This window comes from Dreissena polymorpha, chromosome 16 (genome assembly GCF_020536995.1).
Source record: "Dreissena polymorpha isolate Duluth1 chromosome 16, UMN_Dpol_1.0, whole genome shotgun sequence".
Classification (NCBI taxonomy): Eukaryota; Metazoa; Mollusca; class Bivalvia; order Myida; family Dreissenidae; genus Dreissena; species Dreissena polymorpha.
The window spans coordinates 18,382,391-19,359,015 of NC_068370.1; the positions used below are offsets into that span (position 1 = coordinate 18,382,391).

The 976,625-nt window shown below is 35.7% G+C and overlaps 24 protein-coding genes, 5 long non-coding RNA genes and 1 other non-coding gene across 78 annotated transcripts in view; 15 read left to right on the forward strand and 15 right to left on the reverse strand.

Annotated features, from left to right (window-relative positions):
• LOC127861477 (uncharacterized) overlaps nt 1-15,547 on the reverse strand; it is a 39,311-nt gene extending 23,764 nt beyond the window's left edge. For 2 of the 3 annotated variants that reach the window (XM_052399979.1, XM_052399977.1), the window contains exons 1-2: nt 15,426-15,547; nt 7,129-7,234 (exon numbers count right to left, since the gene is read on the reverse strand). In XM_052399979.1, coding sequence (XP_052255939.1) covers nt 7,129-7,219 — 91 coding nt within the window. In that variant the 5' untranslated portion in view covers nt 7,220-7,234; nt 15,426-15,547. Of the gene's footprint in view, nt 1-7,128; nt 7,235-14,749; nt 14,832-15,425 lie in introns of those variants that run through there. The other variant, XM_052399978.1, reaches the window with a different exon arrangement.
• Nucleotides 15,548-16,838: 1,291 nt separating this feature from the next.
• LOC127861694 (uncharacterized) lies at nt 16,839-17,207 on the forward strand. The gene has a single exon (XM_052400378.1). It carries the CDS (start codon nt 16,839-16,841, stop codon nt 17,205-17,207), a length of 369 nt encoding a protein of 122 aa, XP_052256338.1.
• Nucleotides 17,208-39,974: 22,767 nt separating this feature from the next.
• On the forward strand, nt 39,975-42,912 carry LOC127861479 (uncharacterized). Its single transcript, XM_052399981.1, has one exon. It carries the CDS (start codon nt 40,090-40,092, stop codon nt 42,505-42,507), a length of 2,418 nt encoding a protein of 805 aa, XP_052255941.1. The 5' UTR covers nt 39,975-40,089; the 3' UTR covers nt 42,508-42,912.
• Nucleotides 42,913-54,580: 11,668 nt separating this feature from the next.
• On the forward strand, nt 54,581-107,412 carry LOC127861492 (adenosine 3'-phospho 5'-phosphosulfate transporter 2-like). Of its 4 annotated transcripts, none has more exons than XM_052400027.1 (10): nt 54,581-54,741; nt 62,653-62,691; nt 75,446-75,688; nt 76,627-76,748; nt 79,508-79,662; nt 79,992-80,099; nt 80,880-81,070; nt 101,412-101,523; nt 103,849-103,918; nt 104,736-107,412. In XM_052400027.1, the coding sequence occupies exons 3-10, from the start codon at nt 75,446-75,448 to the stop codon at nt 104,902-104,904; spliced, it is 1,170 nt and encodes a 389-aa protein (XP_052255987.1). In that variant the 5' UTR covers nt 54,581-54,741; nt 62,653-62,691; the 3' UTR covers nt 104,905-107,412. The 4 variants fall into 4 exon arrangements, with proteins under 4 accessions (XP_052255987.1, XP_052255989.1, XP_052255988.1 ...); XM_052400029.1 differs by having other exon boundaries at nt 54,581-54,733; XM_052400028.1 differs by lacking the exon at nt 62,653-62,691.
• Nucleotides 73,287-123,622, forward strand: LOC127861514 (uncharacterized). The gene is made up of 2 exons (XR_008040250.1): nt 73,287-74,000; nt 120,957-123,622. It is a non-coding gene; the product is annotated as an uncharacterized LOC127861514 (long non-coding RNA).
• LOC127861498 (uncharacterized) lies at nt 94,673-101,403 on the forward strand. Its single transcript, XM_052400048.1, has 3 exons — nt 94,673-95,193; nt 95,539-96,545; nt 97,883-101,403. The coding sequence occupies exons 1-2, from the start codon at nt 95,135-95,137 to the stop codon at nt 96,167-96,169; spliced, it is 690 nt and encodes a 229-aa protein (XP_052256008.1). The 5' UTR covers nt 94,673-95,134; the 3' UTR covers nt 96,170-96,545; nt 97,883-101,403.
• On the forward strand, nt 111,715-120,019 carry LOC127861515 (uncharacterized). Its single transcript, XR_008040251.1, has 2 exons — nt 111,715-113,576; nt 113,677-120,019. It is a non-coding gene; the product is annotated as an uncharacterized LOC127861515 (long non-coding RNA).
• Nucleotides 123,623-131,686: 8,064 nt separating the features above from the next.
• On the reverse strand, nt 131,687-189,134 carry LOC127861483 (tetratricopeptide repeat protein 39B-like). The gene is made up of 18 exons (XM_052399991.1): nt 189,087-189,134; nt 185,337-185,368; nt 177,518-177,640; nt 176,967-177,042; nt 170,679-170,811; nt 169,208-169,340; nt 168,739-168,838; nt 167,641-167,706; nt 167,117-167,228; nt 162,198-162,265; nt 160,677-160,736; nt 160,247-160,338; nt 154,517-154,675; nt 153,380-153,497; nt 152,041-152,152; nt 140,784-140,901; nt 137,477-137,593; nt 131,687-136,699 (listed from the first exon to the last, which is right to left on the reverse strand). Exons 1-18 carry the CDS (start codon nt 189,129-189,131, stop codon nt 136,459-136,461), a joined length of 1,905 nt encoding a protein of 634 aa, XP_052255951.1. The 5' UTR covers nt 189,132-189,134; the 3' UTR covers nt 131,687-136,458.
• Nucleotides 179,578-658,710, reverse strand: LOC127861490 (single-stranded DNA-binding protein 3-like). Of its 11 annotated transcripts, XR_008040242.1 has the most exons (20): nt 658,503-658,703; nt 641,417-641,504; nt 639,505-639,566; nt 637,822-637,906; nt 624,927-624,968; nt 623,798-623,890; nt 622,485-622,553; nt 621,936-621,996; nt 620,481-620,569; nt 619,362-619,471; nt 618,276-618,321; nt 616,465-616,513; nt 615,939-616,015; nt 614,731-614,800; nt 614,245-614,375; nt 598,104-604,219; nt 444,026-444,203; nt 305,790-305,928; nt 286,131-286,263; nt 179,578-179,664 (listed from the first exon to the last, which is right to left on the reverse strand). XR_008040242.1 is itself a non-coding variant. In XM_052400019.1 (16 exons), exons 1-16 carry the CDS (start codon nt 658,556-658,558, stop codon nt 588,353-588,355), a joined length of 1,167 nt encoding a protein of 388 aa, XP_052255979.1. In that variant the 5' UTR covers nt 658,559-658,702; the 3' UTR covers nt 581,522-588,352. The 11 variants fall into 11 exon arrangements, 6 of the variants coding, with proteins under 6 accessions (XP_052255979.1, XP_052255980.1, XP_052255974.1 ...); XR_008040241.1 differs by lacking the exon at nt 444,026-444,203 and having other exon boundaries at nt 286,131-286,256; nt 305,783-305,954; XR_008040240.1 differs by lacking the exon at nt 305,790-305,928 and having other exon boundaries at nt 286,131-286,402.
• Nucleotides 189,155-212,144, forward strand: LOC127861488 (F-box/WD repeat-containing protein 9-like). Of its 6 annotated transcripts, XM_052400006.1 has the most exons (12): nt 189,155-189,228; nt 192,478-192,860; nt 194,100-194,216; nt 194,727-194,866; nt 195,581-195,709; nt 196,034-196,149; nt 204,281-204,518; nt 205,350-205,469; nt 206,526-206,629; nt 207,680-207,746; nt 209,236-209,394; nt 210,438-212,144. In XM_052400006.1, the coding sequence occupies exons 2-12, from the start codon at nt 192,509-192,511 to the stop codon at nt 210,519-210,521; spliced, it is 1,626 nt and encodes a 541-aa protein (XP_052255966.1). In that variant the 5' UTR covers nt 189,155-189,228; nt 192,478-192,508; the 3' UTR covers nt 210,522-212,144. The 6 variants fall into 6 exon arrangements, with proteins under 6 accessions (XP_052255966.1, XP_052255967.1, XP_052255968.1 ...); XM_052400007.1 differs by lacking the exon at nt 194,100-194,216; XM_052400010.1 differs by lacking the exon at nt 189,155-189,228 and having other exon boundaries at nt 192,713-192,860; nt 194,066-194,216.
• LOC127861485 (uncharacterized) lies at nt 212,047-219,295 on the reverse strand. Of its 2 annotated transcripts, XM_052399996.1 has the most exons (4): nt 217,365-219,295; nt 216,666-216,833; nt 216,149-216,172; nt 212,047-213,602 (listed from the first exon to the last, which is right to left on the reverse strand). In XM_052399996.1, the coding sequence occupies exons 1-4, from the start codon at nt 218,055-218,057 to the stop codon at nt 212,625-212,627; spliced, it is 1,863 nt and encodes a 620-aa protein (XP_052255956.1). In that variant the 5' UTR covers nt 218,058-219,295; the 3' UTR covers nt 212,047-212,624. The 2 variants fall into 2 exon arrangements, with proteins under 2 accessions (XP_052255956.1, XP_052255957.1); XM_052399997.1 differs by lacking the exon at nt 216,149-216,172.
• On the forward strand, nt 232,917-255,015 carry LOC127861695 (atrial natriuretic peptide receptor 1-like). The gene is made up of 23 exons (XM_052400380.1): nt 232,917-232,937; nt 233,468-233,576; nt 234,429-234,573; nt 235,267-235,463; nt 235,872-236,012; nt 237,365-237,516; nt 238,998-239,070; nt 240,506-240,635; nt 240,840-240,926; nt 241,304-241,447; nt 242,217-242,338; nt 242,840-243,078; nt 243,435-243,548; nt 243,993-244,112; nt 246,639-246,732; nt 248,142-248,229; nt 249,068-249,207; nt 249,527-249,676; nt 249,985-250,083; nt 250,320-250,411; nt 250,983-251,114; nt 254,189-254,369; nt 255,008-255,015. The coding sequence occupies exons 1-23, from the start codon at nt 232,917-232,919 to the stop codon at nt 255,013-255,015; spliced, it is 2,778 nt and encodes a 925-aa protein (XP_052256340.1).
• Nucleotides 262,693-318,900, reverse strand: LOC127861493 (ELAV-like protein 1). Of its 10 annotated transcripts, none has more exons than XR_008040243.1 (8): nt 318,609-318,900; nt 316,142-316,161; nt 308,276-308,531; nt 300,891-301,021; nt 297,836-297,989; nt 274,041-274,275; nt 264,567-271,517; nt 262,693-264,380 (listed from the first exon to the last, which is right to left on the reverse strand). XR_008040243.1 is itself a non-coding variant. In XM_052400034.1 (8 exons), exons 3-8 carry the CDS (start codon nt 316,157-316,159, stop codon nt 271,172-271,174), a joined length of 1,140 nt encoding a protein of 379 aa, XP_052255994.1. In that variant the 5' UTR covers nt 316,160-316,161; nt 317,853-317,934; nt 318,609-318,900; the 3' UTR covers nt 262,693-271,171. The 10 variants fall into 10 exon arrangements, 9 of the variants coding, with proteins under 9 accessions (XP_052255994.1, XP_052255995.1, XP_052256000.1 ...); XM_052400034.1 differs by adding an exon at nt 317,853-317,934 and having other exon boundaries at nt 262,693-271,517; XM_052400035.1 differs by having other exon boundaries at nt 262,693-271,517; nt 318,609-318,713; nt 318,875-318,893.
• On the forward strand, nt 319,130-386,256 carry LOC127861487 (cytosolic carboxypeptidase 6-like). 4 transcript variants are annotated; one of them, XM_052400003.1, is made up of 14 exons: nt 319,130-319,426; nt 331,912-332,037; nt 337,771-337,895; nt 340,135-340,229; nt 340,954-341,170; nt 342,092-342,221; nt 354,358-354,472; nt 355,489-355,598; nt 361,867-362,071; nt 377,574-377,683; nt 377,902-378,070; nt 378,719-378,775; nt 383,312-383,350; nt 385,290-385,438. In XM_052400003.1, exons 1-13 carry the CDS (start codon nt 319,402-319,404, stop codon nt 383,337-383,339), a joined length of 1,512 nt encoding a protein of 503 aa, XP_052255963.1. In that variant the 5' UTR covers nt 319,130-319,401; the 3' UTR covers nt 383,340-383,350; nt 385,290-385,438. The 4 variants fall into 4 exon arrangements, with proteins under 4 accessions (XP_052255963.1, XP_052255961.1, XP_052255962.1 ...); XM_052400001.1 differs by lacking the exon at nt 383,312-383,350 and having other exon boundaries at nt 319,131-319,426; nt 385,290-386,256; XM_052400004.1 differs by lacking the exon at nt 378,719-378,775 and having other exon boundaries at nt 319,133-319,426.
• On the reverse strand, nt 387,951-452,724 carry LOC127861478 (mitogen-activated protein kinase kinase kinase 1-like). The gene is made up of 22 exons (XM_052399980.1): nt 452,226-452,724; nt 448,891-448,984; nt 437,093-437,128; nt 435,746-435,796; nt 432,476-432,595; nt 431,601-431,792; nt 430,765-430,881; nt 428,872-429,017; nt 422,729-422,847; nt 420,559-420,646; nt 419,800-419,941; nt 419,287-419,523; nt 418,042-418,163; nt 416,861-416,952; nt 412,037-413,743; nt 411,185-411,345; nt 410,032-410,184; nt 400,088-400,250; nt 399,101-399,232; nt 397,803-397,945; nt 397,272-397,403; nt 387,951-396,250 (listed from the first exon to the last, which is right to left on the reverse strand). The coding sequence occupies exons 1-22, from the start codon at nt 452,477-452,479 to the stop codon at nt 396,089-396,091; spliced, it is 4,563 nt and encodes a 1,520-aa protein (XP_052255940.1). The 5' UTR covers nt 452,480-452,724; the 3' UTR covers nt 387,951-396,088.
• On the forward strand, nt 455,866-505,387 carry LOC127861481 (uncharacterized). Of its 6 annotated transcripts, none has more exons than XM_052399983.1 (11): nt 455,866-455,924; nt 470,413-470,546; nt 485,811-485,992; nt 489,123-489,232; nt 490,014-490,112; nt 490,354-490,611; nt 492,156-492,215; nt 499,020-499,179; nt 500,276-500,429; nt 501,405-501,560; nt 503,457-505,387. In XM_052399983.1, the coding sequence occupies exons 2-11, from the start codon at nt 470,436-470,438 to the stop codon at nt 504,429-504,431; spliced, it is 2,265 nt and encodes a 754-aa protein (XP_052255943.1). In that variant the 5' UTR covers nt 455,866-455,924; nt 470,413-470,435; the 3' UTR covers nt 504,432-505,387. The 6 variants fall into 6 exon arrangements, with proteins under 6 accessions (XP_052255943.1, XP_052255947.1, XP_052255944.1 ...); XM_052399984.1 differs by lacking the exon at nt 455,866-455,924 and adding an exon at nt 468,520-468,538; XM_052399987.1 differs by lacking the exon at nt 492,156-492,215.
• On the reverse strand, nt 510,088-513,912 carry LOC127861505 (U-scoloptoxin(16)-Sm4a-like). The gene is made up of 3 exons (XM_052400067.1): nt 513,744-513,912; nt 511,095-511,194; nt 510,088-510,268 (listed from the first exon to the last, which is right to left on the reverse strand). The coding sequence occupies exons 1-3, from the start codon at nt 513,904-513,906 to the stop codon at nt 510,163-510,165; spliced, it is 369 nt and encodes a 122-aa protein (XP_052256027.1). The 5' UTR covers nt 513,907-513,912; the 3' UTR covers nt 510,088-510,162.
• Nucleotides 515,039-516,645, reverse strand: LOC127861507 (U-scoloptoxin(16)-Er13a-like). Its single transcript, XM_052400072.1, has 3 exons — nt 516,477-516,645; nt 515,836-515,932; nt 515,039-515,194 (listed from the first exon to the last, which is right to left on the reverse strand). The coding sequence occupies exons 1-3, from the start codon at nt 516,541-516,543 to the stop codon at nt 515,089-515,091; spliced, it is 270 nt and encodes an 89-aa protein (XP_052256032.1). The 5' UTR covers nt 516,544-516,645; the 3' UTR covers nt 515,039-515,088.
• Nucleotides 525,522-560,343, reverse strand: LOC127861504 (rho-related GTP-binding protein RhoA-A-like). 2 transcript variants are annotated; one of them, XM_052400066.1, is made up of 5 exons: nt 560,261-560,343; nt 533,782-533,966; nt 530,922-531,090; nt 530,488-530,630; nt 525,522-527,709 (listed from the first exon to the last, which is right to left on the reverse strand). In XM_052400066.1, exons 2-5 carry the CDS (start codon nt 533,866-533,868, stop codon nt 527,650-527,652), a joined length of 459 nt encoding a protein of 152 aa, XP_052256026.1. In that variant the 5' UTR covers nt 533,869-533,966; nt 560,261-560,343; the 3' UTR covers nt 525,522-527,649. The 2 variants fall into 2 exon arrangements, with proteins under 2 accessions (XP_052256026.1, XP_052256025.1); XM_052400065.1 differs by lacking the exon at nt 560,261-560,343 and adding an exon at nt 551,960-552,115.
• A 4,396-nt stretch (nt 658,711-663,106) lies between the features above and the next one.
• LOC127861480 (pumilio homolog 3-like) lies at nt 663,107-702,687 on the reverse strand. The gene is made up of 20 exons (XM_052399982.1): nt 702,549-702,687; nt 698,767-698,957; nt 698,081-698,363; nt 697,158-697,292; nt 696,789-696,903; nt 694,973-695,093; nt 694,361-694,436; nt 692,808-692,901; nt 691,960-692,026; nt 688,922-688,991; nt 686,723-686,827; nt 685,077-685,180; nt 681,805-681,880; nt 681,324-681,422; nt 675,659-675,793; nt 674,534-674,676; nt 673,094-673,239; nt 668,226-668,390; nt 667,355-667,445; nt 663,107-665,951 (listed from the first exon to the last, which is right to left on the reverse strand). Exons 1-20 carry the CDS (start codon nt 702,594-702,596, stop codon nt 665,807-665,809), a joined length of 2,409 nt encoding a protein of 802 aa, XP_052255942.1. The 5' UTR covers nt 702,597-702,687; the 3' UTR covers nt 663,107-665,806.
• Nucleotides 669,650-671,001, reverse strand: LOC127861512 (uncharacterized). The gene is made up of 2 exons (XR_008040248.1): nt 670,869-671,001; nt 669,650-670,567 (listed from the first exon to the last, which is right to left on the reverse strand). It is a non-coding gene; the product is annotated as an uncharacterized LOC127861512 (long non-coding RNA).
• A 140-nt stretch (nt 702,688-702,827) lies between the features above and the next one.
• On the forward strand, nt 702,828-716,025 carry LOC127861499 (GTP:AMP phosphotransferase AK3, mitochondrial-like). Of its 2 annotated transcripts, none has more exons than XM_052400049.1 (6): nt 702,828-702,979; nt 711,328-711,444; nt 711,838-711,945; nt 712,438-712,502; nt 712,970-713,088; nt 713,839-716,025. In XM_052400049.1, the coding sequence occupies exons 1-6, from the start codon at nt 702,835-702,837 to the stop codon at nt 713,960-713,962; spliced, it is 678 nt and encodes a 225-aa protein (XP_052256009.1). In that variant the 5' UTR covers nt 702,828-702,834; the 3' UTR covers nt 713,963-716,025. The 2 variants fall into 2 exon arrangements, with proteins under 2 accessions (XP_052256009.1, XP_052256010.1); XM_052400050.1 differs by having other exon boundaries at nt 711,334-711,444.
• Nucleotides 706,380-709,708, forward strand: LOC127861484 (uncharacterized). 2 transcript variants are annotated; one of them, XM_052399993.1, is made up of 5 exons: nt 706,380-707,688; nt 708,219-708,344; nt 708,749-708,853; nt 709,114-709,188; nt 709,295-709,708. In XM_052399993.1, the coding sequence occupies exons 1-4, from the start codon at nt 706,395-706,397 to the stop codon at nt 709,140-709,142; spliced, it is 1,554 nt and encodes a 517-aa protein (XP_052255953.1). In that variant the 5' UTR covers nt 706,380-706,394; the 3' UTR covers nt 709,143-709,188; nt 709,295-709,708. The 2 variants fall into 2 exon arrangements, with proteins under 2 accessions (XP_052255953.1, XP_052255952.1); XM_052399992.1 differs by having other exon boundaries at nt 708,219-708,340.
• A 3,042-nt stretch (nt 716,026-719,067) lies between the features above and the next one.
• LOC127861491 (serine/threonine-protein phosphatase 6 regulatory ankyrin repeat subunit B-like) lies at nt 719,068-726,163 on the reverse strand. Of its 5 annotated transcripts, none has more exons than XM_052400021.1 (3): nt 726,047-726,163; nt 724,071-724,151; nt 719,068-723,694 (listed from the first exon to the last, which is right to left on the reverse strand). In XM_052400021.1, exon 3 carries the CDS (start codon nt 723,692-723,694, stop codon nt 722,519-722,521), a length of 1,176 nt encoding a protein of 391 aa, XP_052255981.1. In that variant the 5' UTR covers nt 724,071-724,151; nt 726,047-726,163; the 3' UTR covers nt 719,068-722,518. The 5 variants fall into 5 exon arrangements, with proteins under 5 accessions (XP_052255981.1, XP_052255984.1, XP_052255982.1 ...); XM_052400024.1 differs by having other exon boundaries at nt 725,949-726,057; XM_052400022.1 differs by lacking the exon at nt 726,047-726,163 and adding an exon at nt 725,761-725,909.
• Nucleotides 725,938-731,703, forward strand: LOC127861495 (BTB/POZ domain-containing protein 19-like). Its single transcript, XM_052400045.1, has 7 exons — nt 725,938-726,337; nt 727,040-727,265; nt 727,609-727,662; nt 728,239-728,367; nt 729,076-729,207; nt 729,809-729,934; nt 730,663-731,703. The coding sequence occupies exons 1-7, from the start codon at nt 726,255-726,257 to the stop codon at nt 730,783-730,785; spliced, it is 873 nt and encodes a 290-aa protein (XP_052256005.1). The 5' UTR covers nt 725,938-726,254; the 3' UTR covers nt 730,786-731,703.
• A 15,580-nt stretch (nt 731,704-747,283) lies between these two features.
• On the forward strand, nt 747,284-751,958 carry LOC127862928 (uncharacterized). Its single transcript, XR_008040859.1, has 3 exons — nt 747,284-747,722; nt 748,213-748,398; nt 749,105-751,958. It is a non-coding gene; the product is annotated as an uncharacterized LOC127862928 (long non-coding RNA).
• Nucleotides 751,959-754,917: 2,959 nt separating this feature from the next.
• Nucleotides 754,918-763,171, reverse strand: LOC127862916 (uncharacterized). The gene is made up of 4 exons (XM_052402189.1): nt 763,042-763,171; nt 762,112-762,130; nt 757,369-759,871; nt 754,918-755,316 (listed from the first exon to the last, which is right to left on the reverse strand). The coding sequence occupies exon 3, from the start codon at nt 759,244-759,246 to the stop codon at nt 757,510-757,512; it is 1,737 nt and encodes a 578-aa protein (XP_052258149.1). The 5' UTR covers nt 759,247-759,871; nt 762,112-762,130; nt 763,042-763,171; the 3' UTR covers nt 754,918-755,316; nt 757,369-757,509.
• Nucleotides 763,172-810,759: 47,588 nt separating this feature from the next.
• LOC127862909 (RB1-inducible coiled-coil protein 1-like) lies at nt 810,760-926,221 on the reverse strand. 4 transcript variants are annotated; one of them, XM_052402183.1, is made up of 27 exons: nt 926,070-926,221; nt 917,510-917,641; nt 907,986-908,112; nt 905,243-905,324; nt 901,726-901,811; nt 900,268-900,383; nt 895,955-896,041; nt 891,131-891,266; nt 886,245-886,301; nt 873,266-873,436; nt 866,094-866,278; nt 861,395-861,581; nt 858,384-858,465; nt 854,107-854,165; nt 852,554-852,654; nt 851,709-851,855; nt 851,099-851,334; nt 844,770-846,193; nt 844,290-844,577; nt 842,639-842,747; nt 834,983-835,208; nt 832,846-832,894; nt 825,068-825,115; nt 822,573-822,634; nt 817,932-818,059; nt 817,505-817,575; nt 810,760-811,760 (listed from the first exon to the last, which is right to left on the reverse strand). In XM_052402183.1, the coding sequence occupies exons 2-27, from the start codon at nt 917,575-917,577 to the stop codon at nt 811,641-811,643; spliced, it is 4,452 nt and encodes a 1,483-aa protein (XP_052258143.1). In that variant the 5' UTR covers nt 917,578-917,641; nt 926,070-926,221; the 3' UTR covers nt 810,760-811,640. The 4 variants fall into 4 exon arrangements, with proteins under 4 accessions (XP_052258143.1, XP_052258141.1, XP_052258142.1 ...); XM_052402181.1 differs by having other exon boundaries at nt 844,290-846,193; nt 926,083-926,221; XM_052402182.1 differs by having other exon boundaries at nt 844,290-846,193; nt 851,724-851,855.
• Nucleotides 926,222-955,520: 29,299 nt separating this feature from the next.
• Trnaf-gaa (transfer RNA phenylalanine (anticodon GAA)) lies at nt 955,521-955,610 on the forward strand. The gene is given in 2 exon segments: nt 955,521-955,557; nt 955,575-955,610. It is a non-coding gene; the product is annotated as a tRNA-Phe (tRNA).
• Nucleotides 955,611-964,002: 8,392 nt separating this feature from the next.
• LOC127862932 (uncharacterized) lies at nt 964,003-973,331 on the reverse strand. Its single transcript, XR_008040865.1, has 2 exons — nt 973,245-973,331; nt 964,003-964,742 (listed from the first exon to the last, which is right to left on the reverse strand). It is a non-coding gene; the product is annotated as an uncharacterized LOC127862932 (long non-coding RNA).
• Between the last annotated feature and the right edge of the window lie 3,294 nt (nt 973,332-976,625).

The window sequence follows — 976,625 nt, forward strand, 5'->3', positions numbered from 1 at the left end:
CTGATAATTATAGATTAAGGATTACAGACCAGTTGCTTCAGTAATATTGTTCAGAGTGTGCCCTGTTGGCCGCGTATGCATTTTTGAGTTATCGTTCAAAAACCATTTTACTATTTCAAGTCACCATGACCTTGACCTTTGACCTAGTGACCTCAAAATCAATAGGGGTCATCTGCGAGTCATGATCAATTTACCTATGAAGTTTCATGATCCTAGGCCCAAGCGTTCTTGAGTTATCGTATGACAACCACCTGGTGGACGGACGGACGGACCGACCGACATGAGCAAAGCAATATACCCCCTCTTCTTCGAAGGGGGGCATAATTATTTTTTGTGACTCTTAATTTTCGGACACACGAGTTTTCGTCCATTATTAATGTCTCTTAGTTTTCGGACAGTATATTTTACAGCGCTTTTTTACCAAATTTCAGTCCTGTTTTCGATATCTAATGACACTTAGATCATGGGGTTTTACAACCAGATTATCATCATAAAACATGGCTGGTGCATGCCTGAGGGCAACATACCATAACAATTGCTTTATTGGGTAAATAACCTTGTAAACCAGGTATTTAACAATGGTTTCGCCCGCTAGCATAATTCATAATTTGCTTTTTTTATTGCGTTAATTACAGGTTCATAGTAGCGAGTATCGGTACATCACATGCTCATCTTTGAACTTGTTGGTCAAAGTACAACCTTGTAGTAAATTTCTGTCAAATAAATTAAGCATTTAAAATTGTTTAAAATGCAGTGCAAACATATATAACTGTAATTTATACTATACGCCATGGTATTTTACAAACGCGTGCTATTACCGGTAGTTGCTGATACAATTGACGCTATTTTCGGACACTTCAATTTTCGACACTAAGTTTTCGGAAACCTGTATTTTGTGAATATTTTTTGTATCTAAGTTTTCTGACACAAAAAAATAAATTATTTTTAAGTGTCCGAAAACATAGAGTAATTAAGGTACTCTCTATGCCCTATATCATATAACTTACAGGTCTGCACTTACTCTCTATGCCCTCATATAACATAATGGTCTGCACTTACTCTCTATGCCCTATATAATACAGTGATTCTTTTTGCTCAAATTTACAGCCGAATTTCGGCTGCTTCCCAATCGCAAAAAAACACGTTTTTTCCCAAAATTCTGACCAAAATTTCCCAAAAAAAGCCCAACTTCAAAAAAAAAATAAAAAAAAAAAAATTTTTTTTTTTTTTTTTTTAGAAAGAAGTCTCATATAACTTAATTATGATTTCTTAAATCTAGGTCTCAACTTTATTTTTTAAACATCTTTCAAAATATATAACTTAAATTTAGTCATTTTTGTCCATAAATCATTCCCAAACTTGCCACTTTTATTGATTAAAAAAAAAACAATTTGACCAGACTCCTTTTCTAGAAAACTCCCTGAACATGCACTTAAAAACAATATCACTTCTGTTACTTATAATCTTATTTATAATGCTTAATTTTTCCCAATTTCATGGTTTATAGCGCTATTTTTCCCAATTTCACGGTTTATCGCGCTAATTTTCCCAATTCAAAAGGTACAGGCTGTAACAAATTAAAGCAAAAAAAATCACTGTAATATAACTTACTGGTCTGTACTTACTCTCTATGCCCTATAGCATTTAACATACTGGTCTGCACTTAACTCTCTATGCCCCATATCATGTAACATACTGGTCTGCACTTACTCTCTATGCCCTATAGCATATAACTTACTGGTCTGCACTTACTCTCTATGCCCTATATCATATAACTTACTGGTCTGCACTTACTCTCTATGTCTTATATCATATAACTTACTGGTCTGCACTTACTCTCTATGCCCTATATCATATAACTTACAGGTCTGCACTTACTCTCTATGCCTTATATCATATAACTTACTGGTCTGCACTTACTCTCTATGCCCTATATCATGTAACTTACTTGTCTGCACTTACTCTCTATGCCCTATATCATATAACTTACTGGTCTGCACTTACTCTCTATGCCCTATATCATATAACTTACTGGTCTGCACTTACTCTCTATGCCCTGTATCATATAACTTACTGGTCTCCACTTACTCTCTATGCCCTATATCATATAACTAACTGGTCTACACTTACTCTCTATGCCCTGTATCATATAACTTACTGGTCTGCACTTACTCTCTATGCCCTATATCATATAACTTACTGGTCTGCACTTACTCTCTATGCCCTATATCATATAACTTACTGGTCTGCACTTACTCTCTATGCCATGTATCATATAACATACTGGTCTCCACTTACTCTCTATGCCCTATATCATATAACTAACTGGTCTACACTTACTCTCTATGCCCTATATCATATAACTTACTGGTCTGCACTTACTCTCTATGCCCTATATCATATAACTTACTGGTCTGCACTTACTCTCTATGCCCTATATCATATAACTTACTGGTCTGCACTTACTCTCTATGGCATGTATCATATAACTAACTGGTCTACACTTACTCTCTATGCCCTATATCATATAACTAACTGGTCTACACTTACTCTCCTTGCCCTGTATCATATAACTTACTGGTCTGCACTTACTCTCTATGCCCTATATCATATAACTTACTGGTCTCCTCTTATTACTCTCTACGCCCTATATCTTATAACTAACTGGTCTACACTTACTCTCTATGCTCTATATCATATAACTTACTTGTCTGCACTAACTCTCCAAGCCCTATATCATATAACTTACTGGTCTGCACTTACACTCTATGTCCTATATCACATAACTTACTGGTCTGCACTTACTCTCTATGCCCTATATCATATAACTTACTGTTCTGCACTTACTCTCTATGCCCTGCATCATATAACTTACTGGTCTCCACTTACTCTCTATTCCCTATATCATATAACTTACTGGTCTGCCATTACTCTCTATGCCCTATATCATATAACTTACAAGTCTTCACTTAATCTCTATGCCCTATATCATATAACTTACTGGTCAACACTTACTCTCTATGCCCTATATCAGTTAACTTACTGGTCAACACTTACTCTCTATGCCCTATATCATATAACTTACTGGTCAACACTTACTCTCTATGCCCTATATCATATAACTTACTGGTTTTCACTTACTCTCTATGCCCTATAGCATATAACTTACTGGTCAACACTTACTCTCTATGCCCTATATCATATAACTTACTGGTCAACACTTAATCTCTATGCCCTATATCATATAACTTACTGGTCAACACTTACTCTCTATGCCCTATATCACATAACTTACTGGTCTGCACTTACTCTCTATGCCTTATATCATATAACTTACTGGCATGTACTTACTCTATATGCCCTATATCATATAACTTACTGGTCAACACTTACTCTCTATGCCCTATATCATATAACTTACTGGTCTGCACTTACTCTTTATGCCCTATATCATATAACTTAATGGTCTGCACTTACTCTACATGCCCTATATCATATAACTTACTGGTCAACACTTACTCTCTATGCCCTATATCCTATAACTTACTGGCCTGTACTTACTCTCTATGCCCTATATCATATAAATTACTGGTCTGTACTAACTCTCTATGCCCTATATCATATAACTTACTGGTCTGCATTTACTCACTATGCCCTATATATCATATAACTTACTGGTCTGCACTTACTCTCTATGCCCTATATCATATAACTTACTGGTCTCCACTTACTCTCTATGCCCTATATCATATAACTTACTGGTCTGCACTTACTCTCTATGCCCTATATCATATAAATTACTGGTCTGTACTAACTCTCTATGCCCTATATCATATAACTTACTGGTCTGCATTTACTCACTATGCCCTATATACATGTATCATATAACTTACTGGTCTGCACTTACTCTCTATGCCCTATATCATATAACTTAGTGGCCTGTACTTACTCTCTATGCCCTATATCATATAACTTACTGGTCTGCACTTACTCTTTATGCCCTATATCATATAACTTAATGGTCTGCACTTACTCTACATGCCCTATATCATATAACTTACTGGTCAACACTTACTCTCTATGCCCTATATCCTATAACTTACTGGCCTGTACTTACTCTCTATGCCCTATATCATATAAATTACTGGTCTGTACTAACTCTCTATGCCCTATATCATATAACTTACTGGTCTGCATTTACTCACTATGCCCTATATATCATATAACTTACTGGTCTGCACTTACTCTCTATGCCCTATATCATATAACTTACTGGTCTCCACTTACTCTCTATGCCCTATATCATATAACTTACTGGTCTGCACTTACTCTCTATGCCCTATATCATATAACTTACTGGCCTGTACTTACTCTCTATGCCCTAAATCATATAACTTACTGGTCTGCACTTACTCTCTATGTCCTATATCATATAACTTACTGGTCTGCACTTACTCTCTATTCCGTATATCATATAACTTACAGGTATTAAGTGGCATTTAATTTTCCTTCAACTCTTTTGAGTAATTTTCCTTAACAAGAAGTGTGACAGACTGATTGACAGACAGATGCACAAAGTTATTAAATAACTTGCTTCTTAACATAGAATTTTTTATTGATACTCATAAGTTTCAAAAGTTACCGTATATCCATGAATATAATACGCCCTCGTGTATAATACGCACCCCCGAGTTTGGTCAAAATTTATTGGTAAAAATTGAAAATCCGAGTAAAATATGCTCTAAACTGAGGAGCTGCGCCATGAGCGCATGATACGCCCGTCGTTCGCCAATGAAGTAGTAAGGTAATAAATAACCCTTTGAATCATTTTTTTACTTCAGTTTATTTGTATTTGAATACATGGTTTATTTTATAAGTACATGAGCATGGAGCGCCGTCTCCTTGACATTCATACCATATCTTTTTTTGAGTATATGTATGCATTTCTTTAGAGGATATGGAGTTGAAGTAAACCTGTTATAGATATTTTGACCAATAATAAAAGAGAAATGTAGATGGGTAAGTGGTAGTGTACAATCGGAATAGAAAAAAGCTCACCTTGTTCAATTTTTCAGGGATACTAAAAAAAAAAAAAAAAAAATCCATCGAAGGATATTTGAGCTACAGTAGGACATTCAATGAAATCACGAAATTTTGACGAACAAAGTCCCATAACTCTGGAACGACAATTCAGAATTCCGTCAAAAACGAAAGGGGATCAGGGTTTATCAATATTAAGATTGTGTTAAAATTTGAAGAAAATCTGTCAAAGGATATTTGACGTAGCGTACGACATTAACAGACGGACGGACGGACGGCTACGGTAGGACATTCAATGAAATCACGAAATTTTGACGAACAAAGTCCCATAACTCTGGAACGACAATTCAGAATTCCGTCAAAAACGAAAGGGGATCAGGGTTTATCAATATTAAGATTGTGTTGAAATTTGAAAAAAATCCATCGAAGGATATTTGAGCTACAGTAGGACATTCAATGAAATCACGAAATTTTGACGAACAAAGTCCCATAACTCTGGAACGACAATTCAGAATTCCGTCAAAAACGAAAGGGGATCAGGGTTTATCAATATTAAGATTGTGTTAAAATTTGAAGAAAATCTGTCAAAGGATATTTGACGTAGCGTACGACATTAACAGACGGACGGACGGACGGACGGACGGACGGACGGACAGACGGACGGACGGACGGACAGACGCGGGGTATACCATAATACGTCCCGTCATAGACGGGCGTATAAAAATCAGTGTCTGAAATCGGCCATTTCCAAAAAAAATTGTCAATATATTTTTGTGTTGTGAAAATAGCAAATCAATTTGGTGTTGTCAACTATCTGTTTCACAGTAATACCCCAGTATATTGATCGTGATGTGTTATAGTGCTGTTGTCATGACAGTTGCATAATAAATATCTCTGTCAATGGTTTATGTTACCATTGATTTTTACCGATAACACACGGGCCCCTTGCTGACATCCGGGTCAAGAAGTCATAATTGCAAAAGAAAGAAGCAGAGACGCTGTCATTTGTTTCCACATTTAATTCAATTTGACAATATTCAGGACGATAATAATTATAATAATAATAAAGTAATAAGACGACAAAATGGTTACTTCCGTTTTTATAGTTGTCTAGATGAATTACTTTTCCGAAGTGTTACAAACTCGATACTTTAATTAAACTTAAAATACAATTAAACCGCTCGTGTTTTTCATGATCTCTTTAATTACAATACGCTGCTGTCATTAAGGCTAGTTTGGGAGAAAAAAAACAAATTAATTATCACCTTTCAATTTAATTCGGCAATCGGCAGAAAGGTGTAATAGACTCTATTAGCATCATAAAACTAATTATTTAATTACCACTCTTTTCTTCAGATATGGTAAATATGCTGTAGAAAGATAAATAGTGCTCAGGTAAGAAATATTTATTTACGGGTACTGTCAGTTTTTTTTTCCTTTGCTAATCTCTTTATACGACTTAGCGTCCAGTCCCTAATTTGAAGGCAGACGACGATATTAACTGTGTATTCAAAGTATACAGTGTCTGCGCATGAATGACCCAATATTATCCGATAGCTCCTCCCGTTCCCACGTTTCATTCGACAACGTCATTTCATGTGTAAGCGAGCTCAATGTTGATTGGCCAGCTACCATGCGCACTTCAATAACAATAAGGTCAAGCAATGTCTCATAATCGGGTACAGACCGGGTTTCGTTTACTGTTCCAATTGCGAACACTTTCATTAAAACAAAGAGACAAATATAGAAAACCAGTCCGATATAAATGGCGGATGTTTTCAATGAAAATTTACTAGATTTTCGCATTTTCGCAAATAAGATTTTTATTGAGGCAAATTCTCAATATTTTCGCAAATGGCTCAAATGGCGAACGACAGTGCGAGCCCTGTTGCACCCCTTTGATGTAATGGTGTAGTTCAAAATGGCTGCCGCGAAGCGAATAACAACAATTAAGTTTAAAATTTGCACAGGAAAAATTTTGTTCTGCTCTAAACTCGTATATTATACGCACCCCCTACTTGAAGAAAAAATCGGCAGGTAAAAAAATGCGTATTATATTCGTGGATTTACGGTAAGACAATATTTTACCAATTCTAGTTTTATCCACAGTAGAATTGCGCAACTCAATGTTGTCAGGGGCCATAATGTGGGCAGGAGGAACTTCCCGACAGCCCACCATCCTGATGGACTTCACCTGCAACAAAATATACCATTAATAAGTGAAATTCTAGTATCAGAGATTGTTTTAGCCAAAATTGGGAAAAGTTCCAATAATGTGCCAATTGGAAACAAGAGCATTGCATAGCGGGTGCCAACGCTTAGCTGTGGGTGATTTTTTTAATAAATGAAAGCTTGTCAGAAGTGACCTTGACCTTTGACCTAGTGACCCAAAAATGGGTGTGGTGTATAGAACTCACCAAGGTGCATCTACATATGAAGTTTAAAAGTTGTATGTGGAAACACTTTGATTTTAGAGCCTATGTTATGGTTTTAGCTCAACATGGACGGCGGACGCCCGACGACAAGCTGGCTATGACAATACCTCGGGTTTTCTCCGAAAACAGCCGAGCTAAAAATTAATGCGGTTGCTTGGGAATTATGTTTTTTTTTCAAGGCTTGGTACCTAAATGCACCAACTCATCTAAATGTTTTTTACATGCCTTTTTGGCAATTTTTTTAGTTTCAGTGCTCACTTGATTTGTTCACTTGCAGATAAAGCGCTTTTGGAACGAAAGTAATCAACTTACCTTCCTTTTAGGAATGTTTCTATTGGCAAATTTGGCATTTTGTAATTTTTCCTTCATTGGGAAAGTGCATATTATAGGTACACACAAACATGTAAGTGTGCAAGTGAAAACTGTCAACATTATTTTTTTGTTATATAAATGCCCATACATGTATATGTTTTGCCTCAGTGTTTTTCCTCTTTATAAAACTGGTACCGTAAAACAGCACCATTCCCAATGAGACCATTTTTCCAAATTTCAAAAAAACAAGAGATGTGTTTGTGAGAAACACAATGCCCCCTCCTGCACAGCTTTGATTTATTTATTTTTGTTTTTGATTATATCCCTTTAAAAAATATTACTTCCCTTGTAAAAATGATCTGTACCTGCCAAATGATAAATAGAAATTATCTCCCTTTAAAGCTTATTACTTCCCCTACATTTGTTTTTTTTACCTTTGACTTTGAAGGATGACCTTAACATTGACCTTTCACCACTCAAAATGTGCAGCTCCATGAGATACACATGCATGCCAAATATCAAGTTGCTATCTTCAATATTGCAAAAGTTATTGCCTATGTTAAAGTTTTTCAGACGGACAGACGGACAGTTCAACTGCTATATGCCACCCTACCGGGGCATATTAATTTCCCAATTCTCAACAAAATCCTTATGCGCAGAAAAATCGACAAAATAGTTGCATATGTTAATCTCTTTTGTCAAAATATTGCAGTCTAAACAATAAGTTAGTATACCTGCTAAGGGTGTTTTCACAACACCCAACACTTAATTCAGTTTTGTCGGGATTTTCTGTTTATGCAGTTCTGTATACAGTACAATAACAGCTTCAATAATGAAACATCTCAAACACCAAAATGATATACATGTATATACAGTATGTTTGAGTTGAAATTAATTTTTCTGAAAATGTCTATTCAAAATCATTTGTGATATAATTAAGTTAAAATGAACAACAAAATAAAAAAACAATTGTCTGTACACAACATTTTTTATACAAAAATCAATACACCCACGCTTTCCGTGTGGAAACATGACATTTCACAAAAGTGGCATAATTTTAGCGCACTTTTTATCGGGACAAAGGATGAAAACTTAATAAACATGCAGTATTATTTAAAGCTAGAATTTGATAATGTACGTTAACATTAAAATTCATAAATGTGTGTGATTACAAATTAAATTATAATCCTCATTTGAGAATGCAACAAAACATTAACAGTTGAGGTAATTATTTAAATAATAATTTGTTAAAACACTTTAAGTGTCGAAAAGAATGTTTTGACAATATTAAGCATGAAGGCACAATTTCCATGAAGATTACACCAGGTGGCTATCATCAGACTCCTAAGTAACGCTCGATTGGTCATTGTAAGCTCGGGTACTACTTAAATGTACCCCGGGTACTCTTAAGTATACCTAAATGTACCCCGGGTACGGAAAATATACAAACAGGTATCCGGCAAATTAAGACTGTACCTGAGGTTTTTTTCCTGCCCAAAATCCGATGTCGTAAAACATGCTACTGAATATTAAATGAAATTCTCTTTGAACAAAATCTGCATCAACATGCTTTTAGGTAGGAGTTTCGATAATATGGAGGTCATTTTAACAGATTATTGACATAAATATAAACATAATAACTTTGAAACAAGAGGGCCATGATGGCCTTGAATCGCTCACCTGACTAACTTTGCTACATCAACTTAAATTCTATCAGACCCATATACAATCCCATGCCAGATTTCATTAATTAATACCTTCTGACAAAATTTCATTAAGACGTGATGAAAACTGTGACCTCTTTCATCTACACAAGGTTTTACTAGAATTGGCCCGGTGACCTAATTTTTGACCCCAGATGACACATATACGATCCAAAATCAGATATTATCAAGATTAACATTCTGACCATATTTCATTAAGATCAGATGAAAACTATTACCTCTATTGTCTACACAAGAAATTTTCTATGATTTGGCCAAGTGACCTAGTTTTTGACCACAGATGAACAAAAACAATCCCAACCAAGATTTCTTCAAGATTAACATTCTGGCCAAACTTTATTAAGTTTGGATGAAAACTGTGACCTCTACTGTCTACAAAAGTGTTTTTTTAACTTTGACTTAGTGACCTAGTTTTTGACCCTAGATGACCCAAATTCAATCCCAACACAGATTTTAACAAGACAAACATTCTGACCATATTTCATTAAGATCTGATGAAAACTGTGACCTCTATTGTCTACACAAGGTTTTTCTATTATTTGACCTAGTGACCTAGTTTTTGACCCCATATGCCCCAAATACAATCCAAACCCAGATTATATCAAGATAAACATTCTGACCAAATTTCATAAAGATTGAATGAAAACTGTGACCTCTATCGTCTACACGAGGTTCTTCTATTATTTGACCTAGTGACCTAGTTTTTGACCCCAGATGACCCAAATACAATCCCAATCCAGATTTCATCAAGATAAACATTATGACCAAATTTCATAAAGATTGGATGAAAACTGTGACCTCTATTGTCTACACAATGTTTTCTATTATTTGACCTAGTGACCTAGTTTTTGACCCCAGATGACCCAAATATTAGGGGGCCGGCACTGGTTCATCTAGTGATGCTCCCAGGTCTCTTCGATTGATCTGAGCAAATTGGATCATTTCATAAAGCAAAAACTAAGCATATTAGCATAAATTAAGTCTTAATAATGATATCCTTAAAGTCAAGTGAATATTTGGCTCTGAATCAGATAAATGGAAACAATAATGTCCTGGCCATCACTCCTTTTTTTGATATTACCCATTTGAAGTAAATAAACCAACATTGCTATTTATACTTCCAGTTCTCTGTCAGTAAAATAGTAACAACAAGGGCTGTTTGTAAAACATGCATGCCCCCCATATGGGCTCTCCGTTGTAGTGAGAGCCATTGTGTGAATATGTTTTTTGTCACTGTGACCTTGACCTTTGACCTAGTGACCTGAAAATCAATAGGGGTCATCTGCCAGTCATGATCAATGTACCTATGAAGTTTCATGATCCTAGCCATAAGCATTCTTGAGTTATCATCCGGACACCATTTTACTATTATGGGTCACCGTGACCTTGACCTTTGACCTAGTGACCTGAAAATCAATAGGGGTCATCTGCGAGTCATGATCAATCTACCTATCAAGTTTCATGATCCTAGCCTAGCATTCTTGAGTTATCATCCGGACACCATTTTACTATTACGGGTCACCGTGACCTTGACCTTTGACCTAGTGACCTGAAAATCAATCGGGGTCATCTGCGAGTCATGATCAATCTACCTATCAAGTTTCATGATCCTAGGAATAAGCGTTCTTCAGTTATCATCCGGAAACCATTTTACTATTTCGGGTCACTTTGACCTTGACCTTTGACCTAGTAACCTGAAAATCAATAGGGGTCATCTGCGAGTCATGATCAATCTACCTATCAAGTTTCATGATCCTAGGCCTAAGCGTTCTTGAGTTATCATCCGGAAACCATTTTACTATTTCGGGTCACTGTGACCTTGACCTTTGACCTAGTGACCTGAAAATCAATAGGGGTCATCTGCGAGTCATGATCAATCTACCTATCAAGTTTCATGATCCTAGGCCTAAGCGTTCTTGAGTTATATTCCGGAAACCATTTTACTATTTCGGGTCACCGTGACCTTGACCTTTGACCTAGTGACCTCAAAATCAATAGGGGTCATCTGCGAGTCATGATCAATGTACCTATGAAGTTTCATGATCCTAGGCCTAAGCGTTCTTGAGTTATCATCCAGAAACCATTTTACTATTTCGGGTCACCGTGACCTTGACCTTTGACCTAGTGACCTCAAAATCAATAGGGGTCATCTGCGAGTCATGATCAATGTACCTATGAAGTTTCATGATCCTAGGCCCAAGCGTTCTTGAGTTATCGTCTGACAACCACCTGGTGGACGGACCGACAGACCGACCAACCAACAGACCGACATGAGCAAAGCAATATACCCCCTCTTCTTCGAAGGGCGGCATAATAAAGTCTCTGTTTTTTTAGGTAAATATTATCAAATCGACGTGAAAAATACGTCAATTTTGTTTCCTTTCGACATATGGGATACAGCTATATGCAAAACATGTTCAGCTTATTAACTTCAATTTGTGTTTTTTTCAACAACAAAAGTGACAGACAATACTACATGTATTTCCTTTCATCTGATATAGTCACATTTAGCAAATAAATAAAACCTTATTACATAAAAATTCATAGCAAATCTGTTGTAACATTTAATATTTGTTTACTTAATGCGACAAAATTTATGACACAAAATTTTCAATGGTAGGTTGGTACTTTGCGCCATAAGGTCAACACAGATAAACATGCTTCCTTTTGTAATTATCTTGCGACTTAAAATAGTGATTTTTACTATATTTTCACCAAGGCAATTGCAACTCATCATGCTTATCACAGCAACAAAGTTATATCAAAATGTATCCCTATTGGACAAATTATGCTAAGCTGTGACTTTAAACTTAAACTCATGTCAGAGACCTTTTTGTGCACAACAAAACAAATTTTTAAATTTCATCATGCTTATCACATCTGCCAAGTGAGCCTACAGACAGTGCCTAAAATTGATTTGTTACATTTGACCTTGAATAGGGACCTTGAACTTTGACATAGGAGGAGGTGCTTCTTACCAAAAGACATTGAGACTACAATTAACCATGCTTATAACTTATACCATTATATTTTAAAATCCATACAGCTGGACATAGTTATGCTCTGAAAAAGCACATAGGATTCCTTTTTTGGTTGGTTTAATGGAAGCTAATCGGTCATATTATAGATTGTAAACTGATTCTTCCCAATTGGGGGTGTAGTTTACACGTCAACCATTTATTTCAGCTCAATTTGATTGAAAGCCAAAGGCTTATTTAAACTGATTGAGTCCGCTGCCTGGATAGATCCAGTCATTGTTTTCTTTAGGGAGATCTACAGAACCCTGCCACAGTGGGGATGGAACATGTGACCTCCTGGTGTAAGGTGGACACAATATTACAAAACAGCGACTTGCATAGATGGTGTGTCTTTCACATGTTTGAAAAAAAAAGCTATAAAAGTGTAGGAATAAAGAGTTATGAAAATGTAACATCCATTTAAAAGAGGTCTTTATGATAAATGTATGTTTGATAAAAGTTATATTGATAGTTGTAAAAAAGTTATAAATTAAACAATATTAAATATATTTATGAATGTGTTTAATAACATAAAACAAGAGATATGTTTTTCAGAAACACAATGCCCCCTCCTGCGCCACTTTGATTTATTAAAAAAAATTATTATCATTTTGCAGGTTCATTACTTACCTCCCTTTCAAGCTTATTACTTCCCTTGGATTTGTTTTTTTACCTTTGACCTTGAAGGATGACCCTGACCTTTCACCACTCAAAATGTGCAGCTCCATGACATACACATGGATGCCAAATATCAAGTTGCTATCTTCAATATTGCAAAAGTTATGGCCAATGCACCATACCAGGGGCATAAAAATGAATGAAAATCTCTGACCCGGCCCTACCCCAACCACCATAACTTTTGACCGGGAGTCAGATCAAAATTCTAAATAGTGCAGGGTCGTACATATGCACATAGCTACCATGTGTGTAAGTTTCAAGGTTCTAGTGCTTATAGTTTAGGAGGAGATAGTGGACGGACGGACAAACGGCGGAGAAAACCACATTATCTCCACCCTTTTCAAAAAGCATGGGGATAAAAACTTTTCGAAGTAAATTCCCAATGTAAAGTCAGGTTGCATGTGGATATCTGAGGCCTTTACTCAAGATTATAGGAATATGAACCATACCTATCGAATTGGGAGAGTTTGCGCCAATTTACTTTTGATTGGAAAAATGAACGGCTGTAGAAAAGAAACATTAAAATAATTATTAATAAAACTAAAATAATCAAGAAAATCCTAAGCATAAACATATCAGTATAATGGATATTACACTTTCAAAAAGCTTTATTTTTACACTTAACGACTTCATTTTAGAACATCTAGAAGTCGAACCATAAAGTGGGAATTTTAGAACTGGATTGGGGGAAAAAGACACTTTACCACTGCGAATATGACAAGATAAAGGCTATAAAATCAGACACAAAAAACAACGACATAAAAGAAAGTATTAAAATATCTTGTTTAAAGAACATTTTTACTGGAAAAAAAGGAACATATTTACACAGAATTTTAATACAACAGGTAATAATTTTTATATATTCTTCATTGTTCCATATTGGTAAATAATACAGTAAGCATAAATTTATGAAGATTACAAAAGATCATTAATTCATAAAATATCCAGTCACAATGATATTATTTATTTATTCACATCAAATTCTTACCAAATTTAAGTAAATTTTAGGTATTTAATTTTAAAATACTTAAGCAAAGTTTAAATTAAAAACGAATAGTAATATTAAGATTTAAAGAACATTAATACTTCAATTATGTCTGTAAATACAGAATATGACATGTTAACTTCAAATACTTAAATATGAAGAAAATATACTAATCTTATTTGTTTAACATGGTTTTTATGTTTCATGCCTACTAATTTTCTCAATATCACCTAAGTGTGCATTTATATTTCCTTTAAAATAATTATTAAGAAATAGAGAACGTCGAAACATCATTTTTATGCCACATTCTTTCAATAATAGCATGTCAAAAATGAAGAATTAATACTAATAATTATGACATATTTCACATAATGGCACATCCCAATCAGTGACTGAAAACATGTGCCATCAAGACCATCTAGATAAGATGGTAAATGTTAAACTTTTGTAAAACAAAGGTCACCATACTTTAATACATGTAAAAGTTGTTTTAATAATACCTCTCAACCTTAATCAACACTTTGTCACCATGTGTAAAATGAGATTATTCAAAATTACCTGTAAGTTTAAATCATGTGATACTGCAATTTACTCTCAAACAAGAGCTAATATATTGTACAGCCTACATGGCTTCTCTAAGCTGTTCTATTTATAGAACAGATCTAATATTAATTATGAACATACTTTAGAAAATTCTATTTAAACAGGCGTTTGTTTTAAACAAAATTATCTTCTTTTGCATTAAAGTTTGGCATCTTTTTTACAATCAAGTGTTAATAAATAAGCCGATTTTAAATACAGATAAGGCAAACATGTAGCGAACCTGTTCAAATATATTGATATTTCACCAAGGTGAATACCGCAGTGCAGTCTCGTTCAATAACAGTAGCATCCAATTAAATAAAATATATTGATGAAAATCGTATTTCAAGCAAAATATATATGTGCTAATGTGTGAAGAAGACTTTTATCTACAGTTTAAATCACTTTGTAAACTTAAAGGTCGCTTTAAGCGTGTATATTTTGTATCAGAACTCGGTCACTATTTATACACATTTTATTCGTCATCCATGCTAGTTTATCCGCCATATTGGATCGTACACTAGCTAACTGTTTCTATCATATACGTTTGAACAAACAAGAAATAAACATAGAAAAAAGCATTTTTACCGCCAGATAACTTTATAACTTTGTTAAAAAATAACATTTCATTAAATAAATGCAACAATATTACCTTATCTTGACTTCTTTCCTAAATAATCATCGATTTAACAGCACTGATCACAACGTTGACTATTTCCCATTGTGTAATGTATGCAGCCTTTCAGTATATTTGAAACGCGTGCTAAATAAGACTGCACGAAAGGGCAAATGATAGTTCAATTAAGGTAGTTTGGGGTTTTGTTAACTGTGTGTATGTAATTACTTTTGCTCATAAACAACCATACACGTTAAATATATACTTTTTCATTACATATGTCAATAATGGGAGTAAAATGATGCATTATGTTAACCCCAGTGACACTGTATTTAATGAGGAAGGTAGATCATATTTATGCTATAACTTCGATGGGGTTATTCGTGTTTTTCCTTGGATCAGTTTATACACGTTCAAGATTGTATTTACACAGATGCTATTGTTTGCTCTAAAGTCGGACGTACCATTTAAAAGTTTTCGCAAAAGTTGGAACAGCTAAATTATTTTCTGAGATTTGTTCATAAGAAGAAATATACTAGTGGATATTTTAAAGCTTGAGTAATCGTATTATCTGGAATCATGTAAGGCACACAGTATCCATGCGCAGTTGTTTCTATAGTATTTTTAATAAAAAATATCGCGTGCAATTGTACAAGCACGTGTATGTCAAATGACGCGCCTATATTCATTACCTTTAGTCCATCAGATACGTTGAAATTTTACCTGCAAATCGGCATCGTCTTGTTTTCTTAAAAGGGGCACATTATTGTACTTAATTGACGGGGAAAAAACACATTAGTATGCTTTTTCTGTGACGAAACTGGAAAACACCCGTTGTAAACGAAGGTCATTTAACGTAATATGGATATAATTGTTTTTGTACAAAATATGCATCAAATAATCCCACGTGTACACCCAGTTTATTAATAAATGAATATATTTTAGCTTCCAAACAACATGGAATGAGGTCATCACTTTAAATGCTTTTAGACTATTGAGCTGAAATCTAGGTGAATTGTCGAGTTGCAGATAAAAAGAAACAAAATATCACAGCCCTAAGCGAGTAAATAAGCTAGTGCCAGAATACATCCGACGAAAGAGACGACATACCGTTTCCGAGCTGTTTTATTCGAAGCAACATGTTCCCCATTTCATCTAAGCGCAACAATTTTGAAGCACTTGACTCTGAACAAAGACAACACAGTGGCGAGCACAATCAGCAATGACCTATACATCGACAACGTCGTTTCAAGTTTAACATCAGAGACTGATGTACTGAAGAACTTCCGCCACGCACGTGATTTGATGGCATCCGGTGGCTTTACCGGAGATCATGGACGTCAAATTCAAGCGCACTGAGGACTATGGCAGAAGCTGAATGTGTCGTAGACAGGGATGCTGTGATATAGGTGTTATATAGGTTTGCTATGGGGACCGGAAATAGACCAGATGTCATTTGTCATGCGCTCCATAAATTCCAAGGAAAAGGCTACTAAGCGTGGAATTTTACAGCAGACGTCGAAGATTTATGATCCGCTTGGCATGTTAGCCACAGTCACCATTCGTGCAAAGTTGCTGATTCAGGACCTAGGGAAGCGGAAGTATGTGTGGGACACACCAATTCCGGAACGTGAACAAAACGCCTGGCTACACATCGCAGAAGACTTAAATGAAGCTATGACGACATCGTTCCCGAGACAGTATTTTCCGGACAACCCATCGAACATGGTCGATGAAGATTACGTGTTACACGTGTTTGTTGACGCCAGTACACGTGCGTACGGCGAAGTCGCATACCTGAACACATCGTCGAGTTAAGCGTTCGTCTTTGCCAAGAACCGAGTGGCTCCAGTAAATGAATTATCTCTACCGAGGCTGGAATTAATGGCGACGCTCATTGGCGCACGTGTCGCCCAGCACCTGATGAAAGCTGTTCTTTGCAAGAGAGTAGTCTACTGGTCTGACAGTCAGATCACGCTGCATTGGTTACATTCTACAAAACAATTAAAACGTTTTGAAAAGAACAGAGTAGAAGAGATCCAGAAGCTCGTCCCAGACGCGGCATGGCGGTATTGTCCGACAGTCGACAATCCGGCGGATCTCCAGACACGTGGCATCTTTGCGTCTCAACTTAAGAAAAGCATTCTTTGGAGAGAAGGTCCCCCATGGCTGAATGACAAAAGTAAATGGCCGTCGTGGAATACAGCAGCAATCACGACAGTGTTGTTGGAAACAGAAGAAGAAAAAGAAGAAGAGGAAAAAGAAGAATAAGATGATGATAATGATAAAATCGTTTGTAAACCGTCCGGGACGGTTTACTAAACTGTATTGGACAGTTACATAATTTTGTCGTTCAAGAGCTGATCCTGGGTAATGATGGACTCTCGCGTGCAGCGCACGTGAAAATCGCAAATGGACTGTTGACACGACCCATAGTAAAACTATATTCAATGGAACTTAATGTGATGGACACTTAGAAACAGTGATAATAAACATGATGGAGTTAAGAAACGAATATTGTAACTATTCGAGTGCATGAGCATTGATTGATATTTTTCCTTATAATGATAGTATGCATTTATTGTCATGATGTATTATTTTGTCGGCGGGAGAATGTTAGGATTTTGGCGCGTCGTCGCACACACGACGTCGCCGCAATCATTCACGTTTTATTTGACGTCATATTTATATACTTGTTATTGTACGTTACTTTTTGAAAAGTCAGATAAAAGTACGAACCTACACAACGCGTAGTTTTCTATTACGATCGCACACGGCTTTTGCCTCAACACATTATTGCCTGAGTATTCCAGAGGATCAAGCAACTGAATGCATCAACACACGAGTGTCTGAATATTCCAGAAGATAAAAATCTTTATGCATCTACACCCTAGTGTCCGAATATAAGAGAAGATACGGCACGTTAGTGCACCAACACCCGAGTGCCTGTATTTTCCAGGAGATAAAACAACTTAATGCATCAACACCCGAGTGCCTGTATATTGCGCAAAACAAAACAACTTAATGCATCAACAACCGAGTGTATTTATATTGCACAGAACAAAACAACTTAATGCATCAACACCCAAGTGCCTGTATATTGCACAAAACAAAACAACTTAATGCATCAACAACCGAGTGTATGTATATTGCACAGAACAAAACAACTTAATGCATCAACAACCGAATGCCTGTTTATTGCACAGAACAAAACAACTTAATGTATCAACAACCGAGTGCCTGTATATTGCACAAAACAAAACAGCTTAATGCATCATCAACCGAGTGTGTGTATATTGCACAAAACAAAACACACGATTGTCTTTATATTCCAGAAGAAACATTAAGTTAATGCACCAACAACCGATAGTCTGTATAACTTATATATAAACAACTTACGGTAATGCATTAACAACCGAGTGTCTGTATATTCCAGAAGATAAAGCAACTTGATGCATCAAAAACCGAACGCCCAAACATTCCAAAAGATTAAAAAACAAAACATAATGCATACACAACAGTATTTTTCGGCGTAAGCTGCATAAGCCAGCTTTTCACCTTAGCCTGACCTTTGTAAGTGTCCAATAAAATTCCAATAAAATTTCCCGCGGCTAGGTACGAATGAATACACTTCATTTATTCCATTGGCTGATTTGAGTATACCACCAGAACATTGGAAACATATCCGCGTCTTTGTAACACTGTTTTACTGTATGAAACAATTTTATCTCGAATGAAAAGGCTTAATAGATAGAACAGTTTTACACTCAATTCTCGACATCAATACAGTTTGTGCGTACACCTTTTATTTTCAGAGTATTACCAGCGCAAGAGCGTTTATACTTAAAAGGCTATGTTCTCATATTTAGTACTTACTTCCTTATTCCTGTCAACATGTTAACATGTAAAAGTATAAAGAGCAGCGGAAGCGAGGCCTCACTTTAAAGCATTACATTTCAACCCGCGAGGTATATCGGGTCAATTCGCGGACATTCAGAGTTTATATACAGGTCATCACCGGAGTTGGCGGCCAGTAAAATAATCGTTATATAATAAAGACGCTATCCGTGAACTAGGTGACCTGGAATTTTCTTTAGACCAGAAATATGTTAAATGAAGATATTCAGCAATATAATTATGGTATGTAAATAATAGATTCTTAATGTGTTTTCAACAATACAATGATAAATATTATTGTTGATAAATTTAACAATAATTATTCGTCCATATTGCCTAATGTACTAAAGTGATATTATGAGCATGTAACAGTTTATAGGTGTCTATCGCAACCGTTGATTATTTTTGATGTTTCTACTTCATATACACTTATATTAATTAATGCAGCATCATCATACTAAAACAATATACCAGAAAGAGAAAAATAATGCATTTGAATATCAACCGTACTTTCGTTTGATAACTGATCATGCGTTTACGAGTTGAACCTAAATTTAGTTTTAGTGCAGATTTGTTCATACGACACAAAGACACGAAATTGTTTTACGGATCATTTCAGCTTACAGGACTGGGTGGGTCACGTAAGAATATCGAATATAAAATATATTTTTATAAACAACTGGTAGCAAGGTGAGTTGCAGATAATTAATCAGTAACCACATTTTAACTAACTATTTTGACCTGTTAATTCTTTTCAGCTCAATTCAACAGTGCAAAATGCCCATAATATCACTTTAAGCATTAGCACGATGATAATTGATACTGTTAATAATCGAATCAAATAGCAATGCCCGACAAACCACTAAAACAGGTTTGTTCGAAGAACGCGCCTATAAATACGGATACTTCTCGTGTGGCCGGTTGACTCATATGTTTAAATTTCACTTCCATTCTTCTTTTGGTTTTCTGTTTTGTATCTATAGGTTTATGACCAGCAATATGTTATAATGTAAAATAAGCCGCGAAAACTCCCCGTAACATCCCGTACTGCGTGTGATGCAGCTAAGAACTGCACAGAAAAAGACATTCGCTATACTTGATCTCATTCATTAAACTATTTACGCCGTATATCTTTTTTAAAGATATTTCTTGTTAAACTTCAGAAGGCGAAACAACTTAATGCATGAACACCCCAGTGCCCGAATATTTCAGAAGAAATAGAAAAGTACTACAGAAGCATTTGAACAGGGCAACATATACGGCGCATAAACACGTGTAAATTACGCATGAAAATATTTGGACCATGTATATTAAGAACATTAACACGTGGATGTACTTTTTCTTGTTCGCGTAAACAAATGGTGATCGGAAGATAAAACGGATCGACGTGTTCACAACCCTGACTACCTAACAGTGCGGTTAATTACTTAGTATAATTGCTCCGGACAAAGATTGATCGGTCCACAAGTTTGTTTCGACCATCTTTGCAACGTTTTCGTAGTTGGTCCATTTCCAGTAATTGTATGAACTTTTGTACACAAGAGAATACCGGTACACAATATGCCATATGAAAGGGGCCTTTTCACAGAATTTTGCAGATATTGAAGTTTGTCATTAAATGCTGTATATTGACAAATGTACATATTGGATATATAAAGCTCCAGTAAAAAACAATAATAAAATTAAAGTAAAAAAGTAATCCTCAACTGGGCTCGAACCACTGACCACTGGAGTAAAAGTCTAACACATAGACCACTCGGCCATCCGTGCTCATACAGTATGATGTATTTTACAACTTAATGCATTAACAACCTGAGTGCCTGTATATTGCACAGAACAAAACAACTTAATGCATCAACATCCGAGTGTATTTATATTGCACAGAACAAAACAACTTAATGCATCAACAACCGAGTACCTGTATATTGCACAAAACAAAACACCCAATTGTCTTTATATTCCAGAAGACACAAAAAGTTAATGCACCAACACCCGATAGTCTGTATAACTTATAAGATAAAGCAACTTACGGTAATACATTAACAACCGAGTGTCTGTATATTCCAGAAGATAAAGCAACTTGATGCATCAAAAACCGAGCGCCCAAATATTCTTAAAGATTAAAGAACAAAACATAATGCATAAACAACGTTGTTGTTTTTTTAACTTCAGAAGACGAAACAACTTAATAGCGGGATCATATGGTGCTTGTATTCAGTGAAATTGTTCACTTTTTGATAAAAGCAACAAACTTGGCACATTTGTAGATTTAAGTATTTTATTCAATTTAAGCTATGGACCCATCTCCAATTTTCAAGATGGCCGCCATTTTCAAGATGGCCGCCAAGATGGCCGCCAAAATTTAGGAAATTACATGTTACTGCCATATTTGATTAAAATATTCTGTTTTTGGCATTGAAATTAGCTGTTTTATGTTATAAATTAATTAAAATATGTTTCTACATGAAAAAAATGATTTAAATATAGCATATAAGTCAAAATTGCTTCCAAAATGGCCGCCTAAAGTACCCAAAATAGGATTTTCCTACTCCAATCTATAATTTCAATATTCATTGAACGTATGTTATATAAGCAAATGTTGTTCTTTTTTGTATTTACAGATACCTTAATTTGTATAATATTCTCAACATATTGTGTCCTTAAATAAAGAAATAACTGCATTCAACGAGTTCACACTTCCAGACCTTAAAGCTGCCTTAAAATCTAACCGCGGTCACATCCTCCACCTCATATGGTGCTTGTATTCAGTTTAACTGTTCACTTTTTGATAAAAGCAAGTTAGCAACACACTTTGCTCATTGGTGGTTTAAAGTATTTACGACAAAATAGGCTATGGACCCAATTCATATTTTTTAAAAATGGCCGCAATTTTTAAAATGGCCGCCAACTTATCAAAATAAGGAGAAAATATCGAGGTGCTGATTTTTTGTTGCGATATTTTACAAATCAAATTAAATATTACAATACTGTATTACTAATAATGCTGATATCAAAAATCTTTGCAAGAAAAACATTTATTATAAGTATTTTGTTAATTTTGTATTTTTTTGTAATGTAAAAATATTCATTTACTTTAATAATAAATAAATCCATAAAGCAGATTATCATGGTCCGAGAGCCCACTGGTGTTTATTGCAAGTTTTGAGGCCAAGAATTTGTGTGTATATTTGAAAAGAGAATTTTATATCCTTCCAGAAAACCCATTTCATAAGTATCACAGCCTTGCATATCTATGTTTTTTGAGTAAAATCACTCAAAATCGAAAGTTTTTCCTCTGATTTCTGTAATAATTGAATAAAAAGACATTTTCAGTCAAGGGGTTTTACCCAGGGTTTCAGTTTTGGGGTATTAAATAGGTATCAGAAACCTTTCTTATATCATTCATTCATTCAATCCTCTCTGCGCCGTCTGGTGCTTGAGGCGACGGCAAGGGAGCGCCACTTTGGTCTGTCAGCTGCTGTTGCGGGTGCTGTCTGCAGAGTGACGCCTCTGTTATTGAGCTCTCGCACAACGGTTCGGCGCCACGTCTCTTTCGGTCGTCCACGGTTTCTTTTCCCCTGTGGCGTCCATCTCAGTGCCACCCTGGGTAGTGAGTCGGGTGGCATTCTGCAGACGTGGCCTAGCCATCTCCATCTCCTCAAAGCGATGGTCTCAGCGATGCTGTTTGCGCCAGCTCTTCTACGCAGCTCCATGTTCGTGATCATGTTTGGCCAGAAGACTGTCATGATCCGTCGTAGGAACTTGTTCTGGAAGACTTCCAGTTTGCGCTCGATGGTAGCAAGGGTCTTCCAGCACACTCAGACCCATATAGAAGGACGCTCAGCACGTTGCTCTTGAAGATGCGGAGCTTGGTGTGCATGCTAAGACTTGTGGTCCTCCAGATGGGCTTCAGCATTGCGAAGGCTTGGTTGGCTTTGCTGATTCTCGTGTTGATCTCCCTTGCACAGTCTCCATCTGTGGTGACCTTGCTGCCCAGGTAAATGAACTCGTCCACATCTTGCAGAGGCTGGCCATTGATGGTAATTGGGTCGCCCACTCTGGTGTTCTTCCTCATGACCTGAGTCTTTCCAATGTTGACCCTGAGACCTATGGTGCTTGCTGACAGTGCCAACTGTTGTGTCTAATGCTGGATGTCCTGGTTCCTGCTAGCACGTAGACCGATATCGTCGGCGTAGTCCAGGTCATCTAGCAGCGATGTCAGCGTCCACTGTATTCCTTGCCTCCTTCCCTCTGTGGTGCGGCGCATGATCCAGTCAATTGCCATTGAAAAGAGGAAAGGCGAGAGGATACATCCTTGCTTCACTCCAAATTCCACCTTGAATGGTTCAGTGAGCTGGTTGTTGTGGACAACTCTGCACTCAAAGTTTTCGTACAGGGACCTGATGACGTTGACAAGTTTCTGAGGGATGCCATAATGTCGCAAAATCTTCCAGAGGGAGTCTCGGTGTAGGCTGTCGAAGGCCTTCTCAAAGTCCACAAAAACCACGTAGAGGGATCCATTCCATTCATGGGACTGTTCAAGGATCTGCCTCAGGACAAAGATGTGGTCGATGCAGGACTTGCCTTTCCTGAAGCCTGCCTGTTCCTGGCGAAGGATACCGTCCACTGCTGTTGAGATGCGTTGGAGGATGATGCAGCTGAAGATCTTACTGGTGAGAGATTGTAAAGTGATGCCTCGCCAGTTGTTACAGTTCCCCAGGTCTCCTTTCTTGGGCAGTTTGACGATGGTGCCGGTCTTCCATTCGCTTGGCGCTTCTTCACTGTCCCAAATCTTTTGAAGAATCTGGCAAAGAAGCTGCGGTGTCACTGTGTCTTCTGCTTTCAGCATCCGTGGGCACACTCTATCGTCGCCGGGCGCCTTCCCATTCAGCTTATGGATGTGGCCCTTTTTAATGATGGATCATTTTAAATGTTAGCAGATAGATATCGACATTTGCAATTGTTGTATTAAAACCGCACAAATAAATCAGGTGAAATGACTCAAAAAGCAAGAAAATGTAAAAACAAGTTAGTGGATTAAAACCTAAATGTACACTGTACTTATTGGAATGTTTTATTTTGAGCTATGTTATATGCATATGTACAAAGACGAACAGTTTTTAATATTATCGTAATCACATGTGTTATAAATCTAACTATATCAAATTATTCCAGAAATCAGCAGTTTTGTGTTTGATTTCGTATATTGTTCCTGAAATCTCACTAAAAGTCGTCGTTCAAAAATGTTCATGTTTCAATTAAATCAGGAGACCCTTTTGTGTGTTTTTAATACAATAGTTAGACTACTATTTTGAAAATTATTTCAGTTGAGTAAAAATTCGAGGAACGAAATTCTGAAAAATGGACGACTAAAACAGCTAAAATAGTTAATATTTAGTGGTTTTTAACCTACATAAACTGTAACAAATAGTGGTTTTGACCTATAATAACACTGCGGTCATTTCATTGTTTGTTTAGAGTGATTTTATTTGCATTGTTTGTTAAGAGTGATCTTATATGCAATTGTATATATGCGAACAATATTTGATTATTATAATGATCACATGTCTTATAAATCTAATTAAATCAAATTATTCCAGAAATCAGCAGTTTTGTGTGTGATTCATATCCACCCAAAATCACTAATAGATGTTGATAAAAAAGTCGTTGTTGGAATGAAACAAGGAGGCTATACGTGTGTTTTTAAAAAAAACTGATTAGACAAATATGTTGGAAATTGTTAACTTGGTAAAACAATTCGCAGTATTAAAATTTGAAAAATGGGCAAATTTACAAAAATAAAATGCGAAATTTGGTGGTTTTTAACATAAAAAAATACATGTTTTTTTTTACCTGAATCATCAGAAAGGTTTCTGATACCTATTGAATACCCCAAAACTGAAACCCTGGGCAAATTCCCATGACTAAAAATGTCTATTTATTTAATTATTCCAGAAATCAGAAGGAAAACTTTCGATTTTGAGTGATTTTACCCAAGCAAATCATAGATATGCACGGCTGTGACACTTCAGAAATGGGTTTTCTGGAAGGATATTAAGTTCTCTTTTCAAATATACACACAAATTCTTGGCCTCAAAACTTGCAATAAACACCAGTGGGCTCTCGGACCATGAGAATCTGCTTTATGGATTTATTTATTAAAGCGGGTGTATACGATTTTTTATATGTGTTTAATCGTAATATATTGATAAAATATGTTACAATAACACAAAATAGGCAAAAAAAATTATACATTAAAGCCGAATTTCATCAAATGCAGCATAGACAAATTAGCGCCCCGAGCCGATTGTGACGTACATATTTTCCTACAATAACCGAAGCATTCGTCTTTATATTAGGATCGGAGATAGTGTTCGTGTGTCGTATGAATAGATATCGTTGCAGGAATTCAAATAAACCGTTAAACTAAGTTTAGATGCACATCGTACATGTATGGTATACATGCTGGCGAATTCGGCTGTACAGCCGTTTTCAATTTCAGAATTAAATATCTAGCTTATTTCGCATTTTTCGACACATGTTCTTCTTAACTTTTATTTTAATTTATATTGAAATATATATACAATAAGTTTTTTACACAGTCTATATAAATTCATAAATATTTGACAAAATCGTATATATCCGCTTTAATAAATTAAATGCATAATTGCCAAAAAAGCATAATTCCCCCCCCCAAAAAAAAAAATGACATTTTGACCTTACAAAAAGTACAAAATTAAAAAAATACTTATAAAAAATGTTTTTCTTGCAAAGATTTTAGATTATCAGCATAATTAGTAATAAAGTATTTTAATATTAAATTTGATTTGTAAAAGATCGCAACAAAAAATCAGCAAATCAATATTTTCTCCTTGTTTTGATAGGTTGGCGGCCATTTTGAAAAATATGAATTGGATCCATAGCCTATTTTGTCTTAAATACTTTAAACTACCAATTAGCAAAGTGTTATAACAAAATTCAGTTGAATACTGTGACCAACAAAGATTTGCCAAAGAGCAATTCAGATCATGATTTAAATTAAACACAAGTAATATGAAAGTCTGCCTATTGGATCCCAGTTAAGACTTATTTGTCAAATCTGCACATTAATTTTCCCTTAGCCATGTAGAATTGGGGACTAAATACCATCAAGTCATGTAAAAAGGAGCAGGGTATAGCACGCTGCTATTGATCTCTTGAGCTTTCACATGAATTTTACGGGTAATTTTCATACAACAAATGATATTATATAGTGTAATGATAAAGCATTATGAGCACAAATTATATCTCTTACTAGTGGTGCAAAAATCATTTAAGTGTCACATTTCAAAAGAAAATTTATATAAAAAGGTATTATTTAAGGACACAATATGTTGAGAATATTATACAAATGAAGGTATCTGTAAATACAAAAAAGGAAAACACTTGCTTACATATCATACGTTCAGTGAGTATTGAAATTATAGATTTGAGTAGGAAAATCCTAATTTTGGTACTTTAGGCGGCCATTTTGAAAGCCATTTTGACTTATATGCAATATTTAATTCATTGTTTGCACGTAGAAACATATTTTAATTAATTAATAACATAAAACAGCTAATTTCAATGCCAAAAACAGAATATTTTAATCAAATATGGCAGTAACATGTAATTTCCTAAATTTTGGCGGCCATCTTGGTGGCCATCTTGAAAATGGCGGCCATCTTGAAAATTGGAGATGGGTCCATAGCTAAAAATTGAATTAAATACTTAAATCTACCATTGTGCCAAGTTTGTTGCTTGTTTTTCAAAAAGTGAACAATCATTTCACCATATGACCCCACTATAATGCATGAACACCCAAGTGCCCGAATATTTCAGAAGAAATAGAAAAGTACTACAGTAGCTTTCGAACAGGGCAACATATATAAGGCGCATAAACACGTGTAAATTACGCTTGGACCATGTATATTAAGAACATTAACACGTGGATGTACTTTTTCTTGTTCGCGTAAACAAATGGTGATCGGAAGATAAAACGGATCGACGTGTTCACAACCCTGACTACCTAACAGTGCGGTTAATTGCTTAGTATAATTGATCCGGACAAAGATTGATCGGTTCACAAGTTTGTTTCGACCATCTTTGCACCGTTTTCGTAGTTGGTCCATTTCCAGTAATTGTATGAACCTTTGTACACAAGAGAATACCGGTACACAATATGCCATATGAAAGGGGCCTTTTCACAGATTTTTGCAGATATTGAAGTTTGTCATTAAATGCTGTATATTGATAAATGTACATATTGGATATATAAAGCTCCAGTAAAAACAAGAATAAAATTAAAGAGTAAAAAGTAACCCTCAACTGGGCTCGAACCACTGACCACTGGAGTAGAAGTCTAACACATAGACCACTCGGCCATCCGTGCTCATACAATATGATGTATTTAATACTTTATATAAGCAATCCTAGTTGTGTCATAAAATATAACAACAACAGAACTTCCCACATTATTCAATCGTTCGCGGTGCAACGATTTATTTTTTTCAGGTTTTAAATCGTCAAAATATGTATGTATATTTTAGAGCACGGAAAATGTTCAGTATTACTGTTTTCATTTCTCCAAAAACGTAAATAGGCCTCTTAAATCCATTAAATAGGTGCAGTATATGTAACGATAAATGATTCCGGCAGGTTAATTTCGTGTTTATGTCGTTAACAATCTTAAGAACATAACGGTATTGTTCGTGTAGCCTTTGGTACAGAACAACTCTTTGTCATTTACCACATAATACCATCCGTTTAAAAATAATTCAAAAATGTACACAAGTTCAATCAAAACAAAAAAGATAAATATAATGTATGATAGTGCAATAAAGATTTGTACAAATACGTCAAATACGTGAATACAGTATTTATTATATATAATTGCGTTAAATAAATAAATTCACATTAACATGTATGAAAACATATTTTAAATTTTTCATAGCTTATTATCTTAGCAATATTTTGTACGAACAATTCACTATACAATACACCTTTACATATTTGGCAGGGCACACGTATATGAATGTTGAAATAGGTATGTTTCTAACAGCACAAATAGGCACTTCTCCATAAGAGGTTTGGATGTGAAAATCCTCCATCACAGTAACGAACGCAGTCGATATATTAACGGTAGTACTGTCGAATATGAAAAAGTCGACCGGTAGGGTATTATTTTCCGAAGTTATACACCCGCAATACGAAGTTGATATGGTATCCTGGAATATAAAAGACGTCCGTATTCCCCACTCTGGATCAGCAGACGATTTATTTCATATCTTCCTATCTTACGGAGGAATCCGAGATAGCCGATGTATCACGATTGCCGTATTCCCGTCTTAGGGGTGTACCTGAACCTATCTGGAGTAAACGCGTTATGGAGTTAACGCGTGTCCCAGGAAAAAGAATCAATTTGTGTAGGTCGCAGAGGCGTTTTGAAGGGTACTTAACCTCGATAACTATATAAAATAACAGTTTAAAATGAAAGACAATTCAGATGAATGATCGCTTGATACATTATGGGCGAAAAGGAGGGGATGTATGCTTTATCCTGGACGGGTGACGATTTTTAATGCGTATTTAGTATTTTTATTTTTTCAACTTTATAAATCAACTGTAGGCAGGTGCGTAGGTGCGTAAGTGGATAAGCCGAGGCACGACTCGGAAAGATCTGTCTGCCAATAAATACAAACTTGTCAGACAAATTACACGTTGCAACGTACAGTATTTGAACTCGAAAGCATCGTTTTTTATTAGGTTGTTTATGTGCGCTTTTTATCATTATACGCCAAAAAGCGCAAACGATATACCCATTTATTGATCACTTCAGCAAGTCCTCAATGTATGCCATTTTGATCACCCAATGTACAGCGTCCATTGTCGTGCAGTTTGCGTTGTGCGCCGTCAACTTTTATATCGTTAATTCATTAGAGCAAGCATTTTTGCTAAATATTGACGAAACATCTAAGCCCTTGTAGAATCTGTGTCATGTAAGGTAAAAAACTATGTAAGTAGGTATATTAAAAAAAAATTGTACCACTCTAGGAAAAAAATTATTACGAAACTTGGTTATGTAATAATGGTCATCTTGACTCAGTCTTGATGAAAAAATTGGTTACAATTTATATCTTTCTAATTTGGGTCACGTGTGTTGAAAATAAAAGCCACATGTTTCATCCAAACTTGATGACATTTGATAATCTTGTTTATCTTGACACTCTCTAGGCCAAATTGGTATCTTGGCCACGTGCGTTATAAAGCTGGGTCACTAGGTAAAGTCATACGAAGCACTACTACCATTCTGGAAGCAACATTCATGATTAAATCTTAATGAAACTACATGTAGTTTATCTCGACAATACTGCGGCTAAGTTCGAAAATAGGCCATGTATGTAAAAAAGTCACCTAGTCATATCTTAAAATTACAAGATTGTTCCCACGTAAGAAGAAACATGTATGACTCATTTTGGAGGAAATCAGTCAGAATGTTTGAATTGACAATTTCAAGGTCATGTTCGAGTCGGGGTTAAGTGCGTCTAAAATACTTGGTCACGGTGGTAAAATCTTGGAAAAACGTTTTTTTCCACTCTAGAAGCCTAAATGATTACTCGATCTTGTCAGAATGTCTATAATAAAAATATCTATGACTAGTCACACGGGTCCAAAAGCTAGGTCAAACGTTAGGAAAACCTTGTTACGATTCTATAAACCATATTTAAGACATGATCTTGACGAAACTTGATCAGTATATTGACATTATTAATGATATGTTTTAATACGAATAAAGTGAATTCGAAAACTATGCCACCAGGTCAAGTCTTCACCATTTAGTGTGCATTGATCTCATATGAGCGCTGATTGTTGCATGATTATAGCAAGCTGCTCCTATGCCACCAGGTCAAGTCTTCACCATTTAGTGTGCATTGATCTCATATGAGCGCTGATTGTTGCATGATTATAGCAAGCTGCTCCTATGCCACCAGGTCAAGTCTTCACCATTTAGTGTGCATTGATCTCATATGAGCGCTGATTGTTGCATGATTATAGCAAGCTGCTCCTATGCCACCAGGTCAAGTCTTCACCATTTAGTGTGCATTGATCTCATATGAGCGCTGATTGTTGCATGATTATAGCAAGCTGCTCCTACAAAATATCCTCCGTTAAGAATGTGCTTAAATTTCAAGAACATAATCATTGCCACAATTACCAATACGATACTTCTTCTGTATTCAATATTGTGTGAATTGTTCCTTGTATGAAGTTGTTTATGCGGAATTCGTAGTATTCTGCCTCTAAAATATGCACTGCTATGCCCCGTCTTCAACTTATTCAGGAAACGGACTCGAGAGCGTTTATATAAGCCTAAGGCTTTCGATGCAATCGAACTAAAATAAATAGGTTTAAACTAACTTATTGGGTGCCTAACTAAGTCTTGCTATGCACCAACCCCTTAATAATATGAAGCTATCTGATGTTAACACCATACCTTAATGAAAAAATAACAACCATGCACTGTTGAATATCCGCAGAGTTTTGTTTCCGTTATGTATTAAAATTACTGACTATGTCCTAAACAATCAATTCGGACATTTGTTACTAAAACACCATCTAGCTTCATTACAATTGGCTTCATGTCAGCTCTGTACACAATTCATTATTTTTAGAAATCCTTGCAAAATTTTAAAACGCGGAACGTTTTATGTTGATAGCCATAAGTCACGCCCATTATTGTTTTACTTGTATCGCAATATAAACTGTTGAATTGCGCCCATTTGATGCTGTGAATCAATTACTTTCCTGTAATTTCTCTTACAGTATTATAACCTTTTGTTACACATTACGACTTCGAAGAATTACTATTGGTTTTGCTATAGCTTGGCATCATTTGGACAACGTGTCCATTTGCATGTACATGTATATAAATGCTTTACCACTTTTATAGCGACTTCTTCACATTTTGCAGTTTCGCCAAATGAAAATGTACACAAGTGATATATTCCAAAAAGAACGTGAGCATTGTATTCAAACAAGCAAAATAAACACTCCCAACTAACAAAATGTTAAAAGCATTTATTTGTTTATTCATATTCATCAACCGACCTAGTGAACATTATATAGCCTGTTTTACTGTTATTTTTAGTATTCAAAACTATTCCGAATGAAAAAATTATTTGTCATTCAATTAATTTACTGATATGCTTAAAATATACGAAAATCTGTGAACAATTCCATTTTAAGACATGTCATATTGTATTGAATTCGGAAATCTGGTTTCTCAAGATACATTTTACAAACTCAGGACGCAACACATTTTACACGAATAAGTAATTTACACTAATACTCCATTTTGGAGAATTAAACACAATTTTTAATACATAACAAACTGTTCATATTTGAGATGTAGGCAAGTGGTATAAACCTCATACATACAATGTATCTAATTTGTATGCATTTCAGCATATGCGTCAACTATAAGAAAGAGAAAAGAATCAACAGAATAAGCTCACTAAAGAGTTTAGTATAAACAAAACAAAAAGCGTACGTGTAATGGTGTGTGTTTGTATTTAATGCTGTATATTTTCAGCTCAAAAACGTACTTTTATATGAGTCACTATTGACAATATCTAACTTCATGTACATGTAAAATATTCAATGTATTTTCGTATCGTTTATATGAAAGTGTTTAATGATTTTAGCCAAATGATTTACTATCAATAAAAACGAACTTACATTAACTGTGCAATACACTACGGAGTTCGAGGGGAAATGTAACGTTCCTCTGGATAACATGTGATTCGTCAAAAAGAAGATTACTTGTGTGCAATATTTAATTAAATAGCTTCCATCAATCTTGTGGTGTATACCGGATTAGTTGAATACAATCGCCTACCACCCGTAAATCTCCTGTAGATCAATTGCTATATGGTGGTTGTGATATGCGGATCGGCATTCATCATCAGCACGGGGTCTCTCTGTTGTCAATTTTTTGCCCCTGAGCCATGGATATCTCGGGTGGTTTGGCACACCGTAGCTACGCAGTGAATGTCGACAGCTCTACTTCTCGCCTCAGCCACAACGACATGGACGACCGCTTTGCAGCTCGGCTCAGTTTCCGCCGCCTATCTCTGCCAGTAGACCCGACAGCTGACATCAGTCGCTACACGGATCGTGCACACAACGCTATATCGCCTACTTCTATGGGGAACAACCAAGTACGCCAGCCTCTTTGGTTGCAAGCTTCTATCCTCGGATGACATGCTTGTAATATATTCCTCGTCTGTGTCAGGTCTGAAATTGCTCCAGATGACCGGTAGTGTGCAAAATGTTTGAATCAATTGTTTATGTTGTTCAAACTGTCTTTTTTATGAGATATAACTATCAGGAACAGAAACATGTGGGCACACGTGAACAATAATGATTGATGATAAGTATCTGCCTTATTGTTTGCAGTCACGGTGGCAATTTGAATTAGGGTATCATAGGCATTGATTGTCTTGACTCAAGCTGGGCTATAGTGGATAATACAACATCAAAAGAAGGAATGATAGAAAGTCAGTTTGTGAGTTTGAATTGAATAAAATAACGTGGTAGATCTTGAAAAGATCTTTGCTGCATTCCAACCAAACCTTGTTCGTCTGGATCTGCGTTTAATTGGACTTCGGGGTTGATAAAAACATTTTGTTGGATATGTTCCTGGTACTTTTTGAAACGTTTATTCTCTTGCCTTAATTGGCCAGTCGACTTCCATGTCTTTTCGTTCGAGCTTCTAGACGCAAAAACCTTTTCCAACGGCCTATTTTATAAAACTTAATGTGAACAACGGTCAAATCTGCAGTAATCATAACGAGAATCAACCACAAGCATTGCTAAAGCTATGACAGAGTTAACTATACAATACATTATTATTCAAAGAGAAGCTACGATCGCATTGTAGTCATACTTGTGTGAGCTTGTCGAAGTACCTGAACATGGGAAGAAATGAAGACATGAAGGAGGTTAATGTATTTGTGTAACTCAGTACAAGGAACTGAGTGTGTTTGTTGCACGGTTAAGTAAACGCAAGCGAAACGAAAACTGCTAGCAGTTGGAGAAAGTAAACTAAAAACCTGGAACATTGCACACATCCATATAAAGTCATTTTCGCGTTTACTTGTTTTTTCAATACATTTTATGAAAGCAAGTGGAGACTTGACAGCAGTTTCTACGCGCGCGCGCTGTCATGGCGAGTTCACCGATGGTGATGAAAAAGATCTTGTTGAGCTTTAAGGGGCATTTTCACGTTTGATAAAATAAAATAAAAATATGTTTCAGATTCGCAAATTTTCGCGGTAGTTGTGCTATTTGTGAGGAAACAGTAAACATGAACATATACCATGCTCTAAAATATCCATTATTTGCATATTTTTTGACGATTTAAAACCCGGCAAATTATAAAGCGTTGCAACGCAAAAAACATTTAATAATTTGGAGGGTTCTGTTGTTGTCGTTATAGTTTTTGATTCTACGAGGGTTGCTTATATACAATATTAAATTCCTTAATTCATGGTATGAGCTATGATGGCCGAGTGGTCTAAGCGGTAGACGTTTACTCCAGGGCTCCAGGGGTCAGTTGTTCGAGTCCAGATGAGGGTAACTTTTTTCCTTTCTTAAATTTTATTCTTGCTTTTTTACTGAAGCTTTTTAGATCAAACGTTCACATTTATCTATATAAAGCATTTAATGACAAACTTCAATATATGCCAAAATCTGTGAAAAGGCCCCTTTAGAAGACAAGATGAGAATGGACCTAAAAAAACTATTGCCCAATAGGTTATTTGTCGATTTGGGGAGATTTTCAGAATAACAGAACATATAGTTTATTTGCGACTAAGCCTATACAGGTCATCGTCAAAAAATAAAATAAAATCAACCAATCATAAATACACATGCGTCATATTAAATGCATTTAAAAAATATATGATTCTTGTTATAATGCAATGTGTAAAAAAAATGCTCTTCATTGTTAAAGTAAAGTTTAATAGAATGTTTCAAATCCGTTATTGATTGAGAAACGTTCACGCAGTTTGAAATTATATACACACATTTCAATTCTGGGGAAAAAAGATCTCATGAAGTTATATATTTTCGGCGCTAAGTTTAAAGACATTTTATACAGAATACAAAAGAGTAGAGAATCATATCTTATTGCAATTGGTAGTCAATACGTGCATATGACGTCGTTCTTTTTGTGAAGAACTGTGTTTGTTAATTCACCTTTGATTGACTAAACATTGGAGAAAGGAGCAGATCGTGAATACACGTATTCGGTCACCTCACCTCTTGACAGGTTTTATCTGGAAAACTATTCGAATATTTCTTTAAGAACGCAGAAAGTTTCCGGTCCGTCCGTTTAATCGTTGTCGTAAACCGCCAAAATAAAGACAATTTTGTGCTTTGCTATTCCTTTTGTTTTTGACTGTTTTTTTAATTCGTGCTGGTGATTCACTGTCAGGAGGTTTTAAGAGGTTAAACACTATTATTGTTCCAATTAGTTCAGACAAAAATATATCGACTGTTCATAAAGTTCGACCAATGTGCAATCAAATTGTTTAGTAAATTGTGTACTGCGTGCTATGTTTGCAGATCACTTTATATCTTCTTTTATTCGTTCGTGTTTATTTCAAAACTGCCGAGCTTACGTTTTTGCAGTAAATTGTTAATCCGTAATCGGATATCTATTTTGGCTTTGCGTTGCTTTATTATGTTTTTATAATGATCACCGGCTTTGGACAGAACTACACTTCATTTTTGTCTGGCACTGTGGCTGCCTGCAAAGAACTCGAAAACAATATATAATGCCCGTAGTTTAACGTATCCTCATGCATATGTGATGATATGTTGCCGTTTCTACATTATTAAAAACTCTGTTTGCCTTAATATGTTTGCATAAGTTTCATCAATAACCAAAGAAAAGCAATACGCACCTTTGTACCTTTATTAAAATTATTAGACCTAAAATTTGAATGCGTCTGTAATTTATTTAATCTTAAAAGTACTGCCTATACAGTTATTGATTTATTGACAATAACTCTATCGGTCTATACTGATTAGATTATCTATTTTCCTACAAATGTTAATATAAATTATTTCTGCTATGAGGGATCGGTACGAGTCATTTAATTTTTTATTGAGTTTTTAATTGAGGAATATTTATAAAATCTCATAAGAAAATAAGTGATGAATAACAATTCACGGTGTGTTGTTGTTTAGAATTATTAAATTTATGAAATAAGTGCTGAAAAACAATTCACTGTGTGTTGTTGTTTAGAATCGTTAAATTTATGATATCTTTACTGCTACATAATCATTTCTTCTGGGTTGTTCTGTACGACTACAATAGATTATTCCCTTCATTATGTTATAATGTTTGTTTCGGCTGCTTGCAAGCTGTATTCCTTATTTGTTAGTTACAAATACTAAACTAATACACGTGTGCGATTTACACGGAGGATAGATTTACGTCCAGCGCTAGCTAAGCTAGAATATTGAAATACAACGACATTATATATATATATTCCGAATAGACACATGATGTATTGCCTTGCTTACATCAACTTATTTAGTTATATATATATATATATATATATATATATAGATATATATATATATATATATATATATATATATATATATATATATATATATATATATATATATATATATATATATATATATATATATATATATATATATAAAATATTTTTTCAAGGGGGTCGCGCATAAATCTATATCTATATTGACTTTATAACGGTTTAAAATGCAAAAATGTACGTGTATATTATATAGAGAATTGTGCACGATTGCTTCACATATCGATATGCATAAATATATGTTAATATGTTTGTTGAATCTCACTTTGTATCGCACTTTCTCTCAACATTTTTATTGCAAAAAATATTCCACATTCAAACTTGCTACCATAGCTACATACTCATATAAATGCCGGGTACAAACTAAGTTTATTAATCATGGCGGTTTTGATGAGGAAAATAAAACTGACATTTTACCACTAGAACAATCGCCGGACGAAATATTCTCAACACGTGCATGTATTCCAACTAGAATTGCTGCATTGTTTGGAAAGGATCGATCAGTATGATCAAAAGTCAAGAGTTCCATAGGTTGTAGGTATTTTCATTTATTATATTCATTCCAACAGGGTTTAGTTATTGAATGAATAACACTTAATGATGTTAGAAATATACAAATAAATAAAGATGTATAAAAATAACCATATTGGCCATATATGATTACTGGAATATACGTAATGTTTAAGAAATACATCTAACGTATTATGAGCAAATGATAGTTTACTTTTTTTTAAAGATTATTGATTGTAAGATTTACGTCAAGTTATTGTTAACATATTGTAGCTTAATTACCCGTTAATGAAGATCGCTCCATACCGTGGGAGCGTTCTTAAGATCTCCCACAAAGACACTAAGTACAGTTCTAGTCACAGGAAAGGGACTCAATAGCGTTTCAAATAAGCCTGAGGCTTTCGATGCAATCGAGCTAAAATAAATAGGTTTAAACTAAACTAAAGAAGATGTAAATCATAGCCATCATGGGCATGCTGTTTGCAATTATAAATCATGTTATTGTGCGTTGATCATACCTACTATTGAAAAGCATCATCAAGTTCACTTTTACATTACATTCTGAAGACATACATAATGGCAAACAAAAAAAACACATTTTAAATCTATTATTATTTTATGCAAATTGGCCTAATGGTGGTCGAAAATTTATCATTTAAATATTCATTTTTACGACGTGAATACTTCAAAATAGAAATGCGGTCCAAAAAGGCACAGTCCTAAATTTTAGTTCACTGCATAACTATACTTTTTTATGAAAAGAATACAGCCTGTAAGTAAACCACGCATAGCCATTATTAATTTAAAAAATTACTTGGACAGTGTTTAAACGGTGTACACAAAATGAAAACAGTTCTTTTTTCATGGGATAAACCAAACTTGAACCTCAATAATCCCTTTTAACTCATACCCGTAGCCAGGGGGGGGGGTGCGTTGGGTGCGTTCGCACCCAATGTTTTTTGGCGAGTAAAAAAAATTGTTGAACTATAAGATGCACTGAACTTTATTCGACACAAAAACAAGTGTTTATATTTTCCCGGAATCCATTGAGTATTCGTATTTAAGCGTTACAGTAATTTTGAATTCAATATGCTACCGACAGGAAACAGAGAACATTTTAGATTATTATTAACGGAATGTTATGCCAGCTTCCGAAAATGACGGAAATCAAAAGACACCCGTCGACTATTGCCGAAGACTAATGAGTAACTGGTTAATAATTTTGCATTATACCACGATTTATAACAATTAACGATTATACACAGCATTTTTGACAGACTGCGTTGTATTTTTGTTATATCCCCGTACAACCATTTTTGTATCACCTTAAGGGTTTTCAGACAAAAAATATCAGCTATGCTCAAGACAGGATAAATTGTTCGTTGTTGTATGGCAAGAAAACAAATCATTTCTAAAAAGCAATGCAGCTTTTTTTTTGTAGTTTACCAACACCTTATGGCATCTGTTCTGTTCCACATACAAAACTGCCCACAATGTTTTAATTATGTCAAACTTGACACTAAGAAATATGTCATACTCTGAAACAGTTGTAATAATGAATTTTAAACGTTATAACATATATGATCAGGTGGATATTTACGTTAAATGTTCATTAACTGTGACGGATCTTGAACATACGGGCAAATAAGTCCATATTTTTTCTGCAACGTCCTGTTATACATTTATAAGGGCTTTGAGACGATAGGACCAGTAGTTTGTGGTTAAAGGGTCTTCATGAAGCCGTAATCGTTCTATTCTGAAATTCGTTTTGAAAATAATAACAAATTTGTTTAAAATAATTTTTTTAAATACAAGAAACAAGGTATTTTTTTTTATTAATGTTTAGTATTGATGCAGATAAGAGAAGACCCAGTTTTGTTAATCAGTTTTTGTTGTACAAAACACTATTATCACGTTTAGAGCAATGCTAGGCCTCGGGTACTATCCATAGTAGCAGACAAACAGTTGTTTTGATTTCCTTTTAATTTGCTTGATTTAGGAATGGTAGAATTTTGGAATGGTAAAATACATCAAGAATCCAATAAATATTGATATTGTATACCGTTCTAATTGTTGATGTCATATTCTATCAATATGTTGTTGCATATGTTAACAAAGTGTGTGCGCGCATACTAGCTTCGGGTATAAAATACTAGTAATATATTTCCGTGACTGATAAAAAAAGGTAGTTATTGAGAAACGGCAGTGGGGAAAACATGTACTAGTATGTTATATCATATTCATGTCGATCAGTCACTGAGTATAGTCAATTAATGTGAATTTTCATATAAAAATGCTCTATAACTTCAGTCTCTGAATTCAGATAAAAAGCCACCAAAATGCAGGGTTTTACTTTTCATTTTCAAAATTTTCTAGAGGGGGAACCTCCAAACCCCCGATTACAGGAAGGGGACAACCCCTCCCCCACCTACCGCCACGCCACTTCGTTGCTCAATGACAATTGTTGATGGGAAAATTCGCACCCCCCTTTTCAAAACTCTGGCTACGGGCCTGTAACTGCACATTAAAATATCTGGTTTTATGGCTTATTCTTAATATGAAAACGTTTACCTTTTTGGGACATTAAGCTATATATTCTAACCTTTTTTCGAACGGCGTACTAGTATCTTTTGGCCAATTACTTTCCCTATTTCTGTTTACAGTCGTCACTGAAACTTTACGCGTATTTAAACATGTTTTCATAGCATAGACGTAAGTTATAAATAATATCTGGCTTTATAAAAGCATGTTTATTTTCTTCAATTCTTCAGTCGTCAGTGTTTTTATGAATGATATGGTATTCGTTTCGTCGAGAAGGAAATTTAAGGCTAACTTTAACCCATGTTTATAAATGTTTAAAACTTCCTCTTTGTCGGTGTGAAATGAATTCGTTTGCCTAATCCATTTTTTTACATGAACACACAACTACGGAAGCCTGATTGTCACATAAATCATACATTCTGTGCGAAACCGATTATAGTCAATTTCCACGGCTAACAAAGATAAATTACACATAATGCGCTTAAACAGTTATAATAACATAATAATTTGTACACTAATGGCAATACGTGATCTACAATTTACTACGTGTCGTATTTCATCAATTATGACTTTTTCGTGATTAGTTAAAAACAACTCGCCTTTCTGATATTATCATTGCAAAACACTTCATTGTGGCGGTTTAACTAAAAGAAACATCGCTACATTGGTTTCTCTTCATGCGTACCGGTATATCTTTAATTTCCGTTTAAAGAATCGTTAACAGTTGTAAGTCTTTGCGTTGAAAACTTTGTAAAGATAATTTTGATCAGTAAATCGTTAATAGTATTATTTTATCGATAGATTGCTTGAAATGTACCATTTCTGTTAATATATTTGTCAATACGTTAATTATGATTGAATGTGAATGAAAATGATATTGAAACATATTTTACACAGTTATTGGAAGCCATGCAATACAAGTTACAAACTGGTGACTTGTGGACCTTCCGTACAATCATATCAAATGCCTCTATGAGACGGTGTGCTCTCTTCCCTATCTCTTTAGCTGATATCGTTTTAACGTAGAGGACGCGTATGTTCGCAGTGACAGAAAATATACAATAAAGGAACAGACTGAATAAGACAGAGACAGAAAAATGCAATATTGGCAAGCAGTGTTAATGCTACTGTTAGTAACATGTTATTGTTCCACCATTGGGTTGGAACATGACATTAACGTAACAAACACTTGCAGGGTAACTTTAAACAAGACTAGCGCGTTGTTTCTTGCAAAGTCATTCGCCGCATTCCAGCCTAACTTTGCACGGCTACAACTATTTTTCAACAACAAAAATGTGAACTACACATCGGATGTCATATTACCGTTTTACTGGGTTTGGACGTTCAACAGCTTGGAAGGATTATTCACATACTTAAAATGGCCTCTGGATTACCCAGTCCTCTCACTTGGATTGTTGGACGCGAAGACTTTGCCGGCGAATCATTTTCTGGTTCTGGAGGTTGAAGACGAGAATGACTGTAGTTTAACAATAGGTGAACCAGAATCAACAAAGAGCATTGCTGAAGCTCTAAAACACTTCACGCATACATACATTGAGCCAAATAGAAACGATAAATTTGTGGACTATTCATATTGGTGCTATAGGGCGGATATACCGGGTATTGCTAACACCAGAGCTTACCAACTGCGAGTTTATACGGGATATCCTATTCAGATTACAAAATATGTCTGCTGCCACACTGAGCACAACTTGATTAATGCGAGCGACAATTTCGTTAAGTGCGATGGGAGAGAATACGTTCAGAATCTAGAAAGTTCGGTTTTTCCATATATGCTAGGTGTGCTTGCATTCATTTACTTTCCAATGGCGTTTATGGAGGCATGTGGTGCCTTGATAGCAATATCGACGCCTATGGGTAATCAAGACGAACATTACGATGGTGATGAACTCGATTTAATTGGATCACCAACGCAGGAGGAGTACGTTTATCTCGACGGTTCGGTGCCAATTTCGTTCACAAGTTTAGTCGGCGGAATGTTCGGTTTGTGGAAAACTCACCCCGTTTTAGTATCGAGATTCAGGCGGATTGTATTTGTTTGTTTGCTTCCTTGTTTGATATACATTCGCCTCTTCGTGTATCATAAATATCTCGACAAAGAGGTAATGGCTCTTTTAAAGCATAACTGTCCGATTGGGTATATATCTATGTTAGGGGGATTTCAGAAAAGTAGAGAGGTGTTTCTTCCGGCCCTTGGAGGTCCATTTATACTTCTGTTGTCATATTATATTTCGAGCTTTTTCTTTATTATTTTGCCATCAGATTGCAATCAGATAATAGAAAAAGGTGTACCCCAAGAAAACCATATCTGGAACAAGTCGCTTCTATGTTTGAATGTTGTAACTATTGAAAAATATTCCCATACTCACATCAGTAACAAAGTTGGGTACATGAAAGCTTATGCTTTTAGCTCTGGGTCAATATCCATGCTTACTAATCCATCATTTTGGAGTTATATTGTAAAGCTTCAGATGAACAGACTGAAAGCTTTATATAATCTCTTCTGCAAGAAGAGGATCGGATTTTTGCTCCTTATCGTTGTGCCATGTTTCATTGTGTTTGCAATTGTAGAAATAACACTTTCCGTTGTGTTTTCCGGTTTTCCGGTAATCAACTGGATGTACATCGTTATGCGAGGTTACACAAAAATACTTGTTGAGATGTTCCGTACACAAATATTGCTTTCCAAAGTTGGACATTTTACATTATTAAAATTCATATTCAGTTTTTTAATTGGGATTGTTTTCGCATATTTTGTTTTCAGCGTATGCTCTATTTTTATGGATTCCTTCGTGTTCCTGTCAGAGGTTTTAATTTTCAGTTTCCTCGCTGTATTGGTTTACCCGTCTTTTTCGTTCGGATATTTGTTCTTCGGTATAGTGTTGATCTACTATGTTTTTAAAATGATCGCCGGGTTTGGGAAAGACTATGCCGAGTTTTTGGCTGATATAGTAGATGCATGCAAAGAACTGGACAATGACCCGTTTGGGGTTCAAATGGTTGGCGATACAATAATTGTTTCCGATAACCGGTTCAACACTGTCAAGCAACTACAATGCAACGACATGACTGTAGAACTGACCACGCAACAACGAAATGCCATACGTTGTTCCACCAGACGTAAGGCAACTTGGTTGCATTATAAGAATCACGCCATTGGAGTTTCTAAGGCTTTGTTTATGAAGCTGGTCGATGTTCATCGTCCAGTTCATATCAAAGTTGCGCAAGGAGTCTTAAAACTTGGACTAATAGTCGTTTTAATTTTATTCACTGCTAGTGTCCTCAGACAGAAACCGCACACAGTTGTCAATGGTATATCTGAAGTGATGCATGTTGTGTTCGTATTGGTCATCGGTGCTTTACCAAAGATACTGGAAATAGCGATTGAACACGCGGATCACTCAGTCCAGAAAGAGATTCTTCTGAGAAAACTTAAGGTCGACATTATCAGATACATTGACTCAGATGCAGAATTGGTTAACGTTGAGCATTGAAATGTTGATATGCATATGTATATTACCACAATTTTGAGATGTGATTTATAATTTAAATATGTTTACTTCTTTATGTTTGTGATTCAACGCTTCATACGAAAATTCGTGCACACATTTATAACAATATTTAGCAATACGTATTAACGCTTTTGAAATCAAATGCTAATTTTGCGTTTTAAATATATATATACATTTGTGATGTTCAAGAATGTTTTGATTTGTTCCCTTTAAACATGGAACTAATTACTCACATACAAATGTATTGCACAAGGGCGACAGCGATTTAATAGTAAAAGTAGTGAATGTTATCTCAGACAAATTATGCCATATTTTCATGCGTTTTGTGCATTATTACTACCGGCTTACTTTTGTGTACAGTAAAAATATAAATAATTACGCAGAATCCGTTTAGATTTCATTGTTTTGTAATTTATACCTTCTCGACGACAGCAACCCAACGGTACATAGGAGTCTCGTGTAGCTAGGTAGATCCAACGGTTTATAGGAGTATCGTGTAGATACTTAATGACAAATAAAAAAATATCGCTTGTATCAATTATTTCGTACAAGATATTGTTTCTAGAGGTTCACTATAATTGTATTTAACCCTTTACAACCACTGCAATAAGGCACAAAGTGTGGGATATAAGATTATGTACCAAAATATATATGACAAACCATAGACAGCCGAGGTATTATAGTATATGCGTTAGGAAGGTTATGCTGTCAGTTAGGGATACAGGTAAGATGGGGTGCGGTATCTTTTAAAATTAATCGGAAGCGTGTTCCGCTTGTGCAGTGTGCTTCATTCATATCCTTCTGTGTATCTAAAAATAATACGACATGGAAGTAATGTAATTCCCTTTTTTTCCATATTCATTTTGTTAGTGTTTGTACTATTTGAAGATTTTATGTACCGTTGTATTTTGTTTATTTTGTTCGTTCCATAATCCCGCTCTTTCTTGAGCATTCAAATATCCTGATCAGATAATGTTTGAAATGAACAGCAACCTCTTACAATTTAAACAATTAGGCTCTCGCCTAATGAAATAAAATACTGTGTGAAGAGTGCGACACACCGACAGCTGCGTTGATATTTTATACTTACAGCCAACACTTATTTTAAAATTAGGACGGACGCGCTTGATTTTTAAAACAAAGCTTTAATGGCAAACAGTAACTCAACACCAGAGTACCAGAAACACAACAATTACCATAGTAACATAATCCCTCCTTTGAAAAAAAGATTTAGAAAAAAAACGCTGAGACATTTTTATAGGGACTCTTATACCAATTTGAATATTACTTGAAAAGCAGAAGTTACTAACTGCTGTTTGCGTCCATGCTTGTGCTTCGGAAACAAAATCATACGATACCTAAAAACTTTTTAGTTGTTTTTAAAGCCGACTATCGTTTGAACAATAAAGACCGAAACAAATGTACCGGATTTTAGATACCAAACACGCAATGATACATGCGTTAAAAATTTACTCCACATACGATTCGCTTTTGTTCTAAACGCCGACAGAAAGTTACGGAATACCGTTATGCCATCGTGGTTAAAATCAAGAGGGCGAGAATGCGATAGTGCGATAATACGATGACTACAGTGCGACAATACGATGACGACAGTGCGACAATACGATGGTGAAAATGCGATAGTACGATGGCGAGAACGCGATAGTACGAAGACGACAATGCGACAGTGCGACAATACGATGGCGACAGTGCGATAGTACGATTGCGACAATGCGATAGTCATATCGTACTGTCGCCATCGTACTATCGCATAGTCGCCATCGTATTGTCGCACTGTCGCCATCGTATTGTCGCATTGTCGCCATCGTACTATCGCGTTCTCGCATTCTCGTATTGTCGCCGTCGTTCTATCGCACTGTCATCATCGTAGTGTCGCACTGTCGTCATCGTATTGTCGCACTGTAGTCATCGTATTATCGCACTATCGCATTGTCGCCATCGTACTATCGCACTGTCGCCATCGTATTGTCGCACTGTCGTCAACGCACTGTCGCATTGTCGTCATCGTCCTATCGCGTTCTCGCATTCTCACCATCGTACTATCGCATTTTCGCCATCGTATTGTCGCACTGTCGTCATCGTATTGTCGCATTGTCGCCATCGTACTATCGCGTTCTCGCATTCTCGCCCTCTTGATTTTAATGTGTAACCACGAAGAGTCTAACGGTATTCCGTAGAAAGTATCTAGTGAAAGATTTTGTTTTCCTCTTAAAGGGGCCGTTCAACAGATTTTGGCTTTAAATGCTTTATATTGATAAATTTAAACATTTGAACTAAAAATTTCCAGTAAAAAAACCCAAGAATACAATTTTAAAAATGGAAAAAAGTAACCCTCAACAAGGCTCGAACAACTGACCACTGGAGTCCTGGATTAAATAGTCTCCAGCCTAGACCACTCGACCATCCACGCTCATACTTAGAAATGATGTATTTTTTTAGCTATATAAGCAATCCTCGTAGTTCCCCAAAATATTGTTTCGCGTCTCACGACGCTTTATCTGTTGGACGGCCCCTTTAAGGAAAATAAACATCGTTGTCACCTGCTCGAAATTCATTCTTTGTATCTTAAGTCTAAAGTATCAATAAGAAAAGTTTAAGAGCTATATAACAGAATGAGTAATCGTGTGATAGTCGAGGTGGCGACGTCTATGACGAGATACTAGTAGGTATTTTTCGCCGTTAAATACGTCTATTAATTGTATTAATTTGTTAAATGTCGTTCACTTTCCAGCCATAGCAGCAAGAAAGTGATAATCGTGTATTGCGTATCAATATTCGCTCTATATCTCGGCTTTACTCGCCCCGAAATTTCTTAGCGGGATAACACAATTACAGCTCCCGCTAAGAAAAGATTTAAAGCGATTTTTAATACAATATAAACGCTCATCACTTTTGCACTGATATGGTCGGAAAGTGAGCGGCATTTAAAAATTAAACAAAAGTAATACGGGTATGAAACGGCAAAAAAATCTTGTTACGGCACACGGACGTTGACATCTTGACTTTCTTTTGATCGTTACGTGATACCCTCTATGTAAGGCGCTGGCTCTCACAAGACAATTGCATACTTCTGATTAGAGTTGCACTCATGTGTGCTACATTGAAATGTTGGTCATCTTTAAACAATATGTGCATTTTAATTTTGTTTGTTTATGAATTCAGTTTACATTTCAACAAAAGATATTAGAACACATGCGTCAAAATAACAACATTTTCGTTTATGCATTTTACTAATATATGTTTTTTTGTGAGAATGTAATATGTAAGTGAAGGCTCTTTATTATTTCCTTGAAATAATGTTGAGTGGATGTTCAAAATCCGTGAGTGATTGAGAAAAAATTATGCTCTTAGATACCAAATACAAAATTTCAAATATGAGGAAAAAAGTCTCTATATATTTTCTGCTCTAAGTTTCAATACTTTAATATACAGAAATATTGTATAAAGCATCCTTAAATTCTTTGCAATTTCGTTCACACTCCGAATTAAACCATTTTTATTTATTTTTGTCGTGTGAATCGAATTTATTTGATTCGAATTTGATAGGGCGTGCTAAATACAGATTACCTCTAGACGTAAGATAATGAGTAAAAATTGAAACTAGATCCTCTGTTGTTTTCTATCCCGCGTATTAGACGTGACTCAAGATTTACAAGATCTCTCGATAATTCAGAAATAAAAGCGTCCCTGTGAATAGAATTCCATTTAACAAATGATATGGTCATCGCGTATATGTTTTGCTAGTTGTTCAAGTTTTAGATTAAAGGGGCCTTTTCACAGATTTTGGCATTTTTTAACTTATTCATTAAATGCTTTATATTGATAAATGTAAACATTGGATCGTAAAAGCTCCAGTAAAAAATCAAGAATAAAATTAAAAAAAGGAAAAGAACATTGCCCGGAACAGGTTTCGAACCAGTGACCCCTGGAGTCCTGCCAGAATCCTGAAGTAAAAACGCTTTAGCCTACTGAGCTATTCCGCCGAGAACACTTAATTGACGTATTTTATACCTTATATAAGCAATCTTCGTAGTTGCACACAATTTAACGACAAAAACAGAACTCTCCAAATTATTCAATCGTTCCGCGTTGCAACGCTTTATAATTTTTAGGTTTTAAAATCGTCAAAAGATGCATATAATGGCTATATTAGAGCATGGTAAATGTTCAGTATTACTGTTTCCTCACTTATATCATAACTAAAACGAAAATTTGCGAATCTGAAACAACTTTTTTCAATTTTGTCAATTTACCAAAGCGTGAAAAGATCCCTTTAAATTCAATGGGGGCATGATTATCACATATACGTTGCTCTTTTACACATGGTATTATACCTTCGGTGTTTTTGAAAATTGACAGATCATACGAATATTAGATCTAACTTGTTTCTAATTAACTTTATATTAGGTCTACTGAAAGCTAACGAAACGTTTATTACGTAAATACTATTCAGAGTATCGATGCACCCGGGGATGCACCAAACGTTCAATAACGCATATGGATTTCGAACTGCATAATGTTGTTTTTATAATTTCGTAATTATTCGGAGTCGAAAGAGCATTACATACGATCTACCAAACAGACGCAAGGTGGAACGAATGAGAATATCTCAATACAAATTTATGCACAATGGTTTTGTGGGTATTTTGTTCTTCTAGTCCGTCTTATCATACATTAGTTTCCTCTGTCGAATATACATGTATACATCCATCGCACATGTGTATAGTTTGAAACGTGACAACCATTGAAATGGATCAATTTATAATGAATATTTTGACACCGTTGATAACATTCTGCAGGACGATTTAAGGAACTAAAATATATAATCGAAACACCAACGTTTGCAAAGTGTCAAAGACCAGCTCGTTAATTGATGGAGAGTAATTTGGTTTCTATTTCCTAGTTCCTTATTCCTTATTCGAAGAAAGAATAAAAAACAGTCCCTTATTCCATATACAAGCTTAAAATTTGATATAAGCCTTTGAGGAAGAATAATAGATACAATTCCGAAGTTAATCAAAATGAAATAAATAAAATACACTTACTTCATGTATTACTTTAATTATTATTGTTTCTTGAAAACGATTTCTTCTTTAACCCGAACTTGCATTCTCTACTTCGTACATCAACCAAACCGAATATATATTTATTTATTTTACATTCATGTGACATAAAATGCAATTTTAATACATTTTACGGAATACCGTTAGTACCATCGTGGTTACACATTAAAATCCAGAGGGCGACACTACGATAGTGCGATAGTACGATAACGACAATTCGATAGTACGATGGCGACAATGCGATAGTACGATGGCGACAATGCGATAGTACGGTGGCAACAATGCAACAGTACGATGACGACAATGTGACAGTGCGATAGTACGATGGCGACAAGGCGATAATACGATGACGACAGTACGACAACGCGATAGTACGATGGCGACAATTCGATAGTCATATCGTATTATCGCCATCGTATCATCGCACTGACGCCATCGTACAATCGCGTTATTGGACCTTCGTCATCGTATTATCGCATTGTCGCAATCGTACTATCGCACTGTCGCCATCGTACTGTCGCACTGTCGCGTTTTCGTCATCGTACTGTCGCATTGTCGTCTATTGCCTTTCGGTACACATGCGCACATCGTATTTTTTCCTTGATGATGCCACTTTTAAAAATACTTTACAGTTCGGCATACCTAACATCAATACTCATTCTATAACTTAATAATAATTTGATTTTATTATAACTGTAACATCTTTCAAAGTACATCTTTATAAAGTCATCTATTTTGTTTCTGCAATAAGAATAGTTTGTATACCGGAAGGCGATAGTCGACAATGCGATAGTACGATGGCGACAATGCGATAGTACGATGGCGATAATGCGATAATACGATGACGACAGTGCGACAATACGATGACGACAATGCGATCGTACGATGGCGACAATACGACAGCACGATGACGACAATGCGACAATACGATGGCGACAGTGCGATAGTACGATAGGACAATGCGATAATACGATGACGACAGTAAGATGACTATCGCATTATCGCCACCGTACTATCGCGTTGTCGCATTGTCGCCATCGTACTATCGCAATGTCGCCATGGTACTATCGCATTGTCGTCATCGTACTATCGCACTATCGCATTGTCGCCCTCTGGATTTTAGTGTGTAACAACGATGGAACTAGCGGTATTCCGTAACATTTAGACATATTTTACGACGAATAAGGCACTAGCAAATCATTTGATATGTAGGTTGGTTATAAAAGCTATTAATTGCAATACATTTCGACGTACTTCTACTTAATATTTACCCCAGTTCCTTTATCGCCGCTGCCGGTTCCTTTTTACTTATTCCAGTCGAATAAGGAACTGGAATTGTGTTACTTACAAAATAAATTAAATTGAACCACATTGAACTTCATGTCAATACAAATAATTATGTATATAGCTTGAGTATTTAAAATATTTATTGATTTGATATTTTGTTTTATTTTATGAAAACACTTCCTAATTCGGTTTGAATATGTAAAAGGGAACTGATTCCTTATACATATCAAATAAGGTTTGGCATTTTCTCGGTATTTTGAAATTATTTTGAAATTAGCAACAGAGACCGATAAATCAATGTAATTCAATATAAAGAAGGTTTGTAATTAAAAAAATGTATTGCAGTACATTTCTACTTTGTTTTATTTAATTATACCACAGTTCTTAATTCGTTTCAATATTGAAAAATACGGAACTGTTTCCTTAATTATTCCTTATGCAACTCGAATAAGGAACTGGCATTTTCTTGCATAAAAAGTAAATTTAAATGAACCAAAAACCACTGCATATCAATGAAAATAATCGTTTATGCAGTTGTGATATTAAACTTATTTATTACAATATATTTTGATTTAGTATTTTTAAATTTCTTTTTTCGCGATTGAATAAGGAATGGAAACCCGTCGAGTTAACTCATTGTCGGACGGATCAGCATCGAAACCAGGGACCCTGTAATTACGGCCCCAAATGGAAAGCCGAGGTTATAGGTCGACGAATCTAACATTAAACGAACGAAAAAACGCGTTTTCGGACATGAAAAAATACGAAGAAAACACGATATGTGAGCGCGTTTGAGCACAGTTTTTTTATTGAAAAAAAAACAAAAAACAAACAAAACTAATATTCAAATAAAGCAGCTATTCAATTTCCAGTCTACTACAGGCTTCTTGGCAGCTGCTCCCGGGCAGCCTCGTCAATATTGGCATGCGGTACGATTACACAGCGCAACTGTTACGCAAAATAGACGTATGACCAGTTAACGATCGAGACCATCGCCGTTAAGTAGATTTCCATGGTTCCTATTCGTATGCGGAGGTAGAAGGTCGCCGAATATTCCGTTGACCTGCGTGAGCGAGAAAACGCGTATTCGCATTTAAAGAATCTATTAAGAAAACATATGATTACAGTCAATATGAAACTTTCCAGTATGCTATAGGCTCCTGAGCAGCTTTTTTCCGGTGCAGTCTTGCTTTAAAATAGGGTGCAGCATATACATGGAAATCAATGTATGTGTGGGTTCAATAATATTTTTTTTAATTACAATACATGTCTACTTAGTTTAACTTAATAATAACCGCCTTGTTCACTTTGAATATGGAATAATGAACTAGTTCCTTATACCTTATTTAAATCGAATAAGGAACTTACATTTTTCAATTTAAAAACCTATGCCCAAACGCGCTCACATATCGCGTTTTCTTCATAGATTTTAGACCGAAAACGCGTTTACTCATAGTTATGAGTAAATTTATTATTCTCTATTCTCAAAATACTATTAAAATCTCATCATCTTTATAACCCATATCATCATCATTATCATTATCAAACACATAATAAACCAAAGACAAAATAGGAGTGAGTGCTTGTATTTGACAGGACTTTCAACAAATAAATGCAAAAAACAATTCTTCTGAAGCCCGTATATGTTGTATGCGCAATGGATATAGACCTCAACGGCACCGCTCAGTTGAGGAATCTCGAGACGACTGGAAACGGTGTAACATCTTTGTTCAGGTGTATAAAGAACTGAAACGATACTATTTAAATGCTGTAGGGCATGTAATTATGAATACTTCACATACACATGTGTGTCATGTGAAAAAGTGCAAATGTATTCATAACAATTAGACGTCAAGTATATATCTCAAAAAAGAGTTACTGTTTGAATAAACTGATCCCCGCCGATGCCCACAGTGCACACAGGACGCCCCCAATGCCCATCAATCACGCTAACTTGCTTAAATATTATAAATTAACAAATTGTGAAACATTAATTTGTTCAAAGAAGCTGCTAATATCTGCAAGATTCATCTACCACCACCAATCAAGAGAAGTGTACATGACTTCACGTACACCCCATACAATACTCAGTAGTAATAAACGATTCAGGTAAAACCGCGAGCGGGATACGCAACCCTACTGCCATTTTTGTTTTCTTATTTTTTCTTTTAATGGCAGGGGGGCGTATGAGGACCCATGGCTTGAGACCGGTGTCTAGGTGCCTTCATCACCTCCCGAAACCTCTAATTTAGAGAAATCTACAAATAAGCAGCTATTAAGATACTGTAACATTAAGTATTTTATAGTAAAAAATGTAATTAAAACAATATCAATTCATTGCGCAAGTTAACATAACAAACAAACATCAAAAGCATCCTGCGCACACCCCGGACATCAGCAAGAAACAAACAAATCACTCAAACCATAAAATCCATAAAGCATCTATAAAGAATGTTGATAAATCATAAATATTCCGAGAAATATATAAATGCATATGACGAATTTAACAGCTATATTAAACCGACTTCAACATCTAAACAGTCACACCAAAATGAAAATATTAAGTAATCGTACAATAAAAATGTCTAATTAAACGTTCATTACGAACGACAACAAAAAATAATAACACTTGACATTTAAACATACCAATATTTCAATAAGTATGCTGGAGGTACTATCTCCAGAAGTGAGTGTCTCGAAAAACATGACACCCATAACTTAAAAGACCTCATTCAAACACAATATTAAGTAACAAATGAGTCAAAATAATCAAGAAAACTTAGCTGCTTCAGACTTAAATGAAAATACACCCATCGTCTTTCCTAGTCAAGAAATCGGTTCGTGTTAAGATCCCATCTCACATGGACTAAAAACCGAACTGAAAATATACTAAATATAGACTTTATAATAGCAAAATTATAAACATAAAAGCAATGTAACCAATTATTTAACCATACATATGTTCATTAAGGGCGGGCGGGTGGGGTTATCACCCTTTCGTTTTCTTGCTCCATAACTTTGCCTGTCAAAAACAACCCTCGAATGGCGTCTCACTAGATGTGCAAATCATATATACCCCAAAACGAAAAACTCGTGCGCTTTCGCGCTAAAACATGCACACAAAACCCGTGCATTATACGCGCTAAACCATTACCATAATCTCTCTTCTAAATAACACGTATTAAACCATACTATACCGTATTTCTCAAACCGAGAATAATTTCATTTTCTTGTTCGTGCAGATTAACAATATACCCAATAGAAATTGAAAAATATGTTTGCTGCAAACCAGACAAAGTAATCAAAACGCCAGCAATACGTTTGTAGAGTGCAACATTATGTTAGGAACATAGAAAGTTCGCTGATCCCCTTTGTCATCGGATATATGTAAATAGCGCTCATTGGGTCATTGTCGACCCGAAATGGCTTAATGTCACCCGGGGGTGATTAGAAGCCGATTCATGTCACCCTGAGGTGACTTCAAGCCGATTCTAGTCACCCGGTCGGCTTGAAGTCACCCCAGGGTGACATGAATCGACTTGAAATCACCCTAGGGTGACAATAATCGGCTTATAGTCACACCCGGGTGACTTCAAGCCATTTCAGGTCGACAATGACCCAATGAGCGTAAATAGCAGGATTAAAAAAAGTCGTGAAATATCCCTAACCGCTCTCTGGATGGGGGGGGGTCATTTGTACTACTGATATCATACCATATTGCTGGATTTGTCTTTGTAGTAATGCCCATGCCCATAAACATAGCTATGCGAAAGAAAGTTGTACAAAGCTGGAATTTCTATGATTAGGAACCTTTGTTTGGGATATTTGTTTTAGTCTCTACGCAAAACGGCTCCAAATCATGCATGCCAAGCTATGCCCCTGTTGGTAAGTGTGTACCATGACATTACTTTTTTCATTTACTTGTAACTATTATGATTATCGAAATTTTGCTTATTGCTTTATTTATGGTTATCCCCTTACACTGGGTAAATAATATATATCGTCGTACACGGTTTTCAAAAACTTTGGACAGATGTTCAACACGAGCAGGCTGTTTCCAAACATTAAAAATCGTTAATTTGTTCGGTATTGTCAAAAATGATATTTAAGGAAAGTATGTCTTCGGTGTCGATTTTATTTGTACAGACTCATTCGTAAGACAGCTTTACTCACGACGGAACTAAGAACCGTCTTACAAAAACAGTGCTCATACGACGACATGGCTGCATTAAAAATACCAAGACGTTAGCGTATCAAAGACGCTTTTTGTGAAACTTATCGAAATACACAGACTTGTCCGTGTCAGAATTTCGCAAGGATTAGTAATATTGGCACTTATAGTTTGTTCAATTTTACTATCAAAGACAAAATAATCATTATTTGAATGAACAGCCCCATGCGACCAACCGATGTATATCAGAGGTGATGCATGTTGTATTTGTCGGGGCCATTGGGCTATTGCCGAAGATTCTGGATATAGCGATGAACAGCGTCATTCTTTTCGTAAAGAAAGAAGTGTTCATGCGGAAACCTACGCTTGATAGTACTCGAAAGCCGATAGTTCTGATTCTAATAACGAAATACCAATTATATAAAGCTAATATGAAGTTTGTAGTCGTTCATCGTATGCTGTTTATGATTTTGTTTAATAACTTCTTTCATTATTATCAATATTGTATGGTTTTTGCTTTGTAAATAATCTCAATAATACGTATATGAACAATTGGTACACAGGGTATGTGTATATGTTAAAAAGCAAGCACTTCATATGTAAATATTTAATTACAATTAACTCCATCTGAAGTTCTCTTAGGTAGAAAATTGTAAGCATTCAGTTATCGTGTTGCCATATTGTATGATTGTATATATCTTTATTTTTTTAACAATCAAGTGTTAATTCATGAATGTATTGAACTTTAATTGTAGCTTTCCTTTTCACATTTACATTGATTGATCAGTAAGCTTATATATGTTGCCACAGAAGTTATAATTATGATCATATTATTGGAAGGTGCTTAAGGGAATAATTTACTATGAGAAATATAGAATGTGTACATGGTAATTTGACAATACGCTAAGGGATATTAACTGACAGACGCATCAGTTCTTGATGAAAATGCCTCAATATATTTTTGTACATACAGTGACTAAATCATAGTTGTTTTTATAAGTCTCGACACATTGCCAATAAAAACTATCGCCGTAATGTCAATTCATATTCATTTCGAACTGACAACGACGGCTTCGGCAGGTGTGTCCCCTTAAGCTTGTATTGACAATAACATTATTTTCAATCATTATGAGTGTTACTTCTTCGCTAGAGTTTTTAAGTCCGTTTAAGTATTACCCGAAAGGCGGAAATACACTGATACCCATTTCAATACAAACGAGAATGTACAATATCTAGACCACGGAGCGTATATTGACTCATCTAGAGTCCGTGTCTAGACGAATTATTTGTTTAAGACCAGCTAGTTCTTTTAATAATCAGTTTGCAAATCTGAATAAAGCTTGACTGAAATGCGTACCAATAAAAAATAAACAACTTTGGCAACAGCCTCATCGCAGAAATTTTACTGGTAACAGCATAGCTGGATCAAATTGTATGAGAAAGCATGGAACGACCACTGTGCGTGGAGATTGTTAAAATACATCCATACAAAAGTAAGTTACATGTAACCCAAAATGTTTTTGTAGGGCACGAGATTTTTCCGTGCCGACACAAGACAAAACAAAATAGAGAGATTAAGCATTATTGATTATCACTGCAGAACGCAGTGTTAGCACAAACTTAAGCTAGTTATAGATGTCGATTTAATATATAGTTTTTTTCACAAGTAAGTTGGTAAGTATTTTTAAATATAGTAGACATATGTAATTGTGACTATGTTCGGACAGAATTGTCCGAAATAGAAGTCATCGGTTTCTATAGTCCAAATAATTAGACGTAAGCTACCCCGCTTATGTAAATCGACCTCATATTTATAGGAGTACGGTTTCTATGGTTTCGTCGACCCATGTGGTTTTGTGAACTTATCCGTGACAAAATAAAACAGCATAGGGCGTACTCGCATGCTTCTGAATTCTATTCACATTTGTCATTAGTGTTTTATTAGCTAATGTTGGGTCCTTGTGTCAGCTGTTCTTGCACATAAATCCATCTTTTCTACGGTTTCATACTTTTACAGTGTGTGATTTAGCATTGTTAGTCCCATAGGCAGTAAAACTTTTGGGAACCACGCCCAAAGTCCCTTATCAGGCTCAATTGGTCATTGTCATCTCGGTAGTTGCAATAAGTTAACTCTCAGCTTTATAACCCAAAGGGTTGCTGAAAATTGCAATGCGCTGTCTTTTGTCCAAAGGTGCAAAATTTGTCTAAAGAACAAACTCGTGCAAATGGTAACATTAAAGCAAGAAATAATTGCCATTTATTTACTTTGTTATTCTTTAGTACGCTCTATCACGGAGCTTATATAGAGGATATCCATGAGAGGTAACAATTTTACCCTAACACCGGGTGGAGGCATTCGGACTGCAGCACCGCTTATCGATCGATTGTCAACAAAGGAACAAAGGAATTCGCTAGCATATTAAGACGGTTATTTGTTCAAATAGTGAAAAAATTTGATAGTGTGCTTTTGTTAAGATGTCTAAAAGTCGTGTTCCTTACAAAGATGGACAAGATTCTGTGGCAAGGAAGCGCTACGAGAAAAAATTGTCGCTGATAAATGCGTGAGATCCATACAAGGAAAAGGAAGGGTGGTCGGACAAAGAGGATATTTTCCCACCCATTACTCATCCTGACATTTTTTTCTACCTTATCCACACTCCTAGCGTATACACCCAAGAAGATTTGAAGGCTTGGAAATCCTTGGAGGCAATAAATCAGGTGTGCCAAGGATGGGTGAGAGAGAAAAAGGCCCTTGTGAAAGGAGACCATATTATTGTCACAGCAAAGGTGGGTTTATTTTTGTGAATGAGTTTCTGCATCATATACAACTCTGTCAGCATTGTCACTTTGCCATAACTTACACAACTCATAATGTATTATTTTATTTCTTAATTAATTCAATAGAAAGTAGATTGAAAATCATGTCAATCATTGGCTACTTAACCATCTTGTTTGATTTGTAACTTAAAGATCAGCGAAACATCCTCCTCATCCTGTGTCAAGGGGATGCTGGCTGTTATCTTTATTTTTATGTATCATCATCTTTTTGATAAAACAATTAAACCTGTTTAAATTTTTCTGTTTTTAGGTCATGCATTGCCAGAGGATGAGAGAAAAACCACTTAACCCATGGGTGATTGCGTGGCCAGATGGAGCCATTGCCGGGGCACATTGCGACTGCATGGCTGGACTCGGCGAGGCCTGTTCTCGTGTAGCAGCACTGCTGTTTTCAGTTGCAACATTTGTCCAAATCAGAGACTCGAAAACTGTTACTGAAAAGCCAGCTTACTGGAAGCTGTTTACAGCAATGAAGGCTGTTCAGTACAAAGAAGTGTCTGAAATAAACTTTCAATCAGCACGGTCAGCCAAAAAAGAACTGGACTCCAAAATTAATGCTGCATGTGTAAGCCAAGTCGCACAGACACCAACTCCGACAAGTAAAGGAACTGTCCCTGAGGCAACCGAAGGAGAGTTTTTGAAATTTTGTGAAGGACTAAGCAAATTGGACAGCAAGCCAGTTTTGCTGTCAACAGTGGAGCCCTATGCTGACCAGTATATCCCAAAGACAGTTACAAAAGACTACCCACAGGATCTGTCTGCACTGAGAGACCCCAAGTGGTTTGACATGAAGGACTACGATTCATTAGTGAAACACTGCCAGACAGTCAAAGTTCAATGTTCTGCAGAACAGGCAAAGAATGCTGAGTTTGAGACCAGAGAGCAGTCGGATTCAGCTCTGTGGTACCCCTTTCGTGCTGGACGCATTAAAGCTTCCAATGCGAAAGCAGTATGCACAAGTGCAAGTGAGCCATCTGGATCTCTAGTAAAGAGAATTTGCTATCCAGACTTAAATAGTGCCAAAACAAAGGGCATTCCAGCTTTGACATGGGGACGTGATAATGAAAAACAAGCAAGACAAATGTTATTTGACATGCTTCAAATGGATCATGAGAATGCCTTAATCTCAGATAGTGGACTGGTCATCAGCGAAGAATTGCCTTTCCTAGGAGCTTCGCCAGATGGCATTTGGTCATGTGACTGTTGTGGGACAGCATGTGTGGAAATAAAATGCCAATTCAAGCCCCATACACAAGAGGAACCTATCTCGAAAAATCCTGCCCCTTTCTTACACTGTGTGATGGAGAACTTACCCTGAAGAAAAACCATCAGTATTACTACCAGATTCAGGCTCAGCTAGGTGTGACACAGAATGACTTATGTTTCTTCTTAATATGGTCAGAAAAAAATGTTCATCTGGAGCAAATAGAATTTGATGAGGATGTGTGGGATGAAGTTTGTGTAAAATCAAAGAATTTCTTCGTCCGGGGTGTTTTGCCTGAATTAATTGGAAAGTACTTTTCAAAATTGCCATGCAATAAAAAGCCAGCAAACGACAAAAATGGTCAGCCCAATGACCAATCTTCGAAAATACTTAAACCGGTCAGCACCAATACTTTGGCATCTGGAAAATCGAAAAAAAGAGGTTGCGGAAACAAGGATGATGATGATGATGATGAAAAATTCTACTGTGTGTATGGACAAGTGAAGTTTGGGCTAATGACCGCATGTGACAATACTGAATGTTCAATGGAATGGTTCCACTGGGGATGTGTGGGCATTGAGAATGAACCCCAAGGAAAATGGTACTGTCCAGAATGCAGGAAATTACCTGCTTTTAAAAGAAAGCGGTGAATTCAAGGTGTTTCTGAGTTGTTGAGAGTTAACAAAATAGATTGCACCACTTTTTTATTTTGTCTTAGAGGTTTTATCAGAAATTTAATTATATTTGCCTCACTCTGAAAAAAACAGGACCAATTGCATGCGCCTAAAGTGTCGTCCCAGACTAGTCTGTTCAGTCATCACAGGCTAATATGGGACAACATTTCGCTTTAAGCATATTTTTCATTTAAAGGAAGGCTCTATATTTATTTAGCAAAATTACAGCCTTGATGGAAAGTGTAGTTCTTTGTTCCTCATTAGCCAGTGTAGATTGCATAGGCTAATCTGAGACGACACTTTACGCACATGCATTTAGACCCGTTTACCCAGAGAATGACTCATTTGAATATGTTACTATGTGTTGAGTTTTATCAGTGCCATTAAGAACAAATGTTTGTGCAAGTCATTCTATTACTCTGATGAAATTGATAACAAACACATTGCATAAATGTAGAGTGCTTCTACTGAGAAACACTGACAGCAAACTATTGTCTCCATATAATCTTTATTTATCTTGTAATTCATATTTAAGACTTGACATTTCAAATGTAGCATGAATATAAAATCAAAAACACAAATGCTGCATATAGAATTAATAAAAAGATCCAAATATAATTATAATATATCCTAAATGCCAACTTGATTTCATACAGAAAGCTTCAATAGAAGATCTCTATATGACATAAAGTTTGCATTTGAAAGTCCCCATTAAATCAAGTTTCTTAAAAAAAGCTCAATTGTGATTTACAAAAATGGTACCTCAATGAAAGTCCCACAGAAAATCCAATTGGACCTTTCTGCATGAGCTCCAATATGAAATAAAGAAGCCATATTTGTATATTTATTTTGTTGTTTCTACTTATAAAATGAGTTGTGTGAAAGAAAAATATGCCAGTAAGATAATTCTCAGATATACTGTAACTTGTCAGTATGTGAATTAAAATATAGCCCAATTAAAATTGTTTATTAACAAGTTGTTTTCTTCCATTACTTCATTCAATTGAGCTACAGTTATGTATGACTCAACAAGCTTGAAGTAAAATAACTTAATAGCCTGGCCGAGTTAATTCAAATGATTGATTTGATCTTGGTCATAAATTATTTCAATCGGAACAGATAACAGGATTATTCAAATTAATCAGTGAACAACAAACAACTCCTATTTTGTCAATCATGGTCAATCCATTTTCATCTTTACCCATGATTAGGCGAATAGGGACTGTTCCATTTAATATGGGGTATTTCTGTCTAACTGTGCCAATAATGCATTCCACATGAATCCTAACATTTGCTAGTTTTCGTGTCGACTCTATATCCCCTGCTGATAGCTGTCGCTGTCCTCTAGTTAAAGCAGGCGTATACACATGTCCACATAATGATCCAACGCTTTCCTTTATATCAAATCCTCTGTCTGCTAATATTAAATCGCCTGGAAGAATTAGATCTAAGAAGCCACAATGTTCTGTGATGTATTTGTCACTAACTCTGCCACCCCATGATTTTGAAAGAAAAGACACACTGCCTGTTGGTGTTATGCCAATTAAGAATTTCACAGTATTGTGGTGTTTGTATGCAGACCATGTTTCAGCACGGGCTTTCACATTTGTGTCTCTCTTTCAGGCCAGTTAATACATCTCTTCAAGCGATAATACATTACATCTATCATAGAGTTTAACAAGCATGATACTGTTGGTTGTGAGATATTAAATTCATGCGCAAGAAACAATACAGATAAATTAAATCTAAACCTAAGTAAGGTCATCATCAAGATCTGGAATTTTGTCAAGCTGTCGGACACTGGAATGAACTCTTTCAGATAGTTAAACAGAACCATCAGTGTTGCAAAGGAGGCTAGACCTGCCCAGCTGTGGAGAAATGAAACCAGGATTTCGTGTAGTCACCTTCTGCCCTCCTAGTTTCAGACTTGGTACCCAGTCTGGGTTGTCTTTGTCATGGAGCTCTGCCTTTTTACCTGAAGAGCAGTTGTATTTCAAATTTAACTCCGCTTTAATACTCTTTCTCGCAAGTAATAATTTTATTTGTAAGACCAACTTGGATCATAGTAGTTAGGAAGATTGAATATTATATATCCACATTTATTAACTTGTGTACTATAAGCTGTTATATATAGAGATGACAAGTTAATTTCTAAAAATAGAATTTGTCACAAGCAAAATATATACTTCGTTCACTATGTCATAATGTGGTGTTTTGTGATGGTAGCATGTCAAATAAATCGCATATAATGCAACTACATACCAGTTACGAAGTGTTCAGAACAGAATCTGAGGTTTCCCAGGTTCTTATCGGCGAAGTTTTGGTTGAGTTTTACAAGCCATTGATGCCGTCGCTCTGTGCTCAGTTTCTCAGCTAATGAGCCTTGATTCGTAATAATAGCAGGTAATCTGAAGTATTGTAAGTCTTCCTCTCGGTCTGCTTTGTTTGAGCAATCATAAACTCCACCCTTTAACACCATTATTGTCAAATTTTACAGTTGAATTGGTTAAAGAACGCGTTAAATCGATAGCCTCTGTGTACTTTGTTAAGAGCAACCGGTGCGAGGGTAAAATGACCTAGACTCCAGCGGTTTCAGCGATTGGCTGATTACGTAATCAGAAATACCTCTATTGACAGGAGTTGAATCTAATTTTTGACCCTTACTATAGTAAATTCAATTTTATGCAATAACTAATCATCCGATTTTATTGGTTTATACGTTAACTTGTTGCTTTAAAAAAATATGACTTTTAGTATATTTCCGTTGTTATTAATGGATTTATAGCGAGTTAAACACGAGAAATAAACATTTTATGTTTTACCCCCCGCGCGTTTAACCTTGTCGATACTTTGTCACGTGACCAGTAGCTATCGATTAGCAAACATCGAAGCGCCTAGGGTATACATTTTGATGTACCCACTAATGTCTTTTTTCTAATTGTACTTTTATTTCTCGGCCGATTTTGACAAATTATATATCATTAGAAAGCCTACGATTCTTAGTTTTCAGATATATATATATATATATATATATATATATATATATATATATGAAGTTTTTCTTCTAATTTGGGCAGCCCGGCGAGTTATAACTTTAACTTTTGCAAATATCATACCATTTTAGAATCTATATTTACGGTAAACTTGGTCGTACTTTATACAGATTTGTAGCGTTTATATTTGGAGTTCAGTTTTTAAAACTACATCTAGCTTAGGAGAATATAATTCTGTATACGATAGAAATAAATGGTTTTAAAAATGAGAGTAAATAAGGAATGAATTTGTACGAAAGTAGCGCGAGTTCATAACGCTCCGAACGTTTGGAGTTTTAGAATCTAGATTTACGGTTGACATGTTCGTACTTTATACCGATTTGTAGCGTTTATATTTGGAGTTCAGTTTTAAAAATTACATCTATCTAAGGAGAATAGAATTCTGTATACGATAGAAAAAAAATGGTTTAAAAATGAAAGTAAGTAAGGAATGAAGACGGAAGAAAGTAGTGCGCGGTCTTAACGCACGGAACTGATGCTACGGTCTTGGCGCTTAATGCTTTTGTTTAGATACAGGCCATTTTATTTCTTTTGACATGATTATTATATTTTTTTATGGAATAACTTGAATTATTTTGTTCTAGAAACATATCAATTAAGCTAATTATTATTAAAGCTTAATAAACTAATGATTACAGCTCTTGTTTATTACACAGACAGGGTGTTAATTTTATGATGAGACAGCGTATATAGCGGACCCTCTTGATATTTTTTGGCTTTGCATACTTCAAATAAAATGGGTGTCATTTGTTGCTTATTTTCAAAGAGGCTATAATATATAATTATATGAAAGGTTATTTACCTTAAATTATCAATTAATTAAAATTATTTAAAGATTCTTAAAAATCCCGGCCGAAAAATATCAAGAGGGTCCACTATATACGCTTTCTCGTCATAAAATTAACACCCTTTTTGTGTTATAAACAAGAGCTGCAATCATTAATTTATAAAGCTTCATTAATAATTAGCTTTATTGATATGTTTCTTGAACAAAATGTTTCAATATATTCCATAAAAAATATAATAATCATGACAAAGGCAATTAAATGGCCGGAATCTAAACAAAAGCATAATTGCCAAGACCGTAGCATCAATTCTCTGCCTAAGGACCGCGCGATACTTTCGTACAAATTCATTCCTTACTTACTTTAATTTTTTAAACCTTTTTTTTTTCTATCGTATACAGAATTCTATTCTTCTACGCAAGATGTAATTTTTAAAACTGAACTCCAAATATAAACGCTACAAATCGGTATAAAGTACGAACATGTCAACTGTAAATCTAGATTCTAAAACGGTGTGATATTTGCAAAAGTTAAAGTTATAACTCGCCGGGCTGCCCATATTCGAAGAAAAACATAATATATAGTTATATATCAAAACTACGTAACGTAGGCTTTCTAATGATATATAATTTGTCAAAATCGGCCGAGAAATGAAAGTATAATTAAATAAAAGACGTGAGTGGGTACATCAAAATGTATAACCTCGGCGCTTCGATGTACGCTTATCGATAGCTACAAGTCACGTGACAAAGTATCGACAAGCTATTTGTCCATACGGTCCCGTTTCATATCTGTCTTATCTAGAGTCCGTGGCTCTATCCACCATATTGGGAAACTGTTGTACTGTTTCAAACTAAAAGTGTCGCTATTGATTAGGTTGCAGTACACCGATCTTTTGCACATTGTGATATTTAATATAACCTAAGTCAATAACGATGTTGAACAGATGTTGAATATGTACACTGTTCCAAATTTCAAATTGAAAATGGCAGCAAGAATAGTTTGTTTAAACATTGTTGTGTGTTTTTTAGGTTGCATGCAAAGGGTAACGTTTGTAGGCTGCCACTCAGGTAAATTTAATGTGTTTTGGAAGTTTATTCATTGCTTGTCTTTATTGTTCACGAACGACGTCTGTTTAGTGATGCACACGAAATCTGTGCGCAGAACTGGTCTGCAATTGTGTTTATGAAGGGGTGCATAATATACTCCCAGAGCCGCCATAGCAAAAGTTATCAAAGACTCTGGGACTATTATATGGACTAGTCGGGTCGGGTACTAATTTAATGTACCCTGGGTACTCGTAAGTATACTTTAATTTACCCCGGGTACCAAAAATATACTGAAACATACCCAGAAATTCTTTTGCTACATTTGGTCATTTTCGTCTTCTTTTTTTCTCAAATTTTTTATTTTCATATTTATGTCTATATTCTGTAAAATGACCTCTATATTATAAAAACTCCTTCTCAAAAAAGCATGTCAAGGCAGATTTTGTTCAAATAGAAATTGTTTTGTATTACTTAGCGCATTTTACAACATAGAATTTTGGGTGGAAATGAAACTCGGGTACAGTCTTAATTGGCCAGGTATGTGTTAGTATATTTTTTGTACCCGGGGTACATTTGAGTAGTACCCGATCCGACAATGACCAATCAAGCCCTAGTCAGCCTAGTGCCTTCTAGAACCCCAAATCGATTTCATTGTGTATATAAGCCTACAATGTTCTTTTATAAGTATAACATTTTACTATAATACTGTAATGCTAATGTTATTTACTGATTTTTGGGGGGATTTCATCAGGGTCAGAGTGAAAGAGCACGGTGTTGGAACCTATTCCAGTCTGAGCCCCCTTATGAACATCTTAAAAATGAAAACCCCTGCAACAAGCCATGCAATAACTGTTTTGCAAATAATAAATGATTGTCACTTAATTCGAATATAAAATTTATTAAAAATAATTGGCTTCGTAAAGTCATTTGATTATACTAAGTATGTAACAAAAATATTTCTTCACTTTCGCATGGGGCTTCTAAAAGTCGCGGGCCCATAGGCAGTTGCCTTCTCTGTCTAATGAGTGATCTGGGGCTGTCCATTCCTATCAATTTTGCCACCACAATAGTTTGAAAAAACAACAACAGATTTCTGATAAACTTGAGTTATTTATCTTTGTATTACATAGATTTTAGTTCAGAACAATTCAATGTTAGATTTTCTTTTGGAAAATAATAAAATGTAGATAAATTTAAAAAATAATTTGCTTAACATGTTATGTAAATGCAAACAATTTTGAAAATAATCACTTTAAACAGTATGTTTATGTCAATGATTCTATAACAATAGTTATTTAATGATTTAGATCTAAATTATTACCAAAGTATAATGTTTTCCTATAAAAATGACAACTGAATAGACCAGTAGGAAAGATATGAACCAGTTTTTGTTATCTGATTTTGGAGAAAGGGCCTGGCCTTTTTTGAGGGGGGGAAAAAATCACGCGAAATGCAGGATTTTGGGGAAAAATAAGGAAAGTTCTTAATAATCAGTTTAACATATTTTACTGTTTTTATGCCCCCGGTAGGGTGGCATATAGCAGTTGAACTGTCCATCAGTCAGTATGTCATTATGTGTGTATGTCAGTCTGTCTGTTTGTCGAAAAAAACAACTTTAACGTTGGCCATAACTCTTGCATTATTGAAGATAGAAACTTGATATTTGGCATGCATGTGCATCTCATGGAGCTGCACATTTTGAGTGGTGAAAGGTGAAGGTCAAGGTCATCCTTCAAGGTCAAATGTCTAATATATGGCATCTGTCAGTCCGTCCAAAAACTTTAACATTGGCCATAAATTTTTCACTATTGAAGATAGCAACTTGATATTTGGCATGCATGTGTATCTCATGGAGCTGAACATTTTGAGTGGTGAAAGGTGGAGGTCAAGGTCATCCTTCAAGGCCAAATGTCAAATATATGGCGTCTGTCCGTCTGAAAACTTTAACATTGACCATAACTTTTTATGTCCCCCACTATAGTAGTGGGGGACATATTGTTTTTGCCCTGTCTGTTGGTTGGTCTGTTGGTTGGTTGGTTGGTTGGTCTGTTGGTTGGTTTGCGCCAACTTTAACATTTGCAATAACTTTTGCAATATTGAAGATAGCAACTTGATATTTGGCATGCATATGTATCTCATGGAGCTGCACATTTTGAGTGGTGAAAGGTCAATGTCATCCTTCAAGGTCAAAGGTCAAATATATGGGTCAAAATCGCTCATTTAATGTACACTTTTGCAGTATTTCAATATTGAAGATAGCAACTTGATATTTGGCATGCATGTGTATCTCATGGAGCTGCACATTTTGAGTGGTGAAAGGTCAAGGTCATCCTTCAAGGTCAGAGGTCAAAATTATGTGGACAAAATCGCTCATTTTTTGAGTACTTTTGCAAAATTGAAGATAGCAACTTGATATTTGGCATGCAGGTGTATCTCATGGAGCTGCACATTTTGAGTGGTGAAAGGTCAAGGTCAAAGTCATCCTTCAAGGTCAGAGGTCAAATATATGTAGCCCAAATCGCTTATTTTATGAATACTTTTGCAATATTGAAGATAGCAACTTGATATTTGGCATGCATGTGTATCTCATGGAGCTGCACATTTTGAGTGGTGAAAGGTCAAGGTCATCCTTCAAGGTCAAATATATGGGTCAAAATTGCTCATGTAATGTCACTTCTGCAATATTGAAGCTAGCAATTTTATATTTGAAATGCATGTGTATCTCATGGAGCTGCACATTTTGAGTGGTGAAGGGTCAAGGTCAAACGTCATATAGGGGGACATTGTGTTTCACAAATACATCTTGTTCAATATTGAAGATAGCAACTTGATATTTGGCATGCATGTGCATCTCATGGAACTGCACATTTTGAGTGGTGGAAGTTCAAGGTCAAGGTCATCCTTCAAGGTCAAATGTCAAATATATGGTGTCTGTCTGTCCGTCCAAAAACTTTAACATTGGCCATAACTTTTTCACTATTGAAGATAGCAACTTGATATTTGGCATGCATGTGTATCTCATGGAGCTGAACATTTTGAGTGGTGAAAGGTGAAGGTGAAGGTCATCCTTCAAGGTCAAATGTCAAATATATGGCGTCTGTCTGTCCGAAAACTTTAACATTGGCCATAACTTTTTCAATATTGAAGATAGCAACTTGATATTTGGCATGCATGTGTATCTCATGAAGCTGCACATTTTGAGTGGTGGAAGTTCAAGGTCAAGGTCATCCTTCTAGGTCAAAGGTAAAAAAAAAAAAAAAAAAAAATTCAAAGCGGCTTTCTCATGAAGCTGCACATTTTGAGTGGTGGAATTTCAAGATCATGGTCATCCTTCAAGGTCAAAGGTCAAAAAATAAATTAAAAAATTCAAAGCGGCGCAATAGGGGGCATTGTGTTTCTGACGAACACATCTCTTGTTAAAACAAATTAAATGCAACAGATAATTTAATTATTCAATATTTTTTTATTTTCTACACTGGATCAGGTTAACTTATATAATTTAAGGTTTCCCCCAAAAAAGATATCATTGTTTTGGGGAAAATCTCTGTAAGAGGGGAAAAATACGTCTAAGGGGAAAGGGCCGATATTCTGCGCGCCTCAAAGAAGGAAAAAAAGCTTTGAACAATTCAGGGTAGCTAGGAAGCCTTCCTAGAATTTGCATATAACTAAGGAAATACCTGATAAGTGAATTCTTTTGTGTGTGAAAACATTTAATGTTAAACTATGAAAGGCCCTGACTTAGTTTCATCAAATCATTACACTGGGGTCATGCTGGCCACATCCAGGGGTTAAACAATATATTAGCAAAATATCGTTAAAAAAGTAATTCCCTCAGAAATCATAAGGCTCAAAGGTGTTATATTTGGTATGTTATATTGTATGTTGTTCTCTACAAAGTTAAAAAATGCCACTTAGGATCAAAACTTGCTACAATTTGTCATTCTTACAATCAACTATATACTAGGTATTCTATGTCTTTATTTAAAACAACAATACAACTGGTTAAATACTTTGACAATTACAACAGTGATTAATGGCAGACATCAAAGGTCTTTGAACTGAATGCCCAGAGGGACCAGTTGCTAGAGAGTTTAAACTGTAAATTTGTTATACATCAGCAAGTGGCCATTTTAAAAGGCATAAATCAATACAATATTACTGTAAGCATGCACATACTGTCAGATACACGTTAATGCAATTCCTTAATTCCATAGAGGATTGGATGTGAGAGAACTATCTGCACATTTTACTGATTGGATTAATTGTATTTTAAACAGATGTGAGGAAATAAATTGTGTTGGCTTCAATTTAAATAGGAGATTGCTTTACATGTATTGTTTGTTAATGAATTGACTTAAAATACCCAGTTATGCAAAAAATAGCTAGTCCGATAAGCATCATTTGTCAAATTTATGTGTTTATTTGATTAAGCGTTTCCGAGAGCCATGCAGTTCTTGTTTTTCAATGGTATGTATTGCACACATTTGCTCAGCAGAGGACGTGACATTCAATACATTGTAATTATACCCTGAATCATTTATCAGCGCTATTTGTCAGGAACATGTTTTTTAATTAAATACAGGAGCACTCTGACTTTGTCGCTACAATCTGTTAATGCATGGCAGATTTTCTCTCTTGCTAGAATGGGACTGGGGTCCTTCCAGTGGGGGATTTTTTATGCATAATACCTAGATATAGGGTTGGGGGAATATAAGAAGTTTTTGAATTCACTTAATATAATGAAAATTTACCGACGTTAAATGAATGTCCTTTTTGAAAATAAATGCAGGCAGTCCCATGGTGCAAAATCAACGGGGGTTCCCAGGTTTTACACACGGGTTGTACAGCATGTAAACACACCGATAACAACTTCATTTTTGCAAATATTTCAAGTTATTGAAAAACATTTGCAAAGTGCATAAAAGACAGTTTGTTTTGCAGTTTGTGCTGATATCTTAATATATAAGAATAAATCCTTGAATACATCTGAAATTGTTGGCAAAATTTCACGTTGCATGAATCATAACCGTGTACTATGTATGCAGTAGATACCGAATTTTTGAAAAAAAGAACACATGCTTATTAAATAAAGTAATTCCAATGTATTTCACATTGCCATATTCAGCATTAAATCTTTCTTTTATGCACTAGTTGAAATTCGTAAGAAGAACAATAAAAAAAGTTATTTGAAATAAAGCAAAACTTACCGTCGTGTATACATCCTTTAAAGTTAAAAAAGGGGGACCCCACAAAGTCACGTGACCTGCACACTGAGTCCTGGATTACCTAATAGGCAGAGTGGGTAACTGCCTATGGGCCTCGCATGAAATCATGACTCAAGAATGTTTTTACTTACTTAGCCTGCAACCCATTATTCTCGCCATACTGAAAGAATAATAATTCACGTATAAACACAGTATTTGTATATCAGATAACTGATTGAATATATCATATATGACATTAATTCATTTCAGAATTAATTTTTATGCAGAAAATCTATAACGGTAGCAGGGGTTTTTTTTAGAGAAAGGGGAAGACGCTGGACGCTGGGTGACAGGGGAAAAAAGAGTGCGAAAGAGACAAATTAGGGGAAAAAATAAAAACTGTTCATTTCAATGTCTATAACTCATTAAAAGAGGCTTGTCTCTGTCCTTTTTGTTCTTAAACACATTTAACACGTATTAAAGTCAAAGTTCTTAATAGATGGGTGTAGATCTTGATAATGGGAAATGTTTTCAACTATATTTCTGTACTGGGGCCGGGGGACGATGTCAATTTTGTGATTTCAATTTCATGATGAATGGGTTGACGATCTTGATCTGCTACAGTATTGGAAGGGAAAGGAGCGGCAGCTGCCGATTGTCTACTTTCACTTTCACAATGTTCGATGTTGATTACCTCAGAATCCTGCTGGGTTATAACGGTTTTCGATGATTCTTTCTTAGAAAATGCCTCGATGCGTTCAGTATCTTCCGAGTCCGAATGTTTTATTTTGTTTGTGTAAGAACGCCAATTGTGAGACATTTTTTTTCTGTTTTCACGTTTATATCTTGGCTTGCACATAGCCCGGATGAAAATTCAACTGGTTTCCGGTAATAAATTGACGAAACACCCTTCTCGCGCAAGACCGGTATCCAGTAAAATAGTCACATGATTATTACGATTAGTTGCCCAGTTTACATGACGTAATTTAAGAGCTATATTTAGAATAACTGGGATTCCCAGATTTTTTGTGTTCGTCTGGAGAGAGAGAGAGAGAGCGAGATCGTTGTACATGGTGCAAATTGGATAATTGTCGAATGCCCAAAGGAAAAATAAACATTTCTTTGAGAGAAAATATTATAATTTAGTGAAAAATGATATTTTTGGTGGGGAAATTGTATTTTGAGGGAAAAAATTCTGGTAGGGGAAGACGCCGAATATCGGCGTCACTTTCTTAGTAAAAAAAACCCCTGGGTAGTGACAACAAACACAACACTACTGCGTTGGCCTCCTTAATCCTGCACTGAATACAGGCATTAATTTTGTAGAATGATGGCTGCATGTATTGTAATTAATTCTTTACTAAAATAAATATTTTATTTAAAATCAAAGTAGATTTTTAGTTGAAAATTTGGAGGAAAATAAAAAAATACTTGGTTAGGGGGAATGTGGCTTATAGTTTTAATCCCAAAACTAAATGTAAATATGCCCTGGTTAACGTCAGGTAAAGAGTAAAATTTGAAAATTATCAAACCCAGTTTGCAAATAACAACAGTTTGCAAATAACAACAGTTTGCAAATAACAACAAAGTCATTTTACAACATGTCTGTAATAAAATGTCTTAATTCTTTTTAGTGATCGCTTTTTGTCCGTTGTGCGTCGTGCGCCTTCAACAGTTGCCTTGTTAACTCTCTAGAGGCCACATTTATTGTCCAATCTTCATGAAATTTGGTCAGGAGATTGGTCTAAATGATATCTTGGATGAGTTCGAAAATGGTCATGTTTGCTTGAAAAACATGGCTGCCAAGGGGCGGGGCATTTTTCCTTATATGGCTATATATGGCTATAGTAAAATCTTGTTAACACTCTAGAGGCCACATTTAATGTCTGATCTTCATGAAACTTGGTCAGAAGATTCATCCTAATAATATCTTGGACAAGTTCGAAAATGATGCCAGTTGATTGAAAAACATGGCCGCTAGGGGGGCGGGGCATTTTTCCTTATATGGCTTTAGTAAAACCTTGTTAACACTGTAGAGGCCACATTTATTTTCCGATCTTCATGAAACTTGGTCAGAAGATTTGTCCCAATGATATCTTGGATGAGTTCAGAAATGGTAACCTTGCTTGAAAAACATGGCTGCCAAGGGGCGGGGCATTTTTAACCAGGTTTTCCGAAGGAAAAAACTGGTTATTAGATTGGCGAATGCGGGCGGGCTGGCTGGCTGGCTGGCGGGCTGGCGGAATAAGCTTGTCCGGGCCATAACTATGTCGTTCATTGTCAGATTTTAAAATCATTTGGCACATTTGTTCACCATCATTGGACGGTGTGTCGCGCGAAATAATTACGTCGATATCTCCAAGGTCAAGGTCACACTTTGAGTTCAAAGGTCAAAAATGGCCATAAATGAGCTTGTCCGAGCCATAACTATGTCGTTCATCGTCAGATTTTAAAATCATTTGGCACATTTGTTCACCATCATTGGACGGTGTGTCGCGCGAAATAATTACGTCGATATCTCCAAGGTCAAGGTCACACTTTGAGTTCAAAGGTCAAAAATGGCCATAAATGAGCTTGTCCTGGCCATAACTATGTCATTCATTGTGAGATTTTAAAATCATTTGGCACATTTGTTCACCATCATGGGACGGTGTGTCCCACGAAAGAATCACGTCAATATCTCCAATGTCAAGGTCGCCACGACTAAAAATAGATTTAAAAAAAAAAAAAAAAATACAAAGGGGGTTAATTTTTTTTGGTCATTTCAAAAGTTCAGTTTGAGTTTTCTCCCTTTATCAGATTTTTTTTCACAATGAAAACCTGGTTTTGTGACAATTTTGTCCCTTGTTCCTTATATGGCTATATATGGCTATACTAAAATCTTAACACTCTAGAGGCCACATTTATTGTCCAATCTTCATGAAACTTGGTCAGAAGATTCATCCCAATAATATCTTGGAAGAGTACAGAAATGATGCCCTTTGGTTGAAAAACATGGCCGCCAAGGGGTGGGGCATTTTTCCTTAAAATGGCTATAGTATAACCTTTAACACTCTAGAGGCCACATTTATTGTCCAATCTTCATGAAATATGGTGAGAAGATTTGTCTTATTGATATCATGGATGAGTTCGAAAATGGTTACGTTTGCTTGAAAAACATGGCTGCCAGGGGGCAAGGCATTTTTCCTTATATGGGATTATATGGCTATAGAAAAATCTTGTTAACACTATAGAGGCCACATTTATTGTCCGATCTTCATGAAACTCGGTCAGAAGATTCATACCAATAATATCTTGGACGAGTTCAAAAATGATGTCGGTTGGTTGAAAAACATGGCCACCTCGGGCCAGGGCATTTTTCCTTATATGGCTATAGTAAAACTTTGTTACCACTCTAGAGGTCACATTTATTATCCGATCATCATGAAACTTGGTCAGAAGATTTGTCCCAATGATATCTTGGATGAGTTCGAAAATGGTTTTGGTTGCTTCAAAAACATGGCCACCAGGGGCGGGGCATTTTTCCTTATATGGCTATATATGGCTTTAGTAAAACCTTGTTAACACTCTAGAGGCCACATTTTTTGTCCAATCTTCATGAAGTTTTGTCTGAAGATTGGTCTCAATGATATCTTGGATGAGTTTGAAAATAATTATGTTTGCTTGAAAAGCATGGCTTCCAAGGGGCTGGGCATTTTTCCTAATATGGCTATAGTAAAATCTTGTTAACACGCTATAGACCCCATTTACTGTCCGATCTTCATGAAACTTGGTCAGAAGATTCATCCCAATAAAATCTTGGAAGAGTTAAAAAATGATGCCGGTTTGTTGAAAAACATGGCTGCAAGGGGGCGGGGTATTTTTCCTTTTATGGCTATAGTAAAACCTTGTTTACACTCTAGAGGCCACATTTATTTTCCGATCTTCATGAAACTTGGTCAGAATATTTGTCCCAATAATATCTTGTTATGCTCCCCAAAAATTTATTTTGGGGGGAGCATATAGTCGACGCTTCATCCGTCCGTCCTTCCGGACGTCCGTCCGTGCACAATTTTTGTCCGGGCTATTTCTCAGCAACTAATGACAGTGTGAGAGACTAAGACTTGCAGGAACCACCTGCCATGGGTGGACATATAAATGGGTGTGTTGTGTTCATTTCCCATGTCTGCTAGGACCATAATTTTTAATTAAAATGACAGTTTCACCGAGCTGCAACCTCTGCTAGTGTCACTGTTGTTGTTAGAATAAACAGACACAGGGCATTCCAAGGTGAGCAGGGATGCTCCATATAAGGCAAAAGTTATAATTAGATCTGATGCTTAGGGGCCATTCTTGAACTCGGATTGGTCAGGCCTAGAATTCATGCATATTAATTATTTGAATCTCTGTTGTAAGTCGCCCAACTCTTCAGTGTACTTAGAACCTTGAAACAAGTAGGTTGGTCACTCATGTGCTAGTAGACTCTGAAACTAGTGGGTCTGGCACGACTGTTAATCATTTTTTGGGACTACAGATAGCAATATGCAGTATGTAATATTTTTTGTTACCTCATAATTGTCAGTTTTATGAGAGAATTAATTTTCCTTATCGATAGTTTTCCTAATATTTTATCAGTAAATTTTTTATATCTTAAAGGGATCTTTTTACGGTTTGGTAAATTGACAAAATTGAAAAAAGTTGTTTCAGATTCGCAAATTTTTGTTTTAGTTATGATATTTGTGAGGAAACAGTATTACTGAACATTTACCATAGTCCAATATAGCCATAATATGTATCTTTTGACGATTTGAAAACCTAAAAACTATAAAGCGTTGCAACGCGAAACGATTGAATAATTTGGAGAGTTCTGTTGTTGTCGTTTAAATTTACGAAACTATGAAGATTGCTTATATAATTTATAAAATACTTCTACTGTGTATACCCGTCGGAATAGCCGAGAGGGCTAATGCGTTTTTACTTCAGACTTACTCCAGGACTCCGGGGGTCACTGGTTCGAGCCCTGGTTCCGGCTACTTTTTTTTCCTTTTTTTAAATTTTATTCTTGATTTTTTACTGGAGCTTTTAAGATCCAATGTTTACAATTAGCAATATAAAGCATTTAATGACAAACTTCAAAATATGCCAAAATCTGTCAAAAGGCCCCTTTAATATTAGATTAGATTTTTGGTAAAGGGCAGGAAAACCACACATAATGTCATATGTTTATTGATTGATTGTATAAGTGTGATCTGTATGAATGTACAACTATGTATTCATAAGATATTGTTTGTATCATGACCCATACAACCTTTGTTAAATCATGTATTTTATATAATGCATGCGTCTGATTGAATGTTGTACTATGTCTAGGTAACTTTATTATTTGCAGATAACCATCTTCAAGTCTTAACGTCTTTGTCATCTTCACATCTACGTCATTTAACATCTGTTGGTGTCAATCAATAAAGTGACGAATTTTATTATATAAGACGCATGTGTTGCGTTGTCTTCTAAGCCCCCAAAAGGTGATCGCGCCAGGAGTTGTGTCTCTATACTCCGTGGCACAGATATTGCATAATTTAAAGTTACTGTGAAAGGAACTTGACAATTATCGCATAGGAAGAGTTACTGTGTAACCTCTGTTTCCTACAGACAGGAATTCAATGAAGCTTTATGGGAAGCTTCACTACCAAGAGGAGATGTGCATATTATCAGCGGGTTCTGGTTGGATGATTTTTCACAGAGTTATGGCCCTTTGAAATTTTCTATAAACTGTACATATAGTGCAATTCTTGTCCGGGCTGTTTCTCAGCAACTAATTACCGGAATTCAATGAAACTTTATGGGAAGCTTCACTACCAAGAGGAGATGTGCATATTATCAGCGGGTTCTGGTTGGATGATTTTTCACAGAGTTATGGCCCTTTGAATTTTTCTATAAACTGTACATATTGTGCAATTCTGGTCCGGGCTATTTCTCAGCAACTAATGACCGGAATTCAATGAAACTTTATGGGAAGCTTCACTACCAAGAGGAGATGTGCATATTATCAGCGGGTTCTGGTCAGATGATTTTTCACAGAGTTATGGCCCTTTGAAATTTTCTATAAAAAAATTATTGTCCCCCCATCTACTGTGCCCTCAAGACGTTTCCTTTTATCTGAATATATAGTGCAATATTTTGAAAAAAAAAACTTTGGGGAGCATCACCCGTCTCCGACGGTTTCTTGTTATCTCAGGTGAGCAACATTGGGCCTTTCAGGCCCTCTTGTTTGTTATTCATTTACATTTGCAGAAACATATAATTGATCATAATGCATATTTAATTTTCAAATACTTTGATTCAAGTGAAATGTTACGTCCCCAGCACCATCAGACTTGTGAGTTTAAGTGAATGGCAAATCCTATAAGTGTCCCTTAACTTGGAATAGTTACTGTGTACAGTACCGTAATTACTCTATGTTTTCGGACACGTAAGTTTTCGGACATCCGTTTTTTTAGCAAAAATAATTATTTTTCGTGACTCTTAATTTTCGGACACACGAGTTTTTGTCCATAATTAATGTCTCTAAGTTTTCGGACAGTATATTTTACAGCGCTATTTTACCAAATTTCGGTCCGGTTTTCGATATCTAATGACACTTCAATCATGGGGTTTTACAACCAGATTAACATTATAAAACATGACAGGTGCATGCCTTAGGGCAACAGACCATTACATTTGCGTTATTGGGTAAATAACCTTGTAAACCGGTATGAATCAATGGTTTCGCCCGATAGCATAAGCGTTATGACAATTACCAGGGGTAGTGCCAATTAACATGAGTGAATCCACATGAATGAATCCTTTGTATGTGGTTAAACCACGTGACTTATGTATCGGTCAGCTTAGCAATTAGTGACGTCACAGCAGAACTGTGCTTTTATCTACCTCAATGGTACTTCCCCTTCTTAGTAAAATAACTGTGACAAATACTAAACGCTTCAAAGTGTGATGCTCCCTATTGCAAGTTTTACGAACAATGGAAGGTGTAAGACAACAACAATCGGAAATGAACAAACAAAGAATTCATTGTTTGCTTTTTTTGCGTTAATTACAGGTTCATACTAGCGAGTATCGGTACATGACATGCTCATCTTTGAACTCGTTGGTCAAAGTACAACCTTGTAGTACCGATCTGTCAAATAAATTAAGCATTTAAAATTATTTAAAATGCAGTGCAAACACATATAACTGTAATTTATACTGGTATTTTACAAGCGCGTGCTATGACCCGTAGTTGTTGATACAATTGACGCTATTTCGGACACTTCAATTTTCGACTCTAAGTTTTCGGACACCTGTATTTTGTGAATATTTTTCGTATCTAAGTTTTCGGACACGAAAAAAAACTATTATTTTTAAGTGTCCGAAAACATAGAGTAATTACGGTAATATTGTTTCTCTAAAGTTGATATTTTGATGGAAAGAATAATACTAATTTTAACATAATATTTATTTGAAAGTTTTTTTATATTTTGTATAATATACAAAGGATATATATCGACCTCATATTTATAGGAGTAAGTTGCATAAATACATCTCCCTTACAGATGTCAGCAACACGATACAAGAATGTACCCAACAGAGAGAAACAAATGCAAAAAATGGGAATGACATCAGAGAAAGATGAAGTTTACATTGAAATTGCTAAGAATGGCGGTCCTAGTCTAGACCAGAAGAAAACTGAAGTTAAGATGTTCTGTGTGGACTTGACTCACATGTCTAGACTAGCTCAATTCTTAGTGCTCACCACTGCAACATTTGTAGTTTATCTTGTGTATGGTTATATGCAGGTATGTTGTAGTTTTGCTTCTCAGCTTTGTTAAAACACTTTGTACTGTCCACTTTAATCTAGTGCTTTGAATATCTTTTTTGGATAAATACTGATTGCTATGTGAATGAAGTTGGTATACCACTGTGCTAATGTACCTGCTGTCATGGTTATGAGCCCCATAACACCACTCCAAGGTTTTCTTTGCATGATTATCAGATTGGATTTACAGAAAATACTGTTTGACACTGTATGACGCTCCTGCAATTAGTTAAACATTAAATCTCGTAATGATGTTATCCCAATGGTTACTTGTAAATGTGTTTGCTTCAGTAAATAATGTTTCGTATTCTGTATAATTCATGTAATTATAGCAAGGTTGCTTCATTTTGAAACGTACCATGCGAGACTATTAAAGTAATTGAAAAAAAAAGTTGAATAGTAACGCAAACAAAGAAAATAATAATAATCTTATATGGCAGCTCTTACATTTTAATGCCCCTGGATCGAATGATCGGAGGCATATTGTTTTTGGCCTATCTGTCTGTCATTCTGTCCCACAACTTTAATCTTGGTTAAAGTTTTGCGATAACTTTTGCAATATTGAAGATAGCAACTTGATATTTGGTATGCATGTGTATCTCATGAAGCTGCACATTTTGAGTGGTGAAATGTAAAGGTCAAGGTCATCCTTCAAGGTCAAACATCAAAAAATACAATCCAAGGGAAGTAAAAAGCTTTAAAAGGGAGATAATTTCTAAACCTGCCAAATGATATATTGAAAATTTATTTCAAAGTGGCTCAAAAGTGGGCATTGTGTTTTGGCAGGTCAATACATCTGTAGTCACGAAGAAAAAAAAAAAAAAAAGACGCTGGACGACGTGTAAATAAATCTCAAACACACACACATGGGCATTGTGTTTCTGACAAACACATCTCTTGTTTTGTTATTAATTTAAGGAGTTAATATTCCGACTAGAAGAGTTTCGACCACATGGCTGGTACCTGACCCTGATTCAATTTGGGTTCTACATACCGTTTGGGCTGCTGGAAATGTTCTTGACAGGAGAACAGAACCGGAAGTAAGTATACAATGATGTTCACATTATGCATGTTCAACTTAGTATGTAATCTAATATTACAACAATATGCTAACACGTTTTTGCTGTTTGCATTACATCTGTTACTAGAATATAGGCAGTGATGTGCAGCAGTAAGAAAACTGCCTCTGTACGAAATTGAGCAGATGCAATATTCAATATTAACAGAGAGAGATAGAGATAGAGAGAAGATTTAAAATTCAACAACTTGAAATGTATGCTTATGTATTGATATTTTGTAAACTTCTCGGGGTTTACTCTGCCTTTCAATACAAGATTAACACATTTGGTTGAATAAAATTGTATTTGGCTGAAATGTTTTCTTCATTAAAGCCCATGAAAATAGCCCAAATAATTAAAAGCATTGTACCATAGCGTTACAAATTTAAATTTAAAAATTTGGCAGCAGAAAATAAATTTGTATGCCCCCTTTCGCAGAAAAGGGGGTATATAGTTTTCGCACTGTCCGTCAGTCTGTCAGTCAGTCTGTAACACTTCGTGTCCGCTCTCTAATTCAAATAGTTTTCATCCGATCTTTACGAAACGTGGTCAGAAGTTGTATGTAGACAATATCTAGATCAAGTTCGAATATGGGTCATGCTGGGTCAAAAACTAGGTCACAGGGTCGAAAAAACAAATCCAAGGGAAGTAATAAGCTTTAAATGGACATAATTATCTGACCTTCCAAATTATATATTTTTGTTAAATAAATCAAAGCGGCGCAGTAGGCGGCATTGTGTTTCTGACAAACACATCGCGGTAAAAGGTCAAGATCATTCAAGGTCTAAGGTCAAAAATACAAATCCAAGGGAAGTAATAAGCTTTAAAGGTAGATAATTATTCAATATTGAACATAGCAACTTGATATTTGGCATGCATGTGTATCTCATGGAGCTGCACATTTTGAGTGGTGAATCTACAGTCACGGTAGTGGCTTTTAATTATTTGCTACTAAAATAGAGATTTGTTAGACACAATTATTTTCAAGGGAAGTAATTTAAATAATTATAAATCTCAGATTATATATTTCCTTACCAAGAATTTAAGTTCTTTTCACAGTTACTGTACAGATTTTTTATTTTGATTATTATGCCCCCCTTCGAAGAAGAGGGGGTATATTGCTTTGCACATGTCGGTCGGTCGGACCACCAGGTGATAACTCAAGAACGCTTGGGCCTAGGATCATGAAACTTCATAGATACATTGATCATAACTCGCAGATGACCCCTATTGATTTTCAGGTCACTAGGTCAAAGGTCAAGGTCACAGTGACCCCAAATAGTAAAATGGTTTCCGGATGATTACTCAAGAACGCTTAGGCCTAGGATCATGAAACTTGATAGGTAGATTGATCATGACTCGCAGATGACCCCTATTGATTTTCAGGTCACTAGGTCAAAGGTCAAGGTCACGGTGACCCGAAATAGTAAAATGGTTTCCGGATGATAACTCAAGAACGCTTATGCCTAGGATCATGAAACTTCGTAGGTAGATTGATAATGGCTTGCAGATGACCCCTATTGATTTTCAGGTCACTAGGTCAAAGGTCAAGGTCACGGTGACCCAAAATAGTAAAATGGTTTTCGGATGATAACTCAAGAACGCTTATGCCTAGGATCATGAAACTTCATAGGTACATTGATCATGACTGGCAGATGACCCCTATTGATTTTCAGGTCACTAGGTCAAAGGTCAAGGTCACGGTGACCCCAAATAGTAAAATGGTTTCCGGATGATAACTCAAGAACACTTATGCCTAGGATCATGAAACTTGATAGGTAGATTGATCATGACTCACAGTTGACCCCTATTGATATTCAGGTCACTATATCAAAGGTGAAGGTCACGGTGACCCGAAATAGTAAGATGGTTTCCGGATGATAACTCAAGAACGCTTATGGCTAGGATCATTAAACTTCATAAGTACATTGATCATGACTGGCAGATGACCCCTATTGATTTTCAGGTCACTAGGTCAAAGGTCAAGGTCACAGTGACAAAAAACATATTCACACAATGGCTGTCACTACAACGGAGAGCCCATATGGGGGGCATGCATGTTTTACAAACAGCCCTTGTTTATAACTCAAATGATTGATTTGTCAAAGTTTTTAAAAATTTTTATATAATTATCATTTCTTTCCTGTACTAATTTGTGAATGTTAGGGTTCATTACATACCTGTGGACTTATGTCCATAGATGTACATGATGAACTCTGGCTATGATCACTTTGATAAATCACAGGCCTTGGTTGTCAGTGATGTCTGATTGGTCATTTTTGACTGTCTACAGACCCCCCCCCCCCCCCCCCCCCCCCTCCCTCCAGTTGGATTGGACAAAATCCAAGGAAAGTAATAAGCTTTAAAGGGAGATGATTTCTATACATGCCAAATGATAAATAGAAATTTTATTTCAAAGCGGCGCAGTAGGGGTCATTGTGTTTCTGACGAACACATCTCTTGTTGAGCATAGAAAACCACTGCTTTTCCTTTTAAAGTTTTGCATGCCACACATAAAATGTGTTTATCTACTTGCACTCATCAATAGGCAGAATACTGGTTACACAAGCCTTTCTAAATGCATTCAAGAACTCGCGTCAAAAGTTTATTTTCTAGTAGAGTGATAAGCATGATGCTTTTAAAACACAATTATTTTTATATTGAACTTTTCTTCTGTAGCGATTTCTCTTGCCAAGCAATTAATTTCTAAATTATTGTCTATAATATTTAACCCCATCCAGGATTCCACTGAGTATGTATGCCCTCCTTGCCTTGCTGACGGTGGGTACAATGGGTCTCTCCAACACGTCTGTGGGCTACCTGAACTACCCCACCCAGGTGATCTTCAAGTGCTGCAAACTCATACCTGTAATGATTGGAGGAGTCCTTATACAAGGTGCACCATTGCAGTGTAGTAATTGTTATCATACGATCTCAAATATTTTATAGCCAAGCTCAACATACTGCATTTCATTAGTACATGTACTTAATTTTGGTGATAGAAGTTCTTTATGAAGAGTAAATAGTAGATGAATAACAATAATCTTTGTCTGTATGGTTTGCAAAAATAAAACGATTTACTACTTATAAGAGATACTGCTGATAGTAAACTTTATATGTTGATAGATGCAGATAAGTTCCTCTTTGCTATGAAACAATCATTTAGATTTGTACCTGTATTGGTGTTCTTTTCTTAGTGATTACGATTGCCATGTAATGTTCCAGGCAAGAGGTACTCCCTGATTGATGTGACCGCCATGCTGATGATGGTGTTTGGGTTGATCATGTTCACCCTTGCAGATAGCTCCGTGTCGGCCTCATTCAATACGTACGGTGAGTAGGTTGTTTCTGCACCTTTAACCCTTTCCCTCTCAGATTCAAAGTGAAAATGGCCATATGCATCCAGCATAAGACTAGAACAGCCCATAAATACCTTGCTATGTGTTCAGGTTTTATGCTGTTTGCTGCTCACCAGTTTCTTAGGGTTGGAAATGAAGCCTTTAAAACTTGAATCTTTTATGAAAGGTCTTTTATTTAATTAGATGTTTTCAAGGGACTTTAAACAACTCAAAATTCATATCTTAGCGGCAAAGAGTAAATTGGTATGCTAAAATTTTACAGAAAATATGTGTTTGAATTAAGAATAGCTTTACAAGTTAATTTATTAATTTTCCCCAGGAAGTTAAGGGATCTTTCTGTTTGTCTCCATTGCAAAAACTTTTGGTTTGCTCTTGTTTTGTCATCTTCCCTACTGTAGGTGTTAGACTGATATATGGTGCCCTGTGTTGAGATTGGGCCATTTGAACACAAAATACTTTGTATATGAGCCTTGCTCTGAGAAAACAGGGCTTAATGCATGTGGGTGAAGTGTCTGCCCAGAATAGCTTGTGAAGTCTGCACAGGCTTATCAAGAAAGATACTTTCTGCTTGTATGTAATTTGTCATATAAAGGAAGTGTCCTATGAATGAAATTCTAGTCTAGGTGGAAATTGTCTTCCCTGATTAGCCTAAAGGCACTCAGCAGGATAATCTGGGTAAACGCTTTCCGCAAAGCCCAGTTTTCCCAGACAGAGGCTGACAGGCTTAAATATGTTTGCTTCAATCTTACTCTAGGTGTGCTACTAATATCTGCGGCCCTGTGTTGTGATGGGGCCATTGGCAACATCCAGGAGAAGGCGTTAAAGCAGTACTCTGCAGGGAACTCTGAGATGGTCTTCTACTCCTATGCCATCGGATTTGTGTACATCTTGTTTGGAATTCTTGTGGCAGGGGACATATTCACAGCTATTAATGTCTGCCAGAAGGTAAGTTTATAGTTTATAGTATTAAAGTCTAAAGTGTTATCAAACAAAGATCGAGTGTCAATAAAATGAGTGTGTTTTGGTTCAACTCTTATTTTAAAAGATTATGCATTGTAATACATGTGATAATTAATGCAAGGCTGTTTTATTGAATAATGTCTCTTATGTCCTTGGAAGAGGCAGGTGTATATCGCTTTGCACCTTTATGTCAGTCAGTTTGATGACCTGTTTTTAAGCATTTTATCTTAAGAATATTAAGACCTATCATGATCATGCAAATAGATTTGATGGTAACATACTGGTAGATGAAAGAAAGTAGTCTTCACAGGTCAAAATTCATGTTCACAGAGGACCATAATGGCTAACATGACATAAAATAAGTACAAAAGTGATTTTAAGTACCATATGCCAAATAAAACACTCATACATGAGACTTCCAAATGTGAAAAAACACGACCTAACAATTGGATACTGTATACACTAATTATTTGATATATAGAGGATATCTGATTGCTTTTAGGGAAGTAATTTGAAATATTTTTACCAAGAAAGCAAACAGATTTTCTTTTAATTTTTTGCTTTTGACTATTTTTTTTCATAGTCTGCTCCAAAAACTTGTTTAGTCTTTTCTGCTATGTCCAGGTCAACAGATAAGATTTCATGTCAATGATTTTTTCACTACAAGCTTTTTGTAACAATTAGCTCTTTCCCTCAAAACTATTTGTCATTTAGTTTTTGACAATTTGATCAAATCTTACCTATATTTATGTAGGAGATGAGCTCTTTAGTTTGGACATTGGTAATTCTTAGCAATTCTTATTCCAATTATTTATGCCGTTATAAATTTACATTTTCAATGATTATTTGTAACTATCAATAAATTGACTATTGACAAACCATGGATGGTGATAAGTTTGTTTTTTTCAAAGGCGCATTTTCAGACCCTCTCCATCAAGCCAGTGGAGATCATTTTTCCACTGTTTTTTTTTCTCAGGCATGGAATTTTCCAACAATATCACAATGTTTATCTGTTGCCATGTTCTTATGAAACGATTGCTTTATAGTCCAAAATACAAATTATCATAATTCTGTATAAATATTTACTTTTTGTATAAATGTGAACTTTTTGTATTAATGTGTACTTTGTGTACAAATGTGTACTTTTCATATAAATGTGTACTTTTTGTTAGCTCACCTGAACACAGTGTGCTTATGGTGAGCTTTTGTGATCTCCTTTGCTCCTTTTTTTGTTATGCGTCATCAGTTGTCAATATTTACCTGGTTTACACTCTAGAGGCAAAATTTATTATCCAATCTTCATGAAACTTTGTCAGAACACTTGTCCCATTGATATTGTGGCGGATTTTGAAACTTGGTCATGTAAGGTCCAAAACTGGGTCACCAGGTCAAATTAAAGAAACAGCTTGTTAACACTGTGGAAAAGTTTTAGAGTCAAATATTGGTATTCATGAAACTTGGCCAGAACATTTTTTCTATGTTGGAAAATGCTTCTGGTTTTGTCGAAAAATATGGCCGCCAAGGGGCATGGCAATTTTTCTTATATGGCTATAGTGAAACCTTGTTTACGCTCTAGAAGTTTAATATCCAATCTTCTTGAATATTGGTCAGAACATTTGTTCTAATGATGTCTCGCTTTAGTTTTAAAATGGTTCTGGTTTGTGTTAAAAAATGGCCGCCAGGGGTTTGGGGCCGTTTTCATATATTGCTTCAGTGCAACCTTGTTAACTTTCTAGAAGCAACAATGTTATTCCAATCTTCATAAAACTTTGTCAGAACATTTGTTCTATAGGTATCAGGGTCAAGTTTGAAAATGGTTCCAACTCTTAGAAAAACATAGCTGCCATTGGGGAGGGGGCAGTTTTCCTTATATGGCTATATACATTTTGAACTATCTACATGTATTATTGTCCACTTTTCCTGAAATTTGGTCCAAAGATGTGTCCAATAAAATCTTGGTAGAGTTTGAGACTGGGTCACATCAGGTAAAAAACTAGGTCAAAAGTTCAAACTTAAATGAAAGCTTCTTTACATGATTGCACTTTTGTCAAATCTTTCTGACGCTTGGTAAAATATTAAAAATTTGTTCTAATAATATCTCAGCTGAATTCCAAAATGGGTACAGCCCATTGAAAAAATGGCCGACATGGGATGGGGAAGTTTTTTTTTATATGGATGAAGTAAAGCCTTAATTGTTATCACTATATAAGTTACTTGTGTTCTGATTATATTATATCAGCTGAGTTTAAGTTTTAGTCCAATCTTCATGAAACTTTATGAAACTTTGTCAGAATATTTGTCCTAATAATATCTTAGCTGAGTTTGAAACTGGGTCATGTGAGGTAAAATACTTGGTCACTAAGTAAAATTTAAGAAGTTTACACTCTAGAAGTCACATTTCTGGTACACTCTTCATGGAAACATTTGTTTGAATGATTTCTAAGCTGTGTTCGAAAATAACCACGAGCCTATAAATAAACAAGATGTGTTTGTGAAACACTATGTCCCCGTATATGACATTTGACCTTGGAGGATGACCTTGACCCTTCACCACTCAAAATGTGCAGCTCCATGAGATACACATGCATGTCAAATATAAAATTGCTAGCTTCAATATTGCAGAAGTGACATTACATGAGCAATTTTGACCCATATATTTGACCTTGAAGGATGACCTTGACCTTGACCTTTCACCACTAAAAATGTGCAGCTCCATGAGATACACATGCATGCCAAATATCAAGTTGCTATCTTCAATATTGCAAAAGTACTCATAAAATGAGCGATTTCAGCCACATATATTTGACCTCTGACCTTGTAGGATGACCTTGACCTTTCGCCACTCAAAATGTGCAGCTCCATGAGATACACATGCATGCTAAATATCAAGTTGCTATCTTGAATATTGAAATATTGCAAAAGTGTACATTAAATGAGCGATTTTGACCCATATATTTGACCTTTGACCTTGAAGGATGACCTTGACCTTTCACCACTCAAAATGTGCAGCTCCATGAGATACATATGCATGCCAAATACCAAGTTGCTATCTTCAATATTGCAAAAGTTATTGCAAATGTTAAAGTTGGCGCAAACCAACATACCAACCAACAGACCAACAGACAGGGCAAAAACAAAATGTCCCCCACTACTTTAGTGGGGGACATAAAAATATATATTTTGTAAAGAATCATACAAACCTAGTTATAAGTTTACCTAATAAAATTGATTAAAATTACAGTTTGTACTTATGAAATGGTTTATGAAAAAAATCCAAAAGGATCCATCCCTGCGGCATTGTTGTAATGGTTGTTGTTGTTGTTTATTTACACTTCAAAATGTGTTCTTTTTAAGGGGCCTTTTCACGTTTTGGTAAAGTGACAAAATGTAAAAAAGTTGTGTCAGATTCGCAAATTTTCGTTTTAGTTATGATCTTTGTGAGGAAACAGTTATACTAAACATTTACCATTCTCTAAAATAGCCATTATATGTATCTTTTGATGATTAAAAACCTGAAAATTATAAAGCGTTGCAACGCGAAACAATTGAATAATTTGGAGAGTTCTGTTGTTGTCGTTAAATTTTGTGAAACTACGAGGATTGCTTATGTAAAGTATAAAATACATCTTTTATGGTAATGAGCACGGATGGCCGAGTGGTCTAAGTGGGTAGGCTTTTACTCCAGGACTCCGGGGGTCACTGGTTCGAGCCGTGTTGAGGTTTACTTTTTTTCCTTTTTATGTCCCCCACCCACTATAGTGGGGGACATATTGTTTTTGCCCTGTCTGTTGGTCTGTACGTTGGTCTGTTTGCTCCAACTTTAACATTTGCAATAACTTTTTCAATATTCAAGATAGCAACTTGATATTTGGCATGCATGTGTATCTCATGGAGCTGGACATTTTGAGTGGTGAAAGGTCAAGGTCATCCTTCAAGGTCAGAGGTCAAATATATGTGGCCAAAATCGCTCATTTTATGAATACTTTTGCAATATTGAAGATAGCAACTTGATATTTGGCATGCATGTGTATCTCATGGAGCCGCACATTTTGAGTGGTAAAAGGTCAAGGTCATCCTTCAAGGTCAAAGGTCAAATATATGTGGCCAAAATCGCTCATTTTATGAATACTTTGGCAATATTGAAGATACCAACTTGATATTTGGCATGCATGTGTATCTCATGGAGCCGCACATTTTGAGTGGTGAAAGGTCAAGGTCATCCTTCAAGGTTAGAGGTCAAGTTAATGTGGCCAAAATCGCTCATTTTATGAATACTTTGGCAATATTGAAGATACCAACTTGATATTTGGCATGCATGTGTATCTCATGGAGCTGCACATTTTGAGTGGTGAGAGGTCAAGGTCATCCTTCAAGGTCAAAGGTAAAAAAACACAAAACAATTCAAAGCGGCGCAGAAGGGGACATAGTGTGTCTGACAAACACATTTCCTGTTTTAATTGTATTCTTGATTTTTATTTATGTCCCCCACTATAGTAGTGGGGGACATATTGTTTTTGCCCTGTCTGTTGGTCTGTTGGTCTGTCTGTTGGTCTGTTGGTCTGTTTGCGCCAACTTTAACATTTTACAATAACTTTTGCTATATTGAAGATAGCAACTTCATATTTGGCATGCATGTGTATCTCATGAAGCTGCACATTTTGAGTGGTGAAAGTTCAAGGTCAAGGTCATCCTTCAAGGTCAGAGGTCAAATATATGTGGCCAAAATCGCTCATTTTATGAATACTTTTGCAATATTGAAGATAGCAACTGGATATTTGGCATGCATGTGTATCTCATGGAGCTGCACATTTTGAGTGGTGAAAGGTCAAGGTCATCCTTCAAGGTCAGAGGTCAAATATATGTGGCCCAAATCGCTTATTTTATGAATACTTTTGCAATATTGAAGATAGCAACTTGATATTTGGCATGCATGTGCATCTCATGGAGCTTCACATTTTGAGTGGTGAAAGGTCAAGGTCAAGGTCATCCTTCAAGGTCAGAGGTCAAATATATGTGGCCCAAATCACTTATTTTATTAATACTTTTGCAATATTGAAGATAGCAACTTGATATTTGGCATGCATGTGTATCTCATGGAGCTGCACATTTTCAGTGGTGAAAGGTCAAGGTCAAGGTCATCCTTCACAAGGTCAAGGTCATCCTTTAAGGTCAAACGTCATATAGGGGGACATTGTGTATTACAAACACATCTTGTTTACTGGAGCTTTTCAGATCCAATGTTTACATTTTTCAATATAAAGCATTTAATTAATGACAAACTTTAATACATGCCAAAATCTGTGAAAAGGCTCCTTTAACAGAAGGCAATTAATATAATCACTGTTAGCAACTTATTGTTTTGTTTCTATTTATTTTTTTTGATTCAAAGTTTCATTGTTAAAAGTGTTGTTTTAACTGAAGATGTAAACAAAGAGTCAATCGAATTATTAATAGTCTTGCAAAAATTTGCACTCGGTGTCAATTGACAGCTTGACGTCATTTAAGGAAAGTCATTTCTTGTCAAGAAGCCATAAAGCAATACATTTTTAGCCGATACAATTTGCTTCCTTTGTCCAATCAACAAGCTAAATCTATTGTGTATTTGTTACCTAATGGCAATCATCCAATTATGAAACAGCACGTGCATACCTCCACCTTTCGAATATTTTACAGAGAACGAAGGTGGGGTTTGACGGTTTATTAAACTTGTTGGTTTACATATGTTGAGTCTTGATTGGCAGTCTTAACTACTCAGCCTTTGCTTGGAAGTGATGAATAAGTATATTTGCTTATTCCGAGAAAGGCTGAGTAGTTCCAATTTGCCAACTACCACATTTACTTTCACATTTGCCAGATTTTAAAAACACTTTACTTGTATTCAATCTTAATTTAAATATTCTTGTAGAGCTTCTTACTTCTATCAAAGCGTTTATTGGGGGCATATGTCATCCTATGGAGACAGCTCTTGTTTTAAACATGGCTGCCAGTGGGCACGACATTTTTCCTTACATGGCTAAAGTGAAATTTTAATAACATTATAGAAGCCACATTTTGTGTTAAATCTTCATGAAACTTTGTAAAACATGTTCTCTAATGATATCTTGGAAGAGTTTGAAAATGGTTCTGATTTCTTTAAAAAAATACTTCGCCATTTGATGGGAAAGCTTTTCTTACATGGCTATAATGAAACCTTGTTATCACTCTAGAAGTCACATTTATGGTAGAATATTAATTCAACTTGGTGAGAACATTTCTTATACATGAACAAATGTTTTGGCAGAGATTGAAACTCATCATATGGGAAAGTTTTCCTTACCTGGCTATACTGTAACCTTGTTAACATACATAACAAGTCGTCACATATTTAGTCCAATCTTCATGTAACTTGGTCAGATCATTGGTTCAAATGATATCTTGGCTGAGTTCAAAAATGGTTCTTGTCTGTTTAAAAACATGTCTTCCAGGGGGCAGTGCAGGTTTCTTTTATTGCTAAAGTGAAACCTTGTTATCACTCTTTTGGCCACATTTATTGTCAAATCTTCATGAAACTTGGTCACAATATGTGTCCCAATGAAATATCGCATAAGGTAAAAAAACTAGGTCACCTTGGCATATTAAAAAAAAAGAGAGGCTTGTTTACTCTCCAGACTTTGTCCTTATAATAGCGTGACTGAGTTTGAAATCTGGTCATTTAAGGTATAAAAACAAGGTCATTTGGTCAAATTTAAGAAAAAACTTGTTAACACTCTACAAATGCCAACTCCACCATCTCAGAATAGTTACTGCCTTCGGTTCTCGGGTCCACGCCTTAGGGTCCATGGACCTCTTGTTTAAAGATATTTTTGTTTATGCTTAAATTCGAATATTGGAACAGAGACTGCTATTTATAAGATTTTGCAGATTATGGTTTTTAAATATCATAAAACTTTAAATACAATTATTTAAATGTTTATAATTCGACGCCGGCATTAGGCTTTATAGTATGTGCATTATCTTAGTATTATCAGAACCTAAATCTACCAATTACATTTTGGTTTATTGTGGCAAAGTTGGCTTGTGGTATGTTTAATATCACAGTTAAATGGATGTTCTTAAAAAAAATTGAACTTAAGTTATAAGCTCATCTATTTTTTGAAAAAAAATTATGAGCTATTGTCATCACCTTGGCGTCGGCGTCTGTGTCGGCGTAGGCGTCCGGTTAAGTTTTGTGTTTAGGTCCACTTTTCTCATAAAGTATCAAAGCTATTGCATTCAAACTTGGTACACTTACTTACTATCATGAGGGGTCTGGGCAGGCAAAGTTAGATAACTCTGGCGTGCATTTTGACAGAATTATGTGCCCTTTTTATACTTAGAAAATAGAAAATTTGGTTAAGTTTTGTGTTTAGGTCCACTTTATTCCTAAAGTATCAAAGCTATTGCTTTCATACTTGCAACACTTGCTAACTATCATAAGGGGACTGTGCAGGCAAAGTTATGTATATCTGACTGGCATTTTGACAGAATTATGTGCCCTTTGTACTTAGAAAATTTGGTTAAGTTTTGTGTTTTGGTCCACTTTACTCCTAAAGTATCAAAGATATTGCTTTCATACTTGGAACACTCGCAAACTATCATAAGGGGACAGTGCAGGACAAGTTGCATAACTCTGGTTGTCATTTTGACAGAATTATGGCCCTTTTTTGACTTAGTAACTTTGAATACTGTGAAACCATTATTATTCGTCACACATTAATTTTCGTCTTTTTCGTCCTTCGACCGATGGACGAATTCAAGATCCTAACGAACAATCATGTCCCATATTTGAAACAAATAAGACTGAATTACCGTAGGCATGAGGCATTTAAATCCAGCGTAATCCACGTATATACACAGGGCTCGAAATTAACACTCGCACACTCGCAAAATGCGAGAAAAAAAGATTGCAAGGTAAGTTATAAGCCACTAGTATTTTTTGCAAGTAAAGAAATAGTGAAAAAAAACGAGTTATATTGCTAAATGCGTTCGACGGCGTGAACGCTAAACCGTAGGTCAATTTTTTGAACGTCCGAATACCCATTTGCGGAAGCGCGCACCTTGTTTGTAGACTGGTATACTTATAGTACAGATACCCGGATGGTATTGATACAAAGAACATGAAACAGTCGACTATTCACACTCAAGTTAAATCCGGTTTTGACACAAAGGGGTGTACATTATACAGTTTACTGACATTTCCTGTAAAACGCGAATGCAATAAGGCTGTATCGAATGCGTCGACTTTGTTTAGGTATAATAGTGTTGATTAGCGCTTATTGTTAACAACTTTATTACCCATTGTGTGTATTGTGTTTTTCAGGGGTGTTGCAGATTATACAGCCAACACGCGGCGAATCCGGATTAAAGACAATACTATTAAACGTTAAAATATGACGATGTGTGATCAACACCTGACTGAAATATATTCTGCGCTTTTATTACAAATAAATAAAAAACATATTGATTTGTGTTTGGTTGTCGGTGATTGTAATGGAAAAAGACTAATTGGCAATTGGCTCCGTTGTTTAAAACACTCGTTAACGGTTATTCAGTCCCACTTATCCGCTAATCATAACAAAGAACGTGTCAATGACATAAAATAATAAGGGACAGTTACTATCACCTGAAATAACAGACTTGTTATTTGGCATATGCCAAACAAGGCCCAACCTCCTGCAAGTGACTACCAAGTGTCACCCCTTTTCCCCAGCACGATTTTTTCGCAACCGGGTATTAAATGTATTACACACATAACAAACAAATTGGACGCTTTTTTTTCAAAACCAGAAATGGACGAATTTAAGTGCTGACGAAATAGTCATTTTTTTAAAAAGGACGAAATTTCGTGCTGACGAAAATAAATGGGTTCACAGTATATGGTTAAATTTTGTGTTTAGATCCACTTTACTTCTAAAGTATCAAGGCTTTTGATTTCAAACTTCAAATACTTTCATGCTATCATAAGGGTACTGTACCTGGCAAGTTGAATTTTACCTTGACCTTTGAATGACCTTGACTCTCAAGGTCAAATTATTCAATTCTGCTAAAATTGCCCCCCCCCCCCCCCCGAAAAAAAGTTGTTGTTTTTTTTTCATTTTATTTTTAAGATCATCTAATAAATGACCACACCCTCACACTAAACCCCCCCCGACCCGCCCCCCCCCCCCCCCCCAAAAAAAAAAAATCAATATATATATATATTATTTTTTTAAACATGGTTAAAAAATGCAAATACTTATTTTTATTATTTTATTTTTGAAAGACCGTCCAACCATCCCACCCAAGAATCCCCCCCCCCCCCCCAATTTTTTTTTATTATTTTTTGGCATTTATTTTCTTATTTTTGGAAGATAATGTAAAAATTGACCACACCCCCTCACTATACACCCCTTTCCACCCCACCCCTCTCTCCTTTGTGATTGAAGTATTGAGATAGGTCCCTTTACCTTAAAAAAGAACAATAGATGAGCGGTCTGCACCCGCAAGGCGGTGCTCTTGTATTAGTTACATATAGCAAATAAAGAAATCTTATTTCTCAATTTATATAGATTACTATATCTGAGGTGCAGATCAGTATTCAATGTAGTTTAAGTTAGACCTTGATTTATCAAAATTGTATGCATTGACCATTTAAATATAGACGGGGAGAAACATGTTTATATTAAATTTTATCTTTATATTAAATTTTGCAAGTTTGTCAAGTTCTGAAGTGAAGTGTTAGTTGAAAAAATGTACAGGATCGAGAACTATTATAAAAAACATGGACCAATCAATAAAGGAACATAAGGAAAGTGTGAATTAAAACAATATGTAACTACCAATTACATAAGCATGCTTGTTTAAGGGACAATATTTACAATTTGAAAACTGTCCACACAAAAAAGCCAAAAGTTATCATGGATACAGAAGAGAATGTATGCATTATATTCAAAGTAGCAAAACAACACTAATGACCAAGAAAACTATAAGATGGTCTATGGATGATGATCAGTCTAAATCTGATAACACTAATGACCAAGAAAACTATATGATGGTCTATGGATGATTATCAGTCTAAATCTGAAAACACTAATGACCAAGAAAACTATATGATGGTCTATGGATGATGATCAGTCTAAATCTGATAACACTAATGACCAAGAAAACTATATGATGGTCTATGGATGATGATCAGTCTAAATCTGATAACACTAATGACCAAGAAAACTATATGATGGTCTATGGATGATGATCAGTCTAAATCTGACAACACTAATGACCAAGAAAACTATATGTTGGTCTATGGATGATGATCAGTCTAAATCTGATTACACTAATGACCAAGAAAACTATATGATGGTCTATGGATGATGATCAGTCTAAATCTGACAACACTAATGACCAAGAAAACTATATGATGGTTTATGGATGATGATCAGTCTAAATCTGATAACACTAATGACCAAGAAAACTATATGATGGTCTATGAATGATGATCAGTCTAAATCTGATAACACTAATGACCAAGAAAACTATATGATGGTCTATGGATGATGATCAGTCTAAATCTGATAACACTAATGACCAAGAAAACTATATGATGGTCTATTGATGATGATCAGTCTAAATCTGATAACACTAATGACCAAGAAAACTATATGATGGTCTATGGATGATGATCAGTCTAAATCTGATAACACTAATGACCAAGAAAACTATATGATGGTCTTTGGATGATGATCAGTCTAAATCTGATAACACTAATGACCAAGAAAACTATATGATTGTCTATGGATGATGATCAGTCTAAATCTGATTACACTAATGACCAAGAAAACTATATGATGGTCTATGGATGATGATCAGTCTAAATCTGACAACACTAATGACCAAGAAAACTATAAGATGGTCTATGGATGATGATCAGTCTAAATCTGATAACACTAATGACCAAGAAAACTATATGATGGTCTATGGATGATGATCAGTCTAAATCTGATAACACTAATGACCAAGAAAACTGTAAGATGGTCTATGGATGATGATCAGTCTAAATCTGATAACACTAATGACCAAGAAAACTATAAGATGGTCTATGGATGATGATCAGTCTAAATCTGATAACACTAATGACCAAGAAAACTATAAGATGGTCTATGGATGATGATCAGTCTAAATCTGATAACACTAATGACCAAGAAAACTATATGATGGTCTATGGATGATGATCAGTCTAAATCTGATAACACTAATGACCAAGAAAACTATATGATGGTCTATGGATGATGATCAGTCTAAATCTGACAACACTAATGACCAAGAAAACTATATGATGGTCTATGGATGATGATCAGTCTAAATCTGACAACACTAATGACCAAGAAAACTATATGATGGTCTATGGATGATGATCAGTCTAAATCTGATTACACTAATGACCAAGAAAACTATATGATGGTCTATGGATGATGATCAGTCTAAATCTGACAACACTAATGACCAAGAAAACTAAATGATGGTCTATGGATAATGATCAGCCTAAATCTGATTACACTAATGACCAAGAAAACTATATGATGGTCTATGGATGATGATCAGTCTAAATCTGACAACACTAATGACCAAGAAAACTATATGATGGTCTATGGATGATGATCAGTCTAAATCTGATAACACTAATGACCAAGAAAACTATATGATGGTCTATGGATGATGATCAGTCTAAATCTGATAACACTAATGACCAAGAAAACTATAAGATGGTCTATGGATGATGATCAGTCTAAATCTGATAACACTAATAACCAAGAAAACTATATGATGGTCTATGGATGATGATCAGTCTAAATCTGATAACACTAATGACCAAGAAAACTATATGATGGTCTATGGATGATGATCAGTCTAAATCTGACAACACTAATGACCAAGAAAACTATAAGATGGTCTATGGATGATGATCAGTCTAAATCTGATAACACTAATGACCAAGAAAACTATATGATGGTCTATGGATGATGATCAGTCTAAATCTGATAACACTAATGACCAAGAAAACTATATGATGGTCTATGGATGATGATCAGTCTAAATCTGATAACACTAATGACCAAGAAAACTATATGATGGTCTATGGATGATGATCAGTCTAAATCTGATAACACTAATGACCAAGAAAACTATAAGATGGTCTATGGATGATGATCAGTCTAAATCTGATAACACTAATAACCAAGAAAACTATATGATGGTCTATGGATGATGATCAGTCTAAATCTGATAACACTAATGACCAAGAAAACTATATGATGGTCTATGGATGATGATCAGTCTAAATCTGACAACACTAATGACCAAGAAAACTATAAGATGGTCTATGGATGATGATCAGTCTAAATCTGATAACACTAATGACCAAGAAAACTATATGATGGTCTATGGATGATGATCAGTCTAAATCTGATAACACTAATGACCAAGAAAACTATATGATGGTCTATGGATGATGATCAGTCTAAATCTGATAACACTAATGACCAAGAAAACTATATGATGGTCTATGGATGATGATCAGTCTAAATCTGATAACACTAATGACCAAGAAAACTATATGATGGTCTATGGATGATGATCAGTCTAAATCTGATAACACTAATGACCAAGAAAACTATATGATGGTCTATGGATGATGATCAGTCTAAATCTGATTACATTAATGACCAAGAAAACTATAAGATGGTCTATGGATGATGATCAGTCTAAATCTGTGAAACGATAAAGCGCTTGCTATGCTTTTCATTAACATTTTGGAAACTGGTTGTATCACAGTATTTAAATTTGCTGTGAATCATTAAAGCCACACAATTTAAAATGAAATACATGTTAATCAATACATATAGATGCAATTTAAAAGTGTGCACAATTGTCATTAAATCTATAGCCTAGTTAGCAAGTAATTTATTATTTTTCAAACGGTACCGCTTTTAAAACCAAAAGTAGAATTGTAAACGTCCATTTCGACAAACGCGATTAGTTTTAAGTTTTAAAGCGCAAAAAAGACGGATTTCTACATTGTAACCACCAGATATATTCTAATTGGCATAGATAAAATAAAATCTATAGCCTAGTTAGGAAGTAATTTATTATATGTCAAACAGTACCGCTTTTAAAACCCAAAGTAGGATTTCTAGACGTATACGTTCATTTCAACAAATGCGATTACTTTAAAGTTTTAAACCGCAAACAAGAAGGATTTCTACCTTGTAACCACCTGATATATTTTAATTGGCATAGATAAAATATGTATTTTATTTGTACTGGAATCCTGGGCATGGAAATATTTGTATTCATCTCTTTTTTTCTTGATTTTATAAATATTCAATGCAATTCTAACTTTAATATGGATCAAAATATAAATCAATTTTTAAAATATGAAAATCAGTGAACAAGTCCCTTTAACTGAACATGTATCAAGTTTCACCCATTTTCAAAAAATGGTTTATACTGCTGTAATCATCAAATTAATATATTCAGATATCTACTTGAAACTTGACTATGGACTTTGTACTTCAGTGTGTATTGAAAGTGGGTTGTGAGCTTAAAATGCCGACATAAGTCAGCATTTTTCAGTTTCAAGTTCATTGCTTTTTATTCTAACTTAAAACTGTGCATGTCTTTATGCAACCCTTTCTGATTTTTAAAGCACTAATTGTATTTCATAAAAGTAGTTAATAGTGAATAAACAAATTTTTTATCAGAGGACAGTTCAAAATAGCTATTGGAAATGGCAACTTCTGGTTCAGTTCATAAAAGTTCAGATACAGTCACAGACTATTCTTGTGTTGGTTGCAAAAGTAAAAAAATGGAAAAAAGTGCTGATTTTTTTGTGAAACATGTTGGAAGTGTTTTTGCGAAAAATGCCTTTATCATCATGATCAAGTATTTGAAAACCATTTGACATATGGAAGAAGGGAAACAAATAAATGGCCTCTTGAAAAGGCAATTGAGGATTTGCTTCTAAAATGTGATGTTCACAGCAAAAAGAAACTGAAAATGTTCTGTGAAGACCACAGTCAGCTGTGCTGCTCTGATTGTGTCTTACTGAATCACAGGTAAGTGACACTCAGTCATAAAGTTATATGTAGTTTTAAATGATCAGTTGTTTAAAGCATTTTAAGAGTTGTTCTTAATAATGATAATATATTGAAATATTTATTGGACAATTATGCTAGATATCTAGATAAAAAAGGGGCATTTATTATTTGTAGCGCTGAATCTTTAATTGACAAATGTTTTCACTGGTAGGGGACTATTTTTGACTAAATTAGACTCAAATTGTTTGGGAAATACATACCCTGTTTTGCAATATTATCAATTGAACCTCCTTTACATGTTTAAGTTCGAGATACTCATATGGCACAGTGATAATTGATAATTATTTCATTTTCTTATTTCAGACAGTGTGCAAATTTGGCTCTAATATCTGAATCAGTCAAAAAACTGGCTGTGGATATGAAGCAATTGTCAATCAAAATGCAATCAATTATTGCTGAGCTAACTACGTTTAAGAGAGGACAAGAGACCAGCATTCAGTCCATTGGGGGATCATGTAGTGAAAAACTGCAAGAAATAAGAGACCTGCGTAAGAAATTAAATGCTGCTTTAGATGAACTAGAAAATACAACTTTGAAAGAACTTGATGAAATGAGGACCTCATTGCAAACCTCCCTTAAGAAAGATGTTTACAACTGCAGCAGACTGAAGGATGAACTGCAGCAACTCAATGAAGCTGTACAGAGCCTTTGTGATAAGAGCATTGAAGACATTGAGTTCATAGCCAGCAGGAAATGTCTGGACAAGATACAAGAGTCTGAGACTTATCTGAACGAGAACCAAGTGAAGATTCAGAGTTATATCATATTCTTGGGAAATATTGACATCGAGCAGTACCTGTCTCAACAGTCTAGTCTTGAGAGGATTGCAAGCAGTACACAGTCTCTTAAAATCAAAATGAATCCAGACCAGGTGTTGACTGTGAGGAGGAAGTCAGAGTATAATGTGAAAATATCAAGTGACAGTCAGAATTGATATATCAGAACCATTTGCAACCTGCCTAGCGGTCATGTTACTGTTGCAGATGACCATAATAAGAAAGTGAAGCTGTTTGACAAGCATTACAATTTGTGCAGTCATTGTGATGTGTCTAGTGCTCCACAGGACATTTGCCAAATCACATCCAGTGATGTGGTTGTGACTCTTTGTAATAGTACATGTGTGCAGTTTATGTATGTAACCAATGGTCAGCTTCTTAATTGGAGAAAGTTACAGTTACCACATGCTGCTCTTGGCATTGCCCACCATCAGGGAGCGTTGTATATCACCTCTGGCACTGCTCTCTACCACTTCAATCTGACTGGGACACTTGTGAAAAAGCTTTATGAGCATGGAGGAGGTAGCAATACAGGTAAGTGTATTGTTAATGTGTTTCAATATTGAACATATTGTAAATTCATGTATATACCTACCATTTAACATAAAATATAATTACTACTGTGGATATTTAAAACACTAACATTTTTAGCTCATCTATTTTTTGAAAAAAAAAAAGAGCTATTGTCATCACCTTGGCGTCTGCGTCAGCGTCCGGTTAAGTTTTGTGTTTAGGTCCACTTTTCTCATAAAGTATCAAAGCTATTGCATTCAAACTTGGTACACTTACTTACTATCATGAAGGGACTAGGCAGGCAAAGTTAGATAACTCTGGGATGCATTTTGACAGAACTATGTGCCCTTTTTATACTTAGAAAATTGAAAATTTGGTTAAGTTTTGTGTTTAGGTCCACTTTATTCCTAAAGTATCAAAGCTATTGCTTTCATACTTGCGACACTTACTAACTATCATAAGGGGACTGTGCAGGCAAAGTTATGTAACTCTGACTGGCATTTTTACAGAATTATGGCCCCCGTTATACTTAGAAAATTGAAAATGTCGTTAAGTTTTGTGTTTTGGTCCACTTTACTCCTAAAGTATCATAGCTATTGCTTTCAGACTTGGAACACTCACAAACTATCATAAGGGGACTGTAAATGACAAGTTTCATAACTCTGGTTGTCATTTTGACAGAATTATGGCCCTTTTTTTACTTATTAACTTTGAATATATGGTTAAATTTTGTGTTTAGATCCACTTTACTTCTAAAGTATCAAGGCTTTTGATTTCAAACTTCAAATACTTTCATACTATCATGAAGGTACTGTACCTGGCAAGTTTAATTTTACCTTGACCTTTGAATGACATTTACTTTCAAGGTCAAATAATTAAATTTTGCTAAAATTGCCATGACTTCGTTATTTGTGTCAGATTTGATTGATACTTTGACAAAACAACTCTTACCTGACTTATCACAATAGACTCCACCCAAACCATCCCCCATGCCCCCCCGAATCCCCCCCCCCCCCCCCCAAAAAAAAGAGTAATTTTTACTTTTTTTTATTTTTCAAAGATCATCTTATAAATCATCTTATAAATGACAACATTTTTATTTCTTATTTTTGGAAGATAATGTTATAAATGACCACACACCCACACTATGCACCCCTCTCCACCCCACCCCTCCATCTTTTTTGATTGAAGTATTGAGATCGGTCCCTTCACCTTTAAAATGAAAAATAGATGAGCGGTCTGCACCCGCAAGGCGGTGCTCTTGTTTTATGAGACTTCATGTATTGTTAGATTATGTTAAGAGTGTAAGTGCCTTAAATTCTGATCTGTGAACACTTAACATATTCATTGTTGTGTAGTGTACAGATGTGCGTTGAGTCCTGCTGGTGACCGTATCTATGTCACCAACCATTCCCAGCACAAGCTCCTCACACTGACCACAGATGGCAGCCTTGTTTCCACCTTTACGGACCCTGATCTTCAACACCCACATGGTGTACATGTCTCACCTGCAGGACATGTCCTTGTTTGTGCATGGACATCCCATCATGTCATTCAGATGGATAGTGAGGGGAAAAAGAATCTAACAACTCTGGCTTCACAGAAAGATTTAGTGAGCCAACCATTGTCTCTGTGCTACAACACCAACATTCACCAGATCATTGTGGGACTAAACAATAACAATATCAGTGTCATGGAATTGCAATAGCTCTTCCAATGGATTATAAACATCAACATAAACACGGTTATTAATGTAATTTGATTTTCCATTTTTTCTTTGAATGTCATATTTAGTCCTAGCTGTTGATATATATGTTAAGAACAGAGCATATGGTAATTATACAGTTTTTTTATTAACAACTAATAAATAATCTCTAAATTTAAAATGAGTTGATTGAATGCACCTAAACTTGTATCATTTAAAACAATCATGTACGACAACTTTCTATGTTGATGCTTAAAAGATTTTGTGTGTGGCTTCTTGTCACATATTGTTTGTCACTAAACACATTTATAATTAATTTTCTGTTATACATGTATTATGTTTAAGTGAATGTATATGTTTCATTATCCTTAAGCAATTATTAAGAGCAAATTATGTTTCTAGTAATTTATGAGTTGCTGTTTTTATGCTCCCGGATCGAAAGATTGTGGGTATATTGTTTTTGGTCTGTCTGTCTGTCCGTCCGTCCGTCCGTCCGTCCATCCGTCTGTCACTGTGTGTGTGTCACAAACTTTAACCTTGGTTAAAGTTTTGTGATAACTTTTGCAATATTGAAGATAGAAACTTGATACTTGGCATGCATGTGTATCTCATGGAGCTGCACATTTTGAGTGGTGAAAGGTCAACGTCATCCTTCAAGGTCAAAGGTAAAAAAAAAATCCAAGGGAAGTAATAAGCTTTCAAGGGATATAATTATCTGTACCTGCCAAATGAAAAAAAAATCAAAGCGGCACAATAAGGGTCATTGTATTTCTGACAATCACATCTCTTGTTTAGTAAAAAATAATGGTATTTGGTATTTGAGCCATTTTTGTATGTGTGCCTTTGATAGCCTTATGGAGTCATTAGACCACAAAACTCATATCCTGGAAGAACAATACTCTTGAATTCAATCAATACAATTTTAAAGTTAGTTTGAAGCGTCTCTTTGACAATTAAACTACTTTTGGCTTCAGTTTTTAGTTTGGTCAAAATAAAGCACTCTGACGTTAACCACCTAAGGATGTACAAAAGTCAGCACTTTATGGTGCTTTTGTGATGGCATTCTGATTTAAAAAGTGGTTCAGATTCCTTGAATATATGTCCGTAATGGGTGGATCAGTTATTTGACTTTGGGTAACATTCATCTCCAATTATCATGAAACTAGCCCAGAAGTTTTTTCTTTTGATATCTAGGCCCAGTTTAAATATAGGGGAGGGCAGTTTTCCTTATATGTCAATAGTGAAACCTTGTTAACACTGTAGAAGTCACATTTGTTGCCCAATCTTTATGAAACTTGCTCACATGTGCTCTTATGATATTGAAAATGAAGTTGTTTTTGATAATGATTTGAATTTGAATCTTATTTGACCTTTCATCCCATAAACATGGTATATCAGGAGCTTTAGGTAATCAATCTGTTTGATCTACAATTGAATCATAGGTGACCTGTTTAATTTTGCATAGGCTGCCTCGATCTTGTGCATGAGATACAACCTACTGCCTAACTGGATTATTATCTCCCGCCATAGGCTGAGGGATATTGTTTTGGCGTTGTCCATTCGCTTTCCGTCCGTCGTTCCGTCCGTCCGGAGCCATACCTTGGAGGTGCTTTGGCGGATTTCATTGAAACTTGGTATGAGTATATATATGTTTAAGAGGATGATGCACTCCAAATGGCATTGTACACCATCTGTTAATTACGGAGTTATGGCCCTTTGTATTTTGAACAAATGCTTTTTTGAGTGTCAAATATAACACTTTTGTGTCCAGAAGCATATTGGCGGGGGATATCAATTCAACGAATTTGTTTGTTCCATTTGAGTTGCCCCTCCTGTTATAAATTAATCTAGGGTTTAAATACGTACATATACATTCATAGTTCTGTTTTGAAAATGTTTTCAGTTAACAAAAGTTTGTCATAATAAATCTGCCTTGAAATTAAATATTTATACCTCATAAAGTAATTATATTCAACTTTTTACTCTCACAACTGATTGCAACAGATGACAATATGTCAGCATATCTGTATTTTGTATGTAATAAATCAAAGTCCAGTTATAACAAAAAAAATGTGAAGAGTTTTATCTCGATCATCATAGAAACTTTTATAGATGATCTTTTTGTACAGTGGCATACCTATTTTAAATTTTTACAATTTGAACACTGTAGAGGCAATATTATTGGCTAATCTTTTTGAAAGTTGGTCACAATTGATATTAAATTTTGTTTTTCAAATATCTCGGCTGTGTTCTATATTTAGTCATGTGGGGTGGAAAACAAGTTCATCATATCAACTTGAAATACATTTATAACTCTTTGGAAGTCAGATTTTTTTTGCTTAATCATTATGAAACTTGCAAAAGAAATTATTTTGTTTTATCGAAGTTCATGTTCAGTTTGAAAATGTTGCAGTCCATTAAAAACCTTACTTCCAGAGGGTGCGGCAGTATTTCTTGTGTGACTTAAGTAAAACATTGTGAAAAATGAAGAGATCACAATTTTACTAAATCACCTTGCAAACTGTTCAGAACTTTTGTTTTAATATTATCATAAATTTCTCAGGAGAGTTCAACAATTTCGTGATGAAATACCTGGCTGCCATGTGCTGAAGTTTATTTTGATATGACAAGATAATATGTGTATCAGACTTTTGTTTCATGATATTTCAAAACAATTGACCAACCAGAAGCAGTCTTTTTGTCTGATTATCAAACTTGGGCAGGACTTTTGTTCTATTAATGTCACTGCCCACATAATATCTGTGTCATGGGGGTTAAGAAGTAAAATTTATTTCGCAAACATCAAAAGCAGATTAGATAAAAAAAATCTTTGGTTCTCAGGTGAGCACACCAGGGCCTTAGGCCCTTTTGCTTTTGTTCACCGGACATACACCCCATCCTGATTGGATGTCAAATAGTAAAATATCTCACTGACTTTATAACGTCATGCTACAAGCTTTCTATGGGGGAGCTGTAATTGTGTGATCTCACTAAGAAGTTTCCTAGGGAGTAAATTTAAGATAAGGAGCAAATATTAATACGAAATAAAAGTTAAAAACTTTCTTGCTGATATGGCTACAATGTGAGGGCCATTACCCCGTCTGTGATTTAATTCTAAATAATTTCTGCAGTACCTGGCACTATGGAAATGAATGATGCATTGTTTTGTTTTCTACTTGCAGTATCCCATGGAAACCTATGGGTATGGTCTAATATTCTCACTGACTGGATACATTGGTGTCAACATTGTATTGGGTTTGGTCAAGACATTTGGAGCATTAGTAGCTGTGACAGGTGGGTGCAGACAAGTGCAGACAAGTGATCTGAAATTTTGTCAGATTTTGTAATGAAGATTGCTAGATTCTGCAACCAAAAATTATAACTCTCACTGCTAATGAGATAAATCCCTTTGCAGCATAGGGGACATGTAAAAATTAAAAAATCATAGTGGAGGATATACTGAAAAACCATTATTATTCGTGCATTATGTTGATGGAACAAACAATGAATTTAAGTGTCAAATGAATAATAGTTTTGCTAGTTGTATTTAAGTGGCCAAATTCTCTTCCTTGCGTAGATTTTTCTAGGATGTTGCTATACTTATACACAATATAAATTAAGTGTTTATAGCAGCAAAATGTTTTAGTTGAAGATAAAAAACAGTACCATAAACAGGATGTAATTTTGTAGCATAAGTGCAATACTAAAATATCCAGTTTATTTGCCCTTTACATTCAAATCTAATCTGCTTATACTCCAACACAAGGCGCCAAAGTAGTACACAGTGTACTTACATGATGTTTGCCAAGAACAATTTAGCTGCCTGTGCAACAAGCTGTTTATTTAATGCTGCTATTTTCAGTCACTAATAAACACATCTCTAAGTTCTTCTGCTAAGTTAACTGATATTCACACCTTGGTTAATTGATACATACTCATACTCAGGTCCAGTCAAACGCAGTTCGTTCATTCTTTCCACCTAACATGGCAACTGAAGTATTAATTAAATTACTTTGGAACAGAAACAAAAGGATATACAGTAGACTCTGCCAATACCGGACTCTCGGAATACCGGAACTCTCCCGATTCCGGACGGTCGGGCCAGTCCCGTATTTTCTCCTATTTCTTTGTTAAAAAATGTTGAATAAACCGAACTCTCTGAAAACCGGAAACCGGATGGGTAAATTTGGTCATTTTCAACGTAAAATACATTGAGTATACCGGATGGTCTAAATTCTCAAGATGCCCGAGGCGTGAAAATAACAATACCTAGTCAGCACAGCGAGTGCGGTGTGACACATTTTGCTCGCGCAATTATCGATAATCGGATTAAACATACCATAAAGGTGTCAAGTCGTTACCGCGCTATGGGAGTCTGATTAAGTAATGTAAAACAAACTGTGAATGTCTAAAATAGACGTGCGGTAACACCAAAAAGTGATTGACTCGATCTTTCTATTAATTATTTATTATCGCCTATGATGAACAATTTAATTAAAAACTTAATGCATGCCGTTGCGACGATCACTTTCTTGTGATCTTCTCGGGTATTTTTAAAGATTTTATAGCCTTCTTAACATTGCAGAAAATTAGATCGTAAAGGAGAAATGTGCTTTCAAGCAGATAGTGATCTTGGACTTTTTCGTGAAATCGTAAACTTCAAGAATTAGTAGGTTTTGAGATTATGAATATCTTAAAAAATAATAATGACGCTGTTTTTTGCTTGTGTGTATGTTTTATGAAATGTGGTACATGTATGTATTGAATAATAAATCATGTATCTACAACAATCTTATTTGTATCGTCACTCGCCTATATGACAAATGCAACGTACGTACATGTATAAAGCACCACGCTCACTTTGGGATTAATCAAAACAAGTCGGTATGGATTTTTTTTTGCTTTTAACCGATTAAAAACACATTTTTTAAGAATGCAATTAACATCATCAGTACCTGCGAACAGTTATCACATGGTACATGTAAATGTATATGGTTTGTTTTATTTTTATGTAATTCTGTACACAATGCATACCATGTATATTTCGGGAATATGCATACTCTTGGTAAACCGGAACTCTCTGAAAACCGGACGATCAGGCCGGTCCCGAGACTGTCCGGTTTACAGAGAGTCTACTGTATATCAATATACATATGAAGGATATAAAAGATTAGGTATATTATATAAGCTACTGTAGTACATGTTGTATTGCCTAGTTGTAATTGCAAATGATTGCCACTACCAGCTAATTTAAACTTACTTCTTTGTTTTAAGCATGTGTTTATTGTTTGTTTATTTTGGGCCCACTGTTTAACATGTTGTAGTCAAACCCCATCTCCTGTATTTGCAAAAAATTATAATACTAGAATCATGCAAGCTTTCATGGATTCCCACTAGTGGCTTAAAACATTATGGACTGAGAAGAAATGTCAAATTCAGATCACACATTTTCCATGAAAATTTTTCTTGTAAATTTGCCAGTAGACATCCACATGCAATATTCATTAGTGTTGTGATTGTAAGCTTTGTAATAATAAAAATAAACTAATTTGATAATTTGTATCCAGTATTTATCGTCTTGTGGACATAATGATTTAGAATTGTATAACTATGATTCAGTGACAACCTGCAGAAAAGCTGTGACGATTGCTCTGTCATTTCTGTTCTTCACAAAACCATTTACATACCAGTATGTATCATTATTTCATAATTCTTTATTAAGTTTCCACTTGGCAAACCCATCAGAATTAATCAAAGCTTTTTTCACTAAAAGGTTCTGGCTGGTCACATGTGATCTTTAATAGCCTGTATTGAACTTAAATAAGACATTGTAGTACAGATTTGCCCTAACTATCAAACCCTTCTAGCACTTGAAAATACATCGCATTATGTTTATGTGGTGTAGAGCAGGACGGTCTTGATGCGCATATATCTGTGGTAAATACAGTTTTTAACCAGGTTTTCCCAAGGAAAAAACTGGTTATTAGATTGGCAAATTTCGGCAGGCGGGCTGCATGGCTGGCGGGCGGGCGGAACAAGCTTGTCTGGGCCATAACTATGTCGTTCATCGTGAGATTTAATAATCATTTGGCACATTTGTTCACCATCATTGGAGGGTGTGTCATGTGAAAGAATTACGTCGATATCTGCAAATTCAAGGTCACATTTTGAGTTCAAAGGTCAAAAATGGCCATAAATGATCTTGTCCGGGCCAAACCTGTGTCATTCATTGTGAGATTTTAAAATTACTCAGTACATTTATTCACAATCATTGAACGGTGTGTCATGCAAAAGAATTACGTCAATATCTCCATGGTCAAGGTCGCCATGACTAAAAATAGATTGAATTTGACACAAGAGGGGTAACTAGGAACAATCATTACAATGCACATTTTGAACTGTCTCCCTTTATCACACTTTTGTTTTCCAATCGAAAACCTGGTTTTGTGACAATTTTGTCATTTGTAAAATTATTTATTTAAAAGTCTACATGTCTGTCCTTTCAGGTATGTGTGGTCCGGGTTGATAGTGGTGCTGGGGATCTATCTCAACATCTACAGTAAGAACAAGGCCTCATGGGACGCCTTCATGGCCCACAAGTGGCACTGGGTACGGCAGGCCCTGGCGCTGGCACCTCGCTACCCTGGCAGGAGCGTCGCAGGCTCCATTGTTTAACCCTTTACCTCTCAGATTAGTATTTTGATGCATTTGTAGTCCCTTAGAAAATGAAATTAAATTTAAGATCTTTCTTGCTAGTTCAAGTCTAAAAGTCTTCATTTCCAAAACTATGATACTCATGAGCAGCAAACAGCATAAAACCTTAACGGACTGCGAGTTACTTGCAAGCTGTTCTAGTTTCATCCTAGTTTCATATAGCCATTTTCTATTTGCTTCTGAACGGGAAAGGGTAAAACAATATGACTGTGAATAAAGACTGATCAGTGATATTCATGTGTACAGATAGAAGATGCGAATCTGGTCAGCCACACTGCTGCAAAACTTTTAGGATGTTCCTGTTACATTTTGGTATTGACTTTACTTTTATTATGTTCCTGTTACTGTTGGTATTGGCTTTACTTTTACAATGGTTCTGTTACTTTTTAGTATTGGCTATAATGTTAATTGTTAACTGTAAAAGTGGATTTTATTGCTACAAACATGTGTTAATTTGCGTTTGTCTTTAAGTTATTTTCAAATATGTCCATTTTGTATTTTGTTTGGTATCCTTGGAAAACTAAATTGCTTTAGAGTTGGTGCAATATATGAATATTGGTAAAAAATTATGATAAATGATGAGTATTCTCTTTAACAATTTGTTAGAAAAATAAACATATGAATTGTTTGTTATACCCCCATTACCATTGGTAATGGGGGCTATATAGGAGTCACTTTGTCGGTCGGTCGGTCTGTCTGTCTGTCCCAAAATTTCATCCGATCTTCACCAAACTTGGTCACAAGTTGTATCTAGATGATGTATAGGTCAAGTTTAAATATGGGTCATGCCGTGTCAAAAACTAGGTCACAGGGTCACGTAGTGTGTTTTAAACCGAAAGTTTGTCCAGACCATAACTATGTCATTTATCGTTAGATTTTAAAATAACTTGGTACATTTGTTCACCTTCATGGGACAGTGTGTCGTGTGAAAAAAGTACGTCAACATCTCAAAGGTCAAGGTCACACTTGGAGTTCAAAGGTCAAATGCATGTCCGGGCCATAACTTTATCATTTATTGTGAGATTTAAAAATCATTTGGCAAATTTGTTCACAATCATTGGACGGTGTGTCGCGCGAAAGAATTTCGTTGATATCTCCAAGGTCAAGGTCACACTTTGAGTTCAAAGAAAGGTCAAATGAATGTCCGGGCCATTACTTTATCATTTATTGTGAGATTTTAAAATCATTTGGAAAATTTGTTCACCATCATTGGACGGTATGTGACGCAAATGAAATTACGTCGATATCTCCAAGGTCAAGGTCACACTTTGAGTTCAAATATCAAAAAATGGCCATAAATGAGCTTGTCCGGGCAATAACTATGTCATTCATTGTGAGATTTTAAAATCATTTGGCACATTTGCTCAGCATCATTGGCCGGTGTGTCCCGCGAAAGAATTACGTTGATATCTCCAAGGTCAAGGTCAAACTTTGAGTTCAAAGGTCAAAAATGGCCATAAATGAGCTTGCCCGGGCCATAACTATGTCATTTATTGTGAGATTTTAAAATCATTTGGCACATTGGTTCACCATTATTGGATGGTGTGTCGCACGAAAGAATTACGATATCTCCAAGGTCAAGGTCACACTGTGAGTTCAAAGGTCAAAAATGGCCGTAAATGATCTTGTCCCGGCCACAACTATGTCATTCATTGTGAGATTTAAAATTACTTGGTACATTTGTACACAATCATTGGACAATGTGTCATGCGAAAGAATTACGTCGATATCTTCAAGGTCAAGGTCACACTTGGAGTTCAAAAGTGAAAAATGGCCATAAATGAGCTTGTCTGGGCTATAACTATGTTATTCATTATGAAATTTTAAAATGACTCTGTACATTAATTTTGTTTACAGTCATTGGACAGCGTGTCGTGCGAAAGAATTCAAGAGTTCAAAAGTCAAAATGGCCATAAATAATAATGGCATAATATTCTTAAAAATCACCATTTAGATTCCCTTGTTTTGTGGAGACAGCTTGCAAAATAGTTGTGTCATTGCGGCAATTGGGGGTATATGTCATGTCCGTGACAAAGCTCCAGTTATATTAACAGTGAATAGGAAAGGAAAGTACACCTAGCTGCCTTTAAAATGCTAACAACATATTTATTAATAATGTACTAAATTTACGATGTGAAAAATATGTGTATATACCAAAAATGCATATATGTCTATATATATCGCTATATGTATACATGTCCCGGAAAATCTGCAAATATCCCATAAAATTGAGCTCAATGTCCCGGAATTCGTCTGAAAAATTATGGCATGTATTGGATTTTATTGTTACCAATAATATTCTTTTTTGCGGGTTGTCTTTAAGTTATAATCAATTATGTCCATTTTGTATTTTGGTGGGTATCCTTGTAAAACTAAATTGCTTTAGAGTTGGTGCAATATATGAATGTTGTTCATAAATGATGATTAATTATTAGTTTTCTCTTTAACAATTAAAAAAATATATACATATGAATTTTTTGTAGTATTATTAACAGTGAATAGGAAAGGAAAGTACACCTGCCTTCAAAATTAAGATTCATGATAGCTTCTGATTTTATAGCAGTTATTTTTCCATGTATATTGTACAGTCTCGACAAGATGGTAAATAACTGCTACTCCATGAACATTCATAACGACCACATCACCATGCCTCATTTTCATGAAGCTAATGCAGTTCTAAATTTGTTGAACACACTCTTTTTTAGTTTCTTTCTACCAAATTTTAGCATCTGATGTTTCTGGACTTTGTTACAATGCAACATGACTAGCGAACAATCCTATGGCTACATTTTTCTGAAAGATTTAGGATGTTAGCCAATGACAAGATCTTTTAGCCCATATCAGTTATAAGGTTTTATGCAGTGTGTCTGTCTGTCTATAACTTGCATAATTGTTTTTTGTGTGTCTGGAGCATAACTCTCTAAATATTTCCAGAAAATTATTAATTATTAAGAGTAAAGGCACAAAGAATTAAGGCTATAATACGCTGTGTGGTAACATTTGGTGTTGCTGCCCTTCATCAAATATCCGCTTCATGTTCAGCCAGTGTATAAGGGCGTGTCAGTTTTGTTGGCAACCTTGCATACAGCAGAGTCTAAACGACTCTTTATCCGTAGGTCTGTTTTTGTTTTCGCTTTTGAAGATTCTACTGGACTAACTACCTTCTGTGAGAGTAGGATGGAGACTTTTCGGAATAGCTTCAAGAGCCAACACTGCTTCTTTTTCAAGAGCTATCCCTTGATGGCTGCCTTCTAGCAACATATTGGCTCTGTCTTTCATCCCTCTGTGACAGCCTTGACCTTTTCTGAGGACAAGCACTCTCCAGGGGATCTCCGCAGTGGAACAGTTACTTCCAGGGTAGATTCTTTAACTGGATCCCATTCCGCAATCAGCTGCCTCTCAGAGCATAGGCCATCATCATCACTTTGCAGTAAGGCTTCAACGTCATCAATTCTGGCAGCACCAATGGGAGTTGTAATGTCCAGGAGTCTGATGTCCTTTAATGATTGAGTTGCGGCATGTTGCTAGGATATTTAACTCTTCGATGAATAGGATGAATATTGTCACTTATCCATTGAGGTGTTACAGTGTATACTCATCACAGACTTTTGCCACTTCTCCTAGCCATTCAACACTTGGCCTTTTTTTGGCCAACTCCTCTTGTTGAGGTAAGAGTTTGGACCAAGCTTGTGTGGCTTCTTCTCCATTTCAACGTGGACATATTGGAGCTGACATCACCTGTACTTAAGTGTGAAGGTCTGGATGAGATCAGCATTCATCTGCTGCAGAAGTGATGTCGTGTTGGCAGGAAATGTATATCTTGGCTTTGGTAAATCAGATTGGATGGATAAGTAAGTATTTCCCTTTAAACAACTTTTGAGTGTCTGATAACAACAATAAGCTTTCCCTTGGATACATTATTTAAATAATAAAAAAATAATAAAGAATCATGCATTAAAAGTAATGGAAGTAATTCCAAACGAAAGGACTCTCTGTAATGGCAACTTCCACATAAACAATCTTGATATTTTATGTTCACCAATTAAAATGAATGATTTCAGTGGCCCATTATTATAAAGAGCTTTCCACTCCACTTGGGTGGTTTCACCTCCTTCTAAATACAGAAAGACCAATAAATGCTTGTTCACTTGCTTTTAATAATAGTTACAAATTCTTGTTCACTGTCTTACTGTAATTTTCTGAAGTACTGATGTGATTGATTTTAATAGTTTTTATGTATGGATAGAATCTTAAGTATGCTCACTTCCTTGACAACCAAATGGGAGTAACATATTTTATATATGTATCCATTTTTAGCTCATCTATTTTTTGAAGAAAAAAAAAAGAGCTATTGTCATCACCTTGGCGTCTGCGTCGGCGTCCGGTTAAGTTTTGTGTTTAGGTCCACTTTTCTCATAAAGTATCAAAGCTATTGCATTCAAACTTGGCACACTTACTAACTATCATGAGCGGACTGGGCAGGCAAAGTGAGATAACTCTGGCGTGCATTTTGACAGAATTATGTGCCCTTTTTATCCCCGCCGAAAAATTTTTCGGAGGGGATATAGTAATTGGTCCTGTCCGTCTGTCCATCTATCCGTCTGTCCATCCGTCCGTCTGTCCGTCAGGCTGAAACTTTGTCCGGAGCATAACTCCAAATCTATTCAATGGATTTACTTTAAACTTATAATATAAACAGATGGCAACTAGGAGAAGTGCAGTGACGAAGAACCATAACTCTATCTACCTTAGTTTTTGAATTATCTCCCCTTTTATATGATTTTAAAGTACATTTTTGTCCGGAGCATAACTCTAAATCTACTGAAGGGATTTACTTGAAACTTTAAATATACTTAGATGGCAACTAGTAGAAGTGCAGTGACCAAGAACCACAACTCTATCTACCTTTGTTTTTGACTTATCTCCCCTTTTATATGATTTTAATGTAAATGTATGTCCGGAGCATAACTCTAAATCTACTTAAGGGATTTACTTGAAACTTGAAATATTAACAGATGGCAACTAGGAGAAGTGCAGTGACCAAGAACCACAACTCTATCTACCTTAGTTTTTGAATTATCTCCCCTTTTATATAATTTTAAAGTACATTTTTGTCCGGAGCATAACTCTAAATCTACTGAAGGGATTTACTTGAAACTTGAAATATAATCAGATGGCAACTAGGAGAGGTGCAGTGACCAAGAACCATAACTCTATCTACTTTAGATTTTGAATAATCTACCCTTTTATATAATTTCAAAGTAATTTTTTGTCCCGAGCATAACTCTAAATCTACTGAAGGGATTTACTTAAAACTTAAAATATGAACAGATGGCAAGTAGGAAAAGTGCAGTGAATAAGAACCATAACTCTATCTACCTTAGTTTTTGAATTATATCCCCATTTATATAACTTTAAAGTAAATTTTGTCCGGAGCATAACTCTAAATGTACTAAAGGGATTTACTTGAAACTTGAAATATGAACATATGGCAACTAGGAGAAGTGCAGTGACCAATAACCATAACTCTATCTACCTTAGTTTTTGAATTATCTCCCCTTTTATATAATTTTAAAGTAAATTTTTGTCCTGCAGCATAACTCTAAATCTTCTGAAGGGATTTACTTGAAACTTCAAACTTAAACAGATGGCAAGTAGGAGAAGTGCAGTGACTAGGAACCATAACTCTATCTACCTTAGTGTTTGAATTATATCCCTTTATTTAATTTCAAAGTTAATTTTTGTCCGGAGCATAATGAATTATCTCCCTTTATTTGTTTTTACAAATATTATTCTACTCTCTAAAACAAATGTTGTCATACAAGCAAACACATTTCGGCGGGGATTCGGCACTACTGTGTGACAAGCTATTGTTATACTTAGAAAATTGAAAATTTGGCTAAGTTTTGTGTTTAGGTCCACTTTATTCCTAAAGTATCAAAGCTATTGCTTTCATACTTGCAACACTTACTATCATAAGGGGACTGTGCAGGCAAAGTTATGTAACTCTGACTGGCATTTTGACAGAATTATGGCCCCTTTATACTTAGACAACTGAAAATTTTGTTAAAAGTTTTGTGTTTTGGTCCACTTCACTCGTAAAGTATCATAGCTATTGCTTTCAGACTTGGAACACTCGCAAACTATCATAAGGGGACTGTACAGGACAAGTTGCATAACTTTGGTTGTCATTTTGACAGAATTATGGCCTCTTTTTGACTTTCAAACTTCAATACTTTCATACTATCATGAGGGTACTGTACCTGGCAAGTTGAATTTTACCTTGACCTTTGAATGACCTTGACTCAAATAATTAAATTTTGCTAAAATTGCCATGACTTTGTTATTTATGATCAAATTTGATCGATACTTTGACAAAACAACTCTTACCTGACATACTACAATAGTCTCCACCCAAACCATCCCCCATGCCCCCCCCCCTCCCCGAATCCCCCCCCCCCCCCCCTCCAAATAAAAAGTATTTTTTATACTTTTATATTTTTGAAAGATCATCTTTTAAATGACCACACCCTCACACTATACCCCCCGCCCCCCCCCCTCCAATTTTTTTTTTTTTAAACATGGTTAAAAAACAAAAATATTTATTTTTATTATTTTATTTTTGAAAGACCGTCCAACTATTCCACCCAAGAATCTCCCCCCCCCCCCCCCCCCCCCCCCCAAACAAACAAAAAGTAAAAAATTTTTTTGCATTTTTATTTCTTATTTTTGGAACATAATGTAATAAATGACCACACCCCGCCCCCCACTATACACCCCTCTCCACCCCACCCCTCCATCTTTTTTTATTTAAGTATTGACATAGGTCCCTTCACCTTAAAAAAGAAAAATAGATGAGCGGTCTGCACCCGCAAGGCGGTGCTCTTGTTACTTGAGCTGTAATACAGCCAAGAGAAGATCAGCTACATGTAGCACTTAAGAGTCTATCATTCTTTTATGTTTTGTAATTGGCTCTATTAAGGGACTTTTGGCCTGAGGTTCTATAGTACAGCCTGCTTCAGACCAAACCAGGTCAATAGACTGGGCCATCGATGAAGCATCAACGTCTGTCTCTGACAACGGTATGCTCGGCAGGAGCAGCATTTAATGTATGTACCTGTGAGTAGGATTGATGTGAATCTGTGTGTTAAACCACACCATTGAAGAAAGCTGCATTCAACAGGTTTTTTATGCCTTCAGTAGGGTGGCATATGGCAGTTGAACTGTCCGTCAGTCCGTCTGTCTGTCTGTCAGTCTGTTCATCCGTCCGAAAACTTTAACATTTTCCATTACTTTTGCAATATTGAAGATAATTGATATTTGGCATGCATGTGTATCTCATGGAGCTGCACATTTTGAGTGGGGAAAGGTCTATGTCAAGGTCATCCTTCAATGTCAAAGGTAATTTTTTTTTTTTAATATTTCAAAATTTCAAAGCGGCGCATAATACTTAAAATTTAGACTCGCAAGGGTGACTCATGATTTGCGAAAATGTAATTCGTTGTTATCAGGTTCTCAAACACAGGAGTATTCAGACAACTAGAACCAATCCATACTCGTCAATGCCTCGCCTTGTGAAGGTGAGGGTCAAGGATCTTTGTCATGCAGAAGATCTTCACCAGCTTCTAAATTGTGCTGCCAGTAGGAAATATTTGTATAAGTCACATGTTAAAAGTCAATGGTCTTAGACACTTTGTCATGTGTATTTTCAATAGTAAAGCAATTTATTTTCAAATATAATATTCCATCTGAGAACAGGGATGTAAGAATTTTAAATAACCTACTTGCAACCCGTGTTTTTTTGCAGAATGTTAAATGTACCCAGTGGCTGCACATGACGCACTGGCCCCACATGCGGAGTTTCAAATATGGCGAGCTGGGCAAGTTTGGTGGAGACATCTTCCTGCAGACACAAAACACGTTATCTTTCGGATTGAATTCAATCACTGGATACAATGCGTTTTTTTCTATGCTATTGAACTTTTTGGGAGATTCTTGAGTTTGATCCCACCTATGCTTTCTGTACAAAATAATGAGAATGAAGCATATAGAGGAAAATGCTAGTCTTGCTGTGATGACACAACTTCTGCATTTATACCCATGTTATTTTATGTTTAACAATTAAATAAAATTAAATGAGTTCAGTGGTCAATTAGTTAAGCAAACTTTCCACTCCACACGGTTGCATTCCCATCCCTCTAAATCCATAAAAAGGGAAGACTTGCATGTAACTACCTTTAAACAAACAATGTTGACAAATCAATTTTACCGGTAATTGTCTTCAAACTAATTCTGGCAACAGCTGTTTCTTGACTTTGTTTCAATCCAACAAGATTATCATAGACTCATATGGCCAGTGACAAGGTATTTTAGCCCATTTCAGTTGTAAGAGGTATTCAGCTATCTGCCTGTCAATTCTTTGTTGTTGTTGTGTTTTTTTGTCTGGAGTTTAACTGTTAAAACACTTGTAGAAAAGTATGACTCAATACTGAATACATGTACACCATGCTATTCACCCATTCTGTCGACTCTGTTCGTTTTGCAATTATATTGCATCGCTACAGATGGTCTAACTGCTCTTTCAATTCACCCCTGTAAAGCTACTGGAACTGAATGAGGTGCATGTACCACAGGTGTCACTGTCTCATTGATCTTGATGTCATACTCCCCTGGCAAACCACAGGTGTCACTGTCTCATTGATCTTGATGTCATACTCCCCTGGCAAACCACAGGTGTCACTGTCTCATTGATCTTGATGTCATACTCCCCTGGCAAACCACAGGTGTCACTGTCTCATTGATCTTGATGTCATACTCCCCTGGCAAACAAACAGTTTCATCGGCTAGAACATCACTGAATTTTTATATCAGTTGCTCTATTCCCATCTTTGCACTGTTTACTCTCATGATGAGGCCTTAGTTTCACAGAGTCATCTCTGCCCAACAGATAAAAGTTTCTTTTTCCATCAATTTCTTGAAATGTTAAATTGTGCTGGACAATTTTTGAACGCATGCATTTGGCAACACTTGGCAAAATGACATGATACTGTTTGAAATGTTTTGTCTTGCAACACATTTGCCATATTTATTTGATGTGCCACATGTACTTCTGGGTGCAAAGGCTTAATGTGAGCATTTGTGAGTTCAATGTGAAGACACGTTGAATCACCCTTTCCAATGTTTATTGGTTTGCTGGAATTTTCCAAGAGCTTTTCCGAACACTTTTTGTCGTCTAACACATTAATTATCATGTCACATACGAAACCATCCTTTTGCTCTCCATATTGGCAGTACCCAGCTTTTGGATAATTTCAGATAATTGAACTCTTGTAGTTTTCACTAATTTCAGTCGCTTCATGTTTCTGAATTTGTGAACACCCAAAATGATGATCACATTTTGCTAGCACAGAGTCCAAAACATATCTATCTTCTGCAGGCCTGTGTGCAATACCCCTGTCTTCATCTGCCAACACTTCTGGCAACCATACAAAGAATAATAAATTTTGACATATTCACGACCCATGTTGGATAATATTACTCCCAACTTTTCGACGTCCTGGTTTGTCTTGCAGATCTAATGCGCCCTGGTGAACTAGAAAATTACGTTTGTATATCTCCCCACTCTGTTTCCGGCGAATTTCTTATTCCTTTTGCAGCCATACTGTCCCCAGTTGCCTAAACTTCATCAATAAATGTCTAGCACCTATTGTTATCTGTATTCCAGCTATATATTCACAACCATTCTGACACCCAGAGACTACTACGCTTTGCCTTAAAATAGGGAGAAGTGACTTCTCCTTTTTTCTGAAACGGAGAAGTTTGGAAAATCAGGGATAAGTTTGTGCGAACAATATTGATTTTAAGTTTTTCAAAAACAAAACATGTACATTCCACAACTTGTATTATTTCTATCATTATATTTTTAATTGTAAAAACATTAAATTCTCATTACAATCTACTTAATTATACATATAATAAATTATTACATTTAAGTCATTTAACACATTTAAGTAAAGATATGTACCGGCAGCACCTTTTCATCATATACTGTAAACATATAGAAATTCGTCGGTATGAAATTTCGTGGTTAAATGAAAAACAACTAATTCGTTGACACGTAATTTCGTGGATTTCAAATAAAAAACAACTAATTTGTTGAGACGTAATTTTGTGGATTTCAAATTTTCGGGGAAGACTGACCTGTCATAATAATAAAACTTTTATTAAAACAAGCAGAGTAATAACGAAGCATTATATGCTTATCTGTGTTGACAGCAATACTTGAGGTTAATGTGCACTGAAGCATGAAAGTGTTGCCGATAATTGTCGATAAGAGCGATAAAGCGGCGCACTTGTGGGCCCCTGCTCGCTAATTTCCATCAATGTTGTTTTGACAATATTTTCAATTCTCATCGCAATCGGTCCCATAATAATAACACTTAATAAATTGAGTAATAAGGTCCCAAAAATACATGTGTGAAAAGCGTTATGTCTCTTTTAACTTTAATTGGCATTAATTGACAAATGTGATAAATCTGCAAACTGTTAATTTGATATTTGATATTTTATATAAACACTCTACTTGTTATTTATACTTAGTAATCATGAACATCGTAGTTCTTATCATACTAAGTAATCATAAACATCTTAGTTCAAACATATATTATTTACGTCAAATGGGTGGAAAATAACCCAAACATTTTAAATTCGGAAGTATTTTAATTAGTCAACATAAAGTGTAATGTGACCTACTGAAGTATTTTTTTAACTTTTACAAAAAGCAAATATCTCGCATAACAGACAACAAAAGAAAATGTCGGAAATGACATTCGGAAATTACAGATTTCAGATTTAAAAAAGTATAAATAATCGTTGGTACTTGAATTCGTGGTTAAGCGGACCAACGAAATCAACGAAAATTCGTACCACACGAAATTTAATGGTTTTACAGTATTTATCATCATTATATTATCATCATCCCTATCACTGCTTTTGTAACAAAACACAATCTTAATGCATGGAACATCAAGTTTATCTCAATTACATCACACAATTATATTATAATCATCCCTATGACTGCTTTTGTAACAAAACACAATCGTAATGCATAGAACATCTAATATATCTCAATTACGTCACACAATTATAAGAGTTCATCTTAATATCAAATATATCATTCACATAATACAGATAATAATAGTCTTATTATACCCAACAGTGTCACAATACATTTACTGCCAATATCAAAATGATTTTATATTGTCAATACACAACAAAATGTCATGCAACTCAATGTTGTATCTTTTTCTGTCTCCAGATTGCAATAGCTCTGGCAAAGTTAAAGTCTTTGGGGCTAGGACCTTGCTCGGATATTTCTGTTAAGGGTTGATTTGAAAGCAATTTGGATTTTATTCGGTTCTGTGTAGAGAACCCACGTTAACAAGCAACACTGCTTACTGGTATTACACAGCAAATCTAAAGACAAAGACATATTTTTGGCAACATGCTTTCATGCTCTGACAACATTTTCAAGGCTACCTTATGCAAATCCATATCTTTACAGAACAGAACAGTTTATTTAGTAAATCAAGGCCTCCGGCCCATAATGCATAGCACAATCAAAAATAACATAATACAATTTCAAAGTTGTGCCCATGATACATAACACAATAACATCAAATAATACCACTATTAGCACGTGGTTGGATAGTTCTACGACTTGTGATACGGTCGATTTAAGGTTATTCAACTGCGACATAACATCTTCGATTTTATAGTTTATTTAAGACATATTATAAACAACCTGCTTATGTTGCTCATTGATATTGTTGCTCATATTTCTAATCAACTCACGGATGTCCAAGTGGTTTTCCTCAGAGCTTGGCATCAAGTTGGGTTTGGGTGGCGATCGTCATCTACCTGTGCTCGCGGTAAGTTTTGTGACTGGCTTTGCGTGGAAGGTGAATTAACAATGTTAGTATATGAAGATATACGCCGTTGTCTTGTACCCGCACCATCATAAAATTATGTTGTACTATGGCGCTGTGTAGTATCCACTTCCAGCTGCCCACGGGTACTAGTGCGTCCGATGCGCCCTCAGGGGTTCTGGCATGGCTGGGGCTCCCTGACTGATAGATGAAACCCGTTTCTAGTCTGTAGAAGTTTTGGGCGGTCCAGGGTTCAATTCAACATGACCACATATGAGTCAAATGGCGGCCAAACACATGGCTAGACGAAAACATGTCGGTATTTTACATTCCATATTTCCAGGCACAATTAAAACATTAATCCCTGTGTATGCTTTATGTGGTTGACTGAAACAACCTATCCTACACCTCCACAAAACTATACAAACCCCCATAGTCTTTAAATTTATAAGCATTAAATTAACACAACCATCATATCCAAGGGACATTACTCATATATTTACAACTACCAATGACAAGTCTTTTGTATATTACATTCTCTGATCTAAGATTGTCACAATCAATGCTAAAATGTTTACCAAGTTTCAGGATGTTTTCCTTACCAAAGGATGCTAGGCAGGATTCATTCTTTTTTATCACATTAGGGTCAATGGCAGAAAGCATCTCATTAAACCTGCTTCTGAGATTATGAGCAACTTTGTTAATGTATTCTTCACTGATTCTTTGCAACACATTTTTCTCAACATCAGCATATTTCAATCTTACACAATGAATGATTTCACTTTCACCATATTTATGAGATAGGAACCAAGAGTCTATTTTTAGGCAAACTCTGAAGTTTTCCAACCAGTCCATCATACCACCATTATTCACTTCCGAATAACACCACAGAACAATAATGATTGTTTTGATATATAGTAACACCAGCCAAATAATATTTATTTTTCTGTAATTGTAATTTGGGTGTTGTCAGGACTTCCTCTAGTTTGATTCGTTCCAACAATGCGTGTTCGTTTACGCGGACAACAGCAATTGGTGAATAAGTTGTTATGGTTCTCAGAATTGTGCGTTTTCCAGTGCATAAAAAAAATACCAACACATAAGTAAGACATGTAACATAATACTTAACAAGCTGATCATTCAGTTAACTATCAATCAGAGTTACATTTATTGAAAGTATTTATATAGTGGCTCAAAGCCACTAAAACCATCAATGTTCTCTGATATATTGTCTTTCACAACAGCAGCTTTGCTGTCTGAAACAGGGCGCTTGTTCTCACTTTTACCATCTTCATTTTTTATAAATTCTGACAACTTATCTGTGTAGACACCTTCAGCTTCCAGGAGATCCTCTAGAGAGTCACATGTGGCAGAGACAGCTGGTCTGATCTTACTAAAGTCTACTACATTTGTTTGAAAGGTCTTACAGAGTCGGCCAATTAAGGGTATGATGTCCATCAACATATGTATGAAACCTATGAAATTGTACTGCACAACTTGCTTTAACAAACCTTTTGCGACATTGTTACTGATAGCTTCATGTTTAAGAGCCGTCACTAAAGCAGGGTAACTGCGGTACAGAACTTGCATGAGACAACCATCAAACTGAATGAATGTTAACAAATTTCAGTGTTGGTTACTGCAAGAGGGACTGGATTTCAGCTAACCTGTTTGATCTCAAGGCAGAGTTGGAAACGGAGTAGAAGATGTTTGATACTGTCCTATTAAAGGAGGCGAGTTCAGGGATTGAATTGGAAGCCTGAGAGGCAGCAAGAGCACAGCGATGTGCAGCACAATGTACACCAATCAGGGGAGGGGCTGAGTCTCTGAGTCGTTTCACTACACCATTTTTGCTACCTGTCTTAACTGATGCTCCGTCAGTTTCCATTCCAACCATATTACTAATGTCAATCTTTTTTCTTTGCAGACAGTCTGTAATTTTCTCTACAATGGTTTCAGCATGTTCTCTAGCAGCACGCACTTGACACCGTCCTGGTCTAGATATTGTATGTACGCCAGTAACTGTTTCTTGTTACCTATGTCGGTGCTTTTATCTATTATTAAACCGTCAGTGTCACCATGTAATAACTCAGAACTCGTTGGTGGGTAACTCCAATATATGATTGTATTCTGCTAATTCGAACTATGAGGGAACATATAATTTGTTTTGCACCATCAGTAAGAATAATCTGAAAAAGTAAAACTGTTGCTTAAATGCATTTAAAATATCCTTCACTGCAGCTAAAATTTATTAAAAATATATTACTGTAACACTGCATTGTTCAGAAAATTTGGTGCTATTAAATATATATATAATTATGTATACCAAGTTTTAAGTTAAACATCTTGAATACACCTTAGCTATCTCAAGCTTATGCTTATGTACAAAATAAAACTTAAACCAAACTATCGAGTTTGGCAGACTGTTTATACATTGGTACAGGTTTTCCAAGAAGTAGTTTCTTATGATTCTAGCAAAATTGTTAAAAGAAATATGACACATTTTTGCTTATGATAAGTTTTCTACCAAGATCACGCAATTTATATTTATATATTAACTTAAGGGCATTTTGTTTCTTCTTGTTTGGTTAAAAATATGTTCATACTTTATATATTGATGTCATTGTAATTGCTTATTTATCACATGCTAAACCCTGTTTCCCATGTAATACAACCATTACATATTTTTTTATATTACACATGTGTAATACAACATTTTTAAGCGTTTTCATTGGCTTAGTTTTCGTTTATTGACTAATCGCAGTTTTGTTATTTTGCTGCAATGCGTCAAATGACGTCACGAAATGTAAACAACATTCGTGATTTATCATTATGTTTGCTTAATATTTATTTAATTTGCTCATTTAAAAGCATGTGATAAAAAAGATCTGACACTCGTTGTCATATCATACCATATTTTTATTAAACTCGTCTAGGAAATTCGTTAGTAAGCTCGCCAAAGGCTCGCTTACTAACAAAATTCCTGAACTCGTTTAATAAAATATGGTATGATATGACAACTCATGCCAGATCCCTATATGTACATGCCTATCTTACCTTACCTTCTAAAGTGTTAAATATGTTTATTTTTGCATTTAACTTTAAACTTGGTAAAGTTTATGTTTCTGAATAAATGATTTATCTTGAAATTTATAGTAAATACTGCATTAAATGCTACTCTTTATGGCATCAACTAGTGTTTTATCAAGGGTAAGTTGGTTGTCCCGCAGCTTTACTTGGTGGGGCTCAAACTGCTAAATTTGTTGTTATTTGTATTTCTTGATTTGCATTTTACTATTTTTATGCTCCCCCAAATAATTTTGGGGGGAGCATATAGTCGCCGCTTTGTATGTCCGTCCGTCCGTCGTGTGTCCGTCCGTGCACAATTTTTGTCCGGGCTATTTCTCAGCAACTAATGACCGGAATTCAATGAAACTTTATGGGAAGCTTCACTACCAAGAGGAGATGTGCATATTATCAGCAGGTTCTGGTCGGATGATTTTTTTACAGAGTTATGGCCCTTTGAAATTTTCCATTAACTGTACATATAGTACAATTTTTGTCAGGGCTATTTCTCAGCAACTAATGACCGGAATTCAATGAAACTTTATGGGAAGCTTCACAACCAAGAGGAGATGTGCATATTTTCAGCAGGTTTTGGTCGGATGATTTTTCACAGAGTTATGGCCCTTTGAAATTTTCCATTAACTGTACATATATAGTGCAATTCTTGTCCGGGCTATTTCTCAGCAACTAATGACCGGAATTCAATGAAACTTTATGAGAAGCTTCACTACCAAGAGGAGATGTGTATATTATCAGCGGGTTCTGGTCGGATGATTTTTATAAAGAGTTATGGCCCTTTGAAATTTTCCATTAACTATACATATAGTGCAATTCTTGTCCGGGCTATTTCTCAGCAACTAATGACCGGAATTCAATAAAACTTTATGGGAAGCTTCACTAGCAAGAGGAGATTTGCATATTATCAGTGGGTTCTGGTCGGATGATTTTTCACAGAGTTATGGCCCTTTGAAATTTTATATAAATTTTTTTTTGTCCCCCCAACTACTTTGCCCTCAAGAGGTTTCCTTTTATCTGAATATATAGTGCAATATTGTGACAAAAAAAACTTTGGGGAGCATCACCCGTCTCCGACGGTTTCTTGTTACTAGTATCTAGTATCTATTAAAATCTGTTAAAGTCATTGACACATTATTGTCTGATATACTTTAAACTTGCTGTGGAGTTTTTAATACAAACATAAACCATACATACCCTTGCTTTTTAGCTCACCTGAGCACAACCTGCTCATGGTGAGCTTTTGTGATCGCCTTTTGTCCGTCGTGCGTTGTCCGTTGTGCGACGTCAATATTTGCCTTGTTCACTCTCTGGAGGCCACATTTATTGTCCAATCTTCATGAAATTTGGTCAGAAGATTGGTCTCAATGATATCTTGGATGAGTTCGAAAATGTTTATGTTTGCTTGAAAAACATGGCTGCCAAGGGGCGGGGCATTTTTCCTTATATGGCTATATATGGCTATATCAAAATCTTGTTAACACTCTAGAGGCCACATTTATTGTCCGATCCTCATAAAACTTGGTCAGAAGATTCATCCCAATGATATCTTGGACGAGTTCGAAAATGATGTCGGTTGGTTTCGAAAATGGTTTTGGTTGCTTTAAAAACATGGCCACCAGGGGCGGGGCATTTTTCATTTTTTTATATGGCTATAGTAAAACCTTGTTAACACTCTAGAGGCCACATTTATTTTCTGATCTTTATGAAACTTGCTCAGATGATTTGTCCCAATGATATCTTGGATGAGTTCTAAAATGGTAACCTTGGCTTGAAAAACATGGCTGCCAAGGGGCGGGGCATTTTTCCTTATATGGCTATATACATGTATGACTATAGTAAAATCTTGTTAACTTTCTAGTTTGCTCAATCTTCATGAAATTTGGTCAGAAACATTTGTTTCCTGTGTAGTAAAGTTTGTTTTATTATGTCAATATTATGTGACATTAAGTGTATTATGTAATTTTTCATAACACGGAATTTTCATAGTTAACATAACAGTTTTAGTCATTAACAATTATGATAAGCCTTTCAAGTAAGAGATATCTGAAAGAAAGACAACATGTACATGATTTTGCAGTATTTATGCAGTATTTATCTCCCTTGTTTAACCTGGTTCAGTAATCTATTTTTAGTTCTGCTCTGGAATTTGGGAAGATATTAATCATTGATAAATGCACTGTTCTGAGGGAAAATTGACTACTCTGCTATTGATCTCTTCTGAACTGTATAAATAAGCTGTTTTGGCTGATTTAAACACCTCTTGATGCTTTCTTGAAAAGTTAACAGCTCTTGAAAAAGGTTGGAATTTTGAAATAATTAAACTCTAAATTATTTTTAACACCAGCATCAAGACATTTTGGCATTATTTTCTAAATTATTCTTATTATTTAGATTATTTTTATTTGGCATTGTCTAAATTAGAAAGACTCTATTCTATTTCAATAAATTTAGTAATTTTTTCTTATTTTTACATTTGATTCACTGAAGTTTCCTAATCTCCATAAATATTGTTCTTTAGATTAAATTAGACCTATTTTGTAAACTAGATTTTTGAAGCACTTTCTAGACTAACAGTAACTTATATTTACTGTAATTACTCTATGTTTTCAGACACTTAAAAATAATTATTTTTTTCATGTCCGAAAACTTAGATACGAAAAATATTAAAAAAATAAAGGTGTCCGAAAACTTAGAGTCGAAAATGGAAGTGTCTGAAAAAAGCGTCAATGGTATCAACGACTACCGGTAATAGCATGCGCTTGTAAAATACCATGCCGTATAAATTACAGTTATACATGTTTGCACTGCATTTTAAATAATTGTAAATGCTTAATTTATTTGACAGAAAGTTACTTCAAGGTTGTACTTTGACCAACGAGTTCAAAAATGAGCATGTGATGTACCGATACACGCTTGTTTGAACCTGTAATTAACGCAGTAAAAAAAGCAGACTATGAATTCTTTATTAGTTCATTTCCGATAGTTGTTGTGTAATACCTTCCATTGTTCGTAAAACTTGTAATAGGGTGCATCACAATTTGAAACATTTAGTATTTGTCACAGTTATTTTACTGAGAAGGGATAGTACCATTGCGGTAGATAATTGAACTGTTAATTGACACTACCCCTGGTAATTGTCATAATGCTTATGCTATCGGCGAAACCATTGTTTAATACCGGTTTACAAGGTTATTTACCCAATAACGCAAATGTAATGTTCCATTGCCCTCAGGCATGCACCCGCAATGTTTTATGATGTTAATCTGGTTGTAAAACCCCATGATCGAAGTGTTATTAGATATCGAAAACAGGTTCGAAATTTGGTAAAATAGCGCTGTAAAATATATTGTCGGAAAACTTAGAGACATAAATAACGGACGAAAACTCGTGTGTCCGAAAATAAAGAGTCACGAAAAATAATTATTTTTGCTAAAAAAGGGGGTGTCCGAAATTTTAGAGTGTCCGAAAACATAGAGTAATTACGATATATCAGTTTTATTGACAGATTTTGAACTTCTTTTTACATTCATTAAGGTATTTACTGTATGTTGTTCATTTTTGTAACGATACTTAGATTTTTTAGACTTGGCTTGTACCTGTTCTTAATTTTCTGTCATTGTTCTTCATTTTCCGAGTTCTTGGAATAAAAATTAGTTATTTTTGTTTAAGCTGCCTTGGTTTTCTTTTATAAATAAATTCTTTGAGTGTATTTAGGTGTCCCTGACTGAACGCCTTTAGTTAATTGAATTACAACCAGTCAGTTTAGTCATCCTGACCGGAAATAAGAGTTTGTCAAATAAATATTTCCGCATTACATAAGTGCTCACAAAGTTACATAACTGTAACCGTCCTGTGATCGGTTCATTTGCGTAAGCGAAGGAGACCGCACTACCACACCTGGATAGGACAGTTGAGTTCGATAATGGTTTGGATCGGTAAAAAAACATGGCCGCCAGGGGGGGGGGGTCTTTTTCCTTATATTTATATAGTAAAAAAGCTTGTGAACACTCTAGAAGTCACATGTTTTGCCTTATCATCATGAAATTTTGTCAAAACATTAGTTATGTGGATGTCTCGGACGAGTTTGAAAATGGTCCTGATCAGTGAAAAAACATGGCCCTCAGGGAGTGGGGCAGTTTTATTTATATGTATATAGTGACAACATGTGAACAGTCTAGAAGACACATTTTTTCCCAATCTTCATGAAATTTGGACATATCTTGGAAGAGTTAAAAAATGGTTCAGGTCTGTTAAAAAAACATGGCCGCCAAGGGGCCATTTGTTGTTCATTCTTCATGATACTTGGTTAGAACATTTGTTCCATTGATATCTTGGGCTGCAAAGAACAGGTCATTTCTTTTTATCTCAGGTGAGCGACTGTGGGCCTTTCAGGCCCTCTTGTTTATAACAAACACATGTAGAGTTTATAATTTTAATCAACAAAATTAATGTCCCATGAATAATAATGACTTCACAGTATCTTGACATCGTCTAGGCTGTGTTTGATGTTGGTGATGTGCATCTAAAAACTATGCCATCAGGTCAGATCTTGAAACCAAGCAAGAGGCAACATTTAAGTTGTAATCTTAATGAAACTTGGTAGGGTCAGAATGTTCATTTTGGCATAAAAAAAACTAGGTCACCAAAGTCAAATCTTAAAACAAAAAACTTGTTACCACTCTGGATACCATATATAAGACTCAATCTTGTTGAAACTTGGTCAGGAATGTTTTTTCTTGAGAATATCTAGGCTGATTTTGAATTTCGGCCAGTGGCGTCCAAAAACAAGGTTACCAGGTCAATTCTTAGAAAATTCTCAATACCACTCTAGAAGTCACATTTAATACTCATCCTGATGAAATGTGGTCACAATGTTTATTGTTATAATGTTTAAAACAAATCATAGAGAAAACTTGTTTATGATCTAGTAAGAAAAAACATTATTATTGAGTCTTGATTACAAATTGACAGATAGTTATCCTGACAAAAATCAAGGCCAAGTTTGAATCTTGGTAATCTTGATAAAATTTGTTCTTAATGTTTATCGAAGCAGAGCTTGAATCTGAGATCAAAGGGTAAGATCTTAGGAAAACCTTATTTGTTGTTAACACGCAAAAAGGGTCAGTGAGTTTATTCGACTCGTCTAGATGTGAAACATATAGAATGTATACATCCTTGCTTGAACCAGAAAAATATATTTCCATTAAAATTCCATTCTACTATAGAAAAGCGCTTGCATGGTTTAGATGTTCCAAACACAAGTTTCGTATTGAAACTGGACGACATATTAGTATAGACCATGATTTTAGATATTGTACTCACTGTCTTAATGTAGAAAACACTTATGTCATTGAAGAAGAATTTCAAGTATTTTTAGAACATAACATGCACCTTTTTTCTTGCTATAGTAGAAGCAGGAGAAGAAATTGATTTTATTAATCTGATAAACATGAAACATGATCTAAACTTGAAGAAAATTGCATTATTTATATATTTCTTAATGCGCAAAGCATAAACATAAATCTACTTACAACTCATGCATGTGTAATGTGACATGTCTGTACAGTCCACTCTCGTTATCTCGAAGTCGGCGGGAACAAGAAAAAATATCGAGATAATGAGAGTTTGAGATATCCGATTAGGCGTTTTCAAAGAAAAAATGAGACGAAAATTAACCTTGTTTTTAACATCTAAATACCTGCTAAGTTTTCTTATTAAAGCCGTCGCCGCGTAGCATAATACTCTCTACCTGATATATACGCGTTTTTACGAGACACAATTAATTTTGCTATTTAAATGCTTAAAATGACGTTTTAAGTATGACATAATTGCATGAACACATGCGGTTATAAGTTTTCTAAACTGTCGAGTAAACATCCGGTAATGTTGCTATTTAAAGTTATGATGCAATTGACGTCCAATCAAGACGAGGGTTTTCCATCTGAACATGCGTAAATCACGTTCCGGAATACTGAACTGTACATGTATATTTTGGAGTTTGAAATATAAGTTCAATCGATTGTAGTACAGGATCAAATAAATATGAAAAGCCATTTTGAGTCTTGTCTTTATTATCTTTATTACTCAACATCCCCAGATCTAGATACAGGCTTGAAGTATTCAGTTATGCACGTTTGCTTAGAACAGACACTGTAGAAATTGTCTCTAAACAATCAGCTCCACGTCGGCGGCCTTCCTCTGGACGTCGGAGTGCGAGAGCTGTTGAAGATAGCGCCTGACTAAGTCACATGCCTTCAGTGCCTTGCCTCGCAGTGACTGGCACTGGTGCAGGATCCTGATCTTTGTCGTCGGACTCATCGGTTGGTCTTGAGGCCTTCTCGACTTATATGATGGCCTTGTACTTTTCCTTGAACGACTTATTTTCAAGCTTCCGCTTAGTTCCCCTCTTGACCGATCCAGATATCCCCCCGGGTTGGATACTGGGTCCATCTCTGGATTGCTCGACCGACAACTCAAAATATTCTTTCAAGTTAGCCATGAAAATGACTGTTGGAGTTCAATGATAGAACAACATTCTGCAAATTTACGACGGTTTATATACGCAAAAATATAACTCAATGCATTTTGGAATGTTGTTTGTAAAAACAATTAGTCTTTCGGCCTTTCGGCAGGCTGTGTATTAATTGCAGTTAATTGATGTTTAAGTGACAGTTAAAGTGACAGGTCTTACTCAAGTGGTAATGGCTAACGACATTAAACACGTGTGATCATTGATGCAATTAACAGATCAATTTCCTACCGCACAGTATCGGGAGCAGCCGGGCGAAGCGGGACGGTGAAGTATCAAAGAAAAAATTTCTCACCTTTTGCCGACACTGGAACAGTTATTCGCACTTCGAGATAAACTACAGTAAATACATGTAAAATCGGGACTCGGGACAAAATTTCATATCGAGATATGGAATTATTCGACATAACGAAAATCAAGATATGCGATGTTTATTTATATAGATAAAGAAGGAAAACAATTGGGACATTGAGCTTACGTCGACATATCGAGAATATCGAGATATCAGATGTCGAGATAACGAGAGTGGACTGTATATTGTATTTTGGGCCAGTGGCCTTTAATTACAACATTAATTGTCTTGTCTCGTCTTATTACTATATTGGCCACATTAATGACTCAATCTTGATTAAACTTGGTCAGAATGTTTGTCTCTTTACTATCTAGACCAATTTTCAATTTGGGTCACGTGTTCAAAATTATTTAACCTGATTGGTGAGTTGGTAGTATTGTTGAGTCGTTACCCCAACCAGTCATTTGCACACAGTGTAAAGATAACAAAGCTTCATTACCGATAATAAGTATATATTTTGTTTATTCCTATTGAATCATACAATTGAATATCTTATAAATTGATTAAAATGAATGTTTATCTTAAAAATATCAAGGAAATGTTTGCAACTGGATTGAGTGGTCAAAAACTATATCACCAGTTCAAGTTTTCAACAATTGGTGTCCGTTAACTCAAGTAAGTGCTTAATCGCCAACTTTGTTACATACCAGAATCTTTTTTTACATATTTACTTTTTTTTTAAACTCTTGTCTCCATCAAACCGAAGTCTAACGATTCAAAATTATCATACTGCTAAAATTAACACATGTACTATTGAACAGCAGCCCTACCGGACATGTTCAATGTCAATAACTGGAAATACACAATTTTTATTGAATTTATAGAAAACTTCTTGATCAATTTAAATAAGTGGCAGACATTGTAAGCACAGTAATTGAAACTGGGCTGAAGAGATTTGGGAGTGCACAAACATTGATTCCACCCATCTGACCTTGAAAATACGACGTCAGCAACAACTTAAACAAAAGCAACTGTCAAAGAATCCATGTATGGGGTAGACAGTTTTGGAAATCTTAAAACAAATATTGTAAGTGGATAAAACATTTGACTATTTAAAATAACTAGAAACATTTGCGTGTTGGATGAATGTATCAGGCAAAGATTATATCTTTTATAGCTGTATTTACCACAAGTAATGTTAAATTAATTAAAACAACCAATTTAACCAATCAGACAATTTGATTATCGCATCATTTTCTACATAACACCTAGTTACTATGCAAAATGTATAGGCAAATAAATATAAGAAAGTCATAAAGTGTATTAATTATCCCCCGCCATAGGCGGAGGGATATTGTTTTGGCGTTGGCCATCCTTCCGGCCGGCCAGCTGGCCGGCACTTTTGTGTCTGGAGCCATATCTTGGAAGTGCTTTGGCGGATTTCATTGAAACTTAGTATGAGTATATATATGGATAAGAGGATGATGCAGGTTGGCGTTGTCCATCCGTCCAGAAAACTTTTGTGCCCAGAAGTATATTGGCGGGGGATATCAATTTAACAAATTTGCTTGTTACATTGGGGTTGTGTGCGGGGGTATCACTACATGCGGAAGTTTTTCACATTTATGCAAATTTAACTTGTTCAAATCTAGTTTACCTCATGACGCCAGAATCACAAAATCTCAACATGCCTAATGCATCAAGATGAAAGGGCAAAAAACAATTCATTTGACAACTCCTTTGAAGCCTTGGATTTTTTTTATTGATTTTATAGACAACAATAACGATTATACAAGTTTGGTCTTCATATCCATCTAGTTGCCAGAATTCTAGACGTTCAATTGTTTTGGGTTTAAATGTAAACTTTGTTCAGTACTTTTATGTTTAATATTACTAGTAACAAGAGATCAAACATATAAAAGTAAAAATTCTTGCAATAATCAACAAGAGTGGAAAAAAACTAAACAAGACTTATCACAGAAAATAAATTTTATACATACAAAAAACAAATAGAGGTTAAAATTTACATGTCATACAATATAAATATAATTGCCAAATTATTTACTAACATGAATTGAAAACAGACCTGTTTTATGAGACATGCCAGATAGGGCATCTCATTCTTCTATCATAGATTCAATTTATTATGAATTGCAGCTTACAAAACAGCACATCAATTTGTGAATACATAAACACAAACCAGTACCATGTCATTTAAATGCAAACATAATATTATTTTAGTTGACGCTCAAACCAAAATATCAATATTTTGACAAATGCTTGGAAAATGTGACAATAAAGTATATGAAATACCACTAATCCCAAGTACTTAGTTACAAACAAATTTAACAGGTGCATATTGTAAGTCGTGCACTATAAATAAAGTATTCAATGATATACAGGTGGCAAAGATTTTTTTAAGCAGTTATTACAAAATAAAAGTATTAAACAATTGTTTCACAGATACTGATGCCCCACAGCATGTTTCGACACAGACAAACCAACCAGTCACAAAAAATTGTGTATACTAAATACTTAAACAAGAGGGCCTGAAAGGCCCAAAGTCGCTCACCTGAGAATACAAGATATTATTTGGACAAATCTTCTGACCAAGTTTCATGAAGATCGGAAAATAAATGTGCCTCTAGAGTGTTAACAAGGTTTTACTATAGCCATAAAAGGAAAAATGCCCCGCCCCCTGGCAGCCATGTATTTCAACCAACCGGCATCATTTTTTAACTCGTCCAAGATATTATGAGGATGAATCTTCTGACCAAGTTTCATGAAGATAGGACAGTAAATGTGGCCTCTAGAGTGTTAACACGATTTTACTACAGCCATATAAGGAAAAATGCCCCGCCCCTTGGAAGCCATGTTTTTAAATTTTTTTTATATATTTTCAAATTCATCCAAGATATCATTGAGACCAATCTTCTGACCAAATTTCATGAAGATTGGACAATAAATGTGGCCTCTTAGAGTGTTCACAAGGTTTTACTATAGCCATATAAGGAAAATGCCCGCCCCTGGTTGCCATGTTTTTAAAGCAACCAAAACCATTTTCGAACTCATCCAAGATGTCATTGGAACAAATCATCTGAGCAAGTTTCATGATGATCTGAAAATAAATGTGACCTCTAGAGTGTTAACAAGGTTTTACTATAGCCATATAAGGAAAAATGCCCCGCCCCCTTGGTGGCCATGTTTTTTAACCAACCGGCATCATTTTTGAACTCGTCCAAGATATTATTGGGATGAATCTTCTGACCAAGTTTCATGAAGATCGGACTATAAATGTGGCCTCTTGAGTGTTAACAAGATTTTACAATAGCCATATATAGTCATATAAGGAAAAATGCCACGCCCCTTGGCAGCCATGTTTTTCAAGCAAACTTTACCATTTTCGAACTCATCCAAGATATCATTGAGACCAATCTTCTGACCAAATTTCATGAAGATTGGACAATAAATGTGGCCTCTAGAGAGTTAACAAGGCAAATGTTGACGCCGCACAATGGACAACTGATGACACACGACAGACAAAAGGCGATCACAAAAGCTCACCATGAGCATGTTGTGCTCAGGTGAGCTAAAAAAGTGCCCTTTATAAAAATGGTTTACATATTATAGTGGAATCAAGACAAATTACACAAACTTTCAGGACGTATTTTTGGGCTGACAAGTGCACTGCTTAATGTTTTTCACTTTGTAGGTTCATCAAATAAAACTGTAAAATGAGTCATTAATTGGAGAAACAGTGTATAGACAATGTCCTAACATAATGTTTCTCGTGAAAGCCACTTATTGACTTCCTTGCCTAGAATAAATTACCTTTTTGAAAAAAAGGCATGAAATTGTCAACATTACAGTTCATTAAACATTACCAATGTAAAAAAGATAATAAAAACAATTTCTACAACTTTGTACAGAACGTTTTATGTGTATAAATAAACTATGTGTATAAATAAACTATAGTCATTTTATTTTAATGATGCAGATGCAAATACAAAAGTAGTATAAGCAATTGTTAACTTACATGTACCTTCTTGCCATTCAAAAAAAGATAGTAATTTTATTAATAAATATATACAATACTAAGCATTAAAAACATTCACTATATACATTTAAAATCCAGGTTCTATTGATTGTGCTCCAGTAAGTTTAGGTGGTCAAGTGGCATGTAAACAATCTATTGGTGTATTATGTGAACTGTCTAAGAGGGAGTAAACCACATCACTTAGCCAAATACACACATGGGATGATTCCTTGACATTGACCAGTCTCTACAGGGCAAAACACATGGGATGATTCCTTGACATTGACCAGTCTCTACAGGGCAAAACACATGGTATGATTCCTTGACATTGACCAGTCTCTACAGGGCAAAACACATGGGATGATTCCTTGACATTGACCAGTCCTCTACAGGGCAAAACACATGGGATGATTCCTTGACATTGACCAGTCTCTACAGGGCAATACACACATGGGATGATTCCTTGACATTGACCAGTCTCTACAGGGCAATACACACATGGGATATTCCTTGACATTGACCAGTCTTTACAGGGCAATACACACATGGGATATCCTTACATTGACCATCTACTGGGCAATACACACAATGATTCCTTGACATTGACCAGTCTTACAGGGCAATACACACATGGGATGATTCCTTGTGACCAGTCTCTACAGGGCAATACACACATGGGATATTCCTTGACATTGACCAGTCTTACAGGGCAATACACACATGGGATGATTCCTGACTGACCAGTCTCTACAGGGCAATACACACATGGGATATTCCTTGACATTGACCAGTCTCTATGGGACATGGGATATTCCTTGACATTGACCAGTCTCTACAGGGCAATACACACATGGGATATTCCTTGACATTGACCAGTCTTTACAGGGCAATACACACATGGGATGATTCCTTGACATTGACCAGTCTCTACAGGGCAATACACACATGGGATGATTCCTTGACATTGACCAGTCTTTACAGGGCAATACACACATGGGATGATTCCTTGACATTGACCAGTCTCTACAGGGCAAAACACAGATTCCTTGACATTGACCAGTCTCTACTGGGCAATACACACATGGGATGATTCCTTAACATTGACCAGTCTCTACAGGGCAATACACACATGGGATGATTCCTTGACATTGACCAGTCTCTACAGGGCAATCTTCAAAGTTAATAATATAGTGGTTAAACCTGGTAAATGGTTTCAATAATCTTATAGATTAACTTCAAATTAATCTTAGACAAACAGAGAGACAGAACGATCATTTAAGCCAAATTCTTGAAATACCTTAATGCATGTGTGTAAAATATGGTCTCTTATTATACTGTGCTGACTACAAAGGTATATATTTCCACTTTATGAAATTTTTCATTTAAAGTAAATCAATTCCAAAATTTAATCCAGTCATGACAGAAAGAATTGTCTCTGATCATCTAAACACTTTGCAAATGCATTTAGTCAGCTATGCCCGAACACGGCACATTTTTAGCTTGCATCAGTAACTGGTATACTGCGACTGACATTCTGCATCTATTCATGCAATAACACCACGTAAAACATTCTGTCTTTCATTTCAGCTATTCTGAATATTGTCAGAATGTTAAGTTTAAGATTCAAGTGTTCAATAATATAAAAGTTTCAACAGGGTCAACAACAAACACTCTACCTAAAACACCAATGTGATAAACATACCACTACAGTATCAATAGATTCAAATCCATGATGACGTTTTACTCCTCTTTCCAAACTGATATAAAAATAGAATAAGTTTCAACAAAACTAAATGGACATAGCTAGTTATTTGATAAGACCCGTATCTATGGTAACACATTTTAGTTACTTTGCCATTAAAAAGCATAAACATCATATAATACAATTAAAACAGCAATCATACAATGCATATTTTTGGCAGATAATAAGGGTATTCATCTATGAAATAAACACAAATACGATGAATATACAAAGGTAGCATATCTCTTCTACATGATGAGTAACAGTTCAGTTCGTAGGAAAACTGGTATTGCATGTGTCATAGGATTGCACCGTAAAATGGTCAAAACTACTGCACTTCAGTATATAATGGTTCGATTTTGTTGTTAACGTTTAAAACCCCAAGAAATTATCAATATTTGATTCAATATCATGCAAAAAATGTACCCTAAATTTGAAAATAATACTTCAAACAATACAAACATCAAAGAGATTAACATATAAAGATGTATTTATGACTGAGTTCTGAAATGGTATTGAAACACTGATATCAAATAACTCCAAGAATACCATGGAATCAAGGACTTCAAAACTTAGATGTTGAAAAGTCCTGTATCATTCACCTTTATAAAGATGAATATAACTAAGACTTAAATGGTTTTGTAACAATGATATCAAAAACTTTCAAAAATATGGAATCAAGAACTTCAAAACCTAAAATTTGTATAAGTCACCTATCTAACAAACAAAAAATGAGAGCGGACAAGGAATGTAACAAGAATTTCCTTTTATGTCCCACAAAACATGCTCTTTTAATTAAGTTAGTGGCCTGGAATGCAAATGGAGCACAATTGATTTTATGAAACAACAACATATCCCAGACAGCAAATAAATTAAATACACAAATTTAAGCCTTTAACATTGTGACGAAACAATGTTATTTTCTTCATAAAATCTGCCCAGCAGTTCAGGAGACCCTGTTTGAAGAACAGGTTTTAATAGACACACATGGGCGCATTGGCATACGATAGATACACGGTATCCTAAAATCTTCACAGAACCACTATGTGCTAAGGCGAGTTAAAAACAGATTTTGAATATGTTTTCTATCACATAAATGAGGTTGAAAACTAATCATGATTTTAATTACAGGAAAATAAACTAGATTTTTGTCACAAACATAGCAATACCCCAGCACAGTTTTGTCAACGGCAAAGCAGCAATCAGCATGAAAATGCAAGGGTCAATAACTCTAAAACAAGAGGGCCTTGATGGCCCTTAAGCCCTCATCAGAATTCAAGAAAACCTGCTGGGGAAAACTTGATGATCTAGTTTTTTACCCCTTTTGTCAAACATTCTATATATTTTCATCAAGACTGAGTCATATATGTGGCCTCTAGAGTGGGAACATTATTTTCAGATTTGCCCATCCTGAAACTTGGCCTATATATTGTCAATTTAAACATTTTTACTTAAATTGATCAAGCTTTAGTTATAAATATGGTCTCTAGAGAGCTTAAGAGGTTTTTCTGAGATTTGACCTGGTGACCTTTGGTTTTGTACACGTGACCCAGATTCGAACTTTACCAATAAATTATCCCAATTAACAATCTGACAAAGTTTCATACATATTGGATGAAAATGTGGCCTAGGGTAGAAAGAAACCAAAAATTGATGACGCAACACGACCACGGATGTCAGTGTGATAACAATAGCTCACCTTAAGCACTTCGTGGTCAGTAGAGATATTAAAGTTTGGATATAATCGCTTGAGAAATGTAGAAGATATCGGTCTTAAATTTAACAAGAGGGCCAAGATGGCCCTAGTTCGCTCACCTGAGAGGAGTTGATTCATTCAATGTTTACCAAACGTCTAACTTGACCTAGATATTGTCCAGACAATCATCCTGGTCAAGTTTCATCATTATTGAATCAAAACTCTGGCATATGGAGTGTTTTTGTTTTTGTAAGATTTGACCTGGTGACCTATATTTTGAGTTGAACCCCCTTACCAAACATCAAACTTTGCTTACAAAAATAAATATTAAGACCAAGATTCATAACATTTGAAACAAAATTGTGACCTCTAGTGTTTACAAGGATTTTGTATAATATGAAAATTTGGACAATCTAAGGGCAATAATTATGGCATTAATTATGTGATATATATAAAACCAATCTTTTCACCAAGTTTCATGATGATTGGGCAAAAAATGTGACTTCTAGAGTGTTCATAAAGTTTTTTATCTATGTATAAATATAAGAAACCCCCCCCCCCCCCGGCAGCCATGTTATTCAACTGACCGGAACCATTTTTGAACTCACTCTCATATCAAGGAAACGAATGTTCTGACCGAATTTCATGAAAATTGGGCCAAAAATATGACTTCTAGAGTGTTCACATGTTTTCACTATATACATATAGAGAAAAATGCCCCGCCCATTGCCGGCCATGTTTTTTCACCGATCTGGACCATTTTCAAACTCCTCCGAGATATCAATAAAACCAATGTTTTGACAAACTTTCATGATGATTGGGCAAAAATTGTGACTTCTAGAGTGTTTACAAGGTTTCTCTATAGCCAAATAAGGAAAACTGCCCCCCCCCCCCCGGCAGCCATGTTATTCAACTGACCAGAACCATTTTCGAACTCAGCTCTCATATCAAGGAAACAAATATTCTGACCAAATTTCATGAAAATTGGGCCAAAAATGTGACTTCTAAGAGTGTTCACATGTTTTCACTATATACATATAGAGAACAATGCCCCACCCACTGGCGGCCATGTTTTTCACCAATCTGGACCATTTTCAAACTCGTCCGAGATATAAAAAAAAACAATGTTTCCACCAACGTTCATGATGAATGGGCAAAAATTGTGACTTCTAAAGTGTTTACATGGTTTCTCTATAGCAAAATAAGGAAAACTCCCCCCCCCCCCCGGCAGCCATGTTATTCAACTGACCGGAACCATTTTCGAACTCAACCCTCATATCAAGGAAACAAATGTTCTGACCAAATTTCATGAAAATTGGGCCAAAAATGTGACTTCTAGAGTGTTCACATGTTTTCACTATATACATATAGAGAAAAATGCCCCGCCCACTGGTGGACATGTTTTTTCACCGATCTGGACCATTTTCGAACTCGTCAGAGAAATCAATAAAACCAATGTTTTGACCAACTTACATGATGATTGGGCAAAAATTGTGACTTCTAGAGTGTTTACAAGGTTTCTCTTTAGCCAAATAAGGAAAACTGCTCTGCCCACTGGCAGCAATGTTTTTCAACAGACCGGAACCACTTTTGAACTCAACCAACATATCATTAAGACAAAATTTTGACAAAGTTACATGAAGATTGGGCATGAAATGTGACTTCTACAGTGTTTAAAAGTTTTTTCTTTTTTTTTACCTAGTGTCCTAGTTTTTGACCCGGCATGACCCAGTTACGAACTCGACCGAGATTTCATTGGGACGAAGCTTCTGACCAAGTTTCATGAAGATCGGACAATAAATGTGGCCTCTAGAGTGTTTACGAACAAATGTGGACGGACGGACAGATGACGGACAAAGACCGGTCAAAAAAGCTCACCTGAGCAATCAGGTGAGCTAAAAATATATTTGCAGACACACCAAATGACAGAGTGAATCCAATATATGCCTCTCACACTGTTTGTATGGTATACGAGATGGGTAATTATAGCTACCCTGAGTATTAGAAAAAATAAAAAAGTTATCACAAAATGAACATGATGGACCTTTTCATGATTGGTAAGGTGAAACACTTAAAAAACAAAAATCAGTTTTTACAAACTAGCATTCAGCTCTTCTTACAAAATAATTGCACATGTACAATAAATAACCATACATTCCCTGAAATATTTACCAAGATAGGATACAAAAAGACAATTTAAAAGTAACAGGTCACAATTCTTCCACCAAAGATGTTGAGTTTGCAGTGTTAACGCCATTCCCAAGGGCCTCAGTGTATCCAAAGGAGGCAGCCTCCTGTGTGGGTGAGGGCAAGGGGCTACAACTCTGATTCTCATCTCTACTGGGTGTGTTGGAGAGGGAATCCTCACCCATCAGCTGACTGAGACTGAGGCGGGTAGCGTGGATGCGGAAATGGAGTCGGGACTCCAGCAGGTACCCTCTGAAGTTCCTCCTGTGATCAACAAGACAACAACCTGATATTGCAAATCCAATTAAAAGCATCATAATACGCCATGAAATACGATCTATGAAAGGGCACATTCTGACAGTCTTTCAGTTGGCTTAGTATTATTCCTGCAATTATCAACACAGAAAACTTTTATGTTATATTGCCAATGGGATTAAAAGCAAACAGAAATTACACCACACATAAAGATCTGTGGACGGTCAAATTCTGACAGTCTTTCAGTTGGCTGATTAAAGGTTTTAAAGTGAATTCAGCTAAAATCCCAAGTGCATATATTATAACCCAAGTGAAGGTATTGAAAATTCATATTTGATTGGAAATGGTGCTTCTTACAAAGAGCAACCTTAAGCACTGTGAAATTTATGTTTCTAAACAATTCCAGATATTGGTCTTAACAAGCAATGAGTCGATGGTTAATGAAATATTGAACAACTAAATACTATAAAACATTATACAAATAATGGCATCAAGGTAACTGGTGCCACAAACATTATACAAATAATGGCATCAAAGTAACTGGTGCCCCAAACAAATAATGGCATCAAGGTAACTGGTGCCCCAAACAAAACCATCTCCATGGTGTGAACATTCGTGGTAAGTTATTTTTAAATTGAATGAGGAATGATGTAACAGACTGAACAAGCAAACGATCACACACACACACACCAACATACTCTCAACTTATGTGACAGCCATATCAAGCTTTCCACAAGCAGGTTTGACAAAACCTCCACTGCACACTAGTTCATTGCCATCACTTACTTTGCCCTATCCAGGAAGGTCTGCACCTCTTGCAGACGTCTCTGTTCCAGACACAGTATGGCCATCTCCACAGTGGCACAGGGCGGAATGTACGTGTCCATCTTGATCTTCTTCTCACTGGAACATGCAGAAAATAAACACAAATCATTATGGGCAACTTTGTATGCCCCAGGATCTAATTATCAGGGGTATACTGTTTTTGGTCTGTCCGTCCGTCCGTCCGTCTGTCTGTCTGTCTGTCTGTCTTTGTATGTGTGTGCCTGTCCCAAAACTTTAACCTTTGTCATAACTTTTGCATTTTTGATGATAGCAACTTCATATTTGGCATGCATGTGTATCTCATGGAGCTGCACATTTTGAGTGGTGAAAGGTCAAGGTCATTCTTCAAGGTCAAAGGTCAAATATATGGCTTCAAAGCGGCGCAGTAGGGGGCATTGTATTTCACAAACACAGCTCTTGTTAAAAGTTATGCTTGATTGGTCATTGTCAGCTCAGGAACTACTTAAAGTACCCCAGAAAACATACTATTAGTACCCTGCAGTATGGCAGGGCTTCCATACTCAGGGTAGATTGTAGTATATGAAAGAGTACCCAGGGTAGTGCCTTAGCTGAAAACGACCAATTAAGCCAAAGTTATGGGGCTTAGATAATGAATTTATACCATGACCCTTAAGATCCTTGTTTTGTTTCAATTTAATATCTTCTGTAGTTATCAATACATTCACATCATTACATTCATATGGTAAAAAGTGTTGTCATGACCCTGTGATTACGGGGGCTATTTTAAAGTTGGTTTAAGATATTGGTTTAGGACATTGTTGTCATTTCAAACCATATTATTACAAACAAGGTCAAGCGTATTTTAATTAGGGAGCTTTTTGCGAGCTTACGGATAAATTTTCTTGACAATTTAAATAAATCATGGTACGAAATGATAACAAGTGTCAGAGTTTTTTTATCACATGGGTTTAAATCAGCAACCAAAATTAATATTTATTCAAATGTCATGATAAAGATCTATCATAAATATAGCCATATAAGGAAAAATGCCCCCCCCCCCTGGCAGCCATGTTTTTCAAGCAACTGGAACCATATTTGAACTCCTCCAATATATCCTAGGGACAAATCTTCTGACCAAGTGTCATGATGATCGGACAATAAATGTGGCCTCTAGAGTGTTAACAAGATTTTACTATTATAGCCATATCAGGAAAAATGCCCCTTTCCTCTGGCGGCCATGTTTTTCCAGCGACCAGAACCATTTTTGAACTCGTCAAAGATACCGTAAATATAGCAATATAAGAAAAAATGCCCCTGTCCCCTGGCGGCAATGTTTTTCAAGCAACTGGAACCAACTGGAACCATTGACGAACTTGTCAAAGATATGATTGGTACAAATCTTCTGTCCAAGTTTCATGATGATCGGACGATAAATGTTGCCTCTAAAGTGTTAACAAGGTCTTACTTGAGCCATATAAGAAAAAATGCCTTGCCCCCTGGTGGCCATGTTTTTCAATCATTATCAACCAAAACCATTTTCGAACTCTCCCAAGATATTATTCGGACAAATCTTTTGAACAAGTTTCATGATTATCAGACCATAAATGTGGCGTCTAGAGTGTTAACAAGGTTTTACTATAGCCATATAAGGAAAAATGCCCCCCCCCCTCCCATCTGCCATGTTTTTCCAGCAACCCGAACCATTTCCAAAATTGTCCAAGATATCATTGGCACAAATCTTCTGACAAATTTCATGAAGATCTTTCAAATATAAAAAAAGGGGGAAAAAAAATTGAGAGGGGGGGGGGGGGTAGGGTGGGGGGGGGGTAGGGGGGTGAGAGGGGGGTATAATGTGGGGTGTGGTAATTTATTAGATGATGTTTAAAAAAAAATTGTGGGAGGTAGGAGGGGGGGGGTAGGGGGGGGTGGGGGGGTGAGAGGGGGGTATAATGTGGGATGTGGTAATTTATTAGATGATGTTTAAAAAAAAATGGGGGGGGAGGTAGGAGGGGGGAGGTAGGGGGGTGGGGGATGAGAGGGGGTATAATGTGGGGTGTGGTAATTATTAGATAACGTTTTAAAAAAAAAAATGGGGGGGGGGAGGTTGGGGGGGAAGGGATTCTGGGTAGGGGCATGGGGTATTGTTTCTCTTTAGCCAAATAAGGAAATCCATTGTGCTATTCGGGTAAGTGTTGTTTTGTCAAAGTAATAATAAAATGTGATCATAAATAAAGAAGTTATGGCAATTTAAGCAAAATGTTCAATTATCTAAGTGTAAAAGGGGCCATAATTATGTCAAAATGCTTGACACAGTGGTCTGCTCTTGTTTATAGGTTGGGGTAATGTTGGTAAACAAGTATGCAACATATAAAAGCATAAATGTCAAAGGATATAGGAAATATTTGGGGTAGTACGCAAAATTTAACATAGATTTATAAATAATATGCATATTCTAAGTATAAAAGGGGCAATAATTATGACAAAATGCTTGATAGAGTTGTCTGCTCTTGTTAATAAGTTGGGGTGATGTTGGTAAACAAGTATGCAAAATATGAAAGCAATATGTCAAGGGACAATGTCAAAGGATATAGGAAATATTTGGGGTAGTACGCAAAATTTAACATAGATTTATAAATAATATGCATATTCTAAGTATAAAAGGGGCAATAATTATGACAAAATGCTTGATAGAGTTGTCTGCTCTTGTTAATAAGTTGGGGTGATGTTGGTAAACAAGTATGCAAAATATGAAAGCAATATGTCAAGGGACAATGAAAATAAATGGGGTAGTACAAAAACTTTAACATTTGCTGCATATTCTAAGTGGAAAAGGGGCCATAATTATGACAAAATGCTTGATAGAGTTGTCTGCTCTTGTTTATAGGTTGGGGTCATGTTGGTAAACAAGTATGCAAAATATGAAAGCAATATGTCAAGGGACAATGAAAATAATTGGGGTAGTACGAAAACTTTAACATTTGCACGCTTACGGCACGGAATGGAACGCCGACGCCGGGGTGAGTAGGATAGCTCCACTCTATATATTTCAAATATAATAGTCGAGCTAAAAATGCTTTAAAAGTTGTATTACACATGTTTACCATTAAACAAAATTGTAGTGGGTAAATTTAAAACAAAATAAGGCAAAGCATATGATTAATACTTGTATTTTAATAGCAGCTTATGTACCTGACTTGTTTACCTTTAAATTTTTAATATCAATAGATCATACAACATATGAAACAAAGTCTCAAAATGTTAAGATAAAATACAAGTGGATAACTACACCACCAAAAGATAAGCTTACTTGGCTATGATTTCCAGGAAGCACTGTTCTGCCTGCAGAAACTGTCCCCTGAATTTCTGACACACCCCCTTGAGTAGCAACACCAGGCAATACTCGTCCATATAGTGAGGGTACGAGTCTGAAATACCAGGCAATACTCGTCCATATAGTGAGGGTACGAGTCTGAAATACCAGGCAATACTCGTCCATATAGTGAGGGTACGAGCCTGAAATACCAGGCAATACTCGTCCATATAGTGAGGGTATGAGTCTGAAATACCAGGCAATACATGTCCATATAGTGAGGGTATGAGTCTGAAATACCAGGCAATACTGGTCCATATAGTGAGGGTACGAGTCTGAAACAAATTTTTCTAGTAAAATTCATTTTAATTAGTAATTACTTACCTGATATCATATGCTATTTACTCCGATAGGATCGTAATTTATCCGGAATTTTTCGTCAGAGGAATCCCACACTTTTTGAGAAACCCGTCAGGTAGGTCAGAGCGGTCACATTAGTGCCGTGTAGCCGCACAACCAAAACGGGACATTACCCAGAATCCACTCTTATTCCAATAAAAAAATATGAAATATTAGACGAAGAGCGGGGTGGGAGGTGGGACTTACCGATATCAGGTAAGTAATTACTAATTAAAATGAATTTTACTAGAAAAATTTGTTTTAATAGCTTAATTACATTACCTGATATCATATGCTGAATTTGCAGCTGAGGCGGGAAGGTTCGCGAAAATCTCCCCATCACAGCGGAACCCATATCTCGGGTTCTCAGCTAATCTTCGTTATTACGGTATTAACTTAATTCACGGATAAGCGTAATATACCTATGCCGTAGAAGATACTACCGTTTGTGCAACAACAAGGGGGCCCAACAAATACAAGTTGTCCTGTTGGCACTCCAGAGAACGAAGATAAAAAGATGAAAAAGTAGTCTGATTCCTCCAGAAAGCAGCTTGAAGCACATCAGAGAGTGGGGTATGATTAATATATGCCCACGAAGCCGACATTGCTCGTAATTCATGCGGTCTAATCTTAAAAAGGGATGAATCCCTTGAAGAAAGAGAAGAGTAAGCCCTTTTTATAGTCGAGGCTACCCAACGGGAAATAGAAGCCGCAGACACATCGCCCCCCCCCCCCCTTTTAAGGGAATGAAGAGTCTCTTACGAGAACCTCGAATAGACTTAACTCTACTAAGATAGAACTTCAAAGACCTGACAGGGCAGAGGAGTCTATCTTCATCTTCATTACCACAAGTTCTAGAAAGACTTGGGACCTTGAAGGGTTTAGAAGCCATAGAGGGGAGTTGATTTTTAGCAAGGAATCCTGGCTGACACAACAAGGTGACAGAGCCATCGGAGGAATCAAAACGAAGATGGCTTTCTTCGATAGAAAGAGCATGAATTTCACTTCTACGTTTGGATGAAGCCATGGTAAGAAGGAAAACGGTCTTCCAGGTTAGGAACTGTAAAGAAGCCTGATTAAGGGGTTCATAGGGAGCTTTAATAAGCGCTCCAAGAACACAAGCCAAATCCCATTTGGGGGTAAGAGAACGAGACACATGACGTTTAAGTTCCACGGCTCGGATCAGTTCCGAAATGGCTGGGTCAGCACAGACTTGTGATGACTTACGAAAAGCCAAGGTATGCGAAAGCACAGATCTGTATCCTTTGATGGAGCTAAGAGAAAGTTTCTTATCATCAAAGAGATAGATTAGAAAATCCGCTATGCGTCTAGCAGAGAAATTGAGGGGATCAATTTTCCCTCGAACACACCAATTAGAGAAGAGTTTTCAGCGAGCATCATAGACTGCTCTGGTGGACTTTCTCCTTGCAGAGGCAACGAGCGTTGAAGCCCTGACAGAAAAGCGTTTCTTCTGCAGGGATTGCCTGATAACGGCCAGACGTGTAAGTGGAACATGTCTGGATCCATGTGAAGTCTGCCTCTCTGAGATAGGAGATCTGACCTGTGCGGGAGTTCCCTGGGAAATTCGCACAGGAGACCGAGAAGGTCGTTGAACCAGGATCTCCTGGGCCACCAAGGGGCTATCAGGAGGATCCGGCAAGAGCTCACCCTGATTTTCCCTAAGATTTGGGGAATTAGAATGGGTGGGGGATAAGCGTAAGCGTCCAGTTGATCCCAATCGAACGAAAGCGCGTCTACCGCCCACGCTGCTGGTTCGTACACTGGACTCACATACAGAGGAAGTCTGTGGTTGTCTCTGGTCGCAAACAGGTCGACCAGTGGATAACCGAATGTGAGGAATATCTGATTGGCCACTTCCTGATGAAGTGTCCACTCCGATGGAAGTAACTGGTGTTTGTGAGACAAACCGTCCGCCAGGGCGTTGAGACGACCTGGTATGTGTTTGGACAAGAGAGAGACGTTTAGGCTCTTGCAAAGAACAAGTAATTTCATTGTTTCCAGATACAGGGAGTGAGAGTGTGTCCCGCCCTGTTTCTGGATGTAAGCCACGACTGATGTGTTGTCTGTCGATACCATCACACAGGAGTCCCGAAGATGTGATTGGAATTGAGAAACAGCTAGAAAGACTGCTCGCATTTCGAGATTGTTTATGTGCAGGAGAGACTCCTGAGGAGACCACAATCCTGATAATGTCAGGCTGCGGGGTTCCAGGTGAGCGCCCCAACCTTCCATGCTCGCATCTGTTATGAGATGTAAAGACGGTTGCGGGGGAAGAAGCGGTACTCCTGCAAACAGGGTCTCCTCGTCTAGCCACCATTGAAGGTGGGGGACTAAGGACGGAAGGATGGGAATCTGTGTAAGCAGATTGTCTGGAGACCATTTCCATAGAGCTGAGAGATAGTGCTGAAGAGGACGTAGGAAGAGACGTCCCAACTGCACGAAGTCTGCTACAGAGCTCAGGATACCGTTGAGTGAGAGGAAATCTTGAGCTGTGATATGAGATTGGGACAGCACCCATCTGACCTTCAAAAGGAGGTCTGATATACGTTGGGGTGAGACCGTGACCCGATTGATGTGGGTCAGAAAATTCATTCCCACGAATATGAAATCCTGAGAGGGAATGAGGTCTGACTTGGCTACATTGAGAAAAAGTCCTAAAAAGAGGAGCTCCTTCCAAGAGAACTCTAGGTGTAGCAGAAGCAGTTGACGATCGAGCTGGTGTAAGAGCCAATCGTCGAAATACTGAAGCAGTTGAACCCCGTGTAATCGGAGGTGTGCGCTCACTGCGGCCATGAGTTTGGTGAAAACTCGTGGAGCCGTGGCCAATCCAAAGGGCATCGCCCGAAACTGGTAGACCTGGCCTCGAAAGGAGAAGCGCAGGTACTTCCGGTAGTTGAGATGGATAGGAACATGGAAGTATGCATCTTCCAGGTCCAAGGAAACCCCCCATTGCATGGGTTTGATGGAGCGCCGAATGAAGGCAGGAGTCTCCATCTTGAAAGTAGGTTTGACTAGAAACGTGTTGAACACTTTTAAGTCTATGACTGGTCTCCAGGAGCCGCTTTTCTTTAAAACAAGGAAAAGGCGACTGTAAAATCCTGGAGAACAAGGGTCGTGAACCCTTTCTATTGCCTGTTTTTCCAGGAGTCCGAGAATGGAGTCTGGAAGTTGTGGATGCGGAGATACCAGATCTATTGGGACGCGAGAGAGTGGGGGCCTTTTTTCGAATTGAAAAGTGAGGCCTTGTGTGACAAGAGAATGAACCCACGCGTCCGAAGTTATTTGGAGCCATCGATTTGCGAAGTGCATAAGTCTGGCCCCAACTGGTACCTCCAGCATCAGAGGTTGTGGCGGTAGAAAGGGGTATGACCTAGGGCTGACCTTTAGGAGGTCCACCCTTGCCGGAAGAAGGATTAAATGACTTCTTGTCCGCATTGGGTTTGCCCTTACTCCAATTTTGTTTTACAGAAGGCTTCCGATAGGAAGTTGTTCTGTTTTGAAAAGGAGGCCTATTAGTGGGCTGACGTGAAGCAGACGGACGCTTAGTAGGGAAACTGTCCCTTTTAGCGTTCTTGGCCGGTGGGGCTCCTGGGGGCTTAGAAGCAGGGCGCTTAAAAAACCACAGGGCGCTGGCCAGAGTTGCTCCTAGCTAAGGAGGCATGTATCTGATCTTCACGATCAGCAGTAAGTGCCAACTGTATCCTCCCTCCGAAAAGAGACTCTGCTGTTAGTGGAGCAGTTCGAAGGGTGTTTACGCCTGTTTCCAAAAGGAAATTATTGGGCAAGGAAGAGAGGATGAGGTCTCTCCGAAGCCTTAACATCTCAGACATAGAAGACACAGCATTGTGAGATAAACACTGCGTAGTACGTGAAAGATGTATCAACAAGGATTGAATCAGAGAGCTCCCAAACCAAGTCTAAGGCTGTGGCTGCCATGAGATCTAGCTGGTTAGCCAGACCTATGGAACGGCGTTCTCTCAGCTCCCAATTTTCCAACAGGGAAAGAGGGACTGATGTATGGGTAGATGATGAAGGCATTGTAAGTGACAGCTTACTAATGTCAGCATCAGGAACCGGAAGTTTGGAAAGGTCCAAACCGGTAGCAGGATCTGGTACCGGGGCCTTATAACTTTTCCCGCCGTCCATCTGTTTAGGCTCCGTCAGCTCCTTAGGGGCTTTCCATGGAGATGGCGAAGGCTTATTGGCTGGTTCAAGTGACTGGAAAACAGCCATTGTGGAAGAGCCAATAGGAAGGCGTAGATCCACTCGGGAAGTAGCCTTACTTATCCTGCCGGGCTCTCGTCTGCCTGCTACCTGTTCTGTAACGGTAACTGCAGATCCTGTGAGAGACAAGGAAGGGCGGGGGCAGAAGTCCTCATCTAAGGTATTGAACATAAGTTCGTATACCTGATTGATGGAGGCCAAATAATAAAGTTCGGCCTCATTAGACTCCGAACCCGCCTCAATCGAACCATCTGCGGGAGCATTGGATTGATTGAAACCGGTGGATATAGGAGAAGGAATAATAGATTCATTGGCTTCTATCATGAGAGAATCGTTTTCCGGCACCATCAAAGATATAGCTGGTGAGTTAGGTCTCTCAGAGATCAGGTCAGCAGACTCACTTTGAATACCAGAGGTCGCTGGTAAAGGATCAGTCGAAAAAGGGACAAAGATTCCTGGCGACTGTTGGATCCACAAAGTATTGGGATTTGATGGTGTAGCGGCAGGCTGGGGTATACTTCTATGCAATGTGGAAGAGACCCGTGGGGCTGAAAACGCAGCCGAAGTGGTTAGATTAACCCCTGTACCTTGAGTCTGATATGTATGCAAACTAGTGTTTGAATACAAGTTATGCTCAGTGGTTGTAGGAACGGCTGAAGTGTGTGTTGAGGCCAACATAGAGGCCGACACACGTGGAAGGGTGTCAATAGATTCCTCAGAGAAGGATCGACTAGGGGACCTAGGAGTCCGAGAGCGGCTTATAGAGGAAGGTCTATGTCCCTTATCCCTGCGACGCCGAGACACTGTTTGGCGGCGCTGGGAATGATGTTTCCTGATCGAACGTCTCCCCGAGCCCTGGCGTGATCGCTCTTTACTAGGCAATCAACGCCGAGAAACACTCGGTGAGCGTGAACGACGTCCCCTCCGGTAATGATGAGGGCTATTTGAAGTAGACGATGAGTCATACGACAACGAGCCCGAGGTGGAGGAGTAGTCGGAAACATCAGACACTACACGTTTACGTTTTGACTCACAGTAGAAACGCGGCTGCGTCTACCTTTGTGGAGTACTGACAAGGTAGTGTCAACATCTACGGTGACCGGAATGGTCTGTGGCACAGACCGAAACCCGGTGACCGGATCGGTCATTACATGACCGGTGACCGGACCGGTCAATGACCGGTGACCAGTTGACCGGTGACCGGACCGGTCACAGCATGACCGGTGACCGGACCGGTCACAGCATGACCGGTGACCGGACCGGTCACAGCATGACCGGTGACCGGACCGGTCAATGACCGGTGACCGGTTGACCGGTGACCAGACCGGTCATAGCATGACCGGTGACCGGACCGGTCAGTGACCGGACCGGTCATTGACCGGTAACCGGTTGACCGGTTGACCGCTCATAGCATGACCGGTGACCGGACCGGTCAATGTTGACCGGTGACCGGTGAAGTCTCCGGACCGGTCAACTGGTCATTCCCGATGAACGGACCGGGCAAATTTTGTCCGGTGTCGTCACGGGGTAGGGACCGATGCCTGGCAGCTACTGGTGGCATATGGTCAAGATCGTGTGGTAAAAAGTCCCGACACACGAAACTTTTCCTACGTTGATCTGATGCCGAGTCATTCAACTGGTCATTCCCGATGAACGGACCGGGCAAATTTTGTCCGGTGTCGTCACGGGGTAGGGACCGATGCCTGGCAGCTACTGGTGTAGTATGGTCAAGATCGTGTGGTGAAAAGTCCAGACACACGTAACTTTCCCTACTTTGATCTGAACTATTCTTGTTGCGTCCACGATTCTTGAAGGGTCAACGCTTAATGGCCCAGGTATCTGCAGACCAATGCTCACAGAAAGGGCAGCAGTTATCCTGGGTACATCCTGCACACGACAGGCAGCTACCATAGTTGTCCCATGCTGCCTTTGTGTGTCCACATGAGCCACGTGTTTGAGGCATACTTTGCCTTGAACAAACAAACAAATACACAAAACGATACAGAAATACACGGATATATATACGGAGAATGTTTTAACGCAATACAAAAACTTCTCTATTCTGTTAAACAGAATAATCCAGCGAAACAGAAGCAACAATTAAGTTTATAACAAAATGTCGGCCTTTGTATATCGCCATCCGGAATAAGAGTGAATTCTGGGTAATGACCCGTTTTGGTTGTGCGGCTACACGACACTAATGTGACCGCTCTGACCTACCTGACGGGTTTCTCAAAAAGTGTGGGATTCCTCGGACGAAAAATTCCGGATAAATTACGATCCTATCGGAATAAATAGCATATGATATCAGGTAACGTAATTAAGCTATTAAAATACCAGGCAATACTGGTCCATATAGTGAGGGTATGAGTCTGAAATACCAGGCAATACTCATCCATATAGTGGGGGTACTAGTCTGAAATACCAGTCAATACTCGTCCATATAGTGAGGGTATGAGTCTGAAAGACCAGGCAATACTCGTCCATATAGTGGTGAGGGTATAAGTCTGAAATACCAGGCAATACTCGTCCATATAGTGGTGAGGGTATGAGTCTGAAATACCAGGCAATACTCGTCCATATAGTGGTGAGGGTACAAGTCTGAAATACCAGGCAATACTCGTCCATATAGTGTGGGTATGAGTCTGAAATACCAGGCAATACTCATCCATATAGTAGGGGATGAGTCTGAAATACCAGGCAATACTCGTCCATATAGTGAGGGTATGAGTCTAAAATACCAGGCAATACTCGTCCATATAGTGGTGAGGGTAGGAGTCTGAAATACCAGGTAATACTCGTCCATTTAGTGAGGGTACGAGTCTGAAATACCAGGCAATACTCTTCCTTATAGTGAGGGTACAAGTCTGAAATACCAGGCAATACTCGTCCATATAGTGACGGTACAAGTCTGAAATACCAGGCAATACTCGTCCATATAGTAGGGGATCAGTCTGAAATACCTGGCAATACTCGTCCATATAGTGAGGGTATGAGTCTGAAATACCAGGCAATACTCATCCATATAGTAGGGGATGAGTCTGAAATACCAGGCAATACTCGTCCATATAGTGTGAGTATGAGTCTGAAATACCAGGCAATACTCGTCCATATAGTGGTGAGGGTACAAGTCTGAAATACCAGGCAATACTTGTCCATATAGTGTGGGTATGAGTCTGAAATACCAGGCAATACTCGTCCATATAGTGAGGGTATTAGTCTGAAATACCAGGTAATACTCGTCCATATAGTGAGGGTACGAGTCTGAAATACCAGGCAATACTCTTCCTTATAGTGAGGGTACAAGTCTGCAATACCAGGCAATACTCGTCCATATAGTAACGGTACAAGTCTGAAATACCAGGCAATACTCGTCCATATAGTGAGGGTACGAGTCTGAAATACCACTCAATACTCGTCAATATAGTGAGGGTATGAGTCTGAAATACCAGGCAATACTCGTCCATATAGTGAGGGTACGAGTCTGAAATACCAGGCAATACTCGTCCATTTAGTAGGGGATCAAGTCTGAAATACCAGGCAATACTCGTCCATATAGTGAGGGTACGAGTCTGAAATACCAGGCAATACTCGTCCATATAGTGAGGGTACGAGTCTGAAATACCAGGCAATACTCGTCCATATGGTGAGGGTAAGAGTCTGAAATACCAGGCAATACTCGTCCATATAGTGAGGGTATGAGTCTGAAATACCAGGCAATACTTTTACATATAGTGAGGGTATGAGTCTGAAATACCAGGCAATACTGGTCCATATAGTGAGGGGATGAGTCTGAAATACCAGGCAATACTCGTCCATATAGTGTGGGTATGAGTCTGAAATACCAGGCAATACTCGTCCATATAGTGAGGGTATGAGTCTGAAATACCAGGTAATACTCGTCCATATAGTGAGGGTACGAGTCTGAAATACCAGGCAATACTCTTCCTTATAGTAAGGGTACAAGTCTGAAATACCAGGCAATACTCGTCCATAACGTGAGGGTACAAGTCTGAAATACCAGACAATACTCGTCCATATAGTGAGGGTATGAGTCTGAATTACCACGCAATACTCGTCCATATAGTGAGGGTATGAGTCTGAAAAACCAGGCAATACTCGTCCATATAGTGAGGGTACGAGTCTGAAATACCAGGCAATACTCGTCCATATAGTAGGGGATCAAGTCTGAAATACCAGGCAATACTCGTCCATATAGTGAGGGTATTAGTCTGAAATACCAGGCAATACTGGTCCATATAGTGAGGGTACGAGTCTGAAATACTAGGCAATACTCGTCCATATAGTGAGGGTACGAGTCTGAAATACCAGGCAATACTCGTCCATATAGTGAGGGTATGAGTCTGAAATACCAGGCAATACTCGTCCATATAGTGAGGGTATGAGTCTGAAATACCAGGCAATACTCGTCCATATAGTGGTGAGGGTACAAGTCTGAAATACCAGGCAATACTCATCCATATAGTGAGGGTATTAGTCTGAAATACCAGGCAATACTCGTCCATATAGTGAGGGTACGAGTCTGAAATACCAGGCAATACTCGTCCATAAAGTGAGGGTATGAGTCTGAAATACCAGGCAATACTCGTCCATATAGTGAGGGTATAAGTCTGAAATACCAAGCAATACTGGTCCATATAGTGTGGGTATGAGTCTGAAAAACCAGGCAATACTTGTCCATATAGTGAGGGTATGAGTCTGAAAGACCAGGCAATACTCGTCCATATAGTGAGGGTATGAGTCTGAAAAACCAGGCAATACTCGTCCATATAGTGAGGGTAGGAGTCTGAAATACCAGGCAATACTCCTCCATATGGTGAGGGTACGAGTCTGAAATACCAGGCAATACTCGTCCATATAGTGAGGGTATGAGTCTGAAAAACCAGGCAATACTCGTCCATATAGTGAGGGTAGGAGTCTGAAATACCAGGCAATACTCCTCCATATGGTGAGGGTACGAGTCTGAAATACCAGGCAATACTCGTCCATATAGTGAGGGTATGAGTCTGAAATACCAGGCAATACTCGTCCATATAGTGAGGGTATGAGTCTGAAATACCAGGCAATACTCGTCCATATAGTGAGGGGATGAGTCTGAAATACCAGGCAATACTCGTCCATATAGTGAGGGTATGAGTCTGAAATACCAGGCAATACTCGTCCATATAGTGAGGGTACGAGTCTGAAATACCAGGCAATACTCGTCCATATAGTGAGAGTATGAGTCTGAAATACCAGGCAATACTCGTCCATATGGTGAGGGTATGAGTCTGAAATACCAGGCAATACTCGTCAATATGGTGAGGGTATGAGTCTGAAATACCAGGCAATACTCGTCCATATAGTGAGGGTATGAGTCTGAAATACCAGGCAATACTCGTCCATATAGTGAGGGTATGAGTCTGAAAAACCAGGCAATACTCGTCCATATAGTGAGGATTATGAGTCTGAAATACCAGGCAATACTCGTCCATATAGTGTGGGTATGAGTCTGAAATACCAGGCAATACTCGTCCATATAGTGGTGAGGGTATGAGTCTGAAATACCAGGCAATACTCGCCCATATAGTGAGGGTATGAGTCTGAAATACCAGGCAATACTTATCCATATAGTGTGGGTATGAGTCTGAAATACAAGGCTATACTCTTGCATATAGTGAGGGTATGAGTCTGAAAAACCAGGCAATACTCGTCCATTTAGTGAGGGTTTGAGTCTGAAATACCAGGCAATACTCGTCCATATAGTGAGGGTACAAGTCTGAAATACCAGGCAATACTGGTCCATATAGTGAGGGTATGAGTCTGAAAAACCAGGCAATACTCGTCCATATAGTGAGGGTATGAGTCTGAAATACCAGGCAATACTCGTCCATATAGTGGTGAGGGTACAAGTCTGAAATACCAGGCAATACTCGTCCATATAGTAGGGGATCAGTCTGAAATACCAGGCAATACTCGTCCATATAGTGAGGGTATGAGTCTGAAATACCAGGCAATACTCATCCATATAGTAGGGGATTAGTCTGAAAAACCAGGCAATACTCGTCCATATAGTGTGGGTATGAGTCTGAAATACCAGGCAATACTCGTCCATATAGTGGTGAGGGTACAAGTCTGAAATACCAGGCAATACTCATCCATATAGTGAGGGTATGAGTCTGAAATACCCAGGTATGAAGTTTAAATTTATTTGTTTGGAAATTGTAAAACTAATTTGTTCCACTTATTTTGTTCTCCAAATTAATATCATTCTATGCTACTGCCATTCCCATAGCTGCGTTCAGTGGCTTAAAACTCAGGAATGTATGGATAATTGGGAATGAAAATGTCCTGCACACGTATATTTCAGGGTGATGTCACAATTAAAGTTTTTATTTAATTGCTTGAGAAATTAGAAGTATTTTGATTTACAAACTTATTTAATATGGACAATATCAGCAAATAACCAACCAACAACGTGCTTCCTATGTACCCACTTCAAACTTCTAAGAATAAGAATGTTATCAATTTTTCCAAGTATGTGTGATTATGTTTGTATTATACAAATAAAATTTGTCAAAATTTGCCAAAACACACTAATCAGTTTTACCTTTATTGCTGAGTATTTTGTTGATAGTTGTTTCTATGGTTACAATAATAGGTTCTAGGAGGTCTTGCCTGGTGCCGATGATGTTGAAGCCATTCCAAGTGTAGATTAATTCCTGTAATACATGATATGTTTGATGGCAAAAACAACAGAATACATGCAGAAAATACAAACATTTTAAATTTAAACTTTCTGTAAATACATCATAAACATATATGACATACATATTTTGCACACACTTAGCAGAGCTTCTGACTGTAGATCCCAGTTTCACAAGTTTAATTACCAACTAGTCCCACACCTCTTCAGGGCTTGAAGAATTTTTCCAGAGACACTCGCCCTGCAGGGCGAGCAGGCCTGACAATCCACTCGCACTTCACTTTAATCTACTCGCCCTGCATTTAAAAAATATATAATTCACCTGTTTCCTTTCCTCAATACTTTCCGCTTCTCATGTTGATGACCTTTCTTTCTGTTCCCTGTCTCCACCACCTTGCAGATATTTTAAAATAGAACCCTTTTCCATGCTGAGTTTTAATATTTCAGAGGAACTTATACTGAAAGACACGCTTGATTGACAAATGGTTGCAATATAATAAATTTTGGCTAAGGCTTCTGATCACAAATCATTCTGTTTATTAATAATTATTTTTTTCTGTTTATTTTTTCATTAAATATAAGAAGTATTATAATTAACCAGTTATGTAGTATTTGTTTATTGATATTAACATTAAAATGAAATTTTATTCTTCACAGAATGACCAATATATTTAACAATTTTTTTCACTTTTAATCGATTAGCTAAGAGCACTGACACATATGAAAAGAGCGCAGCCGATTTCGAGAATTATTTTTACTATGCCCGTGACATCATTTTTCATTGTCAAAACGAAAGTGCAGTTTCAGTTTCTTTGTGAACTAAACCTATTTTTTGTTCCTTCGAAAAATTGTTCGCAATTTGTATCGATGTGGCGGGAGTTCTGGAACTGAATTTATATTTCTCAACTTGAAAAACAGCACTCGCCCGGTCGGTCGAGTATTTAAAACACTTTACTCGCCCGACCGTCAACTTCACTCGCATATGCGAGCGGTCGAGTGGATTCTTCAAGGCCTGCTCTTCATGATGTTGCTACTATTCACCACTATCTCTGCTTCAAATAAGGCAGCAGTCATTTAAATGTAGTAATACGTATCATGTGGATTTAGGACTGATTAAACAGCTTAGAATGGATAAAACTGCCATAGAAAAGTGCGATGATATTTACTGAATGCCCTGATATGACTGAAAAGTTGAAAACCATTTTTTTATGGCAGAATATCTCAACATATTAAACCAACTCACTAAAGCTGGCAGTGTAAGGTAACAATTCTGGTCTAGGAATCTCTTGGCCTTGCTGACTGCAAACTTCTCGATAGGTATCGACTTGCCAGCTATCCTCTGCTTCAGTCGTGGAACTTCTCTATTTATCACAAACAAGATACTTAATATTTCATAAAATGACAACTATTTACAGGAATAAAACACTAATGTTTATTTATATATACTTCATTTAAAGTGTGTTTTTGACAATACTAAACATTTCAACTTCAGACAGCCACCAAAAGAGAAGGGGCCAGAAACCAGGAAAGGCTGATGTGTTTCTTTGGACCTTACTTTGCTGAATACAATAATTGTCATATAAAACAATTCTAAATTGAATAGAAGCTAAAAAAAACTAATCTGCCCTTAAAAATAAATCAAATGTAACATCTTTGTCTGTAAACATTCTATGAGTTTATAATTTCTGATTTGAATGTCGAAGGTTGATCGAGCATGAATATTTTGTATATGCTTAACGCACGGACTCATTCCAACAATCTGAAATTTTGACAATTACATACTGAAAGTTGAGCAAGAAAATATACTTATAATATGACTAAATGGTTAGTAGATACAACAGTTTCACAATCAACACTCGATATATAAAATATGACTCTTGCTTTGGGGAAAAGGGACTTAATACATGTGCATAAAGTGTTATCCAAGATTAGCTTGTGCAGTTTGCACAGGCTTAACAGTGACAACACTTCCTGCCTTAACAAGATTTTTACTAAGAAGATCCCTTTACTACTTAGATACGTATTTTTACGCATTTGTAGTCCCTCAGAAAGTTAAATTTAATCAAATACCTTTCTTACTAAATTCAAGTTTTAAAGGCTTCATCTCCAAACTTTAGATACTGATGAGCAGAAAGAGCATAAAACCTGAACAGACTGCGAGTTACTCGCAGGCTGTTCTGGTTGTATGCTGGTTGCAAAAGCCATTTTCACTTTGCTTCTTATGGGGGAAAGGGTAAAAATAAAAATACAAAGCAGAAAGTGTTGTCCCTGATTAGTCTGTGCAGACTGCACAGGCTAATCTGAGCTGACACTTTACACACATGCATTAAGCCCCATTTTCCCAGACCTCGGCTCATATACACTATACATATATACATGCCTCATAAGGAACTGCAGGTGGTCCTTGGACTCCTGTGTCTGATCCCCACACATCATGAGGAAAGCGGCCTTCTGATACGTATATGTGGCCTTGCTCCAGCGACTCTCCTTGCACAGGATCTCCGCATACTTCATGCCCATCAACCAGTCGCCCTTGAAACTGCAGCAGAATGTGTGTGAACATAAGATATAAAACTTCATTCAGTCTCCCTTGAAACTGCAGCAGAATGTGTGTGAACATAAGATATAAAACAAAATTCAGTCTCCCTTGAAACTGCAGAAGAATGTGTGTGAACATAAGATGGAAACTTCATTCAGTCTCCCTTGAAACTGCAGCAGAATGTGTGTGAACATAAGATGGAAACTTCATTCAGTCTCCCTTGAAACTGCAGCAGAACTTGTGTGAACATTTGATGGAAACTTAAAACAGAAATAAACAATTGAGGCCCTTAGAACTGAAGTAGAGAGCAGCATGAAATCAGATAAAACTTCAACCAGTCATAAAACTGCAGCAGAAAGCAAACTGAAATTAGATTAAGAAGGAAATCACTCAACCTTAAAGCTGCTGCAGAAAAGAGTGTAAAAAGGTTTCACTTCAGATATAAATGAAAAACTACCCAACCCCCTTGCAGCAATGTTTTTCAATAGACCCAAACTGTTTTCCAACACAGCGTATATATCATTGCCACAAAGGTTCTGGGTAAAATTGGATGAAAACATGAGACTTCTATAGTTGTTCACAGGGATTCACTATTGCAAGATAAGGAAAACTGCCCCAGCCTCTGACAGCTATGTTTTTAAATGAACCAGAACCATTTTTGAGCACAGCCAAGTTGTCAATAGAAGTAATGTTTGAAGCAAATTTCATAGAAATTGAGTACAAAATGTGACTTCTATTAAAACTCACACAGTTTCACTATAGCCATAAAGGCAAATCATCAAGGCCCTCTAGCAGCAATATTTTTCAACAGACCAGAATAAAACTTGAACTCTGCGAAGATATCATTAAAACAAAGGACGGTTCTATGTAAATTTATTGAAGATAAGGACAAAAATGTGACTTCTTGGGGCATTCACAAGGACGCACTACATGAGTTTGGTCCTTTAAAAACCATGGCCACCCTTTGTCTGGTCATTTATCACTTTATGACTATATTGTAACCTTTTGAACAACTTGTTAACACCCTTGAAGTCATATTATTTGCCTAATTACCATGAATCTTGCTTAGACATTTCTTATAACATCTCGGATGAGTTTAAAAATGGTTACAGTGCGTTGAATATGGCTATAGCGAAGCCTTTTGAACACTTTAGAAGTCACATTCTTTTAGCAATTATCATCAAACTTGCTCAGAACATTTGTTCTTATGACATCTCCCCTGAGTTTGAAAATGATTAAGGTGTGTTACGAACATGACCACCAGGAGGCAGGACAGTTATCCGAAATTGTTATAGCAAAAATTTGTGAACAATCTAGAGGTCTAAATCACTGTACAATTTTCATGAAACTTGTTCAGAACATTTGTCCAAATGATATCTCAACTGAGTCCAAAACTGTGTTGTATGAGATCAAATCTAGGTCTCAAGGTTAAATAATATAAATAAGTTGCAAACACTTTTAAATTAACATTTAAATTGCCCTATATTCTTAAATTTGGTATTTTTTCCAATGATATCTTAATAGATTTTGAAACTGGGTTAAAATTAGGTCACTAGGTCAAATTAAACAAGTTTGGTGAAGCTCGGATGAAAACTTCTTGAATTAGAGAGCGGACACCATGCTCAATGTTTAAAACGCACTAAGTGACCCTGTGACCTAGTTTTTGACCTGGCATGACCCATATTCGAACTTGACCTAGACATCATCTAGATACAACATCTGACCAAGTTTGGTGAAGATCGAATGAAAACAACTTGAATTAGAGAGCGGACACTTAATACGGACCGACAGACAGACCGACCGACAGAAAAGCTCACTCCTATATACCCCCCTAAACTTCGTTTGAGGGGGTATAAAAAGCCTGTGAACACATTTTTTGCCCAACCTTGAAATTGGTTAGAACATGTCTCCAAAATATATATATATTAGCCAAGTTTGAAACTGGGTCTTTGGGTAAAACAAGAGATGTGTACGTCAGAAACACAATGCCCCCTTCTGCGCCGCTTTGAAATAAAATTTCTATTTATCATTTGGCAGGTATAGGAATCATCCCCCTTTAAAGCTTATTACTTCCCTTGGATTTTGTCCAATCCAACCGGGGGAAGGGGGGGTGGGTCTGTAGACAGTCAAAAATGACCAAGTCAGACATCACTTACAACTAAGGCCTGTGGTTTATCAAAGAGATCATAGCCAGAGTTCATCATGTATCTATGGACATAAGTCCACAGGTATGTAATGAACCCTACCATTCACAAATTAGTACAGGAAAGAAATGATAATTATATCATTTAAACAAAACCTTTGACAAATCAATCATTTGAGTTAAAATAATCAAAATAAAAAATCTGTACAGAAACTGTGAAAAGGACTTAAATTCTTGGTAAGGAAAATATATAATCTGAGATTTATAATTATATAAATTAATTCCCTTGAAAATAATTGTCTCTAACAAATGTCTATTTTTAGTAGCAAATAATTAAAAGCCATTACTGTGACTGTAGATTCACCACTCAAAATGTGTAGCTCCATGAGATACACATGCATGCCAAATATCAAGTTGCTATGTTCAATATTGAATAATTATCTCCCATTAAAGCTTATTACTTCCCTTGGATTTGTATTTTTGACCTTAGACCTTGAAGGATGACCTTAACCTTTAACCACGATGTGTTTGTCAGAAACACAAAGCCCCCTACAGCGCCGCTTTGATTTATTTAACAAAAATATATAATTTGGCAGGTCAGATAATTATGGCCATTTAAAGCTTATTACTTCCCTTTGTTTTGTTTTTTCGACCCGGTGACCAAGTTTTTGACCTGGCAAGACCCATATTCGAACTTGACCTAGATATTGTCTAGATACAACTTCTGACCAAGTTTCGTAAAGATCGGATGAAAACTATTTGAATTAAAGAGCGGACACTAAAAGTGTGACAGACTGACAGACAGACTGACAGACGGACAGTGCGAAAACTATATACCCCTTTTTCTTCGAAAGGGAGCATAAAAATGCCACTTAGTCAAATTAACAAAGAAGGTCAAGTAAAAAAAAAGCTTGTGAGCCATCAATAATTTATCAACTGGCAACCACATTTTTGACACATGCAAACTCCCCAGCCATGCCACAATCCAAAAGCCAGCAGACAATTTATCCTAGAAGAAAATGCAACATTCACCTCAGCATTTAACTAGAAATGGCGCGGCAGAGGCCAACGCGTATCCCCACGCCGCATGTTTGACCCAGGGGGCGCCCCAGGGTTGATAATGGGGCAAGGCATAGTTGAGATTGACCGTATTGTCATAAGATATGTTCAGTATCAATTTGAAGTAAATTGGTGAAGAAATGAAGAATTTATAGTAAAAGGCAATTTTAGGTGGGCGTGGTCTATGTGGGCGAGGGCGCCCCAGGGTTGGTGATGGGGCCATGCATAGCTGAGATTGACCGTATTGTCATAAGAGATGTTCAGTATCAATTTGAAGTAAATCGGTGTTGAAATGAAGAAGTTATAGTAAAAGGCAATTTTGGGTGGGCGTGGTCTATGTGGGCGGGAGCGCCCCAGGGTTGGTAATGGGGCCATACCTAGTTGAGATTGACCGTATTGTCATAAGAGATGTTCAGTATCAATTTGAAGTAAATCGTTGTAGAAATGAAGAAGTTATAGTAAAAGGCAATTTTGGGTGGGCGTGGTCTATGTGGACGGGGCGCCCCAGGGTTGGTAATGGGGCCATGCATAGTTGAGATTGACCGTATTGTCATAAGAGATGTTCGGTATCAATTTGAAGTAAATCGGTGTAGAAATAAAAAAGTTCATGTAAAATAACATAAACAAGAGATGTGTTCGTCAGAAACACAATGCCCCCTATTGCGCCGCTTTGATTTTTTTTACCTTTGACCTTAAAGGATGACCTAGACCTTGAACTTCCACCACTAAAAATGTGCAGCTTCATGATAACGCCGCTTTGAATTTTTAATATATTTTTTTACCTTTGACCTTGAAGGATGACCTTGAAGGATTACCTCGAACTTGAACTTCCACCACTAAAAATGTGCAGCTTCATGAGAACGCCCCTTTGATTTAAAAAAAATAAATTTGACCTTTGACCTTGAAGGATGACCTTGAACTTCCACCACTCAAAATGTGCAGCTCCATGAGATACACATGCATGCCAAATATCAAGTTGCTATCTTTAATATTGAAAAAATTATGGCCAATGTTAAAGTTTTTGGACGGACAGATGCCATATATTTGACATTTGACCTTGAAGGATGACCTTGACCTTCACCTTTCCCCACTCAAAATGTTCAGCTCCATGAGATACACATGCATGCCAAATATCAATTTGCTATCTTCAATAGTGAACAAGTTATGGCCAATGTTAATGTTTTTGGACGGATGGACAGATGCCATATATTAGACATTTGACCTTGAAGGATGACCTTGACCTTCACCTTTCACCACTGAAAATGTGCAGCTCCGTGAGATGCACATGCATGCCAAATATCAAGTTGCTATCTTCATTATTGAAAAAGTTATGGCCAATGTTAAAGTTTTCGGACAGACAGACGCCATATATTTGATATTTTACCTTGAAGGACGACCTTGACCTTCACCTTTCACCACTCAAAATGTTCAGCTCCATGAGATACACATGCATGCCAAATATCAAGTTGCTATCTTCAATAGTGAAAAAGTTATGGCCAATGTTAAAGTTTTTGGACGGACGGACAGACGCCATATATTAGACATTTGACCTTGAAGAATGACCTTGACCTTCACCTTTCACCACTCAAAATGTGCAGCTCCGTGAGATGCACAGGCAAGCCAAATATCAAGTTCCTATCTTCAATATTGAAAAAGTTATGGCCAATGTTAAAGTTTTCGGACGGACAGACGCCATAAATTTGACATTTTACCTTGAAGGATGACCTTGACCTTTCACCACTCAAAATGTGCAGCTCCATGAGATACACATGCATGCCAAATATCAAGTTGCTATCTTCAATAGTGAAAAATTTATGGCCAATGTTAAAGTTTTTGGACAGACGGACAGACGCCATATAATAGACATTTGACCTTGAAGGATGACCTTGACCTTCACCTTTCAACACTCAAAATGTGCAGCTCCGTGAGATGCACATGCATGCCAAATATCAAGTTGTTATATTCAATATTGAAAACGTTATGGCCAATGTTAAAGTTTTTTTCGGACGGACGGACAGACTGACTGACATACTGACACACTGACATACTGACGGACAGTTCAAATGCTATATGCCACCCTACCGGGGGCATAAAAAATGAGTGAAAATCTCTGACCTGGCCCCACCCCAACCCCCATAACTTTTGACCCAGGGGTCAGATCAAAATTCCAAATAGTGCAGGGTCACACATATGCTCATAGCTACCACGTGTGTAAGTTTCAAGGTTCTAGTGCTTATAGTGTAGGAGGAGATAGTGGCCAGGACGGACAGACGGACGGACGGATGGACAGACGGACAGCGGAGATAACCACAATATCCCCACGCTTTTTGATATTGTCAATGTTTATAACAATAAGAACAGTGACGTACCAGTGGCACCACATGAGCTCCCAGTAACACAAGTGATGGAACTGACGCCACTCTTGCTGTGACTCTATGGACTCCTCAAACTTCTCTATGGCCTGAAGACACATACATCAAACACATCATACCTGTGTGCTTACAGTGTCTTTTTCACAAAAATGTGTGGCAAAAATAGGACCTCATACTCATGGCAAGAAGCGAAGAACTTATGGATAATTTAAATGTGACTGATTGACTTCTTAAATGTTTATTTAATATTAATGTTTATAGTCAAATTTAGGTTTTTAAATCCTGTAACAGATTGCATCAAAGCAGTTGGAAGAGAATGAAAACATGGCACAACAGATGTGGAGGCAAAGTGCAGTTAAGGAAAATGTGCAAATTATAAATCCCTCATAAATGAATAAAGTACCAGTATACAGTAATAATGTTCTACCTGGTTGATCTGACCCCTGATCTCTGCTACTCTGCCAGCAAAGAACAGGAATAATGCCCCCTGAAACAACAAACAATGCAAATACATGAAATACCTGTATTGTTCATACAGTTATATGTATAAATTTAATATGATTAATTTGAAGAAATTTTGACAGTTGGAAATTGTTTGAGACTAAGTATGAATTATTCTTTGATTTTAAAGTAATGTAAGTAAAGCATAAACTGTAGCATGTTAAAAATGCCGACATTTCACTTGGAATACGCAGAGAGATACTTTGTTTGATTGATTGATTGATTGATTTTATTTGGTAAACATATGAACATTACATAGTTACTACATAATGCAGACAATATAAAATATATTATCACAGCAATATACATAGCAAACCATGGAATGCACACACAATACCAAGGATAACACAAAAAAGAGAAAAATGATTTTCACTTATTTCCATTGTGGTCCTTGTTATTGGTGGCAGTAACCATGAAACAGTCATGTATTAGATTTTAATAATGTATATGTATCAAATATGTACTGTTTAATAAAGTATATTACTGATTAAGAATGAATAAATATAATCACATGTTCATTATTATCACAGAAGTTGCATAAGAAAGTTACACACTGCATAGGTAGTTAATAAACACACTTTGTAGCATACTATAAGTTAAAGAATAATTATGAGATCCTTGCATCTTATTGATCATAAGACTTAAAAATGTATCACAGTATTTTAACAGAACATAAAATTCATAATAAAAATTATACTATAAAAAGCTATAAAGACTCTAAAAACTGTTTCTTGATGGCACCCTTGAAATTGTTAGGTTTAGGTACATCCCTGATGTTTTGAGGAAGATTATTACACATCCACAAAAACATACATGTGTTAGACATCAAATTGATTATTTAAATTAGATCAAAGGTGAAACTTAGATCAAGAGCTATTGATGGGTTGAAATGGTAATTGGAAACAAATGTTTAAGTGTTGTAGTAACACAAGTTTGTTCTCAGTAAAACTGTAATTAGTAGTTAATCGAGAAATAGCCATTTTATATACCAGTATTTGGAACAAACTTACAATCCAGTTAACCAATAACAGAATCATGACTATATTTGACAGGATGTCAAACAAGGGACCAGCGGCATCAAACAATTATATCAACTCTACTTTGCTACTGTTCAACTACTTGGGACATTCATTTTGAAAATTTGATTACAGTTCCTAGCCCCAAACAGTTTTTCAAGACAAAGAGCCCTCACATGCGAAATTGGCTCTTATGACATTCATACACAGCGTAGCTCAAGACCAGCCTGCGCTATTGCAAAGTTTGGTCAGAAACAATACTGTTCACTAATGAGACCATGACACCTTGAGTAACTCTATGGCGTCCATATTGCATAAGACCAATTTTTACGCATGAAACAGCTAAAAAATAAGTAAGTAAATAAGACTTAAATGTGAACCTCACAAAGTATAGTAACTAAGATAAATATTGAGCATTGATATTGACTTACCTTCGGATAGTGTTGCAAGCAGGGCTGTAACAATCTATCTGCCATATCTATATCTCCGTCAGCCAACCCTACAAATAATAATGCAGACATTACAGTCTTTAAGTAGCAGGGTTCGGTATAAGGAGAACTTACACTGCCTTGCTTTATGAGCTAGCTTTTATAGCAACACGATTGTGTCTGCTTCATTTTAAACCAGGAGGTCCTGGGTTCAATCCCCTTTGTGGTCAGGGATTTTTCTGTCTGGGTAACATTTACATAACAACTAAAGTATCTTAAGATCTAAACGTCCTAAAATGCTATTTCAGTATGTATATTTATCACATGCCATACCCTGTTTCCTAAGTAATATAACCATCACGAATATTTTTATCTTACACATTTGTAATACACTTTTTAAGCGTTTTCATTCGCTTAGTTTTCGTTCAATTGACTTAACGCATTTTGTTATTTTGCTGAAATGACGTTGCAACGTCAAATGACGTCATGAAATGTAAACAATATTCGGGATTTATCATTATGTTAGCGTAAATATTTAAATTTGCTTTTAGCATGTGATAAAACAGATCTGACACTCGTTGTCATTTCATACCATATTTTATTGAAGTCGTCCATGAAATTTGTTAGTAAGCTCGCCAAAGCTAACAAAATTCCTGAACTCGTTTAATAAAAAATGGTATGATATGACAACTCCTGCCAGATCCTATATTTGGGCATTAAAAACATAAATGATGCATAAATCATTTAAAAACAGACCTTTCATAATAATTATAACAATTTATAGTAAAAGTATAATAATGCCTTTTTATCATCAGAACAATAACACATCATGAAATAAAAAATAAAACACACACACACACACAAAGAGAACTTATTAAGATTTACATGAAATGATTTTCACAAATGTTTATGATATCATAAAAGCCAAAATATGTCAAATGTCACATGCAGTAGGCGTAGCTAAATACCAGCATGTGCAATCATGCAGTCTGGTCAGGAGCTACTCTGTCCGCTATAAAGTCATGCATGATTTCATGGTCTCGTTGGTGGACAGAGTAGCACATGACCTGCGCAGGCTTGTTGGGTGCTATGCTGGATGCATCTGACATAAGACCATTTTCAATGTGGCTCATTTAGCTTCTTCTAAACTTCAAACATCACCATAAGTAGAACATAACTTACCTAAGTGTAAATGCAATACATGTAGTAGGACCCACTATGCTACAAGCAATTATACACACAAAATTGTAGCTGACCATGGATTTTAATCCTGCTTTTAAATGCAAGCTGATTGCAATTTGGTCATTGATGACTTGATCATACAAACTTCTTACATCATTTTGATGCTCTTGTTTTCCAAATCTTTAAAAGCACAAACTATCACACTTATGATTTTTCAACATTGTTTTCCTTTATCAACACATTTGTCATTAAATATTAGAATATTAAAACATATTCTTATACAACAATATCATAATTTCAGAGAACTGGCCAATGAAATTTTTATTTTGATACTTCATATTTTAAAGATGATGGTAAAATGACCCATGGTTTCCAAAAATATCAACTGAAATGCCTAGCTGACAACATTTGAAATGTAACATGCAGCTTCTACTATGCTAGCTATTTAATACTTATAAAGTGTAGCTTTAACATCTATTTTCCATTCCATTACTATATGTGGCATACCTAGAACATAGCTGAAAAGTAACATGCATGTTCTGCTACATTCTAAGTATAACACATCGTATTTGGAACACAGCTGACAAAAAGAGATCATGTTTTAAGTACATTGCACAATACTACAAGTAAATGTAGCATTTATATTCTACTACAAATCATATAATACAGTTCAAAGAACTTGCTGACAATAGAAAATGTGACATGTACTCCACTAATGTTACAAGCAATTCCATACATATAAGATAAATCTATAACATAGCAGGCAACAGTGTAAATGTAACATCTATGTTTCCCTATACTGGAAGCTATGCTGTACATAGAACATAGCTGACAACAATATGCATGTAACATCTATGTTTCCCTATACTTCAAGCTTTGTCATACCTAGACAATAGCTGACAATGATATGAATGTAACATCTATGTTTCACTATACTGCAAGCTACGCCATACCAAGAACATAGCTGACAAAAAAGTGAATGTAACATCTATGTTTCCCTATACTTCAATCTATTTCATACCTACACAATAACTGACAATGATATGAATGTAACATCTATGTTTCCCTATACTTCAAGCTATGTCATACCTAGAAAATAGCTGACAATGATATGAATGTAATATCTATGTTTCACTATACTGCAAGCTATGCCATACCTAGACAAAAGCTGACAACAATATGAATGTAACATCTATGTTTCCCTATACTTCAAGCTATGTCATACCTAGAAAATAGCTGACAATGATATGAATGTAACATCTATGTTTCACTATACTGCAAGCTATGCCATACCTAGACAAAAGCTGACAACAATATGAATGTAACATCTATGTTTCCCTATACTTCAAGCTATGTCATACCTAGACAATAGCTGACAATGATATGAATGTAACATCTATGTTTCACTATACTGCAAGCTATTTCATACCTAGAACATAGCTGACAAAAGTGTGAATGAAACATCTCTGTTTCCCTATACTTCAAGCTATGTCATACCTAGACAATAGCTGACAATGAAGTGAATGTAACATCTATGTTTCACTATACTGCAAGCTATGCCATCCTTAGATCATAGCTGATGAAAGTGTGAATGTAACATCTATGTTTCCCTATACTGCAAGCCATGCCATACCTAGAACATAGCTGATGAAAGTGTGAATGTAACATCTATGTTTCACTATACTGCAAGTTGTGCCATACCTAGAACATAGCTGATGAACGTGTGAATGCAACATCTATGTTTCACTATACTGCAAGCTATGCCATACCTAGAACATAGCTGACGACAGTGTGAATGTAACATCTATGTTTCCCTATACTTCAAGCTTTGTCATACCTAGACAATAGCTGACAATGATATGAATGTAACATCTATGTTTCACTATACTGCAGGCTATGCCATACCTAGTCAATAGCACACAACAATATGAATGTAACATCTATGTTTCACTATACTTCAAGCTATGTCATACCTACACAATAGCTGACAATAATATGAATGTAACATCTATGTTTCCCTATACTTCAAGCTATGTCATACCTAGAACATAGCTGACAAAAGTGTGAATGTAACATCTATGTTTCCCCATACTTCAAGCTATGTAATACCTAGACAATAGCTGACAATGATATGAATGTAACATCTATGTTCCACTATACTGCAAGCTATGTCATACCTATAACATAGCTGACAAAAGTGTGAATGTAACATCTATGTTTCCCTATACTTCAAGCTGTGTCATACATAGACAATAGCTGACAATGATATGAATGTAACATCTACGTTCCACTATACTGCAAGCTATGTCATACCTAGAACATAGCTGACAAAAGTGTGAATGTAACATCTCTGTTTCCTATACTTCAAGCTATGTCATACCTAGACAATAGCTGACAATGAAGTGAATGTAACATCTATGTTTCACTATACTGCAAGCTATGCCATCCCTAGATCATAGCTGATGAAAGTGTGAATGTAACATCTATGTTTCACTATACTGCAAGCTATGTCATACCTAGAACATAGCTGACGAAAGTGTGAATGTAACATCTATGTTTCACTACACTTCAAGCTATGTCATACCTAGAACATAGCTGATGAACGTGTGAATGTAACATCTATGTTTCACTATACTGCAAGCTATGTCATACCTAGAACATAGCTGACAAAAGTGTGAATGTAACATCTATGTTTCCCTATACTTCAAGCTTTGTCATACCTAGACAATAGCTAACAATGATATGAATGTAACATCTATGTTTCACTATACTGCAAGCTATGCCGTACCTAGACAATAGCACACAACAATATGAATGTAACATCTATGTTTCACTATACTTCAAGATATGTCATACCTAGAACATAGCTGACAAAAGTGTGAATGTAACATCTATGTTTCCCTATACTTCAAGCTATGTTATACCTAGACAATAGCTGACAATGATATGAATGTAACATCTACGTTCCACTATAATGCAAGCTATGTCATACCTAGAACATAGCTGACAAAAGTGTGAATGTAACATCTATGTTTCCCTATACTTCAAGCTGTGTCATACCTAGACAATAGCTGACAATGATATGATTGTAACATCTATGTTCCACTATACTGCAAGCTATGTCATACCTAGAACATAGCTGACAAAAGTGTGAATGTAACATCTATGTTTCCCTATACTTCAAGCTGTGTCATACCTAGAACATAGCTGACAATGATATGAATGTAACATCTATGTTTCACTATACTGCAAGCTTTGCCATACCTAGAACATAGCTGACAATGATATGAATGTAACATCTATGTTTCACTATACTGCAAGCTATGTCATACCTAGAACATAGCTGACGAAAGTGTGAATGTAACATCTATGTTTCACTATACTTCAAGCTATGTCATACCTAGAACATAGCTGACAAAAGTGTGACTGTAACATCTATGTTTCCCTATACTTTAAGCTATGTAATACCTAGAACATAACTGACAAAAGTGTGAATGTAACATCCATGTTTCACTATACTGCAAGCTATGCCATACCTAGAACATAGCTGACAAAAGTGTGAATGTAACATCTATGTTTCCTTATACTTCAAGCTATACCGTACCTTGAACATAGCTGACAAAAGTGTGAATGTAACATCTATGTTTCACTATACTGCAAGCTATGCCATACCTAGAACATAGCCGACAAAAGTGTGAATGTAACATCTATGTTTTCTTATACTTCAAGCTATACCGTACCTAGAACATAGCTGACAACTGTGTGATAAGCTATAAGTATGATAGAACACAAGGGGCCCCGTAGACTAGTGAATAGACTGCTTCCATGCTCCAACTCCTTCAAACCAAGTTGCTGAAAGAGAATATCATAAACCAGTCTCAACAAGCATATAAGCACAACTAATGGATGCTCAATGACAACACGCTTTGTAAAGGTAAGGGGTTATTGAAAGCATGGGAACAAGAAATTAAGCCAAGAAGTCTTTGAAAGGTTAACCAATTATTAAGTTTATGAACTCATTTTATTTTTTATCTTCATGTCAAGTTTTTCTTCTTAAAATCAGTACAACCATTATTGTTTATAAACAACCATTCTCAAAATTGTGGCCTCTTTCATAGAATGCTGATAAACTGAAGAAAATATACAAACTGAGAGAGTTTTGTTTGACATGTTTCATCCAATTTTGAGTTTTCATGAAAGTTTCACTCACTTATTTGAAAATTATCCTGCAAACATGTATCTAGGACAAAAGTTCACATATTACCTTATTTCCGGAGAATCCTACAAACTCCAACAATTTCATGATTTTGCTTGGCAGCAATGAGATCATCTGAAACACAACAAGACTGGAATTTAAATGTGTGGATTAAACTATGCTGAAAATTTAAACAAAAAATGCCAACATTTAGTTTTGTTACAAAATATATGTATTAATTTATGTTAAGGAGATGGTGATTATTTAAGTCATGTTTTGTTTCAAATGAAACAAAATCCTTCATTATTAACTGCACACCAACACATTGTAAACTAGAACAGTCATTGAAGCTGACAAATAACCCTGCAATATCACTTCAAGAAGGTGAAAAAACCCTTAGTATTCTCTGTTGTAAAATGAACTTTAAAATGTTGTTGTCCACTTCATTGCATTGAATACACACAAAGAAAAAAGGCTTCACTTTGATTTATTGAATCTATTGCTTGGAACAAAGTTCAATGGCACATATTTCTCCAAGAAATAGTATGACATACATAAACATTACATCTGAAACTTCTACACAGAAAACTGATAGAAGAATTCACAACACGAAGTACACATTAATTTATAATAAAATCTAAAATGTGTCTAAGTTTAAGGGCACATAATTGAGCAAAGAATATGAAAAATGCACACAAATTACCTCTTACACTTCTAAATAGTATTATTAACATATCAATAGAGTTTCATATATAAAGGCAGAAACCTATGAGACGAGTTTCCCCCAAAAAATTACAACTTTGCAGTATGACAGACCAACCACATGAGCGACCAGCAGCCTTGGTGACTCAAGTATAAACCCGTACAAACTTTGTTGAAAGGCAGAGAACTGGGAGACTATAGTTTGCCACACAAAGCAAACATGCGAAGCTTGACAGGCCCACCAACAAACCAACCAACGGACAGGTCGATCACAGTATAACCCCACACAAACTTTGTTGAAAGGCAGAGAAATGGGAGACTAGTTTGCCACACAAAGTAAGCGTGACAGGCCCACCAACTTACCAACCAACCAACAGACAGGTTGATCCCAGTATAACCCCACACAAACTTTGTTTGTGGGGTGTTAAATAATATTTTCAGCCTGGAAGTATGTATTCTAATTACCAGATTGAAGGATCCAACTCCCATCTTCACTCCACTCTCAAAATGGTGCTTCTGTTTGTCTGAATCCCACCTTCTGTGAGCAAGGATCTTTGCACAGTCTCTGAAAACCAAACATTTGTTTATCATGATAGATCGATAGAAAATGTTGTATTTATTCATGTGATATTTAAGTATATAACATCAAAACTTAAATGCTACATCAGCAGGGGGGGGTATCTTCTGAAAATATCAGACAAGTCTCAACAAACTTAAATTGTTATGCTTATTTACCAATGACCACGTACTTTATACTTAAAACAACCTTTACTAAGCAAATCATAGTAACATGTTGAATGCAGGAAACATAAAATACTGACTAATGGATGGACACCTGTAATACTAAATAATAATCATTTTTAAAAGCATAAAAATGAGAACAAACAAACAAATCAGTGTTACAACATTATTCGAATCGTTACAGGATACGTACTTGTACACTCGATAACATTCCCGAATTTTGAGCCCACCCTTGACAAAGCTTATGAGATTCTCGTCTTGGATGAAAGTGAGCAGGGCGCGGATAAGCAGACACTCTGCATAGCACAGCTCTGCATGGATTTCCTCTGCAAAATGACATGGAATTTCAAATGATCCTCGCTTGTGGAGAACTGGGTTTAATCCATTTGCTTAAAGTGTCTCCCTAGCTTACTAACACAGGCTTATCAGGGATGACACTTCCCGCTTTTATAGTATTTTTCAACAAAAAGGAAGTCTTTCCTCAGTGTTTATGCATTCATGGCAGAAAAAAGATTTACAGTTAATCAAATTTTAGGTAGGTGTAATTTTAAATAAATAAATAAGGAATTGTTACACGATATTTTAAACAGAAATGTTTCATAGATTAATGAAAGCATCAAATGAAAACATATACTCCAGTTTGATTACAGCCCGTAATCTCCGGGCCTGGGGCATAAAGACAAGAACGGGAGTCGGTTTTATCCTCGTAAGTTTGTTGACCATTACACAACTTTGATCTTTGATTCCGAAACAATTCTTTCTAACACCAAATTACAGAAAAATGCCTTCATAAAGTATTTACAACCATTAAGATATTTTTAAGTTTTGAAGTTGTGAAATAAGGTCATATACTATTTAGCTGTTGTGAATAGCTGATTCTCAATTAATTATATCCCTATTGAAATAAACAAGAGATTTGTTTGTCAGAAACACTATGGCCCCTACTGCTCCGCTTTGATTTATTTAATGTTTTGTTTATCATATGGCAGGTACAGATAATTTTTACAAGGGAAGTAATATTTTTTAAAGAGATATAATAAAAAATATTACTTTCCTTGTAAAAATTATCTGTACCTGCCAAATGGAAAATAGAAATTATCTCCCTGTAATGCTTGTTACTTCCCTTGGATTTGTTTTTGTTACCTTGAAGGATGACCTTGACCTTGACCTTTCACCACTCAAAATGTGCAGCTCCATGAGATACACATGCGTGCCAAATATGAAGTTGCTATCTTCAATCTTGCAAAAGTTATGGCCAATGTGAAAGTTTTCGGACGGACGGACGGACGGACGGACGGACGGACGGACGGACGGACGGACGGATGGACGGACGGACGGACAGACAGACAGACAGACAGACAGACAGACAGACAGACAGACAGACAGACAGACAGACAGACAGTTCAACTGCTATATGCCACCCCACTGGGGGCATACAAATGTATGCTTAATGTTCAAATGTCTTCATTACAAAATGAGGCTGACCCTTTATCTACTAAAAAGTTTTACATGTTCCCATGATCTACTTAATAGTTCCCAATCGAGTACGAGTCAACAACAAGAAATTTTAGAGTAAGTCATGCACAGTTATTACAAACGAAATTATGAGCACTTAAATTTTTAGTTTTAGTGGTATTTTCCAAAGCAGCATCATGAATGCACACCTGTTGTGAGTTCATTGTAAGAGTTCTTGCTGGCGACGCTACTAAATGAGCCGAATATGGAGATCTTGCGCCTCTGTTTGTTGCACACAATCAGTGATCGCTTGATGGCCTGTATGGCAGCCTCGATGTCATTCTAGTGAAACAAAAGAATTAACATCAAGTGAGCTGCGTCATGTGATCATGGGTCTTGTGCCCAATGCGGCCAGCGTGACTCCAGCCAGCACATTTGCAAAGTCTGATCAGGGCCTTACCTGCCACCTAATGCATAGTTCTGCTCACTGACCCGTCCTTAGTGATTGTTGCTACACTTCACACGCTACATCCAAAATGGCGTCCGCTGATGCTGAAGCATCTGATACGCTTGTTAATATTTCTGACAATATTTCAGTTAATTTCCTACCAAATTATGATAAACTAGCAGATATAATTTTAAATAGAGGTCTAAATTATTACACTCAATGAAACATTCATAATATAAAGATTTTTTTTAATGAAGAAAACTGTGTGCGTGTCGTCGCCAACTGCTCGAGATCAATGCGGAAAATTGAAAAACCACATCGTTTAAACATCGATTTGTCCGATGAAAACAGAATCACACTGCAGTTGTAAAGTCGGGTGAGTTATTATACATGATAATTCAATTATTTAAAAAGTATTCATTGTTATTGGTAACATCTTTATTAATCATTAGTTTTTTATGTAAATTGCACAATGCAGAATATTAACATTATTTCAGACTGACTGGGCACTGTTGAGACACACCATAGGGTTGCTAAAAACACTACAGGGATTTAAACTGCATAACATTTCCGCAGTTCCTAGCTAACTTAGCTGTACAAGTGTTCCACAACAATGGCATGTCCCAAGAGGAGAGCAGATCAAGCCAGTTCCAATAAAGCACGTTGTTGTTGCCATGACAGATTTGAATGTACTTGCCGACAATTCACAAAATGATTCCAATGAGACAAAGATATATCCCCGAAAATATATTTTAAGCATATTGATTCGAATCAGATAAACACAAATCGCAGATTTGTTATTCCAACGGATTGGGTGAGATCAACAATAATCACAGATAATCAATATACATCACAATTAAAGTGATATTATGGGCATTTTTCACTGTTGAATTGAGCTGAAAAGAATTAACAGGTCAAAATAGTTAGTTAATATGTGGTAACTGACCAATTATCTACAACTCATCTTGCTACCAGTTGTTTATAAAAACAATATAATTATTATATTCAATATTTTACATGACTCACCCAATCCTCTAAACCGAAATGATCTGCAAAACAAAATTGTGTCTTTGTGTCGTATGAACTGATCTGCATGAAAACTACACTAAGACTCACATCGTACATCGAATCATTTCTGTCGTCAGATGTCAAAACGAAACTACGGTTGATATTCAAATGCATTAGTTTTCTATTTCCGGGATATTGTTTTAGTATGTTGATGCTGCATTAACAAAAATTAGTGTATATGAAGTGAAAACACCAAAAATAAACCAGGGTTGCGATAGACACCTATAAAAATAGCATGTACTGTTAGATGCCCATAATATCACTTAAATCGGTTGAGATCAACATTTATCACAGATGAGCACTAATGAACACAATAATTCGTATGAGATCAACCATTATCATAATCAATTTAAAACAGAATAATACATATAAACAAATATATTATAAACAGGAATACCAAACAAAACAACACAAGATAAACGATAAGAAACATAATGTTATGGATGCAAACTCACACGTAATACTATATTTTATTGTATTCTTCAAGTCACTAATAAAAAAAATAATCGCGGTACATTTGTTAGAAATATTCATGGAAAATGGTTAATTATAATTCTTGGTGATACCATCGTCATATAACAGATAAGTAGGCACTGTGATTTTCAGATCTGTGCTTTGATAGACTACTGTGGTGCCTGTACATTTTGAAATTATTTGATTAATACTTTCATAAGCAACACTTTTCACTTTCGATTTAACAAATGGCGTGTGAACTGGTAGCAACAAGCTGTCTGACAGCGAATACAGTACTGCTATTTGATTGGTTGAAAATACGACTGTAGGAACTATGCATTAGACCACAAAACCTGGCCTGCATTTAAAACAGAGAAGCTCCTACCTGACTTTGCAAATTTAAGGATCTTCTGAAGAAACGCTGGCTTCATATGACATAAGACCTATATTTGCATGATGTGACTCATATGCAGTAATGATGCAAATATTTTTGTCTTTTGTAAAACACTATGTTCAAAGCAAACACATCGGATTTTACTACTGGTTAGGAAACTACTATTTGCATTAACTAAAAAAGGGTAGATTTCCAGAAAACAGTCTGTCCGATAGAAAAATCAACCCAATTTTGAGTTGGTCCGTTATTTATTTACAAAGACATCAGTAAAATGTCTTTGGATAACTGCATATTAAAGACAAACTAATATCAGACAAATTCTATACAAAACATTATTTTGTGACATTCCACAATTTCTTTATCTTTATGTTCTAAATTAATCCAAATTGTTATCAGTTTGATGTCACCCATTGTAACATCTTTAACTGAACACACTTTTATTGCATGTCCAAATTAAAAGAACAGTGGGTCATGAAAAATATGATGCATACCACATCGTTAGTTTAACAATGATCTTCATTTCACTGAAAAAAGCCATAAAATCATAGATACAATAATAACGTTATGTATATCACATGAGTGTGTAACAAGATTGTAACAAAAGAGCCATAGGCTAAAAGACCAAAAAGAATTAAACTATTCTGAGAAGGTTTAGTAAAGAATAATAAAAGTCCTTAATAAAACATAAATATAAATTACTGACTTCAAAATCATAAAAGCAAATGTTCTGACCAAGTTTCATGAAGATTTGACTTAAAATGGGCCTTCAGGAGTATTAACAAGCTTGTTCTTCAGTTTGACCTAGAAACCTAGTTTTGTTACCTCACATGACCAAGTTTAACACTCAATCCAATATTATTATGAAGAAATTTCTGACCAAATTTAATAAAGATCAGACTGAAAAAGTGTCTTTTAAGGTGTTAACAACAGCCATTAAAGGAAATTGCTTCGCACTTGGGTTAAAAAACGAACCATACCATATTCAAACTCGACCAAGACACCATAAGAACAAATCTTCTGAGCACGTTTTATAAAGATTGGACTAAAAAAGTGTGACTTCTAGAGTTTCAGAATAGCCATATAAGGAAAACTGCCCAGCCTCTTGGTGGCCATGTCTCAGCTGCAATATCATAAGCACAAATGTCCTGACCAAGTTCAATGAAGATTTGTCTATTAATGTTTCTTCTAGAGTGTTAAAAAGCTTTTTCATATTCAACCTCACATGACCTAGTTTTTAACTCAGCCAAGATATCATTGGGACGATTCTAATGACAAGGTTTTATTTGGATTTGACAATAAATGTGGCTTCTACAGTGTTAACAAGATTATGTTGACAAATGAAAACAGGCGACATAAGACTTACAACAAACAACGGATAAAAGACAATCACAAAAAGATCACCAAGAGCACATTGTGCTCAGATGAGCAAAAGACAATTTTGACCAAGTTTTTACAATGCATATAGTCAGATCTTGGTTTGTTATTATTTTATATAAACTACATTATTAAACAAGAGCACCGCCTTGCGGGTGCAGACCGCTCATCTATTTTCTTTTTAAAGGTGAAGGGACTCTCATTTTCAATCACAAAGGAGGGAGGAGTGGAGTGAAGAGGGGTGTATAGTGTGGGGTTGTGGACATTTATTACATTATCTTCCAAAAAAGCGAAAAAAAAAAAAAAAAAAAAAAATCGGGGGGGGGGGGGGGGGGGGGGGGGGGTTTTGGGTGCGATGGTTGGACGGTATTTCAAAAATAACCGTTTTAAAAAAAAAATGGGGGGGGGGGTATAGTGTGATTTATAGTGTGAGGGTGTGGTGATAATTGTGAGATGATCTTAAAAAAAAAAAAAAAAAAAAAAAATCAAACCAAAAATTGGGGGGGGTGGGGTGGGGGGTGGGTGGGGGGTATAGTGTGAGGGTGTGGTGGTCATTTGTGAGATGATCTTAAAAAAAAAAAAAAAAAAAAAAAAAATAGGGGGGGGAGGGGGGAGGGGGGAGGAGGGCACGGGGGATGGTTTGGGTGAAGTCTATTGTGGTATGTCAGGTAAGAGTAGTTTTCATCAAAGTATCAATCAAATCTAATCATAAATAAAGAAGTTATGGCAATTTTAGCAAAATTTAATAATTTGACCTTGAGAGTCAAGGTCATTCAAAGGTCAAAGTAAAATTCAAGTTGCCAGGTACAGTAACCTCATGATAGCATGTAAGTATTTGAAGTTTGAAAGCAATAGCCTTGATACTTAGAGTGGATCGAAACACAAAATTTAACCATATATTAAAAGTTACTAAGTCAAAAAAGGGCCATAATTCCGTAACAATGACAACCAGAGTTATGCAACTTGTCCTTTTACTGTACCCTTATGATAGTTTGTGAGTGTTCCAAGTATGAAAGCAATATCTATGATACTTTAGGGGTAAAGTGGACCAAAACATAAATCTTAACCAAATTTTCAATTTTCTAAGTATAAAGGGCCCATAATTCCGTCCAAATGCCAGTCAGAGTTACATAACTTTGCCTGCACCGTCCCCTTATGATAGTTCATAAATCTTGCAAGTATGAAAGCAATAGCTTTGATACTGTAGGAATAAAGTGGACCTAAACACAAAACTTAATCAAATTTTCAATTTTCTAAGTATAAAAAGGGCACATAATTCTGTCAAAATGCCAGTCAGATTACATTACTTTGCCTGCACAGTCCCCTTATGATAGTTAGTAAGTGTTGCAAGTATGAAAGCAATAGCTTTGATGCTTAAGGAATAAAATGGACCTAAACACAAAACTTAACCAAAATTGTCAATTTTCTAAGTATAAAAAGGGCTCATAATTCTGTCAAAATGCATGCCAGAGTTATCTAACTTTGCCCTGCCCAGTCCCCTCATGATAGTAAGTAAGTGTACCAAGTTTGAATGCAATAGCATTGATACTTACTGAGAAAAGTGGAACTAAACGCAAAACTTAACCAAAATTTTCAATTTTTTAAGTATAAAAAGGGCACATAATTCTGTCAAAATGCACGCCAGAGTTATCTAACTTTGCCTGCCCAGTCCCCTCATGATAGTAAGTAAGTGTACCAAGTTTGAATGCAATAGCATTGATACTTACTGAGAAAAGTGGAACTAAACGCAAAACTTAACCAAAATTTTCAATTTTTTAAGTATAAAAAGGGCACATAATTCTGTCAAAATGCACGCCAGAGTTATCTAACTTTGCCTGCCCAGTCCCCTCATGATAGTAAGTAAGTGTACCAAGTTTGAATGCAATAGCATTGATACTTTCTGAGAAAAGTGGACCTAAACGCAAAACTTAACCGGACGCCGACGCCAACGCCAACGCCAACGCCGACGCCGACGCCGACGCCGACGCCGACGCCAAGGTGATGACAATAGCTCATAATTTTTTTTCAAAAAATAGATGAGCTAAAAATATATTGTATAAATATTTCAAATAAATAATATAATTACATACTTTTTTAAACTATAACATTGAATTATGGATTGTTTTATGTTAATAAATACAACAATACAATCTATAACGGAATAATCACAAAAAAATACTATATTTTATTGATCTGGTAGTTTTTATTTTGGTTCAGCAAGTTATAGAAATTTGTCCAACTAAACAATTAATACTTATTTTAAACCGCCAAAAAGTCTGAAGGGGTCATCAAAATAATTCACATTTAAAGATCATATGAAGATTTGAGGGCAATTAGTATACGCAATGTGACATCACACTCTAGGAACCCTAATCCCCGAGGTACTGATTTAGTGGTTTTATTTTGCTCATTTGCACTAATGTGTTCAAAATAAAGACTTTTATTTATGCTTGATCTACAGGAATGCAGGATTGAAATCCTTGTAACTTGTCGCTGACATGCGGGTTACTTAAGGTCACAGCAGCTTAGTGGACATGATGTCTTCAAAGCAATAAGGTGGTCCTGGTTTCCATCCCCATTTTGGGAGCATATCCTCCAAAGAAATGAAGTACTAAATCATCACAGAAAACAGACTGACGATTGTCTTAATGAACATTATGTGTTCGATGCAATCAAGCTAAAACAAAAAGGTCTCATGTTAGGTGGTAATTATTAAGACAGGATTGTCTGTGCTATTCTAAGCCATGATCAAGAGCTTACCATGTCAAAGGTCATGACAGCCTGTATGTACATGATGGTCCCATATCCCAGGCCATGGTACATGCTCCAGTCTACACTGAAACACAAACCAGGAGATGTACATGATGGTCCAATATCTTATACAATTTTGTTTCTTTTTAGCAGACATTAATACACTGTATTCATCATGAAATGAATTTGTTACAGTGTTTGCATTATGTACTTAAGCACATTTTCACAGGAAACCGCTCAAGGTCCCTGTTTCATGTTGTAAATTTGATCATTCAATATGTTGTATTGTGTTAGTTCTTGACAGTTTAAATTACTACGTGCATGTAATATTAATTCTAGATATTATAAATAAGTAATTAAAGACAAAGAAATTTAAAGGAAATCATGTATGTTGAAATCAATTTTCACTTTTTAAGCACATTAATATTCCCTTCAACATTTCCATATAATTTAAATATTAAAACATAATTTTGTAAAATTGAAGTTGCAAGCTGTCAATTAGATATAAGAAGCATTTTTTTCTGGCTATGAGTAAATAAGTTTTAATGTTCAAGACCTACTGGGGCTCCATTCTGTTCTTGGCATCTGTAAACTTGTTGTTGAGGAATAGCTTGAGAGCCATATGACAGTCTTGTATACAGCCATTGAAGTCACATGGTTTGTGGGACGGTGTAGGCGATGATCTGAAATATAACAGGCTTCACTTACAGCTGACAGTTATATAAAACTGACAAATGTGGACAAGAACCCATGGCACAATTATGAGCTCATAGGAAAATCTAGAGCAACACAAAAGGGTGATGCATCCTCCCCCCATTTTGGTACTCCCCTAATATGCAGTGATAATCTTTCTTTTTTCAATTGGTAAATATTCAACATTCTATACTTTAAACATTATTTGTCTCAACCCTTGTATAAACATAATGCAATTAAAAAAAGAGGTTTGTTACACAATTTAAGCTGATGGAGTAACAAAGCTGAGATTATTTAAAATATTAATTGATATCATTATTTTTATCAAGTATTAAGTATTTTGTTCCCTAAACAATATGTTGATTTATAATGGTGTAAACAGTTAAATTGCCCATTAGTAATATATATCTGTAAAAATTGAGGCTTTAAAACAGTGTATTATGTGAAGTGGAAATAAGACATCAATCTGAGAATGGCTTTGTTCAGTGAAATAATCTGATTTACAACACAAAATGATTCAAATGCATGGCATGGACACAGTTTTTAATAGGATAAGTACATGTAACTGAGTCCATGCATTCAATAGGATGAGAAACTGTGTCCATGCTTGGCATGGATGGATTGGAATACATATGTGTCAGGGTCCAGAGGCCTATATCACAAATAAACAGAACTTGAACATTGGCAATCTGGTGACAATCAACTATGTAGATATGTTACGAAGCATGTTAGCATACTACAAAACATATGTTAATAGCCCATGAGTGCATAATACAACATGCATACTAAATACATTGAACAACTATTTGAAATATGTACACCAACCTACCAGGACTAAAAAATCTACTTGAAAACTGTGTCCATGCCAAGCATGGACACAGTTTCCCATCTTATTGAAAATTGTGTCCATGCCAAGCATGGACACAGCTTCTCATCCTATTGAATGCATGGACACAGTAACTTGTACTTATTCCATTAAAAACTGTGTCCATGCCATGCATTTGAATCATAATGTGTTGTAAACCAGATTATTTCACTGAACAAAGCCATTCTCAGATTGATGTCTTATTTCCACATCACATAATACACTGTTTTAACAAAAAATATAGTTTTACCTTGATAAATCCTCTATGGTTTCTAAGCTACTTGCCATTGTAAAGTTTAATTACTGTACAGAATTCTAATCACAGTGTAAGCAACAGCCAATAATTACTATCATTGGTATACATTCAATGGATTTTGTTGTTGTAAATGGACTCTCTGTCTGTTCAATAAAAACTTGAATATGATATCAATAAATCCATCTCGCTACAGCTGTAATTGTAGCTATTGGAGCTTATGTTGACTTCACAAAAATATTGCAGTTTCCAGGACCAAATCAATAAATGCGTACAGATAATAGATTCTGAAACTAATATTTTCAAGGCCAATGCCAGAATCATAGCAGTTAAGAAACAGCGCTATCATTCAAACTTGCAACTAAATAAAGCAAAATACAACTTCTAGGTTCACATACTCAAGTTATAGGATAAGCAATAAAAGCAGCCCTGGTAGCATCAGAAATACTGAAATCATGAAACGTGTTTACAATTTTCCAATACATGTATTCAGTCACGTAGCCTTTTCAAGATTCTGATATATGTAAGGCAAAGGAGGCAAGGAAATATTTAAACAATGTGCTCAATACTTCCTTATAGGATTAATTGCGCTTGATTGGTCATTGTCGGCTCCGGTACTACTTACATGTACCCTGGGTACTCTAAATACATGTAAGTAGTACCCTAGCGGACAATGACCAATCGAGCATTAATTGCAAGGATCCCATCAGACATTTTATGGGAATATTTTCAAAAGAGATGAACACACATGAATTATTAATGTATGATGCACATGCACACCATTTAATATTTAAAGGACTTGATCACAGTTTAGAACAAGATGTGTTTGTGAAACACAATGTCCCCCTATATGATGTTTGACCTTGAAGGATGACCTTGACCTTGTGAAGGATGACCTTGACCTTTCACCACTCAAAATGTGCAGCTCTATGAGATACACATGCATGCCAAATATCAAGTTGCTATCTTCAATATTGCAAAAGTATTCATAAAATGAGCGATTTTGGCCACATATATTTGACCTCTGACCTTGAAGGATGACCTTGACCTTTCACCACTCAAAATGTGCAGCTTCATGAGATACACATGCATGCCAAATATGAAGTTGCTATCTTCAATATAGCAAAAGTTATTGCAAAATGTTAAAGTTGGCGCAAACAGACCAACAGACAGGGCAAAAACAATATGTTCCCCACTAATATAGTGGAGGACATAAAAATGACAATTAAAAAAATGTATTAAGATTTAAAAAAATATTGATTCTTCCAGGGACTTCAAAATTTGTGAAAAATATTTGTTCGTTCATGGATTTTCAAATATCAAAATAGGTAAAATAATAAGCTATTGTAGCACTTTTCATAGATATAAATACTGTTATACCAATATTATTGAAATGGACAATAATTTTCATGGACTTTGGTTGGCCATATCAACCACAAAATCAAATGTCAATTGGATGTTTACGTCTGAAAGTATGTATTTGAGTAAATCTGATGTTAAATTTAAAAAAAATAACCACAAATTGAAGATTTAATTCATATGCCTCACTATGGGTATCAACTAAACTGCATGGCAACAAAAATAAATGAATCCACAATTAGAAGTGTACCAAAACTTTTATGCAAACAAGAGATGTGTTTGTCAGAAACACTATGCCCCCTACTGCGCCGCTTTCATTTATTTTTATTAGTTTTATCATTTGGCAGGTACAGATCATTTTTACAAGGGAAGTAATATTTTTTAAGGGATATAATAAAGCATATTGCTTCCCTTGTGTACCTGCCAAATGATAAATAGAAATTATCTCCCTTTAAAGCTTATTACTTCCCTTGGATTTGTTTTTTTTACCTTTGACCTTGAAGGATGACCTTGACCTTTCACCACTAAAAATGTGCAGCTCCATGAGATACACATGCATGCCAAATATCAAGTTGCTATGTTCAATATTGCAAAAGTTATGGCCAATGTTAAAGTTTTCGGACAGACTGAAGGACAGACAGTTCAACTGCTATATGCAACCCTGCCGGGGGCATAAAAAGAAGTGGTTAGGTGGGTGTGGCAGAAAGGGTAAATTACACATGTTACATACATGTATGTGTACACATATGTCTGAAGAACAAATAAGCCATATAAATGAATCTATTTAAGTTCTTTAGTGGAAGCCTAAAATTAATGCATGACAAATCTTAGAATAGTCTTTTACATTATACTACAAGTGTTTTAGCAATCTACAACTTGGCATGATACGAGTTGTATGGTAAACTGTGATTGATAGAACTGTACATATGGCAAGTCTTTACATGTGTACATTGCTTCCAGGTTTAAGGCTGACATGAACTTACATGCATTTGTTAAATTTTGGGCATATTTGTTGGAATCTTAATATGGTGGCTTTTTTTTTAACGTAAAAAAAAAATCTAAATGTTTCCTTCTATTCTCATACCTCTAGCGCCCACGAAAATAAGGCCAAAACAACAACTTATTGTCAATTGCCTGATTTGTATTGTATAATGACTGTTTCTGACAAGCAGGTTCTAGATGGAATACGGAATAGGACACAAAAATATCAATTCACACTGCTTTAATAAACATTCATAAAATACTACTAAATTATTTATAATTTAAAGTATTACTAGAATCTATCTTATAATCGCACAATTTACCAAGAGATTGTTGAAAAGGTCATTTTGTATCAAAATATATTTTTAGTAGTTTGATTTTCTAGTCTCAGTTTATCTTTTTGAATATTCTGAAAACTTCATAAGATTGATTTCAGCAAGTTGTCATTAGAATAAATACGCTGACTAGTGGTGCAGCATGAGTGTAAAGTGTGTCTTCATTTCTCAATTTCTAAACAGCAAACTCAACTTTTCACAATGCCCCCTTTTTTGGACAGCTCTGTCTCAGCACCTGATTTTTCTACTGCTTATCTGAATTAAAGTACAGGTTGTGTACTCTTTGCACGGGAAAAAACTTAGTTTCACACTTAACAATAATAACTATTGTTTTGCAATTTGTATAAATAAACATAATTTAATTGTAAATAAAGCTGTTGCTCTACACCATTTTATTGAATAAAATTCACAAAGAATAGAAGAAAAGTTTCTTGCTGCTTTACTATTTGCTGATACATGTACAAAGATATCTACCATATGAAAATATTATTAGGCCTTTAACTCAAATTGACCACTTTGGTTCAATATAAGGGCATTATATTATTAGAGTAAAAGACAATTTAAGTGGTGCGGTGGTCGAGTGGTAACACTCTGGTCTACCATTCCAGAGGTCCCCGGTTCAATTCCAAGCCGGGGCACTGGAAATTTCAGAAACGTTTCAAGTGTTTCCAAGCCAACTAGAGCTGTACTGGAATGAAACCCAGGTAATTCTCGCGTGTATTAGTGCTATACACTGTCTCTTCTGCTTGCTGTCTCTTCAGCAAAATCAAAGGACCCCATTTGAAATAAGTGCTTGCACTTTAATGGGTTATCCTTGACTGCATGGTCAAAAGAAATACATACAAGTTCTGAACATAAAAAAACTAAAGTGCCATGTAAAGTGAAAGCCCTGGGCATCTTGAACATTTTGAATATATGTTGATACATCCAAACCCTACTATCATACAACATAAGACCGCTTGAATGAACGGCAGTGTACTACATGTAACAAATGCATTCATAATTGCACCCTTAATAAGCAACAACTGTGTCAGTGTGTCAGTAAATTAAATATTCATACATATTGTTCTTCAGTGCCAACTTTATTAGAAAGCATTTATGATATATTCACAAAAATAACATTGGAGATTTCCTTACTTCACTTTTTTAATTTTAAGTACCATAATATCAGTAAATTTAATCAGTATTCTCCTATTGTCATAAAGCAATACAAACCGATTGTGTTGCTCACTAATCCACCTACATAAATATGCAGCAAAAGGTCTACACCAAGTTGCTTTAAACAAAATATTTGCTAAGTACTATCAATCAAAACATTTAAACTTACTTTATTTATTAACAAGAGACAAAAATCCTTTTGTTTATTATGAAAAAAGGGAAAAGAATGCCAACAATTTTTATTTTTACTTTCAATTTTGAAAAAGTCTCCTTTGTACATGTAATTAACTTTCATTTAAATAATACATGGGCCAAATTTATTACAAGAGGGCCAAAGTCGCTCACCTGAGATTCAAAGGAACTGACCTGTTCTGTGCAGCCCAAGATGTCATTAGAACAAAATGTTCTTACCAACTTTCATGACTAGTGAACACCCTGGCAGCCACGTTTTTCAACAGACCAGAACCATTTTCATACACATCCAAGATATCATTTAAACAAATATACTGACAAAGTTTCATGAAGATTCATAAGTCCATATAAGGAAAAGTGCCCCGCCCACTGGTGGCCATGTTTTTCAAGCAACTGGAAACCATTTTCGAACTTGTCCAAAATATCATTGGGATAAATCTTCTGACAAAGTTTCATGATGATCGTACAATAAATATGGCTTCTAGACTGTTAATAAGGTTTAACTATAGCTATATAAGAAAAAATGCCACGCCCCCTTGGCGGCCATGTTTTTCCACCAACTGGAACCATTTTCGAACTCATCCAAGATATAATTGGGACAAATCATCTGTCCAAGTTTTATGATGATCGGACAATAAATGTGGCCTCTAGAGTGTTAACAAGGTTTTACTAAAGCATGATAAATAGCCATATTAGGAAAAATGCCCCGCCCCCTGGTGGCCATGTTTTTTAAGCAACCGAAACAATTTTTGAAATTATCCAAGATATAAATAGGACAAATCTTCTGAGCAAGTTTCATGAAAATCGGAAAATAAATGTGGCCTCTAGAGTGTTAACAAGGTTTTACTATAGCCATATAAGGAAAAATGCCCCGCCCCCTGGCGGCCATGTTTTTCAACCAACCGGCATCATTTTTAAACTCGTCCAAGATATTATTGGAATGAATCTTCTGACCAAGTTTCATGAAGATCAGACAATAAATGTGGCCTCTAGAGTGTTAACAAGAATTTACTATAGCCATATAAGGAAAAATGCACCGCCCCTTGAAAGCCATGTTTTTCAAGCAAATGTAACCATTTTCGAACTCATCCAAGATATCATAAAGACCAATCTTTTGACCAAACTTCATGAAGATTGGACAATAAATGTGGCCTCTATAGTGTTCACAAGGTTTTACTATAGCCATGCATGTATATAGCCATATAAAGAAAAATGCCCCGCCCCTTGGCAGCCATGTTTTTCAAGCAAACGTAATCATTTTCTAACTTATCCAAGATATCATACAGACCAATCTTCTGACCAAATTTCATGAAGATTGGACAATAAATGTGGCCTTTAGAGTGTTAACAAGGTTTTACTAAAGCCATATAAGGAAAACTGCCCAGCCTCCTGGCGGCCATGTTTTTTCACCGATCTGGACCATTTTCGAACTCGTCCGAGATATCAATGAAACCAATGTTTTGACCAAGTTTCATGATGATTGGGCAAAAATTGTGACTTCTAGAGTGTTCACAAGGTTTCTCTATAGCCATATAAAGAATACTGCCCCACCCCCTGGCGGCCATGTTTTTCAACGTACCAGAACCATTTTTAAACTCAACCAACATATCATTGAGACAAACATTTTGACAAAGTTACATGAAGATTGGGCATCAAATGTGACTTCTACAGTGTTCACAAGGTTTTTCTTTTTTTTACCTAGTGACCTAGTTTTTTACCCAGCATGACCCAGTTTCAAACTCAGTCCAGGTATCAATGGGACAAATGTTCTGACCAAATTTCATGATGATCAGACAATAAATGTGGCCTCTAGAGTGTTCACAAGGCAAATAATGACGACGCACAACGGATGACGGACAAAAGGCGATCACAAAAGCTCACCATGAGCACGTTGTGCTCAGGTGAGCTAAAAAATAACTAATTTCGAATACCTCCTATATAAATATATAATAGTATATTTTAACATCAATTAAGTGTGATATTTGAACATTAACTGAATCGCAAATATCGAATTAAAAGAATTTTATCAACTAACTCATGTGCATACCATTCTCATTGGCTTACTGGTAATGCCTTAAGAATCACTCTCAGAATTTACTGACTATGTATTGAAATGCACTAAGACTTGCTGACAATTTTAAGGAAAAAGCTTTGATTATCTACAGGAATCACAGGAAGTGGTAACCTAAAAATAATATTGTTTTAAAAAGATGCAATAAGGTAAACATCTCTGGAATCAAAAATCACTGGACAGTAAGTCTAGCAATCTTCCAATTATCTTCCAGCCCTTTGACATGTTCACATGCAAAGCAGGACAGGCTGATTAAAATCAAATGTATGCACCACAGGTGATGTATATAGAGCAAAATTATATAAGTTCACGTATCTCATGTATGTTTACGTAAGAATTCAAGTGCACCTTTAATCCTATACATGTCTTTAAATCCACATATATGTAAGATAATAAGAGAACAAACCATACAATTTAGAAAATAAATTAGAAAAAAAAACACAAAATAACCATCTTATTTTTGTATGCTTACATCTGAATGTTGTCCACTGCATCTTCAAATATCTACAAAAACAAAAAACATCAACATTTTTAGTTTACAGTCAATTATAGTTATTTACACCATAATAATAAGGTACACACATACAATGGATTTCAATTGTTTATTAAACTTTAAAGAGATATGATAATATAATGTAAAATGAATCAATAATTGGATTTAGATTAGTTAATTAAATGCAAAGCATGAACTGATATTGCCTGTTCAGTATGGTACATGTAGGTGCTTGTTGAGTCGTGGGTATGAAACCCCTTGATAGAACGTTCACACATGATGCAGTGTTCGTTCCGATTTATTTTTAACACAGTCACCTTTCTTTTGCTGATAAAAAATGCAACATGAACAGGTTAAGATGATATTATGGGCATCTAGCAGTTTATAGGTGCCTATCGCAACCGTTGTTTATTTTTGGTGTTTTCACTTCATATACACTTATATTTGTTAATGCAGCATCAACATACTAAAATAATATCCTGGAAAGAGAAAAATAATGCATTTGAATATCAACCGTACTTTTGTTTGACAACTGATCATGCATGTACGATGTGAACCTAAATTTAGTTTTAGTGCAGATTCGTTCGACGCAAAGACACCATTTTGTTTTACAGATCATTTCGGCTTAGAGGACTGGGGGAGTCACGTAAGAGTATCGATTATAAAATATTTTTTATAAACAACTGGTAGCAAGATGAGTTGCAGATAATTGGTCAGTAACCACATTTTAAAGGGGCCTTTTCACAGATTTTGGCTTATTTTGAAGTTTGTCATTAAATGCTTTATATTGATAAATGTAAACATTGGATCTTAAAACCTCCAGTAAAAAATAAAGAATAAAATTTAAAAAAGGTAAAAAAGTAGCCGGTACCAGGGCTCAAACCAGAGACCCCCTGAGTCCTGGAGTTAGTCTGAAGTAAAAACGCATTAGCCCTCTCTGCTATTCCGCCGGGTATATACAGTTTAAGTATTTTATATCATATATAAGCAATCTTCGTAGTTTCGTAAATTTAAACGACAACAACAGAACTCTCCAAATTATTCAATCGTTTCGCGTTGCATCGCTTTGTAATTTTTAGGTTTTCAAATCGTCAAAAGATACATATAATGGCTATATTGGACTATGGTTAATGTTCAGTAATACGGTTTCCTCACAAATATCATAACTAAAACGAAAATTTGCCAATCTGAAACAACTTTTTACAATTTTGTCAAATTACCAACCGTGAAAAGATCCCTTTAACCAACTCTTTTGACCTGTTAATTCTTTTCAGCTCAATTCAACAGTGAAAAATGCCCATAATATCACTTTAATATTGCATTCATCATAACTCGATACGTTCTTATCAAATACTTCCACCTTTATGTATTGTTCATATAGTGTTTCTTAGTAACACAAAATCGTTTACTTATGACTATGAGTATTTTACATGCTACATTGTCTGTTGACATTTTGTTCTCAAGCAATTAACCTCTGCTGCATTTTCAGTTTTTAGCTAGTAATAGCATGCAAATCTTGAAATTGGGACAGGCAATTAAAATCCACAGCTCAAGAAGAAATATTGTTTTCATATTTTTAAGATGGTGGTTTGACACTATCAACACAATGGATAATTTTTATGTTTACAGATAATAAACATTTGACAACAAATAACTGTCAAATATAAAGACCAAAGGTAAATAATTATGGTTATAATAATGAATGGTAATATATTTAAACAATATTTGTAATGTTACGTTTTGAAAATTACCCATGGGCATACGCCCTCCTTAAATTGCCAAAGTAAAGTCAATTCATCTGATGTTCCACACTAAACTAGATCTAAATCACCTATTTAAACTCATTTTTCTTCTTTTTCGTACACAACATTTCCCACTATTCACAGACAATCGCTATTAAATGTTTAAACTTTAGACTCTCTGTCGCCTGGTTTTTCAAGTCGAACTTTGCGATTCTGATGTATCCCTCTTTTAGCACATAGATTCTCTTTTCGTCTTCATCTTGGTCATTATCTTGCTGTAGGTACAAACATTGTTTTCATGCTCTCCCCCTCCCTGCTGTATTTGCCACTAGCCAGATAACCGTCAGTGTGTTCTTCTTTAGAGCATTATTTTCTTCCGGCTGTATACATCCATATAAACTATGCACTGTTTTGGCATTATAAGAAGGTACTTTGATGAAAGTGCATACATGTAAGACGTGACATGCTCGAGAAGTGGTTGTCAAAGCCTTCAAAATCACAAAAATCGTGGAGCTTAAGGGGGGCTTGGCCCCCTGTACCCACAACAAGGGCTTTGCCCTGCACCCAGAAAATCTTTCAATACCCCCCCCCCCCCTAACCAGAAATCCTGGATCTGCCCCTGTTACCCACAACTCAATAGAGGAATACAGCACACAGGATAATACAGTTAAGTCCGGTAATCTTGCGCGTCCGGTAATCTTGCACACTTCGCATTTGCGAATCTTGCAGACGACAAATGGTTTTCATTAGTGATGAAAGAGGAATTTCACATTTTTAATAATTAACGGATTTAAAAGGTACGTATTCCATGCAAAATAAAATTCAATCATTACATTTAAACACCGGTTGCGTCATCCCTATACATCGTAAACACTGGCCCACTTACGAAAAATTCGAAATGAATCACAAATTCCCTGCAGTCTTTAGCGTTTTCATACTTTAAATTAAGAATTCATAAATCCAACGTGTAATTTAGCATTCCATAGCACAATATCCGATCAGTTATGGTATTTTTGGCCATGAAAATATATCGCATCAGACCGACATAGTCAATTATTTCCCGCCATTCTGTCAAACCAATCTGGTATGATATTCACATGCGCAATTGCCTAGTTTGATATTTTCTGTAAACTATGGAAGCATGATCGTGGTAAAATCAAACCTGTTATGCATAAACATTTTTTTTCAAGCATACCGGTACTTTTTCATTAATTGTACACTATAACTAGAGTGACTATATTATTTGTTGATTTGTAGTGAACAAAAACTGCATTAGAAATCCACATTTAATTTCAATGGTTTTACAAACTGATTTTTTTTAAATATTTTTCTGGAATGTTTTTTTGTCAATAATTGGACACCATATGTCTACAATTTTGCCTAAACGAGGTCATTACAGAAAGTGCGCAATATTACGGGACACTGTGATAGTTTGAAAATGAGGTGAGTCATGTTTGTTTTGAAATCAAATCGGACAGTTCTTCACTGAATTAATCAGATATTTTTGTGTTAATAAGCACATGAATTTATTATTTCCATAATAAATTTAGATATTATGTTGTCAATTTATAAAAGAACATGTTTTTAAACCAAGTGACCCTTAACTGCGCAAGATTACTGGACAGCATCGTATATTGCGAAATAAACAAATAGCAACATGTTCTTGTGATTGAACAAATAATAAATGTAAGTGAAAGTCTATATGTTATAGTCCATATGAATGTCAAGAAATCAAATATATGGTCGTTTATTTGAAACGATAAGGTGTGCTTTTTAAATTCACAGACTGCATTTTCCCTGGCCTTGGCATCAACGTCGAGGCATTCGTTATTTTGTAAACAAACTATGATACAATATAGTTTACTTTCATATGTAATTATGTCATCGTAATCAGTTGTCTGGTGGTTTCATGAGACTTTCATATATGCAGATCATACAATTTCTTGGTATTTAATGTTTGCTTCGTTGAAAGTAGTAAATAAGTTACCTCTTCATTGTCGCTGTCACAATCCTGTTTCTCTGAGGTCGCCATATTTACGCTTCTTTTAGTTGTGAGAATCGCAAAGTAACCCAAAACGTCCGCGCATTTGTTTACATTGACACTAGACGTGAGTCAGATATTTGGAGGGGTAATAGCTATATTTAAATTGACATTTAATTTTGACATCATTAGTATATTCAAGCTTGTTATGTAACATTAGACTTAAAGTTATTTTTTTATGTTTGTTGCGCGTTACCGTAAAGTTCTTCTTTGAACTTGCTTTCATTTTTTGTCTGACAGCTAGCTGGGATTTACTCCTATAAATATGAGGTCGATTTACATCGACCTCATATCGTTTAACGTTATTTTGCAATAGCATCGTTCCGACATGAATTCATGTCGGAAGCTTTAACGGCATCAAATTCATATAACAGCACAGAATAATCATGCAATAAATTATTAAACATAAAATATAAACATTATTTTACTAATTGCATTAGAAAAATGTTTATACAAACTTACAAGTAATGATAGTCCAGACCTTAAAACACTACCACTGTTCAAATTCCATATTGTTGCCATATAGCACTGTGTAAATTGAAAGTTGCATAATGTTACCTCATTGGTCGGTTATTAATACATTGTTTCTCTATATATAGTATTCGATTTAGACGAAAATAATAATTAACGTGGAATGTCATATTAGTTTTCCATTAAAACTTTGATCTTGCCGTGTGTGTTTATGGACGTTATTTATAAAGTTATACTTATTTCTGTAATTCATTAAGAATTAGAACGTGTAGCCCTTTTTGTTAACTGTTTTTAGCAAACGATTCGCGGCTTAATAAGACACGGAAAATAGTTAAAGCGACACTTTCATTTAAAGGTTTAATGTGAACAAATTAAATGAAACCTTTTTTGGTATTAATATATTTTATTGACATGTTAAATTCGATACTTGAAGAAAAGGTGTTTAGTCTTTAAAAAGATGTCGCTGATATTGTTAATTTCAATAACTGTTAATATGCTTAATGTTGTATAAGAAATTGAATAGTTTCACTGAGTTGTATTCCCGCCTAAAATCCGATATCGTAAAACGCGCAACGGTTAAGAATAAGGTCTGAATAAGTTTAGGTATTCAGATCCGAATATCAGCAGCTGTGCCAGCTGGGAAGCCCCGTTTTGGCTTTAACAACCGCAAGCGAATCAACATACTTTTTTAAGTCTTGCACTAAGACTCCATGATCACAAGTATAGGTCCCTGCTGTGGCGTATGACACCATAGTGTTATTTAGTATTGGTCGGCTCAGTATCTGATCATAAAGAGATAATTGGTTTGTGCTGAACACAGTGGCAATAAAACCACAGATCTATCAATAAACAAGATTATTGAGATATCTTTTATTGAACACCGCGATAAAAATGCTCAAACCATGGACTTGATAACACGGATAAGAAACATGGCAACATTCTCAGAATCATCACTGCTATAAGTGTAATCACCTAACAATTCGTCTAAAAATAATTTATATATTTGAGTTGAAGACGATGTACTGTTGTATAAGTCTGAATAAACTATCTGTCTGCCTGTCTAAATCTAAGCCGTCATCGTCCCAGTGAAAAAAATCTGATTTTGAATAGTTGGACATGATGCCCTGATGTCAAAATACGAAATGACCTGCGTAACACCGACCGTGATTTTCAAGAATCTTTAATAAATTGATAATTTAAGGTAAATAACATTTCATATAATTATACATAATTCCCTCGTTTATAATTAACAGCAAACGATGAATGTTTTTGACACCCATTTTATTTCAAGTATGCATGCAAAGCCGAATAAAATCGAGAGGATCCGCTATATACGCTGTTTCATCATATATTTATCACCCTTTCTATGTTATAAACAAGAGCTGAAATCGTTAATTTATTAAGATTTATTTATAATAAGCTTTATTGATATGTTTCGTGAACAAAATACCACAATATATTCCATAAAAAATGTAATAATCATGGCAAAGGAAATTCAATGGCCGGTTTCTAAACAAAAGCATAATTGCCAAGACCGTAGCATCAGTTCATTGCGTTATGAACGCGCGCTACTTTCTTCCGCCTTCATTACTTTCGTTTTTAAACAATTTTTTTTCTATCGTATACACAATTCTATTCTCCTAAGCAAGATGTAATTTTTAAAACTGAACTCCAAATATAAACGCTACAAATTGGTATTAAGTACGAACATGTCAACCGTAAATCTAGATTCTAAAACTCAAAAACGGTATATTATTTGCAAAAGTTTAAGTTATAACTCGCCGGGCTGTCGAAATCAGAAGAACGCTACAAATTGGTATTAAGTACGAACATGTCAACCGTAAATCTAGATTCTAAAACTCCAATACGGTATGATATTTGCAAAAGTTAAAGTTATAACTCGCCGGGCTGTCGAAATCAGAAGAAAAACTTAATATATGTTTATATATCTGTTTACTAAGTAACGTAAGCTTTCTAATGATATATAATTTGTCAAAATCGGCCGAGAAATGAAACTATAATTCAACAAAAGACGTGAGTGGGTACATCAAAATGTATAACCTCGGCGCTTCGCTGTATGCTAATTGTACAAGATCGATAGCCACAACACGGAAAAAAGCGCGGTGGTAAAACATAAAATGTGTATTTCTTGTGTTTATCTCGCTATAAATCCATTAATAACAACGGGAGTATACTAAAACGTATATTTTTTGAAAGAGGAATTAATAAGCAACAAGATAACGTATAAACCAATAAAATCGAATGAATAGTTTTTGCATAAGATTGAATTTAATACAGTAAGGGTCAAATACTCGAATCATCTCCTATCAATATACACTCCGTGATACAACTGATAGTTTTAACACACACATATAGGTTTCATTTAATTAAAAAGTACAGAGAGCTAAAAATTGATGTGGTTTGTTGTACAACAACAATTGGTTATGTGTTACCTATTCAAAAAATAATTTCGTTCAAGATAATTCAATGTAATTCTATAAACGACAAACACACTTCGTGTGTTGTGTATGTTTATTTTTAAAAATGTACATAAGTGGTTTAAAAGCACAATTTTTACACATTTAAGAGGTAATCGCTCATATTTATGTCTAATTAATGATAATTTTATGCATTAGCAAAGATTTAACGAGAAAAACTGAAGTTTAAGTTGAACTCAATTTGCTATAGGAAAACGACGGTAGCCGTTTAGACGTAAGCGGGGTAGCTTACGTCTAATTATTTGGACTAGAATATACATATCTGGTTTGATTTTGAATGCGTAATATGCTTGGTGTTTTAACTGATAAATATTTCATACCCTTAAACAGGCATATCTGTTTTTCATTATTGTATTTTGTATTTACAGATCAGTGAACCAAAGAGAAAAATACTAAGACATGGATGTCGGCAGAAAAGAAATGGAAATAGAAGACAAAGTTGTCATTGATAAGTTGGATCAAATGAATCTTTACATGGATGATCATGAAACAAGAGAAGCTAATGTAATCCACAGTGAAGATTGTAATACAAATAAAAGTTATGACACTATTGTCATAGACAGTGAGAGATTATATCTGAGTGACATGCCGGTGGAGATTCTTATACATATTGCCTCATTTCTAGAATCCAGGGATATTATATCTTCGCTTTATCAGACATGCAGACTGTTCTGTGATTTGTTTTCAAATTACAGTTACTGGAAAACACGAATTTCACAAAGATGGAAAAAGCAGTATCCTATTTTTGAAGGTGAGTCAGAGACTTAAAGTGCAAGTACAATAATATTCTTATTATTTAACAATTATATTCTCCAGTTATTCCCTCGATAATAAACACCAACCAGACCAGACAAAATGTGTTCAGAGAGTTCCTTTTTACTTAGCATTGAAGGTACAAGAATAAAAGCATGTATGAATGTCATTAAGATTTATTCCCTCTTTATATATTATCACAGTTATAACTTGATACTTAACATATATATGTAGCAGGGTTCGGTATAAGGAGAACTTATACAGCCTTGCTATATGAGCTAGCTTTAATAGTGACACGGTAGAGTGTCTTCCTGATTTGGAACCAGGAGGTTCTGGGTTCAAAACCCATTGTGTTCGTGTTTTTTTTCTAACTGAATTACATTGGGGCCCAACGCAAAAAAACACACCGTGTGTGCCAGACGTTCCTACGTTGTTGTGGCATGGGGAAATTCATCGAAGAATTTCTCAATTGAAATGGTTGTGTGTGTAGCAGGGTTCGGTATAAGGAGAACTTTTACTGCCTTGCAATATGAGCTAGCTTTTATAGGGACGCGGAAGAGTGTCTGTCTGATTTGGAACTGGGAAGTCCTGGGTTCAATCCCAATTGTTTCCATTATATACATGCAATACATACAGTGTATATAAGTTATATTCAGCTTATTTTTACATTCCCTAATTGTTAAATTGCAAAAAACTATTAAAAAAACAACAACAAATATTAAGCTGCACAATTAAACTTATTAATTTATTTACCAATTGATTACTAACATGTAAAATATTACTTTTTAAATAAATAAACAGTCAAAATATCACAGGATTTGTTGTTCACATTCACTTAATATGAAATACCCATTCAATTAACAACAGACTATGTTTTGCTTCCTCGAGCTATATTATGGTGTCAAACTGTTCACCTTGGATAACGCGTACACCTGCCCCGCAGCTCGAACTGAAAATATATGCTTGGCTCATTTTTACATCCTGATAGTTCTACTGAGAAAAAAATGCACACAGAAATGTACCACTCCAGCTGTCATTATCCATAATTCAGAGAGACTGGTACCAAGGGATTTTGCCCTGGATAAACGGACCTATATTGCAAGTCATGAAACTGGGTCAGTGATCTCAGAAGTTTCAATTGAGTACCTGTAGTAGAAACAGTGAAATGGAGCTGTTGCATATTTATCTTTACCAATTTCACAGGTACAAAAAGGAGCATAATTCTGCTAAATTGCAGCTCCGAGTTGTGGAACTTGGTCAGTGACCTTACACAAAGACTTTGAACACATTGGCGTACTTTCAATTGAATACAGTAACCAGAGCAAGACCTGGATTCCAACACAGGCCAAGATGAGTTGTGGAGCTAATAAACAGTTTGATCAAATGAGCCGTGCTCTGTGAAAAAGGGGTTAAATGCATTTGCTTAAAGTGTCGTTCCAGATTAGCCTGTGCAGTCCACACAGGCTAATCAGGGACGACACTTTCTGCTTAAACTAGATTTATGCTAAGAAGATACTTTCTTTAAACAGAATCTATCATAATAAAAGCGGAAAGTGTCGTCCCTGCTAAGCTTGTGCGAACTGCACAGGCTAATCTGGGATGACACTTTATGCACATGCATTAAATCCTCTTTTCACAGAGCAAGGCCCAAATAATGCTTTATTTATTTACTATTTCTTGAGAGCAACACAATTTCACAAGCCTTTGTGTATACAATTCTGAGAATCTAAGTTAAATGAAATTTTACCAGTGTGAGGTTTACAGGTTTGTGCTAATTTTGATCACAGATTCCAATCTTATTTTTATGACTGTTACTGTCATATGAGATCATCTGACTGAGGCCCGTTATAATTTCTGGCTGCAGCTGAGGATTTTAACTGGCGGAAGGCGTGTATGGAACGAGAAGAAGTTTACAAGCTATGGTCTGACCATAAAAACAACTACCACCATTTCAAGGTGCAGGATGGATTCTTTGCAGCAGTAGATGTGGTTCATCTCTTCAAGGTATAAACAAGAAAAGCAATTAAGTACATATGATTGTTTATGCCCCCGGATTGATAGATCGGGGGTATATTGTTTTTGTCCTGTCTGTCTGTCATTCTGTCCACAACTTTAACTTTGGTTAAAGTTTGATAACTTTTGCAATATTAAACATACCAACTTGATATTAACCATGCATGTGTATCTCATGGAGCTGCTCATTTTGAGTGGTGAAAGGTCAAGGTCATCCATCAAGGTCAAAGGTAAAAAAAATCATTTCTCCATTCAATCTCTTCCTTACTTCTCGTGGAGCTGCACATTTTGATTGGTGAAAGGTCAAGGTCAACTTTCAAGGTCAAAGGTCAAAATATAAAAAACATAAATTTTCATAACTTTTTTAATATTGAACACAGCAACTTAATATTTGGCTTGCATGTGTATCTCGTGGAGCTGCACATTTTGAGTGATGAAAGGTCAAGGTCATCCTTCAAGGTCAAAGGTTAAAAAAAAAGCGGCGCATTAGGGGGCATTGTGTTTCTGACAAACACATCTCTTGTTTACAATACAAAAGTACAAATGCTTGTTCTTTCTATACACCAAACAAATGCTAATTGTATATAAAACTTCTTTCCAAATTACTATCTGTGCATCAAATTGAACTTCATAATTTTGTTCAACGCTTTTTCTGCATTTTTTCTCCACATATAAAACATTAAAAATTAATTTGTTTTTTGTCAGGAGGGACGCTTCCTAGCTACTGGGTCTCGGGACCGTCACCTAAACATCCTGGATCTGAATAAACATGAGGCCTGCATGAAACCACATGGAAATCATCTCACTGCCTTTCAAGACACCAAGACTCACAAGGTGGCTTTTCATAAAATACAGTTGTAGTGGTTTATAACCTTTTATTAAAAAAATATTTGGTTAAAATAAAAACTTATTCCTAAAATCAGAATAAAGTTTAATGGAATTCGCAAACATCTTCTATGAAACTGTCTTTTTTGTATAAGTTGCAACTTTTTTTATGTAGATTTATGTTAGTTCTTGAATTAAGAGTAATGTTTTGTTTACTTTTCATTAATAAAAAAATGTTTTTAAGTATGTGGTATTTTTTTGTAAATGTGTGGATGTATTTTCATTATCTTGTCTATGTTAGGCCTATATCACTAACCTGTGTGTGCCCTACAGGGCTGGGTGTGGTCTATGGCGTCCCATGGTGACACCCTAGCAACAGGCTCCTGGGATACCTTCATCAGGTTGTGGGACACAGCTGATGGCAACGTGGCTATGTTGTCTGAGTTCAAGTAAGTATCAACTTAAATGTTACATTTTTAATGTTTATTTTGGGGAAATGAGAAAAGTTTTTTTCCATATTATGTTTCTTTGCAATTGTTATGCTGAGGTGTTTTGTGGGGAAAAATAAATGTTTGATCTTTATTTGTTAGAGTGTGTTTTTTTTGTCAGGTGAAGCATTTTAGTACCCCAAGTGGAAGGTATATATTAGAAATGCCTCAGTCACAAATAATCTGGTCTCCTGCTGCTGTGTCCGATCTGGCGCCCTGCCGATGATGGCACGGTCACTGGGTCATTTTGTAGCATTGGGCGGCGTTGGGAGATATCTTAAGTCTCACTTAAAATTTTATCCGACATCAGGCCCCGGAAGGAATCGAATTGAGATTGAAAGAAGATCAGACGATCAAGGCACGGTTATCGCCAAGTGATCGCCCGACATCAGATAAGTTGTATGTGTATCATGACGAGCTCTGTCCGGCGTCAGGCAGTCATGGTACTGAGGCCATCCGGTCATCAGCCGGTCGATGTTAATGTCCCTTTGAATACCTTGATTTTTGCGGAGATACACGAACAATGAATTCAATGTCGGGCAATAAGTGGGCGTTGATTGTCCGATAATTTTTTCGATCTCAATTCCCATCCTTCTCGGGTCAGACGTCGGGTAAAATTTTAAGTAAGACTTAAAATTAATCTGGACGTCACCCGATGCTACAAAATGACCGGTGTCCATGTGATCATCTGCTGGGCACCAGCCCGATGAGCGTAAAAATGTGTCGTTCGCTGATCGAAAGGTGATCGGTCCTTATTTGTGACTGAGGTATAACACCATTCGTTTGTCGGTGGTTGGTTAATTTTGGTTGATCCATTAAGATTACGTGTCATCTCTTTTTAAATGCTTGGAAGGATTTTAATTTATCTCTGGATAATTATTCCTTATGACCAGACTGAGTGTAGTGACAAGACCATGTGTCATGATTAGACAATGTATTGTGAGATGATAATGTGTCGTGACAAGACCATGTGTCATGACCAGACAATATGTTGTGACTAGACAATGTGTCATCACCAGACTAAGTGTCATGACCAGACAATGTGTTGTGACCAGACAATGTGTTCTGACAAGACAATATGTTATTACTAGACAATGTGTCATCACCAGACCCAGTGTCATGGCCACACAATGTTTTGTGAAAGACATGTAATGGCCACAAAATGTATTGTGACTAGACTGTTTGTTGTGACCAGACAATGTGTCATGTCCAGAGTGTTTGTTGTGACCAGACAATATGTTATGACCAGACTGTGTGTTGTGACAAGACAATGTGTCATGACCAGACTGTGTGTTGTGACTAGACAATATGTCATGACCAGACTGTGTGTTGTGACCAGACTGTGTGTCATGACCAGACTGTTTGTTGTGACCAGACTGTGTGTTGTGACCAGACTGTGTGTTGTGACTAGACAATATGTCATGACCAGACTGTGTAGTGTGAGCAGACAATGTGTCATGACCAGACTGTGTATTGTGACCAGACAATATGTCATGACCAGACTGTTTGTTGTGACCAAACTGTGTGTCATGGCCAGACTGTTTGTTGTGACTAGACAATATGTCATGACCAGACTGTTTGTTGTGACCAGACAATATGTCATGACCATACTGTGTGTTGTGAACAGACTGTGTGTCATGACCAGACTGTGTATTGTGAGCAGACAATGTGTCATGGCCAGACTGTGTGTTGTGACCAGACTGTATGTCATGACCAGACTGTGTGTTGTGACCAGACTTTGGTTGTGACCAGACTGTGTGTCATGACCAGACTGAGTGTCATGACCAGAGTGTTTGTTGTAACCAGACAATATGTCATGACTGGACTGTGTGTTGTGAGCAGACAATGTGTCATGACCAGACTGTGTGTTGTGCCAAGACAATGTGTCATGACCAGACTGTGTGTTGTGACAAGACAATGTGTCATGACCAGAATGTGTATTGTGAGCAGACAATGTGTCATGACCAGACTGTGATTTGTGAGCAGACAATGTGTCATGACCAGACTGTTTGTTGTGAGTAGACAATGTGTCATGACCAGACAATGTGTTGTGAGCAGACAATGTGTCATAACCAGACTGTGTGTTGTGACAAGACAATGTGTCATGACCAGAATGTGTATTGTGAGCAGACAATGTGTCATGACCAGACTGTGATTTGTGAGCAGACAATGTGTCATGACCAGACTGTTTGTTGTGAGTAGACAATGTGTCATGACCAGACTGTGTATTGTGAGCAGACAATGTGTCATGGCCAGACTGTTTGTTGTGACCAGACAATGTGTTGTGACGAGGCAAGTTGTTGTGACCAGACTGTTTGTTGTGAGCAGACAATGTTTTGTGACCAGACTGTTTGTTGTGAGCAGACAATGTGTCATGACCAGACTGTTTGTTGTGACCAGACAATGTGTCACGACCAGACTGTGTGTCATGACCAGAAAATGTGTCATGAACAGACTGTTTGTTGTGAGCAATTTGTTTCGACCAGACTTTTTCTTGTTAGCAGAGAATGTGTCATGACCAGACTGTGTGTTGTGACAAGACAATGTGTCATGAGCAGACTGTGTAGTGTGAGCAGACAATGTGTTGTGAGCAGACTGTGTGTTGTGACCTGACAAAGTGTCATGACCAGACTTTTTGTTGTGAGCAGACAATGTGTTGTGACCAGACTGTTTTTTGTGAGCAGACAAAGTGTCATGACCAGACTGTATGTTGTGACAAAACAATGTGTCATGCCCAGACTGTGTAGTGTGAGCAGACACTGTGTTGTGACCAGACTGTTTGTTGTGAGCAGACTATGTGTTGTGACCAAACTGTGTATTGTGAGCAGACAATGTGTTGTGACAAGACTGTTTTTTTTAGCAGACAATGTGTCATGAACAGACTGTGTGTCATGACCAGACTGTTTGTTGTGTGCAGACAATGTGTCATGACAAGACTGTTTGTTGTGAGCATACAATGTGTTGTGACCAGACAATGTGTCATAACCAGTCTGTTTGTTGTGAGCAGACAATGTGTTGTGACCATACTGTTTGTTGTGAGCAGACAATGTGTCATGACCAGACTGTTTGTTGTGAGCAGACAATGTGTCATGACCAGACTGTGTATTGTGGACAGACAATGTTTCATGACCAGACTGTATGCTGTGAAAAGACAATATGTCATGACCAGACTGTTTGTTGTGACCGGACTGTGTGTTGTGACCAGACTGTGTGTCATGACCAGACTGTATGTTGTGACCAGACAATATGTCATGACCAGACTGTTTGTTGTGACCAGACAATATGTCATGACCAGTCTGTTTTTTGTGACAAGACAATATGTTATGACCAGACTGTTTGTTGTGAGCAGACAATATGTCCTGACAAGTCGGTTTGTTGTGACAAGACAATATGTCATGACCAGACTGTTTGTTGTGACCAGACAATATGTCATGACCAGACTGTTTGTTGTGACCAGACAATATGTCATGACCAGACTGTTTGTTGTGACCAGACAATATTTCATGACCAGACTCTGAAGTGTGAGCAGACAATGTGATATAACCAGACTGTTTGTTGTGAGCAGACAATGTGTTGTGACCAGACTGTTTGTTGTGAGCAGACAATGTGTCATGGCCAGACTGTTTGTTGTGAGCAGACAATGTGTTGTGACCAGACTGTATGTTGTGAGCAGACAATGTGTCATGACCAGACTGTGTATTGTGAGCAGACAATGTGTCATGACCAGACTGTGTATTGTGAGCAGACAATGTGTTGTGACCAGACTGTATGTTGTGAGCAGACAATGTGTCATGACCAGACTGTGTATTGTGAGCAGACAATTTGTCATGACCAGACTGTTTGTTGTGAGCAGACAATGTGTCATGACCAGACTGTGTACTGTGAGCAGACAATGTGTCATCACCATACTGTATGTTGTGACAAGACAATATGTCATGACCAGACTGTTTGTTGTGAGCAGACAGTGTGTCATGACCAGACTGTGTAGTGTGAGCAGACAATGTGTCATGACCAGACTGTGTAGTGTGAGCAGACAATGTGTCATGACCAGACTGTTTGTTGTGACCAGACAATGTGTCATGACCAGACTGTTTGTTGTGAGCAGACAGTGTGTCATGACCAGACTGTGTAGTGTGAGCAGACAATGTGTCATGACCAGACTGTGTAGTGTGAGCAGACAATGTGTCATGACCAGACTGTGTAGTGTGAGCAGACAATGTGTCATGGCCAGACTGTATGTTGTGAGCAGACAATGTGTCATGACCAGACTGTGTAGTGTGAGCAGACAATGTGTCATGACCAGACTGTGTAGTGTGAGCAGACAATGTGTCATGACCAGGCTGTGTAGTGTGAGCAGACAATGTGTCATGATCAGACTGTGTAGTGTGAGCAGACAATGTGTCATGACCAGACTGTGTAGTGTGATCAGACAATGTGTCATGACCAGACTGTGTAGTATGAGCAGACAATGTGTCATGACCAGACTGTGTAGTGTGAGCAGACAATGTGTCATGACCAGACTGTGTAGTGTGAGCAGACTATGTGTCATGACCAGACTGTGTAGTGTGAGCAGACAATGTGTTGTGACAAGAATGTATGTAATGAGCAGACAATGTCTTGTGACCAAACTGTGTATTGTGGACAGACAATGTGCCATGACGATACTTTTTTGTGACCATACTGTTTGTTATGAGCAGACAATGTTTTGTGACCAGACTGTTCATTGTGAGCAGACAATGTGTTGTGACTAGACTGTTTGTTGTGATCAGACAGTGTGTCATGACCAGACTGTTTGTTTTGAGCAGACAATGTGTCATGACCAGACAGTGTATTGTGAGCAGACAATGTGCCATGACCAGACTGTGTATTGTGAGCAGACAATGTGTTGTGACCAGACTGTTTGTTGTGAGCAAACAATGTGTTGTGACCAGACTGTTTGTTGTGACCAGACAATGTGTCATGGCCAGACTGTTTGTTGTGAGCAGACAATGTGTCACGACCAGACTGTGTACTGTGAGCAGACAATATGTCATGACCAGACTGTGTTTTGTGAGCAGACAATGTGTCATGACCAGACTGTGTATTGTGAGCAGACAATGTGTTATGACCAGACTGTTTGTTGTGAGCAGACAATGTGTCATGACCAGACTGTTTGTTGTGAGCAGACAGTGTGTCATGACCAGACTGTTTGTTGTGAGCAGACAATGTGTCATGACTAGACTGTTTGTTGTGAGCAGACAATGTGTCATGACCAGACTGTTTGTTGTGACCAGACAATGTGTCATGACCAGACTGTGTACTGTGAGCAGACACTGTGTCATGACCATACTGTATGTTGTGACAAGACAATGTGTCATGACCAGACTGTTTGTTGTGAGCAGAAAATTTGTCATGACCAGACTGTGTTTTGTGAGCAGACAATGTGTCATGACCAGACTGTGTATTGTGATCAGACAATATATCATGACCAGACTGTTTGTTTTGAGCAGACAATTTGTCATGACCAGGCTGTTTGTTGTGAGCAGACAATGTGTCATGACCAGAAGACTGTTTGTTATGACCAGACAATGTGTTGTGAGCAGACAATGTGTTGTGATCAGACTGTTTGTTATGAGCCAACAATGTGTCACGACCAGACTGTTTGTTGTGAGCAGACAATGTGTCATGACCAGACTGTTTGTTGTGAGCCGACAATGTGTTGTGACCATGCCTAAGAGGACTTATTGTACCTTTGGAATATTACTCTCCATGACCAGATTATGTGTTGCATAAAACTCCCATGCTTCTGGGTCAAAGGTCAGTGTCACAATTTTATGAGTTAATAAATATTACTTTTTGCTGTGTAACATTATATACAATGGCCATATGTGTTGCATGCAACTGTCATGTTCCTTGCAAAAACTCAAGAAAAGGTCAAGGTCAGGATTCAAGGTCAATTTTATTTTCCGCTCCATAAATTTGAGATGTGTCATCAATGATTATGATTTTCTTTAAAAAAAATCAAGGTCACAATTGAATTTCACATGACATGTTTTTTATGTTAGCATTAAGCTTTGAGAGATTTGTACATTTTTATGCCCCCCTTCGAAGAAGAGGGGGTATATTGTTTTGCACATGTCGGTCCGTCAGTCAGTCAGTCCACCAGATGGTTTCCGGATGATAACTCAAGACTGCTTAGGCCTAGGATAATGAAACTTCATAGGTACATTGATTATGACTGGCAGATGACCCCTATTGATTTTCAGGTCACTAGGTCAAAGGTCAAGGTCACAGTGACTCAAAATGATAAAATGGTTTCCGGATGATAACTCAAGAATGCTTAGGCCTAGGATCGTGAAACTTCATAGGTACATTGATCATGACTGGCAGATGACCCCTAATGATTTTCAGGTCACTAGGTCAAAGGTCAAGGTCACAGTGACTTGAAATAGTAAAATGGTTTCCAGATGATAACTCAAGAATGCTTACGCCTAGGATCATGAAACTTCATAGGTGCATTGATCATGACTGGCAAATGACCCCTATTGATTTTCAGGTCACTAGGTCAAAGGTCAAGGTCACAGTGACTCGAAACAGTAAAATGGTTTCCGGATGATAACTCAAGAATGCATACGCCTAGGATCATGAAACTTCATAGGTACATTTAACATGACTGGCAGATGACCCCTAGTGATTTTCAGTTCACTAGGTCAAAGGTCAAGGTCACAGTGACTCAAAACAGTGAAATGGTTTCCGGATGATTTCTCAAGAATGCTTAAGCCTAGGATCATGAAACTTCATATGAACATTGATCATGACTGGCAGATGATCCCTATTGATTTTCAGGTCTCTAGGTCAAAGGTCAAGGTCACAGTGACTCGAAACAGTAAAATGGTTTCAGGATGATAACTCAAGAACTTTTAGGCCTATGATCATAAAACTTCATAGGTACATTGATCATGACTGGCAGATGACCCCTATTAATTTTCAGGTCACTAGGTCAAAGGTCAAGGTCACAGTGACTCGAAACAGTAAAATGGTTTCCTGATGATAACTCAAGAATATTAGGCCTACAATCATCAAACTTCATAGGTACATTGATCATGACTGGCAGATGACTCCTATTGATTTTCAGGTCACTAGGTCAAAGGTCAAGGTCACAGGGACAAAAAACTTATTCACACAATTGCTGCCACTACAACTGACAGCCCATATGGGGGCATGCATGTTTTACAAACAGCCCTTGTTGTTACATGATATTTAATTTATTTAATGTATCACCCCCATTGACAAGCAAACACTTTTAGGGCATTTTTCACATCCATTTACACTCCTTGTTTGCTTTCATCAATATCTACAGTTTCTGAATTCAAATGTATCACCAATGTATCTACCATGCAACCAGCACCCACTTAAAAATTTCCAGGTCTTATTCAACTATATTTGAATGAATAAATGATGAAAACTTGAAACACTTGCAAGTTTTTGTTGTTGTTCAGTTTAATACAAGGCACACATTACAATTACAGTACCTTTTACCCAACCTTGCCCAAATGCAAATGCATATGGGGCTATACAAAACTGTCAAAACTGCCGGTGTTCAAATCCTGTAGAAGGTCAACTGTTTGTTGTTGTTGTATTTATTTTGACCTTGCAGTCAAGGGTAACCCATGAAAGTGCAAGCACTTATTGTATTCATGTTTTTATGTAAAAAAATATGTTCACGTTGTTATACTTAAGCTCTTAACCCTTACCCACTCAGAAGCAAAGTGAAAAGGGCTAAGGGCAAACAGCATAAAACCTGAACAGCATGCAAGTTAGTCACAGTCTGTTCAGGTTTTATGCTGTTTGCTGCTCATAAGTATCTTAAGGTTATAAATAAAGCCTTTAAAACTTAAATCTAGTAAGAAAGGTCTCTAATTAACTTTCTGAGGGACTACAAATGCCTTAAGATACGTATCTAAGTGGGAAAGGGTTAAACTAAATTTTATATATTCAGTTAATGGATTGAATGAAAACATCTTTAACACTCTGTGATAATATCGGCATCAACTATCAACTATACAATAATGATGTTCAGTAAGATGATTTTTACTATGTACTTTTTTGGCAGATTAAAGACAGCAATTCTGGGGTTGTACTTTGAACAAAACTTCATTGCTGCTGGAGGGTTTGACAAACGTCTGCACATGTTTGATCCCCGCGCTCCAGAAGCTTTCACCCGTAAGCACTACCACTCTCAGCCCCTACTGTGTGTGACAGGTGACGAGGACTTTGTGATCACCGGGGGAGAAGACAAAACCATAGCCATCTTTGACAGGGCTGCTGGGAAGAAGTACAAACAAATTCAGGTTGTTAATGCATTCTTATGTGTTTTGTTAATTAAGTGTCTACTGTATGTGTCAAAACTTTAGTTTTGAGATCATTATACAAGGTATAGGTCAAATTTTAAAGTATGTGAGCTTATAATAAATGTATGCTTACTTTTGAAAACTTTGCTAAATGTAACCTCAGTTCATTATTGTTGGTGTTTAATGTACTCTCTATGTAGAATACATTTGGAAAATTTACTCTGAACAGTACGTATATATTCAGTAAAATCTGAAATCCATACCATAATATTCAAATTCAAGCAGGCAAGTTTCTATCAAACAGTCATCAGAAAAGTTGTGTGTAAATGTACACTTGTACAGCAACCATTTGATTTTCTTTCAGCTCTGTGTGTTTCCAAAATATGACTGCATAAGTTTAATGCAGTGGTCTTTTTTTATAGCAAAGTGATTTTTATAACGTTTATGTGTCTGTCCGCAGTCCTTGATTGCTGTTATAATAAGGAAAAAATTAATTTGTGAGGTTATATTATGGAACTGAGTGTTGTAGATGTGAACTATACATCTGTTTCTATTTGAGCCTTGTTGTGGGAAAACTGGGCTTAATGCGTGTGCACAATGTGTCATCCTAGCTTAGCCTGTGCAGTCTGCACAGGCTAATCAGGGACAACAATTTCCGCTTTTATGGTATTTTTCGCTTAAAGGAACTCTTTTTTTTGGAAAAATACAATTTAAGTAAAAAGTGTAGCCCCTTGCTATTCTGTACTTTATGCACAGGCTAAGCTGAGGCAACACTTTATGCACATGCATTAATTAATAACCCCAATTTTTACAGACCTTGGTTATTTATAGATCCCAGGCATGGTGATGAGCATGAGTTATGGGCGTGGCCACCTGTGGGTAGGGGATGGTGCGGGGAAACTTCACGTCCTCAATTCACAAAACAAACTGTTTGATGAAACTAACATGCAGGTAATCAGATGAGAGTTTTACCTGTAACTGCAACTAAAAGGTATAAGGTAATTCATTTTTCTGGTTCATGTAATGTATGGGATTGTTATCCACAAAGACTTGTAGCCACTTGACTATCACAATCATGAAGAAGCTTATTTACCTCCAGGAGATATGTTAAATCCTGCCTATTGGACATTTTAGTAACACAGTTTGAGTGTAGGTACATAAAGACCTATGTAGAATTGTATTGGAGCTAGTTGGGTCAATGTCAAGCTAATTGTTACTATATACAATGCAACTCCAATATATCACGGTCCGTTATATCGCGTTGTCTAATATATCGCGAATCGGCTATGACTCCCAAAAATCTGACGAGCATAATCCCCAAATAAAATGTTTTAATCTGAGAATTTGATGAATTAAAATCCGTTTCAAGCTAGTATTTTTCCCTTTTTTCACCAACTTTAATCCAACATTCATAATCCAGTTTTGACCAGATTGTTTGCTTACATTGTACATCACTTTAACACCTGTGTACTGCGATAAACAATAGCCCCTCTTGTCAAACATTACAGGTCATTTCGGGTGTTACCATTCTGTATTGAATTTGCTTTGAACTGCCGAAACGCACCAGTGCACACATGAAGGTGTACACAATTATAACTGTAAATGTTACAAGTCAATACTGACCTATCTCAACAATCTGTGTGCGTTAGATACAATGTAAACTACTTGCTTTTAATTTAGAGGTAAAGATCCCTCAGTTTGTCAAAATGCACTACTATTAAAACCCATGCTTTCCATGCTTTTCATGAGAATGAATGACGTCATTTTGTACATGGGTCTAATTTGTGCATGCTTTCTTGAACAATACAACTCGGCAATGTTTTTTGGATTACAAATTTAATTATATGCATTTGAAAATACAAGGAATAATGTTTTGTGTTATACCAATGAATAACATATGGATATAACACATAATTGAATAAGGTAGGTAAATAGCGTGTTTTGAGATTGCATAACGATGCTAATGCATACATATACATGCATACATAACCATACAATTTATATCAGGCACCGGATATATCACGGTCGCGATCTTTGGACCCCTTCAACCGCGATATATTGGAGTTGCAGTGTATAGATTCACAACAAACTGGTGGTTTACAGCACAGGTGGTAAGCGTTTGGTTATGATATTTCTTTGTAAAAACATCCTTCTTTTTAATGAAAAATAATCAGATAATAACGAAAAATCAACTTCTCTGAACAAACATTTTCACTATGATATATATATATATATATATATATATATATATATATATATAAACTATATAACAAGGTAGTCAACGCAAAATGACCCGAAAAAAGGGTGCATTACTTTGAACAGCCATAACTTCACCAATTGTGCAGCAATTTCCATGAACTTGTTTTTATTTAACACAGAAATGAATTTACTTTCTAGAAATGTTTCTATTTTGTGATATGTTTACAAATGCTGGGTCAAATTTTAAGAAAAAACATGATTCACAACTCGCGTGACCTACTTGTCATCTATCAAACCCGATACAACCATGAAATCTTCAGGAGTTAAGACACATCTTTGCGTTGGACCAATGAAATCTCTCGAGTGTTTAAAATGTCGGCCAGTTGAAATGTATGTAAACAAAGGTTTCAAATGGCGCTGGACAGTTAGTTTTGATGCATAATATAGCAGCAAGAACGGTAAGAATGTTTTTCCATACGTGTTATTCAATTATGGTGACAAGGTCCGTGAACTTTGCAGGAAGATGTCCTTACTTGTGTTGTGTATCGGGTTATTTTGACCCAGCGTTTGTAAAAATATTACAAGATATGTACATTTCCAAAAAGGAAATTCATTTCTGCGTTAAATAAGACAGAGTTCATGGAAATCGCTGCACAATTGATGAAGGTATGGCTGTTTAAAGCGATGCACCTGGTTTTCGGGTCATTTTGAATTGAATACCTTGTAATATTTGATAGTGAATTTTTTTTCCAGAGAAGTTGATTTTTCGTAATAATTTAATTATTTTTCATTCAAAATGATGTTTTTAAAGTTTAGGTTATAGCAACCTTGCATGAAGACTTAGGCTACGATTGTATTTGGGTGTGTGTAGGTAAATGTGAAGGTTTACTAAAATAGAAAAATGATTTCTGGTATAAAACTTGAGTTTTGATTGGGTCATTGCACTAAATTTGTGTCCATAGGTTGCTTACTACATGCAGGCCTAGCATGAGTTTATTTGCAGCCAGTCGGATTAAGGTCAAGGTCACTGTGAGTCAAAGTATTATTTTGTATGCCCCCGGTAGGGTGGCATATAGTAGTTGAACTGTCAGTCCGTCTGTCTGTCAGTCCGTGATTCCGTCCGAAAACTTTAACATTGGCCATAACTTTTGCAATATTGAAGATAGCAACTTGATATTTGGCATGCATGTGTATCTCATGGAGCTGCACATTTTGAGTGTTAAAAGGTCAAGGTCATCCTTCAAGGTAAAAGGTCGAAAATACAAATCCAAGGGAAGTAATAAGCTTTAAAGGGAGATAATTATCTGTACTTGCCAAATGATAAAAAAAATAAATCAAAGAGGCCCAGTAGGATGCATTGTGTTTCTGACAAACACATCTCTTGTTTAAATTGTTTCTGCTAAATAACTTGACTTTGTATAAGGGTATTGCACTGAACATTTGTGTGTAGGAAGCTTACAGGAAAAACTAGCTTTGGTTTGCAAAATTATTAAATCAAAAGTTTCTTCTTGTTCTGATAACAACTTGTAAAATATTAAACACAATGTATGTAATGTAGTAGTTTATGGCAAATGAAGAATATATCCTGTCTTAGCTCATTGATATGTAAGATTCATTAAATATAATTTCAAAATTAAAAACAAACTGAAAACATGCTTATAAAATCAATTTACCAGATAGGTGTATGCGATTGCATTTAATAATGGATTTGCCATATAGATTTCTAATGTAAGAAAGCTGTGTGACACTTACATTTGTCTTTTGTTTACAACAATCCAAGCTATGTGGAATGTTTTTCTTTCATAGCACATTTTTAAACTGTTGTAATAGATACATATAAACATAACTGTTTTAGCTTTGTTGTTAATAGTTCTGTTTTAGATATGGATAGTGTATTTAACCCTTCTTTTCATATGAATGCAATTTAGATTTACTACTTTAGCTAAGAAGTTGAATTACTTAATTAAGAACTTTAACTCTGGCTCTGAGAATTCAAACTGGAAGATATGTCCGATAGAATACCCCAAGAAACAAACAATATTGTTTTCGTAGTAATGAATTAGATAGCACAGTTAATTTCAATTTACATGCAAATGTTCTTCATACGCTTCAATTGGAAAAACTGTGACAATAAAGATATTCATTCTACCCATATTAGAAATTGACACAAATCTATATAATAAGTGTTGCTTCTTATTATAATCAAGTTTTATTTAACAGGTTTTAAGCTAAAGGTTGAGATTGGAGGTCTCTATGTTAGTAGTTTTGTAAACTGGTGGGTCTATCAGTCCTCATGAAATTACTATTGTAAGTTTGTGGAGCAAAGTATTTCCACATTACTCAAGATATTAAATCCAAACTTTAAATATGTCATCCTCATTAAAGCGTAGATGTGTAAGACACTTCCCAGTGCTTACACATTCCTGACTTATTTGTCCTTCAACATGCTGATGAAGCAGTGCAGAGGTATTTGTCATGGTTGTGACACATCTCTTGTGATTTAACATGGAACTTTCAGACGTTTGATGTTGGCCACAAGGGCAGACTGACGGGTTTGGTTCACACAGATGGAGGGGTGTTCACAGGGTGTTCAGACTCATCGGTGAAAGTCCTTGAGCCAAGTACGGATCCCAGCGTCATTGCATCACTGAGTGCGCACAGCGGGGAAGTTACGAGGGTAAAAGTGAATCCACTATATCCAGTAGAGTTCAAAAGTTCAAATGACGTAACACTAACAAAGTTGTTGATAAATATCACGTTTTGGTTATTGTTTACACTTTTAATAAAATAATAGCATAATTACTGCAATTAATCACTTTGTTGTGCCTCTAAGTTTGAGGTGCAATAATTTCAGTTTATCTTATATAAGTGCAAATATTTTAACTCGAAAATGTATTTAACACAACTCGCCTTTAAATGCTTGGTAGATATCACTCACATTTTCACAGTTGAAGAATTTGTAAACATTGAAATGGATGAAAGTTTATAATGACAAATAAAAAAGCATTATGACCAATTGTTAATATGTTCACCTTTAATAATGATTGAGTTATTTTGAAATGAACTATTGTTGAGGCGTCCAAAAAATTACAAAGTCTTGTTAATAGCGCATGAAAATGAGGGGTGTAAGATCCAATGCAATCAATCGCCATTGTATGCTATTGTATATATAGGACCAAGATGACATCATAATGACATCAACACGTCATAATATCACTGCTCACTGCTGATTATATTTTTATAGGACATTTCTTTACATTTTTATAAGACATGCAGACATTTCTTGTTTCACTTAAGAATATAAAAAAACATATAGGAATATTGTCTTCAAACATTTGGGATAGAATTATGGCCTTTTGTTTCTTATATTGTTTGGTGATAAATGTTGTTTTGTCTATGATCAAGCTCATTTGGATGTGAAATCTGAGTCTTTGAGAGTGACACATTTAGTTTCTAGCAATGAAATTTAAGGATGTTTTTTTAGAATATTTGTATAACTTTATTTTCTTATAATATAATATATTGTCTTCAAAATTTTGTAATGATACTTTTCACTGTAATAGAAAAGAAAAAGAAGCCTCCTTAGTTTACTATGATAATGAGTGTATAATATCATAGACTGTTTTCTGTATTTTGTTTAAGATCAGTTACATTTGTGGCATTTGTTTCAGTCCACAAAGAATAATCATTTCATATATTGATCTCTGTATATCCCTACAGATCAGCTACAACAGTGGAGTGCTGGCCAGCGCCAGTGCAGACATCTCTGTCGGAGTCTGGTTACCTAGGAAACACGTGTCATGAGCAACCAGACAGTAACTGGCAAGCATCTTGTCAACCTTCAGATGTTATATCATGTATTCCATAGACAGATTGACATCTTTTAAGATATCCCCTACACCATTGCCTAGTTAAAGTCACTAGTCACTTTTCAATCCCTTTGCACAATGAAGAAATGTTTTGTTGTAAAGGATGTAGCAGTAGGCTCACATTCTAAACATCCGCTTATGACAGTTCTGTAGCCAACATGCATATGGGATTTGAATTGGTTTTGGTGTTGCAATTGGAGCTATTGTACTTTTAAATGTGTTCAAAACAGAAATATGTTGGACCATATTCAGGCTTTTGAATTGAAGCAGAAACTGGCCCTGTGTTCACAAAACATTTTTTGCAGTCGAAAATCGATTTTGCTTGTCATTGAAAATGGATTTCCATTGTAGATGATAGGCAAAAATGAAAATCAATGTCAGTTAAAATCGATTTTCGATTGTAAAATCGTTTTGATGCAAGTATTTTGCAATGTTCTCATTTTTGACATCTGAAATGTTTCTGCCTTAAATCATGTTGATGCAAATTATACTGGAAAGCTAAATCATTATTATATTTATGTAAATAAATAGTTTTAAACTGCATATTATTTGACTATAATGTATACTAAGAGACATTTACATAGAATGTAACTAGCACAAACAAAATAGCTCTTTAAGTATTTTGAAATGTAGTAAAATCATTGATATTTATGATAGAATATCTGATGGAATATAATCAATTGTGTCACATATAGGATGTATTGTTATATATATGTTAAACAACAGACATGTTAATAAATATGACTAGGTATTATTTAAATATATTTATGAGCAGGATTATATAAACATGACCATCTTGGTATACATTTGTCTGTTATGATTACTGTAAGACTATCTTGTTTTTTGTATTTTTTTATGTAAGTTAAACTAAGTTAAGCAATGATATGAAATTATCATATTAACAAATTGCCTGTTGGTTGTTATTGTATGTTGTTAGATGATTATTATGCTTCAAAAGCACTGGACATGCACACAAATGTAATTTAGGCACTTTTTACTATGTATCTTTAATTTGTTCTCTTCATTTATTTATTAATCGTATGTACAACACTCTATCAACCTATTGTTTAGGTTTTAGGTATTGATTATCCAGTCTCAAGCATTCTACAACACGTGTTTTTTGTTTCATATACCGTAAATCGGCCAATGTTTTTGTTTGTGTAATAATATTCTAGATACTCTTGCCATGCTTACTGATATGGTTAGGTATGTATTGAGCAGGCATGTGAATAGTTAAATAAATGTCACCATATGGTAGAGCAGTAATACAAACATTGTCGTACAGATATGGCCGTGCACATTGGAAGTTTGGTGTATGTGCCCATCCATCCGTGCGTGTATACATATGCAACTCTGTCAAATCCTGTTCAGCCTGTAACTTCATTATTTTTCTGGCAATTTTAAAATTACAGGATCATTAATATCAAGAGACAGCATGCGCACTCAAAACTTTAATGGCCTAAGGTCTTCGATGTTTATTATATATAATCTTGCATATCAATGGTTTATGACCATATCTGTTTGCTCTACATACTTCATTAATAAATATCAAACACTGCATACTTCACATTACGTTGAACGCTTGCTATCCGGAGCTCGCTCCTTCCAACCTTACATAAGGGGAGAAAAGCTATTTAGAAACACATACGAATTTGTTCTACCAGTTCTACGCACATTACACAATGATAATTGCCGATAAATGAAAGTACATAGATATTTTGGGAAGGTAAGAACAACATGTATATCCAAATATGCTTTACATGAAAATGCAACATATTTGCTTTTAAAAGTAAACATGCCAGGCCATTCGTCCCTTCTTTATTTTTTCAAAATGTCTTGTGAGTGCAGTCGCATAAGAACTTTTATTGCATGACTGACCACCGTTTGAATTATCCTACGATGTATTTGGTTACATAGTATAAATCCGCATTAAACTAACGGCTTACAGTTTGTTGTGTCACAGAGCAAACCTCTCGAGCCTAAATTTATCGTGCGCGTGTTCAGAGCAAGCCTAGAATCTGGTGACGGCGTCTGCTAGTCATTCCTGCATTTGATACACACTGACGTCATTGCAGAACCTCTCCATGAGCAACACACTTCCGGAATTAGGACAAAACTTCACATGTATCGGCTTACTGAGGCCGGAAATGACCTGTCCCAGGCGGTCGCCAGATTTTTGAATGATGTGCACATTTGCCGAGGTCAGACCACAAATGAAGACGTTCCCCTCGTCGTCCCGCGTGCAGCTGGTCGGTTTGCGCAGTCCCGGATCCATGTACATGCTCCGCACCTGCGCAGCAGCGTCGATGACCACGAGACAGCCATTAATTTCCTCAGAGTCACCTTCTCCTTGGCACGACACGTAGATTCGGTCCTTTGATTCCGCGCACACGGAAATCGGCCATTTCATGTTGGGGTCCTGGGAACCGAGACTGCAGGAAATGAGTTCAATGCCCTTTCGGTTGAGGAACAAGATCATGTGGTCGTCGCTATTGGTAACCGTAACCAGCTTGTCGTCTACCGTATCAATCCCCCAGCACTCAAGTCGGGTCTGAATGCTGTCTGAGACCTTCATTCCATCTTGCAGACTGAGAAAGTGTATCTTCTTCTCTTTTGGCACCGTAACGGCCACCTGGTTTTTCGCAACCTCTGTCGCGTCGAATGAAGCACCGTCCGTTTTGAAGTCAGATATCAGCTTAAAGTCGCTGTCAAGAACTTTTAGTTTCTTGTTGTTATAGTCTACCAACACAAGACGACCGTCCGCCATTACGGCAGATCCCGTGACGTCACACGGACTCTTATCATTGTGCATACGTACTCCAAATGCGTTCACCTTTACCGCGCATACGTCCGTTGGCGGACGCTTGTTTCGGGACTGCGCGGGAGATTTTCGCGGCGTCTGTGGATGGGTGACGATAGATGGCGGAAGTGGTGGTATCTCGAAGCTGCGTTCTTCCGTTACCACGTCGACGGCGTCCTTCAGCATCACCATACAGGCCTCCATCTTGGCGCTCACCTGACCGAGATTTTATAGGTGAATAGCGTGTTATTTTTGGCATTGTTACGCATTAAACCGTGTGATATTAGTATAACCTGAAAATGTATACATGATGTAAAAAAGGGTAAGTCCAAAGACCGTACTAAAATTTGATGTGTAGATCTATACGGTCGGTACGGATATGGATATGGTTCGTTCAATTATTATTTTTATAATTATTATTATATGGAGATTAAAGCCATAACTGTGTGAACTAATTATTTAGTTCAATGACCTGGTACCGTATAATTAATCGGCGGAACGTACAACCATTCTATTTCGACCATCGTAGTTATTTTGATTAAAACTAATATTGCAAACGTATGAACACCTTGTTAAGGAGCAAGTAGGGTGCATGCAACAATTCTAGCAACTACAATACATGTCAACGTCTGTAATAAAGTGTCAAAAAATAGCCACGTGGAGCCATGCTGATTAAACAAGCAAATTCGTTGAATTGATATCCCCCGCCAATATACTTCTGGACACAAAAAGCTGTCTGGACGGATGGACAACCCCAACGTGCATCATCCTCTTATCCATATATATACTCCTACCAAGTTTTAATGAAATTCGTCAAAGCACTTCCAAGATATGGTTCGGGACACACAAACAAACATTTTTTTCAAGATAGAAAGGGCCATAACTCCGTTATTATACGATGGCGTACAATGCCATTTGGCGTGCATCATCCTCTTATCCATAAAAATACTCCTACCAAGTTTCAATGAAATCCCCCAAAGCACTTCCAAGATATGGCTCCGGACACACAAAAAAGCATTTTTAGCTCTACTGACCGAACGCCTGAAGATCTTATGTCATGGCGTGGTTTCCTACGTCCGTCCGACCGTGCGTGCGTGTGTTAGACTTTTTATTGTTTACGCGATCAAGTCCACAGTTTTCATCCGATTCTTTTCAAACTTGTTCAGTGTCTTTATATTAATGAGGTCTCGAACCCTATTGAAAATGGGTTACATCAGAGTAAAAAGTCCAGAATTATCTCCCCTTGAATTTGAGAAAATTGTGAAATAAGGCTTGTTTACGCAATAAAGTCCACAGTTTTCATCCAATTATTTCCCAACTTGCACAGTGTCTTTATCTGAATGATGAGTCAAACCCTAATGAAAATGAGCAATATCGGAGTTTTAAGTCCAAAATTATCTCCCCTTGAATTTGAGAAATAAATGAAAATTCAGTTTTTTATGTGATAAAGTCCATAATTTTCATCCAATTCTTGGCAAACTTGCACAGTGTCTTTGTATCAATGAGGACTCAAACCCTTATTTAAAAAGAGCAATATCGAAGCAATAAGTCCAATATGACTTCCCCTTGAATATGAGAAAATTTTGAAATCCCGCTTGTTTACGCAATTAATTCCACAGTTTTCATCCAATTATTTCCAAATTTGCACAGTATCTTTATATCAATGAGGACTTGAACCATATTGAATATGAGCAGTATCGGAAAAATAAGTACGCAATAATCTCCCCTTGAATTTGAGAAAATTCTCCTTGTTTGCGCGATTAAGTACACAGTTTCCATTTTATTCTTTCCAAACTTGCATAGTGTTTATAGAGCGATGCAGGCCCTCATGGGCCTCTTGTTTCAAGATACAAAGGGCCATAACTCCGTTATTAACAGATGGTGTACAATGCCATTTAGCGTGCATCATCCTCTTATCCATATATATACTCATGCCATATTTCAATGAAATCCGCCAAAGCACTTCCAAGATATGGCTGCGGACACAAAAGTGCCGGACGGACGGACAACGCCAAAACAATATCCCTCCGCCTATGGCGGGGGATAAAAAGTAGAAGGCAACAACGCGTGCTAAGGTATCGATTATTTTACAGTTTGAATACTTTTATTATTTCAAAAAGGTAATCTCATTTTACATCAAGTAAATTTAAAACATATAAATATCACCCGGTATTTTTCAATAAATTCTTTCAAATCAATAATTTTACAAACATTTCATATAAAATATTTCGTTAAATCCTCTAAATTATTACGCTGCTAGAATGCTTCCAATAGTAATTATAATTATGATGAATTAATATGATTTATTTTTTGGTATTAATGGCTTTATCCGCACGGAAAAGCGAGACCATGTCAATTTACAAGAGCGCTATCTTGAAATTGAAACTTTAAATATTTATAACTGCTCTCTGGAAAAAAAGAGACGATTTTAATGTTCATGAAAGGTCTTTATAAAACAGTGGTGATTTAAATGCGCACGGGCGCTCTCTATGGAAATCGAGACCATTGAAATGTTCATGGGCGCTCCAAGGAAATGGAAACGATTGAAATGTTTAGAGCCCTCACTGAAAATCGAGACGATTTAAATGTGCATGATTGCTCTCAAAAATGGAAAGAAAAAATAATGCTCATGAACGCTTGGATTGTCACACCAAAAAAAAACAACATATATCCTTTATATATGGTATATCTTTAGATCGACGCCACACAGAAAAGCTATTTTGTGCAAACAATACAATATAGAGAGCATGCAAGAGACTTACATCACACGACAACGATGGTTTGTACTACAACAAAAAACAACAGAAAGGCATGCTATAGAGAAGCTTGATGGTTATTTAGTTATTTCAGTGGTATGCTTTATATGTTCATAACGGGATACAATTAACATCCACATACGCAATACCGGGAGATTTGACAAACTAACATTACTTCGAACTTCTAATCTGATTTCCTTCATTATGATAAGAAGAACCAAGTTTAAAAAAAAATACATCAGTTGCTTTGTATATATTTAAGTTACACAGGTTAAAACTTGTTATGGTATGACGAAAACTAAAATAGCATCGTGTAAGTAACGAAAAATGTATTAACAAGGCTTTTAAAAACTTATTCCATTAACTGCTTCAAATTAAATATAAAAAAAATATATTCTGAGGCTAAACTCAAGTTTCACTTCAGTTACAGTAAGATATATGCAGTTCAAAAATGCATAATTTCCCTAAAATGTTGTTTTATACGATGCCCTCATGTGCTTAGCCTGGAACCACACTGGCGTACCTGTAGCTTGAAGGTGGTGAGCGGAAGTGAGACGCTGCCCATCTCCATGTCCACCATCTTGAGGTTCGCCTCCGCTGTGCGCAGCGCCAGTAGCCGCTTTGACGGGATGTCCGACTCGTTCGCCTCCTTAACCTCCCCCAGGGACGTGTCCAGGTCCGTGCGGAGCTCCTGTGCCGGGAGAAAATGGAAGGTACAGAAAAGGACACATCTTTGGCCGAGATTATTTTTACCTAAATTAGCACACTTATGTTCTAAGCCTTGCAGTAGCTGCTGTCGAGGTTATGATGGTGCGACAAAGACATAATTCGGTACGCTGGGATTGAATACACTAACATATTATCCGAATCCGTTGGTCATTGCTGTCGAGAAAACAGATGTAAAGAAGTCTTTAAGAACATTTGGCAATTTGTGATTTTGCTGTTGATGTTTTTGTTTACAGAATGCCTTGTTTGTGTTGGTGTTCGTAGTGTTACGTGCTTGAGTTGCCAAGATATGATAATACATGATCAGAACGTATATATACTGTAGTCGTAAGTAATTCAACATGGAGTTTCTTAAAAATATACGGTGTTGATAATGTATGAAATTCGCGAAATATTACGTACATATTATAGGGTTTTGTGGATTCTAATATGGGGGAAATTATCGGTAAATACAGTGTTTCCAGAAAAGAGTACAGTATCCTTTCGAGCCAAATACCTGCAACATAGTCCTCTGCTTCTGCAAGCACGACACCCCCTGCTTTTTGAGGTTCATTCCTTTAGTGAGTATCCTTTCTTCAAGAGAATCAAATGCGCTATTAAACGTATCTCGCAAGCATTTTAGCTCCAGAATCACGTTCTCCTCGTCTCTCGAAACGTCGTCAATCTTCGTGGTGATCTCGTCCATGACGAGACCCAAGTGAGATCTGTAGCGTTTGAGGTTCTCGCTGATGTCATTGCACTTTGTTGTGTAGTACGTGCTCTTCACGTAATCGTTCATGTCCAGGACGCGGCAGTGTCTGTGACTCGTCAGGATGCACTTGCTGCAGACGAGGATATCGTGCGTTACGCAGACGAGATCGGCAGATTTGTCCGGATGCAGCTTGCACTTCGGCCAGTCGTCATTATGCTGCGTGATGGCGTCCATCATGGAAAGGACGAGGCGGTTAATGGGGAACGCGACCACCTGGATCTCGATGCTGCTCGCCTTTGGGAGTTTAGTGACGCTCCGACAGACTGGGCACGGGAAGTCCCCGTGACTCTGCTCCAGGCGGTCGATGTTTGAGATGAGCGTCTTCAAACAGTCGTGACACAGACTGTGTTGGCATGGCAACGTGCGCGGCTGCCTCAGCACCTCCTTGCACACCGGACACAGCAGAAGATCTCCGATTGTGGAGATCAGGGAAGCCATGGCTCAAACAAGTATTTTCCTCAGGAATACATTTATCTGTGTAAAGCTTTAGCAGAGGCCTGGACGCTGCGATCGTAAAACATTGACTTAGTAAAATCGCATGCCATTTTATATTACTATCACTTTTGTATTCCCATCTAGTCGTAATGGACACAGTGATGCTAAATCTTCTCCGATGTGTACGTCCCCCTATACGTTAGCTTACTACGTTATCACCCTTCTCTTGTACGTCCCCTTATACGTTAGCTTACTACGTTATCACCCTTCTCTTGTACGTCCCCCTATACGTTAGCTTACTACGTTATCACCCTTCTCTTGTACGTCCCCCTATACGTTAGCTTACTACGTTATCACCCTTCTCTTGATCTAGCGTAGCGTAATGTTTAACTTCATTTATAACAATTGCCGACTCTCTAAATATTTTGCTTTGCATGTATTTAGTATTTAAGTGTTTTCAAAGCAAAAAAAAACAAACTTGAAGAACACCGTCTGTTAACACTATGATTATTCGATTAATTCGAGTAATACAAGTAATGAAATTCAGTTTTTTTTTCATACGCTCTTGATACGGCGATTAAAACTTTTATCGGGGTTTTGAATTGAAATTCTACTATGAGAATAAACGTTTTCAATCGCAATCGATTTCGGAATCAATAAAAACTTCATTTATCACCGAAAGCAACTATGCGGTATCATAAATTATGTCTGACATAAAGAAACCCGATTTGATTCTTTATTTACCTAAATAAATATTTAAGCTTGTATGCCTTTTTCGCTTTTGTTCGCTCAATGAATAAATTGTTTTCGTCTTTAGAAAAGCTCTGGTAACGTCACTTGATTTATAAATTATTTAACATCAACTTCAATAAAAAAAAACACCAAACACGTGCTAGCTTAGTTCCATTTAACATTTCACCACTTCACTAAAAATATTTGCTCAAAGTCCATTGTAAAAACACCAGTATGATGCTTCTGCTTAATCATCGACACAAAAAATTCTATTTTCATAAATAAATATAAATAAATAAATCCACAGTTCAATAGATTTTAATCCACATTCCTCATTTGTGCAAGTCTTGTCGACCGTCGTCTTAATTGGCAGACCTATTTGGCGGTATTAACGGATTACAGTTAAAGAGATCAACGCTATTGCATTGTTCTTATCCGACTATAGGATACACAATAAAGAGTTTACAGAAGCTTTTATCTAGGTTTACATGCATGCACTGACGTGTTGATAATGAATGATTTTCATCGAAGCGATCAATGGTTGTGTCGTATGTCACACTAACAGTTACGATTAATCGGGAAATACCGACTCAAATATCCGAACTGACATTGGGCTAAACATGTCGTCCACTGGGTTCACGAAAGCTTGTCTAGCAAAATCGGAATGTTTCGAATTATCATCGCAATGATCATAGATCATTCATGCTGGGTTTTGTCTCTACGCTTATTGCAACGTTGTGGAGCCTTCAGTGCTTCATCGGAAGCACAAAAAAACCTTCGGCATGCTTCTTTAACGTGGACGCAGACAACCTCCGCTCAGAGATTTGACTTGATCAAATCCATGCCTTCATAAGCAACCACCTGATGATAGCCGAGCCACGTGGTACAATAATTTTCCCGTTGTTATAGGCATGGTGTAAAAGTCTATATATCTATCTAACGATTGGGAGGTCACGGGTTCGATCCCTACTTGGGGAGCGTTCTTTAGATCTCCCCCAAAGACACCGAGTACTGGTCCTAGACCCAGGAAACGGACTTTAGAGCATGAGGTTTTCGATGCAATCGAGCTAAAATGTATAGGGTTAAAATAAAATAATGTATAATCCACAAGCGGGTCCTTCAGAATGCGGAAAGACAGCAGAAATCTCAAAGAAAGTGACGATCGGATAGGTAAACACAATGAGGTTATGCCGACCGTTAATAAAAGGTGCGCATTACCGAATTGCAGAACGAGCGCCGAGAAAAAGACGGACTTCTTAAACTATTACGAGCGACCGTCCGCTAGTTTTATTCACAGGTGGTTAGCGTGTGGCTATGATATTAATTAGTGAAAACATCATTTTGAATGATAAATAATCATATTATAACGAAAAATTAACTTTTCTGAAAAAAAATATTTCACTATCAAATATATATATATTTGATAGTGAAATATTTTTTTTCAGAAAAGTTAATTTTTCGTTATAATATGATTATTTATCATTCAAAATGATGTTTTCACTAATTAATATCATAGCCACACGCTAACCACCTGTGGTTTTATTAGTGACAAAATTTGAAGTAATTGAAAACTGATCGATGCAAACCTTCCGATTTTACCGTAACATGTAAAATATAAGACTTGAACACTGGAGTTCAGCTGAGGCAGGTATGAAACCAATCTAAGTGATTCATCAGCATTTCTCACTTTATACGGCCATGACAGTCAACAATAACAACGCATAAAAAGTATGCTGACGCGCACAATTCTTATACCCATCTTACATTAATAGCAACAGATATCACATATGGTTTTTGCACGTCAAAAGTGTGGATTCAATTCAATCAAACTGATGATTGATTGCATGCATTTCAAGTGGATAATTGTTTAGAAAATACTTCAGTGAAATATTGAAACCAAAGTCACCATGAGTGACGTCCCATATGAGTAAAGCTAACACGCTGGCTGGTCGGAGACACAATTGTATGGAAATATTATCAGCCCAGTGCCCCACGATTCGGTACATTGTACAGCCACATTGAGGGCGAATTTAGTTAATATACTGGAAAATAGGAATGAAAGTAAATATTCAGTAACTAGTGTTGATGATTCATTGGAAGGGAAATAAATTTTAATCTGTAGTAGGAAATTCGTAAATCTTATTACAAAGCACCTCAGCAACATGGGTAGTGCCATTTGGCTAAAGAAATATTCATTTTAATAATCCTTATTTACTTGAAACTCAGATTCGAGAAATGTAAATTCTATATAAACCGTTTATATCATACGTATGATAAAATGTGCATGGCACTTGCAGTAATATTTGTAGTTGGCCTTACATTCAGGAAAAGGAAGAAGTTTAGACAAGTATTATGTACAAAAATATAGCATTGTATGCATGAGCTATTGAACGTATTGAAAGCGTTTATTAATTTTAATGTATGTTTTATAATTTATTTAGTTAGATAAAGTCATGTATAGAGTGTGTATAATACCAGTACAGAGCTATTGGTATTAAATAAATATGCCAACCCGTGAATATCATCAAATAAACTTGATTATATTTAAACGAATACAACATATCGATTGATAACAGTGTTTTATCAGATGTATAAACTAGTGCAAACAAACGTTCGTAAATTACCGGCGAAGCCGATATTTATACTTGGATTGTCAATGTTTTATTAATTTTCATGCTTTCAACTATGCCATTATTTGACGCATTAAACTGGGCACTATCTCGTATTCGCATACTGTAAATCGTTACTTTTATCCTGATTCAATACATTTTCTCCTGTTTTCTTTAAATATAAAAAGTAACCATATAATATTGAGCAAATCGTCCTCTTTAAATAATTGCCTTACACAAATCCATATATCAATATCATTAAGGTGACAAGATTCGATGTATTGAATTCAACTGTTTAAATATAAATTAAGTATGCGGGTGTACTGTGGATAGCAAACTGTTTGCATGTTTTATACTCAGTACTTCAGCAAGGTTAATAAACGCATACGCTCAACAAATGTTAGAGTCCTCCAACGACGAGTGAACAGATAGATAATGTGGATATCATCATTAAATTTTGCTTAAGTTCTGCAGTGTGATCTCTCACCTTCACAACTATCTTCTTTAACATACATAACTGACCATAACACAATTATATGAGGCTCTGTTTAAGTGAGATAATATACAAATTAAAAACTTGCAAAATCACTAGAAATCAACAGTTTTATTTTGGTTTCTGTCTTTTGAATAGCAGTTGGTATGTCAGCCCTTAGCACATAACCCTTCGACCAACTTGCTGATTTGGCAAATACATATTGATGGGCATGGTTGAATATACCAAATAATAGTTCATTGATAGAAACTCAAACAAATAAATTGTTCTGCATGCTATTTTGCATAATACATGTATTACTTTCCATGCATTTTTTGGCATTTTTAAGTAGTTGGAACAAATGCACTTAACAATTAAAAACTTTTGTTCCTATCGGTTTTTGCGATGTGAATTCTAGCTAGGATTATCTCCCGGAAGTAATATAACATCATCAGTACATAATCGTTGAGGGAACGGATAATTTAACTTACATGTCATATTAAGATTATCGGACTGTAAACTATGTCCTGAGTTATAACGTTTCAAAGGTGTAAAGGCTACATGTGATGATCGACAACTCTTGGTACACCTTTCATAATTGCAAATCGCAGTGATCACACGTAATATCCCTTGCAAAACACAAAAAAAAACAATAATAATTCAACATTTATTTTAGCTGACTATGGAGATGGATTTCTATATCAATATTCAAAACTTATATACGTACTATTTAATTGTGACCAGTGCATAAGTGGTGTACATGGCCTGTATAATCCAAGTTTATAAACTCTTACCCTGTTAACACATGACGGCGTGACGGACGTTATGACATTCTTTTATTATTATTATTATTATTATTATTATTATTATTATTATTATTATTATTATTATTATTATTATTTATTTTTTATTTTTATCATCATTATAGTTGTTTAATCGGAAAATATGCAATTAAAGGACTTAAAAGACAAACATTATTCTTGTAAGAAAAGGGATGTATGCCTAGTGCTTGGTATATAAGAACTTGACTCAGTACTTTCTTGAAATGGACTAAAAAAACAGTACCCAACGCATTAAACCTGTTGTATCAATACCAAAATGATAACAAATTTTTAAATTATCTCTTTATATGCCTTAAGACCAAACCGAACGCGAGCGTTTCCAGGGCGGATATTCGGCTGCTGTCACCCAATGAGCAAAGATCAGCCTACGAGGCGCAGCATAAGGAGGTTTTGCCAATTTTCACCAAAGTTCATCAGCTTCTTCTATGCAGCAATGTAGCAAAGGTATGAAGGTCCGCACCGGCAAATACTGAGATCACCATTGAGGGTTGTCCGTAGAAAAAAATGGTCCAAAGGCTTTTTTACTGTAGGTACATTGGCACTTAAAGACATCACGCTGGTAATGCGGATACTTCGATAACACATGGCACTGCGATAACAGAAAACAACAAAAGCCACGCGCGAGAGATAAATTCCTAAAAAAAAAATCAAAAGGTATTTCCTAAAGATTAGTTTTTGGGACAAGGCACATGGTCGAGTTGATTAATGGTGTATCCCTTTATATTGGGAAGAACAAAAATTACGGTAAAATGGTAGAATTGTGCCCCCAAAAAAGAAAGTTCGGTCGAAAAACAGCATGAACGGGGTGGACATTGGTTCTGGACATCATGTGGTGAAACCACTAAAAGAGGATCGCACTTATGATAATGAATGCGTAATGAGTACACGTGTAGAAATAATAGTTGTATATACAAGTAGTGCATAAACTTGTTGTAGAATTATACTGTTGCAAGTAAACAATACAATACAGCTCGACCGAATACACATTAACTTGTCCGAAATGTAGAAATACAAGTTAGAAGGTATTATTTAAAAAAAATCCGAGGTGATAAATTCTAAATTGAATGCAATATATTTTACGTGTTTGTATTTCTTTAAAATATAATGTGAACCCTGTGTATTTGTGCAAAGTAACAGGACTTACTTGAATTTTTTTTATAATAATACATACATTTATTATGTTGATACACGTCTCTTGTTTGTGGCCGCAGTGAAATTCTTTGAAAGATAACAAATGGTATAAACATGTTGGCCAGAGCAGTTATCAGTCGTCACGATATGTTACAAACTATTAACCGCTCGATAAAACCTGTAACCGTAATTAAGAGAGATAATCAAAGGTGTCTTGTTTTGTGAAAATTGGGAAAAATGCATGTGCGTAAAGTGTCGTCCCAGATTAGCCTGTGCAGTCCGCACAGGCTAATCAGGGACGACACTTTCCGCTTTAATGGTATTTTTCGTTTAAAGTAAGTTCCTTTTTACCGAAAATCTATTTTAAGTGGAAAGTGTACATTTATACATTTTATACATTTTATACATTTTATACATTTTATACATTTTAACCATTATGCGCTAAGATATATATACTATCAAAACATGTAAGATCATACACGTAAACAACATAGAAACGTTCATTATCATTCAAAAATGCTGCACAGCAGACATCAACATATAAATAGGACTAATACTTGATCATCATTATAATTTTTCTAAATCTATGTTGAACGTCCGATATTTTAGCATAATTTTAACAAAAACATATACCTACGTTCGTTTAAATATTATTGTAAACAGCTTAGATCAAGAACTAAAACGCGATATCTCTCTGAAATTACTAATATCGTTAATATTGTCATATTTAGGCATATTATTTGAAATTCACTTTTTTGTATTTAATGACTCGTCCCCTTAGCGCAGTTTTCGTTTGCAGATGTACTTATAAAAATAATCCATACGCTTAAATCAAATTTAATCTATTCTCTAAATAGATTTTATTTGTTGCTATTTCCTCAATAAGAGCCGTAGCAGCTTCAAAACTTTGATCAGGTAAATTGAGAATAGTCTTTCTCTCACCTGCATAGAAACGTGGGCACCCGGATGATACTAAATTGCGTTAGTCACATGTCTGCCGCCCCTTTCAATTCGGATAATTTTTGGTACAGTATTACCGACCTGCTACTTTTTAGACGTTCCAAACCTACCAACTTTTGAATGCATTTGTTTAATTGCTGTCATATTTTGACACCTCAAAATGTTTTGTTTTATTTTATAATTTTAACCAAGTGAATACTTCAGTAGGCGAGAACACTTATTTCTTCATGCGATGCTTTGTAAACAATTGCGTTCGATCGAATCGCCGATTAAAGCGGGATTATACGATTTGTCAAATATTTATTAATTCATATAAAATGTTTAAAAAAAACTTATTAAACATATATTTCAATATAAATTAAAATACAATTTAAGAAGAACATGTGTCGAAAAATGCGAAATAAGCCAGATATTTAATTCTGAAATCGAAATTGTCTGTAAAGTCGAATTCACCAGCATGTAAATCATGCATGTACGATGTGAATCTAAATTTAGTTTAACGGTTCATTTTAAATTCCTCCAACGATATCTATTCATACGACGCACGAACACTAACTAAAAAGACGAATGCTTCGGTAATTGTAGAAAAATATGTACGAAATTTCTTCGTCACAATCGGCTCGGGGCGCTAATTTGTCTTTGCTGCATTTTATGAAATTCGTGTTCAATGTATAATTTTTCTTGCCTATTTTGTGTCAGTGTAACATATTTTATCAAATTATGACAATTTAACACATATAAAAAATCGTATAATCTCGCTTTAAGAGACCAAGTTGCGGTAAGATTGTTTGAATTTCTTCTCGACTCGCATCGTGAACCACTTTTAACGTGTTTCCAACGCAGAATAAAAAGTTATTTCAACCAAGGCTATTGTCAAGCAATATGGTCCCCTACCGGCTCCACCAATGTCAGAAATTCCACCATTGTCATATTATTATTTTTTTGGTTGCCATAGCAACCACAATTTTTGACGTAGGAACAAAATGAAATGACGTGCATTATGTCCATATTGCCATCTATCCACGTTGCAAGTTTCATGAAAAAAAATATTAAGAACTTTTTTAGTTATCGCAGGATCCAGAAAACCACCATTTTCAGCAGTATTTCTAGTCTATTTTTTGCCATAGCAACCCGATTTTTTGACGTAGGAACACAATGAAATGACGTGCATAATGTCCATATTGCCATCTATCAGTGTTTCAAGTTTAATGAAAAAATATTAAGAACTTTTAAAGTTATCGCAGGATCCAGAAAAGTGTGACAGACAGACTCACAGACTCACAGACAGACAGACAGACACACAGAGCGCAAACCATAAGTCCCCTCCGGTGAAACCGGTAGGGGACAATAAGCATATTTAATCCACTTAATTCCTTAATTTTCATGACAAAAACAATTAAAAAGATTAAAGGAGTATTATGTTGAAACGTTCATGGCGTGTACATACGACGGAGTGCATTGGTTTTATATTTAAGGCTGTTTATGGTCTTCACACGTTCATATTAAGTTTTCAAAACATTTCATTCCATTACGTTTCTAAAAATGTTAAGAAAATACGTTTGCTTTTTAGCGGAACTCTTTTGGTCGGTTAATCGTTGTAGTATAAGCTACGGCATGTTTATGCCCCCGAAATAGGACATATAGTGATCGGACCGTCCGTCCGTTCGTCTGTCTGTCTTTCCGTCACACTTTGCGTTTAGGTTTTGCTTTTAGATTTCGAAAAATGCTCATTACTTCAATGTCGCTTCTGATAGCAGCTTGATATTTGGCATGCATGTGTATCTCATGGAGCTGCACATTTTGAGTCGTGAAAGGTCAAGGTCGAGGTCATCCTTCAAGGTCAAAAGTAAAAAAACAAATCCAAGGGAAGTAATAAGCTTCAAATGGAGATAATTATCTGTACCTGCCAAATGATAAAAAATATATAAATCAAAGCGGCGCAGAAGGGGGCATTGTGTTTCTGACAAACACATCTCTTGTTTTTTAACTAAAAATTTACCTGTCCCATCGTTGCCACCGAATATTAGCGATAAATAGCACGCCTCGTGTGTAAGGCATGTCTGATTCGTATTGAATGGTCACCAGAGCGAGGTCAAAATAAATGGATATGTTATTCAAAATATTTCAGGTCTACTTTGTCATCTTCACCGTTTAGTGTTTGCAAACCATCAAGCCGGAAAAGAACCAACGCAAGGTCTTTTCTTACCATTATTTACCACCGCTGTTCAAACAAATCTGCCATGGTCTGTGCATTTAAAGGTAATTTAAACATACATAAGGTCAGATATTAATGAATTTGACAAACAATACAATTATTTTACTACAATTTTAGTTTACAAAAAATTCTTTCTTAACCTCTGAAGAAATTACAAATGTATTTGTCAATCACCAGAGGTCTACGCTTAGCATTCTATTGACGAAGAAAAAACACGTGGTTGTTGAGGTCCAATACAAACTAACGACATCAATGTATAAACTCCTCGCGGCGCGTTCGGATTTCAAACAGACTATTGCAGCAAACATCGGATTATTATACTATTATGGTACCAATATCAGAGCGGTATTTTTAATTCCCTTGATGCGATAATGTGCGTTTAATCAATATCGGAATCGTCTAGGATGAACTTATCGCTATTACTTACAGTGAGTAAACAATTAATTATCTTGTATATTAGTCGTATTATACACTGTTTATAAATATAATGACTTTGTCACACAGTTTTCATTTCTTACTGATTGAATTTCAACGTATATTTTAAGGATCGCTATTGATAGTTTGATACTGTTTATTTATGGACATATGTATGTATACGTTTTTCTAGGGTACTTTGCTATTACATGTTTACAAAATTTGTACTCAAAATCATCAAATTAATTTGAAGAATGATAAATGATTGTCTGTGATATTTAATTGTGTGACTTGTTTTCAAGCCAAAACTAAAAAGACAAAATGACATTTTATTCTATTGCTGCTGTGCTTAGATATACTACATTGTATAAATTAAGTTAAATGCCTCGACTACTTATGAGTATATAAGTTGTTGGTCCATAACACATGGTCTTATACATCAGCACATATCTCGTCCAACGTTTGTATTTAAAGGGACCTTTTCACGGATGTTGGCATGTATTGAAGTTTGTCATTAAATGATTTATATTGATTAATGTAAACATTGGATCTAAAAAGCTCAAGTAAAACAAAAAAATAAAGAAAGAAAGAAAAAGAACCGTCGAGTGGTCTCGAACCACTGACCCTTGGAGTCCTGCATTAAAAGTGTATCGCTAAGACAACTCGGCCATCCATACTGATACTTTGATCGCTATATTTTATACTTTATATAAGCAATCCTCGCAGTGTCACGAAATTTAACGACAACAACAAACCTCTACAAATTTTAAATCGTTTTGCGTTGCAACACTTTATAATTTGCAGGGTTTTAAATCTTTAAAAGATGCATATAATGGATATTTTAGAGCATGGTAAATTTTTAGTATTACTGTTTTTTCACCAAAATCATAACTACAACGAAAATTTACGAATCTGAAGCTTTTTTCTTATTTTGTCAATTAACCAAAACGTGAAAATGCCCCTTTAAGCAATCCTCGACTTTTTGTGATTCTGCCATAAAATGCGCATGTAAATAAAAAAGTTTATTTGTAAAATGCATGTTCAAGCACTGAAAGCAACTGCAGACTCAACTCAAACATGTGTAATTATTACTTCGTTATGCATAAACGGACTTCGTTCATATTTGGAATATGAACAAATAAATATGTTAATATCTCATATAAATTGTATTTGAATTTGATCCAGGATTCGATGATTTTTCATTCAACGAGCAATATCACGCTTAAACATAGTCACAACTGATGACACGCGTCTCATCGAGAATCTATAATATCAACAGAATGCAAAATGTTCACGAATTCCCTCGGGAATGACGGGTCTATTCAATTTCCGACCGATGCAATAGTTGAAGGACGTGTCTTCACAACCTTGTTAAACTCGTCTCATAAATGTTTTGAAATTTTTGTATGTACTAATTTTGATGGCAGAGTTCGCACGTGCTATACGAGCTTGTTTTCAAATAACCAATGTCAGTAAACGATCGCTTGAATTTTTCACTGTGAAAAAATTACATGTATCATTTTAGAAAACATGCGTATACACACTTAAAGTTATTAGCTAATAAGGCATCATTTATTGGCAAGAAAAGAATCATTTATTTGCAAGGAAGATGTCACTTATGTGCAATTAATGTATCAGTTGTTGGCATGACAACGGAGGTATACATACTATGATTGTTTGACAACGGAGGTAGGCCTATACATACTATCATTTTTGGGCAACGAATGTATGCATACTATCATTTTCGGCAACGAAGGTATACATACTTTTATTTTTAAATGAAGGTTCGCAGAATTTCAGTGATCGAAAAGAATGTTATACATACTTTTCGTTTATGATGCATACACAGATACTCAATATTATGAAATGGAAACATAATAAAGAAAACATTTTAAATTGAACATTGGCGACTCTGTTTGGGTAGTAATTGTCCGGGTTAACTTATCTGATATAGACATAAATCGCTTTGATTGGAATCGATCACAAGAAGTTAGTGTAGTATGAATTAGTGACTGCCTTGTAAACGAGTGTCATCACGTACCTTATCCAAATTGTGCACAGTAACTTATTTATTGTATTTTCATATCGTCTTTTGGTTTATTGCACACCAATGCTATATATATAAACTGTTTAAAAGCCTAGTGTCAATAAATGCCACACCTATATTATATATAAATTATTTAAATAGCCTTTTGTCACAAAATGTCACGCCAATACTATATACAAACTGTTTAAATAGCATAAATTCACTAAATGCACACCAATACTAAATTAACTATTCAAAAAGCCTAGTCTCACTAAATGCCACACCAATTCTATATAGAAACAGTTAAAATAGCCTATTGTCACTAAATGCCAAACCAATGCTTTATTTAAACTGTTTAAATAGCCTAGTGTCACTAAATGCCACATCAATGCTATATATAAACTGTTTAAAGTATATGAACCAAATCGGCAAACATAAAATAAATAACATAATATGTACATAGTTAAAAAATAATATAAAAGTTACATGATTTTTAATTGCAGTAGGAATAAATTTCTAACCTTTTGAACCATACGACAGTTACGGTAAAATAACAAATGTCTTACAATTAGAATAGTAGTATACTACCTAAATTAAAACAACCCGCGTATACTATTCGAACTTGCTTGTCGGTCAGCAATTAATAGCAGTAATTGACAAATCGCCTATACTTGTTTTGTTGAAAAGGGTCACTATAAATCCGAACACTGGAAAGCCATTAACAAAGCACTTCAGATGACGCTTGCTCGCAGTTACTCTGTGACAGTACATATTACCATATTTCAGAAGAATGCTGATATTTATTAGGCTATGCATGTAAGAGCGTTTGTCAATCTTATTATTCTGACCACCCATTCACCTACACTTCCGATGGATTGTACTAATGGACTCTGCGAGTGCAACAATCAATCCTATTTAAATTCGTATGCAATATCATGCACTCATGGCACTTGCATATCACTTGTGTATACCTTACACCATTTTCTCATTTTTCGTTTTGTTACCCAAAGCGCTCTTGGTAACGTTTGTAATTTTAGATGCATTGATTTTATAGTAATCCTTAAACAATACCTATGGAGAACATCGTGATACGACCCAGGGTTGTTTATAATGGTGACCAGCAAAAATAATCTCATTAATGACATGGTTTGAATAATCAATTATAAAATTCCCGATGATAATGTAAGGCTTTAACATTTTTATGTTGTACAGATACATTTGCATTTTTGGAACGCACTTTGTGTAAAATGGTTAAGGGCATCGGAAGTTTCATGACTTAATGGACTGCTTTTGTATTATATTATCATATAACTATATTCTAATTCTATATTTAAAATTTGCATCGTATGCATTGTAATCCAATTAGTGTTTTCCTCACGGTATCATAATGTTTAACGCGTTAGTTTACATTCAGAAGTAATAAGAAAAACATACAAATTACAATAAAACATGGTCGCTTTATAATAGTATTTGTTTCATCAAACTCTCTATACTGATATACGTTTCATGTATCATTTTATATGAAACAAGTAATTATGGCAAGGACACGAAACTAAGTTTTCAACGTTTTGCGGATTATTTTACTGTATTGGAAATAATTTGCAATCCCATGTAAGATCAGCATGAAGCTAAATACACTCACAATTATCTTATTTTAGTTCTAGTGCTTTAATCCGACTAGTCAAATATCCAAGCCAAAGATATATCGCCAGCGTTACGAGTGAAACATTTAAAATAAGACGCCCCAAGCTGTTCTGAAAGTCAATGTCTGCATTCGCTTATTGGTCGCTTCAATAATGGTTAAGTACTTACCGACTAATCTAAATTTTCATAGATACTCTTTAAATTTATATATGTGTATAAAACAATTTTGAGAAATATTTACTTCATCTTTTCAATAAACAAACAACGGACATATCTGTATGGAATTATTTTTCACCTAATTAAAACAAGAGCATAAATAAGCATCCAGTCAATCAGAAGTAGCATTTACATCCGAATATGTACTTGTTCGCAAAATGCCAAACTCCTTAGATACGTGATTCGGATTTTCAAATTGATATGGGAGGTTTAATGGAATAGATATTGCAGCCACGACTTTGAAAACTAAATAAGTAATAGAATTAATGAGATAACAAAGTTAAATAAAAATAAATAAATAAACATATCGTTGTTAAGCAATAACCGGAGCCCTGCTTTGTCTTGTACACATCGACATCTGCTCGGTCATTGGATTCCACCTTTTTCTGTAGGAATTTACTTACATTGACGTTCTAAATGCTATGAAAATTATACTGCTGTAATCACTTTATTACGGAGAATTTGTTTGTCAATTTAAAAAATGTCCATTACAAACTTTGTGTGTAATAAAATGAAGTGAATACCTTGAACGTGCATTTGAACACATTCAGACTTTGATCAGTGGATCATTACTATGCCGAGTATGAAATCAACAAACGATAAAGAAAGTTACATTTTTGCATTTAAATTTAAATGAAAATGACTTTTAATCTCTTGGTTGTTGATATGTTGTGTTTACATTTAGAATACAACACAAAAAAAAGATATGCAAAAAAAATTAAAATAGATAATTTGTGACTTTAGATTCATATATAGTACAAAATCAGCATGTAATCGTGTTTAAACATGGAAGCAGACTGCCAACAATTTTCAATAGTTACATCAATTTCCATGACATCGATTAGTATGAATGTCTCTACAGATAGTATTGTGATGTTTAACATCAACAGACATCAAAAGCTGATCGCTTCATTGGTCAAACGCATCGGTCGATGCCAGTGAAATAAAGGCCGGCTGTGTGTATTTTGTGTTGTTCATTAATTAGTATTGTTCTTATATTATTAAGGATATTTTACAACAACACGTTTTATCGATCGAACTAGTTTATAGTTATAACCGTTTGATAATTCCCTTATATTTCTTTCATGCGAACGTGCATTTAAAATATTATAATTGTTAGTAGTAGCAATCCACACAACGGTTTCATAAACCTATCGGTTGGTAATTTTGTAAAGGAATTTAAAATGTAAACAATAAAGTGCAAAACGCACCATTTATAGGATGTTGTTGCTGTTATTGTTGGTGTTATTGTGTTTTTTGTGTGTTTTTTATTCATACGCAAAATAGTGGCTAGTGAATACCTGGGTTCGTTTCGGACGACATTTCTTACAAATGTACCACATACAGAAAACATAACCCTTGTTTTTGTAAGCTTATCATTAATGCGCTAACTACGGATTCTGTTTCCGACCCTTGTTAATCGACCCTCGCAAGTCTCCATAACCAAAGCTAAGGATAATTGGTAAACAATCGAATGATGAACATACGCCGCCCGTTCTTTGAACCTCTCCTTTAACACTTTAGCGCTTGAGTGCTCTCACCATAAAAGTAGATAGGAATATATCGCCATATTGCATATTAAAGGTTTTACAAATAGTTAAATGGTGTATGCAGCCATGCGCGTTTGTTTACCACTTGCGTCGGTCCATAAAGTAATTGACATTTATCTCGGGTCAATATTGCTGGTGTACTGACCCCGCTATGTCCTCTTCAGATACTGCAATGCATCCGCTCTTTGCCAACAGAACTTGAGTGGTATGACTTCTAAAAACTAAACAGAAATTTATGGTCACGTATTTTGGTTGTCTGTTTAAGGTTTTTACAGTAAATCGACATGTTTAAGCAGCCATCAGCGTTTGTTTAACGCTTCGGTAGGTCAATATATCTCAATTGGTCATTGTCGGCTCAGTACTTCTTAAAACTAAGAAGTACCCTGAGGACTCTTATATACTACAATATACCTCGGGTACGAATAATACGCTTTAAGGCACCCGACCGTATTCCCGGGTACCTTTTTAGTATATGTTGTGTACCCTGGGTACCTTTAACTAGTACCTTAGCCGACACAGACCAATCGAGCGTCAATATAGCCGTTGACATATATCCACTGTTAAATGCCCTTCGTGTACCGACCCGGCTATGTTCAATTCAGCTTCTGCACGTGCTCCTCGTGCATGGGTGGCACGGGTTCGACAACACGGAGTACCACTGCTGGGACCTGGCGGCCAGCGATGCCAACCCCACCGTGGCCCCATGCGAGGGTGAGTCCTCATTATGTGGCTTCGTGAAAAGTAATGTCTGGAGGGGCTATGATCGAATGATGACTAAAAAATAAGAGGTTAGTGCTACTACCTCAGAATCGGTAGAATCCTCAGACGCAAATAAGAAGCATTAATCGGAAATAAGTTATGTATAAAGTAAGTTAATACTGTTCGTGCCAAATAAGTACGATCTTAGCAAAAACACAACTTCTGAAGCAAACAAAATCATATGTTGCAAGTAAGTAACGCTCGTAAAAAATGAGTAACGTTCGAAGCAGAACAAAAAGTTTTACGCCCCTCCCAAATACGAAGCGCTCTTTGCAAATAGCTACTTCGTTCAAAGTATATGAGTAGTGTTTATTACTTATGTTTTACTTATTCAGTTTTCATGGCAAATATATGGCAAACATATAAAACCGTTCCTGTGCAAATATTACAACAGAGTTTGAGGCTAAAAATTGTGATAAATAAGTGGTATGCAATCGTAGCAAATACATAATTATCATTTAAAATTAACAGATTTTGGAATCAAACTAATGTAAATAGCAAAGAAATAGTGATCGATGCAAATAAGTACAACATTTGTATTCCTTGAATAACGTTCGTTCGTACATTCGCAACATCAGTGCATTTTTCGCAGCAAATGTGCACCTTGGCAAATTGTATTATACAGTACGGAGCTCGTAACAGATACGTAGTGTTAGTGACATTATAGTTCAACCATATCGCAACAAATAAATAATGTTTTTAGCAAATAAGAAGTGATTGGAACAAAAGCAAGAAAGGCACATTTTATAGCGAGTACTTAGTGACATTAGTAATTAATTGTATGAACTTCCGGCGCTCCTACAGGGTTCCAGATCCAGTGGCTGGACAAGCCGGACGGGGCGATCACCACACAGGAAGAGTTTGAAGTAACATTCCAGCTGATCGTTTCAGACGACTTTTACACGTTTTCTTACAACAGCGGCTACTTTGCAGGCATCCCCGTGGCGTCGTGAGTGCATTAAAGGGGGGGGGGGGGATTTTTGAGTTAGAGTCTGGGAAAAAACATAAACAAAATGTGCACAATAAATTTGGTATAGAAAAATTTCACTTATAACAAAACAACAAAAACGGTATATTATTTATAAAATCTACTTATTTCTAGCGAATTAAAACTGTGAAACTGCCCTTAAACATTTATTTTTTATTTTTCGCATGACGGTCGAATCCTTCGTATTATAATGTTAAATTGAGCTGGAAAAATTTTATTGCAATTGATATTTGAATTTAAGGGTAGAACATTTTATGTATATCTATGCATTTTCCTCGATGAATCGCTGTGGCTTTATAAAAATTGTTCGAAAAAATATATATCGCCAGGACTAGGACCTTAAGAAGTTCTAGATCTCACACTGCCTTTAACTATTGGCAATATCAACCAAATCATATAAAACAATCGTTTCATTACGAGTGTATATCGTGAGCAATGGACGAACATGCGGACAATACATTATTTTTATTTATGTTTTTTTCAAGACTGTGTGTCTATTGGGTTGGTGTTAAGTGATAATATTAACTAGCCAAATGTAGTTTATATAAACCAGGGACGTAATGAACGTTAATATAATTATGCAAATAACTGGTCAAAATAGTCATTTGATGGACACGTAGCAACTGTTTCAATGTTGCACAATGTGTCATCCAGCGACAACGTGAGTGCCGCAAAGAACTGGTGCGAGACGACGCAGTGTCCTGAAGCGAAGCTGGCTACGAAGACCAACTGCTGCGTATGGCACGTGAACGTACACTCCTGCCCCAAGGCTGAGATAACGGGAAAGAACGGCCTGTGTGGGCCATGGATATCCCCCAGCGGACAGACCTTTACACACTCTGATGTTATCGGTACGTTTATGTTTTCATACTTGAGCTCCTTTGGTCGTTATCAACTCAGGTACTACGTACAAGTACCTCGGGTACTACAATGTACCCCTAGTACGGAAAATACGCTTAAAGGCACCCGGCTTTACAGCGATGTGTTTTATATTAAAGTATATTTTCCGTACCGCGGATACTGTGCAGTATACTTAACAGTTCACGGAGTACTTTAAAGTAGTACCTAAACCGACATCGATGAATCGAGCCATACTTGACATACATGCGCAGGACCAAGTCCATTATTTTACTTTAATTATAATGGCATTACTGCGTATACTTGCACACATAAAAATGACCTCGAAAACATAGTTTTAATCTGTTATAGTAATATCAAATCCTTGTTTATTTGATTTTTTGTTCAATCCTTAACTTCAGTCGGCCCGATCACCAAGAGCAACTGGACGTGTCATATAGCCGGTCTGTACAGCACTGGCGTAACGTCACTCATTGCGCACTTCCGTGTCGCCGGTCTGCAGATCGTACTGGAGACAGAGGTCACGGTTTCGCCACGAGCAGGTGATATTCGCCGACCGTCGGTTCGTCGGATGTGATAAGTGATATTTGAGTTGTGTCGATGTAGATGGTCGGGTCAGTTAGAATTTAACGCATGCAATAAACATTTAGATTCGCGATGTTTACATGAACAAAGCACATTCAAATCGGCACTGTTAGGATTAGCATTGTTGATACATGTGCGTGTTTTACTTGTACAGTTCTTAGTTTTCTATACATCAAGTAAGCCGCTGAAAGGTTGTACTTATAAGGACATTTTTCTTTAATGTTGTAGCTTATGAAAGTCTAACGGCCTCACTCTCCCTCGTAGCATGACCCGTTTTCTTTAATTATGTTAATCGTATCGAATAGAAACCCTTCGTATTAGTATCTTGATCACTTATTATTTTTTAACACAGGGGTACTCTTATACGCTTTTCTTAAAGAATTAACTGCTATGTTTACATTATTGTATAAGAAGTTTTTCGTGCGCAGCCTTGTTAATTTGTTGACGGTTTATTTATATTTAGACAGCCAACCACATTTCAATAGCAGCGTTTTGGTTTGTTTGTACATCGTGTGTTGATGTGTACGGAAGATAAATTCATTTTAATTCACTATGTACATTTACATTGCGTTGAAAAAATCTGCAAATATACTGAACCACAATGGGTGGACTTCGAGTGACCTCACTTTCTGGTTACGAAACCTGACGTGGTCTAACGTGCAATAACGAGACGACGACCCAGGGTCGGGTTCTTATTGACGAAAATCCGGTTTGGCATGAAAAGCTCTGTTATTTGAAATTCTTACAATGCACGTTCAAATTTTTGCTCCTGACATGACCTTTAGCTAACATTTTAAAGTTTACGCTTGACCTCAATATTGGGCCGATGGACATACATACGTACCCGGGGGAAGGGGGAACTGAGTCTCCATAAGTGTTGGTGAAAGCAAAAAAGACAGCATGTGTATTGTTGTGATGCTGTTGATGCTAATGGTGATCACGAGAATGATAATAAAGCAGATGTTAGTAATGATGATGATGAAAATGATAATATGACTATGATGATTGGATGATGTGATAACAATTATTGTAGTGGCTATGGTGGCGACGGTGATGCTGGGGCTTTAGGTGTTGATGATTATTGTGCAGGCGGTACTAATGATAATGATAGTGATGATTATGATGATGAAAAAGAATAAGTTGATTTGGTGGTGATGATGAAGAAGAAGATGATGATGGTGGTGGTGGTGACGGCGATGATGATTCTTCGTATTCGTATTCTATATTACTAACCCACTGTCTGTTATCACTTCGTATTGACATATACTACTATGTGGCGAGGAAGAACTAACAATCTCTCTTTGCGCAGTGTGCGGCGACGACCTGTGTAACGATGCCGAAGGGGAAACTTGCGAGACGTGTCCCAAGGACTGCGGCAAGTGTCCCCTCAAGGGCTGGCAGATAGGAATCATAGCAGCCTTCTCTTTCCTCGCTGTGCTAGCGGCAGTGGCCGTCGTCATCGTGAGTGCGCTGGCTTTATTAACAAGTCTTTACCACGTTCATTCTCCGTATCATGCTGACTGTAGTTGCCGTCTTCATCGTGAATACAAAGTCTTTATTAAATATTCTGTATTCCGTTCTTTATCTGTTTCATGCTAGCCGTATGGACCGTTTAATTGTCCTTTGCAAGGCTTTTAAACACATTTGCCTAAGTACACACAACTAAAAAAATCAACTTAAAGGACTCTGTTCACGGATTGGCAAAATGACGATTTCCATCAAGGCAAGAGTCCCTCTGCATCCCACCTTATACATTAAGGAACTTCATTTTGTCTGAGCATGAAGGGTTTAAATAGGTTTAAATATAGACTTATCAGGTTCCGATTAACTTTCCCATTACATGGCTCTTATTTTTTTTAATCAGGAATCTTTACCGAACTCATGTCAGGAAAACTTCCTCCTTCCCAGACAGCAATGTTTCCGATTGACATAAATCATTTTCAAACTCCTCTTAGATATCATAAGAACAAATGCGCTAAGTAAGCTTTATAACTATCGTGCAAACAATCTGAATTGTTAAGTTTTATCGTAGCCATTTAATTAAAACTGCCTCGCTCCTTGGTATCCAGGTTTTACACCAGCTATGAACACTTTTCCAACTTAGCCAATACATCGTAAAACATGATGTGAACCAGGCCCATGAAGATTAAGTAAAATACAGTACTTGCATTGTGTTAAAAATAGTTGTCTGTTTTTAGATGGTCGCGTTAGCGGCCGACTAAATTTACAGAGCATATTTTGCAAATCAGTATGTGCTTAAAAGCCTTAGCTACGGTAAGAACCGCAACTCACTCTGCTAGGGACGATTACCGCTGCCTGTCTGCAGCAGACGACAAATGATTCTGCTCTAGCAGTGAGTGTATATACCAGCTTGTAAGACGACATTGGCCAGTCTAGTGTTTATCATTGAAATGTGTACATATTGGCTGCTTTCAGGGAAAACGGGGCTTAATGCACGTCAAATAAGATTAGCTTATGCACACTGATTAGCCTGTACATTGCACACAAGCTAATCAAGGACGACAACAGCGAACAACTTCAGTGCCTTCAGCGCTTTGATTTTAACATATCGCTTGTACCGCAGTTTTGATTAAGAACTCGTAGCTTAAATCATATACCCCGTCTAGTAATAGTGAAAGTTCCAGTTAAAAGAGTAGAAATCATTACTGTCTAGATTATTTTTAATAAAAATAAAATTAGTATTTGAACCTACGAATGTTTCAATTCCGATTATCATTAAATCGATAAATACTCAATTCTTAATAACTCTTCTTTAAAATCGCAGTATCTGCACTAGAATTAGGATGGTGTTTTTTCATTGAATACCTCTTTATTGTATAATTATGTAAGAATATCAATATGCGTTATGCAAATTTGCACAATCATTGGCGTTATGCAAATTTGCAGAATTGCCATACCTTCATAATTCATTCTCTTTTCAGTATATTCAAATTCAAAAACGAAAGCTACTGTGGGACGAAAGTTGGATTATTCCATTTGAAGACATCAAGGAAGGTACATCTATTTACCATCTTATTGGTAACCAGCCCATGCCTGTCATTGAAAAAAATGGTAAAAAAAGTTCAATAGATAACACACGATCCAACCGGTTTCATTGTTCTTATTTTGATAAATAATGACTGTCAAGTATTTACTTTAAAAGTTTACTTGTAAGATTAAGTGTATCGTTGTCGGTTAGCGGGGTCATAGGAGGGGAATTTTGGTTGGCCCTCAGTACGTCATGTCTTTCCGTAGTCTGTTTGTCCCTTCGCAAAACTAAATGCTGCGATTTCTTTAAATGTGTAGAAGTTTTAGGAAACTTGGTATACCTATGCCTATGATATACCTGTAGAGGACAATGAACGACCTAATACTGGTTTAAAGAGGTCAACGGTCAGGTCTTGTAGTTAAAAATATAAGATAACTTATTGTTGTAATTACTCATACAGTACATAAGATATGATCATGGAAATCGAATACCTGGCCAGTAGTTTTTTTATCTGTTTTTTCGTTTCTTTAAGTATTAATCCCTTCCTAAGTTCTTACTTTTTGTCTTTCTGTCTATCCGCAAAAACGAAAAGTACGTTAAATAATGAACACGAAGATACATATATAAAATATGTTCCGAGGTCGGTTAACATCAAACTCACATCGTTTAGTGCTTTTTTTCATATAGCAGTGTTCTGACATGATTTCCTTTCGGGAACTTGACATTATAAGCTGCACATTCATATTTTACTATTGTGCATTCGCGTATCAATGCATTAACCGTCAGTTGGAATATTAAAATTGTTCACAAATGCTCTGCTTCTGAAATAAATGTAAACACATCAATGCAGATAAATATATGTCATTATGACGTTTTGTTGCAGGATATGGGCACAATTTATGTGCGTAGCGCTCGATTGGTCATTGTCGGCTCGGTTGAATCCCCGCCCAAAATCCGATGTCGTAACGCACACCTATTACATTAAAATGATCTTGTTTATCTTAAACAAACTTCTCGCTGTACAAAACTACATCAACATGCTTTTTGAGTATTAGTCTCGATAATATATGGGCCATTTAACTAAAATTCGAAATAAGTGCCAACATAATTAATTAAAAAGAAATAGCCGACAACGACCGATTAAGCGTTAATATTTGCCGCACCCGGGGTATATGTAAGTAGTACCCTAGCCGACAATGACCAATCGAGCGTTAGTAACGATATCATCTGCACGCTACTATTGTTATTTAGAAGTCGGCCTCCAAAAAATCATAAGTTTCTTTGAAATAACTATGCCACAGGACATTGGTATTATTTTCAAAAAATGAAAACTTAATCACCAATTGGCTATTAATTTTTAGAATCATTAAAAGTGATGATAGCAATAAAATGTGTACACTCAATCCTTGCTCTTGTCAATGCCCACTCACGTGACCTATGTTCTTTTTCTATATTTCTCAGATCATGGCCATGGCGGGTTCGGCAGCGTGCTTGGAAGCACAATGGGTCTTAGCACCGCCGGAAGTGACGGTGGACACAGCATAGCGGCGTCGGCGGCCGCCAGACAACTTTTCGTCAGGACCGCCATGATGTACGTTGTGACTATATTATGTATTTGTGTTGTAATACGGTGGATGGTTCTGGTCTCGAGCAATTTACACATTTACTAAAACAATAAAGTTAAGCTCCGAGCGAAGAATAAAATAATTTATGAAAGGTAAAAAATTCCGAATAGAGCAACCTATACACTGTATCGCATCAAACGTTTCATTTATAAGATCACACATTGTTGCAGTCGCGGACGCACTGTGGCTGTACGTCCAGTAAAGAAAAAGGACTTCTCCCTTACCACAGATGTCCGCCGCGAGGTCAGGGCAGTCCGGTGGGTGGCAAACAGTTCATATGCAAACGTTTCATAACAGTTATTGTACAAGTGGACAGAAATCTATTGCTCCGCCTTTTAGTTGTTTGTCATTGACAATGCGTTCGTATGCAGCAAAGCAATCGGTTAACGGTACCAAAAGCTTTTTGTTTACCAATACAAATGTAAACCCATGGTTTGTCTACTAAATAATTGTCTTATAAATATGCTCGCGTCAATTAGAGTGGTGACCTGAATTAAAACGACCTAAATTCACATACTTAACGGTGGTCCCCAATTTTCATGAACATTCCGAAATTATTTTTATCTGTCATCTTTATTATAACACGTACCTCTGATGTACATTGAGTCAGGAGACAACTTCCGTGTATCTCTAGGGAGTGTGACCATACCAACCTGTGCAAGTTCATAGGCGCCAGCATTGTGGCGCCGAACATCCGGATCCTCACAGAGTACTGCCCCAAGGGGAGCCTCAGTGACGTGCTTCTCAATGACGATGTCCCGCTCAACTGGTCATTCCGGTAGGCGGCTCGTACGCTAACAAATATTAGTATTTGCGCCTTGATATCGGAAACATGGGCTTAATCTATATGCGTTAAGTTTCGCCCCAGATTAGCCCCTGTGTGGTCCGCCTAAGCTGGAGTGTCGTTTAGAAGAGACCTCTTTTAACGAAGATTTCATACAAGTGGAAAGTGTCGTCCACGCACATGTAATTACCCAAGTTTTTCCAGAAAGACGCTTGGAAGCACAAGTGTATATATTAATATATATTAATTGAATATGTAATAAAGGTCATTTCTGTGAAGAGCCAAGACCTCATTGAGGAAATCCCGGGATCGTATCCTGAGTAGAACAAATGCTTGGTGTCTTGCGGGGAAAATGAATTAGATCTAAGCGTTCTCCATGTAAGGATCACATTCTCCGGGTCACTTTATCATTATCAGCATTGCGTCTATTTACGTTAGTAAATGACAATAAAAAGCTTGAAATAGTTATTGTGTTATGTTCTTCACTTAAAATAGCCAATGCATCTTACAAGAAGCAAAATATACTATAAAGTTTGGTCCTTTTTGGTTTTATTACATTGTAAGTCGTAAACAACGTAGCATATAACGAGTTAAGTCGTAAATACTAGTTCCTTAGAGGTTTTGACGGATACATATGTCATTACTATGCGATATGTGTGTCACTATCTTAAAATAATAATTTAATCGCAAGATTAAACATATAAATAAGCAGCAATACCAATGTTTTAGGAACTAATTAATGACTTGTTTACTGCGGGTTCAGGTTTTCGTTCGCGACTGACATTGCAAGGGGTATGCAGCATCTTCACACGCACAGACTAATGCACGGACAACTCAAGTCCAACAACTGCGTCGTGGACGACAGGTGGACCGTCAAGGTCGCAGGTAAAACGTGATAGTAAATATCATAAAACACGTGACAGTAAAGATTATAATAAACATAAGGCATTCAATGGCATCATATGGCACAGTTAACAAGAGATTCGAGGTCAAAGAGACGTGTTCGAAGGTTTGGTCATTTTTTATGTTCATTATTTAATGCTTTTAATGATGATTACGTGCAACCTGTATTTTCAGAATAAATTTTCGCCATTAGTTTTATTTCGATCCCCGGTGTACTCAGTCTTCTTTTTTTTCAATATGTGACGCAAATTTGGAAAATGGTCATTTCGAACATAATTCTTAAACAAAATGGCCACACCATCATCACTAAAACAGATATTATGATGATGATGATCATCATCATCATCAGCAGCAGAAGGGTCAGTATCAGCATAACGTTATTAACGTCTGATTTGTATATCATTCAGCATGTCTTTTTTCTCCGCTTTAATGTTTACAATTAGTCTCTACGATCGTGTTCTCACCAACAGTATTTTAACGCAGATTTCGGTCTCAAGACGCTACGCAAAAACGATGACGTCATGCTAGACGGCAATGTCTACTATGGTGACGATGACGACTACAAAGACACCAATGATGCGTTTTACCAGAACAAGCGCGCCAAAATATACGTGGCACCCGAGCATGCGCGCTCAGAGGAGTTCGAGCCGACGGCTGCGGGGGATGTTTACGCTTTCGCTATCATTCTGATTGAGATAGCCACCCGGAATGATCCATTCGGGGTAGGCGGCCGTATTTCGATTAAAACCACCAGTTGTATTTAACTGCATGATATTTATGGTCAGAAAATTTATTGAACGAATCAGACTCTCAAATTTCTTGAGCATGTTGACGAACACAGGCGATCAAAGAGGATTAAGTGCATGATTTTAATTGTTCACATATTTTGGTGCTTTTTTTTTAAAAGTTATTTTTGTTTCTTGCTAAAAATTGTCCAAATTGTGTAATTGTGTTTCTAAATAGATTTCATGTTTTTTTTTCAAAAATACGAAAATCTGGTGACAAGTTCAGCAGAAAGGCGGTTCAAAATGTGTTGTTCGCAAATTAAGATGACATATATAGCCCCATCCTTCTACAGGACGAAGACGCCATGACGGTGCCGGAGTGCTGGAAGCCGCCACTTCCGGACCTCTCACCGGAAGCCAGCGAGACCAAGGACGACATCTGCCCCTGCTCTCAACACTACCTGCATGTAATAGCCTACAGTAACCTCTATTTAAAATTGAAATTGTTATAGTATTCTGATTGTTCATTTAGTATATAATTCATGTGTGCAGGGTCACAGAATTTCAAACGTTTCTAGTAACTATATAATTTTTTTTTTAACTGAAAGTAAATTTTTAGAGTGCACCAACATTTAAAAGGTGGTCAAAATTTAACAACACCTGGTTAAAGGAACAAACAACGTTCATAAACTGCAAAAGTTCATGGCTAGAACACTCTTGATCGTTTAATCAGGCATTTGACATGTAACGATACGTTTTAAAAAACATCTTTTCATTGTATATTCAGCCAAGTGCGTTAAGGACATATTACATTGATGAGTGCACTCATATCCATATTGCAATATATTTGACAATTAGTCTTAACTGTGTTGTTGTGTTTTTTAAATAAACTTAAGAATCGCCTGTTTCAGCTTATCGACGACTGCTGGAACGATGACCCGCTCAGCAGACCTTCCTATGACGTCATCAAGAAGACGCTGCATCGGATCAACCCTAGCAAACTGAGCCCGGTGGACCTCATGATGGCCATGGTATGTCTCTGTCACGGAAGTGGTTTACTAATGACGTCTGTGTCGGTATATGCTTGTCGCGTTTTTAAGTGATAACATTTGCGTCAGATCAGGATTGATTGGCGTCTTCATCCTAATATACGGGACATGCGATGTAGCCATGATGTCCAAACACACGTTTACCAAAACAATAAAGTTTCACGCGAGGTTTTAATGACGTCTACGTACGAACACACTGGTCATGTGATGTAATTTGACGAGCGCAGCAACTGGCTATCGCAACAATCAAAATTTATATAATAATAAAGCGTGTGTAACACTTATCATTTGTTAGATATCATGGACATAAAGCTGACATAGCTGAGCGGTAAAGCATATAGCATTTTACTCTCACATGACCAGAATTCGAAACGCGCGCGAAGACACTTTTTTATTGATTATTAAACAGTAAAAATAGTATCATTTTGGATTGCTCCAAATACTGTAGCTTTTGCAATAAACATATTTTTTTAATAAAAATATACGACATTTGGTTAACCTTAATAGACAAATAGGCGTGGCTAGATATCATTTCATATGTCAGATATCAAATACTGATACGAGTAGAGATTTTAGGTTAATTTGTTGTTTAGGAATACTTTATCTGACATTGTGCTACGTTAAAAAGCTCATTCCACGTTGAAATGGCTATTAAGGTTAAATAAAAAAGTAAGCGAGCAATTTCCTGCTCTGCTAATATTGTATTGTCCTTACCGCAAAGCGTTGAAAGCACTGAAGATGTTCGCTATTTGTTAACGTTAGACACAGAACACTTGTCAAATTTAAATTGTTGCTATTCAATAGCAAGTCGAAATAAAACACATTCGAAACACTTATTGAAAGTGTCTAAACGCAAATTTTTCGACATTTTTCTACTGTCCAGCGAGCATAGCTCCCTATTTATGCTAAAGAAATAAATTAGTCAAAATATCAACAATATGTCAGTTTTTAGTATATGATTTGCAGGAGGTAAAGCCAATATGATGGCAAATGTATAATAAGACTGATTGAATAAAACACACATATTTGCTATATTTATTGATGCGATGCCTCCTCAACAATAAACGTTCAACCAAATCGTCGATCACGAGACAAAGTAAGGATTATAGTGTATAAGTTTTTCCTCGACATGCTTCGTGAGGCATTTGTAGCATTTCAAATAATCGTCGAATGAAAAACTTTACAAAATAAAATATGCTTAAAACACTTACGTTGCATCAGTAAACAGCAGAGATAACAAAGATAATTATGGTGAACCGTTAAAAAATTTTTTTATATATTATTTTAGAATCGTCTCTCGTGCATGCTACGTTTTCTGAGCATTTATTTCAATAAAAAAGATGTATACAAGTAGTACGAATCAGATCGATACTGAAAACATTTATTACTTAATTCTACATTGATTAGAACTAGTTAGTTCGGTGTATTGTTTTGAACACAGATATGTGTTGCCTATTACTAGTAATAAGTTGTTAACGAACAGCTGAAACATGATTTTATAATGGCGTTCGCCCGATGAAAAGTGTAACTGGGTAGTTATGCAACACTTGTATTTGAATTAATTCTGTAACCATGATACCTACCACCAGGACACGATATTTCCTTGATTCACGACGCACTTCAAAGAAGAATAAGCACATACAAACATGTCAATGATTACTGGGATTTGTTTATGATGTTAAATAAATGGACGTAATACACGTATGATTTCCTAACAACAATAGACTCTGTACAATGATACTGTCACCATTTTCAAACGGCTCTTAATAATTTATTGGTTTTGAACAGAGATGTAAAGTTTGTATTTCCTTTCCGACCATGAAATGTGCGCGTGTGATGGATTGTTTACGTTATCAACGCTGCAAAAAGTAACAATAACAGTTGTTTCAAACACAAAACCCGCATCTGTCACAAAATACATTATTTTTGGATTCCTTTTAAAAAGTCACATCAAAGGTTGTGTTCCTTGTTTTTACACAATTCCGCCTGCCTCGTCGCATTTGTTTCATTTATAATTGGACGTTTAACAATGCAGATAGTCTTTTGAAACATAACGAACATTCAAATGTCAACCTACACACATCTAGTTGTTAAAAAAGTAATTACTTAGTGTGATTTTTTCCCAATGTTTTCCCTTATTTTAATTGATTCGCAATTATCTTCAATAACTAATTTAATACGTCGGGTTTTTCCTCTAAATGTAATTCTTTCCGTGTTATACGGTAATTATACTTGGTAATTTTTCCAAGCTAGTCACTCCCACTATTTTCTGTAAATTGAACGCTTCAGTTATATTTGCCAACTTTTACTTTTTAGCGACGGAAATTGCTTTCTTTTACAAATACGGCGCTTCCGCTATGCGGGTCCGCATTCTAAATGTAAATTTTACGCTTATATAATTTTTTCCAAACATCATAAGTGTTTTATGCTGATTGATATTTTCCTTGTAAATGCACAATTTAAAAATCTAGGATATATTCTGTTGCTATGGTAACTGTCTGTCTGTAGATGGAGAAGTACTCCAAGCACCTGGAGGCTATAGTGGCAGAGCGGACGCAGGACCTCGTGGCAGAGAAAGCCAAGACGGACCGACTACTATACAGTAAGTGCACCCCAAGCGCAGCTGTACTGTATATGAGCATCGGTCTGGGAAAACGGGTCTTAATAAATGTGCGTAAAATGTCTTCCCATATTAGCCTGTGCATTCCAAACAGGCTATTCAGGGACGGAGAGTGACACTCTCCGCCTAAACTGGATTTTCGCTAAGAACAGACGTCCTTTAAAAAAAATACGAGAAGAGCGAAAAGTGTTGTCCATGATCAGCCTGTGCGGACTGCATTGGTCAATGTCGGCTCGGGAACTACTTTAATGTACTCCGGGACTCTTAAGTATAGTTAAATGAACCCAGAGTACGGAAAAATATAATAAAACGTACCCGGTTAATTTATACTCAATTATTACTGTACCAGAGTTTTATTCCCGCCAAACACCCAATGTCTTAAAACGCGCTTCGGAATACTAGACAATATTCTCGTTGACCAAAATCTGCCTCAACTTTCTTTTATGAGCATGGGTTTCGATTATCGAGAGGCCATTTTACAAAATATTGACATAACTATGAACATAATTAATTTGAAAAAAAGCCGACTACGACCAATTTAGCGTTAGAATTTCGGATACGTTATGGTATATTGTCAGTATCCGGGGTACATTTAAGTATACTTAGGATTACCTGAGGAAGAAGTACCCGAGCCGACAATGACCAATCGTGCGATAATCTGGGACAAGACTTTACGCACATACATTAAGCCCGGTGTTCTCTAAGCGAGGCTAAACAAGTAACTATGAATCACCATATTATACGACGATTAACTGAACACTAATTTGTTTTTTATTCGTCGACATTTATAGTGGAGTGTATGTGCGTGTCTCTATCCAGGTATGTTACCCATGTGCGTGTCTCTATCCAGGTATGTTACCCATGTGCGTGTCTCTATCCAGGTATGTTACCCATGTGCGTGTCTCTATCCAGGTGTGTTCCAATGTGCGTGTCTCTATCCAGGTATGTTACTCATGTGCGTGTCTCTATCCAGGTATGTTACCCATGTGCGTGTCTCTATCCAGGTATGTCACCCATGTGCGTGTCTCTATGCAGGTATGTAACCCATGTGCGTGTCTCTATCCAGGTATGTTACCCCTGTGCGTGTCTCTATCCAGGTATGTTACTCATGTGCGTGTCTCTATGCAGGTATGTTACCCATGTGCGTGTCTCTATTCAGGTATGTTACCCATGTGCGTGTGTCTATCCAGGTATGTTACCCATGTGCGTGTCTTTATCCAGGTATGTTACCCATGCGCATGTTACCCATGTGCGTGTCTCTATCCAGGTATGTTACCCATGTTCGTGTCTCTATGCAGGTATGTTACCCATGTGAGCGTCTATATCCAGGTATGTTACCCATGTGCGTGTCTATATCCAGGTATGTTACCCATGTGCTTGTCTCTATCCAGGTATGTTACCCAGGGCCGTTGCAGACGAGCTGAGACACGGCAAGTCCATCGAAGCGAAATATTACGACGCGTGCACCATCTACTTCAGGTAGCGGACATTCTGTGACGTGTATTAATAACAGAGGAATAGGTTCACTGCACCAAGTACATGTATCAACGAAAAACTACGTGATCATTTCTTATTTCGCATCATATCATACTTGATATTGTATTCAGTAGACATACTGGTATGTGTGGTATTAACAATACTATCAGTCAGTTGACATACTGGTATGTGTGGTATTAACAATACTATCAGTCAGTAGACATACTGGTATGTGTGGTATTAACAATACTATGAGTCAGTAGACATACTGGTATGTGTGGTATTAACAATACTATCAGTCAGTAGACATACTGGTATGTGTGGTATTAACAATACTATGAGTCAGTAGACATACTGGTATGTGTGGTATTAACAATACTATCAGTCAGTAGACATACTGGTATGTGTGGTATTAACAATACTATCAGTCAGTAGACATACTGGTATGTGTGGTATTAACAATACTATCAGTCAACTTGCCCTGCAATTCTGAACATAACATAAAACAATGCCTTAGAAATCAAGCTTTCATACACTTTAATTCTATGTGACTTAGATGTTCACTTATTTCGTGGTTTTACTTCAACAAGTCATCGGTAAGTACAGCATGGTACAGTGTTATAGTCGCCAGTAATTCAGCAAAGGGAAAATAGTCATGTTCGCAAACAACACTTATCGCTGTGTTAAACGCCCTAGAGGCACTAGCGTTGCCCTGAAGCAATTTAGAATCGTTGCGCAGAGGTTAAAATAAAAATTTTTTTGCGCTAAGATTAGACTTTCTAAATCGGGCATGTACCAATATAACTATTTGTATTATAATTACATCTTGGACCTGTTTCAGCGACATTGTGGGATTCACGACCATTTCCGGCGGAAGTACGGCCATGCAAGTGGTTTGCCTCCTCAACAAACTCTACATCACGTTTGATGAGATTATCGACAAGTACAATGTCTACAAGGTGGAGACCATTGGCGACGCATGTAAGTTGTCTGCGATTGACCTGCTAGTATTGGATAGATTGAACCTTTCTTCGCTACACTGTCATGTTTCTTTATGATTACCGGTACTTTATATTATTATTATTATTATTATTTACCAATTTGATTGCTGATTGCTAACTTTCAATCACAATAATGTGTTGTTAAAGGTCAGAATTCATAGTTGATCTATTTCCTGTCATACCAAGTTTTCATATAACGGTACGGTCAACATTTCCTTCCATTATCCAATAATCTTCTGATCACCCTACGATCTACTGCAAGCACTAAGCTTCGCTTTAACATTTGACCCCCGTTGCAGACATGGTGGTATCCGGTATCCCGCTGGTGACTGCGAGCCACGCCCAGGAAGTGGCGGACATGTCTCTGGACCTCGTGGAGGCGTGCCGGAATTTCATCATCCCTCACATGCCCGGGGAGCCTCTCAGGATCAGAGTCGGCCTACACTCAGGTACCAGTTCTCCACGCTTGCTGCAGCGCTATATTTATACAAGCTGCGTTCTGTGAAAACTGTGCTTAATGCATAAGCAGTCCTCACGGCTAATCAGGGACTTGATTATTATCAAGAAAACACTTCCTTGAAAGGAAAATGTTCATACAAGAGGAAAGTGTTGACCCTTATTATCCTGTGCGCACTGCATTGGCTTATTTGACACTTTACGCTTGTGCATTAAGCCCCGTTTTCCCTGAGCGAGGCTCATTTTATTCAATCGTATTTTATAGTTTCAACAGACCAATTTAAATATTTTTTCCCTGTAGGTTCGGCGTGTGCAGGTGTGGTTGGCCTCAAGATGCCGCGCTACTGTCTGTTTGGAGACACTGTGAATACCGCCAGTAGGATGGAGTCAAATGGAGAAGGTAAGAGCTGGGATGTCTCTGAATATGGCTGCATGTGCTGTGTCAAGTAGTAGTAATGGGGATGATGATGATGATCAGGATGATGATGATGATGGTGGTGGTGGTGATGATTATGATGATGATGACGATTACGACGACTACAGTGACGATGATGATGGTGTATTCTTATGTCGTCCTTTAGCATGCGTGTACATGTATGCAAAACAATTGACAAGCATGAGTGCTTTTCTCTTCAGCTTACAAGATCCACATCAGCAACTACACCTATGAAGAATTGCTGAAGTGCAACAAATACGTGCTGGAAAAACGCGGCACAATCCCAGTCAAGGTAAGATATGTATATATTTCCTTACATATCCGACACTCAGCTGCTCGGTACGACAGTACAATTTAAATTGCGTTTAGATTTCATTTCAAGCACTCGTTCTCATTAAAAGACATTAATTTACTATCCACTTAATGTGTTAGATGTGTGCGCATAAGAGTTCGCGTTCAGTTGACATTTTCAGGAGCCAATCAAAATGCTACCTTAAAATACTGCGGAATAAACCATAAAAAGCAATGCATGTGAACGTTTGTTGTTAAATCACGTAGTACTTTTGTATTAATTATTATCCACATGAAACTTAACTGTATGTGATTCAATCCCCACAACCAGCTGAATAAGCATAACTTTTCAAATGTGATGTGCTCCGAGCAATTTCATCGGACGCAGCAAGACCGAGACTTTTATTGTATTGAATGTTATTTTTGCGTTCGTTAAAACCGAATAAATATTGGACTTGATTTAAATTAGATTGAGAAGACGCTGTTTTGTGGCACATACGCCATACAGTTATCTCATTTGGATACGATCGGAGTTAAGGGTCTCTGATGACTTTGACCATCACCTTTTACAGGGAAAAGGTGACATGGTTACCTGGTGGTTACACGGATATGACCCAAGATTCCTCACTGAGCGCGCCGAAGTACAGGAATTATCTGCAAAAGAAGACGAGAACCAGAACAGCCGAGCCTCTATCCGAGAACCCGTAACAAACAACATATCACACATGTCGATAATAAGTCTGGAACAGGAAATGGAAAAAATAAAACTCCAAAACGGCAGCACTCTTCCAAACGGTAAAACAGGCTCCGTTTCCTCTATTGGTGGGTGTCGAGTATCGTGGGGCGGAGACAAGACATCGCAAAATGAAGTGAAAGGAATTTTAGAGGTTGATTCCCAATCTAAATATAGTAACGATCACCTTGTAAAAAAGGTCAACAGTGGAGCGGAAGTGAAAGTTGACACGGATGGATGCTTGACTCCTGTGGAGGACACGATACCAGGTGAAATTGCAGTAGTGGGTGCAGTGTATCCCTTTAAAGACTTAATAAGCGTTTGAAGTAGTCAGTATTTGTCCCTAAAAGACAAAGGGAACGCTTTAGTTTTCCCGTGTAGAGACTTAGTGAAGACTTGAACATGTCAGTGTTCTCACATAGAGACCTAGTGAACACTTGAAGATATCAGTGTTTTCACATTAAGACCTTTTGAACACATGAACATATCAGTGTTCGCACACAGAGACCTAGTCAACACTTTAACATGTCAGTGTTCTCATATAGATTCTAGTGAATATTATAACATGCCAGTGTTCTCACACAGATACCTAATGAACACTTGAACATGTCAGTGTTCTCACATAGATTTTAGTGAACACATGAACGTGTCAGTGTTCTCACATAGATCCTAGTGAACACTTGAACATGCCAGTTTTCTCACATAGATCCTAGTGAAAACTTGAACATGTCAGTGTTTTCACATAGATCCTAGTGACCACTTTTACAGTTCAGTGTTCTTACATAGAGACCTAGTGACCACTTTAACATATCAATGTTCGTACGTAGAGACGTAGTTAACATTTGAGAACATGTCAGTGTTCTCACATAGATCATAGTGAACACTTGACCATGTCAGTGTTCTCACATAGATCATAGTGAACAATTGAACATGTCAGTGTTCTCACATAGATCCTAGTGAACAATTCAACAAGTCAGTGTTCTCACATAGATCCTAGTGAATACTTTAACATGTCAATTTTCTCACACAGATAACTAGTGAACACGTGAACATGTCAGTGTTCTCACACAAATTTTAGTGGACACGTGAACACGTGAGTGTTCTAATATAGATCCTACTAAACAATTGAACATGCCAGTGTTTTCACATAGATCCTAGTGAAAACTTTAACATGTCAGTGTTTTCACATAGATCCTAGTGACGACTTATACATTTCAGTATTCTCACATAGAATCCTAGTGAACACTTGAACATGTCAGTGTTCTCACATAGATCCTAGTGAACACTTGAACATGTCAGTGTTCTCACACAGATCCTAGTGAAAACTAGCATTGGACTAGTCACTTTGAATTGTTCTTTCTATTGGTAATTGAATTGATACTAACTTATACTTACCGGATACTTATCCTATTCTAATCATTCTTCATGGAGGACTGACGTGCATTTTTCTGTATTTGAACATTTTCTTATCAGCACGCTCATTATTTTCAACAATATTCATCAGCATGTCATCATAATTTCTTTAGTGGGTATGGTAGACAGACACCTAAGCCATGTAAGGGCTGATTGTCTCAAAATGCGTCGCTCATTATACACAAGTCATGCCAACCTCTTCACCGTATGGCTGTTCTTCTTCAGCACGTGTGCATGCATACACCAGATTGCAGGTGTGTAAAGCAGAACGCAACCGACATTAATTAAAAGAACCCAGTTAAGTTTTTCCTTACTTTCTTAAATAATGATGCTGTTATTATACCAGCACTAACTGCCAAAATATGTTAACAAGTCTCTAAGCCCAAAAACTCCACATGGTCTAAATAAACTATTTAAAAAACCTGCTAAGGTCCTCAGGACGCCATTTTGTGTAATTGTGGTAAGTGACTTTTATATTTGTATTGTAAAAAATGTTCTTTAGCGTCGAGCAAGACAAAGCAATAGTAGTTATATTAATAATCATTGAGTTTATCAATTTATTTCACGCTTGCCAATGGTAATGAATGATGTGTATTGTGTACACTTATTGTTAACAATAAAGGTGTAACATGAGAAAAAACTTGTTTTTGTTTTTATAATAATTTTTGCAAAACGTTAACAATTTGTTGAAGAAAAGTGAGATTTTCAGAATTTAAACAAATGTTTTTTTTTATAGAAACCACTAAACCACTTACCAAATCAATAAGTATGAAGCTCATCAGATACCTTTTCAATACTAACCGTAAATGTATACACAGAGGGGGTAATCACGCGATTGTCAAGATGGCGAGGTCCGCGCCAAGACAGTTATTTTTCGCCGTGTTATACCCTTTTATTACTTGTATTTAATTTTTAAATGAAGCTCACTATCCAGCCATATCAGTAAAAAGGTAATAAGCGTTTAGTTCGTATTAAAATTCGCTTCATATCTCGACTTTATTCCGCGCGAATTTTCTTAGTGGAGCTGTAATTAGGTCGAAATAGAGCGGATATTAATACGAAATAAACTCAAGTAACTTTCTTGCTGATTTGGCTGGAAAGTGAGCGGCATTAAACACTAATATAATTGATAAAGGCTATAAAACGGCGAAAACTACCTGCCTCGGCATGGACGTCGCCATTAACAACCCGTGATTACCCGCTCTGATACATATTGTAATTAAATTTTCTTACGTAGATCTACTTATAGCTGGGATTCAAAGGTTATATAACGATGTAGTCAATTCTTTCTTAACGGCTGTCAAATACACTGTAATAGTTCATAAGTACCGGTGTATCTCACTAGCCGTTGATAGGGTTACCAGTATTTAACCCCCGTTTGTCATATATGATCAAATACTTAGTATTTTACCCACTGGCTTTTTAACAAATCGTCCATGTTTCTATTAATGAATTTCTCTTCTGATAACGCACACTTAATTAATTTGTGAATGTACATGTACATGTATACACATTTAAAAATATCGTAAATAACACTTTCAGTTTGCGAATATTGGCTTATACGTTTTTACATAAAGAAATAACTATGTACCCGTATGAACAGCACATTCGTGATTAAATGAACCCGTTTAGCCGTTGCCAATTAATAACACATCTGAGTTTGATGGCCAACATTTCATTGAATGTAAAGCCGACGAACCTGAGGAGAAATACCGCCGCATCAGTAAGATCAGCACTGCCACGTTCGACTCGGGCTTCACGGACAAGTATGATGACGTCATTATTGACGTCGCAGTAGCGGACAGCGTCAACGGTGCGTATTTTGATATGGGTAGCTTAAATACGCAATTCAACTGTGACGATGGTTTAATTACGTTGATATACGTCATTAAATGCATGTACTGACGTTAGAACAACCCAATATCAACATACAACTAACTTTCGTTTTGTACGCCTCTTGTGAAGACGAATGACTTGGTTTAAGACGAAAACACGCAATTCAAGAGTCAGGTGACTTAAAAGTCCTCAGACTCATTGCGACTGACGCTTAACTGACAACTCAACAGTCCGAGAGTAAATACGCCGTGTTTTATATGACGAAGAATTTTTAGTCGAGATGGCGTTTCCTCAGAGAATCATATAAGTAGTGTTGTAATGTACACAAATACACGAGCCTCGATCTGGTAATTAGGTGTTTAATGTATTTGCGTAAAGTGTCTCGGCAGTTTAGCTCAGACTGATAATGGACGTTACTTCCGCTTTTATGGGATTTTTCTTTCAAAGAAAGTATCTTCTAAAGAAAATCAGATCAAGGCGGAAAGTCTCGCCCCTGATTAGCCTGTGCCCGCACAGGTAAATCTCTACGCGTCTCAATGCATTTACGCTAAAACATTTAACTGATTTTTCTGTTTAACGTAATATATATTTTACTATTTTCATTTTTTATTCCAGATTTGTAAATTGGCGTTCTCACCGGTCTGCAGACGTAGATTAGTATAGAATCTACATTTAAATGCGAAACACCGCATATCGATATTATTATGGAATAACCGTATATATGGAGTGTACACTTCGGACGGACTAAGAATTCAATTTTCTGCTGTTTCCTCTTTCCATAAAGAAGTTGTAGATCGTGTGTGCATCCTATCTACTCTCCAAAAACTGATATATTATAATATGTATACATGTATACAGTATGAAATAGTCCATAGTTTTATCATACGATGTCCAACGCTGTTAATAACCTGATACAAATATGCCTGATATATTTTTAATATTATGTAAGTCACAGGTGGTTAGCGTGTGGCTATGATATTAATTAGTGAAAACATCATTTTGAATGATAAATAATCATATTATAACGAAAAATTAACTTTTCTGAAAAAAAAAATTTCACTATCAAATATATATATAACAAGGTATGCAACTCAAAATCACCCCAAAACGGGGTGCATCGCTTTGAACAGCCATATCTTCATCAATTGTGCAGCGATTTTTACGATCTCGGTCTTATTCAACGCAGAAATGAATTTCCTTTCTGGAAATGTATATGTCTTGCAATATTTTTACAAATGCTGGGTCAACTTTTAAGAAATAACACGATACACAACACGCATGACCCAGTTGACAGTGATCATGTATTCTTTATGAATGAAATCTCCAGTCGTAAAGACACACCTCCGCATTGGACCAATGAAATCACTCGTATGTTTAAAATGTCAGTTAGTTGAAATGTATGTAAACAAAGGTTTCAAACGGCGCTGGACAGTTAGTCTTGATGCAGAATGTAACGACAAGAACGGTAATAATGTTTTTTCATACGTTTTATTGAATTATGGTATCGAACTACATGAACTTTGTAGGGAAGTTGCCCTTTACTCCGTGAAGATTTCAGTCTTAAAGACAGCATGATCACTGTCAACTGGGTCATGCGTGTTGTGTATCGTGTTATTTCTTAAAAGTTGACCCAGCATTTGTTAAAATATTGCAAGACATATACATTTCCAGAAAGGAAATTCATTTCTGCGTTGAATAAGACCGAGATCGTGAAAATCGCTGCAAAATTTATGAAGATATGGCTGTTCGAAAGCGATGCACCCCGTTTTGGGCTGATTTTGAGTTGCATACCTTGTTATATATATATTTGATAGTGAAATATTTTTTTTTTTTTCAGAAAAGTTAATTTTTCGTTATAATATGATTATTTATCATTCAAAATGATGTTTTCACTAATTAATATCATAGCCACACGCTAACCACCTGTGATGTAAGTACCTTCATTTTATACACACAGAGCAACAAAAACAGCAAAAAACTACGCATTTTACGAATGCTAACATGTTTTGATTAACACGTCATGCGCCATATGTACCATAATGATTCCCGTTGAAAATGCACCGGTGAATCAACATAAAAACAAATATTTTGTTGAAAATGAGGGCGTAGAGGTATAATAAACACAAAAAACACAACATGTTACTGTCCTATTCTGTGTTATACACTAGTATCGGGGCAAATATAAAACGGCTCGGCATGCCTCGCGGTTATTTTGTTTTATGAATCACTTGATATATAGATAGATACTAAATAACAGTGAAGTTACCTATAATTGTCTTTCTATACATCGTGGACAAATTTTAATGTTAACTTGGTGATTGTTAGTTTTAAAAGTTTTAAAATGGTAGGACTCGTATATAATTGAATTTACTAAATTGTATCGTTGTCTTTAAGCGCGACAACTCAGGACAAATGTGTTTGTTTCCTTGACGATTTCCTCCCTTAGTTTAAAGACTGTTTCAAAAAAAGTTTGGATTATAAATGTAATGAGCACAAACCTGCGTTTAATTGTTTCTGTTTTTTAATTCTAAACGCGTGTATACATGCATAGGCGTTTACAACGAAACATATTGGCGTGAATTACTTTTAGTTGGTCAATCAATAAACAGAAAAAAATAATCTTAATTGACTTTTGTTAGCTGTTTCAGTTACTGCAGCCACGGTTGTTAGTTGCAACCACAGTTGGTCTGTTTCTCCGCGTAGTTTCAGTTTTTATTATACAAGGGATATGAACTAATAAATGTAAGTAAATAAAAACATGTGAGAGAACCAGTTTTATAAATAGATATTTGTAATAAGTTTAACTATACGGTTTGCAAACAGTATTTCGAGCCCTGACACACTCATAATTCCCAATAACCAAAATGTGGACACTTGGAATTTTACGAAAACTTTTTGATCAATGTCATGATTACGTATATCTATAAATTTCATAATCGTCACAATGACGTCTTTCCGCAATTGAGTTATAGATTTTTTCGTTTGTGGGTCGTTTCCGATAGATCGCTATAAATGATTTTACGCAAACAGAATATGTATAAATATTTTATTTGCTTCCACCAGTCATAAAGGCTCTCATGTCTAGCTTTTACCATGCTGCGCGAACATGTTTGACTTTATGTCGCTTCTACACGCAGAAGTCAATCAGTCGGGTCGTATCTGATCGATCGATCCGGAGCGAGCATGCATGTGCAATCTAAATTACTTGATTGGTTGTTGCGTTATACGACACTAAACTGTTGGTCACATCGACATGATCGAATTGGTTCAGACGCAAGCAGAAAAAAGCACGCTTTTGAGTTCGCAAGACAAACCCAAAGCAAACGTTTAAAATGAATGTGTGCACTACGCTTCGGCGAACGATTAACGCACAATAGTTCAGTATAAAGATACAGTAGATCTTGCGTACAGTGCGTTTAACGTGCGTTCATCGTGCTTCATATGCACGACAGTCACAAGGCCTACGTGTATTATGCGGGCGTTTATAAAACAAGAGAGCCTGAAAGGCTCAAAGTCGCTCACCTGAGATAACAAGATATTATTGAGACAAATCTTCTGACCAAGTTTCATGAAGATCGGAAAATAAATGTGGCCTCTGGAGTGTTTACAAGGTTTTACTATAGCCATATAAGGAAAAATGCCCCGCCCCCTGGCAGCCATGTTTTTCAACCAACAGGCATCATTTTTGAACTCGTCCAAGATATTATCGGGATGAATTTTCTGACCAAGTTTCATAAAGAAAGGACAGTAAATGTGGCCTCTAGAGTGTTAACACGATTTTACTATAGCCATATAAGGAAAAATGCCCCGCCCCTTGGAAGCCATGTTTTTCAAGCAAACATAATTATTTTCAAATTCATCCAAGATATCATTGAGACCAATCTTTTGACCAAATTTCATGAAGATTGGACAATATAATTATGTGGCCTCTAGAGTGTTAACAAGGTTTTACTATAGCCATATAAAGCCATATAAGGAAAAATGCCCCGCCCCTGGTGGCCATGTTTTTAAAGCAACCAAAACCATTTTCGAACTCATCCAAGATATCATTTGGGACAAATCTTCTGACCAAGTTTTATGATGATCGGAAAATAAATGTGACTTCTAGAGTGTAAACAAGGTTTAACTATAGCCATGTAAGGAAAAATGCCCCGCCCCCGTGGTGGCCATGTTTTTCAACCAACCGGCATCATGTTTGAACTCGTCCAAGATATTATTGGGATGAATCTTCTGACCGAGTTTCATGAAGATCAGACAATAAATGTTGCCTCTAGAGTGTTAACAGGGCAAATGTTGACGCCGCACAACGCACAACGGACGACGCACGACGGACAAAAGGCGATCACAAAAGCTCATCATGAGCACGTTGTGCTCAGGTGAGCTAAAAATGCTCCGGTGGTCGCGCATTTGACGCCGTGTATTTGTACATTCATCGCAGCTTCCATTGTGTTAAAGCCGACGCAATTAATTGTAACTCAGCAACTTTCCTGCGATTGCCGGAAGTAATCCGGTTCAGATATGAAATCAACGCAAGTAAGTCGCACGGTGCCGGCAACGGCGTCGTACGTCGACGCGTGAAAAGTCTGAGTCAAACACCTCTTACGACCTCTTAAGACGTCAGAGTAACTTCCAAGTAAAACACCTTTAGTTCGAGGCATAGTAGATCCATCAACTTAGTCCCAGACCCATATACTGGCAAGCTCGGATGGACACAGCAATCCCGGATCGTCCCGGACCTTGATCATTTAGACCTTTTTACATATGTTTTTAGCTTGGACGGTCTTTCAAGACCATCACACGGTATTTAAATTGACCAACCCGTACCAACACTGACAGTCCCGGCAGCAACACTCAATCAATAAGGCGCTCACACAGACTGTCCCGTACCGACACGGCAGGGATACGGATAGCCACGTATAAACACGGACCAATACGTCATCTACACAGACCATCCCGGCCCTACACTGCAACAATAAGGACAATAACGACAGCGATGCAGACCAAACACAATTTGCCCTGGACCGACAATAATTTATATAAAAGCCAATTGATATTCGGTGATTCAATCCATTCGGCTTTCCGGTTAGCGCAATGGTTTGTACACCCCAGTTCGATTTCCGTTCCCATCAGCATGCGAATTCGGTTGGTCGTCACCATACCTGAAATGTGAGGTTTCCTCCGGATACCCCGGCCTCCTCCTACAGCACCCAGATATTCTGGCTTCCTCCAACAGCACCCGGATACTCTAGTCTCCTCCAACAGCACCCAGATACCCCCGGCCTCCTCCAACAGCACCTGGATATTCCGCTTCCTGCATCAGCACCTGGATATTCCAGCTTCCTCCAACAGCACCCGGATACTCCGGTCTCCTCCAACAGCACCTGGATACTCTGGTCTCCTCCAACAGCACCCGGATACTCCGGTCTCTTCCAACAGCACCCGGATACTCTGGTCTCCTCTAACAGCACCGGATACTCCGGCTTCTTCCAACAGCACCCATATATTCCGGCTTCCTCCAACAGCACCCGAATATTCCGGTCTCCTCCAACAGCACCCAGATACTCCAGCTTCCTCCAACAGCACCAGGAAATTCCGGCCTCTTCCAACAGCACCTGGATACTCCGGTCTCCTCCAACAGCACCCGGATACTCCGGTCTCCTCCAACAGCACCTGGATATTCCGGCTTCCTCCAACAACACCCGGATACTCCGGTCTCCTCCAGCAGCACCCAGATACTCCAGCTTCTGCAAACAGCAACCGGATACTCCGGTCTCCTCCAACAGCACCCGGATACTCCGGTCTCCTCCAACAGCACCTGGATATTCCGGCTTCCTCTAACAGCACCCGGATACTCAGGTCTCCTCCAACAGTAACCGGATACTCCGGTCTCCTCCAGCAGCACCCGGATACTCCGGTCTCCTCCAACAGCAACTGGATACTCCGGTCTCCTCCAACAGCACCCGAAAACTCCGGTCTCCTCCAATAGCAACCGGATACTCTGGTCTCCTCCAACAGCACCCGGATACTCCGGCTTCTTCCAACAGCACAAGACCACACAAATTTTAAAATATTGAATTAAAAAAAATCTGGAAATAGAGAACCCTGTGTTGCATACGAAGAGCAGAAGAAACAAAAAAAACTCGACAAATTATACAGACCTCTTGACTTCAAAAGCAGCAGAGCTTAATATGGAGTCCGGGCCTATGTTGACGACCTGGTACGAAAGCGTCAGTCCGTAAGACATGAAGAGAGGCTCAGCAACAAAAGACATGGCTTTAGGCCAAACTTCCTAATGCAGAACTTGTGTCCCTGGCGGCTCACATGGCGAGAGGAAATGGCATATCAGCATGAAGTGTGAGTGTACATTTATATAACTCATGTGATTTTTGTCATTTTTTATTTATTACACTATGTTAGTTTTATCCTGTCAATTGCAATATTTACTGCCGGATAATGGGGTGAAGGATAAACTAAGTTACCTGTTTATACGGTAGTTGACACGAGACTTGTGTATTGCCTATATCACATGCCGGAACTAACTGCCGGGAAATGACGAATGCTATGGAGTTTTATCAACGTTATTATGTTTTATTCATGACAAGAAATGCTTGAAATAAAGAATAAAACCACAAAATGGAAGCATCAGGATAAACAGAATAGATGGTTAGTTTCTTGGATGGAGACAGTTTGTTGGACTCGGCTATCCGGATAAAATTCCTACGCCTTACACGAATAACTACCCCCATGCAACACACTAACCACCTATTCTCTATGTAGTTAATACCATGAAATTACATTGTGTTTTACTGAAATGGGTTCCCGGACTTTCAAGGACGCGCACGGACAACAAAGGCATAAATTCGGAAGCTACACGGACCATCCCGAATGCTGCAATCGTCCCGAATGAACACGGCAGTTTTGAACTTCCCAAAACTGCCGTGTTGGTCTCTCAGAGCCCCAAGGACATTCCCGCACCTACAAGGATCGACACGGGGCTACACGGTTCACTTGCAAGATATGATCCGGAATCTATATGGAACTGGGGCTCTAAGCGCTTGAGTAAATATCAGATGCGTCACTTGCGATCGAGGAAAGAACGCCCGGTCAATGCGTTGCGAGCATGTTTTCGGCAAAATCTCAGTGTAAGGTCGACCACGGCTAAAAGGAGCCACCATTGTTATACCAAATACACACAATATTCGGAGTTCACGAACATCTTTGCACAAGACTGTATTACCAGGTTTAATGTCAGTGCATGATACTGAACGAACTTATGGTAAGTCAAAGAAAAAAAATAATATTACCCTTCATTCCATCGTCTTTAATTTTAGAACCATGTTTGTAGTAAATTCAATATGCGTAATTTTTGTTAGTGAAATATTACTAAGTCCAAATAAATACAGTCCCAGGTGCTTATTCGAGCATTTTATGGATAATCATGTGATAAAGAACTGGCCTTGTTGAGTAAATCAATGAATCATCCGAGTTTCATACACACGCACGTTATATAAACGTCTTCAGCGGACCAGTTCTCTGCATCTTTACCTTCAACAAAACGCTTTTTATTGGCACAATGGCTGCGAGGCTGTATATGATGACATTCAAAGTAAACCTTCCACAAAGAGACCCCATAATAAATAGTGCTGTTCGTGAGACCCCTTAATTAGTAGTGCTGTTCGTACCCACCGGTATATAATGGTAGATATATGCTACTGATATAAGATCTTAAATCTGTCTCGCTACAAGCCTGTGTCGACACACTCAGAGTGAGACAGAAAAGGATATAATTTAGTCACTTGGAAACGTTCTCCGATATAGGCTGGATTTTGGAGAAAAAAAACACAACACATAAATGAACAAGATGTGTTTGTGAAACACTATGTACCCCCATATAATTGACCTGACCGTTCACCACTCAAAATGTGCAGCTTCGTGAGATATGCATGCATGCCAAATATCAAGCTGCTATCTTCAATATTGCAAAAGTTATGGCCAATGTTAAAGTTTGACGCAAACAAACCAACATACAGCGCAAAAACAATTTGTCCCCCAGTATAGACTGGGGGACATAAAAGCCAAGCCGACTACTTTAAAATCCGTTCAATGTTCACACGGTGGGTCAGCATTGATGTTTTTTATAAAGACACAATATGGATGACCGGATAACAGCTATTGCAAGAATGGCACTGTAAACCCTGGTAGATTATGCATTGGTTGTAACAGTGTCAGTTTCCGCGTGCTGGAAAAAAACTTGTTGTTGTCTCTTAAGTTAAGACCATTTACTACAAAGAGAGAAACCATTGAATTTATGTAGTTTTTATTAATTGTTTTCACATGTAAAAAGTACAAATACAGCATACACGTTTTGAGAACTATGTAAGTATAACTATGGCCAGCTTGAATGTAAAAGGTTAAGACAATCTTGAGCTTACATGCTTTGAACAAGTAATATGGGGCGAGGTAAATGTTTAAGGACATGTGTTTTCATATGAAAGTCTCCAAAAAAATTACATAATTTTTAACAAGTATATAAATTTAGGAGAAAATGTCAGCCACAAAAAACATTATGATATAGGAAAAAGATTTAAAAAAAAAATGTTGCTACAAAACGGCGAACAAGTGCCAAAGTAAAGGTATGCAATTCAACCAATATCATTAATCTTCAACTAGTATTTGACAGAACTGTTTGGCCCCTTCAAAATTTCTCCAATAAATATTAGTTCAATGTACGCCTAAAACTAGGATAAATTACAAAACCATGGTGGTAAAATCAATCTTTACACATATAAGTAACTTAACAAAAACAACAACAGACTTGGCAGAGATCTAAGAATTCACATAAAACTTAATACTGGATATACTATTTACATGCTTACCTTGTCATCAAAACACCTCTTACTCAGTACTTTATATCGACCAGGTCAATAAAAATCTAATCTGGTGATGACAAGACATCATCCAAAAGTATAAAAGGTTTTAAAAGGAAAATTAAAATATAAAAAGAACATTATCCTCTCTGCCAATCCTGTTGTTCCCAGAGCTTCTGGATTTCAAGACACATCTATCAATGACAGAAGGCTACAGTAACAACAAAGCCCATACGAGAAAGCATACTAAAGCATAATATTAAAACTATTACTGAACAAACATAGAACATTGGACATAGCCTCTGGTTTCTAACACTTACTGAGTCACAGAATACAGAGCTGCACCATTTCTAACAAAAATAGAAGCCGTGTCATACCAAAATGGGTCTTATGTGGCCCATGTAGCTCAAGAACAGCCTAGACAGTCTCGTAGGTTTGACATGAGCTACCCTGTCCACTATAGACATTTTAGGTTTCATTCTCCCACTAGCACAGTCTGGTCTGGAGCTTCCCTGTCCACTATAGACATTTTAGGTTTCGTTCTCCCAATAGCACAGTCTGGTCTGGAGCTACCCTGTCCACTATAGACATTTTAGGTTTCATTCTCCCACTAGCAGTCTGGTCTGGAGCTACCCTGTCTGCTATAGTCATTTTAGGTTTCCTTCTCCCACTAGCACAGTCTGGTCTGGAGCTACCCTGTCCACTATAGTCATTTTAGGTTACGTTCTCCCACTAGCACAGTCTGGTCTGGAGCTACCCTGTCCACTAGTCATTTTAGGTTTCATTCTCCCACTATCACAGTCTGGTCTGGAGCTACATTGACCTAATATTGCTTAAGACCCATTTTCACAAACATGGCTCATATATATTGCGATTAATCTTGCATTAATACCACATAGAATCATGACCAAACAAGAGTACAACAAACACTGACACTCATTTCTGTATTCAGATTTAACTGAATATTACTTATATCAAGTGTAATTTGAAAAATCCCTTAGTTTAAATTCTTCCATCCCAATATAAATAACAAAACATTACATTAAAAATATACTATGCAAAGTCTGTCATGATTTAATGTTTTGTAATTCTTATAATTTAACAACATTCAGTGTTTTTGCCTATTTGTATCATGACATGGATAACAGCAATACATATTAGAATCTTAAACAATTGAAATGATTCCGAAATCACATTTTCAATAATTTATTTAAACAACTGATTGTATGAAAAAATGCAAATTCAACTATATACATATTAAGAATGGATTTCTTACATTCAGTATTAACAACATTCAGTGTTTTTACCTATTTGTATCATGACATGGATAACAGCAATACATATTAGAATCTTAAACAATTGAAATGATTCCGAAATCACATTTTCAATAATTTATTTAAACAACTGATTGTATGGAAAAATGCAAATTCAACTATATACATATTAAGAATGGATTTCTTACATTCAGTATTATTTTTAAAGTACAGAAAACAAATCTTACAATACTTAACCATACAGAAAGATTCTGGAAGAAATTCTATTCACAACACGTTTACAATACCCAGACTATGTCCAATATGGAATGAAAATTGAAACTTTGAAGGATTGAAAAGAATATTACCATTATAATCAAAAGAGAAAATTGAAACAAGAAACTTTTAACAATAAACTGGACAAAAAGTAAGACAAAATGACGAACTATAATCAACTGCTAATCAAATAACGCATGGTGAACATAATTAATAAAAAAAAATGGGAACATCCACACATTCAGGTTGTATTGCTTTACTTTTAACAATACAACTAGTCTCTGTCAAACACTGTGAAGGTGATAACAAAACAGACCCTTGAAATACATTCATAAAATCAAAATTACAAATCATTAACATCATTTGCTTAATGGTTGTCCATGATGTATAACAGATAATCGCTAAAAATATACATAGTGTCATTTAAGAAGCGCAGGACAAACATCCAATCATAACCTTGGTTGTCTTTGAAAAACAACTTTAATACCATAGAAAGACTTCTCAACATTATTGCTTAGGAACACACATGGAAGAATCTTCAGAGATATTGATTAACCATAGCAATTCACAGAATGATGGAATAAATCTAGGAATCAGACTGCAATGCAAGATTTCTCCCATCGCTCACTGACAAATATATATGTGCCCTGGGCCCGTATTTACCAACCCATTCTATGAATTTAAAATATAGAATAGACATAGACCCAAGTAGAATACGTTCAGGCTTAAAATATACAGGCCATTAATTTTGCTTCTTTCATAAATAAATTGTTCTAAAATGTTTCAAGAATGTTCTTAAATTTTAGAAGTCCTTACAATTCGTTGAATTCGAGCTAAAGCTATCAATACTGACTTTTATTGAAATCTCTGTGAAATATGTTCATGAATTTTCAAACTGATTCATAAAAGATTTTGTCAGCTGTCAAGCAGGAATACATTGATTGTAAACTCTTTTAAATAGTGCTAATTGTGAACCATTTAACGCTTGTGGAATGATGGGAACACATGTCATAAGTTTGGTGGAAAGAAAATCAAGAGGAAAGCACTGGACAGGCCAACATGCTCCCAACACACTTAAGCAATCAATAAAATAACTTTCTGATGTATCGTTTTGAGATTGTATCGACTTGACTAAGGCAGAATTATATTATGTGGTTTATTAAATCTAACATGGCAAACCAATTAGATGTCAAATAATTACAAATTAAATTATGCTATTTTACATGCAGCATCTTTCCTATCAAATCTCATTTAAATGTCACAAAACATAACAATTACTCTTCGGTATAAACACATTCTCTGGAATAATATGCATTCCCATATTATATTTGATGATAACTGTACAAAGGTGTGTTCAATATGTCCAATGGCTCAATGACTTGTTTTTTTTCTCCACAAAACAAGCAAATATCTATTAATTACTTTCCCCAAACAGGTCGACACATTAATGCATAGCAGTCCTTTAAAATGGAATTTTTAAAACATGTTAACAAGCACACCTTCAAATGCCCTGATTTACAAACAGCATAACTCAAAGAATTAATTTAAAACAATTTGTCAAATACCCATATATACTCTTAATCCCTTGGGGCCTTACATTTTCGCAGAGAGGGTCACTAATTGAGTAGTATTCTCTTGTTCGTTTACATAAATACCATATGGAAAACATTAATATGCAATTGTGTACTCAATCGTGATATTATGTCTTTTAAAGGTTAACAAAGCCTTAAGCCCTTCCTACATTTTTGGTTCCATGCAATTATGTTTATAAATAAGGCATTTTTTGAATGGCTTTCAAAACTGGTAAGAAAGCATTTAGAAGGGAATATTTGTTTTTTAAATAAGCAGCCTAAAAGGTTTAACACAGATTTAAGTAGGACTATATCTGGAATCAACTATCAACAACAATAAGAAATGTTTTAAAATATAAGAAAGAGTACCTTTGAATCAAGATCCCCTTCCAAGAGAACACATACTCATGTCAATGAACACATATTCCAAAATAGTATTATATATGATGTAAAATTGCATATTTAAGTTATTAAATGGTTAGAAAAATTGAACATTGTAAAATGTAGTTCAACAAACAGCATCATAGTGTAAAAATGTTCAAACACTAAAGTAATAATACAAAGCAGTTTGTTTTAAGGTAAATTCACCTAAAAATATTGATTTCCTAAATGGCTATCCAAAAGCCATTTTACGACTAGGCTACATCAAGAAATTATAATTCGGTAGAATCTTTTAGCTGTAATCGGACCTCAAGACAGATAATTAACGTCCCTATCTTTGCAGAGGAAATAAGCTCATAACCTGAAGACACTTAAAGTGAATTAGTTCGAAGGAGCCAACAATGATAACGATATTTACATCACTCTATTATAACTTCATGAATGAACATTTATAATTTACCTATACATGTATGTTCACCCCCTAATGAGCAGTTTGTTCAATTTGTTATTTTTTGCTCATTTAACTTTATCTGCTACATAAAATAAATGGTATCTTCATACATTTATGCTGTTTGACGCTTTCATAAAAATATAGTACATGCCCTGTTATGAGTATAAAATATGTCTTTACTTACTTATCTTAATTGGTAAATATTAACTCGTTTGTGCAAGCTAGGAATAATATTTCTAGGTTAACACATACAATTAACTTATAGGTAAATACAAATGGTCATGTCCTCAAAAAGTTTCACATGCTCAAGCAATCTAGCATTCATTATACGGAATGTATTTAGTAAAAGTTACAGAAAAGTTGATATGAGCATTAAATATTCATCATAGTAAGAAAGACAAACAGGGAACTTTTACGCAAATGTGTAACTTCTTTACATGGGTACAGATATTGCTTGCCACCCAAGTTTGTACATGTATTGTTTTCTGCTGACATATGATATTTGAAAAGATCTAAAATGGAAGAACTCTCAAATGATAATAACATCATGTTTACACATGAACACAAAAATGTAATTATAAAAAACTGATCTAAGTTTCTTTTTTAAGTTCAATTATGTGCCAGTGTTTAATACAAAATCAGCAGCATTTACACCTGGCATCACTTTTTCTTGGTGTGTACAAAAATGTTTAAATTATGCATAAATACCAGTTTACATGCACACTATCGGAGTAGTGAATTAGAATTACCGTTAATAAAAAAGGCTTTCATAATAGTGCCATTTATCATGCAAATTTTGTAAATTCTTCCAAAGTCCAAAATAATGCTTATCATGAATCATCAGCCAATTAAAACAACACATTCTAATGGAAATGAAGAAAACGACACCCAAGAAAACTAGCATAAACCAACAGACATTTGGTTACAAAAGATATGATAATCCACAGGAATGAGTGATGTTCATGAGCAAACACAACACAAAATTGCTTAGAAATGTGGTGTACAAAAGAGAAAAAGGATCTTTAAATTTTGTGCAAGAACTTGGAGCTGTAAAACCCACAAAAGTAATTTGTGTGCTTGTTTTTCAGTTTCTTACTTTCCAATGTTTAGTAGTTCAAGGACATGGCAGACATAAATCATGGCAATCACATGCTCTGTTAAGAACCAGGCCATTATTGGAGCCTCTTTCTGGGAAAACTGGGCTGTGCATTTCACACAGGCTGTTCAGGGACATCACTTAATGTGCATTTCACACAGGCTATTAAGGGACATCACTTTTAAGTTTTTATGATTTTTGTTTAAGAAAGTCTCATCCAGACAAAATTCAAGAGTCATCCATGATGAGACTGTGCAGACTTTATATGCATTAAGGCCAGTTTTCCCAAAACAAAGTTCATTAAATATAGCTTGCACATCCAGTCAAAGAATGTACTTAAATATGTGATTTATTAATCTGAAATAAGGCAAAATCTACAAAGACATTTTGAAAAATGATTTTTTTTTGTGCAAATATTTGCCAGAAAAAATCTTAGTTACTAATAATAACTTACAGCTATGAAGATCATATGCCTTACTGCCTATGTTTAATCATAGACGCAAAAAAACACAATAAAGATTGGGAATAACGGATGAACAGATAATGAAATCAACAAACTCAGAATGTATCAAAGCATTTTCTAACTGTGGAAGCAAATTTATTGACAGCTTTCATTACACATAAAAAAAGATTATATTTTCTGGCAGAAGGTCAAACTAAAGACAACAAAAGTTATGATTGAATGCCTGTAAATCAGTAAAAACAGAACTAAAATACACAGTTCAACACAGATATAATTAAAGTAAAATCACAACATAAAAAGCCTCACAACACAAGAGTATATAAATAAATCAAAGAGAAAAAAAGTGAACACAATAAAATGCTAGACAGAAAAAAATTGGTGTAAAGAAATTTCTCCTGTTATACCAGGGGACATTTTAGGTTTTTATTTCAAAATATATAATATTCAGCACGCAAATTCATTAAACTTAGATAGCAAATTCATGTTTGGAACATCTATACTTGAACATTTCTTGAAAATAAAACTACACATAGTCCTATTTTTATTGGGAAGAAGCAAATAGATAAAAATCGATTTGTTATTACAACTGAACTTATGATTTACTGCCATTGATTTTCATAGGATGGTTAATTTCAATTTCAGAAGTTGGTATTTTCTTTTTTAATTTCACTGAAGCATTTAGATGGAATTAAATGCACACTTTAAAAGCCACAATGTTCACATTCCTGAATGCAAATTTCATTTTAAGAAACCAATAAAAATCTATGAACTAACCCATTCACATGTGCAAGGAAAGAATAATCTGTCAACACCAAAAATCATATTGTTACTTACAGATCTTGAAATTCTTAACTAATTGGTCATTTTTACGCTAATTAAATTATCACGAAACAATATTCAATAACAAATTTCAGCTAACCAAATATAAAACTGATCTTACTTTTTAAAAGAGAAATGTGCATAGTATATTTGAAAGAACTCGATAAAGGGTTTACATTCAAAATTGAACTGAGTTTCCACACTTAAATGTTCTTTGATACAACCACAGATCCAAATAGAACAAAATCTAAGAAAGTAACGTAAGCATATGAAAAAATCAACCGCAACCACCATAAATAAGAGGAAACAATCAAAATCATCAGTGAAACGTTTTCACCAAAAAAGTTATAGTACTCAATTCACCCAAAAAATAAATAATAATCCTGTTTAAATAAAATCAAAAGTATTGTAAACTGGCTGACAATAAATTCTTCTTGGTTTTAGAAACCAATGAATTATGTATACAATTAAATTTATACAATAACAATATTAAAACTTTGGTTTATTATTCTAAACCTGTATTGTGACAATGTGTGCGAGACATTTCAAGGATTGTACTGGGTATAAAGGCGAGAGTCCCAACACGTGAGTGACATATGAGCCTCACTATGAGAAAAAAGGGCTAATTGCATGTACACAAAGTATTGCCCCAGATAAGACTGTGCAGTCTTTATACACAAAGTATTGCCCCAGATAAGACTGTGCGGTCTTTGTACACAAAGTATTGCCCCAGATAAGACTGTGCAGTCTTTATACACAAAGTATTGCCCCAGATAAGACTGTGCGGTCTTTGTACACAAAGTATTGCCCCAGATAAGACTGTGCAGTCTTTATACACAAAGTATTGCCCCAGATAAGACTGTGCAGTCTTTATACACAAAGTATTGCCCCAGATAAGACTGCACAGTCTTATCAGGTACGACACTTTCCAATCAAATGGTATTTTTTCTTTAAAGGATGTCTGTTCAAATTCCAGTTAGAAAATTGTTCAAATTAATTTCCAAGAGCCAAATTAAATATATACAATTTTGAAGTTTTACAATCTTCAATACAAGTTCACCAGTCTGTCACTGGTGGGCGAGATTACTGCAGCCCATTACCTGACAGATAGTATAAGTATGTGATTGGGAAACCATGTTACCCTGAGCAAACGTCATGGAGAGTGGTCACAAAATATACAAATACACAAGCTCAGTTTTGAACACATTTGAAACTGATACCAAAGTGTCTGTTCAAAATCCTTGAAATATTTCATAAAATTCAACAATACTGTTTTTAGATATTTCAAAACAGCAACAAAATTTACATTTGTAAACAGCACATAATTGGATTTCTGTTAGGTGATATTTTCAAAAACAATATATAAATATATAAAAGTTGCTATGGAAACGTTAACTTCTCATTACCATGGATACAAGATTTATTGCACTATTTAACGAGATTCAACACACTCTTGAGAATTATTATTGTACCAGATATATTTTGAAAGCAAATTCTTGACTAGAAAACGTCCATGGTAACAAAAACATCATTCTATTAGCAACAATTATAAACACTTCAATGCCCCATTCTTGACTAGACATCGTACAGTCCAGAACATAGTCACATCATTTTCATCTTGTTGGTCTTGAAGGAGACTTGCAGCACCCTGTTGCCGAGGGCGAAGCCGTTGAGACTCTGTATAGCCATCAGGGCCTCGTCGTAGTTTGTCATGGTAACAAACCCAAATCCCTTGCATTTTTGGGTCTGGAAATCACGTATCACCTTGACACTCTGCACAGCGCCAAACGGTCCAAACAGCTGCCACAGGACATTCTCCTCTGTTTCGGGTGCCAGGTTGTACACGAAGATGCACCAGCCTGCGCCGGATATGGCTGTGTTAGGGGTTGCTGTGCTAGACGGGAGGAGTGTAGTGGAGCCCAGGAGGCTGCTCTCCAGCGGGGAGTACCTGCAACATACACTGGACCTTGTCACCGTGGTGACAGATATCCCTTTCCCATTCAGAAGGAAAATGAAAATGGCTATATGTGATCAGCTACTCAGCAGTATCTTAGGGTCGAAAATGAAGCCTTAACAATTTGAAATTATTAAGAAAAGTTTTCAATTGAATTGTTATTTTCTAGGGGACTACAAATGGTCAAAATGCATATCTCAACTGTAAAGGATTTGCCCCCAAACCCATATGTTGTGATATGTAGCAACTTGTAATAAAAAGATTGGGTCTTCTGACAGATATATTTCCATGATGAACCAAGTTTATTCCCTCTTCCTAATTGTAGGAGTTCTGAAACCTGCATGTTCTCTAATGTCTGCAAAAGTTTATTTTTTATCATGCAACAAAGGATGGTTAAATCATTTAGGCATGTTAGTTCAGTAGAACAATAAGTCAATATAATTACCTCTGTAAAAGATTGTTTTGTGTTATTTTTACATAATAACTAATTAACTACTGGATATTCATGTGAACCAAAAGAGGAAAGTATTAAAGAATAATTCTTGGTAAAATGTTCATCTTAAAATACCTGCCACACGAAGAAATGTGATATTTTTGACAGAAATCTGAATCACTTAAATTAAGAATATCTCTTTATTTAATCACAGAAAATGTAATGGAATTCACATTTAAAACTCAGTAATACAAAATAAGCCATTTACTTAAGGTATCTGTTCAACGATCACAAGAAAATCTGATAATATGTTGTTATTCCCTGTTGCCCTAGCAACTGAAGCAGTAATAAAACTAATAATTTTGTGATGTTCTTGAAAGCCATTTACACTATTACACAGATACCTTGCAGCAGATTTCAAAACTTGAATCATGTGAGATGAACTGGTGCTAATGTAATGATTATACAAAACTAATTAAAAGATTCTCAAAATGATGTAGAACAAAGTGATGTGGAGAAAATAACCAAATTCTTCAAAGCCATTTTAAAAGCTTCAACACATTTATTTTTATAAGAGAATAGTTATTTAAATAGTCATCAATTAAAAACATAAAAATATAGTTAATATGTTGTCATTTATTTCAAAAAATCTTCTTTTAAGGCAACAGTAACTTCAGCATTTGTTCGTTTTTAAAGGGGATTTTCAGTTTTCAACCACGGTCAGTTAACAAACTCACTCACTCACATGGGGATGCTCAACCACAACAAAAGATGTATTTTTCAGTAACATTTTGGCAATCAAAAGTCGGAATTCAGTAGAAAGTACACAAATCAAGCCCTCATATTTTTAATTTGCATGAAATCCTTGATTCTTAGCATAAAATAACATTAACCCAAAAAATATTGATCAGACATTTGTTAGGCTTCTATGTATGAGTAGTTCCAGTCCAGTTATATCATTCACATAAAATCCAAAGTAAACCCCTGGTGGCTCAGCCATGATAGACTGAATCAATATTGAAATGTGATATTCCCTTTGAAAGTTATCATCTCTTCCATGTAGAAGATTTCTTCAAATGACTTAATGTTTATTTGCTGTCTCTGCTCCCATGCCAAAAACTATTGGGCTTTGGTCTGTTCTCATTTGTAGTCTCATATTAATTATCATCCATGTTGACCTGTCGAATTACTTCAATTTAAGTCCCAATAAGTTACCATGATGAATACAAAAGTATTAATATCAAAACTGTGTTGAGAAAAAAAAAAACAACTTCTAGACATGTAATTACATTGTAACATCATTCTTAACAACTAAGAGTTGATATGAATTTTCATAAATACCATATTTGTTAAAATTGTTGTCTTTAACTGAAAAAGTGGCATTAAAAACAAATATTTTTATAAAATCTAATTCCTTATTTTCAGCAAAATCTGTAAAAGCAATTTTTTACAAATAAATTATTTTAAAACTCAGAAAACAAGACATATGTTTGCCTGAAAACTCTGCTTGTGTCACAAACATGCTTTTTATGGCCAAATATGACTTTTGACCCAAAAGCTATCCTTGTCCTTTGACGTAATGAGACAGGTGATGCCAGCAATATCAAGTCTCCTCATAGATGTCAAAATTGCATGATGAATAACAAAGTTACAATCCAGACAAGCTGCTAAATGGCCAAATTTGAGCTTTGATCTCTTATGTGCAACCTTGACCTTTGCAGTAGGAAGACTAGTGTAACACACAACTTATTTTATATCATAATCAATAAATGGAGACGTTATGGAAAATACACAAAAAATCAAACTAACTAATAGACTGGTACCTTCTCCCTTCTTCGAAGAATGTCATACATATTACATCATGTATATTAAGCTTAAAAAGATTGATTGTTCACAGAAGATAACTTGTAATTAAAATAAACAGTTCAATCAATCAATCCCAATTTTCTACTACTACTTCAGACTAAGAAAATATTACAAGTCTGCCTTTCTTAACCTTGTGGATTTCAACTAAGTTTGATCATTGCATAACGCCCTCATTTTCCCAAAGACCAACTTTCAGTACATCAGTTAGATAAACCAACCTGAAGCGACCAGAAGATGGATGATGTATTGGTCCAAGGAACCGCCGGGTTGGGGACAGATAGGAGGCCAGTGCGAGTGTGGGCAGGGCATTCTTGTTCGAGCTGGGAGAGTTGGCAAACTTCACTGTGATTGGCTCTGTTGCACCCTCGGGGATGGTTCCGTTCAGCTTCTGAATGGCGCGTTCTGCCTCGTTCCGCTGGTCAAACCGTATGAAACCGACGCCTTTTGAGAGTCCTGCAAGAATACATAGGTAAATGTTCATGGGTTTAGGATTTCAGAGAATGTTTATGGGCATCAGTTGTACAAAAATTATTAAGTTATCCGTATCAAGCAATTAAATGAGGTAATTGTGTTTTTTATCAGATGAATGAAAAACAAATTGCACTCCTTAAAACTATTTTTTTCATTTAAAAGTACTCATTATTGTTAAATCACATCTCTTTTGTTGCAAGATGTAGTATTGATACTTAAACTTAATAACATATTTTGGCCAATTAAACTGCAACATTTTGCTCTAAGTCACCATTATTTTTGGGATAATTAACAATTAGCCCAATGAAAACCCTTGCCTAAGATCTTCAATTAAGGCCAACCATATGTGCTTCATAAATGTAGGTCATTGGAAGCCACTCATGTAATATCCATGAATGTTCTCCACTAATGATCATGTAATCATTGCATAGCCACAGTGATGAAGAAATGGCTCAATTTCACATAGGTAGGCTTTTCTACAATGCTTCAGGCAGTCTCTATTATCTCAGCAGGGCAAAACACAGCATCTTATGTGATTGTTTTCAAACCCAAAATACCTAAATAAAACATAGAAGTGTTTGCGCTTGCTATACCTTATGTTTCCTACTTTTTGCCAATAAGCTGAAGTAGGCAGTCTGAAGGTAACTCTTTCATACTTATGCCAAGGGTTGGTCTTACCAACACATTTAATTATGTCTTGCTTTTTACTGGTGCAAACAGCAATATTCGCTTTGATCGAATCAATAATTCAGTACCCTAACCACAGAAATTGTATTAGATACCATGCGGAATCTCCTGATATTTTATTCAACATGGCACATGCATTTGGCATCTGCCGTATAATAAACCCTCTTTTACACCCAGCCAGCATGGTTTTATGCCTCATGTCTTTTCGATGGTCATAGATTCCAATCAAAGCATTAAAAAATTGACACGTGCTAATACATTCTCTATAAACCGTTTAAGACATGCATATTTTAGAACCCAACAATTTAATATGATATCAGAACGTTACTTTGCAGTTTTAAAATTATTGCTTTGCTAGATTGTTATTAAGTATGAAATCGCATTTGAAATATATGAATTTTCAGCAATTGCACTTCTGTCATAAAACAAAGAGTATGACATAAATAACTAAGATTTCAAGAAAACAACAACAACAACATAATATCATTCTGAAAAATAATATGCAAGAAGATATACTTGCAGAATCATCAAAAGTCAACAAGAGGGCCACGATGGCCTTTTAGTCCTCATATATAGACATCAACTGCCTGGTGTTTGGTTTTTGACATCACTTGAACCAAATTCGGACATGGCTTTCATTGTAAAGATAAACATTCTGACAAAAAAACGAGTCAAAAATGTGGCCTTTGGAGTTTGTTAAAGATTTGACAGGGTGACCTTGTTTTTGACGCAACGAACCCAGATTAAAAATTTGCCAAGACATCAAGATAAACATTCTGACCAAGTTTTATGGCAAGCGAAATGCACATTAATTCCTTAAACCACGGTTTAACAGTTAACTATATAGTTAAGAGACTTTAAACCCGGGTTTAAAGGTCCGTTTGCACATTAATGCCTTAAACCCGGGTTCAAGAATTTGAACTGCGGTTCAAAGTCTCTTAACTCTATAGTTAAGAAACGACCAATGAAATCGTGACATTTTCCTTCTAATTGTGGTTTATGCTCCGCTGATTGGTTGTCTCTGAATTATGTAGATATCTTTTTTAGACACACTTTGAACCGCGGTTCAAACTCTTGAACTGGGGTTTAAGGAATAAATGTGCAAACAGCACTTTGAATTCGGGTTCAAAGTCTCTTAACCCTATAGTTAACTGTTAAATAATAAATGTGCATTCCGCGCATCTTAATCCCAGTTTAAGACTTTAAACCGCAGTTTAAGACTTTGAACCGCAGTTTAAGACTTTGAACCGCAGTTCAAAGTCTCTTAACCCTATTGTTAAGAGAGGGCCAATACGAATTAATGTGCAAATGGCACTTTGAACTCGGGTTCAAAGTCTGTTAACTATATAGTTAAATGTTAAACCGTGGTTTAAGGAATTAATGTGCATTTCGCTTGCCATAAAGTTTCTTCAAGATTATGTGGCCACTAGAGTGGTAAATAGTTGGCAATGTGTACCACATGGTCACAATAGCTCATCATAAGCATTTGGTTCTCATAGAAGCCAAAAACAAATAAAATATAACTACAAAATTCTTTTTCAACCTGCATGTTGTATCATTCCAAGCAGAAATTCCTTCTTTATCTGTTCATTACTGGTGTCTTAAAACATTTATTTGTACACAACTTTTAAAACATGAAATCATTATGACTTTTAAATGGTTGAAAGAGTAAAAACTAATTTAAATTAGCAAAAAGGCCTCAACAAACTCATAAGATATATGTTGGATAGGCAGCAAAATAATTTTGCATGCGAATGCCCTTTTAGCCATGCATGTGACTTTTTCAATTTATATTTTAATACAAAGACTGTTTATTTTTTTTATAGTTTAACAATAAAAAACAACAGTAAAGGATGAAGATTGGGCCAGATTGTATGAAGTGGAAACTATTTGCAATAAATACATCTCAAAATGCGTTCGGCAGAAATGTTCAATACATTTGAGCCAAGTTTTTTGTATCCTAGCTAACTTTCTGCTGAAAATATGGAAATGGAATAAATATACTTTTATTTTGCTAGCTCACTCCAGTTTTGTGAGGCCAAATTCTGTTAAACAACTTATCCATGTGTTGTGGCCATAGCATGAAGCTAGTGGTTTCACCTTTGTGATAACATGTCCAATCCTCAAACTGTTTAGAATATATGTTTTCATTAAAATACTTGTCTTCTAATACAGGACATGTAATATCAATATCTCCTTTAATTAACCATCAATTGATAAATTGTAAAGACTTCCGATTGTGCATTCAAATACTCCCAGTAACAAGCAAAACAAGGCAAAAAATTAGAGCAAACTCTGAACCAATTAGCATTAATAGCTGGAGGCTGTTTGGGCAAAAACAGACGCAATTGGCAAGAAAAAAACACTCACTAATGGTCCATATAACAACAGAGACCCTATATTAATATCAATATTATTGATTCCAATCAAACCAAGCTCAGCGTCAGCTTCATAATTATGAACCATTTTGAATGGATCTTGTATTTTATTGATTGAAATATTGATTCTGATTCAGACTCTCTAGCTTGCCACTCAATGCCCCAGAATTCAAATGAAAATCTTTTGGGCAAAAATATAATGTAAATTCAGGTTCCATAGGAAATCAATACGCTTCTGATATTACTGGAATTAATTTTGACAACTTAATTAAAACTGGGATATCGCAGTAATGGAAAAATTACCATTTTCTGTTGGAAGGCAACTTAATAATGGCTCTTAATTACATAACAACTTAAATTGTGTGTGTATTTCTACAAAAAATGAAGCAATTTAAAGGCAACGTAACAGTATTTAAGCCCCAAAATGTATAGTATATGATTGTTTTTAAGATTCGATCTTTCTTTCGAGGAAAAAAGAGCCCATCATTATAAAAGATCCCATAAACACACCTGAATGAAAAGAAATTGCAATTTTCATGGTGTAACAATATCCGTAGCAGCCAAGGATGAAATTTTTGTGTGAAACAGATAAGTGACCAAAAACTAAACCTGCAGTAAAATCATAGTTTGTTTTAAACTTCCCTTGCGTCACAGAAATCTATATATAGCAGCATAAAAACAGCTTAATTTCCTTTTAAAACATAATATTCAATCAAATTATTGGTAATATTGGTAACCCGATGATGCTTTTGTGAGTCATTATTGAAATCAAAGACTTGTGCATGTAGTTATCGGCTTGCACCAGAACCCCATTCACTGCCCCATAGCATGCTGAAGGCCTGGGTATTGACGATTAGTCACATTCTACTAGAGATCGTAATTAAAGTAACTGTCAATGTGGCTGATCAGTGAGTGTATCATCTGATATGACAGCTTATAATCGACTTATCAGTCTGAATCATCGCAAGCTTTCATATGACGAAAACACCATTTCACATAAAGACTTGCTCTTCCATTCCCTACAGTGTTGTAAGTACCTCAAAATTGAAGTTTTAATTGGAGATCCTTCATTAACAACTTTTCTTCATTAAACACTTTCCTCAAATTCGTATTAGTAATATTGAATTTAGCTGATGAATATGTAAGGGATCAGCACTGAACATAGATACTTTGAAATATGAAGAAAGTTATCATACTATTTCCTGGTTACACACTGAATATTATTAAACATTTACCAATTAGATACCTATTTTGACGCATTTGTAGTCCCATAGAAAGTTACATTTAGCTCAAGACCTTTCTAACTAGATTCAAGTTTAATTTCCAATCCTTAGATACTGATGAGCAGCAAATAGCATAAAACCTGAACAGACTGCGAGTTACTCGTAGGCTGTTTTGGTTTTATGAGTGTTTGCACATAGCTATTTTCACTTTGCTTCTGAGTGCAAAAGGGTTAAATTATAAATGTTTAATAGTACTTTTATCTTTGTTAAGTAGTAGGTTTATTTGTACGTAAAAAGCATTTACCAGAACCATCATTATCCAATGCATTTATGTAATAGTTGTCTACAAACAAAGGAAATTTATCTATTTTAATAACACTGACAAATAATTAATACCCACAAGAATTCATATTGCGTGATTTTGAAAAGAAATGTAAGAATAAAAAAGCACACTAACAAAAGTTGAAAACCCCTTGACGTAAGCATTGCCATTTATTGATAATGGTTTACCGAGTTATTCATGCTAGCAAACCATCCTTGTATGGAATTATTCCCCATGGATGGACCTATTCCAAATGTGAGTGTAGTCTTCAATCTATCATTATCAATTACGAATGCTGAATACAACATCAATATTTCTGTAGAAAAAACAACAATAGAATTGATCATATATCTAATGCATTGCTGTATCTAAAGCAAGCACTGTATGTGAGTTTCTTTAAGGATATCATTTGTTTAAGGAATTATCAAAGAAATGAAATGTTTTAAACAAGAAAATTGAGATTTTCAGAAAACAATCATTAAGTTCAACCTCTAATGCAAAATGCTTAAGCACCTTTTTTAACATCATGAACAACAATAGTACAGAATATTAGGTTAGTATTGGTCATGTTACTGACAAAACACACAGGTACTCTAAGTATGATTAAAACTATTCTTATCTATTTAAAAAGTATTAACTTTCATTTGCATAAGTGTTTTATCTATAAGCAGGATCCCAAAAAAATAATAGTCAAGTTTTTCTGAGTGCCATAATTATGCATCGCTCATAATTATAGAGGAAACTCATTACATCTTATGCAGGGCTGAAAAAATGAAAATGCAGAATAACTTGCATAACTTTGGGGAGCTTGTTCAGAAAAACTGAATATAATTAAAATCACAGAAGCTGAATTAGTGGAAGATTTTATTTGCCTTGAAACAATTTTTATTGAATTCACAATAACAGTCCTGGCACGACTGCTGCAGCCAATTATTGCTGTGGAATATTGATGCCAGTTCCAATACATTAACTTCTATAACAGGTCCCAATTATGAAACCTTCTGTGTATACGCAAACCCAACCATAGAGACACAAAAAATAATAATTATTATTGTTACGCAGGGCTTATATTCCCTTATGTACTATGTTTAACTTAATGACCTTTGGGTCGAGTAAAAGACAATTAATCTCATGGTAACGAAGTCCATTTCTGGATTGGGCTATGCAATATCATCATTACATGTTTTTGTTGTTGCTATCATATAATAAGCACCTAATCTTAAATATTTGTTGTTTCTTGATGGAAGAGGGTGGGTGTTTATGCAAATTGTTAACATGATCATCAAGCTATCAATTCATTTTGGAAAATAAAGGTATAGCTTAAAATATATTTATTACGTAAAATAAAATACAATTTATCAAAATACCAACTGCACAAAAACATGTGTCACATACAGTATACCACAATTCCAGTGAAAATCGGACATAAATAAATTATTGCAAGAAATGCATTGAAAAGAGCAAGACATTTTAGTTTTAGAATTTTACACTAAATTTTACACTTTACACTCAACATTACAAGATAGGTTACAATTTCTCGGAAAATCACATCATTATACAAACCTCTTGTCAGTCAGGCTTTTAGCCTGCAATTAAAGATGTGCAATTTGCTAGGGAAAAAAGCTTTCATCATTTCCTAACGGTGGCAAAGAGCAAATCAAGACCCAGAACTGACAATGTTGTGTCAATGTCTAAGACCTGCGTTGCTAGAAAGATGGCCAGCTCTAACAGCATAATTGATCACTGGTTCCTTGAATGGGCATTGCTATTGATTTTCTGCTGTCTTGTTCCAGTAAATGAACGACTTTTCACTCAAAATTGCTATGCTGTATGTTACAAATACAGGGTTCTGGGAATACCAATAGAAAGCAAAGATGAATTCTGCACACATTCTCGAAGATAATTTGGAGACCGCTGCAAGATTAACATACAAATCAAATTCGACCAGTAATTCTAAAGGTTGTTTGTTATGCATGGCAAAATCAGGAAAGCTTCAAAGTCTCGCACCAAAAAAAACCGTCACAAAAACAGACCTAGTGAACATTTGAGATTTTTTTTTTCATTTATCTGCCAAATATTATAAGCAAACTGAACGTAAAATACAGGTCGGATTAAAATGTGCATTTTTTCCCCAACATGAACTAGAGTTATCATCTTCAAAATTGCATTGAAAACACATACAAAAATTAAATCTATAAAAAATTCATGTTATTTTAATGCTTCGTGACAGGAAACTGAAATTGAAACATCTTCACTTTGATGATCAGATCACAATTTTTTTTCAAGATTGGTATCACAACTCTTTGTTTATGATTTGACAGTTAAAAACACACAACTGTAAGCATTGAAATTTTTAATTAAATTATCCCAAAGAAAATTAATTGAAAATCTAACATGATACAAGTAAAGTTGGTATATTATCAATTAAAAGAAGGTGGTATAAATTATAAATAAAAGAGTTCTGCTAAAAGAAACAACCTCAAGTATTGCACTTCCTGGAAATATCTTAATTTTTTCTTACTAAATCAACTCATATAATTTAAGACTTTAGTAAAAAAAGTTTAGTTTTAATAGATTTTTAAAGGAAAACAATCTTGACTTATTAATGAGTATTTAAGGTAAATATACTGAACCAAGCACAATCTTAAAACTAAAAACATCACTATGAATAACAACACTACATTTAGCTTTTTTGACATTATAAAATTCTGAATAAACTTAATTCCATTTAACGTTTAACTAAGTGTGCACCACATTATATTGTTCCCTGTTTGGCAACTTGTATAATTAAAGCAATTTTCATGTTGGTAACTTGTATAATTAAAGCAATTTTTAGACAATCATAGCTTTGCTGCCCAAGGGAACGATAAAATTTTGGTACTTGCATGGAAATAATGCCCATAAATGTATGTTTAATGCATTATGTCTGTGCCCATTAAAGGCATTATTATCACAAAACAATAACTTAAACATTAAAAAAAAGAAATCTACATAAGAGTGTTACAACACTATGTGATGCAGTATCATAAAACAGATGCAACGTTTTCACACTCAACTAATGGTATGGCAACTGTGAATTCTCTCCATTGAACAACTTTTAAAACAACTAGAATCTACTGGAGGGTTGTGTCTGAGAAACCTATAGGGAATAGGAATACAGTCAGATACAATTTAACAAATGTGTCTGCCTAGAATTGACATACAAATTCTCCATATTTAAACTGGTAACTATAGCAAGCAAACAAGGTTTGTATGTAAAACTTATGCATCTAAATTAACACCCACGGAAACCCGATATGATGTGAAAAGTTAAACGTGCTTGGAAAAGTTTCCAATAAATTTCGGTAGGGTAAGTTCTATAATTGTTTAAAGGCATTTTTGAATTAAAATATCTTTTGGTATATGCAAAGGGGATATTATCATGTGTGTTAGAAAAATCTTGGTTATTATTATTCACGATTTATTATATTATGGCTATTTGAAGTCGAGATGCAGGGTTTGTCTTGGCTCCCGTTTTTTCTCCAACCTTCCATTTCGGTCTAGTGCATTTTCTTGACATTCTTATATGGCAGCATCCGATGTGCTGATTGTATAATCGCCCAATTTTAATCGATTAGAAACTAACTATTACTGGGCAATTTGACAGTTTAAGTGTCATTTTCTATTTTTTAGTGAAATACAGGTGTGAAAATAGCTTGTGTTTCATGTATGTGTGATCTATCTTTATAATCATTGACAGCTTTGACAAGTTTTGCGATACATGTTTCAAATCATTGATATTTGTAGACAATATTAATTTAAATATTGTCCACTAAAATGCAATTGAAAATGTTACAGGCAAATATAAATTAAATTAGCAATCAAGACGAATAGTTTCATCCAAAGGTAGGGTAATTGTTAACAGAAATTCAATTTCATTTTCGTGCGAGTTTCAAGAAATCCCCTGGAAGCACGTTTTTTGCATGACTGAGTAGGATGCAATAAAATATTGCTTTGCATTCAATCTATTTTAAACTCACTCATTCATTGGTTCTTACAATTAAATCTTAACAGTGCCCAATGAAACTGCTATCCCATAATGCACTGTTCATTTTACACTCTCGAAAAATGGTGTATGTTTGTGTTTATGAAATTCTGAAACACATTTATCGTCATAAATGGTAAGAATTTTTTTATATTTATTTTGTAACTTTATAGGATAATCGGATATATATATATATATATATATATATATATATATATATATATATATATATATATATATATATATATATATATGCACATTAGAAAAGTGGTATGCATACAGTTGTCCATATGGGTTTATATGCATGTATTGGCAAATGACAACACAACACAACCTTGCAATAATTATTAATTTACAAATGCTCAGAACTTAAAACACTAATCCGTTTATAACGCTGTCTTCTGACTTGGACCCGTCATCCACATTAAATTGGAGTAACAGTGTATTGTACATTTTCCCCATTAGGACCTCTTATCATATTCCAAGTTTTACTGGTCAAACAGAACTTAAATCATGCGCTTATTGTCCATATAGCCCTCTTTCCCGAAACAGTGTTTTATTGACATAGCCTTAGTACTTTATCAGTTATCGCATGATCTAGATTTTTGGTCAGTTTTCACTTATTACTGTAACCATGGCAATCACAACTTTACTTTGCCAAAAAATATGAAAAAACAAACTTGCATATTTCCCATATAGCCCACTATCCACAAGATTCATAATTGGAGCTTGAGTACTTTTTGAATAATGAAAGGATCCTAATTCAGCAGCCATACAAGAAGTAAACCTCAAGCCCCCCTTAGTTTCAGAGGTAGGGGACTACCAGGTATAAACACAAATTATAAGTAACAAAACAAATGTCACTTGGGACACCTATTATTTTACAATATGGAAGCAGCCATAATTTGGCAATAGCATGTAGAAACCTGGCGATATAATGTATGGAAAATCGATCAGTACCATGACTTTGTACAAGGGGAGCCAAACAATTTGCCAAAACACATTACAAGCATACTGAACATCTTAGCAGCATCCATCATTATCTGCCGTGGTAAAAAGAGAAGAATAAAACTGTTTAAGAGGTTACAGATGTAAATTACAGACTACCATAAATGAATTTGCACTAGGGAATCATGTAACTAAAGGTTCTGTTGTTTGCAAGTAATCCTAGCTAAGAAGTTCTACTAAAACATTTTGTAAAACATAACAGTGATTAATTTTCATCTATGGTAATTTTAAATGAAGTTTATTTTTAAGGCAATTTTGAAACAGGATTTTTAACGAAGTACACAGAAATCAGCCAAAAGAATTATTGTTAATATACAAACCAGCTCCCATATTCTGAATAATCATACAAGGTTAATGTAAAATGTTACTGTTTCATTAAATCGTATAACCAGTATTTTTAAGAGGAATTTCTTCGACAAGTAGAACAGCATAATTGAGCAGCTTCATGCATAAATGAGTCCTATATCATATATGGTCATCCTAGCACCAGAACAGCATTTTCGGCTGCTTCCCAATCACGAAAATCAACATTTTTTCCCAAAAAGCTGACCAAAATTTCCCATTTTTTTTTAAACATCCTACAAAATATATAACTTTAATTTAAGCCATTTTGTCGATAAATAATTCCAAAATTTGCCACTTATCAATTAAAACAATCCCAATTTGACCAGACTCCTTTTCCCAAAATGTCTAGAAAACCCCCTAAGCATGCACTTAAAAACTATTTTAAATTCTGTTACATATAATCATATTTATAATGTTAAATTTTTCCCAATTTAATGGTTTATCACACTATTTTTCCCAATTTCATGGTTTATCGCGCTAATTTTCCCAATTCTAATGGCACAGGCTGTAACAAATAAAAGCAACAAAAATCACTGCTACTATCAATTGCTGGTTTTGTGGTCTCATTGGAAGACAACTTAACTCCTGTCCAGACTGCGTGGATACACAGGCTGGTCTGAAGCTAACCTGGTCTCACATGGAATTTTTGAGTGATGCAGGTCAATTTATCTTGTAAATTATATAATGAATGTTCATGTATACATTTTAACCAAAAAGATGAAAATAGGCAGTGATATTGAAAATTAAACCATCCAATCAGAGGCAAACATCCAGATACAGAAAAACAAAACAAAAATTCAATTAGTCAATCTAACATAAATATCTTGACCTATACATTTGCTCTAATTATACACAGATCATTGAACTAATTGATAAAAGGACCCTCTGTTCCAATGTGTCATTATTATAGGCAGCTGAGTAAGTAAGCATTCATTAGGCTTCATTTTCAACACCAACATAGTTTTGCCAAAGGTAATAAATTTTCTTTCAAAAACAACTTCTGAAAAGTAATTTATCACCATGCTATGGAATCTATTCAAAGGAACTGATCAGCAGTAACAACGAAAACACTATTTTTCCAGCTGGTTCTTTTGTTTTCTTCATTTACACTCATAATGGAAGACAGGTCATGCTAATTCATATGAGAAAATGATTGATTGATAGCCTGGTCTGTGTATAGCGAGGAAGACACTATTTCCAGAGGATCCACGTCAAATCTAATACTGTCAGGTGCTCCAAGAAGAGAGGTGGGCAAAAACACTCATATGAGTTTACATACAGAAAACATCTGTACAAAACATAGGAACTGCTGTTGGGATGTTAGGAAGGCCGCTGATACCCATGTTACTTGTTAGCTTAGTAGACACTTGTAAACATTTACTGTCATTAGGTCTCCTCTGCTACCTTTGTAACTTGTGATGCTAAGTTCTGGTACAGAGAAGTAATAGAACTGATAGGGATGAGTGCCATGGTCTAGTCCACATTCACACAAACAAGTATTAAATTAATGCAATCTGTGGATTCATAAATTAGGCATGTGATTACCAGTATTGACATGCAACCTTTTTCCATGATGTTTGATCTAAATCCTCTGTAATTCCACTCAGAGATACTGAAAACACACACAATTTTAAGCTGACACACTTACATAAAGGTTGTTTTGATCCCCCTAAACAATCATAAAAAATGAAACTATCTGACAAGCATCTTTAATATTAATGATGATTTGCTCTTACTCTTATCCAATATAGCATTTCACTTTATTGCATGTTTGTATAATGAATGAAACACAATGTCCCCCTATATGATGTTTGACCTTGTAGGATGACCTTGACCTTGTGTAGGACGACCTTGACCTTTCACCACTCAAAATGTGCAGCTCCATGAGATACACATGCATGCCAAATATCAAGTTGCTATCTTCAATATTGCAAAAGTATTCATAAAATAAGCGATTTGAGCCACATATATTTGACCTCTGACCTTGAAGGATGACCTTGACCTTTCACCACTCAAAATGTGCAGCTCCATGAGATGCACATGCATGCCAAATATCAAGTTGCTATCTTCAATATTGCAAAAGTATTTATAAAATAAGCGATTTGGGCAACATATATTTGACCTCTGACCTTCAAGGATGACCTTGACCTTTAACCACTCAAAATGTGCAGCTCCATGAGATACACATGCATGCCAAATATCAAGTTGCTATCTTCAATATTGCAAAAGTATTAATAAAATGAGCGATTTTGGCCACATATATTTGACCTCTGACCTTGAAGGATGACCTTGACCTTTCACCACTCAAAATGTGCAGCTTCATGAGATACACATGCATGCCAAATATGAAGTTGCTATCTTCAATATAGCAAAAGTTATTGCAAAATGTTAAAGTTGGCGCAAACAGACAGACCAACAGACAGGGCAAAAACAATATGTCCCCCACTACTATAGTGGGGGACATAAAAAGGCAATTAATTATGCATGCAAATTTTGCTTTGCCATTTCAAACAGTATTTCAGTTATACATGTATCTTTGCCGTCGGTTAACCTACTCACATTTCTTTAGCAAGCTACGCCAATGCCAGCAGATTACCATGCAGTACTAAGTGCACATATTTCATTTAAGTAATCACCCTACTTTAATCAGAGGGGGAGAATGTTTCAATTAATAGCAAATACTTTTTAGACCCTTTGCCACACAGGTTGTGGCCGGGCTAGGATTCAAACTTGCAATCTCCTGATTTACAGTTTGAGCACTCTACTAACTAAGCTAGAGGGCCAGCTCTGTGTATTCATGGTAATAGTAACAACAAAATTAGTATTAATGGATCTGTTCTTTTTGTCAAGGAAACTCCTCATAATTATTGCCACAAATTAGTATGTGACAAATTTATATAACTTTTACAAATTAAGCCTTGTCTAATTTCTGACCAAATTACTGCAGCTATCTTTCAAAGGTTGAAAAAGCATACTTACGCTAACATATTAAATAACAAATAATGGTGTTCAATAGACCCCATTAAATTGCTTTCCACTTTCTCCTTAAAACAGCTGCCAAAAGCTTTCACATGTTTTTTCGCAAATAAATCTTCTGCATGAATCGATTATTAGACTCTTTTTTTTTTAAAGATAGCTACCCATTTAAGGCATTAACATGTGGGAAATATAACGTTGCGGACTGGATTTGGGGAAAACAAAGATACTTATTGCCATTGGGAATATTACCCAAATGCAGTGTATTAAGTTTAAAGTATGTCTCTTCTACACAAATGTTCAGTCTATGTGCACAGATCGTCCCTGATGTGCATGTGCAGAATGCACAAGCTGATCTGGGACTGCACACAATGCACATTCATTAATCCCCATTTTCACAGTGCGTGGCTAAAATGCATAAAACAAGGGCTGTTTGTAAAACATGCATGCCCCCCTATATGGGCTATAAGTTGTAGTAGCAGCCATTGTGTGAATACGTTTTTTGTCACTGTGAACAACGGTGGTGGTTGTGATGGTGGTGGTGGTGGTGCAACAAAAATGCAGTTAGCCTTACATTTGGTAAAATTCAAATATTTTACAAGGGAGGCAAATGCTGTAACAAAAAGAACATGCAAAAACGGTAGTTGTTTCCCTTGTTTGAACCTTGCTAAATCCTTAAAATGCCTATTTCCAGTAACTGTGACCTTCACCGGTGACCTTGGACCTAGTGACCTCAAAATCAATAGGGGTCATCTGCGAGTCATGATCAATGTACCTATGAAGTTTCATGATCCTAGGCCCAAGCGTTCTTGAGTTATCGTCTGACAACCACCTGGTGGACGGACCGACCGACATACCGACATGAGCAAAGCAATATACCCCCTCTTCTTCGAAGGGGGGCATAAAAATATGCATTTCATATAATTTTGTAGTCAGTGATTGAAAAGATCATCACATCCATGCTCCAAAATCAGAAAAAAAATGCCAACATATAAATATAACATGTTCATATGTAAATATTATACAAGATATTGTCTTTTTCGGCGTAGCTGTATAAGCCAGCTTTTCACCTTACCTGACCTTTGTAAGTGTCCAATAAAATTCAAATAAAATTTCCCGTGGCTAGACACAAATGAATACACTTCATTTAGTCCGTTGGCTGATTTGAGCATACCACCAGAACATTGGAAACATGAACGCGTCTTTGTTAACACTGTTTTACTGCGTGTTCAGCATGAAACAATTTTATCTCTAATGAAAAGGCTTGATAGATGGAACAGTTTTACACTAAACACTCGACATCAATACAGTTTGTGCGTGCACCTTTTATTTTCAGAGGATTGCCAGCACTAGAGCGTTTGTACTTAAAGGCTATGTTCACATATTTAGTAACATATTTAGTAAATACTTCCATAATCCTGTCTGTGTACTAGTATATTTAAGTTCATAAAAGTATCTTTTTCCCTATCCTGGTATTGGTTTTGGCCAAACCATATTAAATTGTTTTCGACATTGTACATTTAACATGTAAAAGTATAAAGTTTTAAACAAGCCGTCGTTCCAGCAGTGGAAGCGTGGCCTCACTTTAATGCATTGCATTCCAACCCGCAAGGTATCAGGGTCAGTTCGCGGCCAGTAAAACAATCGTTCTATAATATAGACGCTATCGTGTGAACTAGGTGGACTGGAATTTTCTTTAGACCAGAAATATGTTAAATGAAGATATTCAGCGATATAATTATGGTATGTCAATAATAGATTCTTAATGTGTTTTCAACAATACCGTGATAAATATTCTTTTTGATTAATTTAACAAGACTAATGTATTAAACATGAGCGCGATGATTCTCGATACTGTTAATAATCAAATCAAATAGCAATGCCCGACAAACCACTAAAACAGGTTTGTTCGAAGAACGCGCGTATAAATATTTAAAATATGTACGGATACTTCGTGTGTGGCCAGTTGACTCATATGTTTTAATTTCACTTCCATTCTTCTTTTGGTTTTCTGTTTTGTATCTATAGGTTTATGACCAGCAATATGTAATAATGTAAAATAAGCCGCGAAAACTCTTGCGTAACATCCCGTACTGCGTGTGATGCAGCTTAGAACTACACAGAAAAAGACATTCGCTATCTTTGATCTCATTCATTGAACTCTTTACCTTTCACCAACTCCTACCACAATCAACGCCGTATATATCTTTTTAAAAGATATTTTTAGTTCCAGGTGTTTTAACCCTTTCCCACTCAGCAGCAAAGTGAAAATGGCTATGTGCAAACAGCATAAAACCAGAAAAGCCTGCAAATAAGTCGCAGTCTGTTCAGGTTTTATGCTGTTTGCTGCTCATCAGTATCTCAGGGTTGAAAATGAAGCCTTTAAAACTTGAATCTATTAAAAAAGGTCTTTCATTAAATGTCACTTTCTATGGGACTACACATATTATTAAATACGTATCTAAGTGGTAAAGGGTTAATAATAATTTCATCAAAGTTATCCCCTGATGACAAATGTTGCCAGCGAATTCAAATCAAACAAAGATACAAGGGCACAGCTGTGGAAACTGGTGAAATGCAATTACTGATAAGGAATGGACTGAATCCCATTAAGACCCCAGCATGCCACTGCAACATTCTTGCTTTATTAATCCCTTCTTATACATCTTTATGCCAGATTTATTTTTTCACCTGGCATTATTAGATTTGTGAAATAATGTAAAAGCTAACCAGAAATGCTGAAGTATAGCACACAATTGCTACTTGTAGGTAGTGGATGCTTAAACTGAAACTTGTTAATAGCACTTAATACAGAAATCTCTTATGATGAACATATAATGCTTATAATTACATACTTCCCTGTCCGTGCATTTACTTAATTTGCTACAAATGAATCTCCCCCATGTTATTTTTCTCCACTGCCTTCCTCAAGAGGATGACTTTATGTATTAATGAATATTTACTGGCACCTAACCAATGCACAGTATGACTTCCGTGCTTCATTTTCAACTCCTCTCCATGAAACAACAACTTTATACAAATGAGGTCTTAGATATGATAAGTGTTATGTTTGTTTGTTTTTGTCTGAAATCATTTTGCATACCTTGATCAAATAGAAAACAAACTGGTCTCATAAAATACTGTTAAAAGTTTCATTCAATTTTCATACATGGGTGTTTCTTTCAAGTATTTCAAACAATTGTGTCTACATACTGCAATTCAATCTGATAAAACCACTCAATCATCGTAAAAGCTGCATTTAAAACTAACATAACTATAATAACTTCCCGTAAAGACCCCAAAAAGAACTGGAACAAGTCCAGAGAGTTATTAATTTCTTTTCTCTGATAAAAACATCAATTGTAGTATATGTTTTAGAGATCTGCCTTTCAAGAAATTTATCTAAAGATAATGAGTATCCTTTGAAAACACTTTCATTACAACTTGCACACTATCCGGAAGCCTGAAGGAAATTCATCAGTCAATATTACCTTGATGTCTGCTCCATCATGTAGCCTTTCATAATTTAGGAAGCTTTGGTGATTTAAAGGGAGGCAATTTGGCGAACAGAGCACATAAAGATCTTCAAAATTGCCGTGTAAACTTCTGTAGCATGTTTGTTCAATCATGCAGCTATTTTCAACTAATTCTATGCAAACACTGACGCACAAACCAACCCATTTTCCGCGTTGACTTCTTGTTTAATGAACAAAAAGCTGAAGCCCTGCAAATATTAATTACAACTCCTGAGCCAAAGGATTACTATTTTATGAAATGAAGACCATGGCTTTTACTGCTCAAGCACATTTAGTTACTTTATCCCTGTGTGTTCTTATAAAAGTCAGTTAATTGAAACCATTCTATCCTAGATGGAAAAATTCATTTGTTGTTTTCAAAGAGAACCTTTGAACAGCGGGTTAATTACCTCACTAAGATAGAGAAAAAAAACAAATTTTCTTAATTATTACATCCATAGCATGGAAATTCATTGCAATTCATATATATTTATACATTACACGAAGTTTATACAAGTTTTGGATAAGTTTAATCAATTTAGAACACAAAATTGCACTTTGTGGAAGACAGATAATTTGTACGTGTCTATTTATAACAAGGGCTGTTTGTAAAACATGCATGCCCCCCATATGGGCTGTCAGTTGTAGTGGCAGCCATTGTGTGAATACGTTTTGTGTCACTGTGACCTTGACCTTTGACCTAGTGACCTGAAAATCAATAGGGGTCATCTGCCAGTCATGATCAATGTACCTATGAAGTTTCATGATCCTAGGCCTTATTATTCTTGAGTTATCATCCGAAAACCATTTTACTGTTTTGAGTCACCGTGACCTTGACCTTTGACCTAGTGACCTGACAATCAATAGGGGTCATCTGCCAGTCATGATCAATGTTCCTATGAAGTTTCATGATCCTAGGCATAAGCATTCTTGAGATATCATCCCGAAACCATTTTACTGTTTCGAGTCACTGTGACCTTGACCTTTGACCTAGTGACCTGAAAATCAATAGGGGTCATCTGATAGTCATGATCAATGTACCTATGAAGTTTTATTATCTTAGGCGTAAGCATTCTTGAGTTATCATATGGAAACAATTTTACTGTTTCGAGTCACTGTGATCTTGACCTTTGACCTAGTGACCTGAAAATCGATAGGGGTCATCTACCAGTCATGATCAATGTACCTATGAAGTTTCATGATCCTAGGCGTAAGCATTCTTGAGTTATCATCCGGAAACCATTTTACTCTTTCGAGTCACTGTGATCTTGACCTTTGACCTAGTGACCTGAAAATCAATAGGGGTCATCTGCCAGTCATGATCAATGTACCTATGAAGTTTCATGACCCTAGGCCTAAGCGTTCTTGAGTTATCATCCGGAAACCATCTGGTGGACGGACGGACCGACCGACATGTGCAAAACAATATATCCCCTCTTCTTCGAAGAGGGGCATAATAAACCAAGGAACTAATTCCTAATATTTTGGAGCGAGTCGAGATACAATCAAATTGTAAATTGAAATAATCGTATAAACGGTTTTTTTTATACATGGATCAATATTTTCTATTTTCCTTGTCAAGTTGTACATACTTCTGACAATTATCAAGAATTGAAACAGACAATGAATTCTGTGGACTTGTTTGCCAGCCACTCTCCATGCATTGAAATTCCTGGACAAAAAAAGATTTACAATTTCATAAACAAATACAATGGCAAGTCTAGAAACCTGAATGTGCTAATGGATTCTAATTAATTGCTAATCGTTTGAACAATTGAGTGGGAAAATGAGAGCATTTGTTAGACAGAACTGATCTTTTGAAGTTCTATCAGCTATTGAGGGATTGAAATCATTGCATGTTTATTTTTATCAAAATAAACCAGTGTTGACTAATTTCACAATTGCATAATTATTAATCAATTATACCTGCATCTTTTGCACATATTGGACAAGCAGATGTGATATTATGGCACACCATGCAACTACTTAGAATATTATGACAGTTTCTAATGAACCTAAGAATATTGCCATGTCTATAAATGTGTCTTTGGGGCATTGTTGAGAAGAGCACATATGTTCAGCAAATTGAATAAGGGGTCCTTGTTTGCAGCAATATACAATAGAAGAACACATGCTAACGCTTCAAAATAGCCATGTTTGTTGAAATTGTATAAAATGTGCTGCATTGGACCAGAAGCTCAGAACACCATTTGTTAAATATTGTCCAAATAAGACATGAAATCAAATTGAATTGCTATCATTGCACTGAATTCGTGTCTATTTTACACACAAACAGAACTATGTGGGCCCCTATCACATTTCACTAAACATTCAGTTAGCATATGGTCTTGTGCAAGAACTTTTATGAAATCAGATTACTGAAGAAAATTGAGAAATAGTACACAAATAGATAAGTATTATAGAGAATTAAGATATGGTACACAGCCAGTACTAATTGATAAGTCAACAAAGGTTCTGAAGGGAAAACACAGATGGGCAAAGTTTGTTTTCATATTACAAACAACTGTTTTAATTAACTGTGCCAGGAACAAATTATTGTCACCTTGCCATAATCTATCTTCAATAATATGCCCTATACCCAAACAATGGACTCCCTTAAACAGAATGGGTCTGATCAACAAAGCCCATACACTCTAAATATTTCCCTTTGTAGCAATGCAAACAGAGTCTGGTATTTCTAGTTGTTCATTATTATTGACTGGCCTCATGTACTATGACAGATGGTGTATTCTAACATCAGGCTCTCAAGTGGGGCAATGCCATTAACAAAAGAACTATAGAAAAATGCTGTCAGCTGCAGACTATTCCATTAATTATAGTGTCTTCTTTTCAACAGAACATACTTTTATGGCTAAATTTATTTTTTTCCGCTTGTCAGTCTACATTCTTTTAATAAAAAAATATCCTGTAATACTTTGAGTAATAGTGTCAAAATCATTTTAATTTCGTCTAAATTTGTTCCTCAACATGAAATAAGTTCAAGAAGAAGATTTAACATAATTATCAATGTCAGTCAAATATTAATTTAACTTTTTTGAAATTCAACAAGTCCAACTTAAATTTAAATATACATAATCTTAATCTTACAATATAAACTTAAAGTCACTATCACGCTCACCAATACATACGGCTACTGTATTATGCTATATAAAAACATTCAACAACAAGTAGTACCATACAATAGTTAATTACAATAGGAAGACCCTAAAAATAAGTAACATTGATGTAAAAATGTTATATTACAAGCATTCGGCAAGTTTTAAGCATCTAAATATCTAAATATCGTTCCACGATGTAATCTACTTTCGCTTTCAAGTCAGGATCGGATTCATTCGGGTTGCGTTCATTTGCATAATTTATACAAGCCATTTTCGCATTCGCTAAGTTCCAGTTACCCAGAATTCATTTTGATTTCACAGAATGATTATTCATGAGAGCTACCTCATGCTTCCGACGCTTACCGTATCCAATCTCGTGTTCGCCCGGAAATGTTCGGATATTTCACGGGAGATATAAATGGAATTATTTGTGGCCAAAAAAATAAATAAAAACGAGCATTTTGTATCTCATTAAATCAATTCTACCAGACAACATCTAACGTTCAAATTTTGCATTTTGCTAAAAGGAACATTGATTTTTTTATGGGTTAGCTTTATTTAACGAAATATTCGATATTTTTGAGCGTGATTGTTACTTTAAGGAATATTCACAACTAGAATCATTTACTGTCTAAATTTATAATCTGCCTGTAACAAAGCAAGAACATACATAGAAATAAGATTGATTTATTTGTTTAGTTGTTGCGAGTCATTATAGTGATTGCAAACACATAAATGTATTTAACTTATCTTAATCTCGCTGAAAATATGGACCAAACTATCTTTACACAAGGGGTGTTCAAAATGTTATTATGATTAAATAAAAACTTTCCAAATTCACTGTGTTTTGAAACAGATAAGCATCTTTTAACAGATGAAAATTGTAGGAAATCAAGTACATGTTGCTCTTTGTGTTGATGGAAAACCAGCCTTATATTATGAGACACACTCTTCACAATAAGATAAACAGTTTTTATCATAAGAACAGATTTTCTAATCTGATTAAAATGTACCAAACGGATATAAGTTAATCTATTCCATAGATAAGATGCATCCATGTTATGTACATGTATGTACAAACTTAAAATTTGGAAAATCTATCAAGAGACATAATAGAACACCGTGTGCTAAAGCAGTTTCATGAAATTTCCAACAAAAATGCTTATCTACACAAATATCTTGCTTTGGTCCCATTTTATTAACATTACGAGTTGGGTGTAAAGCATTTTAATAGCTTTGACATATGGAATCAATTTTCTGCTAGCATCACTGCATGTTTGTTGGGATCGTAGAACCAAAGAATGCGTGGGTTGGTACTTGATGCCATATTTTCAAGCTAGTCAAACACAGTCATGAAATTGTTTTTGTATAATGTACGATTATATGATATTTAGAGCATACTCTGTGGAAAATAAACATTAATAGTCATTATGGTTCCTTGCATTATAGTCTATGTTGAAACTCAGCGCATAGATTTGGCTTTCTATTAGCCATCTCTTCTTTTTTTCAATTTCCCCAAATTTCTCACACACATATCAAAGATAAAAGTTACAAGTCTATTTTAAGTGTGAACATCTTTGAGATACAAAGATTTATTGAAACATTGCATTAGAGAAAACAATAATGCATGCATTTTATCTAGCTCTACGCTGTTTAAATCAAGTTGTTGTACATGAATCTTCAGAAGGTATTTTAACGAACATGAAGGAAATCATTTGTACATAATGGTACCAAACAAGGAAATAGTTTGAGAGTCCAACATTTGAAACTTTCACATTTTTCAAATCACTGTAGCCTTCAAGAGCCTGTGTTAGACATTTCAGATTTTATGTGGACTGAACATTTAGTAAGTGACCTTTGTATACTTTAAAGTTATAGTAAAAGGACATGCAAGTACATGCATCAAATATTGCAATCTGTATCTTCTATTACATGTGAATGTTCTATAAAGTAATTGAACATGTGGTGACCATCATCAATTATTATGTTATTGAATTACACTGGAATATGATTCAATTCAAAGTGCCTTAGTATGAATTATAAACAATTTTTTACAATAGCACCAATTACTGTCTGCAGCAATTCAGCTATATTGAACAAATCTCTTACGACGGAGACAGCATGTTTAGCAACACACAGATAATAACAGAAATAGTATTTGCAAGTTACTGCCACGGGTAATAAAACCATCACAGCTCATAGTGTAACTAGGGTCTATGGCGACCTCACGCTTATGTGCTTCCTCTCACCCATGCACATTGCAATGATTACATGATCACCAATAGATACAACATATAAGCACATCATAATACTAGAGCTGCAACGATTCGATCCGATTCATCGAAAATCGATTCGAAATGCTTCGATTCGATTACGATACCAAACCTACCAACTTCGATTCTTTAACATACATATACATAGATACGTAAAGCACGCTGTATTCTGACTATTGATACAAGAAGGCGAAGGTTTTATGTTTACCTGTAATTACAACCCGCGTGATTGGTTGCTTATTACTTTAGTCATCCAATCAATAAGCGCGTTACGGTCTACTTTCGGAAAAAGCGTCAAAATGGCTGAACAAGATGTTGCCGACAAATTGAAATTATCAGATGCGCCTAAGAAGCTAAAATCAAAAGTGTGGCAGTATTTTGGGTTTCGGGATGGTAGCCCTACCGATAAAGCAAAGTGTAAACTGTGCTACACGGATGTGGCGTACGCAAAGTCCGGCTCAACCACTAATCTAATGCAACATGTAAAACGCAAACATAACGTTGATTTAGCAAGACTAAGAGGTCGCACAAGTGCAACTACTGAAGTCGCGAGCCAGAAAAGTAGTTCTATTTCTGTTGGAATTTTGTTAAGTTTATTAGAGAATGTGATTTGTCCGACAGGTTACAGGTGATGCTGTCATGTCACAATGGTAGACATGCTTATTGCGGTTTTGGGTAAAAGTATTATGTGATAGTACTACCATTCAACTGATTCCAGATACGTTCTTATGATTATTTATTTTTAATATTATTGTGTAATCAACACAATCTTCTAGTCAGAAGTTTTTATATTAAAATTCCTAATTTGCTTTTCTTTTTATGTGTTTTATTGAAATCACATTTGAACAGAAATGTTAATTTTGAGGCATAAGAGTGAATATATGATAAAACTAGGTTTGAAGATGAATCGAATCGAAAAAATCGGCATCGGAGTGTCTGAAATCGAAACGTGCTGTTGGTGAATCGTTGCAGCTCTACATAATACAAATGGTTTAGTAAGTTCACAACTTAAACAACAAACAAACCAACTAACAAAATAACAATAATGTGTAACCTCAAACAATAGGAAATGAGGATTAAGACATAAATAAGGGATTACCGCCGTGCATTTTGAGAAAAAATAACACAAAACCCAAACTTTTACTCCTTATGTGACAACTGACAATTTGCTTTTTACACATCATTGAAGTGTAAAAAATGGTCCTATATAAAATGCTTGGCAGTGAAAATACATGAAGCCAAAAGAAAATTCAAAACCAAACAAGAACAACTACAAAAGCACTCAAAATTGAAATTGAATTCAGAATTGGAACAAACGTTTAACTGAAAGCATTAAATCTAACCTGTATTGCTATCATATAATATTCGCGATGTGATAATTTGTCCACAGGACTTGAATATTGCCTCAAGTTCGTGCTGTGTAAGAGACTTATGTAGACCACATATGTATAAATTTGCCCCCTTTATCCCTTCTGAACTTGGTCTTGCTAGCGACACCTAAAACAATAGCAAGTTAACACTATAATGAGAAACCCTGCAATTTCTCTATGAGTAATAAGCCTTTTTCCCCATACAAAAAAACTGCCTGGCTGCTGTTGCCTATAGCTGTGCTGTCAAGGAACTGGGGAGGATGTAAGTTCGATACCATACCATTTAGGTGTCTATGCAATACCTGTATTTTGGTCATAAAGTATTCTGGAAGTTATGATTTGCCCACAACTGGAGAATAGCTTTTCTAAGTCCAGCTGAGTTAAGGATTTTGGCAGACCACTGATATAAAGATTTGCCCCCTTTATAGACTCGCAACTGGGTCGAGCCAACGACACCTGAAAGAAACGAAATTAGCCCGCTGTACAAAACTAAACAAAATCAAATGAAGGTGTAAAACTAAAGAGCTTGGAAACACAAACTTTTTTGCAGGAAAATCTGGAAAGAAAATAAAGATAAATAAGTGAAGACATTCAAGAAAAGCATATGTAACCATCTGAATGTAATGACAGCTGAAATAAAATGGAGGGCTATTTATTAACACAAATATATCTTGTTAAGAAAAACTGATCAGTATAAAAGACAAACAAAATTTAAATGGTAATTCAAAAATTAAAAAAAATATGTAATTAGGAAAATAAGTCAGAAAAGAACATTGTTATTTAAGATTTCGCCCATAATCAATCCATAGATGTGTAGAACTTAACATTTTCTCTTTGGAGAAATAATGCTGGTGTTGGAGAAATAATGGCTGTCAACACTGTGTCTGCCCTTGTCAGAGATTCCTGTAAAGTTCAGCTGTGTACAGACCTGGTTGCTTATCTACACTACTGAAAACTCTTTTGCAATCCCCAAGGCATTTTCATTGTGTTTTATTAAGATTAAAGGCTTGGTTGAAGGTCATCCTAAGTATTAAATGACCAAACACCAATTTCAATTTCGAAACTATCTAGTTAATAGGTATCTGTTTTCACTCTTTATGGCTTCTTTTTCGGCGTAAGCTGCATAAGCCAGCTTTTCACCCTGACTTGACCTTTGTAAGTGTCCAATAAAATTCAAATAAAATTTCCCGCGGCTAGGTACGAATGAATACACTTCATTTATTCCATTGGCTGATTTGAGTATACCACCAGAACATTGGAAACATATCCGCGTCTTTGTACCACTGTTTTACTGTATGAAACAATTTTATCTCTAATGAAAAGGCTTAATAGATAGAACAGTTTTACACTCAATTCTCGACATCAATACAGTTTGTGCGTACACCTTTTATTTTCAGAGTATTACCAGCGCAAAAGCGTTTATACTTAAAAGGCTATGTTCTCATATTTAGTACTTACTTCCATATTCCTGTCAACATGTTAACATGTAAAAGTATAAAGAGCAGTGGAAGCGAGGCCTCACTTTAAAGAATTGCATTTCAACCCGCGAGGTTTCGGGTCAAGTCGCGGACATTCAGAGTTTATATACAGGTCATCACCGGAGTTCGCGGTCAGTAAAATAATCGTTATATAATAAAGACGCTATCCGTGAACTAGGTTACCTGGAATTTTCTTTAGACCAGAAATATGTTAAAAGAAGATATTCAGCAATATAATTATGGTATGTCAATAATAGATTCTTAATGTGTTTTCAACAATACAATGATAAATATTATTTTTAATAAATTTAACAATAATTATTCCACCATATTGCCTAATGTACTAAAGTGATATTATGAGCATGTAACAGTTTATAGGTGTCTATCGCAACCGCTGATTATTTTTGATGTTTCTACTTCATATACACTTATAGTAATTAATGCAGAATCAACATACTAAAACAATATACCAGAAAGAGAAAAATAATGCATTTGAATATTAACCGTACTTTCGTTTTACAACTGATCATGCGTTTACGAGTTGAACCTAAATTTAGTTTTAGTGCAGATTTGTTCATACGACACAAAGACACAATATTGTTTTACGGATCATTTCGGCTTACAGGACTGGGTGGGTCACGTAAGAATATCGAATATAAAATATATTTTTATAAACAACTGGTAGCAAGGTGAGTTGCAGATAATTGATCAGTAACCACATTTTAACTAACTATTTTGACCTGTTAATTCTTTTCAGCTCAATTCAACAGTGCAAAATGCCCATAATATCACTTTAAGCATGAGCACGATGATTCTCGATACTGTTAATAATCGAATCAAATAGCAATGCCCGACAGACCACTAAAACAGGTTTGTTCTCGTGTGGCCGGTTGACTCATATGTTTAAATTTCACTTCCATTCTTCTTTTGGTTTTCTGTTTTGTATCTATAGGTTTATGACCAGCAATATGTTATAATGTAAAATAAGCCGCGAAAACTCCCCGTAACATCCCGTACTGCGTGTGATGCAGCTAAGAACTGCACAGAAAAAGACATTCGCTATCCTTGATCTCATTCATTAAACTATTTACGCCGTATATCTTTTTAAAGATATTTCTTGTTTTATCTGTTCACATATTAGAACTGCAGTGAGTTGGAAATTCATAAAAATGTTGTCTGGGTCAACAACAACTCAAATGATACAATAAATAAAACATTAATAAAATAATATTTTACTGACATATACTTAATTGTTAAAAGTAAAATGTGTAAAGTGAAACAAAATAAAAACTTTGCAACATAAACACATACAGTTAGTTTCCATGGCTACATATAACCTGTAACCCATAATTTGCATGAAAATTCAAGATACATTCAACGACTGGAAAAAATATCATAATCTATAACACATTCTACACATTGAACCCAACACCGAAATAAAAATGTTAAGAACATTGGTAGTCTAAAGAGAAAAAAAGCTTTTAAACAAACATCTATGGTACTCATAAAATATATGCACTGAAACATATTCTAGGTTTTTGGTGAGAGAGCATTCAAACAACTTAGGGAAAAGTAAAACTGTAAATTATATAATACCTTAAATAATTGGCAAAATTAGTAAAACATGTAATTAGTAATTAAATAAATCTCCTTTGATACCTGTGCCATTATGACATTGTGCACCATTTATTATAAGTCATACATTGCATATTTCAGATTTACTTAAAGGTTATTTTTTCCCAATGTTTAAACCAAGCATCTGTATGTACTATATCACACACTGACTGAATTTGTCGATATATCAATATGCAAGTGTATACGTCTGTATGGCACAAGCTGACAATAATAACGCAACATAATGGTGGAATGCGACCCTGACCTTTATTGTCTTATTCTGAAGCCTCAGCCCATTCAACGTATTGATGGCCTTTTCCGCATCCGATGGGTTCTTGTAGTTAACAAAGCCATACCCAAGGGACTGGCCTGAAACGGTAGTGGAAGCTGTTAGTCCTAGAATGAAAATACCGGGAAACGTGTCAGTGGCATGGCAAACATGGCAACCAGTTTCGTCTTCTCAGCTCTCCAATATTTTCTTAAAAATATTTATTTTAATTGAAGTGAACAATAAAATATTTCTACATTTATATCATACTTTTGTAATAGTCAATTTAATCAAACTTGTGAAAGGTGAGCTTAAACTGGTGTATTGTTCTTAAAGTGATATTATGGGCATTTTTCACTATTGAATTGAGCTAAAAAGAATTAACTGGTCAAAAGAGTTAGTTAAAATATGGTTACTGACCAATTATCTGCAACACATCTTGCTTCCAGTTGTTTATAAAAAATATATATTATGTTCAATATTTTACATGACCGGTGAGTCCTCAAAGCCGAAATGATCAGTAAAACAAAATTGTGTTTTTGTGTCGTATGAACGAATGTGCACTAAAACTAAATTTAGGCTCACATTGTACATGCATTATCAGTTGTCAAACGAAAGTACGGTTGATATTCAAATGCATTATTTTTCTCTTTCCGGGATACTGGTCATGTACGTAATTCCGGCCACTTTTGGGACTATTTAAGAAAAATCTTTAGTGTTAGGCAACTGGTTGAAACTAAACTTCACATATATAATCCTGGGTTCAAAACTCACCTAGCATGAAAATTTAAATAGAATTAGATCGGTGAATGTTACTTAATGAACAGAAAATGATGACATGTAAACTATCCATTTTCGTAGGTTAAATGTACCTAAAAAATCGGCCACTTTTCGGTTTGATCTGCAGATAAAATTACAAAGCAATATCTTTTGACAAATGTCCTCAATTTCAGAGTATTAATCAATGTTTATACTATTAATATTTTTGACTTGAAATTTAAAATAAATGCGAAATTATTACACCATTTACTCCCCCTACCTATTTTAATAAATATAAACAATGGGGAAACTGCTATTTCATTAAAAAATATTTGTTTTTAATGTGTTTAATAAATTTTTTCAAACATAGCTAAAAAAGTAAACACATTTTGTTTGAAAAGTTGACTTCAGTGTTGATTATTAGTAAACGCTTATATATAATATTTAAACATGTAATCTAGCAATATTCTTATAAAGGGAGGTAATTCATATATTAAAAATTTATATTTAGCTTCTAATTTGTATGTTTTGAATATAAGTTTTTGTACAATAAATTGGTAAAACTTGGATTAAAGTTTATTAGATAAAATAAAAATAATTTTATCAAATATATTTGTTTCTTATATGATTATAATTGTTGCAACATATGATGTCATCACTTTCCCCATGAGCCAAATATTTCCTGCTATATTTGTGACATTTTAACACAAAAGTTTACGGTGATATGGTTCCTTACATTTGCAAAATATTGCGAGTGGGGATGGTTTTCATGTTGATTTTTCTAAATAAAAACAAAATATGTGCGTCAAGATCATGAAAATGATTTTACACAGGTGGCCGATTTTTTACGTACAGGCCGGAATTACGTACATGACCAGTATCGTTTTAGTATGTTGATGCTGCATTAACAAATATAAGTGTATATGAAGGGAAAACACCAAAAATAAACAACGGTTGCGATAGACACCTACATTGTATAAACTGTTAGATGCCAATAATATCACTTCAAGATACTTATTTAGTATTTAACTACATCAGTTTGAACTAAATGTGTAATTCATAAATTGCACCACTTGGTATTGCATCATCACTATTTATTTTTAGAGCGTGTCTCCAGACCAATTGTCTATTTATAGAACTTGCAGGAAGTTTACATGTGCAGGTGCTAAACATGGCAGGTGTCAAAAGTGAACTATTTCAACCCAAGCTGATGATGTCACCCTGTCTGCTTGACAATTACTGGGAAAAGCATGGTTTTCCTCCCCTCCTCACCACTAAAGCAAATTGATGAATATTCTGAAATAATTTTCTTTCATTTATTTGTTGATATACTATTTGAATACCCGGTAATTCAATAGCATGGTTCAAACAGAAATCTCAAACCTAAATTCAAGCACTTTTCAAGGACTTTTCAAGGCCAAATTTTCATTTTCAAGGCCGAGAACTGTACGTTAGTTTCCTTTAAAAACTGCATTTTCAAACCAGATTAACATAGAAAATATCGTTTTTTATTTGCTCAAACACATTACACTTATTCCACAATAACTCATACATGTTATCCATCCTTAACTCAATGAGTCTCACATATGTACAGTACAGCCAACGCGGCACAAACATAATCCGCGGCTACGCCACGGCCAGATTATTAGTATGCGGCCGCCGAATCGTGTGTTCACGCGGCGTATCGCCGTGGCAATCAGCATCGATCCGCGCAACGACGCAGAGTCTGTATTAACCTCGCGTAATTTAGCGGAGTAAATCCGCCGCATACGTACGCGTCAGAGCGAGTGAAAAGATATCCACCTACATGTACATACATGTATGTGAATCGTAGAATTAATTACGCGCAACTGTTAATGTTTCGTTCGATTATCATTATTAAATTTGTAATCCGAAACACACTTCAGAATTTTAATGCTAACGCGACCTTTGGCAAATTCTAGCGTCAAATAAACAGTGCTAAAATATCCTTTGTTTCATAAAAAGCGCGCGAAAATTATGCAGACATGTAGAACGTTGTTTGGAAAGTTTGGGTGTATTTTGTGTTGTATAAATACATGAACATCACGTCAAGCGTAAATCGCGTGTTCAGTTGAAAAAAAAAGCCCCGATTAGACGTTATTTCATCATCTCTATGAATAGTAACACATGCCAAAATGTATTTGATACTTAAGGAAATATCGAGAATGTTTGTGTATCGTAAATATTTACCAGCATTTGCTTTTAAACTGGAATATACAGAATTATCGGGTAATTAGTAGCGATATTAACTGTATAATATGAACAAAATCAAACGTGTTTACATACACATATTCAAACAATAGTTATAATAAGCTGATAATTAACAAAACAACAAATACGTCGTCAGCGTCTTGATTATTGATGTGGCTTCAAACTGCTAATTTTCTCAGCTTAAATATAATAGCAAAATCAACATGCAATTAATTTATAAATCCACCATATGCTGGAGCCTTGACCACTTGTATGTGCAAAAACATAATTATGTGACATTGTTTATGTGTGAAATACATACACTACGGGCGGGAAACAAACTTAATTGGCCAGACACATTAACTATGTTTACATGTATATGCTAATACAATCCGCGCACAATACATTTATTATAATTTTAATTATTATTCTAATTGTTCTTTCAAAATTTGTTAACTACATGTAACTAAAAAATTTAAAAAGATTTTTTATTTCATGATGCGCATCGACTCGGCATCATGTCGCGGATCGCGGCATGCCTCGGCGGACAGATGCGAAGTTTCGCGGCGAAATGCGACTTGCCGCCGCCTACTGACGCGGCATCCACTTGTTTCCCTTGCCGCCGCGGATCGCGAAATACGTTTGTTCCGCATTGGCTGTACTGTATTTACTTTTAAAAGTTATTACAAACAAACACATTGTCTCTTTCTATGCTCACATCAAACAGACTATTTCATTACATTTGAACAGCAGTCAGTTACTATAACATTTTGTCTTTAACAGAATTGATTTCCTTTTCCAGTTCTTCCAGCTCTCTCCTCTTATTCAGTTAACCACCCTGGTTTGAAACGACACTTCCCCATCCCTGCGTTTTCACTAGCAAAAATTGATCACAATGGAGAATCTCTGACGTAGTACACATAATCTGTGACATGTACACAACGTTTCGTACTAAATAGTGTACGAAACTTATATTTCGTATTCAACTTTTTTTGCGCAAAGGAATTTATGATAAATTTTCATAATATTTCCCTTAAGAACGATTTAAGTAAAATAATTAAAGCCATGATAAAAGTAATTTGAGCATAAATAAACATTTTCAAGGCTTTTTTACATGAAATAAGCACTTTTCAAGCACTTTTTCAAGGCCAACCTTTGTTAAAGGGCTTTTCAAGCCTTGGACTCGTTTTCAAGCACTTTTCAAGCCCTGTGCGAACCCTGAATAGTTAGAAATAGGATATATTTTAAAGCCACACACCTTGAAATGAAATACATATTAATATATACATATAAATGCAATTTGAAAGTGTGCAAAATTGTCATTAAATCTATAGCCTAGTTAGCAAGTAATTTATTATTGTTTTTAATTTTAAAACAGAAAGTAGGATATCTATACAAATACGTCCATTTCGACAAACATGATTATTTTTAAGTTTTAAAGAGCAACAAGATGTGTTTGTGAAACACAATGTCCCCCTATATGACGTTTGACCTTGAAGGATGACCTTGACCTTGACCCTTCACCACTCAAAATGTGCAGCTTCATGAGAAACAAATGCATTTCAAATATAAAATTGCTAGCTTCAATATTGCAGAAGTGACATTACATGGGCAATTTTGACCCATATATTTGACCTTGAAGGATGACCTTGACCTTTCACCACTCAAAATGTGCAGCTCCATGAGATACACATGCATGCCAAACATCAAGTTGCTATCTTCAGTATTGCAAAAGTATTCATAAAATAAGCGATTTGGGCCACATATATTTGACCACTGACCTTGAAGGATGACCTTGACCTTTCACCACTCAAAATGTGCAGCTCCATGAGATACACATGCTTGCCAAATATCAAGTTGCTATCTTCAATATTGCAAAAGTATTCATAAAATAGTGATTTGGGCCACATATATTTGACCTCTCACCTTGAAGGATGACCTTGACCTTTCACCACTCAAAATGTGCAGCTCCATGAGATACACATGCATGCCAAATATCAAGTTGCTATCTTCAATATTGCAAAAGTATTCATAAAATGAGCGATTTTGGCCACATATATTTGACCTCTGACCTTGAAGGATGACCTTGACCTTGACCTTTCACCACTCAAAATGTGCAGCTCCATGAGATACACATGCATGCCAAATATCAAGTTGCTATATTCAATATAGCAAAAGTTATTGCAAAATGTTAAATTTGGCGCAAACAGACCAACCAACCAACCAACCAACCAACCAACCAACAGATAGGGCAAAAACAATATGTCCCCCACTACTATAGTGGAGGACATAAAAAGACGGATTTCTACCTTGTAACCACCAGATATATTGTAATTGGCATAGATTAAATTAAATCTATAGCCTAGTTAGCAAGTAATTTCTTTTTATTTTTAAAATAAAATAGTAGGATAAAATTAAATCTATAGCCCAGTTAGCAAGTAATTTATTATTTTTCAAACTGTAACGCTTTCCAAACCAAAAGAAGGATTTCTAGCCGTATATGTTCATTTCGACAAACACGATTTTTATTTTTAAGTTTTAAAGTGCAAAAAAGACTGATTTCTACCACCAGATAAATTCTAATTGGCATAAAAAAATATGTTTCTTATTTATACTTAAATTTACTATGCCAAATAAGTTGTGTGGCTTTAATGTATATTATTTCATAAAATCCATGTATGGTATTAATATAATGACATATTTTTGTACGAATAAAAATGATTCCAAATACAACACAATAACTTTCAAATATTTATTAATTTAAAACACAAATTTGTAGTTCATTTCAAGCACTGGTATACAGAATTGAGTATTACAATAAAATTGAAAACTTCTTTTCCCTTTATGTTAATTGGCATATGAAACACATAAAGATGAAGCTCTCTGTTTATTGATATCAACCAGGACCAGATCAATAGGTATTTGCATGAAACTTCTAGCATCTGCTACTTTAAAGCAACAGCTTGAGAACATTCTTCAGAAAATCTCCTTAAACACAAATGCTTAAAAAATCTTTGAGTAGCAAGATGTAATTAAATACTGTTCAAAGTTCTACAAAACATTTACTTGTACATAAAATTGCAAACTATTACAATAAAACTACATCAGTCAAGAAACAAGAGCTGTCTCCATAGGATGACATATGCCCCCGAGAAATGCTTTGATAGAAATTATGAGCATTTTTCGAAACCTCAACGCATTTTTTAAACCTAAGCCCGGACTAAGGGTATCACGTTTACAGATTTTTCTAAACGTTTAAGCGAAATGAAAAAAATGAAACGATACCGTTTAAACGGTATCCATACGTCCGTTTTAAAAACATCAGTGCCATCACATTTCCAAACTGAAAGTAGTGATTATTTCCGGAAGTTATATTTAGTTCATAACCCATTCGCACAATGACTTCATATTAAAACCAACTGTTCTCGTCGTTTTCTAACCATTGGGTTACGCGTTTTCTACTTACATGCCGTTATATTTTGTAACAAAGATGAATTAATATTTAAACCACATTTCTTCAATAAGAGTACACCCATGTTATTTTTTAAAATTATTTTACTTAACAAGATGTACATCAAAACGAGTATCTGTTCATTAAATTAAAAATGAATGCCGATGAATAAACGGCGGGAAATTTTACTCATGCACTTCATGCTGATGCGTGTTGAATGTTCAAGACGATTAGGGACATGATCATGTGTGAAATAGCGGGAAACTTTTCCCGAGCACTTCGTGCCGATGCGAGTTAAATATTCAAGACGTCTAGGTCGTACAGGTGTTTTGTTATGTCTACTGTACTGTGAATAACGGCCATCTGGCGCACGTGATACAAAAAATACGAGTCTTTTTCAGCAGCTTTTAATGAGTTTTGCAACATCGTAATGTAATGAACTAAAATGGATTCTGTTGATATTGACTGTCGTTTAAACGTTTACTGTTTTTGTAAACGTTTTTGAGCAAAACACGAAACGCCATCGTTTAAAAGTGATACCCTTAGCCCGGACCCTAAGTTAAAGGTCAAGGTCAAAGGGGTCAGAATTTGTGTGAGTATGGAAAGGCCTTGTCCATATACACATGCATACCAAATATGAATGTTACAACTGAAGCGACATAGAAGTTATGAGCATTTTTCGAAACCTAAACGCAAAGTGTGACGGACAGACAGACAGACGGACGGACAGTGCGATAACTATATGCCCTCCTTCGAGGGCATAACAATTAACTGGGACGCATGCAACACCCAATGGTCCCTTAACTATTTGATGGCCCCTTGATTTTTTTACATCTTTCTTGCAACACAAATGTTGGTCTCTAAATGGTGTTTACAATAGTGACAAATAATTAAAACTATACATTAAATTGCAGAAATATAAATCTTTTAACAGAATAGAACAGAATAGAATGGTAACTACCTGTGGGTTTATCACGAATGAGTTTACAGCTCTCCACTTCCCCTATGCTTGAGAACAACGCCTTAATCTCTTCCTGCGTCATCGTCTGGGGCAGATAGTTAACGATCAGGTTCGTCTTTGAGCACCCGTCATCCCCAAGTGACTCGGTGGAGCCTGGGGAAGTGGTGCCGCCATTTTGGTGGAGTGCGGAAACCTGCGCATGATGTTGGTGTATCAGGGCGTGATCCATTTGCGAGAGCTCCAGCGGTTGCGTTATCTGTAACACACAACACTTCTATGTGGTTCATCGTGAACAAATAGGTACTGGTATCCATGGCAAACAATGTTGACAGATCAAGATTGGATTATGAAACTCTTGTGTTTGCCCATTCCCTACATGTTTCAAATGTTTTGCGCTGAAACCCCTATGTTAAATTAAGAGCGTTATATTTTAGAATTTACATGGCTGGGATTTAAAAAGGTTCAAGACACATACTTGGGCAGAACAAATCAACTACACGTGTTCTGTCTACAATTGACAAAATGGCAATCTGCAAAATAAAGAGGAGTTAACACAGGGCCATAATTTTGTAAAAACTTTCTTCATCATCTTCTACACATTAAGGTCTGAGCACAATCCATCCTGTTGTAAGAGAGGAGTTGAAAACAATACTTTAATGGGACTATAATTATGTTCTTAAGTGAAAAAAAGGACCATAATTCTCCCAAAAAGTGTCATAGACAAAACACTTTTATTAATAATAATCTTCACATTAAGGTCATTCAACTGTGAAAGTTTGAGCATTATGCAACCAGCATTTTAAGAGAAAATGGAAACACAAGCTTCATATATTCAATGAACAAGAGCTGTCTCCATTGGAAGACATATGCCCCCGAAAAACACTTTTTCGAAACCTAAATGCAGATTTCGAAACCTAAACGGGACCCTAAGGTCAAGGTCAAATGGCTCAAAATTTGTGTACGTATGGAAAGGCCTTGTTCATATACACATGCATACCAAATATGAAGATTACATCTGTAGTTATGTTATGAGCATTTTTTGAGCGCAAACGCAATATTTTGATGATTCAAGGGACGCAACTCGGAAGTGCCTGGCTAAATTTGTCTGATTATGGATCTGAACCTAGATCTTATTGCCTTTCACATTTTTATGAAGTTTGGTAAAGATCAGATGACAATTGCTTGAGTTATTGGACGGAAACGATAACAAACTCAATTTTTCATTGATTCAAGGGCTGTAACTCAGCAGTGTCTTGGTCAATTTGGCTGATTATCGCACTTGACCTAGATGTTACTGCTTGACACATTGACACGAAGTTTGGTGAAGATCCTATGACATTTGCTCGAGTTTTTGAGTGGTAACCAATTTTACGATGATTAAAGGGCCGCAACTCAGGCAGTGGCTGGGTCAATTTGGCCAATTATCGAACTTGACCTAAATGTTATTGCCTTATACATTTTCATAAAGTTTGGTGAAGATCTGATGACAATTGCTCGAATTATTGAGCGCAAATGAGAATTTATGTTAACAATAATTCAAGGGCCGTAACTCGAGTGTTTGGGTCAAATTGGACGATTATCGAACTTGACCTAAAAGTTGCCTTACACATTTTCATGAAGTTTGGTGAAGATTTGTTGACAATTGCTTGACTTATTGAGCTAAAACTATTCCGGACGGAAAGACTAACAGACTAACGGACGGTGCGATTTAAATATGTTCTGGGGGCATAAAAAACATGTTAAGTTTATTTGGGCAAACACAAATCCTTTCACAATGATTAAGACAATGCAACAATTACAGTTTGAGCTAGATCCAACCAAATATTAAAGAGGAGTTCAAAACAAAGCTTGAGGACATAAGTCAATATAGTGCGGACACGTGCGATGCTTAATGCCTCCCACTCTGTTGAGGCATGAAAAAGAATCAGTAAATTCACAATGTACTAGTAACTTAGGTATTGTAAAAAATTTCCCCAAAATAATAGCATACAAAAAATTTAATTGCAGATACACCGTCTTGAAGGAACACAATTTGTGCTGTTTCATAATTTTGGCATCATGAATCATACTTGGACAATCAAACACATATTTTTGTTTGCTTGCCTAATGCAATTTTGTAAAAAATATGCAAATTTAACTTAATCTATAGAATCATGTTTGGCATATTATGCGTCACTCTAAGAGCATGTCGCTTACAGTACAGGCAATGTGTACTTTGACAAAAACGCGTGTCCAAGGTGTTCAATTTTCCCGATGGGTGACATTTCGCGGGGGCGGACACGGTACTGACCGCGGTGTTAGGCGAACACCCGAAATTGCCGCGATTGCACGCTATCGTTAACGGGAACACCCGTGATCACCGCGATGCTGCGCAGCCACCGTAAACACATGTCTGCGAGGGTCATTCACACGTTTTAAATGTACATGTACATGTACAAAATAAAATCATATACTTCATGTACATGTAGATAGTATGTGCACATTTTTTATGTGTACTTAAACTCGGGCAGTACGTTAAGTCGGAAACTAAAACTAAGCGTTTAGATGATCAATACCATTAACTTTTATGGTGTTAATCAATGCAATTGCCCTTTTTGTTTTCACAAAATTGGGTTTCATTTTCTCGATTTCCAGAAAATGACTTGTACATGTTGCATGAAATCTAAATATAGCGTGTTACAGCGTGTTTGATTTTTATTTTATTCAGATGAAATGTCAATTCCAAATCATTCGCGAGCTACCCCGGTACTTGAGAAGAAATTCACTACGAAATTTTAAATCGTAATTAAAAGACTCCAATGTTGTCTGCGCTACGAAGATTTTGTGTCAAAAATAAATACACCCACGCCAATTTTCGCGCGCTATTTATGGTTCAGAACAAAGAAAATGAAAATATCATGGGCATATATACATGTATTTATTTGTGGCTACAATTTGTAACAGAACATGAACTCTACACAACGCGCACACTAGGCGTCAGGTGATTTACGAATGTTGGAATACACCTGTTCTGATTGGGCGCTTATTTCATCAAATCTTTAAATAGAAACTTATGCAGAAATTCATTTGATAGTTTAGCGGTATGGCGAACGTTTGTGATTTTTGCATTTCTATCACACTTTTATCGTCAACATTGACCAGAATTTGCATGAAATCGGAAATCTTGGGATTATCGGGTAATTATAATGGACAGAGACGGGAATTTTTGCATGTATGCGGTAATCGATTGTGATCGTTCGTAATCGTTGTTAATTTTTTAGACACCAAATGACACCTATAACATTCAAACGCACGGTAGATTCTTTCTGCAAATTGGTACCGACCTATGTTTATGTTCAATTATTTTATTTCTAGCGAACACCATAAACACTGCGGTAGATATTATGGGTCCGCGGTGATTCGCGGTGTCCACCTTATGGAAAACAGCCCCCGCGAATATTTGATCTGAACACCCATCGAGGGGGTCGTTTGGTAAGCGAACACCGTAAAATGAACACCGCAACGAGTGGCGTTTGTCAAAGTACACCTTGCCTGTACTGTAGAATCATGTTTGGCATATTATGCGTCACTCTAAGAGCATGTCGCTTATAATGGAATCAAAGAAATGCTTTCATTTTTATTTATTTCCCTCTTTCATTCCAAATTTAATACCAGTGCCAATGTGCAGATACATACTTTAATTGATGTATAATATTGGTGGATATAATAAATGAATCGCTATTTATTTAATGAAATTTAAATCTTTTTTTTGTTTATAAACTGGAGAGTCCATAATCTGCATGAACATTTCTGAATCATTTAAAGTCAATTTAATATCAATAAATCAAGTGATAACAAACAGTTTACATATTTCTGTATTACAGTGAATCACTAGCAAAAGCTTATTTTGCATGTGAAAAGAAACAAATCATCAAAAACATCAAATGTAGATCTTAAGTACCCTTGTACAAGATGGTATCATTATATGTGTTAAATATTGCTGTATAAGCCTTGCATTTCAAAGCTTCCATCTATTTTTCAGGGGTGCCAAAGGCAACATGATTCCTCTTCCATTATCTACATCTTATCAATAAGATCGATTCATTCATCCTCCAAACAGTAAGGAATACACAACTGCCAAGAATTGCTGTTCCATAAAAGTGTCAAACTGTCATATTTTAAAATTTCTTTCAAATTCTTTACGCATGATCTTCAAAAACACAGCAATTTAACAGTTTTAAAATTCTACTGCAAGCCCCGACTCGCATTAAGTGGCATATTTTAATACACATACAGCACACAATGAGCGAAAACGTGTTGTTGTTTTTTCTTATTCCCAGATCAGTGGCTTCTGGCTATCAAGATGAACGTTGTGATAATGTCTAGACTATCTGTGCTTGATAAGCCCCATCTGGATGTGCAAAGCTGACTTGAGTTTTATACACGTTCTCTTCATAGCAACACACAGTTCAACATGATGATGCTTGTTTTCCAATTATTTACTGGTTAATAATCATCACTTAGCAACAACTGTAACAGACTGATAGTGATTTATCATGTTTGGCACACTGAATGAGCATGATATGTGATTTATTCAGCTTAGTGCTCTGTGATCTTTAGAAGGTGTTACTGGATAACTTCAGGGACATGGTTGATTTGACTCTGGATGCAAACCATTTGTATTTCAGTCAAAATTTAAAGCCAACTTCAAACCATGCCTCAAGTTTGAAAATATTATATTAAACAGATTTTGATTTTGAAATGGATTCTAAAAATCATAGACTTTTCTTATATTTAAGTAGAACAATAACTGAAGTACAATTCACAAGAATAACGAATTACCATTTATAATATACAAGTTGTGTAAGTAATAAAATAAAATGCAAATTAAACAAAAAAATGTAAGGATAAATATATTTCCTACTCTTTTAAAATTAATAATTGGACTTATTTTGTAAAATTGAAGCAAAACCACTTAAATAATCAAACAATACAAAATAAACATTACAGTAAATTATGAAATAATATTTAATTGAGACATTCAGGGCACAGGCACTTAGATTTAGTTGCTACCCCTACCTCCCCGTCCCAAAACCCTTAAAATTGTCCATTTGTTATACAAAGTATCAAAACAACAAAACAAAAGATTATAGTCAAGTTTTTACCCACATCAATCCTTTGAGAGAATCAGCATTCGAAATATTCAACCGATGCCTTTCACAATTGCTACACCATTGTAGAGTTCCAACTTGTTATTAACAAAGCTGTGCTCACAGTTCGGTTACTAACAGAGGTGTTACTATTCTTCGGCCATAAGGTAGCGATTGTGAAATGCATCCGTTGTATAGTTGAAAAGCTGATTCTCACAACAGATTGGAGTTAGAAAGATATATATGGTAGTAAGGCCACTCCAAATTGATCTGTTGGTCTACGGATTTTTTTTGAAAAAAAGTTGAAGAGGCGAGCGAAAAAAAACACAACAACTTTTTTTTGAAAATAGGTATACCATGTTGCAAGCTTTGAAAAGGTATATCATGTTGCAATAGAGCACTTGAAGAGGGACAATCATCTAAATGATAATGACAGAAAGTCGGACAAAGGCCATGCATATAATCCATTGTCGCTACCTTATTTTAAAAGGGGCATATGGATGGCCAGTAGGGTATTGTATTTTTTTTTACAAAGAACTTATTTGATGTTTTTGAAATACATGGACCTAGCTGTTCAACATGTTCCGTCAACCATGTATTTAAAAAAATATAAAACATTGTCCCTGTGAAACTTTTAGAACCAGCATTTAATGATTTTATGTTTATTTTTCGTTCACTTAAAATTGTGTTATAGGAAAAATTTGCCTACATATAGGGAAATACCGTCCATATGCCCATTTAATGAAGAAAAGGTATTATAAAAATCTTATGTCACGTTTCCTGATGATGTTTGAAATTGAACATGCTTCAACGGTATCTGCTGATAGTTGCATATTTGAACGTAAACAAACACATTCAAATAAGTCACAGAACGTAGAATATGTGTTTATATTTTTAAGGGTTGGCTGCAGCAACTTTTCACCGCAATTTGTTAAAACGGTCACGATAGCGAAACATGTATTTGTCGTCTCGATCAAATTTTTAGGGTTACGAAACACTATATTTGGCATTCGTTTTCAGCGTCAAAATCGTTTCTTCTAAATTGCGTTAATTTTGTTTTCACAATAAAAAACAACAACACGTGCTATGGTTACAGAAGGACACAAAAATGAGTGCGAGCGGTACAAAAAATTTACAAAAATTTCCATTTTGAAAAAATAGGTGCGGCAAATCCGACGACCAACATATCAATTTGGAGTTGCCTAAGTAATAAATTAGTTTAATTTTGATTGTATTTGATTGTATGAGATGTGTTATTACAATCGTGACTGACTGTCCAATCGAATAACGCACGTTTGCAATGTATTTTCGTGGTTGCCAGATAGATTTTAGGAAATGTTTTTGCAAGTTTGCTGTTTGATTACCGCTTTACCATAGATGTATCAAGGGTTTTTCAGCACTGTCTGCGCCTCCGAAAAACGGAGGCATTCCCAATGCAAACGGACCTGATCCAAACAATTTTTTATTATAAATTAGTGTCTTATATCTTATGATTATTAGATTATTAATGTTTCAACTCGTCCAGCTGATGTGTATCATACCAACAAGCACTAATGTGGTTGAGCGAGGATTGTGCACCATGAACCTGCTGTGCTCCACATTTCACAGCACATTCACACAAACCAAACTTACTCATCTGATGCTTACCTGCATTTAAGGTCAAAATAACAAATAAAACAAATTTATTTGTTAAACCTCTGACTTATTTAAGCATGATAAATTCACAATGTTTTCCCAAAATGATCCGTTTCATCGAAGCAAAAATTCCCAAAATGGACAATTTTGTCGCAAAAAAATTCCCAATTTGGTCAGACTCCTTTTCCCAAAATAGGCAGAAAAACCCCTGTGTATGCGAAAAGGCATCATTTCATTCATTAATTCTTCTACTTTGTTTGAAAGCAAGATTTTGCAAATCGGTTGAAAATTGATGGGAGTTGTGAGCTATGGAAATCTGCTAGGATGCCGAAATCAGCATTTCAAGGTTTTGTAGTCACATACCTTGTTATATATGTATAAAGACTAAGTAAAAACTAAAGTTCAACTAACTTTTTTTGTTTTCATATTTTGTATAACAAATGGACAACTTTGAGGGTTTTGGGAGGCGGGTAGCAACTAATGCCGAGTGCCTGTGATTAAGGGTAAAAAAATAAACCAAATAAGCACAGGTGTTTTAGTATAACAAACAAACATGGACTACTTGTTTTAAATGTACTGAAGTACAAATAGTTCCATTGAAATAATAATAAATTGCCAAATGGTACAAAAATAAAACAATAAACATTTTAATTGAACAATCTAAAACAAGTCACAATATTAAAATATAAAATATATTTAATTACAAATAAATTTAATATGCAAACATTTTCAAAATAAAAGTTAACTGAGCACAATATAATACTCTCCTTGAAACCTACATTGGTCAAAACAAAATGATGATCAACAATCCGTCTTGGGTCCAAAAAACTAGTATGCATGATTGTCAGATGAGAATCAGATGCAACATTTTAATACTGAACATAACAACCAACGTGTTTGACCAATGTATTATTGAACAGTTCACAGGCAACAACTGATATAAAACCAATGTCATGGCTTCCAACAAAGAACTGGCTGAAAATCACAGAAAAAGCAAATGTAACGATGTGAAAAATATTTCTAAAATATTAATGTTTGCAACATTCAGAAACAAATATGACAAAAATTAACAAAATAGTTCACAACCTAATGAATGCCCTACCTTTTTTAAGGACATCATTTCTGAAAAATGAAAGTAACAATATACTAATAGCACTATGGTCTTTATTTTATAGTTTAATACTACAAAGTGTCTGTCAATATTTTACTATTAATGATTATAAACAGAATTTTTTTATTGCAAGGCTTATTTGGCTGATTCAATTACCGTTGTGCAGTCATATTCCCAATGCCTCAAGAGTGGGGTGCCCCCCCCCCCCAAAATCGAGTCACAAAATTAAAATATATCATTCTGTATAATATATATCTGTATGTTTAGTACTATACACTAAATGACTAGTGTCCTGATTATAAAATAATAAATAAATAGAAAACCCATACATTCTTTGTTTAAACTTTTTAAACTACAGATTGTACCAAAGTAGATTGGTTACTCTTACATATTGTAGGTTCATTTATTTGCTATTTTGTATATAATATATTTTTTAAGAACTTGTGTACACAAAATATCAATTTAATAACAGTTATCAACAAGACACAGAGACTACGTTTTGTACAGCATGTTTTTCTGGCTAAAGAAATATGTCACTGAATTAATAATGCATGTTTTTGATAACATCATTTAAGGTTAGCAGGGGGTTACTACCACACAATGGACAAACTACGGTAACAGATGTTCTAAATTCTGAGCACACTTCTTTATTGCTTCATTACCCACAGATTGGATTGCAAGCAAGAAACTTAACACAATTATCTGTATAAGACAAAGAATTTGAACTAAGTATGTTTAAAATGAAATTATTCAAATACAAAAGCATTATTTTGAGTTGGTTTATTTACCATTTGTGTGTGATTTAACACCAAGTTTAAATAAATCTTTTTGGAGGTTCAGTGCATTATATGTGAAGTAAACATTGAATACACTGAAAGTGAACAGTACAATGACTTCAGCCATATGCTACATCAAATACTGAAAATCCCCAGTCAAATAAAATGGTTTCTATAGCAATAGCGCACACCTTCATTGAAGCATAAAATTAAGCGACAGCTGGCGTGTGCCTTCAATCATGTGTAACTATAAACAAGAATACTTCATATATGCCCTAGTCATGCTTTGTATGCATAGTTATCAAAACCTTGGCTCAATATTAAGTGTCAATTTACTGTAGGGATAAATTACATTATAAAGTTGTGTGAAAAGCACGTGTTCAGAAAGTAAGAGCACAAATAAAAAAAATTACATGACAGACAATTTCAACTGGATTAAATGATAATTGAATATCCATTTGATACAATTATACGTTAAATAATTGGTAATAATGATAATTGCAAAATGTAACAAAAATAAAGCTATATTATTTAAATAAATTGCCCCTTGAACTCAAAATCATAACATAATGTATAAGTGGTAACCCACACAACAGATACTCATAATCATAAAAACAATAAAATTGATGGTGATAACTGTTAAAATCCCCATTTCTATTTTGATTTTTTATTCACATATTTATCACATTTCAATTAACACTACTGTATGTAGGAGGAAATAAAGTTATATATACATATATCTACTGCCAAAACCTACTAGATCTATTATAAGTTCATGACATTTGGTTATGACCATTAATAATGCTTTCTGTTGTATTTTTAAATGATAGATATAGCTGTCCCGTATATTCTCTACATAACATATATACTAACATATATACATATATCAGTGATATATCTAACCATTTAAAACCATTTTAACTTACCTGCATCTGCGCAAATGGATTGGAGTATACCAACGGTATATTGCTTAGGGGCAGAATTTTGAAGCCTTTCAATCCGAACTGCCTGAATCGGCAACAAAAAGTCAAGAACTGTAACTACACCGAACGAATTAACGTCTAAAGCACAAATGATGATTTTAGTTTCTGAAACTCCAATACGATGTGGGAGGGCCCAATGAAGCTCTCAGCTGCCGTTAATAACCAATCAAAACGTCCCGTTCGAAGCTAGCGCTCCAAGCTTCTATGTAGGCCTATGCACATATGTGTGTAATGTAAAGTAGCCGAAATGCTACTGAACACAGATGCCTCATTAACCCGAATTGAGTTTCACGGTAGCAGAATGGTAGTAAATGGTTAACGATCGTACGGTACTTGAAATTATATATATAAGTAGGAACGATTAATATACAACAATGATTCGCAATAAACCTGGGAATTAATTAGAAAACACATTCATTGTACGCTGACTAATAACTTTCGTGCCAGAACGAAAAAAAACATATTAATCCATGACATCTGTTCAAGTTGAAAGTCCAACTTAAGCAAAAATACAGCGAACATCGAAAGTCTACCAAATGATGACAATCCGTGCGAGTGTCGCGACAGTTCCGATCAATATCCTGTGCCCAACTCCTATTTATAATTAACGTGTGCAGTGCTAAATTCTATCCTTGTAATTCTGGACAGTTTTATAACGTTTGAAATACAATCAGCAACTAAAAACACGATCTTACTCACCTAAACTTGATGCCAATTCCAACACAGAATTAATATTTGAGTAAGCCAGTTTGCTTTTGTAAAAGACTTCCAGGAGAGAATGGAACCAAAGAAAATGGCGTGCTTCTTTCAAAACAGAGAGGAAATAAATCGAAAACTAACAAATATCGAATAAACAGCAAACTGACTAATAAAAAAGAAGAGTTAAGAAACAACAAAGACACAAATACACCAATAAATTCAAGATTTATTCATAAACATAAAATAATAAAGTGTAAAACACAAACAAGAACACAATCAACATTTCACCATCTGAAAACCAAATAGCTAATGAATATGCAAATCAATTGTTGCGTCAACATATGCGGAGACAATATCTATTGTTTACAACTTGCACTACTATAATTTCATCAATAAATTACTTATTGAAATTTGTGTAAAACAATACATCAAAATTATTGAAAATGAAATACTTTTACAAAGGTGCTATTTTTAGTGCGGAATAAACATATCAAATGACGGTTTGCATCAATCAAAAGGCGGGAAATTTGACGCATATTTTGGATTTTCAATACAAGTAAAGAAGAAGTAAATTCTTTGACTTGGTGTTTTAATGTGAAGCATGTAAATGAGGTGCCGATTTAAAAATGTCCAATTAACTTTCTAATAAATATGAGAAAAGAACGGTAAAATAAATAACTACTGCATACAGTGGCACCTGTGAAAATGAGACCGACTGGTTCAGTACTACAAATGAAACAAAGTGTACGTGTGTGAAAATTATGGAAACCAGTCATTGTTTATAGGAACCAAGATGGCGGACAAAAAGGCAGATTCTGGTTTGTTTGCATTTTGAAAAATAAATACATGTTATTGAGTTTATGATATTTACTTAATTTATTAAATGTACGTGCCTTGTTAAACTAAGTTTAATAAATGTTGCTGATAATTATGAGTAAAAACCCACATCTTTTGTAAGGACATAATTGGCGAATAATTAGCGGGAAGGGGGGTTTCGTGAGTTGTTAGCGATCCAAGATACTATAGGCAATATCGTCTCAAGCTTATTACCAATTTAAGAAAACAAGGTGGTTACAGTGAACATAATCCTCCTTTTGTTGCCATGTTATTTTGACAAAGCCATACTTCGATTATGTTTGACATCAAATTGTAGGGACCATTATCAGAAATGTCAATATAATGTAGGAACTAATGTATTTGCTTTTAAAATTAAAAAAATGAATCATTCTCAGGGTTGTTAAAATAACACTAAAACAATTGACTGGGTTGTCAAACCAATTTAGAAGCCAATGTGAACTTATTTCAGTTTGGCATGCACAAGTTCATTGTCATCATTTTTTTTTGTTATTCTCTGTCAATCAGTACTTAAATGCTACAATGATTTATTGTATGAACCATAAGCAACAAGTATCTTTATCTTTTAGATATCATTTTGGTTCATAATGATTCGTCCTCACAAAAACTTAGATAATCAAATAATGTCTGTTGTGGGATTGGACAGTCCTGATAGCTGAAAATATATTAACTGTAGCAGTATTTTTAATTTGCTTTATTGAATTCACAACAAGTTTAAATTGTGCCATATTAAATGGTTTCACTTGCATTTTGTAGTCAGTTTGATAAATTGCGTGCCATGATGTCAGGTGCAGTTGATTTTTAGCTCACCTGATTTCTCAGGTGAGCTTTTGTGATTGATCTTTGACCGTTGTCCGTCCGTCTTTGTCAAAATGGTTGTCTTAATGATATGTTGGTTGAGTTCAAAAGTGGTTCTGGTCCGTTGAAAAACCTGGCCGCCAGTGGGTGGGGCAGTTTTCATAATTTGGCTATTGTATAATAGAGAAACCTTGTAAACACTCAAGAGGGCACATTTCTTGTCCGATCTTAATGAAATTGGTCAGCTGATTTGTCCCAATGATACCTTGATTGAGTTTGAAACTGGGTCATGCTGGGTCAAAAAGGAGGTCACTAGGTAAGGTAAAAAAAAGAAAAACTTTGTAAACACTGTAATGTCACATTTCATGCCCAATCTTCATGTAACTTTGTCAAAATGTTTGTCTTAATGATAAGTTGGATGAGTTCAAAAGTGGTTCCGGTCTGTTGAAAAACATTGCCGCCAGTGGGCGTGGCAGTTTTCCTTATTTGGCTATAGAGAATTCTTGTGAACACTAGAAGTCACAATTATATTTGGTCAGAACATAATTTGTTTTCTAGATACGAGAGTTGAGTTCGAAAATGGTTCTGGTTCGTTAAAAAACATGGCTGCCAGGGATGGGGGGCATTTTCCTTATATTTATATAGTAAAAAAAGCTTGTGAAATCTCTAGAAGTCACATTTTTTGCCCAATCATCATGAAACTTGTTGAAAATTTTGGTTTTCTTTATATCTCAGATGAGTTTGAAAATGGTCCCAATAGGTCTAAAAACATGGCCACCAGGGGGGGGGGGGAGTTTTCCTTATATGACTATAGAGAAACCTTGTGAACACTCTACAGTACACTCCACGCGTTTTCCCCAAAAAACGCGCTCCCTCCGCGGGTTTTTTCTGCTAGCGAGTGTTCACGCGGCGTTGGAAGAGCGAGGTAAACTCGATAAAACGCTTGGCGTTACGCCGCGTTCGCTAATTCCCGCGGCGTGTATTACTTTAGGCTAGTCGGTAAATGCAGACACCTTCCGTTCTTATCAGTGATCGCCGCGCAATGCCGCGTTAGCAGTGTGCTACTGGGCATGCCAAAAAATAAAAACATTGTTATAATAAATTGTTTAAATACTGTAGTACATGTATAAAAAGATAATTGTATAGAAAATTAATACGTATAAAAATTATGTTTTTTAATTCACAGGTACGTCTACAATATGAATTAGTCTAATATAATACATTTGACAAATTAATATTTAAATCATAACACATACGACACAAGAATAAATGTTCCGTAAAATTTCCAAATGAGAATAATAATTAGTAATCCGAAACACACTACGATTTTTAATTGTTAACACGACGTTTACAAATGCTTCCAATATACAGTCATGTATATTTCCCGACAAAAGCGCGCGAAAATTATGCTGCAATGTACAAGGTCAAGGTACAATGTATACTCCTGCAAAGCGTGCGTGTATTGATTTTTTTTATACAAACTTTGTAGCGCAGAGAACATTGTTGATTTTGGTTAAAAGTTTCTTTGGTATTTATTAACGAAATTATATCGCGAATAAGTTGATATTTCCTCTAAAATAATTTCAAATCGAACACGCCGAATCTTTATCGTTACGGTATTTTAGTAGAGTAATTATTTTAACACTAATTGTACTGTAAACTGATTACAGAAGACATCTGGGCGGAACTGGATTTTAAGTGTTTGACGTTATGAAAACACGCAAAGCTTGTCTACTGACCTATTGTGTAGACTGCTGTATTCGGTGTTTTGACAAAAGGGATTAACATGTGTGAATGTCACTCTGCCGATTTGGTCCATAATTACTGGTAAACATTGTTTAGAATGTCGACGCAACAAGAATACAACTGTGAATATTAAATGCAATTATCAACTCAATAGTTACCACCTTTTAGCAATCAATGGAATAACCTACAAACAAAGAGAAAATCAATGCATTAGCGAGCAGAGAATAGACTTTGTTCCGACAATTAAAACCATTCCTTATGCATTCGTTGAACGTGTTTACTTGAGTAAGTTATGCCTTTAGACAGGAAGCGGCTTTTCTTTGATTACGTCAAACTGTCAATTCACACAGATTTGCGAGATTTTTAGGGTCCTTGGTCATTTGTATACATGTTCATTATAGAAAATCACCTGCTAACATGAAAACTTTGGATTAAATTATCAAAATAAAAACAATGTTGCAAACTGTGTTTATATTAATTGGTAAGTATTAGTTAAAAGACGACGTTTTGTGTGTCGTAAATCAACGAGTTTTCTATACAACCACAACTACTTCTACAACCACGTCGGGATCGATCTATCTTGGTTGTTTTTTTTAATTGTAAATAATATACTACATGTACATGTATGTACTTGTAATAAATGTAATTTTATTTGAAAATCAGGAAGTCAAACAAAATTAAATTGATCGTTATCTCGTAAAACGCGGAGTTTCCCCCGCGTTGCCAACGCAGAGGGCCGCCGCGTCGGTTTATCAGTTTTGCCGATCGTTAACCGCCGCGTCCAAAATCATGCAAACGCCGCGTATAGCGGGATTTTCTTAATCTCCCTCCAGGTCGAAACCCGCGGAGTATGGAGGGAAATTGGGGAAAACGCGTGGAGTGTACTGTAGATGTCACATTTTTGCCTAATCATCATGAAACTTAGTCAAGACATTGGTTTTATTGATATCTTGGACAAGTTGGAAAATGGCTCAGATCGGTAAAAAAAACCACACTTTTTAGCTCACCTGATTGCTCGGTTGAGGTTTTAGGATCTTTCTTTGTTTGCGTCCGTCCACATTTGGTTTGTAAACACTCGCATTTCTCAAGCATTCTTTATCAAAGTTGCTGAGAAGCTATATGGCCACAAGATCTCAGTCAAGTTTGATAATGAGCAAAATCGCATAATAAATGCCACAATTAAGCCCTTAGATTGTCAAATTTTTTATGATATTATACAAAATCCTTGTAAACACTCTAGAGGTCACAATTTTGTTTCAGATTTTATGAATCGTGGTCATAATATTTATTTCTTTAAGCAAAGTTTGATGTTTTATCATGAGGAGTCAAAATAAAGGTCACCAGGCAGTGTTTTTTTAAAATAAATATTCGGCGTTATTCGGCCCCATTCCCCCATCTTTAGAGTATATATTTCCCCCCCAAATATTTTTAAAATTCCCCTCTCGGAAGTGTTATTCAATTTTAATCAATACCTCATTTAAATACGTCTTTCATTACGAATATACTACAATTTTCCTGAACTGCATCCGCATGTTTACTTTATTTTAGCCTGTATGGCAAACCGTATGTAGTTCACTATCACAACTTTCGCTTAACAACATCTACCGCAAACCATACGTATTCCAACATGTCGCACAACAACAAAAACTATCGTAAAAAAATTGACAAATCTGTTTTAAATTGATATTCTTTTCAAACAAGTACAACTTAAAAGTCAGTCTTCTTCAAATACCGGCAGTGAAACGCCAGAAACGTCCGTTTAGTTTTCTCAACCTGCTTTGCACACCACAGAGAAACAGGCTTGGGGAAGCTACACTGGAGTCCCTGATCAGATTTTGTCTGCACACGGAGAGACTTGGTGAAAAGGAGGTCACCAGAATAATTGATAAATTCGCTGAAAAGCCCAGAAATGTTGAACTTTGAACATGAACATAACATGTTTATGAATAAAAGAGTTTGAATTATGTTTTTCTCTCTCTGTATGGTGAATTAAAGTGTTGAAACTTGATTTTGTACTGTTACTAGCTTTAGCATAGAAATTTCCCCCTTTTCCCCTTTTACGCGCGAATTTTCCCCCCCTCAGGGGACCCGACCCCCTTCCCCCAAAACTGAAAAAAAAACACTGCCAGGTCAAATCTTACAAAAACCTTGTAAACACTCCATACGCCAGAGTTTTGGTTCAATAATGATGAAACTTGATCAGGGTGCTTGTCTGGACAATATCTAGGTAAAGTTTGACGTTTGGTAATGTGGGGACAAAATCTAGGTCATGGGGTCTAATCTTACAAAAACCTTATAAACACACTAGAGGCCATAGTTTTGGTCCAATAATGATGATACTTGACGAGGATGTTTTTATGCCCCCGAAGGAGGGCATATAGTGATCGGACTGTCCGTCTTTCCGTCACACTTTGCGTTTAGGTTTTGAACTATGCTCATAGCTTCTATGTCCCTTGAGATATAACCTTCATATTTGGTATGCATGTGTATATGGACAAGGCCTTTCCATATGCACAATTTTTTTTACCCCTGTGACCTTGATCTTGAACTAAGGGTCTGCGTTTAGGTTTCGAAATCTGCGTTTAGGTTTCAAAAAATGCTCATAACTTTTATGTCCTTTGAGATATAACCTTCATATTTGGTATGCATGTGTATATGGACAAGGCCTTTCCATACACACACAAATTTTTACCCCTGTGACCTTTACCTTGAACTTAGGGTCCGCGTTTAGGTTTCGAAATCTGCGGTTAGGTTTCGAAAAATGCTCATAACTTCTATGTCCCTTGAGATATAACCTTCATATTTGGTTTGCATGTGTATATGGACAAGGCCTTTCCATACGCATAAAATCTTTTACCCCTGTGACCTTTACCTTGAACTGAGAGTCCGCGTTTAGGTTTCGAAATCTGCGCTTAGGTTTCGAAAAATGCTCATAACTTCTATCAAAGCATTTATAGGGGGCATATGTCATCCTATGGTGATAGCTCTTGTTCTTGATGATATCTAGGCAAAGTTTGACATGAGGTCATGTGGGGTCCAGGGCCCTCTCTTGCCACCAGGGGAAACCACCCACATTCCTCATGAGGGGGAATTTACGCGCTGATAACCTTTTATGGGGATTTTTTATGTCGCCCACTATAGTAGTGGGGGACATATTGTTTTTGCCCTGTCTGTTGGTCTGTTGGTTGGTCTGTTGGTTTGTGCCAACTTTAACATTTGCAATAACTTTTGCAATATTGAAGATAGCAACTTGATATTTGGCATGCATATGTATCTCATGGAGCTGCACATTTTGAGTGGTGAAAGGTCAAGGTCATCCTTCAAGGTCAAAGGTCAAATATATGGGTCAAAATCGCTCATTTAATGTTCACTTTTGCAATATTTCAATATTCAAGATAGCAACTTGATATTTGGCATGCATGTGTATCTCATGGAGCTGCACATTTTGAGAGGTGAAAGGTCAAGGTCATCCTTCAAGGTCAGAGGTCAAATATATGTGGCCAAAATCGCTCATTTTATGAGTACTTTTGCAAAATTGAAGATAGCAACTTGATATTTGGCATGCATGTGTATCTCATGGAGCTGCACATTTTGAGTGATGAAAGGTCAAGGTCAAGGTCATCCTTCAAGGTCAAATATATGGATCAAAATTGCTACTGTAATGTCAGTTCTGCAATATTGAAGCTAGCAATTTTATATTTGACATGCATGTGTATCTCATGGAGCTGCACATTTTGAGTGGTGAAGGGTCAAGGTCAAACGTCATATACGGGGACAGTGTTTCACAAACACATGTTGTTTACTTGGTCTCTAATTTCTTTTTATTTACATGTTTGCACTATATTAATTTTTTTTTTATAATTTAGTATATTTGACACTCATATTAGACTATACTGTAATGATGTTTTATAAAGTGAATGTCAATATTATAAAGAGGTGAAACTTCTGTTGTTTCAGCAGTATTTCTCTCCTATTTTACACACATAAATGGTCTTTTATTCATGGCAAGTTACCATTATCAGTGCTCAAATAATTGAAAAGAAACATTTTCCTCTCTCATCTCTTAACTAGTCAGCGAATATGTTTAAAAAAAAAGAACTGTTGGATAAGAACATGACTGTATCGAGTAGTGTGAATAAAATAAAATACTGGTGAATACGGGTTGCCGATGCCTGTGTGTGACTGTCTGTTTGGTTTTTAGCTCATCTATTTTTTGAAAAAAAATTATGAGCTATTGTCATCACCTTGGCGTCGGCGTCGGCGTCCGGTTAAGTTTTGCGTTTAGGTCCACTTTTCTCAGAAAGTATAAATGCTATTGCATTCAAACTTGGTACACTTACTTACTATCATGAGGGGACTGGGCAGGCAAAGTAAGATAACTCTGGCGTGCATTTTGACAGAATTATGTGCCCTGTTTATACTTAGAAAATTGAAAATTTTGGTTAAGTTTTGTGTTTAGGTCCATTTTATTCCTTAAGTATCAAAGCTATTGCTTTCATACTTGCAACACTTACTAACTATCATTAGGGGACTGTGCAGGCAAAGTAATGTTACTCTGACTGGCATTTTGCCAGAATTATGTGCCCTTTTTATACTTAGAAAATTGAAAATTTGGTTAAGTTTTGTGTTTAGGTCCACTTTATTCTTACAGTATCAAAGCTATTGCTTTCATACTTGCAACACTTATTAACTATCATAAGGGGACTGTGCAGGCAAAGTTATGTAACTCTGACTGGCATTTGGACGGAATTATGGGCCCTTTATACTTAGAAAATTGAAAATTTTGTTAAGTTTTGTGTTTTTGTCCACTTTACCCCTAAACTATCATAGATATTGCTTTCATACTTGGAACACTCGCAAACTATCATAAGGGTACAGTAAAAGGACAAGTTGCATAACTCTGGTTGTAATTTTTACGGAATTATGATCCTTTTTTGACTTAATATATGGTTAAATTTTGTGTTTCGATCCACTTTACTTCTAAAGTATCAAGCTATTGCTTTCAAACTTCAAATACTTTCATGCTATCATGAGGTTACTGTACCTGGCAAGTTGAATTTTACCTTGACCTTTGAATGACCTTGACTTTCAAGGTCAAATTATTAAATTTTGCTAAAAATGCCATAACTTCTTTATTTATGATTAGATTTGATTGATACTTTGACAAAACTACTCTTACCTGACATACCACAAAAGACTCCACCCAAACCATCCCCCCGTGCCCCCTCCCCCCCCTAATCACCCAATCCCCCCCTATTTTTTTATATTTTTTTTTAAGATCATCTTACAAATGACCACCACACCCTCACACTTTACTGTACCCCCCCCAACCCCCCCATTTTTTTTTTGAAACGGTTAAAAAACACAAATATTTATTTTTATTATTTTATGTTTGAAATACCGTCCAACAATAGCACCCAAGAATACCCCCCCACCCCCCCTTCCCCCCCCCAGAATTCCCCCCCCCTAATTTATTATTTATTTTATTTTTTTTTTTTTTTAAGATCATCTCACAAATGACCACCACACCCTCGCACTATACCCCCCCCCCACCCCACCCCCCCAATTTTTTTTTTTGAAACGGTTAAAAAACATTTATTATTATTATTTTATGTTTGAAATACCGTCCGACCATCGCACCCAAGAATCACTCCCCCCCCCCTCCCTGATTTTTTTTTTTTTTTTGCATTTTTTTTCCGCATCTTTGGAAGATAATGTAATAAATGTCCACGCCCCCACACTATACACCCCTCTTCACTCCACCCCTCCCTCCTTTGTGATTGAAAATGAGAGTCCCTTCACTTTTAAAAAGAAAATAGATGAGCGGTCTGCACCCGCAAGGCGGTGCTCTTGTTATTAATACTATCTAATGCAGTTTGTTTAAAAAGATAATCTATTTTTTTGCAGGAAGAAATCGTTTTTTTCGTAAGCTTTTTTCGGTATGCCTTAGCATTGTGTGATATTTTATTATCCGGAAACGGTGTAGATATATAAATCATGCAGGTACGCGAAATGTAATATTTCCCGTCTGCAGCCGTATAGATGAGGCAAGAAAACACTAACAATATCTGTTCAGCGTTACAGGTTTTCCGTTTGTTTTTTTCTTTTTTTTCTACGGGGAATTTTTACCAAAAACTAGGGGAAAAAAGTATACTCTGTTTATGGGGGAAGCCGCCGATATTCGGCGGTGAAAAGTGCAAATCGAGGGCCCTGGGGTCAAAATCTTGATCATGAGGTCCAAATCTTACAAAAACCTTGTAAATGCATGTAGAATTAGCATTACTTGCAAATGCTTGCATGAAAGAAACCCATGCAAATGGACAGTACTCAATCAGAATTAATCATATGTTCACACTGCAAAAGTAAACAGAAGAGAACCAATCTAATGTGCTCAAGAGTACTGAATTTTCAACTAAGCAGTAAACAAGGCCTTGTAAAAAAAGGTGAGCGAACTAGGGCCATCTTGACCCTCTTGTTTCAGCACATTGTGTGTTTGTAAATGAGAACCATCTGAACTGTATCATACATGCCATACGTCCCGGATTGTCCGGGACAGTCCCGGAAATGAAGAACTTGCCCCGCTGTCCCGGAAATCTGTCAAATGTCCCGGAATTTACAAAATCCATATATACATGTACCTTATCTTAAGCTTAATTGCACCTTGAATCTGTGTATATCTGCAGCATCTCCATGACAATGCCTACCCGAATAGGCAGACTACGCTACGTGTCAAAATCGATCAATTAACAGGGGTCCTGTTATAATATGGATTGTCTCACGTTTGCGGTCAAACCGAAAAGGCGGCATTGTTAAATGTGGTTGTTAATTGACTTAAATCTACTACGTCATTATTTCCCGCTGCGTAAGGGCAAAGGATAGTTGTTCACACATCTGAAGTCCAACATCGCTGAGTAAAAAATTAAAAGCAGTTTATGTTCGCACGTTTATCCGACAAAGAAGTTGAGAAAAAAAGTGAAGCATATAAAAACGTCATCCTCACTAGGTTCATTATTGTCTTGTTCTAAACCCCCAGTAAACAAAACGTTAAAAATAATACGTGAATTTGAACAACTACGCGTTACACACCGGTCTTAATAACAATAACGCAGTGACTTCACCATCTATGTTTAGAGCGCTTACACTGAAAACACGTGGCTTGTATCTAGTAACGGAAGTACCGTTATTACTCTATGTTTTCGGACACTTAAAAATAATAATTTTTTTTAGTGTCCGAAAACATAGATACGAAAAATATTCACAAAATGCAGGTGTCCGAAAACTTAGAGTCGAAAATTGAAGTGTCCGAAAATAGCGTAAATTGTATCAACGACTACCGGTAATAGCATGCGCTTCTAAAATACCATGCCGTATAGTATAAATTACAGTTATATATATTTGCACTGCAGTTCAAATAATTTTAAATGCTTAATTTATTTGACAGAAAGTTACTACAAGGTTGTACTTTGACCAACGAGTTCAAAGATGAGAATGTGACGTACCGATACTCGCTAGTATGAACCTGTAATTAACGCAAAAAAAACAAACTATGAATTCTTTGTTTGTTCATTTCAGATAGTTGTTTTCTAACACCTTCCATTGTTCGTAAAACTTGCAATAGGGTGCATCACACTTTGAAGCGTTTAGTATTTGTCACAGTTATTTTACTTAGAAGGGGTAGGACCATTGCGGTAGATAATTGAACCGTTAATTGGTACTGCCCCTGGTAAGTGTCATAACGCTTATGCTATCGGGCGAAACCATTGTTTAATACCGGTTTACAAGGTTATTTACCCAATAATGCAATGTAATGGTCCGTTGCCCTCAGGCATGCACCTTCCATGTTTTATGATGTTAATCTGGTTGTAAAACCCCATGATCGAAGTGTCATTAGATATCGAAAACAGACCGAAATTTGGTAAAATAGCGCTGTAAAATATTCTGTCCGAAAACTTAGAGACATAAATAATGGACGAAAAATCGTGTGTCCGAAAATTAAGAGTCATGAAAAATAATTATTTTTGCTAAAAAAGGGGGTGTCCGAAAACTTAGAGTGTCCGAAAACTTAGAGTGTCCGAAAACATAGAGTAATAACGGTAGTAATGTTTAATTTGACGTTCACAGATCAAGTGTATTTCGGATAGGCTTTCAAACTTTTGCAATTAAAGATGCGAAACAAAAAAAAACGTACCAAAAATGCATATGTCTATAAATATCGCTACATTTATACATGTATGTAAAAGTATGTTAAAACTAACAAAACATTAAGTACCTTCATAAGTCATATCTTCATAAGTCAGATAACCAAAATAATATAATAATGTTAACATCAATGTAACAGTATGCTGCATAGAATTTTTAATGTTTCAAAATAAACTATTTAAACATAGAATCACACCAATGAACAATAAAGCATCTCACTTAAAATTGTTAAACAATTATATTTGGTCATTTGGAAATGATATACATAAGCTTAGATAGCTTCTGATGCTAAAACGTTTTCTGTTAGTGGTGGATGATTTCTAGGCTCAAATAAATGAATGTTTTTCACGCATATTTCCTGACAGAAAGGCCCAGATAATTGCCACCATCCATTCTAGTTGCCTGAAATAACATAAAACATAGTTTTACAAACTATCAACAACAAACCAACACATTAATGTCCCGATCTTTAAATGTCCGAATTTTAACATATCCGAAATATAGTATATCGAGTGAATGTTATGCTTTTTATTTCCGAAATTGTTTGTTTCTTAATCAAATTTTATCCTTCCCAAAACATTATAATAATGAAACTATTAAACAGAAATGCTCACAAATTCCTGTTGAAACAAGATTTCATGTGTTTTTGTGGAGAAATTAAATGCTTTTGCCAGGCCCATGGTATTGATTAAATGGTAAAGAAATAGCGGCCCTAATAATTGTTGTAATTTTGTATCCTGGCAACAGTTTGTCCCAGTGTTACTTTATTTATTGCTCACTATCATAAAGGAGTTGTTAATCCGATAATAACCCGCATAAAACTTGACAATAGCAGTAAAAACACCGTTTGTAACACTTACACGCTTCCGTGATTTCACTCTGCTTGGTCAGAGGTTCCTGCCAAATACCCGAATGACGAGCGCTGTGAATGGTCGATGTGTCAACAAACGATCTTTCAGACAATAACGGAGTGACGTCACCATCTTTGTATAGAATGCTGAATGGTTGCTTATCAATTTTCAATAGGTAATTTATTACACCAGGGGGCGGAGTTTCGTCGATTTGGTCAGTTTATTGACTTTGGCGTGTATTTGGTAATAAACAGAAGCCACTTAGATAGCGATGCGGATATGATAAATGCCAGATTTTAGGGCGAAGTGATAATCGCCGGTGCTTTTGATCCGGGCGATTGAAGGAAAGCCAGGGCGATTTAGCCAGGGCGATATAATCGCCCATGTCGCCCAGTTGCATGATCCCTGTATTATGTACAATGAAAAGTCAATATTCATGTGTGTTTTAACTTTTTTAACAAAATAGTAATTTTTATCATGAAAATATTATTGATTTTAATGGAAGCGTAATTATTGGTTTTGATACGAGCATTTTTCAACTTTCTCACTTTTTAGTCTTGAATATCATCGCTATGTGCCATTTTTATGCAATTATGTAACCAAGAAGTTAACTTCAAAAAACATTTTATTTCATGAAGATAATGTTTTTGTTGACATTTTATGTAAATTAAATACAGATCATTCATTAACATGCTGAAACAAAGTGTGTAATTTTACCCTTGAACATTGCCTTTGACCTCTGAAAATCTCGAGCACAGGGTCATTTGACTTCATGGTTTCAATATCTATTGAAATCTTTAACCGAAATTTATGATTTTTTTTATTGCACACCTGTTTTAATCCAATTTTAACAGGCAGTGAATCAGACAGCACAGAGGAACCGGTTGTTGGGAATGTAAACAAGTTTGCTGTGGTTCCACCAGGCTTCACAGGACGGCCCAAAAAAGGCCATCTCATCTTTGATGCTTGTTTTGAATGTGGTAAGTTGGAGCTATATTTAAGGGGATTTTAATATATGTCAATTATGAACCAATTATCTGTTCATACTCTGGAACGACTAGGACATACAGCACGGCTGTAAATCACTGGTGCCACCTTTTTTTCGTCCCCACGTTTTCAAATGGGTTGTGATTGCATGTTTCTGTATTTGTGGATGAATAATTTTTTGCCAAATCGCACTACATTGCCCGATTTTTAAAATAATGCCAAAAAGGTTGTAAAACACATATAAAATTTAATCACTCTGAAGAATTATCCTTGAAATTTGAAACACCTCTGAAGTAGAATTGGCTCATTTTTAATGCATCGCAAAAAAGCCTTGTACAGACAGTACTTGGAAAGTGTAAAATGCAGACATAGTATATACCAGTATTTAATGAGTTTTAGAAAACCTTAACCAAAGGCCCTTACTAAAAAAAGATAGGTCACTTAGATAAGTCTTGGAGTACATTTTTGTGCAGCATGTGCATCCGTTGTATCTGCCCTCTTAATGAAAACATCTTAATACTTTAATTGAAAATATTGGAAAACATACATGTTTAATATGTCGTCAATATATAGTTAAATGTGTACATTCGAAAAATGCTCATAATTTCTATCAAAGCGTTTATCAGGGGCATATGTCATCCTTTGGAGTCTTTTTCACCATTTTTAATGGGATGAAGTGGAGAGCCCGATCATTCGTGAGAGTTTTCTATAGGTATCATGATCGTTTTAAACAAATTAGTAGTTTTTAGCTTTACTGCCAAAGGCAGAAGAGCTTATGGGATGGCATGGTGTCTGTCTGTCTGTCTGTCTGTGTGTGTGTGTGTGCGTGCGTTAGACTTTTCTTGTTTATCCGATAAAGTCTACAGTTTTCATCCGATTCTTTTCAAACTTGTTCAGTGTCTTTATATTAATGAGGACTCAAACTCTATTGATTTTCAGGTCACTGGGTCAAAGGTCAAGGTCACAGTGACTCGAAATAGTAAAATGGTTTCCGGATGATAACTCAAGAATGCTTAGGCCTAGGGTCATGATACTTCATAGGTACATTGATCATGACTGACTGATGACCCCTTTTCATTTTCAGGTCACTAGGTCAAAGGTCAAGGTCACAGTGACTCAAAATAGTAAAATCGTTACTTTTTCTTGTTTATCCGATAAAGTCCACAGTTTTCATCCGATTCTTTTCAAACTTGTTCAGTGTCTTTATATTAATGGGGACTCAAACCCTATTGATTTTCAGGTCACTGGGTCAAAGGTCAAGGTCACAGTGACTCGAAATAGTAAAATGGTTACTTTTTCTTGTTTATCCGATTAAGTCCACAGTTTTCATCCGATTCTTTTCAAACTTGTTCAGTGTCTTTATATTAATGAGGACTCGAACCCTATTGATTTTCAGGTCACTGGGTCAAAGGTCAAGGTCACAGTGACTCGAAATAGTACAATGGTTTCCAGATGTTAACTCAAGAATGCTTAGGCCTAGGATCATGAAACTTCATAGTTACATTGATCATGACTGGCTGATGAACCCTTTTCATTTTCAGGTCACTAGGTCAAAGGTCAAGGTCACAGTGACTCGAAATAGTAAAATGCTTACTTTTTCTTGTTTATCCGATAAAGTCCACAGTTTTCATCCGATTCTGTTAAAACTTGTTCAGTGTCTTTATATTTATGAGGACTCAAACACTATTTATTTTCAGGTCACTGGGTCAAAGGTCAAGGTCACAGTGACTCTAAATAATAAAATGGTTTCCAGATGTTAACTCAAGACTGCTTAGGCCTAGGATCATGAAACTTTATAGGTACATTGATCATGACTGGCTGATTAACCCTTTTCATTTTCAGGTCACTAGGTCAAAGGTCAAGGTCACAGTGACTCGAAATAGTAAAATGGTTACTTTTTCTTGTTTATCCGATAAAGTCCACAGTTTCCATCCGATTCTTTTCAAACTTGTTCAGTGTCTTTATATTAATGAGGACTCAAACCCTATTGATTTTCTGGTCACTGGGTCAAAGGTCAAGGTCACAGTGACTCGGATTAGTAAAATGGTTTCCAGATGTTAACTCAAGAATGCTTAGTTGCCTAGGATCATGAAACTTCATAGGTACATTGATCATGACTGGCTGATGACCCCTATTGATTTTCAGGTCACTAGGTCAAAGGTCAAGGTCACAGTAACTCGAAATAGTATAATGATAACTTTTTCTTGTTTGTCCGATAAAGTCCACAGTTTTCATCCGATTCTTTTCAAACTTGTTCAGTGTCTTCATTTTAATGAGGACTCGAACCCTATTGATTTTCAGGTCAAAGGTCAAGGTCACAGTGACGCGATATAGTAAATTGGTTTCCGGATGATAACTCAAGAATGCTTAGGCCTAGGATCATGAAACTTCATAGTTACATTGATCAAGACTGGCAGATGACCCCTATTGATTTTCAGGTCACTAGGTCAAAGGTAAAGGTCACAGTGACTCGAAACAGTAAAATGGTTTCCGGATGATAACTCTAGAATGCTTACGCCTAGGATCATGAAACTTCATAGGTACATTGATCATGACTGGCATATGACCCCAATTCATTTTCAGGTCGAAGGTCAAGGTCACAGCGACTCAAAACAGTAAAATGGTTTCCGGATGATAACTCAAGAATAATAAGGCCTAGGATCATGAAACTTTATTGGTACATTGATCATGACTGGTAGATGACCCCTATTGATTTTCAGGTCACTAGGTCAAAGGTCAAGGTCACAGTGACAAAAAACGTATTCACACAATGCTGCCACTACAACTGACAGCCCATATGGGGCATGTTTTACAAACAGCCTTTGTTTAAAAAGAGCAATATCGAAGCAATAAGTCCAAAATGACTTCCCCTTGAATATGAGAAATTTTGAAATCCCGCTTGTTTACGCAATTAATTCAACAGTTTTAATCCAATTATTTCCAAATTTGCACAGTATCTTTATATCAATGAGGACTTGAACCCTATTGAATATGAGCAGTATCGGAGAAATAAGTACACAATAATCTCCCCTTGAATTTGAGAAAATTCTCCTTGTTTGCGCGATTAAGTACTCAGTTTCCATCTTATTCTTTCCAAACTTGCACAGTGTTTATAGCAGTAGAGCGATTCAGGCCCTCATGGGCCTCTTGTTTAGCAAAGTGCAACCGCGTTTTTGTAATATGAAGTCCCCACATTGATCTGACATTTTTCTAACTGTTCAAACAGGCGGTTGCACTTTACTGAAAAAATAATTTGTTTTAATAGATCATGATACCTATAGAAAATTCTTACAAATGAGCAGGCTCTCCATTTCATCCCATTAAAATGATGAAATATTTAAAAAGAGATCCTTAAAAATGTTAACTGGGTCGCACTTTATTCTCCCAACACAAATGCGAATAAGTCACGTGGTATTGGCACCGTGATTATGTCCTAATATAAGTCTGAGTTAAATCATTTCATTGGCTTTCATAAATGAATTTTATTAAGCTAATTATTAACTCACAGTCACCAATTTCATTAAATGTTTAATTGCACTGAATTGTTTCAAGCTTAAAAAGCAAGTTGCCCAGCCAGACTACTAATTTTTGTATTTGAGTTGCCGAGGCCAAAATGTACTGGCTCGAGGCTCACGGGCAACCACTAATTTCCATCCTTGGGATACCTTTAACTCAGGTGAGCACTAATTTCCATCCTTGGGATACCTTTAACTCAGGTGAGCACTTAAGACCATGGCTCTCTTGTTTTTTTTGTATTTAGAAAATTAGCTTGAGCAAGTGGCAAAAAAAAGATTAACCAGCGTTTTTCCTCACCATTTTGGGACTTGGTACCTGTTGTTTTCGTGCAATTTGGGAAATTTATTAATTATGCTTATACTGTACAAAACATGTACATGCACAAAAAAAAAGTTGCTTATAAACATCAACATGGTGAGTGATTTCCTGCAAAAATCTGATTCTACAGTATGGTTACATACTACTTAACAAGTAGTATTAGAATATGAGTCCAAGGCACTGAAGATGCGAACGATTGTGAATCAGTTATTAGTGTCACTATCAATAATTTCAGTGCTTTTTATGGCCGTTTATTGGCTTTGTTATACTCTTTATCGGTCTTTACATTGTACTCATCCACGTTAAAATTGTCTGTCACTTAGGAAACTGATTATGGCAACTTGGTGGAATCCTTGTGGGAATTCATGCTTTATATTGTCAAAACATTTATTTTGACATTTAAAGCACTTCAACAAATTATTATTGCATTAATTGTACACAAATATAAATGGTGCGCTCTCAACTGACCATAAATAAATTTTAAATCTAAAACACACTAACGAATTTTAATGTAAACCCAACCTTTTCAAGTCAGCTTCAAATACACAGTGCACATATATTTTGTGTTGCAGATGTATTTCGCGTTTGTCGCGATAAGAAGCACATGAATATTATTCAGCATGAACAACGTCTGTCATTCGTGTGGAGCGCGTGCGTGTATTGATTTTTGTATGAAAACTTTGTGACGTCAAGAACATTGAAATTTTTTCATTTCAGTTTTAAATTTTGCTGTTATTTGTAACAAAATTATAGCGCAAATGATTTGGATTAGACATTTTCTATAAATAAATTTCAAATGAAACATGCAGTATCTTTATTGTTAGATCTCTTATACAAGTCATTATTGAAACAGTTACTGTAGTGTATATGGTAATGATTAAACAGGTAAACAGGTAATCTTTAAGTTGTATTTGTTGGTTGTTCATCGAAGGGGACTTATGGTTTGCGATCTGTGCGTCTGTCTGTCTGTGAGTCTGTCTGTCACACTTTTCTGGATCCTGTGATTACTTTAAAAGTTCTTCATATTTTTTCATGAAACTTCAAACATGGATAGATGGCAATATGAACATTATGCACGTCATTTCATTTTGTTCCTACGCCAAAAATTCTGGTTGCTATGGCAACAATTTTTTTTTTAATGTGACAATAGTGGAGCCGGTAGGGGACATATATTGCTTGGCAATAGTCTTGTTTCAAAATGTATTGATATACATGTATAATCAAACAGGGTTTAGTTATGAAATGCGCCAATTAACAAATCCATAAATTGCTGTTCACATTATTGCAAATCTGCATTGTTGTTGATTTGATGTCTAAACAGTTTGAAAATTATTTAACTGTTGCAAAATGTTAAAACAGTTACTGCATGTAAGTCAATTTACGTAGTCATAATTACAATTTAATCCGTTTGTATATAGTGGGCTATCTGGGTTTTACTGTATATCACATGCATGTTATTTAATTGGGAAAACCCCAACACGCCTATCAGACCAACAATATCACTGAAAATAAACAATTGCATCATATCAGATTACATTTAAAAGAAACTGTCTCCTGAATACAAGTGAAAAATTTATTTTTACAAAGCAAACCAGATGATGGAATGAAAGACCTGCACAACATATCATTTATGAATGTCAAAACTAAGACATAACAATTGCTTAAAGGTTTATCAGATTTTTGGAGTGAAAACATTTCAAAAATGGCTGGACTAAAATATGATTTGAGGGAGTAAATAGAAATTGTATGTGAGTATATAAATTATTTTTTTGTGAACCGGTTTCAGAATCGGAAAGTGTCATATAACAGCAAGACCAATGGCTTTAACGAGTCAGATTTTTTCATATTCACATGTCAAAGGTTCATGCTGAAATTAACATTATCAATTTCAGGTAACTTGGGTAGAGTGGACTACATCACAGAGTATGAATATGACCTTTTTATACGTCCTGACACATGCAATCCTAGATTTCGTGTATGGTTCAACTTCACTGTGGAAAATGTCAGGACGGATCAGGTAGATTAAATTTGGGTTGATAAATTTTTTATTATGCCCCCGGGAGGGTGGCATATAGCAGTTGAACTGTCCGTCAGTGTGTCAGTATGTCAGTATGTGTGTATGTCAGTCTGTCCGACCGTCCGAAAACTTTAATGGCCATAACTTTTTCAATATTGAAGATAGCAACTTGATATTTGGCATGCATGTGCATCTCACGGAGCTGCATATTTTGAGTGGTGAAAGGTGAAGGTCAAGTTCATCCTTCAAGGTCAAATGCCTAATATATGGCATCTGTCCGTCCATCCAAAAACTTTAACATTGGCCATTACTTTTGCACTATTGAAGATAGCAGCTTGATATTTGGCATGCATGTGTATCTCATGGAGCTGAACATTTTGAGTGGTGAAAAGTGAAGGTGAAGGTCATCCTTCAAGGTCAAATGTCAAATATATGGCGTCTGTCCGTCCGAAAACTTTAACACTGGCCATAACTTTTTCAATATTGAAGATAGCAACTTGATATTTGGCATGCATGTGCATCTCACGGAATGCACATTTTGAGTGGTGAAAGATGAAGGTGAAGGTCATCCTTCAAGGTTAAATGTCAAATATATGGCGTCTGTCCGTCCGAAAACTTAAACATTGGCCATAACTTTTTCAATATTAAAGATAGCAACTTTATATTTGGCATGCATGTGTATCTCATGAAGCTGCACATTTTGAGTGGTGGAAGTTCAAGGTCAAGGTCATCCTTAAAGGTAAAAGGTTATTTATTTATTTTTTTAAATTTCAAAGTGGCATTCTGATGAAGCTGCACATTTTGAGTGGTGGAAGTTCAAGGTCATGGTCATCCTTCAAGGTCAAAGGTAAAAAAAATAATTCAAAGCGGCGCAATAGGGGGCATTGTGTTTCTGACAAACAAATCTCTTGTTGGAACATATTGTTTTTGCCCTGTCTGTTGGTTGGTTGGTCTGTTGGTTTGCACCAACTTTAACATTTTGCAATAACTTTTGCTATATTGAAGATAGCAACTTCATATTTGGCATGCATGTGTATCTCATGAAGCTGCACATTTTGAGTGGTGAAAGGTCAAGGTCAAGGTCATCCGTCAAGGTCAGAGGTCAAATATATGTGGCCAAAATCGCTCATTTTATTAATTCTTTTGCAATATTGAAGATAGCAACTTCATATCTGGCATGCATGTGTATCTCATGGAGCTTCACATTTTGAGTGGTGAAAGGTCAAGGTCAAGGTCATCCTTCAAGGTCAGAGGTCAAATATATGTGGCCCAAATCGCTTATTTTATGAATACTTTTGCAATATTGAAGATAGCAACTTGATATTTGGCATACATGTGTATCTCATGGAGCTGCACATTTTGAGTGGTGAAAGGTCAAGGTCAAGGTCATCCTTTAAGGTCAGAGGTCAAATATATGTGGCCCAAATCGCTTATTTTATGAATACTTTTGCAATATTGAAGATAGCAACTTGATATTTGGCAAGCATGTGTATCTCATGGAACTGCACATTTTGAGTGGTGAAAGGTAAAGGTCAAGGTCATCCTTCAAGGTCAAATATATGGGTCAAAATTGCTCATGTTATGTTACTTCTGCAATATTGAAGCTAGCAATTTTATATTTGAAATGCGTGTGTATCTCAAGGAGCTGCACATTTTGAGTGGTGAAGGGTCAAGGTCAAGGCCATCCTTCAAGGTCAAACATCATATAGGGGGACATTGTGTTTCACAAACACATCTTGTTTCCATTATAATATTGTTTTTGCAAGGTACACTTCAATTTTACCCTTAATAGAAATCAAGAAATTCCGGTAGAAACAGTTCATCACTTTGCTGCATTGTATAATAACATCAATCTGTATGCAAATGTATGTGAAGAAATACCAATTATAAAAGCATAACACAATTTGCAATCAAGATACAATACAAATATAATATTATGATAGTATGGTGATAACTCTAATGTTCATATTGTAAATATTTTGTCCAAGACAGGTATTCACAAAAAAACTTTCAAGGATAATGTTTTCTTTTTACAAGATGATACCATATTAACCCTTTGAACACTCATGAAAGCATTAAGAAAGTTTACTGTTAAAAGATAAAAACAAGTAAAGAAATCTAGAAACTTAATTAGGAATTAAGATGTTGTCTTAAGTTTTCCCTGATTGACTTTAGAAATACCAGTCCTGATTGTATTAGCAAGAACAGCATTGGCACAATATTGACTGTTAACTTTCAGAGAGTTATCTTCAACATCGTCAACTTCAGCAAGACCAAGTCTTTATACAGGGAAGGAATGTCACCATTTGTAAAGTCTACCAGCAGACCAAAATGGTAGGAATAGGACCACATTGAAATTTGATTGCTATTTGTTTATATTCTTGGTTAAAATCATCTTAAGTGCATAGCTTGTTCCAGGTTTGTGCAAATTTATCCTGATCCTTTTGTAATGATTAGTGAGAACTCCTTACATCATTTAGAAGTTTCTCCATGTGAAACCAGAATGTAAATATTTTGCATTTGCTGGCGGCCAATCAAAAATACAAACATTTCTTGCTGACCTGAACATGAAGTGTTCTTGATGAATTTTGTTGGGGATGGGGGATTTAATTTTGATTTTGTTGACAACATGGGCCCTACTCTAGGGGTGGGGTGCGGGATAACTTGTTTGTGTTTTTAACACAGTGAAAACCCAAAAAGTTTTCTTGCTAAGATCACTCTAGTATATTAAACAACGTAAAAATTACTTATACCTGTTGAAATAGGAAAAATATTGAAAGAACTGACCTAAGACAGAAAATCTTTAACAGAATCATATCAGTTTAATTGATTTCACAACTTTAAGACCCTTTATTTTCTACACTGAACAGCTTTATTTTTGAACATCTGATAGTCAAACTATCAATTGGGAATTTTGGGATTGGGTTTTGGAAAAAATGATACTTTTTATGACCATAAATGATACTTTTTATGACCAAATAACATCTTTACAATCAGCCAAAAAAAGTCCTGTCAGACAAATTGTTTTCAATGTTGATAAGAATTGATCTCATTTCAGGGTGCGTGTGCCAGCAAAGCATGTCTACTACTACAGATGTCCGGACCATCGGAAGAACTATGTCATGTCGTTTGCCTTCATCTTTGACAAGGAGGACGACGTATACCAGTTTGCATACTGTTATCCGTATTCCTACACCCGGCTACAAAACTACCTGGACAATCTGGAGAAACGAAACATGGACTACTTTACGCGGGAACTACTTTGTTTAACTGTGGTATGATGTATTTGATGTGACTTGTAGCTATTGCAATATCATTATTTGCTGTGTTTGCTTGTGTCAATATTTGCTTGACTCATTTTGTTATTGATGTGTTGAATCATTCATTATTGAGTGGGTAAACTTTAACACCACTGTCTTAGTTTTTGTGTCAATAATTCCTCCGCTTTTAATACTGATGTGGTTATATTAAGTGACGGCAGAGTAAAAAAATTTTTTCCCAATAATATTATTTGTGTAATAATACAACATTCAAGATACCTTATGTTAAGACCTTTTTATGCCCCCGGATCGAATGATCAGGGGCATATTGTTTTTGGCCTGTCTGTCATTCTGTCCCAAAACTTTAACCTTGCTTAAAGTTTTGCGATAACTTTTGCAATATTGAAGATAGCAACTTGATATTTAGCATGCATGTGTATCCCATGAAGCTGCACATTTTGAGTGGTGAAAGGTCAAGGTCATCCTTCAAGGTCAAAAGTCAAAAAATACAATCCTAGGGAAGTAGTAAGCTTTAAAAGGGAGATAATTTCTAAACCTGCCAAATGATATATTGAAATATTATTTCAAAGCAGCGCAATAGGGGGCATTGTGTTTCTGACAAACACTTCTCTTGTTTGGGATTCATTTAAGGTAGTTGGGGTTTAAGGTCACAGTTACTGAAAATGGGGGTATGTCTTCATCTCTCATCTCATCTCAACAAAGTCTCAATAAATATAAAAAAAATGTTTAGGAAATTTAATGTTTATTTATTGTTTTCTTTATTATGCAAATATTGTTTGATCAATTTAAGCTTATTAACTTTATCTGTTAAAGTATCAGAATAACACATATTTTGAATTTTCAGTTAAATTTTCAAATTATTGAATTTTGCAAACTTGAACAGCAATAAACTAAAAAGGACAAATTAACTTTCAGCAACAACGTCGTCTTGACCTGATTACAATCACACACCCAGACAATCTCTACCCAGAAGAGACAAAAAGGATAGTGTTTGTAACAGCCAGGGTACATCCTGGGGAAACTCCCTCGTCTTTTGTATGTCAAGGTATGTCTTAAGGTCCTGGTGGGGTATAGCTATGTTGTCCACTCATTGATCAGAAAGTCCTGGGCTCAAGCCATATGAGTTTTCTCAAGATTTCCCCTCAAAGACAATGTACTGGTTCTAACCTGGACATAGACTTGAATGTCTCAAAAAGCCATAGGCCTATGAAAGTAAATTAAATAGTTTAAACAGAGGTAGCTAGCTATTAGCAGTAAATGATCAGAAAAAGGCTTAATTAAAATGAAAAATTATGTAGGTTTAAGATTTTGGTTTAAACGCCATTTGTTAACACTGTACCTGGGAAACATTGTGTAAGGTCATTGAGGAATAGAACAGTCCTTTGGCTTGTTTACTTGCTTGTGGCACAAACTTGCTTTATTTAGACGCTTTAAAAAAAGTTCATTAACATAAAGAATTAACTTTTATTTTAAAATTTATTGACAGAAGTAGTGACTTTTTAGCTGTTTTCGGAGAAAACTCGAGGTATTGTCATAGCTAGCTTGCCGTCCGACGTACGCCGTGTTAAAACCGTGACATTTTGCTCTAAAATCAAAGTGCAACTTTGAAACTTCATACATAGATGCACCTTGATGAGTTCTACACACCACACCTATTTTTGGGTCACTAGGTCAAAGGTCAAGGTCACTGTGACCTCTAAAAAAATAAAAAAATAAAATAAAGCTTTCATTGATTCAAAACTGAACCTGCAGCAGAGCGTTGGCACCCGTTATGTGGTGCTCTGGTTGATTGGTTATAATAGTCATTTAACATTATATGCAAAAAGTATTAGTGTTTGAAAATCTCTGAGAAGAGAAAGGTACATGCATAAGTTGATGTGGAATATACTTTGCTTCTGATACTTTTGCGGCTAGCTCTTTAACCAAGCTTTTCACTTCAAATGACCTTTGCATAACGCCAGCAGACCCGAATTAAAACACTCCATTAATTCCATTGGCTGGTTTGTGCATAATCCCCGGAACATTGAAAATATCACTGAGTCTTTGTTGTATAGGATGTAACACTTATCAGTGCAGGGAAATGCGGAACATTGAAAATATCACTGAATCTTTGTAGTATAGGATGTAACACTTATCAGTGCAGGGAAATGCGGAACATTGAAAATATCACTGAGTCTTTGTAGTATAGGATGTAACACTTATCAGTGCAGGGAAATGCGGAACATTGAAAATATCACTGAGTCTTTGTAGTATAGGATGTAACACTTATCAGTGCAGGGAAATGCGGAACATTGAAAATATCACTGACTCTTTGTAGTGTAGGATGTAACACTTATCAGTGCAGGGAAATGCGGAACATTGAAAATATTACTGAGTCTTTGTAGTATAGGATGTAACACTTATCAGTGCAGGGAAATGCGGAACATTGAAAATATCACTGAGTCTTTGTAGTATAGGATGTAACACTTATCAGTGCAGGGAAATGCGGAACATTGAAAATATCACTGAGTCTTTGTAGTATAGGATTTAACACTTATCAGTGCAGGGAAATGCAGAACATTGAAAATATCACTGAGTCTTTGTAGTATAGGATGTACCACTTATCAGTGCAGGGAAATGTGGAACATTGAAAATATCAGTGAGTCTTTGTAGTATAGGATGTAACACTTCTCAGTGCAGGGAAATGCAGAACATTAAAAATATCACTGAGTCTTTGTAGTATAGGATGTAACACTTCTCAGTGCAGGGAAATGTGGAACATTGAAAATATCACTGAGTGTTTGTAGTATAGGATGTAACACTTATCAGTGCAGGGAAATGTGGAACATTGAAAATATCACTGAGTGTTTGTAGTATAGGATGTAACACTTATCAGTGCAGGGAAATGCGGAACATTGAAAATATCACTGAGTGTTTGTAGTATAGGATGTAACACTTATCAGTGCAGGGAAATGCGGAACATTGAAAATATCACTGAGTCTTTGTAGTATAGGATGTAACACTTATCAGTGCAGGGAAATGTGGAACATTGAAAATATCACTGAGTCTTTGTAGTATAGGATGTAACACTTATCATTGCAGGGAAATGTGGAACATTGAAAATATCACTGAGTCTTTGTAGTATAGGATGTAACACTTATCAGTGCAGGGAAATGCGGAACATTGAAAATATCACTGAGTGTTTGTAGTATAGGATGTAACACTTATCAGTGCAGGGAAATGTGGAACATTGAAAATATCACTGAGTGTTTGTAGTATAGGATGTAACACTTATCAGTGCAAGGAAGTGCGGAACATTGAAAATATCACTGAGTCTTTGTAGTATAGGATGTAACACTTATCAGTGCAGGGAAATGTGGAACATTGAAAATATCACTGAGTCTTTGTAGTATAGGATGTAACACTTATCAGTGCAGGGAAATGTGGAACATTGAAAATATCACTGAGTCTTTGTAGTATAGGATGTAACACTTATCAGTGCAGGGAAATGTGGAACATTGAAAATATCACTGAGTCTTTGTAGTATAGGATGTAACACTTATCAGTGCAGGGAAATGCGGAACATTGAAAATATCACTGAGTCTTTGTAGTATAGGATGTAACACTTATCAGTGCAGGGAAATGCGGAACATTGAAAATATCACTGAGTCTTTGTAGTATAGGATGTAACACTTATCAGTGCAGGGAAATGCAAAACATTGAAAATATCACTGAGTCTTTGTAGTATAGGATGTAACACTTATCAGTGCAGGGAAATGTGGAACATTGAAAATATCACTGAGTCTTTGTAGTATAGGATGTAACACTTATCAGTGCAGGGAAATGCGGAACATTGAAAATATCACTGAGTCTTTGTAGTATAGGATGTAACACTTATCAGTGCAGGGAAATGTGGAACATTGAAAATATCACTGAGTCTTTGTAGTATAGGATGTAACACTTATCAGTGCAGGAAAATGTGGAACATTGAAAATATCACTTAGTCTTTGTAGTATAGGATGTAACACTTATCAGTGCAGTGAAATGTGGAACATTGAAAATATCACTGAGTCTTTGTAGTATAGGATGTAACACTTATCAGTGCAGGGAAATGCAGAACATTGAAAATATCACTGAGTCTTTGTAGTATAGGATGTAACACTTATCAGTGCAGGGAAATGTGGAACATTGAAAATATCACTGAGTCTTTGTAGTATAGGATGTAACACTTATCAGTGCAGGGAAATGTGGAACATTGAAACTATCACTGAGACTTTGTAGTATAGGATGTAACACTTATCAGTGCAGGGAAATGCGGAACATTGAAAATATCACTGAGTCTTTGTAGTATAGGATGTAACACTTATCAGTGCAGGGAAATGTGGAACATTGAAAATATCACTGAGTGTTTGTAGTATAGGATGTATTACTTATCAGTGCAGGGAAATGTGGAACATTGAAACTATCACTGAGTCTTTGTAGTATAGGATGTAACACTTATCAGTGCAGGGAAATGCGGAACATTGAAAATATCACCGGGTCTTTGTAGTATAGGATGTAACACTTATCAGTGCAGGGAAATGTGGAACATTGAAAATATCACTGAGTGTTTGTAGTATAGGATGTATTACTTATCAGTGCAGGGAAATGTGGAACATTGAAAATATCACTGAGTGTTTGTAGTATAGGATGTAACACTTATCAGTGCAGGGAAATGTGGAACATTGAAAATATCACTGAGTGTTTGTAGTATAGGATGTAACACTTATCAGTGCAGGGAAATGTGGAACATTGAAAATATCACTGAGTGTTTGTAGTATAGGATGTAACACTTATCAGTGCAGGGAAATGCGGAACATTGAAAATATCACTGAGTCTTTGTAGTATAGGATGTAACACTTATCAGTGCAGGGAAATGTGGAACATTGAAAATATCAGTGAGTCTTTGTAGTATAGGATGTAACACTTATCAGTGCAGGGAAATGTGGAACATTGAAAATATCACTGAGTCTTTGTAGTATAGGATGTAACACTTATCAGTGCAGGGAAATGTGGAACATTGAAAATACCACTGAGTCTTTGTAGTATAGGATGTAACACTTATCAGTGCAGGGAAATGCGGAACATTGAAAATATCACTGAGTCTTTGTAGTATAGGATGTAACACGTATCAGTGCAGGGAAATGTGGAACATTGAAAATATCACTGAGTCTTTGTAGTATAGGATGTAACACTTATCAGTGCAGGGAAATGTGGAACATTGAAAATATCACTGAGTCTTTGTAGTATAGGATGTAACACTTATCAGTGCAGGGAAATGCGGAACATTGAAAATATCACTGAGTCTTTGTAGTATAGGATGTAACACTTATCAGTGCAGGGAAATGCGGAACATTGAAAATATCACTGAGTCTTTGTAGTATAGGATGTAACACTTATCAGTGCAGGGAAATGTGGAACATTGAAAATATCACTGAGTCATTGTAGTATAGGATGTAACACTTATCAGTGCAGGGAAATGTGGAATATTGAAACTATCACTGAGTCTTTGTAGTATAGGATGTAACACTTATCAGTGCAGGGAAATGCGGAACATTGAAAATATCACTGAGTCTTTGTAGTATAGGATGTAACACTTATCAGTGCAGGGAAATGTGGAACATTGAAAATATCACTAAGTGTTTGTAGTATAGGATGTATTACTTATCAGTGCAGGGAAATGTGGAACATTGAAAATATCACTGAGTGTTTGTAGTATAGGATGTAACACTTATCAGTGCAGGGAAATGTGGAACATTGAAAATATCACTGAGTGTTTGTAGTATAGGATGTAACACTTATCAGTGCAGGGAAATGTGGAACATTGAAAATATCACTGAGTGTTTGTAGTATAGGATGTAACACTTATCAGTGCAGGGAAATGCGGAACATTGAAAATATCACTGAGTCTTTGTAGTATAGGATGTAACACTTATCAGTGCAGGGAAATGTGGAACATTTGAAAATATCACTGAGTCTTTGTAGTATACGATGTAACACTTATCAGTGCATGGAAATGTGGAACATTGAAAATATCACTGAGTCTTTGTAGTATAGGATGTAAAACTTATCAGTGCAGGGAAATGTGGAACATTGAAAATACCACTGAGTCTTTGTAGTATAGGATGTAACACTTATCAGTGCAGGGAAATGCGGAACATTGAAAATATCACTGAGTCTTTGTAGTATAGGATGTAACACTTATCAGTGCAGGAAAATGCGGAACATTGAAAATATCACTGAGTCTTTGTAGTATAGGATGTAACACTTATCAGTGCAGGGAAATGTGGAACATTGAAAATATCACTGAGTCTTTGTAGTAAAGGATGTAACACTTATCAGTGCAGGGAAATGTAGAACATTAAAAAATATCACTGAGTCTTTGTAGTATAGGATGTAACACTTATCAGTGCAGGGAAATGTGGAACATTGAAAATATCACTGAGTCTTTGTAGTATAGGATGTAACACTTATCAGTGCAGGGAAATGCGGAACATTGAAAATATCACTGAGTCTTTGTAGTATAGGATGTAACACTTATCAGTGCAGGGAAATGTGGAACATTGAAAATATCACTGAGTCTTTGTAGTATAGGATGTAACACTTATCAGTGCAGGGAAATGTGGAACATTGAAACTATCACTGAGTCTTTGTAATATAGGATGTAACACTTATCAGTGCAGGGAAATGCGGAACATTGAAAATATCACTGAGTCTTTGTAGTATAGGATGTAACACTTATCAGTGCAGGGAAATGTGGAACATTGAAAATATCACTAAGTGTTTGTAGTATAGGATGTATTACTTATCAGTGCAGGGAAATGTGGAACATTGAAAATATCACTGAGTGTTTGTAGTATAGGATGTAACACTTATCAGTGCAGGGAAATGTGGAACATTGAAAATATCACTGAGTGTTTGTAGTATAGGATGTAACACTTATCAGTGCAGGGAAATGTGGAACATTGAAAATATCACTGAGTGTTAGTAGTATAGGATGTAACACTTATCAGTGCAGGGAAATGCGGAACATTGAAAATAGCACTGAGTCTTTGTAGTATAGGATGTAACACTTATCAGTGCAGGGAAATGTGGAACATTGAAAATATCAGTGAGTCTTTGTAGTATACGATGTAACACTTATCAGTGCAGGGAAATGTGGAACATTGAAAATATCGTTGAGTCTTTGTAGTATAGGATGTAACACTTATCAGTGCAGGGAAATGTGGAACATTGAAAATACCACTGAGTCTTTGTAGTATAGGATGTAACACTTATCAGTGCAGGGAAATGCGGAACATTGAAAATATCACTGAGTCTTTGTAGTATAGGATGTAACACTTATCAGTGCAGGGAAATGTGGAACATTGAAAATATCACTGAGTCTTTGTAGTATAGGATGTAACACTTATCAGTGCAGGGAAATGTGGAACATTGAAAATATCACTGAGTCTTTGTAGTATAGGATGTAACACTTATCAGTGCAGGGAAATGTGGAACATTGAAAATATCACTGAGTCTTTGTAGTATAGGATGTAACACTTATCAGTGCAGGGAAATGTGGAGCATTGAAAATATCACTGAGTGTTTGTAGTATAGGATATAACACTTATCAGTGCAGGGAAATGCGCACTACTCTCTACATGCTCATTTTTGCCCAGTAACATTGGCACATAACCAGTGGTGGGTCAGTAAATTGTCAGGGGAAGATGGAGTGTACATTTTATAAACACCTTATGTTGATAACACAGTATTACATTCAAGATATCAAATAACATGAATTTTAGGGAAGGAAATAAATGAAAACCTACAGGTAAATGCCATTTGTCTTGCATTGTGGGACAAAACTACCAAAAAAGTAGTGTCCATGAAAGAATGGAAATAGTTTAATTATATAGCCAGAAATATGACGTACGCGGTCAGTCTGTCTGCAAATCTTTCCTGCAAGCCAGAATAGGCAACCGGCATTTTCCAGTTTGCTATAAATAACACAATGTTACGTTAATTTTCTGTTGCATAGTATCTTTGTTTGATGTTCCCTTTACAGATGCAATGAGGTTTTAAAAGACCTAGGTCATGTAAAAATAGGACTTATGCAATATGCTTCCAACGTAGCTCCAGTCCAGCCTGCGCATCAACCAGTCTTGTCAGGATATATATTGAGGACATTACTCAGGAGGTACCACGAAACCTTGCGCACTTGCTTTTATGGAGGAAAATGTAGACCCTGACGAGACTTGCGCAGGCTGGGCTTGAGCTTCACTGGCCTAATGTGCCATAAGAACTATTTTTTCATGATGCAGATGTAACAGTGTTTTTTGAATGTGTAGAAAGAAAACTGTGTCTTAATCAAATATCAAATGTTTCGATGACAAAGAAATAAATTCATTATAAGCCACATGAGGACACTTTTATGATGTGATCACACGAGTAAAATTTGTATCTGCAAACATTATTATACCCCCATTACTGGTAATGGGGGCTATATAGGAGTCACTTTGTCGGTCTGAATGTGTATGTCTGTCTGTCCCGAAAAGTTCATCCAATCGTCACCAATCTTGGTCAGAAGATGTATCTAGATGATGTCTAGGTCAAGTTTTAATATGGGTCATGCTGTGTCAAAAACTAGGTTACGGGGTCACTTAGTGCGTTTTAAACAGAAAGTTTGTCCGGACCATAACTATGTCATTTATCGTTAGATTTTAAAATGGTACATTTGTTCACCATCATGGGACGGTGTGTCATGTGAAAGAAGTACGTCAATATCTCAAAGGTCAAGGTCACACTTTGAGTTCAAAGGTAAAACGCTTATCCGGGTTATAACTATGTTGTTCATTGTGAGATTTTAAAATCATTTGGCACATTTGTTCACCATCATTGGACTGTGTGTTGTGCAAAAGAATTATGTCAATATCTCCAAGGTCAAGGTCACACTTTGAGTTCAAAGGTAAAAAATGGCCATAAATGAGTTTGTCCGGGCCATAACTATGTCGTTCATTGTGAGATTTTAAAATCATTTGGCACATTTGTTCACCATCATTGGACGTGTAGCGCGAAAGAATAACGTCGATATCTCCAAGATAAAGGTCACACTTTGAGTTCAAAGGTCAATTATGGCCATAAATGAGCTTGTCCGGGCCATAACTATGTCGTTCATTGTGAGATTTTAAAATCACGTGGCACATTTGTTCACCATCATTGGACGGTGTGTCGCGCGGAAGAATTACTTTGATACACTACGTCTTGCGCGATTTCTGCCATCCGCATCGCATCACCGTGATTCAGCCCAGAGTGGACAATTACTATCTCACCACGATACACCGTTGAACACTGTGATTTCGCCGTGGCTAATTGCGGTGTCAGTCTCTGCATTATCGGGAAATTGATCTCACGGTGGACCACCATGATGGCGGTGGACCACCGCGGCCTCGGTGGTTCGCTGTGAAATGCAGGTAAATGTGAATGAATATGTATATTTCGATATGGCAGACGGTATAAGTTTTGCAAAGTTCTAGAATGTTTTGTTACATTGTATGTACATTTGTATACATTGTAACTTGATTGTTGACAATAGTCATTATTTTCTATTGTTTACCCTCGTTCCAGAATCATTTGACATGTCGTACATCGAGCGTGATGTACTTTATATTTTGTTTCTACAGTTTCTGCGTTAAGATTTATTTGTTGTTTATTTAAAAATTGTTTGTTTTTGTTAAAATTTCCGAAAATCTTTCTCGTTTGTTCACCCTGTAAATTTGTCGACCCGGACAATCGGCACCCGATTAAATTGTATACCCGGAAAAACGGCACCCAATTTAATTGTATACCCGTACAAACGGCACCCGATTAAATGCGATCGATAAAGCCCGTCAGCACCTTGTTGAACTAATTCGTCTAATCCGCTAATTGCTTTGGTGAAAGAGATGATTAATAAATCCCGTCAACAAACTGTGTTATCAAATCAAGTCCAAGTCCAAAATTTTATTGCATAAACATAATACAATGTTACAGCACAATAAATAATAGTGACATAATATAAGTGTGGATTGATTAACGTTATCTGCTAATTGGTTTAATAATACCTCTAAACAATTTACAAATATCAAAGACAATTGAGCTGAACAGAAATAACAGGTCATCTTGTTACAAGTTGTTTATAACAAAATATACACGATATTTTACCGAGCGGAACTGTCTTTTTCATTAAGATCGGATTTAGTGTTTGTGTGTCCTATGAATAGATATCGTTGCAGGAAATTAAAATGATCCGTTGTCAAAGGAAAGTACGGTTGACATTAAATGCATTATTTTTCTCTTTACGCGATATTGTGTTAGTATGTTGTTGCTGCATTAACATTTCTTAAAATTCACAAGAAAAAATGGCGATTATTTTATCAGACGATATAAACAAAAGTTTGCCTCTACAAGTTTTCCGGAGAGTGCAAAACACGTGCAAATCGGGCCTTCAAGCAGGAAAAATCGGTTCGAGATTACTGTGTACACACTCGACCCTGTGTATTGTAAAACACGCGTCAATTAACTTGTGCAACATCGTGGCCTAGAGCGTTTTTCTCAATCAGTGTCCGACAGAAGTGATCCATTAAAAATTTATTTTATCTCCCCGTGCTTTAACAATTATCGGTAACTGTTAGATCTTCATTATTTTTCGCAAATTATTATTTAATCGTCATTATTGAAAATCGCCGTGAATATTGTCGGCTGGTTTTGTTTTTCACGCTGTTTGTTTTCTGCAATTAGATTACGTTGAACATTGCTTGATGAAATAATTATGTAATCGCTATCAACTAATTATTCCCGTAATTACCGCTATGTGTCGTCACAATTTACAAATACGTTTCATTTCACCGATTTTTAATTGTTCCGAATTTGCAAATTTTGTTAAAGAAACGTTTAACTGTCGTCGCTTGTTTTAATCAATTACAAGCGTGAATCGATTTAAAATTAAAACCAGTGCATCCGATGTATTACTTCAAGCGCGGCCAATCAACCCCACCATTACCCAAACAAAATATATGTACATGTATACGATACATAATGTGAAAACACCACAATACACAGAGATGGTACTTTTTATCGCAACAATTCTGTCCATATATTTAGCTATGACCGGGTACTTTAAAAGGGTGCCGATTGTCCGGGTGCCGTTTGTCCGGAGTCAGTCAAGCTATATGTGTACAAACAAGAAAGCATTTCCGAAATGTTAACAAAAACAAACAATTCTTTAAATAAACAACAAGTAAATCTTCACGCAGAAACTGTAGAAACAAAACATAAAGTACATGTACATCACGCTCGACGTATGACATGTCAAATGATTCAGGAACGAGGGTAAACAATAGAAAATAATGACGATTGTTAACAATCAAGTTACAATACATACAAATGTACATACAATTGTAACAAAACATTCTATAACTCTGCAAAAATATTCGATCTGCTATATCGTTATATACATGTTCATTCACATTTACCTGTATTTCACCACGAACCACCGATTCTTACAAAAGAATTATGTCGATATCTCCAAGGTCAAGGTCACACATTGAGTTCAAAGGTAAAAAATGGCCATAAAAAATCTTGTCCGGGCCATAACTATGTCATTCATTGTGAGATTTTAAAATGACTCTGTACATTTATTTTGTTCACAGTCATTGGATGGCGTGTCATGCGAAAGAATTCAAGAGTTCAAAGGTTCACAAATGGCCATAAATGATAATGGCATAATAATGCTTAAAAATCGCCATAAATTAGCATCTCTTGTTTTTAGAAGACAGAATGCAAAATAGTCTGTGTCAATGCAGCATGTGGGGGTATACGTCATGTCTGTGACAAAGCTCTAGTTTAGTATTATGTGGTGAATATATATGTGTTAATGACAAAACACTTCATGCGGCGGATATGCAACTTTTAAGTGAAAAAAGAACACAACAGTACTTAAACCATGTTAATTTAATAACTTAGAAAAGTACATTTTCTACCTTTTTTTCAAAGTCAGAATAAATGCAGAATATCTTTTATAAATATATTTCTTCTTATAACATGATGTTTTTTATACTTTTGATGGCGTATTCTTGGGGCACTACAGGTAGGATATCATTCGAAAAGACTGACCAATCTTTATGAAACCTTGGTCAGAACGTTTTTCTTAATTTATTCAGTATTAATCAAACCTTGAGTGTGTAAGTTCAAAACAAGGTAAAACGTTTAATCAAAAAACTAGATTTAACCTTTTGTCTCAGTGATATCTCGACTGAGCATAAAAAGTTAGTCATTTTGGGTCATCACAAGATCAATACATCAAATAGAAGAAAGCACTTGTTATCACTCGAGAGGTAATACTTATTGGCAAATCTAAATAAAAGCTGGTTGTATCAATTTAAAACTTATTATCCACTATAATAATGCTAATTCCATATCAATAAACTCAGATGAGTAGCCATAGCTACTTGTTAGACATTTGGTGACAGTATTTTGAGAATAACAAAGATATCTACATATTTAGATAAATATACATAATGTAATGCCTAGTTCATAAAAACAAAAAGCATAGAGAATAAAATGAATTTCTTAAAAAATCCCATCATTATGATATATGAAGATGGAAATAACTTGGATTTTCTGAGTTGCAAAGTCCGATCTGGAGCTATGCTGTGCACTATGCATTCTGGTCTCTAGCTACAATAGTGGCTTATGGCATAAGGCCCATTTATGCATGACACAGCTCATAGGCATATTGTTTCATGTAATTCTTTAATATAAGCATGTATAAAAGTAGTTGTTTGTGTTTTAATGTACAGGTGTTCACTGAGGGGTTTAATGTACAGGTGTTCAAATGGGTTATGTTCGGCGTGTTATGTTGGTTTTTTAATCAGGTGTCCCAGTATGCCACATCTTCAAGACATGCGTTAACATATTGCTTGATGGCGTCTTACCCTATGTGCGGAGGATAAGGATGCTTTTAAGATTACAAAAGGTACATGGTCATAATTCAATCAAATCACTTTTATCTCAACAAGAATTACTTTAAAAAATCTCTATTTATGGTTGTACATGCATTATTTATTTCAAATGATTAACCACCAATCAAGTAATGTGCTGCATTTTATTTAAAAAATAATATTGTTTATGTTTTATGTTTTTAGGATTCATAGACTTTTTGATTGGCAATCACCCAGTAGCAAAGACCTTGCGAGAGCATATAGTGTTTAAAGTAGTCCCTATGTTGAATCCTGATGGCGTATTCTTGGGCAACTACAGGTAGGATATTCATTCTAAAAGAATGACCAATCTTATGAAAACTTGGTCAGAACTTTTTTCCTTAATTATATGTCAGTATTAATCAAACCTTGAGTGTGTAAGTTCAAAACAAGGTAAACGTTAAATAAAAAACTAGATTTAACCTTTTGTCTCAGTGATATCTCGACTGAGCATAAAAAGTTAGTCATTTTGGGTCATCAACAAGATCAATACATCAAATAGAAGAAAGCACTTGTTATCACTCTAGAGGTAATACTTATTGGCAAATCTAAATAAAAGCTGGTTGTATCAATTTAAACTTATTATCCACTATAAATAATGCTAATTCCATATCAATAAACTCAGATGAGTAGCCATAGCTACTTGTTAGACATTTGGTTAACAGTATTTTTGAGGAATAACAAAGATATCTACATATTTAGATAAATATATACATATGTAATTGCCTAGTTCATAAAAACAAAAAGCATAGAGAATAAAATGAATTTCTTAAAAATCCCATCATTATGATATATGAAGATGGAAATAACTTGGATTTTCTGAGTTGCAAAGTCCGATCTGGAGCTATGCTGTGCACTATGCATTCTGGTCTCTAGCTACAATAGTGGCTTATGGCATAAGGCCCATTTATGCATGACACAGCTCATAGGCATATTGTTTCATGTAATTCTTTAATATAAGCATGTATATTTGTACTTAAATGTACAGGTGTTCACTGATGGGTTTTAATGTACAGGTGTTCACTGATGGGTTTTAATGTACAGGTGTTCACTGATGGGTTGTAATGTACAGGTGTTCACTGATGGGTTGTAATGTACAGGTGTTCACTGAGGGGTTTTAATGTACAGGTGTTCACTGAGGGGTTTTAATGTACAGGTGTTCACTAATGGGTTTTAATGTACATGTGTTCACTGATGGGTGTTAATGCACAGGTGTTTACTGATGGGTTTTAATGTACAGGTGTTCACTAATGGGTTTTAATATACAGGTGTTTACTGATGTTTTTTAATGTTCAGGTGTTCGCTGATGGGTTTTGACCTAAATCGCCACTGGCAGGAGCCCTCGCCCTGGGCCCACCCCACCCTGTATGCCACGAAGAATCTCCTCATGGAATATGACAGAGACGAGGGTAACACGAAAACGGGACTCAATGCATGTGCGTAAAGTGTCATGCCAGTTTAGCCTGTGCAGGCTAATGAAGCACAACACTTTCCGTTTTTTAAGGTATTTTTTGCTTAAAGGAAGTCCCATCTCAAAGATGATACAGATATGGTGGAAAGTGTGGTCCGTGATTAGCCTGTGCGGACTGCACCAGCCAATATGAGACAGCACATTACGAGCATGCATTAAGCCCAGTTTTCTAAGAACAAGGATCATAGCAAAAGAAGATCATGGATCTGTGTTTCATTGTGTGTATGACACATTATTAGGGTTTTATTTGTTCAGACAAGAGTTAAGGTAAATGACAATGGTAAGGTTTGATTAACCTCTCAGTAAGTAGCGGTCTCTTATAAATGTGTAAAGCAGTAAGTTATAAAGTATCTGATTAACTTATAACTTTGGTTCAATGTGTGTGTCATTTGTGTGTCATTAAGTTGCAAATCACAACACATCAAATCACATTGATCTCAACTTTAAATCACATTGATCTCTACATTAAGCGTCATATCAAATAACATTGATAAAATCTTAAATCACAATTATCTCTGTATCAAATGACTTTGATCTCCGTATCAAATCACATTAGTTTCCATATCAAATCACATTAATCTCCATATAAAATCACATTGATCTCAATCTTAAATCACAATTATCTTCATATCAAATCACATTGATCTCTGTATCAAATTGCATTGATCGTCATATCAAATCACATTGATCTCCATATCAAATTACATTGATCTCCATATCAAATCACATTGATCTCTATCTCAAATCAAATTGATCTCCATATCAAATCACAATGATCTCAGTATCAAATCCTATTGATCTCTATACCAAATCACATTGATCCCCATATCAAATCACAATGATCTCTGTATCTGATCACAAGGGTCTCAATCTCAAATCATAATGATCTTCGTATCGAATAACAAAGATCTCCGTATCAAATCACGATCATCTCAGTTTCAGATCACAATGATTTCAGTATCAAATCACAATGGTCTCAGTATCAAATCACATTGATCTCAATCTCAAATCACAATGATCTCCATATGAAATCACAATAATTGCTGTATCAAATTACAATGATCGCCATATCAAATCACATTGATCTATATCTCAAATCACAATGATATCCATATCAAATCACTATGATCTCCGTATCAAATCACAATGATCTCAGTATCATATCATATTGATCTACACATCAAGTCTCATTGATCTCCGTATCAAATCACAATAATCTCCGTTCCAAATCACAATGATCTCAGTATCAAATCACATTTATCTCTGCATCAAATCACAATGATGTCCATAGTAAATCACAATGATCTCCATATCAAATCACAATGATCTCAATACCATATTACAATGATCTGGGTGTCAAATCACATTTATCTGGGTATCAAATCACATTGATCTCTGTATCAAATCATAGTGGTCTCTGTATCAAATCATAGTGGTCTCTGTATCTGAAGTGTGTTTTGGTCTTGTGGAGACATTTCTGATTGTTCCTGTTATTGATTTTGAGAGGGTAATTAAGCATTCCAGTTGCATTGAATACAAATTAATATTGACAAGAATAATTTTCTCTTACGCTAGTATGATTAAGAAGACTAGAAATGGTTCAATGATAAAAAATTCTGGTATTTTATTTTCAGTATTGAGCTTGTAATTTGATTTAGTTCTTGCAAGTATGTGAACAAATTTTGTATAATTCAACTATTGTCTTGAAAGCAAAAGTTCTACAGTTTTAATGGTTAAGTATTACACTTTTATGTTGCATGAAATATTAAAATGTCTTTTGCCTAAAGCTATTCAAAGTGATTATATGTTTTTCAGCCGTTAAAATGTTTGCTTAATTCATTTTGCATTTTCTTGCATGGAGATTGAGACTGATTGGCCAAGGTCCTTTTTTGTTGCTTGTGGAGGGGGGAATTACAGCTACTTATTTGGAAAAGGGGACTTGCAATCCAGATATTAAATCAAATTTGTGGGGAAAAGAACCAGTGTTTGTAGATATGGCGCTGAAATATGTATTGAGCCTTAACAGACTTTGTGTAGTTATATACCAAGAAAAGAGGGGTGTACTGGAATCACCATGGGTGGGTGTCTGTCTGTCTGTCTGTCTGTCTGTCTGTCTGTCTGTCTGTCTGTCTGTCTGTCTGTCTGTCTGTCTGTCTGTCTGTCTGTCTGTCTGTCTGTCTGTCTGCCCGCCAGCCCACCCGACCGACCGCCCGCCCCACCCGCCCACCCGCCCGCCTGCCTGTTTTTCTTTCTTTCTGTCCGTATTCACTTTTAAGGGTAAAGCATTTAAACTTGTTGGTATTGTTCATTATGATATGAGTTTGGGCATGTGTGATTTTTATCATCCTTCATTTAAATTGCAAACGTCCCTTTTAATGAAGACATTTTATAACATCATGCTTTGTATTAGGAGGATGGGCGCCGAGCTTATTGTTTGTCACTATTGTTACAAATACTGTTCATGACTGCAATGTCAGCATTATGATTTTGATGTCTGAGTGGGAAGCTATTGTAACTGCTCAGTATAAAAAACTATCAGTTTTAATAATTCCTTGATTTTTGTTTAATACCATGATATGACTGAAGAACTGTTGAACATGGAAAAGAAGCAAACAAATAAGCAAACATGATAATTGTCTATAAATTATTGAATGTTAAATTCAAAATGATATCTGAAAATCCGTTCAACTTAAATAAAGATTTCCGTTTGTAACTTTATGAATACATGCCCAGCTTTTTTTGGTCAATAGTCCAGTAAATTCAGTATTGAGTTTCTGGTAAATCTATAGATCTTGCCAGTAAACTTGAAAGCAAAGAACAAAATAAATTATTTTCTTTCCTTTGTTTGTTGTAATGCCAAAACTAAACCTATCTTTCGTTGCATTTAATTAAATCTTGCGTCCTTGTTCATCACCTAATTTATTGCGACCATGTTTGACAAGAAATCAATAGAGAGGCTGTCAAATTTTATTGCATGTTGTTCTTGGTTAGAGAGACGCTTTATTGGGATAGAGTCTCGTGATTTGTGGCAATAAACAATAGCGGAGGGTTTTTAATTTGTTTGTACACATTGAATTTTACATTATCCTGGTGATCTCTGAGATTACTGTTTAAATTTTGCATGAAGCATCATGGAGCAGCAGGAATTTAGTTTGAAATTAAAATACCATTCATTTTTTAAAGCATTCATGTTCTTAGTATGGTCAACATATATTTCCTGACTGGACAATGGTCATCATAATATGAAGTATATCAGTGCATAATGATATATATATAGTACTTAGCATCCAAAACTGGTTGAGACAATTGTTTCATTCACAAATAGTAATGATATTAATTTGTTATTGGTTATTGGAAGTGGTATGTCAATATTTTAAAAAGATTCTAGAGTTTTAAATTATGTGGAACACTTTTGTCCGAACCATAAAACCATAAGGGATTACAAAAAAATTGCAGTGTACTCCCTTAATTCCAAACTCTGAAAAACTTTGGAAACACAACAGAAAGATGCCCGGTACAGTTTTTGCCACATATTCGTTTATTGTCCCCTACCGGTTTCACTGGAGGGGACTTATGGTTTGTGCTCCGTCTGTCAGTCTTCCGTCACACTTTTCTGGATCCTGCAATAACTTTAAAAGTTCTTCATATTTTTTCATGGAACTTGAAACATTGATAGATGGCAATATGGAAAATATGCACATCATTTCATTTTGTTCCACGTCAAAAATTCTGGTTGCTATGGCAACAAATATGTATAAAAAATCTGACAATGGTGGAATTTCTAACAATGGTGGAGCCGGTAGGGGACATATATTGCTTGGCAATAGTCTTGTTATAAGTCTCATAAACAGGAAGAACATAAAAATAGGATTTATGTGTCAGAAGATTTGAATAGTACTTCAGCCTTGAATGTAATCCAGGTAGAATATCTCCAGCCTCCAGAATATCAAACTCGGGACCTTAACGTTTCCAGGCACATGTTCTGCTAGGATAAGAGTCCATTAAAAATCACCTTACTAATTTAATGCCTATGAACGGGCAATATGTGCTTACAATTCCTATTGATCCTTGGTGAAAGTACACAAGTCAGGTTTTAAGGTTTCACTTTTTTGATTTCGCTCTGCAACCTTGTAATTTCTAAGTGGGTTTGGCCAGATTGTTATCCTCCATTACCAGAGCAGAGGATGTGTCGCATTAAAAAAAGTGGCCACTAAAGGGCAGGGCAGATTTTCCTTAATTTTTTGTACAGAATAATTTGGAAAATTCTTGTTTTTTTACAAAAAATGACCAACTTTGATATTTTTATTTTATTTTTTCTGACTTGATTTTAAAAAGATTTTACAGAAACGTTTGTTGTCTGACCCTCTTCATACCGTTATGACCTTGGTCTGCCTTGGGCCTCTTGTCTCATAAGGCTTTGTTGTTACTTTTCCAGAACTTGTGTTTACTCAATACCAGTATCACTGGAAAAATAAAAGCACAATTTACAGCAGGCTTTCTTTGAAGCCAATCATTGGTATGTTTTCTATCAATTTCATGAGATGAGATAACTGCTGGGCATTTACATTTGTATAAATGCATGGTTTCAAGATAATTGCCTACTTAATAAGAGGTTTTCACAGATGGGAGGGAATGCAACCATATTGGGCCAATGGCTTGCCATTATTTTTCTTTCCCAGTTGATGTTACCAGTGGAAAATTGTTCAAAATGTGAAACTTGCCTGATATTAGATATTTTATTTTCTTCTATAATTTTTTTAGCTCATCTGAGCACAATGTGCTCATGGTGAGCTTTTGCGATCACCTTTCGTCTGTCGTCTGTCGTGCTGGTGTGTCGTGCAGCGTCAACATTTGTCTTGTTAACACTCTAGAGGCCACATTTAATGTCCAATCTTCATGAATTTTGGTCAGGAGATTGGTCTCAATAATATCTTGGATGAATTCGAAATGGCTACGTTTGCTTGAAAAACATGGCTGCCAAGGGGCGGGGCATTTTTCCTCATATGGATATATATTGTCATAGTAAAATTTTGTTAACACTCTAGAGGCCACATTTATTGTCCGATCTTCATGAAACTTGGTCAAAAGATTTATCCCAATAATATCTTGGACGAGTTTGAAAATGGTTTTGGTTGCTTGAAAACATGGCCACCAGGGGGCGGGGCATTTTTCCTTATATGGCTATGTTTGGCTTTAGTAAAACTTTGTTAACACTCTAGAGGCCACATTTATTGTCCAATCTTCATGAAATTTGGTCAGAAGATTGGTCTCAATGATATCTTGGATGAGTTTGAAATGGGTAACGTTTGCTTGAAAAACATGGCGGCCAAGGGGCGAGTCATTTTTCCTTATTTGGCTATATATGGCTATAGTAAAATCTTGTTAACACTCTAGAGCCCACATTTATGTCTGATCTTATGAAACTTTGTCAGAAGATTCATCCCAATAAAATCTTAGACAAGTTTAAAAATGATGCTGGTTGGGTGAAAAACATGGCTGTCAGGAGGCGGGGCATTTTTCCTTATATGACTATAGTAAAACCTTGTTAACACTCTAGAGGCCACATCAATTTTCCGATCTTCATAAAACTTGGTCAGAAGATTTGTCCCAATGATATCTTGGATGAGTTTGATAATGGTTTTGGTTGCTTTAAAAACATGGCCAACAGGGGCGGGCGGGACATTTTTCCTTATATGGCTATATATGGCTTTAGTAAAACCTTGTTACACTCTAGAGGCCACATTATTTCCAATCTTCATGAAATTTGGTCAGAAGATTGGTCTCAATGATATCTTGGATGAGTTTGAAAATGGTTACGTTTGCTTGAAAAACATGGCTGCCAAGGGGCGAGTCATTTTTCCTTATATGGCTATAAATGGCTATAGTGAAATCTTGTTAACACTCTAGAGGCCACATTTATTGTCCGATCTTCATGAAACTTGGTAAGAAGATTCATCCCAATAAAATCTTGGACAAGTTTAAAAATGCATTTTTAAAATGAAATGAATATCAGCCCCTTCCCACTACCCCATACAACCAGCAACAATTGTATAAGCTATATAGAATGCCCACGCTTTATTGTGCAAAAGAACATTGTATAATAGCAGGCATGTGTATACATTACTACATATATTTACAGCATAAGGGTATAATGCATTGAATTGATAAAGTGATATTGAAATTTACAACAATATTTCTCTTTCAGAAACTGATAGTAGACTTTTTCATAGACCTGCATGCTCATTCGACCCTGATGAATGGTTTCATGTACGGGAACACATACGATGACATGGAGCGCTATGAGCGCCAGTCCGTGTTCCCCAAACTCCTGTGCGGGAATGCTGAAGATTTCTCATTGGCCAACACAAACTTCAACCGGGATGCAGTGAAAGCAGGGACGGGTAGACGGTGATTGTTTTAAAATTACCTTGATTTAATGTTCTTGTATTGTTTTGTTTGGTGTTTAGTTATATGTATACTTCATTTTGTGTTTATGCTGAAAATGTATATTTACCTCATTTCAGAGTGTTATTTTTGTCCCCTACCGGTTTCATCGGAGGGGACTTATGGTTTTCACTCTGTGTGTCCATCAGTCTGTCACACTTTTCTGGATCCTGTGATAACTTTAAAAGTTCTTAATATTTTTTTCATTAAACTTGAAACATGGATAGATGGCAATATGGACATTATGCACGTAACTTCATTTTGTTCCTACGTCAAAATTATGGTTGCAATGGCAACAAATAGACTAGAAATACTGCTGAAAATGGTGTTTTTTTCTGGATCCTGCGATAACTTTAAAGTTCTTCATATTTTTAATTAGACTTGAAACATGGATAGATGGCAATATGGACATTATGCACGTATTTCATTTTGATACTACATCAAAAATTATGGTTGCTTTGGCAACAAATAGACTAGAAATACTGCTGAAAATGGTGTTTTTTCTGGACCCTGCGATAACTTTAAAAGTTCTTCATATTTTTTCATGAAACTTGAAACATGGATAGATGGCAATATGGACATTATGCAAGTCATTTCATTTTGTTCCTATGTCAAAAATTCTGTTTGCTATGGCAACAAATATATAAAAAAAAATATTCTGACAATGGTTGAATTTCTGACAATGGTGGAGCCGGTAAGGGACATATATTGCTTTGCAATGGTCTTGTTAAACCTAGTTTTTGTTTTTTTAACAATGTGGTTAAAGCAACATAAACACCAACCAATGCAATATTGAATTTTTAATAACAAGAATAAAACAAGCTTTTATCATAAATCTGACATTTGTGTAAATATCATTTGCTGAGATCACTGTACATTATGTTGTGAAAAAAGGCACACATGATATTATTGTACAAATAATTGATTTGAATATCATTTGCATTTAAATGTTTAATGCACCAAATTGACAGGAAAGCATTGCATATTGATTTTCGCAGACGCTGGTGTTGAGAGCAAATCTATAAAACACAAATGCATTTGGTCCTATTTTACATTTTTATACAACAGACGGTATACATCTGAAACAGGATCTGGGTTTGAAATCTACGATGAAATTCGTTTTGATATTTGGAAGTTTCGACATTCAATATAAAGCTCACGAGACTTAAGTGGTCATTGTTCTATTGCATTTCAGACATTTTGTCAGCAAATGGATGTCATATCGTTGAATTAAAGCAAGTTGACTATTTTGATTTCCATTGGCCAATTCTTTCTCAGAAATTCTTTCAGCTGCAGTGGCATTCTTTCTGTTGAATTTCAAGTGGGCACTTTTGTGTCAACGTAAGTTGGAACCACAGTTCTCAAACTAGTTTTAATCCACCAATCTGTTTTTGCACTGATCTTTCAAGACGTTGACTCGAGATTTTTTCCATTTGAAGTGTTACCTGTTTTGTGCTTTTTTCTGGTGTTACTTGTGTTACTGTGCCATTGAAGCCTTGTGTAACTGTGCCATTGAAGCAAATAGCTCTTTGCAAAAGCATGTTGTTCCATTCCAAACAAAGTGGTTAAAATGCCCTATTTTATGCTTTGTTTTTATATTTCCAATGCATTAACTCCAGTTTTCAGAATTGGTGTTTGGTTTTGCCCTGTGTCTAAATTTATGGCCAATGCCTCATGCCAAAAAGAAAAGGACCCTTAAGTGATACTTCGAATGATCTCCTGCTGCTGCAACTGGATTGAACTGGTGTATATTTAAAAAATCATTATATTATTTTTATATTTAAATTGTTATTAAAGATAATGATATCCCATAGTGTTTATGATCATCATACATGCATTTTAGTCATCCACCTACATGAAGGGCAAGGAAAAAATAAAACCATCAAAAATATGATATTTATATGATAATAACACAAAAGCTAAAATATTATTCAAAATAAAATAGTAAATAATGTAAGCAGAGTATTCAACTAGAATAGTAAATAATGTAAGCAGAAACCCTTTTGATGTCCTTAACACTTTTTTCCCAGGCCCAAAAGTATTTTTACCCTGCATAAAGTACAGTTTCAATTGGATATGATATCACTCTGTAACATACTTTATTCCCACCTAACAATAAATGATTGATGAAATTGTAGTAGAATTTGGGCAATTTGTTTCCTATTTCAATTTTTTTTTGCTATGAGACCTCCTGCAACAAGGTCATTACTTATGCATGGTACAAAGATATTTCAAGTCGACCATCCAATTAAATTGTGACAAGCAAAAAGTTTCCTCCCCAGTCTGTAGACCTAACCTTATTACATATAATGTCATTTTAAACTCTCCAATTTAGTGTCCACAGCCTATGGCTACTCTACATTCCAATCAGACTGACCTACATTCTCCATATTCATCAGTCCTGGCTATATGCAAATAACTGACTTTTCCAGGAAAAATTATGCAAACAAGTCAGTGAACCATTGCCAGGGAACTTGTCTTGAAATGAAATGAGTTTCTACAATGATGTACCCAAGAACAGCCTTGATTGTATGCATAAATCACATTTGTTTCGTATTTGTTGATTTTGTTCGAAGTAATTCAGTCTTGTTTATCAGATAGGAATAAATTGTTGTGTTTTTCCTTTGTATTGTAACATTTGATATTGTGTGTACTTTGAAGGTATAAGTCATTAACAAACAATTATATAACCAAGATATACTTTATATAAGCTTTAAAGGGAGATTTTAAATTAAAATATTGTATGGATCATTCGCAGGTTGCAAGGTCATCTTTGACAAGGGAAGTAGATTTTTAAAATGGATATATCCAACATCGTAATCAAACACGAGATTTACCCTAAAACTTCAGCCTCATTGAACATATAAAATGCAATTGTCAGCTGTCAGCTGTTTGTCCTGTAAGTTTATTTCCTATAAGCAGGGATCATATTTTCCCGCAACATCAATCGGTCCGGATAAAAATGGGGGAAAAGTATCCGAAAATGTATATCCGAAATCATGACAAATTACGTTAAAATATATACCATTGATTTTGCCATTCATAAAGGGGTATAATCATGTACAAGTAAAATTTCCTTAGGCATTTTTTTTAATCGGAACGAGTTTTCTCAACTGGTTTTATCATTTGGTATTTTATTGTTGTTTCGTGTGCTGTTTTATCACTATCAGACTTTTTCATTGTTGTCAATATTATTAATTCTTGTAAGTCTATACCGATGTTTTAAATTGTTGTCGACTCGATAATAGCTTGCAACGTGCCACTGAACCAAACAAATGTCTGTGCGTAGGTTGGCTACTGACAACAACAAACCAAATAATTAAGAAATATTTTTTTGTCAAATAACCCACGCCACGGCCGATAGTTAGATGCGTAGGGATTTAATCACGAGAGCGAAGCATTTGAAACCACGCATATAATTTCCGGTCGTGATTTATTCAACACAAAGTATAAAGTACACGAATTATTTCGTTTCTAACACGGTTTTACCTAAAGATTTATTCAATGTATATTGTTTTTCTTGTGTACTATTTTTATGTGAAGTTCCGCCCATAAAAATAACTTTCGGCTGTTCTGTCGATCAGATCCGCGACTTTCATTCATAATTATATTTACCGGATTATTACGCTGGTGGAAAATGTATCGGCATGTTTTGTTTAGTTACAGCGCGTGCATTCAAACGCGTCTTTTCGGATGCGTCTTTAATCTGCTGTTCACAAGTTTTTTATTCTTGGTCTGACGTGCAATAAACTGGTCCTGACCGGTTTAGAGACTGCAGCGGATGGTTTATCACACCTTATCGAGATAAGAATGCCATTAGGGTGTGTTAGCATGTACACTGTGTAATCGATTTCATGACATGGAATTTTAATATTGAACAGAATCAGACCGACTGTTTGGGATTTTCAATCGGTCTTTCATGGCCCCAGTCGGTCTAGGACCGACAAAACCGAAAAAAATATGGTCCCTGCCTATAAGTATAGAACGATAAATTATTGTACCTTACTTGCATTATCATATGTGGAATACACATTGAAAATGTTTAAATTTGTAAGGAATTTAAAACTAAATGGTTCTTTATGAAAGTAAATGTGTACAGTCCGACCCCTACTCCGGTCACCCCTCATCGCCGGTCGCCCCATGTAGGCGGCCGGTCTGTGCCGCGACAGTCGATAAACACTATATAATGCCCCCCCGTTTCTTCTGGCCAGCGGCAGCAATTTTGCATCCCAAATGTTAAATTCCCCCCATATGAGTGGTCACGCGCGGAGTAAGTCAAGTCATGTACACTGGCAAAATTACAACCGACGCAACGGCGAAAAAATCGATACTTACTTCCAGTCCGCGGTTTAAGGCTCTGCAGTACTGAAGCGTTTTGCAGACTGAAGTTTTGACAGCCAGTTGCAAATTGCAATTAAATAGCGGCAATTATCGGGTGATCGGGTAAAAGCCATATGCGACCGTTTGATCTTTTGTTTCGCACATGCGAATATCATCTATTAGTATTGGAAAAGAGATTCTTAATTTATATTGATTATTTGTAGCTGTTGAATCATACTATTTCAAGAACACATTTATGACAATTATTGGCTTATTAAAAGTTAAAACAAACAACGCAACTTTTAACCGAAATCAACTGCTCTACATGTTCTCTGTGCTAAAAAAGTTTTTATCTAAAATTCAATACACGCACGCATGGGTATGACGTGACATTGTACATTGGTGCATAATTTTCGCGCGCTTTTGTCGGGACAAAGGAAATACATGAGGACTTTTTGATGCTAGAATTGGTAAACGTCTCGTTAACATAATCAATCGGGAGTGTGTTTCGGATTACAAATTATGATTCTCGTTTGGGAATTTAACAAAACATTTATATTTGTTTTATATTTACAATGATTTCAATATTAATTTTGATAAAACCATTTACGCGGCGAAATAAATGTTTTTATAATAGTATGCATGAAAAGCACGATTACCAGTAGGATTACACCTGGTTGCTATTATCAGTCTCTTAAGTAACTGGCCATGCTTTTATCGTGGGAGATCACTATTGGGACCAATTCGTGCTGTAGGTATTACAAAGACCTAAAACTGCAATAAACCAATTTAAATTATCGATTGATAGTGACACGGGAGATATTCACGCATACTGATTCACAACTGTTCCCATCTTAAGTGCATTGGGGCCATACAACGCGCATTATGTAAACAACGAATCATGAGAATGATTCTTTTTCATTGACTTGATTCTGATGAGGATGATATTGATGATGATGATTAGAAAGATGAATAGAATGTTTTTTTGGAAGTGTTGTTTTATAGCTGACTTTAGAAAGGAAGAAATAAAATTATTTTAAGTCTATACATTGTTTAGTACATGTACACTATTTACCATTTTGTTTATACAAAAATTGAACAGTTCGCCATGCACTCATAAACTCTAGACTCCCTATGACCCTACCCCCCCTCTAAAAGGCCACCCCGCTTAAGCAGCCAATTGCCGTTTCCCTTGACTGGCTGCTTAAGAGGGGTTGGACTGTATTTACATCTTTAGAAAAATTATTTGAAGCTGTTGATACAACCATCACAAAGGGCTCAAATGAAGCACTCGCAGACTCACAGTGGCCTTTTTATAAAAAAAACTTTTAAGGCGTATACATCAGTGATACCACTGGACCAGCTAGCTCAATTGGTAGAGAGGTGGACCAAAAATCTGAGGATATAAGTTTGATTAACTGCCATTCCTCTTATTTTGTGTGGTTGATTTTCATGACATTATTTCTATCATATTCTCCCACTTGCTCTGATTTTAGTAGGGCAGTTGCCAGTCGATGGCATAAGAATGTGCACCAGGAGACTAGCTCACCCAGGAAAAACCATGAGTTGATGGCATAACCATGTGCACCAGGAAACTAGCTCACCCAGGAAAACACGAGTTAATGGCCTAAGCATGTGCACCAGGAAACTAGCTCACCCAGGAAAACCATAAGTTAGTGGCATAAGCATGTGCACCAGGACACTAGCTCACCCAGGAAAACCATGAGTTAATGGAATAAGCATGTGTACCAGGATACTAGCTCACCCAGGAAAACCATGAGTTTATGGCATAAGCATGTGCACCAGGAAACTAGTTCACCCAGGCAAACCATGAGTTAATGGCATAAGCATGTGTACCAGGATACTAGCTCACCCAGGAAAAACATGAGTTAATGGCATAAGCATGTGTACCAGGATACTAGCTCACCCAGGAAAACCATGAGTTTATGGCATAAGCATGTGTACCAGAACACTAGCTCACCCAGGAAAACCATGAGTTGATGGCATAAGCATGTCTACCAGGAAACTAGCTCACCCAGGAAAACCATGAGTTAGCAGCATAAGCATGTGTACCAGGACACTAGCTTACCCAGGAAAACCATGAGTTTATGGCATAAGCATGTGCACCAGGAAACTAGCTCACCCAGGAAAACCATGAGTTTATGGCATAAGCATGTGCACCAGGAAACTAGCTCACCCAGGAAAACCATGAGTCTATGGCATAAGCATGTGCACCAGGAAACTAGTTTACCCAGGAAAACCATGAGTTAATAGCATAAGCATGTGCACTAGGAACTAGCTCACCCAGAAAAACCATGAGTTAATGGCATAAACATGTGTTCCAGGAACATAGCTCACCCAGGAAAACCATGAGTTTATGGCATAAGCATGTGCACCAGGAAACTAGCTCACCCAGGAAAACCATGAGTTAATGGCATAAACATGTGCACCAGGAAACTAGCTCACCCAGGAAAACCATGAGTTTATGGCATAAGCATGTGCACCAGGAAACTAGCTCACCCAGGAAAACCATGAGTTTATGGCATAAGCATGTGCACCAGGAAACTAGCTCACCCAGGAAAACCATGAGTTTATGGCATACTGTAATTACTTTATGTTTTCGGACACTTAAAAATAATTAATTTTTTTCGTGTCCGAAAACTTAGATACGAAAAATATTTACAAAATACAGGTGTCTGAAAACTTAGAGTCAAAAATTGAAGTGTCCAAAAATAGTGTCAATTGTATCAACGACTACCGGTAATAGCACGCGCTTGTAAAATACCATGCCGTATAGTATTAATTACAGTTATATATGTTTGCACTGCATTTTAAATAATGTTAAATGCTTAATATATTTGACAGAAAGTTACTACAAGGTTGTACTTTGACCAACGTGTTCAAAGATGAGCATATGATGTACCGATACTCGCCAGTATGAACCTGTAATTAATGCAATAAAAAAACAAATTAAGAATTCTGTGTTTGTTCATTTCCGATAGTTGTTGTTACACCTTCCATTGTTCGTAAAACTTGCAATAGGGTGCATCACACTTTGAAGCGTTTAGTATTATTCATAGTTATTTTACTGAGAAGGGATAGTACCATTGCGGTAGATAAAAAAAGCAAATTAAGAATTCTGTGTTTGTTCACTTCCGATAATTGTTGTTACACCTTCCATTGTTCGTAAAACTTGCAATAGTGTGCATCACACTTTGAAGCGTTTAGTATTTGTTATAGTTATTTTACTGAGAAGGGGTAGTACCATTGCGGTAGATAATTGAACTGCTAACTAGCACTACCCCTGGTAATTGTCATAACGCTTAAGCTATCGGGCCAAACCATTGTTTAATACCGGTTTACAAGGTTATTTACCCAATAACGCAAATGTAATGGTCCGTTGCACCTGCCATGGTTTATGATGTTAATCTGGTTGTAAAACCCCATGATCGAAGTGTCATTAGATATCGAAAACAGGACCGAAATTTGGTAAAATAGCGATGAAAAATATACTGTCCGAAAACTTAGAGACATTAATTATGGACTAAAATTCGTGTGTCCGAAAATTAAGAGTCACGAAAAATAATTATTTTTGCTAAAAAAAGGGGTGTCCGAAAACTTAGAGTGTCCGAAAACATAGAGTAATTACGGTAAGCATGTGCACCAGGAAACTAGTTTACCCAGGAAAACCATGAGTTAATAGCATAAGCATGTGTACCAGGATACTAGCTCACCCAGGAAAACCATGAGTTTATGGCATAAGCATGTGTACCAGGACACTAGCTCACCCAGGAAAACCATTAGTTGATGGCATAAGCATGTCTACCAGGAAACTAGCTCACCCAGGAAAACCATGAGTTAGCAGCATAAGCATATGTACCAGGACACTAGCTTACCCAGGAAAACCATGAGTTTATGGCATAAGCATGTGCACCAGGAAACTAGCTCACCCAGGAAAACCATGAGTTGATGGCATAACCATGTGCATCAGGAAACTAGCTCACCCAGGAAAACCATGAGTTAGCAGCATAAGCATATGTACCAGGACACTAGCTTACTCAGGAAAACCATGAGTTTATGGCATAAGCATGTGTACCAGAACACTAGCTCACCCAGGAAAACCATGAGTTGATGGCATAAGCATGTCTACCAGGAAACTAGCTCACCCAGGAAAACCATGAGTTAGCAGCATAAGCATGTGTACCAGGACACTAGCTTACCCAGGAAAACCATGAGTTTATGGCATAAGCATGTGCACCAGGAAACTAGCTCACCCAGGAAAACCATGAGTTTATGGCATAAGCATGTGCACCAGGAAACTAGCTCACCCAGGAAAACCATGAGTCTATGGCATAAGCATGTGCACCAGGAAACTAGTTTACCCAGGAAAACCATGAGTTAATAGCATAAGCATGTGCACTAGGAACTAGCTCACCCAGAAAAACCATGAGTTAATGGCATAAACATGTGTTCCAGGAACATAGCTCACCCAGGAAAACCATGAGTTTATGGCATAAGCATGTGCACCAGTAAACTAGCTCACCCAGGAAAACCATGAGTTAATGGCATAAACATGTGCACCAGGAAACTAGCTCACCTAGGAAAACCATGAGTTTATGGCATAAGCATGTGCACCAGGAAACTAGCTCACCCAGGAAAACCATGAGTTTATGGCATAAGCATGTGCACCAGGAAACTAGCTCACCCAGGAAAACCATGAGTTTATGGCATACTGTAATTACTTTATGTTTTCGGACACTTAAAAAGAATTAATTTTTTTCGTGTCCCAAAACTTAGATACGAAAAATATTTACAAAATACAGGTGTCTGAAAACTTAGAGTCAAAAATTGAAGTGTCTGAAAATAGCGTCAATTGTATCAACGACTACCGGTAAAAGCACGCGCTTGTAAAATACCATGCCGTATAGTATTAATTACAGTTATATATGTTTGCACTGCATTTTAAATAATGTTAAATGCTTAATATATTTGACAGAAAGTTACTACAAGGTTGTACTTTGACCAACGTGTTCAAAGATGAGCATATGATGTACCGATACTCGCCAGTATGAACCTGTAATTAATGCAATAAAAAAACAAATTAAGAATTCTGTGTTTGTTCATTTCCGATAGTTGTTGTTACACCTTCCATTGTTCGTAAAACTTGCAATAGGGTGCATCACACTTTGAAGCGTTTAGTATTATTCATAGTTATTTTACTGAGAAGGGATAGTACCATTGCGGTAGATAAAAAAAGCAAATTAAGAATTCTGTGTTTGTTCACTTCCGATAATTGTTGTTACACCTTCCATTGTTCGTAAAACTTGCAATAGTGTGCATCACACTTTGAAGCGTTTAGTATTTGTTATAGTTATTTTACTGAGAAGGGGTAGTACCATTGCGGTAGATAATTGAACTGCTAACTAGCACTACCCCTGGTAATTGTCATAACGCTTAAGCTATCGGGCCAAACCATTGTTTAATACCGGTTTACAAGGTTATTTACCCAATAACGCAAATGTAATGGTCCGTTGCACCTGCCATGGTTTATGATGTTAATCTGGTTGTAAAACCCCATGATCGAAGTGTCATTAGATATCGAAAACAGGACCGAACTTTGGTAAAATAGCGATGAAAAATATACTGTCCGAAAACTTAGAGACATTAATTATGGACTAAAACTCGTGTGTCCGAAAATTAAGAGTCACGAAAAATAATTATTTTTGCTAAAAAAAGGGGTGTCCGAAAACTTAGAGTGTCCGAAAACATAGAGTAATTACGGTAAGCATGTGCACCAGGAAACTAGTTTACCCAGGAAAACCATGAGTTAATAGCATAAGCATGTGTACCAGGATACTAGCTCACCCAGGAAAACCATGAGTTTATGGCATAAGCATGTGTACCAGGACACTAGCTCACCCAGGAAAACCATTAGTTGATGGCATAAGCATGTCTACCAGGAAACTAGCTCACCCAGGAAAACCATGAGTTAGCAGCATAAGCATATGTACCAGGACACTAGCTTACCCAGGAAAACCATGAGTTTATGGCATAAGCATGTGCACCAGGAAACTAGCTCACCCAGGAAAACCATGAGTTGATGGCATAACCATGTGCACCAGGAAACTAGCTCACCCAGGAAAACCATGAGTTAATGGCCTAAGCATGTGCACTAGGAAACTAGCTCACCCAGGAAAACCATAAGTTAGTGGCATAAGCATGTGCACCAGGACACTAGCTCACCCAGGAAAACCATGAGTTAATGGAATAAGCATGTGTACCAGGATACTAGCTCACCCAGGAAAACCATGAGTTTATGGCATAAGCATGTGCACCAGGAAACTAGTTCACCCAGGAAAACCATGAGTTAATGGCATAAGAATGTGTACCAGGATACTAGCTCACCCAGGAAAAACATGAGTTAATGGCATAAGCATGTGTACCAGGATACTAGCTCACCCAGGAAAACCATGAGTTGATGGCATAAGCATGTCTACCAGGAAACTAGCTCATCCAGGAAAACCATGAGTTAGCAGCATAAGCATGTGTACCAGGACACTAGCTTACCCAGGAAAACCATGAGTTTATGGCATAAGCATGTGCACCAGGAAACTAGCTCACCCAGGAAAACCATGAGTTTATGGCATAAGCATGTGCACCAGGAAACTAGCTCACCCAGGAAAACCATGAGTTTATGGCATAAGCATGTGCACCAGGAAACTAGTTTACCCAGGAAAACCATGAGTTAATAGCATAAGCATGTGCACTAGGAAACTAGCTCACCCAGGAAAACCATGAGTTAATGGCATAAACATGTGTTCCAGGAACATAGCTCACCCAGGAAAACCATAAGTTAATGGCATAAGCATGTGCACCAGGAAACTAGCTTAACTGGGAAAACAATGAGTTAATGGCATAAGCATGATTGTGTACCAGGAAACTAGCTCACCCAGGAAAACCACGAGTTAATGGCATAAGCATGTGCACCAGGAAACTAGCTTAACTGGGAAAACCATGAGTTAATGGCATAAGTATGTGCACCAGGAAACTAGCTCACCCAGGAAAACCATGAGTTAATGGCATAAGTATGTGTACCAGGAAACTAGCTCATACAGGAAAACCATGAGTTAATAGCATAAGCATGTGCATAAGGAAACTAGCTCACCCAGGAAAACCATGAGTTAATAAAATAAGCATGTGCACCAGGAAACTAGCTTAACTGGGAAAACCATGAGTTAATGGCATAAGCATGTGTACCAGAAAACGAGCTCACCCAGGAAAACCATGAGTTAATGGCATAAGCATGTGTACCAGGAAACTAGCTCACCCAGGAAAACTATGAGTTAATGGCATAAGTATGTGCACCAGGACACAAGCTCACCCAGGAAAACCATGAGTTAATGGCATAAGCATGTGTACCAGGAAACTAGCTCACCCAGGAAAACCATGAGTTAATAGCATAAGCATGTGCACCAGGAAACTAGCTCACCCAGGAAAACCATGAGTTAAGGGAATAAGCATGTGCACCAGGAAACTAGCTCACCCTAGAAAACCATGAGTTAATGGCATAAGCATGTGCACCAGGACACAAGCTCACCCAGGAAGACCATGTGTTAATGGCATAAGCATGTGTACCAGGAAACTAGCTCACACAGAAAAACCATGAGTTTATAGCATAAGCATGTGCACCAGGAAACTAGTTCACCCAGGAAACCATGAGTTAATGGCATAAGCATGTGTACCAGGATACTAGCTCACCCAGGAAAAACATGAGTTAATGGCATAAGCATGTGTACCAGGATACTAGCTCACCCAGGAAAACCATGAGTTTATGGCATAAGCATGTGTACGAGGACACTAGCTCACCCAGGAAATCCATAAGTTGATGGCATAAGCATGTCTACCAGGAAACTAGCTCACCCAGGAAAAACCATGAGTTAGCAGCATAAGCATGTGTACCAGGACACTAGCTTACCCAGGAAAACAATGAGTTTATGGCATAAGCATGTGCACCAGGAAACTAGCTCACCCAGGAAAACCTTGAGTTTATGGCATAAGCATGTGTACCAGGAAACTAGTTCACCCAGGAAAACCATGAGTTAATGGCATAAGCATGTGTACCAGGAAACTAGCTCACCCAGGAAAACCATTAGTTTATGGCATAAGCATGTGCACCAGGAAACTAGCTCACCCAGGAAAACCATGAATTAATAGCATAAGCATGTGTACCATGATACTAGCTCACCCAGGAAAACTATGAGTTGGACCAGCTCAACTGACTGCTGGGGTAGGACAGAAATACTGTTTTCAAAAATGCTTGTTTCAGCATTATTGTAATTTTCATGGGTGTTCTTTTCATGACATATTTTAGTTCTTAACCGTTTTCATAAGAACTTAAGCAGGATATATGACATATATCTTGCAGAGTAAGTTGGTGCCACACACGCAATAAATACATACATCTTTACGGTGAGCAATAATAGAGAGCTTTTATATCATTATTACTGTAATTTCTGTGTCCGGATAAACACAAGACAGCCCTAGATGATTATGATTGATGGCAAGTTGTATAAATATTGGATATTATTCCTTGCAGTAATGATACAGTTGGGAATATAATTCAAAGGATCCCCGAGAGTGGGCTGGCACTGGGTCGCAATGTCTAGCATTCTGCTATTGCTTCTCACAATAAAATATTGATCCAGTGGATCTGAGGTTTGGGGGTGAGAAAGAACATGTTGGAGATAGTCATTAAGACCAACAAAAATGTCTGATAATGGTTAAGTTTTTTTCTGGGGGGGGGGGAGGGGGGGATCTGCCTTTTTTTTGTACCATACACATGCACTCCTCTGTTTAATTCATTATCTAATAGTTATACACTGACTGAAATGAATGAATGATTTCTATTTACCCTACCCAAACATTAAATAAATCTTTAATTATTTTAAACATAATTTTACCCCAAAAAGTAAGAGTGGAATGTTTTGTTAGGTTGGTAGGTAATGGAAAACAAAGATTGTTAAGAATTGTTATCCTTTTTTTCTGTTTTTTAAGAACATGACTCCTTTATGAAGATTGAATATTGACACATCCATGAGAACAGAGGATGCCTCTTTTGTCTTTGATTGATAGCTCGTTTAATAGCTTTTTGTATGAAAATAACATGTCCTGATGCATCATTTCTGAGTATTGATACACACACATTTTCCCAGAACACATTTATGAAGATACCATCACCACACTGAAGTTTTTGATTTCAAGTCAATGCTAATGGTGATAGCTGAGATGAGAGTTTTCCTGATGACAGTATTATATATTGAATAAGATTAGTGCACAGTTTATTGGGTTTTATGTTCCATCAATCATGACTTGAAAGCAAATTGTTAAACAACATTTTATTGTTAATCATCATTTTATAAATTATCTTTTGTGGAAAAATTACAGCAATTCTTCATAGGGAGATAAAAAAACTACCCAATATTTATTGGCACAGCGGCTAACTTCTGAAAATAATATATTGATTTTCTGTAAAATATGGTTGCTCTTCTCCGAATATAATGGAATTTAATCAAACTGAATGGGGCACAAAGTGCGTCCGTCATAGTGATAAATTCCAAACAATGTTCCACTGATCTCTCTTTTTATGTAAAATGTCTTCATACAGAATTGAAGTCTGAGTAAGAGTGGTGCTGCATCATTGGTAGCAATTGATATTTGTTAGGAATTGATATTTGTTAACGGGCTAATGAGATTGGGAATAAAGTTCTCAACATTCACGCACAGGGCCCATTGAAATGTTCTTCGATCTTTAATATCTTGTGCCTCTGTTTGTGGCTGCATAGCCCTCTGGAGACTTTGTATCAAATTGTTTTCAGGAGAAATGGTTATTATTAGGAATTTTTAACCTAATTGTGCAAATATGTAAAAAAGGATTTCATGTTGATAATACAAAATATTCAATTGCATTTTTTTCTGAACAGGAAATTGAAGAAAGAAAATTTGTATTCAGTTGATACATTTCTAACGTGTTTTTTCAAGTGTTCAATCTAATTTAATTATTTGAAATCCATTTTCTTTTTATGCAAGGGAATATTTTTTCGTATTATGATCTAAATTGTTCAATGTTCACTCAATACACTGATTAGAAATGCTCTTTGTAATTTTAGAGCCCATGGCAAACTGTTACTCTGTGTTTGATCATGACTGTAAGTGGTTATCTCTTGTCCCTACTGTGTATTTCCAGACCAGCTCTTGATTCACTCATTAACCGAGGCATAACTTACATTGACAGTACAGAATATTTTATGACCAAGTTCTAAATCTTTCCCAAAGACCCATGTCTCTTAATGTGTGTTTCAACACCAAGCTAAACTCACTTGGATAAAGGTGCATCTTGCTGTTTGTTTCAAGACCCTGGATAGCTCACATGTTCAAAGATCCACAACTCTTGATTTAAGGGCAAGACAAAGTCATTTTCAAATGCACACAAGACTTCCTGTGTCTGTCGAGACCCATACAAGCTAATTCTTTCAAAGGCTCATAACTCTTGCTATGTGTTTCAAGACCCAGGCAACGTCACTATTTCAAAGACCCATAACTCTTGTTGTTGATTTATACTTTACTTTTTCAAAGGCACACCACTGTGGTGTGCTTGTCAAGACCATGGGACATTCCTAAGGTAAAACTCAACATACACCCTTTTAGGTGTCGTAAGACCTAGACAAGTTCAAAGACCCTTATAACTTTCTGTGAATTTCAAGACCCACAGAAAAGCCCACTTGGTAAAAGGCAAATGACTCTTTCTGTGGGATTCAAGGCCCTCAACAAGCTCCCACTTACTAAGGTACATAGCTCTTACGGTGTGTTTCAAGACTGTGCAAAATCTCGTTCAATGGTGTATAATCTTTATTTTCAGTCTTGTGTTTTTCAGGACTCAAAAGGAAATAACTCTTACTATCAGTATCTCAGGATGTTGGACATTGTTTTTGGTCACTGATTTAATCTTGGAGTTATGTCAAGGAACATAACTCATAGTGTCAGTGTTTCATATCTCAGGATATTGGACACTGGATCTTGGCATCTGATTTCAAGGGAAATAATCGCTATTGTGTGTTTTAGACTGCATTATGAGTGTTGTGTATTTCAGGACCCTGGGAGGCTGTCTGGATGAGAATTCACATTGCTACACTCTGGAGGTCTCTTTCTTCAGCTACCAGAGCACTACAGGTCAGGCAATGCCCTATACAGAGGAAGGATGTATCCTTGCAGCTATTTATGTTGTCACCATGTAATGTCAATGTGCCAGACATTATTCATGCCTCATGATCCACACATTCTTGAGTTTTCTGCCTTTGCACATTACTGACAAATCTGTGGAGTATTAGTCATATTTCTTATACAGTTTTGGTCAAAAATAGTTTTTTGACTCGCTTTAATTTAGATAACAGAACATTCAGTCCTTAACCGTGGTGTAGATATGAAACTGGGTAGAAATCTGGCACGCACGTTCGTAGACTACTACAAGCTTGCTGGGGTGGTGAGTGCAAAGCCCAGCAGTAGCATAGTGCCCAAACCTGGCGCCTACCGAATACGAGACCGCAACGTACAGGAACGCTCCAACACTGACAGTCAGTTTGAGGAGAAGTAAGTAGAGTTAGTATAAGATACATCAGAATGCTTTGAGATATTGTATGTTACACTTCCAAACATATTAGAGAAGAAACACTTAACCAATCAGACGTGCATTTTGACTTGTTTGTTTAAAAAATCAAATATTTAAATACCTTTCGTAATAGATTCAAGTTTTAAATGCTTTATTTCAAGCCCTAATTGTACTTATGAGCAGCAAACGGCATGAAATCTGAACACACTGTATTTACTGTAACTGCAGGGTGTTCTGTTTTTATGCTGGTTGCAAATAGCCAATGTCACTTTGATTCTGAGTGGAGAAGGGTTAAGATTTCTCAGAATATTTTGTGATATTGAATGTACTGCAGCCGCATACTATAATAATGCTATATGCATACTTTGGTATACTTGGTTTCCTTTAATAACTGACTTAGTATTTAGTATACTCACTTTAACAATATATTATTTACTCCATAAATTATTGCACTAGCATTCAAGGTTGCCTGAATTCAGTATTTTTCTGTATTAATTCATGTAAGCCAATCTTTGTCCTTCATATGCATACCTTATAATTTTCTTATTTAAAATATTTGAACTGGCTAACTGAATGAAACATGTAACATGTTCTTGTTATTGTACATGTATGATATCTGTGGCCTGCAGGGTTAGGGACCTGTTTATTTATCACCGTGCATATGAACGGGATAAGAACGGCATACGGTAAACTAGTTGAAGCATGCCCTGTTGACAATTTTGTAACTTATAACATCTTTTTCAGTTGATAGTTGGGTTTTGTTTCATTCTTAATAACTGTACCTCAGGAAAGCAGCACATTTCAAGTCGTTCCCTTATTTTCCAGGTGCATGTATAACTGTAAAAACGGTTATTTAAAAAAATAAATAACTCAGTAAATGACTGTGTGCCTCAAGATTAAAGAATAAAAAAAACATTGTACTGATTTAGGATCATGTTTATAGATTTTTGCCAAAGTCAACAACAGTAAATCAATAGTTAATCAAGAACATTCCTGAAATCTCACAATCTGAAAGACAAACTCTGATTTTCTGTATGATGCCTAATTGATGCAAGAATCATAGATAGTTATTGTCCTGAAAAAAGTAATTGTTGTGAAAACATAGTACTTGTTGTGCTTTCCCATGATTGCATTCTATTTGGTGTAATATAATCATAACAACAGAATCTCTTGGAAGTTTAAAAGTATACTACCAAATATTTCACTTTATTTGACCCACATTTTGTGAAAAAGGGTCTTATGCCATATGATATGTAGCCAGATAAGCTCCAGACCAGCCTGCACATCCGCGCAGTCTGGTCATGGGCGACTCTCCACGAAAGAGACCCTAAATCTTGCACGACATTATAGCAGAAAGGATAGCTGCCATCCAGACCGGGCAGTTGCACGGGGTGGTCTGGATCTTTGCTTGCCACATGGGGCATAAGACCCAAACAACTTAACAGTCCGATGATGAAGCACATTCATTAGACAACATAACTGTTTCCTGGTTTTTTTCTATTAGAATAAGGTTCACAACTGAACAATTGTAATAATGGGTTGTCGATGTCCAAATTGTCTTCATTATTTCTACCACACTGAATTCGATTTGTTTTTCAAGTTATAATTTATTTTTCAGAAGTTATTTTTATTTGTGTGTGTTTGCTGTCAAAATGTGATTGTCATGTTTGTTTTTATGCCCCCGGTAGGGTGGCATATAGCAGTTGAACTGTCCGTCCGTCCGTCCGTCAGTCTGTCCGTCCGTCTGTCCAAAAACTTTAACATAGGCCATAACTTTTGCAATATTGAAGACAGCAACTTGATATTTGGCATGCATGTGTATCTGATGAAGCTGCACATTTTGAGTGGTGAAAGGTCAAGGTCATCCTTCAAGGTCAAAAGTAACAAGATATATCTTTAAAAAAGATATACGGCGTTGATAGTTTAATGAATGAGATCAAGGAGAGCGAATGTCTTTTTCTGTGCAGTTCTTAGCTGCATCACACACAGTACGGGATGTTACGGGGAGTTTTCGCGGCTTATTTTACATTATTACATATTGCTGGTCATAAACCTATAGATACAAAACAGAAAACCAAAAGAAGAATGGAAGTGAAATTTAAACATATGAGTCAACCAGCCACACGCGAAGTATCCGTATTTATAGGCGCGTTCTTCGAACAGACCTGTTTTAGTGGTTTGTCGGGCATTGCTATTTGATTCGATTATTAACAGTATCGAGAATCATCGTGCTCATGCTTAAAGTGATATTATGGGCATTTTGCACTGTTGAATTGAGCTGAAAAGAATTAACAGGTCAAAATAGTTAGTTTAAATGTGGTTACTGATCAATTATCTGCAACTCACCTTGCTACCAGTTGTTTATAAAAATATATTTTATATTCGATTTTCTTACGTGACCCACCCAGTCCTGTAAGCCAAAATGATCCGTAAAACAAAATTGTGTCTTTGTGTCGTATGAACAAATCTGCACTAAAACTAAATTTAGGTTCAACTCGTAAACGCATGATCAGTTGTCAAACGAAAGTACGGTTGATATTCAAATGCATTATTTTTCTCTTTCTGGTATATTGTTTTAGTATGTTGATGCTGCATTAATTAATATAAGTGTATATGAAGTAGAAACATCAAAAATAATCAACGGTTGCGATAGACACCTATAAACTGTTAGATGCTCATAATATCACTTTAGTACATTAGGCAATATGGTGGAATAATTATTGTTAAATTTATCAAAAATAATATTTATCATTGTATTGTTGAAAACACATTAAGAATCAATTATTGACATACCATAATTATATTGCTGAAAATCTTCATTTAACATATTTCTGGTCTAAAGAAAATTCCAGGTCACCTAGTTCACGGATAGCGTCTTTATTATATAACGATTATTTTACTGGCCGCGAACTCCGATGATGACCTGTATATAAACTCTGAATGTCCGCGAATTGACCCGAAACCTCGCGGGTTGAAATGCAATGCTTTAAAGTGAGGCCTCGCTTCCACTGCTCTTTATACTTTTACATGTTAACATGATGACAGGAATATGGAAGTAAGTACTAAATATGAGAACATAGCCTTTTAAGTATAAACGCTTTTGCGCTGGTAATACTCTGAAAATAAAAGGTGCACGCACAAACTGTATTGATGTCGAGAATTGAGTGTAAAACTGTTCTACCTATTAAGCCTTTTCATTAGAGATAAAATTGTTTCATGCAGTAAAACAGTGTTACAAAGACGCGGATATGTTTCCAATGTTCTGGTGGTATACTCAAATCAGCCAATGGAAAAAATGAAGTGTATTCATTCGTACCTAGCCGCGGGAAATTTTATTTGAATTTTATTGGACACTTACAAAGGTCAGGTAAGGTGAAAAGCTGGCTTAATACCGCTTACGCCGAAAAAATACAATCAAAGGGAAGTAATAAGCTTTAAAAGGGAGATAATTTCTAAACCTGTCAAATGATATATTGAAATTTTATTTCAAAGCGGCGCAATAGGGGGTATTGTGTTTCTTACAAACAATTCTTACAATTCTCTTGTTTGTTAATGCTTTTATTTACATGACATGAAGTGTGCCCATAGATTTTGGCATGGAATTTTACATGGGATTCCATGAAATAACAGGACCCATTACAATAAAAGCTCTTAATTTCAAACTTGGTACAAGTTTATAACTCCCAAAGTTTAACATTGAGAACTTTCTTTCTCATTTGACCTGGCCAAATTGACTTTCATTTATACAATCCATTAGTTATTTCACAAGGGAAAAGAAAACTTTTCCTGAACCAGATTGCGTTTTCTTTGAATCAGTGTGTATATCACTATATTTTGTTGGTACTAGTTTGCCAAATGTATGTCTTGATTCCTTATTAATTTCTGCAGTTTGAAACTTTAGGGTCCTGTGTAAGCAAAGATTCAATTGCAAGTTTATGGTACAGCTGAAATGTGTAGTTTTAAGAACATTGATTATGATGATCGTTGTTCCATGAATAATGAACTAGTGAAGGATTACTAGGACTTCGATGATTAAAAATTTAGTGATCCTTTATGAGCCATGTCATGCACAAATGGGTCTTAAGTCAAAGTTGCACTGGAGCTACCTTGTGGGCTGATTAGACTAGGACACCTTGCAGGACTTGATAGTAAATAGGGTAGCTCCTAACCAGACTAGGACACCTTGCAGGACTTGATAGTAAATAGGGTAGCTCCTAACCAGACTGCTTCACTGCATGACTGCAACTCTTGGTCTGGAGCTACTACTAAGACCCATTTTATGGTTAATATATTGCGGCGAACCATGTAAGCATCTTCAAATATGTTGTCACGATTTATTTTCCCGTTGGATGATTAACAGCGGTGAAAAAGTTGTACATAGCTGTTTAAGGTGTCTGTTTAGCTCATCAAAGCATAAAGTTATAATGGTTAGGTAATGTGTTCACCCTATGTCCAGCCTCCGTGTACATGTGAAGTCAGGTGTCTGTCATCAGTTGTGCTTTATCAAGTTTATGGTTGTAACAACTAGGCCCTATTTGTGTAACCCACATCCAAAAACTAGGTAACCAGATATCTTGACAATTTCTAGGCCAAGTTTAAATATGTTTCACATGTGGTCCAAAAACTAGGTTTCCGGTCAAATCTTAGAAAATCTTGTTACCACTTTAGGTTACGTATATGACACAATCTTGATTTAACTTGGTCAGAATCTTGACAATATCTTGACTGAGTTCAATATAGTGTCATGTGCCTCAAAAACTAGGTCACCAGGTCAATTCTTATTAAAAACTTGTCTCCACTTTAGAGGACACATTTATTACTTATTCAGAATAATTATTTTGTCAATGTTTAGGCCAAATTTGAATTTGAAACTAGGTCACACGGTCCAACTTAAAAACAACAACTTGATACCACTCTACAAGCACCATTTATGACTCAATGTCCATTAAACTTTGTCAGAATGTATTTATAATAATAGCCTTTATAGGCCATGTTTATAAATGGTCAAGACTTATTTAAAAACTAGGTCACCGAGTCAAGTATTCAAGAATGGTTTACCTTGACCTGAGGTGAGCGCTTTAGGGCCATCATGGCCCTGTTGTTTAAGTAAATTTGCAAGATTGGTTTGGTACAGCCTTCCCTTGGTTGATCAAGCTGGGTATTTTTCTTCATGTGTGACATTCTTGTTATTATATGCCCATGTGACTGTGCCCTATTTTCAGACCTATCGGATCTAAGGGTGATAGATGAATACAGGGGAGGTAAGCAGTACACAAAGTACAGCTGCATATCACTGCATGTATATATAGTTATCTCCCTTGTTACACTACTCTCCCTGTATGTATTCACACCATAATGAAGCTGTTTTCCTATGGAATCCTGTTATGCCTTATTGAATGTAAGTCTGTCACCCTTTGAAGGTTAACAATCAAAATGTAATGCAACACATGATAAACTATGAGAATGAGCAATAATACTTGACAATGAAAAACAACACACATAAGTTTAAAATTTGAATATCATGTTGTCATGATAGCTTTTGTTAGAAAATCTTGCTCCAAAAATGTATTGTCATGAGCCAATTCCTCGTTAAATGTGGTTTTTCAGTGTCAAGTTTCTTATCATATGCCTTATTGAATATCATGTGTTGCCCTCTGAAGCAGTCTCATAAAAAGTGTAGTAATGTACTAAATTTATTAAAGAAATATAGGTATATTGATTAAATATGTCCGTATTGTACTCATATTTTGCTTGGAATTTATTGTACAACACCCACACTTGTTTACTTGATATAGTTGTCAAGCTGTAGTGTTAGATTGCTGTGTACAGTTTCATTTATATTTTAGCTGTTTTTATTTATCAAGAATTTTTGCCTTTGATTAGGCCATTTGTTATTGCATGTGTGTGTGTGTTTGTATTTTGACATCACTACATCGTTCAAATGATGAAATGTTTAACATTTAATCCTAAGTATGCTTCGACAATCTAGCCACTGTCTTTTCTTTTCACGTTTTACTAAATTTCTGCCCTATGACTTATTGTTTGCTCCACCTTTATTGTATTAGTATAAATCAATATTTTAAGCAGAAACTTGGCATTTGTTCTTTTTGCAATTTTGAAGTAAGTATTGCTTTGCTTTTTCTTGTAATCAAAATTGATGATACAATTTAAAACAAGACATCAGAAAAAAAGGACTTCTGACTTCAAGAGCTACCAGGTAACTTACAAAATTGTAACTGAATATATTGATGGATGCTCCAAGGCATTTAGCCTCTTTACCTGTATATTCTGCCACTTATGAGTAAAATTGACTTTGCATTCTGACCTAAAACAATTTTAAAACAACTAAAAATAGAATGTCTATACAGCAAATCAAAGTTAAAATAATGTACAACTAATCCCGTAGTAACAGACCAATTCTATGAAGGTTCCCTAGAAATCCTTATTGAACCAATACCTTTTCAATCTGTTCAGTCAGCAATCAGATAGAAAAACACTAAATGTTTGTATGAATTTTGATACATATCATTTAATAAATCTTATTATAGACGAAGATACCGACTTGAAATGATTTGCATGGATACAACATGTGAAGTTACTTTTGCAAATAAACTACCAAATGTTATTTATTCCAACTAAAATTTAAAATTCATGCGTATAGAAGCCTAAAACAACATCTATGTGACATGATTGTCTAAATAAAGATGAATAACTTCCAGTTTTACAAGAACTTTGTCACAAATTTTGTTATTCATTGGTTGCTGTATCTATGAAAATGGAAGACACTATAAGAACGAAGGATACTAGGATTTCTAAGTCAAGTCTTCAAGACACTTACCTGCCCGAACAAATTTTGACACACAAAACCTTAATGAATAATGAAATTTGTTACCTTTCTGCCCATCATGGCATGTTGAGGAAAGACTAATTAATACAAACTTGAAAGATTCAATGACAAGGAAAAAAGTATATGGTAAAGAACTTTTTTCATTATATGAATCTTCAATAACTGATTTTTTAATGGCCAAATGCAATTATTGCTATAATTTGAACCGATTCTATTTTACATTTTGAACACGTTAAAGTTAAGATTTTTTATATAGCCTATGCCAAAATACGCCAAGCCCTTCCAGAAAACTGGTTCAGACTGTGAGACCAGTAGTACACCAGCCTCTCATGGTGGGTTGTGTTGTGTTTTAGGCCCCCCCAGAGCAGCCAGGATGATCGTTCCACCGTGTCGTCACGGCGACAGTACCTGTACAGCAGACCGTCCGACCTGTCTATAAATAGCACCAACACCTTCAGTGACGTCTCCACTAACATACGCCTACAGCTGCGTGAGAGAGAAAGGGACAGGAAACAGTACTGAATTGTGTAGCAATTTTTGTAAATTTGCACTTAATGATAAATCTTTTACAATAGTTATGCCTGAATAATTGCGAACAATATTTATTTTATTACAAAGAATGTGACATGATAGTGTTGTCCATTTGAATGTGAACAATACTTTATTGTAGTTTAAAATGATAGGTATGCCTGCATATAAGGAAAATTATCAGTGTTTTTGTTGCTGGTTTGCATGTATGTATCTGTGATGATCTGGTGAAATTATTACGCAGCTGTTTTTGTTCCTATTTAATTCATTTAAATGATTTTTTAGCCTTTCTATGTTAAGTTTTAATACAATATTATTATTCTTCTTTGGCGAGTCTAAGATTATCAGTTATATTTGATCAATTTTATCAGTACATTGCACAAAATATTTATTGATAATTTCATGTTGATAATTTATGGCTTATTTAGATTTATTGTGTTTTGGAGTGTTTTTACGTCATTTTTTGTGAGACACAAAAGTTGGTAAATTTATTGATGTATTTTATTTTAGTTGCAATTTCTGTGATTTGGGTGAAGTATAAATGTACATTATTTTGTAATGCAAGAAATAAGTGATGTGTGTATGCTTGCTTTGTTATTTACAATCATGCCATATCTTGTGATCATTTGTTTATTTATGAATTTTAGTATATTATTATTTGCCACTAAATACTTGTTGAGCTAGTAAACTATCCAAAAAGCCATGTACATATAAAATGTATTTGCCATAAAAAATATGTGTATGACATACATATTATATTTTATATTGATATCTATAAAGATGTATAAACCATCAGAGTTGTTACCTACTTTTTCTTTCACCATTTTATACTTCATGTTAATTAGAATCATTTTGGATCATTTATCTCATCATCGAAATCACTTCATTGTTTGTTCCTATTGTTGAAACCCATGGCATAAATTCCATTGTCACCACATTATATACTGTGGCAAAAATGGTTGATAAAATTTTGTTTTCATTAATTATCATGAGCAAATAAATTACCAATCAAACATTTCAATTTTAAATATTCTTTGAATGAAAGCAATAGCATTTGACAAAAGTGAATGAACAATTCTAGATATTACTAAGCTAACTTCGACTTGATGTTATTATTTGACAAGTCCTTATTGATTTAATTTCTTTACTTATTTGGACACATAATCAGTTAGATTTGCCTTTTGAATTCAAACTTGCTTACCTTATGCCCCATAGTCAATAAGAATGCCTAATGTATTTTAGTGAACGTGGGTTCCAAAGGTGGGTTGTCACCTTTTAAAATGAACCCTTTAAGGTTACCAGTTTTTTTCTCAGTAACATCATTCAAATAAAAAAACATTTATTCTCAGTTTCCCATGCTACATTTACATGCTTAATATTGCCCCTGATGTAGTTTTACATAAACTCGAATAATAAAGAGGCTAATAACTGTTCTACAGCATTTTTATTTATAAGAGAGAAGTTCAAAGCAACCAGTTAATTTGTTATACAGTTTTTAATTAATAATTTGTTCATCCAATCTGAGCTTTATTATACCCTTCAGTTCACTTAGAACTTCTTTTGCTTAAATCTCTCAACTAGTGGTCATAGGATATGCTTAAAAGCTCTATTGAGCACATACAGCTACTACGAAGCTTTTAACCCATTGCATGCTGGGAAATTTGTTGTCTGCTAAAATGTGGTCTGCTGAATTTCTAAAATAAGCATTATCTTCATTTTTTTCAAAGAATACTATCAGAAAGGCAAACAGTTTGGATCCTGATGAGACGCCACATTCTGTGGCGTCTCATCTGGATCCAAACTGTTTGCAAAGGCCTTCAAAATTCAGTTCCAGCACTGAAAGAGTTAAAATAATGTGATGTCTGTCAATGCCCGTGTGTATTTACTTTTTATTCTTAAACTGCAAGGTAGATTTTAACACAACTTTAAAGAAATATCCTTTGGTGACAATTTTTAATGAATGTTTTCCAATTTGTTCTGCACTAGTAGGCCACTGGAGATAAACTTTCATTTTTAAAATATCTCTATCCAAACTTAAGTTATTGAGCAGAAACTTTTCTATTTTGATCCCCAGTGACCTTGACCTTTCATGCCCCAAATATATTTCCAAGCTAGGTCTCCTTTCAAGCTTGATGTATTCAAAGTTTCCTCAAGATAATGGTACGAAAAATATTGACCAGAAACCACCTGATAAACAACACCTATTGGCCGGCCATTTTCCAATTAATATAAAACTTTAAAAAATCTCTGAAACCATACTCGTCAGGGGTTTAATGTTTTCGGTGCTACATCTTTGAAAGATCATTTATCAACACAAGCCCCTCGGTTTAACACAGGCTATGTTCTAGGGGTTGCATGATTTAGAAAGACTTAGACAGCAAAAAACACTAAAATCTCTGAAACGCCAAGGATGAGAATTCATTGATTGCAAACGAAAGTCCATTGACATACATAATATATATTAGGAAATCAAAACAATACAGAGATAATTCAAAAAGTTTTATTGCATACAAAAATCAAAACAAAACAAGTTTCTGCAGTCACTAACAAGTTAAAGAAGAGGGTCATAATGGTCCACAGCGCTCACCTGCATACATGTTATGACAGGCCGGAATGATGGTCTGACTCGGCATTCAACTTGAACTAAGACCTCTCGGTTACACAAAAATTAAACTTGTAAAAGTTTGATAAAATAAAGGAATAATGCTGGTGTTTGTGTTGCAATCTGAAACAGTTGTTTTCATATGCTAATACATCTACACATTCACATACTTTCTTAGGTCAACATCAGATAAAAAATAAAGTTTGTCCTCCTGGTGTTCACTTAAGTTTGGTAAAAATTGCATGAACAGTGTTCTATTGCATCCATCTCTAATGGTAGACAAACATTGGTTGGAAAATCTCTCCAATATCAATAGCTCAACAAAGCACTTAAGGCTAAGGTGAGATAACAATTTTGGTAATACCATTTTTTTTACCCAAATTGAGGGGGGGTATAATGTGGGTGTGTGGTCATTTAATAGATGATCTTTCAAAAATAAGAAACAAAATTATTATTTTATTTATTTATTTTTTTTGGGGGGGGGGGGGAGGGGTTCTGGGGTGTAGCATGGGGGATGATTTGGGTGGAGTGCATTGTGGTATGTCAGGTAAGTGTTGTTTTGTCAAAGTATGAATCAAATGTGATCATAAATAAAGAAGTTATGGCAATTTAAGCAAAATATTCAATTATGTAAGTATAAAAGGAGCCATAATTCTGTCAAAATGCCTGATACAGTTGTCTGCTCTTGTTTATACATTGGGATCATGTTGGTAAAGAAGTATGCAAAATATGAAATCAATATGTCAAAGGACAGACAATATTTGAGGTGGTACGCAAACTTTAACATAGATTTATCAATAATATGCATATTCTAAGTATAAAAGGGGAAATATTTCTGTCAAAATGCTTGATACAGTTTTCTGCTCTTGTTTATAGATTGGGGTCATGTTGGTAAAGAAGTGTGCAAAATATAAAAGCAATATGTCAAAGGACATAGGAAATATTTGGGGTAGTACGCAAACTTTAACATTTGCACGCTAACAGGAACGCCGACGCTGGGGTGAGTAGGATAGCTCCACTATATATATTTCATATATAATAGTCGAGCTAAAAATTTACCAAGAATGCAGACACAAGAAACCGATACCATTCAATTAATGGGCATGATAAAAATACCTTAAAATTAAAATGGATTTACAAAATTGCGTTAAACTTGGACTCTTATTTCTCAAATGTAGGAATTATTGCACCCATATATATAACTTCTGGACTAATAGTGTGTGTTTTTCAACTGGGCTTAGTGACAGATTTTTTACAAATGTTATGACCAAGGAGATTAGTAAACAAATGCTGCTGCTGGAGTGTTCAAATGTTAACAACATATGGCAGAAAAGGGCGATCACAGAAGCTCATCATGAGCATTAAGTGCTGAGGTGAGCTAATATTGTTAAAAGAGGAAACAAAATAATAACTAAAAACATTAGTGTCCCCGTTCCCTGTTGATGGTCTGTCTTTAAAAATGATTGAATTGTTCATGAACCATTGTATGAAGAGTAAAGTATGCAATGCTGCAATGAGAAGACTAGATAAAAGATAACTTCTTGACCACAAAAAGACATTGTACAGAATACCGATTGTAAACCATGTAACATGAAAACTTACTGTAACGGTATTTCAAAAAAAAATTATTAATGGGTTGGAATACAAGAAATGAATGCCTGGTGCAATATAGAATATTTCGGGGTTTCAAAACTTTCTGAATTGGTCATGAAAAGGAATCCAAAATAATTGTGTACAAAAATATTCCTGGACAAAAGCTTTTGATTATTGAAGATACAAAGATGGACATATTTTGACACTGTTTTATGTGCTATACATTCGGTTCTTGATGCCATTTTAACCTCTACTTAGCACTGAAGTTTCCCAATGCATTAATGAAGTTAAGAAAATGTCAATATTTAAAAATCAGTATGTCACATTTAATTAAAGTTCTTTTGTGAAGACAAAACTAACATTTCATTTATAGAGAGAATTGCACAATCTAAAGGATTGCAAAACAAGAGGGCCATGATGGCCCTGTATCGCTCCACTGCAGAAAAAAAGGCTGAAACAAATATTCTCGGCATGTGCAAATACTTAAATATAGGCCCTATTTAAGCACATGTACACTTTTGTGACGCCCTGCGCTGGGTCAAATTTAACCCCAGGTGCATAATTTGAGCAAACTTTGTAGAGGACTACTATATCTCACTACATACAAAATGTGGTAGCCCTAGGTCCTAGAGTTAAGGACAAGAATGTTTTAAAAGTTTTCACAAAATAAGCAAGATATAAGCGTATATAATGTTCAATTTTGTGACCTGCAGGTCAGGGTCAAATCTGACCCAAAGGGCATAATTTGAACAAACTTGGTAGAGGACTATAAGATGTTACTGCATACCAAATTTGGTAGCCATAGTCCGAATGGTTTTCGAAAAGAAGATTTTTAAAGATTTCACAAAATAGGCGCTTTATAAGCATTTATTCAATTTTGTAACCCCCCGGGGCTGGGTCAAAGTTGACCCCAGAGGCATTATTTGAACAAATTTGGTAGAGGTTTATTAGATGTCACTACATACCAAATTTGGTAGCCCTAGGCCCAATGGTTATGGACAAAAAGATTTTTAAAGTTTTCACAAAATAGGCCCCATACAAGCGTATGTTCAGTTTTGTGACCCCCGGGCAGAGTCAAATTTGACCCAAGGGGCATAATTTGAACAAACTTGGTAGAGAACTATTAGATGTCACTACATACCTAATTTGGTAGCCCTGTGCCTTATGGTTAAGGACAAAAAGATTTTTAAAGTTTTCATAAAATAGGCACTATATAAGCATATAATCGATTTTGTGGCCCCCAGGGCAGGGTCATATATGACCCCTGGGGCATAATTTGAACAAATTAAGTAGAGGACTATACAATGTCACTACATACCAAATTGTGTAGCCCTAAGCCTAATAGTTATGGACAAGATTTTTTTTTAAGTTTTCACAAAAAAGGCATTTTATAAGCATATTTCAATTCAATTTTGTGACCCCCGGGGCAGGGTTTAATTTGACCCCAGGGATACAAATGAACAAATTTGGTAGAGGACTATTAGCTGTCACTACATACCAAATTTGATAGCCCTAGGCCGGATGGTTATGGACAGAAAGATTTTTTAAGTTTTCACAAAATAGGCCTTATAAAAGCTATGTTCAATTTTGTGACCCTAGGGGCAGGGTCAAACTTGACCCCAGGGGCATAATTTGAGCAAACTTGGTAGAGGACTATAAGATGTCACTACATACCAAATTTGGTAGCCCTAGGCCCAATTGATATGGACAGATTTTTAAAGTTTTCACAAAATAAGCACTTTATGAGCATATATTCAATTTTGTGACCCCCCGGGCATTTAAATTTATCCCCAGGGGCCCTATGCCATACAGTTATGGACAAGAAGATTTTTAAAGTTTTCACAAAAAGGCCTTATATAAGCATATGTTCAATTTTGTGACCCTCGGGGCAGGGTCAAACTTGACCCCAGGGGCAAAATTTGAACAAATTTGGTAGAGGATTATAAGATGCCACTACATACCAAATTTGGTATCCCTAGGCCCAATGGTTATGGACGAGTAGATTTGTAAAGTTTTCACAAAATAGACCCAATATGTTCAATTTTGTGACCCCTGGAGCAGGGTCAAATTTGACCCCAGGGGCATAATTTGAACAAATTTGGTAGAGGACTATGAGATGTCTCTACATACCAAATTTGATAGCCCTAGGCCCAATGGTTATGGACCAGAAGATTTTGAAAGTTTTCACAAAATAGGCCTTACATAAGCAAATTTTCAATTTTGTGACCCCCGGGGCAGGGTCAAATTCGACCCCAGGGGCATAATTTGAACAAATTTGAAAGAGGTCCACCCCAGGAACATTCCTGAGAAATTTCATCAGAATTGGACCAGTAGTTTAGGAGAAGAAGATGTTTAAAGGAAAAGTTAATGCACGCACGCACAAACGCACGACGAACACAGGACCATGACATAAGCCCCGCTGGCCTTTGGTAAGTGCAGCTAATAAAATCTTTGATGTACAAAATGAATACAACACATTTTGTAACTGCAATGAAAAAATGGAATGGCTCAAAACCACAGCAGACTTTGAATGTAATAAAACACATTAAAAGTGTAAAGATATGTAGCCAACAACAGAGGTAGAATTTCAAGGTATCTTCTGCAGCGAACACTGTCAGTAATGGTCAATCAAAATGGACATCAATGGAATGCATTGAAACTGATATAGAAAACAATTTAAGCATGTTATAAGCTATTCTCACATGCTGATAAAATGAATACAATAAAAATTAGGGTCACAACAACAAACGTCACAACACATTTGATTTTTTTGTTAACATTTAACATGCATATAACATAATTTGATAAGTAGAACCTTGGACAAAAGTTTGTGTTAACCATACTTAAACCAAACTTGAACAAGAGATGTGTTTGTCAGAAACACAATGCCGCCGCTTTGAAGCCATTTATTTGACCTTGAAGGTTGACCTTGACCTTTCACCACTCAAAATCTGCAGCTCCATGAGATACACATGCATGCCAAATATCAAATTGCTATCTCCAATATTGCAAAAATTATGGGCAATATTAAAGTTTTCAGACAGACAGACTGACCGACTGACGGACAGTTCAACTGCTATATGCCACCCTACCAGGGGCATAAAAAAAACAACAGCTTCACATGCACTACTTCAATATCAAAGAAATTTTCATTAAAAGAACTGTGTGAACAATTATGCAAACTTAAAAATATGATTATGCATACTTAACAATATCTGAATCATTACATAGAGAATAATAGGTTGGTGACGTGGATGGAGAATGGTTATCTGGCAAGTCGGAGGAAGTTATCCTCCGACGAGCCAGATAACAATTCTCCATCCACGTCACCAACCAATCATTCTATTTATCCTGTCACATTTACAACATTCGTTAAAATGTTTATAAAATATATAGTTTTCCAGTATTTTGTGTTTAAATATTTTATATGGGAAAAAACACGCCGCAGCAAAAACATTGTGACGTCACGTCATGCAAAACGCTAAGGCTAGCTTCCGTCTTGTTAAACAACACAGAAATCGAGTCAATTGTTATTAATTCAATACACAAAGACGAAATAATGCTGTTAAAATAATAATTTTTAAAACAAACAGTACTTTACACGTATGTTGTAATTTTTTTAATTGAAAACAAGTATATTTTATAAATAGAAAATAGTACAGGCGTGCGCATGCGCAGACAGCAACTGACGGATATTCGAGGTCACATAGTGATCTAACCTAATATCTTTTGGGATATTAGATTACCTGGTTATCGGGCTGATTTAAAGGCATGTGACAGGATAAATACAATTCTTTGGCATAAAATGTAAAACAGACAAACATTTGGCACACATGAATTTATGGATTACAAGATGTACACTTCTGTAGGAAATGATACATAGTTTGTATACACATGAAATGTAAAAAGGTTATTAAGTAGCAACCAATGATTTCAATGCAGACAAACATTGCATGAATCCAATGGAAAACAGTGGTCATTCATTTATAGATTGATAGTTGTTTGCTTCAAACAAATTCGGCCTGAACAAACAACTGTGAAAAATCTTGAAATCACATATATCAGAAATGAAACTAACTAAAGGATTTCTTTACACAGGAATACTTTCTGTCCACAAATCATACAGAAGTAATAAAAACCATCACAACATAAACATATATCAAAACTTGTTTTAATATGGGAAATTTACATGCCCTTTTCATCAAACATTTTGGCAAGTAATCAGGAAAAAAATATCGGAAGCTTAAACACCAGTGGTCGTACATTCAAACCTCCTTCTGCCTTTATTCTAGTTGAGTAAAACGAATCTTCGTATTTGTTAACCAGATTTCAAATATTAATAGCGCCTTCACAAGATTATCTTTTCTGAAAGTGTTATACCTGAATATGACTTGAGATATTACTTTCAGTAGAAGCTCTATAGATTATGACTCATATAAGAGAACTATTGCACTTACATTCATAAATTGTTTAATATTCTTAGTTCCTCCATTCGCCTTTTTGTGGAGTTTTGATTAAACAGTATATCCTCATCACCAGTTACAAGTTGTGCAAATAGCAGCCTTTTAGGAGGAACAACAAAATTACAACAACACATTGGCATCTATCCATGACGACTATACATGCAAACAGTCATGTCTAAAAATGACTTATACAAAGAACAAGATCATAATATACCAATACATAAATAGGATGCTAAAAAACATTATAAACTATATTTCATGGATTGGACAAAGATATAACATCAAGCAACAAGGCCATTGTGTATACTGATATATCAAAAGTACATGTACAAAAATATATTTGGTCATGCCAAAACTGATTTATGCATCGTCAGGTAATGTTCTTAAACTATTTCATAAAAATAATTAAATTAAAATGGAACTAGCATAAATAAACTTACCATGCAAATGCCAACTTCAATTATGACAAAGTACATGTAAGTCATCAATGCTGTTGTGGAATGTAGACACAAGAAATTACATATATAGAAATGATATTTTTGAATACATATTAATACACATGCATGATTGGAAATGAAATTGCACCCAATGACATTTAAAAACATACAATATTTTAAACATAAAACATTAAAAATATGAATATGTAAACCATGACAACAACCTGCACTTTAAAACTGACATAAGCCCATGACAATATTTGTATAGCATCAAATCCTGAGATTTAAAACTTCAGTTACTGATGAAACAATGTGAAGGAATATTTGATTGAATTTTATTTTGATTGTAAACAGATAAATTTCAATATACATCAATATGAGTAAACTCTGTAAAGTGCTGTTTTTTTGTGTCAAAATTGAGAACAAGAGGGCCTTAAAGGCTCAAATTCGCTCACCTGAGATACAAAGGCACTGACCTGTTCTGTGCAGTCCAAGATATCATTAGAACAAATGTTCCGACCAAAGTTCATGAAGAGTGCACATAACGTAACTTTTAGAGTGGTAACAAGGGTTTACCTTAGTCATATAAGGATAAAGTCCCAGCCCCCTGGCAGCCATGCTTTTAAACAGACCAGAACTATTTTGGAACTCATCCAAGATATCGCTAAAACAAACATTCTGATCAAGAATCATGAAGATTGGACTATAAATGTAACTTATTTAGTGTTAACAAGGTTTTACTATAGCCATATAAGAAAAAATGACCCACTTTCTGGTGACCATGTTTTTCAACCAACCGGAACCATTTTTGAACCCATCCAAGATATAATTGGAACAAATCTTCTGACCAAATTTCATGGAGATTGGACAATTAAAGTGGCCTCTAGTGTTAACAAGGCAAATGTTAACACCGCACAATGCACTACGGACAAAAGGCGATAAAAAAAGCTACCATGAGCACATTGTTATCAGGTGAGCTAAAAATTATTCATAATAAACTTCTTATATTGAATCTTAAAACATTACAGCAACAAACATACATACTGGAGCAGTATTATGTTTTAAGCATGTTTTCATATCATAGTAGGAAACCCGCGCATACAAAATAATGTTCTTCTTAATGATTCATTCAAATTATTTTTTATGCAATAATTTTATATAGAATCTGGTTTTGTTCCAGCTGTGGGGTTTCCCTCTTTTAAATGTGAACATGCCTAGGGCGGTACAATGCATTCTGTTGTCTAGTACAATTTGAACAACCCTACTGCATTTACTGTGCCTATCTCTGATTGGTTGAAGAGTTTTTAAACTCAAACATGTGAATAAGCCTTAGAATGTCAAGCATGTACAGTGTGAATAAGACAAGGTTTATTTTGCTTTAAAACTTTACAGAGACATCTTAGATTCTATTTCCTATAATTGAGTATCTTCAAAAAAGATCTTTAAAACAGAGCATCCCTCTGTGGGGATTGAAACTAGGATCCCCTGGTTGTTAGGTTGAAGGCATTAACGAGACAGTTGTGGTATGCTCAAGATTTCCGCTGCATGTACTGAGTGAACAGTGGATGGATGAGGAGTTCCTTGGCAGACTGCCGCTGGTCTTGGATTGGTTCCAGACATCGCAGCACGAGATCTCGGAGAGGTGGCGACAGGTTCTCAGGTATCGGGGGAGAGGACTGAGATTTTGCTATCTGTCATAGAAATAGGGAACTTCCAAGTAGAAAAAATTCATATACGCGCCTCGTTCAGGGAAAATAGGGCTTAATGCAAAAAAGTTAAGTGCCTCCCAGATAAGACTGTGCAGTCCATATGCACAGGCTTATCAGGGACAACACTTTCCGCCTTTATTGGATGTTTGCTATGAAGAGATTTCCTTAAAATTAAAATTAATATTAAAGCAGAAAATGTCTTGGATGACACATGTATTAACCCCAGAATTACAGAAAGAGGCCCATAATGTCAATGTCATGGGAAAACTTTACTTAATGCATGTTTTTTAGCGTATTTTTTGTTTCTTCTACACAAAATCATTCAAAGGCGGAATCGATACATGTACTTTGAAAAATTAACTTCTCAACAACAACAAAATAGAACAAGGCAAACACATTTCTACTGAAAACCTGCACTTTTAGGTACGGACCGTGAATATAAGGGTCATGTGATTTAAGATGTGGTGGTAATGGCCTTGAATATAAGGGTCATGTGATTTAAGATGTGGTGGTGCTGGCCTTGAATATAAGGGTCATGTGATTTAAGATGTGGTGGTAATGGCCTTGAATATAAGGGTCATGTGATTTAAGATGTGGTGGTGCTGGCCTTGAATATAAGGGTCATGTGATTTAAGATGTGGTGGTAATGGCCTTGAATATAAGGGTCATGTGATTTAAGATGTGGTGGTGCTGGCCTTGAATATAAGGGTCATGTGATTTAAGATGTGGTGGTGCTGGCCTTGAATATAAGGGTCATGTGATTTAAGATGTGGTGGTACTTGCCTTGAATATGAGGGTCATGTGATTTCAGATGTGGTGGTACTGGCCTTGAATATGAGGGCCACGTGATTTGAGATGAGGTGATACTGACCTTGAAAATGAGTGAAATGTGATTTGAGATGTCATGGTACTGACCTTGAATATGAGTGCCAGCTGGTTAGATATGTCATGGTACTGACATTGAATATGAGTGCCATGTGATTTGAGATGTCATGGTACTGACCTTGAATATGAGTGCCAGGTGATTAGATATGTCGTGGGCGTTCCAGGGAGGCTTGGTAGTGGCCATCTCAATAAGGCAGCAGCCTGCACTCCATACATCACACGCCCGCCCGTAATTCTCACCCCTCAACACCTTCAGCACAACAAAATGGAACTTAATGCATGTGCGTAATTGATCATCCAAGACTAGCCTGTGCAGGCTAATCAGGGATGACACTTTCCCTCTAAATGGATTTCACTCAGAAGAAACTTTTGAACAGCAGTGAAATTCCCTGGTTTGTTGAAAAACGTTCTCAACCAAACTATACGTGTTACTTTTTTATCCCCCGCCCAAGTCAGAGGGATATAATTTGGGTGTTGCCTGTCAGTCCTTCTGTCTGTCACAAACTTTAAATGGCTGTATCTCACAAAATATATAAGATTTCAACATGAAGCTTTATAGGTTTATAGATATAAATGAAAAGGCACAGGCTACCAATTCTTAGAAACAAAAAAGTGCTCAATGTCAAACTTCACCCCCATATCAACCAACCTCTGGTGCCATGAATGCGATGGTCCCTAGCAACTGGCCCATGAATTCTCCTGCCCCCGTTGCACGGGATGCCAGCTTGGCCGCTGAGCCGAAGTCTCCGATTCTTACTCGCTGACCAGTGCTGTCCACTAGAAGATTGGCACCTGAACAAATCAGAGAAAAAATTAATAAAGATGTTGTGTACCATCTAGGTATAAATACTGCAAAAAAAACACTACAATACATAACATGAAGAACACTAAAAACCAAGCTTTGATACAGGATACTATCTAAAAGCTTATGCTTGCTTAGGAAACAAAATATATTGACCTTTAAATATGCATTGGGACCTTGATATGTCACTGAGGAGAATGGCAGTTCAATACGATAGATCAGTCAGACCAGATGTTTGGTAAGGGAAAACAATCAGAAGTAATATTTCCAAGCTTTAAGATATACAGTGAGGAAACAGATCTGGTCTGATAGACCAATCAATGAAGCACCAAATGTTTAATTAAAGAGTCATAACTAAACATATCCTGGAGTTTGTTAATGCAAAAACCTGCACACAATGATTGTCATCAAGTTTGTTTAAGACCAGATAAAACAAGACTATTGCCAAGCAATAAAAGTCCCCTACCGGCTTCACCATTGTCAGAAATTCCACCATTGTCAAAATATTTTTTTATTTGTTGCCATAGCAACCAGAAATTTTGACGTAGGAACAAAATGAAATGACTTGCATAATGTCCATATTGCCATCTATCCAAGTTCCAAGTTTCATGAAAAAAATATTAAGAACTTTTAAAGTTCTCGCAGGATCCAGAAAACCACCATTTTCAGCAGTATTTATAGTCTATTTGTTGCCATAGCAACCAGAATTTTTGACGTAGGAACAAAATGAAATGACGTGCATAATGCCCATATTGCCATCTATCCATGTTCCAAGTTTCATGAAAAAATATTAAGAACTTTCAAAGTTATCGCAGGATCCAGAAAAGTGTGACGGACGGACGGACAGACAGACGGACGGAGCGCAAACCATAAGTCCCCTCCGGTGAAACCAGGTAGGGGACTAAAAAAGCAATATAATCTCCCATAAGTATTCCAAACCTGATCCCACTGCCCTACCTTTCAGTTCTCAGTGCAGCACCTGCTTGTCATGCAGGTAGGCTATGCCCCTGACTGACCTACCTTTCAGGTCTCAGTGCAGCACCTGCTTGTCATGCAGGTAGGCTATGCCCCTGTCTGACCTACCTTTCAGGTCTCAGTGCAGCACCTGCTTGTCATGCAGATGGCTATGCCTCTGACTGACCTACCTTTCAGGTCTCGGTGCAACACCTGCTTGTCATGCAGGAAGGCTATGCCCCTGAGCACCTGCAGCATGTAACTGATCATCACCTCCTCAGAGAAACGGCCGTACGTTGCCAGGAGACTGGCCACTGAACCACCTGCAATATGAACACAAGCCATGCATGTGGGTAAAGTCTTGTCCTCCATTGGGTCTGATCAGGTACGACACTTTCAGCCCAGACTGGATTTTTGCTGGAATGAGCCTTCCTTTCAACGAAAAATACAATACAAGCGGAAAGTCCCTGATTAGCTTGTGCAGACTGTCAGTGCGAGGCTAATTTGTTTGTATTTGTGTGTAATTGTACACTGAACTTGAAATAAAGACTATTATATTTCTTGAGAAATTATATCCTATTGCATCTACAATAAGCATCGAAAACAACATAAGCCATTAACATTTTCCTGAAACAAATATGATTTTCAAAAGTATTTTGCGTCATTGGTTCTCAAGTAATAACTATACATTATTATTTCTTCAATTTCTTTGTGCCGCTCTAAAATTGCTGACAAATAACATTACAAGACAATAGTTTTAATATCAAGCTTTTTCAAATTGGCATATCAGTATTGGGTAAATTAATGTGCATTAAATACACAAATGAAAAAACAAAAACAATATATTACAAGAAAAAGGTCATCCATATTGAAACTTGATGTTTTAAAATGAGCCTCATTCTTTGAAAACTGGGCTTAATGCATGTGGGTAAAGTGTCGTCCCAGATCAGATCAGCCTGTGCAGTCTTAACATGCTAATCAGGAACGTAACTATCCGCTTTTGTGGATTTTTGTGTTTTAGAAGGTCTCTTCTCCAAAAAAATACAGTATAAATAGAAAGTGTTGTCCCTGATTAGCCTGCGCATACTGCACAGCCTATCTGGGACAACACATTACACTACTGCATTAGGCCCAGTTATCCTAGAGCAAGACTCCTATGGCACACCATCACTACCCACCTGGCATCCATTCTACAAACATGTTGAAGTGACAGCCCTGCCTGGTTGCCCCTAGCAACCTCACAATGTTTGGGTGACTGAGTTTGGACATCATGTGGATCTCCTCTGTTATAGTCTCTATCACCTTGTCTTGCTCTGACTTATAGTTGCGGCAAAATGAGATCTGAAAAAACAATAATGCTTATAAATAAACTTACTTGTTGCAAGGAATATATCTCAACTACACTTAAAACCTAGAGCTTTGTCACAGACGTGACGTATACCCCCACATGCTGCATTGACACAGACTATTTTGCATGCTGTCTTCACAAAACAAGAGAATCTAATTTATGGCGATTTTTTAGAGATATTATGCCATTATCATTTATAGCCATTTTGACCTTTGAACTCTTGAATTCTTTTACATGACACTCCATCCAATGACTGTGAACAAAATTAATGTACAGAGTCATTTTAAAATCTCATATTGAATGACATAGGTATGGCCCAGACAAGATCATTTATAGCCATTTTTTACCTTTGAACTAAAAGTGTGACATAGACCTTGGAGATATCGACGTAATTCTTTCGTGCGACACACTGTCCAATGATGGTGAACAAAAGATCCAAATGATTTTCAAATCGCACAAGAAATGACATAGTTATGGTCCGGGCAAGGTCATTTATGGCCATTTTTGACCTTTGAACTTAAAGTGTGACCTTGACCTTGGAGATATCGACAAAATTCTTCCCCGCTGACACACCTACCATAATGGTGAACGAATGTACCAATGATTTGTAAATCTCACAATGAACGACATAGTTATGGCCTGGAAAAGCTCATTTATGGCCATCTTTGACCTTTGAACTTAAAGTGTGACCTTGACCTTGGAGATATCAACATTATTCTTTCCCGCAACACACCGTCCTATGATGGTGAACAAATGTGCCGAATGATTTTAAAATCTTACAATGAATGACATAGTTATGGCCCGGACAAGCTCATTTAAGGCCATTTTTGATCTTTGAACTCAATGTTTGACCTTGACTTGGAGATATCGACGTAATATCTCAAAGTAAATGACAAAGTTATGGCCGGGACAAGCATTTGACCTTTGAACTCTAAATGTGAACTTGACCTTGGAGATATCGACATACTTTTTTCAAACAACACACCGTCCCATGATTGGGAACAAATGTACCAAGTCATTTTAAAATCTATTGATAAATGACATAGTTATGGTCCTGACAAACTTTCGGTTTAAAACACACTATGTGACCCTGTGACCTAGTTTTTGGTCTGGCATGACCGATATTAAAACAAATTTTTCTGAAATAAAATTCATTTTAATTATTAAATACTTACCTGCTATCTCTAGCTATACCTTTTCAAGGTGGGTTAGCTACTCCAGAAATCTTAAAGTGCCGGAATTCGGCCACCTTTCCTACTGAAAACAGATCAGGTTAAACATAGTATAATGTAACCTAACCGGAAATCAAGAACCGTAGCTCATCTGCCTTTTCAAATTAATTATGAAAATATAAAACGATGAGCGGGGTTGGGAGGTGGGACTTACCGATAGCAGGTAAGTATTTAATAATTAAAATGAATTTTATTTTTGAAAAATTTGTTTTAATATCATAAATACATACCTGCTATCCCTAGCTGATTTTGTAGCTGTGGCGGGAGGTTCTCGTTATATTTTCCCATCACATTAAAAACCGATAAACAGGTTTTTCAGCCAGAGATAGTCAAAATGTGTCCTCATACAATCTTCGTTAGTACAGTATTGTACTTAGTTTCTGGATAGCACCAGTACATTACGCCATGGAAAAAACTACTGTTTGAGCAACAAGAGGACCCAACTTATATAAATTGTCCTTTTGACACTCAAAAGAACGAAGATAGAATGAGGAAAAGGTGGTCGGATTCCTCCAGAAAGTAGCTTGAAGCACTTCAGAAAGTGGAACATTAATAATATACACCCACAAAGCCGAAAGAGCTCTTAATTCATGCGGTCTAATCTTAAACAGGGATTATTCCCTAGATGACAGAGAAGAGTAAGCCTTCCTTATGGTCGAGGCTACCCATCGAGAAATAGAAGCCCCAAACACACCCCCCTTTTAACGGAATGAAAAGTCTCTTACGAGAACCTCAAATAGACTTTACTCTTTTAAGATAGAATTTAAAATCCCTGACAGAGTAAAGAAGTCTATCCTCATCTTCATGTCCACAAGTATTAGAAAGACTTGGAACTTTGAAGGGTTTAGAAGCCATAGAGGGGAGTTGATTCTTAGCAAGGAATCCTGGCTGACATAACAACGTTACAGATTCATCTGAGGAATCAAAACGAAGATGACCATTCTCGATAGAAAGAGCATGAATTTTACTTCTCCTTTTGGCTGAAGCCAAAGTAAGAAGGAAAACTGTCTTCCAAGTTAGGAACTGTAAAGAAGCTTGATCTAGAGATTCGTATGGAGCCCTAATAAGAGAATCAAGAACACAAGCCAAATCCCATTTAGGTGCAAGTGTACGAAAAAAAGGACGTTTGAGTTCCAAAGCTCGAATAAGTTCCGAAAATGCTGGATCAGCACATACTTGTGATGACTTAGTAAAAGCCAAAGTATGCAAAATCATAGATCTGTATCCTTTGATGGAGCTAAGAGAAAGTTTCTTATCATCAAAAAGATAGATGAGAAAATCTGCTAAACGTCTAGCAGAGGGATTGAGGGGATCAATCTTCCCTCGAATACACCAATTAGAAAAGAGTTTCCAGCGAGCAGCATAGACTGCTCTGGTGGACTTCCTCCTTGCCGAAGCAACGAGGGTTGAAGCCTTGACAGAAAATCTTTTTTTCTGCAGAAATTGCCTGCTAATGGCCAAACGTGTAAGTGTGACATTGCTGGATCCGCATGTAGTCTGCCTCTTTGAGACAGAAGATCTGACCTGTAAGTGAGTTTCCTGGGATAATTGTACAGGAGACTGAGAAGATCGTTGAACCAAGCTCTCCTGGGCCACCAAGGAGCAATCAGGAGTATGCGACACGCACTCACCCTGATTTTCGCCAAAATTTGGGGAATCAGAATGGGTGGGGGATAGGCGTAGGCGTCCACTTCGTCCCAATCGAACGAAAGTGCATCTACTGCCCACGCTGCTGGATCGTACACTGGACTGACATATAGTGGAAGCCTGTGGTTGTGTCTGGTCGCAAATAGATCGACCAGAGGATAACCGAAAATGTGAAAGATCTGATTGGTCACTTCTTGAAGAAGTGTCCACTCTGATGGTAGTAACTGGTGTTTGCGAGACAACCCATCCTCCAGGGTGTTGAGGCGACCTGGAATATATTTGGCCAGAAGAGAAATATTGAGCGTCTTGCAGAGAACAAGTAATTCCTTGGTTTCCAGATACAGGGAGTGAGAATGTGTTCCCCCCTGTGCCTGGATGTTAGTCACAACTGACGTGTTGTCTGTTGACACCATCACACACGAGTCTCGAAACGTGACTGGAAATGAGATACTGCTAGAAAAACTGCTCGCATTTCTAGATTGTTGATATGTAACTGTGAATCCTGATGAGACCACGACCCTGAAATTATCAGACTGAGTGGTTCCAGATGAGCACCCCACCCTTCCTTGCTCGCATCCATAATTAGGAATAAAGAAGGTTGCGGAGGAAGAAGAGGTACTCCTGCCAAGAGATTGTCCTCGTCTAGCCACCACTGAAGATGGGGTACTAATTCTAGACAAATTGGAATCTTTGTAAACAGATTGTTCGGAGACCATTTCCAACACGCTGAGAGGTAATGCTGAAGAGGAAGAAGGAACAGACGTCCCAACTGTACAAAGTCTGCTACTGAGCTCAGGATACCGTTGAGAGAGAGGAATTCTTGAGCTGTTATATGAGATTGGGACAAAACCTATTTGACTTTCAGCAAAAGGTCCCACGAAAGTGAAATCTTGAGAAGGAATGAGATCTGACTTGTCTGCATTTAGAAGGAGTCCTAAAGAGTTCCATGCAAGAGAATTCTAGGTGATGCAGAAGCAATTGACAATCGAGCTGGTGTAACAGCCAGTCTTCGAAATATTGGAGAAGAAGGATACCCTGCACCCGGAGTTGAGCTCCGACCGCAGCCATTAGCTTGATAAAGACTAGTGGAGCCGTTGCCAACCCAAATGGCATCAATCTAAACTGGTAGACCTGGCCTTGAAAGGCGAATCACAGGTACTTCCGGTAGTTGGGATGTATAGGAACATGGAAGTATGCATCTTCCAAGTCCAAGGACACCCCCCAGTGCAGAGGTTTGATGGAGTCCCGTATGAAGGACAGAGTCTCCATTTTGAAAGTTGGTTTGAGTAGATACATGCTGAAGGCTCTTAAGTCTATTACTGGTCTCCAGGAACCATTTTTCTTTTGAACGACTGTAAAATCCTGGAGAATATGGATCTTGTACCCTTTCTACGGCCTGTTTTTCCAGAAGAACACGAATGGACTCAGGAATATGAGGATGTGGAAATACCAGTTCTTTGGGGACGCGTGAAAGAGGAGGTCTGTTCTCGAATTGAAAAGTCAGGCCTTTTGCAACAAGAGAATGAACCCAAGCGTCCGAAGTTATTTGAAGCCATCGATTTGAAAAATGTAGAAGTCTGGCTCCTACTGGTATTTCCGGCATCGGCGGTGATGGTGGTAGAAAGGGTTGTTTACTAGGGCTGATAAGAAGAAGGCCCGCTCCTGCCGACAGGAGGTTTGGAATTCCTCTTATCTAGCTGAGGTTTGTTCTTTTTAGCAAGGTTCCTAACAGAGGACCTCTGAGAAAAAGATGGTCTGTTACTTGGAGTAGATCTCTTAGAACCTGACCGAGGATTCCAAGAAGGTTTTTTAGAGAAAAGATTAGTCCTCTTATCCTTCTTAACTACTGGACCTGCCGGTGGTCTAAAAGCCGGTCGCTTAAAGGCCCCTTGGCGTTGTCCAGAGTTATTTCTTGCAAGAGAAGCATGAAGTTGATCATCTTTATCAGCTGTGAGTGCTTCTTGTATCTTTCCACCGAAAAGAAATCCTGATGAGAGAGGTACTGCCCTGAGCAAATTCATACCTGGCTCTAATAGAAAATCTTTAGGTAAAGACGAAAGGATAAGGTCTCTATGAATCCTCAACATCTCCGACATTGAAGAAGCAGTATTATGTGAAAGGTTCAATGTCGTTCCGGATAAATGTATCAATAAATCCCGAAGTACATCCGGAACCGAATCTGACCAATCACAAACAAGGCGCAAGATAGTTGCTAGCATTAAGTCTATTTGGTTAGATAGACCTAACTCTCTTCTCTCTCTTCCTTCCCATTGTTCTAAGATGGAATAAGGAACCGAAACCGATGTTGAAGAACTAGGTAAGGTAAGCAACAGTTTATTTATGTCAGGATCCTGAATAGGTAATTTAAAGAAATCTAAACCAGAATTCGGATCAGGTACTGGAGGCTTATAGCTTCGAGTACGTTCCTGAGTTTTTGATTCGGAGAAATCTTCTTCATCGGATTATTCCACTTGTTCGTCGTCGAATGCACATTCGTTGTCGACTAGTTCCGATTATTGAGGTAGACGTCGGACACGCTCTTATTCATCGAGCAGTCCTCATTCCCTTCATCGTTATGATCATGATCAATCATATCGATCATCACGGAAACGATACTCGAGGAGACGTTATTTCCGTCTGTTTCAAATCGTTGACCGATGACTGGCAACTGTTGACCGGTTTACCGGTGACCAATGGATCGGACCTGTGACCGGCCCGGTCTCTGTTGACCGGTGACCGGACCGGTCCCCGATGACCGGTCGTTGCTCGGACCGGTCCCCGATGACCGGTCGTTGCCCGGACCAGTCCCCGTTGACCGGTCATGACATGACCAGCGTTGTCACCGGATGACTGTATGGCGGCTGCCAATTGGTCTGGCATTGGTCTATGTCCTTGACCAATGCCATCAGGCAAAGACCGGCTGACGGTTGTCGCCATAAGGTCTGATGTTGATCGACTTTCCAATGGTAAAGTACGATCGCCATCTTGCCTGATACCCGGTGACTGATTCTGCAATTGATCATCTGACGTCTGTAAAGTCACCGGGCAAAAACCATCTGTTGATGGTACATCTGGTCGTTTCCTGCTCAAAAACGTTCTGCGACGTATTGCTTTCTGCCAAATGACGTCGTCCCATGAACTACAAATAGAACATTTATGGTCAACTGTACACAAAGTGCATGATAAACAAGTGTTGTGGTTATCCCACGACGCTTTTAAATAACCACAAACGCCACGTAATTTAAAACTGATTCTAATTTCTTAATTAGAAAATAGAAAAGAATTTACGCAAGAAACAATATTAAGTGACAATTATGATGAATAAAACCGTTAAATACAGTATATAAACTGTACAAAATATAGTCAATACTTTTTGACTAACCCACGAAAATAACACTATTTACAACGAAATTTAAAGAGAAAAGATTTCTGAATATAGCAGAAATGACAAATTATGTAATTTATCAAATCGGAAACCCAAAACACCACGCAGAAATGAAAGAAAACACCAAGGCTCCTATGTTGCTGATTGCCTTGGCCCATTAATTGAGCTCTGTCTGCAAGGCTCCTATGTTACTGATTGCATTGGCCCATTAATTGAGCTCTGTCTCTGTCTGCAAGGCTCCTATGTTACTGATAGCATTGGCCCATTAATTGAGCTCTGTCTCTGTCTGCAAAGCTCATTTGTTACTGATTGCCTTGACCCATTAATTGAGCTCTGTCTCTGTCTGCAAGGCTCCTATGTTACTGATTGCCTTGACCCATTAATTGAGCTCTGATTCTGTCTGCAAGGCTCCAATGTTACTGATTGCCTTGGCCCATTAATTGAGCTTTGTCTCTGTCTGCAAGGCTCCTATGTAACTGATTGCTTTGGCCCATTGATTGAGCTCTGTCTCTGTCTGCAAGGCTATGTTACTGATTGCCTTGGCCCATTAATTGAGCTCTGTCTGCAAGGCTCGTATTTTACTGATTGCCTTGGCCCATTAATTGAGTTCTGTATATGTCTGCAAGGCTCATATGTTACTGATTGCCTTGGCCCATTAATTGAGCTATGTCTATATCTGCAAAGCTCCTATGTTACTGATTGCCTTGGCCCATTAATTGAGCTCTGTCTGCAAGGCTCCTATGTTACTGATTGCCTTGGCCCATTAATTGAGTTCTGTCTCTGTCTGCAAGGCTATGTTACTGATTGCCATGGCCCATTAATTGAGCTCTGTCTCTGGCTGCAAGGCTCCTATGTTACTGAATGCCTTGGCCCCTTAATTGAGCTCTGTCTCTGTCTGCAAGGCTCCTATGTTACTGATTGCCTTGGCCCATTAATTGAGCTCTGTCTCTGTCTGCAAGGCTATGTTACTGATTGCCATGGCCCATTAATTGAGCTCTGTCTCTGGCTGCAAGGCTCCTATGTTACTGAATGCCTTGGCCCCTTAATTGAGCTCTGTCTCTGGCTGCAAGGCTCCTATGTTACTGATTGCTTTGGCCCATTGATTGAGCTCTGTCTCTGTCTGCAAGGCTATGTTACTGATTGCCTTGGCCCATTAATTGAGCTCTGTCTGCAAGGCTCGTATTTTACTGATTGCCTTGGCCCATTAATTGAGTTCTGTATATGTCTGCAAGGCTCATATGTTACTGATTGCCTTGGCCCATTAATTGAGCTATGTCTATATCTGCAAAGCTCCTATGTTACTGATTGCCTTGGCCCATTAATTGAGCTCTGTCTGCAAGGCTCCTATGTTACTGATTGCCTTGGCCCATTAATTGAGTTCTGTCTCTGTCTGCAAGGCTATGTTACTGATTGCCATGGCCCATTAATTGAGCTCTGTCTCTGGCTGCAAGGCTCCTATGTTACTGAATGCCTTGGCCCCTTAATTGAGCTCTGTCTCTGTCTGCAAGGCTCCTATGTTACTGATTGCCTTGGCCAATTAATTGAGCTCTGTCTGCAAGGTTATGTTACTGATTGCCATGGCCCATTAATTGAGCTCTGTCTCTGGCTGCAAGGCTCCTATGTTACTGAATGCCTTGGCCCCTTAATTGAGCTCTGTCTCTGTCTGCAAGGCTCCTATGTTACTGATTGCCTTGGCCAATTAATTGAGCTCTGTCTGCAAGGCTATGTTACTGATTGCCATGGCCCATTAATTGAGCTCTGTCTCTGGCTGCAAGGCTCCTATGTTACTGAATGCCTTGGCCCCTTAATTGAGCTCTGTCTCTGTCTGCAAGGCTCCTATGTTACTGATTGCCTTGGCCCATTAATTGAGCTCTGTCTCTGTCTGCAAGGCTATGTTACTGATTGCCATGGCCCATTAATTGAGCACTGTCTCTGGCTGCAAGGCTCCTATGTTACTGATTGCCTTGGCCCATTAATTGAGCTCTGTCTCTGTCTGCAAGGCTCCTATGTTACTGATTGCCTTGGCCAATTAATTGAGCTCTGTCTGCAAGGCTATGTTACTGATTGCCTTGGCCCATTAATTGAGCTTTGTTTCTGTCTTACTGGTAATCCTTAATCTGACAAAAGCAGAGGCAAATATTCTTAGTTCTGAAAATGTTTGAGATAAAAAAAATTGTAATACGTAATATGTCCTCAGTACATACCACAGGATTTTTTTCAGACAACCTGGGGCTGTTAGGGGTTGGTTAGGAAATGCTGCCCCCTTTTTAAAACATTTAATCAGGAAGTTATTTGGTGTGTTATGACTCTTCAAGAAACAAAACACGATAAAGAGATTGATAACAACATTTTTTAATTGTTTTAACCTTACACACATAGATAGGCATAATTCTGACTTGATCGATTCCCCACTTCCAGTACATCCATATAACCTTACTCTATCAATAACTGCATACTTACTTCTTTTCCAGTAGCTATCCATTACCTGATACTAGTAATCCCATATATTCCATTTTATAAAGACAATTCTTGTAAATAGTGACGATAAAAGTGCTGAAGAATGTCGTAAACCCAAGGATTTGCATTTTTTCTTAAGTATCAAATGAATTTTGGCATATGTTACTATTTAAAAATATTTAACTAGTTAACATTCAATCGGGATAGGGTTTTTCTCATTGAACACCCGTAAATCGCCTGACGTGCTGTTAAGAATTTTATACAACAATTAATACACCCACACTTACCATGTGAAGTGTACATGTCTGCATAATTTTCATGCGCTTTTTATTTAGACAAAGGAACAACATGAAATAAATGAAATACATGAAGCACTGTTTATATGAAGCTACAATTTGTGAATGTCACATAAACATTAAAATATGGAAGCATGTTTCAGATTACAAATTTAATTGTACTCATTTGAGATTTCAACAAAACATTTGTAGTTGTGTGTAATGATTTCAACAATTATTTGGTAAAACACTTTACAAGTAGAATAAATGTTTTGACAACATTATGCATGAAATGCACAATATCCACGAGGATTACACCCGGATTTCATAATTAGTCTTCTAAGTAACTTGCAGAGATTTCATCGTTGCGGTGTACACCGTAGTGTGGTACTTAACAAAGTCAACAAATTGTCACAAAACCACATACTTATGGAATTAGTCACTCGTTGTTTGCATGATTTTACTACAGATATTGAATGCCTACAAGTGCTGTCGCTCATGCAAAACGTGTTCTCTAATTTAACAATATTGACTTTCCAATACAACGAAGCTGTGCTTATATGCAGGCTAACAATAGCAAAAGAGATATACTTAATTGATAGAGGATCGTAAATCAGCTGTCAAAATATTCTGCAAAGTTCATATCCCTTTGATCTTAAGAATGGCTCGTTGCAGTTACTGGAATTTCAAGCACCCCTAAACTCTGACTTGGAAATTCAAGCGCCCAGGCAAGGGACTGTAAAATGGCCTGTGTAAAGGACTGAGCCATATAACCCACCTGTTTGAGTGCCATTATGGTGCCAGTTTTCACGTCCCTAGACTGATAGCAGGTGCTGAACGCCCCAGAGCCCAGCTGGCGGCCCTTCACCCAGTGAACATTCTCAAAATACAACATAGGGGGATTCCCATTGCTGTCCATACCGTCACATTCCTGCAACAGATACATAGCAGATACCAAAACAGTTAATCGTTTTACAAATATTTCTGATTTTGCTAAATACTCTTTTTTTTTTAATGATCAGAAAATGTGAAAATTTGCTATGTTTTATTTTATATTAAAATATTTTAAAAAATCCACTGATGACACTGTGGGATTGCCAGTCAATCAAAATCTCTGAAAATTTTGCTAGTGATAAAAAGGGGCTCGACTGGTCCCACATTCAGAAGCTACAGGGATTTAAACATTAACATGCATTCAAACAGCAACTGTAATTAAATCATTTAAAAATATCTAAAAGCATTCATTCAAAATATCTGCTGGGGTTAAAGACTTTCTTTACGAACGCAATATTTAAATCAGCATTTTATCATCTAGCTGACCTGGGTGTCGTATTGTAGTGTACAATTTGGGCAAATAATGTCAGAGCCTGCAGTAAAATTTGGTCGAAAAATTTCAGAGGCTGCAGTGCCCAACTCTGAAAACAAATGCCATGACCCCATCCACAAAAAGTATACACAAAATGTAGATGTATCTAACATATGACCATGGCAGCTTCAAAATAAGGTCAATCTGCAAATTCAAGTACGATTCTAATTCCTGGCATCTCTGTGTAGCCACCTCTGGCTGTATACTGATTTACCAAATGACATCTGTTACATTTGGTTGTGCCATCAGACCCACCTGGGGCTTAACCCTTTACCAATTAGATACATTTTTTTACCCATTTGTAGTCCCTTAAAAAGTTATATTAAATTAAAAGATCATTCTTACTAGATTCAAGTTTTAAAGGCTTCATTTCCAACCCTTAGATACTGATGAGAAGCAAACAGCATAAATCTTTAACAGACTGCGAGTTACTCGCAGGCTGTTCTGGTTTTATGCTGTTTGCACATAGCCATTTTCACTTTGCTTCTGCATGGGTAGAGTTAATCAGGATGAAAGAAATGGCGATTTGTTCTACTTTAGATCCTAGCCATTACTGTCTATTGACCTCTGGCTGTATCCTGATGGTAATGACCTGCTCCTGGTCCAGGGGAGTGAGGCCAGGCACCACGGGGGTCGGGGGGTCATGTGAGGACACTTCCATGGCCCGGGCCAATGCCAAGGCCTCCTCCTTCTCCACCTCCTCCTTGCAGGGGTAGTCATCGCCATCTGAAACAGGCAACCATACCCTCAAACTTATCTTGTTTTTTGTCTGGCTTTCTTAACCGCTACTATACATTTTGACCCATTTGTAGTCCCTTCAAAAATCATATGAAATTAAAGATCTTTTTAATAGATTCAAGTTTAACGTCTTCATTTTCAACCCTAAGGTACTGATGAGCAGTAATCAGCAGAAAACCTGAACAGCCTACAAGTTACACATAGGATGTTCTGGGTTAATGCTGGTTGCAACTTGCAATAAGCTATTTTCACTTTGCTTTTGAGCGGGGAAAGGGTTAAGAAAAGCCAGCTAAAGTTTCTTACTTCATGGATAATTTTTAACATATTATACATCTTGTTTCTGAGTAATGCAACTATTATGAATATTCCTATTTTGTACATTTCCAAAGATATCATTTTGGGGATTTTCATTGACTACTGCTGTTTTGACTATATAGTCACATGATGTCATTCGTGAAAAATGCCAAAATCGTAAGTTTTCGCGTTGAATATTTGTGGACATGGACCCACAAAGTTCTGTAGAAAAAAAATCAACTTAAAGCCTTCTTAGGCAAATTATACAGATAAGGTAATCTTCATTAAGAAATTAGAATACTGTTATGATTATTTACCTAAATGAAAGCATTGAAAATGAAATAACATTTCAAAGCACAAGCACAGGTGTAGGAACATAACAAACCATTCTCCAGAGCCTGACTATGCGAACGCTTGGTCGACACCATTGCAACCTCTGTTTGAAATGTTACAGGTTTGTCTGCGTCAGTGCAGGGGGTCTGAGCCATGTAGTCTGGACAATCGTCTAACGTGTCTGAAACACCAGCACTCGCACTGGATCTCCTTCTGTCTTGAGTGGACGACCTACGTGAACTATTGGTGCAGCCTCTGGATCGAATTTTAGAATCCGATTTCTCTACGCCATTGTAACTAGGATCTGTCTTGGTGGTAGATGTGGATTTCTTTACTGAGCAAGTAACAGGAGTTTGTGATTTGTGGGAATTCTTTGTAGCAGATTCCATTTCTGTGGAGTCTCTAAGCACTGAAAGTCTTTCCACCTCAAAGGCATGAGCACACGGGGAAATTGAGCGTTTATTTTTCTGAAATCTTTTTGCACCATCGAGGTCAAGGGACAGGGATTTGGGAAGCTTGGGCAGTTTCACGTGCGGTGTATCAAACTGAGCATCGCAATAATCTTCTGTGGCCTTGAGTAGGTCATCACAAGATCGCCTTGTGTTCCTGATGAGCATGTCAATGTCTGGCTCGACTGAGTCAATGTCAGTTTCAAGGTCATGGGATAACAACCTTGACCGGATTGGATGGTAAGATTCTGAGGATGAAAATATGGAGGACGGACTTAATATGGATGCAATGTCATCATCACAGTCATCATCGTCATCTTCAATCGACGTTCTTCTGCTGCCTGAATTGCGTCTTTTGCGAGCTTCTTCCTGTTTAATAACTTCATCTAAATCTGTTTCAAGAACTGGTCCAATTCTATTGGGTGTCCTAGATCTTGACCTTGATTTGTTGGATTTTGTCAAAGTCCCAAGAGGGGACTTTGATTTTCTTCTCCTTGAGTTTGACTTCATCGTTTTTTCAATACTGTCCAAGTCATCCAAACTCTTGGACATTTTTAATTTCCTGTAGTAGGAACTTTTACGTTGAAGTGTGTTACTTGCGTACACCCCATCTTTCTGTTCACCGATCTTGTCCGCACGTTCATTTTCATTTGACTGCTGGTCTATGTGTCTGATGGGTGTATTTGGAGGTACAATAGGCTCAAAGTTTGTGAGAGCGTTTTTACCAATTTCACTTTGGTTGTCAGGGGTAACCGTGATCGGGGAGGTACACTTTGGGGAAGACAAAGGTGTCTCCTCAGGGGATTCCTCATTGACAAAACTGTGCAAGTGACGTCCAAGTTGCTCAGAGAGACGAAAATCAGACACTATTTTCTCCAATTGACGTTTCAGTGATTTTTTATGGGAAAAATCAAGGTTGTTGAGCAAATTATTAAATTCATTGATAAGATTCTCCAAATGAGCAGCATACCTGGCTGCCAACAGGAACACCCGTTTCGCAACCCGACTTATTCGAGCATGCTGATTGGACACTGCCTGTATTGCAAACTCCGCCACGATGAAAAGGCGATCATAATTTTGAGGTTTCTCATCTTCCTCGGAATTTGAAGTTGCACCGATGAGTTCTATGGAGCTTTCTGAGCTCGCACCATCCGGCTGTTGGCGGGGCAGAAACTCCGTGGAGAATTCGGTGACCAGACGCTCTATGATATAGAGTCTGCCTAGCAACCAGGGCCACGGAATCTGACAAGGATCATACTTTTCTGTGAGGCAGCTGACAAGATAAGACATACCTCCAAGGCCGTGCTGACCTGCATAAATAATAATAACATTTAATTATTGCTGTTTCAATTATCACTGCAGAGAAACTTTCTTTAATGTGACAAAAAGGAAATTTATAGATTTATAAAAGTGCCCAAGCATTAATAAAAATACAACTATCTGACCGGCCAAAAGACAGACACAAAGCAATAATCTATGTGAGTGTATTTAGAAGTTTATGAGGTCCTTTTTCGAGTTAGAGGCAACATTATGTGTGGACCAGGATTGTGCCCAAGTACTCCTACCTTATTAAACTTTCTACACTCACTAAAGTTGGGACAAATTTTGAATTATAGCTGCAATTTCCAGCTAATTCATTTATACTGAAAGATTGTTCAATCTTATTGTGGGGGGAAGTCAGAGTATGTGGAGGACACCCCCTCCTGTCTGGTATGGTGACCACCAACCAAAACAGCCAAGAACGCGAATCGAACCTGGGTTGCCTAGGTGAGAAACGAGTGGACCAAACACTGCGCAAGCCAGACAGCCACAAAGCAACAATCAAATTCAGACCCCAACATTACAGTGGTGTTGTGCTTTGGGCAAATTTGAGGCCAAAACTTTAACCTATACTGTTCCCAAATTACTGCTGAAAATTCCCATTTTAAAGTTAAAAAAAAAAAGAATAATAAAAAATTCAGTTTAACTCCTGATCCAACTTTGAGAATGGAACAAATATGTTGTAAAACAAGAGGGCCTGAAAGGCCCAAAGTCGCTCACCTGAGATAACAAGATATTATTGGGACAAATCTTCTGACCAAGTTTCATGAAGATCGGAAAATAAATGTGGCCTCTAGAGTGTTAACAAGTATTTACTATAGCCATATCAGGAAAACTGCCCTGCCCCATGGCAGCCAAGTTTTTCAACCAATCTGCATCATTTTTTAACTCATCCACAATAATATCTAGACAAATCTTCTGACCAAGTTTCATGAAGATCGGAAAATAAATGTGGCCTCTAGAGTGTTAACAAGGTTTTACTATAGCCATATAAGGAAAAATGCCCCGCCCTCTGGTGGCCATGTTTTTCAACCAACTGGCATCATTTTTTAACTCGTCCAAGATATTATCGGGATGAATCTTCTGACCAAGTTTCATGAAGTTTGGACAATAAATGTGGTCTCTAGAGTGTTAACAAGATTTTACTATAGCCATATTAGGAAAAATGCCCCGCCCCTTGGCAGCCATATATTTGAAGCAAAGGTTACGATTTTCAAACTCATCCAAGATATCATTGGGACAAATTTTCTGACCAAGTTTCATGAAGATCGGAAAATAAATGTGGCCTCTATAGTGATAAAAAGGTTTTAATATAGCCATATAAGGAAAAATGCCCGCCCCCTTGCGGCCATGTTTTTCAACCAACTTGCATCATTTTCGAACTCATCCAAGTTATTATTGGAATGAATCTTCTTACCAAATTTTATGAAGATCAAACAATAAATGTGGCCTCTAGAGTGTTCACAAGCTTTTACTATAGCCATATATAGCCATATAAGGAAAAATGCCCCGCCCCTTGGCAGCCATGTTTTTCAAGCAAACGTAACCATTTTCGAACTCATCCAAGATATCATTGAGACCAATCTCCTGACCAAATTTCAATTAGATCGGACAATAAATGTGGCCTCTGGAGTGTTCACAATGTTGACGGCGCTCGACGTATGACATACGACAGACAAAAGGCGATCACAAAAGCTCACCATGAGCACGTTGTGCTCAGGTGAGCTAAAAATAGGAACGGTTGAAGGCCTGTAAATGTGGCCTCTATAGTGTTAACAAGGTTTTACTATAGCAATATAAGGAATAATGCCCCGCCCCCTGGCGGCAATGTTTTTCAACCAACCAGCATCATTTTTTAACATGTCCACGATATTATTGGGATGAATCTTCTGACCAAGTTTCATGAAGATCGGACAATAAATGTGGCCTCTAGAGTGTTAACAAGATTTTACTATAGCCATATATAGCCATATAAGGAAAAATGCCCCGCCCCTTGGCAGCCATGTTTTTCAAGCAAACGTTACCATTTTCGAACTCATCCAAGATATCATTGAGACCAATCTTCTGACCAAATTTCATGAAGATTGGGCAATAAATGTGGCCTCTAGAGTGTTCACAAGGTTTTACTATAGCCATATATAGCTATATAAGAAAGAATGCCTTGCCCCTTGGCAGCCATGTTTTTCAAGCAAACGTAACCATTTTCCAACTCATCTAAGATATCATTGAGACCAATCTTCTGACCAAAGTTCATGAAGATTGGACTATAAATGTGGCCTCTATAGTGTTAACAAGGTTTTACTATAGCCATATAAGGAAAACTGCCCCGCCCCCTGATGGCCATGTTTTTTCACCGATCTGGACCATTGTCAAACTCGTCCGAGATATCAATTAAATCAATGTTTTGACCAAGTTTCATGATGATTGGGCAAAAATTGTGACTTCTAGAGTGTTCACAAGGTTTCTCTATAGCCATATTAGGAATACTGCCCCGCCCCCTGGCGGCCATGTTTTTCAACGGACCCGAACCATTTTTGAACTCAACCAACATATCATTTAGACAAACATTTTGACAAAGTTACATGAAGATTGGGCATCAAATGTGACTTCTACAGTGTTCACAATGTTTTTCTTTTTTTTTTACCTAGTGACCTAGTTTTTGACCCAGCATGACCCTGTTTCGAACTCAGTCAAGGTATCAATGGGACAAATGTTCTGACCAAATTTCATGAAGATAAGACAATAAATGTGGCCTCTAGAGTGTTCGTAAGGCAAATTGTTGACGGCGGACGACGCACGACGGACGACGGACAAAAGGCGATCACTAAAGCTCACCATGAGCACAACGTGCTCATGTGAGCTAAAAACGTATATTCTTAATTGTCTTGTATTTGCAAGCAAAATAAGAGCATTTTAGTGTCTCCATTTTAGTCGATATGAGCTGAGTTTTCCCAAACAAATTCCAAGGACACTTGCCCCATGCCAAATGGTGGAAAATTACAAAGCATTATCAAAACTAGTATAAAGCAAATGCTTACAAGTGAATCAGTACAGGTTATTTGCGATGCGAACTCATCCAATGTATTGTGCAATATATTTAATCAAACCTGGATTAGGAGTGTTTCTTCCAAGTGCAAGCTCCCCATTTTGTCCTTTGGCTATTTCCAGCATCGTGGAGATGGACAGTTCACCTGTTCGCCTGCAAATCAAGTTCAAACAGTAGTTTGTTAATAACAATTTTGCTTCCTTGTGCTAATGTTAAAGAGTAGGTTCATGAATGTAGGTTTACAGCCTAAGAAAACAGTCTTGTTGGATGTAAACACATGTCATTAACTATGATAATTTTTTAGATGGGGCAAGAAAAAGAGGGAAGATGGGGCGAGCAGTTGGCAGAAAGACAGACATAAAGACACATTGTTGGAAAGACAAGTGTTCATGGCAATACCAGCATAACCCCTACGTTAAGTCATTAATAGCTTTAAAGGTCTTCAACCATCATCACAAAAATCATAGTAATCTGTCGTGTGCAACTAATATTTAAACAAGAGGGCCAAGATGGCCCTAGTTCGCTCACCTTTTTTACAAGGCCTTGTAAATTGCTTAGTTGAAAATTCAGTACTTTAGAGAATATTACATTGGTTCTTTCTGTTTACTTTTTCAGTGTGAGCATATGATTAATTCTGATTGAGAACTGTCCATTCCATGGGTTTTTTTGCAATACAAACATTTGCAAGTAATGCTAATTCTTCACATGTTTACAAGGTTTTTTAAGATTTGGACCTCGTGACCAAGATTTTGACCCCACATGACCCAATGCCAAACTTTGTCTCATCAAGAAAAACATCCTGGTCAAGCATCATCTTTATTGGACCAAAACAATGGCCTCTAGTGTGTTTACAAGGTTTTGTCAGATTAGATTTTGACAAAGTTACATGAAGATTAGGCATGAAATGTGACTTCTACAGTGTTTACAAGATTTTTCTTTTTTTTACCTTGTAACCTAGTTTTTGACCCAGCATGACCCAGTTTCTAACTGGATAGAGGTATCATTGGGACAAATCTTCTGACCAAGTTTCATGAAGATCGGACAAGAAATGTGGCCTCTACAGTGTTTACAAACAAATGTGGACGGACGGACTGACGGACAAAGACCTGAGCAATCAGGTGAGCTAAAGAATCATGTATAAAATTTGCGATATCGTCAAAATTGTTATTATAACAAAAAGAAAGTCAAGACGTGTGAAAAATATGAAAATAGTCGAGAGAGTATACAGAAACAGTTGCTTACTTGTTTCCATCGGTACATTTGACAATAATGGCCTCAATGACTGGTTTGAATAGCAACTGCAATTTGTACTTCTGCTGCACGTCACGTAATGGAACCAGCCCAAACACTGTATAAACCACTTTCTGCAAGTATGAGATAAGACAAGGAACCTTTTTAACAGTAACAGTTACGAACTAATGCCATGAAATTCAATTAAACCAGAACTTTTCAATAAAGTAGAGTTCAAGGAACAGTTTTTTAAAGCATGAAACAATATACCTAATTGCTATATGTAATGAAGGAGGCATTTTGGAAGATGGGTGAGGTCAAAACAAGTCACTGAGACTTGAAGGAAGAGTAAGACATGTTGTGATCGGATTTAATTAAATGCATTTAAAGTCTAAAGTCAGTAGTTCCATCTCTTATGGTAAGCCATCAACCAAAACAGTGAACCAAATTTGCAATAACCTATCCATAAAATGTAGATTTTTTAATTGGTAATGGTTGTGTGTTTTATTTCAAACAAAATAATTTAAGATTCACTGCAAATTTTTCACAAGTATGATTGCTAGGCGGAAACTGCTATTTTGATGAATTTTATTCATTTCCTTTCAATTTTTCATGTTCTTAATTTTCATGAAAATTCTCATCATAAGCCTCCCTCTGGGCTGCAAGTGCGTAAAGCTTCATCCTAAGGACTGCGCAGGCTAAATTGGGATGACACTATATCTCACCTCCTACAAAAATGACCTAATCCGCTTGGCTTAGAGCGGTCAGGTGCCCATGGAGTATTTTCCATACTACCCGAGTAATCGAGTAGTTGGTTGAGATATAATCGTTACACCGTTAGTAACTGACGGTGTATGGGACATACACCCTCAGTAATTTGATACCATACTCGTGCTTTGCTCTCGTATGGTATGAAATTACTGAGGGTGTATATCCCATACACGGTAAGATACTAACGGTGTAACTAATAATACCAGCATGCAGTAAGCTGTATCCCAGAGGGACACTCATATCTATTTGTTGTGAGGATAAAGTTCAGCTGTGACTGAATGTCATAAATTCTGTAATAAGACATGGCTCCAATTCTCTAGTAAGAACCTAGAGGCTTTGAACATTACCATCCCTCAAGAAACAAACATATAAATTCAGAGTGTTTGGGCATATTGCTTATTTCTATGACTGTCTAAATAACAGGTAATACAATAAACATGAAGTCAACAAAATACTCTGGATTAACAAAAATAGTAATCATCATACCAAACATCCGACAAAAACTCTGTACACAGGATCATTGCAGAGGTGGGCGACAACTTTGAAGCAGTACTCCAGCAGTTTCCATAGTGTCTCCACGTTACTCATGGAGTTTCCCGTACTATTTCCCCGAGAGATGGACATGAGATCACGAGACATTTCTGACGCAAGGTGCTTCAGACCTGTCTCTCGTATTGACCAGTTACGGGAAAACATGCAAGTCGCCAAGTCTTCTCCAAAGACCTAAAAATGTATGTAAAAAAATGTGTAATATAACACTTAAAATACTTTCCAATTCCAATTTCACCAATTTTCGTTATCATAACTTATGTTATAAAATAAACTGTTTTTAGTTTATTGACAAAGAGGTCGATAAAAAAGAAGATTCCAAATGAGTGTGTCCAAATTTAAGTTTAAATAATTTAAAAACATTAATTTCTATCCTAGATATAGTATTGTATTGAAACTGTATTATTTAAAAAAATATGATTTTTTTGTAAATGCTTCACACATGTGTACCTCTATCCACGGGGCTGCAAGGCCTGCAAACTCACTAGGGATGGGTTCTGCATACGGCATCCTCATGGGCTCCAACTCCAGGGTGGGGGAAGGCACTCGGGTGTTAGGTGGGGCCATGGGGGGTTCTGTGACTGTCTCCTCCCTATGGAAGAGAACCAAACAATGAGTGACAGAAAATCAGGGGATCAGGGTAACTATCCATAAAGCTCCAGAGGGAAATCTTCTGTTGTTCTTCAGTGCACAAACTTTATTTAATCTTTGGTTGGTTCATTAACAGTTCTTTCATTGAACATTTTTCTTACCATTAAAAGATGGTTGGATATGCACGGGTTAACACAATTTAACAGAAATTAGATTTTCACATTTAATATTGGCATGACATTTTCAAATGAATTTTGGGTTTATGAGCTTTGTGAATTCCATCCTAGGGCAAATATTAGTGTACATTCTTAAGTTCATCTAAGAGGGCACACAGCAACTGTGTCTTATCAGGATAAGTTATTGTTAGATGTATACAAATGTGTACATGTAACTTAATTAACGCCAGCAGTCATAAAATAAATATGACTTTACCACTTCAAGATGAAGTTCCTCAATTGAATTGAGATTATATCATAAAATCGGCTGTAAAAGAGATCACCATAATGGGTTATAGAGTTAATTATGTATAAATACTTATTGGTCAAGCAAATTTCAGTTTTGACAGGTTATTAAACAAATGTCTGGCACTTTTTTGAGATTTTCAGAAGTATGTCTTACCCAATTGGTTCCACATTGGCCTGTTTCCAATGTGCCCTACAAAGGGGACATATCAAGGGCTCCTTCATCCTCCTGCATTCTTCAAACCCTGCAAACAAACACCTGCTGTTGTTATCTAGACCTCCACAACTTTGGACCAATCAAATCAAGCATGTTCATACAATCCTGACCCAAAGTACAATTCAAAGTGGTGAAGATGTTAAAGACACTGATGCCTCCATAACACTTTTGTGGACACTGACTCATCCACCAGTCAGTAACAGATGACAAAAACTACACATGAAGGTTCTTAATCTGTGAAACTTTGACCAATATCTGTATTGACACAGAAACACAGACCGATGATTATGTAAACCAGCAGATAGGCTTAACTGACTTGGTTTTTATAATCTATAGAAATTTCAAACTGGGAAGGAGGAGGATGAACTTGTATTTTCAAACTCTAACTAAATTTCCAGAGTCTTTTGTTTCAAAGTAATTCCTCACTTAATGGCTGCATGTGATGACCCAGAGTGTGTCCCAGCATTCTTACCTAACTAACTTACCAGACTCCAGAATTGTGTATATAGCGGACATTTACAGCTATTTGAGTTTTAGCAAAAGGTAAATAATTGTGGAGTGGTATTGTGCTAAGGGGGGAACCTGAGTACACAGAGGAAACCCAACCTGTCAGATATGCTGAACACAAACCAAGCTCACATGCGACGGGAATGGGGAACTGATACCAGGTCGCCTAAATGAGAAGCAACTGTACCAACCACTGCGTTCACATTAAAGCAATTGAAATCAACATAAGACAGTAAGTTTCTTTGACTCTTTGTGTACGTATCTAAAATGCCACACACAGACAGTGAGGCCATTTATTGGACTCTTGGTATACATATCTAGTGCCACACACAGACAGTGAGGCTATTTATTGGACTCTTGGTATACATATCTAGTGCCACATACAGACGGTGCAGCTATTTATTGAACTCTTGGTATACGTATCTAATGCCACACACAGACAGTGAGGCTATTTATTGGACTCTTGGTATATGTACCTAATGCCACATACAGACAGTGAGGCTATTTATTGGACTCTGGGTGTACGTATCTAGTACCACATACAGACGGTGCAGCTATTTATTGGACTCTTGGTATACATATCTAGTGCCACATACAGAGGGTGAGGCTATTTATTGGACTCTTGGTATATGTATCTAGTGCCACATAGAGACAGTGAGGCTATTTATTGGACTCTTTGTATATGTATCTAGTGCCACATACAGACGGTGAGGCTATTTATTGGACTCTTGGTATTCATATCTAGTGCCACATACTGACAGTGAGGCTATTTATTGGACTCTTGGTTTACGTATCTAGTGCCACATACAGACAGTGAGGCTATTTATTGGACTCTTGGTATATGTATCTAGTGCCACATACAGACAGTGAAGCTATTTATTGGACTCTTGGTCTATGTATCTAGTGCCACATACAAACAGTGCAGCTATTTATTGCACTCTTGGTCTACGTATCTAGTGCCACATACAGACAGTGAGGCTATTTATTGGACTCTTGGTATACATATCTAGTGCCACATACAGACAGTGAGGCTATTTATTGGACTCTTGGTATACGTATCTAGTGCCAAATACAGACATTTCAGCTATTTATTGGACTCTTGGTTTACGTATCAAGTGCCACATACAGACGGTGAGGCTCTTTATTGGACTCTTGGTTTACTTATCCAGTGCCACATACAGACAGTGAAGCTATTTATTGGACTCTTGGTATACGTATCTATTGCCACATACAGACATTGCAGCTATTTATTGGACTCTTGGTTTACGTATCTAGTGCCACATACAGACAGTGAGGCTATTTATTGGACTCTTGGTATACATATCTAGTGCCACATACAGACAGTGAGGCTATTTATTGGACTCTTGGTATATGTACCTAATGCCACATACAGACAGTGAGGCTATTTATTGGACTCTTGGTATACATAAATAGTGCCACATACAGACAGTGAGGCTATTTATTGGACTCTTGGTATATGTACCTAATGCCACATACAGACAGTGAGGCTATTTATTGGACTCTTGGTCTACGTATCTAGTGCCACACACAGACAGTGAGGCTAGTTATTGGACTCTTGGTATACGTATCTAGTGCCACATACAGACGGTGATGCAGTGGAGGTGCAGCTTGTTCTGACAGGAGAGACAATTCAGTAGACTCTCTCCCTCCAGCATCTCCAGCAGGCAGATCGGACAAGTGTCATCCTCCTCTCTCACACTCCTGAAATAATAAACAAATATTGTCTGAATATCTGTTGCATCTTGGAAAGAATAGCACTTAGGGCTATTCCAGTTTAACATATATACCACCCCAGGACTGCAAAATAAAGAAATTCTGTAGGGGATGGGTTTCTTCATAATTTGCTTCTGAAGGGGGGCGTTATAACTTATATTTTACTTCTGTTGGGGGCATCATTTCTATTTTGCTTCTTACCCTATTTGCAAACTTAAAATGGACTACATTACAGCTCACTGGAAACCAACAATGTCCGCGGCTATGCCGAGTTTTCACTCCGCATCATGCCGAGGCATTCGGCAATAATTCGCGGAGTGACACCGCATCTGTTTCTGCCTCTGCATCGATCCGCGGAATCACGCCGCGTCTTAACACGCAGCGATATGCCGAGAAGAAATATTTACAAATATTGATTGTATACTATAACAAATGTAAAATAATTTTCAAATGAACCAATATAAGAATTTCAAATTTACGAATATAAGAAACAGATACAGATGATACCCGATATTTTTATTTCTACACGATTGTTTTAACATTTTGTCAGCTTCTATGCATACTTCAAACAATTACCATCGGGGTGTCATCTGTCAAATGATTTTGTAGGTCAGTAACCATATTGAAGAAATTTACACAGTTTAATCTCGGAAACGAGACTTGCTTTAAACATGGAAAAAAACGATATCTATTTGCATAAGAGTTGCTAAAATACACAGACGACACAAATATAAATTATGTTGACAATTTGAATAAAATCAAATGTTGGTTTATTTTTAAAATGATTACTTTCACTTCTTCCCAATTTTCAGAAAATGACTTGTACATGTGCGTCAAAATTGAAATTTACACATGGCTTAAGGTGATGTATGCGTGTGCAGTGGGAATACCGCCGCCCCAATTGGACTGCGATTTAATAAAATAGTAGCGTGTAAACTTGATTTGATGGAAAAAAATGCAAACTTTTGTCTTTACAATTTCTTGAGGAATGTTGAACAGAATATGCTCTTGAAAATGGAAGCCATGATCAATCGGAATTATCGTTATTTTAAATGTTTCAAACATAGTTTTTTACAATTGACATTAGGCGGTGAATCTTTTGATTTGGTGGCATTCTGTTTCAGTTACTGACCACGTGTTCTACTGAACATAACCATTGGGACTGTGTATTATGGCCCATACAAGTGGCTCCGACCCGTGTTCATGATCCCTTAATGTTAGATAAGCACGTGCACTATTTAAGAAATAGAAAACCTCACTGAGGGCCCTATGGCAGAAAAGTGACCAGCCAGGCAGCCCAAATAGTATATGTACCAAAGCCGAAGGTTGTTTATTGGTCGTTGCAGAAGAATATTAACTGTACATGACACTTGTGTGCAGTCAGTATACAATACAATAATTGTTTCAATAATGAAGGAACTGAAACAGCGTAACGGTAACGATACAGCGTGTTTGAATTATATTGTATTAAGAGGAAATGCCAAGTACTTCGCAAGATACCCCGGTAATTAAGTTAAAATTCACAATGAAACTTTTAATGGAAATAAAAATTAATGATCTCAATGTTGTACCCGCTATGAAATGTTTATTTACAAATAAATACACCCACGCCAATTTTCGCGCACTTTTTATCAGGACAAAGAAATTTATTTAATTTACGTGCACTATGATGTGGCTAAAATTTGTAACCGAAAATAGCTGTACACGACGCGTGCAAACCGTGTCAGGTGATTTAAGCATGTTGGAATATAACTGTTTGATTGGGCACTTATTTCATCAAATCTTAAAATGGAAACATATGCCAAAATTCATTTGATACTTTCGAAAATGGCGAATGTTTGTGTTTATGACATTCTTGAGCACTCTTATCGTCAATATTAACCAAAATTTGCTTTTAACTAGAGCTTTATCACAGACGTGACGTATACACCCACGTGCCGAATTGACACAGACTATTTTGCATGCTGTCTTCCCAAAAAAAAGAGAAGCTAATTTATGGCGATTTTTAAGAATTATTATGCCATTATCATTTAAGGACATTTTTGACCTTTGAACTCAAAGTGTGACCTTGACCTTGGAGATATCGACATAATTCTTTCGTGCGACACACCATCCAATGATGGTGAACAAATGATTTTAAAATCTCACAATTAACAACATAGATATGGCCCAGACAAGCTTATTTATGGCTTATTTTTACCTTTGAACTCAAAGTGTGACCTTGACCTTGTATATATCAACGTAATTCTTTCGCACAACACACCGTCCAATGATGGTGAACAAATGTGCCAAATGATTTCAAAAATCTCACAATGAACGACATAGTTATGGCCCAGACAAGCTCATTTATGGCCATTTTTTACCTTTAAACTCAATGTGTGACCTTGACCTTGGAGATATCGACCTAATTCTTTCGCGCGACACACCGTCCAATGATGGTGAACAAATGTGCCAAATGATTTTAAAATCTCACAATGAACGACATAGTTATTGCCGGGACAAGCTCATGTATGGCCATTTTTTACCTTTGAACTCAAAGTGTGACCTTGACCTAGGAGATATCAATGTTAATTTTTTGCGCCACACACCGTCCAATGATGGTGAACAAGTCTGCCAAATGATTTTAAAATATCACAATAAATGACAATGTTATGGCTCGGACAAGCTCATTTGTGGCCATTTTTGACCTATGAACTCAAAGTGTGACCTTGACTTTTGAGATATCGACGTAATTCTTTTGCGCGACACACCGTCCAATGATGGTGAACAATTGTGACGAATGAATTTAAAATCTCACCATGAACAACTTAGTTATGGCCCGGACAAGCTTTCGGGACAGACCGACAGACAGACCGACCAAGAAATTGACTCCTATATAGCCCCCATTACCATTGGTAATGGGGGTATAAAAATGGAAATCGGGCATATGCCTGATTATCGAATAATGGATAAAAACGGGAGAAGTTGCGTGTATGTGATTGAGACAGTTGAAACGTATATATCAGAGAATAGAGAGACTCGGGTAAAATACGATTATTAATATCAGTTATGAGTTCTCCATGGCTTCAATTCAAACTGTTAATTGCATAATCAATCACGCAATTGTCACTCCTCCCCATGCGGTATCCTACAGCTAGGTGCGAACACGGTTTTGTTTTATACAGGCCGTTTAAAAAGACAGAAAAAAACTGACTAGGGCATGGGCGTGAAATACATGTTGAAATTTGAAAACAACAATGCTTACAATTCCATACTTTTCTACAGACAACTAAATTTTATTTTTCGGGAAGGGGATTTGCTTTGATTGTTTATGTTCGAACGTGGTTAATCTACATTTAATAAACAATATGATTCGAAATTTGTAATCAGTTTCTATCCAAGGTAAATTATAGTTAAAAAGATTGTTCGCCGAGTGCCTCGGCATTGAATCACCAACAATTTCCTTGGCGTTAATACTGCCCTACAACTGCTTTTAAAATCAAAAGGGAAGTGACATAAGTGTAAAAAACAACACCATTTTCCTAGGTGCCATTGAAGTAGTTGGCATGTCGGACGGAAAGTGGTCAATTTTATTTGATAAACATTTTATTTTATAAATATACAATGTGCTACAATACAACATGATTTAAAGAAGAGGACAGAATAATCAGAACCCACAACGAAAATTTTTGCAAAATTAATATTTTGGGCTATTGAAATTCGCATTCATAGAAAAAACTTCTAAAGGGGGTCCGAATAGCAGAAAAAAATATTCTAAAGGGGGTTCTATTTTTGTAAAATTAACTTCTGAAGGGGTTGGTTCATTTTGAAAGTGCCTTCCTGGGGGTGGGACATATGTTTTACTGGAATAGCCCTTACAAGATTGCCACAGTTTTTGTTTCCAAATAAACCAGTTTCGAACTTTGCGGAGATTTCATTAGGACAAAGATTCTAATTAAGTTTCATTAAGGATGAGTAATAATTGAGTGGCTTCAAAAGCTTTTCTTTCATTTGTCCTAGTGACCTAGTTTTTGCCCCATATGACTCAGTTTTAAATTTTCCCCCAAGTATCATTTGGACAAATGTTCTGAACATAAGTTTTATAGACATCCGGCAATAAATATGGCCTCTATATTTTCTTGAGTTTTGGACTTCACATGACCTCATTTTTAATTGAGATGAGATACAATTAGGACAAATATTCTCAATAAGCTTCAAGAAGCTTGGCAAATGAGGACTTTAGTTTTTGACTCTACATGACCCAGTTTTAAACTTGGCTGAGATATCAGAGGGATAAATGTTCTGACCATGTTTCAAAAAAAATCTTTGCAATAAATGTTACCTCTGAAGTGTAAACAAGCTTTTTCTTTAACAATACCTGAGACTTTGCTATTGTCCCCGCATTAGCCAGTTTCAAAAGATAATTATAATTGGGAAAAATAATCTGACAATGTTTCAAAATGATTGGTTAAAAAATGTTACCTCTATAAAAGCAACAAGCCCTTTTGTTTACTTTCTACTTAGGGTCGTAAATTTTAATCCATTTGTGAACTCTTTCAAGATATAATTTGATCAAATGGTTTGAGCAAGTTTCATGAAGATTGGGCAATAAACGTCAACTTTCAGGGCTTTTTTCCTTCTTAGAGAATGGGCATGGACGGCCATTTCACAATTAAGACATGGACATTTTACAAATCTAGCAAGGCCACAATAGTTGACAAAAACGCCCATTTTAACTGTGAAAATCGGACTTTTGGGGCTTAAAACTATCAAAAATGGCCACTTCACAATTCAAAATTACAATTTGATTTAATATTTTACATAAGCGAGACAAGATGTTGACAGGGGTTAGGCTTTTCTATGGTTTTAGATAGAGTTTACCAGTCAGAATATTGTTGATCTAAATGTAAGTGGTTATTTGTTGGAAGAAAGTGTCAAGAAAATGTAAATATGATTAAAATGCAGTATTTAAAGACATTTTAATATGATCCAAGCATTAAACATGTTTTTACTATACTAATTCTTAACCAACTGAATTTCACATTTTTTTAAAGTTCCCCACTTGTTTTTTTCACAATGTAAATATGATTAAAATGCAGTATTTAAAGACATTTTAATATGATCCAAGCATTAAACATGTTTTTACTATACTAATTCTTAACCAACTGAATTTCACATTTTTAAAAGTTCCGCACTTGTTTTTTTTCACAATTTTCAGAACTTCGCAACTCTTTTTTTCACAATTTTGAAAAGCTTGTGACTCATCTTTTTCATAAAGTGATGGGGTCAGGGCCACCATATAAAGAAAACTGCAGGGGGCAACTGACTGCCATGCGCATCAACCATCATTTATCATTTTTGAGCTTTGCAAAGATTTACTAAAAACAAATCTTCTGAGAAAGTTTCATGATGTTTGGGCATAAAAATGTGACTTCTAGATCGTTCACAAAATTTTACCATAGCCATATTAGGAAAAATGCCCCACCATCTGGTGACCATGTTTTTCAACAGATTGGGGTCTTTTTTAAACCTGACTTTCAACTAGGTTCATAATCTTTACAATTAATTAATTCTACACTGGTCATATCATATATGCAATTATAGTATTAACATGCCAAAAAGTATTAAACACCACCAACTGCAGAATTTATCTGATACACCCAGCCATTTAATGTCTGTAGAACAGTGTTTGTTTGGGCAAAGTTTAGGCCGAAATTTGACCACAATTGCAATCTCAAAAACTATATATTTTCCCAAATGACAGCCTAAAATTCCTTCATGAAGAGTTCCAAAGAAAAATATACATAAAAAAATGCACAATTTGGTTAATTATCCTTATCAGCTCTAGAAGTTAAGCCGAGTAATCAAAATAGTCAAAACACATTTATCAATATTCAAGTATATGTAAGCACATTTTTTTTAAATCCAAATTTTAGTAAAAACATTTCCATTTTCCCCAATGCCATGGGCCCCAACCCCATTCCCAACATGGTGAAAACAATCGTTGGTAGGAGCTAGCACACTTAACCATACCCAGCATCGCTCTCCGAGGGTACAGGCGTCTCCTCAGAGGACGGGGTCTGGGAGGTGCCTGGGGAACGCTTCCTCAAGCGTCTCTGAGACTTGGACTGGATCTTCATGGAACGCTTGCTGTGATACATACGGAACAGGCTCTCCACCTGCACAACATTGTCTAGTGAGTATGCATGTATTTAATTGAGGTTTGGTCTGTGAAAATTGGGCTTAAAGTCTTCTCCAAGATAAGCCTGTGAAGACTAGATTTAAGCAAAGAAGAGGTCTCTTAAACAAAAAAACAACATAAAAATGTTGTTCCTGATAAGCCTGTGCAGTCTGGGACCACACTTTACCCACATGCACTAAGCCCAGTTTACCCAGATCAAGACTCAACTGTATCAGCCTATGGTTTCATATGTTATATCACAATTACGCGTGATACAATTGACTTAAAGACAATATTTCATCAACAATGTATAACCATTAAAATGCTACAATATGTTTCACAGATGTGTTTTTGCAAAAACATTGTACACCATGGGTAAGGCAAATGGACATTAATTATTGTAAAATAGTTTGGAATGATTTGAAAATATAAGACGCAGGAAATGGAAAGATCTTGTGAACCAAAAATTTATTTAGCAAAAAAGTACCAAAGAAGACAAATCGTAAAAAAATGTTCTGTAAATGCAAAAAAAAAGAAATTATATATTAATGTTTTCAGGGCATTTTTTGGCAGAATTTTTAGTCGTTTTGGGGTCATATTCCCCATGCTAAAACTTTCTCTCCCAAATCCAGCTCTAAAATTCTAAACTGATTGTGAGACTCTTTCATTAATGTAGATGAAAAGTCAAGAAAAAATGTTTTGAAGTTGTAATATTTGTTTTACTGATATGCTTATGTAAGAAATTTACTGGTTTAATATTTATTACATTAAGTTCAAAATTTATACATCAGTCCTTTTCCCCCAATTTTGAATAAATGAACGCTAATATTCCATATGCCACTGGTAAAGGTCATTTTCCCAAAATGATGACAAAAAATCCCTAGATTTAAACAAACAAATATGGCAAGGCCACCTGAAATTATTCAGTGCTATGTGGCCAATGTAGATGTGGAGCAGCCTTGGTATCCAGGCAGTCTCGTCAGGAGCTACCTAGACCATAAAACCTTTCACTGGGTATCCAGGCAGTCTCATCAGGAGCTACCTAGACCATAAAACTGGGTATGCAGGCAGTCTCGTCAGGAGCTACCTAGACCATAAAACCTTTCATGACTTTATAACGTCCAGGCAGTCTCGTCAGGAGCTACCTAGACCATAAAACAGTCTCGTCAGGAGCTACCTAGACCATAAAACAGTCTCGTCAGGAGCTAACTAGACCATAAAACCTTTCATGACTTTATAGCGGCAGCCTGGGTATCCAGGCAGTCTCGTCAGAAGTTACCTAGACCATCTGGGTATCTAGGCACTCTTGTCAGGAGCTACCTAGACCATAAAACAGTCTCGTCAGGTGCTACCTAGACCATAAAACCTTTCATGACTTTATAGCGGCAGCCTGGATATCCAGGCAGTCTCGTCAGGAGTTACCTAGACCATCTGGGTATCCAGGCACTCTCGTCAGGAGCTACCTAGACCATAAAACAGTCTCGTCAAGAGCTACCTAGACCATAAAACCTTTCATGACTTTATAGCGGCAGCCTGGGTATCCAGGCAGTCTCGTCAGGAGTTACCTAGACCATCTGGGTATCCAGGCACTCTCGTCAGGAGCTACCTAGACCATAAAACCTTTCATGACTTTATAGCGAACTGCATATCACCTGACATAGTCTGGGCTGGAGCTATCTAATTCACAAATGGCAAATTACCCAAGCCTACAATAAGCTAATACCTGTTGTTTACTTTTATCTTACCTCATAGTTCTTCAGTTTTTTGCTCCAAAGGTTTGGGTCGCTCTCTGCCACTTGGAACACTCTCAGCATCACAAACAGCACATGTACACAGTGTTGACTCTTCCCACATGAACACGACTAGAACAAGGTAACCATTCAAACATGAACCTTGTTCTGGAAAAACTGGGATTAATGCATTTGTATTAAATGTTGTCCAAAATTAGCACAGGCTTGTCAGGGACGACACTTTCTACTTCTATGAATTTTTTTTTTTAAAGGAAGTCTCCTCTAAAGAAAAAGATAAAGCAGAGAGTGTTGGCCCTGACTAGCAAGTGCAGACTTGTATTCAAACTGATAATGGTTCCCATTAACTTCCGATGTGTCAACAGAAAAACAGTGAGGTATTCTACCATTGCCCCTTACATTACAAAAGAGCTAGGTTGCGTTAACAAGGTATGTAAGTCAAATCTACAGAAAAGAATTTGCTGCTGCTGTTTTATTTCGGCTATAAATTCCTTCATCGCCCATCATAATGGTCTTGCTAAAAAGCATTTTAGTTTTCCCTTAGCACAAAATGCCAGTGTATATACAATCTTCAACTTATAATGCTATTATTACTGGATAACCATAGTTTACATAAGGATACATATGAGCTTCCCTCTGGGAAAACTGGGCTTAATTGCAAGTGTGTACATTGTCATCCCAGATTAGCCTGTGAAGTCACCACAGGCTAATCTGGGATGACACTTTCCATCTAAACTGGATCTTTGCTTATTAGAGACTTCCTTCAAAAAGAATTTCCATAAAATGAATTCAGCCTGGTTTTCATAAAGCGCTGCTCCAATGCAAGGCTATACCTGGGGTCCTATGATGACCTTGAACTTGTGGTCGGGGGAATCCCCCACTATTTGGAAGGAGTTGGGACCCATCTGCCTCAGTAGATACAGTCGAGATCTCCGCACACGCTCCACAAGTTTCTTGGTAGCAGGATCGTTTGGATCCAATACCTTGTCCGATGGTGTTCTCCGAACAGTTCCAAGGTTCCTGAACTGGAAACAACACAGACAAAGTTGATGAGTTATAAAACATTTGTGTCTGATTTGTTTTTATATAATTAACCAAACAGATGTTATATGTTTTTAACGCTTCTCTGCTTGTAGAATTATTGAGTCAACTCAAACTTGCTTAATTTACAGTACATGGTCCATTAAGACATACAGAACTGTGTAATAGATAAATGACTTGCATCATACATAAATGGGCTTATATAAGCCATATGAAGCTCCAGATCAACCTTAGAAATCATGCAGCCCATTCAGGAGCTACTATGCCTTCTATAAAATCACGCAAGATCTTGTGGTCTTATAAGTGGTCAGGGTAGCTCCTAGCCAGACTGCCATTTATGCACTTCCTCCCAAAGCTCTTCATCCTTGTAAATAGGGGTTTGAAAATGTAGAGTTCCTCTCAAGAAGAGAAATGGATAACTTACATACAATGGCTGGTAAAATCTCACATTGGCTCACTTTTCCATCTTTCAAAAAGCTGTTTACAATTTTCCAGCAAATTCTGTCAAATTATCACTAGTCTGTTCATATTCTTGGACAACTTGGAAAATAAGGTCATTTTACCTTGCAAGCCCTGCATACCAAGGGAATAAAACAGAGTGGACACAACTATTAAAACAGTGATGAGTGAATGCGTCAACATACAAGAAAAAAAATGTACATCTTACTGAATTAGCAGGTGAAATCCCTTTTCGTAACACAACATTGTCGTTTACAATCTGGTGTGTAAATGCGTTGTCCCCTCCACTGGCCCGAAAGGACTTCTTGCGACTCGGTGCAGAAGGAGACTATATGAAAACATATTATTCTATTATTATTATTAATCAGTATTTGTTTTATTGGTCAATCAAAAACAGTTTGATACTCACAAGAGGGACATGGGCTAATGCAACTGGAGTGTAAACAACCTTTTTTTAAATTTAACCTTGTGACCTAGTTTTTGAGCTCATATGACCCAGTTTCAAACTCCGTAGAGATTTATTCACGTCACTAGGTAGTACCGTATACTTTCGCTTATAAGACGCATTTTTAAGACTCAAAGTAATAAGTTACAGTGGGGGATCTTTTCTTATAAGAGAGATACTGGTGAAAATAAAAGCAATTTCTCAACAAATCTAGTTTACTGGTCTTACGCTGGTCAAATTGGACACTTGTCAGTTGTTTTGAATCATGGCAGCAGCCATTTGCATTTTCTCTAAAGCCGGTGATGCGCCAATTCAAGCATATAAACTGGATCGTATCGATAACTGTATACATACCGCTTTTTCTAATGTTCACATTTATCCAATAATCCAATATAATTACAACATCACGTACGAAAAAATAATCTCAAACATTTATGACGATAAATATTTTTAAGAACTTTTTTTAACACAACCTTGTCCCTACCCATTTTTCAGAAGTGTAGAGTACAGTGCATTATGGGACACAGCTTTAATTGGACAAGCGAATTTAAATTTAGATTGAATGCAATACGATCATGTACAAAAAAATATTTTATTGTGTCATATGCAGTCATGTAAAAAACGTGCTTCGGGGACTTTCGGGTAAAAATGAAAGTGAATATCTGTTAATAGTTAGACTGCGTTAGCATGTAAATAAATCGTCTGGATTATATCATTTATTTTTTTTACACGTACTGCTTTGATAGGGAATACATGTATTAAACACTGACTCGCGAGTTTTTCACACCTTTATTTACATTACACAACAGATTAACACCAATTAGCTGTTGAAGGTTGTTAACCTCTAAGCGATTAAAATCGGTTAAACGGACCGATAAAACAATGAAGCTGTGATCGTCGCCATCTTTGTACCGGATTGCCGAATTCTGAATTTCAGATTTCCAGTTTCGAATTCAATTTTTATAGCATTCTACTTTCCTGTAGTCAACAACAATGCGTGAAAGGAAGTAGTATTTTGGCTCAAACGCCCATTGTATACAACAAAATGTTCGGTCTTTTTTCTGATTTTGAAATAACTTGCAATTTATATCCTTTACAAAATATATAATTCTTGAAGAAAAATTGATTTTCTTCAACCTTCTGCCGTCTTTTCGGCCAATGAAAACCGCAAAATTTGACCGCGTCTTATACGCAGGACGCGATCAGTCTTACATCCAACCATTATAAAGTCTGAAGTCGAGGTACGTCTTATAAGCGAGGGCGTCTTATAAGCGAAAGTATAAGGTAGCAACCTATTTTTTCCTCATGCTACCCAGTTCCCAACTTAGCCAGTTATACTGTGAAACCATTATATATCGTCAGGCATTAATTTTCGTATATTTCGTCAGTCGACCGATTGACGAATTCAAGATCCTAACGAACAATTATGTCCCATATTTGAACAAATTAAGACTGAATTACCAAAGGCATAGGGCACTAAAATCCAACGTAATCCACGCATACATACTCCGTCTGTTACATAATCAAGATAAATCCGGTTTTGACACAAAAGGGTTTAGATTAAACAGTGTACTTAACTGACACGTGACATTGCTCTAAAACACGAAAGCAGTACAGCTGTATCGACTGCGTTGACTTCGTTTAGGTAGAATTGTAATGATAAGCGCTAATTGTTAACAACTTTATTACCAATTGTGTGTATTGTGTTTTTCAGTGTTGTTGCAGATTATACAGCCCTCCACCCACCGGATTAGATCCGGATCAAAGACAATAAACAAAATTAAAAGATGGTGATGTATATACTTACCATATACATTCTCCACATTGATTACAAATAAATACAGAACATTTTGATTTGTGTTTGGTTGTTTGCCTTTAACTACAATACAGGTGTAAAAATAGCTTGTGCTTCGTTTTATGGGCTATCGATCTTTTTAATCATTGACATCTTTTGCAAGTTTTACGATACATGTTTCAAATAATTGTTACTTGTAGTAATTGAAAACGTAACAGGTAAAGAGAAATTAGCAATCATGAGGATTAGTTCCATCCAAAAGTAGGGAAATTGTTTTCAAAAATTAACTTTTATTTTCGCGCGATTTCCAGGAAATCCCCGGAAAGCACATGTTTCGAATGACTGAGTATGACGCAATAAAACATTTCTGTGTATCCTATTGCATTCAATCTAATTTAAAACTCACTCGTCCATTGGTTGTTACAATTAAATCTGAACTTTGCCCTATGAAACCGCTGTCCCATAATGCACTGTTAATTTTACACTTCCGAAAATTATTGTACTTAAAGTGATCAAATATTTACGATGCAAAACTCTTGAAACTTTATTGAAAACTGACCAAACAGTTTGCTAACACTAATTTTAACCAATAATCTTCGCACCTTCTCTAGTTTGCGCCGATAAAGGTAAGATTGTTATTAGTTTGGCCATGATAATAAATGAATAGGACCAATATGCCACTGGCTTCACTGTTTCAAACCCGGGTTTCAAACACTCGTTAAGGGTTATTCGGTCCCACTAATCCGCTAATCATAATAATGATACACTAATGGGGGCAAATTACTGGTCACCTGATAACAAAAGACTAGTATATTGACATGTGACAAACAGGCCCCACCTCCTGCAAATGAATCTCAAGTGTTCTCCCTCTTTCCCCACAACGATTTTTCGCAACCGCGATATATTTCGGACAAACAAATCGGATATTGACAGAAGCATTTTTTTCCAAGTCAGGAATTGGCGAATTTAAGTGCTGACAAAAACGTCATTTTAATAAAAATGACAAAATTTCGTGCTGACAAAAATAAATGATTTCACAGTAATTGAGATAAATCCTCTGACCAAGTTCTTAAAGATATGATAATAAATATGGCCTCCAGAGTGTTAACAATGCAAATGATGACATGCACAAGGGACGACACACGCTAGATGATGCATGACAGACAAAAGGCAAGTTGTGCTCAGGTGAGCTTAAAATATTTGTTTTGTTTTTTCTGGAAAATTTCAAAAAGTCCTACCTCACTGCCGCTCATTTTCTTTGATTTTCCAGAACTATTTCGTCTAACAACCTGTAATAAGAAAATTGAATATATAAGAAGAGAATTGCACATATGCGGCATTAAACCCGCTTCATGTGGAAATGGGTTCTCAGCCATATGTGGCAGGGTTAGCTCCATACCAGGAGCTTCCCTGTCAGCTATAAAGTAAAGCAACGTGTCGTGGTCTCATTAGCAGACAGGGTAGCTCCTGACAAGACTGAATGGATGCAAAGGCTGGTCTGGAGCTACCCTTGCAGCATATGGCATAAGACCCATTTTTGCATGATGTGGGTCATTTTTAGATGAAATATTGTAAATGGACCATTGCCAGTACAATATCAGACAAAAGACAAAACCAATAAAAAAAACATGCAAATGCTCTATTCTTTCAAACAGTAGGTAAAAAAGGTGCTCTTTCTTGACCTTCAGGTTGTCAGCATTTTTTTCTTTAATTTGGGAATGGGGCCAGGTCCCGGATTGGGAAAAATAATAAGGTTTTGACTTAAATTGGGAAAAAAGTTGTTTTTTGGCCAACAGACACTTTAAAATGGAGAATAAAGTGATTTCAATATTATATTTACTAAGGTTCAACTTATAGAGCTTGATAGGACAAGAACTACATACTGAAGCTTGAAAAAACACTTAAATTGGGAATGTTTAGATCCCATTTGGGAAAAATGTATACTTTTTTTCAATGTGGAATGGAGGCTTCTACAGGCCCCATATTTGATCGAACAAAAACAATGGGTTCTGGACATAGGACTGTTGTTTTTAAACATGCTAATGTCAGATATCAGATAAAAAAATTGTTTAGTCCATCAAATATGCAATTTATCCAATGAACCCAAGCCATTCTTTTTTAAGTCTATGAAATAATCAATTTTTTTTCTATGACATACATTGCTTTTTATATGGGACCCAGAGTTATATTAATGAAAATGATTTTCTCACTATTTTAAATGAAGAATTGCAGAGTTTTTCCTCTTGTTTGCAATATGGCCCAATTAGGGGCAAAAAGTACTTTTTCTTTTTTTTAAAAGAATTGCATAGCAGGGGAATGGAAAATACTGGTTCTAAATATGATACAGATTTTTGAGGTTTAAAGAAAGTCTATTACTGTTAGCAAAGTCTATTTCAAAACATATAAACATAACATATAAATCAGACTGCCTCAGTTGAAACCTTAGCTAAAAACGGATTAATTTAACATAAAAATGTAGCTAAATTAATTGCAAATGATTGGGAATCATTTCCAAAAACCAGTAAAACATTTACTTAGAAACATCATAGAGTTAACTTCTAATGAAAAACTACAAGGCTACTCACGGGATTTCTACGACCGGAGCTCTCACGACGTACCAGCTGTCAGAGATGAAAGTACAAAATGAATATATATTAATTTACCAGGTTATTAAAGTAATGACAGGAAGCAACTTTTTGCTACCATGGCAGGAAAGTAACTGAGTTTATGGTTAAAATTCCTTGTATTTTCTTCCCTTTCCACCTTTTTCACATTGAACTTTGTCTGACAAACCATACAATGAACAAGGTAAATAATTTTAAATTATATATATAAGCAGTGAATTCCAAAAACAGTTTACTTTTTCTTGGGCAATTTTGTACTCTTAAGAATTAAAATCCAATGTCGTGAAACTTTATACCTAACAATAACTATTGTGAATGTTTTTCATTACATAAATGCATTTTTCAATCCTGGAATAAATTCTAACAAACCTTTGCAAATAGTGACCTTTCATATATTCCTACATGTTTATAGATTTATAACAGGTTTCTTGCATGCTATGATAACAAAAACAGACATACACAAATATCTGTTCCTGAAAAGCTTGACAACATTGACCAGGCACTATGCTAAAAGGGAGATTCAAAAGTTGTTAATTTACACACAGTCTAACTTCCAGTGTGCATCCTTTTTTGTCTTTCCATCCAGAGGGTGATAATTTAAATGCCAGTATTTCCTATATGATGGTTAAAGCTGGTCCAGCGGTCCCCCATATTTCTTAAACATTAGACTGAAACTTCAAAGTTGCTTGTACAAGTCAACTGTCTTTTACAGACAAATGATTTCTATAGACAATTGACACCAGTTCTATTGATCTTCAACAGATAACAATATGAAACTTGACAACCAATATATCCTTAATGTGTACAAGAAATAAATGTAGCACACACAAATTCATTAATTTTCAAATGCTTCTTTTTTAACAGTATAAGAGAATAATCATAATATTTCAACTAGAAATGGCGCGGCAGAGGCCGACACGTATCCCCACGCCGCATGTTTGAACCAGGGGGCACCCAAGGGATGGTAATGGGGCCATGCATAGTTGAGATTGACCGTATTGTCATAAGAGATGTTCAGTATCAATTGGAACTAAATCGGCGTAGAAATGAAGAAGTTAATGTAAAATAACATAAAACAAGAGATGTGTTTAACAGAAACACAATGCCCCCTAGTGCGCCGCTTTGATTTATTTGAAAAAAAATCATTTGGCAGGTTCATTACTTGCCTCCCTTTAAAGCTTATTACCTCCCTTGGATTAGTTTTTTTGACCTTTGACCTTGAAGGATGACCTTGACCTTTCACCACTCAAAATGTGTAGCTCCATGAGATACACATGCATGCCAAATATCAAGTTGCTATCTTCAATATTGCAAAAGTTATGGCCAATGCACCATAACAGGGGAATAAAAATGAGTGAAAATCTCTGACCCGGCCCCACCCCAACCCCCATAACTTTTGACCTAGGGGTCAGATCAAAGTTCCAAATAGTGCAGGGTTGCACATATGCTCAAAGCTACCATGTGTGTAAGTTTCAAGGTTCAAGTGCTTATAGTGTAGGAGGTGATAGTGGCCAGGACGGACGGAGAGACGGACGAACAGTGGAGATAACCACAATATCCCCACGCTTTTCAAAAAGTATGTTTCTTGCATAATATCTTAACTCAAGCCCTGGCCTTGTTGTTTTGGAGGAGAGTTCACATTTTTTAAATTTTGGTTGCCATGGCTGAGAGATTACTGGATGGTATGAAATTCTGTGATAAAGATTTTCAAGAATGGAACGTTTCACAACAGTTTAGGAGATGTCATACGTAACTAGAAATGGTGCGGCAGAGGCTGACGCGTATCCCCACGCCCCATGTTTGACCCAGGGACGCCCCAGGGTTGGTAATGGGGCCATGCATAATTGAGATTGACCGTATTGTCATATTGTCATTATAGAAGTTCAGTATCAATTAGAAGTGAATCGGTGTAGAAAGGAAGAAATTATAGTAAAAGGCAATTTTGGGTGGGTGTGGTCTATGTGGGCGGGCGCCCCAGGGTTGGTAATGGGGCCGTGCATAGTTGAGATTGACCGTATTGTCATAAGAAAGGTTCAGTATTAATTTGAAGTAAATCGGTGTAGAAATGAAGAAGTTAATGTAAAATAACCTAAAACAAGAGTGCCAAACTGTCACAAGATACGCCCGTTTGAAGGTTTTGGACAACTTGATAACTTTACCATGACCCATATTTGAACTTGACCTACATATCATCTAGACACAACTTCTGACCAAATTTGGTGAAGATCAGAAGAAAACTACTTCAATTAGAGAGCGGACACCATGCTAAATGCTTGAAATGCACTAAGTGACCTCGTAATCTAGTTTTTGATCCAGCATGACCCATATTAAAACTTGACCTACATATTGTCTAGACACAACATCTGACCAAATTTGGTGAAGATCAGATATAAACTACTTCAATTAGAGAGCAGACACCATGCTAAATGCTTGAAATGCACTAAGTGACCCTGTGACCTAGTTTTTGACCCTGCATGACCCATATTCAAACTTGACCTAGATATTGTCTAGATACAACTTCTGACCAAGTATGGTGATTATCGGATGAAAACTACTTCTATTACAGAGCGGACACCATGCTAAATGCTTGAAATGCACTTAGTGACCCCGTGACCTAGTTTTTGACCAAGCATGACACATATTCGAACTTGACCTAGATATTGTCCAGATACAACTTCTGACCAAGTTTGGTGAAGATCGGAAAAAAACTACTTCAATTAGAGAGCGGACACCATGCTAAATGCTTGAAATGTACTAAGTGACCCTGTGACCTAGTTTTTGACCCGGCATAACCCATATTCGAACATGACCTAGATATTGTCTAGATAAAACTTCTGACCAAGTTTGGTGAAGATCGGATGAAAACTATTTGAATTAGAGAGCGGACACTGCTGTGGACGCCGCCCCCCACTGCCGCCAAGGTGAAACTATAATATGTCCCGTTTTTTTAAAACGGGCGTATAAAAATGAGTGAAAATCTCTGACCCAGCCCCACCCCAACCTCCATAACTTTTGACCCAGGGTACAGATCAAAATTCCAAATAGCGCAGGGTTGCACATATGCTCAAAGCTACCATGTGTGTAAGTTTCAAGGTTCAAGTGCTTATAGTGTAGGAGGTGATAGTGGCCAGGACGGACGGAGAGACGGACGAACAGTGGAGATAACCACAATATCCCCACGCTTTTCAAAAAGTATGTTTCTTGCATAATATCTTAACTCAAGCCCTGGCCTTGTTGTTTTGGAGGAGAGTTCACATTTTTTAAATTTTGGTTGCCATGGCTGAGAGATTACTGGATGGTATGAAATTCTGTGATAAAGATTTTCAAGAATGGAACGTTTCACAACAGTTTAGGAGATGTCATACGTAACTAGAAATGGTGCGGCAGAGGCTGAGGCGTATCCCCACGCCCTATGTTTGACCCAGGGACGCCCCAGGGTTGGTAATGGGGCCATGCATAATTGAGATTGACCGTATTGTCATATTGTCATTATAGAAGTTCAGTATCAATTAGAAGTGAATCGGTGTAGAAAGGAAGAAATTATAGTAAAAGGCAATTTTGGGTGGGTGTGGTCTATGTGGGCGGGCGCCCCAGGGTTGGTAATGGGGCCATGCATAGTTGAGATTGACCGTATTGTCATAAGAAAGGTTCAGTATCAATTTGAAGTAAATCAGTGTAGAAATGAAGAAGTTAATGTAAAATAACCTAAAACAAGAGTGCCAAACTGTCACAAGATACGCCCGTTTGAAGGTTTTGGACAACTTGATAACTTTACCATGACCCATATTTGAACTTGACCTACATATCATCTAGACACAACTTCTGACCAAATTTGGTGAAGATCAGAAGAAAACTACTTCAATTAGAGAGCGGACACCATGCTAAATGCTTGAAATGCACTAAGTGACCTTGTAATCTAGTTTTTGATCCGGCATGACCCATATTTAAACTTGACCTACATATTGTCTAGACACAACATCTGACCAAATTTGGTGAAGATCGGATAAAAACTACTTCAATTAGAGAGCGAACACCATGCTAAATGCTTGAAATGCACTAAGTGCCCTGTGACCTAGTTTTTGACCCTGCATGACCCATATTCAAACTTGACCTAGATATTGTCTAGATACAACTTCTGACCAAGTATGGTGATTATCGGATGAAAACTACTTCTATTACAGAGCGGACACCATGCTAAATGCTTAAAATGCACTAAGTGACCCCATGACCTAGTTTTTGACCAAGCATGACACATATTCGAACTTGACCTAGATATTGTCCAGATACAACTTCTGACCAAGTTTGGTGAAGATCGGAAAAAAACTACTTCAATTAGAGAGCGTACACCATGCTAAATGCTTGAAATGTACTAAGTGACCCTGTGACCTAGTTTTTGACCCGGCATAACCCATATTCGAACTTGACCTAGATATTGCCTAGATAAAACTTCTGACTCAGTTTGGTGAAGATCGGATGAAAACTATTTGAATTAGAGAGCGGACACTGCTGTGGACGCCGCCCCCCCCCCCCCCCCCCCCCGCCACCAAGGTGAAACTATAATACGTCCCGTTTTTTAAAACAGGCGTATAAAAATGAGTGAAAATCTCTGACCCAGCCCCACCCCAACCTCCATAACTTTTGACCCAGGGGTCAGATCAAAATTCCAAATAGTGCATGGTCGCTCATAGCTACTATGTGTGTAAGTTTCAAGGTTCTAGTGCTAATAGTGTAGGAGGAGATAGTGGCCAGGACGGACGGACAGACGGACAACCGGAGAGACGGCGGAGATAACCACAATATCCCCACGCTTTTCAAAAAGCGTGGGGATAATAAATTTTTGATGAAACATGATGATGAATGGAAATCCACAAGAAAAGATTACCATAGTACTTGCTATGTTAGCATTTCTGATTGCCAATATTGCCAATTGAAACTTAAAGCTGGTCATCAAAATAAAAACTTCATTAAAAACTGGTAACTGCCAAAAATAGCATTAATTTAAAAGATGTTTCCACTTTCCCCTCTTTAAATGAGCCTATGGTGCTGTCATCACATGACATGCAGTCAGTATAATTATATATATATGTAGCCATAAGGGTATGATAATCCGCTCGAGATAACATAGACAGGACGGACAGGACGCATTTTGCTTGTCAGCATCTTTCACTTAACATGTAAGCAGACACAGCTGCATTACGGGAAATTCTAGGGTTAACTTTTATCAGCACAATGCTTATTTCAACATCCAATCAATAAAAAGATAAATAATGAAGGCACTATTTGTAGGAAGAGTAACATTTTTATTGATGTTGTCGTTTTCTGTTATTGACATATTTTCACTTAATGTATACATGTGTAATTTCTAATTTGAAGGCAAAATATACTCTGTCTATGTGGAAAGCTAATATAAATACTTTATGTGTTAACCTATCAAACGGCATATTTAGTTACAGATGCAGCTGTTTTTATGTTTGAGAACAAATTTTCATTTTACAGTAAGGCGTGACATTGTAAATTGTCGCATAAATTTCGCACGCTTTTTGTCGGGACGAAGAGTCAACAAAAGATATGAGGATTTTCTATTAATGGTTTTATGGTAATTCCAATTCTTGCATTGTGGTTCCTGAGGAGACTTCCTGCAGTCCGATAGCTGTAAACTTTACAAACCGCAGGTCCAGGGTGCAGAATCAACGGGGTTTACCCGATTTTACACACGGGATGGACCCCCGTTAAGAACTTTATTTTTGCAAATATCTCAAGTGCATTATAAGACAGTTTTTTTTGCAGTTTGTGCCGATATCTTAAGGTATAAGAATAGATCCTTAAATACGTCTCAAATCATTGACAAAATTTCACGTTGCGTGAAGCATAGCCGTGTACAAGGAATGCAGTAGATTACGATATAATTTAACATGAACACAGGCTTATTAACTAAATTAATTCCGATGTATTTCACATTGACATAAAAAGCATAAAAATATGTCTTTTATGCACTAGTTATATTCTTAAGAAAAATAATTTTAACAAGAGATTAGTTTGTCCCAAATAACAATGTTCCTATTGCGCCGCTTTGAAATAAAATTTCAATATATCATTTTGCAGGTTTAGAAATTATCTCCCTTTTAAAGCTTATTACTTCCCTTGGATTGTTTTTTTTTAACTTTTGACCTTGAAGGATGACCTTGACCTTTCACCACTCAAAATGTGTAGCTCCATGAGATACACATGCATGACAAATATCTTCAATATTACAAAAGTTATGGCCAATGTTAAAGTTTTCGGACGGACTGACGGACAGACAGTTCAAATGCTATATGCCACCCTAGCGGGGGCATAAAAAGTTATTTGAAATAAAGCACCAAATACTGTCGTGTATACCGGTACATCCATTAAAGTTTAAAGGGGAAACCCCACAAAGTCATGTGATCCTGCACTCTCAGATCTTGTTTATTATAATATATTGCAGGCGTTTGTTATTGAGTTACTTAAACATGCGCCTGCTATTTATATGCTGCCTACCCCATACCTGCCCTTAAAATGTTCTCAACGGATTAACGCGATTTGAAACAAGATGTGTTTGAGAAACACAATGTCCCCCTATATGATGTTGACCTTGTAGGATGACCTTGACCTTGACTCTCCACCACTCAAAATGTGCAGCTCCTTGAGATACACACGCATTTCAAATATAAAATTGCTAGCTTCAATATTGCAGAAGTGACATTACATGCGCAATTTTGACCCATATACTTGACCTTGAAGGATGACCTTGACCTTGCACCACTCAAAATGTGCTGCTCCATGAGATACACATGCATGCCAAATATCAAGTTGCTATCTTCAATATTGCAAAAGTATTCATAAAATAAGCGATTTGGGCCACATATATTTGACCTCTGACCTTGAAGGATGACCTTGACCTTGACCTTTCACCACTCAAAATGTGCAGCTCCATGAGATACACATGCATGCCAAATATCAAGTTGCTATCTTCAATATTGCAAAAGTATTCATAAAATAAGCGATTTGGGCCACATATATTTGACCTCTGACCTTGAAGGATGACCTTGACCTTTCACCACTCAAAATGTGCAGCTCCATGAGATACACATGCATGCCAAATATCAAGTTGCTATCTCCAATATTGCAAAAGTAATTCATAAAATGAGCGATTTTGGCCACCTATATTTGACCTCTGACCTTGAAGGATGACCTTGACCTTTCACCACTCAAAATGTGCAGCTTCATGAGATACACATGCATGCCAAATATGAAGTTGCTATCTTCAATATAGCAAAAGTTATTGCAAAATGTTAAAGTTGGCGCAAACAGACCAACCAACAGACCAACAGACCAACCAACCTACCAACCAACAGACAGGGCAAAAACAATATGTCCCCCACTACTATAGTGGGGGACATAAAAATGGCCTCAGCGGTGATCCAAAAACCAGAATTTCTGTTTAACCTAGAAAACTTTCACCTATATATTCAGGGCCCTCAACCTGTAAAATCCACGGCCGAAATTCGGCCGCATTCCCCCCCCCCCCCTGAAAAGTATACCTTTTTCCCCTTTTGGGGGAAAAAATTCCCCCTAAAAAAAAAAAAAAAATTTTTATAGATAGATGTGTCTCATGATTATTATTTCTCAATTCTATTTTAATTTAACCTTGCCAAACATACTAAATTATGAAAAAAGCAATTAATATAGTGCAAACATGTACAAATGTAATAATTAGAGAGTAAGTAAAAAATCCCCCAAAAAGGGAAACGCCGCGAAAATTCCCCCTGCTATGGATAGCGACCTGCTTCCCCTAAAATGGATTGAGGGCCCTGATATTTTTTATAAATTTAAATTTTGACAAAATACTTTACACAGGCATGCAAACCAGAGTTTATTGCGTCATTAATTTTTCATTTCCAAAATTATTATCTTTAAGTATATTTTTAGAAGCTCAAAACAAAAGTTGACTGTATGTATTAGTCTAACACAAAATCATGGTATCTTAATGATTAATCTTTCTTCAAATGTTAAAAATGTATGATTTATAGCTTCACCACATACAGTACACTCCAAATGTTTTCCCCAAAAAACGCGCTCACTCTGCGGGTTTTTTCCTGCTAGTGAGTATTTACGCGGAGTTTGAAAGCGAGGTAAAAAGCGGTGTTCCGCCGAGTTCGCTAATACCCGCTGCGTGTATTACTTTAGCCTAGTCGGTAAATGCAGACAATTTCCGTTCTTATCAGCGACCGCCGCGCAACACCGCATTAGCAGTTTGCTACTGGGCATGCCAAAAAATAAAAACATTTTTATTAAAAATTGTTTAAATACTGTATAAAAATAAAGATAATTGTATAGAAAATTAATATGTATAAAAATTATGTTTTTTAATTCACAGGTACGTCTACAATATAAATGAATATACTACATGTCAAGCTTTTTGACAAATTAATATTTAAATCATAACACATATAACACAAGGATAAATGTTCCGTAAAATTTCAAAATGAGAATAATAATAAGTAATCCGAAACACACTACCATTTTTAATGTTAACAGAACGTTTACAAAATGCTTCCAATATACAGTCATCATGTATATTTCACGACAAAAGCGCGCGAAAATTATGCTGCAATGTACAAGGTCAAGGTATACTCCTGCAAAGCGTGCGTGTATTGATTTTTTTAATACAAAATTTGTAGCGCAGAGAACACTTAATTCTGTTGATTTCGGTTAAAAGTTTCTTTGGTATTTTTTAACAAAATTATATCGCGAATAAGTTGATATTTCCTCCAAAATAATTTCGTTTTGAACACGCCGAAGCTTTATCATTACGGTATTTTAGTAGAGTAATTATTTTAACAGTAATTGTACTGTAAACTGATTAAAGAGAACATCTGGACGTAAATGGATTAAGTGATTGACGTTATGAAAACACGCAAAGCTTGTCTACTGACCTATTGTGAAGACTGCTGTCTGCGGTGTTTTGACAAAAGGGATTAACATGTGTGAATGTCACTCTGCCGATATGGTCCATAATTACTGGTAAACATTGTTTTGAATGTCGACGCAATTAGAATACAACTGTGAATATTTAATGCAACTATCAACTCAATAGTTACCACCTTCTTTTAGCAATCAATGGAATAACCTACCTACAAAGAGAAAATAAATGCATTAGTGAGCAGAGAATCGACTTTGTTCCGACAATTAAAACCATTCCTTATGCATTGGTTGAACGTGTTTACTTGAGTAAGTTATGCCTTCAGACAGGAAGCGGCTTTCCTTTGATAACGTCAAACTGTCAATCCACACAGATTTGCGAGACTTTTAGGGTCCTTGGTCTTTCGTTTACATGTTCAGTATAGAAAAAACACCTGCTTACATGTAAACTTTGGATTTAATTATCAAAATAACAAGGGCTGTTTGTAAAACATGCATGCCCCCCCATATGGGCTGTCCGTTGTAGTGGCAGCCATTGTGTGAATACGTTTTTTGTCACTATGACCTTGACCTTTGACCTAGTGACCTGAAAATCAATAGGGGTCATCTGCGAGTCATGATCAATGTACCTATGAATTGTCATGATCGTAGGCAAAAGCGTTCTTGAGTTATCATCTGGAAACAATTTTACTGTTTCGGGTCACCGTGACCTTGACCTTTGACCTAGTGATCTGAAAATCAATAGGGGTCATCTGCCAGTCATGATCAATGTACCTATGAAGCTTTATGATCCAAGGCCTAATTATTCTTGAGTTATCATCAGGAAACCATTTTACTGTTTCGAGTCACTGTGACCTTGACCTTTGACCTAGTGACCTAAACATTTATAGGGGTCATCTGCCAGTCATGATCAATGTATCTATGAAGTTTCATGATCCTAGGCGTAAGCATTCTTGAGTAATCATCCGGAAACCATTTTACTATTTCGAGTCACTGTGACCTTGACCTTTGACCTAGTGACCTAAAAATCAATAGGGGTCATCTGCCAGTCATTATCAATGTATCTATGAAGTTTCATGATCCTAGTGGAAGCCTTCTTGAGCTATTATCCGGAAACCATTTTACTATTTCGAGTCACTGTGACCTTGACCTTTGACCTAGTGACCTGAAAATCAATAGGGGTCATCTGCCAGTCATGATAAATGTACCTATGAAGTTTCATGATCCTAGGCCTAAGCATTCTTGAGTTATCATCCGGAAACCATTTTACTATTTTGAGTCACTGTGACCTTGACCTTTGACCTAGTGACCTGAAAATCAGTAGGGGTCATCTGCTAGTCATGATCAATGTACCTATGAAGTTTCATGATCCTAGGCCTAAGCGTTCTTGAGTTTTCTTCCGGAAACCATCTGGTGGACGGCCCGACTGACAGACCGACCGACATGTGCAAAACAATATACCCCCTCTTCTTCGAAGGGGAGCATAAATATCAGCACAGCAATATTAAAGCTTCTAATGGGTTGTTGAAAAGACGGTTTCTGTTTGTTACACAGAGATTGTTCCTGAAGCCAAACTTTGTCAATGGAACGCATCAGTGTGACTGATGACCAGGTTTATTTTTGTTCACTTAACATTTACTATAATGACTCATTTAAGTAAAAAACATAAAGTATCCTGTAAACACACGAGAACAAAAATGGATGGCAAAATACATTGGAAACTGCTCTGAATGTGGCAATTCTAAAACCAACATCAATCAAGCTTGATGTTAAACACAACTTATTTATTTGAGTTTTTCACTTGCCAAGAGTTCAATTTTGACCAAGAAAGAAGCAACTTTCCTTATTTTTTTTCTATTTTTTATTATGCTTTTTTGGAAATTTAGCATTTTTGCTCTGTTGGGAAAATATCGTTTACCTGTACTTCATAAACAAGGAAATTTAAATATTTCTCTTACTCTGACAGACTATTATTGCAAAAAATAACTAAGTTATGCCCATTACTGATGTTTACAGGCTTTTTCCGCTCCATTTTGGGAATACGCCACACTGGAATTTTGGGAATTTCGCGTCGTAAAACCCCCATTTTGGGAAAAAAATTATTCGCAAAATTGGCTCAATTGGGAAAAATTATCGCATGTAAATAGTGTTTTTTATATTTCAAAGAAGCCGTTAACTGGTAAATAACGACTATTTTGATAACTTATTATTAAAATTTTACAAAGTATTATGAACATGTGAGATAAGTGCAGGTTTTTTAATCTGAACTTGGGGAAAAGGCCTGGCCTTTTTTGAGGTGAAAAAAATCGTGCGAAGCGCCGGATTTTGAGGAATTTAAGGAAAGTCTTAAATAATCATTAACATATTTTACAGTTTTTAAAACAAATTCAAGGCAACAGATAATTTAATTATGCAACACTTTTGATTTTCTACACCGGATCAGGTTAACTTATATATTTTAAGGTAAAAAAAAAAAAAAAAAAAATTTTTTTTTTTTTTTTTTGGAATTGGGAATTTTTTTTCAATTGGGAAAAACACAACCAGATTTGCATTGGGAATGGGGCCGAATTTCGGACCTGTGGCATAGGGCGGAAAAAGCCTGGTTTATATCGATCATGATAATGGACAAACAAATTGTTTTTGCCTGGTGCAAAACATTGAATTACAAGGCTTGTAAATTGCTCTTCTTTTGCAAATAAAAATATAAAAGATTATTTTAGATATCTAGATGCATGATCAGTCTGAAAATCAGCTGGTAAGTTTTAAAAATGGAATGTTTACTGTTAGTTTAAAAGAAATAAAGAAGAAATACTCACCCTTGCCACCTTTTTATTTTTCTCAAACAAATCTCTTTTCCATGGAGGCAACGGCCGACTTTTGGGTTTTTCATCAGGATTGTCTTGACCATCACTACAACCATTAAGAAATTGATAATGTTAATCAAGGATTCACCAACCATGTGTTTATATTGCAGCCTCCCTCAAATGCCTGTGCGTTAAGTGTTGTCCCAGATAAGCCAGTGTATTCTGCACATGAAAATAAGCAATTTATTACACATTTGTTAGACCAACTAATAAAACTAAACACCCTAACAAAATTACATGTGATGTGATTAAAATAATCATAACATTAGTCATGTCTGGAATAAACGTGACCTACTTTCAAATGCAAACTGGAAATCATGAGAAAGATTTTTGTAATAGTCATTCATAAATAGCAAATAAATTCAAACTTCTAAAAATTGAAAAAACATAACTGTCAAGCATTTATCACAGATTTTTTTTCTCTCTTAGCGAATAACCGTTTTTCACAAATTGTAAAGTTCTCAACTCAAACTTTCACAATTGAAAGAAGTATGCAATCCAAATTTACCCAATTTAAAAAAGTTTGCAACACAGCATGTCACATTTTTAACAGTGTGCGACTAATTTTCTCACAATATGTGAGAGCCAAGGACACTTCACAAAGATGGCAAAAAAGCCCGGCTATTTAGTGTTTTTTCAAGTGGACTCGTAAAACTACGATATAATGAGACGGTATGCTTAGCATCAAAATAATCAATGTTGATTGTGTCACACCTCCATCTTGAAAGTAAGATCCTTTTTAGTAGTGGGTTCTGATTGGCTGTTCTAATTTCAAGATTTGCAAGCTATAAATATTATTCAAACTTACATTACAGGGAAGGTAAATTTGTTATGAAAAATGTCAACATTCGATGAAAATCCAAAAATACTCATAAATAGACGATTTTGTGTGAGCTAAAAACACTATGTAAACAATACATAAAGGAGAAAAAAATGTTTGTATTTAATTAGAACATTTTCATTCAGTGGTTTTTTTTCCACCATTTTGGGAATGGGGCTGGGTCCCTTTGGATTGGGAAAAAATGCATCTTTTTACTAAAATTGGGAATTCAAATTTGTTAATTGTATGCTAATGTTTACTTTAAAATTGATAATAAAAGTGATTTCATTATTATATTTTCTAAAATTCAACCTATAGATAAAGCTTGAATTGGAGATAATCAACATGTTTATATTTATTTTAAAAATATAATTCTATTTGGAAACCTTCAATTGGGAATTTTTAGGTCCCATTGGGAAAAATTTATACTTTTTTCCATTTAGAATGGGTCCCCCTACCGGACCCAAACTTGAACAAAAAACACACTTTCAGTTATGTTAAATTACAATATTTCCCTGTTTTTGTGGCATTTTTGATAAGCAAAATTATGGTGACTTTGTTACAACTATTTAACAGACACTAAATGCATCTAGTGCAAACATTTTATCATGTGATTTCATGCGATCCCTATAATCACAACTCAAAAAGGACCAAAGACTCAACAAAAACAGTATATGAGAATGTGGGATAGTGGCTTACAGAAAACAAAATGGTTCTAAAATATCACTCAACGGAAAAAAAGTTGTCTGAAAATGTCAGGGGTCGACAAAATTGTTTTCAGCAACTTGCCCTGCAGGGTGAGTAGCTAAGAATTTTCACTTGCCTTGCTAAAATATGTACTTGCCCTGCAATTTATTCAAAAACTGCAATAAATCAGTAAGTAATATGTTTTATTGTGATTTTCTATTGGTTTTCATATAGAACTGTTAACTCACGAACTTCAATAAAGCTAATAAACTGTTTTAACACACTTTTCACTTGTTTGTTTTTCATTTTGTCCTCATGGTCACAATCATTATGATTACACTTTAGGAGCATTGGAGAGTCCGAAAGGCATTTTGTTAAACTCAAACAAGCCTCTGTGTGTACAAAAGGCAGTTTTCTCTTTGTCATTTTCGTCCATTAAAACTTGCGAATAGCCACTCTTTCAATCTAAAGATGTGAAGAATGTAGACGAATTTTTCAGCAGCATTAAAAGACCATTTACCATTCTGTAGAAGATACTTTCACGGAACATACCGGTATCAGAGCGTTACGGGAACAGGATTTAATCGCAGTGTGGAGAAATCAACAGCCGATTAAAAGTTTTTTTGTTTGGTAAAGATGTGTTAAAAGTTGAAATTGTAATCTTTTTTTGGCCAGAAATGCCACTCGCCCTGCAGGACGAGCGCTGCCGGTACGATGCTGTCCAGTAATCTTGCGCAGTTAAGGATCAATTGGTTTAAAAACATGTTCTTTTATAAATTGGCAACAAAATATCTAAATTTATAATGAAAATAATAAGTTCATGTGCTTATTAACACAAACATATCTAATTAATTCAGTGAAGAACTGTCCGATTTGATTTCAAAACAAACATGACTCACCTCATTTTCAAACTATCAGAGTGTTCGGTAATCTTGCGCACTTTGTATAATGACCTCGTTTAGGCAAAATTTCCAAAATTGTAAACATATGGTGTCCAATTATTGACAAAAAGCATTCCAGAAAAATATTTTTAAAATCAGTTTGTAAAACCATTGAAATTAAATGTGGATTTCTAGTGCAGTTTTTGTTCACTACAAATCAATAAATAATATAGTCACTAATAATAGTGTACAATTAATAAAAAAGTACCGGTATGCGTGAAAAAAATGCATAACAGGTTTGATACCACGATCATGCTTCCATAGTTTACAGAAAATATCAAAACTAGGCCATTGCGCATGCGGAGATCATACCAAATTGGTTTGACAGAATGGCGGGAAATAATGACTTTGTCGTCTGATGCGATATATTTTTATGGCAAAAAATACCAAAACTGATCGGATATTGTGCAATGGAATAATAAATTACACGTTGGATATATGAATTCATAATTTAAAGTATGAAAACGCTAAAGACTGCAGGGAATTTGTGATTCATTTTGAATTTTTCGTAAGAAGGCCAGTGTTTACGATGTATAGGGATGACGCAACCGGTGTTTAAATTAAATGATCGAATTTAATTTTGCATAGAATACGTAACTTTTAAATCCGTTAATTCTTTAAAATGTGAAATTCCATCTTTCATCACTAAAGAAAACCATTCGTCGTCTGTGAGATTCGCAAATGCGAAGTGCGCAAGATTACCGGACGCGCAAGATTACCGGACTTAACTGTATATTCACTTGTCCAGAGCCGATTTGTAATTACGAGCGGGCAAGTGGATTTGTCGAACCATGAATGTATATTTGTGTATCAATAAAACAGCAACGTGATAGTCATACCCTTTGTGTCCTCCATCATCACTGTCTGATTTAATGGGTGATTTGACGGGCTTTAATCTCCTCCTCCAGTTGTGTGGACCTTGATAACTTTGCCCACTGTCTACTTCGGCAGAATTCATGCACTCACTGTCAGTTACCTGGCAGGCACTGGGCCTTGGGGAGACAGATGTTACATTAAGATCATTCCTGTTAACTTGTGTGTCTGGTACCGATTGTCCAGAATATGTTGAGTACGGACTCGATTGTGATGCCATGGTATTTTATTTTTGGAAATGTCATCTCATTCGACACTTGAGTGTGCTTTACTGAATGACAATCTCTGATGTTTACCACGACATTACTAGCGACATCAGCACAGAGGTGTGCTTCAAATCAAGGAAATGCATTTCCAAAATAAAAAGTGTTAACGATGTGATCTAGCAGGTTGTTTATAAAAATGTATCTTTTATTTCCTCTTTCTTCCCGCGATTGTTTTGAATGCCTCGTTTTGATTTTGACGTAAAACTGTAATTCTGAATATTTGAACCAGAGGGCCTATTTGAACGAAAATAATTAAGTGGGTTACATAACACTGAAATGTTACATCCATATCAATGAGTAGTAAAAATAAGTCATATAATTTAAAACGTTTCGGGGAAATTAATAATGGACCTTATAACAAATTCAACAATTAAATATATGACGAGGAAAAACATTATATGTGTACAGTTATCATATTAAATAAACTTCTCACAAAGAATATACTATGAAAAACATATACTTGTGAAATTAATAATAGACATATTACCAAAGATCTATAAATAAATTTATAGATATTTGATCTCACGAACAAAATGACTTACGTAAATCAACATGTGTACATAACCGAGAAGAATCAAAACTTACTTACTAATGCTATGCATCTTGTCCTCCTTGGCACTTAATTATATGTGTGCAAAGATTCAGATTAAATGTCATTTAAACGGATCTCAAAAGGACAAAGTCTTATAAAAAAATTTTTAAACAAACTGGTCTTTAATAACTTATAATACTACCTATATCAAATAAGAAAATATTTTAAATATAAAAAATATTTATTATATGGTATTACGCTTAATTTCAATAAACCAATGCTAAAAAATGTAATAGGAAAGTATAATCAGAGCAATATGTGTTTGTTATTTCCGAACAGTTATTTTAAAATTTCATCTCATGAACCAATTGCGCTTTTATGTTGGACATATCGATATTCATAATACTCGTACTAAAACTAAAAAATGTTGACATAGAAAGCACGAAATAAACAGGCCCATATATCATAAAATGATTTCTTTATCCTCAAAAGCGCTATCTATTTCTTAATATTTTGGCCTGTTGTATCAGTTATTATATGAAATATAAAAAATATATTTATTTTTTTTAAGTTAACCTTTGGGGGCCCTTTCAAATGATGAAGTTTCTTTAAACTATTTAAGTTACAACCATATGTGGAAGGATGTTAGTGACGTTAGTGACCAGAGAACACATATCAACTGCTTCCTAACCCTTTAAGGCAAACAGTATATAAATCATGATACACTGAATATAGGTATCGCCTCAATAATCGTGTGTTGATCAAGAGTGGAACGGACACAGACTTAGCCTTGATAACTTTACACACATTACATTGTCATAGTATAAGGCTGTATATGGACTATACTATACAATTGCTTACATTTTTAATAATTCAATTGATGGATATTCATATTCTATACAGGATTCCAATCATTTTACAATAATTTAACGCACTGGTTTAAATCGATGTTGTTCCTCTCATGATTGTATGGCAAGTTTCATGGATTTATAGAGTTATTGATTGGTCAATCAATATTATATTTTTCACATTTCATTTTTTTATTGACAATTCAATACAGTTTTAACAGAATTTGTCAATTATGCACTGTTTACTTAAATTTGCCATATAAGGGAAAACATATGGTGTATTATTGAAACTATATATGAATGCTTAAACACGAAGAGCATATTGTGATTAAGAAATAGTATTTTTATTGTGATTTAGAAATAATATTTTTATACCATGGTTTGTTGTCGAATAACCCACAGTAAAGAGTATAGGTGCGTAGGAATTATATGTATGATATTGTATGGCAAGTTTCATGGATTTATAGAGTTATTGATTGGTCAATCAATATTATATTTTTCACATTTCATTTTTTTATTGACAATTCAATACAGTTTTAACAGAATTTGTCAATTATGCACTGTTTACTTAAATTTGCCATATAAGGGAAAACATATGGTGTATTATTGAAACTATATATGAATGCTTAAACACGAAGAGCATATTGTGATTAAGAAATAGTATTTTTATTGTGATTTAGAAATAATATTTTTATACCATGGTTTGTTGTCGAATAACCCACAGTAAAGAGTATAGGTGCGTAGGAATTATATCACGAGTGCGAAGCACGAGTGATTTGATAACGCGCATCTATACTCCTTACTGTGGCAATGTTGGTTATTCGACAACAAACCATCATATAAAATTATTATTTTGATTCTAACACGATTCTGATTGATTTGGTTAAAGCTTTTGGACGTGAACTATATTTTTCAATACTCCGCTCTTCTTAGTACAAATTCACTATTTAGTGACGTTATTGAATGTACAAACATATGACGTCGTTTTCATTCATAAATATTTTGCAAATGACGTAACTTTCATTGAGAACAGAAATCGTAGAAACCAAGTGACGTCACGTTTATTGATGCTACTGAAAAGATGACTTGCTATAAATGTTTTCTTAATTACGTCTCCTAACAAATAACATATTCTTTTTAGGCGTGGTTATGCCACTTATCACCAAATATACAATTTGTTGTTTCATTACATTTATATAAATGCTACATTTATTTAATTTCTTTTAGAGCGGGTTTTAGCACGTGCATTTTATTGCAATATTTTCTTTATTTAATCGGAACTATTTTCGAAACATTAAGCTCCGCCCATAATTATTTCAGATTATAACATGACCTACGCTCCAGGAGTGAAATAACGTAACGCTCAATTTTGTTTATTACGCGGGTGTTATTACACTAGTTATATAAATGTGTGTGAATTGACGTCTTTTTTGACGAAATAACGTCATTATTCCGGCGAATTTCTTCAGTTAAACTCTTTTACAATGTGAATAAATGGTGAAAAGAGCATAATGATAAAAAGAAAATGTGTTGGTCATGTTATAAATAGAATCTTATATTCGTGGTCATTTTGTATTGCATTTATTAAACTCGACATCTAAATAAAGATAAAAAATCGGCAAGCCTCGTTTTAAACTTTATTTAGATGACTTGTTTAATAAATTCAATACAAAACGACCACTCATGCAAGATCCTATATATAACCCACACTTGATTTCCTTCTTTGTCTATATGTCGCGTGTAGTGTTAGAATAAGTTTTATAAAAATGCATATTCTAAAGTTTTTAAATCCACTAATATGTCTAGATTTGTAAATAACACTTTTTCTAAAATTAAACATGTTGTTAAAATAAATAAACCGTTGCGTCCAACATTTTGTTGGGATATGCCTGGCGCACTACCCATGAATAAGCCGGGTACCAGACTAACCCGCAAATTAATAAAAAAAAATTCGTCTAAATTTTAATCATCGGAAGTAGCCAATGTTATTGACAACTGCTAGACGCCAAAATTTAAGAGGTATTTAAAATTTATTCACCTACAACGAAGCAATGTTTTAATTAAAGAAAACGCAGCATATAACATGGCATTAACTAGTCTAGATATTTTTACTCAGAATGTGCCCTTTACAATTTCTGATGGCTGAACAAGGGGAAATTGTTCGTAAAGAAATTTGCTAGGATTAGGAACCAAAAATCCATTTTAGTAATTTTACAATGCACAGAAAAGTAAAATTGGTAAGCAAAATCCTCCGGTTACCACGTATCTATCGGTTAAGAAAATGAGTAACATAATTTCTGACATAATGTAAATAATGCAACACTACCCCATTTATCCTCGAGTCACCTGTTTCAGTCGATGTAACAAATAATCAAAAATATTTTAGATTTAATACAATAAAATCGGCAAAATAAAAAATACCCACAGCAAGACTTATTTACAGTCCATCAATTCATTTATTGAGATCGTTCAAGTGCTTCCCCTTTTTTCCAAAACACCAAGATTCTGCTATGAAAACATACAAGGTAAGTTGTGTAGGTTTACTAACGACTCGCCCCCTTAACGACTCGCCCCATAACGACTCGCCCCACTTTTTATAACGACTCGCCCCACTTTTATAACGACTCGCCCCACATGTATAACGACTCCCCCCACATAGATAACGACTCGACCCCATCATTACTTATATGGTAGGATTTTTATTTAATTTCGATTTTATTGTGTTTTAAGTCGGTAAAAACTGGTGGGGTATTGAAAAAATATCTTAAGATTTGGCAAATTAGAAGTTTGATGAAATTTGTTAAAATGCTTTACTTTAACTTTCACCTTTTTCAGGAACTTTCAACAGAAACTGGAATACTGTATCGCATCCTGCATGATATGTTCAAGATTTCTACACCTGGAATTTTATCAACTCTTGCAATTAATATTATGCGTTACCACAGTAACATAACTATGTTTTTGCGTATATAATATATAACGACTCGTCCCATCATTTTTATTGTTACATTTTTAGCATCTATGTTAAATGTAAACAGTACAGATGAAAAGAAAGAGAAATATATAAGAAAAACTTTTTTTGTGTTGATGGTTTATTAGATACTTATGTACTTATATACAACAACAACAACAACAACTTATAAAAAAAAAGAAAGTTACGCAGTGTGTATAATAATATCAATACATTGATATAATAAGAAAAATTTACAAAAAGACAGTAATACATCAGTACCGGGTAATCAATATAATTATATCTTAATATTATCAACATTGAATTTATGAAAATGATTTTATTCAAACGTTTTATTCATAACAAATTTAAACACTATTTACACAAACAACAACAACTATTTGCACAGGTCCGTACATGGCTGAACACAAGTCCAGCAGCTGCGCTGCAAATACAGAGTGCAAAGCGCAGGCATGGTGTTAGTCGAATTATCAATTTAAAATAATGGTATGCTATAATCATGTATACATCTTTAAATACTAAACTCCGCAGTGGCACGTATGACTCAATTAAAGTTATAACCATTTAAGTAATTAAACAAATCGTGGAATTAATTGATTTATCACAAATGGTTTCTTGTTTATTTGAAACCATTGCAAATTTTCCGCGGTAATTGTTCACACCTACAAATTAAAAGGACCGCCATTTAATTAGCGTTAAATGTTGATTTGAAACCATTGAAAACCTTCCGCGCTAATTGTTCACACCAAAATTTAAAAGAAACGCCATTTGAATAGCATTTTAAAGTAAAGTTTGTGTGAAAAACACAAAAGGACTGATACGCATTTTTATAGTATGAAAAAAGATTTTTAAAACGTGTGTTGTGTATTCAGATCAACAGGTAATAAATAGGTAGATTTAAGATTATAATGGTAATTTTAAAATTATAAATAAAAAATTATCTTACAGATGAATTGTGTCCGTAAAATTTCTGCAAAAAATAAATTTCGGCAAAGACCTTTTTTCATTTTTCTTACCTTTCAATACCCGTATATATGAAAATATCTTTACCACGAAGCAAGGTATTCACGCTTTCGCGATTATGACACATTTATTGTTGATTGTCATCACCCGCCCTCGGTAATGTACCTGTCAATTATGTTGTTAATTCATCGGTCTCTTTATAACGATAATCCCTAAATTCTTGAGTAATTTAACCTGGGAATCTTTAATTGTCGATATGATCTTAGCCTTTGCTTCTTTTTATAAATATAAAGGAAAGTATGACATGAGACAAATGTACCGATACCCAATAGTCTTGCTTTATGATAATATTGTCACTAAACACAGATGTAAAAAAATCATAAAATAAAAATTATTACTTTTCAGAATATGCCTGCAATAGACGTCATTTATAAGGTCAGGTATAAGGCAAAAAACCGCTGAACGATGGTTATCAAACAATGCCGAACCTTAAATTCATATTATGAATTGATTTCATTTATATTACCATATATAATATAACATTTTATTTTGATAGGGCGAGTCGTTATATATGTTGGGCGAGTCGTTATACATGTGGGGCGAGTCGTTATAAAAAGTGGGGCGAGTCGTTATGGGGCGAGTCGTTAAGGGGGCGAGTCGTTACATTACCGTTGTGAACTGCGTCACCTGTTTTGGTCGATTGACTCCAGACCTAAATATTTTGGCGAGGGTTGTCCTAACAGTTACATTAAAATAGTAGTGACTGTAGCAGGCCTCTGCATACTGGGAACTATCAAAAACTAAGTTTCTGTATGCTGATGATATTTTTGTAAAAAGATAAAAAAAAAGTAATAGCAAAAATGATCAAAATGTAGATGGTAATCAATTCCAATTTAAATCTGTGCTGGTTATGTTCTTATTTTTTATAAACACTTTGAGTAGCTGCCGATGTTGACATTTGCTATGTCCACACAAAACGATGACGTCATTTGTCACTTGGATAGAGCGCACGCAATAAATCTACCATCGACCGAAACAGGTGACTGGACGATACCTTCAAAGATTTATTTAATTCTCGATAAATCCATGTCAAATTTGTTGATTGACGGCATGTTTAACCTCGCAATGCATTACACACTTGCAAAAACATATACTACTCACATGGTGACATTTATCATGACATCACACCGAAAAAAAGAAGTACTCGATGTCAATAGGCACGAAGCCAACTAAATTAATAAATTTGATTCACTGAACTTATTTTATATAAACTTAAACAGTAATTAAACTTTGTATAACTTCTTTTTGCATATATGTTACTATACCATAGACTCAATGTTCTAAGGTTCGTAAGGATCAGGATCCTTTTTATAAAACATTTATGATAGCTATTGATGACTGGACTTCTTTAGTACTAACATTTTTTAAATATACTTTTCACATAAAACAAGATCTAGTGATATGAGGTAGGGTCAATCCGTGAAAAGTTGGACAAAACTCTATATTCCAAAGCTATTGAATCATTATATAGAATGTACGACAAGTCGTTTTGGGGATTACCTCCCCTTATAAAGTCAAATGAGCGTAGTTTCGAATTATGGTGACATCGATGATGTTATGTGAAAACACCGCGATTTACATTATGAAAATGTTGCTTGATGCGAATCGCTATGACTCGGACAGAGTAGTCGAAACTCGGACACATCGTAGCTGAAACTCAGACAGTTTTTTTTGCGTAGTTAAATCTTAGACTGTGGAACAGAAATTGAACCAAACTTCATTTATTTACAGTAAAATGAAATAATTTGAATGTAGCAGAATTTTACGTGTGCTGTACTATTTAATGCTGCTTCTTATGTAAACTGCTGGACTAATTTTAATTTGCTTAACACGTATCGAGTATTTGTTATTTATTGATAAAATTTGATGTGTAATTGATTTCCATATTTGATCACAATGAAACTAGAACAGAAACATACGATGAATAGACATTCCATATTTGATCACAATGAAACTAGAACAGAAACATATGATGAATAGACATGCAATTTACGGCGTAAAATTGAGTCTGTGTAATTCCGATATGAAAAGAGCGTCTTGGCGACGCAAATAGGCACACAATCTATCTGAAGGGTGTGCGTGGATGGCAATGGCATGTCGGTCAAAAGAGTTTTCCGGTTCCCGTTTTCCGAGGTATTGGGCGGCAACCTGGAGAGCCCTTTGCCCATGGTGATGCATGCCGACTGCATATAGACCTTTAATGATGACTTTCTTCATTGCCTATAAAGATTTATAATTTTAAAATGCAACTGAAATGGCCTCAACGCAATTTTTAAATCAATACTTAATGTGTGTGGTGGGGGATGCATGCGGGCGTGTGGGTGGGACGATGTGTATTTCGAAGTTTATAGGGTCCGTCCGCGCAACTACCTAATCAGATTTTAGACTAACAAAAGTTTGAACAAAATTTGAATTATATATATGCAATTTTTAACTATTTACTGAGGTAATAATTTTGAGGTGGTCTTGTGCTGTGGGGAAAACAGTTGACCACCAACCGAACTCATATGCGCCGGGAGCGGGTATCAAACCTGGGTCGCCTGAGTGATAATCGAGTGTGCTAACCAATGATATAGTCGGGCAGTCGGTGTTTATTTCATTATAACATTTACGAAATGTACAGGCTTACTGCTGTATTTAGTATTTATTGTCAATATTTAGCCATGATTGATAACTTAATGCAAAGTGGCTTCGTTTTTTGTGTGTTTGTTATTTCCTTGCTATTGTCCGAGTTTTAACTGCAATGCAAAAATTTGTAGTTAAATGTCGGACACTTTTAATTTCGTCAAATACATAATAAATTTTCAGATATTCTTCATAAAACTATTAAATTTTATCTCCTTAAACAATAAAACAATCGATATCTGAATCAATATACAATCGTATAGCCGTTGCGCAATGAAAATCACTGAACGAACCTTAGCATTCAAATTGCCCGCCTTTCTGAAAACAATGCGTATCGTCATAAGCCTGTGTGTGGCACGTCATTGGTTTTGTGTTAAGTAAACGGTGTCGATGCACATACTGTACAGATGTATTTTTCAAAGTGAATGGCTATGTGTCACTAAATGCGTGTTACTGGGGTTTCAGTTCGGTTATTGTGTATTTTATTATGTGTTTTACTGTCAACTGTCCGACTTTTAAAGACGTCCGACTTTTCACGGATTGACCTTACATCCAATGAATCCTAGTCAGTTTTGTACCTAGTTACTTCCGACTTTAGGCACTTCGGTAGTTATTTCGGCACTTGAAGTTGGATGTTTCGGCACTTATAGTTAGATGCTTCGGCCCTTAGTTTGTTTTTAAGAAAGTATGTAAGTTTGTAACAAATTAAATGCATTTATTGGTAAATTAATATATTTCAACATACATTTTTATGTCATCTCAATGTCTTTTAGAGCTTTATTTAATCTTAAATTGAAAATTAATGGGAAATGGAATAGTTAAATCTAAATTTTAATGTTTGCAAACTCATAGTAATCGTTTAAAAAAATTTCCTTAGTTGTTAATAAATAATGAATTTAAAAATATAAATATATATTTCAACGTGTATTGTTTTGTCATTGACATTAATGCTTCGACACTTACTTCAATTTTTAACCTAAGTAATTAATATATACTATTGATCAATTTTTAACCTAAGTAATTAATATATACTATTGATATAGGAACATAAAAATAAGGCAAACACATGGAATTTTAATCATTTGTATTTTTTTTCCTTTTAAACACGTAGAAAGAAACATGCATGGCAAACATCGATAAAAATGTACATTACCAAACAAATATAATTCACCAAATTTTAATCAGATTACTTTTTCTATTTTAAAAAAGTTTAAAAAAAACAGATGGCAAACATCAATAAAAATGGTCATAACCAAACAAATATAATTTATCGAATTTTGATCAGTTTTATTTTTATGCCCCCCTTCAAAGAAGAGGGGGTATATTGTTTTGCACATGTCGGTCGGTCCGTCGGTCGGTCCGTCCACCAGATGGTTTCCGGATGATAACTCAAGAACGCTTAGGCCTAGGATCATGAAAATTCATAGGTACATTGATCATGACTGGCAGATAACCACTATTGATTTTCAGGTCACTAGGTCAAAGGTCAAGGTCACAGTGACTCGAAACAGTAAAATGGTTTCAGGATGATAACTCAAGAATGCTTACGCCTAGGATCATGAAACTTCATAGGTACATTTATAACGACTGGCAGATGACTCCTATTGATTTTCAGGTCAAAGGTCAAGGTCACAGTGACTTGAAATAGTAAAATGGTTTCCGAATGATAACTCAAAAATGCTTACGCCTAGGATCATGAAACTTTATAGGTACATTGAATATGACTGGTTCTATTTGAACAAAGTTAAAAAAATAACATACATGGCAAACATCGATAAAAATGGACATGAAAAAACACATATCATTGATCATTTCAAATCAACAAAGCATTTTCGATGCATAATACAACATCAATCGGTCTGGATTCAAATGGGGAAAAAAGTGTCCGAAAATTTATATCCGAAATCATGACAAATTACGTTTAAACATATGCCATTGATTTTGCCATTCATGAGGGTGGTATCATAAATGTACAAGTTAAATTTCCTTAGGCATTTTTTTAAACGGAACAAAATGAGTTTTCTCAATTGGTTTTATCATTTGCTATTTCATTGTTGTTTCGTGTGTTGTTTGAGCTGACTTTTTCATCGTTGTAAATATTAGTAATCTGTGACAAAAGACAAACGTCGGAAATGACATTTGGAAATGACCGATTTCAGATTAAAACTTTATAAATAATCGTTGGTACTTGAATTCGTGGCTTATATTTTACGGGAGGGTTTTAGTCCGGTCCCGTTTTTTTTATGGGAGGGTTTTCGTCCGACCCCCATTTTTCATGGGAGGGTTTTTGTCCGGCCCCTATATAACGGACGGGAGGGTTTTTATCAGGGAGGGTTTTTGTCCGGCATTCGTGTTAGTCAATACCGATGTTTTAAATCGTTGTTGATTCGATAATAGCTTACAAACATGCACTGAACTAAACAAATGTCTGTGCGTATGTTGGCTACTGACAATAACAAAATCAAATAGTTTAGAAATAATTCGTGTACGTTATGTTGTCGAATAACCCACGGCCGATAGTTAAGATGCGTAAGGATTAAATCACCAGTGCGAAGCACGAGTGATTTGAAACCACGCATCTAAACTTCAAACAATAAAGTACACGAATTATTTTGATTCTAACACGATTTTTACTAAAGATTTATACAATGTATATTATTTTTCTTGTGTACTATTTTATGTGAAGACAAGTTCCGCCCATAAAAAATAACTTTCGGCTGTTCTGTCGATCAGATCCGTGACTTTAACATTTATTGCCGGATTATTACGCTGGTGGAAAATGTATCGGCATGTTTTGTTAAGTTACAGCGCGTGCTCTCAGTGTATAATTATTGCAGAATATCAGATTTTCTACTTTGTTTATATGAAAGTTTACTGTATCATGCATGAAATGCACAATTTCCACGAGGATAAAATCGCGGTTTTCAACTCCGAAGTAACTGTCAACGATTTTAATGTGGACGAGTACACATTACGGACCGATTAATGTGCAAGGTATAAGCCATTGAAATTATCGATTGATATTGACATGGGGTTATTCACACATGACTAATACACAACCGCGCGAATCTTCGCTGCTTGGTGTCATACTCTGATACTAGTCGGCTTACGTGCAATAAACTGGTCCTGACCGGTTTAGAGACTGCAGCGAATGGTTTATCACACCTAATCGAGATAACAGTGTAATAAGGGTGTGTTAGCATGTGCACTGTGTAATTGATTTCATGACTCGGAAATTTTAGCTAACAGAATCGGACCGACTGTTTGGGATTTTCAATCGGTCTTTCATGACCCCAATCGGTCTAGGACCGACAAAACCGAAAAAAAATGATCCCTGCATATGATGAATAATACATATCACAAATTATGTATACACTGTAACTCCAATATAGTGCGGTCCGTTATAACGCTGTGTCCAATATAACGCGGGGGGTCCTTGGATCCCGTTTTTTCTCCAACCTTCCATTTCTGATTCAAATCCATGTTATGCAACTTCATGTATTTTCAGAAAATTCAAAGATGCCGTCGATCACAGCTTGATTGCTTTATCCGTCCGTTAAACTGATTTTAATCGATTAGAGGTTGAACGACACTCGACAGCTAATTGGTGTTAATCTGTTGTGTAATGTCAATAAAGGTGTGAAAACTCGCGAGTCCGTGTTTATTACATGTATTCCCTATCAGAGCGGTTCAGTGCGCGAATTTCAATAAGGCAAGTGCAAGCGGAATAATTATCAAATTAAAGTTCTTTAAAACGATTACCTGTTTATGTTTTGTATTTATCGTGTATGGTATTTCATTGTATAAACTATGGCTGTGTAAGTGTGTTATCGTTTATTATATGCTACACATGCTTGATAAATAAAAATTTCTGTGTGTGTGTTTAATGTTTCGGTACGTATACGAAAATGAAATTAAAAAATCCTGCGTTTTATTTACATGCTTATGTAATGCAGTGTAATAGTTAACAGAGATGCACTTAAATTTGTGCCTGTTATCGGAAAGTTCACGGAAAGCACGTTTTTTACATGCTGCGTATGACGCAATAAAATATTTCTTTGTATATGTATCGTATTGCATTCAATCTAAATTTAAATTCGCTCGTTCAATGAAAGCTGTGTCCCATAATGCACTGTACTAAATTTTCTGAAAAATGGCGTAGGCAAATAAATTTGTTTACGAAATTCGTAAACATATTTCTTGTCATAAATGTTTAACATTATTTTTTCGTAAGTGATGTTGTAATTATATTGGATTATCGGATAAATGTGCACATTAAAAAAGCGGTATGTGTACTGTTATCGTTCGATTCGGTTTATATGCATGTATTTGCGGATGACAACACAGCATGACAATACACAAGACCTATATTATAGGCTATACTTTACCTGTTTTTATAGCCCTCTTAAATAAATAAGCTCAAAACTTATAACGCTGTCCGTTTATAACGCTGTTGCGTGGCTTGGACCCCGTCATCCGCGTTATATTGGAGTTACAGTGTACAGGAATATTATCTAGCAAAAGCTTCATTTACAAGTTAGTAACATTAGGCATTTTTTTAAAGTAAAGACAGACACACAAAGAAGTGAAATCGTCTTGAAAATAAAAATTCAAATCATGTCTGCAAAGTTACTTATAGTAGAAACATAATTTAATTTATTATATAAGTCTATATTTTAGGATCAACTGTCGATGGTTCAATAGATAAAAAATACCCGCTACATCTAATTTTGTACTAAGCGCGATTATAATTCCGCTAGCAGTTGACAGAGTGACGTGTGGACCATAATTAACGAAGTTTGTTGATAATACAACAATTATTCACACCCTAATCCCAAATGGGCCCATTACAATTTTCTTACCAACAGATATATTTTAAAATGGCAGACAATGTAGCAAAACACACTGAACATTGTTTGTCATAAAATACTGGACGATATGATGGGTCTTTACGTTTTGAATGCAAACAAAAGTCTCAAATACTGGATATAGCAAAAAAATATATATATTCATATCTTAGATCACATCTAGTCACAAATAAGTGAGAAGGAAAAAGCTATAGTAAAACATTTTTTTGGAATAAGGAAAACATAAACACAAACAATAGAACATTGATAAATAGTACGCTGATAAAAAGTATTCCTTCACATATAAAATCTAGTATATACACACACAACACGCAAAACATTAGACACAATTTTTCGAAAAACTCATGACAAAACAAAACCGAACAAACTATTATACAGTATACAAATAAACGATATCATTTACAAACCATCCAAATTCCAAATAAAATGGAAAAAATATATTTCCGGGAGCATGAATTAAACTGGAAAGAAATATTTAACTGATTTTACATACCAACAAACATGTCAATAAAGTGTTTACTCCCAATTTGAACTTAAATTTGACAATGGCATCGTTGCTTTTCTGTATTGCTATTTACTTAAATTTACTATCAATTATTTATTTAACAATGATTTAACCTGCAAGTTCTCGCAGGTTCTGCGTTGCCAACGTGAGCACGAATCACATTGCAACGCTTCCTGTGGCACACAAACACGCACATTACAACCAACACAAGTATCATCTGACATTGTGAGAATGATATGAAATGCTTTTTTAGCCTTATATACCAGTTTAATTGTCAATTTATTAAAGTGCTAATATCTAAGTATACCATAACTCTGTTATGAATCAATTAACTAGCCTTGTAATTTATTGCTATTGAACTTTGATATGGCCAACTGAGGAAAAATACATTACACCTTCTTTAAGTGGCAACACATTTGTGTATAATACTTTGCAAATTGATTGAAGTTGTTTCAATATGCAAAATTTTGCTACTGCAAAACAAAAAAAAAGGACTCAAAAATTGGAAATACTTTTTGCATCATAATCATAAATCTGAAAAGTCATTTGTTATGGTTATTTTTACTACTGTTTGAAGTTAAATTACATTTCTGAGAGGCATACATTAAAATAGAACATTATCTGTTGATCAAATATGTATTTTGATAATTCTTTGTAACATGCGCTTTAACATTTGAGTCGTATCATTTAATACAGTGAAATAGCTTTGTATTATCTAACCTGATTTATTTACTTTTTTATCCTTAATGTTTGATCAGGGTGAAATTATTTGCAATACGAGCTATTCAACTATTTTCGTATGTTTAAAGGGAGTTGCTCCAACATTTGTAACAGATTCCAAAAAATACATATATTGTGCTCTTATATATATACATAAATAAATAGTACTGCTATAATATAAATATACTGTAATTACCTGTGTACCTATATTTTCATAGCAATTCATTGAACTACAATATTTTTTCTAATTAAAGAAATTTTTGAAAGGTTACAAAAAAAATAAAAATATATTTCTGCTTGGTTATAACTCTTAGATGTATGTTCCATGGAGTTTGAACATGTTTTATCCTGCCAGAAGTTTAGGGATCTTAAATTCTGAATATCTGTCTTAAATATGGCTTCCATTTGTGATCTCTGTTGTAGAGATGACTACTTATAGATAGGAATAAGCTTTTGTAAACACAGATCCCAATCATTTAATGCAAATTAATACCCGATGAAATGAAAGCGATGTATTGGACTTAAGTGATTGGGGGGGGGGGGGGGGGTCAGACAGTATCTTTGTGCAGCATGCTTAACAAATTATCCAATGCAGGGGTCCCTGAAGAATAAGTGAACTTAGCACCTGTTCATGTTTTAAAGTAAACAATAAAGCAAAGAATACAAGACCTTAAATATGTTTACCATAGAAAAATATGTTTACTTTGTATCATAAAGTAAACCCTAGCATAGTTTATTAACTTGAATATTGTTATATGAAGTTGAATGACTAGCAACTGTATCTTTCTAACATGTTGTTATGTTTGTTTTTGGTCTATCATAAGAAACCAATCTTTTGGTCTTTCAAGAAAAAAAGTAAATTAGTTTTGGAGTAATGGCAGAGCTCTTGGCTACTTTTATTTATGGTTGGTGTTAGACGATCTCTTGATCCCCAAACCCTGATCAATGATTTGAACAATTGTCTCTATTCACATTAGGGAGTCTGTGGTGGCTACACACATTAATTTATTTTATGTAAAACCAAGTCCATTATTTGGTAACATAGCGACAATGTTTGTGAGTGGTAAAAGCATGTTTGAGATCAAATACATGTACATGTAATATGCTGTCCTTAGATGAGCAAACTTTGGTCATAGATATTGTAATGGCTACAAGCCCATTTTGATTTCAATTTCCAGAATATTGCCACCATGTTGGCCACTAAGGATCCTGTTAATATTAGGTCAGTCTTGTTGAAGCACAAGCAAAGCTGATTTATATTTGATATTAAAATCTGTGCACATGCAGTTAAAGGTACTGCTGCAAATTTGTTTGAGAGAAGAAATATCTGGTTTGTGCTCTTAGAAAACCAAGCTTAATGCATGAGCACAAAGTGTTGTTCCAGATTAGCCTATGTGGACTGCACAGTCTAATCTAGACTGACAGTTTATGCACATGCATTTTAGCCTTGTTTTCCCTGATAGTGCTTCACTTTGATAGTGCTTCACTTTGACCAGTGTTAAAAGTTCCATGAGTCAAAATTTTCAGACATAATAGGACATTATAAATCAGATTATTTGTCTGGCACATAAGTCCTACTTTGGCAGTGGTGTCCAACTTAAATCATTGCATAAAATTGTATCACAGCGTAGTAATCTGCTATTAAAGATCAATGGATTAAATAAATAGTTAACACTACTTCATTGTTGCCAAAAATAATACCATTTAAATATACCAACCTGTACATGAATTAGGGGGCATAGCAGTGGAAAACAATTGGTTATCTGTGTGTATTTAGGATTATTGGGCCTTAAATGTGTATGTCTTGATGGAATGATTTGACAAAATGCCTCTTTTCAAGGTGATTTGCTTATATTGGTTATAGTATCTAGTTGGAGTTATAAGTTGGATTGTTATCATGGATGATTTCAAGCGTCATTTAGTAAGTCGTTGTTGTTAACTTTTTAATTTGGTTAAAACTACTGTGTAGTATGATATCAATGTTTATGTTTGTTAAACATAAGTGCAAGCTTGTATGTTTATATACTAGATTATCATGAAATAATAGCAATTAGAAAAATATCAATCATTTTTGATTGTTATAATTGCAACTTTGATTAAAGATGTTATGTTCCTCTGTTTTTTTTGTTAATGCTACCTTTTGAGTAAAATTTCCAAATATTGTTAGTAAAACAACAAAATTTGCAAATATTGTGAACACATTTCAAATTTTGAAAAGTATTATTTAAGAATCGAACCTTTAAAACTCAACAACTCCTTAACTTGTCAAACCCAAACAGCAGATTTGAAACTGTCTAAAAACACCTAAATTATCATGCTTAAATATATGGGTTTAGACTAAATACACATTGGGCTATTTTATTGCTGTCTTGCCTAAGTACCAACTGCAGTGAGGTATCAATAATTAATGGAATTTGATCATTCATTTATTGAGTGTATTGTGGTAAGTATGTGTAAGTAGGTTTTTGTAGCAGATCCATGGGCTAGTGGTAACTTACTGGTTTTACAATCCAGGTGTTGAATATTTCATCCCTCCCTACAACAATCCAGTGGTCAGAGGTTTAATCCCGACTACACTTAAACAATTTTTAATCTTTTGCATGATTAGTTAAACCAAGGAGCAAAATGTTTGATCTGTGAAAACCTGAGGCACTTATATGTAAAGTTGAGAATGTGCTTTTCAAAGTTTTACTTAAATCATTCAAGATCCTTGATTTCGTCCTGGGTATGTCATATAATACAATGGCAATGAACCCTGATGAGCTCTTTATCTTTATTGAATTTGATACTTGTCAATCTAGCTAATATTGTTTGGAAGTTACACAAGTAATACTTAGAAATTCACTTGAAAATGTGTGAAACATTGATTTGCCACCAGTGTTTTTTTATGGCATTTTCAGGCCCAATATTCGGCCCCATTCCCCTCAAAAAAGATTTTGTAGAAAAAATCCCTTTCAGAAGAAAAAAAATATTATTTTTTTTTTTGTTTTGTTTTTAGAAAGAACTGTCTTATGATAACTTATAACAACTAACAAAGTATATAATTATACTTAATATGATTTTGAATTATTATAAAGAAATATATCAAATTAGTCTTTCCCAAATCAGTGGACTTTTCACATGAATTGCATTTTTTCCCCAAAATGGCCATTAATATAACAGGCCTGATGTATCTATATTGTGTCAGTATTTGTTGATAAAAACATTCCAATTTGGTCCATTTTATTGATAACAAATTCTCAAATTTGCCATTTCATCGACTAAAAAAATCCCAATTAGACTCAAATTGGCTAGGAAAACAGAGACTGTGTATGACAGTTTAATTGTCTGAAACTCTAAAACTAATGTTGAAAAGATCATTGATATATATTAAAGAAAAAGGACAGAGACATTCACCTGTGAATATCACATTCATACACACATGTATTCATATAATAAATATCATTACATATAAGAGTGAATTTTAAATTTTCCCCCTTTTCCTAAAAAACAACGCGTTTTTCCCCCTTGGACGGGCCCCGCCACCATTCCCCTATAGGTGAAAAAAAACACTGGCCACATTTTGCTTTACATGTTTAGCATTATGATGGACAAATCTGTATGTCATAATATGCTTTATTATGTGTTTTTGTATTATTTTTCTGTAGACAAAATAATTGTTGTTTTTACTCTCCAAAGAACAAATTAATGAGTTTGTGCAGACTTCACAGGCTAAACTGGGATGACACTTTCAGCACTTGCATTAAACCCCCTTTTCACAGAGCACAGCCCATTTATTTGTTTCTTTTTTTCCAGCTTGGCGATAGTAAAATGATTACATGACAAAGAGAGACAACCTCAGGAAGCATTCAACCATGGCACAAAAGTACTTGAGGGCCCTTGATTACATGGACCTGCATGCCAATTACATACTGCAGAAACATGCCAGGGTAGGCAACTTATACCAGATTGTTTGCTTTTCAAGTTGGGTGGCATTTCTTTTTGCTCAGTGTCTAACTACACAATGTATTCTTTAATTTGAAGAATCAACATTTTATTACAGACTTTATTTTCCGTGAAATTTAAGTTTGAGATATTTTTTAATCAAATCAGTGAGTGAATATGATTTTGCCGTATAAAAACACAGCTTCTTAACCAATATTAGTAATAATGTCTTGAGTGTATATAAAAAAAAATTCAAGATAGAAAAGTGATTTCAAAAGATATATCTTTGTTTTTTAACAGCCATGGAGCCGAGATGATCTTATATTTTAAATCACCTTTTCTTATATTTGTGTTCACCAAATATAAATTGTTTCAGAATGCTTAAGTGATAACTAACTAAGATTCTCTTTAGATCTCTTTTAAGATAACAGCTTCTTGAATTGATTTAACTTGTTGGTTATGTATGGATTGATGCTGGATATTGAAACTTGGAAGTTATGAACTTGAAATACCGTAAATCCAAGAATATAATACGCCCTCGTGCATAATACGCACCCCCGCGTTTGGTCAAAATTTATCGGTAAAAATTGAAAATCCGAGTAAAATACGCACCAGGTTTTTTTTTGGCCCGATTTTATAGCCGAAATTCGGCTATGTTCCCAATCCCAAAAAGTATACTTTTTTCCCAAAATGTGGCAAAAAATTCCCAATTTCCAAAAAAAATAAATGTTTTTTTGTTTTTTTTTTAGAAAGAAGTCTAATGCGTATTTTATCTCAATTTCAATTCAATTACATCTAACAAAGTATTATATGATTTTGTTCTTTTAATTTGAATGATTATAAAGAGTTATATCAAATTTAGTATTTCCCTAATCAGTGGACTTTTCATGTGGAAAAAAAGGCTAATGAATTTATTTTCCCAATTTCATGAAAATGGCGATAAAATTCCCCAAAAAGTGGAAAAAAATCCTGCGCTTTAAAAAAATCAGTGTCCGAAATCGGCCATTTCCGAAAAAATGTGTCAATATATTTTTGTGTTGTGAAAATAGCGAATCAATTTGGTGTTGTCAACTATCTGTTACCCCGGTATATTGATCGGGATGTGTTATAGTGCTGTAGTTATGACAGTTGCATAATAAATATCTCTGTCTATTGTTTATATTACCATTGATTGTTACCGATAACACACGGGCCCCTTGCTGACATCCGGGTCAAGCAATCATAATTACAAAAGAAAGAAGCAGAGATGCTGTTTTTTGTTTTAACATTTAATTCAATTTGACAATATTCGGGACGATAATAATTATTATAATAATAAAGTAATAAGAAGACAAAATGGTTACTTCCGTTATTATAGTTGTCTAGATGAATTACTTTTTCTTTTTTTGAGTTACAAACTCGATACTTTAATATAACTTAAAATACAATTAAACCGCTCGTGTTTTTCATGATCTCTTTAATTAAAATACGCTGCTGTCATTAAGGCTAGTTTGGGAGTAAAAAACAAATTAATTTATTATCACCTTTCAATTTAATTCGGCAATCGGCAGACAGGTGTAATAGACTCTATTAGCATCATAAAACTAATTATTTAATTACCACTCTTTTCTTCAGATATGGTAAATATGCGGTAGAATGATAAATAGTGGTCAGCTAAAAAATATTTATTTACGGGTATTGTCAGTTTGTTTTTTTTCATTTGCTAATCTCTTTATACGACTTAGCCTCCAGTTGCTATTTTGTAGGCAGACGACGATATTAACTGTGTATTCAAAGTATACAGTGTCTGCGCATGAATGACTCAATATTATCCGATAGCTCCTCCCGTTCTCACATTTCATTCGACAACGTCAGTTCATGTGTAAGCGAGCTCAATGTTGATTGGCCAGCTACCATGAGCACTACAATAACAATAAGGTCAAGCGATGTCTCATAATCGGGTACAGACCGGGTTTCGTTTACTGTTCGAATTGCGAATTGCGAACACTTTCATTAAAACAAAGAGACAAATATAGAAAACCAGTCCGATATAAATGGCGGATGTTTTCAATGAAGTTTTACTAGATTTTCGCATTTTCACAAATAAGATTTTTATTGAGCCAAATTCTCAATATTTTCGCGAATGACTCAAATGGCGAACGACAGCGCGAGCCCTGTTGCACCCCTTTGATGTAATGGTGTAGTTCATAATGGCTGCCGCGAAGCGAATAACAGCGATTAAGTTGAAAATTTGCACAGGAAAAAAAGTTTGTTCTGGTCTAAACTCGTATATTATACGCACCCCCTTTTTTGAAGAAAAAATCGGCAGGTAAAAAAGTGTGTATTATATTCGTAGATTTACGGTACATGTTGTCATGTTTTATAGCACATTGATGAATGTCCTTTCTGTCAAGATATCATGGTCCAGGTAGTATGCTTGCACATGTTTTTGCACATTTATCTATCGGATATTGATGGGATTGTTTCTTGATAGCATGGGGTCTTTGTTGACTTAAAATTCTTGTTCTGCTTATATTGACTTACATGAAATAGAAAAGTGCCTGTGACTTCGTTGTATCATCTTATCATTTCCTTATGAAATGCAGTAGTTAAATGTTTAAGGCTTGAAGTGCAAATATGATTATAACTGAACTTCATATTTAAAAATATTTCAATGCAATTTCTCAAACAGAATTTGTACAAGCATGTTGTAACTCACAGCCTTAAGCCTTATCTACTTAAACGATAACTTGTCCCAGCTTGATGCCTCTTTTTGTAATTATAACAAGAAATATCTTTAAAAAAGATATACGGCGTTGATAGTTCAATGGATGAGATCAAGGATAGCGAATGTCTTTTTTCTGTGCACTTCTTAGCTGCATCACACGCAGTACGAGATGTTACGCGGAGTTTTCGCGGCTTATTTTACATTATTACATATTGCTGGTCATAAACCTATAGATACAAAACAGTAAACCAAAAGAAGAATGGTAGTGAAATAAAAACATACGAGTCAACCGGCCACACGAGAAGTATCCGTATTTATAGGCGCGTTCTTTGAACAAACCTGTTTTAGTGGTTTGTCGGGCATTGCTATTTGATTCGATTATTAACAGTATCGATAATCATCGCGCTCAGTCTTAATACATTGGTCAATATTGTGGAACAATTATTGTTAAATTAATCAAATAATATTTATCATTGTTTTGTTGAAAACACATTAAGAATCTACATATTTCTGGTCTAAAGAAAATTCCAGGTCACCTAGTTCATGGATAGCGTATATGATGACCTGTATATAAACTCTGACATTCATACACTGGCCGCGAATTGACCCGAAACCTCGCGGGTTGAAATGCAATGTATTAAAGTGATGCCTCGCTTCCACTGCTCTTTATACTTTTACATGTTAACATGTTGACAAGAATATGGAAGTAAGTACTCAATATGAGAACATAGCCTTTAAATATAAACGCGTTGCGCTGGTAATTCTCTGAAAATAAAAGGTGCACGCAGAAACTGTATTGATGTCGAGAATTGAGTGTAAAACTGTTCTATCTATTAAGCCTTTTCATTAGAAATAAAATTGTTTCATGCAGTAAAACAGTGTTACAAAGACGCGGATATGTTTCCAATGTTCTGGTGGAATACTCAAATCAGCCAATGGAATAAATGAAGTGTATTCATTCGTACCTAGCCGCGGGAAATTTTATTTGAATTTTATTGGACACTTACAAAGGTCAGGAGAGGTGAAAAGCTGGCTTAATACAGCTTACGCTGAAAAAACAAGTGAGCTATGTTTACATTGCAAGAGGCAGTATCAGTCTTAGCATTGGATGTCCACTTGAGACACCATGTGAGCATTGATACATTGTTTGAGCATTGATTGGAAGATAAACTGTATCAGTGAAGCTGATTACATCCTCTTGACATGCACCATTTAAGTATCCAGTGTGTTTGATTTGATCTCCAGTCCAGACAGGCCAGCACTTCAGTATAAGCTGGGTCTGATTAGCTGAACACGTTTTTTGGGTGTCCCAGGAGAAAATGGTTGGGACATTCCGCTGGGACATTGCCTTAGTGTAGAGAAATGTAGATGTAATTCTGTAGATGCAGTCAGACTACTTTGACATGTGTATGGAGGCAGTTATATAAGTGAATTTGCTTAAAACTTAAAATTAACCTTTGCCTGCTTTAACTCAAAGACAATTAAGATGTGAACTGTCCAAAATAGAAGTATTCATTTAAGTGTTTAGAATTGCCTTATAAAGGGACTTCAGGGCCGTGACTGTGTTTCAGTGTGATAAAACACTGTCTAGTTTGTTCGTAGATTTGTGAGCTTGCAACTGTGAATTTATACTGAGAACTCATGGTAAAGGTGAATTGAATCCTTAGTGTTATTATGCACATTTTCTGTGGGATCGGACTTTTCATCATAGTGCATGATTGTAGAATGAAACAATAGTTATTAGAATGTTTTAACGAGGAATTTATTTACTCTTTTATATGATTGGAATTTATTATAAGGTACAGTTTTGATTTTTTATATGACATTTCATTTGTTTTTTCTTTCTTAAATATTCATCTTTGCCCTCTTAATTAATGCTTCTTACTACTGGAGAAAGTAACAAATAACTATATATATTTCAATGTAGAACCAATTGAGATTTTGAGTTTTAAGGCAACATTTTGTTGATTATGAAGCTATAGTAACACATACATTGACATATGTGCCAGAAATTTAGGGGCCTGCATGGTTTGATTCCCGAATGAGCATGGATGCGCATATAAACTCTTATCAGTAAATCTTGTTACACACAGCTACGCCAAATTGGTCATATTACTGATATTAGACAATACCGGTACATTACAAAAGATGCCACAAAATCACTTGTCAATTCTTTGGTGACATCTAGACTGGACTACTGAAATGGTCTGTTATACTGTGTCCCACAGAACAAACTAGATAAACTTCAGAAGGTTCAGAATTGTGCAGCTAAAAGCCAGCTAGAGTTCTCTTAAGGACTTCTCGGTATGAGCACATCACACCTGTTCACAAGGATCTACACTGGCTACCCATACAACACAGAGTAAAATATAAGATTATGACTCATACTTTCAAAGCACTCAATGACCAATCACCCATTTACATCAGAAACTTGCTTAGCATCAGTCTATAAACCAAGAAGATCACTAAGATCACAAAACAAATCAACAATATTAGAAATACCGTCAAATGTAAAAGGCTCCTATGGGGACAGCAGCTTTGCAGTAGCAGCTCCGAATCTCTGGAATTCACTTCCTTGTGGAATCAGGGATGCCAAATCATTGTGTTCTTTGAAACGGTCACTTAAAACACACTTTTTCATTGAGGTGTACGGGAAGTAAGTCTCCGGGGGCAGTGTGCTCAGTTCTGTGAACTTGCGATTAAGGATTGCCTAGCACACTTGTCATGTCTCGATCACACCCCTTCCCTGCCAATCACATTTTTATATTCTTTTAGCTGTTTTCATGTTTTACCAGTCAGAACATATTGTTTTCCCCTTATTCTTTTAAAATTCCACTGTTGAATTAATTTCATCTTAGGTTTGAAATTGGTACGGCCTCCTTTGGCGGCATGGCGTGCAATGTCCTCGCCCTAACAGGGATAATTGTTCTATGTCTGTAGGCATGTTTTAACTCTCTGGGTAGGATCCGCTTTGCTGCCGTTGGGGTTACATCTTTGTTTTAACAACTATCTGAGTGTATCATGCTCTGTTTAAGGGTCAGTTTTATCAATGGAATGTACATTTAATCAATTGATTTTTAATTCTAGTACTTTTAGATGAATTCATTCAATCGCGTTGTATGTTTTTACCTATTATGTTTATACATTTTCTAATATGGTTGCGTTGTATTTTATATTGAATTATGTCATGCAATTTCATGTGAAGCGCTTTTGAACGCACAATTATGTGTGAAAAGAGCCCTATACAAATCTGGTATAATAATAATAAAACTAATATGTGCATTATGAAAATTAAAATTTATAAGTTTTGTGCCATATTGCAAGTAGATGCTGTTGTTTTACTGGTTAACAGATTTTTCAGAATAGTCATGTAGTTTGGTTAACAATATAAGAATATGATATCAAGATGATAAAATATAAAAATACACAAGTACTTCAGAATGAAATATTACTCTGTTATTTAGTAGTTTCCAAAATATTAAAAGTCAAACATAAATACGGATTACAGTTAATTGGACTACTATTAAATTTGAATTTTGAATTTATATATGGTGTCAAAAATCAAAAGTTTTGGACAGGGAGTTTCCATAATGAAACTATATTCTTAGTCAGATTGGTATTCAATATTCAAACAATATACATTTAATATGATTGCTGATTGCAAATTGTCTTTGTATTCAGTTTTCATTACCATTTTCATCATACTTACTATGCTTTCTAAATTTCAAAAAAGGGCCATGTTGTTGTTATGTTGTCTAAGTTATCTCTATAAAATAAAAAGGATGATAAAAGTGCACACATATCTCAACCTGTGCGTTTAGAAACACTCTTTATTTGAATTTGAATGGCTTGCGTTGATTGCAAACTTGCATTTAATTTTTAACAAGAGCTGTCAGAGGACAGCGCGCTCGACTATTCGAGTGCGGACAGTATAACGTAAGCCATCATGGGGAAATTGTTGAAATTATTCAATAAGGTCAAGGTAATAGTTCAGGTATATTTTCCACAATCTATTGAACATTTGTAAAGACATAAAACAAACTAATAAGATAGTATTTCAAGTTTAATAGCAATAGCTTGGGTGGGAAGTTTGGACAGTCCTTCAAAAATAAAGTAAATAAATATTTATTTTTTTTATTTTAACCATGTTTCAAAGAAAAAAATGTTCTTTTTGGGTTGGGTAGGGGGGTTGAGAGGGGGGTATAATGTGGGGTGTGGTCATTTATTAGACAATCTTTCAAAAATAAAAAAAGGAGAAAACAATATAAAAAAATGGGGAGGGGGGCAGGGATTCTGGGTTGGGGCATGGGGTATTGTTTGGGTGGAATCCATTGTGGTATTCAGGTAAGTGTTGTTTTGTCAAAGAATTAATAAAACCTGATCATAAATAAAGAAGTTATGGCAATTTAACTAAAATTTATTCTTTTGACCTTGAGAGTCAAGGTCATTAAAAGGTCAAGGTCAAATTGAACTTGCCAGGTACAGTACCCTCATGATAGTAACAAAATATTTGAAGTTTGAAAGCAATAGCTTTGATACATGTACTATAGAAGTCAAGTGGATCTAAACACAAAATTTAACAAAATATTCAGTTACTAAGACAAAAAGGGCCATAATTCTTACAAAATGCTTGATACAGTTGTCTGCTCTTGTTTATAGATTGGGGTCATGTTGGTAAAAAAGTTTGCAAAAAAAGAAAGCAATATGTCAAGGGACATTGAAAATATTTGAGGTGGTACACAAACTTTAACATAGATTTATCAATAATATGCATATTCTAAATGGAAAAAGGGCCATAATTTTTACAAAATGCTTGATACAGTTGTCTGCTCTTGTTTATAGATTGGGGTCATGTTGGTAAAAAAGTTTGCAAAAAAAGAAAGCAATATGTCAAGGGACATTAGAAAATATTTGAGGTGGTACGCAAACTTTAACATAGATTTACACTGTAACTCCAATATAGCGCGGTCAATGGGGTCCAAGCCGCGAAACAGCGTTATAACGGATCCGCGTTATAAGGTTTTGAGCTCATTTACTGCAGGGCGCTATAAAAAAAAACAGGTATAGAATAGCCAATAATATAGGTCATGTATATTGCCATGCTGTGTTGACACAAATACATGCATATAAACCGAATCGTATCGATAACAGTATACATACCGCTTTTCTTATGTGCACATTTATCCGATAATCCAATGAAATTACAACATCACTTAAAAAATAATAAACTTGAACATTAATGACGATATATGTTTAAGAAATTCGTAAACACAACCGTTCGCATATATGCCATTTTCAGAAGTGTTAAGAGTACAGTGCATTATGGGGCAGAGCTTTCATTGGACGAGCGACTTTAAATTTAGATTGAATGCAATACGACTCATGTACAAAAAATTGTTTTATTGCGTCATACGCATGCAAAAAACGTGTTTCCCTGGGGACTTTCTGATACCGCGCGAAAATGTAAGTGAAACTCTGTTAACAATTGCCGGTACACTGCGTTCGCATGTAAATAAATCGTCTGCATTATTTAATTTCTTATACATGAACTGAAAGATTAAATGACATAATACTAGAATGATAATGAAATGACAGAAAAAGTTGTTTTATACAGTAGGCAGTATATTTCACAGCCGCTCATTTAATATAGTCAAACTTCAACAATATCAAAGTAAGAATGTTTCAATCGTTTTGAATTACTTGAATTGTATAACTATCCCGCTTGCACTTAACTTATGGAAATTATCGCACTGAACCGCTCTGATGAGGAATACATGTAATAAACACTGACACGCGAGTTTTTCACACCTTTATCGACATTACACAACAGATTAACACCAATTAGCTGTCAGTGTTGTTTAACCTCGAGGTGATTATAATCGGTTCAACGAACGATTGAATAAAGCAATCAACATGACTGTGATTGCCGCCATCTTTGAATTGCCTGAAAATACATGAAGTTGCATAAAACGGATTTGAATCAGAAATCAAATGGAAGGTTGGAGAAAAAATGGGATCCAAGCACCCTCCGCGTTATATTGGATTCAGCGTTATAACGGAGCGCTTTATATTAGAGTTACAGTGTATCAATAATATGCATTTGCTAAGGAAAAAAAAGGGCCATAATTCTTACAAAATGCTTGATACAGTTGTCTGCTCTTGTTTATAGGTTGGGGGTCATGTTGGTTAAGAAGTATGCAAAATATTAAAGCAATATGTCAAGGGACATAGGAAATATTTGGGGTGGTACGCAAACTATTCAACATTTGCACGCTCACGCCGACGCCAGGGTGAGTAGGATAGCTCCACTATATATATTTCATATATAATAGTCGAGCTAAAAATGAGTTGTGTCTTAAATTAAGCAATGAAGAACAACTTTAGTGTCTTCAGCGCTTTGATTTTGTATTGTATTTGTATGTTAATTTGTAGTGTAATTGTATGTTTATTTGTACATGTACAATAAAAATCTGAGTTGTTACACCTGGCTTGAACAATAATAAAGGATTAAAACACTTCTGTTGGTATTTGCGGACCCTGTGATTTGTTTCAATCCATGTTGAGGATTTGCAGCCTAACAAGGCATTAATCGGAATATAAACCGGTGTTGGCCTCGCATATTGATTAAAACTCTGGCACGTTAATGTCATACTGTTATTAAAACCAAGATAGGAATCTGCCTTATAGATTTAATCTTTAGATTTATTTTGATGAAACATCAGTCACTTGCTGCAAACAGTTTCTTTCTCTGTATATGGACAGAGTTAAACAACGGATTTCCATTTGAGGTACCTTATGTTGATTGTGATTTCAGTTTTTTAATTAAATATATTATTAGTGTTGTAATGGTTTTAAAAAAAATACACTATTGGTTTTTTCAAAATAATATAATGACATTTTGTTTTCAAAAACAAAACACTAACGAGAATTTAATTGAGTTTGAGGCATCTGCCAGGATATTTTCTTCTTTTAAGCATACTTTATTGGGAAGTAATTTTGTAAAACAAGTATTTGAAAAGAAAGTGCTATTGATTTGTGAACAGCAGTAACTGGCATTATTAGGGAACGGAAACTAAGTTCAATTCCAAGTGCAACGTCTATCAAGTGTTAATCACTGTTTTAAATGCTCGAAGCATGTTGTCGGGCATAAGTTATTTCATATTTCGTTTTAAAGCTTGATATAAAATCTTCATTGTGGAAAAACATATCACCTCAACTTCATCAATGAAGAGTGATTGAAAGAATCTTCAAAGGAGGAATAGCTTATTATATTGCTTAACACTGTGCTCTTTGTAAATAGTGCATGATTTAGAGAAAGTTTGTTTGGAAAGATCTTGCAATATTCATGTTGATCATTGACAAACTGTGGATGTAGTAAGGTATTGTATGAGACTATTTGATGCTTTTGAACAGATTTCTAGGAAATAGCTTGTTTTAAAATACAACCTTAGGCTAATTTTATTTTGAATTACCGGTATTAATGCTGTTATGTAACAATATTCTTCAAAATTATTGCATTATTTCAAAGGATGTTTACATTAAGATATCATATTTTAATGCCCTACATTGATAATATTGTTTGAATTATTGACGTAGTTCGATTTAATGTATTTTGAATTACAACTTTTCCTCGATCTTGTCATAATTGTTTTCTTAAAATGCTGGTACAAGTTGTCCTTAAAGTTGAGCCAATGCAGGTGATATGCGGTGCGTTAGAAGTATGAAAACTGACCTTAATTCATGTGTGTAAGGTGTTGTCAAGTTTATCTAGTGCGGTCCACACAGGCTTATCAGGGCTGACACTTTCCAATAAACTTGATTTTTGCTTAGAAAAGACTTCCTTGAAACAAAAAATCCTTAAAATCAGAAACTGTAATCCCTGATAAGCCTGTGTGGACTGCACAGTTTAATCCTAGAAGACATTTTATTATCCCCCGCCAGAGGCGGAGGGATATTGTTTTGGCGTTGTCCGTCCGTCCGGCTGTCCGTCCATCCGTCCGGCACTTTTGTGTCCGGAGCCATATCTTGGAAGTTCTTTGGTGGATTTCATTTAAACTTGGTATGAGTATATATATATGCATAAGAGGATGATGCACGCCAAATGGCATTGTACACCATCTGTTAAAAACAGACTTATGGCCCTTTGTATCTTGAAAAAATGCTTTTTAGTGTCCGGAGCCATATCTTGGAAGTTTTTTGGCGGATTTCATTGAAACTTGGTATGAGTATATATATGCATAAGAGGATGATGCACGCCAAATGGATTTGTACACCATCTGTTAAAAACAGACTTATGGCCCTTTGTATCTTGAAAAAATGCTTTTTACTATAGGCACTTTTGTGTCCGGAGCCATATCTTGGAAGTGCTTTGGCGGATTTCATTTAAACTTGGTATGAGTATATATATGCATAAGAGGATGATGCACGCCAAATGGCATTGTACACCATCTGTTAAAAACAGACTTATGGCCCTTTGAAACTTGAAAATATGCTTTTTACTATAGGCATTTTTGTGTCTGGAGCCATATCTTGGAAGCGCTTGGGCGGATTTCTTTGAAACTTGGTAAACCTTCCTTTCTCTTAGTTTTGTGTTATTGTCCTCCGTCCGTCCATCTATCATTATGTTCATCCGTCCAATTTGCACCCATCCTCAAACAAAGCATATGTTGCGGGGGATACCTTGGGCCTTTCAGGCCCTCTTGTTCACATGCTTTTGCTCAGTTTTAGAACGAGGCTCATACAATGTGCCTGGCATCGTTGACAGTTTTGACAAACAGTGTATAGAGATAATGACAACTAAACATCCTTTAATAAAATAAAGTTATGTGAATGATGTTTTATGTACAGAAATTTGAAGTTGGCATTATTACCTTGGAAACTACCACTATCCCTGTTTTTAGCTAGGCTGTTTTCTGAGAAAACCCGAAGTATTGTCATAGCCAGCTTGTCGTCCGGTGTCTGCCGTTTGGCGTCTGCCGTCCACCGTCCAAGTAGAGCTAAAACCTTAACATAAGCTTCCACATACAACTTTGAAACTTAATTATGTAGATGCACCTTGATGGGTTCTACACGCCACACCCATTTTTGGGTCACTAGGTCAAAGGTCAAGGTCACTTCTGACAAGCTTTCATTTATTCAAAACTGCACCTACAGCCGAGTGTTGGCACCCGCTATGCGGTGCTCTTTTTTATAACATATTGCTAGATCTTACCGAAAGTTATATTTACAGAATATTACCTCATATTTGTCATGCTAATCATTTAAAAAAAATATTTAAGGAAAACCTCTATTTGTTAAATTGTTTGAATAATTTTCAATATTTTGAGACACTTGTGATGTAAGTTATGCTTATTTTAAAGATTATATTCTGGCTGTGGTGACAAAATTTTGGTCTAAAGCTTCTTCATTAATCCTTTTGTTAAATAAAATTCTTTGCGTGTTGGTGCATCTTGAATGCTCTGTGAATTTTCATTTAGAATTCAAGATTTTGTGTTTATACCATTTTAACCCTTTCAGTGCGGGAACCGAATTTTGAAGGCCTTTGCAAACAGTTTGGATCCAGATGAGACACCACAGAACGTGGCGTCTCATCAGGATCCAAACTGTTTGCTATTCTGATAATATTCTTTGAAAAAAATTGAAGAAAATGCTAATTTTAGAAATTCAGCAGACAACATTTAAGCAGACGACAAATTTCCCAGCATGCAAAGGGTTAATTGGAAACAAACAATTGTTTGGTAAATTCATTTTGCATGGCCAAATGTCATTGAATCAGAGCATGAAGAAGCCTTTTGTTGTGTAAATAAATATCTTTGTACAGCTAAGCTTCATTTATGTATCCCTGTATTCTCCGTAGCTAATTTCAAAGCCATGTGCGTCATATGCACAAATCATATGCAGTTCATATTGCACATATTTGGGAAGGTAATGGCATATTGGTGTTGGCTCTGTCAGAGAAAAACATGAGATATCCAGGTTTTATTTTGTTTGAACAACTTTTTATTTTCGCATTACCCAGTCACATTAACAGATCATATATAAGGAAGGTCAGGTTGTTTGAAAAGCAGAAGTTAAGTACACAATTGAAGTAACAGTTTTAATAGCTGTAATTTGTACTTCTCATGATTGAGAATGGTAATGATAGTAATTTGAGGCATATTTAAATATTTGTTAAAGATCAAGCATTTTTGTGTGTGAAGGAGATTGACTTTTATGATATTTTTTGAACATGTAACACTGATACCGGTACTCATAAAGCACCAATTATTTCAGTGTCACTGTTTATAAAGCTAAAGGTTCTTTACTTTCTTTAACGACAAATATGGATTACTCTGTTTGATTTGTTAATACCCTACAACAGTAATGGAAGGCATATAGGGATGCTTCTCATCATTTTGTTGCTAAAACTTTAGTGACACTCATATTCCTTTGAAGAAGGGTCACTTGGGGCAACTTGAGCAAAACGTTTAGGTCATTTAGATAATATGCAGAATCATGAGCCAATCTTTTGGGTTAAAGATCAGGAGTGCGTTTCACTAAGCTGCGTACACAAATAATTTCCGTAAATATTTGCGTACGCAAATCTTGTTCTCAAAAACGCGTTTCACTAAACAGCGTAAATTAACGCAGTGCGTAAATTATGTCGTTAATTTACGCCAGATATGTACTTTGCGTAAATCAGAAAAATTGGCATTACCTCCCGTTGGAAAGAGGCTGAGTAACCTGCGTATTAGGGAAAGCGTACCCTGCCGTCGTTTTAGCATTGTGTGTTGTTGATGTTCTGAGATTCTTAATTCTCATTTGAATTTATTTCAGCTAATATGTAAACATCTGGTTTCGATTTTGTGAGGGCTATACTGTAGCCTGATAATCACAATGTGATATCGTCATTCTAACAAAAATCTATTCCAGATATTTGGTAGTGGTATTCAGTACATGTGTATGAACCATACATTGCTATTCATCATGTTTAATTGTAAATTGAATCTACTCCAGCTTATATGTAGATGTGTGGTTTCAATTATGTGAGGGCTATACTGTAGCCTAATGATCACAGTGTGATATGGTAATTCTCACAAAAATCTATTCCAGACATTTGATAGTGTTGTTCTTGGTTATAATGTGTGTGTGTTGTTCAGATTTTATTACCAGGTCACACGCCCCTTCACAGAGTAATTTTAGCTGGACCTTTCTGGGTTATAACTAGACAAGATACAGGTTATATTAGTCTTTGACTGTTTTGTCCCTAATTTCCTACATGTATATTTATCCTGATTACCTATTTACCGGGGTTGTAGTTAGTCGAGATGTGTGTAGATAGTTTGAGTTTTATTTAGTACGTCATTGGAGAACGAGTGGCACGGGCACGCGGTTTATTATCACGCTTTGCAAGGTACAGGTTTTGTCTATATACGTATTTTTGATATTCCGTTATGTTAAGGGAGGTAATTTATTCAAGTAAACGCGAGACTGTTTAGAATGCCTTTTTATATCGCTTATTTTATTGCTAAAATGTGGATATGCAGCCAGCTTTTAAATTGAATTCCACCAGAAAAAAAAGTTTGAAGAAATAAATATTGAGATCTTATTGTAGGAAAATATGTGACGAAATACATTCGTCACAAGCGCCGAGCGAGAATCGGCTCGGGGCGCTAATGTGTCTTTGCTACATGTTATGAAATTCGTCTTCAGTGTATAATTTGTTTTGCCTATTTTGTGTTATTGTAACATATTTTATCAATATATTACAATTTAACACATGTAAAAAATCGTATAATCTTGCTTTACAGTAGATACTGTTGCAGACGATTACTTTCTTACGCGTCCGCGCGCACCTGACAGGCTAAACAACACTTACACGCAGCGTAAATTTTGCGCACATTTTAGTGAAACGGCGTACGCATTTATTTACGTTCGGCGTAAATTCTGTGCGTAAACCTAAAGTTGCGTAAATATACGCTATGTTAGTGAAACGCACTCCTTAAATTTGCACTTTAAGCAAAATTATTTGAACTTCAAATCTCCTCAATGTTTCTTGAAGGATTTTCATGCAACTTGTCTCCAATCTTTTACTTACTGATTTCATGTGCAGATGATTGAGCCAGTCACCTCATCTCTGGGTGAAGGTCACACTGAAGGGTGTAATGTTTGAGCCTGTATTTGTATCTCTTTAATATATCTTTTGTTCCCTTGACGATTTTAATTTAACTTGCCTCAAATTTTTTCTCAGGAAAAGGAAATTAGTTGAAGGCATGAAGAAGTCATGCCATCTTAAGGTCAAGTCATAATTGAAATGAGGCAATTAAATTGCCTGGAATATACAAATGTACAGTATCAATTGGGAGATATGTTAAAACCATTATTCTCCATTCCTCGGGAAATATTTGGGGCAATAATACCCTACTTAAAATAAATATCATTATAAAAGTATAAATAACTGTCATTCTTGAATAGCATATTGCAATACAATATGTATAACTGAAAATAAATAGAACATTAATATATTGGAATATTGTTGTGTCCAAATTGTTTATTATAATGGACTCAATATCCCTCTTTTCAGAAACGACCTCTTGGTGACATTGAAACCAGACACCGGTACACGCCAACACAGCCTGTGTTGTCGTGCCGCACTGTTGACATTGACGTCAGTGGTACAAGGACCTACCGGCCTAAGTCATCTGCCGACATCATCAACGAACAGCACGCGCTGATTCACAGAATCTACTCCAAAAATAAAACTAGGTAATGTATTGTTTGTCGGTCTCTGTTTTGGCTGGGATGTGGTTCTCCTGCTTTCAGGGGTTTGGTTTCTCCTCTTTTCAGGGGTATGATTTTTGTTTATTCACGGATTTGATAACTTCTATCAGTTGCTTTCTCCTTCCAGTTGATTTCTTTCTTTCCGGTGATTTCCTCAGTTTCAGTCGATTTCCTCAGTTTTATGAGTGTCAAAATTTCTTTTCAAGTGGCAAATTTTTATTGATCTGTTATATAATGAAGCATTTTGGTGAACCCACTAAGGAATTCGTTTTTTTCTCCCTAAGGTGTTCCAAAAATCAATTCCTGGTTTGTGGATTTGTTACCATGAGTTCTAGTTTTGTCCATTTTAACTTTTTTCTATGGATGTAGATGATAGACCGTGTTTAAAAGTTTCTCGTATATTATCAAGGTGTATCAGAGGAGGTAATCACGTGATATTAAAGATGGCGACACCAATGCTGAGACAAGTATGTTTTGCTGTTTTTTTATGCCCCCCTTCGAAGAAGAGGGGGTATATTGCTTTGCTCATGTCGGTCTGTCCGTCCACCAGGTGGTTGTCAGACGATAACTCAAGAACGCTTGGGCCTAGACTCATGAAACTTCATAGGTACATTGATCATGACTCGCAGATGACCCCTATTGATTTTGAGGTCACTAGGTCAAAGGTCAAGGTCACGGTGACCCGAAATAGTAAAATGGTTTTTGAATGATAACTCAAGAACGCATAGGCCTATGATCATGAAACTTCATGGGTAGATTGATCATGACTCGCAGATGACCCCTATATATTTTGAGGTCACTAGGTCAAAGGTCAAGGTCACGGTGACCCGAAATAGTAAAATGGTTTCCGGATGATAACTCAAGAATGCATACGCCTAGGTTCATGAAACTTCATGGGTAGATTGATCATGACTCACAGATGACCCCTATTGATTTTGAGGTCACTAGGTCAAAGGTCAAGGTCACGTTGACCCGAAATAGTAAAATGGTTTTCGGATAATAACTCAAGAACGCATATGCCTAGGATCATGAAACTTCACAGGTAGATTGATCGTGACTCACAGATGACCCCTATTGATTTTCAGGTCACTAGGTCAAAGGTCAAGGTCACAGTGACAAAAAACGTATTCACACAATGGCTGCCACTACAACGGACAGCCCATATGGGGGGCATGCATGTTTTACAAACAGCCCTTGTTCCCTTTATTTCTTGTATTAATTTTTTAAATGACTCACTTTACAGCCATATCTGCCAGAAAGTTACTAATGTTTATTTCGTATTAATAGTCGCTCTATATTTCGACATTACTGGCCATGAAATTTCTAAGTGGGATGACCTCATACAGCTCCACTAAGAAAATTGGCAGAGAGTAAAGTCAAGATATAAAGCGAACTTTAATACGAAATTAAGGCTTATAACTTTCTTACTAATATGGCTTGAAAGTGAGCGTCATTTAAAATTAAACAAATGTAATAAAGTGTTATTAAACAAAAGGGTATAACACGGAAAAATATACCTGTCTCGGCATGAACGTCACCATCTTGACTATCACATGATTACCCCCTCTGTATATTATACCTAATTAAATGTATTTTCAAGATGAAAAAAAGGACAGTACACCTCAATGTGTTGGCCTGTGAATGCTAACACTTCAATTTTCCCACTTTTCAGGCTTTAAATGTGCCATAAATGGCTCAGTGAAGAAGATGATTTATGATTTAAATGTACAACTCAATCACAGAAATCAAGTGTTTGGTTTAAAATCTCACCTTTCTGATGAAGTATGCTTTAAGAAAAAGACAGACTAGAGTATGATTATGTAGATAAACAAATTTGCTCAACCAAGGTTTATGTAAAGTTCTTAATATTGATGAGATTTTATTCCTAAAAAAAATCAGTCATAATAAGTTTGCTTGGTTTATTTTATTGTCTCTAGCAACTGATGAATGAAAGATATCTCTATCAGGAAGAAAAGCAAAAAAAGATATCTCTATCAGGCAGAAAATCAATGTTAAATTTTCTTCACCAAATTTATCATTATGTCAATGTTCCATGCACAATTAAATGACACTTACAATTGACAGAAATGTTAAGTTTTACAGAAGTTCTAACTTATTGTTTAAATATTGTTGGAACAGCTAATTAATTATACACATCTGTTATTTAGGTTGGTTGCTTTGACCAAAAAGGGTGTTTTATAGGTATGCCAATTACTGTGGACACTTTATCATATGTCTGCATCCATATCCTCATAAAGTACATATACAAATAAATATTTGAGAAAAGTGTAAATGTTAGACGTTAAAAATAATAAATAGAAAAATAGTTTGGAATGCCAAGACTTTGATACATATCTACAAAGATTTCACTTAATCATAGAATCAGAGTGTTTATTAAGCAATTCAAATTTGCTTTCAACACTGCATCAACAAAATTATACAACCAAATAAATATGCACATGACAAAGAATTTGGTTTCTCTCTGTTTAAGTAATGGCAGTGTACGTGTGTCAGAGTGCTAGGAATTGTTTAAAATCATTTTTGTGAGTTTATATGAAAATTTTGATTTGATATGCTATCAGCTGAAATTTCTTCTGTCACCCTGTAAATGTCCTGCATTATTCATGTAATTGTTGATCATTAAGGGTATGCATTTCTCACACTGTAATATGGATATTCATTTAACAATTTAAATGAATTTTGATCCTCTGTGATAAGAGTGCTTGGGCTGAAAGTATTGAATTGAAGCATATAAGTAAAAAAAATGTGGATTATGTGCCCCCTTTTTTTTCGGGGGGGGGTAATTTAAGCAATAGATAAATATAACAAAGTGATTATCATTTTCTTGTAATGGCAGTTTGCTTTTTTGGTAAATAAATCAATAAAGATTTTAATATTGCATGGCACATAATGGTGATTAAGTACTTTCATAGATTCTTGTAACGTGACTTATTGTGATAAGGTCTATTTATCTAATATATAGATATATAGAGAATATTTTTGAAAAATTGCTGTAGATGTGTAAGGTTATATTTTAGAAAATATTTTACCATCATTGATCTTCAAATGCAGGTTTTTAGACACAATTTTATGAATTTCTTACTTTAAAACTCAGGAACATAGCGTCAGCCCCACCACGTCGTCCTAAAACTCCACGTGTCAGTGTGGAGACAAAGAATAAGGACAACACTGTGACTAATAACAAGAAGAACAACCTCAAGTCAGGTCAGTATTGGGCTGGGTAAACATATATTTGCTCTTATACATTAATGTAATGGGTTAAAATGTTGATAAGTACATTTCAAATAGTCTTATTTGTATTTGGCAAATATTTTAGTATAATTATGTTAATGGTGAAAAGTATTCAGTGTATTAAAATATTTGTTCAGGTCTTGTGAATGCAATTATTTAATTGACTGTCAGAAAGTGATATGATCCAGATTATTTTGACATGTGAAATATCTTGAATTATTGAAGCTGAGCTTTTTGAGACATTTGTATGAAAGTGTCAGGGATATCCAAATCTTTTTATGATTTCTGTATGAATAATGGTAAGCTACTAAATAATATACTGGATTCATTATCAATTAGCAAAATCCTAGATGTGAATGTTATCTCACAAAAACATGCATGGAATCATAGAGCTGAACACTCTTAAATTGCTTTATGGCGTACAACGTTCAACATATTTTATGTTAAATTTTAATAATACAATTGCTGAATAGATTGTAAACAAATGATACTGTGATTTGGAAGTAAATGATAAAAACTTAACCATTTAATGGATGATATTTGACTGAGCCTTTATACTTTTTGATTTGAAGTAATAAAACGTAAATGTGAATTTGGTCAACTCAAAGATTTATATACAAGTACTTTCTCATGTATAACCCTGATCCTATATCTATGATTACAATTGTTGAATCTATCAGTGACCTCATTTTCTTGCCTTTTGACATCTTATCCTACCAAAAAAAAAATGAATTTGACTGTGACCTCATTTTAGTTGAAGTTCAAGGTCGTCCCCTGACCTCTGTGTCTCAGAGACAACGGACCCATTCTTCCATTCAGTTATCTACCTCAAACAAACGACCAAAAACTACAGGTAAACAAACTTGATGAGGAAATGTTTAATACTTTAAGCTGGCTTTTTTTAAATAATTGATTATAATTATTATCAAGGCAATCAATTGAAAAAATCGTGAGCTTTTTTTACTAGGAAAATTATAAGACAGTTATTGTATATTATATAATAATATATATATATATTATTATATTATATATATCACTATACATTTTACACGTTAACATAATAGAATTATAATAATCGAATATGCATTCCAAAGGTAACATCAAATCCACCAAGTCAAGCCATGAGAACTTCATGATAGTTCATTCTGACCGGGAGCTCCTAGAGACCCGACGTTCCTACCAGAGCCTAACCAACAAAATACACCAGCACTGGGAACCGGAAAACCACGACCTCAACACGGGAACCTACCAGCGGGGCAAGAAACCACCCGGGATACCTAGTGTTGACTCCTGGCTCACTTTCAGTGGGTCCCAGGCCAACGAATCTAACGGGGTGGTTGATGCTTTTGCAGGTATTTGTTTCATTTTTGTGTGCCAACAGGTTCTTTATGTTTGTGTTACTGCTTTGTGATTGTTTATCCCAAATAAGAGTGCATGATCTGGCTATTTTCTTGTTACATTTTCATTAAGCTTTACCCACATAAAAAGCTGTTTAAACATAAAATCGATTGTCATAAAGGATTGCATGCATGTTTTGTTTTTTGTAATATCCCAGAAGTTATTCAGAATCATTTCCTTCTTATATCTTTCAATGTCTTTGCTGCCACATGTTGTGCATTTTTCATTAGATCCACTAAATATATATAATGTTTCTTTAATTCTTTTTTATTATTGTATTTGATTGCTATTTATATTGTTTTATAATTTAATAACAAATCTTCACTTTTAAAATATATATGTAACTGAGAACGTTGGAACCACAAATGATTATACTTGCTTACTAGCACACACAAATTACCAGTGTCCTAAATCTGTAATAATAACAAGATTTTGCTTGTAAATAAGTATAAAATCAGTCAGCTCTAGTCTTTTCATATACAAACAATTGTTAATGCACTCATCTGTTTGTTATTTGATTGATATATGCAAACCCCATAAATAGAGTAAATCTAACACAAAACATGTCATTGTATATTTGCCTAAATGCATGTCTTAATTATAACATTCACTGACATAAAATATTCTAAATATATATATATGTATAGTTTTTGCAATTCTTTACTGCCAAAAAGAACATGGTATTTTTGTAAATAATATTTCCTGTGACAATAACGAAATGCACAATATAAGTTCTAAGAAATGTTCTAATAGAAAATCTTGTAGAGTATGTGTTTGTGTATTTCTTATAAACTTTTTTACAGCATGCACCTGTAATATTAGTTTATGTAAGGCATGCCCTGTCAAGTGATCCTTAATACTTCTATTAGAGCCGCACTATGGACAATCCTTCTGCTTAATTCAGTATTATGTGGTTCTTGTAAGGCATGCACTAAGGAATATCCTGTCACAATATTCATCAAATATAATTATTGTATAGAATTCTAAAACAAACATCTTTCTTTAATATTCAGTGCATGCAATTCTTGTAGTGAATGTCGTAAAGAATACAGCAATATTAATTAGTATATGTAATTCTTGTTTAACATACACTAAAAAATTCCCTGCTACAGAAATCAATATATATATATTTTGTGAAGTATGCATATGAAAATTCCTATCCACATGACTCAGTATATATAATTTGTGAAGAGTATGAAGTAAGAAATTTAGTACATGTAATTATTGTATTGCATGCACTAAGGTATTGTCTGTAATAGTATTTGGTATATGTAATTTTTGTATAGAGTGCACTAAGAAAATCCCTGTCAAATCATTTAGTATATGTAATTAATGTAAAACATGCAATAAGGAATTCCCCTCCACAGAAATTAGTGAATGTAATTGTGTAGAATATGCTCATAGAAATTCCCTGCCACATTATCCGTTTATGTAAATCCTGTAGAGTATGCACTAAGGAATTCCTTGTCATGTTATTCAGTATATGTAATAATTGTAGAGCATGTGCTTGAACAATTTTTGGAGGACTCGGACGACAGTTCTGTTGATGAAATGAAAGGTTCGAAGTCTTTACCTGGTCTATGTAGCTATGTGTTGGGCTTATCTTAAAGGGGCATATGTTTGATTTGAAGAAATTTTAATTTTGAAATTTATTTCAGAATGCTTAACTTTTGATACTGAAGGTTTAACAACTTTGGAGTTTAATCTTGAGTGGCAGTATTTTTGGTACTTTGATTTTCTCTTCTTATGTATTTCATTTATGTAAGACGGTGATTTGTAGGCATCATTATTTCTGTTATGTTTCTATTTCATCTTTTATTCATGCTCTTGATTTTTAGCTCGACTATTATATATGAAATATATATAGAGGAGCTATCCTACTCACCCCGGCGTCGGCGTTTCTGTTTCCGTGCAAATGTTAAAGTTTTCGTACTACCCCAATTATTTTCATTGTCCCTTGACATATTGCTTTCATATTTTGCATACTTGTTTACCAACATGACCCCAACCTATAAACAAGAGCAGACAACTCTATCAAGCATTTTGTCATAATTATGGCCCCTTTTCCACTTAAAATATGCAGCAAATGTTAAAGTTTGCGTACTACCCCTAATATTTTCAATGTCCCTTGACATATTTCTTTCATATTTTGCATACTTGTTTACCATCATGACCCCAACATATAAACAAGAGCATACAACTGTATCAAGCATTTTGACAGAATTATTGCCCCTTTTATACTTAGAATATGCATATTATTGATAAATCTATGTTAAACTTTGCGTATTACCTCAAATATTTCCTATATCCTTTGACATATTGCTTTTATATTTTGCATACTTGTTTACCAACATGACCCCAACCTATAAAGAAGAGCAGACAACTCTATCAAGCATTTTGTCATAATTATAGCCCCTTTTCCACTTAGAATATGCAGCAAATGTTAAAGTTTGCGTACTACCCCAAATATTTTCAATGTCCCTTGACATATTACTTTAATATTTTGCATACTTGTTTACCATCATGACCCCAACCTATAAACAAGAGCATACAAATGTATCAAGCATTTTAACATCATTATTGCCCCTTTTATACTTAGAATATGCATAATATTGATAAATCTATGTTAAACTTTGCGTACTACCCCAAATATTTCCTATATCCTTTGACATATTGCTTTTATATTTTGCGTAATTGTTTACCAACATGACCCCAACCTATAAACAAGAGCAGACCACTGTATCAAGCATTTTGACATAATTATGGCCCCTTTTACACTTAGATAATTGAACATTTTGCTTAAATTGCCATAACTTCTTTATTTATGATCACATTTTATTATTACTTTGCAAAACAACACTTACCTGAATACCACAATGGATTCCACCCAAACAATACCCCACGCCCCTACCCAGAATCCCCCACCTCCAACCCCCCCCCCAATTATTATTTTTTAAACATCATCTAATAAATCACCACACACCACAGTATACCCCCTCTCACCCCCCTACCCCCCCCCCCCCCAAACCTCCCCACCCCCCACCCCCCACCCCATTTTTTTTAACATTTAATAAATTACCCCACCCCACATTATACCCCCCTCCCACCCCCCCTTACCCCCCCCCCCCCCCCCCAAAAAAAAAAAAATTAAAAAAATTTGTCCTTTTTTTATTTTTGAAAGATCGTCTTATAAATGACCACACCCCACATTATACCCCCTCTCAACTCTTTTTTTTTTGAAAGATCGACTAATGAATTATTGAATATGAACAATTTCCCCATGATGGCTTACGTTATACTGTCAAGCACTTGATTAGTCGAGCGTTGCTGTTTACTTGCTGTTTTTGGAAAGTGATGAACTTATAACATTTTATTTTTCTGCATCAATTGATCAAATATTAAAAAATGGTTTGAATAATTGTTTGAATATATAATTATACAATTATATTAGACTTGACAGTTTAAGTGCTGTAGATTTTAAAAATAGATTGCTTTTTGGTCATCATTTGTGTTTCATGGAAATTAAAATCACTTTTGTGGTCAAAATACTGGTTATTGAAAGCAAAACATGTTCATGAACTGGTTTTTTGTTATCTTAAGCTTCCATTCATTTTTTCGCACACACTATGCCTCTTTAAGAGCTGCATGCTTCCTAGTATGGTATATCTTTTGGGTCCAAAGTGAACAAAATGAAGAAAACTTTTAACCCAAAAGGTACATCATATCCTGTATATGCTAGCAATAGTAACTTACATGCTGCTTAATGTTTAACCTGCTTAAATAGCTGCATCATGTTAGAGCAAATTTAGAATTCTGCTTTCTAAATGACTTTTGTTAAGCCCATTGCATCTACTGATGCAGGAGGTATATATACACTGTAAATCCAATATTAAACTCTCTGTTATAACACAGGCGGGTCTTGGCTTCTGTTTTTCTCTTACTTTCCATTTTGGTCTGGAGGTTTTCTTGAAATTTAAATATGGAGGTGCCCATAGTGCTGATTGCATTATAGCGATTGGCCCGTCAGAGAGTTTGTCTGTACGAGCTTCACAGAAGATAACACATTTTGTCTAACATAAGTAATGTTGCATACAGAGCTTTGATACATGCATTGACGGTTTATTTGAGCACTTTCAACACACCCAGATCACCCTTTGCTAATTTTGACATTGACCTATACAGAAGGATTTAATTCATGGAATATGCAAATGACATGTGTCATCTAATATTAATATGCCTGCCACAAACCATAGTTAGTTGTACTTTGCATGGATGTTATCTTTAAACGCTCAACACATCCACATCACCTGACCTTAGTTTTATCTTGACATTGACCTACATTTAGACTCATTCAGAATGTGAAAATCTTTATATACCCAAATTGACAGTTTGTGTAACATAATTATTGTTTGCAGAAAACCTTTCATGCTTCCGTTCCACGCTCAGCACTTCTATCAACTCACTTATTTTCACCTTGACATTGACCCTTGTTGTTTACTAAGACTTCAAACAGACCATTTAATCAATTTTTACAAGGCTTCAGTCATTAGCTTCTGTGTTTATTAAATGCAGAATCATGTCTTTAATAATGCATTACACTTATCCATTCTTTTATATACTTAGGTAATACTGACTAAACTATTATGTGATAAAGATTGGTTTGTAAATTAAAACAAAAATTAGATTTATTAACACTTATTATAAAAATCTTCTTTTTAAAATTAATTAACAAATGTATTGTATGTTTTAATGTTTTTCTTTTACTAACGGTTCAAAATCATGTGAATGTCATTGTTTATAACATTCTTACATTCTAAATACTGATACAATGCTCTATGAATATAAATATACACTTCTTATTATATATATATTAATATATATAAACTTTTACCAACAAAATGTGTGTTATCAGAGACAGGTTAACTTCATTATCTCCAAGTGGCAAGTAGAATTCTAGGCATATAGCTTCATGACATCCGAAGTTTGAAATATGGCAATACAGAAATAGAAGAATACAGTACAAATGTTTATATATTAGTGAATATTACATGACTGTGTGTTCCAATAGGTTTCAATACAAACCATCAGAACATCACAATCCTGAAATATAATATCTTAGATATATACCTTCTTTCAATGATAAACACCATAACAATTCACAACTGCATGAAATGATGTATAAGTTCTGAATATATACACAACATAATATTTTATTGAACAAAGCAAATATTATGCTTTCATGATGTCCATATGATATTTACAACATGTGAAAATGGGGCTTATACCATATGCTGCCAGCATATCAAAAGATCAGCCTGGTCAGTAGAAACCGTGCCCACAATAAATTCACACAAAGTTTCCAGGTCTCATAGGAGACTAGGTAGCTCCTGACCAAACTTGGCGGACGCACAGGCTGGTCTGAAACTACACTGGCCGTATTCGGCATACAATCCATTTTCACTTTATGTTTTTTTGTAGTACATCATTTTGGAGCTTATTACTTGGTAGTGAGGTTTTTAATGCATTGGTATCTTGCATATCATTAATGAACAAATATGTTGTATATTCTTCAGTCAAATAAGATGCTGATTAAGGAAGGTTTTGAAAAATCTATGTATGTCATAATGGCCATTTAACACATATGCATTGTCATATTTTGATGACAGAGATATTAAAATACGCATAACCATGCAACGTTATGATGTATTAAACGAACCACGTGCATAAAGAAGTGATAAATATAAGAACACATGTAAAGGAAACAGTTAAATTATAAAGATGAGAACGATATGAGGTATGTTACCTGTTATGCTGCATCTGATTTTACCTAGTATTTACAGGTCATATGACCACTTATGGATGACAAACTAAATTAAATGCTGCTTTGTTTTAAGATCGGAGAAAAAAACAACTTGAAACTATTAAAGTCACAGATAAGTTGCTTATAAGCTGTAGGTGTTGTGAATCTTTCTTTGCTGTTTCAATAATTTTAAACATATCTATTGACAACCAGCAGTTTTATAGAACTCTAGTTAAACATATTTTTATAAAATTTAATTAAATTACAACAAACAAACCTATGCCCTGTAAACATAAATCCTGGCAATATCTGGCAATGGTTCAGATTTGCTGTGGGAAGATTGAATTCTTTCTTTGTAAGTGAACATTTAACATGGTTATGCTAATCTGGCATTGACTTGATAACAAATAAAATGCCACAGAAGGTGTGTCCTTGCCTTCATTCTTTAGTCCAAGTTTAAACTAATATTGTAGTGATTTTCCACACCTTTCAGATGATTTCTTATAAAAGTTGTATTCAGTTACTTTAAGCTGTTACATTCATAAGAGTATTTAGGTATGGATTACATCATTGTATACCATGGCAAACCTTACATACTTTTTACTCTATTTTTATTTGAATATAACAGTAGGGTAACTATCATTATGTTGATGTTTTTATTTGTTTGTTGTTTATGTTTACATTTATTGGAGGAAAGGGGCATGAGTTTTATGTAGTTAAATTAATTGTATCATTATTACTTTGTTACTGTTTGCTTATTATAAAGGTTATATTACAGTTCTGTTTTGTTACTGTAAAAAATAATCCAGAAATATTATGTCTGCTTAACCATTGTTATGTTGTACACAAAGCACACATTAAATAAAAAAATGTTGATCATGTGATTTAAGGTTTTAACAGGTAAAACAGGTCTAAATCTAACTTGAAAGTAGACCCTAAGGATACATGTATGCCATATTTCATGCACAAAGTTCTACACATTTTGAAAACTAATTCTGATGGGGTCAGATTAAGTTTGATTGCTATCATTCACTCATTTACTCATCAAAATCAGCCGTTTTGAAGTGTCAGTTTGTAGCATACACTACCATTAAAGCTTTCAGTAAACTGTGAATATCTGTATATATTTGATGTTATATGCCTATGATTGTTAGCCGTCTCGGAAACATTGGTCATGACCAATCAAGTGTTGATGTACATACTCATTTCATTCTGTTTTATTAAGCAACAGAGTAATTGCTGATATGTGCTCTCATAGTTATCATTCCCTTTGTTGATTTCAAACACATGTTTGCGTTGGTACATGTATGCTATGATTTTTACCCCCATTTAAATTGTGTAATATTTTAATGATATTTTATGGTATATTCTTCCTAATGGTTGCCTTCTTATAGAAAAGTAAGCCAATTATAAATCTTGCATAAATCTTATGTGTATATCCCCCCCCCCCCCCACGCACACTTACACAGACACTGATTTTCTTGAAGGAAACTATTACACAATACATGTTGCAATACATTCTTTCGCTGATAGACTCCCATCATTTTAGCCCCGCAGACAAAGTAAAGGTGGATAATTGAGGTCAGGCTGTTGTTCAGTTAGTCAGTCCACATAAAATGTTAAAAGTTTCTTAAAGGAACTTTTTCCACATTTTTCAAGCGTTTAAATTGAAACTTCAGTATTTCAACACCATCAAGCAGGACATTGTTTTCATAACCCAGTGATCCACATGTTGCTGAGTTATTTCCCCTTGAATATAGATGACAGAGCGACGCAGGGTAAAAAAACCTGTTTGTGACAAAGTTTTGGTTGTTACCTTGGTTGCACTCCTTGATTGTGACATTGATTTCCTCTGTTTATTGTGAAACTAATTGTCTCCCTTCATGGTGACCCTACTTGCCACCCTTCATTTTTACCCTGGTTGCCTTCTTTCATTGTGATCCTAGTTGCCTCCTTTTTGTGTCACCTTACTATGGTGGTTAGGGGACATATAGGTGTTACTTGCTTGGGCGGTGTCTGCGGCGTCACACTTTTTGAAAAAGGCTCATTACTTCTGTGTCCCTTCAGATATTGCTTTCATATTTGGTAAGCATGTGTATCTGGACAACACCTTTCCATGCGCATAAACTTTTTGACCCCTGTGACCTTGATCTTGAACTTGAGGTCAGTGTTCAGGTTTCAAAATCAGCGACCGCAAATCGAAAAAGGTTCATAACTACTATGTCTTGAGCTTTACTTTAAACATAATTTTTTTTTATTATAGATTCATTCATTTCTTAATAAAACTTTTGCTTATTCAGTATGCTACTAAATAGGCCAAAAAAAAGTTTGATAGTAACAACATTAAGAATTAATGTCCCGTCCCCGATATAATAGTAAACAGTTAACACAGGTATGCTACCATCAGGCAACACATCCAACTCGCGGAGTTCTAGTATTGTTACCCTGCTTTCTTCCCTTCTTTGTAAGGGTTGCCTCCCTTCATTGTTACCCTAGTTGACTTGCTTTATAGCAACCCTGCTTACCTCCCTTCTTTGTGACAATTATGGATTTCTTTTGCAGACCTGGATGCCCAGGGGGAGTACTACAATGTAGAGGGCACTGTGGGGAGTCGTATAGCACAGCAGCTGCAGAAAGGGGACCGCATACGCATCGGTATCAACGGCAACGTGCAAACACATGACCTCAAGGTCAAGAAATGGTGCAAGGAGGAAAGCCCTGTGTGGGTACTCTTCATATGTAGTTGTCTCTTGTGGTTCTCCTGATTTTTAGTTCTTTTCAACATTGTTAAATGAAAATTCTGACAGATTTATTCATATCAAATGCACTATATAAATACTTTTAACAAGCTTTGCTGTGATCCTTATTTTAAGGCATTGACTTAAGTCCCTGTCATAAACATTTTACATTATTTGTTTTCTCGATATGTTTTGAATTCATGAGTCGGTCCATGCCTATGGCTGCAAAATGTAACAATTTCTATGATTTTCATTAACATTTTACGTCTCTTATGGTTATGACATGTTTCGTATAACGCAAGCATGGATAATGCTTCCTACAAAGCTTTGATACTTGTATGAATGTTGTATTTGTACACTATCAACACACCCACACCACCTGACCTCATTTTTATCTGGCAATGACCTACTTTTGACTAATTTGAAAGGTCCGAATTCTTGGTTAACCTCATTGATGTGTTTCATCTAAAATCAATACCACTTGCTACAAACCTTTGATACTAGCTTTGATATGATCTATAAAAGTTCTAAACACTCCTATATCACCTGACCTCATTTTGACATTGACCTACTTTAGACTAATTCAGAAGGACAACATTGTTGGTTAACCAAGAATAGATTGTTTGCTAAACATCAATACTGCTTCCTATAAAGCTAAGATTCTTCCATTTAACACTCAGCACACTCACATCACCTGACCTAAATTTGACCTTGAGCTACTATTTGACTTATTAAAATTTGTCAATTAATAATCATTACAAGGCTTCTGCAGGGGACATCTTTTTAGCGAGGCTGTTTTCTGAGAAAACCCGAAGAATTGTCATAGCCTGCTCGTCGTCCGACGTCGTGCTAAAACCTTTACATTGGCTCTAAAATCAACGTGCTTCCACCTACAACTTTGAAACTTCATATATAGATGCACCTTGATGAGTTCTACACGCCACACACATTTTGGGTCACTAGGTCAAAGGTCAAGGTCACTGTGACCTCTTAAAAAAAATAAAAAAATCTGACAAGCTTTCGCAGCCGAGCGTGGCACCCGTTATGCGGTGCTCTTGTTTATTTAACTTTCCCTTGCAGGAAGCCCCCAGAGGATGTTGAGAATGGTGAGGGCAAGGAAAACATGGCGCGCAACGAGAACCAGATCATACCTCTGTCCTGGGAGGACCAGGTGCAGGCCTCGAACACCAAGATCATCACCCCCCGCCAGCAGGGCACAGAGAAGACTAGAGCTGTAAGCACTTTGACATATGTGGAGGGATTTTTAACTTGGTGCAAAAGTAAACCATCATGAGACAAGATGTAGAATATTACAACTGACCTCAAAGGTCAAGGTCACACATAGACGTCTTCAGACAAATTTGGCCATACAGCAGCCTAAAAATTCATGTATCCACCAAAACTTTGCCATATATTAATTTATTTTGTAATAACTTTACCCAAATACAATTTATCTCCCAATCCAAGGTCAAGGTGACACTCATTCTTCATGCTATTTTTAGTGAATTACCACATATGACAACAATAAGGAAATGGCATTTTGTGTGTAACAACCGTCTCTCTACCTCAAAGGTTGCAAATAGAGGTCAAAAGTCAAGTTTGGCCTTACAAAAGCTTGAACTTTTCTTTCTCTGCCATAACTTTGCCATTTATCAATGGATTTGAACATAAGTAGGCTCAAACACAATTCATTATAAGATGATTTGTCATGTGTTACACTAGTCTCCCTACCTCAAAGGTATTTATTCGTTTTCTTCAAAGGTAAAATTTGGCCATAAAACATCTTTTTCGGACTGTAGCTTTGTCATTCATATTGCTGTTTTAAGATGAATTACCATTGAAGATAACCATTTGAAGATAACCATGAGGACATGGTCAAACATAAAATTTTGCTATAAAACAGCTTGACCAGGGTGTAACTTTTTTGTTCATCATTCAATTTTAAGACAACTAACTGCAGATGACCACCATGAGATGACTAAGTGGTGTGTGTATCACCCTTCTCATAACCTTTAAAGGAACGAGGTCAAAATGAAAAGGTCAAAAGTCAATCTAAGCCATAAACAGCTTGTGTTTGACTTAAGTTGAATTTTTTGACAAAAGTGAAATGTGGGGCATCCATGCCCTATGGATAAATGCTTATCACTTATCAATACCCAGTAAGCAATGCTTATCACACACTTATAACTCTAATACCAACTTGTTTCAGAGTGCAAGTGACACTCATCCGGTGACATTCACCAAGTTGCTCCCTGATGAATCCAGCTCCATATCTATCAAGCTAGGGAAACCCGACACAAAGTTCAAGGTTAAACAACGCAAGAAAAACAAGCCTGGTGTCGATGGACGGCAGCAGGAGAACAAGGTAATGTATTTGATATGTAGTTTTTATCATTTTAGAGTAAGAAGAAATCCTGTGAATGTTCTTTAACTTAATTTGGAAACAAAATATTGGCCAATAAGAATTAAATGTGGCTATAAATGTTTTGTTTTTTAATGCCCCCATCCAAACAGGAGACATGAAGCAAATGTATGTAAGCTATTCTCACTAAATTTTTCACAGATTAGCAGATTAGATTAATGGTCAGATGCTTGTGATAAAAGGATTTGTTTTGCAGAATTATGGCCCTTTTTTTGTTTTACCAATATGAAATGTGCAGTTGACTAAGGCTTGTGCTGTCAATTCTTTAACTTCAGGGTCTGGCTGAAACATTCAAAATTGAATCACCTTAATGTTTAGAAAGGAATATTTGCTGCAAGAATTCTCGGCAGAATTATGACAGTTTGTCCACTATAAATATATGGTCCCAAATTTGTTTTCAATTCCTCTTTAACTATCCCTCGGATCTCTTATCATACTGTCACAGAAGAATTACCTTAATGTGTAGATGGTAGTAAAGAAAGGGATTCTGGCTGTGACAAGTTTTTGGCAGAATTATGGACTAATTCACTATAAAATGAATAGTTCCAAAATTATGTGTATTCTACTTTTCTATCTGCTCCAACTTTCACAGCGAAAGTTGTAGGTTTTGGAAGGTTTTTAGTCTGTGCCCAACCATGCATTTTTATGGCATTAGTGTCTGTGAAAAATTTATAGTTTATTAAGCCCAATATAATTTTAAACTTCCCAAGCTTCCTTATATGCCAATCAAAATTTAAAAATTTATGCAGAAATGGTAATTACGATATGTATTTGATTTCATTTGTATTTATGTTATTCAACTTAATTTCCACTTTCATTTTTTAAAAAGCACTTTATTTCCAAAAGCTTTTTCATAATCAAAGAATATTGCAGACATTTATTAGGCTCTAGGATAGGTGCCCCCTCAAAGATTGTTCACTGGGCGGAGAACTGCCCCCTCACTGTTTTTTATCGGGCGGAGAACTGCCCTCCTGCTGAAAAATGGGCGGAGAAGTGCCCTCCTGTCAGAATTGATGACCCAGAGAAGTGCCCCCTCAATAAAGAAATTTCGCGACGAGTAAAGTCGATATAAAGAGCGAGTATTACAATGACAAAAACGCCAGTAACTTTCTTGCTAATTTGGTTGGAAAGTGAGCGAAATTTCAAAAAAAATATACAAGTAATAAGAGGTATAAAACTGCAAAAAATACCTGCCTCGGCATGGACGTCGCCATATTGATAATCACGTGATTTTCCCCTATGTGAAAAATAAATAAATCCCTTTTTGGTAATAAAAAGTTTTCGTGGCTGAAATATTTGATAATTTCCCCATAATTAAAACAAACAATAAGTATGCAATTTATTACATCCTTATGCAAGCTGAAAACAATAATTTGTTTGTTTGTTTTCACCAATTACGGATTTAGACGGTTCCATATAATAAACCCTTATGCGGCTTTCTTTAAAGGTAACAATAGAAACAATTGTTGTTTGAGTAGCTGTTTGCGGTAAAAAGGTGTGATGATGATGCCCGACATTTCATGCTAATTGAAGTTGACACAGGGGGGGCACTTATCTGCCCCTTGAATTATTGTGAGGGGGCAGATCTCCGCCTACTTAATTCTGACAGGGGGGGCAGTTCTCTGCCCCTACAGATTTGATGGGAGGGCAGTTCTCCGCCCCCTTTAAAATAAGGGGGCAGTTCTCAGGGGGGCACTTCTCCGGATACCCATTTATTAGTCTGTAAAAAAAATACTATGATTCTGAAGTATGGTAATACAACTTGTTAATCTGTACCAGGTTTGGTACACAGATATTTAATATGATGTTTTGTACATTTGTCTTTGTATTTTTTCCCAGGTGACAGTGGTGACCATCGACTCCAGATCAGAAGAAGAGGAGAAAGCAATTGAAAGCCTGACAGTGGACGAGGTCATCAAGCAGAACGTCAGCTCCAGGATCAGTGAGAAACAGAACGGCCACACCGAAGAAGGCGAACGTCTTTCTGTGACCTTCGCTTTAGCAGACCTTGACCCACATAATACACAAGATGCTTTGTACAATGCTGGCAAGAACAGCATTGCTGACTCGCATTCTAGTGTGATGAGTGATTACAAACACCCCAAAGTGAAACCCTCACAGCCCACGTTTAGTTCTAAGACACGAGAAGTGGATTTGGACATAATTGGAACACTGAATGTTCCCAATGGACAGAGACCATTGTCCAGTGAGACTGAACAGCCTATGTTCACTAAAGCACCGTTTATGCCCAGACCTTCGATTGGACGGGCTGGAAGTGCAAGGAGCACGCACAGTGGCATGAAGTCTGCAAAATCACTTACGCAGCGATCGCTTGTGTCAAATTCGTTGATAAACATGAGCAGTCCAAGTTATCGCCAGAATGAGGCTGAGTTTATTCAGATCTCGCATCCAGTGAAAAATCCCAACACCGGACCGCAGAAGAAGCAGTCATCAGAGTTCATGCCGCTCGACTCCTCGCGGTCAATACGAACTGCGTCTGGAATAAGGGATCCCATGCCTTCCCCAGAGCTGACAAACTATGATGATACTCCAATCATCACCAATGAACCCACCGTTCCGATCGTACCAATCAAACCAGCCATCAAGGTTGTAACTCCTGCGTTATCAATAAACATTCCGACTGCAGATTACACGGACTCTGCTATGAGCTCACCGACCAGGAAACAGACAGGCAGCCCTGAGTCGTCCCCCCTGATGAGACGGGCAAATGATATGAGGGACGAACAAATTGAACAGATTACCACACTACTTGTAGATGCTATTATTGGTCCCAATGGGAGACCCGAGTCGTAACACGGATTTTATTCTGCATCTGCTCTATCAAGTTAAGGAATTTGCTGACCCTGCAAGCTTTGATGTGCCAAGTTACTCATGGTGTATTTGTCAGCAATGTGTTTAAAGTTCGCTCCCTATAAGCATCAGCAGAAGCTTTGATATGTTGTGAAACTGTTTGTCCATTCACAATTTTGATAAGCACATTTCGGTACAATTTTGTTTACTTTTGTTTTTCAAGGTTATTGTTTGGAATATTTGCTTACAAAATGCTGCTGTTGGTAAAATGAAAAGCTGTTAAATGTTTTCATATTTTTAACCAGGTTTTCCGAAGGAAAATTAACCAGGTTTTCCGAAGGAAAAAACTGGTTATTAGATTGGCGAATGCGGGCGGGCTGGCTGGCTGGCTGGCGGGCTGGCGGCTGGCTGGCGGGCGGGCGGAACAAGCTTGTCCGGGCCATAACTATGTCGTTCATTGTCAGATTTTAAAATCATTTGGCACATTTGTTCACCATCATTGGACGGTGTGTCGCGCGAAATAATTACGTCGATATCTCCAAGGTCAAGGTCACACTTTGAGTTCAAAGGTCAAAAATGGCCATAAATGAGCTTGTCCTGGCCATAACTATGTCATTCATTGTGAGATTTTAAAATCATTTGGCACATTTGTTCACCATCATGGGACGGTGTGTCGCACGAAAGAATCACGTCAATATCTCCAATGTCAAGGTCGCCACGACTAAAAATAGATTTTTTTTTAAAACAAACTTACAAAGGGGGTTTATTTTGTTTGTTCATTTCAAAAGTTCAGTTTGAGTTTTCTCCCTTTATCAGATTTTTTTTTCACAATGAAAACCTGGTTTTGTGACAATTTTGTCCCTTGTTCAAGATAAAGTGCTGTCTAATGTTCACTATTCATCAAACTAAAGAATCGAACACATTTACTTGTCAGTATTTCCAATAAATTGAGAGCAACATATGTTTTTTATTAATTTCTATACTTATAATAAATGTTCATCAAAAGGTCACCGTGGCGTAGTGGATATGGTGTCCGCCTAGTGACCGGGAGGTCACGGATACATCCCCACTGTTAGAGCGTTCTTTAGATCTCCCCTAGAGACACCAAGTACTGGTTCTAGGCCCAGGAAACGGACTCGATAGTGTTTCAAATAAGCCTTAGGCTTTCTATGCAATCAAGCTCAAATAAATAGGTTTAAACTAAATGTTTATAAATTTTATGTATTCATTTAAAGGCTTTATAAGCCCTTCTTAAAAAATTCAACTGTATGATTGACTATAATAGATATATTTGAAATGTTTAGGCAAAAGAAAGACCTATACCATATTTATATGTATGTAGAATCTCAGAAATAGTCCCTTGGTGCTTAAATGGCAGTAATTATAGTTGTAGTTAGATAGGGCTCGAAGTGTTGTACACATGTCACCTTGCTTTTTTAAGAAAGATGGGTTTTTTTATTTATTTTTTGGATCCTTTCATATTTGGTTTGTTTAAATAATATTACCCAGTAATGAATAACATAGTGTAACATTTATTTTAGCTGATCATGTCTTTAGTGATGATACAATATCACAGGATTACTACTCATGCTTTGCATCACAAAAAGTGATACTGAAGTTACTGAATTAACTTGCTAAACCATATATTTTGGGTAGCATTTTACCTAACAGTGCTCATGGAATTGTGTGATTTATTAATAAAAAGTCCCAATAAAACCTGTTAAGTGTCCATTTGGGACTTGAATGTTATCTTAATTTCAAACAATTTCAACTGGTGTCATATCACAATTTGTTTTACTGTTTAAATTATCTGCAAACATAATATATGTTGACTTAATAGTCACGAGTTGAATTAATGCATTTTGATCAATTAAATGTATTAGAACGGGATTACAAATTTGAAAATCAATTATATCTTAAAAGCTTTTGGTTTATACAGAATGTGATGTATGCATTCAACGAATCAACCTGCATTAGATTAATGGGACTTTTTAGTAAAGAAGTTGATGCATATTGTAACAAAGCTGTCCTTTTTCAGACAAATGAATGCTTAGATAATTATTTTGACAAGTAGTGATTAAAAGACCTCTTTTATCATTCCTGATGCATTTAAGTTCACTGTTTTTGTTTGGCGAAATGGTGACCTACTGTTTACAGCAGAAACATTGACTGTTTCAGCTGTTAGACAGACACAAATCAATAGCCAGGTTTGTGAGTGAAACTGCCGTATCTGATATAAAAATGCTAAGTGTATGCATAAGTTCTGAGCTAAACCCTTTTTATATCATAAGGAGGAAAATAATAGTAATTTCATACATACCGTAATAAAAAACACATCTTGTAATGTAATTTCACTAATGCCTTGCTTGTTGTCTTTAGTTAATTATGAAATAAATCTAATATTACTGTAATATGTAATATTTACTACACTGCAGAATAAAGGTTCTGCACATTTTATGTAACTTTATCTGTATAAACATGACCTTTGTTTCTATTATATTCTATTATAGTGTGTGTAAGCATTTAATTGACAATAAAGGTGCATTTATATACATGATAAATGTGTAGATATTGCAGCGTGCTAGTTATTTATTTCATGTAGTTATTTTTTAATGGTTAATATTTTATGTATTATTTCTGACTTTGAGAGTCTAACTGGATTTTGTAATTTTTATGTTCCCCACCACTATAGTGGGGGACATATTGTTTTTGCCCTGTCTGGTGGTCTGTTTGTTGGTTTGTTTGCTCCAACTTTAACATTTTGCCATAACTTTTGCAATATTAAAGATAGCAACTTCATATTTAGCATGCATGTGTATCTCATGGAGCTGCACATTTTGAGTGGTGAAAGGTCAAGGTCATCCTTCAAGGTCAAAGGTTAAAAAAAATCAAAGCGGCGCAGAAGGGGACATAGTGTTTCCGATCAAACACATTTCTTGTTGATTCTCAGCTAGGCACTTCTAAATATATAATTATGCCATTCGCAGCAAATTTGTTTCCATAATCACTATTGATTATTGTATGTATTTTGTGTTTTTTTGTCTACAAATTAAATGGCATTTGAATGGATTTATTTTAAAATGGATGTCATTTAATCAATAATATTGTATGTTCAATGGATTCTTTCCATACAATAATTCTTTAAAATAAAAATCATTGTTTATGAACCAGTATTGAAATTCAAAGGTGTGGACATTGATTTACTGTTATTTTACACATTAATTCATTTGTATTGCTTTACATTTAAGCACTGTTATCATTGTTGAATGACACAATTCAGTATGGCTTGAACATTGTACATTTTATACTACAATTTGCAGGTTTTATTTGCCTGCACATTTTGTACAAGAAAAGGATGTATCCATGCTAATTTTTATTCCCAATTGTATTAGGCGTTAAGTAACAGGTATATTATATTAATTTATAAACAGGTTTTCACCATAAAAGTTAATTTTGCACAAGGTGATATAGTAAGATATAGTTAAAAACCTGCGATATTGGACAATTAATTTTATCCAAGGACTTTGAAAAATTTAAGTCTCAGTACTTTCAACAAGAAAAATAACATTCTTGACTCAGAATAATCTGAAAAAATATGTATTTATTGATAATTATCAATCAAATCGGAAACAATAGTCATTTTTAAATTAATGTAATGCCATTAAAAAAAAAGGTAAGAATTGTGCGAGCTTTGAGTAGAGGTGTTTTGTAGTTGCTACTGACCTGAGAGCTGGATAGTCAACATACCAGACTGAGAGCTGGATAGTCCACATACCAGACTGAGAGCTGGATAGTCCACATACCAGACTGAGAGCTGGATAGTCAACATACCAGACTGAGAGCTGGATAGTCCACATACCAGAGTGAGAGCTGGATAGTCAACATACCAGACTGAGAGCTGGATAGTCCACATACCAGACTGAGAGCTGGATAGTCCACATACCAGACTGAGAGCTGGATAGTCCACATACCAGACTGAGAGCTGGATAGTCCACATACCAAACTGAGAGCTGGATAGTCAACATACCAGAGTGAGAGCTGGATAGCCCACATACCAGACTGAGAGCTGGATAGTCAACATACCAGACTGAGAGCTGGATAGTCCACATACCAGACTGAGAGCTGGATAGTCCACATACCAGACTGAGAGCTGGATAGTCCACATACCAGACTGAGAGCTGGATAGTCAACATACCAGAGTGAGAGCTGGATAGTCCACATACCAGACTGAGAGCTGGATAGTCAACATACCAGACTGAGAGCTGGATAGTCCACATACCAGACTGAGAGCTGGATAGTCAACATACCAGAGTGAGAGCTGGATAGTCCACATACCAGACTGAGAGCTGGATAGTCAACATACCAGACTGAGAGCTGGATAGTCCACATACCAGACTGAGAGCTGGATAGTCAACGTACCAGAGTGAGAGCTGGATAGCCCACATACCAGACAGTTGTTGGTGTATTTTCTCATTGCGGTTTTGTAGTTGACATGTTGTTGCGTTTTGGTACCATTCAAGCAGTTCTGTGATAATTTTAACTAGCATTTCATTTTGTTACAAATATGTGTGTGTTTATCTTGTTGACTTGCTACATATATATTTTATGACCACCACATTACTCGTACCTGGTAGCTCTAGATCGAATCATTATAACAACATTGTTATTGTCAAGACGCTGAAACTTGTTTACATTCTATTTGCATGAAAGATGTTTGAGTGCTTTTCTGAATATCGCATTGCCAAGGATTTCTTTTTATTGGCTTTGTAACGGCTAGTTTTAACATGTTTCATGTTATCTTAGAATTATCATTAAGCAGGTTAATTGATAATTTATGTTTAACTTATAGGTACAATATATTTATGTTATTATTTTTATTTGAAGACCTGTTCAATTCTCACAAAAATAACAAATGTTAATAAATAATATAAGTAATGCATGTGCAGGCTATAATCAAGTTACACTACTTTACTAAATATTGATGTGTGTTATGTACTCGTATGTTGTTATTAGTGTCATAGATTTTATTCAAGCTTAAACTGACATTGATGTCCATGACAACAGACATTGTTGTTTTTTGTACTGTATCACACTGTATGTGAAGCTTAGTGTTAATATAATTGTTTTAACAGAATAAAGTATTTTATTTTTAAGAGATCAAAATTGTTTTGTGTTTTGTACTTCTTATTCATTTAGATAACCATTTATTCAATTTTTATTCGAAACAATTAAAATGAAACACCTGCAACTGTTAAATTTTCCCCTATTTGGTCTGTGATCCTTACATCTTTCCGGCTCTATAGGTATTTCTTGGTAATTGGTAGATTCTTTTAATAATAAATGAAGGGGTTCAGGTTTACTTTTGCACACAATAATTGCAAGTGGCCACTGAAAACTCTTTGCAAAAACTGCACCAGATCGATACTATATTATTTATTGTGATTTCCATTTGATTTTCTTTCAGAATAAGCATTTCTCAAATGAATGTGTTTTGTCTGGTTAAAAAGCATTGTAGTTTTTCATTAGTAAAACAATACAATTATGTAAGTATTAATGGTGATCTTAACTTACGCCGCAATATTGTGCACAATGTATGATCATTAAAAAAGCACATATGCGGTTTATTACACATACAATACACACAGAATAACACAATCAATTACTCCTTGGCATTTAATGCAGATACACAACCAACAAGTGAACATCATTTCATAAAGGGGTCGCTGGATGTGACCTAGGGCTGGAAGGGTGGACACACGAGTCTAGGGCAGCACTCTGGGTAGGGCAGGACAGCGGCTTGCACTGGATAGCAGCCAATGATTGGTGTCAGAATTGGGCAGCTAGTTGAAAACACCAGGAAAACAGTGAATATTTACAGTGACAATAATTTATTATTTAAAAATAACTTTGTACGTTTCTATTTCAAGATCTAAAAAATAAACCAAAATGTTTAATTTACAGCCAGAACTGTTGGACATTGCCAAAGAAAATGTTGAACATACATTCTGGAGTTACAGACATGTCTGTTGTTAATAATGATCTAACACATTGCAAACAGGAAAGCATGCAGTGTCTATGATTGACATAAGGTCACCAGAATTTCATGGATCAAGAACATCACAGAGCAGAGTCCTAATTGGTGCCTCTCAGATCGGTCTACGTTTTATTTCCTGTTTTTAACTTAATTGACCAATTGCTAAGTTCCGACAAACGTTGGTACATTCTAGTTGGTACATTTTGTAATTTCTTTGTGGCTACCACTTTAATGGGATGTGGCTAGTTTACAATTTTCAAGTTTCATAGTGACTAGCAATTTTTTACAGCATCTCAACCCAGTTTGAAAATGGTTCCAGTGCATTGAAAACATGATACGTGGGGTAGTTATCCTTCTTGGCATTTGTAAAAACTTGTGAACACTCAAGAAGTCACATTTGTTTTCCAATCTCGATCAACCTTATCCAGAACCTTTGATCTCGTCATATATTTGCTGTCAAAATGGTCACGCTCCATTGAAAAACTTTGCTGCCAGTAGGAGGGGCAGTTTTCCAAATATGGCGAAAGTGAAGAATCTAGAAGTCACATTGCTTCTTATATTTAATTGGTGTAAGCACTATTTGCCTTGGCCTTACAAATGCTACTTTCCATAGCAGTTACATTAGCACTGACCTATCACAGCCCCAGCCTAGGTGGTTACAGGAGCACTCCGAACATGGGTCTTCTTTGGGCACCCAGCGCTCTCCTGCCTGCCGGCCATCAGGACAGACACCTTTTGAAAGAAAACCCGCAGAATAAGCATCAAATGCCACTCGCTAGTAATTTGTTGGTATTTTGCAGATTTTGCGCTTCCTCTAGCCACATTTCAGGATGCAGAGTGGGTCCTAGTTATCTTACAAATTTATATAACAGTATTCTCGTATTTTAAAGAATTTGAAAAGATAATGAATGTGTTTAATTTATTTTTAACAAAAGAGCCTAAGGAAGATATAAACTAATATACGCAACTTAAAAATGTTTGAATAATAAACGTGGCTTTCGACATTGCTTTTTACACCAAAACAAATTTTATGCTGATTGGGCAAAAGACACAGTGTTCACAAAATTTCACTAAAGCCATATTTGACAAACTGCCTGCCCCATTGAAGACATGTATTTAAATGGACTTAACCATTTTCAAACTCAGCTGAGTTATCATTAGAACAAATGTTTGCAAAATAGTACATCAATATTTGACAAAGCTGTGAATTCTAGAGAGTTATAGAGAGTTTTAACTAAAACAATATAAGGAAAACTGCCCCAACCACTGTTGGCAATGTTTTTAATGACCAAACCCATTTCCACATACTAAGCTGAGTTATTTTAAGAAAAAAAATCGCCCAAGTTTCATGAATATTGTGGGAAAAATGTGGCTTCTAGATTCTTCACTTTCGCCGTATTAGGAAAACTGCCCCTCCTACTGGCAGCAAAGTTTTTCAATGGAGCGTGACCATTTTGACAGCAAATATATACCGAGAACAAAGGTTCTGGATAAGGTTAATCGAGATTGGAAAACAAATGTGACTTCTTGAGTGTTCACAAGTTTTTACAAAAGCCAAGAAGGATAACTACCCCACGTATCATGTTTTCAATGCGCTGGAACCACTTTCAAACTGGGTTGAGATATCATAAGAACAAATGTTCTGACCAAGATTTATGATGATTTCACAAAAATGTAACTTCTAGAGTGTTCACAATAGTTCCAATAGCCATATAAGGAAAACTGCACTAGATAGCCCGCTTGCAGCCATGTTCTTTTATTGACCGGGACTATTTTCGAATTCAGCCGAGATTTCATAAGGAAAAATGTTATGTGAAAGTTTCATAAAGATTGGTAAAAGATTGACATTAAAGGGGCCTTTTCACAGATTTTGGCATATTTTGAAGTTTGTCATTAAATGCTTTATATTGATAAATGTAAACATTGGATCTTAAAAGCTCCAGTAAAAAAACAAGAATAAAATTAAAAAAAGGAAAAAAAAGTAGCCGGTACCAGGGCTCCAACCAGTGACGCCCGGAGTCCTGGAATTAGTCTGAAGTAAAAACGCATTAGCCCTCTCGGCTATTCCGCCGGTTATGCACAGTTTAAGTATTTTGTACCTTATAAGCAATCTTCGCAGTTTCGTAAATTTAAACGACAACAACAGAACTCTCCAAATTATTCAATCTTTTCGCGTTGCAACGCTTTATAATTTTAGGTTTTCAAATCGTCAAAAGATACATATAATGGCTATATTGGACTATGTTAAATGTTCAGTAATAGTGTTTCCTCACAAATATCATAACTAAAACGAAAATTTGCGAATCTGAAACAACTTTTTTCAATTTTGTCAATTTACCAAACCGTGAAAAGATCCCTTTAAGCGTCATGAGAAAAAATGCTCATGCAACCCACCCTTGAGGCTTTAAAACAAAACAAGATTGTCCATTTTGAAACTCAGTCGAGATATTATTACCGTACAACAAATGTTCTGAGCAAGTTTCATTGAGATTTGACAATAAATATGACTTCTTGAGTGTTTACAGGCTTTTTCTTTCATTTGACATAGGGACCTTTTTTTACCCTAAGTGACCCATTTTCAACCTCCGCCAATAAATCATTGGGACTAATGTTCGTATCAAGTTTACTGAAAAGTGGGCAATAAACGTGGCCCACTCTGGATCAGCAGACGATTTATTTGCATATCTTACGGAAGAATCCGAGATAGCCGATGTATCACGATTGAAACGTGGCCGTTAGTGTTCACATGGTATATGACTACGACGAACGGCAGACAAAAAGCGATCACAAAGTCTCACGATTTGATCAGGTCAGCTATAAAGAGGGTTGACAGGATGAATTTCCAAGTATTTGTCGGAGACTTAGTTAATAGCTCTTATTATTCCACTTTTTTGTTGAAGAGATCTTCACCTTATATAGTTGTTAAAGTCTTACAGGTTGAAATGGAACACTCAACATACTGAGTGTGCATATATAAGAAGCAATGTCTATCATATTTTAATTGGTGAACAGGGGGTATAAATAATGCAGAAATTGTCTGATCTATTTTGTAACTTTGATCTTGCATGTATGTGTACGCGCATGGGTACTAGAGCTATATCTGTTAAACAAGCAAACTATAAGTTCGTAACGTGAAAGTGTAAAGTAATTATATAGTAATATAGTAATGTGGGTATAAGCCGATTAATTGAAGGCGAAATTCATTTTTTTAATGTAATCTGTGTCCATTTTTAATATACCATCAACACAGGTCAACACGTTTTTACTTTATCAAAGTATACCTGTAAGGGTAAAGTCTCCATCAACGCACGAGACGGCGCACGCAAAGGCCAGGGCAAACACTCGCAGAGTCGACATACTAGCAAATTTTAGACGCAACTGTATATGATGGTATGAATCTCTCAAATGATGTGTTGTGACTTCACTCAGACACACTGTGCACATATATAGTCTGCAGACGTGGGAATTGCACAATCAATTACAGCTTGTTGACTTGTTGATAAGATATTGCGAGTACCGTATTTATGTGCAAATCATATCGTACAGATAAATAAATAATAAAATTAGTGTTTAGCTCATGGATTGTTTAAGTCATGAATTTTAAAGATATAGAACCATTCGCGATATGGTTGCCAAAAGAAACCACTGTATCCAAGTTTAGCTGGTTTCCAGTCAGATGTGTTCAAATAGTTGCTCTGCACGTGACATCTGTGCATTTCTAGGTTTCGATGCAAAAGCCATGCACTTAAAAATGCAGTTTTTAATGATTCACGGAAAAACGAATAGGAACATAAATGTGCCCAAGGATGACAATCAAATCAAAGCAAACTGACACGTTATATTCAGAACCATATGTGATAGCATGACATTAACACTCCAATGCCAAAAAGGATAAGGTTCCAAAAAGGACATCATCGATGCTTTATTTTAGAAAAGCAAAAGATCGCCAACAATTTGCTGAACATTCGAAAACATTATTATGCTTGAATTTGTTGTCATTGCAACATGAAAATCACGTTTTTAGGGTGGGTTTTTGTCAAAACTGGTCAGTTTAACTATTTACAGGTAATTGAAAACACGTGGACATTTTTTGGCCTTTTGTCGTCCCTGTCCTTTTTCCATGTACTGGTATGTTAATATGTCTCTTTGGTATATAAAATCTACAATATGTGTGCTGTATTGTTGACAGTCATGTTCACGTTAGATGGTATGACACCGGCTTCAAACTAAACAAAATATGCTAAACAAACTAGACATAATGGATCTCGATTTACAGATTTTTTGTTCCGTACTTCGTCCGACAATGAGAATGTGCCATTGGAATACCCATCAACACCAGTACGCACTCAATAATTAAACCTTGTATGAACTGGTAGTTTCTTGCTAAACTTACGAACATGTGCAACCCATGCTAACTTGGTTTTACATGTTTATTACATCCCGTGCAGTACAATGACATACAGAGTGCGGCTTGATGGGAGGACTAGATAATTCAGACGTGGTTTGACGTTTTTATGTAATGTAGTCCGTTGATATGACTATAGTGTGATTGAAGTAAATACAATATAATACAGACTTGGTTATACATATTTATTTAAAATATGGAATACAGTCGAGTAAAGATGATTACGGCGTGATGGGAGGACAGACGAGACGCGGGCAGCACTCGGGGTAGGCGAGGCCCCTGGACTCCACAGGATAGCAGCCAATGATGGGCGTCAGCGGCTGACAGCTAAAGCGGGAACACACATACCAATTATGCGTGTTTATCAGTTTAATCACATTGACGTTTTTTTTCTGTGTTTCGATTTAGAATCATATTTATATGGTATAATATACCATACCATATAAATAGGATTCTAAATCGAAGCACAGAAAAAATGTCAATGTTATTAAACTGATAAACACGCATGATTGGTATCAATAATAACATTCAGAATCATTTCAAATATATTATTAGGTCGGCATGTTACACGCCATCTAACTGGAACCACATTGGTTTTGCTTCGAGTTTTATTATGAACGTACCGTACTAATATTTAAATAAACCACAAACTGATGAGAAATATTTCGGCATAGGGATAAATTCACTGTACAATGCCTCTTCATCGAAGAACAATTTGTTACTTTTAGGGCAAGATTTACGCTGCTGTAATAACGTTAATCTCATGGATGCCACGTTTCCGAACATATATATGTAACGAATACTACGCCCAGAGCAACAAATACTGTGAACAAATTGATTAAAGGCACGAAAATTACTGTATTTTAAATTTGCAAATTAAACGATGTTTATCAAAATATTTTTAGATCAGGTAATCAAATTTTAGCCGTTATCTATCACTTTTACTGTACATCTATAAATGTCGTCACCTGTCACAGCCGTAACCCTGGTGATCACAGTAGCACTCCATGCAGGTCCCGGCCGGGTTCCACCTCTCACCGGCACCGCGGTTGTCCGGGCACTTGCCTGAAGGGATACAATTCCAATCAAACCTCAAGTACTCACCACCGTTCCAATCAATTGATTCGTTTTCGTTACTTCATGCAAAAGGTGAACTTTTCTCCCACAGAAAAGAAGCACATACAAAAAAATAGCTGAAAATTGCAGCTATGTTTTCAAATGTTAATTCGGCTAAAAATAATTATAGATCCAAAGTGTTGTTTTTTAAATTAACTGGGCAATGGTGATGTTTTGGTGGTCGACACTCCGGGTAATGGCATAATTCCGTTTCGACGTTGACATACTTTAAATACTCCAACCGATGGTATATGTTATATTTTGTTTACACCAACATATTAAAAGAAGTTCGCGAAACAAGCTGGCAGATTGGTGAAGCACATGTATGTACGAAAATCTGCTTCGGAGTAAAAATATAATTTGAAGCGCACGAACGATGAAGTGCCGCTTTAGTAAATCTTTAAGGCGTTAACAAAATATACAATTATTAAGCAATAGCTGGTTCGCATCTTTTATATCAATATAATATATATCATAAAACATAAACGTATACCTGTTTGAAAGAAATTTGCATATGTGCACGCGATGAGGGCCAGTAGCAGGAAGAATTTCGTCGCCATGGTTCCGCCTTGTCGCCTGTAGCTCTGAGAATAATCTGACTTAGTGCAGAAAGGGGTCGGTCAAACAGGCGAACGTACATCGGTATAGTGGTATGTGCCAGTGACCTCGTTTTGCTATTTTGATAAAATTCTGGGAGCTAAGGATAGACTGACGACCAGGGTTCTTGTTAACAAGCTGATTTCCAACCCTGTTATATTACATGAATGAACGAACAGAAACAGTGTCCGCAAATTTATTCAGAAGTACGGTTGTTATTAGCAAAATTACGAAAATAATATCTTAATGCTATACCCATTATATCGTAACATATATATATATATATATATATGTATATATATGATTACTTATAATAATTAATGATCTCTCTCTCTCTCCCCTCTCTCTCTCTCTCTCTCTCTCTCTCTCTCTCTCTCTCTCTCTCTCTCTCTCTCTCTCTCTCTCTCTCTCTCTCTCTCTCTCTCTCTCTATATATATATATATATATATATATATATATATATATATATATATATATATATATATATATATATATATATATATATATATATATATATAGAGAGAGAGAGAGAGAGAGAGAGGAGAGAGAGAGAGAGAGAGAGAGAGATCATTAATTATTATAAGTAATTACTGTATCATCCGAATGGCACAATTGTAGCGTTTATTAAAATGTGCTAATTATTATTTCATCGAGTGTTGACCAGTCTACTCGTGAGAAGAGTGACAGCTTGAAGATAAGGCCGACGTAACACGCAATGACCATGGCGACCATGTTCTAATCCGTGGACGGGTCAGCAAGTTCTCTTTCATGTACCGGAGTACATAAATAAATTATGCCAATATATCGGAATTGTTGCCACAATCGTTTTATTTAAAGTGGAAGGTTATAAAACAGCACATAGTTGTCAGAAAGCTGGCAAAAGTTGTCAGCGATAGTAAGTTTTTGATCAATGACAAAAACATTTCTTAAATAACAGGCATTGTGCAGCATGTATGTACCAAATTTCACATGCTTAGTTGTGTTATATTCAATAAAGTTATTGCTTATATCTGCCACAATACGTATAAACCAAATCATAGACCTGCCCCAATAGAAAGTTGTCGATTTCGTCGTTAACGAACACATATCATACGTACCGGTAACTTTATGACTAGTATTTGCTAGACGCGGTAGATCAACACATTTTTAAATTACCGGTAGCTACTTTATGACAAAAAACTATGTATAGCATAAATAGAGAATTATATACCCAATGTGCCAATATCACCGAGGCTTGGTACCACAACGTACGAGACGAAAAACGTAGCGATGTTCGGTTTGGCTCATATGTGAAAAACATGACGACATGCACGCTTCAAAACGTGCGAAAAACGGGACGTCGTCAATGGCTTGGTGTTTAACTCTTATTGCTGGTGAAAAAACACTAATACAAACTTATAATAATGCGAGTCTTTGTAGACTAGTTAGTCAAAGACAACGAACTCCAAGCTCAGCGAATATTTGAAAGTTTCTAGAAACAAGGTACGGATTGCACCCATCAAATGTGAAATATACTAAAAGATAACCTGAATACGGATAACACAATATAAAAGTTGAATAATTGCATTTAATGCATGCACGTTTGCTCTTGTTTGCAGTGTGCTTTAAGCAAATTATTAAGTTGACTTTCTTTCGTGAGTTGCATACACTTTTTACATGTCATTTTGAAAACAAGTGAAGTAAAAGCTTAAATTGTTAAATACACAGCAAGGTGTCATATAAACAGTCGACGGCACGGATATTCCTAACGTTCACTACGCGTCACTGAAAAAATGTGTTTTCACGATCGTCTGTATGAATGTGATCGTCGTCTGGAACACGGTATGTGTCAGATTGAGACTCTGCTAGCCAAAAGAGATGACTTTATCAAACGATACCACAACGCAGTCAGGAACAACTGTCCGACCTTCCGCATTCGAATGCGCTGCCGTCTGCTAGTTTTGGAGGGAGTTATTGCGGCTTACGTCACGTTCATTGAAAAGAAACAGAACGAAATGCACGAGTTGCGGGAAGCCGAATGCGCTGTTGATGACGTCATACATCAACTTCCGGATGACCTTGACCTAGAGCCTTTTGACTCCCAGTATTGGAGCGACGAGAATGAAGATGAATTGGGTGATGAGTGAATACGTGCTCACAATGCCGTCAATGGAAAAGCACACATTAAAAAAAGAATACGTTATCCTCGCAAGAGTGCGGAATATCCCATACGTAAGCCCCGCACGTAGGACCTATAATTTAGTGTACAATGCGAAGAAAACCTCTAATCTGTGCACTTGAATATTCAAAATATACAATATTGCAAAAGTGATACAATTTAGATTACTGTTCAAATAGTAATGTCATCAAATTCTAAATTTCAGAATACATTTAAAAGTGACAAATGTGTAGAATTCTGCGATTAATGTTATTAAAAGCTTGGACAATGGTATGAACGGTGTACCAATACATATTCGATACATTTACATCCCATCTCATTTTTATTTAAATCTAACTATGTAAAACATTAGGGCTTTGGTACCCGCTCGGCGTTGGAATGCGTGTTTAACTTTCCGAAATCGCAGTAGTAAAACGCTCTTTCGTATCAGATACATGTGAAAACAATGTTTTGTTCGTGTTTTCTTTAATAAAATTCGTAAATACAATTGCGTTATTTATTTACTAATTCCAAAATTGCACAACGTTGCATGGTGGATTCCGGTACCTGCTCAAGCATTATATTGCTTGATCTACACGCCACGCTGGGGATAGAAAGTCGAGGTTTTGTATTTGCAATGTCACGTGATTAAGTTGAGAGTCTTTGCTCCTGGACTCTTATCTATCGACACATTTGATGGCATCAAGTTGGCTCCATGCTATTTAAAAAATAACTTGATGCATACTGTAACGAGATTGCGGCTCACACAAGATATTACTAACACACAAAACACCAGAGCCACATAAAAATAACTAGCGTAAGTCAAAGACCTAAAGAATACATTTTATAGGTCTTTTCGTAAATAAAAAAACAACACACGACCCACATTATGACAGCTACGGTCAAGTAAACATTTGTTCTGAAAGAGACCATTTCACGTTTTGGTAAATTAAAAAAAATCAGATACGCTGTAGTTCTGATATTTGTGAGAAAACAGTAATATTGAACATTTTTCATGCTTTTAAGTATCTGTTAAAGACATCTTTTGACGCTTTAAACGCATTATAATGCGTTGCAACACGAAACGATTGAATAATTTGGAGAGTTCTGTTGTTGTCGTTATGTTTTGTGACACTATGAAGATAGCTTACCTGGTACATAGAGTATAAAATATATCACTCATTGTACGAGCACGGATGGCCGAGTGGTCTAAGCGTAAGACTTTTACTCCAGGGGTCAGTGGTTCGAGCCCAATTGCGGGTTACTTTTCTTTCTTTATTTTTACTCATGTTTTTTACTGGAGCCTTTTAGATCCAACGTTTAAATTATCAATATAAAGTATTTAATCACAATCTTCAATGCGTGCCAAAATCTGTGAAAAGGTCCCTTTTAACCTATTTATTTTAGCTTGATTGCCTACAAAGCCTAAGGCTTATTTGAATCGCTCTTGAGTTCGTTTCCTAGAAAAAGTACTTGGTGCATATAAGGGAAATCTAAAGAACGCTCGCACTGTGGGGATCGAACCCATGACCTCCTGATCGCTAGGCAGACACCATATCCACTACCACTGCAACCAAAAAACATTATACACACACTGTGACAGCTATGCTAAATCAGGCAAACAGAAGACCCACATTATTACAGCTACAGTATATCAAGCAAACACCATACTCACATTGAGACAGCTACGGTATATCAAACAAATAACAGACCCACATTGCGACAGCTACAGTATGTCAAGCAAATACGAGACCAACATTATCACAGCTACTGTATATCAAGCAAACACCAGATCACATTGTGACAGCTACAGTATACCAAGCAAACAGCAACACCCACATTGTGACAGCGACGGCATATCAAGCAAACACAAAACCCATATTGTGACAGCTTTGAATATCAAGCAAACACCAGACCCACAATGTCACAGCTATGGTATGTTCAGCAAATACCAGACCCGCATCGTCACAGCTACGGTATATCATGCAAACACCAGACCCACATTGTCACAGCTGCAGGTATAGCTAGTAAACACCAGAACCACTTTGCGACAGCTACGCCATATCAAGCAAACACCCCATTCATATGGTCACAGCTACGGATTATCAAGCAAACACCAGACCAACATTGGGATCGCTATAGTATATCAAGAAAACGTTAGACCCGCATTGTGACAGCTACAGTATATCAAGAAAACGTTAGACGCGCATTGTGACAGCTATGGTATATCAAGCAAACGTGAGACCCACATTGTGACAGCTATGGTATATCAAGCAAACACCAGACCCGCATTTAGCCAGCTACAGTATATTAAGCAAGCAGCAGACCCACATAGTGACAGCTACAGTATATCAAGCAAAAACCAGACCTACATTGTGAAAGCTAGGGTATGTCAAGCAAAATTCAAACACATTGTGACACCTACTATATATCAATCAAACATCAAACACATATTGTGACACCTACTATATATCAAGCAAACATCAAACACATATTGTGACACCTACTATATATCAAGCAAACACTTGATGCATATTGTGACACCTACTATATATCAAGCAAACAATCTTCACATGTTGTGACACCTACCATATATTAAGCAAACACTGGACACATAGTGCGACACCTACTATATATCAAGCAAACACCCTTCACATGTTGTGACACCTACTATATATCAAGCAAACACCGGACACATAGTGTGACACCTACTATATATCAAGCAAACATCCAACACTTATTGTGACACCTACTATATATAAAGCAAACACCTGATGCATAGAGCAATACCTACTACATATCAAGCATACACCAGATGCATATTGTGATACCTACTTTATATCAAGTAAACACCTGATGCATATTTTGACACATATATATCAAGCAAACACCAGACACATATTGTGACACCTACTATATATCAAGCAAACACCAGATGTATATTGTGACATCTATGATATATCAAGACCCATGTTGTGACAGCTACAGTATTAAACCAAACACCTGACACATATTTTGACACCTACTATATATCAAGCAAACCCCTGATGCAAATTGTGACACCACCAATATATCAAGCCAACACCCGAAACATATTGTGACACCTACTATATATCAAGCAAATACCTGATGCATGATGTGACACCATCTATGTATCAAGCAAACACCCAACACATATTGTGACACCGGATGCATATTGTGACATCTATGATATATCAAGACCCATGTTGTTACAGTATAACACCTGACACATATTGTGATAACTATTATATACTGTATCAAGCAAACACCAGATGCATATTGTAACTCCTATGGAAAATATCAAGACCCACTTTGTGACATTTACAATACAAGAAACTGTCGGAGACGGGTGATGCTCCCCAAAGTTTTTTTTGGTCACAATATTGCAATATATATTCAGATAAAAGGAAACGTCTTGAGGGGCATAATTTTAGACAAAATAATACGATGGATGGTTTAGCAACTTAAAAATTTCAAAGGGCCGTAACTCTCTAAATGAATCATCTAACCAGAACCCACAAATAACATGCGCATCTCCTCAAGGTAGTTAAGCCTCCCATGAAGCTTCATTGAATTCCAGTCAGTAGTTGGTGGGACAAGAATTGCACTATATGTACAGTTTATAGAAAATGTCAAAGGGCCATAACTCTGTGAAAATCATCCGACCAGAACCCGCTGATAATATGCATATATCCTCTTGGTAGTGAAGCTTCCCATAAAGTTTAATTGAATTCTGGTCATTAATTGCTGAGAAATAGCCCGGACAAAAATTGTGCACGGACGGACGCACGGACAGACGAAGCGGCGACTATATGCTCCCCCCAAAAATTTCGGGGGAGCATAATAACATGAAAAGGGCCAAAAAACAATAAAATGATTCATACATTTTAAGCGGTATATTGCTGGTAAACATAAAAATATAGAAGACAATTGCATCATGAAAACACAAAAGTTTGACACATAAATATAAAAGTGATCTATAAATGCATATACATGTATAATAAATATATATTATACATCCCCATTTATATTCTTACAATATTCTATTTAGTATATAAAACATATGCTCAAAATGACATGTTCAGTTTTAACAAATATATTAATTATTTCAATGCAATGAGCGTTTCTCATAATCTTTTATTTGAGAAAAGAAATATTTGGACAAACTTTATAGAAAACAAGAGTTCCGCGGTCGGAGATGACCGCATTGAAGCCGGATTTTTGATTTAAATGACAGGAAAGTACCTTTCGTGTTTTTGTCAATGCAATACTTAAATTACTGAAATATTGTTCAAAGGTCAAAATGAAATGTAAGTACTTTTCAAGGCATGAGCAAACCTTGTGTTATGTTTTGAATGCATGCATATACATGAGAATGAATGACCTTGAAATGACCAGTGGTCATCTAAGTGTGCTTGCAAACCTTCATGTCAAGTTTGAAGACTCTATGTCCAAGCATACCAAAGTTATAACAATTTTAACATTTTAACATTTAAGGTCACAGTGACCTTGACCTTCAAATGAATGACATTGAAATGACCAGTGGTCATCTTCTAGTACTGGCCAATCTTTATTTCAAGTTTGAAGACTCTAGGTACAAGCATACCAAAGTTATAACATGAAATAAGAACTTTAACATTTTTACATTCAAGGTCACAGTGACCTTGACCTTCAAATGAATGACCTTGAAATGTCCAGTGGTTACTTACTAGTTCTGGCCAACCTTCATGTCAAGTTTCAAGACTCTAGGTCCAAGCATACCAAAGTTATAACAACTTTAACATTTTTATATTGAAGGTCACAGTGACCTTCACCTTCAAATGAATGACCTTGAAATGACCAGTGGTCATCTGTTAATCCTGGCCAACCTTCATGTCAAGTTTGAAGACTCTAGGTCCAAGCATACCAAAGTTATACCATGAAATAAGAACTTTAACATTTTTACATTCAAGGTCACAGTGACCTTGACCTTCAAATGAATGACCTTGAAATGACCAGTGGTTACTAACTAGTTATGGCCAACCTTCATGTCAAGTTTCAAGACTCTAGGTCCAAGCATACCAAAGTTATAAGAACTTTAACATTTTTTATATTGAAGGTCACAGTGACCTTGACCTTCAAATGAATGACCTTGAAATGACCAGTGGTCATCTGTTAATCCTGGCCAACCTTCATGTCAAGTTTGAAGACTCTAGGTCCAAGCATACCAAAGTTATACCATGAAATAAGAACTTTAACATTTTCGAGCACGCCGCCACCCCGCCCGCCCGCCCCCCCCGCCCGCCCGACAACATCAATCTATAAGCCGAGATTTTTTCGAAAAAAATCCGGCTAAATATTATTGCATTATAAGTATGAATCACCATAAAACTCATATCAGTAAAGCTAATTGTACAATCAGCAAACACTTAACTCCTAAAAAATTGTGTTTTTTAGAGATACATTTCTATAAAAAATATATATTTTGACTAAGAAGTACTCCTCAGTGCAATATATTTTTACATTAATATAATTACATGTAACCTTATTTAACATTATTACTTTGTACAAAAAACATCATAATATTTCATAACATAATTTATTTGAATATATCATTAATGTTGAAATGTACAATAGAATTAACAAAACACTGTACACTATTAAAGGATACTTAAAGTACTCTGTTAGATAGACTGGCAAATACTAAATATAATTATACAATTTAAAATACAGAGAAATGTGTTCATAGGACCTGCACTGCCCCCACTACATCCCATTGGAAAATCAATGAGTGAGAGAAATGATATGAATATCACATAGAAACTTTCACAATCAATTTTACATATGCTGTTTTTATCAAGAGGACATAAACATTATCTTCAATTACAGTACAATGACAGAACACAAAACATAGGTTAAACAAGAAAATGTTTTTTTCCACTTTAAAATATTAAACACAAAGCTATTCCCACTTATATAAAATGCAAAAGTCAATTAATAATTAAACAGGCTAAAGTGGATGCCATATAAATGCCAATTCATTTTAATAGCATGTGAAATAACGTAGGGGTTATTTTCTTAAGTTTATAGTGAGACATCAAGGAATAGTTACCAGTATATGTTACAGATTTAAATATGTACATAAATATGTCCAATAATGACAAGTTGTTTTCAAGGAATATGTTTTACTGGGGTATTTCCATGAAACTTTCACAGATAATTAATTTCAATAAATCTTCACATTTTTCGTCTATAAGATAAATCAATATAAACTACTGTAAGCAACTGAGCAATACACAAAGCAGGGAGGAGTTTTATGCTATTTATGCTGACCTAAGAAACAGATTAAGTAATAAAATGCACCAAACGCACAGTGGCACATGTACATAATTACACATGGTTGGAATGCTGAACAGAACTTGTTAAAACTTTCAAGCAATGTCTTTTCAAAAGAATTATAAAACAAGAGCACTGCATAACGGCTGCCAACGCTCGGCTGCCGATACATTTTTGAATAAATGAAAGCTTGTAAGATTTTTTTTGTTAGAGGTCAAAGTGACCTTGACCTAGTGACCCCAAAATGGGTGTGTCTACATATGAAGTTTCAAAGCTGTAGGTGGAAGCACTTTGATTTAAGATCAAATGTAAAGGTTTAAGCACAACGTGGACGTCAGACGTCGGACGACGAGCTGGCTATGACAATACCTCGGGTTTTCTTCGAAAATAGCCAAGCTAAAAACAAGCGTTTCTAAGCTCAGTAATGGCAAATCAAAGAACTAGCATAGCGACATCTTAAACAATGCTGCAAAACAAGATTTTCATTGTATAAGTAAGCAATTGAAGTTTCTAAAACTTGCAGAAATATATTTAACAAGACCCATATTTACCCAACTAATCTCAGATATTATGAAATGCAAAATTGTTTTTGCATTAAACAAAAGATTAACTTATAATTTCAAAAAATATACATACATACCCTATTTATTAACAAGAGTTCCACGATCTGAGACATGTGCCCTCCTCAAACAGGGCTTTGAACTAGTGACCCCAATTTCAATAGGGGTCATCTTCTGTCCAAGGCCAATACTTTGACCTAGTGACCGGAATTTCATTTGGGGTCATCTTCAGTCCAAGGCCAATGCACACGTGAAGTAGCAAGCCAATCGGTCAATGCTTTGACGAGTTATTGATCGGAAACGATTTCCAAACTTATTGTGACAGTGACCATGACTTTGACCTAGTGACTAAAATTTCATTTGGGGTCATCGACTGTCCAAGGCCAATGCACATGGAAAGTATCAAGTCAATTGATAAATTGGTTGACAAGCTATTGATCAAAAATAATTTTCGCACTAACTGTGACAGTGACCTTTACCTTTGACTAAGTGACCCCAATTCCAATAGGGGTTATCTACTGTCCTAGGTCAATGCACAAGATAAGTAACAAGCCAATCAATAATTTGTTGATGAGTTATTGATCCGAAACGATGTTCATACTTATTGTGATGGTGACCTTGACCTAATGACCCCAATTTAATTAGGGGTTATCTACTGTCCAAAGCTTATACTCATGGTAAGTATCAAACCGATCGGTCAATTGGTTGACGAGCTATTGATTCAGAAACAATTTTCACACTTATTGTGACAGTGACCTTTGACCTAGTTACCATAATTTCAATAGGGGTCATCTAGTGTCGAAGGCCAATGCACATGTGATTTGTGAAGTATCAAGCCAATCAGTAAATTTGTTGATTGATTGCAAACGATTTTAACACTGATTGTTACAGTGACCTTGATCTTTGACTTAGTGACCCAAATTTTAATAGGGGTCATCTACAGTCCAAAGCCAGTGCACATTTGAAGTATCAAGTCGTGTGGTCAATTCGTTGATAAGGTATTGATCGGAAGCGATTTTCATACTTATTGTGACAGTTACCTTGACCTTTGACCTAGTGACCCCCAATTTCAACAGTGGTCAAAAACAAATGCACATGTGAAGTTTCAAAAAGGTCAATTTTTTGACAAGTTATTGATTGGAAACAAACTAGTCTACAGACAGACAGACATCCAGCAACACAATATACCCCCTCTTCTTCAAGGGGGGCATACTAAACAAATGTTAGCATGTGTGAAAGCATTAAAAACACACAAAAACTTAACCTATAAAGAATTAAAAAGAAATTCAACATGACTTTAACAAGCTGAGAGCAACACTTCTTCCGCTAAATAGATACAAATTATATAACAACGTATTTCCTAAGAATGTGTTGAAGCCAAAATCCTGATTCCTTCCTGTTCTTTTACTGAGATTACTGGATATAATTTCAACCATGGAAATGAACACATTCAACAAATAGTTTGCACCCACAAACAAGCACAATATATATGGCAGTTTCAAAGCACAACACAATAATGTTTTTGTTATTTTCGTTTTATTTGCTTATTTTCATTTTTTTTCTAAACAAAATAATTCAGTAATGAATGTGATTCAGTTGTAATGTATATATGTAATCACACAACTGTATTACAGCGTGGTAATAAGAGACAGAGTTTTTTTTAATCAACTCATCCCTCCTAAGGATGTTCATCTGACTGAAATGAACATTGACCTTCACATGACCAATGACCTTCAGGGGTGTCAAGTGGCAAAAATCTAAAATCCTGAAAATAAGCCTAACATGTGGGGGGCCAGTGCCAAAAGAGGGTTAATAATTCATATAATTATGTTAACTGTGTTAACAATATGTCAAATTAAAATAATTTGTGTTTAAAATGACATTTTGTGACAAAAATCTTTAAATACCAGAACAAAAATCCTGTAATTTTTATCGATATCAAAAGCAGTTTTTGAGGGCCTAAATCCTGAATTCAGGAATAATTCTGAACTTTGACACCTCTGGACCTTAAAAAATGACGTTTACCCTCGCAAGTTCACAATATAGCACAACAACAACCTCCACTGGATGTTGCCTGACCTTTGGCAATCTTCACCTGTAAACACGTAACATAAAGTGTCAATAAAACATTCCAGAACATTTCTATAAAGCAAAGATTTGAATCAGGCATTATTAAACAATGTATTTTAGACTCATGAAAAATGAACACACTTAAAATCAAGAAAAATCTATTGAGTATTTGAAAACATACTTGCTACAAATGTTGCATATCAATTAAATGATGTGTTTATTCCATGTCATATTTAACTGGATTATTCTATAACAATACATGTATTACAGTTTTGTGAGTATTTTTTTCTTTTTAAATTTCAGTCTTGTAATTGGTTTTTGAATACAAGCACTCTTAGACCCTGTCTGGGATGCTCACCTGAAACCTAAAAACCTTATTGGATATGTTATGTGACTTATTTCAACTCCTGGGCACAATAAGAATATTCTCAATAGAAACATCAATTATGAAATGTCCATTTTAATAGAGATTATTTTAGAACATCATTTTCAATAAACCATGTGTCCCCCAAACACATGTCCAGATATGACCCATAGGGCAATAGAGTTCAGGAGTTTGAGACCCTCCCCCAAACACATGGCCAGATATGACCCAAGGGGCAATAGAGTTCAGGAGCTTGAGACCACCCCCCTCCCCCAAACACATGGCCAGATATGACCCAAGCGGCAAAAGAGTTCAGGAGTTTGAGACCCTCCCCGCAACACAAGGCCAGATATGACCCAAGGGGCAATAGAGTTCAGGAGCTTGAGACCCTCCCCCAAACACATGGCCAGATATGACCCAAGGGGCAAAAGAGTTCAGGAGTTTGAGACCCTCCCCCAAACACATGGCCAGATATGACCCAAGGGGCAATAGAGTTCAGGAGCTTGAGACCCTCCCCCAAACACATGGCCAGATATGACCCATAGGGCAATAGAGTTCAGGAGTTTGAGACCCTCCCCCAAACACAAGGCCAGGTATGACCCAAGGGGCAATAGAGTTCAGGAGCTTGAGACCACCCCCCTCCCCCAAACACATGGCCAGGTATGACCCAAGGGGCAATAGAGTTCAGGAGCTTGAGACCCTCCCCCAAACACATGGCCAGGTATGACCCAAGGGGCAAAAGAGTTCAGGAGTTTGAGACCCTCCTCTAAACACATGGCCAGGTATGACCCAAGGGGCAAAAGAGTTCAGGAGTTTGAGACCCTCCCCCAAACACATGGCCAGGTATGACCCAAGGGGCAAAAGAGTTCAGGAGTTTGAGACCCTCCCCCAAACACATGGCCAGGTATGACCCAAGGGGCAATAGAGTTCAGGAGCTTGAGACCCTCCCCCAAACACATGGCCAGGTATGACTCAAGGGGCAATATAGTTTAGGAGTTTGAGACCCTCCACCATACACATTGCCAGATATGACCCAAGGGGCAATAGAATTCAGGAGTTTGAGACCCTCCCCCAAACAAATGGCCAGATATGACCCAATGGGGCAATAGAGTTCAGGAGTTTGAGACCCTCCCCTAAACACATGGCCAGATATGACCCACGGGGCAATATATATTTCAGGAATTTGAGACCCTCCCCCAAACACAAGGCCAGGTATGACCCAAGCGGCAATAGAGTTCAGGAGTTTGAGACCCTCCCCCAAACACATGGCCAGGTATGACCCAAGGGGCAATAGACCGCAATAGAGTTCAGGGCCCGTATTCACCAAACAATTCTTAGACTTAAGTCTAAGAATAAATAATTTTCTTTAAATTGAAATATTCAATAATTGCTTGATTTTTTAGTAAAACTTGTTATTAAACACCTCTATCTATGGCATTATTCATGTAGAACAGTTTTCTAATGACATAATTACCAGTGGAGGCATCTATATATTCAAACACTGAATGCATTTTTATTGGTTCCAAGTATTATCTTTATTCTTAAGTCTAAGAATGGGTTGGTGAATACGGGCCCAGGAGCTTGAGACCCTCCTCCAAACACATGGCCAGATATGACCCAAGGGGCAAAAGAGTGCAGGAGTTTGAGACCCTCCCCAAAACACATGACCAGGTATGACCCAAGGGGCAATATACTTTAGGAGTTTGAGACCCTCCCCCAAACACATTGCCAGATATGACCCATTGGTTAATAGAGTTCAGGAGTTTGAGACCCTCCCCCAAACACATGGTCAGGTATGACCCAAGGGGCAATATACTTTAGGAGTTTGAGACCCTCCCCCAAACACATTGCCAGATATGACCCATGGGTTAATAGAGTTCAGGAGTTTGAGACCCTCCCCCAAACACATGGTCAGGTATGACCCATGGGGCAATAGAGTTCAGGAGTTTGAGTCCCTCCCCCAAACACATGGCAAGATATGACCCAAGGCGCAATAGAGTTCAGAAGTTTGAGACCCTCCCCGAAACACAAGGCCAGATATGACCCAAGGGGCAATAGAGTTCAGGAGCTCGAGACCCTCCCCAAAACACATGGCCAGGTATGACCCAAGGGGCAATAGAGTTCAGGAGCTTGAAACCCTCCCCCAAACACATGGCCAGGTATGACCCAAGGGACCATAGAGTTCAGGAGCTTGAAACCCTCCCCCAAACACATGGCCAGGTATGACCCAAGGGGCAATAGAATTCAGGAGTTTGAGACCCTCCCACAAACATATAGCCAGGTATAACCCAAGGCAAGGGGCAATAAAGTTCATGAGTTTGAGAAAGTAACATTTAAGTACTGAAGGGTTAAGTGACTGCCTCAAAGACTCTTAATGTTTGAAATACTGTTGAATACTGCAAAAAGCATCAACAAACAATCATAAATTAAACAGCTTACGGCCTGAAGGAAGCACTCCTCCACAGCAGACTTCTTCAAGGCACTGCACTCTGCATAGCCTGCAGCTTTTATTGCACTCCTCATATTGGCTCCCTGGCTCTTGGACACTTTGTCTTTGCTTGACTCTTTGCCACGCCTTTCATCTGCAACACAATATTACCCATTCGATTTCCGGTTCAAAAGAAAGTGAGTATGGGTACATGTAGCCAGCATAAAACATCCGGCCAATGACTGCAGGCTGTTCAGGTTTATGCTGTTTGCTGCTCAACAGTACCTAAGGCTAAATAAGGAAGCCTTTAAACTTGAAAAAAGTAAGAAAGGTCTTTAATTACATTTACTTAGGGACTACAAATGTGCCAAAATGCATGTCTGAGTGGAAAAGGGTTTATAAAACCTGTGTGCTGAACATGCTTTAGCTCGAAGTAACTGCCTACCTTCTTTGCAGCCCACCAGCAGTATGGGCGTGTGTGGTTTGTATTTACGCAGTTCTGGAATCCATCTTGTCTTGACGCTTTTCAGCTGATTGTGACTGGACAGGGAGAAGCACAGCAAGAACACGTCTGCTCCCTCATAAGACTCGGGTCTCGAGTCATCAAAGTCTTCCTGGATATCGCACAGAGACATTACATGAACTCAAATATGTGTGTTCTGTGTCAACCAATGCTTGGATAAGAATTGTGAACTATAGGGGCCAACAAATGAGCATAATGGCTTCAGTAACAATCTAATTAGTTTTTTTATAACTACCACTAGTCTAACTAGAAATGGCGCGGCAGAGGCCGACGCGTATCCCCACGCCGAATGTTTGACCTAGGTGTGCCCCAGGGTTGGTAATGGGGCCATGCATAGCTGAGATTGACCGTATTGTCATAAGAGAAGTTCATCATCAATTAGAAGTGAATTGGTGTAGAAATGAAGAAGTTATAGTAAAAGGCAATTTTGGGTGGGTGTGACATATGTGGGCAGGGCGCCCCAGGGTTGGTAATTGTGCCATGCATAGTTGAGATTGACCATATTGTCATAAGAGAAGTTCAGTATCAATTTGAAGTGAATCGGTGTAGAAAAGAAGAAATTATAGTAAAAGGCAATTTTGGGTGGGTGTGGTCTATGTGGGCGGGGCCCCAGGGTTGGTAATGGGGCCATGCATAGTTGAGATTGACCGTATTGTCATAAGAGAGGTTCAGTATCAATTTGAAGTGAATCGGTGTAGAAATGAAGAAATTATAGTAAAAGGCAATTTTGGGTGGGTGTGGTCTATGTGGGCGGGGCGCCCCAGGGTTGGTAATGGGGCCATGCATAGTTGAGATTGACTGTATTGTCATAAGAGAAGTTCAATATCAATTTGAAGTGAATCGGTGTAGAAATGAAGAAATTATAGTAAAGGCAATTTTGGGTGGGTGTGGTCTATGTGGGCGGGGCCCCAGGGTTGGTTATGGGGCCATGCATAGTTGAGATTGACCCTAATGTCATAAGAGAAGTTCAGTATCAATTTGAAGTGAATCCGTGTAGAAATGAAAAAATTATAGTAAATGGAATTTTTTGGTGGGTGTGGCCTATGTGGGCGGGCGCCCCAGGGTTGGGATTGGGGCCATGCATAGTTGAGATTGACCCTAATGTCATAACAAAAGTTCAGTATCAATTTGAAGTGAATCCGTGTAGAAATGAAAAAATTATAGTAAATGGAAATTTTTGGTGGGTGTGGCCTATGTGGGCGGGGCGCCCCAGGGTTGGGAATGGGGACATGCATGGTTGAGATTGACCGTATTGTCATAAGAGAGGTCCAGTATCAATTTGAAGTGAATCGGTGCAGAAATAAAGAAGTAAATGTAAAATAACCTAAAAAAATGAGTGATAATTTCTGACGCGGCCCCACCCCAACCGCTATAACTTTTGACCCAGGGGTCAGATCAAAATTCCAAATAGTGCAGGGTCGCACATATGCTCATAGCTACCATGTGTGTAAGTTTCAAGGTTCTAGTGCTTTTAGTGTAGGAGGAGATAGTGGCCAGGACGGACGGACAGACAGACAGACAGACAGACGGACGGACGGACGGCGGAGATAACCACAATATCCCCACCTTTTTTTCAAAAAGCGTGGGGATAATAAAATTAAGATGTAAACGGAACCTTTGCCTTTTACAATATACTGGTAAGAGTGGATACATATATATTTTTTTGCTTTAGTAGAATCATGAAGAGATCAAGAGCTGTCTCAATAGGATGACATATGCCCCGAAAAACGCTTTGATAGAAGTTATGAGCAATTTTCGAAACCTAAACGCAGATTAAAAAACCTAAACACGGACCCTAAGTTCAAGGTCAAGGTCACAGGGGTCAAAATTGTTGTGCGTATGGAAAGACCTTGTCCATATGCACATGCATACCAAATATGAAGGTTACATCTGGGACATAGAAGTTATATCAGAGCATTTTTTCAAACCTAAACGCAAAGTGTGACGGACAGAAGGACGGCATAAAAAGGAAAGCTCTCTTGTGTGCTCTACAACATACTTCCATCTAGTGGAAATCAATGTGACTCATGTATAAACTATGAAAAACTATGGCTTGAGGCAAAACTTGAATGCAATACTAATGTCCAACATTCATCATGTAAACATGACCACAGTAGAGCACACATACAGTTGTCAGCCGGAATACATCCAGCAGCAGCAGTAGTTACACTGTCTATCACAACTAACAACTTGCTACTTTCATTATTTATTGTAAATAAGAAGACTACAAATCTAAAAACAAATGTCTTCCTTTAAGCAGATAAATAATTATTGCATTTAATGTTGACAGGTTACATGTACATGCCTTTTTTCCTTAAGTCTAAAAAATAATTACTTCCAGACAAACAATTTATGAAAATGTTCATATATTTGATTTATTTTTATTAAATCAATAATGTAATTATGTTGAATTTTTACTCAACTGAAGTTATGTCCCCAAAACACACTGTTTCAAGAGGAAATCACAAATATTATGCAAAAAGATACTGGTAGATTTTATTTTGCATGTTTAACAACTCAAGTTTCAACTTGATCTAAAACAACCAAATGTTATACATTAAGGTCTCATTTCAACTTGCTCTTGCGTTATGGTTTACAAGACATTTTGCATGAAAGACCCCAGGTATTCTAACTTTTAAGGTACATAGGTGTCACATAAAACAATCATGCATTCTAATTGGTATCTTTCTTTGAAAAGGATTTCATAAAATTTGAGACAAGGCCATATGTGGGTGCATTTTCATCAACCTTGTGACAATTCTGGTTAAACTAACTCTCTTACATGGCCTTCCGTGTCGGTACACTTCACATGAACCGTCTCATTCCCAACAGTGAGGTCCTTCTCATGTGGTGTACGATTACACTCCATGGGCGTGAACAGACTGGGAAACTGCCCAGTGGAGAATGTGACACACAGTGATGTCTTTCCTGCATTGTTATCACCCACAACTACCACATTGACATCAGCTGTAACAATCATTAGTAACAGCAAGTATGATTTGTAGTGTCATAAAGGTGATTTTAAAGATATACATATTTTAACAAGTTGCATTATTTTATCATTTAAAAATAGTGTGTATAAAGTCCATTTATTAATTCTGCACATTCAATTATCCTAAGTGTAAATTGAATTAACCATAAATTCAAACAAGAGATGTGTTTGTAAGAAACACAATGCCCTCAACTGCGCAGCTTTGAAGCCATATATTTGACCTTAGCCCTTAAAGGATGACCTTGACCTTTCATCACTCAAAATGTGCAGCTCCGTGAGATACACATGCATGCCATATAATAAGTTGCTATCTTCAATATTGCAAAAGTTATGGGCAATGTTAAAGTTTTTGGACGGACGGACTGACGGACAGACAGACAGATGGACGAACTGACAGACAGTTCAAAAACTATATGCCATCCTTCAGGGGCATAAAAATGCACCAACAAAAAACTCATAGCACTCCTCGCATTCAAGTGTGCATGAAAGTATAATATATTGACATCAACATCCCACCCGGCCAAACCACAAAATATCATGTATATTTTTTTGTATTGCAGGGGTATTTGTGTATTATCAATTTCAGCTTTAATATCCTGTACCAAGTTTTTTAAACAAAACATTTTCATTCTTTGCATATGTCAATACACATACTGGTATTCTTATTTTCATGACCTTTGTTTTACCAAATGATCTCTGTACACAGAAACTTATAAAGACAAGAACATTCAGATTTTTATACTCAATACTTTAATCATTATGTAATACTGAGTTTTCAATGCAACTTGTTTAAAAACTAAAGATAGTATTTTTTCATTTGTTAAGTCTGGATGTCATTTTAACTTGAGTACGTGTATATGCATTAAAAAAAGTTTAGTACTGCATTGGACCTATGGATTATTGTATTTAAAACTGGTGTTCAGAAATAAATTTTATTTTACCGTAATCCTAACTGCAAGAGCAACAATTGTTTACATTGGAAAAAACAATAAAGGGGTACATTTTGTATAAATTGACATGAAACAAGATGGTAAAGTGATTCTTTTTTGCTAACTTTGCAAAATTAAGATTAAATAACACAACACGTGGTCATGAAAGTTCAAAGCATTGTTCGTTTGACATTATGATAGATATTTATATTTTATAATTGATTGTTGCCATTGAAAAACTTATTGGTAACATTGATGTCTGTATTCATTATGTTTGATTTCTGTATTTCTGATGCTTGATTTCTGTATTGCTTTACAAACAAGCAGTATTACATTATAATAATATACCATTACCATTTGGGTAAATGGTTTGACACCACACTGGGTGATAGCAGAAATAACACAGAGCGCATCAGGCAGCAACTGAGGAATGGGCTTGCAAAGATAGAGGGAACAGGCCTACCAGGGAAGTTCAAGGCATGGCTTTTTCAGCATGGCCTCCTGCCCCGTCTTCTGTGGCCACTAATGTTGTATGAGATCCCAACATCGACGGTTGATAGCTTGGAAAGCATGATAAACAAGAGCCTGAGACGATGGTTCGGACTTCCATCATGTATGACAAGTATTGGACTCTACAACAGAACCGGAATGCTGCAGCTCCCTCTTTCATCAATTGTAGAGGAGTACAAAGTTAGTAAGGCAAGGCTCGTGTTGACCCTACGAGACTCTAGTGACATGAGCATTAGAAATGCAGGGATAGAGGTCAGAACTGGAAGAAGATGGTCAGCATCGAATGCAGTTGAGCAGGCAGAGAGTCGACTGTGACATCAAGACATAGTGGGAACAAGTTGTCAAGGTAGACAGGGACTCGGCTTGAACACTAGACAACCGTGGAGTTCAGCCACAACAGTCCAAAGAAGAGAACTTGTTCAGAGCGAAATCCGAAAGGAAGAAGAAGAGATAAGAAAGGTGAAAGCAGTCCAGATGGGGAGCCAGGGAAGCTGGACAAAGTGGCAGACAACAGGGAGGAAACTGTCATGGACAGATATCTGGAAGTACCAGTTTTTTCAACTGCAGTTCCTTATCCGGGCAGTTTATGATGTCTTGCCAACACCGGCGAATCTCCAGAGATGGGGGCTGATAGAGACAGCAGAATGCACCCTATGTGGAGGAAGAGCTACCCTGGACCACATCTTGTCCTCGTGTAAGGAAGCACTTGCCCAGGGGAGATACCGCTGGAGACATGACCAAATACTCCGAGAGGTAGCGGATACACTTGAGAGACACAAGAAGAAGGCACGAGTACATGCAGGGGCAAAGCACATCAACTTTGTACCAGCAGGGACAGTAATGAAGGGTACAAAGGGAGGACATCCGAGTATCCTAGACGGCACAAATGACTGGGAACTACGGGCAGATCTTAGGAAACAGCTGCAGTTTCCAGACATTGTCCACACTACCCTAGGCCCAGACATTGTGATGGTCTCTGGAAAGACAAAGAAGATCATCCTGGTAGAGCTGACTGTCCCGTGGGAAGAAAGATGTACTCAGGCACATGAGAGAAAGAAGGCCAAGTACGAAGATCTCGTCCAGGAATGAAGAGAGGCCGGACAGAGAGCATGGAACTACCCGATTGACGTGGGATGCAGAGGGTTTCCTGCACCATCGCTGGGAAAGATGTTCCAGGATATGGGAATAGTGGGACAGGCGAGAAAGCTGGCCATTAAGAAGGTATCACAGGCTGCAGAAAGAAGCTCCAGCTGGCTGTGGCTAAGGATGAACGCCAGTAGCTGGAAGCCATCCACTAATGGGTAGTGTCTGATCAACACTGCCGCCCGCCACTTAGAGCTTGTCCTAGGTTTAAAAGGGCGAAACAAGCAATGACAAGTGGTACCTAGCTGATGACATTAGTGGAAAGCAGTTTATCTGTATTTTACAACATGACTTCTGAGGAATCAGTGACTTCCAGGAAAGACTGGATGACAACCAGGAATAGATTGGTGACAACTGGAGAGACAGTGGACATCCAGGAGAGACTGGAATTGGGCATCAAGGGCCGGCACCCCAAGATGATGACTCCGTAAGGAGTTACCCACAGAACAGCTACAACAAGACATACAGAAAGATACCCCCAGGGTCTTCCGAGAGGGGGGGGGGGTGGTGGAAGAGAGATCCAATAGGACGGACACAACAGAATCGACACGGCTAGTACAACGGACATTGACAGGTTAGGCCTATACGTGTGTTTGCGGGAAAATCTGTAAGAATGCCAGGGGTCTCAAGATACATCAGTCTAGGAAGGGTTGTCAGCATGATCCAGAGCAGAGACAGTGCACAGACTTGTCTGGTGAGACACAGGAGGACCACAGCCAGGAAGAACACCACAGTGCTGAGGATCTCCACGAATCTGAGATGGAACAGGTGGATAAGCCTACAAGAACAGAACATGATCTTGGTAGCCAGGGCAGTCGTACAGACGACAGACTAGAGCGCATCAAATGGCCAGCTATGAACGAGAAACAGTGGAAGGAGTTTGATGAGGAGGTAGATGGCATCGTGGAACAGGTGTTACTTGGAACAGTAGAGAGGAAACTGAGGAGTATGTGTAGACTGATATATGCAGTCGGGAAGGAAAGATTTGGGGTGACACCATCGGAAAGGAAGCAGACTACAGTCGCCAAGAACAGACGGCAGATAGAAAAAGAGAAGTTGAGGAAGGACCTTCGCAACTTGGGGAACCAGTACAGACAGGCATCAGAGCTAGAGAAAATTGGTCTACAGGAACTATGAGACCACACCAGACGCAGACTTCAAGACCTGAGGAAAGCGGAAAGGATACGGAAAGCCAGAAGGGAGAAGGCCAGACAAAGATCACGATTTCTTTCCAATCCCTATGGTTTTAGCAAGGAAATCCTTGAAGAGAAGAAAGCGGGACAGCTGAATTGTTCTAAAGAGGAGGTTGAAGAGCATCTGAAGAACACGCACTCTGATCAGGCGAGACATATGTGGATGGAGGGACATGAACGCATAGCCCCAGTACCCATGCCCATTGTTGCATTTACTGAGGGAGAAACAACCCTCAAGGAGGTCCAAGATATAATCAAGAAGGCTAGATCCAAGTCAGCACCAGGCCCAAATGGAATACCTTACAAGGTGTACAAGTCATGCCCAAAACTGCTGAGACGGTTGTGGAAACTATTGAAGGTGGTCTGGCGTAAAGGAGATGTACTTGTGGAGTGGCAGCGAGCAGAAGGCATCTTCGTCCCAAAGGAGGAGGTTTCCAAGGATATTGGACAGTTCCGGACAATATCATTGTTGAATGTGGAGGGCAAGATCTTCATGTCAGTGGTTGCCAGGCGTCTTACAACATTCATGACCAGTAATGGGTACATTGACACATCAGCACAGAAGGGAGGTGTTCCAGAATTCTCTGGCTGCATTGAACACACATGCGCTATTAGCCAGTTAATCAGGGAAGCTAAGACAGATCTCACAGTTGTATGGCTGGATCTAGCAAATGCGTATGGCACGGTACCCCACCAGGTAATAGAGTTTGCTCTGAAACACCACCATGTACCAGAACATATTCAGAGCATTGTCAGAAGCTACTACAGAAACATCAACATGCGCTTCACAACAAAGAACTTTACAACATCCTGGATACAGCTTCAGAAGGGGGTTGTAACCGGCTGCACAGTGTCAGTAGTACACTGCAGGGCCCTCACACTACTTTGGGGGAAGGGGTCCGCAGCCCTTAGAAAGGGGAATTTTCTTGGCGTTTCCCTTTTTGGGGGATTTTTTTACTTACTCTCTTATTTTTTCATTTGTACATGTTTGCACTATATTCATTGCATTTTTCATAATTTAGTATGTTTGAAAAGATTAAATTGAAATAGAATTGAGATATAATAATCATGAGACACATCTTTCTATTAAAAAAAAACAAAAAAAAAACATTTATTTTTTTGGGGGGGGGAATTTTTCCCCCAAAAAGGGGAAAAAAGTATACTTTTCAGGTGGGGGACTGCCGCCGAAATTCGGCGGCAGATTTGATAGATTGAGGGCCCTGCACTGTAACTCCAATATAGTGCGGTCCGTTATTTCGCTGTGTCCAATATTACGCGGGGGGTCCTTGGATCCCGTTTCTTCTCCAACCTTCCATTTCTGATTTAAATCCTTGTTATGCAACTTCATGTATTTTCAGAAAATTCAAAGAAACCAGCGATCACAGCTTGATTGCTTTATCCGTCCGTTTAACTGATTTTAATCGATTCGAGGTTAAACGACACTCGACAGCTAATTGGTGTTAATCTGTTGTGTAATGTCAATAAAGGTGTGAAAACTCGCGAGTCCATGTTTATTACATGTATTCCCTATCAGAGCGGTTCAGTGCGCTAATTTATATAAGGCAAGTGCAAGCGGAATAATTATCAAATTAAAGTTATTTAAAACGATATCCTGTTTATGTTTTGTATTTAACGTGTATTGTATTTCATTGTATTAACTATGCCTGTGTAAGTGTGTTATCGTTTATTATATGCTACACATGCTTGACAAATAAAAATATCTGTGTGTGTGTTTAATGTTTCAGTACGTTTACGAAAAAGAAATAAAACAAGGGACAAATTTGTCACAAAACCAGGTTTTCATTGTGAAAAAAAAATCTGATAAAGGGAGAAAACTCAAACTGAACTTTTGAAATGAACAAACAAAATTAACCCCCTTTGTAAGTTTGTTTTTTAAAAAATCTATTTTTAGTCGTGGCGACCTTGACATTGGAGATATTGACGTGATTCTTTCGTGCGACACACCGTCCCATGATGGTGAACAAATGTGCCAAATGATTTTAAAATCTCCCAATGAATGACATAGTTATGGCCAGGACAAGCTCATTTCTGGCCATTTTTGACCTTTGAACTCAAAGTGTGACCTTGACCTTGGAGATATCGACGTAATTATTTCGCGCGACACACCGTCCAATGATGGTGAACAAATGTGCAAAATGATTTTAAAATCTGACAATGAACGACATAGATATGGCCCGGACAAGCTTGTTCCGCCCGCCCGCCAGCCCGCCCGCATTCGCCAATCTAATAACCAGTTTTTTCCTTCGGAAAACCTGGTTAAAATTCCTGCGTTTTATTTACATGCTAACGCAGTGTAATGGTTAACAGAGATGCACTTAAATTTGTGCCCGTTATCAGAAAGGTCCACGGAAAGCACGTTTTTTTACATGCTGCAAATGACGCAATAAAATATTTCTTTGTACATGTTAACGAAACGAAAATTCATTCAATGTAAAAGAAAATTAAAAATGCATTTCAAGATTAAAATGTATTGAGCTATTTTAGGGCTTTGTTTTATAACTGATTCAAAGCACCCCTTACACTAAATTTCAATCGTTGATGAAAAATAACACAATCGCATCCACACCACTTATAATAATATTCAAATTATTATGTTTTATTATTTTTGAAATATCATTTATTAAATTCTTATTTTAAAAAAGAATACGGGTATTTATAGTTTTGTTTTGTGAAATTGTAAGTCTTCCGACGGCCTTTACTCTGATACAATTAATTGGCCGCGATCAAGAAGTTGACGGCCAATCTATTTTTAGTAACGGAAAACCCCTCTTGTGACGTCACACAAAAACCTCCTATTGCATTCAATCTAAATTTAAATTCGCTCGTCCAATGAAAGCTGTGTCCCATAATGCACTGTGCTAATTTTTCTGAAAAATGGCGTAGGCATATGAACTTGTTTACGAAATTCGTAAACATATTTCTTGTCATAAATGTTTAACATTATTTTTTCGTAAGTGATGTTGTAATTATATTGGATTATCGGATAAATGTGCACATTAGAAAAGCGGTATGTATACTGTTATCGTTCGATTCGGTTTATATGCATGTATTTGCGGATGACAACAACACTGCATGACAATACACAGGACCTATATTATAGGCTATACTTTACCTGTTTTTATAGCCCCCTTAAATAAATAAGCTCAAAACTTAAAACGCTGTCCGTTTATAACGCTGTTGCGTGGCTTGGACCCCGTCATCCGCGTTATATTGGAGTTACAGTGTACTGTTCATCGCCGCTATGAATCTCATCATCAAAGCCGGAGACAGGGAGTCAAGGGGACCGAAGACCCAGACAGATATCAGACTTCCACCACAGAGGGGATTTATGGATGATCTGACTATCACAACAGAGTCCCACATACAAGCTCGATGGATCCTATCAGCCCTTGAAGATGTTGTGTCATGGGCTAGAATGGCCTTCAAACCAAGGAAGTCAAGATTTCTTATCTTGAGAAGAGGTAAAGTCTGGCAGAAGACAACACTCAGGGTACAGGGCGAGAATATCCCATCACTTATTGACAACCCCGTCAAGTGCTTGGGTAAATGGTTTGACACCACACTGGGTGATAGCAGAAATAACAAAGAGCGCATCAGGCAGCAACTGAGGAATGGGCTTGCAAAGATAGAGGGAACAGGCCTACCAGGGAAGTTCAAGGCATGGCTTTTTCAGCATGGCCTCCTGCCCCGTCTTCTGTGGCCACTAATGTTGTATGAGATCCCAACATCGACGGTTGATAGCTTGGAAAGCATGATAAACAAGAGCCTGAGACGATGGTTCGGACTTCCATCATGTATGACAAGTATTGGACTCTACAACAGAACCGGAATGCTGCAGCTCCCTCTTTCATCAATTGTAGAGGAGTACAAAGTTAGTAAGGCAAGGCTCGTGTTGACCCTACGAGACTCTAGTGACATGAGCATTAGAAATGCAGGGATAGAGGTCAGAACTGGAAGAAGATGGTCAGCATCGAATGCAGTTGAGCAGGCAGAGAGTCGACTGTGACATCAAGACATAGTGGGAACAAGTTGTCAAGGTAGACAGGGACTCGGCTTGAACACTAGACAACCGTGGAGTTCAGCCACAACAGTCCAAAGAAGAGAACTTGTTCAGAGCGAAATCCGAAAGGAAGAAGAAGAGATAAGAAAGGTGAAAGCAGTCCAGATGGGGAGCCAGGGAAGCTGGACAAAGTGGCAGACAACAGGGAGGAAACTGTCATGGACAGATATCTGGAAGTACCAGTTTTTTCAACTGCAGTTCCTTATCCGGGCAGTTTATGATGTCTTGCCAACACCGGCGAATCTCCAGAGATGGGGGCTGATAGAGACAGCAGAATGCACCCTATGTGGAGGAAGAGCTACCCTGGACCACATCTTGTCCTCGTGTAAGGAAGCACTTGCCCAGGGGAGATACCGCTGGAGACATGACCAAATACTCCGAGAGGTAGCGGATACACTTGAGAGACACAAGAAGAAGGCACGAGTACATGCAGGGGCAAAGCACATCAACTTTGTACCAGCAGGGACAGTAATGAAGGGTACAAAGGGAGGACATCCGAGTATCCTAGACAGCACAAATGACTGGGAACTACGGGCAGATCTTAGGAAACAGCTGCAGTTTCCAGACATTGTCCACACTACCCTAGGCCCAGACATTGTGATGGTCTCTGGAAAGACAAAGAAGATCATCCTGGTAGAGCTGACTGTCCCGTGGGAAGAAAGATGTACTCAGGCACATGAGAGAAAGAAGGCCAAGTACGAAGATCTCGTCCAGGAATGAAGAGAGGCCGGACAGAGAGCATGGAACTACCCGATTGACGTGGGATGCAGAGGGTTTCCTGCACCATCGCTGGGAAAGATGTTCCAGGATATGGGAATAGTGGGACAGGCGAGAAAGCTGGCCATTAAGAAGGTATCACAGGCTGCAGAAAGAAGCTCCAGCTGGCTGTGGCTAAGGATGAACGCCAGTAGCTGGAAGCCATCCACTAATGGGTAGTGTCTGATCAACACTGCCGCCCGCCACTTAGAGCTTGTCCTAGGTTTAAAAGGGCGAAACAAGCAATGACAAGTGGTACCTAGCTGATGACATTAGTGGAAAGCAGTTTATCTGTATTTTACAACATGACTTCTGAGGAATCAGTGACTTCCAGGAAAGACTGGATGACAACCAGGAATAGATTGGTGACAACTGGAGAGACAGTGGACATCCAGGAGAGACTGGAATTGGGCATCAAGGGCCGGCACCCCAAGATGATGACTCCGTAAGGAGTTACCCACAGAACAGCTACAACAAGACATACAGAAAGATACCCCCAGGGTCTTCCGAGAGGGGGGGGGGTGGTGGAAGAGAGATCCAATAGGACGGACACAACAGAATCGACACGGCTAGTACAACGGACATTGACAGGTTAGGCCTATACGTGTGTTTGCGGGAAAATCTGTAAGAATGCCAGGGGTCTCAAGATACATCAGTCTAGGAAGGGTTGTCAGCATGATCCAGAGCAGAGACAGTGCACAGACTTGTCTGGTGAGACACAGGAGGACCACAGCCAGGAAGAACACCACAGTGCTGAGGATCTCCACGAATCTGAGATGGAACAGGTGGATAAGCCTACAAGAACAGAACATGATCTTGGTAGCCAGGGCAGTCGTACAGACGACAGACTAGAGCGCATCAAATGGCCAGCTATGAACGAGAAACAGTGGAAGGAGTTTGATGAGGAGGTAGATGGCATCGTGGAACAGGTGTTACTTGGAACAGTAGAGAGGAAACTGAGGAGTATGTGTAGACTGATATATGCAGTCGGGAAGGAAAGATTTGGGGTGACACCATCGGAAAGGAAGCAGACTACAGTCGCCAAGAACAGACGGCAGATAGAAAAAGAGAAGTTGAGGAAGGACCTTCGCAACTTGGGGAACCAGTACAGACAGGCATCAGAGCTAGAGAAAATTGGTCTACAGGAACTATGAGACCACACCAGACGCAGACTTCAAGACCTGAGGAAAGCGGAAAGGATACGGAAAGCCAAAAGGGAGAAGGCCAGACAAAGATCACGATTTCTTTCCAATCCCTATGGTTTTAGCAAGGAAATCCTTGAAGAGAAGAAAGCGGGACAGCTGAATTGTTCTAAAGAGGAGGTTGAAGAGCATCTGAAGAACACGCACTCTGATCAGGCGAGACATATGTGGATGGAGGGACATGAACGCATAGCCCCAGTACCCATGCCCATTGTTGCATTTACTGAGGGAGAAACAACCCTCAAGGAGGTCCAAGATATAATCAAGAAGGCTAGATCCAAGTCAGCACCAGGCCCAAATGGAATACCTTACAAGGTGTACAAGTCATGCCCAAAACTGCTGAGACGGTTGTGGAAACTATTGAAGGTGGTCTGGCGTAAAGGAGATGTACTTGTGGAGTGGCAGCGAGCAGAAGGCATCTTCGTCCCAAAGGAGGAGGTTTCCAAGGATATTGGACAGTTCCGGACAATATCATTGTTGAATGTGGAGGGCAAGATCTTCATGTCAGTGGTTGCCAGGCGTCTTACAACATTCATGACCAGTAATGGGTACATTGACACATCAGCACAGAAGGGAGGTGTTCCAGAATTCTCTGGCTGCATTGAACACACATGCGCTATTAGCCAGTTAATCAGGGAAGCTAAGACAGATCTCACAGTTGTATGGCTGGATCTAGCAAATGCGTATGGCACGGTACCCCACCAGGTAATAGAGTTTGCTCTGAAACACCACCATGTACCAGAACATATTCAGAGCATTGTCAGAAGCTACTACAGAAACATCAACATGCGCTTCACAACAAAGAACTTTACAACATCCTGGATACAGCTTCAGAAGGGGGTTGTAACCGGCTGCACAGTGTCAGTAGTACACTGCAGGGCCCTCACACTACTTTGGGGGAAGGGGTCCGCAGCCCTTAGAAAGGGGAATTTTCTTGGCGTTTCCCTTTTTGGGGGATTTTTTTACTTACTCTCTTATTTTTTCATTTGTACATGTTTGCACTATATTCATTGCATTTTTCATAATTTAGTATGTTTGAAAAGATTAAATTGAAATAGAATTGAGATATAATAATCATGAGACACATCTTTCTATTAAAAAAACAAACAAAAAAAACATTTATTTTTTTTGGGGGGGGAATTTTTCCCCCAAAAAGGGGAAAAAAGTATACTTTTCAGGTGGGGGACTGCCGCCGAAATTCGGCGGCAGATTTGATAGATTGAGGGCCCTGCACTGTAACTCCAATATAGTGCGGTCCGTTATTTCGCTGTGTCCAATATAACGCGGGGGGTCCTTGGATCCCGTTTCTTCTCCAACCTTCCATTTCTGATTTAAATCCTTGTTATGCAACTTCATGTATTTTCAGAAAATTCAAAGAAACCAGCGATCACAGCTTGATTGCTTTATCCGTCCGTTTAACTGATTTTAATCGATTCGAGGTTAAACGACACTCGACAGCTAATTGGTGTTAATCTGTTGTGTAATGTCAATAAAGGTGTGAAAACTCGCGAGTCCATGTTTATTACATGTATTCCCTATCAGAGCGGTTCAGTGCGCTAATTTATATAAGGCAAGTGCAAGCGGAATAATTATCAAATTAAAGTTATTTAAAACGATATCCTGTTTATGTTTTGTATTTATCGTGTATTGTATTTCATTGTATTAACTATGCCTGTGTAAGTGTGTTATCGTTTATTATATGCTACACATGCTTGACAAATAAAAATATCTGTGTGTGTGTTTAATGTTTCAGTACGTTTACGAAAAAGAAATAAAACAAGGGACAAATTTGTCACAAAACCAGGTTTTCATTGTGAAAAAAAAATCTGATAAAGCGAGAAAACTCAAACTGAACTTTTGAAATGAACAAACAAAATTAACCCCCTTTGTAAGTTTGTTTTTAAAAAAATCTATTTTTAGTCGTGGCGACCTTGACATTGGAGATATTGACGTGATTCTTTCGTGCGACACACCGTCCCATGATGGTGAACAAATGTGCCAAATGATTTTAAAATCTCCCAATGAATGACATAGTTATGGCCAGGACAAGCTCATTTCTGGCCATTTTTGACCTTTGAACTCAAAGTGTGACCTTGACCTTGGAGATATCGACGTAATTATTTCGCGCGACACACCGTCCAATGATGGTGAACAAATGTGCAAAATGATTTTAAAATCTGACAATGAAACGACATAGATATGGCCCGGACAAGCTTGTTCCGCCCGCCCGCCAGCCCGCCCGCATTCGCCAATCTAATAACCAGTTTTTTCCTTCGGAAAACCTGGTTAAAATTCCTGCGTTTTATTTACATGCTAACGCAGTGTAATGGTTAACAGAGATGCACTTAAATTTGTGCCCGTTATCAGAAAGGTCCACGGAAAGCACGTTTTTTTACATGCTGCAAATGACGCAATAAAATATTTCTTTGTACATGTTAACGAAACGAAAATTCATTCAATGTAAAAGAAAATTAAAAATGCATTTCAAGATTAAAATGTATTGAGCTATTTTAGGGCTTTGTTTTATAACTGATTCAAAGCACCCCTTACACTAAATTTCAATCGTTGATGAAAAATAACACAATCGCATCCACACCACTTATAATAATATTCAAATTATTATGTTTTATTATTTTTGAAATATCATTTATTAAATTCTTATTTTAAAAAAGAATACGGGTATTTATAGTTTTGTTTTGTGAAATTGTAAGTCTTCCGACGGCCTTTACTCTGATACAATTAATTGGCCGCGATCAAGAAGTTGACGGCCAATCTATTTTTAGTAACGGAAAACCCCTCTTGTGACGTCACACAAAAACCTCCTATTGCATTCAATCTAAATTTAAATTCGCTCGTCCAATGAAAGCTGTGTCCCATAATGCACTGTGCTAATTTTTCTGAAAAATGGCGTAGGCATATGAACTTGTTTACGAAATTCGTAAACATATTTCTTGTCATAAATGTTTAACATTATTTTTTCGTAAGTGATGTTGTAATTATATTGGATTATCGGATAAATGTGCACATTAGAAAAGCGGTATGTATACTGTTATCGTTCGATTCGGTTTATATGCATGTATTTGCGGATGACAACAACACTGCATGACAATACACAGGACCTATATTATAGGCTATACTTTACCTGTTTTTATAGGCCCCCTTAAATAAATAAGCTCAAAACTTAAAACGCTGTCCGTTTATAACGCTGTTGCGTGGCTTGGACCCCGTCATCCGCGTTATATTGGAGTTACAGTGTACTGTTCATCGCCGCTATGAATCTCATCATCAAAGCCGGAGACAGGGAGTCAAGGGGACCGAAGACCCAGACAGATATCAGACTTTCACCACAGAGGGGATTTATGGATGATCTGACTATCACAACAGAGTCCCACATACAAGCTCGATGGATCCTATCAGCCCTTGAAGATGTTGTGTCATGGGCTAGAATGGCCTTCAAACCAAGGAAGTCAAGATTTCTTATCTTGAGAAGAGGTAAAGTCTGGCAGAAGACAACACTCAGGGTACAGGGCGAGAATATCCCATCACTTATTGACAACCCCGTCAAGTGCTTGGGTAAATGGTTTGACACCACACTGGGTGATAGCAGAAATAACAAAGAGCGCATCAGGCAGCAACTGAGGAATGGGCTTGCAAAGATAGAGGGAACAGGCCTACCAGAGAAGTTCAAGGGGGAATAAGACAATTCACCCCCAAGACAATTCACCCCCAGGAGACAACTCACCCCCTAGACAATTCACCCCTGATCCCTGGACAATTCACCCCCAGATATTTTGTGTTTTCTTTTGCTGTTTGTTTAGGATTTAGTAATTACGAATATCTGTTTTCTAAGGATAGTTATTTGTATTCTATTTGATTTTTATGAAGTTCGAATAAAAGCATATTAAGATGTTCTCAGAATGTCTTTCTTTTTTTCATAAAATTACTTGCAATTGAAACATAACTGTGCTTTTTATCTATTGATGTTTGTTTTTATTATTAACAATATCTTATTATTGTTGTTTCTTTTATTAAATAATCAATTATGTGTTTTGTTTTATTTAAGATTGTTTTTATTCATTAAAACAGTTTACATTTGTAAAAAGTGTATAAATAAATAATAATGGTATTGGATACATTATTTGGAAATACTCCAATGTTTTTTATTTGATAAGTTATGCAAGATTTCGAAATTTTCATAATATTAAGTACTATGTTTATTTTAAATGGGAAATATAATAATAAAATATTTGTCACATAGTCAGTCAACAAAATAACAACACCTAAAAACATCCTTTTCACACCACTAAAGGTAACAATAAACAGATAATCTGTCAGGCATTCAGAGCTGATGAGGGTACTGATTATCTTCTTCTGATTATCTAGTGGTAGATATACTGATTGGGGTTGCTTAGAGATAAGGCTGTAGTATGGAATGATTTAACATACTGTATGATTGAAGTGGACTTGAATTAAGTACAATTAATGTAAAAAATTCATTACATTTCAAAGCATTTTTAGTAGGACCATACTAGCGGTATTATAGTGGATTTAATAAATCATGAAGTACTCCTGTAAAAGTAGCATTTTAAAATTATAACAGAAAATTGCGTGAATTACTGGATTTGAAATGAATACTGATATTTGCAGACTAAAATATGTTTCAATACACAACATTACAAAACACAACTTCTATTACTTATGAGAGAAAATTGAACACCTTAATGGATAATAAGAATAAAAATAATTATTTTTTTAATGAAACACCTATGTTTTTAGGCAGTTAAATAAAATAATAATAAAAATATCAGGTGAACAAAAATGGATTTTTTTAATACAGGTATTACCAGGTATTATGCCCAGCCCAGTATAATTATTTGTCAATGTGTGTAACTGAAGTCTTTGTTTATAATAATAATAATTATATGTTTAAAAATAATATTTTTTAAATAATAATTATTTGTTTAAAAATAATAATCAAAATATCAAGTGAACAAAAATAGATTTTTTTAATACAGGTATTACCAGGTATTATGCCAAGCCCAGCATAATTATGTCATATGTCAATGTGTGTAACAGTGAAGTCTTTGTTTATCTGTTTTGACACTTTGATTAATCTGTTTTGACACTTTGATAAAGCCTCGCCAGAGGTGTGAATGCGTGATTGTAATACCCATTAATTGCACGCTCCCAACCAGATTAAATTTCCTTTCTTTAATTAAGGTTTTCATATCAATTAAACCATTTTATTTTATTAAATTAATTATCCTATATAACATGAATAAATAAATAATTGTGATATTAATGTAAAATTCTAAGAATTTAATGAAACTAATTAATCATCTTCAATATTTGACAAAGTACTAATAATAAAATAGTAAAATAATAATATTATTTAAAACAAATGCATAAATAGTATAAATACAAAAAACTTAATTAATTTCAATTTTATATGTTGTAACACAGTTTATAGAAAAATACATTGGTTGAATTGCATTTGACAAAAAACACAATGTCATCTTTCATTTACATACTACATTTATTATTTTCACGTCAAAATTGTGTGCAAAGTCAAAATTATAACCCCAGAACATCTGCTCACAAATTATGTTCAAATATGACAAAAGCAAATGACCATAAAATCTCATATACAAATATGGGGGTGAATTGTCTTGGGGGTGAATTGTCTTTGGGGGTGAATTGTCCAAGGAAATCAAATTCTGGGGGTGAATTGTCCAGGGGGTGAATTGTCTGACACCCGTGCAAGGCATGGCTTTTTCAGCATGGCCTCCTGCCCCGTCTTCTGTGGCCACTAATGTTGTATGAGATCCCAACATCGACGGTTGATAGCTTGGAAAGCATGATAAACAAGAGCCTGAGACGATGGTTCGGACTTCCATCATGTATGACAAGTATTGGATTCTACAACAGAACTGGAATGTTGCAGCTCCCTCTTTCATCAATTGTAGAGGAGTACAAAGTTAGTAAGGCAAGGCTCGTGTTGACCCTACGAGACTCTAGTGACATGAGCATTAGAAATGCAGGGATAGAGGTCAGAACTGGAAGAAGATGGTCAGCATCGAATGCAGTTGAGCAGGCAGAGAGTCGACTGAGACATCATGACATAGTTTGAATAAGTTATCAAGGTAGACCAGAACTCGGCTTGAACACTAGACAACCGTGGAGTTCAGCCACAACAGTCCAAAGAAGAGAACTTGTTCAGAGCGAAATCCGAAAGGAAGAAGAAGAGATAAGAAAGGTGAAAGCAGTCCAGATGGGGAGCCAGGGAAGCTGGACAAAGTGGCAGACAACAGGGAGGAAACTGTCATGGACAGATATCTGGAAGTACCAGTTTTTTCAACTGCAGTTCCTGATCGGGGCAGTTTATGATGTCTTGCCAACACCGGCGAATCTCCAGAGATGGGGGCTGATAGAGACAGCAGAATGCACCCTATGTGGAGGAAGAGCTACCCTGGACCACATCTTGTCCTCGTGTAAGGAAGCACTTGCCCAGGGGAGATACCGCTGGAGACATGACCAGGTACTCCGAGAGGTAGCGGATACACTTGAGAGACACAAGAAGAAGGCACGAGTACATGCAGGGGCAAAGCACATCAACTTTGTACCAGCAGGGACAGTAATGAAGGGTACAAAGGGAGGACATCCGAGTATCCTAGATGGCACAAATGACTGGGAACTACGGGCAGATCTTAGGAAACAGCTGCAGTTTCCAGACATTGTCCACACTACCCTACGCCCAGACATTGTGATGGTCTCCGGAAAGACAAAGAAGATCATCCTGGTAGAGCTGACTGTCCCGTGGGAAGAAAGATGTACTCAGGCACATGAGAGAAAGAAGGCCAAGTACGAAGATCTCGTCCAGGAATGTAGAGAGGCCGGGTGGAGAGCATGGAACTACCCGATTGAAGTGGGATGCAGAGGGTTTCCTGCACCATCACTGGGTAAGATGTTCCAGGATATGGGAATAGTGGGACAGGGGAGAAAGCTGGCCATTAAGAAGGTATCACAGGCTGCAGAAAGAAGCTCCAGCTGGCTGTGGCTAAGGAGGAACGCCAGTAGCTGGAAGCCATCCACTAATGGGTAGTGTCTGATCAACACTGCCGCCCGCCACTTAGAGCTTGTCCTAGGTTTAAAAGGGCGAAACAAGCAATGACAAGTGGTACCTAGCTGATGACATTAGTGGAAAGCAGTTTATCTGTATTTTACAACCAATTCATTAACATTCTGTTAATAAGTCTGATATTGTTATTTAATACTTCAATAAAGCAATATAACGTATAAAGACATTTTGTAACTCTCAGTCTACTTTTATCTGAAAAAAAAGAGAATAAAACAGACAGAAAGCACAACTTATGTACACTTATTTTTGCACTTTAAATAAAATTGTCCCAAGCATTTTTCAATTTGACTCCTTAAAAATTCAGTCGAGGGGTTGTTGAAGCCTGTTTTTTTTAAATCTATTGAAGTCTCTGAGACTCATACAGAAAATACAGCTTGTTTATGAATAATAATCATTTGCAGAGGATAAAGTTATAAAGCACTTTTTATATGAACAGATTGAATGAAAATATTTTTTCTTATAAAAAGCTGTACACTTCTTAAGGTAAATTGAGCAATTTAAGGCATTTACTGGCACTTAACGAATTAATAATTGAAGATTTGCATTATATCACAGGCATTATAATATTATTTTACTTATTGCCATACATAATGTTATTAAAATAAATACACATTGAATGAATGTAACTTTGAGTATATTAACTTTTAATGAGCCGGTAACAGTGTTTTTATTAGGGAACCCTTACCCAATTGAAAAAAAAAGATATTTTTCCCAAATGGAATCTAAAATTGTCAATTATCTCCCAATCCAGCTCTATAAGTTGAACGTTAGAAAACATACTATTGAAATCACTTTTATTATCAATTTTAAAGTATTTGTAAGCATAAAATCAACAACATTTATTTCCCAATTTTAGGCAAAATTACGCGATATTTCCCAATCCAAAGGGACCCGACCCCATTCCCAAAAATGGTGAAAAACACTGGGTTAATGTTTACAATTGTCCGAAAATATTACATCCGAAAAAGCACTCTCGTATTAAAAAAGTAATATTTATAAATCAAAATAATACTCACACATTGTGGATTTATTAAAAAATAACTTAATCTTTAATTTAATTTTTCAATTGTTTTCCATATTTTAAACTGCAAATAAATACATTAAATATTGCGAATTGCTGTTGAAAAAATCTGAACACTAAATCCGGAAGTGAACCGGAAATGATTAATTGAGGGCCTTGTCGTCCGAATGTTGTATAAATTAAACACATAAATGGGCATTGCGTCTGGTATTTTGCACACGCACAATCACAGGGTGCAGGATCAATTGACTTTTCGCAATCAAACGTTAATGAATGTAAACAAACCGGTAACTGGTGCTTTTTTCAAGAAACTTTTTAAAACATTTTTTTCTTAACAATTTCAACTAGTGCATGAAAGACATGCTTATGGCAATGTGAAATACATTAGAATTACTTCAAAGTGTATGTATTCTATAGGTCTTTGCTTTATTTAATAAGCCTGTGTTCTTTTTAAAAAAATCCGCGTGTACTGCTTTATAAGTACATCGTTATGATTCACTCAACATGAAATTTTGTTACCGACTTCAGACGTATTCCAGGATTTATTCTTATACCTTAAAATATCGGCACAAACTGCAAGAAAAACTGTCTTTTATGCACTAAAGATTTTTTGCGAATGGATTCCAATAACTTGAGATATTTACAAAAATAAAGTTCTTAACGGTGTGTTCACATTCTGTCCCGCCTGTGTGTAAACACCTGGAAACCCTTTTGATCATTCACCCTAAATCAGCAATGCCAAATTCTTTTTGTTCTGATAATATTATCCGACGGGTGCGGAACAGATTGGACAAATGCGTTTTAAACCTTTTTAGTCTTCATCACCATACTCCAATATATTATACATGGGATTCGCGTAGTGTGGATTATCATAGAATATGCCAGCACAGTCTCAGGACCCTCACACCACCAACATATTGCAACTGGAAGCTAAGCAACACATAGGTGCCAGTTTTTTCAAAGGAAACTAAAGATCTCAAACAGAACTAGCCAGATGGTTTTAAAACTAGGCATTTAGTATTCTGTATTCATTGTCGGCTCAGGTACTAGTTAAAGGGACCTTTTCATAGATTTTGGAATGTTGTCCAGATTTTCATTAAATGCTTTAATTTTATAAATGTAAACATTTTAACTAAATAGCTCCAGTGTTTAACAAGAAGAATATATATAAAAAAACTAAGCCACAACTGGGCTAGAATTACTGATCCTTCAAGTAAACAAGAGGACCTGAAATGCCCAATGTCGCTCACCTGAGATAAAAAGAAATGACCTGTTCTTTGCAGCCCAAAATATCAATGGAACAAAATGTTCTAACCAAGTTCATGAAGATCAAATGGACAACAAATGGCCCATTGGCGGCCATGTTTTTTAACAGACCTGAACTATTTTTTAACTCTTCCAAGATATGTCCAAATTTCATAAAGATTGGGCAAAAAATGTATCTTCTAGACTGTTCAAATGTTTTCACTAAATACATATTTAGAATACTGCCCCACTCCCTGGCGGCCATGTTTTTTCACTGATCACGACCATTTTCAAACTCGTCCGAGACATCCACATAGCTAATGTTTTGACAAAATTTCATGATGATTAGAAAAAAAGTGATTTCTAGAGTATTCGCAAGCTTTTTTACCACATAAATATAAGGAAAAAGACCCCCCCCTGGCGGCCATGTTTTTTTACCGATCCAAACCATTATCAAACTCAACGGTCGTATGATGTGGTAGTGTGGTCTCCTTCGCTTACGCAAATGAACTGGTCACGGGACGGTTACGAGTTATGTAACTTTGTGAGCACTTAATATGTAATGCGGATTTATTAATTTGACGAACGCTTATTTCCGGTCAGGATGACACCACTGACTGGTTGTTATTCAATTCACTAAAGGCGTCCAGCCGGAGACGCCTGAATACACTCAAAGAATTTATCTATAAGTGAAAACCAAAGCAGCTTTAACAAAAATAACTAACTTTTATTCCAAGAACTCGGAAAATGAAGAACAATGACAGAGAATTAAGAACAGGTACAAGCCAAGTCTAAGGAATCTAAGTATCGTTACAAAAATGAACAACATACAGCAAATACCTTAATGAATGTAAAAAGAAGTTTACAATCTGTAAAAAAAACTAATATAAATATAAGTTACTGTAAGTCTAGAAAGTGCTTCAAAAATCTAGTTTACAAAATAGGTCTAACTTAATCTAAAGAACAATATTTATGGAGATTAGGAAACTTCAGTGAATAAAATGTAAAAATAAGAAGAATTTACTAAAGTTATTGAAATGAAATAGAGTCTTTCTAATACTCTATACCATATAATATAATACCATATAAAAATAATCTAAATAATAAGAATAATTTAGAAAATAATGCCAAAATGTCTTGATGCCGGTGTTAAAATTATTTAGAGTTTAATTATTTCAAAATTCCAACCTTTTTCAAGAGCTGTTACCTTTTCAAGAAAGCATCAAGAGGTGATTAAATCAGCCAAAACAGCTTATTTTATACAGTTCAGAAGAGATCATTGGCAGAGTAGTCTGTTTTCCCTCAGAACAGTCCATTCATCAATGATCAATATCTTCCCAAATTCCAGAGCAGAACTAAAAATAGATTACTGAACCAGGTTAAACAAGGGAGATAAATACTGAAAAATCATGTACATGTTGTCTTTCTTTCAGCTATCTCTTAGTTGATGGGCTTATCATAAGTGCTAATGACTAAACAGTTATGTTAATTATGAAAATTCTGTGTTATGAAAAATTACATAATACAGTTAATGTTAAATAATAATAACATATGTTGCAGACTAGCACCATTGTTCAAAATAGCAGAATGATGATTAAACAATAACGGTGTTGCGGGACTGGGAGGGTCGACCACCCATATACTTTAATTGTTATGTCACATCTAATACTTATCAATTCTTTGAAGTTTCGACACTCCGAATATGGTAATGGCATTTCCGGAACTTCAAATTCGGTAAAAGATATATTTAGACCGGTTGATATGGCTATATTCTATATTTTCATTGGTTTACCATTATGAATGTTAATTAATGTATGTAAATTTTTGCTGAACGTTCTCTTAGAAATCGCCCAAAGCATCAGTTTGGAAAAGGCTCTGAAACAAGTGGGTCGTATTGTTTGAATTTGTGTACGTTTTTGGGGAACTTGGCATTGTTCAGTAAGTTTTATTTGTATTTGTGTGTGTGTGTCTTGTTTTCAGTATTGTATTGAGCTTATTTTACAAATAAGTTACAATGTACTTTTTTATGGATATTGGTCATTTTTTGAATTCTCCTAGAAGTGTATTCATATTTATAAGTAAACCTTATTTAGTATGAATGGAAGTTAAGTTTATTTTCATAATGCGTAATTGATATTAATTGTTCATTTACATGTGTTAAGATCAAGCATGGTATGTGTTTCTTTTCCTTTTGTTATTTCTTTATAATATTGTTTATTTCAGATAACCGCAATCTTAATCGTAATCGTAAACGCAAACGTTGTTTGAATTGATGTTGAATGATGAAGAATGATTAAACGATGTATGAACTGTAATGCGCGTTATTGAGTCTTTTAACCCTTAAACTTGCATGTGGCAATTGTTTGAAAGCAAGTCGAGGCCGTGACTTGTCGCAGTAAGTGTGAAACAGTTATTGAACAGTCTTTGAAGAGTTGTAGTACAGTTATTGAACATTGCAATAGTACAGTTATTGAACAGTCTTCGAAGATTTGTCGTACAGTTATTGAACATTGCAATAGTACAGTTATTGAACAGTCTTCGAAGAGTTGTCGTACAGTTATTGAACATTTGCAATAATACAGTTTTATCCTGCCTCTGTTGCAAACATTGACCAAATAAAGCAGGGTCGAATAAATTTTCCTATCTCCGGTCAACAGGAAGTAGTGTATTCCTACGCACGCTGTGACAAATGATAACAAATAAAATCAGTTTTTGTTTTGCTGTTGCACATTGTTTTAAATTTCCTACAATAAAAATATCACATTTTTGATTTTTGTAAATTTCTTCTCATAATTTCAATAGGAAAGAAATAAAAGGACCAGTTTAATGTGGAACAATTTTTACGTGACATAATCGGTAGTAATTCGGTCGTAAGGAATGTTTGTGTACATGTAGAAGCAGACCAGAATAATTAATTTGTTATCTTAATTAATCATTTGTCTTTGATAAAGTGTGTTAGCGGCATAATTTTAAATGAAGCAGGATAAATAGAATACATGGTTGGTGCCGAGATGGAGAATGTTTATCTGGTTCGGCCCGAAAAAGAAAAAAGGGCTCGCTAAAGCTCGCCCTATTTTCTTTTTCTAAGCCTCACCAGATAAACTTTCTCCATCTCGGCACCAACCATGTATTCTCTATATTGAAGAAGATGTTCTACAGTTTATGACTGAAAAGTGATTGAATAGTGACATTATATCATAATGGTTAATGTTTACTTGCTGAATTGTGGAAATTGAACCCATGGTCATCAATAAGGCACATGGTGCATTTTGTTCGTGAAGGTACGGTGTTATAGTTGAAACTTCATATAAAGTCTCGGAATGGCTTTCGGAGGTGGTAGTGATTTGGGCGACGCAAGTGGCGACGTCGACGTCAATAACGTTACCGAGAGGGAGAAGCTGCTGAGGGAACAAGAAATCGGACATTAAGTGTCAACTTTACGGCGACTGTATAAGGCAGCGGAGCTGCGTATGCTGAACATACAAAGTGTTCACGACGTGGAGAATGTTCGCACTGAAATAATCAGTTATTTCCGACAACTTGTGAAAGCACAGGAGACATATTTGAAGATATGTGCATCTTCTGAACGAGATGAACTAATTAAGGAAATGGAAAATTCCAAGATCGAATGCGAAGAAATAATAGATCGAATAGACGAATGGATTTTGAAAGAAATGCCTAGAAACGAAACGGCTGCAAGTGAAACATCTCGAACAAGTGACATTCGGTTACGTGTCAGTTTGGCTGAGCATAAACTGTCAATTCTAAAACAACGACAGGAACTCGAGAAACAACAACGTGATCTAGAGATGCAGTTGAAGAGGCTCGAACTAGAGGCGGAAGCTGTGGAAGCGCGATTGGAACTAAGTGTTCTCAGTGGAAGCGAGGGTCGGAATCAGTTAGACAGGGACTCGGTTGGGAGTGAATCGAGGAGAGTTCCGGAGCAAGCTCCACTAGAAGTGCCTACAGACAGACATGTGCTACAACCGACGAAATCTAGCAACAGTGACTTAAACGAAGGACTTAAATTAATTGCTGCGACAATACATGAAGGATTTAACTTACCAAAACCAAACAATTTGTCATTGACTGGTAATCCAGCAGATTATTGTAAATTTATTTGTAGTTTTGAGACCAATATTGAACAAAGAGTTGCTGATGACAGGTTAAGGCTATCTTACCTAATTCAATATTGTCAAGGGGATGCCAAAATGGCTATAGAAGATTGTGTAGTACTTTCTCCAGCACAGGGGTACAAACGGGCAAGAGATATTTTGATAGCACGCTATGGCAAGCCGCATTTAGTTGCAAGGTCACATGTCGAAAAGTTGATTAATGGTCCTGCTCTGAAATCGAATGATGTTAGGGGATTGATGCAGTTGTCATTAGATATGGAAAAGTGCGAAATTACCTTGTCCCAGATTGGCTTTATGTCCGATATAAGCAATTCAGAAAATTTGAGAAAATTGGCTAAGCGACTTCCATTTAATTTAAGGGGAAAGTGGGTGGAAACAGCAAGTAATCTGATTGAGTCAGGTAGAGAGCCAAATTTTCAAGATTTGTTAAAGTTTGTTAAGAGGCGAGCAACCATAGCGAACACTATGTATGGCCAGGATCTTGCTAGCGAATCGAAACATATTCATTCATTGCCAAAATCTGGTGTAAATTCTGGGCACCGTGGGAAAGTTGTAACCCTATCTACCACAGCTGGGGTCAATAGCAGTATGGCACGCGCAAGCAATGATTTACGCGCTTGGCAGCCAGGGGGTTTATCGTGTGTACACTGTAGGGAAAATCACAAATTGATTAACTGCGACAAATTCAAGTCAATTGATTTAGATTCAAGGCTAGATATTATCAGGAGAAATAAAATGTGTGAAAATTGCCTAAATTTTAAGCATTTTGCAAAGTTCTGTAAGAAGGGAAGTTGCTGTGAGATAACTGGTTGTAAACAAAAACACCATACTTTGTTGCATAGACCCGTTGCTAGTGTATGTAAAAAAGCAGACGATAGTTTAGGACATAGTAATTTTTGCACTCAGTCTAGTGACCTTAAGCAGACGAAGGTTTGCTTACGAATAGTTCCTGTTATTGTGAAATATACCGTAATTACTCTATGTTTTCGGACACTCTAAGTTTTCGGACACCCCTTTTTTTAGCAAAAATAATTATTTTCCATGACTCTTAATTTTCGGACACACGAGTTTTCGTCCATAATTAATGTCTCTAAGTTTTCGGACAGTATAATTTACAGCGCTATTTTACTACATTTCGATAGTTTTCGTCCTGTTTTCGATATTTAATGACACTTCGATCATGGGGTTTTACAACCAGATTAACATCATCAAACATGGCAGGTGCATGCCTGAGGGCAACGGACCATTACATTTGCGTTATTGGGTAAATAACCTTGTAAACCGGTATTAAACAATGGTTTCGCCCGATAGCATAAGCGTTATGACAATTACCAGGGGTAGTGTCAATTAACAGTTCAATTATCTACCGCAATGTTACTACCCCTTCTCAGTAAAATAACTTTGACAAATACTAAACGCTTCAAAGTGTGATGCACCCTATTGCATGTTTTACGAACAATGGAAGGTATTAGACAACAACTGTCGGAAATGAACAAACGAAGAATTCCTAGTTTGCTTTTTTTATTGCGTTAATTACAGGTTCATACTAGCGAGTATCGGTACATCACATGCTCATTTCTGAACTCGTTGGTCAAAGTACAACCTTGTAGTAACTTTCTGTTAAATAAATTAAGCATTTGAATTATTTAAAATGCAGTGCAAACATATATAACTGTAATTTTTACTATACGGCATGGTATTTTACAAGCGCATTCTATTACCGGTAGTCGTTGATACAATTGACGCTATTTTCGGACACTTCAATTTTTGACTCTAAGTTTTCGGACACCTGTATTTTGTGAATATTTTTCGTATCTAAGTTTTCGGACAAGAAAAAAATTAATTATTTTTAAGTGTCCGAAAACATAGAGTTATTACGGGTAACACCCGTCAGGTAGAAGCGTATGCCTTATTAGATGAAGGTAGTGATATTACATTGTGTAGTAGCAGTTTGATAAGGAAATTAGGTGCTAAAGGTGCCTATCGTGAGTTTACAATTACAACTGTAAATCAGTCTACACAGCGTTGGACTGGTATAGATGTGAACTTAAAGGTAAGTTCTCTTGATGGAAATGAAACCATAGACTTAAGTAGAGCAGGGTCTATAGAAAAATTACCTATCTCTCTAGAGTCACTTCCCACTGGATCGGAGATCAGTAAGTGGTCACATTTAACAGGAATTGGCTTGCCAAAGGTCAGTGCTGGGCAAGTGGAGTTACTTATAGGAAGTGACACACCTGAGGCCTTCTGGGTAGAGGAGGAGAGATGAGGTAGGAGAGGGGAGCCGTACGCGACACGGTCAATTCTGGGATGGAGCATCATCGGCCCCACAGGTAAGACTTCGTCTTCGGTATGTAATGTGCATTTTCAACAATCAGGTTCAGATATTAATAGTCAAATAGAACGATTGTGGAATACAGACTTTCCTGACTGCAGATTGGATAATCGACAAGGAATGTCACAAGAAGATCGCATTGCGTTGTCTGTAATGGTAAGTACAACCGAACGTGAAGGTGAACACTAGAGCTGTAACGATTCACCCATCATTCGATTCGATTCGATACCAAATGGTCCGATTCGATTATTTTCGATTCGATTCAAATTAAACTATTTGCTGCTTATTTTGCAAACTATTTCATGTTTGGTTTGTCAAGGGCATGAATTAATATGTTTGGTATTTGTTATAAACTTGTTATGTTGTACATTTAAAGTGTTTAATATTTGAAATACAATTTAAAAACGCAACATTGTTTTATAAGTAACGAATTTATTGAACAAAACTTCCTGTTGAGTTATTCTAATTAAAAATAACATAAAATGCACAGTGTATCACATGTGTTTAACAGTAAAAAACAACAACAACAAAAACAGGTAAGTAATTCAGAACTTTCGCGAAACCCGAAATGTTCCCATACTTTTAATTTTAATTTTGACGGTGCGTCTTTCAGCGTGTGATTGAAGAAGCCATTTTATGTCATGCTCAGCATGTTATTCATTCATTCATTCATTGGATGCCATATTGGCTATTGACCAATCACAAGACGTATTACAAATGACAAGAAAGTTTAGACGACGGATTTGGAAAGTAAGGTTTAAAATGCGGATCAATTGGGATTGCAGTGAATCGAATCGAAAGTGGCCGTATTTGTATCGAAATCGAATCGGCGGCGTTGGACCGGTTATTCGATGCATCGAACCGAATCGTTACAGCTCTAGTGAACACTACAAACTCGCACTACCTTGGCGAAACGAAAAGGTAAGTTTGCAAAATAACAAGGCACTAGTAGTGAAACGTTTAGAACAATTAAAACGTAAACTGTTGAATGATGCAAATTTGCAGGCTCTTTACAGTAAAACCATGGAAGGTTACATCGCAAATGGGCATGCACAGCGTGTGAAGAACACCAATGAGAGCAACGCGAGTAAAGTGTGGTACCTTCCACATCACCCGGTATGCAGTTCGAGTAAGCCTGGGAAAGTTTGAATAGTGTTCGATTGCGCAGCGAAATATCAAGGTATGTCGCTGAATGATAACCTCTTGCAGGGTCCGGATCTTGTGAACAGTCTGGTGGGCGTGCTCATTAGGTTTCGTGAGCAACCGATAGCGCTAACTGCCGATATCGAGGCCATGTTCCACCAAGTGAAGGTGAGAGACACAGACAGAAACGCATTGAGATGTCTTTGGTGGCCTGGCGGCGATATGGAGCAGCCACCTGGTGAGTATTGTATGACTGTCCATTTGTTTGGTGCAACGTCCTCACCCAGCTGTGCAGCGTACAGCTTGAGGTGCACAGCAAGAGAGAATGCTGACAGATTCAGTCCAGAAGCAGTAAAGACGGTAGAAAGAAACTTCTATGTCGATGACCTTTTGAAGTCAGTAGCAGATATTCAGGTAGGTAAAGATTTGTCTACTGAACTGACAGAATTATTGTCGAAAGGGGGGTTTAAGTTGACAAAGTGGATTTCAAATAGTAATAGGGTTCTCGACACAATTCCCGAATCTGACAGGGCAGTTCAGTGCACAAAAGTTGACATTGAAAAACAGTTTGAGCGTGCTCTTGGGTTGCAGTGGTATGTAGAAAAGGATACGTTCATATTTGATGTTGATCTTCCTGACAAATGTCACACTCGTCGTGGCATACTTTCAGTAGCTAGTTCGTTGTATGACCCACTTGGACTTGTGGCACCTGTTACTCTCATTCCAAAGCTGGCTTTACAGAATGCTTGCCGACAAAAGCTACAGTGGGATGAGAAGATGTCGTCCACGGACATTGATAAGTGGACCCAGTGGCTGGATTGTTTACCTGCATTGTCACAGGTAGGTATAGATAGATGTTTTCAGCCAAAAGGAGTAGAAGACTCTTCAGCAAAGGTAGAGTTACATATGTTCTGTGACGCATCCGAGCAAGCGTACGGGGCAGCCGTATATATTTAGATATACGATGCCATCGGTAGCTGCAAATGCAGTCTTGTTATGGGCAAGTCTAGGCTAGCACCCATTAAAGCAATGTCGATACCAAGATTAGAGCTTTGTTAATTAGAAATTGTTAAGGAAACTGTCGAGCAAATAAAGGAGAAACTTCTTGGGACCGTTCTACGAAGACTCGAAATCCTAGAAGGAAGCGTTTTTGAGCAAAAACGTGACATTGAAAAATTACAAAATGACGTCTTAGAAAAGAACAAACAAATTGAGGAACTTAAAAGCAAAAATGAAATGTTACACACTGAAAAAAGCACTTCCGCCATTCATAATGAATTCGAAAACAATACGGAACAATATAGTAGACGAAACAACATCAGAATGACTGGCGTTCTAGACGATCAAGAGCGGCAGTCATCAAGCACCGTAACACAGAAAATAGTATCGCTCGTAAACGAGCACTTAGGTATACCGATAACACCGAGCGACATAGACATCGCCCACCGATTAGGAAAATTTAAACCAACCGAAAACAGGCCTATTATTATAAAATTTGTGAGACGACAAACGAAAGTCGACATCTTACGAAAAGCTAAGCAATTCAGAGGCACCGGCATCTTCGTCAACGAAGACCTTACAAAACTTAACGCTGAAATCCTGGCATCAGTGCGACTTAAAGATAGTGCCAACGTCGAAAAATGCTGGTCCTTTGAGGGAAAAATCTACGCGCTTTTCAAAGGAAATCAACACGCCACACAAATAGCTTTCGCAGATTACAAAAACTGGTTATCAAAACCTTGGCCACGAAAGTCTTACTCCGAATCACTCAATACCTCCTCCCAGGCGAACTCTAGACGGTTCACAAGAAGAAAAAATTGACAGTTAAACCGATTTGTATTATATATTGATATCTAATGAATGTATAATTACACTGAATTTATGGAAAATTACTCTTTTTGCACTCTTTTTCTCGAACAGATTTTACGTTAATATTGAACGAAAATCAAGTGTAGTTTTTAAGCTGTTCTACTATACATATTGCGGTCGTCTCTTTGTGAAATAATAATAATATATTTTCTTCCATCTTTTTATCAATTGCACATATGTTGTAGCTACGTCCTAGTTTTCCGTGCACTACTTATCAACGCAGTTACTCCCCTTGTAATCAGGCGTGTCAGTTAATCATCATCAAGTAATTCAGTATAATAAAATTTATGATAAACGCAATTCTGTTTCTGTAATAAACAAATAAAGCGTTGTTTACAATCTACCTTTTTTCTCTATCCTGATATATAAAGTAAACATGGTCAAAACACAAAAATATACTTGTAAATATGTACATATTGGAATTATTTCTTTTTATAAATACTTATCACAACCCTGTATGTATTGAGTATTGACTTAGGTGTTAATTTACTGGAAAATATACAGGATTCGCTGCCTTTTTGTTTCCCCTCTCACTGTTAAAACATGAGGCGGAAAAAATAAGTACCTTTCTATTTAATATGTATTATATTACATGTATATAGATTTATCATGCAAATTCCCGTGTAAAATTGTATTTTTTTTTATATGTAATGATATCAAATTTAAGATATTTAAAATACAGCATTTAATACCATTTGCCACAATACTGCTTCTTTTGTCTCATGTGTATGCAGTTCCAAGTAAGCAAGAAAGAATTCTGTTCCTATTAAGTATGAAATGCATAACACATACATCCTGGTTAAATATGTTTGAAACAAAAAAAATACACAATCCAAGCGGCACAATAGGGGGCGTTGTGGTTCACAAACGCAGCTCTTGTTTTAACTATTTTGGTATGCAGGCATTTAAAAACTGTATGTAAACAGCTCATACATAAAAAACATTAATGTTTTCCTATATCAGTACTGTAGTTAATTAATATAACACCCAATAAACGATAAATTAAATAACATACATGTTTGTAAAAACATATTGGATTATTTACTTCATTAATGCCATTACAACGTGTCAGAATTATTTTGGGATAGATGTCAAAACAAATTTTTTGATTTTTTTAAGATACCTCAACTTTAATAAAAAGTGAACGTATACACAAGCTACGCTAAAAAAGTACAAGTACTATTTAAAGCTGTACTGACAGTTTTTAAACGCACGGTACATCAACCACAAATTATATACTCGTTCTAATATCTAGAGTAATAACCCGTTCACAGCTAACGGTTAAAACAAGTGGTAGGCAGGGAATATGCATTTTTTATGTGAGGTTGATTGCTAACGGTTGATAATATAATGGGTTATTTGAATTGATCCGTTGGGTGAATGCATTGTACGTCTGCTTATGAAAACACTTTGACAGCTGTTATGTTTTGCTTTTGTGTTGTTGAAATAGTCATATTTAAGTTGTGCAAACAATTTCTGTATTTTTATACTCTTCTTTATTGTGCGACTTTTTAGAAAATACAATATATTTGTATTGAAGTTTTTTGTGTTTTTTTACATTACCATTTATTATTATTGGGTGTACTAGGTTACCACAATGTACTGGGTTTTCTTTTTATAAATGAAATAAAATTATGAACACATGCGTATGGTACAAGTGTCAGTACAAACCATGTTAACATATAAATAACGAAAACATCATAAATTAAATACTAAATATATTATAAATTATAAATAAATTAAATATTAAATAAATTATATGTGTACAACATAAAGTTCGAACAATCGTTACATGAACAAATGTATTTAATTGGTATTTAATTGTTACTAATAAATACCTTAATTGTATCTTAAGCGAATGCACTACTCAGGCTTTATGAATACATGAGAACTGTATATATGCACACATAGTTGTTGTTACGCCTTGTTCGTGTTCTTACTTTAACTGCCGTGATTGTATACATTTGTACTGAATATATGTACACATTGTTGCTGTTACACCTTGTACGTGTTCTTACTTTAATTGCTGCGATTGTATACATGAGTACTGTATATGTGCACACATTGTTGTTGTTACGCCTTGTACGTATTATTACTTTGTAAGAACACATTTTTTTTTTGCGTTTGAAGATTATGTTTTATGTAGGTCTACAGTAGTCACGTCAAATTTAATAGTATTCTGTGTAATGCAATGCTATTAGATATATAAGTTTTTTATGAGCTGACAATATGCTACTGGTCGTTTTCATGCTATAATAAACACAGTCATACACAATTAAGAGCACACACACGCGCGCAGACACATACACGCTATACTCTGCTATTTTTTGTTAAATACATACACACATCCACTGAAAATATTTTTGTTACATACATAGACACTTCATTAAAAAAAAGGCCATTACGGCTGTCTAAACTTTCGATTTTCGTGTTTTTAGACTGCCATAGAGTGGCGTCTCTCAATACATACTAAACAGTTTAAAATTATATTCTAGTTTTGCTTGGTAAACCGTAGCGGCAATTTAGCGTGCACTAGGTTGCCACAATGTACGGGAACTTTTTATGAATGAAATAAAATTATGAACACATGCATACACACACGAACTTATGTAGGTCTACAGTAGTCACGTCAAATTTAATAGTATACTGTGTAATGCAATGCTATTAGATATATAAGTTTTTCATGAGCTGACAATATGCTATTGGTCGTTTTATGCTATAATAAACACAGTCCTACACAATTAAGAGCACACACACGCGCGCAGACACATACACGCTATACACTGCTATTTTTGTTAAATACATACACACATCCACTGAAAATATTATTGTTACATACATAGACACTTCATTAAAAAAAAGGCCATTACGGCTGTCTAAACTTTCGATTTTCGTGTTTTAGACTGCCATAGAGTGGCGTCTCTTAATACATACTAAACAGTTTAAAATTATATAGTTTTGCTTGGTAAACCGTAGCGGCAATTTAGCGTGCACTAGGTTGCCACAATGTACGGGAACTTTTTATGAATGAAATAAAATTATGAACACATGCATACACACACGAACATAATAAGTACACTATGATTAATACAATTATTAAAACTCCACATATGACTAAAAGGAAATAATTAAGTATTTTGTTTCTTTTCAGTTGTTTGCATTAAATATTATCTTGAAATAGTGATTTATGATTATATTTACTGACTTGTATATGCTATTTTTATTTTTATTCAGTTCATTTTAGATGTCGAAAGGATACCCTAAAATGTTCACTTTAGTGAATATAGTCGTTTATTATTTTTCTCTTACTCTTGTGATTATTTTTCTTATTTCTTCGTTTCTATGGAATATTCATCTTTTTGTTTCCATAATTTGTGTTTTCTTTTTTTCGTTGTTTGTATGTATGGATATCTTATCTCTTATAATAGAAAGCAACTGGACTTTAAAAAAAATTAAAGATCAACCGGACAAGCACACACACATTATCATTTACAACACCCTTCACCATTTTAAATGATTAAATTATGTACTTTAAATGTAAAAGGGCTAAACAATAAAGATAAACGCATAAAAATCTTCAAATGGTTAGACGAAAAAAAATATAGTATATGCCTAATACAGGAAAGTCACTTGACACATACTTTAGCACAAACCTTAAAAGATGAATGGGACGGAGAAATCTATCTCAGTGGACAACATACTAATAAACAAGGCATTGCCTTTCTGATAAAAAGTAACATAGGGATCACAGTTGATAACCTTAACGAAATAATAATTGGCAGACTAGCAAGTATAGATATAAAAATACATGAAACACAACTAACATTAATCAACGTTTACGGTCCTAACATAGATGACTCCACATTTTACGAAACATTACAATCCATTATAATTAATAACCAAGATAAAAATATTATAATCGGTGGTGATTTCAATACTGTCCTGAACCCAGTATTAGATAAAAAGAATGGAAACCTTTATACTCATCCTAAAAATAGAAATATTTTAAATAACATAATTGAAAACTACAATATGATAGATATCTGGCGTACAGTACACCCAAACGAAAGCAAATTCACCTGGCACTCAAACACAAAACCAACAATATTTTGTAGACTAGACTATTTTTTAATATCTGAATCTCTTTGCAACATTATTGACACATGTAACATAAAACCAGGATTTATGACTGATCACTCTCTAGTTGAACTTAAACTGCATAATATACAACCTGAAAGAGGCCCAGGATACTTTAAAATTAACAACAGCATCTTATTGGATACACAATATCAAACACAAATAAAACAGGAAATATTAAATACAGTTCAAAATAATAAAGATGCAAACCCAAACACCTTATGGGAAGTAATTAAAGGAAATATACGTAACACAACAATTAGATACACATCATTTAAACAAAAAGAAACACACAAACTTGAAACTGAAACCATCAAAACCATTGAAACACTTGAAAAACAATCGCATCAAACAAACACAAATGATACCACCGACATTGAAAATGAAATAACATTTAAAAAACAAATATTAGATGGAATCTATCATACACGTCTCAATGGAATAATACTAAGAGCGCGTGCACAGCATGTTGAACACAATGAGAAAAATACAAAATACTTCGCAAACATTGAAAAACGTAGAAGTGAACAAAAAACTATACACAAATTAGTAGTCAATGGCAAAGATATAACAAACATGACTCAAATACTAGAAGAACAACGTTTATTTTTCGAAACCCTCTATAAACGAAAACATGTTGAAAACAACACCATTTTTAAAAATACACATCATGCTTTAAACGAAGAGGAAAAACAACTGTGCGACGGATTGCTTAATGAATATGAATGTGGATTAGCCCTAAAAGATATGCAAAATAACAAAAGCCCAGGATCTGATGGCATCACAATCGAATTTTATAAAATATTCTGGAATGATATAAAAACACATCTAATTAATTCACTAAACTATTCATTTAACAACGAAAACTTAACTACGCTACAAAAACAAGGTATTATATCACTTATTCCAAAACCTGGAAAAAACTTAGAATCCTTATCAAACTGGCGCCCGATTAGTTTACTAAACAATGATTATAAAATTGCAACTAAAAGTATAGCAAACAGAATAAAAAAAGTATTACCAGCAATCATTTCAAGATCTCAATCTGGTTTCATAAAGGGACGTTACATTGGTGAAAACGTTCGTCTTATCCAAGAATGCATAAACTATTTCAACAATTCAAATAATCCTGGTCTAATATTCTTTGCAGACTTCGAAAAGGCATTCGATTCGCTTGATCATTCATTTATGTTCTCTTGCTTTAGAAAATATGAACTTTGGTGAAAGTCTCATTCAATGGGTCAAACTATTCTATACCGATATTAACAGTTTAATCATTAACAATGGCTTCTTTTCAAACAGTTTTAACATCGAACGAGGGGTTCGACAAGGATGTCCACTCTCATCATCGCTATTTATTATCTGCATCGAGTATCTATCACATCACATCCAATCAAATAAACACATAAAAGGCATATCACTAGAACCTGACGAAGAAATCAAACAGTCCCTATTTGCTGACGATGCAACTTATTTTTTAAACGACAATTACGATTCTTTCCATAACCTAATAGAATCGCTAACCCTTTACGGAATGACATCGGGTCTGAAATTAAACAAAAGTAAATGTACTGTGCTACGAGCAGGAAAATTAAAACAAAGTAATGTCCTATATAAAAAAGAAATGAAATTTAATTGGACATCCGATGAAGCCACAACGTTAGGAATTACTTTCACAAATAATGAAAAAGATACAGTTCTTAAAAACATACTACCTAAATTACAGAATTTTAAAAACTGCTTAAAATCATGGCATCACCGTAAACTTACACTTATCGGAAAAAACACAGTATTGAAAACGTTTGCACTTCCTAAATTAATTTATGTATTAACAGTCCTCCCAAATCCACCAAATGATATTATTAACGATATAAAATCAGCAATATTTAATTTCATATGGGACGGTAAGCCTGATAAAATAAAACGAACTCAGTTAATTCAATCTGTAGAAAATGGAGGTATCCAATTAACGAACATTGACTCATTCTTGAATGCAATCAAATGCAGCTGGGTTAAAAGATACCTAGACAATGCCAATACAAGTAAATGGAAATTATTCTATCAGAAAATCCTAAAAAAATATGGTGACTCCTTACTCTTTGAATGTAACATCAGCAAATCTATCTTACATGAAATTGCAAACGAAAACATATTTCTGTCTGATGTTCTATCAGCATGGTGTGATGTCACGCATAACCTAGAAACCCAAACAAGCAGTAAAACTATTCTATGGAACAATAAAGACATAACTTCAATTAATAAGACGTTTTTCTATAAAGATTGGTTTGAACGAAGCATTAAATATGTCGACCAATTATATGACTACAGAATTAAGGATTTCTACTCTTTTAATGATATATGCTACATATACGGAATACCTTCAAATAATTTTCTGAAGTACTACACATTAATCAAAAGCATACCCATACATATTAAATCTGAAATCAATACAAATAATACACCATGTACTCAAACAACATTCGTAGAAAATATACTTGGAAGAAAAAACAAAACAAATAAAATATTTTACACACTACAAATTAAAAACCCTACAGAAAACTCAAAAACCCAAAATAAATGGCAAGTCCTTTTCGGAGTACATGAACTTAATTGGAAACACATATTTACCATGCCATATAAAGCAACTATTGAAAGCACTCTGAGAAATTTTCAATATAAATACATACATAGAATTATAGCTACAAATAAATACCTCTTTAAATGCAAATTATCTAACTCAAATCTGTGTGACTTCTGCAGTGAAAACATCGAAACTATAGAACACCTGTTTTGGGAGTGCAAACACATCCAGCCTATTTGGAATCATTTAACATCTTTTCTTGAACAACAGCAACTAAACGTTAAATTATCTTTCTTAAATGTAAGTTTCGGAATTTACTCATTGAAATCAAAAGATTGTAATAATATTGTGAATTTTATTCTTATAATGATGAAATTGTTCATCTTTAACATGAAGTTCAAAAAACAAGTACCAAATTTTAATTGTTTTATCCATAGTCTTAAACTTAAAGTCCAGATTGAGAAAGAAATAGCCCTCAGTAATGACAAATTACAAAACTTTGAACAAAAATGGAATCGGATTAAATTCTCATGATGCTTGTCCACTTATATACATTTCACTCTAATGTAAGTTATCTTTCTAAAATATTTTTGTATGTTTTTTTTTCAATCTTATAAGATCATTTTGAATATACAACGAAACACACAAGTCCAGTATGCTTTCTTCCGACTTTATACAACTCATCATTTTTCATAACAATTCTTCTATTATTTTTTTCTTTTCTCTTTAAAAAAAAATACATATTAACATATCTTGTATAACATGTATGAACTTTATTGCTTTGTACAATCACTATGTTGTATATATTCATGTATACATTGTATGTATTATATTGAATAAAAAAAAAAAAAAAAAAAAAAAAAAAAAAAAAGATTAGAGCTAGCTGCAGCAGTCGTAGCTGTAAAGTTATATCAGTTTGCATCACAAGAATTGGATTAGAAATGAGTCTAGACGTTTTAAGACATTCGTAGCAAACAGGTTAGCAGCGATCCATGATGTAACCACGCCAAATGACTGGAGGTATGTTCCGACTGAAATGAAACTCGCTGACTTAGCGTCTAGGGGATTATTTCCATATGAGATAGAAAAACTCAACATTTGGCTGAACGGACCGGATTTCCTGCAGAAAGGTAAGTCCGACTGGCCATCAATACCACGACCAGTAGCCAGTCTATCGGACGATATTGAGGTAAAGCAGGACCGTTATGCACACGCGACACAGTTGAAACCCGAAAGCGGGCTTGATAACCTGTTGACAAGGCATTCAGACTGGTTTAAGCTGCAGCGTTCGGTAGCCTGGCTTCTCAGATTCAAGCATATCTCATTCAGAAATATTTACGACAGAAAGAGAATGTCTGCTTAAAGGTTAAGCACTTGACGGTAAGCGAAATTAGGGCCGCGACAAATGCTATTTTGTCACTTGTACAAAGTGGTGAGTATAGCAGCGAGATTATTAGTGTTGTGAAATCAGGACGGGTTCTAGAGAAAAGTTCGATGGCAAAGTTAAGTCCGCTTTTCACAGATAATTTGCTTAGAGTGGGCGGTCGTCTTGAGAACGCTGACTTGCGCAGTGATACTAAGCATCAAATAATTGTGTCAGGTAACAACCACGTAACACGGATCCTTATCAAGGCATACCATGAAACAAACGCTCACATGGGTGCTCATCATATTTTGTCGTTGATGCGACAAAAGTATTGGGTATTGCCAGGTCTTAAGACGATTAAGTATGTTTTGAACAAATGCATGATTTATAAGAGACAAAAACAACGTCCTGAATCACAACAAATGGGTCAACTTCCAGTTGAAAGACTGGAGCCGGACAAACCACCGTTTACGTACGTCGGTGTAGACTTCTTTGGACCAATGTACGTCAAATCCGGCAGGAAAAGGTATGGTTGTTTATTTACATGTTTGCGCACGAGAGCTGTTCACATAGAGATAACGCACAGTCTTAATACTGATTCGTTCATATGTGCCATGCAACGATTTGTTAGTCGTCGAGGCCATCCAGAAAAGTTTTACAGTGACAATTGCACAAATCTAACGGCTGGCGAAAAGGAGCTACGTGAGTCCATGCATGAATGGAATCAGAGCCGAATTTCGAGGCATTTGCAACAAAGGGGAATGGCATGGCACTTTAATCCTCCATACGCAAGCCACATGGGCGGGGTTTGGGAGAGGTTGGTACGCTCTTTCAAAAACGCATTAAAATCTGTAGTACGCGAACAACTGCTGGGCGACGAGGCGCTGTCAACTCTCTGCACGGAAGTAGAAAAGATTTTGAATGACAGACCGATTACACAGGTAAGTGATGATCCCCGTGATCCAGAACCGCTGTCGTCGAACAAAATTCTGCTACTTCGCCCGAATAGGTGTTTTCCTCCAGGATTATTTGAGAAGGGCGATAACTATTGTCGGCGTTGGTGGAGACAAGTTCAGTACCTGGCAAACATTTTCTGGAGACGCTGGCTTAAGGAGTATCTACCGAATTTACAGGTACGCCAGAAATGGCATAACAGTCGGGAAAACATAGCAGTTAATGATCTTGTTCTCGTATGCGATGAAACAACAACTCGTTGTCATTGGCCTTTAGGACTTGTAGTAGAGGTGAGTAAGGGAAGAGACGGTCTTGTGCGGTCATGCAGAGTTAGAGTAAACGGTACGGAAAAGGTTCGTCCGATTACCAAATTGTGCGTGTTAGAGCACAGCGTAGCTTAGAATCATAAGCAAACAATGCATACAGAATAGGTTCGGATGTTTATAGTTTGTATCATTTAGTATAGTATTAGGACCTTAATATTGTTGTTGTTGTTGTTGTTTTTTAAGTCTAGTTTGCAAATGTAGTTTGATATACATGTACTCGTATATGTTATTAGTTAGGTGTAAGGTTTTGAGTTCGTGCCTAGTCTTTGAGGTCATTTTAAGTAGTTAAATGAACTTCTGTGGAAGGTTCATTGGGAGGCGGTGTTGCAGACTAGCACCATTGTTCAAAATAGCAGAATGATGATTAAACAATAACGTTGTTGCGGGACTGGGAGGGTCGACCACCCATATACTTTAATTGTTATGTCACATCTAATACTTATCAATTCTTTGAAGTTTCGACACTCCGAATATGGTAATGGCATTTCCGGAACTCCAAATTTGGTAAAAGATATATTTAGACCGGTTGATATGGCTATATTCTATATTTTCATTGGTTTACCATTATGAATATTAATTAATGTATGTAAATTTTTGCTAAACGTTCTCTTAGAAATCGCCCAAAGCATCAGTTTGGAAAAGGCTCTGAAACAAGTGGGTCGTATTGTTTGAATTTGTGTACGTTTTTGGGGAACTTCCCTTGTTCAGTAAGTTTTATTTGTATTTGTGTGTGTGTGTCTTGTTTTCAGTATTGTATTGAGCTTATTTTACAAATAAGTTACAATGTACTTTTTTATGGATTATTGGTCATTTTTTGAAGTCTCCTAGATGTGTATTCATATTTATAAGTAAACCTTATTTAGTATGAATGGAAGTTAAGTTTATTTTCATAATGCGTAATTGATATTAATTGTTCATTTACATGTGTTAAGATCAAGCATGGTATGTGTTTCTTTTCCTTTTGTTATTTCTTTATAATATTGTTTATTTCAGATAACCGCAATCTTAATCGTAATCGTAAACGCAAACGTTGTTTGAATTGATGTTGAATAATGAAGAATGATTAAACGATGTATGAACTGTAATGCGCGTTATTGAGTCTTTTAACCCTTAAACGTATATCAGGCCGACTTGCATGCGGCAATTGTTTGAAAGCAAGTCGAGGCCGTGACTTTTTGCAGTAAGTGTGAAACAACATAATAAAACCAAACTTTACTATACAGGAAACAAATGTTCTGACCAAATTTCATGAAGATTGGGCAAACTAGATTTACAAGATTTTAATATAGCCATATAAGGAAAAATGCCCCACCCCTTGGCAGCCATGTTTTTTAAGCAAAGGTTACCATTTTTGAACTCATCCAAGATATAATTGGGACAAATCTTCTAAGCAAGTTTCACGAAGATCTGAAAATAAATGTGGCCTCTAGAGTGTTAACAAGGTTTTACTATAGCCATATAAGGAAAAATGCTCCGACCCCTGGTGGCCATGTTTTTCAACCAACCGGCATCATTTTAGAACTCGTCCAAGATATTATTGGGATGAATCTTCTGACCAAGTTTAATGAAGATCAGACAATAAATGTGGCCTCTAGGGTGTTAACAAGATTTTACTATAGCCATATATAGCCATATAAGGAAAAATGCCCTGCCCCTTGGCAGCCATGTTTTTCAAGCAAACGTAACCATTTTCGAACTCATGCAAGACAAAATTTCATGAAGATTGGACAATAAATGTGGCCTCTAGAGTGTTAACAAGGCAAATGTTGACGCCGCACGACGGCCGCCGCACAACGGACGACAGGCGAAAGGCGATCACAAAAGCTCACCATGAGCACGTTGTGCTCAGGTGAGCTAAAAACTCATGCTTATACCACTCAGCCATTCATACTGACATATCGAGTCATGTACTTTAAAGACATGCATGGTAAATGTTCAGTATTTCTGTTTCCCTGCAAATATCATGATGAAAATTTGCAAATCTGAAACAATTTTTTTCAATTTTGTCAATCTAACAAAACGTAAAAAGGTTCTTTTAAAGTACCCCAGAAAGTCTTGAGTATTCTACAAACTACGCGGGGTACGGAACAAGTACTTTAAAGTAGATAAGTCAACTACAAAGTACCCGGGTACAGATAATATACTAAAAAATTCCAAATAGTATGGGCGGATGTCTCAAAGTGTATTTTCGATTACTGGATAAATTGAAGTCAACTTAAGAGTACTTTTTTTTAAGTATTACCTGAGCAGAAGACAAATTGAGCAGAAGTAAAATACTTGACTCTGCAGAAACATTCATTCAATGTCAAATTACTTCAGTAAGGTAGTCAGGGTTTACACGAACCCACAGCACAGTTCTTCACAACTTGACACTCTGTGGTTATTGATACAGACTCGGGTTCCACATACCATTCTGCCACACTGACATCATGATGTTTTCCTTAGTTTTCTCTGCAATCTTTCTGTGGAACCAGCTACCAGAAGCTCAGACAACAGCAGACAGACTTAAGGTATACAAGCCGAAGGCATACTTTACATTGAGCTGTAAAACTGAGATAATATGCTATTTATTTGCTTTTAAACTTTGCACATATGAACGCAGCACATCAATTTGTACATACGAATTCTATGACAATGCCCCAGAGAGGGATATTGTACTTTACTTTTAGAAAAGAAGGACAGTGGATCCTACTCAGAAGATACATTGAAGTCAACAGATTATATCAAATTATTTTGACTATCTAAATCGAAAACAAGCCTAAAGTCTAAGGTCCCATAAATGCAATCAATATCATTTGTATAAGTTTTCCAAAACAGGGTGATTTATATTATTTTCATTTATATTTATGTTAACTTTCTACATAATTATACAAATATACAGAGTTCTATTGCTAATCTGAATGTAGGTAAATATACATGTATGAACTTCTGTTAAAAACCCATAAACAAACTGCCAATTTCTATAATTTAAGTTTGCGTTTTTAGATTAATGTCAACTAATAACAGTTTATCAAAATTTAATGCAGAAAAATTATGTATTGTAAAGTATAAATTAAACCTGATGAAACAATTATATGTTATTATAATGCTATATGCTATCTTCCCACTTTATAAAAAGATAGTACATTTTTAATGTCTAGTGTACGCCCTTTTATTTTACGCCCGCCTCTCAAATCATATAACATCATTGTGTACTGGCTCACAGTGCAGTGACCTTTATTAGAAATGATTAATGCACAAGATGGGCATAGCGTCGGATATTTTAGGGTAGGTGGAAATAAAGCCACCTGGAATGATGCCCACCTGGATATATCCCCCCCCCCCTTGTTTATCACTTCTATTCTGTGCTTTTATCCCAATATGTCCGATTGGGAGAACCAATGAAGTGGGTGGTTATATAACTGGTTGGGCATATGTCCCATGTGCGTGTCTGCCTACACTGGAAATTGCCTGTGGGGTATAGGGAAGAGGTGGGGGGGGGGGTGCTCCAAGACCATTGGTAAGTCAATTAAAAGTAAAGACTTCACATAAAGAATAAATCAAAGTACTGACAGTACTGGTGTGACGATGTTTTTGAAGAGGATTGATATAAAAGCATCTATTTAAGTTTATCTACATCACCACAATTGTGTATGTGGGTACGAAAATTTTGGGTAGGAAAAAAATGGGTACGAAAATTTTGGGTACAAAAATATGCCCAAAAAAAAGTTAAGTACGTAAAAAGATTTGGTTACGAAAAAAAGTTGGGTAGGAAAAAAATGGGTACGAAAAAAATTTGGTTACGAGAAAAAATGTGGGTACGAAAAAAAATTGGGTACAAAAAAAATTTGGTACGAAAAATGTAGGGTACGAAAAAAAAATGGGGGTACGGGGAAGTAGTACCCGTGGGGAACTTGATCCTTTAAGCGAAACTGGGAAGCGGGTTACATTCTCGATCAAATATAACAAGAAATATCTTTAAAAAGGTATTCGACGCGTATTTTCTGTACCACTTATCTTAAAAAACTGTCTGTTACAGTAAAACGTTTGTGGGTTATAACATTACGTTTCAGCATATAAATTCAAAACTTGACATGCTCTTTAATTACACCATGCTCTTTAATTTCACATGTATATCATACCAAACTTTATATTTCGTTGTTTCCTTTTCTAAGTTAATGATGCTATGTGTACGGACGTGATTTCACAATCCCGTGTGCAAGAACATATACTTTTTCTCTTTTGATTATCGTTCTTTTTCTCTAATTCAATAAGCTTAGGCATGTTTGTTCGTTAAGTACGGCAATAATTTCATGACGATTCCCGATCGAAAGTGGGTATGAGCACATAGTCGTTAGAGCACTTGAATACGTGAGTTCGCCCATGAACACATGATAAGGTTAACTAAATCTCTGCGATATGACTTAATGTGTTTAAAACAGCAAACAATATCCAACAAACGAATGAATTGTCAATCATAGTATATGCACTGATGTGGCTCTGTAATTTATGTTTGAAAAGTTTATGAAATATGCAAAATGAGAAAGCACGCAGAAGAGCGAGTATCACAGATATGCCATGGCTATTATGCTGTTTATATACATGTACCATAGTCGCTACAACGTTTACAAATTGCAGGTTCCAAATAATTCGTTTTCTTTACACTCATGATCGCGTTGAAAGTTAATTAAACACGTTTTAATTCGCAATTTATTTACTGAATCACGACAAATGTCAAATACAATACAGAAAATGCATAGTTGTTTCATTGATTTATAAACATATAATGGATTGAATATAACTGATTTAAAATTAACGTTTTCAAACTACTGTATTACTAAATCTTTTCCCAGAATATGCTGTCCTATTTATAGCTGAGCTTCCTATACCTTTATCAATGATAATCAGCGAGGTATGCCGATTAGAAAAATCGAGCTATCTCAATCTGACTGGCTCGGTCTTTTACATAGGTAGCCATTGTGAAGAATTTTTTCGGCGTAAGCTGCATAAGCCAGCTTTTCACCTTAGCCTGACCTTTGTAAGTGTCCAATAAAATTCCAATAAAATTTCCCGCGGCTAGGTACGAATGAATACACTTCATTTATTCCATTGGCTGATTTGAGTATACAGTCAGGTCGTCAGTTCGGAAAAGTCGCCAGTTCCGAAACAAATTACATTTCATTCAACAATGAAAAATAAGTCTTACCACATATGATTGAACAAATTATACAGCCATACACCTTAATATTTGATGATTTTTTTCGCAACAAACCGGAAGAAAATATACAAATGTAAACAATCTGAATTGTCGAAACGCTTGCAGACATATTTTCGAATGGCGGCAAAATCCTCTCTGCGCGATCGGTCATCGGAAATTAGAACACGTTTGCTTCTATAACGGATTGTCCATGGTAAGTGATTTTGGTATTGATTTGAAGGTAATTTATAAGGAAATAAGAAAACAATAAGATTTATACATTTTCAGTCAAACTGTGAATTAAGAGTTTCGAAAATGACTCGCTGCCACAGGTGTCAGTTCCGAAACAGACATGAAGCAAACCAGGGGTAATCTCAAATGATTTTTTACCTGTCAAACATCGTTAAGTGATATTGTAAATTTTATTATTGGCCTTTACACATTGCCTGGGATGAAATGTTTTTTTTTTAATGCTTACTGCTTGAAAACAATATAATTAAATTTGGTCCCAACCAGCATTTTGTATATTGCATTATTGAATAGGTGACATGCTAGCTGTTGCTAACTGTATCAACCTGTATGGATGTGATATTTATTTTATTATACTAAACAAAGAAAACACAACAGCTTAATAAGAGAAAAACAATTGCTTGTTTATTCATTTACTTAGCACTCTTGCTCATACATTTCTGAATGTACGGACGTTTAAAAGGCATGTTGCTGGAATTTACTCATAGACAAAAGAAAACAATGTATTCCAATTTAACTGAATCTGGTTATAAAAATGTAAAATTGTGTGATTTTATTTTTGTTTTAATTAAAAACATATGCACATGCCAGAAAGAAAAATGAAATAAATGCAGTATATTTATAAAATATTCTCTTGATGCGGAAAACTTGTGGTGCTATTTTCAGCTAAAAAAATGGTGATAAAATAATGTCGCATGTGACTGTAATATGGGTAAATGGGAATTTGAAATGTGCTAGTCACGTGAGGTATAATTAAAATAGTAAGGCTTATATCATTATTTTTTCGGTATTGTGAAGGACGCAGATGTGCCCCGACAGGCAATGGGGGAAATGCAGCAGCCCAGACCTTTCACCCATGCATCTGTGATGTGTTTAGCTCTACCCATGTGAACTTATGAGTGTTGTACACTTGCCAAAGCTCTCTAGCAGTTGCTTATTTACCAACCTTTTCCTTTTTTTATTTTAATTGGTTCCTAGTTTGTTTGTTTTCTTCTAGTTTTTACCAAAAGCTTGAATTCCTATTTGTCTAGAAATTGATTTAGTTATTTTTAATGGTCAGTTGTTCATATGTCGAATTGATATGATTTGTGAGGCTGGGTTCATCCCCTCTGAAAAAAGAACAACTAAGTAAGGGTTTGTTTTAATAAAATATTTTATATCCAGTCTATATGTGTGGTGTTTTAGGGAAGTTAACCCATGTTCCACTTATATTTTGTGGAATAAGTTTGTACAAAACATCACTTTAAATGTTATTATGTATATTTTGCTTATCCTTTAAAATAGATTTTCATAGTCAAGTGAGATCAAAACACCTTCATAAGCATATTATCTGAATAAAGTTTACATGAATATTCACTACCATAGAACCTTGACATGCATTGTGTGCTGCTGCTTTCTTATACATTCTCATAGTTTTGTGTGACAAACTGTATGGTATGCTACCCAGATTTGATTCATACAACGATATGTTGTTTTCATTTATTTTTACCGTCATTTCGGCATCAGAAAATGCTGTCCTATACAAGCATTTACACTACATAGATTTATTATGTACATTGTATTTATTTTTTATCACTGCCTTTTGCATTAAAATGTACCATCCCTGTCAGAGCAGAGCAGGACTGTTCGATTTATTGGATATTCCTTTAGAAAACTGGTCCTTGTTATTTGCATTAACTGTAATCTTGAATTGTCATGTGCAACCTACACAGGTTGAAATCGCTCAATATTTTCTGGTTTCATGTAATTGTTTGTTAAGAATCTCTAATTTGTGCTCTGAGAAATGAAACTTTCCTCTCATAAAGCTTGTGTTGTCTCCAGTGGGCAGAGGCTAATCTAAGATAACATGGGGCAACATTAGATTGTATATTATAGTATATTTCATGCAAGTGCAAGTGTGTGATCTCAGGTAGGACCCATTTTATTTCGTTTTAACAATTCCTACATCTTGTTTTCTATGTTGTTGCTTGGAAACAATATACTGTATATTGTAGTACATATGTGTATTATATGCAGGTGCCCTTCATTGTGTGATCTCAGGTAGAGGTCCATTTAATTTTGTTTTATTTTTTACTTTTTGATTTCTTTATTGTTATAGTTTTTACACAAATCTGTGATCAAAAGCTAGTCTGGTTATATTATTATGAATGTTAAATAAACTATTTTGACAGTTGAAGTTTGTTTTGAGACGATCCCTAGTCATAAAGTGCACCTCCTGTCACGTGATTCGCTATTGGAGAATATTAACCGGAAATGGAGAAAGGTTTCGGTTTAGAAATAACATAAACACTCATTTATATTTCGAACCGAATTCAAAATCAAGGTAATCGAAGCATAGAGGTTAAAATTATATGTAATACGCCCTATATCCGAAATTAAAATCGATCGCCGTTTTAAAATATACATGGGTAGTTTCGATAGTGATTCGGAACTGACGACCTCACTGTACCACCAGAGCATTGGAAACATATCCGCGTCTTTGTAACACTGTTTTACTGTATGAAACAATTTTATCTCGAATGAAAAGGCTTAATAGATAGAACAGTTTTACACTCAATTCTCGACATCAATACAGTTTGTGCGTACACCTTTTATTTTCAGAGTATTACCAGCGCAAGAGCGTTTATACTTAAAAGGCTATGTTCTCATATTTAGTACTTACTTCCTTATTCCTGTCAACATGTTAACATGTAAAAGTATAAAGAGCAATGGAAGCGAGGCCTCACTTTAAAGCATTGCATTTCAACCCGCGAGGTATATCGGGTCAATTCGCGGACATTCCGAGTTTATATACAGGTCATCACCGGAGTTGGCGGCCAGTAAAATAATCGTTATATAATAAAGACGCTATCCGTGAACTAGGTGACCTGGAATTTTCTTTAGACCAGAAATATGTTAAATGAAGATATTCAGCAATATAAGTATGGTATGTAAATAATAGATTCTTAATGTGTTTTCAACAATACAATGATAAATATTATTGTTGATAAATTTAACAATAATTATTCGTCCATATTGCCTAATGTACTAAAGTGATATTATGAGCATGTAACAGTTTATAGGTGTCTATCGCAACCGTTGATTATTTTTGATGTTTCTACTTCATATACACTTATATTAATTAATGCAGCATCATCATACTAAAACAATATACCAGAAAGAGAAAAATAATGCATTTGAATATCAACCGTACTTTCGTTTGACAACTGATCATGCGTTTACGAGTTGAACCTAAATTTAGTTTTAGTGCAGATTTGTTCATACGACACAAAGACGCGAAATTGTTTTACGGATCATTTCAGCTTACAGGACTGGGTGGGTCACGTAAGAATATCGAATATAAAATATATTTTTATAAACAACTGGTAGCAAGGTGAGTTGCAGATAATTAATCAGTAACCACATTTTAACTAACTATTTTGACCTGTTAATTCTTTTCAGCTCAATTCAACAGTGCAAAATGCCCATAATATCACTTTAAGCATTAGCACGATGATAATTGATACTGTTAATAATCGAATCAAATAGCAATGCCCGACAAACCACTAAAACAGGTTTGTTCGAAGAACGCGCCTATAAATACGGATACTTCTCGTGTGGCCGGTTGACTCATATGTTTAAATTTCACTTCCATTCTTCTTTTGGTTTTCTGTTTTGTATCTATAGGTTTATGACCAGCAATATGTTATAATGTAAAATAAGCCGCGAAAACTCCCCGTAACATCCCGTACTGCGTGTGATGCAGCTAAGAACTGCACAGAAAAAGACATTCGCTATACTTGATCTCATTCATTAAACTATTTACGCCGTTTATCTTTTTTAAAGATATTTCTTGTTCTGTGTATTTTTTCATGATATGATAACTTAGACGATGCTTCGCAGCATCGTCAAAAAGTAAGATATTTTATGGTGGATTCTGGCGTCCTCCATCTAGAGGCCAGACATTCCTTAAAACTAGGTCTTTCAGAAATAAACCATTAATATAACATTTAATATAATTTTATCCTTCACGTTTTGGCTTTAAGATAAAATACACATGCTGAGATTGCCACATGGTTTTTTATTTATCATAATATTCAGACATTCTGTTTGGACAAGTCATGTATATCATGAATACACAATATAACACAATTCCTGTACAACAATTTGTATATTAAAGTAAATGATTTGTCATCAAATATAATAAACAAACACATTCAAAGTAAATCTGTCATCATTAACGATAACATCTAGACATTTTATAGCTGTGAAACCAAAAATACATCTTTAAAAAAACAAACAAAAAAAACAACAAAAAAACAACATCCCAACACAAATTATGTTTGTACAAATAAAACAATAAAATAGGATCTTTAAAGCCTAACAATTGTCCTTTAAAATGTGGCAACAATAACTTTGTCAATGATACCTTGGTTACACTTACCTCGTTTTGTTCAATGTATATTAAAATTTAAACAGTAACCAGCTTTGTAATAAATCAACAACTACTTTACCTATAAATGTAATATAAGTTAATTTTTGCTCATTCAAACACTGTTAAATGTAATTAACAACATAACATATGGTGTGAATATAAATTGTTAGCTCAATAATACAAACAAAAGGGCCCCGAGTCGCTCACCTGAGAGACTAAGATGGAAAGAAACAAAGATTAAAACTCTTCAGCAAATATTTCAAATTATTGGTATGACAAGACTGACTTTAAAAATAAGATGTTCCAAAGTATTTACAATAGGCCTATATAGAAAAATACCCCACCTACCCTGGCGGCCATGTTTTAAATACCCAGATTAAAAAAAAAAAATACAATGTATATATAAGGAAAATACTTCTTACATACATAATAGAGAAAACTTCCCCATCCCCAGGCGGCCATGTTTTTCCACTGATCACGACCATTTTCAAACTCATCCGACATATCAATAAAACCAATGTTTTGACCAAGTTTCATGATGATTGGCCAAAGTGCGACTAGATGGATCAAAACAATTTTTGAACTCAACCGTCGTATCCAGGAAAAAAATAAAATGTTCTGACCAAATGTCATGAAGATTGGGCAAAAAATGTGTCTCTGACCACAGCAGACAGCCCCACCCCCTGGTGGCCATGTTTTTTCACTGATCATGACTATTTTCATACTCAACCAAGATATCCATAAAACCAATGTTTTTACCAAGTTTCATGATGATTGGACAAAAAAATGTGACTTCTAGAGTTCACAAGCTTTTTTTACTACCGTATATAAATATAAGGAAACAGACCCAACCTGGCGGCCATGTTTTTTTACCGATCCAAACCACATTCAAACTCAACTGTCCTATCCAGGAAACAAATGTTCTGACCAAATTTCATGAAGATTGGGCAAAAAATGTGTCTTCTAGACTGTTCACACGTTTTCACTATATACATTAGAGAAAACTGCCCCCTTGTTGCCATGTTTTTTAACTGATCTGGACCATTTTCGAACTCGTCCGAGATATCAATGAAACAAATGTTTCATGATGATTGGGCAAAAATTATGTCTTCTAGAGTGTTCACAAGGTTTCTCTATAGCCTTATAAGGAATAATGCCCCGCCCCCTAGCGGCCATGTTTTTCAACGGACGGGAACCATTTTTGAACTAAACCAACATATCATTAAGAAAAACATTTTGACAAAGTTACAAATGTGACCTCTTGACTAGAGTGTTCACAAGCCAAAATGTTGACGATGGACAAAAGGCGATCTCAAAAGCTAACCATGAGCACGTTGTGCGCAGGTGAGCTAAAAATCAGATCTCTTTTTTCAGTGACAGACATAATTTATCGAAAGAGCCATCTGAAAAGTGGAACAAAACACATCGTCCCTACAAATACTGTATATAATGAGGTTGGTAGTTGGAGGCTAAACAAAACTGTGCCCCTTTTCAACAACCTTTTCCTACACTTAAGTGCTAAGAAAGTTCCTGAAACTTAAGTATTCTACAAATGCCATACTTTTTTGGCTTGTAAGTATCTTTAATAACATTATTCTTTATTTATTTTTTTTTTTTGGTAAGCAACATTGATAGCCAGTTTACATGCAAACTCTCAGAAGTGGTCATCTTGGTTTTAAGAATATACTTCATTATAAAGTTTTAGAATGGGTGGGTGAAAACAGGCGCAGGGCTTCTTGGCGAGATAGTTATTGTATACAACAGATATAAACACAGGCAAAATGTACATTGTGTAAACATATACCAGTTTTTTTATATAGCTGGGACACATAAACCCAACACTTTATCATTCTATATTTTCGAGTGTCTCAAAAAGCCCACGGCTTTGGATCTGAGAGCTACAATAAATAGGCTGAAACTTAGCTTACTCTTTAAGCATTAATGATAAACTCAAATTGTTTTGTAGGTTTAAAGTCAACATGTACATATCTGGTTACACTTTCATCCATGTATCTTTCTGATATTAGGTAAACTTTACATGTGTTATAATCTGAATTGCACAATGTACATGCAAAGAGTATCTGATAAAAATGGCCAGAGTTATTTAATGATTTAAAATACACAAGTTATACCAAACTCTCATAGCAAAGAAGCATATTACCGTCCTTAAATGGAATCAATAAGTCTTTCATAACACAATAACATACATTTAAATGTATCAAACAAACAATACATAGAAAATTGAATTCAGATATAATATTTCAATCCAAAATGACAAAGTTTTTTGAAAACAGAGATTTTTTATATATAAATAAGTTGAGTTAATAATGAACTTTATATTATACAGCCGAACATAAATTATAAGCACTTATTCAGTGCTTGAAGAAATGATACACTAAAATGGGAACATGCTACTGGTAGATGTCATTACAACAAAAAATAAATAAGTTATATGAGTACAATTTGCACTGGGATAATCTGAGAATTCCTGTACACAATTTTCTGGCATGTTTGAACCATTTGGAACACAACTGCAACAACACAAACTGTACATAGATGTTTGTTTCATGCATTAATTTAATGAGCACCTACAAGAATAATTTCCATTAAACTATGTAAACTAAGAACAATAACTAAAATGCATAAATCCTGTTTCTCAATTTTGCAATAGTTTGTTCCCATATACTGGTATGATTTCAATGTATATATAAATCAGAGTCTGTATTGACCACCTTCTGACCAGCATCAGGCAAAAATGGGTCTAATGCCATTTGTGATTGCTCAGGCTGGTCTGGTGCTACATTGGCCACATAAAGACCCATTTTTGAATGACGTGTCTCATAAAGACAAAACAATGAGAACAAGTAAGTCCTGAAAATGTTAATACTACAGATCAATAAATGACCACAATAAAATTTTGATCATAGATTGATATGCCAATGCTGAAGTACTTTTGTTTAACCCTTTACCATTTAGAAGCAAAGTGAAAATGGCTATGTGAAAACAGCATAAAACCAGAACAGCCTGCGAGTAACTCACAGTCTGTTCAGGTTTTATGCTGTTTGCTGCTCATCAGTATCTAAGGATTGGAGATGAAGCCAAGCCTTAAAAAACTTATATCTAGTAAGAAAGGTCTTAACTTTCTAAGGGACTACAAGTGCGTGAAAATACTTATCTAAGGGGTAAAGGGTTAAGAACAGGCTGATGGATACAGCTTGATTCCTCAGTAATAATGACACATGACCCTGTAACCTATGGAGACAATCAAGATGCTCATGTAAACAATTAAGATAAGTTCAGATTCAGACTAATAAAAGGATGGAACATTTTTGAGAATGAGATTCAACAAAAAAATATGAATATAGCATATTCATGTTGCAAAATTATATGTTTGTACAGATATGTGAGACATTTTCATACTAAAATAATTCCCCTTTAAAAATAAGCTTTTGTGGTTTTTAATAATTAACTTGATTAAAAGGGACTTAACCTTCAAACTGAACATTTGTTAATTTAAAGATCTTATATACATATAAGAAGATTTATAATTAAATTATGGTCATTAAAAAAAAACTTCTTCCCTGATACAAATTAAATTAAATTACAAAAGAGAAAATACAGAAAACATCACTTTCTAACATAAAAAACGTCAGTATATTAAACAAATTAAAATGATGACCACATGAATTTTTTTGCTCTTTCTCAAAAGGTACAGTTTTTAAAATGAGTGTTTGGGATGAATTTCTATTTCTACATTTATAATTTAATTGTATGTATACATGAATGTATATTAAATGCTTATGCCAAACCTTTGCGAAAATCAAACAGACAAATATGGTGCTGACAGTGACAAAGTGTTTGGGATGAATTTCTATTTCTACATTTATAATTTAATTGTATGTATACATGAATGTATATTAAATGCTTATGCCAAACCTTTGTGAAAATCAAACAGACAAATATGGTGCTGACAGTGACAAAGTGTACGGTAATTATTGCCTATATATTTCATTACACAATACATTGCATACCAAAAATGCTCACAGAATCATAAAGTCCTTTTACAACAACATTTCATTTTTTTAAAATAGAGTTAATACATATATGTCAATGTTTTATACAAAGGTTACTTTATGATGAATAATGTACATGTACAATGCAAATGGAATGAACATTTGGACTTCAACCATGTCTATCTTCCGCAGCATTTTGTGAGAACATAATTAAAACTGTTCAGCTGTTCTTGCATGAAACAGTGTGTAGATTTTTTGTAGTTTCTTCTATACATATATGATGACAAACTACAAGTATCGGATATCCGATGTACAGAGCATTGTTGTTGTCAATAAAAAGGGCATCAACAATTTCTACAAAATTGCTTGGTTAAGTATTAAGAAATGCAGGTTGTTTTTTAACCTAAATGCTGGTTAACAAAAATGGATATCGACTATTGTTTTATTATAATAGTCTTTGCAAGGTTTATTAATCTGTTGAATATTTTTTTGTGTGTGACCAAGTACAATATATATGAGCCTCCCTGTGTGAAAAGGGGTTTAATGCATGTGCGTAAAGAGTAATCCCAGATTAGCCTGTGCAGTCTGCCCAGGCTAATCAAGGACGACACTTTCCGCCAAAACTGGATTTTTGCTAAAAATAGAATTTCTTTGAACAAAAAATATCATATAAACAGAAAGTGTCGTCCCTGATAAGCCTGGGCAGACTGCACAGGCTAATCTGGGACAACTCTTTGCGCACATGCATTGAACCACTTTTCACAGAGCACAGCCCAAATCTAGTCTAATGCTGATTAGATCATTTTATATTGCACTTATACATACACACTTCATTATTTCAACGTTGCATGGACAGAGAAATAAAAAATTCTCTTATTGAACATTTCTATGTAAATCTTTATACAAATTTTAGTTTTAAAGACCATAATGCCATGTATATTATTTTGTTAGTGACCTAACTCTATCATGTCTCATGATGCTTTAAATTTCTATAATCACTTTTGTATATTTTCATAACTATTATTAATAATCTTGTAAAGGTGATAAACAAAATATATAATATAATTGCTTTTATATATGTAACATGATTTTTTTCTCCTTGTGGTATTAACCACAAAGGTCATGAACTCTACAGAAGCACATAGGCAAGTTGCCATGGGAAACATTAACTTGTCTGGAATGAGAAACATTAACTTGTCTGGAATGATGCATCTGCTGCCTTCATTTTATTAAAGTTAAGTAAATACATGTACAGTCTTTTGTTAAACGTTTTGAATCAATTGAAATGAATAGTCTTTTATTTATAGTCTGTAAATATGATTAGCCCTTCAGTATGCACCCATCCATGGCCTCATCCTGACATAGCAATGTATTTTTTAAAACATTTATAAGATACATTTTTTCTTCCATGCAAGGAAAAATCACAACAACAACCACACATTAAACAATCTAACAGAAGGATAGAACTGCAAAATTCGGTACACTGTTTGATGCCCTGTATTGCAGATTTTGTTTACAGACAACAATCAGTTTGTTCAACCCTTTTTGCAAGTTTGATGCAACTAATTGTTCTGTAATTCATTGCCAAAACACAACATGAAATCCACTTCCAGTTTGTAAGCTGTATGAGCGGCACACAATTCCTATGTTCATTAACCATTGTTTTTTGTTTCTGTATTCTACACAAAATGATGAAATGACAATGACAGGATAGTCAGATATTATAGATTGCACTGTGCATGTTTTTTTAATGAATCACTAAGTCTTGTGGGAATGACTAAGCAAGTTGTGATTACAACATAATTTATTGGAACAAAATAGTATGTCATGCACCTACAATCCTCAGACCGGTCATGTGACAGGTCATGTGACTTATATTCACATTTGTTTACACTCTTACAGTACTTCCAACTCATTTTAGTCAGTTATTAAATACAACATAAACTTTGACTGTTGTTGGCATAATATATCAGGGCAAACTTATATATTTATTTATTCTTAACTATATTGTATGTTATGAATGTTCATATTACAAGTATCTTTCTACAAGTATTTGTATATCATTTCATCTTTCAGTTTAATCTACATGCAATATTTATGACCTGTTTACAAAACCCTGTGCACAGAATGCATCATACAATAGAGCAGATATGAATTTATAGTATGTATTGCAAATTGCTGTATTTGTTGAAATCAATACTGCCCACAAGATGACCATTTTAGTGACCAACACAGTCAGTCGATCAACCCAACATACACTGAACATTCCCTATGGATAAAATCTTGAAAATAACAAATTATAGAATTTGAATTTAACAATTGTTGTTTGTTGATGACTGAACATCCTGTGTATACAGGTCCCCTTCACGGTGGAGTTCTACTGCTGCAGTGGATATATCTTGTAGGTTTCACAAGGGTTTGTAAAATCGAGGCTTGGCATACCGTCAGTTGTGCAAAGATATCATTTCGTTATATGCGTCCACCTGAAATAGATTTAAAGCTTAAAAATTCAATTTAAGTTGTGAAATTAATCAATGAAAATTTAACACAGAAGTCATTCATCTTTGTCAGCACTGTAAAATGATATAGCTTAGTTCTTACTTTGTTTCTAAAATACTTGTATGATCATGTTTGAATTGAAAATTGTTTGAAGTGCTGCTGTTTATTAGTCAATAAATTATGATGAATTCAGAAATTATTCTCAAATATCTTTATAAACACATGTTTAAATTATATGGTGTATTTTTTTAAGCAAATGTTAAGGATTTGATCATTGATAAACAAGAGCTAATTCCATCATAGATCTTACATTATTCTATATATAATGTTGATGTACCTTAAATAATAAGCCTTTGATTTTAAAACACATTAATCAGTTATATATCATATATTTGATGAAATGCTATATTCCGGGTACATTCTTTAATTATTGGTCTTCAGATTTTGAAAGATATAGATACATTTAGATTTGCCTAAGTACATTCTGGTATAAAATAGTTTAGTGAAGTAAATTATATCTGAAACATTAATTTATTTTGTTAAGATCATTTTTGTATACAATCAATTTATGCTATGAACAAATGTTTAAAGTAATAACAGCCTAGCCTATGATTTTCTTATAGTTAATAGTATACTTTGTGTTTGTATGTTTTTTTTTATTACTATAAAGTAATTAGTTTGATTTAATTTCAAGGCAATACCTGATATAGAAATTTAGGAGAAAAGCAAACATTCCAAGTTGAACAATGGCACCAATAACTCCAACCTAATCCTCGAGAAAGTTACCAAATCTTTATCTATGGAATGAGTTCATAACTGTGCCAAAGTATGAATCCACAAAACAATTTTTAAAGTTAAACAAGGGCTGTTTGTAAAACACGCATGCCCCCCAAATGGGCTGTCAGTTTCAGTGGCAGCCATTGTGTAAATTCGTTTTTTTGTCACTGTGACCTTGACCTTTGACCTAGTGACCTGAAAATTAATAGGGGTCATCTGCCATGATCAATGTACCTATGAAGTTTCATTATCCTAGGCCTAAGCATTCTTGAGTTAATTTACTGTTTAAAGTCACTGTGACCTTGACCTTTGACCTAGTGACATGAAAATCAACAGGGGCCATCTGCCAATCATGATCAATGTACCTATGAAGTTTCATGATCCTAGGCTTAAGCGTTCTTGAGTTATCATCCAGAAACCATTTGGTGGACTGACCGACAGACTGACAGACAGACGAACCGACATGTTCAAAACAATATACCCCCTTTTCTTTGAAGGGGGGGCATAAAAAGGGAAATAACTCGGCAAAAGCCTCTATTCCTCATCTTGTCTACAGAATAAGTTCACAACTGTGCTCCAATACCATATATACATGTTGAGACAAAAGATCAAAAGTGATTTTGTAGTACAAACAAAAGAGCTTGATTAATTTAAATGATAAATAATGTCATATTATATCCAGATAGATTTCAGAATATTTTTTTAATTTGTCAAGTTTATACCCAGTCTTTAATATTAATTTATTTTTAAACGTCATAAGTTCTAATGAAAGATACTAAACACAAACATTATTTTTAAGAAAAGCCAGTTATTTTTTAAACACTTTGTATGAATTGAATATACACATCCGACACTAAGTATATATGGAGAATATCTGATGTGCATTGTTAGTTGATTGACACTTGCTACATATGGTGAATGATTGATGTACATTTTAGATGATTGACACTTGGTACAAATAAAGAGCACCTGATGTATATTGCTAGTTGATTGAAACTTTGTATAAACAAGGGCTGTTTGTAAAACATGCATGCCCCCCTATATGGGCTATAAGTTGTAGTAGCAGCCATTGTGTGAATACGTTTTTTTGTCACTGTGGGTGTTGGTGGTGGTGGAGTAGTAGTAGTAGTAGTAGTAAGAGTAGTAGTAGTAGTAGTAGTAGTAGTAGTAGTAGTAGTAGTAGTAGTAGAGTAGTAGTAGTAGTAGTAGTAGTAGTAGTAGTAGTAGTAGTAGTAGTAGTAGTAGTAGTAGTAGTAGTAGTAGTAGTAGTAGCAGCAGCAGCAGCAGCAGCAGTAGCAGCTGCAGCAGCAGCAGCAGTAGTAGTAGTTGTAGTAGTAGTAGTAGTAGTATGCATTACAAAAATGCAGTTAGCCTTACATTTGGTAAAATTTAAATATATTACAAGGGAGGCAAATGCTGTAACAATAAATTTAAACTAATTGCATTTGTTTCCCCTGTATATAAGAAAGATATTATAGTGTATTACCTCCCCTGTCCTGCTTATATTTATATTAATCAACAAAATTAAACATTAACACAATATTTAATATACAAAATATACAAAAAAATCTCATATTCTGATAATACTTTACTGATCCACTGTATTTAACTAAAAGGATGATGTTTCATTGGACTGATAATTATAGATTTAGGATTACAGACCAGTTGCTTCAGTAATATTGTTCAGAGTGTGCCCTGTTGGCCGCGTATGCATTCTTGAGTTATCATTCAAAAACCATTTTACTATTTCGAGTCACCCTAACCTTGACCTTTGACCTAGTGACCTCAAAATCAATAGGGGTCATCTGCGAATCATGATCAATGTACCTATGAAGTTTCATGATCCTAGGCCCAAGCGTTATTGAGTTATCGTCAGACAACCACCTGGTGGACGGACCGACCGACCGACATGAGAAAAGCAATATACCCCCTCTTCTTCGAAGGGGGGCATAATGAAGTACACCAGATGCATTTTATTAATTGATTTAACCAAAGGACTCACCAAATAATTCTTCCGAAGAAACTATATATTTACAAGGCAGTCCAAGATACAGCTTTGATCGTTTTGACTTTGACGTGTTGACCTTAATTAAGATCCAGCATGGCTGATTTATGACCTTTCCATAGGTGTAGAATATATGACCTTGAAGTGTAACCTTGACCCAGTGTAATTGACAACTGCCTACTGCAGATTGTATCAATGACTATAACATTGTAGCCAAGTGTAATGTAAACCAACAAAATAGTACTCAATGTATGGCGCAGAAACGAAAATGTTGGCACAGAAACATGATCTTGCCCATGGTGCAGGATCACAGGACTTGGTGAGAACAGATACGTGGTGCTTTGTTTTCAAATAACTTTTTAAAACATTTTTTTTTAGAATTTCAACTAGTACATTAAAGACAGATTTATATTCTGCTTATGGCAATGTGAAATACCGGTACATCATAATTACTTTATTTAATAAGCATGTGTTCTTGTTCAAAAATTCTATGTGTACTGCATTCATTTATACGGTTATGCTTTAAAGAGAAATTTTGTCACCGATTTCAGACGTATTCAAGGATATACCTTCAGATATCGACACAAACTGCAAGAAAAACTGTCTTTTATGCACTAAAGATTTTCGCAAATGAATTTCAATAACTTGAGATATTCGCAAAAATAAAGCTCTTAACAGTGTGCTTACATTCTGTCCAGCCCGTGTGCAAACCCCTGAAAACCCCATTGATTCTTCATCCTATCTATGGGTACAGAAGATGTGGATTAGCGATGACTGTAGATGCTCAGAAGTTTGACATAGAAGTATGACCTTGACTTTAATTGCAGGTGACTGACTCATGCTGTTTGCACATTGTCTAAGGATACAGGAGACATGGAACAGGCAAGAAAATGGAGGCTCACACATTGACCCAAGAGCATGACCTTCAAATTGGGCAGGCATGTTTGACTCATGCCTTTTGCACATCATCTCAATCACAAAAACATTGTAGCCATGTTTCATGAAAATCCTTCGAAGGGCTCAGCAGTTATGGGGCAGACATGAAAGTGTAACCATAAGGTTGACTGATGGACAAATGGCATTCCTATAAACCTCAAGCTGTTTTATGGTGGGGAATCAAAAAAGTTTAAAAATTGTTCTTATTTAACATATTTATTGCATGTTTCTTTATTATTAATTTGTGCATAACATAATATTTGGTTAAGAACATTTTTCTTGAATATATTATCACTGCTGTTAAACATACATTGTATTTACAAAGTGACAATAAATTTAGACACAGGACAAAAACAAACCCTAAATATAATAATAAAACTGTGGTCACCTCCTCGGAAAAATGAATGCAAAGCATAACATTGGTGGTTTGAAACCAAAATGATTTGTTTTTTTTGGGGGGGGGGCCCAAATCATTCACTATGCCAAGATTCATTAATAGAACTTTGACATGTGAATTTAACTGGTTATAATCACAATTCAAATGAGTCAGCAATTAAAGAGAATAAAATATTCTTCAATTTACTTCCACTTTATTGACTCAATGGTAGAATGCTTCACAGAGCAACAGAACTGTAAGTTTCCAAGGCAGAATGAAATGAAACAAACAAACAAAGAATCAAGAATCAAACCGGATACATCTCGTCTTTTTTTAGCAATAAGTTTAAGAGACATATCATCATAGACTTATATATTCGAATCAATTTCATGCAGAACATTAGATGTAAAAAGCCAATTCAAATAACATAATTTGTTGAATATGTTTGTATAAAACTATACAAAATGTTATTTTGCTATGTAACTTTTAAAAAAATGGGAGTTTTTTGTCAATAAATACTTAAATGATCTTTTTAAAACTGAAAGCACATTTATTAGATGACTCTTCTAGCTACGACACTGAAAAAGTCAGTGTGATTCTGTCATGACAAAATGTAATGACAGCTCATTGCAATGGATGTAGTCATAATTTGTTCAACACATTAGACCAGTCAACCAACATTTGTGCACACATAAAATAGATCAGTTTAAAATATCAAAAACCAAATAGCATATACTAAAATGTATTTACAAAAAAAGAACATTTTATTTAATTTAGTTCTAACTCTAATAAATTGGTTCTGACCATTTGTTTAGTTTTTTTATACAGACAGAAAAGAAGTAGTAGATATGGATTGGACCACCTGAGACCTAGTAACTCAATTGAAATGAGTACCCGGTACTCCAACACAGGGCTTATTATCACCAACATTTGAACAATACTTGTGGAGAATCACAATAGGATATTAAAGGGGCCTTTTCACAGATTTTGGCATATTTTGAAGATTGTCATTAAATGCTTTATATTGATAAATGTAAACATTGGATCTTAAAAGCTCCAGTAAAAAATCAAGAATAAAATTAAAAAAAGGAAAAAAAAGTAGCCGGTACCAGGGCTCGAACCAGTGACCCCCGGAGTCCTGGAATTAGTCTGAAGTAAAAACGCATTAGCCCTCTCGGCTATTCCGCCGGTTATGCACAGTTAAAGTATTTTATACCTTATAAAAGCAATCTTCGTAGTTTCGTAAATTTAAACGACAACAACAGAACTCTCCAAATTATTCAATCTTTTCGCTTTGCAACGCTTTATAATTTTTAGGTTTTCAAATCGTCAAAAGATACATATAATGGCTATATTGGACTATGGTTAATGTTCAGTAATAGTGTTTCCTCGCAAATATCATAACTAAAATGAAAATTTGCGAATCTGAAACAACTTTTTTCAATTTTGTCAATTTACCAAACCGTGAAAAGATCCCTTTAAAACCCCAATGCTTCTTGGAAAACTCTGAGAAAAGACTTAGTAATTGCAAAATTAACATCTATATATACCTAGTGATGTCTATGGTGTGGCCAGTATTGACCCAGAGGAATAATCTGAAGTCTTCCAAGAGTATCATTATGAATTGTTATTTACCACAAATAATTCTTTCAAGACTTTTCAGTGTCAGAGAAGCTTTTGTAACTCATTTGCTATATATATTTAATTTAAACAGTGTTTTGACCATAGAACAATACATTTGTAATCTGAACATTATTTATAGATATCATCACAAACCAAGTAAGAAACTTTTGGACCTTTTGGTTTCAGTGCATACCAATTTTGGTCATTTTACTATTAAAGTCTATTGGAACCATGTGTCCACAAAGGAGTGGTCAGTTAAGACTCTCTGCCAAAATGTGACAGGTCGTTTGAAAATGAAACATATCACATATCAAATATGAAAGCTTCAAGCTTCATAATTTTATAGCAGATTTTTAGTCATTTTCAATTATAATCATTTGAATCCTGATGTGGCCAATTTAAAAAATATTTTTTAAGGAAAGTAAATTAATTGTTCAACAATAGCTTGGAAATAATTTAAGGTAGTTGTAGCAAAGTCTTGATTGGTTCATTATACCCGGTAGATGTTATTGATAAAAGCAGTGGCTGTAATCGAAAAAAAGACCTAATAATGTACTACAACAAGAGAGCCTGAAAGGCCCAAAGTCAGCCATGCTTTACAACAGACTGTAACCATTTTCAAAATCATTCAAGATCATCACCATCAAGACAAACATTCTAACCAAGTTTCATGATGGGACAATAAATGTGGCCTGTAGGTTTTTCTATAGCCATACAAGGAAAAATGTTGCCCCTTGGCAGACATGCTTTTCAACAGACCAGAACCATTTTAAAACTCATCTAAGATATCATTAAGAAAAATTATTTCCCAAGTTTCATGAAGATTGGAAATAAATGTGGCCTGTAGAGTGTTAATAAGGTTTAACAATAGCCATATAAGCAAAACTGCCCCGCCTCCTCCGGGCCATGTTTTTCAACCAACCAGAACCATTTTCGAACTCATCCAAGATATTATTTGGACAAATCTTCCGACCTTTTCATGATAATCTGACGATAAATGTGGCCTCTAGTGTTAACAAGGTTTTACTATGGCCGTATAAAGAACAAGAGATGTGTTTGTCAGAAACACAATGCCCCCTACTGCCACGCTTTGAAGCCAGATATTTGACCTTTGACCTTGAAGGATGACCTTGACATTTCACTGCTCAAAATGTGCAGCTCCATGAAAAACACATGCATGCCAAATATCAAATTGCTATCTTCAATATTGCGAAAATTATGAACAAGGTTAAAGTTTAGGGACAGAATGACAGACAGACAGACAGGCCAAAAACAATATACCGCCGAACATTCGATCTGGGGGCATAAAAATGCCCTGTCTCCTGGCGGCCATGTTTTGCAACCAACCAGAACAATTTTCGAACTCGTCCAAGATATCATGGGAATAAATCTTCCGACCAAATTGTATGATAATCCCACAATAACTGTGGCCTCAAGAGTGTTAACAATGCAAATGTTGACGCAGCACAATGCATGGAGCACAAAAGGTGATCACAAAAGCTCACCATAAGCAGATTGTGCTCAGGTGAGCTTAAAAGAAGTGATTTTACAGGAAGTGGTCATATGGTGGTTAAAAGGACAAAACAAACAACATTTCCACAATATTTTGCAGACTTTATTATATATAATTTATTTATAAATTCATATATAGTTCAATGTATAATGCAATCAGTATAACAATATACCAATAGCTTGAAGTATTTGTACAAAAGACAACAACAACATCATCAACAATATGTAACCTATTGAACATGACAATCATCTACAATAAATTAATGAACAATCTATTTGCACAAAACTCAGGAGAAAAGGTAATGTTGTCTCTCTTGTTCATGAACAATCCTAGCGTAACTAAATTAATTAACTTCTAACACAAAACAATGTCACAAAAATTGTTTTATATCTGTACATTGGAGGTACCTTGATAATAAAATAGACAAGAAGGCCCTTTATCGCTCACCTGATTCTACTCTGATTGATTACCTGCCTAACTTGGAAAGTTACTAGGTCAATAATACCTTCCCTTGCACAGATATTTTTCATCTGGCTTATCTACTTTTAACTTTTCTACTTACACTTTTATCCAAACATATTTTAAGCAATTTACTTTTCAAATCAAGTGTCTGTTATACTTTTCTGTAAAGTTTAAAACTGATATACCAGGGGTTGAAAAGCAATTTATTTGTAGAAGTAATAATACGATTCCTGCAGGTAGCTGGCTATTAAATCTAGCTAATAGCAAGCAAGTATTTAAGGATTTATTGCTTAAAGTTTTTCTCTCTCTCTCTAAAAATCTATGTTAAGCTCCACAAATGTAACTTAACAAGGTATTAAAGTGTAATCATTTATATAACATCACATGGGATCTCTTTCAAACTGTATTAAATTCCACCTTATGGTTTGGGAGATTTGTTTTAATTTTTTTACTTTCCAACAACTGTTTTTAACTCGAGTGACATGCTGACTGGAATGATTTATACAACTTGTGTAGAGGACTACCCAAGATGTTCTAGTGAAGTTTCATCAAAATTGGCCATGTGGCTTATGTACAAATGTTATTTGAAGAAATTGTAGACACCAGACAGAGACTGATCCAGGCCAATTACAAAATGTCACCATGGGCAATGCAAGCTCATGGAAGCTGATAATTAATGACATTTTTGATTTTGGAACATTTATGTGGCAAGTAACCATTAAAACAAAACTTAACACATTTTTCAAACACATTATATTATTGTTAGAATATTGGGGTACCTATGTTGCTCATTTCCATCGCAACAAATGGTGTATTTTTTACAAAATAGAAATGAAGTTAAATTTACTAAGCCGTGTTTCTCGTGATAATAATAAATTATGTTTATGAGTTTATTCTGGTTTCTCATGACATTTGAACAAATGTGCAAAAATATTAACTAGATGCCTGGCAGCAAATTGTCTTAAGTGTTGTAAAAAATATGCCAATAATATTGAATTTAAAAATCACTGTGAACTTTCCTTTTGGGATCGGATAAATGTGACTTTGGAACTGATTTTTAAATTACCTGATGAATGATAAAGTTTAAGTATGGAGAAGTTGTAATATTCCCAAAATTGACCTCTGACTCTTTAAGTGTGACTTTGATCTTTAAGCAAGGGTCACAGGTCCCACATGGAACTCTCCATGTGTTGAACTTTTTTGGCAAGTTATTTTAAAATTCATGATAATGAAATTACAGTTACACACACACACACACAAATACAGCCAACCATGGTGACACCTATATTGAGCTTACTGCCAGCAAATTCGACCAAAGTAGGATATAGTGATGCTTTTATTTCAGGCAAAATGCTGAAGCTGAATCTTTTGTTTCATAACAATTGATTTACCAATAGGTAAAAAGGATGAAATTTTCGGACATTCGTTTCACCATGAGACCAAACGTATATATACAGGTTTTGAATTAGCTGACTATTTTTAGTACAAAAATACATGCATAGTTAACAAATGAATTAAAATTTAAATCTGCTTAGTGAAACATTAACAATAAAAATCTGTTGTTGTTTTTCAAGTTAAATGTTTTTAACAGGCCAGTGCATGTAAAAAATGAATCTTCTAATGAATAAGAAAAGCTATGAGATCAATTTTGAACTATTGTTGTTGAGTTATCTTTCCTAAACATTAATTGGAAAATATAAATAATTGAATCCACAACAATCAGCATGTCTATCATGTGTACTTTATTTTCTTCACTTAAAAACTCCATGGATTGCTAAAAATAAATTAACACAATATCAGGGTTTAACAAGATGTGTTTGTGAAACACAATGTCCCCCTATATGACGTTTGACCTTGAAGGATGACCTTGACCCTTCACAACTCAAAATGTGCAGCTCCTTGAGATACACACGCATTTCAAATATAAAATTGCTAGCTTCAATATTGCAGAAGTGACATTACATGAGCAATTTTGACCCATATATTTGACCTTGAAGGGATGACCTTGACCTTTCACCACTCAAAATGTGCAGCTCCATGAGATACACATGCATGCCAAATATCAAGTTGCTATCTTCAATATTGCAAAAGTATTCATAAAATAAGCGATTTGGGCCACATATATTTGACCTCTGACCTTGAAGGATGACCTTGACCTTGCACCACTCAAAATGTGCAGCTCCATGAGATACACATGCATGCCAAATATGAAGTTGCTATCTTCAATATAGCAAAAGTTATTGCAAAATGTTAAAGTTGGCGCAAACCAACCAACCAACCAACAGACCAACCAACAGATAGGGCAAAAACAATATGTCCCCCACTACTATAGTGGGGGACATAAAAATAAATAATTAATTGAAAACCAATATTTTTTTGTCCTAGATTACTTAAATACAAGACAAAAATGAACCCTTTGTATACTAAAATATGAGACAAACCAAATTTAATATAACACAAAAACACTTGACACTGTGTTCATGCACATCCTACAAAATTAATCTAACTATTTACCACAAACATAATTATATACACTAAAATACTGAGAAAAAAAAATCAAATAAATAAATAAATGCATGTTTATATGTTGAAAAGACAAAAATATGTATAGGTAGAACATATTATGTAAACAAGGGCTGTTTGTAAAACATGCATGCCCCCCATATGGGCTGTCAGTTGTAGTGGCAGCCATTGTGTGAATACGTTTTTTGTCACTGTGACCTTGACCTTTGACCTAGTGACCTGAAAATCAATAGGGGTCATCTGCAAGTCATGATAAATGTACCTATGAAGTTTCATGATCATAGGCCTAAGTATTCTTGAGTTATCACCCGGAAACCATTTTACTGTTTCCAGTCACTGTGACCTTACCCTTTGACCTAGTGACCTGAAAATCAATAGGGGTCATCTGCCAGTCATGATCAATGTACCTATGAAGTTTCATGATCTTAGGCAGGTTTTCTTTTGGCCCGATTTTATAGCCGAAATTCGGCTATATTCCCAATCGCAAAAGGTATACTTTTTTCTTAACCAAATTTTCAATTTTCTAAGTATAAAAAGGCACAAAATTCTGTCAAAATGCACGCCAGAGTTATCTTACTTTGCCTGCCCAGTCCCCTCATGATAGTAAGTAAGTGTACCAAGTTTGAATGCAATAGCTTTGATACCTTATGAGAAAAGTGGACCTAAACACAAAACTTAACCAGACGCCGACCCCAAGGTGATGACAATAGCTCATAACTTTATTTTCAAATGACATTGACCTTTGACCTAGTGACCTGAAAATCAATAGGGATCATCTGCGAGTCACGATCAATGTACCTATGAAGTTTCATGATCCTAGGCATAAGCGTTCTTGAGTTATAATCCGGAAACCATTTTACTATTTTCGGGTCACCGTGACCTTGACCTTTGATCTAGTGTCCTGAAAATCAATAGGGGTCATCTGAGAGTCATGATCAATGCACCTATGAAGTTTCATGATCCTAGGCATAAGCGTTCTAGAGTTATCATCCAGAAACCATTTTACTATTTCAGGACACCGTGAACCTTGACCTTTGACCTAGTGACCTGAAAATCAATAGGGGTCATCTGCGAGTCATGATCAATGTACCTATGAAGTTTCATGATCCTAGGCATAAGCGTTCTTGAGTAATCATCCGGAAACCACCTGGTGGACAGACCGACAGACCGGCCGACATGTGCAAAGCAATATACCCCCTCTTCTTCGAAGGGGGGCATAAATATAATTTTACTTTATATGTTTTAACTTATTTAGAACATAACCTACATTTTGTTTGGTCTGGAATACATTACTGGAACATGTGTATTGTAGATTTCCAAGTATGGTAATATTAACTCAGCACTTTTAGAGCAATCAATAGCCTTGAATAGCATGCATTCAGTCCATGTCTTAATGATTAAGCCCTGAATAGCATGCATTCAGTCCATGTCTTAATGATTAAGCCCTGAATAGCATGCATTCGGTGCATGTCTTAATGATTAAGCCCTGAATAGCCTGCATTCAGTCCATGTCTTAATGATTAAGCCCTGAATAGCCTGCATTCAGTCCATGTCTCAATGATTAAGCCCTGAATAGCATGCATTCAGTCCATGTCTTAATGATTAAGCCCTGAATAGCATGCATTCAGTCCATGTCTTAATGATTAAGCCCTGAGTAGCATGCATTCGGTGCATGTCTTAATGATTAAGCCCTGAATAGCCTGCATTCAGTCCATGTCTTAATGATTAAGCCCTGAATAGCCTGCATTCAGTCCATGTCTTAATGATTAAGCCCTGAATAGCACGCATTCAGTCAATGTTGTAATGATTAAGCCCTGAATAGCACGCATTCAGTCCATGTCTTAATGATTAAGCCCTGAATAGCCTGCATTCAGTCCATGTCTTAATGATTAAGCCCTGAATAGCATGCATTCAGTCCATGTTGTAATGATTAAGCCCTGAATAGCACGCATTCAGTCCATGTCTTAATGATTAAGCCCTGAATAGCCTGCATTCAGTCCATGTCTTAATGATTAAGCCCTGAATAGCCTGCATTCAGTCCATGTCTTAATGATTAATCATTTCACTATAAGTGGGCAAACCAGGAATGTTATTGAATCAAAATGTAGGCCATGTTTTAAATACAGTAATCAGCTGTTAGTTGAACTATGAGAGAGAAATGACAACAAACATTTATGCACAATTTTGCCCATCATGAATCAACTTGTTACAATCCCTCACAGATCATATCTCCATTACAATCAGCTCAACTCTGCTCATAGAGTCGCATTAAGATGACATTTTGTAGAACAAATAAAATAATTGCCTTAAATATGCTGCGGTGGGACATGATTTATTCCTGCATCCCCAAGCATACTTGTATACATGCAATTTAACAAGAAATCAATTACATCTGATTAATTTATATAAAACTTTATCAATTTGTGAAGTAATTTTTCCCCCCAGTTACCAGTGGATTAGTTCACAATACCACCAAGTGTTTTTTTGTAGCACAGAACTACCACCCATTTCTAGTAGCGCACCATTAGGTTTATCATCAATTGACAGGGATCAGTTCCTCATGGTCGACATATACTAATAGTGTTACTCTTTCCAGCACACAATGTCATAGGATTCTAATGAAATTGATCATGGGCACAATTCTAAGACATTCATGAACTATGCACACATGAGGCAACATCATGCCACCATTGTTTCTAGTTTGTATCATAACATTAAAAGGAATGTATACAATTCTCTTTAAAAACCTTATTCATTTGCATTTGCACAGAAAATAGCTTTTAATGTTAAAACCTCAATTTAATTATATGTATTTTACTGGTAATTAGCACTACACCATGTCCAGTTACCGCAAACATTCTCAATCTGTCAATTTAAGTCTTAATTCCACATATCAGACAATCAAAATGTACAAACAAACTTTGATTTATTATTTCATCAGACCATATTTTTGTTATAACATCTTAAACTTATATTGAGAACTTTTGCAGCCGCTGGACCTGAGAATTTGCAAGAATAATTTGATATATTTTAATGAACAACATGTGTACTCAGCTTTTTACAACTGAGTGACAAACTTAAATCAATGCATAGGAATTTTTGGTATCTCAATTTAAAGCAAGCATTATCAGACAGTGAGACAACACCAGTTGGCATTTAAAGCATATTTTAAGAACATGACACTTGATTACTGTCTTCGTTTTTTACCAAACAGTTGAGAAACAATCAGAGAATTTGTTTATAACGAAAACCCTTTGTGATAATTATTTTTTCCAGTATTTTTTAAATATTTTTTTCCGCAAGATAAAAAATGTTACAAAAACTTAAATAAGCCATCCTAAACTTACAAATACTCGTGAACAAAGCATGAATTTAAAATATTGTCATACATCAGTGAGGAGGTAATGATGTAAAATAATGTATGCAGTGAAAACATTTACAATATGTAAACATATGTTTTTGATACAATGAGGTATTTACATGTGGTGATAATCCTTAACAAATAATATACAGGGCACAGTACTTCAATGTTACAGTTACCGTAAATACATGGATATAATAAGCCCTCGTGTACAATACGCACCCCCGAGTTTGGTCCAAATTTATCGGTAAAAATAGAAAAATATAGTAAAATACGCACTAAAAAAATCAGTGTCGAAATTGGCATGACGCTGTCATTTACGAAAAAAATTGTCATTATATTTTTTGTGTTCTGGGTAAGCAGTTTTTTGTTACAAGAGGGCCCAGAGTCACTCATCCCAGATACAGAGGAACTCACCTGTTCTGTGAAGCCCAAGATATCATTAGAACAAATGTTCTGACCAAGTTTCATGAAAATTTAACTATAAATATGACTTTTAGAGTGTTAACAAGGTTTAACTATAGGCATATAAGGATAAAAGCATCCCCCCCCCAAGGTGGTCACGTTTTTTAACAGACCGGAAACATTTTAGATCTCATCCAAGATATCATTAAAACAAATGTTCTGACTAAGTTTCTTGAAGATTGAACAATAAATGTGTCTTCTAGAGTGCTAAAAAGGTTTAACGATAGCCATATAAGGAAAACTGCCCCTGCCCCTGTCAGACATGTTTTTCAACCAAACAGAACCATTTTGCGAAATTGTCCAAGATTTTATTGGGACAAATCTTCTAACCAAGTTTCATGAAGATCAGAAAATAAATGCGGCCTCTAGAGTATAAACAAGACAAATGTTAACAATGGACAAAAGGTGATCACAAAAGCTCACCATTGAGCACATTGTGCTCAGGTGAGCTAAAAAAAAGAGGCTTAATGCATGCACATAAAGTATTGTCCCAGAATAGCCTGTGCAGTTACAAGCTATTCAGCATGTCCCAGAATAGCCTGTGCAGTTACAAGCTATTCAGCAACAACACTTTCTGCACAAGGTTTTTGTTAAGTAGAGTTTGCCTTTCAAAACATTTGTTAGCTGAAAGTGTCATCCCTGACAATCTGGGATAATACTTGAGGCACATGAATTAAGCTCTGTTTTCCGGATATGGGCTCAAATACACTTCAACCCTGACAAATAACTCATTGTTTGCTAAAAATACAAACAAGAATTGTGAGATTAAATTAAATATGACCGCCAATTTTATAGACATTTTGAACGTTAAAGAGTTTATTGGAAACAAAATTAGCTGCAATAACGCTAAAATTTGATTACAAGACAGCAACTGATGATAAAAGGACCCCAACTGACATTCAACTATTGTGCCCATGTAAAATGCATACAATATTTATTAGAGATTCATTGTACAATCAGTTGAGAGACAATCCTTGTGCAAATCACTTAAATAACAATTCTATAAGGGGATTCCACGCTTATATCAGGGCATTTCCTCCCTTGTGACAGGAGATTCCCCCTTTCACCATAAGAAGCCGTGGGCACACCTCCAGTCACATGTTCAACAAATGAAAACACAAGTCAGACATTCAGATTATTTGCAAAACATTTCTGGCGTTTGATTCAAGAGGCAATCTTGCTCAAGTGTTATCCACATTACCCTTCAAAAAAACTAGTAAGTCAGTCTCTATACAAAGCAGACTTAATGCTTGTGCGTGAGGAATCATAATCAACTATTCTGTGCAGTCCACACGGACCTATAAGGGCCAAACATTCCGCTTTTATGGAATTTCGCTTTATGAACAGCACAGACAAATCTGGGACAAACCTTTTGTTTAAACAACCATAACTATTACTTACAAACATAAGATTTGTTTAAGAAATTGATCTGAAACTTTTATTTTACCTTGTTACACAAAGAAACAATGAATTAGACCAAAGAACATGACAATGAGCTTAACATACAAAGAAAATTAATGGAATGAAGAACTTCAAAATACCCCAAAATTCCATGCCATACTGACAATAGATGCTCTATCAGATGTAAAATTTATAATGAGATAAAATGGAGGAGTCCTGATATATTGTTGAACATGTGACTGACGATGTTAACTATTTACATCAACCAACAGTGCTGCAGTTCATAACAATTTACAATGAACATCATGAAATAAATAGCTGTTCAGCATCATTTTGTCGATTAATAATTTGATTTCCATAATCCACCCATCTGAAATACAAAAGGTGATAACAACATTAAACATATTGGACAAGAAATTAAAATGTTAATTGCCAAGTTCTACATTAATTATGAATTTAGGTACCTGAAGTGAAGTTTGTTTCAAATATAAAAAGTATCTATTTTTGGCAAAAAAATAAATACTAAATCTTAGATTCAATAATATGTACACAAGAATAAATACATGTACCATCATTTAACAGTGACTAAACTTTTAAAATCCTCATTTAAACACAACAAAATAAATAATATTTTGTGCATAATTAAAACAGTTGAATACATAGACTAGCTACATAAATGCAAACAACAGCTATTTATTATTGCTAAAAGAATAAAAAGACCTAAGAAATCAGAGAGACAATACCTTTCATTTAAAAATTCTATAAAATTACACTCAACATTTTATTAATGTTGGGAACAAAATGAAAGCTTAAATTTTAAAGAATGAATACTACAAGTTTTTAAAACAAATGTTGAACATTACTCATATAGTAAGCCATAACTGTATGAACTCACATTGAAGTCTGATTAGTACATGTATAGAGATATTCAGGTCAAAATGTTATTTCAATATTACAGACTTTGTTCAATTTACACCTGTTTTTAATACTTTAATAACAGAGATTATTGTTGACGAAAGAAGCAAAAAAAGAAAAACTGTATAGTAATGAGCTCCTGCTTAATAGTTATCCAAAATAATTTTCTGTCATTTCTACATGTCATTTTTTTCTGTCATTTCTACATGTGATTTTTTTTCTGTCATTTCTACATGTGAACAAATATAAATGAGGTCTGATTTGTAGAAATATTGGTAAACCTTGTCATTGCAAATAAACCAAATTTAAAATAGACGGCACAGACAACTGCGTAGTAAATAAGTATAAAACAAGATTGCTTTGCTATTAAAACAAGGGCTGTCTCCATAGGGAGACATATGCCCCTGAAAAACGCTTTGATAGAAGTTATGAGCATTTTTCGAAACCTAAACGCAGATTTCGAAACCTAAACGCGGACCCCAAGTTCAAGGTCATTGTCACAGGGGTCAAAATTGATGTGAGTATGGAAAGGCCTTGTCCATATACACATGCATACCAAATATTATGAAGGTTACATCTAAGCGACATAGAAGTTATGAGCATTTTCGAAACCTAAATGCAAAGTGTGACGGACGGACAGTGCAATCACTATATGCCCTCCTTTGGGGGCATAAAAAAACATAAGCAGCGTTTAGTCACATTGATGAAACCTAAAATATAAATAAAGCAGTTATAAAATGTTCTAGTTGCATACTGATACAACTTTTCTTCATAAAATCTCTATATTTTTCCTAAAATCTCTTACTATATTTTATAATTGAATATGCTAAAAAAACATAATTATAATATTATAATAAAATGCTTTTGCTTTTATTGTACTCATTAATTACATATTTTCATTACTGCATTAAGTAGCAAGAACAATTTTGGAGGGACAACTTCAATAATCTCTGATTGTGTAAAAATGTCTACAAAGAGGAAGAGCCAAAGGTGCGGGTGCTGTTTTTTATCCCTATCCCCCCCCCCCCCCCCCCCCCCTCAACTATAATCATTGTAGCTGCTGACCCTTTTTGCCTGCACAATGAAGAAACAATTACCTGCCAGTACATTTTAGCGCATATTATTTTATACATTCCAAAAAACCTTGCTGGCATCAGATGTTATTAAGTTATTTTGGGGTTGTGCCCTTAAAGCAGCACCCTGTGCATAATCACCCTTGACCTTTGACTAGGCTTATAATAGAGATAGTAATCAAGAATGAGCTAAGTGTTACGAACATATAAAGCACACAAATAGTACAACATATATGTCACTTGTCCCATGACAGCCAGAGAGGAGTATCAGTCTTCTTTGTTAATATTCTGATATGACCTTATTGACTTTTTCTGGGACAATAATCCCTTGACAGCCAGAAGGGCCTTTTAGCATTCTTGGTATATGTGCTTATTGGGGCCTTCTGGCTTTCAAAAGGTAAAATGTGATCATGTAAGCACACAGAAATTAGTTTTCTTTTTAGCCCATCATGGACGAACAAAAATACATCTTGGACACAATATTTCTTCAATATTTGGAGCACTTCCAACAAATTCCATCAGGCATGCCGAGACAATTTAACAGTTTGATTCCAAATGGACGTGTGAAAGTAAGTATACACATAAAATATAAAATGTTTTGAACTTTTGATATGTCTTCATCTTTCCATTTTATAATAATTCCATTATGACTTCAAATAATTTGGCTTCTTGTTTTTGAAGGAATCTTATTTTTTCATTTACAGCAGTATGTCTATCAACCACCACAACTTACATGTACTTGTTATGCAAAGTTGATAGTATACTATAGTGATCTAAATTTCCTTGTCAAAAAATTTTTAATAATTAACCTTCAGAGTAGTAACTTTTTTCACAATTACCAAATAGTTTATTTTTCCATGTTGTGGAAGGTTACTAAATGTGTTTTTTGTATGTTTAAGTACATGTGCATAGCCTTCAAAATGCATGCATTGATTTAGAAAGAATAGTATAAATGGACAAGAGCAATGGGGATACTTAAAATGTGTGTTCTAGCATTCTAAGATGTCGAGTCATGTTAAAATATATACAGGACATGGCATTTTTGCATACTTAAAATACAACCTTAGTCTTAATAATATATTTCTAAATGAATTTTTTCACAATAAAACATTGACTTTGTGCATCAGTGAATTGCATATGAATCTTATAGAAAATAACATCTCAAAATTCTCTCTGTCACAATAACATACTCATTGTTATGAATTATCCACGCCATATAAAAACTTCACTTTCATGTGACTTTGTCTCTACAGGTAGTGTTAAAAACAACGAACAACTTGAAATAATTCACCTGTACACATGTTATATTGAAATTATTTAAATAAAATAACACAGATTCTGTGCTATAAATGGCACATAAACTTGGATTACATAAAAACACTGATCATCCACCCAATGTTGTATTTCGTAAATAAAAAGAATTCTGTAGCCATATATTTAAACAGATCTCATAAATGTTTGTATCAAAAAAAGCTCCAAGTCTTAGAGGATTATTACAATACTTAAGATTACTGATATTTCACTTGAACACAGATACAGTCCACATGGTGGCTCTTGCTAGCACTGGAAGTTGCCATAGAAACATGCATTCAAGATCTATCATTGTGACATGTATGAATATTCAATGTGATCGCCCTCCTTTTCAAATCTCTTTGCCTCCTCTTGCATGGATTCCTTAATCTTTAAAATGGCTGCGTTTTCGCCACCTTCCTGCAATGTAATGATGAAACAACTTATACCAAACAACTCTTGCATGCTCTGTTGCGTTCAAGGAGGCAGTCATTGACACATTGTGTTGTAAACAATTTTACAAACAGCTTTTATAAACAATTTTAATAATACACTTTCAAAAACTGTTTTTGATTTGCTTGATCTTATTTATATTCTCTGTGTGCTATCAATGTCAAGTAATTTTACAACAAACTGGGTGGGGGAGCTTTTTCAACTGTTTCCATTAACAGTTATGAATTTAAAGAGAGTATGCACAATTTGTATATGTGTTCAATTGTAATATATTGATAAAAATATGTTACAATAACACAAAATAGGCAAGAAAAATTATACATTGAAGAATAATTTCATAAAATGCAACAAAGACAAATAAGCGCACCGAGCCGATTGTGACGAAGATACATCGTACATATTTTCCAACAATAACCCAAGCATTCGTCTTTTTATTAGGATCAGAGTTAGTATTCGTCTGTTGTATGAATAGACATTGTTGCAGGAAATTACAATGATCCGTAAAACAAAACTGTGTCTTTGTGTTGCATGAACGAATCTGCACTAAAACTAAATTTAGATTCACATCGTACATGCATGATATACATGCTAGGGAATTCGACTGTACAGACATTTTCCATTTCAGAATTAAATATCTGGCTTATTTCGCATTTTTTCTACACATGTTCTTCTTAACTTTCATTTTAATTCATATTGAAATAGCTCTATATGTATAATAAGTTTTTTTTACACATTTTATATAAATTCATAAATATTTGACAAAATCGTGCATACTCTCTTTAACATGTCTGATATTTAATATAAATGTGTTTTTGCCTCATTATTATACTTGTAAAATGGTTCAGCCATATTTTAAAAAGAGTTGCAAAAAAATAATTGAACATGCATTGTCAACACACACAAGAATAATTCAAACTGAATAGGTGGGATAATGACAACCAAATATACACAAAGTATTTTCCATGCTGTCAACAAATGAAGTCTGATTGGAACACCATCAAAATATTGAACAAAAGCTAAAACAGGCTAACTGATGGACCAATAACGCACACCATTTGGTAAATGTACAATGTCTGATGGGAATTAGTGTAATGTAACCTAAAATAATGTTGTGAATTATTGAATTATTGCCCTGAGAGAAAATAATCCATATTTCCTACAAATAAAGATTCAAAACTCACAAAATGAGGACTTCACATTTGAAAAACTTAAATCTACATTTTAATGCATGCTTTATGGAGTGAAATGTTGTTGAATGAAATATGAAGTATGACGATGCTGGGATTTTACAGAAGTATACTGTGTACAAAGAAATAAGCCATGCAAAATCAAAAGGCAGAATACATTTATTCGCAGAAATATATCAGTAATAAAAAAATTAATCCAAACATTTTGTTCCCACCATTTTTTTCTTTTTATTATTCCAAAATTTTAAATAGAGAGAATATCATAAATAGTTTATTTGAAAAGAATAATTATTTATTTGAAGATAAAGAAACAAGAACGAAATTAAAGTCTTAATGTCTATTTTGGGTTTAAAATTATTTTCAAATATATTTTTTAAATACTTAAATCATTGGTTGTACCTTGGATATCATTTTCTTAAGAACATCCATCCAACTGTCGCCACATCCACTTCCATGTTTTTGTTGTTTTTTTCTATCCTTTTGTGTCTTCATTCTTCTCCTTTGACAAATAGACTTTGATCCGTCTTTTTAATCTTCTCTTCTTATTTTACGATTGTAACCCAAACTTCTTATTGTCTTCTATCATTGAATTCACTGCTGGACATTGTGTGCAAGACTTCTACTATGCAACAAGTCTCAGAAAAATTAACGCGCATTGTTTGACCTTGTTACAACTAAGGTATTCAGATTGGCTGATGTGTTGTATGAGCATTAGGCGACGCTGTTAGGACAACATCATTAATAAATTTCCAAATCAAAATGTTAGTGGCTATCTAACAGCTGGTTATATTTGATGACGAATTTGCGACACACTTTAATTGCTATAGTTACAAACATGTACGATTTGTCCAAAGTAAGTCAAAACATTCAGTTATATGTATCACTCATTGAAACAAGATATGTGTTTGTCAGAAACACAATGCCCCCTACTGTGCCGCTTTGAAGCCATTTATTTGACCTTTGACCTTGAAGGATGACCTTAACCTTGCACCACTCAAAATGTGCAGCTCCATAAGATACACATGCATGCCAAATATCAAGTTGCTATCTTCAATATAACAAAAGTTATTGCAAAACTTTATCCAAGGTTGGATAACAGAATGACAGACAGACAGGCCAAAAACAATATACCCCCCCCCTCGATCATTCGATATGCGGGCATAAAAACATTGTGCTTCAAATGTGAAACATTTAGAAACAATTTCATGTGCCTGATATGTCAATTATGGAAACAAAATCATTGACATTTTTGGACAAGTCGCCTGTTGACAAAGATTTTGATGTGTACAATTTAAAATCACCATCTAAAGATACAGGTAACTGTTACCATACATAGACATTTTTAAAGTCAAGTCTCTCATTGAAATCTCTAATGACAATGCCTTTAGAATGGGAACTATTCTAAATGGTATAGTTGAATACTATTTGCATCCTATTGTATGTTAGAAAATGATGATAGAAAACCAGTTTAATAATGAAACCTTTAAAACCAACATTACATTGAGTTGTTTGGGTTGTTGAATAATTAGTTCAATTATTTAATTTTTACCTAATTATAAAAGGCAGTAAAAACCTAAAATTATCATGAATGACATGACTACATATTTAATATTTTGAAAATGTTTTCAATTTTAAGGACTTTAATCAGTCAGTAAAATGATGCATTGGTTTTTGAAGATCTGCTGAATAGAACAGAATGTGTGTTTGACAAACACATTTATCCTCCGTCCAGTCTAAACAACACATTTCTCAGACAAGATCAAGGTAACAGTAAAGGTTGGATGATATGGGATGATAAGGAATGGTCATAACCAAGAGCCAGGATATCTTAACAATAATTAAACCTTTTTGTTTAAAATAAAGAGTGCACAAGTTTTTGTTAAAGATTTAATTGAAATTTTTTTATGAACAAATCAACCAGAGGGGTTAATCACGTGACAAACAAGATGGAGATGTCCGTGCTGAAACAGGTATTTTTCCCTGTTTTATACCCTTTATTACTTGTATTAATTGTTTAAATGCCATATTTTCCAGCCATATCAGAAAGAAAGTGATTAGCATTTATTTCGTATTAATATTTGCTCTTTACCTTGAATTTACTGGCTGCGTATTTTCTTAGCAGGAGCTGTAATTTTGTGAACTACTAAGAAATTTAGCAGAGAGTAAAGTCAAGATAAAGATAGAATATTTATAAGATATAAACGCTAATCACTATCTAGCCAATAAAGCTGGAAAGTGAGCAGTATTTTAACTTCTAATTTTTTAATTTTTATAAAAGTAATAAAGGGTAAAAAATGGAGACGACTTGCTGTCTTGGCATGTACGTCGCCATCTAGTTTGTCACGTGATTCCCACTCTGACAACATAAATACTATTTTGTACCACACCATCAACTTAAACATAGTAATATGAACAAATGAAACTAGAGCTTTGTAACATACATGATGAATACCCCCACATGAAGAGTGGATGAAAAGTACTTGAAATAGGGAACACCATGCTGAATGTGTAAAATGCACTTAGTGACCCCGTGACCTAGTTTTTGGCCCGGCATGGCCCATGTTCAAACATGGCCTAGAGATCATCTAGACACAACTTCTGACCAAGTTTAGTGAAGAGCGGATGATAAGTACTTGAAATAGAGAGCAACCACCATACTGAATGTGTAAAACGCATTAAGTGACCCCGTGACCTATTTTTTGGCCCATGTTCGAACATGGTCTAGAGATCATCTATATAATACTTCTGACCAAGTTTGGTGAAGATCGGAAGTAAACTACTTCAATTAGAGAGCGGACACCATGCTCAATATTTTTAACGCACTAAGTGACCCGTGACCTAGTTTTTGACCCGGCAATGCCCATGTTCGTACTTGGCCTTAAGATCATCTAGATAAAACTTCTGACCAAGTTTGGTGAAGATCGGATGAAAACTACTTGAATTAGAGAGCAGACACCATGCTGAATGTTAAAAAACGCACTTAGTGACCCCGTGACCTAGTTTTTGGCCTGGCATGGCTCATGTTCAAACTTGGCCTAGCGATCATCTACCGGTAGATAAAACTTCTTACCATGTTTGGTGAAGATTGGATGAAAACTACTTGAAATAGAGAACAGACAACATGCTGAATGTTTAAAACGCACTCAGTGACCCCGTGACCTAGTTTTTGACCTGGCATGACCCATATTCAAACTTGACCTAGACATCATCTAGATATAACTTCTGACAAAGTTTGGTGAAGATCGGATGAAAACAACTTGAATCAGAGATCGGACACTTAATAACAACCAACAGAGAAATTCACTCCAATATACCCCCCTTAACTTTGTTTGTGGGGTATTCTTTTTTTTGGGGGGGGGGGGTATAATAAGTAACTTACACCACTTAACTTCAAAACAGGCTTAATAATTTTTAAAAGATGGGGACCTGCAGTGTAAGTATCAAAGAGTTGAAGCAATTGGTGATGGAGCTAAGCCAAACAGTAAAATGTGTAATGAATGAAGACATACCAAATTTGGATTTATTTCTATATTGTATACAAATTTCACACTGACCATAGGCTATCAAAAACTAATAAAATATGGGAATTAACAGAATTTGAGAGTATTTGTTCTATGTTCAAATAAATAGTAACCCCGTTAACTCCCAATGCTTGCCCGAACAGACAGAAGAAGAGATGGATAGTCTGGACTATCTATATAACCTCCTGCATTAAGGTTCAAGGAGAAATAAAGGCACTCATGCATTGTTTACAAATATATTTTAGAATCAATATTACTAGACCTACATGGCAGCCATGCATCAGGCTCAAAAGAGGGGTGAAAATAGCCAGTTAAAAGCAAGGAAGGATATGATAGCAGAGCATCATGGTGTATGTCAAGAAAAGGGAAGTAATTATCTCACTGAATCAGTCTAAGCCAGGGAGATATTTATCGTGCCTATGAACAAGACATTTTTATCTCATGTTGTCTTCAAAACAACGGGATGATTTTAATCCAATGGCATCAGTGTCAGATACACAACAAATTTGAATGCCTTTAGAAATTACTAGTATTAAAGTGAATACTGCTATAGCATTTATAGAACTTGTATTTTTTGTTTGCTAAAAAACTGAATTGCAAGCAAATATGTATACATGTTTGTCTATTTTCATAACGTAAACCACACTCATTGACTGTTAGATGATGCATCTTACAGGTAACTTACACTACAATATGTAATAAAAAACTAATAATTTGTTGAACTGTGATATTCAACCTCTATTAAAAATGCAAGCAACTGTATGTGACCTTGCACCAATTTATTGAGGTTACAGACATGACCTAATATATACAGACATGCATTCCATAGATGTGTATTTAATGCTTAAGGAAGTGATTTTACAATGACCTTTTTTACAACTGGTCAAAAAAGATTAAATTTTAAGTCATTTTATCATTAATTTACAAAGTAGACTGCTTATTATATGTTCACACATGATCACAACAAAAACATCAGTAAACAAAAATGTTTCAGAGTGACTGTCATGAAATATTCACAATGTGACTACCTACTGTGCAGAAATGTTGAACATTTAGGCGAAAAACATATTCGTGATATTGTTAAACACCTTTACTTTTGCACAATAAGGTTACCAATTTAGATGTTAGTGAAACCAGAAAAAAGATGGGGTCCTTTTAAATGTTAGATGTGAGGTTAGTACACTGGTGTGTGTTGATTGGCCCATTGAAAGCCCATTTGCAAATTTTTGGTGCATAACAACCTTCATTTGATTGACAGCAAGGGAGGTAATGCCAACAAGTAAGATTTTTTTGAAACTAAATAACCTCCCTTAATCAAGTTAAATTATTACATATAATATATATTTCAAGATTTTTTTTTTAGAATACACACTGATGCATCTTAGATGTTTAAAAAAATACATAAACAAAATGCATGCACAATTCAGAAGATTTTTATACTTATGTAGTTTTTTAAATAAATTCAATCTAAAATAAATAGCAGTATTATATTCATCTGACATTTTATAGCTCGAAAAGTGTTTTGATAAAAGAAGTAACAAAAAAATGTGTGCATTAGATAAGAAAAGCTTAGTTAACTGTGCAAACCTATGCTACATTATGTTAAATCACAACACAATTCTGGCCCTAATCACCAAGGGAGATCATCAACACCATCTTTGACTGCAATCACAGCATGGAATGACCTCCCTTTGCAAATGGTCCAACAGAGAAGCAATCTAATAGTTGACATCTTTTTCAGTGCACTGGCATAGCAACATTATTTCATACTTAATTTATTTAACATTCCCTAATGTTCACTATTTTGAAAAAGTAAGTATACTAATAAGTTTTATTTCTTAGATACATTTGTAGATACTATTTATAACAAAAACCTCTATTTCTCTTAAGTTTCTAGTTGCTAGCCAAGGACTGAAAAAGGATTAGTGAAGAATAAGGCTTGAAGGGCTGACTTACACTATCTTGATAGCCCCCTAAGTTCCCGTATCCCCCCATGTCAGGTCCCGGACCATTTCCGTTTTGTGGCATATCGTCTCGCGGAGTTCCTGGGCCGTTTGCGGGAGAATTTTTCATACCATCCATATCACCTGCAGTGAAGATATTACAGCTGAATGATGCATGTCATGAGAACAGTTTTGTGACGTTATTTATAAAATGTGTAATAATAAACACAGGTAATAAGATATTCCTTGTAGAACTTTATAACTTAGACTAAAACTTCTCCTGTAACAATACTTGAAAACCAAAAGCTAATCAATGATGTTAGTTGTGTTGTCTAACGCGATGTACCGGTTTGCATACAGTGAATTATGAAATTGGATCTTTAAATTGTGCACCATATGCATTCCACACAAATTGCTATTGTAAATAGCTTGTGTCTTACATAATTTTCGACTGAATGCATTGTATACAGTGAAGCATGTTGTTACCATGGTAACTCACCATTCATGACCGGAGTCATACCATCTGGACCCATACCCATGCCATTGTCACCCCCTGGCATGCCTGGATACTGGAACCAAGAATGCACAACACTCAGCATTAACCGACAAACAGAATAATACAGCAAAACACTGGAAGCAGTCATGTGTGTGTGTGATCACCACACAAGTCATATACAATTTCAGTAAGTTTCAAGAATACATAACAATCACAAAATCATTACTTTTCATTGACAAATACATAATCTTAATTTGTTTCAATTTCAGACACACAAAAACACTGCAGCTATATAAATCTTGTTCCGAAATACACAACATTAACTGACCACATTAAGACAGGGTTTTTATGCTGATTTCAACATTTGTACATAAAATACTCAGTGGGTTGCAATTCAAAATAATTCTTCAGCTGCATTCCTGAAAACATATTACATATTAACAACAGACAGTTAAATCACTATTTATTTGAAAAACCCTGATGTTCAAATGAGAGAAACCTTCTGAAAGTAAGACAAATAATACCCTTGAAGAATACATAAAGAACTAAAGCTGGTCAATCAAAACATCATGGAGAGTAGAAGAGATATGAGTCCTGCTCTGGGAAAATAGGGCTAAATGGCATGTGCCTAAAGTGTTATCCCAGATTAGCCTGCGCAGTCTGAACAAATTAATTAAGGATAACCCTTTACGCCTAAATATTATTTTCACAAAGAGCAGACTTTATAAGAACAAAAGATGTGTTTGTCAGAAACACAATGCTCCCTACTGCGCCCCTTTGATTTATTAATAATTATTTTTAATTATATCCCTTTACAAAATATTACTTTCCTTGAAAAAATGATCTGTACCTGCCAAATGATAAATAGAAATTATCTCCCTTTAAAGTTTGTTACTTCCCTTTGATTTGTTTTTTACATTTGACCTTGAAGGATGACCTTGACCTTTCACAACTCAAAATGTGCATCTCCATGAGATACACATGCATGCCAAATATCAAGTTGCTATCTTCAATATATGCAAAAAATATCGCCAATGTTAAAGTATTCCGACGGACGGACGGATGGACAGACAGTTCAAATGCTATATGCCACCCTACCGGGGGAATAAAAATACAATAAATGCAGAAATGGTCTCCCTAAAAAAACCTGAGAAAACTGCACAGGCTTATCTGGGATGACACTTTAAGCTCATAAATAAACCCCTGCTTACCCCTGGATGCATGCCCATGGGCCCCCCTCCTGGCCCCTTCATCATCCCGTACATCCCGTCACCTGAGCTTGTTGAATCTGAATGGCAAAGGTACACAGATAAGGCACTGTAGGGACTTGTGAACCGCAGGGAAATGGTCAATCATGAACTTCAAGATAAAGCTCACATATTGAGCTTGTTGAAAAATAAAAGGAATTGGAGTATAACAAGAAAACAACATTCTGCTGTTAAAAAGCTGGATTGGTAGTATTTATTCACGTTTGAAGCATATCTACTCAACGTAACTACCTCTTAATCCTCTTCAATTTGTGTAATATATGACGACATTGCAAGAGCAATAAGCAGTACACTTTTACTGTAGTTGATATATTTTCAATAGCTTCCATTAGTAATACAAGTTTACTCTTTGAAACATGTTAAAATCTTACAAAAAGTACTGTTTTGGAACTACCTCAACAATAAGCAGTTATTTCATGAAACCCTAATTACCCTCAGTGCATTCTCCACCAGGGTGGGTGATTCTTACCTTGAGGACTAGGCATGATTGGAGTGCCTGGTGGACCACCCTGTGGAATCTACAACACAAAATACTTCATTTAAGTAATTGCTCTGCACTTCCATGGAGTTCAATAACAAACAGTGCATAATCCATTATATGCAGTTTGCATACTTTATTAAATGCTGACTTTTTTTTTGCAAGTGCAATTGATAGATCTCAATGACTAAAGAACAAGATTTTAAGGTGGTGGTGGTGGTGGTGGTGGTGGTGGAGGTGGAGGAGGAGGAGGAGGAGGAGGAGGAGGAGGAGGAGGAGGAGGAGGAGGAGCAGTAGCAGCAGCATTACAATAACAATACTTAAGAATGATCAAATGGGAAAAGGTAACCTAGCACTGGCAGTAAATATGGGGCTCATTTACAGGTCAGATTTGGAATCTCTGCTGAAAAATGAGATTTTAAATGAATTAAAGGGAGGCAAATGCTGTAATAAAAAGAACATGCATAAACGGTAGTTGTTTCCCTTGTTTGAACCATGCTAAATCCTTAAAATGCCTATTTCCAGTAACTGTGACCTTCACCTGTGACCTTGACCTTTGACCTAGTGACCTCAAAATCAATAGGGGTCATCTGCGAGTCATGATCAATGTACCTATGAAGTTTCATGATCCTAGCCCCAAGTGGTCTTGAGTTATCATCCGGAAACCACCTGGTGGACGGACCGACCGACATGAGCAAAGCAATATAACCCCTCTTCTTCGAAGGGGGGCATAATAAAATACAATTTCAAAACATAATATAATGTTATGAAATAAATAACCTCTTGAAATAACTATACACAATCTTCTAGAGGAGGTACATTACTGGTACATTAATAGTAAAACATGTAAAATTATATAACACTGTTTCTTAGAGAGGAAAATATACACTGGTAATATAACGGTATCTAATATTGGAAAATAAATGTGGCCTCTAGAGTGTTAACGAGGTTTTACTATAGCCATAAAAGGAAAAATGCCCCGCCCCTTGGCAGCCATGTTTTACAAGCAAAGGTTACCATTTTCGAACTTATCCAAGATATCATTGGGACAAATCTTCTGACCAAGTTTCATGAAGATAGGAAAATAAATGTGGCCTCTAGAGTGTTAACAGTTAACAATGTTTTACTATAGCCATATAAGGAAAAATGCCCCGCCCCCTGGCGGCCATGTTTTCCAACGAACCAGCATCATTTTTGAACTCGTCGAACATATTATTGGGGTGAATCTTCTGACCAAGTTTCATGAAGATCAGACAATAAATGTGGCCTCTAGAGTGTTAACAAGATTTTACTATAGCCATATAAGGAAAAATGCCCCGCCCCTTGGCAGCCATGTTTTTCAAGCAAACGTAACCATTTTCAAACTCATCCAAGATATCATTGAAACCAATCTTCTGACCAAATTTGATGAAGATAGGACAATAAATGTGGCCTCTAGAGAGTGAACAAGGAAAATGTTGACGCCGCACAACGGACGACGGACAACTGACAAAAGGCGATCACGTTAAACCGGTTACGGGAAAAGGTTAACCGGTTTATGATTTTTGTAACCTCTTGCATCCCTACTAAAAACGGTAATATATGTAACATTATACAAGACTGTTACTTAGAGATGTAAATTGAGAGTTGTACTATATGTAACATTATACACCACTGTTTCTTAAATAGTTAAATTAACACTGGAAAAATATGTAACATTATGCAACAGTTTCTTAGGTTGTTATATAAACATAGGTTAATTAAGTAACATTATACAAAACTGCTTTACTGCGGCCGTTACAAAAGTGACACGGTGTACTTACTGATGATGAAGATGATGATGGGGGCCAAGGTCTACTGCCGCTGTGCCTGAAAAACATCAGAGATGTCGTCACTAAAAGCATAGATATGAACACTAAATACACCTGCTTCTATAATCTTCTAATTGCGTACACTAATCATGATTTTATAGAAAGATCAAATTTTAAAAGAGGCATAACTTTTTATTTTTTTACATTAGAATTTGCATTAACACAGCTTCAGGTTGTAAGGAACAACACAGGCAAGATTGAATGTTGTGTGTTTACTTTTTTATAACATGCCATGGACAGACATTCACGATGACTTCAGTACACCTCCCTTTACATTGTTACAGGGTATGATGACATTGCATTATACAGTCTTGATAACTGTCACATGTAAATCTAACATTTGGATAGGGGGCATTCTACATATAAATCTTACATTGACACAGGGGGCATTCTACATAAAAATCTTAAGATTGAGATAGGGGGAAATCCGTATGTAAATCTTACATTCAGATAGGCAGCATTCAACATGTAAATCTTACATTGAGATAGGGGGAATTCCACATGTAGATCTTACATTTAGATAGGGGGAATTCAACATGTTAATCTTAAATTGAGATAGGGGGTATTCTACATATAAATCTTACATTGAAATAGGGGGCATTCCAAATGTAAATCTTACATTGAGATAGGGGCACTCCACATGTTAATCTTAAATTGTGATTGGGGCCATTCCAAATGTAAATCTTACTTTGAGATAGGGGGCATTCCACATGTAAATCTTACATTAAGATAGGGTGCCTTCTTCATGTAAATCTTACACTGAGATAGGTGGCATTCCACATGTAAATCTTACATTGAGATAGGGGGCCTTCTACATGTAAATCTTACACTGAGATAGGTGGCATTCCACATGTAAATCTTACATTGAGATAGGGGGCCTTCTACATGTAAATCTTACATTAAGATAGGTGGCATTCCACATGTAAATCTTACATTGAGATAGGTGGCATTCCACATGTAAATCTCACATTGAGATAGGGGGCATTCTACATGTAAATCGTACATTGAGATATGCGGCATTCTACATATAAATTTTACATTGAGATAGGGGGCATTCCTCCGGGTCCTGGATGGCCAGGGCTCATACTGTTGGGGGGCGGGCCTCGAATACCGGGCCCATATGTGCCTGGACCCATACCGTCATAGACCTGCAAAATAGACACATTGACAGTAAATATCTACTCTACAGTTGACATGAGAATCATATATCACCAAAGACGAATTCAAGTATATTCCTTCATTAAAAAAAATTCTCTTGCATAGATTAGTCCCAAACCAAACTGAGTTCACTGGACCTGACATATGACCAGGTTGACTTACAGAGTTGTTTATAGGACTGACTGGGTTCATTGGACCTGACATAAGACCAGGTTGACTTACAGAGTGGTTATAGAACTTACTGGGTTCATTAGACCTGACATACAACCGGTTTGACTTACTGATTGGTTTATAGGTCTGACAGGGTTCATAGGACATGATATATGACCAGGTTGACTTATGGAGTGGTTTATAGGATTGCCTGGGTCCATTGGACCTGACATACAACCGGTTGACTTACGCAGTTGTTAATAGGACTGACTGGGTTCATAGGACCTGACATACGACCAGGTTGACTAACAGAGTGGTTTATAGGACTTACTGGGTTCATTGGACCTGACATACAACCGGTTTGACTTACTGATTGGTTTATAGGTCTGACTGGGTCCATTGGACCTGACATACAACCGGTTGACTTACGGAGTGATTAATAAGACTGACTGGGCTCATTGGACCTGACATACGACCAGGTTGACTTACGGAGTGGTTTATAGAACTGACTGGGTTCATTGGACCTGACATATGACCGGGTTGACTCACGGAGTGGTATATAGGACCGACTGGGTTCATTTGACCCGACATACGACCAGGTTGACTTACAGATTGGTTTATAGGAGTGACTGGGTCCATAGGACCTGATATATGACCGGTTGGACTTACGGAATGGTTTATAGGACTGAATGGTTTCATTGGACCTGACATACAACCAGGTTGACTTACCAAGTGGTTTTTAGGACTGACTGGGTTTATTGGACCTGACATACGACCGGGATGACTTACAGAGTGGTTTATAGGACTGACTGGGTAAATTGGACCTGACATATGACCAGTTTGACTTACGGAGTGGTTTATAGGACTGACTGGGTTCATTGGACCTGACATACGACCGGGATGACTCATTCTCTGCATGGGACCCATGCCTGGATGACCTGAAAAAGAGAGATCCATACATTCAATTACTTAGTTGAGTCACGCTTGAAGTGTTTTACGACAGCATTAAACATTAAGAATACGCCAATGCAGGAACAGATTGCAATAAATCAACACCAGTGGTTATACAGGCATGTTTGAACAACACATTCTAAATTAACAACTTACTTTAAAGACAAGAATGTTATCTTCAAGATTTTTTTCAAGTGCTTGACAGTATAACGTAAGCCATCACGGGGAAATTGTTCGTATTCAATAAGGTCAAGGTAATATAGTCATATTCTAAGTAGAAGAGGACCATAAGTGAAACATATTGATCGCTTATGTTTTAAAGAAGTTGTACTTTAAAGACAATTCTGAGTTCAGGTATATTTTCCACAATCTATTGAACATTTCTAAAGACATAAAACAAACAAATCAGATTTTATTTCAAGTTTGATAGCAATAGCTTGGGTGGGATGGAAAAAAAAATTGTATAGGGGGGGGGGGGGTTCTGGGGTGGGGCGTGGGGGATGGTTTGGGTAAAGTCCATTGTGCTATGTCAGGTAAATTTTGTTTTGTCCAAGTATGAATCAAATCTGATCATAAATAAAGAAGTCATGGCAATTTAAGCAAAATTTATTAATTTGACCTTGAGAGTCAAGGTCATTCAAAGGTCAAGGTCAAATTTAACTTGCCAGGTACAGTAACCTCATGATAGTAAGTAAGTATTTGAAGTTTGAAAGCAATAGCCTTGATACATTAGAAGTAAAGTGGATCTAAACACAAAATTTAACAAAATTTCAAAGTTACTAAGTCAAAAAAAGGGCCATAATTCCGTCAAAATGCCAATCAGTTATGCAACTTGTCATGTACAGTCCCCTTATAATTGTAAGCAAGTGTTCCAAGTCTGAAAGCAGTAGCTATGAAACTTTAGGAGTAAATGGAACCAAAAACACAGAACTTGACATAATTTTCAATTTTCTAAGTATAATAGGGGCCATAATTCTGTCAAAATGCAAGTCAGAGTTACATAACTTTGCCTGCACAGTCTCCTTATGATAGTTAGCAAGTGTTCCAAGTCTGAAAGCAATAGCTATGATAATTAGGAGTAAAGTGAACCAAAACACAAAACTTAACACAATTTTCAATTTTTAGTTTTAGAAATTTAACAACATATTCTAAGTAAAAAAGGGGCATAACTTTAAAAATATTGTTGACAGTGTTATCCAGCTAGACCTAAACAAGTGTCTTGTTGCCAAGTCTGCCCTCCCAAACCCATCCCCTAACTACCGCAGGGCATCTGAAAAAATCCTTTGGAAAGCACTGGCATTAAGCCCCGTTTTCTCAGAAGGCAGCTCTATATTGTTCACAAAATGCACGTACCTGGTCGGGGCTCCATACTGTTTGGCATTGGCATCGGACCTGCACCACTGCCAGGTGGACCCTGAAACACATGGGCAGATAACAGATGATACATCTTCATTCTGATGCATGGCTATAAAACAACTTGCAAATGTCCTCACTGCACAAGAACTCAAAATCATTCTTAGGTGACCAAAAGTCTACAATAAATCTAAGGTTCTTTCTTCATACAATTAAAGGAAAAAATGTGTTATTATTGCGATAATACTCTTACATTAGTGAGGACATGTAACAAAATGAAAGTAGTAATTTTTTTCAGTACACAAACTTAATTTATTACCAATTTATTTGTACAAAATCTTGAGTATAGTAACAAGTGGTTCATTTTTTGTACTAAGTCTAGAGTATTGTATCAAGTGGTTCAACTAGAGCATGGACAAATACTCAGACAACATCCCAGTATAATGCCCTACTAGTTCTATTTATTTAAGTAATCCAGTTATAAAATTCAAATAAATCAGGATTCATAGTTATGTGTAGCCACAAATGTATGCCCCATATTGCACCTACATTAAACTGATCCTGCATTCTAATTCCTGGCCCTCGTGGTCCCCCAGGGTAACGTGGTGACATGAATGGCTGAAAATAACACAATCAACCTCACTGACCATGGATACCATGTTGATCATGAACAAGAATCCAATTATAATCACCTTCAGACTTACACAACCTTCAATGATATCCTTTTTTTCATTGATAAGACATACAACTTAATCTTTTAAAACAAAGCCATTATACAATTAAATTGAAGTAACATCAATATGAGCCTCGTTTTGGGAAAACTGGGCTTAATACATGTGTGCTAAGTATTGTCCTAGATAGGCCTGTGAATCCACACTGGGCTTAATACATGTGTGCTAAGTATTGTCCTATATAGGCCTGTGAATCCACACTGGGCTTAATACATGTGTGCTAAGTATTGTCCTATATAGGCCTGTGAATCCACACTGGGCTTAATACATGTGTGCTAAGTGTTGTCCTAGATAGGCCTGTGAATCCACAATGGGCTTAATACATGTGTGCTAAGTGTTGTCTAGATAGGCCTGTGAATCCACACTGGGCTTTAATACATGTGTGCTAAGTATTGTCCTATATAGGCCTGTGAATCCACACTGGGCTTAATACATGTGTGCTAAGTGTTGTCCTAGATAGGCCTGTGAATCCACACTGGTCCTAGATAGGCCTGTGAATCCACACTGGGCTTAATACATGTGTGCTAAGTATTGTCCTAGATAGGCCTGTGAATCCACACTGGGCTTAATACATGTGTGCTAAGTATTGTCCTAGATAGGCCTGTGAATCCACACTGGGCTTAATACATGTGTGCTAAGTGTTGTCCTAGATAGGCCTGTGAATCCACACTGGGCTTAATACATGTGTGCTAAGTGTTGTCCTAGATAGGCCTGTGAATCCACACTGGGCTTAATACATGTGTGCTAAGTATTGTCCTAGATAGGCCTGTGAATCCACACTGGGCTTAATACATGTGTGCTAAGTGTTGTCCTAGATAGGCCTGTGAATCCACACTGGGCTTAATACATGTGTGCTAAGTGTTGTCCTAGATAGGCCTGTGAATCCACACAGGCTAATCAGGGACAACACTTTCGCCTAAAGAAAGTGGATTTTTTTGTTTAAAAGAGACTTCCTTTCAAACTAAAATTCCATAACAACAGAGAGTGTCATCCTTGATTGAACTGCAATATATTTCTTGACTGTCTAGTTAGGCGACACAAAAACTGGTATTACCATGTGATGCTTACCGGAACAATAGGAATTTTGGCATTATTTTATAAAACTGACATAACTGATGGGGGTGCACTTACTGGAAAAAACCCTGGTGGCATGCCAGGACCTCCTGGGCCCATCCCGTCTTGGTTTGGAGGCATCTGGCCAATAGGACTGGGTGCAGACGGATTCTGGAACATTTCAACAACAATTGACTATAAGCTGACAGCTATAAATATTAGTATTGATAGCAACAAGTTATAGGTTGTTTTATAAAACTGTATTAATAAGTGTTATAAGATATAAAAGAATGGTGAGATTGTGTTACAAATAGTCTATCTTATAATATTAGTCAATAAACAATTTAACTACAAATAGACTCTAAGGACTACTGCATTATACAAAGAGATTTCTACATATTTAAGACATAACAAATGTAACAAACAGGAAAATAATGTTTGGAAATTGCACAACTAAATTTTGCAATAAATGTGCTCAATTACATTAACTCAATAAATCTATCTTAAAATTATTTGTAATGTCTGATGCTATTCCATTTTCAACATTATTTCAGTGAAGCCACAGCAGGCAGTTAAATAACTCACTTTTCTTGGAATAGCTGGTTGACCAGTACTAAGTGCACTCACTCACAGAAACTGATAACCGTCCTACTTAAATCAGAGGTTGGGAGAGAATGGCTGAAGAAAGGATTTCATGACCAATTTTACCACAATTTATGAATCCACTCCAAGGATCAAACCCGCGATCTTAATATTTGATGGGCTAGTGCTTTACCATCTGAGTAAGCTTAACTTAAATAAAAATTATTTTAATGTTTATGACCTTTGTTCTGAATTAACTCTTATCATAGCCAATATACAGAAACATGTACATGTATTTTACATCATGCTGACATGTTTTTAACGTGTGTGCTCCTCTACATTGCTCTACATGAAGTTCCCTTCACCGATTACGAAAACAAGTAAAGCAAAGGCAATGTAAATTGTTAATATAATTAAAAGCATTGCTGAAATATTCAGAAACAAAAGATATATTGTAATGAAAACATAAACTTGGATACCAGGAAATGTACATGTATCATAAAATCAAATAGTTTTAAGACAGGAAATGTATACATAAAGGGAAATAAAGAATGGGTTATGCAACCAAAAAGGGAATCAAAAGTACCTGTCAAGGAAAGAAATATAGAAACACTGGTGTACTTACATGAGCTATACCGTTTAGGCCATACCCTGAATTTACAAAGCCCTGAAATGAGCCAGAGAGATTTGCAACAATTTTCTCCTTGTGGCACATTAATTTGTCTTGAGGCTAAGTTAGTTACACTTTGGCTTTTTCTCAGATTGCATAACATTGTGGGAATGATTTAAGATTGAAACTGAAGAAAGAGCATTTTTGAGAAAAATGACTTCAAAAAAGCTTGCCCACTTACATTGGGAAGTCTTGAAAAATTGTAAAAAAAAAGTAGCAACTGTCTAAAGTATTTAATAACCTACGTCAACTTGTGTCAACGTCACTAGATGTGTTTGACAAACAAATAATTAGCAAGAGAACAAGAGAACAATAAATTTAAAACAAAATTAAAATCAGCATTATCAAAGAAATATGGCTAATGAATAAGAACAACTTATTATAACTGCATGCTGCTTGATGATGCATGCAGCTAGACCAATGATTGGACGCTGTCAACTGATGGGACTGCAGACCAATGATTGGAGGCGGTCAACTGATGGGACTGCAGGCCAATGATTGGAGGTGGTCAACTGATGGGACTGCAGACCAATGATTGATCATGGTCAACTGATGGGACTGCAGACCAATGATTGGACACGGTCAACTGATGGGACTGCAGACCAATGATTGGACGCGGTCAACTGATGGGACTGCAGACCAATGATTGGAGGCAGTCAACTGATGGGACTGCAGACCAATGATTAGACATGGTCAACTGATGGGACTGCAGACCAATGATTGGACGCGGTCAACTGATGAGACTGCAGACCAATGATTGGAGGCGGTCAACTGATGGGACTGCAGACCAATGATTGGACATGGTCAACTGATGGGACTGCAGACCAATGATTGGACGCGGTCAACTGATGGGACTGCAGACCAATGATTGGAGGCGGTCAACTGATGGGACTGCAGACCAATGATTGGACATGGTCAACTGATGGACTTGCAGACCAATGATTGGAGGCGGTCAAATGATGGGACTGCAGACCAATGATTGGACACGGTCAACTGATGGGACTGCAGACCAATGATTGGACACAGTCAACTGATGGGACTGCATACCTATGATTCGACGCGGTCAACTGATGGGACTGAAGACCAATGATTGGAGGCAGTCAACTGATGGGACTGCAGACCAATGATTGGACATGGTCAACTGATGGGACTGCAGACCAATGATTGGAGGCGGTCAACTGATGGGACTGCAGACCAATGATTGGAGGCGGTCAACTGATGGGACTGCAGACCAATGATTGGACATGGTCAACTGATGGGACTGCAGACCAATGATTGGAGGCGGTCAACTGATGGGACTGCAGACCAATGATTGGACATGGTCAACTGATAGGACTGCAGACCAATGATTGGACATGGTCAACTGATGAGACTGCAGACCAATGATTGGACATGGTCAACTGATGAGACTGCAGACCAATGATTGGACATGGTCAACTGATGGGACTGCAGACCAATGATTAGACATGGTCAACTGATGGGACTGCAGACCAATGATTGGACGCGGTCAACAGATGGGACTGCAAAGATGATGATGGCAAGCCTACTGGTTACAGGCAGTGAAATCCTTCATCATAATTTCAGATGAAGTACAAGCATTTGTTGATGGAGCAAGCAAGGGTATGAGGATTATGGTCTTATGAATGATAAGAGTTTGTCATGAAACAATTATATCTGATATAGAAATGGGTTGAAGGCATTTTAAGTTGCAGTTTAAGTTGAAGTAGCCTTGAACGAAAATACAACAAATCTTACAAACGACCAGAATAAGACAGTTGTTTAATTGATACAAACTCAAACTCTATACGGGTGATTTTATTTGATCTACAAATGTAAATGTGTATTTATTTTCTCTATTTATATCACAAGTCAATGTGTCTGCCTAAAATTAACTTCCTTCCCAGAACTGGGGAAACATACCACACATCATAACTCTGAGAATGTCAATCACCAAGGCCTAAGGGCTCGAACACCATCACTAGTTCAGAGATTATGATTGGTCGGACAGCAATCAGATTTCCTTACAGATAATCAACAATCACAAGGCACCAAATCTTGATCATAGTCATACCTTGGTGAGAAAAATATATTGTGTCTCAATGCTTTTAACAGTATTTATAGACTATTATGTTTCTTAATCAAGCCATGTTAATAATACAAATTTAATGAACTGAGAGAAACATCTGGCTTTTAAATTGCCAGCTATTCACATATTCCTGGTAACAGACTTTGCACTAATAAAACAGCGAATGTATGTAGGGTATAGGCCTTTCGTTTAAAATGGAGATATGGGTATTCCAAGCACTACCTGTAAGTAAAAACAACCTAAGATGAAGATTCAAAAGAGGGACAATAGAAAGACAGGAAGATTAAATAGACTGGATCAGGACTGACAGGGCACTGATGATGAGATTATAGAATGTAAAGGCCCAGTCTCACTATGATGCCGGTGGAGCCCTGGTGCGTGATCCGGGATCTACCGGGATGAATCCGGGCTCCGTCAAGGACGACCAGGATGAACCTAGGATGACCGGGAACAACCGGGGCTCCACCGGGTAAGTATTAAAATGTTAAACACCTCCGGGATGAACCGAAAGTCACTGGGAAGGACTGTCAACGACTGGCGCTGCACCGGGACAGCACCGTAGCCCATACAGACCCCGGCATAGCATCGCCGGTGGTGCCCAGGTGAAGCCCCAGTGAATGCTGGCAGAGTTCCGGTATAGCTATGGTATATCAGTCAACCGGCCCTCTGCCCGAACCCCACCAACATTCACTGGGGCCCCACCTGGGCATTACTGGTGACGACCGCGATTAAACCGGGGCGTTGCCGTAGCTCTGCCGGGGGTCTGATGCTGGTATAGCCCCTGTGATTGCCGGCGGAGTCACAGTAGACCGGGGCTCTGCCGACTTTCACCAGGGCTCAACCTGGGCATTACCGGCGACAACCAAAGCTTCACCGGGATAAACGGTAGCTAGTCCGGGACTCTGCCCGGTTGTTGACCGGCCTAATACGGGGCAGTACCGGGAAATAGCGTGACTGCATTAAAATGTTTCGATTAATCATCCCGGGATGGACCAGGGATCTACCGTCAATAGTGAGACTTGGGCTTAACAGACTAAACATGCTCAACTGTTACTGTACAGGGGTGTGACCTCAGCTACAAATCATGAGGATTTACCTACCCTACCCCAATCTCTAGAAAAAACAACAGCCCCAAAACTACAAATACTAAAAGCTGTGTGTGTATTTCGTTTATTAAGTCCATCTGTGCTGCATTATGTGAGGACACATAGTATATCCAGAACTCCCAACCAATTAACGTACTAGAAATTTGGGATGCATTTTAAATTATAGGTACTATTTCCAGCAATAAAGTTTCTATTGAAGGATTTTCAATTTTGCCGAGACTTTGTGCTGGAATCAAACAGAGTACCTGGAGGAAACCCTGCCTGTCCGGTATGGTGACCACCAACATATCACATGATTGGAAATTATAGAACCTGAGTAGCCAATAAAGAAGCCCATGTACTGTGAGATCAGAAAACCTTAATTATAAAAAGTGTTTGTTTTTTTTTGTTTTTAAATATATATTACAAATGGTTTAACCGTTCACTATCCTCATTTTTCAACATTTTAGTTGAGACATGTAATTTTGAGTTTGAAAACTTGCGTTATCTTGGTAACAAGAAGCCATTTCTGGCCAACAACAAGGTCTTATAGCTGTTAACTCGAGATATCCCTGACCCACATATTGCATTACTTTAAATACAAGATATATTAACCAACTATAAGATTATAAGTGGGAAAATTACCAATTCCACAATTGACACAAGAGCCAGTGTTCTGAATAATTCATTATTTTCCTAAAACATGTACATATATCTGGCCAAAATCCTGATTAAAAACTATCTTAAATAGCAGAATAAAGAATCACACCCCTGTGTATGTAAGGAAAAGGATGACAGTGTATGAGCAGTTAATAGTAAGCCACAACATTAAGTGTTAGAACACACTATTAGTTAAAAGCATAATAATGGTCCTACATAAAATGTAAATGGGTTGAAAATTTATAATGGTTTGCAATATCATAATTTAATTATCATTTGTGAAAGTAAAACTGAGAAAACAAAATTAATTCATTAAATAAATATTTAAACTACTTGCTTGGTTTAATTTATGTATTTCTTAGAAAAGGACAAAATGTAATATAGAAACAAAAATGTGTATATATTTCTTTCAACTGGACCTTTTACATACTTCATATCTTGTGAAGCATAACATCAGATAACACGTTGTTTAAAAGTAAGCAAAATGGAATTTAAATTATTGTAAATTCAATGTAATGACTTCAAATATCACAATGATGTTTTGCCTCAAAAGCTTTTTAATCAGACAACAAAAAGCTACTTTATAGTTCATAGTTGAAAGCACTTAAAATGTGTGTATCAATTTTTTTGGTGGTTGATGATAGCGGAATTTCAACATTTCTAGTTTATGCAGTCTTGAACAATGGTTACTGCTTGAAAATATTATCCGATTTATGATAAGAGAACAATAGACCATTACGGGAACTTTTTTGAAACTTTCAAAGTTTACACCAGTATTTGGTCTCTTTATGCTTTTGTTCATAGCAATCACATTGAAGTTTAGTTAATATAGCATATTCTAGATTATTTATTTCTTATTGTATTAATTAACCAATAAGTGAGTTTTGTTCACAATTTAGAAATGGGTCCATCAAACATTTTTCATCACAAAAACAATGTCTTAATTTCTCTAACTAACCTGTTACATACTCTGTTTGTTCATTATCTTGATCAGAAAACACAATCTGGTCATGAATTACAACCTTATTAATCACTTTCTTTAACATTTGAAACATGTTTGAACATACTGTGAATATTTCCAATATACTGAATAGGATGTTTTGTTTAAATGCCACCTTTTGTATTAAATAAAAACAAATAACAGCAATGGACAAAACATACATTATTTATGTCTCGAAATACATAATTTTCATTATTTCTATACAAATTATTGTTCACAATAAATTTTGTTATCAGCAAAGGTGTTAACACGTGTTACTGTTAAATACAAGACTAGAAAGGCAATATGTAACACTCATATGACCAAACAGAAAACAGACTTCACAAACAGTTTGTGCCAACTAGTTTGCAGTGTTTTCACCAGCATATCTTTCAAAATATACACCTGAACCTTGCTACACCAGTAAGCAACTCTTAACAAGAGGGCCTGAAAGGCCCAAAGTCGCTCACCTGAGATAAAAAGAAATGACCTGTTCTTCAACAACAATGTGACTAAACTATTTTTATTATTTCCAAACATTCATCATTTATACTTAAGCAATAATGCAAACAATACAAACAATTCATATAGAAATACAGTTCATAAACTTTCAAAAGTTAATCAAAGTTAAAAGGTTTCGAAAACAATTATACACTTTCATGTCTAAACTTGGTCAACAGTTTGTGTTCAGTATGAGGCAAATGCCTGTATAAAGCACTAGGATAAACAAACACCCGTGATCACTATAATTGAATTCACTCCACTGAACAAATAATTAAGAAATTGCTTTCATTGTAGTATTCACTTAAGTCTAAAGTAAGACACTTTCAGAAAACAAACAGTTTAAATCCATTTCTTCGGATTAATCACTTATAACTTGCGTTAATCACAACACATTAAGTCACTTTAATTAAAAGATTAGCTGAGATTTGTCATTTAATAAATTCACTATGTTCGCTCATCACTTATTAAAAACACTAACTTGTTGTTGCATAAATTCACTAAGTCCTGTTCTTTTATTAAATCACTAACTCAATATTTTCACTTAGAGAAAAAAATACTAAATCACTTTGCCTTAGTAATTACTTAACTAATAATTGCACTTAGTTAAAAGAACTAAACTAACTCCACTAACTTAACATTCCCAGTTAGTGAAACACAGTAAATCATTAATTCAAAATTTTCATTTAGAGAAAAATAAGACTAAGTCACTTTTACTTGGTGAAATTTCAACTTAGAACATTAAACTCACCTCCATGATAAAACTAACAGTTACTACATTAAACAGGTCTGGCAGATTAGTCATTCACTAACCCCAATCTTTCAATTAGTGGACTAACTCTTTCAACTTAGAGCCAGGGGGTCTAGCATTAGTCTTTCTCATGTATACCCAGATGTTTTGGTTGATTAGTTCTTATGGGAGAGGTCAACAATGTGCCAGTGCCCTGATTCTGAAGTGTAGCAGGCATAGTAACATAGGTAAACATCCAATCAAATGAGAGCACTGCTATTCTTAGCATCCAGGTAAAGATAAGCACTGATCAAAGATCATCACTGACCACTGATGTAAACTATCTGCACTTACAGAGAGTTTAAAGCATTTATTTCATTTCTTAAGAATTATCATACAATGAAAATATGATCTATCATTAATGAATTTATAAGTTATTAACTATCATCAATGAATTTAAAAGTTATTAAAAGTTGTAATTTAAAGAATTATTTTTGTAAGAATAAAAACAAAGTAAACAATTACAAGGCAGGCGTTACAATACATATAAAGAAAACTGCCCCCCCCCCCATGTTTTTCCACCTATCATGACCATTTCCAACTCGTCCGAGATATTTATAAAATCGATGTTTAAAAAAAATAATATGATGATTAGGCAAAAAATTCTTCTATAGTGTTCACAAGCATTTTTTACTAAATAAATATAAGGAAAATGACCCCCTCCCCTGGCGGCCAAGTTTTTTTACAGGTCCAAACCATTTTCGAACTCAACCGTCTTATCCAAGAAGTTCACAATCTGTCAAAAAAACTGATATATTAGTTTCTGTTAGTCTAGAAGTTGCTACAAAAATTAAGTTTATAAAATAAGTCTAACTTAATCTAAAGAACACAATTTTTGGAGAGTGGAAAACTCCAGTTACTCAAATGTAAAAAGTAGGAAGAATTAACAAAAGTTATTTCAATCAAAAGAGTCTTGATAATTTAGAAAATGCCAAATAACAAGGTTGCCATGGAAACAGTTTCATAGCACAGTAGTCTGCTAAATACATCAAAACACAGTACCGTAAACTTTCGTTTGTAAGACGCATTTTTGAGACTCAAATTTATAAGTTACAGTGGGGGTTGGGGCTTATAAGCGAGGTACTGGTGAAAATAAACATTTTTTTCTTCAAAATATCCAGTTTACTGGGCATACTCTAGCCAAGTTGGACACTTGTCATTTGATTTGAATCATCGCGGCAGCCATTTGCATTTTCTCTAAACTGTGTATTGGCCCGTACCGTGTATCGGAACACTATGTTCAGTTACCGATTTACTTGTAATAAAATGTATTGTTATTGATTTTGTTGTCTTTTATTATTAATTTGAATTTTGTTATTTTTGGGGCGTAAGACATTATATTGTCCGTGATTATACTTGAAAAGTTTGTATCACCTAATTGTCTGCACGAAACGTGGTTAAATGTCATAATAATTGGCCATTATAGTATATGTGTGTAAGCGGCAACACGATGCCAAATTAACATGCCAAAAACAACAGCAAAATCAATTCTCAGTTTGAAACGGTCAATTGTTAAATAAATACGCTGCCGATTACTAGTGCTACTTGAGAAGTTTGTATCACCTGATCGTCTTTGTTCGACATCGTTAATTGTCAATTAAGACATAATTGGCAATTAGGGTATCCTCTGAAGAACATTACCAGTTTGCAACTGGCAATTGTTAAATAAACATGTTTATTCAGACGACCCCCTAATGCCTATGACACCTTATTTATAAGGGGCCAACGACGGCGGTAGCAAAGAGCGACCACATGCAATTATCCGCATATGGCTTTCTTCTTGACACGTGATTTCGATCTGCGCTTCGGAGTCTATCACTCTATCACGCGATTGGCTAATTTTATGAAAGTAGGCATTACCTACTGTTGCGATTGGCTAATTTTGTGAAAGTAGGCATTACCTTTTGTTGATAGACAATGGGTGTAAAATTTGCAAAATCAAGGTAATAAAACGAAATGCAAAAACACATTCGAATCGTGCAACCGAGTGTGAATTCGGAATAACCGAGAAAATGGTGAGAGACTGGAAGTCAAAGGAAAATAAGTTGTTTAACGTTGAGTCTCTATCTGTTAAGAAAATGCGGACTGTGTTATCGCCATACGATGCTATTGAAAATAAGTTTCATGATCCTAGCCCCAAGCGTTCTTGAGTTATCATCCGGAAACCACCTGGTGGACGGACGGACCGACCGACATGAGCAAAGCAATATACCCCCTCTTCTTCAAAGGGGGGCATAACAAATATTATTTACTTTGTTGTTTAATTATTTATTTTTCAGACTTGCATGAATTACTAATTGTATGCAGCCCGAGTTTGAAAAATTCTCAATGTGTTACTGATTGATGATTTTCTTCAACTTTCTGCCGTTTTTCGGCCGATGAAAACGGCAAAATTTGACCGCGTTTATAAAGTCCGAAGTCAGGATGCGTCTTATAAGCGAGGGCGTCTTACAAGCAAAAGTATACGGTTGGTTAACTTGGCTTATCAGTAAAGTTCAAAGATAAGGCTCTACAGTGCATTAGTACATGTACATTTATTTTATGAGATAGGTTTATTAAATTGCATGCAAACTAATGTCTTTATGTACACCACATTTTATGAAAGAAGTCCCAGGTTTATACAAGGGAGTTAACTATTACTTAATTATTAGAAAGTATGTACAGGTTATCTTTCTTTAACATTATGGCTTATCACAACTAAACTGTTTTCACTATATACATATAGAGAAAACTACCCCCCCCCCCCTTGGCAGCCATGTTTTTCAAGCAAAGGTTACCATTTCTGAACTCATCCAAGATATCATTGGGACAAATCTTCTGAGCAAGTTTCATGAAGATTGGAAAATAAATGTGGCCTCTAGAGTTTTAACAAGGTTTTACTATAGCCATATAAGGAAAAATGCCCCGCCCCTTGGCGGCCATGTTTTTCAACCAACCGACATCATTTTCAAACTCGTCCAAGATATTATTGGGATGAATCTTCTGACCAAGTTTTATGAGGATCGGACAATAAATGTGGCCTCTAGAGTGTTAACAAGATTTTGTTATAGCCATATAAGGAAAAATGCCCTGCCCCTTGGCAGCCATGTTTTTCAAGCAAACGTAACCCTTTTTGAACTCATCCAAGATATCATTGAAACCAATCTTCTGACCAAATTTCATGAAGATTGGACAATAAATGTGGCCTCTAGAGAGTGAACAAGGCAAATGTTGACGTCACGCAACGAACGACGGACAGCAGACATAAGGCGATCACAAAAGCTCACCATGAGCACGTTGTGCTCAGGTGAGCTAAAATATATCAGAATATTAAGCTTCAGGAAAAACTTTTTACCAACAAAGCAGTACAATACATTTTGGTTGGCAGTATATCTGTAATCACACTTTTCATTTTAATTAGAATTAATTGTTAAGGAAATTAAATTTAACACTTGGCAAGACGAAAAAATGTCATTCTTAAATGTACAGCAATTGCAGTTTGTGTTATAAACATCATTACATAAGTGCAAAGTTCAAATTTGAAACACAAATTACAAGCAAAATTGAAAGATTTGCAATTTTGATTCAGAAAATTGGTTGACACTTCAGTACTCTTCACAAGATATTGTAGCCATGCATCAAAATCAAATGACTGTCATAGAAGCATATCATACTCTGTAACAGAGACAAACACTGGAGCCTGGCTCTGGGGTAACAGGGTGTAATACATGTGCAAGAAGTGTTATCTCAGATAAGCCTGTGCTGTCAGCAGTGCTTTCCACAGAATTTTTGTCAGGCGCCCCGGGGCTGATAGGGGTGGTTCGGGAAACCCCTCCTGACGTTGATTTTTTTAAATTTAACGTGTAAATTGACGTTTCGTGGTGCGTTATAACTCAAAGAAAAACAGCGTCAAAAGACGTCATTTGGTGCGCCATGACTCTTCAAGAAAATCCCCAGTCATTTAAACAAAAAAATTTGTTTTATATATTGTTTAATTGTTTTAAAACTTTCCCGCACAGATAGTAAAATCCCGACTCGAACGATTCACCAAAACATCCGTTTCAACCCGACTTTATTACTGTATACTTACTACTTTTCAAGTTTCTATTTATTACCCGATAATCCCGTTTATTCCATTTTTATAAATCACTTTCTGGTAAATATTTACGATAAAAAGCTCTCAATTATTTTTTTACACAAACCTTGCCATTTTTCTATAGTATCAAATAAATTTTAAGTGACTATTTAGAGATTTGATGAAATATTGCCTCTGAACATGCGTCAATCCCCTGACGTGTTGTGTGCTTGTTAAAACGCTCAATACATGCACAATACACATGACGCGACGTTGTACATGCTGCATAATTTTCGCGCTCTTTTTAATTGAGAAAAAGATTCGACACAAAATAAATGTGCACTGCTAATTTGTAGCAAGAATATTTTAACGTTGCGGTAACATTTGTATTCGGAAGTGTGTTTCGGATTAAAAACGTGTTAACATCGACCTACGGAATGGGTTTCGGATTACAAATTGAATGATTCCCATTTGAGTCAGAGATTTCAACAAATATTAACAGTTGCGTTATGAATTCAACGATAATTTGTTTAAATACTTTACGAGTCGAATAAATGTTTTGACGGAATTATGCATTAAATTCACGTTGTCAATGAGGATTACCGCCGGTTGCCATCATCAGTCTTCTAAGTATCGATTATCGGATGAAACATTTACAAGTGTGCGTAATTAATTCAACGAAAATTTGTTAAAGCGCATTATGTGTCGAATAAATGTCAGAAAAACGAGGTGAATCAGTTCTATAAATGGACATGATGAAATATACATGTACTGGAATAAAATTCTTATCGCATAATTGTACCCGGTAGTTATTTGCACAACTTACTCGCTATAAGTTATTAATTGTTTACCACTTGCAATTAATTTCTCGTATTAATTATGAGTCATAGGTAACACTTGTTTGCAGTAAAGAGCTGTGATGATGATGCCCGAAACCGTCTTTAATGTACTGTACTGTACTAGTACCGGTTTTATATTACGTAAATGGTTTAACTTCTTGCTAATCAAGCTGCGATAAACTCTTACTTCGTGCCAGACGTCAATCAAAAATAATGGTCGCTAGTTAACTCCGCCCTCATAAGCAATCGCGTAACCGATTGGACGATGAACATCACAGTTTGACGACTGCAAAGTTACCTGATACATCCTTGTCAGCATTTAAATGATTGTGTAATGTGGCTACAATAATCAATACGCGCATCTTATCTTATCAGTGGATTATCCATTACCCCATGTGATGTTTATGGAGATTACTTGTGAAAGTAGGTACCGAGTGCTCTTTTAAAACAGGGAATATTGATACACTGATAGAGAAACATTGATTTTGTTTGACAATCTCCACTTTCTTTTACTGAAAAATACACTGATCGAAAAATTGCAAGTGCCCCGGGGACTCATATTTCGAAATTCAAGCGCCCCGGCAAGGGATCGTTAAATGGCCTGTGGAAAGCCCTGGCTGTCAGCATGAGCAAATCTGAGACGGCACTTTCCACTTTCATCAGATTTGTTGGTTTTCATAAGAAGTATCTTGTTGGCAAAAATCCAGTTAAAGAAGAAATTGTCCTCCCTGATTAGCCTGTGCAGACTGCACAGCCATATCTCAGACAATACTTAAAGCACACAAGCTCTGTTATCCCAGAGCAAGGCTCATATCATACCCCTAACAAGGGCTGTTTGTTAAACATGCATGCCCCCCATATGGGCTCTAAGTTGTAGTGACAGCCATTTTGTAAATATGTTTTTTGTCACTGTGACCTTGACCTTTGACCTAGTGACCTGAAAATCAATAGGGGTCATCTGCGAGTCATGATCAATGTACCTATGAAGTTTCATGATCCTAGCCATAAGCTTTCCTGAGTTATCATCAGGAAACCATTTTACTATTTCGGGTCACTGTGACCTTGACCTTTGACCTAGTGACCTGAAAATCAATAGGGGTCATCTGCCAGTCATGATCAATGTACCTATCAAGTTTCATGATCCTAGGCATAAGCGTTCTTGAGTTATCATCCGGAAACCATTTTACTATTTCGGGTCACCGTGACCTTGACCTTTGACCTAGTGACCTGAAAATCAATAGGGGTCATCTGCTAGTCATGATCAATCTACCTATCAAGTTTCATGATCCTAGGCATAAGGGTTCTTGAATTATCATCCGGAAACCATTTTACTATTTCGGGTCACCGTGACCTTGACCTTTGACCTAGTGACCTGAAAATCTATAGGGGTCATCTGCTAGTCATGATCAATCTACCTATGAAGTTTCATGATCCTAGGCATTAGCGTTCTTGAATTATCATCCGGAAACCATTTTACTATTTCGGGTCACAGTGACCTTGACCTTTGACCTAGTGACCTCAAAATCAATAGGGGTCATCTGTGAGTCATGATCAATGTACCTATGAAGTTTCATGATCGTAGGCCTAAGCGTTCTTGAGTTATCGTCTGACAACCACCTGGTGGACGGACCGACCGACAGACCGACCGATATGAGCAAAGCAATATACCCCCTCTTCTTCGAAAGGGGGCATAAATATAGATAAAGGAATCTAAATTCAGCCAATCATTGATTATACTGATATGCGTGTGGAAAACTCTGCCCACTGTCATGTCCACACAAAGCCATTCGACATAAACAACACATTTGTGTCATGCCGTGAGGTGCGCGTATTTAACCACTACTACCGGTACATACATAATCGTGGAAGGCCTTTGCCTCGCTTGAGTGATCACACGTGTCCCGTCTCTCTGGTGCTGCACAATACAGGTCCCAAAACACACTGCAACAGGAGAGTGTACGAGGGTTGATCACGTGAAAGGTGGTGTTGGAAAACACTCAATATGTATACATGTAATTGGTAACTTTAAAATTATTTTGTTTCATAATATATTCATTATAATTTTCAACAAGAGTGCCTGAAAGGCCCAAAGTTGCTCACCTGAGATATTATTGGGAAAAATCTTTTGACCAAGTTTCATGAAGATCGGAAAATTAATGTAGCCTCTAGAGTGTTAACAAGGTTTTACTATAGCCATATAAGGAAAAATACCCTGCCCCCTGGCGGCCATGTTTTTCTACCAACAAGCATCATTTTTAAACTATACTATAGCCATATAAGGAAAAATGCCCCGCCCCTTGGCAGCCATGTTTTTCAAGCAAAGGTTACCATTTTTGAACTCATCCAAGATATCATTGGGACAAATCATCAGAGCAAGTTTCATGATGATCGGAAAATAAATGTGTCCTCTAGAGTGTTAACAAGGTTTTACTATAGCCATAACAAAATTATAAGGAAAATGCCCCGCCCCCTGGCGGCCATGTTTTTTAACCAACCGTCATTATTTTCGAACTGGTCCAAGATATTATTAGAATGAATCTTCTGACCAAGTTTCATGAAGATCAGACAATAAATGTGGCCTCTAGAGTGTTAACAAGATTTTACTATAGCCATACATAGCCATTTGAGGAAAAATGCCCCGCCCCTTGGCAGCCATGTTTTTTAAGCAAACGTAACCATTTTCAAACTAATCCAAAATATCATTGAGACCAATCTTGTGACAAAATTTCATGAAGCTTGGACAATAAATGGGGCCTCTAGAGAGTTAACAAGGCAAATGTTGATGCCGCACAACGGACAACGGACGATGGACAAAAGGCAATCACAAAACCTCACCATGAGAACGTTGAGCTCAGGTGAGCTAACAACACTTTGTAAAATGACAAAAATACACACACACAAATTATGCTAATTTGTTACTCCTTGTAGTTCAGTTTTACCAGTCATACTACTTAGAAAAACATTCTCTTTCACAATCTGACATCTCTTGTAAATTTTCCAGAAAAACTCGCTGTCTGCTTCCTTTTTAAATCTTTCTGGCACAGCATAAAAGCCTAAAATGTCTGTATGAAATCAGCATAAAACCAAAACAGCCTGCGAGTAATATTCAGTCTGTAAAGCATTAACCACTTAGAAATGCACTTTGACACATTTGAAGTACCTTAGAAAGCAAATTAAGTTAAAGAACTTTCTTACAAAATTCAAGTTTATTTAAAACCTCCATTTCCAACAAAAAGATATGTATGAGCAGTAAACAGCATAAAATCTGAACAGCTTGCAAGTTGTTTGCAGGCTGTTCTGGTTGTACATGTATGCTGGTTTCAAAATCAATTTCCCGTTTGCTTCTGAGTTGAAAAGGGTTCAGGTTTTATGCTCTTTGCAGCTTATAAGTATCGTAGGGGTGGACATGAAGCTTTTACAAATTTGAATCTAGTAAGAAAGGTCTGTAATCTAATTTGATTTTATAAGGGACTACAAATGCATTAAAGTGCCTGGCAAAGTGTTCATAAAAGTGTTTGTCCATGTTGTGTTCCACTCACCACCACCATGAATGTAGAAACCCTGGAGGCTCCCCGAGTGTTATGTTTTTCTCCCATCTTATCTGCAATACAAACCACAAATATTCAACAAGAGGGCCAGAGGCCCATCGTCTCTCACCTCAGACTTCAAGAAACTGAACTGCTCTCAGGAACTTTTGAGATGTTTCTGAAACCATTGTAAAAATTGTCAACTAGAGAGTAAACTGGTTTTTCTATAGCCATTAAAGGTAAAAAGGCCCAGCCCCCCTGGCGGCCATGTTTTTCAACGGACGGAGACCATTTTCAAAATAATCGGTAGCCCAGATATTATTAGAACAAATGTTCTGACCAAGTTTCATGAAGATTGGACTTAAAATGTGACTTCTAGAGTGTTAAAAATGCTTTATTATAGCCATATAAGAAAAAATGCCCCATCCCCTGGCAGCCATATTTTTCAACTGACCAGAACCATTTTCGTGAGTGTTAACAAGGTTCTACTAGTCTATAGCCAAGGAAAAATGCCCGCCCCCTGGTTGCCATGTTTTTTCAACAGACCAGAATCATTTTTTAACTCATTAAAGCTATCATTAGAACAAATGTTCTGACCAAATTTCATAAAGATTGGACAATAAATGTGACTTCTAGAGTGTTAACAAGGTTTTACTTTAACAATATAAGGCAGCCATGTTTACGACGCACAACATACAATGGTCGAAGAACAAAAGGTGATCACATAAGCTCACCATGAGCACATTATGATCAGGTGAGCTAAAAAGAACATCAAACAAGAGGGCCATCTTTTTCTCACCTTTGCGTGTAATGTTTTGAGCCATGGTTATGGTTTGAACAATCTATGGAAGGGACCAAAATCTTATTTCACTATACTTCTGTATAAATTATGTGACCCTAGAGCAAGACCAGTTTTGAAACACTAAATATTAAACCTCTAATTCTTGCGGTTTCAGAGGAGAAGACTTTTTAAGTTATTTACTCTGTAAGTTTATAAATAAATCATGTGACGACTGGTCCGTGGCCAAGTTTTGGCCCAGGGACACGATTTGAATATATTTGAACTTTAAACATTAAATATCATACTAAGTATACTAATATGGTCACATTTAAGTTGTGTTAATGTGCACGAAACAAAACCAAATACAAATAAAGGAAACAACCCTAGCATATAATTTAATTATAAAAGGAGTTCCGAAGTGCCAGGTTAATGTTTTCAAGCAGTATCTGATGTTTCTAACCAAATAACAAAGCTCTTGGACTTTGGTTTCAGAAAAACAAATTAAGCAACTTTCTATACGAGTCTATGTTAATCCTGTGATCACTGGAACATGGCCTGGAGTTTTGAGCAAACTTAGTTCAGGACAACTGGACGACGATACACTCCTGATGATAAACCCCTGATCCTGGCAGTTCCACAAAAGACTATTTATTATACAGGTCTATATGCCTCCCTGGGGTGTGGCCATTTTAGACACAAGGGAATGATTTGAACCACAAAACGTCACATTGTGCTCAGGTGACCTAAAAACTGCAACAACACATTTGTCAAGTACTCTTCATTGTATTGGTGAAACAACTGTCCAATTGTCCAACTAACACGGAAAGTCCCAGCATCCACACAGATTGGGAAACTGTATTTCTTTTTAAACATGATAAATGTAACCATGTGGAATAAATTACCGGTAATTACTTTTAACTTATAATTTGTACAAAATAAAACTGCATATATTGCATGAATTTGCATAATTGAAAAATATAAATATTTTCCAAGATTCAGGTCATATTCCAACTTAACATTACATTGTGTTTTACCCATATGAATTGTAATTGTTCAGTTTATTAATAGTCATAGAAAATTATCACAACTAAAATTGTTGGGTAAAAGAGACAAAATATTAGAAAATTATCAGAAAGCTCATACATTTGATGGACTCACCTCTGACAAGAAGGTCTGTGCACTTTTTTGGGCCCCCACGTGTAATAAGTATTCATAGACATATAATGCTAGCCTGAAATGAGACAATAAAACAATCTTATGAATACTCTCATGAAAAGTTATTGAGAATACAATTTCTGTTTAATAATAGTTTTTAAGGCATGCCTTATCACCAATACTTGAATTTCTACAAAGATTCTGCACATTTAATCACTACTTGTTCACAAAATGTGTTATGCAAAGGGAGATAAATTGCAGAAACACTGCCAAATAACACCAATATGGAGTGTTATGTGTAGAGTACAAAGCACCAACAAACCGTATGCACAGAATTATGAGCAAAGAGTATTGTCAGTAGCCCACATTTGCAACCAAAGAATATGATGTCTTTAACAAGTATTGACAACTGGCTTCCTTGAACTTATTCACATGATTGTGAAATGAGTGACATTTAAGGTCATTCAAATCATAAATTATTTCAGCAAGAATACAAGTGTTTCAAAAATGTTTCAGGACATCATATCCCTGTGGCAGTGTACTTTAATAGTGTGGTAAACAAGAACATACAAAGTACTGCTGATATTTTGTAACTTGTTTAACTGGAGGATATAATACTTGTTTACGATCATCTTTTCAGAGTTATTTAATATCTGGCAGACTAATGTGAAGTTATTTTACCAGTAAAACACCACCAATACATGAATGTACACCAGAATGCTGCAAAAACACACTCAACCAAATAAGGACAAGGTCACATTCCCCAGACAGGCAGAAACAAAGACAATATACATGTCATGCCAGCAGGAAGGTTTAAGTTAATCATCTATAACTGAAGGCCTCACTCAACTTTGATCAAACCATTATATCCTTGATTACTTTTCTGTTAAAATTATTATTGAGATTAAAAACCTGTGAAATATGCTTGTTTTAATGACTTTTTCTTTCTATTATTAGACAAATACTAAGACATCCATACACAAGTGTATGATTCTTTTTTAAGAAGAACTCCATGAAAAACACAGACTACAAAGTTTACTTGATAATGAGAGCATAATCCTTTTGATGAAAACATGAAAAAACTTGATTTTGGTTCCACAACATACCGAAATTGGCTGAATTTAGGTTGTCTGATCTAATTTTATCAACCTGTGCTTGTTTACCTTAAGCTACATATACCAATATGTCACTAACATTTCCTACAGATTCAATCGCCAAACCTGTATTTAAATGCCCTTCAAATGACTACAACAGTTTTGCACTTAACCAAAATTTCTTAAGGAACCCTTCCTTATTTTGGCATATTGTTGATAAATAACTCACTTTCTTTTCCAATGTTTACTTAAAAAGTTGCCAAGGAAACATTCAGAACACTGCCCTACACTACACCAAAAGAATTCACCTTTGGATGTTCAAATACATGTAGGTCGATGGTCAGAACTATTAAGCAAGGTCAGTGACCCAAACAGCAAACTCATTGTTTTCACACAGATGATGAAAATTCTGTGTATTTTCTGTCCTTATTGAAGGTCCATAACATGAAAACCTTGGGTATATCTAAGCACCTTTTCCTACATAACATTCACATTGAGCCGTGGTCTTTTGGTGTGACCCTCTTTGGGGGGGGGGGCATAAAAACTCAATAACAATAATATAATTGAAGTGTTATACTTCACAAACTGTTTGAAACAATGATTACTACATTTATTAATGAAAAGTGGCTTCTAAAACTACAAATCCAAAGACTATTTTGAATTTTTAATGTTCACAGTCATGTAAATAACACATTTTAAAACAAGTATTCAATGGTGATGTTTTTGTGCATAGCATGAAATAAATTTATTTCAGAAGTAAATTACAGAAAAGGATACAACTTTTTCTGATAGATACACATATGTTTAAAAGCAAAAATATTTAGGGTACTGATGCACGCAGAATAAATTGTGAGACGTCCATGTATTCTTATGTATTTTCTCTAAACAAAATTGGAACAACCCCAAAAATAACAGCAAACTTTCTTAATTATAATGTGAACTAGACAGAAGTGTATTGAAGAACAATAACACTTCAAGTATAAACACAGAGCCTGTACACATTTTACTCTAAATCAATAACATAACCCCCACCCACCTATCTTGTGCAATACAATACTAGCTCTGGTTTTGATCAGATATTAGATACAGCACTTTGCACAATAACAAACAGGTTTTCTTCTTATATTAGGCCAAGGTAGTACAATCAATTGTTTCATAGGCAAGTCAAATTATTATCCAAGGCAAATCAAATTATTATGTTAAAAACATAAATGTAAACACACAAGTTATCAAATTGACAAAATTTACTTTGCATGCCTTTACATACTTAGCACTCTTTTTAAATGGAAACAAAAATAATATATAAAGATTGATACAGAAAAGAAAATTATGTATTAAATCTTGTTATAATATTGTGTAGTACTCGAGTCAATATGTTTCTCATACTCAAATGTTAGCTATACATTTGATACCTAGCATTCTTATGTTTTTAACCCATTTATGCCTAGCGTCTAGAAAAAAGGCCCAGGCAAACAGCGGAGACCCAGATGATGATGCGGCGTCTCATCTGGGTCTGCGCTGTTTGCTTAAAGGAATTTCTGTAAGAAATATTCTAAATATAGAAATATATATATTATACATCCCTAATTTTGGAAATAAAATGCTCCAATTTAGAAGGATGGGAGAGTCCACTAGGCATAAATAGGTTAATATTGATCAGTAATAAAGAATTGTTACATTTTGGTTAATATACCATGTAACATACACACCACCATAGTCCAACAATCTTGAAAGGTTCACACAAAATGTACATAATCAAAATGGGTATCAAATCAATCTACCACAAAGTGGACTTGTTCTGGTTGATGGGTTATGTTAAAAGCAGAAGAACCTGACAGTTAATATGGTAAGACATAAAGAAAGTTAGACGCTGGACCAAACCCAATACTCAAAGTTTAGGTACATTTAAAAAAAAAATAATCTCCAGTTCTTCAAAGAACAAAATAGCCCAACTCCTGCAGTATAGTCAGGAGAGAAATTATTGTTCTAATCCACTAATTTATAACAGAACACTATAAACAAAAATGCAAAAGCAACATTTAAATCAATACACTGGGCATAATTTTTCTTGGCCTTAAATGTTACTGACTAAAATCGATCTGTGAAAATCTGGGTCAATATTACCTCTCCACCTACCAGTTTGAACAATTCAAGTTAGTATGGAGGGATATTGAATAACAATGATGTTTATGTGAACACATGTCAATGGTTTCCATATCTATCACAAGTCTGCAAAGAAACTAGAAAAAAATGAGTTAAGATCAATTTTAATAATAAAACATAAAAGCATGTTTTTGATGAAGTGCTATTTTACAGTCATTTAAGTAAGCAATGGTTAGTCTCAAATGAAGTGCTATTTTACAGTCATTTAAGTTAGCAATGGTTAGTCTCAAATAAAGTGCTATTTTACAGTCATTTAAGTTAGCAATGGTTAGTCTCAAATGAAGTGCTATTATACAGTCATTTTAAGTTAGCAATGGTTAGTCTCAAATGAAGTGCTATTTTACAGTCATTTAAGTTAGCAATGGTTAGTCTCAAATGAAGTGCTTTTTTACAGTCATTTAAGTTAGCAATGGTTGTCTCAAATGAAGTTCTATTTATAGTCATTTAAGTTAGCAATGGTTGTCTCAAATGAAGTGCTATTTTACAGTCATTTAAGTTAGCAATGGTTAGTCTCAAATGAAGTGCTATTTTACAGTCATTTAAGTTAGCAATGGTTAGTCTCAAATGAAGTGCTATTTTACAGTCATTTAAGTTAGCAATGGTTAGTCTCAAATAAAATGCTATTTTACAGTCATTTAAGTTAGCAATGGTTGTCTAAATATTAGTGCTATTTTACAGTCATTTAAGTTATCAATGGTCGTCTCAAATGAAGTGCTATTTTACAGTCATTTAAGTTAGCAATGGTTGTCTCAAATAAAGTGCTATTTTACAGTCATTTAAGTTAGCAATGGTTGTCTCAAATGAAGTGCTATTTTACAGTCATATAAGTTAGCAATGGTTAGTCTCAAATGAAGTGCTATTTTACAGTCATTTAAGTTAGCAATGGTTGTCTCCAATGAAGTGATATTTTACAGTCATTTAAGTTAGCAATAGTTAGTCTAAAATGAAGTGCTATTTTACAGTCATTTAAGTTAGCAATGGTAAGTCTCAAATGAAGTGCTATTTTACAGTCATTTAAGTTAGCAATGGTTAGTCTCAAATGAAGTGCTATTTCACAGTCATTTAAGTTAGCAATGGTTAGTCTCAAATAAAGTGCTATTTTACAGTCATTTAAGTTAGCAATGGTTAGTCTCAAATGAAGTGCTATTTCACAGTCATTTAAGTTAGCAATGGTTAGTCTCAAATAAAGTGCTATTTTACAGTCATTTAAGTTAGCAATGATTAGTCTCAAATAAAGTGCTATTTTACAGTCATTTAAGTTTGCAATGGTTAGTCTCAAATGAAGTGCTATTTTACAGTCATTTAAGTTAGCAATGGTTAGTCTCAAATGAAGTGCTATTTTACAGTCATTTAAGTTAGCAATGGTTAGTCTCAAATAAAGTGCTATTTTACAGTCATTTAAGTTAGCAATGGTTAGTCTCAAATAAAGTGCTATTTTACAGTCATTTAAGTTAGCAATGGTTAGTCTCAAATGAAGTGCTATTATACAGTCATTTTAAGTTAGCAATGGTTAGTCTCAAATGAAGTGCTATTTTACAGTCATTTAAGTTAGCAATGGTTAGTCTCAAATGAAGTGATTTTTTACAGTCATTTAAGTTAGCAATGGTTGTCTCAAATGAAGTTCTATTTATAGTCATTTAAGTTAGCAATGGTTGTCTCAAATGAAGTGCTATTTTACAGTCATTTAAGTTAGCAATGGTTAGTCTCAAATGAAGTGCTATTTTACAGTCATTTAAGTTAGCAATGGTTAGTCTCAAATAAAGTGCTATTTTACAGTCATTTAAGTTAGCAATGGTTAGTCTCAAATGAAGTGCTATTTTACAGTCATTTAAGTTTGCAATGGTTAGTCTCAAATGAAGTGCTATTTTACAGTCATTTAAGTTAGCAATGGTTAGTCTCAAATGAAGTGATATTTTACAGTCATTTAAGTTAGCAATGGTTAGTCTCAAATAAAGTGCTATTTTACAGTCATTTAAGTTAGCAATGGTTAGTCTCAAATAAAGTGCTATTTTACAGTCATTTAAGTTAGCAATGGTTAGTCTCAAATAAAGTGCTATTTTACAGTCATTTAAGTTAGCAATGGTTAGTCTCAAATAAAGTGCTATTTTACAGTCATTTAAGTTTACAATGGTTAGTCTCAAATAAAGTGCTATTTTACAGTCATTAAAGTTAGCAATTGTTAGTCTCAAATAAAGTGCTATTTTACAGTCATTTAAGTTAGCAATGGTCTCAAATAGTGATAAGCACAAGAGCTTTTACTGATAACAGTGAGATTGAATTTATGTTCATATCTTCAAACAGATCATAGTTGCTACTAGTTTTGACCCATACAAGGAAAACATAGACTTCATGAAACATATTGTGTAACTTGTTTGCAAGCAGGGGATGGAGGTAGACATATTTAAACAATGAATGCATCGATAAACTGATAAATATGGGACCAGTGTTCTTGTGATAAGAAATCAACTGGTACTAGTACTACAAAAGAGGCCAAAAAATGATTTGAGTAAATTTTGAATTTGTACTGAACACAAAAAGTAATGGCCTATTTTCATTTAAACTCAACCATTTGTACCTACATATAGTTTAATCTTCACTATAAGCAATGATGGAAGTTGCCCGAGGGTGATTTAATACATTATCGTTCTACATGAATGGCTGCAATCACTGAATGTACAGAATTACAGGCACATGTTGCCAGTCCCAAACTTTATTATAGTGATAAAAATTCGTTATCACACATATATTTCTTTTTATTTTACTCCACAACAAGTGCATATTGGGTGTAACAATAAATTCTGTTAATGCCCCCTTTCCAACCATAATCAAATGTTGGTCACAGACAGAACATGAGAAGCACTATAGAAAGAATTCGTGTCACGTCTTTAACCTAAACAATTCCATAAAAACTGAAAGTGTCTGATCAACTGAATGTCAAACTGTGGCAACAGAGGCAAATCTGTAAGGTATCTTATATTGCCTGAGCAACTTCTTTGCATAAATTGGCATAGAATTTAATGGACGCAGAAAGAACAATTTGCTTGTTCAATCACTGTCTCAACCTTTCACCTTCAAAACTGGTAGGGACCATTTATATACAACTAATCACATTATTTCTTCTTGCATGATGTAAGCATCGTGGTCCAATGTCATTTGAATATTTCATGGCCATACACTTGTCTTTTCTGTGTTACCTGTGCTAGACAAAGAAGTTAAAAGGTCAATGCAATACCTATAAGCTTCTTGTTCAGCTGAGCGGAACAATTGTCTTGTTTCTGAGCATGTCACAAAACTACATTTTGATCATTGATAACAACACTGAATATAATCTTAACGAAACGTTCATGTTTTCCCATAGATTTTACCTTCTAGCAATAGTAACTGTAGGACTTCTCAAATACAAATGCTGAGATTTACTTTGAAACATGGATCATGAATATCTTTATTGATGTCATGATGACTAATGTCATATTTACATCATTACAATGTAATATTTATGTCATGACAACTTGTCATATTTATATAATTATTATGACAATATTATGTCATATTTAGGTAACATCCACTTATGTCACATAAATGTCATGATAAAATGTCATATTCATAGTAAACATAGTAACTATTTAATTTAAGATTCAACAAAGTTATTCTCATAGTATAGTGGTAAACGCTGTCAAGGTAGAGAGAGCCCTTGATATTATAATAATAATAATTTGTAAACAATTTTTAGCTAATAAATAGGCTTGCCCCACAGCATCATTTTTTTAATGCATCTTAAAATCTGTTAGAAAAATCATCTAGATGTAAACATATGATCTACATACATGTAGCTCAAGTTCATAACAAAATCAGAATTAAAGAGAGAAGGAACAAGAAATTCGTTGAATTGATAACCCCCGCAAAATAAATTTTGTTTATGGATGGGTGTACAACTAAAAGAAAAGGTATAAGTGATGGCTTGTGCCTGATAATTGAGAATAATTAAATCAGGACATTTTGAGAATCCATTTTAAAATGGTAGAATCCTTACCAAATAAGGCATATTTAATCAAAATGTGTGATTTTGACCTTTGAGTGTGACTTTGATTATTACCCTAGCAACAAGGATCTTATATTTGACATGCAGCTAGATAATTGAGAACAATTGTGGACAGTTATTACAAAATCCCTTGATGAATAGTAAAGGATTGACTAAATAATGAATAATTCATCAAATTTGTGACCTTTGACCTCAATGTGTGACATTGACTTTTGCCCCTATGATTATGGGTGTTGAATGTGAAGCACCCCCAGATGATAGAGAACAACTATGGCAAGTTTCATGGCTCTGGCTCATGTGTTAATGGAGATAAAGATCCAAGCTAAAATTAAAAAGCATTTTTTTCAAGGTACTAAGGGCCATAACTCCTTTATTAACATATGGTGTACAATGCCATTTTGCATGCATCATCCTCTTATCCATATTTATACTCATACAAAGTTTCAATGAAATCAGCCAAACACTTCCAAGAAATGGCTCCACACGGACAGACGGACGGAAATACAACGCCAAAAAAATATCCCTCTGCCTATTGCGGGGGATAATAAGAAAAGCTTGCAAACAATTGGGGCTCCAACCAGCGTCCTTTGGAATTACCGATAAAGCCGGTCACCTTAAACACTAGGCTATCTGGACTGTAATAACCCCACGCATTGTATACCTTATATAACATTAATAAGTGATCACAAACATTAAAGAGGCCTTTTCACGGTTTGGTTAATTGACAAAATGGAAAAAAGTTGTTTCATATTCGCAAATCTTTGTTTTTGTAATGATATTTGCGAGAAAACTGTAATACTGAACATTTACCATGCTCTAAAATAGCCTTTATATGCATCGTTTGACGATTTAAAAACCTGAACATAATAAAGCGTTGCAACACGAAATGATTGAATAATTTGGAGAGTTCTGTTGTTGTCGTTATATTTTGCAAAACTATGAGGATCGCTTATATGAAGTATAAAATACTTCACATATTGCAAAAGGAAAGATGGTCGATTGGTCTAATGTGCAGACTTTTTTCTCCAGGACTGCAGGGGTCAGTGGTTCCAGTCCTGCTGAGGGTTACCTTTTTTTTCGTTTTTTAAATTCTATTCTTGATTTTTTACTGGAGCTTTTTAGATCCAATGTTTACATTGATCGATATAAAGCATTAAATGACAAACTTCAAAACATGCCAAAACAGGGGTGTCAATTGTCCCAAATTTGAAATCCGGAAAATTAAGCCGTAGGATAAAGGGAAGAGAGGGCCCAACCCCCTGAGCCCTAGCTTATTGTTCTTTTTATCCCCCGCCAGAGGCGGAGGGATATTGTTTTGGCGTTGTCCGTCCGTCCGGCACTTTTGTGTCCGGAGCCATATCTTGGAAGTGCTTTGGCGGATTTCATTGAAACTTCGTATGAGTATATATATGCATAAGAGGATTATGCACGCCAAATGGCATTGTACACCATCTGTTAAAAACAGAGTTATGGCCCTTTGTATCTTGAAAAAATGCTTTTTACTATAGGCACTTTTGTGTCCGGAGCCATATCTTGGAAGTGCTTTGGCGGATTTCATTGAAACTTGGTATGAGTATATATATGCATAAGAGGATGATGCACGCCAAATGGCATTGTACACCATCTGTTAAAAACAGAGTTATGGCCCTTTGTATCTTGATAAAATGCTACTATAGGCACTTTTGTGTCCGGAGCCATATCTTGGAAGTGCTTTGGCGGATTTCATTGAAACTTGGTATGAGTATATATATGCATAAGAGGATGATTCATGCCAAATAGCAGTGTACACCATCTGTTAAAACCAGAGTTATGGCCCTTTGTATCTTGAAAAAATCTGTCAAGTTTGTTCATCCGTCCGATTTGCACCCATCCTCAAACAAAGCATATGTTGCGGGGGATATCAATTCTACGAATTTGCTTGTTTTTAATAGTCTTTCTAGGTGCAATTTCTGGTGAGTACAATGCGAAATATTATAAACCAAACCATCCGTAACACCGCAGGCGTATATTTCATTCTAAACAAATGATATTAAGAACTTCCAAATTAAATTTAAATCGACAAACCAGCGTATCCGAAAACGACTGTCCGAAAACATGTCGCGATACATCATTTGCAAATGAAATAAAATATGCATATCGTTTGACTGCAGAAAATGAAAACCAGTAACCAGTAACCTAGCAAATACGCAGTCAATATATAATTTGATTAACATATTGTTTTAAAATATGATATTGCAGTGCTTTACTTAGCCAGTTACTGCTCATGTTAGTGCCAGCCGCTTACCAATCAGAAATCAATAAATAAAATCGGTACCAAGCGCAAATGTCCGGAATGCCGACGACGCTATAACAATATTCGTTCTGAAATGATCCCGCACTAAAAGAATTTTGTCCCCACCCCCACCGGCCTTAAACAAACTCATCGGATTTACATTCACCTCAAAATCAACCCTGGACGGCTAAAATCCGGATTCTCGGAATAATCCGGAAAATTGACACCCCTGCAAAACCTGTGAAAAAGCCCCTGTAAACCAAAATCACAGAAACTCACCAAAGTCCAAATTGTTTGATTATGTAAATACATTCTGACATTTATTAGTTTTATCAATTACTAATGACGAATATTCTTATAAAAAATTCTTAATTGTCGTGGTTAATGGAAAAATGGTCATTTTAACATCTGTAAACAAGTACCTTTAATACATATTTAGCATTGCTACATGAATACTTGTATCAAAATCATCTGTGTTTAACTACTTCGTCCAACAAATCAAAGAGCAGTTCTGATCCTGACTGCAGCACAGTGTCACAAGCACCAACTGGTCTACTAAAAAATTCAAATAAGAACCGATGTGTTTGTGAAACACATGTCCCCATATATATGACCTTTGACCTTGAATGATGACCTTGACCTTTAACCACTCAAAATGTGCAGCTCCATGAGATACAAATGCATGCCAAATATCAAGTTGCTATCTTCAAAAATGCAAAAGTTAAATGAGCGATTTTGACCCATATGTTTGACCTTTGATCTTGAATGATGACCTTGACCTTTCACCACTCAAAATGTGCAGATCCATGAGATACACATGCATGCCAAATATCAAGATGTTATCTTCAATATTGCAAAAGTTATTGCAAATGTTAAAGTTTGCATAATAACAAACAAACAAACAAAGCAACAGACAAGGCAAAAACAATTTGTCCCCCACAATCGTCTGTTTGCAAAAACGGCCAGAAACTTTTTACATAATATGACATACAAGGGGAGCATTTCACGTCATGATTTATCTACCATATACCGGTAAAATTCAATTGAAAACTCATGATCACGAATTGAACATCATCATAATTCCAAAGAGGCAACAATCCACCACAGATTACATGTAGATTACTTCCTGAAACACTTGTTGCTTTGTTAACATGGAGAATCAAGTACACAAGCCTGGTACTTCCTCTATAGGCCAAGACACGAATTATGAATGATGAAACTTTGTATGTTGTTTGTGATTGCGTAACAAGATTACACCAATTTGAATGAAATATTTGGAAAGATGCATCCATTAGACTAAGAAGAGGCCTGCGCTATAAGCACCGCACTGGTCAATTGTGTACCTGTATATTGAGGCTTTTAACATTTTCTTGCAATCAAGTAGTTGTTGAAGTTTGGACTTGCTCGTTATAATCAATGCTGCTGTTGTTATTTATTTTAAATGAAGAACAATACAAAAAGCAGGTGAAAGCGGGAGGACATAGGGCAGTTGTTAACAATAAGAACCAATCTCCAGACCTGCCCCTAAATCAGGGCTGCCCTTTTAACAATTATTTTCTATTTTAGGACAAATCACAGTGACTTTACTAGTACCAGTAATATTATGGACCATAAATTAAAAGAGTCTTCATGAAACTTGTGAACAGTATAAATGACACAAAACTAAAGTAACTTATTATGGTGTTGTCAATTGACATTTAGTCTGGAGGATGATCCCTATAATAGATTAGATGGACAGCAAACTAAAGGAACTAGAGAGACCCTGTTAGCTCTGTAGCTTGCAGGAGAAATCAATACTAACAAGAAGGCCTAGGAATATTTCCACTATTCCATACATTTAACACCCCAAGACTACATTGGCCTGAAGCATGCTTAGTACATGGCAAGAAGAAACAACAGCACAATCCACAATTGTGTGCGTTTCTCTCCCACACACATGTGTCAGTGTCTCAAATGCGAGAAATACCGTACACATTTCTACATTTTCACAGCTCTATAAGGCAGTGGTTGAGTTGTGCTCCCAAGAATTCTAGAAGATTCAAGATAGAGGAAAAAACAAAAGCAGCCAGGAGGTTTATACATGACTATTGATTTTCCCCTCGGAGTCTGGTCTGCTTATTTCTCATATAAAATCATAGGATAATCAACACATGGAGAGCTAAGGCTTGGGATCAACAGATCAATGTATAGAGTACATTGTACATAGTCGTAGTGGACTCAACAAGGGACAGGCTGTAGCATGTTCAAATCTAGGATGTACTTACTACATGTAACATACTTGCATCAATAATTTAATACATGTTATGTTTGTATGTAAAAAAATAAGAATATTGTAGCATTTAAAATGATTTTTCTTATGGAAAACAAAAAAAATTCTAAGACTGAGCTATTGTTCTTTCCTATAGAATACCTTTGCTAATCCAAATCCTTTTTTACGTACAGAAAAACATGTTTCATAATTATATTACTTTGCTCATTAGGTATGATATAAGTTATATATAAACCATAGTAGATCTGGCAGACATTTTCTTTGACATGTGTGTTAAAAAGTTCCCATAGAATGATACAATTAGAATATAACATAAAAAAAAACACTGGAAAAAAATGAAATATTATGTGATCCTTATTATGGCCTCGAAAGATAAGGGTAATGATTAGGATTCCAATAAGGTTTCCAATAGGAATGGACAACATGTTGGGATTGGAATAATCATCATTTTGAAAAGAAATCAATCAAACAAACAGGCTAGGTTAAAGGTTAAATAAGAAAGAATATGGAAATATTAAATGTATTAGGAATCAATTTATTATAATGGAGTTACACTCCTAGTGTTGCTCCATAACAGTGCTCCAGCTAGGCCTTAATTGAAGGGCGCCGCGCCCTGCCCTCCCGAACCTCCGCCCTGCCCCCCCCCCCCCCCCCATATGATTACATATGATTATTCATAAATCTCTTATTACAATGTAATTACTTTAATCCTCATTGTAGACATTATATTTGAATGGTTTAATAATAATGGGAATAATACAATTATTTATAACATATAGATTAACATGCAATAGGAAACATTCCAGAAACACCCGCGCGCTCGTACGTGCCCTTTTCACAAAATACTGCGCGTCGAAAGTGCCCTTTTGACAAAATACTGCGGGTTGAAAGTGCCCTTTTGACAAAAAAAAACCCTGCCCTTTTCAAATCCTAGCTGGAGCACTGCATAAGGTGAACTGAAGTGCATACTTCCAGGGCCCTCAATCTATCAAATCTGCCGCCGAATTTCGGCGGCAGTCCCCCACCTGAAAAGTATACTTTTTTCCCCCATTCCCCCTAAAAAAAAAAAAAAAAAAATTTTTTTTTTTTTTTTAATAGAAAGATGTGTCTCATGATAATTATATCTCGATTCTATTTAAATTTAATCGTTTCAAACATACTTAATTATGAAAAATGCAATGAATTTAGTGCAAACATGTACAAATGAAATAATGAGAGAGTAAGTAAAAAATTCCCCCAAAAAGGGAAACGCCGCGAAAATTCCCCCTCCTAAGGGCTGCGGACCCCTTCCCCCAAAGTAGTGTGAGGGCCCTGACTTCATTACTCAATTACATTTTACATTCATGTTCATATAGTATTGATAATTCTGAAACAATGACATGTCCTGTAAGCAATCATAACAAAAACTTGCTAAAAAAGCACCTAATATTTTAATAAATATTTACTTTATTTTTTATTTTGATAGTTACATGTATCTCTTTTCCCAGACATTGAAACCTATCATACGAACTCACCAGGGAAAAGGACTTAAAAGTTATTTTTATCACAGAAAAAGCACTGCCAGTATGTTCCAGCTATGCATAAAAAACAAGTCAAACAAAATTTCTGAGTGTAAAAATCAAGATTTGCGGGTAAAATGAGAGCCCTGCCAATGCCATGTCATTATTGCATGGTATTCCCAACTCATCAACATATTACAAGGTATTCTTGTTCTACTGTAACATTTGTGTATAAAATGTTTTCCAGATTTGATCTTCAGAAGTCCTAGAGACCAAAGCCAGCTAAATTAAAATTTGAATGACTACCCTAGGTCAATTAATGTAATAAAACAGTTGCCTGCAATTTATTAGGATCAATATGAATCACACCATAAATGTGAATAGTCTTTCACTTGTTAGTTAACATTGAATTTCTAATGCAAGGCATAAATATAATGTCTGCCACCATTTTACCTTAACTTGGCTTCTGGCAAATGTACAGTAGCAATACTTGTACTCCTTGGTTAAATCATACTATTTACCTAAATTAAATACACTACAGTAATTTTTTTTTGCTAAAAATTACCCCCGATTTTCGCTGCTTCCCAATTGCAAAAATCAATTTTTTCCCCAAAAAGCTGACCAAAATTTCTTCAAAAAGACAGACCCCCCCCCCAAAATATCATTATTATATATATTTTTTTATTTTTTTAAGAAAGTAGTCTCTTATGACTTTTGATTTTTAACTCTCAATCTCAACTTTTTATATGAACATCCTACAAAATATATAACTTTAATTTAGTCCTGTTTGTCGATAAATAATTCCCAAATTTGCCACTTTTATCAATTAAAACAATCCCAATTTGACCAGACTCCTTTTCTCAAAATGTCAATTACAATAATTTAGTATGCAAGTAGGTGTTATAGATATATATATATATCTGCATCCACTCAATTTTTAATGTCCTTTATCTGCAACGAAGATATTAATGACTGCTAGGTTGACAATGCATTCTTAAAACAATGATGGGTAATATTGAAAACTGCTTTCTCATATGCTTTGGTGATGTTATTGTGTTACGTGCCAAATACCAAACCATTTGAGACTATTGGTTTCAAAGCAGTTTTTGTTAAGTTTTCACTACACACATATAAGCAGTGTGCACCACTAACAGAAGTCTGGTAGTCCGAGACTCCTGGAAATGAGACTTAGTAGATCCATGTTTTATGTTTCATTTTGTCAAAGAAATCCGTCGGAGTCCTACAAAATCATCTGTGAGCTGTAAAAACTTTTATTAACTTATTTTTCAAGATCAGAATGTAAACAACAAGAGATGTGTTTGTCAGAAACACAATGCCCCCTATTGCGCCGCTATAAATAAAATGTCAATATATCATTTGGCAGGTTTAGAAAATTATCTCCCTTTTAAAGCTTATTACTTCCCTTGGATTGTATTTTTTACTTTTGACCTTGAAGGATGACCTTGACCTTTCACTACTAAAATGTGCAGCTTCAAGAGATACACATGCATGCCAAATATCAAGTTGCTATCTTCAACATTGCAAAAGTTATGACCAGAGCTCCAGATAAAAATAAGGTCAAATTCTTATTTACTCCCTATTTTAAAAATTAATTCTTATTTTAATATAATAATCCCTATTAATAAAATTATTTTTAAACAATATATTACCAAAATTATTTTTATTCATTGTTTTTGACACATTAACAATTCAACATTTTGGTTTATAGTCTTGGAAAAGCCTGGCTTTCCTTCTCCGTTTCTTGCTAATTAAAAGAACATGCAGCATGGACTTTTGACTTTGTTTTGTCTTCCACGCTTCGATACACCGCTTCGGTCGGCCATTTTTATTTTTTAAGTAAAACGGTCACTGACACTTCGGCTTTGGTCATAATGGCCTTTTGGTCGCCGTTAAAGTCATATCAAAAACTATTTTTGACATTTATATTTAATTACATTTTGAATAGGTATACAGTACATTACTTGTGTAAAAAAAATACGATAAGTGTAATTACAAAGGTACAATAAACAGACATGACACGCCTGCAATACAGGGCGAACAGAATCGAGACCGTTTGGCCTTTCGACTGTTCTTAGGTGTGGCTCTTCCTCACAGCAAACGCTTGGGTGACGTTTACTTAAAGTTGTAGTTTTAATTGAGCGCCTAGACGAGTCAAAACCAGGATGAAATGTTTACTGTATATAATTTGCTACTGCAAGTACGCACGTTCGAAAATTTTGAATTCGTGTTTTATTTTTTCAATGCGTAACTTTACGCAAGGATTCTAAATTTAAATCGTTATTTAGGAAATTTAATTGGTTTTTACGCCTTTACGCATGTTATCTGGAGCACTGGTTATGACCAAGATTTAAGTTTTGGAACAGACACACATAATGAATGATAGACAGTCAGACAGACATGCCAAAAACAATATACCCCCAATCATTCAATCCGGGGGCATACAAATTCCAATTGCAGGTTTCCAATTATTTTTATATATAAATAATATGCAACATTTATTTAAATTCCCTCTGCGGCTCTATATCTTGAACCTAAGTAAATATAATATTAACAACTTGACAACCCATAGTTGTCAATTTTAAGTATTTTTAGCAAAAAATCAAATACACCAATTTCCCAATCTTTAGACATCACAACGCAAATTTTCCCAATACAGTTTCTTTTATTGCTTACTCTTCCCAATTGGACTGGTACCGGTACTTTTCCCATTGTGGCAAAACCAATTACTGTATAATGTTATGAAAATTAACAAAGAACATAGCAATTGTAATGTTTTTTTGAGGATGAAATTTTCCTCAGTCAAAGGGTCCCCAACATCTTCCAAATTGGTGAAAAAAAAACACTAATGCAGCACCAATAGTTTAACCAGGTAGGTATGCAGGAGACTGGTTGTGGGGACCATGGGTTGATTACACCATTGTAAACAGTAATTAAAACACAAGTTACACCAAGTTAAGAACTTCTAAAATGTTGTACCATACATTTTATTCCATCTTTGTCTACCGCACCATTTGAATTTAGTATACGTAATTCTGGTGTTGGAAAGAGATGACAGATGGTAATGTAGCGTACAATTAGTCAGAGATCTAAGTCACAATTCAATTATCCCTCCACTTACATACAACATGTTAATATTAAGTACAGAAATACATGTTTTTATTGGCATTAAGTAAGACATGTACTTTATCCGTACGACTAATTTGACTGTCAATAAAGAATCAAGTAACATGTGCACAATTATTCATTATTTGAATTGACATTTACTATGAATGTATGGACCCTGTTTTTATAGTTTGCTATTAGCAGAGTTAATAGGTACACAAAACATAGATTCAAGTGAAATATTACGCTTTGTGGACATGCCTCGAATAACTCTCTTTTTTCATTTTCACAAGATGTCAAGAGTTAGTTACTCTAAAATACTACAAGGACCGGTTGATTGGTCGATTTAATCAGAAGCAATACTTATTGCAGACATGCATATGCCTACAAAGCACAGAACAACAGCAATGTTTACATTATAAACAAAAACACGTGGTAGATAGTGTGTGTTCCGCATCACTGCACTGCCAATACCACCAATGTGTGAATGGGACATGCATACAGTATAGGTATTAAACGTGATAATCTGCTCGTTTCATTTCTACACAATGCACAGTTTTACAGATGCAATTCAGTACATGTTTAAAGATAATAATAAATCAATATTACACTTACTTTTCCCTGGCTTGAGCATCCGAAGGGACAGTAGATCCCTTTCCTTTCGCGTACATGCTTTAGGATGCTTTGTCAAGCACCTGTCAAATCATTGAAGATGACACTGACCCTATTGTCATGGCAACTTTATTGCGGTTGTATTTGAGCGCATGTTTTCATTGGTCGCTATAATTAACTCGGCCATGGGGTGTAAGAAACTAGTGTATGCGCTACAAAATCGGTTACAAAAAGTGGGAAACCCGGGTCAACTTTATTTAAACAATAAATACAATATGGTAAATAAACGCCTGCACGTTTTTAATCAAACATTTTGTAATGAAAACGTACATTAATTCCGTTAAACTTTAATAGTAAGTAAACGCTTTAATTCGTAACACGCATTGTTTCTCAAAAAGGGGCATTGACTGCTGTTCGAATATCGTCTCGTATCTCTATTCCTCAATTCTATACAATCTTTAAACAAACTAGCCACCAGGTTAGGAAATTAGTTCACTCTTTAAAGTGCAAGTTTCTTAATTAAGGCATTGCCCCGATAATGCGCGTGCGGCACGTGCTCGAGTTATTAATTACGGTACGTCATTCTCGACGCATGTATACACGATTCACAAGTTATGTTTGCAAAGACTTTCAAGCTCGATATGGACTTCGTATTTGGAAGTTATATATTCCCGCCGAAAGGCTTATAGATATTGAAATGTAAGTCGTCATTCCGTCCATGTGTGCGGGAATGTTTCCGTCCGCCACTCCTAAAATTTGCGTCAGATATTCGTCATACTCTCACATCGCATATTTTCAGCAAGGCAATTGCGTTAGGTTTTGACGGAATTATTGCCCTTTGTTTACAACTGCACAAAAACGCTTAGACACAATGGCAACTTAGCGTACATTTTGAGCGCGTTTTGTCAAACTTTTACATAACACTTGTCTCTAAGTGCTATAACGCATGTTGTAATTTACTTTTTAAGGATTTATTGCCCTGTGTTTAAAATAACATTTGCAAGCTTTTTTGTGCTAAACCTCCTAAATTTTTAGTGCGATTTACATAATTATTACAACGATTATTCATGTTTAAGTGTTACGGCGCATGTTTTCACGGTAATTATAATTACAGTCGTTAACAAAAAATAATTTAGATTGCTTCTTTTTTTAAGCCTAACTCTAACTAGAGTATATACGCTCCAAGAATGTATTGATATTTTCTTCGTGTGAATATTCACTATGCCCGTTATTATTATTTCGATCATGCGGAGCGTAAGCGCAGTCGCAAACTCGCCTTGAGTGGAAAACAAAGAATTTAACAATATAAATTTACTGACGGAAAATAAAAAGCCCGCGACGAAGTTACAGCGCGCTTATAGAACAACCAATTAACATACGCAGTGTCGTAGCCTACGGTAAACTATTGCAGGAAAATCCCTCGATTTTTTGTTAAAAAGGTATGTTTTAAACGGTGTGCTGAAACAAACGGTATATTAGAAAGTTTATTTTCGAAGTACTTGAAACCTTCTTTTTTTTCTTTCCGGTTTAATACTTACAATAGAAACGAAAATGTAATACATTACATACCGGTAGGCTATTTCGGTCTGCTTTCATTAGGTGACACGAATGACTAGAACATTTTTCATAAAGATATATTTTTGCGAGTGCTTATGTAACAAACCAGTTATTTACCAAAACGTGGAAAAATTAAGTGTACAATTTAATTCAAACAAATAAACCTTATGTTTGAATATTTTGCTCTAAAAAAATTGCTTTTAATTATAGTGTCGTTCTTTTTTTCTCGCCAACAGACTTCAGCGGTTTGGATGCCTATTGGACCTTTTTTAATACCAGTCAGTTCTCGGAACGATTGCTTGACTTTCACTCTCTTTAATATGACAGAATATCTTTAATTTGCCAACTTATTCCCATCGTCGGATACCACGACTGAATCATTCCGTTACTCTCCAGCATTCGATAAATGGAGTAGCGGAATGGGTCGAACGTGGGTATCCGACGATGACTTACCGGGTATTCCTAAATGATTTTTAATATTCATATATCTCTGGCTAAATGTAACTGCTGAATGCCAATTTAATATTAGCCGTGTTGCTCATATTCAATACCACACGCCAGAACCACTTATTTTAACTAATAAATTAATTGCTTGTGGTTTCGAACGAAATTTGGGCAACAAACACACTGTAAGAATACAATCGTTTAATTTCTGCCTTTATAATGCGAGTTGTATGTCGTCGCTATGTCGTCGCGACGATCTGAAGAGCCAACCTATAATGTGACATTTACAACGGTTAACAGCTCGCGCTGCCCCGTCACTAGCTGCTCTGTGTGTAATATTGGGCTGCATTAGCTAGTAAACTCGATAGATTGGGGATCTTGAAACTAGCTAGATGGATGGGTTTATTTTTCCCTGGGGAGATCATAAAAGTGGCAGGATGTAAACAGTCGCGCTTATTTTCGATCATCATTAAAGCTTTTATCACAAAATGCATATACTCATAAATCAATATTTGTAAAAACTGCATTTTAATAGTAAAAAAGATGTTTTAAAAGATTGGGACAGCGAGAATATATTTTAATTGTACGGTTATTATTTTTCACCCCCTATTTACAAAAGTACACAAATTATCGTTAGTTTACGGAACGCACAAACGGAAAAATCCGATCACAAAAAACACATGTAGTCGCAAATTCGCCCCGACATCGACCTGAAATGCGTATTGTACATGTGTAATCAAACGCTGATTTACTCAAGGTTTTATATATAAAGCATTTTTTATGCGTATTTATTGCATACAAAGTACGAATGTATAGTAACAATACATGTAAGTAAGATGTCCTTAATTATGACATTTTTTAAACATGTATAATTACAGTTTAAAATTGATACATGAACTGCATCTAAAGTCGCAATTTTTAACGAATAAATGGACTTCTTAAGAAATAAAAACCTTGACTTTACGGACAGATTAACTGCTAACTTTTTTCAGTTCTGCACTATTAAACACCAATGCACGAGATGTTTGAAACAACAGTCGATTTCGATAAAATACCGATCATTTAAAACATCGTACTTAAAGTTGAAAAAAAAAACACGCTAAGAAACTACCAACATGTATTATGATTATTTATTATTATATACTACTCGCTAATCTTGTATACCAAGAACACAATTACAGGAAGCCCAGAATCTTCAAACCAAACACATTGTTCGCTAATATCTAATATTGATTGCAGACATATTTTTCATGATATAAGAATAAAAATGCGTTTTCCCAATATGCAATTTATTGATCAATTAACAACTTGGATCTTCGTCGTTTTCATGCGTGGCTATAAAACAACACGGGTGATTACCACTACCAGGGCGGTTTGAAAAAACGCGCACATTATTATTATTTCACGTGCGTATGAAAATGAACATGCCGTTTATAGATACATGTAGATACATAAACTATTTATATTTATGATCAGTAATTTTAATTTATAGTCTATACTTGTGTGTTTTTTCATGGCAAACTAATTTTAAATTTGGGCATCACAAACAGCGTTTATTGCTGAAAGGGAGGCGATCCAAACTTGGCAAAACTCATGAATGATGAGGCGAACGTATCTTGTTGTTTAAACGCACAGGCTGAAGTCCCTATGTGCAATAATGCGAATCTGATAATGAAAGCAAATAATGAATAAACCATTTTAATGACAAAAACACAAAATAACTTGTAAAGAAATAGCTGAGAAAAACATGTCTTTGAAATTGATTATTGATTCATATTTTTGTATTCAGTGTCGCACAAGATGAAAATCGCATGCATTTATTATTATCACGTTCATACGCTTTTTGTTTTTCACATATACACGTATTTAACGTTTCAACTCATGTTCGCCTAATTTTTTTAGAACCGTGTTAAACCCGGACCGAGCAGCATATCATACGACCATTGCCCTAGCAGAAGCCCTGATTTTCGACCTATCGCTGATCAGTATATCACTCAGTTATTTGTTCTGATTTCTAAGGAATCGTGACACAAACCACCATGACAATGTCCAGATGGGTCCCAATTCGGAAATTCGGTTCAGAAGGGGGATACAAATCGCTCGTCATTGAATTAGTAAGATTTGAAAGCTGTTGATTTCATTGAAACAGACAATGTCATACACGCAGGAAGATATTGTCATGACGACACTACGCACAAACGTTATAGCCTGGACGTCACTTTCCACGTGTATGGCATTTTCTCTTTAAATAACGTTTTTTCTACGTAATCATAAAGCCACTGTAGACACAATTCCCCGCGGATGTGCCTGTGCATTCAGCCGTAGTCTCCCACGACATGACACAATGATACCATATCATGTCCACCATAAGTTAAACGGCACACCTTCTGCTTATACAACCTCCCCCTGCAGTTTCAGAAATGCATACATCATGGAGATAATTTCCGAACAAATTAAAGCAAAAAAGACGCTTAACTTCAGGTAAAGGCAATGTCGGTGACACAATATATTATTACAAGTTCCACCAACACGCAGGCATTCCCACTAACAATATCTACTAGCCTTAAAACTGCGGACATTCTTAAAAAAAAATCTTCAACTTGATGTACCAAAAGCTGGATTATTTTATTGCAGTGCATTAACATAAATGGCTCTATGGACCTTCAGATAGCAAAGACTGGGTCGTTACAAAGAAAATAATTGCTAGGCTTGCAATTTTGTCATGTCTTTTACAAGTTAAGTTCTTATTTAATTACAAGCAAGATTCTGTTTGAATCACCATTTTTATTGTATTTTTATTTACTTTTAAATCACATTAGCAACGAATAAAAAAAAACAACAACATAAAATAATGTGCTTTACAAATTTTCCTGAAAGAATAATAGATGAAAGTAAAGACATGTTCTAAATATAATCTAAAATTAATAAAATTTACAAAATGTGATTAGCCAGTGAATGACCCTGTTTATTCAAAGTTATTTTCTATCATTCTGTCATAAATTGTGATGTATACATATTCTAAACTATTACAGTAGTATAAAACACTTCTAAAACAATAAACAAGAAATTCAAACCAGATTGACATTCTCCTGTTTTTACACATATTTAAAATGTTAAATTACCATAATAACTCAAAGATTTCGGACACTAATAGAATAAAAACAAGTATAGTCTGAAAATTAAGATACTAAAACATTCTAAACATACAGTGTCAGAAAATGTAGAGACATGATGATAGATCTTACAAATAGGATGTTCCTATATTTCAGTGCATAATGTCACCTATGAATGATACTACCAAGCCATTAAGTATTTATAGTTATTAACAAGGGACAAAATTGTCACAAAACCAGGTTTTCATTGTGAAAAAAAAATCTGATAAAGGGAGAAAACTCAAACGAACTTTTGAAATGACCAAAAAAAATTAACCCCCTTTGTAAGTTTTTTTTTTTTTTTTAAATCTATTTTTAGTCGTGGCGACCTTGACATTGGAGATATTGACGTGATTCTTTCGTGGGACACACCGTCCCATGATGGTGAACAAATGTGCCAAATGATTTTAAAATCTCACAATGAATGACATAGTTATGGCCAGGACAAGCTCATTTATGGCCATTTTTGACCTTTGAACTCAAAGTGTGACCTTGACCTTGGAGATATCGACGTAATTATTTCGCGCGACACACCGTCCAATGATGGTGAACAAATGTGCCAAATGATTTTAAAATCTGACAATGAACGACATAGTTATGGCCCGGACAAGCTTATTCCGCCAGCCCGCCAGCCAGCCCGCAAGCCAGCCAGCCCGCCCGCATTCGCCAATCTAATAACCAGTTTTTTCCTTCGGAAAACCTGGTTAAAAATATAATTTTGAAATTAATTTAAAATCATTTCATTGGGTTTGATTTTGTTTAATGGAAATATATTCCAAGGTTGTACTTTGATCAATGAAGAACTTTAAGAATCCCGTACAATAGTATGAATCCGTAATTTGCACTCAAATAAACTGCAAATTATTATTGTGTTGTCTTTAACAAATTTAAATACTCCATAATGAAATGTTTGCTAATTTATCACAATAAAGCAAAGCATATAGTTGTAGATAATTGAAATCATAATTGCCACTAATGAACACAATGCTAATTTTTATAAGCAATCAGATGGAAAGGTTTGGTATTAAATGACACCATCCAGTTGTACCTGAAATGATTACAACCAAAAACAATAGCCAATACATTAAGCAGAACTTACTGTTTCCTTAAGGTGAAACCATTATCAGTGTACATGCTTATTTACCCAAGTCATGCAAATGTAAAGGTCCAGTGACTAGGCTCATTTCTCTGCAAGGTTTTATCAGATCATACCGGTAATACTGTGATACACATGTTTTATGTCGCCATATTTATGCAAATCAATACAATTCTGCAATTATGTAACTTTCCAAGAATTAAGTCATTTATCGCAGATGAAAATCTGTTAGCGCGAAAAAATTGGAGTCATACAAATTATTATTTTGGCATAAAAATAAATGTAAAAAAATTAAATACAGTAATAACGGTAATTTAAATTACAAATGTTCACATGCACTGTAACATTAAACAACTATTGTCTAGTTACAGTCAGTAAAACGGATTACAATATCTGACATTTAAAAAAATTAAGATTTATTTACCAAGAAATGTCTAAAAATAAAGCTTAAATTATATTAATGGTATTTGCAAATAAAGACAAAGCTCTTATTATTATTATAAAAATGAAATAATATAGTTATGTCCGCTGCTGTAGGTATATGCATTTTCTATTTTAAGTATCGTTATAAATACAACTAAAATACCATTACATCTCAAACTATAACTAAAATTGACACACATGTACAGGTACCGTGATTCTATTTCATATGGTACAATGTCTGCAACAAAGACATTAAGACAACCATGCAAAATGTTGTTACTTTTCTTATAACAAAGTTTGATGTTAAAACTTGTACATGACTTGTTACAGGAAAAATGACCATTTCATCTAGATTTTACTATGTACATGCATGACAGGAACAACATAGTTTTAATGACAAACATGTACATTTATACAGAATAATGCAAAGTACATGCATCATTTAACCTTACACCTGGTCTAACTGATGCTCAACCACAATTTTGTGGTCAATACCATTTCCCTACAGATGGACACAACATAATACAACACACACAGCATATTGCATCAGTAAAACTCATAACAACCTCCCGACCTATTTGGGGTTCCAACTCCCCACTCCCTACAATGAGTAGTTTATTCCCACAACCCCACTTCTACACTGCCGTCTTGTTTGCCTCGTCTATTTTCTGTGCGAGCACCTGTGCCCCTTTAAAGGTCATCTTCTTAAGCGAAGACTTCAATCCCTTCAGACAGGAGACCAGGTTCTTGATTATCTCTGGATGCTCTAGATCCAGCATGCTGAAACATAACACAGGCTTACCACACTGCAAACCATAGCTTTAAATATTTTGTAGCTCTTTAAAAACAAGAGCACCGCAAAACAGGTGCAAAGCTCGGCTGCGAAAGCTTGTCAGAATATTTTTTTTAAGGTCACAGTGACCTTGACCTTTGACCTAGTTACCCAAAAATGGGTGTGGCGTGTAGAACTCATCAAGGTGCATCTACATGTGAAGTTTCAAAGTTGTAGGTGGAAGCACTTTGATTTTAGAGCCAATCTTAAGGTTTTAGCACGACGCTGGCGGACGACACGACACAACGAGCTGGCTATGACAATAGCTCGGGTCTTCTCCGAAAACAGCCTCACTACAAACAGGCTTAATGCGAATGATTAAAGTTTCGTACCAGATTAGCCTATGAAATATGCACAGACTAATGGTAATAAGGGGCAAAAGCTTCATTTAGGGATTTTTTTCGGCCTCTTCTAAACCCGAATCCAGTCTAATCGGCAATTGTCGTCCAAGATTACACTGTGTGAGCTGGCTTATCTGAGACAACAATGTACACACGTGCATTTACCCTTTCCCACTCAGAGGCAAAGTGAAAATGGCTATGTGCAAACAGCATAAAACAAGAACAGCCTGCGAGTAACTCGCAGTCTGTTTAGGTTTTTTGCTGTTTGCTGCTCATCAGTATCTAAGGGTTGAAAATGAAGCCTTTAAAAGTTTAATCTAGGAAGAAAGTTCTGTAATTACATTACAAGGGACAACAAATGCGTCAAATACGTTCCTAAGGGGTAACGGGTTAAGCCAGGTTTTTCCAATTCAAGGCCTGAAATTCCCCTACCTGGGTAAACTTACCTATAAAAAAGAGGATCATTTAACACGCTCTCTAGTTTGGAACCAAACTTTTAGTCATATATAGGTATTACACCACATGAATAAAGCTTCACAATGCTCTTGTATAATATGAATCATGAATATTTACCAACAATTTATTTTCAGCATGTTCTTTGTAGTTGTATTTTGTTGTCGAAGACATTTGTATTCAATCTGCACAGAAAGCGTAGAAAATGTTTATAAAATTTTATTTTTTTATTTTATTTTTTCTTTGTATTGACAGGGTGGACATTGTTTGGATCCTGGAGTAACCAACACGAAATGGTCTTTTATGATATGCAAATTGGCTAATAAGTCTTTGAGCCAGGTTGTGATAAAACTGGGCTTGTTGTATTTGCGTCAAGTGTTGTCCCAGATCAGCCAGTGCAGTCTATCTGCAAAAAATCTAGTTAAGGCAGAAAATGTCATCTCAGATTAGCCTTTGCAGACTGCACAGTCTAATTTGGGATGACACTTTACGCACATGCATTAAGCCCAGTTTTCGCAGATTAGGCTCTTTCAATGACCACCTCAATTCTGGCCTACCTGACAATTGTGAAGCAGCCTCGATTGCAGGCTGCCCATGCCTTCACTGCTCCTTCAGGTAGCTTTCCTAGCAACACCTCGGAGAACAGCACTAAAACATACACCACAGCTGTCTCAAAATTTGAATTTTTTCTTCTACAGCTATTGGTATATGAATACATGTATGTTCAAATTTGTGAATAATGGAATATCTTTAACTTTGAACAAGAGATGTGTTTGTCAGAAACACAATTCCCCCTATTGCGCCGCTTTGAAATATTAATTTTTTTGACCTTTGACCTTGAAGGATGACCTTGACCTTGAACTGCCACCACTCAAAATGTGCAGCTTCATGAGATACACATGCATGCCAAATATCAAGTTGCTATCTTCAATATTGCAAAAGTTATGGCCAACGTTAAAGTTTTTTCTCCGGACGGACGGACAGACTGACATACTGACAGACAGTTCAACTGCTATATGCCACCCTACTGGGGGCATAAAAATGAAAGTATTTGCATTCCTCGAAAATACCTTTGTATCATAATTTCATTTTTTGTTCCTGTTTATTAATGTGCAATTTTGCACTAACAACAAGTACTATTCCTATAGGTTAATAATATTTTGATTTCTAGCAACCATACTTAACTTGTAATATGCAAAAAACATTACACATTCAACTACTTGCCCCAGTCCTTCATTAACCATTAAAACTTCAAACTGAACCTAATCCAACAACAAACCAATGGTTGACACCACCCTTACCCCCTACCTTTCTGTCCGCCATGGGTGACACCACCCTTACCCCCTACCTTTCTGTCCGCCATGGGTGACACCACCCTTACCCCCTACCTTTCTGTCCGCCATGGGTGACACCACCCTTACCCCCTACCTTTCTGTCCGGCATTCATCCTCTGCTTATCATTTTGGATGAGTCGTTTCAGGGTCATGTGACCAGCAGGATTCTCAATGATGTGCAGACCGCCCTCCGTGTTGCCCGCTACAAAGGGCTCGGCGGCAATGTGGGCCACTGCCTCCATGGCGTGGGTGGGGTCGCCTGAGACAAAGGAAACAAAACCATCCGTTTAGATACCTCCTCACAGGGTTTAATGCCTGTGCATAAAGTGTCGTCCCAGATTGGCCTAAGCAGGCTGCATCGGCCAATCAGGGACCTCACTCTCTGCCTAATTTGGATTTCCTCTAAGAAAAGACTTCCTCTAAACAAAAAATAAGATACAAGCAGAAAGTGTTGTCCGTAATCTAGGACAACATTTTAGGCAAATGTTTATTTTTCATATTGATTGCAATATGATTTAAACCTTCCAATAAAATATTTACATCCATATATAATTTAGTAGTTGTATGTGACTGTTGTGAACTAACAAGGTATATACAACTAATAACATTTTCTGTCAAGTTTTTTTTTAACAGTTTCTGTGAAGACGTTAATGAGTAATGTGAGAATCTGGGTAATTTTGGATGATTTTGCAAGGACTTTAAAAAGGTGCACTAAGCTATGCAGTATGCATCCCTACTGGTCGAGAACCAATAGATGAAGGAAATTACCACATAAATCTATATTATGTAGTCAACATGCAATTTAATGAAATAAAACTGCAACTGTATAAACACTTATGTTTTTTCTTTTGACTTCATTAACTCTGTGTATTTTGTATCACATAGAGACCAGAATTTCTTAAGAGATTGCCTAGATTGTATATGAAATCATCCTCCAAAATGTTTTTATGTTCTGGATTACAATTTAAGCTTTTTTATTTGTTTTTTGAATATATTTGTTAATAATTAAACGAAAACAAATTTGTACCATTACAACTACATGTATTTTGCAATTAACTTCAATAGATCTTTAGCACATGTTAAAACAGCGGTTTTAAAAATAAAATATAAATCTAAAATGACTTTTAGTTATGAGCAGCAATTACGTGTTATTAGTTTTATGCATTTCACTAATATGTTGAACCCATGACAGTCGTCCCAAATGTTGAATGTGTGCACATGCTCACTTAAAAATAGAAATCTCTTGCCAAGTTTGACATTACACATGTAAACACAAGAGTTCCGCGGTCGGAGATGACCGCATTGAAGCCGGATTTTTGATTTAAATGACAGGAAAGTACCTTTCGTGTTTTTGTCAATGCAATACTTAAATTACTGAAATATTGTTCAAAGGTCAAAATGAAATGTAAGTACTTTTCAAGGCATGTGCAAACCTTGTGTTATGTTTTGAATGCATGCATATACATGAACAACAATAACATTTAAGGTCACAAATATGAACTTGAATTGACAATTAGGAAAGTTTGATCTCAATTTTTTTATTAGCAAATTAGTAAGATATTGTTTGAAGTTTCCATCAATTTCATTATCAAATGTAAGAAAATAAACTTAGATGAAATAATACTATTTATTGTTTTGCTTTCACATACCTACACAGAAATCAAATGAATGACATTGAAATGAGCAGTGGTGATCTTCTAGTACTGGCCAACCTTTATGTCAAGTTTGAAGACTCTAGGTACAAGCATACCAAAGTTATAACATGGAATAAGAACTTTAACATTTTTACCTACCAAAGTTATAAGAACTTTAACATTTTTACATTCAAGGTCACAGTGACCTTGACCTTAGAATGAATGACCTTGAAATGACCAGTGGTCATCTAAGTGTGCTTGCAAACCTTCATGTCAAGTTTGAAGACTCTATGTCCAAGCATACCAAAGTTATAACAATTTTAACATTTTAACATTTAAGGTCACAGTGACCTTGACCTTCAAATGAATGACATTGAAATGACCAGTGGTCATCTTCTAGTACTGGCCAATCTTTATTTCAAGTTTGAAGACTCTAGGTACAAGCATACCAAAGTTATAACATGAAATAAGAACTTTAACATTTTTACATTCAAGGTCACAGTGACCTTGACCTTCAAATGAATGACCTTGAAATGTCCAGTGGTTACTTACTAGTTCTGGCCAACCTTCATGTCAAGTTTCAAGACTCTAGGTCCAAGCATACCAAAGTTATAACAACTTTAACATTTTTACATTCAAGGTCACAGTGACCTTGACCTTCAAATGAATGACCTTGAAATGTCCAGTGGTTACTTACTAGTTCTGGCCAACCTTCATGTCAAGTTTCAAGACTCTAGGTCCAAGCATACCAAAGTTATAACAACTTTAACATTTTTATATTGAAGGTCACAGTGACCTTCACCTTCAAATGAATGACCTTGAAATGACCAGTGGTCATCTGTTAATCCTGGCCAACCTTCATGTCAAGTTTGAAGACTCTAGGTCCAAGCATACCAAAGTTATACCATGAAATAAGAACTTTAACATTTTTACATTCAAGGTCACAGTGACCTTGACCTTCAAATGAATGACCTTGAAATGACCAGTGGTTACTAACTAGTTATGGCCAACCTTCATGTCAAGTTTCAAGACTCTAGGTCCAAGCATACCAAAGTTATAAGAACTTTAACATTTTTTATATTGAAGGTCACAGTGACCTTGACCTTCAAATGAATGACCTTGAAATGACCAGTGGTCATCTGTTAATCCTGGCCAACCTTCATGTCAAGTTTGAAGACTCTAGGTCCAAGCATACCAAAATTATACCATGAAATAAGAACTTTAACATTTTCGAGCACGCCGCCACCCCGCCCGCCCGCCCCCCCCGCCCGCCCGACAACATCAATCTATAAGCCGAGATTTTTTCGAAAAAAATCCGGCTAAAAAATGAAAGACACTGTACTTTTATGATTACTAAATAGAAACAATTAAAACATTACAGAACGCACTGGAATATGTTTCTGAAATGAATTGACACTTTAACTTTGCAAGAATGAAAAGTTTTTATATTGAACCACTTCGACTATTGGTCCGTGACAAAAATGTAATGATGATGAATTCCTATCTTCCCCAGATTTTATCGTTAATTTTAAATAGATCAATTCACTGGAATGACAATGTACTTCAATTGATTCAGAAACAAGACAAGAGCACCGCATAAAGGGTGCCACGCTCGGCTGCGAAACTTGTCAGATTTTTTTTTTTAGAGGTCACAGTGACCTTGACCTTTGACCTAGAGACCCAAAAATGGGTGTGGTGTGTAGAACTCATCAAGGTGCAGCTACATGTGAAGTTTCAAAGTTGTAGGTAGAAGCACTTTGATTTTAGAGCCAATGTTAAAAACCTTAACAAAATGTTAAGGTTTAAGCATGACACGGACGACAAGACGACGGACACGACGAGCTGGCTATGCCAATACCTCGGGGTTTCTCTGAAAACAGCGGAGCTAAAAATCAGGTCAATTTGGTGAGAGTAGGAAAACTTCATACAGTACTGGTTTTGTTATTGTTAATTACTTAGGCAAAGTTCAGACTCTATGTTATTGACAAGGATCAGAGGGAACTTAAACAGTATCCTAAGGTCACCCCCATGATCCACAACTTACAAAAAAGGTATGTGTTACATAACAATATATTTATAGCTATGCAGCTCACCAAAATAATACTTTTCTTAAATAAGATATTATCTTTATTGAATACATGTCTTACTAATACTTAATTGAATATAGAGCTGCAACGATTCACCAACAGCTCGATTCGATTCGATTTCGATTTCAGACACTCCGATACCGATTTTTTCGATTCGATTCATCTTCAAACCTATTTTTATCATATTTTCACTCTTATGCCTCAAAATTAACATTTCTGTTCAAATGTGATTTCAATAAAACACATAAAAAATAATAGCAAATTAGGACTCAATTTTAATATAAAAACTTCTGACTAGAAGATTGTGTTGATTACACAATAATATAAAAAATAAATAAATAATCATAAGGACGTATCTGGAATCAGTTGAATGGTAGTACTATCACTATTACATCTTTACCCAAAACCGCTATAAGCATGTCAACCACTGTGCCATGACAGCATCACCTGTTACCTGTAGGACAAATCACATTCTCTAATAAACTTAACAAAACTCCAACAGAAATAGAACTACTTTTCTGGCTGGCGACTTGAGTAGTTGCACTTGTGCGACCTCTTTGTCTTGCTAAATCAACGTTATGTTTGCGTTTGACATATTGCATTAAATTAGATTAGTGTGGACTTAGTGTACGCCACATCCATGAAGCACAGTTTACACTTTGCTTTATTGGTAGGGCTACCATCCCGAAACCCAAAATACTGCCACACTTTTGATTTTAGCTTCTTAGGCGCATCTGAGAATTTCAATTTGTCGGCAACAACTTGTTCAGCCATTTTGACGCTTTTTCCGAAAGTAGACCGTAACGGGCTTATTGATTGGATGACTAAAGTAATAAGCAACCAATCGCGCGCGTCGTAATGACAGGAAAATATAAAACCTACACCTTCCTGTATCAATAGTCAGAATACAGCGCGCTTTACGTATCTATGTATATATATGTATATATGTTAAAGAATCGAATCGAATTTGGTAGGTTTGGTATCGTAATCGAATCGAAGCATTTCGAATCGATTTTCGATGAATCGGATCGAATCGTTGCAGCTCTAATTGAATACATGCGTTTAAGTTGATCTACATACACATTTGTCAAATTTACCCAACAGTTTGTAATGACCCGCATTGACCCTTCTTAATTTTTTTCATTCTAATTTATATTTTCACGATTTAAAATGAGTCCAAAAGACCCCTATATCATGAGACCCAGCTATAAATCAAAGCAAGCCCCTCCATCAGTGGTTACCGTGTGCGTGTGTGATGACAGCCAGGACCAACAGCAGCATGTTGTTATTGACGACGAGCCTGGTCACATGATCAACAATGTACTGCAGCAGACACTCGGACACTGCCATCAGCAGCTCCTGGTAACGCACAGACTTCTCCTTCTTACTGGAACATGTACACAGGTACAGTGTTAGGTACTGAGTACATTTGAGGCTTGTTGCATAATCAGGCTTATCGAAGATAGCATTGTCGGCATATAATTATTTACCCCTACTACAGACTGCCTACAACCAAGCAAAATTAACACATGAAAGCTACAAGTTTTACTGGATAAGACTTTGTGAACTGCAAAGGCCAATCAAAGACAACACCTGTCCGAACACATATGCATAAACGCTCAGTATTCCATGACGCTCCTCATTTAATTGCATACATGTATACCAATTTGATTGGTCAACAAATGACTTTTCAGCCATTCTTACCTTCACATACATTACAGAGACTAACCTGGTGAGACTCTGGTCCCGCTCCTGTAGGACCCGGACCATATCCAGGAGACTAACCTGGTGAGATTCTGGTCCCTCTCCTTTAGGACCCGGACCATATCCAGGAGACTAACCTGGTGAGACTCTGGTCCCCCTCTTGAAGGATCCAGACCATATCCAGGAGACTAACCTGGTGAGACTTTGGTCCCCCTCCTGTAGGATCTGGACCATATCCAGGAGACAAACCTGTTGAGACTCTGTTTCCCCTCCTGTAGGACCCGGATCATATCTGGGAGACTAACCTTGTGAGACTCTGGTCCCCTTCCTGTAGGACAGGGACCATATCCGGGAGACTAACCTGGTGAGACTCTGGTCCCCCTCTTGTAGGACAGGGACCATATCTGGGAGTTCTACTCTCATGAGAATCTGGTCCCCCTCTTGTAGGACCCGGACCATATCCGGGAGACTAACCTGGTGAGACTATGGTCCCCCTCCTGTAGGACCCGGACCATATCAGGGAGACTCAACTGGTGAGACTCTGGTCCCGCTCCTGTAGGATCCGGACCATATTGGCGAGACTAACCTGGTGAGACTGTGGTCCCCCTCCTTTAGGACCCGGACCATATCCGGGAGACTAACCTGGTGAGATTCTGGTCCCTCTCCTTTAGGACCCGGACCATATCCGGAAGACTAACCTGGTGAGACTCTGGTCCCCCTCCTGTAGGACCCGGACCATATCAGGGAGACTAACCTGGTGAGATTTTGGTCCCTCTCCTTAAGGACCCGGACCATATCCGGGAGACTAACCTGGTGAACCTCTGGTCCCCCTCCTGTAGGACCCGGACCATATCAGGGAGACTAACCTGGTGAGATTCTGGTCCCTCTCCTGTAGAACCCGGACCATATCTGGGAGACTTACCTGGTGAGACTCTGGTCCCGCTCCTGTAGGACCCGGACCTATCCGGGAGACTAACCTGGTGAGACTCTGGTCCCCCTCCTGTAGAACCCGGACCATATCTGGGTGGAAGTGGTGAGGGTCACGTGGATTCAACACGTACAGGAGTACCTTCCTGCCATACTGGTTGTCTGCAACCTCTGACACACTCTTCAGCATTTCCTGTACAGGAATACAATACACAGTAACATATCAATACATCAACTCAAGTTATCACCATTTGCAATACATTTCAAACATAAACAAGCAAATTTCTTGAAATGAAATCCCCTGCCAAGTTTGTTTATGGATCAATGCAAATCCCTTGATATACAGTATCATAATTAAGTGTAGGGTAACAATTAATAGGTAATAATTAAGTGTAGGGTAACTGTTATTATGAATTGAAATTATCCCCATTGATAACTACACACCCGTGAAGATTCATGTTGATATCTTGTAGCGTATCTGATATATAGCCTTGAAAAGTTATATCATTCAAAAACAACAAAGGAAAATAACTCTTAGTTAAGAAAGTGCAGGGTTATGGTTCTTGTATATCGCACTTCTTCCCATTAAGTTCTACACACCCATGAAGTTTCATGTTGAAATGTTGTATCTGAGATATAGCCCTAAAAAGTTCCATCATACAAAAACAACAAAGGGCAATAACTCTTATTTAAGAAAGTGTAGGGTTACTGTATGGTTCTTGTGCATGGCACTTCTCTTCATTATATACCTATAAAGTGTTTGGTTGATATCTTACATAGTTTCTGAGATATAGCTCTAAATATTTTATCAGAGACGAAGAAACGGGCTGACAACAGATGGACAAGCCATAATTAAAAGTATGTGCATATCCAATCAATAATGTTAGGTTTGGCAACAAAAAATCAGATATTTGAATAATAAAAATTATTTGAACAATTTTTTGACTATTTGAATACCTGTTTCTTTATTGTTGTTTTTTATATTAATTATATAAACTGCAACTATTAGTTCCGAATGACTAACTTTCAATGGAACTCAACTACAAAGCATAGGTTTTTAAATCAGCCTTTTAGGCTTTCACCCTACAGTTATGTCCATACAGGCTAAACCTTGAACTACAATTAACGCAAAGTCCTTAAGCACATTTTCCTAGACACTCTCTCCCGGTACTTACATCAAGTAAGGCGACTTTCACGAGCTTGGTGTCATCGACGCAGTCAAAGATGGCGAGCATCACGAGGTGCCCGAACTCCTCCTGACAAATCTTCACCACGTTACCCTTCAGGCTCTTGATCAGGCACTTCCTGTCCTGCAAATAGGGTTAGCTTGAGTTTGTTTGATATACTGGGAGTTTTTGGCACTTTCAATACCCTTAGACTGTTTACCTTAACGCACTTTTCCCGGGTGAGCTCATGTTACAAGTCCACAGTGCTCATACCAGTACATGACATCTGCCCCTTCTAGAATCAGAGGTGCAAGGAGACTGGCCATAAACATACCATACAAGTATTGAGGCTTAGCTGTGAATTGAGCCCGTGATCCTTGGATCTTTAGTCTAACATGGCCGTGACCAGTGGGATAAACATAAGCTCCCTAAGGGATTTTTACTTTATGTAATTATGCCTGCATGACATGACAGCCAAACCCTATGGCACAAGCTCACAATATTGGAGATGAAATCATAACAAAACAGATTCCCTTGTCCGATGTGTTGCCTGAATGGAAACAACTAATATATTGTAACTGCTCATATTGTGAACTTGTTTTTATCTCTAGGATATTTTTTAAGGTATCAAGATAAATCAATGGCAATGGCCACAATTTATATTAAACATATTGATTTACAATTCTTGTGCAATCCATAAGAATAGTTTGTGTTTTGGGGGAAATATTTCAGACTGCCACAACCAAAATACTTCTACAACCACCCGACTGCTACAACCACCCGACTGCTACAACCACCAGACTGCTACAACCACCAGTCTCCTACAACCACCAGACTGCAACAACCACCAGACTGCTACAACCACCAGACTGCTACAACCACCAGACTGCTAAAACCACAAGACTGATACAACCACCAGACTCCTACAACCACCAGACTGCTACAACCACAAGACTCCTACAACCACCAGACTCCTATAACCACCGGACTGCTACAACCACCAGACTTCTACAACCACCAGACTTCTACAACCACCAGACTGCTACAACCACCAGACTACTACAACCACCAGACTCCTATAACCACCAGACTACTACAACCACCAGACTGCTACAACCACCAGACTACTACAACCACCAGACTGCTACAACCACCAGACTGCTACAACCACCAGACTACTACAACCACCAGACTTCTACAACCACCAGACTGCTACAACCACCAGACTGCTACAACCACCAGACTGCTACAACCACCAGACTGCTACAACCGCCAGACTGCTACAACCACCAGACTACTACAACCACCAGACTTCTACAACCGCCAGACTCCTACAACCACCAGACTCCTACAACCACCAAACTTGCTACAACCACCAAACTCCTACAACCACTAGACTGCTACAACCACCAGACAGCTACAACCACCAGACTCCTACAACCACCAGACTGCTACAACCACCAGACTCCTACAACCAACCCTCTATTACCGTATTTTACCATGCTTAGCGTGCAGTTTTTTACCTTCAAATTTCAAAATAAAAATTCAGTGCGCGTAATACATTGACAAAACGCTTTCCTGGTTGCTAAATTGCAAAAAATCCATTTCGTAATCGTAAGTCTTCACAATTGCCGCCATTTTTTTTATTGCAGAAAACTACACCCTATAATGTTATAGACTGAAGGGGCCGTTGTGGAAACAACAAAAAGCAGGAAAAGGTAGGAATGAATGGGGTAGTAACAGTTTTGACAAAAATTAAAAGATGAAAAAAATGTCTTTGTTGGTGTTTTCACACTTCTTCATTGATTGTTCATTAAAAAAAATCGAGGTATATCGATCCCCGCGTCGTCGCGGTATTGTTTGTTCAAGTTTTTGTTGTCATGAAAACTCGTTGATTTACAACGCAAAACGTCTCATTTGAACTGACGCTAATTATTTCAATCATATTTCTCAACTTCGCTTTTTCTTTATTTTGATAATTTAATCCAAAGTTTAATGTTAGCACTTCCGAAAATTTGCACTCTATGTGAATTGACAGTTTGACGTCATCAAAGGAAAGCCGCTTCCTGTCTGAAGCAATAAATCGACAAGTTTCTCGCAGACAAAATTGGCTTCCTTTGTCTAGCAATCAACATGCCGAACCAATCGTGTGTTTGTTCCTCAATGGCAATCGTCCAATTAAATAATAGCACGTGCAAAGCTCCGCCTTCGAACCTTTTGCAGAGAATGGAGGTGGAGTTTAACGGTTAATTAAGCAAGTGTTATACGTAAGTTGAGTTCCGATTTGCCGAAATTTGTCGGCCCTAAGCATTGAAACGACGAAAACATTTATCAATGATTTTCCGATCCGTGCGAGTATACTACGTAGGCTACAAACCAACAATAGAGATATAGACTCGTTTTATTTTCTTTCAATAGAGACAAACAAATGATATTTGTATAATGGTTTTACGCCGATAACGCCAACTGTATGGAATTGAGCGTTCGGGTGTATTGTTTGTCTCACTATAAATACTGATCAACAAGACGCAGTGAAGGCGCGAAATACCGGGTCAAACTGGATTTAATGGGGAGCATCTCTTAATGGGGAAATAAAGTCGATGAAAAATAAAATGGGATCCACGGTCGATTTGCGTAAAATTGGACATTGCGATGTTGCTGGTCTGCAGAAGACTGTCATACAGGGTTGGCATATTGACCGGTCAATTGAGTATTGACCGGGCCGGCGGTCAATACCCGGTTAAAACCGGTTAATACTGGTCATTATTGGTCAATTGAAAATTGTAGCATTTAAACATGACAAAGGAAGAATTTAAGCTATTCTATATTAAATCAATCATTATTCTGTAATTGATAAACTTTTTTTGAGTTATCTATTGTAAAAAAAATCTTAAAAGCTGTAAAAAATAATTCTTTATTATTTATGGAAACGGTCACAAATACAAAAGAACTAAGGCAATATCTTTATCTCAGTGTATCACATCTGTTACTGAAGTATTATTACTATTGTAGTTACCATAGTATTTCACTGATCTATTGATATATCTATTTGATAAGCTGATGGACAAACAGAACTCTTGTGGTTTCTAGGGTCATAAATGATCTGGCCCCTAAGCCTTAATTGGTAATAAAATGCATGCACTGGTATGTCTCTGATAGTGACAATGAAGCAAATCTGCCCTTAGGCTATTTCATTTCACTCAAACAAAATGAGATAACTTGCTATTAATGTTATTAATTTAATAGTTACTTCTAACTTGTCTCCTTTCTATATAAAGAGGGTTTTCATATTTTAAAGTTCAATTGGTCTTCAAATGAATAAGCAATCAAAGTTCTTGATTTTGGCAACAAATAATGTTTACCAATTGTGGGTCTACTCTAGACTCTTCTTTTCAATGATTTCTTTCTTTTAATAATTATTTCTTATTAAGTTTTTTTTTTATATCAATGGTAAAATTAAATATTTGTTCACTATTTTGTTAAAGAAATCCAGGCAAGAATACATGACAAGTAAGGGTTGTGTCAAAGGTGCCATGTAAGGCCCTATTATCAGTTTTGGGTGCCCTAACCTGTATAGGTTTTAAGACTGTGAAAGACTGTGGAGACAGTGGGGCATGAGGAACAACTAATACACAGTAATTGACAGGTTCTTGTTGAATCAAGCACAGAATTTTCTGAGCATTCATAATTCGTTAGAATTGAAAAAAAAATGCAATCGACCAGCAAAATCCAATTGACCAACTTGACTCATTTGCAAAATTTTGAGAGATTGGCCTACAAATTGCATGAACAGGTATAAAATAGTGGGTTTTAATAGCTTAAGACATTATTGGCAACATGTCTGTTTAATTTATATTATCAATATTGTTTAATTAAGCATGGAATATAAATCAAAATTGGGGGTAAAGTTCAATCGACCAGTATTGACCAGTAATGACCACTTTGGGAGTATTGACCGGGGCGGTTTTAACCGGTAAAAACTGCCGGTTAAAACCAGGGGCGGTTGATTGGTGCCAACCCTGCTGTCTCACGATGTTGTGAGCGGAAGGAAATGAATATTTTACACTGTTCAAATGTGAGGAATAGTGGTTCGAATTTAACGCGCAGTGCGCGGCAATAAAGACATACCGTAAAAACCCAGTCATAAGTCGAGATTTTTTACCTCCAAAATTTGATTAAAAATACAGTATCGACTTATGAGGTCGACCACGAAAAAAATTAATGACATTCGACGAAGATTGATCCCCGCGGCAATTGTTGTTGTTGTTGTATAAAAAAACTCGTTGATTTACGACACATGTAATGTCGTCTTTTAACTGATACTTACCAATTAATATAACCACAGTTTGCAACATTTCCATTGTTTTTATTTTCATAATTTAATCCAAAGTTTTCATGTTAGCAGGTGTTTTTTATAACTGAACGCGTAAACAAAAGATCAGGTCATTTTTAAAGTCGAGCGATAATTGGCAACCTGTGTGAATTGACAGTTTGACGTCATCAAAGGAAAGCCGCTTCCTGTCAAGAAGCCATAAAGCATCACCCTTCTCACCGATAAAATAAGATTCCTTTAATTTGTCAAGTGACGTTTAACCAACCACGAGTTTGTTATTCACTGGTAATCGTCCAATTATGTTTGAGCGCGTGCATAGCTCCGCCTTTTAAACTGTTATGTAGAACAAAGGTGAAGTTAGTGGTCTATTGGTTATGTCAATCATTGTAATAAAAACGTGTTTTACCGAGGAAGTAATCAATTGTTTTGATAGATAAAAAGTGCAAAGATTTGATTACAGTGATCACAGTGTGTCATCGGTTTATAAGTTTGTGGATTAATACTAGCGTGGACAATTTAGTGCAAATATAATAATTTATTAATTTGACTAACACATTTGATTTGTGAAAATGCCTGGAAAACGCAAATGCCATGCGAATGACAATGCGTTTAAAATAGAACTTGAAGAGCAATCAAATAATAATACTGCTGCTGAACGCAAGTTTTGTGTTTCGTATGTCGTTGTTGTGTAAATTACGATGTGCATGTATATACGTCTTGGTTTCCTATGTTGTTGATTTTGTTTTTATGTGGTTCATTATGATTTGCTTGTCTATATTTTTATCTATTATTTTCGATTTCCTAAATATATATCGTATTGATTATATTACACAGTACATAATACACATGTCCGCCATGTCTACGTCGCACAGGGCTATAATGACGTCATGGTCTATGTATAGAATAAAAACTTCCTGTACATTTTAAATAGCGTCTGTTTATGAAATTCGTGGACGGACAATTTCTGACTCAACTTATGACTTATTCAAAATCTCGGATTTTCGTATCATTTTTTACCCCCGACTTATGAGCGGGTAGACTTATGACTGGGTTTTTACGGTATACGGTGTTCTCGAGAGAATAATCTTAAAAATTGTCGAAAATATAGTGCTATGCAACCCATGCTCCTGATCGTATAAACACTCCCTACTTTACAACAAAAAATTAAGCGCCCAAAAAACTCTGATTAAATGATTGCGCAATATAAGAATGGCGGCCATTTTCAGCCCAATTTTCAGGTTTTTGGTCTTGAATTCTTTTTTTCTCCATTTTGGCTTTAAAAAATCCCATGCGCGTTATATATGGGAGCGCGCTATACATGGTAAAATACGGTATGCCTACCTTTGCAGTTCCGTGCCACACACACTGCATGGCCACCCTTGCTCCATCCCTGGTGTGCAGGATGTGAATGACTGATTCTCGCAGCGACTCTATCATTTCCTGAAAAACACTTCCACATTTGAAGCATCTATTTATATTAAATTCTGGTATATTGCTACAAATGTATTAAACACTGTTTAACTTGATCTTTATTGGCATTTTTTTTTTTCATAAGCATAGATTTATAGCTTGTAATTCCTTCTTCAATAAACAGCAGTCTGCTTTTTGTTAATTTTACTTCAATACAACATAATGTTAAAAATCATTTGAAAACATACAGTAGTTTACAAATCAGTAAGTAAGATTTATCAGAAATACACCAAATAACATGTTAAGCTGATTCTATTTATAGTCTTTAATTAATGACATAACAAAATACAATACTAGTATATAGAACATTAAGGATTTGATGAGGACTTTCATGTGGCTTCACTCCACTTACTGATTTCATCTTGTTGTCAGCATATGTGAAATATTCCATGAACACCTTGTGAACCATTGAATGCACCAGGATGTTTCTGAAGTAAATGTATCAAAAAAATGTATCAACAAGAAAATAACATTGTTTCATGTTTTAAATGATCAATAGTAAAAGATCGCAGTTCTATTAGAGCTTTGTCACAAAAATACCATGCACTGCTTTGTCACAGAAATATCAGCTTTACTTATGGCTAATATCAAAGGCACATCAATCAGTAATAAACGGAGCTTTGTGCATATTAATTGATATATGCACATCTACACTTCATGGTGATGACATATTTCAAGTTTCAATTCAATAGCTTGAGAAATGTAGCAGTATTTCACTCCACAAACTTAAAACATTTTGTGTTGATCACTACACATCAAAATTTTGTCTAGCACAGCCACATATTATAATGATAGAGTTGAAACCTGATATCTCAAACTTGCTTGGCTCAAATGTCTGGTTGGTTTGAAGTTTCTTCAAAGCGCCAATTTTTTATTGCTATAGATAATCATATCAATTTCTGCAGTAAAGCTCTAAGCTCTAAAAGAGGGTTCAATAATCTGATATCTCAAACTTTTTTCTCAGTTCCCAGTCACAATTGTCATATGTTCTTTTGTTTGTTTGGCTCAAACTTGCTTCAGGTTGCATAAAGTTGTTAAGCGACTTGAGCTCTTGATAAGTGTGACACAGATGTTCCAAACTTATCATCCATACAATCGTTGATGGACTTGAGTAAATTATGTCACTGACTCAATCGTAATTTGATTAGAAGGGGAGATACTGTGGAATTGTAAGATGAAGAACACAACACTGCATCAAACCCAACAATCAGGACATCCAATAAGTCAGAAATGAGAGCGATTCATATAATCAAGAAATTTCTATTGCCTTTCTAGTGAAAACACCAACAACATATCGTAAACAGTATGCAATGGAAACAATTCGTTCCTAAACGACAATGAATCAACACAACACAACTTGAGATGATGTCATTCATAAACAACAGTAACGAATAATTAACTAATGTTGTGTTACATTTCTGGGATGTGTATATAGTGCCTATTTATGTTATGTTTCTTAGTGCTGTTCCTTCAAAGTACCTGTAAAATGAGTTTCATCAAAACAAGTTGATCTTATATTCATTAAAATTTTGTAGCTGTTTGTATATATTTATAAAGATTTTTTTTTTATATATATGGTTCTTATTAATGCATTAGCAACAAGAAATGTTTGTGAAACACTATGTCCCCCCCCCATATATTTGACCTATGACCTTAATGGATGACCTTGACCTTTCACAACTGAAAATGTGAAGCTCCATGAGATACACATGCATGCCAAATATCAAGTTGCTATCTTCAATATTGCAAGTTATGGCCAATGTTAAAGTTTGATGCAAACCAACAAACAGACAGGGCAATAACAATATGTCCCACAGTATAGACTGGGGGACATACAAGTAGTATGGTGTTTAGGCAGTATGCACACTTACACAGGAGATGCAAATCTGTTGCATATTAATGTAAGTAAACACCAGGTTTTTTTTCTGCTATGTAACAAGAGATGTGTTCGTCAGAAACACAATGCCCCCTACTGCGCCGCTTTGAAATAAAATTTATATTTATCATTTGGCAGGTATAGACATCATCTCCCTTTAAAACGTATTACTTCCCTTGGATTTTGTCCAATACAACCTGGGGGGGGGGGGGGGGGGGGGGATCATAGCCAGAGTTCATCATGTGTCTATGGACATAAGTCCACAGGTATGTAATGAACCCTACCATTCACAAATTAGTACAGGAAAGAAATGATAATAATATCATTAATAAAAAACAACCTTTGACAAATCAATCATTTGAGTTATAAATAATCAAATAAAAAATCTGTACAGTAACTGTGAAAAGAACTTCAATTCTTGGTAAGGAAATATTTAATCTGAGATTTATAATTATATAAATTACTTCCCTTGAAACTAATTGTCTCCAACAAATCTCTATTTTTAGTAGCAAATAATTAAAAGCCACTACCGTGACTGTAGATTCACAACTCAAAATGTGCAAGTTGCTATGTTCAATATTGAATAATTATCTCCCTTTAAAGCTAATTACTTCCCTTGGATTTGTATTTTTGACCTTAGACCTTGAAGGATTACCTGGACCTTTAACCACAATGTGTTTGTCAGAAACACAATGCCGCCTACTGCGCTGCTCTGATTTATTTAACAAAAATATATTATTTGGCAGGTCAGAAAAATATGTCCATTTAAAGCTTATTACTTCCCTTGGATTTGTTTTTTCGACCCCGTGACCTAGTTTTTGACCCGGCATGACCCATATTCGAACTTGACCTAAATATTTTCTAGAAACAACTTCTGACCAAGTTTCGTAAAAATCGGATGAAAACTATTTGTATAAGAGAGCGGACACGAAAAGTGTGACAGACAGACAGACTGACTGACAGACTGACGGACAGTGCCAAAACTATATACCCCCTTTCTTAGAAAGGGGGCATAAAAAAGGCCATTAAATGGACCCGATCCCAAAGCAAATAGACCCGATCCCAAACCAAAATTTAAAAAAAATCCCAAATTCCAACAAAAATAAAATAATTTTCTGTATTTTTCTATATCTCAATTTTAATTTTTAAACAACCTACAAAATATATCATTATAATTTATATGATATTTTCCCAAAATGGCCAAAAAAAGACCTGTTGTGTCAATATTAGCTGATGAAAAATCACAATTTGGTCTTTTTGTCGATAAAAAATTCCAAAATTTGCCACTTTTATCGCGTAAAAAAATTCCAATTTGACCAGACTTTTTTCTCAAAATGGCTGGAAAACCCCCAGAAACACATTATATTAGAAGTTAGCCATCAGGATTCAACCGTTAAAACGTTGAAGTAGTTCGCTCCACAAACTTATTTGATGGAGACAGACCATCTAATTGTTATTAACAAAGCAAATAAACAACCAATCAATTGACAATAAGACCGCAAATCACCTGTCAAACTTTGTTTGCAAGTGCACATAATAATTATCTGTTTGCTTCGAACTGAGTTTGAGAATCACATTTCCTTCTCATGATGTGTCTCAATTTCTTAACAGGAAGTTTATAGCTACTATAAGAGGCCTCAGTAATCTTTTACTACCATTAACTCAGTCAACCGGGGTCCATTTTAAACACAATATATTTGAAAGTACTTCATGAGCTATAAGAAAAACAATGTCAAATGTTTCAATACTTGTCAATCAATGGCAGCAGCGCTTCTCGCATGTTTCTCAGTATCATCTCCCTTTTGTCTGGCTGACTCAACATGATCTGACCCAAGCACTTGATGTCTGGAGTCTGCAAACAAAGTTGCTCTCTTTTTGTAATAGATTAAAGTATTTATGTAAGTCTGCAAACATTGAATGTAGCCTAAACAAGAGCACCGCATAACGGGTGCCACGCTCAGCTGCGAAAGATTGCCAGAATATCTTTTTTTTTTTTTTTTTTTTTAGAGGTCACAGTGACCTTGACCTTTGACCTAGTGAACCAACAAGAGATGTGTTTATCAGAAACACAATGCCCCCTACTGCGCCGCATTGAAATAAAATTTCTATTTATCATTTGGCAGGTATAGAAATCATCTCCCTTTAAAGGTTATTACTTCCCTTGAATTTTGTCCAATCCAACTGGGGGTGGGGGTGGGGGGGCTGGGGAGGGTCTCACAGTCAATTATGACCATGTCAGACATCACTGACAACTGTGGTTTAAAAGAGATCATAACCAGGGTTGATCATGTATCTATGGACATAAGTCCACAGGTATGTAATGAAGATCAAAGAAATTATAATTATATCAATAAAAAAAAACTTTGAAAAATCAATCATTTGGGTTATAAATAATCAAAATAATAAATCTGTACAGTAACTGTGAAAAGAACTTCAATTCTTGGTAAGGAAATATATAATATGAGATTTATAATTATATAAATTACTTCCCTTGAAAATAATTGTCTGTAACAAATCTCTATTTTTAGTAGCAAATAATTAAAAGCCACTATACAGTGACTGTAGATTCACCACTCAAAATATGCAGCTCCATGAGATACACATGCATGCCAAATATATAAAGTGGCTATGTTCAATATTGAATATTTTTCTCCCTTTTTAAAGCTTATTACTTCCCTTAAATCTGTATTTTTTACCATAGACCGTAAAGGATGACCTTGACCTTTTACCACAATGTGTTTGTCAGAAACACAATGCCGCCTACTGCGCCGCTTTGATTTATTTAACAAAAATATATACGTGGGCAGGTCAGATAACTTTGTCCATTTAAAGCTTATTACTTTCCTTAAATTTGTTTTTTTCGACCCTACACCTTGAAGGATGATGTTCACCTTGAAATTTTACCACTCAAAATGTGCAGCTCCATGAGATACACATGCATGCCAAATATGAAGGTGCTATCTTCAATACATGTATTTAAAAAGTTATGGCCAATGTTAAGGTTTTAGCACGACGCCTACGGCGGACGACAACTGGCTATGACAATAGCTCGGGTTTTCTCCGAAAACAGCCTCACTAAAAAATCAGCATGAATTAAAGAACAAAACATTGTTTTTTTAACTGATCTCACAACAATGACTTATTCAAAATAATTCAACACTAGCTGATACCAACACTCCACATTTTATTGTTATGGCACATAAAATAGGGATGTTTATACTATAAATCAAGTTTGGGCGCTGCAGGTTTGGTAATATGTACATACTGAGTACATTTAGTTTCAAAGAGACTGCATAGCTTACATCAGAAGGCCAGATCTACCTTGAAGGGACAAGTTCTCGGTATGATTTGTTTTAAAGAGACTATATTGTGGTGATGAGAGGGCCTGGTGTACCTTGAAGAGACAGAAGCTGGGTCCATAGAAGTCCTCTAGCAGAGATAGCCTCTGGTGAGCATTGGCATACTCATTGTAGGCATACTCCAACACATCCGCAGCAATCTGCAGGAATAAAAGTATAAGTTGACAACAAACCATTTTGTATCAACACTTTTGAGAATGGCATACATATATATATATAGGCTGTTCTCTGTGAACATGGGGTTTAATGCATATGCGTTGAGTGTAATCTCAGATTAGACTGTGCAGTCTGCACAGGCAAATCAAGGACGAAACTTTACGCTTTTATGACATTTTCGTATAAAGAAAGTGTCTTGTAATCAAAAATCAAGTTTAGATGGAAAGTGTCATCCCTGATTTGCCTGTGCAGACTGCACAGGCTAATCTGGGACAACACTTAACAAAAATGCATTAAACCCCCTTTTCTCAGAGTGCGGCTCATATGTTTAAATAAGCATGAGATTGTTGTGACGTTATCATTGTGGATGTGAACACTTTGAGAAATGGCTTGAAACCTGATAATAACTAGATATACTAAAGTGATGAAGAATGTCACAGAAGCTTTCTTCTCAATATGTAGCAAGATGTTATAAAGAGTTGAACAAGAGGGCCATGATGGCCCTGAATCACTCAACTGACTAACCTTGCTACATCAACTTAAATTCTATCAGACCCATATACAATCCCAAGCCAGATTTCATCAATTAATACATTCTGACAAAATTTCATTTAGACGTGATGAAAACTGTGACCTCTTTCATCTACACAAGGTTTGACAAGAATTGGCCAGGTGACCTAATTTTTGACCCCAGATGACCCATATACGATCAAAATCAGATATTATCAAGATAAACATTCTGACCATATTTCATTAAGATCAGATGAAAGCTATGACCTCTATTGTCTACACAAGGTTTTTCTATGATTTGACCTAGTGACCTAGTGTTTGACCCGAGATGACCCAAATACAATCCCAACCCAGATTTCATCAAGATTAACATTCTGGCCAAATTTTATTAAGTTTGGATGAAAACCTCTACTGTCTACACAAGTTGTTTTTTTAACTTTGACCTAGTGACCTAGTTTTTTACACTAGATGACCCAAATTGGATACCAACCCAGATTTTAACAAGACAAACATTCTGACTAAATTTCATAAAGATTGGATGAAAATTGTGACCTCTATTGTCTACACAAGTTTTTTTTATTATTTGACCTAGTGACCTAGTTTTTGACCCCAGATGAACCAAATACAATCCGAACCCAGATTTCATCAAGATAAACATTCTAACCAAATTTCATAAAAATTGGATGAAAAATGTGACCTCTATTGTCTACACAAGGTTTTTCTTTCATTTGACCTAAGGACTTAGTTTTTGACCCCAGATGACCCAAATACAATCCCAACCCAGATTTTATCAAGATAAACATTCTGACCAATTTCATTAAGATTGGGAAAAAACTGTGACCTCTGTTGTCTGCACAAGGTTTTTCTATTATTTGACATAGTGACCTAGTTTTTGACCCCAGATGACCCAAATACAATCCCAACCCAGATTTCATCAAGATAAACATTCTGACCAAATTTCATAAAGATCGGATGAAAACTGTGACCTCTACTGTCTACACAAACAAATTGTTGACGGACACACGCACGCACACACGCACGCACAACGGAAACCGGACATCACACTGTCACATAAGCTCACCATATCACTTCGTGACAGGTGAGCTAAAAAGGCATAACTTTTGTATTTTTTAACACTGACTGATCACAACTGCACATGAAAAACTTCATATAATGAGGACCATTAACTGGATGTTAGAATATTGTCTGTTCAAAAGTACGAGAGGATGCCCTTAACAACTTTATCCCTACATAAGGTCAGAAGGCCGACATTCAGTCTTCCATTATATATATATATATATATTGAGTATATCCCCCCACCCCTTCGTAATAAGGGTATAATTAATGAGAAGAAAACAGAATGTATTTATACCAGAAACATCATAGTAAATTCCTGCCATTATTAAGAAAGTAATAAATGAGGTTCCAGAAAGCATAGATTAAATTCTTACCCTTATTCATTACATGTGAAAAAAAACCTTTTAATATAATCAAATTTTCTACCTTTTAGCCAATTATCAAATAATACTTTTCAACAAATCACAGATTGCATATAAAAGAAGACTTACCCTGTGCCTGATGAGCTTCCGGACATGACCATGGAAGCTCTTGTACACACAACTTCTGTGGTGCTTGGTCCTGCAACATTTTACTCATCCATGTGAAACATGAATCAATAACAAGCCTCACTCTGGGAAACATGGACCAATGACCAGCCTGACTCTGGGAAACATGGACCAATGACCAGCCTGACTCTGGGAAACATGGACCAATGACCAGCCTGACTCTGGGAAACATGGACCAATGACCAGCCTGACTCTGGGAAACATGAACCAATGACCAGTCTTACTCTGGGAAACAGGGACCAATGACCAGCCTCACTCTGGGCACCATGAACCAATTACCATCCTTACTCTGGGAGACATGAACCAATGACCAGTCTGACTCTGGGAAACATTAACCAATGACCAGTCTGACTCTGGGAAACAGGAACCAATGACCAGCCTCACTCTGGGCACCATGAACCAATTACCACCCTCACTCTGGGCACTATGAACCAATGGCCAGCCTCACTCTGGGAAACATGAACCAATGACCAGTCTAACTCTGGGAAACATGAACTAATGACCAGCCTCACTCTGGGAAACATGAACCAATGACCAGTCTAACTCTGGGAAACATGAACCAATGACCTGCCTCACTATCATCTCTGGGAAACATGAACCAATTACCAGCATAACTCTGGAAACATGAACCAAGGACCAGCCTGACTCTGGGAAACATGAACCAATGACCAGTCTAACTCTGGGAAACATGAACCAATGACCAGCCTCACTCTGGGCACCATGAACCAATGACCAGCCTCACTCTGGGCACTATGAACCAATGACCAGCCTCACTCTGGGCACCATGAACCAATGACCAGCCTCACTCTGGGAAACATGAACCAATGACCAGCCTCGCTCTGTGAAACAAGATCCAATGACCAGCCTCACTCTGGGAAACATGAACCAATGACCAGCCTCACTCTGGGAAACATGAACCAATGACCAGCCTCACTCTGGGAAACATGAACCAATGACCAGCATCACTCTGGGAAACATGAACCAATGACCAGCCTCACTCTGGGAAACATGAACTAATGACCAGCCTCACTCTGGGAAACATGAACCAATGACCAGCCTCACTCTGGGAAACATGAACCAATGACCAGCATCACTCTGGGAAACATGAACCAATGACCAGCATCACTCTGGGAAACATGAACCAATGACCATCCCAACGCTGTGAAAATCAGGCTTAGTATGTAGTGTCGTCCCAGCCTGTGCATTCCGCACAGGATAATCAGGGAAGAAATGTTCTGCCTTGACTGGGTTTATGTTTGGAGGGGGCTTCCTTTGATGGAAAAATTCCAATAAAGGGGAAAGAGTCGTCTCAGATAACAGCGATTTTCCTTGTCCAATTGGGAAAAGTACCCGTACCGGTCCAATTGGGAAAAATCGAGTCGTGAAAACCTCAAAATTGGGAAAAATCGAGTCGCGAAAACCTCAAATTGGGAAATTGGTGTATTTGATTTTTTGCTCCCAAATACTTTAAAATTGATAACCAAGTGTTTTCAAGCTGTCAATATTATATAAACCTAGGTTCAAGCTATAGAGCTGCAAAGGGAAACTAATTAAATGTTGCTTTAAAAAAAAAAAAAAAAATTTTTTTTTTTTACCTTTAATTGGGAATTTAAGGACAGCAATTGGGAAATTATTTTTTTTTCGTAATTGGGAAAGTGCCGTTTACCGGTACTTTATAAAGAAGGAGGAAATTCGCTGGACAAGCGTGTGCAAACCTCACAAGCTATTCTGGGACAACACTTAAGGCACATGCATTAAATATGATTTTCCAAGAGCGAGGCATATCATTCAATGACTGTGATTAGGCTGACCAATTATGGCTCATGTAATTCAATGACTGTGATTGAGTTGACCAATCATAGCTCATGTCATTCAATGACTGTGATTGAGTTGACCAATCATAGCTCATGTCATTCAATGACTGTGATTAGGCTGACCAATCATGGCTCATATCATTCAATGACTGTGATTAGGCTGACCAATCATGGCTCGTTTCATTCAATGACTGTGATTGAGTTGACCAATCATGGCTGGTATCATTCAATGACTGTGATTGAGTTGACCAATCATAGCTCATATCATTCAATGACCGTGATTAGGCTGACCAATCATAGCTCATGTCATTCAATGACTGTGATTAGGCTGACCAATCATAGCTCATATCATTCAATGACTGTGATTAGGCTGACCAATCATGGCTCATGTCATTCAATGACCGTGATTAGGCTGACCAATCATAGCTCATGTCATTCAATGACTGTGATTAGGCTGACCAATCATAGCTCATGTCATTCAATGACTGTGATTAGGCTGACCAATCATAGCTCATATCATTCAATGACCGTGATTAGGCTGACCAATCATAGCTCATGTCATTCAATGACTGTGATTAGGCTGACCAATCATGGCTCATGTCATTCAATGACTGTGATTAGGCTGACCAATCATGGCTCATATCATTCAATGACTGTGATTGAGTTGACCAATCATAGCTCATGTCATTCAATGACTGTGATTAGGCTGACCAATCATGGCTCATGTCATTCAATGAATGTGATTGAGTTGACCAATCATGGCTCATATCATTCAATGACTGTGATTGAGTTGACCAATCATAGCTCATGTCATTCAATGACTGTGATTGAGTTGACCAATCATGGCTCATATCATTCAATGACTGTGATTGAGTTGACCAATCATAGCTCATGTCATTCAATGACTGTGATTGAGTTGACCAATCATGGCTCATATCATTCAATGACTGTGATTGAGTTGACCAATCATGGCTCGTTTCATTCAATGACTGTGATTGAGTTGACCAATCATGGCTGGTATCATTCAATTACTGTGATTGAGTTGACCAATCATAGCTCATATCATTCAATGACTGTGATGTGATACATGTATAACGATAAATTGTATTGTTTTGAATGTATTCATTGAAAAAAAAGTAAACTTTATAAGAAATTATCAGTACGTACCCATACATCAACATTTTCTTCACCAAAAACTTAGCATACTTTGACTTTGCCATAGTGGTTATCTCATCTGAAAAATGGAACACAATACAGCTAATTAATGAATGGATTTAAAAACACCAAAAAAATTTGTATCCTAAAACAATGTACACATGTACAGTGATGAAGGTTTCCGTTCATGTTAATGACTTCTACAGTTTATCATGGGTTTAACCAATGATAGCCAGACTTAAAAGATACCAGGGGTGGGAGAGGGGGGTAGGGGCTGAAAAAGGGCAAGGTGACCTATTTTGTGAAAAACTGTCTTATGGCCTACTATGTACATCGTAAATTACTTGTGATGTTCCTTCTTAAGTAAGTACAAGTATTTATATGAGATACAGTATTGGTCATAAATTCAATGAGGATACTTCTTTATTACAATTAAGGGGATATTAATATAAAGCAATACTGCATGTTAATTTATAAAATAGTTAATACCCTAAATTAAATAGAAAGTGTATGTATTAATGAAAACATTACCAAATATTAACTGGTCAATGTAGTCCAGATATATTTTTAAAGGACAGAGCAGAACAATAGAAGGAGGGCCACACATTTTAAACAGTAAGGACATAAGAATGGAAAGATTGGGCCACACATTTCAAAAGGAAAGGGCATACAAATGGATGGGGACCACCTGTCATTCCGATTCTGCTTTAGCTAAATTCTTAAATGATTTGAAAGACTTTGTGAATGAACAAAGAAGCAATTATTTCACATTTATTAATTACTGACTGTATCAGGCCAGCCCACTGAAAAAGCAGGTGACATAATGTTGAAAATATCACTCTGACCCCAGCAGCAGTTACCTTTCAGCTCCTCAAAGACCATCTCTCTGTGTTCTGTTGTTCCATACTGTATGAGGCACTGAATGACTCGAGCGGTATCATGGGCAAAACAAAACTGAAATTTAAAATGGTTCACTTATCTTTCCATGGGATTTCTTATTTTCATATTGACAACACTAAAACAATATGAATCATCTTGGATTACTGATATACATGGTTTGTTATGTTTTAGTAACAAATCTGTTTAAATCCAAACATAAAAAGTAAACTACAATCAAACAAGAACTCCAGAAGTCAGATAACTCAAGAATGATAACAGTGAGTATGCCGCAGACAAAACTTTACTGTTATTTTTCAACTATTAAACTTCCCTGAACATTCATAATTGCATAATAACTTCATTAGTTTATGTCCACACATCCTTAAAAAGAACTAAATCGGAAGTGACCAGTTTTACCAATCTCGTTACCTTTTTATCCCCAAAAAACAAATGGCACCATCCGCTAAGACTAAGGATTTCAATCTCAAAACAACTCTCAACTTAAAAAGTGTTGATCAATAAGAATGCTTTAAAGCATTTCAGCTCTAATTTTAAAGACGATTAGCCCAATTGACACAACAACACTCGCATTCCGGGTTCTACCCACCTCCTTCATTGATCCCTTCACCATGTGTATAATTCACTGCACAGCTCAGTCTTACCTACCTCCTTCATTGATCCCTTCACCATGGTGTACAGCTCCTTACACAGCTCAGTCTTACCTACCTCCTTCATTGATCCCTTCACCATGGTGTACAACTCACTGCACAGCTCAGTCTTACCTACCTCCTTCATTGATCCCTTCACCATGGTGTAAAACTCACTGCACAGCTCAGTCTTACCTACCTCCTTCATTGATCCCTTCACCATGTGTATAATTCACTGCACAGCTCAGTCTTACCTACCTCCTTCATTGATCCCTTCATCATTGATCCCTTCACCATGGTGTACAACTCACTGCACAGCTCAGTCTTACCTACCTCCTTCATTGATCCCTTCACCATGGTGTACAACTCACTGCACAGCTCAGTCTTACCTACCTCCTTCATTGATCCCTTCACCATGTGTATAATTCACTGCACAGCTCAGTCTTACCTACCTCCTTCATTGATCCCTTCACCATGGTGTACAACTCACTGCACAGCTCAGTCTTACCTACCTCCTTCATTGATCTCTTCACCATGGTGTACAACTCACTGCACAGCTCAGTCTTACCTACCTCCTTCATTGATCCCTTCCCCATGGTGTACAACTCACTGCACAGCTCAGTCTTACCTACCTCCTTCATTGATCCCTTTACCATGGTGTACAACTCACTGCACAGCTCAGTCTTACCTACCTCCTTCATTGATCCCTTCACCATGGTGTACAACTCACTGCACAGCTCAGTCTTACCTACCTCCTTCATTGATCCCTTCATCATTGATACCTTCACCATGGTGTACAACTCACTGCACAGCTCAGTCTTACCTACCTCCTTCATTGATCCCTTCACCATGGTGTACAACTCACTGCACAGCTCAGTCTTACCTACCTCCTTCATTGATCCCTTCACCATGGTGTACAACTCACTGCACAGCTCAGTCTTCTTTTCTGGGGTGGTGTTTACCCTGCAAGTCAATACCATTTCAAGTCTACAGAAGTCACTAATAAAAAAAAATGAGTTTAAAATTAATCCTTCAGTATTTCTTTAATCTTTGCTGAAAAAAAGTTTAAAGAATATACATGAAATGTCTTCAAACAACCTGTGCAGTCTGCATAAAGAGAATTCCTTACAACAGAAGAGGCCATAACAGTTTAAAATTGACGTCCCAAGTCAGCCTGTTGAGAATGCATAAGTCTTAAACCTGGTTTTCTAGGAAAAAAATAATTGATGCTCGCTCTAAGTCAACTGAACTTATTGTATGTGCCCAATGTGTGTTCCCTGATAGACCTCCTAGACTAATAAGGGACGACACTTTCAGCCTAAGTTGGAATTTTGTTTAGAAGATACTCCCTTAAAACGAACAATTCAATTAAGTGGAAAGTGTAGTCCCTGATTAGCCTGTGCAGACTGCACAGGCTTATCTGGGACGACATTTTACGCACATGCATTAAGCCCATATTTCCCAGAATGAGGCTCAATTTACACCTAAAAATTTCCCACCTGCGCAGCTCCTCCCAGATCTTCTTGGACCTCTGTATCTGCTCAAAGTTGCTCTTCATTGCCTTGCGCACCTGCTTTCTCTCTTTCTTGCTTAGCTCCTTTGTGTCTGGCTTCTTTGTCACTGGAAAATGGGGGCCATAATGTGAATATAGTTGTTTTTTATGTACTCTATTTGCTGGGTCATGAAACCATTACAAATATTTTTAACTGACACTAGGATAATGCAAAAATAGTTGTATCGCATGCTTTACTCTTTTGCTGTGATAAAAAATTGCAAATATTTCAAACTGATAAAAAAGTAATAAAACATTTTGAATAGGGATACTGGAATGGTGTATAGATAGTTATTCAGTTTGTGCATATTTGTAAAAACAAGAGGGCCAAGATGGCCCTTGTTCGCTCACCTGAGAGGAGTCGGTTCATTCAATCTTTACCTAATGTCAAACATGACCTAGATATTGACCAGACAAACATCCTGGTCAAGTTTCATCATTATTGAACCAAAACTCTGGCGTAGGGAGTGTTTTTGTTTTTGCTAGATTTGAAATGGTGACCTTTTAATGAAAATTTGGACAATCTAAGGGCAATAATTCTGGCATTGATTATGTGATTTTGCTCATCATCAAACTTGACTGAGATCTTTCAGCAACTTTGATAAAGAATGCTTGAGAAATGTGAATGCTAGTGTTTACAAACCAAATGTGGACGGACAGACAGCAGACAAAGACCAATCCTAAAACCTCACCTGAGCAATCAGGTGAGCTAAAGTGTGTTTCACCGATCTGAGCCATTTTCCAACTTGTTCTAGAAATCAATAAAACCAATGTATTGACTAAGTTTCACGATGATTAGGCAAAAAATGTGACTTCTATAGTGTTCGATCGCAAGGTTTCTCTCTATATAGTCACATAAGGAAAACTGCCCCACCTTCCTGGCAGCCATGTTTATTGACCCATCAGGACCATTTGCAAACTCATCATAGATATATATAAAACAAATCTATTCACCAAGTTTCATGATGATTGGGCAAAAAATGTGACTTCTAGAGTGTTCACAAGCTTTTTTTTTTACTATATAAATATAAGAAAACTGCCCCCAACCCCCCCGGCAGCCATGTTATTCAACTGACCGGAACCATTTTCCAACTCAACTTTCGTATCAAGGAAACAAATGTTCTAACCAAATTTCATGAAAATTGGGCAAAAAATGTGACTTCTAGAGTGTTTACATGTTTTCACTATATACATATAGAGACAAATGCCCCTCCCACTGGCGGCCATGTTTTTTCACCGATCTGGACCATTCTCAAACTCGTCCGACATATCAATAAAACCAATGTTTTGATTAACTTTCATGATGATTAGGCAAAAATTGTGACTTCTAGAGTGTTTACAAGATTTCTCTATAGCCATATAAGGAAAACTGCCCCGCCCACTTGAGGCCATGTTTTTCAATGAACTGGAACCAATTTTGAACTCAACCAACATATCATTAATACAGACATATAGAAAAAGTAACATGAAGATTGGGCATTTAATGTTTTTGACCCAACATGACCCAGTTTCAAACTCGACCGAGATATTTTATTGGGACGAAGCTTCTGACCAAGTTTCAAGAAGATCGGACAATAAATGTGGCCTCAAGAGTGTTTACGAACAGATGTTAACGGACGGACGTACGACGAACAAAGACCAGTCACAAAAGCTCACCTGAGCAATCAGGTGAGCTAAAAAGTAAAAATAAAATAAAATATTCTTCATAAAAAAAAAAAATGCAAACAGTTGCGTAAAATACTTTATAATGTAAACAATTGTACTTGTTTCATCGGCAAGAGTGGCATCCATGCGCTTCATGGTTCCAACTTTGTTCTCAGGCAGTTTAGATTTAGACTTGGCTTTCCTCAGAACTGAAGCTGCCCTGCGAAAATGGCTCTGTAATTCAAGCATTTTTTTTTAAACTTTGTAAGGATTTTTTCAAACCAATCCCTTTAAAATGAAAATAAAATTAAATGAATACAATTCATGTCACTCCATTCCGGATAGGTTAAAAAAAGAAAGATATAAAGGCTACTGAACTCAATAATGAGTGACATTGACAAAAACACTAGAGAAAACTTTTGTCAATGCAGCTTTAATGTACTGCATGCACAAATGTATAGTTTGCACAAATATAAACAAAAATGTACCTTTACAGACTTGTTTCTCTCTACAACAGTGAGAGGTTTGTTGGTGTTTGTTGAGGTGTCTGGCCTCCGCTTGCCACTGCTGCTGCTGCCCTTGCTGTTATCAGAGACATCCTCTGGGACTGTCTCTAACCTCTCCTGAAGTCACAACACATGATTTCACAAGAGATATGTTTGTCAGAAACACAATGCCCCCTATTGGGCCGCTTTGAAATAAAATTTCAATATATCATTTGGCAGGTTTATAAATTATCTCCCTTTTAAAGGTTATTACTTCCCTTGGATTGTATTTTTTTAATTTTGACCTTGAAGGATGACCTTAACCTTGACCTTAAACCACTCAAAATGTGCAGCTTCATGAGATACACATGCATGCCAAATATCAAGTTGCTGTCTTCAATATTGCAAAAGTTATGGCCAATGCTAAAGTTTTCGGACGGACACACAGACTGACAGACGGACTGACGAACAGTTCAACTGCTATATGCCACCCTACCGGGGGCATAAAAAGTGAATAATTGATGAAATGAGCACAAGCCCACACGGCCTGAACAGGTCAATCTTCTGTAAGACTTGCTTACATTCTCGGTTTCTTGGACACTGGCTTGCAACTCTTTCTTGGTAAAAAAATTAATTAAGGCTTACTAGGTCAAACTGCTTATGTTGATGACTTAATGAATGTGTGCAGGTCCTCCTCATGTGCAGATACGCACCAATCTATTATTATGTCCACATAAGAACAATCAAGAAAGCTTTGAACAATTTTAAATGGGCTTTTTCAATATTTAATGTTAAAACATTTGCAGGCCGGTAATGTGTTTCTTTTGTCTCAGCTTTTGGGCTCTTTGACAAAACTGCTACTTTAGCACAATCATGTTGCTGAACCTTGCTCCAATAAAGTGTTTATTTGTTCCATCCTTCCTTACCCGTATTGAAACCTTGCTGCGTTTGAATGATTTCTCTGCCCCGTCTGGCTCCCCTCTAGCGTGGGAAACGGCGTTCTCCCACGTCGTGTCAGCTAGGACCCTTGACTTCTTCATAAAACTTGGCTGTGTGTTAGAGATGTCAGATACTGGTGCGATGGCACTGATCTGAGACAGGGACTCAGGCGTGTCCGTGATGTCGAGAGCCGAGAGCTCGGATTCTGCAAAACTTGGGACCGGGGCTCGAAACTCTTTTCTGTATCCAGATGGATGGAAATCATTGTAGCTGAAAGAATTCCAATTGGTGAATGTACTTCGCTTAAAATATGATGAACAAACAGGGTGCACAATGCAAAAAAAGTAAAATCAAAAGATGCTTGTATGGACAGAAAGTAAATTTAGCATCTCCATGTTAATTTCTGTTGTTACACAGAGTAGCTAATAATATTCAATTATTTTGAACATTTTACAAGCATCATTGAGCATTTCTACACAGAATAGCTGTAAAACATGTTTTCAATTTTGGATGCAAAATCTATATTAAAGGTTACGTCTCTACAGTTCAATATGCAGAACAAATTTAGCATGAAAGTGTTATATGTGCATTAAAACTAAATTGAATTTGTATAGAGAAAGAATACCTACACTTTATGATGAAACTTTTAAAAAATGCCTATGGCTATATTGACCTGTGTTGTTTACGCCTTTTTGAGGGTGAAGCCCCATAATCAGCTGAAGCATCAAAGTCTTGGGGGATGTTGTTCTTCATCGTCTTCTTCATAACAATGCTGTCGCCCTCTGGGTTGCCACGCATGTTAGGGTTACCAAAATGGTGTTTGTGCCTTCTAGATGTTTCCATTGTACTTGTGTTGTCTTTATTCTTTCATAAACATGAACAAATTCATAATGGTAGTTAAATCCAAATATTATCTTACAAAAAGCTAGGACTGACCTCAGAAAATGTCAGTTGTGATGCTCAATTATGACTTAAGGTGTTAAAACACATCTTAATAACTGACATTCATATCACCAAACAATGCAAACTAAACAGTGTGATATAATTTGACTGCCATTTTTTTAACATTGATCATAATCAGCCTGTCAACATGTGTTCATTACTTCACAATAGAAATATTCTGAACAAGAGATTGCCAAGCAATATGGTCCCCTACCAGTCAAACTTCACCATTTTCAGATTTAAAAAAATAATATATTTTTTAATATATTTTTTCCATAGCAACCAAAATTCTTGACGTAGGAACAAAATGAAATGACATGCATAAGCTCCATATTGCCATCTATCCATGTCTCAAGTTTCATGAAAAAATATGAAGAACTTTTAAAGTTATCGCAGGATCCAGAAAAATGTGACAGACAGACTGGCAGACTGACTGACAAACCATTAGTCCCCTCCGGTTTCACCTGTAGGGGACAACAATATGACAAGCTTTTGTATAGAATTTATTTTCAATGTAAATAAATAATTGTATTTTGTACTTTCCTGTTTCAAATATTCTTTAGATCTATATGCATTATTGTCATTTATTGACTTATGATTTGTTTATTGTGTTTTGATAGACATACATCCTAGTTTTACTGGCGCCGCAGGGTTCGACATTAACTTTTTTTACAGCAAGACCGTCGGACCAGCTCCTTTTAAAATGTACTAGCCCGAACCTGATGTCTACTAGACCATAAATTACATAGTAAATTAACACAATTGTGTCATGTAACTGTTTAATCAGGATTTATCAGTAAATAATCAGTGAACAGATTTTTTTGATGCATAGAGCAAAACAATAAAATAAAACTCTTTTTTTGCTTTTCTTCGTCAAAGTCAAGCCATGGAGCCATGAGAACTTACTCGATTTTCCATCTAGGATACAATTTATGTTTTCGTGTTTCTTCATATTAAAGTTTCGTGTCAGTTTAAGCATCGGATTCTTTTTTATTAACTGATTTTTCGGACGAAAATCCGAACTTGAACAAAGCCATTCTTTTAATTACATTCTCTTGTCTGCTACGCAAAAATGTTTACATTGACGATACTGATTTTCGATAGAAGTCATAAAATCGTGCTCTTCAGTTTTACGACACTGCAAAAAAACATTAATATGCATGACAACTTGACCAATGGAAACAAGCAATTTCTGCAGGAAGCTCTCCTTTGCGCCTAAAAATAGCGATGAATCATGTGAATGCTCCGCGTTTATGTAAATACACTAGTTTTGTTTTAATGTAAATAACGATACGAGAGTAATTTTACACATTAAAAATAAAGGTTTTCACAGCAATTAGTAACAGTTATACGAATCAGTATAGATTTTTTTATGTAAGACCAGTCAGACGAGCTAGCCCGCAGTTTTACTAGCCCGACCACCGATCTTACTAGACAATGTCTGTCGGACATGCCTAAGTGTCGAACCCTGCGCCTGTTTATTAGGTGTGTCCTCTTTAACATTACATTTTGCAAATGTTGACACCAAATATCAATGTATGTGGAATAAAAAATACTCTGACCCACAATAAACAATACAGCATTAATTTCTTAAGTGGACATTTGATTTTTTTGTTAAGTACATTTTTTTGCTGCTTTTCAACAGTTTTTCTGTCATATTATACATATTTATGCTGTTTGCTGCTCATTGGTATATGTGGGTTCGAAATGACGCCTTAAAAACTTAAATTTAGTAAGAAAGGTATTTAATTAAATGTAACTTTCTAAGGGACTACAAATCATTGCAAATGCGTCAAATAAATAATTGTATTTTGTACTTTCCTGTTTCAAATATTCTTTAGATTTATATGCATTATTGTCAATTATTGACTTATGATTTGTTTATTGTGTTTTGATAGACATACATCCTAGTTTTACTGGCGCCTGTTTATGAGGTGTGTCCTCTTTAACATTACATTTTGCAAATGTTGACACCAAATATCAATGTATATGGAATAAAAAATACTCTGACCCACAATAAACAATACAGCATTAATTCCTTAAGTGGACATTTGATTTTTTGTTAAGTACAATTTTTTGCTGCTTTTCAACAGTTTTTCTGTCATATTATACAACCCTCACACTTTCCTTGGGTAGCTGGTTTACTGGTTGATGAAATTCTTATACCAGTAATTGACATCTAATGGCAATAAAAATAGCGATAAAAAAGTAAGTTTTGTGATTTCATTTTGTTGCCAAAGTTTGTCTTTACAATCTAATTCCATGATTGTAACAAACAAAAAAACTGCTAAAATGAACAACACTTAGCATAATGTTCGTGGATAAATATGCTCAAAACAAAAGTTGATCAAAAACCATAATCAAACCGAAAGATGCAGTTTTGAATTGATGATTCAATATATTGTACGGAGGTTCCAGAGATAGATTGTGTATCAAGATTGGTTGATTAGACACAAGATCTATTTTGCAGAAGATTCTAGAGTAAGTCGATGAACAAATAAGCACATTTTCAAATCCAGAATACTTAGCGTTATTAATTGCAAAATCACATTTGGTGAACTGCTGACGTCTTTGAAACTTAAATATCATTATTCTGGGAGCACACCTTATCAAGTAAGTTGTTTCAATTTGCGCATTAGGGATATACCGGTATTTGTGATATGTTTGAGGTTATTTATGCAAGAAAATAGTTTGTGTTGCTCATTTTACCTCTTAAAGTGATGCCTGGACTCATGAAATAAATTGCTTGGAAAAGATCTTGAGCGAAACAGCATAATGCTGTGGCCTGACAATGTTTTTTTCCACCATTCTTCACCACTGGACTTGTAATAAAAAAGTGTGAAAATATTATGGAAAATATGTTAACATTTGTTTTATTTTATTTTTATTCAAAGGTTTATTGAAAACTTCCAAATAACCCATTTAAGAAATCTGAAATGTTAGACTAAGCAATTGGATTTACTTATCATTTAGCAATTTATTTCATCAAACTCGAAAAATGTTCAGGTTTTGTGCTGTTTGCTGCTCATCGGTATATATGGGTTCGAAATAACGCCTTAAAAACTTAAATTGAGTAAGAAAGGTATTTATTTAAATGTAACTTTCTAAGGGACTACAAATCATTGCAAATGCGTCAAAATACCTATCAAAGTGGTAAAGGGTCAATATCAATATTCATAAATGTCACTGACAAATAATTAAATTCGATTCTTCTTTATCAAATAATGTACTTCTGAGAGCTTCACTTTATTTATTACATTGAGAGCAACTCGTTAAAATCAATTAAGCAATTTAATGAAACGCATTCATGGTATTGTGTCACTTCGCGAAAATATATCACATTGTATAAAAACTACATAGTGTCACACGTTCAGCTTAAAATAAAATATAATTAATACATGAAAAATATGTTAATTTTAATATGGAGCGAAAAGTGTACTCATAAGATGATTTCGAACGAAAACATAATACAATTAGCTTTAATAACTTCAGTGCGCGCTGCCCTGAGCTTACCTCAAGTCGTTCTATGTTACAGACTGATTTATGGCAACCCTCCAACATTTAAATTTATCAAATAAAGCTTTTGAGTGCATGTATTCGTATTTTTACTTAAATTAAAACATTTTAGTAACACATTTATTGAGTATATCTCAAAATACCTAACGATATCATAAATAACAAAGATTATATATACTTTACGACAAATACACTGATAAGTAAATTTGACATGTACATGTATGTAGGACAAGCCAGGGACAACTTTAGATTGCACAGAGGCTAATATTGGAATCAACCGACAATGCCTTTAAAGATTTTACGAGCAATAATCATGGGACCACCTGGGTCAGGAAAAGGAACAATATCTACAAGAATTGTGAAAGATTTTGCAATTAAACATTTATCCAGTGGTGATATACTTAGGTCACAAATTCTCAATAAGACAGGTGACTTCTTCTAATGTCTATTTGATTGCATTTAGTATCTGATTTTCAGGTAATTGTAGCTGTTTTAACCTATGTTTTATGACTCTGTCTGTATTTGGTCCACTATGTTACTACATGGTCCACTCTGTGCTTATGTGGTTCACTCTGTCCTTAAGTGGTTCACTCTGTAACTACATTGTTCACTCTGTCAGGGCCGTACCCAGGATTTTTTTACTGGGGGGGCCCAACCGTGGAGGGTTTGGGAGGGGTCTCCCCTCCCTATATATATACTTTTTTTAATTTGGCACTTTGCAAGGTGAATTTTAATGCTTATAAAAAAACGTATTTTGTGATATGAATCAATGGAATATAACAAGTTAATCAGCACATTTCGGAAGTCTTAAACTTTAAACATTGGTGTGAATTCACAACAATATTAAAAGCTTTAGATTTCCGAAACTTACAGGTTTAAACTGACGATTATCCACATCAACTCTCGTCTTGCTTCCACCATTTTTTTCACAAATCAATAACGTCACAGGTTTTTTAAAATCTGATTTTTTGGGAAAGACCTTGTCATTTTTTAGGAAAAAAAAATGCGCGAAATGCCTAATTTTTGGGGGAAATAATGAAAGTCTTCAATAATCAATTTAACATATTTTACTGTTTTCAAACAAATTCAAGGAAATAGATAATTTAATTATACAATATTTTTCTACACTGGATGACGTTAAATTATATAATGAGATCGATTTGTTGATTCAATTTTCATTTTTTTACCAATGAGCCATGAATAGGTTGATATTACTCAATTCTCGGTACTCAATTATTTTAAATACTGAATTCTGCCAAATTCTTATCTGTTGCTCGGCAAATTTATGAATCTGTTTTTCTTTTAAACAAACGTGTTAACTATCTCATCGTAGTCTTTTTCAGTGATTTCCTTTCAAAATTCAAAAATTATAAATACTCAGTTTAAGAACCTTTGTCAGTGTTTTTGTTCCGGTTCAAATTCATGGCCCTATTCTCAATGCAAAAAGTATATATTGTGACCTAAAAATTCCCAATAAAAGGTTTAAAAAAACTTTTGGAAGGGAAAAATACATCTAGGGCCTTCTCAAAGAAGAAAAAATGCGACGGCAATTATCAGACCATAGTCTACGAACTCCTGTAGCAGTTGCTTCCATTCGCTGCACGTATCAAAATACATGTTACATCAACCATCGATAGATGAAGCATTCATGATCACAATGGGGGACTGATCGGGGATGTGTGTACAAGGTGAAAATAAAACATTGCATAGAGGCTTATTTCGATTGGCGAGCTTAAATCCCCTTGTTTATCATGACAATAAAACATAGCTGCTCTTTTGTTTTGAGGGAAAGTATACTGTGGGCCCTTGCACGAGAGAAAAAATTGCAGTGGGCCGATTATTAAAAAAAAATCATAGTTCGACAGCCAGCTGGGGGGGCCCGGGCCCCTGGGCCCATGGCCTGGGTACGGGCCTGTCTGTGCTTGCCGTATGTGGTTCACTTTGTCCTTATGTGGTCCATTCTGTTACTACATGATTAACTTTGTGCTTACCTGGTTAACTCTGTCCTTATCTGGTCCACTTTGATACTACATGGTTCATTCTGTCCTTATGTGGGTATTTCTATAAAAATTGCCAAACTTTTGTCACTCGAGCCATGCATGGTTTTCGATGGAAGTTTTGGAGCAATTTTGAAAATATTGTACATTTATAATTGTTAAATTAATAGTTTTAAATAGTTTGTATGTAAAGATGATCTATTTAACATTTTAAATAATACATGTAACTCACCAGTCACGACAAATACAGGAAAAGACAGTTGTCACTTCTCCAAATACCTAATTATAGAAGCATATTTTTCAAATAATGAAGCAAATTTATATAAAGGTTATGCATTTAATCCGTATACAGGGCCTTTAAAAAACAATTTTTATTCATTCAGTACTAGTCTAAAAATTATAAATGGAAAAAAAATAATTTTGTTTTGTGTCACTAGAATTGTCGTCATTACCGCAACTTAATTAATATTTTCTTCCAGTGGTATATATGGTTTATTGTAACCTTTGTTTTATGACGTATGCAAAAGCTTGTTTGGGCACGAACGTTTTAACAACAGACGAGGCCGCGAATTTATGAGCTGAAATAATTAAAAGGCATAGGTAAGCTTGCATTGTATTGTCGTATGTTTTTTACGCATCATTACCGTATGCTGATAAATAACAAAATGATATGTAAAAGCACAAACATGTTTTGTATTTATGATGAGTTGATATTCGATCTTGATATCATGCAGTGTAACGAGTGAACAAATCTCTGTCAGTCAGACGCACATGAAAAAAATGCTAAAAATAAACATTACCGAAACGCTCATCACCGAAACGTTAAAATCGTTTCGATAATGATGCAATCGTTTCGGTAATGACGGCTGCATTATAATATTCTAATATTAGCAATTATAATAAAGTGGGTTACGTAAATAAAATAATTTAATGTCAATTCGTGAATAAAATAACGTACAACTATAAGCGTAAAGATGTGAAACATGTTTTTAAAGATATTCTATAGAAATAATTTTGACGAAAGAGTTAGTAGATCTATTATTTATTTTTTAAATAGTTTGTAATAAATTGTCATCATAAAGAGTACATGTAAATATTCACCCAGTTTAAAAAAGGCCCGTATATTATTTTTTTAATTGTAAAAAAAGTATATGTGTGCGACAATTGCAAAAAAAAAGATAGATATGCACCGTTTCGGAAATGACGATTTTTTTGCTACATATGTTATTGTAGCAAACCCTATTCTCATTCAGGAAGTATGGCATTGACAAGCGGCGAAAGATCGGCGCTATGGCGCAAAAGACAGAGAAATGATACAGAAAAACACGAAAAGTACAAGCAAAAAGAAAGAGAGCGATATTTGAAAAGGAAGGAACGGGGCAATATAAAATTAGTTCACGACATGTCCGAAAGAGAAAAAAGATCAAAGCGACGTGCATGGAAGATGAGCAGTAAAACCTACAGAGATCGAACGAAAAAGATCAAGGCGGCATTGAAATTAACCATGACACCCCCGAATTCCCCACCAGACAATGGACCAGGGCCAAGCCGAGAGATACAGAACAGGGACAGAGGCCGAAGAAAAAAGAATTTAAATAGATCCAAAGCATACAGAGAACAGTTTAAATTAAGAATAGCACTCAACAAAGAAAGACGCATGAAAGATATGTACAAGAAGAGGTACTACAGGTTAAAAAACAAGAACATTAAGCGCACTGAAAGTCAAATTGATAATGAAGTGGAAATAATAATGAACGATAGAGCGAAGACAAAGACCGCCATTACCATGTACTCGATAAATAACATAAGAAAGAGGTATTCAAATGCTGAAACTGCCGAAAAGAGAATGCTAAAAAAATTGATATATAGGGAAGCAGTATTACGCAAATACGGGATAGGGGATTTTGCCAAAAAAGCAACCGGGATTTCAGAGAGTAGAATACGGGTGCACGCAAACACACCACGAAGACAGAGAAGCACAGTTTTCCAGAAAAACATAACAGACTTCTTTGAAAGAGATGATAACTCGAGAATCAAGGCCGGAAAGAAATCAACCATCACAAGAAGAAAAGTGAAAAAGCAGATTCGATTAATGAATGATAGTTTAACAAACTTGCACAAGAAATTTCTTTATGAAAACAGCTCCAACATCAGTTTTAGTCTTTTTGCAAGGTTGAAGCCTTTTTGGATAAAACGAGCCACTGAGAAAGACCGCGAAACTTGTTTATGCAAAATTCATGAAAATCCCATATTAAAATTAAATAAACTTGCAAGTGAAGGTGTGTTCGAACACCGCAATCTGAACACCTTAATACAAGATATCACGTGCGATACAAACTCAATGTCCTGCATGTACCACACGTGCACGGAGTGCAAGGACAAAGCATTTAAAACTAATGTCGTGAAGAGTAACATAAATACTGGAAAAATCATTGAATGGAAAATGTGGAAGAACAAAAGAATTGAAAGAGAAATAACCCTGAATGGCGAAAAGCAAGTTAAGAAATCAAACATGACTTTAAAAAGCCAAGAAAGTGGGACTATAGAAACGCTCATTGGTGAAATGCATGAGGAGATTTCACGACTTGCAAGACATGAATTTAACATTAAGCACCAGTATAAAAGGCTCCATCAACTGAAACAAAATTTAACAGATAACGAGGTTATCATACATATTGATTTCTCAGAGAACTATCAATGTAAATATGCATCTGAGATTCAGAGTGTACATTTCGGTTCGTCAAAACGCCAAATTTCTATTCACACCGGTGTCGCCTATTTCAAATCCAAGCATATATCTTTCGCAACCGTATCGGACGATTTGAAACACTCCCCTCCTGGAATATGGGCACATCTCGATCCTATCCTCTTGCACATCCGGCGGACCACTCCTGACATTGATAAAATCCATTTCGTCTCCGATGGGCCTACCACACAATACAGGTGTAAATCAAATTTCTACCTCTTTTCTACGAAAATTTTCGAGTATGGCTTTGTAAATGGCGGAAGTTGGAATTTTATGGAGGCAGGACACGGCAAGGGCGCCCCTGATGGTATTGGAGCCGTAGTCAAGCGTGAGGCGGACACACTCGTCAACACCCATGAGACGGACATAATGGGTGCTAGTGCTTTAATGAGAGGTAATTTAGCACAGACTTTATTAATGTGTTTGAAAATATTAACCCTTTGCATGCTGGGAAATTTGTCGTCTGCTAAAATGTCGGCTGCTTAATTTCTAAAATTAACATTTTCGATTTTTTTCAAAGAATATTATCAGAAATATCAGAATAGCAAACAGAACGTGGCGTCTCATCTGGATCCAAACTGTTTGCAAAGGCCTTGAAAATTCGCTTTCCGCACTGAAAGGGTTAACAACAGGTTACACTGATTTCACTACAGTTTTAAATTACATTTTCTAAAGATCCAATTAAATATTAATGTTTTAAGTAATGGAATGTAAATGGAAAAACTCGCAGCACAACCAAAATACATAATACTGTAGATCATTGATTCCATACTCGACTATCGGTAGTTTTAAATACATAAATTCATGTTTAAACCTATATACTGTTGTGATTTAAGAATATTTGTTTAGTCGGTACTTTCTGAGTTAATTATTATTAAGATATGGAAAAAAAATCTCATGTAGTACTTACGACTTTTTCACAAGGTCTGGAGAAACTAGGAAGCCGTTTGATGATCTTCGAAGTGAAAAGCGATGACATCACGCAACAGGAAGCTGCTATTCCAACAAAGATTACCGGCGTTCCAGAGACGATGAAACTCCATCAGGTGGGTAATTTTAAATAGCATTTTGTAATGTATATTTAGAGACTGGTGAGAATAACTTTCGACAAAATTTAACGATCATATCTCTATAAACTTTAGCGCCAGGACCACTAGCAAATGCGGGGTGGGGGATGTAGTGTGCGCATCCGGCCCGCGCCCCCGAAAAATGCAAGACCGTACGTTAAATATATTGAAGCCAGTACATTTACCTCGTGAAATGACTCTATATGGATCATTTAAAAACACAATCAATATATTGTACATTTCCAATTATAAAATGACTTAATTTATCTTACAAAGTATATAACAACCATTACGTTTTTGCACAATAATTTCTACTTGACTTTTACAATTGGACGACTACGCCCAAACCCCACCTCAAATCTAAGGCACAGTCTTGTTCTGTTTCAGGTTGTTGTCAAAGAAAGCGGGACAGTTCAGTCAAGAATCCTGAGTTGTTTCTGTTCACCGGATTGTTCATGTTACCAACCGGTTACAACCAATTTCAATGTCCAGGTTAAATATATTTGTTTAACATACTAGTACCTTAAATACATGAATTATTTTTTTTTTAAAGATTTATATATTGAAAACATATGTCGTCAGTTTAAGTATCTGCATTGCGCCTTGCAAATAGTGCATACTGCTTATGTGATGCTCGATGTTTATTATAAAAACAGTATTGACTCATTTTGACACCAGATAGTATTGCCTAAAGTATTGTTTCTAATTATTTTTTTTATGCAGACTGTTTTATTGTTATTTTTTAATTCCAGCCGTTTGCAAATCCCGTACCGATGGATGACGACAGCATCGTAGGTCCACAAAACGGGGCTGATCTTCCTTGTCAGGTAATTGTTGTTTGATCAACATCGACATAAGTGATACAACACTGACCATTTTTGAAATTATTATAGTTTCGTGAACTATTTATAATGACTATTTATTGAATTGCAGATTCTCAATGTACCAGTCAGTATTGACGAGAGTCTAGTTGACAGCTATTGTTTGGTCGAGTATGATAATAAACCATATCCAGGAAAGATTACCGAAGTAGACGATATCAGTGTGAAAGTTAGTGCAATGCATTGTGTCGGTATCAATCGATATTTCTGGCCTTTACATAAGGACGAATGCTGGTACGAAAAAGATCGTATCATTACCATGTTACCCTGTGAACCAGAGAAGTTGAGTGGCCGTCACCAGGCCCTACCTCTACCAATATGGGAGGCAGTGAAAGACAAATATGATCTTTAAACATTATCCTTTGAAACGGAACTGTTTTTCGGGTTGTATTTTTGTGTTGCATGTATGTAAAAATCGGGATTAACAATCATTTAATTCATATTCTGTTACGACTATTGTGTCGAGTATTAATTGGTCATTATATCATAGTGTATAATGTGCCTATTACATACACATGTAATAGGCACAGTATGAACTTTAATTTAACGACCAATTAATACTTGACACAATAGTCGTAACAGAATATGAATTCAATGATAGTTAATCCCGATTTTTTGTGATGAATATGCTCGATTTAATAAAGTTCCGATTCCATATACATTTATAATTGCGCTTTGTGCTTTTACTATACTGTTTTATTCCGAAATTTTCTTTGTGTAACAAACATAAATATCATCCATGTTTCTATCATTACCGCAACAGTTCGTCATTTCCGTAACGAAAACTATTTGTGATGGATTTAATGAACAACGGCGTTTATATAAGTCACTTCTTTATGCATTGTGCTAAAAACAATTTAAAACAAATACTATCTGTCTAAAACTGGCAGCATAACGTTCGTAAACTTATCAAAACAGAAAAGTGTCGATATTTTTCGTTGCGGAAATGATGATTAAAGAAAGATAACTCTGAAAACTATATTTGATATGAAAATATTCTATATTTTCGCAACGGCATGTTAAGGTTGACCATACAAATCAACACAACTTTCAAATTTGCGGCAGACGCTTTGGAGTTTTTGATAGGAGTAAACTGAAGGTTAGTTGCGGAAATGACGTTGAGATGACACTTGACTTATTCAAAACGCTCTATTATGAAGAAAGGCACTTCTGATGCACGGACATATAAAAATATCGATTAAACAGAGACTATTAAATAAGACAAATTAATATTGCAACGCTGAAATAGCATTCTTTAATAATCGTTTGCTAGATCTTGAATGGCAAATTTTATAGAAATACCCGTGTGGTTCAATCTATCGTGATAAGTTCTTTCTGTTATACATGGTTCATCGTGTCCTTATGTGGTTCACTCTGTCCTTAAATAGTTCACTCTGTTAAAACAATGTTCACTCCGTGCTTATATGGTTAACTCTGTTACTACATGGTTCATTCTGTTCGTAATGTGGCTCACTCTGTTACTACATGGTCAACTCTGTCCTTATGTTGTTTACAGCTCTATTTGTCATATTCGGTTTGGGTACAATTAAATGTACCCTGGAAACTCTTAAGCATACTTAAATTTACACCGGGTATGGGAACTCTTAACACCAAATTGGTCCTTGTCAGCTTTTTTTCAAATTAATTATGTTCATATTTATGTAAATATGTAAATATTCTGTAAAATGGCCTCACTATTATTAAAACTCTTACTCAAAAAGCATGTTGAGGCAAGTTTTGTTCAAAGAGAGTTTTTTGGTATTCTGTAAAGCGTTTTACGACACCCCATTTTGGGCGGGAATTGCACTCTGGTACAGTCTAAATTTACAGGGTGCAATATAGTATATGTTCTGTACCGGAGGTTCACTCTATCCCTTCTTGTATGCGGTTCACTTTGACCCTACATGTTCCTCTATATCCGTTTGTGATTCACTCTGTCTTTCATTGCCACTCTGCTCTGACATGGTTGAGTCTGTCCATATGAGATATTCTCTGTTCCAAAATGGTTCACTAAGTATTAATTTGGTTCAATTTGAAGTTATATGTATTTCATTAACTCTGTCCCTAAGTTGTCTACTACTTTAGCTGCAGGTGTGTCTGCTAAGAAGTACATAGATGAAGGGACTCTGGTGCCTGACAAGGTTATGGTCGACCTGATCATAGGGGAGCTGAAGCCACTACAACAGAACTGGCTTCTCGATGGTATTTCTGCATTTTCTATGTTGGCAGTCACAAATTCACTTGTCTTCACATGTCAATGTGTGCATGCACCAGTAATGTTACTGCTTATAACAAAATTTATAATTGAAGAAATATATGGTACAATTTTGAACTTGTTTTCACAGTTGCTTTTAAAATATGTTAGATTTATGTCCACATAATTGAAATCTGACAAATATAAAATGAAAGATTGCTCATCATTATACATAACTGCTCACTGATACAAGTTCAAATTGAAGGGAGCAGTTATTGTAATGCTTTAATGTTTTTTTCTATTGTTAAATTTGCACACCTAGTTCTCCTTTTGAAAGGTACACTTTTTCTTGCATTTTAAAGCAGGAATATCTTTTATAGCATGTTGGATTGTTTCTGCAGGATTTCCACGCACGGTTCCCCAGGCTGAGGCCCTTTATAACCAGGAACCAGTTGATGTTGTCATGAATCTGAACATTCCGGATGAAATCATTATCAACAGAATCAAAGGTTACATGTATGCTTGAAAGTGCACTTTTTTCCCTCTGAAAGCTGTTTTCAAAAAATATTTTGATTGACACTTTGTTCAGATATTCAAAAAGTTAGGACTTGCTCTTTAAAAAATCGTTTATAAAGTCAAAGCTGTTTATCAGTTTTTGATCATCCTATGACTACATGTACTTAAAAAGGTAACCTTTTAAATGATTGAAAATTCCAATGTGTAGCATCAACATAATTAGCTTACTGGCGCTCAGCTGGTCATTGATGACGCGGGTACTACTTAAATCATCATAAAATAAATGACCTCTATCATTTAAATTGATATTTTCTTGCGATAAAATTTAAGCAAAAAATGTTGTGTTTTATATGAATAATGGGTTTATTCTTTTAAATTCAAATTTATGAAAAGCTGTAGTACAACTGTACCGTTATTTAGATACAACACTATACTGACTATTAAAACCATAGGGATACATGATGGAGTGTATTGTGTATTTTCAGGACGTTGGACCCATGCTCCTAGTGGTAGAATTTACCATACAGAGTTTAATCCTCCAAAAGTTCCTGTAAGTTTGTTTTTAAATTGTAATTAATGCCTGATCTGCTTAGTGCAGTCTGTATTTAGAGTATGGTTACAATGAATTAAATTACATTAAACACTATTGGCATATGGAGACATTCACATCCTCTTCGTTGAGGTTAGAAAACTTTTGATAAACATAACATCTTTGCGACAAGCCATGTGTATGCTATCAATGATTAATCATCAAATGTTGTGGTGAAATTTGAGGCTTGCTTTGGGAAAACAGGGTTTAATGCATGTGCCTAGTTTCGTCCCAGATTAGCCTGTGCAGTCTGCACAGGCAAATCAGGGACAACACTTTCCACCTTAAACAGATTTTTGCTAAGAAGAGTCTTCCTTTTAACAAAAAATCCCATTTAAAGCAGGAAGGGTCACACCTGATAAGCCTGTGTGACACATTAAGCCCTGTTTTCCTAGAGTGCGACTGATTTAATGCAATCTGTGTCCCAGGGTGTTGACGATGTGACAGGAGAGCCTCTCATACAGCGGGACGATGATAAGGAGGAGACGGTTCAGAGACGACTGGCAGCGTACTGGAAGCTTACAAAACCTGTACTAGACTTCTATAGGTGAGTGTTACATGCATGTTCTGGACTTCCTGAGGTAGGTGTTGCATTCACAAGTTCACGTTTTGGCATTATGCAGATACTTCAGGATTCATAATGCATTTTTTAAAATAGCTAATACACACATATTCATCACATAAAGGATGTGTTGCTTGACAAATCTGTGTACCTAGCTCAGAGTGGTCACATCTGGGAATATTACAGATTGTGAAGACTAAACCCTCATCATTCATCAGACAGATTAAATAACTTGCCAGAAATAATAGACATGTGGAGACAAGTTGTTTCATGAAAAACCCATGTTTCTTGCTTAGAGGTCAAGGTTGAGAGATTTGGCTTAATACACCTTGTTTGGACTGTTAACTTCATCACTCATTAAGCATGTGGAGACAGCTTGTTGTGGTACCTCTAAGGTCTAGGTCGCATGTGAAGGTCAATGCTCAAAATTTGGGCATTATACAGTTTGTGTGGACTGTAACTCATTGGCAATCTTATAAAAACTAGTATTACAAGATGTTCTAATTGCTTATAATGCCTGTGTCCTTAGCTCAAAGGTCAAGGTCACATTGATTTTAAAATAATTACAAACATATAGACATTATTAAGCTTTCACTTGCCAACAGTAAGCATCTTGTATGTTCTGGATCTCTTAGATTAAGAAAATATTTGAATGCAGGTTTCTATGGATTTATATTGAATACTGTTATATATATGCAACCATGGTAAGTGAAAGACCAACTGCTTATTTTTCAGGGACCATGGCATTCTGATGGAGTTCAAGGGCAAGTACTCCAACGAAATCTGGCCCCATGTTCACAAGTTTATGTCGACAAAAATAGAGCCAAAACAGTATACACAGTATAAAGGATTTTCTTAATGAACGCATTACGGGCTTCTATCCCATTGTTATTTGCATCACCAGGGAATCTTGTGGGGGATTATCAGTTATGAATTTATGAGAATGTAACTATCATTATTTTTATACATTTTTTTATGTGTTATTATATTGCTAGTTCAATGAGCATCTATGAGTGTACTTCAGCACAATTGTGGTTATTCAGACAATCTTTTGTATATGTTTTGGAACATTTTAATGTTGAGTGCTTGCATTTAACATGTGTATCTCAGATTGTCAAAAACAACTGTAGTTTTAAAGTTTGACACAAAGTTTACACATTTGTTTGAATACTTTTGATATACACTTCCCCTTGTGGGACAATGTTCTTGAATATAGTAATTTAGTGTTTTTTACAAATTAAATTTGGGTGTGCCTCTGAAACGTGTTAATAGGTTTAATAGTTTATGTACAACATGTGGCAGTAATTAAATATTGAATATTGCTGGGCAACATGTATTTCTTAACTTGTTAACATGTGTAATAAAAATTCAGATGTTTACATGTTACAATAAGTTGTTTTGTTTATGACAAATCATTTTAAATGAACATGATTGTATGAGCAACATATATAACAAACACGACTTCTTTTTTTAGCTCACCTGAGCACAATGTGCTCATAGTGAGCTTTTGTGATAGCCTTTTGTCCGTTGTGCCCGTCAACATTTGCCTTGTTAACACTGTAGAGGCCACATTAGTTGTCCAATCTTTATGAAATTTTGTCAAAAGATTGGTCGCAATGATATCTTGGATGAGTTTGACAATGATTATGTTTGCTTCAAAAACATTGCTGCCCAGGGGCAGGGCATTTTTCGTTATACATGTATGACTATATATGGCTATAGTAAAACCTTGTTTACACTCTAGAGTCTAGAGACCACATTTATTGTCCAATCTTCATGAAACTTGGTCAGAATATTCATCCCAATAATATCTTGGATGAGTTTTAAATGATGTCAGTTGGTTGAAAAACATGGCCACCAGGGGGCGGGCATTTTTCCTTATATGGCTATAGTAAAACCTTGTTAATATTGAAGAGGCCACATTTATTGTCCGATCTTCATGAAACTTGGTCATAAGATTTGTCCGAATGATATCTTTGATGAGTTTGAAAATGGTCTCTGTTGGTTGAAAAACATGGCAGCCAAGGGGGCGGGGCATTTTTCCTTATATAACTATAGTAAAACCTTGTTAATATTGAAGAGGCCACATTTTATTGTCCGATCATTATGAAACTTGGTCAGAAGATTTGTCCCAATGATATTTTTGACAAGTTTGAAAATGATTCTGGTTGCTTGAAAAACATGGCAACCAGGGGGCAGGGCATTTTCCCTTAAATGGCTATATGGCTATAGTAAAACCTTGTTAACACTCTAGAGGCCACATTTATCTTCATGAAACTTGGTCACAAGAATTGCCCAAATGATATCTTAGACGAGTTCAAAAATTGTTTCAGTTGGTTGAAAAACATGGCCACCAGGGAGAGGCATTTTTACTGATATGGCTATTGTAAAAACAAGTTTTTTAACTAGTATTAGTTGTATGTGGGGATATTTTGTCGTATTCAACCGTATATCACAGTGGTCAATTACTAACACATTTCCTTGCTGCACTATTTTACCAATACTGAGATATATATTTTTGCCTCTAAACGACAATTACCAGTACACAATGTGAATCAGAGATAGGGAATATTGGCTGTAGTTTCGTGACCAATCCCTTTACAAGCTCTGTGGCCGGGCTGGGAATCGAACTTGCTGTCCTCTGATTTGTAGTCAAGTGCTATACCAAGATAACTTGCCTTTCATTCCAATAATTGTATCATGAGTTTAGTACTTAAACTTTGTTTGGCACAAAAAAAATGTGTAAAGGCCAATGATGTGATTTTTTTATTAAAGGGACTTGTTAACATATTGTCAAAACAAAATGACAATTTTCAGATTAAAAAAAAATACTTATGTAAATCAGGGAGTATTACACCAAAAATAATTGACTTGTTCAGAAAAAACCCAGACTTGTTTATGAATAATCATCATTTGAAATTATACAGTGTTTATTATATGAAATGATTGAATTATTTGGAATTATGGTTTAAATGGTTTAATTAAATACTGTTACAACATGTGGATCACTTTAATTAAGTTTAAAATGGATTTTGACACAGGAAGGGACACAGGTTTGAGCCACACTGGAGACGTTTTAGTCAAGGAATAACTATGTGGTTAAAGTGGCATTTACTGATTCAATTCAAATCAAAGTGCTGAAGGCACTGAAGTTGTTCGCTATTGCATAATCTTAGACGCAACTCAGTTCTCAAAATTATGTTATAGCTTTTTATATCACAAGTTTGAAATGAACACAACCCATTCAAATTTATAAAGAGTGTGTCTTAATGCACAGGTCGAGATGTGGGTGCACTGTTTATCCTCATAGTTATGTTATAGAGATAGACAAAATAAACAATGTCTCTTTTTTTTCGCCATTGGTTGCTGCACTGGCAACCATCTTTAGAATTTTGGTTGCCTTGCTGAAGAATAACAAGCCTAGAATCATGTACATGTTGTGTTATGTGTATCTAATACTTTATTTATTTTCTTTAAATTATTGAGCAACAATTTTGCCGACATGACAGACTTTTAATGCATCATGTCTTGTGAGCCGGAATTGAATCATTTCCTTGGCCTAACTGATCAACAGTCGCCAATTTGTATTCTATGTTGAATTGGATTGAGTTGTTTCAAGCTTTGAAAAAGCTAGTTGCCCTGCTTTTAAGCCCAACTGTAACCAACTTTTGAAATTGAGTTTCCTGGGCTTAAATCTACTGGTCCCAGGCTAACAGGCAACCACTAAACCTGTAAGTTATTCATGATGTAAGATCTGACAGTGTATTGAATTCAATCAATTTGCAAGTCTGAAGACATGAAAGGGACCTTTTCACATTTTGATTAATTGACAAAATTAAACGATTTTATAATTTGGAGAGTTCTGTTGTTGTTGTTATATTTTTTCATACTGCAAGGATTGCTTATATAAAGTATAAAATACATCTCTCATTGTATGAGCACGGAAGGCCGAGTGGTCTGAACGATAGACTTTTATTCCAGGGGTCAGTGGTTAGCCCAGTTGAGGGCAACTTTTTTTGGTTTCTTTAATTTTATTCTTGTTTTTTTTTAATGGAGCTTTTAAGATCCAATTTTTACCTTAATCAATATTAAGCATTTAATGACAAACTGTGAAAAGGTCCCTTTAAGATGTTTACTAAAAAATGCCACAAGGTAAAAATTTAGAACTCATTGGTTGTTTACTAGTATTTGATTTAAAAGTGATTTTGTTTATTTGCCTTGTCAGCGAGGTAATTTGAAGTTATTATCACTTTTACCTTTTTTTCAAATCATTAATAGAAAAGATAATTTAAGCTTCATATTGGAAAAAACGGGGCTTAATGCATATGCATTAATTGTCATCCCAGTACCAGAGACTATCTTTAAACGAAAAACACAATAAAATCTGAAAGTGTCATCCTTTATAAGCTTGTGCTTATCAGTGTGCACAGGACATCACTTATTTGACATGCATTAAGCCCCGTTTTCCCTGAAGACAGCCAATATGTACAGATTTTAGTGACAAACTGGCCAATGTCGTCGCACAAGCTGTTTAACACTATTGATTACTTACACACACTCACTGTCTGCAGTGTACCAGTGTTGAAGTATAAACAGGCTAATCAGTGTGCACAGGCAGATGTGGTGGTTATCGTTCTTAGCGTAGTTGATAGCAGACCGACTTGCAAAACTTGCTCTTAACCTTAGAACAACTAAAAACGCCTCAATTTGTGAGCAATAGAACCATTAGCTGGGGAATAATATCAACTGAACTCAGATGTCTAGAGTTGCAAGTAGAAACACTGATTTATATTAATGCAAGCAAGATAATAAAGAAAACTTTTCTAGGCCAATATTCATGATCTATCAGATTGAATCTATGTAAATAATTTTGAAATACTGAAGAGAAATGACAATTTAAGGCTATGATAAGATTTTAATAAAGGTGTTTATGAAGTATAAATCTGAACTCTGTATTTTCTTCACAAGGTTCTGTCTAATTTTAAGCAATTGAGTAGTTATCCGGATCTCTACTCTTGAACACACAAACCTAATCCGTATGAACAAACAATGCTGTACATGTACCAAAAGTAATAAATATTTTAAAAATAAATGTGTTTTTTTAAACAAGTATCCCCCCCATCATGCATTAAAGTGTCAAAATATACAATTGAATGCCCTGTTAAGAAGTTTCCCCGATAATGGGAATTTCCTTATTTTACTATTTCCCTGAGAAGTTTTCCCCGATAATGGGAATTTGCCTATTTTACTATTTTTCTGATGGTGGGAACAATATAAACGCCAAATACATGTACTCGCTTTTTGTATGAAAATTTATTATCATCTAGCTAATCCCTTAGAAATTACGTCACGTCTATAATGTAATTGTTACGTCACAAATCAACGTCACATCATGGAACCAATCTGCTATTACCAATAAAACGTTCAAATCTAATGTACATGCCCCTGTGAGCTTGAACTTTGACCTGTTAATCTAAAACACCATGAGAGTCATCCTTCATGAGCAATAAGCTGTTATAATTATGTTAAAACATGCTCAAGATATTGAGTGCCAACAGTTTCTATGTAAAAGCCCAAATGACCTGGAAATTGTATGTGTCGACCTCAAAAACAATAGATGTCTTCATTTAAAAAGCATTTTTTAAATATTGTGCAGAAACAAAATGATTTACATTGAAAGCTTTTGTAACATGTTGACTTCGAAATCCGTAGACGTCTTCGTTTCATCTTGTATCATCAAAGGTTGAACCATTTTCTAGATATCAGGAAACAAAATGTTCTTTGTACCTATCAAGCAATAAACCCCCCACTTCTTCATTGTGGCTTACAATATAATCATTCAAGTTGTCATTGTATGTGATTTTGAAAAGATTTTAAATGAGTCAGTTGGGTTGGTACCCCCATTTTGTGTTTTTTCTCTCTAAAATCTAGGATATTCTCATATAAGTCAATGAATATAACACATATTCTTGAACAGTTTATTTCGGCTCATAAACTCAGTTTCTTTAACATTCAATTTTCAACCAAAAACAAGAGGGCTGGAAATGCCCAAAGTCGCTCACCTGAATTACAAAGGAACAGATCTATTCTCTGTGTAGCCCAAGGTATCATAAGAACAAATTCTGACAAAGATTCATGAAGATTGAACTTTAAATGTGGCTTTTAAAAGTGTTATAAAGGTTTTAGAATACATGTAGCAATATAAGGAAAAATGCCCCAACCCCTAGTGGCCATGTTTTTCAACAAACCAGACACATTTGAGAAATCATCTAAGATATAATAAGAACAATGGTTCTGACCAAGTTTCATAAAGATTGAACAATAAATGTGATCTCTAGAGTGTTAACAAGGTTTTACTATAGCCATATTAGGAAAAATGCACCACCCCCTGGCGGCAATGTTTTTAAACCAACCGGAACCATTTTACAGCTCATTCAAGATATCACTGAGACAAATCTTCTGACCAAGTTTCATGAAGATCAGACGATAAATGTGGCCTCTTGAGTGTTAACAAGGTTTTACTATAGCCATATAAGGAAAAATGCCCACACCCCTGGAAGCCACGTTTTTCAACCAACCAGAACAATTTTATAACTTGTCCAAGATATCATTGGGACAAATCGTCTTACCAAGTTTCATGAAGATCGGACAATAAATGTGAGCTCTAGAGTGTTGAACAGGTTTTTATTGTAGCCACATGAGTAAAAATGCCCTGCCCCCCGTTGCTCTTTTTTTTTAACAAACCGGAACCATTTTCGAAATTATCCAAGTCATGCAAGTTATCATTGGGACAAATCTTCTAACCTAGTTTTATGAAGATCGTACAAGAAATGTGACCTCTAGTATGTCAACAAGGCAAATGTTAAAACAAGAAACCGTCGAAGACGGGTGATGCTCCTAAAAGTTTTTTTTTGTCACAATATAGCACTATATATTCAGATAAAAGGAAACGTCTTGAGGGCACAGTAGTTGGGGGGACAAGAATTTTTTTATAGAAAATTTCAAAGGGCCATAACTCTATGAAAAATCATCCGACCAGAACCCGCTGATAATATGCACATCTCCTCTTGGTAGAGAAGCTTCCCATAAAGTTTCATTGAATTCTGGTCATTAGTTGCTGAGAAATAGCCCGGACAAGAATTGCACTATATGTACAGTTAATGGAAAATTTCAAACGGCCACAACTCTGTGAAAAATCATCCGACCAGAACCCACTGATAATATGCACATCTCCTCTTGGTAGTGAAGCTTCCCATAAAATTCCTTGAATTCCGGTCATTAGTTGCTGAGAAATAGCCCGGACAAGAATTGCACTATATGTACAGTTAATAGAAAATTTCAAAGAGCCATAACTCTGTGAAAAATCATCCGACCAGAACCCGCTGATAATATGCACATCTCCTCTTGGTAGTGAAGCTTCCCATAAAGTTTCATTGAATTCCGGTCATTAGTTGCTGAGAAATAGACTGGACAAGAACTGCACTATATGTACAGTTAATGGAAAATTTCAAAGGGCCATAACTCTGTGATAAATCATCCGACCAGAACCCGCTGATAATATGCACATCTCCTCTTGGTAGTGAATTCCGGTCATTAGTTGCTTAGTTGCACGGACGGACAGACGAAGCGGCGACTATATGCTCCCCCCGAAATAAATTTTGGGGGAGCATAAAAATGACCAAGTCAGACATCACTGACAACCAAGGCCTGTGGTTTATCAAAGAGATCATAGCCAGAGTTCATCATGTATCGATGGACATAAGTCCAAAGGTATGTAATGAACCCTACCATTCACAAATTAGTACAGGAAAGAAATGATAATTATACCATTTAAAAAAAAACTTTGACAAATCAATCATTTCAGTTATAAATAATCAAAATAAAAAATATGTACAGTAACTGTTAAAAGAACTTAAATTCTTGGTAAGGAAATATATAATCTGAGATTTATAATTATATTAATTACTTCCCTTGAAAATAATAGTCTCTAACAAATCTCTATTTTTAGTAGCAAATAATTAAAAGCCACTACCGTGGCTGTAGATTCACCACTCAAAATGTGCAGCTCCATGAGATACACATATCCAAAATATGCCAAATATCAAGTTGCTATGTTCAATATTGAACAATTATCTCCTTTTAAAGCTTATTACTTCCCTTGGATTTGTATTTTTGACCTTAGACCTTGAAGGATGACCTTGACCTTTTACCACGATGTGTTTGTCAGAAACACAATGCCGCCTACTGCGCTGCTTTGATTTATTTAACTAAAATATATAATTTGGCAGGTCAGATAATTATGTCCATTTAAAGCTTATTACTTCACTTGGATTTGTTTTTTCGACCCTGTGACCTAGTTTTTGACCCAGCATGACCCATATTCGAACTTGACCTAGATATTGTCTAGATACAACTTCTGACCAAGTTTCGTTAAGATAGGATGAAAACTATTTGAATTAGAGAGCGGACACGAAAAGTGTGACAGACTGACGGACAGTGCGAAAACTATATACCCCCTTTTCTTCGAAAGGGGGCATAAAAAGGGGCACTACTTTTGTAATTTTTAGCAAGGGATGATAACAATAGCACAAGTAAAACTTATATCATAAGGTACATTTTCTGCATGTTTGAATATTGTGTGTTGAAAAGTGTAAGAGAACAAGTGTGGGCAAGTTTGTGGACAGATAGACACCCAAGAAGATTACAAAATGGTACAAAGGCGGTATAATAACAGCAATAAACAGTAACAAAACAACTCGCATAAAATAATGAACACTGCAGACTCCATTAGAATAATGTTTTGTGGGTGAGTTGTATGTTAATTGCACTAGTCAGGGCTCAACATTAACCGAAAAACCAACTTGCCCGGCAGGTACTTAGAAAATCTACTTGCCCTGAACGTAAAGCCACTTGCCCAAAAATAAAATATCACATCAACTGTAAACCTCATTTTTTTTTTAATAAACCAAAATGATACACCAAAAAACCCTTTTTATTTTTGAACATTTAACAAAATGATTACAGCAATTAAGTATAAATTAAATGCTCTTTGTTCTTTTTTGCACTTTTCCGGGCGGACAACTAGATTATAAAATAACTTGCCCGGACCCAACTTTACTTGCCAGGGGCAATAGGACAACCGTTAATGTTGAGCCCTGCTGATCAGTGTTGCTGATAAATTAATATTTTTTCTTTTGTTTTATGTACAACATTTTTCAAAATATTTGTTAATTGGCACATATGGTGACTGCCAGAGCAACCTCTGCATTGGCAAACTACACCTCATTTCAATTATAGACATACTTCTGTGTAATTCAGCCAAGATGAACAATTGTATACTTGCAAGAATGTACGAACAATTAATTACGTTATTTGGTTTCAATTATTCATTGAACACAGCCGTACTCAATTCATACTATGTAATCCTGTCAAGATCGTTGTAGGCCAAATAACTGCGTAGACATATTGGTAACAGAAGCTCATCCAACTTATGCTTAAAGGAATCATCAAACTTCAAACACTTTCTTATCACAAGTCTACAGGTCTCTTTTAAAGACTTGGCATTTGAAGCCTTCTTATACATGAGATTACAGAGTTCGGGCAGTTTTTGCAGGACAGGTGGGAAGTCTTTTTCCAGGATCCAGTCCTCTATGCTAAGGTTGTAGCCCGCAGTGATCAGCAGCTTCAGCACCTGAATGTTATTCTTGACAGCAGCAATATAAAATGGTGTCTTTTTACTTTCTCGAGGTAGATGCATATCGGCACCCAGTTTTATTAAATATTTTGTAGTTTCGTATTCACCATAATATACTGACAAATAAAAGGCAGTATTACCACTTAGTGTCAACTCATTCAGTTCTGCTCCAAGAGAAATGAGAAGTTTTAAGATTTCTATTTTACCACTACTAGCTGCTATATGCACTGCATTCTCTTCGTCATTTGTAACCCTATGCAAAGGAGCTCCGGCATTCAGCAATGTCTCCACAACATTGTAGTGTCCATAACAAACTGCAGTATGAAACGAGGACCAGCCATCCCTGTCTGTCTGGTTGATTTCGGCCCCATGTTGCAACAAAATCTGACACACCTTGTTGTGGCCTAGGCAGGTGGCTGCGTGAAGTGGAGTAAACCCGTCTGACTGTGAAATGTTAACAGAGGCCCCTTTGGTGATGAGAAATTCTGTCATAGCAGGATTTCCGTATGTGGCAGACCAATGCAGGGGTGTTCTCTGATCATCGTCTCTACTATTGACATCAGCACCATAATCCATGAGTCTCTGGCAGAAAGGTATATGACCTTTAGATGCAGCTATATGTAGGGCCTGTCTTCGCCAAATATCCACCTCAGATATGAACAAATCACACCCACCTTCAACCAAGACATCTAAAATGTCTACATATCCATGATGTGCAGCTCTGCATATAGGGGTATGTCCGTCTGCGTTGAAATTTGGGGACAGTCCCCTTCCATGAACTAGATCATGTACCAGGGCACAGTTATGTTCATCAATTGCTTTCATTAACAACTGATGCTCCTTGTAGATGTCACATATTCCTTCTTCTGTTGTCTCATCAGCTTCAAGTTCATCCATCTGCAAAGAATCCAGATTTTGTGTTGTATTTACAATGCGAGTCATACTAAGAAATCAAAGAGACAGCAATACCCATAGCCAATAAAAAATATCTTTAAGAGGTGATTTTGAGACAGATAGATTCACTCATGTCTTCTGCTCATCATAATAACCTAAACATTGCCGCCAAGTTTGATGAAAATCCTTCTTTTAATAAAGGAGATATGGATGGGAAACAATTTTTTTCCTTGAAGTAGGGGCTTACCCTACTCACCCATGCCTTCTGCACATTGTCTCAATGACCTTAAGTTAACATTTTAGCACATATTTTAGAAAATCCTAATTGGGGGAATGAGATATGGACCAGATACCAAAATAGAGGCTCAACCTTTCTTACCTTGATGTTTAATCTTAACCTTGAGCAAACTTGACTGACCGACTCATGCCCTCAGCTCATCGTTCTTCCTGTTAAATCAACCTGCAAATATGCGCAAGTAGCAAATTTAAATTAAGATTTAAGCAGTGGAGGATATTAGATCCCTGATGTAATCAGATCTTTATAAATGAACAGCAGAAAGCGCTCTTTTCCGCAGAAATAAGACATTTCAGTGCACAGAAATGGTCCATATGTTTTATTTTGAACATTTTTGAACATATAAACAGATTTTTTATCAAATATCTCATCCAATTTCATGAGGTGTTTCAAGAAGATTTTTGTCAAATAAAAGAAAATGACAGAGAGGGCTTATAATAACAGGAAGGGCCATTGAGTAATTTTCATACTAAACATATGGTCCCTTTCCACAGTGTTAGAAAGATCCATTATGTCCTATCCTTGTATAGCTTTACAGGCTTTATCTAACCAGAATCAATGATCAGTATTATTATATATTGTACACATGATTAATAACAGATCAACACCATCAAAATCATTTTTCTCTTTCCCACTTTTCTCACAATTGCAGAAAAGCTGCTCCTCAGAACAAATACATTTTAGAATGGCAGTGCAAAAATCAAAACTGAATCAAATCATGTACAGTACATGTGCAATTAAACACACTGGCTAAAATCTGTTACATATAAAACTGATTTTTTAGCCCGTACTGCTTGAAAATAACTGTTTACAGCATCAGGTTAGAAAACTTGCAGTTCATAAGTCTTACTTGCTTGGACAGTATTCTTCGAAAAATTGATTTAAAATAAAAATTTAATCAACAAAACTATGTTTTCTAGTGTAAAGGTAATATTGTTTATCAATATCACAAATGTAAAGTTTCTGCCTCTTTATAAGGCTTTAATCAGGCCAACCTGAGAATACGGATCATGTGTTTGATCCCCTCACCTAAAAAAACATATAAAGTTAATTGAAGATGTTCAAAGAAGAGCAACTAAACTTGGTGGCACATCTACCATACGCCCAGAGACTTCAAAAGTTGGGACTTGTCACACTTGAGTACAGAAGCGACAGGGCGGATATGATCCAAATTTTCAAATCTTAACATTAGCTGGACGATTTAAACTGGGAAAAATTGTTCGATCTGGCTGAGGATAATCTTCGTGGTCATCACTTGAAACTAAGAGGCAAGAATTCCAAAAGTAATGTAAGACTAAACACCTTTAGTCAAAGATCAATTCATTACTGGAACAGTTTGGAAGAATCAACAATAGCTGCCACAAGTGTTAATCAATTTAAATCGTTGCTAAATTCTGAAAAATGGAACATTAAGAAGTTTAACCCGTCTGTAAATTAAGTTAAATTAACAATTAAAATTTACTAAGCGCACTCTAAAGAAGTTTTAACAAAATAGTACATATCAGAGAGAGATTCTAAAGAAGAGACCATTTATCAGAAGGGCCACTACAGCATAGCTAAATTACGGCCCAACAGTCCAGGTATCCAGGTATAAATAATGATGTCATTTCAGTTTAGCCTATTTTTGTCTTAAAAATACAATTAAGTCTTTAAGAACGAGAAAAAAATCCATTTCAAGCCAATCAATGAATTACATAGGCTAGTTGCAATCATTCAAAACACAGCTTTATTGCCCAAAGTGTCTCCCATATCCGTCACTTGAAGCAAAAATTACCAAATGCTCTGTGAGAACGTTTATATTGACTAGGGATTACACTACAAACAACGTTACATGTAGAACATTGAACGTTCATTCCCTTAACAAAATAATGTAGGAAATAGCAGTGTCACACCACGGAGTGTATATTGTAATCTAGAGTCCGTGGTCACACTAACAAATATAAATTATAATGAGATTCATACGTGTAACAAAGCGCCATAATAAAAACATTATCATGTAAACATAATAACGTTGTGTCACATTAGCAGGAAGGAAATAAAATGAATTGTTATGTGTAAACCTTGCAGGTTCTGACTCAGTATTTTTGCTGTCTTCAACACTACGTCTGCTTACATAATTTTCCATATCAAAACACAATACGAAATTAATATTCACTTTACCAGTCCAAATGTACCGGAAGTGAACTGCAGGTGCTTGACAACAGGACGCTAATTGTCAATTTAGTGCTAGAATTGAGTTTAGTTGATGGTTTAAAGTCATCCAACATCATGGCAAACGAGAAGATTATGAAAGGAGATGTAATGGAATTTGCTTCGAATATGAAGAAGCTAATAAATAACAAAGATCATAGGTATTTTGCACGCTTGAAATTATGCTCGTTGATTTTACTTTTAAAAGTTAGAATATTGTTCTCATATGAATACCCACTCATGCTTATGACATTCATCTCATAGTCATATCATTTGATTTTCTTTGCCTCTGTTCATATATTGAATATGAGCAATATCCTGACAAACAAGCTGACAAACAAGCAGTTCATTCATGATCAAGACCTACAAAAGTGAACACATTTTGTCTTAGTATCTATTATGATACTGGTCAGAAGTATTATTTATTCCATGTAAATTAATCACTACCAAAAAACACAAATTATGAAGTTTTCATTTTCTGGGTTTTAAAATGCAATGTCTGTAAATGTCAAATAGAAAATCTCTCTTTGTTTTCTCATCATTCCCAGAAAGGAAATCGCAAATTGTTAGATTTAAGTTCTGTGCGGATGTTTTAGATAGGTTCAAATGGAAATGAATCCATTCTCGTTCTCAAATACAATTCAAACCTGTGAAACAATACATGTTTAAAACAAACATCTGAAAAAAAAAAATAACATAAAATTTCATTTAAAACATTATTATATGCTAGATATAACTGATTATTGAGACATTTTCTCAGTTTGCTTGTACTATAAATTTGTATGACAACATGTGTTTTGCGTATTTCAAGCAAATACTAAACAGTTTAAAAGATATCAACTTTAAAACCTACCATCTTTCAGTGATGTCAAGTTTCTGATTGGCCAGAACAGAAAAGCTGTGTATGCTCATCGATGCATTCTCGCGTCCAGATGTGCGGTGTTTAGAGCTACATTTGCTGAGCAAGCCCAAAAGAATGGCACAATTGATAAAGACACACCCTTTGTACTATCAGACATGTCTGGAGACATTTTCTTAGCAATGCTAGAGTTCATTTATACCAACTGTGTCACCCTCACACCAAAAATTGTAAGTGGCACAATATGTTTGTTGATTGTTTTTTTCTATTTTCATGAAAACATTGGTAAACGTTACATGAGTTGTTCAGATATAATGACTAGGAATTGTGATCATTATATAAGATTTGTTTTCATTGCTGATATTATTTTATAATGATGTGGGATGAAATATTTAGGATGTGATAATGATGTAAAATGTACTTTTTACATCAGAGGTTCACAAAAAACAGTTTATCACAATTACTTATTGGTTATTGGGGGTTTAAAGATAAAGAATATGTGTGTTTTTTCTTCGCAGTATATAATAAAATTTTTAATGAATGCATATAATCTTTATATATTTTTCCCTTCAGGCCATCGAAGTTTTAGCTACAGCATTAGAATATGGCTTAGATGATTTAAGACGGGTAAACAGTTTTATCTTGAATACATATTTTTGAAAGCTTTGTTTGTAAAAAATTATCTTTTTTTTTGTACATTGCCATGTTGAAACTTATTTTGTACTAAACTTTAGGTGTTCTTCAAACACCAAAAAGTTATGTTAAATTAATTTTAAATTCAAGGTTCTCAAAAATATTCAGTGATGTAATTCTTTTGTATCCATACAAGCATAAAGTAGCAAATCATAAGGGCTTACACAGACAAATAACAACGATTCATAAATAAATGAAAATGATTTTACATTACAGTCATAGAAGCTGCATACAAATTATGCATTTACTACAATTCATTTGACTGGGAATATAACCTGTTTATAACAGCAGCATGATTTACCTAAATGTGTATGTGAAGACTAGACATTCATTATTCATTCTCTGTCCCCTGTTTTGTAAAGTTTTATTGTATTCAATTGCTTTTTTCTTTTCAAGCTTCACTTTGAAGACTTGAAATGTTAAATATTCAATAGCTTTCCCTTTTTATTTCTTTGTGTTGTCAACTGATTACATGTTAAGTATTCAATAAACTTCCCGTTCTTTGTCCAGCTTTGCTGTGAATATCTTGAAGAGAACCTGAGCATACAGAATGCCTGTGACTGCATGCAGGCTGCCGTAACGTATGGCCAGGAAGACCTCAAGGAAAAGGTGCTTATCTACATTGAACAACACACAGAGGTAAGCAGGCTGTATGCTTTAACACTTTATTTGAAAGAACACAGCAGACTAGATACAGCTGGTTGTAAGCTGTAGCACTTTATTGATTGATGAAAATATGTCCACTAAGACTTTAGTAAAAACATAGCAGGCTACATACAGCAAGCTGCACATAGTAACCGTTTAATACTTTATTAACCTATGATAATATATTTCCTTCAGCAATTTGTTTTGCCCAATTGGGAGAAGTACCAGTACAGTACCAATTAAGAAAAATGATCTTGAAATCTTCAGATAGGGAATTATTAATATTTTTATTTAACTAAGCTTTGTATAAATAGCACAAACCAATTCAAATTTTCATTTACATGCATTTAAGTTTGGAATGTTTTTGTTCAGTGCTAATTTTCTGGCAGAAAAAACACTTTTGGAACGACATTTGACGAAATTTTCCTTTTTTGGGGAATTTTTTTCAGACGGCAATAAGGAATATTGTAGTTTACCCTCAATTAGGAAAGTGTTTTTTACGGGTACTTTATTGAGAAGAAAAAATCACTGTCCTCAAAGAACACAACAGGCTTCATACAGCAGGCTATAATGTGTTACATTTCCTTTGCCCTGTTGTAAAATATTTCTACATCAATAAAGGCATTTACAGCAATATCATATTGCACACATTCACTGTTTTCATCGCTATTTTTCTTTCCTTTCTGTCTTTTACTATTTCAGAGTGTGTTTAAATCAAAAGCATTCCAAGAATTGTCTGACACGGCCTTAGCGGAGGTTCTCAAAGTAGATGGCCTGGGAATGGATGAGGCGGAAATAGTCAAATACGTCAAAGAATGGGCCGCTGTTAACTCGGTAAGCAGATGTTGAGAGCAAACGCCAAATAAAATTACTAGTAAACTAAAATGCCACTGAGCACCTTTCAGTTGATTGCCCAAAGGTCTACAGTCAAAGATTTTCAAAGTTTTTATAAAAAAGGACTAGAAGAAACATACGCTAACAGATATAAGGGGTTGATTGAAACTGGTTAAAAATACTGATGTCCAGAGTTATTTTGTTTCTGAATATTTATTCAATGCTTTGTAAATGATTCATAACTGAGCATTACTTTAAATAAATGCTATGAAAAATCATAATGTGAATATTATTAACATATTTAAAGTATCATGTTATGGTATATATGCTTAATAATACTGCAAGGCAGATAATATGCTGGAGTAAAAGTGACAAGATTCCAAAATTCTTGTATCAAGAAGAAGTATTCTGATTCAAATAAATCCTGTGGTAAAGAAGTTGAATTTTGCAAACATGTGCCCCTTTTCACCCTAACAAAAAAATAAATAAATCAATAAGCTCTATTCTTGATTGAAAAGTTCTGATATGTGGAGATTAATAATAATCTCCCTTGATTTTTATAATTTAAAAAAGTTCAATAATCTCTCTTGTTTCACTTCAGGTGGTACTAGGAAAGCCTGTTGCGGATGTGGCAAAGAATGTCATCACATGGATCCGACTCCCCATCCTAAGTCCAGATGAAATTGAAAAGTTGGAGAAAGAAAACAAGAAAGATAACATAATACCAGTTAGTATTATACTATAGATTTAACCTGGCCCCCGCAAATAATCTGTAGACATCTGTAGCAAATTTTAAATTTAGCTAATAGTTATTGTGCATTATTGATAAGGATATTTAAAGAAATGTGTATTTATTTATGTATAGAACAGCCATAATTCCACGTTAACTGATAGCCAATAACCGTTGTTACTGCGCGAAGTGGCTGATTGGTTGTTAAATAGTTCAAGGCATGAATGAGCATTTTAAATGTTTGTTTGTTCATAATAAAAATGAATTTTATATCAAGGTCACACATTTTGTGTATAATTATATTAAGAAATCTGCATTCAAAATTTTGCTGCATAAAGGTACCATGTGTATACCGAAACTACTTGAAGCATTGTGATAATTAATGAGAATCGATTATTTTTTTCTTCTACTTCTATTATATATTTATATACAAAGAAGTGAAGAATATGATATAACAAAGTAAAATATGTATGAAAGTGTTAAATTTATTTGACAATATTCATGAAGTATTTATATAAAAAAACAGTCCGCATGAGTCATATTGTGAAAAAAAATAATTAAAAGCTAAGCAGAAACTCATGATATTTGGTTTGTGAGCATTGTTCAACTACAACACCACAGTGAAGGGTTATGGTTGGGCTTCTGTTTATATGCAAATCTTCTTGAAAGTTGCAATTTTTTATTGATGTCCTTTAAATGCATTAAAGCGGCTCATGTACTTGCAGGTGGAACTGTTCAGTATAGCCTGGAGATTCCATGCACTGAACCAACCTGACCCCAACAATGCGAGTGCTAAGAAACGAATTGGAACACAGAACCGACCACACCACAAAAACCTCAATGGATGAGTGATGCATGATATACATTATTACTTACAGACTGTGTAAATATTATTGAGGCACCAATCAAAATGGATATGCATTTCTCCTGTTTAGAATGTAGATTCTTTTTTTTGTAAGACTTGTTTTTTGCATGGGATAAAACATCTGAATGTATGACCATGAATCAGGGAAAGATGGATTTACCCTACTTTTTACAACTTTTATATACTTTTACATTATTGTGATATTTTATTAGTGATCTGATTTTGTATATAAAAATGTGTGCATTGTTGCAGACAAAAAATAAAAAAATAGCATTTTTTTCTACAAATGCAGATTATTGTACTATGTATGTTTGCCATTATATATTATATTGTGTAACCTGTAAGTGCAAGTACATATATAAAAGAATACACAATTAATTGTTGTTTTGCATTGATTTTAGTTGGTTTGTTAATTTATTTAGTTTTAAAGACAAACCTTGAATTTAATTTTTATTAATTGTGCTTTTTGATCAGTATTACTATCTTTTCATAACGATTAACACTATGTTTCAATGACTTATTCATATTGCTTGTACATGTACACCTCACAAGTTGTTTTTGTTTTCTATGAGTTGACTATACGCAACTGTGATTGTGTAGTTTCCAATAGCTTAATTGATCTGTGTCAAGGTCTGTCTAAACAAGTCATCCTATCCTTCACATGAAATAAATGTCAGATTGTTTGTGAGATAATCATGAGATTAAATTCTAACAAGTGCATGTAGATCTTTTGTTTTTAGATTTTCACTATATGGGACACATTTTTAAAGATTTTTGTTTAAAGATCTAAATAAAATTGTGTTAAACTCTTTAAAAATATAGTTTGTTTTTGTTTTGTATAAGCTGTAATATTATTTTGTATAAAAAAGCTTTAGAATCAATACAATAAAAGTAAAACACATGTTTTATTTTCCCTTTAATGTCTGCTTTTGAGTTAAGTGTTTTCAGTAAATAATTTATGGAATACCATATTTTACCTAAAAGCAAACAACATGTGTCTTACATTCCTTCAACACGTGCCTTACATTCTTACACATGGTGTTTTAGATTCCACTGATAGGGCTTTACATGATTCCCCCTTCCAATGATGGCTTAGCATTAGCACCTAAAGGGCTTTAAATTCCACCCTTCAAATGAGGGTTTTATGTTCCAACCAAATGGGCTTTACATTCCCACCAAAAGGGATTTACCCCCCCCCCCCTTCCAATTAGGACTGTACATTCATACTAGTATGGCTTTACATTCCCACCAAAAGGGCTTTGCATTCCCTCCCTTTCAACGGGGCTTTACATTTCCCCCATTAGGAATTTTCATTCCCCTTACCAAAGAAGGCTTCGCATTTCGACCAATAAGGCATTACATTCCTGCCTGCCAACATTTGTACATTCCAACCAATAGGGCTTTACACTCCCCCCTTCCAAAGAGGGCTTTACATTTGCATCAATATGGCTTAAAATTCCACCCTTCCAAAGAGGGTTGTGTGTTCCCAACAAGAGGGCTTTACATTGAACCATAACAAACACAGGCTTTAAATTCCCCACATCTAATGAAGGCTTTACATTTCCCCTCTCCCATTCCAACGTGGGCATTAGGTTGTCACCAATAGGGCTTTTCATTACCTCTACAGTGAGAGCTTTTCATTTCCACCATGAATGCTTTACATTTCTTCCAAGGATCGAGGCTTTGCATCCCCAATGAGACTTGATGGGGGTTTATTTTCTCACAAGGGAGCTTTGCATCTTCCAAGGGAGCTCTGTTTTTTAGAAGAGGACATCCAAAGTCAGTTAAGATAGAATAAGGTGAATTTACATTTGTCTTTACATATAGTATTTTACCAAATGAAGGATGTACTTGCCACGAAGCTTTGACTATAATTGAACATATAGGGGTGTTTATTTGTTAATATACAGTGAGTATATTACCCAGAGGTTTAATTTTTATGTTTGTAACATTACAGTACAAGATAAGTATTGATGCAAAGCATCAAAGGGCGTCGGGAATTTCAGTGTAAAAGGCACTCAATGAAGTTACATGGAACGATTTTTTTTCTACTGTAAATATTAATATATTGGACGATTATTTTAAACAAAATAGAAAAAGATACTGGTATAACCATTATCTATAATTTTGTGTTATAACCCCCAAATAACCATTATTTATGATGTTGTGTTATAACCCCCTAATAACCATTATCTATGATTTTGTGTTGTAACCCCCAAATATTTCATAGTTCATTTTATTAACATTGGTTTCCTTTATTTACTGGCATTCGTGTGCAGTTTTCATTAATGGAACAGAACTGTGTAGGTTTTAAAAAATCTGCTTCATCTTGTAAGCGTTATTTCATATTTTTCTCAACTTCAAGGGGAGATGATTCTGAACTTATTCTTACGTTGCTCATTTACGATAGGGGTTGAGCACTCATTGATATGAAAACACTGTTAAAGTTTGGAAAAAAAATGAATGAAGACTGTAAATTGCATAAAGAAGCTGCATTTCACAATACATGTACTTTGAAATTCAGTAAAATATCATAATAGATTTATTGCTCCGATATTCATCATTTTCAATAGGGTTCGAGTATTACTGATATAAAAACACTTAACAAGTTTGGAAAGATTCAGACGAAAGTTTTGAAATCTTTTAAACATGTGGAAATTGTTTATTTTGTCAAATTTGATAGAAAAAAAAATCTGGACTTTTTGTCCCGATGTTTCTCATTTTAAATGAGGTAAAAATGCTCATTGATATGAAGACACTGTAAGTTTGGAAAGAATCTGATGAAAAATGTTGACATAATCACCTAACCAAGCAGTTTTTCACTTTTATTTTTAAATTCAAAGAGACATAATTCTGGACTTATGGTCCGATATTGCTCATATAGAGTTTGGGTTGGGTCCTCATTGATAAAAAAAACCTATGCAAGTTTGGGAACAATCGGATGAAAATTTTGGACTTCGAACAACGATTTCAAAATTTCTCAAATTCTAAGGAAGATAACTATGGACGTAATGGTCGGATAATGCTAAAGGGCCCATACCACCTGGATACGTGTCGCGCTTCGCGCTCTATATGTGGTTCTTAAAAAAAACCTCCGAGGAGTGCTTGACTCTAGGGAAACGGGTTGCTGGGACACAGCTCCTCCTTGATAAGCGGCTGCTTCCTTTATCGCAACTCATTGTTACAATCAATAATACGTGTCGCGCTTCGCGCTCTATATGTGGTAGGGATAGTGCTAAGGGCCTATGATAGACAACCATAAAAATACATGGATAATAGATGTGTTGTTTGCATTTATTTGTTAATATAAAACACGTGTATTTTTTATAAGATATTTAAGTGATGTAAGTAATTTTAATTAACGTTGTCACCACGCGGCATCCATTAATTTTAATAAAAATGTCCAATTGTAGTAAAATAGATTTTAAAATGTCTACATAAAATAAAGCTTTATTATATTTATTAACCTGACTGAAAAAAATTGTCAGCCGCCGAACTGTTCCGTTCGTGCCGGGATTGAACCGGGGGCCTTTAGATGATTGTTGCATAAACAACTTCAGTCTAACGCTCTCCCAACTGAGCTATTCCGGCTCACATCATTTATGTACTGCTATTTGGTGAAGTTGTGTATAGCGATCGTTATTATATGTCTATTAATAAACTAATACATTGTACGTTTTCGTACCACTACGCCTTCCAATAAACTTGCTTTCGCGATAGGTCGTCAAATATCGTACTACATTGATTCTCCACTAAATAAGCAAATTAGAAAAACCACAAAATAAATATATTTTGATTATGTTTTGTTTTTATACAAAACCAGAAAGTTTCGCGTATTTGCCCAGTCCCTGTGATCTTTCCCCTGTGATCAGTTGTGGATCAGTTATTAATTAAAACAATTAGCTTTGCATTATTGTCAATAAATGTTGTAATAAATGTAATAGGCACAAATGCACTACTTATTTACACTAATTTACACAAAAAATCACCACTATGCAAGATATTCTTAAAACAAAAATACATTCATTGATCCTTAAATAACTTCTCCTCCCGTAAGCGAAAAAAAAATGCATTACATACTAGTCGCCGCTCTCCAGAGCGACGCCAATTACCCTCTAGCATCGGTCACAACTCGGAATCACAAGATAATATTATAAGATAACACGTGCTTTGCCGTTGATTTGCTAAATATCAATTGGTAATAAAAAACACCACATTATTGATGCTTTTAATTAATAATCAATAACTTATTGAATATTTCCGTTTAATTGTAGTTGTTTTTTCCAATTTGCTGGCACGCCCTTAGTTCGTTAAAAAATACTCCTCTCCTAAGTAATCGAAACCCTGCTTTAGTGTATGTTAACACGCTTCCAGTCGTAGTTTTTATGTGGAATTATGATTCCGCACAAACCGATATGCACCCACTGTTTGATCGCCGTTTTTTCTTGGGAACATTATTATAGTTCCGCGATTATGCACGCGGACTCCAGTCGCCGATAATTTTAGGCACATTGCAATTAGTATACACACAGTCCAGTCGCAGTTTATTTTAGGAGCATTGCAATTATCCCGCGCCAGTATACACACAGTCCAGTCACCGTTTATTGTATGAACATTGCAATGATCCCGGACAAGTACACACGCAGTCGCCATCTTTTGTAAAAAGTTGCAAAGATCTCGCGACTGTACACACAGTTCAGTTGTCGTTCATTTTAGGAACATTGCAATGATCATTGGCCGGTACACACACATTTCAGTCGTCGTTCATTTTAGGAAAATTGCAATGATCCCACGCCTGTAAACGTTTTGTCTAAACGCCTTTTATTTTTAGTGTGAGCGTTAGCTCACACTAAAGTAGAGAGGCAGTTTTGCAAATTCAGTCTGCTTTAACTACGCCAGGGACGACAACTGCAGCTAGTAACGATAACCACTGCCTGTTTATACTTAACCACTGGTACACTGTATAGTAGACAGCATGTATAAGGTTTAAGAGCTTGTTCAACGATATTGGCCAGTCTAGTGTTTATAACAGCTTGTGGGATGACATTTGCCAGTTTATCATTGAAATCTGTACATATTGGCTGCTTTCAGGGAAAACGGGGCTTAATGCTGCATTAAAAGTCTGTCATGTTGGCAAAATTGTTGCTCAATAATTTAAAGAAAATAGATCACATAGCACAACATGTATATGATTATAGGCTTGTTATTTTTTAGCAATGAAACAAAATTCTAAATATGGTTGCCAGTGCAACAACCAGACATAAATATGAGGATAAACAGTGCACACACATATCGACCTGTGCTTTAAGACACACTCTTTATAAGTTTGAATGGGTTGTGTCCATTTCAAACTTGCGATTTAAAAAGCTATAACATAATTTTGAAAACTGAAGTGCGTCTAATATTATGCAATAGCGAACAACTTCAGTGCCTTCAGCGCTTTGATGTTAACGTTGCAGTGATACCGCACCCGTGCACACGCAGTTAGGTCGCCGTTTATTTGGTGAACATTACAAGCATGCCGCGCTTTTAAACAAGCTGTCCAGACGATGTTTATTATTGAATACCTTGCAATTATTCTGCATTCGTAAGCACGCTATCTAGCTAGTCGCTGTTTATTATGGTAACGTTTACATGATGTCGCAATCAGAATGAACGATTATTTTTGCAATGAGTTAACCTTACATATACCAACGATTCCTTTGATCATATAAAGCCTTAAGTTTATAATCGGCGACATAATTGATCATTTAGAGGCACATGACCGGATATAGGCAGAATTATACCTACATAAGCTTGCACTTCATTGTTGCGAACATAGCTCATACCAACATGGCATGTTTAAATGCAATAGTTGGGACGAAATAAACAACCAAACCACATAAGCTTACAGTAGCTGTTAAAGAGACATTTGGTTGGGAAATCCATCAAGTTGTATACATTTTCAAATAAATCAATCAAATTAGATGTATCAATGAAGTCGCAGATCTCGTTATTAATTGTGTTTTTAGCTCACTTTAATACAAAGTGCTAAATGTAAACTATTTTGATCACCATCAGCATATGTCCGGATTTCAAAGTCTTGCGATGTCAACATTTAGCTCGTTACCACTCTAGAGACCACATTTTACATCCAATCTTGATGAAACTTGATCAGAATGACAATATCTAGGCCGAGATCGAACCTAGGTCGCGTGCGTCCAAAAACTAGATCACCAAGACAAATCTTTAGAAAAACATGGTCACCATTCTAGAGGCAACATTTATGACACAATCTTGATGAAACTTCGTCAGACTGTATATCTTGAAAAACTAGATCACCTGCTCGAATCACAGAAATTGCAGTTATTACATGTACTGTAGAGGCCCCGTTTAACACGCAATCGTGAAAACCTAGTCAGATTGTTAACCTTGACCATATCTGGTATGATTTCGAATCTTGGTCACGTACGTTCAAAACGATGACACCAGTACAAATGTTTGAGAAAAATTGTTTCCACTTTGGAGGCCATATTTATGTCTCGATCATGATGAAACATGGTCATTATGTCTATGTTGACATTTTCTAAGCTGAACACGAATCTGGATCACGTGCGTCCAAAAACTAGGCCGAACGGTCAAGTCTTATAAAAATCTTGAAACCTCTCTAGAGGCCAAATGTATGACTCATATTGTATGGAATTTGTTTAGAATGGTTATCTTGACAATTGGCCGAGATTGAATATTGGCCACGTACGTTTAAAACTAGGTCACCGGGTCAAATCTTAGTAAAACCTTATTACCACTCCATAAAAAGATGTATGCCTACTGGTATATCTTGATGACCCTTGGTCAGAATATCAACCATGAAATTGCTTAAACGTAGTTTGAATCTGGGGCACGTGCGTCACAAAACTAATCACCAGGTCAAATATTAGAGCAACCGTGTAACCATTGAAGAGGCTACATTAATGACTCAATCTGGATTTATCTGGGTCAGTATGTTAATCTTTACGATAACTACGGCTGACGTTGAATCTGGGTTATGTGCGTCTAAAAATAGATCACGAGGTCAAATTTTATTTAAAAAACAACAACATTGTTAGCACTTTAGAGGCCACCTTTATGACTCAGCCTTGATGAAACTTTGTGAAAATATATATATTGACAATATGAAGACCAGGTTTAAAGGTATGCCAAGTGGGGTCAACACATTATAATCGCCTCGTCACGTTTTCAACAATTGAAGTCATGTGAGCTGTTCATGGCTATCATGACCCTCATGTTTTTTTTCGCTCGTGAAGCCTTTTTCCAAAATGCGTAGGAAACGTTGTATGGCAAGCGTACGTTCTTACTTAAGTTTTTCATGAGAAACTAGGTTCTCATTCTGAGAACCTAGGTTCTCGCTTGCACATGGCTTTCAGAACCCAAGTTTTTATTCGAACCTAGGTTTTCACCAGAACCCAAGTTATCATAAAATGTGCATCAAACGGCGATAGCTTAGGTTCTTATTTGAAAACCAAGGTTCTTGGTAAGAACCTAGGTTCTCAGAATGAGAAACTAGATTCTCGTGAAAAACCTAGTTTGTTGGGATAATGCGTCGAACCGATTGTCATAATCCGTGGTTTTCATTTGGGAACCATAGTTCTCATGAAAACCTAGGTTCCAAGAATTACCCTGTGAAAACCATAGTTCTCATGACGAGAACTTAAGTTCTCATCTTTAATTATAAATCCGTGGTTTTCATTTGGGAACCATAGTTCTCATGAGAACCTAGGTTCCCAGAATTACGCGTCGGACTTGCTAGTTGGGAATATGACAAGCGATTCGACGCATAATCCCAAGAAACTAGGTTTTTAATCTCATTTGATACCTTAGTTTACGCTCGAGAACCCATGTTTTCGGCGACACAACGCACATAGACACGGTTCGACGCATAATCCCAAGAAACTAGGTTTTTCATGAGAACCTAGGTTCTCATTCTGAGAACCAAAGTTCTCGTTTGATATCCAAGGTTTTGACAAAAACCTAGGTCTTCGACAGCTTTTCGCGTCGTTCTATCGGATATCCTAAGTTTTCATGAGAACACAAGATTTCATTTGCGATCATAAGTTCTGGCAAGAAACTAGGTTCTCGTGAAAAACCTAGTTTCTTGGGATTATGCGTAGAACCGCTTGCCATAGCGTTGTTTATATTAAAACGATTCACACATCTATGTTTTCTCCCGTAATTAAGTTTATTACAGACATAGAAATTTAATACTGCGGAAAACTACAACCGCTGAGTGCATAACATGGTATACAACTGAAATCAACGGGGCGGCTTATGTTGCCCAATAAATAGCGCATTTTACTGATTATGAATGGATATTTGGCAACGCATGATTGGTGTTTGTTGATCCAGAAATTATCGAAATATTATAATCTGTATGTGCGAGTCTTGTTGATTTTAATGGTAATTTCTTACTAACACGACTATTCAGCGCGGAAAGCGTCTATTCAAATAGTGAAAGTCAGGAAATGGAAGTCCTGTTGTGCTGGCGATTATATTCCTTTGATGGAGATCTTAATCGATCTTTCCGAAAAGAAGTTGACGCGTAACGTGTTAAAAAGATTTATTGGTGGTTAATTAGATACACGTAGGCGGATTTTCTTTCAAATATCTGTCTTTGAAATGAAAGGGAATGGAAGATAAGCTCGGTTCGTGAATGAAGTGTCGACAGATACTCAAGTGTAAGGCGCGAACTATTTACTTTTATTTTCAGCAACTCTTTGAGTATTTGAACAAAGTTATCTTTAATCAGTGTGCAAATTAGATTAAAGATTTAATTCGACAGAGGAACGACATATGACTAACTCGAGTATTGCTCAATTGGCAGCGTTTTACTAAATGTTGAAAGAAATCACTGCAGTATGTTTTATTTTTCATATGCGTGTGTGATCTAATTAACCCTGCTTGTTAAAAATCAAGACCACAACGAGTTTAGAAAGAAAAAAACGCTAAGATATCACCAGGGACTTTACGAAAACGCTGCATAAAATATTCCGATATTTTTATGCATGTGCTACATTTATATTTATTTTAGAATGGAAATCGATTGTCTGACAACAGTAAATGTCAGTGAGAAAAAACGAAATACGGATAGTTATATAATCGAAATAATTAATGTCATTGTTAACATTATTTTATAACAAATACAGGAAATACGGATCTTTAAAGTTGAAGGTTTATCCATGATCGCCTGGAATTGCATGCGCCAAGATAATTAATGTTACCAGCGAATGATCTCGTGAAATACTCTCTTTCGAAAGTAGAAATGCAAGGATGTTTAATTGTAGAATCTGGAAACAAAACTAAGTGCAGACAAATTATGACTTCGAATGCATTATTCGTCAATTTTAAGGTAAATATTTAATATTTAAGTTACAGACAATATATCATGAGTGACGCTCGAAATATGATATCTCGCATGTCTACCTCAACATCCGGAAGTGCGATCCCATTCGCGCCCACATGCGGCAGCTCCTTGGAACTCATCCGCGACTTGTACCAAAAGCTCGAGCCCCAGATAACCAAGTCTTATCGACCCCACGTGACCTATGTGCCGCCAGCGGAATCACCGCGTGAGAAAAAGAAGAGCGCCGACAAAGAATCGCATGCGAAAGGAGGAAAGTTAAAAGTAGCTAGAATTGCGCTGGGAGCCATAGCGGAACTGACGAAGCGAAAGGACACCAAAAAGAGGCTCCTGGAGGCTTCAAAACGGGAGGCGGTATCAAATGCGCAAGATCTTGAAAAGGTGACAAAGGACGTCAACCGAAGTTTGCCAAATCTACCCGGAACAAATTCTTAATAAAATGCGATATTGTTATTTAGCCCATTAGCTCGGTATACGTAATCAAACGAATTGCCACGTAGTAAGTGCAGTATTATGTTTCAATTTACAAGGTATAAATTGTAGAAGTATTTTGCATTAATACAATATTTACTACAACCACTCATCAACCGCGCAGGCTGGTCAGGATCTATCCTGTCCGCCATAAAGTCACACACGGCGCTTTGACCTTATTGATGGACAAAAGGACAATAGTAGATCTTTACAATACTGTGCGCATGCGCATGCTGTTCTGGAGCTACATGGGTAGCATGTGACATAAGATACATTTTCAAATGACGCGACTCATATAATAAAACCCTTCTTTTTCTCACAGATGTATGTACAGTACTGACTCTAAAATATATGTACATTAACAGGGGTTTTATTGCTGTTGTATTACTTCAACCTTCATCATTTGCAAGCTTAACATGTGGTGGAAGAGAATTTTCGCAATTGTGGTTTTACGGATATAATTATAATCATAATAATAATAGAAGCTTTATTTACAGAAGGTTACACATAAAGACAATGACACGTTATACATATTATGCAGATGAATCAATACTTTTTTACAATGTGGCCTTCTTAAAATAACATACACATATAGGTCTATAACAAGTAAAACATTCAAACAATATTTCTTACACCCATACATAACATACATTTTGCCTTTTAGACAGACACATATGACATATCACTGATTAGAAAATAACATGACATATCATTGATAAGAAAAAATGTTGTTTATATTGCCTTTTAAAAGCACAGATAGAGCATGTCATTCTTATTGCAATTGGTATACTGTTCCAAATATCCATGCTATGGTATAAAAAAGCTCGTTTCTTATAACCTGTATTCGCTTTGGTATTCATGTTAAATTGTGAATGTATAGTTCGTACAAATTGTATGCATTAAGATCTGTTGTCTTATTTTGTTCGTATGTTCATAGATATTATCATCCGTATTGACATTGATATTTACATGTTCTAGAAAATTATATTTAGCCTGGTATTTATACAAATAGGTGCAACTAAATGTTTCTTACATATGTTAAATGTACACGTATACATTTCACCATTTAAAAAATAATTATACGTTTATAGGATTACTTTGGTTGTAATTTGTGCACATTGTGACAATCCATATTGCTACATACGGATAATTTGATTTCATTAAAATATTATGTTAATTGCAATATGTCAAATGTTATAACGATGACAAGCTTCACATGTATTTAAACAAACAGCGGTGTCGTCTTATACACACTTTTTGCTTCCTTTGCAATGTCCGAAAAATAAACTTTAATGATAAACGTTAATGTTTTATGGAGGGTAAGTTGGTTCCTTTTTCCTAGTTCCTTTTTCCTTATTGGAATACGGAATAATGAACTGTTCCTTATTCCTTATTCACGCGTAACACATCTGTTACAGGGTTTTAAAGAAAAATAATGCAAACATTTCTGGAGTAAATGAAAACGAAATAACTCGAATACATTTACTTTATGTATTCCGTTACCTATTCATGTTTCTTCTTCGCGCTTGCATAGGATTTCTTGTTAAAACCGAACCGATATTTTCTAATTCGAATACTAACTTCACATCACCAAAACCTAAAGCATACACTATTATTTTACATGTATATGATATAAAAGTGCAATCTCTTACATTTAAAGATGTTTGTTTTTTTATTTATAATCCAGTTCCTTATTCGGCTTGAATAAGGATAAAGGAACCAGTTCCTTATTCCTTATTCAAGCCGAATAAGGAACTGGCATTTTCTTACTTAAACATCAATGAAATTGATCCAAATTTAACCACATATAAACGAACATATTATTTATATATTGGTTGCATATGTAAAATACTAATTGCAATACATTTCTACTATGTTTTAAGTAATGATAATCCAGTTCCTTATTCAGTTTGAATAAGGAATAAGGAACGGGTTCCTTATTCCTTATTCAAATCGAGTATGGAACTGGAATGTTCTTTCTATAAATGATAAATCAAAATTAACCAACGAGACGAATAACTCAACGAAAATTATTGTAAATGCATGTCGGGTGAAAAAAAAATTAATTGCAGTACATTTCTACTTTGTTTTATTTAATGATAACACAGTTCCCTATTCGGTTTGATTAAGGAATAAGGAACCAGTTCCTTATTCCTTTTTCAATCCGGATAAGGAACTAGGTTATCATTAAATGAAATTTAGTAGAGATGTACTGCATTTTATGTTTTTGATACCTAGCCGATATTAAAGGGGCCTTTTCACAGATTTTGGCATGTTTTGAAGTTTGTCATTAAATGCTTTATATTGATAAATATAAACATTAAATTTTAAAAGCTCCAGTAAAAAATCAAAAATAAAATTTAAAAAAGGAAAAAAAGTACTCCGCAGCAGGGTTTGAACCAGTGAACGCCGGAATCCTGAAGTAAAAACGAATTAGCCAACTGAGCTATCCTGCCAAGACTGAATGGATTATGTATTTTATACGTTATATAAGCAATCTTCGTAGTTTCACAAATTTAAACGACAGCAACAGAACTCTCCAAATTATTCAATCGTTTTGCGTTGCAACGCTTTATAATTTTTAGTTTTTTTTTAATCGTCAAAAGATGCATAAAATGGCTATATTAGACCATGGAAAATGTTCAGTAATACTGTTTCCTCACAAATATCATAACTAAACCGAAAATTTGCGAATCTGAAACAACTATTTTCAATTTTGTCAATTTACCAAACCGTGAAACGATCCCTTTATCAATGATTTTCATTGATTTATTGGTCTCTTTTTGGTTCATTTTTATTTGGACGCGATAAATCATAAATTGACATAAATAATTTTAATAACTTAAAGTTGAATTCATTACATACCACTAAATTGTTTTGTCGAATTCTCAAATTGGCATAAATAAATTTGTTATCCGAAACACGCTTCTGAATTTTATTGTCAACGCCACATAAACAAATTGTAACTTCAAATAAGCAGTGCGTCGTGTATTTTTGCGTTTTCTTTGTCTCAGTAAAAAGCGCGCGAAAACTATGAAGACGTGAACAACGTCACGTGAAATGTGTTGGTGTATTTATTGAACAGCAAGTCAGGCGACATACGTGTGTTCAGTTGGAAAACCCCGTCTCGATTGGACATTATTTCATCACATCTTTTAATTGTCACATATGCCAAAAATTAATTTGCTACTTAAGAAAAAAAGACGAATGTTTATGTTTATGAAATTCTTGAGTTTACTATTTAAAATGGAATGTACGGGATAATCTGGCATTGAACAGCGACGAGAAAAGAAGTAAGTATGCAGTAATTGATAAGAGTTGCGCTGATACGGATGCATTGTGGAATCGATCCAGTTGGGATTATGCGAGTCTATGCGTGAGAAAAAGTGTTCAGCAATGAAATAAATGTCGTTATCCATGACTTTATAGGTTTTTTCTTAAAGAGTCATAACGGACCAAAATAACGTCATAAGTAACGTACAGAGGGGGCTCATCGTTCTACGTTATGTAATTTGTCATGTCGGCAAAAATGTTGCTCAATAATTTAAAGAAAAATAATTAAAATATTAGATACACATAACACAACATGTACATCATTCTAGACCTGTTATTATCTAGCAAGGAAACCAACATTCTAAAGATGGTTGCCATTGCAGGAACCAATTGCGAAAGAAAGAGACATATTGTTGTTATTTTGTCTAAGTTATCTCTATAGCATAACTATTAGGATAAACAGTACACCAACAATTCGACCCGTGCTTTAAGACACACTCTTTATAAATTTGAATGGCTTTTGTTCATTTCAAACGTGCGATACAAAAAGCTGTAACATAATTTTGAAAACTGAGTCGCGTCTAAGATAATGCAATAGCGTACAAATTCAGTGCCTTCAGCGCTTTGATAATATTTTGTTTCGTATGAAAATGCCAGTTCCTTATTCGATTTGAATAAGGAATAAGGAACCAGTTCCTTATTCCCTTTTCAATTCGAATAAGGAACTAGGTTATCATTAAATGAAACTTAGTAGAAATGTGCTGCAATTGATGCTTTTGATACCCAACCTACATTTTCAATGATTTTCATTGATTTTTTGGTCTCTTTGGTTCATTTTAATATTTTGTTAAAGGGGCCGTCCAACAGATAAAGCGTCGTATGGACGCGATTCGATATTTTGGGAAACTAAGAGGATTGCTTATATAGCTAAACAATACATTCGCTCTGAATATGAGCGTGGATGGTCGAGTGGTCTAGGTGTGAGGCTCTTCACATTATAAAAAGAAATGTGACAGAATACGTCCATATAACATAATCATGCTTAAATAATCCACACACAATCTAAAATATAACATATCCGAAATGATTGTCTGAAATACAGGCTTCCGTATTCAGAGGCTATAATTTCGATACTTAAATTCGGATCATTCTAGAATAGCACAGCTTTATATTCGTTATTATTAGCGATGTTTAGTGTAAGATTTGTTATTTATATCGCTGGTACAGTTCTTGAAGTCTTATCTGACCCTGAACGTTGGTCATGACTTTATGAAAGCTGAAAACTAAACATGTTTTAGATATCTTGTTCCGTTGTCATGCGGAAACTGTTACGAAGGGATATGATTAAGAATTCAAAATGATTTCAACACGTCTCCATAAAAGAGAGACTGCAACGAAAGCAGCGGTCAAAGTGCCTCTAGAAGACTGAAAAGTTTCATCGAAATGGCTCAATTTTATTTTATAATTGAAACGAAAAAGCGCGCACCATAGCTGTAAAAGTGTGTTTCCGTCTTATATATTTTTAGTGCCAATATGCGTTTTTTCCCCTAATGCAGGCCAACGGTACATTCGGCGACTTTCAACCTCGGCAAACGACGAATGCAAATGTTCCGGACAGCATCGTCAACAGTGCGACGTCACTGATGTCACATTAAAGTGAGATTTAACCGGAAGCAGCGGCCTCTATAAGACTGTAAATTTTCATCGAAATGCCTCTGTATTTCGTTGTTGCTGTTGTTGTTGTTGCGTTTTTTCAATTAAAAATGAAACTTACATAGCTGCATTTGGGTAGTTTTATTTAAATAGATTTTCTATTTCCGACAGCGCGTTTTCTCTGTAGGATTCCTACTTTACATCCGGCGACCTTCAACAATGGCGCACGATTAAAAGTCCCGGGAACCGACAAAACTACACTGTTCTCGGTAGTTATAAGTAATATTTTTTTAGATATTGCAGCTGGTTGCGCTTTCCTTATTCAGCCGCGAAAACGAAACTATGTTATCATTACAAAAGAATACTAAAAAGAAATGTACGGTAATAAATACATATTTTTTTATTCCTAACCTACATTTACAGTGATTTTCCTTGATTTATTCGCCTCGATCTTTACTCATATTAATTTTTTTGTTAAGTAAGAAAATGCCAGTTCCTTATTCGATTTGAATAAGGAATAAGGAACCAGTTTCTTATTCCTTTTTCAAATCGAATAAGGAACTTTGTTATAATTAAATACAACAAACTAGAAATGCACTGCAATTAATATTTTTTAATATGTTATACCCTTCTTATATTAACAATAATTTTCGTTGATTTATTCGTCTCGTGTCGCTCAAAATTCACGTTGGTTGTCGTTCAATATCCATGTCGTATCGTGCATCGCTGTGGTTGTCCCTAGGGGTGACAGTCGACATTCAATATGGAAACCAATCGTAACACTTCGTCCATCTCCGGATTCTCCGTAAAGAGTAGACTCGTACCTAACTACCAGCCATCTTGGCTTTGATACACCCAACGCGTGATCCGCCTGCGTTATAAGGCGATATACTACGCATAAAAATAGTGATGCAATACATAGAGGGTAAACGCATTATTACCATTCCAAATCATTTTCTTATTATTTTTTTATGCAAAAACAAGCAATTGAATTATATATATTTACATAATAAATGATAAGTTGACTTTTACGACAAACGGTATATTGCATGGTATTGTTTACATTTCAGAGTTAAAATGGATTTCAAGTCTGATCTAGAATATGCGACGAGCAAGCTGAAGATAGAGTTTAGTTTTAGCGACTACCAATTGAAAGCCTTAAAGAGTCTATATGATTTGAAAGATACGATCGCAGTTCTTCTAACTGGCTCAGGAGAAAGCATTATTTTTCAGGTAGTAAGATGTTTTCGCGATCTTTACCACGATTGTTATCCTCCAATTACCGTAAGTCGACCGGTTAAGGAAACAAGTAAAAGAATTTCTGAATTTATGCAACAAAATGCAGCAATATACAATTTACTTTAGAGATTTATTTAATTCCCGTTAAATCAATGTCAAAAATGATTATTTACAGCATGTTTAACTACGCAAAGCCGATAGTTTCATACACACTACAAGAACATTAACTCCGCGCGTTGTTTACCTTAAGTCGATACGTCACATCCGGGAAAGGGACAGCACTCTAGTGGTAATGGATTAGGCCAACTAAACTTAAAACTTCGCTTCTCTGAACAATTTTAATACAAACTAAAACAGTAAATATATATTAAATATGTTTTCAATATTTTATAAATACAATTGAACAATTTTCTTTCATTTTTCTTAAAGGGGCTTGTTCACACTTTGATAAATTGACAAAATTGAAAAAAATTGTTTCGGATTTGCAAATTTTCATTGTAGTTATGATATTTACTTTAAAAAAAAAATACCAAATTGTTTCCATGCTCTAAAATTTCCATTAAATGCAACTTTTGACGATTTGAAAACCTGAAAATTATAAAGCGTCTCAGACGCGAAATCAGTTATTTTTAGTCAGAAATTGTGAATGGGATCCCAACTAGTATACCAGAATGCAGCCTGCGCATGCGCGCTGCGCTTATCCGCTTTTGGTTTACAAACAATGCATCTCATTTCTGTGATCGAAAATATAAAAAAAAGAGAAACAAAAGCCGGAGCCAGCGACATCGCTCGAATTTAATCAATCTTGGCGACAAGACTGAGTGTTTGCAGAACCATAGGAGTATCGTTGGAAGAGACGAAGACAGGGTAATGGCTTAAACACACGAATTGTAAGTCATATTTTAGAAGCTACGTTTAGTTTTTGGCAAGTGTTGCCTGTTTACAAAGGAATTTTAGCAAAAGTTTGGATAGGTATTTAGTTTTATTGTATGGATATTTTACTCTGCAACGAAACCAGATACGCACTGATAACATAATTTGTTCATTGCGCGTTTTAAAATAAGCCTTTATGCCCCTATGCCAAGATGTTCGTATCAATTTAATGAATTCGTTATAACTTATAAGGAACACTCCAACACGAGTCAAATGAAGCATGAAATTAATGATAAATGATGAATTATGAATGATTTATTTATTCGGTATGTATTATATTATAAAATATACTGGTATGCAAATGTATATGTTATATTATGTAATCAATTATCATGATATGATTATATGATTATACAGTTTATTCCCTGATTTTAACATCAATTTTGTTTTTTTCTTTAAATTGATATGTGATCAATTTTATAATCTAATACAAACCTTCTTTTTAAGGTATTTAGGAAGACGTGCCGGCCAAACTATTGCAAGTTTGACTGTTCAGCATAATGTTAGAACAAAAAACTCTTCACCTATGCACGGTCATCAGCCCCCGCCAGGTCCTGGCCTGTCATTTGTGTCACAAGGAAGTACCACACCTGGTCATGTGTCAGGAATTGGAGAGATAACAGCTTACTTAGAGTATGCAAACAACCCTGTCTTAGCATATTTTAATTGATAAAATAATATATTTATATTCAATAAGATTCTATGTGCTTCCTAAAGTTCATTGGTAATATAATTGCTTTATCATTTTTTTACCAGAAACTTTTTATGTTATGAAAACCAGAGGATATCCGATAGCTGGTTTGTTTTCTGAACCGTTCAGATAACTTGCATGGTGATTGGTCATGAAATTATTTCAATGCCATTCTCCTCCAATCTCTAGTTGTACAGTAATTGTCAGTTAGTGACTCAAGTATGATAACTTCATCATATAATAAGCTCATACTGGTGAATCAAGAAGCCAAGAAAAGTATTGGTAGGTTCATAAGTTTATACTGGTGAATCAAGTAGCCCAGAAAAGTATTGAAAGGTTCATAAGTTAATACTGGTGAATCAAGTAGCCCAGAAAAGTATTGGTAGGTTCATAAGTTAATACTGGTGAATCAAGTAGCCCAGAAAAGTATTGGTAGGTTCATAAGTTAATACTGGTGAATCAAATAGCCCAGAAAAGTATTGGTAGGTTCGTAAGTTAATTCTGGTGAATCAAGTAGCCCAAAAAAGTATTGGTATGTTACCTGATTGGCATGATATGAATAAAATAATGTTTAAAATAGCAAACAAATTTCATGATAAGTTTTAGTGTACATTTCAAAATTACAAATATGCTTATATGTTATTTCAGAGTAAATTGAAGGCAGCCGACAATTGGACGGTGGTGCCAATCAATGAAAAGAAGGGATACACGTACATGCACTGAGTACACAGAGATCATCAAGGAAAAAACCCTTCGATCAAAGTTCCTTTTTGATTCAGCTTATCCAAAGCTAATTGCCTCTACAATTGCCCCTTATATATCCACCTGCGGCTAATGAGGAGCTGCAATATCCAATAGGTCAAGGGCAAGCAACCCGGAAACAATATGAAGATTTACTCATACAAATTGGTACATGGTGTATGTAACTATGTTGTTTTAACTAACTTCAACATACCATTATTATGAATTAAACAAGATGTGTTTGTGAGACACTATGTCCCCCTATATGATGTTTGACATTGTAGGATGACCTTGACCTTGTGAAGGATGACCTTGACCTTTCACCTCTCAAAATGTGCAGCTCCATGAGATACACATGCATGCCAAATATCAAGTTGCTATCTTCAATATTGCAAAAGTATTCATAAAATAAGCGATTTGGGCCACATATATTTTACCTCTGACCTTGAAGGATGACCTTGACCTTTCACCACTCAAAATGTGCAGCTCCATGAGATGCACATGCATGCCAAATATCAAGTTGCTATCTTCAATATTGCAAAAGTATTTATAAAATGAGCGATTTTGGCCACATATAATTGACCTCTGACCTTGAAGGATGACCTTGACCTTTCACCACTCAAAATGTGCAGCTCCATGAGATACACATGCATGCCAAATATCAAGTTGCTATCTTCAATATTGCAAAAGTATTCATAAAATGAGCGATTTTGGCCACATATATTTGACCTCTGACCTTGAAGGATGACCTTGACCTTTCACCACTCAAAATGTGCAGCTTCATGAGATACACATGCATGCCAAATATGAAGTTGCTATCTTCAATATAGCAAAAGTTATTGCAAAATGTTAAAGTTGGCGCAAACAGACCAACAGACCAACAGACAGACAGACAGGGCAAAAACAATATGTCCCCCACTACTATAGTGGGGGACATAAAAATTGACAAAGCTGAAATCAATGATAACTGATTATGGGTAGGAACATGTGTGAATTTGGCAGCATGGTTTTATAGGATGTATACCATTGAGTATAAAAGTGCATGTGTGACCCTTGCTGTTTTTTCAGTCAGAAGATGGCTTTAGTATTGAAATGATGCTTGAATTTATTTGTGTAATATGAAGGCGTGACCAAATGTGTGACATTATGGTCGACTGTCCTGTCATCATCATGGTGATAAAATGTGATTTTAATAAGTGAACTGCTTATAAACATAGGGCAGAAATATCATTGATAAAATACTGATGAACATAGCATACAAGTGCCCTGAAATGCCATGAGAATATGTATTTGAGTTTTAAGTGTGTACGGTATTGTGAATTTTGTTAATTGTTTTGTTATAAAAATATAGGATCCAAAGTATTCAATCATAGATTACTCTGAAAAAGAAGAATAAGTAAAAAACTTGTCTGGCAAATAACTACATAAACAATGGGCCAAGTTCCAGATTTTTTTGTCACAAGTCAAGACCATTAACAAAAATTGTTGACTCTTATAGGTGTTATGTATCATGATTTGTGTTAAGTTTTTTATGGGAGACCCATGATCAAACATGGTGAATTGTTTTGTTATTACAATAGAGGATCCAAAGTATTTGATCATAGGTCACTCTGAAACAGAAGAATTTGTGAAAACCTTGTCTGGCAAATAGCTAAATAAACACTGGGCTCAGCATTTTCCTGATTTTTTGTCACAAGTAAAGACTATGAAAAGGAATTATTGACTCTTTTAGGTATAAGCTACCATACTTAATGTTGAGTGCGTGCTGCACACCACATTTGTTTATGTTCCATTAACAGTGACATCAAAGCACAATGCTATATATAGATTATGTATTGTTTTCCATTGTTTATCAGTCTATAAACAACCATTTATTGTAATAGCCTTACATAAACTGTCATAAAGATGATAAAGTGTTGTTTATCCATAAATAAAAAATTAGTGGAATTCAGAAATAATTTGATCTGTCAAATGTTGAAAGTTGGAAACATTTATTCAAAATGTTATCAATTATAGTTTTGTTTCATGAATATAGAGTATTATGCTTTGTGTTCATTATGTTATGGATTTTGTTGTTTTGTTTTAAAATGTTTTAATAAATAACATGAAGAAATAAGAAGCCAGTTTGTTCAATTTTGATTTATTATTACATGTATATTACACAGCAAAACATTACTGCAAGAATGTTTAGTGAACACCTTATTATAATACATGTTGAGTTCAACACTGAACAAAAGAATATGCATCAATTAAAAACGACTCATAATACATTATTATATGAAACTGCATCATGATTCAAAAATTAAAGAGCATATAGACAGCTAAAACCTAAATAGGTGAGCCTTGCCCTGGGAAAATGGGGCTTAATGCATGTGCGTAAATTGTCGTACGAGATTAACATGTGCTGATCATACCAATCAGGCAGACAATTGCTGCTTTATTGTATTTTTTGTTGAAAGGGAGAGAGAAAATCCAGATAAGGCGGAAAGTGTTGCCCCTGATTAGCCTGTGCAGTCTGCACAGCCTAATCTTGGACAACCTTAAGTACATGCATTAAACCCCCTTTTTCAAGAGCGAGGCTCAAATATTTATTAAATGATTGATTAAGTCTTCCACATAACATCTTTTAAGAAACTTTCAGTAAAACATGTTTATTTGATGACAGGCACGGCAAAATCAGTAGTAAATTCATAGTATTAATTTGTGTTATATTATAATACTTACATATTGTTGCTGGTTATAAATGTGGAAAAAGTTTGAATATGCATTGCTAAAATACATGTTAATTTTCTAAGAACTGCCCCTTTTATTTAAGGAATACTGTATGTATGCCCCTGTAATATTTCTGACAAAAGAACAAGATAAATAAATAATGATTAATAGAACAGTAAACTTGGTTTTCATTTTGTATACAAAGGATAATTATGTTCTTATTATTTACACTTTATTGAAAGAAATAAGATTACATCATTTAATAAAGAATGCATTACTGAAGCTTCAAATTTAAAACAACCGTTTATCCACTTAAATGTTGCAAGCATTCTTAAACAACAAGACTAAAAAAGCTGTTAACAATAATTTTATTAACTACTTCCTTTAAAAAAAAAGGCAGGTACAGTTTTGTTGTCGCCCCGTTGAAGGTGTTCATGTATCCAAAGGATGTACTGTGATCAATCTGTGTCCTCCACATCTTCAGTGCCAACACGTTGTTCCGAAACGTTTCCTGGATAAGGAGGGTAAGAAGGATCAGTCACCACTTAACCCTTTTTCTGAAAAATATGAACACATAAAAAACTCAAAACCCCTTGCAAAATCTATATATTAGCTGTTATTGTCCAACTTTTAAGATGCAGGAACATAATGGCCACTGTTTCGACAGTAAATGAGTTAAGTTTTCTACACTTAATTTTAAGCTGAGACAATTACATGAGTAGTTTTACGTGTTCTATATTCATATTACAAGCAACAATATTTGATAAAGATAAAATGCATTACTAATTCGGTTAAACAGGCCCACAGACAAATAAAATATTTGATATAGATAAAATGCATTAATAATTCCGTTAAACAGTCCACAGAAAAATAACATATTTGAAATAGATAAAGTGCATTATAAATTCTGTTAAACAGGCCCACAGAAAAATAAACATGAAAAATGGGTCATATTCAACAACAGTAAACATACTGGTCTCTGGCTTGTACAGTATTGTTAGGCCATGCCACAACAAAGCTCGTCTTCATCATGTTCTACCAAATGGACAATTCTTGCAAACACATCATAATGGTTAGCTTGAGGATGGTCCCAGCTGGGCCAGGACAGGCTGTCAGTGATAACTGTTGAGTGTCTGGCAGCAATTTCCTTCAACAGCTCCTATGCTTCCGTATAAGTAAGGTGGTCTATGATATCCTTGAAAAGACATTTCTGCATTTAACAATAAATGTTTTGAACATAAAGCTAAGAATTTTGACACAAGATGTAGCTACATGTACATATAGAATTTTTTATTTTTCATGACACCATTTTTTAACATTCCTGTCAGATCTTTTTGTAAAATTTCAATATTCACCTAGTGTAGTGTAGGATCATTTTTTAAATTCTTTGCTCATGTAGCAACACAGTTTTACATACAAAGACTTTGTTTTATATATCAACAATTAGTGCGTTGAACTAAGTTTTTTTTGTGTTTCCATACAAGAATATTGTGAAATGACATAAAAAAAAATTAATGAAATCTCAACTTGCCTGAATATCTGAAAACATTATCTACAAATTATTTCAATATTCTCAAATGAAATCAACAGAAAAAAAATGCAGCTAAATAAGTATACCTTTTCTGTTTCTTGTACCAAAGTGACAAAATCCAGTGATCCCTTCTTTATAAACTTCTTGGTTTAATTATGGTTGTATCCTATTGAAAAAGTAAATACACAATTTAAACCACTTTTTAAAACTATTTATGGTCTCTATTAAAAAAGTGAGTTGTAAATATGTGGTATTATTATCTAATAAGTTTTCTTCAACATTCAGGAAATCAAATCTTGAGGATATTCAAAACAATTGAAAAAAGAGGAATATCCAGAATATTCTTGGCTTTTACAAATATAATGATACATGCATTTCAGATGACCTGTATTTGATTTATTCAAAATACAATGTACTGTTGAAATACACATTTATCAAAATATATACTTGCTTTGCTAAATTAACAAAGAATATAAAGATAAAATACTTTAAATAAAGAAACAATAAGATGCAAGAAAATAAATTGGGGCGAGTTGTCTCTTGGTTGGAGCGAGTGACCATATCTTTGATGCGAGTTTGTTTTGGGGCAAGTTGGTATTGGGGCGAGTTGTCTGGCGCCAGATACATGCATTTGATGCCATGAATTACTTAACTGTGTTACTATTTTCAAAAATATTTTGGTTATTCAGTTTATTTATAAAATAGCTGTGCAGAAGAAACTGATATAAATACATTAACCCTTTGCATGCTGGGAAATTTGTCATCTGCTACATGTCATCCGCTGAATTTCTAAAATTAGCCATTTCTTCGAATTTTTTTCAAAGAATACTATCAGAATAGCAAACAGTTTGGATCCTGATGAGACGCCACGTTCTGTGGCGTCTCATCTGGAACCAAACTGTTTGCAAAGGCCTTCAAAATTTGGTTCCAGCGCTTAAAGGGTTAACTATGAGTTTTGGGTTTAAATTAATAAACTACCAGTACCATTCAAATGCATTTTAGTTAATAATAAATGTCATTGTCATATAACACACAATAATAAATATGTCAATAAATGCACAGCATCTTGAATTGCCTGCCAACAAATAATGTTGTCACTGTCAGTTATGAGGAAAGAAAAAGATACTGTACTGTTTAAATGATCTCAGTACTCCAAGGCTAATGATAAATTTAATTTATTTGCGCGAATACTAAAGTTAATTCTGTATTCAACTTGGCTTTTAATTTTAGTCTCTGTCTGTAACTCAAGTGTAAACGAGAGAATCAGTATTTACCATAGGGACCCGACACAGTGTTTGGATTGCCTAAAAAAAAAAAAAAAAAAAAAAAAAAAAAAAAATAAATATATATAATATATAGACAAGGGGTTGAACATGTCAAATAGTCAGACTGTCACACAGTCAACAAAAGTGCAAATTACAAAGTCAATTATCGTTTAAAATGTATAAACCTATATATACAATTGTAGCTAAATATCATCTGCAAAGGTTGGCAATAAAAAAATTGGCATCATTTCAACCGTTAAACAATTACAAACTTGAACATCGAACCAAATCGACAGTTTTCGCTAGGTCGGACAAATACCCGCACTCAGATCTAGTTCATAACCCTCCGTGTAAATGCGCACTTACAAACAATACTATCACAATTTATCGCTTTACATTGATGAAACAGTGTTCAATAAACAATCTGACCCTAAAAACTCATTCCAAGCATTTATATTTTGTTTTCAACAACTGTTTTAACACTAGTTTATTTACTTTAAAACGAAAGTCTCCATCGATTTCCGCTGCTAGAATCACGTGACCAATTTTGCAACGAGTAATTTCATTGGTTGGTACCTGGCTCCCGGCGCTGTAGTGGATTATTCAGGAAGCTGTAACAATAAAACGGTATAAGTAGCGAACAACAACAACAAGTGACGAATGTAAACAAAACAACGTTTTCTGTCCAAAAAAACCTAAAAAGTTAAAATGATTTTAAATAAAAACCAAATGACTGCATTTGATATTGCAAGCGGGGGTCACAGCCTTTTGTTATTAGGATCGGCCGGAACTGGTAAAAGCCATGTTATTAAAGAAATATGTAAGGAACTTAGTAAAAAGGGTAAAAAAGTGCAACTGACATGCAGCACTGGAATAGCTTGTGCTGTGTACCCCACCCACTTGAATCCATTAACAGTGCACAAATTCACTGGAATAGATGATGGAAGACATGACCCCACGGAAATTGCATCAGTGTTAAAGAACAATGCTAAATATGATAAAATTGTAAGTGCAATAATGGAAACTGATGTATTAATTGTTGATGAGTGCTCGATGATCAGTAAACGTACATTTGAGTCCATAAAAAATGTTTGTGGCATTAAAAATCCGGATAACATATTTGGAGGCATCCAGGTGATATTCAGTGGTGACTTTTTTCAGTTGCCACCGGTACCTAACAAAAGGTACGGTGATGATGGCACTTATTGTTTTTTAAGTGATCACTTTGAATCGGTATTTCCTCATGTAGTAACATTAAGAGAAAATGTACGTCAAAGTGATGAACTTTTTGTTAAAGTAATTTCCGATATTTATCAGGGTGAATTTTCAGAGTGTGTTAACACTTATATGAACAGTGCCAGTAAACCTTTACCAGAAGGTTGCAATAGTGTTAAATTATTTTCAACCAATTTACTTGTTGACATGTACAATAGGAATCGTTTAATAAATTCAGCCGGAGACATGTATGAATTCAAAGCTACAGATTCTGGGATTTCCGCAGAGTTAAAAGATTCGACTGCTCCTAAGACATTATGGTTGAAGGTTGAATGTCCAGTTATTTTACTGCGTAATTTAAATGATTATCTTGTGAATGGTTTAACGGGGACTTTGAGATCTGCTTCTAAGACACAGCTGGAAGTATACTTCCCAACTCTACAAAAGAGCCATATCTTACATAAAGAGTCATTTTCAGGTAAACATAACTTGTCATATTTTGCTATATAATATTTATGAAGTAATTAGGCCACATGTTTGTAATAATTGATGTTACAGTTTTCTATAATACTTAACCCAGTCAAATGAAGCATTACAGAAAAATAAATAATTCATTTTAGTCTGATTTGGTTCCCTGGTTTTAAATTTATTAAAAATATAATAATTTACCAATAACATATACTTAATAAATAAATTTTGTAAGTGAAATAAATTAGTAGGTTTCATACATTTTAACAGAATTAATCTTTATTTTACAGTGTTTGATCCAAAAACAAACACACACATTGCCAGCAGACTTCAGTTTCCGGTAAAGCCTGCGTATGCCCTTACAATCCATAAAGCACAAGGAATGACACTACCTTGGTAAATATAGTAAATACAGTAAATACAGTTCAATGTTATCTGTTAACATCATGTAACATTAAAACCTTGGCAACAGCTGTATTTAAATAAAAATAAAAATAATAATTATATAAAATTGTTATGGCCTAGTTTTAAATTGAGTTATTTATATAAGGAGTAAAACTACATGCAACTACATGTATTACAATTGTAAGCAAGTTAATAAGTTATTAATATATAATCAACAGTTGAATAATTGTATTTAGAACAGAATATTAAGTTATGCATCATTTTATTTTAATGTTTCAGGGTTGAAGTAGACTGTTATGATATATTCAAGCCAGGCCAGTTTGGAGTTGCAATTTCTAGAGTTAAGTCTTCTGATGGATTACGTGTCATAAATTTTCACCCTCGGCACATCTTTAGCCCACCTGTCGCTATACAGAACATATTGAATATGAAAAGCCTGGAAACAGTTGAAGATTTCAGCTGCTGTAGAATGAAAAGGTATCTATACATTAAAGCATTATTGGTACATGTATTACCACCAATTGATTTTTCTCTAATTTAATTTAAAGCTTAACAATGAAATAAATAATACTCACTATATGGAACTGCCAATAACGTGTGATAACACTTTTGTCGTCAACTTCATGTGATGATGGTGGTGACTTGAAACTTCACACTATGTTGGTCATGTCATTTAACCACAATCTGTACCATTTTTGCTAAGCTATATAATTCAGTTACAATTTCTTGACCTTAATTTCACTGCAAGTAGAACTGGAAGAAGAAGTAGGTCTTTTTCGTAATGGCTCCTTTATATCCAATCGGTATGGTTCATATTTCACTTTGGTATTAGCAGCATTAGACTTTTTTGACACAACATTCTGTCCAACCAGAATACTGTTAACAGCTCTCTGGTATTGTAAGGCACTAGGATTGGTATTTGCTCCGTGGTATGTTGACCTTTGCTGGTTAAAAATGTTTTCAATAACGTCGGAGTTGACTAGTCCTGGAGTAACATACATTACAGATGACTTGGTGAGAACTGTTTTACAAAGTGCTGTAAAACCCAAAATACATGATTGAATATCTTCAGAACACTGTTGGGATAACAGCCTTTTCTTTCTGTCTTTTCCTGGAATTTCAGGACAATTCAAAATGAAATTATCCCAGGCAGAAAACCATGTTGCCACATCATGTAGAGTAGAAATTCTGTTGTCATCTAAAGATTTTACAGGTCTCATGTCTCGAAAAATTTCTATAAGTTTGGATGTATTTTCCAGCAATTCTATGACTCCATTTAATACCTCACCCTTTTCACCCAGATTGTTTTTATATAATTTCATTGAATGCAGCATTTCAGAATTTAGCACATCTTCTGCTAGATGATTTCTCATTTTTAATTGTGAGTCAAGATGAAAATGTTCTCTTGATAACTTCTTGTGAGTTTGTAGAGCATTTTGTTGGTCCCAGTTGAAAAAGTCAGTGAACATTTGCCACTGAATAGTGAAAAAACTAGTTAATGTCAAAATTCTTGTACTTTTGGGATGAATTCCACTTTTTAAAATGTTATTTCTTATTTTTTTTACAACATGTGAAAAATCCATTACAAATATGATGTCATTTGATGAACATGGGCTTCTTGCTATATAATTGTGTGGCTTATCTCCTAAACACATATGCATGAATGATCGGTTAGCTTGAGCACCATCCATACATGTGTATAGAGCTGTAAATCCTGCACACCTTAATAAATATACAGCTTTCCAGAACATACCACATAGCTCGGATGCCTGTACACCATTGGTAATGAAATAGGCAAACGGGAATCGAAAACCATTAGTTCCCAGGAAAAGAAGTTGGAGAGCATATTTTCCTACCTTTTTTTCATTTGACCCTTGCTTCAGGGCATAGCAGGAGTCTCCCTCATTTCCATAATCCGTGAACCCGGAGATTTCTACAATGTCACCATGTTTATCAATTTGTATGTCTGTCTGTATTGACATTTCATCAAATATTATCCCCCCATATCTCTCCCCCTCTGGTATGTTCTGTCTATTTGCCTCAGTATACATCCACTGGAAAACATCATCATCAAATCCTGGTTGTTGTTTTATTAAATTTTTGTACAATATTAGCAACGATTTAGAAGGCAGGACTAATAACTTGCTTGAATATAACAGATCATAGCAATTTGGACTTTTATTGTACATTTGGAGACATACACCAACAAATTTTTTGGACCATCTTCGTCCTTTTGGGTCTCTTCCAACATTTTTTGCCTGTTCAACCAGTAATTCAATCATATTTTCATCTGCCTGTGGAAAGAGCGATCTAACTTGATTAATCAATGGTTCAGCAACAGGAATGTTTTGTACAGGCTCATTTTCCTTATTATCAGATTTTGAAATTGTCATTTTTTGACATATTCTACATGATACAACACGACTATGTAAGGGAACCACTTTTGCACACATTAATGACTTTAGTGATCTTACTTCTTCTTCACCAGGGCTTTTCCATAAGTCTATTGTGTGGTATCTACTGACAATTATTGATTTTGTCACCTTAAGGCCACTACAAAGTTTGATATTTTCTACCGCATTAAAAACTTGTGTCACACCTTTAACACTTAAGTGAAATGTTCCTTCAATATAAATGTTGGACAGGTCGACAATTTTTGCTGCAATTTTAAATTGCCATGTGTTGTTACTTTGAAATATTATTGTCCTTGATACATTGTTGCCATTGCTGGTGTATCCACTTTCTGATTCACAAATGATCTCTTCAAATGAAATCTTCTTTATTAAATAATTTTCTGGCACTGATTTACTTATATCTGACCAGATTATATCAGAAACAGGGGATATTGAATCAATAGGATTAAGGCAGACACCTTTGTAAAATGTTTTGAACGATGTTCCAACCTTTCTCCTCACACTTTTTACACCAGGAATCAATTTTTTTACATGTTCTATGAAAATGATAGAGCCAGGTATTGGATACTCTTTTCTTGATTCCACACACTCAAATTTAAAAGTCTCATAGAGGTTCTGTATCTCCACTTCTCCCTCACTTTTTGGAGACAGTCTGGACAAAATCCTATAAAAACCAAAAAAAAAACTAAAGCAAATGTTAATTTTATGTATAAGCAAAATACAGTTAACCCTTTGCATGATGGGAAATTTGTCGTCTGCTAAAATGTTGTCTGCTAAATTTCTAAAATTAGCATTTTCTTCAAATGTTTTCAAAGAATACTATCAGAATAGCAAACATTTTGGATCCTGATGAGACGCCACGTTCTGTGGCGTCTCATCTGGATCCAAACTGTTTACAAAGGCCTTCAAAATCCGGTTCCAGCACTCAAAGGGTTAAACCTGTGCTAGTGGTATTTTTTAATATGGAATGTTAAGGATAAAGTTGTAAAATGTGTACTTCCAATTTAGATCATTGTAGAATTTAGCTTTGTTTAAAATAAAATATATTTTCTTTAAGTATTTATTTTTATATATTCTTTAAACATATGTGTCGCGTTCTGAGAAAACTGGGCATAATGCATGTGCGTAAAGTGTCGTCCCAGATTAGCCTCTGCAGTTCGCACAAGGTAATCAAGGACGACACTTTCTGCCTAAATTGGATTTTTGCTAAGAAGAGACTTCATTTAAAAGAAAATTGTCATTTTGTGCGTAAAGTGTCGTCCCTGATTAGCCTATGCAAAATGGACAGGCTTATCTGGGACAAAACTTTACGCAAAAGCATTATGCCCATTTTCTCAAAACACCACACACATATACATGAAAGTACATGTATACTTCATGTCATTACTTATAACTTTTGGATACTTGAAAATAAAGCATGAATGACTGATATATAGCCGACAACTGAGGGTTTTATAATTATAAGAATGCAATATATTCACCCTCAGTTATTAATTTATGATATTTTGTGGTTAATGCCTTCGAAAAGTAACATCATGTTTAATGTAAGTAATGCAATCATTAATTTTGTAACCTTCTAATATATGGTTGTAATACAAAATTTTCATTTACTGTAACATGTCAGGTTTATAGATGTTATCATTAAATGTATTAATGTCTAAACAATTTATATCATTAAATGTATGACAACTTAACATACTTCCTTTGTAAATGGCTAGTTCTTTTAGAAGGAAAAATACAGATATTTATATTCGAACATGATGTTACCTTTTGAAACATGTATTGATGTTCTGGTAAATTGTTATTCTTAGTAAATTTGGTATGTTGTATTCATCAGTTAAAAGTTTCAGTCTATTGTTTTCATTTAGTGAAAGCATACATCTTTATTACAACCTATAACTTTTTAACCTTTAATAAAACGCAATTTGGACATCTTATTAAGATCAGTTTTCATCAAAAAACATTATGAAAAATTTGAAATTTCTCAAAATGTATTGCTCCTATGAAAATTTACACATTTTAATGTAGATAATTACCAGATCATCAATGATTTTATTTTAGTCATTGAGTCATTAGTGTTTAAATAATAATATTTTGTTTTACATACATTTCAGTTATAAACATGAGCATATGTCAGTGGCAGCTACAGATACAAGTTTTCAAGCATACACTACAAGCACTACAGATAGCTATGAAATGGATCTTGATGATGATTTTAATGACATTCTGGCATCTATGGACAGTGACGAACAAGAGGTACTACAGTTTGAAATCAATGATAACTATGACATGATGAAAATGATTGAAGATATTTCTTTCAAAAACCCATTTGGTACATTACAACCAAAGTGCAATTTAATTATATCACAACTTGACCCAGCAGACCCCAGACTGCTTACTTTTATAAAGAGAATATTTTTAAAAATGTCAAATGTGTCAAAAGAACTAGGTATAGATGATCCTAAACCTATTGCTGAGAGTGTCCTTAATAAATTTTATAAAACTCTGTATGAGTACACTGTTGGTTTACAATATACCATGGACTGCCTCACTTTGTTCAACATCGGAACTGAAAATGTATTTGAAGAGGAACACAAAATTGTTTGCTATAAGATGTTTGAATATATAAGAGAATTTGTGTTGCAACAAAGGGTTCAGTTACTTAAAGAAAGTACTATGAATATTTATAAAAGAACGGTTACAGATGCTTCGAGGTCCAGAATTCGCTATGTGGCAGGATACTGTGTGGCAAAGCTCAGAAAAAAGTATGTGCAGGTTTTGAAATCTAATATGTTCTCTTGTAGTAAAGCATCACAAACAACATTCAAGGAAGCTAGACAAACACTACTTATTCTAAACTCATTCAAGGAAGAAGAACATTATTTACAACAAATGACATCTCACCCCGACTCCCTTATTGACACTGAAAGGAAACAAAATATAAGGCATGGACTAACTAATGTAACAGATGGCATGTTTAATTTTTTCTTAAATATAACTGAGTTGTGTTTGCAAAAACTTGTGAATGAAAATTTAACAAAATATGGAAAAACAATGTATAATAATTGTTTGGAGCAGCTTCTTTGTGACATGAATTTATATCAGCAGTTTTCACATATGGTTATTAATAAATTGAAAGGAGAAACCACTGAAGAATTTTCTTTCACTCTGGAACATGTGATTATATCAGAAATTGTGGATTCTTTAGTTCTTACCTCTGCACAGATTTGCACCATATATAATGAACTTGTTCAAAAATACTTTCTGGTTTTATTTGCTCAGTTTTGCAGAGATGTTAAAGGTGTTTTTAATATCACAAAAACAATGGCTCATAGGAAGCAAATAAAAGTTTCTAAATGTTCTAAAAAATCAAAAACACTTAAGAAACAAACTACAAAATCATTGGAACCAATGGATGTCACTGCACAATCACCCATGCTGCCTGTCCAACCAGATTCAGAGCCTGAACCCCAACCGGGACCATCATATTTGGAAAGTGATCTTTGTAAAAAGTGCCAACAGGCAGATGGAGAACTGTGGATACAGTGTGATTCGTGTAATTCTTGGTTACACAGAAAATGTGCAGGTTTGCAGAATGCAATGAAATGGAAAAAATATTCAAAGGCTGGAGCTAAATGGAACTGCACAGAATGTGAATAATTTACATTATTTTTATGGCTTTTTGAGTCATCTAAAATCATTTTTATAAAAGAGAACAATCCATATAATAGAATAACAATGTTGAAAATAAAGTAAACATTGAGTTAATTTCGTGTGTAATGAAAGTGCTCAGTACTGTTATTGTCATAAATTGATGGACAGACTCTTTCTTACCAATTGACAAGCATTTTCCTTTCAATAAGGAATAATTTCTGTGAAGAACTGGATAAACAAATATCTCCGACGAAAAATAACTATTGTTAATAAATTTGTGCCACACCCCCTTCACGTGCTCTTGAACCCGGCTTGCACTGAATTACACGTGCTCTTGAACCCGGCTTGCACTCAATTACAATGACAGAGCCAGGCCCAGAATCATCCAATCAATGAATGGCTTACAACCGGAGTCGGTTAGTAACCACGTGACTTGGACAACAACAACGACGCTTTGACGAATGGAGACCGCAGTATACTTTCACTGATGCAGGTAAATAAATGAAAAATACTTACTCATCTGATTGTATTGGAATGAGGTTTTAGGGTCAGATTGTTTATTGAACACTTTTTCATCAATGTAAAGCGATAAATTGTGATAGTATTGTTTGTAAGTGCGCATTTACAAGGAGGGTTATGAACTAGATCTGAGTGCGGGTATTTGTCCGACCTTGCGAAAACTGTCGATTTGGTTCGATGTTCAAGTTTGTAATTGTTTAACGGTTGAAATGATGCCAATTTTGTTATTGCCAACCTTTGCAGATGATATTTAGCTACAATTGTATATATAGGTTTATACATTTTAAACGATAATTGACTTTGTAATTTGCACTTTTGTTGACTGTGTGACAGTCTGACTATTTGACATGTTCAACCCCTTGTCTATATATTATATATATTTATTTTTTTTTTTTTTTTTTTTTTTTATTTTTTTTTTTTTAGGCAATCCAAACACTGTGTCGGGTCCCTATGGTATTTACGCTTTCTGTGATGTATATGCATATACTTATGTAACGAAAACGAATCATTTGATCAGTTATACTATTTTAATCTACTTTTATAAAAAGAAAATCATACGCAGCGGCACTATTGAGTTTTACAATAAAAAACATATTTTACCTTCTTCTTCCGTGTTTGACAATACAGATTCCGCCATATTTGTTGTTGTTGTTGTTGTCACAATGCGTGTTTATATTTAAATTTACATTTAAAATCTATATTTAGTCGGGGAAAAAACCGATCCAAGGGTCAGTGGTTCGAGCCTTGGTGCGGCTTACTTTTTTCTTTCTTATTTTAACTTTATTTTTGTTTTATACTGGAGCACGTTATCTACGATGTTTAAATTTATGAATTTAAAGCATTAAATGAAAAACTTCAAAAATTCAATTTAAGTGTGAACAAGCCCCTTTAAGAACAATTGTCACTCTTCTTTAGCACAGCATGGGCACATAAATGTTGCACCTCTTCTGATTACTTTAATTTCTGTACAAAATGACAGGTGTACCCAGTGGTTGCAGGCTCTATTGTCACACTGTGCCCATTTTACAAAAATTATTGAAGCACTGTGTCTGACAGCTTCAGGGGAAAATCGTTTGCACTGGCAACACAAGTCCTCTTCATTTTCAGTGTCACTACTGTCAGAAATGGTGTTCACTTTAGAGGGACCAGGCTGGGGAGATGAACTGTGGGCCTCATTACTGGTAGCTTTCTTAGTTTTGTTTGGTTTATTCTTGTTTTGTTTATCTGTATGTTCCGTCATTTGTTTCAAGACCTCGCCTGATATTTCTTTACCGGCCACTATTTTGCTCATTGTATTTCTAGCTTTAGCCAATTTCCACTTTTTGTTTTCTTTAATGTTCTTTCTTTCTGTGCAAACATGTCTACACCATCAACGTGTATCCCACCTTCAACAGTTTTCTGGCTGTCTGAAGTTTCTGTCTCGGTGTGCTGAAAAACTTCAGCTGGGATAAGACATTGGCCGGGGACAGCGTCTTCATTATACGGGTATATGCCTGCGCGGCGAAATGATGAAGTAAGGTTTTCAGCAGACATTGACTTCATGTATGCCTTTGATGCGACCTCACACACATTGTAGCGTGTAATGACAGCTGATGTTTGGCGCATTAGTCGATGGCAGAGGCTGTCATACATCTTCTGGAACGGTCCAAAGCAGCCGATATCTAAAGGTTGAAGGATATGGCTGCAATGAGGGGGAAGGACAAATATGATGATGTTGTGTTCCAGAGCCCATTCTGTCAAACCAACTGACACATGTGATTTGTGGCCATCAAGTATCAGAAGTTTCTTCTGGTCACTAGATCCTGGGGTGAACTTCAGGAAATGCTGCTATAAGTATGTGCGAAAAACGCAACCATTGGACCATCCGGTCTCGCTTACTGTACCATTAGAGCCTGGAGCTGCACCATTCAACAAGTCAGGTTTCATTCGTTGGCCTGGGAAAACGTAAAATGGGGGTATAGCTTGACCTGCTGCATTACCGCATCCAATTATTGTGATTGTCTGCCCTTTTCCAGAAGTGACAGATGAAGGACAGTAATTAGCACCGGCTATGATGAATGGCGGTTTGTGATTAATTGTTACCCCTTTTTCATCAATGTTGTAGATAAGGTGGGGCTTATCAGTCATTTCATTTTTTGTTAATGTTTCTTTGAGGTTGTTATAAAATTTCGAGATGGTCTGCCTTGAGGCCATTTTAGCTCGAGCATGATCAAGGGCTCTTGGTTTGAGAACTTTGAGTTCTGGCCAGCGCTTTAAAAACCCATAAATCCACTTTAGAGACAGGGGGTTATCCTTCGTTCTTTTACCCAACTGAACAGCGTAGTCAGATGCAATGTCTATGCACTACTTCCTGGTATAACCATAGCCATATTCAGCCATTTTTTTGAAATATTCAACCAATTTTTTTTCTTCCTCATAGATAAACAAAGGCAAAGCTCCTGCAAACATAATGTTAACATTGACCCTTCCAGCAGTTCTATCTCTTAGAGTGGTTTTTGGAACGTTAAACAAGGCAGCTGCTTTTCTTACAGAGACACCATCTTTTTTTACTAGCTTGTAGGCATTTGATAAAGCTGTTGGGGAGTACAATCTGTGTTTCTTTGTCTGTTTAAATCGTTTTGGATAAGCCTTAAAAGAAAAAAAAGTAAAAAAAATCACCATTATGAAGAGGTCTGAAAACCAATTTAATAAAAAAAGCTTTGCCTTAAATCTACTACGATTTATCGTGTAAGTACCTGTTATCGAACAGCACCTATTATCGGACGTTTTGTTTTGATTCTGTATGCACATGCGCAAAAGTGCGCATTACGTCACATTGATAAACAAATGGTCGCACATAAAGTGACTGACCTACTTGCCTACTTAGCTTGAAACAAATGCGCTGAAAACAGGTTAAAGGAATGCATTTATTGTTATTTACACGGTTTTATGTGTTTTTTGCTATTACTTTTTGAATGCATTTATCAAAACGTGCATTTACACACCAAAAGCATATTTCCGTTTGCAATTTTGATTGCAGCCGACGCAGATTTTTTCGCCGAGTCCGGGTCACGTGATAGTCATGTGACTTTGTATATGCTAGAGTAGTATTTATGAAGTGTCGGGTAATAGGTCATGTTTACATCGGCCGCCATTTTGTTTTGTCTGCTAGAGGTGACAATAACCAGGGAATCATTGTTATGAATTCTTGAAGGATATTTGCTGGAAAACTTTACAGATAAGTTATTTAATGATTAAACTGTTAGTCATTTGTTAAAACAAAATGTTTTTGTCATTTTAAGTGTTTCAATGTTAACATAATTTAAGGTAATTTCTTAGGTGTTCGATAACTGGTTCGTCCACCATACTACTATTTCCGATATGAAGCGCTGTCAATGAAAGTGTTATGTTAAGATCGTCTGCTTCACATTTCAATTTTTGTGGGACTTTAATAAAGAGGACCAATAAAATGTATGGGATATAGATAAACTTGTGTAATTTTAGTTAAATTTTTATTTTGAAATGCAATTTTACCTGTTTTTTCCTCATTTTGTTTTTATTTGTTTTTGTTTATAAGCGTAGTTATGTCACTTCATCAAAATACTCGGAGCGCTTGCGTGTGATATATTGTGTTGAATGACAATAAGCAATTTGCTAATTCCACACCTAGCGACTATTCATAAATATATCTGACTGTTTATTATTCATAGATTTCTGAGTAACTATGGACACATTTCTTGTTTAAAGAATGAAAAAAGTTGAATTTTCTGATTGCATTTTCCAGTTCATTCAAAAACCGTGTTATAAAATAAATTAAATATGGATTGCTGGAATTACGACAGAACAACATCATATTTGTAATATGTCTTGTTTTTACATGGGTTCAGATTTCTGCAAAGCGTTCAACAGACTTGGAGACCTAACATGTTTGTTTCCCAAAATACCTCACTTGGCACTTACAGCGACAGCAACACCAAATGCTAAAGAAAACCTTATTGAAAGCCTCCAATTCAAGAACACGACAAAAGTATTAGCCAACCCTGACTGCCCTAATATCTTTTGGGGAAAAATAAGAAAGAATGCCAAATATTCACAAATATGAAAAGTATGATATGATAATGCATGAAGAGCTGCCTGAATTAAAAGAGCAATATATTGAGTTTATAGTCACCATGAATTATGTACTGTGATAATTTGGAATCTCTAGGCTATTGCTTTTAACTACTTTGCTATGAACTAGGAAAACATGCATATTGTCCTGAATCCAGTACACAACCAGAAGATTGAATTGTAGCACAATTTCTCAAAAACTACAAGGACAGAATGAAAGCTCACATTATTTCTGAGCTTAGAAAGAAAAATCCAAGTTTGTTTAGTGCTTGAAACAGTTGCCTTAGTTATGGGTCTAAACGTGCCTTCGATTGCAAGAGTTATTCATATGCAACCACCTACAACACTTGAAAAGTACATGCAAGAAATCTGTAGAGCAGGTTGCAACGGTAAACCTGCAAGTGCCTTGACTGTGTTATTATAACAACGGTGACATTTTGAAAAACAGGAAAGGAATGGACATTGAAATGTTCTCATACATTTAAAACAATTCCACATGCTTGCGCTTACATTTGGTTAATCATTTTGGCTACAGTAACAGCAGTGTCTTGTTTTCAGAGAACCAAAATAGTTGTTGTAGTAATTGTATGGCTGGTTAAATGACTGAGAGATGCCAATTAGAACCATTTTCACTCTGAACCATGAAAGAATTTATTCACAACTATGTTTAAAGTACTTGTTTGTTTTTATTCACTATTACATACATTATATAAACATGCAATTTAAAGTATATAATAAGAACAGGGACTATACAAACAGGTATGTATAGGTCCCTGCTAGAATTGGGCAACATCTTTCAATCAAGTACATGCTATGTTTTATCCTTAAACATGACACGGTTGCTTGACCTTTCACATTTGATCAATCCAAAATTAATTAACTTGAAATTGAATAAGAAATACCAGATGTTTCCTGGTCACGTTTTGTGAAAATAGTCTAAAAAAGATGTATTTTAATGCGAAAGACAATGTCATGTTAAGTGGAGTATTTAAAAACTATAAAAAATTGACGGATTTCACATTTTAATGGGTTTTTTTGCAATCAGGTCAATATCAAGGTGTTTATAGTGTATTCTTAATGTTTATGTTGGGTACTAATCAGTTCTGATTATGATGACTTCCTTAATGCATACATATGTGTTACACTATGTGTAGTCCAACTAATTTAGGTAAAAAGTGGACAATGTTATTCCATTTTGAATCTATCAATATCGCTACTTCTTTATCCATTGCAAGAAAATAAATGCCTGGTAAAAACATGACATTTATATTTAATATCTTTGCAATTTTATATTGCATATTATATAAGAAATGCTATTATCACACTATATGTGTATTGAAAATCGTTACAATAACAATAAACAGCTCTATGCAACTGGATTTGCTTGTTTTACTCATAAATGTAGCACTATATTTTGACATTTTTCTGATAATATTTTTAATATATACTGGTATGTGCTTCTAGAATGATTAAATATAATATAAAAATTAACATCTCTTAAAGAAGAACAGTTTTATAGTGCTTTCTTTCTGTATTATTTAAGTTTTAATTACCATACTTTTTGGGCTTAAATGAACATAACCATCAAAGCGCAATGTATGTCTATATTGTTCCAATGAATCAATAAATGCAAACGGAAAATATAAATGTTACTTATTTACAATTATCACAGAAATCATTACTAACAAAAATATACACCGGCAATTGTGTGTAAGATTAAATACAGGACTTACATCATCAAGAAACTCATAAATGTTGAAATGATAATCACTTTGTGTTAAAAACTTCAATGATTAAAATTTCCGGTATCCGAGATCATACTTAGATTTAAATGTTTCAACAGTACATAAAAAAATAAGTTTTTTTTACAAAGGAACACATTTTAATGTTTATTCCATAAACGTAATTAATACCTTTAAATTTTGTGAGTACCTTAAATCTAAAACTAAATTTGACTTAGATGGACATTTAATATCAATTTACTGTTCCAAATTCAACAATTTATGCTCTCAAAATGAAAAATTTACTTCACTGCATAGAATATTATTTACAGTTGCACAAACAATGCCAGAATCATGTACATTGATATGAAAAGAATTGGTGATTTTCTTAGACAAAACTGTTAATTACATATTCAGAATGTATTATTGTAATATTCATTCGTTTTTTAGTACCAAAGCGCGTTTCTCTTGCTTTATTATTTATAGTAATTGCATATTTTATCATTTTGACTGGATTTATAAACTGTATCATTTTTTGAGTATTTACAAAATCAAATTTAACAATTAGTTTTGATGTAAAATCAGTTTTTATATGCAAGTGTCTATTTCATTTTCAAATTATAACAGCATATTATACATTATTGAAAAGATTATTCCAAGCTTGATGTCATATTCCAACTTTGCATTGTGTATTAAATTGAACATTGTATTGAACTGTATGGGAAGCTATATTGATTAAGTAATGTATCTATCTATCTATATATACTGTCTAACTCCCCTTTCGGGTATTATCGACAGGTGGGTTGTATTATACAAAATGCATTATTTCTACCACACGTATACCATATAAGGCCTGCTGCTACTATTTGGGTAATGTATAAATTTTATTCACTATTATTTATATTAAATTCAAGTTTTTAAGGCTTCATCTCCATTCGTTAGATACTGATGGGAAGCAAACAGCATAAAACCAGAACAGACTGTGAGTTACTCGCAAGCTGTTCTGGTTTTATGTTGTTTTCACATAGCAATTGCCACTTTAGCTCTGAGTGGGAAAGGGTTAACATACTGATTTCCTAGTAAAGTGTAATTGTGATGATAAAAAATACACTAGAAGATTATTAATGCTGGAAAATGCTGAAAAAATACATTCTTTCTGTTAAAAGTGTGTCTTGTCTCCATTTTTAAGTGTATTGAACGCACACTAAATGCAGAAAAATACAATGCAATTACTGTTGCATGAAATGTGCATTAAATGCACTTTTTCTTTTAATTATATGCTTAAGTGAATTAAAATCATCTTTAAATAACCTTTTATTCCCCCGGATCGAATGATCGGGGGCATATTGTTTTTGGCCTATCTGTCTGTTGTGTGTGTCTGTCGAAAACCTTAACCTTGGTCATAACTTTTTGCAATATTGAAGATAGCAACTTGGTATTTGGCATGCATGTGTATCTCATGGAGCTGCAACTTTTGAGTGGTGAAAAGTCAATGTCATCCTTTAAAGTCAAAGGTAAAATACACTATATGATATCATTCGTATGAATCATGTGTTCTGCTTGAAAAAAAATCTGCCACTTCTGTTTTGTTGTATGAAAATTACCCATAAAATTCATTTGAAAGCTCAAGAGATAAATAAAAGCATGCTACACCCTACTCCTTTTAACATGACTTGATGGTAATTAGTTCCCAATTCTATATGGCCAAGGGCAAATTTGCAGATTTGACAAGTCTGAACTGGGATCCAAGAGGCAGAGTCTTTCCTTATACTTGTATTTAATTTAATTTAAGATCTGATCAAAATTTTGCTCTTTGGCAAATTTTAGTTGGTCACAGTATTCAACTGAAGTTTTTCACTTTGTAGTTATTATATTTTTATAATTTTAATATCAGATAACATCTCTCTTCAAAAGTTTAACATGATAATAGATTGCTTGGTGAATTCAGAAACAAGATCAATGCATCATAACATAAAATAATAAAAATATGTAAAAATGGCAGTTAAAAAAACAATAGATTATCTGCCTTAAATCTGAGATGATATGGTGATGTATTGGAATTTCTCTTGAAGATAATGTGTCACGTAATTGTATAGTCACATCATGAGTGGTGTCATAATACAATTTAAAGCCTATAATTTACTAAAATTTACTATAATTAAGTGACAGTATAACTGATTTGGTTGTATGCACATGCAGATATATCATGTTTTGTGCTGAGGACAGTGGCAAACAAGAGCACCGCATAGCGGATGCCAATGCTCGGCTGCGGGTGAAGTTTTGAATAAATGAAAGCTTTTCAGAAGAATATTAGAGGTCACAGTGACCCTGACCTTTGTCCTACTGACCCAAAAATGGGTGTGGCATGTAGAACTCATCAAGGTGCAGCTTCATATGAAGTTTCAATGTTGTAGGTGGAAGCACTGAGATTTTAGAGCCAATGTTAAGGTTTTAGCAAGCCGGACAACGAGCTGTACACACACAGTGTGTTAAGGCTTCTTTAAACACTAAAACAGCTTTTTTTACTAATCAGATATTAGATAATTACATCATTTGGACTGGTCTTGACTTTTGTGCAGCACTTACTTTTCTTTTGGATAACTTGTTTGTTGAATTTAATGGTAAAATATTTAAACAAATTATTGGCGTTCCTATGGGTACTAATTGTGCGCCACTTATAGCTGACCTTTTTTTATATTGTTATGAAAGCGAATTTATGTTAGAATTATCTATAACTAAGCAAGTAGATTTGATTAATTGTTTTAACCTTACTAGTAGGTACATTGATGACATACTTAATTTAGATAATCCATTATTTGAACAATATATTCACAAAATCTACCCAAAAGAACTAGTCTTAAATAGATCGTGTATATCCAATACAGACGCTGCGTATTTAGACTTACATTTAACTATTAATAATAATTTGATCAAAACTAGTTTATACGACAAACGGGACGATTTTAACTTTGAAATTGTAAATTTTCCGTTTCTAGATGGCAACATCCCTAAAGGACCTTCCTATGGTATTTACATTTCGCAGTTGGTACGTTATGCCAGAGCATGTTCGTGTATTAAAGATTTTAATGATCGTAATCTAATATTAACTAAAAAATTGCTAAAACAAGGCTTTTTGTATCATAACCTAACAAAATAAATTTGCTAGATTTTACTCTAAGTATGGTGATTTAATTTCAAAATATAATGTTTCTTTAAAATGGCATTTAACTAATGGAATTTCCCATCCATCATTTTACGGAGATGTTTTGAAGCGTGTCCGCAAATTAAAATATGTTAAACCAAATGTTCATATTAAACTTTTCAATTTAATTAACTTGTTTATATCAAAAGGATACGATGCTTATGTACTTAAAAACACGTGTTTGATGGTTTTCGATTCACTATATCTTTCTTCCCTTAAAATTTGGAATCATTAATGATATTATAGGCATTTTTCACTGTTGAATAAAATTGTGTCATTGTGTCGTATGAACAAATCTGCATGAATACTACATTATAGGCATTTTTCACTGTTGAATAAAATTGTGTCATTGTGTCGTATGAACAAATCTGCATGTAAACTACATTTGGACTCAAATCGTACATCAAATCATTTATGTCTTCAGTTGTCAAAACACCTATATACTGTTTGATTCCAATAATGTCGCTTTAATGGAATTACCATTTTTATTCATTTGCTTCTTAATATTAAATCACGTAAACTTGTTTTATTAGTAGCACAGCCCCATTAATATTTTTATTTATTACTGCCATTTGAATTTGTTCACGTCATTATGTCATTATGGATTTTTGTGACCTCATACGACCGACTTTCCCAGTTGTAATCTACATGCATAGGTCATTGGGTTTATAACGTTCCATTTTATTTATATTTTCTCTCTGATAGGCGTTTCTTGTTTGATTTAATTATTTTTAATTTGTTTAGCAGTCGCATAAACAACCAAGCTATGTAATATGGAATTTTTACACCCATTATTGCTGCTTCTTCCTGTATTTGCGCGATGATTATCTGAGATATTAACTATATGATTCTATATTCTCAAATCTTTTCTATAAAGAAGGAATGTAGTTGACAATTGTTAATAGTTTTATTTGATCGTTCGTCAAAAAGTTGTAATTCTGTTACTCTTGTATCTTCAATGCAATTGAGTAATTAAATAATAATTAAATTGAATGCGTTTTAATTCCCTTTTATTATTGTTTAATTTGAGTTACAATGCTATGACGTTAAATTTTATTTACATTTAAATGTATTATGAATATTGCTGGGCCAAGTGTGAGGTTGAGCGCTCTATAACCAGGTTTAAACCCCCAATGCTTTGCATTGACCGTTCCAATTTTGTGTTTATGTTGGTTTGTATTGTGCTGTATTGTGCTGTTTTGTACTGTTTGGGCAATCGGTCACTTGCCTTAAATAAAGGACCAACTAATTGTTTTTAATGAAAATTCAATACTGCTCCAGCAGCTGGAGTTTCACTTCTTTATATTGATAAGCATTATAATTCAAATAAATTATATGTTTGTTATATTTTAAAGTTAAGTTTAATGTATGAAATTTTCTATGGAGCATACTCTTATTTCTTATTATTGTTATTTAAAGTAATAAAAATATTACTTATATCTTTTGTTCTTTTCTTACATTTGTACAGATTCAGCATTAATAACACATTGTTTTTGTACTAGCCTTGTGAGACCTATATTAATTAAGAAATCCTGCTCAGTGCTGGAAAATCAAGAATCTGCTTTACCAACCAACATAATTATATATTTAAAGAAAAAGTGTGAATAAAGTAAAGTAAATAATAACTGTCAAACATGATTGTGTTACCTTGCCACTTACCTATATTGAAAGGCTTTTATGACTTTAGTTTTTTGCCTTTTTTTTTATTGAGTCTCAGTAAGAAAATATTGATACACGGAAACACCTACATGTAAGTCACCTTTTAAATTAAAAATGTATATCACTTTTAAAAAGTTAATGTTACATTACTTCAAATTGCAATCAATTTAAACTAAAATTTACAAGAGGGTGATATTAATTTTGTAAAGAACTAAGAAATGACTGTGTATTTAAAATGCAGTTGTTGTTTTTTTACAAATATTTATTGGTTTATTTATTCTATTATTCTCTGATATTTTTTTATGTAATACTCTCACAACCAAGTTTAACAATACTAATGTAGTCTATTCGGGTAAATGGACTTGTTACATGCTTTGAGTTTCATTCTGGGGTTCTTATAGATTCTGTCTGGATTTTCCAATAAACAATAGTGGACAGAGGGCTGATTAATTTGTTATTAGAAACCCAAATGTCATAACAAAATCAGTAATTTAAATACCCTTTGTAAATTTTCTTTTAGAGTTAAGAAAATATAACATATTTATACTAAAAATAAGCTGTTTTCTTCCATATTTTTGCTTTTACATTGCATGGGCGGCTTTCTTAAAAAGTTTATGCATAGTTCACAAAATATTGCATTAATAATTTGACTTAGATAATTTCTAAATACCTTTAAAACTAAATAAGAAACTCGGTGCAACATTTATTAACTCAAAGATTTAAAGGAAAAACTAAATGAACAATAGCAACTATTTTTTCTAAGTTAACTCATATTATTTTACACGTGTTCACATTTTAATTCTCGGATCAGTGCAAATATCACATGTCAGTTTAACGTACTAGTAAGAATGCATTTGTATCAAAAGAAAGTACATGTAATCAAGTGTGTTTTTTATTTTCATTTGTGCTGCTACAAAATCTTTGAGAAATTTTGTTCTGAGGAGTACTCAGTAATATGAAAATGTTATGTCATTGTAGCTAAATGTACATGTACGCTATTTTTATATTAAATTTGATTAAACAATATCATAGTAGGGGTTGCAGTGCTCCAGCTAGGCCTAAATCGAAGGGCACCGAGCCCTACCCTCCCGAACCTCCGCCCTGCCCCCCGAACCTCCGCACTGCCCCCCCCCCCCCCCAAAAAAAATAATATATATATATTTTTTTTTTTTACATATTCATATTCATATTAATAAATCTCTTATTACATTGTAATTACTTTAATCCTTATTGTAAACCTTATATTTTAATGGTTTAATATTAATGGGAATAATACAATTATTTATAACATATAAATTAACATGCAATAGGAAGCATTTCAGAAACACCCGCGCGCTCGTACGTGCCCTTTTCACAAAATACTGCGCGTCGAAAGTGCCCTTTTGACAAAATACTGCGCGTCAAAAGTGCCCTTTTGAATAATAAGCCCCCCCCCTGCCCTTTTCAAATCCTAGCTGGAGCACTGGGGTTGTATTATTGGATAAACCAACTTTTTGACACTCCACTAATATTGAGCTGATTTTTTTAATGGGCAATATTTGGTTCCAAAGAAGACCTGTAAAAATAACCTAAATTCTTTGCTTTTTTTTCATAAGAATAATTGAGATGCACTGAATTACAGTACCTTAACTAATTTACTTCCAGGTTAAACCAATCTGGTTGGACAGGGACAGAGACATTAAATTTCAACTCTTGTGTCGTCCAGCTCGGCCATCTTGGCTTTGATACACCCAACGCGTGATCCGCCTGCGTTATAAGGCGATATACTACGCATAAAAATAGTGATGCAATACATAGAGGGTAAACGCATTATTACCATTCCAAATCATTTTCTTATTATTTTTTATGCAAAAACAAGCAATTGAATTATATATAATTACATAATAAATGATAAGTTGACTTTTACGGCAAAGAGTATATTGCATGGTATTGTTTACATTTCAGAGTTAAAATGGATTTCAAGTATGATCTAGAATATGCGACGAGCAAGCTGAAGATAGAATTTAGTTTTAGCGACTACCAATTGAAAGCCCTAAAGAGTCTTTATGATTTGAAAGATACGATCGCAGTTCTTCTAACTGGCTCAGGAAAAAGCATCATTTTTCAGGTAGTAAGATGTTTTCGCGATCTTTACCACGATTGTTATATTGTGTTGAATGACAATAAGCAATTTGCTAATTCCACACCTAGCGATTATTCATAAATATATCTGACTGTTTATTATTCATAGATTTCTGAGTAACTATGGACACATTCCTAGTTTAAAGAATGAAAAAAGTTGAATTTTCTGATTGCAGTTTCCAGTTCATTCAAAAACCGTGTTATACAATAAATTAAATATGGATTGCTGGAATTACGACAGAACAACATCATATTTGTAATGTGTCTTGTTTTTACAGGGGTTCAGATTTCTGCAAAGCGTTCAACAGACTTGGAGACCTGACATGTTTGTTTCCCAAAATACCTCACTTGGCACTTACAGCGACAGCAACACCAAATGCTATAGAAAACCTTATTGAAAGCCTCCAAACACGACAAAAGTATTAGCCAACCCTGACTGCCCTAATATTATTGGGGGAAAAATAAGAAAGAATGCCAAATATTCACAAATATGAAAAGTATGATATGATAATGCATGAAGTGCTGCCTGAATTAAAAGACCAACATATTGAGTTTATAGTCACCATAAATTATGTACTGTGATTATTTGGAATCTCTAGGCTATTGCTTTCAACTACTTTGCTATGAACTAGGAAAACATGCATATTGTCCTGAATCCAGTACACAACCAGAAGATTGAGTTGTAGCACAATTTCTCAAAAACTACAAGGACAGAATGAAAGCTCACATTATTTCTGAACTAAGAAAGAAAAATCCAAAAGTTTGTTTAGTGCTTGAAACAGTTGCCTTAGTTATGGGTCTAAACGCGCCTTCGATTGCAAGAGTTATTCATATGCAACCACCTACAACACTTGAAAAGTACATGCAAGAAATCGGTAGAGCAGGTTGCAAGGTAAACCTGCAAGTGTCTTGACTGTGTTATTATAACAACGGTGACATTTTGAAAAACAGGAAAGGAATGGACATTGAAATGTTCTCATACATTCAAAACAATTCCACATGCGTGCGCTTACATTTGGTTAATCATTTTGGCTACAGTAACAGAAGTGTCTTGTTTTCAGTTAACCAAAATAGTTGTTCTAGTAATTGTATGGCTGGTTAAATGACTGAGAGATGCCAATTAGAACCATTTTCACTCTGAACCATGAAAGAATTTATTCACAACTATGTTAAAAGTACTTGTTTGTTTTTATTCACTATTACATACATTATATAAACATGCAATTTAAAGTATATAATAAGAACAGGGACTATACAAACAGGTATGTATAGGTCCCTGCTAGAATTGGGCAACATCTTTCAATCAAGTACATGCTATGTTTTATCCTTAAACATGACACAGTTGCTTGACCTTTCACATTTGATCAATCCAAAATTAATTAACTTGAAATTGAATAAGAAATACCAGATGTTTCCTGGTCACGTTTTGTGAAAATAGTATAAAAAAGATGTATTTTAATGCGAAAGACACTGTCATGTTTAGTGGAGTATTTAAAAACTATAAAAATTTTGACGGATTTCAGCTAATAGCATTTTAATGTTTTTTTTTCAATCAGGTCAATATCAAGGTGTTTATAGTGTATTCTTAATGTTAATGTTGGGTACTAATCAGTTCTGATTATGATGACTTCCTTTATGCATGCATATGTGTTACACTAAGTGTAGTCCAACTAATTTAGGTAAAAAATGGACAATGTTATTCAATTTTGCATCTATCAATATCGCTCCTTCTTTATTCATTGCAAGAAAATAAATGCCTGGTAAAAACATGACATTTATATTTAATATCTTTGCAATTTTATATTGCATATTATATAAGAAATGCTATTATCACACTATATGTATATTGAAAATCGTTACAATAACAATAAACAGCTCTATGCAACTGGATTTGCTTGTTTTAATCATAAATGTAGCACTATATTTTGACATTTTTCTGATAATATTTTTAATATATACTGGTATGTGCTTCTCGAATGATTAAATATAATATAAAAATTAACATCTCTAAAAGTAGAACAGTTTTATAGTGCTTTCTTTCTGTATTATTTAAGTTTTACTTACCATACTTTTTGGGCTTAAATGAACATAACCATCAAAGCGCAATGTCTGTCTATATTTTTCCAATGAAGCAATAAATGCAAACGGTAAATATAAATGCTACTTTTTCACAATTATCACAGAAATCATTACTAACAAAAATATACACCGGCAATTGTGTGTAAGATTAAATACAGGACTTACATCATCAAGAAACTCATAAATGTTGAAATGATAATCACCTTTTGTTAAAAACTTCAATGATTAAAATTGATAGTATCCGAGATCATACTTAGATTTAAATGTTTCAACAGTACATAAAAAAATAAGTTTTTTTACAAAGGAACACATTTGAATGGTTATCCCATAAACATAATTAATACCTTTAAATTTTGTGAGTACCTGGGCTGGTTTTCTAGAATCTTCTAACATAAATCTAAAACTAAATTTGACTTAGATGGACATTTTATATTAATTTACTGTGCCAAATTCAACAATTTATGCTCTCAAAATGAAAAATTTACTTCACTGCATAGAATATTATTTACAGTTGCACAAACAATGCCAGAATCATGTACATTGATATAAAAAGAATTGGTGATTTTCTTAGATAAAACTGTTAATTACATATTCAGAATGTATTATTGTAATATTCATTCGTTTTTTAGTACCAAAGCGCGTTTGTCTTACTTTATTATTTATAGTAATTGCATATTTGATCATTTTGACTGCGTTTATAAACTGTTTCATTTTTTGAGTATTTACTAAATCAAATTTAACAGTTAGTTTTGGTGTAAAATCAGTTTTTATATGCAAGTGTCTATTTCACTTTTAAATTATAACAGCATATTATACATTATTGAAAAGATTATTCCAAGCTTGATGTCATATTCCAACTTTGCATTGTGTATTTAATTGAACATTGTATTGAACTGTATGCGAAGCTATATTGATTAAGTAATGTATCTATCTATCTATATATACTGTCTAACTCCTCTTTCGGTTATTATCGACAGGTGTGTTGTATTATACAAAATGCATTATTTCTACCACAAGTATACCATATAAGGCCTATTGCTACTAATTAGGTACTGTATAAATTGTATTCACTATTATTTATATTAAATCAAGTTTTTAAGGCTTCATCTCCATTCGTTAGATACTGATGGGCAGCAAACAGCATAAAACCAGAACAGACTGTGAGTTACTCGCAAGCTGTTCTGGTTGTATGTTGTTTTCACATAGCAATTTCCACTTTAGCTCTGAGTGGGAAAGGGTAAACATACTGATTTCCGAGTAAAGTGTAAATATGATGATAAAAAATACACTAGAAGATTATTAATGCTGGAAAATGCTGAAAAAATACATTCTTTCTGTTAAAAGTGTGTCTTGTCTCCATTTTTAAGTGTATTGAACGCACACTAAATGCATAAAAATACAATGCAATTACTGTTGCGTGAAATGTGCATTAAATGCACTTTTTCTTTTAATTATATGCTTAAGTGAATTAAAATCATCTTTAAATAACCTTTTATTCCCCCGGATCGAATGATCGGGGGCATATTGTTTTTGGCCTATCTGTCCGTTGTGTGTGTCTGTCGAAAACCTTAACCTTGGTCATAACTTTTGCAATATTGAAGATAGCAACTTGGTATTTGGCATGCATGTGTATCTCATGGAGCTGCAACTTTTGAGTGGTGAAAAGTCAAGGTCATCCTTCAAAGTCAAAGGTAAAATACACTATATGATATCATTCGTATGAATAATGTGTTCTGCTTGAAAAAAAATCTGCCACTTCTGTTTTGTTGTATGAAAATTACCCTTAAAATTCATTTGAAAGCTCAAGAGATAAATAAAAGCATGCTACACCCTACTCCTTTTAACATGACTTGATGGTAATTAGTTCCCAATTCTATATGGCCAAGGGCAAATTTGCAGATTTGACAAGTCTGAACTGGGATCCCAGAGGCAGAGTCTTTCCTTGTTTTTGTATTTAATTTAATTTAAGATCTGATTAAAATTTTGCTCTTTGGCAAATTTTAGTTGGTCACAGTATTCAACTGAAGTTTTTTCACTTTGTAGTTATTATATTTTTATAACTTTAATATCAGACAACATCTCTCTTAAAACGTTTAACATGATAATAGATTGCTTGGTGAATTCAGAAACAAGATCAATGCATCATAACATAAAATAATAAAAATATGTAATAGTAAAAATGGCAGTTAAAAAACAATAGATTATCTGCCTTAAATCTGAGATGATATGGTGATGTATTGGAATTTCTCTTATAGATAATGTGTCCCGTAATTGTATAATTGTATAGTCACATCATGAGTGGTGTCATAATACAATTTAAAGCTTATAATATACTAAAATTTACTATAATTAAGTGACAGTATAACTGATTTGGTTGTATGCACATGCAGATATATCATGTTTTGTGCTGAGGACAGTGGCAAACAAGAGCACCGCATAGCGGATGCCAATGCTCGGCTGCGGGTTAAGTTTTGAATAAATGAAAGCTTTTCAGAAGAATATTAGAGGTCACAGTGACCCTGACCTTTGACCTAGTGACCCAAAAATGGGTGTGGCATGTAGAACTCATCAAGGTGCAGCTTCATATGAAGTTTCAATGTTGTAGGTGGAAGCACTGAGATTTTAGAGCCAATGTTAAGGTTTAAGCAAGCCGGACAACGAGCTGTACATACACAGTGTGTTAAGGCTTGGGCAATCGGTCACTTGCCTTAAATAAAGAACCAACTAATTGTTTTTAATGAAAATTCAATACTGCTCCAGCAGCTGGAGTTTCACTTCTTTATATTGCATTGCACAACAGTTTGATGTGTGCTGCGTGGATGCAGTAGCGTGTATCCCGTACATATCTTCGATGTTGTTATATTTTCAGCCTTCAGAGGCTGGTAGCGGTATTGTGTTTTTATTATTTTTTAAGAAACCTTGTTTAAGACCTTTCTTATACTTAGATTCTTATACATTCTCTGTACTTATAAAGTAAACGTGTATGTTCATCAATTGAGAGTTCTGCAGGTTATACTGAATTTTTACAGACCATTATCTGACAAGCTGCCTCTTACTCTTTTATGTATATTGACTTGGCAATGTGTATTAATGTGATTATAAGATTGGTTGTTTCGCCAAATAAATAACCTATGGACAGATTGATTACAAAAAACCCGAAAGTTGTTCTCTCACCATTGAGAATTCCGATTACACGTAGTGTTCATTTGCCGTTAAATTATAGACAATTACTTTTTTCTAGACCTACGGTCAGATTAAGTTTACTTCGAGCGTCTTTCATTGGGGGTACAGTGCGGCTGGTTTCTAGTTCGCAGCGTAATTTAGCTCCGTGTAATCGGTATCCTACAATAAATAAGTGCAACTCCAGGAAGTGTTTATGTTGCAAGTTTTTAAATATGTCCTCTTTTATTCTTTCATCGGTTAATAACCGCAAATTTTCAGTTAATATTAAATCCGATGTCTCATGAAATTCTATGCATATGGTTTATGTTATTACTTGAAATGTACCCTGTTGTGGTGCGCAATACGTTGGGCAGACGGGTAGATCACTTAAAACACGTTTTAGGGAACATTTTTTTTTAATTAAAAATAACAATGAATTGTATAACTTCATTTACCAGCACTTTAATAAAACAGGTCATAGCGTAACAAATATTTCAATTCAACCTGTGGAGCAACTTATTTTTAATAATAGTACTTCAAGTCAGTGCCAATTAAAAGCAAGGTGCATGTCAGAATTTGAATGGATTTAACGTTTGCAATCAGCTTACCCACTTGGATTAAATGATAATATTCTAAATGTTGGAACAATTTCTAAAAATAAATCGATTAATTCATTTTCTCTGTTTAGTAAACGTCTAAGAAATAAACGTTCACATGGCATTAGGAAAAATGGTAACTTAAGGCGTAAATTTAAACGTCTGCTTTCTTTAAATGATTGCTACACAGTATTACAAAATGGGGGTAAACATAAATTACTAAGTGCACTTTGCTCTCTTTCTGTTTCTTCGTTGGCGCATATTGATAAGGAATGTAAACTTATTTTACTTCAATCTGACCCTCTATATGAATGTGCTTGTATTATTGAATCTTTCACTGACTACTATCTTAAACCTTTTATTGAAAATGTACTTAACAAAACTAGAAATCGTATCAAAATTGAGTTTTGTAACAAAGGTCTTGATTTAATTGACCTTCCTAAAATATTCAATGATAAAAATGTACGTCGGTTGATTCCCCCTTATTTCCGAAATACTGAATCACCACTTATTTGCTACAAATATAGTAAACCTGTAAGAAATATCGTTTTTAATTATAATTCTATTTCCACAGATATAAATGTAATAAGAAATTGTCCTACATTATGTGACTGTACTAGTTCTAAATATATATATGGTCCAGTTGGACATGTTATTACTGGGGACCTTAATTTAATTCAAAATAAAAACCTTAGAAATTTGCTACGCAGAGGCCCTAAGTACAGACTGCCTATTCCTGTTGATTTTGATGACTGCATTAAAAATATCGTAACATCCTTACATGATTATTGCACTAAATGGTGCAGGAAGGAAAATGCTGAAATTACTGCACTCAATGATTGGAAAACAAAAATATTTAGTATGGCCATGAGTAAAATGTGTTTTTATGATACACATCCTTTGGCCCTACCACATTCACCTAAATTTAATAAACAAAATCTCTGTAAATTGCTTGAAGACTTAAAATCTAAATTCGTCTTAGTTCCTACTGATAAGGCTGCTAATAATGTTATCATAATATGACGAGTGTTTTATGTTCAAACTATTTCACAAGAACTTTCACAAACTACATCATATTGTGAGTACAATGAGCAACCTAATGAAATTATTACCGACCATATTGCCCAATGCATAAAGTTAAATGTAATAGTCAATATTACTGACAAGAAATTGCCATCACTTTACTGGATACCTAAATTACATAAGACGCCATATAAAAGTCGTTTTATCGCTAATTCAGTGTCTTGTACCACCAAACAATTATCAGTGTATCTTACATCTGCATTGAGTGCTATTAGATATCATATAGCTAAATTTTGTAATAAAGTTTATGAAAATAGTAATATTAACCTATTTTGGTCAATAAAAAACACCTTAGAAGTTATTGATAAAATTGAAAATAAAAAATATAAGGTGTCACAGGTAAGTACTTATGATTTTTCGACACTATATACAACGCTTCCTCACGCTTTAATAAAATCCAAACTTGTTTCTTTGATTGAAAAAACTTTTGCTAGAGAGAAATGTTTGTATCTAGCTTTAAACACTAAAACAGCTTTTTTTACTAATCAGATATTAGATAATTACATCATTTGGACTGGTCTTGACTTTTGTGCAGCTCTTACTTTTCTTTTGGATAACTTGTTTGTTGAATTTAATGGTAAAATATTTAAACAAATTATTGGCGTTCCTATGGGTACTAATTGTGCGCCACTTATAGCTGACCTTTTTTTATATTGTTATGAAAGCGAATTTATGTTAGAATTATCTAAAACTAAGCAAGTAGATTTGATTAATTGTTTTAACCTTACTAGTAGGTACATTGATGACATACTTAATTTAGATAATCCATTATTTGAACAATATATTCACAAAATCTACCCAAAAGAACTAGTCTTAAATAGATCGTGTATATCCAATACAGACGCTGCGTATTTAGACTTTCATTTGACTATTAATAATAATTTGATCAAAACTAGTTTATACGAGAAACGGGACGATTTTAACTTTGAAATTGTGAATTTTCCGTTTCTAGATGGCAACATCCCTAAAGGACCTTCCTATGGTATTTACATTTCGCAGTTGGTACGTTATGCTAGAGCATGTTCGTGTATTAAAGATTTTAATGATCGTAATCTAATATTAACTAAAAAATTGCTAAAACAAGGCTTTTTGTATCATAACCTAAGAAATAAATTTGCTAGATTTTACTCTAAGTATGGTGATTTAATTTCAAAATATAATGTTTCTTTAAAATGGCATTTAAATAATGGAATCTCCCATCCATCATTTTATGGAGATGTTTTGAAGCGTGTCCGCAAATTAAAATATGTTAAACCAAATGTTCATCTTAAACTTTTCAATTTAATTAACTTGTTTTTATCAAAAGGATACGATGCTTATGTACTTAAAAACACGTGTTTGATGGTTTTCGATTCACTATATCTTTCTTCCCTTAAAATTTGGAATCATTAGTGATATTATAGGCATTTTTCACTGTTGAATAAAATTGTGTCATTGTGTCGTATGAACAAATCTGCATGAATACTACATTATAGGCATTTTTCACTGTTGAATAAAATTGTGTCATTGTGTCGTATGAACAAATCTGCATGTAAACTACATTTGGACTCAAATCGTACATCAAATCATTTCTGTCTTCAGTTGTAAAAACACCTATATACTGTTTGATTCCAATAATGTCGCTTTAATGGAATTACCATTTGTATTCATTTGCTTCTTAATATTAAATCACGTAAACTTGTTTTATTAGTAGCACAGCCCCATTAATATTTTTATTTATTACTGCCATTTGAATTTGTTCACGTCATTATGTCATTATGGATTTTTGTGACCTCATACGACCGACTTTCCCAGTTGTAATCTACATGCATAGGTCATTGGGTTTATAATGTTCCATTTTATTTGTATTTTCTCTCTGATAGGCGTTTCTTGTTTGATTTAGTTATTTTTAATTTGTCACATAAACAACCAAGCTATGTAATATGGAATTTTTACACCCATTATTGCTGCTTCTTCCTGTATTTGCGCGATGATTATCTGAGATATTAACTCTATGATTCTACATTCTCAAATCTTTTCTATAAAGAAGGAATGTAGTTGACAATTGTTAATAGTTTTATTTGATCGTTCGTCAAAAGTTGTAATTCTGTTACTCTTGTATCTTCAATGCAATTGAGTAATTAAATAGTAATTAAATTGAATGCGTTTTAATTCCCTTTTATTATTGTTTAATTTGAGTTACAATGCTATGACGTTAAATTTCATTTACACTTAAATGTATTATGAATATTGCTGGGCCAAGTGTGAGGTTGAGCGCTCTATAACCAGGTTTAAATCCCCAATGCTTTGCATTGACCGTTCCAAGGCGGTGAACCCAGCTTTATTCATATTTTGTGTTTATGTTGGTTTGTATTGTGCTGTATTGTGCTGTTTTGTACTGTTTGGGCAATCGGTCACTTGCCTTAAAGCGGGTATATACGATTTTTATATGTGCTGAATTGTAAAATATTGATACAAATATGTTATAATAACACACAATATGCAAGAAAAATGATACATTTAAGACGAATTTCATAAAATACAGCAAATACAAATTAGCGCCCCGAGCCGATTGTGACGAAGATAATTCGTAATTATTTTCCTACAATAACCGATGCATTCGTCTTTTTAGTAAGTGTTCGTGTGTCGTATGAATCGATATCGCTGCAGGAATTTCAAATGAACCGTTAAACTAAATTTAGATTCACATCGTACATGCATGATATACATGCTGGCGAATTCGACTGTACAGCCTTTTTCGATTTCAGAATTTAATATCTGGCTTATTTAGCATGTTTCGACACATGTTCTTCTTAACTTTTATTTTAGTTTATACTGAAATATATGTATAATAAATTTTAAATACATTTTATATTAATTAATAAATATTTGACAAGATCGTATATACCCGCTTTAAATAAAGGACCAACTAATTGTTTTTAATGAAAATTCAATACTGCTCCAGCAGCTGGAGTTTCACTTCTTTATATTGATAAGCATTATAATTCAAATAAATTATATGTTTGTTATATTTTAAAGTTAAGTTTAATGTATGAAATTTTCTATGGAGCATACTCTTATTTCTTATTATTGTTATTTAAAGTAATAAAAATATTACTTATATCTTTTGTTCTTTTCTTACATTTGTACAGATTCAGCATTAATAACACATTGTTTTTGTACTAGTCTTGTGAGACCTATATTAATTAAGAAATCCTGCTCAGTGCTGGAAAATCAAGAATCTGCTTTACCAACCAACATAATTATATATTTAAAGAAAAAGTGTGAATAAAGTAAAGTAAATAATAACCGTCAAACATGATTGTGTTACCTTGCCACTTACCTATATTGAAAGGCTTTTATTACTTTAGTTTAATTTTTTTATTGAGTCACAGTAAGATTATATTGATACAGGGAAACACCTACATGTAAGTCACCTTATAAATCAAAAATGTATATCACTTTTAAAAAGTTAATGTTACATTACTTCAAATTGCAATCAATTTAAACTAAAATTTACAAGAGGGTGATATTAATTTTGTAAAGAACTAAGAAATGACTGTTTATTTAAAATGCAGTTGTTGTTATTTTACAAATATTTATTGGTTTATATATTCTATTATTCTCTAATATTTTTTTATGTAATACTCTCACAACAAAGTTAAACAATACTATTGTAGTCTATTCGGGTAAATGGACTTGTTACATGCTTTGAGTTTCATTCTGGGGTTCTTATAGATTCTGTCTGGATTTTCCAATAAACAATAGTGCACAGAGGGCTGATTAATTTGTTATTAGAAACCCAAATGTCATAACAAAATCATTAATTTAAATACCCTTTGTAAATTTTCTCTTAGAGTTTAGAAAATATTATATATTTATACTAAAAATAAGCTGTTTTCTTCCATAGTATTGCTTTTACATTGCATGGGTGGCTTTCTTAAAAAGTTTATGCATAGTTCACAAAATATTGCATTAATAATTTTACTTAGATAATTTCTAAATACCTTTAAAACTAAATAAGAAACTCGGTGCAACATTTATTAACTCAAAGATTTAAAGGAAAAACTAAATGAACAATAGCAACTATTTTTTCTAAGTTAACTCATATTATTTTACACGTGTTCACATTTTAATTCTCGGATCAGTGCAAATATCACATGTCAGTTTAACGTACTAGTAAGAATGCATTTGTATCAAAAGAAAGTACATGTAATCAAGTGTGTTTTTTATTTTCATTTGTGCTGCTACAAAATCTTTGAGAAATTTTGTTCTGAGGAGTACTCAGTAATATGAAAATGTTATGTCATTGTAGCTAAATGTACATGTACGCTATTTTAATATTAAATTTGATTAAACAATATCATAGTAGGGGTTGCAGTGCTCCAGCTAGGCCTAAATCGAAGGGCCCCGCGCCCTGCCCTCCCGAACCTCCGCCCTGCCCCCCCTCCCTCCCCCCCAAAAAAAAATTCTTTTTTTTTTACATATGATTATTCATTAATCTCTTATTACATTGTAATTACTTTAATCCTCATTGTAGACATTATATTTGAATGGTTTAATATCAATGGGAATAATACAATTATTTATAACATATAAATTAACATGCAATAGGAAGCATTTCAGAAACACCCGCGCGCTCGTACATGCCCTTGTCACAAATTACTGCACGTCGCAAGTGCCCTTTTGACAAATTACTGCGCGTCGAAAGTGCCCTTTTGAATCATAAGCCCCCCTGCCCTTTTCAAATCCTAGCTGGAGCACTGGGTTGTATTATTGGATAAACCAACTTTTTGACACTCCACTAATATTTAGCTGATTTTTTAATGGGCAATATTTGGTCCCAAAGAAGTCCTGTAAAAATAACCTAAATTCTTTGCTTTTTTTCATAAGAATAATTGAGATGCACTGAATTACAGTACCTTAACTAATTTACTTCCAGGTTAAACCAATCTGGCTGGACAGGGACATTAAATTTCAACTCTTGTGTCGTCCAGCTCGGCCATAGGGTTGTTTAAGAAGCTTATACAACATAATTAATTGCCTACACAATTTTAAAATGTGTGTGTTTGATATTTTTGCTTTAAGAAAATGTAATGAATACTTAAAAAAAAACAAAGTTGAAACACATGATATATGTTAGTTTTACAACATACGATGACCACGGACTCGTACTTTTGACCAGACAATTAGAATACTTGAGATGGTTGAATGGCAAGTCTTGGAAACTAGCCATGAAAAGTTAATGTGCATCTAGCTGTGTTGACAAAAAGTATAAACAATATTGGATAAATGCTTACCACAAACTTGCTCCAAGAAACTTGACTTCGAAGATGATTGTGTTTTATGTCTTAAGCACTATAGCTATGAAACACAAATCTTTATTGTTAGTTTCATAGAAATACTGCTGACGACAACTCGAACCATGGGTTGAAGTTAAAAAACAAAGTTATAGGCTTATATATAGGTATTACAGGGTGCCGCTACTACAGAACTTAGATATCCAAATTTTCCTTGTTCCTCTCCAATTCCCAGGACAGAGCGTTCATAATTTTGGTCTTAAATCGAGGTAATCTATCGCCTAACTGCACTGCATACGATATGTATCGCGTTCCTAAGTATTGGGCGTGATTTGCACTTTGTTTTCCTTCAATTGACAACTGTCGATGGGCGCGGCCATTTTGCTTGAAAGAAGTCCGATAACAAAATGGCGCCCACGTTATACCAGAGGCTTCCTTATGCAATAAAAAGCCGGTTGGATCCAGAGTGAGGGTTGTTTAAGAAGCTTACAAAACATAATTAATTGCCCACACAATTTTAAAATGTGTGTGTTTGATATTTTTGCTTTATGAAAATGTAATGAATACAACATTCGATGACCACGGACTTGTACTTTTGACCAGACAATTAGAATACTTGAGATGGTTGAATGGCAAGTCTTGGAAACTGGCCATGAAAAGTTAATGTGCATCTAGCTGTGTTGACAAAAAGTATTAACAATATTGGATAAATGCTTACCACAAACTTGCTCCAAGAAACTTGACTTCGAAGATGATTGTGTTTTATGTCTTAAGCACTATAGCTATGAAACACAAATCTGTATTGTAAGTTTCATAGAAATACTGCTGACGACAACTCGAACCATGGTTAGAAGTTAAAAAACAAAGTTATAGCTATTACAGGGTGCCGCTACTACAGAACTTAGATATCCAAATTTTCCTTGTTCCTCTCCAATTCCCAGGACAGAGCGTTCATAACTTTGGTCTTAAATCGAGGCAATCTATAGCCTAACTGCACTGCATACTTTATGTATCGGGTTCCTAAGTGTTGGGCATGATTTGCACTTTGTTTTCCTTCAATTGACAACTGTCGATGGGCGCGGCCATTTTGGTTGAAAGAAGTCCGAAAACAAAATGGCGCCCACGTTATTCCAGAGGCTTCCTTATGCAATAAAAAGCCGGTTGGATCCAGAGTGTATGGAAACAACCGGATTCAGTGCATTGGAATATTTTTCATGACTAAATCGCCCAATCATCCCGGGTAACCAAGGCTCGAAAAGTAGTCTTATTAACTTTCATGTAAATGTTTTCACATATAAGGCACGCATGGTGTTTGATGTATGCGATCTTCGCGTGTGTGTTGGTTTTCACATCATCTTTATCAAGTGTCATCATCTCCCAGTCCTCAGCGGCTCAGCATGCACTTAATACGACCACAGATAATGCGACCAGAAAGAAGAAACACCGTTAGTGTTGTGGGATCAGTATATAAATAATCTTAAATCAACACGACGGTGTGTAGTATATTTCAATGTCAATTAAACATACGTTGAAAAGAAGTTTTCCGAAGCTTCATTGACGATCGGTGGTCCAGAATTAATTGGGAAATTATATTCGATACAATCGACGGTTGTACATTTTACTGGTTATTTCTGACTTATAAGTCTATTGATAGATGAATGGAGTACCGATAATTTAAAGAGTTTAACAAGGACGGAGGTGTCTGTGATTTAGATATCTAACTGATCTAATATTAAATGTAATTTATGATGTTTAAGAACCATGAAATTAGCCGATGTGTTAACATGATTTGTCGAAGAGGTTTTATCAGTCGAACGAAAGTTAGGTTAAATACGGATCAAACTGTAATGAAGCTACTATTGATTGCTGTCAATTATAATTGAATACATTGTTTTGTTGTTGTTTTTTCAAATTAAGTGACCCACGGAGTATTTGACCAGAAATAGCATCAGTTAATAGAAAATATGCTGAAAGATTATAAAGGAAAGTAACTGCAAGAAAAAACAAACATGCGGCACCCATGTTTAGAAATGAAGGCTTCAACGTGTATGAGAATCTACAAGTGTTGAGCTAACAAAATGCAATCATGAAATAAGCACTACAAGTGTTGAGCTAACAAAATGCAATCATGAAATAAGCACTACAAGTGTTGAGCTAACGAAATGCAATCATGAAATAAGCACTACAAGTGTTGAGCTAACGAAATGCAATCATGAAATAAGCACTACAAGTGTTGAGCTAACGAAATGCAATCATGAAATAAGCAATTCCGTTAATTGGACAGTAATTAAATATACTATAAAATAATCTTCAAGTGCGATTGTTCAACAGTTTACTGAAATAGAAAGTATAAATAATTGTTGTCAGAATCTGGCAATTTATCAAATATGTTTTCATTGGATAATTTACGTCTGAGGAATTAACCAATTATTAACAAGGATTCTATTAAATTTATGTAAGATTTTCAATATTTATATACCGGTTCTCAAATCTCTTTTCTGTATTTAGACGCATATCTAGTTTCACTTTAAGCATACTGATTTGCCATATACATCTATAGAGCACTGAAATGCGTTTGATGATACAATTTTGACCATTCCATATATTTATTTACAAAAGTCGGCAAAAACGTTATTTGCAGCAAGTGACCTAATGACAAAAAGTCACAATTTTACACACTGTAGGGGATTTCTAAGGAAAAAGTGATCGTTGTAACTGCAACATCGGGTTTCGTGAACTGGACATACCAGTGGAGATTGCTTTACACTTGAGCTCATCATGGGAGATACACGTGATATGTTTTCTCGTCAGTCGACCGGAAGTGCGACAACATTCGCTCCCGACTGCTCAAGCTCACTTGCACTCATACGTGACCTGTACCAGAAGCTCGAGCCCCAGATGACGAAGTCCTATCGACCCCACGTGACCAATGTGCCACCGTTACCACAACGCGTGCCGTCGGCACCTCGCGATCCGCAGAAAGGGGGTGCAGGCACGGCGCTTCAGTCGAAAGGGAGCGGAAACCTGAAATCGACGCAACTTGTGTTGAGCGCTGTAGCGGAACTTAAAAAACGCAGAGACAGACGAAAGATATCGGATGATGCCAAGCGTTTAGGGACTTCAGACCGTCAAACAATCGACAATTGTACCAAAGTTGTTAGCAAAAGTCTACCAAACATTACCGGCACCGATGAAATATCAACATGATTTCGACCAAATCTGCATATCATACTTTTCTTGCTTTTATGTTTTTAATGCTTATAAGACCAGTCAGTTTTTAAGCAGAAACCATATTTCGGTGTTGGGCCTGATTATTTCACAGATTCTGTGTATGCAACTTGTGCATGCTGCGTAGCAGTATTTGACAGACTCATTCTGTAGTTTCACACACGATACAACACGTCTATCAGGTCTTACTGAGAGGTGACTATTTTGTAAATACCTGTGCAATGTATACATAGTTTTATATTATAGTATTATAGTATTTTATATTATACGTAACATTATTATTTAATTATTAATAACAATTTTACGTTTGAAGATCATAGAATCACAACAAAGAGAACTAGATATTAAAGGGGTGGTCAAATAGATAAAGCGTCGTATCGACGCAAAACGATATTTTGGGAAACTACGAGGATTGCTTATATAGCTATAAAATACATCCGCTCAAAACATGTAGTCCAGCCAATCTACACTTTGACCTCAAACTAATTGCAACAGAATTTCTGAGTGCGTAAATATGTTGATTAAAGCATTATATTAATCATATAAAAAGTCTAGAAAAATCCATGTGGGGGAAGTTGTAAAATTTATGATTTTATTTTAATAATTTTAAAAGATGCTTTGTGAACCGTCTCGACTACCGTAGATCTACACACAAATAGCATCGTCTTCATTTGATCGATACGCCGTGGGTTTCGATAATTTCGTAAAAGCCGGAAAATTGTATATAATGGACTAATTCGAATGAGAAATGTAAGTCAATCAATATATTTTATTAAATAATTTATATTTTAGCGCATAAGGTTTTAACGGTGCAGAATGTCCGTCTCCTTCTTTTCTATTGTTTCATCCATTCCTATAGATTCATCCACCCCCTTATTATGGTAATAATGACATATTTCTGATAAAACTTAAATTAGTTATGCTCATTTAAAAAAATCTATAACATGCATGTTGTATTTAGCTTAAAAACATGCCAATGTTAATTATTATTTTTTTTTTGGGGGGGGGGGAATTTAAATTTAGGTAAAAATTAAGTAAAATCAGCTGCATGCTGTGTAAATACCAATAATTCTGAAAATATTCATGTTTAAACAGTGTTTTTGTGTTTATTAGTCTATAAGAATATTTATTTAGTAATTTATATCCAAATTACTTAAAACGTTTTATGTTTTCCTATAAAAATAATGACTGAACAGATGAATAGGAAAGATACCAACATATCAGGGTTGCCCACCTAGAATTGGCCTGTTACTAAGGAAATACCTGCGTTGTAAATTATTTTGCCATACTTTTGTGGAGAAGATATAAAATGTTTAAATAAATAAATAAAATCTTTTCATTCAGTAGAAAAAGTCAATTTCACTCTTACGTGGCCGAATATACAGGAAAAGAGGCTAAATGAAAAATGTAATGTGTTTTCGAGTTTTCACATTGATGACAATCTAAAAATAATAATAAAAATAATGTATCGTTTCAAAAAAGAAGCTTCAATCATTCCTTTTGTGCTTTGTGTCATATTTCTTCTTCACGTGTCATTATATTATGTTTTTGATTGATAAAGCTATTTTCCTCTATTAAAAAATCGATTTATACCACTGGCGAGAAAAAAACAAAAAACTACGGAAGCCTATTCAAGCCAAAAATTCTTGTTATTTAACTTTCGCTCGAACAAAATTGACAAAACTGGCTCTAAATTATTATAATTAAAAGTTTGAGGGTTTTTGTATATAATTATATATACACGTTTTTGTCTCATTTCAGAATGTCCAGTAACAAGGAACTGTGCATAATTGGCAACATCTGTATAGACGATGCAAAAAAGCAGCAAAGCTTACAGAGAAATGGTGCAGTTCGATAAACGGAGCAAGAAAAAAACAACAAAGTTATACCATATTTGACAGACCCGGTCAGTTCGTTCATGTGGAATGTAGAAAAAAATATTGTAATCAAAATATAATTTTTCAGGATGAATAACAGAAGAACCAACAATCTGAATGTAGGGCATCAAGATCCAAACTTGATCCGTTTATTTTTTAAAGAACACTGCTTGTTTTGTTTAGCCGACAAAATGTATTAAGAAAAAAAGCGATCATGCTGTATTGGCTGTTCGGACTCTGAACTTTCAGAGGACATTTCAAGACATCCGTTAAACCAAAAAAGATGATTGGGCTGCTGCCTTTCGTTCACGTTTGGAAATTGTATCCGACTTGCCAGCAGCAGCTGCAGGTGCCATGTACCGTCAAATGTGCAATATCAATTTCAGAACCAATAAGGCAATTCCTGTCTAGTTCCAACAAGAACACCTGAAAAAAGCAAGACATCCTCAGGAAGACCAAGAGACGCTGATGAAGGAGACGCATGAAAACAGTTGACTTTTAAAATGGAAATGGGGATAAACAAATAACTATTTATGACTTTACAGACAAAATAAAAAAAAGTGTGGTGATAAAGCTTATAGAGCTCAATACAATGAACAAAGATTGGACTAATATTTTGAGGAATCTGCGATTATAACAAAGATAAATGGCAAACAAAACTTCTAAAAATACGTCAGCATTAATACTTCATGATTTGTTTTGTGCAAAGAGATATGACGATCCTTTTTTTTATTCAATATAAGACATACAATGTTAACATGTATATGATCATAAAACAAAGTGATACCATGTAGCAGCAATAATGTTCAAACATGTTAGACAAAGATATGCTAATATATACTTTTTTGACCTTGTGGTTTCCTTTTGATTTAAAAAAGGTTAATATGTATTGTTTTCTTTGGTCGTTTGTGATTTTTTAGAAAGAAAACAACATAATAATTATGAATAAGGATGAGTTGCATAAAGTGGGTAGAAAGCATACTGGACTTGTTTATGAAAGTTTAATGTGTTTGCATTTGACGATATGACGATCCTTAATTATAAAGAAAAAAAGAAACTTTTTGAAAGCAGCAGCAAAGCTTTTCAGTAATGATTTAAAGACTGCTTATACAGACAAAACTATTGTGTGTATCCAAATCCAGATGTGATTTAATCTGTTGGTATAAATACACAGTTTATGCCACAAAGAATTGTGCAATTTTCACAAGATTTATTTAGCGCAAAGGATTGTTATATAAAAGTATGTTCAATAGGACAAGCTATCATGTAGGCAGCCCGTCAAAGATCGGTTCTTTGCCCTTTGCATTTAGGACTAAGTGTTCAGTTGCTCTATCACTATGCTTCAAAGTATCTACCGGTAATTGATATTTTGAATAGTGTGTGCTTCTGTTTTGCTTACTCAGAAGTTTGAAGCAAGTGCTGCAAATGCTAATAACACAGATATAAAAAGTTTCCTAACGAGCATGTATATACAGTATGTAGCAGACAATGTATAGCATAGTCTTAGAACACTTGATGGTCATAATACCTTTCATGGTATGGGTCTGGTAGCATGCGTTACCTTGGGGAAACTTTGGTTATACACCTATCAAACAGATCGCAGTCTCAGCTGAGGAACCTATAGCTGCCGGAAAATTGATGTTAATTTTTAAAGACAGCCAGAAGGTCAAAAACCACCTGTTACATTCGCAGATTTGACAACATTAAAGGTGACTGACACTGGTTCTAAGAGTATGTTTCGTTCACAAATACCGGTACTTGGCCGCTGTTAGTAGCAGGTTTCATGCAAATGGTGAAAAAAGGAGATTTTCCTGAAAATCTTCTGGTGTATTTTTTACCAATGATAGACACGGACCCAATTTGATGTTATGTATTGACACTACATTATCCTTTGTCAACAAGCATGCATGCGAGAATGAACAACCTGCTATCGTTACCTTTGATCAGCGATTGTATTGAAAAGCGGTCCAACTAATATGCAATGAAATCAACACAAGTCTCCGCAAAGGTATTCTCGTGTGATTTAGTGGTTTTTATTGTATTATGACTGACTTTGGTTGTATCGGTCAGCTTATGTCAGGCTCAGATTGAAATTAGTTATTGGAGACAGTATTCTGCTTGTAATGAACTTTGATTTGTACGAGAAGCTTGTTTCTGGTCAAATTGACTTTAATCCGTCTACAGCAATACGTTTTTAGATGAAATGTACACATCCTTCCAAAAATATAAACTAGCAGTTTCAAAATATCCAACAGCTGCACTTTGGCTACAATATTTTGAAATGGTTAACCTTTTAAGAACAAACATTATAGGGATCTTTTCACGCTTTGGTAAATTGACAAAATTGAAAAAAGTTGTTTCAGATTCGTAAGTTTTCGTTTTAGTTATGATATTTGTGAGGAAACAGTAATACTGAACATTAACCATGCTCTAATATAGCCATTATATGCATCTTTTGACGATTTTAAAACCTAAAAATTATAAAGCGTTGCAACGCGAAACGATTGAATAATTTGGAGAGTTCTGTTTTTGTCGTTAAATTTTGTGAAACTACGAAGATTGCTTATATAAGGTATAAAATACCTCAAGAATGTGTACTCGGCGGAATAGCTCAGTAGGCTAAAGCGTTTTTACTTCAGGACTCTGGCAGGACTCCAGGGGTCATTGGTTCGAAACCAATGTTCTTTTCCTTTTTTAATTTTTTTTCTTGATTTTTTACTGGAGCTTTTATGATCCAATGTTTACATTTATCAATATAAAGCATTTAATGAATAAGTTAAAAAAATGCCAAAATCTGTGAAAAGGCCCCTTTAAGCACAGCAGATGTATGAGTGGATTCGTTAGGAATCAACACTTGACAGCATATTTTGGTTGCGCAAAAGTACAGGACAATCTCGTACCTATAAAGACCGATATCGAGGTTGCTCCAAAAAACTTTTCAACATAATCTGGTGTGAATGTAAGCAGAATTGTGACTCGAAAAGGTGCACATGAATTAACACTGGACTCGAATGCTCCACTGCTTGCGGTGAATGTAAGGGTACAAGTTGTTCGAACAGCACACAATTCATGAACTCGGATTCAGAATAGTTTTTGTTGAAAGACATGTATACTAAACTACATAACTAAAACATTGGCACTTGTGTTAAAACTCAGGATCATTTTTGAAGAAAACATGCCAAAGAATTGGGTCATTTTCAAAAATGACCCGAAAGGCATATACAATTTCTCCGACGACTACTAGTTTGGATCTATGGTGTTCAAAGTCTTATTATTATGGTTGATCAGATATTCTTGTTTACGCTTTTGTGCTGTGTTCTTGTAAATAATGTATTATGTGCATGTTACAATGTGTTCTTGTAGATATATTGTTTTTGGTCATTTAATATTTAGAGATGCACACTATAAAATAGTACGATAGCTTTCAAACGGATAATACATCCAATAATGTAGCACTATTCCAAGTTAGACTGCATAAACTGCACTGACTTGTAAATTAAACAGACTGAAGTTTTATTTTGGGTAATTGGGTATCTGATTTCTATCCACCCCCAAATAAGGTAAACTTGAAAACGAATGATCTTAAATTACAAAGTCTTGTTTTTATTACATTTTTTACATTTTTTCGCACTGGATTTATCTTATACGTCCCTGAAAACAATAATGACTTAAAGCAGACAATCAAAGTATTGTTATAAAATGAGAAATTACTTAATAAGTCAATAATCCTTTTGTAACAATGTTTTCGGGTGTTATATGGACGCTAGACTTAAAGTTTATGCCAACAAAAGGCAGATATTTGCTTTTTTGTAATTAAATAAATCGTCTGCCAAAATTTGCAGCAGGTAATAATGAGTTAAAGCATGATTTAATGTATATTTATACAAGTATTCCGCGGTCGGATACATATGCCCTCCAAACGTGGCCTTGACCGTGACCTTTGACCTAGTGACCTGAAAATCAATAGGGGTCATCTGCCAGTCATGATCAATGTACCTATGAAGTTTCATGATCCTAGGCCTAAGCGTTCTTGAGTTATTAACCGGAAACCATTTGGTGGACGGACCGACAGACCGACCGACATGTGAAAAACAATATACTCCCTTTTCTTCGGAGGGGGGCATAATAAGCAAAATATAGTTAAAGCAGACGATTACTTTTCCACACCATAGATATTCATTTGCAAAAATAAAACTTATTTAATAAACAAAAGACATTTCTGTTTACGTTAACCGGGCATTGTCTAATTTGTAGATACTGAAATACCCCACCCACTTTTTAACTATTGTTTGGTCAATAACTAATAATTTGACAATTTTAAGTTTGCTTCATAAACTTAAAAATGCATAATTATTGTTTAGTTTATTAATTCAAAACATAGGACGCCTATAATTTCATATTTGATAACAAAAAAATCCCAGACCAAGCACATGCAATCATCAACTATGTGATTTTTTAAAAATTTTCTCCCGTACAGACACTTACTCAGAGGGGGTAATCACGTGATGATCTAAACGGAATCAAGATGGCGACGACAATGTCGAAACAGGTATTTTTTGCTGTTTCTACCCTTTGTTGACGGAATTTGATTTTTTAAGGCTTCCCAATTTCCAGCCACATTGCTAAGGATATTAGCGTTTATTTTGTGTTGAAAATCGATCTAAAACTCCACTTTACTTGGTGAGATTTTTTTAAGCGAGGACTGTTCGCCATGTATTGTGTGATCTTTGCTGGGTTTCACAATAGAAAAATCGCCTTTATGATGAAAATATAGCAATTGCAAAATACAAATTTTGTTTCGAGTTTGTAGTACATGTTTATTTATGCGTATGGATAGTTAGGGGCATTTGAAAATCGTTTTTAAACGTATGGACGCTTACAATAATTTATGATCTAAAGGGGTCCCGCATTTTTCATGATCTAAGAGGGGTCCCGTTTTTATAAGTCGAACATAAACGGAATTGAAGAAGGCACCAGCACGGCTAAATTTGTTAAAAATACGGACCAGTTTTTGGAACCATGATGATAATGGGCAAATGTTCAGGATTTGATAGAAACAACAATAATTTTTGTGATAAATTGATCATTTGTCGTTCAAAACATTCAGTGATTGAAGCCATACAGTTACTTCTTATGAAACAATTATTTTAACAGAAATCATACACATGGAGAGGAGGCTAGTGAGACATATTACGACTGCGGAAAGCGATTTGCCACACGTCAACAGGTCGCAAAACACTCATCAGTCAGTGTACCCTTCTTAGCAATGTGGCTGGAAAGTGGGCAGCCTTAAAAAATTATATTCCGTCCACAAAGGGTAGAAAACAGCAAAAAATACCTGTTTTGGCATGGTCGTCGCCATCTTGATCCGTTTAGATCATCACGTGATTACCCCCTCTGTAACTACAACTTTTATATTTATTTTTCCCTCATTAGATTCTTCTAGACTTTTGATATGTTTAAGAGTGAGGGTTGAAGCATCAAAATCAGCCATCATACTTTCTGTTGCAATTTGTTTGAGATTAAGCGTATTTTTGGGCTACATTGACTGTCCTAACGAGCGTGGATGGTCGAGGGGTCTAGGCGGGAGGCTTTTACTCCAGGGGTCAGTGGTTCGAGCCCTGTTGAGGTTTACTTTTTCCTTTTTTTTTTAAATTGTATTCATGTTTTTTTTTACAGGAAATATTTAGTTCAAATGTTTAGATTTATCAAAATAAAGCATTTAAAGCATTTAATGACAAGCTTCAATACATGCCAAAATCTGTTGGACGGCCCTTTTAATACATAAATTATTAGGGGCAATTAAGTATTGAATATATTGATAGTGTTTCAATTCCGTTTTGCCAAGTGTCCCGGAATTGTAACATTTGTTAAACTAGAGCAATCTCGATAGTAGCTTCAAACTGATATGTATTGCAGATTGCAGACAGAGATAATGTAGGGACCGAAATTTTTTGAACACGGGAATTCAATAAACAGATGTTCATTTTGATTGAAAATAAACTGTCCAACCCACAAGGGCATCACTTGGAATTTTCAGAGGAAAATGAATGTCAAACAACTTCATTCTTATGTCCATTAAATGCATGGCGAATAGTTTGATCAAATAAATAAATTCAAAATTTGACGTTTTATAGGCAAACGATTGTAAGTGCTTAATCAATCACAATTGAAGTTGCTTGGAATAAATGTTTTACGCTTTTACATAAGCTTTGATATCTAAATATAATTAAGATATGTGTGATACCTCATATACCACTACGCGACCGGTGGGTCCAACTTTGGATGCTATGCACAATACATGTTAAAGTGAAACACGAAAGATAAAACTTAAATTAAAACAAGAGCTGTTTGTAAAACATGCATGCCCCCCATATGGGCTGTCAGTTGTAGTGGCAGCCATTGTGTGAATACGTTTTTTTGCACTGTGACCTTGACCTTTGACCTAGTGACATGAAAATCAATAGGGGTCATCTGCGAGTCATGATCAATGTACCTATGAAGTGTCATGATCCAAGGCGTAAGCTTTCTTGAGTTATCATCCGGAAACCATTTTACTGTGTCAAGTCACCGTGACCTTTGACCTAGTGACCTGAAAATCAATAGGGGTCATCTGTGAGTCATGATCAATGTACCTATGAAGTTTCATGATCCTAGGCGTAAGCTTTCTTGAGTTATCATCCGGAAACCATTTTTCTAAGTTGAGTCACTGTGACCTTGACCTTTGACCTAGTGACCTGAAAATCAATAGGGGTCATCTGCGAGTCATGATCAATGTACCTATGAAGTTTCATGATCCTAGGCATAAGCATTCTTGAGTTATCATCCAGAAACCATTTTACTATTTCGTGTCACTGGGATCTTGACCTTTGACCTAATGACCTGAAAATCAATAGGGGTCATCTGCGAGTCATGATCAATGTACCTATGAAGTTTCATGATCCTTGGCATAAGCGTTCTTGAGTTATCATCCGGAAACCATTTTACTATTTCAGGTCACCGTGACCTTGACCTTTGACCTGAAAATCAATAGGGGTCATCTGCGAGTCATGATCAATGTACCTATGAAGTTTCATGATCCTAGGCCTAAGCGTTCTTGAGTTATCATCCGGAAACCATCTGGTGGGCGGACGGACATAAGGACCAACATGTGCAAAACAATAAACCCCCTCTTCTTCGAAGGGGGGCATACAAAATAATGTCACGATGTATACCGGTATAGGACTTGGTTATCTTGAATATACATGTATGCAGTTTTAACTATGGCGCGCATAAAAACATCGATTATCACACCCAATTTTGATAGTTTTAACCGGTAATTTGTTCAGCATTTGGAAATGTCAACACACTTAGTTTAGTTGAATCATTTGAGTTCATAAAGTCAAGATGGTTCGGTAGGTTGCTATGAAAGGGAAAATCCGCCAGTACATGCATGCTGCTAAATGACATTCTTATTTTAACTACTGTTGTCCTACAGAATTGATTTAATATCGTTTCAGTTCCTAAATATATGGGCAGGATGTCGCAACGCTTACTGACGTCTCGACTCTTCAATTAAGCGGTGTCATTGAGGTCGACCTCTGTTTCAAATTGCCGACATTTGGTTTCTGTAGCTTTGCAATTTGCATTTGTGTGGGGAAAGCCATGTTCAATAAAATACCCTGATTGTCATGACACCTAAACAAAAGTGTTTGTTTTATTCTAAATGGTTAGATGATAAATAATTTATGTTTGTCATAAAATGTAATGGAATGTTAAACATAAACTATATTATAATGGTTTATATAATACCGGTAAACCCATTAAAGGTAGGATAACCATATTGGCGTTTGCTGTTAAAAAAGACACATCCTAGTTTTGATATCTATTAATAATTGAGTTACATGTCTGCTTTGCTGTTCTTAAAACAACTTAATTTGGTGAAACCAGGGCCCTAATTTATCTAAAATTCTAATACTTGTTACACAAGCACTAGCTGAAGATCATATATTTCATATCGCAATATATCTGCACTGCTAGATATTGAATGTCAATTTTCAGATAATTAAAATAATTGAAACAAGGGCTGTTTGTAAAACATGCATGCCCCCCATATGGGCTGTCCGTTGTAGTGGCAGCCATTGTGTGAATACGATTTTTGTCACTGTGACCTTGACCTTTGACCTAGTGACCTGAAAATCAATAGGGGTCATCTGCGAGTCATGATCAATGTACCTATGAAGTGTCATGATCCTAGGCAAAAGCGTTCTTGAGTTATCATCCGAAAATCATTTTACTATTTCGGGTCACCCTGACCTTGACCTTTGACCTTGTGACCTCAAAATCAATAGGGGTCATCTGCGAGTCATGATCAATCTACCTATGAAGTTTCATGATCCTAGGCGTATGCATTCTTGAGTTATCATCCGAAAACCATTTTACTATTTCGGGTCACCGTGACCTTGACCTTTGACCTAGTGACCTCAAAATCAATAGGGGTCATCTGCGAGTCATGATCAATCTACCCATGAAGTTTCATGATCCTAGGCGTATGCATTCTTGAGTTATCATCCGGAAACCATTTTACTATTTTGGGTCACTGTGACCTTGACCTTTGACCTTGTGACCTAAAAATCAATAGGGGTCATCTGCAAGTCATGATCAATCTACCCATGAAGTTTCATGATTCTAGGCGTATGCGTTATTGAGTTATCATCCGAAAACCATTTTACTATTTCGGGTCACCGTGACCTTGACCTTTGACCTAGTGACCTCAAAATCAATAGGGGTCATCTGCGAGTCATGATCAATGTACCAATGAAGTTTCATGATCCTAGGCCCAAGCGTTCTTGAGTTATCATCTGACAACCACCTGGTGGACGGACCGACCGACATGAGCACAGCAATATACCCCCTCTTCTTCAAAGGGGGGCATAATAATGTGTTGTTTACATTTATTTCAAATGATGGTTTAGACTGATGAGCTATCGACCACGTCACCAGTAATCTTTTTTAAAAAGTAAAGCACTTTTGACAAAGCAATTTGATTTTACAAATGTCAACATAAGATACTGTTCATAAGAAGCTTCAAATAATTCTTTGGATTTATAAGATTCTTTATTAAATATTTGTTTTAATAAATATCAACAATATAAACTTATACAAAACAACCATAAATTGTAAAATACATACATACATTACTACCATATTTAACAATTTTATTTTATTTATGTTATTTACATGTCATTTAAAAAAAAAAGCAACAGATCATATTTAACCACCGAATCAGTCATGAGTACTTTTACCACACTTGACACATATTCAAACATGGCCAAGAAAATAAATCTTGTCTTGTTTTTATCAAGATAGAGGCATACATTTGGGATGTAAGTCACCAAATTTGAACTTATAATGTCAAGAATCTGACCAAGTTTCATCAAGACTGGGCCATAGCTCCTAGAGTGGTAGGAAGGCATTTTCTAAGGTCCAGTGAACCAAGTTTTTGTATACATGTCATCCCTCCAGATTACAACTGGGAAGCAGACGACAACAAGCAAGGCATGGTATTGTAATGCGCATGGGGGGGTTAGAGGGTTAGGGTAAAGGTTAGGGTTCGGGTTAGCCTTAACCCATATCTTAACCCTAACCCGACCCCTAATCCTAACCCTAACCTAACCATAACCCAGGGTTATCTCCCCTATACCATGCCTCGCTCGTTGTAATTGTTCTCTTCCCATTACAACTAGGTCTATATTATGTCAAGATTAACAGTTTTACTACGTTTTTGTCTATATTGAGTCATAAATGTGGCTTTTAGAATGGTAAGGTTTGAACTGGTGACATAGTTTTTGGAAACATATGCCACAGATTTGAACCCAGTCTTGATATTGGCAAAGTTTGACCAAGTTTCATCAAGAGTTAATCATAAATTTGGTTTCCATAGTTGTAACAAGGATTTGGTAACATTTGACCTGACAAACTATTTTTAGACGCATGTGACATAGATTTCAACTCTGCCTATATGTTGTCAAGAAAAACATTTTTAACAAGTTTCATAAAGAGTGAATTTAAAATGTGGCCCCTAAAGAGATAAAAGTATTTTTTTCATATTTGACCTACTGACATAGTTTAAGGACGCAGGTGACCCAACTTAAAAAATGTGGCCTCAAGTGTAGCAACAAGTTAGAAGTTGACATCAGGCCACAGACGCCTCACATTGGGTGACTCAAATCAATTTGTTAAGAACAGTGCCATTGTACCATTTTTTTTAAATAATCCATAGGCAATTATCAAAAGTGCTTCAAATGAACTTGTCTAAGATTACATTCCAACAAACATTTGCATTTTCCTCCTTGATGTTTTTGCAAAATTTTACCACTGTAGACAATTAAAAGTAAATTACATTTGAGTTTGCATTTTTCATGGCCATGTGATTGGCCTACCTTAAATAGTCCAATAGTCTTGTGACTGTAATATTAAATATACCGGTATTCAAAGTTGCATTGTCTTCGGCACTTAGATATGATGATATGATAAGAACTTTTTAATGAGAGCAGTCAAAGATAATTTGGCCATTTAATAATTCAAGGGCCATAATTAAAGTACAGCAAAAATATAAAAGTAAATGACATTTTACCAGAAAATATGACCTTGACCTTTTACCGATGAGAGAAAAACATTCTATGTCACACGTCATCGTCATGAGGAATAATCATCCAAGGTTATACTCAAATCGGAGTGGAAACTGAAATTCATGTCCTTTGATCTTGACCTTTGTAATGAAGTTGTATGAGACTAACAGTGTGACTTGTATATGCCCTGCTTTAGGGGCACAAAAAGCTACAGCCCTAATTGCTGTATTCAAGATAAACAAGCTGCATCAAAAATAATGATTGTTATTCAATGCAAAGTGTGTATTTTCAGAAGTATATTGGCCATCTACATAAAAATAAACAAACAAATAGCATAAAAAACAAACAACTAGCATAAATAACAAATACCGGTAAGTCACTAACAAAATAATTGTATTTTCCAATCAAATTGTACAAACACTACATTTCAGGCAATCTGGTTGGATTTATTCAAAACACTGATCACAAACAAATTTATTCAAGTACATACATGCTGATCAAACAAAAAATATGCATATACAATAATTTTTATCAAGAAACAATTACATATCGGAAAATATATCGTGGCGCATTGGTAATACATTTGGCAAGTTGTTCAATAAATTTGGTGCAAATTGACCATATGTTTGGAGCGAGTTACATGTCCCTGTTCAAGATGGTATTTTGAGCGACTTGTCTGGCATTCGTCAAATACACCCTGCATCCCCCACCCTAAATTTGTCATTGCTGGAAAGTTAAACATTATGTACTGTCTTTTCAAACCCTAATCCATGACATGACAACCATTCTTTAAACAATATGTACTAACTACTATTTTGTAACCTTTGACCTAAAAGTATGTTCTTATAAAGGTAGCCATCTAGTTTTTTAGCACCACACAACGTCTCATTGAGGTTAGCAATAGCGCAATGTAATTTGGAGATCGGTCACTTAAAATGAAAAGGCAAATTTAGACATTGTGATAGATGGACTTAACAACAGACAGATAAACCAACAGAAAAAGGTATACTTAATATTGAAAGTTAACATAAAGCTAATAACATGGAACATTTTGATGCTCAAAAATATATTTCAATTCAGGGGCAAATGTAAGTCTCCTGACCATTTTTTTGTCAAAAGTCAAAAGCTTTTAAAAAGTTGTGTGGTGTACATGTCCGAATCAAATGTGCTTATGAAAAAACACATAGAATTTATTAAGCAAGAAAGGTAAAATAATATGTAAGGCTGCAATAACTGCAATCAAGTCCTTGATGCACAGCCTCACACAAGGTCCTCTCAACATCTGCTTACAATTCAATGCCATTTAGTTCAAGACAAACATGGGAGACACAAATTATATGCGTAAAACTGGTTTAAAATTCTTCACACTGCAAAAATAATAACAGTAGTGCATTTTTATTTCAAAAAAACATCTTTTCATAATTGCTTATAATTTTTAAGTTTATTTTAATGCCCATTTAAAGTGAACTTTGATGATTGCACTATTTCTCAAAGCTTTCATTTGAAACCTATAATTCTCGGGTCATAAGTAAGTTTTTCTACAAACAAAATCTATTTTAGTTTTCCTACAAACAAAGTCTATTTTAACACCTATGGATTATGTATATTTATGCTGAGTTTTGGCTTGATTACTCACATTTTTATCTCTTTTATTTAAGCAAGGCATGGTACTGCACACAAAATATGGATGTAATAACATTTGATAATTTTTCATTTAGGTATAGGAACTGAATTTAACCACTTATGGTCAAACTTAGTTTCAATGAATTTAGTAGTCTTCTAATGAACATTCATGTAAAATCATTTCAAATACTGGTTACATAGATTGTGACAAAATGAATGCCATATTGCCTTTATCACCATATACATTTAACATTGGTTTAGCTTCTTTATAAATTTGTCATATCAGTAATAATATACTATTAATCATTGTAATGTAACAAACATAATAAACATACTATACACATGTATGCATAAAAATCTGATTTTACATATCCCCACTAAGGCTAAAATAATAATGACTGTTTTTAGGCACTTATTGAAATAAGAGGGAATTAACACTCCTTGATCATTCACCTGAAAAACTGTAATCTCAGTGTTATTATACTGGTACCTAGACCTGATCTACAATTTTAATACTGTTTTGAAGGAAAGCATCTATTAATGAAGTTGCATGACAGAAGCTCAATTTGTTTTTGAATTTCTAAACAGGATCAATGTTTTCTACTTTAACCCTTTACCACTTAGATACATATTTTTACACATGTGGTCGCTTAAAAAGATACATTTAATTAAAAGACCTTTCTAACTTCATTCATGTTTTAAAGGCTACATTTCCAACCCTTATGTACTGATGAGCAGCAAACAAACTGCTTGCACATAACCATTTTCACTTTGCTTCTGAGTGGGAAAGGTTTAAATATAAGTGAGATTGACCTTATACATGCCACCTGCAACCCTGGCAAGGACTGGATACAAGTAATAAATACATTTAGATTCATTAAAAAAGCTTAATTTATTCTTGATGCGAAGCACGAGTGATTTGAAACCACGCATCTAAACTTCCAGCCGTGGGTTATTAAACAACAAACTATAACGTACACAAATTATTTCGATTCTAACACGGTTATTACTAAAGATTTATCCAATGCATCTTATTTTTCTTATGTACTATTTTATGTGAAGTTCTCTCATAAATACGCCCATAGTTTGTTGTCAAATACACCACGGCCGGAAGTTCTTCTTTGTTTATATGAAATTTGGCACGTGCCGTGTTAGAATAATGTATAAAGTGTCATAACAGGAACCCATCATGATATTTTTAGCAACAATGACATCAAATTAGCAATCTCATAAGTTTAATGAGCTGTAATATTTCAATATAATTTAAAGGTAAACTTTAAATGTGAATAAAGGCCCTTTATTAGGACAAACTTCAAACATATTGAGTCATTTCCATATGGGATACACTGCAACGCCGATATATCGCGGACCGTTATATCGCACTGTCCAATATATCGCGCTTTGGCTATGGCTCCCAAAAATCCGACAAGCATGATCACTAAATGTCATGTTTTAATCTGAGAATTCGCTAACTTAAGCAAAAAAACCGGTTCTAGCAAGTATTAACACCCTTTATGTCGCGGCTTACTATAGAACGCAGTGAAGCGTGAAAAACAGTCGATAAATGACAGTGTTGTGTACACACGGCTGGGATTGTTTTTAACACTTAACAAATAACCAATTAGTGTCATTTCAAAGGTAATAATGGCAGTTTACTGGTATATTAATCGTTTAATTTCGGTACTGGTCATGAATTTCTTTGTTCTAATAAAAAGCGGCGAACATTGGCGTGGGTGTATTTATTTGTAAATAAAAGTTTCGTAGCGGGTACAACATTGAGATAATTTAATTTCCATTAAAAGTTTCGTTGTAAATTTCAACTAAAGTACCGCGGTATCTCGCGAATTATGTGGCATTGACATTTCCTCTTAATAAAATATAATTCAAACACGCTGTATCGTTACCGTTACGCTGTTTCAGTTCCTTCATTAGGACTATTTATAAGGGTAAATTCGAATCTATGCACAATTATATTTTAGACGTTTTTTAAGGCAAGAATTTTTGTTTTGAACTGTTTCGCGAGCGATCGTACAAGAAAATGAAAAATATAATTTACATTTTGGTTTTTATGATATATACAGATACGTATGTAGCTATGAAAAATGTTTATTGTATAATTGGTTTGCAATTATTACAATAAAAATATGTAGCATCGCCGTATATAAAATAAAAACATTGGGGGAAATTTGACAAATTAGCCGCAATTCAATTTAGTTAGACATTTCTCGAATTATATCGCGCGCCGGATATATCGCGCTCGCGATCTTTGGATCCCAACAACCGCGATATATCGGCGTTGCAGTGTATAAGTATTATAACATAAAATTATTTTCCTCATGTCATTCAAGAGAAACTACCGTACCAAAAAACTTTATAACCAAGCTCGAAAGCTAAAGCCAGGTGGTAGAATAGCTAGCCTTTCTTGAAAAAGTTGAGTTAACAACAACATCATACAACAGCTACGTCTCTTATTCAAATAGATTTATTCCAAGTTTGGAAAATTTAAACATCAATGGAGACAAATGCATAGCTTAACACCTCACACTTGAATGTAAGGAAAGTCAATCAAAAGGTAAACTGAAGAAAATAAGAACATTTCAGGTTCGATACATCTAAAATTGATTGTTTTTTTATAAAATTAACCAGTCAATTTTATTTTAAACATCATATATCCTGTTACACTCTTTTCTAAATATAGCAGTCTCTTGAACATAGAACTGAACAAAAAATTAAAAACAAGACCTGTGTTTGTGAAACCCAATGCCCCCTACTGCGCTTTGAAGTCGCACATCAACTATTTTAGAGAAAATTGTTAAGGTAAATACCCATAACTTCGCCAAAAATCATTGGACTGGAAAGAAACTCACACTTCATCTGCTGTAGTCATGTAGGTAGACTCACATACCAAAAATCCGCTAAATATCTGAAAGCGTTTTGTAAAACCCCCACCAGAAAACAGTTTTTATAGAAAATAATTTCTCATTCCAAGGTCCATAAGTTTGCCAAATATCAATGACCTGGAACAAAACTGCCACTTTATTTGTAAGTCATGTAGGTAGACCCACATACAATCAGCTCAAGATCTGAAAGCGTTGTATAAAAAACAGAATGCAGGAGGGACCGACTGCTATATGCCACCCTATGGGGGGCATAAAAACAACAATGTCATTGACTTTAACATTGAATTAAGTACTGTGCAAAGCCAAGTTTTAGCAACACTAAATTTCACTGCATTATCATTTGAAGAATCTGAAAATAGGCAGAAAGTTCATGCCATGATATTGTAATGTTTCAAATGCTGTCAAAATCAAAAACTTGCGTGATAAGGAAGTGATATTAAATATCCTGGATGAAAACAAGTATAAACATATCTTTTCTCTAACAGACTCTTATGTAATTTTCATTTCACTTTTGAGAAAACTTCAGCACCAGTGTAGACAATAATTTTTTCGGCATCCAATAAATTTTAAAATGGTCCATAAAAACAAAACAGCCATGCCTGAGAAATTTGTTTAGTCTAATACAGATCCATTGTATCAACCACTTATATCACGCACTTGTAAGATACCATGACATATAGTATAAATTATTTTTATTATTTGTATTTCATTAAAAATAATTTAACATGCTTTATTATTTTTTTACAGAAAGTTACTCCAAAACTGTACTTTGACCAACGGGTTCAAAGATGAGCATTTAATTTACCGATACTCTAGTATGAATTCTTTGCTTTTTCTTCAGTCGTTGTCTTACACCTTCACATGATTTTATAACTCGCAATAGGGTGCATTACAGTTTGGAGTGTTAAGTATTTGTCCCAGTTATCTTTCTGAGGTGAAACAATTGTTTATTACCAGTATACGTGGTCATTTACCCAATAACGCAAATGAAAGTGTCCATTGCCCTCAGGCGTCTCCCAGATTTTATGACATAACTCCAGTCATTTAATCCGGTCATAAAATGCATGATCCAAGTGACATGTGATAAGCAAAAAAAAGGCAGATATCTGTTAAAATAGCACTGTAAAATATACTGTCCAAAAGTTTAGGAGTCATTATTAGTAATTATGGACAAAAACCAGTGTTTCAGAAAATTTAGAGTCACGAAAAATAATTATTTATGCAAAAAAAGTGGGTGTCCTAAAGTTTAGAGAGTCCAAAAACTTAGAGTATACATGGTAACATAGTTTTTGGACACAATGTGACCCAGATTTATAATATTGACACAGCACATACATAAACTGACCACAAAAGCTCTATTTGAACACTTTTGCATAAGTGACCTAAAAAACAAAAATTTGCATCAGAAAATGTATGTGACATCATTATTAAACAAGAGCACCGCCTTGCGGGTGCAGACCGCTCATCTTTTTTTTTTTTTTTTAAAGGTGAAGGGAACTATCTCAATACTTCAATCAAAAAAGAGGGAGGGGTGGAGTGGAGAGGGGTGTATAGTGTGGGGGTGTGGACATTTATTACATTATCGGGGGGGGGGGAGGATTTTTGGGTGGGATAGTTGGATCAAAATACAATAATAACAAGGGCTGTTTGTAAAACATGCATGCCCCCCATATGAGCTGTCAGTTGTAGTGGCAGCCATTGTGTGAATACATTTTTTGTCACAGTGATCTTGACCTTTGACCTAGTGACCATAAAATCAATAGGGGTCAGCTGCCAGTCATGATCAATGTACCTATGAAGTTTCATGATCCTAGACCTAAGCATTCTTGAGTTATCATCCGGAAACCATTTTATTATTTCGAGTCACCGTGACCTTGACCTTTGACCTAGTGACCTGAAAATCAATAGAGGTCATCTGCCAGTCATGATCAATGTACCTATAAAGTTTCATGATCCTAGGCCTAAGCGTTCTTGAGCTATCATCAGAAAACCATCTGGTGGACGGACTGGGACGGACGGACTGACCGACTGGCAGACATATGCAAAACAATATACCCTCCTCTTCTTCGAGGGGGGGCATAAAAATAAACATTTGTGGTTTTAACCATGTTTCAAAAAAAAAAAAAAATTGGGACGGGGGGGGGGGGATGTTGAGGGGGGGGGGGGTAAAGTGTGAGGGTGTGGTCATTTTATGTCAGGTAAGAGTTGTTTTGTCAAAGTATCAATCAAATCTGATCATAAATAACGAAGTCATGGCAATTTTAGCAAAATTTAATTATTTGACCTTGAGAGTCAAGCTCATTCAAAGGTCAAGGTAAAATTCAACTTGCCAAGTACAGCACCCTCATGATAGTATGAAAGTATTTGAAGTTTGAAAGCAATAGCCTTGATACTTTAGAAGTAAAGTGGATGTAAACACAAACTTTAACCATATAATAAAAGTTACTAAGTCAAATAAGGGCCATAATTCCGTCAAAATGACAACCAGAGTTATGCAACTTGTCCTGTACAGTACCCTTATGATAGTTTGCAAGTGTTCCAAGTCTGAAAGCAATAGCTATGATGCTTTATGAGTAAAACGGACCAAAACACAAAACTTAACAAAATTTTCAATTTTCTAAGTATAAAGGGGCCATAATTCTGTCAGAATGCCAGTCAGAGCTACATAACTTTGCCTGCGCAGTCCCCTTATGATAGTTAGTAAATGTCGCAAGTATGAAAGCAATAGGTTTGATACTTTAGGAATAAATTGGACCTAAACACAAAACTTACCAAATTTTAAATTTTCTTAGTATAAAAAAGGCACATAATTCTGTCAAAATGCACGCCAGAGTTATCTTACTTTGCCTGCCCAGTCCCGTTATGATAGTTAGTAAGTGTACCACGTTTGATTGCAATAGTTTTGATACTTTATGAGAAAAGTGGACCTAAACACAAAACTTAACCTGACGCCGACGCCAAGGTGATGACAATAGCTCTTTTTTTTTCCAAAAATAGATGAGCTAAAAAGAATGTTAAGTGTTGTGGAGGTCTACTGAGTGGCTGACTCTGACTTCTTGTACGATGCAGACTGACTGGACTCTCTGCTCCACTGTCTGGCCTTCACTCTGTAGAACTTTGTGCCCACAGGAACATTGAATCGGTTGGTAGCCTAGCAATACATTAACACACATTACACAAATAAAACACAAAAGGGCCAAAAGCCCTCACTTGAGACTCTAAGGAACTTAACTGAACTGTGCAGATTAAGTTCAAAAACAGTTTCAAATGACTTTTTTGCAAATCTGCGCGAACCAATGGCAAACATGTTTTAAAGATACCAAAGGTGGAGTTCAAAAAAAAAAAAAGTACTTCATAAAAACAGGCGTACATACTTAACTTGCGCTTTATAGTTTGATTATTTAGTGTAAAATCTTCAAAAGAGGACGAGTGCTGAGCAGACAGGCGTACAGACTTAGTGTGCTCTATTATTAAAATACGTTTTCACTGTTTTTCCATTTAAAGTTATTTAGAACAATAATACTCTGATTTTCAAGTAATACTGCATTTCACATATCATACATGACGTACGTCTGTACATAAAATTAATTAGAATAATGGTATTTCTGACTTTCACATAATACTGTATTTCACATATCATCCATGTAGGCCTACATGACTTTTGTATTTCAATCTGTATTTATGATTTAAAATGAAATTTCATACTTCATTTAAGAGTTAATTTTTGTTAATTATTCACATTTGTAAGTGTTGTTTGTAAACAATTCCTCTACACTTCGAGTCTTTATTTACAACCAATGCAAAACTAAAATGCATTTTAATTGTGAAATTTATTCTCAAATACAAGCTGCATTTAATATCATAAGTATCGCAAATAGTTGGTTTTAAGTACATTTTCTCTATCTCTTTAATTCTTGAACAAAGTATATCTGTGATATGATGTGTGTACATGTAGACACGATAGTTTTTGTCAATAAATGTTCAACAGTAAAGTTGGCGAATATTTCAATCTTTTTTTTATTGATCAATATAATTGAATTTTGACAACAGTTGTTGCCTAAGCTGTAAAGGATATTTTTACGTACATATCTTTACTTTTTCTTCTTGATATTCATAATATACACTAGGACTTTGTGATAGTTATAAGTTAAATAATAGCCATATTCAGTAAGTTCAATCAGGCATCACTGTACTTAAAGCTAAGAAATATGAAATATCACGCCCATTAAATTTATATATTTGAAACAAGAAATATCTTTAAAAAAGATATACGGCGTTGATTGTGGTTGAAGTTTATGGAAGGTAAAGATTTAAATGAATGAGATCAAGTTTAGCTAATATCTTTTTCTGTGCAGTTTTTAGCTGCATCAAACGCAGTACGGGATGTTACGCGGAGTTTTCGCGGCTTATTTTACATTATTACATATTGCTGGTCATAAACCTATAGATACAAAAAAGAAAACCAAAGTCAACCGGCCACACGCGAAGTCTCCGTACATATTTTAAATATGTATACGCGCGTTCTTCGAACAAACCTGTTTGAGTGGTTTATCGGGAATTGCTACGTGTATTTGATTCGATTATTAACAGTATCGAGAATCATCGCGCTCATACTTAATACATTAGTCAATATGCTGCAATAATACATTAGTAAATATGATTGAATAATTCTTGTTAATTAATTAAAAATAATATTTATCATGGTATTGTTGAAAACACATTAAGAATCTATTATTGACATGCCATAAAATAATATCGCTGGATATCTTCATTTCACATCTTTCTGGTGGTAAAGAAAATTCCGGTTCACCTAGTTCACGCTATAGCGTCTTTATTATATAACTATTATATAACTGACCGCGAACTCCGAACAGCACAGAAGGTCTGACCTGTATATAAACTCTGACATTCAAACACACTAACCGCGAACTGACCCCTTATACCTCGCGGGTTGAAATGCAACACATTAAAGTGAGGCATCGCTTCCACTGCTCTTTATACTTTTACATATAACATGTTGACAGGAATATGGAAGTCAGTACTAAATATGAGAACATGGCCTTTAAGTACACAACGTTCTCGCGCTGAAAATCCTCTGAAAATAAAAGATGTACGCACAAACTGTATTGATGTCGAGATTGAGTGTAAAACTATTCTATCTATAAAGCCTTTTTATTAGAGATAAAACTGTTTCATGCTGAACACGCAGTAAAACAGTGTTACAAAGACGCGGACATGTTTCCAATGTTCTAGTGGTATTATCAAATCAGCCAATGCAGTCAATGAAGTGTATTCATCTGTACTTGGCCGCGGGAAGTTTTATTTGAATTCTATTGGACGCTAACAAAGGTCAGGCTAAGGTGAAAAGCTGGCGTATACAGCTGACGCCGAAAAACCTTACTTGGAAATATATAAGTACATAATTTTGCTATTTCAAGAACTTGCTTCAATGTTGTAATCTGTTCTTTTTATGCAGTCAGCATGCTGATTTTTATACAAAAATAAATGCCAGACAGATGTATTTATGTGTTTATCTCTATATTGATACCACTGTATAGCAATTGCTGTTCCATGCTGTTCACTGCAAAGGGCTGTAAACAAGGGGTTAGGCATCAAGCAACTGTCAGAGATAATGAGGTACCTGATGTGGCTAATGGTTATTTCATTGGTCTGCAGTCATTAAATTACATGCAACAAAATGTGTGAAAAGTGGCCAGCACAGGAATTTGGGGCCTAACTCTAAACTGTTATACACAGTTGTTTCTCCCCTAAGTAATTTTCTGTGAAATCAATATTACTACTTAAAATTATGAGATTATTTAATAAAGGGTTTTCAGATGGCAAATATACGTTTGTTGCACTTCATCCCCAACCAATCATCAACATAACAATACTCTGTTATTATGGCCATGCTTTTCAAATGTTCACGACTATTTTCAAACTCGTCCGAGGTATCCACATAACCAATGTTTTGACCAAATTTCATGATGATTAGAGAAAAAATGTGACTTCTAAAGTGTTCACAAGCTTTTTACTATATAAATATAAAAATAAAGACCCCCGGCAGCCATGTTTTTTTACCGATCTGAACCATTTTCAAACTCAATTGTCGTATCCAGAAAACAAATCTTCTGACCAAATTTCATGAAGATTGGACCAAAAATGTGACTTCTAGAGTGTTCAAATGTTTTCACTATATACATTTAGAGAAAACTGCCCCGCCCCCTGGCGGCCATATTTTTTCATCGATCTGGACCATTTTCGAACTCATCCGAGATATCAATAAAACCAATGTTTTGACCAAGTTTCATGATGATTGGGCAAAAATTGTGACTTCTAGAGTGTTCACAAGGTTTCTATATAGACATATAAGGAATACTGCCCAGCCCCCTGGTGGCCATGTTTTTTAAGGGACCGGAACAGTTTTTGAACTCAACCAACATATCATAAAGACAAACATTTTGCAAAAAGTTACATGAAGATTGGACAACAACTGTGACTTCTACAGTGTTCACAAGGTTTTCCTTTTTTTTAACCTAGTGACCTAGTTTTTGACTCAGCATGACCCAGTTTCGAACTTGGTCGCACAAAAGGCGATCTTAATAGCTCACCATGAGCACGTTGTGCTCAGGTGAGCTTAAAACAAAGTCTTGAACCTTGAATTGTGAACTTGAAATTTCACTGCAGAGCATGGCAGTTGTATGGGAAATGACAATAAATGTGGCCTCTAGAGTGTTCACAAGGCAAATGTTGACGATGGATGCACGACAGACGCACAACGGACGACAGACAAAAGGCGATCTTAATAGCTCACCGTGAGCACGTTGTGCTCAGGTGAGTTTAAAACAAAGTCTTGAACCTTGAATTGTGAACTTGAAATTTCACTGCAGAGCATGGCAGTTGTATGGGAAATTCCTGTCATAAAAAGTAGAAATTCAACAATTCCTGATGGCCATGTAGGTTAATGAACTTATTTAACTCAGTTTGGTTAAGGGTAGGGGTCAAGGTATTGAAGCTGATCAATATATCAATAAAATATTCTCATTTCTATTAACAATGATTGGGCACAAACAAGGGACTTCTTGAGTGTTTATATGATTTTCAATTTGTATTAACGGTGGCATGCATATCCTAGGCAACTATCCTGATGATTGGGATATAATTGTTGTCTAAGGTATTTGTTATTTATCTTATATAGGGGAATTAAAAATGGATGCAATAACCTTGATCTTATTTTATGGAGGGATAAAGAATTCTGATACACTGCAGATCCACTGTATCAGGATCCATTATTTTGCATTGTCCAATATTTGGCCAGGCTGCACTGGACCCCCTTTTTTCACCCATTTGGATTTTTCTGCATAATCAGAACTTCATATCTTCATATATAAATCTAGTTAGGTCCAGATTATTGGGGCCTTCATTTTTCATCACATTCACACTTGTGTAGTGCAACAAACATGACCATACTTGCCCAATATCAAACATTAACAAATTTTTGTCATTGTGTGTGTCATCTTTGACAAAATTCTCCATTGACTTTGCTTGTACTTGACATTATTCTTGGTAATTATCGGTATATCAGCCAAAATAGGATACAGGCAGCAAAATACAGTTCGTACAGTAGCCTTGTATAAACACTGTTGACTTGTTTTTTTAATTTAGAGAAACAGTTTCCCAAAAACAAACCAAAAACAAGATGTGTTTTTGAAACACTATGTCCCCCATATATTTGACCTTTAACCTTGAAGGATGACCTTGACTTTTCACCACTCAAAATGTGAAGCTCCATGAGATTCACATGCATGCCAAATATCAAGTTGCTATCTGCAATAATGCAAAAGTTATGGCCAATGTTAAAATTTGACGCAACATTTATTTGACCTTTGACCTTGAAGGATGACCTTAACCTTTCACCACTCAAAATGTGCAGCTCCATAAGATACACATGCATGCCAAATATCAAGTAGCTATCTTCAATATTGTAAAATTTATGGTCAATGTTAAAGTTTGACGCAAACAAACAAACCAACAAACAAACAGACAGGGCAACAAGAGCACTGCATAGCAGGTGCCAACGCTCCGCTGCGGGTGCAGTTTTGAATAAATGAAAGCTTGTGAGAAGATTATTTTTTAGAGGTCACAGTGACCTTGACCTTTGACATAGTGACCCAAAAATGGGTGTGTCGTGTAGAATTCATCAAGGTGCAGCTACATATGAACTTTCAAAGTTGTAGGTGGAAGCACTTTGATTTTAGAGCCAATGTAAAGGTTTTAGCACGACGCCGGACGACGAGCTGGCTATGACAATACCTCGGGTTTTCTCTGAAAACAGCTGAGCTAAAAACAATATGTCCCCCAGTATAGACTGGGGGACATAAAAACAACTACGATTTTTTAAAACATAAGTAAAGATCTTAGAGTCTTGAGCAATACAACCTTTTAATTGAGCAATAAAATATTTTAGCACACGCTTTCCCAGAGGAAGAATGACGTGATGTTTTATTTGAAGTATAATTTGTATATGCTTCTAATAAGCACAACTGATTAACATGAAATACATGAGACATGTTTATTTTTTGTTAGAGTTTGTTAACTTTAGGTGAACAACAAAACCTGGCAATGCTTTGCCGATGACAATTTTTATCATACGAATTTGAAGATAACTATGTTGAATAATGTCTAGCGTTATACAAATGTTTAACATATAGATAAAACACATGTAATAAGGTAGGTAAGTAATGTGTTTTGATATTGCCAAACTATGCTAATGAATACATATGTAAGCATGAATGACCTAACAAGTTACATCGCGATCCAGATATATCGCGATCTGTGGATCCTGTGAACAGTAGTATAAGAGAACTGCAGTGTATAACATATTATGCATTCTACCTTCTTTGCTTGGCAGTATTCCTTTTCCATTACTTCTGCAATCAGCCATTGCTTTTTAGGTTGTCCAGGTTCTGGTAATGAAACAAATCAAAGCATGATAAAACAAGAACACAATTTACAACCAGATGTAATTGGCATATACGGCAGAAAATCCGCAATCCCTGTTGTGCTCAGTTGAGCTAAAAAAGTGGTTGAGAGACACAGAAAAGGTTTTGCTATAAAGGAGATCATGTTGAAATGTGTGAATGCCGTTTGAGTAAATGTGCAGTGAATCATGAAGTTTCAGTTTGTTAAGACATAAATGAATTATGGTCCAAAGCACATAAAATATTGTTGAAGTTCAAAATAACTACTACCAAAAAACAAGTCAACAACACTTCTTCAACAATCGTCTTAAAAGAACCCACATGCAGACTAACTGGCTGACCTGGTTTGAGTCCAAGGTGTGTGAGGCACTCTGTATGCAGGAAGTGCAGTGTTGAGCCGACTGTGAACACCACATACTGGTTGAGCCTCTCATCCAAACACAGCAGCACCAGGTCACCCACTTGACAACTGCAACCATTAACATGATGCAAATTCTCTTATAGATAATGTTTTTTTAAGTTTTGCTATTTGAATGACTGAAACGTTTAATGATTTATTTACTACAGTACACTCTGTAAACCGGACGGTCTCGGGACCGGCCTGATCGTCCGGTTTTCAGAGAGTTCCGGTCTACCAAGAGTATGCATATTGCCGAAATATACATGTTATGCATTTTGTACAGAATCACATAAAAATAAAACAAACCATATACATTTACATGTACCATGTGATAACCGTACGCAGGTACTTTCCATACCGACTTGTTTTGATTAATCCCAAAGTGAGCGTGGTGCTTTATACATGTACGTACGTGGCATTTGTCATATAGGCGAGTGACGACACAAATAAGATGGTTTTAGATACACGATTTATTATTCAATACATACATGTACCACATTTCATAAAACATACACACAAGCAAAAAACACCGTCATAATTATTTTTTTAATATATTCATTATCTCAAAACCTACTAATTCTTGAAGTTTACGATTTCACGAAAAAGTCCAAGATCACTCTTTGGTTTTGGTTGAGCAGTTGATTCCGTCATGAGCTTTATCTTATCCTCTAACGTAAGCTCTACGCGTCTGCATTTAGCTAGAGGCTGCGACATTTAAGTTTCGTTCGAAATTAGTAAACGGAAATGAATGAATTTGCATACAGATGGATGGATATTTAACAGTCATATTTCTAACAGTTTATCTGACAAACCAACAAACAATCATTTCAGGGTTAAAAACATGGCTATAAGATCTTTAAAAAATACCCGAAAAGATCACAAGAAAGTGATCGTCGCAACGGCATGCATTAATTTTTTAATTAAATTGTTTATCATAGGCGATAATAAATAATTAATAAAACGATCGAGTCAATCAGTTTTTGGTGTTACCGCACGTCTATTATAGACATTCACAGTTTGTTTTACATTACTTAATCGGACTCCCATAGCGCGGTAACGACTTGACACCTTTATGGTATGTTTAATCCGATTATCGATAATTGCGAGAGCAAAATGTGTGACACCGCACTCGCTGTGCTGACTAGGTATTGTTATTTTCACGCCTCGGGCATCTTGAAAATTTAGACCGTCCGGTATACTCTATGTATTTAACGTTGAAAATGACCAAATTTACGGAGATACCCGTCCGGTTTCCGGTTTCCAAAGAGTTCGGTTTATTCAACATTTTTTAACAAAGGAATAGAAGGAGAAAATACGGGACTGGTCCGACCGTCCGGAATCGGGAGAGTTCCGGTATTCAGAGAGTCCGGTATTGGCAGAGTCTACTGTATAACTTAATCCTTTTGCCCTAAAAGACTTGAACAATGCACACTCGATTTTTGAAGCAATGCAGCTGAACTTCTTAAGCTCAGTAAGGTAGAAAACTGACCTGTTCTCTATGCAACCCAAGAAATCATTAGAACAAAATTAATGTCCTAACCAAGATTCTTGAAGGTTGAACTTTAAATGTGACTTAACCAGGGTAAATAAGGTATTATTATAGCCATATAAGGAACAAGCGATGTGTTTTTGAAACACTATGTCCCCATATAGTAGACCTTTGACCTTGAAGGATGACCTTGACCTTTCAACACTCAAAATGTGCAGCTCCATGAGATACACATGCATGCTAAATATCAAGTTGCCATCTTCAATATTGCAAGTGTACATTAAATGAGCAATTTTGACCCATATATTTGCCTTTGACTATGAAGGATGACCTTGACCTTGACTATTTACCACTCAAAATGTGCAGCTCCATAAGATACACATGCATGCCAAATATGAAGTTGCTATCTTCAATATTGCAAAAATTATGGCAAATGTTAAAGTTGGGGCAAACAAACACAACAGACAGGGCAAAAACAATATGTCCCCCACTATAGTGGGTGGGGAACATAAAAATGCCCCGCACCCTGGCGACCATGCTTTTCAACAGACAGGACCCATTATCATTACAAAGAATGTTCTGACCAAGTTCAATAAAGACTGTACTATAAATAAGTGTTAACAAGGTTTTATTAAGCCATATAAGGAAAAATGCCCCGCCCCCTTGCGACCATGTTTTTCAACAAACCAGAACCATTTTCGAACTCATCCAAGATATCATAAGAACACATGTTTTGACCAAGTTTCATGAAGAATGGACAATTAATGTGATTTATAGAGTATTAACAAGGTTTTACTAAGACTATATAAGGAAAAATGACCCACCCCCTGGTGGCAATGTTGTTCAACCTTACCAACTGGAACCAATTTCGCACTCATCCAAGATATCATTGAGGCAAATATTCTTACCACAATTCAAGACGATTGGACAATAAATGCGGCCTCTAGACAGTAAACAAGGTTTTACTAAAGCCACATAAGGAAAAATTCCCCAACCCCTAGCAGCCATGATTTTCAACAAACTGAAACCATTTTCTTTCAAACTAGTCCAAGATATCATTGTGAAAAATGTTCTGACAAAGTTTCATGAAGATTGGACAATAAATGTTTCCTGTAGAGTGTAAACAAGCTTTTACTATAGCTATACCGTAATTACTCTATGTTTTCGGACACTCTAAGTTTTCAGACACCCCTTTTTTTAGCAAAAATAATTATTTTTCGTGACTCTTTATTTTCGGACACATGAGTTTTCGTCCATAATTAATGTCTTTAAGTTTTCGGACAGTATATTTTACAGCACTATTTTACCAAATTCCGGTCCTGTTTTCGATATCTAATGACACTTTGATCATGGGGTTTTACAACCAGATTAACATCATGAAACATGGCAGGTGCATGACTGAGGGCAACGGACCATTACATTTGCAATATTGGGTAAATAACCTTGCAAACCGGTATTAAACAATGGTTTTGCCCGATAGCATAAGCGTTATGACAATTACCAGGGGTAGTGCCAATTAACAGTTCAATTATCTACCGCAATGGTACTACCCCTTCTCAGTAAAATAACTGTGACAAATACTAAACGCTTCAAAGTGTGAAGCACCCTATTGCAAGTTTTACGAACAATGGAAGGTGTTAGACAACAACTATCGGAAATGAACAAACAAAGAATTAATAGTTTGCTTTTTTATTGCGTTAATTACAGGTTCATACTAGCGAGTATCGACACATCACATGCTCAACTTTGAACTCGTTGGTCATTTAAGTACAACCTTGTAGTAACTTTCTTTCAAATAAATTAAGCATTTACAATTATTTAAAATTCAGTGCAAACATATATAACTGTTATTTATACTATATGGCATTGTATTTTACAAGCACGTGCTATTACTGGTAGTCGTTGATACAATTGACGCTATTTTCGGATACTTCAATTTTCGACTCTAAGTTTGCGGACACCTGTATTTTGTGAATATTTTTCGTATCTAAGTTTTCGGACACGAACAAAAATTATTATTTTCAAGTGTCCGAAAACATAGAGTAATTACGGTATATAAGGAAAAATGCTTTCTAAGTGTGCTAACAAGGCAAATGTTGATGCCCCATGACAAATGACAAAAGAAGACCACAAAATCTCACCATGTGCACATTGTGCTAGGGTGAGCTAAAAAGTAGGGCAAAAGCAAGGCTCAATTTTTCAAATTCAATAACAAATCAGGATTTTGCAACTACTAAGTAAGAATAGTAGGTAAATTTTCTTACTTTTGTTCAACTAAAAAAATAAAACAAGTCAGTCATGATTGCCCAAAGTTCAAACCTCAGTATTTGCAAGATGAAGATTCCTTTTCTATTAAAGATTTATAAGAGTATCGAAGAAGTACTTAAAACATGGGTAAAAGTTATGGGATTTATATAAGTATGACTTGAGTATTGGAGAATAAGTCCCCGAGTTTGAGGAATTAAATGATAATTATGGCAAATGCAGAAACAGCATTTTCTAATCACAGCATGTCAATAGGTCAGAACAAAGGTCTGCATACAATGTTTTAAATGCATAATATGTTGAATCGTTTTTCTTAATAATTGATGTGCATTCTGGGGTTCAATAGTTGACAGCAAAACACATTACCGGTAATGGGTATCAATTGCACATTTATGAAATTCTGACTTCATTTAAAAACAAGAGATGTTTCCATGGGATGACATATGCCCCTGAAAAACGCTTTGATACAAGTTATGAGCATTTTTTCAAAACCTAAACGCAGATTTCGAAACCTCATCGTGGACCCTAAGTTCAAGGTCACAGGGGTCAAAATTTGGGTGCGTATGGAAAGGCCTTGTCCATATACACATGCATACCAAATATGAAGGTTACATCTGAAGTGACATAGAAGTTATGAACATTTTTTTAAACCTAAACGCAAAGTGGGACGGAAAGACAGACGGACAGTGCGATCACTATATGCCCTCCTTAGGGGGAATAAAAATTATTTTGACTATAGAATTTTTTATTTTGGCTATATATAAGGCGCAGTAAATGTTTGTCTGGACAAAAATTGCATCAGTGAACTTCTGTGATGTTTGTACACACCTGGTAATTGAGACTTTTTCTTGAACCAATGATCGAGTACTGACACTCATTGATAGCTCCATCTGAAAACAAAAATTTCAGTCTTCATCAAGTTTTCCTATATTTTATCTGTAGAAAGGTTTGACTAAGATTCTGTAATGCACATATTTTGTTGTAATTTATTATTCAAGGTCAAAGGCAAAGAGTAAAACTTATGTTGATTAATCAATCCATACCTTATTTCCCAACTCTATCAATTTATTTCAATCCAGTATAATCACTTAATCCATTTTTCAAAATTAAATTCATGCAAACATTGACAATTTATGTATTTAAGAATATCATCAACATAAAAGTTTGCCATTGTTTGGAAGTAGACATGTTTAAAGTGAATTATGTGATAGAGGAATTCATATTAAACATGTGCAAATTATGAACAAGATGTGTTCCCACAGGGCACTGTTTATATGCAATTAACACAACCAATAAACAACAGACATTAATTATATTGAATGCAATAAACTATTCATGTAAAAAAACCATTTTTTGGTATAATCTGCATTTGTCTGTATTTAAATCATCAGAATTATTTATTCTTTCAATTACATTTAAGCAAACAGAATTTTACACATTCAACGTTGTTAACTGTTTACCCACACATGATGCATACTTGATTTAATTGTGTTTGTCCCTTTGGCTTGCCTAATGACATACCCGAACATTTTTTTGACAGATAGCACAAGCTTATTTAAACCTCTGGTAATATAATACAAAGTATTCTAGTAGCTCTGGGCTTGAGTGGCCTGACTGGGCCATAAAACAACAACGCTTTCGGAAGTTTTTTAATTTATAAAATCAGCAGACTTCGCCTTACTTTTTAAAGTGATTATTTCATTTTCAAGCATTTTTGGACCCAAATTCAAGCACATTCTTTCTACCATTTATCTAGACTTAAGTTGAAAACAAGCATTTTTTAGCATCCCTGATTGTTAAAAATTACTTTTCAAGGCAAACTTTATTTTGAATAATTTTTCTAGGAATTTACAAAACCCGGATATATACAAGTATAATCTGCAGTTTGAACCGGTGACCTAGTTATTGACCCTTCATCATTCTATGTTGATCACATTCAATATAAAATTGAGACACCTGTTCTGAGCAACTTTAATGGAAAGTTTAACTAAGCTCGATAAGCTTGTATTGTTAGACAATGTACAGTTCCAACATTTTTCTTAATGATAATGCCTGTATTGTTAGACAATGTACAGTTCCAACATTTTTGCTTAATGATAATGCTTGTATTGTTAGACAATGTACAGTTCCAACATTTTTCTTAATGATAATGCTTGTATTGTTAGACAATGTACAGTTCCAACATTTTTCTTAATGGTAATGCTTGTATTGTTAGACAATGTACAGTTCCAACATTTTTCTTAATGATAATGCTTGTATTGTTAGACAATGTACAGTTCCAACATTTTTCTTAATGATAATGCTTGTATTGTTAGACAATGTACAGTTCCAACATTTTTCTTAATGATAATGCTTGTATTGTTAGACAATGTACAGTTCCAACATTTTTCTTAATGATAATACTTGTATTGTTAGACAATGTACAGTTCCAACATTTTTCTTAATGATAATGCTTGTATTGTTAGACAATGTACAGTTCCAACATTTTTCTTAATGATAATGCTTGTATTGTTAGACAATGTACAGTTCCAACATTTTTCTTAATGATAATGCTTGTATTGTTAGACAATGTACAGTTCCAACATTTTTCTTAATGATAATGCTTGTATTATTAGACAATGTACAGTTCCAACATTTTTCTTAATGATAATGCTTGTATTGTTAGACAATGTACAGTTCCAACATTTTTCTTAATGATAATGCTTGTATTGTTAGACAATGTACAGTTCCAACATTTTTCTTAATGATAATGCTTGTATTGTTTGACAATGTACAGTTCCAACATTTTTCTTAATGATAATGCTTGTATTGTTAGACAATGTACAGTTCCAACATTTTTCTTAATGATAATGCTTGTATTGTTAGACAATATATGCCCAATATTTTTTCAATAATAAAACTCATACTGGTATGTGAGTACATGCTTTAAGATGTTTCAACAAAATTGTGTAAATCTTAGACAATAAGGGCCCGGTTGCTCAAATATTAAATGGCTTTAGGTAAAAGACTGTTACCTTCAGACCCAAATACAATTAATTTAAAAACAAATTTCATAATCAAACATATGAAACTATTTAAGCAAACAAATTTGTTTACAATGAACACATATATTAAAGCTCTAACAATTAAGTCATATACATAGCTTGATCCATAAAACCAACAGCTGTGAGCTAAACTGGCTGCTAAAGTCTTGTTTTTCCAGGCCCAGATCCAAAAAAGGGCCATGTGATTGTGTATTTAACCACAGCATTACACAGATGAAGGTGCCAACAAACTGGCAGGTAGCATAGCAGGAGTGGTTGAGCTAAAACTATTTCACTTACCACTTTTTGCTGCATTTTACTTATTTCTTCTTCTTTATACTTGACATCCTAAAGAAACAAAAAACAACACAAATGTTTATAATAAATTAGCAAGACCAAACACTTGCCTCCAACTGATCCTCATTCATGAACTTATTCCACAAGAAAGCCAAGGAAAACAAGAGTGCCAAACTGTCACAAGATACGCCAGTTTGAAGGTTTTGGACAGCTTGATAACTTAAACATTTGAGTGGCAAAATGATATATTTTTAAAAATTAAGCAGCACATATTTGAACTTGACCTAGATATCATCTAGACACAACTTCTGACCCAATTTGGTGAAGATCGGATGAAAACTACTTCAATTAGAGAGCGGACACCATGCTAAATGCTTGAAATGCACTAAGTGACCTTGTGACCTAGTTTTTGACCCTGCGTGACCCATATTTGAACTTGATCTAGATATAATTTAGACACAACTTGAGGCCAAATTTGATGAAAATCAGACTGCCGGACTAATGGGATTGTTTACCCTCGGGACTTCGGTTAAAAACCATTGCCCAAGCACACTGCTTAACATTAAAACTCTGCATTTAAAAGGTTGAAAATGGCCATAAAATGGACAGCCCGATTTTACTGGGCTGTACCATTGATACAAATATAAAACTTTGCAGTGTTGGTGCGGTGCTTTAATAAACAAGATGTGTTTGTGAAACACAATGTCCCCCTATATGATGTTTGACATTGTAGGATGACCTTGACCTTGTGAAGGATGACCTTTACCTTTCACCAATCAAAATGTGCAGCTCCATGAGATACACATGCATGCCAAATATCAAGTTGCTATCTTCAATATTGCAAAAGTATTCATAAAATAAGCCATATGGGCCACATATATTTGACCTCTGACCTTGAAGGATGACCTTGACCTTGACCTTCAACCACTCAAAATGAGCAGCTCCATGAGATGCACATGCATTCCAAATATCAAGTTGCTATCTTCAATATTGCAAAAGTATTCATAAAATGAGCGATTTTGGCCACATATAATTGACCTTGAAGGATGACCTTGACCTTGACCTTTCACCACTCAAAATGTGCAGCTCCATAAGATACACATGCATGCCAAATATCAAGTTGCTATCTTCAATATTGCAAAAGTATTCATAAAATGAGCGATTTTGGCCACATATATTTGACCTCTGACCTTGAAGGATGACCATGACCTTGACCTTTCACCACTCAAAATGTGCAGCTTCATGAGATACACATGCATGCCAAATATGAAGTTGCTATCTTCAATATAGCAAAAGTTATTGCAAAATGTTAAAGTTGGCGCAAACAGACAGACCAACAGACCAACAGACAGACCAACAGACAGGGCAAAAACAATATGTCCCCCACTACTATAGTGGGGGACATAAAAATCTAGTAGTTTAAAAATTAGCTTTACACTGGCTGAGCCTAAGGCTGTTAAAAAGCTGCGTCTTCATTTGTTGATAGACTTTTAAAACGATGGCGCTGATTGGCCGAAATTTCTTATTAAGAATCACTAGTAGGTCAATCCGTTTAAAAATAGAATTTTCCCACGGTGGACGATCGTAGCATTGCACTTTACAAAAAGTAAACAGTAATATTTTCTATGTAGGAGATATAAAAATGAAAGAAAAAGGATGAATAAATCCAAAAGAACTTGGACTTGTTTAATAGTTATAAATTACTATGTTTATGTTATGTTACTGTACTTCTTATTAATTATTATTATTAATATGATGTTGTTATTGTATGTTATTGTTTGTTTTGGGTTTTTTTAAGAAGGAGAGAGAGAAAGAATAGCCCAATTTTTATAAGTAAAGATGGTGAAAACACACATACTGTTGTATGTGGCATCATCATTACTGGACCCACTGTTCAGTATATACTGCAATGGGTTTGTTGGAGTCTTTAGACTTTGTGATCTGTGGTTTTATTGTTAAAATTAACATAATAATATTCTTAATTCTATGTTTCTAGGGAGAGAAAAGATTACACGAAAGTGTGAAATGTATAAAATCAGATAAAAACTACTTCAATTAAATAGCGGACACCATGCTAAATGCTTGAAATGCACTAAGTGACCTCGTGACCTAGTTTTTGACCCAGCATGACCCATATTTAAACTTGACCTAGATATAATTTAGAAACAAATTCTGACCAAATATGGTGAAGATCGGATGAACACTACTTTAATTAGAGAGCGAACAACATGCTAAATCCTTGAAATGCACTAAGTGACCCTGTGACCTAGTTTTTGACCGGGCATGACCCATATTCGTACTTGAACTAGATATTGTCAAGATACAACTTCTGACCAAGTTTGGTAAAGATCCGATGAAATCTATTTTAATTAGAGAGCGGACACCATGCTAAATCCTTAAAATGCACCAAGTGACCCCCGTAACTTAGTTTTTGACTTGGCATGACCCGATTTCGAACTTGACCTAGATATTGTCTAGATACAATTTCTGACCAAGTTTGGTGAAGATTGGATGAAAACGATTTGAATTAGAGAGCGGACACTGCTGTGGACGCCACCTGCCGCCGCCCACCCGCCATGGGTGATCTTAAAACTTTTTCAAAAAGGGCGTATAAAAAGACAGTGATCTTTGAAAAAACTAAAACCTGCCACAAAAAAAAGAAAACCCCCAGACACCACTATGTAGAAAATTGATACAACAAGAGATGTGTTTGTCAGAAACACAATGCCCCCTTTAGCGCCGCTTTGATTTTTTAATTATTTTTTTTATCATATCCCTTTAAAAAATATTACTTCCCTTGTAAAAATGATCTGTACCTGCCAAATGATAAATAGAAATTATCTCCCTTTATAGCTTGGTACTTCCCTTAATTTTTTTTTTTTACCTTTGACCTTGCAGGCTGACCTTGACCTTTCAGCACTCAAAATGTGCTGCTCCATGAAATACACATGCATGCCAAATATCAAGATGCAATCTTCAATATTGCAAAAGTTATGGCCAATGTTAAGTTTTCGGACGGACGGACAGACAGTTGAAATGCTATATGCCACCCTACCGGGAGTATAAGAACAAGAAACATGGCAAGCCTAGAGACCAGATTTGTTGAAGTTATTACTTAAATTCAAATAAATGTGCAATCCCAAGCTATGACTGCAAGCAAGTTACCAACACACAATTTCAGAAGAAAACACAAGAAACAAGCAAATTCGTTGAATTGATATCCCCCGCCAATCTACCTTTGGACACAAAAAGTTGTCTGGACGGATGGACAACACCAACGTGCATCATCCTCTTATCCATATATATACTCCTACCAAATTTTTAATGAAATCCGTCAAAGCACTTCCAAGATATGACTCCGCACAAAAAAAGTATTTTCAAGATACAAAGGGCCATAACTCTGTTATTATTCACTGGCGTACAATGCCATTTGGCGTGCATCATCCTCTTATCCATTATACACTCATAACAAGTTTCAACGAAATCCGCCAAAGCAATTCCAAGATATTGCTTCGGACACAAAAAAGCATTTTTTGAAGACACAAAGAGCCATAACTCCGTTATTAACAGATGGTGTACAATGCCATTTGGCGTACGTCATCCTCTTATCCATATATATAACTCATACCAAGTTTCAATGAAATCCGCCAAAGCACTTCCAAGATATGGCTCTGGACACAAAAGTGCCGGCCGGACGGAAAGACGGACGGAGGGACAACGCCAAAACAACTCAATTAGTCAACTCATGCTATTGAGAGGAAACAGCTTTTCTATTTTAAGAAAAAGGGACCTTGTAATCGACACAACTGGTACAAGGTGGAATCAATTGGTATATATTCAAGCCACATACACAAAGGAGCAGCAAATACTATCCATCCACTCTTGAGATATGATTTGGAAAACATTTGTTATTTTAGAAAAGGTGATGTTTACTGTACCCCGTAACCTGTAAACTTCACCATAGGATAAGAGACCTAGACCTTCCACAGAAACACCCAAAATAAAACCCATACTGGTGCTTCATGCAAGCTTGCTATATGCTTAGTTTCATCAATATTGGTCATGCAAACTGAAGTAATTGACCAAAAACTATGATTTTGCTGTTTTTCTATTTTTTAATAACAGTGATATGAGATTGCCCACACTGTGCAAAAGCTACTTCTTCATGTGAACTTTGAACTGACAAATATCAATTTTTTATTTCCTTCCTTGCTGAAGTTATTGAGTGGAAACTGTTTATTTACTATAAGACTAGAGGGCCAAAGTCGCTCACCTGAGATACAAACAAACTGACCTGTTTTTTGAAGCCCAAGATATCATTAGAACAAATGCTCTAACCAAGTTTAATGAAGAGTGACCTATAAATGTAACTTTAGAGTGCTAACAAGGTTTCACTATAGCCATATAAGGATAACTTCCCGCCCCTGTAGGCCATGTTTTTCGACAGACATGAACTATTTTAGAACTCATCCAAGATATTATTAAAAAACATGTTCTGTCCAATGTTCATGATGATTGGACAATAAATGACAATAAATGTGACTTAATAGAGTGTTAACAAGTTTTTACTAAAGCCATATAAGGAAAAATGCCCCAACCCCCGTGGCGGCCATGTTTTTCAACCAACCTGAACCATTTTCAAACTCGTCCAAGATATCATTGGGACAAATCTTCTGACGAAGTTTCATGAAGATCGAACAATAAAACTTTTACCAGCAGAAACCTCCTATTCAATGTTTTCTATTTTTAGTTACAGTGACAATGACTTTGACCCAACTGGGCATAAATACAAGAGCACCGCCTTGCAGGTGCAGACCGCTCATCTATTCTCTTTTTAAAGTTGAAGGGACTCTCATTTTCAATCACAAAAGAGGGAGGGGTGGAGTGAAGAGGGGTGTATAGTGTGGACATTTATTACATTATTTTCCAAAAATGCGAACAAAAATGCAAAAAAAAAAAAATTCGGGGGGGGGAGGGATGGGGATTCTTGGGTGCGATGGTTGGACGGTATTTCAAACATAAAATAATAAAAATAAATATGTGTGTTTGTTTTAACTGTTTAAAAAAAAAATTGGGTGGGGGGGTGGGGTGGGTATAGTGTGAGGGTGAGGGTGTGGTGGTCATTTGTGAGATGATCTTAAAAAAAATAAAAAAATTAGGGGGGGATTCGGGTGGGGGGACGGGGGATGGGGGGGGGATTCTTGGGTGCGATGGTTGGACTGTATTTCAAACATAAAATATTTAAAAAAATATTTGTGTTTTTTAACCGTTAAAAAAAAATATTGGGGGGGGGGGGTGGGGTGGGGATGGGGAAAAATGTGAGGGTGTGGTGGTCATTTGTGAGATGATCAAAAAAAAAGAAGAAAAAAAATTTAGGGGGGGGGGGGGGGGGGGGGGGATTCGGGGGGGGGAGGACACGGGGGATGGTTTGGGTGGAGTCTATTGTGGTATGTCAGGTAAGAGTAGTTTTGTCAAAGTATCAATCAAATCTAATCATAAATAAAGAAGTTATGGCAATTTTAGCAGAATTTAATAATTTGACGTAGAGAGTCAAGGTCATTTAAAGGTCAAGGTAAAATTCAACTTGCCAGGTACAGTAACCTCATGATAGCATGAAAGTATTTGAAGTTTGAAAGCAATAGCCTTGATACTTAAGAAGTAAAGTGGATCGAAACACAAAATTTAACCATATATTCAAAGTTACTAAGTCAAAAAAGGGCCATAATTCCGTAAAAATGACAACCAGAGTTATGCAACTTGTCCTTTTACTGTACCCTTATGATAGTTTGCGAGTGTTCCAAGTATGAAAGCAATATCTATGATACTTTAGGGGTAAAGTGGACCAAAACACAAAACTTAACCAAATTTTCAATTTTCTAAGTATAAAGGGCCCATAATTCCGCCCAAATGCCAGTCAGAGTAACATACCTTTGCCTGCACAGTCCCCTTATGATAGTTAATAAGTGTTGCAAGTATGAAAGCAATAGCTTTGATACTGTAGGAATAAAGTGGACCTAAACACAAAACTTAAACAAATTTTCAATTTTCTAAGTATAAAAAGGGCACATAATTCTGTCAAAATGCACGCCAGAGTTATCTAACTTTGCCTGCCCAGTCCTCTCATGATAGTAAGTAAGTGTACCAAGTTTGAATGCAATAGCATTGATACTTTCTGAGAAAAGTGGACCTAAACGCAAAACTTAACCAAAATTTTCAATTTTCTAAGTATAAAAAGGGCACATAATTCTGTCAAAATGCACGCCAGAGTTATCTAACTTTGCCTGCCCAGTCCCCTCATGATAGTTAGTAAGTGTACCAAGTTTGAATGCAATAGCATTGATACTTTCTGAGAAAAGTGGACCTAAACGCAAAACTTAACCAAAATTTTCAATTTTCTAAGTATAAAAAGGGCACATAATTCTGTCAAAATGCACGCCAGAGTTATCTAACTTTTCCTGCCCAGTCCTCTCATGATAGTAAGTAAGTGTACCAAGTTTGAATGCAATAGCATTGATACTTTCTGAGAAAAGTGGACCTAAACGCAAAACTTAACCAAAATTTTCAATTTTCTAAGTATAAAAAGGGCACATAATTCTGTCAAAATGCATGCCAGAGTTATCTAACTTTGCCTGCCCAGTCCTCTCATGATAGTAAGTAAGTGTACCAAGTTTGAATGCAATAGCATTGATACTTTCTGAGAAAAGTGGACCTAAACGCAAAACTTAACCAAAATTTTCAATTTTCTAAGTATAAAAAGGGCACATAATTCTGTCAAAATGCACGCCAGAGTTATCTAACTTTGCCTGCCCAGTCCTCTCATGATAGTTAGTAAGTGTACCAAGTTTGAATGCAATAGCATTGATACTTTCTGAGAAAAGTGGACCTAAACGCAAAACTTAACCGGACGCCAACGCCGACGCCAAGGTGATGACAATAGCTCATAATTTTTTTTCAAAAAATAGATGAGCTAACAACACACACTAGGTCTTCAAGTAAGCCACCTACACACACTTTCGTAGAGTACCATTATCCAAATATATACTAAATAGAAGACTGGGGTTTCTGGGAAAAGATTGTTCACGTTAAAATGTAACTTTTGAAATTTGCAGGACCTCACCAGTTTTTATTGGACCTTGTTTTTCTTTCGCAAAAACCAGAGATAATACTTTTTATTCAGTTTATTTCTTTAAAAACATAATTATGTAATAATATCAATTTAAATAAAAGAAAGTTTTTTGTATTCTTATAAATAACAAGTATTTTTAAACAGAAACATTAAACCCTATAGTACTCAGTGAAACTTTGGCATCAAATGTTGTCAAGGTCAAGGAAAATGGGAAGTATCGTAGCTTTACAAACATAAAAAGGATTGAAACCAGGACACTTTATTTGAACGAATAAAAAAACTGTTGTATTTCACTTATGTCATTTAAATCAATGCAGGATTTTAATGGTTCTTACAAAAGCACTTAGAGTTTGTTGCGTCACCAGCACAGATATCCATTTGGCTTGACTGATTGGTAATAAACTATTCTTTTTTATTGTAAAACCATCTATCAAATTTAAAAAAAGTCAATACTTATAACAGATTCAAAGTTTTGTTTAAATTTTTAACAAAAACATAGTTTACATATATAATTTTTTGTAAGACTCAAAGACCACCAATGGTAGTGGGCCTCACAACATTTTATCGGAAATGTCCAAGGTCCAATGTCTTTTGCATGGGTTGATAGGGCACAGTGTGCTTGTACTCGGGTGAGCTAATCATTTTATCAATTTACCTGCTCCAAATCCTGAATTCTCTGTTGTAAATTTGGCAGTTCCGGGTCACTGAAATGATTTAATATCATCAACATGTATTTATTGACAAAGCATAACAAATGGTCGACTCCAGATTTTAATTTAAATCTTTTTTTTAGTACTGTCATGTAATTGTATATTTCAATGAAGAATAGGTCTATTGGCCGCTCACTTGAGTTTATGTTATAGAAATTTGCAAATAACATTGATGTAAAGGTGAACTAGTAACAAGATTTTTGACCCCACATGACCCAGTTTTGAACTTGGCCCAGATATAAATGGAACAAATACTTTTATAAAGTTTCATGAGTGACCTTTATTGTAAAACTAAGTTTTCTTTCAAATTGACCTAGTGATCTTGATGACCCAATATGACCCAGTTCCAATTTTGGTAAAGATATGATTAAGAAAAGCGTTCTTACCAAGATTATTTAAGTTTGGGCAAGAAATATGATCAATAGAGGTGTTTTATAAGAGGTAAAATAATGTTGAAATCCCAATACAGACAAAAAACAATAACATGTCAGATTGAGCTAAAAACTTAAGTTAAACGAGCTTACTTCTTTTCTTATAATTCATGTACGAACTATACTATTTCATTAAAAAAATATAGTTTACAAAAGATGTAGAGCGTTGATATTAGTTTGTTTTTGTTGGAAACAAAATCAACAACAAAATCAATAAGATCAAAAAGTTATGAGTTATGTTGCAGTTATATGCCCTACCATGACATGTATTAGACAAAACAAGCTTGGAGATGAAGATGTTTTAAGTAACTCTGAAAGTCAATTTCCCTACAGATAAAGGCCTTATGTCCCTAAACTAAAACATGTACATACTAACCTGTTATGTGTAGGTTTCGTGATGTTTGTGCAATATCTGTGATTTTTATCTAGGTTTTTTACTCTGTATGACACAGACAAAATGTGTTTTGCGAAAGGGTAAGAACAATAATTCTTTTAGAAACAAATAAAATGCAACATGACACTCCAGCTAGTGAGGGGCCAATGCTGACCACAGGGGTATAATTGAACAAACTCAGCAGAGGACCACTATAAAATGATGCACACCAAATATTAACTACTAACTAACTACTAACCCTTAAAGTTTCAAAGAATATGATTTTAAAGTTATTAATCTTACAAGTCATTATAAATCATGTGACCCCAGGGGCTTATTCAGTTTTGATCCCAGTCACATGATTTGAACAAACAACGAAGAGGAAATCTATACAATGATACAGACCAAGTATCAAACCGCTGCAGTTTTGTTATTGCAGAATATTTTACACTTATAAGTACCCGTCTCCTAACATTTTATTTTTTAAGAAAATCAGTCACAAATACAATATTTTATGGGTTATGGGTTGCACTGAATACCCCCACATTGACACAGAATTTTGTGCATGTTGTCTTCACAAAAAACAGCAGACACCATGCTCAATGTTTAAAACGCACTAAGTGCCCCCGTGACCTAGTTTTTGACCCGGCATGGCCCATGTTTGAACTTGACCTACACATCATCTAGATACAACTTTTGACCAAGTTTGGTGAAGCTCTGATGAAAACTACTTGAATTAGAGAGCGGACACCATGCTCAATGTTTTAAACGCACTAAGTGACCCTTTGACCTAGTTTTTGACCCATCATGACCCATATTCAAACTTGACCTAGTCATCATCTAGATACAACATCTGACCAAGTTTGGTGAAGATCGGATGGAAACAACTTTAAATAGAGAGCGGACACTTAATACGGACTGACCTACCGACCGACCGACAGACAAGCTCACTCCTCTATAACCCCCACCTTAACTTCTTTTGTGGGGGTATAATTAGCTCTTACTAGCTATTTAATATCCTATTTAAAAATCAAAGTATACAGAACAGATCAGTGTATGAAAGTAACATACCTCACAGTTGCTTATCATATGTGCCTTTCTATCATATCATAATATTTGTGTGCAACTTATATTTCTTTTTTTTTTTTAAGTACTCATTTTTGAAGAGCACAGTTACTCATATCCTCAATCCTTATTAAGAGCACTTGGATAATGGAGACATAGCTTAAGAACACATGTTGGAAACATGTACAGCAGACAATTTATTCATAGACAAACCTTATATTGACAACTGATGGTGAGCTCAATGTATTGTCTGAGTGTCCAGCCATGCTGAAAACTTGCTCCTTAAATGAATGCAGCTCTTGCTGGCAGAGATGTAGCTGGTTTTCCAGCTGCCATTGCCGGGACCCAAACTCGCGCTCCTTTTCTTTCAGAAGTGACAAAGCCCTTTCCTTCACATCCTCAGCCTTACATTTTTCTTCAAGAAGTGTCTGCATATCTTCTGTACAATAAACATAACAAATGGATATATGATACATAGGGTATATTACATGACTGTTGTGTTAAAAGGGATGTATTGAACAATGTGGATTGGGTGACCTTGTGTTTTATGAGCTCGCACAGCCAGTGGAGTCAAATTTGATAAATTAACAAGTGTAATAAAACTATCAAAATCCAAACAAGAGGGCCATGATGGCCCTGAATCGCTCACCTGACTAACCAAATACAATCCCAACCCAGATTTCATCAAGATAAACATTCTGACCAAATTTCATAAAGATTGGATGAAAACTGTGACCTCTATTCTCTACACAAGGTTTTTTCTATTATTTGACCTCGTGACCTAGTTTTTGACCCCAAGTGACCCAAATACAATCCCAACCCAGATTTCATCAAGATAAACATTCTGGTCAAATTTTATGAAGATTGGATGAAAACTGTGACCTCTATTGTCTACACAAGATTTTTATATTTTTTGACCTAGTGACCTAGTTTTTGACCCCAGATGACCCAAATACAATCCCAACCCAGATTTCATCAAGATAAACATTCTGACCAAATTTCATAAAGATTGGATGAAAACTATGACCCCTATTGTCTATACAAAGTTTTTCTATTATTTGACCTAGTGACCTAGTTTTTGACCTAGTGACCTAGTTTTTGACCTAGTTACCTAGTTTTTGACTCCAGATGACCCAAATACAATCCAACCCAGATTTCATCAAGATAAACATTCTGACCAAATTTCATAAAGATTGGATGAAAACTGTGACCTCTACTGTCTACACAAACAAATTAATGACGGTTATTCTATTATTTGACCTAGTGACCTAGTTTTTTACCCCAGATGATCCAAATACAATCCCAACCCAGAATTCATCAAGATAAACCTTCTGACCAAATTTCATAAAGATTGGATGAAAACTGTGACCTCTACTGTCTACACAATGTTTTTCTATTATTTGACCTAGTTTTTGACCTAGTGACCTAGTTTTTGACCCCAGATGACCCAAATACAATCCCAACCCAGATTTCATCAAAATAAACATTCTGATCAATTTCATAAAGATTGGATGAAAACTGCGACCTCTATTGTCTACACAAGGTTTTTCTATTATTAGACCTAGTTTTTGACCTAGTGACCTAGTTTTTGACCCCAGATGACCCAAATACAATCCCAACCCAGATTTTATCAAGATAAACATTCTGACCAAATTTCATAAAGATTGGATGAAAACTGTGACCTCTACTGTCTACACAAACAAATCGTTGACGGACACGCACGCACATACGGACGCGGGACATCACACGGTCACATAAGCTCACCATGTCACTTCGTGACAGGTGAGCTAAAAAGTATAAAATATTCTATGTGTGTGCATTTTGAAGTTTATGAGGTACTTTTGCACCTTAGGCTGCATAATGTATGGACCCAATGTGTGTCCCAGCAACCCTACCTAATTAACTTACTAGACTTGAACGTTGGACAAATTTTGAATTCTAGCTGCAATTTTCAGCTATTTAGTAGTTACCGAGTAATTTTCAATTTTGGTGTGGTCCTGTAGCGGGGGGGAGCTGGAGTATCTGAAGGAAACCCCGCACCTCAGGAGCCAAGACCACCAACCAAACTTATGCATAATATACCTTTTTATTGTGAAAAATACAATTAAAAGACATCAAAGCAAAAAATTATATATGAAATGCAAACATTAACATAAATTATATAGAACTTTGCAGATATTTACATGCAATCATAACGTCACTATGATATGTATATTAATTAATGACCTCATTCACAAGTCTGGTCTTTACAGCCACTAAAAAGCAACACAGAGTTCACACTTTGCAATAGGAATTCTGATCTGGTCTTATGTATTTGAGACCAAATATACACAAGTATATCAGTCTGATTATCTACATGTATATGTAATAATAATGGACAATACAGAAGGCTGGTCAAAAATGCTTATACACATATATGTTGATCACAAGAAATCGCTGAAAGCATAGAAAGACTGTTGGTAATAAAAGAAACTGAAACTAAGTACTTAAATCATGAAGATAATTTATTTTAGTAAAGAAAGCTATATAATCCAATATTATTTTTTAAATATCCATAACTAAGTATATACTCTACTTTGTATACATTAATTTCTTTAATATATTTTGCTGAATATAGTTATCCAGATGACACAGTAACTTGTACATATCACTGAAATTAAGGATCTGAATAATGCACTAAATGTCCATGTATCTCCCTGAAAAATCAATGTACCAAGTTGACCTGACAAGACGAAGGGAAACCGTCTTAATATGTCATAGAAAACAGCGGATTTGTACAGAGAACAAAAAGGCATTTAAGATGTCCTATTTGTGACAAAAGGCAATAAGTCTTTGAGAAAATCATTGAGGCAAAACCACCCGCTATATAGTTTCATCAAATTTAAATCATTACTTCATGATATCTCAACCGTAAACAAAGAATTCCTAAGAAAATATGCTATTATCTATAATCAAAAGGCAAAAACTCACTAAAATTAAAGTTTCTTCAAGGTCTGTTAAGATCGTGAATGGAAACAAAGAACCAGACAGAACAAGACTATTGCCAAGCAATATATGTCCCCTACCGGCTCCACCATTGTCAGATTTTTTTTATTTGTTGCCATAGCAAGCAGAATTTTTGACATAGGAACAAAATGAAATGATGTGCATAATGTCCATATTGCCATCTATCCATGTATCACATTTCATGAAAAAATATGAAGAACTTTTAAAGTTATCGCGATTCCAGAAAAGTGTGACAGACTCACAGACAAACGCACAGAGCGCAAACCATAAGTCCCATTTGGTGAAGCCGGTAGGGGAAAATTAGGATAATCCAGACAAAACAAGAGATTCGTCCCAGGCAGAACAGCAGTCCTTACTATTTAATGTTGTATGATTATGAACAGGATCTCCATAAGTTTCTTAAACCTTACGTGATTTTTATTTATCAAAGAATACATATTTTAGGTGTCAATTATTTTTCAAACCATAGCAACAACAAATTTGGTAAAATACGAAAACTGTAACAATTTGCATATTCACCATGTGACCCCATATGTTCACACTAGGTTTCATAAACAATCTTTAAAAATAATAAAGTTTTATAAAAAAAGGGTGTTGAAGTTCCATGGCTCGGATAAGTTCCGACATGGCTGGGTCAGCACAGACTTGTGATGACTTACGAAAAGCCAAGGTATGCAAAAGCATAGATCTGTATCCTTTTGATGGAGCTAAGAGAAAGTTAGACTGTTCTGGTGGACTTTCTCCTTGCAGAGGCAACGAGGGTTGAAGCCCTAACAGAAAAACGTTTCTTCTGCAGGAATTGCCAGATAACGGCCAGACGTGTAGGTGGAACATGTCTGGATCCGTATGAAGTCTGCCTCTCTGAGATAGGAGATCTGACCTGTGAGGAAGTTTCCTGGGACGGTCGCACAGGAGACTGAGGTCGATGAACCAGGATCTCCTGGGCCACCACCCTGATTTTCTCCAAGATTTGGGGAATTAGAATGGGTGGGGGATAGGCGTAAGCGTCCAGTTGGTCCCAAGCGAACAAAAGTGCGTCTACCGGCCACGCTGGTGGATCGTAAACTGGAATCACGTACAAAGGAAGTCTGTGGTTATCTCTGGTCGCAAACAGGTTGACCAGTGGATAACCAAACATGAGAAAAATCTGGTTGGCCACTTCCTGATGAAGTGTCCACTAGGACGGAAGTAACTGGTGTTGCAATTCAAACTGTCCACCAGGGCGTAAAGATGACCTGGTATGTGTTTGGCTGAGAGAGAGATGTTGAGGCTCTTGCAAAGAACTAGTAACTTCCTGGTTTCCAGATACAGGTAGTGAGTGTGTTTCCCCCTGTGCCTGGATGTAAGCCACAACTGATTTGTTGTCTGTTGATACCATCACACAGAAGTCCTAAAGTTGTGATTGGAAATGAGATACAGCTAGAAAGACTGCTCGAATTTCGAGATTGTTAATGTGCAAGTGAGACTCTTGAGGAGACCACAATCCTGAGATTATCAGGCCGAGTGGTTCCAAGTGAGCGCCCCAACCTTCCTTGCTTGCATCCGTTATGAGATGTAAGGAAGGTTGCGGGGGACGAAGCAGTACTCCTGCAAAGAGTCACCTCGTCTAGCCACCACTGAAGTTGGGAGACTAAGGACGGAAGGATGGGAATCTGTGTAAGCAGATTGTCGGGAGACCATTTCCAACAAGCTGAGAGATAGTAATGAAGAGGACGTAGGAAGAGACGTCTCAGCTGCACAAAGCTACAAAGCTCAGGATACTGTTGAGCAAGAGGAATTCTTGAGCTGTGATGTGTGATTGGGACAGAACCCATTTAACCCGCAGGAGGTCTGATACACGTTGACGTGAGACCCTGACTTGATTGATGTGGGTAAAAAAATACATTCTCACGAAGGTGAAATCCTGAGAAGGAATGAGGTCTGATTTGTCTGCATTGAGGAGGAGCCCTAACGAGAGGAGTTCTGTCCATGAGAAATCTGGGTTCAGCAGAAGCAGTTGACCATCAAGCTGGTGTAAGAGACAGTCGTCAAAATACTGAAGAAGTGTATCCGGAGCTGTGCGCGGCCTGCAGCCATGAGTTTGGTAAAAACTTGTGGGGCTGTAGCCAACCCAAAGGGCATGGCCCGAAACTGGTAGACCTGGCCTCGAAAGGTGAAGCGCAGGTACTTCCTGTAGTTGGGATTTATAGGAAAATGGAAGAATGCATCTTCCAGGTCCAAGGACACTCACCAGTGCATGGGATTGATGGAGTTTCGTATGAAGGCAGGAGTCTCCATCTTGAAAGTCGGTTTGACTAGAAAAGTGTTGAACACTTAAGTCTATGACCAGCCTCTAGGAGCTGCTTTACCTTTGAACCAGGAAAAGGCGACAGCAAAATCCTGGAAAATAAGGGTCGTGAACCCTTTCTACCACATGTTTTTCCAAGAGTCCGAGAATGGAATCTGGAATTTGTGGATGCAGAGATACCAGATCTATGGGCACGCGGGAAAGTGGAGGCCTTTTTTCGAATTGAAAAGTGAGGCCTTTTGTAACAAGGGAATAAACCCACGCGTCCGAAGTTATTTGGAGCCATCAATTTGCCAAGTGCAGAAGTATGGCTCTGACTGGTACTTCTGGCATCGGACGCTTGAAAGCCCATTGGCGCTGGCCAGAGTTGTTTCTCGCTAAAGAAGCATGGATCTGGTCTTCCCGATCAGCCGTGATTGCCGCCGATATCCTGCCTCCAAAAGGGAATCTGCTGTGAAAGAAGCAGTTCTGAACGAGTTCACGCCTGGTTCCAACAGGAAATTTTGAGGCAGTGAGGAGATGATGAGGTCTCTCCGGAAGACGTCGCCTTGCTAATCCTGTCCGGCTCCTATCTGCGGGCCACCCGTTCTGTGACAGTGACTGCAGAGCCTGTAGCCGACAGTGAAGGTCGGGGGGTCATCATCTATGGTCTCAAACATAAGTTCATAGATTTGATGAATAGAGGCCAAATAGTAATGTTGGCCTCAACATTAGCCTCTGAGCCCGCTTCAGCCGAACCGTCTACAAGACCACTGGTCCTCATGTAGCCGGCGGAGACAGAAGGAGGATCAGTAGTGAAGGGAACAAAGTGTCCTAAAGACTGCTGAATCCATCATGTATTTGGATTCCATGGGGTAGCAGCCGGGGGTATAGGTCTAAGCAACATAGAAGACACCCGTGGGGCTGAAAAAGTAGCCGTAGTGGCCAGGTGAATCCCTGACCCAGGAACCTGAGAGTTAAAAGAACTTGTGCTCGTAAAAAAAATAGTCCCAGTGGCTATAGAAGCGGCTGAAACGTGTGTGGAGGCCAATTTGGAGACCGACACACATGGAAGGGAGTCCTGAGATTCTGTCAAGGAACCAGAGGGGGACCGCCAAGGGGACCTGGGGGTCCAAGAGTGCCTACGTGAGGAGGGGCGACGACCCTTCTCCCTGTGATGCCGTGACACTGTTCGGCGATGCTGGGAATGAGGTCTCCTGGAGTAGTGTCTCCCGGAGTGTTGGCGTGATCGCTTTCGAAAGAATCGTGCCCAATGTCCACTCCGGTAGTGATGAGGGCTCGTCAAAGCAGACGATGAGTCCTTCGACGACGAGTCCGAGGAGGAGGAATGGCTGGAAAAATCTGATGAAATACATCCGCGTCTGTGGCGAAGGGTAGGAACACGACAGCGTCTACGGGTGTGAAGTGCTGACAACGTCCTGTCAACGTCTAGCAGGAAGATGTAATCCGGTTGAACAGAGCGTGACTCACATGCAGCGCCTCTCTGCCTCAAGGATGGGGTTGCATGACCAGTGATATGGTCAGGCAAATCGGAAAGACCGGTGGTAGTGCCAGACACTGGATGACCGGTGACCGGACCGGCCACAGTATGACCGGTGACCGGACCAGTCATAGGCTGACCGGTGACCAGGCCAGTTATAAACTGACCAGTGACCGGACCAGTCAAAGGCCGACCGATGGCGGGTGCCACAGTGGTCGAGGACAGGTGGAGAAAAGTCGCGGCAAGCCAGACTTTCCCTACACCGACCAGACGCCAAAGAGCCACAGGAGCAAGATCTAGATGATCTGTTTCCATGCTTGCCCCTTAAAACGTCCTACAGTTCCTAGCCTTATGCCAGATCAAATCTGACCATGCTCTGCAGAATTAGCATTTGCAATTTGGCATGCAGCTGGCACATGAAAGGCAAGAAGGGTGTGTATCCCACTCTCCCTTCATGTGACCACAAGAACCTTGTTTTGGGGGCATATTACACAAAAGGGTAAACAATACAATGAAAATAACACGGGTAATAATTTGCAGATAAATAATTTAACTTCTCTGAACAAAACCCAGTGTGTACATGGCGAACTAATCGATTTTCTGAGAATATCAAAATGGCGTTGTTTATGTCACGCTTTTTGGAAGAAGAATGATTCTGGGTGAAACCGGTTTAGTTAAGCCACATGACATTATGTGTTCCGGATCAGACTAAATCTCGGGCAATGTAGATGTCGGCTCCAGAAAATTCCGTATAATTAACCCATCTTAGGAGGAAATAGCTAACACTAGCATGTAAGGTATTTATGACATTAAAATAACTTGCATATTACCCATACTGCCCTCTATCAACAAGCACAGTTTCATAAACCTAGCTAATGGTACATTTTTTGTTGTTGCAGATTCCAGATTAAATTGACATAAGGATGGACAAAACTGACCCATGGATTGACCAGGGGTCAACCTATAATCCCCTCCAGTTAAATGGGTGGAGGACTAATAAGTCTAAAGTATGATGGAAACATCTGTTTCACCCCCTGACCTCAACTGTTTTTTTTATTAGTTTTATTATTTATTTTTTTTTACAGCAGAAACTTACCTTTAGTTTGGTTGATCTTTTCCACAAGATTATGCTCATTCAGTCTCATTTCCTCTATGACTTTATCCTTCTCTCTACACACTCGACTCAATGCTTCATTGAATTTGGTCTGAAATCACACATTCTTTCTACATTACATAGAACATAAAATAAAAGATTGATACCAGGCCTTTTCCGCCCTATGCCACGGGTCCAAATATCGGCCCCATTCCCAATGCAAATCTGGTTGTTTTTTTCCCAAATGACCAAAAAAAATTCCCAATTCCAACTACCAACGATTGCAAAGTTGATTTTTTTCAGCCCCTTAAAATGCGCAAAATAACGTTCAGAGACTACCCTATGGGCGACTAGAGCCATAATTTTGCTCTAACGCCCGTGATTTCGCCCTAAGAGCCCAGAAAAGGGAAGATCAAGTCGCCCAATTTATTGAGTAAGCAAGACCGGAAAAGCGAAAATCAAACCGCCTGATTATTTTTGCTAAGGCGTGCTACCGCCCGCAGGTGATTAGCAAGTTTATTGTTTGTTGTTTATCTAACGGTTATACAACAATTTTTACCCCCCCCCCCCCCCCCCCCCCGCACGGATCGCTAATTTACCGAGACAAAGCAGTGGCTTAATATTGGTTGCTATAACAACACACTCGTGCCTCTTCGCACGTGCCGTAAGTTATTAAAGAAAAACAAAGTTCATCAAAGGTCTATTAACTACGTATATCCACTACTGTATTAAGTCCAGTGAGTTTTGTCAGTTTGTTAATCCACCGATAATTACGAGTAACACCCATCTTATACAAACTTGAATCATAGTTCATTATTTATACAAACAGGTTATAATACTACACATAAACATTGAGAAAACACATTTACTCTATTAGATATAAATTATCCGAGTAGAATTAAATTGCTACGTCATGAACTTCGACATTGCAAATGGCGGACCTATTGTATCATAACATTCAACCCGCGATCAATTCAAAGCTGGCGATTCAAATTACAAGTAATGGTGATTCAATAATGGAGAAAGCATTTACTGGATTTAACAAACATTTGATACAGTTTGTAAAACCAGATAACAACAAGGAAAATTTGGATTATTAAAGTTAAACAGGTAAGGCATTATTAAGTGTACATATTTCGGAAATGTATAGTATTCGGATAAACAGTAATAGATATACTAGATGTTCCATGCATTAAGACTGTGTTTTGTTACATATGCAACTATTTGTTTGTGCAGCATGCAAGTGTCTTATAAATAACATCAGCTTTTATGCAGTGAAATGCTTTTTTTCAGCAGTCAGTTGAAGTGATCTCATCCCCACAAGAGGCAGATTTGATAGAAGGACTCAGTCCCTACTCAGCCCAGTACTATTTCACAGACGAAATATCTTGGGGGATTATGCCTCATATGCTTCAGCGATTGCTATTCTCTTGTTACTTTGTGGTTAAGAAATTTTGAATACTGACACTGTGTTTGTTTATATTTTATTAAAATAGGCATGGTAATGTACACTTATCACAAATGTTCATAATATTTTGTAAAATTTAATAATATGGTTACAAAATAGTCGTTATTTACCAGTAAACGGCTTCTTTGAAATATAAGAAACACTATTTACATTCACATTGTTGAAATATGCTATGAATGAGTTTACCTGCTTTTCACCAGTGAGAGAAGTCAGGCTGGTCTTGAGTCGTTCTACCTCCTCCCTCTCCCTTTCAAGATCTCCACTTAGTCCCTCCAGCTCAACATTATGTTCACTGGTAAGAGTGGTTAGGCTTGTCTTGAGTCGCTCTACCTCCTCTTTCTTCCTGTCCAGCTCTTCACTCAGTCCATCAAGCTCAGTTTGATGGTTGCCAGTGAGGGCGGTGTGTCTGGTCTTGAGTCGCTCTACTTCATCTCTCTCCCTTTTCAGCTCTTCTCTCAGTCCATCCAGCTCTACCTGATGCTCGCTGATGAGAGTGGTGAGGTTGGTCTTGAGTGGCTCTATTTCCTCTCTCTCCCTTTTCAGCTCTCCTCTCAGTCCATCCAGCTCTTCCTGATGCTTGTTGATGAGAGTGGTAAGATTGGTCTTGAGTCGCTCTACTTCCTCTCTCTCCCTTTTCAGCTCTTCTCTCAGTCCATTCAGCTCTACCTGATGCTCGCTGATGAGAGTGGTGAGGTTGGTCTTGAGTGGCTCTACCTCCTCCCTCTCCCTCTTCAGCTCTCCTCTCAGTCTCTCCAACTCTACCTGATGCTCAGAGGTGAGTGTAGTCAGGCTGGTCTTGATTCGCTCTACCTCCTCCCTCTCCCTCTCCAGCTCTCCCCTCAGACCCTCCAGATCAACCTGATGGTAGCTAGTGAGAGTGGTGAGGCTTGTCTTGAGTTGCTCTACCTCCTCCCTTTCCCTCTCCAGCTCTCCCCTAAGTCCATCCAGATCAATCTGATCAGTTTGTGTTTCAACTACTTTGGTAATACATACAGAATTATCTGTCTGAACATCAACTGTTTTTATTTTTTTATCAACTATCACTTTTAACTTCATGTTGACTACATGTAACTCATTCTCTTTTTCAAAGGCGACCTTCTTGAAATTGTTTAATTCTGACTCCAACTCATTCATTTGTGATGCTTTTTCTTTGAAATGCTTTAATTCAGCTTCAATTCTTTCTCTCTCTTTCAGATACTTATTGTTAAGTATCACTTCAAGTGTATCCTTTTCAGTAAGTATATTTTGAATTACACGTTCCTTATCACAAATGACACTATTTTTGCTTTCTATGTCTTGTTCAAGTCCACCTATTATTGCCACATACTCAGCTTTAACCTTGTCCAATTCTACTTCTAATTCTAATTCATGATTTAAAGTCAAATTCTGAACCTCTCTGGCTAGAGACTCTCCTAAATCTTCATTTTCTTTTTTAATAAAATCTAGTTTTGTTTTCAAATCCTTTTCTATTTGTTTCTTTTCTTGCTCTTTTTCTTCAACTTTTTCCTCTAATTCTATAACATGCTTCTTTTCAATATTTATGAGTTCATTCAGAGTTTTAAGACTATCTGCATGAATAGCTTTTAAATGATCTATCACTGACAGATTATTTGCCTCTGCATAGGTAGCATATGCTTTTATTACCTCAGGAAGTTTGTTTTTTATATGATCAAAATCGGATAAAATATTTTGAACACAGCTTTGCTGTGTATTTTTTAAATCATCAACTAATGCTCTTAAGACAGGTAAATTATCACAGACAATTTCTTGTAAAAGTTTTATTTTTTGTTCACCATCACTTATTTGTTTGTTGCATAGATTCAATTGCTGCAGAAGTTTTAAATTATTTTTCTTCATGTCTGAAAAGCTTTCCTCCAAACTTGCTTTTCTTTCACTGATAGGTTTTGGTGGGGAATCAATAGAAGAAGGCATAGATTCATCAATGTAACAGTCCAGTGTTTGAAATTCCTGAGATGTATCCATGTCTGGGGATGTTTCACAAACTGACTTTCCCACAGAAGGCTTTCTGCGTTTCAGTGCAGGCATATGTGCGTCTTCAGTGATCAGGCATTTGACAAATGGAACTTCAGCTTGATAAACAGAAAAAGGATCAATGTCAAAAGTATTAATAAGTAGTTGCCTTTTTTGTGCATATTAGTAGTCATGTCAAGTCCACTAGATGTTTACATGGATGACACTGATTTACCAAACAGATGTTTGGACTGGACAAAAAAGGATTTAGCCAACATTAAATGTCACAAGTACCGGTAGGTGTCAAAGACAGTGTTTCCCCACTACCAGTGTATTGTTGTTGAAAAGGTACAGTAATAATTTGTTATGGAGTTTTTTAAGGATAAACAAGATGTGTTTGTGAAACACAATGTCCCCCCCATATTTTTGACCTTTGACCTTGAAGGATGACCTTGACCTTTTACCACTCAAAATGTGCAGCTCCATGAGATACACGTGCATGCCAAATATCAAGTTGCTATCTTCAATATTGCAAAAGTTATGGCCAATGATAAAGTTTGACGCAAACAAACCAACAAACAGACAGGGCAAAAACAAAATGTCCCCCAATACAGACTGGGGGACATAAAAAGGACAATAACTCCTTCATAAATAACTCATCACAAAAATCTTAGGGTCTTATTCAGCCAAAGTTTAGTTGGAAAGAGACGAGTATAAATTAATAATGGAAAAATATCTCCACTGAATTTACATGACAATAAATTCTATTCTTATAGCTAGGCTTTGCAGCTTAATTGTATTGACAATAAATTCTATTCTTATAGCTAGGCTTTGCAGCTTAATTGTATTTATCATCATTGGCTTAGACTGAATGTGTACACCAGTTTTGTTCAGTTGATGCCACACAATCTGTTTCCTTTCTACAATGAAAAATCGGCCCATGGACAAATATTATTAAATTTAAAAGCCAGATATGAATAACAGACCACTCGCGACGAAAATTTTTCAACTTTTAAACATACTTGAACTTTCTTCAGTCCTTAAAAATAAGTAGAATTGTGAATTTTCGGCAATACTTCTAATCTATTTGTTGAAATAGCAACCAGAATTCTTGACGTATGAACAAAATGAAATGAAGTGCATCATCTCCATATTGCCATCTATCCATGTTTCAAGTTTCATGAAAAAATATGAAGAACTTTTAAAGTTATAGAAGGATCCAGAAAAGTGTGACAGACCGACTGACTGACTGACAGACAGACAGACCAGAAACCACCAGTAGGGGACAATAAAATTCAATAGCCATTATTCTTTTGTTTCCATTATTTTTAGGGATGGCATCCAGTATTCGAATACTCGCAAATCCATTCAATCGAATATTCACATTAAACAGTTGGAATGTATCTCCTGCAATGTATAACAGGGGCGTATTTAAATTGTTTGTATTAGTCTCTGATTATAACCATTTGCCAAATACTTAGAAGGTTGTTGCTTTCGTTAACTTTGCTATACAGTAATCTTATCGTTGTGAACTGAATCTATGACCGACACTCAAATCGGACTCAAATAAATAGTTTAAAACAAGTCATAGAATAGTAATCATTCACATTTGAATTTTTCATAAATTTAATAATGGCGATAACATGTGTGTGTATAACAAAAGTATAATTTCAAAAGGTAACATAAGCAAAATACATCACAAAGATTTTTAGTGATGACTGCATATTTTATGTTCAAACACACATTTATATCATTTGTCAACTTTGACTACTTCAAACATTTAATGGCTGTTCAAACTGTGATCACACCTTTTTAAATATTGTTTGCTAGTCATTTTAAGGCCCTTTGTGGCAGCAAATTGACAAACACAAGTTGAGGCCCTTTCTTTGGGTGTGTTTAATGTGACTGCACAATTGACACTGATAAGAGCACATTATCAGTTTGACTCAACGAGCGTTTTATCAAACATGTTAATCCCTTTTGATTTTGGTTGGCCATTAGTTGTTATTGTTGTTGTAATTAGTAAGCAACTTGCGGGTAATTAATTAAAAAGCACAAAATCGATTGAAATAGTAAACTTGCGAATACTCGAATGCCAACTCTGCCATTCAAATACTGACGATTCAATTGAATATTCGAATAGTTTTGCCATCCCTAATTATTTTCTCTTCATTTAAGAGAATATTGAAAACTTATGTATCATACTAATATGTTGCACAGGTGAACTGTTGCACTTCTTGTTTTTTGTTAAATGCGTTGTCATGTCGAGTCCAACTTCAGCTCTTAAGGTACATGTAAGTATAAGGATTTCTAACCCTTTTGATTACTTATATCAGCACAAAAAACTACAAAGTTAGTTGATTGTACGACAAATAACTACAATGTCAAGTTGGTTGAGCATTTTACAAACTGAAAATCTATTAGTACATGTATACATTTATAAATGTTCAGTCTCAATAATATTCATTAGGTAACTAATATTATATACAAATTGAGGTAATTAAACTGTATAAGTTTGAGCAAGATTCACCAAGTATTTACAAGTAGATTAATAGACAGGCAATTTTGGGACACATATTTTCCATTGAAAAACAGGCAAACAGACAAAATTTCGCCAAAACACAATATAGCCAAAGTTCCTTTCTTATTGATCATCTACACACAAAGATAATTAACTGTGAAAGTTCGAACGAGATCCCCCCCCCCCCCCAGTAGTTTAAGAAGAGTTGAGAACACAAGCTTTTGGGGAATGTATATTCTACAAGAGCACCGCCTTGCGGGTGCAGACCGCTCATCTATTTTCTATTTAAAGGTGAAGGGACTCTCATTTTCAATCACAAAGGAGGGAGGGGTGGAGTGAAGAGGGGTGCATTGTGTGGGGGGGGTGGTCATTTATTACATATCTTCCAAAAATGCGAAAAAAATGCGAAAAAAAAATTCGGGGGGGGGGGGGGGTGGGTGGGTGGGGATTCTTGGGTGCGATGGTTGGACGGTATTTCAAACATAAAATAATAAAAATAAATATTTGTGTTTTTTAACCGTTTAAAAAAAATAATTGGGGGGGGGGGGGTGAGGTGGGGGGGTATAGTGGTAATTTGTGAGATGATCTTAAAAAAAAAAAAAAAAAAAAAAAAATTTAGGGGGGGGGGGGGAGGGATTCGGGTGGGGGGATGGGTGGGGGATTCTTGGGTGCGATGGTTGGACGGTATTTCAAACATAAAATAATCAAAATAAATAGTTTTGTTTTTTAACCGTTTAAAAAAAATTTGGGGAGGGGGTGGGGTGGGGGGGGGGTATAGTGTGAGGGTGTGGTGGTCATTTGTGAGATGATATTAAAAAAAAAAAAAAAAAAAAAAAATAGGGGGGGGGGGGGATTCGGGGGGGGGGGGGATTCGGGGGGGGGGGGAAGGGGGGGCACGGGCGATGGTCTGGGTGGAGTCTATTGTGGTATGTCAGGTAAGAGTAGTTTTGTCAAAGTATCAATCAAATCTAATCATAAATAAAGAAGTTATGGCAATTTTAGCAAAATTTAATAATTTGACCTTGAGAGTCAAGGTCTTTCAAAGGTCAAGGTAAAATTCAACTTGCCAGGTACAGTAACCTCATGATAGCATGAAAGTATTTGAAGTTTGAAAGCAATAGCCTTGATACTTAAGAAGTAAAGTGGATCGAAACACAAAATTTAACCATATATTCAAAGTTACTAAGTCAAAAAAGGGCCATAATTCCGTAAAAATGACATCCAGAGTTATGCAACTTGTCCTTTTACTGTACCCTTATGATAGTTTGCGAGTGTTCCAAGTATGAAAGCAATATCTATGATACTTTAGGGGTAAAGTGGACCAAAACACAAAACTTAACCAAACTTTCAATTTTCTAAGTATAAAGGTCTCATAATTCCGTCCAAATGCCAGTCAGAGTTACATAACTTTGCCTGCACAGTCCCCTTACGATAGTTAATAAGTGTCGCAAGTATGAAAGCAATAGCTTTGATACTGTAGGAATAAAGTGGACCTAAACACAAAACATAACCAAATTTTCAATTTTCTAAGTATAAAAAGGGCACATAATTCTGTCAAAATGCCAGTCAGAGTTACATTACTTTGCCTGCACAGTCCCCTTATGATAGTTAGTAAGTGTTGCAAGTATGAAAGCAATAGCTTTGATACTTAAGGAATAAAAAGTACCTAAACACAAAACTTAACCAAAATTTTCAATTTTCTAAGTATAAAAAGGGCACATAATTCTGTCAAAATGCACGCCAGAGTTATCTAACTTTGCCTGCCCAGTCCCCTCATGATAGTAAGTAAGTGTACCAAGTTTAAATGCAATAGCATTGATATTTTCTGAAAAAAGTGGACCTAAACGCAAAACTTCACCAAAATTTTCAATTTTCTAAGTATAAAAAGGGCACATAATTCAGTCAAAATGCACGCCAGAGTTATCTAACTTTGCCTGCCCAGTCCCCTCATGATAGTAAGTAAGTGTACCAAGTTTGAATGCAATAGCATTGATACTTTCTGAGAAAAGTGGACCTAAACGCAAAACTTAACCGGACGCCGACGCAGAAGCCGACGCCAAGGTGATGACAATAGCTCATAATTTAAAAAAAAAAAATAGATGAGCTAATAATGGAAAAACATAAAAGGGCCATAAGTTTGCAAATAATTGTAGCAGCCAAATTCCCTTTTATACAATCATCTACACACAAGGGTCATTCAACTGTGAAAGTTTTAACTAGATCCACCCAGTTGTAAGAGGAGTTTGACACGCATGTTTCAGGCCATGATGTACCTTTTGATTTTTCTTTTTGACCTTGTTTTAGAATGCATGTGACACAGACTAAAACTTGCCTATGATATTGTGAAGATAATAACTCTGATCAAGTTGCATCAAGCTTAGGTGAAATTATGGCCTCTAAAGTTGTCCAACAGTTGACAAAGCATGTACGACATAGGACATAGACTAACTACAATAGCTTACAATGAGCACTTTGTGTTAGTGTGAGCTTAAATTGCTTATACCACTAGCAGAAGCCTTCAGCTTTTGTTTCAGATGAGAGCTGGTCTCCTTCATCTCTTTTGTAAGTTCTTCAGACAGGGACTTTGCTAGCATGAAATCTTTGTCTGGAGGAGAAAGCGAGAAAAACTCTGGTTTCTGTGTAATGTCTTCATCCTGTTCACACTCTGTGAACTGGTCACCTAGTGAGATGCTTCCGTTGTCAACAGAATATGGCTCAAATGTCACATTTGTATCGGACCTGAAACATCAATTTTCAGATTATAGTCTTAATTTAAACAAGGAGGCTTTCTTGCAGTCCTTCAGTGTCAATAATGAATTGTTAAACAGACGCATCTCTCTCTAATGTTCTGTTTTGTTATTGATACTTTCGTATGACTTTTAACCTACACTTATACAGTCTTGATTCATAATATTCAAAACTTTAGGAGTACATAAAATGTCAGTCTATTGGGAACACAAATCACTTATTGATGATAAATAATGATAAAGGAGGTTGCATTTCCTAATACAAATATTTACAAAGAGCATAACAGTTCATGTGGGAAAATAATATAAGCACACTACTTGTACATAAAATTGTCTACTTTGGTACTTTGATTGTTTTACACACACCCTATATTGAGACACCTTTGTGACTGTCTTGTGTTGGTAGGTTTTACATGGAGATTGTGAAGACTGTGTCCTGTACTTTCCTCTAACCAAGTTTCACTTGAATCCTTCATGTGGGTAAACAGTAACCAGTCCCCCTCAACAGGCTCACTGCAAAACAATCACCCTCACAATTGGGGAGAAAAGGCTAACTGTAAAATGGGTGTTATTTATGTCTCTCTCAATGTCAAGAATTACAAACAATTCAAAACTAGAACTTGTCAAAATATGAAAATTACTCCAAATTATATGTAGCAATATTGAACAATGAACAATTTAATAATGGTCTGTGACCAGTTTTGCACCCTGAGGTATTTTTGAACAAACTTAATATAGAGAACACGAATACAATTTTACACACCAAATATAAAGTAAATATTATTTTGCTAAATATGTCTAAATTAATTTTTTGACCCAATGGGTGTGACCAGTCATGATTTGCTGAAACTAAGTAGAGGGCAAATACACAATTTTTTATACAAAATATAACACATCTTAATGTTGAAGTTTCAGAGATATTAAATTTTGCTAATAATGTCCATAGTAAAAATAATGATGTTACTGAATTTTTTTAAGCAAAACAAGGGGCATTACTTGTGTAATTTTATAATAGGTTAATAAAAATGGACATACAAAACTTCATATAATTAGGAACAATGCCTTCAAGTTTGAATGTGGTATTTTGAAACATGTATTAGAACACATGGGGAAATGTTTGTGTCTGCAGACTGACAGACAGACAGATGTCTATGATGATTCCAGTATTACCCACATTACTTTGTAACTGGGGATACACCTTGTAAAAATACCTTAGAATATCTAATAGTTCAGGTACAGAATGTTTTAGCCCATTGACATCTTCAATAGTGATCTCTGGAAGACTCAAATCAAACACTTCAGGTGCTTGTGTCTGAAATAAACAAAACAAGAATAGCAACACAGTCTGGCGAGTAAATCACCATAATAAGGTGTTAAAACAATACAGTATGTGAGCAAATGTTTGAATTGAACACACTTTCTGCGGGTGCAGTTTTGAGTAAATGAAAGCTTGTCAGAATTTTTTTTTTTTTTAGGGGTCACAGTGACCTTGACCTTTGACCTAGTGAAACAAAAAAGGGTGTGGCGTGTATAACTCATCAAGGTGAATCTACATAAGAAGTTTCAAAGTGGTAGGTTGAAGCACTTTGATTTTAGAGCCAATGTTGAAAAGTTGAACAAAATGTAAAGGTTTTAGCACGACGTGGGAAGACGAGCTGGCTATGACAATACCTCGGGTTTTCTCCGAAAACAGCCGAGTTAAAAATTGGGGCTTAAAGCTAACCCGAAGAATTTCAAAATATTCCACAATATTGACAAGAAAAACTTCTGGCAGAAAGGACACATATACCTTGATATATTCACTGGACGCAGATGCCAGTGTTGTTTGCCATACACAATGGGAACATTTAATACAGTATGTGCTGTTGCTACATATAAAGCCTATTTCACAAATTTGACATTGAAGGTAAGACAAGCACCATTGTTGATCCATACAATATGTCATCTTGAAATGATGAAAATATTTGCAAATGCACTATCAAGAAATAGAACTGTTGGTCAATCTACGTCAAATCGATACAGTACGGTTTATATACATGTATTTGGGAATGATGTAATAAAATATACACAGAAACATGGCAACAAAAATATCATATTTTGAGCATAAATCTTATCATATGTTTCATTTTTAAGGTTTTGCAGTTTTGACCTATCAACCGCGTCATATTGGAGTTACAGTGTATACATCTAAACTTTCTAATGTTCTGGAAACCTTTTTATATAATGTTTCATAACCAATTAAGAGTCTCTCTTATATTTAACCTCCAATCTATGGTCATATAAAAAATCACTAACAAGAGCTGTTTGGAAAACATAATTGTATGAACACACACACACCACCCAAAATTACATGAATTATTTGAATGTATCCATATTAGCCAACAATTTTGGGGTCTAGTCCTCTTTAAGATCACCATGTGAAATATGAAAGTTCTAAAATCAAAAGTTCCCAAGATATTGAACCAAAACCAAGTGTTATAGCAAACTGAAGGTCACATGTACAAATGGATAAACAAACAGAGAAAAAGCAATATGTCTTCCCTACCCTGTTGAAAGCGAAAGTTACGTAATTGGGTTGACTTATGGTCTCTGAGCAATAGTCATGTTCCATGATCTTCAAATAAGTGAGCTAAAATTGCATTGATGCTGATTTTTAGTGATCTTCAGGGACAAGAATTATTGACAATTACCTGATTCACATTAATTTTCCACATTGACTATTTTTGAAATGTAAATTTTTTAAAGGTTCATTTATTTTACTTACAGCAAAGGATGGTGGGAAATCTTCAAGCCCTGGAAACATGGACTGCAAAAAATGATGACCTGAAATGAGATATATTATACTTATTTCTATCGAATGGTGAACTGTGTTGCTCTATTGAGATTAACAAGCAAAGCCATTCATGGTACAAATCCACATTGCATGCCATCATAAGAATACTAGTTAAGTTTTGAACGGTAATTATGTATGTACCTTCAGTAACAACTATTCACACCTATTCAAGCCTATCATCATTGGAGACAGTAAAACAATTTAACACACAAGACTATGAAATATATGTGGAAACTTAAAACCTCAGATATAACACAACAATTTGAGACCTTCACCTTTATCTATTTGTTAAACAGCCAAAAGGATGACCATTTCATGTTTACTTGTTTGCTGTTTACTGCACAACATACAAATGTGTTCGCCTTTCTTTCATCTTTCTATTGAACCATTATGAGACTTTCATACCATTCTCTTTGGCAACTAGCAGATTTCATCATGACTCTTAACTGCATTCTATTTATAAACAATTTCATAATTTTTTTAAAGCATGAACTTATTATTTTCTGGAAAATAAAATTTATCCATCTAATTTTCCTTGTGTATGACAATTATTGAATTTTTAAATCCTAATACCTGTTTATTTTTTTAATAATCCGAAAAAATGTACGTGTTTTGCACATGAAATAAAATGTGCATATCGTTTGGATGACGAAAAAATGAAAAACATTTACCTAGCAAATACGTAATCAATATTTAATTTGGTTAACATATTGCTTTACAAAATGCTACTGACCTGCTTTACTTTGCTAATAGATCAATTAGAATATTTCATGACGGCGGACATGTGGAACGTTTCGTTTACTTGTTAGATTTTCGGAAAGTAGTGACGATTTTTTGTCAGTTACCGTTCATGTCTGTGCCAACCGCTAGCTAAAACAAGAGGGCCATGATGGCCCTGTATCGCTCCACTGTTTTTTTATGCAAAAAAAGCGTGCAGTGCGCATGGGTTAAAATGTACTCAAGCATGTGACTTTCTCTTTCTATCCCTCGTCCCACTGGGCGCTTAACATTTATCTCTCCAAAAGATATTGTCATTCTTTCTATTTCACATATTTTTAGATGCTGAAGATCAAATCTACACATGTTTTACAAGCTTAATGAAAGTTCCTTCATTCAATCATGAATCTTTTTCCAAAATTCCAAAAAGTGTTTGTAGGTTTCAAAGTTTCTGTTAAAAGTTCATGACATATGCAAAATACCTAATGACGTAGATCATCTGAACTTTACTTCATTCTTAAGGCATAAGTGAGTGTAGCAGGATTGTTAACGTGGTGAAGAAATTGCTTCCTGTGGCCATGTTTTTTGATGAATCAAATTTTCTTGAACAATTTTTTAATGGGAGCCTTCAAGGGATAAATTTGGCCCCTGGGGCATAATTTGACCAAACTTGGTAGAAAACTATAAGATGTCACTACATACCAAATTTGGTAGCCCTAGGCCCAATGATTATGGACAGGAAGATTTTTAAAGTTTGCACAAAAGAGGCTTTATATAAGCATATAATCAGTTTTGTGACCCCCCGGGCAGGGTCAAATTTGAGCCCAGGGGAATAATTTGAACAAATTTGGTAGAGGACTATTAGATGTCACTACATACAAAATTTAGAAGCCCTAGGCACTATAATTATGAACAAGAAGATTTTTAAAGTTTGCACCAAATAGGCCTTATTTAAGCATATGTACATTTTTGTGATCCCCCGGCAAGGTCAAATTTAACCCCAGGGGCATAATTTGAAAAAAACTTGGTAGAGAACTTTAAGATTTTAATACATACCAAATTTGGAAGAAATAGGCCCAATGGTTATGGACAGAAAGATTTTAAAAGTTTGCACAAAATAGGCCCAATATAAGCATAATGTTCAATTTTGTGACCCTTGGGGAACGGTCAAATATGATCCCAGGGGCTTAATTTGAACAAACTTGGTAGAGGACTATTAGATGTCACTACATACAAAATTTGGTAGCCCTATGCCATACAGTTATGGACAAGATTTTTAAAGTTTGTACAAAATAGGCCTTATTTAAGCGTATGTTCATTTTTGTGACCCCCGGGGCAGGGTCAAATTTGACCCCAGGGGCATAATTTGAACAAACTAAGTAGAGAACTATTAGATGTCACTACAAACCGAATTTGGTAGCCCTTGGCTCTATGGTTATGGACAAGAAGATTTTTAAAGTTTGCACAAAATAGGCTTTATATAAGCATATGTTCATTTTTGTGACCCCGGGGCAGGGTCAAATTTGACCCCAGGGGCATTATTTGAACAAACAAAGTAGAGAACTATTAAATGTCACTACATACCAATTTGGTAGCACAAGGCCCATTAATGGTTAAGGACAAGATTTTTAAATTTTGCACAAAATAGGCTTTATACAAGAGATTGCCAAGCAATATGGTACCCTACCGGTGAAACTCAACCATTGTCAGTAAAATTTTATTTTTTTTATTTTTATAGATTTGTTGCCATAGCAACCAGAATTTTTAACGTAGGAACAAAATGAAATGATGTGCATATTCTCCATATTGCCATGTTTCAAGTTTCATGAAAAAATATGAAGAACTTTTAAAGTTATCGCAGGATCCAGAAAAGTTTGACGGACTGACTGACTGACAGACAGACAGACTGACAGACAGACAGACGGAGTGCAAACCATAAGTCCCCTCCGGTTTCACCAGTAGGGGACAATAAGCATATGTTCAATTTATTGACCCCCAGGGCGGGGTCAAATTTGACCCCAGGAGCATAATTAGAAAAAATTTGAAAGAGATTCACCCCAGGAACATTTGTGAGAAGTTTTATCAGAATTGGACTTGTAGTGTAGGAGAAGAAGATGTTTAAAGAAAAAGTTAACGCACGCACGCACGGACGCACACACACACACACGACGGACACAGGGCCATGACATAAGCCCTGCTGGCCTCTGGCCAGTGGAGCTAAAAATCAGCCAAAATCGGCACTGTGCCCAAATTTCTGGAAAGTAGATGAAGCTTTAACAATTATATTAATTTTGTTCTCAGTTGATCGCGCTTTCAAACAAATTTTCCACTGGTTGGCTGAAATCTGGAATAATCCAGATAATTGACACCCCTGTGCAAGAGACACAAAGGCAGACCACATTTTTAAGCAATGATCCTCTCTGTTTACACCAGAGGACCAGAAATATGGATTGACAGGAAAAATGAGGTAATTGCATTAATAAGTTTTATTTTGTATGATGTCAAATTATGGCATTGACCTACAGGTATCGATGATTATCAGCAATTGTAACATCTTATTTAGGTCAAGACTATGTACCACATTATTTTTATATCCTTTTAAGTTGGACAGAGAGGTGTTAATATCTCTCCCCCTGCAAGACTTTCAAAGCTGACAAAACCAGGTTGCCCACACTCATTTGTATTCACCCTAAGATTCACGTTTGTCACAGCTACTCCCAACAAGTCATGCTTTTTACCCAATAAGGTGTAAACATCAAGCTGTTTTGATATTTTGTAGAACAACAGCACCGCATAACGGGTGCCATGCTCGGCTACGGGTGCAGTTTTGAATAAATGAAAGCTTGTCAGATTTTTTAAATATTATTTTTTATTTAGAGGTCACAATGACCTTGACCTTTGACCTAGTGACCCTAAAATGGGTGTGGCGTGTAGAACTCATCAAGGTGCATCTACATATGAAGTTTCAAAGTTGTAGGTGGAAGCACTTTGATTTTAGAGCCCATGTTAAAGTTTTAGCACGACGTGGACGGCGGACGTCAGACGATACGACCAGCTGGCTATGACAATACCTCGGATTTTCTCCAAAAACGCCGAGCTAAAAATAAACACTCTTAATGTAAATATTACACTCAACCCAAACCAATCTTGCCGGTGTATGTTGCCAACAGCTTAATCTACACATTACCAAGTATTGAGCATCAAAACAGTGCTCTCAGATAAGCACCTGATACAAAATAAAGGCATAAACTTTCACATGACAATGGGATTGCCTAATTGGACGATTATTTTGCATATTTGCCTGAAGCAAAATACCAGTGAATGCAGGCCAGTAATTTTTAAAACTCTTACAGTTTGTTACAGTAGCGGGAACATATTCATTTATAAACATTTGTTCACTTTGATTAGGGACTTTATTTTTAATGTAATGAGTTATAATCGTCAAGTTAACACAATTACACAAAAACTTTGCATCATAAGAGTAGAGTTACCAATAATTCTAAGGAAAATTTCCCGTCTTTTCACTTCTTCTGTATGTAGTCGGCATGACTCATCTGCAAGGTTACATGCCCACTGTAAAAAGTTAAAAACAAATACAATGATTAAGTAGCATCTTCACAAACTGAATTTTTCGAGCCATACAAATTAATTTCAACATCATATTGTACTCTTAGAGCATTACCTTAAAAGTTTTATAATATCCACATTAATGTAGAAAAGAGGCCATAATGGCCCTAAAGCGGAGCTCAACTGAGTTCAAGGTTCAACAATTATTTAAGAGAAAATATTGACATAATTTTTTATCTCACTTGTCAAAATTTAAACATCACCTTGATATTATCAGGATTAACATTCTGACCAATCAAAAATGAAGATGTGTTTTCCAGAGTGTTTTGTGACTTTCATTCTTAGATTTGAGACTGTGACTTTATTTTAGACCCCAATGGACCAAGATTCATACTTGGCGTGTATTTTGTCGAGTTTCAAAGAGAATGAGTCAAACATATGGCTTATAGATTGGAGACAAGATTCAAAATTTAACCTTGTGACCTAGTTTTTGACAAAACTTGTCTCGAAATCAAACTTAGCCTGGTTATTGTCAAAATAAACATTTTGATCTGGTTTAATAAAGATTGAATTATAAATGTCGCTCCTGGAGTGGTAAAAAAGGATTTTAAAAGATTTGCAATGGCAAACAAGTTTTAACTCCCACTTGACCCAGATTCAAATATGGTCTAAACATTGTCAAGATGAATTTTGTTGTTCTAAGATCTGACAGGATGACCCAGGTCTTTGGTTACATGTACTGTAAATTCTAACTTGGACTAGATATTTTCATTATAAAAAATATCTATTTTTCATCCTGACTAAATAATAAATGTGACTTCTAAAGTTGACATTTTGACCTAGTTTTGAACACATTTTTCCCATATGGAACTTTGCCAATATATTGTTAAGATAAACATTCTGAACAAGTTTCATAAAGAGTTAATTATGAAAGCTGCCTCTTGATTTGTTAAGGTTTTCCTAAGATTAAACCTGGTCACCTAGTCTTAAAACACGCATGACCCCGATTGGAAATTGGTGTAGAATTTGTAATGTTATATATTCTGACTAAGTTCATTTCAAACTTTTTACCAGTTTATATGCCAAAGGTATGAACGGCAAGATCCTAATTGTCTTGCAATCGATGTACGCAAATTTACGCGCACATGTAAAAGTATCCGTGAGTATCATTACGCAACCGTTCCGCTGTAACATCGGTACCAGGCAGGGTGATTTAAGCTCACCGATAATATATTTCAATATATATAAATAATTTAGTAAGCTATCTAAGGGAACATTGTAGTCATGGAATATTTTTATCCAATGACATACCAGATATTTATTGTTTGATGTACGCTGATGACGTAGCTAATTGCGCGGACACAGCATATAAACTTCAGTTACATTTAAACGCTGTTGCAAAATTTTGCGAAGATACTGGTATGCAGATTAACATGAATAAAACCGAAATTATAGTCTTCTGCAATGGTGGTCCTTTACGCAATTATGAAATGTGGTTTCTAAATGGTCAAAAGGTTAAAGTCGTTTCAGTTTATAAATATATGGGTCTGTTATTTACTCCAAAGCTATTGTGGACAGCTGCTAAATCCAAGTTGGTGGCACAAGCACGCAAAGCATTCTTCTCTATCAAACAGTTTCAAGTTCCCTTTGGTTATTTTACCCATAGTGACATTTTAAAACTTTATGACACTATGGTTGTACCCATACTCACATTTGGGGCTGAAATATGGGGTTATGAATACTGTGATAATATAGAAAGATCACAAATAGAATTTTGCAAATATTTCTTAGGCGTCGGTTCGACGGTTAATAACAGCATGGTCTTAGGGGAGTGTGGTAGATTACCACTTTGTTGTGTGTATTATCTGAAATGCATAAAATACTGGTGTCATTTACTTCATATGCCTAATCATAGATATCCAGTTAATTGTTACAAAATGCTGAAGTCATTAGACGATAATGGAAGGAAAAATTGGGCAACATATGTGAAGGAACTCTTATTTAAATATGGTTTTGGTTTTGTTTGGGTTGCCCAGGACGTAGGCGATATGACTATATTTTTACAATATTTTAAACAGCGTATACAAGACTGTAAAACCCAAGACTGGCACAACGAGATAAATGCATCTCCGCGCTGCGACACTTACAAACTTTTTAAATCACTTTTAACTCCGGAGAAATATTTAACTATAGATGTACCCTTTAAGTCACGTCGCGCATATGCTCGTTTTAGGTGTTCCAATCATAAATTGAACATTGAGCTTGGAAGGCATTTTAACGTACAGCGCGAAAACCGAACATGCTTATTTTGTTTAACAAGATTTGACGTCCATGTATTGGAGAACGAATTCCATGCTTTCATTGAGTGCCCCCAGTACACAGATATAAGAACAAGTTATTTGTATAATTGGTATAACGGCCAAAGAAACGAAACGTCATTTAATATTCTAATGAGCAGCACTGATATCACTGTTATAAAACAATTAACTTTCTATGTTACAAAATTAATGAATGTCATTGGGAATATAAATTTACCTTGATTACAAACTTTTTGTTTTTGTTATATTTTGTGTTGTATAATATTGTGTATATTGTTGAAACACAAGTGTAAAATCACAATGTATACAAGGCGGCATTTATCATTGTATAATGTTATTGTAAATGAATGCTGTATTTTGGGCCGGAGGCCTTTATTTACATGTTATCTAATAAATCTTGAATCTTGAACTAAGTTTGATTAAGAGTCATAAATGTGGCATCTAAAATGTTAAAAGGTTTTTGCATATATTTTGTTCTTATGAACAACAGCTCACCTTTAGCACTGAATGAAGATTTAAACAAAAAAATCATGGTAATTCAAGCCAGTATTTGTTCAGAATTATTGGGGACAAGAATCTTTGACAGATGAATGTTACATATTTGAAATCTTACTCACACTGTGAAACCTTGAAGAGAACTGTTTGCGTCTCACAACTTCAAGAACAAGTTTAGCATACACATTTGGGGCATCTTGTACTTGTTGAAGGATATCAAGTCTTTTTCTGAGGCGTCGAAGGTTACCAAGGTAGATACTCAGCTTGCCATCAACATCACAGAGTTTCTTTTCAATGTACATCACCCACCTATGGTATGAAATAAAATAAAATGTACCGATGCACAGGCTAATCAGGGACAACACTTTCTGCCTTAACTGGATTTCTGCAGAGACTTTCTTTAAACAAAAAATACCATAAAAGCGTAAAGTGTCCTCCCTGATTAGCCTGTGCGGACTGCACAGGCTAATCTGGGACAACACTTAACAAACATGCATTAAAGCCCCTTTTCACAGAGCACCACCCAAATTTAAATACAGTCACCTGATTAAACGGTCACCTGAGAACAACCGTCATCTGTCAACAACAGTCAGTCTGGATTCCTCCCAGACAAAAATCCTTCTATATTACATCTAAAATTAAGGGTCATCTGTCTTCAACGGCCATTATGTTTGACACCCATATTTAACCTAAGGAAAGCTGTCACAAGTCAGTCCTTTCCTGGTGCAAAGAGTAAACATTTAAAACTGCATTGTTGTTGTTTTTACCACTGATGTCCTAGCCTCTATTTTGCAGCTAAAGAATGTTCTAGTGGTAACTGCCTTTGATGTGATAAATGCGGCCCACGGTTAGAAGACATATAATAGAGTGTTGAGAATTAGGATACTTGGGCTGGTGGTATGCCTTTCAAACAACGCATCACAGATATGCATCATTGACTTTTTGGTAAAATTTTTGTTCAATTATCAGTGCACTTTGATTTGTATGTGTAATGAGGATGATACAATAGTTTATTGGCAATTTTCTAATAAATGATAACAAGCCAATGACGAGGTAATTCCTGAATGCATGAAACATGTGCAAGTAACAATTACTATATGAATTGCTAGCAATTAGCGCCCAGTCATAACACAATGAAAAGGGCGCGTGACAAAATCAATAGATTTTTGTTACTTATAAGGTGTCAACAACAAAACCTTGCAAGATAGTGCTGTTATTAGAAGGTGATTAAAGGATAAGTGGTTGTCTATTTTGGCAAAACAGACATCAAATTGCAACTTGTTTTCACACACTTTCAGCATTAATAATAGCGGACATTCTGTCATGTAAAACTGATTACTGTTATAAAAATGCCATTTCAAAGTTTATAAGCTTTTAGTGTCTGTTTCTTTAAATGCCATGACGCTATGTCATACTTTCGGTTTATAACAGCTATGCTCTATTAATACGTTTTCAGACGTGACAACAGTTATTAAAAATATCTTCCATTTTCGAACTCATCCAAGATATCATTGGGACAAATTTTCTGACCAAGTTGTATGAAGATCAACAATAAATGTTGCCTCTAGAATGTTAACAAGGTTTTACTTTAGCCATAAAAGAAAAAATGCCCTGCCCCTTGCGGGCATGTTTTTCAAGCAACCGAAACCATTTTCGAACTTGTCCAAGATATCATGGAGACAAATCTTCTGACCAAGTTTCATGAAGATCAGACAATAAATGTGGCCTCTAGAGTGTTAACAAGGTTTAACTATAGCCATATAAGGAACAAGAGCTGTCTCCATGGGATGACATATGCCCCCAATAAACGCTTTGATAGAAGTTATTGAAATGCACTAAGTGACCCTGTGACCTAGTTTTTGACCCGGCATGACCCATATTCGATCTTGACCTAGATATTTTCTAGATACAACTTCTGACCTAGTTTGGTTAAGATTGGATGAAAACTATTTGAATTAAGAGAGCGGACACGAAAAGTGTGACATACTGACAGACGGACAGTGCGAAAACTATATACCCCCTTTTCTTCAAAGCCTAAAAATGCCCTGCAACCTGGCAGGCATGTTTTTCAACCAACTGGAACAATTTTTGAACTCGTCTAAAATATAATTGGCATAAATCTTCTTAACAAATTTCATGAAAATCAGCCAATAAATGTGACCTCTAGAGTGTAAACAAGTTTTTACTATAGCAATATAAGGAAAAAAAGCCCTGCCTGCTGGTGGTCATGTTTTTCAACCAACCAGAATCAATTTCAAACTCGTCCAAGATTTCATAGACACAAATGTTCTGACCAAATTTCATGAAGATTGGTCAGAAATGTGGCCTCTAGAGTGTTAAAAAGGCAAACATTGACGCAGCCCAACAGACAAAAGGCAATCACAAAAGCTCACCATGAGAATATTGTGCTCAGGTGAGCTAAAAATGCCCAGCCGCCTGGTGGCCATGTTTTTCAACAGACCATAACCATTCTCCAACTTATCCAAGATGTCATTGGGTCGTATGTTCTGACCAAGTTTGATAAGATTGGACAATAAATGTTGCCTCTTGGAAACAACAAACTGAATAAATGTTCGTCAGATTTGCCGCACATAAAAATCTTAAAACAAAATAAAAATATTTTTATTTTGCCCCCCCAGCAACAATTTTGTTGCACGCCTATTCATGTAATGATTTAGTTTAATTTAGCATACGTATTTTACGACATAGACTTTTATAACGCTTTGCGTTATAAGATTGGTTTATGGTAAAAAAATGTCGGCGTTTGTCTGTCTTATTGTGTCGGCCAAAGAAACAAATCAAAATGCAATTTGCTACCTGGGCAATAGGTGATTGCTTCAAAGATGATTTAAGTAATTTATTTATCTCAGCTGCATCTACATCAGGATGTGAAATGTTTGGTAAAAATCTGCAATGAACTTGTTGGTATTGATTAAGTTAAAATATCAAAAACTAACATGCAACTATTAGTGTCGCTGTTGAACTGGGCAAAAACATTGTTGAGTATAACATAAATTCTACACGCCTCACATCTACTTGTTCAAACTGTTGATGGTTAAGTCCAATGTGTACATTATGCCCTTAAACCATGAAGTAAACAGAAGTGCGAAAGTAAAGGAACTTTCTGGACCTCAACAACTTTACTGGGATCTGATTTACTTTTTTTATATTAAAAAAACAAAACTTTTACTATCCGTTTTGTATTGTTCTTTAATTAGTTATGTTGTCTTTTTTACTTAACAAAACATTAACTTTTCATTTCTAATTTTAACAGTGCCAAACTAACAAAAGTAATGCATGGAGTCTTGTATAATACCATAACGTATGATATTTAAAACTAATACAGATTCAAGATATTTCATATCAGCGATTTATTTGCCCAAAATTACAGCCTCTTACAGACTGTATCAAATTGCAAAAAGTAAAAAAAGGCTGTTTCCCCATGGCAAAAAGAAACAAGAGCACTGCATAGCGGGTGCCAACGCTCGGCAGTGGGTGCAGTTTTGAATAAATCAAAGCTTGTCAGAAGTGACCTTGACCTTTGACCTAGTGACCCAAAATATGGGTGTGGCGCTGAACGACGAGCTAGCTATGACAAGACCTCGGGTTTTCTCCAAAAACAGCCGAGCTAAAAATCTGGCCAAAATTTCTGACAACATAAGCTAAATTTTTTCAATAAACTGAATTAGTTTATTGAGTTCATCATGCAGCAGTTTAATTCCCTAGCACAATTGGTATCCTGTTTTTTATAATCATAATAATAATGTTTAATTTTTCCCAATTTCATGGTTTATCGCTCTTTTCCTTAAAATGGCACCAACAGTAAAATATAAAGCGAAGAAAAATCACTGTTTATGCTTGATGTTTATTGCATTATTTGCATTTAATTGATAGAAGGCTGAGCTTCTAATATAACTTTGATAATGAAAACTATAATGTACCATGTTAAATTTAAGTAGTCACTACCTGGAGTGAATAAGCAGAACAACTATTGGAGAATTTTTTATTGATTTTCACACACATTGGATAAGAGCTAAAACACAGTTATTACTAAATGATCTTCAACTGGTATTTTTCAGAAATTATAGTGCATTTAATATTTGGCAAAATATATAAATTTACATAGACAATTTATGTAATTTTTATTTTTCCCTTTTCGCTCGCATGTGATTTTTAAAAAAAATGGAATAATAATTAATTTATTTTTATTTCGCTCACTCGCTCCATTTTTGGGGGGCTAAAATCCGTAGAAAAAATCATCAATTTCTTGTGGCCCTTAGGGTGTAAACAAGGTTTTACTATAGCCATATAAGGAAAAATCCCCCGCCCAATGGTGGCCAAGTTTTTCAACTAACCAGAACCATTTACCAACTCATCCAAGATATTATAGGGACAAAACGTCTGACCAAGTTCCATGAAGATCAGACAATGAATGTGGCCTTTCGAGTGTTAACAAGGTTTTACTATAGCCATATAAGGAAAAATGTCTCGCCCCCTGACAGCCATGTTTTTCAAGCAACCATGACCATTTTGAAACTCGTCCAAGAAATTATTAAGATGAATCTGCTTACCAAATTTCATGAAGATGGGACAATAAATGTGGTCTCTAGAGTGTTAAAAAAAGGCAAATGTTGACGCCGCACGACGTTTGACGGACAAAAGGCGATCACAAAAGCTTACCATTAGCACATTGTGCTCAGGTGAGCTAAAAAGTGTGTTAGGTAAGCTAAAATGGAGATATTTTCTTAAATTTTTAAGAATAACAATTAAAATAGCCATACATTAACTTCTTTTTTATAATATTTGTAGCAATATTCTTACCGAAGTCTTGTATGTAAATTTACAGAGAGTTCTTCCTTTGCCAGACAGCATTTTTTCTTGATTTCTCTGATTCTAGTGTGATTTTTCAGCATCTCTACCAACTGGTTTCTGTGACTTGAACACAAGTCTGGCAAAATGGAACGGTCACGAACATTACTAAGTCTGTTTTGGTTCTGAACAAATCCCTGAAAGACATACAAGAAAAGACATTCAAATATTATCTTCAAACAAATTCTCCAATGTTGTTTTTTTATCTGCATAGATCAAAATAAAATTTGAACCACAGTTCCTGATTTGAACAAGCTTAATAGAGGACCACAGTATGATATGTGACCCCAGGAAGCATGAACCAACAAGGGAGGCAACTCATGACCTCACATTTCGGGTGTGAACAAAAAGTGTAAACCAAAAGTTTGCAATATTTGTTTTCGCGGTTATAGACAGTGTTCCTGACTGAAATCAATGAGCTATTACTTGAAAATCATTTATTTATTGATATACACCAGGAAAGTGGTAAAATATTTGCAGATAACATAAGAATTTTGATTAGATTTTGTGTCTGTCAACATTGTCAGAGTGGTTACGGTAATTGCCGATCTTACAGATATATTGACAGACATAGGCCAAAGGACAGAATAGCCTTCATATTTAAAGTGTATGGGCCTTTATCAACCAGTTAGAGTCAGTAACATTAAAATCTTTGGGTGCAGTCATTTTGTTTTTGGAAACCACGACAAGCTCTTTTTCAGATAACTATCGATAATTTCTGTAACCATTCCGAAAATTTAACCACACCAAGTTTTCGTCGGGATTCTTGTTTTCCGCAAATATTCTACAACTTTCTTGTTGTGTACCAATTAGTAAATGATTTAAAAGTAATATTAACTTGATTTTGGTCAGGAACTCTTTATATAATTGCTTAAAAAAGACGCCTCAAATTTTAGGGCATAAAATATTGAAAAAAACGACCATATTTCAGTTTATCCTTCTTTTCGATAGTTTCATAAATTCTTAAAACTTTGACCACCCACTTATATTGGAAATTATGACACATATCTGATAAATTTTGAGTTATAATTTCTTTGTATTTAAGAAATTCTATAACATAATTTATTTTTGGTAAACAAAATGTTTATATATTATATATACCGGTAGTTTGGAAAAAAAACTGTGGTAAAGATTTAGCTAAATTTGCTACACATGTAAAATCAAATGCCAATAATTTTCAAAATATTGATTTTAAATCAGTATGTTTATCTTTATTAGTTATTAATTAATATATTTATTAAAATAAATATTAATAACATAAAATGTTTTCCTTTAAAAATGATGACATAACAGATTGATATCAACTAATCACTGGGTTGCTAGGGTGCCATCCGAGAATTGTCATGTTACTAAGGAAGTACATGATATGTCAATTACTTTTCCTTTATTTTGTTGTTAAGACATAAAATGTTTAATTACATGCCTAACTTTTCTTGAAAATGTTTTAATTATGTATAAAAAGTAAATGAACTCTGATTAGTGGCTGAATATACTCGAAAATAGGCTATATGCATATTGAAATTAAAAACAAACAAGCAAATTCGTTGAATTGATATCCCCTTCTATTATACTTCTGGACACAAGATATGGCTCCGGACACACAAAAAAAGCATTTCTTTTTAAATACAAAGGGCCATAGCTCCGTTATTATTCGATGGTGTACAATGCCATTTGGCATGCATCATCCTCTTATCCATATATATACTCATACCAAGTTTCAATGAAATCCGCCAAAGCACTTCCAAGATAAGGCTCCGGACACAAAAGTGCCGGACGGACGGACAACGCCAAAACAATATCCCTCAGCCTATGGCGGGGGATAATAAGATATGTGTTTGTCAGAAACACTATGTTCACTTCTGCGCCGCTTTGAAGATATATATTTGACCTTTGACCTTGAAGGATGACCTTGACCATGACCTATTACCACTCAACATGTGCAGCTCCATGAGATACACATGCGTGCCAAATATGAAGTTGCTATCTTCAATATTGAAAAAGTTATGGCAAAATGTTATAAAGTTGGAACAAACAAACCAACCATCAGACAGGGCAAAAACAACATGGCCCCCACTATAGTGGTGGGGGACATAAAAACCTACTTAAACATCATTATCTATGCCTTTTCTGATCAAACAAGAGATGTTTTCGTCAGAAACACAATGCCCCCTATTGCGCCGCTTTGATTTTTTTTTCACCTTTGACCTTAAAGGATGACCTTGACCTTGAACTTCCACCACTCAAAATGTGCAGCTTCATGAGAACGCTGCTTTGAATTATTATTTTTTTGACCTTTGACCTTGAAAGATGACCTTGACCTTGAAGGATGACCTTGACCTTGAACTTCCACCACTCAAAATGTGCAGCTTCATGATAACGCCGCTTTGAAATTATTATATTTTTTTTACCTTTGACCTTGAAGATGACCTTGACCTTGAACTTCCACCACTCAAAATGTGCAGCTTCATGAGAACCCCGCTTCAAATTATTTTTTTTACCTTTGACCTTAAAGGATAACCTTGACCTTGAAGGATGACCTTGACCTTGAACTTCCACCACTCAAAATGTGCAGCTTTATGAGAACGCCGCTTTGATTTTATTTTTTTTACCTTTGACCTTGAGGGATGACCTTGACATTGAAGGATGGCCTTGACCTTGAAGGATGACCTTGACCTTGAACTTCCACCACTAAAAATGTGCAGCTTCATGAGAACGCCGCTTTGAAATATATTTTTTTTGACCTTTGACCTTGAAGGATGACCTTGACCTGAACTTCCACCACTCAAAATGTGCAGCTTCATGAGATACACATGCATGCCAAATATCAAGTTGCTATCTTCAATACTGAAAGATGTGTTGGTCAGAAACACAATTCCCCCTACTGCGCTGCATTGAAATAAAATTTCAATTTATCATATGAAAGGTATAGTAATCATCTCCCTTTAAAGGTTATTACTTCCCTTGAATTTTGTTCAATCCAACCAGGGGGGGGGGGGGTCTCACAGTCAATTATGACCATGTCAACCATCACTGACAACCAAGGCCTGTGGTTTAAAAGAGATCATAGCCAGAATTGATCATGTATCTATGGACATAAGTCCACAGGTATGTAATGAACATCAAAGAAATTATAATTATATCATTTTAAACAAACTTTGACAAATCAATCATTTGGGTTATAAATAATCAAAATAATAAATCTGTACAGTAACTGTGAAAAGAACTTCAATTCTTGGTAAGGAAATATATAATATGAGATTTATAATCATATAAATTACTTCCCTTGACAATAATTGTCTGTAACAAATGTCTATTTTTAGTATCAAATAACTAAAAGCCACTACCGTGACTGTAGATTCACCACTCAAAATGTGCAGCTCCATGAGATACACATGCATGCCAAATATAAAAAGTGGCTATGTTCAATATTGAATAATTTTCTCCCTTTTAAAAGCTTATTAATTCCCTTAAATATGTATTTTTTATCGTAGACCGTAAAGGATGACATTGACCTTTTACCACAATGTGTTTGTCAGAAACACAATGCCGCCTACTGCGCCGCTTTGATTTATTTAACAAAAATATATACGTGGGCAGGTCAGATAACTATGTCCTAACTATGGAAGCTTATTACTTATTATAACTATGGAAGCTTATTACTTCCCTTGACTTTGTTTTTTCGACCCTAGACCTTGAAGGATGATGTTTACCTTGAAATTTTACCACTCAAAATGTGCAGCTCCATGAGATACACATGCATGCCAAATATCAAGGTGCTATCTTCAATATTTTAAAAGTTATGGCAAATGTTAAAGTTTTTTTTCGGACGGACGGACAGACTGACTGACTGACAGACAGTTCAAATGCTATATGCCTCCCTACCGGAGGCATAAAAAGCTATTTATAGTTTGTAAAGAAGATACATTTTCATCAGACATCAGAATTATAAATGTTTTGTAGAATTTGTGCATTTTATCCAGTAATCTCATAGTACCAGTTTTTGGTTAGAAAACCAATAGCATTATTTTTAAGTTCGCGACCCCTTATTCCGAAAAAATTCATAAACAAGACATGTGTTTGTCAGAAACACAATGCCCCCTATTGCGCCGCTTTGAAGCCATAAATTTGACCTTCAACCTTGAACGATGACCTTGACCTTTAGCCACTCAAAATGTGCAGCTCCATGAGATACACATGCATGCCAAATATCAAGTTGCTATCTTCAATATTCAAAAAGTTATGACCAAACTTTAACGAAGGTTAAAGTTTTAGGAACGAAAAATACAATGATATTTGACCTTGAAGGATGACCTTGACCTTGACTTTTCACCACTCAAAATGTGCAGCTCCATGAGATACACATGCATGCCAAATATGAAGTTGCTATCTTCAATATTGCAAAAGTTATAAAAGTTTAACCAAGGTAAAAGTTTTGTGACACACACATACAATAACTGACTGACTGACAGACAGACAGACAGACAGGCCAAAAACAATATACCCCCGATCTTTTGATCCAGGGGCATAAAAATATAATTTGAAGTGTACCCTTATATAGGCTAATAACTCTAAGTTTAATTTAGATACAAAAAATATAAGAAAAAATAAGAGTGCCATGGTGGCCCTGGTTGCTCACCTGAGAAGTATTAATGATAAGTAAGCGTTGTAAACTTTACTTTCCTCCAAAATGCTTGGACAGTGCTTGATATATAAAGGCCATAGTGATTGATGCATTTTTCGATGCACATGTGATACTTGTGCTACATAATACACTTGCAAACTTCTATCAAGTGGTTCCAGCTTTCTATTGTGACCCAAAAGATCTAAAGCTTTTGATGTAAAATCCATAATCTTATATGGACAATGTGTCTATTCTTTCAGATATTGCTCAAACATCATTGTCACTCTGCTCCATTAAAACAAATTTTTTAAGTTAAATTCATTTTAATTATTAAATACTTACCTGCTATCTCATTGCTTCTCCTTTGCAAGGGGAATTTCCAATGTGAAAGCAATGTGATAGCAGGTTAGTATTTATGACATTAAAACAGGAATGGTGTTAATTTCTATTAGACTATAAATTTGTTTATTTTAAATGTGTGTAAGGTATTAATTGGAATGAATGCTATGTTTCTGTTAGCATAAAAACATTGAAAACAACAACAAAAATATATATAACTTTAAAGTAGATGGATCAAAACCATTTTTTACCTCAACTGTCTTATCCAGGAAACAAATGTTCTAATCAAATTTCATGAAGATTGGGGGAACATGTGTCTTCTAGACTGTTCCCATGTTTTCACTATATACACATAAAGAAAATTGCCCCATTTCCTGGCGGCCATGTTTTTCCACTGATCACGACCATTTTCAAACTCGTCCGAGATATCCACATAACCAATTTTTTGACCAAATTTCATATTGATTAGGCAAAAAATGTGACTTCTAGAGTATTCACAAGCTTTTTTACTATATAAATATAAGGAAAAAGACTCCCTTCCCCTTTGTGGCCATGTTTTTTTTACCAAACCGAACAATTTTCGACCTCAACTGTCCTATCCAGGATACAAATGTTCTGACCAAATTTCATGAAGATTGGGCAAAAAATGTGTCTTCTAGACTGTTCACATGTTTTCACTACATACATATAGAGAAAACTGCCCCACCCCCCGGCGGCCATGTTTTTCAAATGATCACGACTTTTTTTGAACTCGTCCGTTTTGACCAAATTTATAATGATTAGGCAAAAAAGGTAACTTCTAGAGTGTTCACAAGCTTATTTACTATGTAAATAAAAGGAAAATGACCCCCCCCCTGGCAGCCATGTTTTTGCGGATCAAAAGCATTTTCGAACTCAACCATCGTATCCAGGAAACAAATGTTCTGACAAAATTTCATGAAGATTGGGGGAAAAATGTGTCTACTTAACATGTTTTCACTATATACATATAGAGAAAACTGCCCCACCCCCGCTGCGTCCATGTTTATTCCACCGATCATGACCATTATCAAACTGGTCAGAGATATCTATAAAATTGATGTTTAGACAAAATTACAAGATGATTAGGCAAAAAATGTGACTTCTAGAATGTTCACAAGCTATTTTTTCTATACAAATATAAGGAAAATGACCCCCCCCCCTTGCGGCTATTTTATTTACCAATCCAAACCATTTTCAAACTTAACCGTCGTATCCAGGAAACAAATGTTCTGACCAAATTTCATGCAGATTGGACCAAAAATGTGACTTCTAGAGTGTTCACATGTTTTCACTATATACATATAGAGAAAACTGCCCCGCCCCCTTGCAGCCATGTTTTATTCACCGATTTGAACCATTTTCGAACTTGTCCGAGATATCAATGAAACCAATGTTTTGACCAAGTTTAATGATTATTGGGCAAAAATGTCACGTTAGAGTGTTCACAAGGTTTCTCTAAAGCCATATAAGGAATACTGCCCCCGCCCCTTGGCGGCCATGTTTTTCAACGGTTTCTCAACCAACATATCATTAAGACAAACATTTTGACAAAGTAACATGAAGATTGGGCATCAAATGTGACTTCTACAGTATTCACAAGGTTTTTCTTTTTTTTGACCTAGTGACCTATTTTTTGACCCGGTATGACCCAGTTTCAAACTCGGTCGAGGTATCATTGGGACAAATGTTCTGACCAAGTTTCATGAAGATAGGACAAGAAATGTGGCCTCTAGAGTGTTCACAAGGCAAAATGTTGACGACGGATGCACGAAGGACGACGGACAAAAGGCGATCCCAAAAGCTCACCATGAGCACGTTGTGCTCAGGTGAGCTAAAAAAAAGCAGGGTGGTTAAGGAGATCATGTTTAAAGGAGATCATGTTTAAAGCAAATTTTAAACAACACATTCCACATCACTAAGTGCTACCCACTACAATAGCTCACCATGAGTGTTTTGGCTCATGTAAGCTAACAATTTAAAACAAATAAATCACCCAAAGATCAATCCTTGAAAAAAGGAGTTGGAGTTCTTTAAATAAAAAGGTGGAGATGCATGAAACACACAAATAGATCAGCAAGAGCACAAAGCCAAAAATAACACCACATTTTCTGATTATTGGTGTTAAAGGGCAATACTGACTTACCTTTGCCAGATCTGCTTGCTCTTGTACAAGTTTTCGTCCACTGTATATGAGCTGATCGAGGCCATAGAGACGATCCTCAAGGCCTTTCACCTCCTTCATGCTGTCATTTGCCACCTCTCTCATCAGCATGGCCACATCTTCATGCAAACACTCCTCAACTCTACTGTCAAGCTGTGTGAAACAATAACTTTAGAATAAACAACAGTTTTTTTTTCTATAAAGAACTGTACACTGATTATTCCAGCAAGCACAAAATAAAAAGTTACAGTCCGGACAAACTGAGACATTGTAACAAGGCACACATGTACACATGCATGCATACTCGAAAACTTTATCAATCTTTCTCCAAGTTAGCACTACACAAATGACATTGTAGGTGGTGATGTGTTCTGATGCAAGCTGTTTCATTATGGAAACATTTTTGCCAAGAACCATTTCAAAAGGGTTAGGGAAGTTAGATAGCAGAGAAGTCTTATTCTGAGTATCAAACAATGTAAATTGAAGTTGACTTCAATATTTTATCTTATACTTTGTCACATGATTTTTGCACCTAACACACCTAACACCTGACACACTCATGTAGCACCTTCCACACTTTAATAGCACCTGACACACACACAGCACCTGACACACTCATATAGCACCTATCACACTCAAATAGCACCTGACACACACACAGCACCTGACACACTAATATAGCACCTACCACACTTTAATAGCACCTGACACACTAATATAGCACCTGCCACACTTATAAAGCATCTGATAGACTTATGCAGCACCCAACACACTTGTTTAGCACTTGACAGACTTACATAACACCTGATTGGTATTGCTTTCTGATTTATATCCATTATTGTTTCTAACCATTTCCATTTAAATTTGTTTTTCACGTATGTGTGAATCTCCGAGATTTTGTTTGATTTGTTTGCTCTTTGAGTAATTTTGATTTTCACTTCACAAAAGCGTCATTTGCTAATGAAAAAACAAACAAATACCAAACACATTTTAAAGCCACACACCTTGAAATGAAATACATGTTAATCAAAACATATAGATGCAATTTGAAAGTGTGCAAAATTGTCATTAAATCTATAGCCTAGTAAGCAAGTAATTATTTTTCAAATGGTACCGCTTTTAAAACCGAAAGTAGGATTTCTATACGTATACATCCATTTCGGCAAACATGATTATTTTAAAGTTTTAAAGCGCAAAAAAGACGGATTTCTACCTTGTAACCACCAGATATATTCTTATTGGCTTAGATTAAATACAATCTATAGCCTAGTTAGCAAGCAATTTAATATTTTTTAAACTGTAACGCTTTTAAAACTGGAAGTAGGATTTATAGACATATACGTCCATTTTGACAAACGCAATTATTTTTAAGTTTTAAAGCGCAAAAAAGACGGATTTCTACCTTGTAACCACCATATATATTCTAATTGGCATAGATAAAATATGTTTCTTATTTATACTTAAATTTACTATGCAAAATAAGTTGTGTGGCTTTAAAAGATCGATATTAATTGGAAGATTCGGAAACATACCGTATTTTACCATGTATAGCGCGCTCCCATGTATAACGCGCATGCGATTTTTTAAAGCAAAAATGGAGAAAAAAAAAGAATTCAAGATCAAAAACCTGAAAATTGGGCCGAAAATGGCCGCCATTCTTATATTGCGCAATCATTTAATCTGAGTTTTTCGGGTGCTTAATGTTTTGTTTTAAAGTAGGGAGCGTTTATACGATCAGGAGCATGGGTTGCAAAGCACTGTATTTTCGACAATTTTTAAGATTATTCTCTCGAGAACACCGTATATGTCCTGCGCGTGTTTTTTCAAGACCCCTGCGCGTTAAATTCGAACCACTATTACCTATTCCTCACATTTGAACAGTGTAACATTTTCATTACCTGCCGCTCACAACACCGTATGACATAGTCTTCTGCAGACCCGCAACATCGCAATGTCCAATTTTACGCAAATCGTCCGTGGATCCCATTTTATTTTTCATCGACTTAAATATTTCCCCATTAAGAGATGCTCCCGATTTAATCCAGTTTGACCCGGTATTTCGCGCCGTCACTGCGTCTAGTTGATCGGTATTTATAGTGAGTCAAACAATACACCCGAACGCTCAATTCCATACAGTTGGTGTTATCGGCGTTAAGCCATTAGACAAATATCATTTGTTTGTCTCTATTGAAAGAAACTAAAATGAGTCTATATCTCTATTGTTGGTTTGTAACCTACGTAGTATACTCGCACGGTAGCATATTAATGCAGAGATCGGAAAATCATTGATAAATGTATTCGTCGTTTCAATGCTTAGGGACGAGAAATTTCGGCAAATCGGAACTCAACTAACGTATAACACTTGCTCAATTAACCGTTTAACTCCACCTCCGTTCTCTGCAAAAAGGTTCGAAGGCGGAGCTTTGCACGTGCTATTATTTAATTGGACGATTGCCATTGAGGAACAAACACACGATTGGTTCGGCATGTTGATTGCTAGACAAAGGAAGCCAATTTTGTCGGCGAGAAAACTTGTTGCTTTATTGCTTCAGACAGGAAGCGGCTTTCCTTTGATGACGTCAAACTGTCAATTCACATAGAGTGCACATTTTCGGAATTGCTAACATTAAAATTTGGATTAAATTATCAAAATAAAGCAAAAGCGAAGTTGAGAAATATGATTGAAATAATTAGCGTCAGTTCAAATAAGACGTTTTGCGTTGTAAATCAACGAGTTTTCATGACAACAAAAACTTAAACAAACAATACCGCGACGACGCGGGGATTGATATACCTCGATTTTTTTTAATAAACAATCAATAAAGAAGTGTGAAAACACCAACAAAGACATTTTTTCATCTTTTAATTTTTGTCAAAACTGTTACTACCCCGTTCATTCCTACCCTTTCCCGCTTTTTGTTGTTTCGACAACGGCCCTTTCGGTCTATAACATTATAGGGTGTAGTTTTCTGCAATAAAAAAAATGGCGGCAGTTGTGAAGATTTACGATTACGAAATGGATTTTTTGCAATTTAGCAACCAGGAAAGCGTTGTGTCAATGTATTACGCGCACTGAATTTTTATTTTAAAATTTGAAGGTAAAAAACTGCGCGCTATGCATGGTAAAATACGGTAAGCCAATTATATCGCTTATTACAAAAATGCCAATGCAGAATCTACCAGTGTAATATGCCAAGTGATTTCGCGGGTCGCGGATATTTCAGGCCGCTTATGAAATACGTCAGCGGTATCGGTTGTAAGCCCTCCCCATTTTTTTACGAATTTAAGCAATCTCAGAAATGACCCTGGGATAATTCATTCCACAGAAAAATCACACCCCTGTATATAGCACCTGACACACATAACAAATGACACACTTAAATAGCACCTGACACACTCACAGCACCTGACACACTTACAGCACCTGACACACTCACAGCACCTGACACACTCACTGCACCTGACAAACTCACAGCACCTGACACGTTCACAGCACCTGACACACTTACGTAGCACCCAACACACTTGTAAAGCACTTGACATACTTACATAACACCTGACTTATATAGAACATGAAACATTTACAGAATGTGACACAATTATATAGCACCTGATAACACCTGACACACTTATATAGCACATGAAATGTTTAAAGAATGTGACACACTTATATAGCACCTGACACACTTATATAGCACCTGACACACTTAAATAACACCTGATACACTTATAAATCAGTTAAAATTCTTATATTATACAATGGAAACCCTCTAAACCGGATCCTCTTATACCGGAATCCTCTCTAAACCGGACAAATTGACCGGTCCCATTTTTCCCTATAAAACCATGCATAAAAGATCTCAAGACTGGAATCCCCTCAATTCTGAATGCCGGTCATTCTTTGGATCAAAATTGGGTGATTCCATATGTAATAGTACCCTTCTAAATCGGTCAGGGCTGGTTTATTGCACCACAGACCTAGAGTCAAAAAGTTGTGAATAGTCGATTAAAGAGGCGTGAAATAAATAAAAGTGGTCGAAAATTTTGCAAACAGTAAAAACTGCAAAACAATATAAAGAGACGTGAACTGTGATGTACATATCGATTGAAAGAGGTAATACTGATAATAATTACTGATAACAAACAGAGTTCTTTAGTGTGTTCTGTTTTTTATTTAGGAAGCCGTGCTTAATTTTAATAAGCTTAATGCTATTTAATTTTGAGTTGTTTATTAAAAATGCTAATTAAGTGTCATATAAAATGGTGATTTACAGAGTTATTGAAGCAGTTGCATTTAGATATTCATTTAGATTTTCAAATTGGCAATTAAGATCGTGCGTGATAGATGTTTGGAAAAACAGGTCGTTCTTGACATGTGTGAAAAGAAACTAAATTCACCTAACACATGCATACAGGTATAATCAGAGCTCCAGATAGGATGCGTATCTGCATATTTACGCATTGAAAAAAACCAAAAAAACTTTAAAAATCGTCCCAATACATAACATTATGCAATACAAATCTTGGTTTGTATTTTTGATCGATTAAAGTGCGTTATCGGTTTAACCAATAATCCAGTTGAGTGTTTAGTGTAAGTTAACCTTTGAATCAAAAGTAAGTCAATCAAAAGAACCTTGTAATAAAAATGGCAGCCCATCTTGTTCTTATTTGGGAAAAGGGACATTTCAAGCGAACAGCGGCTCCTGCAGGAAGTAACTGTATATTACAATATGCCAATAGAGATAAATCTTATGATGCTTATAAAATTGTTAAAATAATTTTAAGCGATCTCATTGTTGAAAAAGTTTAGTTAACTAACATAGACCACAAGCAGAGTGACTTTATTTTCAATTGTACAAGCAGTGCCATAACTTAGTTTAATTGCAAAATGACCTTTGTGTAGTATTTTTAAAATTATATCAGGGGGTTAAGTACCCTTTAGACTAAATCCTTATCTGGAGCTCCGAGTATAATATTGTTTGTTTTTCAGGGTGCACTGTTTGATCTTTGTTGTGAATGACATTGCTTTCGAATCAACTGATTAAGTAACATGTGTTGTTTTTATGTGATGCAATATGAATGAATGTTATATGTAAATCAACTATTACAACTTGCTAAAAGTGTGTGTTTTTTCACATAAGGCTATGTAATTGACCTTCTGAAAGTAAAATAGCCAATTTCCCCTCTAAACCGGAATCCTCTCTACACCGGAATTTTCTCTTGGTCCCAGGTGTCCATTTAGAGAGTTTCACTGTATATCACCTGAAGCCTGACACACTTATGTAGTGCCTGACACACAAAAGCATCTTAAACACTTACATGTAACACATTTATAAAGCACCTGACACACTTATATAGCATCTGACACACTCAGATGTATATAGCACCTCACACATTGGTATTGCACCAAACATGTTTATAGCACCTCACACATTGGTATTGCACCTAACACATTAACATAGCACCTGACACACTCATATAGCCCCTGACCCACATATAGCATTTGAACACTTATATAACACATGACACACTTATATAAGCCATTACTCACTTATATAGCATCTGATACACTTATATAACACATCACACTTATATAGCGCAAGACATAATAATAGAGCCCCTGACACACTTACCGTATTTTTCGGGTTATATGTCACACCGGAATGTAAGACGCATCCCCTATTTTTTTTTTTCATTTTTCGATTTTTGTCTACATATTAGACGCATCGGCATATACGACGCACATATTCCATGATGAAATAATCCCAAATATGCATTCAAAATGTTCATCCATGAAAATTAAAGTTCTCTTTTATGCTTGATTTCAGATCGAAGAGACACCTAGTCAAAGTGATTGCATTCATTTGTAACCTCACATTTTTCATCAATTAATTAATTTTTTTCCATTATATTTATAAGAATGTATTGATTGAAATAATGACATTCAAAACAAAGTATTACCGGTAATTATTGACGAAATCGGCAGAGTTGCATTCACACATGTTAATCCCTTTTGTCAAAACACCGCAGACCGCAGTCTACACAGGTCAGTAAACGTGCTAAGCGTGTTTTCATAACGCCCAACACTAAATCCAGTTTCATCCAGATGTTCTCTTTAATCAGTATACAGTGCAATAACTTTTTTAATAATTACTCAACTAAAAGACTGTAATGATAAAGATACGGTGTGTTTGATTTGAAATTAATTTAGAGGAAATGTCACATTACTCGCGATATAATTGTGTTAAAAAATACCAAAGAAACTTTTAACCGAATCAACAGAACTCCATGTTCTCTGTGCTACAAAGTTTGTACCCAAAAATCAATACATGCACCCTTTCCATGCGTATACATTGACCTTGTACATTACCATATATTTTTCGCAATTTTTTTGTCGGGGTTAGCATTTGTAAATGTCGTGTTAACATAAACAAGAGCTGTCACCATAGGATGACTTATGCCCCCTATAAACGCTTGATAGAAGTTATGAGCTGTTTTCAAAACCTAAACGCAGATTTCAAAACCTAAACGCAGACCCTTAGTTCAAGGTCAAGGTCACAGGGGTCAAATTTGTGTGCGTATGGAAAGGCCTTGTCCATATACACATGCATACCAAATATGAAGGTTATATCTCAAGGGACATTGAAGTTATGAGCATTTTTCAAAACCTAAACGCAGATTTCGAAACCTAAACGTGGACCCTAACTTCAAGGTCAAAGTCACAGGGGTCAAAATTTTTGGGCGTATGGAAAGGCCTTGTCCATATACACATTCATACCAAATATGAAGGTTATATCTCAAGGGACATAGAAGTTATGTTCATTTTTCGAAACCTAAACGCAGATTTCGAAACCTAAACGCGGACCCTAAGTTCAAGGTCAAGGTCACAGGGTTAAAAAATTTTGTGCGTATGGAAAGGCCTTGTCCATATACACATGCATACCAAATATGAAGGTTATATCTCAAGGGACATAGAAGTTATGAGCATTTTTCGAAACCTAAACGCAGATTTCGAAACCTAAACGCTGACCCTAAGATCAAGGTCAAGGTCACAGGGGTAAAAATGTTTGTGCGTATGGAAAGGCCTTGTCCATATACACATGCATACCAAATATGAAGGTTATATCTCAAGGGACATAGAAGTTATGAGCATTTTTCGAAACCTAAACGCAAGGTGTGACGGAAAGACGGACAGATAGACGGACTTTTCTTTGAAAGGGAGCATAAAAATCGGAAGCGTTTTTCGGATTACAAATTATTATTCTCATTTGGGAATTTAACAAAACATTTATACTTGTGTTGTATTTGTTATAAATTAAATACTAATTTGTTAAAACGCTATACGTGTCAAACAAATGTTTTGATAACATTATGCATGAAAAACACAATTTTCAGGAGGATTACACCCAATGGCTATCATCAGTCTCTTAGGTAACTTGCCATGATTTTATCACGGAGAACTACACTGTAGGGACCGATTAATGTGGTAGGTAAAACAAAGCCATAAAACTGCAATAAACCCCTGAAATTAAAGATTGAAAGTGACACGATGTTATTAACGTATATCTGATTTACAACTCTTCCCTTCTAGGGGTGGGCCGTAAAACACGCATTGTGTAAACCAATTAACGGGTATTGTGATGAGTTAAATAGTGATTAGAGAATTTAAACAAGAGGGCCAAGATGGCCCTAGTTTGCTCACCTGAGAGGAGTCGGTTCATTTAATCTTTACCAAACGTCAAACTTGACCTATATATTGTCCAGACAAATATCCTGGTCAAGTTTCATCATAATTGAACCAAAACTCTGGCGTATGGAGTGTTTTTGTTTTTGTAAGATTTTACCTGGTGACCTATATTTTGAGTTGACCCCCCTTACCAAACATCAAACTTTGCTTACAAAAATAAATATTTTGACCAAGATTCATACAATCTGAAACAAAATTGTGACCTCTAGAGTATTTACAAGGATTTTGTATAATATAATGCAAATTTGGACAATCTAAGGGCAATAATTATGGCATTAATTATGTAATTTTGCTCATTATCAAATTTGACTGAGATCTTTCAGCAACTTTCATAAAGAATGCTTGAGAAGTGTGAATGCTAGTGTTTACAAACCAAATGTGGATGAACGGACAGCGGACAAAGACCAAGTCTAAAACCTCACCTGAGCAATCAGGTGAGCTAAAAAGTGTGTTTCACCGATCTGAGCCATTTTCCAACATGTCCGAGAAATCAATAAAACCAATGTATTGACGATGTTTCACGATGATAAGGAAAAAAATGAGACTTCTATAGTGTTCGATCACAAGGTTTCTCTCTAGTCACATAAGGAAAACTGCCCCCCCCTGGCGGCCATGTTTTTTTACCGAACGGGACCACTTGCGAACTCATCTGAGATATATATAAAACCAATCATTTCACCAAGATTCATGATGATTGGGCAAAAAAATGTGACTTCTAGATTGTTCACAAGCTTTTTAAAACTTAATAAATATAAGAAAACTGCCCCCCCCCCCCCCCCCGACAGCCTGGAACTGACCGGAACCATTTTTTAACTCAATTCTCGTATCAAGGAAACAAATGTTCTGACCAAATTTCATGAAAATTGGGCCAAAAAAGTGACTTCTAGAGTGTTCACATGTTTTCACTATATACATATAGAGAAAAATGCCCCCGCCCACTGGCGGCCATGTTTTTTCACCGATATGGACCATTTTCGAACTTGTCCGAGAAATCAATAAAACCAATGTTTTGTCCAACTTTCATGATGAATGGGCAAAAGCCCTCCCAACTGGCGACCATGTTTTTGCCAGACAAAGTTTCACCAAACCTAATTTGACAGTTTTGAGACAAAACAAAGTTTCATGAAGATCAAATGTGGCCTTAACTACTGTAAACCAAATGTTTCTTATTCAGATTGTTTACAAGCCTTTTTACAATATAAGGAAACTGCCCGTCCCCCTCCATGTTTTTCAACGGACCGGAACCATTTTGAACTCAACTCTCATATCAAGGAAACAAATGTTCTGACCAAATTTCATGAAAATTGGGCCAAAAATGTGACTTCTAGAGTGTTCACATGTTTTCACTATATACATATAGAGAAAAATGCCCCGCCCACTGGCGGCCATGTTTTTCCACCGATATGGACCATTTTCGAACTTGTCCGAGAAATCAATAAAACCCATGTTTTGACAAACTTTCATGATGATTGGGCAAAAATTGTGACTTCTAGAGTGTTTACAAGGTTTCTCTATAGCCAAATAAGGAAAGCTGCCCCGCCCACTGGCGGCCATGTTTTTCAACGGACCATAACCACTTTTTAATTCAACCAACATATCATTAAGACCAACATTTTGACAAAGTTACATGAAGATTGGGCATGAAATTTTACTTCTACAGTGTTTACAAGTTTTTTCCTTTTTTTGACCTAGTGACTTTGTTTTTGACCCGGCAAGACCCAGTTTCGAACTCGACCGAGATTTCATTGGGACGAAGCTTCTGACCAAGTTTCATGAAGATCGGACAATAAATGTGGCTTCTAGAGTGTTTACAAACAAATGTGGACGGACGGACAGACGACGGACAAAGACCGGTCACAAAAGCTCACCTGAGCAATCAGGTGAGCTAAAAAAAAATGAGTTGACCGAAAGCTACAGAGTTAAATCGGTCTACTTCAACTGATTGTATTCTGTGTAAAATACAACTGATTGTATTCCGTGTAAAATACAGTTGTTAAATGAAAATAGCAATCAAATTACCGGTAATGATTGTCACTCGCGCATTTCTGCAATTCTGAATAAAAACAAGAGATGTGTTTGTCAGAACACAATGCCCCCTACTGCGCCGCTTTGATACATGTTTTTTGACCTTTGACCTTGAAGGATGACTTTGACCTTTCACCACTCAAAATGTGCAGCTCCATGAGATATAAATGCATGCCATATATCAAGTTGCTATGTGAAGGGACATAGAAATTATGAGCATTTTTCGAAACCCTAAACGCGAAACCTAAACACAAAGTGTGACGGAAGGACAGACAGAGGGATGGTCCTATCACTATATGCCCTCCTTCGGGGGCATAAAAAATGTTATTCTGTTTGTATGCCCCCGGTAGGAGGGCATATAGTGATCGGACTGTCCGTCTGTCTGTCCGTCTTTCCGTCACACTTTGCATTTAGGTTTCGAAAAATGTTCATAACTTCTATGTCCCTTGAGATGTAACCTTCATATTTGGTATGCATGTGTACCTATATTGACAAGGCCTTTCCATACGCACACAAATTTTGACCCCTGTGACCTTAACGTTGAACTTAGGGTCAGCGTTTAGGTTTCAAAATCTGTGTTTAGGTTTCGAAAAATGCTCATAACTTTTATGTCCCTTGAGAAATAACCTTCATATTTGATATGCATGTGTATATGAACAAGGCCTCTCCATACGCACAAATATTTTGACCCCTGTGACCTTGACTTTGAACTTAGGGTCCGCGTTTAGGTTCCCAAATCTGCGTTTAGGCTTCGAAAAAAGCTCATAACTTCTATCAAGGGTTTATAGGGCGCGTAATTCATCCTATGGTGACAGCTCTTGTTCTTGTTTTTCTTATTGTCCATAAATAGGACCCTTCCGCAAAAAAATTGCAGGTAACTTTTGTCTGTAAAAAAGTATCGTCTAATACTCCGAAAAATATTGTATATAGCATCTGGCAAACCTATATAACACATGACACACTTATATAGCACTTGACACACTTATCTAACACATGCCAAATTCATATTACACCTCACACATGCATATAGCATCTGACACACTTATATAGCATCTGACACTTATATAACATCTGAAACACTTAGAGCAAGTGACACACTTATATAACACTAATATAACACCTTACACACATATAGAGCACCTGAAAAAATGTATGACATCTGACACACTAAAATAGCACCGAACACACTTATATAGCACCTGACACACTCATATAGCACCTGAAACGCTTATATAGCACAATGCACATTTCTAAAAAAACCTGGCACACTTAAATGGTACCTGGCACACTAACATAGGACCTGCCACACTTATATAGCCCCTGGCACACTTATAAAGCATCTGACACACTTATATAACCCATGCCACAATTATATAGCACATTAAACACTTAGATAGCCCCTGACACACTAATATAGCTTCTTACACACACTTATATAGCATCTGCTACACTTACAGCATGTGACAAACTCTAATAGCACCTTACACACTTATATAGCACCAGACACAATAATATAGCACATTACACATTAATATTGCACCTGAAACACATCATGTGACACACTTCTATAGCACCTTACACCCTTATATAGCACATGACCCACTTATACAGTACCTGACACACTTATGTAGAATATGACAACCAAATATAGGTCCTGACACAATTACATAGCATTTGACACATTTATATTACACATGACACACTTATATAGCATTTGAACAAACTAATATAACACATGACACATTCATATAGCATCTGACACACTTATAAAGCACTTGATAAACTTATTAAGCACTTAAAACACTTACACAGAAACTTATTTCCAAAATTTTGCTTTCAGAAGAGAGTGGATAAAATTCATAAACAAGAGGGCCTTGGTTGCCCTGTGTCGCTCACCTGAGTAGTATTAATGTTAAGAAAGGGTTGTTAACGTTGTTTTGTGTAAAGAAAGGGTGTGTTGTTTTGGCAGATATACACATATATGCCTTATAAGTAGTTTTGTGTGTGTGGGTTTATGTTTTTTTAAATAGACGTTTGTTACCCGTTGCAACAAAGTTATATTTTGGATAAAAGTAATATTAGGATAGTAATTTAAAAATGAGCATCAGAAAAAGAAAATAGAAGTACATTTTTCCACAAATTGTTGTCCAGTTTTGAGATCATAAGATAAGCATCTCAGCATCTTTGGATGTTATAGGGGATGACTAGTTACAACTTGTTTTTGCAAGAACAGCTTCAGATACTGAAAACAAATGCTCCACCCCCTAGTGGCCATGTTTTTCAACGAACCGGAACCATTTTAGAACTCAGCGGATATATCATTAGAACAAATGTTCTGACCAAGTTTCATGAAGATTTGACTAAAAATAAGATTTCTAGAGTGTTAACAAGGTTTTGCTTTAGCAATATAAGGAAAACTGCCCTGCCCCCTGGGGGCCATGTTTTTCAACTGACCGGAACCATTTTCGAACTTAGCTGAGATATTATTTGGACACATTTTCTGACAAAGTTTCATGAAGATTAGACAATAAATGTGACTTCTAGAGTGTTAAAAAGCTTTTTCTTTGTTTTGACATAGTGACCTAGTTTTTGACCTCAAGTGACCCAGTTTCAAACTCGACCAAGATATCATTGGAACAAATCTTCTGACCGAGTCAGACAATAAATGTGGCCTCTAAAGTGTTAACAGGGGAAAATGTTGACGATGAACGACGCACGACAAACGACCAACAAAAGGTGATCCCAAAAGCTCACCATTGTGCTCAGGTAAGCTTAAAAGTGACCAAAGGACCAACTGGCATACATAAGCATAAAATGCTCAATTATATAGCCCCCTATAACTAGTAATTGGGGTATAGCAATTGAATAACATTCCCCCTATAACTAGTAATTGGGGTATAGCAATTGAATAACATTCAAGATTACAAAAAGATATAGATGGCACAATTTGTGAATTTACGGCTACAGAACAAATCACTGCACAAAATCTATATTTACCAATGCTAAGTTGGCAATCAATGCTTATTTTATATGCTTTTAATTGCAAACTAGGCAAAAATATTTATTGGTCCCTAATAATAGCAAATATTTCCTTGTCCTTAATTTTATTACTTAAAGTACTGCATACATTTGAAGACCATAGGATCAGTAAACAGAATATTTCAGTGATGTTATTTTATTACTTCTTACCTGTTCCGTGGCTTTATCGCATTGTTCAACCATGTCTTGCAGAGTATGATTTGAGTCCTGTGTAATAAAAGAACAAGCAGATACTTTGAATTGATATCCCCCGCCAAATAAATTGTGTTTATGGATGTGTGCAAATCCCTTGATATACGGTATAATCATGAAAAATATAGTAATTGATTTTATGCATTGCAATTCTCCTCATTGATATCTAAACACCCATAAAGTTTCAAGTTGAATAGCCTTGAAAAGTTACATTAAACAAAAACAACAAAAAGCAAAACTCCATGTTAAGAAAGTGTAGGGTTATGGTTCTTGTGCATGCCACTTCTTCCCATTGATTTCAACACACCCATGTTGTATCCTATCTGAAATAAAGCCCTGAAAATTTCCATCATAGAAATACAACAAAGGACAATATCTCTTATCAACCAAACTGAACCATTTTCAAACTCGTCCAAGATATCATTGGGACAAATCTTCAAACATTCATGAAGATCGGACAATAAATGTGGCCTCTTGAGTGTTAACAAGGTTTTACAATAGGTATATAAGGAAAAATTCCCCGCCCATTTGCGGCCATGTTTTTCAACAGACCAGAACCATTTTGGAATTCATCCAAAATATCATTAGAACATACGTTCTGAACAAGTTTCATGAAGATCAGACAATAAATGTGACTTTTAGAGTGTTTACAAGTTTTACTATAGCCATTTAAGGACCAAGAGGGCCTAAAAGGCCCAAAATCGCTCACCTGAGATACAAAGGAACTGACCTGTTCTTTGCAGCCCAAGATATTATAAGAACAAATGTTCCAACCAAGTTTCATAAAAAGTGAACTATTAATGTAACTTTTAGAGTGCTAACAAGGTTATTATACAGCCATATAAGGATAACTTCCCCGCCCCTTGGCTGTCATTAAAACAAATGTTCTAACGAAGTTTCAAGATGATTTGACAATAAATGTGACTTTTAGAGTGTAAACAAGCTGTTACAATAGCCATACAAGTAAAAATGACCCGCCCCCTGGCTGCCAGGTCTTTCAACCAACTGGAACAATTTTCTAACTCCTCCAAGATATATTTGGGAAAAATCTTCTGACCATGTTTCATGAAGATCGGACAATGAATGTGGTTCTAGAGTGTTAACAAGTTTTTACTAGCCATATATAACCATATAAGGAAAAAAGCCCCACCCCTGGTGGCCATGGTTTTCAAATGAAACCATTTTCAAACTTGTCCAAGATAACATTAGGACAAATCTTCTGACCAAGTTTCATGATGATCGAACAATAAATGTGGCCTCTAGAGTGTTAACAAGATTTAACTATAGCCATATAAGGAAAAATTCACCGCTCCCTGGCAGCTGTATTGTTCAACAGACCAGAACCATTTTCAAACTCATCCAAGATGTCATCAGAACAAATGTTCTGACCAAGTTTCATGAAGATTGGACTATAAATGTGACTTAAAGAGTGTTTAAAAGTTTTTACTACAGCCATATAAGGAAAAATGCCCTGCCCTCTAGCGGCAATGTTTTTCAACCAACCAGAACTATTTTTAAACTTGTCTAAGATTTCAGTTGGACAAATCTTTTGACCAAGTTTCATGAAGATCACACAATAAATGTGGACTCTAGAGTGTCAACAAGGTTTTACTATAGCCATATAAGGAAAAATGCCCCTCCCCCTAGCAGCCATGTTTTCCAACCAACCGCAACCATTTTCGAATTGGCACAAATCTTCTGACCAAGTTCATGAAGATCAATAAATGTGGCATCTAGAGTGTTTACAAGGCAAATGTTGACGCTGCACAAGGCACAACGGACAAAAGACGATCACAAAAGCTCATCATGAGCACATTGTGCTCAGGTGAGCTAAAAACAAAGGGCTTTAAATCTAACAAAAGAAAGTATAGCTTTTATGCATGGCACTTCTCCTCATTGATATCTTTACACCTATGAAGTTTCATGTTATATCTTGTATAGTTTTTTTAGATATAGCCCCAACAAATTTGATGACAGACGGACGGACAGACTGACAGATGGAAGGATAATGCCAATGCTATATCCCTCCGCCTTCGGCAGGGAATAAAAATCAATACGTATAATGGTTCAAGAGATTATGTTCAAATTACTTTTTTCAATGCTCAAGTCATTCTCAAGTTTTTAAGAAACTTTTTTTGTCTATTAAAGTGACTTGAGTAAAAGTATGACTTAAAATAAAATAAACAAGGGCTGTTTGTAAAACATGCATGCCCCCCATATGGGCTCTCTGTTGTAGTGACAGCCATTGTGTGAATATGTTTTTTGTCACTGTATGTCAATGACCTGTGAAATGTATCCAATTAATAGTGCAAAAACCAATCAGGACCTATACTAATCAATTATATCCATTATATGATTGAGTCTTTGATTTTTTGGATTCCTTTCACACATTTTGACTTATTTGACAATATGTGAATTGTGCACACAATTTGTAATGTTTTATTAATTAATGGTAATGAAACATGTTATTTATAGCAGTTAACTCCCCTAGTCAATGACCACCATAGATAGCAATGCAATCTGATTAAATAGCCAAGGCTAGTGTTGTGTATTGGGCAAATGTATACAAGTGCAACTTGACCACATGACCAGTATCATGTGTTACCACACACAGAAGTCAGTTATGTAATAGACCATTAATTCCACTCCCAACTTTGGCCACTTGCCAAGATACTGACCAGTATCAGATGGGGTTGTGAAACTGTGTAAACAGTGAACACCAGTCCATGTAATACTGGCCTACCACTTGTACTAGTTGATTTGGAGTTAATACAGTAATGCATGTACAAATGAGACACTAAGCTCAAAAGTTAATTATATGTGCCTCTGAAAACTAACCAGAGGAGTGTGTTGAAATTTACAATCTTTACTTGGCATTTGAGGAAATCTGAACTCTCAGGGTTTGGATAGAACATCCCCAAATTAACTTTTCTTTACACTGTTGTTATTTTTGTTCAATACACAAATATTAACCTAACTTTACAAATCAGTAAAGGAAACTAAATCTAAGTTGATATTTTAATATGCTTGATCCTATTTATGTATTAACATTGTTTTATACATACAAACTGTGTTGCTGTTTTTCAATTAACAAGCAGATTAAAAATTAATTATATTTTTATGTATAATTTGAATTGACAAAATTAAATGCAAGTTGCATAGCAAGAATTACATGTTTGATTTATTGTCAGTGAATCGTGACATTTTCTCAATGTTTCAGACCACCAGTTTGTCAAACCTATCAACCGCTTGGATGGTCAAGCTAAATAGAATTGACCCAGCAAATCACAACTGTCCTGTTGCCATATAATATTACATATCATATTACATTGGTTTTTTAAATGTTGAATTCTCACGTCATTTCCATAAACATAGTATTTACTGGCACAGAAACAAAGGCTTATACATCATTATGAATGAACATGTGTCAAAAATTCAATTTGTAAGTCTCTTTACTGGACAGTGTGAAAACAGAATAAACTAGTGAACTGAAAATCAATAGGGGTCATCTGCGAGTCACGATCAATGTACCTATGAAGTGTCATGATCCTAGGCAAAAGCGTTCTTGAGTTATCATCCGAAAATCATTTTACTATTTCGGGTCACCGTGACCTTGACCTTTGACCTTGTGACCTCAAAATCAATAGGGGTCATCTGCGAGTCTTGATCAATCTACCCATGAAGTTTCATGATCCTAGGCGTATGCGTTCTTGAGTTATCAACCGGAAACCATTTTACTATTTCGGGTCACCGTGACCTTGACCTTTGACCTAGTGACCTCAAAATCAATAGGGGTCATCTGCGAGTCATGATCAATCTACCCATGAAGTTTCATGATCCTAGGCGTATGCATTCTTGAGTTATCATCCGGAAACCATTTTACTATTTCGGGTCACCGTGACCTTGACCTTTGACCTAGTGACCTCAAAATCAATAGGGGTCATCTGCAAGTCATGATCAATCTACCCATGAAGTTTCATGATCCTAGGCGTATGCATTCTTGAGTTATCATCCGGAAACCATTTTACTATTTCGGGTCACCGTGACCTTGACCTTTGACCTAGTGACCTCAAAATCAATAGGGGTCATCTGCAAGTCATGATCAATCTACCCATGAAGTTTCATGATCCTAGGCGTATGCGTTCTTGAGTTATCATCCGGAAACCAATTTACTATTTCGGGTCACCGTGACCTTGACCTTTGACCTAGTGACCTCAAAATCTATAGGGGTCATCTGCGAGTCATGATCAATCTACCTATGAAGTTTCATGATCCTAGGCATATGCGTTCTTGAGTTATCATACGACAACCACCTGGTGGACGGACCGACCGACCGACCGACCGACCGACCGACATGAGCAAAGCAATATACCCCCTCTTCTTCGAAGGGGGGCATAAATATATATGTATATAGATAGATATTTATTTATTTATATATATTGTCAAACACCCAATCCTCTTGACATTCTTGTTAACTTTTGATTATAGGTGAACTTTAAAAGACATCAGAGTTAGTAATCTTGGAACTTAACTTCTAGAGATGATGTTATACCCTTTACCAGACCAAATTTTGTTTTCACAGAGTTATATTTAATTCACTATATACTTCGGATACATTCAAGAATGAAATGGACTACAAACAAATAGGTACACTGACATAGAACAATAAACAGAATGTTCAATTTATATCACTGTGGCTTGTGGGGGGGCCTTTGTCATGGTACATAAAAGAAACATGGAGGGATTAAGTTTTGGATGGAATTTTACAGGTAAGTCAAATCTGTTGTTTTTTTTCGAGTTTGTGCATATTAGGATATTGTTTGATGTATTTATTATATTCCTACTTGCGAGCTTATCCAATCAAACAACATCAACTGTGAGACTTCATCAGGATTGTGTTCAGCAGCCATATTGTCTGTAGCTGTCACCAAAGAAGGGAGAACTGGTATTCTGGACAGTAGATCAAGAGAGTGGTTCACACTGAAACATAGTCAACATTTCTAAAAAGTAGTTGAGTTCAGAATCTATCCAACAATTAAAGCATTGTTAAGTACACAATACACCCAACAGTTTAAGAGTATTTAAGTACAGAAAATACACCCAGAAGTTAAATTGTAGCTAGGTCTATAATTAATTTAAAAATAAAACAAGGGCTGTTTGTAAAACATGCATGCCCCTCATATGGGCTGTCCATTGTAGTGGCAGCCATTGTGTGAATACGATTTTTGTCACTGTGACCTTGACCTTTGACCTAGTGACCTCAAAATCAATAGGGGTCATCTGCGGGTCACGATTAATCTACCTATGAAGTGTCATGATCCTAGGCAAAAGCGTTCTTGAGTTATCATCCGAAAATCATTTTACTATTTTGGGTCACCGTGACCTTGACCTTTGACCTTGTGACCTCAAAATCAATAGGGGTCATCTGCAAGTCATGATCAATCAACCTATGAAGTTTCATGATCCTAGGCGTATGCGTTCTTGAGTTATCATTGGAAAACCATTTTACTATTTCGGGTCACCGTGACCTTGACCTTTGACCTAGTGACCTCAAAATCAATAGGGGTCATCTGCGAGTCATGATCAATCTACCAATGAAGTTTCATGATCCTAGGCGTTTGCGTTTTTGAGTTATCATCCAGAAACCATTTTACTATTTCGGGTCACCGTGACCTTGACCTTTGACCCAGTGACCTCAAAATCAATAGGGGTCATCTGCAAGTCATGATCAATGTACCCATGAAGTTTCATGATCCTAGGCGTATGCGTTTGAGTTATCATTCAAAAACCATTTTACTATTTCAGGTCACCGTGACCTTGACCTTTGACCTAGTGACCTCAAAATCAATAGGGGTCATCTGCGAGTCATGATCAATGTACCTATGAAGTTTCATGATCCTAGGCCCAAGCGTTCTTGAGTTATCGTCTGACAACCACCTGGTGGACGGACCGACAGACCGACCGACCGACAGACCGACATGAACAAAGCAATATACCCCCTCTTCTTCGAAGGGGGGCATAAAAATAGTTGAGTACAGAATAAACACAACAGTTCAGGGTAATTGAGTACAGAATACATCCAATGGTTAAAGAGTAGTTTAGTCCAGAATCCAACCTGCTGTTGAAGAGTAGTTGAGTACAGAATACACACAGAAGTAAAATTGTAGCTGAGTACAGAATCCAACCAATAGTTAATGAATAGTTTAGTACATAGTCCATCCAAAAGTTAAAGAGTAGTTGAGTAATTACTATATCCAACAGATATATAGTAGTTGAGTACAGAATCAATCAACACTTCAAGAGTTGTTGAGTACAGAATCCACCCAGCAGTTGAAGAGTAGTTGAGTACAGAATCAATCCAACATTTGAAGAGTTTTTGAGTACAGAATCAATCCAACATTTGAAGAGTTTTTGAGTACAGAATCAATCCAACATTTGAAGAGTTTTTGAGTACAGAATCCAACCAGCAGTTGAAGAGAAGTTAAGAACAGAATCCATTCAGCAGATTTAGAGTGATTGAGTACAGAATCCATCCAACAGCTAAAGAGTAGTTGAGTACAGAATCCATCCAGCAGTTTTAGAGTAGTTGAGTACAGAGTCCATCCAGCAGTTTTAGAGTAGTTGAGTACAGAATCCATCTAACAGTTGAAGAGTTGTTGAGTACAGAATCCATCCAACAGCTAGAGTACTTAAGTACAGAATCCATCTAACGGTTGAAGAGTACTTAAGTACAGAATCCATCCAACGGTTGAAGAGTTGTTGAGTACAGAATCCCCCCAACAGATACAGACTATAGGTAAGTACAGACAATGCCCAGTAGTATTGAATTCCATACAGTCAAATCGTTTGCAGCAAAGGTAGCTTCCTTTATGATCAAAAGTTCTACTTATTCTTCATGTTTAAAATAATATAAAAGTAATAGATTTATAGTCCAAAGTATCAATTAAAAGCGTAACAAATGCTTGATCATTCTTTTGATTTCCATTGATAAGTATTGATAAACTAAAAGATACTTCAAACATTTGACTCAGTTTGGAGTTTCTTTCAATTTATTTGAACATAAAACATTCTTTTTTGAATGTTTAATTATTGTCATTTTGCAAATCTGTGAACAGGTCCCTTCCATACTGAAACAAAACAAGCAAATTTGTTGAATTGATATCCTCTGCAAAATAAATTTTGTTTATTGATTTCCCTTTGCATGCTACTTCTCCACATTAATACATATACACCCATTAAATTTCATGTTGAAATCTAGTAAAGTATCTGAAATATCAGTGTTTTTTTTCAGTTTTGGGGGAAGGGGGTCAGGGTCCCCTGAGAGGGGGAAAATTCGCGCGTAAATGGGGAAAAGGGGGAAATTTCTATGCTTAGCTAGTAACAGTACAAAATCAAGTTTTAACACTATAATTCACCATACAGAGGGAGAAAAACATAATTCAAACTCTTTTATTCATTAACATGTTATGTTCATGTTCAAAGTTCAACATTTCTGGGCTTTTCAGCGAATTTATCAATTATTCTGGTAACCTCCTCTTCAATAATGGGGGAATGGGGCCGAATAACGCCGAATATTTCATCCAAAAAAAACACTGAATATAGACCTGAAAGGTTACGTCATACAACAAGACCTGCGTTTGTGAAACATAATGCCCCCTACTGCTCTTAAAAACTACACAACAGCTATTTTAGAAAATTAAGAGAAACGCTCAAGGCCCATAACTTTACCAAAAATCAATGCACCGGAATGACTTTCACAGTTCATCTGAAGGTCATGTAGACTCAAAAAACAAAAATCTGCTCAATATCTGAAAGTTTTGCATAAAAAACCTCCGGAAAATGATTATTAGGAGAAATTTTCTTAGTCCAAGGCCCATAACTTTGCAAAAATCAATGGACCAGAAACGAATTTCACACTTCATCTGTAGGTCTTAGAGGTAGACTCACATACCAAATAAATCCTCAATATCTGAAAGAGTTGCGTAAAAAATCTCCGTAAATTGGTTATTATAGAGAAAAGTCCAAGGCCCATAACTTCCCAAACAAATCAATTGACTGGAACAAATTTAGGCATTTTCCTCACCATTTTAGGAAAAAAATAAATTTAAGGATTGGGAATTTTAGGGGGCTAAAAGTCCACTGATATTGGAAAAACTAATTTGATATAACTCTTTGCTATGATTAAAATTACAATAACATTTAGATATAATAATCATTATAATCACACTTCTTTCAAAACAAATAATTTTTTTTTTTTAACAAAATTGAAAATTGAGATTTTAAATAATGTTACAAATTCGGTCTGTTTAACAGACCAATAGATATGCCAGGAAAATGCTGGAATTTCACACTTAATCTGTTGGTCATGTCGGTAGACTCACAAACCAACAAGAGCATCGCAAAGCCGGTGCCAACGCTCAGCTGTGGATGCAGTTTTGAATAATAAATTAGAGGTCACAGTGACCTTAACCTTTGACCTAGTGACCCAAAAATGGGTGTGGCGTGTAAAACTCATCAAGGTGCAGCTACATATGAAGTTTCAAAGTTGTAGGTGGAAGCACTATGATTTTAGAGCCAATGTTAAGGTTTTAGCATGATGCGGACGGGGGACGAGCTGGCTATGACAATACCTAAGGTTTCTCTGAAAACAGCAGTGCTAAAAATCAGCTCAATATCTAAAAGCATTGTGTAAAAAACCCTCTGAAAAACGCTTATAACACTGCAACTGCAATGTATTGCGGTCTGGTATATCGCGATGTCCAATATATCGCGAATCAGCCGTGGATCCCATTTTTTCTCCCACTCTAATTTTCTGTGTAATCCGACATTCATAAATCCAGTTTGGTCCAGATGGTTTTCCTTCTTTGTGCATCACATTCACCCTTGTGTACTGCGACAGAAAAACCCCCCAACTTTCTCAACATCAAAGGTAATTTTGCGCGTCATCTTTCACAACATTCTCTATTGACTTCGCTTTAAACTGACATGATGCAAGCTGTCAATCACTTTCGTCTTGGTAATTGTATCAGCCAATCATTGCTCAGGCTGCTGAATACACAAAGTACCTTACATGCAGGTGTATACAATCACTGTAAATGTTACAGAATCATACTGACCAATCTCAACAAATTGTGTGCATAAGATGCGTCGACACAAGTTGTTTTTAAAACAACATATAAATGCATGAATGACCTGACAAGTTATATTGAGCGCCGTATATATCGCGATCTTTGGATCCCGCAAACCGCGATATAATGGAGTTGCAGTGTATAGAGAAATTAACTATGTCCAAAGCCCATAACTTCGCCAAAAATCAATGCACTGAAAATGAAACCCACACTTCATCTGCAGGTAGACTCACACACCAAATATAAGGTCAATATGTTAAAGTGTTTCCGAAAAACATCAGCAAAATGGAATGGCAGACAAACAATCAAGACAGTTTGACGGACTGCAACTCTTTTTAAGAAAGTGTAGGGTTCTTGTTCTTTTTCATAGCACTCCTCCTAATTGATATCTATACACCTATTAAGTTTCATGTTGAAGTCTTATATGCAAGTGTCTGAGATACAGCTCTGAAAAGTTTGTGACAGATAAACAGACTTAAAAGCCAAAACTATATGCCTCTGCCTTTGGAAAAAGATTATAATTTAAAACTGCTTTCAAACCTTGTTATCAGTTCTCTATATGCATTCCTGCACTCAAGATACTGCTTGAAAGACTCGTGGAATGTCTCTGTCCTTTGCTTCAGTTCACTGAAATAAATATCCAAGGAACACAATCTGAGCTATACTTTATTCTGTGTATTCAGAATATTAAACTAACACACAGAACGTTCCACAAGAAAAAGGATACACCAATATTTGTTCCAAAACTTAAGAAAACATTGGCAGGGATCCATTTTTTAAATAAAATTTCAACTGCAGCCCATGTATCCAACAATTATTGTTTGCTTCCCTTTCAGAGTAATTGCGTAATTCAATACGTTTATGGCATTAAATATGAACACTGGTTAAGGTAAACCAATTGCCCAAAAAATTGAACTGAATTTTTTTTCTACACTCAAACACTATTCAATGAGATTTAAAAGATAAACATTCTGAAGACATGTGCACATACAAACACAGCCCAGATATTATACCAGATAAACATTCTTGCCAAGTTTTATTAAGATTGAGTAAACTAGAAAAGTTTGACAGTCCAGGCATTGAAGAATTTTTCCAGAGCCACTCGCCCTGCAGGGCGTGTAGGCCTGACAATCCACTCGCCCTTCACTTTAATCTACTCGCCCTGCATTTAAAAACAAGAAACTGTCAGAGACGGGTGATGCTCCCCAAAATTTTTTTTGTCATAATATTGCACTATATATTCAGATAAAAGGAAACGTCTTGAGGGCACAGTAGTTGGGGGGACAAAAAATTTTTTATAGAAAATTTCAAAGGGCCATAACTCTGTGAAAAATCATCCGACCAGAACCTGCTGATAATATGAACATCTCCTCTTGGTAGTGAAGCTTCCCATAAAGTTTCATTGAATTCCGGTCATTAGTTGCTGAGAAATAGCCCGAACAAGAATTGCACTATATGTACAGTTAATGGAAAATTTCAAAATTTTCAAAGGGCCATAACTCTGTGAAAAATCATCCGACCAGAATCCTGCTGATAATATGCACATCTCCTCTTGGTAGTGAAGCTTTCCATAAAGTTTTATTGAATACCGGTCATTAGTTGCTGAGAAATAGCCCAGGACAAAAATTGTGCACGGACGGACAGACACACGGACAGATGAAGTTGCGACAATATGCTCCCCCCAAAATAAATTTTTTGGGGAGCATAAAAATATATATCTATATTTATAGTTATGATCTACCAGAACCTTTTTAACCTACGTAACAAAGTGACACTAAACTGCAAACAAATTAACTACATTATCTGATGGATGTTATTTGCTTTCCTTACGTTTTCTGCACCTGTTTCCTTTTCTCAATACTTTCGGCTTCTCGTTTTGATGACCTTTCTTTTTGGTCCCTGTCTCCACCACCTTGCAGATATTTTAAAATAGAACCCTTTTCCATGCTGAGTTTTAATATTTCAGACGAACTTTTACTGAAAGACACGCTTGATTGCCAATGGTTACAATATGGTAAATTTTGGCTAAGGCTTCTGATCACGAATTATAATGAACCAGTTATGAAATTTTTTTTATTGATATCTACATTAAAATGAAATTGTATTCTTCACGGAATGACCAATATATTTAACTGTTTTTTTCAACTTTTAATCGATTAGCTAAGAGCACTGACACCTACGAAAAGAGCGCAGCCGATTTCGAGAATTATTTTTACTGTGCCCGTGACGTCATTTTTAATTGTCAAAACGTAAGAGCAGTTTCTTTGTGTACAAAACCTATTTTTTGTTTTTTCGAAAAATTGTTCGCAATTTGTATTGATGTGGCAGGAGTTCTGGAGCTGAATTTATATTTCTCAACTTGAAAAACAGCACTCGCCAGGTCGGTCGAGTATTTAACAAACTTTACTCTCCCGACCGTCAACTTCACTCGCATATGCGAGCGGTCGAGTGGATTCTTCAATGCCTGCAGTCTCACACTGATGCCCCCACAACACACATAAATATTACATTTCTAGGCACATTATTAAACAAATAAATCCAAAAAACTATATTAGACGATACATTTTTATTCTTATCCACCACTTTCAAAAGAGAAAACCTACTATAAAACATGAAATAATCAAAAGCCCATAGTCACTCAAAATCAACAAATATTTTGTACAATATTTTGAAAAATAAAGTGAACACATAAAAAAATCAATGTTCCGTATAGTAATAGCCAAAATTTCAACACTAGATGTGGTCTGGTAACATAGATTTAATGCGATACAAAATGCTCATTTGTATTTTTTTGTGTCACAATATATTCCATGTGAATTTCAGGCTACGATATCCGAACATTTGGGAGCGAACACGAGATTGAATTCAGGCAGCTTCGGAAGCACATCGCATTTCTATCTCATGAATATGTCGTTCTTCCAAAGCTGCCCGGAGCCAGTCTCGCATTTTCTCATAAATGTTTGGATAACTTGGCGGTATATTAACATGGAATATATTGTCGCAGAAAAAACACTTTTTGTATCTCGTTAAATCTATTTTACAATACCACATCTAGCGTTGAAATTTTGGCTATTGCTATAAGGAAGACTGATATTTTATAGGTTAACTTTATTTTACAAAATATTTTGCAAAATATTCATTGATTTTGAGTATTTATGTTACTTTAAAACTGGAATCACCAAATTGGAACACTCAGTTCAAAGCATAGGGGTTTAAACCAGTAAGAGGGCCAGCCAAACCTCACACTTACCAAGAATTAATCACAAACCAAACACGCGCCTAAACTAATTTTAATTTAACGTATTAACGCAGCCAGAAATTAACAACATATTACACATAAGTTTAGTGTACTAGTGTAATTAGTATAAGAACTATATTAAAATGATAAGCAGTTGTCTCTTATGCGAAAGAGGCTTTCTATAGAAAGTTCAATAGATCACTTAGGATGACAGGTCAAATAAGGCTAAAAAACAAGAGCTGTCAGAGGACAGCGCGCTGGACTATTCAAGTGCTTGACAGTATAACGTAAGCCATCATGGGGAAATTGTTCATATTCAATAATTTATTAGACAAATTTCAAAAATAAAAAAAGGAAAAAAAAAACATTTCTGGGGGGGGGGGGGGGGGGTGAGAGGGGGTATAATGTGGGGTGGGGTAATTTATTAGACGATCTTTCAAAAATAAAAAAAGGAAAAAAAAAAATTTGGGGGGGTGGTCGGGGGGATGAGAGGGGGGTATAATGTGGGGTGTGGTAATTTATTAGATGATGTTTACAAAAAAAAAAAGGGGGGGGGGATTCTGGGTAGGGGCGTGGGGTATTGTTTGGTGGAATCCATTGTGGTATTCAGGTAAGTGTTGTTTTGTCAAAGTAATAATAAAATGTGATCATAAATAAAGAAGTTATGGCAATTTAAGCAAAATGTTCAATTATCTAAGTGTAAAAGGGGCCATAATTATGTCAAAATGCTTGATACAGTGGTCTGCTCTTGTTTATAGTTTAGGGTCATGTTGGTAAACAAGTATGCAACATATAAAAGCAATATGTCAAAGGATATAGGAAATATTTGGGGTAGTACACAAACTTTAACATAGATCTATCAATAATATGCATATTCTAAGTATAAAAGGGGCAATAATTATGACAAAATGCTTGATAGAGTTGTCTGCTCTTGTTAATAGGTTGGGGTGATGTTGGTAAACAAGTATGCAAAATATGAAAGCAATATGTCAAGGGACAATGAAAATAAATGGGGTAGTACGAAAACTTTAACATTTGCTGCATATTCTAAGTGGAAAAGGCGCCATAATTATGACAAAATGCTTGATAGAGTTGTCTGCCCTTGTTTATAGGTTGGGGTCATGTTGGTAAACAAGTATACAAAATATGAAAGCAATATGTCAAGGGACAATTAAAATAATTGGGGTAGTACGAAAACTTTAACATTTGCACGCTAATGGAAACAGAAACGCCGACGCCCGGGTGAGTAGGATAGCTCCACTATATATATTTCATATATATTAGTCGAACTAAAAAAAAAAAATCTTGTTGTTCTACTAATGTTACACACTTTGATTTTGTGGAAAAATATATACAATGATCTTGTTCTAACAAAGAAGGCAAAACAAGGAAATTGCTTATGTAAACTCTGTAATTTCACACAATCATTATCTTGTAATGTTGGTTCCATTGCGCCTCCGGTTCTTCTCTTTTTGAACAAATACAAAAGTTGTTGTCATGCATAAACATACATATTCACATTTTATTAATAATTGTAGATATTGTCTATATTATGTAGTGCTAGAATCATTTGACCAATTATTTATCCCATCTATCCATCTCGAATAGAACTTACCCTGTAATGTCTTCTAAGTTTGCTACAACAGCAGCCCAGCCTTGTTGCTGGAGATGCTGATCATGGATGAGTCTCTCACAGGCACGAAGCTCCTCTGTGTCCACCTCTTGGAATTGCTGTAACATATTACAGCTCAATTTCAAATGTGCTGTTTGACACTCACTAACAGTAAGTTTAATTCAATAACTTCATTTACAACTGTTTTCAATTTAATATTGACATGACTGACAGTGATAGATTTCACTCTTGGTGATAAACATAAGAGCTTAAAACATTTTTTCCACCATAATATCCAACATTTTTTCACCAAAGTATACAAAGCACACATCATAACAACATAATTCTTTTGTTATGTGAAACAAATGTCTCATTGAAGCCCATATTGAAATGTATATAAACTACTTAGATACCATGTTACATGCTGAACCTCAAGTTGGGGGGAGATTATTTAATGGTATTCCCTATTAAAGTCTGTGTTAAATGGGTGGTCCCTGGCGCAAGGCAAGTCTTGACTGTAGAGACATAATTTGAACAAACTTGGTAAAGGGCCACCATGTGATGTAACACACCAAATACCAAACTGTTCAGCCTTGCAGTTTCGGAGGAGTTTAATTTCAATTCAAGAGAGAAGATGCTTGAAGAAAAGATACACACATTCCCATGCACTGACTGACAACAAAAAACACTGTATCCTAAAAGCTCTCCATGAGAACTATGTGCTCAGAATAAACTAAAAAAGTCATTTTACAAAAACTTGGCAAAAACTTAAGTAATGTCAAAAATATCCGCAAAAATATATGGAGGTAGGCTAGTTCTTATGTTGGTTGATATGTTTGCAAAGTTCCATCCCTCCACCAACAATACTTTCTGATTCACGCACCATACACAAAATGGGATGGATAGAAAAATGGACAGACAAATTAACTCACAGACATGGGTCAGTCCCTATGCCCCCCTTCATAAAGTGAGAGCATAAAAATATGGAATCTACAATGGTATCAAGCTAAAAACAACACACCTCACATGAAGCCAGACATAGAATGACTACAATAAAGCACTTTGTGCTCAGATGAACTAACAAGAGATGTGTTTGTCAGAAACACAATGCCCCCTATTGCGCCGCTTTAAAATAAATTTCAATATATCATTTGGCAGGTTTAGAAATTATCTCCCTTTAAAAGCTTATTACTTCCCTTGATTGTATTTTTTTACTTTTGACCTTGAAGGATGACCTTGACCTTTCACCACTCAAAATGTGCAGCTTCATGAGATACACATGCATGCCAAATATCAAGTTGCTATCTTCAATATTGCAAAAGTTATTGCAAAACTTTAACCAAGGTTAAAGTTTTGGGACAGAATGACAGACAGACAGGCCAAAAACAATATGCCCCGATCATTCGATCTGGGGGCATAAAAATAAAGATTCTCAACCCATTAAGAAGAAAGGATACTGACCAGAGCCAACTGTGCTCGGGATACCACAGTCTCATAGGCTGGTGGCATTATCAAAGATCCTTCCACTTGGCCTTCAAGGTCAACATCTGGAATAGAGTGGAATTATTGGGGTTGTTTAAAAAAACAATGGTTGAGGTGTCCAAATATTCTTAACAAAATATCTAGAAAAAAAAAATCCAGAAATGGAATGCCACATGGACAGAATGACGGACGGGACCAATTACTATATCCCCTCCGAATTTTTTTTCGGCTGGGATAAAAAAGGGCACATAATTCTGTCAAAGTGCCAGCCAGAGTTCTCTAACTTTGCCTGCCCAGTCCCCTTATGAAAGTAAGTAAGTGTGCCATGTTTGAATGCAATAGCTTTTATACTTTATGAGAAAAGTGGACTTAAACACAAAACTTAACCACACGCCGACGCTCAGGTGATAACAATAGCTCTTTTTTTTTCAAAAAATAGATGAGCTAAAATATTGTTCTGACCAATTTTCATAAAAGTTGAACAATAAATGTGGCCTCTAGAGTGATAACAAGGTTTTACTATAGACATATATAGCCATATAAGGAAAAATGCCCATCCCCCAGCAGCATGTTTTTCAAGCAAATGGAACCATTTTCAAACTCGTCCAAGATATCGTTAGGACAAATCTTCTGACCAAGTTTCATGATGATCAAACAATAAATGTTTCCTCTAGAGTGTTAACAAGGTTTTACTATAGCCAAATAAGGAAAAATGCACTGCCCCTGTACGGCCATGTTTTTCAACAGACCAGAACCATTTTCGAACTCATCTAAGATAACATCAAAACATATGTTCTGACCAAGTCTTGACATTGTGACTATTAATGTGACTTTTTAAGTGTTTACAAATTTTTACTAAAGCCATATAAGATAAAAATATATAAATTTTACTTTAAGAGTGCTAAATAGGTTTTACAATAGCCATATATGGATAAATTCCCCGCCACCTTGCGGCCATGTCTTTTAACAGACTGGAACCATTTTAGAACTCATTCAAGATATAATTAAATCAAATGTTCTGACCAAGTTTCATAAAGATTGGACAATCAATGTGACCTCTAGAGTGTAAAAAAGTTTTTACTATAGCCATATATAGCCATATACATGTAAGGAAAAATGCCCTGCCCCCTGAGGGTGGCCATGTTTTTATAGCAAATGTAACAATTTTCAAACTTGTCTAAGATATCAATAAGACAAATCTTCCAACCAAGTTTCATGATGATCAACGCCATATCAGGAAAAATGCCCAGCCCCCTTGGGGTCATGTTTATCAACAGACCAGAACCATTTTCAAACTCATCCAAGATGTCATCAGAACAAATGTTCTGACCAAGTTTCATGAAGATTGGACTATAAATGTGACTTAAAGAGTGTTGACAAGTTTTTACTATAGTCATATAAGGAAAAATGCCCTGCACCAAGGAAGCCATATTTTTCAACCAACCAGAACTATTTTCGAACTCTTCCAAGTTTCAAGAAGATCAGACAATAAATGTGGCCTCTAGAGTGTAAACAAGATGTTATTATAGCCATATATACATGTAGCGATATAAGAAAAAAAAACACGCCCCCTGCAGGTGGCCATGTTTTTCAACAAACGGGAACCATTTTCAAATTTCATCCAAGATATCATTGGGACACAATTTTCTGACAAAGTGTGATGAAGATCAGACCATTGATGTGGCCTCTAAAGTGTTAACAAGGTTTTACTATAGTCATATATAGCCATATTTAAAGGACAAATGCCCCATCCCCTGGCGGCCATATGTTCCAACGAACCAGAACCAATTTCGAACTCATCCAAGATATCATTGGGACAAATCTTCTGACCAAGTTTCATGAAGATCGGACAATAAATGTGGCTTTTAGAGTAAAAACAAGCTTAATCTATAGCCATACACACATGTATATGGAATTATACCCGCCCCCTGGCAGCCATGTTTTTCAACCAACCCGAACCATTTTAAACTCATCCAAGATATCATTGGCATAAATCTTCTGACCAAATTTCATTAAGATCAGACAATAAATGTGGCCTCTAGAGTGTTAACAAGGCAAATGTTGACACAGCACGACACACAACGGACAAAAGGCGTTTACAAAAGCTCACCATGAGCACATTGTGCTCAGGTGAGATAAAAAGCATGATGATTGACAAAGGTACAGTTTAAGAAAACTGTTTTAAGTGCCAAGTTATTTCCAAATCAATTAATATACGGAAAAATTATGACTGAGAATTTTCTGTTGTCTTGTGACCAAATTCGACTTATGACGTATAAGTGTGACCTAGACCTTTAAGGTTGGAAGACAACAGTTACTAACGACACTTTGGCTTACTATGGTGGACATTTGTGCCAAGTTATTTCAAAATCAATAAATATATGGAAAATAAATGGCTGAGACAGAAAATTTTACATTTGACCTTTAATTGTGAACTTTTAGCTAAGGAGACGGATGTTAACACCATACACTGTCTTACCATTGTGGACAGTTGTACAAACTTATTTTAAAATCCATCAAAATATGAATGTACAGATTGTCCATCAATACATGGCAGTGTCATAGCTGAGAAGAACTAGTAATAATTGTGTTATTTCTTGTCTTGATCCTGATAGATAACTTGACGCTATTTTAATGAGAAATACAGGTCCGCTTAATGGAGTCCATGAATTACTTACACTATTTCCTATGCAGGGTATTCAAGTTAATCTGTCTTAGCAGCTAAATAGATTTGACATTACACTATTTGAAATGCGTAATGTCACCAATTAGGCCGAATGTCAATGCTTTTTTTTAATTTCTAGTGCGTTAATATTAAAGATACATGTCTTACCTGGAGCTCTGAAAGTTTAAAATCACTCTTTGTTTTGACAAATTTTAAGCTAGAGTTTGAAAACCTATGGCCTATTTTATCATGGACAATCTAGTTTAGTACTTTGAACACAATCCTTCATTCCTGAGAAATTAGCTTACTAAACAGCTGCAATCTACCTCAGACACCAAAACTTATGCTGAGTGAGGAGAATGGCTTGCACTTTTCTTCAAAAAAGTGATAAAATAGACTTTGTGACCTATTATTTTACCACATTTGACCCTAATTCCAACTTGACCTAGATATAACATCCTGACAAAGTGTCTTAAGATAAAATTGGTAACTAGGTAAAGTGAACCACAAACTATACAACACCAGACATACACCGATCACAGTTGCTCACTCTGATTCCATAATCATATAATAACACTATCACAAACCGATGGTTAAATAGAACAGCTTGAACTTTCCATGAATAACCTCGCTAAAATTTGCTATTTGTTTCATATAGTTTGTCTCATATTAAAACTAATTAATTGCTAAGTAATGTGTGGAAAAAGACATAATTATGAATTGTATTCTATTTCTGATGCATTATTCAAAATTTACATAATACAATGTTAATACATTTTATAATTAAATCAACTGATACTAGGCATTTTTAAAAGGTTGTAGTTTAAGTACCTGATCCATAGTTAACACTAGGGGATGGTGGAACCGAACTTTCAATTGTGCTTTTGCTGAACAGAAATATAGGATTGGTGTCCTGAAAAATAACAATCACAGGCACAAATATTTAGAACAAGACATGCACACATTTACAAACAACAACAACAGATTTCTTCAAACTCTTTAAAACAAGAGGGCCTGAAAGTTGCTTACCTGAGAAACAAAGGCACTGACCTATTCTATGCAGCCCAAGATATCATAAGAACAAATGTTCTGACCAAGTTTCATGAAGAGTGAACTATAAATGTTACTTTTAGAGTGCCAGCAAGGTTTTACAATAGCCATTTAAGGATAATTTACTCACCTACTGGTGGCCATGTTTTTCAACAGACCGGAACCATTTTCAAACTCATCCAAGGTATCATTAAAATAAATCTTCTGATCAAGTTTAATGAAGATTGAACAATAAATGTGACTTTCAGAGAGCAAACATGATTTACTATCGCCGTATTAGGAAAAATGTCCCACCCCCTGGGGGCCTTGTTTTTCAACCAAAAAGAACTATTTACAAGTCAATCCATGATATGATTGGGAAGAATCTTCTGACCAAGTTTCATAAAGATCTGACACTAAATGTGGCATCTAGAGTGTTAACAAGGTTTTACTATAGCCATATATAGACAAATTAGGCTAAATGCCCCGCCCCCTGGCGGCCATGTTTTTCAAGCACCTAGAACCATTTTCATAAAGATCAGACAATAAATGTAGCCTCCAGAGTGTTCACAAGGTTTTACTATAGGAAAAAAGTCCACCCTCTGGCGGCCATGTTTTTCAACCAACCGGAACCATTTTTGAACTCGTCCAAGATATTATTGGCACAAATCTTCTGACCACATTTCATTTAGATCGGACAATAAATTTGGCCTCTAGAGTGTTTAAAAGGCAAATTGTGACACGCACAATGCACAACGCATGATGGACAAAAGGCGATTACAAAAGCTCATCATGAGCACATTGTACTCAGGGGAACTAAAAATATGGTTATTGTTTACTTGATTTTGATACATATTTTTCCTAAGTTTACCTCCAATACACACATCCAACATGAGTGAAATATGTCATAAATAACTTTAAAGTTGGCCACACACATCTAACAAGGCGTTGTTGGACATCGGTTGTTCATAATTGCTCACCTTGAGCACTTTCAGACATGGCGTAAGCCCGACGGTGAAATTCAAGATCGTCTGACTTACTGTCCGGTAATTTTTGTTTAAAAAAATTGTAACCCACTTGCAGTTTTCACAACATTATTTTGAGATTACCGTATTGTGATATTTCCGAATATAAAAAGTTAATTTTTGCCAAATTGTGTAAGTCAGTAGTTCATTGAAACATCGATAAATTTCGATAATTATTCCAAACGTGAATAATTTTAATGGGCGCCAAAGTAGTCGGACATTTACTATTTTTCGTTTCGTTGCACGCATGTCGCAAATATTCCAAGATGGCTGACAATAAAAAGAAATATCCATGCTCAGTGAAAATGACAATAAAAATCTAATTATCAATGGACATCCTATAATAACATGGATTAATGAAAAACATTTGAAATTGAACGATGGAGAATACGTTTTAGAAACAATTAAAAGATTGTCATTAGAAATGTATGCATGTCACAGAATTAGTGTTCATAATTTGGAGTTCATTCTACTAGCGAAAAGAAAATGGAAACAGACAAGCATGATTCGATTTATATGTTCGTGGATCTGTGTATAATCAGATTCATAAGCATATTCTGATTTATTATGTTTGTCACTCTATACAGTTTACTGTTATGGCATGTTAGTGAAATGGAAGACAATAAAAAGTAAACATATACAATATATTAATAAATCTGTGTAAAATACATCAATAAAACTCAATAATGTATGTTTATATGTGTAAATATTTTTCCCAAAATGAAAAAATACACTTAATTTATTTCTTCAAATCAGGCTGTTTACACTATTTTTGCCCTTTCATAAATCAACCACATGTTAACATTTACTTTTTGAATTTACTATGCAATGTCCCTCCGGAATTGAACACTAAAAATTTAGGCCTTAACAACTGGCCTGTAAATTATTTCTCCTTGTATGCCAGTCTAGAATGTAAATTGTGATGGTCTTTCGCCATGTCTGCACTTAATGCTAGAAGAGCTAATAAAAAACCTCTGTGCCTTGCAGATTCAAAGGTCAACATTTGTTAAGTCATTTTTCTATTTAGTTCACCACAGATGAGTAAAGCTTAGGGTATCACAATAAAATATTCTTGTTCATGTTTTATCAAATTAACAAGACTATTGCCAAGCAATATATGTCCCCTACCGGCTCCACCATTGTCAGAATTTTAAAAAAATGTGTAGACATAGGAACAAAACGAAATGACGGTCATAATGTCCAAATTGCCATTTATCCATGTTTCAAGTTTCATGAAAAAATATGAAGAACTTTTAAAGTAATCACAGGATCCAGAAAAGTGTGACAGACAGACTCACAGACAGACAGACAGACACACAGAGCGAAAACCATAAGTCCCCTCCGCCGGCCTCCGGTGAAACCGGTAGGGAACAATAAAGTGTAAAAAAACAAGAACCAAGTTTCAATATCAAACAAACATATACATGATGATACTCAAGACAACCTTGAAAAGATTAACTGTAAGTCTTTAAGCAACAATACAAAAGGAAGCACTACGTGGTAAAATATTGACAGCTTACTGTTCCAGCATGGTACTTCCCAACCATAGCAGTTGGATCCAGGCTTTCTCCTCCACTGATAAGTAGCACCTGTTTCTCCTCTGGGATACGGTAGCCTCGAGCAATCACACTCTGTAGAACTGACACACTGGCCCGCAAAGAACACAAACAATAAGTAACAAGGGACAAAATTGTCACAAAACCAGGTTTTCATTGTGAAAAAAAAATCTGATAAAGGGAGAAAACTCAAACTGAACTTTTGAAATGACCAAAAAAAAATAACCCCCTTTGTAATTTTTTTTTTTTTTTAAAATCTATTTTTAGTCGTGGCGACCTTGACATTGGAGATATTGACGTGATTCTTTCGTGGGACACACCGTCCCATGATGGTGAACAAATGTGCCAAATGATTTTAAAATCTCACAATGAATGACATAGTTATGGCCAGGACAAGCTCATTTATGGCCATTTTTGACCTTTGAACTCAAAGTGTGACCTTGACCTTGGAGATATCGACGTAATTATTTCGCGCGACACACCGTCCAATGATGGTGAACAAATGTGCCAAATGATTTTAAAATCTGACGATGAACGACATAGTTATGGCTCGGACAAGCTCATTTATGGCCATTTATGACCTTTGAACTCAAAGTGTGACCTTGACCTTGGAGATATCGACGTAATTATTTCGCGCGACACACCGTCCAATGATGGTGAACAAATGTGCCAAATGATTTTAAAATCTGACAATGAACGACATAGTTATGGCCCGGACAAGCTTATTCCGCCAGCCCGCCAGCCCGCCAGCCAGCCCGCCAGCCCGCCCGCATTCGCCAATCTAATAACCAGTTTTTTCCTTCGGAAAACCTGGTTAAAAACAATTCTTCAAAACAATTATTTACTAATAATTAACCAGATCAATAAACAAAATGAATACCACAAACCGCTTTGACACATAAATACAATACATTTTGCATTTTACGTGTAATATCCAAGTATGAGCTTCAAGGTAGACAAGAAGGCCATAACGGCATGGGCCAAAATTTGAAGACTTGATCAGATGATCTAGATATTTACCCAAATTTGACCCATACTCAAACAAGACACTCATATTGTCAAGATAAACATTCTGACCAAGTATCATAAAGATTTAGTCCAACAAGAGCTGTTACCATAGGATGACTTATGCCCCCTATAAACGCTTGATAGAAGTTATGAGCTTTTTTCGAAACCTAAACGCAGATTTTGAAACCTAAACACGGACCCTAAGTTCAAGGTCAAGGCAACAGGGGTCAAATTTTTTGTGCGTATGGAAAGGCCTTGTCCATATACACATGCATACCAAATATGAAGGTTATATCTCAAGGGACATAGAAGTTATGAGCATTTTTCGAAAACTAAACGCAAAGTGTGACGGAACGACGGACAGACAGACGGACGGACAGTCCGATAACTATATGCCCTCCTACTGGGGACATAAAAAGTGGCCTTTGAAGTGGTAACATGTTTTTAAAGATTTGACCTTGCATTTTGACGCATCTGACCAGATTCACACCTGTTATTGCCAAGATAAACAATTTGACCAAGATTCATCAGTATTGAGTCTTAAAATTGACTTCTAGAGTTGTGACATTCGACCAGATGACCTTATTTTGACCCCATTTGACCAAGATTCAAACTTGACAACAATGCCATGGGGCCAAACTCTGATTAAGTTTCATAAAAACTGGGAAGATAATAAATTATGGCCTTTTGAGTTTTCAAAAGCTAAAATGTGATGATGATCACCCTACGATGCCCAACAAAGACAAACAAGAAAGGCCCAAAGTCATTCACCTGAGATACAAAGGAACTGACCTGTTCTGTGCAGCCCAAGATATCATTAAAACAAATGTTCTGACCAAGTTTCATGAAGAGTGAACTATTAATGTAACGTTTAGAGTGCTAACAAGGTTTCACTATAGCCATATAGTCATAAATTCCCCACCCTCTGGTGGCCATGTTTTTCCACATGCCGGAACCATTTCAAACTTTCCAAAAAATCATTAAAACAAATGTTCTGACCACGTTTCATGATGATCAGACAATAAATATGGCCTCTAGAGTGTTAACAAGGTTTTACAAAACATGTAGCAATATAAGAAAAAAACGTCCTACCCCCTGGCGGAAATGTTTATCAACAGACCAGAACCATTTCGAACTCATTCAAGATATTATTACAACAAATGTTCATGAAGATCGGACAATAAATGTGACTTTTAGAGTGTTAACAAGTTTTACTAAAGCCATATAAGGAAAAATGCCCTGCCGACTGGCAGCAATGTTTTTCAAACAACCACAACCATTTTCAAACTCTTCTAAGATATTATAGCAGGCCATGACACATACAGTGTCCCGGGAACCCGAGACCCCCAAGTTTTGGTGAGGGACACAAGTTTTTCCCAGGATTTTGCTCTTATTTTAATAGGCAGGGTTCCCTGTGGACAATAATCTGTAGAAGTAGTGTCAAGCCCTGTATAGGGACAAATCTTCTGACCAAGTTTGATGAAGATTGGAGAATTAACGAGGCCTCTAGAGTGATAACAAGGTTTTACGATAGACATATCAGGAAAAATGCATGTGGGCTTTTTTTTCAACAGACCGGAACCATTTTTGAACCAGTGTTTTTTTTCACCATTTTGGGAATGGGGCCGGGTCCCTTTGGATTGGGAAAACTCGCAGCGTTTTGACTAAAATTGGGAAATTATTGTTGTTGTTGTTTTGCTAACAAATGCTTTAAAATTGAGGAAACAAGTGTGCCCAGTATTATATTTACTAAGGTTGATCTTATATGGATGGGAGATGAAGAAAATATTGATCTAAAAAAAAACTAAAAAAAATATTTTTTTTGTTTTTGGTTCCATTGGGAATTTTTAGCTCCCATTTGGGAAAAATATATACTTTTTTCCATTGGGAATGGGTCCGGTTACCGGACCCGATTTTCAATGAAAAAAAACACTGTGAACCATCCAAGATATCATTAAAACAAATGTATTGACAAAGTTTCATGAAGATTCGACTAAAATTGTGACTTTAGGAGTGTTAACAGGTAAGGAAAAATGCCCCGCCCCCAGGAGGCCATGTTTTTCAACCAACCTGAACCATTTTTGAACTCATCCAAGATATCATTAGGACAAATTTTCTGACCAATTTTCATGATGATCAGACAATAAATATGGCCTCTATAGAGTGTTAACAAGGATTTACTATAGTCATATAAGGACTAATGCCCCGCCCCCTGGCGGCCATGTTTTTTAACAGACCACACCTATTTTCGTACTCATTCAAGATATCATTAGAACAAATATTCTGACCAAGTTTCATGAACACTGGACTATAAATGTTTTTACTTTTAGAGTGCTTACAAATTCTACTTATATAGCCATATTAGGAAAAATGCCCCGCTCCCTGGCGGCCATGATTTTCAACCAACGGTAACCATTTTCTTCCAACTTGTCCAAGATATCATTGGGACATATCTTTTGACCAAGTTTAATGAAGATCAGACAATAAATGTTGCCTCTAGTGTGTTAACAAGGTTTTACTATAGCCAAATATAGCCATTTAAGTTTTAAACTATAGTAACAACAAGAGTTCCGCGGTCGGAGATGACCGCATTGAAGCCGGATTTTTGATTTAAATGACAGGAAAGTACCTTTCGTGTTTTTGTCAATGCAATACTTAATTACTGAAATATTGTTCAAAGGTCAAAATGAAATGTAAGTACTTTTCAAGGCATGAGCAAACCTTGTGTTATGTTTTGAATGCATGCATATACATGAACAACAATAACATTTAAGGTCACAAATATGAACTTGAATTGACATTTAACATTTTTACCTACCAAAGTTATAAGAACTTTAACATTTTTACATTCAAGGTCACAGTGACCTTGACCTTAGAATGAATGACCTTGAAATGACCAGTGGTCATCTAAGTGTGCTTGCAAACCTTCATGTCAAGTTTGAAGACTCTATGTCCAAGCATACCAAAGTTATAACAATTTTAACATTTTAACATTTAAGGTCACAGTGACCTTGACCTTCAAATGAATGACATTGAAATGACCAGTGGTCATCTTCTAGTACTGGCCAATCTTTATTTCAAGTTTGAAGACTCTAGGTACAAGCATACCAAAGTTATAACATGAAATAAGAACTTTAACATTTTTACATTCAAGGTCACAGTGACCTTGACCTTCAAATGAATGACCTTGAAATGTCCAGTGGTTACTTACTAGTTCTGGCCAACCTTCATGTCAAGTTTCAAGACTCTAGGTCCAAGCATACCAAAGTTATAACAACTTTAACATTTTTACATTCAAGGTCACAGTGACCTTGACCTTCAAATGAATGACCTTGAAATGTCCAGTGGTTACTTACTAGTTCTGGCCAACCTTCATGTCAAGTTTCAAGACTCTAGGTCCAAGCATACCAAAGTTATAACAACTTTAACATTTTTATATTGAAGGTCACAGTGACCTTCACCTTCAAATGAATGACCTTGAAATGACCAGTGGTCATCTGTTAATCCTGGCCAACCTTCATGTCAAGTTTGAAGACTCTAGGTCCAAGCATACCAAAGTTATACCATGAAATAAGAACTTTAACATTTTTACATTCAAGGTCACAGTGACCTTGACCTTCAAATGAATGACCTTGAAATGACCAGTGGTTACTAACTAGTTATGGCCAACCTTCATGTCAAGTTTCAAGACTCTAGGTCCAAGCATACCAAAGTTATAACAACTTTAACATTTTTTATATTGAAGGTCACAGTGACCTTGACCTTCAAATGAATGACCTTGAAATGACCAGTGGTCATCTGTTAATCCTGGCCAACCTTCATGTCAAGTTTGAAGACTCTAGGTCCAAGCATACCAAAGTTATACCATGAAATAAGAACTTTAACATTTTCGAGCACGCCGCCACCCCCGCCCGCCCCCCCCCGCCCGCCCGACAACATCAATCTATAAGCCGAGATTTTTTCGAAAAAAATCCGGCTAAAAATTGTATTATGGTGTCATTTGAATTTGGGTTATATGCTTAAGTTAAATAAGATACTTGCCTTTCTAGATATAAGTGTAAATCGGCTTATGGGGGTAAACTATCGTAACAAAAACCTTTAAAGTGATGTATTTTGACCTTTGATAACGAAGTTGACCTAAAACCATGAAGATTGGCCTTTGGTTCTTTCACATGACAAATTTCTCACAGAGATGAACATTGGTGCAAAGTTATTTCAAAATCCACCAATGCATGGTGAAGGGGGAAGTTACAGGCAGAGCAATTTTTATGTCAGACAGACAGGTTCAGCTTATGCCTTGGTTGAAATTACAATTCACTGTTACAAAATACAATCTCTGGGATGTTATACAGGCTTAAAGGGCAAACATCCTTTCTTCACTTTTGAATTATTTTTTTAGTTCTAGTTTAAATACAGACCACAACAACTTACATGACTTATATAACTGTAAAGTATCGCCTAATATTTTATTATTAAAGCATTACTGAAATTAGTTATCAAATTAGGTATGATTTTAAATGTGGCTCAAGAGAATTAATACCAAAGCCGAACCATTGAAATAACTTCAGAGAACTACAGAGGTCGATCAATGCCAAGGTTTGATCAAATACCTTTGAAAAATCTAGTTATTTGCTCAATTGAAGCATTTCATGACAAATACCCACAGTTTATGGGATGTACAGGCTCACTTTTCAATCTCATAATCTATTTTTAGCTGTCGTCCCTTACATATGAAACATTTAATGATTTAAATACCTTTTAAAGAGGATCATCAAGGAATCATCTCTACTAAGTTGAATTTAATTCCACAACTTTAGTGATTTAGGTGGATTAGACGATGCTGTTTAATGATTGTGGACCAACGTTGATCACTAAAGTGCCCCCTCCCCCTTCGAAGAGTGCTTACCACTTACCACGTCCGAATATTCAATTATCCGGAGTATTCAATTATATGGAATCAGTATTTCAAATGTTATCACTAACCGGATGTAATCCTCCTGGAAATTGTGCTTTTCATGCATAATCAAAACATCGTTTCGACACGTAAGTTAATATTGGAATTAAATATTGAATCCATGTTTTGTTGAATTCCCAAATGAGAATACAAATTTTGTAATCCAAAACACACTTTCTAGCTTTAAATAAAACTTCCACATGTACTTCCTTTGCCCCAAACAAAAAGGTAGCGAAAACTATGCGGCAATGTACAATGTCACGCCATACGGTGCGTGTAATAATTTTTCCCATATTCATTTTATTGCATACCCAACTCTTACGCTAGCAACATCTATTGCTCATGTATTGTTCTGGTAAAAAGCGCGCGAAAATTAGCGTGGGTGTATATACACTGTTGAAGGAAAACTTTGTAGAGAGGAGAATGCTGTATCTTTGACGTTACGCTCTTTCAGATAGTTTAGTATTGAAACAGATAATGTACTGTGTACTGACTTACCGGAAAATCTGGTCAATACTGGATTTTATTTTGGTTATTGTTAAAACATGATCAGCAGTGTTAAGAATGCGATGTTTTGACAAATGTGCGCGTTTTCGATTGTTTAACATCATGTTTAGATATGATTTACTGTGACGCAGTTGTGTAGGTTTTTATACACAAACTGAGAATATAGTGTAACATTCCATCACCTATTTGCAAACTGTCAAGCAAGACATGTCAACAGTTTGTTTTTAATCAGCAACACACTCTTTAATTGTTTCTAAGCGACAACAAACTGTTACTTGAAGTGTGTTACTCGACAGTTTGCATTCGAAAGTTCGCACCTGACTGCACACCGGAGACTCCAGTGTTTGCATTGTACTTGCTTGTACATACTACACCTGTTAGTCACGTGACGCTTGACAGACGCTGCATACATGCATGGGGTGAAATGAAAACAAAGGCAGTCAATTGAGCGTGTCTGTCAAAATCGTCGATACGATGCGTATCCTTGGAGATTTATGACATTTTTTGCTGGATTATAGTGTGGATTATAGTGTGCAATAGAAAATTGGTAATTCAATTAACCGAAATACGCCATATTTCCTATCAGAATATGTGGAGTTTTTACAACGGGAAGAGATGCAAATGGTTTGGCGTTTTCAATTTCTATTCAATTAACTGAATTATTCTATTATCCGATATTCAATTAAGTGGAATCTACTGTATTTGGTTGAGATTACTACAAGCTTCAGCGAGTTGAAATTGTGTACATTACTGGTGCTACAGATAGCGAGATGAATAGAACTGAGGGCAAAAAACTTGCTTGCAATCTCAACACTATGATACTCATTGAATGCATTCAAATTTACAATTGCTTCATAGTAACAATAATTATACAAATTATACCTGACTAAACAACTTTTTGGGGAAATGCTTTCTAAAAAATAGACTTTTAAGTATCAATGTAAATGATGTATGATTGAAAGATTTGGCTATTTATGCCAAATTTGATTTATATAGCTAGTCTATTATTTAATAATGCTTTATTAATTTACATTTATTGATTTTTCTGTTAAATTTGAATACCTGTGAAATTTTTTGCGGATTGAACCCATATCTTGTGTATGAGAGTTGGATGCTTGCACCGCAGAGCTCTAGTCATTTATACTTTGAACAGTTAGTAATTTTGTAATTTATAACTTGAAGGCAATGGAAGTTCGGTAAAAAATTGATAAGGGGAATTTGGTTTAGTCTGTAACTATTTGGTATGGTATAAATAGAAAAGAAATAAAAATAGCTTTAAAGCATCTTAAAGGGGCCTTTTCATGTTGGGTAAATTGACAAAATTGAAAAAAGTTGTTTCCTGATTAGCAAATTTTCGTTTTAGTTATGATATTTGTGAGAAAACAGTAATACTGAACATTTACCATGCTCTAAAATAGCCATTATATTCATCTTTTGACGATTTAAAAACCCGAAAATTATAAAGCGTTGCAACGCGTAACAAATTAATAATTTGGAGAGTTCTTCTGTTGTTGTAATATTTTGTGAAACTACGAGGATTGGTTATATGAAGTATAAAATACACCTGTCATTGTATACGGAAGGATGGCCGAGTGGTCTAAGTGGGAGACTTTTTACTCTAGGGCCCCAGGGGTCAGTGGTTGGAGTCCTGCTGAGGGTAACCTTTTTTGTTCTATTTTTAAATTTTATTCTTGATTTTTTTTATGGAGCTTTTTATATCCAATGTTAACATTTATCAATATACCGTAGGTTTCCACGTATAGCGCGCAGTGTTTTACCTCCAAAATTCAAATTAAAAAGCTGGTGCGCGCTATACATTGATACAACACTATCCTGGCTGCTAAATTGGTAAAAAATATGTTGTGTAATCGTAAATAATAAAAATGGCCGCCATGTTTTTTTATCAAAGGAAAACGTGAAAAACACGCGCAGTTTAATTTAAGTATAGTATAATCGTACAGACTGAGGGGGCCATTGTCGTAACAACAAGAAGTCGCTACTGGTAGATATGAATGCGGTAGAAGAAGTTTTGGTCGAAAATAAATTTGTTTGAATAAACTTGCGGAAATTTCTTTGTTTGTGTTTTTACACTTCTTTATTGATGAATTCCGATGGGGATTGTTGTCGACAGTCCGGACAGCAGGCAAGGGTAGGTGCGAACGAGGTCTTTTTTGCAGGTAGCAGTAGGTGTGAAAGGGGGTCATTTTGCACTTCGTAATTGGCAGATGTTATTGAGTAATATGTGCCACGACTTGTTAAGACGCTAATTGTCATTTGAGACTCTAATTGACACTTGAGAACGTGAAGATATGCAATTGCATTTTGTGAGAATAAATATTGAACGTTCAACAGTGGTGTTCTTCAACAACTGTATCCCTGTCTCCCATGCGACATTCAAATTTACCGGTAATGCCCATGCTTTTCCCGTGGAAAAATCCCACGATGTAAACTAATTCTTATTTTCTCACGTTTTTCACGAAATGCACGTGGACTGTTAATCTTTTGCTAGAAAATTACAAAATTGTCAGAAAAGTATAGTGCTATGCAACCCATGCTCCTTATCATAATGACGCTTCATATTTTGAATGCTTAATTAAGCTTTCCAATGCCCCGGATTATTGGATTGTGCAATAGTAATATGGCGGCCATTTTCGGACCTATTTGGTGGTTTTATTGTCTTTAAATATTTTTTTCTCCATTTTTGCATTAAAAAAACAGCCTGAGCGCTTTACACGGGAGCGCGCTATACATGGAAACCTACGGTAAAGCATTTAATGACAAACTTCAAAAACATGCCAAAATCTGTGAAAAGGCCCCTTTAAGACACTTTTGACATTGACTATACAAGAGTGTATTGAAATGACTAAAACAGGGATTTTGGAACTTTGAAAAAATGTCAACAATTCAATGTCATGCATTGGTATTTAATTATTTTTTGTTTAACAGATTTGAAACAATATTTTCATTTATGTCATTGTTCAATTCCTCGATTATAATATTCCAGGTTATGTGAACTTACCTTTCCATTGCAAGGTTCATGTCGAATGTCATCATAGTACCAGTGTCGACGTGAAAAACATACAGCATTGTGAAAGTTGTGGTGAGGCACTTATAACCAATCTCATAACCAGTAAAGGATGATTGCTTTACACTGCAAGTAAATAAACAACCAAATCATGATACAGGGCTAGATATTTTTACACTAGTAGTACTTTGATATCTGAATTATGTTTATGTACTGAAAAGTTGGCCTGTTTTATTAGTTGTTCGCAAGAAAAACTTAGTTTAATAGTAGTGTTTTGCAAATCTGGGTACTGCAATTCACCAAATCACACTAAACCCGCATACTTGCCAAAAAGAGTTTTCGGTGCATACCAGTATACTTAACAGAACATTTTTGCATCAAGACAAAAAAGTCCAATGTAATCAAGCAGTGAATCGCGTAACACAGCTCTCCTTAAAAGTCACAGGGGCATGTAAGCCGATGGATACATTCGCTAAGATGCAGTGACAAGTAAATGAACTCAGAAGCACACAATTCATATATAAACGCGCAGCACAGCGCTGAGGCTACTATAAGCAACCAATCAACATCAGATTCCTTATCACATAAACTGGAGAAAAACGGAAAAATTCTTTACCATTTACTAACTAGAACGATTATTTCATTATATAAAGCAACAAACAATTATTAAAAAAAAAATGTTTTTTTTTAATATGCATATAAATTCCCTTCTATTATTGTTTCATAAAGGTAAGTAATACACTGTTAATAGAGAAAAATTGTGACAATCAGAAATAATTTATCCATATTGGCTTCAACTCAACAGAAAACCACAAAAGGTTTGTTTTGATCAGTTTGGATATTATTGTGTTTGATATATGTTTAAATAATACTTGTTTTACTATTAAAACCAGCTTTTCGCATCGATGGCAAACTTCGTATTTTGACTCAGTACTTAAATCATCCGGGGATGATATAATGGACTATCATATAAATACTGATAACACAGTATTGCTTTCAAGAAGGGGAAACAAAAACAACCGAAATAGTATAGTGTCACAGGCCTTTTCCGCTCCATTTAAGGAAAACGCCACACTGGAATTTTGGGAATTTCGCTTCGTGAAAAACCCCATTTTGGGAAAAAAATTAATCGCAAAACTGGCTCAATTGGGAAAAATAATAACATGTAAATAGTGTTTCTTATATTTCAAAGAAGCCATTAACTGGCAAATAACGACTATTTTGATAACATATTATTAAAATTTTACAAAATCTTATGAACATGTGTGATAAGTGCAGGTTTTTTTATCTGATTTTGGGGAAAGGGCCTGGCCTTTTTTGAGGGGGAAAAAATTGCACGAAACGCCGGATTTTGGGGAAAATAAGGAAAGTCTTAAATAATCAATTTAACATATTTTACTGTTTTTAAAACAAATTCCAGGCAACAGATAATTTAATTATGCAATATTTTATTTTTCTATTTTCTACACTGGATCAGGTTAACTTTATATATTTAAAGGTTTTAAAAAAAATTTTTTTTTTTTTTTTTTTCGTAATTGGGATTCTTTTTTTCAATTGGGAAAAAAACAATCAGATTTGCATTGGGAATAGGGCCGATATTCGGACCCGTGGCATAGGGCGTAAAAAGGCCTGTGTCATGATAAAATGAAAATCGTTTCATTATCTAACCATAAATATTTGCCGTACTCAGTCAGTGTATGGAAATTGTTATTGAAAGACTGAAAAGACTACCAAAATTTGCAAGTTTTTGTTATAAATAACACAGTTTTACTTCAATCTTCAATTGAAACGTATTGTGCTTAGATGTTCCATTTATACGAAACAAAGAGGTTTTTTAAGACCATGCAGCCAGCCTAGCTAAAGCATAGCCTGAGCATCTTTCAGTCTTGTCAGGAGATACCTAATGAGACAGCACCTTGCGTGATTTACAGCAGACAGCACAGCTACTGACCAGACAGTGTAATTGCACAGACAAGGTAGTGTTTTGCCCACGCCCTTTTTGCGTGGCAATGCGCCACGCCGCCTTTCTTAAGCGCCACTCTGCCATTTTCAAAGGCAAAAGCTGCCACGCGCCCTTATTGATAACATCTTAATTAACCCATGACCAAACTTCTAAGCCGCCTAGTATAAGATTATGGCCTTAAAGCAGCCAAAAAAATCGCGAGGTTGTGAATTAGTTATGCTTGAATAACCCATGTCAATATCAATCGATAATTTCAGTGGCTTTGTTATACCAAGCACACAAATCGGTCCGTAATGTGTACTCCTCCACGATAAAATCATGGACAGTACATTCGGAGACTTATGATGAAAACCTCAATATTATTCCTGTGGAAATTGTGCATTTCAAGCATAATTCAGTTATATTAAAACATAAATGTTTACGCATAATTAAATTTAAACAAGAAATGTGTTTGTCAGAAACACTATGTCCCCTTCTGCGCCGCTTTGATTTTTTTCTTTTTTCTTTGACCTTGAAGGATGACCTTGACCTTTCACCACTCAAAATGTGCAGCTCTATGAGATACAGATGCATGCCAAATATGCAGTTGCTATCTTCAATATTGCAAAAGTTATGGCAAAATGTTAAAGTTGGAGCAAACAAACCAACAGACAGTATGTCCCCCACTATAGTGGTGGGGGACATAAAAACACAAACAAGTTATATCTGTATCGTTATCGTCTTTAAGATAATTAATCATTGAAACAATTATGTATGCAATAATGCATACTAATTAAACAAGTGGGAATCGCCTATTAAACTGACATATACAATTTTACATTGCTATGCACACCTGTCGCATATATCTTTTTAACAAGATGTCGGACTATACAGAATTAAATTGTGACTCTCTGCAAAATTGGCAAATAACCATCAAATTAACGATGGAGATCATACATTTAGAAGGGAATAATGAAATACCAGTGATAATCAGCGCTGAATAAAAACGTTTTAAAAAGCAACAACATATTTAAACATAATCTTTTCAGTGGATGTTTGTCATTGAAGCGCAGTGTTTGTAAATTGTTAGCTTTCAGTTTACTCGCAAAGTTAAAAATCTGACAAGAGTATCGTTAGAAAGTGGGATATGACAAACATGGTTTCATGTATGTGTTAGTGGATCTGTGTATAATCAGATTCATATACATATATTGCTTAATTATGTTTGTTGTGCTGTTACAGTTTATTGAAACACTACAGCATGGAACTTAAATGGACATTTAAAGGTAAATATATTAATATAAATCAAAATAAGTTAAATACATCAAATACCATTAAATGTGCTTGTTTATATTTTTATGTTTTATTTTTTCACAACTGCCTCTGATGCAATTACATGTTTCTCCCCAAAAACATATTCATGGAACGTTTTTGTCCTTATTTGCCTAAACTGCGCTTTAAAATGCCCTTTTTGAAAGTAATGCGCCATGCCCCTTTGCCCTCTTGGGAAAGTAATGCGCCATGCCCCTTTGCCCTCCTGGGAAAGTAATGCCCCTTTGCCCTCCTGGGAAAGTAATGCGCCATGCCCCTTTGCCCTCCTGGGAAAGTAATGCGCCATGCCCCTTTGCCCTCCTGGGAAAGTAATGCGCTATGCCCCTTTGCCCTCCTGGGAAAGTAATGCGCCATGCCCCTTTGCCCTCCTGGGAAAGTAATGCGCCATGCCCCTTTGTCCTCCAGGGAAAGTAATGCGCCATGCCCCTTTGCCCTCCTGGGAAAGTAATGCGCCATGCCCCCTTTGCCCTCCTGGGAAAGTAATGCGCCATGCCCCTTTGCCCTCCTGGGAAAGTAATGCGCCATGCCCCTTTGCCCTCCTGGGAAAGTAATGCGCAATGCCCATTTGCCCTCCTGGGAAAGTAATGCGCCATGCCCCTTTGTCCTCCTGGGAAAAACAACCATTTTTGCATGATGCGGCTCTGACAGTGTGATTTGAATGTCGAAAGAAAACTGAGTGTTAATCAAATATGACAGTATTTTTTATCTGACTTTGGGGAACAGGCCTGGCCCTTTTTAAGGTGAAAAAACATTGTATTTTTGGAAAAAAAGGAAAGTCTTAAATAATGAACTTAACATATTTTATTGTTTTTAAATCAAATTCATGGCAACAGATAATTTAATCATGCAATATTTTCTACACTGGATCAGGTTAACTTATATATTTAAAGATTAAAAAAAAAAAAAAAAAAATTTTTATTTATTACATATCATTATTTTGGGGAAAATCTCTGTAAGAGGGGAAAAATACGAAGGAAAGTGCCGATATTATGAGCGTCTCAAAGAAGGAAAAAAAACCTGTATTAAAATACCATATATTTCGATGGTGAAAATATAAACTCATAAAAAGCCACACATGACACATATGATGGGATCTTCCAATAGTATAATTTTTATTAAAAAACATATGGTGATTCACGTGTGGTTTGAATATACATGCACTAAATAAAACACATGTAATGCGGTTAATACGCCACTAACAAGTGACAAAAACAAAAATAATTTTAACGTTCTTTTAAATTTTATTATTTTAACACGTATTTTTTCTATCTTTATTTCAAAGTCAGGATATTCTATGTTAACTTGTTCAATCCCCGTAATTCTAAACGGCTGGTGATCAACGTTGAAAATGTTAAAGACTGTGATCTTCACCGTCATATCAGTTACAAGAATGCTTATGAGGGCTGGGTTGACTGGCGACTATTATTTTTGATTGACCTCTGTCAATTAAGTGTTAACTGCATATAGATTTAAAAGTAATTGCAGTTTTACCATGTGCGCAATATAAACGGTAATTAATAGTCAGATTAGTAATACAGTACATTAAAGACAATGTCAGGCATCAGCATCACACCTTTTAACTGTAAACAATTGTTACTTATGAAAATTTGAAAGCAAATCGTGAGCAATTGAATCCTTACGGCGAGTACATGTAGGTTGTGAAAACAATAACCTTTAACAAATTTACACTGTCACAATTTAATTCCAGTGCATGGAAATTTCATCATGTCTATGTATAAAACTGATTATTATTAATAACAACGTTTTTCTATAGCCGCATATAATATTTGCTGCTTCACGTCCCTACATATGCATCTACAAGGTGCACCATTAACTATACATTTACACCATGTTAACCCCGTGTTTTAATAAGGGCGCGAAATTGTTGCTGTCATCTGTCAAGTCCCACGCATGAACCGCAGGTTTGTAATATGAAGTCCCCACACTGATCCGACATTTTTCTGACCGCTCAAACGCGCGGTTGCACTCTACTGAAAAATACTTATTTGTTTAAAACAAACATTATACCCATAGAAAACTCTTACGAATGAGCGGGCTCTCCACTTTATTCCGTTATAAATGGTGGAATATTTAAAAAGAGATCTTTAAAAATGTTAACTGGGTCGTTCTTTATTCTCCCAACACAGATCCGAAAAAGTCACGTGGTATAGGCACCGTGGTTATGCCAGCTTCCGAAAATGACGGAAATCAAAAGACACCCGTCGACTATTGCCGAAGACTAATGAGTCACTGGTTAATAATTTTGCATTATACCACGATTTATAACAATTTACGATTGTACACAGCATTTTGGACAGACTGCGTTGTCTTTTTGTTATATCTCCGTACAACCATTTTCGGATCACCTTAAGGGTTTTCAGACAAAAAATATCAACTATGCTCAAGACAGGAAAAATTTTTGTTATTGTATGGCAAGAAAACAAATCATTTACATTGTTTTCTTACAAGAAAGGATCCTTTTTCAGTGCTTCTAGTGTGTTATATTTAATTATACTCTAAAATTATCTTCTACAGTAGTGTAGGTTCCAGCTGGTGTCAATGGATTTATGAACAAAAAAAAGAAAATAAGGACTCCAACGCCCAAGAAGAAAGTGGTTTATAAGGTGAAAACATGTCATTATTTACTCTTTTTGAAAGATTTCATTTATTACTTAAGTATATGTTATTTTAGTTCTGCATTAATTTCCAAACTTAATATATAATGCAAATATGAGGAATTATTATTTGACATTACTCCACCAACTTCTGACCATTTCAGAAAGCGATAGAGCGGGTGTACCTATTTCTAAACACTTAAGCCACTTATAATAATGTTCGGAATTACAATCACTTTTAATCAAAGGGAGACAATAATCAACAAGATATTTGCATATGATATACTTTAGTAAAATATAGAACCATAATGGTTCATCCAAAAAGAAACTATTAACAAAGCATACGCACATCCAACTGTTCCAAATTCCGAACATATGAGTGTAATTCCGAACAGAAGTGTTCCCAATTCTGAACATGATGACCTTTTTAAAAGAAATCTCGATGAATTCATTTTATTGACACAGTTTGAAAAATACCAACTTAGAAACAATTTCTGTAATAAATAACAATTATATTTTAGTTCAATAAATAAAAAGTTTGGTAAAAAGGTAATATAAATCAATAGATCTGGAGGTTTCAGTAAATTGATATTTTAAAATACGTCAACATAACAAGGATATTAACACGCATGTTGATACTTTACAGTTATTCACGCCCTTTGTTTACTATAGAATAATAATTTACCAAAACCTCCAGACATATTCAAATATTTAACCTTTTCAACAAACTTTTCATTTACCAAACTTACTGTTAATTGGTGAGAATGCAAAGAACAATGTAATCCATTACCACAATCATTTTTTTGTTATTTGTCCAAATTACACAAATAAACATTACATTAAAAGAGTAAATTGTGCGACTGACAGATATATTATGAATATTTTGTCGAAAATTAACCAGTCTCTATTCAAGCCAGGCAGCGTTGATGTCAGAAGTCGCGTTGATGTTTTCCACAAGTGTGAGCAGTCGATCGTCATCGTATTGCATGGCGAAATCTTTCGATGCATACACAATGCTTGGGTCTATGGCTATTTCTTGTTTCGCACAAAGGGTTAAAATACTTCTTGAGGCTTCCATGGTTGTTTTTCAACACCGACGAAGATGGTTTAATACATCCTCCTGTAACATATGGTTATATACACGTTCGTCTTTGTAAAGTATTTCTAATTGAGCTTTCACAATATGGTACAGGCCTAATTGCATACATTTGGATTGTCAAGTGATTTTCTATTTCATTAGTCCTTCTTGGAAACCCATTGTACCTAGAAAAAGATATAAGGTCAATCATTTACACTAACATACTCAGTCAATGTTGGAAAACACCTAGAAAAAAGTTTTTTAGTAAATAAAGAGGGAAAGCCAGATTATATAAGATACTGTTCAAAGTGATGATGTAAAACAAAGAGACATACTTCCGCTCCGTACAACCTCGGCAGCTTGATCCATCATACAGGGGTCGTATGACTGCCTGTTTGCTCCAACTTGACGGCTCATTACTGCAAAAGAAAAACAAAACAAATTATTATAAGTCATCCGACATGCAACATAAGAAAGGATCTTTTAAATATGACAAAATTTAGTCTATCGTTCCGTGTTTGGATCAGTCCTTGAATGTGGTATGTAATTCCGAACACTATCGATTCCACCTTTACACAACCCTACATATTGATCATGAGTGTCATACATGATCAGAAAATGTTTCTAGATTATTATTTTTCATGGAACGCTACTGAAACAAAATTATGTGTTTTGATATAACCTTAGCAAAAATGTGTAAACAATAACCCATCAAGTAATTTCACTTACCGAAAGTTTGTGTATACAGTGTGTATCGGCAAATGTATTTTTCAGAAAAACTGGCTGCACCTTAAACTCAAAATGGCACCGAAAAGAAAGGAAGTGATTTCAAAATAATTACGTCAGATTCCTGATATCTTTTATGGCACATGATAAGACATTTAAATTTTGTTCGGAATCAGGAACATGGTCAGATTTCGGAGCACCCGCTCTATGTCCTTAAAGGTTTTCGAACTCTTATGATCTTAATGTTATTATGCAATATTGCCTTATTTTTTACATTTCTGTAAACAGAAACGGTCTTCAAGGTCCAGTATGTACATTAAAGTACTAAAACAGAGACTTTGCCACCTTCTATGAAAATGGGCGGGTTATCAAAAACAATCAACAACAGACAACCTTACGTCTACATGTTTTACGAATGCTAGATGGGCCTAAAAAAAAACAACAGAATAAAACTTTTAAAGTTATATAAAACAAGATTCTCTATCTATCTATCTATTTATACTGCAACACCCTCTCTCGAGTTATGTGCAGGTGCGCTGTCAGTGCAAGTAATTAAAGGAAGAAATGTATAGGAGACTAAAAGTAATACTGTACAGTATTTGTCAGACATGAAATGAATGTTGATAGTGTTAATTAAGAAATTGAATATACAGGTAAAAGAGATAAAAACAATATTTTCAGTTTAAACATGGTGGGATAAAGACTTAAGGTGATAAGTAGATAGCTACTTTAAATCCCTTACAAGTTACAGTTTCTAGGACTTGGCCATGGAGTGGATATGTGAATTTTCATGAAAACAATTAAACACAAATAATGTTGGGATTGATCCTATAAACATAAGTAATTCAAGATTACACGCACCCGAATAACTCACAGTGGACAATATCAATGTAAATCGCTATGTGCAGAGACGTAAATCTCTGCTAGATTCTAGTGTTTGGGTTTTCCGTCTCAGAAAATGATTTAACAGGGGACACAATCAATGTCAAGTCCGTACCCTTGCAGTATCGAACCCTCCTAGTTATGATTGAGGTAAGTTATTTTTAAGCCGGACACTTTTATCGTAAATATTCGATGTAGATATAGTCTAATTGGGTGCTGGACGTTTCGTGCCACTACCAGTTCGTGCCACTGATATTAGTGTAGGAGGGCATTGGACGTTTCGTCCCACTGATAATATATAGGCAGATAGGTGTGAATAATACCGTATAGGTGTGAAATCAAACTTTCGCACCTTTGATTGTAACATCTGTTCAATGGGAAAACAACAGTTTTATTTCAAGATTGTTTAAGAGTCAATTTAAATGCTTCATATAATACATTAACAATACATTACATAAATATATTAAAACATCAGAAGTGAATGCATACATACATTTAAAAAAATGGCAGATATATTATATTTTATAAGATAATATTTCAATTATAACTATCAATCGAAAATAATATATTGCTTTATTATTCTATATATGTAAAAAAAAAACTTCAACGTCGTTGTTCGTTCGTACCTTCTGGCGGTATTATATACTGTGTGTTCAACTTACTTTATTTACTCTTTCAGTGAATTACACAGTTTGTATCATAATTAAAGCGGTGAGTTGTTTACTTATAGGTTACTAATTGGCCATTAAAGGCCCGTGTCGGTCAATTAAAGGCCCGATTCGGTAATTAATTGTTTGCTAATTACGTAAAGACACATACAGCTAATTGAAAGTTTGTGAGTCGATAGTAAAGCATAAGCTTTTCTTAAAAGAAAAAGACCAACTTTATTTTAAATTGTATTATTGTTTATTCATGTTATATATTATTATTTATGTATATAATACATACAATTGAAGCATAGAAAATAACAGCATTTCATGTTTTATATTTATTAAACATAATGAACTATGCAAAATTTTATTATTACAAGCACATACACATGATTCATAAAAAATTACACACTTTATGCTTTATGTTTATCGCATATATTACACTATGTACAAATATTAGTATACTAACGATCAATCATTTTATTTGTTATTTATAATTATAATTGTCAAAATTGTTGTAATTTTCTACATTTATATACACCCCAATATCATTCACACCTATACGGCATTATTCACACCTATCCGCCTATATACATGTATTATCAGTGGGACGAAACGTCTATCCCTTTTCAACACAAATATCAGTGGCACGAACTGGTAGTGGCACGAAACGTCCATAAACCGTCTAATTAAAACGTTTTTTTGGTATAAAATTTTCTGTTCAGATTATTGACTGAGGTAGAACACGATTTTAACGAATTTTCAAAGTATCGGCCCACCTCATATCGTTACTTTAACGAAAAAACACTCAATAAGTGCTGGAAAGTTATTTTTCAACTTTTAGCAGTTGTAATTTATTTATTGGTTATCCATACCTATTTTATTTATTGGTTATCCATACCTATTACGACGATTATTCTCATGATTTTCGGTATTCATCGAAAAGTATATGTCATGTTGATTTCAGGGTGATTTTTAAATTGGCAGTGACTAGCCGTACGGCCCCGTATCCATAGGTGGAAGTAACGTACCCTGGATAGTCTATGGGCCCAGGAGCCCTATATATTCAAATAAATATATAAAATCATGTTTAATGAGAGAAAAAGAGCCATGAATTAAAAAAATCCCCACCCTCTGATATTGGAATGATTTTATATATTTATTTGAATATATTGGGCTCCTGTGCCCATATACTATCCAGGGTACGTTACTTCACAGACGTAGATAACTGTTATCTACGTCTCTGGTTCCTTCCACCGTCCTGTGCCCGTATCATGACTAGCCAAAATAGGCGCCAGTCAACTCGTACCTAAATCAACTCGCACGTTTTTTGGTCAACTCGCACGGCATTTCTGGTCAACTCGCACATTTTGAAGTCAACTCGCACGCCCAAAAAATATAATGTATACTGCTGGAGGTTTTGGTAAATGACAAGTTCGGTAAATTGATTTATATAGTAAATGCCGTGGAGGGTTCGGTAAATTGGTTTTTATAGAGGTGGTATACCTACAACGAGGTGTTAATGGCACCTATTATTGGTTTACAATAACATCAGGGGCATTTATTTGCAAACTGTTGATTAATTTTGAATTGAGTAATTAATGCTATGCCTACGGTAAAGAATTAAGGGGAATGGATGAGCTACCTCTGAAAAACGAATTCTGTTAGGGAATTGTAGGTAAATTTACGATTTAAATAACGCAATACTGTTGTTTTTTTTAATAATTGGTGCTTTTATTTAAATAACATAATAGTAATAATAAATAATGATTTATTGCGGAATCAATGTAAGATCTTCAATTAAGTTTAATGCTATTTAAAAAAGTTTCTTGTAAAATATTGTAGACATGATTTAATAAAAATGATTTCAGTTTAAATATAAAGCGCAATAGTATTTAAGACCACCGATAAACACTCAATTTCTTAATATATAAACATGAGGTAGTTTGCCAACATAATGAATATGTTGCCCAGCTCTTGCCACGTCGAGGCCACCTCTTGTAAGAGCCAAATGTTGAATTTTATATTACATGTTTTATTATTTCTTTCTGGTTGAGAAAAACACAAGAAAAAAAACAATATATAAAATCTAATACGTGTACGTAATTAATAAAAAAGTAATATAATGATACGCGTTATGTTTTATAATTTTTTTAAGTGCGCGTGCCATTGGACGTTGAGTTAAGCGAAGAGATACACATAATTGAAAACTGATAAAAATGACATCTAACACAACGCCAGCAGAATGAATACATTGTGTAATAGCAAGCTGGTGTGATGATCACTATCTTATCAGCTTAATACACAGGCACCTGGCTACTGTACTGGAACAATGGGTCTTACGGCCAAAATAACTGATATGATTTTTTGCCTGAACAAATCCGCTGAATAAAAAAATAAAAACTGATTGACTTTGTAATCCGTTTTATTTACCATATATTATAATTAAGCAACAAGTAAAACATGAATACAATATATATATATATAATTATTTGAATATTTCATGTCATTTAAAAGATTATATAAGAAAAACAAACATATTTGATATTAGTATTTTAAACCACCGAAAATTTCTCATTATATAAACATGAGGTAGTTTGCCAACATAATGAATATGTTGCTCAGCTCTTGCCACGTTGAGGCCACCTCTTGTAAGAGCCACATTATTATTTTTTATGCGATACGCTTTAATTAAGTTTTTTTCAACTAATTGTTTAAAAACATATATAAAAAACGAAACAATCATGACCTAAAGATAAACTTTTAATATCTTATTTACCTCCCTTGATTAGAATATGAATAGGTTGCAAGCCTGGATAATTAATATTAACACTTTGCAAACATCTCTAAATTGATAAAATCAACTCCGTACATTTAAACAGATAATTTAATTAGTGTCAAACATCTCAATTAATGTACACGCTTATCGACAAAAGGTGCGATAATCCCTATTTATACCAATTTACCGAAACCTCCACGGCATTTACTATATAAATCAATTTACCGAACTTGTCATTTACCGAAACCTCCCGAAATAGATGAAGGACGTAATATGATCAGTAGTTTATAAGTATTAATAATAGAAATTATGTCCTTTTTTAATAATCTGAACATACGGTTGTCACATTTAATGGCTATTTTACACTTGTGGTCGGTGTTTTTCACGGGTTATATGAATGTATGTAAGAGGTGTGAAAGGTCTTATATACAACAAACGCTATAAGGTCGTTTCGACCCTAAACCAAATCGGCCCAGGAAGATTACACCTTAGACCAATCGGCCTCAAGTCTTTTCGGCCCCAAATCTAAGACGTTTCGGCCCCAAAAGCATAGTCATTTCGGCCCCAATTTTTTCAATCTTCTTTTCTGGTGTGATCTTTTTGAAAACCTGGGGAAAATGTTTTTCTTAATTATTTTATACATGTAATAGAAAAAAATTCTGTTTTGGTTTTAAATTGAAATTCATTTATGAAGTATTAATAATATTATTATTTAATAATATTATTATCTAACCGATAAATAGGCGTCTCATACTATAAATTATTATTATATTTTAAATTTCATTCAACTCCATCAATAAATGATTTAACTGATTTAAATGACATTTGAATACATCGTAAACACTGTTTTATATAAATGATACTTTTACACGTGTATGTGTCTGTACCTTTTAAAATGTTTTAGTGATATTTATATCACGATAAATCGGTCCATAGTCTCTTGTAACTCAAATTGAGTGGTTTTGTACATTTATTGTATGTATTTTAGCTTAACTACCTTTTATTATATTATATTAAATGACACATGTTTTAATCATATATACAATTGTATGTATTTGAGATCGCAATACTTGTTAGCATCCGTACTGAATTAATATGATGATGCATCATTGTATTTCATTTATTTTGTTTGAAAAACTATTTTTGTATTGATTTGCATGTCTATGTGTTTTATGTGAAAAGAAAATTGCCTCCTGTCACATATGCTATACAACCACCGACTAAACAGCGTTACATCGAATAGCTAGCTGTGTTGTAGTTTTGCTGTTAATCGATCGTTTTTTTTTCTTGTCATTCTTGTGCACAATAATACAAAGTCAACCATTCATAATAAATCATAATCAACACCTACACAAACCTAGCCCGATCACACAGTTTCTCAAGGACATGTAAAATTGACACATACAGTTTGTAACACGCTTAATATCTTCTATCTTCCACGATTAAAACACGGATTACTGAGAACTTTAAGAGTGAAAGCCGAAGAATTTGAAGAATACGATAATATCACCTGTTAATCTTGATTGATCAACCTCATTACTAGTTTACAAAGAACTCAAACCTTTATTTGAAAGGTTTGTGAAATTTAGATGTTATTGACAATACAAAAACACATAAATATGATTGCTAAAATACGCCTTTCATCACATGAGTTGTTAATTGAAACTGGAAGACATTATAACATTAGCAGAAACAAAATAATTTATGCTTTATGTAATCTTAACGATTGAGAAGACAAATATCACTTTTACTTAAATGTTCGTTTTATTTAGAAGAAAGATCCAAATACATAACTACTAACTTCTCATGAAGACCAAGTACCAGTATATATAATATGCGTAATGAGAATAAAATATTTGTTTTGTTCTGTTCTGATAATTAAACATTCATATTGTTGTATCCAGTACTGACTGACCAGGTTTTTAGTTCAGTGAAATCTGAAATAACAGAAAAAGGCCGAAAATATGTTCACAGCTAGAAGCGGCAATCCAATTCAGTTTGATCCGACATTAAATCTCAAAGGAAACTCGCCTATGCGACATATGTACAAAAATATTATTAGTATTATTAACAACGATTCAGTTATGAATAGTGCGTTATCTAAATGAAAAAAAAAACACACACAAAAACAACACAATACTTTTCCAGAGACATTTTTATTCAGATTTTTTAATTCACATGTATTGTTTAAAACTCATACACCCACCAACACCATATGTTGACACAACTTATTTCACTCAAATAGATCAACTTGCATATTCCATGTTTATCTGAATGACAGATCCCAATGACTACAATTGTGTCATTCACACATTTTATTCGAAAAACAGCTAATGGGATCTGTCATCCCGACCCCATTCGTTATAGTTTTTACCGGGTAAGGCACCAGTCGTGTCACCCGGAGTATTATTCCAGCAAAAAAAACTCCGGAACTTCCCGTATTTTAGAAAGCAGGGCCTGATCCAGAGAGGAGATAACTGGGGGGGGGAGCACTTTTTTCCATAAAACAAATGCGGAGGGGGACGGGGGGGGGGGGGGGAGGGGGAGCTGCGGCGGCAAGAAATCAGTGTACAATGAATGGTCATATATTAATACGTTGATACTTAATATAGGTGATTTCAACATAAATAAGTAAATATAAAACGCTGCGTGTTAAATATGTGTAATTTTTATTTAAAATTGTTATTGACATTCAACAGTACAACAAGTAACAAACAAAAAAAACACTGTGGCTCCAATTTGTAGGGGGCTGGCAGCATTAACGGTTAACCACACTTGAGTTGACAGGTGGACGCTTACAGACATCTTCATGATGAGTTCTGAAAATAGAAAAAGAGAGTATTTAGAATGTACAATTCAGCTGAATTAACTACGCACACATTTTATTTCAAAATATACATTAATACTGTTGGTGTGATCAATATTTCAATATATTTTTTTCATCAGAGCTTAATAAATAAAGCGTGATTAAATGTGAATGTTATTAGTTGAAATGCAAAACCTGAAAAAAGTACACAAAATGTTTGATAAACTTCAATAATGTTAATGAAATTAATTTCACTCAGTTTTGAATCCAGTAGGGATAAATATAAATTTACACAGAACAAGTCCACTCTTTTCTGATATATTTCGCCTAAATAAGCTTTTTCAGATATAGGCGAACAGATACAAGGCACTTGATGGCACACAAGTGACACTCGGATTTTTAAAGTGCTGTGCCTCCGAACACAAGTGACACTCTGATTTTCAAACTTTAAATGGGAGGAGAAGCCCGATATAAGCCGAACCTAGCTACAATGAGTCGGATGGCGCCCGATGATACCCCTGCCACAGAGCAGCTAATACGAGTTATAACTCGGGGGACAAGGTGCCTGAGCTACTTTCGCTGAGCAGGAATCCGTTTGAATTTTTGAGATATCTTTATCCGTTCAAAAGTTATGGAGCTGCAAAGTCATAATTGTCCGTAAAGTGTCCGGATTAGGTCTGCGCAGTTCAATAACTCTTTAAGGGCTCAATATATCGGACAAATAGCAACGGATTCCGATTCAGCGACATAAAATCCTATAGTTTTCACTATCTTATTGGTGAATATCGATGTAATTTAAGGTGACCGACACAACTTTAAGACGTTGTGCGATAAGGGTGCTTAATGGGCTATAATAGGGGCTTACGGGTAATATTTGTTATAAATAGTCAGAAGTTTTTCTCCGACAGATTTTTTAAATACTCCTTGTAATTTAAAGCCTGTGCATTCAGCCTGTGCAGAGTAAACAGGCTAAACTGTGACAACATTTTACGCAAAAGTACGCCTTACCCTCATTACTCCAGTACATATTGTAGATACATGTACATATTATTATGAATTCTAAATTGTTAAATATTCCATGTATTTTAAAGCATGTGCATAAAGCTGATCACTGCAGGTAAATTGTGTTTGGGTTTCCTTATTAAAGGGTATAAAACGGCGAAAAATATCGGTCTCGGCATGGACGTCGCAATCTTGATAATCACGTGATTACCCCCTCTGACAAATATGATTCTTATAAATTAGAGAGAAAGACTATTATGTGTTTTTGTAAATTGTATTTTAAGCTATGTAATTACTGACATGAGACCTTTTTGACCTGACAAGAGAATAAAAAGTATTTTGAACGCCAGTAACTTTTTTGCTAATATGGCTGGAAAGTGTGCGGAATTTAAAAAATAATACAAGTTATTAAAGGGTATAAAACGGCGAAAAATACCGGCCTCGGCATGGACGTCGCCATCTTGATAATCACGTGATTACCCCCTCTGACAAATATAATTCTAATAAATTAGAGAGAAAGACTATTAATGAGTGTTTTTGTAAATTGTATTTTAAGCTATGTAATTACTGACACGAGACCTCTCTGACCTGACAAGAGAATAAAAAGTATTTTGATTATCTTAAACTTTCTAAACGAGTTAAACATTCCCAATAAGATTTTTTTAAAAATGGTGCCGAAACGTCTAGGGGCCGAAATGGTTTGGGGCCGAAAAGTCTAAGGCCGAAACGACTAGGGCAGAAATGGTTTGGGGCTGAAATATCTAGGGGCCGAAATGGTTTGGGGCCGAAACTTCCCAAAAGCCAACGAACAATAATTAAAATTGCAAAGCATTAATCAATTAAACTTAATTGGTATGATAATTAATCAGTGATACTTTAATCTTTGTCACAACACGGATAATGTTGTAAAGGGTGTTGTATACCGCGCACGATTCAATTAAAGTTAATTTAGCTTGTAATTAAAAAGTTTTACTTTTACAATTAGGTGTAACGATATTTATATATTCGTGTATTATAATACTGTTAAAACCTGTTTTTGTCATGTTGCCCTTATTGTATACCTTGTATACTTGGGTGAAAATAAAGAGTTGTTCTGTTCTGTTCTGCAGGCCGCACACTGTGGTATTGTGGAGAACGTGGCAAGTGGTCTCTTCCGGCCTAAGTATTGATGACATTGTATTGATTTTGTTACTTTTCGCAGATGATTTGGCTATAATTGGTAAATCGCCCGCGGAAGTGCAGAAACACTTGGATCTTGTTTCAAACTATTGTAAATGCTGGGGATTAAAGGTTAATACCGATAAAACTAAAATAATGGTGTTTCGCAAACGGGGTAGATTATTGCCATCTGAAACATGGACAGGTCATGGAAGGTCAGCAAATAGAAGTAGTAAATGATTTTAATTATTTGGGAACTGTTTTTAATTACACTGGAAATTTTAATTTAAATCAAGAATATTTATGTGGAAAAGCACTTAAAGCTATGAATATTTTATGTAACAAATGTAAAGAGTTTGACTTAAAACCAAAAACACAATTCCAGCTATTCGATGCCTTTGTTGGATCCATACTGAATTACGCATGTGAGATATGGGGTAAAGCAAAATCCATGGAATTGGAAAGGATACACTTAAAGTTTTGTAAAAGATTGTTAAACGTTAAGCAAACTGTATGTAATGCTGTAGTGTATGGCGAGTTAGGATGGTACCCACTATTTATCCATAGATATGTTAAAATGGTTAAATATTGGTTTAAACTTATTGAAACTGATAACATAATTTTAAAATCGATTTATATACAAGCATTAAATGATTGTCAAAATGGTCGTTCTAATTGGGTATCTAATGTTAAACTATTGTTAGACACTTACGGTTTTTGATACGTGTTTAATAATCCAAGCTCCGTCGATGTTAAAATAGTTATACCACAGTTTAAAACTGTTGTCATTGATACTTATAAACAAGAGTGGTTTCGATCCATTGAAAATAGCTCTGTTTTAGATATGTACCGTGTGTTTAAGTCAACATTTGTATACGAAAATTATTTAGATTTATTACCTAAATCACTAAGACACTATGTCGCAAAGCTTTGATCTTCCAGCCTACCACTGAGAATTCAAACTGGTCAAAATATACCACGAAATGAACGTTTTTGCCTTCGTTGTAACGAATTAGATATTGAAGATGAGTACCATTTTGTCTGTAAATGTCCATTATACGTTGATATTAGAAAAAACTATTTAAAGAAATGTTATTACAATAGGCCTTCTGTTTACAAATTCCACCAGTTGCTGAATACAACGAATAAATTTGAACTTATTAAGTTAACCAAATTTGTAAAGGAAGCTCTGATTTTAAGAAATAATATTACTAATGCTGTTAATTAATTTATATAGCAATCCTCCATATATTACCTTGCCTTTTCGTAACTGTATACGATGCTGATTATGTTATTGTTACTACTATGTTTATCTCTGTAACTTTTCCTAAACGTATACGATGCTCCTTATGTTTATATTATTACTATGTTTATCTCTGTGACATAATTGTATGTGAAATATCAAGTGTTTAGACGATGTACACTGTGCAAGTCTGAATAAATATTTGTCTTGTCTTGTCTTGGTAATGTGGAGAACGTGGCAAGCGAGGTTCTTACGCAAACAGAAATCGAACACCCAAACCTCGACTACATCATGCGGGTTGTCAACCGCAAGAGGCAACGTCTCCGTCCATTTGTTACATTTTTATTTTAGGCTAAGGGGCTCGCTACCGAGTACGCCACGAGAAGAGAATCGTACGCATGCATAAGGAAAATACTGTGTCTGCCTTTCTTACCGACAGAACATATTTCTGAGGTTTTCGAGTCCATGGTCGACATCGCGCCTCGCCGTTTTGATGGACTTTTGAGCTACATACGCTCAACCTGGATCATGTCTGCAACTTGGCCTGTGCCATGCTGGTCGGTGTTCGGAATGAGCATTCGAACGAACAATGACGTAGAAAGTAAAAAAAAATCTGATGCTTTTGCCATGTAGACATGTGTTTTATTGCGAATATTGGTATTATGATTTTCCATAGTTAATATATATTGCTAAGTAAAGACGAAACATTAATTTTCGTTCAAATTTAACTTCAGGTTGGCACAGACGTCTCAATGGGAGAGCGGGGACTGCCCCTCCCATGTACCTCCTCATCCGTCTACTGTCTGACAAGACCAACATTGCATTTCGGAACGTACAGCTGGTTACGGAGCTGCAACTGACAAGCTACCAGCGACACCAGCAGACAACAATGCAAGACCAGATTGCCAGGTTGTGGTCCTTGTACAGGCGGTGCGAAGTATCCGCAACGGCACTGCTTAAACAGATGAGCACAAAATACAAGCCATGTGTTTGAAAAGATGTTTTGAACTACAATGTAAATATCTTGTAAATATTGAAATAAAAACTAAAAATAAAATAAAATAAAATAAAAATGTTAAAATACTTAGATGTATTTCTCCTTGTGTACATAATGTAACTCTTTGATTATGTGTGAAGATATTGAAATAAATATTAAAACAAACGTATATAGATGTATGTCTCCTTGTGTACATATTGTAAAGCTTTAATAATGTGTTTAAATATTGAAATACATATTAAATTAAATGTATTTAGATGTATGTCGCCTTGTGTACATATTGTAAAGCTTTGATACTGTGTGTAAATATGAAATAAATATAAAAATAAAAGTATATAGATGTATGTCTCATTGTGTACATATTGTAAAGCTTTGATCATGTGTGTAAATATTGAAATAAATATTAAAAGAAAATATGTAGATGTATGTCTACTAGTGTACATATTGTAAAGCTATGATACTGTGTGTAAATATATTGAAATAAATATTCAAATAAAAGTATATAGATGCATGTCTACTTGTGTACATATATAAAGCTTTGATAATGTGTGTTAATATTGTAATACAAATTAAAATAATAGTTAAAAAATATTTTTAAAAGTACTTTTACTGTCTGTTATAATGTGCCGATAACCAATATTTTGTGAAAAAAAATGTTATTTTGTGAAAATATTGCAATAAAAAGTAACTAAACTATGAAAGTATTTCTCATTGTGTTTATGCATAAATAACTCATTTAAAACCCATTTACACATCAATAGTTTGACTACCGTGCGAGCTGACTTAGGTACGAGTTGACCAAACAACATGCGAGTTGACTACCGTGCGAGTTGACTTAGGTACGAGTTGACTTAGGTACGAGTTGACTGTCAACCATATAGGTTACAATATACCAAAAGATTACCTACACAAATTCAATGTAAAAGCAATAACTTCAACAAAAAATAAAGTCAAACTTTTGCGCATAGAGACCCCCATAACCATACCTTTTCTTAAAGAACATTCCAAGCCGCAATGATTTAGACAATAAAAAAGGGGGGTCATGCGTTTTGCAAGAAAGAACTCGATGCGAATCAGCGGTCACTGTTTTACAGCCATCAATTTACCGGGTTCGTACCAGTGGATGAGGGTTTCCCGCCATCTGTCAAAGTCTCATGTAGTCTTTAACCTTCAAGCAAATGAGTGAATTTCTGTTAAACATCAATGTTTTCCCTACCACATGCACAAAGAAACATTCTAAAATAAAGTCATGGCAAGTGCCCACACAGAAAATTGTGTCTTCTTATAAATGATGTTCAGGTTTTTAAAGAGTAAAGCATTGCACTCCCAAAAGATTTAGTATATTGTAACCTATAGGCTAGCCGTACAGGGCCGTACGACTACAGAAGCCTATATTGGCTAGTCGTACGGCTCTGTACGGGGAGCGAGACAATTCACCCCAAGACAATTCACCCAATAGACAATTCACCCCTGCTACATGGACAATTCACCCCTATATCTTGTTTAATTAAGTATAGATTACTATTACTCCATAACATGTTTGTTATTATCATTCTTGATTTTTTGTTGTCTCTCACTTGGAATTAATACAAAATAGAGTTCATTGTTTGAAGCTTTATTTTCTCAAAAGATGTCTTTGAAGTCATTTAATTCAAATAATTATAATTGACCATAAAGAGGTTCATTAATTGTGTTTTTGAAATTTATACTTGATGATGGTTAGGTTTTGAAGTTCTTTTCAATTGATTTGATTGATGCTCGTGTGATTTTGAATTATTTAATCACTTCAGGTAAGTTGTGATAATCTTATTATAATTAAATGTGGGTAAATATCTTCAAAATACAAGAGGTTAATAACGCTGTGAATTACATAATAACATTAATGAAATATTTTATATTCATCATGAAATACAGAAAACAAAAACCTGCAATGAACTGTTTTATCAATTATTTAAAACTGAAGATTCAAATTGAAAAAGAAATAGCCCAAAACAATGATACACTTCATTTATTTGAACAAAAATGGAAACACATTAAACTTTCATAAACAAGTCCAGTATGCTTTCTACCCGCTTTATGCAACTCATCCTTATTCATAATTATTCTGTTGTTTATCTTACTCAAAAATCACAAACGACCAAAGAAAACAATACATATTAACCCTTTTTTAATCAAAAGGAAACCACAAGGTCAAAAAAAGTATATATTAGCATATCTTTTATAACATGTTTGAACATTATTGCTGCTACATGGTATCACTCTGTTTTATGATCATATACATGTATACATGTAGTGTATGCTCTTCATTGATTTTTTTTAATTAAATGTGATTTAAAGAGCAAGTTTATCTTTCATCTTTTTAGAAGTGTAAATTAGTTGGAAACTGTATTTCTATAAAGTGTACCGTTAATTAAAGTGTGTTTTCTTGTAAGTTTATCTGTTGTGATTGTTTTATGTAAATACTCTTGTTATATGTTTTGTGATTTTCTTATGTAAATATTCTTGGTATATGTATAAAAGATGCTAGAAATTCTATCAATAATAAAGTTTAAATAAAAATACCAATAGTCCCCCTATAATTATTGTTGTTATCATGTATATGTTTTTAAAAGTCATAATTAATGTTTATGAAGTTGTTTGTTTTATCAAAGACTTATAAAATACATGTATTCTATAGGTCTTTGGTACTATCTTATATTTATATTTTGAGATGTTAGACCTTTATAATTGCCCATCCCAACATAATTATTTGTCAATGTGTGTAACTAAAGTATTTGTTTATCTGTTTTGACGCTTTGATTAATCCTCATCAGGGGTGTGAATGCTTGATTGTAATACCCATTAACCCTCCAAACCAGTTAAAATTTCCTTTCTTTAATTAAGGTTTTCTTCTCAATTAAACAATTGTATTTTATTATTATCCCATCTAACATGAATAAGTAAGTAATTGTGATAATGTAAAATTCTAAGAATTCAATGAAATTAGTAATTCGACTTCAATATTTGACAAAGTACTAATACAACAATAGTAACCTATAATATAATTTAAAACAAATGCACACATATTATACAATATACTTTATTTATTTCAATTGTATATGTTGTAACACAGTTTATAGAAAAATACATTGGTTGAATTGCATTTGACAAAAATCACAATGTCATCTTTCATTTACATATTACATTTTATTATTTTCACGTCAAAATTGTGCTGCAAAGTCAAAATTATAACCCAAAAACATCTGCTCACAACTTATTTTCAAATATGTCAAAAGCAAATGATAATAAAATCTCATATAAAAATATGGGGGTGAATTGTCTTGGGGGTGTATTGTCTTTGGGTGTGCATTGTCCAAGGAAATCAAATTCTGGGGGTGAATTGTCCAGGGGGTGAATTGTCTTTGGGGTGAATAGTCCGACACTCCTCTGTACGTATAGCCTTTCCTATAGGGACTGTCTAGTACGGCTGTTATAACAAAAAAATATATTGATTATTTATTGATCTATGTGCAGATTTCTTTGCCATGCGTCATGAGAAAACGTGTACTTAAAAATGTGTGCTACCACGCAGGCTGATTAGATGATAATTGTTTTTCGTTAAATGATCGAACGTCCCGCAAGATAATCAGTGCATTTGTTTTAGCAACTTAGTTAGTGAAATTCCAAAATGTCTAGCCTTTAGACTAGCTCGTGCAGTCGTCGTCAAGGACTCTGCAGTCTGGTTTATGTTTCGTCGTGGTTGGAAATCCGATTTGTGCATAGTATATACAAGGTGTACAAAAGGGAGATATGAAAATGTCAATTTATTTCGCAAAACAACAATTACAGCAATCGATATAAATCACAGTTATGGAGTATATAAATACGCATTGTACATGCATGTATACTTACTTAAATAGTAAATAATCTTAACTAAGTCAATGAAAATTGCGACATTTCAATCAGAAAAGTTTATAACAAAAAAATAAAAGGAAACTTAACGTGAAAAGGATAAAACGATAAAAAAGAATGGAAAACGTCAATTGACTCAAATTTAAAGACGTATTATAGAACGAAAACAATTAAATATGATTTGATTGCGTTCAGATAATAGCACTTTACAAAAGCATATACAACATGAAGCTATATACACTATTTTCACAATATGAGGCACCATTTCACGACAATTGGGAAAAATACATGTAATGTCGACTATGCATACAAATAAATCTCCGGAACTACAATGATTGCTTTTTAATGTGTAATTTCTAGCACTTTTTCACAACAAAAATAACAAACACGACAATAGTTATAACTCTATGCAAACCCCAATGAAATTTAAACGAATTTCGTGTGACAATTTATAAACTCGGTGGTATATCTGTATTGCATTGCTAATACATATTTTAATCCGTCATTTACAGTGTAGCAGCGTTTAAATTATCGTATCTTAAGCAAAAATTAATGTATCATTATTTAATAATACATTATTTGCAGATAAACACATTAATTAACATTTAGATCTGATTATAAAACATATTTAGTCGCTGAAATGAGTGTTCACAAAACAACCACATTTATAATAATTAATTTTGCAAATTCACCTGTACACTAAATACATGAAAATTATTATTAAATAAGAATTAAAAACATAAATTATTACACACCTTCATGTTACCAATATCATAATTTATTTTTGAGTGGATTTCGAAGTTTATGTGGTCCTTTCCGGGCCAGAGGCGGCATTGTGTGTGGAGCCGCAGTGTGTTCCTGCACATACCTAATTAACTTACTTGACTCATGAAAGTTTGGACGAATTTATAATTATAGCTGCAATTTTCCAGCTTTTTTGTTATTGCTGCAGATTTTTACTTTTTGGTGTGGTTTTGTGTTGTGTATGTGTTTTTGTGGTGAGGAAGCCGCAGTACCCGGAGGAAACTCCACCTGTCCTGTATGGTAACTACCATCCAAACTCACATGCTGCCAGGACCAGGAGTCGAACCCGGGTCGCCTAGTCGAGAAGCGAGTAGGACAGCCTCACCATTTATTCAGTCTGTCAATAAGTTTATATTGCAACCCTTACGAATCTTGAACCATTCTATGACACTGTGTACATACACCACATCCACTATCATCATTCTCATTAATGAATGAGGGCAATATGGTTTTTCAATCCTAAAATAAGTTATAATAACCGGTCTATGAGAAATTCATCTCACTAACACTATGATAACTACTGAGGTCGAATAAATGGTTTTACAATCCCCACATCCAATAATTCTTTATTGTAAGTTCTTAATTTATATAATACTCCACAACCATCAAATGTAGTCATATAACTGGAAACGCATTTTTTGTTACAAAATGTATATTTCTCTCGCCCCTGATCAGCACTACCAAAGGCATTATAGTCTTTACAATAATTGCTATAATGATATAGCATGGATAACTATGCAAATAGTGTAAAAGGTGAAATTTTCACTTGCAAAACTGTATACATTACAGATTTTTTTTTCAAGCCTGAATACATTTTTAACTAGCCTCACGTTGTCAGGCTAATTGTATGGGCGTATCGGACTTTCCTTTACTATGGGCACTTATTAACATTTCACTTTATAATTGTCAATCTAACACCAATAACAACACTATTTTATTCCTGAAAATAACAGTTCAATAAATACTTATGTACTAGTATTTAAATATAAGATGACCATCATGGAATCATAATTGTTGAAGTTGATAGGTTGAAATGGACTATCTATTTTAACTATAGCATGAACAATGTAATACACAACTGTCTCATCTGCCATCACCATGATTATAAGCTTATCTTCATTCCACTACTGACGTAGGTCAAAATACAGTTGAAGTTTATCAGTAAGTTTTAAAATCCTCACTGCCTAATTATTAGTCGAACGTCAACACATTTAAATACTGGTTCAAGAATATGAAACAATAAAGTCATAACAACCTTCCGGATGACTTTATTTAAGTACAAATGTTCTTGGATCTTAGCAACTCCATGAGGTATATAAGATCTCATACCCTAATCAATACTTATTGAGGTCATTTCTTGGTTTCATGATAATAAGCGAAACTGATCATATTATCATTATTCTTGTGAATGTCAGTTCTCCTGATTGATATCTAAACACCCATGACGTTCCATGTTGAAATATTGTATCGTGACTGAGATACCTGATTGATATCTAAACACCCATGACGTACGTTCCATGTTGAAATATTGTATCGTGACTGAGATATAGGCCTGTCCTGATTGATATCTAAACACCCATGACGTTCCATGTTGAAATATTGTATCGTGACTGAGATATAGGCCTGGCAATGTACATCCTTCAAAAGTAACAAAAGGCAATAACTCATATTAAAGAAAGTGTAGGGTTATGGGCTTGTACGCAGCACTCTTGCTAATTGATATCTTTCACCCATGAAGTTTCATGTTGAAATATTTAGCGTGTCTTAGATATAGCCCTTAAGTAACATCATACGACAACAAAAAAGTTTAAAAACTCTTATTTGATAAAGTGTAGTGTTATGGGTCTTGTGCACGGCTTTTCTCCTTGATATCTATAAACTCACGTAGTTTTGTGTTAAAATCTTAAGGTTTCTGATATATAGCCCTGAATAGTTTGTGATAGACTGATGGACGGACAATAACAAAACTATATCACTCCGCCTTTGGCGAGGGATAATAACAATATTCAAGCAATAGCAAAATAACACATATCGATGATATACTTTTCTTAAATTAAGACATCAACAATATCAATATCAATATCCTTTTAATACAAAGGAAAAACAGTTGATTAACAAATTTTGGTATCCCCAGGATTTGAACCCAGGACATCTGGAAGGGATAACAAATACAGTACCACTGCACCATGCAGGATTGATCCATGTTTTATGCGTATTTTACAAACTACCGAGGAAACGCATTATTATTTGAACGTGCTAGAATGATGATCATCCATTAATGAATCAATATTTAAAAAAAGATTTAGTCAGGATTGTTATTTTACTTTAAAAACATATGATGTGTATATGCATATGAATCTTTGACAATTATTTTGAAAAATTATAATTTTACCAAACTGTGAGGTAGTCCCTTTTAAACTTGCTTTTCTAACATTTCAACTATGATGTGCAAAGAAAGTATCGCACACAAACCAATTGTGTGATCTAGGGTTGGAGATGCAGACCATATGGAGCCAAGCGTGACAGGATACCCAGCATATTGTACTGTTAAGACCTTTGCAGTTGACTAAGAAACAAAGCTAGGTTTATACCCTCCATGAACAAGAAGTCTGCATTTCACATACTTCCGAAATATTCTCACATGTTGTTTAGTTCAATATTGTGAGGCAAAGCGTTTTCATACACTCGAAACAATACAATAGAATTCATAATATATTAGAAAGAAGACAACAACATTGGTTTATGCTAAGAAGATATTATACTTTATTAAGTGTTTAGAAAAACAAGATGTGTTTGTGAAACACAATGTCACCCTATATGACGTTTGACCTTGAAGGATGACCTTGACCTTGTGAACGATGACCTTGACCTTTCACCACTCAAAATGTGCAGCTCCATGAGATACACATGCATGCCAAATATCAAGTTGCTATCTTCAATATTGCAAGAGTATTAATAAAATAAGCGATTTGGGCCACATATATTTGACCTCTGACCTTGAAGGATGACCTTGACCTTGACCTTTCACCACTCAAAATGTGCAGCTCCATGAGATGCACATGCATGCCAAATATCAAGTTGCTATCTTCAATATTGAAAAAGTATTTATGAAATAAGCGATTTGGGCCACATATATTTGAACTCTGACCTTGAAGGATGACCTTGACCTTGACCTTTCACCACTTAAAATGTGCAGCTCCATGAGATACACATGCATGCCAAATATCAAGTTGCTATCTTCAATATTGCAAAAGTATTCATAAAATGAGCAATTTTGGCCACATATATTTGAAATCTGACCTTGAAGGATGACCTTGACCTTGACCTTTCACTACTCAAAATGTGCAGCTTCATGAAATACACATGCATGCCAAATATGAAGTTGCTATCTTCAATATAGCAAAAGTTATTGCAAAATGTTAAAGTTGGCGCAAACAAACCAACAGACCAACAGACAGGGCAAAAACAATATGTCCCCCACTACTAACGTGGGGGACATAAAAATATTTTAAAAAGAACAACTATTTGTATAGGTCATGAGTTTGAAAGTGAATGTCTTAAGCATACTGGTAATACTTATTTCATCACATTATGACACTGAAAATCAAAACGTTGAATACAAAATAGTATATAATAGAGAAAAGAGAATGCTTCGTTTCATTATATGACACATTAATTGATTTCCAAACGTGTATTCATTCTGTTTAACCTTATTTTCAGGGCCAGTTGACAAACAAAGTGGGACTCCATAACACAAATCAATTCGTTTCTGTTCATGTTATGATGCTTTATATCATGCTTTATATATTATATGAAAATGTCAGGCTCTTAAAAGATATTCATCAACAGAAAGGTAGGCTATGCTCAAACATTCCCCAACTATTTTGTTAAATTGAATTAAATTCAATTACGATCTTCATTAAGCAGACATTATACTATTTTACTTAGGCCACGACTTTTTTTTTATTGGTTTACAAAAATTATTTAAAAATGGTCCATCGGGCGGTCGAAAAAAAAAACATCATTGGAAAAAAAAGGTAATACTAATAACATCAGAACAAAGAATATCTTTTATAACCTTAACACAGAGACAAAAAATCAAATTATGCAATGAAACACATCTATATCTTCAAATGAAATGAGTCCTAACAGCACCTTATGTAACATCAGGCAATTTTAAACACTCCATTACATGACATGCGTTCTTCTCCCATTAAAACGAAAAACTGCGCTTCATTTCCATAATTGGATGCGCACCATTACGCAATGCGATGCCCGTTGCATAAATCTTATATAAGATAAACTACTCATACACAAATTACCCGGTATGTGTTTGCTCTTACTCGACTTATGAGATCGTACATGAAAAAAAAATCGAGGTAGATCGATCCATGCGTCGTCGCGGTAATGTTTGTCAAAGTTGTTGTTGTCATGAAAACTCGTTGATTTACAACGCAAAACGTCTTATTTGAACTGACGCGAATTAATTTAATCATATTTGTCAACTTCGCTTTTGCTTTATTTTGATAATTTAATCCAAAGTTTAATGTTAGCAAGTGTTTTTTTTACTGGAATTGTAAACAAGGAGTCAGTTAAAGTCTTCCGAAAATGTGCAGTCTGTGTGAATTGACAGTTTGACGTCATCAAAGGAAAGCCGCTTTCTGTCGGAAGCAATAAAGCGACAAATTTCGCGCCGAAAAAAATGGCTTCCTTTGTCTAGCAATCAACATGCCTAACCAATCGTGTGTTTGTTTCTCAATTGCAATCCTCCAATTTAATAAAAGCACGTGCATAGCTCCGCCTTCGAATCTTTTGCAGAGAACGGAGGCGGAGTTTAACGGTTAATTGAGCTAGTGTTTTACACAAGTTGAGTTCCGATTTGCCGAAATTACTCGGCCCTAAGCATTGAAACGACAAATACATTTATCAATGATTTTCCGAGATATACCGATTTGTTCCGATTTCCAAACTTTCTGTACAGTTCCTATAAACTATGGCGGACGTGTTTACAAAATTCCTAAACACATATATCGTAAATAATGGCAGTGTTTTATTGGATTATTTATACTTATTATCAAATACTATCGGGTTTGTTTAATATAATTAACATGTTAAACAATAAAGCTGCGTCACAGACACGGAAATAAATTTTGATGGGGTCGACATTTGACTGACGCTGATTTTCTTATTGTCTGTAATTTTTACCCGAAATAAATTTTGAGAAGTGCCCATAAAAGGACTGGTACATAATGTGTCACATTGAAAAATATCCCGATCTCTGCAGTATATGTGAACCAATCGTTGATTGTACTTACTTGATTTTATTCGCAACCGTACTCAAACCGGATCGTTTTTTTTTTCTCATTTCGCTCATTTTGCAGTGCGGTCGGGAATAAAATATTTAAAAAAAAACGATTTTCCGATTTTATTTTTTTTTCCCATTTTCCAAAAATTAGGGTCGGCGGTTTTGTAAACCAAGAAATATAAAAGTCGTGGCCTTAGCAGTTTCAAGATAATTTATTACCAACAAAGCAAATTCCCATTGCGCTGTTTGTTGCTGTGTGATGATTTTGACTCCGATGTGTTCAAGCTATATTCAACGAATTTTGCTCTGCGACACATGAACTTGCTGAAACAAATATTTTGTTGGATAAATCAGACACAATGGTCATGGGCCCTAAGGCACTCACCTGAGACCCTAAGGAACTTATTATCTATTCTGACAAGATAGAGATCAAAATAATCAAAATACTTTATGAAAAATATACATTTTATTTATAGGCCACTTTGTTTGTCAGCTGGCCCTGAAAATAAGGTTAAACAGAATGACTACACAATTTAAAATCAATCTATGTGTCATATAATGAAATAAAGCAATCTCTTTTCTCTATTATATATTATTTTGTAGTAAAATGTTTTTGACAAAATACTGGCTAGACTTAGCTCCCTTTAGTAGTCTGTTTCATAGTGTCGGCTCTTCTCATTGGTTGTTAAGATTTGTTACTATGCGCATGTGCTTGTTCTAAAAAAAGTGACTTAAATGGAAAAAACGAAACTCTTGCTCAACTTGTTCTTATATTTTTTTACATTCAAACACAAGCGGCATATAAAACATTTGATAAAGCTACTATTAATCCATAAACAAACTAACATAATTGTGTGTTACGTAATTAAAAATCACAGCATCGCCCTGGAATAAACCTGACCAACGAACACCGTAAATCATAAGGATGATCGTGGTAATAGTCATGGATAACCATCAAAAAATTAAAATTTCTAAAAATTGAGAGAAAAAAACAAAACAACTTTCCAGCACTCCTTGAAGGTTTTATCGTTAATGATACGATACTAAGGCGAGGACCGATACTATATGATAATAAGGGATAAGTTACTTCGAGAGTATAAACATGTTTTGTTTTAATTTAAAGCGAGCATGCACGATTTGTGTATGTGTTAAATTGTAATATATTGATAAAACTACGTTACAATAACACAAAATAGGCAAGAAAAATTATACATCGAAGACGAATTTCATAAAATGCAGCAAAGACATATTAGCGCCCAGAGCCGATTGTGACGAAGATAATTTCCTTTAATAACCGAAGCATTCGTCTTTTTATTAGGATCGGAGTTAGCGTTCGTGTGTCGTTTGAATAGATATCGTTGCAGAAAATTGAAATGATCCGTAAAACTAAATTTAGATTCACATCCTACATGCATAATATACATGCTGGCGAATTCGACTGTACAGACATTTTCGATTTCAGAATTAAATACCTAGCTTATTTCGCATTTTTCGACACATGTTCTTCTTAACTTTTATTTTTAATTTATATAAAAAAATATATGTATAATACGTTGTTTTTTTTACACATTTTATATCAATTCATAAATATTTGACAAAATCGTGCATACTCGCTTTAACCTTGTGACCTATTTTTTAGCTCACATGTCAGCCTTGATTTGACTGGGACAAATGTTCTAACCGAGTTTCATTAAATTTGGGAATTACCAGCAGTGCTTTAACAATGTTTCACTATATCCATATAAGGAAAACTGCCCCCACATGTTTCCCAATGAACCGGAACTGTTTTTCCTATTTCAGACAATATATAATTAGAACAAATTACCTGACCAAGTTTCATGAAGATTGGAATGAAAATGTGAATTCAAGAGTGTACTAGAAGTCACATTTACAGTTAAATCTTTTATACTTTACTAAACCCATATGAGAAAAACTTCCCCGCCCCCAGGCAGCAATGGTTTTCAACGGACCCCAACCATTTTTAACTCGGCCCAGCTATCATTAAAATAAGCAAATTCGTGGAATTGACATTCCCCACCAAATAAACTTTGTTAATGGATCGGTGCAAGTCCTTTGATATACAGTAGAATCATTAAGCGAAGGGTAATAATTAATAGGTAATAATTAAGAGATGGGTAATTGTTTTATGAATTGTTATTCTCCTCATTGATATCTACATACCCATGATTTTCATGTTGAAATCTTGAAGTGTATTTGAGATGAAGCCTTGAACAGTTACATCACACAAACATAAGACAGGGAAATAACTCTTAGTTAAGAAAGTGCAGGGTTATGGTTCTTTTACATGGTACTTCTTCCCATTGATTTCTACACACCCGTGAAATTTTATGTTGAAATGTTGCATTATATTTGAGATATAGACCTAGAAAGTTCCATTATACAAAAACCACAAAGGGCAATATCTCCTATATATGAAAGTGAATGGATATGTCTCCTCATAAATATCAATACACTCATGAAGTTTCATTTTAAAAAATAAAATGGTATCTGAGATATAGCCCTGAAAAAAATCATCATACAAAAACAAACAAAGGGCAATAACTCTTATTTAAAAAAGTATAGGGTTATGTGCATGGCACTTCTCCTCATTGATATCTATTCACCTTTAAAGTTTCATGTTGATATCGTATATAGTTTCTGAGATATAGCCCTAAAAAGTTATGTGACAGGCGGACTGACATACTGACGGACGGATGGACAAGCCCTATGCTATATCCATCCACATTTGGCGGGGGATAACAAATGTTCTTACCAATTTTAATGAAGATTAGACTAAAATGTAACTTTTTGAGTGTTAACAAGGTTTCATTATAGCCATATAAGGAAAAACTGTCCCGCCTAGGGCGGCCATGTTTTCCAATGTAACGGAACAATTTTCAAACTCAGCAGGGACATCATTAGAACAAATGTTCTGATCCAGTTTTATGAAGATTGAACTATACATTTGACTTTTAAGTGTAAACGAGGTTTTACAACAGCCATATAAGGAAAACTGCCCCGCTCCCTGGGGGGGGGGGGAGTCATTTTTGTCAACAAACTCAGTGCTCCAGCTAAGATTTGAAAAGGTAAGGGGGTATTTTGTCAAAAGGGCACTTTCGAGCGCGCAGTATTGATTCCTAAGGGCAGTTTCGAGCGCGCTGTTGTATTCGGATAGTTCCCCGGATAGCATGTACATGTTTATATTATTAATAAATGTAAGAAGGTTTTTTTGCCATTATTTTTAAACCATGCGAATACAATGTCTACAATGTGGAATAAATAAATAACAAGGTAATACGAGATTTATAAATTATAAAATATGCATTTAATTTTGCCGTGTATGAATTTTAATTTTATAGTTACTTCCATCACCATTTAATATGAAACTTTTTTTAACAGTTTACACCCTAATTCATGTAACAAAATTACTGCATCAAGTTTTAAATATTAAAAACATCATTTCAGTGACTAGTGACAACCAAATTGAAACAAAATTAATCGTTTCAATTTTCTAACTAACTTAAGTTTAAAAGTGAAAGTAAATTAGCAAGTGCAAATATTTACATCAATTTGAATACTGTTATCCATTTCAAACTTAAATCTTTTGGGAAATAATTATTAATATGTTTAAAGCGCGAAAGGTGCTTTGCTTTTAGATTGTTCAGATCTTATTTACAGTGGAGAAACGATTTACATTGTGTCCTTCCTAGAATCATAACAGTGTTTCTGTCATTTTGTTTCATTTGACATGAAGTAATCTTTTGGATTTAATGTTCCAAACAAATAAAACAAGCATATTCGTTGAATTGACATCCCCCGCCAAATAAATTGTGTTTGTGGATGGGTGCCACTCTCTTTATAAACGGTACACTTCTTAAGAAAATATGCATTGCAATTCTTCTCATTGATATCTGTACATCCATGAAATTTCATAATGAAATCTTGTAGCGTATCTGAGATATAGCCTTAAACATTACATCATACAAAAAACAACAAAGTGCAGTAACTCTTATTTAAGAAAGTGTAGGGTTATGGTTCTTGTATAAGGCAAATTTACTCATCAATATCGATTCATTAATGATTTTCAAAGTTGAAATCTTTTATGGTATCTGATATATAAGCCATGAAAAGTTACATTATACAAAAAAGGGAAATAACTCTTATTTAAGAGAGTGTGGACTTATGGTTCTTGTGCAGGGTACTTCTCTTCATTAATACCGGGTATCTAAACACCCATAAAGTTTCATGTTGATATCTTAAATAGTTTCTGAGATATCGCAATGAAAAGTTTGTGACAGACGTACGGACAGACAACACCAATTCTGTATTGCTTCGCCTTTGGCGGGGGATAACAACAATTAAGTTATTTTTACTGAAAATAGTTCTGAAGTTGATTTTTAAACCATATGTGTTCAGAAAACATGCATGAAATTTCTTTTCACAAAATGATGAATTCGTTACCACCTGTACATTCTAGCTTTAAATACAAATGGCGTACCCAATTGACAATTGTTTACTAGAAGTTTCAATCTCTCGTTTATTCAGCCAAAATGAGCTTAGAAAATGAAACAAACGAAAACATTTTAGGTTCCATATGAGTATCAAGAAATGACTTATAACGAGCATACAGGATGTCAAATATGGATTTATTAGAAAATCGCCCAGCAAGTAGAGGACATGAAAAGATTTGGCGGATATATACGGTCTTTTCTTGGGCCAGGTTACTTATAGCTTGACCGGATATATCTGGTCGCAGCTCTGCAATCGAAAATCAAATACTTAGGAGGGCATTCAGATCGGCTTGAACAGGATCAGTTTCATTATTAAGGTGCTTTATTGTATCAAATATGCCCATCTGATATCTTGAAAGCAATACTGTGATATCAAAGTAAGGCATTTATTAATAGTACATTCCGTCTTCACCTGGCGTTTTACTGACCCAGCACTGACCCTGAAAGTCTTACGGATGGAACCGTTTACCAGTAATGCATAATTCTAACTGGGCAAAAATGAACATGCAGAAGGTAGTCTGCATTTCCCTACACTGATTGAAGTTAAATCCTTTACTACTTGAAGACGCGATGGTGTTGCCAAAGTTCCGGGAGATTATGCTAAAATCAGCCAATGTAATGAATGGCTTGTATTCATTCGGGTCTGCTGGCGTTATGTAAAGGTCATTTTAGGCGAAATGCTGGGTTTAACGGCTATGCCGAAAAACTTATTTTATCCTGATTTCTTATCAAAATGATGACTGTCAGTCTGAGCAGATTGATATGAAAGATATCAACATATAAGGATTGCTAAGGACAACGCTTTCCTTGAAGACAAATGTATCTGTTCCAAATGAACTGATATGTAAATTGTTATAAATGAATTTAGTTTTTAAGACATTAGATAATTGATTGCAAAGTTATTATATAACCTGTCTTGTAATCGTTTTCAGACAAAATACACAGTCTATTAAACTCTGAACGTGGCCGAATTGCTCGGCCAATCATAGACAATTTTGCTTTATACCTAGCTAATTTATAAGTGCATCGTCGAAAAGAGGTTGCGCCCGTATTAACGGCCGTGAATTATTAAACAAGACGTTAAACGCATCGATTTAAGATAAATGCGAACGAACCATGGTTAATGTGCAGGAAAATTATAACTGTCCTTCTACATGGGGTTATATGCATATAATATCATAAGTCAATAGTATTTAATAATGTATATAATCGCTACTTACCTTAGATTGAAATCTGACAGTAATTAAGGCAATGATGTTGATTGATTGTATTTCACTGCGCGCGCGCAGTCATCTGCGTTTTCCGGTTTATCTGAAGCTTTTCACGGTCTTACAGAATTCACGCTACACTGGCTTCCCACCAAAGCACGGGGTCAAACGAAAAAAATGTATTTCAGTAGCAAAAGAAATATATGGAAAGTGCAGCTATAATACAAACTTTGTCCCAATTTTCGTGACTCAAACTAGTTGTGCAGTAAATACTACAAGAGGGCCAAGATGGCCCTAGTTCGCTCACCTGAGAGGAGTCGGTTCATTCAATCTTTATCAAATGTCAAACTTGACCTAGATATTGTCCAAACAAACATCCTGGTCAAGTTTCATCATTATTTCATCTGCGAGTCATGATCACTGTACCTATGAAGTTTCATGATCCTAGGCGTAAGCATTCTTGAGTTATCATCCGGAAACCATTTTTCTAAGTTGAGTCACCGTGACCTTGACAGCCATTGTGTGAATACGTTTTTTGGCACTGTGACCTTGACCTTTGACCTAGTGACCTGATAATCAATAGGGGTTATCTGCGAGTCATGATCAATGTACCTATGAAGTTTCATGAACCTAGGCATAAGCGTTCTTGAGTTATCATCCAGAAACCATTTTACTATTTCAGGTCACCGTGAACTTGACCTTTGAGCTAATGACCTGAAAATCAATAGGGGTCATCTGCGAGTCATGATCATTGTACCTTTGAAGTTTCATGATCCTAGGCATAAGCGTTCTTGAGTTATCATCCAGAAACCATTTTGCTATTTCGGGTCACCTTGACCTTGACCTTTGACCTAGTGACCTGAACATCAATAGGGGTCATCTTCGAGTCATGATCAATGTACCAATGAAGTTTCATGATCCTAGGCATAAGCGTTCTTGAGTTATCATCTGGAAACCATTTTACTATTTCGGGTCACCGTGACCTCGACCTTTGACCTCGTGACCTGAAAATCAATAGGGGTCATCTGTGAGTCATGATCAATGTACCTATGAAGTTTCATGATCCTAGGCCTAAGCGTTCTTGAGTTATCATCCGGAAACCATTTTACTTTTTCGGATCATCTTGACCTTGACCTTTGACCTAGTGACCTGAAAATCAATAGGGGTCATCTACGAGTTATGATCAATGTACCTATAACGTTTCATGATCCTAGGCATAAGCGTTCTTGAGTTATCATCCGGAAACCATTTTACTATTTCGGATCATCGTGACCTTGACCTTTGATCTAGTGACCTGAAAATCAATAGGGCTCATCTGCAAGTTATGTTCAATGTACCTATGAAGTTTCATGATCCTTGGCATAAGCGCTCTTGAGTTATCATTTGGAAACCATCTGGTGGACGTACGGACCGACATGAGCAAAACAATATACCCCCTCTTCTTCGAAAGGGGGGGGGGGCATAATGAGAAAACTGTCCCCCTCCCAGCAGCCATGTTATTCAACTGACCGGAACCATTTTTGAACTCAACTCTCGTATCAAGGAAACAAATGTTCTGAGCAAATTTCATGAAAATTGGGCCAAAAATGTGACTTCTACTGTTTTCACATGTTTTCACAATATACATATAGAGAAAAATGCCCCGCCCACTGGCGGCGATGTTTTTTCACCGATCCCGACCATTTTCAAATTCGTCCGAGATATCAATAAAACCAATGTTTTGACCAACTTTCATGATGATTGGGCAAACATTGTGACTTCAAGAGTGTTTACAAGGTTCTCTATAGCCAAATAGGGAAAACTGCCACTATTTACATATAGAGAAAAATGCCCCGCCCACTGATGGCCATGTTTTTTTTACCGATCTCGACCATTTTCCAACTCGTCCGAGACATCAATTGAACCAATGTTTTGACCAACTTTCATGATGATTGGGCAAAAATTGTGACTTCTAGAGTGTTAACAAGGTTTCTCTAAAGCCAAATAAGGAAAACTGCCCCGCCCACTGGCGGCCATGTTTTTCAACGGATCGGAACCACTTTTAAACTCAATAAAGATATCATTAAGACAAACATTTTGACAAAGTTACATGAAGATTGGGCATGAAATATGACTTCTACAATGTTTACAAAGTTTTTCTTTTTTTTGACCTAGTGACCTAGTTTTTGACCCGGCACAACCCAGTTTTGAACTCGGCCGAGATTGACACACAGCTTCTGACCAAGTTTCATGAAGATGGGACAAGAAATGTGGCCCTTTGAGTGTTTACGAGCAAATGTAAACGAACGGACGGACGGACATACGACGAACGAAGACCGGTCACAAAAGCTCACCTGAGCAATCAGGTGAGCTAAAAAAGCAAGCTCGTTGTGCGATTTCAGCAGACCAATTGATGTAGGGCATTTATATAAATATGTCTCGTGAAGCATAAGAAGATGAATTACAAAAAAATAACAGGAGAAATAGGCGACTTCCATGCGGTTGAAAGATTTCGCCGAATCTATTAGGTTTCTCGACGTTTGCGAGTTTTATCTGACCATTTTCATTTGCCTTGATACAGGTCACATTATTGGCGTCGCTCTGGAGAGCGGCGACTAGTATGTAATGCATCTTTTTTTCGCTTATGGGAGGAGAAGTTATTTTACGGATCAATGTATATATTTTTGTTTTAAGAATATCTTGCATAGTGGTGATTTTTTGTGTAAATTAGTGTAAATAAGTACTGCATTTGTGCCTATTACATTTATTACAACATTTATTGCCAATAATGCAAAGCTTATTGTTTTAATTAATAACTGATCCACAACTGATCACAGGGGAAAGATCATAGGGACTGGGCAAATACGCGAAACTTTCTGGTTTTGTATAAAAACAAAACATAATCAAAATATATTTATTTTGTGGTTTTTCTAATTTGCTTATTTAGTGGAGAATCAATGTTGTACGATATTTGACGACCTATCGCACAAGCAAGGCGTAGTGGTACGAACACGTACAATGTATTAGTTTATTAATAGACATATAATAACGATCGCTATACACAACTTCACCAAATAGCAGTACATAAATGATGTCAGCCGGAATAGCTCAGTTGGGAGAGCGTTAGACTGAAGTTGTTTGCGCAACAATCATCTAAAGGCCCCCGGTTCAATCCCGGGTTCCGGCCAAACGAAACAGTTCGGCGGCTGACAATTTTTTACAGTCAGGTTTATAAATATAATAAAGCTTTTTTTATGTAGACATTTTAAAATCGATTTTACTACAATTGGACATTTTTATTAAAATTAATGGATGCCGCGTGGTGACAACGTTAATTTAAAATTTCTTACATCACTTAAATATCTTATAAAAAAAAATACACGTGTTTTTATATTAACAAATAAATGCAAACAACACATCTATTATCCATGTATTTTTATGGTTGTCTATCATAGGCCCTAAGTACTATCCTACCACATATAGAGCGCAAAGCGCGACACGTATTATTGATTGTAACAATGAGTTGCGATAAAGGAAGCAGCCGCTTTTCAAGGAGGAGCTGTGTCCCAGCAACCCGTTTCCCTAGAGTCAGGCACTCAGTCAAGAACCACATATAGAGCGCGAAGGTGGTATGGGCCCTTAAGCATTATCCGACCATTACGTCCATAGTTATCTTCCTTAGAATTTGCGAAATTTTGAAATCGTTGTTCGAAGTCCAAAATTTTCATCCGATTGTTCCCAAACTTGCACAGGTTTTTTTTATCAATGAGGACCCAACCCAAACTCTCTATATGAGCAATATCGGACCATAAGTCCAGAATAATGTCTCTTTGAATTGAAAAATAAAAGTGAAAAACTGCTTGGTTAGGTGATTATGTCAACATTTTTCATCAGATTCTTTCCAAACTTACAGTGTCTTCATATCAATGAGCATTTTTACCTCATTAAAAATGAGAAACATCGGGACAATAAGTCCAGATTTTTTTTCTATTAAATTTGACAAAATAAACAATTTCCACTTGTTTAAAAGATTTCACAACTTTCGTCTGAATTTCCAAACTTGTTAAGTGTTTTTATATCAGTATTACTCGAACCCTATTGAAAATGATGAATATCGGAGCAATAAATCGATTATGATCTTTTACTGAATTTCAAAGTATTGTGAAATGCAGCTTCTTTATGCAATTTACAGTTTTCATTCAATTTTTTCTCAAACTTTTACAGTGTTTCCATATCAATGAGTACTCAACCCTTATCGTAAATGAGCAACGTAAGAATAACTTCAGAATCATCTCCCCTTGAAGTTGAGAAAAATATGAAAGTACGCTTACAAGATTAAGCAGATTTTTTAAAGCCTACACAGTTCTGTTCCATTAATGAAAACTGCACTCGGATGCCAGTAAAAAAGGAAACCAATGTAAATAAAATGAACTATGAAATATTTGGGGGTTACAGCACAAAATCATAGATAATGGTTATATGGGAGTTATATAACACAACATCATAAATAATGGTTATTTGGGGGTTATAACACAAAATTATAGATAATGGTTATACCAGTATCTTTTTCTATTTTGTTTAAAATAATCGGCCAATATATTAATATTTACAGTATAAAAAAAATCGTTCAATGTAACTTCATTGAGTGCCTTTTACACTGAAATTCCCGACGCCCTTTGATGCTTTGCATCGATACTTATCTTGTACTTAATATTTCCACTATATAATTCAATGTTAAAACAAATCAAAATCGACTGTTTCTGCGGGTTTTTTCCGGCCGCTTTCTAGCGGAATGCAACCTTTTTCAGTGCAATTTTGTACAACATTGTATACACGGCCGTTAATCACGCGAGCCACCTCTTTTTTGAGATGCATTGATAAATGAGCCAATGCTACTTCCGAGGTGGCGCTAAGGGACGGATGTTATGAAATTTACTGATTACATGTTGGTAAGGTTTTTATATGTTTTTTCAATATATTACGCATTATTAAAAAAAAATCGGCCATTGTAGTGCGATTCAGCGATCATACCTTCATCCAAAGATGTACAGAAACATACAATCTCAACCCATTTGGAAACGTGAGTACCTTTATAAGTTGTGGCATGGTAGAATTCGTAAAAGCAAATCAATGTCTTTTGCCTGTGTGACCAGGATATTCCCAACCAATTAAATCGCTCATTACATTAAACGATTACTTTGAACCTGTACAAGTAAATGCGTGCACATAACATCGGCTGCTAGTCGATCTATTAGATAAATTGGCATTTTTCAAAAAGAGATGGAGCCAATGCCAATGAGGTGGCGCTCAGATTAGGAGGTAGCGCAAATGCACATTTATAGCTTTCTTTTAAGTGAACAATTTTATGTTAAGGTTTCTTTTCTGTTTACAGGACTTACACTATTTTTTTGTAACTGCAGCGCATTTGAGTCGCGTGCGTTTTTAATTAGAAAAAGTAGTTTTCTAATAATGTCTTGATGGAATTAAACGTTCGTCTTTATAAAATAAGAACAATAAACATGTATTGTACAAAAAAGTTAACGGAAAAATACCGAGCTATCTTCATTTTTTTGAGTTGATAGTGAGCCTAATTAAGATACGTCGACATTGGCCTTTTAGTAAATTAAGCATTTGGATTAAGGGTCACAAATCATCGCTTCAAGAAGAAGTATTCTCTTATATTTATTTCGTGAATTATCATACAGTATACACATATTGATGTCGATGAATTATTTGATAAAGTTGAATATTTAGTTATTGATTTTATTGAGTATCACACATTTTTGGTATATATGGTTCAATATGTTTTATTCATGTTTAAAAAAACTACATCTTATTTATTATCCCCATGGTTATAAAAGCATGGAGATATTGTATTGATCTTCGCTTTCTGTAAAAAGTGTTCGGCCATCATCTCCTTCTTCATTATTAGCACTAGAACCTTGAAACTCACACACATGGTAGCTATGAGCATATGTGCGACGGTGACGGCGACTGAATGTTGATCTGACCCCTGGTTCAAAAGTTTAAGGTAAATATATGGGTAAAATGAGTAAACAAACTCGTTTTACTCACAACATGAGACGCACATGATAATAACTTTTGACCCAAGGGTCAGATCAAAATTCCAAATAGTGCACCGTCGCACATATGCTCATAGCTACCATGTGTGTAAGTTTCAATGTTCTAGTTCTAATAGTGTAGGAGGAGATAGTGGAGAACCACGCCCACCCAAAACTTTAAAATGGGTAAAAAAACTCATTTTACTAACAACATGCGACGCAAATGATAATAACTTTTGACCAGGGGTCAGATCAAAATTCCAAATAGTGCACCCTCGCACATATGCTCATAGCTACCATGTGTGTTAGTTTCAAGGTTCTAGTGCTAAAAGTGTAGGAGGAGATAGTGGACCACCACGCTCACCCAAAATTTTGTGTCAACAACTCCTTAATTATTTCACCGATTGACTTCAAATTAATACTGAACATATCTTATGACAACACGGTCTATCTCGACCATCCATGTCCTCATAACCCACCCCAGGACCATTGATAATGGTAAAGACAGGTTGGTTCCCGTCCTCTTTCAAATTTATCGAGAGGTCCACGGGTACTAATTCCCCAAATTTCCCCAAAATTTGTCGTACCCATTTTTTTCGTACCCAATTTATTAGCTTACCCAATTTTTTTGCGTACCCAAAATTTTTCGTACCCATTTTTTTTCGTACCCATTTTTTCGTATCCAATTTTTTTTTATCGTTCCCAATTTTTTTCGTACCCATTTTTTTTCCGTACCCACATTTCTTTTCCTACCCAAATTGTTTCGTACTCATTTTTGTTCGTACCCACATTTTTTTCGTACCCATTTTTTTTTCGTACCCACATTTTTGTCGTACCCATTTTTTTGTCGTTCACAATATTTTTGTTCGTACCCCATTTTTTTTTTGTACCCACAATTTTTTCGTACCCAAATTTATTTTTCGTACCCATTTTTTAAACAATTTTTTTTTTCGTACCCTAATTGTTTTCGTACCCAATTTTTTGGCATAATTTGTTCGTACCCAAAATTGCCGAACCAAAGTTTTTTTCGTTCCCAAAAGTTGATTTAACATAACTTCTTAATTTATTCACCAATTGACTTCAAATAAATACTGAACATCTCTTATGACAACACGGTTTATCTCGACCATCCATGTCCACATTACCTATCCCGGGGCCCACCAACATAGGCATTGCCCACCCAAAATTGCATTTTAATATAACATCTAAGCGGCGTGGGCATACGCGTCGGCCTCTTACGCGCAACTTCTAGTTATAGAATGTCTTTATATTCTGTAAAGATTTTGGCCTTCGTATGTACGTTGAAAAGAAAATTAAATATAACAAATAACATTATCTATCAAATATACGTCATGTGATAATGTCATTGCGATACGACTGTTAATTTATACATCCTGTATTGGCGCCACCTCTTATCATTGGCGCCATCTCCTACGCATTGACTCCATCTCTTTGGAAAAAATGCAAAACTATCTACTACGTCGGCAAGAAGCCTATATTTTGTGCATGCTGCATCTAATGTATGGTGTACGCAATCGTTTGATGCCGTTCGCGATTTAATTGGGTGGACATTTTCTTGTCACACAGGAAAAACTCATCGAAATGCGTTTAAAAACTCCACCATGCCACAACTTATAAAGGTTCTGATGTGTTTAAATGGGTTGAGCATGTATGTTTATGTACATTTTTGGATGAATTAATCTTCGCTGAATCGCACTACATTGCCCGATTTAAAAAATAATGCGAACTATGTTGAAAAAATATATAAAACCTAATCACCCTGTACAATTATACATGAAATGAAAAAAAACATCCGGGCCTGAGCGCCACCTCGAAAATTGCATTGGCTCATTTCTTAATGCATCCCAAAAAGAGGTGGCGCGCTTGATTAACGGCCGTGGCATACATGGGTTTCATACACAATGTTATGCATATAGGTTTACAAATAAAGGTATAATTACATATTTCTGACCTTATTTTTTGTAAAAATGTATTTCTATTTAACACTTCATATATATGACATTTTCTCTTATTTTAAAGCATGTTAACAATACATGGCTAGCCTTCTTAATACAGTTTTGTTTGAGCTATTAAGTAGTTTAATAAACTTGAACATATTTGGCCGGATTCTATAATATTTCGGAATTAATGCATTCCTAACATCATTATAATAAGGACATTTAAGAACAAAGTGAAATTCATCCTCGATGTCATTAAGGTTACATAATATACATTTTCGTTGATCTCTGTCAATATTCTGGTGTCTGCCCGTTTCTATGGATAATTTGTGAGAGGACAAACGTAATTTTGCAATAATGTTCCTATGTTTTTGTTTGTCAACAATATCAAGATACGACGTTCTTTCAAAAAACCGGTTTGAGTTCCTTATATAGGATCATTGAGCTACACGACGTCACACTGACATCCCAGTTGGTAATATACTGGTCTCGTAATCTGTTTTGAATAACGGGATAAAGTGATCATTGTTAACAGATTCGGGGAAAAGCCATACATCGGTGAAACCGGTTTGGTTAAGAATGTCCCGTATTTTCGATGACCAATTGTTAGCATTATTTTTACGTTCAATTGCTTATCTTTGTAAAACTACAACTTGTTTAAGAATACAATTTCCCTGTTTCACAGTATGTAATTTCAAAAAATATTTAATCATCCTGACTTATCTGTCGATATGCAAGGGAAATCGACCAACTTCGGCATATAGCGATAGTGAATTTGTTGACATTTTTACGTTCAATAGTCTTTTACCAAAATTTACGGTGAACGCGTTCAATATTTTCCGCTTTGATGGATCCCCAAACTTCGCAGTTATAGTTTAAAATGGAAGATTCATATGCGTCAAATAAATTAAACATGATATTTATGGGTACGTTTATATCTTTCGTAAGGTTGAAGAAAGAATGCATTGCTTTTAATGCTTTGCCATGTAGTTTATTTGTGCGGGCACGAACGATCCACCACTTGACATCACAATTCCAAGGTAATTAAATTGTTCACAATTTCTAGGTCTTGACCTTTATAAGTCCATTTGAATGCTTTACTGATTGAACCCCCAACATGGTACCATTTTAGTGTTCGTGTGTCGTATGAATAGATATATTCGCAGGAAATTAGCATGGAATTTATTGTGGTCACAAATAAAAAAAAACGAGCATTTTGCATCAACAAAAATCTATGTAATCATACCACATCTAGCTTTGAAATTGTGGCTATTGCTATAAGGAACACTGATTGTTTAGGTGTAAACTTTATTTTACGAAAAACTTGACGAAATGTTCGTTGATTTTGAGCGTTATAGAGACTTTAAAGGTTATAAATGAGAATTATATTGACCTTACTTCCTCCACTTTTTCGTGAAAACGTGACGTCACCACAATGAAAATCAAATCACTTCATAAACAGTGCGCGGACAATCAAAGTGACGTCATACTTATTTGTAAACATAAACAAATATTTTGTTTGTTGATTAAAATAAAAGGGAAATAACTATGACAAAAATACAATAAACGAACGAAGTATGACTGTTTAGTACTATTTTGGTTGAAGTGAACTGCAGAACGCGGAAATTTATTATTTTTACCGAATCTCGCGTTAGCGCCCGTGCATTTTACTGAAATAATTCTTGGAATTTCCAGAACTTTTTTAAAAAAACATTTGTCTAAGTCCTTGGTTTGTTGCAGAATAACCAACGATACTTTTCATTCTTGTATATAAAAACAAGTCACGTGCCGTGGTAGAATATTAGATAAATGAAAAGTGATCTTTCCACCATGTTTTGCACACGTCACTCACTATTTGAATCCATGTATTCGAACTGCAATAATTTCATTTCTATTAAGAATTGATCTATATACGAAAATTAACAACCGCAACCTTTTTTTAATAAACTGTGAAACATTAAAAAGGTTTGCTGAACGCAAATTTATCGTTTGATTACGTCATTAAGTGGAACTGACATCAAGTTTAGTTTCGTTAAGCGAATTCAGTTTAGCGTATTGCGGTTTACAGATAAGCATTTGGCGATTAGCGGTTGCAATATTGCAAGTTGCCAATCTAAAACAGACAATATATTACAAAACACTTGAAAAGCGGAATGGAAATTACCGAAAGAAAAGTACATTTACACACATTTCAACAGTGTTTGAATAACATTGTCCATAAAAGATAATCAACAAGCATAACAAGTTTGTAAAAATGCGCATTACAATTTTGACATGAAGACCGCTCCATATAAAATGCACTGTACACCATGCCATAAAATCTTGATTTTTTTTATCGATTTATTCAGTTCTAAAACATAAAGCATCATAACATGTTTCTATTTTAGGTTGGAAAAATGCATTATAATGGATAAAGGCATGATAATATCACATCATAGGTCAAAACGCTTAAACGGTGGCCATATTGGACGACGTCTTGGATTCTCCAAACCTAGCTCGGGTATCATTCATATTCTTGATTGGGAATATGTTTCAAACCAAAAATCCATTAAACATTTACTATACATCAACAGAAGTAGGCAGGTATTGCTTTGCATCTGTCGTCTGCGCGTGATAATTTGATAATGCTTCATCCGACGATCATCAAAAGTTCAACAGGTAATAGGTCAAGGTCCACGGCGGCTTTAGTATGAGTTCTTGCGAACGCTTTTTTCATTTTTTTTGCAAATGGTATAATTGTTTCTTGTGAGGTAAGGAAGACGCCCGTACGATTTAAGGTAAATATGTTAAGCCCATATCATACGGGCTTGAAGCACGTTTTTCGTTTGCGCACAATGTCTAGGAAATGCTTTGAAAATGCATGAAAAAAGCTTGCTGATTACTTGGGAAAGAAGAGGAAGACGCTTATTGATTGCATTAACAATAAATTTCTTTGTATGAAAAACGATTCTTCATGTATCAATTCAGGAACGTCTTTGAAACTGTTGCACCGTATTAATAATTTAAACACCTCCTTTAATGATTTACTATCACAAAATCAACTACCTCGTAGTGAGCATCTTGCTACGGTTACTTATAGATACGTTTACATGTTTAAACATTGTTTCCTTATTATTTGTTTAATTTGTGAACCAAATCAATCATGTTTTTGTTTAACATAGATACCACACGTGTTCATGTACACAACAATCAAATTGCCTTTATTTTACAGAACATACGACACTACAATCGATATGCCTTTAGTTTACAGAACTATACGACACTACAAACAATATGCCTTTAGTTTACAGAACTATACGACACTACAATCAATATGCCTTTAGTTTACAGAACTACACGACACTACAATGAATATGCCTTTAGTTTACAGAACTATACGACACTACAATCAATATGCCTATAGTTTACAGAACTTTACGACATTACAATCAATATGCCTTTAGTTTACAGAACTTTACGACACTACAATCAATATGCCTATAGTTTACAGAACTTTACGACACTACAATCAATATGCCTATAGTTTACAGAACTTTACGACAAAACTTAAGCAACGTATTTTAAACACATTTATTGTCCACTTGTCAACATCAAAGTATACGCAATATGAAAACTATATCAGAGTAAACTTTACAAATTACTAAAATCATCAAATCAAAATAACATGTAGTACATACACCATTGATAAGTGTAAGGATTGTATTTTAAGTTGTTTATATAAAACGTCAAAATATGCTGTACGAATATATCCTTATGTCAAAGAATTCATCCGCAAAGATAATTTTTTTCCAAATATGCCCCCAATATTAAGAGACGATATTAATTGATATGCACTGTGATCTGCTGATATGGTGTATAAAGTTCTTACTAAATCAGCTAACCGAATTTAGATGAAGATATCGTTTCAACGAAAAATAATTGATGGACGCACACAGGCATGCAGACCGGAAGAATCTCATGATGTAAGTTCGGTGACCATCAACCGGTGGAGCAATGTACATATTCTTCATACACTTTTTAAAAATACGCGAGCAATTCAATCCTCTACACGTGGTTTATATATCGCTTATATTATCGCTCCAGCTAATTATGTCACTTACATGCATTTTATATAAAAAATAAACTGCCTAGTCAAGCAAACGATGATGGATAGTTATTATATACACATACTATAGTTTTGTTCAAATACACATACGAATGTCATTGCATGTTTATTCAGTGTTTGTTAAAATCTGTTGTCTCAAACTTGGCATCTTCTAATATCCAGCTTCAGCTTGCTTTAGTTGTAAAACCATTTCACTGAAACGAAAAACTTCATGTATAATTTTATTTACATTATATCGATGTACGAGGACAACAAAACAGCTCAATGTTAAATATACTTGTTGAAATTTTAAGTTAAAAGGAAAATGATGGTATTTCAAGGCATCCGTGTGAAATCCTTTTGTTATGTTTTCTATCATTTTTTTTTCCAATCGTGCCGTTCCCGGCTTGTGCGAGTTAATGTATATCTCTATTGTTCATTCAGTGCGTAATCACGTTGTTATAAATGCGTGTTATTGCAAATTATTATAAATTTTTGAAATTGTCTAATTTTGTACTGGGTAATCTATTAAGGTTTCTATGTATAAACTGTCGAAGAGAAAAGAATTGTTAAGATTTTGAAGCGACACGGCGCCGCTTTTGGTTAGCGCATGTGCCGAGTTATCTCAGTACGTTGTTCAAGGCATATGGAAATTGAGCTCCCAAAGGTTTTTTGTCTTCTGATTATAACGTTTACATCAAATGCAAAACTTCAACTGAAAGAAAGCATTTTAATCTTGGCAAGAGACGCATACAGATTAACATTAATTTTATCTACGTACCGCGTAGTTCAATATTCTGAAAGTATGGGAAACTAATGCTTCGACAAGCCATATTTCATAAAGACAACTTTGGGACCATAACACATTGAATTTCGACTTTGACCCTAAATGGATCAGCATATGTCATGTGCATAACACTTTGCATGGTAAGGTGATGAGAAACAAGCGATATGAAATCATATCAAAATAATTAGATGCATTTTAAGTAATGGCGCCGGTAATGTGACATTGAAGCGCTACGTTGATCTTGACACAAGTTTTGGGTAAAAATTAACAGGGTTGTTCCATCTGCGCTATGAAAATTTCACAACCCCGCCTCATCCAACCAAATCCATACGGCATACGTGCATTGAGTGCGATAAAAGCATCCAAAGCCAAACTTGTTACTGGTGCGCCTAACATGTATCAGCTGTAAGTGTAATAATGTGCAGCGCGATGTGCATATTTAAAGAGTATACTTAACCTTTAATTGTGCTATTGTTTTGTAAACATCACTGAAATAATACCATATTCTTTATTTAAAACCAACAAAATATAATGCCATACATATTTATAAATAAAACGGAACTGGGGCCATAAACTGCCTTACAATAAGATTTTGAAAATATTCGCGGTAAGCAGAAGACGCCCGAAAAATGATGAGTTACCACCTACTTATAGCGATATTTAATCTTATATTAGGATAAAGGTTGAGAAACGTGGTTTCTGCTAAATATTATTATTTTATACTAAATGACATGCACGTGAAGTTAGTGTCATATAATAATTTTCTTGTTGGTGCACTGCCCTAGTTCTTCAGAAATTACTTACTTAAGCTAATTTTATCATTATCTTTATCTCACAATACCATATGCGGAGTCTTCGGAACTATATTGCTATGATCATCATAAAAGCATATGCCAACACAAATCTTACACGTTAACTATTGTGTTAAATCTTAATTTGTTTACGGAGTTTTCTGTGATTATACTTATGCGAATAACTAAATTATGATCGTTCGAAGCAATTTTTGCGTGACATTTCCCGTAATTAAATTACTTACGAAAATATTATTACGATATTGAAATATCAACACGTGAACTGTTTCATGATAATTATCTGAGTTAATGTGATCATCTTCATCAACATTCTATAGACATGTTAGCCGTTTTGAGGGAAATGAGGGACGCGGATACAGAGATCCTCCGCAAGTTATGGGCCGCGAAGAAGTGTGTCCTTGGGGACAGACGATCACTCTTTCCACATTGTGCATGCAATTTTTCTTACGGCCTCGACGGCGAACTCTCTCTAATGTGTCATGGAGCACAATCTTTCACGAAGAGTAGTGCCTATTGGCGTGTCCAAACCACGCCAGCTTTTGTCGTTTGACTATTGCCAGGAAGGCCTTTTGTCGACCAACAAGTGTTGCTGTCATGTTCCGGACGTACTCGTTGGCATTGTGTTTCTGGTAGGAGATGCGGAGCAGCCTTCGGAGACACTTGTTTTCAAAGGCCTGTAGGCGTGTCGCGTAAAGCGTTCAGGTCTCGCAGCCGTGCAGTAGGATGGTGACTACGGCGGACTTGTAGAGCCTGTAGATGGTGGGGAAGCTGATGAAGCTGCTTTTCCACAAACTGCTCAGTGTGGCCATCACTGCGGTCGCCATGGAAATTATTTTTCAGGCATCAGCGGTACTGGTATCATCATTGGGCAGGTTAGCTCCGAGTTCTTGAAGCTGGGTGCTTATTCCAGCTTCTCGTTGTTCATTGTCGTGTCTGCATTGGTGTTGTTGGTGCTGTTCACCATAATCGTCGACTTCTCCGTGCTTCCTCCACCAAGAATGCTCCTGTTCTTTCATACAGTCTTTGGGTGAGGTATTTGGGTTCACTGCTGGTGCCTAAGGAGAGATCAATGTCATCAGCGAATCTCAAGTTGGATATGGGTCTTCCACCGATTCAGATAGAGGTGTAATGATCTTAGAGGGTCTCTTGTTTTATCTTCTTAACGAAAAGGGTAGACAGGGCGGAGGAGAGAAGACATCCCTGATGGACAACCACTGATGTCCAGAAGAAGTCACCCTTTTGTCCATTTAGAAGTACTGCGCTGCTGGCGTTTCCGAAGAGTTCTTGGATGACTTACACCAGCCCTTCGTAAATGTTAGATCCTATAAGAACCTGCTATAGGCCATCATGGCAAATGTGAACAAAGTTCTTTCTTAAAGTCGATGAAGTTGTAGAAGAGTTCACGTTCGTTTTGCAGGTATTTCTCAATGATGACTCTGCAGTTGAAGACCTGTTTCACTTTGCTCCGGCCGCTCTGAATCCAATCTGATCTTCTGCCAACAGTTCATGAGACTGCCCTTCTTCTCTGCCCAGATGGTGGTGGTGCGCACAAAGACAAAATCACTGCCGATGTTCGCCAGCAAAAAAATGGATCTGGTCCGTTGTGAACATTTCAGATCGATTTTCTTGACGGTTTGTGAGGGTGTAGCGTGTTAATCAGAGTGAGTTGGTGGCTTTTGGCAAACTCAAGAAGTCGATGTCGTTTGTCTCTCCTATGCCAAATCTGTCTACTTACCCTGACCAGTCTTGGTAAGTGACTGGTCGAACCTTGGCGGTCCAGTCGCCTTGAACAATGCGGATGTCTTTTTTCGGGACCTTGACTATGATGCGGTCTATTTTCATAGAACTGTTAAATCTCCTCTTGTCTTAATAGTCTCATGTTGATGTTCAGACCTGGATGATGGAGTTACTTGAGGTCTCGCTGAGATACTTATTGGAATGAGCTTTACTGGGGTGTAACCGATGACACTGTTTAATACCTCTTTCCTAACTGCGAAAGCATCCCCGTGACGATGTTTTGAAATATGTCCGCTGAACCATATCTGGTGCCCTTCGTCTGTAGATGTTTCTCCGAATCCTAGCCACCTGACATCGGCTAGTCCGATCATTTTCGAGCGGTAGTGCTTCAGCTCTGGTGGGCAGTTTATGGACCTTGAGGCACGCGTGGAGTGTTTTTACGTTACAGGTTCATATGGTTGTTCGTTTTGTCGCCAACTTGTTCGATTGATTATCTCCAGAAGCTCACTTGTCGCATCCACCATGTGCAGTGAGTGGAGTGCGCGGTCATTGTTATTCCGGGCCCCCGAAGATCCGGCTTGGTATACTGTTGTTTTGTACACATCACTTCCTCTCAGTAGGCTTAAGCCAATCTTAGCGGAGCCCGTCTTATTTCCAACATTTGTCCTGACGTATAATAATAATTAACAAATTCATTTGAACGTTATGCTCAACAATTTGTTTTGACGGATAAAATAACAAGACTATTGTCATGATAATTAACAAGGCACATTATAAAAAAAAAATATTTGAACAAGATATACGGTGTTGATTTGTGTCCAAGCTGGTTAAAGATAATCAGTTTATCAATCAGATAAAAGATAGCGAATGCCTGTTTCTGCGCAGTTCTCAGCTTCGTCACACCGAAATCAATTACGCAAGATTGTGTGGCGTATTTCTCATTATTAGGTTCTCTTGATCATTTATCTATAGATACAGAACAGAATAAAAGCAGAAAGGGCATTAAATACGAACATATAAGTCAACCGAATCATCCATACATATTTGAAATATTTACTTCCGCGCTTTTCGAACAGATCACTTTTACTGGTTTGGCGCATATTGTTATTCGAATATTAAAAGTATAGGGACTCATCACGGCCATGTTAAATAAATTGTTTAAATTCTCATTAAATTAATGTAAAAAGTATGTATCATTGAAAATATATAATGAATCAATAATTGACATACCATAATAATATCGCCGAATAACTTCATTAAAAATATTTCTGTTCAAAATAAAGTTCTGTTCACCTAGATGACTCGACAGTGTTTATATAAAGGTTCTGAATGACCGCAAACTGACCTTGATACCTTTCGGGATGGAATGCAATGCATTTAAAGTGAGTTCACACACCCACTGTTGGAACGACAGCTTGTTTAAAACTTAATGCTTTTATATTTTTTAATGTCTAACAATTTTAATAGTTTTATCAAAATGAATTCCAGGAAAGAGAACAGCAAACCATAGGCTATAAATATACTTGTGCATATGGTAGAAAATACTAATATAATAATATTGCCTTTGAGAACACACGCTTTGGCGCTGACACTCTGCTCAATATAAAGGGGCACACACACATTTTATTGGTTGTCGAGAGTTGAGAGTAAATCTGGTGTATCCCTAAGCCTCTTCAATAGAGATAAAATCGTTTCACGCTGAACACGCACTTAACATCGTTGCAAATTTTATCCCTTTTCAGAAAAGCCCACGCATAGCTGCAATTTTGTTTAACCCCTTACTTCACAAAATAGAACGTTAAGTGGATTACCTTTAATTGTAAATGGGTTAGCTTTTTGTAGATAAACGTTTTCTAATTTAAAAGTTTTGATAATTTTAAGTATGAAAATTCCATGCATTCATTCGGGCCCACCTGCGGCAGATTTTATTAAAATTGTATTGAATTCTGGAGATTTCTGGTGAAAGGTGGAAACCCGGGTTATACAGCTACGCCGAAAAAATACATGAGTGATACATTATGTGCTTGTTAAGTTAAGTTCCGAGGCTAGGTTTTGGTCCGTTTTCCAGTAAAAAAATATTCGGGGCAGAGGCATCACGTGCAACATACCCCCATTGACCCAAATTCGTTGCCTATATACTGTCATGATAAACATCGTGTCCAAGTTTCATAAAGTATTGAGTAATACATGTCGCCTCTACAGCGATAACGAAATTTCAAAACTTTGACTTTGTGATCCTGTTTTTACCGTATTTTGATCCAAAGCCGTAATCGGTTTTAAAATAATCAACATAAACATTCTGGCCAATTGTATAATATTTATAATAGATGGCAGTTCTGTTGTGCTTTCTACATTTTCTACGATTTACGTAGTTACCTTGGTTTTGACCTCGGTTGATCAAATTCAGATTTTACCGAGATATTGTCGAGATCGGCTGTGGAGCGGAAACAAGATATTTCTCAGATTTAGACACAAGTTACCAGATTTAAACTTTAAAAAACAAGATAAATTTACATCGTTTAAAAAATTTCTTGATTGACCAGTAACAACACAACAAATCAAAAGTTTCATTCAAGCTTAATGAAGTGTGGTCCTTTGCGTGTTGCAGTGATAAAAGTTGACGACGAATTGTACGAGCATAACTCAGAATCGGAAGGGCCAAGTTGATTAGGGCTTCGAGGTCGACGCACGACATTCAAGCGACACACGATATGACACTCGACATTTGAAGTCGACATGGGACAATCATGCGACAATGGAAAATTTGATGTCGCATATCGCGCTGGGTTTTATAAAAAATATTGCAGAAAATCTTGACTCATATCGTGCGTCGCTTGAATGTCACTTGAATGTCGCGTGTCGACCTTCGAGCGCGACACGCGACATTTGAGCGACGCAGGATACGGCGCGCGACATGCGATATTACACTCGACACTATATCGAGCAAATGTCACGCAAATGTCGCCTGTCGACCTCAAATTCCCCAAGTCGACACGCGACATTTGTTCGACGCACGATACGACGCGCGACGCAGGACATGACACTCGACACTATATCGAGCAAATATCGCGCAAGGGTCGCATGTCGACCCACTCATGGGAGTAATGTTTTCAACTGCAAGCACGGTGTTATAGTAACTTTTTCAGAAACAAGTAAAAAATGGCGGAATCTCGTAGCAGCAGTAACAGCAGCTACTGCTGCTGCTTCTACTTCTACTGCTGCTACTACTGCAACTACTGCTAAAGCTTCTACTGCTGCTGCTCCTGCTTCTATTCTGCTACTGCTTCGACTGCTGCTACTGCTGCTACTGCTTTGACTGTTGCTTCTACTGCTGCTGCTACTGATGCTACTGCTGCAGCAGCTGCTGCTGCTTTTGCTTGTATGCTGCTACTTCTGCTACTGCTGACATTTTGCTGCCACTGCTGCTGCTACGCTGCTGCTTCTGCTGCTGCTAGTGCTGCTGCTTCTGCTGCTTTAACTGCTGCTGTAACTGCTGTTGTAACTGCTGTAACTGCTGCTACTGCTTCAACTGCTGCTACTGCTGCAGCAGCTGCTGCTTCTGCTGCAACTGTTTCTACTGCTGCTACTGCTGCTGCTACTGCTGCTGCTACTGCTGCTGCTACTTACTACTTCTGCTACTACTACTACAACTGCTACTGCTGCTACTGCATCTACTGCTGCTACTGCTGCTGCTACTGCTGCTAATACTACTCCTGCTACTACTACTAAACTGATGCTACTACTGTTACTACTGCTACTGCTGCTACTGCTGCTACTGCTGCTACTGGTGCTACTGGTGCTATCGCTGTTACTGCTGCTGCTGCTACTGCTTCTTCTGCTGCTACTGCTTCTATTACTGCTACTGCTGCTGCTGCTACTGCTGCTACTGCTGCAGCTGCTGCTACTGCTTCTACTGCTGCTACTGCTGCTGCTACTCAGCTGCTTCTACTGCTGCTGCTGCTGCTGTACTGCTTCTACTGCTGCTACTGCTTTACTGCTGCTACTGTTGCTTCTGCTACTACTGCTGCTGCTATTCTGCTGTACTGCTGCTACTGCTGCTGCTACTGACTTCTACTGCTTGTACTGTGCTTTGCTGCTGCTGTGTTACAGCTGCTACGAGATATCGCCATTTTTTCCTTGTTATTAAAAAGTAAAAAGTAAACTGAACAACACCGTGCTTGCAGTTGAAAAAATTACTCACACACCTGTCGACATGCAACATTTGTGCGATATTTGCTCGATATAGTGTCGAGGTCACATATCGTGCGTCGCGCGTCGTATCGTGCGTCGAGGAAATGTCGCGTGTCGACCTAGGAAATTTAAGGTCGACAGGCGACATTTGCGCAACATTTGCTAGATATAGTGTCGAGTGTCACATCGCATATGCGCGTCGTATAGTGCGTCGCTCAAATGTCGAATGTCGCGCTCGAAGGTCGACCACACGACATTCAAGCGACATTCAAGCGACATTCAAGCGACGCACGATATGACAGTCGGCAATTCAGTCGACAGTCAAGATTTTCTGCAATATTTTTTTTCTAAAACCCAGCGCGATATGCGACACTGAAATCTTGATTGTCGCATGATTGTCGCATGTCGCTTCAAATGTCGAGTGTCATATCGTGCGTCGCTTTAATGTCGTGCGTCGACCTCGAAGGTCGATACGCGACAATCAACTTGGCCCTATCCGAATGCCGTACATTACGCCGGAGATATACTCATTACAAAAGCTCATAATGAGTGCTTTTTTCTCAGATGAGCTTAATGAGAACTAAAGCGAAACATCCTGTTTCAGTAAATAAAGTGTCCATGTAGTTTAATTGAATTCTGGCCTATATTTGTTGATTAATACTCACACAAGATGTAAACTTAAGCTTTATTTACATGAGCGTCTTGATGGAAATAGAGCGCTCACATGAGTTTCAGTCACACCATATGTGGAAGACTCGACCTGGCAACCTAGTTTATTTTACCACACTTGACCATATTAAAACATGGTCTACATTGTCAGGATTAACAGTCTCACCATGTTTTATCTCATAGAGTTTTAATATGTGTTTGTCAAAGACTTGACATGGTTACCAATCTATTGGTTACCCGATCTGTTGACCCGACCCGGTCGGACGCCGGGAAAAGTATGACAACAATAGCTCACATAGTGGAACATCTTGGTTTACCTCACCACGCCTGATATTTTAAGTGAACTTGGACAAGTAGTTGCAGAGTATTACCTAGGGATTTAATAAAAACATAATACTCAAAAGTCACTGTCTGGACTATGCGAAAATCATTTTTATTGCGAATTGCCAAGAAAATCAGTTAAGCGGAAAATATATGCTCCAATGATAGTTTGTGGTGGAAAAAAACAAAACAAAACTCACCTGTAGTCGACCTCCCGTCACCGTCTTTGTCTAGGGCATGCGCAAACAATTCTATCTTGTATAATGATAATGGCACACCCGCTTCCTGCAATTATATTGAGAATGTGAAAAAGGTACTTTTTCAAGATTTGACAGAACCGTTTGTGAAAAAAACTATGGAATTCGCCTAGATGAATATAAAGGACAACAACGCGACAAATGATGCATTACTCACGGCGCATACGATCACTGTATATAATGCTTTACAAATAATGCCTAACTTTTATACTGAATGGATGGGCAATATGTTTATATACAATGCACCTTTTACAGGCTTCGATCCAAACGTAGAGATCGCATAAGACGCCGTGGGTTGGCGTGAACACGCATAGAGAAACGTAAAAACGCCAAGCAAGTCGAAGTCAGCGATATTATGAAGACCAATGAGGACCTTTTTTCTAAATAAGTACCAAGGCTCTGCGTCTTAAGAGCGTATTGGCTTAGAACGCCGTAAGAATGCACAAGGAGGACCATAGACGCTAAAGAAACTCAAAGCAAACTCCGAGGTAATATTAGTGTCGGATATTTGGGGCTGTCCGGCCAGTAGGTAGGTCATTGCCTTTCATCCTTGTACGAGGATAGTTGTTTTTTCAGCGAGTCTCTTCGTTCTGTTTGTTCAGGTCCCTTCAGATCAGCTTTCTGTTTTCAACTGCCTGGGCTTTAAATACATCTGGCACTTTTGGTATTCTGTGAGTGCAGCCATGAGCCTATCTCTACTTCCCATGACCCGCGACATGATGATTGATGGATGTCCTTGAAAAAAGCGTTCTTTCTACGACTTTCTGCGTTTCGAAAATGTGATTTATTTGGTTGTGGTGGGGATATTAAATATATTTATAGTAGAATTGGCCCTACTCGCAAACAACTCCAAGAAAAAAGGTAAACAACTTTTTTTTTGTTACAGTATACTTTGCCAAACAATGCTATACAAAGGCAATCGACATACTTCGATTTATTTTTTATTTTTTAAATAACAATAAACATTAAAAAAAACAAATAAAGTTGTTTGCGGAAATCCCTTTCCTACAAAAAATGCTTGATTTGCAACTAAATTATTACTTACTGTGATTGTTGTTTTAAGATCTACTGGCCGAAGGCCTGAAGAGCTTATGTCATGGCGTGGGTTCCGTCGTCCGTCCGTGCGTGCGTGCGTTAGACTTTTTCTTGTTTACGCGATAAAAGCCACAGTTTTCATCCGATTCTTTTCAAACTTGTTCAGTGTCTTTATATAATGAGGACTCGAACCCTATTGAAAATGGGTTACATCAGAGAAAAAGTCCAGAATTATCTCCCCTTGAATTTGAAAAAAATGTGAAAGGCTTGTTTACGCAATAAAGTCCACAGTTTTATCCAGTTATTTCCCAACTTGCACAGTGTCTTAATCTGAATGATGAGTCAACCCTATCGAAAATGAGCATATCGAGTTATAAGTCCAGAATTATCTCCCCTTGAATTTGAGAAAGAAAAATGAAAATCTTTAACATTTTGCCATAACTTTTGCAATATTAAAGATAGCAACTTCATATTTGGCATGCATGTGTATCTCATGGAGCTGCTTGCACATTTTGAGTGGTGAAAGGTCAAGGTCATCCTTCAAGGTCAAAGGTCCAAAAAATAATTCAAAGCGGCGCAGAAGGGGACATAGTGTTTTCCGACAAACACATTTCTTGTTAGTTTACATATAAAGTTCTATCCTTTTGAAACTTCAACGGATGTTTTATATCATCAAGGGCCAGAACCCCATTGAGAGTGACGAAAATTTGTCCAACTTATCGTTGAAAAGGAGCCACTTGAAGTTTAAATTTTACGGTTTCTTCTTGGTTATGCGATAATTTCCCATTTGGGTCTGTTATATTTAAAACTTTCTCATATTGTTCATACTATTAAGGGCTTGAGCCCTATTGATTCAGCCAGTAGTAGAGCGATTCAGGCCCTCATGGGCCTCTTTTCTTTAATCATAGGTTCGTTAATAGTGCCATAAACCAAATATGTATTAGCCTACTTCCTACACTTTTGGGAAGTTCACAACTAATATATATTACAATATGCAACGCCTAATTTGCAACACTAAGTAAACGGTGATTATATGCACTTCGATTGCCGACAATCACACACGACATTCGACAATGAACATCAACACTAAGACAAACAATATATGAATATTTGAATGTAAAAGTTTCACGTAGGTTTTGTCAAGCAATGTTGCATAGAAAATTGAGTGTCGTGGTTATTGTCGAGTGGTCTCTTCTGTTTGCCTGTGGTCTCGCAACCAGTTCCTCCAGGCGTCTCGGTTCTGGGCGAGTCTCTCCAGGTACCCTAATGTATGCCCGTCTGCTTAGCATCTGCGTCCATGTCGCGGCGCCAGGTGTATCTAGGCCGCCCCTCTCTTCATTTTCCCTTGGTGGTTCAGGTGTTAGATTGCCTTGTCGTAGTTGCATGATAGCTTGCGAACGGTGTGGCCTATCCACCGCCAACGTCTCTGAATGATGTCCGCTAAAAGGGCTGCTGCTTTGTTCTTCTCCATAATTCTTCGTTTGAGATCTTGTAGGGCCAGCGATTTAGGATCTTCCTGAGGCAGGTGTTGCATTTTCTTTATGGTGGTGACAGTGGTTCTTGGTCTCTGCTTCATTTAGGAGTATTGGCTTCATGATTGCATTGAAGATCCTAGCATTGCTGCTGATGCGCGAAATGGCGCTGGATCGCATATGTGCTTAAGCGATGGAAGGCTCTCGTGCGTTACCGATGCGGATTCTGAAACCTGCAGCCGCTGAAGGGTTGTCGCGAGTGCTGTCAGATATATGAAGCTGTCCACCTCTTCCAGCGCCTCGCCTTGGACTGTGAGGGTGTGTGATGGATGCGTTAGTCTCGGACGCCTTTCTCTTCCTCTGTTGATGCTGAGGCCCAGTCTAGCTGAGTTGCCCGCTACAAGTTTGTCTTTCTTGCATCTGTTGTGGGTGTAGAGAAAAGAGCCAGATCTTCCGCAAAGTCGATGTCTTCCAACTGTTACCCACAGTGTCCACTGGATTCCGGTCCGCTTCTTATCTGTCGAGGTCTGCATGACTCAGTCTATGGCCAGCATGAACAAGAAAGGTGAGAGTAAGCAAACCTTGCCTAAATCCTATTCTCACTTGAAGGCGTCTGTGAGATGTCTGCTTTGAACGATTATGCAGGTCATCCCTTATCTAGACTGTCTGATGATATTGGTAAACGTTCCTTGGACCACAGTAGTGTCTTTAAAATGTATCCATAGAGACTCCCGGTCAACGTTGTCGTACGCCTTTTCATAGTCGATGAAATCTACATATAGGGGCTAATTCCATTCCAGGAATGTTCCAGAATGAT

Excerpts from the sequence above, each read along its gene's own strand:
- LOC127861479 (XM_052399981.1), top strand. The coding sequence starts at position 40,090 with ATGCAATATTGGCAAGCAGTGTTAATGCTACTGTTAGTAACATGTTAT.
- LOC127861483 (XM_052399991.1), bottom strand. The coding sequence starts at position 189,131 with ATGGCGACCTCAGAGAAACAGGATTGTGACAGCGACAATGAAGAG. Across the intron at positions 170,812-176,966 it reads CTGTCATGACCTTTGACATG|AATGACATCGAGGCTGCCAT; the intron begins GTAAGCTCTTGA and ends TTGTTTCACTAG. Across the intron at positions 160,737-162,197 it reads GCTTGCAACACTATCCGAAG|GGGGCATTATTCCTGTTCTT; the intron begins GTAAGTCAATAT and ends TTGTTGTTTCAG.
- LOC127861487 (XM_052400001.1), top strand. The coding sequence starts at position 319,402 with ATGGCGGACAAAAAGGCAGATTCTG. Across the intron at positions 319,427-331,911 it reads GGACAAAAAGGCAGATTCTG|GCAGTGAATCAGACAGCACA; the intron begins GTTTGTTTGCAT and ends CAATTTTAACAG. Across the intron at positions 341,171-342,091 it reads AACTACTTTGTTTAACTGTG|CAACAACGTCGTCTTGACCT; the intron begins GTATGATGTATT and ends ATTAACTTTCAG.
- LOC127861695 (XM_052400380.1), top strand. The coding sequence starts at position 232,917 with ATGGTGTATGCAGCCATGCGC. Across the intron at positions 235,464-235,871 it reads TACACACTCTGATGTTATCG|TCGGCCCGATCACCAAGAGC; the intron begins GTACGTTTATGT and ends CCTTAACTTCAG. Across the intron at positions 242,339-242,839 it reads GTGGACCGTCAAGGTCGCAG|ATTTCGGTCTCAAGACGCTA; the intron begins GTAAAACGTGAT and ends ATTTTAACGCAG.
- LOC127861498 (XM_052400048.1), top strand. The coding sequence starts at position 95,135 with ATGTTCTGTGAAGACCACAGTCAGCTGTGCTGCTCTGATTGTGTCTTA. Across the intron at positions 95,194-95,538 it reads TGTGTCTTACTGAATCACAG|ACAGTGTGCAAATTTGGCTC; the intron begins GTAAGTGACACT and ends TTCTTATTTCAG.
- LOC127861480 (XM_052399982.1), bottom strand. The coding sequence starts at position 702,596 with ATGTTGGAGGGTTGCCATAAATCAGTCTGTAACATAGAACGACTTGAG. Across the intron at positions 692,902-694,360 it reads TGAAGGGATCAATGAAGGAG|TTTTGTTTTGCCCATGATAC; the intron begins GTAGGTAAGACT and ends TTTAAATTTCAG. Across the intron at positions 675,794-681,323 it reads TGTGGCACGGAACTGCAAAG|GACAGGAAGTGCCTGATCAA; the intron begins GTAGGCATACCG and ends CCCTATTTGCAG.
- LOC127861493 (XM_052400032.1), bottom strand. Across the intron at positions 274,276-297,506 it reads ATTATATGATAGCAATACAG|GACTCTCAAAAGGCGTCGGT; the intron begins GTTAGATTTAAT and ends GTATTCTTGCAG. Across the intron at positions 271,518-274,040 it reads CCATCTTCTGGTCGCTTCAG|GTACTCCCCGCTGGAGAGCA; the intron begins GTTGGTTTATCT and ends TGTATGTTGCAG.
- LOC127861484 (XM_052399992.1), top strand. The coding sequence starts at position 706,395 with ATGCTAAAAAAATTGATATATAGGGAAGCAGTATTACGCAAATACGGG. Across the intron at positions 708,341-708,748 it reads AGACGATGAAACTCCATCAG|GTTGTTGTCAAAGAAAGCGG; the intron begins GTGGGTAATTTT and ends GTTCTGTTTCAG. Across the intron at positions 709,189-709,294 it reads GGGCTGATCTTCCTTGTCAG|ATTCTCAATGTACCAGTCAG; the intron begins GTAATTGTTGTT and ends ATTGAATTGCAG.
- LOC127862916 (XM_052402189.1), bottom strand. The coding sequence starts at position 759,246 with ATGTGTGCAAAAGTGGTTCCCTTACATAGTCGTGTTGTATCATGTAGA.
- LOC127861481 (XM_052399983.1), top strand. The coding sequence starts at position 470,436 with ATGACAAAGAGAGACAACCTCAGGAAGCATTCAACCATGGCACAAAAG. Across the intron at positions 500,430-501,404 it reads GCACAGAGAAGACTAGAGCT|AGTGCAAGTGACACTCATCC; the intron begins GTAAGCACTTTG and ends AACTTGTTTCAG. Across the intron at positions 501,561-503,456 it reads GACGGCAGCAGGAGAACAAG|GTGACAGTGGTGACCATCGA; the intron begins GTAATGTATTTG and ends ATTTTTTCCCAG.
- LOC127861504 (XM_052400065.1), bottom strand. Across the intron at positions 531,091-533,781 it reads GTACCGACACGGAAGGCCAT|GAAGACTTTGATGACTCGAG; the intron begins GTAAGAGAGTTA and ends TGCGATATCCAG. Across the intron at positions 527,710-530,487 it reads AGGAGTGCTTCCTTCAGGCC|GTGAAGATTGCCAAAGGTCA; the intron begins GTAAGCTGTTTA and ends ACGTGTTTACAG.
- LOC127861478 (XM_052399980.1), bottom strand. The coding sequence starts at position 452,479 with ATGGCATCACAATCGAGTCCGTACTCAACATATTCTGGACAATCGGTA. Across the intron at positions 418,164-419,286 it reads GAGTTTTTGTCGGATGTTTG|AAAGTGGTTTATACAGTGTT; the intron begins GTATGATGATTA and ends TCATACTTGCAG. Across the intron at positions 411,346-412,036 it reads TAGTCAGGCTCTGGAGAATG|ATGGCGATGACTACCCCTGC; the intron begins GTTTGTTATGTT and ends TGCCTGTTTCAG.
- LOC127861505 (XM_052400067.1), bottom strand. The coding sequence starts at position 513,906 with ATGTGCACAGTGTGTCTGAGTGAAGTCACAACACATCATTTGAGAGAT. Across the intron at positions 511,195-513,743 it reads TGGAGACTTTACCCTTACAG|GTGTCTGTCCTGATGGCCGG; the intron begins GTATACTTTGAT and ends TTCTTTCAAAAG. Across the intron at positions 510,269-511,094 it reads CTAGGCTGGGGCTGTGATAG|CTGCCCAATTCTGACACCAA; the intron begins GTCAGTGCTAAT and ends GTTTTCAACTAG.
- LOC127861492 (XM_052400027.1), top strand. The coding sequence starts at position 75,446 with ATGTCAGCAACACGATACAAGAATGTACCCAACAGAGAGAAACAAATG. Across the intron at positions 79,663-79,991 it reads TGGAGGAGTCCTTATACAAG|GCAAGAGGTACTCCCTGATT; the intron begins GTGCACCATTGC and ends GTAATGTTCCAG. Across the intron at positions 81,071-101,411 it reads CTATTAATGTCTGCCAGAAG|TATCCCATGGAAACCTATGG; the intron begins GTAAGTTTATAG and ends TTCTACTTGCAG.
- LOC127861694 (XM_052400378.1), top strand. The coding sequence starts at position 16,839 with ATGTCATTTGTCATGCGCTCCATAAATTCCAAGGAAAAGGCTACTAAG.
- LOC127861507 (XM_052400072.1), bottom strand. The coding sequence starts at position 516,543 with ATGGCGACGAAATTCTTCCTGCTACTGGCCCTCATCGCGTGCACATAT. Across the intron at positions 515,933-516,476 it reads TGCAAATTTCTTTCAAACAG|GCAAGTGCCCGGACAACCGC; the intron begins GTATACGTTTAT and ends GTATCCCTTCAG. Across the intron at positions 515,195-515,835 it reads CAGGGTTACGGCTGTGACAG|CTGTCAGCCGCTGACGCCCA; the intron begins GTGACGACATTT and ends TTCCCGCTTTAG.
- LOC127861491 (XM_052400021.1), bottom strand. The coding sequence starts at position 723,694 with ATGGATGAACTTGAAGCTGATGAGACAACAGAAGAAGGAATATGTGAC.
- LOC127861485 (XM_052399996.1), bottom strand. The coding sequence starts at position 218,057 with ATGGCTTCCCTGATCTCCACAATCGGAGATCTTCTGCTGTGTCCGGTG. Across the intron at positions 216,834-217,364 it reads AGCAGAGGACTATGTTGCAG|GAGCTCCGCACGGACCTGGA; the intron begins GTATTTGGCTCG and ends CTCCCGGCACAG. Across the intron at positions 216,173-216,665 it reads TCACCACCTTCAAGCTACAG|TACAAACCATCGTTGTCGTG; the intron begins GTACGCCAGTGT and ends TTTTTGTTGTAG.
- LOC127861495 (XM_052400045.1), top strand. The coding sequence starts at position 726,255 with ATGGCAAACGAGAAGATTATGAAAGGAGATGTAATGGAATTTGCTTCG. Across the intron at positions 728,368-729,075 it reads ACATTGAACAACACACAGAG|AGTGTGTTTAAATCAAAAGC; the intron begins GTAAGCAGGCTG and ends TTACTATTTCAG. Across the intron at positions 729,935-730,662 it reads AGAAAGATAACATAATACCA|GTGGAACTGTTCAGTATAGC; the intron begins GTTAGTATTATA and ends ATGTACTTGCAG.
- LOC127861488 (XM_052400006.1), top strand. The coding sequence starts at position 192,509 with ATGGATGTCGGCAGAAAAGAAATGGAAATAGAAGACAAAGTTGTCATT. Across the intron at positions 192,861-194,099 it reads GCAGTATCCTATTTTTGAAG|CTCCGAGTTGTGGAACTTGG; the intron begins GTGAGTCAGAGA and ends GCTAAATTGCAG. Across the intron at positions 209,395-210,437 it reads ACAGCGGGGAAGTTACGAGG|ATCAGCTACAACAGTGGAGT; the intron begins GTAAAAGTGAAT and ends ATATCCCTACAG.
- LOC127861490 (XM_052400014.1), bottom strand. The coding sequence starts at position 658,558 with ATGTACGCGAAAGGAAAGGGATCTACTGTCCCTTCGGATGCTCAAGCC. Across the intron at positions 641,505-658,502 it reads GATGCTCAAGCCAGGGAAAA|GCTAGCATTATATGTCTATG; the intron begins GTAAGTGTAATA and ends GTCTCATTTCAG. Across the intron at positions 620,570-621,935 it reads CAGTATGGAGCCCCGACCAG|GTCATCCAGGCATGGGTCCC; the intron begins GTACGTGCATTT and ends TCTCTTTTTCAG.
- LOC127861499 (XM_052400049.1), top strand. The coding sequence starts at position 702,835 with ATGCCTTTAAAGATTTTACGAGCAATAATCATGGGACCACCTGGGTCA. Across the intron at positions 712,503-712,969 it reads TTAATCCTCCAAAAGTTCCT|GGTGTTGACGATGTGACAGG; the intron begins GTAAGTTTGTTT and ends TCTGTGTCCCAG. Across the intron at positions 713,089-713,838 it reads CCTGTACTAGACTTCTATAG|GGACCATGGCATTCTGATGG; the intron begins GTGAGTGTTACA and ends CTTATTTTTCAG.
- LOC127862909 (XM_052402181.1), bottom strand. The coding sequence starts at position 917,577 with ATGCTGTATGTTTTTCACGTCGACACTGGTACTATGATGACATTCGAC. Across the intron at positions 842,748-844,289 it reads CTCTCACTGGTGAAAAGCAG|ACCAAATTCAATGAAGCATT; the intron begins GTAAACTCATTC and ends GTGTGATTTCAG. Across the intron at positions 822,635-825,067 it reads GTAAAATGCAGCAAAAAGTG|ATGGAGCTATCAATGAGTGT; the intron begins GTAAGTGAAATA and ends TTTTGTTTTCAG.